A 1,090,816-nucleotide genomic window follows, 5' to 3' on the forward strand; every position below is an offset into this window, starting at 1 on the left:
GTATCAGCCAAAAGCTGACGAACAGAATAGTGAAACAAAACAGAGTCCAGAAAGACACTTCCTTATTTATGGAAACCCGATATGCAGCAAACGTGTTTTTACAGATCAGTTGGAATAGGATGAATTACTCAAAAAACAATGCTGGGGCAATAGGTCAGCCACTGGCAAAAATTCAAAATTAGATCCCTTACCTAGACCCTGGACTAAAGACTTAGAGGTGAAAAACCAAATTAAGAAGACAATGATGTTCCTGGGTCAAAGAAGAATTTCTTTTTTGTTTTCTCTTTCAGTTTTGAGATAAACTTAACATACAGCAAAGAAGAATTTCTTAAACAAGACTTGGAAAGCACACACTATGACGGAAAAGATAGATTCGATTGCGTTAAAATTAATTAAAATTAATTTCTGTTAATGTTTTATTATTTTTCTGGTTAACCCTGGTAAGTCAATGGTTCCAACTTCACGCTCTCCTTATAATGGGATAATATAAACCCATGGCTACCCTTTCTATGGTGACTTTGCAGTGGCTGCTGGTAGAGTAGGCAGACCATGCATGTCCACAACAGCATGAGCATGTGACTTTCATTGGCCAAAGGCCAATGGAATGCAGAGTAACCTATGTGAGGCTCAACCAGAAATGCCGAATGTGCTGGTGTGTTTTGCTTTGCCAGCTATCACGAGAAGAGCCTTCCCTAACTAGCAGCTGCTGTCTTCAAATGAGAGGTACAGGGAACAGACCTAACCAGACCTGAAGTCTGAAACAGAACCACCCTGGACCATCAACAGACCTGTGGGTTAGGAAAGTAACATTCTATTGCTACAAACCATTGAGATTTTGAGGATGGTTGGTTTTTTTTTTTTTTTTTTTTTTTAACTTCAAAATGGTGAATTTTATGGTATGTGAATTTTTTTTATTACTCAAATGAATTTATCACATCTGTAGTTGTATAATGATCATAACAATCTGATTTCACAGGATTTCCATCCCACAGCCCAAGCATATCCCTCCACCCCCCAAACTGTCTCCTCCGGAGACCATAAGTTTTTCAATGTCTATGAGTCAACATCTGTTCTGCAAAGAAGTTCAATCTGTCCTTTTTTCAGATTCCACATGTCAGTGAAAGCATTTGATGTTGGTATCTCATTGTGTGGCTGACTTCACTTAGCATGATAATTTCTAGGTCCATCCATGTTGCTAAAAATGCCAGTATTTCATTCTTTTTAATGGCTGAGTAATATTCCATTGTGTATACGTACCACTTCTTCTTGATCCACTTCTCTGTCGATGGGCACTTCGGTTGTTTCCATGTTTTGGCTATTGTAAATAGTGCTGCAATGAACATTGGAGTACATGTGTCTTTGCAAGTTGTGGTTTTCTCTGAATAGATGCCCAGGAGTGGGATTGCTGGATCAAATGGTAGTTCTATGTTTAGTTTTCTGAGGAATCTCCATACTGCTTTCCACAGTGGTTGCGCCAATTTACAATCCCACCAACAGTGTACTAGGGTTCCTTTTTCTCCACACCCTCTCCAGCACTTCTTGTTTGTAGACTTTTGGATGATGGCCATTCTCTGGCTGGTGTAAGGTGGTACCTCAGAGTGGTTTTCATTTGCATTTCTCTAATAATGAGTGATGTTGAACATCTTTTCATGTGTTTTTTGGCCATCTGTATGTCTTCTTTGGAGAACTGTCTGTTTAGATCTTCTACCCATTTTTTGATGGGGTTGTTTGGTTTTTTTTGGTATGGAGCTGCAGAAGGTGTTTATAAATTTTGGAGATTAATCCCTTGTCAGTGGATTCACTTGCAAAGATTTTCTCCCATTCTGTGGGTTGTCTTTTCGTTTTGTTTAGGGTTTCCTTTGCTGTGCAGAAACTTTGAAGTTTGAGTAGGTCCCATTTGTTTATTTTTGGTTTTGTTGTCAATACTCTGAGAGGTGGATCTGAGAAGATGTTGCTGTCATTTATGTCAGAGAATATTTGGCCTATGATTTCCTCTAAGAGTTTGATAGTGTCTGGTCTTATGTCTAGGTCTTTAATCCATTTGGAGTTTATTTTTGTCTATGGTGTTAGGGAGTGTTCTAATTTCATTCTTTTCCATGTGGCTGTCCAGTTTACCCAGCACCACTTATTGAACAAACTGTCCTTTCTCCATTGTATATCCTTGCCTCCTTTGTCATAGATTAGTTGGCTGTAGGAGCGTGGGTTGAATTCTGGGCTTTCTATCCTGTTCCACTGATCTATATTTCTGTCTTTGTGCCAGTACCATATGGTTTTGATGACTGTTGCTTTGTAGTATAGTCTGAAGTCAGGGAGCCTGATTCCTCCAGCTCCATTTTTCTTTTTCAGGATGTCTTTGGCTCTTCTGGGTCTTTTGTGCTTCCGAACAAACTTTAACATATTTTGTTCAAGTTCTGTGAAAAATGTCCTTGGTCATTTGATAGGGATTGCATTGAATCTGTAGATTGCCTTAGGTAGTGTAGTCATTTTGATAATATTAACTCTTCCAGTCCACGAGCATGGTATATCTTTCCATCTATTTGTGTCCTCTTTGATTTCTTTCATCAGTGGCTTATAGTTTTCAGAGTATAGGTCTTTTGTCTCTTTAGGTAGGTTTACTCCTAGGTATTTTATTCTTTTGGATGTGATGGTAAATGGGATTGCTTCCCTAATTTCTTTTTCTGCTCTTTCATTGTTAGTGTATAGGAATGCCGTCGATTTCTGTGTATTGATTTTGTATCCTGTGACTTTGCCAAATTCGAGGATGAGCTCTAACAGTTTTCTGGTAGAGTCTTTAGGATTCTCTAGGTATAGTATCATGTCATCTGCAAATAGGGATAGTTTTAGTTCTTCCTTTCCAATTTGGATTCCTTTTACTTCTTTTACTTCTCTGATTGCTGTGACTGGGACTTCCAGAACTATGTTGAAGAGTAGTGGTGAGAGCGGACATCCTTGTCTTGTTCCTGATCTCAGCGGGAATTCTTTCAGCTTTTCACCATTGAGAATGATGTTTGCTGTGGGTTTGTCATATATGGCCTTTATCACGTTGAGGTAGGTTCCCGTTATGCTCACTTTCTGAAGGGTTTTTATCAGAAATGGGTGTTGGATTTTTTCAAAGGCTTTTTCTGCGTCTTTTGAGAGGATCATATGGTTTTTATTCTTCAGTTTGTTAATATGGTGTATCACACTGATGGATTTGCGGATATTGAAGAACCCTTGCATCCCTGGGATAAATCCCACTTGATCATGATGTACAATTCTTTGAATGTATTGTTGGATATGGTTTGCTAGTATTTTGTTGAGGATTTTTGCATCGATGTTCATCAGTGAAATTGGCCTGTAGTTTTCTTTTTTTGTGGAGTCTTTGTCTGGTTTTGGTATCAGGGTGATGGTGGCCTCATAGAAGGAGTTTGGGAGTATCCCTTCCTCTGCAATTTTTTGAAATAGTTTCAGAAGGATAGGTGTTAGCTCTTCTCTAAATGTTTGATAGAATTTGCCTATGAAGCCATCTGGTCCTGGACTTTTGTTTGTTGGAAGTTTTTTTATCACAGTTTCGATTTCAGTTCTTGTGATGGGTCCATTCATCGTTTCTATTTCATCTTGGGTTTTTTTTTTATACAACATTATTCTAGCAATAACTACATAGCACAATAACTTAAAAGAAACATTTTTGGAAGGATGTTGGGGGCTCACAGAATCAATAATGGTGGAGATGAGGAAACAGGCAGAAACTAGGATATTTCTGGAGGATAGGATTCAAACACCAGCAAGAAGTCTAAAGGGAGGTTCTGGAAGGCTGGCATGAAATAGAGTTCTATTTCTTTGATCCTCCAGTCAAGCTTCAAATAGCTGGAAGAGATGATGTAACTGTCCTCACTTGGGCCACCTCCCTACCCATTAAGGAGGGAATGCTGGAATCTTGGTCCCTGTCTCCCAGACTACATCCAGCAGGAAGAAAGGATGCCCAAAAGGAAATGATGGACTTTTCTTTCTTTCTTTCTTTTTTTTTTTTGTCTTTTTAGGGCCAAACCCATGGCATATGGAGGTTCCCAGGCTAGAGGTCGAATTAGAACTGTAGCCTACGCCACAGCCACAGCAACACGGGATCTGAGCCATGTCTGTGACCTACACCATAGCTCATGGCAACGCCAGATCCTTCTCTCTCTGAGCCAGGCCAGGGATCGAACCTACATCCTCATGGATGCTAGTCAGATTCGTTTCTGCTGAGCCATGATGGGAACTCTGGAAAATGATGGACTTTTAATAAGAGGGGATTGAAACTGGGCAGCCAGAAATACAAAATGGCCAAGACTTGCACTGACCAAGCAACCTTCTGCTTATGCTCTTTCTTCCACCGAGGGCCTGCGGAAGAGAATTCCCACCAGCACATACACTTATTTGGCCAACTCGGCAATGATATTTTTCACAGTAAAACTCATGCTTGATCTTGAGAGAAGGCTATCTGTTACTTCCAGTACTGTTTTCCTGTATCTATGTAGGACCTACCTATGCATTCCAAGTGACTTAACCAAGGCACTGCTTCCTGGGAAGGGTCATGTTAGCCACCATCTGGCCTCCTAGAGGTCTCCTCTGAGGCTATCCTTTTCTACTGGCAACACAGACAAGAGGATTAATCTAGACAGAGCCAAGGAGGAGCAACAAGCAAGTCAGTTGGTATTAGATTTTACTTTGAAAACCTGGATAATCAGATTAAGGCTTTCTCTTACATAACTAGCTAGACATTGTTGGAGATAACTTTGTGTTGGGGAGTAACTCAAACCGAACTGTGTTTTAGAGAGTTCTCTTGTGGCACAGTGGGTTAAGGATCCAGTGTTGTCACTGCAGAGGCTCGGGTTGCTGCTGTGGCACGGTTTCAACCCCTGGCCCGGGATCTTCCACATGCCAAGGATGCAGCCACACACACACACAAAGAATTGTGTGTTAGGAAAATGATTCTTTCTAGGGTGCATAGGTTGGAGAATAGAAGGGAGAAATTTTCCATGGAGTCTGTTTGTCTCTATAATGTCACTTTTCAAGCTACATGTGTAACCATGGGGAACTTTGAAATCCGTTTCATCCTCCCCAGAAGTCCCCCATCCAAGGCCAAGGCAAGCCTGATCCTGTCAATCATCAGAGACTAGATGAAATCTACCACATTCAGGATTGAGTGGTAAGGCATCAATAAAGGATTTGGGGTGTGCTTCCAAGTTGGGGGCTTCCAGACTGCCTCTGGAGAGCTTTAGAGCTGTTGCAAGAGGTTCCAAGCTGACATATGCCTCCAACACAGTCTGAGGCTGGTTAATAACATATCTTATGTGCCTGCACTTCTCTTCCCTAAGTATATGTAGAAGTGATTGGGTTTAATTCAATGCAAAATCATTTTCAAATCATAATTCAATCAAAATCATTTTTGAGTCATAACAATTATTTCTTGTTAGTATAGATTTTTCTCAACCAATAAACATTACAAACAAAATTACTGCCAAATAGGGGTCCACAAACTAGAGATGATATAGCACCTATCTCCCTGAATTAACGTGAGGCTTAATTGACTAACTGCATGGAGGTGCTTAGAGCAGTGCTCAAAACAGTAAACATTCAAAAAATATCAACCACTGTTACAAAGCGAGCCTCATGTTTGAAAGGTGGGGATCACTCATCTAGATAATCTCTAGAACCATCCTTGTGCCACTTGTCTCAGTAGCTTTATGAATATTCTGATAAATCTTGTAAAATGGAAAGAAATACTTTGAGATCGGTTGATCCTGTTGTTCATGGTGCACAGAATGGCTGTGGCTATAAGCCGTTCACGAATCAGGTAGAGGGCATCCTTAGAAAAGGATCCCATCTCTTTGACAGCATAGTGGAGAGAGGCCAAACCCGGAGCCCTTTGGGCACTAGTACGACCTCATCTGTTGCCTCCAGTGAGAATAATAAACTGCTGTTCTGTCAAACAGCCTCTTGCCCACCAGAAAGCGCAACAGCAACTACTAATATAACCACACGGTGTCGCTGTGACCCTTCACACGCGGCCGGTCCCCGCGGGCAAGACCTCCGTTCAGTTTCAAAGTTTCTTAGTACTTCTTAAACCCTGTGGGGCATAAGAATCAGCTGGGGTCTTGTTTAAAAGGCAGATTCTAATTCAGTAAGTCTGGGATGGAGCCTGAAATCCTGCAGTACTAACAAGCTCTCAGGTGATACCCATGCTGGAGCTGTCAACATTTCTGCCTTGTTGGTTTGAAATGGGCGGGCAGTAAGAATTAAGAAGACCCGAAAAGCGGCCCCATTGCACGCCTTTCAGAGGTAGTGACGAGGCAGAGGAAAGAAAAATGAGAAACAAAAGAGAAAACGAGGGCGGCTTTCTTTTAACATTCCACATCCCACGAGCCTCCTGTGGTCCCGTCCTCGAAAGTGCGACTCATGCGGCAGGTGCCCCGTCAAGGTGAGCTGTGGAGAGGTCGGATGGGTCTTCTCGGTATATTCGTTCTCTGACACGAGGGCGGCTCATTAAAGACCTTACTGCCGAACGTGCAAAACGCTAAGTGGCCAAAGGCTTCAGCACACACTGCCCAGTTGCCCCCAAAGCCAAGTTAGGCTTCTAAAGGGTCCATACAGATGGGATGGAGCGAGCCAACCTGAGAACTGCGTGGTGGGCTAACCCCAAGGGACGCCTTGCTGCTGGAGTTGCTCTTGCATGCACAATGGGATCTATTTTAAGGTCGTGAACTTCTGCTTTCCGCCTCCGGAAAGGCCCGCGGGGAGCAACCAGCGAAGTGAAACTGCTTCTAACCGGACTTCTGTGAGGCCCTGGCTTCAAGGTTAGATGCGCGCTGCAAAATGGGATGTCGCAGTACCGCTGGCTCCCGCCATGCCTGCTGCTGTTTCTCTCTGTCCTTTTATTTATTTTTGGTCTGGTTTTTCTTTTTTCTTTTCTTTCTTCTTCTTCTTCTTTTTTTTTTTTTTTTGTGGTCTTCGTCTCTCATTTGTGTCCTTTGGGGGCTTGAAGCTGGGTTTTAAGATAAAGATTTAAAAAGAAAAAACAAATGTCTATCTATTCAGTTTTTAATCTATTAGATCGATTCAGTTTAAAGCTTTTCCAGCTTTTTGCCTGTAAAGTCTAAGGAAGATGTTGGCTCTACGTTTTTTCTAAGGTTCTGGCAACCGAGGCAATCTCCCCCTCCGTCCTCTCCTGGGTCTCCGTAGGGAGCAAAGCATTAAACTGCATCCGATTTGCATTAAAGTGGGAAGAAAAGCTTGGCTGTTGGGGTGTTCACTCCTCTCGGTTTATGTGCATAAATTGATATTCGTGAGACTCAGGGAGACTCTGGATCCCTGCTCAGTAGCTTGGAAATGCTGAGATGTTGAAACCAGTTTTGAGGAAAGCGCTTTTGTGTCTGTGTTTGCATCTTGTGTAACATGTAGTTCAGCTACTTATTTTGATTCTAAAAACCACAAATGTGGTTTGAGTGAGCTGATTTCCTGAACTTTTTGAAGAATAAGATGTTTTAAAATTCTAATGTAAACTTGCGATATAAATTGTCAAGTCTTAGAGGTATGATACCATTTTACAGTCTTTGCCTACTTATGGACCCTGAAATGATCATGTTCAGAAACCGAAAAAGGGAAATAGCAAAGGGCCCAAATTTGGTTTTGCCCAATGGGCTAATTATTCACAACTTCATCTGCATAATTTATTGTTAAGTATTGAAAGCATTTAGTGATTTTTCTTCACTTTTTTCAGAAAAATATTATAGAAAAGACCCCGAGTGTTTGACAATATTTTATTTTATTTTTTTATTTTTTTAGTCTTTTTTAGCTATTTCTTGCCCCCCCCCCCCCGCCCTGGCATATGGAGGTTCCCAGGCTAGGGGTCCAATCGGAGCTGTAGCCGCCAGCCTACGCCAGAGCCACAGCAACGTGGGATCCGAGCCCCGTCTGCAACCTACACCACAGCTCACGGCAACGCCGGATCAGTAACCCACTGAGCAAGGGCAGGGACCAAACCCGCAACCTCATGGTTCCTAGTCGGATTCTTAACCACCGCGCCACGACAGGAACTCCTGACTATTTTAAATGAGCAGAAATTTAAACTTTCATGCTATAAGAGTTATAGAAAAATTTCACCAGATCCTTGTTTTGATTATACATACTTACGGTACTATTTCGATTGGAATGAACATGCTGTGTTTTTGTCTTTCCTTTGGTGTCTCTTTAATTAGGCCTTTCTGAGCTGGTTATTTAGTCACCGTCACATTTTCTTTAAAGCTGACTGGTATACTTATAGACTTGGTGGTTCATACTGTATATTTATGTGCACCCCAATTAATAATGTTCTATTTTTGATGGTTTATTTATCTATTTCTCTAGCAGAATCATTTAGTATGACATCACATTTCAAATTACTATTTTTATTTTCGGATAAAACTCTAAGCACTAGTAGGATTGTCTTATGGTTCTCAATTTTTTTAATTGAGGCATAACGGACATAGTAATATGAGATTAGTTTCAGGGGTACCACATAATGATTTGCTCTTTGGCTATATTGCAGAAGGAGCATTGCAATAATTCTCATTAACATCTGTCACCATACATAGTTACCAAATCTTTTTCTTATAATGAGAACTTTTAGGATCTACGCTTTCAGCAGCTTTCAAATAAGCCAGTGTTATTAACTATAGTCCCCATGCTGTGTCTCACACCCCCATGACTTAGTTTATAGCTAGAAATTTGTACCTTTTGAGCCCCTTCACTCTTTTCACCCCCACTCTGACCCCTGCCTCTGGCAACCACTTACTGGTTTTCTGTATCTGTGAGCTTGGTTTTTTGGTTAGGTTTTGTTTTTGTTTGAGATTCCGCATCGAAGTGAGATCATGTAGTATTTGTCTTTCTCTTACTTCACTTTGCATAATGTCTTCAGGATCTACTCATGTCGTTACGGATGGCAAGTTTTTTTTTTTTTGTCTTTTTGTCTTTTCTAGGGCCGAACCCTCGGCGTATGGAGGTTCCCAGGCTAGGGGTCCAATCGGAGCTGTAGCCACTCACCTAGCCACAACCATAGCAACTTGGGATCCAAGCCACATCTGTGACTTACACCACAGCTCACGGCAGTGCCAGATCCTTAACCCACTGAGCGAGGCCAGGGATCGAACCTGCGTCCTCATGGATGCCAGGCAGATTCATTGCCACTGAGCCATGACAGGAACTTCTATACCACATTTTCTATATTCAGTCACCATCCATAGGCACTTAGGTTACTTCTCTCTTTTTGCTGTTCTAAATAGTGCAGCAATGAACGTGGGGGATTGGATTCTTTTCAAATTAGTGTTTTTGTTCTCTTCACATAAGTACTCAGGTGTGGAATTGCTGGTCATGTGGTAGTTTTGTTTTTTAATTTTTTTGGTAAAAAAAAAAAAAAAAAAATCCCTACTGTGTTTTGTAATGGCTGCGTCAATTTACCTTTCTCTGTACAGTGCTCAAAAGCTCCCTTTTCTCCACATCCTCACCAACCTTGTCATTTCTGGCCTTTTTGATGATATCCATTCTGACGGGTGTGAGGTGGCATCTCATTGTGGTTTTGATTGCGTTTCGCTGATGATGAGTGAGCTGAGCTTGTTGACTTGGTGGGACTCTGGAACTAGCATTGCAGCTTTGGAATGCTGAGATGTGGACACCTAGTTTGACAAGAGAGATACTGAACCCACCACCAGATGGAACTCAGCATAGCTCCTCGCCTCAAGATAAAGGGATTTGAGGGAGTTCCCTTCATGGTTCAGCAGTGAACAAGCCCAACCAGGATCTGTGAGGTTGCAGGTTCAGTCCCTGGTCTCGCTCAGTGGGTTAAGGATCCAGCGTTGCTGTGAGCTGTGGTGTAGGTCGCAGACTCGGTTTGGATCCCACGTTGCTGTGACGGTGGTGTAGGCCGGCTGTAGTTCTGATTCAAGTCCTCGCCTGGGAACGTCCATATGCCTCGGGTACAGCCCTAAAAAGCAAAAAAAAAAAAAAAAAAAAAAAAAAGATAAACAGATTTGGGATTATCAGAAGAATGCACCCTTGGCATGAACGTTAGCACCATCTAGAAAGCACCTTCTTCAGCAATGTCAATAGTAAAGGTCCTTCAAGGACCTTGACAGTCCTCGGGTCCAGCCACCTGAGAGCTAGAATGGAGTAGACGGGTGGCACCAAAGCATGAGTGTGGCTGGCAGTGTGGGGTATAAGCACACACAGGGCTCCTTGGGATCTCATAGAAGTGTTCATGGGGACCAAGAATTTGGGGGTCATTGATGTTGATGTGCCTTTTCTGAAGCCACAGGCAGTGAGGACTGGCAGCATTGGGGTTACACACGAAATCATGAACGCAGCTCTTATGCAGCGAGATACCTCCATCGAAAACAGGTTCGTGGTTAGTTTTCAAGCTCTTGGTAGGTGGCAGAGCAGAAAAGTTATGAAAGCAGTCTCTATAATCAGACTGCCTTGGGTTTCTGTCATTTACTCACCACAAAACTCTAACTTTTTGGTATCTTGGGTACTTTGTTATATGATAATAATGAAATTGAATTCACAGGTCTAGGAGAATTAATGGATAAAAACTCATGACAGCCTTAGAACAATGACAGGTGCATGTAAACACTAAGAAGGGTCAGCAATTTGTATTGTTACACACTAGGCCAGGATACTTAAAATAGCATCGTGGAGACTGACTCAGCTCTTCTCTAGAAATGAAAGAACCAGGAGGAGAGTGAGGGCTGGTGGGTGTCTGGAGCTCCTCAGGCCTAGAGAGTCTAGGAATCAAAAGATGATCTTGGTCCTGATGACAATGAGAGCCAACCTGGTAGAGATGCTTGCAGCATTTTCTCTGGCCTGCTTTCTCCCAGGACTAAAGGTACTGCTGCCAGGATGTCAAGCACTTCAGGTGCTTAGGATTAGAAAGCTCTTGGGCACAATTAAGGATCTAACTGCCTCTGGGAGAATAGAACTTAATAATATGGTGCTTTTGCCCATCCTGACATAAAAGGAGATGCCTCTTATTCTATCAGTTTTTACAAAAACCATAGGAGGAACTTCCTATAACCTTAATCTCATCGTACTAGGATTTGCCTTTCCCAATCTGTTGGACCCATCAATCTTAATACTGAATTTCACCACATCCTCCTTTAGCTTTTGAGACAAAAACTGTCCTGCTGCCAATGACTTACTTTGAAACTGAAATTAGTCATCATGCCACCAAGAAATAAGAAGCAGTGTATGTTTTGGCTGTGTAAACCAGGATATTCTTCTCAGAGCTGCCTCTAGGGTATACAGGACTTCAGGAAAAGATTTTTTGCAGGGCAGAGCTCCCGTGTAAATAAATAATCTGATTTTTAAATTTTTCACCTATGTGAGGTAGAGTGACTTATTCGTGGAGGTGGATAGAGAAGACTTACTTGTGCTGTGTTCATTGTCCAGTTGGTGCATTGAAAGATTCTTTGAAGGGTCCAAACACCATCTCTTCCTGTTCAAATTCAGGAACCATCTCTTCCAGCATTTTATTGTCTCACGCATTGTTCTGGGTTAATTTCCATCAGGAAAAGACAGTAGAGTGGTAGAGTGCTGGACTTCATCACAAACCATGGCTCTTCAGAACCTGTTTCCACTAAACAGGATAGATCTTCTTGCCTCTGGAGTTCCCTGATAGCTCGTCTATAACGGTGGTTGTATTATTACTCATGATGCTACATCATCTCCACCCACACCGCCTTCCAATGCCTCTCTCACAAAGGTTGGTACCCTGCTTCATGAATGCAAGTCTTCCCCAAAGTAGGCAGGAAAATGCAACCTAATATTTGTTTCCTGGTCCCATTTAGTTTACCATTCAGAATTTTATGGTGGGAACATAGGATAAGGCATATTTCAGTCTCTTGGACTTGAGCTGGTAATCATTGCATTCGTAGAATCAAAGGTCAATCAGTGTTGACTGAACACACACCACCATCAGTGGGGAGGATAGGTGACAGGTCCATGAATGAAAAGAGATGCTCAGTTCCACTCCCACAATATGTGTCCTTCTCTCATCCACATGACTTACAATAGGGGGAGCACAATGTCACCATGTCAATGGAAGGTGAGAGAGGACATTGACTGGGAGGCCCACTGGTATTCAGTGTTAAAAGCCGTCCTCTGAGGACTATCCAATACATGGCACAGAGCCTGCAGCAATGGAGGTTATCACCCTGGATGTGAGGGGTTGGGGGATAAAGGGGAACAGCATCCGTTGCCCTACCTGCCACAGGTACCAAAGATAGAAAGTGGTACCACAGCCAAATCGCAGATGGGCTCAGGCCTACCCTGGGGGCTCAAGCCCAATGATTGGTGGTAAACTGCTGGTAGCTCCTAAAGTCATCTTGTGGTCAATGTGAGAGTCACCCCAAATCAACATGTCAGCACCATTCTGATGGCCCAATCTTGGGTGATCCCACACTGTTTCATCCAGCAGACGTGGTCTTGCCAGAGTATCCACCTTGAATGGGAGGTCCAACCACCAGTCTCTGAAAGGACCCCATAAGCCATAAGCATGAGATCCAGAGCTCCTTAGGCTATTTGGTTGGCCTCATGTGCAAGGCACAGGGTCAGAAAGTACCTTGAAAGGTCAGGTGAAGACCAGGGTCCATGTGGGTCTGGATCTGGGCCAGGCTTATCCTGCTTGCTGTGCATCATCAGGCCTGGCAATACCAGGCCCTAAGGATGTAACCATCATTACAGACATGCTGTCTGGGGGCTGCAGAGATGAGAAGACCTATCAGAAAATTCAAGGAAGTCTCCAAATATCTGGGGGGAGTGGGAGGGGAAGAAGCCTTATTGGCCCAGAACCTCCCCTTCTCTTGAAAAGCTGATGCAGCACCAAGAACAGGGGCAGTGATGAGAGGGGACCCATTAAACCCATCTGGGGTGATTCATATAATCTGCAGATGCATTCAAGGGCTGTTCACAACCAGCCACTGAGATGAAGGATCCCAACAGGAGGAAGTAAAGAGAAGAGCTAAAGATGAAGGCAGAGAGAGACAACCAGCAATGGCCGGTCCCAGAAAGTATAAGCAAAAATATACTCATTGAAGGTTAGGGATGTTCCCTGACAGGTAAATCTGGGTGCCTGATTTACAGCAAGGGCCAACACATAAGTGGGTGGCCTTGGCTGCCCTGCTGGACCTCAGGAGGTCAGAGGAGGCCAGTCAACAAAGGGTCCACAGACAAACGATGTTTCCTTCAGAAAATCCTCAGAGAGTGGCTGCGTGCCAGGCACTGTCTTGGGCAGAGGTAGAGACAACATTTGTGAGAAAACCAGATGAGATCTCTGCTCTAAAGGAGCGGAAAGGGGAAAGACAAGATAAATAGAAACATGACACAATAATTTAGAAGGTGCCACATGGGATGCAGAAACAATAAGGAAGGTGGATAATGAGTGCTGCCATTTGCACTGAGGTCATCCAGGAAGTGTTGATTGGGAATGGGATTGGAGTCGGATTTGAAAGGCAAAGGTAATATTGACATATTTGGAGGAAGTGTGTATTAATTTAGAATCTACTCCATTGGGTTTTCATTCAAATATTTCAAAATAATTTTTAGGATGTGCATGCATTTTTATTTATCCCTCAACCAGCATGGACACCACTAACAAAACACATTCCATCTGTAGATAAATGGGTAAAGGAGATGGGGTGTGTATTTCTAGACAACACATATATATACAATGGAATATTACTCTGCCATAAAAAAGCATGAAATTTTGCCATTTGCAACAACATGGATGGACGTAGAGGGTATTATACTAAGTGAAATAGGTCAGACAGAGAAAAACAAGTACCTTATGATTTCATGTGTATGTGGAATCTGAAAAACAGAATGAATGAACAAGCAAAACAAAACAAAAACAGACTTGAAGACACAGAGAACTGGTGTTTGCTGGGGAGGAGGGAGGGGAAACAGACACAATAGGCAAAGGGAATTAAGAGGGACAAACTTCCAGCTATAAAATAGATGTCACAGGGGTGTTATGGATACATGAAGAAAATGGTCAATTATATTGCAACGACGTTGTATGGCGACAGCTGGTAATAGTCTTATTATGGTGATCATTTCGTAATGTATATAAACATTGAATCACTATGTGGTACACCTGAAACTAATAAATATAGTTAATTATAACTCAACACAAAATTAAAGTTAACTGGTTTTTTTAAAAAAGACATTCTGAAGGCCAGTACCTCTTACGGTGAAGAGAGAGGGTTGTGGTGCTGTCTGGCGCTGTGCTCACCAGGCGGCCCCACCCACCCTCCCTGCCCTTGACCCTGAACAACCCCACCATTGGCTGCACCTTTGTCCTTGGACACCTGTACTACAGCATCTCCACGGCCCCTTGTCTGGTAAGGGGAGCCGTGTGCCAGCGGCTAGCTGTTAAAAATAGATGTCCAGATGCAGGCCACCTCCTAATCCCCAATCAGGAGATGCTCGCTGAGCCTGCCACCTCTGGGGACCTTGGGATGCATGCTATCAGACTCACTCTCTCCTACAAGGAGTGCCATCAAATGCTGAGAACTACTAGCGCTACACGTGTCACGTGAAAAACGGAGCTAAGGGACAGGGGGAAGTTTCCCCAACAGAGAACTGGTGAGGAAGTTGTCCTAACCTCTGGGAAAATCAGGATCCCAACTATTCTTTTTTTTTTTTTAAGTTTTACTGAGATCTGGTTGATTTACAGTGTTGTGATAGCTTCTGGTCTACAACAAAGTGATTCAGTTATACATAGGATCTCAATTATTCTTCATCCTTTATGTAAAAGCCACATTCTGGCTTGTGGACAAGGGGTGGCTAGACTGAGGGGCAGCCTCATTTGTGCATTACTGATAGAACAAGAACGTCGTTTTAGAAAAGTGAATGGGGTTGCAAATGCAGGAGGCTCTGGCAGGTGGGGAAAGACTGCAGACAAAGTCCAGATCTCAAATAATTGTGGGCAATATAAACTAGCTAACCCAACCCAGGGCTCTGACCTTGAGAATGGAGATGAAAGAATCGAGATAATAATCAAATGCAAAACGTAAAAGCCACCTCTGGCATATAAAATCCATTTCCTCTTATTATGATCCATAACAGTCAAAACCAAACACATGGGGAAATTGTCAATGGTGTCTCAGTTTCTGAGAAAGACACAGTACATTGGTTTGATAGGGAAGATTCAGGGGTTCTCCAGCTGCTGAGACAAGAGGTTGCTGAGAGCTAAGCCTACCATGTTATTTTTATTTGATTTACTTACTTTTAATCGAAGTTTGGTTCATTTACAATGTTGTGTGAGTTTCAGGAGTACAGCAAAGTGATGTGGTTATATATACATATATATCTATTTTTTTCAGATTTTTGTCCCTTATGGGATATTACAAAATATTAAGTATGGTTCCCTGTGCCATATAGTAGGTTTTTGTTGGTTATCTATTTTATACATAGCTATTTTAAAAATGGTAATAAAATGCCTAGTTAAAAACCTATATTACCAAACTGAGGAATGGAATAACTGCCGTGAATAACCCCATCCTGGTGACTTTAGAGTTGATGTTGCTTTCTTTGCTGCGTTCCAAATAATTGATCTCTCAAGGTAAGAGTCTCACACTGAGTAACTGATGCAAGATTTGCAAAATCCTCATACAGCCTCTGTCTGATTCCTCCAGAAACTGTGACTCACACTGGTATCTGAGAGCCTGAGAGGAAAGGCTTTTCCCCATGCTCTGCCCTGGTGCCATTGTGGTTTCCCCTTCTACCCAAAGGACCAGGGCTCACCAGGAAGGAGGAAGAGAGACTCTCAGCCTCAGGGCTGCTGAACTCCAGCTCCGCAAAGTCGACTGGCCACTGGCCAAAAGGAAGGACCACTAGGCTCCTAGACTGGCACGCAGCCTTCTCCCTCTCCTCTCAGGCTGACCTCTTGAGTCAGTGGTCAATTTTTTAAATGACAACTATCGGGAGGAATTCATAAGACCATAACCCATAAGAAAATAAAGCAGATGCCAAACCCAATTTTCACTTGCTTAGGGGGTTGGTATTATTCGATTGAATGAGATGAAAGATGTGTTTGTTAAGTCAAGAGGAACCAAATATTGGCTAATTCACCTCATTCAAGCTGTACCCTGGCATCTTTCACTTCTGGGTTTTCTATCTTCTCTTCCTGACTTTAACCTATTCCTGATATTCCGCTTCAGCTTCTCAAAGTGTGTCTTCACATTCTACCCTGAAGCCAGTTGAGTCCCTGCTAAATTCCTTTAGCTGGAGTTCCCACTGTGGTACAGCAGAAATGAATCTGACTAGTATCCATGAGGATGCAGGTTCCATTCCTGCTGTTGCTCAGCAGGCCGGGGATTCTGCATTGTCGTGAGCTGTGGTGTAGGTTGCACATGTGGCTCAGATCATGCATGGCTGTGCCTGTGGCTGTGACATAGGCTGGCAGCTGTAGCTCCGATTTGATGACCCCTAAACCCAGGAACTACCATATGCCTCCGGTGCAGCCCTAAAGAGCAAATAATAATAATGATAAAGTAAAAATAAATAAATAACTTCCTTTCGCTAATCCAATGCCCATTCCATACGCATTCTGGATGCGTATTCTGGAACACCTTTTCTGAACCAGGGACAGAGCTGCTGATACAAGGGAAGTCTGTCCTCATCTTTGACATGCTCACTAAAGAGTGAGAACGGGATCCTTTTAAAACATGTATGATCAGCTTGATAATAGAAATATTTCCAAAGAGTTATACAGAATAGGGGAGCAGCATGCTTGGGGGAAGAAATGAAGATGATTTCAAAGAAGAGTCGACATTTGGACTGTGCCTGAGGGATGTGTAAGATTTCCTGAACGAACCAAAGCAGGAAAAGTGTTACAGGCAGGTGTGTTCTAAGGTCTAGAAGTTCTAGGGTCTGGGGGCAGGAAAGGCAAAGAGAATTCTGGGAGAGGGCCGATAACTTGATAGGGCTCCCTGGTAGGATTCAAGGCTGTGAGAAGTGATGGGCGTCAGGTCTTAAAGGAACATGGCATTTTCTTCCTTTACCATGTGGGTGAGCTTCAGAAATTTTTCTGATCAGGGAAGTAGCGTGAATGTTTGTTTTTGAAATATGATTTTGCAAAATTTAAGAGAGTTTGTTTTCTTTCTATGACCTGAGGCTTGAAGGGAAGACCCAAGCAAAATGAGTAGGATGTGTAGGCTTAAAAAATTATCTTTATTGTTTTATCTGCTTACAAAAGAAACAGAGATTCATCCTAAATAACCCCAGCATTACAGAAATAGACAACATAGAAACCAAGTATTTCCTGTAATCCAGCTTCCTAGACCCAAACTACTATTACTACAGCATTGTACTGGTATAAATTCCTTTAGATTCTTATTTCTATCTATAAACAAAAATATAATTTTCTCCATATCAGTAAATATAGAGCTACCTCTCTCCTTTTTTTTTTTTTTTTTTTTTTTTTTGCCTTTTTAGGGCCTCACCCAAGGCATATGGATATTCCCAGGCTAGGGGTCGAATTGGAGCTATAGCTGCCACCTTACACCACAGCTCAGGGCAATGCCAGATCCTTAAACCACTGAGCAAGGCCAGGGATCAAACCTGCATCTTCATGGACACTAGTCAGATTCATTTCTGCTGAGCCACCACAGGAACTCCTAGAGCCATTTCATTTTTAATGGCTGTTTAATATTCTATTGCATTAATGTATTTTATGTACAGTTAATGTAAATTAACTATAATTTATTAAATAAACCTTTTATTTTGTGGTCATTTGAACTGTTTTCAATTTTTCATGATTATAAACAATGCCAGGATGAACACCTTTTTACATAAATCTTTGCGAATTGTGTTTCTATAGGATACATTCTTAGAACTCCTTCAAGGAACTGATGTGAAAGAATGACAGTTTTGCATTTTGAGAGATATTTTGCCAAGTTGCCATCATTCAGGTTGTATCCATTTATATCCTAATGGTATATGCAGGCCTCGATTTCCCTAGGCATAGGTGGGGCTTTATAGGCAGTCTGTTTTTATCAGAGATATTGCAGAACCTCGAGACCCTTCATTCAGCTCTGTGAATGTCTGTAGTTCACACACCTCTCTGGTTTCTAATAGATTAACATGAATAGCAGCTCTAAGGTTTGCCCAAAAAAGGCAACATTTACGCCTATCCTTGGGCCATTCCAAGTATGCTTTCTTTTCCATGAGAGCTTTCAGTGCAGGATACCTGGTAGGAATGCAGTAGAGTGGAATGGGTTCCAGTAAGATAAGAATTATGTCATCAGACCCTTCATGGAAGAGGTTGTGGTGGCCAAAGTAGAGTTCATAGTGGCACCACTCGCTCTGGACGAAATTGGGAGACAAAACAAAGATGGACTTAGAGCTTTTCTCCATGCAGTTTATGATATCTTCAGTAATGTTCTTGCCAGGATCAGAGTTTCCCTCATGAAAGCAAATCAGGACAGAACCATCTTCTTTCTCTAGATTGGGAATCAATTCATGCTTTACCCAGGCCGAATCATGTTCACAGTATGAAATAAACACGTGGAATTGAATATTTCTCTTGAGTTGTCCTTGGGTTGTTTTCCTAACCCTGTACCATGTCTGTGCCCACTGACCCAGCATCCTGAGATACCAGGGCAGATCAAAGCGGAGGCAGCAGAGGGCCACAGCCATCCCCAGAACTAGCATGATAACCACTATGATGACAATCAACAAAGCTATGTTGCAAGATAATTCAGAAAGATGAACATCCTTTAGCTGAGTCCCCTTTAGATCCAAAGGGTATTCGCAGATGTATGAATCTGACCACCCAACCATCATGCCCTCTGAATATTTTTCAAGCTGGATGAAATCTCTTAATTCACAAGTACACCGGAATGGATTTCCTCCCGCGTTTAAAGTCTTAACTTCCTGGCAACTCTGAAAAAAATCCACCGACGGGCTGAGGATTAAGTTCATCTCAATGTTCAGAACTGAGAGTCTTCTGAAATGACTGCACCCAGGAAGATCAGTTAGAAAGTTAAATGCAAGATTTAACTCTTGTAAGGATGTCACATGAATAATTTCTTTAGGGACAGTGTGAATGTTGTTATTATTCAGGTCAAGTATTTGAATATTTCTGGGCAAGCACCTGAAAACAGAATCAGCAAGTTTATTGAATGACAAGTTCATGGTGATCAAAGTTTCTGGCCACAAGCACTTTTCATCATTTTCATACTGTAACAGATTTTGGCTCAGATCTAAGTGTTCCAAGGATGTGTTTCTGACAAAGCAACTCACTAAGGAAAGTGTCTCCAATTTGTTGTCCTTCAAAATGAGAGTTTTCAAATGAGGCAGTTGGACAGGTTTTCTAAACACGTCATCTGTAAAGATATTACTAGCAAAGTTTAAGTATTGGAATCTTGTAGGATAAGTAGGGAACAACATGTGAGGCATTTGTGCATCTAATATTGTCAGATTGTCTATAGCCATTTTGGTAAAAAGCAAGTAGACTCTCTCCTGTGGGATATTAAAAACCCTGAAATGTACATGCTCCAAGTTTATAGTTCTCATTACAGTATTTGAGTAGTCAAATGAATTGTGGTCAAGATAAACCTTACCTCCAAAAATCACGTGTTGGATCTGGAAGTATTCTACTGATGTGTGCCAAACAAATTGTAAGATAAGGAAAAGGTCATCCCAGGGTAAATCAACTTTATTAAGTAACAGAATGGATGTCTTGGCATTCTCTAAAATAAGGTTTTGTTGAGTTTCTTGACTTGCAAATTGGCTTTTGCCATCTAGATTCGTCATTTCCAATATTTTTGAAGTCTTGATTCCATCACGCAAAAGAACCCAGAAATTTGTGTTTATTGGTAAAACAATGTGAAGTTTTGTTGTGTTTAAGATGGGCAGGCTACCTTCTTCATAATGAGAAAGAGTTCTCAATCCTAAAAAGACAGTATTTAGATGCAAATGAGCAATTTTCTGGAAATCTGATTTTCGTATTTTGGCCGCACTCAAACCCAGGATTTCCAGGTGTGACATGTTGCCCGTCTCCTCGGAGATAGGCATGCTGTCAAAGTCATTGAAGGACAGATCCAACTGTCTGAGACTTGCCAGTGAAAACCAAGTTACAGTCTTCAGTCTATTGTAAGACACATCTAAATATTGTAACTCCTTGTTGAATTCAAAGGTCTTGATGTCCAGCTCTTGGATTCTGTTATGGCACAGAATCAAAATTTTTAGTTTTGAGAAAGAATGAAAATCTGAATGCTGGAGTTGAAAAAGGAGGTTGTAGGATAAATCCAGTGTGGTTGTGGTTAGGGTCAAGTCTGTGGGAACCTTTCTTAAAGACATGTTGGAGCAGTTGGTAGTCAATTCCCTTTCTTCTGGCAGCTCTGAAGTCCTTCCATGCACTGACATGACAATACCACAAAATATGTAAATGCTTCTGATAAGTTTCATTGTAATTCTGAGGACTTTGTCACTGTTTTCACCTCATATGAATTTTATCACACATCACCTCATATGAATGAGGAAGATACATTCAGATCCTGGAAAGACAGCATATAATGTTAGGTAGTTATACGATTTGTTAAACCTTGTGGGATTTTTTTTTTTAATGCTAATATCTGACTATATTCCTCAAGAATTTGGAATAGGGTCCCAACCCAAATATTGAGTCTTTGACTTGATCTCAGAGCTTGACTCATGGATTTCCAAGTCAGTTACTGTCTCATACCCCCATCACTGGGGCAATTCAAGATTCCCAGAAGGGAGACAGCTATTTACTAGTTGGCAGAACTGCATTGCCAGGTTATACTCAATATCCTCTCTCAATCCCATTCTGATAGCCTGAAGGCTTTAAGAAAATTAAAAGAAATTTTTCAAATTAAGATTTGATTGTTTAGGGCAGTTTAAGATTCACAGCAAAATTGAAGGGAAGGTACAGGGACTTTCTGTATCCCTCCTGCCCTCCCTGCACCCCAGCATAGCCTCCCCCATTATCAGCATCCCCCTTCAGAGTGATGTATTCGTTAGAATTGATAGACTTATATTGATTCATCAAAATCACCCAAAGTCCACAGTTTACACTACAGTTCACTCTTGTCCATTCTATGGGCTTGAACAAATGTATCCATCATTACCGTACCTTACCAAATATTTTCACTGCCCTAAAAATCCTCTTTGCCTGTTCATCCTCCACCCACCCCACAATACTTGGCAACCACTGGTCTTTCTATTGTCTTGCCTTTTCCAGAATGACATATAGCTGGAATCACACAGTGTGTTCCTTTTTCAAATTGACTTCTTTCACTTAGTAACATGCACTAAGTTTTCTTCCATGTCTTTGCATGGCTTGATAACTCATTTCTTTTTACCACTGAATATATATAATAGTCCATTGCCTGGATGCACCAGATTTGATTCCTTCCATCTCTGAAGGACATCTTAACTGCTTCCAAGTTTTAGCAGTTATGAATAAAGCTTCTATAAGCAACTATGTACAGGTTTTTGTGTGGACATAAACTCTCAATGAAATGATTCTTTTTTTTTTTTTAAGCTTTTTAGGGCCACACCCGCCACATATGGAGGTTCCCAGGCTAGGGGTCTAATTGGAGCTGCAGCTGCTGGCCACAACCACAGCAATGCCAGATCTGAGCCATGTCTGTGACCTACACCACAGCTCATGGCAACGCCAGATCCATAACCCACTGAGCAAGGTCAGGGATCGAACCTGCACCCTCATGGTTCCTAGTTGGATTCATTTCCGCTGTGCCACAATAGGAACTACTCACTGAAATAATTCTTTATCACTGAATACTGTGGGCCCCTGAATTAATGCCATGACGTTGTTCCTCAGCTTTGAATTTGTGAACATAGAGTTTCTTGAGCTACTATCTGCCTTTCAATAATACCGAAGTTATTGCAAAGTCTAAAACACAGAAATAAACAGAATGGTTCCTGTCCTTATGCCTCCAAATAGCTTCAGGTTGGTGGCAAAAGCAGCCTGGATCACTGTCAAATAATAGTAACAGTGATAGAAACAGTTTTCATTTCTTTTTTATTGGGGAGGGGCGGCGTACCCATGGCATATGGAAGTCCCCAGGCTAGGGGTTGAATCAGAGCTTCAGCTGCCGGTCTACACCACAGCCACAGTAACACAGGGTTCCCGACCCACCGAGCAAGGCCAGGGATCAAACCCACATCCTCCTGGATACTAGTCGGATTCGCTTCCGCTGTACCACAATGAGAACTCTAGACTTCATTTCTTGAAGCTTTTTGATGCACCAAGAGATATACTAAACTCTTTGTATTATCTCACTCATTTATCAAAAACTGTGAAAGAAGGACTATGACTCATAATTTACAGATGAAGAAAATCTGAGGATTTTGATCTAAGAGTCAGGCTTCCAGTGTGTGATTAGACACAGAACAGGGCTGGAGAATTAAGAATTTCACAACATTATTATTCAAGATATTTTTAAGTACCTACTCTGCCAGGAAGTTTTCTAGGCACTGAGGATGTAAGGGTGAATAGTACAGCATCTCTTTTCTTAGGCAGCTGACATTGCAGTAGGGGGTAAGAAAAGAGAGACAATACACAAAGTGATACATTTACAAGTTAGGTCCTGATCAGCACTAGAAAAAAATAACTAAGATAGTGGGAATAGCGAGCACCTGGGTGGTCGTTTAGGGTGGTCTAGAAGAGCCTCGCATGACCTTCATGAAAAGATCTAAAGGGTGTGAGAGAACAACCACCTGTCTGGGGAAAGGGTATTCTGGAGAGAGAGGACTAAATACAAGTTCAAAGAGCATGCTTGGCAAACTTGAGGAGTGACTGGTGTGGAGCTGGGGAGGTGGGCTGAAGACATCCGAGCTTGCAAGGATTGGGGAGTTTCCTTTGATTGAAATAAGAAACCAGCACAGGATTTAGAGCAGAGGAGTAGCAGGTTCTGATGTATGTATGTGTGTGTGTGTGTGTGTGTGTGTGTATATATATATTTTTCTTTTTATGGCTGTTCCTGCAGCATATGGAGGGTCCCAGGCTAGGGGTCAAATCAGATATATAGCTGCCAGCCTATGCCAGAGCCACAGCAACACAGGATCCCAGCCATGTCTGCAACCTACACCGCAGCTCAGGGCAACGCTGGATCCTTAACCCACTGAGCGAGGCCAGGGATGGAACCTGTGTCCCCATGGATGCTAGCCAGATTCGTTTCCGCTGAGCCACAATGGGAACTCCTGATGTACATCTTAAAGAGTGCTCTGCTTCTTGGTTGAAATGAGTTGAAAGGTGCAAGCCTGCCAGGGAAGACCCTTGGGAGGCTGTCGGGTCCTGCGTGCAGGAAAGAAGGTAGTGAGGGGGTTGGGGAGCCACGGCAGGTTCAATAAACTCTTCACCTTTACGTCCTCCCACACCAGGCTTTCTGAAAACACAAGGGCCTGTAACTAGCAGTGGTGAGAATTTTCCTGCTTCGACTTGCGTGTGCTTAATGGACATTGACTCTCAGTCTCCCCCAGACTGGTCACTGCATAGACAAGCAGGAGGAACAAGAGGCAAACTCACACCGTGGTGAGATTTCTCTGTACTGTTTTCATGCTGTTCCGCTGTTCCACTCTTCTGAGAATTGCATATGTGTGTGTAAGTGTGCACCCATGCAAGTGTGGTGGGGGGACAAAACTGGTAGAGTGAACGCAAAAGAACCCTTGGAATATTGTCTCACTCTCATCTGGACTTTTCTTTCTCTAGAACCTGCCCAAGTTTGTTTCATTTTATTGTTGTTGTGCTTGTCGAAGTGAAAGAATTCTAGAAAATATGTTGATATTTCCTAAAAGAAAAATGAAAATACTTTATAAAATCGTTTCATAGAAAATGGGAAGGGGGACAGAGAGACAATCATTCTGTGATGTGAAAGTGAGGACAGAAGGTCGACTTTTTATATTCCTTGTCCACTGTGTGCTCAGTGGAAGAGGGTCGTGAGAGGCACGAGGTGGGGGTAGGGCTAAGGTGACCTTTCACCTTTCCACTGAGATATTCCCTCCTGTCTTTTTCCTCCAGTCCATCCCATGTGGGCCTTTCTTGGTCATCTCCTTTTTCTGTAACATTTAGTACAGCATCCAGTGATCAGTATAAGAACAAATACCGACATTAAAAAGAGCCTCTGTGATGTAACTTTATCTCCACAGTTATTTTCCAGATTTTAGGAAGCCAGCAAAATAAATGTGTTGCCATTACCATAATTTTAATCCATTACCCACATTTAAGATGACCTGAGTAATTGTTCTTTTTGATGAATCTATACATTTGTAACTATTCAGTGTGGCGATAGCATGCATCTCCACGCCATATTGACTCTCAGGCAAATGAGGCAGTGGCCACTTGATGTTCTTTGTGAATAATAACTACCATTCATTGGGCTAAGCAACACTGACTTTCTATAGATTGATCTTCACAACACCACCTTATAAGGTAAATGCTATCACTATTTATAGGTATAGATGGTGGTGCTTAGAGAGGTCCTGTAACTGCCTCACAGTCACAAATATAATCCATGGTGAATGCAGCAACAGGTATCTTGTCTCTCCAGGGTGAGTCAAGATAAATCTGTTTTGTTTTTGCTTTTTTAAGGGCCATACCTGTGGCACATCAAAGTTCCCAGGCTAGGGATCAAATCAGAGCTGCAGCTGCTGGCCTACACCACAGCCACAGCAATGTGGGATCTGAGCCCTGTCTGTGACCTACACTGCAGCTCATGGCAATGCTGGATCCTTAACCCATGGAGCGAGGCTAGGGTTTGAAATTGCATCCTCATGGATACTAGTCAGGTTCATAACCCACTGAGCCACAACAGGAACTCCAAGATAAATCCATTTTATATGCTATAATACATGAATAATGATGGGATTATGTTTCAATATATCATGCGGATTCTTCAGTGTTTCCTTATACACAGTTCCAGGAACCCAAGGAGTAAGTGTGCCAGTGCCTCCCAGCTCAGTTACTTACAAGGACGGACATGGATTGAGTCCTTATGTTGAGCACCGTCTAGTTTAAGCCACTGTATCTTGGGGCCACTTGTTACAGCACCCCAGCTATTTCCTATCTGATGCACTCTCACACTTACTGTGAAATTTGAGTCCCCAGTATGGATTACCACACTGGGCTTGCTCCCTTCTGGAATCTCATTTCATATGACTCTTCTCCTGGGCACCGCCCTCCAGTCATGCTGCCCCTTCTCCTCGTTCCTGGGCCGCAACATGCTTGCTCTGACCTGGGGGCCTTTGCACTAGCTCTTCCCTCAGCTTGGGCTGCTCTTCTCCCATCCTTCCTTGGCTGGGTCTTTCTCATCATTTACATCTTGGCTCAAAGTTTACCTCCTCTAAGAAACCTGATCTGACCACCTAAAGAGGTCATGTAAATTAACTTGCTATTCACACCGTCCTATTTTATTTCTCTACCAAACAGAGTACTTACCGCTATCTGAAGCTTTCATTTATTTATGCATTGACCACCTCCCACACCTCTCATAGCCATGAGAGAAGGGGGTCTGGCAATCTTGTCCATATCTGTATCCCCAGCACATAGAATATGCCTGGCCCTTGGCATATGGTCAGTAAACCCATTATATGTGTATGTGAATAAATGAATGAGTGATTTCAATTTTGTATTCCTTGGCACAAGGTGGTACATGCTATGCTCTCAAAAACATGTATCAAATGAAATTAATTTGAGTTTGAAATTAATTTGAGTTCCAAATTCCTGCTATGGTGCCATGTATGATGATCAGAGGGTGAGTTTGCGCCGAGGATGGATAGGTCTGTGTTCAAGGCCAACTGTAGCCCCTCACCAGCTATAATCATTTAGACCATTTATTGAACTGTTGAAAGGTTCTGTTTTCTTGTTTGTATCACGGGTTCTGTGCAGAGGCATAAAGAGAATGTATATAAATCACTTGGTATCCGGCCTGATGTATCACAGATGGTAGCTGTTATCAGGGCCAAGACTAGGGTGACTGCAGGCACAAATGTTAAGAGGCACCAAGAAACTCTGTAATCAGGATAAATAATACTTCCGTAAAATATTTTTGGAATTAAACTTAATGTAAAATCCATGATGAACAAAATAATCAAAATTTTTCATAAAGACCGGATTAGTGACTAACTTTTCCTCGTGTCTCAGCCTCCACGATGCCTTGGTAAGACACTGGCAGGTGTATTCATCACGGTGATGAAGCTGCCTTTAACGTTATAATCTCACAGAGTACTTCAATTCAGAGCACCTGACGTTAAGCTCCTAGGTTTAGGCCCTTGAAAAATGCAGCAAGATCTAACCCAGTTGCTTTATCTGGAATCCCCTGAGCTGAGATTCCTAGCTTTCCTGTTTTACCCACCTCTTCTCTCTGCCCAATACCACAACCTCATCTGAAACTTACTGTAAAGAATTGAGAGGAACTAACTCTTTCTGAACTTCTCTGAATATAATAAAATGTAAAAGTATGATCTCTGAGGCAATGCATGTGTATTATGGCATTTCATTTAAACAGTTTTAAAAGTCAGACATAAATTTTTGATGAAAGATGCTGTCAATAAATATATTATTATCATAGTCATGCTACTGTTACCATTCGGCTGAAAACAGGTGGAAAATAGAATAACTTTCTTTAATAGTTTATGATTTAAAAGTCCAAGTCAAAAGACACCATGACATGACTATTGGTGGCTCGCCAAAGAATAAATTTTTTTGGCTGCACCCATGCAGAAGTTCTCAGACCAGGGATCAAACCCTTGTCACAGCAGCAACGCAAGCCACAGCAGTGACAATTTTAGACCCTTATCCCACTGCACCACCACAGAACTCCTTGCCAAAGAATATTTGATCATCCAAATTCTCTATTCCCAGTGATGCAAAAAAAAGGGAGGGGGGGAGAAGGATTTAAAACCCATTGAATGCTGAGTAATCATTACAACATAAGAGTGAGAACAACTGATATTTTATGAGTGTTTCCTATTTGTCCAACATGGAACTAAATGCTCTCTGTACATTTTCTTGTTCAAGCCTCTCAACAATCCAACAAAATGATATATATTTTTATCTCCATTTTACAAATGGAGGAGCTAACACCTAGAGGTTAAGAAACTTGTCTGAAGTGAGCCAGTGAATAAGTGGTAGAGCATGAATTTGAACCCAGACCTATCTGGTCCCTTCCAGAAACCAAACTGAAGGCACTTCAAACTCTGAAATGAAGTAGCATAGAGTGTGATTGCCAAGGTTAATTTCATAGGCAGAGCCAGCTGCTACTGTGGCCTCTTCCTCCCTTCTCACGCCATGTGCCTCTCTCCAAAGCTACACATCTGCTAGGTGTCACAAGTTGTAAGAAACCAGCAAAAGAAAATCAAACTCTCAAACACAAGACAATTCCTCAGATCAATGGTGATCAATGGTATGTCTCAAAGTCACTCTCTAATCATTAATCTTTAGCATAATGTAGGCAAAATAATAAATACTAAAAATCTGAACAAGGCTGCTTTCCTCCCATCTACAGAATAAATCTAAATAACGTGAAAATCTGAATAAACCTACTTTCCTCCCATTTTCTTTAAAAAAAGACCCATGCAACCCTCTTTTTCACAACCGTTACAACACACAAAGCTAACAGTTCTTACCCTCAGGCTTGCAGTGGCTCCCTCCCAGCTGCAGGTGTGTCTGACTCATTGGCAGACCCAGAATTGGCTTGGGGAGTGACTGCATCAAGCTTTTCTGTGAGGTTTGCACTCCTGTGCCCTCTACTGTATGCCAGTGGCATTACATGTTGCAGAAGTTCATAATCTTAGACCACTTTTTAAAGAATTGCCGCAAAATACACATAACATAAAATTTACCATTTTGACCATTTTGAATATACAATTCAGTGGCATTAGGTGCATTCACATAGTTATTTAACCATCAGCACCATTCATCTCCAGAACGCTTTCATCAACCCCCCCTAAAACTCTTTATCCATTGAGTTCCTCATTCCTTCTCATTCCTCCCTCTCTTCAGTCTCTGGTAACCACTGTTCTACTTTCTATCTCTGTAGATTTTCCGTCTCTAGGTACCTCAAATAAGTGGAATCATGTAACAGTTGGCTTTTGTGACTGGCTTGTTTCATTTGGCACAACGTGTTCAAGCTTCTTCCCCGCTGAAGTATGTACCACAATTTCCTTCCCCTTCTTAAGGCTGAATAATATCCTGTTGTTTGTAGATACCATATTTTGTTCATCCATCCACCCATCAATGGACATTTGGATGGTTTTCACCTTTTGACTAATGTGAATAATGCTTCAAGTCTCTGCTGTCAGTTCTTTTGGGTAGATACCTAGAGGTGGAATTAATTGCTGGACCATATGGCAAGGCTATGTTTGAATTTTTGCAAAACTGCCATATCTGTTTCCCCCAGCATCTTTGAGCACTTTGATGGTACCTTACTTCAGGGTTCAGATCAGTCATCCCACCCATCAAATTGGGAGGGAAGGCAAAGTCGTGATGAGAGAAAGTGGGAATGGTGGCACCAAAATTTGATCAATCTGACTGAAAGGGAATGGAAACGCGTTAACTAGAGACCTTGTCTTGAAATGAAGTGATAGAACAAGCGCTGTATTTTTTTTTTTAATGTAGATTGCAGATAACATTAATTTTTTCAAAGTAACCTTTTTTGGAGGTTTTGTTTATGCTTGACTTTATTTTTTGTGAATACTGGTATAACTATTTTTTTAGCTTTTTAAATTAAAGTATAGTTGACTTACAATGTTGTGACAGTTTCTGCTGTTCTACTTGACTTTAGATGCAGATGACAGGGCTGGAGATCACTAAGGAAGATAAAAATTCCCAAATGGATTCGTCATGGGAGGAATGGTCAATTAATTTTTTTATTTTTAAATTTTTTATTGCATTAATATTTTAAAATATTCCTTTTCCTTATGGTTTAATCCCAGGAGACTGGATATAGTTCCCTGGGCTATACAGTAGGACCTCGTCTATTCAAGGAATGGTCAATTTTTAAATGAATCATGATAATAGGTTTATGTGACAAGGCCTCCTCGTCAACCCAGGTCCCGATGTCAGTGGTGCCGCAGAAATAAGAAGAAAGAGACACAGAAATAGAGTGGGGCTCAGGGGGCTACTGCCTGCAAGAGGCCATAGCAACCCTCTGAGCCAATTCATGGTTTTTATTTACTATTTTCTATTTCCTTGCACGTGCAGGGGATACATCGGTATTTTACTTCAAACAGATTGGAAGCAAGACAGGCTAGGACAGGCATTCCTAAGCACATAAAGTAATCATAAATGCTTTAGCCCTCCCAGGCTGTAATTTGTTGTTTGCTTCAAGTCATCTATGGCCTCTCCCGAAAATCCCCCAAGGCTCCAGTCCTGAGAATATCAGAGCAGATGGTTTTCCATCAGCAACATCAGTGCTTCAGCAATCTTGTTTTCAAGATGCCATTCTTTGGTGTTGTTCTCATTCCTTTTGCCTCAAGGATCATGAGCGAGTCCCAAGACTTTGTAAAGTATAGACTGACCTCTACAGCCACTCTGTGGCGCCAGTCTTTTCTTTCCATTCTTTGTCACGTTGCATAGTCATGCCTCCAACATTTATGTAAATGTAAAATTGGTGGGGGTGTTCTTAAAACGAATTTTTTGTTTGTTTGTTTTTGTTTTTTAGTGCTGCACCCATGGCATATGGACATTCCCAGGCTAGGGGTGGAATCAGAGCTACACCTGCCAGCCTCCACCACAGCAACTCAAGATCTGAGCCGCATCTGCAACTTACACCACAGCTCATGGCAACGCTGGATCCCTGATCCACTGAGTGAGGCCAGCCACTGAGCACACATGCATCCTCATGGATACTAGTCAGATTTGTTTCTGCTGGGCCACAATAGGAATTCCCCAACCAATTTTTTTTTAAATAATCATGTTGTGACTTTTTAGTCAAAATGTATTGCATATATTTCTACATGTATTATAAGGGGAAAATCGTAGGATGAATAACTGCAAAAAGAAAATCAGGAGTTCCTTTTATCTCAGAAATTCTCAAACTGCTCTGATCTGCACCCTCACATTCTCTACAGCCCTCGTGGGGAAAAATCATCACTGGGGGGTTTTGGTGTCCGAAGACATATTCTTCCTTCTCTGGGGTTTTAAACATTTTTAAACACTTTACACTGTCAGGGGATGGGCAGTTTTTCTCTACTTAGTTTTAAATTTAATTTCCAGAAACAGATCAAGCCCGGTTAGCGAGTAGTATTCTGTGCCATCATCGTGATCACTGTAGCTTGTCCAGGTGCAGGAAGTGGTATAAACATGATATTGACTAATCCTCACTACACTCTAAATGGAACATATTATGATTTCCATTTGACGGATGATGAATCTGGTTCAGAGAGAAGAAGAAACCTGTCCAAGGTCATCAACCAGTAAGAGATGGAGTCAGGATTCGACACCGAGTCCATCTGGCTCCAAAGGCCACACATTTCACTACTTTAGGTGCCCAAGAGTTTATGTACCTACCATTTCCTCTGCCCTCACCTGGAATTTCTAAAATCTTTAAATCCTTATTTGCAATGAATAATAAGAATAATATGCTCAGAACCATATGTGCTGATATCTTTAGCTAGTAATTTTTTTTAAACTACCTTCAAAAATCTTTCCCCTTTTCCCTCCTTTTTCCCGCCTTCTCCTCTGATTCTGGGCTTCAGAGATATCTGCCATGATATTCCTCCACCTCTCTCTTTCTTACACACACACACACACACTCAGATGCATTAACTCAGTCACTTACATGCATTTCCTCCCTCGAGCCTTCCCCTGATTGCAGACTTCCACCTGCCCCATTTCTGCCTTCATATATAACTTGCAACCAATAGAGAGCTTTGGGTTACCTCAAGCAATTGGAGGTTTATTTAAAATATAGAATAGACTTGTGGTTGCCAAGGGAGAGGGGAAGGGAGCCGGATGGATTGGGAGCTGGGGGTTAATAGATACAGACTATTGCCTTTGGAATGGATTAGCCACGAGATCCTGCTGTGTAGCACTGGGAACTATGTCTAGTCACTTATGATGGAGCATGATAATGGGAGAAAAAAGAATGTGTACATGTATGTGTAACTGGGTCACCATGCTGTACAGTAGAAAAAAAATTGTATTGGGGAAATAACTATTTAAAAAGTTAAATAAATAAATACCAGAAAAAAAAAAAAAGACACTACAGAAAAAGAAAGAAAGAACCCACAGGAAGTGAGGAAGAGCAGCAGCACACAGCTCCGGCTCCTCGGGACTCCCAGAGGCAGCCCTGGTTGCCAGGCCATCTTGTACCCTCCAACGTGGGCAAAGGCTGCTCTCTAGTTATGACTTCCCTCTGACTCTTCCTCTTTCTTAATGCTTCTCTTTTGACTCCCAGATGCTCTTTATTGCTGCTTCTGCTTCTATTATTCCGACCTCTCTTTCTGACTTTCTCAGTGGCATGGCTTAAGGGCAGGGGTGAGATTCGTCCTCAGGGTACGTCCTCCAAAATAAGAAAACTGATTGGCTCTTTGTCTCACCATCCAAAATGTAGCATCTCTATTGGGGAGAGGAACACTTAATAATCTGCAGGCCTATTTTATGTCTTGCCTTCCCTAGGGACCAAGGCAGGTGGGTAGGAAAATCATGTGCCCCAAGACTCCCCACCTGAAGGGACTGCTTTCTCCCTAAAGCCCCTGAAGTCTAGCTCACAGCCTAGAATGAAGCAGGTGATCATTGAGAAGAGTTCTGCTAGTTTCATTATAAATCTCAGTAAGAGAAAAGAGTAAAAGAAAATAGAAAATAGTGAAAAAGTTATTTTTTCTGAAAAACAAAGCAAATAAAATTCTCACAGTTAGGAAATCCAAGTCATTTGTCATTCATTTACTACACTTGGTGAGTATAAGGTGGGGAGAAATTTTTAGTTCAAACAAATAAATTAAAATGGTCCTAGATAAACAGTGGAAACTGAAAGACTTTGCAGAGATTTAGTAAATACTTTATTACCAAGGACGAGAGCAGCACTGTCCAACAGAATGGAGAAGGGATCCAAGTCACATAAGTAACTTTATCTCGTAAACACATTTTAAAAGATAAAAAGAGGAGTTCCCGTTGTGGCACAGTGGAAATGAATCCGACTAGGAACCATGAGGTTGCGGGTTCAATCCCTGCCCTTGCTCAGTGGGTTAAGGATCCGGCATTGCCCTGAACTGTGGTGTAGGTTGCTGATGCGGCTCGGATCCTGCATTGCTGTGGCTCGGGTGTAGGCTGGCAGCTACAGCTCTGATTAGACCCCTGGCCTGGGATCCTCCATATGCTGTGGGTGCGGCCCTAAAGAGACAAAAGACAAAAAAATAAATAAAAGACAAAAAGAAATAGGTGAAATTAATTTTGATAATATGTTTTACTTAATCCACTGTATCAAAATGTTCACATGCAAACAACTAAGATAATTCACATTCTTTTTTCATAGAATGTCTTGGAAATATGATATATGTTTTAGACTTACAGTATGTTTCAGTTCAGATTTGCCACATTGTAAGAAATCAGTAGGAAGTTCCCATTGTGCCTTAGCGGTAATGATCTAGACTAGTATCCATGAGGATGCAGGTTTGATCCCTGGCCTCGCTCAGAGGGTTAAGGATCCAGTTTGCTGTAGGCTGTGGTATAGCTTACAGATTCAGCTCAGTTCCGCATCCTTATGGCTATGGTGTAGGATGTAGGCTGGCAGCTACAGCTCTGATTCTACCCCTAGCCTGGGAACTTCCAAATGCCTCGGGTGTGCCCCCCCCCAAAAAAAAAACTCAGTAGCCACATACTGCTAGTGGCTGCCATATTGGAAAAATAGGGCTAGAGTCTTAAGTTGGTAATGACCATCCTACAATTAACCCACAAACTGGAACTCGAAGTTACCATAAAATGTTTCCCAGTGATGCCAAATATTGCTATTTCTCATTTCCTCACCTGACTCCAGCTGCTGCTCCCTTTCTCAGCTGACCTTGCTCATTTTGTAAATAATAGGGTTGTAGAAATATCTATCAGGAACTGGGTCCCTAGAAATTATCCCAAAGGCTTTAGGGGCAAGAAAGAAAAAAACCTATATGTTTGAGGTGGTTATGGGGAAAGAGAAAAAAGGATAAACAAAGACTAAAGAAAGAGTAAAGAGGAAAAAATGGAAAATGGGAGATTTGGAAAAGCAGGAAGGACACCAGATTAAAGAGGAGAAAGCAAAGAGATGGGAGAAAGAATGAGGAAGAATAAAATGGAGAAAATTCAGCTGGAAGGCAAAGGACAGGAAAGGAATGGAGACAAAAAGAAGGGAGAAAATCAACTACAGGGGTTAGACAAGAGAGCAGCAAAATAACAGAGTATAGAAGGAAAGAGGAAAGTCTGGATTTCTCATTCAGGTGCTGGTTGTTATTATTATAGCTTTATTAATGTGTTGCTTAGTGCTTATTTTAGACAAAGATATACAGAAGCTCAATCATGTCATAAATATCCTGAAAGGCCCATGAGCCTGAGGACTCACCCCAGATTTCCTTATTTGCATCCAAACTTGTCCCATTGTTTTGACTGAATATAAAAAACTTACACACTGAGTCATGCTTACTAAGATATGTTCCAAAACATCCAGTGGTCTGCTAAAGCCAGCTATGCCAGCTCATGGGAGTCAAAGTTTAATTTTCATGAGTCAGTTGTTAAAAACAACCATTGTCAAGAAACAAACTCATGGACATGGAGAACAGACTAGTGGTTGCCAAGGGGGAGGAGGAGGGAGTGGGGTGGACTGGGAGTTTGGGGTTAGCAGATGCAAACTACAGAATTTGGGGTGGATAAGCAATGAGGTCCTGCTGTACAGCACAGGGAACTGTATCTAGTCAGTTGTGATGGAACATGATGGAGGAAAGATGTGAGAAAAAAGAATATATGTATAACTGGGTCACTTTACTGTATAGCAGAAATCGACAGAATATTGTAAATCAACAGTTAAAAATTATAAGACTTTCCTTGCAGTGCAGTGAGTAATGATCTGGTGTTGTCACTGCAGTGGCTTGGGTTGATCCCTGGCCTGGGAACTTCCATATGGTGCAGGTGCAGCCAAAAACATTAAAAATTAAATTATGGTACTTGCAATTAAATAAATGATATTGAGGACAAACTTAATAAGTATTCAAAACTCATCACTTCTAATTATCTTATTATGTATTTACTACTATTATGCTCTTGTCTATAGTATCTGTATGCTGGCAATATACACAGTGGTATATTATTAGTATCTCTCTAACTCCACCTTTAGTGATGCCACATGGGTACCTTGAATTTGACCATGGTGGGAGTATTTACACCAAGAAATTGGCAAAAACTATAAATGAGGACTTTATTTTGTGAATTTTCTAGATTTTTTTTTTTTTTTTTTTTTTTTTTTTTGTCTTTTTGCCTTTTCTGGGGCTGCTCCCACGGCATATGGAGGTTCCCAGGTTAGGGGTCGAATCGGAGCTGTAGCCACTGGCCTACGCCACAGCCACAGCAATGCGGGATCCGAGCCGTGTCTGCGACCTACACCACAGCTCACGGCAACGCCGGATCCTTAACCCACTGAGCAAGGCCAGGGATTGAACCCGTAACGTCATAGTTCCTAGTCAGATTTGCTAACCATGCGCCACGATGGGAACTCTCTAGAATTATTTTGGAGAATCTATTGTTGAACAGTATCTATGCCGTTACCACCGCATCTGGTGTCATTTATATCTGGTTTAAAAAAAAAAAGTAAATCAACTATATTTTAATAAAAAGGAATAAATAAAATATAAACCTATGTAACCTCAATGATATTTTGTGCGAGAGGCTTATGTTTAGATCTGGTGAAAAAAATATATCTTAAAATGCCAAGAAGAAAAAGTTTAGAGCTGCCAGGTTAGAGGAGGCCCATTTGAGGAAGTAATCTTTTGGATAGCTGACATTACGACTTGTAATAACCTTGACCAGCTGCTAAAAAAAAAAAAAAAAAAGAAGAAGAAAGAGAAATGATTTCTCCAATTCAATGATTAACTCTTCAAAACAGCTGTCTCTTACTTGGGGTTTAATCATTGTTCGGTATTTACATTATTTGTGGCCTATGGACATATTGGGGCACAGCAGAAAACTACATTAGGTACTGTGATCACAACTCCATGATTACCCTGACCCCTGACTGTAGTTACTACCCTTCTGCAACGTCCTTTCCCCTCTCTCGTCTGTCTAGATTTATCAGATCACCTGTTTCCTGGAATGCCTGACATCTTCTTCCCTGATTTTCACCTGTTGTAGTGAAACACATCCTCCCACAGTTTGCTAAGAAAGAGTCCTTTGATGGTTAATTTGGGGTAAGAACTTACATATCCTGCCTCCTATTTTGTTGATTGACTGGATCTAAATTTCTAAGTTGCAAATAATTCCTCACACAGTTTTGAAGATTTTTGCAGTGTCTAGCTTCGGGCATCGTATGAAGTGCAATGCTGTTTTGCTTTCTGATTCTTTGTGCTGCTTTCTCCCTTTCTCCCTCCCTCTGCCTTGCTCTCGTTCTCCTGCTCTCGCTCCTCCCCCCTCCCCCCACCCCACCTGCCCTCTCATTCTTTCTCCCTCTGGAAGCCTTTAGGATCTGTCCTCGGTGTTCTATAATGTCAAGGGAAGATGCCCTGTACCTTCCATTTCATTGGACAAGATAAGGAGATGCAGGTCCTTCTGTGAAATTTCTCTATTCTGCTTCTTAGCTAATATCTTCCCCTCCCTTTTCTCTTTCTCAAACACCTATTAGATGGTTATTGCCCTCTAATATCTAGTTCTTCTTTTTTTTTTTTCCCCTCTTGCATCAGCAATTTATCTTGTTATACCAATTCCTTAGAAACTCCCTTAGCATATTTTCCCATGTTTCCATTTCTTTGGGGGAGGGGACTATCTTACTGCAGTTCTAAGGAGTTACCTGTATCTTCAGGTTGTCTTGGAAGAGAGGTAAACATCCTCATGGGTCTGCCTGTGACCCCACCATCAACATGCAGCACTCTTCTCCCTTGAATCTCAAAGGCATGGGATGTTGCTGATGAACTTAATAATGGATTTTTTTTTTTTTTTATGAAGAGTTGCCATCCACTTTGAGGGGAATTAAAAAAGCAACCATGTCCTAGTATAAGGATGTCCATCAGAGAGCTCAGGAACAGCCAAGGAAGGTAGGGATGAGCTTGTCCAAAGTGTTGGGGAGCCTCAGGAAGAAACAGTCCAGAAAGAGAACAGGAGAGGTAGCCAGGAAATTCAGCACACCTCTGAAATCCTCAGGAGGGACTCACATGGTTTTGTTGAAAATAAAAGTGATAACCCCACAGCTAGAAACTTAGGTGACACTCAGGTTGCACTAATGACGTTGAAGTTTTTCATGCGTTTGTTTTTTAACTGGATCCTTCTTGTTGTGTGGTTGGTTTTGTTTTGTTTTGGTTTTTGGTATTTTTTGTTTGTTTGTTTTTTTCTTCCCTGTTCCCATGGCTTGTGGAAGTTCCTAGGTCAGGGATCAAACCCTTGCCATAGCCCCGACCTGAGCCACTGTGGTGACAATGCTGGATCCTTAACCTGATGCATCACAAAGGAACTCCAAACTGCATCCTGTTTTGAGCTGTCCATCTCATTGCCAATATATCAGTTGAGATCTTAGTGCTTTTCTATTTTTATCTTATTAGTTCTTTCTATAAAAAAGGGAAAGAGAATTTTATTTTGTGATATTTGCTACCAGTTGACTTCCCAATTTATTATTTCCCTGCTCATCATTTTTGGTTGTTTTTATTTGTTTGCTCATTCATTTGTTTATTTTAACAGAGAATTGTTTCCAGGGTTTTTTTGGGTTTTTTTTTTTTTGTTTGTTTGTTTGTTTTTGGTAGTCATATTCTGTCTTAGAATTTTATTTTATCTTAGAAAGCTAAGGGCAATCTAGACTGAACACAATCAGCAGCTCAGCTCCAGTTCACAATTGGTGGCATAAAATAATGAAGATACTAATACAATAACCATAAGAGCTAACATTGACTGACCTTTTGCTTTGTGTCAGGCACTGTTCTCTGCCCATTACATATATTAACTCATTTAATGTTCCTAAAAACAGTATGAGACAAGTATTATTATTCTCATTTTCCAGCCAGGGTAACAAAGCAGAGAGGAATTACATAGCCACTCAGGGCCATTCTGAGGAGGTGGAAGAGGCAGAATCCAGGTGGGAATTCCTCCTTCCCACTGCGCACCCCAACTTTCCACACATTAGACCTCTGATTTCCTAATGACCATGTAAGAGAGGTACGGTTATTATGCCCATTTTATAAATGAGGAAAAGGAGGCTGGAAGAGGTAAAGGAATTCATCCAAAGACGCAGAGTTACAGAGAAATTGAGCCAGGATTTAATTCCAGAATGCTTGCATGTACAACCTGGCTTCATTATCTTTATCCTCTGCTACTTCCGGTTTTAATGGAAACCTGGTTTTGTTCCCCTAAACCCCATTTTCTTTTTGTTGGTTATAAAAAATTTTAAGTACATTTTTTTTTTTTTAGATTGTGGTCAAAAATAAAATAAAATTTACCATCTTCACCATATATACTACTTTTAATAATTGTACAATATGTCACTAAATGAGCCTAGCACATTCTTCCCTTGTCGGAAATTAAAGTGCTTCAAATTTTTCACTGTTAACAATGACCCTTGCAATGAACACACTTGTGAAGAAATATCTGTCCACATTTCAACTTATTTCCTTAGGATAAATCTCTAGAAGTAGAATTATAAGTCAAAGATCATGATATATATTCCCAAATTACTTGGCCCTCCTATTAGCACTGCACGAAATGCCCATTCTCCTGAAGTCTTATTGGTATGACAAGCTGACAAAAATGGAACTATTTTAATCTCAGTTTGGTGGAGAGCCCTGGACTGAAGTATGAAACTGGATAACTGGTTTTACCACCCTTTGTTGAATTCTAGCCAATAAAAGGGATTGGAGCATCTGAGAGGAGTTAAAGATTAGAAGAGGATTTTGGAGAGAGTTTTTGATATATTATGAATTCCCTCTTACTCAATCCTAGGAAAGGGGCTTCAACAGAGCCGCTTGGAAAGTTGGCCCTGTGAACTCTGCCTTTTGGGGGACTTATTGTAACCAGTCTTTAATTTGTACTTGGAAATCTAAAGGTCCTGACTAGCTACTCTAAGGGTACATTTTTCAAAAAATGAAATTTAGGCTTAAAGAATTTAAGTAAATAGTTTAAGGTCATTCACATATAAGTAATGGAGTTAGAACTGAAACCCAACTGTTGCAACTTCCATTACAGAGCCAGAGCTTTCATACATTTGTAGCCTATATTTTATGGTTTTAATTTGCTTTCCACTATTAATTCTCAAAGCAGTATAAGTAATGACTTTCCTATAGGCCCAAATTCTAACTCCATAGCTTGACTTTCAAGACCCTTGACAATTTGACCTTAATCTGACTTTCCATGGTCTTTGACCTGCTGCTGTTTTTCATGAACTTCATGGTCCAGTCAACACCAGTCCCGAGACAGACCTGGGTGTTACTGCCTTTGTTCTCCTCACCCTTCTACTTAGAATGGGCTTTCTATTCTTCATCATTACACATTGAAAAATCCAAAGTTTAAGTCATCTTCAAGGCCCAGTGGAAAGCTATCACTTCTGAGATGCTCTTTTTCACTCAATCTAAATGATCTCAGCACTTCTACTTATATTTTTGTTTCAATGATTTTTATTTTAGTTTTCTGGGTAACATGTTCTCTGATTGACTACAGGTTTTTTAGGGCAAGAAACAACTAGCATATAAAAGGGTTATTTGGATTTCTCCTCCCCAAAGTGAAGACTCAGACAAGAGTCTTGGGTGCAGCTCATTTGTTTTGAAGAAGTAATCTCAGGGCTTAAGAGTAAGGGACTGGGCAGAATGAAATTAGGAAGAAGGGAAAGCTAACCCAAGAGTCAGCTTATTATTGAGCTGGTTACTTTCATGGGCAAGTAAGGTTCCGTCCCACTGGGGACTCTGAGGAATGGTGTAGACTCTGCCTCATTTTTTTACCCAAGAAGAAAAGAGAGAGCAATATTTATCTAATGGCTCCCATCCCTTCAGAGGTCAAGGATCTCCTCAGAGGATATCTCTGGTACTTCCAGGCTTGTGCATATACCAGAATGGCTGAGCAGGCGTCTACGAACATCCTGTACAGTAGCATGAGTGATGTCATGGGCACAGAGTGAGAGATAGATGGTTCAGCTCTGACAGTGTGCTGCCAGCCTATGCCTGAGAATGGAGAATAGCTGATATAATGAAGCTGGAAAAGAACCTGATATAGAATCTGCTCCAATTTGCTCATGCCCTATTTTAATAGTTTCCCAAAAGACAGGGATGATGTGTGTAGAAGCAATACACATCAACAATATTCCTCGTCTGATCCAAAGAGCAAAGGCTCTCATGCATACCAATTCAGACTAGAACTTCAGCAAGGTCCCCAGTCACAGAAAACCAGACTCAGTTTCCATTTGGCCTGAAATATAACACACTCTTGGTTTAGATTCCCCCCAAATGCAGACCCTTAGACAAAAATTCAACTAGAGGTAGTTGACATCAGAGGTGATCCCAGGAAACACCCTTGGAGGAATGTGGATGTGAAATAAAAGTAGGAAATGGAGTTCACATTGTGGATTAGCAGGTTAAGAACCCAACATGGTGTCCCTGAGGTTGCAGGTTTGATCCCTGGCCTCGCTCAGTGGGTTAAATATCAAATGTTGCCCCAAGCTGCAGGGTAGATTGCAGATGCGGCCAGATCCTGCATTGCTGTGGCTGTGGTGTAGGCCAATGGCTACAGCTCCGATTCGACCTCTAACCTGGGAACTTCCATATGCTGCAGGTGTAGCCATAAAAATTAAAAATAAAATAAAGAAATAAAAATAGAAAGGAAGCCAATAAAATTGTTTCTACCCGAGAGAACCCAAATTCCACCTCACTGGGAGATTCAGGGAGAATGTAAAGTACACCCTAGATTCATCCCCCCAGAGGGGGTGAGAAAGGTGGTGTATTTACCTGCCAGTTCTCTTTCTGACATTGGTTAAGGGCTGCTTCCTGAAACAACCTCCAGCACTTTTGAATTGCCCTTTGTGGGGGCCAAGTGCACTCTCATGGTCAAGAAGAAAATCCTGAAGGCAGAGTCCCCAGCATTAGCACTAAGCAGCCTTCCACATGCAGAGGCAAATGCTGTGTGAAAAGGAGGAGGACACCGATGGCTTTGGGAATCTGCTATAGAAACCCAGTTATAGTGTAAAAGGCATGGAGTTTTCTAACATTGACCCTGACACATAGGAACATATAGCAGTTGATGTTTGAACAGGTGCTTCTCTTGATTACATGATAAATACAATGAATTCAGTCCTAGCAAAGAAACAGGTAAAGACTTAGTCTGTTAGAAATCAATTATTTAAATAAAAATTATATCACTTCATCAACTTTTATTACCATGTATACATGGGGACCTGGGACCCAAAAGGATGTATACATTTTTATCTACATCCTCAATTCAAAAATCATGTTTATGTCTGTGTTGATGCAAGATAAAGTCATTGTTGAGGCTTCCAAAAGCAGCAACATTTTCCCAAAAGCAGCAGAGGAATATTTTTAGATCTGTGTGTAACTTATTTCTTCTGCTTTCTCCATCAATTTAATATTAATGGATGCTCTCAGATTAGCCCAAAAAAGTCCATGTTTGCTCTTCTCCTTGGGCCATTCCAAATAAGTTCGCTGTGCCATGAGAGCTTTGAGTTTGTGATAGCTGCTGGGGATGGAATACTGTGGAATGGAATCCAGCAAGATCAGGATTAAGTTATCAGACCCTTCATGGAAGAGGTTGTGGTGGGCAAAGTAGAGTTCATAGTGGCACCACTCGCTCTGGACAAAGTTGGGAGACAAAACAAAGATGGACTTGTAGCTTTTCTCAATGCAGTTTATGATATTTTCCATGATGCTCTTGCCAGGAACAAAGTTTCTCTCATGGAGACAAATCTTTATACCTTCTTTTTCTACATTTGGTAGTAATTCATTCTTTACCCAAGCAGAATCATGCCCACTATATGAAATGAAGGCATGGAACTGGAGAGTTCTTTGGAGTTCTTCTAAGGGTACATTCCTAGCCCTGCGCCGAGTCTGGGTCCACTGACACAGCATCCTGAGATACCAGGGCAGATCAAAGTAGACACAGAGGCCGGTCATGGTAAGAGCCAGTGCCAGCCCAGTGACTCCGATGGTGACAATCAGCAGAGCTGTGTTGCAGGATAATTCAGATACACGGAAGTCCTTGAGCAGAGTCCCCTTATAGCTTTCTGGATACTCACACTCGTAAGAATCAGGCCAACTCTCTACCACGTCACTCGATACTTGACCTAGACTTTGGATGAAGTCTCTTAGCTCACATGTACATTGGAATGGATTGTTCCCTGCTTTGAGGGACCTAATCTTCTGGCAGCTCTGGAAGAAGTCAGCTGATGGGTTGGAAATTGAATTATAGTCAATGATCAGAATGGAAAGGCTGCTAAAGGAACCACATCCAGGCAGGTGAGCTAAAGAATTGGAAGCAACATTGAGTTCTTGCAGAGCTTCCAGATGGGCGACATCCTTAGGGATGCTCCTTATTCTGTTATTGTGAAGATCAAGAACCTTGATCCTGGGAGGTAAACATCTGAAAACAGAGTCAGTGAGTATATTTGAAGATAAATTTAAACTTAATAAACTTCCGGTCCAAGTGCAACTTCCCTCATTTTCATCATACCTCAGGGTATTCTGGCTAACATCCAATTGCTGTAGAGACTGCATTTCTTTGGTCATATGGATGACATTCACAAGTTCTTTTAACTGATTCATTTGTAAACTGAGTGTGTTCAAATTAGCCAAGTTTGCACAATTTTTAAAAACCATGTCTGTTAAGGCATTATTGGAAAAATCCAAATATAGAAATGGGCTAATTTGGGATGGGCAAACCATGTGGACCATGTGTGTGGCAGACACTGTGAGATACTGAATGTTCATATTTGAAAAGATTTTATAGATGTAACTTTGTGGGAAACTGAACACCTCACTGACAACTTGGTGTAGAGACAAGGCCTTCAGTGACGTGTCAGAATAATCAAAATCTCTGAAGTCCAGCTGACCTTGTAGTTTCACACTGGAAATGGAGAAATACTCGATGCTTGTATGCCAGACAAACTGGAGGGTGGTAATGAAAGAATTCCAAGTGGTTTCAATGTTGTTCAAAGTCAGGTTGGATAACTTTGAGTTCTTTTGAAGTTTCAATAGAACATTTTGGAAGTGATGACATCCGTTAGCATCCAGCACACATCTGATATTGGACAGTTCCAGATTTACTGCGGTGCTGACTGACACGTCCAACATAAAATGAAATTCCTTTCCTGGGGGATAAACAATGTGCAGACTCTGTGTGTTAAGGTCTTGAAGGCTCTCAGGGTCTTCTCTTTCCCCGTAAGAGTCTCCTAAGACAAGTAAAACCTTACCGATATGCAAATGAGCGATTGGCAACACACTGGATTTTTGTAACTGTGTGGCACTCAACCCCAGAAATTCTAGTTGAAACATACTGCCAAACTCTTGGCATATGGGCAGGGCATCGAATGCATTAAATGAGAGGTCCAAGTGCTTGAGGTTCAGCATAGGGTGGCACGAAATCTTCTCCAACTTGTTGTGGGACAAATCCAAGTATTCCAGTTCCTGGTTGAATTTGAAAACACTGACATCAAGATACTGTATTCTATTATGAGAAATTATGAAAACCCTCAGCTTTGATAGTGAGAGGATGTCAGAAGTCTGAAGCTCAGAGATAGAGTTTTGTGATAGATCTAAGATTGTCGTTTCCAAGGATAGGTCTTTGGGAACATGGGTGAGACCTGTTTTTGATCTGTCAACTAAAACTTCACTTTCCTCAGATAATTGAATTCTGATCTCAAGTATTAATATGAAGATGATGGCAAAATGGAAGATGCTAAGATTCTCTTTAGTCATTTTGTAACAGTAGACATTCCTAAGGGTAATTGTTATTCTTCAGAACATCTTGACACAGGTATAGATCCTGGAGGGAAAAAAATCAACATTAAATGATTGTGTTAAATTAGGCACGGTTGACATTAAACATTTTTCACTGGAGACTGGTGAAATGAAGGCTATATTCTTTGGAGTCACATGACCTGAAACCAGGAAAATATAAATATCATAAACAATAATACCCCCCCCCTTTTTTTGCTTTTTAGGGTCGCACCTTCGGTATATGGAGGTTCCCAGGCTAGGGGTCTAATCTGAGCTATAGCTGCCAGCCCACACCACAGCCACAGCAATGTGGGATCCGAGCTACATCTATGACCTGTACCACAGCTCCTGGCAATGCTGGATCCTTAACCCACTGAGCGAGGCCAGGGATTGAACCTGCAACCTCGTGGTTCCTAGTCAGATTTGTTTCTGCTGCGCCATGACGGGAACTCCACAAAAATACTACTTCTAATCAAATAACTTTTAATATGGATGTGTAGTGGGTTGAACAGTGACCTCCAAAAAAAGATGTGTCCATCTCCTAACCATGTCCTAATCTCCTAATTGAATATTCTCTAATTGTGAAAAAGGGTCTTCGTAGAGATAATTAAATAAGGATCTTCAGATGATAAGATCATCCTGGATTATCAAGGTGAACTTTAAATCCAGTGGCAAATATCCTTATAAGAGAAAGGCAGCGGCAGTATTATTTACAGTTATGAAGATATAGAAGCAACTTGTGTCCATCAATAGAAAAATGGATAAAGATGTCATATATAAACACATATACATATATATATATAGTGTATCTGTATGTATTTGTGTGTATGTGTATATACAATGGAATACTACTCAGCCATAAAAATGAAAATTTTCCATTTATAAAACATGGATGGATCTAGAGTATTATGCTAAGTGAAATAAGTCATACAGAGAAAGGCAGATACCTCGTGCTCTCACTTATAAGTGGGAACCTAAAAGACAAAATAAAGCGAATACAGACCCATAGATACAGAGAACAAGTGGGTGGTTGCGAGGGGGAAGGGGAATGGAAGGTGGGCGAAGTAGGTGAAGGGAATTCAGAGGTACAAACTGAAGGCACAGACCACCAGTTATATAGCAATTAACTTATAGGGGTGTAATATAGAGCATGAGGAATATTGCAATAACTTTGTATGCGGTCAGATGGTTAGTAGACATATTTTGGTGATCACTTCAAAATATATGCAAATGTCAAATTGTTATGCAATAATCTGAAATTAACATTGCACCTCAGCTACATGTCAATTAAAAATAAGTTGTTTAAGAATTAAAAACAAATTTTTAAAAAGAAAGAGCCAGAGGGATATTTGACAGAGACGATAGATACATGGACAAGAAGGCCACGTGGAGACAGAAGTAGAGCTTGGATGACACATCCATGAGGCAAGGAACGTGATAGCCAGACAGCTGCCAAAAGCCAACAGGGGCTCTGGGGAGAGTGATGAGGGGGCAGTGAGCCCCTCTGACACACTGATTCTGGACTTCTGGTCTCCAGAACTATGAGAGAGCAAATTTCTGCTGTTTTAAGCCACCCAATTTATTGTAATTTGTTACAACAGCCACAGGAAACTAACACAGCTGGTTTTTCATAGTCATGGACAGTCCTCTGACCCCCAAGATCCTTCAGAATTCAAGCTAGGATTCTCCTTTGAGACGTACCTCTCGATGGCTTTTCTGAGAGTTCCATTCTCTTGTGGTTCAAATCGGGATTCTTTCTGCCTTACCTTTTGTTACCCATGCACAGTTTGGTGCCAAACTTTGGTCTTCCTCAAAAGGTAATCAGATTATGATAGATCTCTCAGAAGAACCATTCACTTGTTTATCTATTCAGCCAGTATTTGCTGATAACCTTCTGGCCAAGGTTTAAGAACTAGAGATAAAGCAGTGAACGGGATAAAATTCTAATTCTCAAGAGCTTATTTCCTACTGGGAAGGCAGAAAACATGCCCATAAATGACTTGACATAATTTGATGTAGTGCTAAGTGCTGTATGGGGAAATAAAGCAGGGAAAATGAATCAGAAATAATGGTAGGTATGTAACAGTGGGTGGTGGTGGCTTTTCTTAGATTGATTGGTCAGAGAGGGCCTTTCTGAGAAGATGGTATTGGAGGAGAAACCAGAAAGAAGTGAATGAGTCACCTGGGGGAAAAGCATTTCTGGCAAAGGAAAAGGCAAATGCAAAGGTCCCACGATGGAGTGAGGGCGGCTTGTTGGAGGCGCCGTAAGGAGGCCACTGTTAGCTGGAGTAAGTGAGGATAAGGGGACTTTGGGGCTGAGATGCTGGGCTGCAGCAAGGCGGTGGCATTCTATTCTGAGAGTGATGAGGGGGCAGAGTGCACTGAGAGGTTTGGAGATGGGCGGTTTGGGAGCAGGATCCTCCTCTCTCTAATTCAGAAAACTTTTTTCATCCGTGCATCAAATATGTATGTATTCCCTTTGAGGTACTAGGCATTGCCCTCAGTTTTGTTATTTCACTGTGTATCAACCCACCATTCTTGAGACACTATTTTGTTATCATCATTCCAAGAGCCCACAAGGCCGGAGGGCACTGTGTTGGTCTGAACCCTAGAGAGTGACACCCACCCCCCGCAAGCCGCCACCACCACCACCACCACCACCACGCAGAGACCCTCTCTGCAAGGGCTCCAGGGCTTCACAGAACTTTCAAGGAATTTATTCAAAATCCCCTACAAGCAAGCCCTTTTGTATCAGCAAAAAGCCCAATTCCTCTTTACACATTTCCTCCTTACATCTCTCAATGAGCACAGAAAGACCTATATAATTCAACTCCAAAAAACAACTGTGGGTTGCAAAATTCCCCCAAGTTAGACATGCAAATTTCTAGCTTCGGGGACATGGCTTGGACTTACCCTTTCATGAAGGTGCCCAATGATGCCTCAGTGATCCTGACCTCTTCCAACACAGAGGAGAGCCCCATATGCCCCTCCATCAGCACGCGTGAAGGCTGTGCAGGAAGGGGACACAGACATTACAATGCATGTCACAAGGAAGGGTGGCATTTTTATGTCATTGACTGCATTTGGCTGAAAGACCCTGAAATGTCTTCCTCTCCAGCTTCCTGAAAGATCTAATCATGCAAGGAGAAATGCTTCAGTGAGGATCCAAATCATACCCAATTACTGCCTGGGCTGGTGCCTCATCTCTCAAAACAGACCATCCTGTAAAAGCTAAATTGAAGGAACGGTGATTTGAGCTTAAGTCTCTCCTAGAGTCCCCTCCTTATGCCTAAGCCTGAATCCAACTCTGGGGACCTTTCTACCTTCTGGCCAACTCCACAGTTCAAGCGAGCAGGGTCAGTCAGCACCATCAGGTGTGGTGCACAGAGTATGTCCAGGGAGACAAGGGCAGAGATGGGACCCCACGCATGGATGTGAGTGCTCAGACCACAGTGAACCCACCACAAGCTCCAGGAAAGGGGTCCTTGTTTTCTTAACAACAGCAACCACCAAAACAAGTTGAGTTTATAAAACTGCCTGTTGGAGTTCCCGTCGTGGCGAAGCGGTTAACGAATCCGACTAGGAACCATGAGGTTGTGGGTTCGATCCCTGGCCTCGCTCAGTGGGTTAAGGATCCAGCGTTGCCGTGAACTGTGGTGTAGGTCGCAGACGCGGCTCGGATCCTGCATTGCTGTGGCTCTGGTGTAGGCCAGTGGCTACAGCTCCGATTAGACCCCCAGCATGGGAACCTCCATATGCCCCAGGAGCGGCCCTAGAAATGGCAAAAAAACCAAACAAACAAACAAACAAAAAAAAACCCAAAAAACAAAAAAGCAAAACAAAACAAAATATAAAAACAAAACTGCCTATCTTCCAGCATATAATGAAAGCATGGCTTCAGCTTTCTATCTAGCTGAATTAATTGACTTAAATATCTTCTATTTGCCCAACCTCCATTTTGCCTTTTCATTCATAGTCATTATTTGAAATACTCAGTTTAGGAAACCATCTTTATTTCTATAATTAAGAATTTGAGCATTGTATACACAGAGAACTAAGTTTCAGGTACTTATAGGAGCTACAAATTGTAAATACAAAATCTGCTAGACCGGTAAAAATCATTATGTTTTGTAAAGTCCTCATGACCAGCACTGAATCTCATCTGCAGTAGAAACTCAAAACTATTTTAATGCCGAGTAAAATGATTATTTGTAAGGCTAACTGGTAAAAGGATGCTTTCACTTGAAAGTATAAAATTATCTCCAGTTGTGTTTGTGTCTATTTTCATGATTATAAAAGGTTTAGCCTGACTTTTATGATCCAAAGCATCAATACATATGAATTGCCTTTGGAGACCTGGGGACCTCAAATCAGGACTTTGACTTGTCTTAGTGGCTAATACTCATACAAAGAATCGGGCCTATTAAGTTCAGTCCCACAAATATTTATTGAGCACTTTCTTTGCAGCAGGGCAGCTAGCTATGAACCACAAGCTGGAAGGATCAGAACCAGTTCCAGGAGCTTTTCTGCTTTATTTCCTATGTGGTTTTGTGAACTTCAACTTTCCGTTGCAAAGGTTTTCAACTCTTTGGGTCCAGTTGGCTGTAGCCTGGTAAACATTTTTAAAACCTGCAATCTACCTGACTAGGAGCATCCCAGAGCAGCTTCAGGGGTCTGAGCAAACAGGAACAAACAAACAAACAAACAAACAAAAAACTTGTGGAAGGCCCAGAGGAAAAACTCACATGAACCTGCCCATGAAAACAGAGGAGCTGTTTGGCAGCACTGACTTCAGGAGTCATTAACCTGCTGTTCTCAGCATCCTCATTGCAAAGAGACAAACAGAGGACAGGATGAGGAGCAAAGCCACCTGAAATCAATAACTAGCGGCTCTGTAAGAAACCCACGAGAAGACGTCTGCCACCCAAATACTCATCTCCCAACTCAAATACATCTCTTGAAAACAAAGCATGCTTGAGGTGAGGTTTGTTTAAGAAAAAGCCAACACACTCTCAAAATCCCTCTCTCTGACTTAAGACAAGGAGCTGATAAACAAATGCTAGTTCAAACCGCAACAAGTACCTATCAGCAATAACCCACCTGGAAAGACATCCAGGACTTAATCAGAGAGACGTTCAAGATTTTTGTGTCTAATAACTAGTTATACCATTATTTTCCTTTAGAGAATTTCAAAAGATGTCACTTACCAAGATGACCTGTTTCTCTGTCCTGCTGGCCGTCTGTAGGAAAAGTAAATACTTCCTCATTCATTTTACATTGACGACAGTTAATGTTGGGGTGGGGGAAGCTCTTTTATGCCATCTACTGACTCTCACTGAAATTACATCACGTAGTCATGGAGTTCCCATTGTGGCGCAGTGGTTAACGAATCCGACTAGGAACCATGAGGTGGCAGGTTCGATCCCTGCCCTTGCTCAGTGGGTTAAGGATCTGGCCTTGCTGTGAGCTGTGGTGTAGGTTGCAGAAGTGGCTCAGATCCTGCGTTGCTGTGGCTATAGTGTAGGCCGACGGCTACAGCTCCAATTAGACCCCTAGCCTGGGAACCTCCATATGCCACTGGAGCGGCCCTAGAAAAGACAAAAAAAAAAAAAAAAAAAGAAAAGAAAGAAATTACATCACATAGTCAAAGCCTATTTTCTCCTCTATTTTCAACCTATTTTCAATGTTGAAAATGGTCTGTGGGTGAATTGATAGAGTTGCATTAAGATAGAATCACCCCTTCATGGCTGTCTTTCACTACAATCAGCTCGCTAGTGTGTTCACTAGAGAAGGGCAGGAGATGGTGTTATTAACCCACGGATGACTTATCAACTGAATACAGAATGCTTATCACTGTCGCGGGGCTGGTGGAGGTGGGGGGGGTCACAGCTCTGAAGGATTTCGGGTGCTTTGTTCTTCCTCCCTTTGGATCGGGCCGCTATCAAAAGTGACTGACAGTAGTTCCTGTGGGGACTCAGTGGGTTAAGAACTTGACATAATCTCTGCAAAGATGCAGGTTCAATCCATGGCCTCACTAGCGGGTTAAGGATCTGGGGTTGCCTCACGCTGCGGTGTAGGTCACAGACGTGGCTTGGATCCAGTGTTGCTGTGGCTGTGGTGTAGATCAGCAGCTGTAGCTCGGATTGGACCCCTAGCCTGGGAACCTCCATATGCCACAGGTGCGGCTGTTAAAAAAAAAAAAAAAAAAAAAAAAAAAAAGTTACAATGGAAAGAGACAGGGTCAAGTTCAAAGTTTTGCTAAAACATAAAGAAAGATCATTCATGTCCTTTCACAGAATGGACGCTAATTATGTCTTTCCTGACAAATTGGTTTTCAGAGAAAATCTGGCACTTAAAGTTTTTCCCATGGATATTTCAAATTTTCTTAAGTGATTTTTGACATCTCCAGGCAAAAAAAACATACTAGGTAGCAATCTCTTTTCTAAGATATTTCCTCTGGGTTAGCAATTTCCAGCACACTCAAGGAATCCAGGCTGATAGCTCCGCTCTTGTCCTGAAACATCAGCCACAGAGAGTTCCCGTTGTGGCTCAGCAGTAACGAACTCGACTAGTATCCTCGAGAATGCAGGTTCAATCCCTGGCCTTGCTCAGTGGGTTAAGGATCCTATACCTGTGGTATAGGTCACAGGCGTGGCTTGGATCTGGTGTTTCTGTGGCTGTGGTGTGGACTGGCAGCAGCTGCAGCTCCGATTTGACTCCTCGCCTGGGGACCTCCATATGCTGTGTGTGCGGCCCTAAGAAGAAAAAAGGATATAAAAAAAGAAATAAAAATTTTAAAAAATAATATAAAACACCAACCACAGTAACAAAATAACAACAGGGCAAATAAAGCTAAGAAATGCAAGCTGTCTCCCGATGAACTTGTGTTTGGCCTAATCCCACATGGTGTCCTGTCATAAACTGGACAAGTTCTTGCTGGAATCAGCTTTTTTACCCCAGTGAGCAAAGCAACGTCCCTAAACTCAGATCCTCGAGATTCTTTTTGCCTTGTAATATGCTGTCTCTCTCCGTTTCCTCCTACCCTCTCACAATTCGTTTAAGAGGGGAGATGTGTCTATAAATATATTTCTGTGACTGAAAGAACAAACCTTCCCCTCCCTCCCTCCCTCTCACTCACCATCTCTGCCCTCAGACCCGTAACTGGAGGTGAGAGTGATCTTTGATTACCAGTTCAGTTCCTGGCTCTCTGGCGTCGAGACAGCTCCCTACCCTAGACCTACCTCCTGACTATATTCGATCTGTAATTGCAGAAAGAAAGACATTTTTTTTGGTCTCATTTAAAGATAAAACCCCCGGGGTGTGGGGTCTCCCCATCCTGCAGCCTAGACTGTACCTTAAAACACACAATTATAGAAAAGGACACCTGCCTTCCTGCCCCTCAGCCCTGGTCTCCACATCAGAAAGCTAGATCGGGGAGAGGCAGGAGCAGGAAGTGCATATTTCAGGAATACCATGCCCTCGCCACCAGGTCTACACCAAGGCTGAGGTGTAAGTCCAGCCTATGATGTGGGGAAAAGCGATGGGTTTAGATGGAATTGGAGATTGAAATTTTTCTTTTTTTTTTTTTTTTTTGGCTTTTTAGGGCCGCACCCACGGCCTATGGACGTTCCCAGGCTAGGGGTTGAATCAGAGCTGCAGCTGCTGACCTGCACCACAGCCACAGCAAGGTGGGATCTGAGCCGCTCTGGACCTACACCACAGCTCACGGCAACTCTGGATCCTTAATCCACTGAGTAAGGCCAGGAATCGAACTTGCATCCTCATGGATACTAGTCGGGTTCTTAACCCACTAAGCCACAACGGGAACTCTGAGACTGAAAATGTTAAACTAGATTTCACTGTTCATACTTCAAAAGTACTGAAGAGGTCTGAAATCTGCTCACACTATCGCTAAGGGGCGAAAAGGGGAGAATTTGAGAATCCAGTTGATGGTATGACTGGAGAAAAACAAAACGACTTCCTATGTAGACTTGACTCTCTTATGATTCCTTGTAAACTATATTTTAAAGACCCAGACAGTCTCTGTGGCTTTAGGTCTCTTTCACTGCCTATAATTTATTCTCAATCTTTTCTAATCAAACCAATCTCCAGACATCCAAACTAAAATTGACTTCCTCCTTTCCCAGTGTTTTTGTGTTCTCGTGTGTGTGTGTGTGTGTGTGTGTGTGTGCTCATTAAAACTCATTTTCTCCCCCATTTATATTCCTAGTCTTCCAGTCAATGTCTCTTAACCCTGCTCTCACATCCTCCCATCCCACTTTCATTGCCCATCTCCCCCTTTTTTGGACTTCCAGAACTTAAGAACTGTGGGAAATACATTTCTGTTGTTAAGCCACCCAGCCTGCAGTACGTTGCCATGGCAACGCTAGCAGACCCATATACGGCTCTTCTCAGTGCTGGTCAAGAGGCAGGCAACCCCGCTCCCCATTCTCCATCCCCATCCTCAATCCCTCCCCATCCTCCCCCCACCTTGACAGCAGGTCAGGACAAGGAGCTCGACTTTTGTTCTAACTGCAAAGGGGGGGGGGGGTCCTTGGAAGGTTTTAAGCAGGGGAATGGCGTAAAATAATTTATACTTTAAAAGCAGTCACTCTGATTGCTGTTTGGGGAAGGTGTGAGGCAATTGTCAAAGCAGGGAGGCTGGCGACGTTATTTGTTGCAGTCCTACAGGTGAGAGATATCGGCAACTTAAGCAGGATGGCAGATGCTCTGCTCCAGGCTATAGAGCAGAACAAAACACTCTCTCTGATGGACTGCAACTCAGCTGGGGGTGGCACTAGAAAAAAAGGAGAGCGAAGAATGTGACAGAAGCTGCATGGGTCCAAGACACTTTGGTGTCCTTGAAATAAATGCCCCCTTTCTTGAGTGGTTCTCTGCTACTTGCAACCAGAAGAATTCAACCAAGGAAACATGGGATTCCTGGAGATAGAGCATCTTTATTTAAAGGAGAAATCTACTTCTTATGATAGAGCTTTCTTTCATCTGAAGTGTGTGTGCTTTCATACATGACAAAAATATGTTTTGTTTAATTCTATTTTTAAATGTCAAAATTACATTTTCACTGTTAACAATATTTTAAAATATTTGATCATTTAGAATGTGTGATGAATTCCCACTGTGGCTTAGCAGGTTAAGGACCCGACACAGTCTCTTGTGAGGATGTGGATTTGATCCCTGGCCTTGCTCAGTGGGTTAAGGATCTGGCATTGCCCCAAGCTGTGGTGTAGGTTGCAGATGTGGTTTAGATCTGGCATTGCCGTGGCTGTGGTGAAGGCTGGCAATTACAGCGCCTATTTAACCCCTAGCCTGGGAACTTCCATATGGCACAGGTGCAACAATTAAAAAAAAAAAAGTGTGTAACATAATTTGTTGTTTGCTATTTTGGGTTTGTTTACTGCTTTGGGGATTTTTTGGTTTAGGAAACAGTCCAACAGAGGCCAAGGAAAATTTATCATTTGGGAGAGGGTTTGTGGAAGAAATTAAGTGCTCTCCTGAAGCGTAAGGAGCCAAACGCAAACAGAGGATGGCTCTAACACAATTTTTTTTTTGCTTAAAAATTTTTTTATTGTTATTTCCCCAATACAATTTTTTTCTACTGTACAGCATGGTGACCCAGTTACACATACATGTATACATTCTTTTTCCTCCTCTAACACAATTTCAGTAAGGCTTATATCTTTCTAACTACTAACTATAAAACTAGTTTATTGAATGAATGAAGTCCAGAAGGAGAGGGCTTTTTCTCTTTCAAGCTTTGTTGAACTTCTCTCTATAAGAATCTATTCAGGTTCTATCCCGAATCCTGGGAAGATCCCATAGATTTCAGTGACAAGTCTCATTTTAGTAACTGCACCTCTGTTTCAGGCATTGAAATGTCCAGGCCAACCCAATTTAACATCAGTCTCACTCCGAATTCCAAATTCTACTTGGCCAGAGCTCAGGCCTCTCTTGCAGGGAAGCATCATGGCCAGTATTTTATTCTTCCTCCATCTTCTCTGCCTTCTCTATATTCTGGCTGTCCCCAGGCCACTGCACATGAAGAGAAGATTAAAGAAAAAGGAGCAGATCTCCTTGCGGTTAACTACTGGATAAGGCAGGCAGGCCATCACACCTCTGCCTCTGATTTTGGCTGAGTCCAGATGTTGGCTCTTTCACAAGATGCATCTGTGGGCCATTCAGAGGCCTCTGGTGGATCCACATTGCATGGCTCTTTGTGGCACATTCTCTGGCTAACTTCTTGTAGCCAACCCCACCCAACCACCATCGTGTACCTCTTCTGCCCACCCCCTGGCCTCTTATACTACCTTTTGCACAACAGGCTGCCCTGTTAGCTGAGGTCCTATCATGACAACATAAGCTCAGCTACCCTCCCTGTGGTCAACATGGCCCATGATGGACAGGAAATTCACCCACATTTGCCATGCCGAGTCATAATGGAAAGTCAGGCTGCCATCCCTGCTTCCTTTCTCACCTCACCCTGCCATGTGGGGGGCTGCCCAAGCAAATTCCTCACCTTCTGAATTCTCCAGGTGGGAAGCACTCATCCAGTCATTCAACAAACATTTATCAAGCACCTAGATTTGCAAAGCATTTTTACCAATCTCTGTGTTCCTTCGGACTCTAGGGAATACTCATCCAGCTCTTCTAAGAGCTCTCCACACCCCATCTGCTATCCTGGACCTGTGCACTACAGTTACCCTGCAAGCTTTCAGGCTGGGAGTAGGATGCCAGGCTACTCTTCTACCAAGCTTAGAGCCACCTCATTTACCTCTGGAAGAAATCCAAAGCAATCTCCACAAAGGTCTAGAACATCTCTACTTAATGACCCTCTATCACTCTTTTGAAGATGGGTAATAAGAGGTGACAGTTCCTAGCCCCTTTCTGCTGTTTTTCAGTAAGTCCAGCCCGTGTCTAATATCTTAGTTTAAAATGTGGTGGGGAGTTCCCGTTGTGGCTTAGCGCATTAAGAACCTGCCTAGTGTCCATGAGGACGCAGGTTTGATCCCTGGTCTCACTCAGTAGGTTAAAGAATCCAGTGTTGCCGTGAACTGCGGCATAGGCTGTCAGCTCCAGCTCCGATTCAACCCTAGCCTGGGAATTTCCATATGCTGCAAGTGTGGCCCTAAAGAACAAAAAATAAACAAACAAAAAAAAACAGCAACAACAAAAAAAGGGGAGGAGGGTGGTATTTACTGCCTTTTGTCAGTTTTGAGGCATTCACCAAAATTCTAAAACAACCAGAAAACTCCTATTCGATAACCAGCTACAAATAAATTTGGCTGTGACTTTCCTTGGCAAGCAGGTAAATCATGTTGACCACAACAGCCAACAACAAAGGCTGTTTTTCTCTTCACATATATAAACTACCATGCCATGCATCGCCACTGGTTAACTGCATATTCATGTACCAAGGTCAAATATTTCATAAATGATTACTCAGATGTGAAGAAATAGTGTCTTTATTTTCCATCTCTGGCCTAATTTTTCCCCCATGCCCCCAAGTAGAGCAGGATGACAGAGCCAACCCAGAGGCCACCAAGGATGCAGTTCTAAGGTTAACTCCTTCCTTGCTGCCATGAAGTCTCATAAACTCCTGCTCACACAAAATCTACTGGGGAAAGGAGAGGAGAGATGAAAAGTCCTTGAATGATGGAGCATTTACTCACAAGAGACTGTTTCAATTTGAAACAGAATGGTTAAACCAGAAGAGACTGAGCTCCCTGTAATCAGCAAGTTTGAGCACCATCTCAGTCCCCAGCCTGGTCCGTAGTTCAACTGAAGCAGTTTTCATTAAGTCTTTCCTGAATGTATGGAGGTTATGGAGGTATCGTCCAGATAATAACTTAAAACTACAGTGTTCCTCAGAATCCAAGTGAATGATGAGTTCTTAAGTTGGATTTTTGACTTTTTTTTAAGTTTTCACATCATCCTCTTCAGCGACTAGTTTTAATTTAATATTGAAAGCAGCTCTAATATTAGCCCAAAAAAGTCCATGTTTGCTCTTCTCCTTGGGCCATTCCAAATAAGTTCGCTGTGCCATGAGAGCTTTGAGTTTGTGATACTTGCCAGGAATGCTGTTCTGTGGAATGGGATCCAGCAAGATCAGGATTAAGTTATCAGACCCTTCATGGAAGAGGTTGTGGTGGGCAAAGTAGAGTTCATAGTGGCACCACTCGCTCTGGACAAAGTTGGGAGACAAAACAAAGATGGACTTGTAGCTTTTCTCAATGCAGTTTATGATATTTTCCATGATGCTCTTGCCAGGAACAAAGTTTCTCTCATGGAGACAAATCTTTATACCTTCTTTTTCTAGACAAGGTACCAGTTCATTTTTTACCCAGGCAGAATCGTGTTCACTATATGAAATGAAGGCATGGAACTGGAGATTTCTTTGGAGTTCTTCTAAGGGTACATTCCTAGCCCTGCGCCGAGTCTGGGTCCACTGACACAGCATCCTGAGATACCAGGGCAGATCAAAGTAGACACAGAGGCCGGTCATGGTAAGAGCCAATGCCAGCCCAGTGACTCCGATGGTGACAATCAGCAGAGCTGTGTTGCAGGATAATTCAGATACACGGAAGTCCTTGAGCAGAGTCCCCTTATAGCTTTCTGGATACTCACACTCGTAAGAATCAGGCCAACTCTCTACCACGTCACTCGATACTTGACCTAGACTTTGGATGAAGTCTCTTAGCTCACATGTACATTGGAATGGATTGTTCCCTGCTTTGAGGGACCTAATCTTCTGGCAGCTCTGGAAGAAGTCAGCTGATGGGTTGGAAATTGAATTATAGTCAATGATCAGAATGGAAAGGCTGCTAAAGGAACCACATCCAGGCAGGTGAGCTAAAGAATTGGAAGCAAGATTGAGTTCTTGCAGAGCTTCCAGATGGGCGACATCCTTAGGGATGCTCCTTATTCTGTTATTGTGAAGATCAAGAACCTTGACCCTGGGAGGTAAACATCTGAAAACAGAGTCAGTGAGTATATTTGAAGATAAATTTAACACCACTATACTTCCAACCCAAGTGCAATTTTCACCATGTCTATCATACTCCAAAGAATTCGAGCTAACATCCAGTATTTCCAAAGATAGCATATCCTTAGTCATGAGGCTTATTTTGAAAAGGTCTTCTAATTTATTCTTTTGTAAGATGAGTGTCTCTAATCTAGCTAAAGTTTTGCAATTTTGAAAAACACTATCTGTAAAAACATTCTGGGTAAAGTTCAAAAAGTTAAATATGCTTGGTACCTGAGGACAAAGCATGTGTATAAAATGTGTGTCTGCTATGGTTAACATCCTGATATTCATATCGGAAAACACTCTGTATAATGCTGTCTGTGAAAAAATAAAAACTCTCTTTGTAATATGTTCTATTTTCACTCCTTTCAATGTTGTTTCATAATAAATAAAATCTTCTTCATCAATGCTTTCAACTATTGTTAAATTGTAAATACTGAGATATTCTACAGGTTTGGGCCAAAGGAATTGAAAAATTCCAACCAAACATTTCCAAGTTGTTTCCACATGGTTGAGCGTAAAATTTAGTAAGGTTGGCCCTTGAGTGAGTTCCAATAAAAATGTAATGAAAACCTGACAGTTGTCATCACTCAGTTTAATATTAGCCAGTTGTAAACACCCTACACTCTTAACCGATATGTTTACTTGGACAGAGAAGAAGCTATTTGGATGAAAGACCAGGTGAAGTTTCTTTGTGTTCAGAATTTGAAGACTTTCTTTCTCATTTTCTTTCATGTAATAACGTTCCAAATCCAGAAGGATGCAACTTAGATGCAAGTGAGCAATTGGTAGTAGATCTAATTGCTGTAACTTTGTAGCACTTAATCCCAAGAAATTCAGTTGTGTCAAGTTGCCAAACTCCTTACATATGGGCAGGGCTTCAAAGTCATTGAATGAGAGGTCCAAATGCTTGAGGCTGGTGATGGGATGGCACAAGATTGTCTGCAACTGATTGTGAGATAAATCCAAATATTCCAAATCCTGATTGAACTTGAAAACACTGATATCAAGGCACCGCATCCTATTCTGGGAAAGTCTCAAAACCGTCAGCTGTGAGAGAAAGCTGATGTCAGAGAGGTGAAGCTCAGTTATGAAGTTTTGAGACACATCTAAGACTTTGGTTTGGGGTGGCAGGTCTTTTGGAACACGAGTAAGGCCTATTTTTGACTTGTCTACCACAAATTCACTTTCTTCAGAGAACTGGATTAGGGTTCCCCATACTAAGGTCATGACATACACAGAATGAAGGCTTATGACAGTAGGTTCTTTGTCTTTGCTCATGATGTTGAAGTTACCATCCCCCAGAGGGTTGCTGCTGTTCTTCAGAACATCTTGCTAGGCATCCAAATTCTAGAAATATATGTTACGATATATAAAGATTGGATGGAAAACAAAGATGTATAAAGATTGGATGACTGTTCTGAAACATCTCCTTAGTAAACACAAAATCTCAATGAGTTCTTTATTCACTATCAGAATCATTTCTGTCCCCATAATTTAATGTTATTTTTTTCCAATTATACAAGTGGCTGGTGCCAGAAAGGCAATACAGACCTTGTTAGCAAAGAACTGTGGTTGTGTGTTGCTAACCTGCTTGGCGGCTCTCTGGGGGATCACTCAAGGGGCTTGCCTTTGTTTCATCCAACTCAGAACTTTCTCAGAGCTGGAGCAGCCTCCTGGGCAGTGTTTCAAAAGCCTTTAAAGGCAGGTATACCAGCCATGGTCACTTGGAGCAAGGGGTAACAGATGGGGCAGGCAGCAGACACACCAAAGAGCCAGAGAAGGAAGAGGCTGGGAAAGGAGGTACATTAGAGAAAAAAAGGTTTTGGAAAGCTCCATGTATACCAGACAATCTAGAAGGCCACACACATGCCCAGGGCTCGACGCATGCAGAGAAGACCTGAGAAAATCCTAAACTTTCACTCTGCTTGACTTTTAGGCTCTGTGCAAGCAGAAAATAAAGGCTAAGGCAGAGTTGTAAATGGCCTGGATAAGCACTGAGGAAGTGCTTCCACACAGAACCGGTCTGCAAAGAGCAGGTGGTTTTTGTTTTGTTTTGTTTTTTTCCTCTAGGTGTTTAAGGAAATCCCTGTCAAATCACTAGCTGACCACTAAGCCAATGGAACAGAGAATCCAATGGCCACTTCTAAGAAGGAATACAGTCTTTACAAATATAATTTAGCAACATCACTAAACAACCACACCCCATAGCAAGCAGTGACAACAAACCCTGGGAGAGGGTAGAATCTGAGTTATCCCATTCTAATGTTTTCAGAGTTACCACCTTATAATATTCAAAACATTTGCTTTAAGCAAAAGAATGATGAGGCAGGCAAAGAAATAAGAAAGGAATGAAGGAAAGAAGGAAGAAAGGGAAAAAATGAAGGTCTAGCTCAAAATGGCTTATAGGCTTAAATGTAAAATACAAAACTATAAAACTTCTAGAAAACAGTATAAGAGAAAATCTAGGTGACCTTGAATTTGACAGTGACTCTTTAGATGCAACATCAAAAGCACCCTCTGTAAAAGAAAAAAGTTAAATTGAACTTCATTAAAATTATTTTCTGCTTTACAAAAGACAAAGTTAAGAAAATGAAAAGATGAGTCACAGACTGGGAGAAAATAGTTGCAAAAAACACATATCTGATAAAGAATTTGTACACCAAATACATGAAGAACTCAACAAGAAAATAACACAGTTTTAAAATGGGCAAAAAAAATCTGAAAAGATATTTCACCAAAGATATATCAATAGCAAATAAAGACATGTAAAGATACTTGATATGATCATATGTCATAAGGGAACTGCAAATTAAAACAAGATAAAAAAAAAACAACAACAAGATATCACTATATATCTATTAGAATGGTTAAAATCCTGAAACAACATCAAATGTTGATGAGGATATGGAGCACCAGGGACTTGCACTCATTGCTTGTGGGAATTCAGAATGATACAGACAATCATTTTGAAGATGGTCTCATGGTTTCTTACAAAGCTAAACACAATCTTACCCTATGATCTAGCAATCACACTCCTAGGCATTAACCCAAATGAACTGAAAAACTATGTCCACGCAAAAACCTGCATGTGAATATTTATAGCAGCTTTATTCATGACTACCCAAAACTGAAAGCGACAAGATGTCCTTCAATAGGTGAAAGATAAACAAACTCTGGCACATCTATACAATGGAATATTATTCAACAACAAGGAGGAAGGAGCTACCAAGCCACAAAAAGTCATGGAGGAATCAAAATGCAGATTGCTAAGTGAAAGAAGCCAATCTGAAAAGGCTCCCGACTGTGATTGCTACTCTATGACATTCCGGAAAAGGCAAAACTAAAAAGACAATAAAAAGGTCAGTGGTTTCCAAGGGTTGGGGGAGGGAGGGATGAATAAGCAGAGCACAGAGGATTTTTAGGGCAGTGAAACTATTTCATAGGATATTGTAGTGATGGATATATAACCTTACATATTTGTCAAAACCCACAGAACTGTACAACCCAAAGATTTAATCCTAATGTATAGACTTCAGTTAATAAACATAGGAGTTCCTGTTGTGGCACAGCAGAAAAAAATCCGACTAGGAACCATGAGGTTGCGGGTTCAATTCCTGACCTCACTCAGTGGGTTAAGGATCTGGTGTTGCCGTGAGCTGTGGTGTAGGTCACAGATGCAGCTTGGATCCTGTGTTGCTGTGGCTGTGGTGTAGGCCAGCAGATGTAGCTCCTATTTGACCCCTAGCCTGGGGACCTCCATACGCCACAGGTGCGGCCCTGAAAAGCAAAAATCAATATTGGTTCATCAATCATAATAAATGTTCCATACTAAAGCAAAATGTTGTAACAGGGGAAATTATGTGCAGTGGAGATGGGGTATATGAGAACTCTCATGTATTTCCTCAGTTTTTCTGTAAACATAAAACTGCTCTAAAAAATAAAGTTCATTAATTTTTAAAAAGAAGGAGAGAAGTCTGAATGATCCCTGAGGAAGCACAGGTACTGACTTACTAGACAAAGACTTTTTTAAAAAAGATTTTATTTCTTTTGACTATACTAAGAATGGAAACATAGTCTTATTATTTTTGGTCTTTCATCTTTTTAGGGCTGCACCCATGGTATATGGAGGTTCCCAGGCTAGGGGTCTAATTGGAGCTGTAGCTGCTGGCCTACATCACAGCCAAAGCCATGCCAGATCCGAGCTGTTGTCTGTGACCTACACCACAGCTCATGGCAATGCCAGATCCTAAACCCACTGAGTGAGGCCAGGGATTGAACCCGCAACCACGTGGTTCCTAGTTGGATTCGTTTCCACTGTGCCACGACAGGAACTCCTAGACAAAGACTTTAAATCAACTGTCTTGAAAGTTAATTACATGACTGTGGTCTCCTTTTGGTGGACTTAGAGAATACTTTCTGCTCTTTCAAAAGGCAGTGTTTTATCCCTGGCTGGTATAAGATTTTGATGAAATGTTGTACAAAAGGGAAGGCAAGGAGTTATTGCTAGAAACTACAAGACATTTTCAAGAGTCTACACCAGTATTCAATTTGGCAGGACACTTAGCCATCTGCTGCAACCAATGACTCTTCATTGGTGAAGGGTTAACAAATCCACTTCTCTCCTTCTCCATGGACTAATTTGATCTAACTCTTTTTCTGAAAACCTGATACATGGAGAATGTCAGCTGTATTATCAGAAAACATTATTTATGATAAAAATGACCATTGAATTGTAAATAGTATTCGGAAAGTTCTGTGTTTGAACTATTTAAACCAAGTAGAGAACCTGAGCTCTGTTTCCACCCCTGAGTCCTTCTTGGTAAACTTGGACCAAGTGTGGTCTATTAGGACTTATGGATCTGAATGTGGTGATGAGCCTGAGAAGTCCTCCAGGTGGGCATTGCAGAGCGTGCCAGCAGTGGGCTAGACTTTCAGATCCTCAACTCAGTTTGGCCAAAACAACATGAGAGGAAAAGGAAGGGGAGGAAGGTGGTTGACAGGTATGAAGGCCAGGTTGGTAGGTCCATTGGCCTATAGCTTGATGGCTAAATCTCTATGGCATATACAGGGAATAAATCCTTTTGTGAGGGGAGATGAGGATAGGAATGAGGCCAAGTTTGTGTTAAAGGAAGAACTGCTTATACTCTTTACTTGCATGAACTGGATCTCACTAAAACCAGCTATAGCTGGGCTGGCAGAAATGATATTACCATTCATTGAGCCATTCTATAAGATACAATTAATACAGGTCAAACTGGGCACTGATGACTAGCTGAGGAGTCATGCAGCCCACAGACCCCATGCTTGTTACAAAGAGGTGAAAAAAAAACTGTGCAAAAGGTCAAGCAAGAAGCCAGTCCTAGAAACTCAGACATACACTCATGCGTCTATACCACGTCGCTCTGGTCTGCACCAAAAACATCTATGAGCCCCAACAGGGCACAAAAGCTGGCAAGGACAGACAAGTATCCACAGCCACCTTACTCCACAGCAGCATCCTGAGAGCAGCAGTGCCAGCTGTGATGGCTACAGGGCATCCTCCTGCACCTACACCCGAGTGCCCACAACCATACCTGCCTGGGACCACCTATAGGTAGAGGTTAGAAGGGCTCTCACAGAATGGTGAGGGGCAGTTGAGATAACATACATACCCCACTCTTTCCAGTTACAGGAAATTTTTTTTAGTCACAGGATCTCATTTTTGATTCAGTTCCCATAAAAATGGATATGTGTTTTTCCAACTCAGAACAAAAGCAAGAGATTCAGAGGGGCAGGATTTGGCACTTGATGATCTAAAGTCATCAACTTCATACAGTTGACACACTGATAAAACAGAAGTTAGAGAAAAATGCAAAAGCACACTGAAGAAATCAGAAAGCCTGCCAGGATAAAGCTGTCGAATGTAAGAGAGAAAAATTTCCCCAGAGCCTAGTCTCACTGTACTATAACACATTACAGACACTGCCTCTCATGACAATGGTGCTGAGTGAATGAGAAAAGATTTCTTGGCTGAGGGGTGGAGGCAGGTGTACAAGCCCACAGAACCAATATTGCAACTAGGACAAAGGTCTAGAGCTGTGAGACTCACTCAACCCTGTTCAGGATCTGATCTGCAAAAAAAAAGCATCCAGGAGCCCTGATGGGACAAGAGCAGGCAACAGCATTTTTTTTAAACAGCTTATTGTTTTTTTTAACAGTATTTCTTAAGTAGGACCCTGTGTAACAAGAAAAATTGAGAACAGATTTTGACTATTTGCTGTCATTCAGTTTTATTAACAAAGGGATCCACTGTTCATCACTTGAGGGCAGATTGGAAATGGCAAAATAGTTAAGAGATGAGTAGGGTTTCAATTAGTCGCTCTTCAGAAGAGTAAAAACTCTTCTGGGCTGGGGAAATTTCATGACAAAATGGCATATAGTAGTTAAAAGTCCCTTCCTGCTCCTCCAATACAGAATTTTCCAACTGCCCACCAAAACACCCATGAACACACAGAAACTCTCAAAAACTTACTTTACCATTGAAAACAAGGGAGGATAGAAAATTAACAGCAGGATCCCAAAGCATCAACACTCAGAAAGACGTATCTAGAGCTATAGGAAGGAAAACCTATCCTACTCAAGCTTCGTTTTCAGGAAAATAGACACCTTCCGAAAAGTAGGAAGGAATTTTGTCCCTCTCATTGTTTGTCTCTGACTCAAATACTAAGGATGAGTAATGACCAGGTTATTAAGTAACATTTCTTTCACCACAATGCTACTGATGGGAGGGGGTCCGAATAGTAAGTTCTCCTTCTACAGACCATCACCCTCCAGCTCTCCAAGATTTCTACCCCTAGTCAGTGATGGACTAAAATAAGAAGTGAGCAAGAAGCATTCTCACCACTCCAATTCAACATAGTACTGAGAGTCCTAGCCAGAGCAACTAAGCAAGAAAAGGAAATAAAAGGCATCCAAATTGGAAAGGAAATGGTAAAATTATCTCTGTTTGCAGATGATATGATTTTATATAGAGAGAATCCTAAATATTTCACCAAAAAAACCCACACCACCTGTTAGAATAAACAAATTCAGTAAGTTGCAGGATATAAAACAAACATACAAAATCAGTTGTGCTTCTATGCACTAACAACAAAGTATATGAAAAATAAAGAAAACGATCCCATTTACGAATGCATCGAAAAGACTAAAATACCTATGAATGAATTTAACCAAGGAGGTTAAAGACCTGTACCTTGAAAACTATAAGGCACTGATGAAAGAACTTGGAAAAGACACAAATATATGCAATGTCCATGGATCAGAAGACTTAACATTGTTAAAATATCCATACTACCCAAAGCCATCTGTAGATTCAGTGCATTTCCTATCAAATTCCAATGGCATTTTCCACAGAAATGAAAAAAAAAATTCCTACAATTCATATGGAATCACAAAAGTCCCTGAACACCCAAAACAATCTGAAAGAGAGCAAAACTGGAGCATTATACTTCCTGATTTCAAACTGTATTACAAAGCTATAGTAATCAAAAAATATGGTATTGGCATAATATGATACACATGCCAGTGGAACAAAATCAAGAGCCAAAACATAAGCTATACGTATATGGTCAATAATTGACAAGAGAGTCAAGAATACTCAACAGGTAAAGGATTGTCTCACCAAAAAATGGTGTTGGGAAGAATGGATATGCACATGTAAAAGAATAGAATTGGACCCCTATCTTGTTGGGAGACATGTTTCTACAATCTTTTCTTAGCCTCTTTGCTACTATCTTCTATGCTGAAAACTCCATCTTGTCCTGCTTTACTTTACCCCATATTCCTGCTTGAAAAACAGTCCCAGTGCTGGTAAATAACTTAAGCTTAAGAACAAAGACCAAAAGGCATAAGTTATTCATATGGTCAGCTGAATGAGGACATAATGCATTGGTCTAGGCATGCTGGACCTGTGCAGATAGGCATGCCCATTTGCACAGCATGCTATGTCCTGTTAAAATAAGAGAGAGAGGAATCTCATGGTCCCAGGGAGTTTATGAGTGGTCGTTAGCAGAATATGCATTGGCAAGGAGAATGAGGTGCAAACCTAGGCACCCAGGTTAAGCATGCCATAAGCTTAACCGCAGATTAAGCTTATGGCAGATAAACATGCCATCTGAGGAAGCACAATGCTGATTCTCTAGATGCCATGCATAGACAGCTAATGCCAGGCTTCCTCAGTGCTAATGACTGTTAAATACCTAAAGGTCAGAATAAAAGCTTAACCAGCTACCAGCTATGTGACTTTTAAAATAATAAAAGAACTATATCCTGCACCTACAACCCCCTCCTCACTTGATGTAATCCTAAAGAGCACAATAAAAGCAGTAAGGGGAGTTCCTGTCATGGCGCAGTGGTTAACGAATCTGACTAGGAACCATGAGGTTGCGGGTTCGGTCCCTGCCCTTGGTCAGTGGGTTAACGATCCGGCGTTGCTGTGAGCTGTGGTGTAGGTTGCAGACACGGCTTGGATCCAGCGTTGCTGTGGCTCTGGCATAGGCCAGCAGCTACAGCTCCGATTCGACCCCTAGCCTGGGAAACTCTATATGCCGCGGGAGTGGCCCAAGAAATAGCAAAAAGACAAAAAAAAAAAAAAAAAAAAAAAAAAAGCAGTAAGGTTTCCTTCGACCCCTAGCCTGGGAACCTCCATATGCCACGGGAAGTGGCCCTAGAAAAGGCAAAAAGACAAAAAAAAAAAAAAAAAAAAAAAAAAAAAAAAAAAGCAGTATGGTTTCTTGAGGCAGCGCTCTTGAAGCAGCCCTTAGGTCTCTTGGTCCCTGATACCTCGAGTCCCCAGGTTCCTACCTTTAATTAAGATAAATGTCTCTGTGTCTTGTTTTATGTTAACTTTTTCTTAAGTCTCACAGCATCTGTTCTTCAGCTGGCACCTGCTGAGCTGGTCTCGGCACTATCTTATCCCACTCACTAAAAATTTATGCTAAATGGATTAAAGACTTAACTATAAGAACTGAATCATAAAACTCCTAGAGAAAAAAAAAAAAAGTAAAAAAGTTCCCCAGTCTTAGAAATGATTTTTTTGAATCTGATACCAAAAACATAAGCAATAAATAGAAAAATAAATAAGTGGGGCTACATCAAGCTAAAAATCTTCTGCACAGCAACAGAAATAATCAACAAAATGAAAACTCAACCTACAGAATAAGAGAAAATATTTATAAACCATTTTATCTGGCAAGGGGTTAATATTCAAAATAATAAGGAACTCATACAACTCTGTAGCTAAAACAAATTTAAAAAATAATTTTATTTAAAAAATGGACAGAAGACCTAAATAGATACTTTTCCAAAGAAAACAGATAGACATCCAACAGGTATATGAAAAGATGCTCAACATCACTAAACATCAGAGAAATACAAATCAAAGTCATAGCGAGATATCACCTTACATCTGTTAGAATGGCTATTATCAAAAAGACAGATAATCTGTTGTGGCTCAGTGGATTACAAACCTGACTAGTATTCTTGAGGATGCAGGTTCAATCCCCAGCCTCACTCAGTGGGTTAAGGATTCAGCATTGCTATAAGCTGTGGTGTAGGTCACAGATGTGGCTGGGATTCTCTGTTTCTTTGGCTGTGGTGTAGCTCAGCAGCTGTAGCTCCAATTCAATCCCTAGCCTGAGAATTTCATATGCCATGGGTGCAGCCCTAAGAAACAAAACAAAACTTCCAGATGTAAGACAAACAGGCTCTGGGGATCTGCTGTGCAGCCTGGTGCTGTTGGGGAGATGGCTCGGATCGTCAGTGTCGGAAAATGAGACACATGAACACGGGGAGATCTCGACAAGGCTCTTTACTTCTGCAGAAGGGCGCGGGTACTCAAAAAGCGCACGCACAGAAAAGACATTATCCCTAACGCAGGTGATGTACCTGTCCCCTTCCCATTGGTCACGTCAGGGCGACATTCTTCCCGGTTGGCTAATTTGAAACAAATTGTTACTGGGAGAAGAGGGAAGAGGAGGGGCTGCAAAATGGAGTAATGGGAGATTTCCTTTGATAGAAAAGATATTATGTTACTTTCCACAGTGCCTATAGTTAACCATACTGTATAATATACTTGAAAGTTGTTACGAGAGTAGATCATAAGTATTACCCCCCCCACCCACACTAAAAGGAAATTATGTCAAGCGATGGATATGGGTAACTAACCTTATCGTGGTAATGTCTTTGCAATACATATGTGTGTTAAATCGTCACGTTGTAGACCTTAAACCTGCACAATGTTATATGCCAATTATATCTCAATAAAACTGAAAAATACAAAGAACTGGGCAAGAGGTAGGGAGGGACTTGAGGCGGCACATTGCATTCTGAGTGGTGTAAGCCATGCAACAGTATTTGTAAATGGTAAGAACACTAGCAAGTACATTCATCAGAAATTGCAGTTTGTATATATCATACTCCATTAGGTCAAAGTGTTAGAGGGTTGAGCAATGAGACTAAGAGTAACTACTATTTTATACTCATAGTATAAAGTCATCTGTTAAAACAAATAGCCCACAATGAACATATAACATAGAGGAACACTTAGGCAATAAATAACATTGCGTCAAATTTACAAGGTAATCATGCTGAAAATACAAGGATACATTGACAGTGAATGTAGGAGAAAATGTCCCGATAAAAAGGTAGAAAGGAGAGATCCCGGCCACGGTGACTAAGCAAAGTCCAGCCAACTGCCCCTAACCACCCTCCCCACACATCTGCTTCTGTGAACTTGTTTCCGCACCTACTCCCTCGCCTGACCTCACTCCGGTCCGACCAGCCAAGCACGGACCCGGAAGAGGTAGCCCATAAAAACCTTGTGAAACCCTTCTTCGGGGCTCAGACTCCAGAGAGCCATCTCCTCTGAGCCCGCCGGCAAAATAAACCTGAAGTCTCCAACTCTCCGAGTGCTCGCCGGGTTTCTCGCCCCGTAAAAGAGCTGATCCACTGCAGCCACAGAGCTGCTGGAGCTGGGACACGACAGCCACAGGGCTGTCGCCAGAGCTGATAACGCTGTGACGCAGAGCTGCTGAGCAGCTGCCATAACATGAAAGTATTCAATGTATTTCTCTGGGTCATAGATCAAGAAGCAAAAAATAAACATTCATGGAATATTTACTAAAATTGATTGTTTCTTAGGTAAATAAATGTTTAAATAAACACCCCAAAGCAGAAATTGTTAAAGGAATACTTCTATTTCTATTTCTTTTCTTTTTTTTTTTTAGGGCCACACCCACAACACCTGGAGGAATAGCTCCCCCAAACCCCTATAGGGCAATAGAGAAGGGCGGCTCTTCTTCCCCCTCCCAATAACCCTGGGAGCTATCTGCTTTCCTGTAATAAAAACTTGCTTGCTTGCTGCCTGTGTGTTCATGGAGTTCATTCTTCAACTACTGTGAACAAGAACCTGGACTCCAGTACCATCTTTATGGCACCAGTGGCAATGCCAGATCCTCAACCCACTCACTGAGCGAAGCCAGGGATCAAACCTGAGTCCTCACAGATAATAGTTGGATTCATTACCACTGAGCCAAAATGAGTATTCGCAAAATAAAACTTTTAAAATTACCTTTAAAATTTTTTCTAAATATATTCCGGATCAAAAAAAAAAAAAAAATCACATTTTCAGGAGTTCCCATTGTAGCTCAGTAGGTAAAGAACATGACATAGTATCTGTGAGGACTCAGGCTTGATCCCTGACCTCGCTCATTGGGTTAAGGATCCAGCATTGCTGCAAGCTGTGGTGTAGGATCTGGTGTTTCCACAGCTGTGACAAAAGCTGCCAGCTGTGGCTCCAGTTCGACCCCTGGCCTGGGAATTTCAATATGCTGCAGGTGTGGCTATGAAAGAGAAAAAAAAAATCACATTTTAAAATACAAATATTAAAAATTATGAGTCAGCAGGGTGATATGCTCATGCTCCATCCTCCTCCTCTTGCTCTAAATCCCCAAAATGATGAAACACACACACACACTGAAAAGCAGGAAGCTAAGCCTTTAGGGGAACTGAAACCAAGAGAAGTCTCTGCAATCCACAAGCAGATTTGGACTATGATAAACAGAATACTAGCCTCCCAGAGATGTCTACTTCCTAATCCCAGAATTTGTAAAATGCTGTAACATGGAAAAAGGGAATTAAAGTTGCAGATGGTATTAAGGTTGCTAATCAGCTGACCTTAAAATTATTCAGGTTGGTCTAATGTAATCACAAGTGTCCCTAAAAGTGGAAGATGAAGACAGAAGAGGTCGGAGTGATGAGATTCGAGAAAGACTTAACCTTCCTTGAAGAAGATGGCCATGAGCCAAGGAATGTAGGTGGCCTCTTAAAGCTCAAAAAGTAAGTAAGCAGATTCTCCTCAAGAGCCTCCAGAAGCAATGCAGCCTGGCCAACACCTTGACTTAAACCCAGCAAGACCTATGCTGGACTAGTAGCCTACAGAACTGCAAGATGATAAAGCATGTTTGCGGTTGGTTTGTTTTTTGTTGGGAGTGGGGGGGGCATGCCCACAGCATGTGGAAGTTCCTGGGTCAGGGATCAAACTCACGCCACAACAGGGACCCCAGCCGCTGCAATGACAATGCCAGATCCTTAAGCCACTGCGCAACAAGAGAACTCCTAAAACGTGTTTTTTAAGCCACTAAGTTCATGGTAATTGGCAACAGCAGCAATGCAAAATTAATACAGATTAATTTGGTCCATGCTTCCAACAAGTTGGCTGTTGGAAAACAGATCAACAAGCAGTTTGACATGGAGCCTCAACCATAATTTGGGCTGTGTGACCAAGAAACATGAAGTTTCTACAAAGCAAAGACTGTGATAGAAAGGAACCAAACTCAAGATATGAAAGGCATTAACATCCAAGGAGACAGACATAAAAGAGCAGCATAGGCATTTATAATAGACAGCTATCCTAGGAGAGGTAAGATTCTAAAAAAGAATGGAGTAAGAATCATGAAAATTTAAAATATAATAGTTGAAATGGAAAACTCTTTGGATGAGCTGAATTGCAGAATCAATTCTCCTGTGAGAATCAATTCTCCTGTGAGAATTAGTGAGATGGAAGACCAAAAAGAGGAATTTCCCCAAAATACAGTCCAAGAGGTCAAAAGAGATGAAATATATGAAAGAAATGCTAAAAGACATGAAAGAAATGCTAAAAGACGTGGAAGACGGACCCACTATGTGAACTACTAATGAACAGAACTATCCTCTGAAAAAAGAAACTGACTCCAAAAAAATTAAAAATGGGAATCAAGAAGGAATACTTTGCAAAGAAAGTAGAAAATTTATTGTAAAGTCCCAAAAAGGATTGATGACAAAAAGTTTAATAACAATCTGGAATTTAAATTGCCAGTGATCACAAGGGAGCTAGTGAATAGGGGAGGGAGAGGGAGAGAGTGGGCTAAAAGCATGTTAAGATCCTGGTTGAGAAGAAGCAATAGATAACAACTCAAGATTCTGTTACAAAAATATGTTTAAGTGTGTATATTACAAAACTAAGAGCAAGTATTATAAAATACAAATGAAGAGATTAAATTCCATTTATTTGGTCTTGGGGAGATGCTCAGATTGAAGAAATCGAAATCAATCTAGCTCAGTGCTGAAGGAATAATACTCAATGATTAATTTGATGTTTCTGGGATTGAAAGAATGGGTTATTATCAGCAGATATATGACAATAACACAGAAATAGAAAAAGGAGAAAAAAAAGATGAGCATCTCCATGGACATTAAAAATTCACTTGACAAAAATCAGCATTCATCTTTGACTAAAAACATGTTAAAGTACACATTTAAAAAGTACTTTAAAAACTTGATAAAGAATATGTCAAGTATCCAACTTAAACCAATATCCCACCCTCAAAGCATTTCCATTAAAATCAACCTCAAGGATGCTCACTATTATTTAACGCTAGGTTCTAGAGGTTCTAGCCATTGTAATTAAGGGGGCAAATAAGAGACAGAAATATTAGAAGGGAGGAAATAAAATTAGCATTATTTTTAGATTATATGATTGTCAAAGTGAAAAATCCAGGAGAAGTGACTGAAAAACAGTTATAACCAGTGAAAGAGTAAATAGCGGGACCAGTACAAAATAAGTTATTTTTAAAAAAGAAATCAGCTTGTCCAAAAATAGGTTGTCAAATAAATTATAGTATCTCCATATAATTAAATATTTCTGTGTGACCTTTATAAATAATGAAAATCTAATTCCATGGAAAATTGATCACTATATGTGACAAAAAGTAGTTTACAAAATGTATAGCAGTTAATACATACACATGCATGTGGAAAAATTAGTAAGATACATACCAGGATATTAACAGTAATTAACTTTACATGGTAAAACTATAAAGAGGTTTTATTTTCCTCTTAGCTGTTACCTGTGCTTTTCAAATTTTCAACATTTAATATTAAGTAGATCTATAAACCAACAATGGAAAAAATAAAAATCATTTTAAAAAAACATTTTGTACACCTTAAACAAATATATGTCTATATTTCAATAAAACTGGAAAAATACATAAAAGAAAATAAAACTTATTCCTAAATAATCTCAAAAAAATAAAAAAAAAAATAAAATTAAGTAGAGCACATTATTTGCTCAGAAAATTTACCTCCCCAAATCAACAGTCAATAATATGAATGCCAATCTCAAAAAATAAAAATAAAAAAATGCATATTAAAGCAACACAGGATATAACATCTAAGTGAAACTTCTGATATTGGATTGGATCTTAATTTAGACAGACCTGCTATAAAAGTTATTTGAATAACGCGGTGAGAAAGGATTTTAAGATGGACCAGGTATTAGACTCTATTAGGAAATAATGTTAATTTTTGATAATGTTATTTGGCTATAGGAAAATGCACTTTTTTTAGAGATATAGAATTAAAGCATTTAGAAATGAAATGTCAGAATGCCTATAATTTCAGATATTTAAGCATAAAAAGATAAAGTGAATCAAATGGGAATGGTTTCTTAAATATTTTTTAAAGGTATGATTATTTTCACCTACCAATTTGGGAAAATCCAAAAATATAATACCCAGTGTTGATAGGTGGAACTAAAATGACTCATTTACTGCCAGCAGGAATGAAAAATTAGTACCACCTTTCTGAAGGGCAATTTGTTCACATTTGTAAATTCCTTAAAAATATGCTTACCCTTATTTTAGGAATTCCACCTATCGGAATTTTCTTATTAAGGAATACACATAAAAATATTACTATGAGGATGCTGCTCATAAAATGACGAAATACTGGAAAAAAATGATAAGGACCAGTGTTTAATCAGTTATGGTACACCCATACCATGATGTAGCATGCAGCCTCAACTATTGCCTTTTTAAAAAATAATGTTATATGATTAATGGAATATAAGATTGTTTCCATAAAATTTTAAAAATGAAAAATAAGTAAATTAAGTGTCACCACCCCACCAAAAAAAATAAATCATGTGTATGGTAGGACTCTAATTTTGTAAAATATGATTAAAACCTGACATACACACAATGCCTAGGGGGAAAAAAGAATAGGGGGAAATATATAAAATGCAACTAGTGGTTATCTCTGGATCTCTAAATCACTGACGAATGTAATTTCCTTCCTCATACTTTTGTATATTTCCAAAATCTGTAACTTCTTAACATCGTTTATAAGTTGAAAGGCTTGTCTTAAAATACAGCTAATGTAAAATATTTTATTTTATTATTTATTTATTTGTTTGTTTTTTTAGGGCCACACCCACGGCATATGGAAGTTCCCAGGCTAGGGCTCAAACTGGACCTGCAGCTGCCACCCTACACCACGGCCACAGCAACGGCCAGATCTGAGCCACGTCTGTGACCTGCACCACAGTTAATGGCAATGCCGGATCCTTAACCCACTGAGCGAGGCCAGGGATGGAACTTGTGTCCTTTTGGATGCTAGTTGGGTTCGCTACTGCTGAGCCATGACAGGAACTCCTAAAAATACTTTATATTTAAAGAAATGCACTTATGTTATTTGTATAAAGAGAGAGAGAACGTCTTTCACGTGGTACTAGGTAATTGACATCCCTGAGAGCGAACCCACTCAGTGGTTTCTGGACGGTGTGTGTGTTCAGGGTACTGAAACTTAGCACTAGGTGGGAAAGTTGTTCAGCCTCCCTTCTATCACCCTGCCTCCAAAACATTAATATTCCTCCCCAGTCATTTATACCCTCAGGCGCTTCCTAGTGTTTACATTTAAGCCCGGAGCTTCTCTACTTAAGCAATGAAGTCCTACTTGCACAGCGCAGGGAACTCTTACCCAGCGTCTTGCAACAGAACATGATTGAAGATGATAGGAGAAAAAAAATCTATACATATATGTATGACTGGGTCACTCTGCTGTACAGCAGAAATGGACACAACATTGTAAATCAACTATGCTTTAATGTCTTTGTAAAGGAGAGAAAGAAGGGAAATGAGAGCGGAAGATTAGAGAGTTCACTTTTTTTAAAAAAAAGGAAGTGAAAAAAGATAAAAGGTAAAAGGTGTTTTGTTTTTCCTTTAATGCATCAAATGAAAGGGCGGTGAGGGGGGAGACAGAGGAGGCTCTATATCAAGGGGGGAAAAAGGATGATGGATAGAATCTATGAAAATTGAAACCCTGAAAAAGGAAAAACCGAAAAAACACCGTGCAATTCCTGAGCAAATCAACAAATATGCTAGAGAAATACTGCTTTATTTGTTAGAGTTTAGGTGAGAAAGTTGAGTAAGGCAAGTCCTGGGCCAGTTCTGCCACTTCCTCCGTTAATAAATGTTTATTCAGGGTGTAGTATGTGACAGCACTGAAGTGGACCTTAGCTAGGGACCTAAATATCAATAGCACCGGCATAATTCCTGCTTTCAAAAGCTTGTAAATTAGTGACAGACACAAATAAACAATTATAGAACCATGTGACAGGGAGGATCAAACACTCGTATCTACTATAAAAATACATAACATTTGATAGGTGCCATATTAGCGCCACAAACTAAACGTTACTAAAAACAAGGAACTAGGAAAAAGTGAAAAGAGAAAATGTAAGAGACAAAAACAGAGGAAAGAAAAAGCATTTTAGTTATTTTCCTTAACTATGACAAGAGCTCGTTATTTTGATATCTTTCAATATAGCCGTATCTTTATCGTTCTTGTATTATTTAAAGGACATTTGCAACATTCAAAAGCAAAACTAAAAAACCTGAAAGTCATTTTGCAAAAACTTCAAAGAAACGTTACCTATTTCCTGCACAATCGTTAGCATTTTCTTGCTTATTTGAAGTAATGATTCCAGAATTTGAAAAAGCCACAAAAACCTTTTCACTTACCAAGATTTCTTTCTCAGAAGAGGAAATAACTTTTCCTCGGAGGAGAAGAAAATGCAAGTCCTTACTTTAAGTAAAGCAATACCATAGAAACTGTTTTGCGCCATCTGTCGGACGTTACTAGAATTACTCCTGCCTACAAATTGCCCCTTCGAAGGTCACGTGTGAAGCAGGTTTTACTGGGCTACAACTAAAACAGTAATCAAATTTTTAAATTCATATGAACATGCAGCTTATGACAAAGTGTGAAGAAAAATGTTTTTCTAAGATAATATACATCTGTAAGAGTTTTGCAGGCTGACTTAAATTATCACCATAATGGAAAGTTATTCAATTTTGCCTCGTTTCTATTATCACCATATTTAATATTTCCAAAATAATTGAAAATACTATTATCAAGAAATTTTGGAGCATTATTTTAGATACTTCACAATAAAATACTCTTACGTTCGAGAACTGGGTTTTTTATTGTTGTTGATTTTATAATCAACTTTCAGGGATAGTTCAGGAAATTGCATCCTATTTCTCCAAGTTCTGACCAACATTTTGGCATTTTTAGATGTTTTCATTCTCAATTCTAGAATAATAGATAACCCTGAGATCCTACGAGCCTAATTAAAAATCAATTTTTTGGGGGGGTGTGTCTTTTTGCCTTTTCTAGGGCCGCTCTCGCGGCATATGGAGAGTCCCAGGCTAGGGGTCGAATCGGAGCTGTAACCACCGGCCAGAGACAGAGCCACAGCAAGGCGGGATCCGAGTCATGTCTGCGACCTACACCACAGCTCATGGCAACACCGGATCGTTAACCCACTGAGCAAGGCCAGGGATCGAACCCACAACCTCATGGTTTCTTGTCGGATTCGCTTCAGCTGCACCACGAGGGGAGCTCCTAAAAATCAATTTTTAAAGGTCATTTGGAATAATTTTAGAACAATATCAAGTTTAATGACACAAAAAGAGAATGTCTGGTTAACCAGACACATCCGGCCAGGATACCCTATTTCCAAGACTTTTCTTTAATTGAGGTTCTGTAAAGAACTGAACATCTGAAATAATCATTCTACAGTTAATTCCACTGTCTGGCATTATCTCATCATTAAAAAAATCAAAGTAAAACTCCGCAGTCCGACTCACAACACAGGGGTAAGAATCACTTCTGCTTTCAGAAGGAAGAGAAAGGCCAGCTTCTTACTATTCATTCTTACTCATCAAACCTAACGGGAAGCCTTCTAAGATCCGGGGTCAGGGGCGGTCAGCAAGGAGTGGATGGTCTCTGCTGAATGAGCAGAAGGGTCAGCTAGAGAGGGCTGGTGTCTGGGACGCTGGGAAACCAGCTTTGTGAACCAGGCAGAGCAGAAAGGAATCAGCTACGGCTTTGGGGAATTTCAGGCAACACTGGACCAAAGTCTTTAAGAAGCATGCACACAAGAGTTCCTGCTGTGGTGCTGTGGGTTAAGAATCTGACTGCAGTGGCTTGGATCACTGCGGAGGTACAGGTTTGCTCCATGGCCCCCGGGAAGCAGATTAAAGGATCCAGTCTGCGGATGTTGCTGGGTATGTCGTAGCTGTGGCTCAGAGTCAATCCCTCTGAATTTGAGGGATATGGGAACTTCATATGCCATAGGTGTGGCCATAAAATTAAAAAAAGAAAAAGAAAAAGAAATACGCACACATGCTTGCAGGCGCACGCACACATATCACTGAAGATTTGGTAACATCACACAGTGACAAAGTGCGAGTATTTGGTTACAAACGTTTATTAGGGCATTGCATGATGACACTGGTTTTCTGGAACAAGGGGACGATTCTTATTGAAGCTCTTATAATTCTGAGAAATGTCTTTAAGGAAATGACAAAACCCACAAAATCGGGTAATGTGGAAGACAGCATGGCAGTGGCACAAACAAGCAGGCAATGCTGGGCAAACCCCTCACAAGGCCATGTCCAGGCTGTGTGGCCTGGGGCAAGTTGCTTAACCTCAAAAGCTCTGTTTATTCATCCATCAAGTGGAAGTGCTTGTGATTTTTAGGGAAGATAATGAATAAAAAGTGGCTGGAATAGTTACTGATACAGAAGACAAGTCATCTTAGCAGGGAATTGTGGAATTCTATGCAAGCCTTACCGGTTTTCTACTGAGGTGGCAAGACTTCAGGATATTTGATTAAATGAAGAAAAGCAAAGGGCAGAGTATGGCGAGTGTGACAGCATTTGCATAAAATCTGGTCTCTCAGACATCTGCAGAAGGTTCCTTCTTGTCAGGAATAAGACACTTATGGAAGAGGGACACAGAGAGAGAAAGGAACTGGCCAGCTGCAAACAGAGGGAGAGACTGGGATTTTTGTAGCCATGAGCCAGGGAATACCCAGAACCACCAGAAGCTGGCACCCCTGCCATCACCCTGATTTTGAACTTCGGACCTCCTTAACTGGGAGAGAGGACATTTCGGTTGTTTTAAGCCACCTGATTTTGGAGTATTTGTTATGGCAGCCATAGGGGTCTAATACAAGGCTCTATAGGCTTGTGTGATATATGCATAAAAATCTTTTTCTGAGGGGACACTTAAGAATCCTTTGCCTTTGAGCAAAAGAACCAAGGAAGAGAGAGATTTTTACTCACCATTTTATATTCTTTTGTCCTGTTTGAATTTTTTTTACTACATACATGCATTATTTATTTATTTATTTATTTATTTTTGTCTTTTTGCTATTTCTTTGGGCCGCTCCTGCGGCATATGGAGGTTCCCAGGCTAGGGGTCTAATCGGAGCTGTAGCTGCCAGCCTACGCCAGAGCCACAGCAATGCGGGATCCGAGCCGCGTCTGCAACCTACACCACAGCTCACGGCAACGCCGGATCGTTAACCCACTGAGCAAGGACAGGGATCGAACCCGCAACCTCATCGTTCCTAGTCGGATTCGTTAACCACTGTGCCACGATGGGAACTCCTACTTTTATTTTTTAAAATAAAATAGCATTACAGTAGACAAGATAACATAGTCTAAAGCCAGCAAATACATTATCTCCATACAAACAGAAGCAAAACACTAAAAATTTTTACTATAGTTGATTTACAATGTTCTGTCGATTTCTGCTGTACAGCAAAGTGACCCAGTTATACACACACACACACACACACACACACACACATTCTTTTCCTCATATTATCTTCTACCATGTTCTATCACAAGTGATTGGATATAGTTCCTTGTACTATACAGCAGGACTTCATTGCTTATCCATGCTGAATGTAATAGTTTGCATCTACAAACCCCAAACTCCCATTCCATCCTACTCCCTCCCCTTCCCCCTCAGCAACTACAAGTCTGCTCTCCATGTCTGTGAGCCTGTTTCTGTTCTGTAGATAGGTTCATCTGTGCCGTATTTTAGATTCCACATATAAGTGATATCATATGGTATTTGTCTTTCTCTTTCTGATTTAACATCACTTAGTATGAGAATCTCTAGTTCCATCCATGTTGCAGCAAATGGCATTATTTTGTTCTTTTTTATGGCTGAGTAGTATTCCATTGTATATGTACCACATCTTCTTAATCCATTCATCTGTTGATAGACATTTAGGTTGTTTCCATATCTTGACTATTGTGAAGATTGCTGCAATGAACATATGGGTGCGTGTATCTTTTTGAATGAAAGTTTTGCCCAGATATATGCCCAGGAGTGGGATTGCTGGGTCATATGGTAGTTCTATATTTAGTTTTCTGAGGAACCTCCATACTCTTTTCCATAGCAGTTGTACCAATTTACATTCCCACCAACCATATAGGAGGGTTCCCTTTTCTCCACACCCTCTCCAGCATTTATTTGTAGACTTATTAATGACAGTCATTCTGACCAGTGTGAAGTGGTACCTCATTGTAGTTTTGATTTGCATTTCTCTAATTGTTAGTGATGTTGAATACTTTTTTATGAGCCTGTTATCCATCTGTATGTCTTCTTTGGAGAAATGTCTATTTTTTATTATAGTCTTCTGCCCATTTCTCAGTTGGGTTGTTTGTTTTTTTGCTGTTGAGTTGTATGAGTTGTTTGTATATTTTGGAGATTAATCCTTTGTCAGTTGCATCATTTGCAACTATTTTCTCTCATTCCATAGGTTGTCTTTTTGGTTTTTTTTTTTTTTTTTTTTTTTTCAGTTTCCTTGGCTGTGCAACATCTTGTAAGTTTGATTAGCTCCCATTGGCTTATTTTTGTTTTTATTTCTATTGCCTTGGGAGACTGACCTAAGAAAATGTTTGTACGATTGATGTCAGAGAATATTTTGATGATGTTCTTTTCCAGGATTTTATGGTGTCTTGTCTTATGTTTAAGTCTTTAAGCCATTTTGAGTTTATTTTTATGCAGAACATTATTTTAATGATTTTAACTCTATAAAAAACTGCCATGTAGCTTGCAGCTGTGGCTCAGATTCAATCCCTGGTCCAGGAACTTCCATATGCCCTGGGCGCAGCCGTAAAATTAAAAAACAAAAAACAAAAAAAAACCTTGCCTTTCTCTTTCCCTGGAAAATCAATCAATCAATATTTGTGCCTACTAACAACTTTGAACAAGTTATATGAAAATTACCATTGCATAAAATACAAGCAACTATAAATAAAATTGATAAGTTAGATATTAAACATTAATATTAAAACCAAAATCTGAATTCTTTTAAAAAGCCACATTCTAGGAGAAGGTATTTGTAATATACACAACCATATGTGATATAAAAGGACTAATATCTGAAATATGTAAAGAATTCCTAAAAAATCAGTAATAAAATGACTAACAAACCCAAAGGGGGTGGGATTAGCAAAGGACATAAACAAATGGATAACAGGATAAAATTAAGACAACCAGGAGGAGTTCCCGTTGTGGCTCAGTGGTTAACGAATCCGACTAGGAACCATAAGGTTGCAGGTTCAATCCCTGGCCTCGCTCAGCGGGTTAAGGATCTGGCGTTGCTGTGAACTGTGGTGTGGGTCGCAGACGCGGCTCGGATCCTGCGTTGGTGCGGCTCTGGTGTAGGCCGGCAGCTGTAGCTCCCATTCGACCCCTAGCCTGGGAACCTCCATATGCCACGGAGCGGCCCTAGAAAAGGCAAAAAGACAAAAAAAAAAAAAAAAAAAAAGACAACCAGGAGACAGCACCACACACCTATGGGATGGACAAAAATGAAAACATCTAATAATACCAAATGTTGGTCAGATGGTGAGGAAACAGGAGCTCTCATACATGTCCAGAAATCCTGACTTAAATAGTCTTGGATGGGGCCAGACATTAGTATTATTTCAAAAGCTCTTCAAGTGATTCCTCTCCAATCCAGTAAGCATCAGGGCACCCTGAGACTAAACACCATCCTGAACACTGCGCCCTCTAGTGGTCCCTGTTTTCCCCAACTGCACCCTCAATATCTTAGGGCCTCCAGGCGATTCCTGTCCCTGACTCTCACTGCTTCTTCCAGATCACTGTTCCTCCCTCCACCCCTCCTGGTTCCATTTATGCACAGCCCCATCATGCTCTCATTCACTGAGTATTTGTGCCCCACTCACTGTCTACCACCACCCTGTTATAAATCTAATGATTTCTAGGTATGTAGAGATTCTTTCATTCCCCTGGCTTCTTGGTTCTTTGGTACTCTCTCTCTTTTATTTTATTTTTTGTCTTTTTTGTGTGTGTCTGTGTTTTAGTTTGTTTTTTGTATTTTGTTTCGTCTTTTTAGGGCCACACCTGTGGCATATGGAAGTTCCCAGGCTGGGGTTGAATCAGAGCTACAGCTGTCAGCCTGTGCTGCAGCCACAGCAATGCCAGATCCGAGCCGCATCTGCAACCTGCACCACAGCTCATGGCAACACCAGATTCTTAACCCACTGAATAAGGCCAGGGATCAAACCCACATCCTCATGGGTACTAGTCGGATTCGTCAACCACTGAGCCATGATGGGAACTCTGATGCTCTCTTCTAATGCTCTTGTCCTGCAAGCTGCCTCAGCCATGCATTCCCTTATTATAACCCACACATTACTAAGGCCCATGGCCATGCTCTCTCCATAATCTCCATCGCAAGCATTCTGTTTTCCAGCCAGCACTTCCGGCTCTTTCTCTCTGCGGCCAGCAATTCCCCAGGCCCCCTTGCACTGGGCTGAAAGATCATGGTCCTCCCTTTTAATCATCCTTCTCCATCCACCCTCAACTACTTTACTCCTCTCTCCTCAACCCAGGTTTAAACCAATTCACCATCAGACTATATTGAGCCTGACCAGCTGAGCATAATTGGAGAAAATACACATCCACGCTGACGGCCTCACCTGAAATTCATGATTGTGTCCCACCCCAAGAAGGAGCAGCAATCATAGGCTTCTTCCTGCTCCCCTTCCCTCACCTACTCTCTCTCTCCTGTCTTATGTGTCCTCCCCTCATGCTTCCAATGCCTCCTTTCCTTCCTCACTCTCAGCGGATGGAAGAATCTCTACATACCTAGAAATCATTAGAATGCTTGAAATCCGTCTTCAGGAAGAAAATACATGTAACAAGCAGAGCATTTCTACATCCTCCCTCCAAAATTCTTCCAGCCTACTTGCCCCCGTTCTACCCCTGCTTTCCTCTGTTCTCCTGGATGAACTCTCGGTGTCAAGAGCCAGTTCATCCCCACTAAGCACTGAACCCCATGCCTGCTTGTCTACTCAAGGAAATCCTTCCTGCAATTATCCTCTCTCTCCCACAGCATCATTTTTCTGCTCGAAGGTATGATTCCAATTAGCATATAGGCTGTAAGTTCTCTCACATTAAAAAAAAAAAAATCCCTCCTTTGAAGCCATGACCTCTTCCTCGCTGCTCCTCTTTACACCAGAAATCCTTGAAGGAGTTGTTTTACTGTCTCCAATGAGTCTCTTCCCATTCTCTCAAACCCACTCAATTCAGGTTTCCTTCCCCACCCCTTGAGAGAAATAACCCTTATCCAGGCCACCAGTGACCTCCACATTGCCAAAGCCAAGGGTCAATTCTCAGTTTTCATCTGAACCATCAGCATTTAACAGAGAAGATCTTGAAAAGTTTTCTAACTTGATTGCTGGGACCCCATAGCATCCCTTCCTCCACTCCCCACTACCTTCCTCTCAATTTTCTTGTTAAGTCACTAGCCTTCCCTCCAGTGTCTTTCTCCTCCTTATGTCACTGACATGGACACCCAAGACACAGTCTTGACCTTCTCTTCTTTAACTCCATGGACTCGCATCTTGGCCTGTAGCTTCAAAACTGTCTATGCTGATCTCTCCCCAGTTACTACTTCCAGCCCCAAATTCCCCCCAGTTCCAGACTCTGGCATCCAACTGCCTGCTTAATGTCTACTAAACAGTTCTGGTTGAAAACCAAGCACTTGAATCCTCATGACCTCAAAGCCCAAACCTGCCCCTTGTGCATCCTTCCCCATCTCAGTAAATGGTACTTCTATTCTTTCTGGATAAACTCCTTAATTTGTGACTTCTTCCTTTGGCTCAAACTCCATATCCAATTCATGATCAAATTTTGTTGAGTTTTCCTTTGAAATTTCTCCACAAGCAAAATGGCGCCCATGCCCTCCCCCACTCCCACGTGGCCAAACCATCATCTCCCTCACGTGGGAACTGCAATGGCCTCTTAACCGGTCTAGCTGGCTCTTTCTCTTCCTCCACCCACCACCCTCCCCAGTCCAGCCCAATTAAGATCATGGCACACTCCTATTCAAAAGCAGTAAGGAGTCCCTTCTCACTCAGCGTACGAGCGACAATCCCTACCATGGTTTTCAGGGCACTTCCTGGTCTGCCCCAGTCTTCGGTGCCTCTGTGGCCTCATCTCCTTCCACTCTGCCCCATCCTCCCTCTGCTCCTTGCTGTTCTGTGAGTGCGCAAGCGTGCCCCCGCACAGCTCTTGCCGTCCACCTGCCTGAAACTGCCCCCAGGTATCACCACTCTTCACTCCCTTACTTCCTTGAAGTCTACATGGAAGTGCTCCTTTACCTGCAGGGCCTCCCTGACCCTAGTTGTTCCCACCCATAGTTCTCTGGACCCTATAGACACTATATCCTGCTTTGTTCCACCACCCGGCACATTATCTAGCCAGGGTCCATCTCTCTTTCGAAAGAATATAAGTTCTTTGAGGGCAGGACTTTGCTTTGCTCCTTATTTCATTCCCAGCACCTAGAGCAATTCTAGGTACAGAGCACATGCTCCAAAAAGTTTTCTTGAATGAGTAGTTGGGACCACACTGTAGGACAATTTCACAATGATTAGTGAAGATGACCCGGCTATTCCATTTCTAGCCTGGGATACACGAAAACATGTACAAAGGTGGGAGTTCCTGCCATGGCTCACCGATTAACGAACCCAACTAGTGTCCATGAAGACATGGGTTCCATCCCTGGCCTTGCGCAGTGGCTTAAGGATCTGGCATTGCTGTGAGATGTGGTGTAGGTCACAGATGCGGCTCGGATCCCACATAGCTGTGACTGTGACCATGGCATAGGCTGGCAGCTGTAGCTCTGATTTGACCTCTAGCCTGGGAACCTCCATATGCCACGTGCATGGCTCTAAAAAGACAAAAGAAAAAGAAAGAAAAAAGAAAGCATATGCAAAGATGGCCATGGCAGCACTATACGCAATATAGCATGTAGCACTGTACTGGCATTCAGCATATGTGATAACATAAAATGAAGGTAACAGTGAAACTTGAAACACACTAAATGTCCATCACGTGGGCCACAGATATATCATGGCACATTCATACAATGGAATCCCAGAAAGACCGTAATGAATATACTAGAGCTATATGTTTGAATATGAGTGCTTCTCAAAAATATAGTTGAGTAAACAAAGGTACAGAATGTTATTTATAACATTTTAAAACTTTGGAAAACAATGGATCAAGAAGATGTGGTACATATACACAATGGAATATTACTCAGCCATTAAAAGGAACAAAATATCTGCATTTTTAGCAACGTGGATGGACCTAGAAATTATCATGCTAAGTGAAGTCAGTCAGACAATGAGACACCAACATCATATGCTATCACTGACATGTGGAATCTGAAAAAAGGACACAATGAACTTCTTTGCAGAACAGATACTGACTCACAGACTTTGAAAAACTTCTGGTTTCCAAAGGAGACAGTTTGGGGGGTGGGGGGATGCACTGGGGGTGTGGGATGGAAATGCTGTAAAACTGGATTGTTATGATCATTGTACAACTATAAATGTAATAAATTCATTGAGTAATGAATAAAAAAACATTGGAAAACAATTCTATACGGTGTTTATAGACCAGGATAGGTGCAGTCAAGTAGAAACATAGGCGGGAAGCTTGCACAGCAACCTCAGGACAGTGGTCACCTCCAGAGAAGGTGGAAAAGAGAAGGAACAGAGTTTCAAACATATCTGTAACTTTGTTTCTTTAAAAAGGAAGTTCTAAAGTAAATATGACAAAAAAAATTTGTTAAATCTACATATCATCATACCATTCTCTACTTTTTTTTTTAACATATATAGGTGCTTGTCATATTCTCTACTTTTCTGTTTTAACTTTACCACTACTAGAATTTTTTAATTCTAGAAAATTAAATTTTCTACTACTCCAGAATTTTTTAAATAAATAAAAAAATTATGTTGCAAAAATATTAAAATTTTGAAATAAACCTGGTGGGCTTGGAAGCAGCAGCATTCAAGTAAAAGGGCGTAATTAACAGCCAGCAACAAAACCTGCCCATGTTTTCTGGTTATCTTATTGGAAAGATGTGGTTTGGGTCCAAGGAGAAAAGGAAAAAGGCCCTTTAAAAGGGAATATCTGTTTGGGCTGTTGCCATTCAGCAGGGCTGGGAAGGGCAGATGTGGCAAAGGTACTTGCTGTATCCAAGGCAGGCAAGGAAGTCACAGGCATGTTGCCTGTGTCTGTGGAACAGCAAACACACCTGTCACACCTGGAATACAATTTACTAACACTCACAATTGCATAACTCAGAAAGAATCACTGTTTTTAAAATAAAAATTTCCCTAACTTGAATAGGTTTATACTATACATAGACTTTTTTTTTTTTGGGGGGGGTCTTTTTAGGGCTATACCTGTGACATATGCAGGTTCCCAGTCTAGGGGCCTAATCAGAGCTTCAGCTGCCAGCTTATACAACAGACGAAGCAACACCAGATCTGAGCCACGTCTGCAACCTACACCACTGCTCACAGCAATGCAGGATCCTTAACCCACTGAGCGAGGCCAGGGATCAAACCCACATCCTCGTGGATTCTAATCAGATTCATTTCCGCTGAGCCATGACAGGAACTCCCTGTACATAGACATTTGTAAGCTTCCCTTGACTTTAATATTCGGCTATGGCCTGCCTTTCTTCCATGTCAACAAATTGGATATAGAGTTTTTTTTTTTTTTTTAGTCGGTGGGCACTCATGGCATGTGGACGTTCGAAGGCTAGGGGTCCAATCCGAGCTACAGCGGCTGGCCTACACCACAGCCACACCAGATCTCAGCCACATCTGCGACCTACACCACAGCTCACAGCAACGCTGGATCCTTAACCCACTAAGCAAGGCCAGGGACGGAACCAGCATCTTCATGGATACTAGTCGGATTCCTAACCCACTGAGCCACAACAAGAACTCCCCCTACTATAATTTTTAATGACTACAGCGTATTTGATAGTTTGAAATTACTACAGTACTTCACCCATGTTTTATTGGGGGACAGATTATTTCCAGGTTATTTTCCCTGGCAGAAAGAACCACAATAAACATCCTCAGACATGCATATCTCCACATACTTAGGACAAATTCGCAGATGTGGAATTCCTGAGCCAAAGTCAATACGTTTGAATTTCTGATCCACGTTTCCAAACTGGACTTTTAGAAACTGTATTTGCTTGGTTGATTGGTTTTAAATCAGATTGCAATTCCACAAACCGGGCGAAAGCAAGCTGTTTAATGCACCATGGCGGGGGCGGGGCCGGGGCGTGGCGGGGGCGGGGCCGGAGGTGGGCGTGGAAATCGCAAACTCTTACTGAACTTGAGCGACCCCTACCCGGTGAAACTGTCTGCGGGGCTTCCCCGGTGCTTTTAAAAGAAGGAAAGGGATCAGAACCCTGAGACCCGTCCCGGGTGGGGTGGGAGCCCCTCCAGCTCACTCAGCGGCACAAAGTCGGGAAAGCCAAGTTTCCCAAGGGGATTCAGAAGCGCGGCCAGGACCCTCCCAGCCTGGGGAAACCGGCACCGGGTTGGGGGTGGCGGGGAGGCGATGGTCCTCGGCGGCGCTCGGGGCCGGGGCGGGGTCACGAGGAGGCGGGGCGCTGTCACGGCGGCGGGGCGGGGCGGCTCGGCCCGTCCGCACCCGTCCCCCTGCCGGCCCGCCCTCCGGCCGCGTCCCCGCCAGCCCTGCCGACGTGGCGGGGCGGGACCCGGCGGGCGCTCCCGCGCGCACTCGGCCGCCTGAGCGGTAAGAGCCCGGGGCACTTCTCCCCATCATCCCTTTCCGTGGGCGGGGGGATGCGGGGACAGCCGCCGCGGGGTGGTGGGGAGACGCTGCCGTCGCCGCTTGTCCTTTTCGCCGAATCCTGCCCGCCGCGTTAGTGAGAAGCCATCTGCAGGGACTTGGCACGGGGCGCGGGACCGGGAGGACCGGCCTTGGGGGTGAAGGTCCGGGGCGGCGCGGCCGAGGGCCCTGCGTGGGTGCGGGCGTGTGAGTGTGTGTGTGTGAGTGTGTGTCGCTCCGGGTCCACGCTCATGCACACACCCACACGCCCGCACTCCGGCTCTGCCCCCTCGGCCGGCGTGAACCCCTGCGGAGCCTGGCTTGGGCTCCCTCCCGAAGTATCCTGTCCTGGCACCAAGCAAGTCTGAGAAAGTTTCCCCAAGGTCCCCGGTCCGAGCGAGAGGTAGGCTGCAGGGGCACGGAGGCAGCAGGTCCCATCCCGGGGTTCGCCTGTCCTTGGCCTCGGAAGACCGAGCTCAGGCCTTGACTTCCACCCAAGCTCCTCATCTCTCCCCGTGCAGACGCCAGCAATGCCCACTCTCCCACCCCAGCCAACACCCTAAGCCAGCTGCAGCACCTCCATTCACAGCCCCCAGGTTGAGTGTTACTCCCTTCCCCAGTCCCCCAGCCCCCCGCCCGCACAGTGGGCTCATCTTCTTCCCTGGAACTTGGTCAGTATTTCCAGCCGGCTCAGATCAGGCACCCGAAATTCACCGCCCTTTCCTAGAGTTGGAAGATCTCTCTGTACGAGCAATGAGAGTGGTTTCTATGTTTTACCGATCCCCTCAATTCTCATCCTAAACATCCTGACAGAGTCGGGTGGCTTTTGAAATCAGTGTCTCTTGAACTGCGAAGACCTCAGCCAACCCGGGGAAACTGAGAAGGAGGCAGGCTTTCTCCTCAGTCCTCTCTCTGCCCCCTTTTCCTCCTGGTGCCCCTTTCCTGCCTCACCCGGATCTGCTTCCCGCTCTCTCCTTCCTTTCCTCCATCAAAACCTGAGCTCAGGAGAGAATCTGATAACGTCTTTACGTGGTAAGCTTTAAGCAGAAGAAGGAAACTTTCAGGGTGGAATTTGAAGCGCCAAGGAGCCAGAGCAAAAGAAATTTGAGGGTCGGAGGGGGCCTTGCTGAACCTCAGGGAATCAAACCATATAAATGGCCATTTATTTATAAGACCAAGCCTATATAAAACGTTGTTTCTCTTTAATCAGTATCAAACTATATATTTCAGTGCAGTAAATATTTGTGGGTCGGAAACCAAGCTAGGTGCTTCTGGAGGAGAGAATGACACAGAAACAAACACTCCTTATAAATGCCATAGAAGTCCATGCAGAGTATTACCAAAAAAAAAAAAAAAAAAAGAAAGAAAGAATTCAGTCTTTGGAAGGAATGGGGCAAATTAAGAAAAATTTCAGAATGAAAAGTAACAGTGAATGTTGAGAAACAGGAGTTTGCCAGGCAGGGCATCCTGGGCAGAGGAACCAGCATAAGCGAGGAGGCAGGGATGTTTGTGAGCCGTGCAGTCAGTGATGGAAAGTCTGGTGAGGCAAGAGTGTCAGGTGTGGGAGTTCCCATCCTGGCGCAGTGGAAACGAATCCAACTAGGAAACATGAGGTTGCAGGTTCAATCCCTACCCTCGCTCGGGGGGTTAAGGATCTGGCGTTGCCATGAGCCGTGATGTAGGTTGGCTTGGATCTGTCTTGGCTATGGCTGTGGCATAGGCCGGCAGCTGTAGATCCAATTCAACCCCTAGCCTGGGAACCTCCTGATCCCTTGGATGCCACCCTAAATAGACAAAAAAGTGTCAGGTGTGTTGAAAATTACTGGAGGCAGATAGATTGGAGCTGGATCGTGAGGGCCCACAGATGCCATGCAAAGGTGTTTAACCTAATGGTGTTTAAATAGGGGAGCAAGGAGGCCCCATCTGTGTTTCATAAAAATACCTGGCAAACACGAGGAGGCTTCATTAGAGGAAAAAGAGGCTAGGCTTTGAGCACATGTAATTGATTAAGATCCTGTCATCCGTAGGTTTTGTTCCTGGTCTTTCACTGACCAGCACTTTTTAAAATTGGGGCATTGATTTCACACAGGTTATTGTATTACCAAATTCTTATTTTGCCAAGCAAGTTTATTTGGAAAAAAAATTCACCCACTGCACCACTATGTCCTAAAACAAAATACATTTTAATACCAAGAAAAGGGCGTTCCCATTGTGGCGCAGCGGAAACAAACCTGGCTAGTATCCATGAGGATGTGGGTTCCATCCCTGGTCTCATTCAGTGGGTTAAGGATCCGGCATTGCTGTGAGCTATGGTGCAGATCCCACGTTGCTGTGGCTGAGGTGTAGGCTGGCGTCTGTAGCTCTGATTCGACCCCTAGCTAGGGGATTTCCATATGCCACAGGTGAGTTCCTTAAAAAAAAAAAAATAAATAAAAAATAAAACACACACACACACACAAAAGAACCAAAAGCACAAAGGCTAAACTTGCAAGATGAAGGCAGCCCTTTACATTTAATACATTTAAATAGGTGGAAACTCACTGTCTTGTCATTTTTCTCTGTCATCATGGACTGGTTCCAGTCCTGCATCTGTCCTACACTCATGTTGGGGAACAAGGTATCCAGGTTATTTTGTCCAGCTTTACTCTAGAGAGTAGGCAGTGAAGAAGCCCAACCAGAATAAGTGAGTTGTACACCCACAGAGGGCCAGGGGGGCTGGAGCCCAGCTCTGCCCCAAATCCATCCCTCTCATCCATCACTATTCCTCCAGGTGGGCCCTTGGCCCAGCCACGCAGCATCCATTCTGAGTATCTGGATTCATTGCTGGGCATTTGCACGCACTCTTCCCATCCTGCCTGAATAACTCAGAGCCACTTTCAAGGTCCTCCCTTGCATGAGGTCAGTCTAGTTCAGATACCTCTTTCCCTGCTTTGATGTGCTGATTTCCATCACCATTTAACCATTTTGTGTTAGCTGCCATATTTGCCTGGACCTTCCCTGACCCGGAATAAAATGAAAACAGATTATTCGTTTTCTGAAGGGTCGTAACCCTGTCTTCCGTTTTGAACTTATTTTTGGAGCCATGATGTTGCTGCTCCAATACCTAGCAGAGTTCTGGGAGCATTTTAGGTGGTGAATGAATTTACTCATGAAAAACTAACTTATGCCCAGACCACAAAGCCTTCTTTATATGCCACTCTTCCTCTTCTTGGAGTTTATTGAAGAAGCTTCCTTGTTTCCGTGGGCTGAGGCTCCCAAGCATCAGAGCCACAGGCCCTGGCTGCAGTGATCAACATTCCAAACCACACATCAGGGAGGTTTAAGTCTGATGGCTTATGCGGCACCCAGGAGGCATATCCCGTAGCACGGCTGTAGTCCTTGTGGGCACCAGCCGTCTCTGCGCAGGAACAGCTGTGTCTTTACACAGTTTCCGATGGCTTCAGACAAAAGGGCACCGTCTTAATGATGACATCTCTCCTGTCATAATAACATCTAGAGTAGACAAAGTAATACCAGAAAGAAAAAGGTTTGGAGCGGGGATGTGGCGGGGGGGGGGGCGTGTGTATTTCTTTTTTGGTTTTGGTTTAGGAAAAATGTGGACCTGTAACAGGTGGAAGTTCATGTGCAGTGAGAAGTTAACGCAGGGCTGAATATTATGGTGATCATTTTTATTATTTGAATGGATGCCAAAATATAATCTTTCTGAAATTTATATGTTGTTTTAAAGTATTTCCTAAGTATTTCCTAGCAGCGTTGGTTCAATAGCTTACAGCTGAATTTTGGGGGTGTTTCCCAAGGCAAAGTTTCATGCGGATGCTTGGGAGCGCCAAATCCTAACCCCTAGACCACTAGAGAAGGTTATATTGATGGCTGGATACAGAGCAGCTGCAGGGAAGAGAGGTTTCATTGCGGTCATTTTTCCATGGTTGCAATGAGCTGACCTAAGGCAGCTCGGCCATCGGGGGTGGGTAAGGGCTGTAGGGATGCTCCATAAAACCTCCCTAGCAAGAGCGGCAGTATTGGGAATCCACCTCTCAGATGGAGTTCCGCTGCACACCGTGTTTTAGCAACTGGGCTGGGGTATACAGCTTGTGCTTGTCGGTTGATGATGCCTTAGCTCTCTGTCCTTTGAGGTCTTGGGTGAGGGCTGCTCTGGAGGCAGGACACAAGTGACTCTCAAATCAGGCTTTTGACATTCTCCCACCATTAGTAGACCTGGGAAAACTCTAACGGCAAAAGGCAATAGCATAATCTTTTGCCCTGGTTGTAGAAGAGCACCTGTACTTTATTTCTTGCCAGTCCGCATATCCTCAGTGCCATTTCCATTTCATCAGTGAAAAAAATGATTTCTAATACCCCTTATGCTAAGTAGCCCACCCCGAGGGTAGCGTTCAGGGCGAGGGATAGTTGAACCCTGTCAAGAGGTGAATGCTCAGTTACAGATTCTTAAATGCTAACTAAAGACCCTGGAGCATGTATTCCTGCACAGGGCACTTCGTGTTAACCAGCCCTCTCTTCCCCAGGGCATAAATCACAACTGTCCCACCTACACGGCACATGGTATGTGCTGAAGTATTTTAGCATTAGGAGCGGGATCAGCACAATTTAGGGTGAAGCTGAGTCAACCAAGTGTGTATAATGCTTTTTATTCACCCATGGATGTTTATCAAAACCAGATTTATTCTCATTTGCTTATAGAAAAGTGAAATAGTTCAGAACTTCTTAATGGTCCAGGGTTTACCACGAAATTAAAATATCAGACAGGGGGTTAACGAATCCCACTAGGAACCATGAGGTTTCGGGTTCCATCCCTGGCCTTGCTCAGTGGGTTGAGGATCCGGCGTTGTCGTGAGCTGTGGTGTAGGTTGCAAACGAGGCTTGGATCCCAAGTTGCTGTGGCTGTGGCATAGGCCAGCGGCTATAGCTCCGATTTGACCCCTAGCCTGGGAATCTCCGTATGTCAAGGGAGTGGCCCTAGAAAAGGCAAAAAAGACAATAAATAAATAAATTAATTAAATGGGAGTATAATTGATGTCCAGGTTTGGAGCCATTCTCCTTATGGGCATGCCCCTAGGGCGCAGATGAGGAAAGGATCGATTAGGAATGCCTGGCAGTCAAGCACTGTCCTAGACCATGGGTCAGAAAACATTTTCTGGAAAGGGCCAGGTAGTAAATATTTGAGGCTTTGCCATTTTGGGGACCATATGGTCTCTCATGCAACTCTTCCCCTCTGCCCATTGTACTAGAGAAGCCACAGGCAGTATGTAAACAAATGAGCATGTCTGTGTTGAAATGAAATTTTATTAAGCAAAACAGGGGAGGCAGGATTAAGCCAGCAGGTTGTAGTTTGCCAACCCCTGTCCTAGGCCCGTCCTGACTCAAGGTTTTCACAAAGATGTTATAAGCTTGCATGTGACAATAGCTTTTCAAGCACCCTCCCTCAATCTCACCCCCCTCCCATGAACCACAGTAACTACCCCTTTTCTGCACAGTGGCCTTTATCACTCTTTGCCACTTCAGCTAGGCACTGACCCTATTCATGGACAGACCATCTCCCACCTCCATTATCCAAAACTAAATATCCCAGCTAACAGGAAGCACGCGTCATTTGCTTTTCCCACTGGTAGACCTGTTTACAGGTGTGTTATTAGAGAATACAAGTATTTTTGCTTAAAAAGAGACATTCTAGGGGAGTTTCCAAATGAATCTGACTAGGAACCATGAGGTTGCGGGTTTGATCCCTGGCCTTGCTCAGTGGTTTAAGGATCTGGCATTGCCGTGAGTTGTGGTGTAGGTTGCAGACGTGGCTGTGGCATAGGCCTGTAGCTGTAGCTCTGATTGGACCCCTAGCCTGAGAACCTCCATATGCCATGAGTATGGCCCTAAAAAATAAATAAATAAATAAATAAAGAGACATTCTAACTCAGTTCTCTGGGAGAAATAAAGATAGTATGGGTCATTTGGAACCACTTGCTGTAAAGTAACTCCTGAGTAGTGAATGGGATAAGGGCATTTTCTGTTTGTTTTCATGTCGAATTACATTTTAATTTTAAATCTCCACAGAAACATTGATATAACTTAAGACACATATTTGTTGAGCTTCCCGCTATATTCAAGAAGCCATGTTAAGTGTTATACAAAAGACGAAGATGAACCAGGGAAGAGCCTTCTCTTCATAGTGTTTACAGTAGGAAAACACTCCAACGACTCTAATCAAGGACGATTGTAACCATCTGGAGTGAGATAGATGCAAAGCACTCTGGGAGCTCAGAGGAAGAAGAGCGATATCCAGTGGGGAGGAGCAAAAATGAAGTGGGTGGTTATTTTAAATGGACCTTAAATGTCTGAAAAAAACAACCCATTGAACCAACAGTCCTCTGAGGGTCTTTTGCGAATATTGGGCATTGTTCACAGCCTTACACTGTCTCATGTAAGGATTTGGAAGGGCATTCTAGGAGCTGAGCCGAGTGAGATCAGAGCATGGAGGTCCTTAGGTGCCAGATGAAGGGTGTGGCTTCATCTCAGCAGGAAATGGGGAGCCCCTGAGAATGAGCAGGAGGTGCTGTAATTATAGAAGAGAGATAAAGGATGGAAAGTGACAGGGAGAACCGCAGTGGAGGGGAGAGCCCAGTATTGAAATCATCAACAGGAATCCCTTTGAGAACCCGATCGAAGATGATAATATGGAAAATAGAAGTAAAAGAAAGGATATAGATTCTGAATGATCTCTAGGATTTGAGCACTGGTTGAATGTAAGAGAAGAGGCAGGTGGCATTGCAGACAGGGCTCTGACATGGTTTAATCTAAAAGTCAGACTCGGGTTCAGATCTCAGATCTGTCACTGTTCCTTCAAATGTGAACTCTGTGCATCAGTTCTGTCATCTGTAAAATGGAGCTCATAAGATCTAACTCATAGGAAGTTTCTGTCGTGGCTCAGTGGAAAGGAATCTAACTAGCATCCACGGGGATGCAGGTTCCATCCCTGGACTCCCTCAGGCGGTTAAGGATCTGGCATTGCCACAAGCTGTGGTGTAGGTTGCAGAGGTGGCTCAGATCCCACGTTGCTGTGGCTGTGGCGTAGACTGGCAGCTGCCTCTCCGATTCAACCCCTAGCTTGGGAACTTCCCTATGCCATGGGTGTGGCTCTAAAATGACAAAAAAAAAAAAAAACATATAAAAGATCTAACTCATGGGAGATAGCACATGTAAAGAGCTTGGACTTAATAGGCACTCAATAGATGATAGCTATAGATATTATATCTTCTTGAGAGAGATATAGTTTGATCAATGACAGCTTTGAGATCTTAAACCTGGGTTGTTGGGGAATTCTAGATGCCATTAAAAGAAACCCAAACGTCAAGGTGAAGAGCTGGAATTAAGGGCAAGACAACAGGTTTCCTTCGGGACAGGTAGAGATGTGCAGCTGGCCATTAGAACTGCTTCTCTGCAGGTAGAAATTTTTTCTATCATAGTGTATTGAGATATAATTCACACAGTATGACATTCACATGCTACAAAATTCACTCTTCTTAAGTGTGCAATTCAATGGTTTTTTATGTATTCACAGAATTGTGCAGCCATTACCACTCTCTGGTTTCAGGACATTTTTATCACCCACCAAAGAAACCCATAGCCCTTGGCAGTCATTACTCATTCCCTCTCCCTTCAGCCTTGGAAAGTCATGAATTCCCTTTCTGTCCCTGTGGACTGGAGGCAGATATTTGAGAGTCACATCATAGACACGTGTACAGCTGTGAGAAAGGAAAGTGATTCGTCAAGAGAGAGGGTGTAGCAAGAGAAAATAGCCACACAACTTTAGGGAATGGCTTTTTGAGGGGACAAGAGGGTTGGCATGTGCACATGAGTTCTAAACCCATTTCATCATGTGGCCAGTCTGTTAAATGGCTTCTTACCTACTGTGGTTTTAACAGTGACCTGAGATTTGACCGATTGATAAACACTGAGGTCAACAAAAATACCCACTGATTTTCCCTGAGACTTGGCTTCCTGTGTAGTGTGAACACTGTGTATTTTACACTTAGAAATTATAACTTGGAACTAGGCTTCTAGATATGTGTCAGTAAGGTGGTCTCTAGCCACACATGCCCATACAAATTTAGGTGTAAATTACTTATTTTTTTTATTTCCCCAATACATTATTTTTTTTTCCTACTGTACAGCATGGTGACCCAGTTAGAGGTGTAAATTATTTAAAATTAAATTTAAAAATTAGTTCTTCACTTGTACTAGCCACATTTCAAGTACTCAGTAGCCACATGTGACTATTAGCTACCATGTTTGCTAGTATGGATACAGAATATTTTCATCATCACTGAAAGTTCTATTAAACTGTACTGTTCTACATGATAGCAAAAACTTGCAAGCATCATAAAGCATTTTCTGCTTCGTAAGTTATTTTGTAATAGCTTCAATCCACATTTGGCTTACCATAGCTCTTCTTTTTCTTTTCCATTTAATTCTTGTGTTTCCCTGTCTAAACTATTGTCCAGGAGTTCTAGTCGTGGCTCTGCGGTTAACGAACCCGACTAGCATCCATGAGGATGAAGGTTCGATCCCTGGTTAAGGATCCAGTGTTGCTGTGAGCTGTAGTGTAGGTCACAGATGGGGCTCAGATCTTGTGTTGTTGTGGCTGTGGTGTAGGCTGGTGGCTACAGCTCTGATTCAGCCCCTAGCCTGGGAACTCCATAAGGCCCCGGGTGCAGCCCTATAGTGACAAAAAGACAAAAAAATTAAAAATAAACTATTGTCCAGATAGAGCTCAGGCCTTCACAGGCTGGGACCCAGCAAAGCACACTTAGTGTATATATGCCCCTTTCTCCATGTGAATCTCATACCACATTCCAAAACTAAATGTCAAGTGTCTTTTGATAAGCTCTCAGGTATTTTCTATGCTCGTTGTCTTTATGGCTGCAAATGCAATTAATAAATAGCTGCTTTCACAGATACAGATAGTATTCTCAGTTCCAATTGCATATTTCTTCATGCCAAGAAAGTTTAAAGTGAACATCGTAGGTTTATATTAGTTTCCTATTATTGCTGCGGTAACAAAGTACAACCAACTTAGTGGGTTATAACAATGCAAATGGGTCCCTTGACTTTTTCAGCATCTAGTGGCCACCTGTGTTCTTTGGCTTGTGAACCCTTCCTGCATCTTCAGAAGGCATCACTCCAATCCCTGCTGTCATCACATCACCATTTCCTCTTTGTAGTCGAATCTCTCTCTCAGCCTCTCTCTGATAAGGACACTGTGATTTCATTGCAGGCCCGCCCAGTTAATCAAAATTCTTAATTTAGTCCTATCCGCAAAGTCCTTTTCATCATTTAAGGTGACCTTCACAGCTTCCAAGGACGATGACATGGATATTTTGGGGGGACATTATTTAGCCTACCCCAAAGTAACAAATTTCTTCTTGGTAGAAGAAAGATCACCCCTACCAGTTTTAAATGAATTATTCAATGCTTTGAATTAGAGTTGAACAGTTCAGATTAAAGCATAAAGTGTTTGTTCGTAATCATGTTGACAGATATTAAAATGTCTGACGATGGCGATGACACCTTAGCCACTGGAGACAAAGCCGAAAAAACCGACGTGCCCGTTAGTGATACTTTACCCAGCGATGCACCAGTGCTCTGTGATTCAGCTACGATTTCAAATGAGCTAACGCCCGCCAACCCCAGACGAGATGTGCCTGAAAATGCAGCCGCTCAGGGTGCAGAGACGGCCGACACTGGACTTGCTGAGCCGCCCGAAGACCCTGGTGCCATGGGGCCCCCTCTCAACGAAGAAGAGACCGAGGAGGCCCTTGCTGAGTGCGTTGACTCCGTCAGCCTGGAGGCAGAACCTGGATCCGAAGTACCCCTGAAAGAACAGAGTAATCCGGTAAGAGTGGTTCATTTGACTTAGTTTCACCTAAGATTTGTGCTGAGGTCTGTGGGTGGGAATTGGGAATTCAGACGATGCTATGACATTAGCTCTGTCATCAAAGATATGTGATGTGGTGAGAAGAGGCACATACGAGGATAATTGGTCATTACAGTAGTTGCATTTTGATAATTTTATTGTTAACAATAACAATCCCCAATTACTGGACACATCCTGTGTGCCAGGCACTCTGTTAGCTACTTTATCTGTTATGTAATTCACTCCATTCAATAGTTCTTTGAGGTTCTAAGCTGGGTATCATTCACCTCAAGTTATAGATGAGGCCACCAGGCTCAGAGATATTAAGCAACCCAGGAGGATAATAACTACTCAATTGTACATGGAAGATACTATAGTATTGAACATAATGAGTCTAAATTATTAATGAACCTGCTTCCACCCTAAACAAGTCATTAAATTTTAATGCATATTTACAAATCCTCTGTGAAGATATTAAACATTCAGATCACTCTTCCCCCCCCCCCAGGTTGTAGTATTATTTTTATTTTTTAAAATTTTATTTATTTATTTTACTTTTTTCTAAAATTAAAGTATAATTGATTTACAGTGTTGTGCCAATTTCTGCTGCACGGTGAAGGGACCCAGTCATACGTACATATACATTCCCTTTCTTATATTATTTTCCATCATGTTCTGTCCCAAGAGACTGGATACGGTTCCCTGTGGTGTACAGCAGGGCCTTATTGCTTATTCATTCTTTTTTTTAAATTTTTTTTATTACTCAATGAATTTATTACATTTATAGGTGTACAATGATCATCACAATCCAGTTTTATAGGATCTCCATCCCACACCCCCAGCGCCTCCTTCCACCCCCCGAACTGTCTCCTTTGGAAACCATAAGTTTTTCAAAGTCTGTGAGTCAGATCATTCTTTGATCAGCACATACCACCTTCCAAGGGATCAGAGGCAGAACAGGCTCCTGCTTCCCTCAGGGCCTGCATTTATCCCTTTGGGTCCTATAGGTCCGTGTCTCCCAGTAGGTACCTCGTTCTATATCAGCATGACCATCAAGCTGGGTTTTCCTGACACCTTCACTTCATCCATGTAGGGACTAGAAGGGGTGGGCCACTCTCCGCCAATGCTGCCTTCTGGAAGGATGCTGCAGTATGAGGGAATCAGAGTCCTCCCTCGGCCAGGTCCAGCCCTGCCCATCCTGAAGGGTGCCACACAGATCCCTCCTTGAGGTGCCTGCTGTATGCGGTGAGGGAGGGGAACCAGGCAGGGAGTCGGGGGCCTGGGCTTTCATCCTCCATCTGTCATTAGCTGTTAGTCTGGGCACGACACCTAATTTCTCTGTGCTTCAGTTTTCCTCTGTAGAATGAGGAATTTGCACACAAAGACCACAAAGTATCCTTCTCACTAATGTTGTGTGATTCTTTTATTCAAAAATCCCGGCTTCTCGGGCCTCAGTGTTCTCAAAGGAACTCTTGAACTCTTCTAAAATGAGAAGGGCTTCCTAGGGCAGCAGGGGTTTCCCATCATGGGACATGGTTTTTGTTTGTTTGTTTGTTTTTCTGTGCTATACAGCAGGTCCCCATTGGCCAATCTTTCCATGTACCTCAGTGTGCATATGCCAGCCCCGAACCTCCAGTTCAGCCTTCCTTCCCACTCCCCACCTGTCCCCCCACCTGGTAACCATAAGTTTTTCAAAGTCTGTGAGTCTGTTTCTGTTCTGCAAATAAGTTCATTTGTATCCTTTTTTTAGATTTCACATATAGGTGGTATCATATGATGTTTGTCTTTCACTGTCTAACTTCACTTAGTATGATAATTTCTAGGTCCATCCATGTTTCTATAAATGGCATTATTTCATTCTTTTTTATGGCTGAGTAATATTCCATTGTAGATAGGTACCTCATCTACTTTATCCATTCTTCTGTTGATGGACAATCAGGTTACATCCATGTCTTGGCTATTGTATATAGTGCTGCAGTAAACATTGGGGTGCATGTATCTTTTTGAATTATGGTTTTCTCTGGATAAATTCCCAGGAGTGTTATTGCTGGATCATATGGTGGTTCTATTTTTAGTTTTTCAAGGAACTTACATACTATTTTCCATAGTGGTTGCACCAATGTACATTCCCACCAACAGTATAAGAGGGTTCCCTTTTCTCCACACCCTCTCCAGCATTTGTTGTTTGTAGACTTTTTGATAATTGTCGTTCTGGCTGGTTAAGGTGGTACTTCGTAGTAGTTCTGATTTGTATTTCTCTGATAATTAGTGATGTTGAGCATCTTTTCCTGTGCTTTTCGGCCATCTGGGGACATGTTTAAACAAAAGCAAACAGTCATTCTGCAAGGACATCATGGATGGGATTTGAGGACCAGCTGGGAGTTTGGAGCAGATATGTAAACACATATGCAAAATTTTGTTTATGAATCCCATGAGTTCGCACACCCTTTAAAGCCAACCATGAACCCCCTGAGTGTTTAAGAACTCTGAGACTAGAGGTTTCCCAATACGAGCTGAACATTTCAACCACAGAGAGAGCTTTAAGTGTTAATGATGCCAGGATGTTTATTCATCTGGGTTCTCCAGAGAAACAGAACCAATAGGATATGCCCTATACCTATATTTACCTACGTACCTGACTCGGGAACCTGTGCTCCCTTTGTGCTATCTTTCTTTTGTGGGGAGCATCAGTTCTCAATTTTTATTGTAAGTGCTACTTTTAATACATATCTTCATGCATTAAGAAAATATATCTTTGGAGTTCCTGTCGTGGCTCAGTGGTTAATGAATCCGACTAGGCACATGAGGTTGTAGGTTCGATCCCTGGCCTTGTTCAGTGGGTTAAGGATCCGGCGTTGCCGTGAGCTGTGGTGTAGGTCGCAGACATGGCTTGGATCCTGGGTTGCTGTGACCAGCGGCTGCAGCTCTGATTCGACCCCTAGCCTGGGAACCTCCATATGCCGCGGGAAGCGGCCCTAGAAAAGGCAAAAAAAAAAAAAAAAAAAAAAATATATATATATATATATATATATATATATATATTTTAGCTATATCACCCAGACCTCGGATGACTTGAAGAAACTCCAAAAGCTCCATTGATTCAAGGTAGATGTGTTCCTGATGATGAGATGATACATTCCAATTTCAGACTTGTAAAAATTATACCAAGACTGTGCATAAAGATAGCACAATAAAGTCAGCATGCTCCTACACATCTGCCTTCCACAATTTTGAGCAAATCAAATGAATCCTGCCTTTGAAGGCACTTTATAAACCCCCCTTAAGGCTGCAGGAAGAGCGCTTATCGGCAGACAGGTACTCTCCTCCTCTGCCAGCAACACACTGATAGCTTTCAAGGACTTTGAAAAGGTGAGTGTGTCCTCATAATGAAGCATCACTAGCTGTCTGATGAACACCTGTGAGTACATTGGTTCTAAGAAAGCAGAAGGCTGATGCGGGTGGCTGGCAGGGCCTTGAGTGGAAGGAGTATCTTTTTCACCCAGGTCACGTGTAAACCCTTCTAAATAAATGCAAATTTAGTCTCTTTGTAGTAACTACCAGAAAATAAGAGATTCTCCTATTCTCTTGGAAACTTATCCTTTCATTTTCAATTAACATTGGAAGAATTCAGCTTTCTGCTTTGTCTTTAAGCATCGTTCACTGGCTCTATTTCATTTGCTCTTTGTTGGATACCTGTAAGGAGTCCTTTGGCAGCGGTGAAACAACTGTTTTTCTGTTGATTCAGAGGAGAATGAATTCTACCAAAAAAAATCTTGAATCAAAAATTCATTTACAAGGAGTTCCTGTCATGGCACAGCAGAAACAAATCCGATTAGGAACCACGAGGTTGCAGGTTCGATCCCTGGCCTCACTCAGTGGGTCAAGGATCTGGCGTTGCCGTGAGCTGCGGTGTGGCTCGCAAATGCGGCTCAGATCTGGCATGGCTGTGGCTGTGGCGTCGGCCAGCAGCTCTAGCTCTGATTAGAACCCCCAGCCTGGGAACCTCCATATACCACAAGTGTGGCCCTAAAAGCAAAAAAAAAAATTCATTTACAAGCTGACAGATGGCAGGTCCCATGGAAAAACAGCCAAGCTCAAAAGCCTATTTGACCCTAGGTATATCTGAGCCTAAAAGAATCACCACCTTTCCAAAAAAGTTTCTAAGGGAAAATGCCTGCTTTAAAAAACCTGGAAGAATAGCCTTTAAGAAAGTATAAACTAGCATCTTCTAAGGCCCAGTAGAGTTTGTGACAATGTGCTTAAATGTATGTGTCTTTCTGTAAGTGGTCTGGGTCCCCCTGAAATCTACCTTATGAGTTTCCCTTTTGCCAGAGTCAGCGTGGTGGCCGTAACTTGCCAGGTAGGGTAGTGTGGCTCGGAGAGGGCCTGGGATCTTTGGTTCTCCCGGCTGCTCATCCAGCACCTCTGCTTTGAAGGATCATAGCTGAGGCACTCAGAGAAGCTGTCTGTCTTTTGGCCCCCTTCTCTTCCTCATCCATTCTGATGTATAGACTCAGAAGCCACTGATTCCTGCAGGAATCAATTCTACCGCTTCCCTGAGATGGTCCACAGCCTCATGTGACCCCTGGAGGCTGGACTAGATCCTTTAAGGCCTCTCCTGGCCCCATGACAGCATGCATGATGCCCTGGAATCCGAGCAGTGCAACTATCTTCAGGATGCCTACGGTGTAGGTGGGGCAGGCAGGGTTGTATTAAAGCAATTATAGCATGTTTTACAGCAGTAGATAAGACAGGCACAAGGAAGCCTTCGATGGAGCACTTCAAGCTCAAGGAGTCAGTGAAGACCTCAGGCTCCACTCAGAGAGGCCTGTTTTGGGTGCTAGTCAGGAGGGACATTTCTTCCCAGAGAGCTTGTGGGACTTTATTATATACTTGTCTATCACCCCCTAAAAGATGGACTGGGAGTTTGGGGATGGTAGTTGCAAACTATTACATTTAGAATGGATAAGCAATGAGGTCCTGTTGTATAGCACAGGGAACTATATCCAGTCACTTGTGGTAGAACATGATGGACGATAATATGAGAAAAAGAGAAAGATAATATGAGAATGTGTGTGTGTGTATATATATATATGACTGGGTCACTTTGCTATACAGCAGAAATTGGTAGAACACTGTAATCAACTATACTTTAATTTTTAAAAAAGATCTAATCTATATCAAATTTCCCTAAATTCTTAGCACCAACAAATACTACCCAGAGTAAAAAAAGAAAACAACAAAAAACAAACAAAAATCATCACTACTGTCCTACGCTAATGCATAAGGCATAAGACCAGTTATAACAAGGTAAAGAATGCCAACATTAGAGTTCCTGTTATGACAGAGTGGAAACGAACCCAACTAGTACCCATGAGGATATGGGTTTGATCCCTGGCCTCTCTCAGTGGGTCAGGGATCTGGCAATGCCATGAGCTGTGGTGTAGGTCACAAACAAGACTCGGATCCCACATTGCTGTGCTGTAGTGTAGGGAAACAGCTACAGCTTTGATTCAACCTCTAGCCTGGGAACCTCTATATGCTGCACACTTGGCCCTTTCAAAAAAAAAAAAAAAAAAAAAAAAAGAGTTCCCGTCGTGGCTCAGTGGTTAATGAATCCGATTAGGCACCATGAGGTTGTGGGTTCGATCCCTGGCCTTGTTCAGTGGGTTAAGGATCTGGCATTGCCGTGAGCTGTGGTGTAGGTTGCAGATGCAGATCAGATTCTGTGGTGTAAGCTGTGGTGTAGGCTGGTGGCTACAGCTCTGATTAGATCCCTAGCCTGGGAACCTCCATATGCCGAGGGAGCGGCCCTAGAAAAGGCAAAAAAACAAAGAAAAAAAAGAATGCCAACATTACGATTAAAAGTTTCAAAGGAAAACAAAGACTACCACTCCATAGTTCTCTCCCTAGAAAAGGAAAAGCAGAATGTTTAAGAACCATAAAATTGCTAACAAGAGAGACAAAGACGAGAGACCCTGAGCCGACACACTGATGACAGATTTTTGCCTTTTAAATGAGTAGAGTTTGCTCCCAGATTTGTTTATTTCTCCCTTCTAAGCCCTTCTACATGATGACACCCAGTTTTTGACTTGGGCAACCAGCTGGATGCTGTTGCCTTTTGGCCATAGTGGGCGGTGCTTCCTCAGTCTGGGGGTGTATTAGAATCTCCTGGGAAGCTTGTTAGACATTCAGGTTCCTGGGCTCTACCCTGAGAGATTCGTATTCAAAAGATCACAGTGGAAGCCAAGAATCTGTATTGTCAATAAGTCCCCCCGGGGAATACTCTTGCAATCAGTCTATGGACCAGTGTTTGGGAACCACTAATACTAGCACATAGAAGAGCTAGTTGGGGGATGGCGTGAGCTGAGAATAGGGTGAGTTCAGTATTGACGATGCCATGAGACAGCCACATGAAGATAACTTTGTGGGCAGTTGGTGTTAGTGGGCTGGAGCCCAGGGGACAGAGAGAGAGTTGGAGGCCATCAGCAACTGGATGTTATTTAAGTAATGAGAGTGGCTGAGATTGCCTGGGTGTTACATATAAATAAAGAACAGAGGACTACAGACTTGGCCCTGCAGGTCTCCTGTCTCTAAGCCGGTGGGGTCATGCATAGCTCTTAGATCCTTTTTGATAGATGGTTGTTGCCAGCAAAGATGTCGAGAGGGTGAGAGTTACCTCTCTATAACCTCAACATCACATTCTGTAAATGAAATCAAATCTCAAATCACACTATACCACACTGACATCTTTAAATTACTTAACAAGTAAGTTAAAAATAGTTCATGAAAATCATTTCTCACATAAGCTTGAGAATGTGCCATTGTCCCAGATGTCTGGGTGTTTTGACCAATGAAAGGCAAAAGCCTCGAATTCTAGAGGCAGGGTTATCTTCCCTTATACCTGGCATCAAGAAACTAGAATTCTGGAAGTTCCCTTGCGGTGCAGCGGGTTAAGGATCTGGCACTGCCGCAGTGGTGGTGCAGGTTACAGCTGCAACGTGGGTTCAGTCCCTGGTCCAAGAACTTCCACATGCTATAGGTATGGCCAAGAAAAAAATATAAACAGAATTCCCTAGAGTTCAGAGCTGGCTATGGATAGAAAACCGTTTAGCACAGGGCAAAATCTTTTCTTATACCCTATTCATGTAACAGTAGGAAGAGGCTATAAAATGTTTAATCTTCTACAAATGTTGAATAACTTTAATTTCACCATCTAGAACCTCTTTCAGATGTTCAGAATGCTAGTTAACAGTCCACTGTGTTCTACCAGTTAAAACCTATTTCTGCAATTTGGTATGCTAATTAGCAAACATTAGGCGTTAATAGAGATGCAGATAATAGCAGTGCTCATTATAGCTGTCTCTGGAGTATGGCTTTGCATTCTTGATTAGGATGCTAGATGCCCCCCCACCCCCCGACTGTGTATTTTATTAGAATGCTGGAAGCACTTGGGTTGCAGCTTAATCTAAAGAGCTCCCGTGATTTTACAATATGCATGTAGAAACTTTCTAAAGTAAACTGAAATCACAAATGATGTAAATGATGGACGAAAAAAAGCAAAAGTCAGAAGATGGGACGTGAAAACCATAAGAACAGAGTCTTTTAAGAATTGAAAAAGGGTTGAGCTTCTAATGCAACTGAGAGGTCAAGAAATAAGATGACTAAATTAAGTCCATGGCTTTGACAACTAGGAAACCACTGTGACTTTGATGAGAATGGTCTCATGAAATAGCATGAGAAAGTCTCTGTGGTGAGTGGAGGGGTGTGGATATGGAGGTAGGCACCTTTTTTAAGAGGTGAGAAAGAAACCTATGGTGCAGAAACCAGACAAGTTTGAAGGAAACGTTTCGTCTTTGTGATTTTCATTGGTTGGTTTTAAGATGGATGAATGAAGAGCATCCCTGTACATGGGAAGCAGTCAGTAGGGAAGAGTTGAAAAGCTAGGAGAGAAGGGATAACAACCTTCCCAGGACCAGAGATGCTCAGGTGGAGGTGATGATTAGAACTAGGAGGAAGGTACCACTTCTATTATGATGGAAGGGAAGGAAATCATTGTGGGGTGGGGTGCCGTAAAGTTAGATTCATGTTTACATGAGTTTTTGGTGTAGGCCAGTGTGTGTTTTGTGCATTAAAAAAACTACTCAGGAGTTCCCGTCATGGCGCAGTGGTTAACAAATCCGACTAGGAACCATGGGGTTGCGGGTTCGATCCCTGGCCTTGCTCAGTGGGTTAAGGATCCGGCGTTGCCATGAGCTGTGGTGTAGGTCGCAGACGCGGCTCAGATCCCACGTTGCTGTGGCTCTGGCGTAGGCCAGTGGCTATGGCTCCGATTAGACCCCTAGCCTGGGAATCTCCATATGCCCTGGGAGCGGCCCTAGAAAAAGGCAAAAAGACAAAAAAAAAAAAAAAAAAAAAAAAGAAAAAAACCTACTCAGACTTTTTCTTTTTATAGCCACACCTGCAGCATTTGAAAGTTCCTGGGCTAGGGGTCAAATCAGAGCTGCAGCTGCCAGCCTACACCATAGCCACACAACACTGGATCTGAGCCGCATCTGCAAACTAGGCTGCAGCTTGTGGCAATGCTGGATCCTTGACTCACTGAGCCAGGCCAGGGATCCAACCCACATCCTCACAGACACTATGTCAGGTTCTTAACCTACTGAGCCACAGTGGGAACTCTGTCAGATTTTTAATATGGTTTCAACCATTAATGTTCAATGTATTAAGGTTACAGATTCAGAATGTTAATTCTTTTAGTGTTCATCTCACAAATCCTAACTCTCTTTAGAAGTCTAGCGAAATGGAATGGTCACTTTCAAGAAGCTTTTGATTAATGCTTGGTTCTTTTTGCCAACTTAAACATGGTCGAATATTTTTAAACTATGTCCATAAATTTAATATAATCCATCGACTTTTTAAGTACCTCATTTGTGTACTTAAAGTCTTGCTGAGTACATAAGAATTATTGTAAATGTATTAAATGTATAAAGGGGGCCAAATGACCCCTTAGGTGGTGTAACACTCTGCATATACTTAGGAAGATTTCAGCTTAAAATCAGAAGTCTAATAATTCCATTATTCGTCATCAATTGGTTTTCAAAAACTGTCACTCTATTTGGTCAAATTGCTTAAACATTAGTGGTACAGAAAAGACCAAATATGCAGGAAATATTAATAATATGACTTTCATGCCTTAAACCTTTCTGTATTTGATTGTAAATCTTCCTGGAGTTGAGTGATGTATACTCATCAAGAAAGAAAATAACATGGGAATAATTGAGGCCATTTTCAAGCAAATATTTTGACCGAGTTGCAGGCATCCAGAGCAGTTTATATCCCCTGAATGTCACCCTGTGCCCCCTTTTAGAACAGCTGCATCATGAGTTACAAAACTTAAAAAGGGTTTGGTTTCAAAACTCTTATTGTCCACATCCCAAGACCAAAGACATATACGGTATATGATTCTTGACCTACTCAAGGAAATAGAATAACCAGTTTGGACTTTATCCTTTAAGAGAAGTACATATATTTTCTATCTAAGTGTTAAAGACCTTTGAATTTGATGGAATTCTAAGATTTGTATGTATTTTTATATCTAAAGATACCAATGAACTTGATAGCCTAAAATAAATAAATGTATTTTCTATTTAATGATAAAGACCTTTAAATGGGCGATCAGATAGGTAAGTGTCTTTTCTATTTAAAGAACTTAGAACTTGACAGAATCTTGTACTCTTTCATATTCTTAGGACCACACAACAGTTACAGATGTTTAAATGATCTCCAGCTGAGTTTGAGAGATCCCTCTTGATCAGGCCAAGTCTGATTTGCTGTAACACTATGAGATCTTTCTTCTGAGATTTTGTAGGGAAGTTCTCATCGATAGCTTTTGTCTTCTCTGTGAACTAGGATATGAAGTTGTCAAAGGAGGTAGGGGTTACATAAGTGGGGGTGATAAAAAAAAAAGCTCTTAAATACCCATATTTGATCAAGGGAGCTCTAGGTGGATCCATACTGCCTGCTTTATAGTCTCATAAATGTGTGACATTAAAGCCAAGTTGAGATATGTTTATAATTCATGTTGGACATTAGTTTATATGGCTTTTATATTAAATGTGCACATGTAGTTATTTGAGTATTTGCCACTGATAACAAATATTCTTTGTAGCTGATCAAGAAGTCACAGCTCAGTGTCAAAGAAGCTTTATTAATAAAGTAATTGAAGTAGTCACTTGTTATACTGCAAAAAGTTCTAGACTCATTTAACATTTATTTCCATTTGCTAGTCAATTACTAGCTGTCAGAGCATATTAAGTATTGTAAATTTGAGTCAGAAGCTGTCACCCCTAAGTGTGTTAACTCTCCCTAATCGCATAGGTAGTGATTTGTCCCATGAGAGAATTATATTAATCACCAACGTACATCTGTCTTCACGATGGTATAAAATTGCCACTGGCTTCCATTGCTGAAGTGAAGTAAATCAATGTAGACACCAAAAATGAAAGCAGACTGTCATGAATCATAAGTATTTCCATTCATGTTAACAAGCTTCTGATTGTTTCCAAACAGAAAAAAATGTCGGCCAACTTTCAAAGCGTTTTGCTTCTTAGTGTTAAAAATGTCATTGCTTATTATCATTACTCCTTAACATTTATGGAGTTTTTGTTATGTGCTAGGCACTATGTTCACAGCTTTATGTGAATTAGTTCTTTTTAATTTTCATAACAACCCTGTGAAGGTATTGGTTCTTATACTTATGGTTGCATTTTGTGATGAGTCAATGATGTCTTAAAGGACTTGAGCAATTAACTTGTCCAAAATAGCAGGGCCCACCCAAGCCATTTAATTCCATAGCCTTTTCTCTTGACCAGTAGTTTACACTGATGGATGGTGTTTGATATTTACTAAGTGAATCAGTTAGGAATGCATTTGGGTGCAAGTAACTAAATCAAACAAACAGTGGCTTACAAATTAGCAATTTGGTTTTTTCTCACTTAACAGAAGGAATGGAGATAGGAAGCTATTCACATTTGTTGAGTAGCTTAGCAGTGCCAAGACTCTGTGATTCCCTGGCCTTTCCCTCATGGCAGCAAAAATGGCTGCTTCAGTTTCAAGCACCAAATCCACTTTCAGGGCAGGAAGAAAGAGAGAGGAGAGAGTTGGCAAGCTATAACTGCATAATTATCATGAAAGCAAAACGTTTCCCATTTATGTCTCATTGGTCAAAACTGTTCTGTTTCACATGGCCACTCTCACCCACAAGGTGGCAGACTGCAGGGAGAAGGAAGTTGGACATGACTGATGGACCAGGCTTGGGTCAAAGTTATGGAGTCTACAAACTCTGTAGGGATGTTTCACTTCCTCCTTAACTTCTCTCTTACTCTTTTTGGAGTGAAAGAGTTGTGATTCTTCATCTCCTAATTGTAATCTTGCCTCATTTTCTAAAATGCATTCCTGGATATTAAGGAAAAGCTGTGTTTCTGCGAATTAAGTCAGGAGGCATTGGTTGCAAATCACAAAAACTATTACATATCTAAGGAAATGGATAACTTTTAGTCATTTATTCAACAACTAAATTTATTAAGCCCGCATTGTATGCCATACACTCTTCAATGTTTGGGGGCTATATCAGTGAAACATAAGTGAGAGAGAAAGAGAAGGAATGTGTTGGAATCTCATAGAACCTAAAGGTAGGAATGCAGCAGGGCCTTGAAGATGGACAGGAACCAGGGGCTGAGAAGCTCGCAGGAATCCAAACAGCTTCTCTGAGCACATGTCCTTCATTCTGCTCACTCTGCTTTCTCTTAATTCTCAGTCTGCATGGTGGATAGAATATGGTCACCCCACCTTGCCTGAGTTTTTATCTTCTATTCAGGCTAACCAGAATCTCTCAGCCCCAACCCAAACACCTAGGAGAAAGAATTTGAATCTACTGAACCCAGGATCAGTGGAAGAGATAGTTACAGGGGTCATCATGAGTGGAGTGGACACCTTGAAAGTTGTCTACCTCAAAAAGCTTCCTGGAGTTCCCATCGTGGCTCAGTGGAAATGAATCCATGAGGACGTGGGTTTGATCCCTGGCCTTGCTCAGTGGGTCAGGGATCTGGGATTGATGTGAGCTGTGGTGTAGGTCGCAGACGTGGCTCAGATCCTGCGTTACTGTGGCTGTGGTGTAGGCTGGCAGCTACAGCTCCGATTTGACCCCTAGCCTGGGAACTTCTATATGCCTCTGTTGCAGCCCTGGGGGCGGGGGGGAAGGCTTCCTGATGCTGGTCCCCATCTCCAAGCTTACTGGCGCTTTTCTAGACACTTTGCCCACTACTAGCCATGCCAGAGCTCCCTCCTACCACCCTAGAAATTTGAAAGTTAACATTACCTTGAAAAGCACATTTTTTTAGTTCCATAAAAATTGCATGAGTTGTTTTGGAGTTTTTCAAATCACTCTGTGCCCTACAATATTAAATCTCTCCTTCCCCTCCACAGCCCTGCCCCTGTCTTCCAGATAATGGGAGATTTGCGTCTTGGTTGACATCAAATTCCCTTCCTCTCACTTCAAGCCAAGCCCTCAAGAAGTCAATCAACACATCAGTTTGGTTCCAAAGTGCACATTGCAATGTGGGCTGATATATTCTTTTACGGCCCCTTATAAACTATAAGCCAGGGAGATATGGTTGTTGGTGATTTTTTTTTTTTTTTTTAAACTTGTCTTCGTTTCAAACCCATGGGTGTTTTTCCATTAAGGACTAAGCCAAATTGCTGACCTTGTGGCTAATCTGGTTTTTTGCAGGCTGTGGATTCCTCTCCACGTGGAGGAGGATGGGCAGGCTGGGGCTCCTGGGGCAAATCTCTGCTCTCGTCAGCATCTGCCACAGTAGGTAAGCGCTCTGTGTTGCATTTGAATGGATAAAGTTCAGGGACCCAATAGGAAATGACATTGTGATCATGCCATGTTCTGATAGAGTTTAATATTAGCTCATGGCAATAAGAGCCAATCGTTTTTAGTGCTTGCTGTTCCAAGTACTTTGTGTATATTAAGACGTTTATTCTTCAAAGTAACTGTGTAAGGAGATACTCCTATTTTTCTCCACTCTTATAAATAAGGGAGCTGAATCATGAAGAGGCTGAGACCTTGTCCAAAGTCAGAAGTAGGTGAATTGGGATCTGAACCACACAGCATCAGTTTTAATCATTATGTTATACTGACTCTTACAATATGATATTCAGGCTTTTATAATATATTCTTATACCTTTGTACTTACCATCCCACTTGAACATGTTAAAATACACAACTAGCCTACTCCCTAGAAGGATCTGAGGTATCACAATAAAAGGCACTTCATCACAGAGCACTGAAATACAAGTAGAAAAAAAATATGCAAGTAGGAGGGAGATATATATCAAGGCTAATAGAGTTACTATAACTGAACGTTGACCTTAACGCTGAGATTCTTGGCTGCCAGTAGATTATCCTGCTCATAAAATGATAAAACAGAATGTAGTTTTTAAATATAAATTCATTTTCCTTGCATTAAATTTTTGAAGAAACGCCCCGTGTTGGCTCTTATACAAAGAGAACATATGATGGACAATGTCTTCATCCGTGAAGGTTTGGCAAAATATTCTTCATGTGACTATTTCTCAGGTCCACTCTTCATGAAAACTGAAGCTATGACATAAACATGTCTGAGATCATGTAGCAAAGGCGTTTCATCTTGAGGGTGGAGAGGGAGGAGCAGGATGGAGAAGCCACAGGTAACACAGCATTCAGATCCTCTAACTCAGGTGTTCCCAAAGTGTAGTCTGTGGCATGAGGATCTTTCTTCTGATGAGCCATGAGTTGGTCCAATTCACTGTTACTCCTAAAACCATGAGGGCTGAGGTCTTTGACCTCAGTGGACCATGGTCACAAATAGTTGAAGGGCCAGCTATCTAATTTGATAGCCTTTAGCCTGCCTGGAAGAATGGGTTGATTGCATTCCCCTAGTTCCATATCTGTCAGGTATCCAGAGACCTCTGGCAAGAAGCAGATGGTGGAGTTCCCATTGTGGCTCGAGGAAATGAATCTGATTAGTTTCATGAGGATGCAGGTTCAATCCCTGGCCTCACTCAGTGGGTTAAGGATCTGGCATTGCTGTGAGCTGTGGTGGAGGTCGTAGACATGGCTTGGATCTGGTGTTGCTGTGGCTATAGCAGAGGCTGGCAGCTGCAGCTCCTACTCAACCCCTAGCCTGGGAACTTCCATATGCCGCAATTGCAGCCCTAAAAAGACAAAATAAAATAAAATGCTAGCTTTAAAAAAAAAAAAAAAAAAAAAGCAGCAGCAGCAGCAGATGGTCAAATCAACGTTGCCCTCTCCAGTGAGAGCCTGGAAAGCAGATTTTTTTTCTATTGCTAATTGAAGGGCCAGGTATGCTGCGGATTTTACAAATGCAAATGGAAAAATTAATCAGATTAGAGGAACCTGTTCTAGTTTCTAAACAGGATGGATTCTCTTCACGAGGGTGATGGCAGGCACCTGCAGTCATCCTGCTTCCTAGGACAAGTGTTTGAGCTTTGAGTGGCCCTTAAATGGATCTTGCCACTGGCAGCATTCAGGAGTGGCATGCTTTCTGAACCAAAAATTAAAAACATGAGGTCTAAAAGTTTTTGAAATTGAGATAAGTCATAGAACACTAGGTAATGTGGTCACCAAATTATACAGCTCTCCTCCTAGTTTAATGTCATAAAACAGTACAGTGTTTTGGGTGCTTCTTATACTGGCATCCAGAACTGTCCTGGCTTATAAGGAATGAATTCGGGGTTTCAGAAAGTTCCATCATAGACAAAGGATTTAAATATTTTTTATGTCATATGCATTGTTGTTTTTTTTATTTTTTATTTTTTTTAATTTATTTTTTTTATTTTCCCACTGTACAGCAAGGGGGTCAGGTTATCCTTACATGTATGCATTACAATTACAGTTTTTCCCCCACCCTTTCTTCTGTTGCAACATGAGTGTCTAGACATAGTTCTCAATGCTATTCAGCAGGATCTCCTTGTAAATCTGTTTTTTTTTATTTAGGATTTAATTTTTTGTTGAAACTTTAAATACATAAGTTCCTTCCACAGTAAATACAGCCATCAGCTGCCCAGTGGGTGGCAGGTGCAGGGGTTTTCGCTGCACCATAGGTGCACCCACCTGTGACTGCTCTGCTCCTGGCTGGTCTCTTTGCTATTGTTTCTCACTGGTCAGCAGCTATACCACATGATTTAACTTTGGGCTTTGCTGAACCCTAATAAGTTGTTCCATCCATCAACTGGCAGCTTCCCCGTTGAATTTACTGTTCACTATCTTCTTAAGTGTCCTGTTGTAATCTGACCTTTGCACGTATACAGCCTGGTGCAGCCTTCATCCCATGGACTATGCTCTAGTGCCTCTGGGTTTTGTTACCTGGTTCAGGTATAACCAGTAAATGATGCTAGCTTCACTGTTTTAAAATCAGGTGGTGACTCCTGTGGCAGGTCTCAACCCACACTGGCAGGCACTCACCATCTAATTTGATCTCAAGGCAGTGTCTTCAGCTATAGCCTGTGCTTGGGTTTGGTGTTACTCTGGAAGTTTCACTGTGTCTAAGGCACCACAAAGATGATGAATGTTGTGTCTTGTTAATGTTGCAACCACTTAAACCCTTGGGTGGGTCTCACCTGGCTCTGTGCCATCACTAGTCCAGGAGAGCCTAGAGAGACAACCACCTGTGGACCAGCCTGATCACAACTTCCTCTTTCCCTCCTGTGGTTAGTGGAGGTAGGGTTCCCTCTAAGGGGGCTTGACAGTTGCACATTGCAGAATACCAGAATGAAGTTCAGAAGACTCTCTTATATTCATCTCTGTTGCTATACAACAAACTGCTACAGATGTAGAGGTTTAAAAATAACATACAGTGATTATTTCACAATTTCTATGTATCAGGAGTTTGGGTATAAGGCGGCTGGGTTCTCTGCTTAGTGACTTGCCAGGCTGAAATCAAGGTGTGAGCCAGCTGCATTCTCATCTGACATTTGAGGTTATTCACGTTGGCGGAATTCAGTTCTTTGTAGTTGTCATGCTGTCCTGTTTTGTTGTTGGTTGTTGGTCAAGAGTCACTCAGCTCCTAGAGGCTGCCCTCAGGTCCTTCTTCAAAGCCAGCAGGGTAATGGCTCCCATGCTTCAAACCTTTCCCTTTAGGAAGGGCCCAAGTCCCTTTTAAAGGCCCACCTGGGTAGTTCATGCTCCCCCAAGAAGATCGCTCTTTTAATTAATTCAACTTCAATTGATTAAGGACCTTAGTTACTTCTGAAAAGTCCCTTCACCTTTGCCGTATAATGGAACCTAAACAGGGGAATCTTCTCATGTTGACAATCCTGCCCACACTCAAGGCAGAGAGGATTACATGGTATATATGCCAGGAGTGAGAATCCTGGGAGGTGGAGGGAGTCTCTAAGTTCTGCCTACCACACTTTCTTTTTCTGTTTGAAATTCTCATCAGTTACACCACCAGTTCCAGGAACTTTGTATTTTGAACGGTTCTAGCTACATACTGGAATTCTGGAAAGCTTTTTAATCTTGGCATTTTTCTCCTATTTGCACCCACAATGACCAAAGGACACATGAGGGAAGAGCAAAGAAATTTTGAAATATTGATACTCATTCTAAGAATCACTTTGGACAAATTGGAGCTATCTTTAGAGAAGTAGAAACTAAATTTGTTTATCACCACTGGCATGATGAATGCAATAGCAAGGTGGCTGAACAACCAGAGTTGTTCCCAAGACATATTTTGGAGATTTCTGGTCAAGACAGGCTGTAACTTTACAAAGTAACAGTAGCTAAACTAATAGCAATATATATTTTAAAATGAGATTAGTATTTTTGTGTACCTGATAGAGAACTAAAACTTGTAGCATAAGAGGAGGCTGAAGTCATAGGTCCCAAGGCTGGAAACAGGCAGTAGTGGTGATTAGGAATTTGACTCCCAAAAGACAATAGGTATCACAAATATCCCACAACTGGAGAAGTGTCCTAGCCAGCCTCCCAGCCTGAAACAGAGGGTTAGAATAGGGTTCAAGTACCTGTGAACAGAAGTTTGAAAAAGTTTTGGGCATCCTAGATTGTGGTCTATCTTGAGCTGCTACCTTTGGATTGAGAGAAGCAAGCAAGGTGCACCTTCTGTCATGTACAGGAAAACAATATCCACCCAGGGCTTTGCAGCATTAACAATTTATTCTCACAGAGCAGAGAAACTTATTGGAAAAAACAGAGCATTCATAGCAGTCAATGAGCTCTTGAAGGTTTATAAATTGCCTGCGGAAAGTAAAGAAAGAAAACAACCATGTATTCTATTGCAATTGATTCCTATTCAGAAACCTCATGTTACCCCCCAGGGTAATTCCAGTTGGAGATGGAATTCTGTGCAAAAAACAGAAATCTGTAACAAAACTCAGAGATGTCAATTGAGCACTAGAAATGGAAACCAATTCTTCTTACAGTTGTTGAAAAACTGCAGTCACGATCATTAGAACTGTTTAGAGTTGATGGGAGAGTAATTGGAGAATGGAAACATTTAGAAGAAATGAGCACTGTATCAGGAGTCCTAAAACCTGAGACCTGGTCCTGACTGCTGCTGTCTTGTGATCACAAAGAATTGTCACTAACTAGCTACACCGTGGACCGAAGCTCTCTCGATTCAGCATCCTTTCTTGGAAAAGTGTGGGTGGAAGAACTTGAGAAATTCTGAGAATCCTTCCAACTTTTGGAATATGATGATCTCTAATCAGTTGCTATATATAACAGGAGAAAGATAATCATTACAACTGTACTAAGTAGAAAAATAGAGAAAATTGATTGACTTTGCTACACTGGATTTTTATATGTTTCGCCTCACTACTTTGACCCCCAAGATTAGGAAAAAGGAGAAAAAGTGATCTTCCCAATGCTTATATAAAATCAAACATTTCTCAGCTAACAATTGTTTTTGGAGAGGCCATAACTCCTGCCTGCATCCATTTAGTTCATAGCCACACTGTTATCACATTCTAAGAAGCTTTGACCAGCTACCACCTATACCTTTGGACATAAAATGCAATAAAAATGGTTATTATTTTGAGATCCAGATAGAAACCAGAATGGAAAAAAAAAAAAAAAAAGAAAGAAAAAAAGGATATTGATGATAGTTTTCAAGTGCTGTCGTGAAAACCAGATGCAGTTTTTCCACAGACACCTTTCAGACCTGACTTCTTAGTAGAATATTTTGCTAAGCTAAGTGATAGACCAGTAATCAAAATGAAAGTTAACAGTGCTGAGACGTATACAGATATTACAAGGTAAAAACTCTATTGTAGAAGAGAACGACTTATTTCCAAATATTGCAAAAGGCCTAGAGATTTATTTTAAATTCTAGTTTTGACAGTTTTATGAGTCTAAACGCCTTGTGCAAGGATACTTGAGGAGGGGGAGGGAGATCTGATCTGCATGTTTACTTTTTCAGAATTACCATTGTTCTCCTTTCCCATCCTCTCCCGAGTTACATAGGTTTTTCCTTCTGCACCTTTTAATGAAAGTCTTTTACCAGCACCGTCAGAAATAATGACAGTGTTTATCACAGAGGATGGCAAGCTTGTCAAAATGATACCTATAGTAAGAACTCTTAACTAGATATTTTGCTATCAGTCACATGGATTCCTTTTTGAAGGTGACGTGGCTGACGATGTGAAAATTCTCAAGGGTCATCAATACAGATGTTAATAGGATTGATGCGTGGAATTTGTTCAAAATCCTTTACAATCTATGAATAAGGCCCAGGGGTTAATGAATTCCTGTGTGATGGCGAGGCAAACACAGTGAGTTCAGAAACTCGTCTCATCAGTTTTAAAACTAAAAAGAAGTGAGTATCTGATTACAGTGTAGACCCTTCATTATGGAGAGAGAGGACTTTCCGAAAGGAAGGTTGATTGGCTCCACTTTTTACTGCCTGAAGTTTACTTTATTTGAGCGCAGGGACATTATCTACGGATATTTCTAAACAGCTGCTTCTCACAACTTTTTGTATCTTGAATTCATTGATAGTAGAGTCTGAAATGTAGCCAGTATTTTTTAATTGTGCTGTTTCTCAAAAGTTTACCTGAAGAAGAGTAGAAATGGGTACAATCTTCAGAAGAGCAATCAGCACTACCTATAAAATTTTAAACGCACATGCTCTCTGTCTAGCAGTTCCACTGTTGATTCTTTGCAAAAAGTCATTAATATGTATGTACCAAGATGTTCAATATGGAATTCATCCAGCAAATACTCATCATGCCACGCACAATTCTAGCCACTTGAGATAAGGCAGTGAGCAAAGGAGACAAGGACCCCGTGGAAGAGCTTACAAACGAGTGGAAGGGTGCAGACAATAAACCGTATACATAATGAGTAGGAAAATGATCTAAAGGGTTAGAAGCTGTAAGTCTATGGAAAATATAAACTAGAGTCAGGAGTACAGGTTAAGGTTTTAAAAAGAGTGATTATGGGGAGACCTTTAGTGAGGTGATATCTGAGCAAAGACCAGAGGAGGTGGGGGAGGTCACCAGGCATATAGGAAAAACTGGACACAACCCATGTATCCATCCATAGAGAACATGAACACGTGACACAGCCATTCAGTGGAATAATTCTAGGCAACTGTTAAAAAGAATGAGATAGGTCAGCGTCCCGGGTTGGATGCTTGAGGAAGAGACTGAGACAGGGACGTATATGCTGGAGTTTTACGGGGAAGGGCTCTCACAAGCAAGCCTTACAAGAGAGCGCACTGGGAAGCAGAACTGGGCTGCGGGAGAACTACAGTGCAGTTGTGTCAGCGGCCTCAGCCCATTCAATAGGGAGCTTGAAGGTTGGGATGACTCTTCAGAGGTGTCCCCAATCAATGCACAGGGTCCGGCTTTTGTATCACCAGCTCCCCCATTGACCAGTCAATATAGCACAGTCTTGGGGGAGTGAATTCCCTTTGGCAAAGGACATTTCAAGGGGAGGCGGTCAGTGGAGAGCTGTCAGCAGGGGAGAAGGAGCCCTGGGATCCCAGGCAGCACACACAACCTCCACCGCTCTCTGCGGGTGCTGAGACCACCACCATCTATGCCGACGCCAGGTCCAGCACTCATATGGAGTGATATGCTTTTAAAACCTTTTCCTGAAAAGAATCACAAGAAACAAATTAGAGTTGTTATCTTTGAAAGGAAATGGAGAGCGGGGGTGAGCGAGGGGGGAGACAGGGTCACTTTAAGTCTTTTAAGAGCCCCTGGCACCCCTCCTTTTGCAAGTCCCTCTCATATCCCAAGAAATATAATAAAATGCACCCATATCCCTTATGAACTACATAATTTATATGTAACGATGAAAGCGTTGAATTTACTTCAACTATGGTTGACCAGTTGACCTAATATTACATATTTTTTTATATAATGATTTTTATTTTTTTTCCTTTATAGCTGGTTTACAGCATTCTGTCAATTTTCTACTGTACAGCATGGTGACCCAGTACACATACATGTATACATTCTGTATACATGTGTAATATTACATTTTTGAATACATTTAAGCAAATATTAATTTCTAATTTGCAAATTTCCTTTTTTGTCTTTTAGAACCAATCCTTCTTTTCACATCTTAACTAGTTCCATAGACCCTTGTAAGATCATAGACTCTATCGTCTGTTATGTCAGTGGACTCTGTCAGGGGAGAAAGAGGCTGGCCTACCTTCTGTGGTCTATGTTTCTGTATTCTTTGATTTTGTTAACATTATAAATGTTTATTTTAAAAAATCAACAAGATATATCTGAGAAGTGAGATTATGGGATTTTTTTTTAACTTTCTTTTTTTACCTATCCACCTTTTAAAAAGAAAAAGAGGAGTTCCTGTTGTGGCTCAGTGAGTTAAGAACCTGACTAGTCTCCATGAAGATGTGGGTTTAATCCCCAGCCTGGCTCAGTGTGTTAAGGATCCGGCATTACTGCCAACTGTGGCATAGGTTGATGTTGCTATGGTTGTGGTATAGGCCGGCAACTGCAGCTCCAATTCAGCCTCTTGACTGGGGACTTCCATACACTCAGGTGAAGCCGTAAAAAGAAAAATAGCAAATAGCTGGAGGGGGTGTGGAGAAAAGGGAACACTCCTGTACCGTTGGTGGAAATGTAAACTGGTATAACCACTACGGAGAACAGTATGGAGGGACCTTAGAAATCTATACACAGAACTACCATATGACCCAGCAATCCTACTCTTGGGAATATATCTGGACAAAACTTTCCTTGAAAAAGACACATGCACCCACATATTCATTGCAGCACTCTTCACAATAGCCAAGACATGGAAACAACCCAAATGTCCATCGACAGATGATTGGAATAGGAAGATGTGGTGTATACACACACACACACACACACACACACATATACATACAATGGAATACTACTCAGCCATAAAAAAGAACAAATTAATGCCATTTGCAGCAACATAGTTGGAACTAGAGATGCTCATCCTGAGTGAAGTAAGTCAGAAAGACAAAGACAAACACCATATGATATCACTTATATCTGGAATCTAATACACAGCACAAATGAACCTTTCCACAGAAAAGAAAATCATGGACTTGGAGAACTGCCTGTGGTTGCCAAGGGGGAGGGGGAGGGAGTGGGATGGATTGGGAGCTTGGGGTTGATAGATGCAGACTATTGCCTTTGGAATGGATTAGCAATGAGATCCTGTTGTGTAGCACTGGGAACTGTGTCTAGTCACTTATGATGGAGCATGATAATGGGAGAAAAAAGAATGTATGCATGTATGTATAACTGGGTCACCATGCTGTATGGTAGAAAAAAATTGTATTTGGGAAATAACAATTAAAAAAGAAAAAGAAAGAAATGAAACAAAAACGAAGGAAATGTATTAAAAATTAAAGTGATCTAAAAGGGGAGAGCCCTCTGAATGAGTTAGCTGGAGCCGTCCTTGAGAAGGGGTGGTCCTTTATCCCATGGGACCAGTGGAAAGTACACTTAAGGCTACCAGGTCATCCCAGAGAACAGAATGGCTGTTGCTCCCCTAAGTTACCACTTGGTCAGAGAGACCCACCAACAGCAAATTATTTTGATCTTCCAGAAAGACGGAAGACCTCCCTTCAATGAGGTTTTGATCTTGGTGGAACTCACAAGAAGAAAAGTTAGTAAAATCACAGTGGTTTGTTGGTTTGTTTGTTTTGGCCAGAGCATGCAGAGGCTTAATGGTTTGGGATCTCAGTTCCCAGACCTGGGATTGAACCCGGGCTGCGGTGGTAAATGTGCCAAATCGTAAGCACTAGACCAACAGGGAACTCCCCCCTCCCTTTTGAAATTACAGTGTTTTTTGAGGAAAAAATTAAACTGGAGTAGAAGGTAACTCCATACAGTGTTCGGGATCTGTGTCTGCACAGCACAGGGGAGATCCTAAAAATATCAAACTTTGCCAATTCAAGGCTCGGCTGGAAGGAGCAGGGAATTCACTTCAGTTGTGGCCGTCACCTTGCTGTTCGGTCAAGGTAAGGTAACTCAGACTAATTTTAGCATAAACCAATGTTTTTTTTTTTGTTTTTTTTTTAAAAGGAGGAAGCTCCTGATTAAGTATCTGATTTCCAAGGAGTTCTAGAAATGGGACTAAAATGACGTTTACTCAACTATACATGGCATCTGAGGCTTTCTTAATATAATAGAGTGATCAAGCATATGAGTTTTAGACTCAGAAAGATTGGGTTCTAATCCTGCCTCTGCCATTACTGGCTTTGTGATTTCACATCACCAGATCTCCGTTTTCTCCTTCCTGAAATGGGCATAATAATATCCCTTACTTCATAATGAAAAGATTAACTGAGATAATTTACTCTTCCAAAAATATTTAGTCCAATGACTGGGACATAGTAAGTGCTCAATAATGTTGGCCAATACCAAGGGTTTCACATAGTTCTCCTCGGTGACTTTTTTTTGTCCTTTTTTTTTTTTCAGTTATATCTTTTTTAAAATCAAGTTGATTTACAGTGTTGTGTCAGTTTCTGCTATACAGCTAGGTGACCCAAGAGATTGGATATATATACATATACACACACACATTCTTTTTCTCATATTATCTTCCATCATGGTCTATCCCAAGAGATTGGATGTAGTTCTCTCTGCTATACGTACAGTAAGACCTCATTGCTTATCCATTCTAAATGTAATAGTTTGCATATGCCAAACCCAAACTCCCCATCCATCCCACTTCCTCCCCACTCCCCCTTGGCAACCGCAAGTCTGTTCTCTGTGTCTGTGAGTCTGTTTCTGTTCTTTAAATAGGTTCATCTGTGCCATATCTTAGATCACACATTTATAAATGCTACCATATGGTATTCGTTGTTCTCTTTTTGCCTAACTTCACATAGTATGAGAATTTCTAGTTGCATCCATGTTGCTGCAAATGGCATTATTTTGTTCCTTTTTATGGCTGAGTAGTATTCCATTGTGTATATGTACCATATCTTCTTAATCCATTCATCTGTTGATGTACATCTAGGTTGTTTCTATGTCTTGACTATTGTGAATAGTGCTGCTATGAACATTTGGGTGCATGTATCTTTAAGAATGAAAGTTTTGTCCAGATATATGCCCAAGAATGGGATTGCTGAATCATATGATAGTTCTTTAATTTCCTGAGGTATTTTCCATAGTGGTTGTCCCAATTTACATTCCCACCAACTGTGTAGGAGGGGCCCGTTTTCTCCACACCCTCTCTAGCATTTGTTATTTGTAGACTTGCTAATGGTGACCACTCATTGTTATTTGTAGACTTGTTAATGGTGGAACCTCTTTGTAGTTTTGGTTTGCATTTCTCTAATAATTAGCGATGTTGAGCATCTTTTCATGTGCCTACTGCCCATCTGCATGTCTTCTTTGGAAAATGTCTATTTAGGTCTTCTACCCATTTTTTTTTTAATTTTGTTTTATTTTTTTTTTGTCTTTTTGCTATTTCTTTGGGCTGCTCCCACGGCATATGGAGGTTCCCAGGCTAGGGGTCTAATCGGAGCTGTAGCCACTGGCCTACGCCAGAGCCACAGCAACGCGGGATCCCAGCCACATCTGCAACCTACACCACAGCTCACGGCAATCCCAGTTCCTTAACCCACTGAGCAAGGACAGGGACCGAACCCTCAACCCCATGGTTCCTAGTCGGATTCGTTAACTGCTGCGCCACGACAGGAACTCCCTTCTACCCATTTTTAAATTGGGTTGTTTTTTGTTGTTGAGTTGAGTTGTTCTGGGAGGTAGATTTTATAATCCTCCCTTCAGAGAAGACACAGCAGCAGAGACTCAGAAAGGTCAGCAAGACCACATGGCTAATAACCGATAGAACCAAAGCTCCTCCGCAAGTCTCCTGACTCCTAAATTTAGTGTGTTTTCCACTAGAGTAAAGGAGATAAGTTAGATACAAGCTCATCATTTAACATTTTGTTTCAAATGATACAGTATTGCAGCATTATTACCTTACCTTCTTTGTACTACACACCTTTTTATTGCAGTACATCAAAGAGTAGAGGATAGTCCATCTTTAAAACTATGTAATTTGAAGGAGTTTCTTTTCTTGAGAATACTTAGGGTTCATGATGACATGTAAAGAAATGAATCCATGAACTATACCATATAGTATTTTTCCTATCGGTTGTTTTTCTCTGTTATTGGTAGAACCAAATCAGTTTCTCTGAGAATGAATCACTTTCAGTCAAAAGGCAGCAATGACGCCATATTATTACTTCCTTGTTCTGGGCACTAGATGTCACACTAAGTAAAGTTTTAGAAGTTCTTCTTCAAAGTAGGGTGTGGCATGGAGTCTAAACCTTAGCTGAGAAAAACCATAGCTTTATATTTCTAGAAGAATGTAAAGTTGTACTTTCATTAACAAAAGAATTCAGAAAAAAAAGAACGATTAATCAGAAAATATAATTGGAAGAACCTTAAATATGTGCAAGTCTTTGTATATCAGTTATACCTCAATAAAGCTACTAGTGTGTGTGTGTGGGGGGGGGTGATTGGAGTAGCACCCTATTGTCATGTCTGTTAAACAGATGCATTCTACTTATTATGTACATAAAACAGTATTTCCTGCCAGAAACAAAGTGATTTTTCTGAAGGCAGGTAATGCATACATATCTGTGATCACTTGTGTTCTGAGATGGCGAGAAGCTATGCTTCCCCAGGAAAAGATTTGGACATGACCCTAACCTGCAAGGGGTGGAGAAGGTTAAAGAAGAGTTAATCACAATGAGATTCATTAAACCCTGAATGGTCTCAGGGAAGGATGTGGAATCATCTTTCTTGTATGGTTTATGCAGAGATGCAGCAGATGCCGCCCTGCCTTCTGAAATGCATGTATTCCTTGATTTTAGCCCTCAGAAATATAGAAGAGAATCACAGATTGAGACTTGGGTGTGTATTATTGCCTTTTTGGAAAATGTATGTCTTTAAAGGATGGTAAGGAGTATGGGCTCAGTATGTAAATAAGCTAAATAATTATATCCCATAACTTAAATATGTTACTGAAACTCTAATAAGTTTCCATTGTATGCTTGGAATTTATTGGAAGCTAGAGAGAATTAATTCAAGTCTTCGTTTTAGCAGTTATGCATCTTTTTGAAAAGTAGCCCAATAATGAATTTGAACTGTGTCAACGATCTGCACATGGATATAGTCATATATTTCTCTATGTAATTAACGTTGTAAACATTGTGAATAATGTTTCCTAAGCTTCAGTGTTTTCTAGATCATGTGTAATAACAGGTGGTTCCCACTGGATATAATTAGTTCTGTATCAGTTTGGTAAATTTCAATGCCACGATTAAGATCCCGCTGATAAGTAAGGTTACAACTGATAAAATATGATTCTTTCGGTTTGGGATTCATCCATGTCTTTCTCTCACTCAGGAGATGGACAATCGGTCATTTTAAGTGTCTTCTACACTGGATGGTTCTCTTTGACTCCCAAATCCTGCTGTAATTTGGACCTTTTTCCCCCATGTATTAATGTCACTGCTCCCTTGGGTTTTAATGGCCTGAGGTTACCTGGGTCCCAAGTGGAATCTTTTATTTTCTCCCTGAGTCCTCAGAGGGAGGTGAATGCTGGGATGACGACAGCCCATCTTCTCCTTCAAGGACTCAAACAGCCACTTGTGACATCTCTAGACTATTAATTTTTTCATTGAGTCTGGGAAATCTGAGACTCATGGGGGGGGGCCTCTAAGGAGAAAAAAAAAAAAGCTGCTTCAAAATAAAATGTAGATAAGACTATTTATTCCTCAAGTGAGGGGTTGTTTGTGTGTGTGAGAGATTGTGTGTGTGTGTGTGTCTGTGTGTCTGTGTGTGTGTGTGGACGGTAGGTGAGAAGGTCAGCTCTATAGTTACTAGTAATTAAATACCTAGGGTGGGGAGTTTCTGAAGTGGCTCAGCAGGTTAAGAAGCCAACTAGTAGCCATGGGGACACGAGTCTGATGCCTGGCCCCGCTCAGTGGGTTAAGGATCCAGCGTCGCCCTGAGCAGTGGCCTAGGTTGCATACGTGGCTCGGATCCTACATCGCTGTGATTGTGGCATAGGCCAGCAGCTGCAGCTCCAATTCAACCCCTAGCCTGGGAACTTCCATATGCTGCAGGTGTGGCCATAAAAAAGACAATAGGTAGGTAGGTAGGCAGATAGAGAGATAGATAGGTAGATACATACATACATACATACATACATAGTAGGCAGATAGAGAGATAGGTAGATACATACATACATACATACATACATGCATGCATGCATGCATGCATGCTTGCATACCCAGTGTGCTGGGCTCCAGGGAATATAGGGGCTCTGCTTGCTCACATGGAGTAAAATCTGTGCCCTCATCCTGGCTGACTCTATTTTGCGTTTGGGCTGTTACTGCTTAGAGCAACCGTCAGAGCTGTTGGGTACCCTTTCTGGTTTTCCCACAGGCTTGCCTTTTGATTTTGATATGCCATACCCAGACCCTGCTCTCACACTCAGACCATACTAAAGCAATGACTCATGCTTTGAAAGCTTGTTAAGGCTCATCTGATCTCCATTCAACAAATGGTCAGGGAGCACCTGCAACAGGCTAGGCCTGCAAGGATGCCTCCCTGCCTTAAAAAGCTTCAAAAAGAAGAAAGAGGGTAATTCAGGAACACTATTCACAGGCAATACCTTGGATTTTGGAATCCCAGGTCGATTATTTGATCATGTGAGAGGCAAAGGGAATAGTAAAGCATGGGAGCCCTTGGCGTGCATATATCTCTATCGCTCCTCACAACAGTGCGATGGAGAAACTGAGTCACAGAGAAGGTTGAGAACGTCTTGAAAGTCACCCACCTGGGTGGCGGTGAAGCCGAGCTCCGACTGGAGGCCACGTTGGAGGGCTTACCAAGTCTGTGCTGTCAACCACTGCATCCTCTAGAGATGCGGCTCTGCACTGACCACTTACGGGAACTCTGACACCTGCAGACCGTGGACTTCTATTGTATCTATGAGCCGTATTTTATTTCCTGGCAGGTCATGGATTAACAGCGGTCAAGGAAAAAGCAGGGGCCACCCTCCGGATGCATAGTGTGAACTCTGGCTCTTCCGAAGCGGCCCAACCTGATACAGAAAACGAAATCCCCCAAAGTGAGTGGCGCATTTATCTGGGTTTCTGGCCCTTGGGCTGTGCTACGCTCTGTGTGCAAATGGATGACCGAGTTCACATCTGCAAAATGGACTCTAAAAGGGTGTCTTCCTCTTTAGCAGCAGATGCGGCTGCAGATCAGAGCCCCGCAGAAAGCCCCCCCACTTCTCCTTCATCAGGGTCGCGGGGCATGCTGTCAGCCATCACCAACGCGGTTCAGAACACAGTGAGTCGTTCGCCGCTTCCTCTGTGCTCCCTGAGGTCTGCCGGTGCCTTCTTTTGATATTTCTGTTTACCCGTGACCTAGATACACCAGACAAAAGATGACCTTGCTCGTAACTTTGGATTATGGTTTTGTGATGCTTTCTCCTCCAGAGTAGATGTAACCTTGGAACTAGAATGACGAAGAACAAAATGAAATATCTTTCGTGCTTAAAAGAAAGATGCTGCTTAGAAGGAACATTTTTCAGTCTGATGTAACAGTGTCCTTTCCAACAGCTGCAAGGACAGCCTTTGTTTGGGGGTGGGGAGAGGGCTGTTTCTTCGAGCTGGGACAGCTGTTTTTCCGAGATGCTCTGACTCTCTTAACCTTCAGTTTGAAAAATTATAAAGTGATTCAAATATAAAGAACCAGGAACATTCCCAAAATGTTTCTAAAGCATTTCCGTGTAACTAAACCCAACGTTCTCTTCCATCCCTCCCTCCCAATTCCCACTCTCTCTTTCCTTGAATAACCCGAAGACCTGTCCCCCCTTCCCAGGCCCCTGCCTCTTAAAGAACCTTAAGAAGCTTGTTATTGGCAACAAAATACTGAGGAATAATGAAAAGGGGGGATGTCACCCAACTGAGGTGAGGCAACCAGCTGGTCTTCAGGGTTAGGAAGAAAGGTTTATTTTCTGCTGGGTAAACCCAGATAACTAGCTTTTCAAGAAATATAACTCATGTCCAATTTATTCATGCATTTTTTTTTAAAAAAAGGTGATTAGCGCTCCTTCTATACCAGGAGCTATGCTAGATGCTGGGCATATGCTGGCAAACAAGAGGGTACAGCACCCTGGAAGACAGAGGCAACTCAACGGTTGTTGGATGCAGTGCAATGTGGGAAGAAGAGGGGGCTGTGGACGCACGTGGGGTGTTTTACCCAGACCTCAGGTCCAGGCATGCCAGAAATAGGAAATGACTGTTTCCCTCTTTGCTGCTTGAGGACCTCTGGACTAAGCAGGGAAAAGAGAGGCAGCAAATATGGTTTAGAGTCAGATAGCTTAACGAGTCCACTGCGCCCATGGTGAGGGTTGCAGAGTTGGGGACGGGACTAAAACTCTTTCATTATCTCCAGTGTAAGAAATGAATTCATGGTCCCCCTGAGCAGGGCCCCTTGAGTTTGTCCTCAGCATCCTCATGTTCCTTCCTGTGTACTCTCCAACCTTCTGATACCCCCTTTTCCCAAGCTCCAGACACCTCCCACCAAGTCTGCCCTTACTCAAAGTCCTATGTCCTTTCTTCTCCAGCTTTATTCTTTACTTAAAGTAATCCCTCATAGGATGTTAGGAGAAAAGAAATCAAATTATGCAAAAATGTGAATTGCTGATATCCCCCAGTTCTCCCAAAGTATGTGCACTTATTTTTTTTTTTTTTTTTTTTTTTTGCTTTTTAGGGCCGCACCCACAGCATATGGAGGTTCCCAGGCTAGGGTTCAAATTGGAGCTGCAGCTTCCGGCCTACGCCAGAACCACAGCAACTCCAGATCTGAGCCACATCTGTGACTTACACCACATCTCACGGCAATACCGGATCCTTAACCCACTGAGTGAGGCCAGGGATCGAACCATCCTCATGGATACTAGTTAGGTTCATTACCGCTGAGCCACACAGGAACTCCTAAAGTATGTGCTCTTTAAAATCTGTTTTGTAATGTGATTATTATTGGCACCCAGATCTGAAAACAAAGTCTCAATGTCCAAGATGGAGATGATTAATAAAGCACATTCATCTGTGAAATTGAATATTGATATTGAAGTACTAATTATGAAAAATAGAAAATGCATATCGATAAGAAAGTAATAATAAAATGTAACACATGCAAACTCATGTAAAGTGAGAAAAAACAGACATATGCATATTGTAATTGCAGTCGGGTAGTTGGGGTATAGGCAAAGAAGATGTCGCAAAGAAATGTGAGTAAAATCTCGATTATTTTAATCTTTAAAAAAGGAAAGCAGTGGCTTGCAAAGGAATTTGCAGAGGGATAACTCCATAACAGAATGGTTTCTAAAGCCAGAAGGATATGGAAATCAACCTGTCCTATTTCATGAATATACTAATTATAGGTGGTTATTGCTACTTTCTGAAAATACACAGGAGCCATCAAAACAGCCTGAGGGGCTTACACTCCAGGGCCCTAGATTAAAGCATTCCCTAAATTGGCAAGAGTATTTGACATTTTAATAGACTGCTCCAAATCTGCTACTTGGATTAAAACTTTTTCAAACAAAAACAGCAATTGGGTCACCTATTAATTTTTTGCCTTAGAAACATATCTATTCATACACACAGAGTCAGTAAAATTACTCTGGTTTTCTCAGGCATTCTTTTAAAATAACCTGGTGTATCCTACAAATTATATGACATATGCTCTTCTAAGGAAAAGAAAATAGGGGTAAATGAATGATAAATCTCCTGATGAGAAAAAAATGTGACTTTATATTGATTTTAGTATTTGAAGATAGCACAGTCTGGAAGGTGTGGCCTGCCTCAAAACAGCAAAATGTGAAACTCTAATTTCATGCCATTGTCTCATTGGCAGGGTAAAAGCGTCTTGACGGGTGGTCTTGATGCTTTGGAATTCATTGGCAAGAAAACCATGAATGTCCTTGCGGAAAGTGACCCAGGTTTTAAGCGGACCAAGACACTCATGGAGAGGACCGTTTCCTTGTCTCAGGTGGGGTTACACACTTCTGCGATTTGGGTCAATAAAGTAAAAACATGATTTATCTTTTGTAATAGATATTTTAAAGCACATGATTCAAATTCACATGACGCAAAACAGCCCAAGTGAAAACTGGGTTTCTACATCACCCCTCTCCCCAGCCAGTCCTCATGGGTAACAACCATTGTTACCAACTTCTTATGAATTCTTTTTTTGGTCTTTTTGCCATTTCTAGGGCTGCTCCCTTGGCATATGGAGGTTCCCAGGTTAGGGGTCCAATTGGAGCTGGAGCTGCTAGCCTACGCCAGAGCCACAGCAACATGGGATCCGAGCCACGTCTGCAGCCTATACCACAGCTCACGGCAACGCCAGATCCTTAACCCACTGAGCAAGGCCAGGGATCGAACCCGCAACCTCATGGTCCCTAGTTGGATGCGTTAACCACTGAGCTATGACGGGAACTCCGAACTTCTTATGAATTCTATCAGAGACATTATATAGACAGATTCAGATATAACTATATGGATATATAGATAGATGTAGCCATACGTACATATATATGTCAATATGCAATATATACATGCAAACTATTTCAGCCAAATGTTAGCATACTAACCATACTCTTTTATACCTTGCTTTATTTAAATTCTACTTAATTTCTTGAAGATCATTCCATGTGTGCCATTTTTCTTAGTCCATTCAGGCTGTTGTAACACAACACCATGGACAGGGGGCATAGAAACAACAAACATTTCTTTCTCAAAGTTCTAGAGTCTGGGAAGTCCAAGATCAAAGACCAAACCAACAGATTTTGGGTTTAGGAAGGGCCTGCTTTCTGTTCACAGACAGCAGTTTTCATAGTTTCTTCACACAGTAGAAGAAGGTGAAGAAGCTTCCTGGGGTCCTTTTTATAAGGACACTAATCCCATTCATGAGAGCTCCACCCTCATGACCTAATCACCTCCCGATACCATCACAATGGAGATTAGGTTTCAACACAGGAATCTGGGGGGAGACACATTCAGTCTGTCACACACCATATTCGCCCTACCATGTTCTGACCGCATGACCTTCGGCAGGTGACCTAACCCTTCTGTGCCTCAGATTATTCATTTGTACACAGTGGTAACTTCAATACCTACCAAGAGCTTCATTGTGAGGAGTAAATGAGTTAGACTAGAACCTAACTCATAGTAAGCACCCGAAAATGTTAGTTAGTGTCATTGTCATTATTATGCGTCAAGGTAGTAGGTAGGCAGAGTTCCCATTGTGGCTCAGTGGTAACAAACATGACTAGTATCCATGAAGACATGGGTTTGATCCCTGGCCTTGCTCGGTAGGTTAAGGATCCAGCATTGCTGTGAGCTGTGGTTTAACAGGTTACAGACGTGGCTTGGATCCCCCATTGCTATGGCTGTGGTGTAGGCCGGCAGCTACAGCTCCGATTTGACCCCTAGCCTGGGAACTTCCATATCCCACAGGGCAACCCTAAAAAAAAGACAGAAAAAAAAAATAAGTAGGAATGGCATCTCATTGGAATTTTAATTTATATTTGTCTTACTATGTGCAAGGTGGGCTTCTCTCACACTTCCAGCTCTAAAGTATTCCTCCTTGAGAAATAGGATATGAAGATTTAATCTTACTTACAGTAAGTAAAACTTGGAGTTCCTGTTGTGGCGCAGTGGTTAACGAATCCGACTAGGAACCATGAGGTTGCGGGTTCGGTCCCTGCCCTTGCTCAGTGGGTTAAGGAACTGGGGTTGCCGTGAGCTGTGGTGTAGGATGCAGACGCGGCTCGGATCCCGCGTTGCTATGGCTCTGGCTTAGGCTGGTGGCTACAGCTCCGATTGGACCCCTAGCCTGGGAACCTCCATATGCCGTGGGAGCGGCCCAAAGAAATAGCAAAAAGACCAAAAAAAAAAAAAAAGGATTAACAGTAAGTAAAACTTACATACAGTCAAGAGAATTTAAAATAATATTTATCTTATTTTCCAAAGATAAAACTCAAATATTGAACTTGCTCTTCCTGATAGCTCATGTTCAGCTCAGAACCCCGCAGTGCAAGCACGTCCCTTTTCCCCTCTGCCCTTAAGAGTCTGCCTTACCAAAATCAGGAGGAGGGGGCATAGGATTTTATAAATTTCACAACAGGACAAACATATCTTCTCATGGCTCAATGCTAGGAAGCCATGGAGGAGGCATCATTGACAACAAGTTAGTGGTCGCTCCTGAAAAGTTTTTTTTTTAGGTTTTTCTTTTTGGCACATATACCCACTCTGATATTAGAGCCCAGGTAGGGACTTGGCAGACTCAGCTAGACCATTATCCAGCTGATCCTTAAAAAAAGAAAGTAGATTTTGTAATAATCAGCCAAGTAGCACTAGATGTTGTAAAAATACAAAGCAAAACAAAATCAAAAGCAATAATAATCACCCCAGCATCAATGTGGCTTAGTGTGAAAAGGTTTGTTTTTCATTCCTACAGCGTGACTATTCCTGTTCACTCCCCTGGGAAGCTATCTGCTGAGCCCACGTCTTGTGCCTCCACCATGTTAAAATCCTTCCAGCCTCACACAAAGGGGAGAGAAATATATGTAGGGTCATCTGGGACAATTTAGGATTAGCCCTGGAAGTAGCATCTGCCACTTGTACCCTCATTCCTTGGCCAAAACTTATCACATATTCCGCCTAATTCAACTCAGGGCAGGGCCTGAGAAATAGAGTTTAGCTGTGTGTCCAGGAAGAAAGGGTTATTTGGTGAGCTCCTGGGAGTATTTTTGTTATGAGATTATGTAGACAGGCATTGTATATTATATATATTACATGTATATACACACTTGTACGTACATATAAACATTCTATGTGTATATATATACATATACGTATATATAATAGGTATAGATAAATTTGTAGTCAAAGGAGATAATGTGGGGGGAAATGTGACCAGTCCAGCAACTGGCTAAGTCTGTGGCATCACTGGCTTAAGTTTACATACCTGTAAAATGAAGAATTGGACCTGGTCAGTTTCCCAGATTACCATAGTTTTTGTACCACCTTCACAATGTTTATCCCATCTGCATTCAATCTGTTAAAAAGTAAGTAGTGATGCTCATAGAAATGTGTCACCCAAGGCTCCATGCTAGCCATCCGCAGTGTTTATAACTGCACATCTGAAACATGTGCAGCAAGTGTGATGCAGAACATTTTGCCACATGGCCACAACCCTACCCACTTCAACCTCCCTCCAAACAGTAATTATATTCATTCATTCCATAAGGCATTCCACAGCACATTGCACAAATGCGTTTTGTTGTGAGCCACATGGGAAGTCCTGCACAAATGCATTTTGAACGTTCGCTATGTGCCAGGCACTGTTGTGAGCACCTGAGGCCATCAGTAGTCAAAGTGGGTAAGTATCCTTGTCATTATGGAGATTTTATTCGAGTGGAAAGGGGCAGACAGTAAGCTTGATCTCATATTTTAGAACATGATGAGTGCTATGGAAAAAAAAAGAAAAAGAGCAGAAAGAGGATAACCAGGAATATGGGAGTGAGGGACAGGTTAAGTACGTGATAAGGTTGTGAGGGGGGACCTAATGGAGGTGATGACATTTGAGCAAATACTTGGAAGAGATGAGGGGCTTGACTATGCAGAATCTGGGCGAAGCACGTTCTAAGCAGAAAGAGCAGTTTATGCAAAGGCCCTGAGGCAGAATGTCTGGTATGAACAAGGAAGGGCAGGGATGCTATGCGGTGGGAAAGGAGTGAGCCCGGATGAGAGTTGCTGAAGATGAGGCCAGAGTGGTCATGGGGTGCAGGTCTTGGTAGGTCCTGGAGGGCATTAGTAAGAACCTCAGGCTTTACTGTCAGTGTAATGGGGAGACCATGGCAACATTTTGGAGTGACAAAATCTGACTTTAAAAGTGTCACTCTTGGAGTTCCCGTCATGGCATAGCAGAAACGAATCCAACTAGGAACCATGGCCTCGCTCAGTGGGTTAAGGATCTGGCATTGCCATGAGCTGTGGGTAGGTCACAGGTGTGGCTCAGATCCTGCATTGCTGTGGCTGTGGTGTAGGCCAGCAGCTGTAGCTCCGATTGGACCTCTAGCCTGGGAACCTCCATATGCAGCGAGTGTGGCCCTAAAAAGCAAAATAATAATAATATAATAAAAAGTATCACTCTAAGAGTTCCTGTAGTGGCTCAGCAATTAACAAATCCAACTCATATCTATGCGGATGTGGATTCGATCCCTGGGCTCGCTCAGTGGGTTAAGGATCTGGCATTGCTGTGAGCTGTGGTGTAGCTTGCAGATGCGGCTCGGATCTGGTATGGCTGTGGCTGTGGTGTAGGCCAGCAGCTGTAGCTCCGATTCAACCCCTAGCCTGGGAACTTCCATCTGCCGAGGATGCAGTCCTAAAAAGCAAAAAAGAAAAAAAGTATCATACCAGTTTCTGTGTTGAAAATAAACTGAGTTGCGGGGAGGGTCAGGTGCAGGGTGACCAGTCAGAGTATGTATTAGTCTAGGACCCCCCAGAAGCAAATGCAAGATGGGCTTAATTAAACATGCAAAGATTATACTAGGGGAAACAACAGTGTGAGAGAAGATTATGGGAGTTGGGGCGGTTCAGGAAGGCTGGGAGAACTGTCAGACCATGATTCACGTCTGACCCCGTGAAGGGGAGTTGGGGAGGAGATGGGGTGGAAGCATCCTGGATGGCTGGGCTGTCTCAGGAGGGTCCGACAAAGCCACAGCAGAGTCCTCCAGCTGCAGTCTGCTGGTAGGCGTTCCAGTCTCCCAGGAGTAGGTCTGCCTCAACGTCCCGGTGCACCGGTGATGGTGATTGGAAGGGGGCAAATGAGGGATGGAGCCACGCTCACTGCCTATTCTTCCTCCACTGTCTCCTTGGGAGGCATTTACAGGTTTGCACACAAGGGCTAATGGTGTCTCAGAGCAGGTGAGGCCATGAAGGGGGTGATGAATGGCTGGTTCTGGGTATAGTTTGAAGGTCGATCCGGAATTCCTGATGGACTGAATGTAGGGGGCAGGATAAGAGGAAGAGGCAAGGATGATGCCAAGGTTTTTGCCTGAGCAGCTTGAAGGATGAAGCTGCTATCAAATGAGATCGGGACTTCTGTTGTTTTTTTCCTAGTCCACACTGAATAACTGTGAACATCAGAAGTGTTTAGACACGGATTTCCTTAGCAGGATCCACTTCCAGACCATAACTTTAATAGAATAATGTGCTACTGAAACTATGTAGACTGTACCACATGTGACTGAACCCCATTAAGGCTCCTGTACAAACCCCTAAGATTCAGCGGGCAGATGGGGAGATCTGCTATCTGGCAACACCCAAGACCAGCCCCATAAGCCAAGTGCACTTGTTAAAACTGTCACCTCCCAGTCTGGAGGGATGGCCCTGTATGTTCATTCTCCCCTTTGCCCTCCGTAGAGTGGAGCCAGTTTCAGATCTTGCCCAAGAAATCTCGAGGTTTCGAACCAACAACAGAAGGAGGGACAAGATGTGGAAGCAGAAGGACCTTGAGCTGACCTCTGCTCACGAGAACACCGGTCACAACTAAGCCTCCACAGAAAACTAAATGTTCATCCAGGCCCTCCCTAAGTTTCCCATGTGTTCTATCTCACTCCCTGAAAAACATGGGGACAGGGTGGCTCTCAGATCCCGCTGACCCAAGTTCGCAGAGCTGCACCCCCCCTGCCCCGCTCCCATCCCAAAAGCTTCCACGCCAGGGTCACTCACTGCTCTTTAAACCCATGTCCGTTTCTTCTCCAGAAGAAACCAGGAAGCAGCATCTTGAAAGCCAGTGGCCCTTGTTAGGCCACTTTGATTTCACTGCTTCTTGAGTGGATCCAAATCATTCCAGAGTGACATTTTCCCCTTTACCTTCTATTTTATCCCCCTTTCCCTCTAATCTGAAGTGTAAATTTAGAGATAAAAGTTGGCTGGAGAAAGGAAGCCATTTCAGTGTCACTTGGTAACTTTTCACCACCACTAAGCCAGCAAGATCAGTGGGGGTAGTTGGGTTTTATTGTGTTAACAATTCCTAGGGATGATTTGATGGGGTTGTTTTGAAAACTTTAAATTCAGATCTTCTACTTATTTAGTCTTGAAGGCAGACAAAAGAGAGAAATCTGTCTGTAGCCCAGTGGGTTGGGGGTTAACAATCTCAAGAACCCAAGAAGAGAATGAGGCTGATGGTTTTATTGACATATAATAAAAAACAAAATCTATTCTTTCATGATCTTCCCCTTGTGTCCTCACGGTGGCCGATGCATTTATGATGCTTCATAGATATTAAAAAATCTTTTTTTTTTTTTTTTTTGTCTTTTTGCTATTTCTTGGGCCGCTCCCACGGCATGTGGAGGTTCCCAGGCTAGGGGTCCAATCGGAGCTGTAGCCACCGCCCTACGCCAGAGCCACAGCAACGCAGGATCCGAGCCACATCTGCAACCTACACCACAGCTCATGGCAACGCTGGATCGTTAACCCACTGAGCAAGGGCAGGGACCGAACCCGCAACCTCATGGTTCCCAGTCGGATTCATTAACCACTGCGCCACGACAGGAACTCCTATTAAAGAATCTTATAAACTGAATGCCACAGCCACCTTGGTGAGGAATTGAGTAAAAGATGCTTAGAATCAAAGCAAATGCAGGAAATTAGGAGTAACTGGTGGACTTGTGTTCCTTTTATTGTCTTATTATTGAATCAGCAGAAAAATAACTGGAGAAAAATGATCAACCTGGAGAGGAATTCAGTTCCCAGTCATAGCTCTCAAAATGTGTCTAAGACCTGAGAAGTCAGCATTCTTATTTACATTAAATATTAAATAGTTGGAGTTTATATTTTATTAATTGTTTTCATCAAAGATGTTTAATAACCAGACACATACAAGTTTTTAAATAACTCAGATAAAATCAGACCAGCTTATTTTTGCTTTGAAGTCTGCCTAGGTGCACACGTTATAATTAACCCCGTCACAATAGATTCACATTTCCCAGGGTACACAACTTGCTCGTGATAGAAAATTTGGATATTTTAAAAAATAAGATTAATCACGCATGTGGAAAACACTTCTGTGGAAACCACTGTTCAGCTTTTGCGCTGCTTCTTTCCAATTCTGTTCCTGGGCATAGCATTTTTGCTTTGTTTGTTATGTACATATGAGCAGGAAAAATTCACAGTAGAATATTATGTAAAATTTTTTGAGTAAAATCAATCACAAATCCTTTTTTAGAAACTCCAAAGTGACTCGAATGTACTCTTCATAAGTACCAAGTCAGGGCTCATCTCCTCCTACATCTTGCACAGAAAATGGGGCTTTGAAGCGTCCATCTCATGTACAAACATTGCATATTTGTGCAGATGCTGCGGGAAGCCAAGGAGAAGGAGAAGCAGAGGCTGGCCCAGCAGCTCACAGCCGAGAGGACCGCGCACTATGGGATGCTGTTTGATGAGTATCAAGGTTTGTCACACCTGGAAGCCCTGGAAATCCTGTCCAATGAAAGTGAAGGCAAGGTATGACTGTCCCAGCCATTGGAAGTAGCATGTTCACGAATGTGTTTTCTTAAACATGAAAGAAAATCTGTGATTAAAATATCTCATTTTTTTTTAATTTTCAAAAAATCTTTTTGTCTTTTTAGGGCCACACCCACAGCATATGGAGGTTCCCAGGCTAGGGGTCAAATTGGATCTGTAGCCACCAGCCTACACAAGAGCCACAGCAATGTGGGCTCTGAGCCGAGTCACACCACGGCTCACGGCAACGCCGGATCCTTAACCCACTGAACGAGGTCAGGAATCGAACCCGCGACCTCATGGATGCTAGTCAGATTCGTTTCCACTGAGCCATGACAGGAGCTCCTAAAATATTTCATTTTTAGGTGCTGAGGTCACCAGTACTCTACAGCCTGATGACCCCTTCGGGCTCCATAGTATTTCATCTCTGTCCTGTGCCAAGCTGTTCCCTCTCATCAGCCCCAAGAGGGCCAGCACCATAGGAATCATCACTAATCCCGCTCACAGTGCAAAGGCTGCTCAAACACCTGGCCGTCAGTGCCTGGCCTGTGCCTCCCTTTGGTGACATGGTACCCAGATCAGAGGGGACCTACCAGGCCACTTCTTCATTCCTACCCAGTGGAAAAAAAGCAGCTCAGACCACAAGTTTTTACTATATTTAGTTTTCTGGGCGATGGGGTTATTTATTCACCCATTTGCTGGAATGCCTGGGCCACAGAGGGCAGGGTTATCTTACCGGGGGTTAAAGTTCTGTTTTGCAATGCTCCTGAACACGACTCTGGGAAACTACCTCCCGGCCCTACACCTTCTCGCTCTCCTGCTATGATCCCAAGAACACAAAACATGAAAAGCCGAAATCAGCAGGGTTGGTGACTTCTTTGTTTTTTCAAGTTTCTGTGTGTGTGTCTCCAATTGTATATGTGTCTTTATTGAGCAAACACTTATATGGCTCTTTATATAATCACTAATCAAAGCACTTCAAAGCTACTAACCCATTAATTGTATATACAATTCCTTTGTGTGAAGGTCAGGCTGACTGTACCCTGGGGTGTTTTTCCAGGAGAGGCCAAAGGACAGTCCCTCTGGACTTCCTGGGGGGAGCCGTGGGCCATCCCAGTGACAGTCACTGGGGAGAGGCAGGTCCTCAGGCAGGAAGCTGAACTTGGAAGTGAGCCTTAGAAGGGAACAGTGATTTTTTGACTCTCCCTAGGCTTTGCCCTCTTCTGGTTGGACTTTGAGGGGTTTGAGACATTCTTAAGCCCACCTAGTCAGCGAAAGGTGACCTCTGCCATATTGCAGACAACCAAGACCCAAACATGATGGACACAGGCACACCCACAAGCTTATAGAGTTACAAGGAACTAAGTATGTTTCCTTTTTTGTTATCCATAAGCCATCATTGACAGTGTTGTGGTTAGACTGTTAACCAATAATTTTTTTAAAGCAAAATCATGGCTCATACAGATATCGCATGAACACAAATCAAAGAATTTATTTCATTCCTTAATTAAATGGAAAAAAAGGCAGATTTTTGTTGTTTGGTTTTGTTTTTGCCACACTCATAGCATGGACATTTCCAGGCCAAGGATGGAATCTGAACCGCAGCTGCAACCTATGCCACAGCTGCAGCAAGGCTGAATTTTTAACCTACTACACCACAGCGGGAATTCCCAGACAGATGTTATTATTTTGTTGTTGTTCAATTTTTTTTTAATTTCCCCAATACATTATTTTTCCTTCTACTGTACAGCACGGTGACCCGGTTACACACACATGTACACATTCTATTTCCACACATTTTCATGCTCCATTATAAGTGACTAGACATAGTTCCCAGTGCTACACAACAGGATCTCATTGCTAATCCATTCCAAAGGCAGTAGTCTGCATCTATCAACCCTAAGCTCCCAATCCATCCCACTTCCTCCTTCTCTCCCTTGGCAACCACAAGTCTATTCTCCAAGTCCATGATTTTCTTTTCTGTGGAAAGGTTCATTTGTGCTGTGTATTAGATTCCAGATATAAGTGATATCATATGGTATTTGTCTTTCTGACTTACTTCACTCAGGATGAGAGTTTCTAGTTCCATCCATGTTGCTGCAAATGGCATTATTTTGTTCTTTTTTATGGCTGAGTGGTATTCCATTGTGTATATAAACCACATCTTCCTACTCCAGTCATCTGTCAATGGACATTTGGGTTGTTTCCATGTCTTGGCTATTGTGAATAGTGCTGCAATGAACATGTGGGTGCATGTGTCTTCTTCAAGGAAAGTTTTGTCCGGATATATTCCCAAGAGTAGGATTGCTGGGTCATATGGTAGTTCTGTGTATAGATTTCTAAGGTCCCTCCATACTGTTCTCCATAGTGGTTGTACCAGTTTCCATTCCCACCAACAGTGCAGGAGGGTTCCCTTTTCTCCACAGCCCCTCCAGCACTTGTTATTTGTGGACTTATTAATGATGGCCATTCTGACTGGTGTGAGGTGGTATCTCATGGTAGTTTTGATTTGCATTTCTCTTATAATCAGGGATGTTGAGCATTTTTTCATGTGCTTGTTGGCCATCTGTATATCTTCTTTGGAGAAATGTCTATTCAGGTCTTTTGCCCATTTTTCCATTGGGTTATTGGCTTTTTTTGCTGTTGAGTTGTATAAGTTGACTGTATATTTTAGAGATTAAGCCCTTGTCAGTTGCATCATTTGAAACCATTTTCTCCCATTCTGTAAGTTGTCTTTTTGTCTTCTTTTTGATTTCCTTTGCTGTGCAAAAGCTTGTCAGTTTGATTAGGTCCCATTGGTTTATTTTTGCTCTTATTTCTATTACTTTGGGAGACTGACCTGAGAAAATATTCATAAGGCTGATGTCAGAGAATATTTTGCCTATGTTCTCTTCCAGGAGTTTGATGATGTCTTGTCTTATATTTAAGTCTTCAAGCCATTTTGAGTTTATTTTGGTGCATGATGTGAGGGTGTGTTCTAGTTTCATTGATTTGCATGTAGCTGTCCAGTTTTCCCAGCAATACTTGCTAAAAAGACTGTCTTTTCCCCATTTTATGTTCTTGCCTCCTTTGTCAAAGAGTAATTGACCATAGCTGTCTGGATTTATTTCTGGGTTCTCTATTCTGTTCCATTGGTCTGTATGTCTGTTTTGGTACCAGTACCACACTTCCAGACAGATGTTATAATCAGTTTAAAGGAAAAACTAAAGAAGCACAAATTATATGGAAAAAAGCAATTTTGAAATGAAGGTGCAAATAGACCCAAACCTGGTTATTCCATGGGAGGGAAGGTTTTCCCTCCACTGGGTAAAATTCATTCACATGTCTGTAGATGAACAAGAATTATTTTGCAATGCTATCTAAATTTGCAGAGTTATAAAATTACTCCCATGAAGTCAAAATCTGATAATCTGGTAAAGTGTGTTCTAGAAAATGCAGTTTTCTACTGAAGCACAATTTTTTCCCTACAAAAGCAGAGTTTGGGGTCAGATATTATGTGATCAATACCACTCAGTAGCTGTATGATTTTGGATCTGTCTTACCTCAATTTTCCTGTTTATAAAATGGGAATAACAATAATCTACTTCATAAAATTATTAAAAGAGTTAAAGGAGATCATTTATATGAAGCCAATTGCAGCATGCCTAATACATAATAAGCAGCCAGGCGAGTTCCCGTCATGGCTCAGCAGTTAACAAACCCAACTAGCATCCATGAGGACACGGGTTCGATCCCTGGCCTCACTCAGTGGGTTAAAGATCTAGTGTTTCCATGAGCTGTGGTGTAGGTCGCAGAAGTGGCTCAGATCCCGCATTGCTGTGGCTGTGGTGTAGGCCAGCAGATGTAGCTCCGATTCGGCCCCTAGCCTGGGAACCTTCATATGCTGCAGGTGCGGCCCTAAAAAGACAAAAGCCAAAAAAAATAAGCAGCTGATAAGCATTAGCTGTCATTTTATACATGGAAATGAAGGTGCATATGTAAGTTGATGACACTTTATTTTTATATGCATTCTTACATTTCATATATATGTATTTATATATTTGTTATTTAATATTGAAAATATTATATGGGAGCATAGCCTCTCAAAGCTATCATGGTGATAGAAAGACATTCCACTGTGGTTGGTTGCATTGAAGGTCTAGCTATAAAACAGCCCAGGCTCCTAGAAAAGAGCCCTGAGGGACTGATGTTGCAGCAGGGAGGTTTGGCCCCTGGCGGAGTGCATGTCCCTCTGTTTGCATACTGCTCCTACAAGCTCTGCTTTCTTTCTTCTGCCTGGAGACTTTTGTCATTTTCATAGTGAGAAACGTAGAACTTTTTCTTGGCTTTGTCATGAGAGTTACTGGGTGCTCTAATAAATAGTCCTAAAAATATGCAGGTCAAAACCAGCAGGAGTTCTGCTGTAGCAGTCCAAGATATGGGTACCTGGTCCACAGGCATCCTTCCATCATTTAGGGATCCAGAAGCCAAGCTCTGTCCCTCTTACAGCTCCACTAGCCCCATCCTAACGTTCACAGGCCTCTGGCAAGAATATAAACAGAAACCTATACTGGGGTTGTCAGATTTAGCCAATAAAAAATACAGGATGACTAATTAAATTTTAACTTTAGACAAACCACGAATATTTTTTTAGTATAACTATGTCCTGTGCAATATTTGAGACGCACACTGATATGACGAAAACATTTATAGTTTATCTGGAATTCAAATTCATTTAGACATCCTCTATTTTATCTGGCAGTTCTATGCATACCAAATATTTAAAAGTTAAAGAACTTTTGGAAACAAACTGTTGAAGGAAATATATTCCGCCATCCTTCCTTGACAAATAGACTTTGATAATGGCCTGGAAGGCCAAGATCCTGTTTTGAATTCTCAGCCTCCTGCCGGCTCTCTCCCCTCTACCCCCAGCTGTCTCTTACCTCAAGGAGCCTCATGGGCAGGTGTGCGGATGCCCCACTTCAAGCATCATCCACGCCCCCTGCAGAGAGCCACCCTTGTCCCTTGGATCTACGGGTGCACATTCCAGTGGATGGCCCCATCCGAAGGAGCGCAGCCTGGGGCAGGGGTCTGTACAGACCATGGACGGGAAATGTCAGTCACCTGGAGTGTGGTCTAGACCAGGGAGTGGGGGCTCTGGGCAGGCATATCCCTTTGGCCCCATGAGCCTCTCTATATCCAAGTCTGATGTGTTGGATTTCACCCTTCTCTAGGGCCTCATTGTCTTTTTTTTTTTTATATTACTTTTTAAAATAATTTTTATTTTTTCCACTATAGCTGATTTACAGTGTTCCGTCAATTTTCTTCTGTACAGGAAGGTAACACAGTCACACACACACAGTCACACACACACACACACACACACACACACACACACACACACACACACATATACATATACATTCTTTTTCTTTTTTTTTTTTTCTTTTTTCTTTTCATCTTTTCTACAGCTGCTCCTGCGGCACATGGAGGTTCCCAGGCCAGGGTTCTAATCGGAGCTGTAGCCACCGGCCTACGCCAGAGCCACAGCAACTCGGGATCCAAGCCGAGTCTGCAACCTACACCACAGCTCACAGCAACACCAGATCCTTAACCTCTGAGCAAGGCCAGGGATCGAACCCACAACCTCATGGTTCCTAGTCAGATTCGTTAACTGCTGCACCACAACAGGAACTCCCCTACATTCTTTTTCTCACATTATCCTCCATCATGCTCCATCATAAGTGACTAGATATAGTTCCCAGTGCTATACAGCAGGATCTCATTGCTTATCCATTCCAAAGGCAATAGTTTGCATCTATTGACCCCAAATTCAGTCCATCCCACTCCCTCCCCCTCCCCCTTGGCAACCACAAGTCAGTTCTCCAAGTCCATGATATTCTTTTCTGTGGAAAGGTTCATTTGTGCCCTATATTAGATTCCAGATATAAGTGATATCATATGGTATTTGTCTTTCTCTTTCTGACTTACTTCACTCAGGATGAGCGTCTCTAGTTCCAACTATGTTGCTGCAAATGGCATTAATTTGTTCTTGTTATGGCTGAGTAGTATTCCATTATCTATATATACCACATCTTCGTAATCCATTCGTCTGTTGCTAGACATTTAGCTTGCACAAGGAAAGAGAACATAGAGAAGACATTCCCATCTTGTAAGATCTTCTGGAGTTCCTGTTGTGGTGCAGAAGAAAGGAATCCGACTAGTATCCATGAGGATAGGGGTTCGAGCCCTGGCCTCACTCAGTGCATCAGGGATTAGGCGTTGCTGTGAGCTGTGGTATAGGTCACAGATGTGGCTCAGATCCCACCTTGCTGTGGCTGTGGTGTGGGCCTGCAGCTGCAGCGCCAATTCTACCTCTAGCCTAGGAACTTCCATATGCCATGGTGCGGCCCTAAAAAGCAAACAGCAACAACAACAACAAACTCCATAAATGATACATGTCTCCTCTGGTAGTATTCCATTAGCTAAAACTTAGACGAGGTATACAGAGATCCAAGGAACCATTGTCATTACTGTCTGCTACATTGATTCTAGATGGCAGCAGGCATGACAGTGTGGTGCACTGTAAATCTTAAGGAAGAGCCAGTATTTTTTTATTGCCTTTATACTCGGTAGTTAACCAAAGCAGTAAATAAGAATCCACAAAATCGGAGTTCCCTTCGTGGCTCAGTGGTTAACGAATCCGACTAGAAACCTTGAGGTTGCGGGTTTGATCCCTGGCCTTGCTCAGTGGGTTAAGGATCCAGCGTTGCCATGAGCTGTGGTATAGGTCACAGATGCGGCTTGGATCCCACATTGCTGTGGCTGTGGCGTAGGCTGGCAGCTGCAGCTCCAATTCAACCCCTAGCCTGGGATCCTCCATATGCCACGGAAGCAGCCCAAGAAATGGCAAAAGAAAAAAAAAAAAGAATCCACAAAATGGCACCCACACCCCCTTATGGCAAAAAGGTCTCTAAGGCAGACGTCTACCCTTGTGACCCCGACAACACTTAAGCATGGTGCCAAGCACATAGTCAGCATTCCACAAATGTTTGTTGAGGAGGGCATGGTTATTTATTATTTATTATTATATGGAAGTAAAGATTTAATGCACATCATCTTGGCATAACAGAGTGAACTGGGGGAGGCAAAAGAGATGCTGTAATGGAAAGATGCTGACCAAAAAAGTCCTACACTAAAAAAACCCTTCCTGGGAGATGCCCAAAGCATAAAATCCCAGTGCTTTCGCTCCCAGAGGACGGCCACCCTCAGAAAACACAGAGAAACCAAGAGGTCCCACACATTTCCACTAAGTGTTGTACTTGAACACATTTATTTAATTACCTGTTTTTCTTTACTATTGGAAAAGTGCTGGAGTTCCCTTCATGGTGCAGCAGAAACGAATCTGATTTGGAACCATGAGGTTGTAGGTTCCCATCCCTGGCCTCGCTCAGTGGGTTAAGGATCCAGCATTGCCACGAGCTGTGGTGTAGGTCGCAGACTCGGCTTGGATCCTGCATTGCTGTGACTGTGGTATAGGCCAGCAGCTACAGCTCTGATTTAACCCCAAGCCTGGGAACCTCCATATGCTGCAGGTGTGACCCTAAAAAAAAAAAAAGTGCTGTTTAGAAAATATCTGAAGTATAGAAATATGATATTAGTTTACAGGACCATGAGCCTATGAGCTGAAACGAAGATTGAAAATGTCAGGGCAAAAAGGAGTGATGGCTCAGCAGTAATGAACCTAACTAGTATCCATGAGGATGTGGGTTCGATCCCTGGGCTGGCTCAGTGGGTTAAGGATCCGGCATTGCTGTGAGCTGAGGTGTAGGTCACAGATGTGGCTCAGATCCCACATTGCTGTGCCAGGGGCATAGGCCAGTGGCTGCAGCTCCAATTCAACCCTTAGCCTGGGAACTTCCACATGCCATGGGTGCAGCCCTAAAAAGACAGGGAAAGAAAAAAAAAAAAAGGAGTGGTGTCTGCCATGCAGGGCGTGTCTGCTCCCATCTGCTAAACATTGCCTAATAGGTTTTATGTTGATCGTTCCCTGCCAAGCTTCCTCTCAGAGCGTTAGTGCCAGTTGCATTGTGTCCTGATGATGTGCATTAGCAACTTTTAGGAAATTGGCATCCTGGCGTGGAAGATGCCCTCTCTGCCTCTCTCACTTAACCTGACATGTGAATTTGCTACTGTAGTCAGTATTAAAAGACAGTCCGCAGACTATGGCAGCTTCTCTGCTGGCTCTCCCGCCAGACCAAGTGTTTGACCGTAGGATGAACATTTAACACCTTCCTACTTTAGAGTCAGCCTTCAGTTTTTTGTGTGGTCCTCCATGCACGGTGACCACTTTGGAAACTCACATCGGTCTTCTGATTCACAGAGGTTGACTGGCCATCTGTACAGATAATTTGTAAATGTTTATGAAGGATAATTTCAAGGGGGGGGGGGGTTCTGAGGACACCAGTTCAGGCATCATCCCCTGTGCAGTGTCCCTGGCCACCCTCTCACCTCCCCGAGGGCCACCACAGCCCCTCCCTGGTGCCCCCACCGTCACTGTAGTCACACCTGGCACCGCTATTAGCGGTTCCCATGGGCGGCCCTCCTCGAGGCTGCAAGAGCTCTGAGACGAAAAATGCATCTTGTACATTTTGGTTACCCAAGTACAGTAACACATCCAGCAAGTGTATGTGTATGTATATCTGTAATATACATACAACGATTTGTGTGTATGTTTGTTTACATACACATGTCTTTTAGTGAAGTATATTTGCTTTACAATATTGTGTTATTTTCAGGTGTATAGCGAAGTGATTCAGTTCTTTTTGTCAGATTATATTCCCTTATAGGTTATTATAAGATATTGAATATAATTCCCTGTGCTTTGCGGTAAATCCTGTTGCTTATCTATTTGATGTGCAGTAGTTTATATCTGTTACTCCCATACTTCTAACTTGTCCCTTCCTCCCTCTCCCCTTGGGGAACCATAAATTGTTTTCTGTCTTACATGCACATATGATTGTTTATATTTTATGTACATTTATAATTTGTTGGCCATCAACATCAAGTACATCATTTCATTTAACCTCCAAAGTGATCTTAAAAGGTAGATACTGTTAGTTCTTATTTTACAGATAAGAGACCAGAAGGCATCGGAAGCTTGCATAAATTACCCAGAGTCACACAATTAAGAAGTAGAGACCTGATATGTGAATCCAGGGTTGACACTAAAGTGTGTTTTTAGCTACTGTGATAAAAGAGCTTCCACCACCATTTACTGAGCACCTGCTGTGGGCACTTGTGTAATGTTCCTCATATTCCTTATTTCTTTTAGCCACAAAGGATCCCAATGAAGTGTGGCTCTCACTTTAAAACAGAAAACTGCCTTTAGGTGTCTACCCAGAAATGGAATTGCTGGATCATGGGTAGATCTATCTTGAATTTTTTTTAGGAAACTAAAAACAGGACTTCGAAAAGACATCTGCACTCCCAAGTTTATGGCAGCATTACTCACAACAGCCAAAATGTGGAAACATCCTAAATGCCCAGCAGAGGAATGGATTTTTTAAAATGTGATACACACACACATACACACACAATGGAATATTACTCAGCCATGATAAAGGAGGACATCCTGGCATTTGCAACAACACAGATGGGCCTTGAGCTCATGATGCTTAGTGAGACAAGTGAGACAGAGAAAGACAAATACTGTATAATCTCACTTATATGTGGAATCTAAAAAAGTCAAACTCATAAAGAACAGTAAAATGGTGGTTAGCAGGGGATGGGGGCAGCGATTGGTATTGTTTGGGGTACACACTTGCAAAAGTAGTGAATAAGCCATAGAGATCTAATATGCAGTGTAGGAATATGGATAACAATATTGTACAATTATAATCAAACTTGCTAAGAGACTAAAATTTTAATGATCTCCACCACTACAAAAAAAAAAAAAAGAAGGATAATTATGTGATTGAAAGAGGCGCTAAATGTCACCATAGGGGCAGTCACATCACAACATGAACATGTATCAATTTAGCATGTTGTGCACCTCAAATTTACACAGTGTTATCTGTCACATATATTCAGTTACACCATAGGAAAGCTGAGGCCCCAGGAGCTTCTGTAACTTACCCAAAGTTGCACAGTTAGTAGGCGGTAAATCCAACGCTTAACTCAGGGCTGCCTCCCACCCCACGGATCATCTTAGTCCTGTGAGAACCGGCCACAGCTGTACGTAAACCTCATTAATGAAAAGAAAAGATGACAGTTATGCTGACCTATTTCTTTTTTTCAGGTTCAGTCATTTTTAGCATCACTTGATGGAGAGAAGCTGGAACTCTTAAAAAATGACCTCATTTCCATTAAAGACATCTTTGCTGCCAAAGAACTAGAGAATGAAGAGAATCAAGAAGTGCAAGGTAAAGGAAAATAGCCAGTGACCCAGCGAGACACACCCCTGGCCTCCTCCTTAGGAAACTGCTCTGGAAAAGCACAGCCCTTTGAACAGGGGAGAATCAGGCACTGCCGGCTCTCCTCCTGCTCACTTCTAAACACTGTGCACCTGCTCTTGGTAAAGAAGCTGGTCACACCGCTCTAGAACCCTTCTTTCCACTGGGCGGCAACTCCTGAGTGAGGCACCTTTATCTCTCAAGGGGCCAGCACCATCCCCGGCACATCACAGCGTGCAGCAAACACATCTGGTTGCATAAACAGAGAGCACAGTACACTCATCAGGGCCCAGATGACTAGGGCTTCTGCTCCAGTGTCTAATTTTTTGATCTGCATGTGGCAGTTGTTGAATGTGGTTGATGTGGATTGTGGGCAGGTCTTTCAAGGCCTTTCGTATTTTTCTTCTTCTTTTTAATTTATATGTGTAGGAGTTAAGGTGTATTTACAAGGTCTTTCAATGGATTTCTTTTCGTATGTTTCTTCTTCCTTTTAATGTATATGTGTAGGAGTTAGGGTGTAGGTGTATTTGCCAAAAACATACAGTTCTGGCAAGGGTACACGGCGCATCAAGGCATGACATGTCAGGTTGTCCATCACTGAAGTGAGCTAGATATAAATATGTGCCCTTGATAATCGCTCAGCCAGCCGAGAGCATGACCTGGGACTAGAACCTATGTTGTGAGAAGCAAGACTTCCTTGAGAGCGGAAAATGTATTCTCAAAGTTGAACATGTTTCGTGATTAGGTTGTCTATTCGGAAGCAGAATAGAATAAAGCCTTTGCTATGTTCATGGAGCGTAATGCATGCCAGCACCAGCGCAATTGTTTCATGGGGGTTACGCTGAAAATGTAAGCCACCATGGCCACACAAGGCTGGCTTCTCCTAGAATCATCTGAAGGGTCTCAGATTGCAGCATTTTCACTACTTCTGTGCTATTTGGCCTTGCAAAGTTAGGTAACCTTTCTGAAACTCATTATCTCACTTGTAAAACAGAGACAATGATACATATTCCTAAGGGCTACTATAAGGGTGCAGTTAGATAATATAGGTAGAAACATATATTACAGTGCCTGGCACACAGACCCGCTCAAAGTGTTAGCTGTTGTTATTATTTAAAGTGCTAACACGGGAGCTTCCATCATGGCTCAGCGGAAACGAATCTGACTAACAGCCATGAGGACATAGGTTCGATCCCTGGCCTCACTCAGTGGGTTAAGGATCTGGCATTGCCATGAGATGTGGGTGTAGGCCAGTGGCTATAGCTCTGACTCGACCCCTAGCCTGGGAACTTCCATATGCTGCAGGTGTAGCCCTAAAAAGACAAAAAAAAAAAAAAAAAGTGCCAACACAATGCCAGAAAAAATAGTAAAGACACAATAAATGATAGCTTTTCATTATAATTATACTTGGTAATGTATATTCATATCATGAAGTCCCTGGGAAACATTTTGTGTCCAGATGTTTTACATAGCTTTAATCAAAATTCAAACACAAGAGCTCAAAAGCTTCGGCCTCCACACTCAGGGCAAAATTGTTCTAAGCATTTGCAAACTGTCATTTAAATACCATCTCCTGCATTAGCCCCCCATACTGACCTTATGTGCCTTCAGTTTAATGAGATGTATGCCCATGGCATCAGAATAGAAGAGCCGACTCTGCGGAAGCATGGAAAGAGAGACAGTTGGAGAACAATGTTTTTGAGCATTTGTGTGTTTCTACAAAGCCACAAGGGATGACAGCCTTGTTTTTGTTTTAGTAATGAAGAAACTCAGACCCTAGCTGTCAAAGGTCATGCAGCTTGGACCCAAGATGAACTAATATAGATGCCTCGTTTAGAGTAACCATCACCAGAAAGATCCAGGCTGTTTCTCTTCCATTTCATGATGACTGAGGTAGACCCTTGTCCTCCGAGGGGTGTCATTCAGAAAGAATGAAAAGAGGATCCCACATTCCCTCTAACAGCAAAGAAATATTGTTGCCAGTGCAAGTGAAGGCAGTATTACATCCCCAACTAGGGCCATTTCTTGGAGAGGAAACTTGACTACTGTTAAGTAGAAAATGTTACAGCATGTGTTATGCTCCAGTCTTAAATATAGAGCTTCAATAAATGGAGGTTTGTTTTTGTTTTGCTTTTCAGGGCCGCACTTGCAGCATATGGAGGTTCCCAGGCTAGGGGTTGAATCAGAGCTCATCTGCCAACCTACACCACCGCCACAGCAATGCAGGATCCGAGCCGCACCTGTGACCTACAGCACAGCTCACAGCAACACCAGATCCTTAACCCACTGAGTGAGACCAGGGATTGAACCCACAACCTCATGGTTCCCAGTTGGATTTGTTTCCACTGGGCCACAACAGGTACTCCAAGATTTTTCTTTTTTCTTTCTTTTTTTTTTTTTGCCTTTTCTAGGGCCGCTCCCATGGCATGTGGAGGTTCCCAGGGTAGGGGTTGAATCGGAGCTGTAGCTACCGGCCTACACCACAGCCACAGCAATGCGGGATCCGAGCCACATCTACAACCTACACCACAGCTCACGGCAACACCGGATCCTTAACCCACTGAGGGAGGCCAGGGATCAAACCTGCAACCTCATGGTTCCTAGTCGGATTCATTAACCACCTCACCATGACGGGAACTCCTGTAACGCCAAGATTTTTTTATATGACCAAAACCAATTGAAGTCCTGAACAGCATGTTACGATATGCTAGATTTTTCTCTCTTTAAGTGACAGAACCCTGTTATCTCCCATAATATATCCATTTTCCTAAAGGGCATCTCCAGATGATAAAAACACTATTAATTTCAATTAATTGCATAAATAAATATCATTTAAACACCGGAAGACGAACGGGGGAGAAGAATAGCAGGGTTGTCATTAAATCAATCCAATTATGATGCAGTGTTACAGCTCCACAAAGGTGAGGGAGTAACTAAAAGCCGTCGAGAGCAATCGCATCCGTGAGGGGGAAGAGGCATTCTTGGAGCTAAATTCTGGGAGAAACCAGAGCGTTTTCATCATTATTTTCTTGTAAGCACTTACATTCCAACCTCCCCCACACACCTAAATAATGTGTTTGATAGTCTCAGGACGTATAATAAACTGTCATCTTTAGGTAAATTTCGTATGGAGCTCCCCCGAGTTGAATAACCTTAGCTAATGATTTGCATGTTTGTCTTTCCAGCAGAGTGTAATTTTATCACACCGCCCCAGGTCTCTAATTTGGTTTACCACTGTTGTAAAGTGAGTTTTAAAAGCTCTTTTCTTGTTTTATCACCTTGGTGAAGACCTTTTCCACCACATTATAGACCAAGAATTGTAGTCGTAGCTATTCTTTGTTGCAACGTTCTTTATCATCGGTTTTCTTATCTTCTTCCATTTTTCTCTATGGTGATTTTCCTAAAATATTTGCTACAAGTTATCAGTATATTTTTCTGTTTTATGGAATGAATGCACATTTAAAAGCTGGAACTACGCAGCGTACTTATATCCTAATTTATTGTGGCATACTCTCAAATATTTTTCATCTCTCTGTGTTTATATCTTTGTAGCACATAATAATATAGTGACATGGAACTTTAGTGTTTACTAAATGCTTATACATGTGCCGTATTGTTTGGTCCTTACAACAGTGCTAGAGAGGAGATGGGTAGGTTTTATTATCCTACATTTGCAGAGGAGGAAATGGGAGGTAAGAAGCCCTGTGACTGACTGGCCCCAGGTCACACAGCCACTAAGTGCGAGAGCTGGGAAAGAACTCCCACCCTCCAAGTCTCAGGCCAGGGCTCTTTTTTTTTTTTTTTTTTTTTTTTTTTTTTAAGGGCTGCACCTACAGCATATGGAAGTTCCCAGGCTAGGGGTAGAATCAGAGCTGCAGCTGCTGCCCTACGCCACAGCCACAGCCACACCAGGTCCGAGCCGTGTGACCCCCACTGCAGCTCATGACAATGCCAGATCTCCAAGCCACTGAGCGAGGCCAGAGATGGAAAATGCATCCTTGCAGATACTAGTTGGGTTCGTTACTACCGAGTCAAAATGGGAACTCCAGGCCAGGACTCTTTCTGCCCCCAGCACTGCCCCACACAGATGAGACGGACCAGGCAGCTTGGGAATGAGACCCCATGGGAATTGCACCTCTCCTTTTGCCTCCCCAGAGAGGATGCGACCGAGGTCTCTGTCCAGCAGGGCGATAACCTTCGCTTTTGATTAATCTCTCCCCTTCTCTCTCTCTCCGCTCCTCCCCCACCCCATCTCCTGTTTTCTCTTTGACTCCAGCTCTCCCTGGAGTCTCTGACTATTGCCTTCTCATTCTTGAAGGCTCGGTTCAGGCATCACCTCCAGGAAACTTTCTCAATACTCCTGAGGATGGGATCAGGTGCTGCTAAAGCCTTCTCCATCTGAGCGCTTACCTTCTGGGCTTTGATGATTTGCTTGTATCAGCTCCACTGTGAGCAAAGAGAGACACCTCTGTCATTCCCCTGAGGCGCATGCGCCCCCCTCACACACTCCCCACCGCCCCACCCACCCACTCACTGCAGCCTCTCTGGCCTCCTTGCCCTTCCCGACCAAGCCCCACACACTCCCTCCTGGACTTGGCCCTGGCAGTGCCCCTGCCCAGAAAGCTCTTCCCCCATCTGTGTGGCTCACCCCCTCCTCCTCTGGGTTATTTACTCAAAAGGCATTTTCTGAGCTGCTGTCCATTTGAAATTCCTTCCCCCGCCCCCCAGCGATCCCTACCCCTCTCCCTTGGTTTATATGCCTCCTTAAAATTTCTCAGCTGACATCTATATTTTATGTCTCTCGTTTGTTTACTGATCTGCTCCCTGATGAGAATCTGTAAATTCTAAGTGATGGTAAACCAATTGGGCCACATGTTTTGAACAAAGACAAGTTACCTTGGCTATTTCACAAGCTGCTGAGTAACCCTTTTGTCTGTAAAACAGACAGCTCCCGCCCCCACCAGACCAGCATTAGATACAATATTTCTTTCTCACTGGCTTAGTCCTCCCTGAAGCTCCTGCCTTCACCCACTGGCTTTAGGGGAGTGTTTTCTTCTCAGAGGGTTTTGAGATCATGTAATCAGGCCAGATGAGTGATGCTTTTTAATCTGCCACCACCATCCCCAGCGCCCCAAACTGGAGATAAAGCCATTGTGGAATCAATTCTTTAGCACGTATCAGAAACTTTTCAAATGGCCTCAACCTATAGATACAAATGAGAGAGTTAAGATTGTAACTTTCAGGGCATTCCCCTTGTGGTTCCGCACTAACAAACTAGAATCCATGAGGATGCAGGTTCAATCCCTGGCCTCACTCAGTGGGTTAAGCTCTGGTGTTGCCGTGAGCTCTGGTTGGTCGCCGACAAGGCTCGGATCCCATGTTGCTGCGGCTCTGGCGTAGACTGGCAGCTGCAGCTCCAATTTGAGCCCTAGTCTGGGAACTTCCATATGCAGTGGGTGCGGCCCTAAAAAGACAAAAGAAAAAAAAGAGACTGTAACTTTCCAAGATCTGTCCTCTTTATTGCCCACCAATTGATACTAATCTATTTTTATTTTATGATATGTATATAACATGTTATATATAATCAATATATTAGTGTAGAGAATATTAGTAAATCATTCAGTAAATATTCATTTTAGCACCTGTTACATTCCAGGCACTGTGTTAGATGCTCTGGATTCAGGAATGAGCAAAACAAATACTGTCTGTGTCCTAAGGAGGCTTCTTATCTGGAGGGAAGACATATTATGAAATATTATAGGACCAGGCAGATGCCCTAGGAAACCATGGGAAATTTCTCCAGGGATATAATGTTGTTACATCAGATAGTGCATGATCCATGGAGACCAATTCTGCTGGCTCAGCACTGCGGCTCTGTGCCCATAAAAGGGCGCTCTGGGTATCATTAAGGGTTGCAGTGCTAAGCATGACAGTGCTGTGAGACATAAACACAGGCTTGTCCCAGGGCCCTCAGGCTTGCGAAAGGTCATGCATTTGTTCATTCAGTCATTCTCCCAACAAATAGCTACTGACCACTCATAGCTGTGAACAAGACCCATCGGTCCTTCTGGGCCCTCATGTGCTCTTTAGGCCAGTGGAGGGGTGCCCCAGCTAGAGCCGGGAGCAAGTGGCAAGGCTCCCCCAGTCCTTCCCCAGGAGCAGCCTGTGCTCATCTTTGCCCAGCAACTGGAGGGCGGGCTGCCGCCCCCACTTAGGCGCTAACCACGGGTTGTAAGGTGGGGGGAGCTGCCACATTCTGAAGGATGAAAAATAAATCACGTTTCTTACTTCTGTCATTTTCTATTTCCAGGCATAGAAGAAAAGGGAGAAGAATTTGCTAGCATGCTTACAGAGCTTCTCTTTGAATTACATGTTGCGGCCACGCCTGACAAACTCAATAAGGTCAGCACCATCGAGTCTGAGTTTGTGTGTGCGTGTTTTAAAGGTCTCAGTTGTAAAATTCTGAGATCCACCTGAAAGAGAAAAACCCCAAGCCCTACCTGGCACGTTGGGAGAAGGGAATCTAAGGTCAGTAATTAAGATTCGAGGAGGCACCACCATGAAATGTGCTGGAGGAGAACATGCTATGCTGTGTCATGAGACCTGAATCACGGTTGCACCTTTACTGGTAATTACCTCGTGACCTTGAACTTGTGACCCTGAACTTCTCAAAAGAGGATCTTATATCAGAGCAGTGACTCTCTTCAGCCTAGGGGAGGAGAGAGGGTGCAGAATCACCCAAGAGCTTTTTCAAATTCCTTCTCCTCTCCCCTCGAAAATGACGTGCCAGAATCAGGCAGAGAAAGCACATCACCCAGACCCAGGTCACTGCCCCCCGCCCCAGCACATTCCCTCGCACCAGGTCGGGGTACCTCTGAGAGTAACACAGGATGGTCTGCAAGTTAGAACAAGGACTTGCTATGGCATTGCTTAATGAGGTCACTGATTGTTAATTACTTAAGACGATGTCATTTTTCCCATCCGCCCTCCTTCTCGCTGTCTCTCTCTCTCTCTCCTTTGTTCTCTTTGGCGTTCAGTGGTTGACACAGGTCCTCACTCATCAAGGTGGGTGAGGAAAGGGCAGATGGAGGCAGTGAGGTGGAGATGAGTAATTTCTTTATCTCTGAGAGAGGTCACCGATTCTAGCAGGTCAGTGACTTGAACACAGCGGGAAATTGCCTCATTCATCTCCCCACAGCACCTGCCATGGCTCAGAGTGTGTATGGTGCCTCCAAGGTCTCACTGGTTTATTTACATCATCAGGTAAACCTTTGTCCTTAAAAGAGGACACACCAAGAGTAGTTTGGTTGGGTTTCATCTTCCCCATCTTCTCCCATTGACTTGTCATCCACACCCTGACCTATTAAACTTCGACATGCAGGCTTTCAAATGAGAAGTGTCACATATGCTCAGATACACCTTCCCCTTAAGCAAACAGGCTACATAAACTGTAAAAGCTCGTGCGTCTGCCCTTTCAAAATTTAGGAAATGACAGATCGGGAAGGTAGCTTCTGCTCGTTCAATAACGTTTAAGGCCACAAGTTGCTCAAACTGCACTTAACGTGAGATGAAACTAATCACAGGTCTTCTCTCCTCCCCCTGTGAGTCGGAAGACCTGGCACAGCTGGAGAGGAGCAGACCAACCTTCATCTGCCCAACATGATACATCATCAGCTTCAGGAAACATTAAGGGCTTCATAAGACATAGCAGATGAGGAAATCTGCCGTAGCAAATTTGCTTTAGCAATGACCCTGGCTAAATTTCACATATATAATGTGTGTGTGTGTGTGTGTGTGTGTGCGTGTGTGTGTGTACACATATACTAGGACTCTTATGTAGTCAGTCACAAAAAGTAAAAAAAATATACTATGGCTCTTCCAAAGTGACTGCCATTTTTAGTCTTTTTTTTTTTTTTATGGTTGCACCCACAGCGAATGGAAGTTTCTAGGCCAGGGATTAACTCCGAGCTGCAGCTGCGGCAGCACTAGATCCTTTAACCCACTGCACCAGGTCAGGGATCAAACCTGAGCTGCTCCAATAGCTGGGTTGCTGCAGTCAGATTCTTAACCCACTGTACCACAGTGGGAACTCCCTATCTGACTATCATTTTAGAACAATTACCAGGAGTTTCTGTCATTGCTCAGTGGTTAATGAACCTGACTAGCAACCATGAGGATGTGGGTTTGATCCCTGGCCTCGCTCAGTGGGTTAAGGATCCCATGTTGCCTTGGCTGTGGTGTAGGCCAACGGTGACAGCTCTGATTGGACCCCTAGCCTGGGAACTTCCATATGCTGGGGGTGCAGCCCTGAAAAGACGGAAAAAAAAAAAAAAAAAAAAAAAGACCAAAAAAAAAAAAAAAGAGTGATTACCGAAAGTGCCTCTGGCTCTGTAGTATTCTCTTCATATGTTCTTTCTTTTCTGTTCTTTTTCCTTACGGTATTTTTACTGGAAGCAACAACAAGGTGTTTTTAAGGAGGCTGAGGAATTGTTCCCTCATTCTTTTTTTTTTTTTAAAGCAAATTCATGTTTATTTATTAACACTGTTTTTAAAGCACGTAGCTGTGTTTCTTTAAATCCTTACTTCCCCAAATGCCTGGTAGTGTCTACAGATTTTGCAAATATACTAGGGTTAACTTGCAGATTGTCAAGTAATGAGTATATTATGTTTGTTCCCTCATTCTTTAAACGTGCAGAGAACCACCCTTGCTGGCTTAGGGTTTGATCTGAGTTGTGAAATTGGCACTTCTAGTCTCCAGATTTGTACAACTCATGTATTGCTTTGGTTGGGGGCCTTTGCAGGCGATGAAAAAAGCTCATGACTGGGTGGAAGAGGATCAAACCGTGGTGCCAGTAGATGTGGCTGAAGAGTCAGAGGACAAAACTAAGAAAGAAGAAAAGGAAGAGAACGCCGAAGGTCCCGAAGAAAAGAAGGAAGAAAGAAAAACTAAGACAGTTGAGGTAACCGTGTGACAGATCGTCCACCTGAAGAGCAGGAATATTATGTGAATTTTATTAGCAGCCTAATTGGAAATGAGGCAGAGCCATTTCATTTTCATTTGTGCCCTGTACCACATTATAAAAATATGAGTATCAATGAAATGAACACTAAAATTTCTCTATGCCAGGACAGTTCATGACTTAACATAGATATTGTAGCTTTTCTCCGTAGCTTTACGATGTTAATTTAGAGGAAAAAAAAAAAGAGCTTTAAGATCATAGTTGATTTATCTTTAGGGTAAAAATCCCATCTTCTATGCAAATTTGTCACCATAAAATGTCTTTATGCCCCATAGCTAATGAGGTAATGGAAGCCTTTTCCAAAAAAGAATTTCACTGCGGCTGTTTTTATTCTGTAGCCTCATAAGTTTATTATGTACATAATTTATAACCTGCCTGTGTCCAAAAATCAGTTTGCAATAACTTCACTTTGCATTGAACTTCAATTTTAGAGAAAGAAACTTTCCAATTAGATCACTCTAAAGAAAAATACCCACGGAGGTCTATTCATTCAGCCACCCTTCCACACACTTTCTTGAGTTGTGTGTCCAGCATTGCTCTGAGAGCTGAGGACCCAGCTATGAAGAAGGCTTGTCATGCTTCTGGGACCTGGCAGCACTTCCATTTTATGGTAGCATTTCCATTTAGAAAAGTCTTAGGTACACCTATTAATCTTTAGGTAAAATTTTTTCAAGTCATGTTTGTTCAGGGAGTTTTTTTCCCAAAGATTATAATTTTTTTCAATGTCTCAGGATTTTTTTTTTTTTAGAAAGCGTCTGCTCCATGAATAATTTTCTGGCTTGGACTTTTTGCTTTCAGGAAGTATACATGCTGTCCATTGAAAGCCTGGCGGAAGTAACAGCTCGCTGTATTGAGCAGCTTCATAAAGTAGCAGAATTAATTCTTCATGGACAAGAAGAGGAAAAACCAGCTCAGGACCAAGCAAAAGTTCTGATAAAGTAAATGTGACTTTTAATTCTTATTTTTTTTCCAGTTTTATGTATATGTGCCCTTCAGATGTGTGCACAAAGACACAGAGGTATACACCCTTGGCCACTGAAGATGCCAATTTCAAGTCATCTGCTTCCATTGTTCTAGGTCATCTTAAGAAGTTAGGACTCTCTTGAAGTTCCCGTCATGGCGCAGTGGTTAATGAATCCAATTAGGAACCATGAGGTTGTGGGTTTGATCCCTGGCCTTGCTCAGTGGGTTAAGGATCTGGCATTGCCATGAGTGAGCTGTGGTGTAGGTCACAGACATGGCTTGGATCCCGCGTTGCTGTGGCTCTGGCATAGGCCAGCAGCTACAGCTCTGATTAGACTCCTAGCCTGGGAACCTCCATGTGCCACAGGAGCGGCCCTAGAAAAGGCAAAAAGAAAAAAAAAAGTTAGGGCTCTCTTAAGAAATGAAGCATGTTAGCAAGAATAATAAGAATGAGCTAGACAAGAATTACTTATTAAGAGATTTAAGGCAAGACTCCCTAAATTATTCAGAGCCAAGTCGTTTTAATAGCTTAGAGTCTTCGAGGTATAGACACTTGAAGATAATTACATTTTCAGCATGCCACTCGAACAGAGAAAGACATCTTAATGAATTTCTCTGCTAGTTTCACAGAAATATGCAAACACACCCCTGCTATTCCTAGGGACTTTTACAAGCTCTTCATAGGCTGAATTCTGGCAGTGAGGGTCGCCAAGTAAGCCAGTTCACTGTGGCTTGCTCGCATGTGCATATTTGCTGTCCTATGTTTCTTCTTCTGTAAGTTGCTATTCTTAGTTATCTAACGAAATAAAAACGTATGTACATGTAACGGTACACATATGAAAATAGTTAGCACGGAGTGTTCATTAAAATAGTTGATTATGGAGTTGAAGAATAAGCTATTAACTTTTATGTGTGTGACTGTATGCTGTGGCATAGAAAATTAGCACAGGTCCAAATGCCCTCTCATTATTATATAGACAAAGGGAGCCAAAATCAGTCACCTAAAAGTATATGGGTACACACACCTGCACATGTGCGCGTACGCACACACACACCCCCACACATCCACACACACTTTAACTCACTCTGCTGGCTAGCTAGTCTTCACTTATTACTGCATTTGGCATTGTAGGTTGGGCAGGAAATTTTTAGTGGAAAGACCTTCCAAAAAGACATGATTAGTGTCTCTGGTGGCTTTTTTTTCTCACTTGTACAGATTTGTCGTCTAGTCTAGATTTTCATATCTAAACATGTGAAAAATCAGAGATATAATAAGCCTTGCACATTCCTGCCCTTAAATGCCTTCCAACAATACGTCCTTGTCTCCAAGTATAGAAGGAAGAGGAAAGGATGAAATAGAAAAAGTTTAAAATATTGAGGAAGACATCTGAGAACTATTTTATATTTGTGGTGCTGATTTGAAAGAGGAGGGCTGAAGCCAGAAGTCCCTGAATATGGAAAGCCAACCCTTATCCTTAGCTCCTTTTTTATTCCCAGCCCCTTACTAAGCTGCACCAAGCAAAAGGTAATCAGACCTCATATATGTCTGTACAATAAGTGCCTCTCCACCACCTGCCCAAGAACAGAGAGAACTGCTCTTGGCTACCTCCTACCCTTACTCCTGACCCTTTCTGCAGATAAGTTTTGGATGGATGGATGAGTGGATGGATGCATGGATGGATGGATGGAAGGGTGGATAGATGGATATAGTTCAACAGCCCTGAATACATAGCTAAGACAGAACCCCCATTTATCAGAACAAAACTCACCTCCACTGACATCACCAGATCTTTTAACATGTAAGACTCTTAACTTGGAGTCACTGTTTTGCTAATAACATCTTCATCACTATTCATAAAAAGTCATACATACTTATTGTTTTAAAAGTCAGGCAATACATTGTTAGGTAATTAGATTGTTTTCAGTTTTTGTCATCCTCTGTAAAGTTAATGACAAACATTGGATTGTTAAGTATTTGTGTCTGTCTTGCATTCTTTTCTTGAAGGTAAAGTCCTGAATCAGTGAAATGGCTAGAACAAACATGGAGATTTGATATAAATCTTAAAAAAAATATTCTACAGGATTTTTATTTTAAGGTATATAATAAAAACATAATCCAGATATGAAGAAACATCTGAGTTTGAATCCCAGCTCCATCATTAACTACTCCTTGTCCTAAGCAAGTTGCTTAACCTTCTTACATGTCAGTTTGCTCATCTATAAAATGGGAAGAATAATGGACCCTAATAAGGCCATTATGAGATTAACTGTGACTATGAATACAAAAGTACTTAACACAGTACCTTAGCGAATGTTCTTTATTATTTTAAAATGACCAAAAACTGGAGAAAAGTCACTTGGCCAGAGTCTTATATGCCTAGACCTGCTGAGCTCAAGGCTGGTATTTTCCTGCATACGCTTTTGCTTCTGAAAAGAGGTAAATGAGAATTCAACTTGATTGTGAATCATGGCAGAATACTGAGGAAAACATTTCTACGAGCATTTTCAAACTGCTGTGCCATTTTCTTTTTTCTTTTTTTTTTTTTTTTTTGGCCACACCCTCAGCATGCAGAAGTTACTGGGTCAGGGATCAAACCCACACCACAGCAGCAACCTAAGCCACTGCAGTGACAACACTGGATCCTTAGCTTGCTGTGCCACAAGGGAACTCATCTGTGCCATTCTTTTAAAGAGAATGCTGTCTTAATAATTGTGTTAACAGTTCAATTCTTTATTAAAAAGCTATTTTGTTCCTTTTTCAGATTAACTACTGCCATGTGCAAGGAAGTGGCCTCCTTATCAGAGAAGTTTACAAATGCTTTAACCACTGTCGGGGTAAGATTGTGATTCTTTCTTTCACCTTTTAAAGAAGGGTGGCCTTTGAGCGGCTGTGCAGTGAAGAAGGACGCAGTGCCTTCTTTGATAGCTCCACAAAGAAGCAGCCCTGCTGGGACATTTCCTAAAATGAGACCAGAGCATCTTCTCCATTGACAGGCAGCTTAGGGCTCCCATCTGACCGAGTTCTAGCCCTGTTACAGCCAACTCAGATGTATGAGACTCATATGACAGAGCCATGCTTCTTCTGAAACCTCTAGGGAGCATCCTTCTCCGCCCCTCCCAGCTTCCCAAGCAATCTTTAGTTTGCGGCAATGTGACTGACTCCCTGCCTTTCTCTGTCTTTACATTATCCTCCCTCTGTGCATGTCTGTGTCCAGATTCCCCTCTTCTTATAAGGATAGTGGTCAGTATGAGATTAAGGTGTCCTCATCTTAACGACCTAAATCTGCAATGTCCTGTCTCCAAAGAAGGTCACATTCGGATACACTGGAGCTTAGGACCTCAACATATCTCTTTGGGGGACACTATCGAATGCATAACAGGATGTAACAGAAACAAGCTTTAAATAATCTAGATAGAAAAGGGACATTGTTAAAGGCGGTGGAGGTGTATGAGCAACTGTGGGAACCCCTCCCCAGAGCTCCTGTGCCCTGTCTCTGAAGTGTTGCTATTAATGTGACTCAACTACAGCAGTTCCCAGTTCTCTCCATTCAGATTCTAGGATCCTGGGTGGAAGGTTGGAAAGGCTCAATAGCGTGGATCAGATATCCATCCTGATGTCATTAGAAGCGACTGAGGACAGGGTCACATCATGTAGACCTACCTGGCTACTGGGGTGCCCCTCTCCCCACCCCCCACCCTAAACAAAGAGCAGTTTTCAGAAAAAGATGAAATGATGACTGACTGTCAGGAGATGTGTGCTTCCCACACTGCTGTAAGTGGCTTAGTTAATAAAGGATGAGCTACAAACCAACTATTCATTCAGTTCTCAAGGACTATGATTTACTCCTCCTGTTTTGTAAAATGTCGGCTCTTCTATGTGTCTCATTTTGGGCCTTCAGCAATAGAGCTTCACTGTAAGCAGGCAGGGTGAAGAGCAAGGTAGAAGCTCCTTGATGAAAGAGACTCACTAAAATGCATTTACGTGCTTAGTGTTGTCAAGTTAACTGGTGCCCATGGACTTTGGTGTAATTGCTAGATTTGCAGAGAGGTGTGAGCTCTTACCGGGATGGAATAGCCTTGGTGACTCAGCTTCCCAAGGCCCTAGTGGACCCTCTTCTCACTCTTTCCACGGTTTACTCTGTGAGAAACTGGGGCCCAGAGGGGTGATCTGATTCACCCAGGCTTCTCAATTGATCTCTCAACTCCCAGCTGGCTGCCCATCAGACTCAGCAGACAGCCAACCGTTTGATTCTCTATGGTTGCTTAGTGATGTGATGTATATGTCTGCATGTGTGTTTCATGGTCCATGTGATTCATGTTAAGCATTAATGTATTTACATTAGTGGGTAATATTCATGATACTGCTTTCCATTCTCTTAATGTATTGTATTCCAGCACAGTGCCTCTCAAACTTTATTGTACAAGCGGATCACCTTGAGATCTTATAAAAATGCAGATTTTGATTTGGTGGGTCTAGGATGAGGACTGAGAGGCTGCGTTTCTAACAAGCTCCCAGGTGGTAACGATGCTCGTAATTCATATCCTACATTTTAAATAGCAAAGCTCCAGCAGATCGGTGTGTACTTGAATGAAGACACACACACACACATACACATGAAATACACACCCGCACAGGTATGCATTCAAAGGCTTACGTGCACAACAACAGGAACACACAGGTTATCATTTTGGAGAAAGAGAAGGCCAGATCTGAATAGATTTTCCTGAGAAGTCGCTCACCACAGTGGTACCTCTCTTCTTGTGCTGCGATGAATCGTTCACATCCGGTCATTGCGTCTGTTCTCTAAAAGAGCCATTATTCATCACTTGAAGTTACTGAGTGTATATTGCTCTCCAGACTCTATTTAAATTGCTCGTACATCTCATTGATTCTGAAAACCAATGTCATTTTATTGCCCTCATTTTGATTATATTTTAGAGGTTTATTGATAATCAAATAAACATGAAAGCAAACCATAATGGGTTTCTGGTTACTTGCTAAAATGACTGGGGTTTGAAAGAGTTTTTTTTCCCCAGGACTCTGTTATGGTTGCCCCAGTAAGACATTATTTCACCCTCAGTAGAGGGACATCAGTGAATGGGGGCTGCTGTGGGAAGGTGTATTTCATTTATGTACTTTGGTTTACCATAAAGTCTTTCAAGTACCGTCATGGAAAGCAGTCTGTAAAGACTGCCCTCTCTCTTTCTGGTCCCTTTAATTATTTATCGTCGAAGAGTAGATTGAACACTTTGGACAGAGAAAACTGTTGACTGATGGACCCACAGTGGACACCATAACAATGATGCCATTACCACCAGCTCTCACTTTTTTGGACACTGACTTAATATCAGGCTCTGTACTTGGCACTTTCCCTATATTTATATTTGCAAACAGGGATCTGCCAAACTGTTTGCAAGTTATAGTTAAGAGTGCTTTAATTTTGCTGCTATTTGGAAAGACACACCCTGGAACCAAGTACCCTTGTTTGCGTGTAAGAGAAAAAAAAAAAAAAAAACCTACAGACCAGGGCTGGGACTAGGGTGGACAAGTAGAGGTACTTGTCCACGAAATTTAAGGGGATCCCCCCAAAGGGGACAAAATACCTCAGTCATCTACATAGATATTTTAATACAGTATTTTTGAAAATCAAAATGAATGCTAAAATATCCTTTTGAACAAAATATCAGAATCTTAAGACTGGGATCCAACCCTGTACTGCTCAGCCTCACTCACTTCCCCTAAATCCCAGACCTGCTACAAGGTGTGAGTTTAAATTTCTATCTAGGAGTTCCCACTGTGGCTCAGCGGGTTAAGAACCCAACACAGGAGTTCCTGTTGTGGCCCAGGGGAAATGAATCTGACAAGTATCATGAGAATGCAGGTTCAATCCCTGCCCTCGATCAGTGGGTCAGGAATCATGCTTTGCTGGGTGCTGTGGTGTAGATTGAGGACATGGCTCAGATCCCGCGTTGCTGTGGCTGTGGTGTAAACCAACAGCTGTAGCTCCAATTCAGCCCCTCGCCTGGGAATTTCCATATGCTGTGAGTGCGGCCCAAAAGGCAAAAAGAGAAAAGAAAGGGAAAAAAAAGAACCCAACACAGTCTCTGTGAGAATGCAGATTTGATCCCTGGCCTCACTCGGTGGGTTAAGGATCCGGCATTGCTGCAAGCTGGGGCATAGGTTGTGAATGCAGTGAAGATCTGGTATTGCTGTGACTGGGGTGTAGACCTTAGCTGCAGCTCCCATTCGATCCCTAGCCCAGGAACTTCCATGTGCCGCAGGTGCAGCCATTAAAAAAGAAAAAAAAAATTTTTTTTAAATTTCTGTCTATATGACCTTAAACAAGTTACTCAACCTTCCTGATTCCTATCTTCTCATCTTTAAATCAGGCTTATCCTGCTACCTCCCTCCCTCCTAAGTTTTCTGTTGAAATTAAATGATCTTGTGTTGAGGAAGCACCAGATGTGAAGCCTTGTCTGTATAATAAGCCTTCTCCTCCCCCTTCTTCATTAAGAGATCCCAGAACAAAGCCAGAGTCTTACATTTTATGTGACAAGGCTTGGACTATGAGCAACTAATCTGTCATTTTCATCCTTTTGATTCCACAGAGCAACCGGAAGGCTGAGGTCCTTAACCCCATGATCAATAGTGTATTGTTAGAGGTAAGTGCTCCCACCCCCGAGAGAAAGTGTTTCTGACTCCAAGCAAATGTTAGTGCTGTATTTTTTGTCTTTCTCCCAGACAGCAAGTGTTGTTGCAATTCTAAATGTTATCCACGACAGTCTTTTTTGAGTATGTTTGTGTAGCTCAGCCAGCTGTAAACCCTCACGTGAAGCAACAATACCTAATTTTCAAGAATCCCTGATTATAAAGAGAAACGCTAAGCTTGCATGTTATTTCTGTCGCTGTTTCCTCCCGCAGAAGCACATTTCTGCTGCCAAATGTGACACCAGATTTAGCACTGTGATTATTGGCTGCAGTGAGGGATTCTTGTGCAGTGGTGATTTTCGTAAAAATGGACACTTCCCTCCATTCCTGGTAACCTCGGGTTTAGCTGGGTCTGAGCTCCAAGATGGAAAAAAGGACAGGTAGAATGTTTAGTGGCTGCTTATTTAGTGACCAGGGGCCAGATCCTCTGCGACCACTCAGTCCGTTGCCTGCCCACCACCCGGGACTTTGTAACATGCATATGCAGCTGCCCCACACCTCTGTGGCTTTGTAATGACCTAAAAGCAGCAACAAAAAAGAGAAGAAAAGAATCCAGGAGGCCTCATTCTTTTTTAAACAAATTTTTTATTGTAGTCGATTTACAATGTTCTGTCAATTTCTGCCGTACAGCAAAGTGACCCAGTTATACATACATATGTATACATTCTTTTTCTCACATTATCCTCCATCATGTTCCATCACAAATGACTAGATATAGTTCCCTGTGCCATACAGCAGGATCTCATTTCTCATGCACTCCAAATGCTACATTTTGCAAGTACCAACCCCAAACACCCAGTCCATTCCGCTTCCTCCCTCTCCCCCCTTGGCAACCACAAGTCTGTTCTCCATGAATTTGTTTCTTTTCTGTAGAAAAGTTCGTTTGTGCCAAATATTAGTTTCCAAATATAAGCGATATCATATGGTATTTGTCTTTCTCTTCTGACTTACTTCAGTTAGTATGAAAGCCTCTAGTTTCATCCATGTTTCTGCAAATGGAGTTATTTTTGTTCTTTTTTATGGCTGAGTAGTATTCCATGGTGTACATGTATCACATCTTCTTAATCCATTCATCTGTCGATGGACATTTAGGTTGTTTCCATGTCTTGGCTCTTGTGAATAATGCTGCTATAAATACAAGGGGGCGTGTATCTTTTTGAATGAAAGTTTTGTCTAGGTATATACCCAGGAGTGGGATTGCATATGGTAGTTCTATATTTAGTTTTCTGAGGAACCGCCATACTGTTTTCCATAGTGGTTGTACCAATTTACATTCCCACCAACAATGTAGGAGGGTTCCTTTTTCTTCATACCCTGTCCAGGATTTGTTATTTGTACTGTTACTTATAATTGCCATGCTGACCAGTGTAAAGTGGTACCTCCTTGTAGTTTTGATTTGCATTTCTCTGATAATTAGTGATACTGAACATTTTTTTATGTGCCTGTTGGCCATCTATCTGTATGTCTTTGGAGAAATTTCTGTTCAGGTTTTTTGGGTTTTTGCTACTGAGTTCTATGAGTTGTTTGTATATTTTGGAGATTAAGCCTTTGTCAGTTGCATTGTTTGAAACCATTCTTGAGTCATAGGCACTGCATTCCACCTGTGGTCAATGGAGGAAAACCTTCTTTTGGGGACCAGACTATAAGGAACCGGCACATCTGTAGCCCCAGGGCATCCAGCTGAAGCCACAAGGTGTGACACATTAAGTTTGAACCTGGGTAATGCATACCCAGTAGTATTTTGCTGTCCGAAGTAGCTGTCAGGTGCAAAATTTGGAAATTATAAAACTTCAAGTCAGGAAAGGCTACCTCTATATTTATAGCAATGCATTTAGGAATTGGGTCAGTTGAGGGAAACTACCAAGATACACGAGCAGCAAAGTGGTAACACCAACTGTTGTTGTGTAAGACACAGCCACGCAGGTGGATGGAGTTGACAAGAAGGGACAGGGGAAGGTCATGGAGGACACAGCTAAGTGGAAACGCCATCCGGGGCAAAATATGGAACATGAAAATCTCACCTTTGGCCACCCAAAAGGCCTTGGCAGATGCATTACTGTGTCAGTCTTAAAGAATATGAAGTCAAGTGTTTATTCACTCCCCCAGTGGAAGTTTTCTCCTGTTTTAATTACCTGAAACTTTAAATGGCCTCTTGTCACATACCGTCTATTAGAGCACCAGAGACCAGGAATACCATCAACTATCCAAACCAAGTAGAAGGTACCAACATGCACGGGAGGATGAGAGCGTTCAAGGATTTGCCATGTATGATTGCACTATGATATCTCCAAAAGCCTGTTCATGTTTACTCATCAGTAGGTTAGGACAACCTACAGCCTCCTTCATGCTGTGCTTTCATGTTATTTCAAGGCATTGAGGTCGCTCTGGAAAAAGGATGAGTAAGATTGGCTATTTTGGGTCTTGGACATATACACATGGATATACTCTCAAATCCTATGGAAATGGCGTGCCTTGTCTTGAGGGAATTCTTCTCTCTGTTAGCACAGATCCTTCAGAGCTGGGTGTACACCATGCAGAGAAATGTGTTTACATCCGCTTTAAGCACCAACACTAAAAGAAAACTATTCTAAAACAGTGTGGGGTCTGAGGAGAAGCAACATTATCACATGGGAAGAACTTCCAAGATGGAACTCTGACCGTAACAATTCACCAGCCATTTTCTCCCTTCGCAGGGCTGCAATAGCACCGCATACATACAGGACGCCTTCCAACTGCTGCTGCCTATCCTGCAGGTTTCACACATCCAGACCAGCTGTTCCAAAGCACAGCCGTGACCTGGCCAGACTCCATCGAGTTCAAGGAAACAGCAGGCCCTGGTGCTTTGATAGATACCATTTCTTGGGATGTTTTCCACACATCTGGCCACAGGTGCTCATTTGAAGTCACTACAGCAGTTTTGCACAGACAGTATGGAGAATGCAAGTTGAAAGAAGAGTATCATTTCTCTTGCTGTATATGGTTGTTTTTACAAATAATTGTTCCCTTTATGTTAATTTAAACTGACACAGCTCTGTATTGATAATTTCCTTTTATCTGGAGTTCACTCAGAAATATTCCATTTTCCTGGTCAAGCATGTTATATTTAGTAATTCATGGACAGACCCTAGACTTTTCATTCCACTTTTAAATTTCTCATTCTTATAGTAGGACTTTAAATCAATTCTTATACTGAACTTAGTTTTGTTATATAAATGCCACGAGCAGAGATAACACTACTTATAGATTTTACCTCTTATGGTGGAAAGAGAAACATAAGTATCTCTTTATAGCCATTCATTCTTGAAACAAGCATTTATTGAGTTCCTACTGTGCCCTCACAGTAGAGGCATATGATCTCACTCCAGTTGAGGCGGACATTCTGAAAGAGGATTTATAAGAATTCTGAAAATGTTTTGGAATACTAGTAAATTTTCTAAACCTTAAAAAAATTTGAAGAACAAGGTAAATGAGTGGCTTTTGAAGTATTGAATCCTTCCATTTATTGTGTTTTTTCATATTCCTTGAACTTTTTTATCCCAAAGTTACATATGGATGAAAATATATATCAAAAGGGATACTAAAGAACAATTTGCTGTGAAGTGGACTTCTTATGACCGTGTACATGAGAGCATAATCACAAAGCTGGCAAGTCTTCAGATAGAAAATTAATTAAAGGAATGACAACACAGTAGACCCCCAGGACTGCATCTTCAGGTCTATTATAAAAGAGTCAAGCTGTTCCATGAATACACAGATCACACTCGCCGGTGGCAAATGCCATCATTTCTTCTAAAGATAGAAAATGCTGATTGCTGTGTGGATGACTACATGGTATCACAGTCTACAAGGCTGCGCGGAAGACCGTGCAGCCAGGAGAGGCTTTGTCAACGGGCGTCTCTCCACCTGACCCCCACATGGTCACTCTGGATGGGGTTCTGTACAATGTTCCTACCTGGGAGCAACACCCACACCCCTCCAGATACTGTCGCAAAATGTCTCGCCCAGTGCCTCTCTCCAGGCCAAATGAAGCCTGTACCTTTGCCGGGGTTCCCATCATGGCTCAGTGTAACGAACCCAACGAGCATCCATGAGGATACGGGTTGGATCCCTGGCCTCACTCAGTGGGTTAAGGATCTGGCGTTACCACGAGCTGTGGTGTAGGTCGCAGACACGGCTCAGATCCCGTGTTGCTGTGGTTGTGGCATAGACTGGCAGCTGCAGCTCCGATTTGACTCCTAGCCTGGGAACTTCCATGTGCCATGGGTGCAGCCCCAAAAAAAGAAACAAGAAAGAAAGAATTCTCATTCACATTTGCTTTTATTCCCCTGATAGGGTAGACTGCCTTTGCCCCATATATGCAAAGTAGGGATATTTTAATATCCTCCTACTTCTTATTAGCGTTTCATTTCCCCATATCCTGGATTTCATTTGTGTATTTCCTGAAATAGACAAATAGAGAATATAAGAATTTATTTATAATCTAGAAAAGCATTCTCTGAGGAATCAATTAAAGCTGGTTTTTCCTACGTGCTTTTTGATTGCCTGGAATGTTTCTGCCATTAGGTCTAGAGAAGAGTTAACTGATATAAATGTTGCATTTACCTCTTCATAAATTTTAGACTTTTTATGTAGAAAAAGGATTTAGAGTTACAATTTCTTCACATCAGATTTTTTTTTTTTTTTTAGTATCAGATGGATTTATAGACGTTAACTAGAAATGTAAAAGAAATAAATAGTCTCAAAGGAGCTAGGTTCCCAAAATTAGACTTTAAGCCTAACTGCACCCATTTGGTGCATAGCAAAATTCTTAATGAAATAGAAGTCTACAAAAGAATAAGAGATAATTATTCTTTTATGAGCGGTTGACATTATTTACATTGCATTTATTTATCTTTTAATGCGAGAATATTGAGGGTTGCCAGGTGGAAACATTAGGGTGAGAGATGATTCCTGGGGCCTAACTCCGTGGTCTGTGAATCACATTACTTAAGAGAGAATCATCACTTAAAATATATCCAGGGGTTCCCATCGTGGCTCAGCAGAAATGAATCTGACTAGCATCCATGAGGACACAGGTTCAATCCCTGGCCTTGCTCAGTAGGTTAAGGATCTGGCATTGCTGTGGCTGTGGTGTAGGCTACAGCTCCAATTAGACCCCTAGCCTGGGAACCTCCATATGCCTCAGGTGCGGTCCTAAAAAGACAAAAAAATAAAATATATGCACCCTCGAGGATTGCTTTCTTTCAGAACTGTTTTTCACATCACTTTTAAATAATTGTGTCTTTGCTTTGCCTTAAAAGCTAGCAAAGCACAGGATCCAGATCAGGGCAAATGTCAATCAGTTACTGAATGAATGATTTCTCGGGCTTACTTTGGAAGTTTTGTATTCCTTCAATAAGCTTTCTATAAATTGGGTACACTTCACTCCATGCAATTACCCTGAACATGCCTGCCAGTTTTTTTTCTTACATCAAGTGCAAAAGAACCTCTAGTCTAAATAATGAATGTAGTCCTGTGCCTGTGTCTTATTAAATAAAAAGCATCAAAGGCATATTTCAAATTCAAGGCAAAATGCATCCAAGAAAAATTGCTTTGGGGAATTGATACATACAGCTCTGAAGGGCAAAATAGAGCCCCAAATCTTTTTTTCTTTTTTTTTTTTTAATTTTACTGAAATATAGTCGACTTACAAAGTTTGTTAATTTCAGGCATATAGCAAAGTAAATATTTTTTTTTGTTGTTGGGGGTGTGGGCATGCCCATGGCATTGTGTGACGCTCCCAGGCCTGGGACTGAACCCACAACATAGCAATAGCAACCCAAGCCACAGCAGTGACAGGGGTGGTTCCTTGCTGAGCCACCAGGGAACACCAGTTCCAAATTTTAAAGCAAAGGCCTAAACTTAAATATTCTATCTCACTGAGGAGAGAAGGCTCTCATTTTTCTGGGTCTCACACTGGGCTGTATATCAAGCCCATGCTTAGAGGAGCAGCCTGGCTTGCTGGACCAGTGGCGAACCAGCTGCTTCACCTCCACCCACTAAGGAACCATGGGCCTCAGCGGCAGAACTCAAAGGGGAAGCAGCACCAGCCTTGCACCAGTAAAGTGCTAATTATATGGTAGAAGTCGGAGCCCCCAAATGAGAGCATTTCCTATGCTTTGGAGAAGTCAGCTGCCCCGAGGTGCTTGCATATCTGGGAAGCTGGCTTCTGCACAGGCTGGTCAGCTGTGCTTAAGTGAAAAGCAAAAGCAGGCAGATTCTGGTCACAGCCGTTCCAAAGATCCACCATATAATGCCATAGGAATTAATTCAGCAAAAAGGTGAAATAAACATATTTCTCTTCTTTCCCGCGGAAAAGTATATATGGAAACAGACTCTGAATACTGAATATCTATAGTATGTGTGTAGGCTGAACAGATGGAAGGGGTCATAATACATGACTTCAATCCGTATTTAATTTTATAAAAGCAGTTTTTCTTCAGGGTCAAGCTAATTTTTGTAATGTAAAAATTGCCCTTTGGCCTTCCTCTTAAGTGTGTCCTGCATTCTGAGATTCAGATCCAGGCCTCAACTTGGTTTCTTAAATTATGCGTTTGTAAATGCACATCAAAGAGATCACTATGAAAATTCCTTTCAGAATTGCAGTTTTGCCTTGGCTTTGTAACTGATTAGAATTCAGACCATAGGATTCATTCCAACCATTCTTCACATTAAAAGCCATAGGATTCAGACCAACCATTCTTCACATTAAAAGAAAAAAAAAAAGAATCATGTGGTTAACTATTTGTTGTATTTTTCAAGCTATCTCATAACTTATTCAGGTTTAGGTTCTTTTTCTGTATATTTACCTGTAACAGATGATCCACTACAATATCTGCTATTAAACAAATCTGAGTTCTTTGTGCGTGTGTGTGTGCACTTAAATCCTGAAAATAATATAAGTTATTCTGTTTGGGCATTTTACCTTCAGCGATGATTAATTAATTACAACCCAACAGTAAGAAATCCATGGCATCGATGGCATTTCTGATATTTCTCGTGTCTGTGGTGTCACAGACCAGGAATAGAAGCAATGACTGTGGAGGGTTGAATGTGTGTTGGAATTGAAGCTACAGTTACCTTTATCTGGATCAGAGAGTATTTTTCTCTGCATGAGCTGTCATCCAAAAAGCAATAGGATTATATCTGCCTGTGGGCTCTGCTGACTCCAGCTTGACAGGCCTGTCTTTTCTCTTAGTCTCAAAGAAATTCCATACTGCCGAAGAATAATATGTACCTTTCCTATATGCCTTCACTGAAAACCAGAGTTTACGGTGATTCAGAAAAGGTCTGTTGCCCTGCCCTGGGTTTCACCGCTAGGTTTCCGGAGCTGCCGTTTGGAGGAAAAAGGCAGCGTGGGAGCCAAGACCAGATGGATGAAACCTTGGCTAAAAAGCCAAGCTCGTTCTCTGCCTTTGAGTTCCTGGCATCTTATCCTTTTTCTCTCTCAGGACTTTTTTTTGACAGTCATTAAGTGTCTCTCTTCCAAGATCAGCTTCTGCTAGCCTGCTTCTCTTTTTCATGTCCCCTCTTCTTTCCTTCCTCTTTCTCTATATTCTCCTTTCCCCATTTATCGCACCAGAAAACAATCCAGCCCAAAGATTTCAGTAAGAGTCATTAATATGTGGTTTCTATGTGCTAAGGGTTTTATATGTGTTCTCCCATTTACTCTCCATAAGCACCCTGTTGGGTGGAGAGTCTTAGAATTTCTACTGCCCAGATGAGAACATTCAGACCCGAGGAATGATATAACTCACCCAATCTCACAACTAATAAAACAGCCAGAATTCAAACCCATGTCAGTTTGATCTGACCAGCTAGCGTTGTAAACGATTATGTAGAGCCAAAAAGAAAAGTAACATGTTATTTTTATTTTTTTTAAATCTCAATAATGCATTTTATTTTATTTTTATTTTTTAGGGCCCCACCCATGGCATATGGAGGTTCCCAGGCTAAGGGTTGAATCAGAGATACAGCTACCAGCCTACACCACAGCCAGAGCAATGCTGGATCTGAGCTGTGTCTGCGACCTACCCCACAGCTCACAGCAACGCTGGATCCTTAACCCACTGAGCGAGGCCAGGGATTGAACTCACAACCTCATGGTTCCTAGTCGGATTCGTTTCCACTGAGCCATGAAGGGAACTCCAACATGTTATTTTTAAAGACATCTGAACACTTCTGTGTTTGGCTCTCATTACACCACGAGGGGAATTTGTACTGAAAGACTTGGTCATCAGCTTTGGTGGTTCCCAAGCAACTGAGAACACACCAGGACCAAAGAGACTCGGGGTGAAGCCATGCGAGGTTAGTGGGCGCCTGGGTGGTTCTCCCTGCTTGGCTTCTTCACTGCGTCACAGACTTCACATCGAGCTGCTTTCAGGTCAACTTCAACTCAGTGGCCTGTCTCACAGGTGCCTTTGATGGTCCTAAATTGGCTCCATTTCCGCCTCCCCGTCCCCCTCCCCCTTCAGGGGTGCCAGGGCAGCCCATTTGCAAATGCCCACCCTTCCCGGAAATCCTGAACCCTCTCCTCCCTGCTGGGGAGTGTGGGGTGGTTTGATGTTCCCCTTGCCTTGAAGACTGCAGACGTTAGGCAGCCTCTCTGCTGTTATCTTCAGTACCAGGAACTCTGAGATACTGATAAATGTTTTAAAGCTGTATTCAATCATCATCAACTTATGGATGCTGGTCCCTCAACTCGCTGCTCCCTGTTAAGCCCAAGAAATGATGGTGGTTGTGATGGTGATGAGAGATGGTGATGACGATTTTGGGGGTGGTGACAAGGATGATGATGGTGGTGACAGTGGTGATGTACTTACTTACGAAGTGTGTACCAGGCTCTAGACCCTTTCCCTCCAGGATCTCACTTAATTCCAGTGTCATCTTTATGCGATAACAACTTATCACAGCCATTTTACAGATGAAAAGCAAAGCTCAGAAAGAATAAACAACCTGCCTTTGGTTACCCAACTGGTAATTGGAAAAGCTCAGATTTCTACCCAGGCAGTATATAAAATGCTAGCCAGAGCCCAGGGGCAAGAAGATACCTGATGACAGAAAGGAAATGTTGCTCATTTTCCCTTGGGTTGAGTTCTCGTCTTCCAGCAAATACCTGTGCTCTCCTCCCTCTTTCCTGTGGCCTCAGGCAGAGACAGATTGCTCCACAAATCTCCCTGTCAGAAGGCGGACCGCAATTTTCCTGCCCATGCCTCTCTGATCCCAAGAGAAAGTGGGTAGCCTATGTGTCCCATTCTCCCTCATGTTATAAATCTCAGGCTGAGGGACCCATTTCTCACCAAAAACCGGGATCACCTCTTTTTTTTTTTGTCTTTTTGCCTTTTCTAGGCCCGCTCCCGCAGCATATGAAGATTCCCAGGCTAGGGGTCCAATTGGAGCCGTGGCCATCGGCCTACGCCAGAGCTGCAGCAATGCAGGATCCGAGCCACGTCTGCAGCCTACAGCACAGCTCACAGCAATGCCGGATCCTTAACCTACTGAGCAAGGCCAGGGATCGAACCCGAAACCTCATGGTTCCTAGTTGGATTCATTAACCACTGCGCCACGATGGGAATTCCCATGATCACCTCTTGACACGTCTGTAAGAAAGCTCTAGTCTGCTACCTTTGGGGAAAAAGCCCACTGCTGGAAATGTGATAGAGGATGAGAAACCCATGATACACTGTGGGACAGTAAGACAGGCCATTTCTGTCAGAAAGAATTGTCTGGTCCTAGAGGGCATCCTAGCCAGGGATATGGAAGCTGATTTTCTTCCAGACGGCTGCACACCTTCCCTCGTTTCTTTCAGGTATTTATTCAAAAGCCACCTTCCTGGAGACATCTCTCCAGGTCCCACTGTAACCCTCCCAATATCCCTCTTCCCTGCTTTTTTTTTTTTTCTCTCCTTAGGATATATCACTCTCCACCAAGCTTTGCCTCTTGTCCATTATTTATCTCTGGCACTAGGATGTGATTTCCCTAAGACAGGGAGTTTTTGGTCCTTTACCATATTCTCAGCAGTCAGTGCAGTGCTTGGTTCATAGTAGGTGCTCAGTAGATTCATTCTTTGTGGAACGAACAAATATATTAAAGTCTGAAGTGCACAATCTGTATACACTGAATGAGAGAATGGAAACAGCCGTGTTACAGCATAATGAATGCTGGAGAATATCTGTTTGAGTTCGTGTTAACTATAGAAGTCCTTGTGTCCATTTTAATGGTATTTGGTGGTGTAGCATTTTAAAGGGACATGATTTGGGGGCTTAGAAGTACGTAAACATTTTTTCACACACAAGAATATGCTATACACACACACACACATCCCTAGAATGAGATCTGGAAAGATACACACAAAACTATTAATGATGCTTGTGACCAGGAGTGGACAGGGTTTCGATAGAGGGGAAGAACATCAGAATTTGACATAGTAATCAAAGGGAACCCCCGTGTTATTTACGATATTTAAATATTTTTTATAACAAAAGTGTATTCATGAATAAATTATGTAATGAACTTGTTGAAGATCAAAACCAGAAGCAAAAGAAACTAGCTTCTGGGAGTTCCTGTCGTGGCACAGTGGTTAACGAATCCGACTAGGAACCATGAGGTTGCGGGTTCGGTCCCTGCCCTTGCTCAGTGGGTTAACGATCCGGCATTGCCGTGAGCTGTGGTGTAGGTTGCAGACGCGGCTCAGATCCTGCCTTGCTGTGGCTCTGGCGTAGGCCGGTGGCTACAGCTCCGATTGGACCCCTAGCCTGGGAACCTCCATATGCCGCGGGAGCGGCCCAAGAAATAGCAAAAAGACAAAAAAAAAAAAAAAAAAAAAAAGAAACTAGCTTCTGATGAGGGAGACAAGAGGACAGGGCCCTGCCAGAGACTTTAAGTATAAAATACACAGGTTATTTTTCAACAGAAAAGGGCCAGAAGTGTGAGTGCAAGCATCTCAGTGATTTGGATTTCTTTGTCATCAATGTTCCTATAAAGTCCTAAGACGATTTTGAGGACTATACAGTTCTCTTCCTTGCTTGCCTCAGAAAAGCCCAAACCAAGTGTTCCAAATGCATAGGTTATAAGGACTGTGATGATGTAAACAGAAAAATTTGTTATTTCTCTCTCACTGGAAAAGGCCAACTTCTTTACCCAGATAGTCTCTCTAATCTTCCTACTAAGCCTGAACCATGCTAAGTCTATGTAATGACTACAGAAGCAATTTCAGAAACTTCTGGAGGGAAACAGCACACAAATGAATGAGTCTGTGGTTCAGTTATTAGCTTGATGCCCAGATGCATATCATATTTGCAAGAGGCAGTTTACAATCTGCTCATCTTGACAAACGTTGCACAAGGGGATTTAAATTGCTGCATTTGCAAGCTCTGTCTCTCCCTCTCCAAATTTATGGTGAAATTGTAGACGCGAATAATGTGTCAAAGTTGAATGAATGGAAGTCTCTGCTCTGCTTCTCCAGCTCCATTTCCCTCAAACGGGAGAGTAATAGATGGAAAACAAAGTCTCTGCAGATAATGAATCTGAGTCCTGATGACCTTCCTGAAGTATAAAACCGATTTGCAATTTACCTGGCATTGCCCAAACCATTTGGTGCCTGTAGTGAGGTGTGAAAACATTTCGACCATTTGGGGCCACGACGGTGCATCTTAAACATGTCCTCAATGATTCATGATGGTTCAGTACTCCCTTTCCACAGAAAGCTAAAAGTCATCCATCAATCGCAATGGAAGACTTGTTTCCAGTCTGCCCCGTCTGTTGCCCTGATGGTGGCGTGATAGATGGTCAAGGCCTCTTGGACTATTCTGCAGCCCCTGGGACCAAGGCATGGCCACTTATATAAAATATGGGTGTTGCGACCCAATGCCTGGCATCCCACATCTCTCTTTCTTCTAAAACCACTTGATCTCTGGAAAGGAATGTAGAGTGAAGACTCACATTTGCTCAAGGAAGTCATGTGCAAAATAACATGTCTGTTTGCTGAATGGTAACAATTCTGTCCCTTGTCTGATCATCTCCATCTGGATTTTTTGGAAGGCAGCCGTGGTCATTCGCTGCTAGGGTATTGATACCTAATTGGGATAATTTACATTAGAGGGTCTGAAATTAGTTGGCTTAAAAAAAATGAAAGATTCATTGATTTTTAAGAGCAGGAATAAAGTCTTCCATGTATTGTATCCATCCATTGTTGCCTTTCTGCTTCTTTGTGATAGTCATATTTTTTCTTCTTTTCAGAGCTAAAACTGAAACAAATCATGAGATAAAGTAAAAGAGGGAAGAAAATCTATTGGTTTTCATGAACCTCTACCCTTCATTCAATCATCTCTTCAACCGTATATTCATCCAGTCAGTCCACGGCATGTATTGCAACTCTTGTGCACTTGACCACATAAAATAGGGTTCCGTCTGAAATTCACTTCGCAATTGTCTTATCCAAAATTATGTAAATCAGTTTGAGCAAAATATGTATATATTAGGTATATTCATGGTTTCTGCAACCTCTATGCGGATGACTCCCACAGTTCTGCCTGAAGCCCTGAGATCAGTCCTGAATTCTAGCCATAGAGTCAACTTCCTCCCCGACATCTGTACATCAGTATTTGGGTGTCCTGCTAAACTTAAGGTGAACATGTCTGAATTTCGTTCATCGCATTTGCCCCTCTTGCTACGTTCTCTGTCTTAGCTGGAAGCGGAGTGTTCCTTTAGAAGTCTAGCCGTCTCCCTAGGCTCTTGCTTTTCTTCCCCCTCCACACCCAGTCAGCTATCAATTACTTCTTTGTATATCTTCCTCCATCCCATTTCCTCAGGCTTGTTCCCCTTTCTTCTCATCGTTCCTGTGAACTGGCGTAATAGCTACTGAAGGGTAGAAGAATATGCCACTCCGATATATGACCGTAGGGGTTCGGGGCATGGCAATCCCCAAACAGGCTGTTTTGGTATGTTGAGTACTTTGAATTGTAGGTGTGTTGGAGAATTAAAATGACTCTGGCTCGGGTCGTCAGGGTCAGAAGATGAGACACATGAACACGGGGAGATCTCGACAAAGCTCTTTGCTTCTGCAGAAGGGCACGTGCAAGAGGGAAGACCCCCTCTCTATCCCTAGCAGGTGGTATACCTGTCCCCTTGCCATTGATCAGGTCAGGGTGCACATTCTTCTCGTTTGGCTCATTTGAAACAAATTGTTACCGGGAGAAGAGGGAAAGAGGAGGGTGGAGGAGGGCATCTCAGACAAAGTAGGAACAAAATGGAGTAACCAAGACTTCCTTGGAGAGAAAAGAAGTATGTCAATTTTCACAGGTGCTTGAAAGACAACAGATACAGAGGGAGTGTTTCTCTGAATTCCCCTTATCTGCCTGAAGACAGATCCTTCAAAAGGAACTCAGTGTCATAGATTTCCCGCCCCCCCCCCCCACTCCAGGAATCTCCCCCAGGGAAGGTGACTCTTAACACATAAGACTGGGAGTCAACACCACCCCCAGACATTCTTTGTCACAAACTATCACACCTCCCACCTATTCTTCTAAGGGTCCGTTCATCTTTCCAAAAAAATCATTTACTCTCCCCCTAAGAGGCCAACATCTCCTGCCCCTTGCCCTATCAAGATGGCATTGAAGTCTGAATTCTAAGCCTGCTCTTTGAGTTGCTCATTTTTCCCTGGGCATCACCAGTGCGTACGTGATGTCACTTGTTAATAAATTTCTGATTATTTTTCTCTTGTCAATCTGCCTGTTATTACAGGCTTCTCAGGTAAGAACTCCGAAGAATGGGGGGGATCATTTTTCCTCTCCTGCGATACCAGCCTGGTGTCAGTGCAGGTCCTGGCCCCCCTCTAATCCCCCATGATGGTAGTGTCAGCACAGACTCGCCAAGTGCAAATCTGGTTATTCCTCTGATTGAAACCTTCACTGGCTGAACCCCAGAATTTGGGAAAATACCCAAATAGGCCCTTTATAGTCTGGTCCCTGCCTACCTTTTTAGGTACCTTCATCAATTCCTCATCAACTCATGGGTAAAACCCACAGAGATCCTTGTAGTTTGCGCCTTTGTGCCAAGCTCCCTCTCAGCTCTGTAGAGTAGCAGTTTAACTTGTGCAGCTGCTGCTAGGCATTGATTGGCGTTCATGAGGGAACCATATAAATAGAGGACTCCAACAGTATTGATAATGTCATAGACCAATGCATTCCTAAAATCAGCAGAGCATCATTAGCTTAAATTGTGCTTTATTTAAATTTGTCTTTGACTGGATTTTTTAAAATCTGGCTGTAGTATAACCCCACAAGACGGATGACATTTTCTCCAGTGTCTCAATCTTCCCTTAGTGCAATGATTCAAAAAATGATATCCAAGGATAATTGGAAATGAAAAAAAAAAAAAGAATTTTCCTGAGCAGTGTATTAACCATTAATAAATCTTTTTTATTCGACTGTAGGGACTTCCCTGGAGTTCCCGTCATGGCACATTGGAAATGAATCTGACTAGGAACCATGAGGTTTCGGGTTCGATCCCTGGCCTCGCTCAGTGGGTTAAGGATGCAGCGATGCCTTGAGCTGTGGTGTAGGTTACAGATGCAGCTCAGATCTGGCCGTTGCTGGGCTGTGGTGTAAGACGGCAGCTGTAGCTCTGATTCAACCCCTGGCCTGGGAACCTCCATATGCCACGGGTGTGGCCCTAAAAAGCAAAACAAAACAAACAAAAAAAACCCCATAGAACTGTAGGGACTTCCCAAACCTTATAGTTTCTTATTTTGCAGTGGAACTCACCAAAAGGGGGATTGAAGGTGCAGCTTCTCCCCAGGTTGAACAGGGAAGCCTACATCTGGAGCACCAACCTACAGCTACCTCCAGGCCCGTTCCTCTGAATGCAGCCTGGCTTCCCTCGCTTCCAACAACCTTGTGTGTAATAAATCATTCTTTCAGTTGTAAAGTAGCGTTGCAGGTCTGCCTGCTAAATCTTTAATTGGCTAAGCAGTTACAAGCTCAAATTATAGAGTGTGAAAAATATCGCAATAGATCACAGTATTGTCAGATTTCCCCTGCAGAACCCTGACATTCTCAAGCTTAACAAAGCCCATCTCTCTCCCACATTAATTACTGCAATGTCCTTGGAAGAGAAAAGCATGGTTGCTATTATTTGCAGAGACTTAGCTTCTGTGTTCTGCATGTCAGGAATCTGAGTGTGTGTGTGTGTGTGTGTGTGTGTACGCGCACGCGTGCGTGTTTTAGAGGACACATAGATCTTATATTAGGACCCTCCCCCTTTTCTGTACACAATGGCCCAAATGCCTTTATATGTGTTCCTTCCATCCTAGCCAACTTCTCCTTTAAGACTCAGACTGTGTCCCCTCCTCCAGGAAGTCTTCCCTCACTTCTGTCTTCCTCCTTGATTTAGGTGCCCCTTGTCTGGGCTTCCACAGCTCTCCATTCATGAGGTCCCCAAACACTTACTGGGCGATTTCTCTACCAGACACCAGTACTTGGTACAGGTACTCAGACCCTAGCTTCTTTAGGGCACAGTTCAGCCAACCTGGGTTTCCGGGGAGGGGAGAACTCTATGCCCTGGGCTCATATGACCAGTTCCCGAGGGAGGCAGGAAACCATCCCCTCCTCTTCTCACCTTGTGCTCCTCCATCATGGCCCATGCCATGCACACCAGCTGAAGTTCTAGAATACAGCCTGGCCGAGGTCTGTCTCTGATGACATTTCTGGCACGAAAACATGCCATTGAAAGAGATCTATTTTGCTCACATTGATCTAATTATTCTGTTTTTTTAAAAAAGCAACAATTACTACTGAATAATGAACTTTTCTTCTAGTCGTAGTCTATTATTGAGATAGCTGGAATAAAATAGACGATTTTTAAAACACCCTTTTTATCTACTGAGTTTTCCACTCTGAATAAAGGATACTGGAAGAAAAAAAAAAAAAACACCTCACTGTGATGTATGAGGTAATCATTAAACACTGCTGATCTGTTTTGACATAGTGGAACTTTGTTGTGATAAATTGCTTAAAAATAAAACGTGCATTGTCCGTGTGCCAAAATAGGAAGGCGAATGGAAATGATTTCCTGTTTCTCTGTAACAAATTTCAAGAAGAAAAATGTGTTTTGAACCCAGTAAGCAGAAAGGGACTTTCCAGGTTCTTAGTTCACAGCCTTTTCTCATCAATGTTTTGGATGTTTTTGCATCGTAATTAATGTTTTCACCACAGGGGCTCGTGAGATGAGTTGAAAGAAGTTACCTATTCAACAACTTACTTCTGATCCAGTTTTATGAGCATCCAGAGCAAAACGCATCATTCTGCGCAATTCTTCTCACAACCACCCCCATAACTGAGTTCCTTAGGTGGACTTTGTTACATGGAGAGAGACAAGAAAAGCATGTGTTCTGTGGAAGACCCTGCTGTAGTGTTTATAAGTGTACCCTCCAAGCATTATTGGGACACAGAGATTCATGCTACAGAACCTCCTGCTAGAAGTGTTTATGAAAAGGTGTTGAACAATCTTCTTTTCCAAAGCCAGTGAATCTACTTTTACCTGCATCAAGCGATTCCATGATTAAGATGCAACAGAACAGAGGCTTAAGGGCATGGATTTGAATCCAAACCACCTGGGTTCAAATCTTAACTCTGCCACTTAAATCTGTGTGTCCTTGAGTAAGTGTCTTAAGCTCTCTTCACCTTAATTTCATCACTGAAAAATTGGGATGCTGATCAGAGTATTCGCCTTCTTGTATTTTGAGATAAAATGAATTAACTAATACATTCTCGGTATTTTAAGCACCTCATTAGCACTATGATTGTTAAGCCCCTTCCTACCTCCTACCCCAAGATTGAGCTGTTTTGGCGGCTGCTGTAAGAGCTGTGATTGCCCAAAGGCAACTGAAAAAAAAACCAAGCAGATATATACCCTTTAGTGTGAGTGGAGGAAGGCGCTCCCCAAATGCACACAGCTAGGAACTCGAGTTAAAAATGGTAGATAATCACTTTCAGAACCCAAGCCCATACATATGTTTCCCTAGAGCAAACCACTTCCTCTCCAAACATGAATTTCAAGGGAAAAATAAACATTCATAGATAGCTGGAAAGAATGAGGGCTCCATATAAGGATACAAACTGATGCCTGTCTTTTACCGGATGCCAAATCCCTGAAAGGATTATCTCTGAAACAGGTTTTTAACTACACAAAGTCATTTGTCAGTATGGGGGGTGAGGGGAAATGATTTCAAAGTCACTATTCTATATTAAGCCTGAGAGAGAGAGAGACAGGAGAAAGGCAGGCGGTGGTTTATAGTCAAAAGGAATTAAAATAAAAAGCAGACTGCACTTCCCTGGGCGAGGGAGACCTCGTCTTCTTCCCAGTTCTGTCACTGACAAGCTCTTCATGTGACCTTGGGTGAAACCCTCAACCTCTGGGAGCTTCAATTCCTTCAGCCGTCAAATGCGGGCATTGCCCAGATGATCTGTAAGAGTTCTGTGACTTTATGACCTAAAGTAGATGTTAGATGCTGTATCTAGTGGGCAACAGAGACCGACTCTGGAAACGTAAGCAGGACAGGATTTTTTTCAAGGATGACAGTGGTAGCTCACAGAACCAAACAGAAGGTTGGAGGACCAGGCTTGGAACCCAGGCGGTGTGGTTGCAGGTGGGGAGTAGGAGGATATTGGGGTGTCTAAAAGCAAGAATGACTCAGCTTAGCTGCTGGGATGAAGAAGATCAAACCATTTTTTTCCCCACCCCCATGTCCTATACACCTAAGTGGGTCAAATTGGTCTAGCTGGGGTCCTATGACACTTGCCCACTCAGCTGATGGGCAAGAAACCTTGATGTACCATCTCACCAAGACATCGCTCCACGGATGAGAGGTAATTCCCGAGAGGGAAGTGGCACAGGGCCACGCAAGGAAGGCGATGGTGGCCAGGCAGCTCCTCACGGCTAATGTGGTGTTTGCCTTTGTAACGTCACACACTGGTAATCACTTTTCTGTGTGGAAATAGATGGGCTATTTTCACAGTCCATCTGAAAACAGACATATCTTTAGAGGGAGATAATGGCCCCACCACGACACTGTGGTCTCTCATCGTGAAATGCTGGGCAATGATGTGTGCTGGATGAACAGCCTTAGATGCCTCAAGAGATTGTTCTGGGGTGGGGAAGAAACCCAGCCTGTGTTTTATTTTCAGTTTCTTTCTGCGCATCTCCTGGGAATTGAGGAGGAACATTCGCAGAGTCTCCTAACAATCGGTTCCTCTTCTTCCATGTTTATGGAGCCCTGCTCTCATTCTGATGGTCAGTTCCATTCACCTCCTTAAGAATGAGGCAAATCTGGATTCTCCTAAACTAGTCATGATGATCCCAAACCCTCTATCATTGATAGGTTTTGGGGGGTGCTGTTGTCTGGGATCCAATTCTTTTTTTTTTTTTTTTTTTTTTTTGTCTTTTTGCCATTTCTTGGGCTGCTCCCATGGCATAGGGAGGTTCCCAGGCTAGGGGTCCAATCGGAGCTGTAGCCACTGGCCTACACCAGAGCCACAGCAACATGGTATCTGAGCCGCATCTGCAACCTACACCACAGCTCACGGCAACTCTGGATCCTTAACCCACTGAGCAAGGCCAGGGATCAAACCTACAACCTCATGGTTCCTAGTCAGATTCGTTAACCACTGAGCCACGACGGGAACTCCTGTCTGGGATCCAATTCTACATGCTCTGATATGAGGAGAAATCTTTTCGGGGGGGGGGGGGGAGGCTTCTTTCTTTTTCTTTTTTCTTTTTTTTCTTTTTGCTTTTTAGGGCCACACCCATGGCATATGGACGTTCCCAGGCTAGGGGTCAAATCAGAGCTACAGCTGCCAGCCTACACCACAGCCACAGCAATGCCAGACCCAAGCCACGTCTGCGACCTACACCACAGCTCACGGCAACACCAGATCCTTAACCCACTGAGCCAGGCCAGGAATCAAACCTCAGATTTGCTTCTGTGCCATGATGGGAACTCCAAGGCCTGCTATTATTTGCAGATGAAAGTATCTCAATGGAAAACCCACAAAGTACCTCAACTGAGAGGCCGAAGGGAATCCTCTGGAAAATGAAAGTTCTAGAAACCCAAGCAAGCAGCTTTAAGTCTGGGAAATACTGTTTTCCCCAAAAAGAGATCCAGAGGGTTGCCCTCTTTGTCTCTCCTCTCCTCCTTCCCCTACCCCACCCTCCCCTCCACGCCTGCATCAAATCATTGCCAGGCGCCACCAATTCTCCCTGGGTAGCCCCTCCCTCTTTCTACCAGTCTAATCCCCCCCATGTCCACTCAGTGACTGAATGTTTGCAGCGGCCTCCCGCCCTGGTGCTGTGTTACCTCTCAGCCCTGCCGTCTACTCGGGAATTCCTTTGCATGGAGTGCCAGGGGCCCCGCTACTCTGCAGGATGAGGAGGTCCAGGAGGTGAGTGTGGGTCACAGCCAGGAAAGGAAGCCTGTGGGGAGGGCCCGGACATACACAAAGCTACAAGTCATAGGGTGGGGCACCAGATGGGTCAAGGCCAGATTTGGAATCAGTTGAAGTACAGGATGTGCTAAAAGCCAGGCTCAGTGGTGTAGACTGGAAGCCAGGAATCACACCAGGCCCCCTAGGAACACAGGTTCATTTTTACTGGAACCAGGTGGGTGGGGAGGCGGGCAGAATGGCCAGGCTGAGAGAGACATGCAAGACCAGCAACCCCATGGCAGTTTCAGTCAGAAGCCTCCTTCAAGAGCAGGTTCCCCCAGTTTCCTTGCACTCCCAGAGGTGAAGGTGCTATTGCTCCTGGTCGGAGCCCCTTTTCTCAGTATCCCGTCCAAACATCCTGTGCCTTTTGTCCCATCTCAACCCCACAGAGCGAGTCCCGGGAGCAGCACTGGCTTTGCAGACCAATGGACCTCAACTGAAGCCAAATGTTGGCAGGCAAGTTGGTGAGCTTCCCTTGGCCTCTGCTTCCTCAGGGGCAGTGGCACCTCTCTTGAGAGAAGTTGTGAAAAAGAAATGAGGTGTTCCTATCGTGGCTCAATGGTTAACAAACCTGACTAGTATCCATGAGGACTCGGATTCAATCCCTGACCCTGCTCGGTGGGTTAAGGATCTGGCATTGCCATGAGCTGCGATGTAGGTTGCAGACTCAGCTCAGATCCCACATTGCTATGGCTGTGGCATAGGCTGGTGGCTGCAGCTCCAATTGGACCCCTAGCCTGGGAACCTCCATATGCCACGGGAGCAGCCCTAAAAAGACAAAAGACAAAAAAAGAGAGAGAGAGGGAGGGAGGAAGGAAGGAAGGCAGGACGGAGGAAAGTATTCATGGCATGTGCCTCATGTGTCAGGGGCTCAATAAGGAGATCTCCATCTAACGAATATTTATTAAGCACCGACTGTAAACCGAGCATTTTACCAGCTGCTAGGAAATACTGTGGTGAGCAGAACCAATCCAGAGAGAGAGGAGAGAGACAGACATTAACTAGTAACCATGAAAATAATTGTAAATGACAGATTTGGAAAGGACTATGAGGGTTGAGAGAGCGTAGACTTGGTAGATTTGACTTATCCCCAGAGAGCAGGAAAAGCCATCTTCCAGACCCTGCCCCAAAGAGGCCTTGCTGAGAAGTTGCCCAATGACCCCCAACTGGAAATGACCCTCTTGGCCTGTGAACTCCCAGCAGGAGTGTGGAGCCTGTAAATGACCCTTAGGCCTAGTATCGCAACTGGTGGCATACACGGCCTGTCTCCTCCACCACATCGTCATAAGCTACTTGTGGGCAGGCAGCAGGCCATCGATGGCTTTCCATGCTTCACAGATTCTTTTACAGTCTATTCATTTAATTTAAAAAAAGTGAACTTAGCTTCTAAAAGCTGCCGTGATGTAACAGAACTTGAAGCTTCATGGATGCCTTTTGTAAGCCAAGTTCCCATTGACTTCCGAGTCATTTGTCAGAGCATAACAGGTGATATGCAAGGAAACAACAATTTGGCTTCTCAGAAGTTGCAGCATGTCCATATCTCAAGACAGTGTGACCCCTCTAACTTCCTGAAGTAGCCCAGACCCGAACCTGACTCACCTATTAATCAGGGATACACAAATAAGAAAAAGTGAGGCTAGTAGAATTTGTTCGCCAGAACTTCAATCCCCTAACTTTACGATTAGAATCTCAGTTTGTGAACTAAAAAAAAAAAAAAAAGTGCGCTGCAAAAACCTCTGTGTGCTAAAACAGTCATTCCTGTTAGATTGCTTAATATTAAATTTGACCTGTCGTTACACTGAAAACCTACTGAAATCTGAAAATCTACTCGGGTAAGCAATTTTAACCATGTAAGTTAGAAGTTCCACCTTAATTCTCTGAAGGTATGTTTCTATTTTTCAGTATTAAGAACTGCCCTCTTGTCTATATGTAATTTTACTGTAATTACTCTAACTAATTATTCCTGACATCAGTGATAGCTATAAAAAGATGACAGCCAAAAGAATCAGAAGAAACAGTGTATTAGATTTAAATATTCAAGTATTTCACTTAAATTCATTTCATTTTGGTATCTTTGAAGTTTTTAAACAGCCCAGTGCCAAAAACGAGGCAAGATTTACAGATGCAAACAAATGTATAAACAAATAACCCAGGTCCTCTTAAACAGTTTGCTGAAAAGCAACAACCCATCTGTGTAGGAACGACCATCAAATCAGGATCTGAAATGGAGGAGGGGCAGTGAGAGGATTTTCATCCTCAATCTTGTTTTTGGTTCCTCAAAATCAAAATCAAAGGGCCCTTATAAGCTGTATAATGATGGATAAACAACAGAGTGAGTATTTGCTTGCTGTTTCCATGGGTTTCATCAGCTTGTTTTCCATGACTCATAACAGCTTCCTGAAAAAAACACGTTGCTTTGATCTCCTGGGTCAAATGAGTGCTTCTTGCATTCGCTTCCATCAACCAGTTGACTTTCCTACAGGTTCCTACTGTCCCATCCTCACCTGGACCAAATATTTACCAGTTAACTCACTCCTAAAATTATGAGTCCTCTTCAAAAGGGTTCCATCCAGATTGGCCAGCGAGGTTCATAAGGACAGTCTGAAGATTTAAAAAGGGCAAATATTATTCACACAAAAAGGTTGTTAACCTGAAAATGATTCGTGGAAAACCAATTTAAAACCGTTTATTAAAACCGTCTTATAAGAACACCAAAAACCTTCCCAAAGTCTCCAATTAAGGGTTCTTGCCAAGCCTTTGTTATGCAATGGAGCCTCCTTTGTGTCTCCAAGAAAACAGTGTTATTAGTGGTAATAAACTTCTCAGCCTGGGATCCAGGAAACCTGCGGTTTCATCCAGCCTCTGCCACCACAATTTTTTGGCTTATTTTCCACTTCTATAAAGTAAAATGAAAGGGCTCACACAAGTTTCTTTTGGTTATGAGAGTCCATGAGTCTAACAGAGAGACACAGAAGTTGGGATCTCTCCATCCACTCAACAGATATTTACCGGACATCCATTAAATGCCAGGCAACTCGTCCTTTGAACAAGGGGTCTCCCCTTATGCTCCCCAAGTTCCTTGTGAGAGCCTCTATCATGTTACTTGACACTCGGCTGGAATTAGGGATTCCCTGATCGGATTCCTCCACTGCACACTATTTTTGCAACTGAGCAGCAGAATTCTTGACACACAGGAGGTGCTCAAGAAGCTTTTGGTGGTGTTCCCATCAAGACTCAGCGGGGGGAGTTCCCGTCGTGGCGCAGTGGTTAACGAATCCGACTAGGAACCATGAGGTTGCGGGTTCGGTCCCTGCCCTTGCTCAGTGGGTTAACGATCCGGCGTTGCCGTGAGCTGTGGTGTAGGTTGCAGACGCGGCTCGGATCCCGCGTTGCTGTGGCTCTGGCGTAGGCTGGTGGCTACAGCTCCGATTCAACCCCTAGCCTGGGAACCTCCATATGCCACGGGAGCGGCCCAAGAAATAGCAACAACAACAACAACAAAAGACAACAAAAGACAAAAGACAAAAAAAAAATAAAAAATAAAAAAAAATAAAAAAAAAAGACTCAGCGGGAACATCTGACTAGGATCCACGAACATGCGAGTTGGATCCCTGGCCTCACTCCATGGGTTAAGGATCCAGCATTGCCATGAGCTGCGGTATAGGTCTCAGACATGGCTGAGATCCGTGTGGCTGTGGCATAGGCCGGCACCTGTGGCTCCAATGTGTCCCCTCGCCTGGGAATTTCCATATGCCGTGAACTCGGCCCTAAAAAGAAAAAAAAAAAAAAGTATTTGTTGAGTGAACAGAGGTGAGCTCTTCAGGTAAAAGGTTGAGCATCCTAGAATGAGGACCACAATGAGGCGTATCAAGCATAAGAGTCAGTATTGTTTCATTAAAACAATTACGTGATAGATTCCCCCTGGGAATGTCTGAGCCAACGGCAGGGTCTGATGGCACCAAGATCAAGCACAAAGACCTGCCTCTCTCCAGTCCTACAACAAAGGTATTCTTAGCACTTGTTTCCAGTTTGCGGTACTGAACCACCTACGCTGGATCCCTTCCGCGGCCTCTCCAGATCTGCTCTCCCCATTCATCCACCTTGCTCAGCGCTCTGGGAGGCCAGCGTATATGAACTGTCTCAGTCTAGCTCACGTCCTCTGGGTCTGGCTGGGTTTGGGGAGAAAAGGAGAGCAGCCTCGTTAAGATATTGATTCTCTCTCCTCAGGACCACTCCAGGCTGTTGTGTCCATGAGCAAAGACCACAGCCCCCGCAGCCCTTCCCACATACTCCTTCCGTGTGTGTACATGTGTGCCTGTGTCTGCCTCTGCCTCTGTCTCTCTGAGTTCCTGGTCCCTTTAATCTTAGGGACAGTAGCAACACCCAACTCCTATTGATCGTAGGGTGCTGCATGGTCTGTTTTTGGTTTTCCCACATCCTGACTCAAGAGGCCCTTTGTGAAACTCTCCCCAAATTATTCAGTGTGAGTAAAGCATTGGCTTCCTGTCAGAACCTTTGAGTGACAACTACCCAAGTGTTATGATCTAGTCTATCACCAAGCACAATAAATGCTAGTTCTTTTCCCTGTTATAATTTTATACCGCCCTACAGTGTTATCAACAGTGCCTTTAACTAAATAGCTACTTAATAAGTATTTGTGGAACAAAAGACAAAATTTCTAAGACATTTCTTTCACAGTTTTGGATTCAAACACATGGAAATCAATGTGCATTAATCTAGATTATCCAATATGAAATTCAGAGAAATTTTTAAAATTTCGGTCGTCGAGGGTGAGTGAGGAATTTCCCTTTACAAAATTACATTCCCTCTTTTCTGATGCTCCCAAGAAAACAGTGATTAGCCGGCCGGACTTATGACTCCGCCCAAGGAAACAGTGCTAAGGGCTGAGCTGACATCTCAGGGCACATGTTGTTCAACAGACTAAGACATTATTTTACTGGTCCTTCCCAGACCATGGAGGAAATAGTGATTTTATTTCATGCCATCTAATTCCTATGAACTGATTTTGCAAGGTCATCGCTTTCTGTCTCCCACACCCAGATGGAAATGCAGTTTGGGATAAACTATACCTCCTTGGATCTACTCACTTTTATAATGAATAGTCAACGTGTCAATAAAGCTGAAGCATCACTCACCGTGTATATTGATCTTGCTGATGTACCACAGAAGTAACTTCTAGCTCTGGTATTGGAGGAAGCACATCCTTGACCTGAGCCAAAGGCAGCCTCTTCGTGGTCTCTGCTGTTTAAGAAAGAGAGCTGTGTAGTCAATAGCAATGAAAAAGCAGCCACACTGGAGTTCCGGTCGTGGTGCCGTGGAAACAAATCCAACTAGGAACCATGAGGTTGCGGGTTCGATCCCTGGCCTCGCTCAGTGGATTAAGGATCTGGCGTTGCTGTGAGCTGCAGTGTAGGTTGCAGACTCAGCTCAGATCCTGCTGTGGCTCTGGTGTAAGCCGGCAGCTGTAGCTCTGATTCAACCCCTAGCCTGGGAACCTCCATAAGCCTCAGGTGTGGCCCTAAAAGGCAAAAGAAAAAAAAAAAAAGCCACCATACTACATTCTAATATAATAAGAAAACCATGTTCTTCATCTAAACAGGATTTTGGCAACTGCCTCCACTCACTAAATTTCCTGCTTGCAACTCTCATACTTTTAACCCATTTCCCTTAACTCTGTAACTTTCCTTTCATTCCTCTTCCACCACTCACAGAGCACAAGACCTGAAGTATAGTTGGGAAGGAATAAAGAAACTTAAAGTACAGTGTCAAATAGCAAGAAAAGAACTTAGGTTTAGAAAGTGCAAACATTTCCTTCTATCGCTTATGTTTGAAATATATATAACTTCTTGGTATTCCATAGTCTGAATGTATCATCATGTCTTTAAACAGCCTCCTGTTTAAATGGTGTCTAATCTTTTGATCTCGCAAACACACTAGCAATCAACATTGTACATATGCCATTTCTCTCCTTTGTGAGTAAGTCTATGGGATAAATTCTTAGAAATAGAATAGCTGGCTTGAAGGCTTGTGCTCTTGTAACTTTGGTAGTGGTTTATGTAGTATTGTAATTACCTATCATAGAAGTTGCATCAATTTCACCTCTCATTTATCTCAGTAAAGTGGGAGAGTACCTATTGCCTCTTGGCATAGAGTGTGACGTCAAACTTCCGGATTCCTGCAAATCTGATAGATGAAAATGCCATCTTAGGGGAGATTTAATTTTCGTTTCTACCCGAATGTAAGCTCCAGGAGAGCAGAAATCTCTATTTGACATGTTTTGCTGCTGTGTCTCCTACATCCAGATGGCCAGTATTATTGGCACGTAGTAGACACCAAAAACAAATTTTTTTGGAAAGAATTTAGTCTGAGTGAGACCAAACATCCTTTCATATGTTTAAGAGATATTTGTATTTCCTTTTCTAGAAACAGTCCATTCTTATCCTTTACCCGTTTGCCTACTGGGTTATGATCTTTTCTTCATCAATTATTAGAAGCTCCTTCTATACCAGGGAAAGCTGCTAACCTACGATGAAGTGCAAATAATTTTCCCCAATCGTTTTTGCTGTGTACATTCTTTTCCTCATGGTTAAATTTATGAGCATTTTAGCTGAGTTTTGTGTCATGATTAGGAAAGCTGATTTTGTACAGCAGAAATTGGCACAAATTGTAAATCAACTGTCCTTTAATAAAAATGCTTAATTAAAAAAAAGAAAAGCTGGTTTTGCAGTTATACCATTGGTGCTTTAATTACTTTTGTAGTTTCATGTTTTCATTAAAATCATTGATCTGTTTGCAATTTATGCTAGTATTAGTGTAAATTTTTTTCCTAGATGATCATTCTATTGTCCCAACATCATTCAATCAGTAATTCTTTGTTTTCCTACTGATTTGATATGCCATTTTCATCATTTACTAAAGTCCCAAACTTTCTAATGTTTCATGATATTTTTATCTAGTTATGTATAAGTACCATAACGGAATTTATACTTCTCTTTATCCTTTACGTCAATTTTTCCTATTATTGACAGGTTTTTTTGGGGGGTGTGTGTGGCTTTTTGTTGTTGTTGTTGTTTTAGGGCTGCACCAGTGGCATATGGAATTTCCCAGGCTAGGGGTCTAAACGGAGCTACAGCTGCCAGCCTACACCACAGCCACAGCAATGCAGGATCCGAGCCGCGTCTGCGACCTGCACCACAGCTCAAGGCAATGTGAGATCCTTAACCCACTGATCGAGGCCAGGGATCAAACCCACATCCTTGTGGATACTAGTCAGGTTCGTCACTGCTGCACCACAATGGGAATTCCAGACAGTTTATTTTTCATCGGGATACTGAAATGAATTTGTTTATTGATTTAGGGGAAAAAAGTCATCTTTTTATATTCTGCCTCCTTTCAGGAAGATGATATCTCATTGCTTTTGTTCAAGTCATTTAAAAAAAGGGTTTTTTTGTGGCTTGGCAGATGGAAGTTCCCAAGCCAGGGGTTGAATCCGAGCTGAAGTTGCAGCAATGCTGGATCCTTTAACCCACTGCACTAAGCCAGGGATCGAACCCACATCTCTGCAGCAACCCAAGATGCTGCAGTTGGAGTCTTAACCCCCCCATACTACAGTGGGAACTCCTGTTCAAGTCGTTTTTATATCTCACAGGAGCATTTTTATTTAAAAAAAATAAAGATTATTTTTTTCCATGATAGCTGGTTTACAGTGTTCTGTCGATTTTCTACTGTACAGCAAGGTAACCCATATATATATATTCTTTTTTTCACATTACCTTCCATCATGAGTGACTGTAGTTCCCAGTGCTATACAGCAGGAAGGAGCATTTTTCTAAGTTTTCTTCTGAGAGATCTTACACATTTCTTATTAAGTTTATTCCTAATTACTTTTTTTTTGCAGTTGTTTTAAATGCAGTATATCTTCTAACTGGTTGTTGTTTAAATATATAAATGCTATTTGACTTTTTTTTTGTCTTTTTTTTTTGTCTTTTTTTCTTTTTTTTTGCCTTTTCTTGAGCCGCTCCCTCAGCATATGGAGGTTCCCAGGCTAGGGGTCTAATTGGAGCTGTAGCCACCGGCCTACACCAGAGCCACAACCACAGCAATGCGGGATCCGAGCCGCGTCTGCAACCTACACCACAGCTCACGGCAACATCAGATCCTTAACCCACTGAGCAAGGCCAGGGATTGAACCCGCAACCTCATGATTCCTAGTCGGATTTGTTAACCACTGCGCCACGACGGGAACTCCTGTGATTTTTGTCTTTTTAAACCTGTACTTCTCAAAGGTGGTTGTGGGAGGCAGAATTCTAAGACAGCCCCCAAGATTCCCACCCCTAGTGCCCTTCCCCACGCCCCTGTAATTCCCTTCCCTTGAGCATGGGCAGGGCTGTAAAGAGGTTCACATGCCTGTGATTAGTTTGCATGAAGAGGAAGAGTTTTGCAGGTGTAACTAACATCTGACTGAAGGAGGTGAAAGTCCTTAGTAGACAGACTGAGCCCTCCCTGAGGTCAGAGAGGATCTCTCACTGGGCTCAAAGAAGCAAACTGCCAGGTCTGACCTGTCCATGGAAAGGGTCACGTAGCAAGGGTCTGCGGGTGGCCTCTAGGACCCAAGGGTGGCGTCTGGCAGAGAGCCAGTTAAGAAGCCAGGCCCTTCGGTCTGCAGCCTCAAAGAGTGAATTCTGCCAACAACCTCAAGGAACTTAGAAGGAAAGCCTTGAAAGGAGAACACGCGACAGCCCGCATCTTGACTGCAGGCTTGTGGTCCCTGAGATCCAGCAAAGCTGTACCCAAATTTCTGACCCATAGAAACCGTGAGATATTAAAAGTTTTCTGCCACTAAGTTTGTAGTAATTCGTTGCACAGATCAATAGATCCTCAGACTGAAAATCACAAGCGGCAGTCATTTAAAATGCAGGTTCTAGGACCCTGCCTCAGATCTATTGAATTACTATGTCCCTTCTTAAAGGCCCAGGAGCCTCGGAGGGTTGATTCTGATGCACATTTAAAGCTTCAGAATGAACTTATCATGCAAATAATTGTTGAGATGTTTTTCACAAAGCCTCTTATAACTTACAGAATTTGCAATTTGGAGATGATTCTCTTTAAAGGTTAAAACCTCAAAAGAGCCTAGTCATGAAACCAAATCATTATCAAAGAAAATTAACAGAGCTTTTTCAGTTGGAAAGCCAGATTTCTCATCATTTGCTCATTCATTTGGTTTGCTGATGTTTTATAGTGTGGTAGAACCATAATTCAAAAAGCTATTCTCTATCAAAATGATGGCTAGTCCAAAATAACTCTCTAGTGGAACATTATCTTCTATTTCTCCTCGCATCCAAAGTCATATAACTTATATGCTAATAGGAAAACCTCTGAAAAATTGATAAAAAGGCAAAAAGATCGGATATATGTCATTTTAATACCTTCTTCAGGATAGCTAAAACAGGTGGTTTTTTTTTTTTTTCTACTTGTACACTGAGAAATAGAGTTTCTTTCAAATCGCATTAGTTCAGCAACACTAGTTAAGGCAACAGAAGCCGTCAGAAATGTTTTAAAACTTCCCAGAAGTCTTTTCATGAATTTGTCAGATCTCTGAACTATATACATTTCTTTGACTTCTTCCAAGAACCTCAGCAGTGTCTAAAATATTTAAAAGGTCCCTGCTCTGAGTTTTGACCTGGCTGAATCTAGTGAACCAAGTGGACTGCCAAGAGAAGAAACTTTGATTACAAATAAAACGCCAGGCCTTATGTCCTTGAATAAAGCCCCCATCACTCCATCCACCACACGTACGGGTCAACCGCTGATGTGTCTTTTTCTCCCTTTTTAAAAAATTTTTATCCCTTTTCAAAATGCTTTATTTTATATCTATGACATCTGGCACCTCACCTCAATTCATCCTTCTGAAGGAATTCTTGATTCCCACTGAGTAATGGAAACTTATGTGGTGTTTTCCTCGCTTTGTTCCTGACGATTTTCAGGTCAAAGACAAGCTTCCTCTACCAGAGTGAAGGCACATCTAAAATTTTCTCATCCTGGCCAGGCTCTCTTGGCTGCTAAGGGAATTTGCCCCATCAACCTGTGATAGTCTTATCTCCAAAAATACTTGTTCAGCTACATTTTACTTAGTTATAAAATAGGAAAGCCAAAAAATAAAGCAAGGAAAAGCAAACAGATGTAGATGTCCATGTAATATATGACCCTCTGTGACCAACAGTGAATTTATCCAATTTTTTGTTGCAGTTCCTTCTTTGTCTGCTTCCTGTGTATAAAGACTATATATTTTTGCACAGTTATATTTCCCAGAACCCACCTTGGAGCACACCACGTAATAGGTCCTCAATAGATACATGTTGAATGACCTAAAGAATATTATTTAACTTCTTTGTGCCTCCTGTTTCTTAATGAAAAGGCATGGGTTCAAGTAGCACAAAAACGTCAGCTCTAGGGTGCCATCTGGGAATATGGGGGTAAGAAAAATTCGAGTGCCTTGGGAGAGTTAATCTATACAATCAACCCATAATCAGAGCACAAATATGCTAAGTCATCTTTAGAAAGTATCCCTAAGCCAGAGCCCATTAAGCGCTAAATGTGCCAAGTGAAACAAGCCAATCAGGCTTCCCCTAAGATGGGGAAGAAGGCCTCTCAAACCCTGTCGGCAAACGGGGTCCACGTGAAGACCAGGCAGACTGGGCTCGGCTGTGATTTGACTTCCCACGTGTGTCGAAGGAGAGTGAACACAGGCGTTTGCTGTCAGGAGCGTTTGGGTCGCTATTTCTTCTCTCTGTTGTATTACTCTCTGTGGGTTAATGCCCTGGCCTCCTGGTTTTATAAACCTGTTGGTGGGAGCTGGGTTCCCCTGCCTGGTGTGCTGTCATTGCAGGGGGCTGAGCCCGAAGATCCACAGGTAGGCACAGGAGGAGGTAAATTCACCTCCCAGAAGCACCTGCGTGGCCCAGTGGGCGGCAGCCGGGCAGCCTCTCTCAACCCAGCCAGGGCCTTGCCGGACGTGGTCCCTTCAAAGCTTCGGCGGTGGGTACGGACCCTGGGACTACCCAGACGGTCTCCTCCTGACTTTGGCAAAGCGAGTGTGGCTGGCTGCCTTGGGGAAAATAAAGGTAAGGGCAAAATGAGGCGATAAGGTGTATCTGGATGTGCTTTAAAGATAGAAAGCACCGTCAAATGCAAACCAAAGTGTTTTTCCCGGTATCTTTTTAAGCCTATGTGGGGGCCTGTTCAGAACTTAGTAGGTCCTGTGTGTGTGCTCAGCAAAGGCGGCCATGGGTCACTAACCTTGGACGTGATGACCTGGGCGCTTCCTTCTCTCCTTGGTACTCGGGGAGGTATGTGGAGCATGACTCTTTGTGGAGCAGTGGCAAGCAGTGTCCAAACTGTAACCCCAAAAATATCTGGTTTCCTCATAAGAGAGTCTCCCAAAATGAAGGAATTCAAGTTCATCCTCACAGATTACTTTGGTTAAGACAGATGTGAACATTTTCAGACGGTTGGATGATTCTTACTCAGTTCTCTCACCTGGCTTCAGAGAATCTTTCTGTCGTATTACTTACTATCATATGAATGCAGAACTTCAGTATTGCTTGTCATTATTCTGACCTTTCCATCACATAGAAACATGGGCACTTTTGTGCAAGCTCAAGATACTAGTAGCCTTTTAGGGCTAATAGAACCAATTACAGTGGCTTAAAAGAGATTTCCATTAGTCAAGGTGCCAACTCCCTACCATGTTCAAAGCTCCATCTGCTGTTATTAACGGTGATCCTAAAACTACTCTTCCAAATCTGGCCAATGCGAACATCAAAATGAGGATAGAAAAATAAACACTGGCTTCTGCTCTAATTCTGCTTCTGCAGAATTATCTAGAATTAACAATTAAAGAGGGAAAAAAAAACCTCCTTGAACAGGCAGCTGCCAATATTCTGAGCCATTGACTCAGTTTTCGGTTCATTCCCACTGTAGGTATCCTGAACACTCCCAGGCATGAAACTGATGAAGTGTTTAACCATTCTCCTTTCATTATTTTGGGTAGGCTTTAGCAAAAGTTATAATTTGGGGTGGGGGGGTATCTGAAAGGTCTTTGTAAGCAGCAGCCGTTCTTTCAATATCCACAGCGTAGAGTTGCATTTATTTGACAGATATTTATTGGTTCCATATTGTGAGCCATTATATGCTATGAGCTGGAGATGCAGTGATGAGAATTATCAGATGGTGCCCCTGACTCCAAGGAGCTAACTGGTTCATGGGAGAGGCATCAATCGAATAACAACAAAATTGTGAAAGAGCAACAGTGATAATTGCCACAAAGAGGGATTTTGTGAAGTTGTTGAGGGTGTGATTTAGCTGGTCCACCAGGACTGAGACAGCTGCCCTTGAGGAAGTGTTAGTTGGGCCAAGATCAAAGGGGCAGGGTTGGAGTTAACTAAACAAAGGCAGGGTGGGAAAGGGAGGTGGCAAGGGAGGCAGGATGGTTCAGGCAGGGAGAATCTGTGCAAAGATGGAGACGGTGTTTATCTGCAGATGTTTTACCGTCAGTTCTTCCAGACCTGGCACAGATGGCTGTCACCTAAAGACATTCGGTGAATGAATAGAATAAAGCATCTTCTTTTGCCCATAGATTCATCACACGTCCTATCGTCTTCCTGCGTGTAGAGTAAGGCTCTGCATTTTGATCTATTCTGTAACCAAGCAGATGGCTATAACCTTTTAGCAACCCAAGTCTGCATTTTCAGAGTCATAAATATTATAGTTAGGCAAGTAAAAAATTAAATTTTCATGTTATCCTGCTGGGTTGCTGGACATTTGGCACCAGTCATTTCTCTTCCCTTCTGTAGGAAATTGAAGCTTCCTTAGTCTCTATTATACTGGCCTTAAACATGTTGCAAATTATAATTTTACACTGCCATCCATTTTATTTTGGGGTAATCTATATTACTGGGTCATCCACTTCCTTTTGGCATTTAGCAGTTCTTGCTCACAATAAAATTCCGTTTGCTTGGCTTTGTGGTCCCTCAGAGGCCACCTACATTAACTGCCAAGCTGAAATGTTACTTTGAAGATGACTCACTTGGTCTCGCACAAACTCCTGCTACTTCATAGAGAAAATGTCTCATCTCAGTTTCTACTGTCACATACAAAAGAACAAGAAGAGTTTGGATCTGTGGCTTGAACCAGCAGGAGTAAACTCGCCAGTTCATTATTGCCATTAAGCCGTGTGCTAGGAATTTCATCTTTAGGACAGAGCTGAGTTTGAATCCTGACCCTGCTAGGAGCTGGCAGTGGGTCAGTTCCTTTAAACTCTCTTAGCTTCAGTTTTCTCATCAGGAAAAAAGTGAGGTTCTTATGACATGAGATAAAATGATGTGTGTGGAAGTACTGTGCACAGGGAAGGTGGGTAATGCGTTCGTGTAGCTTAATTAGCTTCCCTTCTCCTAAGACTCCAGAGGTTGATTCTCCTGAGTGGTGGTGTCAGCCCCGTGAGGGCAGGGACCGTGCTGTGGTATGGCCACTGCTCCATCAATGATTAGCGCCACTTCTGGCCCATAGTCCATGTTCAGTAGATTTTGGTTGAATATTTGGAAAAGTGAGGATTTTCAAATTTTAAAGATCTCACCATTTTTAGACAGAGAATGGAGAAATGAAAGGACTCCTTTAACTGACTCATGCCATGGAACCTCGAATCCTAGGCACCGGGTGTGGTACATGGAGGGACTTATTTGTTGGCTGTCTAGCATGTGGACATCTCAGGGGTCCTCTCAAGAGCACCGGAAGCCAGAGGGGTGAATATCCCCTCTCCCTGATTCCTAGGACCCAAAGTACCTGTCTGTGGCCTGTATTCGGTCAACCAGATGCCCCTCCTTGGGGCTTGCAATCCTGGGCAGTGATGCAAAGCCGCACTGTGGTTAAAGGGTAGTTCCGGCAGCCTGGAGAGAATGTCCAGTGGTGGTGACACCAGCAGAGCCATTCTCACCACACTATTTCTTGGGGGCGACTTTGGCTGTATTTTTGGCTGCCTGGCCTCCTTGACTTCTGCGTAAGCTCAGAGTGCCTGATGCTCCTGTTGTTTCCATGGGTTACCTACAGATTTTTCCAGTAAAATTCCCTTTCTGCCAAGTAAGCCAAGTTCACTTCTGTTTGCATCCCGTGATTCGGGTCCTCGTACACTGTCCTCGTCCCTGGCCTTGATCTCCCAATGCGGTCAACTCATCAAGCACCGTTTCCAGGGATGCATTTCAACATTACTTCTGCATGGTTCTCAAAAATGGTCTTTCAGGATGTTGTTTTATTATTCTTTGATCTCCTTAGCAATTCTATAACGTGCATCTTATGTTGTTTAATGAAGTGGAATTATGTTCCCTCTGATCACTCTCTGTCTCTTCGATCGTTTTCCCGTCTCCCAACCCCCAAGATTCATTTCTCGTTCATCTCCGTTTACTCTATGCTCATGTCCCCTCAGGGCTTGGGTGATGTCATAATCTTTTATTGGGCATGAACTCCATGGCAGATATTATGCTAGGGACAAGAATCCAAAGATGAATAAAACAGAATCATCACCTGTGTGAAGATAATTGTCGCACGCATAACATGTAGAAGAGATTCATGCCAAGGCAGGCAACGGGAGCCATCCCACTTCTCCAATGAAGGACAAAAATAGGGGAGACACATGAAAGCTTGGGATTTGGCTCTGTGTGACATCTCTTTCTACCACGACGAGGCTCATTTATTCTATCTGTGTTTACTGTGACCCCAGGACTTGCCAGGCACTGTGCAGTGTGGGGGTGTTGACAATCGCTCCTTATTTCTCTCTTATCTTATCGAGCGTGTAAGGCTATCTGTATCTCTGTGGGTATGTGTGTCCCAATACTTATTTTGTAATATGTGAACACGGGAGAGACATTCTGGAATGTACAGCCAGAGCCAACAGCAAGCTGCTCTGCTCAATGTGACTATAGTCGCTGCTCTCTTTGAACTACGTGTTTTTTGTTTTTGTTTTTATTTTTTTTGTTTGTTTTTTTGTTTTCCACTCCTGTTACTGCTTCTGCAGAGAACCATGCTGGCACCATTTTCCCCTTAGATCCTCACCGCTGCCTGTCATCCATCACTGCAAAGAGAGGCCTTAAAAACAGCACTCAGGGGAGATATTATTCCCTTCCCATTTCACTCTTAGAAAGCGCAACGTATAGCAGGAGAGGGAAACATTGCATTTAGATTAAAGAAATATATACAACAGGAAAGAATCTGCCCCCCCCCCCACAAGATGCTAAGTTTCAAAAGGACTCTTGGTTTTAAAAAAGGCGGTCACCGCTTGCCCTGCTCTCAACACTAATGTTATGTGCCTGGTAATAAAGATGGGGGGTGGGGGGGGGTTAGTGAGAGCTGTTAAATGGCAAGGATGGCTGAGCCCGGGTTCTCTGGTGAATTAAAATCACAGGCTCATAAATAGAACCTGCGCGTTAGTCTTGTGGTTCGCTAGTACTTTAAATTTGCAAGTCCCCTGATTATTTGGCTTGACAGGGGAACTGCTGACTTTTTCTCAGCAAGGACGGCGGTGCTCAAAATTATGACTTAAAAAGAGAAAGTGCCAGGAGTCCCAAGGCCACCCAAAGCCCACCAGCACCAGATTAAAACATGCCTGGTACATGAGTGTCAGGTGTGAGAACTGGAAAAGAAGGGAGAGCAGAGGAGAGGTCATTTTCTCCCCCTAAAAATTAATTTTGCCATCCGAAGAAACACCCTTATGGTTTTTATCTCAGCAAACAAAACTGTCACTGGCCGCACAAAATTTTCAACTTTCCCCCCCATTTAGCTGGTGTCAAATGGTTGCTTTGCTTACTAGTAGCCTTAGGTTAATAATGTTACTGCTAATGCTGAGAGTAGAAAGTCTAAGATTTTTTAAATTGAGCTCTATCAGTGCACCCAAGCCAATCTTTCCCCAAACCATGGGTCTCAGCACATCCTAGTTTAAATAGCTAAGAAAAGCCTCAGGAGCACAGTTCCTAGTGAAATGCTGTGCAAATCTCCGTGTGGTTACAGATGCAGCTGCCCTGAGGGGCTCAGGATTTGTTTGGTTTCCTTTCATTTTTGAAAACCGTTTACACACCAGACTTGAAGCTTCCTTATCTAACTTCTCACAAGGCGCACAGGAGCCTGCTCCCTGGCTGTGCACAAGCAGCTGTGGTCACACCAGTCATAATTTCGTGGTTTTCAGAGTCAAGGACATAATTTCTTCCTGATGAAGAAGCGGCCTTGGCCCTCTCTTTCTTTTTAATACCGTTGGACCACTTGCATTTAGAAGGAGGCGTCACGATTAGAAGAAGGAGATCGAACCACAGCCTCTGTGCTAACAGCCCCCTTAGTTGCTCTAATTAGGATTCCCGTATTCCATTTCCAGCTCTCAGGAGAGGACAGGGGACTTTTTAATTGGGGCTATTAGACGTTCTCTTTGTACAGTGACACCCTCTGCTAAGTAAAGGCTCCAGCAAAATCCATGCCCACTCTGCAATTACTTCTTGCAGTTCCGAGGAATAATGGTATCTTGTCTCATTTAAAAATAAACCTGAGCCTTATTCCTTATTGCCTTCTCTCTTCTGCCTACTCACATGAATTTCTTCTTGCCAATTAAGCCAACTTTCCATTACTTAAGGAGGGAGTTTTGATCATAACGGCCCCCTGATAATAAGACATATAATGCTAGATTCATGTGCCTACAGCTTCTTTCTTCCAGTTACAAGGCTAATTGAAATGAGCTCAGATCACTTGATCTTGTGTTTAGGAAAAATGGTGAAATGGCAGAATTTCATAAATGGTGCTCTGTTTGCTTGCCACAGAACTCACCTGAAATAACCTGCACATTCAATGTTCGCAGTTTCTCAGAATCACTTCCTCTTAAAAGTAGAGATGTAGGTTTGTATTTATGACCTATTCCAAGAAAAGAAATTAAATATTTAGACGATAAGCAAGCACATTCCTAATATATATTCCCCACGATAGTTCAAAGGATTCCTAAGGAAAATGGGCCATTCACAGCACAGCCTGGAGTAACAAAACATCAAGCAAATACAGGTTCTCTCTAAAATCAGAGGCTCCTCCACTGCCATAAATGCCATTATGTATCTCCTCTTAGACGTAAAATATTATATTATTTAGATTAGGTATAATAGCTATGACATACAGAATATTTGAACTATATTTAATATTTAATAATATTTAATGTCCTAAATGGCATGATATTTTTCACCACTTCACATGCTTAGAATTGCAAGGCAAGCCTTTGAAAACCACTAAGCCTGTCATTTGGGTAACTGTTCATAAAAACTTTATGTCACTCCCCATTATTGGTCTCTTTCTAGACATTTGTTCTATCTGGCTCCTATCTCTCTTTCCTAATATGTAATCATTTAGAGAAAAACAGACCAAGAAACTCAAAACTATGCACTAATTGCAAATGGCACACATTTGTTTCAAATAATATGGTTTTCAAAGCTAGAAAGACCCTGAGTCTTAATTCTGACTTTTTTTTTTTTTTTGCTTTTTGCTTTTCAGGACCACACCCACGGCATATGGAGGTTCCCAGGCTAGGGATCAAATCGGAGCTACAACTGCCGGCCACAGCCACAGCAACGCAGAATCTGTGCCATGTCTGCGACCTACACCACAGCTCCCGGCAACACCAGATCCTTAATCCACTGAGCAAGGCCAGGGATCAAACCTGCATCCTCATGGATCCTAGTCGGGTTCATTAACCACTGAGCCATGAAGGGAACTCCCTTAATTCTGACATTTTATTAGCTGTATAACTTTGGACAAAACAATCTCTCTGAGACTCAGGGTTTTTTCCAAATGAAAAATAAAAGTAATACCACATACCCTGTTTTCATACTTTGAGAATCTAGTAAAAAACACTCATAAAAATGCTCTGAAAAATATTTATTCTACAAATATACTAATGATATTATTAACCAATGCATTTAGGGCCTTATATGCTAAGATACCAGTGACAAGACTTGATAGAAACTGCTCTCAGATCTTCAACAAATACTTAGCCAAAAGAATTAATGACACTTTCACTCCAACCTAGAAGCAACCATTTGTTCTTCCTACTGAGAGGATTAACACAGCCTTGTCTGGCAAAGAACATCAGAGCCTTGGGAAATACTACATCCAGCATAAAGCTATTATCCTTTATTGAGAACTACTAGGCACTGGGCCATGGTTACCCTTCTTATGTTATCTCCTTAGTTCAATCCTTACTTCAGCCCTTTGGGGGAATAGTGATTATTCCTATTTTACAGAGGAGAAAAGTGATACTCAAATATGGTAACTTGCACAAAGTCACATACCTAGTTAGTGGTAGTCCTGGGATTCTTATCTAAGTCCACCTGTCTCCAAAGCCTAGTCTCATAATGATACATTGTACACTGTCATTAAAAGACCAGCTACACATACAATAAACTGTCCATCAGCTCTGCTATTCAGCCAGTATATGCATGGGTGCACACCCAGGGAGCTAATATATGCATGGGTACACACCAGAAGGGTTGTGTATACATGCTCACACACCAGTAGGGCCAGTATATACATGGGCACCCACCATAGGACCACAGTCGTAGTTGCCAGTCAATGTCCATTCTGATAGGTGGGGACCTGCGTCATACTAGTTGTTAATTCTTTTTTAATATCATCCCTGCTGTTCTGATTTCCAGCTACACACTTTAGCTCTTCACAGTCAACCATCTGCTGTCATCCACACTTAGTAAAGATGGACTCTTGCTCACACCCATCGCCTGGAGCCACTCTGCCGAAAACCTCCAATTCTGAAATTCTTTGTCATTACTCCCTGTTTTCCTCCCTCTCTTCTGCCCTCACTTCCTCCAAGCTCCTGCTCAAATGCTAGTCCATCACCTCCTTTCAATTCACGCAGCCTTTCTTCCCTTCCTGTTTGTTTGTCTGGGTGAGAGTAAGACACACGAAGCTCCTTGACCGCTGGTGCTGTGTCTTGCTTATCCTTAATGTTCCCTAGAATCGCCACTTATACCCAGTAGGCGCTCAGTAAGTGGTAAATTGAATGGAAAAAGTAAATTCAATCTATAGATAAGATTAGGGGTTCCTTGACACTAGAAAAGTTATCCAAAAGGATGGGTTTATGTCTCGATACTTACTCTGCCACTTCTGCACTCTCCTGTGGCCTTCAAGTATTTTGCGGATAATGAGGATGAGTAAAAATATAAAAACTAATAGAACTAGAACGTACCAAGTGATCTTCATGGAACAAACAACATCTGCAAAGAAAAATATACTATAAAAATACAGTAAAATGATGCACGGATGAGGCCACATGATGATGTAGCCAAATTCTGCTACATATTCTGCCCTTAACTGAAAAATTGAACATAAAAGCATCACTGCTGTTACAGGGTCACTTGCCCTCCTGAGTTCTTTCCTAATGTGTTAAACGAGAAAACTAGATCAATCGGCTTCCAAGGATCCACTTAGTTTCAAAATTCTAGGATTAATGTCGCTTCTGGGTTATGTTGATGTAACTTTTGCCATCATTGCTATTACTGGGTTGAGACTACCACAAGCAGCAAACCAGGACCAGAGCCATTTGTGATAAACGATTTGGCCATGGGACAGGCAGCTAAAAAAATGTGCTCTCAAATGACAAAAGATGCAGTAAGTAAGATGAGGATGGAGAAGAAAGACAGAGTCTGGGTTGAGGCATTTAAGAGGCCAGGATAGATGATTAATCATATCTCCTTTCCACAGGGGCTCTCAGGGCAACAACCCGATCAAGCATATGCATTAAACATAGAGTTACTTTAGCCTAAATTTAATAACGTAAAGAACTATTCATTCAAATGACACTGAGGCAACATAGAAGGCAACAAAGTCACCATCCAGCAATAGCTTAGTGTGGTTTCTTTGGGTCCCATAAAGACACATGTCCAAAACATTATTTTTCACTGACTATCTAAACCACCCTATGTACCCTCTTCCTTGCATGCAAAAACACAGCTAGTTCTTATTCAACTTAGCAGAATATATAACTTGTTTATACCCTTGGAGGACTGTTCTTGTGGGGCTCAGGATCTGGGTAGCCCTTCCACAGGCCCCCGACTCCATGGGCAGATGTATATTAAATAGGCAGTCCGCATTTATTTAGAGAAGAGGTTGAGTGGAAAAGATCAAGTTTACCTGGGATGGCAACACTCAGCCTTCCTGATATCATTCCATGCTATTTAGTAGCCAAACTTGTATACCTCAGTCAACAAAATAAAAGCATGCAATTAACTGACATAGATTCGCAGTGCCAGCAGGTGCCAAGATGCCCAATACCAAGGTATCTCTGGGCACTGATCCAGCTATGAGTAAAGAATCCTGCATTCACCAACTTTACATTGCAATGGCAGACTGCGTACATTTGGGGCCAGGCCAACCAATGCACCCACCAAAGTACCAGTGGGAATTCAGACAAGTATGTCTCCCTCCATCCCATAATGCTCCCTACCCCTATCCCTGCAGCCACCTTGGCAAGGAGCAAGGGGAAAATAGACAAGAATCTGAAAAAATCTAAAGAGATAAATTATTGTTTCAGAGTAAATTTACCAGACTGGACTAAAGTTAGTTCCCCTTGCCCTAAGTAGATAGGACTTTTAAGAGAGATCAAATTAGTCTTTGCAGAGCAGAGCAAAATATGAATACAATTTTAATCTTCTCCACATGGCAAAATGGATATACTTCTTCCCAAATCCAAGATTACCCATTGTTACATCACAGTTATCTTTTTGAATTATGGACCCAAAATAGTTGTCAACTCCTACTTCACTTGGACTGGAATTGATGAATTTTTCCATGAACCCCAAAATCAATTCTCTTAAAATCATAAATATGGTCATGCTTATTTTTCCTTTATGTTTTAGAAAACACAAAAAGCCATTAGATATATAAATGTACATTAAAATAAATGTAAGTTTTGAATATCTATAGTCTAAACCTCTTTAGTTTTCAAATTTCATCAGAATCACCTTCACTCTGTGGCCTTTTAAGAACCTACCCTCCAACCTCATTTCTGAGCCGGAGGGAATTAACCCCTCTTCAGATCTTCTCAAATCCTCTCTCGTACCTCCCGTATATATACACTCATTGAAACACCCCTCTAACCGTAGGGCTATAGGGGGCTTGGGAAAACTAACTCATAGGAGGATTTTCTTTGAAGACTTATATTTCACTTTGAAAAGGCATACCTAGTATATATTTGTGTTTAACATAAACATAATACTTTGAAAATAATTACCTCTAAAATAATTAAAGTTTTTAGAAAAGCATTCTAAGCAAATCTGAAAGGTTTCCATATGTCTGTAACATCAGAAAGCAGAGCAAATTATTCACCACAGCATCTGTCACACTGATCACACGTACTCAATTGTTTTACAGTGATCTCTCTCTGTGTCCCCAGTGTCTGGCCCACAGCTTGGCATACAGCAGGTGCCCATTAGATGGTTATATCATAAAATGCTCTTCACGAGTAGGTTTATGGGTGAAGTGAGGGCACCCCGCTTAGTAATAAGGATCAGTTGGGTTAACTCAGAATAGCGTGACTAGAAAGTTGACCTTAAACAGAATTAAGACGTGTACGTTTTATCTCTCATACGCCCACCTTTCCCTCAGTCATCCGGTGACTCGAAATGCCTGTCTGTACCCCATGTACCATCTATCTTCACAGCAGGACTTCAAACATCCCTTTAATTGAGGTCTGTTTCTCGGCTCACATAAAGGATACTAAACTGATTCAAAATTTAATAGCACACCACAGTGTACAGGCATGTTTACATTTAAAAAGAAATCTCATCCTTTAATACACAAGTGTGACCGTATAACTTCAAGCACAGCCAACAGGCATTCCCAAAAGTTATTCCAGGTCAGAAGGTTTTTCTAGTGCCCCTCAAATCATAACCCAGAGATGCCTCCTCTGCCTTTGAGTACAGCTGGGGGCTCCATAAAAAGCATGTTTTAAAAGAGAAATGAGCAGATCAAAAGACATTCTTTTGAAAACCTTCTTTCCAGCCTTGTTATTTCATCAATAAAATTCTTCAACTATATGACTTTCGGTAAAGTTAATATGGTAGCTCTTACTTAATTTTGTGTCCATAACCTAGTCTCCTTTTCCCTCTAATTTCCTTTAAAACTTACTTTCTACATCCATTTCTAGGTGCAAAGAAATGTTTATACAATTATTCAAGTTTTCCATAATTCTACAGGTATGATTTAGAGATGGTTCCTTGGTTGGATCTTCCTCTTTGATTGTTGACCTTCTAGGGTGGGTTTTTAGTTTATAGGTAATATTGTATTCCTCCAAGTGGTCAACCATAGGAGCTACAGTGAAGTTAAAATGTTGACAAGGTGAATGAAAATCATCTGTCTTCATCTCCACTGATCCTCTCATGATAAGAACTAGAAAGAGATTAAGAAAATGTTATTCACACAATAGCAGTACATAATAAGAAATGACATACAACTCAAAACCAAATCTCTTCCTTCCTATACAACAAAATAAGAGTAGAAATAATAAGTTGCCAGCACTACAAATAATAATTAGAGTGCCCACACTTGTTTTTTCTTTTTTTGGCTTCCCCACAGCACATGGTGTTCCCAGACCAGGGATCAGATCCGAGTCACAGTTGCCACCTACTCTGCAGCTGTGACAACTCCAGATCCTTAACCCACTGTGCCAGGCAGGGGATCGAACCTGCATCCCAGCTCTCCAGAGACACCACTGCCAATCCCATTGTGCCACAGCAGGACCTCCATACCTATATTTTTAAGAGTATAAAAACTAGGTGGATTCGAAATAAGATCGGAGTACCTCAAAGAAAAAGAAATATATTTCCCTGATGACTTGTGGCACAGATTGTATTTTCCAAAATGGTCACAACAGTATTTCCCACCCCACATTGTACGAGTTTCCTAGAGTGGTCATAACCAAGTACCACAAACTGGGTGACTTGAACAACAGAAATTAATTGTCTCACAGTTCTGGAGGTGAGACTTCCAAGATGAGAGTGTTAGCAAGGTTGCTTCCTTCCGAGAACTGTGAGGGAGCGTCTGTCCCATGCTTTTCTTCTAGCTTTTGAGGGTTTGCTGGCTGTCTTGCTTGTTCCTTTGCTTATAGATGCATCACCCTGATCTCTGCTTTCGTCTCCACATAGCGTTCTCCCAATGTGTGCACGTCTGTATGCAAATTTCCTCTTTTTATAAGGATGCCAGTCACAGGAATGAGGACCCACGCTAATCACCTCATCCTAACTTAGCTACTTACATCTGCTACAACCCTATTTCCAAACAACGGTGCATTCTGAGATCCTGGGAGTTTCTAGAAGTGCCATATAATTCAACTATAACACACATGTTACCCTAAAACTTTGCCACTCCCCCATAGATGAGTGGCATCTCATAACTTTCCCCTCGTGTCTGGGTGGAAGGATTCACATGCTTGTAACCAATCAAATGTAGAGCAAGTGATATTGTATGATGAGGCCAGAAAAGGTAAAGCAATTTCCACCTTGTTCTTTGGATCACTAATGTAGGAGCCTTGAACCACGAAGTACCAGTTCAACAACTTAAGCCATCATTCTGTGAAGAAGCCCAAACTAACCCAAGTGGAAAGACCACGTAGAAAAACTCTGAGAGTCCATGACGAGAGAGAAATGCCCACTGCCTCTAGTTACTCCAGCCCCTCTTCTGTTTTCGCTCCAGTCACTGCCTGACTCCTGCTGTGTGAACTGCTCCAAGCCAGAAATGTCCAGTTGTGCCCATTCTGAATCCCTGACCCATGAGAAAGAGAGTGAAAAAAAGAAAGAAGGAAAAGAGAGGAAGGGAGGGAGGGGAAAAAAAGAATAAAATGATTGCTGTCGTTAGAGCCACTGAGTTTGGGGTGATTATTACACAGCCATAGCAACTGGAATAACTTATCACTGCACTGCTTTATTTTTTAAGGAGGCAGCATCTGTAAGCTACCAATTCCTGAAACACTTCCTAGTTCTCTATCATGATAAAGGTATTTCCCCAATTTGCTTTCCGGTGAATTTGACCCAGTTACAGTACTACTTGAATAAGAACTCAAAAAAAGATATAGCTACTGTGCTTCATCCAAAGTCAATACCAAGAGATCTTGTTCCCCTTCTGCAAGAATGGAAAAAACACCAGTAGGAGGTGATTCAGGAAGCAATTTCACTGAATGGGTATTGCAAAAAATGTGATGCTTGGGCTTGAGGCTACTAGTATATTTTATAACTGTAAATCAATGATCTGGTTTCTCAATGATGCAAATTGATTTAATAATATATATTGATCTCATAATAAATGCAAGGTCTAGGTAGACATTACAGTTAACATTCTTTTATTTGTTCAATTCAGTCATTAAACAAGTATCTATTAAGTGCCTCATATCAGACATTATGCTAAAATTTAGAAATGTCCGTGAACAAAGACAAAGTTCCTGCCATCAAGGGACTCCCTGGATAATTGAATAAGTAAAAAGATAGATCCATATTAGTGGATGAATGTTGGGCATGAGTAGGTACAAATGCATCAAGGATTCAATGACTCCTTGAGGAATCAAAGTGTGATTTTATATAAGCACTTACAGGTTTACTTATAATTTTTTTCAATACCTTTGAAGAGAGCAGGCTAAATAATCCTATACCCAGTGGCATTTTGATGTAATTTAAGCACAGATATTTTGTTTTCAGTAAATAAAAGTAAACCAAGAACAAGTTAATATCCCAAATCCTGTGAGTCCCTCGTCAAGCACCACACGACTGAGTGTTCCAGCGCCACTGGACTTAAACCTGGATGTATTATTAAGGCTTTTTTTTTAATGGAATAAAATTAATTCATTCTGGATGCATTTTATCCCCACTTTCCTTTTGCATTTACCTTTTGATGTTTGTTCCTGAGAAATAAAATCCATGTTTCCTTTGGACTCACAAGCCAAACATGAAGAGCACATTTTAAATTCACGTGTGATGTCTTGGCAAATCCCAGTGAGGTTTTGAAAGCTGGAGTGATTTAGAAAGATTCCCATAACAGTCTGAGTTTCTCTTATTGGTTGCAGAAAAGTCACAAAAGAAAAATTTAAATAAGAGAATGAATGGGTAAAATTAGGTTGTAAACACACTTCTAGGCATGATAGCTCCAACAAGTTTCCTATAAAGGAAAAAGAAAAAAAAAAACTTTATTGCGAAATTTTGAATTTGGGACATTGAAACAAATACACAATAAGCTCCAAGTTTTTCTTAGGCGGATTTAGTACATTTCAGTTTATCAGCAACAAGATTTTGCTTCAAGGTGAATTAACAATATCTACTCCATTTAAATGTTTCTTTCTACAATTTGCCAACCTTCCCTATTAATTTTCAGAGAAGCCCCTGCTGAGAAGTTCTTGGAAACCCTAGCATTTTAACCACTCTCTCTTCCGAGAAAGTTTTAATGGACAAACCATAGGTTCCTCTGAATCCATCTGTTCCGAAATAGAGGTTCAAGGCAACTGCATGGAGTTGAACCAGGGAATGAAAATTGAACATCTCTGCTCAAGTTTCTGAGGGACAAATTATTATAATCTGTAACAAATTATTATAATCTTGATGGCTTAAAACAAGAGAAATGTATTCTTTTATCATTCTGAAGGCCAGAAGTTCAGTTCCAGTTTTGCTGGTCTAATATCTAGGTCTCCCTCGGAAGGCCCTAGCAAAGAATCTGTTCCTTGACTCTCTTCCACCTTTTGGTGGCTGTTGGCATTCCTTGCCTTGGGACCACATCACTCCATGTCTGCCTCCATAGTCACACACTGCCTTCTCCTCTATGTCTCCTCTTCTACTGTTCTGTCTGGGTCAAGCCTCCCTCTGCCTCTTTCTTGCAAGGACACTTGTAATGAGCTTTAGGTCCCACCTGCATAAGGCGGGCTACTCTCTCCAGCTCAAGAGCCTTACCTTAATCACACCTGTAGAGACCCTTTCTCCTTCTAAGGTAACACTTATGGCCCAGGGATTAGCAACCGATACCTTTGACTATTATTCCAACAAACCTGAATCTCCAAAAATGAAATCTAACAGGATGACATCACAATTTTAAGGTTTGTCTGAAGACAAAAGATCAGATATGGAAATAATGGACTACTAGAAAGAAAACCGAGTTTAAAATAAAAGACAAAGACTCTAGGGGTGCATGTGTTATCAGCCAAGATAATTGAACCATTTACTTAGTTTCCATGAGTCTCATTTTCTCATTAACAAAGCAGATATAATAACTAGATCCTCTAACCTCCTGGGCTTATAGTAGCATCAAGTAGTACAACCCACATGTAAACACTTTTGAAAATTGTTCAAATGTATATTATTAAAATGCAAACTCATATTACAAAGGAAAAATTAAAAATTCATCCTTTATTTAAGATAGGATTAACTATGATTTAATCCTTACAAGTAATTAAAGCTCACTCTATAAAAACTGGGAATCCCTATAGAGCAGTAATGATAAACTAAGGAAGAGTAACCTCTTTCTGGTAGTCTCAGTCCGGCCGTCATTTACTAGAATGAAAAAATAACTGACTTGCTCAATTCCACCATTATGTGGCTTTCTTACCATTGCTCATATAATCATATGCAGCAAAAATCTTTTTTAAAATTTTCTAAATAATGTGGAGTATAACAAAAGAATTACTACCTTTTTAGGAATAATTACCCCTAGTCCTACATCTTGAATCAAACTTAAAATCAAGCTATTGCTTGATGTGCAAGTATTTATTTTACTTATGAAATTTGTACTTTGATAATAATTTCATAATGTATCATTACTGATGACTGTATTTTTATTATTTAATAAATTAAAGGCTCATTTACTGGTACTCTACATTTGAAATTGCTTTTTGTAATAATTCACATGTAATTTCCAGCTATGAACACATTTTTAGGAGGTGGAGGCTGTGTTTTATTCAATTTGGTACTGTCTCAATATACTTGTAAACAAAGTTGTAATCAAATTGTAACTAATTTTTTAAAGATTGTCTCGGAGTTCCCATTGTGGTGCAGTGGGTTAAGAATCCGACTGCGTGGGTCACCTTGCTGTGCAGTAGAAAATTGACAGAACACTGTAAACCAGCTATAATGGAAAAAGTAAAAATCATTATAAAAAACAAAACAAGCAAAAGAACCCAACTGCAGCAGCGGAGGAACGGGTTCAATCCTGGGCCCAACACAGTGGGTCAAACAGTGGGTTAAAGATCTGGCATTACTGCAGCTGCGACAAAAGTCAAAGCTGCCACACAGATTCAATCTCTGGCCCGGGAACTTCCATGTGCCACCATGAGGCCATAAAAAAAGAAAAAAAAAGATTGTCTTCTATTATAATGTCCCAAGAAGAAGGTAGGAATGCACCATCCAATGGAACTCTATAATCTACAGCTTTTTGATATTAACTAAAACACATTCAAAACTTATTCCTTGCCATCTTTCCATTGTCCTCCCTGGCATTTTTTCATCTTATGAAATTTTCAACTTCTCGAATTTATATTCCTGTGTTATGACCTAGAAGGGAGATAGAGCAATTTTTACTGTCAATATTGCAGTCTTCTTATTCAATGAGTGACAGACTTGGCTTTCTAGAATTGATGATATAGCCTTTATATTTGGCTATGAGGTCATTTTATGATGAGTTTTAAATAATTCAATTAGGAAAGAAATAAATAGAGGACACATCCTTTCCTGGTATAATTTTAAGAAATAAATGAATTCTACGCAATCATTTTTGTTCTCAGGTGGGCTGAAGTCTCATCTTCATAAACAAGGATTTATGACTTTAACTACTGCCATTAATATTGCTGAGAATCAGACATCTAAATTCTCACTCCCAGAGATAGAAATGCATTCCAGAATCACTCCAGTACTAAGACCGCAATCTCTTAGGGTAAAGATAGGGAATACTAAATAGAATTAGGAAAATAGGTTACAGTATAGGTCAAATGCCTGGATCAATTATTTTTTTTCTTTTTAAAGAAAAGCAAAGAGTAAGGCTAAAGAAACATCAACTCCCTTTATTTTCTTTTTTAACTTTTGTTGTGAACACATATCATATATAAGCACATGTAAAATGTATTGTGCCAGCCAAAGAGTAATAAAAATAAACAAACATCCATGTACCTATCAGATTAAGAAACAATAGTAGCAACATCTCTGAAGCACTCTCTCTCTCCCCACGCCAACACACTCCTTCTTTCCCAGAAGTTAACACTATCACAAATAGTGTGTTTATCACTCCTTTATCTTTACAACATGTATATATTCCTAAACAGCATTGTTCATTAGCATATTGTATACACATATATGGACTCTATTGTGTGTATTCATCTATGATTTGCTTTTTTTGCTTGTTATGTTTTAGTCGTGTTGCTACATATAACTGTAGTTAACTATTTGTGTTATCTTTGTTTTGTTTTGTTTTTGCTTTTTAGGGCTGCACCCAAGACATAGGAAGGTTCCCAGGCGAGGGGTCCAATTGGAGCTACAGCTGCTGGCCTACACCACAGCCACAGCAATGCTGGATCCGAGCCACCTCTGCAACCTACACCGCAGCTCAGGGCAACGCCAAATCCTTAACCCACTGAGCAAGGGCAGGGATTGAACCACAACTTCATGGTTTCTAGTTGGATTCATTTCCGCTGTGTCAGGACAGGAACACCTATTTGTGCTATCTTTTGAATGAATATACAACAATTTATTTATTATTCAGACAGCATTTGGGTTGTCCCTATTTTTGCTGTTCTGCATAATATTGCTATGTGCTATAACTCTCATACATTGCTGGTGGGAATGTAAAATAGTTACAACCATTTTGGAAAACATTTTTATTTTTTTTAAGTTAAACATATACTTAGCACATGACCTAACAGTTCTACTCCTGGGAGTAAACAAAAGAGAAATAAAAACATATATCCACACAAATACCTGTGCATGAATTTTCCTGGCACTTTTAAAATTTATCATAGGAATTCCCATTGTGGCTCAGCAGAAACGAATCTAACTAGCATCCATGAGGATGCAGGTTCAATCCCCGGCCTTGCTCAGTGGGTTAAGCATCCAGCATTGCTATAAGCTGGCGGGTGCAGCCAGAAAAAAGACAAATAAATAAATTAAAATTTAACATATCCAAAAACTGGAAAAATCCCAAAGTCCAACAACTAGTGAATATATAAATAATTCCTGACATATCCATACAACAAAATACTACTACAAACAAAAAGGAAGAAAATAATCACACAAGCAACAGCACAGATAAAACTTTTTTAATTTATTTTTTATTACTCAAATGAATTTATCACATCTGTAGTTGTCTAATGATCATAACAATCTGATTTCACAGGATTTCCATCCCACAGCCCAAGCACATCCCTCCACCCCCCAAACTGTCTCCTCTAGAGACTATAAGTTTTTCAATGTCTATGAGTCAGCATCTGTTCTGCAAAGAAGTTCAGTCTGTCCTTTTTTCAGATTCCACATGTCAGTAAAAGCATTTGATGTTGGTGTCTATTGTATGGCTGACTTCACTTAGCATGATAGTTTCTAGGTCCATCCATGTTGCAAAAAATGCTGGTATTTCATTCTTTTTAATGGCTGAGTAATATTCCATTGTGTATATGTACCACATCTTCTTGATCCACTCCTCTCTCGATGGACATTTAGATTGTTTCCATGTTTTGGCTATGGCAAATAGTGCTTCAATGAAATAGGGGTGCATGTATCTTTTTGAATGAAAGTTTCATCAGGATATATGCCCAGGAGTGGGATTGCTAGATCATATGATAGTTCTATATTAGTCTTTTGAGGTACCTCCATACTATTTCCCATAGTGGTTTTACCAATTCGCATTCCCACCAACAGTGTACTGGGGTTCCTTTTTCTCCACACCCTCTCCAGCACTTATTGTTTGTAGACTTTTGGATGATGGCCATTCTGGCTGGTGTAAGGTGGTACCTCATTGTGGTTTTGATTTGCATTTCTCTAATAATGAGTGACGCTGAACATCTTTTCATGTGTTTCTCGGCCATCTACATGTCTTCTTTGGAGAACTGTCTGTTTAGATCTTCCCATTTTTTGATAGGCTTGTTGTTTTGTTTTGTTTTGTTTTGTTTTTTGGTATGGAGCTGCAGAAGGTGTTTATAAATTTTGGAGATTAATCTCTTGTCAGTGGATTCACTTGCAAAGATTTTCTCCCATTCTGTGGGTTGTCTTTTTGTGTTGTTTAGGGTTTCCTTTGCTGTGCAGAAACTTTGAAGTTTGAGCAGGTCCCATTTGTATATTTTTCTTTTTATTGTCAATACTCTGATAGGTGGATCTGAGAAGATGTTGCTGTCATTTATGTCAGAGAGTATTTGGCCTATGTTTTCCTCTAGGAGTTTGATAGTGTCTGGTCTTATATCTAGGTCTTTAATCCATTTGGAGTTTATTTTTGTGTACGGTGTTGGGGAGTGTTCTAATTTCATTCTTTTCCATGTGGCTGTCCAGTTTTCCCAGTACCACTTATTGAACAAGCTGTCCTTTCTCCATTGTATATTCTTGCCTCCTTTGTCATGGATTAGTTGGCTGTAGGTGTGTGGGTTTAATTTTGGGCTTTCTATCCTGTTCCACTGATCTATAGTTCTGTCTTTGTGCCATTACCATATGGTTTTGATGACTGTTGCTCTGTAGTAAAGTCTGAAGTCCAGGAGCCTGATTCCTCCAGCTCCATTTTTCTTTTTCAGGATGTCTTTGGCTCTTCTGGGTCTTTTGTGCTTCCAAACAAACTTTAACATATTTTGTTCAAGTTCTGTGAAAAATGTCCTTGGTCATTTGATAGGGATTGCATTCAATCTGTAGATTGCCTTAGGTAGTATAGTCATTTTGATAATATTAACTCTTCCAATCCACGAGCATGGTATATCTTTCCATCTGTTTGTGTCCTCTTTGATTTCTTTCATCAGTGGCTTGTAGTTTTCAGAGTACAGGTCTTTTGTTTCTTTAGGTAGGTTTACTCCTAGGTATTTTATTCTTTTGGATGTGATGGTAAATGGGACTGCTTCCCTAATTTCTTTTTCTGCTCTTTCATTGTTAGTGTATAGAAATGCCATCGATTTCTGTGTATTGATTTTGTATCCTGCGACTTTGCCAAATTCGTGGATGAGCTCTAACAGTTTTCTGGTAGAGTCTTTAGGATTCTCTAGGTGTAGTATCATGTCATCTGCAAATAGGAATAGTTTTACTTCTTCCTTTCCAATTTGGATTCCTTTTATTTCTTTTACTTCTCTGATTGCTGTGGCTAGGACTGCCAGAACTATGTTGAAGAGTAGTGGCGAGAGCGGACATCCTTGTCTTGTTCCTGATCTCAGCGGGAATTCTTTCAGCTTTTCATCATTGAGAATGATGTTTGCTGTGGGTTTGTCATATATGGCCTTTATCATGTTGAGGTGGGTTCCCATTATGCCCACTTTCTGAAGGGTTTTTATCAGAAATGGGTGTTGGATTTTGTCAAAAGCTTTTTCCACATCTATTGAGAGGATCATATGGTTTTTATTCTTCAGTTTGTTAATGTGGTGTATCACCCTGATGGATTTGCGGATATTGAGGAACCCTTGCATCCCTGGGATAAATCCCACTTGATCATGATGTACAATCCTTTGAATGTATTGTTGGATATGGTTTGCTAGTATTTTGTTGAGGGTTTTTGCATCGATGCTCATCAGTGAAATTGGCCTGTAGTTTTCTTTTTTTGTGGAGTCTTTGTCTGGTTTTGGTATCAAGGTGATGGTGGCCTCATAGAATTCCTCTGAAATTTTTTGAAATAGTTTCAGAAGTAGAGGTGTTAGCTCTTCTCTAAATGTTTGATAGAATTCTCCCGTGAAGCCATCTGGTCCTGGACTTTTGTTTGTTGGAAGTTTTTTAATCACAGTTTCAATTTCAGTTCTTGTGATGGGTCCATTCATCTTTTCTATTTCATCTTGATTTAGTCTGGGAAGATTGTACTTTTCTAAGAATTTGTCCATTTCTTCTAGGTTTTCCATTTTATTGGCATATAGTAGTCTCTTATGATCCTTTGTATTTCTGTGATGTCCGTTGTTACTTCTCCTTTTTCATATCTAATTTTATTGATTTGAGTCCTCTCTCTTTTTTGCTTGATAAGTGTGGCTAGTGGTTTATCAATTTTGTTGATATTTTCAAAGAACCAGCTTTTTGTTTCATTGATCTTTTCTATGGTTTTCTTTGTTTCTATTTCATTGATTTCTGCTCTGATCTTTATGATTTCTTTCCTTCTACTAACTTTAGGTCTTATCTGTTCTCTCTCGAGCTGCTTTAGATGTAAAGTTAGCTTGTTTCTTTGAGATTTTTCTTGTTTCCTGAGGTGGGCTTGTATTGCTATAAACTTTCCTCTTAGAATGGCTTTTGCTGCATCCCATAGGTTTTGGAGTGTCGTATCTTCGTTGTCATTTGCTGCTAGGTATTTTTTAATTTCCTCTTTGATTTCTTCAGTGATCCATTGGTTGTTCAGTAGCATGTTGTTGAGTCTCCACCTGTTTGTGTTTTTTGCCGTTTTTTTCTTGTTGTTGATTTCCAGTCGTATAGCATTGTGGTTGGAAAAGATGCTTGATATGATTTCAATTTTCTTAAACTTACCGAGGTTGGATTTGTAGCCCAGGATATGATCAATTTTAGAGTATGTTCCATGGGCACTTGAGAATAATGTGTATTTTTCTGCTTTTAGATGAAATGTCCTATAAATATCTATTAAGTCCATCTGGTTTAATGCTTCATTCAGGGCCTGTGTTTCCTTATTGATTTTCTGTCTGGTTGATCTGTCCATTGCTGTAAGTGGGGTGTTAAAGTCCCCCCGCTATGATTGTGTTATTGTCGATTTCTCCTTTTAAGGTTGTTAGCAGTTGCCTTATATATTGTGGTGAACCTGTGTTGGGTGCATAGATATTTAAAATTGTTATATCATCTTCTTGGATTGATCCTTTGATCATTATGTAATGTCCTTATTTGTCCCTTAAAATATTCTTCATTTTAAAGTCTATTTGTCTGATATGAGTATTGCTACTCCAGCTTTCTTTAGATTTGTTTGCATGAAATATTTTCTTCCATCCTCTCACTTTCAATTTGTATGTGTCCCTAGAAGTGAAGTGGGTCTCTTGAAGACAGCATATATATGGGTCTTGTTTTTGTATCCATTCAGCCAGTCTGTGTCTTTTGGTTGGGGCATTTAGTCCATTAACATTTAAGGTAATTATTGATATGTACGTTCTTATTGCCATTTCATTAGTTACTTTGGATTTGTTTTTGCTGCTCTTTTTTCTTTCCTTCTTCTCTTGTTCTTTTCTGCCGATAGAAGTTCCTTTAGTATTTGTTGTAAGGCTGCTTTAGTGTTGCTAAATTCTCTCAGCTTCTGCTTATCTGTGAAGGTTTTGATTTCTCCTTCAAATCTGAACTAGAGCCTTGCTGGGTAGAGTAATTTTGGTTGGAGGTTTTTCCCTTTCATCGTATTAAGTATATCATGCCACTCCCTTCTGGCCTGCAGAGTTTCTGTTGAAAAATCTGCTGATAACCTTATTGGGGTTCCCTTGTATGTTACTTGTTTCTTTTCCCTAGCTGCTTTCAAGATTTTCTCTTTGTCTTTCATTTTGGTCAGTTTGATTAATATGTGTCTCGGGTGTTCCTCCTTGGGTTTATTAGCACAGATAAATCTTAAAATGCATTATGCCAAGGGAAAGAAGCCAGACACAATGACTACATGTGGTGTGATTCCATTTTTGTGTGTGCGTGTCTTTTTAGGGACACACCCTCAGCATGGAAGTTCCCAGCCTAGGGGTCGAATCGAAGCTGCACCTGCCAGCCTCCACTACAGCCATAGCAATGCCTGATCTGAGTTGCCTCTGAGACCTATACCACAGCTCACGGCTATGCCATACAGATCCTTAGCCCACTCAGAAAGGCCAGGGATCAAACCTGTGTCCTCATGGATACTAGTCAGGTTCTTTACAACTGAGCCACAATGGGAACTCTCTGATTCCATTTATAGGAAACCCTAGGAAATGGAAAACTATATTGATAGTAGGAGAAGGGTTCTTCTGCAAAGGAGAAAGAGGGATATTTCAGAGGTATTGAAATACCTTGATTGTGGTGGTAGTTACATTGCTGTAAACCTTCATCAAATCTCTAACTTAATACTTAAAAGTGGCAGTGTTTTATTATATGTAAATTATGTTAGCTTATTTTTAAATAATGCTGCTATGAATATTCATGGACATGTCTCCTGCTATACAAATATAGACATTTCTCTAACAAACATACTGAATGAAAATTGCTGGGTGTTTAGTATGCACATCTTTGATTTTACTAGAAAATGCTAAATTATTATACCAAGTAGTTGTACCATTTTATCCTCCCACCTGCAGTGTATAAAGGTTCCCATTGCCATATACCTTGGCCAATGCTTTTCGAGTTTTGACAGTTTGGTGAATGTTAAATAGACTCTCATCATGATTTAAAAGTGTATTTTCCTAGTTTTCCCTATTCTTTCTGTTTTTCCATTTTTCTGTGAGGCAGTTTATCTTTTTCTTACTAATGTTTAGGAGTTCTTTAACTTTATTTAACATTTGAAGAAGTTCTTTATATTTTTTATCAAGATATTTTCTCATAGTTTTTATACCTTGTCTATTCATTTTCTTTATACACTTTTAGTTAAAAGAAGCTCTCAATTTGAATGTGTTGAATTTATCAATTATTTTCTTTACAATTTGTGCTTTGTGCCTTGTTTAAGAAATCCTTCTCCTTTAACAAGATCTTCACCCATATATTCTTCTAAAAGTTTTAAAGTTTTGCTGTTTACATTTAAGTTCTTAATCTATCTGGAATTGTGTACAGTGTGAAGTAGGAAACCAAATTAATTTTTTTCCATACATGATAATCCTTTGTACTAGCAATTTTTAAGCAGTCTGTATTTTCCCCATTGTCTGTAATGACACCTCTGTCATCTATCAAGTATCCATGATTGTGTTTCTGGGTTCTCCATTTTGTTCTGTTTGTCCATTTTTCTATCTTGGCACAGATATCTTACTGACTTAATTACTTTTGCTTTGTAAAGCTTTTATAACTGATAAGAAAATTCCCCTCATCTGCCCAATTTCTTTAGGAATATCTCAGCAATTCTTGGCCTTTTGCTCTTTCCAATAAAATTTTTTTTTTTTGTCTTTTGTCCTTTTAGGGCTGCACCTGCAGCATGTGGAGGTTTCCAGGCTAGGGGTCTAATCAGAGCTGTAGCTGCCAGCCTAGGCCAGAGCCACAGCAATGCTGGATCCGAGCCACGTCTGCGGCCTACACCACTGCTCATGGCAATGCCAGATCCTTAACCCACTGAGCAAGGCCAGGGATCAAACCCACAACCTCATGGTTCCTAGTCAGATTCATTTCCGCTGCGCCATGATGGGAACTCCCAATAAATTTATAATCGGCTAAGTTTAGTGAAGAGCCCAGTTGTGATTCTGACTTGAATGTCAAATTTAATTGAAGACAGAAATTTAATTTAATTGATACTGAGTTTCTCTTATCACTCATTTCTTTCTCTCTGTTTATAGAGGTCTTCTTTGATAACTTTTATTAAAGTTTCTAAATTTTCACCATTATGGTCCTATATATCTCTCATTAGATATTCTCCTAGGTACCCTACTTTTTGTTTCTATTGCCAATAGTATCTTTTAAGAAACATGTTTACTGTTTGTTAGTAGGATGTGGAAACACAATTGACTCTTAAATATCAATTTGATTTTTACTACTTTGTAAACTTCCTTATTCCTTTTATTTTTTTCCTACAAATCTTTTATGTTTTCTATGCAGATATGCATATTAACTGCAAATACTGACATCATTATTTCTTGCTTTTCAATCCTTACAGTTTTTATTTCTTTTGCTTGTCTACTGCACTAACTAGGACCTCTAGTACCATGACAACTAGAATTATTGGAAATGGACAGCCTTGCTTGATCCTGATCTTTTTTTTGGGGGGGGGGGGGCTGCAACCACAGCATATGGAAATTTCCAGGCCAGGGATGAATCTAAACAATAGCTGAGAGCGTTCCCTTCATGGCTCAGTGGTAACGAACCCCACTAGTATCTATGAGAATGTGGGTTCAATCCCTGGCCTTGCTCAGTGGGTTAAGGATCTGGTGTTGCCGTGAGCTATGGTGTAGGTTGCAGACATGGCTTGGATCCCTCATTGCTGTGGCTGTGGCATAGCTGGCAGCTACAGCTCCAATTCAACCCCTAGACTGGGAACTTCCCTATGCTATTGATGCAACCCTAAAAAGACAAAAAAAAATGTTTTTTAATTTAAAATAAAATAATAAACCACAGCTGAGACCTATGCCACAGCTGCAGCAATGCAGATCTTTAACTTGCTGTGCCAATGTGGGAACTCCTTGCTGCTGATTTTGAAAAGAAGGTTTATGATGTTCATTTCTGAGAATGATATAATCATTTTTAGAGACCCTCTTTCAGTTTAAGGAAGTTCAATTCCTAGTTTGATAAGAGTTTTTAATTGTAAGGGCTGTTGAAAATAATTGAATGCTCTTTCAACAATTATAGAGATGATTATATGGTCTGTATTCTTTAATCAGTTAATGAAATGAATTACATTATTAGATTTTCTAATGCTAATTCAATCTTGCATTCCAAGAGTAAACCTAATTTGATCATTTTTATACATTGCTGCAATCAGATTCTTAATGTTTTGTTTAAATATGTTTTATCTATGTTTATAAATGAGATTGGCTTGTAGATTTTCCTTTTTGTACTGTCTTTGAACATCTCAATTCTATCTTATTTTTTTCACTGATGCATAAATTAGTAGTTAATTTTTTATACAGTTAATATTTATTTATATTTACTAATGTTTATATTTGTTGAGGGTTTTTTCCCCACCATTTCTTCTTGCATCTCTGGCCTTCCTGCTGGGATTATATTCTTTCTCCTGAAATTAATTCTCTAGCATTTCCTTCACTTAGGATCTTCTGATTGTAAACTTTTGTTTTTGGTTATCTGAAAAGGTACATCTCACCAATTCTAGACTGACAATAATTTTGCCTCAGTACTTTGCAGTCATTATGCCATTGTCTTCTTTTTTTAATTAATTAATTTATTTTTAATTATTATTTCCCCAATACAATTTATTTTCCTACTGTACAGCATGGTGACCCAGTTATACATACATGTACACATTCTATTTTCTCACATTACCATGCTCCATCATAAGTGACTAGACATAGTTCCCAGTGCTACACAACAGGATCTCATTGCTAATCCATTCCAAAGACAATAGATTTCATCTATTAACCCCAAGCTCCCAATACATCCTACTTCCTCCCCCTCCCTCTTGGCAACCACAAGTCTATTCTCCAAGTGCATAATTTTCTTTTCTGTGGAAATGTTCATTTGTGCCCTATATTAGATTCCAGTTATAAGTGATATCATATGGTATTTGTCTTTGTCTTTCTGGCTCATTTCACTCAGGATGAGAGTCTCTAGTTCCATCCATGTTGCTGCAAATGGCATTATTTTGTTCTTTTTTATGGCTGAGTGGTTTTCCATTCTGTATATATACCACATCTTCCTAATCCAACCATCCGTTGATGAACATTTGGGTTGTTTCCATGTCTTGGCTATTGTAAAATGGAGCTGCAATGAACATGTAGGTGCATGTGTCTTTTTCAAGGAAAGTTTTGTCTGGATATATGCCCAAGAGGGGGATTGCTGGGTCATATGGTAGTTCTGTGTATAGATTTCTAAGGGACCTCCATACTGCTCTCCATAGTGGTTGTACCAGTTTCCATTCCCACCAACAGTGCAGGAGGGTTCCCTTTTCTCCACATCCCCTCCAGCGCTTGTTATTTGTGGACTTATTAATGATGGCCATTCTGACTGGTGTGAGGTGGTATCTCATGGTAGTTTTGATTTGCATTTCTCTTATAATCAGGGATGTTGAGCATTTTTTCATGTGCTTGTTGGCCATCTGTATATCTTCTTTGGAGAAATGGCTATTCAGGTCTTTTGCCCATTTTTCCTTTGGGTTGTTGGCTTTTTTGCTGTTGAGTTGTATAAGTTGCTTGTATATTTAGAGATTAAACTCTTGTCGGTTGCATCATTTGAAACCATTTTCTCCCATTCTGTAAGTTGTCTTTTTGTTTTCTTTTTGATTTCCTTTGCTGTGCAAAAGCTTGTCAGTTTGATTAGGTCCCATTGGTTTATTTTTGCTTTCATTTCTGTTGCTTTGGGAGACTGACCTAAACATTTGTAAGATTGATGTCAGAGAATATGCCCTTGCCTTCTGATTGTCATTGTTGCTTTCAAAAAAGGGAGTTCTCAGCCTAATTATTGTTCCTTTGAAGACGATCTGCCTTTATCTCTGGATATTTTTAAGATCTCTATAGTTTTCATGTTCCACAGAATTTATTTTTATTTATTCTATCTAGAATTTATTGGGTTTCCTGAATCTGAGGATTTGAGTCCTTCATCACTTCTGTAAAATTATCAGTCACATATCTACAAACATTTTTCCCATTCTGAATCTTCTCTCCTTTTGTAGATTTAACCAGAAATATCTCCCTTTGCTCTCCCATAGAGGGCTTTTTCTTTTTCTTCTTCTTTTTTTTTTTTTAAACAAGTGGCTGCACTTTCGGCATATGGAAGTTCCTGACCTAGGGATCGAGCCACAGCTACTGTAGAAGCAACGCTGAGTAGTTATGCTGTGAGATACACAGGAAATCCAAGGGCTAGTTCTAATTAAATTTTGTTCTATATTTTCTATTTCTTTTGTTCTATGAAATGTGTTCTTTAGATCTGTATTCCATTTCATCAGTTCATTATTCAGTTGCATCTAATCTGTTTATTCCATTCCTTGTGTTTCTACTTCGAGTTATTATATTTTTATATTTTGAATTTCTAGTTGGGTTCTTTTTCAAATATGCTTAATTATTTAACAATCTTGTTTCTTCCTCATGTTTTTGATACCATTTTTTATGTATTGGAACAAATTAAATACTGATTTTGCATCTCATAATTCTAATATCTGAATTCTTCAAAGATCTGATTCTATTTGTTATTTCTGTTGAATCTCGTCAACTGGAGTCTTAATATATTTTATGATTTTTGATAGCAGCTCATGTTCCTTAGAATCTTATTCAGGAATATTGGAGATCTGGTTTGAAGATATTTTTCTCCAGAGAGGATAGGTATTTGCCTCTACTTGATATCTAATGGTACTATTAATCCAACATCACTTTACTAAAATTTTGGATTGGGCTTTTCACACCTCAATATCCAAATTATGACCATCTTGTGTTCACAGACTCTCAGAGGAATTTTGTTCTTTATGCTCTCCAGAGCCTGGATGTAGACAAACAAAGTTACTTACAGACCAAAAGGGTTTTTTCCCTGATTCCTCTTTCATAGAGCATATCATGTTTTAGGTCCCAGACTCACAGCTGACTTCTGTCCTGCCCATATCCGATTCAGTGAAGCTGAGACTCTAGCCACCAGGAATTGGTAGATACTCCCGAAGTGACCAATTTCTTTGCTTTTGCTCATCGACCTAGATTTGTAATTTCTAGTCATTTTCTGTCTTTAAGAAGTTTTCCTAATTTCTTATTAGTTCAACTATGTAAGTTTTCCATATGTTTTATATCATATTTTTAGATATTTTGGGCCAGGAATGTTTTTCAAGGTATGACTCCAAGAACAGATATTCACCCATTTGTTGACCCTTAAAAAGTGAGAATTTAAAATAAAATTTTCATTGTTTGGCGCACAACAGGAGTTCCAGAAACTACTCTGTGTCATATTTTCCCAATACCTAGGCTATTCCTCTGTTAACTCATTGTCAGGGAACCTTGGAAGATGCATGGATTATTTCAATAGTATGTTTTCTAAATGTTACTGCTCTAGTATATTACATGTAATCCAGAACAATAGGAAATTTTTACCATGAGAAACAACTAGTATAACTACTTTGGAGAAGCATTTGGTGATTTCTTATAAAAATAAATATAATCAGCTATTTCGCTACTAGATGGTTACCCAAAAGAAATGAAAACATAAGCTTATAAAAGAATCATAGAGGAATGTTCATAGCCAAATATTTATAATAGCCCCAAACTGGAAACAATCCAGTGGCTGAATGGACAAATGTGGTCTATATGAACAATGACCTACTTAATAAACAGAAGGGACCTACTGATACTCACAGTAACATGGACGAATCTCAAAAACATTATGCTAAAGTAAAGAAGCCAGGCCCAAAACAGATACTCTGTGATTGTTCTATTTCTACAAAATATAAGAAGGGACAAAATTAACTTTCATGATGTAGGCCAGAAAGTTGCCTTGAGGATGAAAGGAGATTTGATGGGAAAGAGCAGAAGGAATCTTTCTAAGAGTGATGAAAATCTGATTCTTGTTTGGAGCAATAGTTACATAGGTACACCCAATGGTCAAAATTCATGAAACTGAACACTTATGATCTTTCCATTTTATTGTGTATAAATTATGTCTTTTAAAAAAATAGTCAAACCACCATCAAACTCCTAGAAGAAAACATAGGCAAAACACTCTCTGACATCAACATCATGAATATTTTCTCAGGGCAGTCTCCCAAAGCAACAGAAATGAAAGCAAAAATAAACCAATGGGACCTAATCAAACTGAAAAGCTTTTGCACAGCAAAGGAAACCAAAAAGAAAACAAAAAGACAACTTACAGAATGGGAGAAAATAGTTTCAAATGATGCAACCGACAAGGGCTTAATCTCTAGAATATATAAACAACTTATACAACCCAACAGCAAAAAAGCCAATCAATCAATGGAAAAATGGGCAAAAGACCTGAATAGCCATTTCTCCAAAGAAGATACACAAATGGCCAGCAAACACATGAAAAAATGCTCAACATCGCTGATTATAAGAGAAATGCAAATCAAAACTACCATGAGATACCACCTCACACCAGTCAGAATGGCCATCATTAATAAGTCCACAAAAAACAAGTGCTGGAGGGGGTGTGGAGAAAAGGGAACCCTCCTGCACTGTTGGTGGGAATGTAAACTGGTACAGCCACTATGGAGAACAGTTTGGAGATACCTTAGAAATCTATACATAGAACTTCCATATGACCCTGCAATCCCACTCTTGGGCATCTATCCGGACAAAACTCTACTTAAAAGAGACACATGCACCCGCATGTTCATTGAAGCACTATTCACAATAGTCAGGACATGGAAACTACCCAAATGTCCATCGACAGATGATTGGATTCGGAAGAGGTGGTATATATACACAATGGAATACTACTCAGCCATAAAAAAGAATGACATCATGCCATTTACAGCAACATGGATGGAACTAGAGAATCTCATCCTGAGTGAAATGAGCCAGAAAGACAAAGACAAATACCATATGATATCACTTATAACTGGAATCTAATATCCAGCACAAATGACCATCTCCTCAGAAAAGAAAATCATGGACTTGGAGAAAAGACTTGTGGCTGCCTGATGGGAGGGGGAGGGAGTGGGAGGGATCCGGAGCTTGGGCTTATCAGACACAACTTAGAATAGATTTACAAGGAGATCCTGCTGAATAGCATTGAGAACTTTGTCTAGATACTCATGTTGCAACAGAACAAATGGTGGGGGAAAAAATGTAATTGTAATGTATACATGTAAGGATAACTTGATCCCCTTGCTGTACAGTGGGAAAATAAAAAAATTTTTAAAAAATTAGTCAAACCAAATCAACTATACATCCATATAACTTTTTCTTTTTTTGTCTTTTAGGGCCACACCCATGACATATGGAGGTTCCCAGGCTAGGGGTCTAATCGGAGCTATAGCCACTGGCCTATACCAGAGCCACAGCAACGAGGGATCTGAGCTGCGTCTGTGACCTACACCACAGCTCATGGCAACGCCAGATCCTTAACTCACTGAGCAAGGCCAGGGATCAAACCCTCAACCTTATGGTTCCTAGTCGGATTCGTTAACCACTGAGCCATGACGGGAACTCCACGTCAATAGAACTTTAAAAAATGAAAAAAAGTGGTCAAACCAAACAAAACACAACCAATTGTTTCTAAAGATCTTTCATCATTATTGGATATTCTGTAGCTATATTCATGCAGTTTAAAAGTATTAGTGGAGTTCCCTGGTGGTTCAGCATGTTAAGGATCTAGCACTGGCACTGCTGTGGCTCAGATTGCTGCTGTGGCACAGGTTCAATCCCTAGCCCTGGGACTTCTGCATGCCACAGTCATGGCCAAAAAAGAAAAGCAAAAAAAAAAAAAAAAAAATTAGCTGCCAGAGGTGTGGACAAGATGGCAGAGTAGGAAAATCTGGATCTCACCTCCTCCCACAGGCATACCAAAATTACAACTATTTATAGAGAAGCTATCAGTGAGAACAACCTGAAGGCTAGCAGAAAAGATTTCCCACAACTAAAGAATAAAGGAGGAACCACAGTGAGATGGAAAGGAGGCGTGGAAACGTGATATAGTCAAGACCACACTTCCAGGTAGGCGGCCCACAAATGGGAGCATAATTACAATTGCAAAGATTCTCACCAAAGAGCAAGGGGTTTGAGCCACACTTTGGGCTCCCCAGCCCAGGAGACCTGTACCAAGAAGATGACACCCACAGAACATTTGGTTTTAAAGGCCAGAGGGGCTTGTATATGGCAGAGTCAGAGATCTATAGGAAACAGAGACTCCACTCACAGGCTGTCTGCAAAGTCTCACACCCTCCTAGTCTCCTAGTCTCAGAAGTAATCATTTGAACAAAGCTTCAGTCAGGCTCACTTGCTGCTGTTGGAGAGCCTCCCAGAGATAGGACACGTCTGAACACCTCCTGGGGATACAGATGCTGATGACAGTGATTCCTGGCCTCTTGTTCTACCACAAGGACACAGGTGCTGGCAAGTGCCATTTTGGAGTCCTCGCTCCAATCTATTAGCATTAGGGGCTTACTTACCCATCAGCAGGCCAACATCAGCACTGGGCCCACAGCCAGCCAGCTCAGAGCACCACCCTACCTACTAGCAGACCAGCACCAGCACCAGGCCCCCACAGCCAGCTGCACCAGGACCTGGCTCCACCAGCAGGCCAGCAGCCACTACACAAGCAGAGCCTGGCAGCCAACCAGGCAGAGGCCAGCCCCACCTAACAAGATACCAAAGGTGGTTGTCCCCGCCACAAATATGGGCCCACACAGCCACATAGGAGGCACCCCTAGAGCATACCTCCAATGATCATTGAGAGACTATTTGGATGTCTCCCACATAAGGCCATTTCTCCAAGCTGGGAAACTTAAATGGCCTAATACATGCAAATAAGCACAGAGAATTAGTCAAAATGAGGAGACAGTGGAATATGTTCCAAACAAAGCAATAAGACAAAAATCCCAGAAGACCTAAGTGGAAGTAAACAATCTACCCAATAAAGCTTCAAGGTAATGATCACAAAGACGTTTCTTGAGCTCAGAAGAATGAATGAACATGGCAAGAAGTTTAACAAAGAGAAAATACAAAGAAAAACCAAAAGCTGAAGCATACAATAACTGACATAAAAAAAAATACACTAGAAGGAATCTGCAATAGATTAGATGGTGCAGAGGAATAGGTTAGCAAACTGGAAGACAAAGTAGTGGAAATCACCCAAGCTGAAGGGAAAAAAAGTATTTCTCAAAATGAGGATAGTTTAAGAAACATCTGGGACAACTTCAAACATGCTAACATTTGCATTATAGGGGTCCTAGGAAAAGAAAAGGAGAGAAATGGGCAGAGAATTTATTTGAAAACAAAATAGCTAAAAAGTTTCCTACTCTGGGATGGAAAATAAACATCTAGGTCCAAGAAGCATGGAGTCCCAAATAAAATGAACCCAAAGAGATCCATACCAAGATACATTATAATTAAAATGGTAAAAATTAAAGATAAAGAGAGAATCTTAAGAGCAGCAAGCCGCTGTCATGCCTCAGCAGCAATGAATCTGTCTGGTATCCATGAGGATGTAGGTTTGATCCCTGGCTGTGCAAGCGGGTTAAGGATCTGGTGTTGCCATGAGCTGTGGTGTAGGTGACAGATGTGGCTTGGATCTGGTGTATCTGTGGCTGTGGTATAGGCCAGCAGCTACAGCTCCAATTTAACCCCTAGCCTGGGAACTTCCATGTGCTGTGAGTTCGGCCCTAAAAAGCTAAAAATCCTTAAAGAAAAAAAAAAAAAAGAAAGAAAGAAAGAAAGAAAAAAAGCAGCAAGGAGAAAGCAACTAGTTATGTAGAGGGAAGTCCTATAAAACTTTCAGCTGACTTTTTAGCAGGAACTTTATAGGCCAGAGGGACTGGCATGATATATTCAAGGTGATGAAGGGGAAAAAACCCTACAACCAAGAACACTATCCTACAAGGCTATCGTTCAGATTTGAAGGAGAGATAAAGCGTTTTATAGAAAAGCAAAAGCTAAGAGTTTAGAACCACTAAACCAGCTCTACAAGAAATGTTAAAGGGACTTCTGTAAGTAAAAAAGAAAGATCAGAATTAGAAATATGAGATTATAAGAGAAAAATCTCTTTGGTAAAGGCAAACAGAGAGTAGATTGACCAGTTGTATAGGTATTATAAAGGTAAAAGATAAAAGTAATAAAATCATCTATATCTATAATAAGGAATTATACAAAAAAACGTAAAATGTGAAGTCAAAAACATTTTGGGAGTTCTCGTCATGGCTCAGCGGTTAATGAATCTGACTAGTATCTGTGAGGACTCGGGTTCTATCCCTAGCCCCAGTCAGTGGGTTAAGGATTTGGCATTGCCATGAACTGGGGTATAGGTCACAGACTCAGCTTGGATCCTGTGTTACTGCAGCTATGGCTGTAACTCCGATTTGACCTCTAGCCTGGGAACCTTCATATGCCATGAGTGTAGCCCTCAAAAGAAAACAAAATTATGGAATTCCCTGGTGGCCTAGCAGTTAAAGATCTGGCATTGTCACTGCTGTGGCACAGGTTTAATCCCTGGCCCAGGAAGTTCCACATGTCTCAGGAGTAGCCGAAAAAAAAAAGTTGGGGGTAGTAAAAATGCAAGGTTTTTATAATACATGCAAACATAAGAGATCACCAACTTAAAATAATCACATATATCATAGGTTATCATATATACTGCATAATAGCCACAAACTAAAAAATCTATAATAGAAACACACACAAAAAAGAGAACGGAACCCAAACATAACACTACAGATGATCATAAAATCACAGGAGAGGAGTTCCCATCGTGGCGCAGCTGAAACGAATCTGACTAGGAACCATGAGGCTGCGGGTTCCATCCCTGCCCTTGCTCAGTGGGTTAACGATCCGGCATTGCCATGAGCTGTGGTGAAGTTTGCAGATACGGCTGGGATCCCGCATTGCTGTGGCTCTGGCATAGGCTGGTGGCTGCAGCTCCGATTATACCCCTAGCCTGGGAACCTCCATATGCTGCGGGAGCGGCCCAAGAAATAGCAAAAAGACAAAAAAAAAAAAAAAAAAAAAAAAAAAATCACAGGAGAATAGGGTAAAAAAAAGAAAGGAACAAAAAAAAAAAAAAAAACCTACAAAAACAACCCCCAAACAATTAACAAAATGGCAGTGAGTACATACCTATCAATAACTATTTTAAATGTAAGTGGAGTAAATGCTCCAATCAAAACACACAGAGTGACTAAATGATAGAAAAGCATATCTATGCTGCCTACAAGAGATTCACTTTAGATCTAGAAGCACAGACTGAAAGTGAGCAGAGAGAAAAGTATATTCCATGCAAATGAGAACAAAAAGAAAGCTGGGGTAGTGACAAATATATCAGATGAAATGGACTTTAAAACAACGACTATAGCAAGAGACAACATTATGTGATGATAATGGGATCAATCCAGGAAGATAAAACAATTGTAAATAGATATGCACCCAACACAGGAACACCTTAGTACATAAAGCACGTCCTAACAAAACATCAAGAGAGAAGCTGACAATAGCATAGTAATAGCAGGATACTTTCACATCCCACTTACATCAATGGACAGATCATCCAGACAGAGAGTCAATAAGGAAACACTAGCTAGCAGATTAGACCAGATAGACTTAAAACACATAAAACATTTAAAACATTTCATCTCAAAGCAGCAGAATATACATTATTTTCAAGTGTGCATGAAATATTCTCCAAGATCACAAACACAAGACTCAGTAAATTTAAGAAGATTGAAATCACATCAAACATCTTTTTTTACTACAACAGTCTGGGACTAGAAATCAACTACAAGAAAACCAAAAAACACAAACACATGGAGGCCAAACAATACGCTGCTAAACAACCAATGGGTCACTGAAGAAATCAAAGAGGAAATTTTAAAATTCCTGGACAAATGAAAGTGGAAACGCAATGATGCAAAATCTATGAGATGCTGCAAAAGCAGTTCTAAAAGGAAAGTTTACCTCAGGAAACAAGAAAAATCTTAAGTAAACAATCTAACCTTAAACCTAAGGGAACCAGAAAAGAAAGAACAAACAAAACCCAAAGCTAGCAGAAGGAAAAAAGTCATAAAGATCAGGGAAGAAATAAATATAATAGAGACAAAAAAAAAATCAATGAAACTAGGAGCTGGTTCTTGGAAGAGATAAACAAAATTAAGGAAGCTTTAGACAGACTATCAGAAAAAAGAGGAGGCCCAGATAAATAAAATCAGAAACAAAATAGAAGTTACAACCAATACCACGGTAAGACAAAAGATCATAAGAGATTACTTCAAACAACTGTTTACCAATAAAAAGGACAACCTGGAAGAAATGAATAGGGGCACAGTCTCTAAGGCATTAGCCTGCTGTGGCCCCCTTTGCCTGGCAAAGCAATAAAGCTATCTTTTTCTCTTTCACCCTCCCCCCAAAAAAGAAATGATAAATTCCTAGAAATATACAATCTCCCAAGACTGAATCAGGAAGAAATAGAAAATATGAACAGACTAATTAACAGTAATGAAATTGAATCAGTGTATATATATATATATATTTTTTTTTTTGGTCGTTTTAGGGCTGCACCCACGGCATATGGAGGTTCCCAGGCTAGGGGTTGAATCGGAGCTGTAGCCACCGGCCTATGCCACAGACACAGCAACCCCAGACTCAAGCTGTGTCTGCAACCTACACCACAGCTCATGGTAACACCAGATCCTTAACCCAGTGAGGGAAGCCAGGGATGGAACCTGTGCCCTCATGGATGCTAGTCAGATTCATTTCCACTGAGCCACGATGGGAACTCCTGAATCAGTAATTTGAAAACTCCTAACAAACAATAATCCAGGACCAGACAGCTTCACAAGTAATGTCGACCAAACATTTAAAGTAGAGTTAATACCTATCCTACTCAAACTACTTCAAAAAAATTGAAGAGAAAGGAATGCTCCCTAACTCATTCTACAAGTCCAGCATCACCTGATACCAAAACCAGATAAAGACAAAAAATAAATAAATAAAAAGAGAGAGAGGAAATGATAGGCCAATAAAGAGAGAGAGGAAATGATAGGCCAATATCACCTAAAATTTAGCAAACCAAATTCAGTACATTAAAAGGATCATGCCAGTATCTTTTGCACAGCGAAGGAAACTATCAGCAAAATGAAAAGGCTGCCTATTTAATGGGAGAAGATACTTGCACACAATATATCTGATTAATATCCAAAGGTACAAAGAACTCATACAATTCAACATCAGAAATTCCAACAACCTGATTTAAAATGGGCCAAGGCATTTGCAGCAACATGTATGGAACTAGAGACTCTCATCCTGAGTGAAGTAAGTCAGAAAGAGAAAGACAAATACCGTATGATATCACTTATACCTGGAATCTAATATACGGCACAAATGAACCTTTCCAGAGAAAAGAAAATCATGGACATGGAGAACAGACTTGCGGTTGCCAATAGGGGAGGAGGAAGGAGGGCGATGGATTGGGAATTTTGAGTTAATAGATGCCTTTGGAATGGATAAGCAATGAGATCCTGTTGTATAGCACTGGGAACTATGTCTAGTCACTTATGATGGCGCATGATAAAATAATGCATACATGTAAGTGACTGGGTCATCTTGCTATACAGTAGAAAACTGACAGAACACTGTAAACCAGCTATTATTATATAAATAAATAAATAAATAAATAAATAAATAAATAAATAAATAAAATGGGCCAAGGACCAGAATAGATATTTTTCCAAGGAAGACATACAGAGGGCCAACAGACACATGAAAAAATTCTATGTCACTAATCATCAGATAAATGCAAATCAAAACCACAATAAGCTACCCCCCTCACACCTGTCAAAACAGCTATTATCAAAAAGACAATAAATAAGTGATGAGAATGTGAAGAAAAGGATACCCCTGGGCCCTGTTGGTAGGAATGTAAACTGGTGCAGCCACTAAGGAAAGGGGGGTCGTCAAAAAAATAAAAATAGAATAACTATATGATCCAGCAATTCTACTTCTAGGTATCTTTCCAAAGAAAACAAAAACGCTAATTTGGAAAGATGCATACACCCTATGTTCATTGCAGCATTATTTGCAATAGCCAAGATATGAAGCAACCTACGTACCACTGACAGATGAATAGATGAAGATGCGGTATACACATACAGTTGACTCTTGAACAATGCAGGTTTGAACTGCATGGGTCCACTTCTACATGGATTTTTTATTTTCAATAGTAAATACTACAGTACTACACAATCCACAGTTGATTGAATCTGCAGATACAGAACTGTGGGTATAGAGAAACGGTGCATTCAGGGTGTCGACTGTAAATTATACAGATTTTTTTACTTCAAGGAGGGTTAGCATCCCTAACAACTCTGTTGTTTAAGGGTCAATTGTATATTGCTCAGCCATAGAAAATGATGAAATCTTGACATTTGTAATAACATGGATGGACCTAGAGTGTATTATGCTAAGTGAAATCAAAGACAAATACTGCATGATTTCACTTATAGGTAGAATAGACATGAGAAAACAGAAACAGGAGTTCCTACCACAGTGCAGTGGGTTAAGAATCCAGCTAGAGTGGCTCGGATGGCTGTGGAGGTATGTATTTGATTCCTTGCCCAGTGGAGTGGGTTGAAGGATCTGCCCATTGATGGCCATGGCTGTGGCTTGAATTCAGTCCTTGGCCTGGGAACTTCCATATGCTCTGGATGCAGCCATTAAAAAGAAAAGAAAAGGAAACAGAAGCCAACCCATAGAACTCATAGAGAACAAACTGGCAGTTGTCAGAGGGGAGGAGATGAGGGGAAGAGTGAAATAGATGAGGGAGATTAAGAGGAAGATCAACAAACCTCTAGCTATAAAATAAATAAGTCTCAGAGATGTAATGTCCAGCTAGGTAAAAAAATCAATAATATTGTAAAACCTTTGGATGGTGACAGATTGTACCTAGACTTACTGTGGTGATCATTCTGTAATATAAACAAATTAGTTAAGTCACTGTGTGGTACACCTGAAACTAATATAAGTCAATTATACTTTAAAATTTTTAATTAAAAAATTCTTAAGTTTATAGCCGCATAAATGGCATAAAAATTTTTCCATTAAGGAAAAATTAAAGCCATAATGAATTTCTATTCCACGAGAATTAAAAAATATGTATTAGCTGCCAGGATAGGAGCTTATGACTTAGCTGCCTAATTTAAAAAGACATTAATTACTCACAGGTCTGCTTCTTTAATATTTGGCATAGACTAGCAAAAACTCAATTATATTTCCATTTGGGTTCAATAGTTGAAGTTTCTCTAATAATATTGAGTGGGAAAGGATAAAAAATATCGTGCTGTGTATGGATGATACATCCATGGTGTTAACCAGATTAGGAACAAGGCAGTCTAGACAGGATATGGATTTATTCAGAGATCATTTGGGGAAGACAACATTTCCTAGGAGGAAGGGCTGAGGTTTGGGGTCACTTTTAAGTTATGGTAGCAATCTGCGAATGGCAGATTTGAGACCTAAGAAAGAGACTGCTGGTTTACTTGTCAAACAAGGAAAGTAATGCACACTATGAAATTCTCCATTGGGGGGAAAAAAATAGTAGGAAAATGATTCCTAAAGAGATGCATGTCTTTTAAGTAAAAGATTCTGACCAATAAATTTCAGAGGCTGCACAACCTAAAAGTTCTAGGTTTGTGATGAAATCTTGTTTCAAAAATGTAAGATGAGGAGTTCCCATCATGGCTCAGCTGAAACGAATCCAACTAGGAATCATGAGGTTGTGGGTTCAATCCCTGGCCTTGCTCAGGGGGTTAAGGATCTGGTGTTGCCATGAGCTGTGGTGTAGGTTGCAGACACGGCTCGGCGCTGGCATTGCTGTGGTGTAGGCCAGTGGCTACAGCTCCGATTCAACCCCTAGCCTGGGAACCTCCATAAGCCTCAGGTGTGGCCCTAAAAAGCAAAAAAAAAAAAAAAAGTAAGATGAGAATTATAATGCCTGGCCTACCTAAATCAAAAGATGGTTATAAGGGTCTGATAAGAAATGCTTCCTTCCAAAAAGCATTTTATTTTTTATTTCCTTTACAGTATGACTCAGAAATTTCACTTAAGCAGAAAATACACATTGAGTGCCTTCTAATGTGGCAGGCGCTGTCCTAAGTGCTTGAAATAGGAGCAAAACAGACAAAAACTTCATTTTCATCCAGTTTGTATTCTACTTGGAGAAATCAGACAACAAAAAAATATGTAAATAATAAAGACGATAAGTGCCATGGAGCAAAGACACAGAGCGGTGTAAGGGGAATATTAACGTTTTCGAGAAAGCCTTTTTTTTTTTTTTTTTTAGGGCCACACCCATAGCATGTAGAGGTTCCCAGGCTAGGGACTGAATGGAGCTGTAGCTACTGGCCACAGCCACAGCCACAGCAACACAGGATCCAAGCTGCATCTGCCACCTACACCACAGCTCACGGCAACGCCAGCTCCTTAACCCAGTGAACAAGGCCAGGGATGGACCTGCATCCTCATGGATCCTAGTCAGATTCGTTTCTGCTGAACCGCAACAGGAACTCTGAGAAAGCCATTTTCTCAATAAAAACAAAAAAGAATATACAGAGAGACCATTTATCTACCAATGCAAATGAATGAGACAAGTACTTAGAAATCATCCCAAGCAAGGCTTGTTAGTATGGTAACCTAGCCAATGAGAGAATGAGGCCAGTTCTACCAAGGCACTGAAAAGCATTGTTTTTTGTAGTATGTTTTGGGCCAGTACATATTGTCTAAAATATAGATGTAAAAATACTCTGTCCATTGGTAGCCATTGTAAAACTATAATGATTCAGAAAATTCAATAAGAAATAAAACCTTACAACAATACAAATTTATCCATCTAGGTCTCTTCCTTCAGCCTGATGGTTTTCAGGATAGTCTCTCTTGAGAATGATGCTTGACCATTAATGAGTTGAAATATTTAACATCAAAATGAGTTACTACATATAAAAATACTCGGTATACCGTACCTGTACATATAAGTATTTGTTAAATTAAAAAAAAAAAAATTAGTAGTCATGACTATATCCCAAACCTGATTGTGGATTATTCATTGAATTAGTCATGAGCCAGCCAATAAGAAGATAAAGCACCCATTTTTGAGAACGAGGATCACAATTTCAGAAATTAATTACAGTTGCCCTTGATAACACCGTTCTTTATAATCTAGACGTGAGTAATGTACACGTATGCTCACATACTTCAGGGTTTATCCTATAGTTTGAGAGTGTTCAAAGTTCCTCTATCCTTTGTTTTCTTCAATGTCACTGCTCACGATCCAGCCATGTCCCTCACAAAGTGTGAAATGGAAGGGAAATGAAAGCTGATAAACATAGTGTATGTCAGTTTGGCTCTTAAAAGTAAGAGAGGAAGTCAAAACAGCCAGATAAAATCAGGTTTGAGGTGTTTTCATCGGTGTTATCCCTGGTCCTCATCACCGCAATCAGGAACATACTCATATAACTCACTACAATTGCTGGCTTCAAGGTCTGAGATGGCAACACAAGGATCTTTTATTTGAAAATCAATAACAATTGCTTCTTTTAGAAAGTGCTCCTGTAAATAGCCAAGGAGAAGTATTAGGTGATCATTAAGCCTCTGACAGTTATGTCTCTTTACAAATAAAAATGGAAGAAACATCCTCCCCCAGACAGTACTGAAAGCAACTTTTATGTTCGCATTGCATCTTTTTCCATCGCTATTTTTGTAATTACAGTATTGTATTTAATTATTTACCAGTCAGTGCTCCCCTTGACTGAAACCTTTTTGGAGGAAGAGTTGCCTTTCATTTTTGTAGCCTTGAGTTCCTAGTACCGTTAGACACTATTTGTAAGTAAAAGAATAAGTAAAAGATCACTAAGATTTATATGAGTGAGTTAACCAGGTCTCTCTCATAAATACTGTAAGTCTACCAAAAGCAGGTTGGTGAAGACTCTTGCTGAGAACAACCCAGCTCCCTTAATTGCAAGAAGCTCTGAATAAAAATGTTCTGTTTCTATTTTCAAATGCAATGTAAGAGTGTGACACCATTGTGTTAACTACTGTATCTTAGTAAATGCTGCCTTTCCAATAAAGTGAAAGCTAGAATAGGCTAGCTTGCCATTAAACTTATAAAAGCTCCAAACGCCATTAAAGAAGTTGCCCTTCTTTGGTAAAGTTAGACTGAATCGTTTATGCTATGTAATTATAATAATTGAATATTCTGAGCAATGATTATTCAGAGACTCAGACACATTCTTGATAAATGATCAAACAGAGGGCTCTATTTTTAACTTAGGTCTTCGGAGGGTTTATTATTTCAAAATCAAGTCTATTAAACTTTGTAAATACGTGATTCCTCATTAAGATTCCTTTTGAATTCATTTGACATATTAAAAACAATCTGTAAATAATTTCTAATAATTCATAAATAAAAATTACTTAATAATATTTATCTTAGAAATTAAAGTGAATAGAACATAAGAAAAAAAATGAAAAAAAAAAAAAAACCCAAGTAACTGATAGGGAGGGTAAGACTACAGGGGAGACTCTCAAGGTTAATTTTAGCACTTCTAGAATACTTTTATCTTCTAAATAATCTTACCAAATATTTTATTTTATGAAGTATACTAATTAACAAGTCATTTCATTTCATAAGGCAACTAGTACTGTGATTAAAAATTACTTTTAAAAAAGGCAAAGCAATTATGTGTCCTTAGTTTAATCAATGTGGGACTGTATCAAATGAGGTGACATGAACTGGCCCCTGGTGGTCTATAAACCTTTATAAAATGGAAAGCTTTTTATTACGCTATTGCATGTAAAACATTTTGCTTAATAACCAATTTTCATTTCTGGTGGCTCCGTGCAAAATTCCTTCTACCCCAAAATGACATTAGGACAAGATGGTGTTTTTCAGTCATGTTTGTTTATTGGCCCCAAGCAGATTTCCTTTGAAACGAAATTCTCCAACAAATCTAACACTCCAAAAAGAGTTGGAGGAAATATCTACATAGCCCTTGGGCCAAGAAAAGAGAAATGGCAATTTTAAGTTTGAGGAAGTAGTAAGGATAATATTGAAAGTTATTGCAATCAGTTAGGAAACTAAGAGAACAAAATCATTATCAGTGATGGTTGATGATGGTTGAGACATCGGCCACCCCCCAAAGAAAAACTTTAACGTGCTGTTGCAGTCACCATTTCTTATAAAACACCAACCAATAGTTAGCAAATAGATCATTAAATCTTTTTAGGTTGGTTACCTGGTTTTCATTAGATCCCATCTGACTTTTTTGGAGGTTCTCAAGACATCCCTCTGACCTACCTTAGACAACTATCAATACTCTCAGCGCATTTAGGTTAAAAATTGAAATCGTTTATCTCCATCTCAATTCTATTTTTATATTTTCGCTCAGTGAAATCAAGCATTAAAAATATATGCTATGATTGCTTGATCTAAGCGGCATAATGGCAGAAAACCAAGAGAAATTTGAAAAATTCAATTGCTCACAAAAGCGTACTTTCATAGTGTTTATTTAGCAAAAAAAAAAAAAGTATCTGCTACTTGGAATCATGTATATGCAGTATTAAATGATCATTGCAATATGTCATCAAATGTAATTAGCAAAAATATTTTTATCTGGCCACTTAGTCTAATATATGTAACAATAAATCATTGCAAAAAGTTATCTAATATAAGCTTTTCTCTGATTTTAATCAAGTTCAAGTAACTTTTTAATGATAGACTATAACATTTTCTTTTTACTTTTTCTTATTAAATTCTAGGGAGCACAATTCCCATTCAAACATCCACACTAATATATTTTCAAAATTTTTGCTGACATATAAATGTAGTTTAAATTTACATCTATTTATATTCCTATCCTAGGTTTCAACAATCATATCACAATTTTCTGAAATATTCAAAGTTAATTTTGTTCCATTTTTCTCTGGTTATAAGTATACACAGGCAAACATCTACTTAAATTTGCACACATCTTATTTTAGTTGTATTTTGAAAAAAAGCTAAATGTTCTTTTTCTTTTTCTTTTTCCAAAAAATGACAGTAAGTTACTTGTGTGAAGTAGTGGTGATGGAGGGAACTCAAGCACTGTTAACATAGCAAATGTTAGTTGCTTTACAAAATAAATCCCAGAATGTAAAAGCATCCTTAACACTGTTCTAAAAGACATTTTCAGAGAGCAAATCATATGATGAGATTATTGTAAACTCAATATGTGAAAGCTATACTACAGATTTTGGTTGTTTTTTTCATTTTTTTAAAAATTTTATCATTGTATGCTACAATAAAGCGCTGGAAGCTTACTGTACCATGTAACAGTCAACTACAATTGCAATCTCAGTTTATTAGCTTTTCAGACCCAGAACTTTAGCCCATGCAGCATAAAGCCAAAGAAAAAGATCTTTCCTGTAACCACTAGCTGACATAATTTTTTTTAACTCAAAAAAGGAAAACTAGATTGTAATTAAATACTCACCTCTTGGTGTCTTGAAATATTCTGGCAAAATTAAAATGAACATGATCACTATTGCCAAAAGTAATTTAAGGAGGGCTGTTTTTGTCATGTCTATTCACATGACACATGTGTTCCCCTCAAGTACATTGAAGGCATACTTCTTCCTGGTTTAAGTTTCATTTCTGAGGTACTTTAAGTGCATGCATTTGCCTCATACTCATTTCCTTTTTGGTAAGACTTTGTAAAAAGGAGGGCTTGAACTGAGACTTCTTCATTTTGAGTCACTTTCCACTCAGAAAACTATCTTCTTCTTTTTTTTTTTTTTTTCAGGTTTAAACTTCCTTTATTTCTTTGCTCATTTACTTTAATGAAATTATATTATGATTCTAGTTGAATCTATATTCAATCTTTAATGGCTATGCAAATATTCATGGCTGAGCCAAGCATGTTATGTTTGTGTTTCCTTCCTTGTGTACATATTTTGTTTTTCCTGGAGTTAAATTACCCCTGTCTTTTCATTCATTTACTTTTTGTTGAGTCTCTAAGTCTCTTTTTTAGCAGTTCTTTAAAATTCTGTGTGATTTTCTGAGGATGAGCTAACCCATGAGCTCTGCATTTTTTCCTGAAGACATTCCTTCTGGAAGGTTCTGTCCTCTTCTGTCTGGATTGGTTAATCAGATCCTGCATTATTGTCATCATGGGACTTTACTATCACCTTGAGAATGATGTGCTTAATCCTAATTTCTGGATCCTGTAGCTTTATTTTTCTTAAAGATTTTTCAGATCTAAAAATGTCTTGACTATGTTCTCAGCTGTATGATAGGTGGGCTTGGTATAGAATTCTCGACTGAATTGTCACTCAGGATTTTGAGGTATGGCCCATTGTCTGCTAGCTTCTAATGGTACAGATAAGTTTGTTGACCTGATTCCAAGTGTTTTCTTATGTGACCTATTTTTTCCAATCTCAGGAAGTTTTAGAATCTTTATCTCTGGTTTGAAATTTTGGAATTTCACATTTATATGGCTTGATGTAGATACTTTTAAAATTCATTATGCTAAGCACTGAGTGTGCCCCTTAAAACTCCATCAGTTCAACGGGCATTTTTTGAATTAAATACTTGAGAATTTCATCCTCTTGTTTCTTCTATTCACTCTTTCAAGAATGCTGTTAGGTTCTGGCTTTTCAAGATTATTCTGATTTTTTTTTCTTATTTTTCAATTCTATTCTTAATCTCCTTGTATCTTCTACTCTACTTTTACCGTTACTTTATCATCCAGACCTTTAATAGACATCTTTTTTCCAAGGTTTTATACATTTCTAAGGGGGTCTTCTTTTAATTTAGTCATTTTAAATTGTAGCTTATTTCTGTTTTAAGGTTAAAATATATTTCTTTAAAGATATATGAGGGAGAGTTCCCTGGTGGCCTAGCAGTTAAGGACTCAGCATTGTCACTGCTGTGGCTCAGGTTTGATCCCTGGCCTGGGCAACTATAAGAAAACTATCTTCTATTAGCACTTTCAAAATGTCATCTAAGCAACAGGAGTAGAGAAATGATCTCAAGAGGTAAAGGGGTCTTTTCCTCATTTAAATTTAAATCTATTTCCCTATGCTCACCAAACTGTGTGAGTAAAAATAAACCCACAATACAATCACCAAAATGAAATGATGAATATCAGTTATGTCTAGGTTACAAGGACATCATTCATTCATTCACTTATTAATTGATGGTTGACTCCCTTTTACATGCCAGGCACTGTCCCGGGTTCTGGGGTTCAGAAAACAACATGTCTCAAGACAGTAACAGTACAGTGTGTAAGGATAAACTAAAGACACCTGCAAGATTTTGGTTCTACTTTACTGCTTTGTATAAAAGCAGAAGAACGGAACTTGTCATTATACCTATATACACTATGATTATTAGTTCAGAATCCACATTTTCCATTCCTGTTTCTTTTTCTTTTTTTTTTTTTTTTTGTCTTTTTTGCTATTTCTTTGGGCTGCTCCTGCGGCATATGGAGGTTCCCAGGCTAGGGGTCGAATCAGAGCTGCAGCCCCCGGCCTACGCCAGAGCCACAACCACAGCAATGCGGGATCCGAGCTGCGTCTGCAACCTACACCACAGCTCACGGCAATGCCGGATCGTTAACCCACTGAGCAAGGGCAGGGATCGAACCCGCGACCTCATGGTTCCTAGTCGGATTCGTTAACCACTGCACCACGACGGGAACTCCCATTCCTGTTTCAAAAGAAGATATCTCATTATGATAATCCCAGTGAAATAAAGTGCATTGTCTTAGAATATAAATGAAGGATAGGCAGAATTCATGGTGAATAAAGAACCTGTGCAAAGGAATATTTTTATTCCATTGTTTTGTTTTGTTTTGTTTTGTTTTGTTTTGTTTGTCTTTTTGCCTTTCTAGGGCCGCTACACCACAGCCACAGCAACTCGGGATCCGAGCCGCATCTGCAACCTACACCACAGCTCACAGCAATGCCGGATCCTTAACCCATTGAGCAAGGCTAGGGATCGAACCCGCAACCTCATGGTTCCTAGTTGGATTCATTACCCCCTGCGCCACGATAGGAACTCCCATTGTTCTTCTTCTCTGGTTTTAAAATAATAGATACTAGACATCTCCCATCATTTTCTCCCTACCCACACCCTCTCGTACCCTCACCATCCATTTCCACTTATCCTATATCTTGATCTTGCCCATCCACCTGGGGGCTTTATGGAACAATGGGAAAGCCAGGAATAGGAAGTAGGGAACAGAGGTCATGTTCTGAATATATTGCGAAAATGAATTAATTTCATTTTCATCTGATCAGGGACAACAATTTGATGGGCAAATGGGAATCATGAGTGAAGGGGACTTAGGACCAGGGTCTAAGAACAGTCAAAATGGGAGTAGGGAGTTCCCATCATGGCTCAGTGGAAACGAATCTGACTAGCATCCATGAGGACGCAGGTTCAATCCCTGGCATCGCTCAGTGGGTTAAGGATCTGGTGTTGCTGCGAGCTGTGGTGTGGGTCTCAGACGTAGCTTGGATCCCGTGTTACTGTGGTTGTGGTGTAGACTGGCAACCATAGTTCTGGTTTGACCCCTAGCCTGGGAACCTCCCTGTGCCATGGGTGTGGCCCTAAAAAGTAAATAAAATAAAATAAAATAAAATAAAATAAAATAAAATAAAATAAAATAAAATAAAATAAAATGGGAGTAGACTTCAGACATGACTTATTTCATGAACAGCATCAAAGATCATTCAAAAGGCGTTCCTGCCGTGGCTCAGAGGTTAACAAACCCAACTGGGATCCATGAGGATGCAGGTTGGATCCCTGGCCTCGCTCAGTGGGTCAAGGATCAGGCATTGCCATGAGCTGTGGTGTACGTCGCAGACATGGCTCCGATGGCATTGGCATTGCTGTGTCTGTGGTGTAGGCCGGCAGCTGTAGCTCCAATTCAGCCCCTAGCCTGGGAACTTCCATATGCCACGAGTGTAGCCCTAAAAAGCAAAAAAAAAAAAAAAAAAAAAAAAGGATCATTCAAAGGAAGAGAGGAATTGATGAGAGTTTTGGCCTGCCCTAAACTGGACTGAGACATAATGTCAGGTGGCGTCTTCAGTAGAGGTGCCAGTAGGGACCGATAGGAAACCGTGTTCCTTAATTCTCCCCTTATCAAAAAAGTATTTATTTGATATAGCATCACATCAGTTTAATGGCTGGATTTCTTTTTTTTTTTTTTTTTGTCTTTTTTTTTTTAGGGCTGCATTCATGGCATATGGAGATTTTCAGGCTAGGGGTCAAATCGGAGCCACAGCTGCCAACCTACGCCACAGCCACAGCAATGCCAGATCCTTAACCCACTGAGCGAGGCCAGGGCTTGAACCTGCATCCTCATGAATGCTAGTCAGATTTGTTTCCACTGAGCCACAACAGGAACTCCTAATTTTCTTATAAAGGCAGTTAAACCACGTCCTCTTTCATCTTGCTTTTATATATTTTTTTTTAATTTTGATTTTATTGAGACTATCTTTGTTAGTGTCTCTTCTATGAACAATAGAGCTTTGGTTCATTTGATAATTCTTTTGTTCATTATAAATTTTATGGACTTGTGAGGTTTTAGTGTGTGTGCAGTGCTATTTCTTATAGACCTACTTCTTTCCTCCTCACCCCCTCTCCCCCAGTGTGAGCTCAGCCTGGTCTTCCTATTCTTGAGCACCTAGAAGACAGCTTCCCTAGCTGCTCCATGGGTCTTTGGTCAATGATGGTCTGGTTCATATTATCTGCAGCTGGCTTCTCTGGTGCCACGCAGATGGAGGATGTCAGGAGACTGGTCCAGGGTCCTGAAGTCCCTGACCATGCCTGGCTGCTCTGAGAATGTAGGGAGTGAGCCTCTCATATCTGGCCTATAACCCACTTGCTGGACACCAGTGCGTCCTCTACGATTTAGCAAATCATGAGAAATTTATGATATTACCTTCTGATAGTTCAGGAATCTTTTATTGTCCTCAACTGTTCTACTATATTTTAATCTAATTTTTATAAATACGTTTGATCTTTCTGCCTATGGTTACTAACAGCTTAAAATTTTCACCAATGACAAGTTCCAAATATCCCGTCAAGTCCTCCAGGACTCAATTACAAGGGTGAAAAAGGTTGTAGTGTCTTGCTTTTTTTCTTTAGTGTCATAATTTATCCACTAAAATGTTTTATTACTGAAAGTTCCACATAAAGTAGGTCATTAGATATTTGCATTTTAAACACCAGTGGTCACAAAACTTTTTAAGAATTAAGCTGCAGTATCTTGTGGGTAATCTAACTTAAAATGATAGTGCCCTAGGGCATTCCCATTGTGGCTCAGCAGAAAAGAACCTGACTAGTATCCATGAGAATATGCGTTTGATCCCTGGCCTCGATAACTGGGTCAGAGATCCAGCATTGCCATGAGCTGTGGTGTTGGTTGCAGATGTGGCTTGGATCCCACATTGCTATGGCTATGGCGTAGGCCAGCAGTTGTGGCTCCTGTTTGACCCCTAGCCTAGGAACTTCCATGTGGCACGGGTACAGCCCTAAAAAGCAAAACAAACAACCAAAAATTAGAAATAAAGAAAAGAGGTTGTGCTAACTCTTTACATTTTATTTTGAAGGTAGAACTGAAGCAACAGAAAAGTTGGAAACAAATATGCAGGAGACAGGCCTCTAGCGTGTGTAAGAAACTTTCACAGTGTTATTTGCGGCTTTGAAGGACAAAAGATGCAGCAAGTGCTAAATCTTTAAGTGTATGACTCTGGGTTATTGTTAGAATTTCATGTGGGTATTTGCCCTCAGGAACTGTGAGAAGCCAGCGGATTCCCAGAGCTTGAAAAGCCAGGAAGAGTAAAGGGCACTCTTTTTCAGATGCCTACCCCCCCACCCCACCCCTGCTAGTTCTCTACCGTCACCTCTCTGTCAGCCCAACATCTACACTCCACAAAGTAAGTTATTTCTAAAGACTTTACTCAAATTTTAATGATCCTTAGTTCAAAATTCATTTATCCATATCTGCCATTTTAAAACTTTTTTTTTTTTTTTTGCTTTTTTAGGGCCACACCCTTAGCATATAGAAGTTCCCAGCCTAGGGGTCCAATCGGAGCTACAGCTGCCAGCCTACATGACAGCCAAACCCCATCTGGACCTACACTCCAGCTCACAGCAATGCTGGATCCTTAATCCACTGACGGAGGCTAGGGATTGAACTCGCATTCTCATGGATACTAGTCAGGTGTGTGACCACTGAGCCATGATAGGAACTTCAACAAACTATTTTATATAGCACCACCACATGAATAGTCACATACATAAATCTTTGTGTGAGTCTGATCATAGCAAAGAATTACAAAAAAAGAAAAAACTCTATAAAGATTTTTGGAGTTCTTGATTCATATAGACCACTGTCTTCCAGATGATTGTGTCAACGTATGCGCTACACACAATGCCCTTGGGCCACTGGACTTCAGCACTGGCCATTTTATTCTTTTAACCTTTGTCAATTTGAAAGGGAAAAACCCCAAGAATTTGTTTGCATTTGCATTTCTTTTTTTGCTAGTAAGTCTGAGCATTTTTCATGTTTACTGGCAACTTGAATTTCTTCTCTTGTGAATTGTGTCATCATGTCGTTTATTGAAGCGCTCACATCCTTGTTGCTTTATGGGTCTCTATTCTCTGTTGGAAATATGTATCATTTGCCACATATGTTGCAAACTTTTTTTTCTAGGTTGTCACGTCCCTTTTTGTTTTGCATATGGCGGTTTTCTTCTCCCCCAACTATGTCGTGACAGCTTCCAAAGCACCTCCACAAATATCAGATTATAAAAGGAGGATGACTACAAATCTGCAGTTACTCGTCCACTGTGGGCTTCTCCCTCCTACCTCAGTGAAGGAATAAATCTAAAATGCAAGAGACTGTTGATATTGTACTAATGTTCAACTTTCCTGAGTCTTATATTTCATATTTGAGACTCGGGTTCTTGAACTACTTTAATGTATCTATACTTGTAATCAACAAAAGTCTTAAATAACTATACATTGTACGTTGGATACAGTTTTTTAAAATGACATAATCCTTAATCTCAAGGAGCTGCCTCTACCAGGAAAAGAAGAGCAACATTTTTTTTTTTTAATCTTTTTAGGTCACACTCGTGGCATATGGAGGTTCCCAGTCCTGGGGTTGAACCGAGCTGTAGCCACTGGCCTACACCACAGCCACGGCAATGTGGGATATGAGCCACATCTGCGACCTACACCATAGCTCATGGCAACACTGGATCCTTAACCCACTGACTAAGGCCAGGGATCGAACCTGTGTCCTCTTGGATACTAGTCAGATTCGTTTCTGCTGAGCCACAAAGGGAGCTCCACAACCTGCTTTTTAAAAATAATAAATAAGGAGTTCCCTGGTAACCTAGCAGGTTAAGGATCCTGCACTGTCACTGCTGTGGTTCAGGTTGCTATTATGGCATGGGTTCAATCCCTGGCCCAGGAACTTCCACATACCACAGGTAGGGCATAATAATAATAATAATAATAACAATAATAAATGACAAAATGATTTTTGGATTTAGTGTCTATGTAGTTATTTTGTATATGAAATATACACTTGATGTAATGCTTTATATGAGCAATTTTTAAAAAATTTTTTCCTTGTTGAAACTACCCTCAACCTGCTCACTATATAGTCTGTGGAAAGATCTTTTGCAGTTAACAAAAACAATAGCAATGCTCAATTTATTGAACATTTACTATTTGCATTACCCATTGTTGATCTTAAACAATTAGACTGCCAGTTATTTCTCCAACCAAAACCAAAAATGAGTTTATTCAAGATCAGCAAAAAAAAATGCACTTCAGAATGTGCAACCACAGTGAGCCATGAGCAAGTCCCCCAGCAAAAATGGAAATGAGAACTCTTTCAGAGAGGGGGAAAGGAAGTTGAAAGCTATAGTAAACAAAGAGTCCTTGGCTTTTCATTGGCTGAGTTGTGACCCTCTCTCATTGGCTGAGCTCTTGCCAGGCCAGAAAAGGAGTCTTTCTTCTTCCTGTTGAGCTCTGCTCTTGCTGTAGGGCCAGCAAGCTGCCCCCTCTGGTCTCCCAAATCTATTTAATTGAGGTTTCTGTTTATTAATTTTTATATTATTTCAGGTTTTATATGGATTATTTTAGTCCATCTCCAGCAACTTTCTGAGGGAGTTTCTGTTGTTGCTCCAATTTTATAGCAAAGAATTTGAGGTGGAGAGAAGTCAGGTAATGTGTTTAAAATCACATTGGTAATAAACAGTAAGGCTTAGTTTCAAACCCACAGACTCTGACTGCAGACCTAGTGTTCTCAGTCACTGTGTATGCCCCCAGTTTCAGACTGTATGAGACCACGCATCTGTCAGGAAGGATCACTTATAAAATAACACTAATAGCAAGCACAAAGGTAGCCCTTTCTGTGTGCCAGGTACTGCTCCAGTGCAGGGTTTCTCGTGGGTGGCACTACCAACCTTCTGGGCTGGATAACTCTTTGTAGGGGCTGTCCTGTGCATTGTAGGATGTTTAGCAGCAGATGCCAGTAGCAACCCTCCCCACCCAAGTTTTGACAATAAAAACAAAACAAAACAAAATGTCTCCAGACAATTCCCCAGATGTCTCTGGGGTGGGCAAAATTGCGCCCAGCTGAGAACTACTGCGCTAAACCCTTCATTTACATGAAGTCGTTTAATCCTCATAACAACCCTATGAAACAGATACTGTCATTATGTCCCTTTCACTCCAGACCAGTTCTACTCTGGGTAATCTAATCCACCAGAAAGTGAATTTAAAAGACAATTCACAATCTGGATCATCTTAATTACCTCTAATTGTATTACTTGCAGATGAATCACCTACTTGGGCAACTGCAGAGATTCCTGGATTAACACATTTTGTTGGGGGGGAAATAGTCTTTTTATTAATGAGATCTGCCTAAGTATAGAGAGGGTTTGGGGAGAAGCGCCACTGTCCTCCTTCATTTTGTAGTTCATTCACCAAATAGCTCCTGACCACCGACTGGGTTAGGCTGTGTTTCTGAACCCTGGAGATGAACTGGCAAGGGAAGCAAAGCCCTGGCCGTCACATCCTAGTGGGAGAGCACATACGTTCCAGTGACAGACAACAATCAAGAAAAGAAGGACAATGGTTTGTTTTCAGTTAATGTTAAGTGTTCTGAAAAATAATAATAATGCAGAGTATGATGTGCTAACAGAGAGCTGGGCAAGGTACATGGTGGTTCAAATAGGCTTTGTCTTTTTTTTTTTTTTTTTGCCTTTTCTAGGGCCGCTCCCATGGCATATGGAGGTTCCCAGGCTAAGGGTCGAATCAGAGCTGTAGCCACCGGCCTACGCCAGAGCCACAGCAATGCAGGATCCGAGCCGCGTCTGCGACCTACACCACAGCTCACGGCAACGCCAGATCCTTAACCCACTGAGCAAGGCCAGGGATCGAACCCGCAACCTCATGGTTCCTGGTCGGATTCATTAACCACTGCACCATAACAGGCACTCCATCAAGAAGGCTTTATATGATTTCTTTTACAGGGCACTGGGGAAATGCCAAAGCCCAGGGGTTGCCAGAGGCTGGAGGCAGAGGGAAGGGCTGTCTACAAAGGAGCACGAGGGAACTTTCAGGGAGATGGAAATGTTCCCTATCTTGATTATACCTGGACAATGGCGATGATGAGACCACTCTGTGCCCAACTCTAGCGCTGTACACTACAAAGGGTAGATTTTACTCTACATAAATTGTAGCTCAATAAATATAATCACACACAACCCCCTTCCGCCACACTCACTTTTTACTGTTTTAGAAATGGAGATTACTGGAGTTCCCTTCGTGGCTCAGTGGTTAACCAACCCGACAAGGATCCACGAGGACATGGGTTCAATCCTTGGCCTTGCTCAGTGGGTTAAGGATCCGGCATTGCCGTGAGCTGTGGTGTAGGTTGCAGACGAGGCTTGGATCCTGTGTTGCTGTGGCTGTCGTGTAGGCCAGCGCCTACAGCTCTGATTCTGCCCCTAGCTGTGAACCTCCATATGCTGCACCTCTGGCCCTAAAAAGACCAAAAAAAAAAAAAAAAAAAAAAAGGAAATTATTGAGAAAGGGGGTGGGGTGTTGTTTCTGAGGCTGGGAGTGTGGGCCAGAACTTAAGCTGGAGAGAAATCCAGAGAGAGCCTCAGGTCAGACCAGCAGGAGACTACAGCGTTACCTCTGCCTGCCTTGTTACCGTCAATGGCTGTCGTGAGGCTGTTGCACAGGAACTCAGGGCATGTGGGCACACAGGGGGTCACCCCTTAGTAGCCAGTTCAGCCAGGCCAACTTTGGATATATAGTCAACCCCTCAGAGAACCGGAAAAGGTGTTCAGCTTTGTTCAGACTGCAGGCTGCGGTTCATTGAGCTGCCTTCTCTGCTCATCTCCCCTCTGTCGCAGATCTGGTTTGCTCTGCTGCCACCGTGTTTTGAACTCTCGAGACTGGGCAGAGTTCACCGGAGGTCTTCACCCACAGGAACTCCTTCACGTGCCCAACCCATACATGGCTGCTTTGCCTGAGCTGTCCCCACCCATCACCCGTGACAGGAAAAGCAGAGTCTGTTTTCACTAACAAACCCCGCTGCTCTGAAAGATAGCAGCTTGTGCAGGAAGGAACCTGTTGGAGCCACTTTCCTTAAAAGGAGTATGAGGCAGGCTTGTCTGCCCAAGCAGTGCCCGCAGAGAGGGCAGGCGAGAACGGAAAGCCACCCTGGAACGGGATTCCTGGGACAACTGTTGTATTTCAGTCTCTGGGAACAAAGTTTCTGGCAACTAACTGGACCTTGAAATGTATTACCATGCTAATGACATGTATAAAGAACTAGACAAGCATATGGAAACATTCCTCGTGATGCTAGAGAATAACAACTTTGACTCTTTGGAAAATCGAGTAAAATCGACTGCTGAGCATCTAAATGTTTTAGGTCCAAGAGATAGGTCCAGCCTCAGATTAAAAAAAAAAACGGCTGTAGCAGAAGGGTTACTTCGAATCCTTACTAATACCGTTTCCTGGTTTTTGCTGGCAATGGAGAGAAGGAGAATCAAACATATTCATAACTTGATATTGAAATGCCCTCTTGTTACAGCCAGTTTTGTTGTTGTTTTTTTTTTTTTTTTAATCCAAGGCTGGACCTATTGCATCTCATACTCTGAGATGCTGAGCAACTAATTATGCTCTATTTCCTAAAGAGTCAAAGGTTGGTTGTTTTATTCTAGCATCATGAAGAATGTTTCCATTGTGCTTTTCTATCTCTTGATGACCTGCAATCTGTAAGTAATGTTATTTCTTGATTTTCTTGGGGACAGAGGGGAGGAGAATGAAATGTTTGTTTTCTTCCCTCTTTGTCTTGCGAGACCATTGACTCTGAGACTGTCTTCGAATGTGTGCAGTGTGTGCCACCTTCCAGTCACCCACTCGTTTTATATCTCAGGTCAGCTGCTTGTTACTCAGCCAGAATCTTTACTCAAGAATTCCATGCTTGGAGTTCCCGTCATGGCTCAGTGGTTAACGAATCTGACTAGGAACCATGAGGTTGCGGGTTCGATCCCTGGCCTTGCTCAGTGGGTTAACGATCCGGCGTTGCTGTGAGCTGTGGTGTAGGTTGCAGATGTGTCTTGGATCCCGAGTTGCTGTGGCTCTGGTGTAGGCCGGTGGCTACAGCTCCGATTCGACCCCTAGCCTGGGAACCTCCATATCCCGGGGGAAGCGGCCCTAGAAAAGGCAAAAAGACAAAAAATAAAAAAATAAAAATAAGGGCAGTCGTATAAACAGCCACCGTGTGCTAACCACTTGCTGTGTTGCAGGCCCGGGGCTAGTGCTGGCTCTGTGTTACCCCATGGGACCCCCTCCGTGAATGCAAGTGGGAGGCACCAACCCCTCTTTCTACCCTTGATGCCGCTGAGGCCTAGAGAAGCCATAGGACCTTTTTCTCAGGACCCCCGTCTGCCAGGCCCCATGGAGGCACCAGGCAGCCTCTCGGGGGGGCTTGGTTCAATCTCCCCCAAGCTCTTCTCAGCTTCCCCCCCTCCAAGGGTGGAGGAATCCCTGCCGCCTTTCTGATTTTTCTGCTTCCCAGAAGCCTCGATGTCTCCAGAAGTTTACTGAGCTTCTGCCGCCTTGCTGGGAAGGATGTCACAGACATTCTGGGAACCCAAGGACTTCTTGGCTCTGTCGTGTTCCTGCTCTCACAGAGGCTACTGTGCTGGGGGATGGACCCTTGACCACACACACGCCTGGACTCCAGAAGGGATGGCCCCACATCAGCTCTGTGCCTTCCTGGGGTGGGATCTAGAAGAAGTTTGCAGAGGTCATTTAGTTCATCGCTTCATCTTTAGCACAAGGATGCTTCTTTTTTTCTCACACCGATTCCCCAGTATGATTACACATCAGCTTTTCTCAAAATGCTCAGAAGACTTTTCACTTTGACTTAAGCCAAATTGGCCTTATTCTCCCCCTATCAAGACCGAGGATTGGAGTTCCCCTGGTGGCGCAGAGGAAACGAATCGGACGAGTATCCATGAGGATGCACGTTTGATCCCTGGCCTTGCTCAGTGGGTCAAGGATCTGGCATTGCTGTGAGCTGTAGTGTAGGTCATAGATGTGGCTCGGATCCCATGTTGCTGTGGCTCTGGCATAGGCCAGCGGCTACAGCTCCAATTCGACCCCTAGCCTGGGAACCTCCATATGCTGCAGAAGCGGCCCTAGAAATGGCAAAAAGACAAAAAAAAAAAAAAAAAAAACAAACAAACAAAAAAAAAGATTCCATGCTAAATACAGTCCCTGAATCCAGAATGCAAGTGTGAACACAGAAGGATGTGTGTACTTTGAAAAAAGATGAACACAATGGAGGAAGAAGAGGAAGCATGATAACTGATAAGAACTTTTCAGTTGACATAAGTGTCTGAATCATCTTTAATATTCTCACTCAAACAAGCAGCACAATGCCTTCCGTGCTGTAGGCACCTTCATCCATCCTCTCTGGTAAGGATTGCTGCATGAACATCCCATAAGCAAACTGTCACCACATTGACAAACCTAAATGCTTAACCCTGTATAGTGGATAGAAATTTGTTTCCTGAGACCATTAAAACAGAAACCAGATGAGTGGTTCCATCTGTTAAGCAGTGAACCCAGAAGTAACATATCAAATAGGAAGATACACCCTGGAATACTTCTTAATGCATAAGAAATCAACATCAATTAGCAATCTTGCAGCTCTTATTTTTAAAAAGTGAAATGACTATATGGAAACACTGGAAGGATTTGGGGTTGTTTTTTTTTTATTATTATAGTTGATTTATAACATTCTGAAAATTTCTGCTATACAGCAAAGTGACCCAGTCATACACACACACACACACACACACACACGCACGCACGCACGCACACACACACACACATATATATTCTTTTTCTGACATTATCCTCCATCGTTTCATCACAGGTGATTAGATATAGTTCCCTGTGCTATACACCAGGATCTCATTGCTTATCCACTCCAAATACTATAGTTTGCCTCTACTAACCCCAAACTCCCAGTCCATCCTCCTCCCCCTCTCCCCTTGGCAACCACTAGTCTGTTCTCCAAGTCCATAAGTTGTTTCTTTTCTGCGGAAAGGTTCATTTGTGCCATATATTAGAGTCCAGATATAAGTGATATCTTATGGTATTTGTCTTTCTCTTTCTGACTTACTTCACTCAGGATGAGTCTTTAGGAAGAATTTTTTTTTAATACACAAAAATAAATGTAAGTACTTTGTATTCATTCCCTTGCTTTACAAATTTATAGAATCCTAAGTTAAGGACCTCTAAAGTTTTATGAAACTGGTAGCATAACATAAATTAGAGGAAAGTTTCTATTCACCCGCATATATTATAATGTTAAGGGGTAGAAACGATCATACTCTAATAAGTTGCTATTCTCAAGTCTTCATAGGTAAGGGGGTTTTTTCCTTTCATGCATTCATTTATTCTTTCACTCAACAAATATTTTTGAGTGCTTGCCATCCGGGACTCTCAGCTAGTCAGAGAGACAGATAAGTAAACCTATGTTCATAACCCATCAATTACCTGCTACAACAGAGGTGCATGCAGGGTCTTATGGGAAGACAGAGGAAGAACACGCACTGGGCCTGGAGGATTCAGAGTGAAGATCACCAGAGGAGGTGCCCCTTCAGTTGAATCTTGAGGGACTCATTCAAGCAGAGATTGGAAAGGCAGGGCGTCCCAGATGGAGGAAACATACTTAAAAGTATAGCAACGGGGAGTTCCCCTCGTGGCTCAGCGGTAACAAACTCAACTAGTATCTATGAGGACACAGCATCAATCCCTGGCCCCACTCAGTGGGCTAAGGATTTGACATTGCTGTGAGCTGCGGAGTAGGTCACAGATATGACTTGGATCTGGCATTACTCTGACTGGTGTAGACCAGCAGCTGTAGCTCCGGTGTGACCCCCCGCCTGGGAACTTCCACATGCCGCAGTGTGGCCCTAAAAAGACAAAATAATAACAGCAATAAAAGTATAGTTATATAATAAAAATGGACCATGCAAATCATTTCGGAATGGGCACAGGCCTGGAGAGGTAGAGAGGGGGTAGATTACAAAGGATCTTCAACCACCCAGGATGTTTGAACTTTACCTTGCAGGCAATGGAGTCACTAAAGCTTGTTAAGCAGGGTCCTGGGGGGTGAACAGAAATAGATTTGTGTTTAGAAAGATTAGGGAGACTGGCAGGAAATAATTAAATTTGGTTTACAAAACCTTTTTTTTTTTTTCCACACAGAGCGTGGTCAGATTTTCAGAGCCCTACTTATGAATGAGTGGATGGAAATACATGCATGAGAGAATGTACATTCTTTCCCCTCGGCCCCAGCACCGTAAAGGGCAGGTTTGGGGTGAGGGTGGAATGTATTTGTTTTTGTTGGTGATAAAAATTGGCTTTCTTTGTCACTTATTCACCTTATCTCAGTTCCGCCATTTTTGGCATCCACAATGACAGTCCCCTGGAAACGGGGCCGGCCCCCACCCACAATGATCACTAACCACGGAGCGTGAGCCCCAGCCTTGCAGGGGCCTGCTGAATGGTTACAGGCTGCAGGCAGGGCGGCAGGGCTCCTCCCATGAGGCCTAGCGCCCTTTGGCTCCCAGCCCAGGAGCCTGGGGACAGCCACTCCGCCTGCCAGGGGCCTCAGTGCTCCCGTGTGTGGGACTGAGCAGACGCAGGGGTGGGGGGAAGAGGCCAGTCTCCACTCAGGACTGGCTCTGACATGGCCCTATGTGCTCCGGTGGTACGTCCTGGGATGTGGGTGGATAGACCTGTTGCGCGCATCCTGGCTCTGCGCTGAGTTGCTCAGTGGCATTAGGCAAGTCACGTCTTGTCCCTCCATTGGTCTCTTTCCTGGTAGGCACTGCCAGTGAGGTCTCTTTGGAGCCGTTTCTGACTCAGGTGCCAGGTTGACCATGGCTCTGTGCTTTGAAGGCCACTGTGTCTGCTGCTGGTGGGACATCTATCATAACAGGGCTGCCCTTGCCTCTGGAGCTCCCTTTTTAGAACTGGGGTTTCCTCCAGGGCTAACCCCTCAGGCTGTCAGTGCCTGACTCTGCTGTATCTACTGCCCAATTCTGCTGCACCCCTGTCCCGAGAGGGGCCTCCTTAGATGTTCCAGTTCCTAAGATCTAGGTCATCTGCTACTGTGAACAGAGTTTATTGTAGATATAATTGTGAGTCTTTGTCTATTGCAGGGTAGTTCTTATGTGAGTGCTTTGGGGACTGAAAGATGTGATCTGCCGGTATAGTGACCTTTCCTCCGTAAAGAGAATCCCGCCTGAAAAAGGAACTCTGACATTGGGTCAGGCCCCAAGGTTCCATAGTTGGACCGGGACTCTGCCACAGCCCTCTGACTAGGGGACTTGAACAGACCTGCAAGTGCAAGGGTTGTGGTTGGGTCAAGCTTGATGGCTCTCATGTGAGAGGCAGAAAAATGACCCTACCATGTGGAGAATGAAAAGGAGCCAAGAGGGAAGGAAACTAGGCAGATTGCCTGCAAACTTATACCTGCCCTTAAGGGATGGAAGTTTGACTCTAGAAGAATGGGAAAGATAGACGAGCAGTTGAACAAATGAAGGGAGTTACAGGTATGGCTTATATTTTCTATAAGAATTTCATTTTTATTCTTCTTTAGAACTCAGTAAAGTTCATTTTGAAAATTCTACACTGGCTTGGCTGTGGTAAGGAAAGCCAAGGAAACATTTAACTCTATTTTCCTTTATTTTTGTATTTGAACCAAGTCAAAAGAGGGGATGAATTATCCTCAGGAACCAAGAGAAACCGGAGTGAGAATGTGAGGTGAACTTCAAGGGGACACATTTGGGGCTGGGTTTACTGGCCGCCTGCTTCTACCAACCTGGAGAGTCTCCTTCCAGACGTATGATCTGCTCGTACCTTTTAATGGTCCGTATTTTCATAGGAGGCTGTTTCATGGCAAAATGTGGATGGCAGAAGTCCAGTGAAAAGTAATCCTAAAGCTTCTAAAAAAGATCCCATTCCCAGGATCCAGATTTTGAACATAGATACTGTATATAAAGATATTTAAGCTTTTAATCCTCCCCACCCATGCAACTGGTAATCAGAGCAGAAAAGGACAAGTCAAACCATTTGTTTAGCATGGACATCTATACACTAGGATTAAATTCTGTGTACTATCAGTATGATACTTTAACCATATTAAAACATTGTTAACCTCACATGACTATTTTCAACTAAAGTCATTCAAGCACTCACAAAGGACTCTGTTTAGCACCACCTACCTAGTTATCAGTAGGGTAATCACAGTTTAGGTTCAATTATTCTACTTCTGATTACTGCTAAATTGTTTCATCTCAGGAAAAAATATTAAGACTGACAGCATTTTTCGATCATTACTCTCTGATTTGATGGACCCGTTTATGGGCCAAGTTGTAAGATCTCAGCCTAAATTCTTATTGTGAATGTGTCTTCAATTCCTGTTTCTTCGTATACTGCCAGAATAAGAGATTAAGAACTGCCATTTTCAAATTTTAATTTTAAATAGGGTAAACCAGGCTGTATTTTAGATCTTATTAATATATCTAAGTCATATCACTCAGTTATAAGATATATTTCAGGACAGCCCTTTGGCCCTTAATAAAAGGGGATACAAACTATCTTTCTTATGTGAAGTCATTCATTCATTCAAAAAATATTTGCACTGTGACAGACACAGGGCAAATAGACACTGTAATAATTGTGCTGTAATAGACACTGGAAATGTAGCAGTGACCTCTCATGGAACTTACATTCCAGTGAGAGAAACAGATAAATGTCAGGTGGTGCTAAGTGTTGAGAAATGCGGCGATGAGGTAGGGGTGGAGGTTTGAAGCTTTTCTGTAGCATGATCAGGAACAGTGATTGAAGGAAAAGGGGGACAGTCATGTGAATGGCTAAGAACCTTCCAGAGACACAGGCAAAGGCTTTTTTGGTGAGTGCTTGGTGTGTTGGCAGAAGAGAAAGTAGTCCTCTGTGGGGAACAGCCTGAAAGCAAGCAAGGTAGGAGCATAGTCAGCCTCAGGACTTCAGGTCATGAGAGATGTTTTAATTTGATTTGCTTTCATTGGGGTGGTGGAGCAAATAAACTGAAAATACAGATTGATAAATCAAAGAGAATAGATTTTAGGACCAAACAAATAACGTATTTATTGTGGAGGAAAAAAAAAAAAGACATGGGAATTCCTATTTATTAAAGTAAGATTTTTTTTTTTTTACTGCAATCGTAACTCGATTTGATTGTAATGCTTTTCTAGCCTTTCTCATTACAAACTCAAGAGAAAAAGACTGAATTAAATTTCCAAAACTGAACAACAAACAACTATGAAACCAAACAATGAGAAGAATGTCATTTGCTGTTCCTGTGCACAAATGTTATCTCTGAGCAATCAAATGCGGGTTGAAAAAATAGTACCAAATTCCCAAAATTCAAGCTATGGGTTTACACAGCTGTCTCTTGTACTTAATGACAATGCTACTGAAGTAATTTTTATCCACACAGTTAGGTGTTATTGTAAGGAGGGAGCGGGGAGTCTCTTCCAGGTGGAGCCCTCAGTGGTAGCTTTTGTGAAGTATCTCTTCCCAATTGTAACAGTTTTCTATCAGCCCATCCACTTCCCTCTGAACTAGGAGTCCATGTCAGTGCTTCATTGTTTTACATTATATTGCTTTTTCTCACCACTGCCCCAAATGGAAGCCTAAAAATAGATCCCAGCCACCCAAAGGTGTTGCCACAATTTGGTTAAGTTATTCCCATAGTGAATTGACCCATCAGTCTTCTGGACCATTTGCTTACTTTGGGTTTTCAACACGGACACATACTGAAGATCTCCTGAGCAAATGTCATTTTGGAAGGACTGACCACATTCAACCCACACGGACAAGAGAGCGATAGCTCAGAATAGCAAACACAGAATCTGTAAATAATGAATATAAGCATTACGCTGAACAAAAAGCAAGCGAATTCCTTTACACGTCTCTCGGAGACAAACTAAGGAAACCCTTTCCCCTCCCTTACCCGCCATGAAGCTCTGTGGGGGGAGGGACCTTAGCTGTATTGAGTTAACATCTGTAAAGCGCTTTAGAGTTGTGTTTGGCGCTCAATAAACTAGTTATTATTATTCTTAGCATCTAGCATATATATACATCAATATATATTGGCTAGAGAAATAAATAAGAAACCAACTTTTGTGGAATTCCTATCACCCCACCACTGGAAAACAATGATTATGGCCACAGCGTGGAGGATCATAATTGCCATGGCACAACATACACAAACCACTACCGGAGCAGAATAATTATCAGAGTATTGCACAGTTAGGGTTGCAGGGTCTGGAGAAGAGAGGCAACTCTTTATGAGTTCTTCCAAAGCTCTAGGACAACAGAGTCTTGTTCTTCAAAGCAGCAAAAAACACAGGCCAGCTCTCTGATCGCCTTCCAGCCCTGCAGAGGGACCTCTTCCTAAACTTCCACCCCCAGGAATTACCCCTTAACCCAGTTTCAAGAGGCGGGGAACAACCAGAATCTTTGTCAGGTCCTCCGCGCCCCGCCCCCTCGGCCAGAGCCCCGCCCAGCCTGACGTCCCCCTCCCCCACAGGCTCCCCTCGCCGCAGCCCTCCCCTCCCCTCCTTGTCTCCGCCCCTTCCCCTTCTTCGCTCCCTACCCCGGGCCCTGGCGGTTCGCGGAGCCATTCGCTGGGGAAGAGAAGCCGCCAGCGCGGCGGCAGTGGCGGTCTCCCGGGGCCAGCGGGGCGGGCGAGGAGGGGGCGGGGCCTGGCGGGAGGGGGCGGGGCGGGGCCTGGCGGGAGGGGGCGGGGCGGGCATCCGCTTGGAGCGGGCCGCTTCTTGCGCCGCGCAGGGACAGACGCGCCAGCAGGCTCCCGACCCCCAGGCGCCCGCTCGCCCCCTCCCGGGCTGCCGGAAGAGTTTCTCCCCGCTGGCCTGGTACAGCCTGACGGAGGAGGAGTGGCCCGCTCCCGGCTGGCCGGCGCCGGGGGTGAGGCATCTAGGAAGGGGCTGGGGGCGCCCCAGGGGCCGAGCATCCCTCTCCTCCGCCTGCCGGCCCCCACTCCCCGCCTTCCCTCCTCCTCCCGCCCGGTCGCCCCCCCACCGCGCTGTGACCCTCCCCCCGGCCGCCTCCGGAGCCCGACACGGTAAGTGCGACTTTCTTCTGGGCGTCGGGGAGGGGGCAGCGGCTGGCCAGCCGCGCGCGGAGGCCCGCTTCCCGATCCCACGCGACCCTTCCGCCCGGCCGCGGCAGCCCAAGCCCCGTGGGGCCCTACTGCAGGCGGTCCCGGGGCGCGTCGGTCTGGAGGGGTGGGCCGGGCGGGGACCTCCCCTAGCCGCGCCCGGGGCTCGAACCCTGGTCCGGCAGCCGAGAGCCCCAGAGCGGCGTCTGGGCCGCCCTTGAGTTGTGCAAAGTTCTGGATGCGGCGTCTGTGGCCAAACGGCAGAGGCGTGTACCGCTGTCCAGAATCAGCGCTTTCTCCCCGTACTCTTGTATCAATAAAACAAACTGGAAACCATATCGGATTTTTTTAAAATTGTTACCCGCAGGCTATCATAATCTAAGTTTTAAAGGAGTTAGTTGCCTCACCCTCAAAAGGGGACTTTATTTCAATAAAACCCGGCATGTCTGGTCGAAACTTTTTCATTTGGCATCAGTGCATAATTGGATCAGAAGCTGACGAAGAAAGTTTGCTGTATCAAAGAGTAAAGCATTTCTGCCCTCTTTATTATCGTTCCATTTTAAAAAATATTTTTGAATAATTGATACATTCACAAAATTCAAAAACTATGAAAGAGGGATACAAAACCTCTCTCCCCACCCACCAGTATTACTAGTTTCTTGTGCATCTTTCCAGAGAGTATGTATATACCAACATCCCTTCTGCTTTAAAAAAAAAAAATGAAACTGTTGTGTATTAAGCGCCTAGCAGTTTCTGGTACCCAATAAATGGTAATTGTCTTTTCCCTTTAGAAAACAATTTAATAATTCTTTTTGGTTATTAGACCACTGAAAAACCATTAATGATTTTTTTCCTGGTTTTAAACATTGCAAATTTGATTTTATTGTGAATATTTATGTTCTATTGGCTTGTCATAACTGTGAATACTATTACACAAAGCTGACACTGATATTGTGGGGGAATGGGACAAGTAGAGAGAAATCAATATGAAATTGTAAGAGAATAGAACTTAATACATACAATAGGTAGTTTCAAAAATGATTTAAAGCAACTTAGGGTCCATATGGTACTGTATCGCAAAACAAAACTAAATGAGAAAATTGAGGCAGAGCAGTGGGGAAAAAAGACTACAAAGTCAAGGATAAGATAATACCAAGTGCCTACTATCAGATCCTGTAGTTGAAGTGAGTCAGAGTTTTGGCTCTGGGCTTTTCCGAGAAGCAGCCCAGGGCAAAAAATGAAAGGAATAAAGTAAGTTTCGGTGTGTTTCTAATTCCAAGATAAAAGCAAACCAGTTCTTCTGCCTAAACAGGGCTTTTTTTTTACTAATGAAGTCTGAGAGGAACATTGTCCATGGGCCGTAATAAAAAAGGAAACTGTTGTGATGCAGTTGACAACATTTTTAAAATATCCCTACAGAAAGTGATGAATTTTGGATAGTATTCTTCAGTAGGGGGCAATAATAAGACTCTTAAGATAAATTCTCCGAAGGCTTAAGTTGATCCATTCTTAGTGTTTAGAGTTACCTAGAACTGTATTTCCCAAACTGTGTTCTCTAAGACATGAGAAATCAGTAGTTTATTTCTTGAAATAAGATTCTGAGCTCAAGTTGGAGATGGTGAGGTTAGACAAATTTCAGTAGCTTTTTTTTAAACTCAATTTCACAATTTTTAACTAATGTTCAAGTTTACTCTCTTAAAGGGGAATATATATATGTGTGTGGTTTTGGTTTTGTTTTTGGTTCTTTTGTCTTTTTAGGGCCGCATCCACAGCATCTGGAGGTTCCCAGGCTAGGGGTCTAATCAGAGCTGTAGCTGCCGGCCTGCACCACAGCCACAGTAAAGCTAGATCCGAGCTGTGTCTGCGACCTACACCACAACTCACAGCAACGTCAGATCCTCAACCCATTGAACAAGGCCAGGGATCCATCAAACCTGCAACCTCGTGGTTCCTAGTCGGATTCCTTTCTGCTGCGCCAGGATGGGAACTCCATGGGGGGGGATATAGTTTGTGACCTTTTCCAAATTTATTGGACTCTGAAACACAAAATGAGAACCATTCACTGAACCTACAGAAGTGGATGGATTGCCCATCCTGCAGGTGATTCTTCGTGAGGTTTGATAAGAATTAGCAAAGAATTTGAGGTTAGCCAATTTATTAAGAACCAAGGTGAAGATAATCTAAAAGTGAAATTCTAAAAATGGGATATCTCAAAGGAAAAGGCTGCTCTTCTCCTGGAATTCTTTTACTCTTCTTCGTTGTTTTGCAAATTGCCTGTTGGACCAAATGATCTTTAGGACTTCTTGCTTGCTGTTCTGTGCTTCAGGATACTCAGGGTCTTGAATTAAACTCGGTTTAGGCAAGTAGAACTCCTTAAAGGATGACTCTAATTATTCTTGGTTGTAAAAATGTCATTAATATTTGCTTTTTATCACAAACACTATTGATACTATTAGTTTACTATCAAATCCTAGAATTCTGTAGCAGTAAGAGATCTTGGAAAGCATGGTACATAGTCGAAAGGAATTTGGAGCCAGAAAATCTGGGATTGTACCACTAATGTGTGAGGTTGTTTCTAGTAAGCTTATGAGCTTTTCTGAATCTGGTTCCTTATTTCTAAGATTAGAATGACAACAGCATGCAGTTCACTCACTAGACATTGAAAGTCTGATAAGTACTAGGTAGTAGAAAAACAGTTTTAAGGGCACAAATAATGTCTCTGGAATCCTTTACTGTCTAAATTCTTTTCATTCCTGAGTGTAGGTGTCAGGAGGTTGAACAGCAAGATATATCATCCTGTGGAAATGTACTTGACCCCTGAATTTCAGATAGCAAGTAGTGAGAGGTGAGAAAATGAGGGATTCATTCAAAAGTTTGACTCCACTCAGTTATGTGTTTGACTTTTGAGAGCTTGGATCATGAGGAACAGTTCTATAAGAACGTATAAATGACGCATTGCTATACAAAATGTTATCATTCTGAAGACAAATTGAAGGCCAGAGCTATTCACTGTCTTCATATAGGAGAGGGATTTGCTGGGTAGAGCTGGTAGGGTAAATAATGATGTGGTAACAAAAGACCCTGACATCTTAGTGGTTTAAAACAACAAAGTTTTGTTTCTCAGTCACACTGCATGTGCAGTTAGGGTCAGCAGGAGAGTTCTGTTCCAGTAGTCATTGAGAGCCCCAGATTGTCAGGGGCTCGTCTCAACACCTGCTTCCACATTTGTTAAGGCAAGAGAAAGGATGTGATACATTGCACGTTGGCTCTTAAAGGCCTTTACGTGAAAGTGGCCCATGTAACTTCCACTGCCATTTCAATGGCCAGTTAACTCATACGACTACAACCCAACTTCAAGGAGGTGGGGAAATGCAATTCTACCTTTCCTTATGCCCAGAGGAGAACAGAAATAGTCTGCAGACAGCCTGTTTTTTGTTTTTTTTGTGTTGGTTTTTTTTTTTGGTCTTTTTTCCTTTGTAGGACTGCACCCATGGTATATGGAGGTTCCCAGGCTAGGGGTCTAATTGGAGCTGTTGCCGCCGGCCTACCCCACAGCCACAGCAACGCCAGATCTGAGCCATGTCTGTGACCTACACAACAGCTCACGGCAACACCAATCCTTAACCCACTGAATGAGGCCAGGGATCGAACCCGAAACCTTGTGGTTCCTAGTCAGATTTGTTTCCTCTGTGCCATGATGGAAACTCCTGCAGACAGTCTTAAGGACTACAACTAAGCAGACTTTAAAGTCCTGTGAGTTAACACAAAATCTGAATAAATCAAATCCAAATCATGTTTTTCAGTATTCTATTTTGAGAATAGAAAACAGCATTTCTTTGTGTATGTATAATCATACAATTATGCTAATGAGAATTATAAAGAACATCTTTTATTAATTGGAACTGAAATGCTTTTGAAAACTCCCAATTAGACGAACTATTTGGCTGAGTAGATGTCATTATTTTTTTAATTATATGTCCATTCAATAAACATTTGTTAAATGTGGTGTGTGAGGCACTCTGTTAGATCCCATGAGAATAAAATGATGAATGGAAAGTTTACACCACAAGAGAAAATAGCTGCAATTGAGTTGTCTCCCTTTCTCTTTAAAACAACATTAAAAGAATCTTTCAATATGATAAAACCTGATTATTTGTATACACACAGATGTACTTTGCCTCTTACCATCATTTTTGGTCTTGGGGATTATTTGGTGACAGTATACAAATAGAAAATTATTTAAACTAATTTAAGCAAAAAGTGTTTTATTAGAAATGGGATATAGCTTTGTCAGAGAATCCAAGGGCAGGAAGTACAGCTGAGTCTCAGAGGCAGTTGACATCAATAACAGAAAGTTAGGAGCTGGGGGCTGCTTTCCCTCTCCAGGTTAATATGATTTCTTGCCTGTGTCTCTCTGCACATATGTTTCAGTCCTCTCTTTCTTTGCTGACTGGTTTCTGTATTTTGCTGTGAAATGGGTGACTTTACCTTAAGAGTGTGCACCCTTAAAGGAAACAAACTAGAGCCTTTAGCAATTCCAGATCTTTTTTTTTTTTTCTTTCCTAAGAGCCACGTCTTGATTGATTCTGAAGTTAACCGCTACGAGAGTTTGGAAGTGATAGAGTTGGCCCTAAAGTATAACAAGTTAGGATAATTGACAACTTTGTAATAGAGAAGAAGGCAGTTCTAATAGCTTAAGATGAAAGAAACCTGTGATGCTGCTGAAAATTCTACTACAAAGTAACATCAGCTTGCAAATCTAGCGAGACAGGCTGATTAGAATGATCAGGATAAGGTAGAAGTGGAGCTGACTTGTAGCAACAATATCCCCTCCCTGAACACTGGCGAATACCTTCTTCTTTGTAAACCTTTCCCTCCTCTCCCTTTCCCAGGGTATAGATTACTGAATCATCTTTTATAAGTCACCTACTTTTGATGCTGATACAGGGCTCCCCAGTTTCTTCCCATGGCTAATAATGCAGGCAGGAGGGAGCCCTTAATAGACTGCTTTCGTCTGGTCTTTTCTATACTCCAAATTGATCTAGAATTCTGTTTGGACATTTTACCCTTTACCATGCTATTGCCGTATTTCTTCACCAACTCAACCTATTTTTATTCTCAATAAAGTTACATCTTTTTTTCTGTAAACTGTGTACTTAGCTTCTCTAGCAAAGTCTCCTTGGCATTCATTCCCTGTGCTATGTCTCCTTTCTTCTTGGTTGAAAAATAGCCATAGCTTCACCCCAGCAGATGGCCAAAGCGATGGACTGTGGAGAGGTAGTATGTGTTACCTGGAAGAGGGGATCCCCCAGAAAGAAAGGCTAACAACAGAGGAAGGTGAGTAAACGCTGTGTATGAGGGTAGGTGGCATTTGTCAGGGATGCATTAGGCTAAAAAAGCAGGCAAAAAGAGGACGCAGTTTGGGATCAAATTGTAGAATCTCTGGAAAGTCTTTCTAAAACATTCTTATAGTCTTGTTTCCATGCAAATGAATGGGTCTTCTTGGCTTGTTTACCCAGAAGGGCATCAGGCAGGAACCACAGCTTGCGGGCAGAGCAGCATCACACACTCCTCAGCAGTGGTTGTGATCCTCACAGCAGTCCGTGTAATCGGTTCACATGGCCACCGGGGAGACCTCGCTCCACGTAAAAGCCGAGATGCAGGGAGAAAAAGCTCACATCATGTAGGTACCAGAGCCAAATGGGCTTAAAAAACCTCCTGTCCCCCAGGAGATAGTATTTCTCATACAACTCCATAGACAGCCAGCTTCCAGATCCCCACAAGGGATGTGCCGATTTCAGGAGCCATCATACTTAGGAAAGTCAGAGCTATGGCTTTCTGTAGGGTATTTATAGTTCATTTCTCATTCCTCTTGAGTCCAGGGGCAAATTTACTAATCAGGAGGATCATTTTTACTATAAGCAATGTTGCTAAGCAACATCATTGACCTACTACTTCCGACAGATTGCCAGGGGAATAGAGCTGGGAGAGTTAAGGTTAATAGCAGAAAAGAAGAAGATTTACCCGCGCTTGTTACTATCTAGTGTCTTCCGCAGTCCTTTTGAATTGGGAAATATTCAGTAGTACTCATTTTGCTTTCTTTGATGTAGTAGGTTTTAATTCTTTTCATGATAGAAAGTATGAAATGGAAGGGTTGAGAGAAAAGTAAGGCTGGAAAGGTAGGCAAGGATTCCTAGATGGTCAAAAACACTGAATTCCATACGAAAGGTCTTGGCTTTTATTCCTCTTGCAGGTGATTAGGGAAAAAAAGTTCTTTAAGAGTGATGTGGTCAAGAATTACCCTTTGGACGATTGCTTTGGCTCTTTGGCTATAGTGTGGAAAGTAGAGATTTATATTTGAGGTTGTTTGGTTCATTTCTACTAAATATTTGCCTTCCTTTGGGCGCTATTTCTCTATTAAGCAGAAAGAAGGAATACTCAATTCTGTGCCCTGCAGGAGTTTAGAATTGCTGAACAGATTCGGCATGGTCCAGTGGAGGGCCCTGAACCAGTTCCTCTTTCTAAATTTATTTGTGTCGTCCCCCGCTCCCCAACTTGGAGTCCGGAGTTTGGGAGGACTGCTCTGAACTGCCTCCTAAGAACATTGGTTTAACGCCAGGAATTAATGCTGGCCTCCGCTGGCCGGTGATCGCTCTTTGACTCACCAGCATGCCTTATTTTGCTCCTCAGTGGAATTAAATCATGGAATAGTCTTTTGGTCTCTTCTTTTTTTCCTTTTTTTTCTTTGGTTTTTGTTTTTGTTTTTTAAGATCTGGCTGTGGGGCAAGCCAGGGAGCTTCTTTAATAGTTAACCGGTTTACCTTATATAGTGACTAGCCATTTCTAATTATGAGCAATTGAGAAACAGTGCCTCAACTCTTCTCTCGTCTGTTGCTCACATTTCACCCTTTCCTTAGCCAGCTTACTCTGTTCTACCTAATATAAAGTACATTTTATAAAATCTGAGTGGTCCTACCGCAGAATCAAGTGGATCTGTGATGGTCTCATGTTCAGAGAACTCGGGCAATTTTGCTTGATTGTATTTGTATCTAGAGAGTCCTGATTGATTGCATTTTCCCATCACCATAAAGTACGGAGACAAACATTTTAATGGTTTTAGTTCAGATCAGTAAAGGACAAAATTGTGGTTATCCAGATTGTTACTTTTTATGGCACATAAGACAACTGTGTGCACAGCCAAACATGAAGTATCTGGCAGGAGTTTAGCAGTGGTTTGCCATCATATTTATGGTATTATGGTCTTCATCCTTGTGCCACAGCAAATATATACTTAAATTCACAAAATCTAAGGCATGGATGACTAGGGCCTCTTGCATTTTTACTTTTCATCAAGTCAAAGGGCTAATTTAAAAAGAAAATATTTTGTTATAATCATGCTGTAGTCTTCATGGTATCAATTGTGATAACTTTTTTAGATGATGTTAGGGATAAAAGAACATATAATATTAACTTAGCTGATTTTTTTAAATGTTTTCAAATGTTCCCGGCTCTCCTACCAGCTATTAGTACCAAGAGATAGTTGACAGAAAATGGGAGGGAGCCAAGTAGGGCAAAATCTATGAGGTATTTGTACTCGATGAATAAATACCACATTGGCACTTAATTGCAGTTATGATGAACTTAATAGTATTTTGTTAGGATTACTGTGTTAAGTTTACTCTTCTTTTCTCATTTAGTACCTATTTGCTTTTAGTTTGGTCAATCTTACTGGTAAAGCATTCAGATTTGCTCTGTGGCTCTCTTCTAGATAGCTAACCTTGGTCACCTTGATATCAGATCAGCTATACTCAGAAACTGTTTCCGAATTTGGCCAATGGGGGCAAATACCTACTCTCCCTTCTCAAAAGGTGGTTGCAGGTTGCAAATAAGAATGCTTTAGGGAGTTCCTGTCGTGGTTCAGCGGATAACGAACCGGACTAGTATCCATGAGGATGCAGGTTCAATCCCTGGCCTCACTCAGTAGGTTAAGGATTCGGTGTCGCCATGAGCCGTGGTGTAGGCCACAGACATGGCTCAGATCCCGTGTTGCTGTGTCTGTGTTGTAGGCTGGCAGCTGTGGCTCCGATTCAACCCCTAGCCTGGGAACCTCCATATGCCATGGGTTCAGCCCTAAAAAGACCAAAAAAAAAAAACTTTAGACGCAAGAAGCAGTGTGGTCTACTTGACAGTGTCTGGTCTTTAGAGTCGGTTCTGGATTCAAATTGAACCCTGCCACTTAGCAGATATATGTAACTTCACTTCAAGGTCTTTGCATGAAAGGGGAATAATCCCTGTTTGCCCAAGTGTTTGTGACAATTAAATGCCCTATTCAGTGTACATTGTTACATGTTATCATGCACATTTACACACTCAGGAAATAGCTGCCGTTACAGATCCAGATTCTTACTCAGTACTTGCATGTGCAACTTACTTCAGTCCCAGTTAAGAGAAAACTGAAGATTGAGGAGATGAAGTGGTTTGTCCAAATTATATAGCTGGTAAGTGGCTTGGTTATTGACTTGGGTTCTTTCTGCTCTGCCACTTACATTACCACTAATAAGAAGTGATCATGTGGTAGAATGACAGCAGAAGCATCCCACTGGTGACCTCTGAACTGACCCCTGGCTTTAACTTGGTGCATTCTCTTCCCTCCGAAAATGTACTTATGGGTCCCAAGGGCCAGCTGGTCACTCACAGCTGAGTAGGCGGCTCCATAACCCAAGTGCATGACTCTGTGCCTACTCGCCACATTGGGTACTTCCCAAAAGTTGATTGTATTTATTCACAAACTTGTTTTTACCAGTAACTATAAAACATTAGGAAGCATGTAAATTAGTGAGAATGTAAGGAAAGGAGAATTCATTCTTTGAAAACTTGGGGAATCATTTCGGTGTAGATGAATTATTAACAAATTTGCTACCACATCTGATGAAGGCTGGATACCTGTAAAAGACCAGGTGGAAAATCATCAAAGTCTAAAGCAGAGCCTGTCCATGTGTCCAAGTCCATGGTTCAGCTTACTGGCCTTGAGACTATTAGTGGGTCTCAAGCAAATGAGGAGTCCACACCCGAGTGTAAATGAACTACATCATGAAGCAGTTTTGTTCCGCTGACGATTTTTTCATGGCAAGACTTTCTGCTTGAAGGAAGTAGTACATTAATTTCCATTCTGGCACAGGCTTTTTATCTCGTGGTGGATAGACCACTGGTCTAATGGATTCTGTATTCCTATTCTTGCAGAAGTGCTTTTAAGTTCTCTCTCCATTTACGGAAACATTAAGTGGAAATCATGGATGATGGGTCCTTGTGGGCCTGGCTTATGCAAAAAGAAGACCCAAACTCAGGAGGAGGTCTGCATCAAATATGTGACAGTAACCCTACATGAAAAGATTTGTGAATGAATGTGCATTTTACATTTAAGTTAAAACAAGATCTTCAAGAATATGTAAATAAATTTTTATGATTACTGTCTTTTTCATTTAATGGACCAACTATAGGTTTCATCCGACAAGCGGGCTTTTATTACACTCAGAGTTCCAGCCTAATTGGAAATGTACCTATGACCTCTACAGCTGTCTTAGCATCCTCTGCTTGCCCCTGTATATTTTTACCATGCTCTATTGCAATTTTTTGTTGTCGTTGTTGTTTGTCTATTTAGGGCCGCACCCACGGCATATGGAGTTTCCCAGGCTAGGGTTCAAGTTGGAACTGTAGCTGCTGGCCTACACCACAGCCATAGCCACAGCCACACAGTATCCGAGACACATCTGTGACCTACACCACAGCTTATGGCAACACCGGATCCTCAACCCACTGAACAAGGCCAGGGATCGAACCTGTGTCCTCATGAATACTAGTCAGGCTCATTAACCACTGAGCCATGACGGGAACTCCTCTTTTGTAGTTTTTAAATTGCATGTCAGTTCCTGTGTTGTGAGTGCTTCAAAAGCTGTAGTCCTTTTTGTAATATTCATAGAGTTTCCGGTCTAGGGGAGAACACAGCCATTAAATAAATAATTTCAATGAGGTTATTGAGCTATGTGAGCAAGTAGTTTGGGATGCTCTGTGATCATATAGCAAGGAAATATAATTTAGCTTAACGGCTAAAATTTACCCCATGCATTGTTTTCCACCTTGGCCTTTTATAAGTACATATCACAGTGTTTTGAGGGTACACAAAGATATGAAATCTTTGTATATGAGATGGCTTTTGACATGAAACTATACTAACAAAGTGAAAAACTTAACAGTGTGCTAGAAATTTAATTTTGGATTTCTAACCTTTTTTTTCATGATAAAAGGAATTTTGATGCCATGATCCAGTGTTGCTGTGGCTGTGGTGCAGGCCATAGCTGCAGCTCCAATTCGAACCCTGGCTTGGGAACTTCCATATGCTACAGGCGCAGCCCCCTAAAAAAAAAATATACTCTAGACTTACCATACTTTAAAAGATTTTTTGAAATCATGTGTTGTACCTCATTTTTATGGCTGAGGGAAAACTGGGGAGGTAAAGCGCTGCTGAGTTAGTACAGTAGAATTAATTTTTGATGTATTTTAAGCAGTAGATATTACACACTTAAAAGTATAGGTATAGATTCATTAAAATTGATTGCTCATAAAACAAATACTGCTGTCTTAAAAATTCTATGTGAAGAGAGGTTTGTATAATAATGATTACCCATGTAAGCCAGAAACTGAATGGCTATAATTTAACTTGTTGAGAGGAGTTCCTGTTGTGGCTCAATGGTAACGAACCAGACTAGTATCCATGAGGATGCAGTTCAATCCCTGGCCCCACTCAGCGGGTTAAGGATCTGCTGTTGCCGCAAGCTGTGGTGTAGGTCGCTGATGTGACTTGGATCTGGCATTGCTGTGGATGTGGCTGAGGCTGGCAGCTGTAGCTCTGTTTCCACCCCTAGGCTGGGAACTTCATATGCTGCAGGTGTAGCTCTGAAGAGACCAATCCATCCATCCATCAATCAATAAGTTGTTGAGAGAAGCTATAGCTTTAAAAGCCATACTATTGAAGTGAGCTTACCTGTAGTCTACCTTAATGACATTTCAGTGTTTCTATTGTAATACTGAATAATGTCATCTTTTAAATTCACAAACTAACATTTCAGCAGTTTTGAAGCAGAAATTGCATGTAGATTCCTTAATTACATTTTGAAAAATGTATTCATAATGGACAGTTACCTATTTTAAATGTGTGAGCTTTTGTATCTCAAGTTTAAATAAAGCAAAGTTATTAAAATAAGGAAGAGGTCCAGAATATAATATGATAATCAGCTTGAAGAAAGTGTTGTGCCTGAAGAGACATTTGCCCTTTAGCCAGTAGGTTTCAAAGTGATAAAAATTTTATGCCGAAAGAATGAAATCAAAAAAAGAAATTCAAGTAATATATTGTGGGATTTTTTAAGTTGAAGAAATACGGAAACGGTTTTGTCACCAGAGGTAAATGTATTCTAACATTCCTTTGGACATTCAGTTCTTAATTTTACAGTTTCAAAAATGCACAGTGTAAATATATACCTTTTATTATTTCTCATATAGTTATCAGATTCACTCATTCATTAGAGAAATATTTATTGAGCACCTGTCTTTCAGGTACTGTTCTAAGTGCTAGGGCTGTAGCGGTGAGCCAGACAAAGCTCTGCTGCAGCTAACTTTGTGGTGAGGATAAAGACAATAAATAAGGGAACAAACATCTAATATGCCAGGTAGTGATGAGTGCTATGAAAAAATCAAGAGGTGGGAGTTCCCATCGTGGCTCAGTGGATAACGAACCCGGCTAGTATCCATGAGGATGCAAGTTCGATCCCTGGCCTCACTCAGTGGGTTAAGGATCTGGCATTGCTGTGAGCTGTGGCATAGGCCAGCGGCTACAGCTCCCATTCACCCCCTAACCTGGGAACCTCCATTTGCTGCAGGTGGGGCCCTAAAAAGACCAAAAAAGAAAAAAAATCAAGAGAATGATGAGGGATCTAATTTATATTGAGTAGCCTGTGCAGACCATTTTGATAATCTTACAATGTATTGACTTTTAATATTACTGATCTTTCATAATTACCCTAGGAAGTACTTCTCATTAGAGCTGGAAAGATTTTTGAGTGAAACAATATTGTATTGTATGGTAAAAGGTGATGGGACAGAAGAAAAATTGTTATTTAAAAAAATGCTGAATTCCATGCCATGAAAACACTAATGCTTAAGTTTACTACATATTTTTCATAAAGAACATATTTGGCCCAAGAATTCAGTTAAAGCCAGGAAATATTTCTGTAAACCCCTTTCTCACATGGGGGCTATAAAAAGCTACTTTTATCAATAGATAATTTGTATGTTGTTAGAGTGAAGATCTCTCCTCAAAATACCCAAGCTTAGACAAACTTAACTTGGCAAAAACTATTGAATAGAGACCCAGCCCTTTTTAAGCAAATTCTGTCTTTGAGTAGTATTTTCCAACTTTGCTTGCCTATGTTCTTTGCATTTGTCAGCTTTTTTCCTTATCCAGTTCGACATTCATGTATATTTATCTTTTTTAGCTCTTTTATTTAAATACTCTTTTAATGGCCATGCTATCCTCTAAGTGCTAATTTGTTTTTTCTTTGACTAAACTTGCAAGAAGGTAAGAGAAGATGCTGGGAATTTTTTTTTCTAAGGGCCAGATCTCTAATTCTGTCACTTTATTTCTTAATTCTTTAGTTTCTCTTCTAATCTTTATTATTTCATGACTCCTTTTAGAGGGTTGATTTGATTTTCAACTTGAATAGGCTGCTTCATGCATGTCTTTTCTTTCCTTTTAAATAATCAGTGCATTTAGAAACTCATAAATCTTGCAATAGAGGAAAATATCCCACCTGCAATGACTATTCAAGCCATCCTTTTTCTTTTATCAGAGTCTTCACTTGTTTTGCTCCAATGCTTCTGCCTACAGTCATCATCTTAACCTTCCTGTTGGATCATTTTCATCGTTCTAATATGTTCTGTATTTTTTAAAATCATTAAACAGGTAAGCAAAACAAATCCATTGCCTTGATTCCTCAGCTCTTCCAGCTTAATCTTATTCCACAGCCTCACCATTCAGCAGAATTTTCTAAAGGAGTTATCTTTACGTGCTCTTCCTAATTTGTCATCCTGCATTAAATTCTTCAACCCCTCATAGTCTGGCTTTGGTCCCCAACACTTTACTGCAACTGTTCCTATGTGATTTGGCAAAAATTGTGTTGCCCAACTCCAGTGAACATTTTTCTTTGCACATGGTATCTTATTTAACTTAGCGACCATGCCTTTTTATCTTGAAACACCTTTCTCCTTTGACTAGCGTAACACCATATTCTGCTGATTTTCCTCTACTTCATTGGTTGTTCCTTTCAAGAGTTCTTGAAGCTTGGATCTTGGATCCGAGCTACAGGAACATCTATCTGACATCTCTACCTAGATGTCTCAGAGTTACCTCTAACTTCACAAAATATGAACACTAATTTTAAAAATGTCATAGCAATGAGTTTAGTGTGATAAAATGACTAGATATAAGATAAATGTATTCAACTTTATTATAATGGCAATAACCATGTGGAAATGCTAGGAAAAAGTTATTGCATTTACAACAGTGAAAAAAGAAAATACGAGAACGTGATAAAAATTTTATTAAGAAAGGCATAAAATCTGTAATTATAAAAGGGTTTAAAACTATTAGTGAGCATAAGATCTGAACAAACTAAAAAATATATGTTTGTGAAGCTTTGATATAATAAAATGCCAATCATCTTAAAATTATTGTACAAATTTAATACAATTTCAATTAGATTCTCAATAGTGTTGGGGTTTTTGTTGAGGAGAAGATCGGGTAATACGATGTTAAAGTATATAGAACAGTATGTTTTTAAAATTAGGTTTAAAATTATTGTAGAACTTCCCTTGTAGAGCAGCAGGTCAAGAATCTGCATGTCACTGCATTGGCGCAGCCAAAAAAAAATATTGTAAAATAATACATTTGGAGATAGAAACTTGCTGCTTTTTTTTTTGCCATGCCCATAACATGCCGAAGTTCCTGGGCCAGGGATCGAACCCATGCCACTGCAGCAACAATGCCAAATTTTTAACCCACTTAGCCACCAGGGAACTCTAGTAAGAACTTGCTTTAACAAATATTAAACATATTGTAAATGTACTGTAATTAAAACACTAATATTGGCATCAAAATAAATAGTGGAACAGAATTAGCATCCTGACTTGTTAAAATTCAAAGCAAAAATAATTCCTCAGTTCAGTGGGAGTGGTTTATATCAAAATGATATTGATGATGGAGGCTCTTGCTAGAAATATAAAGAGCTCCTACAAATCAAAAATGTAAAGATAATGTAATAGGAAGAAAGTCAAGAAAACTAAACAAAGGACCTTTCACAAAGAGGATATCTGAATGACCAGTAAACATGAAAAGTTACTCAACCACATCAGTAATCAGAGAGATGTAAAGTAAAGCCAAATGAGTACCGCTCCACACCCATCAGCATGACTAAAATGAAATTCTGGCTCTACCAGTGTTGGCTGCATATGGAGTAACTACATTTCTCTTTTGCTGCCTGTGGGAGTGTAATTTGGTAATAACAGTCAAAGTTGAATGTACGCTTACAAGAATGTTTATAGCAGAATTACTTGCAAAGTCTAAAACTAGGAAAAATTCAAATGTTACGGATTTTGATGGTCATATATTTATACAGTAGGATACTATATAGCCCCGAAGACCAACTATTAGCTGCTGTAGGCAACCACAAAGATTAATTTCAAAAGAGTGGTGAAAAAAGAATATGTAATTTCAGAAACAGATAAAATTAAATTATGTTAAAGTTGGTGGTTATCTTTGAGGGGCTTGAGGAAGACTTCTTGAATGCTGGTAATAATTCTTAACCTGGATAAGGTTCATATTGTGCTGATTCGTTGGGCACTCTACTTGTGACTTGCACATTTTTCTGTTGTATGTCAAAATTTAATTTAAATTTTTTCTTTTTTTTTGTCTTTTTAGGCCACACCCATGGCATATGGAGGGTCCTAGGCTAGAGGTCTAACCAGAGCTGTAGCCTCCAGCCTATGCAGAGCCACAGCAACACGGGATCTGAGCCTCGTCTGCGACCTACACCACAGCTCACGGCAACGCCGGATCCTTAACCCACTGAGCAAGGCCAGGGATGGAACCCGCAACCTCATGGTTCCTAGTCGGATTCATTTCCACTGTGCCACGATGGGAACTCCTTAAAATGTTTTTAAAGGTACTGGCACTAGTTGCTATCCATTTGGAAAATAGAAAAAGTATAAAATATAACAAGTTAATATCTATAGTGCACAAAGAGCTTCTAGTTAATAATAAGGAAAAAACAAGCACCCAAGAGAAAAATAGGCAAAAAGTATAAATAGGTAGTTCAGAAAACTAGAACTCAAAATGGTCAGTAAATCTATAAAAATATGCTTAAGCCCAGTAGTCAATGGGATTTAAAAACTGTAATACTTGGAGTTCCTATTGTGGCTCAGCAGGTTAAGAACCTAACTAGTATGCATGAGGATGCAGGTTTGATAACTCTTGCTCAGTGGGTTAAAGGATCTGGCATTGCCCCAAGTTGTAGCTTAGGTGGCTCGGGTCTGGCTTTGCTGTGGCTGTCACGTAGGCCGGCAGCTACAACTCTGTTTGACCCCTAGCCTGGGAATTTCCATATGCCAAGAGTGTGGCCCTAAAAAGACAAAAAAAAAAAAAAAAAAAACCACCAAAAAACTGTATTATTGTTGACTGGTGGGCCTATGAAAGTAAATGAGAAGGATATACTGATTTTACTTTTGAAAATATGATTTTCAGGAAAGTATCTTTTCAAATTTAAAATATACATTCCTTCAACTTGGCAATTCCACTCCTGTGAATAAATTCCACAGACACAAAACTCTCACAAGGATGTTTATTTCAACAATATATTAATAGCATAAAATAAAAAAACCCTGAAATCAATCCACATGCCCATTAGCAAGGAAAGAGTTTAACAAATTGTGTTTTATAATTATGAAATATTCTGTAACTCTTAAAATTATCATAATTTAGTTTAAACACATTTCCATATATATAACTTTGGTGAGAAAAGCAAAATGCCAAAATAGGTGTACAATATGATCTCTTTTATAACCCAATAACAGAAATTCCTATATGTGTATATAAGTTGAGGTAGGAATTTCGTAAACTTGGAAAAAGTTGTGAAAAGCCATACACCAAGCTGTCAATATTGATTACCAGGAAGAATGAGAGGAGGAAGATTGACAGAATAAGTGTCTCAGTGAAAAAAGCATGCAGTATGAGTCCACTGATGCAAAAGGTTGGGGTCGGTGGGGGTTTGTATACAAATGCATGTATATATATGTATACATGTAACTAAACCCACGGTTATGGGAGCAATGATTAAAGGCTGCTGCTTGGCCTTTGCCAATCCAAGGTCCTAGTATCCCTTTAAAATCAGAAAGCCTATTTCAGTGGCTAATTTCCCACCTGCATCTCTAGCCTACTCAGAAGAGCTACTACATTAAAGAGGTGTTTATTGAATGTATATCTCAGTATTTTGGTGAAAGGGGTCTTTGGCTCTTCTTAGGAGCTGGGCATGGTTTAACATTTTAACATTCACATCTCCTTATTTCTTCTCTATATTGTACTGAGAAATGTCTGGCATCTCAGTGGCCTTTAATGAAGTCCATTCTTGTGTTCAGGCTTCAGCCAGTCAACCAAACCAAACAAAGACACGACTAGCTATTGGAGCTAGCACGTTGTAACTGGATTCTGGTAAGTGTTCTCATGTTGATAGATTGAATCCAATTTATTTTATTTTATTTTTTAAAAGATTTTTCTTTTTTCTATTATAGTTGATTTACAATGTTCTGTCAATTTCTGCTGTACAGCAAAGTGACCCTGTCATACATAGGTACATATATATCTTCTTTTGCTCACATTATCTTCCATCATGTTCCACCACAATTGACTAGATATAGTTCCCTGTGCTATATATAGCAGTGCTTTTTTTTTTTTTTCTTCCTCTTTTTAGGGCATGTGCGGCATATGGAAGTTGCCAGGCTAGGGGTTGAATTGAAGCTACAGCTGCTGGCCTATTCCACAGCCACAGCAACTCAGAATCCAAGCCACGTTTTCGACCTGCACCACAGCTCACAGCCGTGTTGGATCTTTAACCCACTGAGTGAGGCCAGGGATCGAACCCATATCCTCATGGATACTAATCGGGTTCGTTACCACTGAAGCCACAACAGAAACTCCTGAATCCAATTTAAAATTTTATTTATATAGAATTTATTCATTAAAACATATTCCTGGAGTTCCTTTGTGGCGCAGCAGGTTAAGGACCTGACATTGTCACTGCAGCGGCCTGGATTGATCCCTAGTTTGGGAACTTCTACATGCTGCAGGCATGGCCAAAAAACCCTGTATTCTTTATCTGTAATGTTCATTTAATTTTTCTTTTGTCTGCCAGAGTATAGCCTTAAAAGAATGATCTGTTTGTTACTCATCTTTCCGCCTCTTGCGGAGCCTTGTGCATGTAAATGCTTGGTAAATATTTATATGAATGAAGAGAGTTAGCAAAATCATTAAAATCTACCACAGGGCATTTCATCATTGTGTGGGTCTATACCCTGCACTTTAAGATGTTTACCATGTCTGGCGCCTGCGCACTCAATGCCCCGTAGCCCTTTCTGGTCATTACAGTAACCTAAAATCTATCCCCCTACTTCCAGAAGTCTTTTGGGGGTGCTGGAGCAGAGGGTCGGTGCCACCCTTGAGAGCCACAAGGCTGGAGTAATTGGAAAAGCCTTTTTCTAAGGCCAGCAGTGCCCGTGCTAAAACCTTGAAGGATGAATGCGATTTCAAAACCATAGAAATTGAGACACAAACATCCTCTGAAAGAGGAAGCACCATAATGTAGACTCTGTCTTTACTGATGAAGCAGTGTGTCCGTGTTGGAAAACAGTAGAAACAAAGTTAGATAGGCAGAGTGTGTTCGGAAGGGTGTTAATAAAAGAAGTTGGGCAGAGGTGAGAAGAAACAGAAAAGTGTCGTTTCACTCTCTAATGCATCTTGCATACCACTGCTAAATTAATTTGCTAAAATATTGCCCTGTTCAACAGTCCACTTAACGTTGCCTGCTAGCTTTTACACCTTTGCTTTGTGCTCAAGGCATTTTCTCTCTTCTTATGCACCCAACTTTATCTCTTACTACTCCTTAAAATGAATTAGCTATATCTGGCTGGCTGATCAAACTGCTACCCCTCTTTCTTTGTCAGAATGCTCACTTCATGCTTTTATTAGTATCTTAATTCCTTTGTAAAATCTTTCCTCGTTCACCTATACAGCTTATTCTTGGAAGCCTTCTCCTGGATGAAACTGGCCCATAGCACTCCACACCATCCTGATATTTCCTTTTTCTTTCTTATAATATTTATGGTTTATCCTGCAAAATCATATATATGGCTTTTCATGCCTCTCATTCTTATTTTGCTGAATAATTTTTATTCTCCTAAAGAGCTGTGTGGGGTTAAGATATATGCCTCACAATATTTTTCTAAGCATCCAAAGCAGTTTTTTTTTGGAGGAGGAGCAGGGATGGGGGTCATTTGATAACAGGCATTGCCTTTCAAGTAAAATTATTTGATACTGAGCACCTTGAAAACTCGAGTTCTGTATTTGTAGATAACAAAATGTAATACTGCAGCATTATAATGTTTCTTACATTTAAGTTTTCAAATATTTTTGTTTCAATAATTCAATGTGGTTATTTTTTTGTGGATAGAAACCAAGATGTATATATCTGTGTCTCCCCCCCACCCCCACCCCCAGTGCCTGGTAGTGTCTTAGAATAACCATTCAGTGTTTTAAAATTTGATTGCCTTTGATTTTCATTTGCTTTAACAATTTGCCTTTAGCTGCAACCATGTTCAGACCATTGCTTTGTTTTACTAACAACAGAGGGCACTATCAGGGTATTTGTACACCCGAGAAATAATCCCTGCCCAGTCCCAGCTAGCTTTCTTGAGCCACACTTTTCTTCTCCTAAGTGGTGTCATAGAAATGTGGCTATTGTACTAAACCCAAGTGGCCTTGATTAGAGAGCAATAGTGACTTCAGGTTATTTATTTGAAAAAGAATAAGTCCTGTCATATTTTGATCCTTTGTAGTTTTCAAACTTTTTCTTTTTCCTCATTCTCCTCGCTATCCTTTGCTCAGATGAAGTCTTGCTTAGTGTCTCACTCTATTAATGAAATACACTCCCTTCCTAAAGGGAGAAGATAGACGTGCCGAGCCCCGAACAGGAGCCCCACCTTGTCTTCCTCCTCCTTCCTCCCCCCTTCTCCCAGCCGAGAAGCACAGCTTGAAAATCACTGTAACTCATCTAATTTTAAAACGCGTTTTGAAAAGCTGTTGTTTTATGATGCCTCATTGAGGAACTTGGTATGAAAAATAGATAACGTTTTCATCTTACAGTGATTTCTAAGTACAAAGGAGAAGGCTGTGGAATACATTTCTTGTTTCAGCAGTAGAAGAGTTAATCCACTAAGCAACAGAGACTGAGATCCTGGGATAGTGCTTTCGGTCTCTGTCGTTTGTGGTTTAAGGAAAGGGGTGGTGTTCTGCATTTGAAAGGGCTTTGATGAATGCTGTCGGTGTTTGCGAGAGCTAATGGTCAGGCAGGGAAAGGAGAGCCGGGGAAAGTGGTCGAGCTGCTTCAGGATAGGTGGATGAGAGTTTGCTCTGATTGAACGGAATGTTCCACCGTGTTTCATCTTTTTTTCATTGTCCTTTGTTCTTTATAATCTGGTATGTTGGTATAAAGTCAATGTAGATGTAGCTGTGAATGTGATTTATTTTCCTTTCCATTTGTTTATTGTATACAGCAGAGCATATACTTCTCTTGTCTTGGTTGGATGCACAAATCTGTGTGCAGTGCTTTTTGCCCGTTGCCTAGACGATCACTTGGTTTCTCTGAGGATGTCTGGTTCTCGTAAAGAGTTTGATGTGAAGCAGATTTTGAAAATCAGATGGAGGTGGTTTAGCCATCAAGCATCATCTCCTAATTCTACAGTTGACAGCCAGCAGGGAGAATTTTGGAATCGAGGACAGACCGGAGCACACGGTGGGAGAAAGTTTTTAGATCCATGTAGCCTACAATTGCCTTTGGCTTCAATTGGTTACCGAAGGTCCAGCCAACTGGATTTTCAGAATTCACCTTCTTGGCCAATGGCATCCACCTCTGAAGTCCCTGCATTTGAGTTTACAGCAGAAGATTGTGGCGGCGCACATTGGCTGGATAGACCAGAAGTGGATGATGGCACTAGTGAAGAAGAAAATGAATCTGATTCCAGTTCATGCAGGTTGATTATTTTCTTACTGTTGGAAATGGGGTGTGGGGGTATAGTCTCGATACTGTTTAAAATAATTGAGTATTATTATTTAAAATATATGATTTTATATACCTCTCTCTATGTATGTACACATATATAATTTCTTGGTACGCATAGGTAGTACTTTTGCTGGGATTGTTTGGATGTTCTGATACTGATTTTAATTCTGAAAAATTATAAAGACAACATATAGCTCTCATTTTTAAATATCTTGTGCTCCATGTATAGATCTGGCTCTGCCTTGAAAGTAATACATGGTAGCAATTTTATGCATCATTGCCTTGCAGTTTGCTTCCTTCATTTACCTTCTATAGTCATAGCAAAACTATAGAAGACATTTATAATGAGTCATTTTTAAAATTTTACTGTAAACGAAAGGTTTTACAAGGAGATGCACGTGGTAGTTACCAGTAATTTTTTACACCATTGTAGTTGTCAATAATATTTTTCTTATGGTTATTTCTCTTTGTCCTATGTTGCAGCCCTCCAGACTAATACAGAGAATACAGTAACATGTCTCTTTCTAAGATGACAGCTACTAATTCCTGTTACCTTCACTTCACTGAAAATTGTGCTATTTAGGGAAATGAAGGGCATTCCTTCAGGAGAGTGTAAGGGAACATAGAGGAACTAGATGTGGTCGGCTGGTGAAAAGGGGGCAAAAAGAAGGGGAAATGAGTGTGAAGAGAGAAAATTAAAAATTGGTAATTTCACAGTGGCTTTATCCATCTTTATCCATGGAACCAGGCTTTATCTTTGAAATGAATTTTTGTATTAATCAGTTTAAACCACTGTAGCATGTTATGTAACAAGTGGGAGCCTGAAAGTCGTCTTTCTGATTCATCTTCACTCAAAAATATTTAAAGGCTTATCTCATTTTTCTAGGTTAGTTACTGGATCCTTTTTCTTTTAAAATTCCTTTGCAGGTTTTGATAACACTTGTCATTCGTATTTGGTTATTATTAATATAGGCATCATAAGAGATGGAGACAAAATGAGTTCATGTATTCAAGTGTCTCTTACTTGGGGCTATTTATTGCCTTCTCTTCTAATCTTCAGAATGTGGAATTCTGAACTGTGGTGTTAGAGTAGTAACAAATATAGTCTGTAGTCACTTGTGTAATGGAGAGAAGGGAGTATCTTTACATAGGTAACTAGTGTATTTAATTAACATTTTTTGAATTAATCATTTAGCATTATCTTAAGGGACTAGGAGCTAACTAATCACTTTAATATGGAGATCAATTGAGTTAATAGGGTTTCATTGTTACATATTTTCTTTGGATACTTGTTGCCATCAAAAGAATAATTTATATAGTAAAAGGTTCAGGGTTTATTATTTTTGTGAGAAACCAAAGAGCAATCATCCTTTTATTTGAAAATCAATGTAGTATATCAAGAATATTTTCACAGAATTAGAGACAAAACAAAACATTCATTCATTTACCAGCATAAGTTGTAAAACTCTTAATGTGTATCTACTACCTGGAGAGATTATACATATGTGAGTATCAAATTTATATACATAGGTAATCTTGGAAAGGTTATACACGCATGGGTATATGCATTATAATTTACTTCCTTACAACAGAAGTAGTTTGCATAGCTAATGATTACTGAAATTAAGTTAATCTATTCTTTAGTAGCCACATTGAAATATCATCTTGATGGGGTATTCATTATGACAGAAAAAGGTTGCTTTTGACTGGGAGAATGCTGCGTGCATACTTCAATAATATATAATTGATATGTTATTTGTAAGAGTTTTAAAAATAGAAATGTTTTTAAAATCTAAAATAAATATAGTTGTTTTAAAAATACTAGTCAAGAAGATTAAGAAAGTAAATAATGAGAGTAAACAGCTGACATCTGCAGTGACCAAACTGTATCTAAAATATTACTTCAAATATAAAATATACTTAAAGAAAATATCTTTGCTACTTAGATATAAACGAGGAAATATGTCCAAATAATTTAATACTCCTGATAGTTTGAGATTTCTATCCCAACATTGTATTGCAAAGGAAAAATTTCTAGATTTTAGAAATGTCATTTGCATGTATTCTTTTGCTTCTCCATTTTTTAAGATTACGTGTATCCAATTCTTAAATCCTCCTTCAGTCCTCCAGCTCTGAGTCTTTGACCTTTGTCATGAAGATGCATTTATTTGCCCCCAGACTTTTGATTAAGTGAGCAGTCTCTCTAGGCAGTTGCCCTTCCACTGTAAACAAATCAAAAGCTATCATTGTTAATGTCAAAAGAAGCTACACTGACATTCATCAAATTTTATAGATAACTTTGGAATAGTTCTTTTTTTTATATAATATTTGCAAATAATAAAATATATAGCAGGCATTTGAGTATACTATAGATTGATATTGCAAAATGGAATGCATATGCAATACGGAGAATTTCTCATTTAAGCGATCATAATTCTTAGATTTCAGAACTTAGATTGAAATTTAGAGTTTTTAGAAAAAGAGGAAGACAGATGAGTGGTTTTACATACACAGAATTATGCCATCTACAGTGGATCTGGAGAAATTAAAGCAGGAGTTAAGAGGCATCATATTTGCTAATATGTTTGATCACTTATATTCTAACTAGGAGAAATGTCTGCCTGAGCCTTAGACTTAGGGTAATTTCTGCCGTCACACATCTAAATGATTTGAAAGTTGCTCATCTTCTAACTTTGATCTTGGGCCTGTAGCCTCACCACTTTTCCTCCATGGAATCATCCAGGTAATTACTTTGTTATTAGAATACAAACTTTTGTTTTTTACACCAGGAGGAATTTTAGACCGTAAGTAACAGAGCTGTGACCTTCTGTGTGAGCAGTGGGTTCCTAAGTTTGTCTGTCTTTCTTTCTTTCTTTCAGTGAGGCAATTAAGCATTTATTTAAAGAGAGAAGAGTATATAGGTGTGGAAAAAATACAGGCACAGGTGGGGGATAGGGAGAGAGAATGACAGAGACAGAAAAAGAAAGGAAGAGGGAAAAAGAGCAAGCTTTTGGTGGTCCTTTGAATCACTCCTGCGGGGGCAGTCCTTCCGGGCTTCCTCTGGCCAATCATCTGGCTTCGTCTGACTCAGGGCCCTGCCCTCAGGAGGACTTCAACTCAAGATGAATTTTTACTGGGGCCAGCAAGGTTTACATTGGTGGCTTACCATATAACCATAGTATAAACATAGTTTACACTTGACTTGCCAACGTTAAAAGTATGTAATTTTGACATACTGGAGAAATTTTCGTTATATCGAATTTTGTTTATAAAGTTAGGGTTTAATATTTTCTATTTCAGACTTTTTTTAAGCCCACATGTATAGAATATTACTGTACTTTACAAGTATCCAGAAATAATAATAGCTAATATTGACCAGGTGTTGGCTATCTGTGTTCTAAGCATTTTAGCACTGTGTTAGTCTTCATAAATTTCTGAGTGAGATTGCTACTCTTATCATTCCAATTGTACAGATGAGGCCAATGAGGGTAAGTAACTTGTTCAAGGTTAGTAAGTAAAATGAAACTGTATTTTAAAAAACTAAACTTTGGGGAGTTCCCATCATGGCTCAGCAGAAACAAATCCAACTGGTATCCATGGGGATACAGGTTCAATTCCTGGCCTCGCTCAGTGGGTTAAGGATCCAGCGTTGCCATGAGCTGTGGTGTAGGTCACAGACGTGGCTCAGATCTGGAATTGCTGTGGCTGTGGCATAGACTGGCAGCTGTAGCTCTGATTCGACCCCTAGCCTGGGAACTTCCATATGCTGCAAGTGCGGCTCTAAAAAGAAAAAGAAAAAAAAAAAAAAACTAAACTTTGTATTTTTTTAATAGTTTGAGGTTTACAGGAAAATTGCAAAGATAGCATAGTGAGTTCCTATGTTTCCCACACCCCATTTTCTCTAATAGTATTGTCTTATATTAATATGCTATATCTGTTACTAGAATCAATATTGATACTTTATTATTAACTAAAGTCTATACTTGATAGATTTCCTTAATGTCTACCTAAGTTCCTTTTTCTTTTGGAGAATGCGCTCCAGGATGCCAGTTAGATTTAATCATTGTATCTCCTTAGGCTCTTCTGAGCTGTGACAGTTTCTCAAAATTTCCTTGTTTCTGATGACTTTGGCAGTTTGGGGAGTAGCGGTCAGGTGTTTTGTAGAATATCTTAGTTGGGATTTGTCTGATATTTTTCTCACGATTAAATTTGGTTATGAATTATAGGGAGGAAGACCACAAAAGTAAGGTGCCATTTTCATCACATTGTCTCGAAGATACATACCATTAATCTGATTTATCATTGTTGATATTGACCTTGAGCACTTGGAAATAACTTCATTTTCAACCCAGACACTTAAGATGTAGATTTCATGCACACATACCAGCAGACAGTTCTCCGACTGTTCATTTAATCACTGAATTCAAGTTGGATTAACATAATAGTTCATGATTCATTTTAACCAGTTTTACCTTCTCTCCTCAACTAAGGTTCCTAGCCCAGTTCTTGAAAAAAACAACCCTGGCTGGGTTACAGGTATAATCTCTTGACCCAGCCACAACCCTTTACCCACAGTCATCCAACCCATCTTATTGGTTGCTTTCTACTCTGTGTTTCAACATTAGGTCTCCTTGAACTCTTTAATCCCTTCATCCGTTGACTTGCTAGTTTTTGACTCATCTTGAAGGCATTTAGGTCCTTCTCCTTTCCAAAGAAGGGACTATCTTCATAATATACCATTCCTCACATCTTGTCTCCTTTTTCTTAACCCTCTTTATGTTGTCTCTACGTCTTCTTGTTTGAACCAGTCTATTAATTCTCGTTCACTTTAAAATTAATTTTTTATACATTTCCCCATAAAAAAAATTTTACATCCAGAGATGGTGAAGAATTTCAACTGTAATGTGCTTGTATCTGGGACGGATGAATTGCATTGTCCTCCCTTATACATATATACTCAAGTCATGTCATGATTTCCTTTGACATAAGCTGTGGAACCTCTCCCCAGAAAACCTTCTGCATGGGTGTGTGCAGGTACTTGCATGTGTATATGTTAAATATTTCATATAGGGTTCAAGGAGCTCATGAACCCACTAAAGCCTATATGTGCACTGTATCAATCAGTATTCTTAATTTTAAGCAACTGAAATTGACTGGCTGATTTAAACAATATAAATTTATTGGAATCACACTAGTTCCCGGAAAGAATCAGCTCAGGAAAAATGATAGGCACTACAGTTGCACAACTGGCTTTTATAACTCCGAATTTTTAAGGCAGAAGAACCTTTTTATGACATTTATTGCTTATATTTTATTTCCATCTATTTGGAACTGGATAGTGAAGTTTTATATTTTTGGAATTAGATGTATGAGGCATGAAAACAGTGATACACACACACACCACATAATCACTCATATGCACAGAACCATGTAATTTGGTCATTTAACTTTAGGGAGTATATTAGTAGAAAATAGGCTAAGATGATATAACAAAGATTCAAATACAATGACTCAAATAAAATAGACATTTATTTCTCCATCACCCCCAAGAGATGGGCCCCATGTCCCAGGGCAAACAGGTAGCTCTGCTGCACAAGTTCACTTGGAGAGCCAGATTCCATCCTTCTTGTTTCTCCATCCTGTAGGATGTTACTCTTTCTTAATGGTCAGAGCTTCCTCAGCTCCCCCTCTGCATTCTAGCCCTTGGGAAGGATCGAAAAAAGAGAGGATATTAAGCAAATAACGCAAGTTGCATATATCAGTCCTAGTCACATGGCCACAACTAGTTGCAAAGGAGGTTCAGATGTGGTCTCTGCCTGGATAGCCGTGTGTCCAGCTAAAACTCATTATAGTGGTGGATGTGAAGAATGGCTTGGAGTTATGATCAACAGAGGTCAAGAGGTGAAGACTGCTGAATAGAACTCTTCAGAATTCTTCAGATCTCTTTTTTTTTTTTTTTTTTTTTTTGTCTTTTTGCTATTTCTTGGGCCGCTCCCGCGGCATATGGAGGTTCCCAGGCTAGGGGTCCAATCAGAGCTGTAGCCACTAGCCTACACCAGAGCCACAGCAACGCGGGATCTGAGCCACGTCTGCAACCTCCACCACAGCTCACGGCAATGCTGGATCGTTAACCCACTGAGCAAGGGCAGGGACCGAACCCGCAACCTCATGGTTCCTAGTCGGATTCGTTAACCACTGCGCCACGACGGGAACTCCCAGATCTCATTTTTTAATGAATTTTTTCCATAGTATGTATGTACTGTTTTTACCATTGACACATTAGCAAATAGAGACAAGCAAAAATGGAAAAATAAAAATCATTAATTACCCTGACAAATTATTAACAATTTGAGGATGTTACGTTCCAGTATATTTTATATACGTTTAGAATAAATGTATGTTTTTAGAATAAAAACCTGAATCTTATTGTAATACTAGTTTGTAACCTTTTTGCCCTAAACATAAAATTAGGACTCTTTTTGTTGCAAAAGACAGCAGCCCAATTCAAATGGATTTAAGCAAAAACTTAGAAATTTTTGGTTCATTTAAGTAAATAAAAATTTATTTAACAACAAAAAATTACTCTTAACAACCTGGAACATGATGAATCCAGATATTCAAATAAAGCCAGAAATCCTAACACCCCACCCCAACCCCACCCACCCGATTCTGTTTTCCTTTGTGATAGCATTTTCTCAGGTAGGTAGGTCTTCTGTATGGAAGCAAAAAAGCCGCTAACAGCTCCAGGTTTACTTTTTTATCAGCTTAGCCTCTTCAGTGGAAAGAGAGCACACATCTTGGAATTGACTCTCCTTGGCCTTGTTTAGATCAGAGGTCCATCTGAACCAACCATTATTGCCAGAAGATGTGTTACTCCTATTGGCCAGACCTCAGTGCCTTGCTCACCTCTGCCCAAGCCTTGTGGACTGAGATGGGGAAAGTGTGGTTTCCCAAAAAGTAGAGGATGGGTCTGTTACCATAAAAAAGAACCCTGGATAGGCACAAGCAGTGTCCACCACCATAGCTTTCCATGTCATTAAATGTTCTTCTTGTATCTTTAAAAATGGCTGCATCATTTTCCCATGCACAGACACTCCTTTTGGTTATTTAACCAATATTCTATTTTTTTGGAATTTAGATTGTTTCCACTATTTCCCTGTTAAGAACAACTTCTGATAAACCCTCCCTGTAGCTAGATCTCTACATTTAGATGATTATTTCTTCTGGATAAAGTCCCAAAGGTGTGCACATTTTCGGAGGCGGGGGTGATCTGTAGTCTCAAAGTCATTTCAGCAACATTACTGCTATTTTAATTCTCAGCAGCACTGTATGAGAGTGCTCACTGGCCCTTCCCCTTCACACTGGTTATTATTTAAGACAATTTGATCCTTCTAAATGACATTTAACTTTCTTCACCACAGATACTCTGGCCACAGGACCAAAAGAGAGGTCCTTTAATTCCAAAATGAAAAAAAATATTTCTCTTAAGAAGGGAAGAGTTGAAGGTATTCTTTTTCTTTGCCTCTTGTCCTTTCTCTTTATATACCTGCTTTGTCCTCTCCTTAAATGAGACAACCTGGCAGGTCCCTGGTGGCCTAAAAAGAGACAACCTAGTCTCCTTACTCATCTAAGACATGTTTCAGATCTCACCTGCTGCATGTTGCCTTTCCAAACACTAGCCCATTCTGATCATTCCTTTCTGTGGGTTCTGACAGAGTTACATTCCAATAGGAAATGTATAAGATAATCTGTTGGAGAAATGATTAAAATACACACAAATACACATGTGTGTGTGTGTATTAGAATGTCAATAAATAATTGTACAGTGATATATGTATACCTTTTATAAAGTCGTATATCCATATATTGGGGCACATACTTAAAAGTATACTGAAAAGGATATACATTTTAAAAAGTTTAGGGACTGTTGACCTATACTAAGAAAGTTACATTCTTATTTTACGTTTGTGACTTCGAATATATGTAAAAGAAGTTAAAAGGTTCATGATACAGTAATTCGCTCCTTGGCAAAAGCATGAATTCTGAATGCCAAGAGCCATGAGACTGGTGGCTAAGAGTGAATCACTTACCTGGGGAAGGAGCCAAACAGATCATTTAGAGCTTCAGTGCAGCTGTGTTTTCCACTCTAAATCTTATACAGTGTAATTCTTGTGGTTTTTTAAAAATTCTTTTGAAAAAGTACTCCATTAAGAAAGCCTAATGCAAATTTCGGTGATGAAAGTGGAGAAATCTAAGTAGTTTATAATAAAAAGGTCGTATTGGCCATGGTGTATGTTGTATGCATGTGTTTAATCTGAAGTATTTCAAGTATTAGTGTTGCTGTTTTGTCCACTTTATGAAACTTGGGTGTTCAAATTCCAGATCCCTTCACTAAATCATCTTCTTTGTATCCCCACAGTTTCTAAAACCTGTGCCATGCTGCATCTTAGGAGTCACTATGTAAATCGTTACTGACTTGATTTGTTTGATACTTGCCTCCTTTCCAGGCACTTATCTGACTTACACATTCATTGCTTGCTGCAGAGGGACAATAACGTAAAAATTAGATGTTTCCCTGCAGCCTGAAAATATTCAGCAATGTAGAGTTCATTACAGTGAATATCTATTATAAAAGATTTGAATGATCTCATGATGCAATGCTTTGAAATATGACTTACCATCTTAGTAAAATCAAAGAAATAAAACCAAGCGGAGATGTTAGATACATTTCCTCTGTTACCATGTAAAGATCAGTTATAAATCCCAGAGAAATATGTTTTAAATGCTCCATGAATGGCCTATTCCCAGATGTTTATGTTGTGGGTTATGATGTCTACTGTGTTTTTTAAAGGCCCTTTGAATTAGGAACTAGGAAATTTAGTTTTCAAATTGATAAGGCAGGGGATCATTTTCTAGGAAGACAACCAAACAAGCAACGTTATATAAGACAAAAGACTTCTCATTGGCCTTTGAAAAGTGAGCATCTTCTAATAGGCGTTTATTTACCTTGATTATGTACTTACTCTGTGCTAGGGCTGTGCCTTCATTATTCCATTTAATAATCCTCCCGTGAAGGAGCCTTTGAAAGGAAGGCCTGTGTGTTACTTATTCCAGTATTGCTGTCGAAGGTAAGGTTTAGAGAAGTTGAATAACTTGTCGAGATACATAGCGACATTGTTAAACCAGCACTATGCCATCGAACTTTCTGCATTGATGGAAGTGTTCTATATTTGCACCATCCAATCTGGCAACTACTGTCCCCATGGGGCTCCTTCAGCATTTGAAATATGACGAGTTCAACTAAAGAACTGAATATTTTATTTTATTTTAATTAAAATAGCCCCACGAGGCTCATGGCTACTATGTTGGACAGCATAGCTCTAGAACCTTCCTAAAATGTTCTTAATCACTGCACCATACCTCTCCAGTTCAGTCCTCCAATCCAAAGCACGTACTTGGAAAAGAAATAGCAAGAAAGTATTAACATTATAAATTACACAGAACCAGAGTATTAGAAGCGTTTGATGAGCCAGGGATAGAAGTGTTATCTCTGCTTCATGGAGACCTAAGAGAGTCTTGCTTTCTTATACCTAGCTAAGGGGAAGAAAAATAGCAGTAGACTTTGTCTAAAATCCTTAATTCTAAGTGTCTTTTTTTTTTTTTTTTTTTTTTTTTTTTTGCCATTTCTTGGGCCGCTCCCTCGGCATATGGAGGTTCCCAGGCTGGGGTCTAATCAGAGCTGTAGCCACCGGCCTGCACCACAGCCACAGCAACATCAGATCCCAGCCACATCTGTGACCTATACCACAGCTCACAGCAACGCTGGATCCTTAACCCTCTGAACGAGGCCAGGGATCGCAACCTCATGGTTCCAAGTCGGATTCATTAACCACTGAGCTATGACGGGAACTCCAGGTATCTTTTTTTTCTGTTAAATTATCCTCGTTCTTTTTGTACCATCATTTTCCCTGTATCCCCTTAGTCCTTGAATTCACTGATGCCTAAGGTAAAGGTAAACAAAAATGCCCATTCCTTAGTGAGTGGTTTGACCAACTTTCTGAATGCCTCCTGATTCTGGCTTTGCCACCAGCTGCCTACATGTCCTTGGTTGATCACTTTGGGCCATTCTGGGCCTCAAATTTTCTCACCTACAAAATAAAAGAGTTGAATTAAATGACTGCATAGGTTCCTTCTAGACAGAAAAATTCTGTATATAATGGTTTTAATACCTCAGGTTCTATAGTTGTACAGATATGCAGTAAATTCTTTTTTTAAATAAATTCTCACACTATTAAAATTATATGTGCAAAGTCCTGATTTTCTTGGAAACCAAACAGAACAAGAAATGCTAGAAAGCTGTGCAGCTTTTCAAGTCTGAGTTCCTGCTGCTTCATGTTCCTGCTTTCTTCACATTCCTTTGTGAATGGATGGCTTCGCTTTTCCATGGACTACAAGCCAGAAGCCCACGCTTCTTTGGTCCTACATTTGGAGCAGTGGGAATGATTGCCAAACCCAGAAATCTCTGTGAATTAATTGTCACATTGAAATATTATGTTTCTTTAACATATGATAGTAATTGAATCCTTGAAAGCAAACCAAGAAGTTCAAAATGTTATTTTAGAAGCATAATTGTTTTGTTAACGTGTATGTATATAAACAATTCTGGTGTTTTACCTTTATGCTTATTTTGAAAATAACAAGTATTTTATTAAGTTCTACTAGCTGATTTAAATTATTCAAAGAAATTAAGTTTATACATGTTTGAGGTCAAGTATCTATGGTGTATATCAGTCTGTAAGTTCATCACCTGCTGATTTATGTAATGTATCCATCTCTTGTCTGAAATGTACTGGTGGTCTGCAGCCTGCCATGGGTTAGGATTACCTCCAGGGCTTTTAAAAAATACGATGTTCAGGTCTTACCTCAGACCTACTAAATCAGCCTTAAGGAATGAGATCTTAAACACAAAGGCTGAAATGCTTTTCCAGGTTATCCTGCTAATGTGACAGGTTGAAGAATTAAACACCTTGAAAGTTCTCGACAAGAGAAGAGATGGTCTCTTTATTAAATGGCTTATGCTAACATCAAAGCTAACTAATGATTTAGTCATGTTGGAAGTTCCCGTTGTGTATCAGTGGAAACAAACCCGACTAGTATCCATGAGGATGCGGGTTCAGTCCCTGGCCTTGCTCAGTGGGTTAGGGATCCGGCATTGCCACGAGCTGTGGTATACATCACAGATGTGGCTCGGATCTGGCATGGTTGTGGCTGTGGCCGGCAGCTGTAGTGATGATTCAACCCCTAGCCTGAGAACTTCTATATGCCTCCAGCCCTTAAAAACAATAGCAATATTCATATTATAAAGTCATATTGTTCTTTGAAAATTTAACACTGATTAGCATTTATGTTTGGACGATGGCAATTCAGCACTCAAAAAACATTCAACTAACTCATTATGACGTTACTGAGAAATTATTATAAGGTATAAGAGATGTGATACAAAATATAGGAGCCCTAAGACAGAAGTACATGATTTGTTTGCCTCACTTTTTCTTGTTCTTGAAAGAATTGGGGCTTATAAAAATCAGGTGTTCTAATTTTCCCTTATCCTTAGATCGCTAATATTCAAATCATTTGCCAGTATTTTAACAATATGAAACTTCATTTTATTGATAAATGTTTTAAATCTTCAAACTGTTATTCATCAAAGTCAACATTATTTGTTTTTGCTTATATTACACTTTTTTCCTAGATTTTAATATAGTTTCTAATTCTCATTTATTTATATAAGCAATGTGTAGTTACACTTTACTAAAAATGCATTTTATACTAATGATGGTAAATGTAACGTTGAGTGTATTGTAACCAATGATACTCATAGTGCACGGTATATACCCTCCAGATAATATATATTGTGCTTCTATTATCATCATTAACATGATCCTCCAAGAACATTTTTTAGGGTCCATATTTGAATGGCATTGAAAATATGATGGGCGTGGAGTTCCCGTTGTGGCGCAGTGGTTAACGAATCCGACTAGGAACCATGAGGTTGCAGATTCAATCCCTGGCCTCGCTCAGTGGGTTAAGGATCCGGGGTTGCCGTGAGCTGTGGTGTAGGTTGCAGATGTGACTCGGACCTGGTGTTACTGTGGCTGTGGTGTAGGCCGGTTACTACAGCTCCAATTCAACCCCTAGCCTGGGAACCTCTATATGCCACGGGTGCAGCCCTGGAAAAGACAGGAAAAAAAAAAAAAAGAAAGAAAATACAGTGGGCCGAGAGGATCTAGGTGGAGATAGGTATTAGTCAAGTCACTGGTAACTTCTGAAACTGATAAGTCTCAATCGGCAGGAGAAATCTCATGAGTATAGTCTATGTGAGTGTCCCTGCTTGGGTGACCTTCCGTGTGTATCCTCTTCCTCCATGTGAGTCCTCAGTCCCCACAGATAAAGAAAGAAAGAATGGAGATACACACCTGCTCTTGGCCCCTTCAGCTTTGGAGGTAACATAGTTTCTTTCTACCACAAGACCACACCTGTCTGTGGGACAGGCTGGGAAATGTAGTCTAGCTATAGTCCCAGGAGAAAAAGAAAAAAGGTTTTGGTGAACACATAGCATTCTCTACAACAGCCTGATTTCTGCCATGAACAAACTCTCTGGCCTTTGGCAAGGCACTTAATCTCCTTGGCTTCAATTCCCTTTATTTTAAAAGATCCAAAGACTTTTTCTTTTTTGGTAAGCTTATTAGACATTTATATGAAGAAAATTCTGTTAAGATATAATGAGACTTGATTCAACAAGGCATTTGCCAGAATCATAATATCCTTAAAAGTAAATCTGATGAGCAATGAGAACTAAGTTATGGCACAGTCAGTGATTTTACAGTTAATTGCATAACTGAGGGATGTTGATTACTTGATTCAAGTGATCTTGAGGGGGCCAGTAAGGCCTGGATTTAGGATTTCATTCTTAGTCCTAATCTTTAACCTTTTCCCCATTTCCCCATTTCCCTTAGTAAATCATACGAAAACACAGAACTCATATTCTTCAAGTTTTAATTTGGAAATTTCTTTTTTTTTTTTTTGGCTGCATCCATGGCATGTGGAAGTTCCTAGGCCAGGAACTGAACCTGTGCCACAGCAGTGACCCGTGCCACAGCAGTGACCCAAGCCACAGCAGTAACAATGCCAGATCCTTAATTTCTACACCACCAGGGAAATCCTTAAAAACTTTTTAGATACCTGGACTAGGCTATCAAATTCTTTTAACCTGCAATCTAAGTTTTAGGTCACCTGGGCTTTTGAACACTGGCCAGGGAATCAGATGAATTATTAATAATACTGTTTTTATGATAATGTATTTTGGATTCTAAACAGTTATCTTATAAATGAACTGTGAAACATAATCCATTTTTTAATTAAAGGATTACTTGGATTTATACCTCCAGAAAATAGTTTAATTGCCTTTCTGTCTTCAAAAAATGGGAGTTCCTGTCGTGGTGCAGCAGAAGAGAATCTGACTAGGAACCATAAGGTTGCAGGTTCGATCCCTGGCCTCGCTCAGTGGGTTAAGGATCTGGCGTTGCCGTGAGCTGTGGTGTAGGTCTCAGATATGGCTCAGATCTGGCGTTGCTGTGGCTGTGGCGTAGGCTGGTGGCTACAGCTCCGATTAGACCCCTAGCCTGGGAACCTGCATATGCCGAGGGATCTCTTACACCCTTAAATATGCTGTTAGGAGCTGTAGCTATCAATATGGATATAGTTTGGCTCTTTTCCAGCAGAGTTAGTGTATTGACCAGAGAAGAGACCTCAAGATCAGGCAAAAAATAGGTGTAGCTATTAACCTGAATATATCACAGTCACTCATGATGTTTGCAGGACGCATATGATTTGAGCCATAATTGATTTTAAACGGCAAAAATGATGAATGATTATACATTAATATTGACTGGTAGCATTACTTCTATTACATTTGAAAGCTTTAAAAGGACTTGATAGGAAAGATCTCTTTAGTGTGAGTGATATTTCAAAACGTGTGTTCTCTTTCTTTTCAGGACTTCCAATAGCAGTCAGACATTGTCATCCTGCCATACTATGGAGCCATGTTCATCAGATGAATTCTTCCAAGCCCTTAATCACGCTGAGCAAACATTCAAAAAGATGGAAAACTATCTGAGACACAAACAGTTATGTGATGTAATTCTGGTTGCTGGTGATCGCAGAATTCCAGCTCACAGGTAATTGTTTTCTAAATTTCTGTATATGTGAACTATTTCCTTGATCATTTAGTTATGTACATTGAAGTAACTTGTTCTACTGACTATTCAGTGGGGTCTTTTAGTGAAGGAATATATTTCATGGAATTTCTATAAAGAAAACAGAGAATATGAAATCATTACATTAAATGATCCCAAAAGAATCACTTTCCCATACAAGCAAAACATACCAGCCTGAAATCTGTCAGTATTTATTGTGTGGTAGATTTCAGCCACGACGAGCAGCTATTACCCATTAATAACTTTAAATAAATTCAATGGAAATTAAAGCAGGGAATCTTGAGAAACCAAAAAAAAGCTAGTGGAATGAAGTGGCAAAACCGTTCTTTTTTTTTTTTTCTTTTTTTTTTTTTTTTTTGTCTTTTTGCCTTTTCTAGGGCCGCTCCCGTGGCATATGGAGGTTGCCAGGCTAGGGGTCAAATCAGAGCTGTAGCCACCGGCCTACGCCAGAGCCACAGCAACTCCAGATCCGAGCCGTGTCTGCAACCTACACCACAGCTCACAGCAACGCCAGATTCTTAACCCACTAAGCAAGGCCAGGGATTGAACCCACAACCTCATGATTCCTAGTCGGATTCATTAACCACTGCACCATGACGGCAATTCCAAAACTGTTCTTAAATAGGCACATTTTGCCAACTTCTATTTGCTGACCTCCAAGAAATATGAAAAGCCATGGTGATGGGGAACAAAAGCTAGAGAACACAAATGAAGTATTACCTCTTGATGTAAGGAAAGGAAATGGGAGCTGGTTAATACAATTCACTATTTTTCTTCTAAGAATTCCATAATTGTTCAATGTTAATCACCATTATGATCCCAAAGGTTTTTTTTTTAAATGCCTTTCAAAACTAATTAACACTCTGTCCCAAAAGTTTTATTAAACCCTCCAAAGAGGAAGTAAATTGAAAGCATATGGTCTTATTGTTTTCAGCGGCTCAATGGGCATGCATTTATTGAGATGCTACTATACATGGTGACAAAAAGTCCATGTTATGAGTGTGGGCTTATTAGAATTTCATAAAGACATTGTTTTGGAAATTCTCTGTTTCCAAAACAGAGCTCATTCCCTTACCTGCAAACGCTTATACAAACCATCACCATCTCACTTAGATTACCTGTAAGAAACTCCTCACTGGTCTCCCCTGTTTTCACACTTTTCCCCTGTGTATTTTTTCTACACAGCTACCTAAGTGATCCTTTAAAATGGAACTCAGATCTGGTTGCTCCTCTGATCAAATTTTCTGTCAATTCCTCATGTCACAGTGTGAAAGCCCCTGTCCTCACAGTGGCTTATGTGGCTCAGCTGCTGTTTCCTCTTTACCATTCTGCCCTCTGGCTCTTCTTACTCACTTGACTTGAGCCACACCCACCCCCCTGAAGTTCCTTGCATGTGCCAGACATGCTGTTCCTGCCTTTGGATTTTTACATTGGCTGCTCTTCTGCCTGAATGCTATTCCTAAATACCTGTATGACTCATTCCTGTACCTCCTTCAAGTCTTTTCTCAACTGTCACCCTCCAATGAGACCACCTATTTAAACCTACCACCCACTCCCAATCTGCCCTTACCCTACCTTTTTTCCCCATGGCACTTACCACTTTTTGATGCACTATAGAATTTACTTCTGCTGTATGTTATTTGTCTGCCTTCCCCTGTAGAATATAAGATTCCAAGAGATGGGATCTTTTGTCTGTGTTTTATACCAATATATCTCAAGTATCTAGAACAATGCCCACTATTTATAAGGTGTGCGTTAGTATTTGTTCAGTGAGTAAGTGAATGAATGGGCAGTTTGCGGAAGAAGGAAACTAAATGGCCAATAAACGTCTGAAGAGATATTTAACCTCACTAACACTCAGGTAAATGAAAATTAAAACAATGAGATACCACTTAACACCTTAGAGATGGCCAAAATTTTTAACATTCCACTATTTGTGGGGAAAGATTAACTCTTTTTGGGGGGGTGGCGTGTGCAGTGTTTGGCTTTTTTGGGGCTGCACCTGTGGCATATGGAAGTTCCCAGATTAGGGGTCGAATCAGAGCTGCAGCTGCCAGCTTACACCACAGCCACAGCAACTCAGGATCCAAGCTGTGTCTGCACCCTACCCCACAGTTCTCTGTAACCCCAGATCCTTTACCCACTGTGTGAGGCCAGGGATCGAATCCGCATCCTTATGGATGCTAGTCAGGTTCATAACCCACTGAGCCATGACGGAAACTCCCGATTAACTCTTATGCAGTGCTGGTGGAGACTAAATTGGCACAGCACTATAGAGAGCAGTTTGGCAAACTCACATTCAGCAGTGCCTTCCTGCGGAGAAAGAAGTAGGGGATTAGAGAAGAACACGGGCGCTTCAACTATTACCCGTACAAATTTATACATCTTTAAAAAAATGAATAAAGTAAAGCTGTGTAAGTATGCTGTTACAGAAGTATCTTTGAGATATATCAAATGACAAATACATGATTCAAAATTGTATATATTTATAACTCATTTTTGCTTATTTGTGACTATCAAAAATCTGGACAGAGGAGTTCCTTAGTAGCTTAGTGGTTAAATATTCAATGCTCTGACTTCAATTCAATCCTAGCCCGAGAATTTCCGCATGCTGCAGGCACAGCCAAAAAAGAAATCTGGGCAGAGATATACCTGATAGATAATAATGTATTATTACTACAAAATATAAAATATAATTTTGTAATGTGATAACAAAGATGATATAATTTTATGACAAAATACAAACACTATAAGGTACTGTAATAATTTTAAAATCATGAAAGTTAAAAATAACCTGCTAGAGCCAGTTTCAAATGTCTCCCATATATTTACTACTTCTACAGTGTAAAAAAAAAAACTTAGGAGTCCCCATCATGGCTCAGCAATAACGAACCCAACTAGCATCCATGAGGACAGAGGTTCCATCGCTGACCTCGCTCAGTGAGTTAAGGATCCAGCCTTGCCCTGAGCTGTGGTGTAGGCCACAAATGCAGCTCGGATCCCACAGTGTTGCTGTGGCTGTGGTGTAGGCCTCCAGCTGCTGGCCTCATTCAACCCCTAGACTGGGAACTTCCAAATGCTGTGGGTATGGCCCTAAAAAGCAAAAAAAAAAAAAAAAAAAAAACTTAAACTATTTTCTAAAGTAATAAACAGGAGAACCTTTCCATTCCCCCCGCCCCTTTTTTTATAGTCAGTTTACTGCTGTGAACTTGTAGCTTTTTTTTCAGGATGTTCAAAAGGGCTATTTAAGTAGCAAATGGGTAAATCATTTTACCTCAGCAGAAAATTTTTGGTAATGTTAATTTATTATTCAAAGGAAGGAACTGGAGCATAAAGCAATTTGTCACATTTGAAATGCATTTCTCAGTACCAGGTGCTTTCTGTGGGTAACAGAGTTTAAAAAAATAGATAAAGAGGAAAAGACGGAAAGAAAAAAAGCCGCAGAATTTATTAATGACCATCAACTTTAATGTTATTACTGATTATTTTTTCTTCTAATATGTTCTTAGATTGGTGCTCTCCTCTGTCTCAGATTATTTTGCTGCCATGTTTACTAATGATGTCAGGGAAGCAAGACAAGAAGAAATAAAAATGGAAGGTGTAGAACCGAATTCCCTATGGTCCTTGATTCAGTACGCATATACAGGTAATAACCCTGAAGATATAACTTTAAAATGTCTTAGACTGAAGTTGTATTATTAGATTTCAGATTTCTGCCTTTTTTTTTTCCTCTCATCTTTTTAGGGCCACACCCCCGGCATATGGAGGTTCCCAGGCTAGGGGTCCAATTGGAGCTGGAGCTGCCAGCCACAGCCACAGCAATGGGGGATCCGAGCTGCAGCTGCAACCTACACCACAGCTCACGACAACGCTGGATCCTTGACCCACTGAGCAAGATCAGGGATCGAACCCACATCCTCATGGATGCTAGTTGGGTTCGCTAACCACTGAGCCATGATGAGAACTCCAGATTCTGCTTTTAATGAGACCTAATTCTGCTATTATAACCACCACTCTTGGTGATATCTATGTAGGTTAACATCTTTATATTAGAACCTTTAAAATGGTTATTATAATTAAGTTTTTGAATGATATTTTACAATATTAATATAATAATTGAGTTGTAAAATGCTTTTAAATTTTTGCATTTAAAATTTGCATTTGAAATATATATAATGGACTACCAGTTAAATCATCCTTTAAAAATTCTGAAAACAAGCTTATTATTTTTTATTTTAGTAGAAGTCACAAAAAATAAATTTTTTTCAGATTTAGTCCTTTTTCTTTTTGGAATGTCTTAAATCATCTGTGTCTAGAATATGTGTAGTGAGCTCTTATTCAGAATTAATACCGTTAATACCAATGAGTTCCTAAAGTTAACATGGTTCCATAGCTAATGGAATTTCTTTTTATCATTAAGGCCGCCTTGAATTAAAAGAAGACAATATCGAGTGCCTGTTGTCTACAGCTTGCCTTCTTCAGCTTTCACAGGTTGTGGAAGCGTGCTGTAAGTTTTTAATGAAACAGCTTCACCCATCCAACTGTCTTGGAATCCGGTCTTTTGCTGATGCTCAAGGTTGTACAGATTTGCATAAAGTGGCTCACAATTATACTATGGTATGTATTTTGTGAAAAGCAGAAAAGCCTATGTTCTTTGCCTTACTCCTTATTTTTGCAGGCTTATCTGCATGTTGCTGCCTTCCCATGGCTCTGCCATATGTCTTATGGTTCAGGTTCACTGTCTCTGTGTCATATTTTCATTGAGTTATGAGGGAAAAACACTAAGTAATATTTCTCCCGGATACATGAGTCAAGCCTCATATTATCACCGGCACTAAGAAGCAGAGGGGTAGCTTAGGACTATTTCATTCAAGATTTTTGGATCTGCTGCTTTTTAAAGCAGGATTTTCCCCAAATATTTTACATTATGGTACATGGATGAATTTCAGAATTGTTTACATAAGCACCGATAGAAGGCGGTGATAGTGATTATAGTGTATTGGTGCAGTACCAGGCGTACACAAGACAGGAGGAAATAAAGGGAGGCTTTTTATTAACGATAAATCTAACTACATGTAAGACATGTTTTTAAGCTACGTATGTGGAAAGATGTCCTTGGAGTTCCCTGGTGGCTCGGAGGTTTAAGGATCCAGGTTGTCACTGCTGTGACTCTGCTTACTGCTGTGGCACAGGTTTGATACCTTGCCTGGGAACGTCTGGGTGCAGTGGGCGTGGCCAAAAAAGAAAGGAAAACGTTCTTATTCATTGTAGCAAGTTAGAAGCCTGGAGGATAATGGATACAGAGTGATCTAGGACAGCATGAAAATAAGGGCATGTCGCGGGCATATTCTTAGGATCAGCCCCCACGGTCTTCATAGTGGAGGGATCCAGGGAAGGGAGGTGTGTGGATTTTCAAGGAATGATCATCTTGCCACATGTGCGTCTTCACACCTGGGTGATAATTGGAGACTTGCTTTACATGCTTCATTTAGGGCAGGACAGCTTCTAAGTGAAGAAAGAATATAAACATTCACCTACGCATATATCATCATCCATGTCACTGATGTTGTCAACACTGGGGAGGTATTTTTCTATCCACCCTCCCCTTCATCCTCCATCCTTCCATTGAGTTGGTTTATGTCAAGGGATTGACAAGGACTTGAGGAATCTTTCACTGGAGAAATCGTGATTTGGAACAATTATAAGAAGAGATATTTACAAATGGAAGATTAATTCTACTCAATTTCATAAGCTTAAGTTGAGCCCTTAAAACAGTGATTGGGAGTTCCCTGTCGTGGCCCAGCAGAAATGAATCTGACTAGCATCCATGAGGACGCAGGTTCCATCCCTGGCCTCATTCAGTGAGTTAAGGATCTGGCATTGCCGTGAGCTGTGGTGTAGGTCACAAACAAGGCAGCAGGTGCACCCCTAAAAAGACAAAAAGACAAAAAAAAATTAAAAAGCAGTGATTGATTCATAGTATACCCAGTCAATAAATGGTTTTATCATCATCGGCATCATTTTAGAGTTTTGCTCGATTCAGCACAGTAGGGATCTATGTGAGTGAACAAAAGCCCTCAGACAAAAGCACAACCTTTATGAGTGTTATTCTCCCTGTGGTGGAATCGCTTCTGGGAAATGTTTCTTGTTTATGATTGTCAAGGTGCTTCAAGTGAAAGCACTAGAGATTGTGTGACAGAGCAACGCTGTACAGACCTAGCTTAACCTGGGTTAACATCTTTTCAATGAAGCCCTTTGGAATATTTCCCTCCCCCTTAGTCCTTATCCTCCCTTGTCGATTTCTCATTCTACCCTTTGCACCTCCAGTTCAAATACTTTTTGGAGTAAGATAAATACAAGTAAAATGAAGCTGGGTTTTTTTTCCCCTTTGTAATCAGTTCATAATTCAGTGTCTTTCCTAAGAAGGAGTTTTATCCACATGAAACATTTGTATGCATTTAGGTCATTCCTGTTGTGTACAGTAGAGGCACAATTGCTGCGTTAAGGCTTAGATATAAATTAAATTTAAATTAGCTCAGCGTTTATAAAGCTATTTTCATAGCCAATTAGTTGTGGTAGGTTTTTTTTTTTTTTTCTCAAGGCCTTTATTTGACATTATTCAGTTTCAACAGAGACATGAAATTGAATTCTAATAACAATAAGTAGTTTAGAGGCAGATTGTGATTTGAATTGTTGCTATGGGAACTGAGTGAAAATACATAGCAAAATTCAATCTTCAATTTAAATAAATCCTGCCATAATTTCATTTGCTTTAAAAACTATCCCAGAGGGGGAAAGAGCATAATGCTAGCAAGTGTTTGGTAGCGTGATAGCTGTTTGCATTATAAAATGGATTTAAAATGTGAAGTAAGCACAGTGCCACAGAATGAAATCGATCGTCACAATTAGTAAATAGCGCGTGTACTTGGATGTTCATCCATCCTGCATGAATGCAAGTAGGAAAGGGAGTTCCCATCATGCCTCAGCAGTTAATGAACCCTACTAAGAGGACACAGGTTCGATCCCTGGCCTCACTCAGTGGATCTGCTATTGCTGTGAGCTGTGGTGTAGGTCGCAGATGCGGCTCGGATCCTGCGTTGCTGTGGCTGTGGTGTAGGCTGGCAGCTACAGCTCTGGTTTGACCCCTAGCCTGGGAACCTCCATATGCCATGAGTGCAGCCCTAAAAAAAAAAAGAAGAAAGGAAAAAAAGCAAGTAGGAAAGGATAAGGAATTCCTTCTTGTAATCCTGAAATCTGGAAACTTTTGTCCTTGTTTTGACTGCCACTGAATATGACGTGGAACGCATCATTTAACCTCTACAAAAAAGCCTCCTACTGGTTATATCATTACAAATATTTAATGTCATTATTGATTTATAAAATATAGACATTTGATTTTACAATCTCAAATTTTGTTTCTTGATCTAGAAAACCTATAGAAACATTTAATTTTGCAGAAACACCTGCTTCAAAACCAAATCAATACTTTTGAAAAGCACTTTGTGTTTACTTGAGTTCAGTAGTATTTCCATAAGGTGTTGATAACTTGATTTTCACTTAATACAAGTTATACTAGAATGGAATGGACATTGTTCTGAAGTGGATATATCAACAAATAAACTATTAATCAATAGAATGTATAATTGATGATATGCAGTTAATACCATTTAAAAGTATGGCAGTAACATCAAACCCACCCAGGGATGCCAAAAATAAAACATAAAAAATAAATAAAAGTATGGCAGTAGCTACTTCAGGATTATATAAATGTTGACTGTGCTATATGCTTTTAAACAATTAGAAATGTATATTATTTTGATTTCTTCAGAATCTCATCTAACATTATATAATAAATATCTTTTCTTGTAATTATGTGATCTTCGTCCCTGACATTTTCAATGCCTGGATAGTAGTCCATGGAATTAAAACTTCTTGGAGCTGGACATTTAGGCTTTCTTATTTTTTACAATTATCATAAAGCACCATCAGAGAAGCATCCGCTTTTCCCCTCCTTGTGAATTATTTACTGAAGATTAAACCACTCACGGATAACTAGGTTGAGAGCTTCAGCATTTTTATAGCTCTTGCTATGTTACCAAATCATTTTATAATGTCAGTATACAATTGAGTAGAACAATTTGCTTGAAGCCACTCAGCCCTGAGGTTTTATTAAAATATATTTCTGAAAAAATGATAATCAGTCATTTAAAATAGATTCATTTGGGCATCTTTAACAAATCATGATGAATTGAAGCAATTGAGTTTCGTTAATTATTCATGTATGGTTTTCCTCTTAAGAATTTCTAGGAAAGGAATGAAATGTCAACCCAAAATAATGTTTTAGATCAGTGCCTAACTTGGATTACTGGAGGCTATATGGAAAATAATATTCTCATTGTAACAATGGAAGATAGTTAGCGATAGTCCTTATCTCTAGCTCTAATTTAAATAGCTAAAGCTATTTTTAAACAGCTCTAATTTAAACAGCCTTAGCTTTTTTACTAAAACGCTGTGTGCTGAGACAGCCATAGCGTATTAAGAAGCATAAGGAAATCATTAAGGGACAATACTTCCCTTAACGATTTGCATTTGCATTTATGTTTTAATTATACAACCCATGCATTAAGACTTATAACCTTGCACACCAGAAAAGTATTTTCTGGAGTTCTCATTGTGGTTCAAAGGAAATGAATCTGACTAGCATCCATGAGGACGCAGGTTCGATCCCTGTCCTTGCTCAGTGGGTTAAGGGTTCAGCGTTGCTATGAGCTGTGGTGTGGGCCGCAGACATGGCTTGGACCTGGTGTTGCTGTGGCTGTGGCGTAGACCAGTGATTACAGCTCTGATTCGACCTCTAGCATGGGAACCTCCATGGTCCATGGGTTTGGCCCTAAAAAGCCAAAAAAAAAGAAAAAGTATTTTCTTTCTCTTTAGATTGTTTAGCATAAACCTCATAAAAGTTACTATCTCATACATAAGGGAATTTTATCTTCCATTTCAAAGTATAAAGGGCCTGATTCTAGAATATGGCCAGAAATGAGTCATCTTTGGCATAAGGTCCTGGAGTCCCCATGTATTCTAGGTCAACATTTTTGTTTTGGCTTCTTTCTCTATGATACCTGTGATTAAAAAATGCTGGCTCCCTTATGAATAAACAAAAGATGTTGCAGCCATCAAGCCAGTACAGCTGACCCCACCAGTGCACTCTGAGGGCACTCGGGATGGCCGAGAATGGAAAGAAACAGGATACTGGCCCTAGAGCTAAGGTGCATATCAAAGGAATGATTTCAGTGACCACAAACTCGTGCATCTTCCCATACATAGAAAAGTGCTAAATCCATTAACTAGAGATACTGGTTTTCTTTGATGAACAGTAATATTTTGATGTTTCCTGGTCTTTGTTGCAAAAACCACTATCTATCCTGGCTCCTCCCTCACCACTTTGGAGCAGTCCCTTAGAGCTCTCTGAGAAGATGGCTCCCAGGGTTGAAGTCCTCGAAAAGTCCACCCCAAAGCTCCATGATTCTCACCTTTTAGGTTGTGCTTTTTTTTTTTTTTTTTTTTTTTTTTTTCCCAGCTGACAGACCAAAAGAACTCTGTTCATAAATCAGGTTACAAGAGATTAAAGTTTCCAAATCAGACCTCAAGTCCTTGATGGTCATATACATAACATTAAAACATTTGTAGGAGTTCCCATCATGGCTCAGTGGTTAACAAATCCGACTAGGAACCATGAGGTTGTGGGTTCGATCCCTGGCCTAGCTCAGTGGGTTAAGGATCCAGCATTGCTGTGGCTGTGGTAGCTCTGATTCGACCCCTAGCCTGGGAACTTCCATATGCCACTGGTGCAGCCCTAGAAAAGACAATCAATCAATCAAGTGAACATTAAAAAAAAAATGTTTAAAAAAAAAAAAAAAAACATTTGTAAAGGCCATTTTGGTTCTGGGAGAGCCCTAAGGACGCATGCTCTTCCCGGACAGCCTCCAAGAAGACTTGTGGTCCAGAATGGTCTTGGGAAATTTAGCCACCCTGGAGGCCTTTTCTGGGCTAGAGAAATAAATTCATAGTCACCCAAGTATTTGACTCTCCCATTGGCCAAATTTTTTGGCAACCACGGTCTAACTTTCAATGTTGGCATATCGTACACCTCAGTATCTGTTTCATTTTTTTCTATCCTCCCTTGAAAGACTTGCCAGAAATATTCCCTAACTTCAGCAGAGCAATACCCAGAAGTCCCACATTTAAAAAAAAACAAACTGTAATAAATGATGTAACACTATAATTCTACTTATATAGAAGTAAAAAATTTTACAACACAATTACAGTGTAAATGTTATTTTTCTACTGTGTTTCTTTCCTAGCAAACAATAATGCATTGTGGGGAGGCTCAAAGTATAAACTGTTGGAACATCTACCTCAAAGATGTTTAGTTTCTTTTAAATAAGCTGTGATGGACAGAAGAACCAACATCATTTATATGTTCTTTTTTTTCCTTTAGGAACATTTCATGGAAGTAATTCGAAACCAGGAATTTGTATTATTACCAGCCAGTGAAATTGCAAAGCTCTTAGCCAGCGATGACATGAACATTCCTAATGAGGAGACAATACTGAATGCACTTCTCACTTGGGTCCGGCATGATTTGGAACAGAGACGGAAAGATCTCAGCAAACTTCTGGCTTATATTAGGCTACCTCTTCTTGCACCACAGGTAAACTTTTTGATTATTTAAAACCAATGTCTTCATTTCGACAACAGTAGTTGTTGTGACTTTGAGTAGTAAGCCTTCCACATTCGTGGGCTCCACATCCACAGGCTCTGCATCCTGGAGTCAACAAAACATGGATTGAAAATATAGGTTTTTTTAATTCCAGAAAGTTCTGGAGTTCCTTGTTGGCTCAGGGGGTTAAAGTTCCAGCATTGTCACTGCTGTGGCTCTGGTTACTGCTGTGGCCTGGGAACTTACACATGCTGTGGGCTCAGCCAAAAAAAAAAAAAAAAGAGGAAAAATTCCAGAAAGTTCCAAAATGCAAAACTTGAATTTGTCCCATGCCACCAGTTATTTACATAACATTTATATTACATTTACAACTATTTACATAGAACTTGCATTGTATTATAAGTATTATAAATAATCTAAAGGTGATTTAAAGTATATAGGAAGCTGTGCAGAGGTTATATGCAAATCCTACATCATTTTATATAAGGGGCTCCAGATGTGGGTCTCCACAGAGGCCCTAGAACTCATCACCTCTCCCCAGGATACTGAGGGACTACTGTATTCCCTTTATACTAGTTATAAAGCTTGTCTATGGTTTTTTTTTTTCTTTACTCAATTCACTAGTTATTTTATGTATATTCCTCTGAAATGTTAAAGAGAAAAGATGGTGAGCTAAAAAAAAAAAAAAATTTCTTTGTTTTAAGCCTAGAACTCTAGTCTGGCTACACCTAAATTGCATCAAGTAACATTGTTGCTTTGGGGTCAGGTGTTTTATTTGACTCAGCTACAAACCTATACTAGCAATTGAAGAATTAATAAAGCTGCTAATAAAAGAGAACACTGGACTCTAGGAACCAGAAAATGTATACTAATTCTTTTGCCATATTTTATTATTAAGTATCCACTAAATGCTGGGTTCTGCTGATATATTAATTAACAAGACCCAATAATAGTTTCAGCTCTGACATTTTAAAACTCTGCAATTTGCCAAATTCACATACCTCGGTTTCTTCATCTGTCAAGTGGCGATAATATCCTCTCTAACTCACAGGATTTTATGAGGATCAGAAAAGTGCTCTGTGAAATAAAATGTGCTATAAATGATAATATGATTATTATCATTATTTAGAATTGAGATATATTTAGTTGGTGTATTCAAGGCATTCAGTTATAACATATTTACATGTATAGTTTTCCCTTTTTATCATTTCAGCTAGAATATACAAAATTTTTCTCTACATCCTTTGCTGCTTATTTTGAGGCCCTAAATAAAGTCCTTGAAAGTAGAGAAAGGAGCTGCTACTGCTTAAGATCAGATTGTTTTTATTGTTGTCAAAAGTGCCATGCATTTTATTTTATTTGTATTAACCTTGAGGAGTCTGTGTTATTTCCAGCTGTTGTGAGCAGAACTTGCTGTTTGCTTTCTATCTTATAGAAACAAAAATCAGTGCCGATACTTCGTAAGAAAGACCTCTCTTTTCAGGGGTAGAATATCATATGAATTCATAGGAGTAAAACTGCACAAATTGATGACCATTCAGGAAAAATAGTATAAAACATGTCTCTTGAAATCAGATTTAAAGAGAGAGTACTATTTTTACTAGTACCCAACAGAATCTTTTTCTTATCCTTTTCTAGATGAAAGAAAATAAAATCAGAAAAATCCTAGTAGACTCTGGAAAAAATCTGTGCAATTATGTAACTTGACAACTTACTTCAGTCCTAAAGTTTCAAATATTTATGATATTATATCTGCATGATTCTCAGAGACCTTTAAAATTTATTTTATCTAAGATACTTCTGATAATCATAGCCATAACATCTTAGAGTTCAAAGGCACTTTGGAAATCATTTTATCTAACAGCTGTTATACAAATGAAGTAACAGACCGAAAAAGTAAAACCATTATGCTCGAAATCACAAAGTGGGAGTTCTCGTCATGGCTCAGTGGTTAATGAATCCGACTAGGAACCATGAGGTTGCGGGTTCCATCCCTGACCTTGCTCAGTGGGTTAAGGATCCGGCGTTGCCAGTGAGCTGTGGTGTAGGTCGCAGACAGGGCTCAGATCCCACGTTGCTGTGGCTCTGGCATAGACCGGCAGCTACAGCTCCAGTTCAACCCCTAGCTTGGGAACCTCCATATGCCACAGGAGCAGCCCAAGAAATGGCAAAAAAAAAAAAAAAAGAAGAAAAAATCACAAAGTGACTGCATAAATGCCTGTCCTTCTGCATTGTAGTTTTATTTGGCTTTGCTACCTGGCTGACATCATAGATTAGAGCTAATAAGAGTCGGAGATAGGACTTGAATCCAAATAAGGTTCTGTGACTTTTCCACTGAATGTACTTTGTATAAAATTGCTGGGTAGAGAGAGGAATATCAGATAGAGGAAAAAAAATAGGTTAAAAAGTGATTCAGTAATTACAATATAATGAGATGAGAGCTGTGATAGATATAGAAACAAGGCGTTATGAAAATAATTGGAATAGCCCACCAGGCTGGTGGTAGGAAAGCTGGGGGAGCTGCTGAGTGTCACTCAGTCTGCATCCTGAGGTAGCCACCCAGTAGAAAAGGCATAATGGCCCGGGAAAAATAGGAGATTCTACCTAGTGATGGAGTCATGCCAAATATATCATATTCTGGAATTTGAAGATAGTTTGCATGGCTACAAGTGTGGAAATAAAAGGGCAGTGCTGAAAGATGAAGTTGGAGAGGGAGATTACCAGATTGTGCAGAAACACTAGACATGCTTTGGAATTTGAATTTTATCCTAAAAGCAATGAGGAAGCACTAAAGGATTTTAAGTGGGGGTTGGTGTAATTATCCTTTTATTTTAAAAAGATCCTATAACTACAGTGCACAGAACAGACAAGAAGAGTCAAAGTAAAAGCCTATTAGGAAGGCTGTTGGATTCAGACAAGTGAATTAAGTACTCTCTGGCAGTGGAGGTAGAGAAATTATTTACCAAGGTCAAAAAGCTATTTAGAAGGTAGAATTGGTGCAACTTAATGACTGATTGAATGGTGCAAGGTGGTTAAAAAAAAAAAAGGGTCCAGAATAATTCTGATTTGTGCAACTTAGGTTAATGAAGGTGCTGCCAACTAAGACAGAATACAGGACGAAGAGCTGGTTTTGAAGGTGGAGAAGAAAGCAGAAGAACCATGTTCCCAGAGCTTCCTCTTAAAGTCTAAGAAGAAGTTTCAAATACCACGTATTTAGGTTGTTGAAGCCAAAGGGAAGAGAGTGGCACAGATCAAAGAGAGCACTAGGGGTAGAACCCCAGAAAATACTAAAATTTAGTGTGTAGTTCCCAAATCTGCCTAAATAACTGTAATATCATTAAAAAGAGATTCCACGTTCAAGAAGGAAGAAATTTTAACATCATCGGACAGATAAGGACAGAAAATCCACTGGATTATCCCAGTGGTTCTCAAAATGCGATTCCTAACTATAGAATATCCAGGTGGATAATTGTTTAAAATGCAAATAATTAGGCGCCTACTCTACACTTGCTGAATCTGAAACTCTGGGAGTTGAGGCCAATCAAGTTCTTTTTTTTTTTTTTTTTGGTCTTTTTAGGGCCGCACCCAAGGCATATGGAAGTTCCCAGGCCAGGGGTTGAATCAGAGCTGAAGTTGCTGGCTTACACCACAGCCACAGCAACGCCAGATCCGAGCCGTGTCTGCCACTTACACCACAGTTCATGGCAACGCCGGATCCTTAACCCACTGAGCAAAGCCAGGGATCAAACCCACGTCCTCATGGATACTAGTCGTGTTCTTTCACCACTGGGCCACAATGGGAACTCCCCAAATTGTGTTTTAATAAACCCTCAGGTTCATCTGCACACTCAAGTTTGAGAACCACTGTCTTGGCCCGATGAGTAGCAGTGATGGGAGCCACATCACTCTGTATAACGTAAACAAGTTAATAACACTTCTTTGAGCAATGTTTTTCTTTTCTGCAGTGATAATACTATATTGCACCATTATGGCATTTAGAGCTACTTGCAGGATTTTTTTTTTTTTCTTCCCTTCCTAAAAGTAAAGGGCAAGTTTGCAGAATTAGATTTGTCAAGTGATAAGGTATGGAAGTAGATTCTAAAATCATCAAGAAAATGTTGAGTTATATTCTAAATGTTTTATTTGAAAAGACAGGAAAGGAGTGAAGTTGCTAAGAGAGTAGATCTTAAAAGTTCTTATCACACACAAAAATTGTAACTATGTAAGGGTGGATGTGAACTAGACTTATTATGGTGATCATTTTCCTATATATACAGATATCAAATCATTATATTGTACACCTGAAACGAATATGTTATATGTCAATTATATCTCAATAAAAATGAAAAATGAAAACAAAAAATGTCTAGTGCCTATCAAGTGTAAATGACTAATTTGTTAAATTGCCATTAGGTCCAGTTACCTAAAGAATTTACTTTTGCAGGAGTTCCTGTCATGGCTCAGTGGTTAACGAACCCAACTAGGATCCATGAGGATGAGGGCTCAGTGAGTTAAGGATCCAGCGTTGCCGTGAGCTGTGGTGTAGGTTGCAGACATGGCTCGGACCCTGTGTTGCTGTGGCTCTGGCGTAGGCCAGTGGCTACAGCTCCGATTCGACCTCTAGCCTGGGAACCTCCATGTGCCGTAGGATCGGCCCTAGAAAAACGGCAAAAAGACAGAAAACAAACAAAAAATCAAATGAAAAATGAGTCAGTTTTTATCTTTAGCATTTGGGGTTTTTTGGCCACGCCCACATCATGGGGAAGATCTCAGGCCAGTGATTGAACCTGCACCTTAACAGTAACCAGAGCCATGGCAGTGACAACACTGAACCCTTAACCTGCTGAGCCACTTGGGAACTCCAGCATTCTTTTAATTTATAATTTTGGATATCAAAAGATTTTTTAAAAGCCTATTAAAAAAAAAAGCCTATAGAGTTCATAAATCATTTACATTCTATTTTTTCCTCTAAGATAAAAATATTTTGGGGGGACAGTTTTAGCAAAACAGTCATATAATGTGAACAAGTATGTGAGTGAAGATAAAAATTTATAAATTGAAAATGTTTCTTCTATTTTTAAGTGCTTCCATTTTACTAATTTGCTATTATTTTATGGTAGAGAAGTTAACATGGTATCTACCTACAATGCACAGTACACAAGAGACTATATTTTATATTCCCCTCTCAGTGCCTTCTGAATGATTTTTCCAAATGATGTTTGATACCTTCCATTTGATTAATCAGATACTTGGATTAATGGATTTGTACTTAGCCTTCTGTTACTTTCACCTCTCTACTTAAAGATAATGAATCACATTTATTCATAAATTATAGATACTGTCAGCATGCTAAGGAATATATTTTACTTCATATTGCAGTAACTATTAAGTCTTCCAAGACTTTACTTTTTACAATTTTTTTCACATTTACTTTTATTTAGAAAGGAATAAAGCAATTATATGTAACAGAAGTAATAAAAAACATTAAGATTAATCTAAATGAGCCAACAAAATGCATATTCATTAATGGCTTTTCTAGCAAGTATACTTTGCGTGCATAAAATAATATGGAATAACTAATACCAGAATATATAGTCTGGCATAGGTCCTAAGACTTAGTCTTTTTTTTTTTTTTTCTTTTTTGGAACTCCAACTGGTGAGTTTATTGAAATCTTTTTATAGCTATAATGCTTGATACTTAATAGTCCATCAATCTGATTTGGGTTTAGAGATTACTGAAGAGTTATTTTTTTAATAATGATTTTTATTTTTTCCAACATAGCTGATTTACAGTGTTCTGTCAATTTTCTACTGTACAGCAAGGTGACCCAGTCATATATACATGTATACATTCTTTTTCCTCACATTATCATGCTCCATCATATTTTTTTTTTTTTGTCTTTTTTTGTCTTTTCCAGGGTCGCTCCCGTGGCATATGGAGGTTCCCAGGCTAGGGGTCGAATCAGAGCTCTAGCCAACCAGCCTACGCCAGAGCCACAGCAACACTGGATCGGAGCCACGTCTGCAGCCTACACCACAGCTCACAGCAATGCCGGATCCTTAACCCACAGAGCAAGGACAGGGATCAAACCTGCAACCTCATGGTTCCTAGTTGGATTCATTAACCACTGTGCCACAACAGGAACTCCTCATGCTCCATCATAAGTGACTAGATATAATTCCCAGTGCTATACAGCAGGACCTCATTGCTTATCCATTCCAAAGGCAATAGTTTGCATCTATTAACCCCAGATTCCCAGTCTATTCCACTCCCTCCCACTCCCCGTCAGCAACCACAAGTCTGTTCTCCCCTAAGACTTAAGTCTTAATCTGGCTTTTTTGCCTTTAGTGTACTATTCTCAGTTTCCAAATGCCACAAACTATTTTACAGTGACATTCGTTAGAGACTCTTCCTTCTCTTCCATTATCAAAATATGAACATATTCTCAACATTATTAGCCATTAAGAAAATGCCAAGGAAAACTGCATTTCCCACCCACTCATGTGGCTAAAAAAAAATGTTTTTAATAATTGTTGGTGAGAATATGGAGGAATAGGAACCTTCATAGACTGCTGGTGGGAATATACATAGTGTAGCCACCTTGGAAAACAGTGTGGCAGTTTCTTAAAAAGTTAACATAAATTTACCATATGACCCAGCAATTCTAATCCTAGGTATCTACCTAAGAGAAATGAAAACATATCTCCACATAAAGACTTACACATACACACAAATGTTCTTAGCAGCTTTATTTATAATAGCCAAAAATGGGCAACGACATAAATGCCCATCAACTGGTAAACAAATAGGCACAATAAATGGATACACCATACAATTTCTTCTCTTTTTTCTTTTTTTTTTTTTTTTTTTTTTTTGGTTGAATGGTTATATTCTACTTTTCCTTTCTTACAATTTCTTTTTTTATATGATTTTTTGTTTGTTCCATTATAGTTGATTTACAGTGTTCTGTCAAATTTTGCTGTATAGCAAAATGACCCGGTTATACATATATATCACATTATCTTCCATCGTGTTCCATCGCTAGTGAGTAAATATAGTTCCCTGTGCTATACAGCAGGATCTCATTGCTTATCCACTCCAAATGCAGTAGGTTGCATCTACTAACCCCAAACGCCCAGTCCATCCCCCCTGCTTGGTAACCACCAGTCTGTTCTCCAAGTCTGTGAGTTTCTTTTCTATATAACATACAATTTTAAAAAGAAATGAAGTACTGATACATGCAACACACTGATGAACCTCAAAAACATGCTAAATAAAAAAAGCAAGACACAAGAAACCACATATGATTTTATTTATACAAAACATGTAAAAAAGGCAAATCTATAGAGACAAATTAGTACTTAGAATAGGAGATTTGAACTGAGATTAACAGTAAACAGACATGCAGGATCTAATTGGAATGATGAAAATATGCCAAAACTTTTTTATGGTAATGGTTGCACAACTTGGTAAATTTGCTAAAAATCACTAAATTGTATACTTGAAATAGTGAATTATATGATATAAAATGTACCTTATATTATCAAATGCAGTCTTGCAGTGTATCAAAAGAATAATACACTATGACCAGGAAGGTCTTTTTCCAGGAATACAAGAGTGATTGAGTATTAGGAAATCTGTCAAGGCAATTATATCAATAACTTAAAGGAGAAAAAGACATGATCACATCAATGGATGTATAAAAGATATTTGGAAAAAAATAGCAACCACGTTTAATTTTAAAACTCTAAGGAGTTCCCATTTTGGCTCAGCAGGTTACAAACCCAGCTAGTATCCATGAGGATGTTGGTTCAATCCCTGGCCTCGCTCAGTGGGTTAAAGGATCTGGTGTTGCTGCAAGCTGGGGCCTAAGTCGCAGATTCGGCTCAGATCTGGCATTGTTGTGGCTGTGGCATCAGCTGGCAGCTGTAGCTCCGATTCAGCACCTAGCCTGGGAACTTCTGTGTGCTACAGATGCGGACCTAAAAAAGAAAACAAAAACCAAAACCCTCTGAAATAGAGAAGAAAACAGCCTATGTATGATAAAGATAGATTACTAAATGCTGTATTACCTATTATCCTAAATAGTGAAACACTAAAACATATCAATTTAAACCAGAAAAATGGACACTCTGTGTCACTAATTATTTAACATTGCTTTGAAGGTTTTAGCAGCTGCAGAAATAAAATTAAGATGAAATAATTAGCATACATATTAGAAAGAGATGTGACCTATTCCTATTTAGTAATTATTATGATTATATGCCTAATAGAGTTTTAACTCTATTAAAAGAGTTATAAAGTAGTAGGGTGGTAAAGTAGAAGGTTATAGTACAGGTATACAATAATCAGTAAAATTTTCTCTCTTCCAGCAAAATGTGCAAAATACAAATTCAAAAATCCATTTCTAATAGCAATAAAATAATAAAATATGTAGAAATATATTTAATAAAAGAAAGACATAATACCTATATGAAGAAAGCTATAAACATTGGAAAGGCTTATTGAATGAATGACTTAATAGCATAAAAATGTAAATTCTCCCCATAATTAATAAATTTAATGCAGTTCCTATTAGAATTTCAATAGGATCAAGATGGTGAAGAGGAATTAGATAAATTTACCTAAATTAGACAAATTAGATAAAATTAGAAAATTTTATTTTCCATAAAATAAGTTTATATGGAAAATAAAGACTCAAAAATAGCCAAGAAAACTATGAAAATGAACAGTAAGTGTAGATATGTATTAGATGAGCAGAAAATGCTGTAAGGACACTAATAAAATGTGGTATTGGAAAAAGAATAGACATATAGATCAATGGAACAGAGTAGAGATTCAAAAACAGGTCTCAAGTTCCTGTTTTCAGGCTCAGCAGGCTAAGAATCCAGCGTTGGCTCAGCTGTGGCACAGATTGCAGCTGTGGCTGTGGGTTCAATCCCTGGCCCAGTGCCATGGGTACAACCAAAACAAACAACAAACAAAACACCACAGGTCTCATATATCCTGAGATCTATTTATGACCAAGTTTCAATTCAGTTAGAAAAGGAGGGAATTATTTGGCATTGGTAAGAACTAGTTATCTGTTCTGGGAAAAAAAAAAATGTTTCTCAACTCATACTCTTTTAAAAATTAATTTCTCATGGATCAATATACTAAATGGAAGAAATAAAGCAATAAAAGGGTAGGGAGGGGCAAGGAGAACCAAGCACAAAAGGAGAAGAAATTCATTTTTTAAAAGGCAGGGAGTAACCATATTTGTGCATTTATATAAAATACCATAACTGAAGAATAGTATTCAAAGAAATATAAGGAATTTTAATTCTCTTAGAATAATCACGATTTGGAGTTCCTTGCCTCTTAGAAAAGTTAGGAAGTTTTGTTTTTGCTGTTGTTGCTGGTTGAACATGGTTGAGAGAGGTCAAATAAAAGCAGTCTAATAAGTCAACTCCTACTTATAATTATTCTTCAGTTAACACTGTTTCTAACTTAAAGAGTAAAATGAGGAGTTCCCGTCGTGGCTCAGCAGAAACAAATCCAACTAGGAACCATGAGGTTGTGGGTTCTATCCTTGGTCTCACTCAGTGGGTTAAGGATCCGGCATTGCCGTGAGCTGTCGTGTAGGCCGGCAGCAACAGCTCCAATTAGACCCCTTACCTGGGAATCTGTATATGCTTTGGGTGCAGCCCTCAAAAGACAAAAGACAAAAAAAAAAAAAAAAGTAAAGTGATTTATTTTAGAAAATCTGGAAAACATAATAATGCACCAAAAATATTATTTAGCTTTTTAGCACCAGTTCTCTTACCACCCAGAGATCATCATTATTAAGGTTTTAGAGCATACCACTTCTCTTCCTCAGGTTTTGTTTTTCAATGAAATATAAAATTTAAACTTTGTAGATGTTGAACATTTTAGTTAAAAATAGGTATTCAGACTTGGATTTTTTTTTTTAATGAGATCATTTCCATTTGTGAACCAGTTTATTCTTTTAACTTTAGTATTTTCTTGCATTCTTACTATTCTTTTCTAGTTCCTAGCAGACATGGAAAATAATGCACTTTTTCGAGATGATATAGAATGTCAGAAACTAATTATGGAAGCAATGAAGTATCACTTACTACCAGAGAGACGGCCCATGTTACAGAGCCCTCGGACAAAACCTAGGAAGTCAACTGTTGGTACATTATTTGCAGTTGGAGGAATGGATTCAACAAAAGGTATTAAATAGTCTTTTATTTGAAGGAACAGGGAAAAAAATAACTTTAATTAATAGTAAATGTAGCCAAAAAGCTCCTTGGAGAAATGGCTGGTCCTAGCACTGGAATAGGGAATATGCAAGATAAGCCTAGAACAACAACTTGTGCCAGAAAGTAAGGAAGTACTCAGAGAATGATGGAGATACGTCAGGAGACACGAGACAGGTTGTAGAGGATACCACTATCCAAAAGGGATACTATTACTAGGGTAATTTCAGGGTCAGGATAAATAATGATAGTAAAATATTATAAATAAGTATCCATGAGTTCATACTGATACAAATAAAGAAGGGAGGCGGGAAAGCTCTTCCTTACAATAGAATGACAACTAACTAAAACATAGTAGCAAAAACAGAATTAGAAAAATCACCATGTGGCAGCCGTCATTTTAATAACTGTTTCAGTCAAGAATCATCAGTTCTCTAGGACTAGTTGGTGAAGGTTTGAGAGCAGGATATTTGCTCTCAAAGTACCACTTGCTTATTAGTTACAAAGCATAAAATGGTATCTTTATAGTGGGGGAAACCTTGCACCCCGCACCTCTACCAGGTAATCAAAGGTCCTATTGCCAGTAATGAGACCAGCCGGCAGCTTGTGCTTCTTATCGATGCACCGAGAACTCAGCTGCACCTCTGTGGTGCTCTTGCCAAGTGTATAATCTGGGCTTAGTCAGGAAGAAAAGGCAAACATTCAAGCTGAGAGACATTCTACAAAGTAAATTGTCTCAAGTATTCTAAGATGTCTGCATCAAGAAATACAAAAAAAAAAAAAAAAAAAAGATTTAGGAATTGTCTCAGGTTACAAGAGACTAAAGAAACATGACGGCTATTATAATGCATTATCTTGGATTTTCCTCTGCTGTGAAGGACATAATTGGGACAATGATGAAATCCAAACAAGATGTGTAGATTAGATAGTAGTAGTGGATAAGTGTTCATTTCCAGATTTTGATGTCAGTATTGTGATTTTGTAAGAGGACCTCTTGTTTTGAAGAAGATACACTGAAATATTTAGGGATATCATTTATGCAACTTCCTCTTAAACACTTCAGAAAAACTCATACATACATATATACATACATATATACAACACACACACACATAGAAAGCAAATGTAAAATATAAAATCTGGGTCAGGATATCTGGGAATTCTTTGTACTCTTCCTGCAGCAGTTGTTACTCGTAGTAACAACAATAGCAATAAACACCATACATAGTGCCTACTCCGTGCTAGGTGTTGTGCTAGAAGCTTGCTGTGTATGTATTATTTCACAGTATACATTGCTGTCCTCTTCCTCTGAATTTGTAGCATTCATAGTCTACAGTCCCCTGACAATACCTCTGACTTCTGGCCACCTCTAAGTTCATCTCATTCTACCCTTCCCCTCCCTCCGTCTGTTCCAGCCCCATTGGCCTCCCTATTCATCTAACATGCCAGTCGCCATCCCACATCATGGAGATTGCACTTGCTCGCTGTTCCCTCTCACTGCGATGCTCTGCGCCCTGATGTCAGACAGCCTAGCAGAAATTCTCACTCAGATCTCCTCTCAAATGCCAGTCTTCCAAAGAGGACTTCCAACACCATTCAATAGCATCGTCTTGGCCATCACTTCCTAATCTCTTGTTTACCACTTTCTCCATTGTCTGCTTCGTGTTTCTTCATAGCACCTGATACATTTCTTTATGGTCTGCCCATCTCTTCCCCCCAAAAAAGCTCCCAGAAAGCAAAGATTTTGTTTTGTCCTCTGAAATTTTCCCACGACAGTTCTTCCCACATAGATGACATCAATACGCATCCGTCAAATGAATAAAGATTTTTCTTTTCTGCTGCCCATCTCTTGTATGTCTTGTGTGAACTAAAGCACTCGCATTGATCACATTTAAAGGTTTCTCTTCTAAGTGACATCTCTAAGGAATAGAAAAATATGAGCTCTAATTGAAAATTTGCATTGTTATTTAAGTTCGTGGAAACAGATGCATGGAAACAGATGCAGGTATTATCCCATATAGCATATAACCTAGGGCCATGTACGTGTAGGTACTTAGGTTCTAATATAGGTTTGATGACTGAATGATACAGAAATACATACAGATGACTGACTAGAGTTGTAGTATAAGTATTTGAACATTTTTTAATATCGCCACTGTCCAGATAATTAATCTGCAAATACTCATTCAGTGTCTGCTGTGTGCCTGGAACTGTGCTTGGCCTTGTAGCCATTACTAGCATTACTCTTCCCCTGTCTTTCCTTGTCTTTTTCAAGGCTTTGAGTGTTATCTCTATGTTAATTAAACTCTCATGCTTTGATTTTATTTTCATATTTCCAGCTCGTATCAAATACCTGTTTGATGTTTGGCTTTCACCTCAAACATCATGTATCCAAATCTCCTCGGACCATGTCTCAGACTTGAGAACTTGGGTTCGTAATTCATTGCTCTTCAGTGGACACCAGCTCTGGCTCATTTAGGCAGAATAGGAATTTCTTGGAAGGCTATTGATCCACTGTCCCTACTTCTTCATAATTCCTGCTTTCGATTTTAAATTCTAGGTACGGGCATCCATTTGACTACCTTTAGGTTAGGCCTGGGCCTTAAAATTCTGAGGACAAAGAGAAAAATATCTGCCTTTTCAATTTCCTGGGAGGTGGGTTCCTCCACCCATCAAGGTTCATACATGTGGTGCAAAATTCTGCAAGCATGGGAAGGAAACTGGTACTAGGTAGCCAAGTAAACAGTACGTATCTTTCTCTCTCTCCCTCTCTCACAGTCACCAAGTGACTTCTTTCAGATGACTCTTATTCTTCCAAATGTCTATTGCTACCTTGCTAATTCCAGTTAGCTTCCTATCAGCCCACAAATCTTGATCCTGTTAATTTTGTCCCAATAGCACTCATTATATTCAGTTCAATATATTATATTGTTCACAGGTGCCAGGCATTATACTAAGCATTTGACCTATATTATTTCATTTTATGTTCCTAGCAACTCTCAGAGCTGAGTGTTATTATTGCCCTCTTTTATAGAGGAAGATACTGAGACTTAGAGAAGTTAAGTAATTTTCCAGGGATCACACAGCTAGTGATGGCACCAGTATTCAAACAGGCCTTTTGACTCTGGAAAACTATATTCTGCTTAATTCTAATATTAACTCTTCTGTTAATATGCCATTACTCTGCTCCAAAGCTCCAGCAGTCTTTATTTCGTACTAGATAAGGTGTAAATTCCTCTTTCTAGGTTTCAAGACTCTCTGTAACCTGGCCTGTGCGGCTTGACCAACTTTATTTCTAAGCCTTTTTTTTCTCTCTCTCTCTCTTTTGGTCACGCCATGGCATATGGAAGGTCCTAGGTCAGGGAACAAACTTGCACTACAGCAGCAACCAAGCCACTGTGCAGTGACAACAGTGGATCCTTAACTCACTATCCCACAAAGGAACTCCCTCTAGGGCTATCTTAATAATCGAATACTCTAAGGATCTTTCCTATTCAAGTTGTGTTCCTGGGCCTTGACTTAGCTTTTTTTTTTTTTTTTAAATGCCAGATCCTTAACCACTGGGCCACAAGGGAACTCCACGTTAGCTTATTCCCAGTGTCTTCTTTACGAAGAGCAATTTGCATTAGCTGGATGGTGATCTGATTATTGTTCTTGGTCTCTTCATATATCTGTTTAGTATTGACCCCAGCAAATAAGCAGGCTATGGTTCTAAATAGCCACTAAAAATGTCAGAATATATTTGTGCTTACTTTTTTTAAAAGGTTTATCCTTTAGTATAAAAGAGGGAAGTTTCAAGCTTTTACCCAGGATTTTGCAGTTACTAGGATTTTGTTATTTGAGGATATATTTTTTAGGTTATATGTTTCAGTCTATATTTTAAGATCTTATGTTTTTAAGAATTATGTCTGATATTAGCTTTTAGTTACCAGTTCATAGGACTATGATACTGCTCAGTGAACTCGATCTAAAAGAAATAACTTAAAATTTAAATTTAAAATCTTTAAATTTATTCATGAGGAGAGATGATTAGCAATTCCTTTTTATTTGAGGAAGGAGGAAATTTTTAAGGTCAAGTTTAAGGAGTGATGATTCAAGTATAGTATCACAAAATAATCTGAGTTAAAAAAAAAAAAAAAAGAGTTCCCATCATGTCGCAGTGGAAACGAATCCGTCTAGTAACCATGACGTTGTCGGTTCGATCCCTGACCTTGGTCAGTGGGTTAAGGATCTGGCATTGCCATGCGCTGTGGTGTAGGTCGCAAACTCCGCTCAGATCCTGAGTTGCTGTGGCTGTGGTGTAGGCCAGCAGCTGTAGCTCCAATTGGACCCCTAGGCTGGGAACCTCCATATACCATGGGTGCGGCCATAAAAAGCAAAAATAATAAGAAGAAGAATAATCTGAGTATATGAGTAAAATCTCATTTTACTAAAAATTATAAAGAAAAATTATTCAAATTCAAAAATATTTTTGAACAGCTACTCCGTATAATGGAATGTCTTATATGGCTCTGATAATGCGAAGATGGAAAAAGACTTGCTTGGTATTTATCCCAAGTAACGTAAAATTTTTGTAAGGTAAATAAAAAATAATAAATGTTTAAAAGTAATTTTTCTATCATATACAAGAAAAATGTATATGGCTAAACTATTTCTCAATTTTAGGAGATTTCAGTAGTGCTCTGTTAATTGTAGCAAATACATTAGAAAAACTGCTTGTCTTGATTGCAGTGGTGTAGGAATCGCACTGATTGCATGTTGTATTAGGGGCTTTGAAGAGAGAAGTAGATACTAATTGAACTCTTCCTAACTGGGGGTTAGGTATGTGGTTTTTTTGTTTTAAAGAAATGAGTCTTTTTCTTTTTTCTTAACTCCGCTGTTTTCTGACCTCATAAAGAGAACAAAAGAGGAGTTCCCATTTTGGCTCAGTCGAAACGAATCTGACTAGGATCCATGAGGACACAAGTTCCATCGGTGGCCTCGCTCAGTGGGTGAAGGACCCAATGTTTCTGTGGCTGTGGTGTAGGCCGGCAGCTACAGCTCCAATTCGACCCCTAGTCTGGGAACCTCCATATATAGTGGGTGCAGCCCTAAAAAGACCAAAAAAAAAAAAAAAAAAGAGAGAGAGAGAGAACAAAAGGATCCAAGGAAACTCTAATTCTTAAAAACTGTAGACACCATCAGGCATTTATTCCCTAAACTTTCTACTCTCCTAGTTCCTGAAGCACTTGATCCATACTTAGGTTCTTGTCCTTCCCGGTTGCAATGGAGTGTGTGTCCCCTCCCTGCTCCTATGAAGGCCAGCCCCTCCCTCACCTGTGCCCCGATCCTGCCCCTTCCTGCCTCCCCCGGACCCTCACCCTATTAATGAGCATCCCTTCATCTCCTGTCTTTCCAGCTCCTTTCCTCATAACTTCTATTAACATTTAAGCAAATTCAAGTTTTTCCCATTTTAAGAGCAAAACAAAAGAAAACCTCCTGCAACCCACCTAGTAGTTCTTCTCTCTCTCTTCCCATTTGTAGCCACACTTCTTAGAAGACTCGTCTATGCTCACTGTCTCCGTTTCCTCACCTCTCCATCATGTCTCAACTGCTCAAGCAAGGGACTCGCCCTAAAGTCATCGGTGACCTCCATGTAGCTAATACATCTTGGAATAGATGAAAAGTATCATCATCAATGCTAATAATATACTTTCGTAATATAATTTCATAAAATACTCAATCCTGGTGAGCTTTTTATTGCCATAACTTCTGTTTATCACTCTTAAGGAGCAACAAGCATTGAGAAGTACGATCTCCGTACAAATATGTGGACTCCTGTAGCAAATATGAATGGGAGGAGGCTACAGTTTGGCGTGGCGGTCTTAGATGACAAACTGTATGTGGTTGGAGGAAGAGATGGACTGAAGACTTTGAATACCGTAGAGTGCTACAACCCCAAAACGAAAACGTGGAGCGTCATGCCTCCTATGTCTACACATAGGCATGGCCTTGGTAGGTATAACTGCAGGTTTGATCACCGTGTCGTACACTGGGCTTGCATGGCATTTTCACATTCCTTACCAGGCAGAAGAAGATCAGTGTGGCAGCTGCTAAGCCAGCAGCAGTCACCAAGCATCCCTCCACATGCTCCCTGTTATCTGAGAGATAGAAGCAGGGAAAGCAAACACGTACAGAAATGTGTGTGTGCAACCAGCCCAAGGGAAAATGTGAATATAGCGGGAGTTCCCGTTGTGGCGCAGCGGAAACGAATCCAACTAGGATCCATGAGGATGCGGATTTGATCGCTGGGCCCGCTCAGTGGGTTAAGGGTCCAGCATTGCCCTCAGCTGTGGTGTAGGTTAGGGATCTGGCATTGCCCTCCTCTGTGGTGTAGGTGCAGCCTGAATCCCGAATTGCTGTGGCTGTGGTGTAGGCCAGCAGCTGTGGCTCCGATTGGACCCCTAGCCTGTGGCTGTGGTGTAGGCCAGCAGCTACAGCTCCTATTTGACTCATATGCTGCAAGTGCAGCATTAGAAAGCAAAAAAAAAAAAAAAAAAAAAAAAAAAAGCCACTTTTTGCCTCGTGGGTTGTATGGTGATTAGTATTATCTAACCTGATTGAAATGCTTATTTCAGAAGTCTCTAGCATTATTGTTTTTCATCTATATCTCTTCATTTTTAAGCAAAAATGAATAAAACCCAGAAAAAATTTGAGGTTACATAGCACATGTATTGATAGAAACTTTTCATTCTTTAAATTCAGTAATTCACGGAGCAGACATTGATTAGCATGTGTTCTGTACCAAGCTCTCTGTGCTGTAGGTATACAAAGATGAGGAAGAGGAGTTCCCGTTGTGGCTTGGCAGGTTAAGAAGCCGACATAGTCTCCATGAGGCTGCTGGTTCGATCCCTGGCCTCCCTCAGTGGGTTAGGGACCTGGTGTTGCTGCAAGCTGTGACGTAGTTCGCAGATGTGGCTCGGATCTGATGTTGCTGTGGCTGTGGAATAGGCCTGCACCTGTAGCTCCCATTTGACCCCTGGCTCGGGAACTTCCATATGCCACAGGTGTAACCCTAAAAAGAAAAGAAAAAAAAATGAGAAAGACACTATATTCACTGTATTTACCTTCAAGAAACTGACAGTTCATTCTGAAATGGATAGAAGAGAATTTAAGGTTCTTGTATCAGATGAGCTCTCTTTTCTCATAGGAGAAAGAATAGATGAAATAGAAGGAACTGGTTGCTGAGAGTGAAGGAGGCAGAAGTAAAATTAGATGGGGATTGAAATGTATATCACCCAGATTTTGCAAACCACTCCAAAACTTAGGGGCTTAAACCAACAGTCATTTATTAAGCTCATGAATCTGTGCATCAGCTGGGCAGTTCTACTTAGGTGCAGTGAAAGATGATCTTGAGGTTTAAGTTGGGTGAGGGAGTATAACCAGAGAGTTAGGGCTAAAGGACGAAGAGAGGAGCTTAAAATCAACTATATGAGGAATTCCCGCTACAACAGGATGGATAGCATCTTGGGAGCACCGGGACACAGGTTTCATCCCCAGCCTAGCACAGTGGGTTAAGGATTTGGTGTTACCACTTCTGTGGCATGGGTCACAACTGTGCCCCGGATCTGATCCCTGGCCTGGAAACTCCATATGCCTTGAGATGCCCAAAAAAAGAAAAAAAAAAATCATCTATATGAAATTTAGCAAAGAAAACTCTTAAAACATTTCTCTTGAGCCCGTAAAATCAGCTATTACATAGACACAAAATGGGAAGAAATGTCTTAAAAGCAGCATGAACAAGACTTAAATTTGTGTTGACCATAAATTCCAGGGTCAACAGCATGATTCACCTGCAAATGTTTCCTTACCATGGGGAAAAGGAAGTCAATTCTAACTTAAGGTAACTTTTGATAGATATAGTACATAGCATGAGAATGCCTGTGATCCAGCTATGTCTCATGCAGATGAGATTGTGCATGGAATATTATCATTAGTCTAGGTCCCATAGAAAAGACTTTACTAAATGGCAGCAAGCTCAAAGGAGTTCAAAGTGTCTTCTTGAAGCCTTTATATCAAATTTTTGTGTCATTCAAAACAGCCTTATTCTTCCTCTTTTACCTTATAATAAATAACATTTTAAATTTGAATTTATAAAGGAAACTTAAGAAACACTCCTTTTGTCTCTTTATATATAGGAATTATATGAAGACTTCATTTGAAAAAGTAGCTCTGCTGCTAAATTTTCATTTTAAAGCTGTGGTTAAAGGGGTCCTACTAGATGGACCTGTTGCTTTTTCTTCCAGCCCTTTGAGTAATTACACACAAATACACACACATATGTATGTATATAGTTAGATATATATGTGTGTGTGTGTGTGTGTATATATATAAAATATGTAATGATAGATAGATAGACAGACAGACAGACCAAGCAGCCTCCCATAGCCAGTACTGGTAGGACACAAATGAGTGGAATGATATGTTGGTTTGAGTTATGGATGATGAATATTTTTATCTCATCTGGCCATGATTTCACAAAACCAAATATATTTGTATCGAAATTTGTATTTTGGCCTTCCAGTGATCCGTATTCATAGTTCACCTATGATCACATCACACCTCATCTCAAACCTTCTGCTGGCTTTCCATCTCCTTTAGAATAAATCTAAAGTCCTTCCAATAGTCTTGCTCCCCGCCCCCCCACCCCCACCCCCCCCCCCCCGCATGATCTGATGCCACCTCCCCCCTCATCTCCTCCATGCTCCCTCTCACTCACCCGCACAGCCAGCTGGCCTCCTTGGTGTGTGTAGCACAGACGCACTAAACATGCCTCAGGGGCTTTGTTCATACTGTTCCCTTTACCTCACCTTTTCTTCGCTCAGGTACCTTCACGTCTGGTTTCCTAACTTTATTCGCACTTTTGTTCAAATGTCACTTTGTCTGTGAGGTCTCCCCTGATCGGCTCTACCCTTTCACTTTGTTCCTTTTCTTAACACTTATCAATACCTGACACATACTTTGTATCCGTTTCCCAACTGAACTATAGGTCCCTAAGGGCAGAACCCTTATTTCTTATGTTCTGTTACGTGCCTGGCACTTAGTAGAAACTCAATAGCTCTGTTTGAATAAATGACTATGGTTTGGTTCCGTCTTGATGAATCACACCGGTAGACTGTGGTATCAAACCTACAGCAAGATCCTGTGAATTTAAATTAAAGGGAGAAAGGAATCAAAATGTTCTCAAATATACTGTAAATCCAAATTTTTGAAATGTTTTAAATATAGCTGTGTGCGCATCTTGTATACTTTTAAAATACTTTTAAAACTTTCTCTATTCCTCAAAATAATTCCTCTAAAACTTTAAGACCAGGGCCACAGTGCTTTTTTCCCTCCCCCACCTTTCCAGCCCATCTACCAAGAAGAGCTGTGAGGAAGCCAGATGTCTTTATCAAAAATTTTTGCTTAGCTCAACTTGCAGATTAAATGTTCACTGCGTTTATCTTTCAATTAAAAGGTGATTTTTATGTCACTGCTTCTTTCCTGTGTCCTTGTAGGCGTGGCTGTATTGGAAGGCCCTATGTATGCAGTAGGAGGACATGATGGCTGGAGCTACCTGAATACAGTGGAGAGATGGGACCCTCAGGCTCGCCAGTGGAATTTTGTTGCCACCATGTCCACTCCCAGGAGCACAGTAGGTGTGGCTGTACTAAGTGGAAAGTAAGAAAATATTTAAAGTTCTGTTTAAAACACAATAAGCTACATATATCAGGCTATATCACATCCAACTTAAAGGTATATGGAAACAAATCACAGGAGAAATATTTTGAGTAATGTAAACAAACTTTTTAAGTAGTCTCTTTATAATAGCTCTAAATATAAGTAGCTCAACATTAAGTTAGTATTTTATTCTAATGCACAGATATTATAAATTTTTAGTTATTTGGGGTGAATAAATTTTCTATAAATTTTTAATATAGTCAAAATCTAGTGGTTTAATATAGGTTTTAAAAGTATATGGTCTATTTAGGAGTTCCCATTGTAGCTCTGTGGTAATGAACCCAGCTAGTTTCTATGAGGATATGAGTTCGATGTCTGGCCTCACTCAGTGTGTTAAAGATTCGGCATTGCCACGAGCTGCCATGTAGGTGGCAGATGAGGCTAGGATCTGGTGTTGTCATGGCTTTGGTGTAGGCTGGAAGCTGCAGCTCCAATTTGACCCCTAGCCTGGGAACTTCTATATGCTGAGGGTGCGGTCCTTAAAAAAAAAAAAAGAAAAAGTGTGTGGTCTTTTTAAAGGTGTATAGTCACGTTCCGTGTTTCCCTAAATAATTCCTTCCATCTCTTCTACTGATTTGTCCTCACTTCTTTCTTTTCTCAGTAAACTGCTGAAAACTGGAATGGATTTAGAAAGAGGTGCTTTCTTGCTTCTTGTCTGCTCTAAATAGAGTAAATAGGTTTGAATAGAGCCACCAGAGACTAAAGACATAGTCTTTTTCAGGCCTTTCTTCCATAAAATGAAACCCTGTATGGTTATTAAATAAAAGTTGTTCATTACATACCTTTACTCATCTCAAAGGCTCTGTCATCATTTCCAGAAAGATGAAAGAATCAAGGTTAAAATGTAGAGACTTAAAATTATTTGTAGGATTGCTACTGATTATTAAAAGAAAAATGAGAAAATGTTAGTAATATTTTTATATTTTATGACTGGAGGTCTTGTGTCCTTAGGACCTATTTAATTATGGCCGTTTTTTGTTATTTTTTAGTACTATTACAAGTAACCGAGAAATAGAAACCCATATTTTAAACGTATCTGATCGCAATACTCCTCCCCTCATTTGTTTTAGCTTTAAGAAATAACTTCAAAATTCACTGCGTATTTTCCCTAATTCTTTGGTAGAAGAGTCAGCCACCAAATAATGTAAAAAGTGGAGAAAAAAAGAAATTACTATTTTTGGTGAAAAATATTTATTTCTAATAGAGCACAAAAGAATAAGTGCCTTCTTTAAAACTTGATTTCCAAACCAACAGTATCCTGGACTTCTAGACTTCCAGGCATAAAGTATCTTTCCTTCTTTCTTACCTTTTTTGTTTTTGGCTGCACTTGCAGCATGCAGGAATTCCCAGGTGGGGAATCAGAGCCACACCACAGCAGTGATGATGCCAGATCCCTAACTGCTAGGCCAGCAGGGAACTACCTTTTCTTGCTCTTTTTTTTTTTTTTTTTTTTTTTTTTTTTTTTTTGTCTTTTGTCTTTTGTCTGTTGTTGTTGTTGCTATTTCTTGGGCCGCTCCCGCGGCATATGGAGGTTCCCAGGCTAGGGGTTGAATCGGAGCTGTAGCCACCAGCCTATGCCAGAGCCACAGCAACACGGGATCCGAGCCGCATCTGCAACCTACACCACAGCTCACGGCAACGCCGGATCGTTAACCCACTGAGCAAGGGCAGGGATCGAACCCGCAACCTCATGGTTCCTAGTCGGATTCGTTAACCACTGCGCCACGACGGGAACTCCTTTTCTTGCTCTCTTATGAGAAATAAATATTTCAGTCTTTAACCTACCTGAAGTAAAATTTATTGAGTATGATTCTGAGACAACTTAATAATAATATCAGAAGCTTAGGACTGCTTATCCACTAAATAGTAGGATATTGTTTTTTTTCTTTTGTGTGTGTGTGTGTATGTGTATTTTTAGGGTTGCACCTGCATGAGGCATACGGAGGTTCCCAGGCTAGGGGTCAACTCGAAGCTGTAGCCGCTGCCTGCACCACAGCCACAGCAACACCAGATCTGAGCTGCATCTGTGACCTACACCACAGCTCACAGCAACGCCAGATCCTTAACCCAATGAGCAAGGCCAGGGATTGAACCATCCCTCATAGATGCTAATCAGATTCATTTCCAGTGAGCCACAACCACAACTCCGAGCCTTGACGGGAACTCCTTGATTTTGAAAGTAGAGTATATTTACATTGTGTATGTGACTGGTCCACTAGGATCTCTCTGAAACTGGTCACTTTGTCCCTAACCTTAACTCTCTCCCTTTCATTCTTCACTTTAGAGACTCACCTAAGGGTCTACCTGAAACACAAAGGACCACATGACTTTTCCTGCTTAAAACCTGTATTTTGTTTCATATCCTATTATCTTTTAACCCTCACCATCTGGCTTAGAAGGTTTTCCCCCCGCTTTCCTACCTGGCCAACTCAGCATCCTTGAAACTTGCTCAAAAATCACCTCCAGAAAACCTTCTCCAATTCCTACTCTTATCTCTTCGTTCCCCCTACACTCAGTGTCCATTCCATCCTCAGCAATTTTACTTTACACAATTTGTGTATAATTGTACTGCACCATGTCCCACCCTATTATTGTAGTTATTGACTGGGTCTCCATCTCCTATAGCAGATCAGGATCTTGCATGACCTACCTGGTCTGAGGTTTTGTTCCTTACACCTAGCACAATACCAAGCACATAAATCTGAAGCATGTAACCTTATTGAGGAATATCTAGGTATCAATTAGATGCAGTGGGACTTTACTCACCCCAAGGAATGGATGTTTTAATCCATCAACCAGTGTATTTGTAAACTTGCTCTAAAATAAACTAGTAATGTTTAAAAATATTTGCTGGTTTCCATTTTTGGTTACATATACAGCATCTGGAAAAAATAGAAATTGTTATTTTTTAAAATATGCAGTTGATGGAAAAAATTAATTATGTATCATCTCTCTACTAGTCCTTTGTGATTTGGAACAAGTCATTTCTCTATAAAATGAAAAGCCTAGATTAACTGCACTTTTAGTTATTTTAAATTATTTTACAATGCTTCCTGATGCATATTTTGCTATTTAAGGTATGGTCATCTTATTATTTAAGAATCATTTTGAGTGGCATAGGTACTTTAAATTATGAATTAAAATTATGAAATCTGTCTTTTAAGTATGTGTATGTACCAAATATAAATACTGAGAATTTTTTTTTTTTTTTTTTTTTTTTTTTTTTTTTTTTTTTTGCTTTTTAGGGCTGCACCCAAGGCATATGGAGGTTCCCAGGCTAGGAGTCTGATTGGACCTACAGCTGCCAGCCTACGCCACAGCCACAGCAATGAAGGATCTGAGCCGAGTCTGTGACCTACACCACAGCTCACAGCAATGCCAGATCCTTAACCCACTGAGTGAGGCCAGGGATCGAACCCACAACCTCATAGTTACCAGTCAGATTGTTTCCGCTGCACCACAATGGGGACTCCTAAATACTTAGAATTTTAATGGGCAGAAATTTGGTATAGTTCAAATATTATTTCTTGAGAATGAAAAAAATAGCTAAACATTAACTAAGGCATCCATAAATTCAAAATGTGTGAGCTTTTATACAAGCAGTGAACTGAATTTATTATTCTTTTTAAAAAATCTTTTAGAAAAAAATAGCTACAGAGAGCTTCTCAAGTGAATAGTAAATATAAGATGTTTTGTGCTTAATAAACAATACTCAAATATTCAAATATTTTAAATACTTTACATATATTTTATGTTCAGGGTGAGAAGACTTTTAAATTAGTGCCCTGTATCAATTGATAATGAATTTAAATTGGTTTACTAGGCGACGTTTAGGACTTTAATATAAATATGGTATGTTAACGTCCTAAACATTGCCTAGTGGATCAGTATATTTCAATCTTATTTTATTCCCATATTTCACTCTTACAATTACATCCCAAATGACTGTTGATTATTGACTGTACAACTGTTCAAAAATACAACCATTGTCCTTGTTCTGCTTCTTACTGGGTGACCATCTGAAAGACACTTAATCTCCATGAGCCCCAGTTTCTTCCCCTGAAACACGGATGCAGATGGTTTGCCAGAACATCATTCTAAAGACTAAATCAATACATGTCAAGTTGCCTCACCTGTGGTAGATGCTCAGAAGAATGTTAGTTTCTTTCATTTATCACCAAATCCTATCTTAGCTATTCAAGAAATATCATGATGTATACTTTTTTCTTTTTTAATTACATAATGAATTTTATTACATTTATAGTCGTACAACGATCATCACAACCCAATTTTACATTTCCATCCCAAACCCCAAGCCCATCCTCCCACCCCCCAACCTATCTCATTTGGAAACCAGAAGTTTTTCAAAGTCTGTGAGTCAGTATCTGTCCTGCAGAGAAGTTCATTGTGTCCTTTTTTAAGATTCCACATGTCAGTGATAGCATTTTATGTGGGTGTCTCATTGGCTGACTGACTTCACTTAGCATGATAATTTCTAAGTCCATCCATGTTGCAGCAAATGCTGTTATTTCTTTCCGTTAAATGGCTGAGTAATATTCCATTGTGTATATGTACCACATCTTCTTTATCCACTCCTCTGTCGATAGACCTTTAGGTTGTTTCTGTGTCTTGGCTATTGTATATAATACCACAGTGAACACTGGGGAACAGGAATATTTTCAAGTCATGGTTTTCTCTGGATAGATGCCTAGGAGTGGGATTGCTGGATCAAACGATAATTCTTTTTCTTTTTTATTTCTTTATATATGCATTTTTTCTATTTTTAGCTTTCTGAGGAATCTCCCTCCTGTTTTCCACAGTGGTTGCACCAATTTACATTCCCACCAACAGTGTAATAGGGTTACCTTTTCTCCACACCCTCTCCAGCATTTATTGTTTTGATGACAGCCATTCTGATTGGTGTAAGGTCGTACCTCATAGTGGTTTTGATTTGTATTTCTCTAATAATTAGTGATGTTGAACATCTTTTCATGTGTTTTCTGGCCACCTGTATGTCTTCTTTGGAAAATTGTCTGTTTAGATCTTCTGCCCATTTTTTGCTGGGGTAAATGTCATGGTATATTTATACACTTCATTTTATCTATTCCAAGACACACTTTAGGAGTTCCCTGGTAGCCTGGCAGGTTAAGGATCCAGTGTTGTCACTGCTGTGGCCTTGGTCACTGCTGTGACACGGGTTCCATCCCTTTTGCCATGGGTGCAGCCCAAAAAATTTTTTAAAATAAAATAAGACACACTTAAACATCTCTTACATGGCCATGCATTTCACAATTAATAATAACTTATCTAGCAGATGGCAGCTGTGAAAAAATTATCATTGCTTTCATATGAGTTTATGCTTTCTTTTTTATATGTGCACAGAATGATATATGATACATAACATATATATGTGTATGATACATATATATGATGTATACATAGTGTTTCTTGTAATTGATGTATCTCAAATTCAATGAAATACCATCAGAATAACCTCTGCCTTATGCATAATAACACTGTCTTTTATTTATCATTCTGCTTGTTCTTTTTACAGACTTTATGCAGTCGGTGGTCGTGATGGAAGTTCTTGTCTCAAGTCAGTAGAATGTTTTGATCCTCATACTAATAAATGGACACTCTGTGCACAAATGTCTAAAAGGAGAGGCGGCGTAGGAGTCACCACGTGGAATGGATTGCTCTATGCCATCGGAGGGCATGATGCGCCCGCGTCCAACTTGACCTCCAGACTCTCAGACTGCGTGGAGAGGTAATTTCCTGTGAATGACAACTAGGAGCAAGAGAACAAACCTAAGCTTCTGATAACTTCTGCATGAATTTGATAGCATCCTCTTTATTTGGCATCCATCACGTGCAAGGTGATTCCCGAGGAGCTCCGTAAACACTGCGTTGTCTGCTCAGGCCATCTCTTCCTCTGTCTCCAACAGCCTACCCAGATTTGCCTCTCAGACTTCACCTTAGAATTGATTAGGGGAGTTCCCGTCGTGGCTCAGTGGTTAAGGAATCCGACTAGGAACCATGAGGTTGCAGGTTCGATCCCTGGCCTCGCTCAGTGGGTTAAAGATCCGGCGTTGCCGTGAGCTGTGGTGTAAGTTGCAGATGCAGCTCGGATCCCGCGTTGCTGTGGCTGTGGTGTAGGCTGGTGGCTACAGCTCCGATTGGACCCCTAGCCAGGGAACTTCCATATGCCTCAGAAGCGGCCCAAGAAAATGGCAAAAAGACAAAAAAAAAAAAAGAAAGAAAAAAGAATTGATTACATAATTTATTAATCATGTCACATGACAAACATTTATCGTGTACCTGTTTTGTACTAGGCAGGGAACCTAATAAGAAAAGGAGTTTGAGAATGAATTAGGGGATGTGAAATAGGAAATGAAAAGGAAGTGAAAAGAAGTGGGACATTTCTGACATATTTTGATATAAAATGAAGTAACATGAAATAATAAAAGAAAATAAAGGGCTAGGAGTTCCCATGGTGGCGCATCGGAAATGAATCCAACTAGCATCCATGAGGATGCAGGTTCAATCCCTTGCCTCCCTCAGTGGGTTCAGGATGCCGCATTGCTATGGCTGTGTTGTAGGTGGCAACTGTAGCTCCCCTTTGACCCCTAGCCTGCAAACTTCCATATGCCATGTGTGCGGCCCTAAAAAACAAAACAAAAAGAAAAGAAAAGAAAAATAAAGGTCTAGTAAGGCTTCAAAGTTTAAACAAGTCATCCTTGTTTGACACTCAAATATGGGACCAGGTAAAGAGCCTGACATCAGTGAAAGCTCTGGACAGGCTCCCATCCCCTTTGTTCAGTGGAATGGAGAGAAATGAAGGGATTTAGAAGTAAAGTCAACAGGAGTGTGTATGAACGCTCCAAGCAGAAAGCCATGTTTCATTCTGAAACCTGGAAGGTGGCCACTCTCGCTGGAGAACAAAGAGTGATGGAGAGAGTGGCAGGAAAGGAGGAGTTGGGGGCAAGGGGGAGGTCGGGGCAGATCCTGTAGTGTCTTGAGCTCTTAGTAAGGATTTTGGATTTTGAAGAGCAATGGGAGTTTAATTGAATATATGTATGTATTACTTAATAAATTATAAACGACTAGAAGAAGGATGAAAAATAAAATGAAGTTCTGTTGCTCACAAGTGCTTTCTGTGAAATAATAAGCATATTTAGTTGGTGTTCTTGAGAAAGCAGGATAGTTACACCTACATTTCCCTCGTATCGGGGAGAAAATAATTTAGACTATGCTTGTTACATGGTATAATCCAGGAAAGGAATATGAAAGTCTTTATACACTTTGCCCCATAAATGAAGGCCTGCTATAGGACTGAATTCAGTGAAAAAAATGTTCATTGATACACGAAGTATTAGAAGCAATATAGGTCATCTTACTATGATATATCTGCTCTTAGATAATTTGGGGCAGTTCTGGTTAACATAGTTCATGATAGGAACAGGAAGCTCCAAAAATGGACAGTTAACAATGATTGAGGCTGTAAGTCATCTCACATAGAGCCTTGTGTGTTGATTTCCTCAAATTTTCAGTAGGCAATAGCCCGGGAACTTCCACATGTGTGGCTAAAAAACAAATAAATACGTAACACTTTAAAGTAATTTTAAACATTTATATTGGGGAGTTCCCTTGTGACACAGTCAGTTAAGGATCCGGAGTTGTCACTGCAGTGGCCCAGGTCCCTGCTGTGGTGTGGGTTCAATCCCTAGCCTAGGAACTTCCACATGCCACAGCATGGCCAAAAAAGAAAAGGTAAAAAATGACCTTTAAAAAAATTTACATTAGCTCTTTTGCCTAGTTTAAGTGTTATGCATCTGCAGAATAACTCTTACCATATGTAAGTTAAAAGTTTTCAGGAAAATATTGTTATTTTTCTCTAAAATATCTTCAAATGTACTTTTACAGTAGATAATAACACATAAGATAGGATTAAAGGATGAAATTACTTTTAGGTAAAATATTGCGAGAATAAGGTCACCTCCAGTTCTAAAATTTTTTTTTCAGGTATGATCCCAAAACAGATATGTGGACAGCAGTGGCATCTATGAGCATCAGCAGAGATGCTGTGGGGGTCTGTTTACTTGGTGATAAATTATATGCAGTTGGAGGATATGATGGACAGACTTATCTTAATACAGTGGAGGCCTATGATCCCCAGACAAATGAGTGGACCCAGGTATGGCATTTCTTTTTTCATTATTACACCCACTTTGTTTTTGTTGAAACGATTCTTTCGGTAAAAGAGATCCTTTCAATTATGTCCAATATCAGAATTTATAGTGTAAGCATAAGAAAGTCATCTCTTAATTAAATATAAGAAAACAAGTGAATAAGCTAGATAAACAACAAGGTCTTACTACAGAGCACAGGGAATGATATTCAATAATAAATCATAATGGAAAAGAATATGAAGAATTTTATATATATATATATATTTGAATCACTATACATCAGAAACTAACACAATATTGTAAATCAGCTATACTTCCATTTAAAAAATGAGGGAATGATTAAATTTAACTCCAAAATTACCTTTGAAGTGTAAGTTAATACTCAGAGAATTTTTTATTAGTTGGTTGTTTTTATTAGTAGTAGTATTAAATTTATCTGCCATCACTTGCTTGCTGAGATTTGATGAGATATTCTGGCCTTACTAGAGGTGATAGGACCACAAGAGGGCTGTAATAAAGGGAAGGGAGATTGTGGAAAACAAGAAACAAAGATAGTAGAAAAAATTGAACCAGGAGTTCCCTGGTGGTCTAGTGGTTAGGTCGCACTGCTTCCACCACTGCAGGAACTGAGATCCCACATCAAGCTGCTTGCTGCACACCATGGCCAAATAAAAGAAGAGACAAAAATTGAACCACTTATCTAAACATGAGCAATAATTTTTAAATACTCAAGCCACTGATGTTTGGGAACAGATCAAATGTCTGGTTATACCCTAATAAAGACGGCAGTCCTAAGTTATATTAACAAGTAAGAAACTTGACCTGGAAGCTTACTAACAGAAAAAAAACTCCGTCTTTGTCTGTTTCTGGGAGGGGCCTGGTACTTTTGAGATCTTTGTTTCCATCATCATCCAGGACAGAATCAGAAATTCGTGCCTTTGGCACAAAATTTTATGTTCAGTTCAATATCTGGTACATAAAAGGCACTCAAGGAGTTGCTTTTGTGGCTCAGTGGGTTAAGGACCCAATATGGTCTCTGAGGATGTGGGCTTGACCCCTGGCCTTGCTCAGTGGGTTAAGGATCTGGCATTGCCACAGCTGTGGCACAGGTCACAGCTGCAGCTCAGATTCGGTCCCTGGCTTTGGAACTTCCACATGCTATGGGTGTCACCATAAAAAAAAAAAAAAAAAAAAAAAAAATGAAAGAAAGAAAGAAGAGAGGATTCAACAATGTAAGGAAGAATGATGAAGATTTGCCATTCATGAAGTTGTCAGGACCTTTGAGAATGTGATAGAAGCAGAAGCCACCATACAGTATAAAAAATAAAGACAAGAGGAGTTCCCATTGTGGCACAGTGGTTAACAAATCTGACTGGGAACCATGAGGTTGCAGGTTCAATCCCTGGCCTCACTCAGTGGGTCAAGGATCCGGAATTGCCATGAGCTGCGGTGTAGGTCGCAGACGCAGCTTGGATCCTGCGTTGCTGTGGCTGTGGCATAGGACGGCAGTTACAGCTCCGATTAGACCCCTAGCCTGGGAACCTCCATATGCCTTGGGTGTGGCCCAAGAAAAGACAAAAAGACAAAAAAAAAAAGAAGAAAAGGAAATGTAGAAGCCATTCCCTGTTGGCTCAGCAGGTTAAGGATCCAGTGTTGTCACTGCTGCAACTCAGGTTGATTCTCCGGCATGGGTTCAGTCCCTGGCCTGGGAGCTTCCACATGTCATGGGCGAGTCCAAGGCCAAATAAAATGATGATGAAATAAAGTTAGTTAACACTTACTGAGTACATCTTCTGTACCTGGCTCTGTTCTAAGCACTGCATTAAAGGACTTAGGAAATCTTCCCAGCAATCCTCTAAGGTAAGTACTGTTCTTTCCCCATTATATTGGATGAGAAGCCTGAGACAGGGAGGTTAGATAGCTGACCCAAGGTCACATGGCAATAAATAGTGGAGTTGGAACTTGACCCTAGGGTCTTTTTCATAATAGAGATGAAGATAAGAGAGTTGAAAGTGATTCCAGATGCTAGAAGGAGAAAGCAACATTGAAGGGCAAGAAGCAAAATTGGAAGCAAAGACAGGTCCTCCCCAGAGTGGAGGAAAGATCCTTTTCCTCCGAGACTGGAGGAAAAGATGAGACTATGAGTGTAGGAAGATACAGAGGCTTTTTAAATGAAGATAAGGATAGAAAAAGAGACTTCGGTTGTATGACCTTGATCTTGTTTCTTAAGTAAGTGAGATCACTTGGTGAAGGGGAGTAGGCACAATTTGAGGGCTTGAGTTAGAGCTACAGGATTTCATTAGAAATTCTGTGATTATCTACCATCATGGCAGTAGTTGAGAATGATAACCAAGGAACCCAAAAAGAGAAGTCTCTTTTTATGAGATGTATTTTATTTAAGCCCTTGGGCCAATTATAAGGAAATCTATTGGCCAGTATTTCAGACTTGCTATTACAGATAATTAATACTTTTGCTGAATTATTCTGTATCAGAATTAATAATCTGTGACCACATAGCTCTTTGGTTTACATGCCATCTCTCATTACTATTTTTTTAATGTTTTATTGAAGTATATTTGAGGTATAATATTATAAGTTACAGGTATACAATATAGTGATTCACAATTGTAAAGTTTATGTATGCCATTTATAGTTATTATGAAACATTGGCTATATTCCCTGTTTTGTACAACATATCCTTGTGGAGTTCCCGTCGTGGCGCAGTGGTTAACGAATCCGACTAGGAACCATGAGGTTGCGGGTTCAGTCCCTGCCCTTGCTCAGTGGGTTAACGATCCGGCGTAGCCGTGAGCTGTGGTGTAGGTCTCAGACATGGCTCGGATCCCACGTTGCTGTGGCTCTGGCGTAGGCCGGTGGCTACAGTTCCGATTGGACCCCTAGCCTGGGAACCTCCATATGCCACAGGAGTGGCCCAAGAAATAGCAAAAAGACAAAAAAAAAAAAAAAAACATATCCTTGTGACTTATTTTATTCATAATAGTTGGTAACTCCTAATCCAACTATTCGGATTAGGATAATAAATACCATCCATTCTACTCTTGGGTGGGTCGTGTTTATTATGCATTCACTCTGCTAAAAAAGTGGTTGAATGGGCTTAGACGCTTCAGCCATGCAGAGAAGGTCATCAGTAAATGTGAAGTTAGTGCTTCCTTCAGAGGAAGGAGACCCCGGGCACGCGGTGTATCTCGTGTACTCTCTCTGAGAGGACACTTCTCTTGCACAGCCTCTCTGGATAATACCTGTGCATTTTCTCCATATTAGTCCCAAAGTAACTTTAAGCATTTCCTCTCATCCATGTTGTCCATCATTTTGGCCTTTGTGTTTCATTTAGTATAATCCCTGAGCTATGTTTAAAAATAATCCTTGGAGTTCCCTTCATGGCTCAGTGGTTAACGAATCCGACTAGGAACCATGAGGTTGCGGGTTCGGTCCCTGGCCCTGCTCAGTGGGTTAAGGATCCGGCATTGCCGTGAGCTGTGGTGTGGGTTGCAGACACGGCTCGGATCCCGTGTTGCTGTGGCTCTGGCGTAGGCTGGTGACTATAGCTCCTATTCAACCCCTAGCCTGGGAACCTCCATATGCCGAAGGAGCAGCCCTAGAAAAGGCAAAAAAAAAAAAAAATCCTTAAAGAGGAGTAAATACTGCACAATCATATCCCCAAAACAGTTTAGTCTATGAGGCTTTAGCATCAGGAGGGGGTTCTTGTTTAGGAACAGGCGAGCAATAGGCCAGGGCAGCAGGGTTCTGGCAGCAGCTCTTTGCCAACAGGTACAGACTATTTCAACATTTCACCAAGTGGTTTGGTATTATCAATGTTTTTACCTATAAACCCAATACTTTTTTTTTTTTTTTTTTTTTAGGTTGCTCCACTGTGTCTAGGAAGAGCTGGGGCTTGCGTGGTGACTGTAAAATTATAACTCAGTGCTTTGTTTTCTAAATGAAGATATCCTCTTCCTTTATGAAATTAGTATAATTATTCTACTATCCGTGGATACATATTTAGGAGATGTGCACCGCCACATTCCTGGGCACAAAGTGCCTCATCTCTAAGTGAAGACTTTAAAACAAGGGAGGAAAGAGCAGATGAACCAGGATGAAATACTTTCATTTCTAAGTAAGTTAAAACTGCAGGAGTTCCTGCTGTGGCATGATGGGTTAAGGATCTGGCATTGCGACAACTGTGGCTTGGATGGGATCTGTGGCCCAGGAACCTTCAAATGCTCTGGATGAGGGAAAAAAAAAAAACTGCAGCTGATGGATTATGAACATATGCTCCTGATATAAACTGTGTGGACAAATGCAGCACTCCTAATCACAACCCAGTGTTAACTGGGAATTTCATTTCTTAATCATCAAGCGCATTGTACTCATGTTATTCAGATTTCTTTTATTACAGTGCAGATATACTAGATAAAACTTCTAACATTTTGTTTTGTAACTTTATCGTATGTGACTCGCAGTCATTTTCATCCATTTGTTTAACCACAACCACTATTTTAATGACACACTAAAGACTATGCATTAGGTTTTTTTCAGAAATAGCTGTATTAAATTGGTTTTGGTTATGGATTTTATTTCTCACATTGGCTTAGTCCAGTGAATAAAGAAAACCGTTAAAGAGTGAAAATAATGACCAAATAAAAACTTGATATGATCTTTGGGATCTATTCAAATATTCATTCCATCTAGATTTACCAAGAACGCCATGTTATGATATTCTTAGGTTGGAATTGAACCATGGTGTTTTGCATTAAATTTAAGATATGCAAACTTATATGGGGAAAATAAATGTTATATAACCTCTAATATTCTTTTACCTAAGTAGTATTTAATTATATGTTTGTTTTTATATTACTAAAAAGTCTTGATTTTTGTCTTTTGATATTGACAGAACTGTTTGAATATTATATTTCTCAAGTCTGTATTTGCTTCCTCTGCCTCATTTCTTATCTTTGCCATTGTGAGTAATACTTTGTGTTTCTTTGTAATCAAACAGTTTGGGGGGGGAATGGGCTTACAGAATGTTTAAAAAATAAGTTTAAAGTGTTTATTACCCAAAGTTTTGTACATTTGTAAACTCTAATTACACATGTGAATGTTAATACTCTCAGTGAATTATTTATTGTTTGCAAAAATGCACTGGGCAGTAACATTTTATGATGAATCCTCTAAGATATAGGTCATTGATTTATATCTTAATATAAAATAAGTATAAACTAAATCCCATCTTTTAAAATACTATATTGTGATTAATGTGTTTTTACATTTTATAACAGGGTAGACTTTGTTTTAGTTGCTTCCTTTAAAAATTAAAAACAAGGAGTTCCGGAGTTCCCGTCGTGGCGCAGTGGTTAACGAATCCGACTAGGAACCATGAGGTTGCGAGTTCGGTCCCTGCCCTTGCTCAGTGGGTTAACGAGCCGGCGTTGCCGTGAGCTGTGGTGTAGGTTGCAGACGAGGCTCAGATCCCACGTTGCTGTGGCTCTGGTGTAGGCCGGTGGCTACAGCTCCGATTCAACCCCTAGCCTGGGAACCTCCATATGCCGCGGGAGCGGCCCAAGAAATAGCAACAACAACAACAACAACAAAGATAAAAGACAAAAAAAAAAAAAAACAAGGAGTTCCCACCGTGGCACAGCAGAGACGAATCCGACTAGGAACCATGAGGTTGCGGGTTTGATCCCTGGCCTCACTCAGTGGGTTAAGGATCCGGCGTTGCCGTGAGCTGTGGTGTAGGCTAGTGGCTACAGCTCCGATTAGACCCCCAGCCTGGAAACCTCCATATGCTACAGGTGCGGCCCTAAAAAGACAAAAGACAGAAAAAATTAAAAACAAATTTGGAGTTGCTGGTGGCTCAGCAGATTAAGGACCTTGCGTTGTTGTCACTGCTGTGGCTCGAGTCACTGCTGTGGTGCAGCTTCAGTCCCTGGCCTGGGAACTATGGGCATGGCCCAAAAAAAAAAAAATTATTTTGAACTGATTTTGAATGCTCATGAAGTGTTTCTGCTTTTGAAACCAAGAAACTTAGTACTTCTATTCCCTAAATAAATACCCTGCTAAGAAAATAACAATGACAGTGACAAATACATCAATATTTTATCTATTCGTCATAGTGTGGATATGGATTCAGTTATTTTCCTGACAAGGAGGGATCAGCTGTAGAGTGTATTTCTGTATTTAGGATAAAGGAGCGAAGAAGAGGAAAAGCTGTAAGAAACAAAAGAAAAATTTCCAAAGCAGAAACGTGTGAGTACACATCCCTTCTTGTAGGCTTAGCCCTGTGACTTGAAAGGAAGGTACTTCTACTTATGATCATTCCTTTGAACACTCATCAGCCACGCTCTGTGCCCACAGTGGAGCCAAATTCGTCTTAGGTAAGGAAACTGGCTCTCTTGTCTGAGGAGCTTCCTTTCTTCTATGGGAGTCGTTAGAACAGTCGCTTTCATTTTCTCCACCGCTAGAGGGCCTCTCTGATGCAGTTTTGCAGTCAGTAGGCTCTGCTCTCCTGGATACTCGTGAAGAAAATCATTTCTCTTCTAGTGACGGCATTTGCCAGAACATTTATTCCTCTCCTAATGTTGGATCTTGTAAATCTAGAGGAAAGTGTGGCTCTTCCTTGTATGCAGCCTCCAGTGTTGTTCCCTTGACTTTTACTGTTAGCTTGTCCATTGAGATGTCTAGCTGCTCTTTATTTTAACCTCAGTCAACAACCGCTTATGAAAAATCATACTTGCTAATAATTATGGAATGCTTATTATGAACCATGTTTTTTTGCATGTGTTAGTGCACTTAATCGTCACAACAGCCTTATGAGGTAAGTGATATTATTATTCCTCTTTTTTTTTTTTTTTTGGACATGCCCATGGCATGCAGAAGTTCCCAGGCCAGGGATCAAACCCACATCACAGCAATAACCCAAGGCACAGCAATGACAGCACTGGATCCTTTAACCACTAGGCCACCAGGGACCTCTGATTTATTCCTCTTTTTACACATGAGGAAACCAAGGCACCAAGATTATCTATAGCAAGTACATGGCAGAGCAGGGATTCGAATGCAGGCAGTCTCACTGAGGAGGCCATTCTTTTATTTCTCCTGCTTCTAGGTAGAAAAAAGAAATTTCATTTTATGTGAGAACTCATTTTAATAAAAAGAAAAGTGAAGAAAGTTTATGCTTTTTAGAAGTAAAATGTATCAGTCACAATCTTATTGGAAATTTTGGGGAGGAAATTTTGTTGAAATCTTTTATGGAATTTTATATACATTTTGCTTTCGAAAAGTAGTTGCCAAAAAAACATACCTTTTGGAGTTCCCTGCTGGCTCAGGGGGTTAAGGATCTGGCATTGTCACTACTGTGGATCCAGTTACTGCTGTGGCAAGGATTTGATCCCTGGCCCAGAACTTCTGCATGCTGTGGGTGAGGCCAAAAAATTAAAAAGAAAAGCACACATTTTAAGTTTTATAAATACTAGATAAAGTGCATGGTATTTTGGATGACTGAACTATAAACAAATTTATTCATCAAAAATAAACTTTACTGGAGTTCCCTTTGTGGCGCAGTGGTTAACGAATCCGACTAGGAACCATGAGGTTGCGAGTTCCATCCCTGCCCTTGCTCAGTGGGTTAATGATCCGGCGTTGCCGTGAGCTGTGGTGTAGGTTGCAGACTCGGCTCGGATCTCGAGGTGCTGTGGCTCTGGCTTAGGCTGGTGGCTACAGCTCCGATTGGACCCCTAGCCTGGGAACCTCCATATGCCGCGGGAGCAGCCCAAGAAATAGCAAAAAGACCAAAATAAATAAATAAACTTTAGTGGAGTTCCCATCATGGCTCAGTAGAAATGAATCCAGCTAGCATCCATGAGGATGGATGGTTCAATCCCTCGGCTGTCACAGTGGATTAAGCATTGCCATGGGCTGTGGGTCACAGGTGTGGCTCAGATCTGGGTGAGGCCCTAAAAGACAACAACACAAAAAAAAAAAAAAAAACTTTATTGCCAACAAAAAAGGTAACCTAGATGAAATGGACAAATTCCTAGAAATACTCAAATTACCAAAACTGACTCGAGAGGAAATAAAAAATCTAAATAGATCTATAACAAATAAAGAGATTGAATCAATAATCAAAAACCTCTCAACAAAGAAAGCACAAACCCAGGAGTTCCCGTCGTGGCACAGTGGTTAACGAATCCAACTAGGAACCATGAGGTTGCCGCCTCGATCCCTGGCCTTGCTCGGTGGGTTAAGGATCCAGCGTTGCCGTGAGCTATGGTGTAGGTTGAAGACGTGGCTCGGATCCCGTGTCGCTGTGGCTCCGGCGTAGGCCAATGGCTACGGCTCCGATTAGACCCCTAGCCTGGGAATCTCCATATGCCACAGGAGTGGCCCTAGAAAAGGCAAAAACACAAAAAAAAACAAAAAACAAAACAAAACAAAAAAACAAAGTACAAACCCAGAACTTGATAGAATTCAAATTTGGCAGTTTGGAAGAATTGCCACCAATTCCTATAACTCTTCTGAGAAATAGAAGAGGAGGTAACACTTCCTAATTCCTTCTATAGAGTTGATACCTAAGCCAAAGATATATTATATACCATGACAGACTAAGATTTATTGCAGGAATATGGGGATGGTTCAATATACAAAAATCAATCAATGTGATAATAAAATGTAGAGCGCTCAGCCTGAAGAAACTAGAACAGTGACATGAAAATAGAATTCTTTGCTGTTTAAAAAAAAATGGAATGAAGGGAAAATAAACAATGCGATCGTCTTGATAAGAAAAAGCATATACAAAAATCAATACCCTTTCATGGTAAAGCACTCAGCAAACTAGGAAGAGAATGGAATTTCCTCAACCTGTTTAAAAGACAAGCATGAAAAACCCACAGCAACAATATGATGAAAGATTGAAAAGTTTCCCTCTAAGATCAGGAAAATGCTCACTCCCACCAATTAGAAATGAAGACATAAGACTCTCTTCATTTGCAGCTAACATGATCCTGTATATTAAAAATCCTAAAGAATCCACATACACAAACTATTAGAGCTAATAAATTCATTAATGTTGCAGGATATAAGATCAACACAAATGTCAGCTGATTTCTATACACTGGCCAAAAAAAAAAAAATCTAAGAAGGAAATTAATAAAACAGCATCAAAAATTGGAGTTCCCATGTGGCACAGCAGAAACGACTCTGACTAGGAACCATGAGGCTGTGGGTTCGATCCCTGGCCCCGCTCAGTGGGTTAAGGATCTGGCATTGCCGTGAGCTGTGGTGTAGGTTGCAGACTTGGCTCGGATCCCACATTGCTATGGCTGTGGCATAGGCTGGTGGCCACAGCTTCAATTAGACCCCTAGCCTGGGAACCTCCATAAGCCACAGGTTTGGCCCTAAAAAGCAAAAAAACAAAAACAAAAACAAAAAAAAAGAATAAAATACTCAGGAATAAATTTAACCAAGGAGCTGCAAGATTTGTACACTGCAAAGTACAATACATTGCTGAAAGAAATTAAAGACCTAGATCTCTAGATGGAAAGACATCTCATTTTCATGGATTGGAAGACAGTGTTAAGATGGCAGTACTCACAAACTCGTCTACAGATTCAATGCCACCCCCTCAAAGACCCAGTGGCTTTTTTTTTTTTTTTTTTTTTTTTTTTTTTTGCAGAAATGGAAAAGCTGATCCAAAAATTCATATGGAATTGCAAGGGACCCAAAAGAGCACAAAAAAAGAATCTTGAAAAAGAACAAAGTTGAAGAACTTAACATTTCCTTCAAAATTTATTACAATGAGGAGTTCCTGTTGTGGTTCAGTGGTTAACAAATCCGACTAGGAACCATGAGATTGCGGGTTCCATCGCTGCCCTTGCTCAGTGGGTTAAGGATCCAGTGTTGCCATGAGCTGTGGTGTAGGTTGCAGATGTGGCTCGGATCCCGTGTTGCTGTGGCTGTGGTGTAGGCCAGCAGCAACAGCTCCGATTTGACCCCTAGTCTGGGAAGCTCCATATGTGGTGGGAGTGGACCAAGAAATGGCAAAAAGACCAAAAAAAAAAAAGAATTTATTACAATGATACAATAATCAGAAGGGTGGTACTGGTGTAAAGATAAACATATAAAGTAGAAAGTCCAGAAATAAACTATAGTTGATATATATCAGTTGATTTTTTGGCCGGTGAGTGGAGACATAATCTTCAATGATCTTGGATATTCCTGTGCAAAAGAATGAAGTTAGACCCTTACTTTACAACATATATACATAAACTCAGTGTACATCAAAGATCATAAAACTATGATAATAGAAGAAAAAAACATAGGTATAAATCTCCCATGACCTTTGATTTGGTAATGGTTTCTTGTGTGACATCAAAAGTACAAGCACCGAAAGAAAAGATAAATTGGACTTTAACAAAATTCTAAATGTCCATGCATCAAAGAACACTATCAAGGAAGTGAAAAAGACAACCCACAAAACAGGAGAAAACATTTGCAAATCATACATCTGATAAAAGTCTAATATCCAGAATATACAAGGAACTCTTACCCTCAACAACAAAAAGACAATCTAATTATAAAATGGGCAAATGAGTTGGAGAGACATTTCTCCATTGAAGATATACAAATGGCCAACAAGCCCATGACAGATGCTCCACATATTAGTTATTAGGAAAGCGAATCCAAACCACAATGAGGTACCGCTTTGCATCCACTAGGATGACTATAATTTTAAAAACAACAAAAAAAAAAAAAAATAGCAAGTGTTGGAAAGAATTTGGAGAAATTGGAACCTTCATTCACTGATGGTGGGAGTGCTTCCACTATGGAAAACAGTTCAGCCCGAGCTGAAGTTAGTTCCATTAGTTGTTATTTCTTTTGGACAAAAAAAAAAAAAAAAAAAAAAAAAAACACAACAACAACAATTAAATGCAATTGAGGTATTTTAAAATAGTTTTATATTAGTGAGTGAATGTTACTTGTATGTTTGAACCTTAAACATAATTAATATAAGGAGTTCCTGCTGTGGTGCAGTGGTATCAGCGGCATCTCTGGAGCTCTAGGACACGGGTTTGATCCCTGGCCAAGCACAGTGGGTTAAGGATCCGGTGTTGTGCAGCTGTTGGTGTAGGTCACAACTGTGGCTTGGATCTAATTCCCGGTCCAGGAACTCCATATGCCTCAGGATATTAAAAACAAAAACAAAAACAAAACTAATATAGGTTAGGAAGGCCCACAATGATTCAATGACCATTTGGTTATGCTGTAGAGGATAGTGTGCTCAGGGTATTAAAGTTACTGTGACTAGTTTCAAAACTAGTCAGATTGTTTATTTTTCTGAATAAATGCTCCTCAGAAAAAGTCTGTTGTCACTTTTAAAAAATAGTAAACACACTGTGCTTGAAATTAAGAATTACAATCAGCTAAATTTTTTAAATGGTTTTCTTTAAAGTTATGCATCTTTATAAATCTAAAGCACAAGATAAACTGAGCCATTCAAAAGTGACAGACATGGAGTAAATTTCATGGAAGGAAAGAGGTCTCTGCTTAGTGGCAGCTGGAGCCATGAGGTTGGAGAAAAGGCTGTCATTGTCCAAGCTGTTGGAGTCATGAGGCTGTCATTCAAGAGCCGTCTATGTCAGGGACGAGAATAGCTGTGCTGTGTGAGAACTTCAGAGAAAGAAAATGCTGGGTAGTAACTTTAGTTTTAAAAGCTGACCTACTTATCTGTCTGATTCTGTATCAGAAACTCAGCAAAGCTACAGAGGACTGGGGGAGTCAGTTAATCCAACTGAGAATTCATGTACTCAGAAACTTCCAGATCCATAAGGCATTGAGCAAAACAGTCAGGAGACTAAATTTTACACAATTATCATACACAAAGGAGGGGAGAGAGTGTCAGTTTCTTCTTTTCTTTTTTTTTTCTTTTTGTCTTTTTAGGGCCTCGCCTGCAGCACATGGAGGTTCCCAGGCTGGGAGTCAAAACGGAGCTGTAGCCACTGGCCTGCACCACAGCCACAGCAACACAGGATCCAAGCCACATCTGTGACCTACACCACAGCTCATGGTAATGCCAGATCCTTAACCCACTGAGCGAGGCCACAGATGGAACCTGCATCCTCATGGATGCTAGTCAGATTTGAGAATGTCAGCTTCTTAAGGGCACTTTTTTGTGTGTGTCTCCTGCAGCACTTAGCTTTTTGTCTACGGTTAGACGTTCACACAACAGGCTAATTATTTGTTGACTATAAATATGAGCTAGGCTAGGTCCTTGCAGTAAGTCACCTCAGAGGTACCGGGATGCAGGTTTCCAGTAATGCAGATTCTGAATCTTGAAACAAATAAAAAACCATGAGATTTCCTTATTTACATAGGAGGGGTGGTGGTAAAATTAGGAGAGGGGTGGAAAGCATGAACATGGAAGTGGGAACACCACAGTATGTTTGGGAATTGAGAAGCCCTGAGGAGCTGACGGCAGCATCAGATGCATGCCGAGGAATAGAGGGAAATGTCAGCTAATTTATTGTTTTACTCAAATGAAGGATGGCAATTATCCTTCTGGCTGTACATGACTCCACATAACATGGAGAAGCTCCAGACGGGTCATAATAACTGCCAGAGGTGCAGTCTGCACACAAGCCACCATAGCATCCATCTGCCTGGTCTTCCCTCTGTCCTTGTTTACGGACCACTAACAGCTGAAATATACATGGTCTATTTTCCCTTCTCCCAGCAATATTGCGACAAGTTTTTCAAATGTCCTGGACATTTTACTCAATATTTGGGTGATAGGAGTTCCCATCGTGGCGCAGTGGTTAACGAATCCGACTAGGAACCATGAGGTTGAGGGTTCGATCCCTGCCCTTGCTCAGTGGGTTAACGATCCGGCGTTGCCGTGAGCTGTGGTGTGGGTCGCAGACGCAGCTCGGATCGCACGTTGCTGTGGCTCTGGCATAGGCTGGCAGCTACAGCTCCGATTGGACCCCTAGCCTGGGAACCTCCATATGCCGCGGGAGCGGCCCAAGAAATGACAAAAAGACAAAAAAAAAAAATATTTGGGTGATAGGCAAATTGTATAATAATTCATTTTACATAAATCCATCATCATAAGAAATAGTCATTGAGAAGATGGGACTAAAGAATTGCTTAGGTCCTTCCAGCTCCAGCATGCAATAATGTGGGTTGAGTATCATCTGACCACGTCTTGACATTGGTACCACCAGACATGACATCTCGGGATAACCATCCCAAGATCCCAATTCTAATCCATCTCAAGACAGAATTGAGACTCCTAGAGGCGTTAGTGCCCCATTGCTTGAACTACCCAGTCCAGTGATTCTTAACCACGGCATCACATTAGGATTACTTGAAGAACTTCTAAACTACCTAAATGCTTGGCCTCTACCCCAGAGACAACATCTCAGGATACCAGTCCCAGCCAGAACCCAGATGGTTCTGTGTAGCCACATCAAAAATCATTAGGTAGGCCGATCTCACAGAGTAGTGGTTTGCGCTCCTCTCAGACCGTATCCTTGACTTAGCAACTTCTTCAAATCAAGGTCCTCGGGGTTAGCTGTGTAGTCTGGGTGTTTGTGTTCCCCCCAGAATTCATCTATTGAAATCCTATCCCCCCAAAGTTATGGAATTCGTAGGTGGGAACCTTTAGGAAGGGATGAGGGACCTTTGAGACATGATGAGGGTGAAACTCTGATAAATGGGATTAGTGCCTTATAAAAGAGGCTACATGAAGGGCCCTGCCCCTTCTGCTATGTGAGGACACAGTGAAAGTCGGCCACCGGAAGCAGACCCTCACTCACCCCTCCTGGCACCCTGATCTCAGACTTCTAGCCTCCAGAACCATAAGCAATAAATTTATGCAGTTTGTAAGCCCCCCAGTCTGCGGTATTTTGCAGTAGCAGCCAGAACACGCTAAGGCAGTATCACACCATAGAAGCAAACTTTTCAATCACCCTCTAATACTTCTTTGAGAACCATTTATTCACATAATTATGAGACTGCAAATCATTTTTATCTGCTCAAGTTCCCTGAGGACCACTGTGAGATAATACTTTGCCAGCTTTATTAGCATGTGCAAGATAATTTATTTTAAAACAATATACCATTTTAGCGGTTTCACTGTCAGATGAAATTTTACCAAATTACATTAACTCCATGGGGCTGTATAATATTTTTCCAGAGAAAATGAAATCTTTTTAACAAAGTTACTTAGGAAGATATTTGTGATGATCTAACATGAAAGGTAGCTTTCCAAACCAGAGTCAACTTCGGAGCAGATTTTGGTTTCTGGATATGATTGAGTAGATTTTTCAGATGAATCGTCGTGCTTAAAGAACCAAAAATTTGAAGAAAATATACTTTCTTTAAAGCACTGAGGAACAGACAAAATATTAAGGATTACGAGGGCAAAAATTCAAGTAGAAGGAGAGACTTAAAAAATGAGAAGAGCCGTGAGTTCTTTTACCCTGAGGGCACTTGCCAAACCCAGGAAGCTTTTCTTCGCCTTTGTTGGCCTTCCAGGGCTCGGGCTAGGAAAGTTAAATCCAAGACATGTCTCAGACTCTACCTACATAAAGCTGGGACCCCAACATGCTACTGCTTCAGGGAAATGGCAAGCAAAAGGAACACCTACCTCATTCCCCATTTTCAGGAGACTGAAAATAAATGCACAAGCAAATAAGAAAGTTAAAGACAGTGCCTCCGAATCTCTGAGAACAGATGACTGCAAGCCAACTCCCCTGTAAAGCTGTATGTAGTCCAGACTGACATTATGGAAGAAGGAGAAAATCTGAATAGTCATAATCATTGAAAGAAAATCTTCCCACAAAGAAAATTCCAGACCCAGATATATTCCCTGGCAGTTTCTACCAGTCAAGGAAGATCGTTTTTCTGAAATCTATTTAAACAGAATAATAAGTACCTAGGAAATTAATTTTAGAGAAATGACATGAGGAAAATGTCCTCTCTATACATTTCAATAAAACATTTCTCTCATTCCTATCAGCATCAACAATGCTAAAATTTGTGGCAGTTCCCTGTTGGCTCAGCAGATTAAGAATTTGGCGTTGTCACTGCAGCAGCTTGGGTTGCTGCTGTGCTGAGGGGTCAATCCCTGGCCTTGGAACTTCTATATGCTGCAGGCATGGCCAAAAAAAAAAAAAAAAAAAAACCACCTGAAACTAAAATTTGTGAATTTCATTAAACTAAGCAATTCTGTAATTATTCAAAATATGATGAAAGATGTTTCTTCTCTAATCTATCTAGTCTTGTGTATTGCTCACTGCATTGACTGCCATTAATATATTTGTATTATATAATGTTTGAGCATTTCAGAATATTGTAAAACCTACAAAATATCAATTGATAGGTTACCTAAGGTCATTGCTTACTGAAATACAGGGAGTTTGAGTGAGCTTGAATATGTGGCAGATACTGCATGCTAAGCACTTCATATGTATATTATACATTTAATTTTTGAAATAGCCCTATGAAGTAGATATGATTATTCATACTTAAGGATATAGACACTAGCCAGTAAATAACAGAGCCAGATTTAAAAACCAACCAAATGTATATGACCATAGGGCGTGTAAAAAGAAACAAACCTGTGCAAGATTGTCACATAGAGGTGAGTTCTGACAGTCTTGATCGAATAGGATGACACATATTTGATGTCAAGGTCACATTGTGATAGTGCCCTCAACACATATGTGCTACATTTTAAGTTTTTCCTTTTAATAAAGTAGGAACAGCCCGGATGGTTCTGCCTATTATGTGCATGAATGCACACACACCCACAAACACACACAGACTCTTACTAAGTACTTCTCTGTGGTGAGAGGACACAAAAAGGGCATTTTAGGGAGAATGACATATTTAATGTCCTGGGTACAGAGAAGGATTGTTGCCTCGATATAGTAAAGAGCAGGGATGCTGAGTAGAGCAGTCATGGATGGAGATAAGAAGATGAGCCATTATTAGAAAGTCATAAATCCATCATGAAAAGTTTAGTCTAATTTAAGAGCGACAAATGCTTTAAAATTCTTGAGGAAGATGATTCTTTAGCTATGATGTATTAATAGGGGTCCAATCAGGAGACAGAACGCATACAACAATTTGAACAGGGAAGGTGTGATGTCAAGAATTATGTGCTTTACTGGGGGTTTGGACTCACGAAGGATTGGCTGGTTATTAAGGTCTGGGATTCGATTCTGTCCTGTTTGCAAGCTAGTAAGTTAGCCTGTTACTATTTTGTGGATGCTGGCAGAAAACACAAAACTTCCGCATCAAAGAAAAAGGACTTTATTACTCAAGGCACAGAAAGCAGTTTGACTATCATGTTTGGTTTAATGCCTCTTGCCTCCCAAATTTCACAGCAGCGACATGGAGGATCCCAGGTGGGAAATCCCATGACTTGAGGAATCCACTGCTTTTGTAGGAAATGGTAAGCAACTCTGAATTTAAGTTATATCTTAAAATTTTAAACTAATATTTAGCATCTGGATACACCTTTCAAGATCTGATTCCCTTGCCCAGCTCCAATTAAACTTCAGCTTTAGAAGTTCAACAGAGCCGTGGAAGTAAATCTCGGGTTCTACCTAAAAGTCGATTCAGAGGGAGAAAGGGATGTTCTCTTGCTTTTGTTTTTGTTTGTTGTTGTTTTTGCTTTTTAGGGCCACACCCACAGCTTATTGAAGTTCCCAGGCTAGGGGTCAAATCAGAGCTACAGCTGCCAGCCTACACCAGAGCCACAGCAACACAGGATCTGAGCCGCATCTGCAACCTACACCACAGCTCACGGCAACACTGGATCCTTAACCCACTGAGCAAGGCCAGGGATCGAACCTGCATCCTCATGGACGCTAGTCGGATTCGTTTCTGCTGAGCCTCGATGGGAACTCCCCGTTCTCTTGTTTTTCTGCACAAATTAACAACAAAACCTATTCTGGCCATCTTAGACTGTGTCATACCAACCTATGGACCCTTCCTTGGAGAAATGAAAAAAAAAAGTTACTAAATACTAGAAGAAAAAAGAAAGAAACAGAAGATTCCAATGAGAAAAAAAAAAGTGGTTTACAGGGGATATCATGAAGTTGAACAGGGAAAGGGAAAATAAAGAACAGAGTATAAACCATCAAGTGTTACAAAGTTTTGAAAGTAAAAACAACAGCCCTTGAAAAATATATATTGTCTACCAGAATTTCAACCCAAAGTACCATCTGATTTTGTTGCTAAGCCCATTTAAATGTAGATAAGAGGGAGTTCCTATTGTGATGCAGCAGAAACGAATCCGATTAGTATTCATAAGGATGTGGGTTCAATCCCTGGCCTCACTCAGTGGGTCAGGGATCTGGCGTTGCCATAAGCTGTGGTGTAGGTCGAAGATGTGGCTCAGATCCTGAGTTGCTATGGCTGTAGGCTGGCAGCTATAGCTCTGATTCAACCCCTAGCCTGGGAACTTCCATATGCCGTGGGTGTGACCCTGAAAAGCAAAGAAAGTAAGTAAATAAATAAATACATAAATGAAAAGTTGATAAGAGTGATAAGAGTGGCTGACTTCCCATGCAGCTCAGCAGATTTAGGATCTGGGGGCACAGCCAAAAACAAAAATCAAAACAAAACAAAAAGCAGGTAAGAGAACCTGAATGACCCACTGGAGAATTAAACTATTCAGATAAAAACATAGTCAATAATTTAAATTTCCTTAAAAAATCATATTCCATTCCTAATAATGCAATCTAAAGCCATTAGGTGGAGCACGGCAAGAATGGCATCTGCAGTGGTGTTGGGGGACATCCTGGTGGCCCAGAGTGGGATAATGCAGTTCAAGTGGGGTCAAGAGAACATCCTACAGAGGAGAGGGTGGCCTGGTATAGGGTGTCAGACCCCAAGCAAGGTAAGGAGGGTAAACCACTTACCTGGGGCAGCCTGGCCCTGGAAAGTCAGAGCCTGAGCTCAGAGCTCCTGAGGAAGGTGAAGGGGTGAGGGTTGGGGGGTTGGTAACACAAGGAAAACCTGGAAAGAGGACTATAGAGCCCAGCACAGAAGGGCAGGAATCTCAGCAGATGGGGGAGTGAGGCAAGGATTAGAGAGTGTTTGCATACAAGGGTGTCATATTGTGATTTACAATAAGAAGTATGAGAGTTCCCATTATGGCTCAATGAGTTAAGGACCTAACATTGTCTCTCTTAGGATGTGGTTCAATCCCTGGCCTCGCTTAGTGGGTTATAGGGATCCAGCATTGCTGCAAACTATGTTGTAGTTCACATATTTGGCTCAGATCTGGCATTGCTGTGTCTGTAACATAGGCCTCGGCTGCCGCTCCAATTCATCCCTGGCCTGGGAATTTCCACATGCTGCAGGTGTGGCCATAAATGGAGAAAAAAAAAAAAAGAAATATATATTTCATCTTCCAGTTTCTGCCACAGAGTTCCTAAACCGTTGGAATTTCCTGAGCCGAAGAGGATAAAGGTGTCTTTTCATTGTGTTAATGAGGTGACTTTGGGAACGTTGCCAGGAGAACCCACTTATCGTGATTAGAGATGGAACATTCAGCCCCGCCTCTCTGACTTAAAGGGAGGGAAGAGGTTGAACCAATGACCAATGACCAACCATTTGACCAATCATGTCTTTGTAATGAAACCTCCATAAAAGCCCAAAAGGACGGCATGCAGAGAGCTTCTGGGTTGGTGAACACGTGCAGATTGGCAGAGGGTGGAGTGGTCATTGAAGGCATGGATCCTCTGAACCCTTTCTCCACACCTTGCCCTGTGCCTCTCTTCCATCTGGCTGTTCCTGGGTTATATCTTTTTATAAACTTGGTAAGTAAATTGTTTCTATGGGCAGCTCTAGCACATTGATGGACTCCAAGGAAGAGGCTGTTGAAACTTCCAATCTATAGCTGGTTGGTCAGAATCAGATGTGACTCCTGGCCTTGAGATGGGTGTCAGGAATGTGGGGGTGGGTGGGGAGGGGGCGGCCGTTGTGTAAGATGGAACCTTTAACCTGAGGGATTTGGCAATTTTTCCAGGTAGTATCAGAATTGAGTTGAATTAGGACACCCAGATGGTATCAGAGAATTGCTTGGTAGTGTGGGAAAACCCTGCAGCCACTGGAACTGGTTAAAGGGGGTTGATCAAAAGTAGTGGTCTTATTAAGGAGAAGGAGGACGTTCCCACGTGGTACAGTGGGGTATGGATCTGGCATTGCCACAGCTGTCACAACTGTAGTGAGGCCAATCCCTGGCCACATGCTGTGGGTGCGGCAAAAAAAATAAATAAATAAATAATGAAAGACTAGATTCTCATTGTTGGAAAGAGTTATAAATACAGAAAATGGGAGAAAAAAATCTGGAATGACCACTGTAGTATTGAATTAGAATTGGAAATATCTGTACAAACTCAGTTTTCAAGATAGATTTAGATAGGCAATAGGTAGATAGCTAGCTAGATACCTAGATAGATGGATTTCCCCTAAGAGAGCCCGCAGAAAGCATCTGGGACTAGCAGACTAAGAAAATCACACCTTCTGCCCAGATCTTGTCTTCTAAATACCATTTTCTACCAAAGAGAATGAAAGATGCTTGGAAAACTGGCTAATTCCAGAGATGAGGCAGGGAAAGTACAAGGTGAACCTGGAACAGCTTGCGCTAATAAACAAGGCTGTGCTCAAAGAATGCTGGAGGCATAGCAAAAGGACACAGAGGCCAGATGTGAGGGGCTTCCAGTGGCCAAACGGGAGCCAATTTAAGCATAAAAATAAACCAGAGTAATGAACATATACCCCTTTGAATAAAATAGGAGCCCATACAGATATAAACACATAAACCGAAAGTTTGATGAGGAATGAGATACTTAGATGATTTTAAAACATCTTCCCCTTTCCGAGTGTTCACTTGTGACAGAGGCAAAGGATAACTCTAAAGCTAAGAAGCCTGGCAGACACCAATTAAATCAAGTGACCAACATCATTAATGGGACAAATCCAAATCGTATGCCACATGATAGGATGGGATGAGAAGAACACAGCATCACCCCTGTGATATTCCTGCCAAAGATGCATGACCTGAATCTAATTGTGAGACAATATCAAGGCAAAACTGAGGGTCATTCTACAAAATAATGTTCTGAAATCTCGGCTGCCTCTGTACACTGGTGCTGAATAGAATTATGGAGTTTCTGCTGTGGCAGAGTGGGTTAAGATGCTGACTGCAGCAGCTCAGGTTACCTCAGAGGTGCAGCCTCCATCCCCAGCCCAGTTCAGTGGGTTAAGGATCTGGCATTGCCACAGCTGTGGTGTGGGTTGCAACTGCAGCTCAGATTCAATCCCTGGCCTAGGATTGTCCATGTGCCGTGGAGGGGAGGAAAGAAAAATAAAGGAAGGAAGGAAGGAAAAGGAAGAAAGAAAGAGAAAGAGAGAAAGATAGATGGAGACAGAGTTTTGGAAGTAATAGAGTAGCTATTTCTTTGCCAGGCAAAGAGGGAACACAGCAGGCCTCAACGTCGGTGGGCCCCCCCGGGGTAGAGAGGAGTCTTATAGAGTCAAGGAGCAAGGTGTGATCAGCTCGTGGACATTCTTCTGATTGGTTGGTGGTGAGGTAATTGGGAGTCGGCATCATCCCCCTTATGGTTCCAACCCACCTGAGGTCTACATTCCTCTGGGCAGCCTACAGCTAACTTCTTCCATCCAGTGGGGGCTTCAGCACCTGCAAAACAGCTCCAAAGACATGACTCATTCTATCTATAGTCTTTGAAGAAGAAGGAAAAGTCCTTGACCTTGTTAAATGGCTAAACTATTATTACTTAGTCTGGCTTAATTCTTTTCCTTTTTCTCTGTACTTTCTCACTTCTCTGGTTAAATTGATTCTTTGACTAGAGTTTTTCTATAGACAAAAAGGCAGGTGGAGGACCTGAGTGGGGGTCTATACTGGAAAGACCTCAAGAGTCCTGCTCAGTTACAACTAGCCTGGAATTTTTCAAACATGCTGAGGCATAAAAGTTAAAACTGAGTAGTCATACCAGGTGAAGACTAAAGAAAATGGCAATTAAATGCAATGCATGATCCCGGATTGAATTCTTTCACTATAAAAGACATTACAAGAAGTTCCCGTTGTAGCTCAGTGGTTAACGAACCCGACTAGGAACCATGAGGATGTGGGTTCGATCCACTGAGGTAGGTTAAGGAACCGGCATTGCCATGAGCTATGGTGTAGGTTGCAGATGTGGCTCGGATCCTGTGTTGCTCTGGCTGTGGTGTAGGCCAGCAGCTGCAGCTCTGATTGAACCTCTATCCTGGGAACTTCCATATGCCACGGGTGCGGCCCTAAAAAAGACAAAAGACAAAAAAAAAAAAAAAAAAAAAGACATTACACAAGAACTGTTAAACTTGTGTAATGTGACGAGATTAAGATAATGTACTGATGTTCACTTCTTGATTTTTATGGTTGCATTGTGATTTTGTAGACAAATGTCTTTGCAGGAAATACAAAGTATTCTGAGATGATGGGGCATCATGCAGGCAAGGTACTTTCAAACAATTCAGGGGCGGGGGAGAAATTTCCATTCCTGTAACTCTGTTTCAAAATTTGGTAAAGTGGTTTTAAAAGATAGATCCCTTTTAGGCTTAACACATATTCTCTGTGTTCTAGGCCTCCTCCCACTTTTCCACAAAGCTAATTTCTTGCCTTCTTCAGATGCATAGGAAACATGAGTGGAGCTGAAAATCATCTACAAATAATTGAATATTGAAAACTGCACATCTGAGCTCAGAATTGCCAGTGACAGCTTTTCTCCATGTTAACTCCACCAACAGGAAATATATGTTAAGCAAATGATCCATATTGCATATGAAGCAGACAAAACTCAGTTTCCTATTTCTTCCTTCCAAGAAATCCTGAGAAGCCAATTGATACCCTTTCCCTATTAGAAGAGTTTAGAGAGTATGAAGCATGGGAAGAGATGTTGAAACCTTTGAAATGAAGAGCATATTTTTTTTTACTAGGAATATTTATTAATTAGGAAGATAAAAATGTGTTCTATCTTCAGGGCTAGCTTTAGGGTTTGAGAGACATGATGTAACCAGAGAGTGTTAGGGCCTTAATGTTATTGAAAGTGGGGTCCAGCTGCTGGCCGCTCTAAAGCCAATAAAGAGGCAAGATCATTGGGAAGGAAAATTAGCTTGATTTCAGATGCTGGCAACTGGGGGTGCAGGTAGGGGCAGACTCCTGTCCAAAGGCCAACTACCCCCACTGACAATCAGTGGGCAAGAGCTCTTACAGGCCGAGGGAGGGGGCTAGGGGCAGCACCAGCGCAGTCCCCTCTGACCGTCATCTTGAAATTGGTCATGCAGTGATCAGAGCAGCATCATCTTGATTAAGTGCAGTGAGTCTTTAGATCCAGGGTTGGTTTGTTCCCATTTCTTTGAGGCCAGTTCTCAGAATCATGACAGCTTATGTCACAGCTGAGTCTGGTCACCATGTCATTAACTTCTTCCACGTGGTGGGGGTTTCAGTATCTGTAAGACAGCTCACAGGATATGGCTCCGAATCTTAGCTTTATCCCTTGAAAAGGAACTAAAGGCCCTTGACTTTGCTTAATGACTACACTGTTATTATTTGGCCTCGATTGCTTGTTTTCCTTTGTTTCTTGCATTCCGCACATCTCTGGTTAATTCCTTGACTAAAATTTTTCTACAAAGGCAGGTGGAGGACATGGTGGGGGAAGAACTATAGGGTCTTGCTCCATTTCATTAGCTCTGGGTTACACTTGTGTCCTTTTGTGCATCTAGTGTCAATTAGAACAAGCCTAAGGGCAGGTGTCAGGCCTCTGACAGCTTCTCCCTCTCAGTCGGATCCTATGTGTTTATCATAGAATGTTGGAGTATGGCAGTTATACTGCTTATCCATCACTTTCACTCTTTCAGAAGATTGTGCCTCAAATGGTAACTTTTCCCTAGGTTCCAAATGGATCCCATTGCTTAGCATTTTAAAATACCATTAGAATGTCCTTATATTTTCTTTTTTTAAAGAAAAATTCACATTTCTGGAGTGTTTTCAAGAAAAAAACTTGAAGTCTGCAGCTACTTAAGACAGTATTCACATCTTTTAACCCTACTACCCTAATTTTTCCTATTGCCCTTTTATTTTCTTCGATTTCCTTCCTTCCCTTTGCCATGGCTTCTTCTCTGCCCTTTTAGAGAAAGTACTGTCTTCAGTCATTTACCTTTGGAGGACAGAAGTTTTTTAATCACTAACACTAATTATTGGACTAATGGATACCCTTTGATCCCCGCATGCTTCTCAGTGTGGACCCGAACACCCAGCTTAAGAAAAAATTTGAATCTCCAGATATGGTATACTCTTAGGGGTATTCAGAATAAGGTAAGGCATGGCTTCTGTGCCAGGTTTTTCATGAGATAAACAAAAAACCTCCATCGTGTGATTAAGTAGATTCAGTAGTTGTTTAATGACAAGCTTTAAACTGAACTTCCACTGCATGACGTGTGGCCCTAACAATGGAAGAAAAAAAAAAAAAAAAGTAAAGTTTCCATGTTTATACATGTTTGTACATAGAATTTTTAAAATTAAGTCTTGAGTTCCTGTCATGGTTCAGCAATAACAAATCCAACTATTATCCATGAGGATGCAGGTTAGATCCCAAGTCTCACTCCGTGGGTTAAGGATCTGGCATTGCCATGAGCTTTGGTGTAGGTCATAGATGCAGCTCGGATCTGGTGTGGCTGTGGCTGTGGTGTAGACTGGTAGCTGCAGCTCTGATTCGACCCCGGTCTAGGAATTTCCATATGTCCCAGGTGCATCCTTAAAAAGCAGTAAATAAATAAATATGAAATTCATAATAATATTAACCATTTTAAAGTCAACAATTCAGTAGTACTGAGCATTCTTACAATGCTGTGCAACCACCGCCTCTATCTAGTTCCAAAATATTTTCATAAGAAAACCCTATAGCCTATAACCCTATAGTAATTACCCCTACCCCCACACCTCTTTCTGCAGTTTCTGGCAACCACCAATCCACATTCCATCTCTATGGATTTACCTCTTCTGGATATTTCATATAGACTCATATTATATGTGACTCTTTATGACTTCTTTTTTTTTTTTTTTTTATTATTATTTTTTTTTTTTTTTGTCTTTTTGTTGTTGTTGTTGTTGCTATTTCTTGGGCCGCTCCTGCGGCATATGGAGGTTCCCAGGCTAGGGGTCTAATCGGAGCTGTGGCCGCCAGCCTACGCCAGAGCCACAGCAACGCAGGATCCGAGCCGCGTCTGCAACCTACACCACAGCTCACGGCAACGCCGGATCGCTAACCCACTGAGCAAGGGCAGGGACCGAACCCGCAACCTCATGGTTCCTAGTCAGATTTGTTAACCACTGCGCCACGACGGGAACTCCCTATGACTTCTTTTATTTAGTGTATTTTCAAGATTCATCCATGTTATGGCAAGAAATGTATCAATGCTTCATTCCTTTTTCTTGCTGGAATAATATTCCATTGTATGTGTACACCACAATTGGTTTATCCATTCATGGACATTAGGTTGGTTCTGCCTTTTGGCTAATTTGAATAGTGCTGCTATGAACATATATATATGAGTATTTGCTTGAAACCCTGTTTTTAATTCTTTAGGGTATATAACTAGGAATGGGATTGCTGAGTCATATGGTAATACTATGTTTAACTTTTTAAGGAATTGGCAGACTGGTTTCCAGAGCAACAAAGCCATTTTACATTCATGAGCATAGGTTTTTAGCAGAAGTAGCTATTCATCTTCAGAAACAAAACAGGCTTTCCATCTGCTTCTTTAGATTTGGCATACTCGAATAAACCATGATTTCAAACTCTGTAATCACAGAGTTAAAGGGTTGGGGGAGAGAGAGAAAGAGAAGGAAAGAAAGATGGGCTTCATCTCTAGAAATTGTTTCAGTAAATCTGGGTTGAGCCTGAGCTACCCCAAGTGACCCCTGAGTAATTCTAACAGCAGTCAGGAGTAAGAACCACAATATCAACTCAGGGGAGGTAATGCAAAAATTTCCCTTAGAGAATAGGAATCATTGGATTGTCATGGACCCAGAACTAATTTTAATTTCTTAATTTCCTTGGCTATTTGATTCATAGCCACATATGTGCACACAGAATCATGCTTGGCACAAAACTGGACAAAGATAATTGGCTTAATGTTGAATATTCAATTATATATTAAGCTTAAAATTAATTATATATGATAGCAATTAATAATTTTCAAATGATGTTAATATTTTTAGCTGCTGACATTAGTCAGGGAACCAAAGGGAAATGTGTTCAGTTTAGAATCCTCTAATCATATATACATATATACACACACACACACACACACACACATATATATATATATATATATTTTTTTTTTTTTTCCTTTTTAGGGCCACACCTACAGCATATGGAGGTTTCCAGGCCAGGGTCAAATCCAAGCTGCAAGTCCTGGCCTACACCACAGCTAGAGCAACACAGGATCCAAACCATGTCTGCAAACTACACCACAGTTCACAGCAATGCTGGATCCTTAATCCACTGAGTGAGGCCAGGGATCAAACCCACATCCTCATGGTTACTCTTCAGGTTCTTAACCCGCTGAGCCGTACTGGAAACTCCCAGGTATTATTTTTGAATACACTATCTTTCCCTAGTTAGTAATTGTTATGCTTGTTAGACTTCCTTTCTATATAACATTGATAGGAAATTATTTCCTCAAATGGCAGTTTTTTTTTCTTTTAAATGGCCACACCTGCAGCATATAGAAGTTCCTGAGCTAGGGGCTGAATCTGAGCCATAGCTGCAAACTATTCTGCAGCTGTAGCAACACCTGATCCTTTAACCCATTGCCCTGGCTGGGGATCATACTCATACCTCAGGGACCCCAGCCCCTGGAGCTGGGTTCTTAACATGCTGCACCACAGCAGGAACTCCAAATGGCCATCGTTTCAAAGTCTGGAAGTGTAAATGATAAATTGAAGGCAAAAATATAAGATGGTCAAACAATACTGGTATTTACTGGAAATATAGTGTTCAATAAAAATTCTATTTACATCCATTTTTTTAAAAAAATCTGAATTCCACCTAAATTTCTTAGTTCCTTTATCTGCACTTAATATTAAATATTATTTTCCATCTCCAATGCTATCTCTCTTCCTCTTCACCCTGGAAAGTTTCTTCTCTCTCTCCCTTTCTCTCTCTCTAGAAAAACAATTTTTCCTGATAGTAAGCAAGTTATGTTCCTCATTTTTCTCAGCATCCTTTTGACAAGCTTCATGCCATTTTTACCAGTTTTTGTAGTGGATATAAATTTTCATAATGCCATATTTTTCCAAGTAAATTAGAGGTTCCTGGAGATTGCTCTGATACTTATGCATGTTTAAATAAACAATCAATTTTAAGTTATATAATTTATTTTATTTTTGTCTTCTCAGGGCCAAACCCACAGCACATGGAGGTTCCCAGGCTAGGGGTCCAATCAGAGCTGTAGCCGCCAGCCTATGCCACAGCCGCAGCAGCCTGGGATCCAAACCACACCTATGACCTACACCACAGCTCACAGCAACGCTAGATCCTTAACCCACTGAGTGAGGCCAGGGATCGAACCTGTGTTCTCACAGATATTAATCAGATTCGTTTCCACTGAGCCTTGATGGTAACTTCTTAAGCTGTATAATTTATTTTAGAAAATAGCTCCATGCACTCTGGAATCACCCCTTCCCATAGACTAGCTAATGCTTCAGTGAATCTCTCCCAACACGTGGACACCAGATCCTTTTGCAGATGAACAGGTTTAATCACGTTACATAATTAAGTTACAAAGTGTTGTTACTGGGTTCAAATCCCGTTTTACCTCTTCAACTGTACCTCATTACCTCTAACGATGCTTTCCCTTTTATCCATCTATTGAAGTCCTACCTATTCTTTTGGCCTAATGAAAAAAACAGAATAATAAAAAACAAAAAAACTAGGCATTAATTAGGATCCCTGTTTTACGTAAAATAACAATACCAAATGCTACTTGCAGCTTAAAAATAATAGCTTGAAAAGTGACTTTCAGAAGGCATGTATTAGGAAAAGATTTGTTGCTTTGTAAACTTAAAAAAGGAATGGACTGTTTTCAGTATAACACATAATGATAAAACATGGAGGGGATTTAGGAAACTATTTGCTTTTTAGGGCCGCACCTGAGGCATATGAAGATTCCCAGGGTAGGGGTCTAATCGCAGCTACAGCTGCTGGCCTCCTCCACAGCCACACCAATGCCAGATCCAAGCCATGTCTGCAACCTACACCACAGTTCAAGGCAATGCCGAATCCTCCCTAACCCACTGAGAGAGGCCAGGGATGGAACCCACAACCTCATGGTTCCTAGTGGGGTTGGTTTTGCTGCACCATGAAGGGAACTCCTAGGAAACAATCATCTAGAGAACTGCGGCCTCCAAGTGTAATCTACAGAAGGGCCTAATCAGCATCACCTGGGGACTTGTTAGAAATGTAAATTCTCCAAGTCCATCCCAGAATTACTAAATCAGAGGCTCTGGGGGTGGGGCCAGGCCATCAGTTTCAGCAGGCCCTGGAGGTGATTCTAACACCCACTAAATCTACCAGATACACAGTAAAGTTAGAAAACCAATGATCTAAATGATTCAGCCTCAAAAGCAGGAAAAAGGAAAAGCTGAGTTAATTGGTATGGGAAAACTAAGATCTATTTTATCAGGATTGCATCCTTTTCTATTGCTCAGTACTAAGCAACCTAATAAATGTGTTATATTTATTATTTGACCTAAATAAATGTGTTAAAGACATATATACACCATAATTATAAATTCACAGTAAAACTGGTACATACAAGAGCAAAACTTAGAAATATGTTGCTCAAATTATTATTATTGGTTTTTTTTGTCTTGGTCTTTTTAGGTCCACAGTGCGGCATATGGAGGTTTCCAGGCTAGGGGTCTAATCAGAGCTATTGCCGACAGCCTAGCCACAGCCACAGCCACAGCCAAGCCAGATCTGAGCCGCGTCTGCGACCTACATCACAGCTCAGAGCAAAGGCAGATCCTTACCCCACTGAGCAGGTCAGGGATGGAACCCGCAACCTCACGGTTCCTAGTCGGATTGGTTTCCACTGCGCCATGAGGGGAACTCCCTCAAATTAATATTTTGATGTAGGAATTTGGTTTTTTTTTAACTAATTTAATTCTCCTGTCATGTAAACATAATACATAGAAATTTATACGCTTTTTCTCCCATTAATTGGTCTCATGTCAGTTTATTTCTCAGGCCCTAAAGGTAAAAGTAAATTTTTGTCTCTCCTAACATTCTGTAAACCTAAAAAGTCCCATTCACTCTGTTTTAAATATTACAAAGGCCATTTCTGAGTTTTCACTTCTCTATAACCTTTTTCTCCTTCACCCAATCACCTATCTTAAATAATCTCCGTTTGAACGTGCAGGTCTTGCATTCGAATTTAAACATCTGAAGATATAAATATGTCCCCCAAAGAAATCAGTCTTCAACTTTAACGTCCTTTGAATAGCTGCAGAGTGATCTCTCTATGTAGATTGCGTTAGACTATTTGCCCCAGGAACCAATTCCCTCCTGCTTTAATCCAACGCTCCTCTCCTTTCTTTTTTTGAAATTTCTCCGCGCCCCCTCTGGCCACCATTGCCTTTTCAGCAGCGGCGGCCGAAATTTACGCAGGCGCCTTCCGGGTCTCCCATAACCCGCCTCCTTCTGGAGGGTTTCATTCCATTGGCCCAGGCAGGAAGCCGAGGCGCAACAGAGCCTTGCGACGCCTAATTTCTCTGGGCCTTGCTACGCTGGCATCCTGTGATTGCAGTCCCCGCCTTCCGCCTCCCGCCCCCACCTCCCCGACCCCGCGAGGCACCGCCCCTCAGCTGACGTTCCCTGATTGGCTACTGCTCGCGCGGTCTCCTGGGTGACGGGAACGCGGTGGCCTTCTTGGAGGAGACTGGGTGCGCCTGCGCACTCGCAAGCCTCGCGCGGCAGCTGAAGCCTTGAGATGAAGGTAAATAACTTACAAACCCCGCGGGGGGTGGGGGGTGTAGGAAGACGCGACCGCTAGCTCTTTCCTTTTCCCACTGAGAATCGTTTTGAGGGTAAGGGATTGAACCCGCCTTTCCTCTTTCCGAGTGCGTGAGAAGTGGGAAATGGAGGAGCGGGATGACCACGGAGAGGAGAGCAGGGGCGAAGTTGAAGGAACGAAGGGAAAGGATAATTGAAGAGGAGAAGGCGGGGAGGGAGGCCTCTCATTTCGGAGACCGTAGGCGCAGTTGATGCAGTGCAGAAAGAGGGAACCCTGCCACAGCTGGAAATGAGTAGACTGGATCTGGGCACCCCGAACTTCTCACGGTGGAAGGAACGGTTTGTGTGAATGCGTTTGGAGGGTCGCGGTGAAGTTCACTTGTTCGGGTGTCAAGCTGTCTCATCTTCTGCGAAACCCCTGCAAGCCGCGCATTTGCTTAGTGCCTTAAAAAGAGTGAAAAGCCTCCGAAAGAATAATCTCAAATTGTATTGCCTGGGACCACTGCAATTTTCGGATCACCTGGTAGTACATTATTCACTGGGAAATCTGCACACGCTGGTCTCAGTCTCTAGAGAGTCATCCTCTGCACGCACCGTTTCTAGGCTTGGGCTTCTTGTGAACCCCATTCCCGTCATTGGCTACAGCTCGTTCACCCTTCTCTTTACCAAGCAATACCCCTCACCCCCACCCCTACCCCCCGCCCTGATCTGGCAAAGAAGTGGCTTAATTTTAAAGTTATTTTGTACGTTCTCGGAGCTTTTGGTGGGGATTTGTGAGTTTGGAGTTAACAGACCGGTAATCTTAACTCACAATTCTGAAGCTCTTCGCAATTTATTAAGTACCAGAAGTAAGGAGATACTATTCCTAGTTTACAGTTGAGAATTCTGTGCTTGAGGCAATTTAATCAATTTAAGCCCTACAGCTGATAAATAAAAAGCAAAATCTAAACGTTGGTTTTGTGGATGTGAAGCTAGCACCTTTTCTAGGGTATTGTATGTGTATGGAGCGTCTATATAGTTTCTTTGAAGAAAAGTAATGTGTAAGATCACAGCCGGGAGGAGTGAAGTTCAGGTTTAGGGATCCTTCACGTGCATGCAGGGGTTCCAGGACAGTGTGGTCATCAAATTGCAGAAGAATGCTTTTATACCCCCCCCCCTTTTTTTTCTATTAAGGTTTTCTTAATGCTCCACAAAACTTGGATGCACCTGTGTTATAGCCCGCCTCTGTTTTCCGTAGAGGTGGATTTAACATAGAAAGTGCCTGTGATTGGTCTTTAATTTTGACTTTTGAAAGAGTTTTGTGTTGCCATTCAGACTGTGAAGCCACCTAAACTTCACACACCTAAACATGGGCATCATTGTTTAATCTGTAATTTAACCTGATACTAAAAACTAAATTTATTTGTTCAAGCTCTTCTGTTCCTAGATGTTCTAGATCAGTATTGTTTGATGTGAATATAATGTGAGTCAATTTAAGTTAAAAATTTTAGTAAAATTCTTTAAAATGCTTTTTAAAGAAACAGGGGAGATTAATAACTTGCTTTACCCGCATATCCAAAGTATTATCATTTCCACATGTCATTAATATGAACAGTTATCAGTGAGATCATTTTTGAAATCCGATGTGAATTTTATATTTACAGCACATCTAAATTTGGACTACCCACATTTCAGACCTCAATAAAATTTCAAGTCCCCCTGTGGTTTGTGGTTTTCCCCCTGTGGATAGACAGTTCGTTAGTGTCTAAATGCAAAGAATGATTTTTCAGTTAAGAAAGTGTCCACCCAATAGCCAAATTAAACACTTAATGATGAAGTAAATATAACTAATGGGCAAAGGAAAAAATTATTTTGAAGGAAGTGTAGACATTTTGTATTTATATCACAGTAAAGATTGTTTTTTTTTTTTTTAGCAGAGCATCATTTATTTAAATGTAAAAACACACACTATCACATAGCTTTACCAGAATACACATGCCCTCCATCCCTTACAGCAGTGGGGGGTTGTGGGCAGAGGGGAGTCCAAGGCACAGGTGCCAGGAACTGAATCAGCACAACTTGGCTCAGGAGACAGACTGTAAACTATTTGGACAGCGGGCACAACTGGCCTCATTGGACCCCACAGGCCCCTATGTGCTAGTGGGTGGTCCACAAGGACATATTAGAGCTAGAAGAGGGGGCGGCGGGCCCTAGGGGGCAGCCCCAGGGAGTGAGGGCAGCAGGGCTCAGGCTGAGGGTCTGCCCTGGGGGAAGGGGGTAGAGGGTGGAGCTCTGGGCTGGAGGATGGCTGGGGTGCCCAAATGCTGAACCTGGATGCACATCTTGACAGAAGCACTGGGTATGTCTTCAACTGGGAAGCACCCCTGGATGGCCTTCCCACTTCAGGCGGGGGTGCTGATTTGGCCGGAGTCTTCCACCCTACCTGGGCACAGTGAGCAGAGGCATCCTGGCTTGGAGGTGGAGGGGGTGAGGAGTATGGGGGTGGGGGTCCCTCGGTGTAAGGAAACACTTCAGGGGCCAAGGGGGCCAGGTGCTGGCTCCTTACAAGGGGGTCAGAGTGGGAGACGCCCCAGGCCCAGATGGAAGGTGCTGAGGCAGCTGGAGGTGGGTGTGCTACCCATAGCTGGTTGAGGAAGGGTGCCCAGGTATAGCTCCAGGGGGCTGGGTACCACACCCAGGAGGGCGCAGCACAGGGGGCCCCCATGTCAGGCCAGCAGGCGGGGTCAGTCGCAGGCTGGGCTCCCAGACGGGAACAGTAGGCATTGGCAGGGCCCATAGCTGCCTGGAGAGCTGGAGCTGCCCAAGTGACGTGGGTCTCCGCAGGGGCCTGGGGTTCCTGCTCCTTGGATGCACATGTGCCCATCCTAGATGAGAATTGCTATACAGGGTCCAGAGACTGCCTGCACTCCCTGCACGCCCCTCACTGGGCTGATTGCTCAGGGCACACCAGGGGGATCCTTGGAACCTGATTCTCCTGGGGCGATTCCTTCCAGCCAGTTTCCTTCCAGCCAGGTCCCAAGAACTGCTGGGCGCTTAGGCAGTGGCAGCTGAAATGGTCCAAAGAGGCCTCGGTCTGAGGCAGGAGGCAGCAGATTTTTTTTTTTTTTTTTTTTTTTTTGTCTTTTGTCTTTTTGTCTTTTGTTGTTGTTGTTGTTGCTATTTCTTGGGCCGCTCCCGCGGCATATGGAGGTTCCCAGGCTAGGGGTTGAATCGGAGCTGTAGCCACCGGCCTACACCAGAGCCACAGCAACGCAGGATCCGAGCCGTATCTGCAACCTACACCACAGCTCACGGCAACGCCGGATCCTTAACCCACTGAGCAAGGGGCAGGGACCGAACCCGCGACCTCATGGTTCTTAGTCGGATTCGTTAACCACTGCGCCACGACGGGAACTCCCGGCAGCAGATTTTTTAATGGCAGTCTTGTTCAATTGAATCCCCCAAATCCATGCCAGTGATAATTAATCACGTTTAAATTATTTATATCTTTAATAGCTATAAAACACTAAATTATAAATCTTTATGAAATTAATATTCAAAAGCAAAAAAGTTTTATAATAAACACTGCTGTAAAATTGAGGTCCATACTTTACCATTCAGACTGTTGATTGATTGATTAGTCATTTTGCTCTCTTGTTGACTTCTTAGTCAACATAGGCTTCACCCTCCTAAATCCTGTTTTCATTATCATGTTTTGACGTCATTTCTAACCAACGCATAATTGTATGTTCTGAAAGTATAAAAATTGTATTTTTTGTGTATTTTAGCGTGTTTTCACACTGCTCGAAAAGACTTGGCTTGGCACACCAATATGGTTTACCTGGCAAAAAACATCAGGAAACTACCTTGCAGTAACAGGGTAAGTAACTTGTGAGTGTTAGTTAATCATCTTGACTCCAGGTGGTTGTGTGCCCACCCAACCACCCTATTTAGTGAAGATTCTTGGGTGGTGATTGAATTGTATGAAAAGGTGTATATTTATTTCCACTAATGTCGCAGTTCATAGATCCTTTTCTCTGCTTAATAACTTTTTCCATATAAATTATAAAATGATCATGAGAGAATACTGAAGTTACTTGTTCAAAAAAACTCCCTTTTTTTGGCTTTTTAGGGCCACACCTGTGGCATGTGGAAGTTCCCAGGCTAGTGGTCCAATTGTAGCTACAGCTGCCAGCCACAGCCACTCGAGATCTAAGCCTTATCTGCGACCTACCCCACAGCTCACAGCAATGCCAGATCCTCAACCCACGGGGCGAAGCAAAGGATCAAACCTGCATCCTCATGGGTACTAGTTGGATTCGTTTCTGCTGCACCAACAATGGGAACTCCCAAAAAACTACTTTTTATATAAATAAGAAGAAACATTTAAATCACATCTTTGTGTTCTGATTGCTTTTAGAGCTGATCACATTGTGAAAATCTTTGATCGCCATGGTCAACAAAGAAGTGAAATTAACTTATCTGGGTAAGTACGGAGGCAGATCAAAAACTTTTTCAAGCTTTGTTGCCTAAAAGATAAGAAAACAAGTGTCTTAAAACTATAATCAAGTAGAATTTTATGACTTATATCTAACCTGTATTTGTTCTTCTGCTTTTTCCATTTGAAAGAGATTTGGTTTTTTTATACCACAAGTAGTCAATGGACTATATAGGTATATAGCATATGAGTTAGAGTTTATATTTATATATACGCATACATTCACAGATAAGCTTTAAGGCAGAATTATAAATGAATTCATATAAAAGAGTTTTTATTTAATTACAAACAAGCCTTAGTGTGTGTGTGTATGCAGATAAGATAAGCCTGGGTGACTGTGGTATATCCTCCCTAATAATCATTGGAAAATAGTTACTTTATACATACTACTTAAGGGACAAAGGCTTTATCCATTTTAAGGAAATCATTTTAGATGATGGTAAGTATTACAGGCATTTTTAATGATTCAGTGTGATCATTAGGTATGTTTATTATTTCACTGACAGGTTCAGTGGTTATTACAATGTGTAGAGTCCCTCACCTAAATGGTCTTAGACTGCTAGGCTTTTTATTTTTATTTTTTATTTTGGGGCCTCCCTGTGGCGTGTGGCGTTCCCGGGCCAGGGATCAGTTTCGAGCCTCAGCTGTGACATACTCCTCAGCTGCTGCAGCACTGGATCCTTAACCCACGATGCTGGGCCAGGAATTGAAACTACCTCCCAGCACTCCAGAGCTGCTGATTCTGTTGCACTGCAGCAGGAACTCCTGCCAGGCTTTTTAAATGCATGTGTCCTCTCTGTAGTTTATCTCCACCATCTTTGCAAATCAGGTTGCTTTACTTCTCTCCCACCCACCTGATACACCATTTTGGCATTTCCCACCACTCTCTTAATTGTTACTTCTGGTTTCTGTATTCCAGGAAACAGAGGGCAAGCTAGATAAAGAAGGCACTTAATAAAAACTTCTTTGGGAGTTCCCATCATGGCTCAGTGGTAACAAATCCGACTAGGATCTATGAGGATGTGGGTTTGATGCCTGGCCTCACTCAGTGGCTTAAGGATCTGGTGCTGCCGTGAGCTGTGGTGTAGGTAGCAGACAAGGCTTGGATCCTGCGTTGCTGTGGCTGTGGTGTAGGCCGGCAGCTGTAGCTCTGATTCAACCCCTAGCCTGAGAACTTCCACATGCCGCAGATGTGGCTCAAAAAAGCAAAAAGAAAACCTTACCAAACCAAAAAAAACCCTAAAACTTCTTTGAGGAGTTATGTTATATAGAGCATTTCCTATTTATAACTTTATTGTCTTAATCCAACCCCTTTTCTTATTAAGATAGTAAGAAATGTTATTTCCATTTCATATTTCCGAATTCAGTCTTACTATTTGCAATCCTGCATCTACCCAGCCTTGATCTGTTTATAATATACAGTTTATCCATATAAAGCTTCGTTTCTTATCAGTACCTTTTTCTCTTTGTAAATCTGAAATAACCTTCCAAATTTGATCATACAAATAACCTCTTAATTCCAGATGTGATCATTTGTAGAGGTGCTTGGTGAGTTTGTTTTACCAAAGGCCAGGTTCTTTGTAGGTTTCAAGAAAATCTGCTGGAGTTTCCTTGTGGCACAGCAGGTTAAGGATCCAGCATCGGCACTGTTGTGGCCCAGGTCACTGCTGAGGTGCAGATTTGATCCCTGGCCCAGGAACTTGCACATGCCATGCGTGCAGCCAAAAAATAAACAAAAAAAATCTGCTAGCTTATTTGGTATAATTATATTTAATATAGTATATGGAAATATTTAGAATTCATATTTTTTCAACTTCTCAACAACGAAATTGGTGCTAGTATTATTGAAGAAGTGGATGCTGCGCTATATTTTTCACTTTAGAAAGTTTATGACCAATTCAAAAATAGATTGAACGATCTTGTTATAGACAAAAATCATGAATAGCTGCGTGTTTAAATTTTTTTCCCCTACATAAAAAAAAAAGTATAGTCGATGTTTTGCTCTCTTTTTTAAAAGTAACTGTGTCGCTATGGACTGGGATAAAGATGGAGATATCCTAGCAGTGATTGCTGAGAAATCCAGTTACATTTATCTATGGGATGCCAACACAAATAAGACCAGCCAGTTAGACAGTGGCATGAGGTAAGGATAACTTTTTTTATTTTTTTTAATCTTCACGTAGAAGCATGATTATTTGCAGATTTGATGCCAGCAGTATTTACCACTTTCATTATAAATGAGATGTATTCATGAGTTTTTGTAAAGAAAAAGTTCATCTTTTTGTTATCCTATTAATTTGCCCAATTAATTAGAATAAAATTGTTATAATTATAAAATATAGTAGCTTCTTCAAAAGTTGCTTCCAGTGGAATATACTAAAAAGTCCAAGAACAGAGAAAATGTATATGGGAAAATCTGGAGATGGTGTTGACTGCAGGCATGGCTGGATCCAGGGGTTCTAATGATGCAGTCAAGATTGTCTCCATCTCTCAGCTCTTCCTTTCTCTGTATTAACTTCTAAGTCAGACGTCTTATGTATAATCATAAGAAATCTTATGTATAATCACACATATACACATACACATATATATAATGCGTATAGTAATAATCGGTGCCTCTTGGTGTCACGGGGCCTGCCGATGGGTAGGAAGAGATTGCACACATACCGTAAGATTAGACTTGGCTTTTCCAGCTTACTTAGCAATGAATAACTGATCCCAGACAAGCAGGGTGGCCCCAAGCAGAGCAGGACCAAACGTCACCTTAGTGCACTTTCCCTTGACCCTCCAAAGTGACGCTCGAGTCTCACATCCACAGGTGATAGTGTCTGATCGACATTAAATCCTGCTGGGTCCGAGAACCTTCAGTTCTTGCTCTGCCCCTTTACACTTCAGTACCTCACTGTTCAAAAGATTTTGCACATCCTGTGTGCTCCATTCAAGAGAATGTTTTTAATATCAAGTACTGGTTCTTGCACCAAACTTGGCATCAGTGAAGCCAGCTTCTCAGCCAGAGGAAAATGCATAAATAACCCCAGGTGTTTTGAACTGGCGACTCTGCCTCCCGCCACTTCCTCACATCATCTCAGGATTGTTGTGAGAGTTAATTGTATGCCATAGCCAGGCACCAAAATAAGAACAATGTGAATGGTAGATGTTATTGTCATTATCATTAAGGTAAAATAAAGGGTGTTGTACTGTTGATGTTGATACCTAATGTCTAAAGGCCTTTGGCTGTGGAAAGGTATCCCTACTCATTTTTTTTTTTGTTAATGATCAATCCATTACATTATGATAGTTAATAAACAAAATTTCGAATATCAATTTTTAACTATTTTGCACACTTGAATTTCCTTTAAACAATTTAAATTTAATTTACGGATGTAATCTGATTTCTTTTGAGCACTTCAGACACAAATTATTCAGAAAACATTCTAATATAATCATTGCAAAGCTTACTGCAATGCCCCTTAACTATCTTAAATTATTACGTGAACACAATGGGTTGAATTTGTTATCATTTTCGCTAAATGTATTTTTTATACTTTTCTATGATTATAGTGGTACTTAACCCTGATCCTACCTAGGCCTATAGCAGTAATCATTGAGTTATACGCCTGGGATCCAGAAGTATTTTCAGAGAAACTCTGAATACAACATCTGGTTCATCAACCAACAATTCATTCTTTGTGGGATCACGGGAAGCGGTTGCTTCTCCCAGGGCCATTCAGACCTGAGCACCTGTTCAGCCGCTTTTCTGATTGCCGTTATCACATCAGCAAGATTTTTTAAAGACAGTGCCTTTCGGCCTTTCACATAGCCACATAGTTTGCCCTTTTCTTTTTCTTTTCTTTTCTTTTTTTTTTTTGTAGTCAGTTGCATTTTCCTAAAGTAATATATTCTTTACATTTTGCTTGGCCAGAAATATTTGTAATTATTATACCCTGGCCTGATCTGTTAGCATTATTGGAAACTTATGTATGTCTTAGTGTCTTACTGTACTTTGTAGGGCCCTCTGGAGTCTGTCCAAAGAGAGATGGAGTCCATTTAGCTAGCTCTTCTTTTGAAGATAATTGATTCTGTGGTCTTCTTGGAGTACCCTGCTTAACCCTCTCTCTAGCTGGTTGTTGTGTGACTGGCAGTACTGATCAACTATTGGATGGACTCTTACTACATGTGACCACTGTTGCTGAGAGGCCTCGTTCTTGTCATATAGTTTCTCTTTTCTCCTGTACTATTTTATTCATGTCTTCTGAGAAGCAGACTCCCAAAACAGGATTAAATGTGTAAGATATTTATCACAGGAAACACCTACGTGGGGAAGAAGAGGGTAGAAGAGCCATCAGACCATAATGCCTGTCTGACCCTTTGAAGGAGAGAAGGAAGAAAGGGAGGGAGAGGAATTTCCGTCATGTCCCATCGGTAGCAAACCCCACTGGTATTCATTAGGATGCAGGTTTGATCCCTGGCCTTGCTCAGTGGGTTAAGGATCCAGCGTTGCCGTGGGCTGTGGTATAGGTCGCAGTTGTAGCTCGGATCCCATGTGGCTGTGGCTGTGGCCGGCAGCTACAGCTCCAATTCGACCCCTAGCCTGGGAACGTCCATGTGCTGAGGGTGTGGTCCTAAAAAGACGAAAAAAAAGAAAGGGAGGTAGAAGCATCTTAGACTGCAGCTCCATTCTGCCGAGTTCCGCTCGGCCCAGTCTGAGCCAAGGTTACCACCGAAGGAGTCCCGTGTCTCCAAGGAACGGCCTCAGCAGTATCCCGGCCACACTCCTTTGTTGCCCGGTGCAGTCGGTGGAAACATGCAGCCCCAGCACACCGAGGTGATGGACTCCAATGCGTAACAGCTGGGGCCCTTGGGCTTTCTTCCCCCCCCCCCTTTTTTTTTTTTTTTTGTGACATCACCTGTGGTGTGCAGAAGTTCCTGGGCCAGGGATTGAACCTGAGCTACAGCAGTGGCAATGCAGAGTCCCTAACCTCTAGGCCACCTGGGAGATCTAATTTTTTTTTTTTTTCAGTTACCCATTCTGTAGTTGGAGATCTGAGAGGCATATCTCATGAGTGCCATACTTAATTAAATAAGAGACAACTGCATATTTATCTTTTATAAAATATGTACTTAATATCTTTTATAAAATATACTGTATACTTAATATAATTACAAACATACACTCAACTGAAGAAACCTAGCAGCCTGGTATTTTAATATTTCTCATTAAAATTAATGTTTAACTAAATATTTTAATCACCTATTATTAGAACTAACTTTTCCTATGTTTTAAGTGAATTTTTTTCTTCCAAGTGTCATGATGTTTTATGGCCTTTCATTGAACTCAACTTGTTTCAATCACATATGGAATTTTTAATGCTCAAATTCCCCTAATTTAGCCAGAAGAAACCCCTTTAAGCTTACTCTTTTGTTCCTTTTGTTTTGTTCTTTTTTGGCCACCCCTGCAGCATACGGAAGTTCCCAGGCCAGGGACTGAATCCAAGCCAAAACTGCAGTGTACACCATAGCTGCTGTAGGTAGCAACACCAGATCCTTAACCACGGCGCCAGGCCCGGGTTCAAACCTGCACCCCTGGAGAGACAACGCTTGATCCTTAACCTGCTGTACCACAGAGGAAACTCTTTTTTTGTCCTTTTATTAACTGCATTCAACATTCTTGAAAGCTGCATAGCTTTCTGAAAACACTAGCATGTTCTATCTTTGCCTCTTAAAGTTTGGCTGCAGCTCACCTGGAGAGCTTCTGAAAACACCTGACAGCTGGGCGCCACCCCTGGAGTTTCTCATGCTGAAAGACTGGGGCGGGACCTGGGAACTAGCGTTTCTGAAGTTCCCAGATGCTGCTACTGGTCCTGCAATTGCATTTTCTTTTCTTTTTTTGCTTCTTAAGGACCCACCTGTGGCATATGAAAGTTTTCAGGCTAGGGGTCTAATCAGAGCTGTAGCCGCCAGCCTATACCACAACCACAGCAACACGAGATCCAATCTGTGTCTGCAACCTACACACAGCTCAGGGCAATGCCAGATCCTTAACCCACTGAGCAAGGCCAGGGATTGAACCTGTGTCCTCAGGTTCGTTAACCCCTGAGCTACGACGGGAACTTCTAGGATTGCACTTTCATAAGCACTTTTCTAGACCCATTGTGATTTCTTTCCTCAATATATGGAATGAGCTTCTCTCCAGGGAGTCCTGATTCCCTCTAGTAGAGAATCATGTAAAAGTGCAACCTGTGAGTCCTACAATGAGCCCTAAAAACTGGTGGTGAGTAAATGTGCTTTCTACCTCTTTCTGAGCTACTCTTAACAGTGACAGCTGGAAAATATATGTCCTTTTTCAGGTCATGGATTCCCAGCGATTGTTCCAATTTAATATATCATGTTATCAGATTTTAAAAAAAATTAATTGTCTCATCATGAGTTCATCTCATGAAATTTAAGATTCTGTCGTGACTGAATTGAAGCCTAGATTCATCATACATTTGTCTCTCTGAACCTAAGATCGTTTTACAATGTCTCAAAATGGCTTTAGCACTTACTCTTTGTCCCAAAGCATTATGTTGTAATTTTGTACTCCAGCTTCTAAGTAGATGTTAAAATGATTCATGAAGTACTTTTCAAAAGGACTCTTTGGGGGTTATGATTGTGCACTGTTTAGTAATTTATATCTTAATGTTACAGGGATCAAATGTCTTTCCTTCTTTGGTCAAAATTTGGAAGTTTCCTGGCTGTTGGAACCGTTAAAGGGAATTTGCTTATTTATAATCGTCAGACGTCGCGAAAGATTCCTGTCCTTGGTAGGTTATAGCTGGCAACACTGCGAAATATTGGAGATGCTCTACATAAATGTAAATTTTTACCACCTCAGATTTCCCTGATACTGCAAGGGAAATTTTGTAGTTTCAAATTAAGACTCCCCTGGTCAAGCCATTCATTTAGCTAAGCTAGACCATCCCTCTTCAGCTCCTACTAAGAATTTCGCAGGCTACGCTAAGCTGAGCCTGTGCCATTGGACACCTTCCATCTGTCTCACCCAGATTGTACCTTTGGCACGGAGTAGCTAATATGCATGTCAACGCCTTAGTAGTCAGACCAAGATATCTGATGACTTCTTGGGCAGAGTCTATCCAGCCTCCTAATTCTGACCCCTCACACACTCCAAACACTAATCTAGGTGTAGACTAGGAGTTGCAGTTGCCTCAGGGAGTTTATGTGTGTTTATTCCTTCTCTGACCCTCTAGGTTCAGTCTCTTTGGTTGCCCCCAACCTCTGGTCACTTAGGATCTGCTTTCTGAATACCCGGAGGACACAGTATCCATTCTTTTCAGTTACCGTAATGTCATGCTGGTGACTGGTGAACTGAGTGGCTTAATTACATACAGGTGGCCAGTGTAATGCACTGCTAACGAAGAGATTAAATGCTGGAGATAATAGTGCGCACAGAATTCCTGAGAAAGTGCCTTTCTTTTAAAGACACTGGCTCCTTGCAAATTATTTTCACATGTATGCATATCTTGCCTACGAATATTTTTAGTGCTCTAGCTAAACTAATGTCATTGATCCATATAAAAAAATTTAAAATTTTTGAGTTACAAAAATCAGCTTTTGTCGTATAGATTGATTTGTCTCTTTGACTTCAATAGTAGGCGTGTTCTCTATCCCACCTCGTTTGCAGGTATACCTGTCAGTTAACTCAGAAGCCCCAGAAATTTTGACACTTGAGGCATAAGAAAATAATTTGTCAGTGCATCATTATTTTGTGTCAGTACCTGTCATGTATACATGATTTTATATGTGATCTTTGTATTTAATATGAATGTTGATTCTAATCTCAGTCTAATTTATTGATGTAAAATGGACCTGAAAAGAGTCAGGTTAATTATATATCTTAGGTTCTTTAGCTGCCTCTTTCAGAGTTGGTTATGATTTGTGGCTCTGCTTTTTTTCCATTTCAATAATTTACTTTCCTAAAACCAAGCCAATCCACTTCTGATAGCAGGTGCATGACAGCGTGATCGGCCAGTCAGCTTGTTTCATCTTGCTCTGGTTTATCTCCTTGAACTGGGCTAGATACAGGCAGTTCTCACTTTGCATGGTTCTAATATGCATGGATTTCGTTGACCACAGTTTACTTAATATTGCCAGTCCCCCAGTAACATGATTCACATTTCATTACTGTAGTATATTAACTATACATTATTATTAAGTTAATCAGTACGTGTCAAGTGCCCAGAACACCATTAAGTAAACTCACAGAACGTGTTAACTGTCTTTTCTGATGTTAAGGCAGTTGAAACCTGAGTTCTGAGCCCTAGAAGGAAAGGAAAGATTTCTTCTCCCTTTCTTGAGTGGAGAAAGAAGTTTGTCTTTGGCATCTTTGCATCTCTCTTCCCTCCTTTTTCCCTTTGAATGCCTGTTACTTGGGATACCCACTTCCAATGTACCACCCAAGTGTCTTAATCTGTGGTCGGCACAGTCTCCTTTGTCCTAGCCTCTTGCTGAATGTTCCCTGGACCTTTGTGCTCTGGTCTCCTGATTTCCAGTGCTTCCTCTCTAGTTCTGTATTTATCTCTTTCACACTCGACACTCATACATCCAACTACTTACTCAACATCTCCAGTGAGATTTCTAGCCAACACTTCCAATTTAATATTGCCCAAACCCAGAGCTCTCCCTCTCATCATTGATGACGTTGCACCCTCTTGAGGATTTGGGCAGACCTTATCATTATCCTGGACTCTTCTCTTTCTCATACCCTCTACCTCATTTGTCACAAAATCTTGTAGAATCTACCTCCAAATATCTCTATAGAGTCAAGACTGTTCTCCCCTCTACTCCTTCCAGCATAGGGTGGGGCTCGGATACCTTCCACCTGAATTTCTGCAATCTCTTAACAGGTCTGCCTGCTTCAGCTCTTGCCCTGCTATCGCATATTCTCAACCCAGAAGCCAGAGTGAGCCTTCTGCTCAAACTCTGCAGAGGCTCTCCATGTCACCCCAGGGTCAAAGTCCTCACAATGGCCAGCCACGCCTTCCATGCCTTGGCCCTTGCCAACTCCCTGACTTCATCTCTTCCTCATCTTTCTTCATGTCCTGGCCTCCTAACTAAGCCTCTGACACACTTGGCACTCTTTTGCCTCAGAGTCTGCTCGCTTAATGACTGTATATTTGGAGCTTGCTTTCTGCTGTATTAGGGTCTATAAGGGACATGATCTCTGTCTCAGTATCAGCTGAAGTAGCAAACACTGCTACAGCACTTCCTCTATGCCTGGCGCCCTTCTAAATGCTTTAAGTCCTTTGATCCTCAACCCTCTGAGAGAGCTCCTACCATTATCCCCAGTTTTTGGACAATGGGACTAAGGAATAGAAGGGTTAAGTACCATACCCAAGGTTTTGCAATGTGTTGAAACCACTGAATCCAAATACAGGCAGTCTGCCTCAGCAATCCATAGACTTAATTACCCTTGGGACTCTTGAGTATTTACATATCCCAGGACCTTCAACAAATGTCCACAGTCAGGCATGTGATGTCCACCCCAAAGTAGGGTTTTTGCACTGGCTAGACAGCTCAATAAAAAGGTGTTCTAATATTTAGTGGCTCTCTCATATCCCTCCCTAGCTAAATGGCTCAATCGTAACACAAGCCCCACTAAGGTGCATTCATACTGGCACCTCAGTATTATCGCACATCTCTGTGTATCCTTTAGTTTTCCATGAATAGTCAAAACTGTGATGTTGAATCTGTTTATGCCAAAGGTCCACCACACCATGACGCTGAATATAGTCAAGATAACTTCAGCGCTTTGAGACTGACTTCTCGTGTTAGGTTTGGTTATTTGGGAAACAAACTCGTCAAGGGGTGGACTGTCTTTTTATAGTAGGGCCTATGCTCATTCCCACATAAAAAGTTGGAAAACAGGATTGCCTTTATACTTAGTAGTAAACTGTTTTAAATAAGGTTGCTTAGACACTAACTGCTTTGATGAGCGTTTAAATTCCCTCATCTATTCAGTGTCCATGGTATATTACCTAAATTTTCAGATGAACCCCACAGATTTTTAAAAATATCTTTTGGAGAAATCAATATGTCTGTACAAAAACATCTCTTTTTCAGGAAAACATACTAAGAGAATCACATGTGGATGTTGGAATGCAGAAAATATGCTTGCTTTAGGTGGTGAAGATAAAATGATTACAGTTAGTAATCAGGAAGGTGACACGATAAGACAGGTAATCCAGCCATGTCTCTTTGGTCTGCTATATTCAGATTTTCCTCCAAATAAAGTTTGTCTCTCAAACCAATCTATGAAAGTTAAAAATCTCTATGTGAGAAATGTATACAATAACTGCATACCCTAAACATCACAATTTTTTCTTTTTATGTCTTAGGGCATTTTTCTTCAGTATGAATACTTTATGCAAATATTGTCCTTTGTACTTTTCCCATTATCTAGTATAAGCATGGATTATCAACTCTGTGGTAATAGTCAGACAGTGTAATTGTTAAATAACTCTATTTCATGTATGTGTATTTACAATGTAAATGTTAACAACTGGACTCAGTATCAGGTCTGCCTGATTTTTTTTGGGGGGGGGGCTGTGCTCACAGCATGTGACAGTTCCTGGGCCAGGGATCAAACCCACATCACAGTTGCAGCCCATGCCAGAGCTGCAACAATACCTGATCTTTAACCCCCTCTGCCACAAGGGAACTTCCAGGTATGCCTGATTCTAAAGCCCATACCTTTAACTGATATGTTAAATTGCTTCCAAACTAATCCTAATTAAATTTAATTTTAGGGTTAAATTTTATGCTATTTAAATTTCCCTAAATTGAGTAGATCTTCAGAGACCCTTCTTCAAGGGAATTTATATCACCAATAGGTATATAATCTCTCCAATGGCAAAATTTCACTTTGGATGATTTGGCTTACAATTTAGTATTTGTAGAGCAGTATTGACAAGCACATTCTTTGAATACCTGCAAATTACATGGTACTGTAGAAGAAATAGGAAATATGGTCTTATATTAGTTATCTATTGCTGCATAACAGCTTTCCCCCAAAACTTCGCAGTTTAAAACAACAAACATTAGGAGTCCCCGTGTGGTGCAGCTGGTCAATATTCTGGCATTGTCACTGTAGCGGCTTGGGTCGCTGCTGAGGCACAGGTTCAGTCCCTGGCCTTAGAACTTCCACATGCTGTAGGTGTGGCCAAATTGAATATAAATATAAAACAACAAACATTGCTCCACAGTTTTTATAGATGAGGAATCCAGGTTCAGCTAAGCTGGGTGCTTCTGCCTCAAGGTCTCTCATGAGGCTGCAGTCAGGCTGGGCTGCAGTCTCATCTGAAGGCTTGACTGGGGAAAATCTCTTTCCAAGCTCATTTGGTTGTTGACAGGCTCAGGGTCTCAGTTCTTCTCTGGCTGTTGACCGGAAGCCTGCCTCATTTCTTTGCCACACAGATGGCTCCATAGAGAACCTCATAACAAAGCAGCTGGCAAGAGGGTGAGAGGAGTCATTCAAGACTTAGGCCACACTCTCTTAATGAATAACCAGATCTCAAAATTATTTTTGCCATATTCTGAGTCTCTAGGTCCAGCCCACTCTCCGGGCTGGGATGGGGAATACACAAAGGCACAAAACCCAGGAGGTGAGGATCATTGAGGACCATCCTAGAGGCTGCCCACCACAGGCCTCTTGTCTCAAAAGAAAAGTGATCCCAAGAAAACACGTATGGCCCTATATGACAGTCAAGTTGTGTGGTAGAGCTAACTCCTTTAGCATTTGTGAAATAAAAGTCATGAAGTTGGGTTGTGAATCTGTAAGGGGAAAATGATCTAACTCAGTCAGGGTAAAGGCTAAACTATTGTAACAGACCCCAAATTACAAAGACTCTAGGATTATGGTTGTTGGGGTGGGTTTTTTCCCCCCTCTCTTTTTCTCACATGACGAAGAGGTAGGTGGGTCATCCCTGTATCTCTGCTTCACCAGGTGCCTTCTCTCTTATTGGTCCACTATTTTTCTAATGTGTTTTGCCCTCATTTGCATGGTTAAAGCTAGCGTGCCAGCACCGCATCCGCATTTCAGCCCCCAGGGAAGGGAACCGGAGAAACTAGGAGTGAAAGAAATTTGTGCACAGCCTGATCTGGAAGATGCAGTCATCATTTCCGTTCACGTCCTTTGGTCACACCTCACTCCTGCTGGGAAAGCTGCAAATGTGGTCTTCCAGGGTGACCATGTGCCCTGCTAAAACTCGTTTTAGTGGACATCATAAGACATTTAGCGGTTGCTGTCATTCACTCCAAACAGAATAAAACAAAGATAAGAGGAAAAACCTTGTTCATGGCTTGTTTGTAACTGAACTGACTGAAAATGTAGGCTGTGAGAATTTATAGAATATAAGGCTGAAGAAAAAAGTTGGTTCTTGTTATTTAGAATGTTTTGAAAGTATTGAGCAGATTACAAGTGGGTCTTGAGGAATATTAATGTGGCATTGCTGTAAAAAGTAGTTTTTGGAAACCTTGTGATTTTGAATATTCTATAAATTCTGTTTTGAATTTATTATATATTCTTTAGAATTAGCATGCTCAGGTCCCCATATCAGATGCCATCAGTGGATGCTGGCAGTTTTTTCCTTTACTGAATCAAGACATGACCTTAGAGACTTGTCCATGTAATATCCCAGGAAGCCACTGTCATTGAGCCATTATTTAATACAAGACAACTATTTTCCTTTTTTTTTATTTCCTATTTTTCATCTCAAGAAGTATGCTTCCAGAATTTGACATACTACTTTGATGTGGTAAACAAAGCATGTCTTAGAGTATTGCTTCATTTGATATTTTCTCCAAATTGCTTTGACTTAGCTGTTCTGCAGGGCCCTCCAGTGGAACCCGTGTGGATTTATTTTTATTTATCCTGCTGAGGACTTATCTTGCTTCCTGAATCTGAAGATTGCTGTCTTTCATCAGTTCTGGAAAACCCCTAGTCATTATGTTTTTGAAATTCACCTCTTGCTCTTTCTAGTCTATCTTTTTGGAGTAACTGTTAGACATATGTTGAATCTTCTTATCTCTCTCACGCTCTCTTTCGTAGTTTGGTCATTCTGTGCAACCTTCAGGGTAATTTCCTCAAATCAATTCACTTATTCTTTCTTTGAATTTGTCTAATCTTCTCTGTATCCCATTGAGTCTTTTAATTTTAATGACTCCAGTTTTTATTTGTAGAAAGTACTTTGTAAAATCTGCCTGGACTTTGAAAGAAAGTGTTGTCTTTTTTAGTATTGAGTCCTTTTATGTTTTTAGTCATTTTAAAAGTGTTTATTTTGGAGCTCCCTAGTGGTCTAGCAGTTAAAGATCCAGCATGGTCACTGCCGTGGCTTGGGTCACTGCTGTGGCACAGGTTTGATCCCTAGCCTGGGAACTTTTCTTATTTCGAATTATGAGCTCATCTTCAACAGAGCTTATCTATGGAAGTTTTTTTGCAGTGTGGGAAGAAGCTTTAGATTTCATTTTTGCAAAATACTTTAGGGAGTTTCTAGACCACTCATAATGCAAATTTGGACCTTAGCCATAGTGAGCATAGGAGGTAAGGTCTTGAAAATAGTTTTTCTGACCCAAAGCCCAGAATAAACCAAATGGGCTTCTTTATTTTCTCCTTTTGCCGGCCTCTACTCTGCGTATCTGTAGCATCAGTTTCTGCACACACTTTGGTTTTCAGTTTGGTCTTTGCTTATGGCCCCTGGATGTTTTCCTTCCCTTCTTTCAAACTTGTCTTAGCCATTTAATAAGATGGATGTTCCGTTTCATCCAGAATTTCTAGATGTTTGTAGCGGTGGGATTTTTAGGTTGTCAGTGCAACCTGTAATGGAAATGAAAGCAGCTTACCTGGGGTATTATTGATATAGTGAATTGGAGTGTGGGCTTTATTCATAGTGGTAGTACTTTCACCCCGACAGACACCGGTGAGATCAGAGCCCAGCGACATGCAGTTTTCCATGATGAAGACTGATGACCGGACCTCTGCCGCTGAAAGCACGGTAAGAATCTTAAATCAAATCCAGGCCCAGCTGATTTTGGTAATTTTGTAGAATATACTGTCTCTTTTTCTAGGATGGTTCAGAATCTATAGTGGTAAATAAATTATCATCTTTATTTGGCCCAAATGAGGACAGCTTCCTGTTAGGTTTGTTGCTGTTTTTCTCATTCTTATGGGAGCGAAAACAGTGCCGGCACTTTTATAAATGAGGGTATTGATTTCTACGTGGTGTTTTACTCTCACTCTGTCAGATGTGGTGACCAGAGCTCTGGAACCTACAGGTTTATTTTTTTAATAGCTTAGATTCGTTTCCCCTGCCACACAGTAACATTCTGAAACCCAGATGATTTTCATAATCAACAAGATCATATTTAATGGAGTAATGTTTCTTTGTTTCTTAAAAAGCTCTTATTAAATTGATGACATAATTGGTAGCATCTTAGAATCAAAGAAATATATTCAAGTGTGCCTCTTTTTATGTGTATCTTTTACACTTAATGAGCCCAGTAAGTAAGGCACCCTTTTCTCTCCCCAACAGTTACACCCTCAACTGAGAATTGCAGTTAAGCCTTTACTTATGAGTAGCAAAAGGATACTAGTCTAGCCACATTGACCAGTGCCCTGCAGGTGATAGAAAGAGTGATGATATAAAAAGCCAAGCTAGATTATCTGTACTGTGTGAACATGTAATCCCAGATGGCTCAAAAATCCAAATCAGATAGCCTTAGAATAGAAGACTCTGTACTCTGAACATGAATTCAGTTTCAATGGAACTATGTCAGACTTACATTCCTGCACAGTACTCTTTCTAGAGGTATAGAGAATTTTAAAGTTATCCCATCAAGCTGTTTTTTTTTTTTTTTTGTGGGGGGGGGGAGAAGGGTGCTTTTTAGCGCCGCACCCAAAGCATATGGAGGTTCTCAAGCTAGGGTTCAATTGGAGCTGCAGCCACAGACCCATGCCATAGCCACAGCAACGCCAGATCCGAGCTGTGTTTGCAACCTACACCACAGCTCACCGCAGCGCTGGATCCCTAACCCACTGAGCAAGGCCAGGGATCGAACCTCTGTCCTCATGGATGCTAGTCAGATTCACTTCCTGCTGAGCCAAGATGGAAACTCCCCATCAAGCTATTCTAGTGTACTTGGGAGGGTATATTAGATGTGTGTAAAGCCAAGGAGCCTTCCCAGACTATGTATTAGTAAAATGTTACAAATGTTTGGAGTTAGTCACATTGTTAGCTTACTAATTATAACATTTAACACTCTAAATTTGGTTCATTTATAAATTAGGTTTCTGCTGTTTAGAAATGCTTGTTAGTCTTTTCATGAAGTGCTAAGTAATTCATTTCATAATCTCTTAATCTCTCCTGGCAGATAAGTGTAGTTGTTGGCAAGAAAACTTTGTTTCTTTTTAATCTGAGTGAACCAGACAACCCAATTGATCTGGAGTTTCAGCAGCAGTATGGCAACATTGTCTGTTATAGTTGGTATGTACAAAAGCTCATTACAGAAAGATATTCCATGTTTCTCCTTACTCATTATAGTATATTTAATTTTTGTCTACAACATTTTCACTTCCATATATAACATTTGCTGGATTACAGTCTCCAATTGAGAATGTGAAACTACCTAGCCTATTAGCTATTAATTTATCCTAGCCTTGATAAATTACGTTCTCTGATCCCTTAGTTTTAAGGTACTTGCTTATTTACCATATCGCCAATGGTAGTTAATCTCCATTTTTACTGTATTATTGTCTTTGCTGCTGTAGGTATGGTGATGGCTATATCATGATTGGTTTTTCACGTGGCATTTTTGTGGTCATTTCCACTCATGTTCGAGAGATCGGTCAAGAGATATTTCAGGCTCATGATCATAAGGATAGTCTCACCAGTATTGCTGTATCACAGACCCTTAACAAAGCTGCTACATGTGGCGATAACTGGTAAGTTATATTCGCATACTCCCAGGAACGCTTGTATAAGGAATATTCAGGAGAGTCAACAAGACATTGTTAGCTCATATTTATCCACCATACTGACACTGTTAGGACATGTCTGCAATGGAAAACATCTAAGATGCCTTTACCTCTGCCTTTAACACTCAGGGCAAAGCCTAAAATACTAAATGTGTACTAAATACAAACCCTAAAATGGAGTATGCTTGAAGACTGACTTTGAAACAGGCACTTCAGTGGCGTTCCTGCCCTGGCACAGTGGGTTAAGAATCTGACTGCAACGGCTTGATTGCTGGCCTGGCACAGGGGGTTGAAGAATCCAGCGTGGCCATACCTGCAACCTACCATTGGATTTAGTCCATGGCATAAGCACGCTCCACCCCGTCTCTCTCACTGAATACAGCTGTCAAACCTGAACAGGATCAGTGGACAGCTATTTAAGGAAAAATAAGAAGATGACTGGAAGTTGAAATACACCTGAGCTAGCAGTGAGTCTCCCATTTGTCTCCTGGTCTCTCTCAGGCAGGACGTAAGGCAGCCTGAAACCTGGAAGGAAACACTGGAGCAGAGGCAGAGCTCTGAGAGAAGCTCTCTAGTTCAGCCTCAGGTTGCAGGAAAGAGAACTCCAAATACTCAGAGAGTTGGGGAAATCCCCCCGTTTTCTTTTTCTTTTTTTAGGGCTGCACCTGAGGCATATGGCATTTCCCAAGCTAGGGGCCAAATCTGAGCTGTAGCCGCTGGCCTATGCCGCAGCACTTTTTTCTTTCTTTCTTTGTTCTTTCCCGCCCCAGCCACCGAGCAGTTTGATCATGGCAGTGGCAGCAAGAACCCACAGACACTGAAAACTTTGATGGAGGGTAACCCTCCTCTTCAATCGGAGGAGTTGTGGTCTTAGGAAGATGGCACACACCTCTGTTGTTTATTTTTCTCTCTATCCTCCCACTGCTTGGCCACAGGTAGAGGTGCAGTTGTAGGAAGTACAAGGCAAAACAGGGCAGTGAGAGCCCCAGATTTCCTATTGAAAGACTAGACTAGAAGAGGGAGCCCCAGAGAACCAGAATATACCAGGGAGGTCCTGGAGAAAAAGGAACTCTGGAAAGCAACCCTATAAATCCCTGAGCTGTGTGTATGTGTTTCACATCCTAAACACATACCAAAGACTTTGAAAACAGAAGTCTAGGTGCTATACTGGCCACTGAGTGGGCCATACAGGGACATAGCGGAATACCACTGCAAAGGCTTCGAAAATGAAACTGACACTGAAACCATAAGCCACAGAAGCCTAGTTGAATTATGTGGCCTGAACCCAACTGGGCTCATTGCCTGCTTAAAAGGAAAAAAAAAATTAACCTTCTCCATGGGATTTAAACAAGACAGAGTTTCGTAATATTCAAAATGTCTAGAATATAACCCCAAATTACTTGACATATGAAGAATCAGGAAAATTTCAACTCACTTGGGGAAAGGCAATCAAAAGACACCAATGCCAAGATAATACAAATAGCACCATTTAAAAAATGCTCCAAGAGGTAAGGACTAGTGTTCTCAAAACAGAAACATAATCTCGGGAAAGAAATAGAGCCTATAATGAACCAAATGAAAATTCTTGGACTGAAAAAAATGTAATTAATTCAGTGTATATAATACTACAATGAAGGTCATGGAGTAAAAAAGTTGGTGAACTTGGAGGTAGAGCAATAGAAATATCCATTCTGAACACAGAGGAAAAAATGATTGGAACAAAATGAGCACAGCCTCAGGGACCTATGAAACTACCGAAAGATCTAACATTTGTGTCAGAGAAGTCTCAGAAATGATGGCTGGAAACGTCTCATGGTTGACAAAAGACATAAACCTATATATCATAGAAGCTCAGCAAATCCCCAAAGGATACATGCAAATATATAGTCATATCATATATAATCATCATATATCATATATAATCATCATAATCAAATGGCTAGAAACGAAAGGCAAAGAAGAAATTTCGAAAGCAGCCAGAGAACATTTGAACGACAGCAGATTTCTCACCATAAACCATAGAGATCAAAGGAGACATCACAGCATTGTTAGAGTGCTGGAGGAAAAGAACTGTCCATTGAAATTTTATATCCAGTGAAAATAGCCATCAGCAATGAAGGTAAAATGAAAGGTTCTCAGATGCAAGAAACTGAAGGGTGTTTATTGCTGGTAGATCTGCTCTAAACATATCACTGAAAGAAGTGCTTCAAATAGGAGATAACAGATGACGGAAGGAAATTTGGAACATAAATAATAAAATCGACAGAAATGGTTAATAGCTGGGTAAGTAGAATAGACTTCTTTTTTCTTTGGGGATCTTTAGCATATGTGGCTATTGAAAGCAAAAATTATAATATTGTCTGATAGTGTGTGTAGTGCATGAAGATGCAATATACACAACTACAGCATCAAGGGGAGAGGCTAAAGATCTTGTAGGTGAAGAATTCTACATTCTGCTTAAAGTGGTAAAATATTCTAAATAGACTGAGAAATTTAACGTGTATGTTGTGATCTAGAGCAACCATAAGAAGTGTGTACAAAGAGATAGATACAAAAGCCCAGTAAATAAATGAAAATGAAATGCTACAAAATGTTCAAGTCTGAAAGAAGCCAAGAAAAGAGAAAGGAGCAAAAGAGAGAAGGAACAAATAGCAAACAAATAATAAAACCGTAGACCTAAACTCTAACAACAACTGCAATGACTATATAATGGCAAAGTTATTAGACATAGACTGTTAGAGTGGAATTTTTGAAGGGTTCTATCATAATGCTTTTATGATATGCTCTATCATATGCTGTTTACTCACTTCAAATATAACGATATAATGATGTAACTAAGTAAAAGCAAAAAGATGGAAATAGAGGATGTAAACAGTAATCCAAAGGAAGCTGGGATCGCTATATTGATATCAGACAAAGAGCAAAGAAAATTACCAGGAATAAAGGCAGATAGTGCACATTGATCAGATAGGATAGCGCTAAATGAGTCTGTATCTAACAACAGAGCTCCAAAATACGTGAAATGAAAACTGATAGAATTGAAGGGAGAACGAGACAATTTAATATTAATAGTTGGAGACTTCAGTATCCCATTTTCACTAATGTATAGAATAACTAGACAGAAGATCAGCAAGGAAATAAAAGACTTTGTTATGATTTTTTGGTTTCTATCTGGGATGATGAGTGTTCCTGAAACTTACTGTGATAATTTCATGATGTATGCAAGTCAAATAATTATGCTGTACACTTTAAATTACACACTGCTGCATGTTAATTATATCTCAAACTATAAGTTTACGAGTTTGTCAGATGGACATTTATGAGTTAGAACATGGGGTGCTGGTTGATGAGCTATGGTTCAACAACGCACAACAAGAGGAATTGAAAAATAGATAAAAATAGATTAGAACAGAGATAAAATTGCATAGAATTAAACACACACATACACACTCACCATGAATACATGTAAAACTGCCGGCATCTCAATAAGATTCATGGATTGTATCAATGTCAAAATCCTGGTTATTCTACTATAGTTGTTCATGTTATTACCTTTGGGAAAAGGGAAAAGGTACACAGAATCTCTGCTATTTCTTACAACTGTGTGTGGACCCATAATTACATCAAAATTCAAAGTTTAAATGAAAACAATAAGGGAAAATATATAAGGGAGAAGCACGGGAAGGAAGGAGAGAGGAAGATGAGAAGAAAGAAATATTGCGAGGTCCCAACATTGTGCTACACAGCTTTTGTGTGCATTATTAGCCTGCTCATTCTTCCCAATAACCCTATGAAGTAACATTATGTCCCCCCCTCCCCGTTTTTTGGGTTTTTTTTGTTTGTTTGTTTTTGTTTTTTTGCTTTTTAAGGCTGTATCTGCAGCATGTGGAAGTTCCCAGGCTAGAGGTCGAATCAGAGCTACAGCTGCTAGCCGCACACCACAGCAACTCAGGATCTGAGCCATTATCTGCGACCTACACCACAGCTCATGGCAACGCCAGATCCTCAACCCACTGAGCAAGGCCAGGGATTGAACCCACAGCTTCATGGATACTAGTCGGATTTGTTTCTGCTGCTCCACAACGGGAACTCTCCATGTCCCCATTTTGTAGAGCTTTCAACCTAGGCCTTGTGATCCCAAATCGAATGCTCTTTCTATGCACTTCACTTCTTATAGGAAAGAACTCCTGGAGCGAGGTTGGGGAGGAGGGCACATTGCAAAGAGAAACCTCTTTGATCTTACAGTGATCAGGACTGCTTAGGGGAATGTGCTTCAGCATAACTCCCACCTTGTTCCCGAAGGTATAGATCAGAAAACTCAGCTTCTCCCCTATCTCAAAAAAAAAAAAAAAAAAAAAAAAAACACACACAAAAAAAAACAAAACACAAAAATTTTAAAGGTAAAACATCATTACATGTAGAAATTTTAATATTTTCTGGCCTTAACCCAGTCGATCCTCCTACACATCCCTTTTGGGGAGAACATTCCCCTTGTTCTATAGCTTAAAATTGCGAACAAAAACAATTTTATTTAGCGCTCATATTCAAGGTATGTCTTTTTTATTTTTCAGCATTAAAATCCATGACTTGGCAGACTTAAAAGACATGTATGCTATCATCAACCTGGATGATGAAAATAAAGGTATCGATTTTCCTGAAGCAGATTGACATTTTAGCATTTCGGTTACAGGGAGTAAGGTGTCTGCTGTTGTATGGTGTGCATAAACTGTAGGAAGAATAAAACGAATGCCTTTCACCTGAGTTCCCCAAAATAGCCTCCTTATTTTAGTCATTATGTTGCGTCCTACTCCTTGACTAGAAAAATATCAAGTCTACTTTGATTCAAAGATTTTTGGTGCATTTTATCCCAATTCTAGTTGTAAAATCTAAATTCTTAGAGATGTTCCCTCTGAATGAATCAGGGTCCATGTTCATAAGCCAGTGCAAGGCGTACATCCTCGTCTCAATAAAGACATTTAAAGCTATTTCTAAAATTTGAAGATTTTTACACCTCTGGTAGCTGAAGTGTGAGAACATTCGCTTATTTGCCTGCAACAGTGTATCTGTTTTTGAATAATCCTTTATTTTGTCAATTGTTTCAGGGTTGGGCACCTTGTCCTGGACAGAGGATGGCCAGTTGCTGGCACTTTCTACCCAGAGCGGCTCGCTCCACGTTTTCCTGACCAAGCTCCCCATCCTGGGCGATGCCTGCAGCACCAGGATTGCGTATCTCACCTCCCTCCTCGAAGTCACTGTGGCCAACCCCGTTGAAGGAGTATGAAAATGGCATTATTTTTATTTATGAATAAAATCAAAACTGTTGCAACAGTTGATTTACTACTGTTAGGTTTGTCTATTACAGGAGCTACCGGTCACAGTTTCTGTCCACGTGGAACCCAACTTTGTAGCAGTGGGGCTTTATCACCTGGCTGTGGGAATGAATAATCGAGCTTGGTTTTATGTCCTTGAAGAGAACGGCAAGTCTCAATCCAATTGTTTTCTTATCTATCTTATAATTTCTGGGGTTTTGTTTTTGTTTTTTGCCTCACTCACAGAATGGGAAAGTTCGTGGGCCAAGATCAAACCTGCGCCAGAGCAGCAACCCAAACCACAGCAGCAACAGTGCTGGATCCTTAACCTGCTGAGCCACCAGGGAGCTCCATTTGCTGTTTTTATTTGGGAAGCCCCGATCGCTTCCTTTAAGACCAAGTCTTTCGCTCTTCTTTCTGTGGACATCTCTTTCTTAGTTTAATAGTTTTGTAACTCCTATAAAAAAAAAAAGTGCATAATTTTTGGAAAGGTTTTATTCTTTACCTGAGACAACCTGAGAATTCTTCGATAATCTGAGTATTCTACTAAGCTTATGGTCTCTGAGGTTTAATCTTTGGTTGTTTTGTATATGGTTTTTACTTCATGTTACTTTGTTTTGGAGTTCCCGTCTTGGCACAGCGGAAATGAATCCAACTAGGAACCATGAGGCTGCGGGTTCAATCCCTGGCCTCCCTCAGTGGGCTGAGAATCTGGCATTGACATGAGCTGTGGTGTAGGTCACAGATGAGGCTCGGATTCCGAGTTGCTGTGGCTATAGCTCCTATTAGACCTCTAGCCCAGAAACCTCCATATGCTGCAGCTGTAGCCCTAAACAGACAAAAGACAAAAAAAAAAAAAAAAAAAAAAAGGAAGAACCATATTGCTTTGTTTCATGTGAACCACTATGGAATTCCTGGAGACAAATTTATATGGCCACTAAGATTTTCTTTAGAATGGCAAAGATAAAAATTTTAGGTACAGAATATTCTTGCAAAGGCATACATTTAAAACGTACTTGCAACTCATTATATTAGATAATATTATTTATATATTAATGTGTTTGGTTTTGTTTTTATTCTGCAGCTGTTAAAAAATTAAAAGATATGGAATATCTGGGGACAGTAGCCAGCATTTGCCTTCATTCTGACTATGCAGCTGCACTTTTTGAAGGCAAAGTGCAGTTACACTTGGTAAGTATAATGTTGATGTCCTGGAGGCTGCTCAGATAAGTCTTGACAGTGAACAGTTTTGTTATCAAGAATGTTGGTCAAGAAGCAACCATGTACAGACTAGCTAGAAAGCCAGCAGAGGATAAAGGATTACCAAAACTCCTGATGCTTCTGCATGAGATGTTCAGTTCAATTCTCCAGCTCTGTTCTCAACCTGACTGTGCCACGAGTATCAACTGTGCTACTCACAACATCGCCTGTGATAAAAATGACGGTAAATGTTACCGAACCAAACTTGGGTCTACTCGGCTCTGCTCTCCTGCTCACAGTAAAGCCAATTTACTGACAAACTGGGTTGTGGTGAAGGAAAGTGCAGTCTCCCAGGGTCTGTGATGAACTGGCGCACAGTTCTCTGACGGGTTGATGGTGAGGTAACAGGGCGATGTCACAGGGGTTAATATTATCAACGTTAGGTGCCAGTAGGTCTGGGGGCTATGTGCTTCTGATCAAGTAGTTAATTTCTTGCATTTGCTGAGGATATTAGCATCTGTAAAATATGTAGGAAATGTACATCCGATGCTGTTATCTAGGTCCTGCAGAGAAGAGCTAAAGCAGAGGATACGAGGGAAGGGTCTGTTCCAGAAAGACCCCACAGGGTCCCGCTTGGTTACATAAATTGCATCTAGAAGGAACTTGAAGTAAACTAAAAACTGATGGGAGGAGTTCCCGTCATGGCTCAGTGGTTAACGAATCCGACTGGGAACCATGAGGTTGCGGGTTCCATCCCTGGCCTTGCTCAGTGGGTTAGGGATCCGGCGTTGCCATGAGCTGTGGTGTAGGTTGCAGACAAGGCTCGGATCCCAAGTTGCTGTGGCTCTTGTGTAGGCCGGTGGCTACAGTTTCCGATTTGACCCCTAGCCTGGGAACCTCCATATGCTGCGGGAGCGGCCCAAGAAATGGCAAAAAAAAAAAAAAAAAAAAAAAAACTGATGGGAACACCATGTGTCTGGGTTCCTGGAATTCACTGAACCGCAGATTTGGGCACATCACCTGTGGGGACCTTGAAACCATGCCTGTTGAGTTGTTCAAGAGATACTGGCACCTGGACGATGGGGCTTCTCAGCTGGGGCAGCTTCCACATCTATTTCTTGGCTCTTTGCTTCTGGGAAGCCAAAGAGATGAGCTACTAGACAACTGCAGAGCCTGCTGTGAAGACTGTTCCCATTAAAAGGGATGTCCGGGGCTCCCTGCTGCCAGGCTGGGTTCCTACCTGATCCCTTGCTTAAGTAAACCGCTCTGTGGCAGTCTGGGGAGTCTGAATGGTTAGTTGAACTTAAAAAGACACTCCCCTACCCTCTAGATACTTCAGACCAGGTTTATTCGGATAAATCTGTGAGCCACTGTTATTCTTTATGTTCTAGATAGAAAGTGAAGTGTTGGATGCGCAAGAAGAACGTGAGACTCGACTCTTCCCGGCAGTGGATGATAAGTGCCGTATTTTATGTCATGCCTTAACTAGTGATTTCCTCATCTATGGCACAGATGTACGTACTGTCTTCTCTAAAATAGAGCATGGGGGAATTTCTCATTTTTACTGAATAAGATGCACTTATTATATGCATGTGTATATACACATATATAATATAGATATTATATGTATAACTATAAACATGATATACTTATGGAGAGCACATAGGCGGCATGTTTGCCAATATCAAGTGCTTTTGTGGTTATAAGCAATTTTTATGGCTTAGCGAAAAGGGCAGACTTTGGAGTCTGGAAAACCTGGACTCAAATAGCAGTTTTCCTACTTGCTAGCTGTGTTTGATGCTTCCCAGCCTCATATTCCTTACCTAGATGCTTTAAGGATTTAATGTGATGACAAACGTAAGACACTTGGTTCAACTTTATTATTTTACATTCTTTTTCTCCCTGGAAAGCTTCTTTTTTTATTGAAGTATCGTTAATATACAAGGCTCTGATAATTTCCGCTATACACGGAAGTGACCCAGTCATTTATATATACACATATCCATTCTCTCTCAGATTCTTTTCCCACGTAGATCATCATAGAATACCTGGTAGAGTTCTCTGTGCTATATAGCAGGTCCCCGTTGGCCAGTCATTCCATATACCTCGGTGTGCGTATGCCAATCCCAAACCCCCAGTCCACTCCCACCTCCCAACCTGTCCCTTTTGGTAACCATAAGGTTTTCAAAGTCTATGAGTCTGGACACCTCATTCAACTTTAGATTGCCAATGATTACACTTCGTGGGCATTTAATAAATATTAAAATCCCACTTCAATCTTTTGGTCTTTTGAGCCAGCAATACTTCTAAATATTACATTACACTTGTACATAAAACATAGTTGTAGTAATAGCATCTTATATTGGTAAAAAAGGTTTGCAAAGATTTTTCAAAGCATATTATACCTATTACTTTGTTTATCCTCTAGAAGAATTAAGCAAAGTTGGTTGAACGAACAAACCATAAAACCTTGTTTTCCACATCAGAAAAACAATCATTCACTGTTTCAAAGATTCCATTTTCTCATATTGTTTTTTAAAAAGAGCATATTTTAAAACATGCTTACTGCTGTAAGAGAGACTTTTTTTCCCCCTTTTTGGCCGCCTCACAGCATACATAGTTTTCAGGCCAAGAATTAGATCCAAGCTGCAGTTGCAACCTATGCCACAGCTATAGCAATACCAGATCCTTTAACCCACTGTGCCAGGCTGGGAATCAAAACTGTCCTGGCACTGCAGAAATGCCGCCAATCCCTTTGCACCAGAGATGTTTTAAATTTAAGTTTGGCCTAAAATAATCAGTCTTTGTGCTAATATACACAAGGAGGGTAGGTCTTGTGTATCAGAGCAAGTGGCAAGTAATATGGTAAATAATGAATACATATAGTACATTTGTATGACATGGAACTGTTTATAAAGCTTAGATCTCACTTATTCTATCTCATTAACTCTATAAAATAAGCAAGGGAGGAGTTCCCATTGTGGCTTAGCAGTTAGGGAACCTGACTAGCATCCATGAGGACATGGGTTTGATCCCTGGCCTTCCTCAGTGGGTTTAGGATCCGACTCTGCCATGAGCTGTGGTGTAGGTCACAGGCAAGGCTCGGATCCTGCGTTGCTGTGGCTCTGGTATAGGCCGGCAGCTACAGCTTCAGTTCAACTCCTAACCCGTGGAACCTCCACATGCTGCGGGTGCAGCCCTAAAAAAACAAACAAACAAAAAAAGCAAGGGAGTTTTTGAGACAAGGACCCTGAAGAAGAGGTTAGTAAGTTTGTAGAGGTGGGATTAGCAAGCAGGGTTTCCTGACGGAGTATCTACCTTTCCCACTATGCTACACAGCATCTTAAAGGAAGAACTCAAAGCATAGTAGTTTGCCAATAACGCAGCATTTATCTCTTTTTTTATTGAGATATAATTGACATAGCACATATTAGTTTTAGGTGTACAGCATAATGATTCACTATTTGTATATATTGTGAAATGGTAACCACAGTAAGTCTAGTTAACATCCACCACCATACATAGTTATAAAACCTGGAGTTCCCGGCATGGCTCAGTGGTTAATGAATCCAACTAGGAACCATGAGGTCTCGGGTTCAATCCCTGGCCTTGCTCAGTAGGTTGAGGATCCGGCATTGCCGTGAGCTGTGGTGTAGGTTGCAGATGCGGCTCGGATCCCACGCTGCTGTGGCTACTGGTGTAGGCTGGCGGCTACAGCTCTGATTCGACCCCTAGCCTGGAAACCTCCATATGCTTTGGGTACAGCCCTAAAAAGGACCAAAAAAAAAAAAAAAAAAAAAAAAAGACCAAATCTTGTTTTCATATGATGTCTCATCCTTGAGCGATTCTGAAAATATCAGGGGTTTTTAAACAGCTTTGTTGAAGCATAACTGGTATACAATACACTGCACTATTTAAAGCCTTCAGTTTGTTAACTTTGGACATATGTATGCACCCGTGAAACCCCATCAACCCATCAACTCAATCAAAGCAGTGAACATATTCATCACCCCCAAAAATTTTCTCATGCCCCTTTATGAGTCCTCTTCCCATCCCTCCCCACTGAGGGCTTTCTGTCACTATAAGTGAGTTTGTATTTTTTAGAGTCATATAAAATGAAATCTACTATGTACTCCTTGTGTCTGGCTTCAGTATAGAGTTTTCTTTTCTTTTCCTTTTTTTTTTCTTTTTTTTTTTGTCTTTTTGTCTTTTGTTGTTGTTGTTATTGTTGCTATTTCTTGGGCCGCTCCCGCGGCATATGGAGGTTCCCAGGCTAGGGGTCGAATCGGAGCTATAGCTACCAGCCTACGCCAGAGCCACAGCAACGCAGGATCCGAGCCGCGTCTGCAACCTACACCACAGCTCACGGCAACGCCAGATCGTCAACCCACTGAGCAAGGGCAGGGACTGAACCCGCAACCTCATGGTTCCTAGTCGGATTCGTTAACCACTGCGCCACGAGGGGAACTCCTTTTTTTTTTTTTTTTTTTTTTTTGGTCTCTTTAGAGTCATACCCACAGCATATGGAGCTTCCCAGGCCAGGGATCAAATCAGAGCTGTAGCCACTGCCTATGCCACAGCCACAGCAAAGCCACATCTGTGACCTATACCACAGCTCATCCTTATCTTTGTTCCTCTGTTTGTGATCTTCTTCCTCTGGCTGCTTTTGATATTTTGTCTTTATCACTGATTTTGAGCAATTTGATTGTGTCTTGGTTTCATTTTCATATTGTGCTTGGGGTTGTTGAGCTTCTTGAATCCAAGGGTTTTTAATTTTAATAGAATTTGGAACATTTTTAGCCATTATTTCTCCAAATATTTTTTCTCCCTCTGTTTGCATTCCAATTTCAGAAACTCCAATTACACATATATTAAACTACTTCAAGTTAGCCCACTTAAGTTAGTTGATACTCTTTAAATGTTTTAATTCTTTTTTCTTGATTTTATTTTGGATAATTTCTACTGCTGTATTTCAGGGTTACTAGCCCTTTTTTTTTTTTTTTTTTGGTCATGTTTAATCTCCCAGTAATTTCATCCATTGTGTTTTTCATTTCAGACATGGTACTTCACCTACAGAAGAAATATTAGAGTCTGTTTCTTATATCTTCAATGTCTCCATTTACCTTTTTAAGCATATACAAGACAGTTATAATAAATGTTTCAGTTACCTTATCTGCTAATTCTAATATCTGGGCCAGTTCTGCATCAGTTCTGATTGATTGATTATTCTCTTCAGTAAGGGTTATGTTTTCCTGCTTCTTTGCATATGTAACTTTTCCTTTTGGGGTCCTGGATGTTTTTGTGTTCCTAAAAATACTCTTGATGGAGTTCCTGTTGTGGTGCAGCAGAAACAAATGCGACTAGGAATCATGAGGTTGCAGGTTCGATCCCTGGCCTCGCTCAGTGGGTTAAGGGTCTGGCGTTGCCATGAGCTGTGGTGTAGGTCACAGACGTGGTTTGGATCCTGCATTGCTGTGGCTGTGGTACAGCAGCTGTAGCTCCGATTCGACCTCTAATCTGACAAACTCCATATGCCGTGGGTGCGGCCCTAAAAAAGCAAAAATCAACAAATAAAAATACTCTTGAGCTTTGTTTTAGGGTGCGATTAATTTACTTGAAACAGTTTGAGTTTTGTCAGGCTTAATCTACAGCTAATTATTTCTTACTTTTGAGGCAAGACTCTGAGTACTCTCTGTCCTGTGAGTTGTTTTCCAATCTGCCAATTGGGAACAGTCCCTGTTCCCTCTAATCCTTTGGGATGGTTCTCTTTCCTGGCTTTGGCTGTTTTTGCATGTGGATGCAGGGAAGACGAATGGCAGATCCTCTGAAGATCTCCAAGGTCCTCTCTCAGGGCAGCATTTTCTCTCCGGTACTGTACCCTCCAAAGTCTAGCTCCTCCTTGCTGCCCCTGCTGGATTCTCAGCGCTGCCTCTTCAACTCAGGGAGTCATGCTTCCCCTGTATTTTCTCTTCCTTTGCCCTGGCTTGAAAACTCTCTAGGCAGTAACTGGAGCAGTCATAGGACCTCGCTCACTTGTTTCCTGTCTCTCAGAGATTATTGTCCTTTGATGTCTTCTCCCAGTATCTTGAAAATAGGTGTTTTTTTTTTTTTTCATGTACTTTTGTCTGTTATTTGTAGTCATTTGGGGTGGGAAATTTAAATCCCGTCTGATATTCCATCTTGGCCTGAGTAGAAGCCCAACATCTTATGTGTTTTTATTTTAAGTAAACTTTTTGAGATCATTGTAGATTCACATGCAGTTGTAAGAAACAATACAGAGAGATCCTATAAACCCCTTTCCTAGTTTCCCTCAGTGGTTACATTACATTACATTACATATCAACCAGGATATTGACATTAATAGTCAAGATACAAAACAATTCCGTCACCACAGGGATCCTTCATGTTGCTGTGTTCCCTCCTGCCCCCACTGTACCCTTAAGCCCTGGTAACAAATAATCTGACTTTTCCAGTCTACTCCAGTGAGCTATGTTTCTCTCCCTCCACCAGTACTACATAATCTTGATTGCTATAGCTATTAAAAAAAAAAAAAAAGTCTTGAAATTAAATAGACTCATTTTCCCGTTTTATTCTTTTTTTCCCAAAACTGATTTAGCTGTTGTAGTTCCTCTGCCATTCCGTATAAATTTTAGAATAACCTTGTCTATATCTACAAAAACATCTTGTTGAGATTTTATTGGAATTATATTCAACCTGTGTATCGGTTGGGAAGAATTAACATGTTACTATGACCAATCCATGAAAACATTACACCTCTCCATTTATTTAAATCTTCTTTGATTCTTTCATCAGTGTTTAGTTTTCAGCGTACAAGTCCTATTTTGTTAAATTTACACCTAAGTATTTCATTTTTTGAGGGACTGTAAATGATACTATAAAAACGTGGTGCATTCATGTTCTTTGCTAATATGTAGAAATGCAATTGATTGTATCCGATGGCTTTTGGTTTTGTTTTAAACTTAATTTTCTAATTTATTAACAACAAAAAATACTTAACATGATTTGAAAGTCACTCTTAAACAATAAGGTTATTTCCTGCACGTGGAAAAATCTGAAACTCAATTAAGCTTTAATATCTCTAAGAAGATTACATTCTAATTATTTCCTTGGGTCTGTGTGTTGCTCACAGAGTAAATGTTATTCTTAGACTTTTCCTTCATCAGAAATACGACATTTTTTTCTCTTCAGATGTGAAAGTATGTTTAACATGAATGCTGAAAGTCATTGTTTTCTTGACAGCCTTTTTTTCTATAACTGGATTTTTTTCTGTTTTTAGACTGGTGTCATTCAGTATTTCTACATTGAGGACTGGCAATTCGTGAATGATTATCGACACCCTGTCGGTGTGAAAAAGATTTTTCCTGACCCAAATGGGACCAGATTAGTCTTCATTGATGAAAAAAGTGAGGGATTTGTCTACTGTCCTGTAAGTCTAGAGAAATTTTCAGATGCTTGTTCTTTAAAACTGCAACCTATGACGTGTTTTTAAAACATGTTTCACATAGAAAACCATCTTCTCTTCAACAGTGCCCAGGGTTATAGTACTTTGCTGTCATGTTTTATCATGTCTCTGATCCATTTTCTTGACTGTTTACATCAGGAAAACTTTTTCCATTGTTCTGAAATTTTTCGTAGTGTCAGCCCCAGAGGGATTTTTAGGGGGAAAAAACAGTCGTATTTTGCACCACTTTGGACCTATTTACTACACGGTATTGCAGTGTATCTTCAGATACAAGTTTTCTCTCCAGAAACCTAAGAAGTTTCAGAGGGCAGGGACGGTGTCCTATCCTTTCTGCTCCACTCAGGTGATTTTCCTCCTCCCTTAAAATCCTGAACACACAGCAAAGGGACTTATGTATTAGATGATTAAAAACAGAAGGACCCATTTTTTGAAACAGTTACTCTTATTTTTTTTCCCATTTATTTATTTATTTATTTGTCTTTTTTTTTTTTTTATTTTCCCACTGTACAGCAAGGGGGTCAGGTTATCCTTAGATGTATACATTGCAGTTACAGTTTTTTCCCCCACCCTTTCTTCTGTTGCAACATGGGTACCTAGACAAAGTTCTCAATGCTATTCAGCAGGATCTCCTTGTAAATCTATTCTAGGTTGTGTCTGATAAGCCCAAGCTCCCGATCCCTCCCACTCCCTCCCCCTCCCATCAGGCAACCACAAGTCTCTTCTCCAAGTCCATGATTTTCTTTTCTGAGGAGATGGTCATTTGTGCTGGATATTAGATTCCAGTTATAAGTGATATCATATGGTATTTGTCTTTGTCTTTCTGGCTCATTTCACTCAGTATGAGATTCTCTAGTTCCATCCATGTTGCTGCAAATGGCATTATGTCATTCTTTTTTATGGCTGAGTAGTATTCCATTGTGCATATATACCACATCTTCCGAATCCAGTCATCTGTCGATGGACATTTGGGTTGTTTCCATGTCCTGACTATTGTGAATAGTGCTGCAATGAACATGCGGGTGCATGTGTCTCTTTTAAGTAGAGCTTTGTCCAGATAGATGCCCAAGAGTGGGATTGCGGGGTCATATGGAAGTTCTATGTATAGATTTCTAAGGTATCTCCAAACTGTTCTCCATAGTGGCTGTACCAGTTTACATTCCCACCAACAGTGCAGGAGGGTTCCCTTTCCTCCACAGCCCCTCCAGCACTTGTTATTTGTGGATTTATTAATGATGGCCATTCTGACTGGTGTGAGGTGGTATCTCATGGTAGTTTTGATTTGCATTTCTCTTATAATCAGCGATGTTGAGCATTTTTTCATGTGTTTGTTGGCCATCTGTATATCTTCTTTGGAGAAATGTCTATTCAGGTCTTTTGCCCATTTTTCCATTGATTGATTGGTTTTTTTGCTGTTGGGTTGTATAAGTTGCTTATATATTCTAGAGATTAAGCCCTTGTCAGTTGCATCATTTGAAACCATTTTCTCCCATTCTGTAAGTTGTCTTTTTGTTTTCTTTTTGGTTTCCTTTGCTGTGCAAAAGCTTTTCAGTTTGAAGAGGTCCCATGGGTTTATTTTTGCTCTAATTTCTATTGCTTTGGGAGACTGCCCTGAGAAAATATTCATGATGTTGATGTCAGAGAGTGTTTTGCCTATGTTTTCTTCTAGGAGTTTGATGGTGTCCTGTCTTCTATTTAAGTCTTTCAGCCATTTGGAGTTTATTTTTGTGCATGGTGTGAGGGTGTGTTCTAGTTTCATTGCTTTGCATGCAGCTGTCCAGGTTTCCCAGCAATGCTTGCTGAATAGACTTTCCTTTTCCCATTTTATGTTCTTGCCTCCCTTGTCAAAGATTAATTGACCATAGGTGTCAGGGTTTATTTCCGGATTCTCTATTCTGTTCCATTGGTCTGTCTGTCTGTTTTGATACCAGTACCACACTGTTTTGATGACTGTGGCTTTGTAGTATTTCTTGAAGTCTGGGAGAGAAACAGTTACTCTTATTTTTAAACATTCTTTTTTGAAAATGGATTAGAGAAAGGCAATGTGTTTTTACGTTATTTATTGCACTTGGATTTTTCCTTCTCCTTTTTTTTTTTTTTTTTTTTTTTTTTTTGTTGTTGTTGTTGTTGTTGTTGTTATTTGGTTGGTTGGTTGCACCCGTAGCGTGCAGAAATTCCCGGGCCAGGGATCCTTAGCCTGCTGGGCCACCAGAGAACTCCGTTTTTCATTTCTTTTTGATAGCCACTTACTGATCTTACAGATTGAGTATGTTCTTGATCAGAGTTCCCATAGCCCGCACGTGCCCTTGGACCAGCCCTTAACACGTGGTCCCCAGGCGAGCTTCACCCCAGTGAAGACACAGCTCAGCCAGGACAGCCTCCTCTCAGGATACAGGCTCCCAGATAGTAAGGCCTCCTTCCTTCTGTTTCTCTTCCTCTCCTTCCACTCCCTCCCTCCCTCCCTCTCTTCCTTCTTTCCTTCTTTCCTTCCTTCCTTCCTTTCTTTCTTTCTCTCTTTCTCTCTTTCTCTCTTTCTCTTCCTCTTTCTTTCTTTCTTTCTCTTTCCTTCATTTCTTTTCCTTTCCTTTCTTTTTCTTTCTTTGACAAATATAACAGGTCTCCCACAGGCGTGCCTGGATTATTTATGCAAAATTCCCAATATGCTAGTTCTTAACCCATTTCTCAGTCACAAAACCAAATGAGAAAAAATGACATCAATTTAAAGATAACCTTGGGTTCCTGCTACTTAATAAGGAAACTCAATCTCATAGAGATTTCCTTCCTGTAAAGGCTATAAGGAAGCTGAGCTGCCTGGCCTCCCTGCGTGGAATCTGCCGCACAGACAGGGCGCCCAGAGGGTAGCAGGGCACACCGGGCGTCTGACAGGAGTGCGAGTCAGAAATGGGCTCTGGCGGTTCAGGCAAGGGCCAGGGGTGAGACCTGCCCTGAGCAGGTTGATGCCTTTTTCTTTCTCCTTTTACCGTTCTCCTCCCTTGATAATTTCCGTCCAAGAGGGTGGCATGACATCCCTCCCGAGGATGGGATGAGGTTTCAGTGCGCTGATTTTTCTAAGCATGGTATCTGACAGGGGGTAGCTGAGGGGTTAGTTAAACCTCTGCTCTCTTTACCTCTTGACCACAACTTAAAACCCTCACGTTCCAGAATTTTCTACGTATTGCTGCTCATCCCCAATCCCTTTCCCAGCTCTAACCTGCAACCCAATTAAGCTGAAAAGGAAAACTCTAGTAAAACAAAATCCACACAAAAGAATGACTCCACGAGAGCACAGGCTTTCCCTGAGTCAACATGGGGGCCAGTGTGCCCTTCTTGCAAAACTAGCATTTCATTGGTCAGTTAGAATTTTAGATTGTTGGGCAAGAATCTGAGGGGTGTGTGGTGCCCTCAGGAGTAAGTCCTGCTTTTATTTATATATATATATATATTTTTCTTTTTAGGGCCACACCCGTGTCATATGGAGATTCCCAGGCTAGGGGTCTAATTGGAGCTGCAGCTGCCGGCCTACACCACAGCCACAGCAACACAGTGTGGTGCATTTGTGACCTACACCACACTCACGGCCACGCCGGATCTTTAACCCACCGAGCGAGGCCAGGGATCGAACCTGCGTCCTCATGGATTCTAGCTTCATTTCCGCTGAGCCACGATGGGAACTGCAGTAAGTCCTGCTTTTAAATAACCCCCAGTCCTTCCTACGAGGAAGGCCAGCCTGGCAGGGAAGGGAAAGGAGGGCTTGTGGTGCAGAGACTCCCCCACAGCCTCGGACCTAAGAGGAGGCTGTGCTAAGGTCCTTGGACTCTCAGCCAGGGTGCTGTGGGGTTTACTTGATTTTAATACTCACCCTGTCCTGGTGTGCTACTGTTGCAGCTCCCTTTTCCAGCCATCTTCAAAGCATTTGAGAGGAACATTGTTCTGTGATGTACGCATACAAAAGTATATAATAATTCAAACTACAACTGTCCCTCTTTAAAATTCTCAGTTTCCCTTCATGCACATGTTCATTCAACCTCTTTTTCCTCATTGTGTGGATAACAGGGAGATGACTCCGCCTGTCCATTAATTGGATTAAGAGAGATGACTATTTTTTGTACATGTGCCTTAATAAAACACATGTACGTTTGCAGCGTTCCCTTGTGGCTCTGTAGGTTAAGGATCCAGCATTGTCACTACAACGGCTCAGGTTGCTTCTGGAGCACGGGTTTAATTCCTGGACCAGAAACATCCGCATGCCGTGGGGTGAGGCAAAAAAAAAAAACCCAAAAAAACCCTTGTACCCCATTATGCTCACAAAGAATGACTTGTGATATAAGGTAGGAAGTTCATAACCAGAGGCAGTAGTTTAGTGCATGGACAGGCAGATAAATCTGGATTTAAAATTAGTAATACTGGCAACCAATATTTCTGGGCTGAGTATATTTTACATATGTCAGGGATCTCTTTTAATCCTTACAGCAGACCTCAACATCTTGCCATTTTTATAGGTGGAGAAATTAGGGCATAGAAAAGATAAGTAACTTGTCTAAGGTCATGCAGCCGGCACGTGACATCAGTGGTGTGAGCCTGGGCCGGCTTCCTCCAGGGCTCTCACTTTGATTGGATTCCTAGTTTCCCCAGCTATAAAATGAACACAGTTCTAGTAACTACTTAGTAGGTGGTGTAAGAATTAAATGAGATCATGCCCTTACAGCTTTCAGTACAGCACCTCCCACCCAAAAAGAACCTAACAAATGGTTACCCCGTTGAAAAAGTTTCTGCCATCAGTCCTCTGGCACCGGCGTGTTCATCCTCCCAAACTGAGGGTCATCTTGACAGCACTTAGACGCATAGACAGTGGAGCCAGACTGCCTGGGTTAAATCCTTACGCTTCAGCATATTAGCTCTTCATTATTCTTCATCTGCAAAAGGGGCATAATGGTATCTGTCATAGAGTAAGGGATTCAAATTAAATATATATTATATATATACTTACATACCTAAAGATAATTATGTATATTAAATAAATACAATTTACAGCATTTACAAAAAAATGCAATAAGTATAATTACAATATAAGTGCAATACCTGGTATGCAGCACTGTCTAATAGAAATATAATCTGAACCTTATATGTAACTTTAAATTTTCTACTAGGCACATTTTTAAAATCAAGATTGTTTTTTATTTTTATTTTTTGGCCATGCCCTGCAGCGTGGGAAAGTTCCTGGACCAGGGCTTGAACCCATTCCACAGCAGTACCCTAAGCTACTGCAATGACAATGCCAGATCCTTAACTTGCTACAATGCAAGGAAACTCCCAACTAACCACACTTTCTACAAGAAGATGAAAGAGGCGAAATTATTCTAATAATATTTTAATTTACCCCAACATTATAATTTCAGGATATAATCAACATAAAAATTATGACTGCGAGATTTTTGTCTTTTTGCCTTTTCTAGGGCCGCTCCCTCAGCATATGGAGGTTCCCAGGCTAGGCGTCTATCGGAGCCGTCCCTGCTGGCCTACGCCAGAGCCACAGCAACATGGGATCCAAGCCACATCTGCAACCTACACCACAGCGCATGGCAACACCAGATCCTTAACCTACGGAGCAAGGCCAGGGATCGAACCCGAAACCTCATGGTTCCTAGTCAGATTCATTAACCACTGAGCCACGATGGGAACTCCCCTGCAAGATGTTTTTCACTCTTTTTTCATACTTGAGATCTGGGAGGTAGTTTACACTCACCCACATCTCTGTTTGGATGAGACACATTTCAGGCTCAATAGCCACATGTTATTAAGTAATGGATTTTGGGGGGGGGGTATTTTTAGGGTGACACCTGCAGCCTGTGGAAGTTCCCAGACTAAAGGTCACATCAGAGCTGTAGCTGCCGGCCTACACCATAGCCACAGCAACGCCAGATCCAAGCCGCATCTGCAGCCTACATGGTAGCTCACAGCAATGCCAGATCCTTAACCCAATGAGCAAGGCCAGGGATCGAACCTGCTTCCTCATGGATGCTAGTCAGATTTGTTTCTGCTGAGCCACGACAGGAACTCCCAGTAATGGATGTTAAATAATGGCTACTGCTGTATTGAAAAGCACAGTTCTATAATAGTAATTATTTGTAGGAATTTTATATTTCATTCTCGTTTTGAGAGGAAGATAGATGAGGGAGGAGGCAGGTATTTCTTGGCTCCACATTCAGGGCATAAATAAGTCTATCTGCCTGAGTTCACAGGAATATGTGGGATTATTTTTTTTTAGTAGCTTATGTTACTGTAACAGTACCTCAGTTTATGTTTATTGGAATGCATTGTAGAGAAGTCTTTGAAATGAAACATACACAGTGGAATTTATTTAAATTTCAAATCGTGTATGAATTACTCGGTTTCTTCTCTAGTTGGAGCATTTCTGTACCCAGACAGGATGGTTGCAACTTTTCTAACCACAAGTGTGTTTATAGTAAAATTTCTGCCATCCTGAGCCACTGCAACTTTGTTTCTTAACCTGAAATTTTGTATCCATTTTTTTCCTGCAGAGTCACCACACTTTAGCTAACACCCTTGGTTTTCCATATAACTGTATATTTTTTTTCAAGCCAGACCTAGTATAGGAATGGCAAAAGCAACCTTCCCTCCTTTCTCTTGGGGTGTCGCTGAGTTGAAAGTTGGTCAGCTTGGCCAGCTCCTTCCTACCAAGGCAAACAATGATGGTTTACGTATAGACTCGGGGCAAATCTGTAAAATCCTTATTTTTGTAGGTTAAGGATGCTACCTATGAGATTCCAGATTTTCCACCAACCATTAAAGGTGTTCTTTGGGAAAACTGGCCAGTGGATAAAGGTGTGTTTATTGCCTATGATGACGATAAGGTGTACACTTATGTCTTTCACAAGGACACTATACAAGGTACTTAATCACTTTTTTGTACGTTTGTTGAGAAATGACATGAAAACATTCCTTTCGGATAAATGTGTGTTGAGCTACTAGCTTTCAGCTGTAAGACGTCTGCTTTGTCATATAGGATCCAAGGTCATATTGGCTGGCGGCACCAAAGTTCCCTTCTCTCACAAACCTTTGCTGTTATATAACGGAGAGCTGACCTGCCAGACCCAGAGTGGAAAAATCAACAACATCTACCTTAGCACCCACAGCTTCCTCGAAAGTTTAAAAGACGTGGGGCCTAATGAACGGAGGCAGATGCTGACACAGACTTTAATGCTAAAAAGGTAGGGAGTTTGGGGAGGGGGTCTTGTTGTTTTTAAATTTTTTTAATTGAGTGAAAGATGCTTTAAATTCTGTAGTGCTTTACAGTTTTCAAGAGGTTCACAAACATGATTTCATCTAATCCCGATAATGACCCTTTTTTTCCTCCTGCCTCTATTTTGCCCTCCCCCCTGGTAACCATCAGTTCATTCCCGGGGAGCCTGCTTCTTTTTTGTTTTATTCACCAGTTTGTTGCATTTTTTTTAGAGTCCACATAATATCATATAGTATTTGCTTTTTCTGACTTATTTCACTTAGCATAATACCCTCCCAAGTCCACTCCTGTTGCTTCAAATGGCAAAAAAAAAAAAAAAAAAAAAAAAAAAAAATTCTCATGGGGCTTCTCATTTGCTTTGATGATTTTTTAAAGGTCAAATCCTATTAGAATAGATGGAAGTAATAGTACTTACCTCATTTACTTCATAGGATTCTTGGGAGGCTCAGATAAGATGATGAATATGAGAATGTATGTAAATTCTGAAGGAAGTCCTTTTGTGTCATAGATGCTTTATTCCAAGAAAAGTCCTTCAGAACAAAGAGGTTTCTCATCACCCAAATAGCACAGTTATTGTGAAACTCGAATACACCCAATTATTTCAAAACTGTCTTAATTTCATCCTAAGAAATTTCGATTTTGCTTTACTTGAGCCTTCCTTTTCCTGCTTTTTCCTCTTACCTCTGAGGGCCGCTGTGAATTCCTTTGTGGTTCTAATTCTTCTGACCATCCTCTCTTAAATGTTGCTCTTCTTCACGGTACCTTGAACCCCTTTCTTCTCACTCTAGTTATTCTTCCTGAGTGAATCTCCCTAAAGAGGGCCTCAATGCCATCTATACGAGGCTGAGCCCAAAATGTGTGTCCTTGACTTAAACCTGTATTTCCCACTGCCTCCCAGTCACATGCAGTTGCAAGTCCATGAGTTGCTCAAACTTGCCCTGATTAAAACAACTTATCAGAGTTCCCGTTGTGGCTCAGCAGTAGTGAACCCAACTAGTATCCAAGAGGATGCTGGTTCAATTCCTGGCCCCACTCAGTGGGTCAAGGAGCCAGCGTTGCCCTGAGCTGTGGTGTAGGTCCCAGACGTGGCTCAGATCCAGAGTTGCTGTGGCCGTCTGTGGTGTAGGCCGGCAGCTACAGCTCTGATTCGACCCCTAGCCTGGGAACCTTCATTTGCCGCAGGAGTGGCCCTAGAAAAGGCAAAAAGACACACACACACACACACAAAAAAAAAAATCTGCCCCAGCCTCCTCTTCTCCCCTCCCTTAATCACATGGTGCACATGCCCAAACATGCACACCTATACCTACACCCACACACACCTACCCCGACACATACATACACTACACCTACACACACACCGGCATCCACACACATACATACACGCACCTGCACATACACATACTCTGCACCTACACACACACCTGCACACTCACACCCCAGATCCTTTTCCGCTCTGATACTCCTTGACTCAGGCCCTCGCGTGGAGCCACGTATGACAGAACCCCTTCCTGACTGCTCTCCACTGGGAGACCCATGACAAGCTAACCTATTCTCCACACACTTTCAAAAATGTGAGTCTGATCCACTTATTTCCCTGCCAAAGATCTTTCAGTGACTACCCATTGCCTTTAGGAAGAAACCCCTACTTCTTTGGGGACCCGCATGGCACACTGCTCACTTGATTTAATAGCAGCCTCGGCCGCCCCTCCACTCCTCTCTGTTCACCAGCTGCTGGAACTCAGTATGTTTCATGATCTCCTACCTTGGCACATGCCGTGTTCTGGTCCTGGACTGCCCCTCCCTGTCTCTGTTCGTGGGGATAATGCCTCACCCTCTGCCAGCAGCAGAGCCCTCTCCTGCTGCAGGAAGGCTTCCCCGAGCCCGGCCACTGGCACTGTGGGTTGGACCTTTCTGAGGTGTTGCCTCGGAGCCCGGATCCAGCATACAGGGTGGTTTAGAGCCTCTTACCTCTTACCACTCGTGACTCAGGCTGGTCTTTTGAGGCCTCACTTTGATCACCTATAAAGGAGAAATAATAATAACTAGTGGATAGGGTTGTTAGGGTGATCCAATGAGAATGTGTGCAAAGCGCTTAGCACAAAGGTTCACATGTTGTAGGCCCTTTGTCACCTCTGCCATACCCTGTCATAGTCATTTGTTCACTTACCTGTCTCTTCCACCTTCCCCAAGTACAACCACCTAAAGGACAGTGACTGCTTTCGACTTTACATCTTGGGTCCAGGCCCAGTTCCTGGCACCAGATGATGCTCAGTGAGTGTGTTGGATGGAAATTTGCATCAGTGAACAGACAGGGAAGGGTAGTGTAGTCATTAATGTAGGGGTTCCATTTGTGGTTATGTTTTATTTTATTTCATTTTATTATTTGCTTTTTAGGGCCATACCCGCGGCATATGGAGGTTCCCAGGGTAGAGGTTGAATCAGAGCTATAGCTGCCGGCCACAGCCACAGCCACAGCAGTGCAGGATCCGAGCTGCGTCTGTGACCCACACCACAGCCCATGGCAGTGCTGGGTCCTTAACCCACTGAGCGAGGCCAGGGATCGAACCCACAACCTCAGGGTTCCTAGTCAGATTCTTTTCCACTGTGCCACAAGGGGAACTCCTGTGGTTACATTTTACACCAGAGGTCAGCAAGCTTTTCATGTTATGGTCCAAAGGGTGTTTCAGGCTTTAAGGTCAATCACAGCTACTCAGGTCAGCTGTTGTAGTGCAAGACCAGCCGTGAAGAGGGGATGGGTGAGTGGCTGTGTTCCACTCAGGCTTTACTTCCAGAAACAAGCAGCTGACTAGATTTGGCCCGCGGGCTATAATTGGTTGACCTTCGTTTCAAATTTCCAAATCTGTGGAATAGAGTACTAATTTTATGAGACTTATATGAGAACAGGAATAATTTTTTTCTCTGTGTGACGTAAACCAACAAATAAATGAGTAAATAGAATTGGTTGCTGATGAGGTAAGGCGGTTACACAGAGTGGATTTCAGTAGTTACGAGAAATTCAAGAAAAAAACATTTGCACAAAAAAGAAAGCTTAGGTAGTTTTTCATAACCTGGAAGTGACAATTAAAAATTAAGGAATGTTTTTGCAAAATTTATCTAGAGCACAACATTACAATTGTACATAATCTGAAAATTGCCTAAGAGGGGGCAAAATAGAGCTCCCTGACTAAGCTTATATACTCATATGCTAGGTTTCCTGATGCTTGGGAAGTCTGCAAGATTCTGAATGATCATGCCGCCTGGAATGAGTTGGCCCGAGCTTGTCTATACCACATGGAAGTAGAGTTTGCCATCCGCGTGTATCGGACAATCGGAAACGTTGGCATGGTCATGTCCTTGGAACAGATAAAGGTAAACAGCATCGTATGGGAATTATCAGATGAGCATTCAAATGGTATTTAGCCAGATATTTAAAATCTCTGCAGTTCATCTGACGTACCTCCTAGACAGGTTCCCTCATGGACCACTGCCCCTTCCTCCTAAGCCCAGTGCTTAAATAAAAACCAAACCGTGGTATGTCTTCTCATTAAGACTGCTCTTGTTTGCAGGGAATAGAGGACTGTCATCTCTTGGCAGGACATCTTGCCATGTTTACTAGTGATTTCAACCTGGCTCAGGACCTGTACTTGGCATCCAGCTGCCCCGTGGCCGCCCTGGAGGTATGGCAGCAAATGCGGGGAGGGATGTGCGAAGAGGTCTCGCCTTTTCTGGAGTTCAGATCTCTCTGCGCCAAACACCATGTGCCTCCCTCCTTTTCAAATTCAGACTTCCGCTTTAAGAACCCCTGCGCATTCATTCACTGGCGACATTTCTTCCCTCCACGTCCTGTGGAGCCTGAAGAGCCCTGGTTATGGCAACGTTACCAAATAACTTAAAGTCTGAATGTGTCCAAAGGGAACAGATTCCATAACTGACAGAAACACACACAAGTAAGAACAGCCACCATTTACGGGGTGCCCGCATGTGCCAGGCATTTTTCTAAGGGTGGACATATTTTAATTCATTGACCTCTCCCTGCAGTCCTGTGAGATAACACTGTCACTTTCTCTGTTTTCCAAAGGGGAAAACTGAGGTGCATTTGTGTTTTATTTATTGCGTAAAATTCTCTTGTGCATGAAGAGAGGCCTGTGTATCACCACCAGTTTCGTTGGGGTGAGGGATGCAGGAGAAGGACCCGACCGAGGGGAGGACCTTGCACAGGCAGGGAAGAGGAGCACCGAGGCGGGGCGCAGGGGTGGGGTGCGGTAGCAGATCAGAACGTGGACTTCAGCATTGGGCATGTCTGGGTTCAAATCCCAAATCCCAACTCGGTGTAGCCTCGGATGAGTTAGTCCATCTTTCTGTGCTCTGGATCCCATTTAAAGGAGGAGTTCCTGTCGTGGCTCAGCGGAAATGAATCTGACTGGCATCCATAAGGGATACAGGTTCGATCCCTGACCTCCCTCAGTGGGTTAAGGATCCGGCACTGCCGTGAGCTATGGTGTGGGTCGCAGACAGGGCTCGGATCTGGCGTTACTGTGGCTCTGGCGTCCAGCTCGCATTGGACCCCTAGCCTGGGAACCTCCACATGCAGCGGGTGTGGCCTTAAAAGATTAAAAAGTAAATAAATAAATAAAGGAGGGGTAACAGTATCTAACCCACAAGGTTGTTGTGAGGATTTCAGAATGAGATGCGCTCTCTTGAATCAGCTCCTGATGGCCTGTGAAGACCCAGCGATGGTGGCCGTGGTCACTCACCTTGTTCCACCTCGGGCAGCATTTCCACAGCTGCCTAGAGGAAAGCGTGTGTGCTCCTCACCTCACGTTTCTCTTTTTTAAATTGTTCTATAGCAGATTTTCATTTTTAAATTTTAAGGGAACTAAATGCATTTTAAGAAGAAAGTTGAGATGATGTTCCAGTATCATTTGAGGGGGCGCCCTGGAGTTTTCTGAGCCGGCCGGGTGCACACAGGAGGAACACGGCTGCCCTGGGGGAGGGAGACATGAGGGGAATCAGGTCCCCTTAGCCCTTCTGCACTGGCTGTGGACACTCGCCACATGCTGCTGGATTTGTAAGGGACTTGAGGGGACAGCTTCACAGCGGGAGAGGTGATTGGACCCTGTCGTTCCTTGAACCTCACTTTGAAGGCCGACAAGTTAGGTGGGTAAAGAGGTCAGAGGCAAAGCCCGACTGGCAGCCCTGCCACACACACAAACAAGGTGACCTCATGTACAGAACGAGGCTCTTTACCTCAGTGTCTGGATCTCTAAAATGGACACAAGAACAGCTCATTACAAAAGGCCTGGTTGTGAAAAGCCAGTAGGCTCCTGTCTTAGAACAGACTCTGGCAGAAACTAGCACTGGTAAAACGTTAACCAGTGTTCATTCTTCGCAAAGGGTGACTCAATCCGGGAGTGAAGCCCCAAAGACTAATGGTTTACTCTTTAATGGTGAGTTAGTCTGTGGAATTGTGTACCAGACACAGATAAAAGACCTCAGGAGCCAAGGAGAAAGACACAACCCCATTTTATTTATTTTGCCCTTATTTGTCTCACGATATAGGTTCAGGTTTTTTCAGAAAATTCTATCAACTCCTAAAGACTTTCCCACCTTTTTTTAATGCTCTCCCCACTAAGAGGAAATAATAATTTTAATTTAGTTGATGGAATTAATTCAATTTAATTTTTTCCCATGGAGGAAAATTACTGAAGAGAATAAGATTTTGTTTAGGATTGAGTTGGGGAGGGCCATGAACCCCTGGAAGAGTCAAGATGTTTTTCTCCCCAAGACCCAATTTTCACCCCTTCGGGACTCTGTCACCTACATTGGGAATGTATGCCATAGTAAGTTACTGTCTTTGGAAAGATCAAGTTTAATTTTTTAAACAAAAAGTGTCTGTAATCACTTTTATTAAAACCAGCACTATAGAGTGACTGTGCAAAAATAATTTGCTATTTGAAATTAACGTCTTTCTCTTCCTAATAGATGAGAAGGGATTTACAGCACTGGGACAGTGCTCTACAGCTGGCAAAGCGTTTAGCCCCAGACCAGATACCGTTTATATCAAAAGAATATGCTATTCAGCTTGAATTCACGTAAGTCCTTGTCTTTATATGTTTCAGTCCATATCTAATTACTGAATATCTTCAATTCTAAACTGCTGTTCATTATAAGGCCATTGATTTAATAATTGCTTCTTAGGTAGAAAAAGCCATATTAATTGTACATCCAAAAAAAGCTTTTTGTTCTAACTAATGATATCTTATCCATGTATTTATCCACTTTCATTTGCAGCATCAAAATCTAAGATTGGATCTAAGCTGTTTCTATATTTAGAGTCTAAATATTGTTTTGAATCACATTTAGCCAATAGCAGTTACACATAGCATCAGGGTAACTCCGCTTTTCTTAACCTACGGTCATGATCTTGACCTCTTTGAACACTTTGAGGATTTGCAATGTGACTTCAAGGCACAGTGAAAAATACCGGGCTTTGTTTCTCTTTGTTTAATTTTACACTTTTTTTAAATTGAATTTTACTGGAGTCCCTGTTGTGGCGCAGTGGAAAGGAATCCGACTAGTATCCATGAGGATGCGGGTTGATTCCTGGCCTCACTCAGTGGGTTAAGGATCCAGCACTGTCATGAGCTGTGGTGTAGGTTACAGACGTGCCTCAGATCCTTTGTTGTTGTGGCTGTGGTGTAGGCTGGCAGCTGTAGCTCTGATTTGACCTCTAGCCTGGGAACCTCCATACGCCGTGGTTGTGGCCCTAAAAAAAAAAATAAATAAATAAAATGAATTGCATATGGATAAAAATTCATGTTAATGTTGAAAATTAGGCCAGAAGCTTTTCACAGGAAGATATGCAGTGCTTGAGTAATAACCCTTCATGATGCACGATGAATAGGCTTCTCCAGTCTTTCCTTTGGAAATGCTGTAATCTATTCTGAGATTTTTAGAATTTTCTAGTGCTCTTAATTGCTAGACAGTCCTGTCAGTAGTCTTAATTGACAGACTATACATTTTTATTTTAATGCTGCATGGAGGTGTAATTTTAGAAGCATTCACGATCCAATTTTAAGCTCACATTCAGCCAAGCTTAATGCTACTAATGAAATACCAGTTTCTTTTGACTTTAAAGGATACATTCCAATTTCAAAAATAGTAAAATGTGGGAAAATATTATTCTTTGAACAAAGGAAATATGGTTCTAACATTTGATTTTTTTAAAAACATAATTCCACTTTATTTTCATATAGACTTTAGATTCATTGAGAATATTGACACACAGATGATAGTTGTAGAAATTATTCCATCAAAAAGTACTCTTGCATTTCAAACAGGATATCTTATTTAAAATTTTCCATTTTGCAGATAAAAACTTTTTGGAGATTTTATTTCTTCTTCGTCAACAATTTAAATTTGTTACATTTCTGCCCCTTACAAAGTAAATCCATGTGTTAAAAAGGACAAATTGGAGAGTTCCCGTCATGGCTCAGCAGTTAACGAACCCGGCTAGTATCCATGAGAATGTGGGTTCAATCCCTGGCCTTGCTCAGTGGGATAAGGATCTGGTGTTGCCATGAGCTATGATATAGGCCACAGATGTGGGTCAGTTCCAGTGTTGCTGTGGCTGTGGTGTAGGTCAGCAGCTGCAGCTCTGGTTTGACCCCTAGCCTGGGAACCTCCATATGCCGTGGGTATGGCCCTAAAAAGACAAAAGACAAATGAAAAAAATGAAGAAGAACAAATTGGAATCTTCGTGCAGAATAATACACGGGACAAGGCCTCAGTACCCTGGCCCTCCGTCTCTGTCCTGAGAGTGATGGGGTCTTAAAGTGAAGAGAAAAGGTTCACTGCACTGGGAGATACCCCCCATATGCCGTCAGAGCAAAACCCTCAAGTAAGCCCTGGGCCCATCCAGAGAGCTTCCATTGTGTCGTCATTCAGAGGAATCAAAGCTTCTGTAGCAAATTCTCAAAAACTGTCTCATTACAGCCAGAAGGGCTGAGCCACTTGAAAGCCTGTGATGTTTTTGATATTTTTTAAGCCTTTCTGCTCAACACTTGACCATGAAGCCACCCATTCCCAAAACATTCACTGCTATTTCTGTACTGACCCCTGGACCCTAATCTAAATATACACCCAGCCTCCCCAATCCAGAGACTTTCCCTCATGATAATAGTAACTAACTAGGTCTGTCTCGTCATCATCCACTATCCCAGTAGCCAGCAGCTGCTGGTTTTGATGCCAAGGCCCTGGGTCCCTGCTCAGTTCCAGCAGGTGGTTTCTTCATGCAGCCAAGACCTTGATTAGGTCAAAGCAGGGCCAGTCTGTCAGCTGGGGGAAGTATGTAGCTCTCTTGTCTGGCATTAGAATAATGAGCTAGGCCTACATGAGTGTCCCATAATAAAGCAATAAAGTGAGTGAGCTAAAAGACCATCAAAATAGAGTAAGAGTGCCAAGGTCTTAATTTAGCGTCTCATAATTGGGCTTGTCCAAGAAAAACCGCAGCTTCCTGAAGGAGGAACTGTCAGGAGTCATCCATAGCTGTATTGATGTACTTTAGGTCCAAGTATGAGAAATTTGCATTTGGGAGCATTGCTGACTGGGAAGCCCTGGGCTGTCCAAAACCAAGCTCTCAATCAGCAGAACAGCTCCTCCTTCAAAAAATTCCTTGTACACCAACAGATGAGGAAGGAGACTGAGGGAAACGAAAGAGGTCGAATAACTGGTCTAAGCTGATAAGCTGGAGCTCAAATAATGCCATTTTCAAAGCTGATCTTGGGCAAATCACCGATCCATTCCATCCCAAGTAATAAAAATTAATCGAGATAGTAAATATGTCTTCCGGTTTTGCAGATGCATATTAGCATCAGTCATGGGAATAGGGAGTAGCAGTATTTATATCATGTGTATATGATACTTTTTATCAGAGTAAGAACCAGGACCCCCAGAACGGTCATCCTCAGTGTTTTTCTTCATTTCTAGCCAGACTCTGTCAATACATACTGTACTTATTAATATTGTTTGGAAAAAACGTTGGCTTTTATGGTTACGTGATTGGCATTGAGTGCCCCAAGCAAAAGTGGCCCATAATATTTAATGTAGCTCCCCCAAATGCCTAGCATACTACAAAGTTAGTACCTCACAGTCTTAGCGTAATCTAGCTTAGTAATTATTTTTAAAGTACACTGCACTTGAAAGAAAGCGAACATAAATGTTGTGTACCACATCTTTTATGTGCTTAAGCAACTCAGTGACAGATTATCTTTTAAATCTTGTATATGTAAATAGGATACTAAAATGTGTATTAAAATTTACTCTGATTTTCTTTCAGGGGTGATTATGTAAATGCATTGGCTCATTATGAGAAAGGAATAACAGGTGATAATAAGGTAACCTTGAGTAAAGATAAGCTATGCATAACTATCTTTGGCTTTGTTGTTAGTTTCCTTTAAAAATAATCTTATTTGCATTGTATTTATTGAACATATAGCAGGTTGAGCCTCTTTTCAGTTTATTAACAACTTTGCAAGGATATGCTTAAATCATTTTAAAAGGCTTTGAAATCTTAAAAACTGAAGTTGACAGTATTTTTATCAGTCTGAAAAAGATATATTTCCATTGCACCCTAAATATGAACTTTTTATTAAGGTTGTGAATAAAATTTTTATCCCTTCCCACTTAGAGATGAACCATGATTTTCATAAGGCTTTTCCTTTTACTCTTAAAAAGTTTTACTACTCAATATTCTCTAATAATGTATGTGGGAAAAGAAATCTGAAAAAAGAATGGATATATGTATATGTATAACTAAATCACTTTGATGTACTGAAACCTGAAACTAATACAACATTGTAAATCAACTATAATCAAGTATACTACTTTTTTTTTTTTTTTTTGCTATTTGGTTTTCTTTATTTTTTTTATATAATTTTTTTATTTTCCCACTGTACAGCAAGGGGGTCAGGTTATCCTTACATGTATACATTACAATTACATTTTTTCTCCCACCCTTTCTTCTGTTGCAACATGAGTATCTAGACAAAGTTCTCAATGCTACTCAGCAGGATCTCCTTGTAAATCTATTCTAAGTTGTGTCTGATAAGCCCAAGCTCCCGATCCCTCCCACTCCCTCCCCCTCCCATCAGGCAGCCACAAGTCTCTTCTCCAAGTCCATGATTTTCTTTTCTGAGGAGATGTTCATTTGTGCTGGATATTAGATTCCAGTTATAAGTGATATCATATGGTATTTGTCTTTGTCTTTCTGGCTCATTTCACTCAGTATGAGATTCTCTAGTTCCATCCATGTTGCTGCAAATGGCATTATGTCATTCTTTTTTATGGCTGAGTAGTATTCCATTGTGCATATATACCACATCTTCCGAATCCAATCATCTGTCGATGGACATTTGGGTTGTTTCCATGTCCTGGCTATTGTGAATACTGCTGCAATGAACATGCGGGTGCACGTGTCTCTTTTAAGTAGAGTTTTGTCCAGATAGATGCCCAAGAGTGGGATTGTGGGGTCATATGGAAGTTCTATGTATAGATTTCCATTTCATTCCTCATGCTGTGTCTTTTATGATGAACCTGGTGAGCATGTACTTTACTCCCAGTTCCAGCCCACTCTCCCATCCCAGAATTTTAGCTCAAGAGGCTATATTTTGTGATAAAAATGGTTGTTTTTAAATTAGGTGATAGCAAGATTGAAAATCTTTGTATTTTCTATTTTATACCTGGCATTTCATTATAAAAGTAATAACAATTTCAGAGTTCCCATCATGGCTCAGTGGTTAACAAATCTGACTAGGAACCATGAGGTTGTGGGTTCGATCCCTGGCCTCTCTCAGTGGATTAAGGATCCAGCGTTGCCGTGAGCTGTGGTATAGGTTGCAGACGTGGCTTGGATCCCGCGTTGCTGTGGCTGTGGCATAGACTGGTGGCTAGAGCTCCTATTCGACTCCTAGCCTGGGAACCTCCATATGCCACACCTGCGGCCCTAGAAAAAGACAAAAAATAAATAAATAAATAATAACAATTTCATTATAGTGAATTTGAAAAATCACCAAAGTATATTAACCGGCAAAGTGGGAGTCTGACGTTCTCTCCTCCATCCATCCTTATCGGTAACCACTGTTCACTATCCCTCCAACCCTCACCTGTGACATGTGGAAGCTCCTGGGCAAGGGTTCGATCCTGAGCCACAGCAGTAACCTGTGCCACAGTAGTTCAATGCCTGGTCCTTAACCACTAGTGAACCAGGAAACTCCCAACACTCTTCATGATTTTATATAATTCCATCCAGAATCTCTTCAAATCATACAGATATGTATATAATAGGGATTTTTACTAAACATGAAATCATTCATTTCCATTCATTCAGTAAAGATCAACTGAGAATCTTACAACAGTTTCCCTAAGGTCTTTCCAAATCAGTACATCTGAATGTTTTAATTTTTTAAGAACTTCTAAAGTTTCATTGTTTGTATGTTTTTTCCTCTACCCACTTATCGAATTATAATTATTTGCGGGTTTATTTCTATTAAAAAAACACTGTAGTGAAGTGAATATTTTGCCTAGTATATGTATCTACCTAAGACAGTATTTCTGAAGGATGTATTCTTTTTTTTTTTTTTTTTTTTGTCTTTTCTAGGGCCACACTCACAGCATATGGAGGTTCCCAGGCTAGGGGTTGAATCGGAGCTGTAGCCACCAGCCTATGCCAGAGCCACAGCAATACAGGATCCAAGCCGCGTCTGCAACCTACACCACAGCTCACGGCAACGCTGGATCCTTAATCTGCTGAGTGAGGCCAGGGATCAAACCCACAACCTCATGGTTCCTAGTCGGATTTGTTAACCACTGAGCCACGACAGGAACTCCAGAAGGACATATTCTTAGAGGTGGAATTTCTAGGTCATAAAAAGTGTGCTTTTAATTTTTCATATTGCTGGCTTGCTTTCCAAAAGAACTTGTAGTAATTGAACCAGTTGTCAGTCGTGTATGAAAGTGTCCATTTCCTCCACATTCGCAACACTACCAATCTTTACCAATTTTATCAGCAAAAAAAAAGCGTATTTCATTTTATTTTGCATATGCTTGATTTTTATTGAAGTCAAGCATGTTTTATTTATTCTTTGGCCAATTGTATGTTTTTTAGTGAATTGCCTGGTTATATCCTTTGCTTATATATCTCTTGGGGTTTTAACGTTTTCTTCATGTGGCTGCATCAATTTTAGTTTGTCTTAGAGTTCCCATCATGGCTCAGTGGTTAACGAATCCGACTAGGAACCATGAAGTTGTAGGTTCGATCCCTGGCCTTGCTCAGTGGATTAAGGATCCGGCATTGCCGTAAGCTGTGGCGTAGGTCGAAGACGCAGCTCGGATCCCATGTTGCTGTGGCTGTGGTGTAGGCCAGCAGCTACAACTCCGATTAGACCCCTACCCTGGAAACCTCCATATGCCGTGGGAGCGGCCCAAGAAAAAGGCAAAAAGACCAAAAAAAAAATTTTTAGTTTGTCTTTAATTGCATTATTGAATATAGTCATCACTAGCCATATGTGGCCATTTAAGTTATTTAAAATCAAATATAAAATTCAGTTCCTCTGTCACAAAATAAATAAATGAATAAAGGTGTTATGTTTCATCATGCAAGTAATCTTCAATTTGCTTTTTCTCTTAATTTTATTCATAGCATTTATGCTATGTACCCAGTGTGTTTTCTCTCACATAAAAGTTTATACCAAGAAGCCATACAAAGATAACGCAAGGTATTATGACAATGGGGAAGTAAAAATTTGGTCTTGAGCACAAAAGATCTAGACTTCTAAAGAAAAAGAATATAACTTTGCAACAGATGATTTTTCTTTTCTTTTCGTTTTTTTCTTTTTAGGGCTGTACCCGAAGCATATGACGTTCCCAGGCTAGGGGTCAAATCGGAGCTACAGCTGCCGGCCTACTGTAGCCACAGCAATGCAGGATCAGAGCCACTCCTGCAACCTGTACCATTATTCATGGCAACGCCAGATCCCCAGCCCCCCAAGCGAGGCCAGGGATCAAACCCGCATCCTCGTGGATACCAGTCGGATTTGTTTCTGCTGCACCTCAACAGGAACTCCACAACAGATGATATTTTTTAAGAAGACTCAGTGTTATTTCAAAATCTTGAGTTTTTTTTTTTTTGGAAAAGATTAGTGAAAGTAAACCATAAGCTTTGGGCTTATCTTAGATTTAATCGTTTGGCTGAAATACATCATTTTAAGTTAGGGTCTGATTTGTTAGTTACTCGCCTTCTAATTACAGGAGCATGATGAGGTGTGTCTGGCCGGCATCGCCCAGATGTCCATAAGAATGGGAGACATCCGCCGAGGGGTTAGCCAGGCGCTCAAACATCCCAGCAGGGTCCTTAAAAGAGACTGTGGTGCCATCCTGGAGAATATGAAGGTCGGTTCTTTTGTGCATAAGTCTCATGGGGTCTCATACATATTAAATTTTGCATTTTGATAATCTTGTATTATTTTAGCAATTTTCAGAAGCAGCTCAGCTGTATGAAAAAGGTCTCTACTATGACAAAGCAGCATCTGTTTACATCCGCTGTAAGAATTGGTAAGACTGCTAAAATTTGTTCTGCGCAGGTGCGGAAATGCATGTGTGTCAGTGATCACCCCACTGGTTTCCTCGCTGCTCCTCACACCTCTCCACCTCTTGCCTCTATCCAGACCCTTCCTCCATCTCCTCTTCTTCTTAGATGAGTTCCTGTTAACAGTTCTTTTTCCAAAGAGCAGTGCATTCCCCTGGTTTGATATGGGGAAATCCCTGATCAGATAAATTACTAGAACAAAAAGGCCCTATTGCCTCCAAGGGTTAATGAACTGACCTTCATTTTCCCACAGAGAGGGGGCTGGTAGGGCCGGGGAGGGGGGGCGCCGGGGAAAAAGCAATTAAATGTTTTACCTATAAGGGCCAAGATTTTTTAGAGATCATGATAACTGTCTTTTGACTCCTAACAACTAACAACTGACAGTAGGAAGCTACTTTTGAAGCAAACGTAATGCTGAAATTAGTCTCTTAAACCTGCCTTTCTAGGGCAAAAGTTGGTGAGCTTCTGCCTCACGTGTCTTCTCCAAAGATTCACTTGCAATTTGCCAAAGCTAAGGAAGCAGATGGAAGGTTCGTACATTTTCTCAATTTTATACAAGCTTAAAAGAGTAGTATTTTATAAATGGACTATTTTATTTGCAACCCTCTGGGAAAGACAAAGCAGGGAAAGAAAACCTCTCTGCCCCCTACCAAGCCTGAAGTACCAGACTATTAAATTTTTCCCATACTTGATGTACCTCAGTTGATCCTCTAGGTATTCAGAGATGGGCTCACTATGTCATTTTTTATTTGAGGATTAAATATTGGAAGTTGAAATTTTGATACAATATGGCATGAAAATGAAGTTAGGCAATAGTCATTTTATTAAGGAGGGTAACTTACAGACACAGAGGAAAAGAAAAGTGAAGAAATAGGAATTCTACACCTATGGCTGCACTATTTAAGCTGTGAAACAGTATTAAAATATAGTTATGAACAGTCAATATCCTAAACATGCCAAGATTTCCTGCAATTAACGTAAGAAATTCAAAGGCACTGGGAGGAAACGGGCTAAAGACAAAGAGTCCCAGAGAAGGAAATACAGTTATGAAATTACATTTCATGTAAACATGAAAAAGTTCTGTCTCACTAAGAGTAATTAAATTAAAGCAACAGCATGTCATTTTCACCTGTCACTTTGGGAGAAGATTTATTTTACACTAATAACCATTCTGTCAGAACATACTGGCTGGACATGACTAATGGGACCATAAATTTCTAAAGCCTTTTGAGAGTTACTGAGCAATATGTATTCAGAGATTTTTAAAGGTTATTTGCTTCCATTTTTAGAAGAGTAACCTTAAGAAATAGAGATCCAGAGAGTTCTCATTGTGGCTCAGCAGTAGCAAACCCAACCAGTATCCATGCGGACATGGGTTGGGGTCAATCCCTGGCCTTGCTCAGTGGGTTAAGGATCCAGCGTTGCCATGAGCTGTGGTGTAGGTCACAGATGCGGCTTGGATCTGGCGTGGCTATAGCTGTGGCATAGGCTGGCAGCTGCAGCTCTGATTCGACCCCTACCCTGGGAACCTCCATATGCCTTGGGTGCAGCCCTAAAAAAAACAAAAAAGAAAAAAGAAGTAGAGACATGCACTAAATGTCCTGTAAAGATGGAAAGAGCTGGAGAGCTTATGAGAACTAAACGGAAGCCTTGAGCTCCATCTAGAGGTCCATACACAAAGATTTTATATGTCACTGTTAAGCTCTAATTGTGAAAAGTTTTATATTTTCTGTTTCCTAAAATAAGCCTACGTTACTGTTACCGTATTTCCACTCAAAAATGGAAAAAAATGGAATAGCTATGGCTCAGATAATAAAACACAATTCAATATTGGTATGTTACTGTTAGTTTATCAAACATCTGAAACAACGTATTTTTGTGACATGGTTCCTGGTATGCTTTCTGATAGGAAACAAGTTCAAGAAAAAGCAGCAACCACCATCAATAAAAGAGAAAAGTGTCCCAAACATTTATTGACATTTGATCCGGCAAGTGTGGCAGTGTTAAGAAAGTTAGTCTGACTTAAGTGTCTTTTATAGATACAAAGAAGCCGTTGTGGCTTATGAGAATGCAAAGCAGTGGAACAGTGTAATTCGCATCTACCTGGATCACCTCAACAATCCCGAAAAGGCTGTCAGGATTGTCAGAGAGACCCAGTCCCTGGATGGAGCCAAAATGGTAGCCAGGTAACACAGTGCATTCATATTTTTGGATTTCCAAAGATAGCCTTAAAAGAAAGCCACCACTTCCCTTTAGTATCAAATAAATCAATTCAAAGGAAATATTTATTCTTTTCTATTTAAAAAAAATTGTAAGTGTTTACATTCAAAATCTGCTTGTTTTGGTCAGTGTCTAAGAGAACATTTTCCAAATACGGGCATATAGTATAGAGCTGCAGTTGACTGAATACATTTTTTTCTTTAAATGATTTCTTATGGTCGAAAAAGATTTTCTTTTGTAAATGACAAGCTTCTCTTAACTGAGTCAAGCTAATTAAAGTACTTTATTTCAGGTTTTTTCTCCAGCTAGGTGACTATGGGTCTGCCATCCAGTTTCTTGTCATGTCCAAATGTAATAATGAAGCTTTCACACTGGCTCAGCAACACAACAAAATGGAAATCTATGTGGATGTTATTGGTAAATATCATTGTTTTCCCTAATTTCTCTTAAAGATTTTATCATAGAAACACCTTGACCCTTAGGATCTAATGATCAGATTATACAGTATATCCACACCCATGTGCACAGAGTGTTTATATACAGACCCACGTGTAGCTCTATGTTACTTGTTCAGTTTCAAGATCCCTCCTATCACCTTAAAAGGTGAGATGGAATTCTAAGACCATTTTCAAAAATTAAGGTGTTTGGAGTGACTTCCACAAGAGGCCAGATTTCCCAAATCCTGCTACTGATCGACCAGGGGTAAAGCAGGATTCTAAAATGAAAGTAATAGGAAAGGCAGACAGATTTTTGAAAAAGTAAATGTTTTCATAAATTTTTAAAATTGAATTATAAATTAAAAATATAGGATTTATTCGATGAAGAGGGATATACACAAGACGTCATTTTTATTGTTTTAATTTTGTAAATGGTTTTTCTTTTTTCCATTATAGTTGGTTTACAGTGTTCTTTCAATTTCTACTGTACAGCAAAGTGACCCAGTCACACATACATATATACATTCTTTTTCTCACATTATCCTCCATCGTGTTCCATCACTAGTGACTAGACACCGTTCCCACTGCTACACAGCAGGATCTCATTGCTTATCCTCTCCAAATGCAATAGTTTGCATCTGTTAACCCCACAAGATGTCATTTTTAAAGTTTTTTTTTTTTTTTTTTTTGGCCATGCCCATGGTATGCAGAACTTCCCAGGCTAGGGAATGAACCTGTGCCACAGCAGTGACAATGCCAGATCCTTAACCTACTGGGCCACCAGGGAACTCCCATTTTTATTTTTTAAAGATTTTGAAAGTCCAAAAGAAAATTGTATATTCTGATAATATCTCCTTATAGGTTTTCTTCCCATGTTTGTAATTATCCTTAGAAACTACTGGAGTTCTCTTAAAGTGGTTTAAGGATCCAGCATTGTCACTGCAGTAGGTTGGGTCACTGCTGTGGCATGGCTTTAGTCTCTGGCCTGGGAACTTCCACATGCTGCCAGCAAAGCCAAAAAGAAAAGAAACTACTGAAATAATTTTCACTTTATGGACTATATATAACATTATTCGTGGTGTGACTTTTCTTTTTTTACTGTGGTACAATAACATAAATGTACCCTTTTCGCCTCTTTTAAAGTGTGTAATTTGGTTGCATTAAGTACATTCACGTTGTTGTGCAACCATCACATCTGTCTCTAGAACTTTTTCATCATCCTAAACTAAAACTTGGTACCCAGGACACAGTAACGCCCATTCCCCTCACCCCGCAGCCCTGGTAACCAGTGTTCTACTTTGTCTCTATGAAATTGACTATTCATGGTACATCATATAAGTGGAATTATAATATTTGTCCTTTTTTTAATTTACAAAATGTAAGAATTGATGGTAGGATTCATGGGAACTTTTTTCAGTCTTCAAGGGAAGTAATAGGTAAAAAGCCTCTTCTAACATCTTAGGAAGTCATTCCGATAAATAGAGACAATAGAGAGCTGGAGAAAGAACAGAAGGAGAAGAGCAACACTGCAGTTATTAATGTTTAACTTGACAGATGACCTTTCTGTCCTAACATTGTAGATCATTATCATGCTAAAGCATTTCTGTTTGTCTAATTTCACAAGGATGTGGCTTATCCTATAAAACACACGCACGCACACGCACACACACACGCACATGCACGCACACACGCACTCCAAAACATAACACATACTTTTCTTCACCTTTCTTTTACCACCTTCTCTTATCAGCTCCTTATCTGCCTTGAGCTGGAGGCACAGGGCTGTTCTTACCAACTTTGTGTCTTCCTGGGCCTCCAGCTCCCATGGTAAATGTAAACGATGCATTGGAACTCCAGCAGCTTTGGGGTCTCAGTAGCTGCTTCATATGTTTAGGCCTCAAACCAAAAGAAAAACCATAAGAAAGGGAAAACAGTGATTATCTTTAAATGGTATCTCTTGTCCACTCGAATATCATCTTCCTTGTCTGACAAACACGTACAAACAATTGTTTAAGCCAGGCATTGCTGAGAAAGGGAGATGGATTACATTTGCACGATGGTTAAACTTTGCTCCTGGTTGTTCTGAAACTAGGAAAATCCTGGCTTGTTCCTGTTGTTAAGGAAATGAGATTGAGGAGTTCCCTTTGTGGCTCAGTGGGTAACGAACCCGACTAGAATCTATGAGGACTCAGGTTCTATTTCTGGCCTTGCTCAGTGGGTTAAGGATCCGGTATTGCCGCGAGCTGTGGTGTAGGTTGCAGACATGGCTTGGATCCCACGTTGCTGTGGCTGTGGTGTAGGCCGGCATCTGTAGCTCTGATTCAACCCCTAGCCTGGGAACCTCCATATGTCTCGAGTGTGGCTCTAAAAAAACAACCAAAAAAAAAGGGAAATGAGATTTAGACTCTTAAAGAATGATAAAAGTTGGAGTTCCCATTGTGGCTCAGTGGGTTAAGAACCTGATGCTCGCTCTCTGAAGATGTGGGTTTGATCCCTGGCCTCGCTGATTGGGTGTAGGATCCAGCATTGCTGCAAGATGCCGGGTAGGTACAGATGTGGCTCAGCTCCAGTGTGGCTGTGGCTGGCGTAGGCTGGCAACTGCAGCTCCACATGGACCCCAGCCTTGGAACTTGCATATGCTGCAAGTAAAAAGAAAAAAAAGATAAATGTCGCTAAGGGTAATGTCAAACTATGAACTAGATTCTTACAAAGCCTCCTAATTTCCTCTCCTGATTGTGTGAAAAGAAGATGAAACAGAGTTGATTCGTGGGGTTGTTGTTATGGCGAACGTGTTTTGTGGTGAAAACTGACACTGATGATGGTATCTGACACATGGCCTGCAGAAGTTCCCTTGGTCAGGGACTGAACCCGCACCACAGCTGAGATCCATGCCACAGCAGTGACACCACCAGATCATTAAGTCACTGAGCCGCCAGGGAAATCCTAGGTCTTATTTTTAGGTTAGCAATAAAAGGTAAACAAGTTTTTCTCAGAATATTTTACTCAGCGAATCTCTGTTGTAGGTTCTGGAGACACTACTAATGAGGATTATCAAAGCATTGCCTTATATTTTGAAGGAGAAAAAAGACATTTTCAGGCTGGAAAATTCTTCTTGCTATGTGGCCAGTATGCACGAGTGAGTATTCGCCAAGAAAACATACTTTGGACTCCACAGGGGTTATGAGAGGAAATTCCTTAGACTAGATTAAGCTCCCAGACACCTGGATTTGAAATCTCAGACTCTCCCTTACAAGCCTTCTCCTCTCTCCCACCCCCACCCGACCCCCTGTCACATTCTGGGTCACCGCTCTCACAGCTCGCTCTCTCTGTTCTAACCACCATCAACTTAATCCAGAGCTGGGTCATCTCACTTTAGATTATTGCAGTGGTTTCCTATTTTATTTTAGCTTCTCTCTCAGTAATGCATCCTTCATTTTGTTCTCCTGTTCCCCTGAAGCGCCCTGAAAGCGGGGGTGACGGTGGTCAAACATGGGAGCCCGTGGGGTAGGGCTGTGCGTTCGCTGTGCGACAGGCTCGGGAATGCATGACATCGGCTGCCTCTCAGGAATTGGGGCCCCCTCCTCTCAGGTCAGAGGATTTTTCACCAGGAACCGAAGTCTGGGTCAGTCTTAAAACATAGGCCCAGATGTTTGGAGAACATCTCACTGACCAGAGAAGTAGGTCTGTGTGCGAATTTGGCCTCAGGCCACCAGTTTGCTTTTCTGGCCTCCTAGGCACTGAGTGTAAACGCCTCAGCTGGTCCTTGGGAGAGTTTCCGCAACTGACCAACCAGCCTGAACTTGCCAGGCTGGCATCTCACTTTTTCCACTGAAGAGTCCGGCCCTCCCGCCAGCCTTTCCCCTCCGGGTTCTTCTGTGCCCGCCGCCCCCCGACCCCACCACAGACCTGTTCATCTTCGAGTCCTTTTTCTTCTGTGATTCCTCCCAGATCATCCTCATGTTTAATCATCTTTTCTTCCCCAGAGCGCCCATAAAACCACCTGGATAGACAACAGGGTCTGACTGTACAGCACAGGGAGCTATATCCAATCTCCTGGGATAGGCCAGGATGGAAATAATGTAATATATATATATATATATATATATAAAATATGACTGAGTCACTTCTCTGTACAGCAGAAATCAGCACAACATTGTGAATCAACTATACTTAAAAACCTGGCAATACTTCCCATTTATTTGTTTCTCTCCTTTTTTCTTTTTTCTTTTTTTTTTCCTTGCTTTTTAGGGCCATGCCTGTGGCATATGGAAGTTCCCAGGCTAGAGGTTGAATCAGAGCTGCAGCTGCCAGCCTACAACACAGCCACAGCAGTGCCAGATTCAAGCCGCATCTGGGACCTGCCTTGCAGCTTGTGGCAATGCTGAATCCTTAACCTACTGAGCGAGGCCAGGGATCGAACCCACATCCTCATGGATACTAGTTGGGTTCATAACCTGCTGAACCACAATGGGAACTCCCCCATTTGTCTCTTAAGCTTTTATAACTTTTTTTTTTTTTGTCTTTTCTAGGGTTGCACTCACGGCATATGGAGGTTCCCTGGCCAGGGGTCCAATTGGAGCTGTAGCCAACAGCCTACACCACAGCCACAGCAACGCCAGATCCTTAACCCACTGAGCGAGGCCAGGGATCGAACCTGCAACCTCATGGTTCCTAGTCGGATTCGTTAACCACTGAGTCACGATGGGAACTCCAGCTTTTATAGCTTTAAGCATCTTCATAGGTGTGGTGATATGGTGTTCGGGATTAGACAGCTATGGCTTAAAATAATTGGTTCCTTGTATTATTGTCACATCACCTAGATCTCACCAATTAGACTAAACCTGCTACAAAAAAACAGTTCACGTACTGTCCTTCCTGGTATTTTCCACAGCATCTAGCACAGACGAATATACAGAGTAGCAGGTTGTCAGTAAATATTTGTTGCATGAATAAATGAATGAAAATAATTAAATCTTTTTACTGAAAGAGGGCACATTTTTCATTCTGATTTCATTTGATATCAGAACTAGATTATTCACAGTGTCAACTGGATACTTCTACTTTTTAAACTACACACAGCTTTTTTTTTTTTTTTTTTTTTTTTTTTTTTTTTTTTTTGTCATGCCATGGGAACTTCCAGGCCAGGGATCAAACCCAAGCCACTGCAGCAACCCACGGCACAGCAGTGACAACACCAAGTTCTTAACCTCTAGGCCACTAGGGAACTCATACACTCAACCTTTTAAGTATATATTTTTTTAAGTCCCAGCACTGTGTAAACTCATGGTTAAAATGAATATATTTTCAGGAGTTCCCGTCGTGGCGCAGTGGTTAACGAATCCGACTAGGAACCATGAGGTTGCGGGTTCGGTCCCTGGCCTCGCTCAGTGGGTTAACGATCCGGCGTTGCCGTGAGCTGTGGTGTAGGTTGCAGACGCGGCTCGGATCCCGCGTTGCTGTGGCTCTGGCATAGGCCGGTGGCTACAGCTCCGATTCAACCCCTAGCCTGGGAACCTCCATATGCCGCGGGAGCGGCCCAAGAAATAGCAACAACAACAACAAAAGACAAAAAGACAAAAAAAAAAAAAATGAATATATTTTCACAAGCCAGTTACTTTGTGTGTGTCAAAGCTTTTTTTCCCAATATGAAAGCAGTCTGTAAATCAATTGCTATACAATTCTCATTTCAGGCACTTAAACACTTCTTGAAATGTCCAAACTCAGAAGATAATGCTGCATTAGAAATGGCAATTGAAACTGTAAGTAAACTCTGTAATGAAACATTTAAGAAAGCTAATTTTTAAAAACTTTTTGAAGAAATTTCCAAACATTTACAAAAGTAAACCAAGCAGTGTAACAAACTCCCAGGTACCTGTTACCTCATTTCAACAGCTGTCAATACATGGCCAATCTTCTTTTATTCAACTCCCCACCCTCTCTCCCTATATTATTTTAAAGAAAATTACAGACATCATGTCATTTCACTTGTGGATATAAAACCTGTCTCTAAAAGATAAGAACTTTTGGATTTTCTTTTAGGTGTAATTTGCATACAGTAAAATTCATGAATCCTAAGTATACAACTCAGTTTGTCTTTTCATAGGTGTACACCTGTGTAACTCCCACCCAGACCAGGCTCCCCAGAAAGCCCATTCATGTTGCCTTCCAATCAGTGCCCCTCACCAAGGGTAGCCACAATTCTGACTTCTATCCTTTTTAGAGTGGTTTTACTTTTTATGAATTCCATATATGAAATCGTACATATGTTCTCTTTTGTGTACAGTTTCTTTCAGCCAGAGTTAAGTCTGCAGAGGCATCTGTGTTATCAAGTGTAGAAATAGGTCATTCTTTTTCATGGCTGTGTAGTATTCCACCCTTTGACTGTCACAATTTCTTCACCATCATTTTCTGTCTGGATATTTGGGTTGTCTCAGTCTGGGCTTATTATGAATAAAGTTGCAATAAAGCTATTCATCTCTTTTGATGGACATAAAACAGTTTTGTTGGGTGTATTTGGGAGTAAAATTGTTATGTCATAGGGTACATATTTTCAGCAAGAGTAGATGTTGCTAAACATTTTTTTCAAAGTAATTGTGCCAGTTTCACTCTACCAACCTTGTAAAAGAGTGTAGTTGGTCCCCAACCTCACCAATGCTTATTCGTCTATTTCATTGTAACTACTTTGATAGGTGTGTAGTGGTATCTCATTTTTTTTCCTAAAAATAATGATATGGAACACTTTTTCATATGTTTTTTGAATATCCACTTTTATGAAGTTATGTTCAGATCTTTTTCCTAATTTTTAATTGTATCATCTCATTCTTACTGATTTGTATGACTGTGTTATTACATATTCTGGATTCAAATCTTTTCGTCAGATAGATGCATTGTTGTAACACGTATCAGTACTTCATTCCTCTATGGCCCAATAATATTTCATCGAATGCTACACACATTGTGTTCATCTGTTCATCAGCCGATACATGTTTGGGTTGTTTCTCCTTTGGGGCTATTATGAATAATGCTGCTGTGAACCTTTGTGGACAAGCTTTCGTGGGGACATGTGTTCTTATTTCTCCTGGGTATATACCTAGGAGTGGAATTGCTGGGCCATATGTTAAGTCTGTGAATAACATTTCGAGGAACTGCCCAAACATTTCCCAAAGCAGCTGCACCATTTTACATTCCCAGCAATGATGTATTGTGGCTCCAGATTCTCCAACAATACGTTCTTGATATTGTCACCTGAAGTCATCTGATATTGTCCCTCTGAACCAGTTCACATTTCCCCACCTGTTGCCTAAATGCTTTTTCACGCTTGGTGAATTCACATCATATCCAAATAACGTCCTTCAGTGCACGTAGTTTATATAAAAGTGCCTTAAGTCCCTTTTATCAAGATATTGTTCTTTCCCCATCTCCCTCTCTCCCTCCCTCCAGCTCCTCTTCTCTTTTCTTTTTCTTCCTCCTCTTTCTTCCTTCTTTCTTCTCCCTTCTCCTTTTTTTCCCCTCTCACTTTACCCTCTTATCATCTATTGTTAAGAAAATGGGTTATTTGTCTTGAGAGATTCCTGACATCTTTTAGATTTAGCTGATTGCATTCTCATTTCTCTACCTCCTCCGTATCCAGCTAACTAGTAATTAAATATGATGTTCAATTAGATGTGGATTTGATAATGTTGGAAACACAACCTCATAGATAATGCCATGGACCTCTTATTTCATCACGTCAGTCAGCCCGCATCTTAGTTCAGGTGGCCTTAACACAGTACCACAGACTGGGTGGCTTAAACAACAGAAATTTGTTTCTCACAATTCTGGAGGCTGAGTCTAAGATCAAGGAGCCAGCTGATTTGATTCCTGCGGAGGCGGGGCATAAGCATTCAGTCCATAACAGCCCATAATTTTTATCGTTTCACTTTTTATGGTGTCAAGATTGACTATTGGGGGAGTTCCCACGGTAGCACAGCAGGTTAAGGATCTGGTGGTATCTCTGCTGTGGTGCAGGTTCTGTCCCCAGCCCAGCGCAGTGGGTTAAGGATCTGGTATTGCTGCAGTTGGGGCATAGGTCTGAGCTGTGGCTCAGATTCGGTCCATGGCCTGGGAATTTCCATATGTCCCACCCCTCTCCAAAAAAAATGAGTAATGGGTGTGGGCATGGAGGTATGTTCAGCTTGATGCGGTCATTATAAGGATTCCCATCAGTCTTTCACCTAGTGATTTTAGCAGCCAATTAATTTTTAATACCTAGAGCCATTATTTCATTGGGGGTTGCAAAAAGATATTCTCATTCTTTCATTCCTTTTGAATTCCATATCAGCTATTTGGTTACCCTGAAAAGGAAAAGTAAGGTAAATACGTGATTATTTTTTTGTTTTTATTTACTAGATTTCAGAACAATAAGTTGGTTCCCTGACATCCTCCAAAAGTAACTAATGAGGTGATTTTGTTCATTATGAACTCATGGATTTTTAGTGTAGTTCATGTATTTCAGTGTATTGCAGTTGATACTATTTTTGAGGCCTAAATTGTCCCTTTACTTTTGACTTTTTTTTTTTTTTTAACATAGTCCTATTAGTCCTTGACAGTTTCCTTGCAGGTACAAGATATTACAAATCCCATTTGTTCTTTTTTTCTTGGTCTTTTGAGGACCACATCAGTGGCATATGGAGGTTCCCAGGCAAGGGGTCTAATGGGAGCTGTAGCCACTGGCCTACGCCAGAGCCACAGCAACGCAGAATCCGAGCCTCGTCTGCAACCTATACCACAGCTCACGGCAACGCCAGATCCTTAACCCACTGTGCGAGGCCAGGGATCGAACCCTCAACCTCATGGTTCCTAGTCATATTTGTTTCCACTGCGCCACAACGGGAACTCCCCATTCATTCTTTATCTTTTTTTTTCTTTTGGCCGCACCCAGTATGTAGAATTTCCCAGGCCAGGGATTGAACCCACACCATGGTTGGGACCCAAGCTGCAGCAGTGGCAGTGCTGGATCCTTAATCCGCTGAGCCACCAAGGAGCTCCCAGATTGTATTTCTTGTCCGAGCTCTGGAACCAGCCATTTCTCTAAGGAGTTCTGATTCCTTTTAGTGAGAAATGTTATTTAGAGATTATAATTTGTGTTCTAGGAATAGTCACTGCTCCTGAGCTGATCAGTGTTTCTAAGCTTTTTCAGGAAGAATGTTGACATTTTTATTGTGATACCAAAATTAGTATTAATTTTTCTAAAAGCATCTGAATTTGGAGCTGCAGGGGGACTATTAAAGAGTGGAAATGATTCTCTGGCCATTCAAAACAGGCTATTCTTAAAAAAAAATGGTTTCTTCGCTTTTCTCTGCACATCCACAGCAAATTCTAAGACCTACACCTCCAGGAAGCCAGAATCAAGACTCCCAGCAGCTCCCAGGAGTATACCTCCCACCTTCCTATCAACAAGAGATGGGGACTCTGGCCCCAAACTCAGAAATCCAGAAGGGCTCCAACTTGATTAGTTCAAGTGTTCATTTCAGGCTCGGTCAGCTGATAATTCCAGGGATGGACTGTCATGCCTGGGCCAGTTGGGTCCAACCCCCACCTAAACGTTCCTACCTCTGTGGCCATGGAAGTGAGGGTCCTCTAAATACGGCAGTCCCACTAGAAGCCCATGGTTGACACGGAGGCAGGAGCACTTCTCAGAATAGTTGAAAGAAGCAACATCAGACACAACTCTAGATGTCCCTTACAGCTATCAGATTTCTCTCCCTTTATTGGTATTCTTCAATCCTATATTGAATATTTTACTAAATTTTATTAAGGTCGGGGACATGTCTTTAAAATCAACATATTCATATTCCACATGCAATTACTGGGATTACTCGGTAATCCCATTCCAACAGATCTCTTCTGAACTTCACTACTGGGTAATTTTTTTTCTCAAGTCCAGTTTGGACACACTTTATTCCCTAGCTCCGGTGGCCTGGCGATTTGTTCCCAGGCTGTCCTTGACAGATCACGGCATCTTAGATCTCTCTGGAGGTGATCCAGTCTAACTTCCATTTCACCGACGAGGAATCCGAGGTCCCGGAAGACTGTAGGACCAACCTAAGATGCCCAAGTGGAGAGGACTCGAGCTAGGGCTGAAACCTAAGTCTTCCTTCCAACCCCACTGCCCGTCACACTCTGCTGGGCCTGTGCTCTGCGCTGCAGCCACACTGGCCACTTTGACCTGGGGACTTGAGGTGCCCCTCCCCTTGTTCCTTCGCTCCTGTCACCCACACCTGGCACACCCTCCCTCCTGCACTCCCTGCCCTTCAAACGCCTGCTCTTCACGCAGGACCCACTTCACACTCCACTTCCTATACAGCTTTTCCCGAACTGACCTCCGGATGAAATTTCGCCCTCCCCAGAACCCGGTTAAAGTGGGTGGAACCTCCCTCACTGCTGCAGTTGAGCCCCTTCGGGGGACTAGCTCCTCAGGGTCCAAAGCCCATCTCTTTACAGAGTGTTGGGCACAAGGTGGAAATAGTTACTGAAATGAACCCACGTTGGCCCCAGCTCAATGGAAGCACCATGCGGGTGATATTAGTCTCCTTCCCAACCCTCCAGTCCTTCATCTCCTTTCCACCTTGAGACCCCCTCCCCTGAAAGAAAATCCCCTGTATTCAGCACTTGCATCTTTTCACAGCCTCTGCATTTGTACCTGCTGATTCTCAACCAGAAGACGTAGCCCTTGATCATCTGAGACCATCTTAAAAAACGTTCCTCCTTCACCCACCCCCATTCCCATCCTTTATACCCTCCAGGTTCTAAAACACCTTCTTGGTGTGTATGTTGGCAGAGGGGGCAGTCACAGACCCCTGGCCGGGCACCATCCCCTGAGCCAACCCGGTGGGGAGATGGACCACACAGAGGCCATTCGCTGTGCGGGGGCTGCTTTCCTCTTTGCACTCCGCTTCTGCCTTCACCACCCCCGAACCCTTCTCTAAAAGGGGCTCGCTGATCTCCTCCTTGCTAAACTCAGGTCTCTCTTCTCAGCCTTCACTCTGTTCCATCGCAGCATTTTATACTGTCAGGCCGCATCGTTCGTGAATTTTTTACTCCCTTCAAACCAGGCTCCTTCTGGCTCTCCGGCTCTTCCTCAGATGGTCCCTCTCAGCCTTCATCACAGCATTCTGTCTCTTTTTTCTCTTTTTTCTTTTCTCTTTCTTTCTTTCTTTCTTTCTTTCTTTCTTTCTTTCTTTCTTTCTTTCTTTCTTTCTTTCTTTCTTTCTTTCTTTCTTTCTTCCTTCCTTCCTTCCTTCCTTCCTTCCTTCCTTTCCTTTCTTTCCTTTCTTTCCTTTCTTTCCTTTCTTTCCTTTCTTTCTGCCGCACCTGCAGCATGTGGAAGTTCCCAGGCTAGGGGTTGAATCGGACCTGCAGCTGCCGGCCTACGCCACAGCCACGCTGGATCCAAGCCACATTTGTGACCTACACCACAGCTCACAGCAACACCGCCAGCTCCCCGACCCACTGAGCGAGGCCAAGGATACTAAGTCAGTTCCTTAACCACTGAGCCACGATGGGAACTCCTCACCCCCTTTTTTTAAAGACGCAAGACTCTTAAGCCTCCTCACCTTGTTGGTAATTGTTCCTACTAACTACACCAACATCTTTCTGTCCTCCAGTTTGGTAAGGAATTCTCCTGATCAGCACTTCCCCAGACAGCGGTGATTTAACTCTGAGCTTTATGGAGATGACTCGCAAATGTAGCTTTCCAGGCCAGAGTGCTCTCCAGGATTCCAGCCCACATTTCCAGCTCCCTGACCTCCTCTGGGACCATCCCAGAAGAGGGCATGTGTCCCCGGGGAACTGCTGGAGAGGAGGCACTGGGCAGGACATTGCTGCTTAAGGCCTGGTTCCTGTGCTCAAGCTGTTACTCCCTCTGTGTCACAGTCATTTATCCTAAGAAAGTTTTTATTGAAACAGCCAAGTATATTCTCTCTGTGTGTCAAAATAACACTACAGTATGTATGTATATATTTTTCACTTTTTCAGGGCTGCACCTGCGGCATATGGAAATTCCCCGGCTAGGGATCAATTTGGAGCTACAGCAGCACAACAGCACAGCCACAGCAGTTCAGGATCCAAGCCACATCTGCGACCTACACCACAGCTCACAGCAATGCCGCATCCCTGACCCACTGAGCGAAGCCAGAGATCAAACCCACATCCTCATGGATACTTAGTCGGATTCATTTCCATTGTGCCACAGTGGGAACTCCAGCACTGCAGTATTTTGATATAGCAACTTAGAAAGCTGTAGCTTCTAAGGATGGGTTTTGTTCATGGAGATGCTGCAAATGAATGAAGACAGACCCCGCACTTAGATCCTGTTTCAGGCACTTGACTATAGGTGTTTTTACACACTTTAAGAAATTCCATCTCCTCAGCGGAAGATTATTTGTCCTTCCCCATCCCCCCTTCCTAGGTTTAAGATGCTGAACTTAACTGTTTCTTTCTCTCCCTGAAAGGTTGGTCAAGCCAAGGATGACGTGCTGACCAGTCAGCTGATAGACCACCTTATGGGGGAGAGTGATGGCATGCCGAAGGTACTCGGGTTCTTCTCTCCACGGGCATTCTGAAGTGTCTTACGTATGGTTAAGAAAACCTTTTTCTTCTGCTGTTTTTACCCGTTATGGCTTTTGCATCAGAGACTTACAAAATTTCCTCTCTGGGTGCAGCGTCAGGTCATGTAGACAGACCCCGCATTTTAGATATTTATGTACATTCCCTCTTTGTTTTTATTTATTTTCTATTTTTGCCTTTTCTAGGGCCGCACCTGCGGCATATGAAGGTTCCCAGGCTAGGGGTCGAATCGGAGCTGCAGCCGCCAGCCTACACCACAGCCACAGCAACTTGGGATCCGAGCCTTGTCTGTGACCTACACTACAGCTCACGGCAATGCCGGATCCTTAACCCACTGAGCGAGGCCAGGGATCGAACCCGCAACCTCATGGTTCCTAGTCGGGTTCATTAACCACTGAACCACGACAAGAACTCCGACATTCCCTCTTTGAAATGGGCATCACCCTCTGTGAAACAGCCACACCCACTGGGTAACCGTCCTCATCACCCACAATTTTTCTCAAAAGTTACAGAGTTTTAATTCCTTCAGGCACTACGAAAGTGCTTATTGGAAGTCTGAGTCAGCACTACTTCCTAAAAATCAGTGTACTTTTCTTCATATTTCAGAAATTATGAGAATCAATAAAAATCCTGTTTAGCATGAAAATAACTCACTCTATGTAAAGTGGAAATAAATCATTAAGAACATAGTTTCAGGAAGTTTCCCTGTGGCTCAGCGGTCACAAGCCTGAGCAGTATCCATGAGGATTCGGGTTTGATCCCTGGCCTCGCTCAATGGGTTGAGGATCCGGCGTTCCCGTGAGCTGTGGTGTGGGTCACAGATGTGGCGTGGATCCCGCGTTGCTGTGGCTGGGGTGTAGGCTGGCAGCTGCAGCTCCAATTAGACCCCTAGACTGGGAACCTCCATAAGCTCCAAGCTCGGCCCTAAAACACACACAAAGAACATATTTTCAAAATATGTGACTCTTGGATTTTGTGCACAAGTTGGTCGCCTCTCAGTCCTGATGACAACAGACTCCTTGGAGATTGCACCCCGCCCCCGCCGAGCCTTTTTTCCCCTGATGCTTCAGTGTTTAAGGGGACCCACCTGCGAAGGACTCAAGTACAGCTGACCCTTGAACGATATGGATGTGAACTGCCCACGTCCCCCCATTCATGGGTTTTTTTCAACAGTAAATACTACAGTCCTACACGTTCCCAGGTTGGTTGAATCCGAGGATGCAGAGGAACTGGGGACTTGGGAAGCCGACGATAAATTAAACACTGATTTTCAACTGCATGGAGGGTCAGTGCCCCCTCACCCCAGTGCTTTTGAAAGTGCCACGGTAACTGATTTGGATCCAAGGTACTGGGATGTCACAGCCAGAGAGGGTCGCAGCCATCCTAATCCCCGAGTCCCTTTCCTGTGTTTTACAGATAAAAACACTGAGACCCAGGGAGGCTGTCAACCTGCCAAAGGGCACAGGCTCTTAAACTCGGCCCAACCACCTCACCTTATATCCACCTATCCTAATAATCAGGAAACCAGCATCACCTATATGAAATTGTTCAAAGAAAACAGGAATGGAAGATGAGCCAAAAAAAAAAAAAAAAAAATTAAAGGCCAGAGAAATTTATATAGGTGTAAAATTTTTTGAAATTTTGTGAAGTTGGTGCATTGCAAAAGAATACCTTCCCATTTCAAGCCCATGAGAGAGGGCTCTACGGACTGAGCACCCCAGTACCCTATGATCTAGGGTTAGGATCACAGGCTCTGAAGCCAGACCTCTGCAGTTCAGTCAGGACTCTGGAGGGGTCCTGGTGCGTTTTGGTTTCTCATCAATGAAATTAGTATATAATTGGGCCTTCCTCCCAGGGAGAGAATGAGGATTTAAATGAATTGTTATTTCTTAAGTACTTAGTATACTACCTGGCACATATTAAACCCTAAATAAATAGTTGATAAATAATTCTTTATTAGAGTTCCCGTCATGGCTCAGTGGTTAACGAATCCAACTAAGAACCATGAGGTTGCGGGTTCGATCCCTGGCCTTGCTCAGTGGGTTAAGGATATGGCGTTGCCGTGAGCTGTGGTGTAGATTGCAGATGTGGCTCGGATCCCGTGTTGCTGTGGCTATGGTGTAGGCTGGCAGCTACAGCTCCGATTCAACCCCTAGCCTGGGAACATCCATATGACACGGGAGCAGCTCAAGAAATGGCAAAAAGACAAAATAATAATAATAATTCTTTATTCATTGGCTTTCTTTTTTTTCTTCTTCTTTTTTCTTTTTAGGGCCACATCCATGGCATATGGAAGTTCCCAGGCTAGGGGCAAGCCAGCCTACGCCACAGCCACGGCAACACAGCATCCGAGCCATGTCTGTGACCTGCGCCACAGCTCAGGGCGAGGCTGCTTCCTTAACCCACTGAGCCAGGCCAGGGATCGAACCTACATCCTCATGGATCCTAGTTGGGTTTGTTGCCGCTGAGCCACAATGGGCACTCCCCATTGACTTTCTTAAAACAGCTACTAGAAAGTGAATGTGATTCTAACTGAAGTGCACACTTGAGGTGTTTCTCCCCTTAGCTAATGCAGCAAGTGAGGTTTCTCTAACGGTTTGTATGTCAGGATGCCAAGTACCTGTTCCGCTTGTACATGGCGCTGAAGCAGTACCGAGAGGCCGCGCGCACCGCCATCATCATCGCCAGGGAAGAGCAGTCTGCAGGTGGGTCCCCAACGTGCATGCTTTTCTCCCCAAACAAGTAGTAGAGTCAGGCTTCAGCCCCTTCTCTGCCCGTGCCCAATCTAGGCTGGCTTCGAACCCAGAAGACGAGGGGGATAACCATTTCTAGGTTTCAGAGGAGAAATAATTCACCATCACAGGAGGACGTGGAGCAACTCCACTGAGGCCTCCTGTGTCAGGTGCTGTTTCCTCGCCTCTTCCGGGCTTACACTTTGTCTCCTGCTGACAACTTCTCTGACTGCACACAGCACCCCCTATACTGTCCCTACACTTTCTTTCCAGCCCAGGTATTTGGCCTTAACAGTATAAGGGACAGTGGAAGATGGAAGAGGATGTGGTATGATGATAGACCTGGTTCTTTTTAATATGCAAGGACGGTTTATAGGATCTCTGGAATAGCTCTGCTCGTGTCTGTGCTCTGTAAATATTTATTGAAAAAGTCAGGGAATTAGTCTGATGTTTTCACTAGTTTTTGCAAGCTGATGCTTTTAGATGTTCATAAATATGGAATACCATTTGGGAAAAATATGGAATTAAAGAAGCCATTCTTTTTTCAGCTTATGTTTATCTAACACCTCCGCCTGTCAGATACATGGGAGGAGTCAGGACTCAGAGGACGGAGCCCCAGGTTGGCTCTCAAGGACTCCTGATGAATAGGAGAGACCAAAACTCAATTCAGAGCTAATATACAGGGTGATAAGGGCCAGACTAAAAGACATTAAGGAGTTCCCGTCATGGCTCAGCAGATTAAGAACCCAACATAGTCTTCATGAGGATGCAGGTTCGATCCCTGGCCTCACTCAGTGTGTTAAGGATCCAGCATTGCCGTGAGCTGTGGTGTAGGTCTCAGACTCTGCTTGGATCCTGTATTGATGGGGTTGTGGTGTAGGCCAACGGCTACAGCTCTGATTTGACCCCTAGCTGGGAACTTCCATATGCCATGGGTGTGGCCCTAAAAAGGAAAAAAAAAAAAGAAGAAATACATGAAAAGGGCCCCAGGACTGGGGATCCCCCTCATCCTGAGGGGAGAGTTGGAGGATAGAGGTGAGTGAAGGCAGCAGACGCTTCGGCTGATTTGGAAGGATGAGCCAGCGGGAGCCGAGGGAGAGGGCAGTGTGGGGAGGGGACACCCACGCTCAGGGACGCTGCGGCATCGCCCGAGACTGAGTGGAGGCGAGGCAAAGGCCGTTCAAAAGGCAGACAGAGGCAGATCCTGAAGGGCTCAAGTCCTCTGCTTGAGGATGTGCACTTGATCCCTAAGACCTTTGGAGGGTTTCCTGTTGGCTGTAACCTTGAGGTTTGGGGGCTGGGGGTGAGGCTTGCGGGGTTTTGTTTTTTGTTTTTTTGTTTTTTGTCCTTGTGGAAGTTCCCAGGCTAGAGGTCTAATCGGAGCTACAGCGGCAGGCCTACACCAGAGCCACAGCAACTCGGGATCCCAGCTGCATCTACAATCTACGCCACCGCTCATGGCAATGCCGGATCCTTAACCCACTGAGTGAGGCCAGGGATCGAACCCACAACCTCACGGTTCCTAGTCGGACTCGTTAACCACTGAGCCATGAGGGGAACTCCAGGCTTGCGGTTTTTACAAGAACACTCAGAAATCAGAACGCAGGCCTCAGAATGGTGTTCCTCAGAAGGATACCTGTTAGTACCCCACTGCAGAGGGATGGCGAGAGGCATTAGCAGTGGCCTGGGGGCGTGGGGAGCTGAATCTGGGGGACCCAGAACCTGATGACCTGTTGGACGTGAGGGCCAGACATCCTGTTGGCCCTTCTCCCTGAGGGACTGATATCACAACAGGAAAAACTACCATGTTACTTGATATAAGAAACGATTAAGATACGGCTAATGACGAACACAATCCACCTGCGAAATGGTGGCAAGTCCTCAGCTGGCATCCTTTGCAGTAAGAATGTCCTCCGACCTCCTCCTCTTTTCAAGGGAACTATCGGAACGCACATGACGTTCTCTTCAGCATGTACGCGGAACTGAAAGCCCAGAAGATCAAGATCCCCTCCGAGATGGCCACCAACCTCATGATTCTGCACAGTTACATCCTGGTGAAGGTGAGGCCTCCGGTGACGGGACGCAATGGGCCAGGTGTGCTCATCGCCTGCCGGCCTTTCCTCGGGGCCCCTTTCCCTTAGAGCAGTTTCCTAGATCTCTGTATCGCTAAGTGAAAATAAGCAAGATACAGAATAATTATACCATACGCTGCCTTTTGTGTAGTCACTGCAAACGCAATTAGAAATCTGGAGCTCCCGTTGTGGCTCAGCCGGTTAAGAACCTGACATAGTGTCCATGAAGATGTGGGTTTGATCCCTGGCCTCACTTAGTGGGTTAAGGATTCAGTGTGGCTGTGGCTGTGGTGTAGGTCACAGATGGGGCTCGGATTCAACTCCTAGCCTGGGAACTTCCACATGCCGCCAGTGTGGCCGTAAAAGGTGGGGTGGGGGGGATAATACACTTTAAAAAATTGTGTCCTGAAGGAGTCAAAACATGAGATAGAGGAGGCATGGCACCAAATCAGGGGAGCAGAGGGAGAACAAATTTTTCCATATAGTACATCTTTTCTTTTTTTTTTTTTTTTTTGTCTTTTTGCCTTTTTTTCTAGGGCTTCACCCGCCGCATGTGGAGGTTCCCAGGCTAGGGGTCCAGTCGGAGCTGTAGCCACCGGCCTACACCAGAGCTGCAGCAACTCGGGATCCAAGCCCCATCTGCGCCTACACCACAGCTCACGGCAATGCCGGATCCTTAACCCACTGAGCGAGGCCAGGGATTGAACCCGCAACCTCATGGTTCCTGGTCGGATTCATTAACCACCTAGCCACGACAGGAACTCCTATATCTTTTCATTTTGTTTCAGTTTTTGAAGCATATATATGTATTACTTGGTCAAAAAAGATTTACTTAAAACATTTTTATTTAGCCAGAGCTTTTAGCTTATTAATTCTGACAGTGGATTTTATACAGTTCTAATTGTTTAATACTCTTTAGTTTTCATCTGATAGTCACAAGAAAATTTAGAGCCTATAGAAAAGCACAATGAAAAAATAATTTTCCCTTTAAGTTCACTGTGAGATACAACAGTTAACACTGCGTTTAAAATACACATGTGCACCCTTTTATTTTTCTAACACATTAGAATTATATTTCACTCCAGTTGTCTATTGCATTTTTTAATCAGTAGTTTTCAATAAAAAAGAGCATGCAAACCTGAAATACTTCTGTGTACAAGTTACATAAATGTTATATGTATTTATAACATACAATTTTATATAAATATACATATTTATATATAAACACATCTTTGTAAAAATACAGGTAGGGTCCAACTTACATATTTTTTTTCAACTATTCACTTATGCCAGAGTTCATCTTCCCATATTAATGCTAAGTTGGTTTTCAGGCTAGTGCACAGGAACTTACTTAATTTCAAAACTTCCTAGGTTATAGCAATGATGTTATAAATGATTTAGATCCTAATTATGGTCCATAAGAGTAAAACCTTCTACAGTGATGGAAGTGTTCTGTATCCATGAGCCTGGCTATGGAGCACTTGAAATACAGATAATGCAACTGATAAACTAAATTTTAACCTTTATAGAATCCTTTTTTTGCATTTTAGGGCCGCTCCCGCGGCATATGGAGGTTCCTGGGCTAGGGGTTGAATCGGAGCTCCAGCTGCCAGCCTACGCCACAGCCACAGTCACACAGGATCCAAGCTGCATCTATCACCTACACCATAGCTCATGGTAGCACCAGATCTTGAACCCACTGAGCGAGGCCAGGGATCGAACCCACAGCCTCATGGTTCCTAGCCTGATTCATTTCTGCTATGCCACAATGGGAACTCCAGCCTTTATATAATCTTAATTTTTAAATTTAAATGGCCACATGTGACTAGTGGCTACCACGTTGGGCTGCATAGGTCCAGAGTACTGACTGTAAGGGGAAATTTAGAATTCCAGCTTGCAATCCCCCCAGGGCTATGTTCCCTTCTCTTGCTCAGAAAGGACTAGGAAGGGGGCGGGAGGGTTTTCTCAGCCTCAGACCTAAGTGGTGGTGCCAGTGAGCTGGGGGTACAGAATCCGGTAAAATGGAGCCTTTGGAGGGGAAGGGAGGACAGAAACTAATGGAAGAGGGAGCAAAAATAGGGATTTTCATAAGAAGCCCTCCAAGGTCAGGGCTTTCTTCCACCGTAAGCCATTGGGATGGTTCTGGAGTCTTTTTGTTGTCCTCCAGCCCTAAGAGCTGGCCCATCACTTCCTCCTCCCCTCCCACTGAAGAGCACCCTTGCACCTCTGCTCTGGTCTCTTATTTCAGCCCCAGCCATCTTCAAGCTTTTTAACTGCTTGTGGTATCAAAGGGGAAACTACTGGACGTAATCAAGTACGAACTAATTGATGTAAAACTGTCCCAGGCATCTTGACACAAAGGGCTGGAGAAAGTCATCCGCATTTCAGGGGAATGGAGTCTTGGCTTTGGCGGGCGCTTCCTCCCCAAGCAGGGAGGAACTGGGACAGGGCCTTTGGACAGCCTGGGACCTTGGCATGTGGATGGCTGGGCCGGGCAGTCGGAGGCCCAGGGAGTCAGTGGAGGACGAGGGCAGGACACAGGGGCTTCCCTTCCCCGCCTTTAGGTTCGGTTCACAATTATTAATTAGGTTGCAGTGCGCAGTGAATTACACCATCCCGCATCTGCTCAGACCTGGTGCCTGGAGCTTCACCTTCTCACCAAATACTGTCACTTCTGACGTATGTCTGTCTGCGTCCCCCTGGACGGCTGCAGTGATGTTGTGGCCCTGCTGACGCTCCAGCCTCGTGTCATCCTAAGTGGACCCTCTCCTTGCCTCCCAGACCCACTTGTCCTTAACCTCATCGATGCCCCTTCCCCACACAGGCAGCGCCCTCCTCCTGTAACACCTCGTCCTCTCTCCTGCCTCACTCAGCTCGCAGGTCTCACAACCACTCGGTAAAGCTGGTCTTGTCCGTCCCCCAGAAACGGCAGTAAGAGATGGGCCACGGCTTTGAACTCATGACGAGTGGTCTAGAGCAAAGGGGAAAGCAGAGCGCAGAGCAGGGCTGAGGCCAGGTGCCAGGCAGCAGCTGCTGGAGGCCGGGACAAAAGGGAGGAACCCCAAGTGGCATTAGCCAGGTCGGGCTGCAGGGACCTCACAAGCAGCCCATTCTGGGTCGCAAGCAAGTTGTGGTTTATAGGGGGAATAAAGCATGAATTAAGGTTAATTTAGTAAAATTTGTCATTTATTTCAGATTCATGTTAAAAATGGAGATCATATGAAAGGGGCGCGTATGCTTATCCGGGTGGCCAACAATATCAGCAAATTTCCGTCACGTGAGTACTGAGAAGAGCCCCTGCCCGCATGTCGGAGGGTAGCCTGGTAAGAGCTAGCGAACCATGAGGTTGCAGGTTCGATCCCTGGCCTTGCTCAGTGGGTTAAGGATCCAGTGTTGCCATGAGCTGCGGTGTAGGGCACAGATGTAGCGTGGATCCCACATGGCTGTGGTGTAGGCCTGCACCTACAGATGCAGCCTGATTCGACCCCTAGCCTGGGAACCTCCATATGCTGCAGATGAGGCCCTTAAAAAATAATCCTTGCAACAACCTCATAGAGTGGTGCAACCAGCATCCTCAAGTTTGATAATTCACTAGGAGGACTCGTGTAGCTTCACATATAGTAGTGCTGAAGCTAAAACTGACCACAGTGGAAGGATATGGCCCAGTCAGCCAAGGGGAAAGGTGCAGACCCGGGTCTGGAGGTCAGGTGCCTGCACCTTAGGGTCACCCACGCCCGCCCCATGAAGTCACGCAGGACCCACTCAGCCTCGGGGCCACCCGAGTAAGATGGTATCTACCAGGACATGCGGGAGAGAGTCGGCGCCTGGGGCTGGTCTTGATGCAGGGAGTTCTCATCGGCATCCCCTGCTTGACATGTACCAAGTCTGCAGGCTTCCAGAAAGCAGGTGCTCAGCATAAACCCATGGTTTGTACAAAGAGCTCAGGCACAGGGAGCCACTCTTCTCAGGTTTGGAAATGGTGGGAACGCTCCCCAAATCCAAGTGCCCAGACACCAGCCAAAGACCAACCTTTCAAGCAGGTCTTTCTAAGAATAACAGTCTCCAGACTGCACACACGTGTCCTATTATGGTTCTCGCTATCTCACAGATAAGCCAACTGGGGCAAAGGAGGTGAGGCAACACCTGCCTGAGTTCATGCTGTCAGCCCATTAAGTCTGACTCTGTTCTCAACCAGTGTAGGCCACTGCCTCTGAAAAAGTCCATTTTTCTAAAAGATGTCACTGTAATATTTCGGTGATTTGATTTTGCCACATTCTATGATGGGGTCAACAAATTTTTTCTGTAAAGGGCCAGATGGCAGGGCTGTGTGGGCCATAGAGTCTCTGCTGCAGCTGTTCAACTCTGCCGTTTTGGCGTGAACCTCACATAAATGAGTGAGCATGGCTGTGTTCCAAGAGAACTGGATGCTTTTGGACACTAAAATTCAAATCTCATAATTTTCACATGCCACGAAACATTCTATTGATTTTTTTTCCACTTAAAAATGTAAAATCCTTTCTTAGCTCATGGGTCATAGGGATATGGAAGCCCAGATTTCACCCTCAGGTCATACTTCATCAATCTCTGTTCTCTAGTTTGTTTGTTTTTCTTTTTAGGGCCTCACTGGCAGCATATGGAAGTTCCCAGTCCAGGGGTCAAATCAGAGCTGCAGTTGCCGGCCTACACCACAGCCACAGCAACACAGGGTCTAAGCCGTATCTGCGACCTACACCACAGCTCATGGCAATGCCAGATCTTTAACCCACTGAGCAAGGCCAGGCATCAACTGTACCCTCACGGACACTATTGTCAGGTTCTTAAGCTGCTGAGCCACAAGGGGAACTTAAATGTGTTCTTTTTTGATACATGAAAAAGACTAAAATAACTGTACACTGTGCTGGCCAAGTGTGTGGTAGGACAGGTGCTCTCAGGACTGTTGGTGGGAATGGATCTGGTTGTGGCCTTTCTAGAAAAGCAGCTTGGCAATACTAGGGGTATTTTGTTTTTAAGTTACATTCTTTGAGCCAGTAATCTGACTTCTAGGTATCTGTCCTGAAGAAATAGGTGCATGCAGAGCTTAGTGCATAAAATTGTTAATCTCCTTTACCCATTTGTCAGCAGTCCTGTCAGATGCAAAGCTCAGGTGGGGAAGGATGCATGCAAAACGCTGCCTCAGGGGCGTGTGGGTCCTGGTGTCACAGGCCAAGCACAGTATAATCAGGGAAAGGACTCTGTCTTGACAGTTACCTGACACCACTGCTGTGCCAGTTCCTCGTTAAACAGGTCAGATCTGGTTCTTTGCCAGAAAAAGCAAATTTGGAGAGGTGCGATGCTGGCGTCATGCCAGTGGATGCAGTGTGCTCTTTCTGCCCCTCCCTTGCGCTGCAGACATCGTGCCCATCCTGACGTCCACTGTCATCGAGTGTCACAGGGCTGGCCTGAAGAACTCTGCCTTCAGCTTTGCAGCCACGTTGATGCGGCCCGAGTACCGCAACAAGATAGATGCCAAATACAAAAAGAAGATTGAGGCAATGGTCAGGTAGGTGGGGACAGCTGTTGCTACCGCCTGATCACAGCTCACAGTGGATTTTTCAGAACGTAGCTGCTAATGCCCAGGCTCCAGGAGAACATGGGCTGGGGTAGCAGTTAGGATTGTACTCAGCTACCAGCAGCAGGAAACCCAACTCAAATAAGTCAGGATTTAATTGACTCACATACAAAGCATGGTGGTCCAGGGCTGGTGCTGCTGTGTCCTGATTCCTGATGTCACCAAAGACCTACCCCTCTGCCTTCAGCTTCACCATCCAGGGCCTAGAAGTTTCGTCCTCGTGGCCACACAGTTGTGGTTGTCTGACATCACATACCCCGTTCAAGGAAGAAACAGGGAAATCAAAAGGCAAAACATGTCTTTGCCGTTTTAGTTAGGAAGGACACTCCCCGGCCCAGAACTTCCAGGCACATCTCCTCGGCCAGTACTCTGCCGTGTGGCTGCCTCTAGCTGTGAAGCATATTGCTGAGTAAAAACAAAGTTCTCTTGGCAAGGAAGAAGGAAAGGATGGCTGTCAGGCAGCAGACAGGGTCTACCACAGGGGGACAGTGACTTTCTCAGTACAAGAAACACAGCCTATTATGAGAAGAGAGTTCATTTCCAAACCCCAGGTGGCTCCAAAGGCACAGAGGTTAGGTTCTCACTTGAGAAAGCAGGAGGGTGGCCTGGTTTTCTACAGGAAAACTAGAAAAAAGTAGCACTCCTATTTCCAAAAGGAAAAAATTAATTGTAGTCACATAATAATTCTGTACTACCACTAGTTCAACTAATGACATTTGGGGTACCTGTTAGTCCCATCATGACCAGGGAACCCAGGTGTACCTGAATCTTGCCCCAGAACTCTCATCTCAGCACCAGTAGTAGCAAAGGGAAGCAAACACTACTGTAGTGTTGGCTGAGCTCATGCAGATCTGACCCAGACAGGCCTGCTGAAACACTGGCCCTTTTTGAAGGTGACAGGCCATGGAGCATCAGACACAGCGCTCTGACCCAGCATACCTGCCAGCACGAGAGAGAGGTGGGGAGAAAACGCCAGAGCACGTGTGGCTTGTGGCTGTGTGGGGGAGAGCACAGAATCAGAACACCGCCCTTGTCGCAGGAAGTTGTGAGGCACAGCCCCGTCCACCTTCACCACGTCAGTACCCAGAGGGAGACGCAGCAGAGAGATGGCAAGCTTGCCACCCAAGGCTCAGGAGGACAGGAGCCAGCCAGACCCACTCGTGTTTTCTGTCACATAACATGCTGTGAACTCCAGCTCCCCAAAGGTGGCCCGAGTGATTCCACAGTCCTCCAGTCCTTGTCCCTCTTCCTCCTCCCTGGGCTGGAGCTTGTGTGTAGCGTCAGCGTCTGAGGTGAAGCAGCAGGCGCGTCACACGTGATCCTCCCTCACAGGAGACCTGATACATCCGAGACAGAAGAGGCCACCACCCCGTGCCCATTCTGCGAATTTCTTCTCCCAGAGTGCGAACTCCTCTGTCCTGGATGTAAAAATAACATCCCATATTGCATCGCAACAGTAAGCCTCTTTCTCGTCATTTCCCTTCCTTTGCATATCTAAGTATAACCCCTTTGAAAACCTGATGTATGTCAACCCTTTCTTCACTTCTGAAATAATCTTATCCCTCAAATTCCCTGCAACACAGTATATAATTTCATGGTCAACAAAGTTGAAAGTTCTATTCATGGCATATAATCTGAGTATCAGAAGGCAATGGGGGGCAGGACGGCACACACCAGGGGATCAGAGAGTCCTGGGCTTAATTCGATCCTCTTTCTGCCACTTACTGGCCGAGTAACCTGGTGTGATTTGCTTTTATGTTGCTATTTTCATCCGAACAGTACCTGCCTATTGAGATAAATCAGTTTGATGAGAGAACATGTATGAAGCTGTAATATAATAACCTGGCATGCTGCAGCCATTAACAAGTGGCAGTTTTTTGGAGTTCCCGTCGTGGCGCAGTGGCTAATGAATCCGACTAGGAACCATGAGGTTGTGGGTTCGGTCCCTGGCCTCGCTCAGTGGGTTAAGGATTCGGCGTTGCCGTGAGCTGTGGTGTAGGTTGCAGACGCGGCTCGGATCCTGCGTTGCTGTGGCTCTGGCGTAGGCCGGTGGCTACAGCTTCGATTCGACCCCTAGCCTGGGAACCTCCATATGCCGTGGGAGCGGCCCAAAGAAATAGTAAAAAGAAAAAAAAAAAAAAAAAAAAAACAAGTGGCAGTTTTATAATCTTTAATATTAAGACCTATTAGAAAAAAATTTTAAATAGGGATTTTTAATCATTTGGCTAATATAAGCTTTATTTTAAAGGAAAATATATTTAGGTAATGTCACAATATTGAAGATTATTTTTTTATATATTAATTTGATAAATAAAATGTGGCTTTAGTCCTTTGGGTGCGATTTCTTTCTATACAGTTGCCCACCTGTGTGAAATAATTTCATAATTTAGAGGTCTGGCTCTTATACTGTAACGTGTATTATACTTGAGTAATGATAGGAGTTTTAAAAATCAAGATGAATTTTACTCTTCATTGCACTGCTTCCAGGGTCGACACATGCTGAAGGATGACTGGACGGTGTGTCCACACTGTGACTTCCCTGCTTTGTACTCAGAATTCAAGAGGTGAGTGAGCATCATTTCAGCCATACAGAGTCACCAAAAAATAGGCCTTCTATTCAACCACTTTTATTCTGAGGTCTCTTTAGTCATGTCCCTAAAAATCCCTATAGACCCATGTTGTCTTCTTGGAAGAACCTTCTGTGACCTTGGAGAACATTTTCCTTAAAGGAGATCCTACATGGGACTGAATAGTCTTAATTCTTAATCGCATGATGAACATGTACTAAGTAGACAGGAATGGTTTTTTATCACATCACAATAACCCAAAGATAAAAGAATATTATATATTTAATCTACTCTGCCTTTCCCTTCCCTAACAGAATGTTAAACACTGAGAGAACATGTCCTATGTGTTCAGAAAGATTAAACTTGGCTCAACTGAAGAAAATCTCAGACTACACCCAGTACCTGCAGACAGAAGTGGAGCAGTGATTGGCACATGCAGGTAAGTGCCAGGCCCTCCACTTATCTTCCCAGAGCATGAGGCCCGCAGTGCAGATACCGCCTTACAGTGTGTTTTGCTATTGGCTCCTTTTTGTGCATCATGTAAGTCATCAGATTTGAACCAACAACAAACTTCTGATGTACTACTTTAAAAAAAAAATGCTTAATTGCAGGATGTACATACAGTCTACATAGTGACAGAGGTCAAGCAGCATCATGTGTTCCAACCAGAATATATTTTATCAAATCCATTTTATGGGCTTCTTTTAAAACTATAGCGTATGGAGTTTTTTAAAGTTCTGTAATTCAGGAGAATATACTGTAAAAATTTTTGCTTCTAGATACTTGAACAATCTCCAATTTTTTTCTTTCCTTTCTTCTTTTTAGGGCTACACCCGTGGCATATGGAAGTTCCCAGGATAGGAGTCCAATCAGAGCTACAGCTGAGGCCTAGGCCACAACCACAGCAACACTGGATCCAAGCTGCATCTGTGACCTACACCACAGCTTGCCAGAATGCCAGATCCTTCAGCCACTGAGCAAGGCCAGGGACTGAACCCACATCCTCATGGATACTATTTGGATTTTTAACCTGCTGAGCCACAACAGGAGCTCCCCCAAGTTTCATTTTTGTTGTATGGAAGCAGCACATATCCCTTTCATTCTCACTTCACTGGCCACACTCTGCAAGGGGAGGCAGGGAAAGCCAAAAGCCCCTGCCAAAAACTCAGAAGATTCTTTAATCAAAAGGAAGGTATAAGATTAGTCTCTGACACGGCACTAAACCTAGTTAAAACACAACTCTAGGTTTTCACGCAAAACCTGTTCTCACAATCTTCACTCCCTCGACCAGCTCCATCCAACCAGCTGATCAGGGTGGAAATCTAGACACCCTCAGTCACCCAGGCCACGGGCAAGTCTCCAGTGTATGTGTTTCCTTTCCTTGGGCAGGGGGCGGAGGCAGAGGGGGGGCTTTTTATCATGCCTGCAAAGACCAAGAGCCTAAAAGACTATATATATTTATGGAGTGCCTGCTGTGGTGCAATGGCTAAGGCTCTGACTGTAGGGCTCAGGTCGCTGTGGAGGCCAGGGCCCAGCATAGTGGGTTAAAGGCTCCGGCATTGCACCAGCTGTGGCATAGGTTGCAGCTGTGGCTCGGATTCAGTCCCTGGCCCAGGAACTTCCATATGCCAGGAGCATGGCCATAAACAGTAAAATATCAAGTTTCAAAATTAAAGGCTCTCTATGAGCTGGCCCCAGCCTCCTCCTCCCCCCACCATGCTGCAGCCTCACTGGCCTTTTGGCTGCTCCTCAGACACCCCAGACTGCTTTCTGCACCACCTCCCATCTCTCACATCCCACTAGTGGCAGAGAAGGGTGCTAGTTTCCCCACACAACGCTTGTTCCTGAGGGCCTTTCTGATTATAGCCATCCTAGTAGGTGTGAAGTGGTATCTCATTGTGGTTTTGATTTGCACTTCCCTAATGATAATGATGTGGAGCATCTTTCCATGTGCTTTTTTGGCCATTCGTACATCTTCTTAAGAGACAAGTCCAAGTCCTTCACCTATTTTAACTAGGTATGTTGTCTTTTTATTGTTACAAGAATTCTTAAAATGTTCTAGTACAAGTTCTTTATCAGATACATGATTTGCAAATACCTTCTCTTATTCTGTGGAGGTTATTGGGGTTTTTTTGTTTTTTTGTTTTTTTTTACTTTCTTGATAGTATCCTTCAATGTATGAAAGTTTTTATTTTGATGAAGTCCAGTTTATTTTTTTCCTTTGGTTGATTGTAGTCTTGGTGTCATGTGTAAGACACCACTGCTTAATCCATGGTCACAAAGATTTACACCTATGTTTCCTTCTAAGAGTTTTATACTTGTTACTCTTACATTACATTTTTATATGTGGTGTGAGGTAGGGATCCAATTTCTTTCTTTTGCATGTGGATTACCACACGTCTCAGCACCATTTGTTGAAAACACTGTTCCTTTATTATTGTCTTTTATTATATAAAGATTCTTTATTTGTATTCTAGATAGAAGCCTTAGATTTATTTTGCAATTATTTTCTCCTTTTTGGCCATACCCACAGCATATGAAACCTCCCGGGCCAGCAGTCAAATTCAAGCCACAGCTGCGGCAATGCTGGATCCATAACCCACTATACCAGGCTGGAGATCAAACCCGCACCTCCACAGCAACCTGAGTTGCTGCAGTTGGATTCTTAACCATTGTGCCACAGCAGGAACTCCACCCACTTCTTTTTCTTTTTTCTTTTTTTTTTTTTTTTTGTCTTTTTGCTGTTTCTTTGGGCCACTCCCGTGGCATATGGAGATTCCCAGGCTAGGGGTCCAATCGGAGCTGTAGCTGCCAGCCTACGCCAGAGCCACAGCAACGCGGGATCTGAGCCGCGTCTGCAACCTACACCACAGCTCACGGCAACGCCGGATCGTTAACCCACTGAGCAAGGGCAGGGACCGAACCCGCAACCTCATGGTTCCTAGTCGGATTCGTTAACCACTGTGCCACAACGGGAACTCCCCACTTCTTTTTCTTAATGGTCTTTTGATGAGCACAAGATTTTGAGGAGTTACCAGTTTTTAATTTTACGGTTATTACTTTGTGTCTAAGAAAACATTTGCCTACTCAGAAGTCAGGAGCATATTTGCCTCGGATTTCTTTTAGAAGTTCTAGGTCTCTGATCTACCTTGAAGTTATTTTCGTTTATGGTAAGATTTTTTTACCCCTCAAGCAGATATCCAGTCTTCCAACACCATCTATTGAAAAGTCTTTCCTTACTGAACTGCTTGCATGCCTTTGTTGAAAATCAGTTCGGTTTTAAGTATGAGTCTACTTCTGGACCCTCTCTTCTTTGCCATTGCTCTGTTTGCCCCATATTTTTATACTATTGTCTTGATTACTATGACTTTATAGTATATCTTACAGCTAGGTATTGTGGATCCTCCAACCTTTTCAAGTTTGTTGTCATTGTTTTCCAAGACTGTTTTGATTATTATTCTTTCCATTTCTCTCTAAAATTTGAGAATTCAGCTTGTCAAATTGTTTTAAAAGCCTGCTCAGGGAGTTTTCTTGTGGTGCAGAGGGTTAGGTATCTGGCATTGTCACTGTAGCAGCTTGAATCACTGCTGTGGCATGGGTGATTGATCCCTTGCCCAGGGAACTTTCATATGTTGCAGGTGGGGGAGGGGAGCGGGGGAGAATAGCTCAAATTATGATTGAGATTTGTTATTTTTCTATTGCTACATAACAACAAAACATCCATCACCACATATGTATTTACATTTTTTTAATGACATCTACTCTTCTGTCAGCTTCCAAATATACATTGTTAACTACAGTCACCATGCTGTATATTATATACCCACAACTCATTTGTAACTTAAATTTTATACCTTTCGGCCACCCTCATTCTACCTACCTCCCACCCTAGGCCTCCAGCAACCAAGAGATTGTTCTGTATCTATGAGTTCAGAGTTGTTGTTTTTTAATTACAAATATAAATGAAATCATATGTATTTGTCTTAACCCACTGCAAGGCCAAGGATTGAACCCATCCTCATGGGTACTAGTTGGGTTCGTTACCACTAAGCCATGATGGGAACTCGTCCAGTGTCATTTTCTTTATCCAGTATCAGTGGACACTTAGGTCATTTCCTTATCTTGGCTATTGTAGATAATTCTGCAATGAACATTGGCATGCAGATACCTTTTCAAGATAGAGATTTATTTTCCTTCCGATAAATATACCAAAGTAGAATTGCTGGATCATGTGATGGTTCTGTTTTTAGCATTTTTGAGGAATCTCGAGTTTTCCATTATGGCTGCATCAGTTTATATTCCTGCCAACAGTGCACAGTGGATACCTTTTCTCCATATCCTTGCCAACCCTGGTTATTTTCTGTCACTTTGATAATAGCCACTCTAACAGGTGTGAAGTGATAGCTCATTGTGGGTTTGATTTGCATTTCCCTGATGATTGGTGACACTGAATACCTTTTCATGTACCTCTTGACCATTTCTATGTCTTTGGAAAAATGTCTATTCAGATCCTTAGCCCATTTTTTAATCATATTTTTCTTTCCTATGGAGTTGTAGGTGTTCCATATATATTTTGAAAACTAATCCAAATTATCAGCTCTATGATTTGCAGGTGTTCCTCCCATTCTTTGGGTTGCCTTTTCATTATTTTCCTTCACTGTACAGAAGCTCTTTAATGTTTTTGTTGCAATTATAAATAATACTTTCTTAATTTTTGTTTCTGATAGTTAATTAGTATATAGAAAGACAGCAGATTTTTGTATTTTGAGCTTGTACCTTGCAGTTTTGCTGATTAGTTCTAACACCTTTTTGGTGGTCTTCAGGGTTTCCTATATGTCATCTGCAAATAGTAGTTTATTCTTTTCCTACCTGGATGCCTTTTCTTTTTCTTGCCTAAGGCAAGAGTGACATCCTTGTGTTCTTCCTCATCTTCAAGGAAAAGCTTTGAGCTTTTCAACAGTGGGTATAACTATGGGCTTGTCCTTTATGGCCTTTATTACGATGAGGTATGTCTCCTCTATACCCACTTTTGTGAAAGTTTTTATTATGAACAGTTGTTGAATTTTGTCAGATGCTTTTTCCTTATCAAGGTGATCGTATGATTTTTATCAAGATGATCATATGATTTTTATCCTTCATTCTGTTAATGTGGCATATCATACTGAGTCCTAGACGCTGGGCTCTCCTTGCATTCCTGGAATAAATCCCACTTGATTGTGGTATATGATTCCTTGACTGTATTGTTGAATTCCGTTTGCTAATATTTCATTGAAGGTTTTTACAACTATGTTCATCAAAGATACTGGCCTGTAATTTTCTTTCTTGTAGTTTCCTTGTGTGGTTTTGGTATCAGAGCAATGCTGGCTTCATGAAATGAATTTGGAAATGTTCCCTCTTCTATTTTTTGGAAAAGCATGACAAGGAAAGCAAGTCATGGTGTTAATTTTTCTTTAAATGTTTGGTAGAACTCCCCAGTGAATCCTAGATTTTTGTTTGTGAGGAGGTCTCTGATTGCTGGTTACACCTGGGTGGTAATTTTACTCCTTGATGGTCTCATTTTCTATTTCTTCATGATTCAGTCTTAGACTGTTGTTTCTAGCAATTTATCCATTTCTTCTGGGCTGTCCATTTTGTTGGGGTTCTATTTCATAGTAGTCTCTTATAATCCTTTGTTTCTGTAGTATCAAATGTAGTATCTATTTCATTTCTGATTTTGAGTCTTGAGTCTAACAATTTATCTTTTGAACAACAACAAAAAAAAGCTATTAGTTTCATTGAACATTTCTATTGTCTTTTTTACTCTTATTTCACTTATTTCTACTCTTTGATATTTCTACTAATTTGGACTTAGCTTCTTCTTTTTCTAGTTCCTTAAGGTATAATGTTAGGCTGTTTCTATCTTTTCTTTAAGTATAGTTGATTTACAGTGTTGTTCCAATTTCTGTTGTATGGCCAAGTGACTGAGTTATGCAAACATATAAATTATACACACATTCTTTTTTTTATATTTTTTCCCCATCATGGTCTATCTATCCCAGGAGATTGGATGTAGTTCCCTACGCCATACAGTAGGATCTTGTTATTTCTTAATGTGGGTGTTTGTTAGAAGCTTCCTTCTTAGAACTGTTTTGGTTCCATAAGTTTTGGTATGTTGTAGAGTTGTCCCTCAATATTCACGGGGGATTGGTTCCAGGACCCTTAGAGGACACCAAAATCCATGGGTACTCAAGCTCCTTATACACAATGATATAGTGTCTGCATATAACTTATGCACATTCTCCCATATACTTGAGTTCATCTCTAGGTTACTCTTAATATCTAATACAATCTAAACATAATGTAAAATAGTTGGCCAGCATATGGCAAATTCACATTTGCTTTTTGGAATTTTTCTGGTACTTTTTTTCCCCTGAATTTTTTGATTCATGGTTGGTTGGATCTGCAGATCCAGAACCTATGGATATGGAGAACCAACTATATTTCCATTTTCATGTATTCTGGGTATTTTTGATTTCTTCAACTCAGTGGTTGTTGAGTAGTATGTTGACTCCTCTACATGTTTGTGAATTTTCCAGTTTTTTTCTTGTAACTGATTTCTAGTTTCTACCATTGTGGTCAGAAAAGATGCTTGATATGATTTCAATCTAAATTTATTAAGACTTGTTTTGTGGCCTTACCTATGATCTATCCTGGAGATTGTCCTATGTGTGCTTAAGAATGTGTATTCTGCTGCTTTGGGATGGAAGGTTCTCAAAATGTCTGTTAGGACCATCTGGTCTCACGTATTTAAGTCCAGTGTTTCCTTACTGATTTTGTGTCTGTGGAAAACCTACTCACTGATGAAAGTAGGGTAATGAAGCCCCCATTACTCTTTGTCCCTTTTGATATATTAATATTTGCTTTATATATGTAAGTGCTGATATGTTGGATGCATATTTACAAATGTTTTATCCCATTGTGGATTGACCCCTTTAACATTATATAATGGCCTTCTTTGTCACTTACTATAGTCTTTGATTTTGTCTGATGTAAGTATAGCTACTCTAGCTTTCTTTTAGTTTCTATTAGTATGGAGTATCTCTCTCCATTCCTTCCCCTTATCTGTATTCTTAAAGCTGAGTATCTTGTAGGCAGCACATATTTGGATCTTGGTTTTTATCCATTCTGTCTTTTCATCAGAGAATTTATATTTAAAGTAGTTGTTGATAGATAGGGACTTACTGCCATTTTGTTATTTGTTTTCTGGATGTTTTTTAATTCTTAAATTCCTTTCCTCTTTTCTTGCTCCCTTTTCTCATTTTGTTATTTGACAGTTTTCTGTACTGGTATGCTTAGATTTTTTTTTTTTTTTTTTGTCTACTATAGGTTTTGCTTTGTGGGTACCCTGAGACTTACACAAAATATAACAGTTTATTTGAAGCTGATAATAACTTAAGTTCCCATGCATTCATTCTAAAGCTCACTTTACTCTTTCTACTCATCCATATTCTTTATTTTTGATGTCACAATTTGTACCTTTTTATCTTGTGTATCCATTAACATTATGGTTATTTCTACTACTTTTGTCTTTAACCTTCACACTAGGTTTCTAAGTACATTAGATAATTCTGAATTTAACTGTATACCTTTACCATCAAAACTTACAATTTCACATATTTTCCTTTTATTAGTTACTGTCCTTACATTTTGGCTTAAAGAAATCTCTAATATTTCTTGAAAGGTTAGTCTAGTGATGACAAACCTTTTTTAGCTTTTCCTTGTCAGGAAACTCTTACTCTCTTCTTCAGCTTTGAAGGATGCCTTTGGCAGGTACAGCATTCTTGGTTTACAGTATTCTTTCAGCATTTTGAATTTATCAGTCCACTCTTCTCTTAGCCTGCAAAGTTTCTGCTGAAAAATCTGACAGTCTTATGGGGGGGAGGGGGTTTCCCTAGTACATAACAAGTTATCTTCTTTTGCTGCTTTTAAGAGTCTTGTCTTAAAACTGTTGCAATTTAATTATAATGTGTCTTGATATGGGTCTCTTTGGGTTGAGTTGCTGAACACCAACTTTGCATTTTTTCATCCCAGTAAGGTGGCTGTATCATCATCTTCAGTTTATAACTGCAGAGTTCAGCAGCTTGCCCAAACAATTTTAGTCAGTTGAAAGGTCAAGACTGAAACTCAGCGTTAATTATAAAGACTAGAAATTTCTCACTTGAATGTAGTGATCCTGTTCCACATTCCAGAAAACAGCAAAAAAATCTTATGCTGGGCTTTTTAACTAAATGCCAGTCATTATTTGAAACCCTTCTAAAAGCATATTTTTTGGGTTTTGTATCCTTTCTAGGTACAATGTTCCTGAGAAAATAGCATTTTTCCACAGGAGACTGTGTTCCTACCCCTGGCAGATTTTAGAAATGGTCCTTCCTGGATATAGGAGGAAAAAAAGGTCACCTCTCCAGGTCACTATTTTCGCCTTCTATAAAGTGGCACAACAGTGATATATGTAACATGCTGTTTATTATACTTTGTATATTTCTCCTTCTGAGTCTTACATAGTCTAAGCTCTGCACTGGTAATGGTAACCTATGACATAACTGTAAATATTCAGCTTTTTGATATCTTTTATATTTTAAAATACCTCCTTTAAAATAAACTTATTGTTTAGATATTTGTGATGTTTTCCTGGATTTAAAGACAGAAAAGATGCTTTGAAGCATATTGTGAAGCAGCAGCATAGATGTTGGTGTTAAAAAGTTTGAACTAAGAGACTTGCACAAAACAAGGCTATCTCGCAAAATCAGTCCTAGAATAAAAACATCAAAAATTGGTAAAATCCATGAGGTTGTGGGTTTGATCCCTGGCCTCACTCAGTGGGTTAAGGATATGGCGTGGCTGTGGTGTAGGCTGGCATCTACAGCTCTGATTAGACCCCTAGCCTGGGAACCTACACATGCAGCAGGTGCAGCCCTAAAAAGACAAAAAAATAACATTTGAAAGAATGAATGAAACTACAGGTGTATTATGTCTCTAAATCAGCTAACTTCTCCTGAAGATGTAATTCAGAATCTTCCCCAAGGTGGGTGGAAGGCCCTTTTCCGTATCACACACATCCCATACTATACACATCAGTGTGGGCTGCCCTGCCATCCAAAACCAACATACCAAAGTCTGAGCAGCTGACAGTCATGTAGCCTAACTTTTTGTGATACGATTTTACAGTATAGCCACCAGCATCCTGAGTGTTACAGAGCCCAGAGTAGAACCCAAAATGCCAATAACGTTTTATAGCATCGAAGTACCATATGCATGGCTCCAGTGTGTTATGATCCATTCCTCCCTCCCAAAGGCTGGTAGAGGCCTTGGGCTTACTAAGTGATACAAGTCATTACCATTAAACCCACCCACAGTCCCTCTGTTTTCTGTTATCACTCAAGGGATGTTGCAGGTTATGAGAGTAATAAGAGCCATAAGCAGACGGGAATCTATGAGGGTAAACACATTATATTTGGGGAGTTATAGGCCTTAATGAGCATAACTGTACCATAACTTATTTAGGAAGACACTCCTCCTAGTATATCTAACAGTGTGCTTCTTGTTAACAACTTTAAGAGGGCAACTAATGGTGCTGCAAATAATAAAGTGCCAAAACTTAAATGATGGATGAAATGGTAGTAATAATAGTCATAGTTAGCTACAGATTAGTGATGGCAAGACTCAGTGGATCGCAAAAAAGCAAGTGTACAGTTTTATGCTACAAAGATATGTTGCATCCAGTGGCCCCAATAAGGATTTACTGGTTGCTCCAAATCACCATTAACAAGTAAAGGACACTGTCAGCTGTTCAGGCTGCAAGGAGAACAGCCCCTTTTCCTGGGGAGCACAGGGCAACAGATATGATCTGCATGTCCAAAAGCAATAGAAATGGATGAATATGCCTAAGAAATTTATGCTCACCCCACTGGCAAGGTGAGGCAGTCATCAATCAAGTAAGTCTTCACTGAAGCAGAAGTTTCAAGCAGGGCTTTAATAAAGAGAGGGACATGGCTTAGTAGGCAAAGGCTTAAGGCAATGTTTTATTCCCATAACGAACTTAATCTACAAGAAAGACATTTTTCACATTCGTAAATACACTTTAAGTATCTTGGAGTTCCCTCTGTGGCGCAATGGGATCAGCAGTGCTAGGACGCAGGTTTGATCCCTGGCCCACCACACTAAGGATCCAGCATTGCCAAAACTGTGGCTGTGGCTCAGATCTGAACCCTGGCCTGGGAACTCCATATGCCATGAGGTGGCCCAAAAAGGTGGGGGAAAAATCTCAACTTTGTTTGACTTCCCAAATAAAACTATCAGTTCCTTAAAAGCAGGGAACAGAATCCTGATTTTACATTCCTTTTAGCACTTAGCTCAGAGAAGGAGCACATACCCCTGAGCATTCACTGACAAGATTAAAAAAAATCACTAGACACTCAAATTCCAAGCTAGTTCCACAGCCTCAGGGCCCCTCAACAAGCACACTTACAGGCATAATCTAAAGTTCCAGTAAGGTCTGTGGACTCTTATTAGGACAGAACTGGCTCTCCCAGAGACAAAGTAAACAAAAGCCAGTGTTAATTTTGTCCCAAAGCAGAGTGAGGAGAAAGTCTGACCCAGCCTACACCCTGCTGGTTTGAAACTGATGGGTTGAGACTCTGGAAGGATAGGAATGTATGACAATCTTTCTGCAGCCACAACACCTAGTAATAACAAGGAGGCCTCTCCATGAAATTCTATTCGCAGCAGAGGTGTGGCTGACCCTCATGCGGCAATGAAGCTGCAAATGAGAGTTCTGACTCGTCAATTGCCAAAGTTATGTTTCACACAAAGGTTAGTAAGAATATACTTAGTTTTTTTATCCAATCATTTGCAAATTAATAAGGAAAAAATATACCGACATAATATTTTACCGTATAAGATGACAATCTTAAGAATCTGTACATGTATCGTGGAATATTGTTATTCCTAATTTATATTTTGTAAGATATCTGACAATGTACAAAGAATATCCAGCTCTAGGTGGTGACTGTTTTGTATTATAATTTATTTACAAAATTTCACCACATAATAGTTAACTACCCTTTTTAAGAAAATCAGCATTAGTCCTATAATGGCCATTAGGATAAATTCTTAAGCCTACAAAAGCCACCTTAGTACCTCTGTTCCCAGACATATTACCATTAACTAAAATCTGACTCCAAATTCTGATTATACAGTCATTTTGAAGTACAATCTCATTGGATTGACAAGGGATAGTGGAGGACCCAAGGAGTCCTATCAACCTCTATAAGAGGTGCATACCAGCCTACTGCTTGCATCCTTCTAGCTGTACCACTGTTGATTTGTAACGGGACCATGAGGTTGCCCCATTACACTACAACATGGTTCCTTTGGAAAAACAAGGCATTCTCTAGACCAGCTAGACTGGTCAGCAGGGTGAGTAAAAAGTGGCTGTCAGCAGTCAAAAACAGTTTCATTTCTTTGAACTTTTCCCTTTTCCTTTTCTGGACTCCTTATCTTTTTCTGATTTTGAAGGTTTCGGCTTTTTCTGTTGGGAAAGAAAGATGCACAGAATAGTTAATAGCTGTGTTTCATGAGTAATGAAATAAAGTCATCTCTACAGTAAATCAAATCTTTACCTGTAACTTAAAAAGGGGGAAAGGTTGCAAACACCTAGATCTTGAACTACTGCTACCCTGATGCTTACTAGCACAAGTGGCTAGCTGCAGCCTTTAACTACTGAACATCTATTAAGACGCCAGAACTAGGATATGTTCCCCAGTATGCATTTTCTTTGACTCAGAACATAAAAAACATAAGTATATTTAAGAAAGACAAAATAAGCAAGAGATAATTTACAGATACGGTAAAGTCCTCATGAAGAATTTCCTTTGCTTTCAGTTTCAGATTAGAGATCCCAACATGCTCACTCTGAGCAGGGGAGAGAGGTAGACGTCTTAGGTCTACACAGGACTAGAGAGCGCCTCACTGGAGAAGGGCACTGTTCCCACCCCTGCACAGAAACGAGAACACAAACAGGATCGAGAATGATACACAGACACACACTAAGCACAGAAGAGGCTACAAACTAGATTCCTTTGCCTCAGCCAATGGCAAATAGTGGGCCAATATTATACATGATTTTAATCTTTCCTAGCAAAAGATGAGGCTGTTTTGCTCTGAGAAACTTCTATAGGCAATTCAATGTATACAGGAGAAAACAACAGAAGGGAAAAAAGGTTTCGCTAAAATAAAAATGCTTAATTATGCGGTGAAAGTATATCTGTGCGTAAAGCACACACCAATGGCAAATAAATAAAAATTGTCCTTTTACTAACAGCACATGACCATCAATATGATGGCTATTTTCTTGTTACTAGGCTCTTCCACTGTTATAGAAGCTGTTTATACAAATGAACTGTGATGAACAAAAAAACTTAAAAGCATTTTCAGCTTCCTCTGCTACTTGCTAAACAGGCCCTGAATGATTTCAAAATGTTAGTCATACACATGAAAAGATAAGCTATTCTGAGGGAGTATCATAGCTTCTCCTATTTGTACATTAAAATACTACCTTGATCATAGCATCACTTTCTAAAGTGTCCTGGTCTTTCTCATCAGATTGAGAGTCATCTTCATTTAACTCTTCGTTGTATTCAGAATCCAGCACTGGACCTGTGCTGTGTCTGTGTGTCTTTACTGCCTGCAGTGAATACGGAGTAAGGTGGGCTTCCTTATTGTAAGCTCTTGTGAAGGCTGCTTTCACCTACACGAAAGGAACAGAGGAAGATTATTAAAACTCTTAAGTGCCAAACAATCCTTTAAGTTCTACAGGCCCAGAGGCTTTGAGAGATCCTGGGAGCCCCTTGAAATTGTTGTAAAATATATATGTGTACATTTAAGTGTATGCATGTGCATTTTTCTATAGAGAGGTTCCATATTTTTCATGACATTCTTTAATAGAGTCCATGACTCAAAAAATAAGAAATCAGTATTTGGGGAACATAAGGCAGATTTTTAAGTGTTACTTTAAAAGTTCCCAATGGGAGTTCCCGTCTTGGAGCAGTGGTTAACGAATCCGACTAGGAACCATGAGGTTGCGGGTTCGGTCCCTGCCCTTGCTCAGTGGGTTAACGATCCAGCGTTGCCGTAAGCTGTGGTGTAGGTTGCAGACGCGGCTCGGATCCCGCGTTGCTGTGGCTCTGGCGTAGGCCGGTGGCTACAGCTCCGATTCAACCCCTAGCCTGGGAACCTCCATATGCCACGGGAGCGGCCCAAGAAATAGCAACAACAACAACAACAACAAAAGACAAAAAGACAAAAAAAAAAAAAAAAAAAAGTTCCCAATGTGGCACAGTGGGTTAAGAATCCAACTGCAGTGGCTCAGGTTGCTACAGAGGCAAGGATTCGATCCCTGGCCCAAGACGTAGGTCACAGCTGTGACTCAGATTCAATCCCTGACCTGGAAACTTCCATATGCCACAGGTGTGGCCAAAATAATTAAAATAAAAAGTTACTTAAGTCATCATTTTTATCGATTCAGTGCTCTCTTATCACTAAAAAGTCATAAGGAAAGTTAGTGAACCAATAAATCAAAAAAGGCTTATAAAAAAAGGTACAAGTTAAAATTGGCCTTTAATTACCATAAAATATGCAAATTACCTTTACCATAAAAATAGATTATTTCAAAATATTAAGTGATGTGAAAAGCCTTAACTTCAAGCTTTCTAAACCTAACTGTAGAATGAGTCCACAAATTCTAACAATGGATGTCTCTTGTGAGAATCTGCCCATAGCCATTAGGTCAGGTCAAAATTCTAGAGTCAGCAAGCCACAGAGAATATGTTTTCTAGAACAGCACTGAATAAGGCACAAGGGTGAGGTACTTGAGAGGACAAAATCGTGTTATGTCACTTTAGTTTTTTTCATGCTCATTATATAAAGGAGGGGGTACATTACTATATAATAGACTGTCCAAATGTAATAAATACACTGAATCCAGATTAGGCAGACTGAGACAAAGTCTAAAAATGCTCTGCCAATAAACACATCTTTCTTTTCATAATATGTTCTTTCTTTCACTCCCAGGCTCACCTGCCCATCCTTATAAGGAATCCACTGACATTTGCTCCTCAGATTTCACATCTTGCTTTTCCACTCAGCATAAAGCAGAGATAAAACTATAAATTATAAAGTCAAACCTTCAAGTCTACTCTGAATACTGTACTCAAATGGTATCTTTGGAAAGCACACACCATAAGCAAAAGGCATTTAAGGAAAAGAAGTTTAACTGTTTAAAAGCATTTAAAACATCTCTGAAGTACTCCTAGTGCACAGTAATTAATTACAAAGTGATGGAGAATCAGTGGGGTATAACTTACCTTGGGATCCAGCTTGGAGAAAGGACTAGGTCTGCCTCCCCAGCTGCTAATTTCCATAATATTCTCAAAGTCTTCTTTCATCAAATAATATGTGTCCATAAGAGCAACAGCATCTTGTACTCCTTCCACCCCTTGTGAGGTCAAGGGCTGTACAAGTGCATCCCTTATATGTGACAGATAATCCATGTTTACAGTCCTTTTGCTGGAGTAAGTTCTTAAACCAAAACAAAAGAGATACACCTGTGGTCAATGGCAAACTACCACCAACTCATAGTTTGCCAGAGTTTAGCCCTTTTTTTTTTTAATTTATTTTTGTTGTTGTTGTTGCTATTTCTTGGGCCGCTCCCGTGGCATATGGAGGTTCCCAGGCTAGGGGTCGAATCGGAGCTGTAGCCACCGGCCTACGCCAGAGCCACAGCAATGCTGGATCCGAGCCGCGTCTGCAACCTACACCACAGCTCACGGCAACGCCGGATCGTTAACCCACTGAGCAAGGGCAGGGACCGAATCCGCAACCTCATGGTTCCTAGTCGGATTCGTTAACCACTGCGCCACGACGGGAACTCCCATTTAGCCCATTTTTAATCATGCTCAGTGGAATGCCTACTATTTAATAGCTGGTGGAGGGAAAGCTTAGCAATCCCCTACCAGGGTAATGGATACACTCCTGAGGATCTACACAAATACAGTGGAAGCATCAAAGAGGGACACCCCTGGGGACACATGAGCAGGGAACAGAAAAATGGCTGAGAGACAGGCCGTCAGCTTGTGCAATCAGAACAGCAGTGGGGGAAAGAGCTCCTTCCAGCTTCCAGAAGCCACCTCCATCTCTTGGCTCATGGTTCCTTTTTCCATCTTCAAAGCTGGCAGTAGAAGTGTAACATCTTCAAATCTCTCTCTGATTGACTCTGCTGCCTATACCTCATTTTCTTAATCCTTATAATTACACTGGATCCATCCAGATAATCCAAGATAATATTCCCAGCTTGAGATGGGAATAAATTTGTGTTGTTTTAAGCCATTAAGTTGTGGTCATTTGTTATAGCCGCTCAATGCTGAAACTAATACAGGGACCAGCTGTATAGCACAGAGAACTCTACCTGATATTCTGTGATAATCTATATGGGGAAAGAATCTGAAAGAGAATGGGTGTATGTACATGTATAACTCAATCACTGTGTTGTCAGCAGAAATCATCACAACTTTATAAATCAACTACACTTCATTAAGCTTTAAAAGAAAAACAAAAAAAATTCTGGTGGAAGAAAAAAGACCCATACCATAGGCTATGAAGAGGGAACATGGTAGGAAGTAGAATTCTACAGGAACAGAAGAAAGGGACTATCTCAGTTCAGTTGTGTTTTCTTCATCTTTTTTTTTTTTTTTTTTTTTTTTTTTGTCTTTTGTCCTTTTAGGGCCACACTCACGGCATATGGAGGTTCCTAGGCTAGGGGTCTAATTGGAGCTGTAGCTGCTGGCCTACACCACAGCCACAGCCACAGCCATGTCAGATCCGAGCCGCGTCTGCAACCTACACCACAGCTCACAGCAACACTGGATCCTTAACCCACTGAACGAGGCCAGGGATCGAACCCGCAACCTCATGGTGCCTAGGTGGATTCGTTTCTGCTGCACCATGACAGGAACGCCTCAGTTCAGTTTTAACCAAAAGTTAAGGGTAGATTTATGTTAATATTCTCTCCAGGGACCAGAAAGGGAAATAGGATTGCTCAAGCAATTCTTCATGGTTAAAAATGAATCCCTAAAATTCACTTAGTATCTGTGTGCATGCACATTCCTAAGTCTCTAAACTTTAAAAAAAATCTTACCAAATAACAAGAATTTTTGAACTTCCTTAAACTTCTCCTAAGGCACTGGTTTTCAATTATCTGGAGATTTCATCTTCTGTTATATGCTAAACTGTATCCCCTAACCCAAATGACTGGGTCAGGTTACTATTAGGATAGGAGGTAAAAACCAGTTCGTTTATTTAAATAGTGCCCTTTTTCCTATTAAGTTATTTGGGGGCCAAGACATTATGTATGTCTACCAGTAATAGGCACAGTCACAATAACACCACATCAGATGTATGTGGTTGTAAAAATTTATCTTAAAATTATGGCACATCTACCATCTGGCTTCATTCTCCAAAGTATCCTTTTAAGTAATAAAACAAGTGTTATACTAATTACAGACAATAAAACTCAGAACCACAGAATGTACAGAATTTATCCATAATCATTTATCTAGTTAGCAATAAAATCAAAACGAAAGCACAAATCTTTGTGACTCACACCATCCTTGTTAGCTAAACAATAAATATACTGCTTTGATAAAATGCCAGACATGAAGTGATACCACTTACCTGAGACTCATATGCAATGCTAGGTCCTGAACAATACGATCGTGTTTGCCCGCAGATGAGTGCTTCCCCAACCAGCTTGGGAAGGAGGGAAACTGGGTCATGTACCCCCTCATTAACTCTCCGGGAAGAACACTGGCATAAATGGCCTGAAAAAATTAATTGCAGTCCACAATTTAAACTCAGCAAAAAGCTGCCTCTTAAGCAGCTCTTAACTTCCAAGCAGCCTCTGGAAAATGAAACATTACCCAAGTACCTAACTGCAGTGTAGTCAGGCCCTTCCCTCTCTCTCTGATCTGTTGGTTATGGGAAATTCAACCTCTGAAAACAATGAATTGCAGTAAATGCCTTGGTCCAAAACAGTCATGTATGGCCCTCAGAGATGGTCTTGCTTCCCCAGCCTCCTCACCCGCCTGAGCTCAACAAACACTGGTTACTTCATGATGCCAGTGCCACAAAAAATACTTTACGAGGAATATGATTGATTGTCTTTAATATAAAGCTATTGATAGAACAGGTGGCTCAAACACTGAAAATCTAATAATTAAAGAATCAGGTATAAACTGGCACTTAAGAAAAGTCCTTTTTTTTTTTGCTTTTTAGGGCCATATTCATGCCATATGGAAGTTCCCAGCCTAGGGGTCGAATCAGAGCTACAGCTGCTGGCCTACGCCACAGCCTCAGCAATGTGGATCTGAGCCACGTCTGTGATCTACACCACAGCTCATGGCAACACCGGATACCTGACCCACTGAGCGAGGCTGGGGATCGAACCGGCATCCTCATGGATACTAGTTGGATTTGTTTCCACTGCACCACAACGGAAACTCCAAGCAAAGTTCTTCTTGAAAATATCCTTGGATATCTTCTATATCCAGGGGTTTTGCTTTTTTTAAATCTGGAATTATACATAAATTTTGTTTCTTGCTTTACTCTAATGATATTTTCACATAAGTATTTTTTATATTATAATCATACTCCTACTGCTAAAAAATGGAAATTTTCTTCCATCTCTTGCTATCAGAATTAATGATTTAGGAAGAGTTCCTACTGTGGTACAGTGGGTTAAGAATCCAACTGCATGGAGTTCCCGTCGTGGTGCAGTGGTTAACGAATCCGACTAGGAACCATGAGGTTGCAGGTTCAGTCCCTGCCCTTGCTCAGTGGGTTAATGATCCGGCGTTGCCGTGAGCTGTGGTGTAGGTTGCAGACGCGGCTCGGATCCCGCGTTGCTGTGGCTCTGGTGTAGGCCGGTGGCTACAGCTCTGAGATTGGACCCCTAGCCTGGGAACCTCCATATGCCATGGGAGCGGCCCAAGAAATGGCAAAAAGACCGAAAAAAAAAAAAAAAAGAATCCAACTGCAGTACCTCAGGTCACTGCAGAGGCTCAGGTTCAATCCCTAACCTAGCACCACGGTGAGTTAAAGGATCTGGCATTGCTGCAGCTATGGTGTAAGTCACAGTTGTGGCTCAGATTCAAACCCTGGCCTAGAAACTTCCATATGCTGCGGGTATGTGCACTTTAAAAAATAAAAGAAGAATTAATGCTTTAGAGAGTATTTTCACACATTAAGCTTATCCTGTGTTTAACATTATTCCTTTAGGATAAATTCTAATGGGTATAATTACTGGGTGTGAAATAAAAATGAACACTTTTAATACATAAAAGATTCTTTAAAAGAAAAGCAAACCTTCCAGAAGTTCCTCACTTGTTAATCAGGTCAATAATATTCTATCAATATGCAAAACTCAAGAACAAATAACACTCCTAATTTCAAAACTCTTTATTGTTTAAAAGGTATCAACCTAAATAAAAGGTCTGATATAAAGCTGCCTCTTTAGCACAGAAGAAGACAGAAAATCAGAATTTATGTATCAGAAAAGCAGCTCCTGACCTGATTTCCTCAAGGATGAGCTACTTGGTAACAATTTGGGAAAGCCAGGAATGACAAAAAAAGAAATGGATACTTAAGGCAAAACAGGGCAAATGAAACTTTTGACTCACCATCTTAGTTATGACTAAAATCTAACATTCCCATTTCCTTATGTCCATTTACATAAAAACATTCAAAAATAAAGAATGTTAAGAAATGGGGAGTTCCCATTGTGGGTCAGCAGGTTAAGAACCCAGCACAGTGTTGGTGAGGATGCGGGTTCAATCCCTGGACTTGCTCAGAGGGATAATGATGTGGAGGTGCTGCAAGCCGTAGCATAGGTCTCAGATGCAGCTCGGATCTGGGGTTGTCTGTGACTGTAGCAGCTCTGATTCAACCCCTAGCCTGGGAATTTCCATATGCTACAGGTGCAATTGTAAAAAAAGATAAACAAAAACAAAACAAAACAAACAAAAAAGTCAACAGTGACCACAAGGTATTTTAATCTCTAACAGAATTTTTGCCTATAAGGTTTATCTGATACTTCAAATAATTACAGGAGCTAAAACCTATCTTGTTGTAACTAAAGCAGGGTCTGTGCTCTAAGGAGAGCCCTGTGCTTACCTGTGTGGGCAGAAGGCTCCAGTTTTGCTTATTGCGGATCTGACGGTCCACTAGGTCACCATCACAAATGCTGTCTGCTGCTCTGCTTAAAAGCATCAGGTGCTTTTTCATGTCACCTCTGCAGGAATAAACCAGTCTGGATTACACTACTGTCCACACTCCACACCCCTCCCTCCCAGGTATCTGGCCTTTGCAAGGTTGGGAGGGTACTAATTCTACCCCTCACTAGCTCTGAACACTCACCCTGCAGCTACAGGCTTCACGTGAATGTAGTTCTCCTGGACAAAGAGTGGTGCTATTGAATAATCATGGAAAAAGAGATCTGACTTGTCCATAAGTGACATATGAGCAGTCTCCTCTCCAGTTACAAACACCTTTCGGGCAACATCAAATGGGCCCTAAAAAGAGAGAGGGACATACTAGTAAAATGGCCAGTATCCAAACACTGACACCACCAAATGACAGCTAAGCTGTGGAGCAACCGAAACTCTCTGTCGTTGCTGGTAAGAATGCAAGATGGTATAGTCACTTTGGAAGACAAATTGATAGTTTCTTACAAAACTAAATATAATTTTACTGTACCATCTCATGACTGTGCTCCTTGGTATTTATCCAAATGAACTGAAAACATATACACACAAAAAACCTGCACCTGAATGTTTATAGCAGCTTTACTGAAAACTGCCAAAATTTGGAAGCAATCAGATGCCCTTCAATAGGTGAATGAATGGATAAACTGTGGTACATCCAGACATGGGACCATTACTCAGCACTAAAAAGAAATGAGTTATAAAGCCATGAAAAGATATGGAGAAACTTTAAGTGTATATTATTATGTGAAAAAAGCCAATCAGAAGAAGCAACATATAGGATTCTAAATATGTGACATTCTTAAAAAGGTGAAACTATGGAGACAGTAAAAAAAAAAAAAAAAAAAAAACCAGTGGTTTCCAGGGGCTGGCGGAAGTACAGGCAAAGCAAAGAGGATTTCTAGGGCAGTGAAAGTGTTCTATATGATACTACAACAGTGAAAACGTGCCATTACACATGTATATTTCAACACCTAGAGAATGTACGACCAAGAGCAAACCCTAATGTTCAACTATGGACTCTGGGTTATGGTGATGATGTGTCAGTGTGGGTTCACCAGTTGTGACAGATGTACCACTCTGATGGAGGATGTTGGTAGTGGGGAACACTATTCTACTGGCGATAGGAGATATACAGGAAATATCAACTTTGCTATGAACCTAAAACAACTCTAAAAATGTTTACTGATTTTTTAAAAAGAGGGACGGGGGGAAACACTGTTTAGTCATTGCTCTAATGGCAATGAGGAATTCTGACTGGTGACTAGGTGAAACAGAACACAGAAATAATATGGACCTTTACTCTAGCTTCAGAGAGTCATTAAACTATAAACCATTTGAAACAAGATTATTCTGAACAGCTACAAAGCACTCAAAACATGAAATCTATACATAAGGGATTCTAGAAAGGCCATTATATAACTACGAAGGCGTGAGCATGATTTAAACTGTCCCTTTCTCAAAATTTACAATTACATTGACAGTCCTTAAGAAAAAAGTCACTTGAATCAAAAATACTTTTAGCAGCTGTCAAAAAATCTCTTGCTGAAGTTCCCATCGTGACTCAGTGGTTAACGAATCCGACTAGGAACCATGAGGTTGTGGGTTCCCTGGCCTTGCTCAGTGGGTTGAGGATCTGGCGTGGCTGTGGCTCTGGCATAGGCTGGTGGCTACAGCTTTGATTAGACCCCTAGCCTGGGAACCTCCACATGCCGTGGGTGCAGCCCTAGAAAAGACAAAAACACCCCCCCACACACAAAAAAAACCTCTTGCTATAATTATCCATAGGTGTCTCAAGGAACTATGATAACTATTTTTATTAATACTGACAGGAGAAGTGCTTTGGTTAAGGAACTAAGAAACGGAAATTTACTTTACCAGTTTGATATCCTTTTTGGCTCTGTGAGAATCAGCCTTAGCCTGGTCATAGGTTAGTGCCTTACTTCGTGCACACCACATACTCAGATTATGTAAAACCTAAAAGAATCACAAGTAAGACACTGTCAAAGATAGGGAAATACTGCCACTCTTTGTCCCAAAAACATTTAAGACATCAATTCAATAAAATGATCAACTGTTACATAATATATATTTAATTTACCTGTCTAATATCTTGATTGGCTCCCAAAATTATTTCATTCATAGCTGGAGGGGGGATTTTTAAACCCTCTTTAAATGCAATAGACATCATAGCACCCTGAAATTGACAAAGGGAAATGAATCCTTGATGATTTTTTAAAGTTCATATGGTCAGATTTTTTAAAATATTTATCAAGTACTTTTATTTATTTATTTTTATGGCCACACCTGTGGCATATGAAAGTTCCCGGGCTAGGGGTTGAAGTGGAGCAGCAGCTGCCGGCCTACACCACAGCTATAGCAACACCGGATCCCAGCCACATGTGCAACCTACACTGCAGCATGAGGCAACACTGGGTCCTTAACCCACCGAAGTCAGGGATCAAACCCACATTCTCACAGAGACTATGTTGGGTTTTAACCCGCTAAGCCACAATGGGAACTCCTATCAAGTACTTTGAAAAACTATCCTAAAAATATACAAGGTAAGAGTGATGGAGGAAAAAAATCCAATCATCATACCTTAATCTGTTCAACCCGAGGTCTTTGAAAACGAAGATCGAAACAATAATGAACCAAGGAGCGAATCTTGGGGTGATTTCTATCATTGCACATACAAATAATGGGAATTTTTGTATGTTTTATCAAACCAATTAATTCCTGAAAGGCAAATTTGCAACACAAAAATAATTATCTAAAAAAAAAATCAACGAAGTATACAATGTATGTATTTTAGGTTTTAAAAGGCAACATGCCTCAATTGCTGTAAATACCACACAGCATGATAGTTTAAAAAAAAAACAAAAACCTAAAATCAATAGTAAAACTGAACACTGTAAATCAACTATAATGGAAAAAAACAAAAATCTAAAAACAAACAAGCAACAACAGTAAAACTGCAAAAATACAGTGCTTTCCTTACCTGAATTCCTCCCCTGTCCTCATTGCCTGCCATGCCATCTACTTCATCCATGATGAGAGCATGTTTTGTGCTTACTGAATGGGCTGCTCCACCTGAACCATGTTGAAAAGCAATAGGATGGGACAAAAACTAAATAACAATTCTTCAAACACTGCTGCTTTTTTAAAAAAAATCTGTAACATATGTAACATTTTAAACTGATAGATAATGTAGATCCATGGTTCAAAATTCAAAAGGCACAAGAGGAGTTCCTGTTGTGGCTTGGCAGTAATGAACCCGACTAGTATCCATGAGGATGCCAGGTTTAATCCCTAGCCCTGCTCAGAGGGTTAAGGATCTGGCATTGCTGTGGCTGTGGTGTAGGCCAGCAGCTACAGCTCCGATTTGACCCCTAGCCTGGGAACTTCCATGTGCCATGGGTGCAGCCCTAAAAAGACAAAAAAAAGGCACATGAGTAAGCAGTGACATGAAATCCTCTCCCACATCTGCCCCCTTGGGCACCCAGTTTCACTCTCTGGAGGTAAAGAATGTGAGGAGTCTCATGTACGCATATTCCTTAAGAGATATTCTACTCATATTAAAAACGTGTGTACTTGAAAGTATACACCTTGGTTTTGTCATTTAATATATTTCGGTGACCTGTTTATCTGCAGATATAGATCATCTCCTTTTTAAGGCTTTTCAAATATTCAATTTTATACACCTATCATAATTAATCACTTTCCATTGATAAAATATGAAGATGCTTCCAATCTTATTATGAATCATAATTAATGAGTCTACTTATCTATGTTATTTTGTATACAAGTATAACAGTTACTAAATTCCAAGGAACTGGAATTTCTGGGTTAAAGGCTATGTGTAATTTAACTTTGAGAAACACTGTCAGAAGGCACTCCAGAGTTGTACCAACTGACACTCCCACTAATCATGTATAAAAGTGACGTCTGCTGGGAAAATTTTTAACAATTTTCTACCACTGAAAGTACCAAGAATTCAGGTGACTGTGCAATATACCACAGATTCTGAACATGCAGTATAGTCTGTAATATGGGCATCTTATTTTCCCCATAAACTCTGCTACATCAGATTAACAACTACAACCCGAAACCCAGTGGCACTTTAACACTGTCTTTTCTCCTCCTCTACTACCTCTGCCTGAAATAACCCCTTCCATCCACAAACTAGTCTAATTCTTCAAGGCCCTTTGAACAAAGTCACCATTTTACTGGTAGCTTTCCCCAATGTTCCAAATAGAATCATTCCTTCATCTAAAAGCATCTATCACCTCACTCATCACACTGTTAGTTGTTTACTTTCCCTTGTCAGAGGATTTACCTGTGAATCCTCTAAAACCAATGCAAAAATTCATAAATATGTCCATGTATACATTTTATCACATATTCAGAAACCACTAAGACCGGAAAAAAGGGGGGAAGGATGAAGGTGAATTACTGTCCTGTAAGAGTTACATCATAGGTACTTCCTACTGTCTCATTAGCCCCAGGATTTAGCAGGGTGCCTGGCACACAGTAAGGTTCAATACTAGTTAATGGACACAGAACTGAACCTGTTTTTCTTACATAACCCTCCTCCCCCCAAAACAGTTCAAAAACCCACATACTTGAATAAAAGCCTTTGATGCTGGTATTATTCAGCGACTCAGCAACAATCTCCTTCAAACTGTTCTTACTCCGAGTGTCACTTGCATTCAGTTCCACATAGCTATATCCCAATTCCTAATCAAGATATTGGAAACCATTACTATCACAATGCAAATTATTAACTCTCCCCTGAAAGAAGGCAACTGAGGAAGAGGATAGAAAAGTCACCTAAGTAACCACAGGTAGAAAGCAGGATACTAATGACAGTAAGATTAACTCTTAACAGGCCTCACATTAAGAGACATTTAAAATATAATATACATACACACCACACACATATAAAAACACACATTTGATCTTAAAACATCAGTTGATAAATAACTAATCTGAAAGAGTATATATGAACAAGCAATTTTACTAAGTTTGCTTCTTAAAGTCTTCAAAAGAATTAAATATAAGGGCCATCCCAAAACTTCAATATCAGACACAGAATTAATCTATGTTAAAATACCAAAAAGTAATTAGAGACTCCTTAAGATAAACTATAAATAAAGTTTAATCATTCTTTGTCAAGCTATCCATTTACAATCTTCCTCTCAAACTGTGAAAAATCAAGTAATTTGGACTCATTTCCCAAAATTCACCATTATATTGATCTTAAGGCATTATGAAAGACTCTGATTCAATCCCTCAAAAAGTAATGATAAAATCAAGGGGGAAAAGAGTTATCTTTACAACTGTAAAGACTAGGGGAAAAAAATTGCTCCTGTTGTTTTTTTAATGTTTACAAAGAGTGGAAAATATATAATTAATTATTATACCAGCTAAAAATGTACGCTCTGGTCCACACAACAAAGAGGGTGAGACAGAGAGTTGGGAAATCCAGCAATAACATTAAAGCAAATTTAATTTTTTCTTTTTTTTGTCTTTTCCAGGGCCGCACTCTCGACATATGGAGGTTCCCAGGCTAGGGGTTGAATCGGAGCTGTAGCCGCCGGCCTACACCACAGTCCACAGCAATGCCAGATCCTCAACCCACTGAGCAAGGCCAGGGATGGAACCCGCAACCTCATGGTTCCTAGTCGGATTCGTTAACCACTGAGCCACAACAGGAACTCCTAAAGCAAATTTAAAATCCATTTTATCATTTTGATACCATTTCATATACCATTCCTACCATTCTGATACATGAGGCCCTGGGGTGCCAAGTGCCTTGTCCTCTCACCATCTAGCTATGGCAGCCATGAAGACAACAAGAGCAAAAGGAGGGTTCCGTAGGGGTGAAAAGTTGGACTACCTGGGTTCATACTGTGTCCCCACCCTCCGCTATAGGCCTGTTTCATTTGTCACATAAGGATGGCAATAGGACACACAGTCAGCACACAGAATTCTTCCTACAAGGGTATATAAGATATCTATATCTGTAAGCATCTGTAAGACATTACACACACAGGGGCTTATTAGTGCATTGCCTGGCACACAAGTAAATATCACCTATCATTATTATTACCAATATTTTTGAAAGGATGAAAGTGACAAATGTGCCCAGAACCAAAGCAAATTTCAGAGGTTTGATTTTAGAAAAGTCATGATAGGAGTTCCCGTCGTGGCTCAGCAGAAACAAATCTGACTAGCATCCATGAGGACACAGGTTCAATCCCTGGCCACATTCAGTGGGTTAAGGATCTGGCATTGCCATGAGCTGTGGTGTAAGTCGCAGATGTGGCTTAGATCCTGCGTTGCTGTGGCTCTGGCGTAGGCCAGCAGCTACAGCTCCGATTCGACCTCTAGCCTGGGAACGTCCATATGTCACAGGTGCAGCCCTAAAAAGCAAAAAAAAAAAAAAGAAAAAAAAAAAAATTTTAAAAAGAAAAGCAATGATAGAACACCTACCTGACAAACCAGAGAAGCTGTGGTGGTTTTGCCAACACCTGGAGGGCCTGAGAGCAATGCAGCTTTAAAACTGGAGCCATCATCTTTGCCAGCAAATTTACCAAATTTTGCTGCTAGGAAAAAAGAAATTTCAGAATGTTAACCTATACTACCCAACAGAAACACAAGAATAGCAAGAATAACTGTGCATAAAGTTAGCATCAAGAGCTGTCCTCCAATTTACTTCAAAATTTGCAGAGTATTTTCTACAAGGTATGAACAACAGTTTCCAGAGCATTTAGTGAAATTCTTCTCCCAATCTCACTTCCAGTCAAAATAAAAAACTAAAATTTTAAAACTTTGACTTGAAACAATATTTTATGAGTTTCTTTCCTACAAAGCTCAGGCTCTGATCCTGACTCCTTGGCTCAGCAGCTTCAGAAGTGACTTAACTCTGCCCCCTCCCCGACCCCCCGCCCCGGATCTGTTTCCTCTTTTGTACAACAAGGGTAACAAAAGTAATGTGCCTGGTAGGGATGCTGTGGGGATGACCATGCTGGGCAGAGCCTGACATGCCTCAGTAAATATTAACGAGCATAGTCACCTACATGATCACAAAAAGAATGGACTGAAAATGTTGTATGTGCAACTATCCATCTTGCCCTGCTCAACTCTAGAGCATCCTTCCTCCCCTCATCACACAGGGCCCTGGCATATAATGGGTGCTCAATACACACACAATGACTACGAGAGAGATGGTTAGACCCACTGTGGGCATGGAAAAAGGGGCTATAGTTCACCCAAACCCTTATTCAGAGTCTTCTCCAGCCACACAAAGCACTTACACTGCTTTTATTTGGTTATAGAAAAACAAAAGGAGGCAGCCTAAGTTTAACCCTGTATCATTAGAATTATGTAATCTAACCATTTTAAGTAAAATAAACTGGCACTGTCAGCCAATGTCTAATGACCACCTAGACATTAATAACCCACTCATCACTTTGGGAACTCACTACAATGCTCACTAAATTTTTCCTTCATACTTTTCACATAATATCCCCAAGGGCTGTGGCTGAAGCTCAAGAAAACACTACTTACATTTGTGATTGGAAACTTCAGTTCCAATAATAAACACTTTGGACATTAAATACGTATCGTGACCGTTCATCTTCCATGATAAACTCATGTGAGCAAGCAAAGAACTAGAGAGACCCAGGCCTGTCAGGGCTACCAAAAGCAAACATGCTACTGGGATTCTCAGGCTGCCTACCTGTAAGCGTGCCTCGGCCTTTTATTTGCACCATCCCCTGACCCCCGAGTCTCCTTGGCTCTCACTCTTACATGTCTCAGACCTTGGTACCTGTATTCTCTCCCACCCAACAGCCCCTCCCTTCACCTAGTTAACGCCTTCTTCGTTTCCAAGTCTGAGCTCAGATACTCCTTCCTCTAGGGATGGGTGCACACATCCCCATCCCTGATCACACACCTCCCTCCCCTTTGCATCCTACACTTGACCCTATAACAGGACTCAGCACAATACGTTTCACCTGCTAGTTCACCTCTCTCTCCCTAACTAGGAGCTCCTTGAAGGAAACTGTTTTGTCCACAATAGCACCCCTGGGGTCTAATACAGCACCTGGGCTCAGAGCAGGCTCTCAATAAATGCTTGCTGAGAGATCACTGAACCAACTATATATTTCCTAACCTATGCGTCACTAAGCAATTAATTACATGGTGACAGACACACACCAAAAAAAATGAATGAAGCTGTAAAATCACCGTGTTTCTTATCTTCGGATGGACTCTTGTGCCAGTTTTGGAGCCAGCGTAGGAGTTTGTTGGCACAGCTCTGGTCACCTTGCTGTCCAATTATGGTCTTGAGCGAGGTTGGCTTATATTTATCCACCCAGAGCAAATTTTCCACTTTGTTTTCACTGCTGTCATCAGCCAAATTCCTAGCCCGGCTGTCACCATCTGTCTCCTCAGCCACCTGCTCCTTGAAGTCCAGGCCTTTCCGAAACACACTGGTTTCCTTTTTTATTGAATTTATAGAGCTTTCCCTTTTGGGAGTCTGTTTGCACTTTTTAGATTCTGATTCCTTCTTAGTTGGACTAACTTTTCTTTTTCCTTGATCCTTTTTTTGGGGTGTTCTTTCCAATTTGGATTTTTCTTTCTTCATCTTAAAAATTGGGAAAGTGAGGAAAAAAGAAACCTGATGAGATATACAGAATTTCTACCCTGCTAAATGCACTCTAGAGGGCAATCTGAGACAGTCAAGTGAGCTACCCAACCTGGGTCTGTCTTTTCACAATGGACCCTGCAGTTTGTGAAATCCCCACCTTCTAAATTTTATAAAAATTAACAACACATCAAAAAGCACTGAAATGCATTTTTAAAAGTGATAACATAATAGTTTTTTTAAAATAATATAAAATCAGTTTGAAAAAAAAAAGATGAAGGAATAAGAATTTTTTGTTTTCTGATGAGTTAAAATTTAATTCCTCCAAAACACTTGTACATGAATGTTCGCAGCATCACTCTTACACTTTATATGAACAATTATATTATTATAGGCAAAAAATGGAAACAACCCAAAATGACCATCAACTGATGACTGAATAAAGTGTGACATATCCATGTAACATTAATGACCAATAAAAAGAAGTGAAGCACCAAAGCACTTCACCATAGCTGAACCTTGACAATATGATGCTAACTGAAAGAAGCCAGACACAAAGGGCCATATATTACATGTTTTCCTTTATCCAACACATCCAGAAGAGGCAAATCCATGGACAGAAAGTACAGCAGTGGTTGCCAGGAGATGGGTATGAAAGGTGACTACTAATCAGTACAGGGTTTGAGGGAGGAGTGAGGAGATGTTCTGGAAGAGACAACAGTGATGGCTGTACAAGCTTGTGAATGTACTAAAAACCACCAACGCATACACTTTAAAAGGGTGGATTTTATGATGCATTAATAATGTCTCAAAAAAAAAAAAAACACGGTGAGTGGATGCTAAAATTAGTGGGTGAATATTGAGGAAAAACAAGATACTAGCATAGTATTAAAGCATCTCCCCAAGATATTTATTATAGAGGGGAAAACTGTCACTTTACCGGTCAGAAAACCAGGCCAAAATCTTCTTAACCGAGTAGTAAAAGTTAACATCACCAGTAATAAGATATATCGACATTAAGCACAGCTGCTAGGATGCACTGAAGAGGACACAATACACTTACGTGGACTTCTAGTCAAAAAGGCATCACCTGATTTAATCATGAGGAAACCACAACAGCCCCATTGAGACATTCTACTCATCAAATCAAAGCCATGAAGAGACAAGGAAAGACTGGAGGAACTATCATGGACTGGAGGAGACTAAGAAGATACAGCTAAATGCAGTGTGAGATCCTCGAAAAAAGCAGCTCAGTGTGTGTGGGGGGGGTGAAGTTCAAATCACGTGTAGCTTCAGTTAACAGTGTGGTATCAATGTTAACTTCCTGGCTTTGATAACTGCACTGTGGTTAGGTAAGTCATTAGCCTTGGGGGGACACTGGATGATGGGCCAATCCAAATCATTCCCCAAGCTTTTCCTAACTGGAATAAATGGAAAGACCACCTTGCCACTTGGGTGACAAAGCTGGGGAGATTTAACTTGGGCTCCTGGCACCTCTGTATCTTACACATGGAAAAGACCTTTATGTAGGGGAAATGAATGAAGCTAACACTAGGAGTAGAGAGACAGAAACTGAAAGGGCCCTAAAAGCACTATAGTCAGTAGACTCAGTCAGTAGTTCCTACATCAGACTCACTCTGCTCATGGTTTAGCAATGTGAGTCCAAATTTTTCCCTTTCTGCTGAAGCTAATAAGGGCTGGGTTCCTGTTACAACTGAAAAAGTCTTAATATAGTTCTAACTGAAAATGATTTTATCCCGCTGACACCTAAAATATATTCTTTAAAGAACTCTTGAGCAATAATCTTTGTACAGTTATTCCAAGAATATGGAAAATAAAACAGTTTAATAAGTAGATATGACAAGTACAATACATTATCCTCTTTCTCTCCTCATACTCCTTTGACAAAGGTAAGGAAATATGTCAAAGACAACAGCCTAAAGCAGAGTCCCCCTGTTCAAAAGGAAATAAGGGGGAGTTCCCATTGTGGCTCGGCGGTAATGAAGCCAACTAGTATCCATGAGGATAAAGGTTCAATCCCTGGCCTCACTCAGTGGGTTAAGGATCAGGCACTGTCCTGAGCTGTGGTGTAGGTGGTAGACTCAGCTCAGATCTGGCATTGCTGTGGCTGTGCTGTAGGCCAGAAGCGGTACCTCCGATTCAACTCCTAGCCCAGGAACTTCCATGTGCCAGTGATGTGGCCCTAAAAAAAAAAAAAATTCAAAAGGAAATAAGGAAGTTCATTTGCAATAGAATGAGAAATTAAGTCTTTTAGCCCAGAGGTCTGTATCCATCCAAGAAATATCTCTATGAAACAGGAAAGTTGCTATACACCAACTTAAATAAATAAAGTTTCATACAAACCTCAGCCTCAACTGCTATTTCATACTTGGACTTCTTGCCTGGCATAGTTCGAATCAGATTCAATAGGCCATCCTCATCAATAATTTTTGTTCCCAAGGCTGCTGCCTATTGATTGAAAAGGCAAATCATTAAAACCACATCCTAACCATTAATTTCTGCAAAAAAATATATATATGATTCTCAGACTTGTCAGGAGGTAAAAAACATTCATAAATTACATAATACTGGAATATTTTTAAAACCATATTCACGAAAAAAAAGTAATACTAAAAAGAAAGAAAATAACAGATACCTCCCCGAGGAGTGGCGGATTGGCACTTGAAATGTACACACCACTTTTGCAGACTGCTCTTCCTTTCCCAATACCCTACAAAGGGCAGCGCCACAAGGGCCTATTCCAGCTCTTCACACCTTCTCCCAGGGTTGATCTGCTGGCAAACATTCTCTCCCACCTTCTCCCTTGCTGACAGAACACCAATGTGTCCATCTCCAAGTGATGAGTTATAAGAATCACAAAAGTCCTAGGAGTTCCTGTCGTGGCTCAGGGGAAATGAACCCAACTAGTATCCATGAGTATGCGGGTTCCATCCCAGGCATCACTCAGTGGGTTAAGGATCCAGTGTTGCCTTGAGCTGTGGTATAGGTCACAGATGGGGCTCAGATTTGGTGTTGCTGTGGCTGTGGCAGAGGCTGGCAGCTACAGCTCCAATTCGATTCCTAGCCTGAGAACTTCCACATGCCTTGGGTGAGGCCCTAAAAAAAAGGAAACAAAAAAAAAAAGTCCTCATCCTCCTCAACCTCCCTTAGAGCTCTGAATGGCCATGTGATGCTCTGGCCAATGAGACTTAAGTGGAATTCTACAAGAGGTGTTTCTGGGAAAACTCTCATAAGGTCACTCCCAGCTAGTACAACATCTGCTCCCTATTTCCTGCCTTGAACGTGACCTTGACAGCTGCAGCTACCTTGCAACACAAGGTAACATGCACGAAGACTAAAGCTAAGCAATAAGGATGACAGAAGTGGAGAAGGGAACTGGCCTAGTTACAACCCTGAGCTGCTGCACCTGCCTACCTCTAGAACTCTTGTAAGATAAGGAAATAAGCAGCCATTTGTCAAAACCACAGTAAGTCAGGTATTCTATCACTTAGAACTAAATGCAATCCTATCTGACACACCTTCCAATAAAGAGCGCTTCCAATAAAAAAAACAAGATGGAGTCCAAAGCAGCACATATAGCAATACTTAGGACTAACTAACTGCATTTGCTTGTCTTCAAAAAAAGATTTTAACTAGAACAGTACACTAAGACAGCCAAGGAAACAGGAACTGTGCCTTCAGCTGGAAAACCAAAATCCTGGGGTCGAAGCCAAACAATACTTCTGTGGAGAAGAAATAATGTAGGAAAGAAATTACTTTTCCATGTTTTTCTTTCATTTCATTCTATGTAGAAGACATTATTGCAAATGGTCACATGCAAGCCCCTGCCAAGGCAAGCAGGCTATTTCACTCTGCTGAGAACACAGCAGTACCCACCTTACCGCTCTTGGACTGACCGCTATCACGACCCATGACAAGGTAGTTTGTTTTCTTGCTGACATTTCCTGTTACTTTTCCCCCATAACGCTCAATTAGAGACTTGGCCTCATCTCTTTCAATGGACTCCAGCACTCCTGTGATTACAAACGTAAGGCCTTCCAAGCAATTTTCAGCTCCCTAAAAACCAAAATGTTCAAGCAGAGAGGAAATTACATGGTAGCTTTCCAAAGAAATATTTGGCATCAAAACTGCAGGAAGTTGATTTTTCTCATTTGACATCATAAATAGCCTCAGCATGAAAAAACCTGTAGGAAACTTACAGCAAATAAGCAGAACCTGAAATCAAGTCCTGAGAAATTCTTATATAGGCTAACATTTAATAAACCAATAAAACCAGCCACAACACATATACATTCAATATGGTTAGGAAAACTTATTAAAATTATCCATTCATATTACTCTTTTTTAAGATATTTAAACTACTAATTAACTTGTATAACTTTAGGTAAACAACCAGATGAATGTACCCACAGAATATCTTGCTGTTGTTAAAAAACCTTCAATTTTGAAAAAGCTAAACAAGTTTGAGCTCCTGCCCTTCTCTGTGGCTATTTACCTTATGATAGAAAAATCTAACAACCCACAAGTAACCTAAAGGCAAAATCATATGATTTCAACTGGAAAGTTAACTTGATAATATAAGACACTCGCCAAAAAGAGCTGGGTGGAAGAGACACATAGCCTTAACTGGAATTGTGTATAGTTATAGATTTTTTAACTTTTGCAATGATTCAATGTGGTACAGTCAAGCAAAATGAAAATCATGTAAATCATTCCAAGTTATTACTCTTTGAACAGAGAAGTGAAATCAACACAGATTAAAACAGGCTTGAAAAGAAGCTAAACAAAATTCAAAGACTGCCATATTACAAGTTTAATCCTTCACCATCCAGGTGAAGAACTGCTCTTGGAGGGGAAAAAAAAGCAATTAATCTGCTTGGAGAGAAAAGGTTTGACACTCAACATCTCAAGGTCCCCACGATTCTAGGACTGAAACAATCTTTTGAACGCTAAGGTACATAAATTCTTCTCAAAAATTTAAAATAACTTTGGAAAATTCTATATGCAAACCCATATCCCACACACCCCAACACCTATCATCTCCTGAACTATCAGCCATTATGTTTCTGACTATCTTTTTACTTATCCAATCTCTGCACTTCTAGCCTCCCTACCAAACTCCTCAACTCTAGAACTCTAGACCAGCAAACTCTCCAGCCTCTTCTCTAACAGTCCCTCCACAGCCTGGCCTTCACTGAAACCTGGCTACACCCCAAAGAACACCACTTTGCCTCAAGTCCTCTCAAGGAGAGGCTTTTTTAGTCTTTCGTACACTATGCACAGGAGGCAAGGCCAGCATCTTTCTCTTGCCTCCAAGACAATCCACCAGTCCCTGAAGGCTTCTCTTCTCCCCTTCCTTTATTAAAGGAACCACTAATCTCCTGCTGTGCTCTGAAGGCCCTGCCCTTCTGGATTCTCAGAAATCTCACACTCCATTTGATTATCCTTCTTTCTCTGGCATTATCTTCAATCTCCCCTTTTCTGGTAAATCAATCCCATCTGCAAAAAAACATGACTTTAGTATCACCCACCACATTTTTCCCTGAGTTCCAACTGTCATTTGTGGCTAAGAGGCCTCTCTCTCCTCTCCCCTTCACAACCAACTTACCAAAATATTATCTACTTATGCTGCCTCCATCTTATCTCCACTCACTCCCTCTTCAACCCATTTCCATCAGGTTCTGCCTCCGTCATTTCTTCCCTTTGTTTCTTTGACACCACTTTTATCAGCCTTCTCTCCCACACTGTGGCTGCCTCCTCTCAGTCTGCTTGCGGGTTCCACCCTCCTCTTCTTCATGGAGCAGCTAAGCCCCCAGGGCCGCTTCTCTTCTCATTCTGTCCTTGTTTGCCAGGCGCCATCAATCCCTTCAAACTTACCTACATGCCAATAATGCCCAAGTTTTTACATCCCATCCTGACTTCAGTTCCGAGGCCCAGTCCTGCACATCCCCATCCACTGAACACCTCCACGTGGATTATCTCACATACATCTAAAGCACAGCGTGGTCACAATGAACTCATTATCATCTCCCCAGATCTGCTCTGTCTCCAACGGCATCAGCAGCCACCCAGATGCTCATGCCAACAACCAGGAAATCATCCCTAATGCTCATTCTTTCTCACTTCTCACTTCCAATTATCACTGAGTCCTACAGATTTTACCTTATCCATTGAAACAACGTCACTTTTCAGCACTTTTACTACTATTACCCTAGACAAGCCTCTATTATTTCTCACCATCTGTCCTAATTGACTTCCCTGTGTCTCTTCCTCCCCCTGCACTGCACTCTATACTCAGCAGCCAGAATGCTGTTTGAGATGCAAACCTGGTGATACCAGGCCCCGCTCCTCTTTGGGCCAGGTTCCTCTGTTATACTAAGAGCATCTTGGATTTTTCCCTTATGGCATATACCACAATTATAATTAAATAATAATTTATTTAACGTCTCTTTCTTGAGTTAGACCATCAGCAGCACCATGAAGGCAAGGAGAATTAATCCTGTGAATGCCATATCCTGAAAGCTCAGCCCTTGCAGGGCTACATGTTACTTAAAGGGAAATCGTTCTGCGTACCAAGCAGTGACTCATAAGTTGAATAAACACCACTAATTCATTAAGATGGTGACTAAGGCTTTTGTGTTCACTTTTAATTATTAATTCTCTGCTGCTGTAAACATAGTGAATACATACATGGACCCACAGGCCGGAGGCCCTGACACATCCTCTCAGTCCTCTTACCTTTGGTATTTCTTTGGAGCCCAGAGCTTTGGGACCTTCTCGATTTAAGTAGCTTCGATAAGCCTGATAATTAGTACGTCTCTTTTCAGAATCTTCGGGACTTATGGACTTCAGGAAGAGGGAAAGAAAATTGAACGTTACACAGAATTCATGTAAAATTAAAAATACACATAGATAAATAAATATTAAGTCACCTCAGTGTTTGGGCCTGACATTAACATTTTTAACTACAGAGGTAACCCCCAATTTACGCATGCATGGATTATACACATCCCTGCATCAACCCTTCTCGAATCTTTTGACTCTCTCTAAAGGTATATACCTCTGGGTAGAATGGGTGTATAGTTGCTAGTCCCAAGCAAAAAAACAAAAAAGTGTATTTTAATTCAAAAATGCATGTGTGGAGTTCCCATCGTGGCACAGCAGAAACAAATCCGACTAAGAACCATGAGGTTGTGGGTTCGATCCCTGGCCTCACTCAGTGGATTAAGGATCTGGCATTGCTGTGGCTGTGGTGTAGGCCGGCGGCAACAGCTTTGATTAGACCCCTGGCCTGGGAACCTCCATATGCTGCTTGTGCGGCCCTAAAAAGTCCAAAAAAAATAAAATAAAATAAATTAAAATTAAAATTAAAAAATGCATGTGAACCTTTTTTTTTTTTTCTTTTTTGGTTGTCCCACCACACATGGGAGTTCCCAGGCCAGGGATCAGACCAATCCACAAGTAACCACACTGCAGCTGTGGCAATACTGGATCCTTTAACCCATTATGCTGGACCGAGAAACAAACCTGCGTACTGGCTCTTCAGAGACTGTGCCACACGGGAACTCCTGAATTTTATATTCTAGGAGTTCCCTCTATGGCACAGCGGAAACGAATGCAACTAGTATCCATGAGAATGCTGAGTTTGATCCCTGGCCTCACTCAGCAGGTTAAGGATCCAGCATTGCCCTGAGCTGTGGTGTAGGTCACAGACGAGACTCAGATCTGGGACTGCTGTGGCTGTGGTGTAGGCTGACGGCTACAGCTCCAATTTAACCCCTAGCCTGGGAACTTCCATATGCCTCAGGTGCAGCCCCAAAAAGAAAAAAAAAGTTATATTCCATAATATATCACGTTAATTTTAATGAAAAATTAATTTTTCCCTAAGTAAAATTGATCACACAAGAAAATATCCTTTTTTTTTTTTTTTTTTTTTTTTTTTGTCTTTTTAGGGCCGCACCCGCAGCTAGGGGTCTAATCGGAGCTATAACTTACGGCCTATGCCAGAGCCACAGCAATGACAGATCTGAGCCACATATGTGACCTACACCACAGCTCACGGCAACACCAGATCCTTAACCCACTGAGCAAGGCCAGGGATCGAACCTGCAACCTCATGGTTCCTAGTGGAATTCGTTTCTGCTGCGCCACAAAGGGAACTCCAAATATCCTATTTTTATCCAATGGCCTTGTACACCTTTAAAATAACTTATCCCCTATACCCCTGGGCATGTGAATGCTGCAGTCTGAGAATTAATGGCTTCACAGAAACAGCTGGCTCAAACGAGGGCAAACTTTCCTCCAAAAATCAGACACATTCTATACACCACCACTCTGCCTTCAGCATTTAATCTCTCCTATTCTATTTCTCTCAAGAGGATCTTACCATGGATATATCTAAGAAAATCCTGGGGAAATTTTTTAAACCATGTATCCCTGGATGCACTCCACATTTCTGAATCAGAGATATGGGGCATGTGTACCTGAGGGAAGAACATCCCAGATATTCTGATTTAAGAACCAGACCACTTAGAATGGTCTCTGTTGTCTTTTCAACTTTCCATTTTACATTATTTTTAACTTGTAAGGCACCTCAAATCCCTTTGAGAGCAGGCAAATACTACTTCTATACAAATAAATGATTTAATCATCAAAACACAATAAGCTGCTTTGGTTTTGACCTAAATAAGCCATTATAGGCTGGTCCTAGACTCTAACCCTACTTTTTGACAGTGACTGTCAAACACTGGTGTACAGTCACATCACCTGAGGAGCTTACTGAAATATACCTGCCCAGACCACATGCCCTAGCAAACCACATTTCTAACAAGCATCACAGGAAAGTCCAACCAATACATGCCAAAATGGGAAAATTATTCATATATAACATTAATTCTATGAAAAAAAAACTGTTCTGAATTATAAACAAATTATAGAATAAATTTGAAGCATACCGATTTATGAAATCAAAATTATTTAACTGAGGTAGATTTAATTTATAAAATACACTTTCAAGAGTTCCTGTCATGGCACAGCAGAAACAAATTTGACTAGGAACCATGAGGTTGTGGGTTCAATTCCTGGCCTCACTCAAAGGGTTAAGGATCTAGCATTGCCATGAGCTGTGGTGTAGGTCACAGACGTAGCTCGGATCTGGCATGGCTGTGGCTATGATGTAGGCCAGCAACTGTAGCTCCGATTAGACCCCTACCCTGGGAACCTCCATATGCCACAGGTGTGGCTCTAAAAAAGCAAAAATAAAATAAAATAAAATAATAAAATAAAATTAAAAATAAAATAAAATAGACTTTCATATTCTCAACTACTTAGGTAAAAATTCTGAGTAATTTCTATTCCAAATTTGAAAAATTAGGTCAAAGAGTAACAACGTCATTTAAATATTTCTTCTCCTGGAGTTCCCATCGTGGCGCAGTGGTTAACAAATCTGACTAGGAACCATGAGGTTGTGGGTTCGATCCCTGCGCCAGCTCAGTGGGTTAACGATCCGGCGTTGCCGTGAGCTGTGGTGTAGGTTGCAGACGCAGCTCAGATCCTGCATTGCTGTGGCTCTGGCGTAGGCTGGTGGCTACAGCTCCGATTGGACCCCTAGCCTGGGAACCTCCATATGCTGCAAGAGCGGCCCAAGAAATGGCAAAAAAAAGACCAAAAAAAAAAAGGAAATATTTCTTCTCCTTTAATAAAAATAGATAAGCCTCTATAAACTGAACATGTGTAGTGTGCCTGAAGAAAAACATTTGTCCACCAGCCAAGTATTTAGTGAAGAAAAATCTGAGATCAAAAAGTTAATTGTTCCCTTAAGCATATTATGAGCACTGACCAAAAACAAAAGCATCTAGAAATCACCATTTCATAGTTCTGCACTAAAAAGTAATGGTGATGAGCAGATAAAATAAATAATATTCTGCTTTTAATTCCACATGCCTAAAAGGCTTGAAGAAATGGTGCTTTCTCATTATGATTCTAATAAAGTGGTTCCATATTGGAGACTCTAAGAAGCCATTCAATTCTCAAATATACATTAAAAAACTTCTGAAAATCATTCTCCATTATTTCACTGTTTATTCCTTTGAAAATGATTTCAGTATCTCAACACTGCTAAATAGCAGCAAAAAGGAATACATTCAGGACAAATCCAAATAACAGTTATTTTAATGACAACAGCAAAAACATATATAGCACTTATGTACCAGGTACTGTTGCAAGTGGTTATACACATTAACTCACTAGGTACTATTATCACCCCTCTTTTATTTATTTATTTATTTATTTATTTTATTTTTTGCTTTTTAGAGCCACACCTGCAGCATATGGAAGTTCCCAGGCTAAGGGTTGAATCGGAGCTACAGCTCCTGGCCTACACCACAGCCATACCCTACATCACAGCTCACGGCAACGCCGGATCCTTAACCCATTGATCGAGGCCAGGGATCAAACCCGCATCCTCAGTGATACTAGTCAGGTTCATTACCGCTGAGCCACAATGGGAACTCCTATCCCTATTTTACAAATGAGGAAACCAAAGCAGAGAGAAGGGAAGTAACCAGACCAAGGGCACGCATCTGCTCAGTGGCAGGACTATGATCTGCAACTGGCTCTGGAGTCCATGCTCAGAGCTACCATGTTACACTGCTTTATTTGGCCTCAGCAGACCTAAGTTCAAAGTGGCTCTGCTACTTATTAGCTGGAGGATCCTGGAAAAGTTACTTAAACCCTTTAAGCCTGTTTCCTCCTCTTCAAAAGATGAACAATAAATATAAATATCTCACACTGTTGTTGTGAAGATTACATCACATGCCACATGTATTAGCACAGTATCTGATACACATTAACCTTCAATAAATATTGGCTAATTTAGTTATATTTTAATAACCTATATTCTGCAATGGCATCTTTAAATAAGATGATATCTTAAAAGTACTATAATAACTTCTTAGAAATAAAACTTGAAAACAATCAAACCTAGATCAATACATAGCCCCAAAACGATCTGCTTTTAGAAAAGCCCTACCTCTTTTTTAGCTGGAGAACCTTTGATTTTCTTAGGAGTTCTGGTCTCTTTTAATTCAATGGCATCTTCTTTCCTTTTGGAGCCCATCGGCTCTGTTTTGTTATTAGAACTCTCTTCTTTTCTTTTCAAAAGTGCCAGCTTGGAACTGGCTTTTGGAGAAGAAGTTTCTCTTATTTTATGAGCTGATGACCTGGAATGTGGCTGAGATTCTTTTGAACTTTCACATTTTTGCTTCTTAGGACTGTAGTTCTTTCTTTCATCTGAAAATCGCTCTGTTTTTATTAGGAAGAAAGAGATTATGATTGTTGTTTTTTGGAAAATGATACCCAGTATCAAGATTACTTTTCAATTTTTCAATAGAACCATCCTAGCAGCACACAATGTCATAAGGTGATTTTATAACATTCACATTAAGATTTCAGTTCTTCAGTTTATTCAGAACATTTTAAAAAATTAAACATTTATGTATTACTTCTTTGTATAGCCAGTTTAAATTAAGGGATCTATCTATCCTTTAAATATAAATTACTCATTAATGGAAGTATAGTAAACTACATCTGAGGATACAGACTTCATTTCACAGATAAACTTCAATGATTTGAAATTCACAAAGAGAAAAGCTACTAATTAGAATATATCACATAAAAAACCTGTTTGTAATAAAATGTGAACGAATCCTGGGATTTTAAGATTAAAACTACATGTTTTTTTGTTTGTTTGTTTGGTGTTTTTAGGGCAGCACCTGTGGCATATGGAAGTTCCCAGGCTAGGGGTCAAATCGGAGCTACAGCAATACCAAATCCCAGCCAGGTCTGCAACCTACACCACAGCTCATGGCAATGCCAGATCTTTAACCCACTGAGCGAGGCCAGGGATTGAACCTGTATCCTCGTGGATACTTGTCAGATTTGTTTCCACTGAGCCACGATGGGAACTCCCACATGAACAGATTTAAGATTAAGCCCATCTACAGCAGATGGTTAAGATATCAGGACCACTAAAAAAAATAAAACCTACAGACAACCAGCAGAAGAGCTTCAGATGACCTGGATAATGTATCTATGAGTCAACTCTATGAGCCTGACTGAAACATCTAGTTCTTTGTCTTCATACACTGAAGTCCACACAACTGCACCACACTTGGAAATTAAAATGAAGCCAAGAGCTGTGATACATTGCTCACAACAATCATGGAGCAGGCAGGCAGCTAATATCCAAACAGCTTTCCAAACACAGAGTTCCCTAGCAGCCCAGTGGGTTAAGGATCTGGCATTATCACTGCTTGGCTCAGGTCACTGCTGTGGCATGGGTTCAGTCCTTAGTCTGGGAACTTCCACATGCCTCAGGCACAACCAAAAAAACAAAAAATACCTATAAGCTGAAACAAACAGCTTTCAATGTTCGTAAGTAGAACATAGTACAGTACTCCTATGAAATAATGTCTACCTACGGATACCAAGCAATTATTGAAAAGAATGTTAAAATAGTTACATGAATTTCCTTTTATGAAGATAAATGTTCTAGCTGACTTTTTTCCACTTGCATTACCTTTATGAGGATATTTAGGTTTTTCTGCTTTACATAAACTAGCTTGTAGAGATGAAAATGTCTCTCTCTCTTCCGGGTCCTTTAGAGCCTAAGAAAATGTAAAAGGTGTCAAATGTGACAAATAACAGGAAAACCATTACCACAAAGTTATGCTGTTAAAACTACCAAAAATTAAAAGTCTTCTTTTAAACTAGCCAAACGATACAATAAATTTTCATTCACTCATATACAAAATTTCTGGAGCAAGTGAAGCATATTATATTACTTTTAATTTTACAGATAAAGAAACAGATGAAAGAGTACAAAAAGTACATCTATAAAAATATTACGCCACTTTTTCCCCCACTTGCTAGTCTGAAAATAAACGCCTGGGAGTTCCCGTCGTGGCGCAGTGATTGACGAATCCGACTAGGAACCATGAGGTTGCGGGTTCGGTCCCTGCCCTTGCTCAGTGGGTTGGCGATCCGGCGTTGCCGTGAGCTGTGGTGTAGGTTGCAGATGCGGCTCGGATCCCGAGTTGCTGTGGCTCTGGTGTGGGCCGGTGGCTACAGCTCTGACTGGACCCCTAGCCTGGGAACCTCCGTGTGCCGCAGGAGCGGCCCAAGAAATAGCAGAAAAGACAAAAAAAAAAAAAAAGAAAATAAAAGCCTTGTTTCTGCTGCTTTTACCTCAATTTTCAAACTGTCAGTATTATGCAGTTAAAAACTAAAATCTAAACCCAGAAGACTAAATTAAAAATATAAAGCTTAAAAGAAAAATAAAGAATACTTTCTCTAAATAGAAAAAAAAGTCCATTCTCTTCACTGATCCTTCAAAACTCATTTGACAAAAAGACCACAAATTGGGGTCCAAGAATTTTTTAAAAAAATAATTGTAAGTTGAATGTCTTTATATGAAGGAAGGCTTTTCAAATAACAAAGTCCCCACCATTCCCTATTGTGTTACACCTGGATTGTTGTAAAATCTTTTAAAATAGTCAGATATTGACACTGACAAAGATATGATTCAACAGAAATAAGGCTAAGTTTTTGGAGACCAAGTGCTTTAAAAAAATCTTGATGCTTTTAGTGATTCCCAAAAATACACTCATTAGTATCTGAGATTGTTCTAATATAGATCTTAAAGTCAGCTAACTAGAAATAGCAAAATAATGCTTTAAAAATTAATATTAAAGTTATTAAACTTTAGATTCCATGGGAATCTTTACCAGTGTTATTCTCTTAACAAGTACTGAAGAACCCCTTTGTGACAGAGAGTTAAGTAAAAGTTACAATCTGTTGTTTTGTGAAGAAAGGTTCTGGTTGGCTTTGGCTTCATCAACTTTTAGGAAGAGTAAGTTTCTCAATAAGCTCCCCCCAAAACACTTTTGTCTTTTTGGGGCCGCACCTACGGAATATGGAGGTTCCCAGGCTAGGGGCCCAATCAGAGCTGTAGCTGTCGGCCTACGCCACAGCCACGCCAGATCCAAGATGAGTCTGCAACCTACGCCACAGCTAAGGGCAATGCCGGATCCTCAGCCCACTGAGCAAGGCCAGGGATCGCGCCCACATCCTCATAGATACTAGTTGGGTTTGTTAACTACTGAGCCATGATGGGAACTTCCCCAAAAACATTTTTATAAATTAAAATAATTTAGCCTCTTTCTAGAAGAGTTAATCATGGTTTTATCTCCAGAGCCTAGAAAACACAGGTCTGCAAGGAAACACTGATCTGTGTTGTATATTTAAGGTGTAAACAGCCTGGTAAAACACCACTACCTTTTTGGCCTTGGGTTCTTCATCCAACATGGCTAATGTTCTGGCAAACTCTTCATCCTCATGCAGCTGTCTCTCCAGCTGTAAAAAGTGTCAACACAGTGAGCTGATTTTCTTATTTTTGTAAATGAAAAGTTTTTAAATGTTTTGTTCATGATACTTAAAAAGAAACTGGAAAAACATTTTCCAGAAAGTAACTATGACATTTTCCCACTTATAGTTAGGCATCAGGCTTATTTCACTAAGACAAGTTAGACTGCAGAACATATATTTCTAGCTTTATAGGTGTGATAGATAAATTGAGCATCGAGTTCAAAGTCTTTAACTTTTTCTTAACGGTCCCAATGTAACCTTACAGATCTCTCATTTCTATTTATTTTAAACTCTAAGAAGAGCTCAGAAAAGAATCATTATCCTAATAGAAAAACAATAGCCGGGGGGGGGGCACAAAAAAGTGAATCGAAAACATCAAGAAACTGTTATACTTTCTTTACACACAATAGTAAAATATATACAAATGCAACTATCAACTAGTATCATCAAACTTTACTTTGTTATTAATTCAAATGTATCTGTTCTGATGTTTTTTAAACCAAAGTGCAGTAGATTCAACAATATTATATACACTTATGGTGTACAACATAGCAGTAATTTATCTGATCTGACTTTTGAATTAAATGATTGTATCAGAAGTTTTCCTAACATGCCAACACACATACTTTCTAGTTACCTCGCTGTTATTCCCAAGCATTTTTTTTTTCAATAAAAATGGAGCTCTTTCCAAAGAAAGTGTGGAAATAGAATACATTTCTCATTATAAACTAAATGGTTTTACGCCCCCTGATAAAATGGCTTAACACAATATACTACTCAACCAAAGGAAAGGACTTCAAAATCTACCCAATCCAAAAGGGCTTGAAAATTGGCATAAGCCTAATAGGAACTCAGTAATCAAGCCTCCTCCTATTCATAAAATAACCTAATTCAAGGTATAAGAAAGCCAGCTGCACACAAATGCCCATCAATAAATTCTCTGTTACTGAATATTTCTTTACCATAACTGAACCACACATCTAATTTCTAAAAACAGTTATGAAAATTTTCATCATATAAAGGTCCTTCAAAGTCTAAACTTCCAGTGGTCCTGCAAGGATTTCTGGTTGAAATCTCTATCATTTTTTTTTTAATTTTACACTATGCAGTATACTTTTAGTAAAGAGGACTCTAGATGGTTTAGAAGACATAAGAAATTAAAATACTTTCATTAGAAATTCATTATTAGTAATTATGGCATGTGATCAAAAGTCCTATATTTTAATACAATGTTCAGCACAGCAGACAGTGTTTAACACACTTACGTGGTAGATTCTCTACACACATTCAGTAAACAAACGAAAAGGTGAAAGATGGGGGTATGTAGAATAGAACCTCTTAAAGGGATATTCAGAAAAGACATCATGAGTCAGTCATTAACACCTGAAAGTCCTTCATCAGACTAATAAATTACCCAGACAAGATTCTGAAAGAATGTCATAGAAATGGGAAAATAGAAGAGAATGACACAAAGTACCACACCTGGTTTGGAAAGGATAGGGTAATAAGCCTCTGGTCTTAGGAACAGATAAGAAGTCGGGTCCCTAGGTATCACTTCACAATTTCACCTAAGCCATCTGTGCTACCCTGAGTCATGTGGATACCTATGTGTAGGTATAATTCAGTGTAGTCACTGAAACAAAACAGTGTAGTCATTGAAAACCCAAGTTACAAACTGCTGACTTAATAAAGCATGAACAGTCAGATACATCCCAAAAGACTAGAATACTGTTCTCTCGTAACAACTGATATCAAGAGCCTATTCTCTGCCAAACACTCTTTTTAAAGAGCACTGATGTCACCAGAACTGAGACATAAACAGCCCTCCGGGTAGTTTAAAGACTACATATAGGAAGACACTTAAGTAGCAAAAGCGTCTTCCTAAGAGACACAATAAATGTTAATAGTAGCTACACAGGGTGCAACAGAGTGCACAGAAGTGGTTTCTAACATAGTCTAGAGAATGTGAGGAAGTAATAACCTAAACTAATAAACAGGAAGGGGTTCGAACAGCTGATGCCAAGGTCTGGAGCCTCCTCCATGAAATACCTTCTTCACTTGGCTTCCATAATTATAATACCAAGCTTTCCTGATTGTCCTACTTCACCAGCCACTTTCTTAAATCTCCTTTGCTGGATCATCCTCCTCTTCCTGACCTCTCATTGTTAACAGTGCCCCAGAGCTCAATCCAGAGACTCCTTTTCTGTTTACATTCTCTCCCCATGATCTCATCCAGTTACACTGGTTTTAATCCATCCAAAGGCTAAGAATCCCAAATAAATACCTTCAGCTTAGACCTCTCCCCTGAGCTGCAGATTCCTCTTTCCAACTATTGACTCTGCATCTCCATTTGGAAGCCTATTAGGCATTTCAAACTTATGTCCAAAACAGAGTTCTTGATTTCCCTGGATCAGTGTTCCAGGCTTAATAAATGACATCACCATTTAACCCAGTTGCTCAAGCCAAAGAAACATGAAGTCATCTTTGAATCTTCTCTTTCCCTCATATCCTACACCCAATCTATCAGCAGCTTAAGGGTTGCACTTTCACAGCACATTCAGATACATGGTATTTCTCACTATCTCTTCCTTTACCACCACCCTGGTAAAGGAAATAATACTTAAGCTAATAAACAGGACAACATCTTCTCTCATCTCCCCACCGTAACAGTCTCCTAACTAATCTGCTTTTGCTCTTGTCCCACAATGATTTATTAGCTCCAGAGCAGCCAGAATAACTTTAAGATCCATCAAAAGTCATTATCATTGCTCTAGTCAATACTCCAATGGTTTCTCATCTCACAGAGACTAAAATCCAAAGTTCATACCATCCCAAGCCCTACCGGTAGGAACCAAAGACCAGACTTAATAGGTTTTGCCACTAGCTATTTCTCCAAACTCATCAAGCTCAAACATTTCTACCTCAGGATGCTTGCACTTGCCTTTCTTTCTGTTTAGAGGAAAACTTCCTTCAGGTGGCCAGCCCCAAGGCTCATCATTATCACTTAATTTTGTGCTCCAATGTCACTTCCTCAGAGGGGCTTTCCTAACCTCTATATTTAAAAAAGAACACTCATAACCCCACTGATCACCCCCCATCTACTCTTTTACTTTTCTTCACAGCATTTATAATAACCTAATTTTTTTTCATTGCAGTATCTTTAACACCTAAAAGTGTGTCGCACACTCAATAAGTGCTAAATAAATACTCAGTGAGTGAACATAACAGATTTACAACGGAGAGCACTCTGAACTGAAGACAGATTTAGGGATCACCTGTACATGCAGAGTATTTAAAGCCACAGGAGGGGATGGGATTGCTCACAGTGAAAAGAGACATGACCAAGTTAAATTATCTTAGCTATACTAGGAAGCTTCCATTCAAAGAAATCTAGTAATAAATATTTAAATAATTATCCCCGATCTCATCATTTATCTTAAATATAGATTTTCATATACTATTAGATATAACTTATTTTATGCATGACTTTTACAGTGAGGCTCAATCTAAAACAAAACTAGAATAATTTTAATTGTCGGCCTGGGTAGACTAAATAGCAAGTCACAACATCAAGGTGTTAATGATACATAAACAAAATGCCAATACCTCTGCATCTTCATCAAGTTGTAACTGCTTGGCAATGGCTTCGTCATTTAATCTGGAATCATCTGCATTTTGTGAAGGCTATATTTCAAAGAAAATCAAGTAAGATCAGCATAAATCTTAAGTTCAAAATAAGGTGCTTTTTCTTAACTGTTCCTAAATAAACACACTAATGAGAGACAAATGTATCAGTTATGAAATAGTCTCAATGCACACCAGCCAAATAATTCTGTTCATGGCTACTCCCTGACCACAGCCAATTTCCTAATGAGCAAATATCCTACAGACAAATGGCTCTCACTTAATTCTACTGAAATGTTCAAAAGAAGTACCCCCCACAAAACCTACAGACTAAAGTCTTGGCTTCAGAAGTAGTCCAGAACACTGGCAAACCAATATGTGAGAATGATCACACTGTCTTATGGAGGCACTAATGAAATTAACACACACGCACACACACCCCACTTGGCAGGCTTCAATGCAGGGAACTACTTTCACTAATTCATCTGTATTTCTGTTTCCTAAATGTCCAGAAAAAGATGAACCCAACACCAGCCAAAGTAGAGAAGGTCAAAAGTACGGCGCAGGTAGGCTCTATTCTAGGTTATGTATTTATGACCTCATTTGGGGACAAATATATTGTCTACTTTCGTCTGACTAAGGTTAACAGTAAAATTATTTTGCACTTTGAGTAAATTCTAAGCATTACAATTTATTCTTAGGACTTAAATAAACTTTTCCCACTTTCAAGTATTAAAACTTAAATATGTGATATTCTAATTTCATCATCCTCCAAAATAACAGCAATATATTTTACCCATAATCATAGGAAAACTACTTTAACAAAACGTTGATCTACTCATCCAAATTTCCCCTCTTATTAATAACAGTGAAAGGTATAAATCCTGAACATTCTTGTTTATATGTAGACACTCACTTCTTTTTTTCTGCTCGCAACCATCTTCTTATCTGATCTTTGAACACTTCCAGTTCCAAAATAATCAAGCACTGACGTGGGGGTAAGTTTTATTGGTGACAATGGCTTATTCTTGGCCTTAGTGTTTTCTTCATTCTTTTTCATGTTTGATGCTCCAAGATAATTATTTGTAGATCCTCCATTCTCTTTAGATTTAGAGGCTGCCTTCTTACACACAAAGTCATCTTCTTCATCTTAAATAGAATGTAACCAAATATTGTTTGATAAAACATCAATTTTAATTAAAAAAGGAACCACTTCCACAAGCTTTACAAAAAGCATACAAGAGCTGAGATACTAATGATTTTTTTTTCCTATCTCCTAAATTCAACAGTTATCCTCACAGTTACTAGTGTCAGGTCTGTAACACACCATTTCCCCCAATTACCAGAGCACATGGAAGTATATACTCATATATTCAACAAGTATTCACTGAGCATCCATTATGTGCTATACACTGAGGACACAGCAGTGAATAAATTAAAAAAAAAAAAAAAAAAAAGCCCTGCCCCCTCATGGAGCTTGGAGTCTAGAAGAGGAAACAGATACAAAAATAAACAAATATATGCTGTCAAGTTATAAATGCTATGAAGAAAAAGTAAAATAGGATGAAAGAATCAGAGTGATGAAGGGTGCTCTTTTAGATAGGGTATTGGGGGGAGAGCCTCTTTGACACACAAGTGAAGAGAGCCCTGAGATGAAGTTACCTCAGGCAAGAATGTTCAAGCAATGAAAACTTGAAGTGCAAAAGCCTTAAACTGAGTGTGCTTGGAGGTCCCTGTGGCTGCAGCAAAATGAAGGGGGTACAACACAAGAATTAAGGTGAGAGAGGCAGAGGTCAAATCCTGTAGGACTTCCCCCCTCATGGAAAGAATTTTAGGTTTTATTTTAAAATGGGAATCCATTAGAGAATTTCAGCAGAGTGGTCAGTAATCCAGCTTAAGTCATATCCTTTGCAGAACACACTGCCAAGGAATAAAAGTGATGGCAGACAGACCATTTAGGAAACTATTCTATATATACAATTTCAGAAGAAATGTTAAAGTCTTGGACTAGGATGGTTATTTGCAGAGGTGGTAAGGAAGTTGTCAGATTCTAGCTCTGTATCAAAGGTAGACCATCTAGCAGTAACTAACCATTTATTTAAGATTTTAAACAATTGGATTTGTTACACTTTATCATCCTAAAAAGTATTCATTAAACATCTGGTCTAAGATCTTAGTCATCTGGTCTTTAGTCTAAGTATTTGTGACAATGTTTAGATTAATTAAAAGCCCCCAAAATACACCTCAATGAATTCCCACTGTGGCACAGCTGATTAGTAAGAATTGGAATGCAATGGCTCAGGCTGCTACAGAGGTGCAGGGTTCAATCCCTGGCCCAGTGCAGTAGGTCACAGCTGCAGTTCAGATGCAATTCCCTGGCCCAGAAACTTCCATAAGTTGTGGATGCAGCCATTAAAAAAAAAAAAAAAAAAAAAAAAAAAAAAAAAAAAAAAAAAACCTCAAAAAGGCCTCAGTAAATTTTTTTGTTTGTTTCAGTGATTCACAAAATAAAAACACTTTTCATTTTCATGGTGGCCAAATAACAAAAGAAACCCAATTAAAAGAAAAATCTAAAAGGCAGTCATAAAACCTAGGTCACCGTAGGGGAGGGAGGGTTCACTTTTCAAGTTTGGTGTTCAAGGCCACATATAAATGGGTCTTCCTCTAAAGTACTCATTCAACCATGTGCCAAGAATTGTGCTATTCCTAGGTGCTGCCATCTCAAACATAAAAAGTACCTAAGATGTGTAAAAAGATCAAAAAAATTTGGTCTTACTCTCTAATTATTATTTATATTGAAATGAAACTATGAACTTTACAAAGTATAAATAACTTCTTACAGGTGTCTGAGTACTACATGTAGAAAGTTCTCCACTATTGAAAGCAAGAGTATGGTAGACATCTCTGAGGATGCTCATACAGTTCACTACAAGCCCACTTTCCCCAAGAACTCACAACCCACTCCAACCTCCAAAAACCTCTAAGAACTACTTTTTTTTTTTTTTTTTTTTTTTTTTGCTTTTTAGCGCTGCACCAAGGGCCCATGGAGGTTCCCAGGCTAGGAGTCTAATCGGAGCTAAAGCTGCCAGCCTATGCCACAGCCACAGTAACGCCACATTCAAGCTGAGTCTGCAACCTACACCACAGCTCACAGCAACGCTGGAGCCTTAACCGACTGAGCAAGGCCAGGGATCAAACGCAAAAACTCATGGTTCCTGGTTGGATTCATTTCCACTGCGCCACAAGGGGAACTCCCACAGATATATTTATTAGATGGCTCCACATTCTCTGCCATCACAAACTGGACCAGGAGCAGGCACATGAACAAGCTGGGCCCAATCTTACCCTTGACCAGTTTGCTGAACTAATGTGCTTAAACTAAGGTGCAAGGTTTACTCTTGCATTTAATGAGATTCAATAATGGCCTTCTAGTAAATTTCATTTTGCAACAAGCTACATTTTTCTTAGTCTGCAACCAAAGATTTATTTTAAAGTATACTTGTTTTACTTACCTTTAACTACAGTCAATCTACCCTGAAGCTTAAATTAAAAATTCCCTCATCAATCTTTCTAATCACTTCCAAGGCTTGATACACTTAGCAGACTTCAGTTTAAATACTTGTTGACAAGAGTCAACTAAGTTCAGTCGGGCATACATCTGTTCTCCCTACCTGACAACCAGTCCTTCTCTGACTTCCACCTGATTCAGACGGTTCTGCAAAGGCTCGGTGGCATTATCAAGGTACTACAGCCACGCAAATCACACATAACAGTCCCAGTAACCACTGAGAATATAATCCAAAACTCCTTTCCTTTTCGCTAAGAAAACAACGTAATGAATTGTTATACTATAAAAACCCAAATAATTTTTTATAATTTATAGTGTGTCTATTTCTAAATCCCTAGACTCAGTTAAGATGTAGCATAACCAGGATTTACCATCGTGGTTCAGTGGTTAATGAAGCCAACTAGGAACCATGAGGTTATGGGTTCAATCCCTGGCCTCACGCAGTGAGTTAAGGATCCAGCATTGCTGTGAGCTGTGGTGTAGGTCACAGACGCGGCTCAGATCCTGAGTTGTTGTGGCTGTGGCATAGGCTGGCAGCTACAGCTCCGATTCGACCCCCAGCCTGGGAACCTCCATATGCCGCAGAAGCAGCCCTAGAAAAGGCAAAAAGACAAGACAAAAAAAAAAAAAAGATGTAGCATAACCAAACCAGTAGCATTCAACAACAAACTATTCTACCTTAGCAGTCAAAATAAATTACACAAAATGCCCTTAAATGAAGATTAAAAACAACAATGCCGATATCCTGGCTGTAATGAAAAAAATAAGAAACCATAAAACTGAAACCTCCTAAGTATAATTAACCAATACATTTTCTTAGGCACTAAGTACAAACTTAAAAATGTATTGAGTGTATATAAGACTTGTAATCTTATCTAAGAGCTTGTTAAATTTTATAATTTTTTATTTGGTTTGCTTTTTTTTCTTTTTTGTCTTTTTGCCTTTTCTAGAGCTGCACCCATGGCATATGGAGGTTCCCAGGCGAGGGGTCTAATTGGAGCTGTAGCCACCAGCCTACACCACAGCCACAGCAATGTGGGATCCAAGCCACATCTTCGACCTACACCACAGCTCACAGCAATGCCGGATCCTTAACCCGCTGAGCGAGGCCTGGGATCAAACCCTCAACCTCATGGTTCCTAGTAGGACTTGCTAAACACCGAGCCTCGACAGGAACTCCTACTTGGTTTGCTTTAAGTTCAACGACTGTACTTCTGGGCAGGAAGGATTCCGGAACTTAATGAAAAAGAGAACTAAATTAAATTGTCTCCGAAATGACAGTCCTCTACTAGTTTTTTCCCAACTTAAAAAATGACGAAAGCAGTTAACATCCCATTTCCACTACACCAAGCCATGTTTACAAGCAGTATGACAGAAAATCCCAGAACTGAATGGACCAAGTCAACCACTACACTATGCTTTCCTGTTATGGGTTCTTGCCCTTTCACACAAGAACCTCCTTACTATCTAAAATACCAGAGCTGTCCTTAAAGAATAATTCAGACAAGATCTATCACTGCTATCTGGTATAGCCACAGAAAGGGAAACAATGTTATTATAGATATGTGCAATTCTCCACTTAACCCTTTCTCCAGCAACCTCATAAATATTTACAGATAACAGACTAGCATGCAATTTAGTGAGATCAAGAATTTCTAAGACGGACTTCCGGTCGTGGCGCAGTAGAAATGAATCCAACTAGGAACCACGAGGTTAAGGGTTCAATCCCTGGCCTTGCTCAGTGGGTTAAGGATCTGGTGTTACCATGAGCTATGGTGTAGGTCGCAGACGTGGCTCGGATCTGGCGTGGCTGTGGCTGTGGCTGTGGTGTAGGTCAGCGGCTACAGCTCCAATTAGACCCCTAGCCTGGGAACATCTACATGTCATGGGAGTGGCCCTAGAAAAGGCAAAAAGACAAAAAAAAAAAAAAAAAAAAAAAAAAAGAAGAAGAAGAATTTCTAAGACTATCAAGATTAAAAAGACTTGCTGGCAAGGGTAAAAATATGGGACCTTCATATAGGCAATAGTATTCAAAAAGAGTAAATTTTAAAGAAACCTGGTAGAGGGCAATCTTGTAATATGTATCAAAACCTCACATATGCATACCCATTGTTTCCCTTTCTAACTAATTAGTCTGAAAACAAAATAAAACCAGTGAACACAAAGACAGATGTATAAAAATGCTCATCGTGGAGTTCCCGTCGTGGCGTAGTGGTTAACGAATCCAACTAGGAACCATGAGGGTGCGGGTTCCATCCCTGGCCTTGCTCAGTGGGTTAAGGATCCGGCGTTGCCGTGAGCTGTGGTGTAGGTTGCAGACGCGGCTCGGATCCAGCGTTGCTGTGGCTCTGGTGTAGGCCGGTGGCTACAGCTCCAATTAGACCCCCAGCCTGGGAACCTCCATATGCCGTGGGATCGGCCCAAGAAATGGCAAAAAGACCAAAAAAAAAAAAAAAGAAAAAAAGAAAATTACAATGTATATCCATATTTACTGAAATAAAGATATTCATGTTTATTATGTCATAAGAGATATAACAGGATGTTTAATGATATATCTATATCTACCCATTTATATATTTATAGACAGGCTTTTAAAATCACATTCAAAAATCTGAAAAGAATGAAATGTTAGCAATTGTTATCTCTGGATAGGGAACTATGGGTGAGTTCTCATTTCTTTCATCATATCTTTTTCATCTGTATATTACACTTCTCCTTTTTAATCTACATCTATTATTTTACAATCTCCTAGAAACTCTCTATGCTCTTGGCTTTCTGAGACAGAAAAGGCTTAGCTTTGGTTTCTCCTTCCTCTCTATTTTTCTTTGCTTACTTCTTTCACTATTTAACATCTCTACTTATTTGGTCACTAGCTTCAGGGACTTCATGGTACCTTTTTATCTAATTACTATTAATAATAGTTAGCATTAAAATACATGCCAGGTATGCCAGGTACTCTACCACATTCCTTTTTTTTTTTTTTTTTGGCCACACCCATGGCATGTGGAAGTTCCCAGGCCAGGGACTGAACCTGCACCACAGTTACAGCAACACTGAATCCTTAACCCTCTGTGGCACACAGGAAATTCCTCTACCACATTCTTTACAATACATTATCTTTAGTCAACTAGTTCTGTCTCTTATTCAATATACGGACTCCATTGTCCACATTCCTGGCAAACACACACACTGGGCAACTTCTAAACTTCTAAAACCAAGCAACATAATTCAATGTGATGATCTCTTTCTTTAGTGACTAGCACTATTGTGCTCTTTTGGAAAGTTCTTCCTTATATTAAGCCAAAATACTTCCCTGTGAATTCTACTTATTTTCCTTAATCCATCCTTTTTCACACTCAGTGTTTGAAGACTGCCCTCATTTCTTCCTTGGGTTCTCCTCCCTACAAATAGTAAAACAGTTTCAAACCACTCAAAATCAAAGTGCCCAGTACAGCACCTCACCATGTTATAATAGACATTCATAAATAATAAAACAGTGTTCTCTGATGAAAACAACGCTAAACCAGAAGCCCAGAAAACTAAAATTCTAACCTGACTTTGACTTACTGTTGTTATTTTAATTAATTATGTGGGATTCATTGTCCTCCTCCACAAAATGTTAGGCCAGACGAATTCTTTTAGGACTTTCCGTTCTATAATTCTGAGAATCTGTGAATAGTCATATAGATTTTTTAGCTACTATACTCAATTCTGATGAGAATGTGATGAGTTTGTACTAACATAAACATTAACGATGAAAGCGAAAACTAATACAACTTTTCTAGAAAGCAATATATATCTAGATCCTTAAAGAAGTTCCTAATGTCTAGCATAGTAATTCTTGGAGATAATCAGAGGTGCTGGTAAATATTTACATATAAACATATTCATCACACTATTAACATGAAAAATGTAAACAACAAAAATAATTAAAACTGGAAGGGCTATATAAATTGTGCTCTAGTCATGCAATGGATTCATGTGGTCATTAAAAATTAAGCCCAAATTTCAAAGCTCAAAAAAAAAATTATGAAAACAATAAAATTAAGATGGCAAAAAAAAACAAAAAAATGCATCACTTTGTTCCTTTAGGTTAGCCTTAACTTAAATGTTATCCTTAAAAGAGAGCTTTTCTTAGCCTTCTCTACCACACATCTCTTTACACCAGTAAGAGCTCTTCTGAGTTTCCAACTTAGAATACATGAATTTAAACTTTAATGTCTTCAAACTATAGATCAAAAACATACACTATACCTAAACACAGACATAATTTTATAAACATTTTCATAAATACTGAAAACATAATTTTCGAAAAAAAATATGGAAGTGTTCTGCATGAAATTTCAAATGTTTTCATTGTATTAAGCAAAAACTATATATGCAAGGTCTCTTTTTATCTACTAACCACAAAATAAATAGCTCTCCGGGCCCCTTGAAAGGCAGGAGCAATTCTAGCAAAATATTTATTCAAAAAGAAAAAAAAAGATCGACCTGCTTGATTTGACAATTTGCTCTGTGATTTGTGCACTTCTCCATAGTTCTTACAGTTATGAGGAAAAAACAACACAGAAAAGAAGTTCATGACTAGGCATAAAAATATTTCTTATAAATACAGAGCATTTCATCCAGGTGAATACAGGAAAATACATAAGGTGTTCTATAAAGTCACAGGCAGATCTCAAAATTCTGTCTTGCCTTGATAACACCAGAAAACCTAAACAAAGTGGCAGTCCTGCTGTCTCTACATTACGACTTCTGAACTAGCTGTCTTAAAACCCACTTCACCCTTGATATTTCAAAGGCTATACCATATGTTATGAGGAAAGCAAGCAAAAAAGGCCAAGGATTCAAACAATGCAATTAGCCTCTTAACAAAAACAGTCATTTCATATGCGTTGCTGTGACCATCCTAAATGTAAAATAAGTATTGTATGATCCTACACAGTGTGTAGAGATGAAACATTCTAAATAAAGTTATGGTTGCTTTTCTCTTTGAACATTTGTTCTCGCTTTCTAATGAGCCTAAATTTGTTCTGCCTTGTCAGAAGCCAAAGGCAAAGCTGTGTTCTCTTCTCCCCAGAAACTTATAATAAAATAATGATAAATAGATCTAAGTCAAATTTCTGTGACCTAGTTGAAAATCATGGGCAACTGAACACTCAGAATCTCCCCCCAGGATATCTGACTCCTTATAAAAACACCATTTATTTTTATTTATATACAACATAACCTCGAATGTGGTAACAATCCCCAACTAAACTAGCATTATCTGACATACAGCAGAGGAATTGCCTGGATGAGAAGATTGTTTTGCCACTCTGAGTTATATGCATTCATTATTTAGAAGGGTAACAAATGAAAGAGAAAGAAAATAATGTGCAGGTGCCTAAAAAAAAAAAAATCGAATTCTGAAGTTCCTACTGCTGAGAGTTTGGGATTCTGATTTTTTTCTTCAGTCTGAAACACACAAAAACCAAATTAATGAAGACCATGCCAGAGAAATCTGGTTACAGAGATTAAAAATAACTTATTTTGCAACAAGTCAAAAGAAAAAAAGGGAATCTGAGTGTTTAGAGTTTTCTAAGTTCCTTTTCAATACTTTCTTGAGTCCAAAATCCAAACTGTCATGTTCATGCATGTTCCAAGTCTTCAATAAATACTTACTAATTAAGTGGATGGAAGAGAAAACTACACATACCATCTTTGCACCACTTATGCGATGTAAGTATCAGACATTCTGTGGTGAATCACAGAATGATTTACGTGACAAATCAGATATACTTCAGTGGAATGAAATAAAACGGAGACTGCTCACATTTAATCAAGAAATTAGAGCTGTCATGATTCTTTACTGATAAATCCTCTTTGAATCAAATGGAATCAGTTATATTTCAAGAATAAAACTATTTAATAATTCACACGGTCTCGGGCGGTAGGTAATGATATTTATCATTAGGAGAAAAAGTACTGGCTTGTGCTCTGATGTTATCTACCACACGGGTGCCAAGTCATCACCAGAGCGGGAATGACAGTCCACGCCAAGGCCCAGTTGGTTTCAATTACTAAGAAAATCAAACTCAGGAGAAGAAAGAGTGAAACATTTTATGACGCCTTCTCCTCCTTCCTCCATCTCCACTGCATCTCACAAAAAAAGAAAAAGGAGGTTCAGGGTGAGGGGAGGAAAGGCTTGGACAACTGGCCACTGGAACATTCTCCAGAGCTTCTTACAACTCTAAGGCATGAAACAGATAACAGAAGGAAAGCTGACTGGCCAGAAGAGTTAAGGGAGTGGTTCAGCAATGCAATTCCCCATTTCATTCACATTCTCCTTCCCCGAACAGGAAAGGACGTAACAACACTGGTTTCAGTATTAAGGCCAAGTATAAATCACCTGTATATTATTTTATTATTATTATTAATGCCATTTTCCCAATAAAAGCCTACTTCCTTGGCATTCTGGAATACAATCTTGTATCTCTCATAGTTTCAAAGTGCCTGACAATAAAATATGTGTCACCAGAACAAACAACGGTCTGTTCGTTTTCAAAGATGCTTCACTTGATAATCATACTCCAGTCCTCCACTATTCACTATGCCCTTTTCAATTCTCCCTCTCCAAATGCCACGGAATTTTTTTCAAGTCTCATAATATGCACTACTGAAAGAGGACTGAAGTGCAAACTTGGCAAAAAATATAATAAAGCATCTAGTTCCTACAACAGTGTTTTAGCCAAAATGCATTTGTAAATGAAATTGCTAAAGGATATCACTAACCTTTGAGTTATCATATAAATTGGAAGATGTCTCTAAAAGATTAAAGAAGAGAAATGGAATCCTAATTGTCAAAAAGAAAAACGTAGATCCCCAATTACAGAACAACAGAAGCAGAAAGGTTTGGTGACAATTCTGTGCAACAATATTAAGAGCAGGTCAAAAAAGTATTTAACAGAAGCAGAGAGAGATTCACTGAGAATAAAGCATGCTGGCCTAAGCCGTCACTTATTCTATGAGCAACAGCACTTGGAGAAATAAGGATGTCTGGACATCAACAAGGCATCTACTAAACTGTCTTCCAATAGGTTATGGCAGGTTTTAACCTGTGCCTTATTGACATTTTGAGGCAAATCTTTGTTGTAGGGGCTCTCAGGAGCACTGTAGGACCTTTAGTAGCATCTCTGGCCTCTACCAACTAGATGCCGTAGCACTCGCCAGTTGTGATGACCAAAAATAACCCTCCAGATGTGCCAAAGTTCTGCTGGGAGGCAAATTCACCCTTAAGAAGCACTAATTTACAGCAAGATGGAGAAATACAAGCAACACCGGTTACTGACATTCATAAGCAATTGAAAAGCTATTCATAAGAAATTGAAAAGCTATATCCACAATGCTGATAATGGATCATGTCAATTTAGAAAAGCTTTCTTTACATGTCCCTTAATACTAAATGATTTTACTAATGATTCAGAAAGAAATACATAGATAGGTTTATCAAATTTGTAGAAGATATGAAATTCGACGACATGAAAAAATAAGTGGATAGAGTTCTCTTGTGGTGCCGCAGGTTAAGGATCTGATATTGTAGCCGCAGCGGCCCAGGTCGCTGCTATGGCCCAGGTTCAATCCCTGGCCCAGGAACTTCTGCATGCCACAGGTACAGCCAAAAAAGAGGGGGGGGGGGGGAGTGGATGAGAGGCATCGAAAGAACTATAGGATTCTTCCACAGTGAAGCTTTGTGAAACCTTGGATTGAAAATTGATCCTCTGAAAATAAGTTTTCTTAAAGTCAAGTCAGCCTTAATATTAGGTAGTTTTGAAGATCAAATTAGGTAGGAAATATTTTTAAAAAATGTATAATAGCATACAAGACAAAATTTGTTAAAGAAAATGCAAGGTACAATACAAGGTAGTATTAATCTGGTATAAGTAAATCTGTGTAAGTTTATAACTTGAATTTTTTTTTTTTTTTTTTTTTTTTTTTTTTGTCTTTTTGCCATTTCTTGAGCCGCTCCCATGGCATATGGAGGTTCCCAGGCTAGGGGTCGAATCGGAGCTGTAGCTGCCTGCCTACACCACAGCCACAGCAACGCTGGATCCAAGCCGCGTCTGCAACCTACACCACAGCTCACGGCAACGCCGGATCCTTAACCCACTGAGCTAGGGCAGGGACCGAACCCGCAACCTCATGGTTCCTAGTCGGATTCGTTAACCACTGCACCTCGACGGGAACTCATATAACTTGAATTTTTTAAGTAGATTTTATATAATTAAGTTAGAAAATAATGAATAATGCATGTGAAATAGCACTACTGATTTCTAAACTTCACATTATTCTCTTTCTAGTATACACAGTATCTAAATCTACATGTTAAACCCCACCAAAGCATTTGACCTTTATCTCAAATTTCTCTCTCACAAGAAATGTTTCCTGGAGTTCCCATCGTGGCTCAGTGGTTAACGAATCCGACTAGGAACCATGAGGTTGCGGGTTCGATCCCTGGCCTTGCTCAGTGGGTTAAGGATCCGGCGTTGCTGTGAGCTGTGGTGTAGATCACAGACACGGCTCGGATCCCGCGTTGCTGTGGCTGTGGTGTAGGCTGGCAGCTACAGCTCCGATTAAACCCCTAGCCTGGGAACCTCCATATGCCACGGGAGTGGCCCTAGAAAAGGCAAAAAGGGAGAAAAAAAAAAAAAGTTTCCTGAATCTCCAAAATAAAAGCTACCTCTCTCACGCCTAAACATCCGTGGAAGATATTTTTAACACCATTAATTGTTTCCTTATATTACAATTTTTATGTAAAAAGCTTATCTCCCCAGTAGACTTTAAGCCCTTGAAGACAGGACTAAGCTTTATTCTTTTATCTATTTTATAGATTGTCCAATACACTGTTGTGTACATACAGTGAACAAACACATTTTCGTTAAACAATTAGTGAGAATTTTATATTGTTAAAATTAAATATTCAAATTTAAGATTAAAAAAACAGATGACAGGAGTTCCCGTCGTGGCGCAGTGGTTAACGAATCCAACTAGGAACCATGAGGTTGCGGGTTCGATCCCTGGCCTTGCTCAGTGGGTTAACGATCCGGCGTTGCCATGAGCTGTGGTGTAGGTCGCAGACGCGGCTCGGATCCTGCGTTGCTGTGGCTCTGGCGTAGGCTGGTGGCTACAGCTCCGATTGGACCCCTAGCCTGGGAACCTCCATATGCCGCGGGAGCGGCCCAAGAAATAGCAAAAAGACAAAAAAAAAAAAAAAAAAAAAACAGATGACAGAATCATGATATAAAACCCTGGAATTTAACAGGATAAAATGTGTTCATTCCAGAAAAAAAAAAAAAATGTAATAAGGATAAATGTAAAGTCCCTTTTTTGGACCTGAGAAGTAGAAAGTGGAAGCCCCATTCCAGACTTCATAATATAGATGGACAAAATACATTCTTAAAATGAATGCCACTTAACCTCAAGAAATACCACTCTTTTCAGTGATCATATGCTTCATTGTGAATTGCTCACTTATTAATATTTAAATATGTTCTACAGCAAAGAAGCATAAATAAATATGTTCCCGGAGTTCCCGTTGGGCGCAGTGGTTAACAAATCCGACTAAGAACCATGATGTTGTGGGTTCAGCCCCTGGCCTTGCTCAGTGGGTCAAGGATCCGGCGTTGCCGTGAGCTGTGGTGTAGGTTGCAGACGAGGCTCAGATCCTGCATTGCTGTGGCTGTGGTGTAGGCTGGCGGCTACAGCTCCGATTCGACCCCTAGCCTGGGAACCTCCACATACCAAGGGAACGCCCTAGTAAAGCCAAAAAAAAAAAAAAAAAAAAAAAAGGCCATAAATAAATAAATAAATAAATAAATATGTTCCCATCAAAAACCCAATATCCAAAATAAGAGTATGAGAAAAATTAAATTCTTTGTAGAAGTTTAATGGAATGAGGTAAGGATCTTTCTGTACTGAAAGAGAGGCTAGGGGTGGGGGGGTCTGCAGGGAGGGAGGGAAGGGAAGGAGAGGAGGAGGAGGAGGAGGAAGGAAGGGAGCGAAAGACATTAAGTTATGAAAAAGCAAGCTGCAGAAATATTACAAGATGCCACTCTCAAATACGTGTGTGTGTGTGTGTGTGTGTATTTTTTTTTTAATTTACATAAGGCAAAGGGGATGGATGAAGGAATGGAACTTTTTTTTTTTTTTTTTGTCTTTTTGCTATTTCTTTGGGCAGCTCCCGAGGCATATGGAGGTTCCCAGGTTAAGGGTCGAATCGGAGCTGTAACCACTGGCCTACGCCAGAGCCACAGCAACGCGGGATCCGAGCCGCGTCTGCAACCTACACCACAGCTCATGGCAACGCCGGATCGTTAACCCACTGAGCAAGCACAGGGACCGAACCCGCAACCTCACGGTTCCTAGTCGGATTCGTTAACCACTGCGCCACAACGGGAACTCCAGGAATGGAACATTTTTATCTGAACTGTTACTCTTTTTCAGTAAGAATGTGCTATTTAGGTAATTTAAATTAATATTAATCTAAATATTCATCGTCAAAAATCTAAACTTAGCTTCCTTTCTAGTCTTGGTGCACACATCAGTGTTACTTTCTGAACAAGCATAATGAAAGAAATATACAGTTCTAAGTTTCCTCACTCTAAGGAAATTTTCTCTCAGTCACTCTAGGTTTCCCTGAAAACATCTAAGAAAAGTACTCTATCCTATACGAAGTCTATTCCTATTTATCTGGTACACAAAACTATGCATCACTAAAAACTATCGCTAAAAATTAGCAGAAAGAATGTTAACAACTATACAGCAACAAGTTTGACAATCTGGAAGAAATGGACAATTTTCTAGAATCTTACAGCCTGCCAAAACTGAATCAAGAAGAAACAGACCAACTGAACAGACCAATCACTAGAAATGAAATTGAAGAGGTCATAAAAACACTCCCTACAAATAAAAGTCCAGGACCAGATGGCTTCACAGGCAAAGTCTATCAAACATATAAAGAGGAATCGGTGCCCATCCTCCTTAAACTCTTTCAAAAGGTTGAAGAAGAAGGAATACTCCCAAAGACATTCTATGAGGCCACCATCACCCTCATTCCAAAACCAGACAGAGATACCACCAAAAAAGAAAACCATCGCCCAATATCATTGATGAATATAGATGCAAAAACTCTCAACAAAATCTTAGCCAACCGAATCCAACAACATATCAAAAAAATTATACACCATGACCAGGTTGGGTTCATCCCAGGTTCACAAGGATGGTTCAACATACACAAATCAATCAACATCATACACCACATTAACAAAAAAAAAGTCAAAAATCGTATGATCATCTCAATAGAAGCAGAAAAAGCATTTGACAAAGTCCAACATCCATTCATGATCAAGACCCTCGCCAAAGTGGGTATAGAGGGAACATTCCTGAACATAATCAAAGCCATTTATGATAAACCCACAGCAAATATAATACTCAATGGGGAAAAACTGAAAGCCTCCTCACTCAAATCTGGAACAAGACAGGGATGCCCACTCTCACCACTGTTCTTCAACATAGTTTTGGAAGTCCTAGCCACAGCAATTAGACAAACAAAAGAAATAAAAGGCATCCATATAGGAAGAGAAGAGATCAAACTGTCACTGTATGCAGATGACATGATACTATACATAGAAAACCCTAAGGACTCAACCCAAAAACTACTTGAACTGATTGATAAATTCAGCAAAGCAGCAGGATATAAGATTAACATTCAGAAGTCAGTTGCATTTCTGTATACCAGCAATGAAATATTAGAAAAGGAATACAAAAATACGATACCTTTTAAAATTGCACCTCACAAAATCAAATACCTCGGAATACACCTGACCAAGGAGGTAAAGGACCTATATGCCGAGAACTATAAAACTTTAATCAAAGAAATCAAAGAAGATGTAAAGAAATGGAAAGATATTCCATGTTCCTGGATTGGGAAAATCAATATTGTAAAAATGGCCATACTACCCAAAGCAATCTACAGATTCAATGCAATCCCTATCAAATTACCCATGACATTTTTCACAGAACTAGAACAAACAATCCAAACATTTATATGGAACCACAAAAGACCCAGAATTGCCAAAGCAATCCTGAGAAACAAAAACCAAGCAGGAGGCATAACTCTCCCAGACTTCAAGAAATACTACAAAGCCACAGTCATCAAAACAGTGTGGTACTGGTATCAAAACAGACAGACCGACCAATGGAACAGAATAGAGAATCCGGAAATAAACCCTGACACCTATGGTCAATTAATCTTTGACAAGGGAGGCAAGAACATAAAATGGGAAAAAGAAAGTCTCTTCAGCAAGCATTGCTGGGAAACCTGGACAGCTGCATGCAAAGCAATGAAACTAGAACACACCCTCACACCATACACAAAAATAAACTCAAAATGGCTGAAAGACTTAAATATATGACAGGACACCATCAAACTCCTAGAAGAAAACATAGGCAAAACACTCTCTGACATCAACATCAGGAATATTTTCTCAGGTCAGTCTCCTAAAGCAATAGAAATTAGAGCAAAAATAAACCCATGGGACCTCATCAAACTGAAAAGCTTTTGCACAGCAAAGGAAACCAAAAAGAAAACAAAAAGACAACTTACAGAATGGGAGAAAATAGTTTCAAATGATGCAACCGACAAGGGCTTAATCTCTAGAATATATAAACAACTTATACAACCCAACAGCAAAAAAGCCAATCAATCAATGGAAAAATGGGCAAAAGAATATACATTTCTCCAAAGAAGATATACAGATGGCCAGCAAACACATGAAAAAATGCTCAACATCGCTGATTATAAGAGAAATGCAAATCAAAACTACCATGAGATACCACCTCACACCAGTCGGAATGGCCATCATTAACAAATCCACAAATAACAAGTGCTGGAGGGGCTGTGGAGAAAAGGGAACCCTCCTGCACTGCTGGTGGGAATGTCAACTGGTACAGCCACTATGGAGAACAGTTTGGAGATACCTTAGAAATCTATAAATAGAACTTCCATATGACCCCACAATCCCACTCTTGGGCATCTATCCGGACAAAACTCTACTTAAAAGAGACACATGCACCCGCATGTTCACTGCAGCACTATTCACAATAGCCAGGACATGGAAAACAACCCAAATGTCCATCGACAGATGATTGGATTCAGAAGATGTGGTATATATACACAATGGAATACTACTCAGCCATAAAAAAGGATGACATCATGCCATTTGCAGCAACATGGATGGAACTAGAGAATCTCATCCTGAGTGAAATGAGCCAGAAAGACAAAGACAAATACCATATGATATCACTTATAACTGGAATCTAATATCCAGCACAAATGAACATCTCCTCAGAAAAGAAAATCATGGACTTGGAGAAGAGACTTGTGGCTGCCTGATGGGAGGGGGAGGGAGTGGGAGGGATCGGGAGCTTGGGCTTATCAGACACAACTTAGAATAGATTTACAAGGAGATCCTGCTGAATAGCATTGAGAACTTTGTCTAGATACTTATGTTGCAACAGAACAAATGGTGGAGAAAAAAATGTAATTGTAATGTATACATGTAAGGATAACTTGATCCCCTTGCTGTACAGTGGGAAAATAAAATTAAAAAATAAATAAAAGTACTTTTTAAACTCTTAAAAAAAAAAAAAAAGAATGCTACATACACATTCCCAGTAATATTTCCTGCTACTATTCTCCCAAGTCACTGATATTACACGGTAACCTGGAGAAGAGCACGTTCCAATTTCTTCCCATTTAATGCCCCCAAAATAATTATAACTTCAAGAGCACTACCTGCCTCTGGAATTACGTGCTCAATTAAAATTACCAGTCACAAACAATTCTCAAAGGGAAAACCCCCACATTTTCAACCAAACACCAGCAGCTCCTGATGAAACTGCATAGTAAAAGGTCATCTTTGCCAAACAAAACTCAAGGTCTCTCACTTCATTAAACAGCTAAAAGTAAATATATTTACCCAGTACACCAAGTATTTGGGTTTTTACCAACCTACAAGAATGTTTTACTACAGTCAATGGTTAGCTATGAAGATATTTATAAGCGATTTTTTTCCTTTTACTGTAATTTGGGAAACTAATGTAGTTAAAGTACTTGAAAAATCAATAAGAAATAGAAGATATATTTAATCAAATAGAATGATAAAAAAAATGTGTCATGGAGCTAAATGGTGAGTCTAAAGATCTATCTCATAATATAGCCTAAAGAATTGTACAATATACAAACAAAAGCATCTGAAGTAGGTTATTTTCTAAATTAAGATTATTTCCTAAATATATTTCTCATTGTTCATAAAGCACTGTGCAATTGGAATAAAATGCAAGACATATTTTAAAAAAGTAAAAACAAACAGACGAAATTAATTTTAACACTACACTGCATTTATCCCAGCATACTCAAATTATTATTTCAACATGTAACAATGTTAAAAATCATTAATAAGATAATTTATCTTTTTTCTGAACTAAGTCTTTGAAATCTGTACTTCATACATACAACACTCTCAATCCAAGTTAATCACATTTCAAATGCTCAATAGTCACAGGTAGTAATTCCCATACTGAGAGTATCTATAACGTAAGTTGGCCAAATACAATTTCTAAATTTCTAAAGCATAGTTATATAATCAAAAAAAGCCCTAAGTATTTAAGCAAAAGCAAAATGTCTTTAGCATAGTCTTTAAAGGCAGCTTTACCTATACAATAACATCAAAATAGAAGAATAATAAATAACACTTACAGAGTATTTAGTATGTGCCAGAGACCCTATTTTAACTGCCTTTCAAGCATTATCTCATTTGATCAACACAAAGACCACTGATGTAGGCATTAGTAATATCCCCATTTTATGAACAAAAAAACTAAGACACGAAGGTAAATGAAGGTTTAACCCAGGCAAGAGATTTAACTCAAGAGCGCATGTTCTTAAACACTACACACTATACTGCTAAACAAAAAAAGAAAAAAAAAAGTTGGTTTATAAAAGATAAAATATGGAATAGTAAAGCAAAATTTTGGGGGGAATCAACAGGGTTTTTTGTTGTTGCTGTTGTTCTTGTTTTTAAAGTATAGTTGAGTTATAATGTTGTGCCAATGTTTTTAAAACTGAATCATGTCATATAATCTTTTCCATAAGAAGTTCCAATCTCAAAAAAAGACCCACAATTTTTAGATCAGAATTTTTATTTGTAAACAATTATTACCAAAAATATTTTATTTAACCTTATATCAGTAACATAAATATTTAGAAGGTGAATGTGTATTCATAACCAACATTGAAAAATTGTAGTTTTATCTTAAAAAAATAAAAGAACTATTAATTCTTCTTAATTATCAAGAATTTCCAATTAGTTTATTAATTTTAAGAAGCTGCAGTTTTTTTGAAACTCATATTTCTGATTTTATTACGCTAATTTTATTGCAGACTTCTTTCTAATAATCCCACTGTTTTTTTATGTAGGAAAGGAAAGGGGCTTATCTTCCTCCCATTCAAACGTAAGAAAAGATTAAAGAAGAAGACAGCAGCTTCTTTCCTATATCTCAATTCCAAGAAAAAACAGAATGTAACACTGAACATCCTATTAGAGAGGTATACTGTACCCCAATATTTTTTGCTACAAGAGGACAACATTCACTTTCACATGTACATATCCTTGGCAGAATAAACACTGCCTAACATTCATAAAATTTTCAAATAAAATGCTGGTTATCTCTTCAGAAAATAACACTCTAAAAACCCAGTCTGAAATAAACAGTCCCATGTTAAAGAAAATCTATGATCAGAGCTTAAATTGTTTGACCCTTCTGTGTATCTAAAAATCACAAGATAACGATAGCCTTGATCCACAGTTGAAGGTCACAGCTGTCTGCACACTAACTGATGTTTTCAGGGTGTCACCAGAGAGCTTGATCACACCACCTTCAGTTACATAATAAACCTATCACCATACTGTTTCTAGTATCCCTCCCACATATTCAAACTTTGACAAAGGTGGCCAGATCTTTAAATGGAAGAGTGATATTTGCACAACATGCCTGAGCAGGTATTTAGCAACAAAACAGAAAGGTTCAAGAGTCAATATGCCACATGCCATAATGAAGAAATAATTCAGCTTACAAGAAATTTTACAGAAAATACACTCATGTCACATATTTTGTCTCAAATCATCTGTCTGAACAACTTTATCAAATATGTAAATGTTTCAGAGATCCTACAAAGCTTATCTGCAAGCTTCCTTCGTTTTTGTTTTCCTTATGATTGCCTATTATTTATATGTTTCGGGCACTGGATCTGGCCCTTTCATACATCATTCCACTAAGTTTCCCAACTAGCCTATTCAATTAGTGTTTCTGCTTTTATAGCAAGAAAAACAGACTCAATGACCTTTTAGCCCAGGCACCCAGCTATTAGTTGGGAACCAAGGATGTACCCTCCAGGCAGGGTTTCTGACCTTCCAATCTCAGGTTCCTTCTCCAACACATGGACGTTTTCTGTTTCATTCCCTATTTACTGACCAGTTATCTACCATGAGTACTTTCACACTCTCAAGCAACAGATAATATATGCAAGCAAGTTCCAGTAGCATTAAAACATTAAAGGTGAATTCTATGGTATGTGATTTATATCTCAATAAAGCAGTTATTGAAAAAAAGTTTTAAACATAAGCATGCTAATACTATCCATTATTCTAATAGTAGACCATAGATAGCATGGCTGAATGAAGGCCACGGGTAATCCAAAACCTAATCTTTAACTCAACTCTCAAAATGTTTATAGATCAGCCCCTTATACTGCTAACTTTTTAAGATTCTTATTACTTCACTCCTACATTACTATAAATGCCTCAACCTCCCTAATTATGATTTTTCTCTTCTCCTTCCCACCCTAAATACTAGCCATCTAGCAATCACTTTTTTTTTTTTTTTTTTTTTGTCTTTTTGCTATTTCTTGGGCCGCTCCCGCAGCATATGGAGGTTCCCAGGCTAGGGGTCGAATCGGAGCTGTAGCTGCCAGCCTACACCACAGCCACAGCAACATGGGATCCAAGCCACGTCTGCAACCTACACCACAGCTCACGGCAACGCCGGATCGTTAACCCACTGAGCTAGCGCAGGGACCGAACCCAGCAACCTCATGGTTCCTAGTCGGATTCGTTAACCACTGCGCCACGACGGGAACTCTGCAATCACTCTTAACTACTATTTTCCTCCTCCTATAAAACTGTTCACTTTAACGATTCCCTTTTCCCCACTATGTTAAACTAAATTCCTCTGCCTAGCTTTCAAGGTCTTTCCTAAGCTGGTTTCACCTACCTGGCGTTACTCCTCATCATGTGGGCAAGCAATCTCTTTGGTGTCCTGCAAACACATCTAGCTTTGCCCTAGATGCTATGTCTTAAATAATCCCATCCTATTAATCTGACATGTTCTATCCCTCCATCACCTGCTCATCCTTCAAGAGTCAGTTCGGATCTTGGCCTCCCCATCAAGTCCTCTCCCTGACTATTGCATACCGTAGCCTCAGGCAATTCCTACAGTATTTACGCATCTTTAGTCATCTTTGTCTCCCTAGCACCTAGTACCTAGGACAGGAAAGACAATAAATGCTGTTGAAGGTAAGCTGTAACATGCTGTGCCAAAATAATTATGGCATTTTTACCCTGTCTCTTCAAACCAGGTGGGTTCACTTCACTAGCAAGACAAGTAGCAGAGTTCTAAAAATAATGATGTCAGAGGTTTTCCTCAAGATGAATAAACCAGTGAGGTATCAGATCCTCTTGTGACCCCTTCAAGCATTTCTATATAGGCACTGATTCAATAGGCTCTGTAAATTTGAAGAGGTTCTCCTCTAGGAATTTACAAAGCTAAACTCAAAACGACTTCACAGTGAACCTAAGTTTCTTTTCCCCAAGATGACAACATAATTCAGGGATCCTCACCATAAAAGAAAACAATCTATGAAACGATGCATACTATGAAATTTTAAGATTAGTGTACATTTCTAAACACCTTCTGCTTTCTGAGCACTCAAAACAAATCAAATTAATATAAGTACAAAAACAATTTTTTTTTAAAGCCAATGCTAAAATCATTAGTATCACCAGAGAATATAAATAATTCAGGTCACATCTGTGCTACATTATACACTACAAATAAGAATAATCATTACATACTTAGATCATTATGACTTTTAGCACCCAAGACATTAAAAAGTTTTAAAGCAACCCAATAACATTTTAATACATAATTCAAGATAGAGCTTTAACATATGATTCAATATAGAACACTTTATTTCAATTTTTTCTTTTTAGGGCCGAACCCGCAGCATATAGAGGTTCCCAGGCTAGAGTGGAATTAGAGCCACAGTTGCCATCCTATGCCAAGCCATAGCAACACCAGATCCAAACCGAATCTTCAACCTACACTGCAGCTTGCAGCAACAATGGATCCTAAACGCACTGAGCGAGGCCAGGGATTGAACCCATATCCTCATGGACACTTTGTCGGGTTCTTAAACCGCTGAACCACAACAGGAACTCCAAGAGCACTTTAAAAAAATTCCAAGAGCCAGAGTTCCCATCGTAGTACAGAGGAAACAAATCCAACTAGGAACCATGAGTTGCAGGTTCGATCCCTGGCCTCGCCCAGTGGGTTAAGGATCTGGCGTTGCCGTGAGCTGTGATGTAGGTTGCGACACAGCTCAGATCTGATGTTGCTGTGGCTGTGGTGTAGGCCGGCGGCTGTAGTTCCAATTGGACCCCTAGCCTGGGAATCTCCATATGCCACCCATATGGCACTAAAAAAAAAAAAAAAAAAAAATTTCCAAGAGCCAATTCCCCTGTATTTGACCCTTAACCTACAAAAAAATATCAAAGATAATTACAGCCTATGCTGGTTAATAAATTCAAAAAAGCAAAAAAGGCAAGAGAAATTCAGTTCAAAGTAAAGCAGGTACATTTAGATACCAATGAGAAACCCAAGAACATAACACACTACCTCTCTTTAAAACAACAAACAAATTCAATACCCTTACCTGTTTCTGAAATGTATGTAACAGGATCCTGGTGTCGAATTTTAGCAGGTTTAGAAGACAGTGGCAATTTTTCTGGTCGCTTTCTGGTGTTTTTCACCTGCACTGTCTCCTCTGATTCTGAATCTGAAAATGAGAAGAAAATAAACAAAACTCTGAAAAGAAATAGTATGTTTTTAAAGTGGTTATTGTTAACCAATTCCTCAAGACCCTTTTCAAGACAAATCTCTTCTATAAATTTTCATAGGTTACCTAGTTAAGCCTTTGTATTTCTTCCCTATTGCCGCTCTAACTAATCACCATAAACTTAGTGGCTTAAAAAATACAAATGTATTATCTCACAGTTCTGGAGGTTAGAAAGCCAATTTGGGTCTCACTAGGCTAAAAACAGGCATCAGGATGGCTGTGATCCTTTCTGGACACTCTAGAGAAGAATCCACTTCCCTGCCTTTTTCAGTTTCTAAATATTGCCAGCAATCCTTAGCTCATGACCCCTCTCTCTCCATCCTCAAAGCCTGCAACAGGAAGAGTCTTTCTCATGCTGCCATCTCTCTGGTTCTCTGATCTAATTCTATAGTCAATCTTGCTCTAAATCTCTTCTTCCACCTCCCTCTTCCTTGTGACTTCAGATATCTGATTATCAACCTTAATGTCACCTAAAATTTTACTTTCCTTTGCCATGTGACCTAACATATTCACAGGTTCTAGTAACTAGGCTGTGGACACCTTTGGGGGCCATTATTCAGTCTACCACAATCTAATCACTCAGAGCACTACATATAAATCAAGTCAAAGTGTAACTACCCAGTATATGCCTAGTACAAAATAGAAGTTTCACAAACTTGAGCACCCTTCCTCTTTCTCTCACCATGCATTTGTGAATCCTGTCTTATACTGTTCCAAAACATATTAAACAATTAAGTTTCTAGTTCTGCAAAAGATGGAAACTCCTGGGGAATGGGAATATGTCCATATTTCAAATTCCTTACAACATACAGCAGTAAAAGACTCACAATAAACACTCCAGTACTTTTAAAATTAAGTCAAAACCTTTGCTATTACTCAAAATTCTGACAATCTATAAAAGTTCCCTTAGGTTATATTTTTAAGAATTCATATTAGATAGGTCTTCTCCAAAAAAGGCAAAACCTAAAACTTTCTGAGTTCTACCATTATTTTAACAAAGCATAAAAAGCAGGAATAAAAATAAAGTTCCCCAGCTCAAAAGTACGGTTAACCTTTGAACATTTTTTATTCTTTTTTTTTTTTTTTCTATTTTTAGAGCTGCACCCTCAGCATATGGAGGTTCCCAGGGTAGGGGGTCCAATCGGAGCTGTAGCCGATGGCCTTCGCCAGAGCCACAGCAACGCCAGATCCAAGCTGCCTCTGTGACCTACACCACAGCCCACGGCAACACCGGATCCTTAACCCACTGAGCAAGGCCAGTGATCGAACCTACCACCTCAAGTTCCTAGTGGGATTCGTTTCCACTGTGCCACCACGGGAACGCCAAGCTTTGAACATTTTTTATGTTATAGTATTACATAAATATATTGGAAAATTTTTGGACATCTGCAACAATTTGAAAAAACTCGTAGGAATTCCCTTGTGACTCTGTGGGTCAAGGATACAGTGTTGTCACTGTTGTGGCTCTGGTTACAACCTGTGGCGCAGGGATTTGATTCCTGGCCCTGGAGCTTCTGCATGCCATAAACAGGATCAAAAAAAGGAAAGAAAGAAAAAACTCAGAAAAACCACATAACCTAGAAATATTAAAAAAAAAATAAGGTATGTTACAAATGCATAAAATATATGTAAATACTAGTCTACCCTTATATAGATATAGGTGATATTTAATATGAAATTAATGTGGTAGAGTTCTGTTTTACAACTTTGCTTTCAAAGAATTATATTACCATACAGTATGCCTCTCTAACTAGAGACACTACGTATCAGCCTATCATCACAGGTAAATGGTTTTTTTAAAATGTAACAATCTAATACTGTATTATGAATATGACTATAATACTCTATGTAGAAAAAACTTTACAACAGATTCAATCATTAGTGTATAGGCTAGGCTATCACGAATCACACTAGGCTACATAAAACAATCATATTGCTGCTTCATTATCGATACATGAATCATTATACTTGTAAATAAATACGAATTTCTTTTTCACATTATCTTTTCATTTTTGATATCTAGTATTAGTAATACATATAACTCTACAGTGTTTTGTATCTTATCAGACAAAATTAATATAGGTACTGAGAGGTAATTCATCTCAAACAGACAACATAAACTTGCAGTATCAGTTAAGTACAGTAAATGTATATTCCTTTAGATTATCTTAATAACTTTTTCTTTTCTCTAGCTTTATTGTAAGAATACAGTATATAATACATATAACATGTAAAACAGGTGTTAATTAACTGTTTATGTTATTGGCAAGGCTTATGAACAGTAGGCTATTAGTACTTAAGAAAACACTGTTCTAATAGATAGAAAATAATTCTTTAACTTTAAAGCTCCTCAAAAGAAATATTACCTGAATCATAGATGATTCTCTTTTTCTTGCTTGGTTGCTTCTGTTGGAAGTCATCGTCCTTACAAGAACTATTTACCTATAAACATCACAGTATAATGAGAACACAAAGAAGTCCATATAACTTAGCTGTTTTTTCCCCATTAGATTTGGGCTCAATAGTTCACAACTAGGAGTTCCCGTCGTGGCGCAGTGGTTAACGAATCCGACTAGGAACCATGAGGTTGCAGGTTTGATTCCTGGCCTTGCTCAGTGGGTTAAGGATCTGGCATTGCTGTGAGCTGTGGTGTAGGTCACAGACGAGGCTCAGATCCCACATTGCTGTGGCTCTGGCATAGGTTGGTGGCTACAACTCTGATTAGACCCCTAGCCTGGGAACCTCCATATGCCATGGGAGTGGCCCAACAAAAGGCAAAAAGACAATAAATAAATAAATAAAAATAGTTCACAACTAGAGAAATGCTAACCCCAGAAAACATTTTTCTATGTCCTAACTGGGGTGGGGGTATTACTAGCAATGTAATACGTAGACAAGGGATGCTAAGAAATATTCTCCAAAGCACAGGACAGTCTTCCACAATTAAGAATTACCCAGCCCCAGAGTTCCCATTGTGGCTCAGTGGTTAGCAAACCAGACTAGCATCTATAAGGACACGGGTTCAATCCCTGGCCTTGCTCAGTCACTTAAAGATCCAGTGTTGCCGTGAGCTGTGGTGCATGTTGCAGATGTGACTCAGTTCTCGAGTTGCTGTGGCTGTGGCACAGGCCAGCAGCTACAGCTCCAACTGGACCCCTAGCCTGGGAACCTCCATATGCCACAAGTGCGGCACTAAAAAGACAAAAAGACCAAAAAATAATAATAATAATAATAATTACCCAGCCCCAAATATTAATAATGCCCTAATTAGGCTACAGAACAGACCATACCCATCATCAAAAAGATGAGAGATAACAAATGCTGGTACAGATGTGAAGAAAAGGGAACACTTGTGCGCTATTTTGTGGGATTGTAAATTAGTACAGTCACTTGGAAAAAAGTATGGAGATTCCTAAAAAAGTTAAAAACAGAACTACCATGTGACCCAGAAATTCCACTTTTGAGAATATACCCATAGGAAACCAAAACACTAACCTGAAAAAACATCTGCACCCACATGTCCATAGCAGTTATCATTTACAATAGCCAATACATGAAAACAAACGAAGTATCCATCGATGGATGAATGGATAAAGTTGTTTACACACACACACAAACACACGCATGTATGGATATTATTCAGCTATAAAAAATGAGACTATCCTACCATTTGTAAAAACATAGATGTGAATGGACCCTGAAGGCATATTACTATGTGAAAAAAATCAGACAAATAAATTATACAATTCCACTTGTATGCGGAATTAAAAAACAACAGCAATAAACACATAGAAAAAGAGATCTGTGGTTACCAGAGGCAGGGAGTAGAGGGAAGAGGAACTGGAGGAAGGTGGTCAAAAGGTACAAACTCCCAGTTAGAAGATAAATAAGTGCTAGGGATGTAATCTACAATATGACTGTAGTTGCTATAGGAAAGTTAAGAGAGTAGATCCTAAAGAGTTCTTATCACACAGAAAAGCTTTTTCCTCCTTTGCTTTTTACTGTATCTATAGGAGGTAATGGATACTAATTAAACCCACTGTGATAATCATTTCATAAAATATGTAAACACACTTCAAACTTATATAGTGACATATGTCAATTACTTCTCAAGAAAACTGGGGAGGGGGATAAACCAGGTAACAGTTGCATCAGATAGGAAAGAAAGAACTGTACAAAAAGCTGTATTATTCAGCTCCACTTTCAACACTCACCTATATATAACAAAGAGTAAAAGGATGTCAGATATTACAAGGCAAGTGTTTCCTGAAAACGATAGACAGAGACAGAAATAAAAGTGCTAAGTTATGGGCCTACTACTACTCAATGCCTGGTGCAAAACTAAATAAAACCAAGGCAAAAAGTATTCATAGTTCTATTTTAGTTATGTGTCACATTTCTAACATAGTCGTAAGATGCTACTAATATTTTGTAGCCAGACATAACATTTCTAGCACATTCAAATTTTCCCAAAAAGAATCAAGAAAGTAAAAAAATGACTATAATCAATTATGGTTTCTATCCATTAAAATAAAGCTTCAAAAACATAAGCACGATGAACTAGATTAGAAAAAACGAGATGAATTAACCATTACAATTCAAATAAACCACCAGACTAGAGGACAGAGTTAGAAACAAAACAATAGATATTTCATTAAACACGATCAAACAGAATTTGCCCGGCTGGTTTTGGATTTGCTTGGTACCTGTCACCCCTTTCTTCCTTCTGATTTCTTCCTTTTGAAATGGGAATGTGTATTCTATGCCTGTCTTACCATTATATTTTGGAAGCACATACTCGGTCTGGTTTCACAGGTTCACAGCTGGACAAGAATTTTGCCTCAGGATGCATCATACCTCAGGTCTCACCCATATCTGATTTAGATGAGCCTCTGGACTTCAGAACTGATGATGCAACGAGTTAAGACTTTAGGGGGCTTTAGAATGAAATGAGTGTATTTTGCACACAAAAAGGAGGTGAATTTGGGGGGCACTGGAAGAATGATATGAAATGAATGCTTGTATTCCCCCAAAATTCCTATGTTGAATCCCTAACCGCCGGTATGGCTCTATTTGGAAATGGAGTCTCTAAGGAGGTAATTAACATTAAATGAAGTCACAGAGTGGAGCTCTGATCTCACAAGGTGGCATCCTTATAAGATGTGATACCAGAGAGTTCACTTGTTCAAACTCATATGCACACACTCATTCTCTCAACCTCTCTCTCTCCCCATGTGCTCACACCAAGGAAAGGCTATGTGAAGACTCAGCAAGAAAGCAGTCATCTACGAGCTGGAAAGAACACTCAATAGAAACTGAATTGGCTGGAACCTTAATCATACACTTCCAGATTCCAGAACTGTAAGAAAATACATTTCTATTGTTTAAGTCAGTCAGGCTATGGTACTTTATGGTAGCCCAAGTTGACTAGTACATGAACCATACACTCAAGATAAAAAGCACTTAAGGAGTTCCTGTCGTGGCTCAACAGTAGCAAATCCAACTAGTATCCATGAGGATGTGGGTTCGATCTCTGATTAACTCAGTGGGTTAAGGAACTGGTGTTGCTGCAGCTGTGGTGTAGGCTGGCAGCTACAGCTCCAATTCAACCCCTAGCCGGGGAACTTCCATATGCTGAAGGTGTGGCTCTAAAAAAAAAATGATCAAAAAAAAAAAAAAAAAAGAAAAAAGCACTGAATTGAGAAGCTGCCATTGTGGCTCAGTGGAAGCAAACCCAACTAGTATCCATGAGGACTCAGGTTCGATCCCTGGTCTCTCAGTGGGTTGAAGGATCCAGCATTACCATGTAGGTTGCAGATGTAGCTCATATCTGGCATTGCTGTGGATGTGGCTTAAACCAGCTGCTACAGCTCTGATTCCACCCCTAGCCTGGGAACTCCTATATGCCGTGGGCGTGGCCCTAAAAAGCAAAAAAAAAAAAAAAAAAAAAAAAAAGTACTTAATTGAGACCAAGAAACTAGGAAACCCTAAACAGTATAAGCACAAGAAAAGCACACCCAGGTACACCACAGGCAAAGCTAAAACCCAAAGACAAAATCTTTTAAAGCAGCATGAGAAAAATAATACATAACCTACAAGAGAAGCAATATAAATACCTGCTAACATCTCACCAGAAAAATGGAGGCCAAAAAAACAGTGAAATGTCTTTAAAAGTGCTGAAATATAAAAAATGTTAATCAAAAACTCTATATCAAGCAAAAATATCCTTCAAGAATATAAGCAAAATAGGCGTTCCCATCATGGCTCCACAGTTAACGAACCCAACTAGTACCCATGAGGATGAGGGTTCAATCCCTGGCCTTGCTCAGTGGGCTAAGGATTTGGCCTTGCCATGAGCTGTGGTGTAGGTCACAGATGTGTCTCGGATCTAGTGCTGCTGTGGCCATGGCATAGGCCAATTGCTGCAGCTCCAATAAGACCCCTAGCCTGGGAATTTCCATATGCCATGGGTGGGGCCCTCAAAAGACAAAAAAAAAAGAATGTAAGCCAAATAATGACATTTTTAGATAAACAAAAACAGGATTTATTGCCAACTTAAAAGAAATGATAAAGAAAATTCTTCAAGTTTAATGAAAATATTAGAACTTCAATGAGAAATGAAAAGCACCAGAAATGGCAAATACATGGTTAAATACAAAAGACCAATTTTTCTCTCTTAATTTCTTTAAAATAATGTCAGTTTAAAACAATAATTACACTAAATGTGGGGTATTAACATGTGTAGATATAATATACAGCCCAATCAGGGCATAAAGGATGGGATAATGGTAAATAGACTTGTAGAGTTGCAAAATTCTTATGTTTTACACAAAGTGGAACAATATTAATTCAGATACACTACTGCAGCCATTGCTGGTTTTCCACAGTGACACTGTATCTTACCTCCTCTGAAGCCCACAGAGGACAAGAGAAATAAAGCTTTCCTCCATCAAAATTCTGATACCATTCACCTGAAGCTCATGTCTTCATGAGCAAACTTGGGTCTCAAAACACAAAGTTTTAACAACTAAAAAGGGTTCTGGAGTTCCCGTCGTGACGCAGTGAAAACAAATCCGGACTAGGAACCATGAGGTTGTGGGTTTGATCCCTGGCCTCACTCAGTGGGTTACAGACCGCGCATTGCCGTAAGCTGCGGTGTAGGTCGCACATGCAGCTCGGATCTGGCGTTGCTGTAGCTTTGGCATAGGCTGGCGTCTACAGCTTCGATTAGACCTCTAGCCTGGGAACCTCCATATGTTGCAGGTTCGGCCCTAAAAAAAAAAAAAAAAGATGAAAAGACAAAAATAAATAAATAAATAAATAAAAAGGGTTCTATGTCAACTTAAGGAAAACACAAAGCTATGAATGCAAAAGGCTATATTAACTATAAATAAGTAATACTTTTTTATTATTTTTCCTCTGCTAAATGAACTGCTATCCTTTATTTACTCAAGACTCCCAATATATCCAATTTTGGAAGTGAGTTTATTTCATACAATTCAATACTGTATCTGGAAAACTGACCTTGATTTCCTTTATTCCTTTCTTTGTTTTTAAAGTTTCTTCAGCAGACTTTGATTTCTCATTCTTCTTTACTGTTTCACTTACAAGTTTCTTTCCACTTGGTACAACCCCAAAGAATTTCCGAATATCCTACAAGCAAGAAAGGAGATTCATAAACAGATATCGACTGCATAAAATTCTAGTTTCGATTATAAAAAGAAACAACTCCACATATACACACTGGTTTACCCTCAGTAATTTTTATTATAGTATAGTTGATTTAGTGTTTGTCAATTTCTGCTATACGGCACAGTGATCCAGTCATACATGGGTATACATTCTTTCTCTCATACTATCTTCCATCACACAGTATTCTTCATAATGAGACAGTTCCAGGCATGCAACAGAATTCTTTTTATAGGCAAAAGTTAACTCATAAAATTACCTGAGTTAAAAACAATGTGCCTAATGAAAAGCAGTATAATCCCCTACCCCATTAGATTTTAGCTTCGAAGAAACTGTGGTGTAGGGAAAAGGAATAAGAATGAGAAATCCCGGAGTTCGCATCGTGGTGCAGTAGTTAACGAATCCGACTAGGAACCATGAGGTTGCTGGTTCAATCCCTGGCCTCTCGAAGTGGGTTAAAGATCCGGCATTGCCGTGAGCTGTGGTGTAGGTTGCAGACGCGGCTCGGATCCTGTGTTGCTGTGGCTGTGGTGTAGGCTGGCGGCTACAGCTCCGATTCGACCCCTAGCCTGGGAACCTCCATATGCTGCAGGAGCAGCCCAAGAAAAAGGCAAAAAGATGAAAAAAAAAAAAAAAAGAAAAAAGAATGAGAAATCCCTAGCATGAATCTCTGCTCTAGTGCTTTCTAGCTGTGTGATCTTGAGCAAGTTAATCTGTTTTCTCGTCTGTAAAGTGAGACTAACACTTTATGAGGATTAATTATACAACTATCACTATTTTGGCTCAGTAAAAACTTTACCATCCCCCTCATTTACGAGCCATTATCCCTTCATGTCTCTGAAACATCTCCATTTACAGTTATCCCTGCTCATAGGCAAGAATTTAAGGAACACAGGAATAGTGAGAATTTAGGGATCTGAATTCCAAAGAACTGGGTTCAAGAGTCAATTGTACCAGGAGTTCCCATTGTGGCTCACTGGAAACAAACCCAACCAGTATCCATGAGGATAAGACACAGGTCCAATCCCTGGCTCTGCTCAGTGGGTTAAGGATCCGGCACTGCCATGAGCTGTGGTATAGGTCGCAGAAGCGGTTCAGATCCCGAGTTGCTATGGCTGTGGTGTAGGCCAGCAGCTGCAGTTCCAATTAAACCCCTAGCCTGGGAATGTCCATATGCCACACATGGGCCCTAAAGAGCAAAAAAAAAAAAAAAAAAAAAGCCAACTGGACCGTTTTCCCTATTCCTATCCTTAATGGTTGTAATTCTGAGTTTTCAATCCTTTCTACCTGTTCCAACCTACCTCTCTTTACTGTAGTGAGGAATACAACTGTTAAAAGTACTTTGTGAGGGAGTTTCCATTGTGTCGCAGTGGAAACAAATCCAACTAGGAACCATGAGGTTGTGGGTTCGACCCCTGGCCTCACTCAGTGGGTTACAGACCCGGCATTGCCATGAGCTGTGGTATAGGTTGCAGACACAGCTCAGATCCAGCGTTGCTATGACTGTGGTGTAGGCCGGCAGCTGATTCACCCCCTACCCTAAGAACTTCCATATGCTGCAGGTACAGCCCTAAAAAGACAAAGGATTTAAAAAAAAAAAAAAAGTACTTTGTGAAATGTAAGAAAGTTAATAATTTTTTTCTACATCCTTGCAGTAAATTCTCATACTCTTGAAATGTCAAAAATCCCAAACAAGACTGTTATGCAAACACACACATGCACACGCAGCTTTGTGGTTAAGCCAATAAACAAAACAGATAAATGATGTACAGACATGTTCATTTCTTTCAACGGTTCAGCCTTCCTTGGTTTTATACCCTCTTTTATAAGTTTCTTAATATAGAAAAGTCACAAATCCATCCTAATAAAATCTAAACTATTGTTTGCAGAATGGATACTTCAGCTTTGAAACTGAGACATTTGTGTCAGGTGCTAAAGAAAAGATAGATGATAAAGAAAGCCAGAAAGCCACAGTCTTCCATATAATTTGCAAAGAATTGAGTTTGAGGCTGACAACTACTTACTTTATTGCTTCTGGAGGAAATGAGAGTTTCACATTGGAGTTTCACTTTTGAAATTACCAAATAAATCTTCATTCAAACAGTAGTGATTTTTTTAAACATACATAAACACACACACGGAATACACACACACCATGAAAATATCAAAACTTAATTTTTTTTTTGCCTTTTTTTCTTTTTTTTAAGAGCTGCACCCACGGCAGATGGAAGTTCCCAGGCTAGAGACTGAATCAGAGCTATAGCTGCTGGCCTACACCACAGCCACTCGGGATCCGAGTCACATCTCCAACCTACACCACAGCTCATGGCAACACCAGATTCCAGACCCACTGAGCGAGGCCAGGGATCGAACCCGTATCCTCATGGATACCAGTCTGTTTCTGTTGTCCCACAAGAGGAACTCCCCAACAGTGAATATTAATAATTAAGTTACAGTTAGTGGTGGTTTTCCATCTATATTAGAACCACGAATGCTTAAAACCACAAAGAGAAAGAAAAGACATCATTTAGGAAATGGAATTGTTGCTAATATTGAGCCCTCTGTACCATACTGCCGATTCTCAGCATTGTTGCAAACTTTCTTTCCTAAGTAATTCTTCCTAATCACAATCCCTTTCTTTTCCTTTCCCTTTTTTCTACTCTATTCTCCCATTCCCCATGCCCTTACACTCTGATGGCAGCAGAACAATTCAATTACAGAATCCTCAGCTAACTCAGTAGCTACTAAAAATCTAAATTTTGGAAAAGAATTTTCATATAGAATGAAAGTCATTCTACTCATATCTTTTCAGGGATTATCTCCAATATGAGCAGCCAACTAAGGTATAAACATCTAAGAAGCAAAGATCACCAATTTGGCCTTAATTAATAGTGTGACTTCACTCTTACTGTTCAATTAGTCTCCCTGTCTGGTGTTCCAGGTCTTCAAAGAGTTCATAAAATGAAGAACAAGTCTAGGAACTAATCAAACTCCCAAATAATGGCTCTAAACATCACTCTTACCTTCAGAGAATAACTCCTGCTAAGTATGTGGGTAGAAAAAGGAACAAATTTTTAAATTTACTTTTATAATCTTAGCAAATGGAAGTCTTTCCAAGCAGAACATCAAGGCTAGAAACTATTCATAAAAACAGACACATCTGACTACATAAAAATAAAAGATGCCATAAACAATGTTAAACTAAAAGGAACTAATGTGAAAATATCTATAATATGTCATATACAAAGGGCTCCTACAAATCAATAAAAAGATTACCCGAGTAGAAAAACAAAAGCCACCAGTAGGCAAATTATAAAAGAAATGTGGAGTTCCCATTGTGGCTCAGCAGTTAACAAACCCAACTAGTATCCATGAGGATATGAGGTCCATCCCTGGCCTTACTCAGTGAGTTAAGGATCCAGCATTGCTGTGAGCGGCTGTGTAGGTCACAGATGCAGCTGGGATCTGGCATTGCTGTGCTATAACGAAGACTGGCAGCTGAAGCTCCGATTGGACCCCTAGCCTAGGAACTCCCATATGCCATGGGTGCTGTCCCAAAAAAAAAAAAAAAAAGAAGAAAAAAGAAAAAGAAAAAAACAAAGAAATGCAATTAACCAACATAATAAAAGATGCTCAACTTCACAAATAATAATTAAAATTTGATTATTTTTCTCTGTTAAAAGATTGATAATGCCCAGATATGTCAAAGACGTGGGGAATCAGACGCTCACATTGCTAATTAAAGTAAAAATTGGTATAAACTTTCTAAGACAATCCAACAATATTTATCAAAATTTTAAATGTCAATAAAAATAAGTAAAAAATTAAAATTAAAAAAAATTTTAATCTGCATACCCTATGTCTCAGTAATTTCATTTTTAAAATAAATGATAAAAGAAATAGTTTTATTTGGGGAAACCAAAAAGAGTAGTAATTAACTCTTATTTTCTTTTTCAATAGTTATTAAACAGGTCAATTCAAATAAAGCAAAAGATTTTAGCAAAAATCACACAAAAGTTAAAATAAATCTTAGCACAGACAGCTAATAATAAGTTTTTCACGCTTTTACTTACAGCTACTGTACATAGGTTTATCTCTCTTGCTGATTCTATGAAGTATTAAAGCACATAGAATGATGTATCTCCATTTTATAGAGAAGTTAAGTGGAATTAGGTCAAATACACACAAGCTTTTTGTCAGTTTTGACACTTACTACCAGACATTTCAGATGAATTTCTTAAACTTCTCTGGCCCTTAGTTTCCTCATGATGCCACCTGCCTCAGAGGTTCATTTGGGGATCAGAGGTGGCACTCCAGAATGGAACCTGATCTTCTGACTCAAAATCCCTTTCATAGTTCTCCACTTGACCATGACTGCCCTCTCAGAGTTTTCCTGTAACTCTATGGATCTATGCAAAAGCAGCCATACCCCACAACAAGCAATGACCTTTCCCTTCTCATTATTCCTAATACATTTAACCCTTGTGTGATTACAGGCAGGCCCTGTGCCAGGGCCTTACGACACAAACAGGAAAATGCCCTCATGAAGCTACATGGGAGACAAATTAGTATATAAAGAATCAGGAGTTCCCGTCGTGGCGCAGTGGTTAACGAATCCGACTAGGAACCATGAGGTTGCGGGTTCAGTCCCTGCCCTTGCTCAGTGGGTTAACGATCTGGCGTTGCCGTGAACTGTGGTGTAGGTTGCAGACGCGGCTCAGATCCTGAGTTGCTGTGGCTTTGGCGTAGGCCGGTGGCTACAGCTCCGATTCAACCCCTAGCCTGGGAACCTCCATATGCCGCGGGAGCGGCCCAAGAAATAGCAACAACAACAACAACAAAACAACAACAAAAAAGACAAAAGACAAAAAAAAAAAAAAAAAAAAAAAAAAAAAAAAAAAAAAAAAAAAAAAAAAGAATCAAATGCAGGAGTTCCTGGGAGTTCCCGTCATGGCACTCCCACTAGAAACCAACCATAAGGTTTTGGGTTCGATCCCTGGCCTCACTCAGTGGGTTAAGGATCCCAAGTTGCTGTGAGCTGTGGTATAGGTCACAGATGAGGCTTGGATCCAGTGTTGCTGTGGCTGTGGCACAGGCTGGCAGCTACAGCTCCAATTAGACCCCTAGCCTGGAAACCTCCATATACCACAAGTGCAGCCTTTTAAAAAAAAAAAAGACCAAAGACCAAAAAAAAAAAAACCCACAGGAGTTCCTGTTGTGGCTCAGCAGGTTAAGGACCCAAAAGTATCTCCATGAGGATGTGGATTCAATCCCTGGCCTCACTGAGTAGGTTAAGGATCCAGTGTTGCCGCAAGCTGCAGCGTGGGTCTCAGATGCGGCTTGGATCCATGTGTTACTGTGGCTATGGCGCAGGCCAACAGCTGCAGCTCTGATTAGGTCCCTAGCCTGGGAACTTCCATATGCCGCAGGTGCAGCTATAAAAAGAAAAAGAAAAAAAAAAAAAAAAACAGAATTAAACACAAAACAGTGCTGGAGTTCCCACTGTGGTACAACAGGATTGGCAGCACCTTGGGAGCACTAGGATGCAGGTTCGATCCCCAGCCCAGCACAGTGGGATAGGGAGCCATCATTGCCACAGCTGTGGCTTAGGTTGCAACTGTGGCTCAGATCTGATCCCTGGCCTGGGAGCTCCATGTGCAACAGGGTAGCCGAAAAAGAACAAAAAAAAAAAGAAGTTCCCATTGTGGCTCAGTAGAAAGAACCCGCCTAGTATTCATTAGGATGTGAGTTTGATCCCTGGCCTTGCTCACTGGGTTAAGGATCTGGCATTGCCATGAGATGTAGTATAGGTCGCAGACACGGCTCAGATCTGGCATTGCTGTGGCTGTGGCTGTGGCCAGGCTGGCAGCTCTGATTCGACACCTAGCCTGGGAACTTTCATATGCTGAGGGCCCTAAAAAAAAACAAACCAAAAAACAAACACAAAAAACAGTGTTAAGACAAAACTGTTAAGAACACCAGGAGCACCTAACAGAGAGAGCCTCAGGGACGCTTTACCAAAAGAAGAAACACCTGAAGTGGCTCCCAAAATGATTATTAGGAGATAACTTTGACAGAGAAATCTGAGCTTTAATACACTGCTGCAAGCTTGCCTCTCTTCCTCACCACTGTATCTCACGTACAGGGCCAGCACCTCAGGTAAGCAGATGCTTCATTAATATTGGTTGAACCCATGAGTGGTCTTCCTATCACTGACGTCCATATTTGGGCTCAGAAAGAGACGTTCTTAATTATGTAAAATGAAATTCATGGTAATTTTGTTTTTAAAGATTGTGTATTAAAATAAACTTTGAGATTAATTTTTTGCCATGACTTTATCTACTGCTTTTTGTTTTAAGAAATTCTGAGTATCAAATTAACAATTACTCTGTATTATTTCTGAGGAAAATTACTGAGCTGACCTATCATATGGTACACTCATCCTATCACCATAGGTAGCTACAAAAAACAAAATACTTTCATTTTTGGTACACGACTTCCTCTTCTTCAGGGCTTTTCTCTGAAGCCTATTAACGGCTCTCCATGAGCCCTAAGTCAAAAAACTTCTGACGTACATACTCACACTGCACAAGCTAACTCACATCCATCTCAGTGTCAGTATCCCCGAAAAACACAGATACCTTCTAAACCTCGCCTCCACTCAGACCTCTGAGCTCCATATTCATGCTGCCAATGGTTTGCCATATACACCTCTAGCCAAATGCCCCAAAGAAGCCTCCAACTCACAAGGTCCAAAACTAAGCTCTCATTCGTTTGGGACTTGCTGCTCTCCTTTTATTTCCCTCCTCAGCACATAGCACCACCCTTCCCCAAAACATAAAAAGAGGCACTGTTTTTCCTCCCCATTATGACCCTCCCACCTAATCATTCCACCTAACCTAGTCTCCCAAATACTGCTGTCCTCTTCCCGCTATTTCTATTGTCAGTGCCCTGACTTAAGGCTTCATTTTTATTTACTTATTTAACAAACCCTTAAATAAGACTTACTCTGTGCTGGACAATGATTTTAAAAAAATAACTAATTTAATCCACATAACAAGTCTACAACATTCTTTAATTCACAAATGAAAAAACTAAGAATGCCAACAAGACATTTTAATACAAGTTTTGAAATTTAAGATGCTCTTAAATGTAAGCAAAAATATTTGTTGCACTCTCCTACCCTAACATGTAACACCTCTACAACACTATTAGAGAGAAGCATCACCTATCAAGCAGCCCAATTTTAATATACATAAGTCAAGACAAAATACCAGACCTTGCAAAGTACTCAAAAAAATCACACATTTTTTAGAAGTTTCTAACTTGGTTGGTTATAACTCTATTAGTTAGAAATGAAAAAAAAATTTGCAATAAATACTTCTAAACCTGCACAGAAGCTATAATGACCTTTTAGCTTTAAAAGGTCAAGGTACAAGAGCTGATGTATATTTACTTTGAAGTATAACCAAACAGCTAATAACTTTTTTCCTCTGTTGACAGGCTCAACCAACAAACAAGTTACATTTGCCTACCAAAAATGCAAAGAGAAAGCAAATCATGCCACTGTGTTGACTTACTTTGAAGAGTACAGGATATCATGCAAAATAAGCACTGCAGTGCTCTCTGGGGTAACTGCCGAAATAATTATATTTTTGCTTTACTTCTCTATTTTCAAAGTAAAAAAAGAAATACAAATATTTCTGATTAAGTTGTCCTCCACAAGCAGAAACTGATTATCAACACACTTCACAAAATGTGTCCAAATATAAAAATCCTTTCTCTTGAAAGCCACTTAAAAGAAAAACTATGTATCTGACAAAAAAAAAAAAAAATTTTTTTTTTTTTTTGCTTTTAGGGCCACACCCATGGCACATGCAAATTCCCAGGCTACGAGTTGAACTGGAGCTGCAGCTGTTGCCCACAGCCACGAAGGATCCAAGCCACATCTGTGACCCACATTACAGCTCATGGCAATGCCAGATCCTTAACTCACTGAGCGTGGCTAGGGCTCGAACCCACATCCTCATGGATACCAGTCGGGTTCATGTCCACTGAGCCACAAAAGGAACTCTGACTAAAATTGACTGATAGCAGCACTGCAGAGACAAAAGAAATAATTTTAAAGTAGTTAATATTATATTAAGGCCTAATACTTTAAAAATAAAAAATAAGTTGCTAGAATTCTGTCCCCTAAGATCAAGAAAAAGACAGATCCACTCTCATCACTCCTATTCAACACTGTGGCAAAAATAAAACCAATTAGGCAAAGGAATATAGAGATTGGACAGGAAGAAGTAAAATTTCTTTATTTGTAGATGAAATGATCTTAAATGGAGAAAATCCTGGATTTCCTGTCGTGGTGCAGCGGAAACGAACCCGACTAGGAACCATGAGGTTGCGAGTTCAGTCCCTGGCCTCGCTCAATGGGTTAAGGATCCAGCGTTGCCGTGAGCTGTGGTGTAGGTCGTAGATGGGGCTCAGATCTGGCATTGCAGTGGCTCTGGCCTAGGCCGGCAGCTATAGCTCTGATTAGACCTCTAGCCTGGGAACCTTCATGTGCCGTAGGGTAAGGCCCTAAAAAGACAAAAAAAAAAAAAAAAAAAATAGAGAAAATCCTAAGGAATCCACCAAAAAACTATTAGAACCTAAATGAGTTCTGCAAGGTTGCATGATACAAGATAAATATACTAAAACCAATGTACTTCTAAACTCTTGCAGTACACAATCTAAAAGTGCTATTAAGAAAACAATTCTATCACCCACCTATACTGTTGGTGGGCATGTAAGCTGGTGCAGCCACTTTGGAAAACAGTATGGCAGCTTCTCAAACTAAAACTATCATATGATCTAACAATCCCTTTACTAGGCATATATCCCGACAAAACTATAATTCAAAAAGGTACATCCACCCCTATGTTCATAGCAGCACTACTCACAATAGCCAAGACATGCAAACAACCTAAATGTCCATCGAGAGAAAAATGTATAAGCAGATGTAGTATGTACATACAATGAAATATTCAGCCATAAAAAAGAATGAGATAATGCCATTTGCAGGAACATGCATGGACCTGGAGATTATCATACTAATGAAGTCAGAAAGACAAATACTATATGATATCATTTATATGAGGAATCTAAAATATGATAAAACGAACTTTTCTACAAAACAGAAAGAGACTCACAGACATAGAAAATAGACTGTGGTTGCTGCAGGGGGCAGTGGCAGAGGGAAGGATTGGGAGTTTGAGATTAGCAGATGAAAGCTCATATAGAGGATGGATAAACCAGGTCCTACTGTATAGCACAGGCAACTATGTTCAGTATTATGTGGGGAGTTCCCATCAGGGCACAGCAGTAGCAAATCCTACTAAAATCCATGAGAATGGGAGTTTGATCCCCGGCTTCACTCAGGGGGTTAAGGATTCGCCACTGCCATGAGCTATGGTGTAGGTCCCAGACATGGCTTGGATCTGGCAGTGCTATGCCTGTGGCATAGGCTGGTGGCTACAGTTCTGATTCAACCCCTAGCATGGGAACTTCCGTATGGCAAAGGTGGGAGCCTCCCCCTCCGCCAAAAAAAGGCAAAAATATATATACATATATATTCTGTGATAAATCATAATGGAAAATATTAAACAAATGCTTATATATGTATGTGTGTGTATCTGAATCACTTTGCTGTATAGCAAATGTATATATACGTATATGTGTATATGTATAGTGTCTGAATCACTTTGCTATATAGCAGAAATTAGCATAACATAAATTTCCATTTAAAGTTTCGTCAAAAAGAACAAAATACTTAGGAGTAAACTTAACAGAAGTGTAAAACCAATCTCTGAAAACTACAAAACATTGTTTAAAGAAATTAAAGACCAGAATTCCCATTGTGGCGCAGTGGTTAACGAATCCGACTAGGAACCATGAGGTTGTGGGTTCGATCCCTGGCCTTACTCAGTGGGTTAAGGATCCAGCGTTGCCGTGAGCTGTGGTGTAGGTTGCAGATGCGGCTCGGATCCTTCGTTGCTGTGGCTCTGGCGTAGGCCAGCGGCTACAGCTCCAATTGGACCCCTAGCCTGGGAACCTCCATATGCCGGGGGAGCGGCCCAAGAAATGGCAAAAAGACAAAAAAAAAAAAAAAAAAGAAAGAAAGAAATTAAAGACCTAAACAAATGGCAAGATAGCCCATGTTCATCGATCAGAAGACCTTATGTTGTTAGGATGGCAATATTCCTCAAACTGATCTAAAGATTCAACACAATCCCTATCAAAATCCTGCCAGCTTCTTTGCTGATTCTAAACTTCATATGGAAATTCAAGGGCCCCAGGACAGGCAAAATACTTTGAAAAAGAGTAAAGTTGGAAGACTCATACTTCCCAACTTCAAAACTCACCACAAAGCAACTGTAATTAAAAACGGTTACTGGCACTACAATAGACACATAGATTAATGGAACAGAATTCAATATCCAGGAAAAAAAAAACCCTCACACTTAAAGTCAACTGATTTTTGACAAGAGAGCCAAGATAATTCAATGGGAAAATAGTCTGCAAAAAACTGGAGAGGTACATAGAAAAGAATAAACTTTTAACTCCAACTTCACACCATACACCAAAATTAACTCAAAATAGATCAAAGTCCTAAATGGAAGAGCTAAATCTATAAAAGAAGCACAAATCTTCTTGTCTCTGGATTAGGTAAGAGTTTCTTGGATATGACACCAAAAGCTCTGAGGAAGCGATGACTGACATTTGAATAAGACAGGTTATTCCAAGGAAAGGAAATAGCAAAAATAAAAGCCAAGAGAGAACCAGCTTAACATACTCAAAAGACAGACAGATGAGATCAGAAAGGTAGGAGAAGCCTTATGGCAAAAGCCACATTACAAACAGGTGACCGGAGTTCCCATCGTGGCTCAGTGGTTGTCAAACCCAACCAGCATCCATGAGGACTCGAGTTCAATCCCTGGCCTCACGCAGTGGGTTAAGGATCTGGCATTGCTATGAGCTGTGGTGTAGGTCACGGACGCAGCTCAGATCCCACCTTGCTCTGGCTGTGGCGTAGGCTGGCGGCTGCAGCTCCAATTGGACCCCTCGCCTGGGAACCTCCATGTGCCACTGGTGTGGCCCTAAAAGACAAAAAAATAATAATAAAAAGTAAAAAAATAAATAAATAAAAGGGTGACCACACTGCTTCAGGGGAGCATTCACGCAGTAAATGACAATGTGAAGGGGGCAATGAATCAATTTAGATGTATTCAGACTCTCAACAGCTCTTCAAAAAAAACCTATCCCTTAAGTCTCGTGTGTTTAATTCAATCTTATGCATATTTTCAATAAATAAACATGCTAGCCAATAAATTATATGTGCTGGCTTCTTTAAAATGGCATTTCTCAAATTTTATTCACATTTTGAGCAAATAATTAAATCTTCATAGCAATGCAAATCATTTACATGGCCATTTTTTATTCTAAGTTCATTCCAATTACTTTAATAGCCAATATATTCACATGACCCAAAAATTCAAAAGGGTAAAATGTCTCCCTCCTATCCTATCCTGCCGCTCAGATTCACATTTCCCATCTTAGGAAGCAACAAATGTTAGCAGTTAGTTCTTTATGGATCTTTCGTATCTTCAAACAAATATGCATATTCTTTTTTTTTTTTTTTTTTTTTTTTTTTTTTTGGCTGCACCTGCACCATGTGAAACTTCTGAAGCCAGGGATCAAACCTGTACCACAGCAGTAACCCAAGACACAGCAGTGACAATGCCAGATCCTTAACCTGCTAAGCCACAAGGAAACTCCCAAATATGCAGAGAATCTTTTCTACATATTGTTGTGCATCTTCTTTTTTCACTTAATTATCTTGGCAATTGTTTCATATCATGGCATAAAGTTTTCTCTTTTGTGGTGGGGGGTTTCTCTTTTGTCTTCTTAGGGCTGCATCTGAGGCACATGGAGGTTCCCAGGCTAGGGGTCTAATCGGAGCTGTCACCAGATCCGAGCTGCATTTGCGACCTATACCACAGCTCACGGCAACATCGGATCCTTAACCCACTGAGTGAGGCCAGGGATCGAACCCACAACCTCATGGTTCCTGGTCAGAATCATTTCCGCTATGCCACGATGGGAACTCCAAAGTTTTCTTTTTAATGGCTGCATAGCATTCCATTTTGTGGATATAGTATTTTATTCCTTTATCAATAACTTTAATTGGAAAAGATGTGAGAAAAAGATGTAGCTCCCAGGGCAAGAGTTGCTAACTTTGATCTATGGAAGGGCTTCAGAAGATATGTGAATCCCCTAAACAGTGTGTATGAGTCCACATGTACTCTGTGGGCAGAAAACTTGCACACTATTCACCAGATTATCAAAGGGAGCTATGACTCAAACAAAAGTTAAGAACTACTATACAAGATAACTTGTATAAAGGTGTTCAATAAACATATGCTAAACAGAATTTGGGTCTAGGTTTCTGCTAATTTGTGTACTAGAGACAGAAGAACTAAATTAAATACCAATATAATCCAAAACTCTTAAGTACCTTACAGAAACTTTTCCCTTTAGAAACAGTAAAGCAGACCCATTTGACTCCCACTTCTTTTCAGAGAAGGGCTTTATTTTTCATCTGCACCATGAACAGGAGTACTAAGAAGGGAAAGAATCAATTGAAAATACCCAAATGGGAGTTCCTGTTGTGGCTCAGCAGAAACGAACCCAATATCCATGAGGATGTGGGTTCGATCCCCAGCCCCACTCAGTAGGTTAGGGATCTGGCATGCCCCCAAGCTGCGGTGTAAGTCACAGACACAGCTCCCATCCAGTGTTGCTGTCGTGGTGGCGTAGGCCTGCAGCTGTAGCTCTGATTTGACCCCCAGTCTAGGAACTTCTAAATGCCACACCTGCGGCCCTAAAAAAATATATATATATATATATACTTATATATATATACTCAAATAACCAAAAGTTGACTCTAAACTGTTGTTCTCAGAGGCATCTTGTTTTTTCCAGAGGTATCTCTGATGCCCCTTAAACTCTCTGTAATGTTCCATAGAGTCCTTCCTGAGAAAATTACATCATTGGCCACAGAGCTGTATATTGCCTACCTCATGCCAGGCACCAGAACAGAAGCTTTACATTAATCATCTTGTTTAATCCTCAAAACAATCATTTAAGGCAGCTATATTTTCCTCCCTTTTACAGGTAAGGAAACAAGAGGATTTAAAAGGTTAAAAAGTTAAGGTATTCACTTCTTCAAAACCACTTAAGCATTAAATGGCAGAGCAAGACTAAAACATCACCTCACTCTCACCTTCAAGACTCCAAAACTCATAAACTTTCCACAACACCATAGTGCCTGAAGTCCAAAATGTAATTATGATCATTTTAGGGAGGTAGTATAATCTAACAGAAAAACCAAGGTTGTAATCCTAGTTCAATCATTTATTACTTCTATCACAAATTGAACTCTAAACGCTTCCTTTACCATCTATAACACTGGATTGCTGTGAGGTTTAAATGAGAAAAGGTATGTAAAGGGCTCACATATTGACCTGAAGAAGACACCTGTTACAAAGTAGCTATTATTATCTTATCCTTCTTTGAGAAGAAATAAAAAGGGGCTGTAAGGTTTCCCAATTTGACATAAAATTACACACACACACATACAGCCCATAACAATGACATTATAAGAAATAAGCTGAAAAATTACTGAAAAAATTTTATCTGATTATTAGGTAGATTCTGACTTAATGGACCATCATAAATTGACCTTTAAAATAAAATACTTCAAACACACACCTGTATCTATTGCCATTCCAATATGAATATGTTTGGAAGGCTGCATAATTATTTCACTCTCTATTTAAACACCGAGGGGTGTTTTGGGGGTTTTTAATTTTTTATTAAAGAATAGTTGGTTTAAAATGGTGTGTTAGTGAGGGTTTTTTTTAAGAGTATTGTTAACATCAGATGCTAAGTGATGACAGCCGTCAAATGCAGTACAGCTGTTTCTACTAGCTGTTTTCTTTTCTCCGGGGAAACCGTGTTATCCCTTTGATTTCTGCGAACTCCTCCAAACAAAATAAAACATCCTCCTGATGCCCTTGATCTCAAAAGAGCTCTGTGATGAGCGTTTCACCGAGCTGTTAATGACGAAAGTCGAAGGCCCGAGACAACTTATTCATTAGAAAGGAAAGTTTGTAACATTCTTCTCCTTCGTAACCCAAAGCTTGGAATTAACGCTTTAGGCAGGACTCAAACCAAGGTCCGAGGCAACGCTAAACAGGAAAAGCAACTTAACCGCTGAGCCCTCAAAATCACCTTTATTACTCCCTTCCTCCCTTCCCCCAAGAATGGAAAAAAGTTAAACTGACGCGCAGCACCACGAGCCCTGCGCGCCGGCTGCGGCCGGGAGCTGAAGCCGCGGTCCAAGGAAAGGCGTGAGACCCGTGCCAAGTTTGTGGCCCCTTCCCTGCCTTCGCACTCCTCCGGAGCCTCGCATCACGATCCTCCCCAATCCTCCATGCCACTAGTGCCCGGTCCACACCCAACCTGCAAACTCTCCCCAACCCCCGAGCCGTACAGCCTCCTACGGGGGCTCACCATCACAGCCCACGGACGAAGGCGCTGGCGGGCAGGCTGGCCGGCTGGGGAATCCGTTACCGGAGCTCGGGATCCATTGGCGCCAACAACTTCTCCCGCGAAGTGGAAGGAGGTCGAGGCAGCGGCGCCCGGTGATGACGTCAAGAGGCGCGCAGCGTCCTCTCGGGCCAGGCCGGAGGCGGGAGGCAGGCGTAGCTACGTGGGCCCAGGTGCCGCCCCTGAGGCCGGCCGGGCCAGCGCGCGCCGGAACCCAGATCCACCCTCAGATTTGCGCCTTCGGCTTTTGGCCGCGGCGGGCAGATCGCGAAGTTACGAGATTGATTACCTCGGAAGGCGGGCAGATCCTCCGGGTTACCCATCTGGAAGGATGCATGCCCTCCTTAGTAGCTTTAAAATGTTTCTATTACCAGCCGCAGTAAGATGCTGATTTTAGATGTACGTTCACATATTAATTTTAATATCTATTCTGGAATAAGAATTCCACCAAACAGTATTTACCTTTTTTTTTTTTTTTAGTGTTTGACCAACTAAATTTGGTTTTTCGCCTACTTATAAGTTTTGAAAACTACCTTTAGGACAGTTTTATGTGTGTAATTCCAGAACGAAAGAGACTAGTAAAGTAGGCGTTACCACTCACTCCATTTTATATGAAAAATGTAAGGCTCAAACAAGCTGTGGGGCCTAGCTGGGCTTCTAGGCGTTCAGATTCCCAAACCTGCGCTGCTGAGTCCCTCAAAGGGGTGTATGTGTGAAGCTAAGGCATCAACAAGGTACATCTCCATAGAACAATGATCCTGAAAACTTTGGAGTAAACAAGTTTTATATTAATAGATAAGCAATTGAATTGTGGAACAGAATGTTGCATTTGCATTCAATTTTAAGTGAATATGTGAAACCTTAGGAGTGCAATGGGCAGAGCAATATCTCCAGTTTTGGCCCTGGACTTTCAAATCCTTATCCACCCACCCGCCCACCTCTTGTTCTCTCCTGCATTTTATCACACCCATATCTCTACTATGAAAGATACCAGAGCCTTCTGAAATACAGAAGCTAAGCATGGAGCACTCATATTTATTAAACAAACACCATAATATGTACTAAGAATGTGGCTATGGACTGTCCCAGTCTTACTCATCTAATACCCACAATAATACTGGCTGCTGTTGTTATCCGCTATTTACAAAGCAGTAAAGGGATACTGGGGAACAGGGCCGCATTGCATGGGACCCTCTGAGGCCAATATGCTAGACGATAAGCAAGTTAATATGCCTCAGTTTCCTCAACTGTAAAATAAGATGATAGTACTATGTTCTTCATTGGGTTATTACGAAACTGTTCCTGGCACACAGCTGATAGTAATCTTTTTTATTTAAGTCAGCTGTTATCACTATTATTTTTATATGAGGCTAAGTATTATCAAGGCAGATAATTCCAAAAATGAATTTATCTACTCCATAATTTTGCTTAGGGAAATACTTGATTGGGAAGGAGGGAGTCATTAGTCATTAGATCTTTGAGAAATCAATAAAAACTATGAACCTATCTTCCAGAAAAATGTACACAGCAGACACATCATATAAAGAACCTTAAGAACCTAAACCAATTTACAATGTTCATTGTGTTGTCAGTAAGCGAATAAGATGTATAGTAAAAGGTTTGCGTATCTTTTACATTATACTACTTTAAACTTTTGCATTTGTTTTTTAGTATTTTGAAGCCTTCCTTGAATTTAGGTGAGACTGAAGTCAGAAGACTGTAATTTCCAGAAAGATACTGAACTGAATTTGTTGGATTGTTTTCTTTAGGAACATTTACTTGGACATTATCTCAGAAATGTAGCAGATGAGGAGATCTCTCCTGGCACAGCTGGTTAAGGATCCCGTGTTGTCACTGCAGCAGCTTGAGTCACTCCTCTGGCACCAGTTCAACCCCTGGCCCAGGAACTTCCCTCTATCATCAGTGCAGCCAAAAAAGGAAAAAGAAAATGTACAGAATTAAAAACGGTGTATAGGAGCTCCCATTGTGGATCAGCAATAATGAACCTGACTAGTATCCATGAGGACGTGGTTTCGATACCTGGCCCTGATCAGTGGGTTAAGCATTGCTGTGAGCTGTGGTATAGGCTGGCAGCTGCAACTCCAATTAGATCCCTAGCCTGGGACCTTCCATATGCTGTGGGTGAGGCCCTAAAAAGACAAAAAATAAAAATAAAAATAGCCATACATGTTTTGACACTCCTCCCAAATATGGGCTGGCCTGTGACTGGTTTGAGCAAAGAATATGGTGGAAATGATGCTATGGTGGCCCCAAATGTAAACTTTAAGAGGACTAGCAGCTCCTGTCTTGGACTCTGGAGCCCTGAGCCACCACATAAAACAGAAGGGGCCAGCCAAGTACAGGCTTACAGCCATCTCTACCAGGAACCAAGCTTGTAAGTAAAACAATCTTGGACCCACCATACCAGCTGCTGGTGGAATTCCACTAAGTGACCCCAGGCACCACTACATAGAACAGGAAAATCACCTAGTCAAGGCTTGCCTAAATTCTCTGACCCAAAGTACTAAAAATGATAATAAAATTATTTTATTATTTAAAAACATATAATAAAATGTTTATAAAATAAAATGTTATGTTTATTTAAAAATATAATAAAATTATTGTTTTTTTAAGGTACTAAGTTTGGAGGTAGCTTGTTTAAAGTAATAGATAACCAGAACAGAAATAGTTTAAAGAACCCAAAGGGTAACCAAGAAATAAGCATGAATGGAATATTTATGCTTATTTTCTCCACTGTGGTGATTTTTTATTGCTGTATCATTCAACAAATATTTATTGAGCATCTACTGTGTGTTGGCACTTTTTATGTGCATGCTGGGAAACCATAGTAAACAAGACTGATGGTCCCAGCTTCCTAGAGTTTATATTTTTGAAAAAAAGAGAAAAGTAAGTAAGTAGACAAAAATAAATTCTGTACTTTAAGAATGAGTGCTATAAAGGCTTTATAAGATTTTTAAACCAAAAGATTACTATGATTCTATCATTATACTTTGTATTTTATGGTCAAAAAGATGAAAAAAAAGATGATATTACTGTGTGTTTTGTGGCAAAACGTGATACTCAGTTTTCCATGGAGAAATGTAAAGTGTGCAAGAAAAGATTACCAAATATGATTTTTTTTTTTTTTGTCTGTAGGGGAGTAACAGTTAATCTTCTTTCTGTTAAATGTGTATCTACGTAATAACTGCATCTGGATTTTATTCCAAACAGGGCATTATTCTATAATAGTGTCTAGTTTGAATTTATTCCAGGGAAAAGACCAGCCTGTGTGCACCTCCCATCTCTATGTGGCCTTCCTTCGACAGTTAAGAATAAAAGGATAATAGGTTGCTATGTCTCAGTATTAACTGAAAGACTGCAATAATGCAAAGCCAGGAAATTGAGGATACACAAACAAAATTGAGGATATAACAAACTAGGCCTATGGATTTTAGATAGTTTTTTAGAAAGGCCTAAAAAGTCATTTATCAGTGATGTAAAACATTAGCTAACAAAGATTCCTTGCATGTTTTTTGTTTTTGTTTTTTTGTCTCTTTGCCTTTTCTAGGGCCGCTCCCTCGGCATATGGAGGTTCCCAGGCTAGGGGTCTAATCAGAGCCGTAGCCACAGGCCTACGCCAGAGCCACAGCCACAGCAACATGGGATCCGAGCCATGTCTGCAACCTACTCCACAGCTCACGGCAACACCCCATTGTTAACCCATTGAGCAAGGCCAGGGATGGAAGCCGCAACCCCATGGTTCCTAGTCAGATTCGTTAACCACTGCGCCACAACGGGAACTCCCCCCTGCATGTTTTCTTGAAAGTATTTTCATCGGAACTATTTCCTCATGTTTTCCTTAGCCATGCTTTTTTATTAGCGCTTCTTAATATGTTTCTGAAACCAACTGATGAATAAGCAAGTCTATTAATTCATTTGTAAAGTAACATTGGTAACAGATAATACAGTAATTGGATAAGCACTGCAATCTCTAGAATTAAGAGCATCTATTAAAAAGCCCCAAATATTTTTTTCGTTAGTAATGGCTTGAGACCTGGAGTTCCCGTCGTGGCACAGCAGAAATGAATCTGAGTAGGAACCATGAGGTTGCGGGTTTGATCCCTGGCCTTGCTCAGTGGGTTAAGGATCCAGCGTTGCCATGAGCTGTGGTATAGGTTGAAGATTAGGCTCGGATCTGGCATTGCTGTGCCTCTGGCGTAGGCCGGCAGATTAGACTCCTAGCCTGGGAACCTCCATATGCCGCGGGTGTGGCCCTAAAAAGACAAAAAATAGTAATGACAATAATAACGGCTTGAGACCTATCACAGAGAAGACACACTTTAAGGAATATGTTATGTATTGGGTCTGATCACCTGATGCTCATTGGCCTTGTCTTAATCCTTAAAAGAAAGGGCTTCAGGGAAAACTTTGTCAACAAAGCTAACTTTGTGAGAGTTAGGGATCTCTTTCCCTCCCCCCGCTTAGGATATATCACTGGTGGAAGAACTGTTGACATTCCATGAAGAACTTTTTACCTCAAAAGTTAGAATATTGACATTAACATCTCTCTCTATTAGCATGTTTCTAAACTTGCAAATAGTTGGATTATGTGAATAAAAATTGGCCCTCTGTCCATAACACATATAGAGTTAAATCACTGCCATCCTGAAAATGACTTAAAGGCCATGTATTAGTTAAAAATTACAGGACTTGAATTTTGGTCATCCTTTATAATCTAACTACTGCCTTTATGTAAGAGGAAAACAATTGCAAAAGGCAATATAAATTCTCAGGGTTAACACTTGTGCCTCAGTTAACTTACCTGTGTGATAGGAATAACACTTGGAGTCACTTTGAAATGCTTTTCAGGAGCACAATAGTTACATTGTCTTTCACATAGACTTTTATAAGTCAATAGAAATCAATCGAATTTTCACTGTGCAACAGCAAATGTGACTTTCTGCCCTCTGGATAAATATTAGCATGTTCTGCTTTGTCAGAGTTTATTGGAACATTTTCCTTATAGAAAACAGCCCGTTAGGCAGCTTGTCCTTTTCTGTGTTTGTGATGCCTGCAGAGATCCAGAATGGTGATGCTGACCTTGTAATCCATTTATGAACATAATCATTAAGTCATAATCTGTCACCATTAAAGTGCACATATTCCAACTTAGGAAATTAGGCACTAACTATGTCATTTATCTTAATTTTTGGATGATATCCAGTTAATCTTGATATGATTATGCTTGAGTAATCTAAATTGATATAAACCTGCCTGATGGTATCCTACAAATAGCAAAAAGTTTGTTCCATTTAACAAATCAATATCTTCACTTAGGTTGGAAGAAACAGTTGCATTTAAAATAGTAAATTTAACAAAAACCATATACATTTACTATTGACATACACATTCGATTATATAGATAATGCATTTCAAATTGTGGATTAATTCCATAATATATTCATTGGCAACTTTAAAGGCAATAATAGAAAGGGCAACAGGAATGCCAAAAGCACTTTTGTAGTGATAGTAGATTTTATGACTAGGATAATCTTTCATCTCCAAGTCCTAGAACTCCAAATAATTCTAGAATTTTTGTTGTTTCATAGAAATAATATGAGGCATAGCAAATAAACTACCATCTCTTATTTGAGAACTGCTGCTACAGTAAGAATGACCACATACTTAGACATTATAGACCTTTAAGACACTTGAGAATCTGAGCTTCTATGATAAGATACACTCAGGATTGTTACTCATATTTCAGCAGTGTTTGCAATGAAAATAGTCTTGAATTTCTATGGAAATATCATAGATCATCTTTCTGAACATGCAGTTTAAATACAATTGAATTATTACACTGTATATACAGAGTAGTGTATATTAGAGATAAAAAAAAATCTTGTAAATGAATACGAGTCAGCATAGAAAAGACACAGGGGGTATAGCTCAGGGGTAGAGCATTTGGCTGCAGAATAGAAAAGATGCATGAAAAAAGAATTCTGATAAATTCACATCTTCCATAAAATATACAGCAAAATCTTATTTAGGTGAAGTCTGATTCATTGCCACAAAAGGGATATAAATAATACTTTTTATCCTATGATATCCCTTATATGTGGAATCTAATAAAAAATGACCCAAAAGAACTTATTTATAAAACAGAGACAAACTCACAGATTTCAAAACCAATCTTATTGGACATGCTGTAAAATTTGGTTGTGATGATTGTTGTATACCTAAAAATGTAATAAAATTCATTAAGTATTAAAAATAAACAATCTAATGGTTACCATGGTGAAACTGTTGGGAGGAGGGAGGAATTGGGAGGGTTGGAATGGCATATACACACTCCCGTGTAAGATAAAAGATTAATAAGAACCTACTGGAGTACCTGTCGTGGTGCAGTGGAAACGAATCCAACTAGGAACCATGAGGTTGCAGGTTTGATGACCGCTTTCTCACTTCTTCCTGTATGATGCATCTCCATTTATATCTGGAACTTCAACTATTATCTATAAACTGATAACACCCACACTTATACCTTCAGAAAGACTCTTTCCTCAAATGTTAGTCTCAAATAGCTACTTGCTCATCAGATATCTCATATCTCGAACTCAAAAGTTTTAAAACACTATTCACTTTTTTTTTTCTTTTCTTTTTAGGGCCGCGCCCATGACATGTGAAAGTTCCCAGGCTAGGGGTCGAATCAGAGCTACATCTGCCGGCCTATGCCACAGCCACAGCCATGTGGGGTCTGAGCCTCATCTACACCACAGCTCACGGCAACACCGGATCCCCCACCCAGTGATCGAGGCCAGGGATTAAATCCATATCCTCAAGGATTCTAGTCAGATTCATTTCCACTGCACCATGAATGGAACTCCCCAACACTATCTTCTTCTCAAAGTCTGCTGTATTCTCAATTTCACCCAGTTGCCTAAGTCAGAACCCTTGGGTTACCATTGACTCCTTCCTCTGCTAAACCCAGTCTCAACATCCAATTGATTAGTGAGGTCTGTTGATAATATCTTCTAACTAGTTCTTGAATTTGTCTCTTTCTCTCCATCTACTCTGCTACTTACTACCTTTGTTTAAGCCACATCATGTTTTGCACTCAGATTAACAGAAGAGCCTCTTAACCAATCTCCCTGCCTCCAGTATTACCTGTTCCCTGCCAGAGTGAATCTCCTAGACTGCAGAGGATGCTAGCTAAGCACCAAAACGTATACCCTCCCTTCCACAGGGGAGAGTGGACCCTAGAGGACAGAGTGACTGCCCAGCCCAGGTTGCATCTAGAGGTGGCTATTGGACAAGTTTTCTCCAGTAGAATGTGATTAGAAATTAGTTAAGGGAGTTCCCGTCGTGGCGCAGTGGTTAACAAATCTGACTAGGAACCATGAGGTTGCAGGTTCGGTCCCTGCCCTTGCTCAGTGGGTTAACGATCCACCGTTGCCATGAGCTGTGGTGTAGATTGCAGAAGCGCCTCAGATCCCGCATTGCTGTGGCTGTGGCTCTGGCGTAGGCCGGTGGCTACAGCTCCAATTAGACCCCCAGCCTGGGAACCTCCATATGCCACAGAAGCGGCCCAAAGAAATAGCAAAAAGACAAAAAAAAAAAAAAAAGGAAATTAGTTAAGGATCTGGCGTTGCCGTGAGCTGTGGTGTAGATTGCAGAAGCGCCTCAGATCCCGCATTGCTGTGGCTGTGGCTCTGGCGTAGGTTGGTGGCTACAGCTCCAATTCGACCCCTAGCCTGGGAACCTCCATGTGCCATGGGAGTGGCCCAAGAAATGGCAACAAGACAAAAAAAAAAAAAAAAGAAATTAGGTACCTCACTTCCAAATTCTTAAGGTTTCCACTTCTATCTGCTGCAGGAAGCGGGCAAGGCCCCTGTGAGGCCTTAGGGGCAGCTGAACCACACACGTAAGACACACATAAGCAGCCTGGGTGTCTGAATCACTGTGGGGAAGAGTCACCTGACAACCAGGTGCTGCTTCAGACAAATGCGTGACAAATGACCTTCTATGTGAGCCTTGACTTTGTATTTAGGGGTCTGTTTGGTTTTGTTTGTTTGTTGCTTTTTGGGCCACACCTGCAGCATATGGAAGTTACCAGGCTGGGATCAAATCAGAGCTACAGCTGCCGGCCTGCACCACAGTCACAGCAACACCAGATCTGAGCCGCGTCTTCAACCTACACCACAGCTCACGGCAACGCCAGATCCTTAACCCACTGAGCAAGGCCAGGGATCAAACCCTCATCCTCATTGATATTAGCTGGGTTCGTTACTGCAGAGCCATAGCAGGAATTCCTTGATGGTCTATTTGTACAGGATTACCCTAACATATCTACTGGCTTAAAATCTTTTCAATGACTTTTTCTTTCAAGGTAAGCCCAAATTCCAGTAACATCGTTCACGAAGTTCTTTATGACCTAGTCCCTGCCAATCTCTGAAAGTCCTTTCTTGCCATTGCCCACTAATTCTTATGAGCGGTGTGTCCTGAACCACTTGCCAAAATTTTCCATTTCTGGAACTTCAAATATGCTGTTCTGTCTATATGGCACAGCCTCCCTCCCTCCTTCCGTCTTCCTCTGGCTAAAGTCTTATCACTCTTCACTTTTTAAGATTCAACTAAGAGTTTTTAGGCATCTCTACTCCAGCTTTCCACCTGCACACATAAGCATGCACACACGCAGACTCACAACGCTGATTTATAAATCCCTCTGATGAGTTTCTATAACATCTGTGAATACCATAACATCATCAGCTTTAAATTCAAACCTCTAGCGAAGTACTTGACCCATAGAAGATATTCAGTAAAGATTTGTTGAATGGGGAGCCCTGTTGTAGCTCAGCAGTAATGAACCCAACTAGTAACCATGAGGACATGGATTTGATTCCTGGCCTCACTCAGTGAGTTAAGGATCCGGTGCTGCTGTGATCTGTGGCGTAGGTGACAGACGCAGCTTGGATCTGGTGTTTCTGTGGCTGTGGTGTAGGCCGGCAGCTGCAGCTTTGATTTGACCCCTACTCTGGGAACCTCCATATGCCACAGATGCGCCCTCCCCCCAAAAAAAAATATTTGTTGAGTGGATGGATACATAAATGATGGAATGATGAATTCTGGTTTTGTTTCTTTGTTTTTTTCATGGCTACTCCCATGGCATAAGGGAGTTCCTGGGCCAGGCATTGAATCCAAGCTGCAGCTGCAACCTACATTGCAGCTGTGACAACACTGGGTTCTATAACCCACTGTGCTGGGCCTGAGATGAAACTGGCACCTCCAAAGCACTATTGTTGGATTCCTAACCAACTGTACCACAGAGGGAACTCCAAATGATGAATTCTGGCCTCACTTATCTTTAATTTTTTTTTTTTTTTGTCTTTTGTCTTTTTAGGGCCGCACCTATGGCATATGGAGGTTCCCAGGCTAGGGGTCTAATCGGAGCTATAGCTGCCAGCCTACACCACAGCCACAGCAATGCCAGATCCGAGCCATCTGCAACCCACACCACAGCTCACAGCAACACCAGGTCCTTAATCCACTGAGCAAGGCTAGGGATCGAACCCGCAGCCTCATGGTCCCTGGTCGGATTTGTTTCTGCTGTGCCATGACAGGAACGCCAGGCCTCATCTATCTTGGTCTCAAAACCCTCATCTGTAAGATAAAGGGATAAATTATATGATCTCTAAAGACCTTTGCACTTGTAAAATTCTGTCATTGGTATGGAGCATTATGAAGTGATGTTTCAAATGTAGAATTCCTAGAGTGCGTACATCTGCCCCACCCACCTGGTACCTGGGAAATACTATTTTAAGAATTCTTAGAAATTTTATGGTTTTTGTTTTTTTCCTTGACTAAACTGTAAAGGCAGGGATATGTACAGTCTTCTCTTAGGACCTAACATGGATCCTTTTTGAGTAAAATATTGGATCAAGGTTAGATAATTGTTTAGGAAAGATGAAGCCCCTCTCCTGATTCACTTATAAGTCATAAGAAATACTTCATGAATTCATAGTCTATTTTTATAAATATTGGGGAAATCTTTAAGCCTAAGCATTAAGTCATTGCCACCATCAAAAGTCTCTCTATATTTTTCTCATTCATTCCTTTAAAAAAAACATAAAAATTTACCATTTAGCCTTTTTTAGGTGTATAGTTCTGGGACATTAAGTACATCCACCTTATTGTGCCACCATGATCATCCCACCTCCAGAACTTTTTCACCTTCCCAAATTGAAACTCTGTACCCATTAAATAATAACTCTCCATATTCTCCTCCTCCCAGACCCTGGCAACCAGCATTCTGCTTCTGTCTCTATAAATTTGATCACTCGAAGTACCTCATGTAAATGAGATCATACAATACTTGTCCTTTTGTGTCTGGTTTATTTCACTTAGCATTGTACCTTCAAGGTTCATCCTTTCGTAGCATGTGTCAAGTTTTAATTCCTCTGTGAGACTGAATAATAGTCCATTGTACGGCTATACCGCATTTTGCTTATTCGCTCATCCACTGATGAACATTTGGATTGTTTCTACCTTTTGGCTACTGTGAATAAAGCTGCTATGAACATGGGTACATAAATATCTGTGGAATCCCTGCTTTCAATTTTTTGCAATATATACCCAGAAATGGATTTGCTGAATCCTATGGTAACTTTTTTATTTTATTTTATTTTATTTTATTTTATTTTATTTTATTTTATTTTTGTGTATGTGCTTTTTAGAGCTGCACCTGTGGCATATAGAAGTTCTCACGCCAGGGGGTCGAATCACAGTTACAGCTGCCAGCCTACACCACAGCCACAGGAACGCAGAATCCGAGCCACGTCTGCAACCTACATCACAGCTCATTGCAATGCCAGATCCTTAACCCACTGAGCAAGGACAGGGATCGAACCCGCAACCTCATGGTTCCCAGTCAGATTCGTTGCCATTGTGCTACATTGGGAACTCCTCTACGTTTAATATTTTGAGGAACCTCCACTGTCTTCCACAGTAGTTTCACCATTTTACAGTCCCACCATCAATGCACCAGAGTTCCAGTTTCTCCATGTATGCACCAAAGTTTGTTATTTTTTGGTGTGTTTCTTTTTGTCATAATAGCCTTCCTTGTGGGTGTGAAATTATGTCAATTTTATCTGCTTATGTTCTGAGTTATTCAACTTAAGGAACTTGCCCGGAAATTATCCATTTTCTTTGTTTTTTCATGTGATATCTGAAATACTTTAATGATAAATTATTGGTCAATAGCAAATAAATAGTACCAAAAAAAATGAAAGACAGCCTGTGGAATGGGAGAAAATATTTGCAAATAATACAACTGGCAAGGGCCCAATTTCCCAAATGTAAAGACAGCTCACACAACTCAATGTCAAAAAAAAACAAAACAACAACAAAAACCAACCTAATCAAAAAATGGGCAGAAGATCTAAACAGACATTTCTCCAAAGACGACATACAGATGGCTAATTGGCACATGAAACGATGTTCAGCATCTGGATTATTAGAGAAATGCAAATCAAAGCTAAGATAAGGTATCACCTCACAATGGTCAGAATGGCCATCATCAAAAAGTCCACAAATAATAAATACTAAAGAGGGTGTGGAAAAAAAGGAACCCTTCTACACTGTTGATAGGAATGTAAATTGGTGCAGCCACTATGGAAAGCAGTATGGAAGTTCTTTAGAAACTAAAAATATGGAGTTCCTGTCATGGCGCAGTGGAAACCAATTCAACTGGCAACCGTGAGAATGTGGATTCGTTCCTTGGTCTCGCTCAGTGGGTTAAGGATCCGGCGTTGCCGTGAGCTGTGGTGTAGGTTGCAGACTCGGCTCGGATCTGGCATTGCTGTAGCTCCAATCAGACCACTAGCCTGGGAACCTCCATGTGCCATGCATGTGGCCCTAAAAAAGCAAATTAATTAATTAATTAAATTTAATAAATAAAAACTAAAAATCGAACTACCGTATGATCTAGCAATCCCACTGTTGGGCATATTTCCAGAGGGGGAAAAAAAAACAAAAACTCTAATGTGAAAAATGTACATACACACCAATATTCATAGAAGAATTATTCATAATGGTCAAGATGTGGAAGCATCATACATACATACATATATATATAATGAAGAATTACTCATTATAAGAAAAACAGAGAAATATTGCTATTTGCAGCAACATGGAGGGACCTAGAGATTATCATGCTAAGTGAACTAAGTTAGAGAAAGACGAATATCACATGATATCACTTACATGCGGAATCTAAAAATATAATACAAATCCCACTCTGGGCATCTATCCAGAGAAAACCATGACTCAAAAAGACACATGTACTCCGATGTTCATTGCAGCACTATATGTAATAGCCAAGACATGGAAACAACCTAAATGTCTACCGACAGAGGAGTGGATAAAGAAGATGTGGTACATATACACAATGGAATATTACTCAGCCATTAAAAGGAAAGAAATAACAGCATTTGTAGCAACATGGATGAACCTAGAAATCATCATGCTAAGTGAAGTCAGTCAGCCAATGAAACACCAACATCAAATGCTATAACTTACATGTGGAATCTAAAAAAAGGACAAAATGAGCTTCTTTGCAGAACAGATATTGACTCATAGACTTTGAAAAACTCATGGTTTCCAAATGAGACAGGTTTGGGGGGGGGGAGTGGAGGATGCACTGAGGGTTTGGGATGGAAATGCTATAAAATTGGATTGTGATGATTGTTGTACACCTATAAATGTAATAAAATTGAGTAATTAAAAAAAGAAAAAATAAATAAAAATATAATACAAATCAACTTATTTATAAAATAGAATCAGACATAGAAAAGAAATATATGGTTACCAAAGGAGAAAGGGGTGGCAGGATAAATTAGGAGTATGGGATTAACAGATACACACTACTATATATAAAATAAACAACAGGGATTTACTGTTTAGCACAGAGAACTATATTCAATGTCTTATAATAGCCTATAATGGAAAAGAATCTGAAGCTGTACATGTGAAATTAATACAATAAGTCAACTATACATAACTTTTAAAATAAATTAAAAAAAATACTCAGTACACATTTCAAAACTAAGCCTTTGTCAATAAACTTTTTTTAAATTAATAGTTTTCTTGAGCAATTATAGTTACAGGTTTCCCATACACGCCTCACTGCCCCCGCTGCATTTCCCCTGCTTTGTTTTGTTTTGTTTTGTCTTTTTGCCATTTCTTGGGCTGCTCCTGTGGGATATGGAGGTTCCCAGGCTAGGGGTCAAATTGGAGCTGTAACTGCTGGCCTATGCCAGAGCCACAGCCACTTGGGATTGAGCCTCGTCTGCAACCGACACCACAGCTCACAGCAACACTGGATCCTTAACCCACTGAGTGAGGCCAGGGATCAAACCTGCAACCTCATGGTTCCTAGTCGGATTCGTTAACCACTGCACCATGACAGGAACTCCTCCCCTGTTTTTCATCTTGCATTAGTGTGGTATGTTTGTTACAATTACTAAGCCAATATTGACACATTATTACTAAGTTTCATAATTTACATTAAGGTTCATTATTTGTGTTGCACATTCTAGGGGTTTTGATTAATGGGTCCAGCATTACATTATGCTACAGAACATTAGTTTCACTGCCCAAAAAATCCCCTGTGTTCTGCCTCTTCACCCTTGCTCTCCCCAGTATCTGGCGACCACTGATCTTTTCACAGCTTCTTTTTTACTGTTTCCAGACTATCATATAGTTTGAATCACACAGTATGTAGCCTTTTCAAATTGGCTTCTTTCACTTAGTAATATGCATTTAAGTCTCCTCCATATCTTCTCCTGGCTTGATTGCTTATTTTTTCTTATCGTGACTTATAGGCCATGGGATGGATGGATGTACCACATTCTGTTTATCCCTTCACCTACTAAATAAGATTTTGGTTGCTTACAAGTTTGTTATTTGCCTTCCAATTTTTTATTTGTTCAAATATTTTAATTATAAATATTAAATTTATAATGTGACCACATAAACCATATATGTATATAATTTCATATTTACTTCTGTTTTCTTCTATATTTCTGTAGCTATATACATTTTTTAATTGCGGCAAAATATACATAACAAATCTTAATCATTTCTGTGGCTGTTTTTGAAATGAAGGTCTTTGTGAAGGTGTAAATTATTACACTGAAAATTCTTATTTTTAGTAATCACTTCATAATGTGTACATTATCAAATCATTATGTTGTACATCTTTAAATGTGATATGTCAGATCTCAATAAACGTGAAAAAATTTTATTTTAGGGAGTTAACTGCATCAATTCCATTCATTTAGAAGATAATGGTTAAGCATTTGCCCTGATAAGTGATGGTAAAAGTTTAGATAAGAGATATTCTTACAATCTAGTAGGGGAGACAAACTACTCCAGGATTATGTGACAAATGCAATGATACAGGTACACAGAGTATACCTAGGTACATTCATTCATCACATAGTTTACAGACTACTGGACCTCAGATACTCAATAGGGAACTAAACTACTATAATGGTCTTTTTTATTATGAGAGAGAGAAAAAGCAAGGTGACCATCAAACAGAAGATACAGATCAAGTATTGGGTGATAAGTATCATAATAGAAAAAGAATGGGCTGCCGTGGGAACATGGAGAATATCCATCTAAATCAAATCCAAGTGGCATTTTTTCCTCCCTAGCTGCCTGAGGATCAACCGCTGTCATGAATGACAGTGTTACTATCCACCCAGACCAGGAAGTTCATGACCAAATGACCACTTCAGCAGAAACAAATGGTGGCTGATGTCCCTCAGCCTGGGCACACAACAGTACCTAAGACAAAATGTACAAGACCACACCAGAAGTCATCTTTGCAGTTGGACTCAGAACCCATTTTGCTGGTGACAATAGAGCTGATTCCTTAGTTTATAACCCTCCCCACAAACGAACCCAGATATAGATTTGCAAGACATGGCCTGTGTGAGAAGAAGCATACCTCAAGAAAACAGCAAAAATTTCTGGTGGTGGCTCCGCAGGTTAAGAACCCGACATGGTGTCTGTGAGGATGGGGGCTCCATCCCTGGCCTCGCTCAGTAGGTTAAGGATCCAGCATTGCGGCAAGCTGCTGTGTAGGTTGCAAATGAGGCTGGGATCTGGTGTTGCCGTGGCTGTGGTGTAGACCAGCTGGAGCTCCTGTTCAACCCCTAGCCCAGGAAATTTCATAAGCTTCAGGTGAGGCCCTAAAAAGAAAAAAGAAGAAAACAGCAAAAGGGGTGATCTCTTGTGGCATCGTGGGTTAAGGATCCAGCACTGTCACTGTAGCAGCTTGGGTCACTGTTGTGGCGCAGGTTTGATCCCTGAGGGTGTGGCAGGAAAAAAAAAAAAGGAATGCAAGAACACAATGAAAAGAAGTCAGGGGACTGCAAAGGCCCATGTTGGTGCTGGCAGAAATTGAGCTGGAGATTGGACAACAAATGGAGTAAATATTCTACCACGACTTCTTCTGCCACAATCGTGAAGATTTTTCACAAGAAAATTAATAAATTTTAAATTTAAAAATAAATAAAAATCAAACTGGTGAGTCAGAAATCTTTCCAGGAGTTTCCCTCGTGGCTCAGCCTAAAGAATCTGACTAGTATCCACGAGGATTTGGGTTCGATCCCTGGCCTCACTCAGTGGGCTAAAGATCCGGCATTGCCATGAGCTGTGGGGTAGGTCACAGAGGCAGCTTGGATCTTGCATTGCTGTGGCTGTGGTGCAGGCTGGCGACTACAGCTCTGATTCAACCGCTAGCTTGGGAACCTCCATATGCCACAGGTGCAGCCCTAAAAAAGATTTAAAAAGAAAGAAAGAAAGAAAGAAAAAGAGGAAGAAAGTCTTTCCAGAGGAGGTACTGACGAACCCATGAGCTTGTTGAAGGGGGAGAACACATCCCGGTGCAGAGAGCACACTCGCCGAGGCACAGGGGCGGGAGCAGTCAACATGCTGACAGCGGATTGAAAGCTGTTTGTTATGGCTGCAGGGAGGGGGCTCCGTGTAGTTAAGGGATGAGAAATGAAGCTAAAAATGTGGGCAGGAGCCAGAACTTAGTGTCTTTCATGCTAAATCATAGCATCACTTCCTGAATAATAAGTGTATGTGAACTTCCTTTCACATAAAAGTAAGAGTAATGTTTATCAGACATTTATTATGCGTCAGTATCTGTTCAAAGTGCTTTATATGTATTAACTCATTTAATCATCGCAATAATCCAGACAACTGATACTATTATTATGGCTTATCTTACATGAGAGGAAACCGAGGGGCAGAAAAGGGAAAGAACGCGTCCCCAGTTACACAGGTGTAGTAACCTCAGGCAAACTCCATGGGTCAAACACTTAACCACTTTGCCTCTCACTAATATGCGATAACTTCAAATATTTAAAATATTAACCTTTTTCAACGGTATTTAGAAGCTGTAGACTCTGTACAATATTTTTATTTATTTATTTATTTATTTATTTATTTATTTTAGGGCCGCACCCGTGGCATAAGGAGATTCCCAGGCTAAGGGTCTAATCGGAGCTACGGCTGCTGGCCTATACCACAGCCACAGCAACCCAGATCCAAGCTGAGTCTGTGACCTACACCAGAGCTCATGGCAATGCCGGATCCTTGAACCACTGAGCGAGACCAGGGATCAAACCTGCAACCTTACGGTTCCTAGTCGGATTCATTTCCATGTCACCACGACGGAAACTCCTTCTGTACAATATGTCTATTTATTCTTATTCCAGACAATGCTCCTTTATACTTTTTTTTCTTTCTTTTTTTTTTGTCCTTTTAGGGCCACACCCATGGCACATGGAAGTTCCCAGGCTAGGGGTCGAATCGGAGCCACAGCTGCCATCCTACACCACAGCTCACAGCAATGCCAGATCCTCGCTGAGTGAGGCCGGGGATTGAACCTGTGTCCTCATGAATACTAGCCAGATTCATTTCCACTGAACCATGACAGGAACTCCTTATGTTTTCATATCTGAAGGCAGTCCATAGCTTCACTCTATCCTTCTTCAGTTTTTCTTTTTCTTGTAACTCACCTATTTGTTCTTCAAATGAGTTTACACAATAATTATATTGAATTAAAATTTGGGATTAGAGGACTTGGGTTAAAAGTGCATTAAATGTATAAATTAAATTGGCAGTTATTCAGTGCTTCCACTCAGAAAGTAGTATATGTGTCTTCATCCTTTTAAAAAATTTATTAGTATATGTTTATAAAATAGGTATCATTTTATAAGATTATTCTTATGTGTTATAATTTTTGTGGAAGTGTAATATTATGTTTTCTAATTCTTTATTGTTGGCAGGTAAGAATGCCACTTATTTATACCTAAGATTATTTTCCTGAAACATGAAAAATAAAATTGCCACACAAAAACTATAAAAATAGAAAAGACATATTTTGTTCAATAATGTTCAACACATTCAGAAAAGATTTGGATCAATATGAAAGGCTGCAAAGAAAATAAGGCATTTTATTCATTGTTGATATGTGTTTAAGTTGAACATTCCAACTATTGTCACTGATGCATTTCCAGCTCATTTTTCCAATAATAAGAGAGAAGGAAACGTGTTGGTGAGTGTAACAGAACCACCTCCCTCAAATTACGTTGCTCTCCATGACCCATCCTAAGTCTCACAGTTCAAGCTAATCATTGACAGAGCTTTACAATCACAAGCTTTTTTACTGAAGCGTTGATAAGACAGTCGAGCAGTCAGTGGCAAATGAAGCCAGGCTGTGCGGCATGATCTCCAGGGAATGAATGGATTTTCTTCAGCACCGATGAAAGAAACATACACTATAGGAAAACAATGTCCAGCGGGGGACTGCAAAGATCTGTCATCCTGTCAGCGTTTATTCTCCTACGAGCTGTTACTGGATTCTCTGGAGACGGAAGAGCTATATGGTCTAAAAATCCTAATTTTAGTCCGGTAAATGAAAGTCAGCTGTTTCTCTATGACACTTTTCCTAAAAACTTTTTCTGGGGCGTTGGAACTGGAGCATTTCAGGTGGAGGGAAATTGGAAGACAGATGGAAAAGGACCCTCTATATGGGATTATTTCATCCACACACACCTTAAAAATGTCAACAGCATGAATAGTTCCAGTGACAGTTACATTTTTCTGGAAAAAGACCTTTCGGCCCTGGATTTTATAGGCGTTTCTTTTTATCAGTTTTCAATTTCCTGGCCAAGGCTTTTCCCCGATGGAATAGTATCAGTTGCCAACGCCAAAGGTCTCCAGTACTATAATACTCTTCTCAACGCTCTAGTGCTTAGAAACATCGAACCTATAGTCACTTTATACCATTGGGATTTGCCTTTGGCGCTCCAAGAAAAATATGGGGGGTGGAAAAATGAAACCGTAATAGATATATTCAATGACTATGCCACATACTGCTTCCAGACATTTGGGGACCGTGTCAAATATTGGATTACAATTCACAACCCATATCTTGTTGCTTGGCATGGGTATGGGACAGGTATCCACGCCCCGGGAGAGAAGGGAAATTTAGCAGCTGTCTACACCGTGGGACACAACCTGATCAAGGTACTGTACAGCTAACTTAATATTATAGCTTCCGAATATACAGAGCAAGAGTATAAAAGAAACTCTAAGAAATGTATCTTCCACTTAAATAACTTTTTATTAAAACTAGCTCAACTAATTTTAATCTAATTCACAAGTTCTCAAATTTCTTACTCAGTATGTGTTTTATGTATCTAATCTATTATTAATGTATTAGTCCAATTATTTTCCTTAAATGTTGCATTTTTTAAATTATTTAACTATTTAAAAATCTACAGTTATACAACAGAGCATGAGAATAATGAGTTAACTTTCATTCTATGGAAAACTAGTCCTTTATAAATTTCAACATTGTACCCTTTTCTGACCACATGCAGCCATTACAGAATTTTATGTTAGGGAATGACCATTTCAAACATGTTTTTGTTGTTAATATTGCTATTCTTAGTGATTCTTAGCAATAAGCTAAGTAAATATCAGCTGACTGATACATATGAACTGCAGGTATTGAAATAAATGTATTTCATCATTTGATTTGTGTTAAATGGCAGGAAAGATGAGATCAGTTGTTCTAGGAGTTACAATTAAATTAGTAATATAAAAACTGGGAAGAATATGCTCTACTAAGTGTTCTAAAGCAATATATTTCAAAAGCTAGAGTGTATGTTGGGAAATGCTGAAGTGATTAAGACAGCCATGAAAATGTAAGCAAAATAATAGCTAATATTTATTGAGTGCTTACTATGGACGACAGACTACATTAAGCACGTTCTATCCATTATCCCTTTTAATCCTCATGATAACCTTATGAACTTGGTCCTATTATTATCCCCAGTTTAAAGATGAGGAAACTGAAGCTTAGCAAGATTAAATAACTTGACCAAGGTCACAGAGTAAAATGAGCAGTTGTGAACATGAAATTTATAAATTATGACATTATTAAACACTGACTGTCCCTATTAAGAAAAGAGCAATCTTTAAGGAATTTTCAAGAGATTTCATCTCACATTGAGGTGAATATCTAGAATCAGGCTTCACTTTATGAGCTAAATAGTTTACTTGTAAGAAATAAATTACTCTGGACACCTGTTAACATTTTGAAAATGAAAAAAACTTTATTGAAGTAATTTTATTTTTTAATAATCAAATGTTAAATATATAGAAATAGAAAAATTTATAGGGACACAAAGTTATTCTATGTCAAATATGTACAGACAAAAATATCTATTAAGCCTTATTTTCTTTTTGAATATCTTCTGGATTATTATATATGTGCATTGTACTATGGTTCAGTCACATCTGCCCTTGCAGTTAACAGATTGCATTATGATCTCAAGGTTATTTACATATCTTTGAATAGAGTTGTATATAGAACAATTTATTAATGTGTGGATAGACTGTGATTTGACAAACAGACCTCAAAGAGGAGAAAGTTTATAGCTATTAACTATGAAGATAAGGCATATATATTTTAGAAAAATATTCCTTTTATTCAGTTCTTTTAGTTATTAAAACACATGCTGATGTAAATTGAGAAACATCAGATTGTACCAAAAGATGTAAAGTGAAAAATAAAATTTCTCCTTTCCTCTCTACCTAATAATCTCAGTCTCAAGGAAACTACTGTTAGTAGTATCTTATACAGTCTTATGTAGTTTTCTGTGCAAATGCATGCTCGTGTATGCTTATTTAGACTTTTATATTTAAAAAACGTTCTAAATTGTTGAAAATTTTTCAGTTACCTGGAAAAATGTTAACGATTAGAATTTTCATGAAGACCTGCTGTATAGCACTGGGACCTATATCCATTCTCTTAGGATGGAGCATGATGGAGGATAATGTGAGAAAAAAGAATGCATATGTGTGTGTGTGTGTGTGTGTGTGTCTGTGTGTGTGTGTGTCTGTGTTTGTGTGTCTGTGTGTCTGTGTGTGATTGGGTCACTTTGCTGTATAGTAGAAAATAGACAGAACACTGTAAACCAGCTATAATGGAAAAAAATAAAAGTCATTAATAAAAAAAGAATTTTCATGAAGAATATGTTTTAGTGGATAAATTAAAGCCTTGAAAACTGGCTGATAAGAATACATAGGAAAAATCTGTAACTAACAAATAGATAGTGCTTCCAAACTTATCCCAGCAAATACTATGTTTTCAAATGCTTTTTTTCCTCTAATTTGAGATAAACTCTGACTTTAACACAAAATTAGCACTCTCTGATAGTAAGATAAATTTTATTATTTTATATTGATGGATTGTATTTTTAAATTATTATGTTTTCCAAGTAGTTTCTTCCACCCCCTTAAAGTTTCTAAATCACTAATCTCCATAAGGAGTATAATGGGTCCCTGAAACCAGTCAGAAAATGAAATATGCCGTATAACCCAATGCCTTATAGCACCAGACAGAAATCTTGCAATAGTTTGGCAGCCTGAGGCGAACTCGATTTTTCTTACTTGTCCCTTGCTGTCCTTCCTTTAACATAGAAAAGATTAATTTGATACTTTATGTTGCAATGAAGTATTTCTTCCTTATTGTGCCACCTTGTGATCTAGAAGAAGCATTCTTTAGGATTTGTTTTTTGTCCAAGAACATTGGTTGAGTTAAAAAAAAAAAAAAGACTGATATAAAACTAAATTCATGGGGGGTGGTTTATAGACCACTTTATTCCCCAATCCTCAAATATTGAAAAAATTTCACAGTGGCTATTGCAGCCTTTCTAGTTCCAGGATAATGTTGAAGACTCCATCTCAGTCTGAAATGTCCTGGTTTGCAGGAAACCTGAATGGTCTAGCCAGTCCTGAGACTGACCTGGAATCTAGATTCCACTTTATTGCAGATCTGGTGATTACCTTAAAGCAAGCGTAAGTCTCAGGTAAAATTTCACCATAATCACACCTACTAATGGATGCTTTACTCTGAGGTAGTCACAATATTTAGGACAAAAAGAGGGTTCCTTTTTTTTTTTTCCTTCACCATCTCTAAGCACTGTAATCATAACTTTAAATATTATCTATAATTTTTCCAACAACTTTGCCAGGTACCTATTGTTATCTCCATTTACAGAGTGATATTTCTACCAAGCATGATGTTACTCCCTGGAATAAAATCCATTAGTTTCTCAAAGCTTTAGGGATAAAGTCCCAAGTTTTCACCAATATCTTCAAGACACAGCCCCCAGCCTTCATTGCCTCCTTCCTGGCCATTCTCCTTTCTCCACCACTATTGCACTCCTTGCACCCCGCACACCATTATAATGAACTGCTAGGACTATCTTGATGTCTCCTGTCCATTTCTTCTTTCAGGTTCACTTCATTTTCTCCTTTGTAAAGGAAAGAGTCCTCTCTCCCAAGTTCAGTTTTTAAAATCCCAGAGACAGACTCCAACCTGTTTGACCTATGCACTCAAGCCTCCAATCAGTAAGCCCCACGTTTTCACATTAGTAAAATCATAAAATCAGTAGTGGTATCTTGTTTTCACTCTATTTTTAAATCGATAAATACATATAACTTAAATGTATAGACTCTGTCCCCACCCCTCCTTAAAATGAAATATCTGAGAGCCTTAGAGTAAACATGCAGAGAGGTCGGGGCACGCATTTACTCATAAGATGGTAACTCATGCAGTTTATTATTCGACTAAATACTGTCAGCTTTCATGAGAGTTTTAACTACTTCATGGTTTTAAATTATCTTTCAAGATAGGTACTGTTTACATAGTACCAGGATTTCTCGGCCTGGGCACTATTGACATATTGGGCCAAATAATTCATTCTTGTGGTGAGCTCTCCTGTGCCTCATAGAACATTTAGCACCATGCCTGGCCTCTACCCCGTAGGTGACAGTAGCACCCTTGTCCCCAGGGTCACAACAACAAAAATTGTCTCCAGACATTGCCAATGTTCCCAGATAGGCGAGCAAAATTTCTCCCCTTCCCTCCTTTGAAAACCACTGACTTAAACCCAACTGATTAAAGACATGAAGCATAAAGAACAAGGACTTTGAAATAGAAATCAGTACAAGAGACACAAAATTGCCTCAGGGAGAGTTTCACCAGACCTGTAAGTTGGCATAAGCAAATGCTAACTTAAAGCTTCTCAGGGAGTTCCCACTGTGGCTCAGCGGAAAGGAATCTGACTAGTATCCTTGAGGATGCAGGTTTGATCCCTGGCCTTGCTCAGTGGGTTAAGGATTCGGCTTTGCCATGAGCTGGGGTGTAGGTCACAGACGAGGTTCGGATCCCATGTTGCTGTGGCTGTGGTGTAGGCTGGTAGCTGTAGATCTAATTCGACCCCTAGCCTGGGAACCTCCATATGTCATGGGTGCAGCTCTACAAAAACAAAGACAAAAAAAAAAAAAAAAAAAAAAAAGCATCTCAGGATATTTCTAGAGAACAAACAATGCTTTAAACAATGTTAAATGAGGAGGTAACATTGATGATTGTACCTAGTTTGTTTTTTTTGCACTTTGGGAATAAAAACTATTCCTACTAGTTTTGTGTTATCTGTAAAACACTTTATTTTTTATTTTTTTTCTTTTTTTAGGACCACAGCCGAGGTATATGGAGGTTCCCAGGCTAGGGGCCTAATCGAAGCTGTAGCCGCCGGCCTACGCCAGAGCCGGAACCGAGCTGCGTCTGTGACCTACACCACAGCTCATGGCAACGCCAGATCCTTAACCCACTGAGTGAGGCCAGGGATGGAACCCATAGCCTCATGGTTCCTAGTCAGATTAGTTTCAGCTGCACCACGACAGGAACTCCTATTTGTAAAACACTTTAAAAAGTTACCCTGGGGAGTTCCCGTCGTGGCGCAGTGGTTAACGAAACCGACTAGGAACCATGAGGCTGCGGGTTAAGGATCCGGCGTTGCCGTGAGCTGTGGTGTAGGTTGCAGACGCGGCTCGGATCCCGCGTTGCTGTGGCTCTGGCATAGGCTGGTGGCTACAGCTCCGATTGGACCCCTAGCCTGGGAACCTCCATATGCCGTGGGAGCGGCCCAAAGAAATAGCAAAAAGACAAAAAAAAAAAAAGTTACCCTGATATTTCTTTTATGGAGATTTTTATAAACAAAACACTAAACCTACTTTGTGAAAGCTTATATTTTCTTTTAAGTACAAAATTCAAGAATTCAAACAAAATGTTATAGAAGCAATATTTATCCATTTTGATACCATAATATTGTGTTTCACAAAGTTTGCGTATTTTGTGCATCACTTTGTGGTGGCTTTTTTTGCTGGCTTTTTGGTTTATATATCCAAGTACCACAAGCACTATTATTTATTAAAATATTTTTCTTTAAAATATTTATTTTGAAAGGAAATTTTAGGAGTTCCCTTGTGGCCTAGCAGTTAAGGATCTGGTGCAGGTTCAAACCCTGGCCTGGGAATTTCCACATGCCGCAAGTGGGAATAAAAATAAGGGGGAATTTTATATCCTATTACACATGAAAGACCAATATTTTCTAATATCCTTAAAATAAATATGTAAATTGAAAATTAATAAAAAGGTTCATCTTTGTTATGCTCAATGTCATATCCCATACAAAAAGAGGTAGATGTACCAGCCTTGGAAAAACACCACTGAATATATAAATTTTAGTCTTCATTTTAGTATGTATTCAGTCCTAAAAGCAACACAGTATGTCATTTAAAGTGTCATAGCGGAGTTCCCGTCGTGGCTCAGTGGTTAACAAATCCGACTAGGAACCATGACGTTGCTGGTTTGATCCCTGGCCTTGCTCAGTGGGTTAAGGATCTGCATTGCCATGAGTTGTGGTGTAGGTCGCAGACGCGGCTCAGATCTATGTTGCCGTGGCTCTGGCATAGACTGGCAGCTACAGCTCCGATTAGACCCCTAGTCTGGGAACCTCCATATGCCTCAGGAGCGGCACAAGGAATGAATGGCAAAAAGACAAAAATAAATAAATAAATAAAAATAAAGTGTCATAGAATGCTTTTTCTCATGTAGTTAAAATAATTGTAATAATGTAAAAATTTTTATTAAGTGGGAAATGCCAACATTTATGTTTATGTATATTGTTTTAAATATTCATAATTTATCATCTAAATATTTAAATTTGTTTGAAAGAAACTTTTCAATACAATCTTCAGTGAAACAGACATATAAAATAAAATATAGGTCAACATTTTCTACATCACACACAAATGATGAAATAACTTTTTAAATTCCTCAGGGGCTCAAGAGATTGCTTAATACTGTGAAAGAGGCTTTCAGGACAAGAAATGTTAGGAAACTCTACTCTAGGTCAAGGCCTCACCAATTTGTTCCTGAGCCTGGACTAAGCCTTGATTTATTCCCTATTTTTCCTCCTCTTTGAGGAACTTTGTCTTAGCATTTATTGGCGTCATTCCCTCAGGTCACACAAGGCTGCATATGTATTAGGTATTCAATAAATAATTCAATTGATTATTTTCTATTTAAGGAAGATCTGCCTTGTCCCAGAAAGGATTTAAAATTGCAATTGAATAAAAGTGCACTGCAGACACACACACACACACACACACACACACACACACACACACACACACACACACACACACACACACACCCCAACCCAGATTCTGGCATAAACATACAGTCTTTTCAGAACATGCAAATCAGTTGTGTAGATCTGCTTCTACTAAAAATTTTACTTTAAAGCCCATCTCAAAACAAGGTGAAGAATGTTGACGACTCTTAAAGCTAAGTGGTGTGTTTTGAGGGGTTATTATACTCTTCTTTCTATTTTTATGCGTTGTCACAATTTTCACAGTTAAAAGTAAAAAACATATAAAACAAGAAAGAATACTTTGTATTTTAAAAGGAAAAGCAAACAATCATCTTTATTATAGTACATTTCTTAAGGCCTCTGTCAAAATTCTTAACCAACATTTAATGCTAAAACTGGAAAAACAGCCGTGAAAAAGCCACCATTCACATGATTTATAGCTAAGCCTTCTTTGGCAACAGATGACTGCAACTGCTTTCTTGAACAAGAAGCCTGCAGTGTTTCACAGGCACATTTAAATAGATTAAAAGTCATTTTTAAACCTCTTTGGCCCAACCCCCACCAATATCTTGAAGACTAAGTATAATATTTTAAAATGGAGTTTCTAGCAGGAGCCTTTTTTAGCTTGTCTTGGTTAGAGAGAAGAAAAATCTTCAAGGATCATCTGAAATTTTTTTTTCCATGAAAACAAAAATGAAGGAATTTTTGAAAAACTCCTTTATTAAAGTGGGGTTGCAAGACAATAACATACCAAAATTAATTTTTGCTAAATCTTGTAGCCAAAAACTAGCCCAAGCTTCTCCATCAGTAAGGTTAAAAAAAAAAAAAAAAACCTTACTTGCTACCTTCCACCACTTCCTCTCCAACACCCAAACAAACAAAACAGAACCCAGAAATGGGGAGAATAAGGAACAGAGATTGGTCTTGATTCTTAAAGTAGAGGATTGAGAAAATTATTACAGGTAACTTTTTGACTTTCAATCATACTATTCTTAATAACTATTATTATGAGAAGAATATTTTACTGCACACCTATTGTAGTGTCAGAAACTGTACTAGGTACTTTCCATATGTTATCTCATTTAATTCTCACATCAACCCTTCCAGGTAGGTATTTAGGGCCACACCCACGGCACATGGAGGCTCCCAGGTTAGGGGTCCAGCTGGAGCTACAGCTTCAAGCCTACACCACAGTCACAGTAACGCTGGATCCGAGCTGTGTCTGCAACCTACACCACAGCTCTTGGCAATGCTGGATCCTTAACCCACTGAACAAGGCCAGGGATTGAACCTGAGTCCTCATGTATACTAGTCAGGTTCGTTAACCACTGAGCCACCACAGGAACTCCCAGGTAGATATTCTTATAGGCATTTTACAGTTGATGGAACTGAAACTCAGATAAATTTGCCGGCGGTTGCACAGCTGTACAGGTGTTTTTTTACTCATAATAAGTATCAGACCCAAAATTTAAATTTCATCTGTCTGAATCCAAGCTAGCAATTTTTATCGACATGAATCAGCTACCCAGCCTCAGTGAAAAAGAACAATTTACAGCCTAGAACCCCATGGCAGCCACTTTTGTTGATGCTAACTCAATTGATATTTGACTTCATTTTGCCTATTTAAAGACCAAAGCAGAGAGTTCCCTTGTGGTGTAGTGGGTTAAGGATCTGGCATTGCCACTGCAATAGCTCATATTGCTGCTGTGGTGAGGATTTGATCCCTGGCCTGGGAATTTCCACATGCCACAGGTTGACCAAAAAAAAAAAAAAAAAAAAAGGGCCAAAACAATCTATCTACATGATTTCTTTGTCCACAAAATCTATGAATAATTTATCCCTAGCTCATACACTAACCATGAGGTTTTCCATTTATCTCCATAATTTTAAATTGTATTTGCTCAAAACTTTAGTGTCCCAGAGTTCCCATGTGGCTCAGAGGGTTAAGGATCCAACATTGTCACTTCTGTGACACAGGTTTGATCCCTGTCCCAGGAACTTTCGTATGCTGTGAGCACAGCAAAACAAAACAAAACACAACAACAACAAAAAACCCACTTTAAAAAAAAAAAACCCTACTTTGTCTCATTAAAGTGCTCTTAAATTACATACACATGCTTTTGGCAATACCATCTAAAGTTTTAAAATGTGGAGTTCTCAACGTGGCTCAGGGGAAATGAACCTGACTAGTATCCATGAGGACTCAGGTTCAATCCCTGGCCTTGCTCAGTGGGTTAAGGATCCAGTGCTGCCATGAGCTGTGGTGTAGGTTCCAGACCCAGCTCAGATCCAGCGTTGCTGTGGCTGTGGTTGTGGCTGTGGCTGTGGTGTAGGCCCGCAGCTACAGCTCCAAATCTGGAAACCTCCATATGCGGTAGGTGTGACCCCTAGAAAGACAATCAATCAAACAGTTTTAAAATGTTAACATATTTATTCATTTAATTATTTGATGCCTAGAACCTATATTCTAATCCCCAACTCATCTTCATGAGGACCTAAGATACTTCTACACCTTCATGTAGGAAGGAGTTCCTTCATGGCTCAGTGGGTTAAGGATCCAGCACTGTTCATGCTATAGCTCTGGTTACAGCTGTGGTGTAGGTTTGATCTCTGGCCTAGGAATTTCTGCCTGCCATGAGTGTGGCCTAAAATTTTTAAAAAATTTTTTACATGTAGGACATAATGATTGAGTGAGTTAAAACCAGTATTTTTATAGGTGATTCTAACCAAATTTGGGGGGGAAAAAACCAACTTTTGGATAAGAATTGCCAAAGACAATTTCAATAACCAGAACACCAGCGTTACACAGAAGAGTCATGTAAAAAACTATTTGTAGAGGACAGTTGGTATTCTAAAATCTTCACGAGAGCAGTATTTACCCTTTCTAATCATTAAGTAGAAAAAGTTATGCTTCAGTGAATGATTAACAAGTTTAAATAAACATAATTATAAATGTTCAGAAAATAACATTGTGATCATATTTAAACAGCTTGATTTGATATGAACACTCTCATACATGGAAAATTAGGCCCAACTGGAGATCAGAAAATATTCTAAGTAATGGAAACAGTTCTAGATATGAACTGAAACTTTACACTAGCTTATAATACACATATCATTTAATTGCATATAAAAAATCCTACTGAGAAAACTCAACATTAGAAAATAGTCTATGTTAAAAGAAAAAGGAGTAAATAAAATTGAACGCTAACAATGATTCTGTTGCTGAAGAGTGGTAGGGATGCTGAGAATAGATTAGAACCTTCTAACTTACTAACTAGTAAAGAGTGAATCACAGAAGTGATTAAAGTGATTCCTGGGTGATGGAGCAGTGCTACTTGAAGATTGTTTGGGGGAGTTTTGAGGCTGGCGAAAACCAGGATATTTTAGTGTTTGGAGGACTCCATTGGGCTAGTTCTTTATACTATCATATCTTGAACAGAGATTATGTGCCTGAGTCTTAAAAAAGGGCTGGGTTAACTGTTAAATCTGTTCTTCCAAGTTAATTGTGTGTGTATTGTATGCCTCCTTTTACCTTTGAATATCAACATATTATTCTGGAGTAAAAAGAAAAAAAAACATTCAATATAAAATGAAATCCAGAATAACTGAACTTTTTAAGTTTCTTTTTTTTTTTTCCTTTGATACTTTTGGAACTTTGGAGAAAGCAAAATGATAGCACAGAGCTATTGAATCCACCGACAGAAACCATCTGTTTCAACCAATTCTCTGACATTTTATTTTATTTTATTTTATTATTATTTTTTTGTCTTTTTTTTTTTTTTTTTTTTTTTTTTGCTATTTCTTGGGCCGCTCCCGCAGCATATGGAGGTTCCCAGGCTAGGGGTTGAATCAGAGCTGCAGCCACCGGCCTACGCCAGAGCCACAGCAACTTGGGATCCGAGCCGCGTCTGCAACCTACACCACAGCTCACGGCAACGCCGGATCGTTAACCCACTGAGCAAGCCCAGGGATCGAACCCACAACCTCATGGTTTCTAGTCGGATTCGTTAACCACTGAGCCACGACGGAAACTCCTGACATTTTAAAATTTCCAAAACAATGCGTTTTCACTGCAAAACATTCAAACAATATAGAAAAACATAAAGTTAAAAATGAAAGGTCTCTTTTCTTTCCTTCTAATCCCATACCCCAAAAGTAACAACTGCTAGCGGTTTGTTCAATGTCCAAATATTTTTCTACGTACATATAAGTATGTACATATATTCGTATTTTATACATACTTTGAGTCATATAAGTACATTAAGCTGTAATTATTTCTGATTAGTTGAAATGTCAAAGTATACTGGTTTTCTTCTACTTATTTCTGTACTTCTCTCTCTTATTGGGGGTCATAGGTCATCTGAAGGCAGGAACCATCTTGTTAATATTTGTTCTAAACGCCTAACCAAGGTGCCTTGTATTTGTTAAATAAGTGTTTGGAGACTTACATTTAAGCAATTAATCAACATAAATGAATGAAGAGTGACAAAAAGGATAAAATAATAGCCATAGGTTGAAAGAAAGAGATAAGTAAAAATGATTTCTCTAAACTTGCTTTTGATGATATGTATAATTTTCTATAAGGGGAAAAAATTCAGCAGAACAGAGGTAATGCTGATGAATTCCCTGCTTGACTGGGGACTGAGGTGGTGCCCCAGTGAGTGAGGCTGGACGAAGGGCAATAAAAACCATGACTCTCAGATTGTCTCTTAGCATGTTCCTAGCACCCACACACCGTCACATAGCTTCCTCAGTGTACTGGCCCTTGTTTTTTTGTTTTTTGTTTTTTTGGTTTTGTTTTTTGTTTTTTTTTGTCTTTTTGCCATTTCTGGGGCCGCTCCCCCAGCATATGGAGGTTCCCAGGCTAGGGGTCAAATCTGAGCTGTAGCCGCTGGCCTACACCAGAGCCACAGCAACGTGGGATCTGAGCCCCCTCTGCAATCTACGCCACAGCTCATGGCAACGATGTATATCCTTAACCCACTGAGCAAGCCCAGGGATCAAACCCACAACCTCATTGTTCCTAGTCAGATTCCTTAACCACTGAGCCACGACGGAAACTCCTGCCCTTGTTTTTGTGCCATGTCTCTTACATGTCCCTTGCATTTGCACAGCCTGTTCAATCACCTTTGGTCTCAGATGTAAAAGCATGCTTTAAAACTTTTTTTAAAAAAAAATATAATTTCAAGGAGTTTCCATTGTGGTGCAGTGGAAATGAACCTGACTAGTATCAGTGAGGATGAGGGTTTGATCACTGGCCTTGCTCAGTGGGTTAAAGATCTGGCATTGCTGGGAGCTGTGGTGTAGGTTTTGGTGAACTGTGGTGTAGGTTGCTCGGATCCCACGTTGCTGTGGCTGTGGGATAGGCCAGCAGCTGTAGCTCCAATTCAACCCCCAGCCAGGGAAATTCCATATGCCTTGGGTGTGGCCTAAAAAGCAAAAAAAAAAAAAAGCAAACCATAATTTCAGAGTCCCCTGGTGCCTCAGAGGTTAAGGATTCCGCATTGTCACTGCTGTGGCTTCTAGTTACTGCTGTGATGTAGGTTTGATCCCCGACCTGGGAACTTCCACATGCCATGGCCATGGCCAAAACTTTTTTTTTTAATTAAAAATAAATAAGGCTTTCCTGTTGTGGCTCAGCAGGTTAAGAACCCGACTAGCATCCGTGAGAATATTGGTTCAATGCCTGGCCTCCCTCAGTGAGTTAAAGATCCAGCATTGCTGCAAGCTGCTGCATAGGTTGCAGATGTGGCTGGGATTTGGCATTTCTGTGGCTATGGCATAGGCTAGCAGCTGCAGCTCCAATTTGACCCTTAGCCCAGGAACTTCCATATGCCACAGGTACAACCCTAAAAATAAAAATAAAACTAAATAAAAGCACATAATTTAATATGCATCATGTCCAGAAATGAATATGATCTAGAAGTTAAAGGATTTGTTTCTTTTTTTACTATTTTTTATTATAGTTGATTTACAATGTTCTGTCAATTTCTGCTGTAAAACAAAATGAAGGATTTAATTCTAATCCTAGCTGTGCACTAACTGAGACCTTGGGCAAGCCACTTATTTCTTTTTTTTTTTTTTTTTTTTTTTTTTGTCTTTTTGGCATTTCTAGGACCGCTCCCTCGGCATATGGAGGTTCCCAGGCTAGGGGTCTAATCAGAGCTGTAGCCACCAGCCTATGCCAGAGCCACAGCAATGCAGGATCCGAGCCGCATCTGCAACCTACACCACAGCTCACGGCAACGCCGGATCGTTAACCCACTGAGCAAGGGCAGGGATCGAACCCACAATCTCATGGTTCCTAGTTGGATTCGTTAACCACTGAGCCACGACGGAACTCCCAAGCCACTTATTTCTTGTGCTTCAGTCTCTTTTCTATAACAGAGAGTTTTAAAGAATTGGACCAAATGATCTCCCAGGTCCATCCTCTACCTCTGATTACCAGGTGAGAACACAGAACCTGGAGCAATACAGTCTCGGCTTGACTTGGTTTGTGAATAAGACACCTAGCCTTGGTTTCATCTCCTCTAAAATGGGAATAGTAATAGTACCTGCCTCTAGAGATTTAAATGAGGATTAAATGAAATAGTTCGTGGAAAGTGCCTAGAATCAGCACATTTAATACTAAATGTTCATCTTATTACTGTTTATATTCTTTTTTTTTTTCTTGGCTCTTTTTAGGGCTGCATCTGTGGCTTATGCAAGTTCCCAGGCTAGGGGTCGAATCAGAGCTACAGTTGCTGTTGGATCAGGGACACATCTGCAAGCTATACCACGGCTCACGCCAATGCCGGATTATTGACCCACTGAGCAAGGCCAAAGATCAAATCCACGTCCTCATGGATACTAGTCAGATTCGTTTCCACTGTGCCACAACAGGAACTCCCTGTTTATATTCTTAATTTTCTATGGTTCTGTAATTTAACTACTATTCTGTTTTAGTTGATCATGAAAGTCACTTATCTCTAAGGACCATTTAATTATGACTAGTTTGAAGGTGAGGCTGTGCAAAATGCTATGCGACAACAGCATCCCAGCTGTTTCAGTCTAACACTAGCAATGGTGTAAAGGTCCGCATGCTAAGTCAAGACAGTCAAGTGTAGAAGTGGTCCCTAAGGATTCATTTAGCCTCTGACACCAGTGAGGATAACATCCAATATCAACATTCTGGTTCTTGGAAGGAGGTACAGGGAATTACACATAAATGTTACACACTGTTCTAGGCACTTGGGCAACTACATGGTTTTCTGAACACCCCAAATATGCTGGCAGGTCCTCTATAAACTTTCTAGGTAATCCTAAATTCCAAACATGTATAGAGATTTTATTCTCAACAAGGAAGAGCAGGACCTTCATTCTAGGGCTATTTAGTTCTTTTAATAACCAAGTACAGCAGAAAGAAAAGATAATTTTAAAACAGTAAGTTGTGGGGAATTCGTGTTGTGGCTCATCAGAAACAAATCTAACTAGCATCCATGAGGATGCAGGTTTGATCCCTGGCCTTGCTCAGTGCATTAAGGATCTGGCGTTGCCATAAGCTGTGGTGGAGGTCACAGACACGGCTTGGATCTGGCGTTGCTGTGGCTGTGGTGTAGGCCAGCAGCCTCAGCTCCAACTTGACCTCTAGCCTGGGAATCTCCATGTGCCACGGTTGCAGCCCTAAAAAGAGAAAGAAAGAAAGAGAGAGAGAGAAAGAGAGAGAGAGAGGAAGGAAGGAACGAACGAAGGAAGGAAGCAAGGAAGGAAGGAACGAAGGAACTACAAAATTATGGACCCAAAAGTTAGTACAAAAGTAAACATCTATTTAGAATGAGAAAAATATTATAACAAATTACTGCAGTTTTGGACGCTCAGATTTCTTGTTTTCTGAGGCCTCTTCAGGGAATTTCTCAGAAATACTTACCTAGCAATGTTTCCGACCACGACCTGGCTCCCAATCCAGCACATTTCATGGGGACCCAGGCAAGTGAGGGACCCTGAAGTGTCGGCTTCCTTACATTCGTGGCACATCTGCCTTTGGTGCAGACCCTCACGTGTTAGGTCTTTTTTTTTTTTTTTTTTTAATTATATTATTGGTAATTTTCAGAGTGGTTTCTAAATTGACTTAACTTTTCACACCTAAATCTTGTGGAAAGTCTTCAGGTCTCCAACCCAGGCCATTTTAGCTTCAATTATACTTTTGAGATGTAGTCTTTTGCATGAAAAAAATACTAACAGGATCACTGCTGTTAATTTAGTAATAACAGAAAGCTTAAAATATCACTTCCTTCTCCAACGTTGGCATGCAAATGTTCTCCTTGGGCAAAGAACCTGAACTTCAGTAAGATACAAATTTACTGATATTGATTTCTTCTAAGCTCCCTTCCAATATTTGGGGAAACCCACAGATGCTTCATTTAATTAACCATGAACTTTATCCTAGACCTTTTTTCTTTTGTGTTGCCAGGCCTAGATTCTGGCTCAGGCATTAGTTTAATTTAGTAATACTGTAATTGGAATTAGAATTCTATAACAGTAATAGGACCTTTTTTAAAGGAACAAATATATTAGAGTTTAGTTTTTACATGATTTCTATGGGGAAATCTTTATGCTATGCATATTGGGAACAATCAATGATTTGGTAGAATAAGTTGAAAATATAATAATTGAAAAGAAAATAAGAGGAAAACGAATTTTAATATGATCATTACTAAGTTATTCCAACCATAGAAAACTTGAATTTGAACCATTAAAAACAGAATGGATAGGAATTCACTTTGGCACAGCAGGTTAAGGATCCAGCATTGTCACTGCTGTGGCTCAAGTTGCTGCTGTGGCAAAGGTTCAATCCCTGGCCCAGGAACATCCACGTGCCATGGATACAGCCAAAAAATAGTAATAACAATAAGGAGAATAAATTAATAAATGTAGTTAATATTAAATATACTGTAAAACATAACATTAAAAATAGAGGATTTCCCGTCATGGTGCAGCGGAAACAAATCCGACTAGGAACAATGAGGTTGCGGGTTTGATCCCTGGCTTCACTCAGTGGGTCAAGGATCCAGCACTGCCATGAGCTGTGGTGTAGGTTACAGATGTTGCTGAAGCTGTGGTGTAGACCAGCAGCTACAGCTCTGATTAGACCCCTAGCCTGGGAACCTCTGTATGCCGCGGGTGTGGCCCTAAAAAGACAAAAAAAAAAAAAAATAGAATGAGTAAATATTTTCTTTATGAAAAGTGGTAACTTTGTTAATATTTAAATTCTCTCCTAAGAATAATGAGGGTAAGATATTATTTCCAGGAGAGTTTCAATATTGTCAAAAAATAATAATAAGGAAATAAGTCACACAATATATTTTAAGAAAAAGAATAGTCACATAATTTTTTAGCAATAAACAATAAAGTTCATGTATCTTTGTTTTTTTTTTTTGTTTGTTTGTTTTTGTCATTTTGCCTTTTCTAGGGCCACTCCCGAAGCATATGGAAGTCCAGGTTAGGGGTCCAATCGGAGCTGTAGCCGCTGGCCTATGCCAGAGCCACAGTAATTCGGGATCTGAGCTCCATCTGCAACCTGCACCAGAGCTCACGGCAACGCTGGATCCCCAACCCAATGAGCAAGGCCAGGGATCAAACCTTCAACCTCATTGTTCCTAGTCAGATTCGTTAACCACTGAGCCACGACAGGAACTCCAAGTTCATGTATCTTAAGCACTCAATAAATATTTGAGAACTGCAGAATCAATGAATGAATGTTGAATAATCTAGAAAAGCAGCAACTGTAATTAGTAGAAAACTTGATATTTAATATAAAGAATTTCAGAGTAAATGAAAAAGTGAATCAACCTGTAATTAATCCTAGTCCACATGGACAATGAATAAAATTCAATCAGCAGCAGAAAAATAAATGAGGATAAATTATCAGCCATGAGCCTTGAGAGGTCAGCTAGAGCCATCTGTGAACACACCTGGTGACCACACAACTTCCCACGGTTGTTTTCCATAGCAGGTTAAATTGTTTTCAGCTTGTTCTTTCAATTTTATATTTGTATAGTTTTCCTAGGGTCTTCACATATATTACCTCATTCCCTCTTCACACCAGTTCTCCAGAGGGTTTATTTTTAACTTGATAAATGGAGAAGGGACCTGATGCTCTGAGAGGGAAATGCCTTATCCAAGATCATAAAGCTAATTAGCAGGACCAGTGCTAGGGTCTAGGTGTCCTGCTTTCGAGACCCAGGTCCTGTCCCCTCTGTTACCAGGTAGGTGAGTTGCAGCACTTTTATATCATTCCTGATGGCCAGTTATGTCTCGAAAGAGTCCGTGATTCAAAGCAAATGGTCAAAAAACACTCACACTGAAAATTTTTTAGTTTAAAAAAATAAAAATCTGCCTTGAGTAGCTTGTTAAAGAGGAGAGTTTTTGAGTTCCCATTGTGGCTCAGCAGTAATGAACCCTGGCCTTGCTCTGGGTTAAGGATCTAGAGTGGCCGTGAGTGCAGTGTAGTCACAGAGGCGGCTCAGATCTGGTGTTGCTGTGGCAACAGTTGTGGCTGTGGCATAGGCCCGCAGCTGCAGCTCCAATTCAACCCCTAGCCTGAGAACTTCTATATGCTGTGGGTGCAGCCCTAAAAAGAAAAAGAAAGAAAGAAAGAAAGTTCCCACTGTGGCACAGTGAGTTAAGGATCCAGCATTGCTGCAGCTATGGCATAGGTTGCAGCTCCAGTTCGGATTCAATCTCTGGCCCAGGAACTTCCATATGCTGCTGGTGCAGCCAAAAAAGGAAAAAAATAATAAATAAATTAATTAATTAAAATAAGAAACATTGTAAATCAACTATACTTTAATAAATTTTTAAAAAGTCACACTGAAGGACAAAAGATATGGAAAGCAATTTGGAAATATGTAAAACAATACAAAGAAATAGGTAGTCCATTCCTGGGATTAACAAAACGAAATAATTCAAACAAACTAAAAGCTATATGCCCCAAGTTAGTACAACATTATTTATGACAGGAAGGAAGGAAAAAGGGAGGGAGGGAAGGAGGAAGAATGAGATGGAGGCAGGGAGGGAGAAAGGAAGAATGGGAGGGAGGGAAAAACAAACTAATTTTTATCAAAGAGGGAGATGTCTAAGTAAATCATATTTCATCAAATTGGTGAATTGTTCTACTGTTAATATTAGTATAAAGACTAAAAAACATAGAAAATATTACTATGATTTTTAGCTGGGAAATATATTTGGAAAAGGTAGACGTGAACAGAACTATGGAAAGAGTGCTGTGATCATGGAGTTTTTTGTTTGTTTGTGTCTTTTTGCCTTTTTTAGGGCTGCTCCCGTGGCATATGGAGGTTCCCAAGCTAGGGGTCCAATCGGAGCTGTAGCCGCTGGCCTACGCCATAGCTCACTGCAACACCGGATCCTTAACCCACTGAGGAAGGCCAGGAATCGAACCCACAATGTCATGGTTCCTAGTCGGATTCGTTAACCCCTGAGCCACAATGGGAATTCCTGATTGTGGAGTTTTAAAGTAAATTTTCTGTAATGGTTTTCACTTAATACTTTATTAAATAGCTTATTTAATAATAAGCAAGTTTATAGTTCACATGAAAGTATTTCAGCCGAGATGTGAGTAACGTACGTCATGCACAGGTTTGGAAATTTAATTTTTGACAAACCATCAGGGGTTCCTTAAATTCAGGCCCATGAGATGTGCCAGGTTTATTGGGCACGTGCCTTCCAAAGCACTGCCTTACACCAGCACCCCTTCCACCATGTCTTCCTGACCTCTAACCCTTTCTTCATCTGTGTTTCTAAAGTTGTCCAACTATCTTATTTGCTTCCTATCATCCATAGAACTTATCTGAGTCTGGACTTCTAGGGGCATCAAAGAGCTGCTACATTAGATTAGAGGAAGGAGCGGAACAAGATATTAGGCCCCCAGCTGTCTCTCAGAGACATTAGGCCTTGCTATCTGTCTCAAAAAGAAAAAGCTGACTTCCCCTTTAAGCTACCGAATCTAAAGAACAAAGGTTGAAGCTCCCTTCAATCAATCATTCCAAAGGTAGGTGGCCTTGTACAAGATAGAGGGGAACCTTGGAACATCACAGAATGACTATTGTGCAAGGTTGCAGAGCCCAGGTTGCAAGCCCCCACCAACCCAATTTCAGTTTTTCCAACAGACCCCCCTTTATGAGCATTGGACCAAAGGACACTGTTTCATCAAGACTTATGTCAAACTCATTTATCTCAGAGCTATGCTCTTTACCTTGTTACTTGCCACACAGGATCAAGTTATAACCATAAGTGCCACACAAAGAATCTCCCTCACATTCTCTACATGAGAATGGAGAGGCTGTCTTCAGCCCAGAGCAAAGATAACCCTAGATACCTTGATAGCCTATGCAAATAGCAGAAAGGTGAAAGAGACACTGTGGAACACGAAGGTCACCTTGGGGCATAACAACAAATGCATATATATATACATGCATATGCATGTGTTGAGATATATTGATATACATATATATATAGAGAGAGAAATAAATCTCTAGAAAACTTGCTTGGAAAGCTTTTACAAAGGTACATGTCTGTCGTCTTCTAAACTGTCCTATTTCTTATGAAAGTGCTGATGTAACCAAGATTTTATCACAGTTTAGGTCACCTTTCTTATAATCACTGAAATATGTCACAGAACATCTATTTAAAAAAAAAAACTCTTCCCTCCTTTTTTATTTTCTCTGTTAGAACAGGTTAATTGCTATCAACACTGGTTTAATACACTGATATCTCATTCCCCCTTTAGTTAATGATGGCATCATCTTTGCAAGGCAGTTTATAGTTTATGGCTCAGAATCTTACTTGTGTTTAGTGTTTTACAGTTTATACATCAGAGCTGCACACCTGCCCTGAAGGGAAGTGCTGATCACTGAGCTTTTATGGATGAAAGTGCTGAGGCTACCAAGGGATTAAGTGACTGATTAGAATAAAGCAAAGAAGGTCCCCCCTTGAATTCTAGTAATGCATGATTGCTTTCATTTCAAATCAGGAAAAAAGCAGTTAAGACTTTCTGTTGTGATTCCAGCCCCAGAAAAGCCCAGAAGGAGCGGCTGATATCACTTAAGGTGGAGTCTAACCCATGCTGCCCTGAGATTCCTTCCAAAAGCTGGAAACTCAGATTGGAGGCAGGCAAGAAGGCTACAGCCTGAACATTTCTCTGAGAAGAGCATTCTTAAGGGTCCTTAGGAATATTTGGGTGTTAAATGGCTCCAGGATCTTCCAATGAAAGCTGAGTAAGAACAGGTAGATAGAAGTAATACCTGAGACATTTACTTCGGAAAATCTTTCACAGAATTATTTAAAATTAGCTATTCTTACATAAAACAAGGAGATACCAGTTTTGGAATCCTCATCCTTCACATTAAGCCTATCTTTCCCCACCCTAACAGAATTTATGAAACTTTTTTTTTTTTTTTTGCTTTATTTACAGCTGCACATGCAGCCTATGGAAGTTCCCAGGCTTGGGATCGAATCAGAGCTACAGTTGCTGGCCTACACTACAGCCACAGCATCATCAGATCCAAGCCACATCTATGACCTCCACCACAACTCATAGCAACGTCGGACCCTTAACCCACCGGGTGAGACCAGGAAATCGAACCCACATCTTCATGGATCCTAGTCAGATTCGTTACCACTGAGCCACAATGGGAACTCCCTGTGAAACACTTTTAATGTCCACTGGATCTATTAGGTATGAGCCATTGCTCATATTTTATTGGCTTTGACCTACAAAAAAGTCATTTCTGGTTACTTCAGTCCAATGTAAATCATCTCCAATGAGCAAGAGAAAAGCTAAGGAACAAGACTGAAAGCAGACTTCATGGGTTACGAATAGTAAGGATTTGTGCACATGTTTCAGAAACACCCAGATAGAGGAGAAACTGGCAGAGCTGGGAAGAGACACCAAGAGGCAAGCAAGTCAAATGGGAAGAGGAAGAAAGGTGGACAGAGATACAGGAGGGCCTTCTGGCTGGCTGGGACAGGAAAGAGACCTTGGACATTCAACTGGCCTAGAGTCCTTAATGTTTGCCCTCCTGATGCTGCTCATGGTTCTTTACCGAACCATACCTCAGGCTTTTAATTATTTTTTAAATTGAATCCCTTTTTTATGCAATTTTATGTTTCTCTTTCACACATTTCAGTCTCATTTTCTCATTAAGATTATTGGCTCCTGAAAGCAAGTCCCTGCACCAATTGTTTTAACCTCTCAGGGGAGGAGCAAGACAGGCATTGAATAAGTGCTCAGTACGTACGTATTGAATAGAATGGAAACTGATGATGAGGCTCTATTTTAAGTCCACTCAACTGGAAATGTGAACTCCAGGAGGACCAACGTAATAACATCCATCTTTAAGTAGTAGCTCCCGGGTGCTCTAGTCTACGCTACATATTTAACATATAAAGTAGCCCTACATCTAACAACAACCTTACAAAGAGTATTATTATTTTTAACTTCATTTTATGGCTGAGGATACTGAGAGATTTCAGAAAGATTAAGTGACTTGTCTAAGGCCACTCTGTTAGTACCTCAGCTTCAAACCCATGTGCGCTCATCCCAAAACCCACACTATTTCCACTGTTTTTTTTTTGTCTGTATCATGCCTCACCCTTTTTATACTAACAGTAACAATAGCTAAGACTTAAATAGAGGTTTCTCTGTCCCAGACACTGTTCTAAAGTGCATTAATTCATTCAATCCTTACAACAAGCCTAGGAGTTGAGCGCTATTATTATCCATTTACAGAATTTCAAGACTGTATTATTCTGGACTTCTAAGGTAGAGCCGAAAGAAGACTCTGTAGAACAATGAAAGATCACTGCCCTGAGACTTTTTATGTAGACAAAGAAATCCTATAATCCACGTCATGTCTCACCTGTACCCAGCCCCAAGAGGGCCTGAAAGGGAGCCAGGGAGAGGAGAAGTGAGACGGAGCTTGGACCAGGGCTCTCTACCTGCCCCTGGGTGATGCTATAAGGGAGGCTTTAGGTTGAAGCCCAGGGAAAGTGAATGGAGAGTGGACTTTAAGGCTATCAGGATTCCCTGGCAGCTTTCCCCCCGCATCACCCTATGCTTCATTAATTCATCCATGAAAAGACCTTCTACCAGCCAAGTCACAACCCTATGAGTAAGGATAATAAAAATTAGTAATATTTTCTTTTATTAGGCTCATTCAAAAGTTTGGCATAACTACAACAGAAATTTCCGCCCGCATCAGAAGGGTTGGTTATCGATCACGCTGGGATCCCATTGGATTGAACCAAACAGATCAGAAAATACAATGGATATACTCAAGTGCCAACAGTCCATGGTTTCTGTGCTTGGGTGGTTTGCCAGCCCAATCCATGGGGATGGTGACTATCCAGAGGTGATGAAAAAGAAGTTGCTCTCCGTTCTACCCCAGTTCTCTGATGCGGAGAAGAATGAGGTGAGGGGAACAGCAGACTTCTTTGCCTTTTCCTTCGGACCCAACAATTTCAAGCCCCACAACACCATGGCCAAAATGGGACAAAATGTGTCACTCAATTTAAGAGAAGTGCTGAACTGGATTAAGCTGGAATATGGCAATCCCCGAATCTTGATTACAGAGAATGGCTGGTTCACAGACAGTCACGTGAAAACTGAAGATACCACAGCCATCTACATGATGAAGAACTTCCTCAACCAGGTTCTTCAAGGTTGGTTGCTTGTTAGCTCCACTGAAAAAATCGATTTGAATATTTATGCTCTAGGATATTTAAAGTCACCTTTGAATATATGATTAGTGTTGTTATTGTTGGACTTTTCTATGGTCCAATGTTGACAGAATTTTTTATGTTACATTCATGTCCCATTTATTTATTCTCTTTCAGCCAGGCCCTGCCCCTCAAGGTACACAGAAGTTGCCAGGCCAGGGGTCAAATCTGAGCCAGAGCTGCAACGCCGGATCCTTAACCTACTGTGCCAGGCCAGAGGTCAAACTGGTGCCTCCACAGAGACAAACCACAACATTTACCCAACAGCACCACAGCAAGAACTCCCTCTCGTGCCCTTTTTAAGTAAGAATTTGAAAGCAAAATCATTTTAGACTATAAATACAGCCTTGATTGGCAACAAGATGCTGTTTCATTCCTTTATAAAGGAACAATGGGAGTTCCCATGCACAGCTTTGTCACTGCAGTGGCTCTGCTTGTTGCTGTGGAGCAGGTTCAATCCCTGGTGCAGGAACTTCCACACATGGTGACTCTGCAGCCCAAAAATAAATAAATAAAAAATAAAAAGGGAGTTTTTGTTGTGGTTCAGCAGGTTAAGGGCCCGGCATTGTCTCTGTGAGGATGCAGTTTGATTTCAGGCCTCACTCAGTGGTTTAAGGATCCAGCATTGTTGCAAGCTGCTACATAGGTTGCAGATGGGGTTTGGATCCCAAGTCACTGTGGCTGTGGTGTAGGCTTCAGCTGCAGTTCCAATTCAACCTCCACCTGGGGAACTTCCATATGCTGCAGGTGCAGTGGTAAAAAGAAAAAAATAAAATAAAATAAAAAATAAAAAGGACTTAATGCTAAAGGAGACATGTCCAAAGTTTTCTAACAGTAGTACTTTAGCCTAAGATGCTGAAAGCTTTTTTTTTCTAGGGCCGCTCCCACAGCACATGGAGGTTCCCAGGCTAGGGGTCTAATCAGAGCTGTAGTCACCAGCCTATGCCAGAGCCACAGCAACACGGGATCCGAGTCGCATCTGCGACCTACACCACAGCTCACAGCAACGCTGGATCCTTAACCCACTGAGCAAGGCCAGGGATCGAACCCACAACCTCATGGTTCCTAGTTGGATTCATTAACCACTGAGCCACGATGGGAACTCCGTGGAAAGCTTTTCTTGATTGGGCTCCTTTTACTCTACTACATGACTCAACAATGAAAAATTCTGAAGACAAAGAATGAGCCATGAATGGCAAGGCTGAGCAATTTCTATTGTTCCCGAATATTTCTCTAACACCTGCTCTTCCCCTCATTCCTTTTTCCATTACTCAAGTAGTGACATCTGCAGGTGGCTGATTGAAATGATGGAGCAGAGGACAATTGTGATGGCTCTGTCCCCTATAGAGTTGAGCTCCGTTTCACCCACATATAAAGGAATGATCGGTGACTCTACAGCTCTGTAGCTCTCTTTAGACGTCACAAGCTTGGAGAAAAACTCCAGGTTCTGTAGGAGAGAGTGTTCAGCGAGGGTCCTCAGGGACAGCAGACCCTGCTGCTCAAACCTGCAGGAGGAGCACAAGGGACACAGCCAGGCCAGCCATGCACACAGGGGCCCTCCAGGGCAGAGGCCTGGGCCAAATACCGTGCACTCTGGCAGAAGGGGTGTATTCCCCAGGCGTTATGATCCCAAAGGGACTAGAATCAGGACCTGTTGAAATGTATCTATCACACCAGAATCTCTTGACATCAATTTTCCACCTTTTGGGAAAAGAATGTCAGTGATGAAAACGCCAAAAAGGCAGAAATGAGACATTTTCCATGAGAAAGATGAAAGCTTTTAAGAAAAGAAAAACAGTTGATGATTGATTGGGGTATTTGTTGTGTTTATTGCATATTTCATTTTACCTAATTCCTGAAAGCTATTGAGTCAGTTTTAAAGGTAGAAAGGTCCCAAGCGATCATTGTTTCCAGTCTTTTCTATTGACAAATGAGGAAACTGAGGTCAAGAAACTTGCCCAATAGCACTGTCCCAGGAGTGTAGGAGAGCAAGCCCTCTCACCTCCTGCCCGTCAACCCAGTCAGTTCTTATTCTCTTGCATCACTGCGCCTCTTGCTCCTCCTTCAATCTACATTCACATATATTCATTTGCAAAGCTGGTGTTTCGGTCCCTGAAGGATCGTTTCACAGAAATGGGAACCAACCCAAGCTTGAAATGAGAAACTCTTGGCCATGAGCAGGCATCTGCTTTGGTCCCAAAGGGTTCTGGAACTTACTGTGCCCTCTGACACAGATTTTGCACACTAAGCCTCAGGAATATTTAAAACTTGGCCCTTTAACTATGCTATTCACTTGGGAGAACCATTCTAGATGAAAATAACTGCCACTTTTCAAATATAAACATGCATTTTCTGGAGTTCCCTGGTGGTTCAGCGGGATAGGGGTCTGGTGTTGTCATTGCTGTGGCTCAGGTCACTGCTGTGGTGCGGGTTCAATCCCCGGCCAGGGAACTTCTGCATGCTGTGGGAGCAGGAAAAAAAGAAAAAAGAAAAAAAAAGACCCATGAATTCTCTATTGATAAAATGGGCCTGCAAATTGGAAAAAAGTTGGTTTCACAATACACTGCCCCAGCATGCCGTTAGTGAAGTCATAAACATGGACCAGACCATTTAGGCTTCTGAACATTTCTGTTTTTTTCTTCCTGTGCAGCAATAAAGTTTGATGAAATACAAGTGTTTGGATACACAGCCTGGTCCCTCCTGGATGGCTTTGAATGGCAGGATGTTTACACCACTCGCCGGGGATTGTTTTATGTGGATTTTAATAGTAAACATAAAGAAAGAAAGCCCAAGTCTTCAGCACGTTACTATAAACAGATCATACAAGAAAATGGTTTCACTTTAAAAGAGTCCACACCAGATGTGCAGGGTCAGTTTCCCTGTGATTTCTCCTGGGGTGTCACTGAATCTGTCCTTAAGGTAAGCAGCCACTTACGACTTAACTATAAAGTGGGGCAAATAGTACACAATATTTTATTTCCTTTTGCTCTATGACATCTAGGCCAGAGCGCCCTTGTGGTGCAGGGGGTTAAGGATCCAGTGTTATCATTGAAGTGGCTTGGGGGGCTGCTGTGGCTGAGGTTCCATCCTTGGCCTGGGAACTTATGCATGCTGTGGGCTTGGCCAAAAAAAGAACAAAAAAATGACACCTAAGAGCTGTCAGACAATATCGAATGCCATGATTACTTGGAGGTTATGAGAGGAAGCTGGGGAAAGAGGAAGGAAGAGTGAGGGAAGAATTCAGGCATACTGAGAATCTTTCATGTGCTAGAATTCATACTGCCCTGAGGAGCATACAGTCTAGGGAGAATTTACAGTCATTGTTGTGAGAGAGACATTTGTTGTAGTGTCAAAATTACAAGGAAAAAAATCTATAGATTTTTGTTTTGCCAAAAGCAAATTGTAGTGGTTCTTTATTTAAGTGATTCCTGTCACTTGATGAATTTGGGTCATTTGCCTTACCAAGATTCTGTACCCCCATGGGGCCTCCGTTACCTTCTCAAGAAAGCTTCTCTTAGCAGAAATTAACATAACATTGTAAATTGATAAAACTTTTAAAAAATGAAAGAAAAACAAGCAGATTCACATGCACAAATTTTTTAAATAAGGCTTCCCTACATCCCAAAAAGCATAACCATGGAGTTCCCCTCGTGGCTCAGTGGTTAATGAACCCAACTAGTATCTATCCATGAGGGTGCGGGTTGGATCCCTGGCTTTGCTCAGTGGGTTAAGGATCCAATGTTGCTGTGAGCTGTGGTGTAGGTCACAGATGCGGCTCTGATCCCACATTGCTGTGGTTGTGGTGTAGGGCAGCAGCTGTAGCTCCAGTTCAACCCCCTAGCCTGGGAACCTCCATATGCCTTGGGTGCGGCCCTAAAAAGACAAAAAAAAAAAAAAAAAAAAAAGCATACCCCATCACTATCACCGCTCATTCCCCCGTCCTGCTTTTTGTCCTATACAGCATTCATCACTATCTAACATACTACCTACTTGACACATTTTTCTTTTTTGGCCCTCTAGCTTTATTGAGATATATTGACATACAACATTGTGTTAAGTTTATGATATATAACATATTGATTTTATATGTTTATATAGTGCATAATTACTGCCACTATGGCATTTGCTATCACTTCCATGCTATCTCATGCAATTCCCACTTCTTTTTTGTGGTGAGAAATGTTAAGATCTACTCTCTTTGCAACTTTCAAGTGTACAATACAATATTATAGCTAGAGAGTCACCATGCTATACAACACAGACTCCAGAACATGTTAATCATATAACTGGAAGTTTGTACCCTTTGACCAGTATCTCCCCATTGGCACCCCACCCCCATGCCCCGGCCCCTGGTCACCAGTTTACATGTTTTACTTATTGATCACATATCTTCACCTACTAGAATGTGAACTTTCTCTGCAAGAGAGTGGAGATGTTTTGGGGCTTTTCCACCTGCTGTATGCCTTACTGGAGCACATGGCAGGTGCTCAATACAGTGAGTGAATAAGGTCAACTTTTAGAGCCAGGTGAGCCCTTAAAGACCCCTTGTAGATGAGGAAAGATCCATTAATTAATAATTAAAACCTAAGTGTCTATCTCCTCCTCCACATGGCACAGGCAGGCCATCTTTTCCCTCCCACTTCAAGTAGGTTTATATTTTCCAAAGTTCCAGACCCAGCAAAGAGAGATCCCAGAAGAGGGATGCGTTCCTGCCTGTACATGACCCAACTTGCAAGTTCCTGTATTATCTGAAGACCCATCTGTTCCCCAGTGATTGACACTGTGAATGTCTGCTCCTTGTGAGGACCCTACTTCAAGAGCTTATCATGTGGGTCAGGGGAAAGTAATTCTGTGATCAACCAGGTCTGTGTTCATGTTCACACCTGGAGCACATGAAGGAGTCAGCTTCCTTTGAACTGGAACTTGAATTCAAGAGGGAAGATGAATGGTTTGCTAAGAAAAATTAGGGTGCTTTCTGAAAAATCAGCCAGAGGATGTATGAATAAATGATGGGGAGGCAAAAAACATGTCCTCTATCAGAAAACTGACAAAATGAAAGTTAACACTTTAAAAACATTATTACGCCTGCCCACACATCTTAATCTCCCCCAACCTTTTTCTCCTCCAACATTCTTTTCTTCTCTAACATTTTGTTTTGAAACATTTCAAACTGGTACAACAAACACCCATATTCCCTTTAGCTTAATGGCCAATTGTTAACAGGTTGCCATGTTTGCTTTATCTCTGTCTCACCCTCTTTTACGAACCATTAAAAAGTTGCTGACATCATTACACTTTACCCCAAAATATTTTAGTATGTGTCTAAGAACAAGGACATTCTCCTATCTCATTGTACTATTATCATACTCAGAAAATTTAATATTCACTCAATAGCATCTAATACACAATCCATATTAAAATTTTCTTAATGTTTCAAATACATCCTTTATACATTAAAAAAAAATTTAAGTCACAAACAAGGAACACATATTGGTTTTCGTGTATCTTTAGCCCCTTTAATTCAGAGAAATTCCACTAATCTCACGGTACTGACATTTTTGAAGAGTCCAAGGCAATTGCTTATAGACTGTTTCACGGATTTCTATGTTTCTTGTTAGATTCAACAATTTCTGGAAATAATACTACATAGATGACGTTTATTCACATGATCATTCATGTATTGGGAAATACACAACACACACAAGGCAGAAGAGGCTGGTTTGTTTCATGACTGAATACACTAGTGGAAGTAGTAGTAACCAGATTTCTTGGTTAAGGTGGCATTTGCCAGATCTCTTGACTGCAAGGTACCTTTTCCATTTGTAATTAAGACTTAATCTGATGGTGATACTTTGAGACTGTATAAATATCTTGCTCCCCAACAACACTCAACCAATGGTCTTAACATAGATGCATGAACCTTGACTGAATTACTTTGTAGACTGCAAAACGGTGAATTTCTAATTATATTATTCCTTCTATATTTATTAGGTGAATTCTTTAAAATTCAGTGTTATAATTCATTGCTGTCATTGTTTTGTTAGACCTTTTGATGCTCAAATTATCTCAAATTTGGCCAATGGGACTCTTTCAGTTGCTCCTGCGTCTTTTTTTGACATTTCCCTTCCAGTTTTTAAGAACTTGCTTATTTTTCTGGCACAAGATGTACCAGGATCACTTCATTCTTTTCCTGTCCCACACCCGGAAAAAGCCATTTCTCCAAGAAGCCCAGGATCCTTTTAGTGGGAAAAAGAACATTAAAACCAAGCTCTGGGAGCCAGGGTTGAGATCAGGGTGTGTCATTTTAACTATTTCTCTCAGCAGATTAATCACACCCACTTGCTAAGACTAATGCTTTCTGGAGGTTTTTAAAAGTAACAGATTTTCATTTGATGTGCTTACCTTATGGCAAGATTGTCCTTTGTAAATACCTTTTAATACCATGACACTCTGAGGTTTCAAAACATTGAAACTGGCCATGTAGGCTAGGAGGATTTTACTCAAATAATTATATAGAGATTTAACTTCATGCTCACATGATCAATGTTTTCTCAGTTTAATGTTCTAGAGAACCGGTTGGCAGATGGCAAGTGGGCAGTGATATGATTTTGTAATTAGACTGTGAAAGATGACACACGAGAAAACAATTAGAGGGAAAATATTTACCAAAGGTTAATTACCATTTATTCTAGATGCATTTAAATTCAGTCATGAAAAGAAAATACTTTAAAACAAGTACAGAACTTTTTACTTTCTCTTATTAATTTTGAATTTGGAAATGTTTTTCTTAAGCTCTTTTCTGTTTTAATTTAGACTCCAGGGCCAAGCAGGCAATTATTGCAGGAAAACTAAAACCAAGTCATAAGTACCTTGTTTGTAGAATGCTTTAGAGTTGATAGAGCAGTTGCCTAGAGTCAGTGATTCCTCGAAGCACACCTGTGAGGCGGGTAAGTTTGTTCTGTCACTATACAGAGTTGCCAAGCCTGCATCTTAAAGGAGCAGAACCAAAATGGGAGTCCAGGGCTCTCTCCCTGTTAGAGGCAAGGAATGGGACACCATCAGAATCAAGAATCAACTTTGGAATTTCTGGGGGACGGGGGGCGGTTTACACTCCTCTCCTCTGGGCTCTCATAACCCAAGTACCTTCTGTGAGGAGGGTGTTCAGTATTCTCCCTTTGGATGGATACATGCTATGTTCTCAGACATATGGGTGAGAGAGAACAGAATGATGCATGTGTGATATCACTTGGACTTTTCAAATAGGAGGTATTAGAGAGATGCTTTCAGGAGTTAGTTCCCTGACAGTGCAGCAAGTTAAGGATCTGACATCACCACTGCTGTAGTTCAGGCCACTGCTGTGACGCGGGTTTGATCCCTGGCCTGGAACTTATACATGCCATGGGAGTGGCAAAGAAGAAAAAAAAAAAAGAGAGAGAGAGCTGCATGCAGCAAATGCAAAGAGTCACTCCCTACCCCATTCCACTGGCTTCTTTTAGGAGCTGTGGCTGGAATCAACCAGCTTTGTCTAATCCCATGTTGATCTCAGTGTAATCCTCTACAATTGGAATATTAACCTTGGCTTCAATTTATGGCAAGGTTTGAAAGGTCCATCTTTTGTGATTTAACAGAGAGTACCAAACCAATTTCCTGATGCATTTAAACAGAATCACATGAGACCCCTGCTACATTACCTGGGTTTTTAGGATACGAGAACTGGAAAACAGCCTTTCCATGTTTTCTGAAAGACAACTTGTTTTCCAAGCCAAGCCCTGGGTGTGGTTTCTTCCTTACCTTTTCTGGTTTCCCTAGGAAATGTCAAGTGCTACAAGGGAGGATAACTCATCAGGCCTTTTTCTCTGACATTACCAGAACAGCAGCAAGACACAGGTTGTTGTGTAGGACGTGAGCATCATTTATTTTTTCTATGGTCAAAATAAGATCAGGCTCTTCTTCCTCCTAGAGGATGTATATGCCAAGAGTCCATCTGCTGGGGTGTGCTTTACATGAATGTGCTTGTTTTTCACAGCCCGAGTCGGTGGCTTCCTCCCCACAGTACAGCGATCCTCACCTGTATGTGTGGAATGTGACCGGCAATAGACTGTTGCACCGAGTGGAAGGAGTGAGGCTAAAAACACGGCCTGCTCAATGCACGGATTTGGTCGGGGTCAAAAGACAGCTTGAGATGTTGGCAAAAATGAAGGTCACTCACTACAGGTTTGCTCTGGACTGGCCCTCAATCCTTCCTACTGGCAACCTGTCCATGGTTAATCGACAGGCTCTGAGGTACTACAGGTGCGTGGTCAGTGAGGGGTTGAAGCTCAACATCTCCTCAATGGTCACACTGTACTATCCGACCCATGCCCACCTAGGCCTCCCGGAGCCGCTGTTGCACAGCGGGGGGTGGCTGAACCGGTCCACGGCCAAGGCCTTCCAAGACTACGCCGACCTGTGCTTCCGGGAGCTGGGGGACCTGGTGAAGCTCTGGATCACCATCAATGAGCCCAATCGGCTGAGTGACATCTACGAGCGCTCCAGTAACGACACCTACTGGGCAGCCCATCACCTGCTGATCGCCCATGCCCTGGCCTGGCACCTCTACGACCGTCAGTACAGGCCTGCGCAGCGCGGGGCCCTGTCGCTGTCTCTGCACTCGGACTGGGCTGAGCCCGCCAATCCCTACGCCGACTCGCACTGGAAGGCGGCAGAGCGTTTCCTCCAGTTCGAAATCGCCTGGTTCGCAGAACCTGTCTTCAAGAGCGGCGACTACCCGTTGGCCATGAGGGAGTACATTGCCTTCAAGAACAGGCAAGGGCTCTCGAGCTCCACGTTGCCACAGTTCACTGAGGAGGAGAGGAGGTTGGTCAAGGGCACTGCTGACTTCTATGCCCTGAACCACTTCACCACCAGGTTTGTGATGCACGAGCGCCAGAACGGCAGCAGCTACGGCACAGACAGGGACATCCAGTTTCTGCAGGACATTACCTGCCTGAGCTCCCCCACTCGCCTGGCCGTGGTGCCCTGGGGAGAGCGCAAGGTGCTGAGATGGATCCGGAGAAACTATGGAGACGTGGATGTTTACATCACGGCCAGTGGCATCGACGACCAGTCTCTGGAAAATGATGAACTCCGAAAGTACTACTTAGAGAAGTACATTCAGGAGGCTTTGAAAGGTGAGGTTCGGGGGCCATTTCGGATACAGTGAAGTAGGACATTCCCAGCTACTATGAACAAAGGAATGAGGGGAACAGATACATTAGTGACAATGTCAGCTCATTATGGAAAATTTGGCAAGTACGGAAAAATATTTTTAAAATACCTGACATATAGCATGTCAGAGGAGAAAGGATCTGTGGAGAAAAAAAAGAGCAGGGAAGGGGATGTCCTGGGATGGATAGGAGAGTGCTTCCAATTCTAAAGAGAGTGGTTAGGCTTCAAAAGTCTAGAAAAGTGAGGCAACAAACCAGCAGTTACCTAAAAGTGTTTGTTTCAGGTGAGAAGAACAAACGCAAAAATGCTAAAATGGGAGCATGCCTGGCCTATTTGAGGGTCAGGAAAGGGGTCAGAATGGTTAGAGAATGAGCAAGGAGGAAGATAATAGATTAAATCACATGCAAGAGACAAACTTGCTTAGCTTAGTGGCCCATTGTAAGGAATGTCTGTGGCTCTTAATCTGAGCGAGACAGGAAGATTCTGGAAGGTTTTAAACAGACGGGTTCATGATCTAACTTTAAAGGAATTACTCTGGTTGCTCTTTTGTGAACACACTGTAAAGGAGCAAGAATTGGAGCAAGCAGAGTTGCACTGGTCTAGGTTAAGAGATAATGGTGGGCCGGACTGGGTTATTAAGAGTGGAGGTGGGGAGTTCCCATAGTGGCACAGCTAAAACGAATCTGACTCAGAACCATGAGTTCAATTCCTAGCCTCCCTCAGGGCGTTAAGGATCTGGCGTTGCCATTAGTTCTGGATGTACTTTGAAGGCAGTCAACAGGCTCGTGGATGTGAGAGAAGAGTGAAAGATGACTTCAACATTTTGGCTTAAGTAACTTAAAGGACAAATGGCCACTTAGGTTGGGGGGAAACTGGTAGAATCAGGTCTTTGGAGATGCACTGTTTGGTGTTGCATAAGTCTGAGATGTCTCTTAGCTATCCAATTACAGATGTCAAGTAGACTAATAGATATATGAGTCTCAAGGCTCAGAGAAGTCTGGGGCTGAGATACAAATTTAGGAATCAAGAACAAATGGACTCGGAGTTCCCATCGTGGTGCAGCGGAAATGAATCCAACCAGGAACCATGAGGTTGCGGGTTCGATCCCTAGCCTTGCTCAGGGCGTTAAGGACCCAGAGTTGCTGTGACCTGTGGTGCAGGTCGCAGATGCGGCTTGGATCCCACGTTGCTGTTGCTCTGGCGTAGGCTGGCAGCTACAGCTCCGATTAGACCCCTAGCCTGGGAACCTCCATATACAGTTCTAAAAAGGCAAAAAAAAAAAAAAAAAAAGAGCAAATGGATGTATTTTAAAACAATGAGGTGGGATGAGACTACTTACGAGAGCAAGCATAGAGGGCTGAGCTCTAGTGTACTTCATATTCAGTCAGAGAAGAGAAACCCGTTTAGGACTGAACAGGAGTCAATGCTGTAAAAAATAACGAGGATGTACGATCAAGGGAAGTTGCTTATTAAGATACCAGAAACTATGTCCGGTAGTGAAAGAAAAACAGAACAATGCAGCATGCAGCAACGTCCTATAGTAGGCAGAGAGAATAAACTTAGTGTATAATATAAATGCAGATGCCAGTAGATGGTGATTGTAGGGGACTGAAGTTCCCCTGAGAGCTTTAGTTTTTCAACCGAAGTAGGAAGGAAAGTCATCACTTCAAAGGAAGGATGACAGAGGAGGAACTGTAAAGTTTGAGGATGGAGAAGTGTGAAAAAGCAGGAGAGCAGGAGTGGCTGGAGAAACCAAGTGTGGTTACTGGGGAGCACCCAGGGCACACCTGAGATTTGGAAATCGGGCCAAACAGGCAAGCTTTTTATTTTTTTGCTTTTGACACTATGAACAAAAGTGACAGTAAATCTTTTGAACTTCATGGCTCCAGTTGTTTTTTTTTTTTGGTCATACATTTGGGACCAAACCCATAGCACAGCAGTGACAACACTGCATCCTTAACGCACTGCGCCACCAGGGAACTCCCTGCTCCAATTCTTAAATTTGCTTTTTTTCCAGGTGTTTTTGTATTATAGAGGTTTTACTTCAAATTTTAACTTATACATATTTTCACCTTCTTAAGAGGTCACAAAATGTCAAAAAAATCTTTAATGAAAATCACATTTCATGGGCATGAGTTTTAGACTGTTTCAATGAAAACTAAATTCTTATTCAAAGATATATTTTTATAGTTGATTTGTGATTAATGTTCATTTCTGATATTTTCCAGCACACCTGCTTGATAAAGTCAAAATCAAAGGCTATTACATATTCAAACTGACTGAGGAAAAATCTAGACCCAGATTTGGATTCTTCACATCTGATTTCAAAGCTAAATCCTCAATCCAGTTTTACAACAAACTGATCAGCAACAATGGCTTCCCTTCTGAGAATGGTAGTCCTCAATGCAGTCAGACTCAGAGAAACACAGAGTGTATTGTCTGCTTATTTCTTGTGCAGAAGAAACCACTGATATTCTTTGGATGCTGTTTCTTCTCCACCCTGCTTCTATTTCTATCAATTACCATTTTTCATAAGCGAAAGAGAAGAAAATTTTGGAAAGCTAAGAACTTACAACATATACCATTAAAGAAAGGCCACAAGAGAGTTATAAGCTAAATTGCTATGTCTGTATGATGGAATAAAAATTCACTCCAGTTCTATATACTGGTAACTATAAGTTTCTATACTTGTACTATAGAAAAAAGACAATTTGAAATAATAGTGACAGCCAAGGCAATGACAATCACTGTCTCTGCTCTATGGTTCAAATTTTCCCCTAGGTGTGACCTGAGTGACTTGGGTTCTTGGATCTGAAGATGTCACCTAGACAGTAAGAGGATTATCTGACACATAGTTTCATGAGTTTGATGAGCTGTTTCCTATCATTCTTCTCCAGTTTTTTCTATAAATACCAATAGTTACTTATGATAAAAGAAATTTTGAAAAAAGGCGCAACTTTGTTAATACACTCTAGCAGATATTTAAATGAGGCTTTAAATTTCTTTGTCTTTTTCTAGGGCTGCACCTGATGCATATGGAGATTCCCAGGCTAGGGGTCAAATCAGAGCCGTAGCTGCTGGTCTACACCACAGCCACAGCCACTGGGGATCTGAGCTGCTGCATCTTTGACCTATACCACAGCGCACAGCAACGCTGGATCTATAACTCACTGAGTCCAGGGATTGAACCTGAAACCTCATGATTCCTAATTGGATTTGTTAACCACTGAGGCACGATGGAACTCCTTAAACTCTTAAAACTGGATAGTCAATAACAAATTGTCATTTTTTTCTTTTTTTTATCTTTTTGCCTTTTCTTGAGCCGCTCCAGCAGCATATGGAGGTTCCCAGGCTAGGGGCTGAATCGGAGCTGTAGCCGCTGGCCTACACCGGAGCCACAGCAACGTGGGATCCGAGCCACGTCTGCAACCTACACAGCTCACGGCAATGCCGGATCGTTAACCCACTGAGCAAGGCAGGGACCGAACCCACAACCTCACGGCTCCTAGTCAGATTAACCACTGCACCACGACGGGAACTCCAAATTGTCACATTTTTTTCTGGTCTTTTTAGGGCAGCACCCACAGCACATGGAGGTGCCTAGGCTAGAGGTCAAATTGGAGCTGTAGTCTCCAGCCTACGCCACAGCTACACCAGATCCCAGCCACATCTATGATCTGCACAGCTCAAGGCAATGCTGGATCCTCAATCCACTGAACCTGGGTCCTCAAAGATGTCAGGTTCGTTACTGGTAAGCCACCGCAGGAACTCCAAATTGTTACTTCTAACAAGGTGCTTTCCCCTTTGGTCAGGGTAGTTATCAAATGGAAAGAGAGACAAGGTAGATAGTGCTTGTCTACAGCCAGTTACAGTATAGACCAAAGCGTATCAATCCCTTAGTTTTTCTCAACAGAAATTAAAAATAACCACTTATAAAACATATAATTCTTTGAGGTCCTCTAATCACGATTTTTAAAAAGTAACATTTCCATAACTCATCTTAAGATCAGAGGACTAAATGACATTCCTCACCTGAATTCTATAAGGTGACCAGACATACTTATTAGCCAAATATTCTGTCGAGATGGAGTGTATTTTACAATGAAGTTGCCAAAGGGGCATTTATCCCTTAAGAGTTGTTCTCTGCCCTGTAGTGCTGACACCACATGAAAGTAGGAACCTAAGATGCAACTGTACGTGGACCTCCTGACTCTGGACAATGCAATGTTGACCTGAACACGCTGAAAACTTCTTACACTGGGACTTTTGAAGCAGGGATTAAGTAAATCTTAAATCTGTTTGCCTTTTTTTTTTTTTTTTTTTTGGCTTTTTAGGGCCGCACCGCCTTTAGAAGTTCCCAGGCTAGAGGTCCAATCGAACTGTAGCTGCTGGCCAACACCACAGCATCAGATCCGAGCCATGCCTGTGACCTACACCATAGCACATGGCAACGCCAGATCCTTAACCCATTGAGGTCAGCGACTGAACCTACATCCTCAGATTTGTTTCCCCTGAGCCATGCCAGGAATTCCTGCAGTTTTTCTTTAATTCTGTGCTCAAGATTCATTTGGTGTATTCTAAATGCTGAAGAAAACCTGAATATTGGAGTTCCTGTCATGGCTCAGTGGTTAACGAATCTGACTAGGAACCATGAGGTTGCGGGTTTGATCCCTGGCCTTACTCAGTGGGTTAAGGATCCAGCATTGCCGTGAGCTGTCGTGTAGGCCAGCAAGCTACAGCTCCAATTAGACCCCTAACCTGGGAACCTCCATATGCCACGGGTGCAGCCCTAGAATAGACAAAAAGACAAAGAAAAAAGGAAACCTGAATGTAAACCTATGTATACCATTCTTTAGATGAGTTAATATTTAAATAACCATCCACTGTCCACCCTCTCCTGGAATTTAGACGGAGTCAAACACAACTGAGATTCCTATTGATACTGACAATAGCATTACGTTTTCAATATTGAAGGTATTCTAACACAATTGGTCAATTCAAGCAAATATGAAAGTGATGGAAAGTCAGTCTATTCAGCTGGCCAAATTCAAATAGTAAAATTTTGTTGTGTTTTTCTATTCTCCTTATCCCCACTGTACCCCTCCTCCAATCTCTGCAGTTTTTGTTATGTTTTGCAAGGAAATCTTAATATTTAAGGCGGTACAGTTACAGTAACTAGTCAGTTGTATTCTTCCCAATAGTAAAGTCCCTAAGCCAATGCTTACTAACTTTCCTTTTTGTCACTTGGGAATTGTTTTACTAGTTTTTAAACAATTATAATACAGAAGTATGTAATCTGGCTCATGACCTACTTTTTGCAAATCATAAAAGATCAACTAGCTTTTGACAGTACAAGAATTTTAAGCTGAGACTTGGAAGAAAAAAAATCAATGTAATTTGTGTTACTTTGTACATTGCTACATTCCGTGTATTCAATATTACAACCCAATACTATTGCTGTCTTTCACTAAGTCTGATATCATAATCATGGTGTTTGAAGAGCCTCGGGAAAATGAGGTCAGGACATTGTGACTACATGTTTAATTCTCAATGTAATTTATTCCAAATAAACTGGCTTATGCTGATTATTTATATATTCAACCAACAATCTGGTCAATTTCAGCAACTGTGGAATGTGAAAGGATTTGGTGTTAACTGGGTCTTGCTGTCCTAACATTGCCTCCCCTACCCTCTCAAACTATGTGCCAAATGGCTAACTTACTCATTTTGTTTCCTCATTATAAAATGTGGACTCCTATAGACTTTTAGATCTCAAAACCTATGTTGATAGCAGACACAGAAAATATGAAAGTCTTCCCTGGGGAGAACCAGAATTTTTTTTTTTTTTGTCGTTGTTGTTGTTGCTATTTCTTGGGCCGCTCCCGTGGCATATGGAGGTTCCCAAGCTAGGGGTTGAATCGGAGCTGTAGCCACCAGCCTACGCCAGAACCACAGCAACGCGGGATCCGAGCCGCGTCTGCAACCTACACCACAGCTCACGGCAACGCCGTATCCTTAACCCACTGAGCAAGGGCAGGGACCGAACCCGCAACCTCATGGTTCCTAGTCGGATTCGTTAACCACTGCGCCACGACGGGAACTCCCAGAATTTCATTTAACACATTCAAGTTATCAAATGGAAATCACTCCTTAGCTACAACTAGCCTCCAACAGTTATCCTATGGAGGTCTCATACCAATCCACTTCACTACTGGAGAAATATTTACTCCCACAGCAGCTACTATTGCTTATATACCAACACTCTTCAATAATAACTTCTCTATCCCTTCATAATATCGCCACTTGGAAGTTTCTTCCTTAACCTCCAGGTTCACTTTTGAAACGCTGTCATATATATCTTCCAAAACATCTTTCTAGGCCCATTGCTGTTATTGAGTCTCTGTAACTTGAACTTCCCTGGCAGTCTGAGCACCATTCACTCAAGGAATGGTGGTGTGCCAGACATTGTTCCAGTTACCTGGGATATCCCAGGTCTAACAGGAAAAAAGCATACAACCAATACACAAAGTAAAATAAACATTACATTATAAATACTATGGACAAAGACAAGTGGAGCAGGGCAGGGGAATGTTAGGGTGGGCAAGAAGAGTGAGCTAGCTCAGTACGGTGGTCAAGGTAGGCTTTACTGAAAACATCTAACAATTGAAGGTAAGCTGTCACTCCAAAGGGAAACACTACACTGCCAACAAGCAAACAACTTGAAGCTTTAAGGCAGTGGGAGTGAGGAACAGATCAGTTCAGTCAGTGTAGGTCAGCAAGATTAAGAGGGAGTCTGAAAAATGCATTTTTTTTTTTTGGTCTCTTGTCTTTTTAGGGCTGAACCTGCAGTATATGGAGGTTCCCAGGCTAGGGGTCTAATCAGAGATACCACTGCCAGCTTACACCACAGCCACAGCAACTTGGGATCCTCAACCCACTGAGCCATGACGGGAACTCCTGAAAAATGCACTCTTGACTACTGCTGAGAAGAGAGGGGTGAAGGAGCAGCAAAGGAGACCAGTTAAAAAGGCTATCACACTAAACCAGGTGAATTAGTTTTCCTTAATTAGGAAAAATTTCAAAACATCATGCAAGTAGCAATGAATCCCCATTGCTCAGCTTCAACAAATACCAATATATTGAAAACCCAGACTTAGAACTCCATCCAGGGAGTTCCTGTTGTGGTGCAGTGGAAATGAATCCTACTATACTACGATGTTGGTTCACTCCCTCGCCTTGCTCTGTGGGTTGGGGATCTGGTGTTGCTGTAAGCTGTGGTGTAAGTCACAGAGGCGGCTTAGATCCTGGGTTGCTGTGGCTGTGGTGGAGGCCAGGAGCTGTAGCTCCAATTCAACTCCTAACCTGGGAACCTCCATATGCCTAAAAAAACATAAACACAACAAAATCCAACTCCATCCAATGCCTACTCTAAACCTCACCTCTAATATTCAAAGCAAAATCTTTATTTACGATTTCATCCATTCTTTAAAATTTTAACCATTATCATCAAAACTCCATATAAAGTTAATTTCATTTGTGTAAATCAAGATCTTAGTAAGATCCATTCTGTTTCAAATGGTTGACTTTATTTTTTCTTCTTAGTCCTTGAACATACCTCACTTCGAAGGCAGAGTCCAGATTTTTCTGATGGACTGGACACATAGAGAAATCAAGCTGAATTGTGATTCTGCCTTTGGTTGGAGCTTCCATCAAATGAGGAAAACTGCAGGAAGAGGTTTGGGGGCAACCCTATTAAGACAGTCTAGTATGATAGCAATATCTAAAGTATGAGGCATAAAAAAATTATAGAAAGCGAATTGGGGTTTTTAAGATATCAGATATGAGTAAACAGCTCAAGTAGGATTAAGACAGAGAATCTTGGACTACAACTATGCTTTTTAGGAATACAAATTAACTCCATCTTCTAAGGCTCTATCACATCTTGGGTGCTCTTTCAAAATGAATGCTGTTTAACTAAAACGCTTGCCTCACGAACATTCAAATTCATGCCTCTGCAAAACTACACATACCCTCAGGGTATCTCCCAAAGTTCTACATCCAATAATGAACAGCTACAGTGTTGCCTATCACTGGTACCCACATGCCTCTTGTCCGAAATATCCTTGATATTCCTTCAAGCCACTTCATTAAGTCTTACTAGAAAACACTCCTATTCCCTGTTATCATTCTCAGCACACTATAATTTACCTAATTGCTTACTGGCCAAAAAATTGGAGGATAATCAGTTCAAGAAAAAGTTCTAAGTCAATAGACTTTTTATTGTATCGTAAAACATCACAAATGAATGTGAAGAATCATCTGGCATCTTGTTGTTTCTGTAGCCGGGACAACTGTAAAAAGAAATGAAAATGTCTATAAATCTGCATCAATATCCTTGCCCAGAAAAGTTCCACTCTGAATAATCTAAGACATACTGTAAAACTACAGTTTACTGGCTCACAGTAAAAATGTGCCAATTCTATCTCTCATTCTGCCAAAGTTATTACTTCATTCTAGAATGCCAGCTCTCCACTTTCTGCCATTAATACAACTCTAGTTTATGTCTCTCAGTAAATTAAGACCCCCCCAACTAAAGCAATAATAAAACTTTTATAGACACTATAAGAACCTACCTCAAATCTTACTCATCAGCCTGCTGAACTGTTCCTTTTTCAGAAACATAGATACCATCCAAAAATTTTCTGATATCCTTGTTCTTAACAGTTGTGGCTTGCTGAATCAAAGCAGCTACAAGAATGAAAAAAAAGGGCAATTATTTTATCAACCAAACTCATCTTAATTATTTTATTACATTTAAGTATATTTACATTTATAATACAAATACATTTATATTTATTATATAACACTTGAAACCCAAGCATCTTTGGGATAGTTTATGAAAATTCCCACAATTTAGCAAAGGTCAACAAAGGAACATATACCATGTATTCAACTACAAGAGTCAGATAAGATTTTGAAGGCATAATTAGGTACACAAACCTGAATTTGATACAAGTTCAATGTCATTTCCTTCTAAAATCAGCTCATCTTTCTGGGCTTGAGATACTGAACAAGCAACCCCTAAATGGGAAGAATACATGTGCAGTGTCAACACAAAACCAAATTTGTAAAACATTTAATTTAAGTAATTTAAAATAAGTACCAATTTATTTCTTTTAAAATTCCACACACCAAAGAGAATTTTTTTTTTGCCCCCCCACCCCCACCCCAGGGCCACACCCGTGGCATATGGAGGTTCCCAGTCTAGCAACTTGGGATCCAAGCCAAGTCTGCGACCTACACCACAGCTCACGGCAATGCCGGATTCTTAACCCACTGAGAGAGGCCAGGGATCAAATCCGCAACCTCATGGTTCCTAGTCAGATTCGTTAACCACTGAGCCAGGATGGGAACTCTAAGATAAAACTTCTTCCTACTCCAACAGAATCAGAAGCAATGAAGAGGACCAAGTTTCTAAATTTTCCAATGCTTCAGTATTAGCTATGTATCAGACAAGAACTACTTTAAGAGCATTTCAATTTTTAAAGTCATTTAATCATGAAATGTCCCCAATTTTTACAGAGTAAATTAAAGTGAGCTACATAGAGGTAACTTGCCCAAAGCTGACAGTGAGAGCTGAGATTTGAACCTAAGAAATCTGTTATTAACTACTATTCAAATGGTCCTTTTTTAGGATTTCAGTTTGCAAAACAAAAACACAGCTACCATGGCCTGCAAATCACCAATAACTAAGCCTTCAGAAATCACAACTGGTACAAATGATATAAAGCCACAATCAAAATGCGTTATTCTAAAATAAATCTAATTTTATTTATAGCTAACCCAAACACCAGCTTTCACAAGTAGAAAGAAAACTTCTGAACATACCTGGCCTCATCCGAACCCTGCGGATATATTTTTCACCCAAAAAATTTCGGATTTCAACAAGAGAACCATTCTCCTGAATAACGACGTTGATGGGGAAGTGAGCATACACAGACCTCATCTTGTAACGGAAGCCCTTTTAAAAAAAAACCAAAAAACAAAACTATCAACACCACTGAGAAATTTGAAAATATATCTAGTTTTTTTCCGAAAAACAAGTAGCAAGCCCTTTTGTAAAAAACATTTATATCTGTTAGGTTGTCTGCCTCTCTGCACCTGGACAAAGACAAGGAAATACCTGGAAATTACCAATGGAGAGTTAACTCTGCACCTGTGCTATTCACAGTAACCTCTCCACTTTTTATCATTAGCTGATCTTATTTAAGGTAAGGGATCAGGATCAGCCATTTCAGCACTCACTCAGTTTCCCTGGTTCTCTCCGTTGCATACACATTATTAAACTTTGATTTCTCTTCCTCACATAGCATTCGTTGTCTTTTTTTTTTTTTTTTTTTTTTTTTGGTCTATTTTTGCTTTTTCTAGGGCTGCTCCCACGGCATATGGGGTTCCCAGGCTAGGGGTCTAATTGGAGCTGTAGCTGCCAGTCTATGCCAGAGCCACAGCAACACGAGATCTGAGCCGAGTCTGCAACCTACACTACAGCTCTTGGCAATGCCAGATCCTTAACCCACTGAGCAAGGCCAGGGATAGAACCCACAACCTCATGGTTAACCACTGAGCCACGACGGGAACTCCCATCATTGTCATTTTTTTAAACTATCACCCACACCAAAGCTTCACAGCAATTTTATTTATTTTTTGCTTTTTATGGCTGCACCTGCCAGTCTACACCACAGCCACAGCAACGCCAGATCCTTAACCCACTGAGCAAGGCCAGGGATAGAACCCACATCCTCATGGACACTAGTTCGGTCTGTAACTGCTGAATCATAAAGGGAACTCCCTCAGAACAATTTTAAATACATTTGTTTCTGTCTCCTCAATGGACTGCAAAGCTCCTAAGGAAGCAGATATTTTACTACCTCCTTTGCCCGTGGTGAACAATGCTAGCCTCCTATTAAAGTATAACTCTAAAGCCCTTCATCTTGGGCATTAGGCTAACATACTGAATTACTATGGTATGCCAGAGGGCCAGAATTGAGAATATCAAGACACCACCGCCGCCCCCCGCAAACAAAGAACTTAAGACTGGAAACACAAGGGGAGACATGGCCTGAAAGGCTTATAATGGAGTTGCGTACAGGGTGCCGCTATCAGATTGCGCTCTAGAAAGGCTGAAACAGAAACACTCCAGCAAATATCCAGAATCAACTTTACCTTAAAGACTGAAAGCTCAGAAATAAGACTTAATCTTTCCCTAATTCCCACAAGATACCCTGGTGGTGAGAGGCATAAGACAAGAAACCAACCATTCTATGTGTTAACATTTTCTATTAAAAACCCCCCTGGAATTGTTAATGTTATCTTTCGGGTAAAACAAATATATATATAATCAGCGTATTATCAAGACCATCTGGTCTAGACTTATGTATCTCCCTTTATCATAAGACCCAGGAATACCTAACACATTTGCCAAGATCACCTTTTCCAAAATACTACAGCCGCTAAGTTATATGCAAGTATAAGTTACTCGCACAAAGTATTTTCTACAATAGACATTTATGTTGCATACATAAAGGATAGCTGACAAACCTCCCCCTTCTAAGACAAGAAGTCTGATTAATCTGCTTACCAGTGTAACACCCTTGATCATATTCTGTACATGACTACAGATGGTGCGAACAGTTGCCAGTTCCTTTCTATTTCCCCACCATTTGTCAACCCGGAGCTGTAACAGAACAAAAACTTCAGAAAATTCTTTCCAGTATTAAGTAGCCTTGAAATAAGGTCCATTTATCCACAGTAATTACTCTAGATTCTAGTATTTGTCCTAATTACAAAAAAAAAAAGCAACCACAAAGCCCTCAGCAATTAACGGTTTTTGTTACTATACATTAGAAGTATACACTTTCACAGAGGAACAACCCAGAAAGTTTTGTACAAGTTGCATCAAACTTCACTTCTGGAAAGCTAAAATACCAGGTTCAAAAGAACTCTGCTGCACCACTATGATCCTTACAAAACAATCAAGAAAAATAAACCCAATTTCTAACAGTATTAAGGCCTGCTATTTAATAAATATTACCAGTACTGAGGTTTATAACCCAGTTTACTTTGGTTTTCCAATTTCACTAAAGCACCGACAACAACAAAAAAAAACTAGTTACAATTTTGGACACTAAATTATAAGATAAAACATTGAACCTCAATTCCATAATTTCTCAAAAGTTTTTATTTCTTCTATTATGGTTGACTTACAACATTCCATCAACTTCTGCTTTAAAGTCACTCATTCATACATATAAATATTTATTCCTTTTCTCACATTATCCTCCATCATGTTCCATCACAAGTGACTGTAGTTCCCTATGCTGTACAGCAGGATCTCATTGCTTATCCACTCCAAATGCAATAGTTTGCATCTACTAACCCCAAACTCCCAGTCCATCCCACTCCCTCCGCCTAGACTAGAACAGACTAGAACCAATAGTCTGTTCCCCAAGTCCAAGAGTTTCTTTTCTGTAGGTAAATTCTTTGGTGCTGTTAGACTCCAGAGAAAAAATTATCCATCAAATGGTATGTCTTTCTCTAACGTACCTCACTTGGTATGAGTCTCTATTCCATCCACGTTGCTGCTCAATTCTGTAGTTTTTAAAACAACTTGATATTCTTAAATTACAACTTTCCAAACAAACTGAGGTGATTAAACAAAACTCACCCTCTTCTTTTTCTTTCCAAGGAGACTGAGTTCTACATTGATGTGGTTGAAGTCCCTCCTCAGAGTGCCTCTGGGGCCCTTCACAATGACTGTGCGTCCTTTTAGTGTGATGTCGACTATGAAAGAAACATACTCGTGAGGCATCGAAACAAATTAGAACGCACGCAGTAAAAACATATGAAAAAAGCAAGCACCAAGTCTCCTACCATTTTCTGGAATGTCGACAGTCTGATTGCTGAGAATGGTCTTCATTCTGAAACACAAACACTTGGGTAAGAAGGTCGCACAGGACTTGTTTTGGGCCGAACTACCTTGCACAGAACTCCACTCCTACCAGAGACCGGCAGGCAAAAATCTCGGGGAGGATACAGAGGACTAATCCCGGAAACGGCCCCAGCTGCGCCTTGGCTTGGAAGGAGCAGCTCCTAAACAGTTATTAAAAACCCAGTGGGCGAACTCCCGGTCAGCGCAGCTCTGGGAAGTCCTATCAAGTCGGCGCCATCCCGGCAAGGCTGAAGGGCGGCAGTAGGCCTAAAAGCCCAATACAAGGCTCGAACCCCATCGCCACCAGACTCATATGACGCTCGCCGCGCAGGGAGACAAACAAGACACGGTTTCCGAGGGCCACACCCGCACCTCTGGCTTTCCCAAAGCCGATGCCTTCAGATTCCCAAGGCCCACCGAATACAGAATCCACCTTACCTCGCAGTAGATGCGGCAAAGAGAGAGCGTCTTTCGTCATCACGCTTTTGTAGTACGTAAGGGTCCTGCGTGTGGCGTCATAAGCGCGCGACACCACGAGGCTAAAGCAGCCAATCGTAGAGCAGCGCGGATTCCACCGGGTCAGTGTTGGCTCAGGTTGTTTGTCATAAGTGGAGCGACGGTGTGTCCTTCTCTTTTCCCGGGAATTAGTGATTGTTCCTCCCTGCCAGAAAAAAAAAGTGCAGGATGGCTCTACGCTGCCGGGGCGCCGTCCGCACTGTATGCCCCCGGGTGAGCGGCGGGGCGAAAAGGGAGCGGGCGTGGGGTGGGGGGTTCCCATCCCTGAAAGTGCCCAATAATGCCAGCGCTTACCCGGCGTTTACTTCTAGCCAGGTACTGTTCTAAACATTTTTCGTATAGCGTCTCATTTAATTCTGACATGGTCATGAAGTTAAGACCTGATACTGGTTTTTTTGTAAGTCTGTGGCCCGCGCTCTGAGACCTTTTTTCCTGCATATCAATGCAATGATTTGTACTCTTGTATTTATTGGAGCACTATAGAAGCGCTGCAATGAAACTCCAAATTACTACTTGGTGTTGGTGTCTCCTGTGTACTAGACACCACTTTGGGCGATTAAAACCCAAGTCTGTGCTCCAGGCTTGAGCGAGAGACCTGGGCAAGTACAGTAGCTATCGTGCAGCATCCTAATAGGCACTCTTTTTTTTTTTTTTTTTTTTTTTTTTAATAGTTGAAGGTTCTTTTGCTTTAACAGTACTACCTCTTGAATTTTATGGTGTTTTGTCTGTCTTGTACATGTATGTGTTCAAATCTAGAAACCGATGGCTTCTTATGGTCAACAAATACATGAGTGACTTCCTTGTTCACACACAGTATAACCAAGAAAATTAAAACATTAGGTTTAGTTTCCCTTCTTCCACTTCTCTGAAATCAGCTGAGAACTACCTCCGTGTTTTAGCAGGTATTCTTATTCAAAGCCCAAAGCAGAGAGATTAATTTCAAATTTCATTTAAACATACTTGACTCAAGTCAGGAATAGAAAATTCAAAGCTGTAGCTCCCATTCTCCTTTGGGTTTGGTTTGTTCTCCTTGGGTCATCTTTAATTTCAGATTCTGAGCTCCTTACATTGAGCTCGTAAATAGATTAACATAATTTCTGAATCAGTTCTGTGGCTTTACCCATCCTTTTAGGTATTAAACGAGTTTAATACTAAGTTATTCCAAAGCCCCCTAAATAAATGTCACAATGAACTCTTTCTGTAGGTATTTGGAAGATATTTATGCAGTCCAGTCAGAGCAATAAGTTCCTTGCCAGATAAAAAAAAGGAATTTTTACAGAATGGACCAGACCTTCAAGATTTTCTATCTGGTGATCTTGCAGACAAGAGCACCTGGGATGACTATAAAGGAAACCTAAAACGCCAGAAAGGAGAAAGGTAATTGAAATTTTGAGGTAATTTTAATGTCCTATTCCTTCATTGTGCATTATTTTCTGATATTACCAAGCCATAGGGTATATTTTTAATCAGACTTATTTGATTTAAAATTATTTAAAAACCATTAGAAAGAAGTGAAAGCAGACATGGAGCAGGTAAATGGGTGAAATTGTTGGAGTACTTTTCTTCGTGCCCTCTGACAGTTTTTCTCCAACATTCTTAGGACTTAGCCATCCTACACCCTCTCCAATTTGCCATCTAGCAACCAGTTTCTTCTGAGAGCAAAGATAATCACCTTGCTACTACTCCATTAGATTTTAATAAGTTTTTCGTTGTTACAGGACGTTGATGATCTAGCTTGTTGCTTCTCCTAGTCAGTGTACATGTGATCTATGGATAATTTAAAAGAATGGTGAGAAAGTTTGTGATGAAGCAGGTTAAGTTGCAGAAATTGCAGCAAGGGTTCAGTCCCTGATCTGGGAACTTTCACATGCAATGGGTGCATCCAAAAGTAAATAAATAAATGAATGAGGCATGATTTATCCAAAAAAGGTATGAATGAAAATTCTAGGAGTTCTCTTGTGGCTCAATAGGTTAAGAACCTGACATAGTGTCCATGAGGATGCGGGTTTGATCCCTGGCCTCACTCCGTGGGTTAAGGATCCAGCATTGCTGCAAGCTGCAGCATAGGTCACAGATGCATCTTGGATCTGGTGTTGCCGTAGCTGTGGCATAGGCCAGCAGCTGCAGCTCCTATTCGACCCCTAGCCCTGAAATTTCCATATGTCACAGGTGCAGTTATAAAAAAAAAAAATTCTATTTAAAAAAAAGTGGGGTGGTCGTTCCTGCTATGGCTCAGTGGGTTAAGAACCTGGCTTGTCTCTGAGGATGCAGGTTCTGTCGCTGGCCTTGCCCAGTGGGTTAAGGATCCAGCACTGCTGCAGGCTGTAATGTAGGTCGTAAATGCATAGACCCCAGCTGCAGCTCCCATTCAACCCCTAGCCTGGAACTTACGTATACTGCAGGTGCAGCCCTAAAAAGGAGAAAAAAAAAAAAAAGTGGTGATAGAATTTAGTGCAGAGGGCAGATTGATTTGGGGGATTGTTTACCCAGGAATTCTAGATTATGAGTGGGTAGAAGTCAAGGGGAACCTGAGGATACATAGTCTTCACTCCACATTTTAGATTTTTTCTATTTAATAACTGTCAAAATCTAGAATGTGGAGCAGAAAGTACACCTGAGATCTCTCTTTACTCTGAACAATTATAGCACTATTTGTCAGCATTAATCATTGGGGAATGAGATGTCCAAAAACTTCCTCCTTTGTATTGGGGTGGTGTTACTCTCTGCCTTTACAAAAGGTAGACATGAGCACATTGCTCTCAACACACATTATGAGTGTTTTCCCAAGTGGCTTGAGCAAGCCTAAATTTGATTCTCTGCTATTATTCCTATGGCAGAAATTAAACAAGTTAATCCAGGATTATTATTATTTTATTTTATTTTTTTTTTGGTCTTTTTAGGGCTGCACCTGTGGCATATGGAGATTCCCAGGCTAGGGGTCAAACCAGAACTGCAGCTGCCGGCCTACACCACAGCGTCAGCAATGTAGGATCCGAGCCTCGTCTATGATCTACACCATAACTCACAGCAACACCAAATCCTTAACCCCCTGAGTGAGGTCAGGGATCCAACTGTGTCCTCCTGAGGGGAGAATTCATTTTCTTTTTTTTTTTTTTTTCTGTCTTTTTAGGGCCACACCCACAGCATATGGAGGTTCCCAGGCGAGGGGTCTAATCAGAGCTGTAGCCGCTGGCCTACACCACAGCCACAGCAACGCCAGATCCTAGCCTAGTCTCCAACCTACACCACAGCTCAGTGCAACGCCAGATCCTTAACCCACTGAGCAAGGCCAGGGATTGAACCCACAACCTCATGGTTCCTGGTCAGATTTGTTTCCACTGTGCCAGGATGGGAACTCCTTTTTTCTCTTTTCTTTTTTTTTTTTTTTTTTTGAAAATTCTTAACTAGGAATTGTAATAGAGCAAAGTAACTTCAAGGCTTGTGATTATTTGGGAACCTATTTGTTAATATATAATTATGTTTGGCTTTCCTCAGGTTAAGACTACCTCCATGGCTAAAGACAGAGATTCCCATGGGGAAAAATTACAATAAACTGAAGAATACATTGCGGAATTTAAATCTCCATACTGTAAGTTCTCAAAGGATTAAATACCTACCTTTACCAGAAGCTATAACGTTTCTATATATGAAACTAAAAATTAGTGAGATACATGTCAGTAACAGCAAGGAAAGTAAATAAAGATGTGTAGTGATACATTACTGTCACTAATGGAAATATACGTAAAAATGATTTTCCCTGCTCAAGAAATAAAAAGTAACTGTATTTCTTAACTTCCCATTTAATAGTACAAAAAAAATACAGTTTTTTCCTGCAACTTAGGGAATGAGGGTTTTGTGTTTTTTTGTTTTTTTTTTTTTTAGTTTGTTTTATATTACAGATGAAGTACATACCTGTTGGAAAGAGAATGTTAACTGTAAAACATCATACGTGCAGTACCACATGTTAACTACGTCACTTTAACTGTTCAATATGTAGTCTTCTAGGCCATTTTCTTTGCACATATACAATATAAACATTCATATTGTTTTTATTTTTTATTTTTTTTATGTCTTTTTGCCATTCCCAGGGGCGCTTCTGTGGCATACAAAGGTTCCCAGGCTAGGGGTCTAATTGGAGCTGCAACCTACACCACAGCTCACGGCAACGCAGGATCCTTAACCCACTGAGCAAGGCCAGGGTTCGAACCCACAACTTCATGGTGCCTAGTCGAATTCATTAACCACTGAGCCATGACGGAAACTCCCCATATTGTTTTTAACTTTAGAATAGAATTCTAATATCTATATGGTTGGGCAGTTTAACAGCATTTTTGAACAGTGAATTTTTTCATAAATACACTGTAAAGAATGGATATTATAAAACGCTTGATCATTGATTTGCTCACTTGGTAAGTGTTTTCAACCTGATTGAATGCAGTTCTCTTTTATTCACAGGTGTGTGAGGAAGCTCGATGTCCTAATATTGGAGAGTGCTGGGGAGGCGGAGAATATGCCACTGCTACAGCAACAATCATGGTAAAGCCAGCGTCAAATTTTAAAGTTTTAGTGTAGAAACTGAACGGGAATATTTTATATCTTTTTTCGACAAATGTGCGTTACAAATCTCTGATCAGGTTTTTTGTTACATATAAGTTTATGAGAAAGGTGGGGAAAAACCTGACAGGAGAATCCAGCTTTTTATCTCACCCTTCTTTGAATAAGTCTATTATTGATTCTTCTATCTTTCTCTTTCATGCTTCTTTCTATTGGTCTGTGTTTAGCTGGTCCTGACTGGGCTAAGCTAGATTCCAGGAAGTGGAGTGGGTTCAGGTCTGCTCTACAAGACTTTATTCTTAGACCAGCTGCCCTCCTAGGCATAGTCTCATCATAGAGAATGGAAGGAGCTCAGGAGGGCAAGGCAGCCATCCGTCCGCATGTGAGTGAGGCATCTGCTTGTTCAAGCCTGCTATCATTCTGTTGGCCTAAGTCACCTGGCCAAGCCCAACATCACATGGTAGTAGAGATATAGATGGGTCCTACAAGTTACATGGCGAAGGGGGAGAGTTATCATCTTAATATGGTGCAGTAAGAAATGGGATTATCAGTACAGTCTACCATATATATCCAGAGGGGTTTGGACATTGAAGTGTTGAGCTAAATCTAATTTATGTGCAGGAGTTCCCTTTGTGGCTCAGTGGTAATGAACCCATCTAGTATCCGTAGGGATGGGGGTTAAGGGGACGGTGGGTTAAGGATCTGGCATTGCTGTGAACTGTGGTGTAGGTCACAGATGTGGCTCAGATCCCGTGTTGCTGTGGCTGTGACGTAAGCCAGCAGCCTCAGCTCCAATTCAGTCCCCCCTAGCTTGGGAACTTCCATGTGCTGCAGGTGTGCCCCCCCCCCTCGCCCCCCGCCGAAAAAAAACATGTGCAACTGAAAGTTCTCATTTGTCTGGGAGATGTCCAATAAACTGTTGAGTTATATCAGCAGGAGACCATTTACATGAGGAATGGAGGATTCTGATGAGCTAGAACTCCTTCTGGAATAATTGCGCTGTCCAGGGAGCTTTTCTAAGTTATGCAACATCAGTTCTTGAAGGAGAGATTGATTGTGGATACTCCATGATGGAAATCTCTGGTTTCATCCCTTGCCTGGTCCCCTTCTCTGCTATTGACTCATACTGGTTCCTGGGGAGACTTCATTGTTTCAGTAAAATTCTGTGAAACATTGGGCCTAAGGACCATTGCAGTGTGTCCCCTCTGAGAGAGTTAAATATGAAGGGAAAAAATTGCTTTCTCCTCCAAATCACAACCCCTCTGTGGGCCTTTGAAACTGCAGTGGCTCCAGGACATATGTAGTAACCATGCTTGGCCAGGGCCAGAAGATGGTAGTGAAGCAGTGTCCTGGAAGAACTGCAGAACCCGCAGGAAGCAGTTTCATTTGTTTGCTTTTTTAGGGCCACACCCAGGCTAGGTGTTGAATCGGAGCTACAGCTGCCAGCCTATGCCACAGCCACAGCAGTGTGGGATCCGAGCCACATCTGTGACATACACCATACCTCACAGCATTGCTGGATCCTTAATCTACTGAGTGAGGCCAGGGATTGAACCCTCATCCTTGTGGATACTAGTCAGGTTTGTAACCTGCCTAGCCACAACAGGAACTCCTGGAAGCAAATTATTAACTTTTTATGTTCTCTCTTTCATCTGTTTAAGAGGGAGCTATACCTTCTATTTAACTTCTGCAGAGCTCTGTATGTTGATATGTTAATTTATTTTATTTTTAAAAAAATCATTTGTAGAAGTTCCCATTGTGGGGCAGCAGAAACAAATCTGATTAGTATCCATCAGGATGCAGGTTCTATCCCTGGCCTTGCTCAGTGCATTGGGTATCCAGTGTTGCCATGAGCTGTGGTGTAGGTTGCAGACATGGCTCGGATCCCTCGTGGCTGTGGCTGTGGCTGTGGCGTAGGCCAACAGCTATGGCTCGGATTTGCACCCCTGGCCTAGGAATCTCCATGTGCTACAAGTGCAGCCCTAAAAAAAAAGACAATAAATAAACAAATAGATAGATAGATGTAAAACAATCTTTAGGATTTCCCTGGTGGTCTAGCAAGTTAAGGGACCAGCACTGTCACTTCTGTAATGTAGGTTTTATCCCTGGCCCAGGAACTTCTGTATGCCATGGGCGCAACCAGAATAATAATAATAATAAAGAATCTTTATGTGTAGATTATAAAGACTACCAGTACAACAGATACCCTGATAGCTCACCTCCAGATTGAGAGCAGAACATTTGTCTTATCTTTGAAGCCCTTTGTATATCTCTTTCCTGATAGCTTCCCCTTGCTTTTTCCCTTAACTCTACTCTTAATTCTGAGCTTATCATTTCCTTTTCTTTCTAGTTTTACCATATATGTTAAGGAATACCATACAGTATTCCATAACTACACTGTTTAGCTTTGAATATTTCAGATTTCTTATAAACAGAATCAAAGTCTATACATTCATTGCAACTTTATTCCCTCACCATCACATTCTTTAGGGTCATCTGTTTATTTGATTTAAATTGTAACATCTCTATTCTAGTTGATGGGTGATACATGTACAAGAGGTTGCAGATTTTGTTCTGTTAAGACTGCAAGAAATCCACCTCCACTGGATGCCAATGAGCCCTACAATACCGCAAAGGCAATTGCAGAATGGGGTCTGGATTATGTTGTCCTGACGTCTGTGGATCGAGATGGTTAGTGCATCATCATTGCCTTTTCTAGAAATTGGGTCTTCCTCAGTCGTGCCGTCATCTTAAGCAATGGACTCTTTTATTTCTAGATATGCCTGATGGAGGAGCTGAGCACTTTGCAAAGACCGTATCTTACTTAAAGGAAAGGTACTTGTTTTTTTCATTTACTTGTGTAATCTAAGAACTTTTATTGACCCATATAAATTCATTTTATTTAAGGTCTTTACCTTAAAGCAGTGGTTATTAACCTTTTGTGGGGTTATAAATCTGTCTCATAGTCTGCTGGAAATTATGTGGTCTTATCTCCAGAAAAGCATATTCAAGCACACAGATACATATTTGCAGAAATTTTATGGGTGCACAAATTTATTCATGGACTTTTAGTCCATAGCACTGATTTTGAATAAATCGTCATCACCTAGAAGTAGTTAGGATAAGATAAGCTCCTGCATTGTTAAAATATGTGATCTCTTTTTTGGGTGTTCTTGCAGCACGTGGAAGTTCTTGTGCCAGGGATTGAACGTGTGCTACAGTAGCAACGTGAGCCAGTGCAGTGACAACACCACATCCTTAGCCTGCTGTACCACAAGGGAACTCCAAAATATGTAATCTCGATGTAAATTTTATCAATATCGATGTATTCTGGGGATTTTATCCATAATCCACATTTTGTTAATATTTTAATGCTATCTATCATGAAAGGATTTTCAAAAGGAGTTTTATGCTTGTTTCTTACAGCTCAGTACTTATCCAGCACCTAGCACACTCAGTAGATGTTTTTTCCAGTGATACCCCCAAGTGTTTTCTCTCTCTTTTTTTTTAAAGGGCCACACCCACAGCATAGGGAGGTTCCCAGACCAGGGGTTGAATCAGAGCTACAGCTGCCGGCCTATGCCACAACCACAATGCCAGATCCCAGCCACATCAGCAACCTACACCACAGGTTGCCAGATCCTTAACCCACTGAGCAAGGCCAGGAATTGAACCCGCAACCTCATGATTCCTAGTCGGATTCATTTCCGATGCGCCACGACGGAAACTGCGCACCCCCTTCCCCCCAGCCAGTGTTTTCTATTTTATTTTTTTATAATTCATTTTTAAAAAATTTGTTGCTGTCCACTAAATGGATTTCACAAACTACTGATAGTTCTCAACTTGCAGTTAAAAAAACAGTGAGTTATAGGATGTGTTCTTTCACCATCTCTTATATACATGAGTGGGTATGTCTGGGGTCCTTTCTACATCCATTCTCACATGTAACAGCTCCCCCCAAAAACACCTTTGCATTAGGGTTTGTGAAAAAATTATCAGCTGTCCTAGGCAGTTCTACTGCTTGTTAGAAGGAACACCTCTATGACCTAGTTCATATTTTAATGCTTGAATGCATGGATATAGCCAGAAGATAAATAGGAAGATTAATGTTTAGCTTGTATTTCATTTAAGCAAAGCTCATGACTCAGCAACTCAGAAAATAGTTTTTAAAGCCCATAGCACTTGTGAAATATTTGCCTAAAGGAAGAGAGGAGGGCACTATTGGTGAATTTTTAAAGAAATGAGAACTAAAGCAACCAATAATTGAATTCATATAAGAAATATCCCAATTTAAGGAGTTCCCTGCTGACCTAGCAATTAAGGATCCGGCATCATCACTGCTGTGGCTAAGGTTCCATCCCTGACCTGGGAACTTCTGTATGCCACAGGTGTAGCCAAAAAAAAGAAAAAAGAAATAGCCCAGTTTACTTTCTAAAATATAGAGGAGTTGTTTTATATTTAATGTTTTATATTTTAATTCCTCTAAATATTAATTTATAATAACCTACTTAATAAAGTTTAAAAGTAATACTCCCTAAATAATATAGTAATTTAATCCCTAAATTTATACTGATCATCATTTGCCTGCAGATGTGTTTTAACCACAGTGTACATATTATTTGATGTTCTAGGTTTGTCTTATTCCGTCTAACAGTTCATATATAAACATTTGTATGCTCATGCTATTATTGGCAAGGTTCTAAAGCTTACTGTGTTGAAACTGATACTGAATGAGTACTGGTGATTTCTGTTTTGAGCATCGGTTGGGTCATTTCTTTTCCTTGGTTTGATATTTATCTCTTTTTTACCCTAGGAATCCAAAAATTCTTGTGGAATGTCTCACCCCTGATTTCCGAGGAGATCTTAAAGCAGTAGAAAAAGTTGCTCTGTCCGGATTAGATGTATATGCACATAATGTAGAAACTGTTCCGGAATTACAGAGGTGATTCATGTATGGAGTAATGCTGGGAAGTTGGGAGGGTCAGAATCTGCTCTGTTTTCTCACTTTTTTCCCAGGGGAGAACTTTGTGATTGATTTTTATAAAGTGAACTCTCCTTTTTAAACAAAAACAATATATGTCTGTTATAGAAAAATCAGAAAATATAACCACCAGAAAAAAAAGAGTGTAAAACATCACCCATAAAATTTCCACCTAGTAATACTAATTACTAACATCTAAGTGTTTATGTACTTATATATTTGTGTATGTAGGTCTGTGTTTTGGTACACATAACGAGTCTCCTTTTTTTTATTTTTATTTATTTATTTTAATTATTTCTTTAATAGTTATTTCCCCAATACAATTTTTTTTCCTACTGTACAGCATGGTGACCCAGTTACACATACATGTACACATTCTATTTTCACACGTTATCATGCTCCATCATAAGTGACTAGACATAGTTCCCAGTGCTACACCACAGGATCTCACTGCTAATCCATTCCAAAGGCAATAGTTTGTATCTATTAACCCCAAGCTCCCCAACCACCCCACTCTCTCCCCCTCCCCCTTGGCAGCCACAAGTCTATTCTCCAAGTCCATGATTTTCTTTTCTGTGGAAAAGTTCGTTTGTGCCCTATATTAGATCCCAGGTATGTGGTATCGTATGGTATTTGTCTTTCTCTTTCTGACTTACTTCACTTAGTATGAGAGTCTCTAGTTCCATCCATGTTGCTGCAAATGGCATTATTTCATTCTTTTTATGGCTGAGTAATATATATATATATATACCATATCTTCCTAATCCAATCATCTGTTGATGGACATTTGGGTTGTTTCCATGTTTTGGCTGTTGTGAATAGAGCTGCAGTGAACACGTGGGTGCATGTGTCATTTTTAAGTAGAGTTTTGTCCAGATATATGCCCAAGAGTGGGATTGCTGGGTCATGTGGTAGTTCTGTGTATAGATTTCTAAGGTATCTCCATACTAATCTCCATAGTGGTTGTACCAGCTTACGTTCCCACCAACAGTGCAGGAGGGTTCCCTTTTCTCCACACCCCCTCCAGCATTTGTTATTTGTGGTCTTTTTAATGATGGCCATTCTGACTGGTGTGAGGTGGTATCTCATGGTAGTTTTGATTTGCATTTCTCTAATAATCAGTGATGTTGAGCATTTTTTCATGTGCTTGTTGGCCATCTGTGTATTGTCCTTGGCGAAATGTCTATTTAGGTCTTTTGCCCATTTTTCCATTGGGTTGTTGGCTTTTTTTTGCTGTTGAGTTGTATAAGTTGCTTGTATACTTTAAAGATTAAGCTCTTGTCAGTTGCATCATTTGAAACTATTTTCTCCCATTCTGTAAGGTGTCTTTTTGTTTTCTTTTTGGTTTCCTTTGCTGTGCAAAACTTGTCAGTTTGATTAGGTCCCACTGGTTTATTTTTGCTCTTATTTCTGTTGCTTTGGGAGACTGACCTGAGAAAATATTCATAAGGCTGATGTCAGAGAATGTTTTGTGTATATTCTCTTCTAGGAGTTTGATGGTGTCTTGTCTTATATTTAAGTCTTTAAGCCATTTTGAGTTTATTTTCATGCATGGTGTGAGGGTGTGTTCTAGTTTCATTGATTTACATGCAGCTGTCCAGGTTTCCTAGCAATGCTTGCTGAAAAGACTTTCTTTTTCCCATTTTATGTTCTTGCCTCCTTTGTCAAAGATTAATTAATTCTTTTCTTTTTTAAAGTATCATTGCAAGTGCCGATGAACTGTTTTGTTTTTTTTTTAAAGGGAAAAAGTTGTGTAAGAGCAATTGCTTTGATTATACCTCTAAAAAAAAAGACTTTTTAAAATGCTTTTGGTTGTACAACTATAAATGTAAGAAACTCATTGGTAATAAATGCATTTGGCACTGATATATACAGTAAATGATATTGAAGGAAAATATCATTCAGATGTATTTTAAATCTCTTAAAAAGTAGATACCATGCTTTCTTACTCTTTCTTTTTTTCTTTTTTTTTTCTTTTTTTTTTTTTTGTCTTTTTGCCATTTCTTGGGCCGCTCCCACGGCATATGGAGGTTCCCAGGCTAGGGGTCGAATCGGAGCTGTAGCTGCCAGCCTACGCCAGAGCCACAGCAACGCCAGATCCGAGCCGTGTCTGTGACCTACACCACAGCTCACAGCAACGCCGGATCCTTAACCCACTGAGCAAGGGCAGGGATAGAACCTGCAACCTCATGGTTCCTAGTCGGATTCGTTAACCACTGCGCCACGACGGGAACTCCCCTCTTACTCTTTCTAATAATTACAGGTTTTTACTCTACATTGATCACTATATTTATATTTCAGAAAAATAAAAATTTTCAGCGGAGATTAATACATTCATTTTCATTACTTTATTAAAGCATTCGATAGTGATTTTATTAGATTCTATACATTATTCTGGGCCATAGAAAGAAGTATAATAAACAATAACCAGCAATTCCACTAAATCATAAATAAATATTAGGGAGCATAACTTAAATTCAGTGGAGAAATACTTTCCAAAAGTAATACTTTACTCATTATCATTTTTGTGGTTATTTTTAAATTCATAAATTTGTTTCCTCTCTTCCCTGTGAACTGGTCTCTCATTAAAAGTAACAAGCATAACAAATCAATTACACAAAGTAAAGGTATGTTAGAATTCAAATGAATGCTGGTTTAACATCAGCAGCTTTCTGTCCTTTGAGCCTTGACCATTTAAGCCACTGTAGTTTGGCCCCTGTTGAAGTCTAGCACACAGCCTGTTCCAACCCTGTCATATCTCATGATACCACCACCAGGGGTGCCAGTTTCTCTTGTTTCATTTAAGAAACATTATCCTTTCCAGTGAAAATTCCAGAATCACGCATTTTTTTTTACCTAAGAGATGCCAATGTTGTATACTCACCAGCAGAGGGCAGCTTAGCCCTTAGAAAAGAAATGAACATAAAAGTTTCAGTCCTCTGAAATATGGGTTCAGGTTAAACAGTTTTTTTCTTTGTTCTATATTGAGATTTTCTGCCACTTTTTTTCCCTCTCTTGATTACCTCTGATAATCACTCATTCTTAGCTTCAGAAATCTGGTTTCTCAATGAGTAATTCATAAACTGAATTACTTCCATTCATTATGTCCATTCTCATTTTCTCTCCCTCAGGCTTGAAAGGCCTTAAAAGTCAACAGAGCTGGGGTCCCAGTGAAGCCTTATTTTCTTTCCTCAAGTAACAGACATTTATGCACAAATGCTACCATTGAACCATATGATGTAGGATAATGTTCAGAATGTAGTTTTCTGGTCTTTCAGGTTGCTTGCATAATTATGTACTTAGTTGAACTTGTGGTTATTCTTGGCTGACAGCAGCTCTTCTATTTTCAAGGAAAGTTCGTGATCCCCGGGCTGGTTTCGACCAGTCTCTACGCGTACTGAAACATGCCAAGGAGGTTCGACCTGATGTTATTTCTAAAACATCCATAATGTTGGGTTTAGGTGAGAATGATGAGCAAGTATATGCAACGATGAAAGGTAAAGAAACTGAAAAATGAAAACTCTTTTCCCTTTAATTTGAGTAATAGCAGGAATCCCACTTTGAAGGACCTTTATGCTTCCTCCACAGTCTCAGTGAAAGTCTCACTAAGAACAGAGTACGGTATATGGTTATAAACAGCAGCATAAAAGAGAAAGGAAGTACATTTTCTTAAAACTTTGGAATGATGTGAAGGTGCTCAGGATATGAAGTTTGCATCCCATTTCATCCCCTACCCTTTCACCAACTACAAAGATGATTTTGTTCACTTTTCTTATTCAGTCATTAGACAATTTTTGAGCACCAGCCAGGTACCAGGAGTTCTGTCAGGCACTGACAATTCAAAGATGACTAAGGTGAATCCAGGCCTTTGAGGAAGTGCTTCCTTACATAACATGATGAGCATGATGTGCTTTGGACTTTGCTGAAGCTTAGTCCATTTTAGTCCATTTGCTTTGTGATTCTTGGGCTTCTTAAATTTTAAAATGTAAAAGCTTTTATTTTACCTGAAGGTCCTTGGCCAATTTACAGTTATTTATTGGTTCAAAGAGTAATAATTTCAAATGATAGTGAAAAGCTGCTCTTCACAACAGTGCATACAGTTGACAATGTAAAAACATCTGGTAATGTATGCTCTTTTTCTGTAGCACTTCGTGAAGCAGATGTGGACTGTTTGACTTTAGGACAATATATGCAGCCAACAAAGCGCCACCTTAAGGTACAATTACCATGAATTGCCAGATGTTTATTGGTAATTTGAATTAAATATTTTCTGTTGGTAAAGTTAAGAAGCTGCTGGCTTTTTTTGTGTGTGATGTTCCCTATATATTTCCAAGTCCCAGTTTCCCCTTTTTTGGCCACCCCACGGCATGTGGAGTTCCCGGGCCAGGAATCAGATCTGAGTTGCAGTTGCAACCTAAGCCGAAGCTGTGGCAGCACCTGATCCTTAACCCACTGCACCAGGCTGGGGGTCGAACCTGCATCCTAGTGCTCTGAGGACACCTCTGATCCTGTTGCACCACAGCGGGAACTCCTGGTTTCCATTTTATTATCTGCATAAAGCACCTGTACTGGCACTTATTTGCTGCCCCCAAAATTATATGATTTCCTGTGTGAATCTATAAGAAAAAAATTTTTAAGTTGGGAAACTGCATTCATTTACACTTGGTGATCTTGCGATTTGTTTTAGAATATATGAGAGCCAGAGGTCAAGTAAGAAAGAAAAATCAGTCTTCCTATTTCTTTTTTTTTTGGCCATTTCTTGGGCCACTCCTGCGGCTTATGGAGGTTCCCAGGCTAGGGGTCGAATCGGAGCTGTAGCCACTGGCCTATGCCAGAGCCACAGCAACGTGGGATCCGAGCCGCATTTGCGACCTACACCACAGCTCACGGCCACGCCATATCCTTAACCCACTGAGCAAGGCCAGGGATCGAACCTGCAACCTCATGGTTCTTAGTCGGATTCGTTAACCACTGCACCACGATGGGAACTTCTCAGTCTCCCTTTTTCTATATTGGACAGTTATTCATTCAAGAAACTTTTCTTGAGTAGAGACCATGTGCCAGACACAGTGCTGAGCAGAAGATACAAGAAGAATAACATACTATTGTCTCAGAATCTTATAGGCATGATTAATTTTTTTTTTTTTTTGGTCTTTTTAGGGTCACATCTGTGGCATATGGAGGTACGCAGGCTAGGAGTCAAATTGGAGCTGTAGCCGCTGGCCTACACCACAGCCATGGGCAACATGGATCCGGATCTGAGCCATGTCTGCGACCTATGCTACAGCTCATAGCAACACCAGATCCTTAACCCACTGACTGAGGCCAGGGGTCAAACCCGAGTCCTCATGGGTACTAGTTGGAATGTTAACCTCTGAGCCTCTGCGGAAACTCCATGAATAATTCTTAATTATATCTGTTAGTCAATGAAGGAATGATACAAGTATATAATCTCTATAGATAATCTCATTTTCTTTCTCCTTTGAAATAGCTAATATAATAATGCAAGGTTGATGTGTTTTCCCCCTCCTCTCTAATTCCCTATGATTACATTCCGACAGAGTAGCCAACAAGTAGATTTTTGTAGAGAACCAAAATGATTTAGGAAAATTCTAGAATCTAGAATTAATTCTTTAAATCTAGGTCGAAGAATACATTACTCCTGAAAAGTTCAAATACTGGGAAAAAGTAGGAAATGAACTTGGATTTCATTATACTGCCAGTGGCCCTCTGGTGCGTTCTTCATATAAAGCAGGTAAGTTAGACTGCAAGTAACTGTTCTATTTAGACCATAGATTTTCCATGTGAAAATTATAATAGCCGTGGTTGTCTTTTATGAATGAGGAAAAGGGTTTTTTCTCTTTTTTTCTGGAATATCCTTAGGAGCTTTGCTCCATAAGGGTAAGTATCTATTTGATAGCATTGCTGCCTACACCATTTAATAATATCTTTGTGTTTTTTCTCCCAAAAGCAACAGAAAAAATAATCCATAAGATTACTTTCCCCATAGAAATTTTTAGTGTAATTTTACTAGTTATGGTGCAGTTCTTAAGTGATTTCAGTTCTAATTTTGATTGGTAGTTTAAACTGACTTAGGAAAAAATCCAAGTGTTTTCCAAGTGATAAAAAGTCATGTGGTAATGACCATCACAAGGTCTGTGAGAACACAACTGAAGACTGAATTTAATTCCAAAAATGTTTATGATGTTTTCCCTGCCAGTTGGACTTAACAGTTATAACTTTTTGAAGAATAAACAGCTGTTTATTTTTTGGATCTGTCTAAACTATGTTATTACTATTAATGACTTTTTTCTTTTTGGTTCTTAGGGCCGCCCCCAAGGCATATGGAAGTTCCCAGGCTAGGAGTCGAATCGCAGCTACAGCTGCCTGCCTACACCATAGCCACAGCAACTCAGGATCCGAGCTGCACCTGTGACCTACACCACAGCTCATGGCAATGCCAGATCCTTAACCCAATGAGCAAGGTCAGGGATTGAACCCACATCCTCATGGATCCTAGTTGAGTTCGTTAACTGCAGAGCCACGAAGGGAACTCCTATTGATTTTTTTAAATGACTGTTACACATTAGAGTATAAATCCTAGATATATTTAAATTAAGCATAAATTCTATTTGTAAAAATTAATGTTCAAGCATTAATAACAGTGTGTTCCTATAAAGAAATTGAACACATTTTAATGAACTACTAACAGCTTATCCTAGTTATAAAACCCAAGAATTTGATTCGGCACTGATTGACAGGGTGTGGGGACTTTAGAAACCAGTGATTATAAATGATTTGTTCTTTTTCAAGCAGTGCAGCTGCTAAACTAAAAATATCCATAAAGGATAGGCCCAACATCAGCTTCCAGGGTGATTAAAATAGAGTAATATCATTTGAAAGGAGTTTTTATTTTGTGGGGTTTTGTTTTTGTTTTAAATGTCTAACATTTACAAGGAAGTGAATTATGAACTTTAAAATTTTTTTTAAATTACCAGTGAAAGATCAAAGCCTTAGACTCAGATAATGGGTTAGTATCTAATAATATGGGTCTACTCCTGTCTGACGTAGGTGAGGTACAGGGCAGCACGGATTATTCTCCCTTAATTACTTGGCTAGGTTATATGAGCTTTTGGATTCTTGGTGATTGTGTACAGATATAATCATTGTAATTCTACTCATCTTAATATAAGATGACAGAGAAGTTCTTCAGACTCCTCATAAGCCCGGCCTGCAGTACTGAGCTCTGCCAATAAGCTTTGAGCTGTGCTGTAACAGTGATAAACTAAATGGAACCCTAACGACCTGAAAAATGAAAGGGCCTCCTCTAAGCAGCTAACTTAGTGCATAGGCACATCTTAGGGGGTGGAGAAAGCAGGCCCATTATAAATGAAGAGCTTGAGGGGAATAAGCTAAAGAGATTCCATCAAATGAATCTATTCAACTGCAACGAGGTCTGTTTTATAAACATTAAATCCAGGCTAATAATGTAGCAGAATTGCTCTCTGAAATGAGTCGTGCCAACAGCAATATTTTGTCAGTGGTGGGGAATAGTGCACATAAAGTGGAGTAAATGCACAGAAACAGCCCACAGGTACAGTGGGGTCACCCTTTGTAATACTGAGTGACTAGAATGAATAGTAGTGGAAGTTGCAGTGATTTAAAAACAATTTTATTAAATTACTTAATAATAATTCATCATTATGTTTGAGGAAAAGACAAAGATATGGGGGATATGTGAGGTTAGAAAATTATTGCCACTGAGATTTGAAAAGAGAGAAACAGCAGTAAATACAAAAGTCTTCTTTAAAGGGAAACCCTGAGGTATAATTATTCTGAAACTTCCTTTAAATTGTTATTAATATATTTTTATTTTTCCTAAATAGGTGAATTTTTCCTGAAAAATCTAGTGGCTAAAAGAAAAACAAAAGCCCTCTAATATTCAACAAGACATTCAAGATCACAGGAATTTTAAACATTTGACTGCAGTTGGTAACAGAAGTGATGGCAGAATGCCTAGACTTCAGTGGGCATATCCCAGTCTTTTTGTTTTAAGAAAAAGGTCAATAAGCTGTGCATATTTAATTGTAGTAATTTGTCTTTTAGCATATCGTCTTTGTCCCAATAAATAATTGCTTGTTATGTATGATATATTCATAAAACTTCTTTGTAGGAGTTTACTGTTAACAGTATAATTTTAAAAACACATTAAAAACTTCTAGAAAATCTTTTAAGTCTCTGTTACTGTACATCATGTTTCATTTCTGAAAAGGAACGTATTGTGATGAAACAGGGTAGGTTGAGATTATAATCTGTTCACTTAAAAGAAGCATATGTCCCTTGCATAATAGTATAGCATCATTGGAATAATTTAGAAAGGCATAAGAGTTTCATTGTTGACTCTTCACGTTGATACGACTACTTTAGACCAGCAAAGGAATTAGCTTTCATTTTAAGTAGTTTGCTACATCATATGCATTGCCCATTATTCATTTTATTCCTCACACCATTCTGATGAGGTAGTTGTGTTCTATGATAAAAATGACCTGAAGGAGGAATTTTTATCCTAAGTACCAGAACTCAGATTCTTCTTTGGCTCTGAATCCTATTTTCAGAGGAAGTAGTTAGGGGGCAATGTTATAAAATATGTAATGTGTATAGGCAGTCTGTTTTGAAGTTTTCAATATATGAACTAATAATTTTTTATAAAATGCGTAACTGTGATGGACGTAGTGCTGCAGGTTAAGGATCTAGCATTGTCAGTGCTGTGGCTCTGGTTGCTGCTCTGGCATGAGTTCAGTCCCTGGCCTAGGAACTTCCACATGCTACAGGCACAGCTCAAAAAAATTTTTCTTGGCTACCACCTTTTTTTTTTCTTTTTTTTTTGTCTTTTTGCCATTTCTTGGGCCGCTCCTTCGGCACATGGAGGTTTCCAGGCTAGGGGTCTAATTGGAGCCGTAGCTGCCGGCCTACACCAGAGCCACAGCAACGCAGGATCCGAGCCATGTCTGTGACTTACACCACAGCTCACGGCAACGCCAGATCCTTAACCCACTGAGCAAGGGCAGGGATCGAACCCGCAACCTCATGGTTCCTAGTCGGATTCATTAACCGCTGCACCACAACGGGAACTCCTGACTATCACATTTTAATTTTCTAAAGTTCTTCTCTGATTATTCTTTTTTCATTAGCATCCTGTTCTTGTTTCTTAGCTGGTTTTTCTGTTTTTCTCTGTGAAGATGATTAGTGTTGTGAAGTTGTTCTCTGCATTGAGGATTGTCCCTGTTTTCTTCTTTGTTTTGGTCTCTATCTTGTGTTAAAGGCTCCTCTTCACCTCCTTGGCTGTACCACAGACCTGCTAAGTCATGAGCCACCATAGAGCTGTTTGGAAGCTGGGGTTGGGCAAGCTCTGTAATTGATAGAGCTTCACTGTAACATGTTTGGAAGTTGAGCTAGATTTCTCACCTAGTGATTCCCAAAGACCAGGATTATCTCTCTGTAATCATTTAGGGTTTGGGAGTTCCTGTTGTGGCTCAGCGGAAAAGAATCCAACTAGTATCCATGAGGATGTGGGTTCCATCCCTGGCCTTGCTTGTGTGTTAAGGATCTGGCGTTGCCATGAGCTGTGGTGTAGGTTGCAGCGCAGCTTGGATTCTAAGTTGCTGTGGCTGTGGTGTAGGCCAGCAGCTACAGCTCCGATTCGACCCCTAGCCTGGGAACCTCCATATGCTGCGGGTGTAGCCCTAAAAAGCAAAAAATAAAAAATAAAGCCGTTCAGAGTTTCAAAGTAATAATTACAATCCCCAGGTCTCCTGCTTTGAGGATTATAACTTTGGCTGCTGGTTTACTTGAGCCAGATGAGTAAAAGTAAGTAGAATAAGTGAGTGTGGGTCTCCCTGTTCAAATATGCACACTGCTACCTTGTTTCCAGCTGGCGTCTCACTAACACCCTCTCCCAGGCTGAAACTTTCTGATTCTGTTCCTCCTGAAAACATCCGATGAGAGAAAGGGGTGGGAAAGGAGGTTTCTTGCTGTTTGATAGAAAAGAGAGACTCGGATGCATTCACCTCTTCCTTGTACAGGCTTCTGTTGAGGTCCCGTTTTTTCAGCCCCACACCTTAGCTCCACCTTTTGTGGTATGTGGTGCCTTTAATTCTTGAGATCTAAGGGGCCAGTTACCTACACTTAGAAGCCAGTCCCTTATGTAGACTGTCGTTTCTGCTTGCTCACCTTTCAGTTGTTTAGCTTCCTATTGCTTTCCACCTTCTGTCTACTCATTCCTCCTTTCCCATTCCTTGTCCTTGTCTGTGTATAGCTTTCTTGTTCCTTTACTGCCGTTTTAGTAAAGTTTCAGGAAAGAATGAAAAATGCGCATGTGTTTAATTCACTTATAACCAAAACTCCAGACAGTCTTTTGATTTGCTGGCTATGCTTTAGGACAAACTTGCAGACAGCTGGTGTTGGACTTAAGAATGCAGAAGGCTTTGTTCTGGTGCAGAATAGTAGTCATTGCTGTCATTCTTCCCAAACAGTGGAATCAATTTCTTTAGAGCGGAACCCTCCTCCCTCTGCCCTCAACTGCCTTCCCCTCACCCCCATCCTGGGTATAAATGCCAGGCTGGCTGCCTGGCATTGTGATTCAAGAGATGGATGAGATGAGAAGGTTGACTGTTCAAGTTAAAGACCTACAGTTAAGGCCCTGGCATGTGCCCCTTTCTCTCCCTTCTCCTTTGGGAGCCTCTGCTGTTCTGCTGTGCAGTGCCTCCTCCTCTGGCTCTCACACCAGTATTCCAGGAAACTGCTCTTGAGGCAGTATATATCCATCCATTCAGTGCTTTCCAGAAATTTCTTTGAATTTCTTGCCCACCAATGCGTCCCTTCCATTAGCTTTGTTTTATTGGATTATGCGTTTTCTCCTGTTACTGTAATTTTAGTGAGGTTCTCAGAAGAGTGAGGATATAAACATGTCCTCAATCTGCTATGTTGACCAATTACTCTTTGTTGTCTTTTTTTTTTTTTTTTTCTTTTTAGGGCCACACCCACAGCATATGGAGGTTCCCAGGCCAGAGGTCCAATCGGAGCTACAGCTGCCAGCCTACACCACAAGCCACAGCAAAGCAGGATCTGAGCTGTGTCTGGGACCTACATCACAGCTCATGGCAATGCCGGATCCTTAACCCACTGAGCGATGCCAGGGATAGAATTGAATTGGCAACCTCATGATTCCTCCTAGTCAGATTCGTTTCTGCTCCACTGTGCCACAATGGGAACTTCTTTGCTGTCTTTTTAATAGTAACTTTGTAGAGAGTTTTGCATATTTACTGTAATCATCTGTGTGTATATGTACTCATGTTTATATTTAAATCAATTATTTGCTGAATCTCTGAAGCACTTCTATAGAGATGTCTGGGACCATAGTTTGAAAATCACTTGTACAAACAAATAACATTTTTCACTTTACAATTCTATGTTTGTCATTATGTAGGCTTGGTCTTTAGTGTTGCGGAAACTAATATCCCTGGTAGTTTTCCTAAGTGTAATATTATTAATTAAAATACGTCACCTACTACTGTTTCCTAAACTCTAGTCATTCATTAAAAAAAAAAAAAACATCATTTTTTTTGCTCTATCTGGATGGGAACTACTTTATTATATACTAATTTTTTTTAACAATTGAATCTCTGAAAGTTAAATCTCTTTAAAATTAAATTGTTAAAATGGATTTTGAATGGTGCTGGATTTTGTTCAGCACATTTAATTAATTAATTTTTTAATTAATTTATTTGCCATAGCTATGGCATGCAGAAGTTTCCAGGCCCAGGATTGAACCCATGCCACGGCATTGATAGCACTGAATCCTTAACCACTAGGCCACCATGGAGCTCCCTAAAATGAACTTTTGTATCTCCACCATAATGGAAAATTAGCAAAAATAGTAATGAAAATGTGGATTTTATGTATGAGGCAGAGTCTTCTAGTTGTTCCCAATTCCAATAACCCTCCTACAATATCCTGCTAAAAATTATATCTCTCAGACTACTCTGCAGCTGGTTATGGATAAGTTTGGACCACCAATATGTAAGTAGAAATGATTGCTGCTACTTCTGAATGTGCTGTTAAAGGGTGGGTCCCACCTTGCCCCTCTCTTCCCCCTTCCCTGCTGCCTAGAATAAGAACCTGATGCTGAAGCTGGAGCAGCCGTCTTAAACCTTGAGATAGGAGACTTGTGTCATGGGTGGCAGACCCTAGGTAAAGAAGCCTGAACCTGATGACTGTGCAAGTTCTCTGCCAGCCCTGGACCACCGACCTGGACTTCTGTGTAAGAAATACATTCTGTTGTCTTTAAGACACTACTAATTTTGAGTCTCTGCTCTAACTTGCTCTAACAAGTTTATACACTAATATATTTTATAAGTGATGTTTAACGCTTTTTTTTTTGTCACATCTGGGGCATGTGGAAATTTCTAGGCCAGGGATGGAACCATGCCACAGCAGTGAGCTGAGCTGCTGCAGTGACAGTGCCAGATCCTTAATCCACTGTGCCACAAGGGAACTCCAATGCCTTTAAAATAAATGTCTAACTATTAAAATTAAGAATTAAGAAGTGGGTGGTGGGGCAAAAATAAATAAATAAAAATTTAGAAGACCATATATTCACCTAAAATAATCTCCCATGTTGCTGGTGGTGTATTGTAAATACAGATCTACAATGAACAATCTCGGAGTTCCCATTGTGGCTCAGTGGTTAACGAATCCAACTAGGAACCATGAGGTTGTGGGTTCGATCCGTGGCCTTGCTCGGTGGGTTAAGGATCCGGCATTGCCGTGAGCTGTGGTGTAGGTCGCAGACATGGCTTGGATCCCGAGTTGCTGTGGCTCTGGCGTAGGCCAGCAGCTACAGCTCCAGTTAGACCCCAGCCTGGGAACATCCATATGCCATGGGAGCGGCCCTAGAAAATGCAAAAAGACCAAAATAAATAAATAAATAAATACAATGAACAATCTCTTAGTATTCAGGAAAAAGGAAGGGAGCTTTGTAAGTATTATTTTGCAAAGCTGGCACTAAATATATATTTCTGCCGGGTTATGATCTAAAACTTGGATACAGTGTCAGCATATCAGTAAACTAGACGGTGACATCTAGTTTGGGACACAAGCTCTGGAAAGGCGGGATGAGTCACTAAAGTAACATGATTAATATCTTTTTTTTTTCTTATTCTTCTTTCGAGGGCCACACCTGTGGCATATGGAAGTTCCTGGGTTAGGGGTTCGATGGGAGCTACAGCTGCTGGCCTAAGCCACAGCCACTGCAGTGCAGGATCCAAGCCACATCTGCAACCTATGCCACAGCTTGCAGCAACACCAGATCCTTAACCCCCTGAGCGAGGCCAGAGATCGAACCCATATCCTTATGGATATTAGTTGGGTTCTTAACCCACTGAACCACAATGGGAACTCCCAAAATTTTTTTTGAAGTATGGTTGACTTACAATGTTGTGATCATTTTTGCTGTACAACAAAGCAATTCAGTTATACGTATTTCACATGTCCATTCTTTTTCAGATTCTTTTCCTATATAGATTATAACAGACCATTGGATAGAGTTCACTGTGCTATACAGCAGGTTCCTGTTGGTCAGTCTTTCCATATACCACAGTATGCATATACCAGTCCCAAACCCCCAGTCCATCTCTCCCCCTCCCCAACCTGTCCCCTTTGGTAACTGTAAGTTTGCCATCAGTCTATGAGTCTGTTTCTGTTCTGCAATAATTTTATTTGTATCCTTTTTTAAGATTCTACATATAAGTGATATCACATGATGTTTGTTTTTTACTAACTTCACCTAGACTGATAATCTCTAAGTCCATTCACGTTGCTGCAAATAGCATTATTTCATTCTTTTTTATGGCTGAGTAATATTCAGTTCTGTACATGTACCATATCTTCTTTATACAGCATGTATATGGATCTTGTTTTCGTATCCATTCAGCCAGTCTGTGTCTTTTGGTTGGAGCATTTAGTCCATTTACATTTAAGGTAATTATTGGTAAGTGTTCTTATTGCCATTTTGTTAATTGTTTTGGATTTTGTTTTGTTGGTCTTTTTTCTTTTATTCTTTTGTGGTTTGATGACTCTTTAGTGTTGTGTTTTTTGGGGGTTTTTTTGGTGGTTTTTTTAGTGTTGTGCTTTTTCTTATTTGAGAGTGTATCCTTTGTAGATTTTTGGTTTGCCGTTACTATGAGATTTTGATATAGAAATATGTGTATATATTTCTATATCAAAGATTGTTGGTCTTTTAATAGTAAATGCAAGATTGTTTTAAGTTGTTGGTCTCTTAATAGTAAATGCATCTCCAGCATCCTGTATTTGTACCTCTTTTTATGATTGCTGATTTTGATATATTGGTGGGTGACTTCCTACCTTAACTATTTGTTTGCCTTTACCAGTGAGCCTTCTCATTTGTAATTTTTCTTGTCTCTAATTGTAGCCTTTTCTTTTCCTCCTAGAGAATTTTGTCTAGTATTTGTTGTAAAGCTGGTTTGGTGGTGTTGAATTCTCTAGCTTGTCTGTAAAACTTTTGATTTCTCCTTTAAGAGCCTCGTCGGGTAGAGTATTCTTGGTTGTAGGTTTTTTTCATCATTTTATGTATATCATGCCAATCCCTTCTGCCCTGCAGTTTCTGCTGAAAAATCAGCTGATACCTTTATTGGGGTTCCCTTATATGTTATTTGTTACTTTTCCAACTGCTTTCAATATTTTTTGTCTGTAATACTGGTCGGTTTGATTAATATATGTTTCAGGGTATTCCCTCTTGGGTTTATTCTATATGGTATTTGTTGTGCTTCCTGGACTTCCGTGAGAGATTCCTTTCCCATGTTAGGGAAGTTTTTATTATCTCTTCAAATATTTTCTCTGGCCCTTTCTCTCTTCTCCTAGTACCCCTATAATATGAATGCTGACGTGTTTAAAGCTGTCCCAGAGTTCTCTTGGACTGTTTTCATTTCTTTTCATTCTTTTTTCTTTATTTTAACCAGGACCTAATGCTGTTCTGCATCAGTGATTATACACCAGCCTGTCTTCCATCTTGTTTATTTGTTCTTCTGCCTCTTGTATTCTGCTCTTGGTTTCTTCTAGTGAATTTTTTCTTTCAGTTATTGTATTTTGCATCTCTACTTGCTTAATCTTTAAATGAATTTCTTTGTTCAGTGTTTCTTGTAATTTATCAATCTTTGCCTCCATGTTATCTTGTAATTTATCAATCTTTGCCTCCAGGTTACTTCCAAAATCTTGAATCATCTTTGCTATCATTAGTCTAAAGTCTTTTTCATGGAGGCTGCTAATCTCTAGCTCACTTAGCTGTTTTTCTGTTTTTTTGTTTTGTTTTGTTTTTCTTGTTCCTTCATCTGGGATATAATTCTCTTCCTTTTCATTTTGTATAGATTTTTGTGTGGTCTCCTTTTTGCAGGCAATAGGGTTGTATTCTCTCTTGCTTCTGATGTCTACTCCCTTGTGGGTAAAGTTGATACAGGGGCTTCTGGCTATTTCCCTGATGGGAGGTACTGGTGCCTGCCCACTGGTAGGTGGAGCTGAGTCTTGTCCCTCTGATGGCTGGGGCTTTGTCTCTGAGTGTGAATAGAGGCAGCTATGTGCCTAGGAGGACTTTAGGCAGCCTGTTTGCTGATGGGTAGGGCTGTGTTCCTACCCTGTTTATTGTTTGGCCTGGGACTTCTCAGCCCCGATGGATGGGGCCAGATTCAGTAACTATATTTTAAACATAACTATTTACTTATCTAATCTAGGCATTGAAGCATCTTGAAACTTAAAATGAGTGCCTAATTCTATCCGCTTTTGCAAGACATCTTTGGGTTATAATCCCTGTAGTTGAATATAAGATTATTAAGCAGAATACGAGAATATTTTCAAGCAGAAATGTAAGGCAAATTCTAATTAATAGTTCATCCTCACTTCAAAGTCTTATGAGTAAGGGCTCATGTTATGTTCAAATACTCTGGTGTTTGTCTTTTTCTAGTGTTTTGTTTCTTTCGCTGCGGTCTGAAAACTTTTTCTTAAAGGGCCAGAGAGCAATCTATCTAACCATTTATTTATTTATTCATTTGCTTTTTAGGGCCGAACTTGTGGCATATGGAGGTTCTCAGGCTAGGGGTTGAATCAGAGCTACAGCTGCCAGCCTACACCACAGCCACTGCAACACAGGATCTGAGCCACATCTGCGACCTACACCGTAGCTCACGGCAACACCAATCATGTAAAAGCGTAAAAGACATTCTTAGCTCACAGGTGGTGGGCCAGATTTGGCCCATGGGATTGAGTTTGCAGATACCTGGTCTATTTGTTAAATTCCCTCCCTTTCTGGCATCATTGAAAGAGCATCGTAATGGCCCTTTCTCAAAAAAGTAAGGAGTGATATTTTCCTTTCTAATGTCAGACTGTCATGACTCATTAGTTTTTTGCGCCAGACAAAAAAAATACACTCACACAGTAGTTTATGCAGAGTATTTTATTTAGCTATTTGATATCTGTACAGATGTTTCTGTCCTCATTTTTATCTCTGTATTCTCTGAACCACAAAATTCTGAAATGATGAGACCTGTATCTGTTTAACTCAATTTGTACACTCTTAGCAGAGAACAAGCATCAAATGAACATCTGACATATTTCAATAATGATAAACAGAAGAGAAAAATCAAATATAAATCAACAAGAGACACAAGCAAAAAGCAGATGAAAACAAAAAAATTCTTTTTTTCTTTTTCTTTTCTCCTTTTTTTTTTGCTTCTTAGGACCACACCCATGGCTTATGTAAGTTCCCAGACCAGGGGTCAAATTGGAGCCACAGCTGTCAGCCTACACCACAGCCACAGCAATGTGGGATCCAAGCCATGTCTGACCTTGTGCCACAGCTCATGGCAATGCTGGATCCTTAACCCACTGAGCAAGCCCAGAGATCAAACCCAAGTCCTCATGGATACTAGTCAGGTTTGTTACCTCTGAGCCACAACAGGAACTGCCCCCAATTTTTTTATTTTAGGATTATGCTGTACATAACTTATAAAATCTACTTTAAGTTTATATATGAGATTTTATTGGTTTTATTACCTTAAAAAGGGGGAGAAACTGCAATGAGATACAGGAATAAAATGCAAAGTAAAAGTAACATATTTTTGCCTCTGGGACTAAAAAAATAATGATCAATAAGGAAAAACACTAAGTGAAAAGGAGTGAAACAGATTTTCACTTCACTACACTGATTTTATCTTCATGTTAAAAAAAAATTGCCTTTTAGGCTTATTTGGATTGATTGGAAATAGATAATGATGATCTTTTTGGACTAAAACCCCAACAATAAAGCTCATTAAAGCAAAATGAGCAAAAGAACAATAACCAAACCATATTTGCAGGGTTACTTCTAACACGAAAGGAAAGGGGGGGGGGAACACAAAAGGCCCCCATTCTGTCCACTGCATTCTCCTCAGTTCAGAGAGACAAGAAATGGCAGGGCAAACACCTTACCAAATTAATCCAGAAACCGTTAAATCTCCATGACACTTTTAGAAAGGTTAACAGGTTTAGCCCAGTATTTCACGTAGCAATTTCATGGTTTAAAATTCATATTTAATGACAGGTAAATAAACTGATGATCAGAAAAAGTGAAGAGTCCTATTCTCATTACAGTGTAATATTAAAGTGCTGCCTAAAGACATTTTATAAAGTAAAAAGTGTTTGAAGTTTAATTTTACAAAAATCGACATCATTAAAACCAACATGATTATTTGCCACCCATCCAGTCACTGAGGTAACAGTATTATAAAAATATGTAAAAAATATTCATTTCATAATTACCACATATGCTAATTCCCATACAGCTAGTATAAATTTGATTATTAAAAAAATAATTTGTTTCCTTAAAAGCACTTGGTTCATTCACCATTTAATATCAGCTATTTCCTATCCTTAAGTACCCAAAAAAAATGGCAGTGTCTACACTCTGGGTTTCTTGTTAGGTAGATCCTGAAGACTAAACTTTGGAATTTCACCAGAAGGAGCATATGGAATTCTCTTTGAAGACACTTTTTTGCCAATTGTTTCAATCTAGAGGCGGGGAGAAAAAGATTTTAGAAAATTATTAGTAATTAAATATATAAATATAAAAAACTGTATATGTAAGGGGGAAAACCTAGATGAGTTTTTTTTAAGATTTTTATTTTTTTCCATTGTTGATTTGCAGTGTTCTGTCAATTTCTGCTGTACAGCATGGTGACTGAGTCATACATTTATATACTTTTTTTTTTTGTCTTTTTGCCTTTTTTCTAGGGCCGCACCCATGGCATATGAAGGTTCCCAGGCTAGGGGTCTAATCGGAGCTGTAGCCGCCAGCCTACACCACAGCCACAGCAACGCAGGATCTGAGCCGCATCTGCAACCTACAGCTCATGGCAATGCCAGATCCTCAACCCACTGAGCGAGGCCAGGGATCAAACCCACAACCTCATGGTTCCTAGTCAAATTCGTTAACCACTGAGCCACGACGGGAACTCCTATGTACATTCTTTTTCTCACATTATTCTCCATCATGTTCCATCACGAGTGACTGGATATAGTTCCCTGTGCTACAAAGCAAATCCTACACACCAGGATTTTTTTCTTTTTAAAAGCAGAGAGAGCTTCGTAAGTTGTCTGGGTTGCTATAAAAGATCTTTGGTTCCTTGCTGGTTTTTAATGATTCTAGAGTCAGTCTACACTCCACTTCTCATATTCATATCTCGACAATCTCACTTCTGTCATTCTCAACACCAGACCCCCTCAGACAGAGTAGGGAATCATATGTCACTATTGTTTGTAACATACATGAAAGGTATGAAAGCATACTGTAACATATATGAAGGTAAATAAAGAGACCAAATTCCAGTTCACAGTCTTTCAAACTCTAATGTCTGTTTTCCTTATTCTAGAAAACTTGTTTAAGCTATAAAGCATAGTTTTTAGAAGTTCATTCTTCAGAGTGTAAAAGGCTCCCGTAAGAATCCAAACTGTAAACTGCTATGTTACTTCAAGTCTCTAAGATCCTTCTTCCTCCTCTGTCATTGGTGTTACACACCCATCTCAAAGGGTTGCAGTAATGATTCAATTAGGTGAAGTGATCAGCATAGTGCCTGGCATACAACAAAGTCAGCTTGCAATAAGTCTGTGCTAGTCAACTTCATTTTACATATTACACTTTAAGTTTTTCCCCCTCCATCCAAAATCATTTATCTTTAAAGATACTGCTTCTGTAATAGTCATAAGTTTATCTCTTTTCTACAGCAGAGAGAAATATACTATACAATTTTCATAAATGTCTTTTTCATTAAAAATGAATATTTAATGCTGACTCACATCACAAAGGGCTTCTGTTTTGTATTAGTCACTTGTCCTAGTGTCTTAGACATTCTCTTTACTTAGTGATTCAACTTTAATTGCTTTTTTAATCCTTACTAGGAAAAGTTAACTTTTAGAAGAACTAAAACTCTTTTTAAACATACATGTCTCTACACATCTTATTATTATTATTAATTCTCCCCTTTTATGGTTGCCCTGAGGCATATGAGGTTCCCAGGCCAAGGATCAGATCTGAGCCACAGCTTAGCAACACTAGATTCTTTAGTCCTTGGTGCCCAGATTGAACCTGCATCCTGGCATTACAGGGATGCCACTGATCCCACTGCACAACAGTGGGAACTCCCGTATCTTCTTTAGATGTAAGACAGCAATGAGAGATGATGTGTGCCTGTGAATAATCTTTAAAAAATAACGCTGCTGAGTTTAAGTCATGACTGGGAAAAACAGTCCTGTTATTAAGGGAGCACAGGACAGAAAGGCCCCCAGGGTCATTGATGGAGTGTGAACAGACATGGATGCCATCTGATTTTTGTTGCAAGTTAATCTCTCATGAATGGCAAGTGGGCTCTGAATTCTAAATGAGAAGGATCTTCAACAAGTCAGTGACAGATCAGATATTTTGAACAGTGGATGAGGCCTTATCAGTACTTCTCCAAGATAGCTGGTGCTAAGCAGACACACCACCAGCCCTAAACCTGGCCATGCTCAGCTCAGCTCCAGGACTATGCTGACAGCAGTCTCCTGGCAGATTTCTTTATCCTCCTCAAGCTCCCCTCCGACCTCCCACTCCATGTCTGCTCTGAAGAAATGTAAAGTGCCTCCTTCTTATTAATACTTTTGGGGCCCTTAGTAGAACTGAAAGATGCAACATAAAATGTACTGTTCAGAGACTCAGTTGCCAAGGGGGAGATGGGGAGGGAGTGGGATGGACTGGGAGTTTGGGGTTAATAGATGCAAACTATTACATTTAGAGTGGATAGACAACGAGGTCCTACTGTATAGCACAGAAAACTATATCCAATTTCCTAGGATAAACCATATTGGAAAGGAATATAAAAAAGAATGCATATGTGTGTATAACAAGTCACTTTGCTACATAACAGAAATCAGCACAACACTGTAAACTATAATTTTTTGTCTTTTTGTGTGTGTGTGTGTGTGTTTACAGCCACAGCCATGGTATATGGAGGTTCCCAGGCTAGGGGTCTAATTGGAGCTGTAGCCACCGGCCTACGCCACAGCTGCAGCAATGCCAGATCTGAGCTACATCTGCAAACTACACCACAGCTCACGGCAACACCAGATCCTTAACCCACCGAGCGAGGCCATGGATCAAACCCACAACCCCCTGGTCCCTAGTTGGATTCGTTTCCACTGCGCCACGACAGAAACTCTCAACTATAATTTTTAAAAAAGGTACTGTTTGGGTTTCTGTCAGTTATCTAAACTTTCCATAATAAACTGACAAACTGAATTAAAAGAGGGCCAGCACCACTGCAGCTCCCTTTTCTTTTTTCTTTTTTCTTTTTTAGGCAGCATATGTAAGTTCCTAGACTAGGGGTCAAATCAGAGCTGTAGCTGCCAGCCTACACCATAGCCACAGCAACAAAGGATCCAAGCCACGTCTGCAACCAAACTGCAGCTCATGGCAACACCAGATCCTTAATCCACTGAGAAAGCAGGGCCAGGGATCGAAACCACATCCTCACGGATACTAGTTGGGTTTATTTCTGCTGAGCTACAATGGCAACTCCTCCCTTACTTTTTTTCTTTTTCTTTTTAGGGCTGCAACTGCAGCATATGGAGGTTCCCAGGCTAGGGGTCCAATTGGAGCTAAAAGCTGCCAGCCTACACCAGAGCCACAGCAACACAGGATCTGAGACGCATCTGCAGCCTACACCACAGATCACAGCAATGCCAGATCCTTAACCCCCTGAGCAAGGCCAGGGATCGAACCCGAAACGTCATGGTTCCTAGTTGGATTCATTTCCACTGTGCCGGGATGGGAACTCCTTTACTTTTCATTCAGACCTCTCAGCACCAGCACAGGACTGAGCACTCAGAGGTACAGGATCCTATACCAACATGTGACACTATGTTGCATACTGCAGTTTTCTAAACATTCATAAAAGAATAAGTGATCTGGCATCTGAGAGGGTCAGTGTGATGCAGAGAGTTCAGCAGAGCAGCTTTGGAGGCTCTAGGAAAAAATAATTTAATGTGTATATTCTCTTAATTGATGTTTATATGAGATAAAACAAGCTACATCTTGGCCCTATATGATAGGCAACTGATGACGTTTCAAATACTATGGAAGGGAGACCAACACCAAATGATCTTTAGATCACAAATTTAAGGAGGGAGTAGAGTGATTTACAAACACCAGAGACTTCCCAGAGAATTGATTGATAGGTTTCCCAAGAGTTAGGCAACTGTTAAGTGAGAAAATATAAAAATTCTAAAACTTAAAGCCATTAAAAAGCAAATGACCAAACAATCAAAGCAACCAATCCAGGATTGTGCTTACCTGGAAGCCAATGGTTTGTAGTTCATTGTGGAGCCCATCCAGGACACGTCGTCCATCAAAGATAAAGGCTGGCTTTAGCATTTTCTTATGAATGCGTTCATAATCCAGTTCCTGTAAAGACAGAACCAAAGAAAGAATTAGTGCATATGTGTGAACACGTACTTAACCCCAACTGATATTAGAACACCTCTAAAATGTTCCTTAATCTCATTTCTGTCACCTCACCTTAAACATGTCCCACTCAGTGCAAATAACAACCGCATGGGCACCATCACACGCTTCATAGGGGTCCTTGGAAATGGTCACGAGCCGGGCCACTATAACAACCCAATGAAAAATCGGAATAAGAAAAGAGTGATTTGAAGGTATGCATTTTAACACTAGGATTGCAGCAGGAGATGAGCGTCTGGCAGAAGTGGAATGGTCTGGTTGAAGTATAAGTGGGGATAACAGTGAGGGGCCTGGAGTACCCCAATCTTTACCCAGAAGCTTCTCCTCGGAATCTCTGGGGCTTTTTAGAATATGTCAGAAAAATCATTAGACTGACCCACAGCTGATTACTTCAAGCCAAAGTTGATGAAGCAATGTCTAAAAGTCTAATTTTAGAGAAATGAGGTTGAAGAGAGACGCCTCCTAATGACATAAATGATAAAAACTGAACAACCAAAGGTTTCTGGAGAACAAACAAGTTTGGGGGCAAAACTCAAAGTGATACATATAAGACCCGGAGTCTTACTTACCTTGGTCATCCTCGGACACTCCTGGATGAGAAAGATCCACAACTATTTGTTCCCTTGGTACTTTAGGATCATATATATGGAGGTGTGCGCCTTCATCCATTAAATATTTGCTAATGTATATACTAGAAGACTCTCTGAAGGGAAAAAGAATCAGTATTGCTGATTGCTTTTAAATAGCATATATTCTATGCCTAAGGTTAATATATGGGTGAGATTCTATTTCTTGAAGGATATGTATGTTCACTTTTTTTATTCTTTAGACTATATGCATACATGTATTCCACATACATAACCACCATCAAAAAATCAGGATGAGTTAATTCTGAAAAAGGTTGAAATACTTTAAAGAACTGATACCTTGTATCACCGGTGTCCTTTTTGAATGCAAACCCCAAAATAGCTATCTTCTTATCAGTCACTGTATTAAACAGACTGTCTATAATCCGGGATGCAAACCTCCTTCTCTGGTAGTCATTCATGTCTATGACCTGAAATGACATGTGCAATTATGCAAGGATCAGTTAAAAGTTGTTCAGCCTGTGCCACATACTACTCACAGCTTTAAGGCAGGTGCTCTTCTATGGATAAGAGCCTTGTAAATTAACAAGAGGCAATATGAACCAGCCTCTTTAGCATCTACAGAATGATGCTAAAAAATTATCTCCCATTCCCCCCTGCTTCTTATATCCATGCTGAAAAATTTCATTTTCATTTGGCTTAACTTTCCATGTATCAGGCTAGGATGGATATAAGGGGGTGGGGTGGGGAGCACAGCTAAATTTCGACCCCATTTAAGGTCCAGCCATGAGGCCACCCTAAAAATGGCACACAAAAAACAATGTTCTCTCAGACTTGTGGTTGCCAAGGGGGAGGGACTGGGAGTTTGGGTTTAATAGATGCAAACTATTGCATTTGGAGAGGGTAGGCAATGAGATCCTGCTGTATAGCACAGGCAACTATATCTAGTCACTTACGATGGAATATGATGGCGGGATAGTGTGAGAAAAAGAATGTATATATATGTGTGACTGGGTCACTTTACAGTAGAAATTGACAGAAACACTGTAAGCCAACTATAATGGAAAAAATAACAATCATTAGGGAAAAAAGAAAATGGTGTTCTCCTTAGCCAACTTCTCCAAACCCTATGGAAGCAATTAGATTCCAAAGTATCCCTCGTAGGAATAACCCTTGACCCCTCACAAAAACTTACTGTGAGTAGAAAGTGAAGAGAGAACAATGTGCAGAATCATAGCTGCCTCTGGATGAACCATAACACCAGCTACATCTGGTGAAGTTTTTTGGTTTTTTTGTTTTTTTGGGTTTTTTTTTTGCCTTTTAGGGCCGCATCCATGGCATATGGAGGTTCCCAGGCTAGGGGTCCAATCGGAGCTGAAGCCGATGGCCTATGCCACAGCCACAGCAACTTGGGATCTGAGCCTTGTCCGTGACCTACACCACAGCTCATGGCACCACCGGATCCTTAACCCACTGAGCAAGGCCAGGGATTGAACACACATCCTTATGAATACTAGTTGGTTCGTTAACCACTGAGCCAGGATGGGAACTCCAATCTGGTGAAGTTTTTAACTAAAAGTTTTAAGTAAAAGTTTCCGATGGCCTAATCTGTTACTCTCCTAAGAGTTTATAAACATGACATCACGTAGATGACCAGATGCATATAAAGAAAGACTTTTTTTAAAGGCTCTAGGAGTCTCAGAGCCTGAAAGCTTGAAAAATGAGCCCAAAGTGTTAGAAGATCAAGTCTTTATCTGCATTTCCTCCACAATAGACAATGAGATAAAGCCATCATACTGGACTGAATGAAATCAACTTCAAAGTGTACATTTCAGGAGTTCCCTGGTGGTTTAGTGGAAGTGTTCATTTCCCTAAAAATATGCATTTCCTTACACTCTCACTCACTGCTGAAATCTGAAAAACTATAAACTTGGGGAAAAATATTTGAGAAAGGTATGTACACTGGCTGTTATCTTGGACAAATTACTTAACATTGCTATGCCTCAGCTTCCTCATCTCTAACTGGGGGGATAATATTAACTATGAGAACTAAGATACTACATGCAAAGTGCTTGAAAGAGTGCCTGGCACAGAGTAAGCACTCAGTAAATGTTAATTCTACTTCCAGCTTGAGAAGGATCTCCAATTTTAGCTCTGTGAATCTCAAAGGGACAAAACAAATATCAACATATAAAAACTACTTGGAAGCATTAGCATATAGGTTCTTCCTTTACTGTCCCCTAATGCCTTTCAAGACAGAAGAATTAAAGTAGTAGTTCTTGCTTTACTCTAAGAGCAAATTTAGTTATAAAACTAGAAAGATAACTACTTTATCATAAATTTCCACTACAGCGATTACCGGAAACTACAAATTATAAACATAGAAGCCCAATAAATTAACCTAAAATGAACAAATTGAATATAGTAATAATAACTGAGTTCTGGGACAAAATTAATCCTATCAAAAACATTTGACAAGGGGAGTTCTGTCGGCACAGAAACAAATCCACCTAGGAACTATGAGGTTGCAGGTTGGATCCCTGGCCCCACTCAGTGGGTTAAGGATCTGGCATTGCCGTGAGCTGTGGTGTAGGTCGCAGATGGGGCTCGGATCTGACGTTGCTGTGGCTGCGGTGTAGGCCGGCGGTTGTAGCTCTGATTAGACCCCGGCCTGGGAACCTCCATATGCTTCGAGTACAGCCCTATAAAGCAAAAAAAAAAAAAAAAAAAAATTAACAAGGGATGGCTTGTTTTAATTAGAGGTGATTCATAACTTGCTGATTATAAAGATTAATACCTGCTGCCAATAACGAGCTACTTCAGGCAAATTTAGAGCCTCACAGAGATAAACCAAATTCAGAACATCCTTTTGGAAGCAGCTCCCACCAAAACCTGAAGAAAGAAAAAAAAAAATGATAATATTTTCATTTAGGAACCACACAAATGAATCATGTAACAAATTTCTTTGTCATACTAATCAAAGGGCCTACGCTAAGATTCTAACGATAAAATTTGGATGCTGGAAAATTAGTAGGTTTATAAACTGTGTGAAATTTGCAAGTAACTAATCAACTCTATAAAACATTTCCAAATTTTCTAGCTAAAGTTTTATTATGGCTGTATTTTCTATTTTTTCCTCATTCATCTGGCATTACTGCCTCACATCTCTAACTCAATGAATGAGGAAACGTAAGAGCTGACAAACTTTTGCAGGCCAGATAATAAATATTTTAGCCTTTGTGGGCCACACAGTCTCTGGCACAATTACTCTACCTTTGGCACTCAAAAGCAGTCATAGACAATATGCAATCAAAGGGGCATAGCCATGTTCTAATAAAACTTTATATTTACAAAAACCAGCTGTGGGCTGCATTTAGCCTGAGGGCTGCAGTCTGCTCATTTGTGTTCTCATGCATCACAGTATACAGTGAGGGTTGGCATGGAGTTAAAGCCAGAGTTCCCATCCTGGCTCAGTGGTTAACGAACCCAACTAGTATCCATGAGGACTTGGGTTCCATCCCTGGCCTTGCTCAGTGGGTTAAGGATCTGGCATTGCAGTGAGCTGTGGTGTAGGCCGAAGAAGCGGCTCGGATCCCGCATTCCTGTGGCTGTAGCGTAGGCTGGCAGCTGTAGCTCTGATTTGACCCATAGCCTGGAAACTTCCATATGTCACAGATACAGCCCTAAGGAAAAAAAAAAAACAAAACACCCAAGCACTCATTAGTTATATAACTTTGAGCAAGCTATGAAAATTCCACCTGATCCTTAATCATCTCTACAGAGTAAATACCAGCACCTCTGTAACAGGTTATAAGGATTAAAAAATAAGATATATAAAGTGATGGTTCAGAACATGGGGCCTAACACGCCTTCAGTAAATAGTCGTATTTTTTTTGGCCATGCCAGCGGCATGCAGAAGTTCCCAAACCTGTGCCACAGCAGTGACAATGCCAGATCCTTAACTGCTAGGCCGCCAGAGAACTCCAATAGTAGCTATTTTTATTAAATGGTTGCTAGAAAAAAATGTCAAGGAGATTTAAAAAACTAGGAAATGGCAGAAGGGCCCAGAAATATGGGAAGCTCTGCCTATTGCCCGATCTGTAAAAGACTCTATTTGCCTTTACATTACCCTTATGAACGTATACCCAAAAGTACAGTCAGTTCTCATTAAATCCAGTAGTTATGGTCTAAAACTTTGCCACAAATGCTGAATTAGCAAATACTGAAGCGCTGTTCCTAGGTGAAATACAGCATTAGTCTCCTGGGAACTTCTTGGTCACATTTGTCAACTGTTGACACATGATCTTGTTATGTGTGTGTTTCTGATTAAAAACAATTTATTTAAAAATAGTGTTGAGGAGTTCCCGTCGTGGCGCAGTGGTTAACGAATCTGACTAGGAACCATGGGGTTGCGGGTTCGATCCCTGCCCTTGCTCAGTGAGTTAACGATCTGGCGTTGCCGTGAGCTGTGGTGTAGGTCGCAGATGCGGCTCGGATCCAGCGTTGCTGTGGCTCTGGTGTAGGCTGGCAGCTACAGCTCCGATTCGACCCCTAGCCTGGGAACCTCCATGTGCCGTGGGAGAGGCCCAAGAAATGGCAAAAAGACAAAGATAAATAAATAAATAAATAAAAATAAAAATAGTGTTGAAAATTTGCCATTTACAACAACAGGGAAGGAGCTGGAGGGTTTTATGCTTTGTGAGGTCAGAGAAAGACAGATACTTGTATGTTTTCACTTATATGTGGACTCTAAATGGTAACACAAGTGAATGAATATTAAACATATTCACAGCTATAAAAATAAATAAATAAATAAATAAATAGTGTTGGTTCAGAATTCCTATTGTGGCACAGCAGAAATGAATCCAAACAGTATCCATGCGGTTGCGGGTTCGATCCCTGGCCTCACTCAGTGGGTCGGGTATCTGGTGTTGCCATGAGCTGTGGTGTAAGTCATAGATGCGGCTTGGATCCCATGTTTCTGTGGCTGTGGTGTAGGCCGGCAGCTGCAGCTCTGATTCGACCCTTAGCCTGGGAATCTCCATGTGCCATGAGTGCAGCCCTAAAAAGACCAAAAAAAAAAAAAAAAAAGCAAGAAAACAAAGTGTTGATTCATTAACACTGAACTCTACAGCCAACAGCATCGTAACTCATACCTGAATGGACAAAGCTTATCAAACCACATGTAATTTCACTGTAAAGCACATCCCAGCCTTCTGGTGCTTTGGAACTCTAGACAAAACTTCAGTAATATGCAGTGAAATCACACAAAAAAGCACAAAACTGCAGAACATGTGGCACTAAATAAACCACAAAAAGAGCTCACTTGCAGTATGAAAGCTGAAACAAGACGGTAAGAGTATATAGTCTTATTCATCTTTAGCTGAGAATGTATGTATTGGGTGACTCAAATTTTTTTTTTTTTTTTTAACTTCATGTCTGCAAATGACGACAAAAACATTGAGTATTGATGTTGGGGTTACAAATCAATTTTAGCAAGTAGGCTAATTCACAAATACGGAATCCACTTATAATGAGGATCAACTGTACTTCACCAAGGCCTCATTTCCAAAAGTGCATTAGTAGGAAAAGCAAATGATAGGGAATTTTTTCCTACTTGTTTCAATACACTTGGCTACATGATTTCCTATGTGGTCCCAAACTTATTTTTCCTAAATGTGCTAACTAAATTCTAATATATCCCTGTTAAAACACTGAACTATAGGAGTTCCCTTGTCGTACAGCTATTAAGGATCTGGTGTTGACACTGCAGTGGCTCAAGTCACTGCTGTGGCATGGATTTGATCCCTGGTTCAGGAACTTCCAGATGCCTCAGGTGAGGCCAAAAAAACCCAAAGCAAACGAACAAACAAAACTCTGAACTATGTTTATCCTACTAATCAGACAGTAATTATTAAACAATATAAGTTAACTGTTGCCTCACTTAGAAAGTTCCTCATAGGCTGGAGCTCTCTGTAAGTCATAGTTCGGTGGGCTAAGAACCTGATGTAGGGTCTGTGAGGGGTCGGGATCGATCCCTGGCCTCACTCAGTGGTTTAAGGATCCAGCTCTGCTGTAAGCTGCAGCACAGGCTACAGATGTGGCTCCGATCCTGAAGCTGCTGCAGCTGTGGCGCAGGCCAGCAGTTGCAGCTCCGATTTGACCCCTAGCCTGGGAGTTTCCATATGCCACAGGTGCAGCCTTTAAAAAAAAAAAAATTTCCTTATAGGCTGAGGCTATATGCATAATAGAATCATTATTTTAAGGGTGCTAAGCTAAGCAAAGGCTTTCTTAAAGTTAGAGACCTAGCTGGAGTTCCTGTCGTGGCTCAGTGGTTATCGAATCTGACTAGGAACCATGAGGTTGTGGGTTCGATCCTGGGCCTCGCTCAATGGGTTAAGGATCCGGTGTTGCTGTGGCTGTGGTGTGGGCCGGCAGCTACAGCTCCAATTAGACCCCCTAGCCTGGGAATCTCCATGTGCCGAAGGTGCAGCCCTTAAAAAAGGCAAAAAGACCAAAAAAAAAAAAAAAAAAAGTTAGAGACCTAGCTAAATAAACCTACAGAAATTTTTCAGCTTACCAACACTGGCTTTCAGAAACTTATTTCCAATTCTCTGGTCCATTCCAATGGCTGTTGCCACCTCTTCCACATCAGCTCCTGTTGCTTCACAGAGGGCACTTATGGAGTTAATGCTGCTGATTCTCTGGGCAAGAAAAGCATTTGCTGCCTTAAAAAAAATAAAAGAGGAAAGACACAATGAACTAAAATAGGAATCTTATACATCTGCATTATATTTCATTGAGTTCATGAAAATTACTGATGGAGATATAATGTCACTGATGGGCTCAATTTGAGGCAAAGGATGGGGTGGGTAAGGGAAAAAAGGTCAGAAATTAGAGAGGAAAGATGATTAAGAAAGAATAAAAGAAGGGAAAAGAGTGATTTTTAAATTACTATTTTAATGAATATTCTATTTTCTTTTACATATTCCAGAATTTTTTTTTTCTTTTTAGGGCCACCTGGGGGGCATATGGAAGTTCCCAGGCCTAGGAGTCAAATCAGAACTGCAGCTGCCAGCCTACCCCACATTCACAGCAACTCGGGATCCGAGCTGCACCTGCAACCTATACCACAGTCCGTGGCAATGCTGGTTCCTTAACCCACTGAGTTGCTGTGGGAACCATAATGGGAACTCCACCTTTTTGTTAATATTAAGAAAGTACGGAGTGGAGTTCCCGTCATGGCGTAGTGGTTAACAAATCCAACTAGGAACCATGAGGTTGCGGGTTCGATCCCTGCCCTTGCTCAGTGGGTTAACGATCCGGCGTTGCCGTGAGCTGTGGTGTAGGTTGCAGACGCGGCTCGGATCCCGCGTTGCTGTGGCTCTGGCGTAGGCCGGCGGCTCCAGCTCCGATTCGACCCCTAGCCTGGGAACCTCCATATGCCGCTGGAGCGGCCCAAGAAATGGCAAAAAGACAAAAAAAAGAAAAAAAAAAGAAAGTACGGAGTTCCCATTGTGGTGTGGTGGAAACGAATTCAACTAGGAACCATGAGGTTGCGGGTTCGGTCCCTGGCCTCACTCAGTGGGTTAAGGATCCAGCGTTGCCATGAGCTGTGGTGTAGGTCACAGACACGGCTCAGATCTGGCATTGCTGTGGCTGTCGTGTAGGCCAGCAGCAACAGCTCTGATTGGACCCCTAGCCTGGGAACCTCCATGTGCCGTGGGAGCGGCCCAAGAAATAGCAACAATAACAACAACAACAACAACAACAACAAAGACAAAAGACAAAATAAATAAATAAATAAATGAATAAATAAATAAATAAATAAAATAAAAAAATAAAAAAAAAAAAGAAAGTACTATAAGCAGTTTATCAGGTTTAAAAGACATAGGTTCTTGGCTTTATTTTAATAGAGTTGAGTGCTATGTACCAACCAGTTTGGAAAGTTCTGAAGACCAGGTATTAGTGGTGAGGATCTTTTCCTTGGGAACCCAGTGCTCATACACAGCACACAGCGCCTGCACAGCTCTCTGGCCCTCTGGGGTTTCATCCCCTCCAATCAGTACTCTGTCTGGGTACTTCAGGTCCTGGATGGCTGTTCCTTCTGCCAAGAACTCAGGGTTGGACAGCACCTTGGAATCCCAATGCAGAGGAAAGCATTAATCTAGAATCAATTATGGACAACTTTAAAGCATCGATATTTTCATAAAAAGAACCAGATTCTAAGGCTTCCCACTTTCATACCTGTAAATTCAAGTTGGGTTTTGTGTTCGCATCAAATATTCGACGAATACTTTCTGCTGCCCGCACCGGGACTGTGCTTTTCTCAGTCACAATTTTGTACCCATGTGAGTTTTGCACAATGCGTCTAGCACAGGCTTCAATGTACTTCAGATCTGCTGCACGGCCTTTCCCCATTCCGTAGGTTTTTGTTGGCGTGTTCACCTGGTGAAAGCATATGGGATTAAGAACAGAGCATCCTTATGAAATTTACTGATTTCAAGATACACCCTGGACCGTCAACTGACTAATCAAGTGGGAGGTTAGCACCATCACTTGCAATTAGCTCCAGGGAAATAATATATTTTATAAACATAACACCAGAGGGGACGGCTGGAAGCACCTGGAAAACTCATTCAATAAATTTCTTCTGAGAAGCTACTATATATCTATCAGAACCAGGCCAGGCAAATTCCAAGCCAGGCCTTTAGATTAAAGATGAAAGAGACTCTGAAAGGAGTTCGCCGTCTGAAATGAAATGGAAGTTTTCTCTTTCTTCTTCTTTTGATTGTATTAAATATGTTACCCTGGTCTTTAAACTTTTCTTTTCCTTTTTAGGGCCGCATGTGCAGCCCATGGAGGTTCCCAGGCTAGGGGTCCAATCAGAGCTACAGCTGCCGGCCTACACCACAGCTCACAACAACGATGGATCCTTAACCCACTGGGTGAGGCCAGGGATCAAACCCGAATCCTCATGGATACGGGCTTGTTACCGCAGGGCCACGACGGGAACTTCCTTGGCTTTCCCTTTATTCTGTAAAGCCCTAAAGGTCTCGAGTTATGTGAAACCCTAGTGCAGCCACCAATTGGTGATAACCATACCATCACACACACAATAACTGAGTGGATGGTTACCAGGACAGCAAGAAAAAAGTTACTGTGGTTCAAATACTGGATTACCAGCATGTACTCCTAAGCATCGATCCTATTTCTTCATTACAAAGGTACAACAGTTTAGCCATATATGACTTTGAAGGTATCTCTCAACTAGCCCAATAACCTAACCAATATATGCCAAGGTTGAAACAATTAATTTAAAATGACTTTTGGAACATAAATTCATCTAGGTAGGAGACACCTGTAAGTTTGCAGGCAAGCTTGACCTGATTCTTTTTACCTCACCTCCACCAAGCAGTGGAAACAAGAAATGATGAAATACACATACTACCACCACATGTGCTCATATGTTACCAGCACTTCCTAATTCTAGATCTCAGACTAGAACTTTCTCTGAATTTTTTTGTTCAATGATCTGAAATGACCAGATGATTATAGGGTTTGGTGAAATGTTGGCTATAGGTAGTGATAACCAAAATTCAACTGGATAGGAGTTCCCGTCATGGCTCAGTAGTAATGAATCCAACTAGTATCCATGAGGATACAGGTTCGATCCCTGGCCTTGTTCAGTGAGTTAAGGATCCAGCAGTGCCGTGAGCCATGGTGTAGGTTGCAGACAAGGCTCAGATCTGGCATTGCTGTGGCTGTGGCAAAAGCCAGCAGCTACAGCTCTGATTCAACCCCTAGCCTGGGAACTTCCATATGCCTCGGGTGCAGTCCTAAAAAGACAAAAAAAGAAAAAAAAAAAAATCAACTGGACAACTCTATACTAAGTAATGCTATGGCTTAATACCAACTGATTTACTATTAATACACAATGAAGCTTCTTTGTAGATAAGAATACATTAGAACTCAGAGAGCAAAAGAAAATACTTACAGAAATAAATACAAGATCAGCTTCTTTAATGGCATCATCAATATTGGTAGAAAAAAATAGATTTTTTCCTCGACAAGATTCTACCACTTCTTTAAGTCCTGGCTAAAAAGAAAATAGCATAGAAATTGTACACACATCTTACCAGTCATACGAGATAATCCAATAGTATATAATTATATTTGTTAAGGGGAAGGTCATGTTATAACTTAAAGCTCTAGATTTGCACTCAAATAACACCTCAGAAAAATCACACTGGTACCTAAGGCCATTAAGTGTACATTATGTAACATAACAAAGCAAAACTGAACTTGTCACAACTGAAGCAGCAGGTCAATTTAATGCATTGTCATTGTTTACCTTGTATCTGTTTCGTAAGAGTTAACAATTAACTCCAAGTATCAACACAATTATCAGGAAAGTCAAAGTCTTTTGTGATCCCAAGCAAACATTTGATTCTGCAGCATCATTATGAATCCAAGTTTTTACTCCCAAGAATTCAGGCATAAAACTCAGGCTATTCACGCTGGTTGTGAAACAGTCAATATTTATTCAATACATACATATAAACATGCATTTTTAAGTCCTATTATAAGAAACACTTCTATTAAAAAATGTGTTACTTTCCCCATACAATTTAAAAGGAGATGTAGTTAAGAATTGAGCTATATACCACTACCTAACAAATATTCTTGCCCTCCTCTGCCTCCAAATACCAGGTGAAAATCTGATTAGACCAGTCCAATCAGTAAAATCCTGACTGAAGATTTCTATAGGATAAACATCTGGTTTTCTCAACAAATAAACTAAAGAGAAAAACAGAGAAAGAAGGAGAGATTAAAATATTGTGGTCTTCAAAGACACTTAAGGAGCTCCTACTGTGGTGCAGTGGGTTAAGAATCTGTAGCAGCTCATGTGCTGCAGAGGTGCGGGTTCGATTCCCAGCCCAGCGCAGTGGGTTAAAGGATCCAGCATTGCCGCAGCTGTGGTTTGGATTTAATCTCTGGCCCAGGACCTTATATATGCTATGATTGCGGCCATAAAATTAAAAAAAGAAAAAAAAAAGACACAAGTGATAAAATCTATTGTAATGTATGGGTCATACTTGGATTCTGATTCAAATAAACCATGGGAGGAAGAACATGTATAAGAGTTCTTTTTTTTTTTTTTAGCTTTAGAGTAATTTATTTTTTTCCTCTTTTTTTTTTACTACTCAATGAATTTTATTACATTTATAGTTGTACAATGATCATCACAACCCAATTTTATAGCATTTCCGTCCCAAACCCTCAGTGCATCCCCCACTCCTCAACCTGTCTCATTTGAAAAACATGAGTTTTTCAAAGTCTGTGAGTCAGTATCTGTTCTGCAAAGAAGTTCATTGTGTCCTTTTTTTGGATTCCACATGTTAAGTGATAGCATTTGATGTCAGTGTCTCACTGTCTGACTGACTTCACTTAGTAAAATAATTTCTGGGTCCATCCATGTTGCCACAAAGGCCGTTACTTCTTCCCTTTTAATGGCTGAGTAATATTCCATTGTGTATATGTACTACATTTTCTTTATCCAATCCTATGTTGCTGGACATTTAGGTTGTTTCCAGGACATCTGTAAGAATGCTTAAAAACTAAAACAAAACAGACCTTCTCTCCTGAGGAAGAAGGTTCAAACAATATCCATAGTGTATGATGGATGTATAGAAAAGTAAAAAGTATATAGCAACGTAAAAAGTCAACTACCTCATGGGCTATAGGTCTAGAATTATATCCAAATGTAATTCAGTTTTTTTTTTTTTTTTATGGTCTTGAGGACTTTAACATAAGCGATCAGAGAAAGCATAAATGTAAATTCAAATTTCTATTAGTTTAACCAAAATTTATAACAAAACCAGTAAAATATATATGAATCATTCTACCATGAATATGGTAGCACCAATTATAACAACGGTTTCCTTGGTTATTTTGACTAGGTTCTAGAAGATGAAAGTAAAAGGTTATGGAGTTGGAATTTTACAGAGAAGATTTCATTCAATCTTATATATAATCTCTTAATATTTAAAGTAACCTAAAATCAGAGCAATACAGAATTTATACTAAGTCTTAGTAAGACCTCAAAATGAACAACTACATCATTCTGTTCAAATCAATGGGATATTGGAGTTCCTGCTGTGGCACAACAGGATTGGTGGCCTTTCTAGAATGCTGAGTCACAGGTTCAATCCCCAGCCTGGCACAGTGGGTGAAGGATCTGCCATTGCCGCAGCTGCAGCATAGGTTGCAACTGCGACTCTAATCTGATCCCTGGCCCAGGAACTCCATTGCCTCGGGGTGGCCAAAAAAAGATTAAAAAAAAAAAAGTCAATGGGATATTTGTAGCTCTCCAAAATGGATGTAGAAGCAGTTAATAAATAGGTTCTACCTCTTATTAGATTATGTAATTTTCATAATTAATATTTAGAATTTATATGATACTTTTACTGCAAGAACTCAAATCCTTTGACAGGGTAAAATTAGCTTTCATTTTACTCAGAAAAAACAAAGCAAATTATCCATTTTGGCTTTTTAGAAGTAGTTATTAAATTGGGGTTTTTTTTAATGAACAAAGATAAAAAAAGCAATGACTTCAACAAATATGGTAACACAAAATATTTTCATTGTTACATATTAACAAATATATTGTTCTCTGAGTAAAAACTTAAATATCTTATTACCATATTTCACCTGATGGTCATTACTATTTCCTTCCTAGGCAGTAAAAACTACTTTTTTATTAAATACTTTTGACCCACAAAATGTAAGCCTGTAAGACTAGAAGGAACCACAACGAACACAGATCATGGACCCTAAGGACATTTAGCTGGGTTTTCAATGTAGCCTGGTAATCTTTACACTTGTCCTCTCCTTCTGGGATTCCTGCTCCAACCTCCACTACATCTTCTTCAGAGTATCTTTCCTCCCACTTTCAGACAATTGAGGTGATCAACTTGTCAGTCACTTTTTTTTCCGGGATCCACCAACAAAACCGTCTTTATTGTTCCTGGTTTACTTCCCTCAAGTCCCCGAGAAAGAGGCTTTCAAGGTCACCCCTCTACTTGTGCTTTTGAGCACATCATCTTTGCTGTCTTTTTAGACTTTATTTCATCAGTTAGCCCCTTTCTACTTATGCATTTTTTTTCTTCTTTTTTTTTTTTTTTTTGGCTGCACCCGTGGCATATGGAAGTTCCTGGCCCTGGGATCAAATACAAGCCGCAGCTCCAACAGCACTGGCTCCTTAACCTGCTGCACCACAGTGTGAACGCCTCTTCTTACGCTTTTGACCTTTCCTTCTCTATGTGATTAGTCTACCTTAGTTTATTAACATGCTTGATCCTTTATCAGCCATAGGAAAAAATATAAATTACACAATCACTATCTCTCCCCTGCGTCACTCTCCAGTGACCACCCCTTTTATTTCCTCCTAATTAAAGTTTTAAAAAAGTCTTGCTCCTTTTCTATACTCTCTCACTTCTTCAATCTCCTACCATTTGTGCTTATTCTTATAAAAGTTTCAATGCCCCCCAATAATATCGAATTTCATGACTCTGTCTCAGTTCTTATTTCTCTTGTATTTGGCATAATTGACAGCTTATTCATTTGGCAAATATCTGTCCCTGTGTTCGTCACTCATAATCAAGACATATACATCTTCATGGCAATTGTACCACTAAAACTCTTCTGGTTTTTGGTTTACCTTCTCTAAACAACTCTTTATTGCTTCTCTATGGCATCTGTCCTCCACCCACCATCAAACATTAGCATTTTCCAGGTTTCTGTCCTTGACCAATGTTCTATTCTCTACAGGCTCTTCTTGGGAGACCTCACCTACTCGAATTTTAACTACTACCTGCATAATCATTTTTTTTTTTTACTACCTGCATAATTTTAACTTTATATCTTGAATTCTGAACTCTTCGATATCATTCTAGATTCCTTCCTCTCCTTCATCCTTCTTATATAATCAATAATCAAGTCCAATCATTTTTCCCTCTAAATTTTCTTTCTTAATGGCCAGTGTGGCATATGGGCAGTCCTGCCCCATGGATCAAATGCAAGCCACAGCTGCAACCTATGCCACAGCGGCAGCAATGTCAGATCCTTTAACCCACTGCACTGGGCTGGGGATTGAACCCACACCTCCACAGCAACCTGAGCCACTGCAGTTGGATTCTTAACCCACTGTGCCACAACAGGAACTCATATATATATTGGCTTTTTGTCATTTCTAGAGCCGTTCCCATGGCATATGGAGGTTCCCAGGCTAGAGGTCAAATCAGAGCTGTAGCCACCGGCCTACGCCAGAGCCACAGCAACTCGGTATCCAAGGTGCATCTGCAACCTACACCACAGCTCACGGCAACGCCGAATCCTTAACCCACTGAGCAAGGCCAGGGATTGAACCCACAATCTCGTGGTTCCTAGTCAGATTTGTTAACCACTGAGCCATGATGGGAACTCCAGGAACTCCTATATATTTTTGTAAAAGGTCTAATGAGCCTCAGAGTGAGGGTCAAACAACTCTCGAGGAGGCTGTGTACTCAAAAGAGGGCATTAGATATTATCATTAGTCACCAAAAAAGACTTTCTGATATGAAAAGTTGGTATTTACCATGAAAAATTGATTTTTATATCATTGAAAACAAATATCTACTTGACTGGATATTTTATTTTTATTTTTATTAATTTATTTGCTTTGGCTGCAGGGCACAGCGGCTTGATGTGGAATCTCAGTTCCCAGACCAGGGAGTGAACCTGGGCCACAAGGGAGAAAGCTCCAAGTCCTAACCACCAGACACCAGGAAGTCCCATGGCTGTATCTTTTAAAATGTATCCTGGGATACAGATTTAAGGAAGATGTTGATTGCAAAGGTATGTAAGGCTTCTCTGGAAATCAAAAATGTTTCTTTGCCTTGTCCAAGGTAGGTCAGTATAAAATTACAAATAGTAACAATATATATAAGCTACTCCATAAAGGAATTCGAAAGCAGTGTGAACTCCAGGTGAAACTGCCCTTTCTTTTTCTTCTTTTATAGCTCTTCCTGTTTGACATTTCACCTAACACTTCACATCTCCACTATGGCCAAGGAAATATGCAGGAATAGTTAGTTTTACAACCTGAAATAAAAATGGAATGAAGGCCTAACATATCCTTGAAAATGGATAATTGGTTGCACAGCTCATTCCCCCAAGTTGTTGTTTTTTAAATACACAACCCTACAGAAATCATTTATTTCTTCTGATTTACAAATTTCTTAAGCAGGTATTTTGTAATAATTGATATCTAAGAAAGTACCCATGGCCAGCAGGCACATGAAAAAATGCTCAACATCACTGATTATTAGAGAAATGCAAATCAAAACTACCATGAGATACCACTTCACACCAGTCAGAACAGCCATCATTAATAAGTCTATAAATGACAAATGCTGGAGAGGGTGTGGAGAAAAGGGAACCCTCCTGCACTGTTGGTGGGAATGTAAATTAGTACAACCACTATGGAAAACAGTATGGAGGTTCCTCAGAAAACTAAGTATAGAATTACCATATGAAGCAGCAATCCCACTCCTGGGCATATATCTGGACAAAACTATAATTCAAAATTGATACATGCACCCCTATGTTCACTGCAGCGCTATTCACAATAGCCAAGACATGGAAACAACCTAAATGTCCATCAAATAAATAAGTAAATAAATAAATATCAACAGATAAATGGATTAAGAAGATGTGGTACTTATACAATGGAATACTACTCAGCTGTAAAAGATGAAACAATGCCATTTGAAGCAACATGGATGCAACTAGAGATTCTCATACTAAGTCAAGTCAGCAAGAGAAAGACAAATAACTTATGATATCACTTACATGTGGAATCTAAAATATGGCACAAATTAAACCTACAAAACAGAAACAGACTCACAGACATAGAGAACAGACTTGTGGCTTCCAAAGGGGAGGGAAGAGGGAGTAGGATGGACTGGGAGTTTGGAGTTGGTAGATGCAAACTATTACATTTAGAATGGATGGACAATAAGGTCTTACTGTATGTATAGCACAGGGAACTATAACTAATCTCCTGGGATAGACCAGGATGGAAAATAATATTAAAAATAAAGACTGGGAGTTCCCGTCGTGGCGCAGTGGTTAACAAATCCGACTAGGAACCATGAGGTTGCGAGTTTGATCCCTGGCCTTGCTCAGTGGGTTAAGGATCTGGCATTGCTGTGAGCTGTGGTGTAGGTTGCAGACTCGGCTTGGATCCGGAGTGGCTGTGGCTTTGGTGCAGGCTGGCGGCTACAGCTCCGATTAGACCCCTAGCCTGGGAACCTCCATATGCCGTGGGAGCAGCCCAAGAAATAGCAAAAAGACAAAAAAAAATTAAAAAATTAAAAAATAAAAATAAAGACTGTTTCAACCCACAGCCTCATGGATACTAGTTGGATTCATCTCCTCTGAGCCACAACAGGAACTCCTATTTAAAGAGATTTAAAGAAGAAAAAATTTATTTATGAAGTCAAAATGTGAAACAACAAGAAATACTTCGGGGTTTTTTGGTGATAAAAGATAAGTTATTGAGAAAAAACAAGTAAGATATGGGAAAAAAATCATTTCAGGAGTTCTGGCTGTGGCTCAGCAGTAACAAACCTGACTAGTATCCATGAAGACACAGGTTCAATCCCTGGCCCCACTCAGTGGGTTAAGGATCTGCCATTAACGTGATCTGTGGTGTAGGTCACAGACTCAACTTGGATCTGGTGTTGCTGTGGTTGTGGTGTAGCCTGGCAGCTGCAGCTCTGATTCAACCCCCTAGCCTGGAAACTTCCATATACTACAGTTGTGGCCCTCAAAAGACAAAAGAAAAAGAAAAAAAAAAAAAAAAAACATTTCAAATCTTAACTCTTTTAACCTAACTCTATATTCTGACTGGATTCAATATCAGTGTCAACACACTATTTTTTTAAGGAATTTAACTTTTAATTTTTAAAAAAGCAACTAGAGTATAACATGGCAAATTCAGATCATCCTCACATTTCTTTTGTGGCTTACTGTTGTTTTTATTTGGGGTTTTTTTGTTATTTATTTATTTTCATTGAAGTAGATCTGATTTACAATATTGTATTAGTTTCAGGTCTATAGCATAGAGATTCAGTATTTTTGCAGATTATATTGCATTATAGGTTATTACAAGATGATGGGTATAAATCCCTGTGCTGTACATACTATCCTTGTCGTTTATCTATTTTATATATAGTAGTTTGTATCTATTAATCCCAAACCCCTAATTTGTCCTTCCTCCCTTTCCCCTCTCCTTTGGTAATGATGGGTTGGTTTTCTATATCTGTAGAATACACTCTCTTTAATTTAAAGCACTGAAGTTATAGGAAAAAGAGTTTCAAACTTCAAATAACAGAAATAGTACTGATAAGAATCTGGCCAGGGAACGATGCTTGGCCAGCTGATTTTTTTTGTTTTCTCCAAGAAAAATGTCTAAATCCAATATATTATAGATAGCTTATACTTTCTTCTAGTTCAAGATAACTTCCCCCCTTTTGCGGGGAGGCTATGCCCACAGCATGTGGATGTTCCTGGGCCAGGGATTGAACCTGAGCTACAGCAGTGACCTGAGCTGCTGCAGTGAAAACACTGAATCCTTAACCTGCTGTGCCACATGAGAATTCCCAAGATGACCTTTTTATTTTGTTTTTAAGTAAAAATTTGTATTGAAGGAAAACAAAAAGACATAAAAGTGTATATACTTTAGTATAGAAAAGTGTATAGCTCAGTTTTCACAAGTGAACACACCTGTGTAACTATACCCACACCCAGAATTAGAAGAACATTAACAGTAAACCAGAACCTGCAATATGCCCTCTCCTGGTCACCATAACCCCTCAAACTACCATCACGCTAAATTCTATCATCAGAGATTAGTTTGCCTGTATTTGAACGTTAAACAGTATGGACTACTTTGTGTCTGACGATACATTACTTTTGTGAGAATTTAACCATGTGCTTTCATGCAGGAGTAGTGTCATTGATTTTCAATGAAATATGGTTTGGTTTGGTTTTTTCCCCATGGCTGCTCCCACAGCACATGGACATTCCCAGGCCAGGGTCCGAATCTGAGCTGTAGCATAGCTGCCACAACACTGAATCCTTTAACCCGCTGCGCCAAGTCGGGGGTTGAACCCAAGCCTCTGGAGTGACCCAAGCTGCTATATAGTGGGATTCTTAACCCACTGTGCCAGAGTAGGAACCCCAGGGGTCTTGTTAGTTTGTTTTGACCACATCTGGGGCATGGGCCAGGGATCGAATCCACACTGAAGTTGTAGCCTTTGCCACAGCTGCAGCAATACAGGATCCTTAACCTGCTGGGCTACATGGGAACTTCCATCACTGCAGCATAATATTTTATTGCAGTATTATACTATAATTTATGTATCTACTCTATTGCTGATTAACATTTAGATAGTTTCCTATTTAGGTTATTACAAATAGTTCTGTTAATACCTGCCTTTTGGTGCACATATGCAATGCCTTTCTGTTTAATATGCACCTGAGACTGGAATTTCTGGGTCAGACTATGCAAATTTTTGGCTTTAGTAAATAATGCTGAACAGTTCTGCAAAATGGCTGTACCAATTTATGTTCTGACAAGCAGAACATTGTATAAAATTCCAATTGTTCTAAATCCTTGTCAACACTTGGTATTGTCCATAGTAATAATTTTAGCCATTCTGGTACACTTTGTATTTGAAAACTAGAGTATACTGCTGGGAGAACTAATTATTAAATGACTGGATATAAGTACTGCTCAGAGGGTTTCAGAAGACTTGTAGCCATTATATGGATATCAAAATTATAAAACTCTTTATCAAGTTTTCTTTCCAAAATGTTTTTTAAAATTCCCCAAAACCAAATATAGTAGTAATGTTTATATCCGGGAAGGTAATACTATAACACTGAAGAACTTAAAGAATCATTATGGGAAGTTAACCTGCTAGAAAAAGAAAGGATGAAGCACAAGCATAAGCTACCACGTACATAGAGGGTATTTTTTTTTTAATTCTAAATCTGATTCAGATATTAGTAAATCTGTAAGGTTGAGTGGCTACTGATTATGAGTGCTCCTTCCTGGATTTCTATTCATATGCTTATAAACAGCAGTCAGATTTATCCCACAGAGACTTCTTCCAAAGGCAACCTAAAAACTATGGTTGATTAGAGTCTTATAAATAACAAAATATTTCTGGAAAAAAAAAGAATATATCAATGTTGGAGAGAAAAAGCTACCCTCAAATCTTCAAATTTCTTTGCTGAGCTTCAAAGGCATAATATCATGCACTCATTTTACACTGAAAAATTTTTTAAATGGAATACTGATTAATAAAAGAGGTATATTTTCCTAACTATAAATTATCTAAATTCACAGAAATTTTGAAATTCCAATGAAACAAATTAGTGACACACTAAATACTAAATATGAAAGACACCATTTATTCATCCAAGGTTTACTTGATATAAATACAATAATCTATAAATATAATAGGCTTACATGAATTAATATCATAAACATCCAGTTTTATTTATTTTTTTACAGAATATCACTTTTTTTTTCTTTTTACCATTCTACCTGCAGCATATGGAAGTTCCCAGGCTAGCAGTCGAATCAGAGCTGCAGCTGAGGCTGAGGCCTACACCACAGCCACAGTAACACCAGATCCCAGCCACATCTGTGACCCACACCATAGCTTGTGGCAACGCCAGATCCTTAACCCATTGAGCAAGGCCAGGGATCAAACCCTCCTCCTCGCAGAGACAATGTCAGATCCTTAACCCAATGAGCCACAACAGGAATTCCAAATACCACTTATAGCTGTATTATTACAATACAGCAATCATAGTAACAGACAAAATTAGAAAATAGAGGAGTTCTCTTGTAGTTTAGCGAGTTAAGGATCCAGTGTTGTTACTGCAGTGGCTTGGGTCAATGCTGTGGCATGGGTTTGATCTTCTACATGCTGGAAGCTCAGCCAAAAAAAAGGAAAAAAAAAAAAAAACCCAAAGAAACAAATAAATAAAACCCCCAGAAAAACAGAAAATTACCCATAATCTTACTACACTACTACAACCATGATTAACATTCAACATACTCCTTTCCAAGCATTTTCCCTAGGTATATTTGACATAATCATCATGTCCATAATATCGTGTATTTAGATTTTTTTCATTTAATTTCTTATCAGTTACAGTCATAAATTTTTATATTAAAAGTAAGTTATTGGAGTTACCGTCCTGGCTCAGTGGTTAATGAATCCAGCTAGGAACCATGAGGCTTCGGGTTCGATCCCTGGCCTCGCTCAGTGGGTTAAGGATCTGGCATTGCTGTGAGCTGTGGTGTAGGTTGCAGACGTGGCTCAGATTCCACTTTGCTCTGGCTCTGGTGTAGGCCGGCGGCTTCAGCTCCGATTGGACCCCTAGCCTGGGAACCTCCATATGCCGAAGGAGTGGCCCTAGAAAAGGGAAAAAGACAAAAAAAAAGTAAGTTATTTAGCAAAAATAGCAAGAAAACAAAGAGCATAAGAACAAAGTGTTTAATGTGGTTTACCTCATAAATAGGAAGTGTAGGAGAGTTCCACGCGTTGATTCTTGATTCATTGACATCAACAACTGTTACCCTGATTTCAGGGCACTTAAGAGCAATGACACTACATGTGGGTCCTCCAACATAGCCTGCACCGATGCAGCAGATCTTCTTAATTTCAAACATGATTGTACTAGAAGGGAAACAGACTGTTCAACTATTGAGATCAGAAAATTTAAGGCACTCGTATTACACATTCATCACACTTTATGAAAACTGTCAAGGTGACAGATATCTGGAAAGATTTCCTACGTTCACACTCATTAAGAACTATGAAAACAGGAGTGTCCATGAGGACACAGTTCGATCCCTGGCCTCGCTCAGTGGGTTAAGGATCTAGCGTTGCCATGAGCTGTGGTGTAGGTCGCAGACACGGCTCAGATCCGGCATTGCTGTGGCTGTGGCTGTGGCCAGCAGCAACAGCTCCCATTAGACCTCTAGCCTGGGAACTTCCATATGCCACAGGTGCGGCCCTAAAAAAGGCAAGAAGATGAAAAAAAAAAAAAAAAAAAAGAAGAAGAAAAAAGAAAAGAAGAAGACAAGAAAGGAAGGAAGGACTATGAATACGATGATTAAAAAAATAACAGGAGTTCCCGTCGCGGCGCAGTGGTTAACGAATCCGACTAGGAACCATGAAGTTGCGGGTTCGATCCCTGCCCTTGCTCAGTGGGTTAAAGATCTGGCGTTGCCATGAGCTGTGGTGTAAGGTTGCAGACGCGGCTCGGATCCCGAGTTGCTGTGGCTCTGGCGTAGGCCAGTAGCTACAGCTCCGATTCGACCCCTAGCCTGGGAACCTCCATATGCCGCAGGAGCGGCTCAAGAAAAACACCAAAAAAAAGACAAAAACAAAAACAAAAACAAAAAACCAACATCTCATTTGGATGACCTAGCCTGTGCTCAGCTGTACTGGCATGAAACATGGAAAAAAAATTATAGTAAGTGATATTACTGGAGAAGAGTCACAAAGATTATAATGAACTCATTTAGAAAGTTAAGAATCAAAATAAAAGCTTACTTAGGCTTACACCCTAAGATAACTTTGACTGCTGAGGGAAAGTTCAAGAGTTAACACACCAGCATAATTCTTAACTAAATGCCTGTGTACAAAGGTCAACTTTCTGATAGGTTTAGATTAAAATGACATATTAAGATTAGTTCCAAAATCCAGGATTTCAGAAGCCAATTCTGAATTTTGGAACTAATCTTAATATGTCAATTATATTCCCTGCAAAATTTCTTTTTAGGTACTTCACAATGATCTTAAACTCTATTTCAACTTGAAGGAGAAACCATGAGATAGTTAAAGGAAAGTAATTTCTGCAGCTGTGACACAGGTTGGATGGGTTTTCAAAAGCAATTAGGTGAACAGGATTCACGCTAATCAAAATGACAAGGGACTGGGTTATATTGTAAGAACGTCAATTTATTCAGTAATGAGAATCAACTGTCAAACGGATCAGATTCTTAGAAATGTAGTCATTATCAAGGACTAAATGTAATCTTAGATATCCTTTGATCTAACCCATTCATGGGTTCCAAAGAGAAGGAAAATGGTAATCAGAGAGTTCAGGATCTGTTAGGATAATCGTGTGGAATCGAGACAGTACTGTGGAGGGTTGATCTAATTACAATGCCTACCAAGTATAAGCATGCTATGAAAAAAGATACACAAAGCACATAATTAAGATGATTCAATTCCCTTTGGTCTGAATCTGTACTAATGAAAGTTTTTGTTTTTGTTTTGCCCACAGGCGCAGCATGTGGAAGTTCCCAGGTTGGGGAACGAATCTGCCCCGTAGCAGGGATCCTTTACTATAAGGGAACTCCCAAATAATGTTCTTATCTTCATCAGTTCTCTTCCTACTGGAAGAGAAGGAGCTGACCAACGCATGCAAGTATCCTGGTCTGTGTTAATCAACCAGTAACGTGTCTTATAAATTTTCTTTTTAGGGCCCTGCCTGGGGCATATGGAAGTTCCCAGACGAGGGATGGAATCAGAGCCGCAGCTGCCAGTCTGCACCACAGCCACAGCAACAGGGGATCTGTCAGAGCCGTGGCGTGCTGCAATGCTGCTGGATCCATAACCCACCAAGCAAGGCCAGGGATCAAACCTGCATCCTCAGGGATACTGGTTGAGTTCTAAACCCACTGAGTCGAAATGGGAACTTCTCTGATGGCTTTTTTTCAATAATGATTTTTATTTTTTCCATTATAGCTGGTTCACGGTCCAATGACTTTTTAATAACTACTGGAATAACTACTTCCAAAAAGAAACAGAATTTTAGTAAAACAGTAAATATAAGCAGAATTTGGAATCTAATGATTCCATGAAAGAAAGCAATATTCTTAGCAATATACATACAAAGACATTTAATTTTTTTGAACAGGTAATAAATTATGATTCAAAAATTAAATCTAACAAGGTAAACACTCAGAAGTCACATATATATCCCATTCTTATCCACTCTTATGACATAATAAACATGAATATCTTTATTTCAGTAAATATGGATATACATTGTAATTTTCTTTTTTTCTTTTTTTTTTGTCTTTTTGCCGTTTCTTGGGCCGCTCCCGCGCGGCATATGGAGGTTCCCAGGCTAGGGGTCGAATCGGAGCTGTAGCCACCGGCCTACGCCAGAGCCACAGCAACGCGGGATCCGAGCCGCGCCTGCAACCTACACCACAGCTCGCGGCAACGCCGGATTGTTAACCCACTGAGCAAGGGCAGGGATCGAACCTGCAACCTCATGGTTCCTAGTCAGATTCGTTAACCACTGCGCCACGACAGGAACTCCCTTTTTTTTTTTTTTTTAAACTTTTCTGAAAGTGGGTTTTCAATCCCCCTTTTGGGAAAGCGTAACAATTCATGAGGTTATAATTTAATAACTTTTAAGGTAACACAGCTGAGAGTAAATATAACAACCGATGAAATCAACATAGCTGAAAATCTGCTAAACTCCAAAGAAGGAAAAAAAAAGTGCAGGAGCAAAAGGTGTCATCAGCCTTTGGGGCATTAAGAACAAGAATTACACAGTGTTTATTTCTTCACTGTCTAAAGAGTGACACAGAATCTGGAAGTCAGAAATGTTCTGGTTTCAGAGAAGTGGGACAAGAAAAGGCTTTCCCAATGACTGGATGGCTGATTCTCCCCAAATGCTTTATTCTGACTCTACCCTGCCTTATGAATTCAGATTGCCAGGAATCATAATACTAGAAAGGGATAGCCTAGATTTGAGGTATAAGTATTCCAGGCAGGGAAGAAAACTTCCTTTCTGTAATAGCAAGTTTCCATTCTAGTGTTTCCATCAGTCTTTTATGAGCTTAGTCATAGTAAGTTAATATCTAAAGTCTCATTAACCCTGTGTCCATGAGAGAAATTAAAAAAAAAAAAAAAATGACCTTGGAGTTCCCATTGTGGCACAGCGGAAATGAATCCAACTAGTATCCCTGAAAATGAGGGTTTGATCCTGACCTTGCTCAGTGGGTTGGGGATCCAGCGTGGCTGTGAACTGTGGTACAGGTTGCAGACACGCCTTTGATCTTGAGCTGCTGTGGCTGTGGCTGGCAGCTGTAGCGCTGATTCAACCTTTAGCCTGGGAACTTCCATACGCTGTGGGTGCAGCCCTCAAAAGACAAAAAAAAAGAACTTTCAGATCCACAGTGATGAGAAAGAGTCCTAATCTGTGATGAACTTGAACAACTACTACACACAGAAACACCCTTACTGGATAGGTGTCCTCTCTAATCAAAACCAGCATATCAGTATATGTAGGAATAAAATCTTTTGAGATTCCAAAAAGTGGTGTCTCAAAAGATTTCTGGACGGAGAGCATTACCGCTTAATCCCATAGCCAAGAGGTTATAAGGGAAGCCTATGCCCTAAGTCTCGACCAGAACAGGTTCTGCTAACATTTTTATAAGAAACATGGCTTGACTATCTACATGATGAACTCTTGGACTCAAGGAGTTCATAGTTTAATAAGGTGCTCTTAGATTAACAGTTCTTACCTGCTGCTGTTCACTTTGGCACCTAGAACTTTAGGCTTTCAATAAATAATAGTAACTCAATAAGGGCCTCTTTGAGGGATAAAAATTGTTATCGGAATATCTTCAGTTCAGATGGCTGATCACAGTATGTTCGCAGGCTGTCCACAATCTGATCCTCCTTTCTTCTTAAGGTAGAACTTCAATATGTCTTCTCAGAGTTACTGCTTATTCACCTTGGTTGCCAGGTCTTATTCAGCTTGCCTTCCATACAGCAGTTGGGATAAACTATTGATAACAGGTGGGCCCATATTATAGAACTGCATGTTTTGGGGTATCCTTGTTTAACTATTTTTTATGAAGTATGGCTCACAGATGACAATGGGAAAGTCACTGAATAAGCTTATAGTACCATCTGTGTAAGTCCAAAAAAAGTATCACTTGGAAGTTTCAACAAAATCTTCAACAAGCTTTGATGTGGAGCTTGATATAGTATTAGTGATATACTTTGCCTGACACAGATGTCTTCCATTTCCATTTCCCCCCCCCCTTTTTTTGGTGGGGGCGGGGGGAGCACCGCAGCATGCAGAAGTTCCCAGGCCAGGGATCAAACCTGCGCCACAGCATTGATTTGAGCCACAGCAATTATAATGCTGGATCCTTAACTGCTAGGCCACCAGGGAACTCCTGACTCCATTTTCTATTTCTAATCTTACGTATCTTCTGACCCTCTACTGTGCTGTCAGGGAAATGGGAATGTTTGCTTATTGAATGAGTCAGTATGAAATGAGTTTTTACCTCTGTATTTTTGAGAAAGTTACAGCAAACCAGGCTGTACTACTTTTCATCTAAAATTTTATAAATTTGGATCAATATTTCAATCTGGAAAATGTGGCTAAGGAATAGAGAAGGTCCTATTACAATCTAAACTTAATCATCCCTCCATCCCCCACCCCTCTTCAGTACACTTGCAGCGAAGGCAATGGATGTTATAACTGGATACATCACTTCACACATCATCTTAGACATTTCCAAAAATTAAATACTAACAGATGCCTGACCTGGGAAAAATATTTAATCAGTGAGAAAGATTTTTAACCTTATATCTAAACAATATCATGTAAAGCCGTGGATATAGCCAGAGAGAAGATGAAGTATGCTTCTTAGTTTCAGATTTTATGTTAGAGAAAGGAGTACAGCAATAGAAGACATACTTTTTTTTTTTTTTTTTTGTATTTTTGCTATTTCTTGGGCCGCTCCCATGGCATATGGAGGTTCCCAGGCTAGGGGTCGAATCGGAGCTGTAGCCACCGGCCTACACCAGGGCCACAGCAACTCGGGATCTGAGCCGCGTCTGCAACCTACACCACAGCTCACGGCAACGCTGGATCTTTAACCCACTGAGCAAGGGCAGGGATCGAACCCGAAACTTCATGGTTCCTAGTCGGATTCATTAACCACTGCGCCACGACGGGAACTCCATGAAGACATCCTTTCAATCAGGGTTCTCGACCACTTACCTTACTAGATGCTAGGCACTGACAAACACATCTCAGAGCAGACAGTAAGCTCTTTCATTTCCAGAACTGCCCCCTGCACCTCCCAAGGAACAGACCAGACTACTGTTGCCCATTTCTTAGGGGATTTGAAGAATCTCAAAGAGTCACTGTGTCTTTGAGAGCAGTCAATGAACAGCTACTCCTCTGTATATCTCTGAAAAGTTCACTACTAGTGAATCCCTCTTTTCTACATACCAGAATTCTTGACCTTACTCAGTTATTTTCCTATATATAAAGAGGTACACAGTTTTTCAAGGTCCCACACAAACCTGATATCCCAAGAAAGGCCTTCCCTAACATGAAACAAAGCCACTACACGGTGTGGCGGCCAACAATAGATCCCAGGGCAGCCCATACAAAGATCAAGATGGAATGAATGTCTTAGGATTTCGTCCTCGAAAGGACTCTGGTTCTTTTTCTCTTTACTCTCTTAAGAAGGGCAGCCAGTGAGATGAGGAAAGCAGCATCCTAACCTGTGAGCAGACTATAGACACAAACAAAAGACTGGGATTCTGAGACCAAAATGGGGTCCCTAACCAGAGGACCGCTTTTTTTTTTTGGCGGATGTTTGGCTTTCAGAGGCGCCAGGGAAATCTCATTTATTTTACGTCGGAAAGTAGGAGAAGGCAGAAAAAGAGGCGGTTGGAAGACTCAAGAGTCTTAAATAAAAAGCCCAAGATATCCCTCCTCCAGAGCAGCAGATCCAAAAGACGATTCCCGCCCAGAACCCAAAAGAAGAGACGAGGGTCGTGACACTGGACGCTCGGGACTGGAAACAGCACGCACACCCTGCCGGCTCCTTCCACACCCCTCCCCGACCCGGGGACATCCCCACCGGGCGGCGGGGCCAGCCCGGGAAAGGCGCTTACCCACTTCCAAGCACCAAGCACGGCGACCGCTCCTATCTTGACCGCTCGGACAGCTCCTCGCTCTGGGCCGCGCAGCCGCAGCTGCAGCACTCGCGCCCTGCTCGGTCTGATCCCTGTTCACCGCACACCCCTCTCAGGCTGCCAGACGCCTCACCCCGAGTGCCCAGCCGGAGCCCGTATTTAAAGGCTTCCACCGGAGAAGGCGGAGGCTTCATTCCCCGGCAGCCAGGCCCTCCCGGACTCTGCCCTCCGCCGCATCCTTACTCCCCCTACCGCCACGTTAGGCCCGAGACCCACCCCTATTTCCTGCAGGGCCCAGGGGCGGGGGACGGGGCGTGGCTAGTAGGGGCTGGGAGGGGGGCATTCCCCGCCCCCAGCCGAGCCTGGGCAAATCCCCTCGGACCAGCTCAGCGGCCCCGCCCCTGCCGGGAGCGGCGCTGGGAGGAGCTGCGTGTGCGGCGGGTCGGCGCTCCAGGGCTACGGCCTCGGGAGAGTTTAGCTCAGGTTCTAGTTCCCGGGTAGTCTGAGGCCAGCTCTTGCCCTCCGGCCCCCGCTTCTCTCCCATTGTGCCTGTCCTGGCTCACTGTCGGGACTGAGATGGTGCCGCGTGCGCGCCAGGTCAGCCATATTCTGGAGCTGGGGGGGGTATTGGGCGGGCTGCGGCCCAAGGGGACCGGAAGGACCAGCCCCCTTTCCGGTCTCCCCATCAGCCTAGCGGGCCGGCCTGGTCTTTCGGGCCCCTAGACCCTGCGGGTCAGACGTATCCAGCGGCTTACTCCATCTCCACGCTTTACAGGCTCGTGGGTCTGCCGCACCCTCCAGGCCCGCCGCACCCTCCAGGCTCGCAGCCCAGGGTTTCGTCAGATTACGGCTTCCTCGCCCCTTCTGGGAAGGAGGCGCCTCATGTCTGAAGGATGATGCTGAATCCGATCATGACTGGACCAGTTCGTACCCTCGCCCTGATCCTTGGGTAGACAAGCGGGGCAGCCACGCCCTCCAGGCACATTTTTCCAGATACTCCTGCCAATTCGGGATTTGAGCTGTCTGTGCATGATATATAGCGGAGAGCATGGAAGATAGAAATGTCGCGTATGAGGAAGAGTAAAATTGACGCATGGAGCCTCCCACTTTTTGGGGGGAGATGGGGCGGTGGCTGGGGCATGTGTAAGTTCCCTGGCCAAGGATGGAAGCTGCGCCACAGCAGTGGCCCAAGCTGCTGCAGTGATAACTCTTGGTACTTAACCCCACTGTTCCATAAAAGAACTCTTGATGGAGCCTCCCACTTTTAATGAAAACAGTTCTGTTCCTGTTTCCCCACTCCAAGGTCATTTTAAACCTCAAATGTAAAAAAAGGCAGAACACTGTAAACCAACTATAATAGAAAAAATAAAAATCATTATAAGAATAAATAAATTTTAAAAATCATGACTTTTTCCCCCTCTCATTAAATTAGAAATTATATCAGAGTTCCCTGTGGTACAGTGGTTTAAGGATCCAGCAGCGTTATCACTGCAGCAGCTGGGGTCGCTGCTGTGACCCAGGTTCCATTCCTGGCCCTGGAACTTCCACAGGCCCCGGGCAGGGGCAAAAAAAAAAAAAAAAAAAAAAAAATTACATCAAGTGATATATAGTCAAAGTCAAATACCATTTTGAAAAATGTCATGAGGAAAGTGGTTATCAGTATATAAAGGAGTATTAAAATACCCTATTTGGAATGTTGATTGAGCAGAGTTTGTTGTGGATTGTAGAAAATGTGATGAGATATGTAGGCACTGTACATTCTATGCAGTTAAATTAATTCATCCAATAAGTATTTAGTGCCTATTGTGTTAAACAGTACCCTAGAGACCAAAGATGAAAAACCGATTCCTTTTTCCAAAGCTGACAGGCTAGAGAGTTCCCACCGTGGCTCAGTGGAAATGTACCTTTCTACCATCCATGAGGATTCAGGTTCAATCCCTGGCCTCGCTCAGTGGGTTAAGGATCCCGGCATTGCCAGGAGCACAGCGTAGGCCAGCAGCTACAGCTCTGATTTGACCCCTACCCTGGGAACCTCCATATGCCTCGGGTTCGGCCCTTAATAAAAAAAAAATAATAATAATAAAAGACAAAGCTTATGGGCTAGTGGGAGGGAAAAATGAACAAGTGATTGCAGTTCATGTGGCAAATGCTATAACAGATGTATCTTTTTGGACTTGGTATATGCATAGGTTTAAGTTTCCTATTATAATTGACTTTCTAATAAAAGCTACTTTTCTATTATTCTTCCCTTTATCTTTTTTCATTTTTTAAAATTTTATTGAAACCGTTCATTTACAATGTTGTCCCTCTTCCCTTTATCTTGGAATTGACATTTTTCTACCTAGTGTTTGCCTCATATTCTTTGTATTTTGATAATAATCATAATCTTCAAAACAGTCAACAGGATCTCAGACATTAAATCAGAATATCAGTATTATCTAGAATGGACCTTTGGATATAGGACAACTTTTCTCAAAATGTGCTGACAGTCTCTGAGATCCTTTCAGGGGGATCCAGAAGGTTAAAACATTTTTATGATAATACTAGTATGTCACTATTTTCACTCATTCTCACAAGCATACAATGGAATTCTCCAAAGGCTGTATGACATGTAATGTTACAACAGGTCAATGCAGATACCATAGATTTACAAAAATGTAAAGCAATGCCAATCCTCTTGCTAATTTTCTGCTTAGAAGTAATTTTTCATAAAATATGCTATTTATATTAACATGTAATGATTTATTATAGTTATTTTTAAGGAATTAGTGTATTCTTTTTCTTTTTCTTTTTTTTTTTTTTTCTGTCTTTTGTCTCTTCAGGGCCGCACCCGTGGCATATGGAGGTTCCCTGGCTAGGGGTCTAATCGGAGCTATAGCCACCGGCCTACACCACAGCCACAGCAACGCCAGATCCGAGCCACGTCTGCGACCTACACCACAGCTCACGGCAACGCCGGATCCTTAACCCACTGAGCTAGGCCAGGGATCGAACCTGCATCCTCATAGATCCTAGTCATTAACCGCTGAGCCCTGAAAAGACCTCCAAGTGTAAAGGGATTCTGAGAACAAAAAGTTTGGGAACTGCTTGATGTATGCCAGTTATTTCAGATTATGTTTCATGGAGCTTTAAATTTCCCTAGTGGTGTGTCAGAGTCTGAGAAAGAGAAGGAGTGGGAGATTAAAACACACTGGGCTTTGTGTTTCTTACTTCCTTCTCCTCCACATCAAAGTGGCTCTACTTTTATCTGCTGTTATATATGAACATGTCATGTAGGATTTCAATTTATAAACGGGTTCCTCCTAAAATTTGGAAACTACTGATTCAGTTATTCATTAAGAATTTCCTCCAAGTGTTTACTATGTGATAAGACTGTGGTAGTAACTAGGAGTATAATTGTGAGTAAAGAATGATACATTCCAGGAGTTCCTGTTGTGACAGAGAGGTAATGAATCTGACTAGGAACCATGAGGTTTCGGATTTGATCCCTGGCCTCGCTCAGTGGGTTCGGGATCCGGCATTGCTGTGGCTGTGGCGTAGGCCGGCAGCTGTAGCTCTGATTTGACCCCTAGCCTGGGAACCTCCATATGCCATGGGTGTGGCCCTAAAAAGAAAGAAAAAAAAAAAAAGAATGATACATTCCCTGCCTTCTTCAGTTTTATTGTCTATGGGTAAACATCAAACACCACACAGATACATGTAAAATTACAACTTTATTAAGGAGAGATGCATAGGCTTGTGGGAATACAAGTACCTAACATAGTACAGGTCAGGGATGCGTCCTCAAGTGTTGGTAACTGAGCTCCTAATGGAAATATAGGCATTAAATAGGAAAAACAAAGAGGATGGTTAGAGGGATAAAAAGGGTAAATGGATGGAGAACAATTCAGAGCTCATTACAGTCATCAAGAATTAGAAGAAGCATGTCCAGGGCAATAGCCACGGAAATTTAGAATAATGAACAGATTAAAGAGATGATCTGGGGAGTTCCCAGGTGGCTTGGTTTTGCACTTCTAAAAGGAAAAAAGATGTTTAAGATAATAGTATGTCACTTTTTTCACAATTCTTTTAGGACTATACAAACAATAAAGTTAAAAATTACAGGTCCAGGGTTTGCCAGTGGGAGTGGATGGCTGTAGTTGTATGAAAAACAAATTATTAGAGGAGAGGTTAGGGGACTGAATATTCAAAAGATTGTCTACTTGGACATTGCTATCACCAAGAATCCCCACAGGGAGAGTTTTAAAAAGACAGGCAGGAAGTCCAGTGCTTAAATTCTTCAAGGAATGAGGTGTGATCCAGAGGTCTATAAATGACTGTGAAAGATAGGGTATCAAGTGGAATACTGACAGCAGGAGCTTCAAAAAGTTGGAGCATTCTAGAGAGGAGAGAGTGATAGCCTAGCAGCCAAAATAAGGAACTGGAATGAAGTTCGCTTATATTCTTTAGTTATAAGGTCTGGAAAGAAAACAGCCCCCATTTGAGAAGGCAACGGGAGAGTCAGCGCCCCTAAGGAGATGCCACATTTTGGTAAAGGGAATGTCCAGGAAAAAAAAAAAAAAAAAAAAAAAGAGAGACATGGGACTTTTGCTGATGCTAACCCTTAAGTTTACATGGTTTGGGGCATGTGGAAAGGTCTGGGATTGAATCAGCTAAGGGGGAATGGCTGAGTGATGGCCTGGAGTCTTGGACTTATACAAACAGGGATAAAGGACATCAGACAATTAATCAAGATCATCTCTAAGGCCAGTTATCACAGTGAGGCCTTGAGTGCGGGGAGTGGGAAGGGAGGCTTGAAGTAGCCTTGGCAAAAACATTAGTGAGTCTTCCTGTCAGAATAATGGTACTGGTGCCGGGGCCAATAAAGGGGTGACATCACTATGAAAGGGGCTCTGAGGGTATCCCCTGATAAGTCTGCACCTACTCTTTTCCTCTCCCTCTCGACCCATATCCCACCCAAGTTACCACCATATTTCTCTGCTCCTATTCCTTATATAAAACCCCTCCAAAAAGTTGCTTGTTCTGTCTCTCCTTCTTTACCCCCATTTTTTCCCTTAACTACTCCAGCTGGGTTTTCATCCTCATCACTCCAACAAAACTTTTTTTTTATCAAGTTCACCATAATACTTTTCTTTTTTTTGGCCATGCCCACAGCATGCAAAAGTTCCTGGGGAGTTCCCGTCGTGGCGCAGTGGTTAACGAATCCGACTAGGAACCATGAGGTTGCGGGTTCGATCCCTGCCCTTGCTCAGTGGGTTAACGATCTGGCGTTGCCGTGAGCTATGGTGTAGGTTGCAGACGTGGCTCGGATCCCGAGTTGCTGTGGCTCTGGCATAGGCTGGCAGCTACAGCTCCGATTAGACCCCTAGCCTGGGAAACTCCATATGCCGAAGGAGTGGCCCAAGAAATAGCAAAAAGACAAAAAAAAAAAAGTTCCCGGGCCAGGGGTCAAACCTGAGCTATAGTTTCGACCTGCACCACAGCTGCAGCAATACCGGGTCATTAACCCACTGTGCCACATGGGAACTTAGTTTGAAATCATTTCCACGAAGTTATTATTTCACAAATTTTGCTATTTTAAACAACACCTAAGTATCACAGAGACCTTGATATCATAACAATGCCAGCGAAATTATATCATTTTATGGGTATTAATAATCCTTAGCATCTGGATGCATTCCAGATCACAGAGGAAAAGCAAATTTTCACTTTTCTGTGTTTCAGTACAGTTACATGTCTAGCTCCTTTGGGGTAACATACATCTGCTCAAATAATTAACACGATTGGATATTGTACTCTCAAAGCACATGTCTATTGACCCTGTATTCTATTTTATTATTTTAAAAAAAGAATAACAAAAGAAATGTAATCACAGTCTATTTCCTAGAAGTTTTTAGAATCCTTGCTTCTGAATACTGGCCCCATACCGCTACTGTATAAATATTCTTTTTTTTTTCTTTTTTTGGTCTTTTTAGGGCTGTACCTGCAGCATATGGAGGTTCCCAGGCTAGGGGTTGAATTGGAGCTGCAGCTGCCGGCCTATATTACAGCCTCAGTAATGCCAGATCCAAGCCATGTCTGCAATTTACACCACAGCTCACAGCAACGCCAGATCCTTAACTCACTGAGCAAGGCCAGGGATCAAACCTACGTCCTCATGGATGCTAGTCAGATTAGTTTCTGCTGAGCCATGACAGGAACTCCTATAAATATTCTTAGAACTCAAAATTCATTCTTAGAAATGTCTCAGGGATAAAAAGTCTTACAAAGAAACTGTTTAATCAAGGACGTTAACATTTTACTAAGCAAAAAGATGCTTGCTCCTCTTCCCACAAAAGCCAAACAGAAAAGTGAGTGTTACTAATGTTTTCTATTTATTCATTAATAAAAAGTGCATAGTACAAGCCCTTTATCCCAATCCAAGTACTCAGTAAAAGATTACAATAAACCCTGGATGGCACAGATATGATTTGTTTGGCATGATTTAAACATTTAAAAACAGCAATTAACATTTAGTACATCACACGACCACTTCTGCCCTTAACAAAGTAATCATCGGACATGGTAACATACATATTTTCATTTAGAAATATTATAATGTTAAGACTAAGCCTACTATTGCAACAACAAAAATTTGACCCATTAATTTAAACTCTATTTCCCCTTCAAGTTGCTGTTTTGTGTCTTAAGCTGAGCTGGTCAAATTTTAGCACATATTCGTTTAGAGTGACAGACTTTGATTCAGGGTGAGAGACTTCTAAGGTTCCTTGGAAAATGTAGGATGTAAATAATTCTATAAACACTATCACATCGCATACCACGAACACACTAAAAATAACTTGGAACAGCTGTACTTGATAGTTACTTCTGAAACTTTCTCCAGGTAGTTTAAAATATGACTTGCTGACATGGGATAGTGCTTGAATAGATATGTGATAAAAATCTTCCACTATACACAGTTCCAATGCTAACTTTTTCCATGTGGAAAGCAAAAAAAAAAAAATTATTTTGCATAAAAGAACATTAAATAACTCTAAAATAAACTCTTAATGGCATTTGTGGAATGTTTAAGAGCCACAAGTGATTAAAATGTGAAGCTTTATCTTTCTTCTTTCTGGATTATTTTAAAAATATTGTAGCCACAGTTCAGGTGAATGTTTATAAGCCAAGTTAATGAGTAAGAGTGTGCTCAATAAAAAGGCCACGTATAGAAGCTTTAGGAATTAAATAGAATAATATAAATTACTAGTTAGGTTAACAGGAATACTTTATGTGCTATTGCATACTGTCTTTGTCAGGAGTGCAGAGAAATTTTACAAGCAAAAAAACCAAGACTAAACACTTCACTAAGAACTTTTAATTAAGTTAAAAGTTACTAGTTAAAAAGATGGTCTATATAACAGGAAAAGGTTAATGTTCTAATGTCATGTCAATTAAGTATATGTGACAGAAATGAAGAACTAGGAATAAGAACCCAGATTTCCAGGTCTCTAGCTAACATTAACCATTCTGTTTCCATGTCACAGTCACTTCTTCAACCAAAGTCAATTCTCAGTTATTTGTGAGCCATAGATTCAGTGAACACATCAGTAACTGTGCCAGAGATTGGCTTTCTAGCAGCTTAGAGAGCAGACCACTAGGATATGTGTACTAGCCTCTTAAGTTCAGGGGCAAGGGCAGAAAAAGGAATGCTCATAAGGGATTTAGCTCCATCTTAGGCCACTCCTGCCCTTTCTGCTTTAAATGTTTTAGGGGTTACAGAGCTGGAAAGGCTTCTCATAGGCCATGTCGAGAGGAAAAACCTTACATCTGTGGTGTTCATTTATCCAGGATTTGACTTACCTGTGTTTGGTACCCCTCGATTAATACAAATAATTAAGGGTAGAAGTTGAGCATAAAGCTAAGATGCACAGGAGGAATGCAAGCAATCAATACTGCATTATATAATGAAATGAAGCCCTTCCAGTGTTTATGGCCTAGAATATAATCAGAATAAAGGGGGAAAAATACCCTACAAGCGCCATATAATTGTATCAGAGACTCTATTAAACAGTACAATGATATAGAGAAGTTTATTCAATTCATACAAGTAATTTGTTGGATCTATACAGTGAAAAGCTAGACTTATCTAGGGGGAAAAAAATCCTTACATTGATAGCAAAATATCTTCTAGTCCCCATAAATCATCTGCAATCACTTGCTAGGCAAAAATTCCATAACCCACAGGTCATGCAGATTTTTTTTATGCCATTTGTATTCCTTTTCTTTCAAACTGAGCAAAAACAATGCAACTTTTTACATTTTTATACATTTCAAAAATTTTACTTATATTAATGCTCCTCCCCACCCCAATCCATCCTATTACTAAACGAGAATGAGACAGGGGTTGAGGAAAAGATCCTTGATTGTTTCTCATTTTCCTCTTTTTCCTTGGAGTAAACCAAGAATTCATTAAACATTTTTTTTTAAAGTCAGGAAGATAACAAGACTCAAAATGTTTTCTTTAAAGAAAATAACAGAGTAAATAAGTAAATAGCATTCAAATGTCAGTAACCAAACAGGCCCCCAATACAGCTTTAAGATAGTTTCATTTAACAGGAAAGTGTTACAACAGAAAAGCAGCTTCCTGAGAGGCACCTATTTTAAACAATAAATTATAGCTTAAATTATTACTGTATAGATTATACCTGGCAAAGGCAGAAAGAATTACATTTTTTCCTCTTCATGAACCATGTAAGGCTAGTGTACAGTGGCTTACAAATGTTATACAATGGACTATAAATTGTCCACCACATTTAAATCATATTTATTTAAAGTTTTCTTAATATTAGGTATTTGTAAGGGAATAAAAAACTTAGTAAACAATTATTTCATTTCTTCTTTCCTCCTTTTCTAGCCACATAAGCCAGTTGTAGTGGATGACACAGATTTCAGCTGTAACGTGTAAAATATTCTCAAGGCTGTCACAGTCCCAAGAACTAGAGAAAACTGCCACCCACAAATAAACTACCAAGGTTAAGTGTAAATACAGTGTGGTTCTAATTTTCTTTCATACAATCTCAGATAACCCCAAATAACTTTATAAATACCTTATAAAAACTTTTAAACCCATCAAAACTATTTAAAATATTTAAATGCAGAGATCTCAGATTTCCTTCAATCAGGCCAGAAATTATCACAAAAAGGATGATCACATTTACAAAGAGAATGAATGGAATGTGTACGTTTAGGATAACCAAAAAAGCCCCATGTAACTTTTTAATGTAGTCATTTACTCAAATATAGGAAAGGTGTTAACACAGGAAGCAAAAATAAGCTCGCAAGTGAAATTTCTAGAAGCTCGTGAAAACAATACCATCCCATATTGCAGATGCAAGAGGAAAAACAGTTCTAAACAGGGTAAAGAGTACTCTGGTCATCTTCGTTCATTTGGTCGTCGTGCAAGGTGTTAACTATTTTCACTTCCCATGTCACAAAGTTAGTCCACAGGAGGGGCTGGTGGGTCTTGTCCCTGGCGTTAGAAAAGACAGAAATTAGGGAACTGACTTCATAAATCCCAGTGCAAGCAATCTAACACCTACAGTAAGAACCGAGCAGCTGTGCTCCTCACCCTCCCATCCCTCATCACACACTCATCTGCGCGTCTCCTGTTTCTGCTCAAGGGCTACTAGAGAAACACTCTGATGCACCGCTGTTTGGCTCTTTCCCCTTGCAGTGCGCAAGAGCGGAAAACCGCGTAACAGTGAACGACCTGGGTGAAGGCACTCTCCCTGACAGCTCCCACAGTCATATTTAAACCCATCAAAAGGGAGTCTCATCCCTTTTGCAAGGGTGACTAAGTACAGTTCAGTCAAAGTGAAGCAAGAGACATGTTTCTGACTACAAAACATCAGTCAATGAGGAAGCACGGGGAGCCAGTCGCTACTGGCAGCCATCCTATGCTCAGAAAGGGTGAGCTTTGGAATAAAGCTAATGGTCTGAGGAAAGAAATTGGGTTTTTGACGACACTGCTAAACTTTCTCAACACTGACCCTACTTCTGGATGTTTTGATGTGTGAACCAAGAAAGCCAATTACTTAAACCAGGCTGAACGGATTTTTTGTTTTGTTTTGTTTTGTTTTGCCTTTTCTAGGGCTGCTCCCACAGCATATGGAGGTTCCCAGGCCAGGGGTCTAATTGGAGCTGTTGCCGCCAGCCTACACCAGAGCCGCAGCAACATGGGATCTGAGCCTTGTCTGCAACCTACACCACAGCTCACGGCAACGCCGGATCCTTAACCCACTGAGCAAGGGCAGGGATCGAACCTGCAACCTCATGGTTCCTAGCTGGATTCATTAACCACTGCGCCATGACGGGAACGCCTAGGCTGAACTGATTTTTGTTACTTGTAATAGAAAGCATCTGAAATGTAAAGGAAAGATCAGAGCTTTTAGGAATCTTCAGGAAGATTCCATTTATTTACTCTGACATGCTCTATGGGGCCCAAGTTGAGGATGATCAATCTGTCTACCTGCAATTAGTCCATATGTTCTCATGCTTATTCCTAGAGCAGTGGGACTATATTCCTAAAACTGCTGGTCTATAATGAATTAAGGTTAAGGGACTGCAATCTTGCATTTTTGTCATTTTTTTAAATGGCTTCTATTTTATTTTATTTATTTACTTATTTATTTTGCTTTTGGGGCCGCACCCATCGCATATGGAAGTTCCCAGGGTAGGGGTCACATCAGAGCTACAGCTGCTGGCCTATGCCACAGCCATAGCAACGTCAGATCCAAGCTGATATCTGCGACCTACACCACAGCTCATGGTAACACCGGATCCTTAACCCACTGAACAAGGCCAGGGATCGAATCCACAACCTCATGGTTCCTAGTTGGATTCATTTCCACTGTGCCACAATGGGAACTCCTTTAAATGGCTTCTAAATCAGTTTATTAAGTTGGGTTTCTTTAGCTCCAAACATTGAGGATCTTGCTCTTTGATATGAAAGTAATAAAACACAGAAAGTTAAAAAAAAAAAAAAAAAAAAAAGGCTAAAAAGGCTAAGGGAGTTCCCACTGTGGTGCAATGGGATTGGCAGTGTCTCTGGAGCACTGGGAGGCAGGTTCCATCCATGGCCTGGCACAGTGGTTAAGGATCCAGTGTTGCTGCAGCTACAGTGAAGGTCACAACTGTAACTCAGATCTGATCCCTGGCCTAGGAATTCCATATGCCATGGGGCAGTCAAAAAAGAAAAGAAAAAAGAAAAAAAAAAGCTAAGGAGAAAACACTGTCAAGACAATATAAAGCTATTTTATGGATACCCTCCTCTCTCAGAAAAATAAAAAAATTAAGGCATTTTGTACAATGCTAATGATGCCTTCTTTCTTTTTGTAATGCCTTCTTTTTTTTTTTAGGGCTGCACCCACAGTATATGGATGTCCAATCGGAGCTGTGGCAACTCCAGATTCTTAACCCACTGAGCAAGGCCAGGGATCGAACCCACATCCTCATGGATACTAGCTGAGTTTGTTAGCCACTGAGCCACGAGGGGAACGCCGCCTTCTTTCTTAATGCTACATATCTAAATGTTCAAATCCTAAAAAAAAAACCCAAAGCACTGACCAACTAACACTGCATATTTGCTTTCTCTTATATAAGCAATTAGTCTAACCCAACTCCTCTCTAACATTAACAATTCAGGATTGGGAAAAGAAGCAATTATTTTAGGTTGGGGAAGAGAAATAGTGGGACAATTTGGTGTTAAACAAGTGAATCCATCACGGAAATTTTTTTTCCCCTTTATTTTTAGGGTGGCACCTGAGGCACATTGAACTTCCCAGTTTAGTGGTCGAAGCGGAGCTGTAGCTTCGGGCCTATGCTACAGCCACAGCAATACCAGATCTGAGCCTCATCTGTGACCTACACCACAGCTCACAGCAATGCCAGATCTTCAATCCACTGAGAGAAGCCAAGGATCAAACCTGCGTCCTCATGGATACTAATCAGGTTTATTACTGCTGAGCCACATCAGGAACTCCCAATCATGGAAATATTTTTAAAGAGATAATATCCAAATCAAATGGGAAAGAAAAAAATTATGAATACTGGTTCTGGAAATGATTCAAAGGAACCCTTTTATGGAAACGCTATTAAAGACAGTATCGAAAACTGTTAGATTACTTTATCATATTTTTTATTTAGAAGATTCTAAAAATAGTTGTAATCATGACTATCAAGATTTGCTAACATTACCTCTCTTTCTGCCAGATCACTTGACCTTTTGTGATGCAAAAATGGAAGAATGAATTTGAGAGAAATAGGATGGGAAAACAAGAGGATAACCTGTTTAGCCAGTGTCCCTGTATTTGATAGCTAGGACAGAAGGGGAGAAAATGATGTGTGTGTGGGAGGAACACTTGAACTGTAACTGAGAACTGAGAGAGCTGGAAGCATGAAAGGCAAGCAATTAACTGTGAGAGGGATAGAACTGGATAGTGGAGGACTGAGATTTGAGAAATTCTGCTGTGGGTTATTATGAACTGGATCAGTTTTTATGTTTCTCGTGTGCGTAAAGATTGGAATTCATCTTAAATGATGTTAGGGCTACTGCTCTGTACTTCTCTCTAAATGTAACTCACAAAGACCATTTGGGGTTGCAAATTTGACTAGTAAGATTATACAGGAAGAACTAACTCCATGAGTTAAATTCTCCTTTTGCTAATTCACATGCTTCAGTCAAAACAAACCCCTCCCCTTTCTCAGGCCACACCCATCTCCCCACTCAAATGGATTTCTAATCCACCACACTTACATTATGAGGACTGGTTGGCTTTCCGGTTAGGTTGGATCCTCTTAGATTAGGAGGTCTCAATAGAAACAGGATCACTGCAATAACCATCCAGGCCATCAAGATCATGGTGATACTGATGCCATTATCACTGGAGGGTCCTGGTACTAAAGACAAAAAGAAAAAGTATTTGCAACAAAAACGGTAGAAAAACTATAATATCGTTCGACAAATGTAAAAACAACTTCTAATGTTTAAATGTCAATTCCAAAAACTGTATTAATATAAAAATTGTATTAATAATTTTAAGAATTACTTAGTATTGCAGCTTCAATTTTCCTTTCCTCCTGTGAGAAAATCTAAATGGTAAATGGTATAAGACAGTCATAAGCCAGAGCCTATTAAATAAAGATTTTTTTTTTTTTTTTGCTTTTTAGGGCTGCACCCGTGGCATATGGAGGTTCCCAGGCTAGGGGTCCAATGGGAGCTGTAGCCACCAGCCTACACCACAGCCACAACCTCACCAGATCCAAGCTGCATCTGTGAGCTACACCAGAGCTGCAACGCCGGATCCTTAGCCCACTAAGTAAGGCTAGGGCTCGAACGTGCATCCTCATGGACACTAGTCAGATTCGTTTCCTGTAGCTGAGCCACAACAGGAACTCCCTAAATAAAGATTTTTAACACTACAGTAGTTCTTAATATTTTTGGGTACTAGAATCCTTTGTTAATTTGATAAAAAGGACTCTTTCCACTATAATAATCCACGGATACACATACAACAATTTTGCATATGACTGCAGAAGATTCACGGACCCACAAAGCCACCAATCCACAGATATACGAGATCTTCAGAATAAGGCTAAGACCACTCGATATACAGTAAAGACACTCTAGGGGAGAGGGGATTATGCATTTCAATTGCAGAAGTGGCATGAAAAAAAAAATAACAGAGCTTAAGGAAAAGGGAACATCAGGTTGTTTAATATATAAATTAAAGATCCCTTAAATGACATTCTCAAACAGATATTTATTTGGCCTTCTTTTTGCAAAAAGAATTTGGATTCAGATCTAGATATTTTAAAGTCTATGCAAAAACAAAACAAAAAGATAAACATATGCATTCCCCAAGAGAAAAAAATCAAGTGTCTGTGTAGGTATCAGTCTTTCCAGCAACTCAAGGCAGTCATATCCTATCTAATTCAGACTAAAAATACCCAGCACAGTGCTTGGATCATGGTTCCAAACTTAACAAATTTTTCTTTTTTTCTTTTTCTGTCTTTTTTTCATTTCTTGGGCCGCTCTTGCAGAATATGGAGGTTCCCAGGCTGTAGCCACTGGCCTACGCCACAGCCACAGCAACACAGGATCCAAGCCTCATCTGCAACCCACACCATAGCTCATGGCAAGGCCGGATCCTCAACCCACTGAGCAAGGCCAGGGATTGAACCCACAACCTCATGGTTCCCAGTCGGATTCGTTAACCACTGCGCCACGACAAGAACTCCCCAAACTTAACAAATTTCTAATAAATGAAATCGATGTGGAATTTCCAAGGCCTGGGATCAACTCCCCCACCACAGTGGTGACAATGCCAGATCCTTAACCTGATGAGCAAGGGAATGGGGATCCCCAGATTTTTTATTAAAGTATACGAGAGAACTCAATTTGTCAGCAACGAAGATTACAGAAGACTAGATCTCCAAAGAAAAGAGTATCTCTTGGTGGTTACTGTAAAGACAGCCTGTCAAGACTATGTATAAATGTTTGGTTTTGGTCTCCTGGCCTCAGGAAAAACTAAAAGAAATCCAGACAAGATTTTGAAACTAAGTGGATGCACTGCACTGAGGTACATGGGCCCAGGGCCCAGGTGGCACTGTTGAGGCCAAAGGGTGAATGACCAAAGGGGACAAAGTCAAGCAAAGAGCTGAGCTATTCCAAAAGCAGAATGGCTAGGAACCTAGACTTGGTTCCAATCCAACCACTTCCCCGGAAACAACATACACAGGACTGGGGTCACCAAAATTGCATTGCTTATCACACAATGAATCAGCATCTCCCCACCTTTATATCCATATCCTTTCCTTTCTTTGTTCCCTCCTATTATATTAAATGTGCCTCCCTTAACTAAAGACCAGTTTCGGAGTTCCCATCGTGGCGCAGTGGTTAACGAATCCGACTAGGAACCATGAGGTTGCGGGTTCGGTCCCTGCCCTTGCTCAGTGGGTTAACGATCCGGTGTTGCCCTGGGCTGTGGTGTAGGTTGCAGACGCGGCTCGGATCCTGTGTTGCTGTGGCTCTGGCGTAGGCCGGTGGCTACAGCTCCGATTCAACCCCTAGCCTTGGAACCTCCATATGCTGCGGGAGCGGCCCAAGAAATAGCAACAACAACAACAACAAAAGACAAAAAGACAAAAGACAAAAAAAAAAATAAATAAATAAAGACCAGTTTCTTCACTTAAGCTTTGGATCCCACAGCTCTCACAGGAATCTATCCATTATCCTCTCTCTACTGTATCACAGAATCATTTAAATGTGATAAAGTTTCCACCATCTTTGGGAAAAAAAAAAAAAGCCCTCCCTCAACCTCATTCTCTGTCCAGCTGCTATCAAAGCTGAGAGTGATCTACATTTATACTTACACTTCACTACCTCCCACTCACTGTTCAGGTTGGCATCCACCTCCATCAACATCCAAAGAGCTCTTTAAAAGGTCACCTATGACATCTCCATGCTGCTAAGCCTAATCGGTAATTTTAGTCCTCATTTTCTTTTCTTTTTCCTTTTTTTTTTTTTTTTTGGTCTTTTCTGGGGGCGCCCCCACGACATATGGAGGTTCCCAGGCTAGGGGTCTAATCAGAGCTGTAGCCAACGGCCTACACCACAGCCACAGCAACCTCAGGATCCAAGCCGTGTCTGCAACCTACACCAAAGCTCACAGCAACACCAGATCCTTAACCCACTGAGAGAGGCCAGGGATAGAACCCTCATGGTTCCTAGTCAGATTTGTTAACCACTGAGCCACGACAGGAACTCCCAGTCCTCATTTTCCATGACCATTCTCCCCCCACCCAACCCCCTTTTATTTTTGGCCACACCTGCGGCATGTGGAAATTCCTGGACCAGGGATCCAACTTGCAACAGAGTGGCGACTCAAGCCACTGAGGTGACAACGCCCGACCCTTAACCATCAGGCCACAAGAGAACTTAGGTCCCTTACTTTTTGATATTCTTCCTAAGTAAGATTGTGATGCTTCAGAGAGTTAAACTTCAAATAACAAATTTACTAATGCATATTTCTAGACAGAGCAACCCTGATAAAATGCGCACTCTGTTTTAAGACTTTCATAGTGATGACTCCTAGTTCCCTATAACTGTCTCCTAGCCTGGTTCCTACTGCAGCCTTTCCTTCTTTCATACTGCTGCCAAAAAAGTCTGCTTAAAACACTGCTCTTGGAGTTCCCGTCGTGGTGCAGTGGTTAACGAATCCGACTAGGAACCATGAGGTTGCGGGTTCGGTCCCTGCCCTTGCTCAGTGGGTTGACGAGCCGGCATTGCCGTGAGCTGTGGTGTAGGTTGCAGACGCGGCTCGGATCCCGCGTTGCTGTGGCTCTGGCGTAGGCCGGTGGCTACAGCTCCGATTCGACCCCTAGCCTGGGAACCTCCATATGCCGTGGGAGCGGCCCAAAGAAATAGCAAAAAGACAACCCCCCCCCCCAAAAAAAAACAAAAAACCACTGCTCTTAACACATCTCTGACTAACCGTGTGACTCATTACTGGCTATTGCTCAACTCTGAACCCTTCAGCCTGGCCTTTCCTCATCTGATCTAGCTCTACTCATCAATATTACCTCTTAGCATTTCTCTGAAAAAGCATCCTCTGTTCCAATCAACCCCATGCCTTCTTGCTTCTTTAGCCAAGGGTTCCCGGGCCTGTCTGCCCATCAGAATAGCCTGTGACAATATCAGCACCACAGTATCTAAGGCCCTGCCTCCTATCATCCAATTCAGGAGCAGCTCAAGGGTGGCGTCAGGAACCAACAATATTTTTTAAGGCTTTCTAAATGAATCTGATGCTATAGTTCGATGCTAGTTTGGCCGACAGCATGTGCCAGCTCTGCCAACTCAGTCCTTCTGTCTGGCAGGGAAAAATTACAACTAACCTCCATTTATTTAACTATATCCTACGACCCTCTCTCTTCTGTTTAAAAAAAAAAACAACAACAACAAAAAAACCTCCATTTGCTCCACCCACTCTTTCCTTTCTTCTGAAACTAGTATAGCATATTTACTTATTTATTTACCTGTTTATCTTTTATATTTATTTGTCTTTTTATGGCTGCACCTGAGGCATATGGAAGGTATCAAATGGAATATTCACAATGAAGTTAATTAACTTGGCTGGACACCAGGAAGATGAAAAAGAGGGAAGCTCTAAGGGTTGACAGATCCTGAGGGATAATTTCTACAAACTTATATAGGTTTCCAGAGAAGTAGAAACGGAAGAGCAGTGAAAGTGGACAATGCACCAGGAGGCTTTAACCCTGTAATTTTAGGGTTGTTAACAGTAATTACAATATCCTCAGAACATCTACCAATCTTTAGATTTACTTCACAATTAAATTGGCAATAAAGCTAGTTTCCATACAGCTCTTAATCTGAAAGACAGTCTTGCAGAAGAGTTCTATGCGGCTCTAGAGAACAAAACTGGGGGTGAATATCCCAATGAAGTGGACTATAGATCAATATAAAGAATGATGTAGTAATGAGATCTGCTGACAGATTGATACTAGATTCTGCTACCACATGAAGCAGAGTGCTCCACAGTCTATAAAATCATCTCGAATACATGGAGCACACCATGGCAGGCACAATGGGTACTGTGATATTGGGATATAGTAAAAAATACATATTTCGTTTTCATTCTTCTGGTTCCTGGCTTCATACTGCTAAAACACTTAGAATTTCCTGAGTGATATGGGTGAGGAGAATGTGAAGTTTTTTGTTACCCATAATAAACCCCCATTCAACCATAAGTGAGTTACGCTAATGAGGTGACTCTCAGTGGGTCCCCTAGAAAGCTTCAGGGTGGGGACTGGTTGCCAGAGTCTGACCAAGGGTTAGAACTTTGAGTTCTGCTCCTCAACCTCCAGGGCGAGTAGAGGAGCTGGAGATCGAGTTATTCACCAAGGGCCAATGACTGGAACCGATGGAATGGAACTGTCACAAAAATCCTAAATAATGGGGTTCACAGAGCTTCCTGGCAGGTAAACACATGAAGAGCTGGGAGGGTGGCACACCCCGGGAAAACAGGGCTAAGCTGTTCCCCTTCCCTCATACCTTGCTCTACACATCTCTTCTATTTGGCTGTTTCTGAATTGTATCCTTTATAATATACTGAAAATAGTAATTACACTGTTTTCCTGAGCGCTGTGAGCCATCCTTGCAAATTACTGAAAAAGAGTAGGGGGTTGTGTAGACTCCTGATTAATATATTTTATGAAAACAGCATAAGCTCATTGGTAATAATTTAGAATTCACAGAAAAGTAATCATATCACTCAGAGGAAACAACTGCTTAAACCATTTAAAGACATGACTGTCAGAAAGGATTTCCACCAAATGCTAAAAGAACTGGGACAGCCAAATCCAAAAAAAAAAAAACAAAAACAGGCAGGAAGAGGGGAACTGACCAACAGAATTAAAGTACTATTCAAGCTCTAGAGTTTTGCCTTTATATTTGGATTAAAGAAGTGAAATTTCACTCACAGAAATAAGAATATATTTAGTTTACAGGTGGGGCTGGCTCAAAGGTCACAAAAACCACAAATATAATAAACACTTGTTTTCCATAAGGCGTTCAACAAGATTACTTTCAACTAGAAGAACAGGTTTTAGCTTTTACTGCTGAGGCAAAAATTTGAGCTACTTATCAGAGGGCACGCTATAGATTAATGAACAATACTGAAAAGGCAACATAAATGAATCTGCAGCAGGGGAACTATCAGCCCAAAACCTGAACACATCATCTGCCCATTACTTTCTTGTCCAGAGGCATATAACTATTACTCTGCTGTACCAATGGACTACATTCTGACAAAATTCCTACTTTGGCCAGGCACTAGCTCCTATTTCTCTACACTGTTATATATACAGAATTTGATCATAATTCAAACCATAATAACAGTAATTAATAATGTAAAAATAAGCCCTTTTATAATGATAATTCATTGTGTTGTGTTTTGTTTTGGTTTCATATACATAAAAAAGTGGTGCTCAGCTTCAGAGATGTGAGGTATAAAAGCAACTAGCCTATTAAAAAATCTAATCTGGCAATATGTTAAGAGCCTCAAAATATGCAAAACGATGTTTGTTCAAGTATTATCTGTAACAGCAAAAATATATCAGCAACCTAAGATTCCAACAAAAGGGAATTATTTAAATGCTGGTGCATCCCAATAATGATTTATTATTTAGTGAGTAAATTTTTTTTTTTTTTTTGCTTTTTAGGGCCACACTCGTGACATATGTAGGTTCCCAGGCTAGGGGTCAAATTGGAGCTACAGCTGCCGGCCTACACCATAGCCACAGTAACTTGGGATCTAAGCTGCATCAGCAACCTACCACAGCTGACGGCAATACTGGATCCCTGAGCCACTAAGCAAGGCCAGGGATTGAACCCACATCCTCATGGATACTAGTCAGATTTGTTTCCACTGAGCCAAAACAGGAACTCCGTCAATAAATATTTTTAAGGTAAATACATGCTGATATATTCACAATACAGCAGTGAAAAACAACACAAACTAATCCCATTTTTTTTTTTTTTTTACTTTTGTCTTTTTTTTTGGGGGGGGGCCGCACTTGTGGCATATGGAGGTTCCCAGGATAGGGGTCTAATCGGAGCTGTTGCTGCCGGCCTAAGCCACAACCACAGAAATGCCAGATCCAAGCCACGTCTTCGACCTATACCACAGCTCACGGCAATGCTGGATCCTTAACCCACTGAGCGAGGCCAGGTATCAAACCCGCAACCCCATGGTTCCTAGTCGGATTTGTTTCTGCTGCGCCGTGACAGGAACTCCCTATTCCATTTTTGTAAGTAAATATGAAATTGAATTGCGCCAGCCTTCATCATCCTGTGAAATGTCATACTTCTATTCTTTCAGTCAAATTACTATGGTACAAGACTGGATTGGCTATTATTTCACTGCAAAGTATACCTCAAGTTATTTCTGTACTGAAAAAAGATGCCTCCATATAATGGCCACCACTCTATTACATTCACCATGTGGGATCCATCTTCCTGTGCTGATTCTCACTTTACCATCACTGTTGCCTATAAAGCCAAGGAGAAGCCTCCCTTACTGCCCATGCCCTCTTGAGAATGCTAAAGGCAGGGCCAAAGGAATGACTCCAGTTGCTTCCAAAGCTTCCAAGCCTAGGAAAAAATGGCCTCCTGCCTTTGCCCACAAATTCTCAAATCTGCCAATGGACCCAAAGAAATGCTAGAGAAAGAGTGGGAGGTTTGTGCTAACAGCCTCGGTGTTCAGTTCAATCAACCACAAATGCCGTTCCACACATATCTGCCCCCGAAAAAGTCTAGAAGGGTTTATACCAAGCTGCCAACAGTGGTCATCTTTTAGAATTCTGCTAGATTTTCCTTTTTTTTTTTTTCCTTATCTGTGATTTTATAATTTTATTCAATGAACGGGTTTTATTTTTGAGGCAGGACCAAAAAACGCTCAAATTTTAATTTTAAATTAAAGGAGTTTGGCTTTGGCACAGTGGGTTAAGAATCTGACTGCAGTGGCTCAGGTCATTGCAGGGGTGTGGGTTCGATCTCTGGCCTGGGGCAGTGGGTTCAAGGATCCAGTGTGGCACAGCTGCTATGTAGGTCTCTACTGTAGCTTGGATTCAATCCCTGGTCTGGGAACCCATTTTTATGCCATGGGTGAGGCCAAAAAATTTTTAAAAATTGGAGTTCCCATCGTGGCGCAGCAGAAACAAACTCGACTAGGAACCATGAGGTTATGGGTTTCATCCCTGGCCTCACTCAGTGGATTAAGGATCCAGCATTGCTGTGAGCTGTGGTGTAGGTCGCAGATGTGGCTTGGATCTGATGTTGCTGTGGTTGTGGCGTAGGCCGGCAGCCGTAGCTCCGATTTGAGATATGACTCCTAGCCTGGGAACCTCCATATGCTGCAATGTGGCCCTAAAAACCAAAAAAAAAATTTTTTTTAATTTAAGTAGGAAATACAATACTGAATACTGAAAACCATGTCCTTAAAAGGCAAACTGTAAAAATAACTTCTGGCAAATATTCAGTTATATTCTGGTCTCTAATTCTGCCCCCAATGCCAAGCCTTTCTCCTGTCCCATTATTACTTACATTCCTGAAGACATTCTGTGTCTGTGCAGTAGGACTGGGACTGCCTCAACTACAATGAATAAGAAGAAAGGAAAGTTAGCCATTGGATTTAACCAAAAAAGGATACTATTTATTAGAAAGATCATGGCTTTTTTTTTTTTTTAAATGACTACCACCATAGTATATATCGTATCTTCAAAAATCAGATAAAAACAGAACACACTGAGAGGTTGCTCAGATTGGAGGGATTTCTTGCTACTCAAAATAATATGCAAATATACTGTGATCTATGCATTTCAGCTATTTAAATTAGGAATTTAAAAAAATCACGTGTGCACAAACTCCTTCCGCCATATGTTATCAGACTTCCCAAAGGAAAAGCACTTAACTGTTAAGGAGAGCTACCAGAAAGAGGGTAGACTTAAAGACTGTTTTTTCCTCAATGAAAATTAGAAGCAGAGAGAGAAAAAAATAGGTTCTATTGGCGTTTCTGCTGGCACAGGGGGCTAAGGATCCAGTGTTGCTGCAGCCGTGGCCCAGGTTAATTTATACCTTGCAACTGGTTGGGGAAACAATGACAGAGCAGCCGAGCTTAGCTGAAAGGCAGAGCTCAATTTAAAGTCAGGCTCTGCAACTTTCTAGTTTTAAGACCTTGGGCACGTTCTTTACAACCTCTAGGCTTTAGTTCCCACATCTGGTAAAATGGGGATAATACTTATACCCAAGAACTACAGAATTAAAATATGTAACACATATGAAATGCAGTAACAATTGAAGAAAGAAGTTAGCTATTATTGTGCCATACAAATTATGACCTTATATAAAAGTATTGGAATTACCAATAGAACAAACCATCTTGTAAGCTGTTCTCTAAGATGATCAGACTTGCTTTGGCATCTATCATACAAGGTAGTTCCATTTGAATTAATAGAGGAAAACATATCTTAATTAATATAAAAATATGCTTGATATTTTAACCATTCCTAAGTATGAAAATAATCTAAGAACTCTTAAAAAAGTATACATTCTATGGCTATTACCAAAAAGACAATAAATAGCAATTGTTAATGAGGATATGGAGAAAAAAGAACTCTTGTGCACTGCTGGTGGGAAGAGAAATTGGTTGTAGCCACTACGGAAGATCGTACGGAGGTCCCTCAAAAAATTAAAAGCAGAGTTACCATATGATCTAGCAATTCCACTTCTGGGTATTTACCCAAAGAAAACAAAAACACTAACTCAAAAAGATATATGCAACCCTATGTTTTTCATAGCATTCTTTACAATAGCCAAATATGGAAATAACTTCAGTGTCCACTGATGGATGAATGGACAAAGAAAAAGAAAAACACACATACACGTATACACACTGGAGTATTATTCAGTTATAAAAAAAAACAATGAAATCTTGCCATTTGCGACAACATGGATGGACCCTGAGGGCATTATGCTAAATAAGTCAGAAAAAGATAAATGCCGTATCACCTCAGTTACATGGGGAATCTAAAAATAGAAAACAAAAACCTCAGGGACATAGAGAATAGATTAATGACAGCCTGAGGCAGAGGAGGAAGATGGGCAAAATGGGAAAAGGGGGTCAAAAGGTACAAATTTCCAGTTAAAAATGAATGTTATTGGAATGTAACGCATAGCATGGAGACTACAGTTAATAATACTGTAGGAGTTCCTGTTGTGGCTCAGTGGGTTAAGAACCCAACATAGTGTCCGCGAGGTTGTGTGTTCAATCACAGGCCTCACTCAATGGGTTAAGGATTCAGTGTTGCCACAAGCTGAGGTGTAGGCTGCAGATGTCGCTTGGATCAGGCATTGTGGTGACTGTGGTGCAGGCCAGCAGCTGCAGCCCCAATGTGAGCCCTAGCCCAGGAACTTCCATATGCAGGTGCAGCTGTAAAAAGAAAAACAATAAAAAAGAATACATTAAAAAGATAATACTTAAAAAAACTGTACATTCTATCACTTACAATGGACCATGATGGAGGATAATGCAAGAAAAAGAATGTATAATGTATGTGTGACTGGGTCACTTTGCTGTACAGTAGAAAACTGACAGAACACTGTAAATCAACTATAATAGAAAAAATAAAAATCATTTTAAAAAAATTATACATTCTAAAGAAACTGAAAAAAGACTACTAGACCCTTGGGTCACAAATCAGACCTAAAGAACCTATATGCACATATTTTGTTTAAATTTATTAATTTTTTCCAGTAAGGAGTATGTATAAATACAAAATTCAATAGTACAAAAGGATTCTTTATGCAAGGTAAATTTCTTGCTCTCTCCTGTCCTTCAGCCTCCACACCAGTGTTTTTTTTTTTTTAATCAATCTCTTCAGAAATGTCCTTGAAGTTTTTTTCATTTTTAAAAATTTTTATCAGAGTATAGTTGATTTACAATGCTGTGATAACTTCTGTACAACAAAGTGATTCAGTTATACATGTACATACATCCATTCTCTTTCAGATTCTTTCCCCACATAGAATATCACAGAGTATTATCACATAGTTCTCTGTGCTATATAGCAGGGCCCCATTGGCCAATCATTCCATATACCTCAGTATGCATATGCCAGTCTCAAACCCCCAGTCCATCCTTCCCAACTGTCCCCTTTGGTAACCCTAAGTTTCTCAGAGTCTGTGAGTCTCCTTCTGTTCTGAAAATACATTTATTTGTATCCTTTTTTATTTTTATTTCTTTATTTTTTATCTTTTTGCCTTTTCTAGGGCCACTCCTGCAGCATATGGAAGTTCCCAGGCTAGGGGTCTAATTGGAGCTATAGCCACCAGCCTACACCAGAAGAGCCACAGCAATGCGGGATTCGAGTCGCGTCTGCGACCTACGCCACATCTCATAGCAATGCCGGATCCTTAACCCACTGAGCAAGGCCAGGGATTGAACCTGAAACCTCATGGTTCCTAGTCAGATTTGTTAACCACTGTGCCACAATGGGAAATCCTATTTGTATCCTTTTTTAGATTGCACATATAAGTGATATCATATGATGTTTGTCTTTCACTAACTTCACTTTGTATGATAATCTTTGTGCATCCATGTTGCTGCAAATGGCATTATTTCATTCTTTTTTATGGATGAGTAATACTCCACTTTATATATGTACCACATCTTCTTTATCCATTCCTCTGTTGATTTAAGTTTCTTCCATGTCTTGGCTACTGTAATTAGAGCTGCAATGAATATTGGGGTACATGTATCTTTTTGAATTATGGTTTTCTCCCTATAGATGCTCAGGACTGGGATTGCAGGATCATATGGTAGTTCTATTTTTAGTTTTTTGAGAACCTCCATACTGTTTTCCATAGTGGTTGCATCAATTTACATTCCCGCCAAAAGTGTAAGAGGTTTCCCTTTTCTCTGCGACCTTTTTTGATGTTTTGCTAAGTATATATATCTTTCCCTATCCTCCACGTCTAAGTATCATGGTAGAGAATGTAAAACAAAAGCAGATTAGATAAAAAGGGTTATTGGATCAAACACAAGGACTATATAATCACTTCAGCTATCAAGAAAGGAGTACAAATAACTTTCCTGAGTTTAATATTTAGCAATGACATACATATCCCAAAATCTACAGCTGTGATTACAAACACCAATGAGGAGTTCCTATCATGGCACAACAGAAACAAATCCTACTAGGAACCATGAGGTTGCAGGTTTGAGCCCTGGACTTGCTCAGTGGATTAAGGACCTGGGGTTGCCATAAGCTGTGGTGCAGGTTGCAGATGAGGCTCGGATCTGGCGTTGCTGTGGCTGTGCTGTAGGCCGGCAGCTGTAGCTCTGATTAGACCCCTAGCCTGGGAATCACCATATGCCTCTGATGTGGCCCGCAAAAGCAAACAAAATTTAAAAATAAAAAATAAAAAGACCAATGAATTATCAGTTCATTGCACATTGTGTAACTCAAATGTCAGCCTTGGCTTTTGGCTTTATCTCTACATGAAGTGCTCGCCTTGTCTTGAGTTCTGACTTGCTATCTGAAGTTCAATGATAACTACAAATCACATGATTTTCAGATGAAAACCCAATTATTGTACATTCGTTCCCTCATTAAATCTACTTCCACATGGGGTCACATCACCAGTTCTAGGCTTCTTCCTCACGCCTCAGTTTTACCCTCCTTTTGTAGTGTGGGCCTACAAGATGAGATGCTCGCTGTGTTCTTTTTTTTTTCCTTCCTGTGCCTCGGCAGCTCTGGCAGGTCTGGGTTTCACCCTACACCCTTAGAGTGGGTTTGTGAACTATAGCAAGGGTCAACACCAAACTAAAACCTACAGGCTTTTTTTGTCTTTTTAGGGCCACACCTGCGGCATATGGAGGTTCCCAGGCTAGGGGTCTAATCAGAGCTGTTGCTGCTGGCCTACACCACAGCCACAGCAACTAGGGATCTGAGCTGCGTCTGAGACCTCACCACAGCTCATGGCAATGCCAGATCCTTAATCCACTGATCGAGGCCAGGGATCGAACCCACAACCTCATGGTTCCTAGTCAAGATTCCTTTCTGCCTCGCCACAATGGGAACTCCCAAGAGGTCTTTTTTTTTTTTTTTTTTTTTTTGTCTTTTGTCTTTTTTGTTGTTGTTGTTGCTATTTCTTGGGCCGCTCCCGCGGCATATGGAGGTTCCCAGGCTAGGGGTCGAATCGGAGCTGTAGCTGCCAGCCTACACCACAGCCACAGCAACATGGGATCCGAGCCGCGTCTGCAACCTACACCACAGCTCACGGCAACGCCGGATCGTCAACCCACTGAGCAAGGGCAGGGACCGAACCCGCAACCCCATGGTTCCTAGTCGGATTCGTTAACCACTGCGCCACGACGGGAACTCCCCAAGAGGTCTATTTTTATATATACTTTTACTAAAACATAGCCATACATACCCATTTGTTTACACATTGTCCATGGATGCTTTCATTACAACAGCTGAGTTTAGTAGTTGCCATAGAGACTCCAAGCCTAAAACACTTACTACCTGGCCCTTAAATCACTCAACACTACTGATAATATCAACAGTTAAAGATAACCTAGAAATACTCATGAAATAAGGGAAAAAACAAATATTTACGTACAGCTATATAAAAATGTTCATTCAGAAATGTGAGATGTGGGAGTTCCTGTTGTGGCGCTGTGGTTAATGAATCCGACTAGGAACCATGAGGTTGCGGGTTCGATCCCTGCTCTTGCTCAGTGGGTTAACGATCCCTCGTTGCCGTGAGCTGTGGTGTAGGTCAAAGACACGGCTTTGATCCCACATTGCTATGGCTGTGGCCTAAGCTGGCGGCTATAGCTCCGATTCGACCCCTAACCTGGGAACCTCCATATGCCGTGGGAGCAGCCCTAGAAAAGACAAAAAAAAAAAAAAAAAAAAAAAGAAATGTGAGATGTTCATTAATTATGCCTAGTTATAAGGCAATAATCACTTACTTATTCATTTATTCATTCAAAATGCTTACTGAATGCCTTCTATATGCCAAGTACAGTTCTACGTACTAAGAATTTGGTGTTGGACCAAGTTTCAAGTCTTGTTGGGGAAATCAGACAAATAACAAATATAAAAATGTCAGCCACACAAAGAATGAAGATACAGTCCAGTAGCCACTTTAAATTAGGCAGACAGAGACAGTAACACTTAAGGGACCATCTACAGGACAGTAACAGTAAAGATCAAGGAGACGAGCCTTGCAGGCAGAGCCAACAACTAGGAAAGGCCCCTCGACAAAAAGGTGCCTGTGGGTTGGTGCTGAAGGAACCAAATGGTCACTGTGCCTGGGGCATAGCAGCCACATTCCTTGGCTGCTGTATGTAGCTCACCTCAGAACCAAAGGCTCTCGACATATGCTCAGGTAGGCACAGTCTGCCAGTAACGGCATTAGTCTACCTCCAACTCTAAGACATAGAACAGATACGTTTTATTAACGAGGACTAGGAACACTTTCTTATTATTATCATATTAGAAATACACTTAAATAAAAATATTCTTTAATGATATAAATTTGTAAATTTTATTACTTTTAATTATAACTTTAATAATTTAATGCTTACGTTATAATAAAAATAACCTTACAGAATACTTAGAAATTAATGTGGATTAATTCACTTCCCTAATATAATGATCACTATTGTGATTTCTTTTCTAGTCTTAAAATATACACACTTTCACATACTTACAATTACCATAACAAATATTTACTGGGAACTTGTAAGTGCATAGGGATTATACTAAGAACTTTATTTAATCCTCACATCCACTAGCAGGAGAAAGGTGCTATTATTTCTACTTTACGGATGAAGAAAACTGGGTTTGCAGAAGGTTAGCTATCATATTCAGTATTAACTCTAAAGTCTAAAATTTTAATCACAATTCCATTCGACTTTACAATGCACAAAATTGTGCATCATAATTTTAGTTAACATTAACATGAAACAGTGTGTAAACAACCACAATTTTGAATGGTTACAAAATACTCCAGTGAGTTGATATACAAGTGAAATACAACTGAATGGAAACAAATTCAGAGGAAAGTGAAAATGACCACAGATACAGTTACCTAATAGTCTCTAAGATTAACACAGTCCATGTTTTCCTTCAGCACTAAAAGACAAAAGACAACTCACAGTGCATCTTCTCAGTTTTCTGATTTGGAGGATACAATGAGACAATTGATGCTAATTCTGGCTACTCCAGAAGGAAACCACTTGTGAAAACAAATATAATTTAAACAAAACCAAAAGATAATATATGAAGGAAACAAGCATGACAGTATTTATAGGATTGAGCCAGAAATTTCGAATATTTTCTGTATCACAGTGGAGTGGGGGGAACCACAGGTGGCCTCCCTATAGCCAATGGCTGCTGTGTGGGTAAACTTTCATGCTAACACTGACCCCAGGATTCCAGGGAAGAAGTAACAGTAGTTTTGTTTCTGTTTTTGTTTTTTGGAGTTTTTTTGACCCAGCCTGCAGCATGGGTAAGTTCCTGAGCCAGGAAATCAGACCTGAGCCACAGCAGTGACAAGGCCAGATCCTTAACCCCCTGGGAACTCCTAAAAGTAGATTCAGATTTCCCCATGTAACCAGGATGGTCATGGAAAGTTCCTTAGATGGGTTAGTTTCAGAACTGCAGGGACAACATGGTATGAGTAGAATAAATGTTTTTCTTCATTGGGGAAAAAGACAGAAAACAGATTAAAAGAATACTAGAGTCTTGGCACAGAGATCTCATGCCGGGGGAAATGCAGAATTTAGGGAGTTCTTGCTGTGGTGCAGCAGACAAAGGATCTGGCATTGTCTCTGCAGTGGCTTGGGTCGCTGCTGAGGTGTGGGTTTGATACCCAGCCCAAGGCAGTAGGTTAAGGATCTGGCATTGCTGCAGCTGTGGCATAGGTCTCAACTGTGGCTTGGACTGGATCCCTGGCCCAGGAACTTCCATATGCTGCAAGTATGGCCAAAAAGAAAAAAAAAAAAAAAAAAAAAAAAGTCTCTTAGGATATCTGGGAAGTCTAGTATAGAACCTTAGCTGTCAAAGGATGTAGGAAAAACATACATCAAGGAAAAGATTCTAATGACAAAAAGCAAATAAATGGAACTTCTATGAGAAATCTTACCTTGGTAAAATTCTTCAGGAAAAAAAAAAAAATCATAAAAAAAAACAAGGTCTCTCTTTGGAGCTATCAAAATGTACCAGAAGATGTGGTATATATATTTACTAAACCATAAAAAAGAACAAAATAATGACATTTGCAGAAACATAGATGGACCCAGAGGTTATCAATATAAGTTAAGTAAGGGAGTTCCCATAGTGGCACAGTGGAAACAAATCCAACTAGGAACCATGAGGTTGTGGGTTCGATCCCTGGCCTTGCTCAGTGGGTTAAGGATCCAGCATTGCCCTGAGCTGTGGTGTAGGCCAGCAGCTGTAGTTCCAGTTCAGAATCTAGCCTGGGAACCTCCATACGCCATGAGTGCGGCCCTAAAAAGCAAAAAAAAAGGGAAGTAAATCAGAGAAAGACAAATATCCTATGGTATCACTTATATGTGGAATCTAAAAAAATCTGATACAAAAGAACTTTTAAAACAGAAACCCACAGATTTCAAAACCAAACTTATGGGTACCATAGGGGAAACCATGGCAGGGAGGGAGGAGTTAGGAAGATGGGAATAACATATACACACAACTGTATAAAACAGGTAATTAACAAGAACCTAATGAATAGCACAGGGAAATCTACTCATCAGTAATAACCTATATAGAAAAAAGAATGGATGTGTGTGTGGGTATGTGTATACATATATCTAATTCACTTTGCTATACACCTGAACCTAATACAACATTGCAAGTCAACTATACTCCAATAAAATTTCTTTTAAAAAGTATCTGCTATGGATGTTTGTGTTTCCCCTACCTCTCCAAATTCATATGTTGAAGCCATAATCCCTAACTTGATGGAATTGGGGGTGGTGTGGGAGCCTTTGGGAGGTGATAAGGTCTAGATGAGGTTGTGAAAGTGGAGCCACAAGATGCATGCAAGCTCTGTGTTCACAGCAGCACTATTCACAATAGGCAAGATATGGAAACAACCTAAATGTCCATCAACATTGGAAAACTACTCAGCCATAAAGAAGAACAAAATAATGCCATTCACAACAACATGGGTGCAGGTTGAGATTATCATACTAAATGAAGTAAGTCAGAAAGAGAGATACAAATACCATATGATATCACTTACATGTGGCATCTAAAATACAGCACAAATGAATCTACCTACAAAACAAACATACTCATCCACATAGAGAATAGACTTACGGTTGTCAATGGGGAAGGGAATGAGATGGACTGGGAGCTTGGGGTTAGTAGGTGTAAACTATTACATTTAGAATGGGTAAGCAACAAGGTCTACCATGTAGCACAGGGAACTATATCCAATCTCCTGGGATAGACCATGATGGAAAATAGTATTTTAAAAAATGTGTGTGTGTATATATATATATGTATATACACATACACACACACACACACACATGAGTTAATCAAAAATAACTCAAAATAAAGATGTGAAATTATAAAAATTCTAGAAGAAAACATAGGTGGTAAGCTCCTTGACATAAGACTTGGTGATGAGTTTTTGGATCTAACTCCAAAAAACGAAAACAACAAAAGCAAAAACAAATATGTGGGATTACATCAAGCTAAAAAACGTCTGCAGGAGTTCCTGTCGTGGCTCATTGGTTAACGAATCTGAATAGGAACCATGAGGTTGGGGATTCGATCCCTGGCCTGGCTCAGTGGGTTAAGGATCCGGCACTGCCGTGAGCTGTGGTGTAGGTCGAAGACTCGGCTCAGATCCTGCATTGCTGTGGCTCTGGCATAGGCCAGCAGCTACAGCTCCGATTGGATCCCGAGCCTGGGAACCTCCATATGCCGAGGGAGCAGCCCAAGAAATGGCAAAAAGACAAAAAAAAAAAAACCCAACAAAACTTCTGCATAGTAAAGGAAACCATCATCAAAATGAAAAGGCAACTTACTGAATGGGAAGAGATATTTGCAAGTCATATATCAGATAAGAGGTTAATATCCAAAAATATATAAAGAACTCATATAAGTCAGTAGCCAAAAAAAACCCCCAACCAAATCTGATTTAAAAATAGGCATAGGATCCATTTGTCTTTCAAAAGCAGACATACAGATGGCCAAGAGGTACACAAAAAGATGCTCAACATTACTAATTATCAGGGAAATGCAAATCAAAACCACAATAAGTTAGCACCTCACACCTGTTAGAATGACTATTATGAAAAATACAAGAAATATCACTAATTATTAGAGAAATGCAAATCAAAACTACAATGAGGTATCACCTCATACCTGTCAGAACGGCTAGCATCAAAAAGAACAAATGGTGAGGATGTAGAGCAAAGAGGGAACCCTCCTACATTATTGGTGGGAATGTAAATTAGTATGACCACTATGGCAAAGAGTATGGGGGTTCCTTAAAAAACTAAAAGCAGAACTACCATATGACCCAACAATCCCACTCCTAGGCATATGTCTGGAAAAAACCATAATCCAAAAAGATACATGCACCCCAATGCTCACTGCAGCACTATTTACAATAGCCAAGGCATGGAAGCAATCTAAATGGCCATCAAGAGTGGAATGGATAAAGAAGATGTACATACATACAATGGAATATTAGCCATAAAAATAATGAAATAGTACCATTTGCAGCAACATGGATGGACCTAAGATTACCATAACCAAGTGAAGTTAAACAAAGACAAACATTACGTGATATCACTTATGCATGGAATCTAAAAAAAAAATGATACAAATGAACCTATTTACAAAACAGAAACAGACTCACAGACTTTGAAAACAAACTTATGATTACCAAAGGGGAAAGTTGGCGAGGGCAGGGTTTGGGAGTTTGGGGATTGGCATATGCACACTATTGTATGTGGAATGGATGGTCAGGAGTGACCTGCTACAGAGCAAACAGAACTCTACTCAATATTCTGTGATAACCTTTGGAAGAAAAGAACCTGAAAAAGAATGGATATGTATGTATGCGTAACTGCATCACTTTGTTTTACAGCAGAAATTACAACATTGTAAATCAACTACACCTCAATAATTTTTTTTTTTTTGTCTTTTTAGGGCTGCACCCATGGCATATGGAGGTTCCCAGGCTAGGGGTCTAATCAGAGCTGTTGCCGCCAGCCTGCACTACAGCCACAGCAACATAGGATCCTTAACCCACTGAGCAAGGGGATCAAACCCGCATCTTCATGGATACTCGTGGGATTCGTTTCCGCTGAGGTGCAACAGGAACCCGAATATTTTGCTTATTTACCAAATACTTTCTCCCTGTCCAATAAATTTAATTATGCTTTAACTGGCTTGAATTAAAAAAAAAAAGACAAGAGATAAGTGTTGGCAAGGATGTGGAGAGGAGGGAATCTTTGAGCAGTGTTGTGAGAAATGTAAATTGGTGTAGTCACTTAAGCAAACAACACGGAGGTTCCTCAAAAAATTACAAATAGAGCTGTTGTATGATCCAGCAATTTCACTTCTAGGTACTTACCTGAAAGCAAAAACACTAATTTGAGAAGATACATATTCAGTACAGCATTATTTTCAACAGCCAAGATACAGAAATAACCTAAATGTCTGCTGATGGATAAATGGATAAAGATAGTGTGTGTGTGTGTGTGTGTGTGTGTGTGTGTGTGTGCAGCTGCATGTGTGTATACACATACAATGGAATTATTATTCAGCTTTTAAAAAGAAAAAAAAATTGCCTTTTGCAACAACCTGGATAGACTTTGAGGGAATTATGCTAAGAGAAACAAATATGATCTCATTCATATGTGGAATTTAAAACAACAACAGATCAAGCTCAAAGATACAGAGAACAGACTGGTGGTTGCTAGGGGCAGGGAGTTGGGGAATAAGCGAAAAGGTTGAAGGTCAAACGTATAAACTTCTAGTTATTAAAGTCGTGAGGACATAATGTACAGCACAGTGACTACAGTTAATACCATATTGCATATTTGAAAGTTGCTGAGAGTAGATCTTAAAAGGTCTCATCACTAGAAAAAAATTTTAACTGTATGGTGACAAGTGTTACCTAGACTTATTATGGTGATCATTTCCCAATATATATATAAATTGTACACCTGAAATTAATGTTATTTGTCAATTATATCTCAATTTTTTAAAAAGGTGGTCTACTGCCCCTCCTCTTGAAGCTGAGCAAGGCTTAGTAATGCTTCCACCAAAATACAGCAGAAATGTTGCAAGCGACTTCTTAGCCAAGTCATAAACAGTATCCAGCTGCTATCTGGTTCTGTCCCTCACTCATCCTCTCTTGGGATGGATCCTCGCCCTTGGAACCAAGCCACTGTGCTCTGAGGAAGCGAAGCAGCCACATGAAAGGCCATATGAAGGTGTTCGAGCTGAGAGTGCTGGGTGGGGTTTCAACCACCAGCCAGCATCAACTGCGAAAGTGAGAGAGCAGGCCTCCAGATGCTTTCTGCTCCCAGCCTCTCAGTCTTCCAGCTAACAACTCAGACGTTATACAGTAGACAAGTCATCTCCACTGTGCTCTGTATAAACTCCAGACACACAGTTCTTTCAACTTAATTAAAAAGTTGTTTTATGCCACCAAATTTTGTGGGTAATTTATTATACAGCCATAATAATAGGAATATAAAAGAAACTGTGAATAGCTTATAATCAGTAAAGTGGCAATGAGAGGCTGGGGAACATAGGGAGATATTTACTTTTCCCTTTCTACCTTAGCACTGCTTGGATTTTGTGCAATGAGGACAGGCAACAGTTACTTTATCTTTTCTATAAAACACAACCTCACTTTGGTGAAAATAAAGGAAAACCAGAAAGCCAGAAGGGGGAGCTCTTACACAATACCACTTGATGTCAATTAACAGACCTAAGAGAAGCACCATCAATTACAGGCTCCAACAGGAAAAAATGTGCACTGCATCTCCTGCAAGAACTTGACTACCCCAGCAATTCAGCCAATGAGAAAACATTATCACCCTGAACTCTCTTTTCTCCAATTGGCTTTTGTTCAAAACAACCCCTCTAGCTTCCTCCTTTTTCTTTGTTTGTTGGTCTTGCCTACGGTTTTGTTTTTGTTTTTTTTTTTTTTTGTCTTTTTGCTATTTCTTGGGCCGCTCCCGCGGCATATGGAGGTTCCCAGGCTAGGGGTCAAGTCGGAGCTGTAGCCACCAGCCTACGCCAGAGCCACAGCAACGCGGGATCCGAGCCGCATCTGCAACCTACACCACAGCTCACGGCAACGCCGGATCGTTAACCCACTGAGCAAGGGCAGGGACCAAACCCGCAACCTCATGGTTCCTAGTCAGATTCGTTAACCACTGCGCCACGACGGGAACTCCATTGCCTACGGTTTTTGCTGTGGCTTGCTTGTCCTGAACTACAATTCTTTGTTATTCCCAAATAAATCCATTTTTACTGGTAAAATCAGTGACTCTCTTACTTTCAAGGTCAACAGTTCCTAGCTGGTAAAATCAATTGTATCAGTAATCACACAAGGACTATCTACTCTTCTAGTGCCTAGATGTTATTGATAAAAAGTATTAAGACTTGAAAGAAGGACATTGACTAAAATGTCCTTTATTGACTAAAATAAAAAACCAAAAGTTAACCATATGACCAAAATGGCTTTGGAGCAACACAGAAAATACTATTATTAAACTGGGGCAAAAAACATATAACATAGTATCTAAATGTTTGTTAGAAGGATCTGGGAAGGTGCATACCAAATTCATTGAGGGAAGCAGAAATACGGCAGATATAGTTTAGTCTTGTTTTTAATGTACTGATTGTTTTTGAAAGAATATTAATGTATTATTTATACTAGTAATTAGACATTTTACAAAACTATAAATTAATAGGAAAAGATCCCAGCAATAGATATATTTGCTGGGCAGAGAAGTTTCTCAAGAAACTTTTCAAGCATACATCTTCCAGGAAAAGGCCAATAATAGATCTTACTTAATGTGACTTATTTAAGTATAGCAGACATTAGCCACAATTTACAAGGCCTTCAGCCCTGTAAAGGAAATCTGACCAATGATCTCCCAGATCAGATGCTTGTAGTACTTTAATATGGAAACAAATTTAAGTAAATTAAAGATGCAGGCATTTCAGTTATACTATTCAGATTAGAGCTGAAAATACAGAGCTCAACACACAAACAAAAAATGGATTATCTGCATTCCAAATCTTAGGTTACAACAGAGAACAAGAGAAACACAAGGCCTAATCTAAGTTCACATTTCTAAATCCATCTGTTTTCTCTTTCTGAAACTCCTAAAATAAACAGAAGAAACTGTATACCAAGAAAGAGCCAGTCAAGAACAGGAGGAGGAGGTAGCAAGAAAGCAGAAAAGAATAAAAACAGAATTTTTCTGCAAAGGGCTTCAATGAGAAATGAAAAAGCCCCTCTCCAGGCCATCTTTATGGCTGCAAGGAAATATGAGTGATTAAATAAAAACTCAAAACAACTAGATGTATTAGTTACAAGGAAATACCTCCTTTTTAAAAAAGAGAAAACTGGAGTTCCTGTTATGGCTCAGTGGTTAACAAACCGAACAGCATCCATGAGGACACAGGTTCGATCTCTGACCTTGCTCAAAGGGTTAAGGACCCAGCGTTGCCATGAGCTGTGGTGTAGGTTGCAGACAGGGCTCGGATCCTGTGTTGCTGTGGCTGTGGTGTAGGCCAGCGGCTGTGGCTCGGAATGCACCCCTGGCAACCTCCATATGCTGCGGGTGTAGCCCTAAAAAGACAAAAAATAAAATTAAAGTAAAACAAAATAAAATAGAAAAAAACTAACCTCAGAGAAGACACACACAAAAAAAACTATACAACTTAAAAGAATGATTTATAACTAGATCATAATTTTGTGTTGGCATCTTTCTACATATGAAGTAGCATCTTTCTCTGACCTAAGTAAAAATCCATTATTTATCAATGGGAATACTCCCCTGTTAAATCAAGTAATGAAACAATTATATATAACATAATAAAGATACTTGATCTTAATTGAAAAGGTCTCACTGTATATTCTTACCCAATTTTTTTTTTTTTTTTTTCCTTTTCCATTCGTGCCTGTGGCATATGGAATTTCCAGGGCCAGGGACTGAATCTGAGCAGCAGCCACAGCTATGCCACAGCTGCAGCCAACACCAGATCCTCAGCCCACTGTGCCACAGCAGGAACTCCCTTATTCACCTCTTTAACTCTTATTAGTCTATCTAATAAGTTAAGCATTAAAATTCTAATTAGAATATTAAGTAGGATAGAAAAATGTCTGTAATGTCAGATAATGCCTCCATTTTCTAATGTTTCTGAACAATCTTGAAACAAACAATCTGGCAAACACAAAGCCTGGCAAACAAAATCTGGCAAAGTACACACCTGGCAAAATACATCCGCATTAAGAACCGTCTAATACTTGTGTAACCTAAGGATGCAGTTAAATCACTGAAGGAGACATTTGCCAATAGAATAAGTAAAGCTTTGTCATGAGCACCACAAAATGGGCATTCTTTGTATTGCAGTCTTATCAACCTTAACTGAAACAGTGTTTACAATATATAATTTAAAACACTCCTATAATAATACAGTCAGAGATATAATCATTTGCTTTAAAAATCCATATTGCAGGAGTTCTCTTGTGTTAAAGCAGATTCCAAGAGTTCCCGTCATGGCTTAGTGGTTAACGAATCCGACTAGGAACCAAGAGGTTGCAGGTTTGATCCCTGGCCTTGCTCAGTGGGTTAGAGATCCGGCGTTGCTGTGAGCTGTGGTGTAGGTCGCAGACGCGGCTCGGATCTGGCATTGCTGTGGCTCTGGTGTAGGCCGGTGGCTACAGCTCTGATTGGACCCCTAGCCTGGGAACCTCCATATGCAGCGGGAGCGGCCCAAGAAATGGCAAAGAAAAAAAAAAGAAAGCAGATTCCAGCACAGTCATTGCAGAGGCTTGGATCACTGCTGTGGCATGGGTTCAATCTCTCACCCAGGAATTTCTACATGCTGCGGGTGCGGGAGGGGAATGACATAAAAAGTCCATAGTGCAGATATACAATTAAATGAAAAGCAGATTTACATTCTTTGTACTAGTACAGCTTAGCAGTTAATCAAAATTTACATAGCACTGATGAGGCATTAGGAAAGAGTTTGAATTGCTGTTTATGTCAATTTGAGCCTTAGGAAACACATAAGTTTCATATATATATGTCATACTCAGGGCATGTGAAAGTTTCTGCACCAGAGGCTGGACCTGTGCCACAGCAGTGAATGGGGCTATTGCAGTGACAACACCAGATCCTTAACTTGCTGTGCCACAAGGGAACACCTATATACATATTTTTTAACATGAGGAAAAATTCCACCAACTTAGAAATCAACACTTGAGAAGACAGTCTCATTAAAATTACTTTAGGAGTTCCCATCGTGGTGCAGTGGTTAACGAATCCGACTAGGAACCATGAGGTTGTGGGTTCGGTCCCTGCCCTTGCTCAGTGGGTTAACGATCCGGCGTTGCCGTGAGCTGTGGTGTATGTCGCAGACGTGGCTTGGATCCCGTGTTGCTGTGGCTCTGGCGTAGGCCAGTGGCTACAGCTCCGATTCGACCCCTAGCCTGGGAACCTCCATATGCCGCGGGAGCGGCCCAAAGAAATAGCAAAAAGACAAAAAAATAAAATAAAATTACTTTAAAAAGCTAACATGGTAGAATATGTTTTCTTTGCACATTATATAACAGTGCATTCAAAAATTTTATTCCTCAGTGAAAAATGCCTGTAATTACTAAGTTCTGTATGTATACTGTTTATAATGCCTTTCAATATGCTTACAAATATTTATTTTTGAGTTAATTATTTGAATAAGTAAGATATCCAGGTTTTTTGTTTGTTTGTTTTGTCTTTTTGACATTTTCTTGGGCCGCTCCTGTGGCACATGGAGGTTCCCAGGCTAGGGGTCCAATCAGAGCTGTAGCCACTGGCCTATGCCGGAGCCACAGCAACGTGGGATCGAGCCGAGTCTGCAACCTACACCACAGCTCACGGCAACACCGGATCCTTAACCCACTGAGCAAGGCCAGGGATCGAACCCGCAATCTCTTGGTTCCTAGTCGGATTCGTTAACTACCGAGCCACAACAGGAACTCCCACATAGTTTTAAAAGGTAAAGATACAGTGAAGAGGCTCTCTCCCACTGCTTTCTCCTATCCCTCTACCGCTCTCTTGATTGCAAATACAGTGATTTTTAGGGTACCTGAAGGAAACCCATAGGGAGCAGGGTAGATCTTCATACTAAAGAAACAGCACAGGGCTTGGTGCAAAGTGCCAAGCTTGAATGTGCCTCTGCCACTCTCTGGTCACCTCCAGAGAAAGGGAAAGTGACTGAACCTCACTGTACCTTGGTGTCCTCATTTGTAAAAGAAGGACCAACACCAGAGGTTTTCTATGTGCTTAAAATAGCGCCAAACTCTCCCCAATATAACCATTGTTATGAGTCTGAGATATATTCCTGGGAACCTCTTCTATGCATTTAAAATGGGTTCCTGACCTACACATGCTCTAAACTTAACCTGCAAAGGCATCTATCATGAGCATTTCTCAGCTACTTCTAAAATATGCTTTTTTTATTTCCAACAGTTTTGCATTGTCTGTTTGGGAGAATGCAAACGACTGTATCTTTTGTCAGTTTATTCTATCTTTTGATGGATTCTATCTTTTATCAGTTAATTCCTGTGTTCAAAGGTTTTGGCTTTGAATTATATTTTGTCTGAGATTAAAGGGTATCATATTCCTTGAATAATGCTATTTGCAGTAACATGGATGGACCTAGGGATATCACACTATGTGAAGTCAGAAAGAAAAAGACAAATGCTATGATATCACTTATATGTGGAATCTAAAACATGGCACAAATGAACTTATCCATTAAACAGAAACAGACTCATGAAGAACAGACTTATGGTTGCCAAGCAGAGTACGGTGGGGGAAGGATAGATTGGGAGTTTAGGTAGCAGAGGCAAACTACTATATACAGGATAGACAAAGAACAAAGTCCTGGAGTTCCCACTGTGGCTCAGAGGGTTAAGGACCCAACATTGCCTCTGTGAGGATGTGGGTTTGATCCCTGGCCTCATTCAGTCGGTTAAGGATTTGGTGTTGCCGTGGCTGTGGCACAGGCACCCGATGCAGCTCTGATTCGACGAGCCCTGGCCCAGGAACTTCCATATGCCACAGGTGTGGCTGTAAAAAAAAAAAAAAAAAAAATCAACAAGATCCTACTGCATAGCACAGGAAACTATATTTAATATCTGTGATAAACTACAATGGAAAACATATGAAAATGAATGTATATATGTATAACTAAATCATTTTGCTGTAGAGCAGAAATTAACACAAGAATGTAAATCAACTATACTTCAATACACTTTTTTTAAAAAGAATATCACATTCTTATGGGACAGTCTTTTCCCTATTCTTTTTATCACTTACCTGATATTTTGTTTTCAGCATCTCTCTCCCTTGTAAATAGTACTTAAAAATTCTGATCTGTCTCGTTTATTTAATAGAGGATAATCTACTAACACATAACATTTTACTTAATGTTTTTTATTACTACGCTTCTTTCATCTTTTCCTTTTTTTGCTTTTTTTTGCTTTTTTTTGCTTTTTTTTTTTTTGCTTTTTAGGGCTGCACCCAAGGCATATGGAAGTTCCCAGACTAGGGGTTGAATAGGAGCTACAGCTGCTGGCCTAAGCCATAGACACAGTCACAGCAACTCAGGAGCTAAAGCCATGTCTGCAACCTACACCACAGCTCACGGCAACATCGGATCCCCAACCCACTGAGCAAGGTCAGGGATTGAACCTGCATCCTCATGGATTCTAGTTGGATTCTTTCCTGCTGCGCCACAATGGGAACTCCCACTGCTTTCTTCTTGCCTGCCTTCAGCTTATTTGGCTTTGCTTTTTTAAAACCCTAATTCTCCTCCCATTCAAAGGCTTTCAAATGTGAGAGTACTAGGAAGCTGGATACCTTAGAAGCAGACCTTTGGTTGTTGTGCTTGACTTGCCATCCCCCCTAACTTTCAAATGGCCTACCGCACATTCACATTATTGAAAAATCTGAGCCTACAATCTAAGTCCATTGCAAAGAAAAACATGAAGCATTTTTTGGATGATTTTGTTCAACACTGAATTATCAAGGAATTTAACTGTAGTTTCCCAGTTAAATCACAGCAAGATTATATATAGTTTTGTCTTACAACTTTACCAAGAATATGGTGAACTTGAAACTTCACCATTTTAAAAAACCATGTTGCCAGTGGTACGTTAAGACTAACATTAACATACTTGTATTAGTCCACATTTATCGCTAGCTATACATTCATAAAGACTTTTCATATTAGAAGGATCTATTTCATCTTGCCTTCTAATGTAGCTCTACCTTCAAACACACTGTAGTCCTCTTATCTTCTTCAACTTGTTTTTTTTTGTTCATATTTACTAATAATGAAGGACTAGGTCGAGTGAGCAGTTAGGGAATACAAACAAGTTCCCTTATCAAGGACGCATGCAGGCAGGCTAGAAAACTTCTTAACGCTCCAAGCAGGGAAGGCTTCATTCTAAGGTTTACTGGTGCATTTCATTCCTGGACCAGGCATTCTTTTTTCCTTCCTACTTTACATCTACTCTGAGAGGTTTGGGGTTATCTTGGCTTCCCTCTTAATCCTTAACCCCATTTAGGAGCCCTACCATGAATATCTTCCATTTTGCTTTAAAATGGAAGTAATCTGGAGTTCTTGTTGTGCACAGCAGAAACGAATCCACCTAGGAACTATGGTTCCCAGGTTCGATCCCTGGCCTCGCTCAGTGGGTTAAGGATCAGGCGTTGCCAGGAGCTGTGGTGTAGGTCTCAGACGCAGCTCGGATCTGGCATTGCTGTGGCTGTGGTGTAGGCCTGCAGCTATAGCTCCGATTAGACCCCTAGCCTGGGAATCTCCATATGTCACGGGTGTAGCCCTAATAAGACAAAAAGACAAAAAAAGAAGAAAAAAAAAAAAAAAAAAAAAGCAGTACTCCTGGTTTTAGCCTGGTAGCAAAGGCTTTAGTCGATTACTTCATAGTACATAGAGGGGAAAAGATGCACAACTTAGCCAGTTATCCAAAAGAGCCACAACTCCTCTTTGTATCCATTAGCGTAGAAGTCTTTTGCTCTTTGTTTTAATTTGTATTAGTCATTCATGTATACAATTTAAACACTTCTATAAGTTTGTTCTCCAAAAACACAGTTTCTCATCCTTTCCTATTTTCCCTTCCACAGAGCCAACCATTTTTTTTCTTTTCTTTTTTGCTTTTTAGGGCTGCACTGGCGGCATATGGAGGTTCCCAGGCTAGGGGTCAAATCAGAGCTACAGCTGCTGGTCTACACCACAGCCACAGCAATGCCAGATCCCAGCTGCGTTGACGACCTATATCACAGCTCATGGCAAGGTCGGATCCTTAACCCACTGAGCAAGGCCAGGGACCAAACCCACAACCTCATGGTTACTGGTCGGATTTGTTTCCTGTGCGCCACAAAGGGAACTCCAGAAGCAACCATTTCAACTTTTAGCTGATTATCTTAGTAGTTATATCTCCGTGTCTTTATTTATAACTATATATAATATTATACAGCAACTTAAGTATATTTGCTCTAATACTATAAAATACTATAACATAAATACTGTAAATATATTTTAATATAATATAAACTACTAAAATATATAAATACTGTAATATAAATATTATAGTAGCAAATTATTGCTACTTCTTGATTTTTTCCAGTATGAATGCATCAGTACAGAAGATGAAGAGCTAGTTCTCTTTCTTTCCCTGACCCCACCTCATAGGTACACCTTTTCCATCCTCTAATAACAACTGCATCATAAATCTGTTTAGTTCAATAGTCAGTTTTAACATGATTACAACTATATATATGCTCTTCAGAACTTAGCCATGTAGTAAACTATAATTACTTCTTTTTTGTACTATTTTCTGTGTTTCCTTGGTAATTTTTTCCCATTTACTTGTTTTTCTATGACTTTTCACCATTTGCTTTCAGTCATCCCGATCGCAAAGTAACTACACTCACCAGATATTCTACCAATATCTACAATATACGCACCAGATCTTTTACCAATTCATCTTTCTGAAAAAGTCGTCGAGCTGTGTAACCCCCTCCCAACTAAACCAGCTGTCTTGTGGCCCTGGTATGCAGCTACCACCCTAGGATGTCCCTTCACCATCACCCTAGAAATGACTTGTACCTATTTCATGTTCTAGATCCCCTGCTTTTCTATTCCAAATCTTGTCTTTCTTGGTTTATGCCTACATTTTGGTGAAAACCATTCATCTTGGGAGTTCCCACCGTGGCTCAGTGGTTAACAAATCCAACTAGGAACCATGAGGTTTCAGGCTCCATCCCTGGCCTTGCTCAGTGGGCTGAGAGCTGTAGTGTAGGTCGCAGATGCGGCTTGGACCCCGAGTTGCTATGGCTCTGGTGTACGCCAGTAGCTACAGCTCCTATTCGACCCCTAGCCTGGAAACCTCCATATGCTTCAGGAGCGACCCAAGAAATGGTAAAAAGACAAAAAAAAAAGTTTATCTTCTAGTAACTATCTAAGAAAGGGTACATGAGATAAATTTTTTTTCCTTTTATTCCCGGCCCTTGGCATATGGAATCCAGGCCAGGGATTAGATCTGAGTGACATTTGCAATCTAAGCTGCGGCTGTGGCAACACCAGATTTTTAACCCACTGTTCTGGACCAGGGATCTAACCTGCAAGCTGGCACTCCAGAGACTCCGCCAATCCCACTGCACCACAGCAGAAACTCCAAAGTTTTTGAAGACTCTCCTACCTGCTGGTTTGGTTGGATATAGAATGATGGATTAGTAATAATTTCCCTTCAGAGTTTAAAGTCACTGTGTCAGAGCCTTGCAGTTTTGCTGTTCAAACATCTCAAGTCATTTAGACTCTTGATCCTTTGTATGTGACCTGTATTTTCCAAAATCGGCAAGAAGACCAGAACTGTTAGAACAAAGTGAACAAAGGGAAACCAGTGGGGTGGAGGGGGACAGATGAGGCAGAGTGAAAAAAATCCAAAATTTATGTGGCCTGAGTGTCATGGGGAGCTACTGCAAATTTTTGAGAAAAGGAGGAATTTATTTATTATTATTATTATTATTATTTTTTAATGGCTGCACCCGTGGCATGTGGAAGTTCTCTGGCCAGAGACTGAATTCAAGCCTCAACTGCAACCTCTACCAGGACTACGGCAACACTGGATCCTTTAACCCACTGCACAGGGCTGGGGATGGAATTTGCCTGTCCACAGTGACCTAGGCCGCTGCAGTTGGATACTTAACCCACTGCACTACAGCAGGAACTCCAGGAACTTTTATTTTTTTTCCCCTGGTTTTCTGGCTGCGCCTACAGCATGTGGAAGTTCCCAGGCCAGGGATGGAACCCATGTCACAGAAGTGACAATGCCAGACACTTAACCCACTGAGCCACACAGAACTCCACAAAAGGAGGAATGTTACCTTACTTACTATAAATAGATCACTTCAGCTGTTGCAATGAAACTAAACTTGAAAAGAACACAGCATTGGCAAGAGGACAGAAGCAAGGAGACTGACAAGGAGGCTAATATCAATAATTGAGGTAAGAGATGATGGACGGTAGGTTAGATCAGGGAGTTGCATTACAGGTGTGAGAAATGGCTGGACTCTTGAGAGAGAGAGATAGAGAGAGAGAGAGAAAGAATGAAACAGTCAGAGAGAGATTTTGAGGCTGTACCCGTGGCATAGGGAGGTTCCCAGGCTATGGGTTGAATCAGAGCTGTAGCATCTGCAACCTATACCACAGCTCACGGCAACGCCAGATCCTTAACCCACTGAGCAAGACCAGGGATTGAACCTTCGTCCTCATGGATACTAGTCAGATTTATTTCCACTGAGCCACGATGGGAACTCTGGGGTATATATTTTTAAGGCTGAGCCAGAGGTATTGTTTCTACATTAGCTATGGGGTTAAAAAATTACTCAAAAGTTGTTGCTTGAGCAACCAGAATAATGGAGTGGAAGACAGACGCGTAAGGTCGGGGACAAGATTAGAAGTTCAGTTATGTACGTATCAAGAATAAAATGTCTCCTATTTGTCCAAATGGAAGTGTTGCACCAACAGTTGGATATACAATGTCTGGAATTCAGGAGCAGCAGCATCTTGGCTGGGCTAGTTTTGCAGCATGGGCTCATTTTGGCATTTAAATTTCCTTTGATCCTATTCATTTTCCATGCCAGGCTGCCCAATGTGAGCCATATAACTTTTTTTAATATGTCCTTTTCTGCTTAAATCAGCTAGAACGTCTATTACTCATAATGAAGAACCTTAACTGATGTCATGACTAAATCAGGGAAAGAAATTAGTTTTAAATTGTGTATGAACAGAACTTTATTAAAATGGAAAGGAACAAATAGTCAAATCTTAACTGCTCTTAAGTTGAATATATCCCTTGGCAAGGCCTGCCTATTTCCACAAAATAGTCAAAACAAAACTACAGCCCAGCATACAACTAATGAGGTAGCCATAAATAATCATTAAAGTCTTGGGAGTTCTCTTGTGGCATATAGGTTAAGATCCAGCATTGTTGCTGCTATGGCACTGGTTCAGTCCTTGGTGCAGGAACTTTCACATGTGGCAGTGTAGACAAAAAAAAAAAAAAAAAAAAAAAAACCCAAAAAACCCAAAACACAAATAATCATCAAAATTTTGAAGTTTCCCCAGGTTTTTACCTGCATTAGCACTTTAAATTCCCAGGAATCAAGAACACTCTAAACTACGAGAAAACCCAATTTTATTTTATTTCATTTTTGCTTTTTTAGGGCCACACCCACAGCATATGGAGGTTCCCAGGCTAGGGGTTGAATCGGAGCTACAGTTGCTGACCTACACCACAGCCACAGCAACGCCAGACACAGCTCACCACAACACTGGATCCTCAACTCACTGAGCGAGGCCAGGGATCGAACCCGCAACCTCATGGTTCCTAGTCGGATTCGTTTCCTCTGCGCCATGATGAGAACTCCAAGAAAACCCAATTTTACTATGTGAGGTCAATAATTATAAAAATCCCAAACTATAAATTAATGAGATGTTACTCTATTACAAATATGAATTGAACATCCATTTTTAAAAAGATGAGAATAACTCTCCGCCCTGTCGTTATATTATAACAGCATTATTATATCTATGAATTTCCTGAGTATGCAGATATCTAAATTCTGATAGTTATAATTAATATAGAAAAATTATATCCTCAGATAAATTGCTTTTAAAATATAGGCTGTGGAGTTAGGAGTTCCACAGAGTAATAAGATAACAGGTTCTGAGGAAAAAGATTCTCTGAAGTATAAGAGTAGACAATAGCATAAGAGATGGAAAAGTCTAGTGTATTATAAAAGAATACTGATGATATTTAAATGAAAAAAATGATAGTTTTTGGTAGATAATCTTTTTCTGATTATAAGATTTATTATTATAGAAAACACAGGAAACTATAAAAGATGCCTCACCCCATATTCTGCAATCCAAAAATAAGCACTCTTAACATTTTGGTGTATTCTCTTCTAGTCTTTTTTCCTATATATGGGGGTGTGTTTGTTGTACACAAAAGGAAGATCATACTAAATGCGACGTAGGTATCTCAATTTTGCTTTTTGGAGTTCCCATCATGGTGCAGCAGAAATGAATCTGACTAGGAACCATGAGGTTGCAGGTTCAATCCCTGGCCTCGCTCAGTGGGTTAAGGATCCAGCGTTGCCGTGGGCTGTGATGTAGGTCACAGACATGGCTCCGGATCTGCCACTGCTGTGACTGTGGCTGTGGCTGGCAGCTGTAGCTCTGATTAGACCCCTAGACTGGGACGCTCCATATACTGCAAGTGCAGCCCTAAAAATAAAAAACAAAAAACAAAAATAAATTTTTTGCTTTTTTAGGACACCACTTACAGTACACGGAAGTTCTCAGGCTAGGGGTCGAATTGGAGCTACAGCTACTGGCCTACACCACAGCCACAGCAATGCCAGATGCGAGCTATGTCTTCAGTCTACACCACAGCTCACAGCAATGCCAGATCCTTAAACAACTGAACAAGGCCAAGGATCAAACTTGCATCCTCATGGATACTAGTTGGGTTCATTACTGCTAAGCTACACAGGAACTCTAACAACTATTTTAAATCTGTATAAGATTATGTCATATGAATTTCCATGACATAACCACTGCACTAGCTGACATTTAGGTTGCTTAAAACTTTTTACTACTAATAAATAATGCTATAGTAAATAGTTTTATCCATAAATCTTCGAAATTCCGAATTTAGAGACTGTATTTCAAAAGATACTTCTTCAGAAAAAAGATGTTTAGAAAGGGGAGTTCCCCTTGTGGCGCAGCGGAAACGAATCCGACTAGGAACCATGAGGTTGCGGGTTTGATCCCTGGCTTTGCTCAGTGGGTTAAGGATCTGGCATTGCTGGGAGCTGTGGTATAGTGGCAGATGCAACTCAGGTCTGGTGCTGCTATGGCTGTGGTGTAGGCTGGCAGCTGTAACTGTGATTGGACCCCTAGCCTGGGAACCTCCATGCGCCGCAGGTGAGGCCCTAAAAAGAAAAAAAAAAAATGTTTAGAAGGCACTTAAATATCAACAAAGCAGATATGATCCAAAATGCTGCTTGATTCTGAATTTAAATAAAAGAAAAAGAAATACACATGAAATAAAAATTAAAAATCACAGTTCAATTCAAACATTTGTCAAACTTAACCAGCAAGTTTCCTTAATGAATCAAATGAATTTCTCTTCCCTCTGCAATCTCCAGAACTACTATCAGCACGTTTTACACAAGATCACCCATTAGTAATTTATACTGTGTGAAATATGCAGCATACAGTAAAAAACATAGACTCTTAAAGGATATGCAATAATCTAAAGTCTATTTTCACATAATTGTGAAGTACTTCAACCAAAATTGCTATAACTAATGTCCCATTAAGCATGAATTAATGTGCCCATTAAAAAAAAAAAAAGGAGCTCCCGCCATAGCACAGTAGGTTAAGAATCCAACTGCCTCACCTTGGGTTGCTGCAGAGATGTGGGTTTCACCCCCCGCCCAACACAGTGGGTTAAAGAATCTGGCATTGCTGCAGTAGGTTACAGCTATGGCTCAGATTCGAGTGCCAGCCTGGGAACTTCCATATGCCCAGGATGTGGCCAAAGAAGAAAAAAAAAAAAAAAAAAAAAAAAAAAAATGTACAGAGAATCATAAAAATGTATGGCTTATTTTTAGTCATCTCTTAAAAAATAATAAAGCTAATAGAATAAAGCATGATACTGTTAAAAAATAAAAAATACTACACTTAAAAAATGAAACATGGTAGTAACCCTTACTCAAAACTAATATCTCCCTGGCATCACTCAGTGGGTTAAGGATCCAGGGTTGCCATGAACCATGGTGTAGGTCCAGATGTGGCTCTGCTGATCTGGCGTTGCTGTGGCTGTGGTACAGACTGGCAGCTATAGCTGCAATTTGATCCCTTGCCTAGGAATTTCCATATGCCGAAGGTGGGGCCGTAAAAAGACAAAAAAAAAAAAAAAATCTCCTGGGAAATTTTACCACAGTTAAATTGTATTTTTTTTATGCCCATACCCACAGCGTATGGTAGCTCCCAGGCCAGGGACTGAATCTGAGCCACAGCTGTGACCTATACTGCAGACACAGCAATGTCAGATCCTTTAATTAACTCACTGTGCCAGGCTGGGGATGGAACCCATACCTTCGCAGTGACCTGAGTCACTGCAGTTGGATTCTTAACCCATTGCACCCAGCAGAAACTCCTATGAGACTATCTTTTTATTCCGAAAAAACATCCCAGTAATTTGGAAAAAAATTTCGCCTATGTTTGATTGAATTAACACATTAAAAACTCTCAGTTCTAACCTCATAAACAGGAGAAAATATTTTTTAAACTATTCTTTCCTCAAATTAATCTATTTTTACCTCAAGTCATCAGAGATATGAAATTCCTATTATATTTCAATATTCTATTTCTTTTTTTTTTTTTTTTTTTTTGTCTTTTCTAAGGCCACTCCCGGCATACGGAGGTTCCCAGGCTAGGAGTCTAATTGGAGCTGTACCCCTGGCCTACACCAGAGCCACAGCAATGCCAGATCTGAGCCGCATCTGCGACCTACACCACAGCTCACAGCAACGCTGGATCCTTAACCCACTGAGCGAGGTCAGGGATCGAACCTGCAACCTCATGGTTCCTAGTCAGATTCGTTAACCACTGAGCCCTGATGGGAACTCCGTCAATATCCTATTTCTAAATAGTCTGATTTCATTTATAAGTTCTCAGGTTATTGCCATTCCTCCAGGGCATTTTTAAGAACCTAAAGTCCTAGTATAGACTGAGTCTCAAAGAAATGTCATTCACAATCAACCCACTTCTGATCACTGCATACAGACACTGAGTGAGCAGAAAACCTAGGAGTTCCTCCAAGGCTCAGTGGGTTAAGGATCTAGCTTTGTCGCGGCCGTGACTCTGGTCTCTGCTGTGATGCGTGTTTAACTCCTGGCCTGGGAAATTCCACATGCTGTGGGCCTAGCCAAAAAGAAAAAAATAACCTGCTTATTCACTATCAACAATTGAAATATGTCAGCAAATGTTTGTACCTGCCTTTATTAACTGGTCTATAATAAAACTAAACCCCAGTACAAGAGTAATTTAAAACAACAAAATGTTGTTATAGTATGTAAGATAATAATAACACACAGTTGACCCTTGAACAATGAGGGCGTTAGGGATGTCAACCCTTCACACAGGTGAAAATCCCCAAGTGATTTATAGTCCGCCCTCTGCATACTGTTCCTCCACATAAGCAGTTCTACATCCTTGGATTCAACCAAAGGCAGATTGTACAGAACTATAGTATTTATCTACTCTTGAAAAAAATCCACATATAATCCTTCAGATTCAAACCTGTGCTGTTCAAAGGTCAACTGCATTTTATTGTTAATAATGGTCAAATCTCTCCTCTTGTACATAAAAAGTATAAAGTATGATATATAAACAGCCCTGTATTTAAACTTATAGACTCTGAAAGTCTTTAAAAACCTATAATTTCAATCTCATTATACTCAATTAAATAAAACTATCCAAAGTCTTTTGTTCAGAAATTTACCTCTGTCACTAATTCATCTGAATTTGGAAATGATCTATACAGAGATTTTCATCATGCTGTTTGTTGGAGTAGGAAGTGTGACTTCACAGCAGTTTATTAGCTAAACAAGCTCTGTTTAGCCAAAAACTATACTCATTAAAAAGGTCTGGGAGGTCCCCCAGCTCAGCGGTTAACAAACCCGACTAGCATCCATGAAACACAGGTTTGATCCCCAGCCTCGATCAGTGGGTTAAGGATTTGGTGTTGCTGTGAGCTGTGGTGTAGGTCACAAACGTGGCTTGGATCCTGAGCTGCGGTGGCTCTGGTGTAGGCCAGTGGCTACAGTTCCAGTTGGACTCCTAGCCTAGGAACCTCCATATGCTGTGGATGTGGCCCTAAAAGACAAAAAGAGCAAAAAAAAAAAACCCAAAAAAACAACGTCTGTACACAAATGTGTGTTACGGACCCATGATGGTGAATTCTGCCAACATAAATCTATCATACATGAAGATAGCAATCTGCTTGTATCTTTAATAAAAGAACTGCGGGTAGGAGTTCCCATTATGGCACAGTGGAAATGAATCTGACTAGGAACCAAGAGGTGGTGGGTTCGGTCCCTGGCCTCACTCAGTGAGTTAAGGATCCTGCGTTGCTGTGGCCCTGGTGCAGGCTGGCAGCTGCAGCTCCGATTCGACCCCTAGCCTGGGAATTTCCATATGCTGCGAGTGTGGCCCTAAAAAAAAAGAACTGCTGGCAAGCATTTTAGCCATTATGACTTAACCAATGTGGAATTTCAATTATAAAATAATTTTTAGTGCCCATCAGATGAACCTCTTCCAATAACCGCCATTCTCCCAAAAACAAGACAGAGTGGGTACAGTTCAGTTCTGAATAGGACTGTTCTGTTCATCTCACCAGATTGATCAGCCTTCTCATCGCATGTTCATGAGAGCAAACACATTCACAGGGATCGAATCCACCTTCTGCCATGATTACCCAGCTTGATTTAACTTGACTGTTTAAATCTAGGAGGAAGGAAAAAATATCGTAAGACTACGATTCAGAGTTACTCTTTCTCTTGAGCTATGAAAAATTCATATATGTATAGATTCATAATAGTTCTCTTAAGCTTAGTTCATATTTATTAATGACATATCTATGAATTTATTACCAATCTTATATGAATTATGAATCTATACAAATGATCTATACAAAAGTAAAACCACTTCTACTATCAGACTGATTTCCCATAAATGCAAATGCCTTCAGATACTCTATACTGGCCCCACTTGTGAAAGTGATACTAGAACCCTACCTAACCCTTTAAATCTGTTAAGTCTGATTAATTACCTAATCCTTTAACTCTGTTAGCCTCAGTACTACTACAGAATGAAGTCCTCCCTAAGTGATGGTATTTAGAGGTAGGGTCTTTGGGAGGTAATTAGGTCATGAGAGTGAAGCCCTTATAATTGGGGTGAGTGTCCTTAAAGAAGAAACAATATAGCTCTCTTTAACATGTGAAGACAGAGCAAGAAGGCATCCATCTAAAAGCCAGAAAGAGGGTCCTCACCAGACACTGAATCTGTCAGCACTTTGATCAGAGGCCTAGTGGAATCCACAACTATGAGAAACAAATGGTTGTTTTACGATCGCTATTCTACTGCTATTTGACTATTGCAGCCCAAGCTGACTATCACAACTTTGCAGCTTTTATCCTACCAAGAAAATATTTGTAAATCATTTCTATCCTCTCAAAGAAAAAAATGAGTTATGTAAAATGACACCAATGTGGGGTGGGGCAGGATCCTATTAATTAACATGAGTTAACATAACAATAGCCAGGAAACAGCTAGGAAGATCTTGAAAAACAAGAGTAACAAGTAACCAGAGGGAGTACTACTGATATTTTTTAAGACTGAACAAACAATGGTACTCATAAGTTAAAGGAACTTCATTTGAAAAATATTTAGCACCTCTGCTAGGCATCAGCAACATAAAAGTGAGCAAAAACTTAGTCCTCACCTAACAGGGCTCACATTCTATTGGTGGAGACAGACAATAATCTGAATATTTAAGGAGTTCCTGTCCTGGTGCAGCAAAAAACGAATCTGACTAGGTTGTAGGTTTGATCCCTGGCCTCGCTCAGTGGGTTAAGGATCCGGCGTTGCCGTGAGATGTTGTGGAGGTCGCAGACGAGGCTCGGATCTGGCGTTGCTGTGGCCTGGCTCCAATGAGGCCCCTAGCCTGGGAACCTCCATATGAGGCAGGTGAGGCCCTAAAAAGATCCCCCCCAAAAAAAACAAACCTGAATATTTAAAACTAATAAGTACAAACTTTTGAGTACTATAAAAGATAAATGGACCAGAAGACTGAAAAGGACAACATACAGAAAATATTTGTAAATCATTTATCTAAAAATGGTTTAACAGCCAGACTAAACAAGGAATGCCTCTAACTCAATAACAAAACAACTCAATTTAAAAACGGACAAAGAGGAGTTCCTGTCATGGTACAGCAAAAGATGAATCCAACTAGGAACCATGAGGTTTCGGGCTCAATTCCTGGCCTTGCTCAGTGGGTTAAGGATCTGGCATTGCTGAGAGCTTTGGTGTAGGTCGCAGACGCGGATCGGATCTGGCATGGCTTTGGCTGTGGCATAGGCCAGCAGCTGTAGCTCTGATTAGACCCGCTAGCCTGGGAAGCTCCATATGCTGCAGGCACGGCCCTTTTAAAAAGACAAAAGGCAAAAAAAATTAAAAATGGACAAAGGACTTGAACAGACATTTCTCCAAAGATAGTCAATAAGGATATGAAAAAATGTTCAATGTCATTAGTTATTAGTGAAATACAAATCAAAACCACAATGAGATACCATTTCATATCTATTAGGGTGACTACAATAAAAAATGGAAATAAATGATGTGGAGAAATCAGAAACCTCCAATATGGCTCCTCTGGAAAACAATCTGATGGGTCCTCAAATTAAACATGAGAATTATCAGTGACTCAGCTAATCCACTTCGAGGTGTTTATCTTCAAAGATGTGAAAACAGACTCCAACAGATACTCAGACACTAAATGTTTATAAGAGTATAATTCGCAATAGCCAAAAAGTGAAAACAACCCAGGTGTCTATTAACTGATGGATGGTTAAACAAAAGGTGGTATATACATACAATAGAACATCACTTGGTCATAAAAAGTAATGAAGTTCTGACATATAGATGAACCTTGAAAATATTATGCTAAGTGAAATAAGCAGACACAAAAGGACTAGTTATATGAAATCTCCAGAACAGGCAAATTCACACAGACAGAAAGTAGAATGATGGCTGCCAAGACCTGGGGGAGACTGAATGCGAGTTACTGCTTAACTCAGTAGAGTATGTTTGCTATGATAAAGTTTTATTTTATTTTATTTATTTTTATTTTTATTTTTTTGTCTTTTGTCTTTTTTGTTGTTGTTTTGTTGTTGTTGTTGTTGCTATTTCTTGGGCCGCTCCCACGGCATATGGAGGTTCCCAGGCTAGGGGTTGAATCGGAGCTGGAGCCACCGGCCTTCGCCAGAGCCACAGCAACGCAGGATCCGAGACACATCTGCAACCTACACCACAGCTCACGGCAACGCCGGATCTTTTAACCCACTGAGCAAGGGCAGGGACCGAACCCGCAACCTCATGGTTCCTAGTCGGATTCGTTAACCACTGCGCCACAACGGGAACTCCTGATAAAGTTTTAGAAGTAGATAGTAGTGGCGTTTCTGTCTTGGCTTAGTGGTAATGGACCCAACTAGTATCCATGAGATGTGGGTTCAATCCCTGGCCCGGTTCAATGGGTTAAGACTCTGGCGTTGCCAAGAGCTGCGGTGTAGGTCACAGATGTGGCCTGGAATTGGTATTGCTGTGGCTGTGGTGTAGGCCAGTGGCCTCAGCTCCAATTTAACCCTTAGCCTGGGAACCTCCACATGCCGCAGAAGTGGCCCTAAAAAGCAAAGATAGTAGAGACGGTTGCACAACACTGTGAATGTAATGCCAATAGACTGGACACTTTATAAAAAAAATGACTGGAGTTCCCATTGTGGCTCAGTGGAAACAAATCTGACTAGCATCCATGAGAATGCAGGTTCAATCCCTGGCCCTGCTCAGTGGGTTATGGATCCTGTGTTGCTGTGGCTGTGGCGTAGGATTCAACCCCTAGCCTGGGAACCTCTACATGCCGCCGGTACAGCCCTAAAATGACCAAAAAAAAAAAGTTACAATGGCAAAATTTGCTATGTATATTTCGCCACAATTAAAAAAAAATCATTGTGGTTACAAAGGACTAGGAAGCTTGGGGAGAAATGGGGAGTGACTGCTAACTGGTAGAGGCTTTCTCTTCAGGTGAAGAAAATGTTCTTAAGTTGGTTATGGTGATGGTCACATGACTCCACAAATATATGAAAAACCACTGGATTGCACACTTTAAGTAGTGTACTGTGTAGTATGTGAATTATATTTCAATAAAGTTGTTAATTAAAAAAAAAAGATAAATGATGCCTGGAAAACATACACAGGTTCTAGACTTATCTAGGGAATCAGGAAGATTTTACGTTAGCTGAGTTGAAAGCGGGAGGACATACGGGACTAGGGCAGGGCAAGGGGCGGGGGGGAGGCACAGGGATTGAGGGCTGGAGGCACTCTAGACACAAAGGAAAGAGCAGTGTGAAGACCCTGCAGTGAGTAAGAGCACGGCCCAATGAAGGGACTGAAGGCTGTGAGGTGCTGGAATCCAGACAGCAAGGATGGTCTGAAATAAGACCGAGAGGTTAAGGCGCCAGGCCCCACAGGGTCTTCTAGGCCATGTGAGATTAAGTCTTCATCCAAAGAGTAATGTGAAGTCCACAAGGGCTGTACGCCTGAGTGCTTTCAAAAGGTCACCTAGGTCACACTATGGAAAACTGATAGCAGAGAACCTAGAATCAACAGAGAGCCTAGTCAAAATGCTCTTTCAATGACACCCATTATAGAAACACATAGGTTGATGGTAGCACATCAAATCACTGGGGGTGACGCAAGTTATTCTACAAATGGTGTTGGGGCTAGCTGACTCCCTATTCTCATTCCTTATTCCAAAACAAATTCAAATGCATGAGTGATTTAACTTTCTAAAATGAGGCCACACACAACTCCTTTAAGCATTTCTTATAGTGAATATGTACCTATGTATTAAAACTTGTAAAATATAGAAAAAATTTAACCTAAAAAGTCACAAATGTGTAACTACAAGAAGACTACTGGGATATGTGTAGCAGAACAGAAATATAGGAAACTATAAAGGACAAATAATTCTGACAATCAAAAATATTATCAGTTTCTATAAGCCAAAAATATACCATAAAATAAAAAGACAAAGAACAACCTTTTAAAAGAACATAACACCTATCAGAGTTAATTTCCTTAATTTACAGATGATTCTGAAAAGTCAATATGAAAATGGCAATCTAACAGAAAAAAGAAGCAAATAGCATGTTCGCAGGAAAACAGAGCCAATAAGCAAACACAAAATGGAAGAAGTACAAATCTAAATATCACTTTGATCAGAAAATTGGAAAATTTATCTAAGTAACTTAGATATCTATATCCAAACAAGCATGCAAATTATTTGTATAAGGACGTTCACTCTAACACTTTTTTTTTTCATGGCTGTCCCTGAGGCATATGGAAATTCCTGGGTCAGAGAATGAATTTGAGCCACAGCTGCAAACTTCCCCACATCTGCAGCAACACCAGATCCTTTAACCCACTGCATGGGGCCAGGGCTCAAACCTGTGCCTCCCCAGCGACCCAAGCCACTGTAGTTGGATTCTTAACCCGTTGCACCACAGCAAGAACTCCTGCAACACATTCCATAAGAGCGCAAAAAAAAAAAGGTAATTCAAAGTGTTTAACTGTGTGGCTCTAATTAAATAAATAATAATATGAGGACATGAAATCCTATACAGCAGTTGAAAAGAGTCAAATTTCCATGTCATAATAATTTCAAATACTAAAATGTACAAAATCTATCCAGTTCTGTAGCCCCTGAACACAGAAATGCTAAGAAAATACTACCAAACTGACTTTTATAAAGAAAGGGAGATTTGGGAGTTCCCGTCGTGGCGCAGTGGTTAACGAATCCGACTAGGAACCATGAGGTTGCGGGTTCGGTCCCTGCCCTTGCTCAGTGGGTTAAAAGATCCAGCGTTGCCGTGAGCTGTGGTGTAGGTTGCAGATGTGTCTCGGATCCTGCGTTGCTGTGGCTCTGGCGTAGGCCGGTGGCTCCAGCTCCGATTCAACCCCTAGCCTGGGAACCTCCATATGCCGCGGGAGCGGCCCAAGAAATAGCAACAACAACAACAACAACAACAACAAGACAAAAGACAAACAGACAAAAAAAAAAAAAAAAAGAAAGAAAGAAAGGGAGATTTGGAGTTCCCATCATGGTGCAGTGGAAACGAATCCAACTAGGAACCATGAGGTTGCGGGTTCCATCCCTGGCCTCGCTCAGTAGGTTAAGGATCCAGCGTTGCCATGAGCTGTGGTGTAGGTTGCAGCCACAGATCGGATCTGGTGTGGCTGAGGCTGTGGCATAGGCTGACAGCTACAGCTCCAATTAGACCCTTCCCTGAGAACCTTGATATGCCCCAGGTTTGGCCCTAAAAACCAAAAAAAAAAAAAAAAAAAAAAAGAAAGAAAAAGAAAAGGAAAGAAAGAAAGAGGGAGATTTGTTTTTAATCATTAATAAAAATTGTTAAGCCACTATTTTTAAGTATCTTTTTAATCCATTTAACTTAAAAACAAGATTCCACCACTACCCCCTCCTTAAAAAACAAAAAAACAAAGCTTGGCAGCAGAAATCTAACTTAGTCATCACTCTATCTCTAAACACTTCCTTCACTGCTTAAGCCTTAGCCATGAATAAAGATTTTTGAATTCTGGACGATGTTTATTTTCTCTGTATCTATATATGCCAGAACATGTAAATCAACTACAATTTCTAAGTATCTGTTGGTCTTAATGAGCCTCAGTAAAATGAGAAAATGTATTTATAAATAGTACATTCCTCAAGAGTGCTATGCTTCTGTGTAACTTTCTACATATAAACTTGAGGCGTTATAAGTACTATTCAAATTTCAGTTAATAGTATCCTCTTTAAAATTACTTAGAGAGTTCCCGTCGTGGCTCAGTGATTAACGAACCCGACTAGCATTCATGAGGACATGGGTTCAATCCCTGGCCTCACTCAGTGGGTTAAGGATCTGGCGTTGTCATGAGCTGTGATGTAGGTCGAAGACACGGCTTGGATCCTGCGCTGCTATGGCTGTGGTGTAGGCCGGCGGCAACAGCTCTGATTAGACCCCTAGCCTGGGAACCTCCATATGCCACAGGTGCAACCCTAAAAAAACAAAGGACAAAAAAATTAAAAAATAAAAAATAAAATAACTTAAATAGAATGGAACCAGTTCTCTCTTGGCTAGGACTCAGAACACGTGTCACTGCACACCAGCAGCTAAGCACTGGAGCAAGAAACTTACCCACCACCCCACATTTAAATCCCTTGGTGTCCAAAGACATTAAGAAAGTACTCTAGGGAGTTCCCGTCGTGGCACAGTGGTTAACGAATCTAACTAGGAACCATGAGGTTGCGGGTTTGACCCCTGGCCTTGCTCAGTGGGTTAAGGATCCAGCGTTGCCGTGAGCTGTGGTGTAGGTCTTGGACGCAGCTCGGATCCCGAGTTGCTGTGGCTGTGGCGCAGCTCCCATTCGACCCACAGCTTGGGACCCTCCATATGCCGCAGGAGCGGCCCTAGAAAAGGCAAAAAGACAAAAAAAAAAAAAAAAAAAAAAAGAAGAAAGTGCTCTATTCTGGACAAGACAAAACTGGGTTACTAACTCACAATTCTGGTAAATCAGCATAGAAGACAACTTTGATAGAAAGCAATTTAAAACAGTGCTTTTGCCTTTCGTGTTTCAGAGGAGCTGCGTACTTCCTCAATATATATCCCTAATATAAGAATAATGCTAAATGAGATCAAAATAATGTGCTTGAACCTTAAAGACAGCCAGCTTTACTCCAACCGGTCACAAAAGGCCTAAGTCGTAAAAATAACAGTGCACTGAAGAAGTTCTAAATAATTCAGGAGAAGAGAGAGGGAAGTAAATACGGACACACAAGAAATAAAACTGGCCATGAGCTGGTAATTAGTGAAACTGGTACTGGAGAATTTTTTACACATTTTTACTTTTCTCTACTTTAAGGTTTTTTAATAATAAGTTTACTTTATATATCAGTATTTTTCCGACTATAATTAATATTTGTGAGAGCAATCTGACTTTGGGCATAAAGTAAGCAACAGTTGGAGTTCCCGTCGTGACGCAGTGGTTAACGAATCCGACTAGGAACCATGAGGTTGCGGGTTCAATCCCTGCCCTTGCTCAGTGGGTTACCGATCCGGCGTTGCCGTGAGCTGTGGTGTAGGTTGCAGACGCGGCTCGGATCTGGCATTGCTGTGGCTCTGGCGTAGGCCGGTGGCTACAGCTCCGATTCGACCCCTAGCCTGGGAACCTCCATATGCCATGGGAGCGGCCCAAGAAATAGCAACAACAACAACAACAACAACAACAAAAAGACAAAAGACAAATAAAAAAAAAAAAAGTAAGCAACAGTTTACAGATGACTTTTCATGCAGCACAAAGGGCAAAACATATCTAAAGTTCTCATACTATCCACTCCTAAGCAGCTCTTAGGATGAAAAAGCAATAAAAGAACCCACTCTATGTTAGGAGGGCAAACGCAATTCCCCTCAGATCCGGATCATTTCCTCCTTCAGCAACAACCAACAAAACTTTCCAAGTAGAATTCAGCTATAATAAATCAGTTGAGTCATTCCGTTTCTATGTGTGCTGAGGGAGTTTTCCAGTGCTGTTAACCAATTTATTATCTGCTGTTAGAACCTTAAACACGCCAGCTCATGCTGGGTGGGTTTAATTTACCTTATTTCACCTCTGGGGAGTCAAACTGAACTGTTTATAACTTTGGAAAAGGTGGAAAAGTAGATACTGTTGTTCTACTACTGTGTTTTCTAGAATCGTGCCATGGAGTTACATGCTTATATACAGGATTGATTCCTTAAGAAATAAACTTCTTACAAGTGGTTCGTGGAGTTCCCGTCATGGCTCAGCAAAAGCGAATCTGACTAGTATCCATGAGGACGCAGGTTCCATCCCTGGCCTCACTCAGTGGGTTAAGGATCTGGCATTGCCATGAGCCGTGGTGTAGGTGGCAGATGTGGCTTGGATCCTGTGTTGCTGAGGCTGTGGTGTAGGCCGGCAGTTGTAGCTCCAATTTGAGCCCTAGCCTGGGAACCTCCATGTGCTGTGGGTGCAGCCCTAAAAAGCAAATAAATAAATAATTTTTTTTTTTTTTTTTTTAGGGCTGCACCCGAGGCACATGGAGGTTCCCAGGCTAGGGGCCTAATCGGAGCTATTAACCACTGGCCTACACCACAGCCACAGCAACGCCGGATTCGAGCCGAGAATTCAACCTACACCATAGCTCACAGCAACTCCAGATCCTTAACCCCACTGAGCAAGGCCAGGGATCGAACCGAAACCTCATGATTCACAGATTTGCTTCCATTGCGCCATGACGGAACTCCAAAATTAATTAATTAAAAGTGGTTATTGGAGTTCCCATTGTGGCTCAGATGTAATGAACCCAACCAGTATCCATGAGGCCAAGGGTTTGATCCCTGGCCCTGCTCAGTGGGTTGAGAATCTGGAGTTGCCATGAGTTGTGGTATAGGCCACAGATGCAGCTCAGATCTGGCATTGCTGTGGCTGTGGTGTAGGCCAGCAGATGCAGCTCCGACTTTACTCCTAGCCTGGGAACCTCCATATGCTGCAGGTACTTCTCTAAAAAGACCAAACCTCTACCCCCCCAAAAAACCAAAGTGCTTCTTGATTAAGCCAAGCACTGTTAGTAGCAAATATTTGTTAAACAGCAACATTATGTATTATGTATTTGGCATCAGTGGCAGTACCCCCTGGAAGCATATAAAGTGGCAAATGTCAACCTTCCCATTCTTCTCTGCCCAATGCTCCTCCCTTCTCCCAGAGGTAACACAGTTAATAGTCAGGTGTAAATACTTCCAAGCCTTTTATAGGTACTTATACCCTTATAAATATATATATACACATATCACTTTGGTGGGCTGTATGAGATTATACTACACATGTTCTGCAACTTGCTTTTTTGTAACATAAAAAGCCCTGGAGACCTTTCAATATATAAAGCTCTATTTCATTATCATTTTTGGCAGCACCCATGGCATGTAGAAGTTCCCAGGCCTGGAACTGAACCTGCACCAGAGCAGCGACCCAAGCTGCTGCAGTGACAATGGCACATCCTTAACCCGCTGCATCACAAGCAAATTCCTTCTATTTCATTCTTTCTTAATGGCGTCATAATACTCCAAAACATTAACAATTTTAGAATTTCTTTAGCGAAGATAACTTAGGGCCCTTCCAATTTTTTTTTGTTAATATAATGTTGCAACATATATTTTTGTGCCCCTACTTTTTGTAGGACTAAGTACAAAATCTTAGGTCTAAGGGCAGTCACAAAAAAACTTAACCAATTTTAATTTTATCAATAGCACATAGTACTTATTACTAATTGCACAGCATAGTAATTACATACAATATTATTACTATCACTAATACTACATAATATACGATATACTCAATTTAAAATTTTTTTGCCAGAATGTAGGCCCCCAAAATATGTCTCATTGCTTTCCTAACTCTAATTTCCTAATTCTAATGAGGCTGCACATCTTTTCCAATTTATTAGCACTTACATTTCTTTTTTTTTTTTCAAACTCTTTGAGGAACTGATGTGAGGAGCTCTTTATATTATTGATTTTTTTTCTTTTTATTTATTTATTCTTTTTTTAAATGGCCACACTTGCAGCACACGGCAGTTCTCAGGCCAGGGGTCCCATCGGAGCTGCAGCTGCTCCAACACCACAGCCACAGCCACAGCAAGGCCAGATGCCAGCTGCGTCTGCAACCTACACTACAGCTCGTGGCAATGCTGGATCCTTAACCCACCGAGCGAGGCCAGGGATCAGACCCTCATCCTCATGGATACTAGCTGGGTTCATTACCACTGAGCCAAGACAGGAATCTCAAAACTATTCTTTTTTTTAAAAAGGTATACACAAATACACATGAGTAACAAAAATATCCAAAATACAAAATTTCAACATAGGTTTCAAGACTGTAAAAGTAATTTTCAAATGAGTTAGTTATTTTTGTAACACACTGCAAAATAGTAAACATTTTAAAAGTATTTTTAACATGAAAGGTTTGGGATAATCAGTTATGAATTCTTAAAGCAAATAATCCAGTCATATGCTAAATTAACACACAAGAATTCTCACATTCATTTTGAATGAAACTCCCATTAAATGACTCTAACCTAAAATGGCCTTACTTGTTAACTTCTTGCTTTACCAATGGCTAGCAAATTTCATTATCAGTGGTAAATGTAACAGAAGCAGGAAACAAATTTAAAAGAATACAAGAAGGAGTTCCTGTTGTGGCTCAGAGGTAACGAACCTGACGAGTATCCATAAGGACTCCGGTTCAATCCCTGGCCTTGCTCAGTGGGTAGGCCTGGGAACTGGCATTGCTGTGAGCTGTGGTGTAGGTAACAGTTGCAGCTCCAATCCCAAGTTGCTATGGCTGTGGTGTAGGAGGCAGCTGCAGTTCCAATTCCACCCCTAGCCTGGGAACTTTCATATGCTAAAAAATAAAAGAATACAAGACGACTAAGAATGATGTGGTCATGAGATCTGAATAAAAGACAAAACCCTGAAGATAAGTAAAAATTAAGAGTCAATAACCAAAATAGAAAATAAATCTCTTAAGTCCCTAAGAGATCAAAGAGTTAAAATAGCAAGTCTCTAAAATATATCTGAAACAGGTAAAGCCCAAAGGAAAAGATAATTACCAAAAGGTGCTACAGCTAATTATTAAACCTTTTTAAAAGGTCATCTTAACTAAGTAGTCAAATAAATACAAATTAATATAAGAATGTTTGGAGTTGCTGCTGTGGCACAATAGGATTGGCAGCGTCTCTGCTGTGCTGGGATCCAAGTTCAATCCCTGGCTCGCCGGCTCGGCACTGTGGGTTAAGGATCCAGTGTTACTGCAGCTGCAGTGTAGATCACAACTGTGATTCAGATCTGATTCCTGGTCTGGGAACTCCACATGCCATAGCAAAGAAAAAAAGAAAAAAAAAGAGGGGGGGGAGGCAAACTTATACCAAAAAAGTACCATGAAAATTGAGTCATAACTGCTAGTCTTTTTTTTTTTTTTTTTTTTTTTTTTGGTCTTTTTTGCCTTTTCCAGGGCCGCTCTCATGGCATATGGAGATTCCCAGGCTAGGGGTCCAATCGGAGCTGTAGCCACCGGCCTACGCCAGAGCCACAGCAACGAGGGATTTGAGCTGCGTCTGCAACCTACACCACAGCTCACGGCAACGCCAGATCCTTAACCCACTGAGCAAGGTCAGGGATCGAACCCGAAACCTCATGGTTCCTAGTAGGATTCATTAACCACTGCACCACGACGGGAACTCCATAACTGCTAGTCTTAGCAGTTAACAGCTACCGTCCTTCTGGAATGTAATTTGGCACTATGTATTAAGAACGATACAAATGTCATCAATGATGTACATCATCTGCGCTTTGCTTTCCAATACTCCAGCAGAGGGAGGGAAAGGTAGAAGGAGGGAAAAGGACCAATCTCCCTTACAGAATCCTAAGTAACAGGAATAGATGGATCCTTCTCTGGAAGGTGAAGTTAACCCTCCCCTGGCCTTGAATGTGGACTAGACTTAGTGAGTCACTTCTAAAGGACAGCATTGAGAAAGAGAAGGTAACTTTATAGTAGAGAAACCTAGCAAACACTCCCTTAACCAAAAGCTCCAGGTAAACACCATCACTGATAAGTCGTGTTACTCTCATGTACACTTTGATATGATGTGACGAGAAGGGCACTTCACCTCTGTGGTTTTCTTTCCCAAAACCTCGACACCAAGTCTAATCCTGAGAAAAATCGTCCAACCCAAATGGAGGGGAGTTCTACAAAATATCTAATCAATACTCCTCAAAACTGTCAAGAGCATTAAAAAATTAAATGAAGAAAAGAGTTCCAGTTGTGGCTCAGTGGTTAATGAACCCAAATGGCACCCATGAGGACGTGGGTTTGATCCCTGGCCTTGTTTAGTGGGTTAAGGATCCGGCGTTGCAGTGAGCTGTGGTGTAGGTCACAGACACGGCTTAGATCCTGCATTGCTGTGGCTCTGGTGTAGGCCGGCAGCTACAGCTCTGATTTGACCCCTAGCCTGGGAACCTCCATATGTCACAGGTGTGGCCCTAAAAAAAGAAAAAAAAAAAAAAAGACAAAGACGACACAGACAAAGAAGAAGGAAAGCCGACAAAACTGTCACAAGCCAGAGGAGACAAAGCAGGCTAACACTACTTCCACTGTTCGTATGTCATATGTCATTCATTGTTCTCCAGAAATTTTTGGGATTGCCCTCCCTGTAATTTCACCAAGTTTATAAATTAGTTATGATTTGAAGCAGAGTACTGTGTATTAAACATTTCTGTCCCTTCACGTAAGCATTCAAAACATAACAAAATGTAAGCTTATCTTCTATACATCTCAAATCAACACCTCCATTTAAAAAAGAAAACAGAGGAGTTCCTGTCGTGGCTCAGTGGTTAACGAATCCGACTAGGAACCATGAGGTTTCGGGTTCGGTCCCTGCCCTTGCTCAGTGGGTTAACAATCCGGCATTGCCGTGAGCTGTGGTGTAGGTTGCAGACACAGCTCGGATCCCGCGTTGCTGTGGCTCTGGCATAGGCTGGTGACTACAGCTCCGATTCGACCCCTAGCCTGGGAACCTCCACATGCCATGGGAGTGGCCCAAGCAATGGCAAAAAGACAAAAATAAAGAAAGAAAGAAAGAAAGAAAACAGAAGAAAAAAGAAGAGCAATCAGTTCTAAGCACCCAGAATTACTGCAACTTAATTTTTCTTTTATTTTTCGCAAGGTTGAATTATAAAAGCACTCTTATTTAACTTTCTGACTCTTGCCAATCTCTACTTTCTCCTCTTCTTCAATAAAGGTTAGTTCCCTACTTCTGCTTCCAAGAGCAATATTATCAAGAAATTAATTTCCTTCATAAGAAATGAATCAGAAATCCAAAATGCACAACATGAAATTCTAGTGGTTAAAGAAAAAAGTATGTAGAATTACTATCCGCCCAGAATCTTAACCTACGGATACTGGTTCTGTTAAGGTGATCAGATGTTTTTTTCTTGTTCTCCTAATTTTCTATGTTACATTTTAGTTTTTAAATCAAATTACATATATACATATGTAAATAAATGATTCTATCCAAAATAAATACTAAAGGAGTTTCCTGGTGGCCTAGTGTGAAGGATTTGGCATTGTCACTGCTATAGCACAGGTTCAACCCCTGGCCCAGGAATTTCTGGTATGCCATGCGTATGGAGGAAAAAAAAATACTAAAGGTTGATGCTTAACTTCCTTGCATTAATAAATATAAATTCTCATCTATGGGGAGATGTTTGCAAATGATTCAAAACCTTAAGAATTTAGAATTTAAAAATAATTATGGGCCTCCTCCTCCTCTCTGGGCTCAGACAAATTTGTGGTGACATGGATAAACGCAACAAGAACATCAGAATCTCAGGTAAATAGGGAATCCTTCATGCTGCCTCCCACAGGGAAATGGTGAGGGAAGCTGAAATCAGTCAGCATACTAAGCACATGTGCTCCTTCCACAGCAAAACAAGGTGAAGAAACGAGCTGTGGGCATCTGGCACTGTGGTTCCTACAAGAAAACAGTAGCTGGTGGTGCCTAGACCTACAACACCACTTCTGCCATCACAGTAAAGCCTGCTATTAGACTGAGGGAACTGAAGGAAGGGCCATTTGAAGTGCTGCTAGCCTATAACAGATGGGTTAATTTATGTAATAAAAAATAACAACAAAAATTAAAAATAATTATATAACGGATTGCTTCTGGAAAGTGAGCCTAAGAGGCTAAGAGACAAGTAGTAAGGTATCTTTTCACTGTATACCGTTTTGCGTCTTCTCAACTATTCAAAAAATATGAACTTTCAAAAAGAATAACCTTACAATAGTTTTTTTATTCTTCTCTTACCTGAACCATTAGCTCTAAGGACAAATAATTACATCTCAATTTTTCTTTTGAACTGAACATGCTAAATTACCTTAACCCTTGATGTGACCTTCCATCAACACTGAATCTGTTGGCTAGAGTTAATACATTAAAAAAGGGATTCGAAACTCTGCAACTGTGCTATAAAATAAACCAAGTTCCACTATCAATGAGAAATGACCAAATATATAAACAGACTATACAATGGATACATCTAAAGTCAGCCTTTGCCCTAAATCTGAGGTAATCATTCTTTATAAAATGAGTTTTCAATGTCTATCCTTCCTTACTCCATTTCTCTGGTGGAAGCTATAACAATTAAGAGAATCGGAGTTCCCGTTGTGGCTCAGTGGTTAATGAATCTGACTAGGAACCATGAGGTTGCAGGTTCGATCCCTGGCCTTGCTCAGTGGGTTAAGGATCCGGCGTTGCCATGAGCTGTGTTGTAGGTTGCAGACACAGCTCGGATCCCGCGTTGCTGTGGCTCTGGTGTAGGCCAGCGGCTACAGCTCCAATTTGACCCCTAGCCTGGGAACCTCCATATGCTGTGGGAGTGGCCCAAGAAATGGTAAAAAGAAAAAAAAAAAAAAAAAAAACAACTAAGAGAACCAAAATACTCAAACAACAAAGTATATAGCACAAATTACTAATGTTGGTATAATATTATGGTAATGTTTGGTAAATTTAAAATAAAGGCAAATGGGAATTCATTTTAAAATTCATTTTTAAAAACACACATAAAATGGAGTTCCTGTCATGGTGCAGTGGAAATGAATCCAACTAGGAACATGAGGTTGTGGGTTTGATCCCTGGCCTCGCCCAGTGGTTCAAGGATCTAGTATTATCATGAGCTATGGTGTAGGCCGGCAGCTATAGCTCCAATTTGAACCCTAGCCTGGACACCTCCATATGCTGTGAGTGCGCCCTAAAAAGCAAAACAAACAAACAAAAACAAAAACAAAACACATAAAACAAGAAAAATACAGGAAAAAAGACAAAGACTAGACTAGCTTTGTTTCAGGTGTTTTCTCAAGGCATGTTAAAAATCAAAGCCATCTGGAGTCCCCATCGTGGCTCAGTGGTTAATGAATCTGACTAGGAACCATGAGGTTGCGGGTTCGATCCCTGCCCTTGCTCAATGGGTTAAGGATTAGGCACTGCCGGGAGCTATGGTGTAGGTTGCAGACGCAGCTCAGATCCCATGTTGCTGTGGCTCTGGCATAGGGCAGCAGCAACAGCTCCAATTAGACCCCTAGCCTGGGAACCTCCATATGCCGTGGGAGCAGCCCTAGAAAAGGCAAAAAGACAAAATAAATAAATAAAATAAGTTGACAGAAAACACACGAAAACTAACATCGGCAATCTCTGGGTATCAGCATTGTATATATTTTATCTTTCAGTATCATATATTAACGCATAAATCAGGAAAAAATGTTGGGTGCAATAAAAATAAGGAAAATTACCTCAGATTTATCAATAAATAAACGGTAAAAAGTTAATAAATAAAACTTTAAGAAATGGCAGAGATATGGTTACAGTTTAAGAAATTTAATTTAAGGAGTTCCCACTGTGACTCAGCTGTAATGAACCCAACTATTATCCATGAGGATATGGGTTCGATACCTGGCCCTGCTCAGTGGATTAAGGATCCAGAGTTGCTGTGGGCCATGATGCAGATCACAGATGCAGCTCAGATCTGGGATCTGGAGTTGCTGTGGTTGTGGTGTAAGCCAGCAGCTGTAGCTCCGATTCGACCCCTAGCCATATGCCGTGGGTGAGGCCCTAAAAAAAAAAGACATATATATATATTTGTAGAAAAACAAAAAACTACTCTACCTCCTCCCCCTGCAAATAAAGGGCTCTTCTTGAGAAAGGAAGGATAACCAAACCTAATTCAAGGTCAGAGGATGAAACCTCTTTTTTTTTTTTTTTTTTTTTTTTTGTCTTTTTATGGCTGCTCCTGTGGCACATAGAGTTTCGAAGGCTAGGGGTCAAATCAGAGCTATAGCCTACTCCATAGCCACAGCAACAAAGGATCCAAGCTGCGTCTGTGATCTACTGCACAGCTCACAGCAATGCCAGATCCTTAACCCACTGAGCAAGGTCAGAGATTGAACATGTGTCCTCATGGATGCCAGTCAGATTCATTTCCACTGAGCCACAACAGGAACTCCTAAAATCACCTTTTCAAATAGCCAAATAGTTATATTGACCAAGAATGATACCAAAATTCTTTCCATTTAAAAATTAAAAATAAAACACACAGCAAGAGTAAAATACAAAATGACAATTTAGAATGCATGCAATCTGTTTTCATAAGACAGAAGATAGGGATGCTGGTCAATGAAATGAGAAACTCAGAAGAAGCATTTTATGCATCTTTATCTTAAAAGCATCTACGCTATTGATTAAAGCTCCAAAGTTATAAAATCAAGAAAGTGAAACACATGCCAGAAGCTGCTAGAACTGCCCTCAAAGCATTCAGGGAGACCACATTTGAATTTGCTCTCTCTACTTTTAACTTTATTCCCTTTATAAAGGTAATTACTCACCTCTATAAATATTCTTTTCCCCTAGAAAGAGCTTTCTGATCCCAAGTTTTTACACAGTAGCCAATCAGAAAACCAGTCAACTAAATAAGCAGAGCTATCCCAAAACTTTGGCTACCTTTCATATTAAACAAATATTTGTCTATCAATTTTAGTAATATTATCATTTATTATACTATATACTAACATGCTACAATTAGTAGTTGGGATTACTTTTTAGATGACCCAATATCTTAATGTAATAAGGTGTTCAAATTTACACACACACTTTTTCTAACATATTCATTTGCTTTATTCTTTTATCAGAAATGGATCTCAGGATATTCCCTTGTGGCCAGCAGGGATCTGGCATTGCCGCAGCTGTGGCACAGGTTGCAGCTGGCACGCAGTTTCCATCCCTGGCCCTGGAACTTTCACATGCCATGGGTGCAGCTAAAAAAAAAAAAAAGAAAGAAAGAAAAGAAATGGGTTTCAATCAAACAGAGCCGTATCTAATAAACTTTACCTTTGCCTGTAGCTTTCTAACTACTTTCATATTTTAACAGCAGCCCTTCTCACAAGGTCAAAGCAGGAAAATTTCCCCTGTTGTTTTTTTGGGGGGGTTGTGTGTTTGTTTGTTTTGGGGTTTTTTGTTTTGTTTTGTTTTTTTGGCTGCGCCTGCAGCTTGTGGAAGTTCCTGGGCCAGGGATGGAATCTGAGCTGCAGCTGCAACCCAAGTCGCTGCAGTGACAATGCCAGATTCTTAACCTGCTGCACCACAGGGAATTCCCTATCCCTGTTTAAATGAGGAAAACAGGTTCAGATAAGCTAACGATTTGACCATGATCACATATCCACCCACTATGAGACAGACCTTAGACAGGAAGTCACAAGGTCTTGGTAAATCTCTGACCAAGACTCCTTCCACATCTGTCAGATATGACCAATCATGCTAGGTATACTTGTTTCACTGTTTCATTCTTACCAAGACAACTTTCGAGTAGTACAGAAATTAGACAATCATCAACTGACTTCCTAATACTTCTAATGACATATTTTTCCCTTAAACTACATTTGCATCTCTAATTCTATAATGGGAAGTGGGCAAGGAAAGGATACAGGCTCAAGTTCAAATCAATCATCATTTGTCAAAAACCATGCTAAAGCTATGCCTGGGAGAAGAAGTCATTTTATTTATTTTATTTTTATTATTAAAGGATAGCTTATTTACAATGTTTCATCAAGTTCTGTTGTATAACGAAGTGACCCAATCACACACATTTCCCTGTACTGTGCAATAAGATCCCACTGCTCTTCCATTTCAAATGTAACAGTTTGCATCCCTAAGACCCCCAAAATGCCCACCCATCCCATAAAGTCATTTTAAATGTTGGAGTTCCCCTTGTGGCACAGCAAGAACAAATCCGACTAGTATCCATGAGGATGCAGGTTCAATCCCTGGCCTCACTCAGTGGATTGGGGATCCAGCATTGCTGCGAGCTATAGTGTAGATCTCAGATGCAGCTCAGATCCCTCCTGGTGCTGGCTGGCAGCTGCAGCTCCGATTCGACACCTAGCCTGGAAACTTCCATATGCCTCAGGGGCGGCCCTAAAAGGCAAAAAATAAATAAAAGTTTAAATGTTGAAACAAACCCCATTATATACTCTAAATACCATAATTCTCTGTGCTCAGGAGGTAATAATTCCTGAATTCTATGACAAATTTTTAAAATTCACACTAACAGCCAAGCAATTATAGTTACAAATTCCTTCTAATACTTGCTGTATTGATCCAGTAGGATGACCCTATGTTGCTTGTAAACAAAAAAGGTTACCCACCATTCCAGTTTTCTAAGGATCAAGTCATTAGCCACAGCAGTTGCTGACCTACAGGTAAACTCTGAAAGAATTTAGGATGAAGTATTCTGTGTTTTGAATTTATGGGCCCCTAGATAGTTAAAATACTTATCTAAGGAAGAATTCCAACAACCTCAGATTTTTGCATCTTCCCATGCACAGAAAAGCACTAAAATTGAGATATTTGAGGTATCTGATCCTTATAACCAGCAATAACCTTTTACCCAACTGCACATATGTATATACCAGCTCCTCCCTTACCTCTTTGGAACAGATCCTCAGAGCTATCTGGGACTCATCTCCTGTGCTATAGTCCTCAGTAAGACACTGAATCAACTCAACTCATTGAGCTTACATTGTGCTTTTTTTTTCAAGTCCCATCTAGAATTAGCTATTTATTTATAAGAGAAAATACAATAAAAACCCTCTCTGAAAATCTTGTCATAAAATGTTTTTATAGGATAACAAAAAGCTTAAAAGATATTCTTTCAGAGGGCATACTCTTCAAAAGTAAGAGACTCAAGCAGGTTAGAGTGACAAGAAAACATTCGTTTTTCATACAGTGAATTGGGAAAGTACAGAAGAAACAAGGTCAGAAAGACCAGGAGGCCTGTGCGAGACATCACTGTAGAGATAAAGTACAGATTAGAGGATGCTAAGTCTTCATTTGTTCAGATTCAACAAATCACGACTTTACAAGTGGTGCTATTAAAACTTTGGAGATGCAGCAGTTCACAACCATTCATTTAAAGAGGAAAGAACTGAAGCCCAGAGAGCATCAGTGACTTACCCAAAGTCATGCAGTAGAGGTGGGCTTCAAACCCATGTCTTCTCTCACTTCTCCTTTCCCTAAAAAGGATCTATATCTAAGTCCCCAGGGTCTAAGTCACTGGCAGAAGAGTTCAGAGGAGGATACAGAAAAAATAAAAGGCAGGGCCTACCTCCGAGAGTTTGTAATCAAGTTAATTATTAATTATAATTCATTCATATAATTACACACCAATATATAAACAAGAGACCAAAAAAATGTCATAGATAAACAACTTCTGTGATAATCTCTCTGGAGAAAGCTCAAAAGGAGAACTACCTAACTTCTATCCCATTTTTATTAGAAAGTGAACTCTTCAAGGTTATCAAGAATTTATCTCCTCAACTGCCCCATGTCTCTGCAGCACAGGACTGTGTTAAAGGTCCACCCCAGGGCTGCCACTACTTTTCTGGAAATTCTCAGTTAACGTGTTTCCTATATCTTAGTTATTACCTTCTCTTTCCTTCATGGCCCTTTTTTTCTTTACCTGTATTTGACTACATTGTAGGAATCATCTTTGGCAACACTTGCTAAAAACAGCATGGGATAGCAGAAAGAATATATCTTAGATAATGTAAGTTATGGCACTACTGAGAAATGGCTAAATTAGCCTCCCTGTGACTTCAGGTTCTCTGTGTATAAAACAGGAGAGATAACTGAAACTACTCATTTTAAAGGGTTGTCCCAAGGACTGAGTAAGAATTTGAAAAGAGTGCTTTATAAACTGTAAGATGTTCTGGGCCAATTCACCTCTAAGTCCTTAGATTTGAAACGTATCTTTAATCCTCAGCCCAAGTCCTCGGGGACACTGCTTTGGAGTGTTTGCATTCCCCTGGGGCTCAACTATCACTCTTTTCACATAAAAGCGAAAGGGAAGAAAGAAGTCTTCTGTTCTGAATCTCGGACCCTCACCTAGAATTTCCTGTCCTTCCCTAGCTGTCTTTTACTCTTTTTTTAAAGGTTGAAATTTTATTTTTCATTTTATTATTTTATTATTTTTCTAGCCACAGTGTGCTGCAGCTTGATGTGGGATCTCAGTTCCCAGACCAGGGTTTGAACCTGGGCCATAGAGGTGAAAGCACTGAATCCTAGTCACTAGTCCATCAGAAAACTCCCTGTCCTTTACTTTTTAAAATTACAGTTGAGGAGTTCCCGTCGTGGCACAGTGGTTAACGAATCCGACTAGGAACCATGAGGTTGCGGGTTCGGTCCCTGCCCTTGCTCAGTGGGCTAACGATCCGGCGTTGCCGTGAGCTGTGGTGTAGGTCGCAGACGCGGCTCGGATCCCGCGTTGCTGTGGCTCTGGTGTAGGCCGGTGGCTACAGCTCCGATTCAACCCCTAGCCTGGGAACCTCCATATGCCGGGGGATCGGCCCAAGAAATAGCAACAACAACAACAACAACAGTCAAAAAAAAAAAAAAAAAAAAAAAAAAAAAAAGACAAAAGACAAAAAAATAAATAAATAAATAAATAAATAAAAATAAAATAAAATAAAATTACAGTTGATTTACAATGTTCTGTCAATTTCTGCAGTACAATAAAGTGACCCAGTTATACATATGTATACACATTCTTTTTCTCACATTATCCGCCATCATGCTGCATCACAAGTGATTAGATACAGTTACCTGCGCTATACAGCAGGATCTCATTGCTCATCTACTCCAAATGTTATAGTTTGCATCTAGTAAACCCAAACTCACAGTCCATCCCACTTCCCTCTCCTCCCCCTCTGTCCTTTAATCTTACGCAATCTCAAAGCTTCTCTCAAAGTCCAGGGTATATTTATTATAAATGGTCAAACAAAGGAAAACTTTCCAATTGAATCATCTTTGTTTATATTCAATATCTTAAAAGTTTCATATCCTGAAAATGTTTTCTGAAATTTCTACTCCAGTACTATTTAGCCATATTCTGAATTTTTAAAAAAATTGTTTTTTGGTAGGGTTGCAGGTGCAGTATATAGAAGTTCCCAGGCTAGGGGCTGAGTAAGAGCTACAGCTGCTGACCTGTGCCACAGCCACAGCAATTCGGGATCCAAGCAGTGTCTCCCAGCTTTGCTTTTTTTTTTTTTTTTTTTTTTCCTGAATAAAATTTTTTAAACTCAGGAAAAAAGGCTGTGTTTCATAAGTAAGAAACAGAAAAATTCAGTAGATGATGTAAAAATTCCATATTCTGTGACCCCAAATCACAATGGATATAAGATACTTACAAATGTTAAGAAACCAGTTTTCAATAGCTGTATTACAAAGTACTAGTATGTTCTGAAAACTATGAGTTACATCACAGGTAATGTTACAAATTTGTGATTGATTTCACAGTGAATGATCATTCAAATAAACTAGAACAGAATCAAGACTTTTTATCATCCCCATTCACTTCCTTGCCCATATATTTTTTTGAGCAGAAAGGAATTATGGCAACTGCTCTCCCAACTCAGGTGACTCACAGCTTCTCTCATTTATGCTACAGCCTAGACGACATATCTGCGCATAAGATTCACGTGAATGCCATTCATGATGACTGGAAAAATGCTTAGAACCACTATGATTAAAAAAAAAAAAAAAAACAATGTTATTGATAAATGAAACTTGAATAAGCACCATAGGAAAAAAAGTCTTTAAAATTTCAAGCAGATTGGGAGTTCCCATCGTGGTGCAGCAGAAACAAATCCAACTAGGAAGGATGAGGTTGCAGGTTCGATCCCTGGCCTCACTCAGTGGATTAAGGATCTGAAGACGCAGCTCGGATCCTGCGTTGCTGTGGCTGTGGCCAGCAGCTATAGCTCCGATTAGGCCCCTAGCCTGGGAACCTCCATGCGCTGCAAATACGGCCCTAAAAAGAAAAAAAAAAATACATCAGGTAGGTCAGTTTACTCTACATTAACTTTGCTAAGAGTAACAAAGCCACAAAATACAAACTACGTAAAGAAAAAGTAGCCTTTTTTTTAAAGTGTAAGATAAAACAAGATAACAACTATAACACTAAGTCTGGTTGGTTTACCAAGATGCTTACCCTGTACGCTAACTTGATGTGAAGCATCTTTTTTAGCTGTTAAAATGTGAAAGTGCTGCACCTGTAAAACTGGTCAATGAGTGCATTCAAGCAAAAAGACAGCTTTATTTGTATATTTACAAAGCTGAGACTCACATCTGTGCTTTGACCTAAATTTAAAAAAGGAAATGAAAACTATGAAAATAAGCAACAAGAAGGAAACTTTCTTCAAAACAAAAGCACTGAAGTGTAAAATGTTATAAAAGCATATAAGCCTTACTATTCACCTAAAAATGGGTTACAGTTTAGAAAAGTATATTTTTTCCAAAATACTGAACTTTTTTTATTTTAAAAGCAATATACATTTATAGTTTTAAAGTTCAAATATAGAAAGTTAAAAAAAAACCCAAAAGTAAAAGGTACTCTCTTCTCCTTAAAGGTAATCTCTATTAAAAACTTTCATGTAAATTTTTTGGGACTGCAAGTAAATGTATGCTATACATACTTGCTAAACAATGATTAAAATCACATTGCAAATCATTAAAACATAATCATGTCCTTTTTTTTTCCGGGCCACACCCAAGACACATGGAATTTCCAGGCTAGGGGTTGAATCGGAGCTGTAGCTGCCAGCCTACACCACAGCTACAGCAATGCAAGCTGAATCTACGAGCTACACCACAGCTCATGGCAACACTGGATCCTTAACCCACTGAGCAAGGCCAGGGACCAAACCTGCGTCCTCGTGGGTACTAGTCAGATTGGTTTCCGCTGAGCCACAATGGGAACTCCAAAGTATGTCTTTTTGTAACCACAAGATGCTAAAAGCACTTAATTTTGTTCTTCTCAACATGACTTTTTAAATAATTAGACTGGCTGGTTAACTATTTAAAGCCATAGTTCACCACAATATTACTTATAATACTGGAAACTACATTTATGCCCAAAATTAAATGAAAACTTAAGGTAAACCACTTTATTCAAAATAGCTTTTTTTTTTTTCTTTTTTGGCTGCCCTGTGGCATACGGAGTTCCCAAGCCAGGGATTAGATCTGAGCCACGGTTGTGACCTAAGACAAAGCTGTGGCAATGCCAGATCCTTAACCCACTGTGCCAGGCTGGATCAAACCTACGTCCCAGAGCTCTCAAGACGCTGCTGATCTCATTGCACCGCCACCAAGGGAACTCCTCAAAATATCTTACAAAATGCAACCAGTTAAAATAGTTTAGAAAGTTTCTGGGGAGTTCCCGTCGTGGCGCAGTGGTTAACGAATCCGACTAGGAACCATGAGGTTGCGGGTTCGGTCCCTGCCCTTGCTCAGTGGGTTAACGATCCAGCGTTGCCGTGAGCTGTGGTGTAGGTTGCAGATGCGGCTCGGATCCCGCGTTGCTGTGGCTCTGGCGTAGGCCGGTGGCTACAGCTCCGATTCAACCCCTAGCCTGGGAACCTCCATATGCCGCGGGAGCGGCCCAAGAAATAGCAACAACAACAACAACAACAAAAGACAAAAAAAAAAAAAAAAAGAAAGAAAGTTTCTAAGGGCAAGGTAAAAAGCTCACTATGTCAAAGCCCTACCCCTCCACCAAAACAGGGTACAAGCTTATGTGAGTTTTACATCTCATTTCTACCAAAGATAATTTAGAAAGTAAAAGACTGGAGTTCCCTTGTGGTGCATTGGGTAAGGACCCAGCATTGTCACTGCAGTGGCTTGGGTCACTGCTACAATGTGAGTTCGATCCCTGGCCCAGGAACTTCCACATGCTGCAGGCTCAGCCAAAAAATTAAGATTGGAAGGAAATACACATCAGAGATAACTTGTGAATAAGAGGATTATAGCTTTTGTTGTTAGCTTTAAATATTACTATCCTTTTTGGCTTTTTGTAACAAGCACATCTTGTGTTTAAAAAAAAAAGGAGGCACTATTAAAAATGCATATTCAGGAGCTCCCTGGTGGCCTAGTGGGTTAAGGATATGGCATTGCTACCGCTATAAGGAGGATTGGATCCCTGCCTCAGGAACTTCCACATGCTGTGAGTGTGGCCAAAAAACACATGCATATCCAATCTAGCCAACATTGTTGTAATATAGAGTATATAAACTCAGGGTCAAGGAAAAATTGTGTTTTAATTGCAACCGTCCTAGTGGCTTTACCTTGGGCCACTGACCTAACCAAAGTCTGTTTCCTCCAGTGTAAATAAGGAATAATAATATCTGAGGTGGAGGGCTGATGTCTCAGCTAAACATAAAATATGTAAAGAAAGTCAAGGGACTGGCATATATGCTCCGTGAATAGTAAATGCCATTATTACATATTTAGACAAGTAACTTTTTTTAAATTTCAGACTCAATTTGCAGCACTCTTAAAATAGCTTTGAAAGTGCCTAAATGCAGGATTTATTGACACGTGCCCAAAAACAACCATTCAGATGATTAGTACCCGCTATGTCGGCCAAAATATGAATATGCACACACACACCCAAAGAATACCTTTACTTATAAGCCTGTAGTAGCATTTTTCTAAGAAGTTTTACAATCTTAAAAAGTCCTAATACAAGCCACAATAAAATAGTCAGGAGTACTCAAAATCTTTAGAACCCATATGCTATTAATTACCATCAATTTAGACAACTTAGTGTCTTTTATTGAAAGTGTTGTTCTAAGTCTTATTAAATTTTATGGAAAAAATCATTACAAATACTACCTTTTAGCAATGTACTGCTTTTTAAAGACACAGTTAAAGTTGAGATTTTCCTTCATTTATTTATTCTATCAACAAGCCTACCGATTGCTTAATTGGTTTGCCCTGAGCTCATGGGCCTCCCAATCAAATAGGCCAGCCACAGATGATTAAATACTGAAGGTGAGGGATGGGAGCCACACAGACTATTTACAGAAGACTGAGGTAGACGAGACAGCTCTGGTAAAGGTCACGTGTGACCTGAACTTCAACAGTTAGCCAGGCTTGAAGATTAGGAAGAGAGTAGACAACCAGTGTTTCTCTGGATTAAGTCCCCTCTCCACCCCAAATCAATGCATCAATCAAATTCAACTTTTTTTTAACTCATTTGGAAAGAGGTCTTGCAGTGAGAAATCTATTCAATTCATGATGATTCAATGGTAGTCCAAATATTAAAACACCCAAATCAATGGAGAAAATGTAGGAAGAATTAAAATGACTATACGAGCCGGCAGAAAGTGACAGATGGGTTTTTGCTTGTGGAAGGCAAGGTAAAGCACAGGAGGTAGAAAATACTCCAAAGTTACTTTTAACCTGGTAGGATCTGAAACACAACACAACAGAGCAAGAAGACCTGGGAGTCTGCAGAATGTTTCTTGAGGTCATCCACCAGCTGTGCAACTTCAGGCAAAAAGACCAACAAAACAATGGACTGCATTAAGGACACGACTGGAAGTGGGAAAGAAAACATTATTTTGCCCTTAAAAAAAACACGGCCTATCAAAACCAAAGTACTGAGTACAGTTCTAAAACCCTGTGGTTCAGAGGTAGTGAAGGGAACAGTGATTTAAAAAAGAGACTTGGGTTCAAATTAAGCTTTCTGCTACTTACTATGCCTCAATTTTTTCATTTGTAAAATGAGAGTAGGAATGCCTGCATCTGCATTGTTCTACAGTTTAGTGAAAAACATGTAAGAGTTTTTAGCATAGTATCTGACAGTGTTCCCCAAAATGACAGCTATCATTACTATAAAGCAAGAAGAAATGTCCGAGAGAAAAGCTATTAAAATATTAACACATTCTCAAACTTTAACAAGCATTCAGATCACCTAAAGGGCTCGTTGAAAATGCAGATACATGGGGTGAATTCTTCCCAGGGATTAATTCTATAGCTCTAAAGTAGAATGTGACTGTTCTCTGGCTCAAACAGCAAGAATGACTGAAGTTAGAGAATCAAAGTACAGCCCTATAAAAAGCTGAAAATTAGGGTTCTTCCACAGAAAAAACTGATTTAAAACAGTATGTTTGGAGTTCCCATCGTGGCACAGCAGAAACAAATCCGACCAGGAACCATGAGGTGGCAGGTTCAATCCCTGGCCTCAATCAGTGGGTTAAGGATCTGGCATTGCGGTGGCTGTGGTGTAGGCCAGCAGCTATAGCTCCGATTGGACCCCTAGCCTGGGAACCTCCATATGCTGCGGGTACAACCCTAAAAAGGCAAAAACGAAAACAAAAACATATATTTATAAGGGCTCTCAGAGGTTCAGACAAACCTATTTTAGCACATGAATTTTTCAGCACTTAAGCACTTGTTGGCACTAGACTGCTATGTTTGATCTTAGTATCTTCCACAACTTTGTATAATTATATTTTAGCTCCTAGTATCTTCAGATACCTCATGAGCATTCGTTTTTTGTTTTTTTGTTTTTTTTTGTCTTTTTTGCCATTTCTTGGGCCACTCCCACGGCATATGGAGATTCCCAGGCTAGGGGTCGAATCGGAGCTGTAGCTGCCAGCCTATGCCAGAGCCACAGCAACGCCAGATCCGAACCATGTCTTCGACCTACACCACAGCTCACGGCAACGCCGGATCTTTTAACCCACTGCAACCTCATGGTTCCTAGTCGGATTCGTTAACCACTGTGCCACAACGGAAACTCCCAACATTTCTTTATGTAATAAGCACTTGGTTCATTTTAAAAAATAAAAAATAAAGCCAAAAAAAAAATAGTATGTTCAAGAGTAATACAGAAATACAGATCTGGGAATTCCCTGATGGCCTAGTGGTTAAGGATCCGGCATTGTCATGGTAGTGGCTTGGATTCGATCCCTGGCCCAGGAACTTCTGTATGTCTTGGGTGCAGCCAAAAAAAAGAGTAACACAGATGTGTTCAAGTTTAGGCATTCAACCAACATTCACTGAGCACCTACTATGCACTGAAAAGGATAGACAAGGTCCCCATCTTCCCAGAGTTTAATTTCTAGTATAGGGGATGGGATATAAAAACTAAAGAAATTCAAGACAGTGATGTGATAAAAAAAGAAATGAGAGAATGATAATTGTGGAGACAATTTCCTTGAAGAGGCAACAGCTGAACTGAGACCTCAACTACAGGTGGGATGAACTACAGGAAGATCTAAGAGAAGACTGAAGCCATAGGGTAGACCAAGCACAAATGCCTTGAGGCAGGAACAAGCCTGGCAAATTCCTGGGACAATGCTAGTGGGCCTGGAACACAGGAAGAAACTGACCCAGTTCATGGGTACTCATCTAGGCATTCAGATACAAGGTAAGGTAAGACAAGAAGGCAGGGCCAAAACATGGAGTGCCTGGAAAACTTTGTTAAAGAGTCTGGATTTGGAGTTCCCATCCTGGCTCAGTGGTTAACGAATCCGACTAAAAACCATGAGGTTGTGGGTTCGATCCCTGGCCTTGCTCAGTAGGTTAAGGATCTGGCGTTGCTGTGAGCTGTGGTGAAGGTCGAAGACGCAGCTCAGATCCCAAGTTGCTGTGGCCCTGGCGTAGACTGGTGACTACAGCTCCGATTAGACCCCTACCCTGAGAACCTCCATGTGCCACAGGAGCAGCCCTGGAAAAGGCAAAAAGACCAAAACCAAAAAAAAAAAAAGTTTGGGTTTTATTCTGAATGTGATAAGAGGTTTCAACAAAGAGATGACACGACCTGATTTACACTGTAAAGGATCTCTTAAACTGTAGCAAGGGGAAGGCACCATAAAATGCCCAAGTGGAAGCAGGAGGTTACTGCAGTAGGCTAGGTGATAGCTGGCAAAGGTGGTGGCAGTAGAGACGAGAAGTGGACAAATCTAGAATATATACTGAATACTGTTATTTAACGCAAATCAAAGAATATGAACTAAATCACATTAGTAAGCATCTGGGACTAATTACCCAAGAGATGAAGAATGAAAATAGAGATTTAGGAGTTCCTACTGTGGCACAGTGGGTTAAGAATCCAACTGCAGCAGCTCAGACAGCTGTGGAGGTGTGGGTTCCATCAGTTTCTAGAGCTGTGGCGTAGGTCCCAGGTGTGGATCAGATTCAGCCCCTGTTCTGGCCCAGGAACTTCTATATGCTGTGGGTTCAACCATAAGATTAAAAAAGAAAACAGAAATTTAAAGGTTTTATTTTTTTGTCGTTTTAGGGCTGCACCTGTGGCATATGGAGGTTCCCTGGTTAGGAGTTGGATCAGAGCTGTAGCTGCAGGCCTACACCACAGCTCATGGCAATGCCAGATCCTTAACCCACTGATTGAGGCCAGGGATCCAACCTGTGTCCTCATGGTTACTAGTTAGATTCATTTCCATGGCTCATTTCCACTGAGCCATTATGGGAACTCCAAAAATTTAAGGGTTTTAGGTAAGTTTATGACTAATGGACCCAAATGGGTTATTAGCGTACATATTTAAGATATTTCATAGAATGTACTTATCCTTTGAAGCTGAATTGACAGGGACACTTCCTTCTCCTCTGGCACCACAGATAAAGCACTGGACTGAATGGGCATATATCCAAGTCTCAATGTTAACACAGCAGATTAAGTGTGATTTATAAAGTAAAATATTTTAGGACCTTATGGACAGAGGCCTGGACAGCTAGTCAGCATTTCAAGCACATGGTAGCTACTGAATAGAACTAAACCTTTACTTGAATCAAATCAATAAATTAGCAAAACTTTTTAAATTTCCATATTGTCAACTCAGGCTATTCTATGCCCGCTCTCCCAAGAGTTAAACAAGCAAAGCCTTATTCTGTCACACAACGGATATTAAATAATTTAATATCCATTAAATTAAATCTTACAATATCATCAGAGACATGTGAGGAAATCTTTTAAAACCACAATTCTAACAATCATGGTGCAGCAAACAAATAGCGAATATTCCTTAAAAGGTCCAAAAGTCCCTATCTGCAAATATTTAAATTTTGTTTCTCAAAAATGAAGTACTACTATGTAAAAAAGCAAGTTATAGAAAAGCTTACGTGGTATGATACCATTTTTGTATAAAACACATAAATGCAAAAAAAGAAGTCTGGAAAGATATAAAACACTGCTGACATTTTGGTGATCTCGATGGCAGGAATTACTTATGATTTATTACTTATCTATTTTAATTAACACTCCCTCCAATTATCACAAATTATATCATATAAGCAAAATATTGAGTTATAGGTTAGCATAAAAGTCAAAAAAAGAACTTCAAGAAAACATAATTCATTTGTTTAAATCAGCAGGATTCCAACCTTGGTACTAAGAAAAAAGATCTCAGCTGCACACACAGAAGGAAGAAATTTGTTATGAAGAGGTCCATTCTAGACCACACAAGGGTACTCACAAGGATACTTACAAGGGTATCCTTCAAGTGAGTAGTCTAAATTCCTAAGAACTCTTTCTAAATTTGCTAAGTTGCAATGGATTGGCACATAGTTCTGCTTTTCTATTTTGCCACCTGCTAAAGAAACACCTCAATTAATGAGTTCGCTGGGGGTGGGGGGGGAATGTTCCTGTTTTTAAAACTAAGTTAGGACAAAAAGGAGGTTTGGTTTTCTGGTCTCCTTCATGCTTTGAAAGGAGACGGGGAGGGTGGCAGGGCTCGAAGCAGGCTACACCAGAGGAATCTGCTTGGCTGGTCATCTGGAGTGGAAAGGAACACAAGCTTTCTGCCAGCTCAACAGACTGGACGGCGAGAATGCCTAAGGGTCTCAAGGCTACACCTGAAAGGTCATACGCTGTCCAAGTTACTGTATGCACAGCAGCTTTTGACATGAATACAAAAACTGGACGGTCTCTTCAAACACAGGTATTGCATGAAGCTCATCCGACTTTCTCTACCCAAAGCCAAGACATTTTTTTAAGGCCACATCTTCGATTTTGCAAACTAGGACAACTGAAAACATCCTGACTCTCTACAGCTAACAAACATCATCTTGGCTGAAATCGTTAACACATACAGTAACAGCCACTTTGGAAAACGGGCTTTAAACGCAACATAGGACTTCAGGTACTCCAGTAACCAGTTTATCGCACTTTATCTGTTCCAGTAAAGGGTGCTACCTCTTTATGTCAGCTCTGGTTCCACTTACTGAACAGAAAAAAGGAATCCTTGAAATTCACAACACAATAAGGGCCAAAAGCACCCGCTTTCTGGATGGCAGCTTTCTTGTCTCATCAATCACAACAAAGAATGCAACCTAGTGACTTCATCAAAACCGGCAAAAGCTAAGGAACAGAGGTAAATGATACAGCGTGGATTTCAGGGTTTGTGGGGTTTTCTTTCCAGCTACGACTCTCTCTCCTTTTTTACTCCATTATACGCCTCCACCCGAGTTCACTGCTTGCCCTAAAAATAAAACCACCCGTGGCTACCGTCCACTTCCCTGCCAAGTCCCGACTCTGGTTTCCAGCAGAGAAAGCCAAATTTCAGGCTCTCCGCCTCGCTCTCCGTCGGGGGACGCGGGCTCGGCAGCAGCGGGTTTCTCCCGGTGCAGAGTCGCCGGCCCCGCCGAGGAACCACCGAGCCGGAGAAGCAGCTTTGCTTAGCCGCAGCCGCCGCAGTCCGCGAAAACCTGAGGAGCCCCCAAGAAACACCGGGGTGAGGGGAAGATGGGCCAGCAAACGGCGGTGGGAGAAAGGGGAGACACTCACCCGCCCAGACAACAACCGACGGGGCGGGGAGGATGGGGGCCGGGACCAAGCCTCGGCAGAAAGACCGCCTGGAGCTTCCGGAACGCTGCGGCTGCTCGGGCCGCCGCTGCTGCCGCTGCTCCTGACCGCCGGCTTCCTCCCCTCCTCTGTTTTGATTCGATTGACCACGTCACTCTTAGCCACGAGACCCGGATCTGCCGGCTCCCGCGGACGTCGGCGCAACAGATAGCAGCGCCTCCAGACCCCAGCGGCAGGCCTACTGAGCACGCGCGCGCCCCGCGCCTGCGCAGTGGGTCCGGAGAGGCGGAGCGGGAACAAGCTTTGCGCTGTTCGTGGGGGCGCTGGGCGCGGGTGTTGCAGTTCCGGCTGGGAGGGGTGGGGCCGAGCGTTATGAGGTGGAGGGGCGAAGCCCCACGTCTGCTGTAGCAGCCGGCGTGGCATCTGTTTCGTCTGATGTGGACAATGTCCTCTGCTGTGTGTCTCCCTTTGCCTAACCTGATGGCTTTCCTGGGCAGGAGTGTTTAGCGGGAGTAGTGGTAGGCGTTGGCGCAAGTTGATGTCTGCTGAGACATGTGGAGATTGTTTTGGCTCTCTCAGGCCAGGTGAAAATTGAAGATAGGGATTTAGTCTTATGTACAAAAGTATGTCAAACGTGGCATTTACCCCCTTTACTCTCCCTAACATTGCACTCGGAAAGCTGGCTAAAATTCAGTTCAAGGGGAGTATTAAAAGGAATATATGATGGATGGAGCGATAGTGGCGAACCTGGAGGAGAGCGCTGTTGTTAGGCAGTCAGCTCAAACCTTTTTTGCTTTGACTTTACGGATTGAAATAAGGATACTATTTGTGGTGTAAGAACCGCACTTCTTTTTAAACCAAATTAGTGCTTCCTTCTTTCCAGTTCTGGCCTTTTCAGTCTCCCCACTAAACCACTGGGGCCCAAGAAATTTCCCAATTTGGCAAAACTTAGGGCTACTCTGTTTTCTTAGTCCCATGAGTAGACAGACCTTAAAACAGGACCAGGAGGAAAATGAAAGTGTGAGTTCCGAACGAAGATTTCACAAAGGTGCCTATTTGCCTAGCCTGTGGGAGAGGTAAAAGCTGAAGGAAACTGTAGACTTCACTGAGTCAACCTTTTCAGCTAACCTGGACTTATATCTCAGTATTTGGTTAATCATCTCAACTAGCTGAGTCACCTTCAGCAAATTATTATAATCTGCAAGAGCTTTTTAATTAAAGGGGACGTCGAATGCAGGCAAAGGTTTCTAGAAAATGAAAGGTTTTTGGTAAAACCGAAAGTGTTTCCTAGGTAATTAACACTTAACAGATAGAAGTCAAGCTTCTTGGCCCTTACTCTGCAGTCTTGAACTCTGTTTACTCAAATTAAGAGGGTTTGAAGTAGACTCTAGTACCCTAGTGAAGTTCATGGGCTGACCTTGTAATAGAGGGTCTTTAATCTGTGGAACTTTAATTTGTGGAATAGAAAGTCTTGTATGCATCCATGTGCATATAAGTGTTTGAAAATACAGCTGCGTTTAAGAGAACAGTATGGTACAAAACCGAACTGGCACAGGATATCACAAAATTATCAGTACTTGCTTTATAAAGTAAATTACAGGGGAGTTCCGGTTGCGGCTTATCTGGGTAAAAACCTGACAGAGTGTCCATGAGAATTCAGGTTCCATTCCTGGCCTCTTTTTGTAGGTTAAGAATCTGGCATTGCCACAAGTTGTGGTGTAGGTCGCAGATGCAGCTCCGATCTGGCGTTGCTGTGGCTGTGGTGTAAACTGGCAGCTCTTAGCCTGGGAATTTCCATATGCTCCAGGTGCAGCCATAAAAAGAAAAAAATTTAAAAACTTTAAAAATTAGGATTTCCCATCATGGTGCAGCGGAAACAAATCCGACTAGGAACCATGAGGTTGCAGGTTCGATCCCTGGCCTTGCTCAGTGGGTTAAAGATCCGGCGTTGCCGTGGGCTGTGGTGTAGTTTGCAGATTCGGCTGGGATCTGGCGTGGCTGTGGCCTACGCCTGCAGCAACAGCTCCGATTAGACCCCTAGCCTGTGGGTCCGGCCCTAAAAAGACAAAAAAAAAAAAAAGAACTTTAAAAATAAATTACAGGAAAATCAGTTAGGATCTTTGGTAACTACTAGCTTCCAAGATAACCCCCAGTGATTCCTGGCTCTGGAAATATAGACTCCTCCAGCCCTTTGAAAAAGGGCTATTCTGACTTGTAGAATATAGCTAAAGGTATGTGACTTCTAAGGCTAGGTCATAAAGGCACTGATTGAAACTTTCAACCTCATTCTCTTGTATTGCTTGCTGTGGAGAAAGCTAGGCTCCATGCTACTCTACTTAAGCAGATCTATGAAGAGGCCCAGGAAAAGAGGAACAAAAGCCTCCACCAAGAGCTTCACCAGTTTACCAGCCATGTGAGTGAACTACCTTGACTGGGCTTATCCTGCAACCCCAATCAAGCATTAGATGACTGCATCCTTGCCCAACACCTGTTTGCAAACTCATGCTCAATAGAAAGAACCAGCTTTAATCCACAGACAGTGATGTGGGATCTTATACAGGTTTTGGCCCTGGTCAAAGTTCAGCTTTTCAAAATTTTAAACAATAGACGAATGTAAATGTGTGTAATTTCTTACATAAAGTAATTTAAAGAATAACAAAATTCCTACCAGAATATCTGGAACATTGTAGATAGTAAATAAATAATTGTTGAATGGACACATAAAATCAAAAGACAAAGTCCAACTGACAAATATTTGGAATAAATACTGATAGATAAAAGAATAATACAATATACGAAGGACTCATACAATCATTATGAAAGATATTAATACCTAATACATGTATAGGTGAAGAGTATGAGTTGATAGTTTACACACAAAAAGGAGATACATGACTAATACATACTTGAAAATCTTCAATCTCCATAGAAATAAAAAATGCAAAGTAAAGTAAGATTTCCTTCTTAAACTACTACTTTAAGGAGTTTTTGTTTTTGTTTTTTGCCATGCCAACATTGGAAGTTCCCAGGCCAAGGATTGAACCTGGGACATACGACACAGTGGTGGCCTGAGCCACAGCAGTGAAAAACACAAGATCCTTAACCCACTGAGCCATTGGGGAACTCCAAGATATTTTTAAATAGAAGTATCTGATATCGGTACTGTTAACACTGCTGGTAGAAATGCGAATTGGCAGGTACCTTTTTGGAAATCAATTTGGCAATATATATCAAGTTCCATAAAAATATATCTGTTGACCCATTTTTGCTACTGGGAATTTATTTTAATGAAATAATTTAAAAGAGTAAGATTAGGAGTCCCCTGGTGACCTAGCGGTTTAAGGGTCTGGCGTTGTCACTGCTGTGGCACAGGTTTGATTCTTAGCCTGGAAACTTCCACACGCTGTGGATATGGCCAAAAAAAGAGAGAGTAATATTGTAAAGATATTAATTACATTTATATGAGGGGAGGAAAATAGGGAAATAACTGACATGACCAATGTAATGGAAAGGACAAATATTGCATTGTATGTTAGGATCTAAAAAACTTGAGGATAGATAATTTTAAATGACCATAAGGAAGTTAATCACATTTTATATGATAGAGAAAAAAATCTAGAAATAATCTAAATATACAATGGTAATGGAATAGATGAATATATTAAATTACATTTTAGGGATTAACAAACTTGAAGGTATCTTCCCTTTCTGAACCAGACCCTACTTCGACTCTTGCTATAGAAGAATAAAGTATATTATAAATATATGTATGCTTTATATATTCCTGAAAGCATCCTGGAAGGTATTCCTATAACTCTTGGCATTGGTTACTCCTGGAGTGGAGGTGATGTGAGTCTTCCTTTTGCCGTTTTACCCTTTGTATGGTTTGAATTTTTTCATATCAGTACATTATTTTTTCGATTGACAAAACCATTAATATTTTTGTTTTTTACTTTTCATTTTATTTTATTTTATTTTTTACCTTCTAGAGCCGCACCTGCAGCATATGGAGGTTCCCAGGCTAGGGGTCTAATCCGAGCTACAGCTGCTGGCCTACACCACAGCCACAGCAACATCAGATCTGAGCCACGGAGTTCCCGTCGTGGCGCAGTGGTTAACGAATCCGACTAGGAACCATGAGGTTGCGGGTTCGGTCCCTGCCCTTGCTCAGTGGGTTAACGATCCGGCGTTGCTGTGAGCTGTGGTGTAGGTTGCAGATGCGGCTCGGATCCCGCGTTGCTGTGGCTGTGGCGTAGGCTGGTGGCTACAGCTCCGATTCGACCCCTAGCCTGGGAACCTCCATATGCCGCAGGGGCGGCCCAAGAAATAGCAAAAAAAGACAAAAAAAAAAAAAAGATCTGAGCCACGTCTTCGACCTACACCACAGCTCATGGCAACACCGGATCCTTTAACCCACTGAGTGAGGCCAGGGATCGAACCCACATCCTCACGGATACCAGTCGGATTCGTTTTCTGCTGCGCCACAACAGGAACTCCTGTTTTTTCCTTTTGAAAAAAATTGCGGTTGTATCAGGCTGCTCAGGCTGCCATAACACATTACCACAGACTTGGATGTCTTCAACAACAGAAAATTATTTTCTTGACGTTCCGGAGGAAACCCAAGATCAAAGTGTCCGCAGGGCTGGGTTCCAGTGAGACCTCTCTTCCTGTCTTGCCAATGATTACCATCTTGCTTTGTCCTCATGTGGCCTTTCCTCTGCACAGGCGTCTCTCCTGGTGTCCCTTCCTCTCCTAAAAGGACACTATTCCTAGTGGATTAGGGCCCACCCTCATGACTTCATTTAACCTTAATTACCCCCTCAGAGGCCCTATCTGCAAATGGTCACAATGAGGGTTAGGGCTTCACCACTTGAAGTTGGGTGGACACAAGTCGGTCTGTCAACAGTGGTTAAAATATATGTAACGTAAAATACACAATTTTAACTTTTTTTTTTTTTAGGGCCATACCTGCGGCATATGGAAATTCTCAGGCTAGGAGTGGAATCTGAGGTACGACTGCCAGCCTTGACCAGCCACAGCAACACCAGGTCCTTGATCCAGTGAGTGAGGCCAGGGATCAAACCCACATCCTCATGGATACTAGTCGGGTTTGTTCTGCTGCACCACAACGGGAATGCCTGTTTTACCTATTTTTAAGTGCACAGTTTTATGGCATTAAATACATTCATCTTGTGCAATTATCACCAGCATCTATCTCCAGAAGATTTTCATCTTTACCAGTTAAAGCACTGTACCTGTTATAAGGTAACTCCCCATTGCACCTTCCTCTCAGTGCCTGGCAACCATCATTCTATTTTCTCTGTAAATTTGACTACTCTGTGTACTTCATATAAGTGGGATAGTATTTATCCTTACATGATTGACGTATTTGACTTAGCATAATTTAAGGTCGTCAGTGTTGTGGCGTGTATATGTACCATGTTTTGTTTATTCATTCATGCTTTGATGAAAACTTGGCTTGCTTCCACCTTTTGGCTACTGTTCATAACACTGTTATGAACATGGGCGTCCCTGCTTTCAATTCTTTTAGGTATATACCTAGAAGGAAAATTTCTGGACCATATGGTTATTCTGTGTTTAATTTTTTGAAGAATCGTCATATTGTTTCATGTGGCTGCACCATTTTACATTCCCACCAACAGTGCATGAGGGTTCCAATTCCTCTACTTCTTCACCAACATTTGTTACTTTCTGGGGTTTTCTGTTTTGTTTGTTTTTATTAGCCATCTTAATGGTATGAATTGCTATTTTATTGTGTTTTGATTTGTATTTCCCTTATAATCAGTGATGTTGAATATCTTTTTACCTGCTAGTTACCAATTTGTGTACCTTCTTCAGAGAATTGTCCAAGGCCTTACCTGTTTTTAATTAGATGGTTTATTTTTTTGTTGTTGAGTTATAGGAGTTCTGAATATTAATCCCTAATCAAATGTATGATTTGCAGTTAGTTTCTCTCATTCCATGGGTTGGTTGCGTTTTCACTCTGTTGATAATGTCCTTTGCACAAAAGTTTTAAATTTTTTGTTGTTGTTGTCTTTTTAGGGCCACACTGACAGCATGTGGAGGTTCCCAGGCTAGAGGTCAAATCAGAGCTGTAGCTGACGGCCTACACCACAGCCACAGCAACGCCAGATCCAAGCTGCATCTGCGACCTACACCACAGCTCATGGCAACGCCTGATCCTTAACCCATTGAGCTAGGCCAGGGATAGAACCTGCGTCCTCATGGATACTGGTCAGATTCATTTCCACTGAGCTATGGAAGCCATTAAAAAAAGTTTTTAAGTTTGAAGTTCAATTTATCTTTTATTTTGACATACTATTTAATTTATTTTTTTCTTTTGTTGCCTGTGTTTTTGGTGTCATAGCCAAGAAATTACTTCCAAATCCAAAATTATGAAGATTTTCCCCTATTTTCTTCTAAGATTTTTGTAGTTTTAGCCATTACATTTAGGTCTTTTTTTGTTTTTTCAGCTAGTCTTTACATATGGTGTTTACATATGGTGTAAGGTAAGGATGCAACTTCATTCTTTTGCAACTGGATATCCATTTTCCCCAGAATTGAATGATTGTGGTCATTTTATTATATATGTGAGTGTTTATTTCTAGGTACTTTATTCTATTACATTTGTGTGTGTGTGTGTGTATATATATATATATATATATATATATATATATCCATCTTTATGCCAGATTACCATGGCTCTATAGTAAGTTTTGAAATCAGGAAATGTGAGATTTTCAACTTTGTTCTTTTCATTCTTAAGATTGCCTTGGCTTTTCAAGGTCTTTTGAGATTCCATATGAATTTTAGGATACATTTTTCTGCTTTTGCAAAAAATGTCTTTGGAGAGTGGTGCAGTGGGTTAAGAATCCAGAGTTGTCACTGCAGTAGCAGGTTACTGCTGCAGTATGGTTGTTCAGTCCCTGGCCTGGGAACTTCACATGCCATGGGTAAAGCAAAAAAAAAAAAAAAAAAGAAAAAATATCATTGGGATTTTGATAGAGATTGTATTGATCTATAGATTACTTCGGGTAGTATCATTATCTTTTTTTTTTTTTTTTTTTTTTTTTTGTCCTTTTGTCTTTTTGTCTTTTCTAGGGCCGCACCCTCAACATACGGAGGTTCCCAGGCTAGGAGTCTAATCGGAGCTGTAGGCTCCAGCCTACGCCACAGCCACAGCAACCTGGATCTGAGCCGTGTCTTCAACTTATACCACAGCTCACGGCAAAGCTGGATCCTTAACCCATTGATCGAGGCCAGGGATCAAACCCGCAACCTTGTGGTTCCTCATCAGATTTGTTAACCACTGAGCCACAACGGGAACTCTTCAATATCTTAATAATGTAAAATCTTCCTATTCATGAACACAGGATGTCTTGGCATTTATTTCTATATTTAAATTCTCTTAGCAATGTTTTCTGGGTTTCAGTGTACTAGTTTTTCACCTCCTTGGTTAAGTTTATTTCTAAATATTTTATTCTCTTTGATGCTGTTATAAATGGAATTGCTTTTTAATAAAGATTCTACCCTTCATTTCTTATATTTCCTTCAAATACTTTTATAGTTCACTATGTTTTTCATTTTATTATAATTTCTAACGTACTGAAAGTAAAATTTTATTACTTTTTTTTCTTGTCTTTTGCCCTTTTAGGGCTGCACCAGCGATGTTTGGAGGTTCCCAGGCTGGGGGTCTAATCGGAGCTGCAGCCGCCGGCCTACACCACAGCCACAGCAACGCCAGATCCGAGCCGCGTCTGAGACCTACACCACAGCTCACGGCAATGCCGGACCCTTAACCCACTGAGCAAGGCCAGAGATAGATCCCACAACCTCATGGTTCCTAGTTGGATTTGTTAACCACTGCGCCGTGAGGGGAACTCCCAGTCTTTTTCTCTAAAGTTTCAAATATATCACCTGCTATCAAGACATTTTTTCTGCTAATGTGATATGGACTTTAAAAAAAAATTTTTTTTTTAATTTTTAAAGGCTGCATTCACAGCATACGGAAGTTCTTGGGCCAGGGACTGAATCCAAACTGCAGCTGTGACCTACCCCACAACTCCTGATCCTTTTACTCACTGAGTCAGGCTGGGGATTGAACCCACATTTCCACAGTGAACTGTGCTGCTGCAGTCAGATTCTTTTTTCCTTTTTTTTTTTTTAGGGCCACACCTGTGGCATATGGAAGTTCCCAGGCTAGGGGTTGAATCGGAACTACAGCTGCTGGCCTACACCACAGCCACAGCATCTCAGGATCCAAGCCACATCTGAGACCTACAACTCAGCTTGTGGCAATGCTGGGTGCTTCACCAACCTAGAGAGGCCAGGGACCAAACCCACATCCTCATAGATACCAGTCAAGTTCTTAACCCACTGAGCCATGACAGGAACACCTGCAGTCAGATTCTTAACCCACTCCAGGAACTCCAAGTATTACACCAGTATTTTAAGTGCCTCTTCCTATTCCTAACCACTATTTTATCTCTTTATATGGCTAAATCCAAAGACTTTTACCTTCAGCCACAATGCAAATGGCATACTAGCATAGGTTATTAAGAATTTAAAAAAAGAAGAAAAAAAAAAAGGAGTTCCTGTCATGGTGCAGCAGAAACGAACCTAACTTGGAAACATGAGGTTTATGGGTTCGATCCCTGGCCTCGCTCAGTGGGTTAGGGATCCAGCATTGCTGTGAGCTGTGGTGTAGGTCGCAGTCTCGACTTGGATCTGGCATTGCTATGGCTGTGGCATAGGCTGGCCACAGTTCCAATTGGACCCCTAGCCTGGGAACCTCCATATACCATGGGTGCGGCCCTAAAAAGACCAAAAAAAAAAAAAAAAAAAAGGTAAAAAGAGGAAGAAATAGAATCATGGAGGGAGAAAGTGCAGGAATTCTACTGGGCACCTTCCACAGGCTACCTATTTAACTTTCCTTTAGTAGTGGAAACAAATTATTATACACACTTTAAATTCTAAGATATGCTCTTTTCTTATACTGTAACAAAGATAAAGGTAGACATGCAGATGTGCAAAAATCCTGTAATGGATTCCAAATGCAATTGCTAAAAATAATCCAACTGCCAAATTAATGGGAGATTAAAATAGATACAAGGATATTCCTTTCCTGAGACAGGCTTTAATCTAGTGTCAGCTCTGCCTAGAATTCCTTGGGTCTGGAAAGGAGGCTATGTATCTTGAGGAGGAAAGGTAATTGGTAACTAAATTAGGATAATGGGGATGCTCTGGAGGTTGCAGTGTAGTCTCCGGATAGGATTGTGGATCAGCAACAGCCCAAACACTTAAGAAAATGGCACAAAATATATGAAATGTTTTGTAAACAGTAATGAACTAAACTATTAAAAAAAAAAAAAAACAGGGAGGAGTTTCCATTGTAGCTCAGCAGGTTAAGAATCTGACTAGTATCCAGGAGGATGCAGGTTCAATCCAGGTTCAATCCCTGGCCTTGCTCATTGGGTTAAGAATCCCACATTGCTGCCAGCCATGGCTTGCAGATGTGGCTCGGATCCCACATTTCTATGTGACTGTTGTGTGGGCCAGCAGCTGCAGCTCCGATTTGACCCCCTAGCCTGAGAACTTCCATATGCTGCATGTGCAGCCCTAATAAGGAAAAAACAAAACAAAATTAACCAGGGATTTCCCACTGTGCCGTAACAGGATCAGAAGCATTTCTGCAGTGCCAGGACACAGGTTTGATTTCAGGCTCAGCACAGTGGGTTAAGGATCCAGTGTGACCACAGCTGTGGCCTGGGTCAAAACTGCAGCTTGGATCTGATCCCTGGCCTGGGAACTCCATATGCCAAGAAGCAGCCAAAAAAGAAAACAAACAAAAACAAAAACTGGGATTTCCTGTTGTGGGTCAGTGGGGTTAAGGACCTGACGGACGTTGTTTCTGTGAGGATGTGGGTTCAATCCCTGGCCTTGCTCAGTGGGTTAAGGATCTGGCATTGCCGCAAGCTGCAGCATAGGTCAGAGAAATGGCTCGGATCCCATGTTGCTGTGGCTGTGGTATAGATGCAGCTGCAGCTGTACACCTAACAGTGGCACCTACAGCTGCAGCTCCAATTCAGCCCCTTGGCTGGGAAATTCTATATGCCAAAGGTGTGGCCATAAAAACAACAACAATAAAAACAAAGCAAAACAAAAAAACAGTACTGAAGTTTGTAAAATTTTGTCTTACACACATATTTGTAAGTTCCTACCAGAAATGATGCACTTATGCTGCTAATTACATGAAACAGTGTTGGAAAGGAGTCCAGCTCATATCATCATCTATTTTAGGGACGTTTTTCCTTTTAAGTGAAATGAGACCCTGTTTTTGAGCCCAGAGCTAAGAATACACTACGCTAAAGACTACACACTCTGTGTTTGAAGAAGCATCAGCTTTTGGAGTCTATTCCTTCCACTGGGCCCAGTGAGAGGTACCAGTTAAGAAAATCATCACTACCCTCACCATTATCCCCTTCCTCATATAAGGGGAAGACAGAGACAAGTGAAAGTTGCCTTTTAGGGGGAATGTAGTGTTCTGAAGAGAAGGTATTCTCTCTCCTTACATTGTGTGAGAGGGTAGAGAATTTCCTCCTTCTCTAAGACCAGGGAGAAATGTACCAAAAGTATCACTAATAAAGTAAGGGTACTTGAACCCTCTGAACCATTGCCAATTCAGTAAGTTGAGAATTAGTGATAGCCTCGGGCCTAAAAATTGCCAAACCATAGACCTGATGCTGCTAGGGAATAGAAAAAGAGACATGAGAGAGAGGGTAGGTAAAGCTCAGAGAGGGCGATGTCAGCTGAGTAGCGGTGCACTTTGCATTGCTAGGGCGTTTTGTTTTTATCTTTTTGCCTTTTCTTGAGCTGCTCCTGCGGCATATGGAGGTTTCCAGGCTAGGGGTCCAATCAGAGCTGTAGCCACTCGCCTACGCCACAGCCACAGCAACTCGGGATCCGAGCCGAGTCTGTGACCCACACCACAGCTCACAGCAACGCCAGACCCTTAACCCACTGAGCAAGGGCAGGGATCGAACCCGCAACCTCATGGTTCCTAGTCGGATTCGTTAACCACTGCACCACAACAGGAGCTCCCATTTCTACTGTTTGGAATGGTAAAAAGATTCCCAGAGTTCCCACTGTGGCACAAAGTATCCATGAGGACGCAGTTTCAATCCCTGACCTCGCTAAGTGGATTAAGGACCCGGTATTGCCTTGAGCTGTGGTATAGTTTGCAGATGCGGCTCGGATCCCATGTTGCTGTGGCTGCGGTGTAGGCCAGCAATTGCAGCTCCGATTCAACCCCTAACATGGGAACTTCCATATGCTGCAAGTGTTGTCCTAAAAAAAAAGGTTCCCAAGAGTCAAGTGGTACTACATGGCATAGCTGGACCCCAGACAGTGGCCTGTTACTGCATATATGCACAAATGCACATGCAATGCATACCTATGCCAGCTAAATATTATCTCCAGTTCAAGCAGTCAAAAGAGACTTCTGGGGTTTCTAAATCTCAATTCCAAATTCTGGGGAGAGAAAAGCCAGTTGGCCCAGCTTAGTCCACTCCTGATCCAGTTGGCTGGGGGCTGAAAAGGGAATATCATGTGTGATCAAATTCTTGGAGGAAAAGGCACAAGCAAACTCTTTTAAAGCATGGAAAGGGTGGAAAGGAAATGAGAGAAATCACGGCACAGTTATCTACAACCAGTATTTTGATAACACCAAAATCATGAATACAACCTATCGTAACAAGGAACTAGGTTTCATTTCCTGCCCAAATTTAAAATTTTCAGTTAAAAATCTCAAGGACAAAAAGAGAAAGTAATCATTTGGAATAATTATAGTTTTAATCATTGTGTAACTGACTTCCAGGCAAATGTTTCTTGGACCAGGAGGAAGGTTCACAGTCCACAAATAGTCATCACTGTCAGCAACATAACAAACACCTCTTGAGCGCTTTTGGAAGGTCAGATCCTGCTGCGCAGTCTTGATTCAGTTCAATTAAAGTGAGTGTCTTCTATGAGCAAATCACTGTGTGAAGTGCTGGTGTTGGGACAACTGGGAATCCACGTTAAAAATCTGAAGTATTGGAGTTCCCGTTGTGGCTCAGTGGTTAACGAATCCAACTAAGAACCATGAGGTTGGAGTTCCCGTTGTGGCGCAGTGGTTAACAAATCCGACTAGGAACCATGAGGTTGCGGGTTCGGTCCCTGCCCTTGCTCAGTGGGTTAAGGATCCGGCGCTGCCGTGAGCTGTGGTGTAGGTTGCAGACGCGGCTCGGATCCCGCGTTGCTGTGGCTCTGGCGTAGGCCAGTGGCTACAGCTCCGACTAGACCCCTAGCCTGGGAACCTCCATATGCCGAGGGAGCGGCCCAAGAAATAGCAACAACAACAACAACAACAAAAAGACAAAAGACAAAAAAAAAAAAAAAAGAAAAAAAAAAGAAAATATTTCCAAAGACTCCCTCGTTCCCTTTCCTATTCAATACCTGGGGGAATGCCTTTAAAGAGAAAATTACAGCTGAATGAATCTCTGGAGATTGTAAAAAGGAAGACAAGGGGAGCAAAGGTAGCTATTATGAGCTGAGAAGTGGCCTGAAGCTTAACAATAGGACAATTTATTTCCATAGTAACTTAAAAAATGTTTTAATAGAAAAATTGCTACCCATGAAGTTTGTTGTAAGTGGCTTAAAAATATTTAAAGGGTCAGCTGAATAATTTCATACTTTTTAATTCATTTTAAAAATCCAAATAAATCTGAGGAATTAAAATTCCTTAATTATTTGTGCTTTTCTTAAGACTTCATTCATCTCTAAAGGGACAAAATGATAATACATGGTGAAAAGATAACATAATCTCTAATATTTTGCCACTTGTAGCCAGCTCTCTAATTTCTACCTTCTCTATTCAGACTCAGAAACAATAACCAACTCAGTGGCAATAACCACACCAGACACCCAGATTAAAGTCTCTGCAAAACCATTTCACACTAATAGGAACCACAGTTCCCTGCAAGTTTGGAGCAGAAACGGTGTAAGATGAACACGAAACATCCAGTTACACCATGAAGCTGTCAAAACTAGCAAAATTATATTAGGACTTAGGATGCAACTTGAAGGGAATCCCTATTGACCAAAGGTTTGTCAGTCCGAGAATCCAAAAGCCAAATAACTTTTGAATTGTAACATATCAAATATAATAAAGTCCATGTGTTCCTAATACTGAAAACAAATTTTAAAACCTCTTTGGTTGCCTTTGGAAGATACTAGAGAACTAGCTCATTCTGAAAATATTAAGTAATTGGAAAGAATCAAGCATTTATCTTGTCTATTCTATATGAACTACACCTCAGGCTAAATAGCTGCTGAAGGAAAGATCTTCTTTACAGAACAATTCCAGCTAAAAAATAAAGAAGAAATGATGGAGTTAGAATATCACAATTTTGCAGCCCCTAATGAAATCATGGATCTAGGCTATCATTATCAATGGCTGCTAACACCCTTAGCTGAAAAGGTGATGGACTTATTTAACTGGATTAAGTTGCTGGAACCAACTCGCATTTGCTCCTTCCCTATGAGAGCCAATTATACCCATTCTTCCCAACTTCAAGTTTAGCAATGTCACATCTGTAGCTTGAAATTGGCACAGTTGTAATATTTACACTGTGGAAACTGGCAAATGCTACAAATCAAGGGCTAATCTCCCCACCCCACCCCCAGCCAATTGTTAAACATTTACCATCACATCACTGACAATAAATCCTTTCTTGCCCTATGAAGTAGATATTTGTTAGGTATTCATAGTGTCATTTACACAAAGGTATCCTTTTAAAGGAATTTTGATATACTAAAGACTAAACTTGGAGTTCCTGTTGTGGCTCAGTGGGTTAAGAAACCGACTAGTATCCGTGAGGGTGCAGTTCGATTCCTGACCTTGCTCAGTGCGTTAAAGGATCCAGCATTGCCATGAGCTATGGTGCAGGTTGCAGACGCAGCTCAGAGCCTACCTTTCTGTTGCTGTGGCATAGGCTGGCTGCTGCAGCTCTGATTCAACCCCTAGTCTGAGAACTCCCATACGCAGGTGCAGCCCTAAAAAAAAAAAAAAGGCTAAACTTTACCAAAGAATTAAAGGAAACAACAATTTTCACAAAAAAGTTTTTAATTTGTAAAATAATTCTCTGCATAAGCATTATTATACATAATTGTCCAAAACGGGAAACTCTCCTCTTGTTCAATAGACAAACAGATAAATAAACTGTGGTTCATCCACACAATGGAATACCACTCGACAATAAACAGGAATGGATTATTGATATATACAACAACATGGATGAATCTCAAATGCATTATGCTAAGTGAAAGAACCCAATATCAAAAAATTATATGATTGGAGTTTCCTTGTGGGTCATCCAGTAAAGTATCTGGCATTGTCACTGCCAGGGCTCTGGTTATAGCAGTTCGATCTTTGGCTCAGAACTTCCTCATGCCTCAGGTGCAGCCAAAAAAAATTTACATCATGTATATTACCATTTGATATGACTTTCTGAAGAACACTAAAATATAGGGACAGATATAATGCACAGAGGTAATTGGTAACCAAGATTAGTTGTGGCAAAGGATCTAAATACAAAGGGGCAGCGGGAGGGAATTCTTTCAGGTGTTCAGTTGTTTTGTAGCCTGTCTATGGTGGTGGTTACAAGAATATTATGTGTGTATAAAATCTCATAGAAATGTACACATACAAAGAGACACACACAATTTTGTAGTAAATTTTTTAAAAATTCGAAATAAAAAAATTCTCTGCATAAAGAGCTTCCTTGATGCTTAAAAAATGTTGCTTTGTTTATCCATATTTAGCTTACAAGTTTTCATATATCTGTTGTATCAAGTGAGGCTCACTAAAACTATACCAGTTTCCCAAACTATGCTGAAAAAATTCCATATCTCTGTGCAAAAAGATCCAGGATTTCTTAAAAACAATCTTAGTGTGATAGAGTTCCCTGATGGCTCAACAGGTTAGGGGTCCAGTGTTGTCACTGGTATAGCTCGGGTTACTGCTGTGGCACAGGTTCAGGCTCTGGCCCAGGAACGCCCACATGCTGTGGGCAGGGCCAAAAACAACCACCACCACAACAACAAAATCTCGGTGAGACAAAATTGACTTAAAATGCACGTGTTTAAAAAGTATAATTTGATAAGAATTAACATATATATACATTCACGAAACTATCATCACAACCAAGAAAACCAAGAAAACCAAGCACACCCAAGTGTTGCTTTTGTAATCGCTCCCTTCATCCCAGTCCCTCTTGGCCAGGAAATCACTGATCTTAGTTTCTGAAACTACAGGTTATTTTTCATTTTCTAGGCTTTTATGTAAATGGACTCATACAATATGTATTCTTTTTTTTTGTCTAGCTTCTTTCACATGGCATGTATCAAGAATTCCTGTTGTTTCATGCATCAATAGTTCATTCTTGGAGTCCCGGTCCATGCAGCGGAAACGAATCCAAGTAAGAACCATGAGGTTGTGGGTTCAATCCCTGGCCTTGCTTGGTGGGCCAAGGGTCTGGCGTTGCCATGAGACAACGCCATTGCCGTTGTGGTGTAGGTCGCAGATGCGGCTCAGATCTGTCATGGCTGTGGCTGTGGCATGGGCTGGCAGCAACAGCTCCGCTTAGACCCCTAGCCTGAGAACCTCCATATACCTCAGGCGCAGCCCTAAAAAAGGCAAAGTAAGTAAGTAAGTAAATAAATAGAATAGAATAGAATAGTTCATTCTTTTTATTGCTATGTAGCATTCCATTGTATGGATATACCATAATTTGTTTATCCATGAAGTTTTAGCTTTCCAGTTTTGGCTCTTATACTAAGGAACATACTTTTAAGTATTTACTATTTCCTCTAACTGCCCCTTTCTATTAGTTTAACTGGTAGCTTTATTGAACTATAATTCACGCACCATCAAAATTCACCCTTTTAAAATGTACAATTCAGTTATCTCAGTGTATCCATAGATTTATGTGACCGTTCCCACCATCTACTTTCAGCACATTTTCATCACTCCAAAAAGAACCCTCATAACCAGTAAGAGGCACTTCCCATTCGCTTCCTTCTTTTAGCTCCTGGCAACCTAATATACTTTATACTTTCTTTTTAAAATTTTTTTATTATAGTTGATTTTTTTTTTTTTTTGTCTTTTTGCCTTTTCTTGGGCTGCTCCTGCGGCATATGGAGGTTCCCAGGGTAGGGGTCGAATTGGAGCTGTAGCCGCTGGCCTACGCCAGAGCCACAGCAATGCGGGATCCAAGCTGAGTCTGCAACCTACACCACAGCTCACGGCAACGCCAGATCCTTAACCCACTGAGCAAGGGCAGGGACTGAACCCACAACCTCATGGTTCCCCGTCAGATTCGTTAACCACTGAGCCACCACGGGAACTCCTTATTATAGTTGATTTACAATGTCCTGCCAATTTCTGATGTACAGCAAAGTGACCTAGTCATATATATATATATACATATATATGTTTTTATGTTCTTTTTCTCATATTATCTTTTAATATGTTCTGTCACAACCTATACTTTCTAGTATCTGTGGATTTGCCTATCCTAACCTAGCAGAGAATTGCTGGGGCATATGGTAACTCTAAATTCAACATTTTTTTTTTCTTTTTAGGGCCATATCTGTGGCGTATGGAATTTCCCAGGCTAGGGGTCAGATCAGAGCTGCAGCTGCCAACTTATCCCACAGCCACAGCAGCGCAGGATCCGAGCCACATCTGCAATCTACACTACACCCCACAGCAACGCCAGTTCCTTAACCCAATGAGTAAAGCCAGGGATCAAACCCACATCCTCATGGATACTAGTCAGGTTCTTTACCTCTGAGCCATAATGGGAACTCCTAAATTCAACATTTTTAATAACTATCAAACTGTTTTCCAAAGTGACTGTAACATTTTATATCCCACTGGCAACGTATGAGAATTCCAACTTCTCTGCATTCTCACTGACAAGTGTTATTATTTTTTCTTCTTTTTTTAATTTTAGCCCCCTTATTGTATATGCAGTGAAACCTCAATGTTGTTTTGACTGTCTTTCCCTAATGACTATTTATGTAGGACATCTTTGCATGTGCTTATGGACATTTATATATCTTCTTTGGAGAAAAATCTATTGGTATCTTTCACCCACTTTTTAATCAAATTGTCTTTTTATTGTTGAAATTAAGAGTTCATATGTTCTGGATAAAATATTCCTTATCAGATATATGATTTGCAAATATTTTCTCCTGTTCAGTGGGTTGTCCTTTCACTTTCTTGATAGTGCCCTTTTAAGCACAAAGGGTTTTAATTTTTATGAAGTCCGTTTTATGTATGATTTTTTTTTTCTTTTTTGCTTTTGGTGTTATACCTAAGAAACTATTGAAAAATCTGAGGCCATGAAGATTTGCCCCTATATTTTTTGGTGCGTTTTGCAGCTTTAGCGCTTATATTTAGATCTCTGATCCATTTTGAATTAATTTTTATAATGTGTGAGTTAGGGTTCCAAGTTAATGCCTTTGAAGGTGGAAAGCCAGTTGCCCCAGTACTATTTGCTGAAAAGGCTATTTCTCCCCATATTTTTAATAATTTAAGTAACTGATTGGGAAACACATCTATGCAAAATTCATGCATCATTTAATTTCTAAACTCATTATCATCATACTTATTTAATATCTACCAGAATTATTTGTTATCTCATGACCCGAATTTGAATGTTCATAGTTTTAATTTGCTTTGACTTCTGAAAGATCTCCAGGATGTAAACTGTATTTGCTTTTTGGAAAATAATGATTCCAGGTCAGTAATAAATAGCTTGTTTTATTATTAGAGATAAAAAAGTATAACTATTTACAAGTGTAACTTTTAGTACTAGTTAACTCTTGCAGTGTTATTTAATCCTTTAGTTTCTTTATAAACACCATTTTTTTAAGTGCAAAGATTTTTTTTTTTTTTGTCGTTTTGTCTTTGTTGTTGTTGTTGTTGTTGTTATTGCTATTTCTTGGGCCGCTCCCGCGGCATATGGAGGTTCCCAGGCTAGGGGTCGAATCGGAGCTGTAGCCACCGGCCTACGCCAGAGCCACAGCAACGCGGGATCCGAGCCTCGTCTGCAACCTACACCACAGCTCACAGCAACGCCGGATCATTAACCCACTGAGCAAGGGCAGGGACCGAACCCGCAACCTCATGGTTCCTAGTCGGATTCGTTAACCACTGCGCCACGACGGGAACTCCAAGTGCAAAGATATTGATAGGGAACCTTTTACTTATATTCAATGGTGACTTTATTAGATGTAGAATATGAATTCTCCATTTGGTTTCAAAGTTAACATTTTTAACATTTATGTAACCTAACAGAAAACATTTGTGGTAGATTTGTGCAGTGTTGACTTAATTAAACAGGAGCTATGATTCCCAGCAATTACCGATCCTGCATAGTTACAGCTTAGCCTGGGCCATAAAAGACATTTTGTGCAAGATTTAGAAGGTAATGGTGAAATAGTGGCTATGTTTTTTTTAAAAAAAATTTTTTTTAAACCCAGCTTTTTTGAGACATAAGTCACATACCATACAACTCACCACTGTCGTCATCTTTTTACACTCAAAGGGTCAGTGCAGGGCATCAGGTATTGTTGCAGCTCATGCACATTGTCGCTGATATTCTGACTCGCTTTAGAGGTGTGAGGCAACAGCTGAGTCCACAGCAATCCATCTCCTGCTGCATCTTCTCCTTCAGTTTCTCCAACTCTGCTCCCTGGCCAGGTGTACATTTAGCTTCATAATGAAAGATACCTGCTTCTCTTGCAAGTCACCTGCATCTCTGAAGTTCCAGCTTGTCTTTGTTCTTCCCCACTTCATGTCCATCCTTCCTTCTCAACTTCCTGCCATGCTGGCATCGGGTCCAGCATTAGACATAGAAGTAAAACTATGCATAAACTATTTAACCAGTTTCCACAGTCGTGTAAGGTCAAATCCCTACAAGAAACACTCTATTATTCCCAGTAGTACTGTTTCTTGGATCAAATCCTGTTACACCTTCACATACCCACAATCTTTGAGAATCCTTCCTATCAATAAGAAGTCCAGGAGTTCCCACTGTGGCGCAATGGGCTGAGAATCCTACTGCAGCATCTCAGGTCACTGTAGAGGTGCAAGTTTGATCCCTGGCCTGGCACAGTGGATTACAGAATCCAGCATCACCACATCTGCGACCAGTTTGGGCTGGGATTCAGTCCCTGGCCTGGGAGCTTTCATGTACTACAGATGTGGCCAAAAAAAGAAGTCTAATGGTATAATTAATGGAGAGTCAAATGGCCTATGCAACATCCATCCCTAATTCAAAATGTTTGTCTAGAAGTTATCTTATTTAATCATTGCTTTATGAGCTCTCGTTGCTTATAGTATTCAGCTCAATACAACCATTTGCGGAGTTCCCGTCGTGGCTCAGTGGTTAACAAATCTGACTAGGAACCATGAGGTTGCAGGTTTGATCCCTGGCCTTGTTCAGTGGGTTAAGGATCTGGCGTTGCTGTGAGCTGTGGTGTAGGCCAGCGGCTACAGTTCCAATTAAACCCCTAGCAGGGAAACTCCCATATGCCTTGGGAGTGGTCCTAGAAAAGGCAAAAAGACAAACAAAATTAATGAAAGAAAAGTGAGGGGGTTCCCACTGTGGCTCAGCAGGTTAAGAACCCGACACAGTGTCTGCGAGGATGTAGTTTCAATCCTTGGCCTCACTCAGTAGGTTAAGGATCCAGTGTTGCCACAAGCTGCAGCACAGGTCACAGATGCAACTCAGATCTGGCATTGCTGTGGCTGTGGCATAGGCTGGCAGCTGCAGCTCTGATTCGACCTCTACCCTGGGAACTTCCACATGCCACAGGTATGGCTATAAAAAGAAAAAGAAGGAATGAAAAAGAAAAGAAAAAGGTGAAATTATTGCCGAGAGGAAAGGAGCCAATAAATGGGTTTTATGAAAGGGAACTCCAACAATTCTGGTGAGGCTTAGAACAAGAGAATAATATTCTGTCTTAGCTGGGGCTCTGGATGTTTGTTGGGAAGAAGGACACTTACAAAACCTTATCCTCTTTTGAAGAGCCAAGATGTGAGCTGAATGAAAAACAAACTTCCAAAGGGGTCTACATTCTCAAAATGAATGAAGAAAAGGGGGAGCTCTAACTATGACTATATAGAAAAATAGGAGTTCCTGTCATGGCTCAGTGCTTAGTGAATCCAACTAGCATCCATGAGGACTTAGGTTCGATCCTTGGCCTCGCTCAGTGGGTTAAGGCTCTGGCATTGCTATGAGCTGTGGTGTAGGTTGCAGACATGGCTCGGATCCCATGTTGTTCTGGCTCTGATGTAAGCCTGTGGCTACAGCTCCGATTAGACCCCTAGCCTGGGGACCTCCATATGCCACAGGTAGAGCCCTAAAAAGACAAAAAAGACCAAAAAAAAAAAAAAAAAAGGTTCAGCAGATGTATAACTTAAAGTTCAGATAGCTATAGATCAGGGACACAAAAGAATTATAAAGTCAGTATAAAATACGAAAAAAATTATGCTGGTAATATTGAACAGTTTAGTTTCTGTTTAAATCTATACCCACTTGCTGGTTATTGCAAATGTTTAGAATCCGTGTGTGCATTTCAATTTTAAGGCAAGTTAATTTCTACCAATCTAAGAATAATTGTTTTGTCATAGAAAGAACTTCACCACAAATCAGGGTGGCTGATGGTACTGTATGACAATTAATTCCAGCAGGCCAGGAATCACCCTGAACTGTTTTGCTAAAGTTCCTGCATGGCCCTGACCCCAGTCAAGGCATGAAACATATTGAACAGTGATGTTGTGTAACCATGGATCTGCGGAGTTTCAGGTGGGATGTTTTCTGTACCGCTTTGTCAACATAGATTATTAATATCGTTGAGATCAATGGTTTACCCCTGGTCTCAGCTCTGCTATGGAGACTGGGTATTTAGCAGGAATATCTCAGTGTGACAACCAAATATAAAACACTCTACCTAAGACCCCGTTTTGGACTTTCAGCTTCCATGGTATTCCATGCTTATGTCAGTGGTTCCTGATCTGAGAGAAAGTGCATCTGGCCTCAGCTCTTGGAGAGGATGAACAAAACAGCCCAACTTGGCCTCTCTGGTCCCCTTACAGTGAGGCAGATTTTGCTATGATGCAATCCTTACTTTATGACACTGATACATTCTTTTCCTATAATAAACAGTAAATTTATAAGCTCACATTTATTGTCACTTTGAGTCCTTCGAGTCTTCTTTAGCAACCAAACTCTATTTAACTACTACTGTTACTGCATATATAGATATTATACATTAAATAAAATAGTCTAAGACAATAAGGCCATGAAGGTTATCACCAGGGGCTCTGTTTAAAAGGTAAGGAAGGGGAGTCCGCATTGTGGCCAGTGGGTTACAAACCCACATCCCTGGCCTTACTCAGTGGATTAAGGATCCTACATTGCTGTGGCTGTGGTGTGGGCTGGCAGCTGCAGCTCCAATTTGCCTCCTAGCCTGGGAACTCCCATATGCCACAGATATGGCCCTTAAAAAAAAAAAAAAAGAAGAAGAAGCAAAAAATAAAAATAAATAAAGGTAAAGAAGGATGAGAAAAAGATGTAATATTACCTAATTTAGGAGAAAAAATAATAGAATATTTCGACTCTAGACCCACTGCCACTTAAGAGGAGAGTCAAAACTGGCTGTTCCAATTCTAGTTAGAACCACTTTCAACACATAGAAGTTTATCTTTTTTTTTTTTTTTTTTTTTTTTTTTTTTTGTCTTTTGTCTTTTTTGTTGTTGTTGTTGTTGTTGCTATTTCTTGGGCCGCTCCCGCGGCATATGGAGGTTCCCAGGCTAGGGGTCTATTCGGAGCTGTAGCCACTGGCCTACGCCAGAGCCACAGCAACGCGGGATCCGAGCCACGTCTGCAACCTACACCACAGCTCATGGCAACGCCGGATCGTTAACCCACTGAGCAAGGGCAGGGACCGAACCCGCAACCTCATGGTTCCTAGTCGGATTCGTTAACCACTGCGCCACGATGGGAACTCCTATCTTTTTTTTTTTTTTTTTGCCTTTTCTGGGGCTGCACCTGCGGCATATGGAGGTTCCCAGGCTAGGGGTCCAATCGGAGCTGTAGCCACTGGCCTATGCCAGAGCCACAGCAATGCAGGATCTGAGCCTCGTCTGAGACCTACACCACAGCTCACGGCAACACCAGATCCTTAACCCACTGAGAGAGGCCAGGGATTGAACCCACAACCTCACGGTTCCTAGTCAGATTCGTTTTCACTGCGCCACAACAGGAACTCCAGAAGTTTATCTTAAATTAAAATACTTGACTAAACTTGGGAGTCCCCTTCGTGGTTCAGCAGTTAATAAACCTGACTAGGATCCATGAGGATTCAGGTTCTATCCCTGGCCTCGTTCAGTGGGTTAAGGATCCTGTGCTGCTGTGGCTGTGGCGTAGGCCTCTGTAGCTCCAATGTGACCACTAGCCTGGGAACTTCCATATGCTGCAGGTGCAGCCCTAAAAAGCAAATTAAATTAAATTAGATTACTTTACATTAAATACTTGACTAAACTTTCATCTTCACAGTGTAGGTGGCCAAGAGTATGATCAGATTCCAACAAATGAGTTTATGATATTTAAAACATACAATCCTAGGAATTCCCTGGTGGCTCAGCAGGTTAAGGATCCAGTGTTTGTCACTGCTGTGGCTCAGGTCACAAAAAATAATATAAAACATACAAGCCTAGAGTCTCTCCTAAGTTCAAGCTAAGGGTATCAATGGTTCATGTCTAAAATGAGACTCTGGGGAGTTTCTGTTGTGGCTCAGTGGTAAAGAATCCGACTAATATCCATGAGTACATGGGTTCCATCCCTGGCCTCGATCAATGGGTTAAAGAATCCAGTATGCCATGAACTGTGGCGTAGGTCACAGACATGGTTAGAATCTGGCATTGCTGTGGCTGGGGCCTAGGCCACCTGTCTTGGAAACTTCCATATGCCACAAGTGCACCCTCCAAAAAAGACTAATTAATTAATTAATTTAATGAGACCGGGAATGTTTAAGGAGAGTTATTCATGAAAAAATTGGTATGTTTGCTGAGATACTTTATAGTATCCAACATAAGTTGAAATGGGAAGAAGTTGGAAACAGAGGCCTCCATAGAATTTTCAGTTCTTGAATATAACCTAACTAGGGCTAGGGCAAAAGTTTTGAGACAGCATAAGATCAGTTAGATCCAGATGATAAGAATGAAAAAGAGATTATGTTTGACAATGGTTTGAAAGCTCCATGTAAAAACAAAGTAGTCTTATCCTAAAATTATAGGAACCAAGGCATTTGTATTTGAACCAGGGACAAAATCGAGGATGTGGTTTTCTGAACAGAATGATCTATATGGGTGGAGGCCTGCTTTCTCCACTGGAAGACTGACATGACTTACAAACATAATTTGGGACCAGATATCATTTTCAACAATTAAATCATAGATACTGAGTAATATAAGGTCAAAGACAGACACTGTGGTTACTTAATGACTGAATAAACATGACACAGAAACGGAACACAGAGTCCTTGGCTTTGACAAATAGTTCTCCACCCAAATACTGGAAATCACATAAGCAGCAACTGCCATTAAATTATGGATGACTCTGTCCACCAATTACTTTTAAGCAGAGTAGATAGGTCATCAGGGACAGTCTAAAATAAAACCTAATAGTCACTAGCCAGCAATAGCTGAGCATTTTTGATGGGCCAGTTCTCATGGTATGCGTAATTCTCATAATAATGCAATAGATAACATCACCTTCTTATAGATGAGAAAACTAAGAAATATAATGTCACTCCAACCTAAGAAATATAATGTCACTCCAACTTTTTGACTTCAGAGCCAGGGCTTTTAATCTCTGTTTTCTAAAACTCTCATACCTATAGGCTATTATTTCATGACCTGTGCAGAGCGGCTATGGGCAACAATGGAGAAAGACTTTCTGAAAATAAAGCAGCTTACTAGATTTTAATCACCCAAAAGTGATTATTTCAAATGAAGAATTCATAATCGAGAATTTATTCTCTTTTTTCCCTGTAAGTTGTGCATACTTTACATGAATCACAGCACCAATTAAATTTCCACTTTTGTAAGTTTCTCCATCATCATCATCATTGTTGTCATGGTTGGCATCGTCACCCAGTGTTACATTTAACCAGTAACATCAACAGTAACAGTGATGTAACAGTGACTGTTACATCATCCAGTCCATTAAACTGCTTGTGTTAACCTGATGCTAGAATCTTAAAGAATCAATAAATCAGAAAGTCTTTACCTTATGCTTCCTAGTGTGCTTGGGATTTTATCAGATGTCCACTCCCTTCAATAAAGCAAAACAATCTCTGCCTGCACAAATTTTGAGAAGGCATTGCATGATACAATTAGATAATGCAAAATAAAAGAATTTAAAATAGAGGCTGAGCTGTCTGATAAAGAGGTAGTTCTTTGTTCTTATCTTCCTTATACGCAAAATATACACATTTAAACTCCTATTCTGAGAAGAGAAAAAGTAACAAAAGAACGAGTAAATTGACATTATATAAGGCAGAATTTTTTATTTTTTATATTTTTTATTTTTATTTTTTTGATATTTAGGGCCGCCCCCACAGCATATGGAGATTCCCAGGATAGGGGCTGAATCAGAGCTGTAGCTGCTGGCCTACACCACAGCCACAGCAACTCAGGATCCTAGCCGTGTCTGCAACCTACACCACAGCTCATGGCAATGCCGGATCCTTAACCCACTGAGTGAGGCCAGGGATCGAACCTGCATCCTCATGGATGCTAGTCAAATTCGTTTCTGCTGAGCCATGACAGGAACTCCTAGAATTATTTTAAATGCAAATTTAACATTTTAACCAATTTTGTTATATTTTTAGTAAATACGCTTCCAGTGGTTTTACTATCACACAAATAACTCTTGGTTTAAAAATTTTTTAAAAATATTACACCAATGTTTGACTTTAAGATCAAGGAGTTCCCTGGTATCTCAGCAGGCTAAGGATCCAGCATTGCTAGTGCTATAGCTCTGGTTACTGCTGTGGTACAGGTTCAGTCCCTGACTTGGGAACTTTATGCTGAAGGTGCAGCCAAAAAAAAAAAAAAAAAAAAATCAACTGATAATTACTGAGCATTTTCCATATATAAGAGACTTTGTTGGACACTGAGAGAGAAAAAAAGAAGTAAATGACAGGGGATGTGCCTATGAAGAACTTCTGAGCTGGAGAGGTAAGAAAAAGCAAATGAGGAGTTCCCGTTGTGGCTCAGTGGGTTAAAGATCCAGCATTTTCTCTGAGTACGTGGCTTCAATCCCTGGCCTCACCCAGTGGGTTAAGGATCTGGCGTTGCTGCAAGCTCCAGCGTGGGTCATAGATATGGCTCGGATCTGGTGTTGCCCTGGCTGTGGCGTAGGCCTTACCCGTAGTTCTAACTTGACCCTTAGCCATAAAAAGAAAAAAAAAGAAAGAAAAATAAACTCCTTTGCTTCTCCTATGGCTACAGAGAAGCTTTTACCACCCTAGTTCCGCAAATAGCTGCCTCTCTAACAACTCCTCACCTTTTTTTTTCTGGTTCCCATCACTCAGCATTAAAAAAAAATTTTTTTTTGGTCTTTTTTTTTTTAGGGCTGCACCAATGGCCTGTGGAGGTTTCCAGGCTGGGGGCTGAAGAGCTGTAGCCGATGATTGCGCCACATGCACAGCAACGTCAGATCCAAACATCGCCTGTGACCTACACCACAGCTCGTGGAAATACTGGATCCTTAACCCACTGAGCAAGGCCAAGGATCAAACCTCCGTCCTCATGGATACTAGTCAGATTGGTTTCCACTGAGCCACAATGGGAACTCCTGATCCTTTAATGTAATTGCTTCTCGATGTTTTTTTTTGTTCTTCTCATTCGACACTGTCACCCTAAATGTGGGTCTTCAAATTAACGTCAATGCCAATGACTCCCAAAGCTGTATCACTTTGTCCTCTGGAATCACCTTTCCAGTGGCCTGCTGGATTCATTCCAATGGACTTTATCTCCTTTACATTGATTATGCCCTGGTTTTCAGTGGTAGGTTTTTGGATTTTGTTTTGTTTTGGTTTTCATTTTTTTGGCCGTGTCCATGGCATGCGGAAGCTCCTGGGTCAGGGGTACAACCCACGATACAGAAGTAACCAGAGCCACAGCAGCAACAATGCTGGATCCTTAACCCACTGAGCCACCAGGGAACTTTACTTGTAAAATATTTGATTCAGACAAATCTGTAATTTACAATTCCTGTTTCTTTTTCTACATTGATTTCAAAAATAGACTAATAGAAGAGTTCCCAAACATGTGGAGCAGTGAGTTAAGAATTCGACTGTAGTGGCTCGGGTTGTTGTGAAAGTGTGCATTCTACCCTGGCCTGGCACAGGAGGGGTTAAAGGATCTGGTGGTGCCGCCACCTGCAATGTAGGTTGCACCTGCAGCTCAGATTCAATCCCTGGCCCAGGAACTTCCATATGCCACAGGTGTGGCCATTAAAAAAAAAAAAAAGAAAAGAAAAGAAAAAGAAAGAAAGAAAGACTAGCAGAAGCCAACTTCAAGATTCTCCTTTATTTTTCTATTTTTTGGCCAGGCCAAGGCATGTAGAAATTCCCCAGGCCAGGAATGTAACCCATACCACAGAAGTGAGCCAAGCCACTAAAGTGACAATGCTGGATCCTTAACTGTTGCGCCACAAGAGAACTCCCAAGATCCCTCTTTAAACCTAGATCATATCCTGAGCATCCAGACAGCTCTGTGCTGTCTCCTGGATTCCTTTAACTGTCAAGAATTAAAAGGTGAAGAAGAAGAGTTCCTGTCGTGGCACAGTGGTTAACAACCCTGACTGGTATACATTAGAACGCCGGTTCAATCCCTAGCCTCGATCGGTGGGTTAAGGTTATCAAAAAATTAAAAAAAAATTGCATTTCCACAGTAATTCCTTGGGTGAGAAGATTGCACACCTAGTAGAGATCCATTGATTAATTATAAATTAACATTTTTGGGTATAACATGACAAAGAGCTATGACATGGAAAATAACTCCCATATATTACGCTGGATAAAAGAAACTTGCTTTGAAACAAATCCATGGACTTGGAGAAGAGATTTGTTCTAAGGCGGAGGGGGAGGGAATGGGATGGACTGAGAGTTTGGGGCAAGTAGATGCAAACTATTGCATTTGGAGCAGATAAGCAATGAGATCCTGCTGCATAGCACAGGGAAGTATATCCAACCATGTGTGATGGAACATGATGGAATAGGAGAAAAAGAAAGTGTGTGTGTACATATGTATATACTTTGCTGTACAGCAGAAATTGACAGAACATTGTAAATCTAGTATAATAAAATTTTTTTAAAAAGGATAATAAAGGAATCCTATGAGCACAAAGAAAAAAAAAGAAACTTGCTTTGACCTCATTTTCTTCTCATTATCTTTCTTCTCCTTTATCACCTTTTGAAGGCTTTTTTGTTTGCCTTCTTTTTACTGGATTTATTTTTATTTTTGTTTTGTCCCTTATATCAATAGTCCTCCTCTTCCCTTTTCTTTACCCTGCTTAGTACATCATAGAAATGTATAATTTGAAGTTTCGCATACTGCACTTTTTTGTTTTTTAATGGGAATTGGGCAAGAGGAGGAATTTAAGATAGGAGAAAAAAAAAAAAATCTGTGGTATAGTCATTTTCTGCCTCAGTAGAGAAATAGTGCCTTCTAGTGTTTGCAATAACAATTTGTACATGCACCATTTCAATTCATCTGAAAAGTAAAAGTAATTTTATAATTTTCCTACCATTTGTAATAATTACATAAATGGAATTATTATCCCTATTTTAGAGATTTAAAAGCCAGAATCATAAAACATTTATTTAATGTTGAGATGATGATAGCACTTAGACCAAACATATGAAAGAATTAGAAAATTGTATTCCATTTAAAGCCCATCCAGCTGCCATCAGTCACCAACTAGTTAGGAGACAGATAATAAAAATATGATTCATGATATTGCCAAGCCCACTAAAAAGAAGGCCATAGAGAAAGAATTGCAAAAGCTGGTTGCTTGAGGGCATTATGAGTAGGAAATGCTACAAAAAGTTTAGCACAAACTTTCTATCCCTCAAAGTAACACTTTAGGATTGGGTTGGTAGATATGTGCTTTTTGGTTCTGCTGCTTCTGAGTCATCTCTATTTCTCCTAGAATTAGCCATGTTCTTTTGGAGAAGAGCAGTGCTCTCAGAGAGGCAAATGTATTCTTTTTTTTTTTTTTTTTTTTTTCTGGCCTCGATATTCAAAATTTACAGGCCAGGGATCAAAACTGCCATTGCAAGCTTTTGCACAGCAAAGGAAACCAAAAAGAAAACAAAAAGACAACTTACAGAATGGGAGAAAATAGTTTCAAATGATGCAACTGATAAGGACTTAATCACTAGAATATATAAGCAACTCATACAACTCAACAGCAAAAAAGCCCTAATCAATCAATGGAAAAATGGGCAAAAGACCTGAATAGACATTTCTCCAAAGAAGATATACAGATAACCAACAAACACATGAAAAAATGCTCAATATTGCTGATTATAAGAGAAATGCAAATCAAAACTACCATGAGATACCACCTCACACCAGTCGGAATGGCCATCATTAACAAATCCACAAATAATAAGTGCTGGAGGGGCTGTGGAGAAAAGGGAACTCTCCTGCACTGCTGGTGGGAATGTAAACTGGTACAGCCACTATGGAGAACAGTTTGGAGATACCTTAGAAATCTATACATAGAACTTCCATATGACCCTGCAATCCCACTCTTGGGCATCTATCCGGACAAAGCTCTACTTAAAAGAGACACATGCACCCGCATGTTCATTGCAGCACTATTCACAATAGCCAGGACATGGAAACAATCCAAATGGCCATCGACAGATGATTCGATTCGGAAGAGGTGGTATATATACACAATGGAATACTACTCAGCCATAAAAAAGGATGACATAATGCCCTTTGCAGCAACATGGATGGAACTAGAGAATCTCATCCTGAGTGAAATGAGCCAGAAAGACAAAGACAAATACCATATGATATCACTTATAACTGGAATCTAATATCCAGCACAAATGAACATCTCCTCAGAAAAGAAAATCATGGACTTGGAGAAGAGACTTGTGGTTGCCTGATGGGAGGGGGAGGGAGTGGGAGGGATCGGGAGCTTGGGCTTATCAGACACAACCTAGAATAGATTTACAAGGAGATCCTGCTGAATAGCATTGAGAACTATGTCTAGATACTCATGTTGCAGCAGAAGAAAGGGTGGGGGAAAAAACTGTAATTGCAATGTATACATCTAAGGATAACCTGACCCCCTTGCTGTACAGTGGGAAAATTAAAAAAAAAAAACAAAAAAAAAACTGCCATTGCAGCAAACTGAGCCACAGCAGTGACAGCAGGATCCTTAACCAACAGAATCACTGGGGAACTTGTATAATTTTTTTTTTTTTTCTCTTTCCTTTTTGTACCCTGCAGCATACGGAGTTCCCAGGCCAGTAATCAGATCCGAGCCTCAGGTGCAACCTACAGTTACAGAACATTGAATCCTTTAACACACTGCCCAGCTGGGGATCGAACCTATGCCCTGGTACTGGAGAGACTTTGCCACCCCTTGCACCACTGTAGGAACTCCTTTTAATAGAAAAGTATATTGGAGTTTCCATTGTGGCTCAGTGGTTAACGAATCCGACTAGGAACCATGAGGTTGTGGGTTCGATCCCTGGCCTTGCTCAGTGGGTTGAGGATCCAGCGTTGCTGTGAGCTGTGGTGTAGGTCGCAGATGTGGCTCGGATCCCGAGTTGCTGTGGCTGTGACGTAGGCTGGCAGCTGTTGCTCTGATTCAACCCCTAGCCTGGGAACCTCCATGTGCTGTGGGAGCAGCCCAAGAAATGGTAAAAAGACAAAAAAAAAAAAAAAAAAAAAAAAAAAAGAAAAATATGTCATATTCATAGATTGGAAGACCAAAAAATAAGACGTCAATCATCCCCAAATTGATCTATAGAGTCAATGCAATCTTAAAATCTCTGAAGACTCTTTAATGGAGAAATCGATTAAAAAAATTTTTTTTTGTATTTTTAGGACTGCACCCATGGCATATGGGGGTTCCCAGGCTAGGGGTCAAATAGGAGCTGTAGCCACTAGCATACACCACAGCCACAGCAATGCCATTATTATGGCGTTATTTTTGACATGGCTGTCTTCCTAGCTAGGCTGTGAGTGCCTTAAAGGCAGAGGCTGACTCATCGTTGTAATCCAATGCAAAGGATAGGCACTACATGTGTCAGCTGTTCTAGTACAGTTCATTGAAGTGAACTGAATATCCTGCCACATTAAGAAAATTTAGGAAAGGCAGAGAAGACATGAAATACTCAACATACACTTTGCATAAACTTTGCAGTGGATGAATCCTAAGATGCTCACTGAAGAGTCAGCTCTGAGTCAAGTTTAGATTTCAAAATCACATAAATGAAGCAAATGAGCATGGAATCTAACCACTTACTAAAGAAGGTTACTTGCTAGCTATTTGGGAAAATATAAAACAATGCAAATATCTTTTTTAATAATAAACCTATGGGTGGAGGAGGTAGCTAAAACTATGATGGTAATCATTTTGCTGTATATACATGTATCAAATCTATCAACATCATCATGTTTGTACAACTTAAACTTACACAATGTTATATGTCAATTACATCTCAATAAAGCTGAAAATAAAGGCCTCTATTTTAATAAAGTTGTTGAATTACTGTCTGAAACGCTACATTTTAGGGGAAATAGAGTAAATAGGACACTTTGTAGTTATTGTTTGTTTCCTTAGAGAACAGCTATAAAAATGCTTTGTACTAAACTATACATGATGTATTTTAATAAATTAATCCAAAAATACTAGCTTGTAATGATAGTGTTAAATAGCACTAATACATAAAGGCAATGTCAGGAAAATTGATGTTCAAGCAAGAACAAGGAACAGACGGTGTAATGATAATAGATGTCAGAGAAAAGGGCAGAATTCATCAGTTTCTACTTTAATTCCAATTTCTTTTTTTTTCTTTTTTTTGCTTTTAAGGGCCACACCCACAGCATATGGAGGTTCCAAGGCTAGGAGTTGAATCAGAGCAACAGCTGCCAGCCTACGTCACAGCCACAGCAACTCGGGATCTGAGCCTCATCTGCGACCTACACCAAAGCTCACGGCAGTGCCAGATCCTTAACCCACTGAGCAAAGCCAGGGATCGAACCCACAACCTCGTGATTCCTAGTCAGGTTCATTAACCGCTGAGCCACGAAGGGAACTCCACTTCCATTTTCCATCACTGAGAATTATCCTCAAATTAGAAAGAGTAGGGAAAAAAAGTTCCCACTGTGGCACAGTGGGTTAAGAATCCAACTGCAGTAGCTCACATCTCTGCAGAAGCCCAGGTTGGATCCCCAGGGCACAGTGGGTTAAAGGATCTGACCTTGCCACAGCTGTGGCTTGGATTAGATCTCTGGCCTAGGAAATTCCATATGCCACAGGTGTGTCTGTTAAAAAAAAAAAAAAAAAAAAAAAAAAGAGAAAAAAAATAAGAAGAGTAGGACTTGCATAGGAAAGAAGGAATTTAAATCCAAGACAGATGAGGATACAAGAAAGTATCCACCCCTTCACACAATTTCACCTCTTTGAAATGTTGTGATAATTTTGTTGGAAACAGAGATGCTAAAGATTGGAGATGAACAAATGTCCTCATTTTCTTTTTCTTTTTTTTTCTTTCTTTCCTTTTTTTTTTTTTGGTTTTTTGGGGTTTTTTTTTGTTACACTTATGGCTAATAGAAGTTCCCAGGCCAGGGCTCAAACTGGCACCATAGCAGTGACCTAAGCAGCTGCAGTGACAATGCAGGATCCAAGAACTCACTTTCTAAAATAAGAAACTATGGAGCTCCCGTCATGGCTCAGTGGTTAACGACTCCGACTAGGAACCATGAGGTTAAGGGTTCGACCCTTGGCCTCACTCGGTGGCTTAAGGATCTGGTGTTGCTGCGAGCTGTGGTATAGGTCGCAGATGTGGCTCAGATCCCATGTTGCTGTGGCTCTGGCGTAGGCCAGTGGCTACAGCTCCAATTAGACCCCTAGCCTGGAAACCTCCAGATGCCTCAGGTATGGCCCTAGAGAATACAAAAAGACAAAAAAAATAAATAAATAAAATAAGACACTATAAGCCTGTGAATACATTTTTCTTTGGCAAAAGTCTGGAATGGATAATTATAAACAAATGGTTTGCAAATCCTTATAAAAGTGGTGAGGGAACTTCCTGGTGGCTAGTGGGTTAAAATCTGGTGTCACCGCTGTGGTTTGGGTCACTATTGTGGCGTGGGTTTGATCCCTGGCCCCAGGAACTTCTGCATGCCATGGGTGTGGCCAAGAAATAAGAAAAAGTGGTGAAAACAAGGCCCAGTTTGAATTCTCTCTCTAAGAAATAGGTGGATCTTCCTGACCGGTTTCCTACTCTTCCTGGTCTGACCCCTTCAGGGCCTTGGAGTGGAATGAGGCTAAATTCCAGTCCCAGCTCTATCACTTACCAAAAGTGAGGCTTGAACACTCAACTTCTCTGAGCCTGTCATGTAAGCCAGATGTCATGGAGCTTCTTTGGGCTAGCCCTGCTCTCACCCGGGACCTCCCAGGAGGTCAATCTCACACATATGGTCTTACCACAAAACAACAATAATCCAAACTTGGAAGGCATTGATAAACAATGGGGATTACATTAGATATGACATAAAAAAATTCATAAAAATCCTCTTATCTAACTTGACCCTTTCCCTAAAATTCCTCCCCTAGGGAATCTGCATCCTCTCCTTCACTTCTAACTCCCTCAAAAAAACAACAGCACCCTACCACTTTCTCCACAGCTTCTCAGGTATCTTCCACTTTCCCACTAGTCAGTAAAACAACATTTAGAGAAACATGTGGTTAGCCAAAACCATACCACACTTATGTATGCCCTAGGAAGCCTGAATTCTTCAGCAAAAATTAAAATAATAATACCTACCTTGAGTTTTTGAGAAGACGAAATTTAAACCAATATGTGAAAAAGTCCTCGGTTGATAGCAGAATAAGTAGTAGCCATTATTATTCATCACTGTAGATCAAGAAAATTGTGTGAACCTTCTGTATCCTTACTTTTTTTAGGCATTTGACAAATTTTCGACAATGAAGAATGAACGGTAATATAGTTTATTGGAGGTTGAAACGATTTATACAATTTCTGAAGCAGGAGTTTCCAGCAGTTTGTCAAAGGCCTCTAGAGCCCCACGCTGTTAGACATTTTCATGAATCACTTAATATGAATGAGCATATTGGAAGCTCATTATCAAATTTGCAGATAATACAAAATGGGGAAGGGGTGTTTTAGGTGATAAGCTAAATGACAAAATAAAGATTCCAGCAGTTCCCCACGTGATGCAATAGAAACGAATCCGGGAGTTCCCGTCGTGGCTCAGTGGTTAACGAATCCGACTAGGAACCATGAGGTTGTGGGTTCGATCCTTGGCCTCATTCAGTGAGTTAACGATTGTTGCCGTGAGCTTTGGTGTAGGTCACAGATGTGGCTTGGATCCCAAGTTGCTGTGGCTGTGGTGTAGAAAGGCGAGTTCATTTCTGATTAGACCCCTAGCCTGGGAACAGCCATATGCCACTCGTGCGGCCCTAAAAAGAAAAAAAAGAAAAAAGAAAAAAAAGGCCAAAAAGAAACAAAACAAAATAAAGATTCCAGAAGATCTAAAAAGGCTGATCCAAAAAGTAACTTAATACAGTTAATGCAAAACCAAGTGTGTATGCTAAAAAAAAAATAAAAAAAAAAACTGAACTAAACTAAAAGACAAAACCCCTGCTGCTTAAAAAGAGTGATGAAGCTTGGATTTATTTGTATTTCAAGTGAAAAAAAAACTGGAACAACTTCTTGACTACGAGATCTAAATGAGCATTCAGTGTCATTTGAAAGGTTAACAGTAACTACAGCCCTATAAATAGAAGGCAGAATGACTTAAGTTCCCACTTCCCTATAGCATAGGGTAGTGGTGTCATAGCCTCAAGATCCCAGCTTCTTGTCTTAGCTCCAAGCAATCATTACCTGCATGACTTTGTTAAGCTGGTGAACATTTCTGGAAGTTCCTTAACCTTCAAATTCAAGAGAAGTAGTGGGGAAATTTTGGACTAAATTATTATTATTATTATTATTATTATTTTTTAGGGCTTCAGCCGCCCTCACTTCCTAGGTGAGGGGTTGAATTGGAGCTGCAGCTGCTGACCTACACCGAAGCTCATGGCTGGATCCTTTAAGCCACTAAGCGAGGCCAGGGATAGAACCCAAATCTTCATGGATACTAGTCCTGTTCTTAACCTGCTGAGCCACAACCAGAACTCCCGGACTAAATTATTTCTAAAAGAACTTCTGGCCATGAAGTTTAATTTCGATTATTCAAGTAATTTAAGTACATTTTAAGGAATTTGCCTTAGCAGATTAACTACCTGCCACTTTGTTTATTTTAAAAAATTTTAAGAGTTTATTTGAACTGGACAGCATCCAATCTAGCAGATAGAAAGGAGCTCACTAACTGCCGCTTGAGATATGAGGGATATATTTGTGGCTGTAAATAATATAAGCCCAACTCAAATTATTTTAGGTAAAATGGAAATATATAGGCACTCAGAATGTGAAGAATGGTTAAGGAAACCATGGGAAGAACAGAGAAGCTGGATCTCAGGAAAAATGGTGTCCACACAGAGACTTGAGGGAAGTAGGGTTTGGAACTGATTAGTCAATTTAGATGAGAATACCAGCCTGGAGTCAATACTTAGGGAAAGAGGAAAGGAGAAGAAATAGTAATTAAACTTTGCTGAATGTCTACCATGTGTCAGGTTCTGTGCTAAGCTGTTTCAAATACGCTATTTCCTTTAACCCTTACTAAAAAGCATAGAAGCTGAAGTTTAAGAGTTGTTTAAGAAACTTGCCTAAAGTTAAGTAGTAGAACCAAAGTGGCAATGGCCTATATAAGTTTTAGTGGTTTGGCCTGGAGATGATTGACTAATAATGGGCTTGCAGATGTTGCTTAATAATTATAGCACATTTACAGTGCTTACTGTGTAACAGGAACTATTCCTTTGTCTGTGTGTGTCTTTTTAGTGCCGTGCCCACGGCGTACGGAGGTTCCCAGGCTAGGGGTAGAATTGGAGCTACAGCTGCAGGCCTGCACCACAGCCACAGCAACCCAGGATCTGAGCCATGTCTGCGACCTACACCAGAGCTCACAGCAACGTCAACGCCATATCCTTAACCCACTGAGTGAGGCCAGGGATCGAACCCACCACCTCATGGTTATTACTTGGATTCGTTTCTGCTGCTCCACAATGAGAACTCCAACAAGAGCTATTCTAAGTGGTTTACGTGTGTTAACTTTTTAATAGCTTTCAATTTTGAAATAATTATCAATTCACAGGACTTTGCAAAAATAGTACAGAGAGGTCTCTCATACCCTTCACCAAGTTTCTCCAAATGGTTACGTCTTATATAGCTATAGTACAATAAATCAAAACCAGGACCTTGACATCAACATAACGTGTGTATAGTTCTGTCATTTTCTCACACATGGAGAAAATTTATTGGTGTTGACATTTTGCCTTACCTCCCTTTATGTACCTTTATATTCCCCCATTTGTAATATAATTGCCTTAATGATTTCCTCAACATATATTGATATCCATATTAGACAGCGTTATATAATTTTTGCTTCAACTGCCAAACATAATTTTGAAAACCCAAGCAGGTTAAGGATCTGGTGTTATCACTGCAGTGGCTTGGGTCGCTGCTGTGGCGTGAGTTTGATTTCCAGCCTGGAACTTCTACATGCCCAAAGGGCCGCCAAAAAAAAAAAAAAAAGAGGCATTGGTGAGCTATAAGTCAGTATTATCTATAAGAATTTCTTGTAGATTATTATGAGGCGTCAGGAGTTACTCCATCAGCATTAAGCAGTTGTGAAGGACTTCATCCGTGGCAAAGGGGAAAATAGTAGCAGGGTTAAATTAAGGTTACTATATTGTAAAAGAGCTATGTGAGGAGCAGTTAACAAAAGGACTTCATAGGAGGTAAGGTGATTGAGAAATGTTGAGTGTGATGAGAGTTCAGTAGGACTTCTATTGGAAAAAGTACAAAAATGGTTAAAGGGGATTCCACAATCATTTTCTTTCTTTCTTTCTTTTTTTGCCTTTTTTTGCTGTTGTTGTTGTTGTTGCTGTTGCTATTTCTTGGGCCGCTCCCGCGGCATATGGAGGTTCCCAGGCTAGGGGTTGAATCGGAGCCATAGCCGCCGGCCTACGCCAGAGCCACAGCAACGCGAGATCCGAGCCGCGTCTGCAACCTACACCACAGCCCACGGCAACGCCGGATCGTTAACCCACTGAGCAAGGGCAGGGACCGAACCCGCAACCTCATGGTTCCTAGTTGGATTCGTTAACCACCGCGCCACGACGGGAACTCCCCACAATCATTTTCTTAGTCTTAATCAAAAGGGCAGTGAGTGTAATGGTTCTAAGGCGGGGGCCGGGGGAAGGTATCGTGTGTTCCCTGTGGCTGGCTATAATACTCTATGGGCTGATGATGCTCCCTGTATTTTGGGGTGAGTACCCCAAAGGCATTACTTTCCTTTTGATATACAAAAAAGAAAAGGGGAATCTCATAATTGGGATGCCTAAGGGCAGGTGGGTTCATCAAACTCTCCTTTTAAGTCCTTGAAGGCTGTGTAATCCCATTCTTCCAATAAAATTGGGTCAAGGTTGTTATTGTTTAGTAAAATATACAGGGGTTCTGCCATAAGAGAGAAATTTGGAATCCAGTGTCAGCAATAACCGACTAGCTCAAGAAAACCTTGCAGCTGGCATTTAGTTTTCAGTTTTGGGGCACTTAGAATACCAAGAAGTCCCTCTGGATCTAGGTGTAGCCTGCGGGGTTTTTTTGTTTTTTGTTTTTTTGCCTTTTCTAGGGCTGCTCCTGCAGCATATGGAGGTTCCCAGGCTAGGGGTCGAATCGGAGCTGTAGCCACCAGCCTACGCCACAGCCACAGCAACATGGGATCCGAGCCGCATCTGCGACCTACATCACAGCTCACGGCAAGGCTGTATCCTCAACCCACTGAGCAAGGCCAGGGATCGAACCTGCAACCTCATGATTCCTAGTCAGATTTGTTCACCACTGCGCCATAACAGAAACTATTAAACCCCTTGTTTTTTTGTTGTTTTTTTTTTTTTTGTCTTTTATCTTTTGTTGTTGTTGTTGTTGCTATTTCTTGGGCCGCTCCCGCGGCATATGGAGGTTCCCAGGCTAGGGGTTGAATCGGAGCCATAGCCGCCGGCCTACGCCACAGCCACAGCAACGCGAGATCCGAGCCGCGTCTGCAACCTACACCACAGCTCACGGCAACGCCGGTTAACCCACTGCGCAAGGGCAGGGACCGAACCCGCAACCTCATGGTTCCTAGTCGGATTCGTTAACCACTGCGCCACGACGGGAACTCCGAACCCCTTGTTTTGATATCACATACCCTTAGTATCAAACCTGGGTTTGGGCAAACTGTAACTTTTCTTTGACAATCTTATGTTCCTTTAAGGCTAAACATTTTAGGAAATGAATGCTACCTTCCTCTGGGAGGCCTGAGAAGAAGAGCAAATTATCTACATACTGCAACAAAGTGGGGACTCTAGGGAACTTTCTAGCATCCAAATCGGCCTTCATAATTTTTGAGAAATAAGGGCTCTCAGTAAACCCTGAGGCATAACTGTCCAGGTGAATTACATTTCTTCCCAGGCAAAGAAAAAAAAAAGCATTGGCTAGCTTCATCACCTGAAATACTAAAGAATGCACTGCATAAACCAATTAGAGAATTTATTTCCCATGGGAATGGAAGTTAATAATGTATCAGGGTTATGGAAAACAGAATGTCAATAACTATGCTGTTTATTGCTCAGAGGTCCTGGATAAACCGCTACCCTCGGCCCTTAGGTTTTCTCACCAGTAAACTGGAAGTTGTATAGGGGTTAGTACAAGGGATAATGAGGTCTTGAGCCTTAAAATCTTCTATTACGGGCAAAGCCCATAATAGAAGGCTCTTTACACACAGGGTATTGAATAATTCTGGGAAGAGGTTTTGAAGGATCCATCTGAATCTTGATAAGGAGGTGAGCTATAAATTTTGCCAACATCAGTTGGTGATTTTGCCCATTAGGAAGGTGTTTCCAGAATCTGTTCCAGTACCGTCAGAGACGAGACAAATAAAAATGTCAAAGGATCATTTAACTCACTTGATGGGTTATTTCGATAACTACTGTCAAACTCTAGAAATATTTCACCCTTTTAGGAGAGAGGACTTCTGGCATGATATTTCTCTAAGAAGTTTCAGCCTAACAAATGGGTAAGGGTGGGAAAGCCAGGAGAAAAGAGTGTTTATCTTTCAAAGGGCCTAAACAAATGGGAACAAGGTCAGAGACAGGAACCTCTTGAGTGAAGTTCATTATAGATCTCCACTATTTGAACTGTTTTTGTATGCCGTATGCCGAGGCAGGGGTTATTTTATAGCAGTGGGATCAAACACCAAGACTGTGGCCCCAGTGTCAGTCCTAACTGGAAGAGATTAATCCCCAATCTGGAGAAATGTTTCTCCAAGATAATTAAAAGGGAGGATTGAGAACAGGCCCTGTAGTTCCTCAGAACCCCTGTCACTGAGAATTGGGAAGATGTTGGAAAGGCTGGACAGAGGGCTGAAGGCACATAATTGCTTTCATTTATAACATTCTTTTTTTCCAATGTCCTGGTTCTTCACAATAACAGCAGAAACTAGGAGGGTTTTGGTTTCATTTAGAAGACTTTACTTGCTGGAGTTAAAGATTAAGAATTTTGGCAGTCTCCCTTTCAGGTGAATCATCTAGAGAGTGAGGGGGCTGATTTGCCAGATTAACTAAATCTGGAATGGATATGGTTTCCCATTCCATCCTGGTTCTTTTTACTAGAGGGAAAGTAAATTAATGTACATTCAGCTTCAGCCAATTAATGTACATAGAAGTAAAAGCTGTCCAGCTGGAATCAACAGCCAATGGAAGACCAGAATTTTCTTTAAAAATGTTCTGAAATTGATTGTAATAGTCATGAACAGATCCATTAGATTTTTTTGCGTAGAAGCCTGAATTTTGTTCCAGTCAATGGGCTTTGGAAAAGCTCTAAGAATTGCTTGGTGAAGTTGCCTAGCAATTGCCCAAACCTGATTATACAATAAGTTAGCAGACTGGTCTTCGGGTTGTAATTCTAGAAGCCTTTCAGGATTTTCTCAATTAGCAGTTTTCATCTAATACTAGGTCTGGCCTTCACCAATAAGCATATGAACCAGCTGATCTAAGTTAAAAAAAAAAAAAAAAACAGGTCAATAAGTTTGAATGACTGTATTAAATTCCTCAGCAAATCTGTGAGGATCTTCAGTTACTTCGGGATTTTTTTTTTTTTTTTTTAGGGCCACACCCATGGCATACAGAAGTTCCCAGGTTAGAGGTCAAATTGGAGCTACAACTGCCAGCCTACACCACAGCCACACCAGATCTGAGCCACATCTGTGACTTACAGTGGAGCTCACGGCAACACTGGATCCTTAACCCATTGAGCGGGTCTGAGGATTAAATCTGCATCTTCATGGATACTAGTTGGGTTGGTTACCACTGAGCCACAACCAGAACTCCCGGAAAATCTTTTGACTATGGTTTGCAGTTCAGTTTTAGTCCAAGGAATACAAGAGATTAAGGATTTAGCATTTGGATCCTCAGAAGGCTTAATTCTATCTATCTATCTATCTATCTATCTATCTATCTATCATCTATCTATCTATCTATTTATTTATTTATGGTCTTTTCGCCATTTCTTGGGCTACTCCCGCGGCATATGGAAGTTCCCAGGCTAGGGGTCAAATTGGAGCTGTAGCTGCCGACCTACACCAGAGCCACAGCAACGTGGGATCCAAGCCACATCTGCAACCTACACCACAGCTCATGGCAACACTGGATCCTTAACCCACTGAGCAAGGCCAGGGATCGAACCCACAACCTCATGGTTCCTAGTCGGATTCGTTAACCACTGAGCCACAGTGGGAACTCCAAGGCTTAATTTTAAAGGGGCAGGTTCTGACAAGTTCAGAGAAAAGGGAGCAGGAAGAGTTTCAAAGGAAAAGAGATGTTTGGTTAGAGACTTTGTGTGGGGCAATTGGAGGGTATGGAGGAGCCATAGGTGGCATAGAAAGGAGGTGGGAAGATGGCCCCAGAGGTGGAGTCCCACCACAAGGAGCAGAGGGAGAGAGACAAAGATGGCCCTGGAGGCAGAGCCTGATCCAAAGACACCACGGAAGAAGAGCCTGAAGCCTTGGGAGCCATTTTATCTTTAATTGTTTGCCTCAGTTCATCTTAAAAAATTTATTTTGTAGAGGCATCTGTGCTTTGTCGTTTAAAAAAATAATTTTCCTGTTTTTTGGTGAGGGTTCTGATCTAATTCTCTAAATTTGGAATAATACAGTGTGCATTACAATCAATACTGTGGAGCCCACTGGCCTGGAGCTAAGTTTAGAAGTTTGGCTGTGGATCTAAACGCCGTTTCCACTCTTGCTGCTACACTTCCTCACCCGAGTTGTGGTGAGGAGGGGAGAGGAGCTAGCAGGATGGGAAAGGCAGAACTCAGTGAAAAAGGAGAAAAAAATGCAAAATGACCTTTGAGTTATGACTGGTTGTTTCAAAAAGAGAGTTAAATGAGAGACTTGATAGAATAGGCCATGGTGAGAGATGGGAAAGTCTCAAAAAGCTGGCAAAACACAAGGTCAGGAAAGGGCTGTAGGAAAAAAAATTGCTCTGCATTTAGAAGAATAGGAAATTTGAATCTGCAGAGCAGTAATAGTAACTGGCAGTAGCTACACAAAAGGAATGCAGGCGAGTATTATCAGGGGTCAGCAAAGCATGATTATGCCTTACCACATTTCTTTTTATGTGACTCAACATATCAAAACACATTTTTCTGTTAGAGACAACAGCAGAGTTACCAGATGAACCTTCCCCCATCCATCTAAAACCAATTTCACAACCTTCGCATAAATAATGTTTACATAAATTATATATTCTGAAAGTGGGCAAATTTTTAGATCTAAACCTCATGCTTAGGCAGTACAGTATACTTAGATATACTCCTTTACACTCTCCAAAAATATTGAGGATTCCAAAAAACATTTGTTTATGTGTATTAAACAACTTCGTCAAAAATTAAAACCGAGGAGTTCCCACCATGGCTCAGCAGTTAACGAACCTGACTAGTATCCATGAGGACGCAGGTTTGATCCCTGTTCTTGCTCAGTGGGTTAAGGATCTGGCATTGCCATGAGCTGTGGTGTAGGTTTAAGACGTGGCTTGGATCCCGCATTGCTGTGGCTGTTGTGTAGGCTGGCAGCTACAGCTCCAGTTTGACCCCTAGCCTGGGAACCTCCGTATGCAGAGGTACGGCCATAAAAAGACAAAAAAAAAAAAAGGAAAGAAAAGAAAAGAAATTAAAACTGAGAGGTCATTGAAACATTAATAAGTATAATAAAATCCATTACATGCTTACATAAATAATATAACCTTAGCAAAAAATAACTATTTTCCAAAATAAAATCTCTTTAATGCCTGGCTTAATAGGACACAGCTGGATTTTCACATATACCTTTGCATTGAATACGTTGCATACATTGTTTTGGTTGAAGTACATGAAGAAAATCCAGCCTCACATAGATATGTAGTTGGAAAGGGAAGGAATTTTTTTTTTTTTTTTTTTTGTCTTTTTTGTTGTTGTTGTTGCTATTTCTTGGGCCGATCCAGCGGCATATGGAGGTTCCCAGGCTAGGGGTCTAATTGGAGCTGGAGCCACCGGCCTACGCCAGAGCCACAGCAACGCAGGATCCGAGCCGCGTCTGCAACCTACACCACAGCTCACGGCAACGTCGGATCGTTAACCCACTGAGCAAGGGCAGGGACCGAACCCGCAACCTCATGGTTCCTAGTCGGATTCGTTAACCACTGCGCCACGACGGGAACTCCTGGAATTTTTTTTTAATTTTTCTTTTTATGGCTGCATCTGTGACATACGGAAGCTCCTCAGTGAGGGGTTGAATCAGAGCTGCAGCTGCAGCCTATACCACAGCTGTGGCAACACCGGATTCAAGCTGCATTTGCAACATAAGCTGCAGCTTGGAGCTTTGTGCGGTCCTTAACCCACCTGAGCAAGGCCAGGAATAGAATCTGCATCCTCAGAGACAATGTCAGGTCCTTAACCTGCTGAGCCGAAGCAAGAACTCCTTATTTTATTTTTAGCTATTCCCAAAGCATGTGGAAATTCCTGGGCGAGGGATTGAACTCGTACTACAGCAGCGACACAAGGTGCTTCAGTGACAATACCAACCAGATCCTTAACATGCTGTACCACAAGAGAACTCCATCCTTTGGTCTGGACTGATACTTGAATGGATGTTTTACTCATGCATGATTTTGTAACATCATATATTGGTTATTTGGAAACTACTGGCTCACTAATTTATGCAGATCTTCCAGATGTTGACACACTTCGCTGTATAATTTCTAGCAATCACATTTTTTAAAGTATTACCTAATTTAATCACAAAGGCCTTTATCGGAGTTCCCGTCGTGGCGCAGTGGTTAACGAATCCGACTAGGAACCATAAGGTTGCGGGTTCGGTCCCTGCCCTTGCTCAGTGGGTTAACGATCCGGCGTTGCCGTGAGCTGTGGTGTAGGTTGCAGACACAGCTCGGATCCTGCGTTGCTGTGGCTCTGGCGTAGGCCAGTGGCTACAGCTCCTATTCAACCCCTAGCCTGGGAACCTCCATATGCCGCGGGAGCGGCCCAAGAAATAGCAAAAATACAAAAAAAAAAAACCCAAAAAAAACCAAAGGCCTTTATGCATATTGGGAAGCTATCGAGTCACAGTGTAAGCTATGTTTTCTAAAACTCTAATGTTCAGTTGAAATCTTGAATTCTATCATTTTCAACAAATTCTGCCAGTGGTTTTCCTTGAACTGATAGGCTTACCGTGTTCATTTTTGATGAAATGCCTGCCAAATATCCAATTCTTAATAAACATAGTTTGTCTCAATCATTATTTCAAGTAAAAATGGTGTTCTATGAAGAAAGTGGTGAAGTTCAGCTTGCAACTAACCATGTACTTTCATATACAGAAGTGCTTTATGTATCTTTTCCATGTATTATACAGACTATTAAGACATGTACTTGAAAGTCGAGGTATAATAAAATAATTTTTACTGCTTCATTGAAGACATTCTAAAGTGAAGCTGGCATTTTAAAATAGTGTATGGCATTAATAAAATTATTACTAGTATAGTAATTTGTTTTGTCCACTATTGCTTTTACATCATTAGTGCATATGTCAACAGAATAGAAAGGCAAGTAATGTCTTTTTTTGTGTGCTTTTTAGGGCCACACCTGTGGCATATGGAAGTTCACAGGGTAGGGGTCAAATTGGAGCTGCAGCTGCCAGCCTACACTACAGCCACAGCAACACAGGATCCCAGCTAAGTCAGTGACCCACACCACAGCTCACAGCAACGCCAGATCCTTGACCCACTGAGCGATGCCAGGAATCAAACCTGAATCCTCGTAGATATTAGTTGGATTCATTTCTGCTACGCCACAACAGGAACTCCCTATTTTTTTCCTCATTCACTGATAGGCCTCCATGGCTTAGATCATGTCTTGCACATAGTAGACACTCAATAATTATTTGTTTAATTATTTCATAAAGTAATCACTCAGAACTAGATCATAGTAGTGAAGAACTTATATTCTGCATTACTGGAAACTCATTTTTAAAAATTTAATTTTGAATAGGTAAAATATACAATAGGATACATGTTGAAAAGTCTCCCACTTTGCCTTCCCCGAGGAACTTAAGCTGCCTTCTTAGAGATAATCACTGTTGTCGGTTTCTGATGTATTTTTCCAATGATATTTTAAGGATTCACAAGCACATACGCAAGCATATTCCTTTCTTCCTTCACAAATATGTTGGTACGCTACACACAATATGGACTGAACAGTGATTTTTTAAAGTAAAGTTTTTCCTTTGGAATAATTTTGGATTTACAGAGAAGTTTCAGAGAATTTGAATATTCTTTATTCATTTCTAAGGTCAGCATCTTACCTAAACAGTACCCTGTCAAAACTAAGGAATTAACATTGCTACAATACTATAAACTAAATTACAGAATTTATTCAGATTTTAATAGTTATGTCCTTTTGGTTCTAGGGTCCAATCCAGGATATCACATTGCTTTTAGCACAATGCTCTTTTTCCCTTAAAATGTATTTTGAGGATTGTCTCCTATCAGTCAGTATGAGGTTGCCTCATAAAATGTAAAAATGCACTGAAAGTGGAATTTCAGGGCCAGTGACTACATGCATTTAAAAATCATCAGGAGTTCCCGTCGTGGCGCAGTGGTTAATGAATCCGACTAGGAACCATGAGGTTGCGGGTTCGGTCCCTGCCCTTGCGCAGTGGGTTAACAAGCCAGCGTTGCCGTGAGCTGTGGTGTAGGTCGCAGACGCAGCTCGGATCCCGTGTTGCTGTGGCTCTGGCGTGGGCCGGTGGCTACAGCTCCGATTCAACCCCTAGCCTGGGAACCTCCATATGCCCCGGAGCGGCTCAAAGAAATAGCAAAAAAGACCAAAATAAATAAATAAATAAATAAAAATTATCAAACATCTCTTCCCCAAAGAAGTTAGCATACCCATCTAACCAGTCCACTTGTGATTTGAGTGTTGTAAATTTCTTTAAAGTTCCAAGATTAACATTGGGGACTGAATGAAGGTGATAAGCATAAGGTATTCAAAAATTTTTCACACTTCAAAATAATTATTTTTAATGTGCCGGCATAAATACACATAGCATTGCACGATTTATGCATTCATTATACCAATAATTCATTGTGCCACGACCCACATGTATAGTTGGTTCCTCTTAGAACCACTAGGGGGCTCTGCTGGAAGGGTTTTACAGCTTATGTTAGTCCCTTCAGGGAAATTTTCCCAGATGTTTTAGAATAATGAACTCTTAAAACTTGAGAGAGATCATCTTATCCAGCTTCCTTATTCTGCAAAATAGGAAACCAAGGTTGGCCAAGAGAGCTGAAATGGAGGAGAGCTGGAATTAAAAATCCCTTCTTGGTTCCCGTGGCAGTAGTTCAATAAGTTCATTTTTGCCAAGTGCCTCCGTGAGTGGTTCACTCCAAGTGCTTACTTTCTTTTTCAGTGCCACAATTTCAGTAATTTTTGCTGAGACGGTGATTTCGTGATATTCTTCTAATAGGATACTTTACTGATTGGTTAAAGTATCCTATTAGAAACATAGTGAAAGAAGTGACTTTAATATAACTTCTAAATAAACATAATTACTTATTACAAAATGTTTTCTATTCAAAGCACCTCTCAGCATCAAAACCATATTACCTAGGAGTTCCTTTGTGCTGCAGTGGGTTAAGGGTCTGGCCTTGTCACTGCAGCGGCTTGGGTCACAGTTATGTCGAGGGTTCGATCTCTGGTCCAGGAACTTACAAATGCCGCAGGCTCGGCCAAAAGAAAAAAACACTCAAAACCCCCCCAAATCCACAACCATATTACTTATTGGAAACTTTAGCAACCGCTTTCAAATTTACTTTCCATTTAAAACATTTTAGTCTTATCGTTACTCATTTATTCATTCAATATTTATTAAGGGCCTTAATAGGCACCAGGCACAGTTGTAGATCCTAGGTTTAAGTAAGTAAAGCTGCCCTTCTCGCCCAAGAAACATCTACTACTCCATTTTTCACTTTAATATATAAACTATTTTCACATGTTCAGTGGTTCCCACTGTGTGGCTCCAGAAGCAGCGGCAGGAGCAGCTGCATCTGGGAACTTGTTACAAATGCAAATTATTAGGCCCACCCTATACTCTAGGAATGGGGCCCAGCAATCCGTTTTCTTTTTATTTTTTTAACAAGTTATTCAGGGATGCTAATGTACATTCGAGTTCCAAAACTATGGTTTTAGTTCCAGGGCTTGGTATTAATCTAAGCAGGTCAAAGATCAACACCTGGCTTCTAAATTCCATGGAGTACTGGTCTCAAATAAAATTGATGAGACCCATACTTAACTTTATAATTTGTTGTACCTGTTAAGATCCTGGAATGATCGTAGTAATAGCAGCACCGTAAGAGCTTCATAACAAAAATGAACCTCAGTGCATTTGCCGGGCCTACACCAAGAAAAAATAGGCCAGACTGAATTCCAGGACAGTGTTTTCAGACACTAAACACAGGCAGGCACACTAAGCCTGTGGGTTCTGGGTCTGGCTGAGTCAGGGCGGCGCTCCAAACCGAGTGGAGCCGCGTGAACCCGTCAGGTTGGACTCGAACCTTCGGTTACAGGCCACGGTCTGGAAGCCTGGACCATACACCTGGTTCGAAGAGGGGCAGAGACGCCTGAGAGGACCGAGGAGGCCGGGGCAGCGCTGACCAGCGCGGAAGCCGCACCCTCCAGGCCTCAGACGCCGGCAGGGCGGAGCCACGCGGCCGCAGCTCGGGCAGAGACGCGCGGCGCGGGGCGGCGCGGCGCGGGTTCGCAGCTGAGGCGTATGGGGCTACAACGGGAGCGGCTGCGCCGCCCGGTCAGGTCAGCGTCGTGCGCAGGCGCGGACCTGGCGCCATTTTGGTGGCCGGGCGCGGAGGTGATTCCACACTGAGGAGAGCGCGGCGGCCGGAGTGGCAGTGGCAGCGTTCGTGTGCTCTGGTGTGAATCGCCGAGGGAGGAGGCGGTGGAGGAAGAGGTGGCGGCGGTGGCGGTGGTCGTAGCGGTGGCGGAGGAGGCGGGTACGAATCAGCTGCGGGCGGAGACATGGCCAACATCGCGGTGCAGCGAATCAAGCGGGAGTTCAAGGAGGTGCTGAAGAGCGAGGAGGTCAGAAATGAACTCCCGAACGTCCCCCACCTCAGCCCATGGCGGGAGGGTCCTTCCACTGGCGTCCCCAATATCCCTAGTAACGCCCGAGTGGCCCTCTTTGCGGCCGCCCTTCTGCCTGTGGGGAAGCAGCAGTCTCCCCCTCCTTCCGCCGCCTTCCCCTCCCCTTCCAGGGCCCTGGGATGGACGGTCTCGCGGGCGGGTGATCTGGAGAGGAATCAGATTGGGGGGGGCAGATGGAGAAGGGGGCGCTTAGACGCGGGGTGTGAGCTCTTGAAAGAGCCCCTAGATAGTGGCAACAGCTGGAAGTGTGGTTGTAGGGTGGGGAGTGAGCAGGCCGAGCCTGAGAAAACCCGGGAAGTAGGTTGGGGGAAGGGGAAAGGTGGTAACTGGATCCCGAGAGCTGCGCTGCTCAAAGGCCCTCACTTTTAAGGGTATTCTGGGTTGTAGCCGATCTGGCCGCCGCTGTCCTTTCCTTAGGGAAGGAGCGATGAGAGTTCCTAGGTATTGATGAAAGAAGGCCGTTCAGAGTTACTCCCTTTTAGTTGGGTGTTGGAAGAGAGAGCAAGACATAATGGGGTACTGTCTATATTGTTTAAGTGGGGGATAAGGGCATTGCCACTTGAGATAGGAAATTAATTCCATGTTAGAGAATTATCTCATTTCCACTTACCCCCAAATCCTAGGCCTCTTTTTTGTAGGCACCTAAAGCTTTTTGACTAGGTAAAGGCAGGTTGTTTGGTGTGTTAAAGACATTTAAATATTTATAGCTGGGATTAGGACATATAATGGAGTGTATGAGTAGCTTATTTTAAAATGTTTACAAGTTACAGATCAGAGTCTGTTTTAAGACATTGCCTCTGTGACACTGCTGTGTTGTGCCATGAAACTTCATTATGATGTCCCTCATAGTTAACTTGATTCTTACTATTGAAAAACAGTGCTATTAAAAAAAACATGAGGTTTCAGCAGATTAATACATTGTTATATCTCCTTATTAAACATGACATTTCAGCAGATTAATAAATACATTGTTATATCTCCTTATCCCAACATCTATCTGAAAGGATTAAAAAGTTTTTTTGTCTCAAGCTCCTCTTGAGTCCTGTAGAACACTCTAGTGTTGGCCACATTTATTAATATGTTTTAAATGTTTTAGTAATTTAGTAATTTGACTCAATTATGAATCAGTGTAATTTTTCATACCCAAATCAACGAGAATGCTAGGTTGTTTTTCCTTGTTGGATTCAACAAAGAAAGATTGAGCATATTGAATGGTTATTTTCAAAATATCACACACCATTATTGAAAGTATCATTACTATATGTGTTTTTCTCTTATATCAATACTTTGACGAGCTCAGTGATTTGTGAAATTTAGCATTCTAAGTATGTGATGAATTCTGGATATAAGTCTGATAGCACTTGAACTATATTTGTGCCACCGAGTCTTTCCAATTAGACTTGCAGAAAATTCTTTAAAATTACTAAAAAATGCCAAACACCAGCAGATTTATTGAATGTAATAGTTATGTGAGTAATAATTGGTTTTACCGAGCATGTGTATGAACTCTGACCTCTGTATTTGTTCAGGTGCCAAAACTCTGAATGGAAGGATGACTTTGTATTTTTGTGGTACATTGTAGAAATAGAGTCATAAATGCTTGTACTGACAATACAATGAAACAATGATTCTAAATTCTTGTTTAATAAGAAAATATATTCCAGGATAGTTGACATATATATTCCTAATAGAAGATTGCGGGTAATATTGCTAGTAGCCTAAAACATTTCTCTAATATGGTTGTACAAGCCTGAAATATAAGATTTTAACGCTTTATTTTCTGTTACTTAAAAGTGGTAAGTACTGTTCTCGTAATTCATATGATCTGATTGCATATTGTGAGGTGACTTTTCACAATATTCTTAGTACTTAAATTGAAGCTTAAAAGAAATCTTGTATTGCTTTAGTAATGCATATTGTTAAAATTACATGTAAGGGATGATGAAATCTTGCTGTCAAGTAAGTGTTTCAGAGGAAGAAAATAGAAAATACAAACATTTTATTTTTTTAACAAGAGTGCCTTTATAAATCTGAAAGGAAACATCTTCCAGAAAGTAAGTTGCAAAGAACATTTAGAAAAGGGTCAGGTAATTTAATTTTGGAATATAACCAATAAATAGTTTTATTTTCACCAATATTTTATTTCATTGATATTTTAATAAGCCCAGTTCTATAATTGGATTATATTATTTTCAACTCATTGAAGAACTTATAATACAGTCCATGTATTTCTTTTTTAATGTATGTAAAGGCAATATTTGAATGGCTTGTCAGATAGTCAAGTATTTCCTCATGTCACCTATGTAAATCTTCATTTTACTAAAGTTTATTTCATATGGTTGTGCTTACTAGGAATGGTTTAAGGACTCCTCTCCAACCCCGCGCCTTTTTAAGTGCCTTTGTGAAAAGATAACTGACATTTGCTGAATTCTGGCTCTAAGAAGTTGTAAGTGGCCATTCTTGGAGTGTGTTGTTAAAATATAGCCTCCCAGATCAGTGTGAAAAGCACAGTGCAGAATAGTGGGAGGAGGCCACCATTTCTGGGGAGATACGTGTATTTGTTTGTATAGGTGAAAGGATTAATGAGAAATTGGTAGTGTTGATTGCTTCTGGGTGGGGGACTTGGGTGTCCCGGGCAACTGGCATCAGAAGATCCCTCTTAGGAGTTCCTCTGTGGCTCAGCAGGTTAAGGATCCAGCATTGTCACTGCAGTGGCTGGATTGCTGCTGTGGCATGGGTTCAGTCCCTGGCCCAGGAACTTCTGCATGCCACAGGTGTGGCCAAAAAAAAAAAAAAAAAGATCCTGGAGTTCCTTTTGTGGCTCATCAGAACCGAATCTGACGAGCATCCCTGAAGATGCAGGTTCGATCCTTGGCCTCGCTCAGTGGGTTAAGGATCTGGCATTGCCATCAGCTGTGGTGTAGGATCCCAGGCTCTGATCTGGTGTTGCTGTGGCTGTGATGTAGGCCGGTAACTGTAGCTCTCATTTGACCCCTAGCCTGGGAACTTCCATATGCTTCAGGTATGGGACTAAAACGACCGAAAAAACTGGAGCCTGATTTGTATTACTGATTAAAGGATTTAAACACAACCTAACTTGTTAGTTTAAGCATTAAAATAAATGTTACGTGTAATTAAAATTTTGCTTGCATTTCAATGTGCAAAATACTTTTAAGAGTTCCTGTTGTGGCACAGTGGGTTAAAGGATCTAGCATTGCTGCAGCTGTGGCATAGGTTGCAGTTGCAGCTCCAATTCAGTTCCTGGCTTGGGAACTTCCTATGCCACGGGTGCGGCCATTAAAACAAACCCCCAAATATTTTTAAATTCAAAGCTCAGTGAAATAGGCGTTCCCTTTGTGGCTCAGCGGAAGCGAATCTGACTGACTAGTATCTGTAAGGATACATCTTCAGTCCCTGGCTTCTCTCAGTGGGTTAAGGATCCAGCATTGCTGTGAGCTCTGGTATAGGTCACAGACATGGCTCAGATCTTGTGTTGCCATGGCCGTGACATAGGCCAGTGACTACAGTTCCAATTCCAGTTCGACCCCTAGCCTGGGAACCTCCATATGCCGTGGGTGCAGCTCTAAAAAGACCAAAAAAAAAAAAGGCTCAGTGAAGTAAAACACCCTTAAATCAGTGTACATACTTTTTTGCTTGTTCTTGTGTATGGTACCTGCAGGTTTTTTTCATATTGTAGCTTCGCTTTGCTACATTTCTAGGATCCTCAAGGAGTATTTAAATCAACGGCATTAACAAATTGATTTTTTGAAAACTACTATTGTATAAGTTTTTCTTAAGCATTTTAATGGATTTTTGTATTGTTATTTTACGTTTTATATATTTGATCTAGATTATTCTGTATAGAACTAGTTGCAGATCTTCAGAAGAAAGTCTCTTGGTTTCTGTAGACCATGGTTTTTCCAACCTTGGCACTATTGACATTTGGGGCATATAATGAATTCTTTGTTGTGGGTGGTTCTCCTGTGCATTGTAGGATGTTTAGCAGTATCTCTGACTAATAGCATTAGATGCCAGTAGCACAGCCAGTCTTTCCCCCACCTCCTTACTCTCTTCCTGTCAATTGTATTGACTAAAAATGTCTCCAGACTTTGCCAAATGTTGAGAACCACTGCTATAGACAGAACTCTTTAGAAGAACATTTAGGACTGTTAACTATGTAAGATATGTAGTATAAATTATCTAAAATATGAATGGACAGTAAGGATACAGAAAATTATATAGCGTGGTTACTGCTAGCTTTGAACATTCTGTTTTTGTTTTTAAGACTTTGCCCCTTATCAATTAATCATTAACTTTTTGTTTTAAACTTTTCTCCTCTTTGGCTCTGCCTATGGCATGTGGAAGTTCCTGGGTCAGGGATTTAACCTGCACTACAGCAGCAACCTAAGCCACTGCAGTGACATCACCAGATCCTTAACACATTGTGCCACAAGAGAACTCCTGAACTTTATACTTTTTGATTTAAAGAGAAAGATGAAATTTCCTATTGTAAATTAATGTGACCAGAATTTGAACAATTTTTTTTTTAAACAGAAAAATAGTTATGTAGGTGATAGTTCGGTGTAGCTTATTTAAATAGTGTGCCTTATGAGGTTCTAGGTGTGGGTTAAGCAAGGAAAGCTTTATAGGTCAGGTTAAAAAAAAATTCTAAGCCTGTCCAAGTGATACTGTTTGGGGTGCATTTCTTGGTTTTTTTGGTTTTTGTTTTTGTTTGTTTTTAATAAAGACTTTGATCTCTGTCCATGACGCATAGATTTAGATGCATCTGGGATCCCTTAGCATGTCAGTCCTTTGTAAAGAATATGTATTCCTGGAAGTTCCCTTGTGATGCAGCAGGTTAAGGATCTGGCCTTGTAACAGCTGTGGCACAGGCTGCAACTGCAGTGCAGTTTCAGTCCCTGGCCCAGAATTCTTTCCTTATTTTTTAGCAACATTTACTGAGCATGTTGACAATAGCCCTAAAAGACTTACCTGGTTGGAGATAGAAAAAAAATGTTAGATGCAGAGAATAGATGCTGTGGAAGTTCTGAGGGTATGTATATATATGTAGGTAAGTTTTTGAACTAGGTTCCAAAGGAAAGTTAAGACTGACCTCAAATTTCAGGAGACTGTTCTAAAGAAAATACAGGAATACTGTATAAGAAAATGATCTCTTCAGTAGACACCTAAATTGATACCAGGGAGCAGGGATTATTGACAAAATTAGGCAAGAAACACATTTATTTATGTATTTATTTTTGTCTTTTTAGGGCTGCACCTAGGGCATATGGAGGCTCCCAGGCTAGGGGTCTAATCTGAGCTGTAGCTGCTGGCCTACACCACAGCCACAGGAACACCAGATCTGAGCTGCGTCTGCGACCTACAACACAGCTCACGACAATGCCGGATCCTTAACCCACTGAGCAAGGCCTGAGATCGAACCTGCAACCTCATGGTTCCTAGTCGGATTCGTTTCACTGTGACACGACAGGAACTCCCATATTTATATATTTATTAATAAAAAGGTTGCACAGCTCTTGACATACACAAACATAGTTGTGATGTTCGAATACCTAAGTTATCTTTGGGGGAGAAAACCTTTTTTGTATCAAGGTAATATATGGTGATGTACATAAGATAAAGTGTGATCAGCACCCAAATATAAATATTACCAGCACCATCAGAATCTCGAAATCAGAGTTCCCATCGTGGCGCAGTGGAAACAAATCCGACTAGGAACCATGAGGTTGCAGGTTCAATCTCTGGCCTCACTCAGTGGGTTGGGGATCTTGCGTTGCCGTCAGCTATGGTGTAGGTTGCAGATGCTGCTCGGATCTGGTGTTGCTGTGGCAAAGGCGAGTGGCTACAGCTCAGATTAGACCCCTAGCCTGGAAACCTCCACATGCTGCGAGTGCGCCCTAAAAAGACAAAAAAAAAAAAAAAAAAGTCTCCAAACCCCTTACTCCTTTCCTGTCACTTTCCTCTGGTAGCACAGATCAGTTTTGAGTATGTTTCGTTAAATGGATAGACATAAGAGCATATGCTATGTGATTTAATTTTGAAGGTTTTCAAAAGATGCCTTTCAAAATCTTTTAACAATGTCTTAGAAAATGTGTTAAATGTTATAGTTGAAAGAGATATTAGATCTAGACCAAACTCCTATAAGGTCAGGAAACTAAAGCCTAGAGAGATTGATTGTTGCTCAGTGACACAAATCTATTTAATGGTGAACTTTAGTCGGGCTGTTTTGGGGTTTTTGTTTTTTTGTTTGTTTGTTTTGGGCTTTTTAGGTCTGCACCAGTGTCACATGGAGGTTCCCAGGCTAGGAGTGGAATTGGAGCTACAGCTGCTAGCCTGTGCCACAGCCACAGCCACGCAGGATCCAAGCTGCGTCTGCAACCTGCACCACAGCTCACAGCAATGCCGGATCCTTAACCCACTGAGCAAGGCCAGGGATCGAACCCACAACCTCATTGTACCTAGTCAGATTCGTTTCCACTGTGCCACGACAGGAACTCCTACTCAGGCTTTTTGCATACCAGTTTACTCCAACCATTATATATGGTTGCTTTATGGGACTATCCGTTTCATAAACAATAATATAAAAGCTGAATACTAATAAAATGTTAAGTATAGCAGTGGGAGACAGTTCAATATTGTGTATTGTATTTAAATATATTTTGCTTTTCTCTGGTGGTATGAGAACTTAAATTTGCCACGGGGCAGAGATATTTAGTTCCCTAAGCATAAAATAGTAAGTTAAGCTTAGTGATTAAGAGTGTGGGCTTTGGAGGAGATCCTGCTGTGTGGTGCAGTGGCTTAAGGATTTGGCATTGCTGCAGCTATGGGTTAGGATGCAGCTGTGGCTTGATTCAGTCCCTGTCCTGGGAACATGTTTGGGTGTGGCTGAAAAATGAAAAAAAGAGTGTGGGCTTTGAAATTAGATTTGCTTTCAGCCCTGCCTTTTCTGCTTAATACCTACAGCAGTAACTTTTCTCTGTCTTGTCTGTAAATAAAGAGTCTTAAGAGTACTTAGAGTAATGCTTGAAATATTCAGCAAATGGATAGCTGTTAAGATGTCAAAATTAACTAGACTTTCATACTCTGCTTATTGTTCTTGAATCATAAAGATTTCCTTCAATGGTTTTGTGATAGCTTTATATGTATTTGTCTCAAGAAAAGGCTTAACATGACTTTGTACTTCTGATAACGTTTCTTTGTGTGCAGGCATCCTGTGGGGCTGGTGGCCAAGAGGAATATGAAAGAATGTATTTGGGCTTTGTTCTGAAGATGGTGCCTAGTCTTTAGGAGACAGTTATAAATTGAAGAAGAGCTTGTGTTAAGATGATCTTTCTAAGTGAAGAAGTAGTAAATTATTTGGGAGGCTTTCAGATAATATGGGGTAATGTGTGTGTGTGTTTTTTTTATAGTGATTTTTATTTTTTCCATTATAGCTGGTTTACAGTGTTCTGTCAGTTTTCTACTGCACAGCAAGGTGACCCAGTCACACATACATGTATACAGTCTTTTTTCTCACATTATCATGCTCTGTCACAAGTGACCAGACATAGTTCCCAGTGCTACACAGCAGGATCCCATTGCTTATCCATTCCAAAGGCAAAAGTTTGCATCTGTTAACCCCAAATCCCCAGTCCATCCCACTCCCTCCCTCTCCCCTTTGACAACCACAAGTCTGTTCTCCATGTCCATGATTTTCTTTTCTGTGGAGAGGATCATTTGTGCTAGATATAATTTCTAGATATAAGTGATATCATATAGTATTTGTCTTTCTCTTTCTGACTTCACTTAGTATGAGTCTCTAGTTCCATCCATGTTGTTGAAAAAGGCATTATTTTCTTTTTTATGGCTGAGTAGTATTTGTGTGTGTATATGTGTGTATGCCACATCTTCTTAATCCATTCATCTGTTGATGGACATTTAGGCTGTTTCCATGTCTTGGCTATTGTGAATAGTGCTTCAGTGAACATACAGGTGCATGTGTCTTTTTCAGAGAATGTTTTGTCTGGATATATGCCCAAGAGTGGGATTGCTGGGTCATATGGTAATCCTATGTATAGTTTTCTAAGGTACCTCCATACTGTTTTCCATAGTGGTTGCACCAGTTTACATTCCCACCAGCAGTGCGGGAGGGTTCCCCTGTCTCCATACCCTCTCCAGCATTTGTTATTTGTGGACTTACTGATGATGGCCATTCTGACTGGTGTGAAGTGGTACTTCATAGTAGTTTTGATTTGCATTTCTCTAATAATCAGTGATGTTGAGCATTTTTTCATGTGCTTGTTGGCCATTTGTTATTTTGAATTTCTTGACATGACTCTGGTCTTCTTTAACTGAACAGTGGAATCCAGATTCTCATCCTGTGGTGTGTAATCTTGAATACCTTTGTAAGGTCCTTATTTTAAAATTGGGTCTTACAAGCTAGAAAGTGACAGTAACATCCATTTGACATCTATGTTCTATTATGTAATTCCGAAAAGATGAGACAAGTTCATTTCATTCAAATCCCTTGTTCTTTTCCTTCTTTAGTTCTTTGCTCATACTACAAATTTAAAATAATAACTTCCGGAAAAAAAAATAACAACTACCTATAGTTGAATGCCTACTATCTGATATTTTATATATGTGACAGCCTTATGAGATGGGTGTTTTACAGGTTATAAAGTTGCAGCTCTGAGGAAATTAAGTAATTTGTTGGTGGAACAGGGGTTTAAAACAGGATCTCTGACTCCAAATCATTTACTGATTATGGTGGAAAGAACAGAGTACAATCATATCTATTGCTTACTTCCTACCATTATTTTTAAAGGTGTTTTTAAAAATTGCATTCTAGACCTAGGGTATTAAAAAATAATATATGAATGGCTTTATATATGTGGCCCAGATTTAATAGATCTTAATCCTTCTACTGGGTTAAGCCCTTTATCAACTTCCAAAGAAATAAAAATAAATAAATAAATCTTATTTTGTAACTTTTTCTTTATTCATTCCATTCTCTCTTTTTCTTAGAAGTTACTATGCTGAAGTAGAGTATATCCTTCCCATTCATATTTTTGTTTTTATTATTGATAAACATAGTTTTTTGGTTTTGGGGTTTTTTTTTGTCTTTTGTCCTTTTAGGGCCGCACCCACGGCATATGGAGGTTCCCAGGCTAGTGGTCTAATCGGAGCTGTAGCCACCGGCCTATGCCAGAGTCACAGCAATGGGGGATCCGAGCCGCGTCTACGACGTACACCACAGCTCATGGCAACACCAGATCCTTAATCCACTGAGCAAGGCCAGGGATTGAACCCGCAACGTCATGGTTCCTAGTTGGATTCATTTCTACTGCACCACGATGGGAACTCCTAAACATAGTATTTTTGAGTATAAAATCATTTTTTAGTATTTCAAAGTTTTTTAAAAAAACTTTTCATAGGTGTTTGTAATATTCTACATCTATGATTTTTCTTCCCAGCATTGTTTTTTGAGATTTATCTGTGACAATGCATATCGCTCTAGTTCTTCAAGGTTTTGTTTTGGTCTTTTTAGAGCCACACTCGAGGCCTATTGAAGGTCCCAGGCTAGGGATCGAATCACATCTATAGCTGTCGGCCTACACCACAGCTCACGGCAGCTCTGAATCCTTAATCCACTGAGTGGGGCCAGGGATCAGACCCCCATCCTCATGGATACCAGTCAGACTCATTTCCACTTTGCTACAGTGGGAACTCCCACTGTACTTCAGTTTTAAACTGTAGTTGACCCTTGGTCAACATGCATGAGTCTACTTATATGCGGATTTTTTTTTTTGGTAGTAAATACTGTAGTACTAAGATCTGCTGGTGACCAAATGCATAGTTGTGGAGGAACTGCGTATATGGAGGGCCAGCTATAAGTTATACTTGGATTTTCGTCTGAGTAGATGGTTGACACCCCAACCCCCTCATTGTTCAAGGGTCAACTGTATATAGTAAGTATACTATTCCATGTCACAGTTTTAAGAATTTATTCTCCTGTTGATGGCATATAGTTCCAACTTTTAGTGATTATGAAAAAGGATGCATTGAACATTATTGTAAATGTTTTCTTGAATACATAAGGGTTTTTCTGGGAAGTGGAATTATAGAATCTGAGTATATTTGCATCTTGTGCATGACTGGATATTGCGTCATTGTTCTCACCATGATTGTTATCAATTTATACTCCCTCTAGAAGTATATAAGAATTCTAGTGACCTGACATTTCCAAGATTTAGGTTTTTGTTGGTCTGATGAATGCGAAATGGTAGCTATTTTCATTTCCCTAGTCAGTAGAGATATTAAGCATATTTTTTATGTGTTTATTTCCCATAAGGCTTTCTTTTGCAAATTTAGTATTTTCTGTAGTCATTTTTAAGAATTTGTGTGGTTTGTATTTTTTCCTATTGATTTGTAGGAATTCTTTTTATATCTGTGTACTTTTATCTACTTTCGTTACGTGGCTTAATTTCTTTTTTTTAATTACTCAATGAATTTATTACATTCATAGTTGTACAAGGATCGTCACAATCCAATTTTATAGGATTTGAATCCCACACCCCCAGCATATCCCCCCACCCCCCAAAATGTCTCCTTTGGAAACCCTAAATTTTTCAAAGTCTGTGAGTCAGTATCTGTTCTGCAAAGAAGTTCATTGTGTCCTTTTTTCAGATTCCACATGTCAGTGATAGCATATGATGTTGGTGTCTCATTGTCTGACTGACTTCACTTAACATAATTTCTAGGTCCATCCACGTTGCTAAAAATGCTGGTGTTTTGTTCCTTTTAATGGCTGAGTAATATTCCATTGTGTATATGTACCACATCTTTATCCACTCCTCTGTTGATGGACTATGTGCCTTAATTTCTAACTTTTATCATTTTTTATGCTGTTTTTAAAAAATTGTAAAATACACAACATTTGGAGTTCCTGTTGTGGCGCAGGGGAAACAAATCCAACTAGCAACCATGAAGTTGCGGGTTCCATCCCTGGCCTTGCTCAGTGGGTTAAGAATCTGGTGTTGCTGTGAGCTGTGGTGTAAGTCGCAGACATGACTTGGATCCTGTGTTGCTGTGGCTCTGGAGTAGGCGGTGGCCACAGCTCCAATACGACCCCTAGCCTGGGAACCTCCACATGCTGCAGGTGTGGCCCTAAAAAAAAGACCAAAAAAAAAAAAATACACAACATTAAACTTTCCATCTTGTGTGTATATATTTTTTTGATTTAATTTTTTATTTTTGGCTGTGCCGGTGTGTGAAAGTTCCTGAGCCAGGGATCGAACCTCGCCATAGCAGTGATCTGGGCCACTGCAGTGACACCGGGTTCTTAACCTGCTGTGCCACAAGAGAATTCCTGATCTTATATATTTTTAAGTGTACAATTTCAGTGGCATTGAGTAGGTTCACATTGTTGTGCAACCAATACCGCCATCCATCTCCAAGAGTATGCATTTTGTAAAACTGAAACTTCGGCAAGTTCCCGTGGTGGCATAGCGGGTTAAGAACCTGACAAATATCCATGAGGATGTGGGTTTGATCCCTGGCCTTACTCAGTGGGTTAAGCATTGGGCATTGTCCCAGGCTTCGTTGTAGGTCACAGGTGTGGCTAAGATCTGGCGTGGCTGTGGCTATGGCAGTGGCATAGGCCGGCAGCTGCAGCTCTAATTCAGCTTCTAGCCTGGGAAATTCTCTGTGCTGAAGGTGGGGCCCTAAAAAGACAAAAACAAACAAACAAACAAAAAAAAAAAAACTGAAACTTTGTACCTGTTAAACGCTAATTCCTTACTTCTCTGGTGTCCAGCCCCTGGCAGTCACCATTCTACTTTTCTGTCTCTATGAATTTGACTACTCTATTATACATTATTTGTTGTATGGACTTATTTCATTTAACTTTTATTGTATCTTTTATCTTACTGAAGTTTAATTTTAAAGTAGTTAAATTTGTCTTTTCCTGTTTGATGTGCTTTTTGTATTTTAAGAAATCTTTTCCTACTCTGATTACCATAAACATACTCTCCTTTATTTGGTTCTTAAAAGTTCTTTCATTCTTGGAGTTCTGCTGTGGTACAGTGGGTTAAGGATCTGGCATTGTCACTGTAGTGACTTGGGTTGCTCCTGTGGCATGGGTTTGATCCCTGGCTCAGGAACTTCCGAATACTGTGGGCATGGCCAAAAAAAACCCCCAAACAAAACAGTCAGTTAATTCCTTAGTTTCTGTACTCAGGCTTCTTCTATCTCTGTCATATCTTATTGAAACTGATTTTTCAGGCATTACGATTATCTTCTATATTGTCAAGTGCAAAGTAACTTTTTTTTTTTTTTTTTTTGTCTTTTGTCTTTTTTTGTTGTTGTTTTGTTGTTGTTGTTGTTGCTATTTCTTGGGCCGCTCCCGAGGCATATGGAGGTTCCCAGGCTAGGGGTTGAATCGGAGCTGTAGCCACCGGCCTACGCCAGAGCCACAGCAACGCGGGATCCGAGCCGCGCCTGCAGCCTACACCACAGTTCACGGCAACGCCAGATCGTTAACCCACTGAGCAAGGGCAGGGACCGAACCTGCAACCTCATGGTTCCTAGTCGGATTCGTTAACCACTGCGCCACGACGGGAACTCCCAAAGTAACTTTTTGGTAATTGTCTATTTGTACACCTTTCTTCAGCATTTCCAGTTGCAACTTAGAGCTTTGCTCTTCTGGTTGTTCTGATACTACTTTGGGGTTTTCCTTCAATTTCTCTTACTACCCTTTATTAATTATTGATTTCCTCCCCTGTCCTCCATTTATCTACTGAATCTTTGTATCCTCTTTTGCATACTTTTTGTTAATCATTTTAGGTTTTCATATCTTAGATGGACTATTTATATTAAAATAGTTTGCAGGAGTTCCCTGGTGGCTCAGCAAGCTAAGGATCCTGCTGTCACTGCCATGGCTCAGGTTGCTGCTCTGGTGCAGGTTTAATCCCTGGTTCTGGTACGTCTATGTGCTGCAGGTACATTCAATAAATAAATTAGTTTGGGAGTTCCCATTTTAGCTCAGTGGGTTAAGAACTCAACGTAGTATCTGTGAGGATTCGGGTTCAATCCCTGGCTTCACTCACTGGGTTAAGAATCCAGTGTTGTCATGGCTGTGATGTAGGCTTGCAGCTACAGCTCCAATTAGACCCCTAGCTTGGAAGCTACCTTATGCCACAGGTGCAGCCGTTAAAAAAAAGCCGCTTCCAAAAAATAGAAATAGTTCTTATTTTTTTATATATATAATGATTTTTTTTCCATTGTGGTTGGTTTACATTGTTCTGTCAATTTTCTGCTGTACAGCATGGTGACCCAGTTACACATACATGTATACATACATTTTTTTCTCCCATTGTCATGCTCCATCATGTGACTAGACACAGTTCTCAGTGCTACACAGCAAAAATACTTTTCATATTAACATTTACTTCTTTGCCTTTAGTCCCTTCTGATTTTTAATCCATGGCACTGGATTTAATTTTTAATACATGATCTTGTTTTCCTTTAGCTACTATAACCTTTATTGCATGAAAACCTTTATACTATTGTTCTAGCCTTCCTTTCCTGACTTCCTGTCAAGTATCAATTCTAGTTGCATGCCTAAACATACCTCAGACCTTCGCTCTCCCTCTAACCTTTTGCTATACTAAGTTGCTTTCTGTTGAGTTGTTCTCTGCGCAGAATAAGCCCTTACCTCTTTTCTTTGCCTTTTGAAAAATCTACTTATCCTAGAATGCTGCTCCTTATAAGCCTTTCTTGAGCCTACAGTTTACCTCTGTTCCTCTAGTATTATTTTGTCTAGGTTTTTAATAGAGCAGTTATTATATTTTTGGTACTCATATATATGTCTTTCTGCTCCTACTGAGTGCCTGAGGCATGCAGAAGTTGCTGGGCTGGGGTTCAAAGCTGTGCAGTAGCAACGACATGAGCCACAGCAGTGATAATGCCAGATCCTTAACTAGCTATCCTAAACTTCCTCCTTGAGGATTCTTTTTTTTTCTTTTTTTTTTTTTTTTTTTGTCTTTTGTTGTTGTTGTTGTTGCTATTTCTTGGGCCGCTCCCGCGGCATATGGAGGTTCCCAGGCTAGGGGTTGAATTGGAGCTGTAGCCACCGGCCTACACCAGAGCCACAGCAACGCGGGATCCGAGCCACGTCTGCAACCTGCACCACAGCTCACGGCAACGCTGGATCGTTAACCCACTGAGCAAGGGCAGGGACCGAACCCGCAACCTCATGGTTCCTAGTCGGATTCGTTAACCACTGCGCCACGACGGGAACTCCCTCCTTGAGGATTCTTACTCATCTTTTTCTCTTCAGCATCCAGCATAGTGTCTGAAATGTTGTAGGCTTAGTAACATTTAAAGTACTCCCCCCAAATCTCTGATAGATGTCTAATCTTTTGGAACTGTTGTAGAACATGCTCTTTGCCTAGGTTGAGAACAGGCCTATGTTACTCTTAATTATTTTCAGCCTTTAGTGATTATGGATTTTTCTAGCGGTTACAAACAAATGCAGGGCTACTGAACACATGTAGCCTTTTCTCACAAGTGACCGCAGGGTGCTTTACCTTTTAGGTTTTCTTTGTTTTCACGTAAACCATCCTGTTTGCGATTGACTACTTAATTGTGAATTATCTGATACTATTGCTTTTCAGCAGGGATATAAAACATTTTGTATTTTGTTTTTTTCTTATTTTTTCTGATTCTTAGATCTGAGCCTCAGTTTTGATCTTCATCCTAGCTGCAGCAACGATGGATCCTTAACCCACTGTGCTGGGCCAAGGATTGAATCTGTGTCCCAACCCTCCAGAGATGCTGCTGATTTTGTTGTACCACAGTGGGAACTCCTTTTTAAGGGGGGGAAAAATATATATATACATATATGGAATATATTGCAGTTTTATGCATATGTGAGTTGGACTTTGGTTATTTCTAGCTTCTTGCTGGTACAGAAATGTAAGAATTTGGGTATATACCTGAGAGTAATATTATTAGGTCATTGAGTATTTGGGTGAGATTTTAGGTGGCTATTTGTGTCAGACTTTTTTTTTTTTTTTCCTTCGTCTTTTGTCCTTTTAGGGCCACACCCGCGGCATATGGCAGTTCCCAGGCTGGGGGTCAAATTGGAGCTGTAGCCACTGACTACACCACAGCTCACAGCAATGCTGGATCCTTAACCCACTGAGTGAGGCCAGGGATAGAACCCACAAGCTCATGGCTACTAGTCGGATTTGTTTCCACTGGGCCACAACAAGAACTCCTGTAATTTTAAGTCATATGAAGCTGTCTTTCCTACTGGACTCTTGGCATCATGGCTCATCCATCTTTGTGTTATCAGTACCACAAGCTCTTTAACAAATATTTGTGGTCTCCCTCTATGCTAGGCACCATGATATGAGTAAGGAATACGGCAGTGAGTGGAGCAAGGGAAGACAAATAAACAAGTGATAGGAGTTCCCGTTGTGGCTCAGTGATAACGAATCAGGCTCGTATCCATGAGGATGAGGGTTTGATCCTTGGCCTCACTCAATGGGTTAAGAATCTGGTATTGGTGTTACTGTGGTGTAGGCTGGCAGCTGCAGCTCCCATTTGACTCCTAGCCTGGGAACTTCCATATGCCACAGGTGCCGCCCTAAAAAGCAAATAAATAAGTAATAAATGCAATGCAGAGCTAATATTGTACAGATGAAAATAATTGTTCTTGATTGGGTATTCAGAAAAGGCATTTCCACTGGGGGAAGAATAGTCCAGATAAGAGGAAATAGTTAAAGTTCCTAAAGTGGGAATGAATTTGCCGTGTCTAAGCAACCAAAGAAGGTTATTATTATGGCTGAAGTGTTGTGGGTAAGGGAAGAGAACGGTGCAAAATGAAGTTGGAGATGTAAGTTTGTGTGAGAGCTGGATCACATAAAACGTTGTAAGCCCAGGATAAGGAGTTTGGATTTAAAGTGACACTGGAAATTTAAAGATTTAAAGCAAAAGACAGAATTTGTGTTTTTTATTTTATTAAAATTTTTTTTTGGCTGTGGTGTGCAGTGGCTTTTTGTGGGATCTCAGTTCTCAGCTTAGGGATTGAACCTGGGCCACAGTGGTGAAAGTGTTGAATCCTAACCACCTGACCATCATGGAACTCCCTAGTATTTGTTTTTAAAAGACCATTTTGGCTGCTTTGTGAAGAATGAATTGACACTGAAGGTATGAGGAAACGTTGAGTACTTTAATGTTGAGTTTTGCAGGATGTAACAAAAGAAACAGCAGTGATTTAAATAAATAGGAAAAGTCTGGAGGGAAGTATCCCAGAGTTGGTGGTTAGGAGCTTTACAGTGTTAATAGACTACTACTAACTTTAAATTTACTATTCTTAGGTGTTTGACCATTGTCCCTAAGCTGTCATAATGGTGCTCACAGGACCAGACAACCTATCTGCATTTCAGAAAAGGAAAGGCATAAGGCATTTGCCTCCTGAATTTGCTCCCTTTAAAGAGATATCTGAGGTCCCTTTCAGTGACCTCTCTTTTTGTTTTTTTATTCATGATTGTGTCATGATCACTTCTTGGTTTAAGCGAGGCTAGGAAATGTCTATTAGCTGCATACATTGCTCTGATTAAAATTAGAGTTTCATTACTTAAAAAGGAGAAAGGAAATTGGTTAGGCAGCTTGCCATGCAGGGTTGGGGGTGGGAGGCAGGAATGAACTCTGGAAGATCATTTGGTCAGCTTTCTAGATAGCCTAGGTAAGAAATGATTGTTGCTTGGGGTTAGAGTGAAATAGAGGGGACTTCAGAGAAGTATTTGGGTTATGTTTTAAGGTAGGAGTCAGCTGGAGCTTGCCGATGGTGCAGAGAAATGGTGAAGAAGTTGAAAAAACAGCTAGGTTTTTTTTTTTTTTTTTTTTGCTTTTTAGGGCCTCACCTTTTTTGTTTGGCATATGGAAAGTTCCTGGGCTAGGGATTGAATTGGAACTGCAGCTGCTGGCCACAGCCACAGCAGATCTGAGCTGAGTCTGCAACTCACACCACAGCTCATGGCATGCTGCATCCTTGACCCACTGATTGAGGCTGGGGGTGGAACCTGCATCCTCACGGATGTTCCTAGGGTTCATAACCTGCTGAGCCACAATAGAAACTCCGATTTTTGTCTTTTTGCAGCTGGATAAGTGAAGGTACTGATTTCTGAGTTGAGAAAGAGTGGGAGGAGCACATTGGAGGTCAAGGAAGATAAGAATTTTGCTTTGTTCTTGTTAGGTTTGAAGATAGAGGAATAAGCAGTTGATTATGAGCCTGGAGGTAATATCAGAGAATTGAGCATCATAAATATATAGATAGTATAATTTAAAGCTTATTAGACAGGGTGATTTGACTCTAGGAGATTTTGGTTAGAAAAGGAGGTGTCTAGGACAAACTTTTGGTTTTGTTTTGGGTCCTAGTACATTTTGAAGTTCACCTGATAAGAACTAACAAAGGAGAGGATGGTATCATTGAAACCAAGAAAAGGCAGTGTTCTAAGAAGAAGGTGGTCAACTTTGTCATGCTGCTCAATGGGAAAAATGACCATTGAGTTTGCAACATGATGATATTGGTGACCTTGACTGAATATTTTCATTGGAATGGAGAAGATGGATATCTTATTGGAGTGGATTGTTAAGAGGAATGAGGTGAGAAACTGGCAACTATGGTCAGCTTTTTAAAGGACTTTGTCTTTGACAGGAGAACAGAGAAGAGGGAGCACTGGAGAAGACCATGGCTTTAGAGATTTTCTTAAAAAAATTCTGTTAGATATTAGAGTATGTTTATATGTTGATGGAAGGGAGAAATTTATATGCTAAGAAAGGAGGAGTAATTGAAGGTGCAAAGTAATTGAGAAGAACAGGGGGTGGTGTTCTTAACATAAGTGGAAGGACTTATCTTTATTAGGAGCAGAGACACTTAGGGCAGTGTTGTTTCCATTGGGATTTGTGGCTTTTACTTGAACATGAGCCCAATTAATGATGGTTGTTTCCTGCCTCTTTCTCCAACAGTGCTGCTTGGGGCAGACACAGGAAGATACTTTTTTTTTTTTTAAGTTAATTGGGGGATGAATTTAATTAGCATTGGGGCTTTGCCATATGAGTACATTTAAGGAAGAAAAGTATCCAGGTTGTCAAGGGTATTTCCAAGGGAGTGATTATAATGAATGCCCAAGGAATCTAAGCTGGTTAAGGAGGGAAGTGAGGACATTAAAGGTGATTGGTAACGAAGGAAAGTTGGGGAGAGTGGTGATGTTTCAGTGAAGCCAGCCAATAGCTAGCTGGATTTGGAGTACCAGAGTGAGTATATTTAATCCATAGAGGTCAGGAATCTGAGAAACTTGAAATGAATTTTGGAGAAGGTGCAGCTTTAGGAGATGATAGGGTATGATTGTGGAGATGAGAGCTTACAGTCTATTAATATTTATCAGAAATGCAGACAATCCTAGTCCTGCCTCCTTTCTTCCATGCTAACTTAGAAGAAATGTGCAAAGATGACAGAAGTAGACAGCGGTCTCTCAACCTCAGGTGTTTATTGATATTAACATCCCCCCCCTTTTTTTGGTTGCACCTGCAGCATGCAGAAGTTCCTGGACCAGGGATCAAACCCACGCTACAGCAGTGACTCTCTGAGCCACAGCAGTGACAATGATGGGTCCTTAACCTCCTGGGCCACCAGGGAACTCCTGCCTTATCTTGTTTTAATTGATCATTGTATATGATTCTGTTTTTTTCTTCTTTCTTAGCATGTCAGTTGTGTATTTTAGAAATTAAAAAAAAAAAAAAACCAAAAAAAACCACCCAAAAAACCCCACCTTTTTTTAGTAGTTACTCTTGAATTTGCCATACACATTTACTTAAAAGTGCTCTTTCAAATAGTGCTGTGTTACTTGATGGGTAGTGCTTTATAACAATTCACATTTCCTCTTTCCCATTTATTATAGTAACCTGTTAATTCATTTCACTTTGCATACGCTATAATCACCAAATACTTTGTTATTATTTTGAATGTACAGTTATCTGTAAATCAGTTAATAAGAAAGATAACTATTTTATCTTCACTTATTCCTTCTCTAATGCTCTTCCTTTGTGTACAGTTTCTGATCTGTGTCATTATCCTTCTTTCTAAAGGATTTCTTTTAACATTTCTTATAAAGCAGGTCTGCTTGCCACAGATTCCCTCTATTTTGGTTTGTTTGAAAAGTCTATTCTTAATTTCGAATGGATAATTCCATTGGATATAGAAATCTAGGTTGGTGGGGCTTTTTTCTTTTAACACTTATAAATAAATCACTCTATTCTGCTCTTGCTTCTATGAATTCTGAAGAGAAGTCTGATGTAATTCTTACCCATGCTCCTTTATAGGCAGGGTGTTTTTTCCCCTGGCTTCTATCGGGAATTTTTCTTTGTTTTGATTTTCTTCAGTTTGAATATGATATGTATACCTAGGTAGAGATTTTGGGGGGATTCATCCTGGTTTGAACTCTGAGCTTCCTGGATCTGTGATTTGGTATCTGTCATTAATTTAGGGAAATTCTTATTATTGCTTCAAATATTTCTTCTTTTCTTCTTGTTCTGGTATTTCCATTACTCATATGTTACCCCTTTTCGATATTGTTTTATCTTTTCATTATTTTTCTTTTACATTTCAGTCTTAGAAGTTCCTAGTGATGTTTCTTCTAGCTCACTGATTGTTTCTCCATGTTTTTCTACTAATAAGCCCATCAAAAGCAATTTTTATATGTTAGAATGTTTTGATTTCTGACCTTCTCTTTTGATTCTTAGAGTTTCCATCTTTCTGCTTAAATTACTCTTCTGTTTTGGATGTTGTCAACTCTTTCTGTTAGACTTAGCATATTAGTCATATTTTAAATTTCCATCTAATTCCAACATCGCTCTTATATCTGAGTCTGATTTTGATGCTTACTCTACCTCTCTAAACTCTGTTTTTTGTCTTTTAGAATGCCTTGTAATTTTTTTCTTTAAAGTCAGACATGATAAAAGCAGCTGAGGTTAAATAGGCCTTTAGGTGAGTTTTTATGTTTATCTGACTAGAGATTAGGCTATGTTTACTTTTTGCTGTAAGTTTCAGAGGCTAAAATTTCCTCTTATGTCCTTATTTTTGGCTCCCCTGTTGTCTTTGGAGTTCTTTAGAAACTTTTTTTTAAACAAGGCCTTAGACATATAATTCTTTGAGTTATAGTTTTCTGTTGTTATACAGGAGTCCTGCTGATGTGATGGTAAGGTTTAGGGGGAGGGGAAGTGTTCTGTAGTCTTATAATTGGGTCTTAGTCTTTTAGTGAGCCTATGCTTGTAAACTATGACCTTTAGAAGTGCTTCTTTTTTTCTTTTTTTTTTGTATTTTGTCCTTTTAGGGCCACACCTGTGGCATGTGGGGGTTCCCAGGCTAGGGGTCTAATCGGAGCTACACCTGCCAGCCTATGACAGAGTCATAGCAATGCCAGATCCAAGCCATGTCTGTGACCTTCACCACAGCTCATGGCAACGCCGGATCCTTAACCCACTGAGCAAGGCCAGGGATCGAAGCCGCAACCTCATGATTCCTAGTTGGATTTGTTTCCGCTGTGCCATGACAGAAACTCCCGGAAGTGCTTCTTAGTCTCTTCCCTATTTAAGTGTGACTGGAAGGCTGGTGGGGGCTGGAGTTAGGTATTGCCCCTCTCTCAGGTGGGTTAGATCTGTTAAAACCCCAATTGGTGTTATTCTCTTGAGAACAAGCCTTGTTAAGAAGAATGGAATTTTTCTCTGATCTTCACTGTGAAAATCTTTTAGGAGTCCTGGAGGTAAAAATTCGCAAAAGTGGTAGGGTCTCCTGGAAGTTTTTCGCTCTTAAACCTATCCCCATTGAGCCTCCAGCAATGTCAATTACAGTTTATATTTTCCTACTCTGGTAATGGTTCATGCAGAGATGTTTGTGAGGGTTTTTTTTTTTAAATTTTTATTATTACTCACATGAATTTATCACATCTGTAGTTGTATAATGATCATAACAATCCAGTTTCACAGGATTTCTATCCCATAACCCAAGCACATCCCCCCAACCCCCAAACTGTCTCCTCTGGAGACCATAAGTTTTTCAAAGTCTGTGAGTCAGCATCTATCCTGCAGAGAAGTTCAGTCTGTCGTTTTTTCCGATTCCACATGTCAGTGATAGCATTTGATGTTGGTGTCTCTTTGTATGGCTGACCTCACTTAAACATGTCCATCCATGTTGCTAAAAATGCTGGTATTTCGTTCCTTTTAATGGCTGAGTAATATTCCATTGTGTATATGTACCGCATCTTCTTGATCCACTCCTCTGTTGATGACATTTAGGTTGTTTCCATGTCTTGGCTGTTGCAAATAGTGCTGCAATGAACATCGGAGTACCCATGTCTTTGTGAGTTGTGGTTTTCTCTGGATAGATACCCAGGAGTGGGATTGCTGGATCAGATGGTAGTTCTGTTTTTAGTTTTCTGAGGAATCTCCATACTGTTTTCCACAGTGGTTGCACCAATTTACAATCCCACCAACAGGTGTCATAGGGTTCCTTTTTCTCCGCCCCCTCTCCAGCACTTACTGTTTATAGACTCTTTGATGGTGGCCATTCTGGCTGGTGTAAGGTTGTTTGTGAGCTTTTGTTCTGGTTTGATTCTCTTTTTCTGCCCATCTGTTTCTCCAGGTTATTAATATATATTTTTTTCTTTTTTGGCTGCACCCATGGCATATGGAAATTCCCAGGCCGGGGATCAAATCGAAGCTGAAGCTTCAAACTACACCACAGCTATGGCAACAGCAGATCTTTAACACGCTGTGCCAGATCAAGGATCAAACCCACTCCGTTGCAGAGGCAATACCGGATTCTTAACCCACTGCACCATAGCAGGAACTTGTCTCAAGTTGGGGGGGCAGTGATTTGCCCTGTGACTTCAATTCTTGAGAGATCTAAGATTGTTTTTCCATTGGACAGTCATTTATTCTTCTAGTTCTAGATTTCACCCATTCTATCTTCAGTACGTTATCTGCTATCCTTTATTTTTTCAATTTTAATTTTTTGCTTTTTTTTTTATTTTTTTAATTTTTTTATTTTTTTTTGTCTTTTGTCTTTGTTGTTGTTGTTGTTATTGTTGCTATTTCTTGGGCCGCTCCCGCGGCATATGGAGGTTCCCAGGCTAGGGGTTGAATCAGGGCTGTAGCCACCGGCCTACGCCAGAGCCACAGCAACGCGGGATCCGAGCCGCGTCTGCAACCTACACCACAGCTCACGGCAACGCCGGCTCGTTAACCCACTGAGCAAGGGCAGGGACCGAACCCGCAACCTCATGGTTCCTAGTCGGATTCGTTAACCACTGTGCCACGACGGGAACTCCTTTTTTTTTTTTTTTTTGTCTTTTGTCTTTGTTGTTGTTGTTATTGTTGCTATTTCTTTTTTGCTTTTTAGAGCTGCTCTTGTGGGATATGGAAGTTCCCCGGCTAGGGGTCAAATCAGAGCCGTAGCTGCCGGCCTACACCATAGCCACAGCAACTCAGGATCCGAGCCTATGTCTTTGACTTGCACCACAGCTCATAGCCGTGCCGGATCTGTAACCCATTGAGTGAGGCCAGGGATCAAACCTTAGTCTTCATGGATACTAGTCAGGTTTGTTATCACTAAGCCAGGAATTCCTGTCCTTTATTTTTAACCTCTCCCTCTCAACCATAGCTGTCCCACTAGCATTTAAACATACCGTTTAAATAACAGCTGTGTTGTAAAGAAGACCAACCTTCTGACCTCTTTCTTCATCTAAAATATTGCTTTGTTTCTCACTTCCCCCTTTATGCCAAAATTTAGAAGAATTCTCTTTAATCAAGATTTCCATTCCCTCACCTTTCATGGACTCTCCAGTTATAGCAGGCACTTTTATCTTTTCGCTTTGCAAAGACCTCGCTGCTTCATCAGCCTTTTAAAAGTGTTTTGTGAAAGTTCCCCCTAAGGCACAGAGGGTTAAGGATCCTATGTTGCCACAGCTGTGGTACAGGTTGCAACTGTGGCGTGGCTTCAGTCCCTGACTTGGGAACTTCCACATGCTGAGGATCCAACAAAAAAAAAAGAAAAGAAAAAAGGCTTTTGCAACAAAAGTTAAAAGAGCACTGTGGTCTCCCATTTACCTCAGTCCATAGTTCTTCCATTTTCTACCCATTGCCAGTTTCTTGCGTATGTTTCTAGAAATTGTATGTTTTGGTACACGTTCAGGGCTCTCAGTGTGAAAAAGATAATTTTTTTCGTTGTGCAGTTTTAAGAGTGATGTATACAAAGTCTAAAATCTCTTATAGTAAGTGTAAAATAAAAAATCTAAATGGAAAAATATTTTGTCTTAGTGTAAATGATGGTAGTATGTTTTTCTTATTGACATACACCAGGGCGTCCTGTAATAGATGGTACCTTAAGAGTCAATGAAGTAGAATATATATACCTTGGCTCCTGCATCTTTTTTTTTTTTTCCCTGCATCATTTTTGAAACTTGGCTTTGCTTGTTATTAGCTTATGTGATCTCTTTGTATCTTGGTTTCCTTATTGGTAAACATAAGCTTGTTATGAGGATTAAATGAATTATTACTTACAAATCAATTAGAATAGAGCTTACAAAGCATATTAGCTATAATTGTTAATTGATCTCTCAGCAACATCAGCTATTTTCTCCTGAAACATTTTCTTTCTTTCTTTTTTTTTTAAGGGCCGAACCCATGGCATATGGAATTCTCAGGCTATGGGTTGAATTGGAGCTACAACTGCCAGCCACAGCCACACAGGATCTGAGCCATGTCTGAGACCTACACCACAGCTCACCGCAATGCTGGATCCCCAACCGAGCTAGGCTAGGGATTGAACCTGCATCCTCATGGATACTAGTTGGATTCATTTCTGTTGTACCACAATGGGAACTCCCTGAAGTTTAGACTTGAGTTTTCAACTGGCTACTTGGTCCTCTGGATTTTCACAGATATTTTTTTCAACATGTCCAAAACTGAGTTTTTGATTTTCCCTCCTCCCCAAACACTGACCCCTAAATTTCCTTATCTTAGTTTATTGTTTTACCATCCACGCAGTGGAAAATCAATTGAGTGATTTTATTCCTCCTTGAGATCATACAGTTTTAGTATATAAGAACTAAGTCCTATAAATTTTACCTCCTATCTCTCTTGAATTACCTCCTTCTCTTCATCTCAGTGGACTTTCACTCTTACTGAATTCCTTTCTATCTCCTTTAATCTACCTATAGGCATTCCCCACCTAACCGGCACAAACACAGCCAGGTTGTTTTGTTTTATTTATTCAATTTAATTTAGCCAGGTTGTTTTAAAAGACCCAAATCTGATTGTCATATCACAACTTTTTCTCACTGTTCTTCATGATCCTGCATAATCTGGCTCCTGCCTACTTTCTCTGCCATGTTTTTGCTCTTTTATTGTGTATATTCTAGTCTTATTGGTGGCTTTTCAGTTGTTAAACATGTCAAGTCCTTCACTGTCTCTGTTTTGGACAGGATGGACTTTCTGCCTGAAATACTGTTATTGGTTTTACCTAAGTCAAATCTTTTAAAGAAATCTTCTTAGGATGACTCTCAAGGTATCCTATACTTAAACATTATATAATATGTTGTTTAATACTTTATTTATTTTTGCTTTTTAGGGCCGTTCCCACATGGCATATGGAGGTTCCCAGGCTAGGGGTTGAATCAGAGCTGCAGCTGCTGGCCTACACCACAGCCACAGCAACACGGGATCCGAGCCACATCAGCAACCTACACCACAGCTCATGGCAACGCCAGATCCTTAACCCACTGAGCAAGGCCAGGGATTGAACCCGCAACCTCATGGTTCCTAGTCAGATTCGTTTCCACTGCGCCATGCCGGAAACTCCAATGTTGTTTGCTTAGAGCAAAAGCTCTGTTTATGGGGATAAGATAGGTTCGAGAGCATTTCTGGTTGATCATTTTACCACCAGTACCTATTTACTTTGTAAATATTGAGTACTCAGTAAATATTCATGGAATTATTAAGTTCAGAACTTTAGTTATCCTGCATTCTAGATTGTGTGGAATATGACAGAAGTCCAGTCTTTTTAGGGCCCCACCTGCAGCATATGAAAGTTCGGAGGCTAAGGGTCAAATTGGAACTGTAGCTGCCAGCCTACACCACAACCACAGCAACACCAGATCTGAGCCGAGTCTGTGACTTATGCCATAGCTTACAGCAATGCTGAACCCTTAACCCACTGAGCGAGGCCAGGGATTGAACCTGCATCTTCATGGATACTAGTCAGATTTGTAACCTGCTGGGGCACAGTGGGAACTCCCAGAAAGCAAATTTTAATGGCACACTGTTGCTATAGTTGGAGAGGCTATTGTTTCTTGGTTTTCTGGAGCTATAGTTTTCTTTTCAATTTTTTAATTAAAAAAATTTTTTTTTTTTGGTTTTTAGGGCCTCATGTGCAGCATGTGGAAATTCCCAGGGGTCGAATTGGAGCTGGTCGATTCTGTGACCTGCACCACAGTTCAGGGCAGTGTTGGATCCTTAACCCACTGAGGGGGGCCAGGGGTCGAACCTGCATCCTCATGGATATTAGTCGGGTTCATAACCTGCTGAGCCACAGCAGGAACTGCTGGAGCTATACTTTTCAATACTGTACCCACTAGCCGTATGTGCCTTTTTTTTTTTTCCCTTTAAGTTTTTAAAAATAATTTTTTTCTTACATTTTTAGGGCCACATCTGTAGCATATTGAAGTTCCAGGGCTACGGGTTGAATCAGAGCTGCAGCTGCTGGCCTACACCACAACCACAACCACAGCCACAGCAAGGCTGAATCTGAGCCACATTTGCAACCTAAGACACAGCTTGTGCCAGCTCTCAATCCTTCACCCACTGAGCAGGCCTGAGATCAAATCTGCATCCTCATGAATACTAGTTGGGTTCTTAACCTGCTGAGCCACAATAGGAACTCCAAAAATTACTCTTTTAAAAGTATGTAATTCAGTGGTTTTTAGTGTATTTACAAAGTTGTGCAACGATTACCAATATCTCATTCCAGAATATTCTCATCCATTCTCATTACCTCCAAAAGAATCCTTGTGCCCATTAACAGATCCATTCTATTTCCCACTCTCCTCTCCCAAAAATAAGTATTTTACTTTTTATTTCTGTGACATTGCCTATTACATGTGGCTTTATTATTGTAATTATTATTATTGATGTGCCTGTGGAATGTGGATGTTCTCGGGCCAGGGACTGAACCCTAGCCACAGCAGTGATGATACCTAATCCTTAAGCACTAGGCCAGAAGGGAACTTCTACATGTGGCTTTAGAACACTTAAATATGCTATAGTTTTAAGTTATACACTAGATCTTAAAGACTTAGTATTTTAAAATGTGAAATAGGAGTTCCCTGGTGGCTTAGTGGGTTATGGATCTGGTATTATCACTGCTGTGACTCTGGTTTGATCCCTGGCCTAGGAACTTTTGCATGCTGTGGGTATGGCCACTAAATGTGAAGTATCTCAGAAATCTTGATTTTTATTTATTTAATTTTTTTCATTATTGTCCACATCATGGCATGTGGAATTCTGGGACAGGAATCAGATCCGAGCTGCACTTGCAACCTAAGCCACAGTTGCGGCAACAATGGATCCTTAACCCACTGTGCCAGGCCGGATATTGAACCTGCATTCTGGCGCTCCCAAGATGCTGCCAGGTCCATTGCACCACAGTGGGAACTCCTGAAATCTTAATTTTGATTTCATGTTAAACTGATAATTTTTAAGAGTTAGTTTCCATGTCAGCCCTGCTTTGGAAATGTGACATGCTCCAAGCTTCAGGGTGTTTGGTTTGTTTGTTTGTTTTGTTTTGTCTTTTTGCTTTTTCTAGGGCTGCTCCCTCGGCATATGGAGGTTCCCAGGCTAGGGGTCTAATTGGAGCTGTAGCTGCCAGCCTACACCAGAGCCACAGTGACTCAAGATCCGAGCTGAGTTTGCAACCTACACCACAGCTCATGGCAACTCTGGATCCTTAACCCACTGAGCAAGGCCAGAGATCGAACCCACAACCTCATGGTTCCTAGTCGGATTCATTAACCACTGAGCCACAACAGGAACTCCAGGTTTTTTTTTTGTTTGTTTTTTTTAATCGCCACACATGCAGCATATGCAAATTCCTGGGCCAGGAATTGAATCCTAGCAGCAGCTGTGACCTACACCATAGTGCTGCCATGCCAGATCCAGGCTGTTAACACTGTACCAGGCTGTGGATCAAACCTGCGTCACCATGGAGACAGTGCCAGATCCTTAACCTGCTGCACCACGGGGGGAACTCCAACCTTCAGATTTTTTTTTTTTTTTTTAGCTGCTTTGAAGGTATAAATCTTTCTTATTGCTTGAACTTTAGGATAGACGGGAAAGTATGTTAAATTATGAGAAAATAATGGGTGCCGTATGGCACAGTGAACTATATTCAGTATCCTGCGATAAATCAAAACGGAGAAAATAATGGCAGCTGTTAAATCTTTTAAGCCTTGTTTCCAGCAAATTAGGAAGAAGTGAATTTCACATTTATTTACACGATAATAAAGAGTGTTGTTCCTAGATTTTGGTAGTTCTTGATTAGATTAGGAAACAGATTGATAATTGTTTTAATAGCTTATAAAAATTACATCTTTAAGGGTCGTTTAGAATTATATTTGCTGATTTGAAATTTGGGTTTAAATTGTGTTTTAGAAAACATTTTCTAGGAGTTCCCGTCGTGGCTCAGTGATTAACGAATCCGACTAGGAACCATGAGGTTTCGGGTTTGATCCCTGGCCTTGCTCAGTGGGTTAAGGATCCGGCGTTGCCGTGAGCTGTGGTGTAGGTTGCAGACGAGGCTTGGATCCCGAGTTGCTGTGGCTCTGGCATAGGCCATTGGCTATAGCGCTGCTTCAGCCCCTAGCCTGGGAACCTCCATATGCTGCGGGAGCAGCCCTAGAAAAGGAAAAAGATCAAAAAAAAAAAAATTTTTTTTTTCTAGAATAAATAGAAGAGAGGCTAATGTGGTAAATTATCCCTTTAAAATACTTGCTTTAGGTAAAAGTTTTCTTTTCCAACATCATTATCAAAAATCACATATTACAATATTAAATGGCTTCTATGCATTCATCATTTACTGTTTGGCAGGTGTTAATACTGTGTTAATTCATTAAATTCCCCTATGAGCTGTATGTGGTAGGTATTATTATACTCCCCACTTGCCGGAGGATGAAACTGAGGTACAGAGTGGTTATTAACTTGCCCAAGGTCACATAGATTCTAAGTTTTAAACAAGTTACACAACACTAGCTTATAGTTAGTGTTTTTTTCTTTTTTCAGTCTTTTTTAGGGCCGCATCCGTGGCATATGGGAAGTTCCCAGGCTTGGGGTCAAATCAGAGCTGTAGCTGCTGGCCTACACCATAGCCACAGTAATATGGGATCTAAGCAGTGTCTGTGACCTATACCACAGCTCATGACAACACCAAATCCTTAACCCACTGAGCAAGGCCAGGGATGGAATTCACGTCCTCATGGGTGCTAGTCGGGTTTGTTACCTCTGAGCCATGGCAGGAACTTCTGTACTTAGTGTTTTTATGATAAAATCTTGCTGTTTTCAGTTCTTTCCATGAGAATATAAACTCCAAGTAGGCAGGGACTTCATTTTGCCATGTAGTTGTTTCACTGACACTTGAGATTGCTTTCTGATATGTAGTAGATCCTGAAAATTGTTTGAAAGAATTTTGTGATGATGTCAGTTCATCAAGGTACTTAACCTTGGGAATTTATTAGAATTGCTTTAAATTCTTCACTGTTGCTTATTAGCAGTAATGTTCATTTATTTACAACTTCCAAATTAACTACAACATTGTATGCCATTTTGCATACTTTATGCATGGGTCTCTTAATTAAAAAGCGTATTTAAAAATTGTTTACTAGGAGCCATAGCTGTTGTTCATCTCTTTTCCTTTTATGTGTTGGAAATGCATTGGAGCCACAAGGAAACAGCAGGAAAACCAAGACTACCAGAGATCTCATCACTGTGTGTTGAGATGAGTTGGTAGAAGAAAGTATAGAAAAACAACTTTCCAGCTGTCCTCAGAAAAAATGTAGTATAGTGATAACACAGCTCTTCAGGATTCATCCAGAAGTGTCAGCATCTTTGGTTGTTGTGGTTAACACTGAAAACACATTTTAAAATTTATTTTTAGATATTACATTTCCATTCTCAGCTTGAAAATAGACCTGTGAAATTAATTTTATAAAATAGTGTTTTGAAATCAAAGGTTTTCATAATTAATATTGTCAGGAGAGGGGTAACTATGCTACTTCTATCCAGGAAATTTTCATTTAGTTCTGAGGTGTATTCTCGATTTACAGTATTAAAATTGAGGTTAAATGGTAAGTGACTTACCAGAATTAATACCACAAACAAGTGGTGGAACTGGGAATCAACTCACATCTGACTCCAGATACTTTAACTAATACTGTCATTTTGCTGTTTTCCATGTTTTCCTTACTATTCTTGAGTTTTAAGTGGGATTTTAAGTTAGTTTATGTGGGCAGAGGGATTGCCCAGTTATGGATTGTAGAATTGTTGGATCTTTAAAGTAATAAAGGATTGTTGCATGATGGAAAAATTAAGCTGTGAAAAATCTTTGTCTTTTTTAACTTTCCATTTTCTTTTTATCTTTAGTGATGTGCAGATAAAGAGTCTATTCTAGGGTGTAGAATGCTTCTTTACAGTTAAATTCATCATGATGGTTGTATTTTCTTGAGCAGATTTAGTAAATGTTTCATAACAAATAGTATTTCTTTATCTAGAGTGAAAAAAAAGACTCATTTTTCTCTGAATTATAATTTTGAAGGAGTAAAGATGGAGGTATAAAAATTAATTGTTTATCTAGCATTTTACTAACCAGACAGCTGGGGGCAATCTGGTAGGTAGCTTTTCTGATTTGTTACTTCTGTCTTCCTTCAAACTTTAGTCTAATTGAGTCTTTAAGTATTCTGCCATTTTAGGCTTATTTACTTCTTTTGGGGAAGGGGGTATTGTGGGAAGCTGTAGAGAACTTTGAAAGCATTTATGATGTACAAAATCTGGTTATTCTTGTTTCCCTAAGAAATCTTAGGGGAGAAGAGTAGATGTCTGTAGTTATGCTTTTGACTTCTTAAATTGGTCACTGAAAGACCAGTGCCTCTGATTTTCATTTTAACATTATTCATTCCTATGCATCCTGGACAAATATTTTACCATTACTAAAATTTTACATTCCATCTTCTACTGCAAATACCAAGGATAATAAATAATTTTTTAGGACACAGGAAGAAGTTCTTCATTATGCACATTTATAATTAAATTTATTTTGGGGGTTAAATTATCTTCAGAAAAATATGAAATACTTTAATTTCAAATGTAAAAAAGGGTCATGAAACAAACCAGTACTAGTTAAAATGCATAAAGTAAGTTTTAATCCTATGTTCTTATTAAAAGATAAATTAGTCATATGAAATCTTTAAAATTTGGGTCTTAAGTTATATTTTTCTGTATATAACATTCTGTGCTAAATTTATATAGAAGAAAAAGTAAAAATGATGTCTTCTGCTGTGGGTATGGGGAGGAACTCAGGGACCTTAAAACAATAATTCTTGCGCTGTTTCATCCAGTAATAAGCAGGTTTAAGAAGTAGATTTAAAAGCAAAAATTTACTCTTGAAATCTTGCAAGGCCTTCTTTCATAAGAAAATGTTCACTTAGGTAAAAGCATGGAATTCTAAAACATAATTATATTAAGGATTTATGTTTTAAAAAATTGAGAAAAGGGAGGAGGCATTGTATTAGGTGAATAGAAGTGTAAGATACTGATAGAAGTCACAAAATGTAAATGGTGAGCCCCTTTGCAGACAGGTACTTGTGAGCATTAATGTGAAGCCCACTGGGGGTTTTCTGGATTGTGATCACCATTTACTGTGAGAATAGGTTGTTAAAGATTATTGAGAGATTGAAGTGATAATGTTGATATGAAAATACTTTGAGAAGTGTAAAGTACAAAGTCAGTAGAGGTAAATAAATTTAAGATTAAAATCTGTTTTGAAAAGTAAATAATTGCCATTGAAGTAAACTAATAAAAACAGGAAGGCATTAGAAGATTCTAGTGAGGCATGTAGATTTCAGGAATTTTTGTGGAAAGGGAAATTAATTAGATGCTTAGAGCTTTCATCATCTTCACTGATGGTGTAATATTTCAGTTAACCTAAACATCTAGAAATTCCAGTGAGAGCTTGTAGCCTAAAAGGCTTTTAATGACCCTGAATTTTCTATCTGTCTAGATAGAGCCCATGTAGCCCCGGGGGTATTATATTGCAACGTTCATCTGCAGATGAATAGCATTATCACTTTGGATTAATACATGTATAATTGGCAAATATAAAATAAATGTCTGCTATTTTTCTCTATTCCTATAAAGTCAGCAAGGCATTGTATTGTTCAAAGTGGTATTATGTCATTAAAAACATTGGAGTTAAAATTTGTTAGTATTTTTGTTTTAAATATTCTTAAAACTGGCTACTTGAGTTCTGGAAAACACAGATTACTATTTTTACTAGAGCAGATAAGCTTATGAAAGAAGTGGTTTCAAAATTTTTTATAGGTACTATTTTAATAAAAATAGGCTTTTTTTCTTGCTGATATAACTAACATTTATTTTCTGTTTATTTTTAAGACGAGCAAAAATCAAATTAAAGTAGATCTTGTAGATGAGAATTTTACAGAATTAAGAGGAGAAATAGCAGGACCTCCAGACACACCATATGAAGGCAAGTACTTTTTTCTGTATCAAAATAATTGTGCATATTAGACCTTGTCTGAAACATTAAATCAGAATAATCTTAAGCTTTTATAATCTACATGAAAGGTAACTTCATTTGGCTTAAGGATATATATAGCAATTTTTAAATAATAAATTTATACTTATCTAGATTTATTTTTCTTACTGAATTTTAGCTATTTTTTTTTATTTTCCCAAAATACATTTAGTAGAGCCAAGTTACAGGTTATGTTAAGTTAGAATTTAACAGTATGAAACATCGAGCATGTTAAGCTTAACTTACATGGACTCTCAATTATCCTTCATATGGTATCTATAACAAACCTTGCCTTAAATTTTTGACTGATAAGATGCTTATTTTTAAAGAAAAGCTCCTCTTCCCTGTTTGTCATTTAGCATTTCATTCACTCATGTCTTCATACAAATTGTATTCCAAATACTTAATTTTCTTTATTCATGAAAACTTTGTTTCAAGACGTACATAAAAGAAAGGAGGCAGCTTTGCTAATTCTGTAGCTACTTTAGACCATGGAATTTGGTGATAAGATACAGAAAGAAGCTTTCTAGCTTTTAATTTCCTCAGGCAAATCTTCAGTAGTTAATATTATTGTAAATTTGGGTTATGTAGCATAGCGAAGTTTCTTTCATATAATAGGCAATTCAAAAAATTTTTAATAGAAATCATGTAACAGAATTGGTAGTAGTAGCAATTATTGAGTTCTTACTAATTAGAGGCTTACATGTATTTTTTCATTCAATCTTATGAGGTAAGTACATTATCACTGTTTCATAGATGAAGAAACATAAGCTCAGGGAAGTAACTTGTCTAGACATCTCTTTAAGTAGCACAGCTGAGATTTGAGACCTAATAGCCTTTGACTTCAAAGCCTGTGTTTCCAGTCACTTTGTGCTTTTGCATAAATCAGGATTGGCTGAATATTAGAAGTGGTGGTTGTGTCTCCTTTGAATGTAAAACGGTTCTATAATTCTGTAATGAATAGTTATTCAAAATTTTTCGGAAAAATTAAATATTCTAGACTTTTTCTTTTCATTCAGATTTTTAAAGACCTTAAAATATGTAGCATATTCTATGATTTTTTTTTTTTTTTTTTTTTTTTTTTTTTTTTGCCACACTCACAGCATACAGAAGTTCCCTGCCTAGGGATCAAACCCACACCACAGCAGTGGCTTGAGCCACACAGTGACAACACAGGATCCTTAACCCACTGACCCACACAGGGACTCCACATTCTACTAAATCTTAAATGATAAAATGTTTTCTGTTTTAATAATTCATATGAGCCAACCTTAGATTAAATTTTTGATATTGTTTTGTTGAGTGCCTCCTATATACCAGGCCTCATCTGGATGCTTTCATGGATGCTATTAATTGAGGTTAGTCCTTTTGATAATCATTAGATGGAAAAGAGATCTCTAGTTGCCTTATAAAAACCAAGTTCATCTTTTATAGCAGATGTTGTATGTAATAATATATACTAGCTTCTTCTTAAAGGCAGACATTATAAATATTCTTGAATTATTTTCTTTACATTCAGATTTTTTTTTTTTTTGCCCACCCCCATGGCATGCAAAACTTCCTGGGCTAAGGGTTGAACTTGTGCCACAGCAGTGACTCAAGCTACAGTAGTGACAATGCTGGATCCTTAACTGCTAGGTCACCAGGGAATTCCCTCCAAGATGTATCTTTAATTTTATTTTTATTTATTTTTGAACCGCAACTGAAGCATGAGGAAGTTACCTGGCCAGGAATCAAACCCATGCTACAGTTGTGGCCTGAGCCACAGCTGTGGCAACACGGGATCTTTAACTTTCTGTATACCACCATGGGAACTCCCTCCAATCTATATTTTTAAAAGATAGTAGGGCAGTAGTATTATCGCCCTAGAGCTCTTCCAGCAAATTGATATTTATAAACAAGAGACCTCCAAAACTAGGCAGAATATTTATTATTATTACCTTTTACCAGCCCTTAATAAAGGTACATGAATTTTTTTTTAATGGACAACACACTTATTTGTAGGAGATTTAAGTTATACTACATTCATTAATTAGAAACAAGTTTGGTTTTTGTTTTTGTTTTCTTTTTCTTTTTATGGCTGCACCCGAAGCATATGGAAGTTCCCAGGTTAGGGGTTGAATTGGAACTGCAGCTGCCAGGCTGCACCACAGCCGAAGCAACACTGGATCTGAGCCACATCTGTTGACTATGCTGCAGCTTGCAGCAATGCCGGATCCTTAACTCACTGAGTGAGGTCAGGGATTGAACCTGCATCCTTGCAGGCACTGTGTCAGGTTCTTAACCTGCTGAGCCACAGCAGGGACTCCAAGTTTGGTTATTTTTAACTGCTTATTTCTGCTGCTGCCTCTAAATGAGGCATTAATATTTGATAAGATTAGTTTTAATATGCTTCTTGTGTATATATTTGAAGAAGATTAACTTAAATGGTATTATTTTTATCATAAAACTATTGAGAAGTTCATTTTGTTTAGGAAAAATGTCATTTCAGGGCATAAACTTAGATACTTATAAAAAATACGAGCAGGGATAAAATATTTTGATAATATTTATTGCAGTGCTCTTGTTAGTTTTTGAGGGTTAAAATAAATCTCAATAGCCAAAGCGAAAGTTTATATGTGGAATGTTAAATTGTTAATAACCATCATAAGAAATAAACAACAGAATTCAATAGAACATTGTAAATCAACTATAATTAAAAGATTTACAAAAAAAGAAAGGCAGCTATTTTTTAATTTTCTTTTTTGGCTACCCCATGGCATATGGAGTTGCTGGGCCAAGGATCAAATCTGAGCCACAGTTGCAGCTGTGGCAACACCGGATCCTTTAATCCCCTGTGCCTGGTCAAGGATCAAATCTGTGTCCTGTCATAGCAGATTTGCCACTGATCCTGACTCCTAGGTAGCTGTTTTATGGAGTGTTAAAAGTAATCAGATTGAGTAAAAATTATCATATTGTATAAGTCAACTCAGTTTTCTTCTTTTGCCTTAATGGCTCAGTGGCAGAGGAACAATTTAGTTCTTGAGCCTTTCTGCCTAAGAGTTGTTTTAAATTTATGGAATCATTGTTGATATTTTTTAAAAAACTCATTCCTATCTTCTCTTTGGATTAAGTTAAAGATTATAAATGTTTGATATTAAAAGCTGTTTTACAAGAAGTAAATTTTTTCCCCCCAATTTTGGCCACCCTATGGCATATGGAGTTCCCAGGCCAAGGATCAGATCTGAGCCACAGCTGTGGCAACACTGGATGCTTTAACCCACTATACTGCAAAGAAAAAAACCCCCCAAAAAACCCAAAACAAAACAAGGAAACACTATGCCTGGCCAAGGATCCAGCCTGAGACCTGGCGCTACAGAACTACCACCAATTCTGTTGCACTGTAGCAAGAACTCCAAAAAGTAAATTTTGTATAGTGAAAGCTATTAAGATAAGGAGAATGTAGTTATCTTTAAAACTCCCTTAATTGTGTTGCTCTGATGTATTTCATATAATACTGTGGTTAATGCACCAGTGGTTATGTATTGAAAATTGTCAAATAATGCAAGACAGAGCATATTAATAGCATATGGAATAGAAGTAGGATTTGAGAGACTTTAGGGTCCAGTATTATTTATATATTTCTGAGCTCTCACACTGCTCCTAAGAGATTATTTTAGACATTCAAGAAAGGAAAACTTTGTATGAAGGTTATAGAAACAGTAATTGGGAATTTAATTTAAAAAGTAAGGTTCATAGAAAGGAAGAAGAATCTACATATTAACTCAGGACAAGTTTGTTATACCTATATTTGAAGCTAGCATTTATAACTCTGAACAAAAACATTTATCTGTATACACAAAAATTCCCTCAGATAATCTTCTCTTACCTGTCATTTTTTGCTTCTTTTGACAACTTTCCTTTCTGTTTCACTGTTGCCATGTGTGCTTTGAGTGAGGTCTCTAGTTCAGCTTGTACATCAGTCAGTACAAGTGTGGAATTCTATTAAAAAGAATAAGCAAGAAAAGAGGAATTGGAACTAAAAGGGCTTGAAGAAAGTGGTACCAGTGAATTACTTGTTTGTTTTTTTCCCAGATCTGCATTCATCTGTTCCTAACAATGGAGGAAGTAGCAGAATATACTTAGAATTGAGTGTATGGAATTTTGAGTTAATAGTGCTCCTAGTGCATAGTTACTGTTTTTGTTTTTTATTTTTATTTTTATTTATTTTTTGGTCTTTTTGCCTTTTCTAGAGCCGCTTCCTGTGGCATATGGAGGTTCCCAGGCTAGGGGTTTAATCGGAGCTGTAGCCAGGGGCCTATGCCAGAGCCACAGCAGCGTTGGATCTGAGCCACGTCTGCAGCCTACACCACAGCTCACAGCAATGCCGGATCCTTAACCCACTGAGCAAGGCCAGGGATCGAACCCGCAACATCATGATTGCTAGTTGGATTCGTAAACCACTGTGCCACGATGGGAGCTCCTGTTTTTTATTTTTTATTGTGGAAATTTTCAGATATATGCAGAAGACAGATAGTATAATAAAAACTCTGCCTGGGAACCTCCATATGCCGTGGGAGCAGCCCAAGAAATAGCAACAACAACAACAACAACAAAAGACAAAAAGACAAAAAAAAAACAAAAAACAAAACAAAAAAAAAAACTCCATGTACTCATCAGCCAGTTGTTTTTGTTTTTAATTTTTGCTTTTTTTAAGGCTGAATGTGCAGTATCTGAAAGTTCCCAGGCTAGGAGTCAAATTGGAGCTGCAGCCACTGGCCTACACCATAGCAACACAGGATCCGAGCCACGTTTGCAGCCTACACCACAGCTCATGGCAACTCCAGATCCTTAACCTACTGGGCAGGCCAGGGATTGAACCCACATGCATCCTCATGGTTACTGGTTGGGTTCATTACTACTGAGCTACAGCGGAACTTTCATCAACCAGTTTTAATAACTATCAATGCATGACCAGTCTTTGATAAAATTTATCTCTTGATTATTTTGAAGCAAGTCCCAGACATGATTTCATATGTAAATGTTTCACTAGCACAGTTTTATTTGCTCTATTTTGGAATAGTGAATGTTCTGTTAATGGATCATAAAATCCTAGGATTGGAAAGTTCCTTACAGTCGGGATTCAAATCTGTCATCCAGTGCAAGGCTCCCCTGTCAGAGTTTCCTGAGAGGCAGTTATCCTCCCTCTTGAATATCCCATTTATGAGAAGCTAGATAATTTTTTTTTTTTTCTTTTTTGGCTGTGTCTGCAGCATGCAGAATTTGCCAGGCCAGGGTTCAAACCTGAGCCACAGCACTGACAACACTGAATCTTTAACCACTCAGGGAATTCCCAAACTTTGATACCTATTTAGCTGCTAGTTGTTCAAGATAACGTCACATCATACAGAATGTTGCTTTCTGTTTATATACTACTGGCTAAAACAGTCTCTTCAAAAAGTTTTGTATTTTGTGTACTCATTAGAGGAAGAGACTAGGTTTTTTTCTTTATGCCTATCTCTTGTCTTACTGTTGAATTTTATTTATTTATTTATTTATTTATTTATTTTTTGTCTTTTTGCTATTTCTTGGGCCGCTCCTGCGGCATATGGAGGTTCAAGCTTCGAATCGATGGAGGTTCCCAGGCTAGGGGTCGAATCGGAGCTGTAGCCACCGGCCTACGCTAGGGCCACAGCAACGCGGGACCCGAGCCGCATCTGCAACCTACACCACAGCTCATGGCAACGCCGGATCCTTCACCCACTGAGCAAGGCCAGGGATCGAACCCGAAACCTCATGGTTCCTAGTCGGATTCGTTAACCACTGCGCCACGACGGGAACTCCTATTTTTTTTTTTTTTTTTTTTTTTTGTATTTTTAAAATTTTAACAAGAGGTGTTAAAATTTTAGTTTGGAGCACAAATTAAAAGTTTCGGACAGTTTTGCATTTGAGAGTACTGGCTAGAAGTAGATTTTTTTTTTCAGTTTATAGCATAATCTGTATCCTTTTCTTCTGTACCATCTGTGTGCCCTTATACCTCCCGACTTTTTTTTCTTTAAGTTTTTCTATTTCTTAGCAACTCTTATCAGTTTGGACTAAAGGAAGCAAAAGGAGATAGAACCTGTGCTGCATAATTATTTAAGTGAAGTCTTTGGCATTGGGTTGTCTGTGAATTTAATGTATTCATCCATCTGTAGCCTGATTATTCACTGATAAACTAATAACAGTTTTATAAAATGGGTATTCTGTATGCTTTAAATGACCTTTAAATTAAAAACTAGTGCTTTTATTTCCTTTTTGGGTTTCAACTATAAAATAAATCTGTTTTAAGTGACTATAGAATAGTACATTTTTAAAAGTTCTGTCACTATATTTGGCTTCATATATTTGAGATGATCAGCATTCTAAACTTTCTATTTTCATTTTTTAGGAGGAAGATATCAACTAGAGATTAAAATACCAGAAACATATCCATTTAATCCCCCTAAGGTATTGTAAGCCTGTTTTTTTGCATGAACTTCTAAAATATATTTCTTGGTTCATTTAATTAGTATATTTAGTACTTATTAAAATTACAGATTTTCAAGTTGCTTACTGTGCAGATTTAGTGTGGACAAGATTTCAGGTAGTGACAGATGGCTTGCTTCTGGAATTGGAATGAGACAAGCTTACTCAGAAGCAGCTAGTAATGGCTCTAGGTAGGAGTAGGATGTATATCTGACAGTGGCTTAAATTCTAGGTCTGGAAAAATATGCAGTGTTCCCACATTTAGAGAGTCTTTATACAAGTTCTTATTCATCTCAAAAAAGTATATTTTTTAGGGAAGAGTGTATTCTGAATTCAACAGTTATTTGTGTACTTAGTGCCAGTATAAATATTTAAATATTTAATATTTAAATAAATAAGACTTGTTCTGTCCTTTCTTTCATGGAGCTTATTTTCTCTGGGAAAAAAAAATTAATGATCAAATCATTGCAACTGTGATGAATGTTAAAACAGGAAGCAGAATAACCTAGGATTGTATATAATAAAGGAAACTAACCTAAACTTATTTTTTGATTGAATAGCTTCCTTTATGTTTTAACTTTTGCTGTCATCACCATTTTAGTTTAGGCATTTAGCTTTGTTACTTCCCCTATTTTGCCTATTATTTAATCACCCTTTGATCTTTGCCATTGCTGTTCATTCTTTGAAGTGCTCTTCTGTAAATCTGCCTAAAGAGCAGTGTTGATCATGTTTCTTTACTTGTTAATAGTCTAAACTCCTTAGCTGGACATTGAAAAGCTCTTATAACTTGATCCCAGTCTTTTCTGTCCTAATCTGCCACCCTCACTCATAACATAGGTCTCATTTTCTAGCCTAGATTATTTGCTAACTTGTATTTTAATGCTTATTCTCTCACACTTTCCTGGCATTTACACTTAAATCATTGTCATAGTCATTTAAAATTCTAGTGGTTTTTTAGGGTCTAGGTAAAGTATCGCTTTCTCCATTAAGCTGTGCCTGTTGAAATGTTTCTCCCTCTACTTTCAGAAGTATTTTATATAATTTATGTGGTACCAACACAATTGGAATAGTACCAATTAATGTATTATTTGGGGATATGTATCTTTCACTAGCTTTTATGCTTCTGAGGTCGAACACCATGTCTTATACACCTTTGTATTTTTTTTTTAAGTTTTATTGACATATAATTGATTACAGCTTTGTATTTTCTGTGCTCCTAAAAGCATGGTGTTTCTTGAGCATATGGTAGTAATCATTTAGAAAATGAATCCAAATTCATTCATTCAGTCTAATGATTGTTCCCATTTAAGAATAGACACGAGGAGCTCCCGTCATGGCTCAGCTGTTAACGAACCCAACTAGCATCCATGAGGACGCGGGTTTGGTGTGGGCCTCGCTTGGTGGGTTAAGGATCCATCATTGCCATGAGCTGTGGTGTAGGTCGCAGTCACGGCTCGGATCCTGCATTGCTGCGACTATGGTGTAGGCCAGTGGCTACAGCTCCAGTTGGACCCCTAGCCTGGGAACCTCTGTATGCCATGGGTGCGGCCCTAAGAAAAATTAAAAAAAATATATACACGGTAGTGGAAGTTCTAGGATGAAGTTGAGTCACATACCAGTTTGAGGTGCCTGTTATTGTGTTTATGTACATCTGTTTTTTGATAAGCCTGGTTAATTTTTTTAAATTGTAGTAAAGTATACATAATGTAACATTTACTATTGTAACCCCTTTTTTAAGTGTGCATTTTCAGTGGCATGAAGCACATTCACATTGTTATGCTTCTATCACCACCATCCATTTCCAGAATTTTTTCCTCTTCCTTACTAAACAATAACTCTTTGTTACCCTATGCTGGTAACCACTGTTATACTTTCTGTCTATGAATTTGACTACTCTAGGTACCTCATTTAAGTGGAATCACGATATTTATCCTTTTGTACCTGGCTTGTTTCACTTAGCATATGTCTTTAAGATTCGTCTGTATTATAACTTGAATCAGAATTTCATTCCTTTTTAAGGCTTATTAGTATTCCATTGTACATGCACACCACATTTTGTTTATCCCTTTAACTATTGATGGACATTCTGGTTGTTTCTGCCTTTTTTTTATTTTATTTTATTTATTTATTTATTTATTTATTTATTTATTTTTGTCTTTTTTGTCTTTTTTTTGTTGTTGTTGTTGTTGTTGCTATTTCTTGGGCCGCTCCCGCGGCATATGGAGGTTCCCAGGCTAGGGGTTGAATCAGGGCTGTAGCCACCGGCCTACGCCAGAGCCACAGCAATGCGGGATCTGAGCCGCGTCTGCAACCTACACCACAGCTCACGGCAACGCCGGATCGTTAACCCACTGTGCAAGGGCAGGGATCGAACCCGCAACCTCATGGTTCCTAGTCGGATTCGTTAACCACTGTGCCACGACGGGAACTCCTGTTTCTGCCTTTTAAGCCTTGTTGATTTTTTTTTTTTCTGTCCTGTTATAAAAGAAGTTTGTGTTTGTTGTAGAAATTTGAATAATGAAGTATTTTAGGGCTGCCCTCACAGCATATGGAGGTTCCTAGGCTAGGGGTCTAATCAGAGTTGTAGCCACCACAGCAACGGCAGATCTGAACCGTGTCTGCAACCTACACCACAGCTTGCAGCAACGCCAGATCCTTAACCCACTGAGCAAGGCCAGGTATTGAAAACCTTCGTCCTCATGGATTCTAGTCAGATTCGTTAGCAGCTGAGCCACAACAGGAACTCCAATTATGAAGTATTTTAAAAGAATATTTTTTCAGTGTTACCACTTAGAAATGACCACTATTAAGCACTCATCTTATAACTCTGATTTAATTTTTATCCTCATTCAGGTTACCCTACACTGGATAATCAAGGTTGTCAGTGTTGTTAGAATGAGTAGTCGTCACTTGAGGTTAATTTTTTTTTAATGGAAATAAAGAGGAAGAAAGAAAAGATCTCAAGAGAGATTACTCTCAGCCATTGTATTTTTACTATAAAATAATGAGAGGAGCAGCTTTTGCTTTGTGCTAAGAATTTTATATACCTCTCCTGAAATAGTTTTTTAATTTTTTTTTCTTTTTTAAAGGCCGCACACACAGCATACAGAGAGATTCTCAGGCTAGGGGTTGAATCGGAGCTGTAGCCGCTGGTCTACAACACAGCCAGATCTGAACCACATCTGCAACCTATACCACAGCTCATGGCAACGTCAGATCCCTAACCCACTGAGCAAGGCCAGGGATCCAACCTGCGTCCTCATGAATGCTAGTCAGTTTCATTTCTGCTGAACCACAACAGGAACTCACCCTCTCCAAGTATTATAAAGATTAAAGTTTTGGCACAACATTGTAAACCAATTATACCTTTATTAAAAAATTAAAAACGGAATGGATAAGCAATGAGATCCTGCTGTATGGTACTGGTAACTATACCTAGCCACTTGTGATGGAGCATGATAGAGAATAATGTGAGAAAAAGAATGTATATATATATGTGTGACTGGGTCACTTTGCTGTATAGTAGAAAATTGACAGAACACTGTAAACCAACTATAATGGAAAAAAATAAAAATCATTTTAAAAAATAAAAAATAAGGGGAAAAAAAACTTTTTTTCCCAAGCAGTGGAAAAAAATGAAAAGGAGTTGGGGGTTCCCTGGTGCTCAGTAGGTTAAGGATCCAGCATTGTCACTTCTGTGGTTCTGGTTTGATCCCTGGCCCAGGAACTTCTGCAAGCCTGGACACTGGAGTTAGTCCATATAAAAACAGTATTTTAATAATTCTGTGAAACATTTTTCACATTTTTAGCATCTCTGAAATCAAGGTACATCTTTCAGTGGGTGTCATGTCATAACTTAATTGGCAGAGTTTTTTCTCTCTCCAGATCTATAAACTAGTGCTATATTGATGGTATCTGAGATTTAATGAAATACAGTGCTTGAAATAGTGCCTGTACAGACTAAGCACACTGTAAATATTAGCTAGTGTTAATCATGACTACCACCCTAAGACACCCTTCTTCTTTTTAATTTTTTTTATTTTTTGCATTTAAGAGCTGTACCCATGGCATATGGAAGTTCCCAGGCAGGGGTCAAATCAGAGCTACAGCTGCTGGCCTACACCACAGCCACAGCAAGGCCAGATCCGAGCTGCATCTTCAATCTGCACCCCAGCTCATGGCAATGCCAAATCTCTGACCCACTGAACAAGGCCAGGGATCAAACGTGCATCTTCATGGATACTAGTTGGATTTATTTCTGCTGTGCCACGATGGGAACTCCTAAGCGAGCCTTTTTGAAGTAGTCCATTGGCTTCTCTCTGCAACATCATTGTGAAATACGGTAGCATTGATGCTTAAATTTCCTCTATAATTTGAAATTCTCATACATTGCTGATGAGAATGTAAAGTGTTGGACTGCTTTGGAAAATAGTGTGGTCAAAATGGTAAACATAGCAGTTTTACTTCGGTATCTACCCAATAGAAATGAAAAGATGTGTCCAGGAATTTCCCGATGGCCTAGTGGTTAAGGATCCAGCATTGTCACTGCTGTGGTTTAGGTTACTGGTGTGGCAAAGGTTTTATCCCTGGCCTGGGAACTTCTGTTTGCCATAGGCAAAGCCAAAAAAGAAAAAGAAAACATGTAGTCATACAACCTGTACACAGATGTTCATACCATCAGTGTTTATAGTCACCAAGAAGTGGAAGTGCTCTATATGTCCATTAACTGAGTGAAAAAATAAAACGTGGTATATCCATATCATGGATTTGGTTATAAAAGTGAATGAGGAGTTCCCATCGTGGCTCAGTGGTAAACGAATCCGACTAGGAACCATGAGGTTGCAGGTTCAATCCCTGGCCTTGCTCAGTGGGTTAAGGATCAGCCGTTGCCGTGTGCTGTGGTGTAGGCCAGTGGCTATAGCTCCGATTGGACCCCTAGCCTGGGAACCTCCATATGCCACGGGAGTGGCCCTAGAAAAGGCAAAAAGACAAAGAAAAAAAAGAAAGAAAGAAAAATGAATGAAAGTACTGATATGTGCTGTAAGATAAATGAACTTTCAAAATATCTTGCTGAATGAAAAAGCCAGTCATAAAAAGACACACAATGTATGATTTCATTTATTATGAATATTAGAAGAGGCAAATCATAGAGAAAAAAAGTAGATTGGTGGTTACTTAGGACTGGAGGAGTGTGGAGGGATGGAGTGTGACTGCTGATGGTTACATAGTGTCTTTTCGAGGTGATGAAATGGTTAGAAATTAGCTTTTGGTGATGGTTGCACAAATTCTGTGAATATACTAAACACCATTAAGTTGTGTGCTTTAAATGGGGATGGATTATGGTCTCAATAAAAATGTTTATTTCCCTCTCTAGTCTATAAATATCTCCAGTGATTGCATAGTCTTGGCTTTGTTTTAGGCACTTGATGCATTATTTCATTTAATCTTTGAAATCACTATTAACCCTTCTTTCTCTTGCCTTTTTTTAGAAGAATGAGAAAGGTAGACTCAGAACATAAGAACTGAGGTCTGTCTGATGTTTTTGCTACTAGCTCATGTTGCTCTTCAGGCCAATACTGTCTTAATTACAGCTATTCAATGTTGAGGTAGCTTAAAGATTCAGAAAAGTCTTCCTTCAATCAGCCCACCAAATTTGTCTCCCTCTGGCTTCAATTTTTTAGTTATAGTTGGAATTTTTTTTTTTTTTTTTTTAATGACCACATCTATGATATAATGAAGTTCCCAGGCAAGGGATTGAATCTGAACCACAGCTGTGACCTATGCAGAAGCTGTGGCAGCCCCGAATCCTTAACCCACTGTGCTGGGCCAGGGATTAAACCCAGGCCTCCCATTAACCCAAGCCACTGCAGTCAGAATCTTAACCCACTGCACCACCATGGGAACTCGTAATATTCTCGTATATATGGTACTCATCCTATTTATGGCATTAAGCTTTTGTGATAAATACTAACTAATTTTGTGATAAATGATAAAATATGTTCTAAATATGAGCTACATTGATTTGAATTTTTACTGGTTAGTAAATATAATGGAAAGACTGGGGAGGAGTTCCCATTGTGGCTCAGCCGGTTAAGAGGGTTAAGAACCTGACTAGTATCCATAAGGGTGCGGCTTCAACCCCTGGCCTTGTTCAGTGGGTTAAAAATCTGATGTTGCTGCAAGCTGTGGCATAGGTCACAGATGCAGCTTGGATCTTGTGTTGCTGTGGCATAGGCCAGCAGCTGCAGCTCCAATTCAGCCCCTAGCCTGGAAACTTACTTATGCTGTGGGTGCAGCCCTATAAAGACAAAAAGGAGTTGCCGTCGTGGCACAGCAGAAGCAAATCTGACAAGGAAGCATGAGGTTGTAGGTTCGATCCCTGGCCTTGCTCAGTGTGTTAAGGATCTGGTGTTGCCATGAGCTGTGGTGTAGGTTGCAGACACGGCTCGGATCTGGCGTTGCTGTGGCTGTGGTGTAGGCCAGCAGCTATGGCTCTGATTAGACCCTAGCCTGGGAACCTCCATATGCTGCAGGTGTGGCCCTAAAAAACAAAAAACAAACAAAAAACAGAGAGGAATAATTGTGTAAAATTCTTGCACAATTATGTTTACAAATGTTTAATATGTAGGCTTAAGTTTAACTTTAAGCCTTAGGTGAAAGTATTGAAGTTAGCTATTATATTTTCACAGCTGTGCAGCTAAAATTACACAAGATTGAAAACTTACATTGATTTATCTTAACATGGTCCCAGAGTATTTTCTATTTATTATTCTGGAATAAACTATTGACATGAAGAGCAGAAGGTTTACTTCCAGACAGAGAAGATAGATCTTTGAATCAGCTGAATATAGCATAGGAGGAATTTGATTCAGTGCATACATGCAACCAAAGTTTCTTTTGTTCTTTTTCACTTATTTTATTATGAAAAGAACACATGCTTTAATTTTAAAAATCCAATATTACATATGTACTTAAAGGAAATAGTGAGAGGCTCTTCTCATATACTTCATTGCCATTCCTCAGAAGGTGGTCATTTTTGTCAGATTGTTCTGTCCTTAAACATCTCTTAGGTATGTGCAAACAACAAATATACAAATATATATAATTAAAGAATATATATTCATATACACATCCCTTAACTTTTCCACAGATATTATCATACGTATTGTTTAGCACTGTCTGTCCTGTTTTGGGGGGGGCCACAGGTGCTGCATATATGGAATTTCCCAGGCTAGGGGTTGAATTGGAGTTGAAGCTGCCAGTCTATGCCTAAGCCACAGCAATGGCAGATCTGAACCATGTCTGTGACCTACACCACAGTTATTGGCATTGCTGGATCCTTAACCCACTGAGCGAGGCCAGGGATCAAACCCGCATCCTCACAGATACTAGTCGGGTTCCTTTCCATTGAGCCACAATGGGAACTCCTGCTTCTGTCATCTTTGTTTAACATAATGTGAATATCTCTCCATAATGGGTTATTTTTAAACAATTTTTTATTACAGTTGATTTATAGTATTGTGTCAATTTCTGGTATACAGCAAAGTGACCCAGTCATACATATATACATTCTTTTTCTTATATTATCTTCCATCATATTTAGTCACAAGTAATTGGATATAATTCCCTGAGCTATACAGTAGCAAGATTTTTTAAAAAATAAGCTGTACTATATATTCTATTAATGAAAATCTCATTAAATTAGGAAAACTCTAGCTCAGTGATTTGTCTAGCTGATGTATTGGAGATTAGTTTGTGAATTTTCCTCTTTTTACTTGGTATAAATATATTTTCATATGCGAAATTGAGGATAAATGTCAGTGCTCATAACCTTTAATGAGTCATCTCCTCTACACATGTGTATTTAAAATAAAATAGCATTTTCTTTTGTACAGTAAGTTAGTTAAAGCTGGTTTAATATTTTAACTTCCTTGAGTTCCACGCTTGAAACTGGAAATCCTGATGGAAATATGGGCTCATATCTGCCATGGAGTAGAAGCTGAAATGTTGGTTGAACTAAAGATCGCATGAATGTAGGATACATCCTGAAGGCAGAGATAGGATTACTGATAATGGTGTACCAATGTAGATAACTAAGAACAATCCACTTCCTTTACTTCAGTCTGGTAACCCTACGTACATAGTGTTGAGATTTTTTGTCTCTAAATTCTTTGAGTGCTACTCAAAGCTAATGAGTGTTGTCAGGTTACCTAGATGGTGCTAGTATTATTTCATTTGTGAAAATAAGGAAACTTGAATGGTTATTTATGCAAGTATTTTAGTACTGTAAACCATCCCATATCTCCTTTGTAATCAGGGTCAAATATGACTCAAGTGGATCATAATGAATGTCTTTGTATTGTTACTTAATTTCATACTTCCTTCCTTCCAAATTCTTTGATTCTACATTTTTGTTGCTATAGGTCAAGGATGGTAGCACTCTGAGAGAAAGTGACAGATACAGTGAATATAAATTGAGTATGGAATGATGGGATACATTTGGGTACCAAGATTAAAGGTTGAAAAAGACCTGAAAAATCGAAGAAAGGAGCTAGTTGATGGTAAAGAATAACAAAGAAGAGAGAAATAGGAGATAGAGAATGGAAGAGCACCCAAAGAACTCTTTATAAGACAGTTACTTAGATCTGTGCTGGGAATAATGGAGTGTCCCATTAAAAATTATTTTTATTCGATTATCTGCAAATTCATCACTTTTTATTCCTAACTGTAGTTTGTAGTACAAATTAAGATATTAATAATTAAAGTCATGGAATGCTGTGATACCCTTGAGTTATTGAAATTATGGCATACAGTTATTTTGTATCTTTATAAAGCTTTGAAGTCGATGCATGGTAAAAAGTAAGATGTCACTATATCTGTTATAACGAAAAGTTTGTTGTACATAAGCCCTATATGCCTTTATTTTTTGCACTATATTTGAGAAGAATACTGTTTAGCCTTATAATACCAGGTTTGTCGTAGTGTTAATTGTATATTCATTCAATTTGAGGCATTTGAAATACTTGGAATGCTCTAGTAAGCAAGAGAGACACCATGTCTTTTAGGAAAGACAAAGAATAAGGAAGAGATAATAGAATTGTGATCAGTACCATGACAAAGTACAGGGTACTATGGGAATAGGCCAGGAAGAAATGATTATAGAAGCTGAAACTTGAAGAATATGTAGGAGTTATCTAGGATAAGAAGTATTGAGATGTATTATTGAAAGAAACATATGAAGTCTCCGAGGCAAAGAAAAAAAAATTTATTTTATTTTTTTTGTCTTTTTTTGCTATTTCTTTGGGCCGCTCCCGCGGCATATGGAGGTTCCCAGGCTAGGGGTCGAATCGGAGCTGTAGCCGCCGGCCTACACCACAGCCACAGCAATGCAGGATCCGAGCCGCGTCTGCGACCTACACCACAGCTCACGGCAACGAGGGATCGTTAACCCACTGAGTAAGGGCAGGGACCAAACCCGCAACCTCATGGTTCCTAGTCGGATTCGTTAACCACTGCGCCACGACAGGAACTCCCTTTTTTTTTTTTTAATTTTTAAAAATGATTTGCTCTAAGTTCCTGTGTGACTTGGTGGGTTAAAGATCCGGTGTTGCCATAGCTGTGGTACAGGTTGCAACTGTGACTCAAGAGATATATATATCTATATATATATAGATATATATGACTTGTTGAGCATTTGCATGGAATGCACAGAATGTGGGGCGGAAGTGAAATTTGAGAGATAGTCTAGGGCTAATTTGAGAATGGGTTATATTAAAGGCAATGAGAAGTCAATAAAGGGCCTTAAGGAGAGTAGTGACCTGAATCAGGATTGTTCTAAAGGGCCATCTTTGGTTTTAGTGTGGGGAATGGATGGAAGGGAGCAAACTGACAGCAGTAAAATCAGTCAGCTGTTTAGTAAGCCAGGTAAAGAATGATAATCTCCTTTAAAGATAGGGTATTCTGTAGATGGAAAGAAGTAGATATTACTGAAAGCAGTAAAGTTATTCTAAGAATTGATCGGGTACAAAGTCTCCATTAGTTTTAGGTGTTTTGAAGCCATTGGTGACTTAAAAGTACTTTTTCAGCTGGCATTTAAGTTAGTGAGTATGTGAGGAATTAGAGGCAGGTAGTATAGACAAATCATAAGGAGAGAAGTAGAAGCAAATCTTTTTTTATCTTCTTTCCATAAGTAGCTTAGACTTGAAGCATATAAGGTACTTGAAACATAGCTTGGCTCATAGTAATTAATCTATTAAGTGTTAAAGAATTTTAGGAGTTCCCATCCTGGCTCAGTGGTTAACGAACCTGACTAATAACCATAAGGTTGCGAGTTCGATCCTTGGACTCACTCAGTGGGTTAAGGATCTGGTGGGGGTTGCTGTGAGCTGTTGTGTAGGTCATAGACGCAGCTTGGATCCCATGTGGCTGTGGCTGTGGCGAAGGTTGGCAGCTGTAGCTCTGATTCGACCCCTAGCCTGAGAACCTCCATATGCCACGGGTGCGACACTAAAAAGACAAAAAGACCAAAAAAAAAAAAAAATATCGTTAAAGAATTTTGACTTAGAGGACTATCATGTGTTGTCAGACATCATCATCATCCTCTTTCTCCTCCAAAAGCTCATAAATAAAAGCTTATGAATCTAGATTTCATTTCAAAGTGATCCGATAGAGTTAGCATTTCCACTTTGTTGATTTCTTATTCATGGAAAGACAAATAAGTAATTAGATCCTCAGAATCTGAAATCGGATTGTATGAGTTTGTAATTTGTTCTTTTGCTAACTACTTATTTGATGTTGGGTAAATTTCTTAAACTCTGAGCCTCATTGCCTGCAGATAATAGTAGGCCTTTAAATATTTGTTGACTTTTTTTTTTTTAAGAATTTAAGACAAAAATGCTACAGGAAAATCAGGACCAATCTTACAGTCACTTACTGCACATACTGATTTTGCTTGTTTTCTTACCCTTTTTCACACTAAGTAAATTGCCATTTACTATCTATGTTTTAACTTTTTCATACTACTTTTATCTATGTAAATAGTTTTAGTCCATGTTAAATTTATCATAGCATCTGACATTATGCTAGGTAACTTGTAAACATCTAGTAATTATTGGGTTTCTCTAAAGACAGCATTTATTATTAAAAGATTTAAAAAGAGTGTATGTCATTGACAGCATTCAGTTTAGTGAATACTTTGTCTTCTACTCAATGATGTAAGTATGTATGGCCTTTTTTTTTTTTAAACCCAAGGTTTACATTTTCTGGTAATTCTGCATAAACTATATATCTTTATTTCTGTTACTTAAAAACTTAAGTGTGCTTTATATTCTAGGTCCGGTTTATCACAAAAATATGGCATCCTAATATTAGTTCCGTCACAGGGGCTATTTGTTTGGATATCCTGAAAGATCAATGGTAAGAGATTTTGAATTCACTTTCTCTCTTCTGTCATATGAATTCGAAGACTATTTAGAGTGTTAAATGTGTACTTGTCTCAAAACATAAGCATATATCATACTTTCTCATATTTGGGCAATACTTTTTAAATAGTGAAGTCTTTTGAGTACATAAGAGAAAATACAGTTGAAATTGGAGTCTTTTTGTTGTTGTTGTTGTTTGTTTGTTTTCTTTTTAGGGCCGAACCTGCAGCATATAGAAAGAAGTTCCCAGGATAGAGGTCGAGTAGGAGATATAGCTGCTGACCTATGCCACAGCCATAGCGACGCTAGATCCAAGCCTCATCTGTAACCTACACCGCAGCTCACAGTAATGCCGGATCCTTTAACCCACTGAGCAGGGCCAGGGATTGAACCTGCATCCTCAAGGGTACTAGTTGGGTTCGTTACTGCTGAGCCACAACTAGAACTTCTAGTATTTTTTTTTTAATGGCTGCACCTGGGGCACATGGAATTCCTGGGCCAGGGATTGAATTCAAGCCATAGCTGGAACCTATGCCACAGCTGTAGCAACACCAGATCCTTTAATCCACTGTGCTGGGCTGGGAATCGAACCCATACCTCTGCAGTGAACCAAGCTGCTACAGTTGGATTCTTAACCCACTGCTCCACAGTGGGAACTCCAAAATTGGAATCTATATTTAAATAGTTAACTCTTAGGTAACGCCAGATACTAGCTTTACATCTCAAGAAGTCTTGGATTTCATTTGTTTCGGTAGATTTGATTTTTTGCTACCTCAGGAAGATATTTGTGAAAGACTAAAGTTGAGGTTTTTTTTGTTTGTTTTGTTTTGTTTTGTTTTTTATCTTTTTGCCAGTTCTTGGGCTGCTCCTGCAGCATATGGAGGTTCCCAGGCTAGGGGTCCAGTTGGAGCTGTAGCCGCCGGCCTACGCCAGAGCCACAGCAATGCCAGATCTGAGCCGTGTCTGCGACCTACACCACAGCTCATGGCAACGCTGGATCCTTAACCCACTGAGTGAGGCCAGGGATTGATCCCGAAACCTCATGGTTTCTAGTCGGACTCGTTAGCCACTGAGCCACAACGGGAACTCCAAGACTAAAGTATTGAGGTAATCAGCTCTGACTTGGGTAGAATGTAGGTGGTGAAAATGTTAGAATTTGTAGTAATTGAGAAGTTTCCTGGCGGCTCAGTGAATTTAGGATTCAGTGCTGTTGCTGCTGTGGTGAGGATCACTGCTGTGGTAAGAGTTCAATTCCTGGTCCTAGAACTTCCACATGTTGCAGGTGCAGCCAAAAAAAAGCTGTGTTAATTCAATACAGTTAAGGTTCTAAGGAGTACTTGTGGAGTTCCCTTGAGGTGGGGTGGATTAAGGATCCAGTGTTTTCACTCCAGCAGCTCGGGTTGCAGCTGTGGTGTGGGTTCAGTCCCTGGTCTGGGAACCTCCACGTGCCATGGGCATGGCAGGGGGAAAAAAAAGAAGTACTTTTGTAGGTGATATCTTTGTTTGCACAGTGCTTTATAATGCTTTCACATATTTTGTCTGATTTTATCTTAGCATAATTTTTTTTAAGAGTTTATAATTCTGTTACCATTAGGTTAAAATAGGGGCTTTGCCACTTACTCACTTGTATGGTCTTGAGTAAATTACCTGGTCTTTGTGCCTTAGTTTCCTCATCTGAAAAAATGAATAGCTATTTCATAGAGCTGTTGAGAAGATTAAATGAGTTGTTTTATGTATTTCTCTTAGACTAGAGTCTGACATATTCTCACAATATTGATTGAAAAACTAAGATAAGAGATACAAAGACATTGGATTGGGAGTTCCCCATTGTGGTTCAGTGGTAACAAACCTGACTAGTATCCATGAGGATGTAGGTTCGATCCCTGGCCTTGCTCTGGTGTTGCCATGACCTGTGGTGTAGATCACAGATGAAGCTTGGATTCCAAGTTGCTCTTGCTGTGGTGTAGGCCAGCAGCTGTAGCTCTGATTCAGTGCCTAGCCTGGGAACTTCGACATGCAGCAGGCGTGCCCCTAAAAAGCAAAAAAGAAAAACATTGGAGTGGAAGAAAACGTAATGAGTTTGATTTGTTAAGGAAAGAATGGAACCTGAACAAAGTGAAACGGGAATGACAACATTTAGTGTATTTGGTCATTTGGTTTATTTAGTAACTGAATAAACAGATAGGAGTTGCTGATTTGGCTTGATTTTGTTTTTCCATTCTAATAGCACATCTGAGTAAAGCCTCTCCCTCAGTAGATCATCTCTTGGGATCTAGTTTCTTTTCTTTTCTTTTGCTTTTTAGGGACACACCTGTGGCATATGGAGGTTCCCAGGCTAGGGATCAAATCAGAAGTGCAGCTGCCGGCCTATGCCACAGCCACAGCAGTGTGGGAATTGAGCCTTGTCTGCAACCTACACCACACACAGCTCACCGCAATGCCAAATCCTTAACCCACTGAGCAAGGCCAGGGATCAAACCCACATCCTCATGGATCCTAGTTGGGTTTGTTAACCACTTAGCCAAGGAGAACTCCAGGATCTAGTTTCTTTTTCTTTTTTTTTTTTTTTTTTGTCTTTTTGCTATTTCTTGGGCCGCTCCCTCGGCATATGGAGGTTCCCAGGCTAGGGGTCTAATCAGAGCTGTAGTCTCCCGCCTACGCCAGAGCCACAGCAACGCAAGATCCGAGCCGCGTCTGCAACCTACACCACGGCTCACGGCAACGCCGAATTGTTAACCCACTGAGCAAGCGCAGGGACCGAACCCGCAACCTCATGGTTCCTGGTCAGATTCGTTAACCACTGCGCCACGACGGGAACTCCCAGGATCTAGTTTCTTGGTCTGTATTTCATACAGTGAACATTGTGGAATAGGCCTAACTTCATCTTCTGTCAGTCTTTTGATTTGTGACTTTTTGCAATTTACTGAATTTATGTGCCTCAGTATTTTTATCTGTAAAGTCATCTCAGAGACCCCTTGTAGGTCCTACCTTCAGTTATACTAATGAATATTTGCAGTATCAAAGACATTGGGCTTTTTTTTTCCCCTTGGTTTCCAGTACAACTGTTCTATTCTCCCTTTCCTTTTCCCACTCCCAGACTTCTCAACTAGTTCCTCCCTCACCTCCTAGAACTTTGCACAGGGTTAAGTCTTGACCTCTGCTTCTCTCCATCTATTGCCCACTTCCTTGGTGAGCTCATCTGACTTCATAACTTCACCATCTATATACTGGCAACTCACAAATTTGTCCTTAACTTCAGATTTATGTCCTGCTGCCTGTTTAACATCTATACTTGGATATGTAATGGATATCTCAAACTTAAACATGTTGTGAACTGAATTATTTCCCCAACCCCAAACCTAGTTCTTCCCCATCTAAGTTTTGGCAGCTACTTCTTTGGAATTGTTCAGGCCAAAACCTCATCATGATCCTTGTTTCTTCTTGCTCTGGTATCCTTATATCCCATCTGCAAATCCTGTTGTTGAAACCTCCAAAACCTTAATTTATCATCAGCTCACTACTACTGCCTTGTCCTAAGTAGCATTACCTCTTGCCTGGATGGCTACAGCAGCCTGTCCCTCTGCTTCTGACTTGTCTCAGGCTATTCTCAGCAGCCAGAATGAAACTCTGCCCCTTTGAAAATGAAACTCCAGGCTAAAATTTTCCACTGTCTTCCCTTTTTGCTCAGAGTTATGCTAGCAGTACTACTACCATTTCTGATTATCTTCCTATAAATAGTTGAAAGAGTATGGTATGTGTAGGGAGAACTTAATAAATTTTATATCAGAATACTTTTAATCAGCTATTCCCATTTCCTAAGGCAGGTGAACTTGTACCACAAGAGAACTCCAGACATAAGCTGTTAAATATTAAAGGTAGACCACCATCCACATGTATTAAAAAAAGACCGAGATTGGAATTCTCCCTTGGCACAGTGGATTAAGGATCTGGTATTGTGACTGCAGCGGATTAGACCTCTATGGTGGTGCTCATTCGATCCCTGGCCCAGGAACTTCAACATGCTTCGGGTGCACTCAGGGGAAAAAAAAAAAACCTTATCATAGTATAGTTTATATCTTAACTTCATAACATACCCAGTGTTTAAACCATTTTCTGATGTTTGTCTGTTGACACTTATGACTAAAGGTGTCCACCTGGGGAGAAAATTTCATCACCTAAAATTTGCTCTCATTGATACTGATCTTCCAAAACACAGGAACAGGCACTAGGAGAATATCTAGATGGTTGATAGGCTCTGCTCAGCATCATTAGTCACCAGGGAAATACAAATTAAATTCACAGTTAGATACCACTGTACTCTTGGAATATTTCTTATTCATTGCTGGTAAGAATGTGGTTCAGCCACTCAAAGAGCAGTACCTAAAAAAGCTAAGCATATAGGCCTAGCACTTCTACTCCTTGGTATACATCTAAGAGAAATGAGTGCATATGTCTGCCAAAACTCTTGTACAAGAATATTCATAGCAGATTTATTCAAACTGCAAATAACCCAGAGAATGGATATATAATGGTATAATCATATATTGGAACACTACATAGCAGGTGAAACAAAAGCATCTTAATACAGACAGCATGGGTGCTTCTCATAGACATGTTGAGTGACGAAATCCAGACACAAAGGAGTATGTATTATATGAGTTCATTTTATGAAATCCAAGATGAATCAAAACTAGCTTATTTTGCTTTTGTCTTTTTAGGGCCACACACTGTGGCATATGGAGGTTCCCAAGCTAGGGCTCAAATCAGAGCTGTAGCTGCTGGTCTATACCACAGCCAGCAACTGGGAGTCCGAGCCCCATCTGTGACCTACACCACAACTCACGGCAACGCCAGATCCTTAACCCACTGATCAAGGCCAGGGATCGAACCCACAACCTCGTGGTTCCTAGTCTGATTCGTTTCTGCTGGGCCACAACAGGAACTCCCCCCCCCCCCAAAAAAAAACCTAGTTTTTGGTGATAGAAACTAGGACCAAAAAAAAGAAAAAGGAACTAGGACAGTGGTGGGGGTAGGCAAGGGTTGTAAATAAGTGGGGTTTTTTGAATGCTGGAAATAACTCTCTATTTTGATCTAAGTAGTGGTTACCATGGATGCACACATAAATTAAAAATTCAACTATCTGTATAGCATTTTACTCTGCTTATTATACCTTGGTCAAGGAATTATAATAAAAAGCTGCCATTCTCTTTAAGTAGCATTCAGTGTTTTGAGTAAATACTGAATTATTTATTGATGGTCTGCTGGAATATCCTTAACAGAAAAGTTACTCAACAATACAAGTAATGCATATGCTTATTCAACATATTAAAGGCCCCACCTAGTCCAAGTGGATTAATATTTAATTAGCCATGTTAACTGTGCTTAGTGATTTTGAGATCTTGCAGAATTAATTTACTGAAGATAGATTTATGAGATACTCATTTTATCCACTGATTACTTAAAACGAGCTAACATTTTGAAATTTCATACTCTTGTTTGGACTTGTTTTTAATAATTTATGTGAATTTTATGCATTTTACGCTAAACATCTCAATGTAGTATGAATGTAATCATTACTTTGTGAAAAGAAAATTAGATGAAAGAGTTGCTATCGTGGCTCAGCAGTAACTAACCCGAATAGTATCCATGAGGATATGGTTTTAGTCCCTGGCCCTTATCAGTGGGTTAAAGGACCTGACTTTGCTGTGAGTTGTGGTGTAGGTAACAGACACTGCTCAGATGTGACGTTGCCATGGCTGTGGTCGGCAGCTGCAGCTCCTATTCGACCCTTAGCCTGGGAACATCTGGACATATGTTGGGCCCTTAAAAAAAGCTAAATAAATAAATAAATAGTATTTAATTGTAAAATACATGACATGAAATTTACCATCTTAACTATTTTTTTCTTGTTCTTTTTTTTTTTTTTTTTTTTGTCTTTTTGTCTTTTTGCCATTTCTTGGGCTGTTCCTGTGGCATATGGAGGTTCCCAGGCTAGGGGTCTCATCAGAGCTGTAGCTGCCAGCCTACATCAGAGCCACAGCAACACGGGATCTGAGCCGCGTCTGCGACCTACACCACAGCTCATGGCAACACCGGATCCTTAACCCACTGAGCAAGGGCAGGAACCGAACCTGCAACCTCATGGTTCCTAGTCGGATTCGTTAACCACTGCGCCATGACAGGAACTCCTATTTCTTTACTTAAAAATTTTTTTTGAGGTACAGTTCGTTTACAACATTGTGTTAATTTCAGCTGTATAGCAAAGTGACTCATTTACACATACATATTCTTTTTCATATTCTTTTTTTTTTTTTTTTTTTTTAATGGCCGCACCCAGGCTGGTAATTGAGTCCAATCCACAGATGCCACCTATGCTGTAGCTACACCAAATCCTTTAACCCACTGCCACAGGCCTGGGATCAAACACACACCTCCACAACAACTCACATTGCTGCAGTTGATTCTTAACCCACTGCACCACAGCAGTAACTCCCGTATTCTTTTTCATTATGATTTATCACAGAATATTGAATATAGTTCTCTGTGCTTGTTATACATCATATATATAATAGTTTGCCTCTGCTTATTCTAGACTCCTAATCCTTCCTCTCCCTACACCCCCCCTAACTCTGAACACGTCTGTTTCTATACTCTCGTCTGTTTTTATTTTGTAGATATGTTGATTTGTATCATATTTTATGAGACTCATGCACTACCTACTGTGCTAACGAGGCACCTTGATTTGTATCATAGTTTAGATTTCACGTATAAGTGACATCAAGTGGTATTTGTCTTTCTGACTTACTTTGCTTAGTATGATAATCTCTGGGTCCATCCATGTTGCTGCAAATGGCATTATTTCTTTCTTTTTAATGTCTAAGTAATATTCTGTATATATCACATCTTTATCCATTCATTTATCCATGGACATTCAGGTTGTGTCCATGTCTTGGCTGTTATAAATAGTGCTGCTCTGAAATAGGGGTACACGTGTCTTTTTTTTTTTTTTTTTTTCTTCTTAGCGTCACAGCTTCAACATATGGAAGTTCCCAGGCTAGGGGTCAAATTTGATCTGCAGCTGCTAGTCTGTACCTCAGCCACAGCAACACCAGATCCAAGCGACTGTGTCTGCTACCTATACCACAGCTCACGGCAGTGCTGCATCCTTAACCTACTCAGCAAGGCCGGGGATCAGACCTGCATCTTCATGGATGCTAGTCAGATTCCTAACCCGCTGAGCCACAGTGGGAACTATATATGAGTTATAGTTTTGTCTGGGTATATGCCTAGGCGTGGGATTGCCACATCATATGGTAATTCTATTTTTAGTTTTTTAAGGAACTTCCATACTGTTTTCCATGGTGACTGTACTAATTTATATTTCTACCAACAGTGTAGGAGGGTTCCCTTTTCTCCATACCCTCTCTAACATTTGTTATTTTGTAGAATCTCTTTTTTTCCCTCTCTCTCTCTTTTAGGGTCACACCTGCAGCATATGGAGGTTCCCAGGCTAGGGGCCTATGCCACAGCAATGCAGGATCCAAGCCACCTCTTCGATGTACACCACAGCTCACGACAACACTGGATTCTTAACCCACTGAACAGGGCCATGGATTGAACCCACATCCTCATGGGTACTTGTTTGGTTTGTTTCTGCTGAGCCACAGCAGAACTCCCTTATTTTGTAGACTTATTAATGATGGCCATTCTGTCCACTGTGAGGTGGTATCTCATTGTAGTTTTGATTAACATTTTTCTAATAATTAGCAATGATGAACATTTTTTCATGTTTCTTTTGGACATTTGTATGTCTTTGGAGAAACATCTGTTCACTTCTTCTGCACATTTTCTGATTAGGTTTTTTTTTTGTTTTTTGGTTTTTTTTGTTTTTTGGTTTTTGTTTTTGTATTTTTTTGTTTGGTTGGGGTTTTTGTTAGGTTTGGTTTGGTTGGGGTTTTTGTTTTGCCTTTTTAGGGCCGCACCCATGCATTTGTGCATGTGGAAGTTCCCAGGCTTAGGTGTCTAATTGGAGCTGTAGCTGCGGGCCCATGCCCTAGCCACAGCAACACTGGATCCTAGTCGTGTCTGCAATCTGCACCACAGCTCATGGCAACACCAGATCTTTAACCCACTGAGCAAGACCAGGGATCAAACCTGCATCCTCATGGATACTAGTCAGGTTTGTTTCCACTGAGCCATGGTGGGAACTCTTGTGTTTTTTTTTTTTTTTTTGTTACTGAATTATATGAGCTGTTTGTATATTTTGAAGATTAAGCCCTTGTCGCTTGCATCATTTGCAACTGTTTTCTGCCATTCTATCGGTGGTCTTTTCATTTTGTTTTTGGTTTTCTTTGCTGTGCAAAAATTTTTTAGTTTAAGTAGGTCCCATTTATTTATTTTTGCTTTTCTTTCTTTTTTTTTGTTTTTGTTTTTGTGTTTTGTCTTTTTAGGGCTGCACTCCCGGCATATGGAGGTTTCCAGGCTAGAGGTCTAATTGGAGCTACAGCTGCCAGCCTACACTAGAGCCACAGCAACGCCAGATCCTTAACCCACTGAGCAAGGCCAGGGATCAAACCCACAACGTCATGGTTTCTAGTCGGATTTGTTTCTGCTGTGCTACAACGGGAACTCCTGTTTTTATTTCTATTGCCATGGGAGACTGATCTAAGAAGACATTGGTATGATTTATGTCAGAAGATGTTTTGCCTGTGTTCTCTTCTAGAAGTTTAATGGTGTCATGTCTTATGTTTAAGTCTTTAAAAGCCATTTGGAGTTTATTTTTGTGTATGGTATGAGAGTATGTTCTAACTTCATTGGTTTATATGCAGTTGTCCAACTTTCTCAGCATCACTTGCTGAAGATCTTTTACCCATTTTATATTCTTGCCTCCTTTGTTGAAGATTAAATTGCTCATGGGTGTGTGGGGTTATTTTTGGACTCTTTTCTGTTCCATTGATCCGTTTGCCTGTTTTTATGCCAGTATGATGATGTTTTGATTACTGTAGCTTTGTAGTATTGTCTAAAGTCAAAGAGGGTTATGCCTCCTGCTCTGTTCTTTTTCCTTAGGAATGCTTTAGCAATTCTGGGTCTTTCATGGTTCATGTAAAGTTTTGGATTTTTCTAGTTCTGTGAAAAAACATCATGGGTAATTTGATGGTGACTGTATTAAATCTGCCAATTGCTTTGGGTAGTATGGCCATATCATCTTCATGTAATGACAGTTTTACATCTTCCTTACCAATTTGAATCCCTTCTATTTCTTTTCCTTGTCTGCTGTGGCTATGACTTCCAGTACTGTGTTGAAGAGACATGGTGAAAGTGAGCATCTTTGTTTCAGATTAACTGTTGTTGTTTTTAATGACGTATACCATTATAGCATTAACTGTCTTAATGTGTACCGTTTAGTAATATTAAGTATATTCACATTGTTGTGCAACCAATCTCCAGGACTTTTTTAAAAAAATAAGTCGATGTTTTTAGAGCAGGTTTAGGTTCACAGCAAAACTTGAGAGGAAGGTACAGAGATTTCCCATATACTCCCTGCCCCTACACATGCATAGTCTACACTACCCCATTCTGAACATCCCCCAGAGTGGTATGTTTGTTACAGTTGGTCAGTCTGCATTGGCACATCCCAATTACCCATAAAGCCCTTAGTTTATATTATGGTTCATTCTAGATAGTATACATTCTCTGTGTTTGAAGATAGGTGTAATGACATGTATGTAAAGAGTATTTTCACTGCCCTGAAAATCCTCTGTGTTCTGCTTCTTCATTCCCACACTTTACCTTCCTCCCTGCCCCCAAACCCGTTTTATCTTGCGAAACTGAAACACTTGTGTCCATTAAATAACTTCTCATTCTCTTCTGCTTTTTCTGTCTCCGAATTTGATTACTCCAGATACCTCATGAATCATAATATTTATCTTTTTCTTCCTGGATTCACTTAATATAATGCTCTCAGGATTCATCCATATATCAGATTTCTCTTCCTTTTTAACTCTGGATAATATTCCAGGTTAGGGGTCTAATCGGAGCTGTAGCTGCCAGCCTATGCCAGAGCCACAGCAACGCCAGATCCGGGCTGCATCTTCAACCTACACCACAGCTAATGGCAACGCTAGATCTTTAGCCCACTGAGTGAGGCCAGGGATCGAACCCACAACCTCATTGTTCCTAGTCGGATTCGTTTCCTCTGCGCCATGACGGGAACTCCCCCATTTTAAAATGTTGTTATATAAGGTATAAGGCAAGACAAGGGTCCAATTTCACTTTTCTGATAACTCATTAAGTTTTTAAAGAAAAATATTTACTTGGAGTACCCACTGTGATGTAGAGGGTTAATGATCCAGCTTGTGTCTGTGGCATTGCTGGTTCAATCCCTTGCCCAGCACAGCAAGTTAAGGGGCATTTCTGCAGCTGTGGCTTTTCATTCCATGTGTTTTGGGTACAGCCAAAAAAGGGAAAACAAAAGTAAAAAAAAGGTGTTTACTGCCTTGCCTTATTGAGATGTAAATATATAAAGCTATACATGTGATGTTATTAAGGTTTTGCTGAGATTTGTAAGATTTTATGCCTTTTAATTTTGCATGCTTTCATGTTTTTATTGCTAATTATTTTGAGTTTAATCATTGCTTTAGTATGAAATACACCCTTTGAGTGAAGATTTTTCTTCAATATTTAGATAATTTCCTTTAATAAAATCATTGCATTAGTAAAAAATTATATAACTTAAAGTTTTGTTTAAAGTGTTATAGATTTCTAAATTAAGTCCATTGGGATATTAGACTATCCAGCTTAACTTTGTATATTCTGTTTCTTTGATATTTTGTATTTTTGTCCTTTTTTGACTGGTGTAAGCTCAGACTAATATCTGGGCTTCTCTTAATGTGCATATGCCTTTAAACATTCTCTTTAAGATTACCCACATATAAAATGCAATTAGAGTCGTGTACTTCTGACTAAGAAAGATTTCACTTTGTTATATTGTTATATTGGTAATGGCAGGATAAGAATAAACAAGGACTAAATTTGAAATTTTATGCTTTGACTACTATCTTAAGGGAATAGTGTCCATTCTAAATTTGTTACAGCTGGAGTTTCTGTTGTGGCTTAGCGGAGGCAAATCTGGCTAGTATCCATAAGGACACAGGTTCAATCCCTGGCCTCACTCAGTGGGTTAAGAATCCGGCGTTGCTGTGAGCTGTGGTGTGGGTTGCAGGCTTGGCTAGAATCTGCTGTTGCTATGGCTGTGGCGTAGGCCAGCAGCTATGGCTCCAATTCAACCCTGAGCCTGGGAACCTCCATATGCCACAGGTGCAGCCCTAAAAAGACAAAAATAAATAAATAAATTAAATAAAAAATAAATTAATAAAGATATCACAGCTGTTTGTTGAAAATTACTTGTCCACGCTCTTAGAAGATTTAGAACTTTAGTCTGGAAAAATAATTTTGTTTTCTCAGCCCTATTTTAGAATTAGAAATTTCTATTACAGGGCTTCCTGTGTGGCTCACAGCATAACTACTCAGCTTTGCTTCTACCATGGCTATGGCTCAACCCCGGGCTTGGGAACTTGCTGCAGGCATGGGGGCGTGGATTGCCATTGCATAAAACCATATAGCAGTTTTGAAAGTTTTTACAATTCTAGTCTTGGGATTCCTTGGTGGCCTAGTGGTTAAGGATTTGGCTTTGTCACTGCTGTGGCTTAGGCATTTTTTTTTTTTTGTCTTTGTTTTTTCCTTTCCTTATTAAGGACACACCTTGGCATATGGAAGTTCCCAGGCTAGGGGTTGAATCAGAGCTGCAGCTGAGGCCTACACCACAACCACAGCACTATGGGATACTTAACCTATTGAGTGAAACCAGGGATCGAACCTGCATCTACATGGATACTAGCCAGGTCTGTAACCTGCTGAGCCACAATGGGAACTCTCAGCTGTGGCTTAGTTTGATATCTAGCCCAGGAACTTCTGTATGCTGCAGGCATGGCCTAAAAAAGATGGCATCATAACCAAAGTTTCCCTATATCTGTAGATTCTCTAAAAGGATAAATTGATCAATAAAAGTTTTTATGCTAGTAGGTTTTTAACCAGAACCTGAGCAACATTTGCAACCTCCACCACAGTTGCAGCAGTGCTGGTCTTTTTAGCCCACTGAGCCACATTGGAACATCTCTGATAGTTTTTTTGGGAACACAACTTTTATTTATTTATTTAGCCATGCCTGCAGCATGCAGAAGTTTCTGGGCCAGGGATCAAACCTGAGCCACAGGATTGACAATGCCAGATCATTAAACCTCTAGGCCACCAGGGAACTCTTAGAACACAACTTTTTAAAATGCTTTGTTGAGGTGTAATTGATTGTAAACATCACATATTGAACAATTTGATGAGTTTGGATGTATATACACATCCATGAAACCATCATACAATCAAAATAGCAAACATAACCAACATACCAAAAGGTTTCCTAGTGTCCTTTTGTAAGTACTCCTTGCTACACTTGCTACTCCGCCATTTCTCAGTAAGTACTGGTCTCCTCTTGTAGATTAGTATGCATTTTGTGGAATTTAGTATAGATGACAATTCTGATAGTATTTTAGATAAAGAGCCATTTCTAGTATAATTTTTTTTCTAATAGGTAAAATATAGACCTGTGTTTGTGATATCGATTTTATTTTATTGGCTTAGAACAGCCTTTTTCTTTTCTTTTCTTTTTTGTCTTTTTGCCTTTTCTAGGGCCACTCCCTCTGCATATGGAGGTTCCCAGGCTAGAGTAATAGGAGCTGTAGCTGCTGGCCTATGCCAGAGCCACAGCAACTCGGGATCGGAGCCGCGTCTGCAATCTACACCACAGCTCACGACAACACCAGATCCTTAACCCACTGAGCAAGGCCAGAGATCGAACCCGCAACCTCATGGTTCCTAATCGGATTCATTAAGCACTGAGCCACGACGGTAACTCCAGAACAGCCTTTTTCAATTAGCTTAAGCTATAATGCACTAAAGCAGTATTACGCAAACATTAGTTTGCATCATAATCACTTGGAGTAACTCTTAAACCACTCTAGAGTTTCTGATTTAGTAGATAAAGGACGAGGCCAAGAATTTTCATTTCTTACAAGTTCCCAGGTGATGATGTTTCTGGTTGAGGAAACCACACTTTGTGAGATACATTTCTTTAAAACATTCATTGTTGGTAATAAATTAACTTTTTTTCTAAGCATCTAGGATGGTACAATTTCCTTGGAGAAATTGAGAAAATATTCAGTAATTTTCTTTGTTCAGTGGTTAAAATGAGGAACCCAGTTGAAAAAGACTGCTTGGGAGGTATCTAATTTGTGTGGTAAAATGGACATGTAGTATAATAATCCTCAGTGTTTAAAATGTTTCACTACTAGGTGTTCCCGTCATGGCTCAGCAAAAACGAATCTGGTTAGGATCCAAGAGGACACAGGTTTGATCCCTGGCCTTGCTCAGTGGGTTAAGAATCCGGTATTGCTGTGGCTGTGGTGTGGGCTGGTGGCTACAGCTCCAAATTGACCCCTAGCCTGCTAACCTCCATATGCTGAGGGTATGCTCTAAACGACAAAAGACCAAAAAAAAGAAAAATTAAATAAAATGTTTCACTATTGGAGTTCCCATTGTGGCTCAGCTGTAATGAACCCTACTAGTATCCATGAGGTCGAAGGTTCAATACCTGGCCTCACTCAGTGGGTCAAAGAATCCAGTGTTGCTGTGAGCTGTGGTGCAGGTCGAAGACAAGGCTTGGATCCTGTGTGGCTGTAGCTGTGGTGTGGCCTAGCACCTAGAGCTCCAATTCGACCCCTAGCCTGGGAACTTCAGTATGCCTTGGGTCTGGCCCTAAAAAGACATGCGCGCATACACAGGCGTGTGAGTAAGACAAATAAATTTCACTATTCTGCTGTTTCAGTATTTAATGAATTAATTTATACATTAAGGAAAAAACTTTCTCCTTTTAGACCATTTATAGAATGATTTTAGGCTTTCTTTTTTGTTTTCAGGGTTGCACCTGCAGCATATGGAGGTTCCCAGGCTAGGGGTCTAATCGGAGCTGTTGCCGCCGGCCTACGCCACAGCCACAGCAACTCGGGATCTGAGCTGCGTCTTTGACCTACACCATAGCTCACGGCAACGCTGGATCCTTAACCCACTGAGCATGGCCAGGGATCAAATCCGCAACTCCGCGATTCCTAGTTAGATTCGTTTCCACTGCGCCACGACGGGAACTCTTCGTTTTTTATTTTTAAACATTATTTTATTTTTCATTTTACAGCAAAACCTGCAGCATATGGAAGTTCCCAGGCTAGGGGTCGAAGTGGATCTGCAGCTGCAGGCCTAAATTGCAACCACAGCAATGCCAGATTTGAGCTGTGTCTGCAATCCATGCTGTAGTTTGCAGCAACGTTGGGTCCTTAATCCACTGAGCGAGGCCAGGGAGTAAACCCACATCCTCATGGAAACTGTCTTGGGTTCTTAACCCCCTGAACCACAATGGGAACTCTTAGGCTTTCTTTTAAATAAATAAAGATTTTTTATTGGAGTTTAGTTGCTGTACCTTTTTTGGAGGAGGGGGCACACCTGCGGCATATGGAGGTTCCCAGGTTAGGAGTCAAATCAGAATTGCATCTGCCGGCCTATACCACAGCAACACAAGATCTGAGCTGCCTCTTTGACCTACACCACAGCTCACAGCAATGCCTGATCATTAACCCACTGACCAAAGCCAAGGATCGAATTTGCATCCTCTTGGATACTAGTCGAGTTGCCACAGCTGAGCCACCAACAGGAACTCCAGTATGGTATTATTTAAGTTACAGTTGTACAGTATAGTGATTCACATGTTTTAAAAGTTATATTCCATTATAGTGATTAGAAAATATTGACTATATTCCCCATGTTGTACAATACATCCTTATAGCTTATTTTATACGGTAGTTACATCTTAAATCCCCACTCCTATATTGCCCCTCCTCCCTTCTCTCTCCCTGCTGGTAACAGCTAGTTTGTTGTTCTCTTTGGGTCTGCTGCTTTTTTTTGTTATATTCAGTAGTTCGTTGTAGACTCTGTATTTGTCTTTCTTTGTCTGACTTATTTCACTTAGTGTATGCCCTTTAAGTGATTTTAGGCTTTCTTGAAAGTAAAGGAGATTTGTTTGATGTGTCTTGTTTTTAGAGTGTGACAGAAAGGAAGTTTCACATGTAGTTTATCACTGTATTTTAAAGTTATGTCTATAGAAATGGATAAGTCAGTCGATAAAGGCTGACCAAAAGTAGGTTGTCAACAATAAGAAAAAACTAAGCCAATTAAGGGCAGTTTGCCTTGTCTTAAGAAGTAGACTCATTCATTGTAAAGAAAAAAAATGGTATATAATTATAAATTTCTAAGACTATTTTTTTTAGCTTCAGTAGTTTTCATGTTTTATTTAGAAAATGTCTTTGTTTTTGTCATCCATACTCTTGTTAACTGGAATATCTTCCTATTTTGAATTTAGGGCAGCAGCAATGACTCTGCGCACAGTATTATTGTCATTGCAAGCACTACTGGCAGCTGCAGAACCAGATGATCCACAAGATGCAGTAGTAGCGAATCAGGTAAGGCAGCTGCTTTTGAAGGCCGTTCTTTTTCTTATCTGTGACTCTCTGGTGGTTTATAGTGTTAACAGATAAATATCCTCCTGTTGAAACTAAATCTTGAAATGGTTTCCTTTCTTGCTGTCAGATTATTAGGTGTAATAAGGAAGACGCGTAATTCCTGTCGTGGCTCAGTGGTTAACAAACCTGACTAGTAACCATGAGGTTGTGGTTCGATCCCTGGCCTCGCTCAGAGGGTTAAGGATCCGGCGTTGTTGTGAGCTGTGGTGTAGGTCACAGACATGGTTCGGATCCTGTGTTGCTGTGGCTGTGGCATAGGCCAGCAGCTGCAGCTCAAGTTCAACCCCTAGCCTGGGAACCTCCATACACCACAGGTGGGGCCCTAAAAAAAATAATAAAATAAGGAAGACCTAATTTAGTGATTTTTTTTTTTTAACATACTAGTTTAATTTGGTATATGGTAGATGCTTTTTTACTAGCATATTATGTAATTTTTAAGCACACAATGTTAAGTGAATTACAGTGAACACTTAACCCACCATCTAGATCCTATGGTTCACATTTTACTTCATGTGATTTACCATGTGTGTAGCCATTTATCTGTCTCTTAATTGTGTGATCATCCTTCCCTGATGATAATGTTAACTAGCTCCAGCTATGGCACCAAAGTGGCATAGTGAAGGTTATCAAGGACCTTGTAATTGTCAAATGGAACAAATATTTTTCAGTTCTGATCTTTTTTTTGCGGGAGGCTGCATCCATGACATAAGTTCCCAGGCTAGAGGTCGAATCAGAGCTGTAGCCGACAGCCTACACCATTGCCACAGCAACACTAGATCTGAGCCACGTCGCAGCCTACACTCCAGCTCACGGCAGTGCCAGATCCTTAACCTACTGAGCGGGGCCAGGGACTGAACCCACGTCTCATTGGTATTAGTCAGGTTCGTTACCACTGGGCCACAATCGGAACTCCTTCAGTTCTGATCTTTGATTCCAAACCACAAGTCAGCAAATTACAGCTAGACTGACTGTAAATAATATTTTCTTGGAGTTCCCATTTTGACTCAGTGGTAATGAACCTGACTAGTTAGCCATGAAGGCTCGGGTTTGATCCCTGGCCTCGCTTAGTGGGTTAAGGATCCAGTGTTGCTGTGAGCTGTGGTGTAGCTTGCAGACTCTGCTTGGATCTGGCATTGCTGTGGCTGTGGCATTGCTGGTAGCTTACAGCTCTGATTCGATCCCTAGCCTGGGAACTTCCATGTGCCACAGGTGTGGCCCTAAAAAGACAACAACAAAAAAGTATCATTTATTAAAACACAGAGACCCACCTTTGTTTATAGCTTCAAGTGGCAGAGCTGAATGATTATGACAGAAACAGTATAGTCTGAAAGCCTGAAATAATAATTATCTAGTCCTTTAAGAAAGTTTATCAACTCGGAGTTCCACCGTGGCTCAGTGGTTAACGAATCCAACTAGGAACCGTGAGGTTGCAGGTTCGATCCCTGGCCTTGCTTAGTGGGTTAAGGATCCAGCGTTGCTATGACGTGTAGGTCGCAGACGTGGCTTGGATCCCTTGTTGCTGTGGCTCTGGCATAGACTGGCGGCTATAGCGCCAATTAGACCCCTAACCTGGGAACCTCCACATGCTGCGGGAGCGGCCCTGGGAAAGGCAAAAAGACAAAAACAAACAAAAAAAGAAAGTTTATCAACTCATATTCTAAGCCATTAGGATTTATTGAATCTTGTTTTATTTTTGTTTTTAATCTAGAAATATTATCTTGCATTCTGAAATGCTGCTACTACCTTCTTCTCTTACTGTCTTTATAGTTGGGATTTTTCCCTCTTAGTTCCTACAATGATTTCTTTTCCCTTTTAAATATGCATTCCCGGAGTTCCCGTCGTGGCGCAGTGGTTAACGAATCCGACTAGGAACCATGAGGTTGCAGGTTCAGTCCCTGCCCTTGCTCAGTGGGTTACCTATCCGGCGTTGCCGTGAGCTGTGGTGTAGGTTGCAGACGCGTCTTGGATCCCGCGTTGCTGTGGCTCTGGCGTAGGCCGGTGGCTCCAGCTCCGATTCAACCCCTAGCCTGGGAACCTCCATATGCCGCGGGAGCGGCCCAAGAAATAGCAACAACAACAACAACAACAATAACAACAACAACAAAAAAGGACCAAAAAATAAATAAATAAATAAATAAATATGCATTCCCTGTTCTTATATTGCTTCTTTTAGTTTCCACTATGTACTCTTACTTGGATGATCACATCCATATTGATGTTACCCCCTACCTCTATGTTGATGTAATGTTCAAGCTTGACCTCTCTCCTGAGCCCAAGAGCATGTTTGAAACTGAATAGCTCTATATAAATGTTCCATGGATACCTTAGTATATAACATTACTAAAACTGAATGGAGAATCTTTTTTTTTTTCCTAATTTTTTAGAATTTTTTTGTCTTTTTGCCTTTTCTAGGGCCGCTCCCGCAGCATATGGAGGTGCCCAGGCTAGGGGTCTAATCGGAGCTATAGCCACTGACCTACGCCAGAGCCACAGCATCGCAGGATCCAAGCCGCATCTGTGGCCTACACCACAGCTCATGGCAATGCCAGATCCTTAACCCACTGAAGGAGGCCAGGGATGGAACCCACAACCTCATGGTTCCTAGTCAGATTTGTTAACCACTGAAGCCACGATGGGAACTCCCTCAGTGGAGAGTCTTAAACTCTATAAACGTGTCCATCCTTATGTAGTATAATCAGTTTAGTTATATGTCCAAGTCATAGACTTGGAGTACTTCTCAGTTTCTTTTCTCTTGTATTCCAGTATCTGTCATACTACTACTCTGATTTCTTTAGGTCACATGTTTTAAAGGAGTTCCCATTGTGGCTTAGCAGGTTAAGAACCTAACTAGTACCCATGAGGATGCAGGTTGAGTCCCTGGCTTTATTCTGTAGGTTCAGGAACCAGTGTTGCCCCAAGCTTGTGGGTGTGGCTTGGATCTGGCATTGCTGTGGTGGTGGTGTAGGTTAGCAGTTGTGGCTCTGATTTGACTCCTGTCCTGGGAACTTCGATATGCTGTGGGTGCGGCCCTAAAAAGAAAAAAAAAAATTTCTCATTTGCTCTGATGGAGTTCCCTACCTCAGCCTCTTCTTTCCTTCATCTTCTATACTAACAGCAGTTAGCTTTATAAAGTGTAAATCTTATTTCTCTTTATTACTAAAAACCTATTAGTAGCTCTACTGTTACCTACTTGGTAAGTCTAAATTGTTTAGTTTGAAGAGTTCCTCCATGATTTAAATTATCTGTAAACCCAGTTTCACCTCCTGAATTTTTCTTGTACCTGAAACTCATGCTGTTCAAGATGGTGTTCATCCCTACATGTCATTTCACCCGATCTGCCGTGTTTCCTCTGCCTGAGGAGAGCTTTCCTCTTAGAAACTTCTTCCTTTCCTTTGAAAAGCTGTTCACTCTCTGTTTTATGTATATCTTTGTTCATCTGTTCTGCTATTACTTGTTTTTGAGTGCTTAGAATTACAGTTTAACATGTTATTCATTCATTTTTTGATGGAAGAATGACTTCAGCCCTAGCTTCATTTTCTTGTTAAGTTCTGAGCTTCGCAGGTTGGGGTTCGACTCAAAGTTTTTTCCTAGCTGTATTCAATAATTTGACTTATTTCTTTTTTAATAATGGTAGAGACTGGATTTATCATTTTAATATATAATAATATTTTATATAATAATATAAAATATTTTAATTTTTAATATATAATAATATTCAGTGCATATAAAACATCTGAAAAAGAACTTTTTTTTTTTTTTTGTCTTTTTGTTGTTGTTGTTGCTATTTCTTGGGCCGCTCCCGCGGCATATGGAGGTTCCCAGGCTAGGGGTTGAATCGGAGCTGTAGCCACCAGCCTACGCCAGAGCCACAGCAACGCGGGATCCGAGCCGCGTCTGCAACCTACACCACAGCTCACGGCAACGCCGGATCGTTAACCCACTGAGCAAGGGCAGGGACCGAACCCGCAACCTCATGGTTCCTAGTTGGATTCGTTAACCACTGCGCCACGACGGGAACTCCTGAAAAAGAACTATTAAAGTGAATTGAACAGTTATTTTAAATTTATACTTTGCTTTATTAAGAAATGGTGGTCCCAGAATATTTGAGAATAAATTTACCTCTTTCCAATGCATATAATAAGTCTTAGCTTTTAAAAAGTACTCTATGATGAGTTCATAAACATCTCAAAACATGTGCTGTAAGTTAGGATTTTGCATATGAGATTTTCTTGAGTCACTGTACAACAAACAGCAAAGCCTAGTTCTGTCCTAGCCTGAACTGTGATTAAAACAAAAGTTGGTCACATTTATTAGTTAATTCCACGTAATTTTAGAAGCTAGTAATTCTGGTTATTTGTATGTTTGCCAGCACAAAGTGATCGGAGACATCTCTAATTACTCCATTTAAGTATTAGTTTTCTGCTCCTTTGTTGAAATTGGACAAAAATTGTCTTTGTTTTTCTTCCACTGATGCAACTTGTGAATCACAGTTTCAGATCAGTCTTTTCTTGAGTGACAGTTTATTTGCAATGGAACATGAATCACTCATATTTTAAATGTCTATTAATTTACATTTTATTTTGAAAAATCAGGTTTTTAGGCGTAAGAGATGAGCTACTATATATTTAATATTATAACTGTATTATCATGTCAATCAATTTTTTTTTCTCATGTAGTACAAACAAAATCCTGAAATGTTCAAACAAACAGCTCGACTTTGGGCACATGTGTATGCTGGAGCACCAGTTTCTAGTCCAGAATACACCAAAAAAATAGAAAACTTATGTGCTATGGGCTTTGATAGGGTAAGTACCATAAACGCATGTTAATTTTTATATATTCCTTAATTTTAACTTATTGCTGCAAATCCTTGGCTGACAAAAAAAGTGTCTCAAAAATAATCTGGAGTTTCCATTGTGGCGCGGTGGAAACAAATCCAACTAGTATCCATGAAGGTGCAGTTTTAATCCCTGGCCTCACTCAGTGGGCTAAGGATCCAGCATTGCTGTGGCTGTGGTGTAGGCCAGCAGCTGTAGCTCCTATTCGACCCATAGCCTGAGAACTTCCATATGCCTTGGGTGCACCTCTTTAAAAAGAAAAAACCTCTAAATCTAATTTTGATAAACTAACTTTCTGTTAATAAAAGTAGTGACGTTTCTTTTCCTTTTGCTCATTCCTGTCATTGATTTTAGAAGGTTTTTATGCACTGTAAGTACAAGGCAACTTAAAAATGAAAAAAACAAGTGTGATTTCTCAATTGAAAGACAGTGAGTGATGCAGTACTTTAAAAGTATTTTCTTGAAATTTGATTTTTTTTTTTGTCCCCTTTTCCTTTCTACAGAATGCGGTAATAGTGGCCTTGTCTTCAAAATCATGGGATGTAGAGACTGCAACAGAATTGCTTCTGAGTAACTGAGACATAGAGCTGCTGATATAGTCAAGCTTGCCCCTTCTTGAGGAGCATCAACATCTGTTATTTTTAGGATTCTGCATAGATATCTTTTAAACTGGCATTCTTGCCTAATGATGTTATCTAGGCACCATTGGAGACTGAAAAAAAAAATTTCATGCTCTGTAAATAAAGCTAATTAAACGTCTGTGTAAATTTAAAAAGGGGAAATACTTTTTTTCTTACTTAATAGTGTAAAAATTATTTGAGCTAAGCTAAAACCATGGAAAAAACATGCTACTTTAGTGTTTAGCAGTGTACCAAGACTAAGCAAGAATTTGCTTCAGGATTTCATTGAATAATTAAGATAATATTTTGAGTGTGTCAGGGCCATTCAAATTGTTGGTGTTGCATCACAGCTACCTTAACTGTTTTTTAACATGGATCCTCTGTGCCTGTGAATTTACTTGCATGCTTGTACTTGACTTCTTAGGATGGGTAGCTGAAAAGACCACCATTTTAAGCATTTGAGAATTCTTAAATATGCGTTTTATCCAGAATTGAAGATGGTGACCTATTCAGAGCCTTTTTGTCCTTGTCAATAGACTGGGACACCATATCTATTTTTTCCTTCTTAACCACCCACAGCTAATATTCTAATAGTAAATTTTTCTTTATTTGGTGGGGAAATATGCAGAGGGATAGTATCCCTTGCTCCATTTTTAGGATGTCCATTTGGAATGTTCTGTCACAGATCTTCACTCTTAAAACTTTCCTATGTAAGTAAATAATAATGTAAAAATGGAGCTGCCAGTTTTCTTTCTTTTACAAAAACAGTAAGTACTCGATGTTGCAGTATTTCCAGATTTAATGAAAGAACACAACTTAGTTTTTCAGTGAATTTAACATCTTTCTATTTTTAAACTGATGAAATTTTTCTTTGGTAACTTGCAAGGATGAAATCACCTGTTTGCAGTTTTTTTAAGCCTAATTTTGGCTTTATGGAGATTGCTTTATTGGTTACTTTAAAAGTCACCCTTGCTTGCATTTCCCCCTATTTGACACATGAAAGCTGTGTTGGGTGTTTTACTGTACATACTTCAAATGCACATAGGAATAGAAGTGTGTTATAAATCTAGCTTTCTTTATGATGTTTCTGATAATATTGAGAATTGAAAACTTTACCTTCTCTTGTACATAGTCAGACTTTCTATACGTATTAAAGTTACATTTCATTCTAAGTTCAAAAGTTTGAAAATTATTAGTTTTGCAAGCTCAAACACTAATGTGACCATTTTATGAAGGGTGAAATGGATTTGTGTAGACAGTTCTAAACATAGAAATACAGTTACTAAATATTCAGGACCAATGCGAAATAACAAGAATGTAATGGAATTAGAATGAATTAAAGTAAGGTTGTATATTGAAAGTCATAAAAGGTTTGCTTTTTTCAAGTGTTATTTATCTGAAATTATAATGGTTAAGTGTTTGGAAACAAGTTTTGAACCATAAATTCAGCATAATTTCATTTGACTTCTCATTAATCTTAGAAGCAATAAAAGAACCATTATTAAATATGTTGTAATGTTAAGATGTGAAGGTTCTTCCAAAAACTTGTAAGGCTTTCCTAATCAATAGTAAACTCTTGTAGTTGATATTATTGCATACTAAATACAAGTTGCTGTTCTTTTCCCCTATATATTTGCTTAAGTATAAATTTCTTTATACAATCATTTCCTTTAATTGTTGTAATTTAGTTACTTTCTAAAGATGCCAAAGGAAACAGATTTTTTCTTTATTTATTTTAAATAGTTAAAACCCTGTACTTTATGTTTTTGAAGTAAGGTTGAAATTGTGTGAAAATGTGGACAGCTTTGTTCCATTGTTGATTAGAATTAATTTTTTTTTTTTTTTAGTGGAGGGTGGCATGGTAATATTAGTAATATTTGGATTATTTTAAATATCAAACACTTCTACCCAGTTTACTATTTGCCTATAGTAATGTTATCAGGGTATATTTAATTGTCCTGTGGTTTGACAGATGAGAGAGAACTCAGAAGTTACTAAAGGTCAAGCATTACATACTTTGCTCTTGGAGGCAGCTATACCTTCCTTGCCTATGACTTTTATGCACATTAGCCCCTTAGGCTATACTCATCTAACTACAGTTTAACATCACCAGTGCCCAGGAAATGGAAAAGTACAATATTTGGTATGAGAGGTTTTCCATAGGATTTTTCATGTCAAAAATTTACCTCGTTTACATTTAATGTATCATCTCTTTCCTTTCTGGTACATTTCCCACTGTCATCTTCTGTTGTTTTTTTCATATTTTTCTACAGGTAGATTTATTTCCACAAACATAGAAATAAAGACAATTGCTTTTTTTCTGTGGTCTTGTATATGTTTGGAAAAAGGACACTAAAAGTACAGGTCTAGGGAAAGGAGGGTGCCCTGGTGGAAATTATTTTTATAATTCTCAATCTTTTGTGATTTGTCAGTTGTGAAGGCCTCAAAAATTGTGGTTAAAATATATATAGTTTTATCCCTTTTAGGGCAGACAGATTTGCTACAAGTCACTGATACTTTAAAAGGCTTTTAACGTAATCAGGTCTATTTCCTGAGTATGTGCCTGACTTTTAAAAGAACAAATAATTACTTTTGTAGTGTTTCAGTACAGATTACTGAATGAATGAGTAGCAGTTTGTGACCCAAATAAGTAAACAGTAAGAGGCATATAAATATTCGAGGAACTTGGTACTAAATTAGGTGCTCTGTATTGGCTCCCCAAATGTTTGGAATTGTGGCTATGATGTATTTAAACACATAACACATTCAAATATATATGGGGTGTGTGTGTTTGGATTCTGAGCATTTTGCTTTTGAGGAGAGTTATCTATGAAAGTAATTTTTCTTTTTTGGAAGTGTTTCAACATTTGTAATTGCTGGTAGCGCTTAAAACTATGCAAAATTATTTTAAAGTATAAGAATTGGCAGATACAGTGGATATTGCTTGTTTATGCACTATAAAATGCAGCATACCATTTACTGCTGCTTAGTAAGTTTATCTGTGTGAAAAGCAGTTCTTGGCTTTAAGTGCATGCCTGATTTGAGCCTTTAAAACTGCAAATAGGGATATAATGATGTTTCTACAATCATAGTTAGCAACACAGGAAACAAAAGCCTTTTTTTTTTTTTTTTTTCTTTTTTTCTTTTTTTTCTTTTTGCTGTTTTAAAGATGGATTTGGGCATGGAAGACCTGGAGCCAGGTGTACTTTGTTGTACATAGATGGGAACATGATTGGGATAGGAAAAGGAAGCTGTTTACAGTTAACTTTATTTCATGGACTTTTACAAAACAATGTTTTTTAATCAATTTTTCTAGTTCAAGAAATTTCAATTCCAGGGTACAAACCATTGATTTTAAAACTTTGCATTTCCATTCTTTTAGTGCCAGTTTAAAATAAATGCTTAGCATTAACTATTTGCTACCACTTGGGAAGAAGGCAACTTGAAGTATTTACTGATAAAGAGCCTTTTCTTCAAGTGTGACTTTTCTGCAGTGTCTCCATATTATGTCACATGTTCTATTTGCACTGTTGCAATATGGGTCAAAAATCTTGTGGCATGGGGTAGGGGAATGTCAGTATCTCATTTGTCCCATTTGTTCTGTTACACTTCGCTGAACTGATCTACCCTCATAAACCTGTGATCATCACCTAAATGTAAGTTGCTAATGTGTCACTTTTTGCTTGGTTATTTCAACCAAGCATTGAATATATATATGTATCTGTATGTGTGTATACACACACATGCACACACATATATGTATGTTCAATGCTGCTATATATAATCAGGTGTGGCATGGTTTGTCAGTCTGGTTCTAGGGGTGAGTGGATTCAAATCATTTGCACTGTGCTGTTAAATGATCCTTGTTTGCTTGCTATTTCCTACTTTTTACAGGCATCATAATAAAAGCTAGACTATTTCTTTGGGGGAAAAGAGACTTATTTAATGTAATTTAAAGACTTTTCCAATAGAAGATGAAATATTATTGAAAATAATATCTATTTTTTAGCTTTCAGCAATTGATGGTGCTTTGTTGTGGTGTCTGCTGGAAGTCTCCTGCCATTATAGGAATTCTCATTAACCTCACTGAGAAAGAATCTTGCTTGTTAGCTTCTCTAGATCTCTATTCTAAACAATCTGTTAGTGATGATAAATTCTGTAGGAGGATCTATCCTGAGCCGTTAACTTCCTGTAAGGGGAAAATGGGTGGGTTACCAGAAAGACCATTGAAGCAGGGTGGGCGGGGGTGGAGGGTTGGGCATTTGTCTTGAGAATTAAAAACTACGAAACACTTTTGTACACAACTGATTTTTTAAAAAAATAAACACATTTTTAAAGATGTTGAATTTTTTTTCCCCCCCTTACTGGGAATTCTTTAAAATAAATGCATGCATATTTTCCCCTGAAAATGGTTTATATCTTCTTTCTGGGTACTTATCAGCAGACAGGAAATTAGGCCTCCACATGACTTTTCAACAAGGGAAAGAACCTGGTAGATATTTCTCCTAGGCAAGTTTTATAGTGATGAGCATATGTTGATAAATGCAATAAATTATATTAGTGCTTTAAATGGGTTGAAATTATTTAATTGTAATTAAAGTGATTTATTTAAAAACATGGGAGTTCCTGTTGTGGCTCAGCGGAAATGAATCTGACTAGTATCCATGAGGATGAAGGTTCTATCCCTGGCCTTGCTCAGTGGGTTAAGGATCCGGCTTTGCTGTGAACTATGATGTAGGTTGCAGGTGGTGCTCAGGTCTGCCGTGGCTGTGGCTGCCATGTAGGCCAGCAGTTGTAGCTCCAATTTGACCCCTAGCCTGGGAACCTCCATGGGCTGTGGGTGCAGCACTAAAAAGATAACATTATTTGGCTTGGTTCTTATCCAAAATTTAAAGTACTCTAGAAGTAATTGATACTGAAAGTAATTTGATTGATTGATTGATTTTAGGGCCGCACCTGTGGCATGTGGATGTTCCTAGGCCTAGGGCTCGAATTTGAGCTGCAGCTGCTGGCCTACACCACAGCCACAACGCCAGACTGAGCCACGTCTTCGACCTACACCACAGCTCACAGCAATGCCGGATTCTTAACTCACTGACCAAAGCCAGGGATTAAAGCCACATCCTTATGGATACTAGTTGGATTTGTTACCGCTGAGCCACAACAGGAACTCCCAGAAGGTAAAACTTTTATTTTCATATAAGCACACAAATCAATCTGGAAAGTGTGCCTGTTGAATGGAAAGGACTCTCTTGAATTGTTTCAGAAAGTCCTGGGTTACTGTTCTTGGGTTACTTCTGCCTCTGTTGGTAATGATAATTAGAAGAGGCTATGTTGGTTAGGGTTTGTAGTAGTTATTTTACATTACAAACTGATTTTTATTTATTTATTTTATTTATTTTTGGTCTTTTTAGGGCCACACCCGCGGCATATGGAGGTTCCAGGCTAGGGGTCTAATCGGAGCTGTTGCCGCTGGTTTACACCAGAGCCATGGCAACTTGGGATCCGAGCCGCCTCTACCACCTACAGCACAGCTCATGGCAGCATTAGATCCTTAAGCCACTGAGCAAGGCCAGGGATTGAACCTGCAATCTCATGGTTCCTAGTCATATTTATTTCTGCTGCGCCATGATGGGGACTCCACAAACTGATTTTTACTTTGTGTCTCTAAGGTATTCATAACCAGCTTTCAGAAGGCCTATGAGCTATAACCTAGAGATGAAATTGCTTCTTGCTGGAATACCAGTATGAAGGGCTCTTTTCATGGAGCAAGCTGTATCTTTATATATTAAAAATCAAAGATGATAAATGGATTTCAAGAGAACTCTCGTGTCAGTCCCTAGAACACAGTGGTCAGTTTTAAAGGATAGTTAACACTTGGTGTGTGTTTTATTTCATTCATCAAGGAGTTAAAGAATTAACATAAATTTTCTAATAAGCTTTTAAAAGTATATCCTACAGTAATATACTGTCTACTAAGTTCATGTTATAATGTTCATTTTCTCTCATTTATTTTCAGTAAGAATACATTAAAAGAACTTTAAAATTCTACTTGTTCCTCCTTTTATCGATTACCTTTTAATAAGCTGTTGAATCAAGTCAAGAAGGCTAAGCTGTTTAAATATGTACTTTATGATAATGGTAGAGCCTTTTCTCAAGGTACGTTGAGTGAAACAAGGCAAACACTTATAAGACTGGACAAAATTTGAGAAACTCAGTAAGTATTTTATTTCTTACTGAGTTAATGTACCTAGTACTTTGTTTCTCCCTTACAGCATAAAAGCTTTATGTACAGAATATACCTAATTTTTTTTTCCTGTATAGGCTACCTCTGCTGCATGCAAAAGTTTCCTGGCCAGGGATTGAACCTTAGCCATAGCAGTAACAACCCCAACTACTAAGGCTACCAGGGAACTCCACAATATGCCTAATTTTGATTTAAGGGTGACTGGTAGTGACTTATCTTCTACATGGATGACAGCTCTCGAGTTTTTGTATTTATTCCTCACCTCTTCATTTTTGATATGTGAAATATATATATACATATTCCTTTGCTATGCATATTATTACTTGCCTCATATTGATAGATGAATGACCTCATGTCCTAAGTAATATTGAGGAATAGTATTAATGACATCCATTGGTTTCTCCTAACCATAGAATTACAGAATTTTAACAAAAAGGAGGAACTTCTAGTCTCCTTTTCAAAAATAGATAAAATTGGAGTTCCCGTCTTGGCTCAGCGATAGCGAACCCGTCTAGTATCCATGAAAACACAGGTTCAATCCCTGGTCTGGCTCAGTGGGTTAAGGATCCAGCATTGCCAGGAGCTGTGGTGTAGGTCACAGACAAGACTCAGGTCCCATGTTGCTGTGTATGTGGTATAGGCCAGCAGCTGCAACTCCAATTTGACCCCTAGCCTGGGACCTTCCATATGCTCCGGGTGCTAAAAAGACCCAAAAAGATAAGTTGGATACCCAGAGTCAGAAGTTATTTTGAGGAAAAGTCCCCAAATATTGTTATTTATATGTACCTACTAAGCCTGGTAGCATTTTGAGAGCTGAAATGCTATTCCTGTTTTCCTTAAAAATAGGAAATGTGGAGGAATCATTTGCAAGCATGAAAAGGAAAACCAGTTCAGGTGAGAGTGTGGCCTTCACCCCCAGGAAAGTATATACAAACTAGTCCTCGTGGTATGAACTGAACAGAATGTTTTGATAAACTAGATTCAACTGTAGAGTTTCATGACTTCTGAAGTTGCTTTATGTGCACAAAATGTAACTTTTCTGATATTTAGAAGAACAGAATAAATAGCGTTGGTCTCGTTTTATGGAAACCATAGAAAATTATCTTCTAAACCATAAAATCTTGCCCTAAAAATCATTCCATTATAGATAAACCTTAGTTCTTAATTGCATAATGTCCTATTTCTCTGTATATGAGGAGAGGTAGCTCCTCTTCGGTTACGATGCCGTGTCCTGGATATTGGCGCAACTTATATAATTGGCAGCGTCTGCAGCACCAGGATGAAGGGTCAATCCCTAGCCCAGTACAGTGGGTTAAGGGATCCAGTGTTGCTGCAGCTGTGGCTCGAATCTTATCCCTGACCTGGAAACTCTACATGCCTTGGAATGGAAAAAAAAAGTCATGTCCTGGAGGTAAAATTGAAAGGCAAAATTTCAGTTAGGAAACAAATTTAGGATAATAGCCTCTTGAGGTGATTGTTAACATGGTTGATTTTCCTTATTAAAAATTTTTTGTTTCCAGAGTTCCTATCGTGGCTCAGCAGTAACAAACCTGACTGGTATACATGAGGACACAGGTTCGATCCCTGATGGCGCTCAGTGGGTTGAGGATCTAGCTTTGCAGTGAGTTGTGTAGCTCGCAGACGTGGCTTGGATACTCTATCCTGAGAAACTTCATATGCCACAGGTGCAGGCCTAAAAAGGCCAAAAAAAAAAAACTGTTTCCAAATAATGTGTTTTTTTAAAAAAATTAGTAATAATGAGGAGTGGACTAATCTGTAGAGATAATAGCTTTTAAATGTGTGATTTTGTTTTTAGGTTACCTCTAGGTCACCAAGCAATGTGATTATTCCTCTTTTAAGTTTAGTCTTTATAACAGTAAGTTAATTACATTTCTCTTTCATCAATTATACCTAGTGTCTCTTGACTCCCTATTTTTATCTCTAACCTTTATCTTAGCAATGAAATTTATGTCAAGGGCGGGTTGTTGCATACACAGAAGCATTGAGAAAGGTGAGTTTGGAGGCAGGGAATATACAGTAAGGGGCGTTTACTGAAGCAGAAATTGCTTTGTAACCGAGATGGGGTAAGAAATTGAAAGACTGTGATACCTAGCTTGGGGGTGGGGTAATTAAAAGATAAAGAGACCAGGAAAGAATATGAAAGGAAGAAAAAAAGAGTAAAAGATCAAGGTTGTGAACCTGTGGAAGGGAGGATAGGGAGACACATTCCGATGTGGGAAGACATGCACGTAGGGAATGTAGCCAAAAACCCTTGGCCCTAAGTGGTAATCCTTTTAATTTGTTCAAGTTGTCAGTCCTACCTTGTAGGCCCCAACTCTCTCAACCTAATTCAGTAGATTGATACTCTGTTCACTGGGCCTCTAAATAAGCTCCTCTTTTCAAGAATACTTCCTTATTCTCTTTATTACTTTCTAGAGGTCTGTCTTAGATTTTTTTTTTTTTTGCACTATCTACCAGTTCTTTCCTTCATATCTGTTTTCATACTTTTATTTCCTTTCCCTATTCCACGTCTTATCACACTTACAAAATGCTGCTTCCTGAATAGTTCGCATCTTACATATTTTTTATTTGTTGGCTCTCACAATTTGAGCCTGACCTTCATCATAGTACTAAATTTGTTCTGACCATTCTGCAGCCCTTCATTTTAAATTACAGATACAAAAAATGAGGTTCTGGAGTTCCAGTCGTGTCTCAGTGGGTTAAGAACCCAAATAGTATCCATGAGGATGTGGGTTTGATCCCTGGCCTTGCTCAGTGGGTTAAAGAACTGGTGGTGTTATGAGCTGTGGTGTAAGTTGCAGATGTAGCTTGGATCTAGTGTTGCTGCGGCTGTAGTGTAGGCTGGCAGCTGCAGCTCCAATTAGACCCCAGCCCAGGAACTTCGATGTGCCGCCGGTGTAGCCATAAAAAGGGAAAAAAGATGAGGTTCTGACTTGCCCAAAGATAACATGACGACTGGCATCATCAGACTGAGAACTTGGGTTTTCTATCTACTGTATTTCTTGCTTTGCTTTTATTTTTAAAAGCAGTTTTAGTGGTAAAAATATGCTATTTCGCAGGAAACTTAGACTCAAAAAAGTTTTAGCTCTACATCCTAGAATTTACTAAATATTTCAGAGTATTCTCTCCTCACTGTACTATTGTTACATGATTAAGGTAATACTACATAATTGTCTGTAATCAGCTTTTTAAAACTGATAATCAGGGGGTTACTGTCATGGCTCAGCAGAAACAAATCTGACTAGTAACTATGAAGAAACATGATCAGTCCCTGACCTCCATCAGTGGATTAAGTATCCAGTGTTGCCATGAGCTGTGGTGTAGGTCACAGACGCGGTTCGGATCTGGCATTGCTGTCGCTGTGGCATAGGCCAGCAGCTATAGCTCTGATTGGACCCCTAGCTTGGGAACCTCCACGTGGTGCAGCCCTAGAAAGATAAAAATAAAACCCATAATCACAGTTCCTCAAAAATTCTTTATATGAAAGTTTTTCAAAAATTCTAAGCTTTGGGAGTTCCCATCGAGGCTTAGTGGTTAACGAATCCAACTAGGAACCATGAGGTTGCAGGTTCGATCCCTGGCCTTGTTCAGCGGGTTAAGGATCCGGCATTGCTGTGAGCTGTGGTCGTAGATGCAGCTCTGATCCCGAGTTGCTGTGGCTCTGGTGTAGACTGGCGGCGGCAGCTCCGATTAGACCACTAGCCTCGTAACCTCCACATTCTGAGGGAGCGGCCCTAGAAAAGGCAAAAAGACCAAAAAAGGACAAAAAAAAAAATTCTAAACTTTAGGAATTCTTGCTGTCACACAGTGGGATCAGTGGCATCTTGGGAGCTCTGGGATGCAGGTTTGGTCCTCAGCCTGGCACAGTGGGGTTAAGGATCTGGCATTGCTGCAGGCGTAGTTACGTTGAGACTGCAGGTTGGATCTGATGCCTGGCCTGGGAACTCCATGTGCTGAGGGGCTATGATTCTTTATATCAATATTTTGAGTGGCTTTAAATAGGCCATTGAGCAGGACTACAATCTTTTGCATATTAATTACCCTATTAGATATGTAGATTGTTTCCTATTTTACTCTTGGAAGTTATGCTGCCCAGACTTTGATTTAACAGAATGGGTGTTATGAATGCTTTAAAATTAGTCACCTCCTAAACTCCACTGAAATAACAGATTTATAAAGGTATAAATCTAGAGAGATACTGAATGGAAGAGAAGATGGAAAGCACACGGAAGTATAAATTGACTTGATAGAATAAAGTTCAAACCTAATTGACTACAGTAGGAATGCTTACTCAGAAGCAAGCTGATTTGGGAGTTCCTGTCTTGGCTTAGCAGAAAATGAACACAACTAGTATCCATGAAGATGTGGGTTGAGGAATGGGGTTGCTGCAAGCTGTGGGTTGCCAGACACAGCTCAGATCTGGTGTGGCTGTGGCTGTGGTGTAGGCCAGCAGCTGTAGCTCCAGTTTGTCCTCTAGTCTGAGAACTTTTGTATGCTATACCTGAGCCCTCCACCCGACCAAAAAAATAATAATAAAAAGAAGCAAGCCGATTTGCTTCTTAAGACTCAGGAGGTCCTAGCAATGGGAAAAAGAAAAGACCCTGCTGCAAGGATGAGATTGGGGCTGAAAGTGGGGTTGACTGAAAGTCTTTCTTCCTTTCTACCCTGTTAGATATGTAGATAGTTTACTATCTTCGAACTACTGAAGAATTACTGTCTTGTGAATTTGAAACAAGTCTTCAGACAGAGATAGCACTCAAAGATGGGAAGTGAAAATAAAATTCTGTATACTTGGCATATTACTTCCTTCAGTGGTGACAGTTAAGTCTTGGAGAAAAAGGAGGGAGGATCATTTTCTATAGAAACTGGTGGTCCAGGCAAAAGACCTTTAAAGGGATTCAGACATCTGAAGATTTTCCAATGAGAAAGCTGAGTCCCCCACCCAGTGAATTTCAAAGTATAAAGAAATTCAAAAATCACCAGATTTTTGAAGAGTGACTCAGCACTAATGACCAAGACCAAACAGGATCAATACAGGGAGAAGAAAACCTGTAAGTGCATCTATTTTCAAAGATAAATTGTATCCATGAGAAAAACGAAGTTGATTTTTATAGGGAGTTCCCATTATGGCTCAGCAGTAACAAACCCTACTAGTATCCATGAGGACTGGGGTTCAATCCCTGGCCTTCCTTAGCGGGTTAAGGATCCAGCGTTGCCGTGAGTTGCCATGGCTGTGGTGGAGGGTGGCAGCTATAGCTCCTATTCAACCCCTAGCCTGGGAAATTCCATGTGCCACAAGTGCGGCCCTAAAAAGAAAAAAAATTGTTAAAACAGTGCTCACTTCAGCAGCACATGTACTAAAATTGAACAATGCGGTGAAGATTAGTGTGCTTCCTGTGCAAGAATGACATGCAAACTTGTGAAATGTTCCATGCTTTTTCATCCACAGGGGTTTTTTTGTTTTGTTTTGTTTTGTTTTAGGGCTGCACCTGCAGTATATGGAAATTCCCAGGCCAGGGATTAAATCAGAGCTGTAGCTGCCAGTTTACACCCAGCCTCAGCAACACAGGATCTGAGCCACATCTGTGAACCTACACTGTAGCTCTCAACTCCACCTGATCCTTGACCCACTGAGCAGGACCAGGGATCAAACTCCCATCTTTGTGGATACTAGTTGGGTTCTTAACCCCCTGAGCCACAACAGAAACTCCTTCATCCATGATTTTTTAAAAAATCAGCTAAAACAGGAGTTCCCATCATGGCTCAGTGGAAACAAATCTGACTGGCATCCCTGAGGACGAAGGTTCTATCCCTGGCCTTGCTCAGTGGGTTAAGGAGCCAGCGTTGCTGTGATCTGTGGTGTAGATTGCAGATGTGGCTCGGATCCTGTGTTGCTGTCACTATGGCATAGGCCGACAAAAGCTGCAGCTTCAATTGGACCCCTAGCTCTGGAACCTCCATATGCCTCGGGTGCAGCTCTAAAAAGATAAAAGACCTAAATAAATAAAAATTAGCTAAAACATTTGAAGTTAAGGAGTGTAGGAAAAATTTAAAAATAAGATGGATTTTTCTAATTAAGGATTTTTTTTTTGGGGGGGGGCTTTTTTTTCTACAGGGCTGTCCCCGCAGTATATGAAGGTTCCCAGGCTAGGGGCTGAATCAGTGCTGTAGCTGCTGGCCTGTACCACAGCTATGGCAGCGCAGGATCTGAGCCGTGTCTGCGACCTACATCACAGTTCACGGCAACACCACATCCTTCATCCACTGAGCGAGGCCAGGGATCAAACCAGCATCCTCATATCTGTCAGATTCGTTTTCAGTGAGCCACAATGGGAACTTCCTAACTAAGGATTCTATTCCCAGCTCAGGTATCAGTGTAAAATATAATTTTATATATTCAAGTTCTCAAAATTTTTTTGTCTTCCTTTGTCCCTATTTGTGGGAAGTACTTGAATGATCCACCAAAATGGAGGAGTAAGCCACACAAAAGAAAGATGGGAGAGACAACACAGCAGCTGGTTATTTCTGGACTGGGTGAAGAGAAATCCAGAATGCCAGGTGTGCAACAGCCTGGAGCAGCCATTTCAGTACACAGAAGACCAGAAGGAGGAATAGTCCAAGGGAAAATCAATAAAATGAAAGAAGAGAATTGAGAGATTTTCTGATATATTTTAGCATGTGGGGAATTAGATTGGGATTAATTGCAGTACAAGGAAAGAATTGGTAATAATAAGTACTCAGAAAATTAAATAGGAAAACCAAGATGTTAGACATTCAAAGTTTTCTCATTAGGTGATCAGTAACTATACTGTCATAATGTAAAGTCTTTTGCCAGAATTGCCAAATAATAAGAAATGAATGGAAGTAAGGATGGACCCGTGTAAGAGCTAAGTACTTGTCTACCTTTATTAATTTATTTATTTTATCTTTTTAGGGCCCCACCTATAACATATGGAAGTTCCCCAGGCCTAGCCGAACTGGAGCTACGCCAAAGCTTGCAGCAATTCTGGATCCTTAATCCAATGAGCAAGGCCAGGGATCAAACCCGCATCTTCAATGAGACTATGTCAGGTTCTTAGCCACAATGGGAACCCCTTGTCTACCTTTAGAAGTATATTGTTTTATGCCAGTGAATACAAATGTAGCAGTATAAGCATATTATTTTGAAATGTTTGCCTTCGAAGAATAAATTTTTTTTTTTTTTTTTTTTATCTTTTGTCTTTTTGTTGTTGTTTTTGTTGCTATTTCTTGGGCCGCTCCCGAGGCATATGGAGGTTCCCAGGCTAGGGGTCCAATCGGAGCTGTAGCCACCGCCCTACGCCAGAGCCACAGCAACGCGGGATCCGAGCCGTGTCTGCAACCTACACCACAGCTCACGGCAACACCAGATCGTTAACCCACTGAGCAAGGGGAGGGACCGAACCCGCAACCTCGTGGTTCCTAGTCGGATTCGTTAACCACTGCGCCACGACGGGAACTCCCGAAGAATAAATTTTTTTAAGAATGAATTGGGATATGTGTGTCAATATCTCTTGTCCATATATGTATTTTTAACAGGTTTATTAAGATATAATTCATATTCCATATTTACCCATTTAAAAATCAGTGTTTTTTTGGGAGTTCCTGTTGTGGCTCAGTAGTTAACAAATTGGACTAGCATCCATGAGGACGCAGGTTCAATTCCTGGCCTTGCTCAGTGGGTTAAGTTTCCGGCATTGCTGTGAGCTGTGGTGTAGGTCGCAGACTAGACTCAGATTCGTCATTGCTGTGGCTGTGGTGGAGACCTGCAGCTATAACTCCGATTTGACTCTTACCCTGGGAACCTCCATATGCCAGTGGCGTGGCCCTAAAAAGCAAATAATAATAATAATAATAATAATAGACTTTTTAAAAATTGTTTTATTATATTTTATTTACAATGTTCTGTCAATTTCTGCTGTACAGCAAAGTGACCCAGTTTCAAACAATGCAGCCAACAAGGGTTTATCTTCAAAATATACAAACAACTCATACAACTCAACAACAAAAAAATAACACAATTGAAAAATGGGCAGGTAGTTCCTGTTGTGCCTCAGTGGAACATTCTTTTTCTCACGTTATCCTCAGTCATGTTCCATCAGTTCCATCACAAGTGACTGTAGTTCCCTGTGCTATACAGCAGGATCTCATTGCTTAGCCACTCCAAAGGCAATAGTTTGCATCTATTAACCCCAAACTCCCAGTCCATCCCACTCCCTCCCTCTTCCCCTTGGCTACCACAAGTCTGTTCTCCAAGTCCATGAGTTTGTTTCTATTCTGTAGATAGGTTCATTTGTGCCATATATTAGATTCCAGATGTAAATGACAATATGGTATATGTCTTTCTCTTTCTGATTTACTTTATTTTGTATGAGAACCTAGTTCCATCCATGTTGCTGCAAATGGCATTATTTTGTTCTTTTTATGGCTGAGTAGTATTCCATTGTGTATATGTACCATATCTTCTTAATGCATTTATCTGTTGATGGACATTTAGGTTGATTCCATTTCTTGGCTATTGTGGATGGTGCTGCAATGAACATAGGAGTGTGTGTATCTTTTTCAGTGAAAGTTTTGTCCAGATATATGCCCAGAAATGGGATTTCTAGTTCATATGGTAGTTCTATATTTAGTTTTCTAAGGTACCTCCATGCTGTTTTCCATAGTGGCTGTACCAGTTTACATTCTTACCAACAGTGTAGGAAGGTTCCCTTTTTCTCCACACCCTCTTCAGCATTTGTTATTTGTAGACTTACTATTTTTTGGCTACCCCACTGCATATGAATCTCCTGGGCCAGGGATCAGATCCGAGCAATAGCCACGAACTAAGCCACATCTGTGGCAATGCCAGAGCCTTAGGCCACTGTGCCAGGCTGGGGATCGAATCCATCCTGATGCTCCCATTGTGCCATGGTGGAAGCTCCATTTGTAGACTTACTAATGATGGCCATTCTGACTGGTGTGAAGTGATACCTCATTGTAGTTTTGATTTGCATTTCTCTAATAATTAGTGGTGTTGAGCATGTTTTCATGTGCCTGTTGGCCATCTGTGTGTCTTCTTGGGAGAAATGTCTATTCAGGTCTTCTGCCCATTTTTCTTTTCTTTTTTTTTTTTTTCCTGGTCTTTTTAAGGCCACACCTGCAGCATGTGGAGGTTCCCAGGCTAGGGGTCAAATCAGAGCTATAGCTGCTGGCCTACACCATAGCCATAGCAGTGCTGGAATCCGAGCTGCATCTGCAACCTACACCATGGCTCACAGCAACGCCAGATCCTTAACCCACTGAGCAAGGCCAGGGATCAAACCTGCATCCACATGGATGCTACTCAGGTTCATTTCTGCTGCGCCGTGACGGGAATTCCCTGCCCATTTTTCAATTGTGTTGTTTAATTTTTGCTGTTAGGTTGTATGCGTTGTTGTATATTTTGAAGATTAAGCCCTTGTCGGTTGCATCATTTGAAATCATTTGCTCCCATTCTGTAGATTGTCTTTTTGTTTTTTTATGGTTTCCTTTGCTGTGCAAAATCTTGTAAGTTTGATTAGGTTCCATTGGTTTATTTTTCTTTTTATTTCTATTGCTTTGAAAGATTGACTTAAGAAAACATTTGTATGGTTGATGTCAGAGAATGTTTTGCTTATGTTCTCATCTAGGATTTTGATGGTGTCTTGTCTTATGTTTAAGTCTTTAAGCCATTTTGAGTTTATTTTTGTGCATGGTGTGAGGATGTGTTCCAGTTTCATTGATTTCCATGCGGCTGTCCATTTTTCCCAGCACCATTTGCTGAAAAGACTGTCTTTTTCCCATTTTATATTCTTGCCTCCTTTGTTAAAGATAATTGACCGTAGGTGTCTCGGTTTATTTCTGGGTTCTCTATTCTGTTCCATTGCTCTGTAAGTCTGTTTTGGTACCAGTTCCACACTGTCTTGATTACTCCTGCTTTATAATATTGCCTGAAGTCTGGAAGAGCTATGCCTCCCGCTTGGTTTTTGGTCCTCAGGCTTGCTTTGGCAATTCAGTGTTATGATTCCATATAAATTTTTGGATTGTTTGTTCTAGTTCTGTGAAAAATGTCATGGGTAAGTTGATAGGGATTGCATTTAATCTATAGTGCTTTGGGTAGTATGGCCGTTTTAATGATATTAATTCTTCAAATCCAGGAGCATGGACTATCTTTCCATTTCTTTGAATCCTCTTTAATTTCTCTGATTAATGTTCTATAGTTCTCAGCATATAAGTGTTTCACCTCCTTAGTCAGGTTTATTCCTAGGTATTTAATTTTTGGGGGTGAGATTTTAAAAGATATTGGTTTGCTTTTGTTTTGTTTTGTTTTTGTCTTTTTTTTTTTGTCTTTTTGCTATTTCTTGGGCTTCTCCCGCGGCATATGGAGGTTCCCAGGCTAGGGGTCGAATCGGAGCTGTAGTCTCCGGCCTACGCCAGAGCCACAGCAATGTGGGATCCGAGCCGCATCTGCAACCTACGCCACAGCTCACGGCAACGCCGGATCGTTAACCCACTGAGCAAGGGCAGGGACCGAACCCGCAACCTCATGGTTCCTAGTCGGATTCGTTAACCACTGTGCCATGACGGGAACTCCTGTTTTTGTCTTTTTAGGGCTACACCTGTGGCACATGGAAGTTCCCAGGCTAGGGGTCCAGTTCAAGCTGTAGCTGCCGGCCTACACTACAGCCACAGCAATGCCAGATCCAAGCCTCCAAGCCACATCCGCCACCTACACCACAGATCACAGCAATGCCAGATCTTTAGCCCACTAAGTGAGGCCAGGGATAAACCTATGTCCTCATGGATGCTAGTCAGATGCGAATCTGAGCCATGATGGGAACTCCCATGGTATTGTATTTTTATATTCCTTTTCTAATATTTCATTGTTAGTATACAGATTTGTTGTGAGCCACATGGGAAGTCCATGAAATACAGATTTCTGAATGTTAATCTTGTATCCTGCTACTTTGCTGAATTCGTTGATCAGTTCGAATAGTTTTTGTGTGGAGTCCTTAGGGTTTTCGATATATAGCATCATGTTATCTGCACAGAGTGACAATTTTGCCTCTTCCAATTCAGATACCTTTATTTCTTTTGTTTGTCTGATTGCTGTTGCTATGACTTCCGATACTATGTTGAATAAAAGTGCTGAGAGTGGACATCCTTGTCTTGTTTCAAATTTTAGTGGGAAGGCTTACATCTTTTTTCTATTTAGTATTATATTTGCTGTGGCTTTTTTCATAAATGGTTCTTATGTTAAGGTATGTTCCCTCAATATCCACTTTTGTAAGAAGTTTTTATCATGAATGGATTTTGGATTTTGTCAAATGCTTTTTCTGCCTCTCTTGAGACGATCATGTGGCTTTTGACTTTGCTTTGGTGTTAACATGGTGTATGATGTTGATTAATTTGCATATGTTGAACCATCCTTGTGAAATCACTGGCTTTTAGTATATTCACGAGAGTTGTGCCTCCATTAGCACAACCAATTTTAGACCATTTCTGTCACCCCAAAACAAAACTCTGCAACCTTTAACAATCGTGTATTTTTAAAAATCTTTTAGTAATAGTGGACTTAAAATCTGTATATATTACTTTGATAAAACAAAAAATAGTGTCACATAGAACCTCTTTATATGCATTTGTCCTTAAGGACAATCTCTAGAAGTTTTTTTTAATTGCCATATATTTTCCCATGATAATGTGCTGATAAGTATTATCATTAACATACATGAAATGGCCCAGAACTCTTGTTGAATGTAAGTATTCTTTAAAAATATGAATGTGGAGGTAAAAGTGATATGGGTTTAAGTTAAAATTTGTGACTGAGCATCTTTTCAAAAGTTAAATTATGTTGGTATTCCTCTCTGTTCAGGTCCCTTGTTCACTTCCATTTTGTAGTCTTAATTGTTTCTTAGAAAATTAGAATGCTACTTTAACTTGACTAAGAATAACCAGAGTTCCCATTGTGGCGCAGCAGAAATGAATCTGACTAGGAACCATGAGGTTGCAGGTTCGATCCCTGGCCTCTTTCAGTGGGTTAAGGATCCGGCATTGCCATGAGCTGTGGTATAGGTTGCAGACGAGGCTTGGATCCGGTGTTGCTATGGCTGTGGTGTAGGCCAGTGGCTACAGCTCCGGTTCTCTAGCCTGGGAACCTCCATATACTGCAGGTGCAGCCCTAATAAGACAACCAAAAAAAAAAAAAGAGGTAGGGGAGTTCCCGTCGTGGCGCAGTGGTTAACGAATCCGACTAGGAACCATGAGGTTGCGGGTTCGGTCCCTGCCCTTGCTCAGTGGGTTAACGATCCGGCGTTGCCGTGAGCTGTGGTGTAGGTTGCAGACACGGCTCGGATCTGGCGTTGCTGTGACTCTGGTGTAGGCCAGTGGCTACGGCTCCAATGCGACCCCTAGCCTGGGAACCTCCATATGCCTCGGGAGCGGCCCAAGAAATGGCAAAAAGCCAAAATAAAAACAAAAACACTGTGAGGTAGAAAACAGGTGTGAACTAAAGCTACGTATGGAAAAAACCACCACCTAGTTAGAATGCAGAAAGCTTTGTAGAAGCAATGCCGAGTCGTTATGCTGGGAGCCACACGGGAAGTCCTAGAATGCCGAGAGCTTTGAACTGTGGAGGGGTATGGGCTTTGAATGACCTAAGCATTGTGTGAAGGTGTAAGTCAGGTAACAGGCTAACAAAGGGAAATGAAAGGAAAATGGAGATACATAACTCTGTCCCCACTCTACGTGTTTACCTTAAAGAAAAAGACTGTTAGCCAATAAACTATACTTATAGTACTTTTTTCTTTGTGGCTTTTCTTTCTTTCCTTCCTTCCCTCCCTCCCTCCCTCTCTCTCTCTTTCTTTCTTTCTTTTTCTTTCTTCCTGTTATTTATTTATTTATTTTTTGTCTTTTTAGTGCTTCATCTGCAGCATATGGAAGGTCCCAGGCTAGGGGTAGAATTGGAGCTGCAGCTGCTGCCCATGCCACAGCCTCAGCCACATGGGATTCGAGCCAAGTCTGTGACCTACACCACAGCTCACAGCAACACTGGGGTCCTTTAACCCACTGAGTGAGGCCAGAGATTGAACCCATGTCCTCATGGATACTAGTTGAGTTCCTTATCCCTGAGCCAGGACGGAAACTCCCTATAGTACTTTTTTTTTTTTTTTTTTTTTGCTCTCTTTTTGCCTTTTCTAGGGCCTCACCCTTGGTATATGGAGGTTCCCAGGCTACAGGTCTAATCGGAGCTGTAGCTGCCGGCCTATACCACAGCCACAGCAATGTGGGATCCAAGCCGTGTCTGTGAACTACACCACAGCTCACGGCAATGCCAGATCCTTAACCCACTGAGTGAGGCCAGGGATCGAACCTACAACCTCATGCATCCTAGTCAGATTCGTTAACCATTGAGCCACGGCAGGAACTCCCCCTTTAGTACTCTTAATCCATCTTTCAGTACCTTACTCTTAACCATATGCAAAAAAAACCCCTAAGATAAACAATTTGAGGGGAAAAAAAAAAACAGAACAAAAACAAAACAAAACAAAAGTATGAGGGAATTCTCATCATGGCTCAGCAGTAACAAACATGACTAGGATCCATGAGGACTCAGGTTTGACCCCTGGCCTTGCTGGGTTAAGGATCTGGTCACCACGAGCTGTGGTGTAGGTCTCAGATGGAGCTTGGATCCCGCATTGCTGTGGCTGTGGTGTAGGCCAGCAGCTACAGCTCCAATTCAACGCCTAGCTTAGGAACTTCCATATGCTAAGGGTGTGGCCCGAAAAACAGGAGAAAACAAACAAATGAACAAAAAACTGAGAAATACCTTCAACATGAAAGAAACCAAGATGAAAAGGAAAAACCTGGAGGAAACCAATGTTTTTAACAGAAACATGGCTAAAACAGAAATCTATTTTTAATTGACATTGAAGAGTTCTTTGCATGTGTACAACAGTAACAAGATGCTATGACAAAAGGATCTTTAAGGATTTCCCTTGTGCATTGGGTTAAGGATCTGTTACTGTCACTGCAGTGGCTCTGGTTGCTGCTGTGATTTGGGTTCGATCCCTGGCCCAGGAACGTACACCTGCTGCGTGTGTGGTGGGATAAAAAAGATCTTTAAGAAAATAAGAGGAATTCCCCAATGGCCTAGTGGTCAAGAACTTGGCATGGTCACTGCTGTGGCTCTGATTCATTCCCTGGCAGTGAGTGGGTTAAGAATCCAACTGCAGTGGTTCAGATTGCTGTGAAGATGCAGGTACAGTCAGTCCCTGACCTGGTGCAGTGAGTTAAAGCATCTGGCTTTGCTGCAGCTGCCTGAATGCAGATGAAAAAAAAAAAAAAAAATGGGCAGCTCCCTGGTGGCTCAGTGGTTGTCACTGCTGTGGCTCAGGTTGCTACTGTGGCAAGGGTTTGATCCCTGGTCCAGGAATTTCCAAGTGCCACAGGAGCAGCCAAAAAAAAAAAAAAAAAAAAAAAAAAAATCCCACAACAAATTAAAAAAGCAGCATCAACAAAAAATATTAAATTTAAAATTATCATGTAGTGAAAAAAAATTGATTCTCTTTCAGATCTATTTTTGTCCTGATAGAATTGAAGGGAGACCCAAAGCATTCCTTGTAATACGTACAAGACCACCATGATCTGTCACACATTTTACCACCACAAACTGCCTAGGGAACCCATCCCAAGAAGGAAGCTGTAATCATAACTGACTATCCAAGTTCTAAAGCTTTTACAAGACTAATCCCTTGATTTTTTCCATCTGATTTGTCTTATTATTATTCTGTTTAAGACTCAAAAGTTATTTGGACAACATGTAGACTTTTAATGCTATGAAACTATTTCCTAATCTAATTCAATTTTACTAATTGACCCTCTCCCCACCTTCTTGAACCATGCCCTAATTTTTTTTTTTTTTTTTTTTTTTTTTGTCTTTTTAGGGCTGCACCTGAGGTATATGGAAGTTACCAGGCTAGGAGTCGAATCAGAGCTGTAGCTGCTGGCCTACACCACAGCCACAGCAGCACCAGATCCGAGCTGCATCTGCAACCTGCACACACCACAGCTCATAGCAACGCTGGATCTTTAACCCACTGGGCGAGGCCAGGGATTGAACCCAAGTCCTCATGGATACCAGCTGGGTTCATTACCAATGAGCCACCACGGGAACTCCCACCATGTCCTAATTCTTAGAATTGTCATAAAAAAAATTGAAGTTTGACTATTCCCTGTTTACCACAGAGTCTCTCTCTCTCTCTCTCTTTTTTTTTTTTTTTTTTTTGGCTTTTTGCATTTTCTAGGGCCACTTCCCACAGCATATGGAGGTTCCAAGGCTAGGGGTCGAATCGGAGCTGTAGCTGCCGGCCTACACCACAGCCATAGCAACACGGGATCTGAGCCTCGTCTGCAACTTACACCACAGCTCATGGCAACGCCAGGTCCTTAACCCACTGATGGAGGCCAGGGATCGAATCCGCAACCTCATGGTTCCTAGTTGGATTCGTTAACCACTGCGCCACAAAAGGAACTCCCAGAGTCTCTCCTTATTTGGTAGTTATCCTTTTTTATGTTGACAATCATGTGATCTGTGAATAGAGATAGTTTTACTTCATTTTCAACCTGTACTCCTGTATCCTCCTTTCCTTCTTCCAATCTGTCTCTATCCATCTATTTTTTGTCTAATTGTTCTGGCTAACACCTCCAATGCGATGCTGAACATGAGTGCTGAGAGAGAATTTTTCCCAATCTTAGGGCAAAGCCTTTAGCCTTTAACCATTAATTAGTTAGCTATAGGTTTTTAAAATAGATGTTCTTTATTAGGTTAGGGGAATTTCCTTCTACTATCAGTTAACTGATGTTGAATTTTGTTACAAGGCATTTTCTACGTTTATTGAGATAATCATTTGGCTTTTCCTACTTGGTGTGTTGCATTGCATTCTTGGAATGAACCCCACTTGGTCATGATATATTGTTCTTTTTATATAATACTGGATTCACTTTGCTAATATTTTGTCAAGGATTTTTGCATCTATGTTCATAATGGCTATTGGCCTGTAGTTTTCTTGTAATGCCTTTGGTTTTGCTAATGGTGGCCTCATAAAATGACTTTAGAGAGTTCTACCATTTTCTTGAAAACAGTATGTAACATTAGTATTATTTCTTCCTTAAATTTTTCTATTTTTCTTTTTTCATGTTCATTAATTTTCCTCTAGTTTTTTTGTTTTTTTGTTTTTGTCTTTTGTTTTTTTAGGGCCGCACCCACGGTATACGGAGTATCCCAGACTAGGGGTCTAATTGGAGCTGTAGCCACCGGCCTACACCACAGCCACAGCCACACCAGATCTGAGCTGCATCTGTGACCTACATCACAGCTCATGGCAACGCCGGATCCTTAGCCCACTGAGGGAGGCCAGGGATCGAACCCGCAACCTCATAGTTCCTAGTGGGATTCGTTTCTGCTGTGCCAAGGTGGGAACTTGCCTAGTTTTGCTCTAATCTTTAATGTTTACTTCTTTTTGCCTTATATTTAGTTTGCTCGTTTTTCATAAGGTGGAAGCTTCAATTCCTGATTTTAGGTATTTTTATTTTTTATTTTTTTGACTGCACTGCAGCATGGAAGTTTCCAAGCCAGGGATCGAATCCAGGCTACAGCCGTGACCTGTGCCACAGCTGTGGCAATGGCAGATCCTTAACCCACTGCACCATAGTGGGAACTCCCTTTTTTTTTATTCCTAGTGTAAGCACTTAGTGCGTATCTAAGAAAAAATATAAAGTACTGCTTTAGTTATATCTCACACATTTTACTATATTGTATTTTCATTTTTTCAGATTAAATCATTTAAAAAATTCTCTTGAGGAGTTTCCATTGTGATGCAGTGACTATTATCTATGAGGATGTGGGTTTGATCCCTGGACTTGCTCAGTGGGCTGAGGATCTGGCATTGTTGTGAACTGTGGTGTAGGTTGCAGATGCGGCTCGGATCCTGCTTTGCTGTGTGTGTGGCATAGGCCAGCAGCTGTAGCTCTGATTTGACCCCTAGCCTGGGAACTTCCATATGCCTTGGCCCTAAAAAGCAAAAGCAAAAAAAAAAAAAAAAAGTTCAAACATATTGTATATAAAATAGTACAGAAGAAAAAAGTGGAAAGTAGATTAAACATACAGATGTTATTAAAGCATATATCAAGAAACGGGCTCCTTGCTGCAATCCTTTTATCTGTAGCTGGTCATGAAGCAGTAGCTGACAGATACTACCATCGTGAATTCCTGATATCTATTCCAAGTTCACATTCCATTTATTTGGTCTTTTTTTTTTTTTTTTTTTAGGGCCGCACCCACAGCATGAGGACGTTCCCAGTCTAGGGGTCATAGCCACTAGTCAGGCTGGTTACTGCTGCGCCACAACAGGAACTCTGCAACTTTTATTTTTGAATCTTCTCCAAATTTATTATCAAAATTAATCTTTCTATATTAGTGTTCAAGAAAGACTACACCGAAATTTGTCATCTAGCTTTACTCACAGCTGAGTGAAGAACACTTTTTAATTCTGAAAAGGACTGCATGAAGCAACAGGTAACAAATTGGACAGAAAGTCTTAAGGATAAGTATATCAGAAGTTCATAAAGTCCTATATCTCAGAATATTCAAGAAATTGCAATTCTGTCAGTGTCTTTGTTTTTCAGGATTGATTCTAGTGACTTCAATAGAAAAAAAAATTCAAACACAAAATCCCCGAGTTGTCATATAGAGTGACTTAACTGCCCTAACTGAAGTTGAGTTTGTCTGATTATTTTAAATCTAAAAGCTTCGAGCTTCTGCCTTCTGCACAGAATGTGCAGAAAGCTTTGAAGAGGGTGGTTCCCAGTTTAGCAAGAAGAGGCAGAGAATCCAGAAAATCATAATTTCTCTTGAGCCTATCAGAAAACTGAAGTAACCAAATGGCCTGAAATCTAAAGAAAAGCTGCCTGAGGGCCCAGGGCACTTCTACGTGGTCCTCCAGGGGGCGCTCCTGAGGCAGCCTGGGTGCAGGTGGAGACCAGAGATGCGGCTTTCTTGGCAGTGCCGGCTGCGGGGAGCGGGGAGCTAGAGGCTGCCGCTGTAGAAAAGATCCAAGCCCTGCCTGCTCCACCTCCCCTGCATAACCAAAGCAGTAGCTTCTTGGGAAGGAGAGCAACCTTTCACCCCGGAGTACAGGTGAAGATCAAAGAGGTGGGGAAAGAAAAAGAAGAAATCCTTGTCCTGTGAGAAGGAGGAAGAAAACCATCCCGGTTCTCAGGATCACTGAGGAAGCCTCACGCTTACGTGTTTTTCTGTCAGCTGACCTGTTTTCTGGTGAGGCCTTTCTTTCTGGCTTATAGGTGGCCACCTTCTTGCTGTCCTTACGTGACCTTTCCTCAGTCAGTGCAAGTGGAGAGAGAGTTTACAGGTTCTCTGGTGTTTTGTCTTATAAGGACATTAATTCTTTTTTCTTTTTTTTTTTTGTCTTTTTAGGGCCGCTCCTGTGGCATATGGAGGTTCCCAGGCTAGGAGTCGAATCGGAGCTGTAACACAGCAACACTAAATCCGAGCCTTGTCTACAGCTCACGGCAATGCTGGATCCTTAACCCACTCAGCAAGGCCAGGGATCGAACCTGAGTCCTCATGGATACTCATTATTTTCATTTCTGTTGAGCCATGATGGGAACTCCCAGGAACTAATGCTGTCAGATCAAGGCCTCACCTTATGACCTCAAGTAATTGTCTCCTATTGTTTCCAGATACAGCCAAACAGTGGGTTGGGACTTAAATGCAAGAATTTTGGGGAAACAGTTCTGTCCATAGCAGATGATAATCTGATGAACTGTTTCACTGTGGTATTCATGGTCTGATAAAGTCCCATCCCCTAGTACCCGCTGGTTTTTTCACTGCTTTCTGCCCTAACCAGACCCAGGATCTAATCTAGTTTACTCCATTTCCCGGAGGGTTTGCTGCTGGCAACTACTTCCCGTACCAATTTATTAGACAGAAATCAATTCTAGCTAATTCAAGAAGAAAAGAAATTTATTAGTGCATGTTGAATAGCTCAGAGTCCCTGGAAGGGCCACAAAATTATTTAGGCTCAGAGGTTATAGAGCCAGAAGCAATGCCAAAAATAATATCATAGAACTGGTCCTGTGAAGATGTGGCCTCTACTGCCAGTGCCTGGGACACCCCAACCAGCCTGATAGCACCAATGCTGGCCATTGGCCATTGCTGCCCCCCATTTCCATGGAGTGGTCCCTGTTCTGTGGTGTCCTAATGCAGATCTCAAAGCAGGTATAGATGTTTGGTTGTCAATGCCTAGGTCCTATATCTGAGCCCTAGGTGCCAGGGAGCCTGAGAAAGCAAGAATTGGTGTTTCAGCTTCTAAGGAAGGCAGTGGGCTCTGCCTCATTGGGTGGCATTTGTAGAAACACAAAAAGGGCATTCAGGATGCAGACCCACTGGAAAATGATAAAATTTTCTATTTAGATGTAGCCTCTTTGAGGCTGAACTATATGGGAATGTGAGGAAGTGGAAACTTTGTACCTGCGCAAGAAAGACTAATTAACGGAAGTGGGGTAGTTGGCCCAGAGCCTGGAGAACAGAACAAGCAAGAGCAGAAGTATTTGAGTGTGTTTTGATTGCTTCCTCCGGATTTGCTGGTGGTCACTGGGGCTGCCAGTCTGCTGGAATGGTGACAATATCTGTGAGCAGGTGAGCACTCGCTACGGCCAGGCACTTTGTGAGGTGCTTTCTATATTCTACCCTCATGACTATGAAGCCGTTATTATTTTACAGGTGGGAAAACTGAGTTGTGAAAGGGCCTATAAGATTTCTAAGATCTCGCAGTGCCAGGTATATCAGAATGAAAATGGATTCTGCAGGCAGTTGCAGCTATTTGAGGCTGATCATGAAGAGACCCAGCCAAGCATTTCCTGTAGAGCCTATGCTTCCCAGACCTCATTCAGCTCAGCTTGCCACAGAGACTTCCCAAGCAGAGAGAAGGAACTGATCATTCTGAACATGCTGGCCTCTGGTTTAGTGTTTTTGTTTTTTTTTTTGTCTTTTTAGGGCCGTACCCGTGGCATATGGAAGTTCCCAGGCTAGGGGGCAAATCAGAGCTGTGGCTGCCAGCCTACACCACAGCCACAGCAACACTGGATCCTAGCCACATCTTTGACCTACACTGCAGCTCATGGCAACACTTATCCTTAACCCACTGAGTGAGGCCAGGGACCAAACCTGCATCCTTATGGACATCAGTTGGGTTCTTAACCTGCTGAGCCACAATGGGAACTCCTGGTTTACATAGTCTTTTGTGTCTTTGGTTAACAAGGCCAGTCCCATGGAGAAGACTGTTCCATGACCCTCCTAGCTGAAAAGGAGACTAACCCCAGCAAGTAACCCCCTGAGGAGTGGAGCTCACTGATGGGAAGGTAGCGTGCCTATAAACTCAATTATTGTTAATAATGGTGCTTTTGACATGATGTGGATTTAACAGTCTGGTACTTTAGTAGCTGCTAGAGTAGTTGCTGCTTTGTTTTGCACAGTTAAACATTTTTGGGGAAGATGTCTCATTTATCTTAAACTCTATCAAGGTACAACTTACATATAAAATACATTAAAACGTACAATTCAGTGATATTTGGGAAATTTACTGAGCTGTACAGTCATCACCGTGATCCAGTTTTAGAATATTTCCATCACTCCAGTAAGATCCCATGAGCCCATTAATTGTTGCTCTTACCCCCAGTCCCAGGCAATCACTACTCTGTCTCTCTAGATTCGCCTTCTCTACATAGTTCATGTAAACAGGATAGAGTATGTAGTTCTTTGTGTCTGCCCATTTTCACTTAGAATGTGTCTTAGCTTCATCTATTTTGTAGTATAATCAGTAGCTACTAGAAGGTATGAATGATCTAGTTTCTCCTCATCCTGTCATCGGGTATTATTACCATTTTTAATTATAGCCATTCTAATAGATGTGTAGTGATAGCTACCTGATTTTTTTTTTTTTCCCCTTATTTTTGGCCACATTTGGAAGTTCTTGGGCCAGGGGATCAAATCTGAGCTGCATCTGCAGCCTATGCCAGTTTTGGCAATGCCAGATCTTTAACCTGCTGCACCACAGGCGGAACTCCATCTTTGCGTTTTTAATGTCAGCTCCTGCCACTGAGCCCAGTCTGTACAGAATGGTTAAAGCCCCAGCCCTTACATTTTCTTACTGGCTTCCACAGATCTGAACCTTGGACGGTGCTCCTTATGTATAACTAACCTCCAGTTCGTTGCTTTTGAAGCTTCTCTTGAAGAACTGATACAGTGCTGTTTTCTTTTTTTTCCCCAAAGCCCATACATCTCTTTAATCTATTTATTTGGCTGAGCCTGAGGGATGGATTGAACCTGAACCACAGCGGTGACAATGCCAAATCCTTAACCACTAGGCCATCAGGGAACTCCTGCTGCTGTTTCTCAAGGGAATGCATGGTCTTTGCTAGAGAAAGCTGTAACTAGAGAATGAAGGGAGGGAAAGTGCCTTAAGTTGGAATCAGCACCAATTAAAAAACATCATTTGAGGAGTTCCCGTTGTGGCTCAGTGGGTCAAGAACCTGGCTAGCATCCATTTGATCCCTGGTCTTGCTCAATGGGTTAAGGATCCGACATTGCCATGAGTTGTGATGTAGGTCGCATATGTGGCTTGGATCCTGCATTGCTGTGGCTCTGGTGTATAGGCTGGCAGCTGCAGCTCCAATTTGCCCCCTAGCCTGGGAACTTCCATATGCCACAGGTGCGGCCCTAAAAAAACTCCCAAAACATCGTTTGAGAAACACCCCAAAACTGAGGTTCTTATCACCAGCCTGGCTCAGGTTGCTTAGAAATGGTACCTTGAGAGTTCCTGTTGTGGCTCAGCAGGTTAAGAACCTAGGTAGAATCCATAAGGACGCGGGTTTGATCCTGGCCTTGCTCAGCGGGTTAAGGATCCGGCATTGCCATAAGCTGTGGCATAGGTTTCAGATGTGGCTTGGATCTGACGTGGCTGTGGTGTAGGCCAGGGGCTATGGCTCCGACTTAACCCCTAGCCTGAGAATTTCCATATGCCATGGGTGTGGCTGTAAAAAGACACACACGCGCGCACGCACACACACACACACACACACGCAAAGAGAAATGGTACCTTATACATGTTCCTGTTTGAAAGAAGTAGCTATTACTCTTATGGGAATGAAAAACTGGAGCTCTGGTTGGTTACACTGATCTCCACTGTCTTACTGTCACTGGTTTGTAGCAAACTTATAGGCAAAGCCATCATTTTTATTTAGGCGGGCTGCAATGCTCATTTTCAGACAGCTGGAGACTTGTTGGTGACCAGTGGTTTCTAATGACAGTTATTCTTGTAAATAGAAGTAACTAAGGTAGTTCCCTGATGGCCTAGTGTTGTCAGTACTGTGGCTTTGGGTTCAATTCCTGGCCTGGCCTGAGAACTTCCACAATGTCATGGGGACAATCAAAAAAAAAAAAAAAAAAAAAAAAAAGTATCTAAATGTACAATGATAATCCCACTGAGGACAAAATACAGAACCAGAAATGATAGCTTCTCTTCTCTCATTCTGTTCACCTCATGTTCCAGATACAAATATGTAATCTGCTTGCTCTCAGTGAACTGGTTTTTGAACCAAATATGCATATCCAGAATTTGCGATAAAACAGGTATCCATGGATAGCATAAATAGAAGGCCACTTTTACAGTCTTAGGTTAAAAGACAATTTCTAAAGTTTCCCAAATGTCTGTCAGAAGTTACCATCTATTACGCTCTCCCTCACTGTAAGCCACATCAGAGCATGTAGTCAGGAAGTTTGAAGGTGGCATTTGATTCCTTACGAGGATGTGCAAACTCCAGACTCTAAAGAGAAAATAAGCAAAGACATTTTATCAGCTTGTGACATACCAGCGGATACATGAATATTCAGGTTTCCACACTACTGTATAATGCTGCATTTCTTGATTTTATTTGAAACAATGCATATTTTTAGCATTTTTATGGTAGGATTTTACACTTGTCATTTACACAAATTACAAGGTTCTGCTTCAAGTCTTTAAAAAATTTTTAAAAATTCAGCCCATGTGCAGCACAAGAATATGCAAAACTACTTTACATTATACACACTTTTTATCAAAGGAGATACAAAATTCTGGCTTGTAGTTTTAGACAAATACAAGAAGCTTCAAACTAGACACAAAGGGTTAACATTAATTCTCAAATATAAGTCTGCACTTTGTGTTGTATTTCTCTGAGATGTGAATATCAAATTCTTAAGGGATTTTAATTTTCCTTTTTCAAAGGAAAAAAAGACAAGTTTCCCTTAAACAAGTCCCTCTCCATCAGCTCAAACTTTCTATCATCCTGCTCTCCCCTTCCCTTAGTGCCAGACACTTGCTTCATATTGAAAAATCAGGAGCAGGCCATTCACACATGTATGTGGACCAGACCCTTTTAGCTTACTCCTCTGCTGCAAAAATCTGAGCGGCCATAACTGCTGCGAATGGTCTGCTACATTAATGTCTTCACACTAGGTCATCTAGTCAGCTGTGATGCTGAGCACTTAGTCAAAAAGAGATAAGAGAGAGAGGAGGTCCCTACCAGTGTGCTTTTTATTGGTGGCAAATTAGTGGCCTTACGAATCAAGTTGTCTGATGCTAAGAGAACTTCAAAATCTAAATATAGAACATGTCCACTGATTGCTTGAGGGACTTCTCTGATGTTTATGCATAGATATTCTTTTTCAGCATGTTGGAGGCAATACTTTATACTTTCCTTCTAAAGGGTTATGAAGAGGCAATAAGGAAAAGGGGGCTTTTGCTGCCCTTTTAAAAGATACTGTTTTCTATCACTGGTTTCCACTGTTCCTTAACCATCATCCAATACCTATGTGTGTGTATATGCATATTTCAAAGAATTACCCATCTTTCACTCACTCATTGTACAGCCAACTCTTGATTATCTATGAGAACATAAGTGACATTCACTACCAGCAAATTTCACATTTAACAGCATGATCCCTTTTTGACACAGCTCACGGTCACTTTGTTTTACATCCCATGTCGACTACAGCCTGTCAGGACCAAGTTATCACACAAATGTTTATGTCCTCAAACCCACGCTAGTGTGTGCAAGGACACTGAGCACGTTCAGAGAGACAGGGCTTCGGGGAAGGGCTCGGCATGGAGAACGGGGCAGGTGGTGACGCTGGGTGTGAGAAAGGACCCATCTCAAGTTCCTCCTGAATTAGCTCTTACGGTATGCCTTCATTATTTTAATTTTATGATTACTGCAAAATCTAAAACCTGAGGCACAGTCACTATTTAATATAGATAATGGAGAGTTGACTATAATCATGCTTTGTTTATGACTTTAGCCCTTTCACATAAAAAATTTCACAACATATGATAAAAAGATTAAAAAAGACTGCCATATGACATCTAGAAGCATTTATTTTATGCAAAAACTTAAATATGAATATGTGTACACAAAAAGTGCACACGTTACCTATGCTGAACAATGCCAAGAAATAATATACTGATGCAACAGTTATCTTCTAAAATAAACATAAAAATGGAGCCCAGACTGGCAGACAAAAGCGAAACACTTATTTCCCAACAGCACAATGCTGAAAATTGATAGCAATCCTAAACACTTCCCACTTTCCTTACAAAGCTGCCAAAAGTCCAACTATTTAAAAAAATTGACTTTTTTACATCAATAATAAAAATCTGGTGACAAACATTATGAAACCAAATGCTGGACAGTCTTTACTCCTTTAAGATTCCAAATATTCCAACATAATCACAGGAGTAAAAACTATTTTTAAAGTGATATGCTTTATGAAACAAACAACAATATGTACATTTATTGAAAATTATATTAAACTAAAATGGAGGGGAAATCAAAATATGGAGTGATATGAAATCAATAATAATTTTAATTATTTTCTCACTCTGATAAAAATCAGAAAGCAACATTTATAAAATTGCCACCACATCACTTTTCATAGCAGGGAACTGAAATCTGTACATCTCATTTTGCAGAAAAGTAGGCAGGCAGAAAGAATTATACATAAAAGTTTCCAAAAGGAAAAACAAAGAAATATTTAATCTGATCTCTCTTCTTCTAAAAAATTAATTCAGTAGACTTCTATTTTTTTTCTTGTGTAACACGGGAAATTCCTGGCTCTAAAACTGATGAATTTTCATTGTCAGTGTAAGGACATCCTGTTACTTTCTTTAAAATAAAGACTGCAGCATGGAAATTAATGGTGTATTATGACGTTAAACTCCAGATACGCAGGAACTGGAACCAAGTGTTAAGCAATTTGCTTAATTATTGACTTTTCATAAGAAAAGTCTGGGGGGGGGTAAAATAGAGTTGCTTTTAGCTTCTCTCTCAAGAGTTTCTGCTGTACATTTCCATCAAAGGATTTGTGGTCATGTGAAAAAAGGAAGTAATAGCTTTTTTCAGTTTTCAAGGCAGAAAGTGTGTTCTGAAGTTAACTTCATTTTCTGTTCAGGATCATTTTGAATCCAAGTTTTTGCAGACGCTAGATCCTGCTTCTGTTTGGCCTTCATTTTCTCCCTTTGCAACTGAATCTTCTTTTTACCTTAGGGATAAGAGTAGAAGAAAGAGCAATGTTAGAAAATATGTAAGCAGGAAAACAAACCAAACCCAAATTCTTCCATTCTATAGTTATCTAAAACCTGAAAATATTTTTTTTCATTTTTCATCCAATACTTTACTTTAGAAATCTTTCACTAAACTATATTAAAAAATACCAAGGGGAAAAAAAAAAAGGAGTGCCCATCGTGGCACAGCAGAAATGAATCCGACTAGAATTATCTGTAGGAGTTCCCATCGTGGCTCCGTGGTTAATGAATCCAACTAGGAACCATGAAGTTGAGGGTTTGATCCCTGGCCTTGCTCAGTGGGTTGAGGATCGGGTGTTGCCATGAGCTGTGGTGTAGGTCGCAGACGTGGCTCAGATCTGGAGTGGCTGTGGCAGAGGCCAGCAGCTGTAGCTCCAATTGGACCCCTAGACTGGGAACCTCCATATGCTGCGGGGTGCAGCCCTAAAAAGGAAAAACAAAAAAACCCAAAAAACCAAGAAGTTTTTATTTTCAACCATTAAATGCTGCTACCCAATGCCAAATGCGCTTATTACAACAATACTGAAAGCTATTCCAAGTAACTGTAATTTTTAAATTAATATTTTCAAAATGATATAGTAGAAAAATTATTATACATTATGGTAAAATGAATTTAAAAGCAGCAGAAAGTTCTGTTCTTTAGTATACTAAAAAGGAGGGAAATTTACCTTAACTAAGAGGTTAGAGTCTCTGGAGGCATGAAGGACTAGGCTGTGGTCTTTCTCTTCTCCCCTCATCTACTGCCCTTTGGGAGAAGGGAAAAACTGAGCATGCTGGGCTTTGGTCTTGTCTAGATTTGTATTCTTGCCCCTAAAAAGTGCTCAGGTCTGCCTAAGGTTGTTCAGTTTTGGGGTGAGGCATGAGTTTAACCTGGCCTATGTCATTCCACATTTTTAATCAGCCATATCAGTTTTAAGACTGAGTCTCCTTTTCAGTAATTCCAAACTTGAGAAAGATAGGGGCCTGTTTACTTATATCCCCAAACCCCAACATTACATATACATTTAAAAAAACAATGCTAACAAAAAAGCTAGGTGATTAAGATTACTACAGAGACGAATTAATTTGTTATATTAAACAAATTTAACAAAATGATATCAAAGAGTCCTCTAAAGGTTGCCTGTTGCACCTTTGGGAAGTTTCCCTTTACTAGCTCTGAGTCCTCAGTATCTTCCTGGCTGCTTGCACAGACATTTAAACAATCCAGATCCCTAGAGAATTCCCTGGATTTGACTCTATATCCCAAAGTGAATCGCCATCACTTCCAAGCAAACTAGCTTCTGAAAAATTTCCTATTATTTTGATAAAAATTTACTTGTTACTGAAGAATATTCAAATCAAATGAATGTACGGTTGTTTATAAGGAAAGGCACTGCGGATACTTTAAGATATGAACCCATGTGATGTGACAAAACTTTCTCAATAAACAAGTGAGCACAGGAAATCAGGAAATTCTTTGTTTAAAGAGAAATTTCAAGATTCTCGAATGCTCCCATACTAAGCATGCAAAGCAAAACATATTAATCCAAGGATAGGAAAACTATAGTCTGTTACTCTACAGATAATTCCTTTTTTGTGTGTGTTTTTTTGCCATTTCTAGGGCCTCTCCCACGGCATATGGAGGTCCCCAGGCTAGGAGTCAAATCAGAGCTGTAGCCGCCGGCCTACACCAGAGCCACAGCAACACAGAATCCGAGCCGCATCTGCAACCTACACCACAGTTCACGGCAATGCCGGATCTTTAACCCATTGAGCAAGGCCAGGGATCGAACCTGCAACCTCATGGTTCCTAGTTGGATTCGTTAACCACCGAGCCATGACGGGAACTCCTACAGATAATTCTTAATTTCAGTTTCCTGGTAAATTCCAAGTTTAAGGACATTTTCCTCCACTAGTTTTTAATTGGTAAATTTCTTTTTCATGTAAGAATTTGTCCTCAAGGGTAAGTAAAACATACTCAAGAAACAGCAGACCTATCAAAACACATTTTCAAGGCAAAATGTTTAGAATTGTTTGTCATTTGGATGGTAATGCAAAAGTAAAGGATAAACAAGTGAACTAAACAACTGAAATGACGAACCCTCCAGAAACTCAGAAAGCCAACAGTAAGTGTCTAGTTGTTGAGATCCTATTTCCTGACTACAGTATATAATAGCTGATTTTTATAAATCTACAGTGTAAATTCAAGGAATTTTCTCAAAAGAAATAACAATTACAGTGCAGCCCAAAATATAAACAAGAACATTTAATGGAACATGAACACACACACATACAAAACACAAAACAGCTGATGGAATATATTTACTGCAAAAATCCAAAGGGATCAAAAATTCTACAGTTAAAAGTTTTTAAGTTAAAAACTTCCAAGGAGTTCCTGTGGTGGCTCAGTGGAAAGGAATCTGATTAGTATCCATGAGGATGCAGGTTTGATCCCTGGCCTCGCTCAGTAGGTTAAGGATCTGGCGTTGCCGTGAATTGTGGTGTGGGTCGCAGACATGGTTCGTATCCTGCTACTTCTGTGGCTGTGGTGTAGGCCAGTAGCTGAAGCTCCACTTCGACCCCTAGCCTGGGAACTTCCACATGGGGGGAAATGGCCCTAAAAGGCAAAACCGAAACAACAACAACAAAAAGCCCAGAAAAAAAAAAAAAACCTATGAAGAATAATGCAGGTAAAGGAACAGACTGATGAGGTAGCATCTGGAGTTAGAAAGCAGGGCCACAGAGAAGAACAAGCAAGGGTGTTGGACCTTATTCCTCAAAGGCTTATTCAAGCTTGATTCTAAAGTTGTGCCTGGGGAGACGGGATTAAGATGGCAGAATAGAAGGACTGGAGCTCAAGTTCTCTCCTAAAAACAACAAAATTCACAACTAAAGACTGAGCACTCTTCACCCAAGTGGACAGGAAATCTTAAAAAAAGATATCCTACTCCAGAAGAAAAAGAGGAGGCCACATCAAGAGGTAGGAGGGGCGATTACACGATATAAGCAACCCCATACCTCCTGGGTGGGAAGCTCCACAGACTGAACACTAACTGGTTCACAGAGACTCACCTACAGGAGTGAGAATTCTGAGCCCCACATCAAACTCCCACGTGTGGGGACCTGGCACTGGGAGAAAGAGCCCCGGAGCACCTGGCATTGAAGGCCAGTGGGGCTTGTGTGCCGGAGCTCCACAGGACTAGGGGAAAAGGAGACCCCATTCTTAAAAGGCACACACAGACGTTCATGTGCACTGGGTCCCAGGGCAGAGTGAGGTCTCCATCGGAATCTGGGTCAGACCTGACTGCAGTTCTTGGAGGACATCCTGGGAAAACAGGGGTGAATGTGGCTTGTTGTGAGGGAAGGACATTGAAGGCAAAGCTCTTGGGAATATTCAGCAGCTGCTTTTCTCTGGAGGGGGCCATTTTGGGAAAATCTGGCCCCACCCATCAGTCAGTGCTGAGAAGCCCCAGGGCAAACAACAATCCGGTGGGATCACAGCCCCGCCCCTCAGTAAACAGGCTGCCTAAAGACCCCTCAGGCACACAGCCGCCTCTAATTCCATCCAGAGACTAAGCCCCACCCACCAGAGGGATTAGAATCAGCTCCACCTACCAGTGGGCAGCCATCAGCCCCTCCCATCAGGAAGCCTACACCAAGCCCCATACCAACTTCAGCCACAGGGGGGGCAGACACCAGAAGTAAGAGAGGCTACAACTCTCTTTTATCTGTAAAAAGGTCACCACACCAAAAACCTATAAAAATGAAAAGACAGAGAACTATAACCCAGACGAGGGAGAAAGGAAAAACCCCAGAAAATCAGCTAAGCAATGAGGAGATTCTCAGCCTCCAGGAAAAAGACTTCAGACTGTTGATGCTGAAGATGATGCAAGACATTGGAAATAAACTGGAGGCAAAGATGGATAACTTACAGGAAACACTGACCAAAGAGATACAAGATTTAAAACTTAAACAAGAAGAGATGCAAAATACAATAACTGAAATAAAGGCTTATTCAAGCTTAAAATCCAGGGAGCTCCCTTGTGGCCTATGGGTTATGGGTTCAGTGTTGTCACTTCTGTGGCTCAGGTTAGATCCCTAGCACAGGAAACTTCCACATGTCATAGGCACAGTCACACACACAACCAACCAACCAACCAACCAAAACAAAAAAACCAAAACCAAAACCAAAAACAAGCTTAAAATCCAGGGGTAAACTACTTTAATGCAGTGATCTAGATCCAGATCTGGTTCCACAATATAGGGACCTTAGGCTACAGGCTTCAAGGTGCCAGAGCAATGAGCAAGCTGATCCTATCACTCTGGGTTCATTCTTAGGTCAGAAATGCAATGTTTGATGGTTCTCAAACTGTAATAATAACCTCAACAGGATGATTCAAGCTGTTATATTAGTTCTGTATTCAGAGTTGTTCAATCATACAGCTTTAACCTGTACCTGATCCATCAGGTCTCAGGAAAATACAGGTGACAAGTCAAATCAATCACAGGTAATACCTGAAGTTAATAAGCAGTACATTTAGAATCTGGCAGGAAGGTAAAAGCTATAAAGTTTCAAATGAAATAAAAACAAAGCTGGCATTTCTAGAATTTTGACCATTCAGTGTTTTCTCATCAAGCTGAAGAATAGTTAGAACATCAGCTGAGTCACAAACCACGAAGTTTTGTCTTAGTGTATTTACCTGATCACTTGGTGCTTACTACACATTAAAACATCTCCTTTTATACATTAAGATGAAAAACAAATAACAGAGTCCTGAATGTTCATAGCTTACAGAAGAAACATAACTGTAGCTGCCACTGATACCCAGCTCACAGTATAGTGAGAGGGTTAATAAGGGACACAGCTGGATTCAAAGCCCTGCTCTGCGGAACACTGGCCTGAGGAAATGATCTTTTCAGGCCTAACCTCATCTCTAACACAGGGTTGTACTTGCTTCATTATGATTGTTGGCAAGGCAAATGAATATACAACAACTTTTCCCTGTTTGCACTATTATTTCTACCAATATATATGCCAAGCACCAGGCCAAATATCCCACACATTCTTCTACCTAATATTCAGTACAGTCTTAGCATTAGGTGCTTCATTTAAATGTGACACTTTTGGGAGTTCCCACTGTGGCTCAGCGGGTTAAGAATCTGACAAGTATCCATGAAGATGCAGAGTTGATCCCTGGCCTTGCTCAGTAAGTTAAGGATCTGGCGTTGCCACAAGCTGTGCCACAGGTCCCAGATGTTGCTTGGATCTACTTTTGCTATGGCTGTGGTGTAGGTCAGCAGCTACAGCTTCGACTCGACTCCTAGCCTGGGAACTTCCATATGCCACGGGTGCGGCCCTAAAAAGAAATGATTAAATAAATAAATAAGTGTGCCACCTGATCTCTGTCTTGGTTTTTTCCTTCTCCGAAACCAAAATGCAAGGGCTTTTGTTTGTATGAATTCTGAAACAGGTTAAAATACTACAGTTGTTCTGTTTGGTTTAATGTATTATTTTAAATAAACTAACTTCCTATGCAATAATTATAAAAAATTAACTATATGCAAATATTTTCCACTTTATGGAAACTATCTCATATATAAAACTACATTAGCTATTTAAAATATAAAAATAAGGGGCAGGATCAAGATGGCAAAGGAGTAAGACAGTACTCACCTCCCACAAACACATCAAAACACAAAACAACACAAACCATTTATACACAGAATGATTTGCACAGAACATCTACTGGCAGAATACCTCAAACTTCCCAAAAGGGCAAGATACCCTCCACTGGGCAAAACAAAAGGAAAGAGGGAGAGAGAAAAGAAACAAGGGCAATCAGGACAGGACGAGCACTCGGGAGAGAGCCGTGAAAGAGGAAAGGAATCCACACCCTGAGAGCCAAGACAGAGGGGCAGCCTCAAAGCCTCAGAGAAGAGTGCAGCAGCTGGAATGAGGAGGGCAAAGCAGAGAGAGCCACACAGACCATCGCTATCACCACACCAGGCACCAAAGCCCGAGACACTCGGGCAGGGGATGGGCCTTGAGACTCGGCCGTGGAGGTCGGTTCTGGGGAGAGGACTGGGGGGCTCTGGGGAAACCCTCTGAGGGGGCCTGGGAGTGTTGTACCACAGATGAAGGAGCAGAGGAGGAAGCCTGGGCCCACCATTGGAACATCTTTCTCTGTGCATGCAAGGGCTCTGAGGTGTTGGGATGCCTCTTGTGAGGGCTATGGGCTGGTGCAAATTGCCATAGCCATTTAGGACTCTTGAGGTGGGCTCAGCCCACCTAAGGGTCCCAAGAAGAGACACTGCCTGCAGCCCCAGTCACCTCAAGGGTTGCCACCATGGAGGGCTCTGCAACTGAGGTCCATCTATTGCCCTCACCTCACTAGGAACACACATGCCCTGCTGGTACCACTGCCAAAAGGCTCTGGGCACCATCCTCATCTCCCTGAGGGTCACTGCCATTGCCCAGGGCCCTGCAACCAGGAGCAGCCTGAGCCCCTTACCTCCCTGGGGGCCTGGTAACCTGGCACTGACTACAGGCGCTGAGCATTCCCATCTCCCTGGAAGCACGTGCAGGTCGTACACCAGCACACCCTCTATTAAGGGGATAGAGGCCTGCACACACTGAGGAAAGAGCAAGCATCCAAACCAAAAGCAAACCACATGCCAAAAAAAAAGGTAAGCCCTTACAAGCTGCCCAGGGCCATATAAATAACCCTCCAAGACTATAGTAGATTATTGTTTTCCATAAACTCACAGAGTAAGAAAAATGTAAGCAGAATGAAGAAGGACAGGAACTACCCCCAGGTAAAAAATATGTGAGAATTCCCTTGAAGGAGCAAACAATCAAACAGACCTATGCAATCTAACAGACACCAAGTTCAAAAAGGAGGTAATAAAAATACTGAAGGAATTAAGAATGGATATCAACAGTAATGCAGATTACTTTAAAAAGGAAGTAGAAATTATAAGGAGGAGCCAAGAAAAACTAGAAAATTCCTTTGCAGAGATGAAAGCTGAGTTTAAGGGCATTAAACAAACAAAATGAATAATGCAGAGGAATAAGTAAGTGACTTGGAAGACAGAATAATGGAAATCACCCAATCAGGACAGCAGACAGAGAAGCAAATTAAAAAAAAGAAGTAAAACAATATGAGATCCATGGGATAATATAAAGCATGCCACTCTTTGCATAATAGGGATTCCAGAAGAAGAAAAAGAAAAGGGGATTGAAAATATATTTGGAGAAATTATGATGGAAAACTTTACAAATCTAAAGAAGGAAACAGATATTCAGATACAGGAAGCACAGATGGTCCCGAACAAGATGAACCTAAACAGACCTTCACCAAGACATACAATAAAAATGGCAAAAGAGGAGTTCCCGTCATGGCTCAACAATTAACAAACCTGAATAGCATCCATGAAGATGTGGGTTTGCTCCCTGGTCTCAGTGGGTTGGGGATCTGGCATTGCCATGAGCTGTGGTGTAGGTCGCAAACGTGGCTCGGATCCTGCATTGCTGTGGCTGTGGCGTAGGTCAGTGGCTACAGCTCAGATTCAACCCCTAGCCTGGGAACCTCCATATGCCACAGACGCAGCCCTAAAAAGACAAAAAAAAAAGACAAAAAAAAAGACAAAAAAAAAAAAAAAAAAAAAAAAGGCAAAAGACAGAGGATTCTAAAGGCAGCAAGAGAAAAAGAGTTAATTATAAGGGAACCCATATAAGACTATCAGCTGATTTCTCTAAAGTAACACTATAGGCCAAAAGAGAGTAGCAAGATATATACTAAAAGTCCTAAAAGGGAAAAATTTGCAACGTAGAATACTCTACCCAGTAAGATTATCATGTAAAATAGAAGGAGAAATAAAGAATTTCTCAGACAAACAAAAACGAAAAGAATACAGCAATACTGAACCCATTCTAAAAGAAATATTGAAAGGTCTTCTCTAAATAGGAAAGAAGATATAGGATGGAGGAAATCACAATTGGAAAGTAATCACTAAAATAAGCCAGTATATAGTTGAAAAAGAAAAAAAAAAAACCTATTTGTGAAAGCAATGATAAACACAAGGAACAGCAAAAGGATAAACATGAAGATGTAAAAAAGAACAGCAAAGTCATAAATGTGGGGAAGAAGAGTAAGAAAATCTAGACACTTTTTTTAAGAATGTGTTTGAGCTGGAGCAAGCACATCTAGGGAAGGGGTTAACATGCTTAAAAAAACAGAGCAATCACAAATCAATACCAAACAATAATTCATAAAAATCAGTAAGAGGAAGACAAAAGCATAAAATAAAATCATCCAACCAAAAAAAGAAAAAGGAGAAACAGAATCAGCTGGAAACAGTTTAAAATGGCAATAAATACATATTATTGATAATTATTTTAAATGTCAATGGACTGAATGTTCCAATCAAAAGACAGAGAGTGGCAGTCTGGATAAAAAAACAAGAACCTACAATATGCTGCCTAAAAGAAACACCCACTTTAGGGCAAAGGACACACAGATTGAAAGTGAGGGGATGGAAAAAGATACTTGAGGAGAATGGAAATGTTAGAAAAGCGGGAGTCGGAATACTCATAGAGACAAAAGACTTTAAAACAAAGGCCATAAAGGAAAAGAAGGACAATATTTAATGATAAAAGGATCAATTCAAGAAGAGTAGATTACACTCATCAATATGTATGTCCCTAATATAGAAGCACCCAAATACATACAACAAAAAAATTAAAGGAGAAACTGACGGGAATACAGTAATAGTAGGAGACTTTAACACCTCACTCATATCAATGGACAGATTCTCTAGCCAGAAAATCAGTAAGGCAACAGAGATCTTAAATGACAAAATAGAACAGTTAGACAACTGATATTTTTAGGACATCACATTCAAAAAAACCCAATATACATTCCAAGTGTACATGGAACCTTCACTCTAGGACTGATCACATACTGCAGCACAAAACTAATTAACCTCAACAAATTTAAGAGAATAGACATTATTTCAAGCATCTTCTCTGGCCACAATGTCATGAAACTAGAAATCAACCACAGGAAAAGTGGGAAAAAACTGACTACATGGAGACTAAACAACTAAAAAACCAATAGGTCTGGCACAACACTGTAAATTAACTATAATAAAAATGAAAAGTAAAATAAAAATAAAAGGAAGCAATCCCCCCAAAGCCCCCAAAAAAACAAAACCCCAAAATAACCCCCAATGGGTCAATGAGGAAATCAAAAAGGAAATTAAAAAAATACCTTGAAACAAATGACAATGAAAAATACAACCATACAAAATATATGGGATTCCACAATAACAGTTCTTAAAAGGAAGTTCATAGCCATACAGGTCTTCCTCAAAAAAGAAGAAAAACCTCAAATTAAGACAACGTAAACTACCACCTAAAAGAATTAGATCAGAGAGGAGATCAATTAAATAGAGATTCCAAAAAAAAAAAAAAAGGAAAAAAACATCAATAAAACAATAAGCTGATTCTTTGAAAGGGTAAATAAAATTTAAAAACCTAAGGCTAGACAAACCAACAAGAAGAGAGAAAACCCAAATAAAATAAGAAAAAGGAGAAATCTCAACTGATATTGCAGAAATACAAAAAACCATAAAAGGGAGTTCCCATTGTGGCTTAGAGATAACGAACCCAGCTAGTATCTATGAGTATGTGGGTTTGATCCCTGACCTTGCTCAGTGGGTTAAGGATCTGGTGTTGCTCTAAGCTGTGGTGTAGGTCACAGATGAGGCTTGGATCCTGCGTTGCTGTGGCTGTTGTGTAGCCTGGCAACTGTAGCTCCAATTTTGACCCCAAGCCTGGGAACTTCTATATATGCCACAGGTACAGCCCTAAAAAGCAAAAAAGAAAAGAAAGGAAAAAACTGTAAGAATACTATGAACAATTATACACCAACAAATCTGACAACTTAGAAGAAATGGACAAACTTTCTAGAAGCATACAGCCCACCAAAACTGAATCAAGAAGCAGATAATTTGAATAGAATGATCACCAGAAATGAAATGCAATATGTAATAAAAACACTCCCTACAGACAACAGTCCAGGACCAGATGGTGTCACTCACAGACAAATTCTACCAAACCATACAAAGAACTTAGGCCCATTCCTCTTAACTTTTCCAAAAGATGGAAGACATCCTACCAAAGACATTCTATGAAGCCACCATCACCCTAATACCAAAACCAATGACACTACCAAAAAAGAAAATTATGGGCCCATATCTTTGATGAATATAGATGCAAAAATTCTCAACAAAATTTTAGCCAATTGAATCCAACAACATATAAAAAAGATCACACACACAACCAAGTGGGATTCATCCCAAGTTCACAAAGATGGTTCAACATATGCAAATCAATCAACATCATACTCCACATTAACAAAAGTAAAGTCAAAACCCGTATGATCATCTCAAGAGATGTAGAAAAAGCATTTGACAATATTCAGCATCCATTCATGATAAAAAATCCTACCAAAGTGGGTATAGAGGGAACATATCTCAACATAATTAAACCCATTTATGACAAATCCACAGCCTATAATACTCAATGGAGAAAAGCTGAAAGCCTCCCGCTTAAAATCTGGAACAAGACAAGGATGCCCACTCTCACCACTTTTTTTCAACAAACTATTGAAAGTCCTAGCCACAACAATCAGACAAACAAAAGAAATAGAAGGAATCTAAACTGGAAGAGAGGAGGTAAAACTGTCACTACATGTAGATAACATGATACTATCTATAGAAAACCCTAAGGACTCCACACAAAAACTACCTGAACTGATCAACAGATTCAGCAAAGTAGCAGGGTACAAGATTAATATTCAGAAATCGTTTGCATTTCTGTATACTAAAATGAAATATTAGAAAGGAATATAAAAAATACCTTTTAAAAATCACATCCCCAAAAATTAAATACCTGATAATAAACTTGACCAAGGATATGAAAGACTCATAAGCTGAGAACTACAAAAGATTAATCAAAGAAATTAAAGAGGATTCAAAGAAATGGAAAGATATTCCATGCTCCTGGACTGGAAAAATTAATATTGTTAAAATAGCCATACCACTCAAAGAAATCTACAGATTTAATGCAATCCCTATCAAATTACCCAGGACATTTTTCACAGAACTAGAAAAAATAATCCAAAAATTTATATGGAAAAGACCCAGAATTGCCAAAGCAATTCTGAGGGGAAAAAAACAGAGCAGAAGGCATAACTCTCCCAGACTACAGACAATATTACAAAGCTACAGTAATCAAGACATTGTGGTACTGGTACAAAACAGATACATGGATCAATAGAACAGAATAAAAAGCCCACAAACAAACCCAGACACCTATGGTCAGTTAATCTTCGACAAAGGAGGCAAGAATATAAAATGGGAAAAATCTCTTCAGCAAGTGGTGCTAGGAAAACTGGACAGCTGCATGTAAATCAATGACACTAGAACACACCCTCACACCATGCACAAAAATAAACTCAAAATGGCTTGAAGACTTAAACGTAAGGCAAGACACCATAAAACTCCTAGAAAAAAACACAGGCAAAACATTCTTTGATATCAACCACACAAATGTTTTCTTAGGTCAATTTCCCAAAGCAATAGAGACAAAACCAAAAATAAACAAATGTGACCTAATCAAACTTATAAGCCTTTGCACAGCAAAGGAAACCATTAAAAACAAAGCAAAACAAAATAAAAAACAAAACAAACAAAAAACAACAAAAAGACAACCTATGGAATGGGAAAAATTGTTGCAATTGATGCAACTGAGGGCCTAATCTCCAAAATACACAAACAAATCATTCAACTCAACAACAAAAAACAAACAGCCCAATTGAAAAATGGGCAGAAGACCTATGTTAAAAAAGACATACAGATAGGTAAAAAACACATGAAAAGATGCTCAGCATCATTAATTATTAGAGAAATGCAAATCAACACTACAATGAGGTACCACCTTCATACCAGTCAGAATGGTCATCATTAATAAGTCTACAGATACCAAATGCTGGAAAGAGTAGAGAGCAAAGGGAACCCTCCTACATAGTTGGTGAGAATGTAAACTGGTACAGACACTATGGAAAACAGTATGGATGTTCCTAATAAAACTAAATATAGAAATACCATATGATCCAGCAATCCTACTCTTGGGCATTTATCTGGACAGAACTACAATTCAAAAGAATACATATACCTTTATGTTCCCAGCAGCATTATTCACAATAGGCAAGATATGGAATCAACCTAAATGTCCACTGAGAGATGAATGGATTAAGAAGATTTGGTACATTGATCATTGTACAACTATAAATACCCAGACACCTATGGTCAATTAATCTTTTTTTTTTTTTTTTTTTGTCTTTTTGCCATTTCTAGGGCTGCTCCCACAGTACATGGAGGTTCCCAGGCTAGGGGTTGAATTGGAGCCACAGCTGCCAGCCTATGCCAGAGCCATAGCAACACGGGATCTGAGCTGCGTCTGCAACTTACACCACAGCTCACGGCAATGCTGGATCCTTAACAGTGAGTGAGGCCAGGGATCAAACCTGTAACCTCATGGTTCCTAGTTGGATTCGCCAACCACTGAGCTACGACAGGAACTCCAGTCAATTAATCTTTGACAAAGGAGGCAAGAACATAAAATGGGAAAAAGACAAGTCTTTTCAGCAAGTATTGCTGGGCAACCTGGACAGCTGCATGCAAATCAATGAAACTAGAATGCACCCTCACACCATGCACGAAAATAAACTCAAAATGGCTTAAAGACGTAAATATAAGACAAGACAGTATCAAACTCCTGGAAGAGAACATAGGCAAAACATTTTCTGACATCAGCTTTACAAATGTTTTCTCAGGTCAGTCTCCCAAAGCAACAAAAATAAAAGCAAAAATAAACCAATAAGACCTAATCAAACTCACAAGTTTTGCACAGCAAAGGAAACCAAAGAAAACAAAAAGACAACTTACAGAATGGGACAAAATAGTTTCAAATGATGCAAGTGACAAGGGCTTAATCTCTAGAATATACAAACAATTTATACAACTCAACAGCAAAAAAGCCAACAACCCAAATGAAAAATGGGCAAAAGACTTGAATAGACATTCCTCCCAAGGAAGATATACAGATGGCCAACAAGCACATGAAAAAAAATCCTCGACATCACTGATTATTACAGAAATGCAAATCAAAACTACCATGAAAACAAACAAACAAACAAACAAACAAACAAAAACAAAACTACCATGAGATACCACCTCACACCAGTAAGAATGGCCCTCATTAATAAGTCCACAAATAACAAATGCTGGAGGGGATGCGGAGAAAAGGGAACCCTCCTGCACTGTTGGTGGGACTGTAAGCTGGTACAACCACTATGGCGGTATCTTAGAAAACTATACATAGAACTACCATGTGACCCAGCAATCCCACTCTTGGGCATATATCCAGACAAAACTTTCTTTAAAAAAGACACATGCACTCACATATTCATTGCAGCACTATTCACAATAGTCAAGACAAGGAAACAACCCAAATGTCCATCAACAGATGATTGAATTAGGAAGATGTGGTATATGTAAATACAATGGAATACTACTCAGCCACAAAAAAGAAAAAACGAATGCCATTTGCAGCAACATGGATGGAACTAGAGACTCTCATCCTGAGTGAAGTAAGTCAGAAAGAGAAAGACAAATACCATATGATATCACTTATATCTGAAATCTAATATATGGCGCAAATGAACCTTTCCACAGAAAAGAAAATCAGGGACTTGGAGAATAGACTTGTGGTTGCCAAGGGGGAGGGGGAAGGAGTGGGATGGATTGGGAGCTTGGGGTTAATAGATGAAAACTACTGCCTTTGGAATGGATTAGCAATGAGATCCTGCTATGTAGCACTGTGAACTATGTCTAGTCACTTATGATGGAACATGATAATGTGAGAAAAAAAGAATGTATACATGTATGTGTAACTGGGTCACCATGCTGTACAGCAGAAAAAAAAATAATGTATTGGGAAAATAAAAACAATAAAAAAAACAAGTACAAATACAGTACTATTAAGCCATAGAAAAGAATGAAATTATGCCATTTGCAGCACTGTGGATGCAACCAGAGATTATTACACCAAGTGAAATAAGTCACAAGGAGACAAATACCATATATCATCACTTATAGGAGGAATCTAAAATATGGCACAAACGAACGTATCTATAAAACAGAAACAGACATATAGACATAGAGAACAGACCTGTGGTTGTCAAGGGGGAGAGGGGAGGGAGTGGCATGGACTGGGAGTGTGGCATTAATTCATATTTAGAATAGATAACCAATAAGGTCCCACTGTATAGCACAGAGAACTATATTCAATCTCTTGGGACAGAACGTGATGGAAGGTAATTTGCAGAAAAGAAGTATGTATATATGTGACTGGGTCACTCAAAATTGAAACAATATTGTAAATCAACTTTACTTTAATAAAGAAATGTGAAAAAAAATACAAACAAGTATTTTCCAAGCATCTTCTGATAAACTATTTTCATGTGCATGTATAGTACCTGCAGAATTAAGACTTAATTTTACTTTAAAAGTACAATACAGTATAATGGTTACAGATTGCAGAATGATGTTGCCTGGTTTTAATCCTGTCTCCACTATATTTATATAAGTAAATGGATCAAAAGCTCCATTTCTGAATTTCCTCCTCTTTATAAACTGGGGATAATGATAGTACTTAGATATTCTAAGTATTTAATAGCTTAACAAAGGGCTTAGAATTGAGCCTCGCTCATGAAACACTATATTAAAGTTAGCCATTATTATCCTTATGCAGCATTTTTTTTCTTTTGTTTTTTCTTTTTAGGGCCACAACTACAGCATAGGGAAATTCTCAGGCTAGGGGTTGAATCGGGGCTGTAGCTGCAGGCCTGTGCCACAGCCACAGCCACTCTGGATCAGAGCCGTGTCTGCAACACACACCACAGCTCACAGCAATGTCAGATCCTTAACTCACTGAGCAAGGCCAGGGACTGAACCCAAGTCCTCATGGATACTAGTTGGGTTTGTTACTGCTGAGCCACAACAGGAACTCCAATTTTTAGCAATTTTTTTTTCTTTTTTTTTTTTTTTTTAAAGGGTAGCACCTGCAGCACATGGAAGTTCCCAGGCAGGGGGCAGAAGTGGAGCTGCAGCTGGCTGCCACAGCCACAGCCACAGCCACATGGGATCCAAGCCGCATCTGTGACTTATGCTTTAGCTTTCGGAAATGCTGGATCCTTAAGCCACTGAGCAGGAGCCAGGAACTGAACTTGTGTTCTCCTGGATACTAGTCAGGTTTTTCACAGCTGCCCCACCACTGGAACTTTTTTTTTTTTGTCTTTTTGCCATTTCTTGGGCCGCTTCTGAGGCATATGGAGGTTCCCAGGCTAGGGGTCAAATCGGAGCTGTAGCCGCCAGCCTATGCCAGAGCCACAGCAACTCGGGATCCGAGCCGCATCTACGACCTACATCACAACTCACAGCAACACCGGATTGTTAACCCACTGAGCAAGGGCAGGGATCGAACCCAAAACCTCATGGTTCCTAGTCGGATTCGGTAACCATTGCACCACGACCGGAACTCCTTGAGCAAGCTTTAAAACTTAATAAAATAGGAGTTCCCGTCGTGGTGCAGTGGTTAACGAATCCGACTAGGAACCATGAGGTTTTGGGTTCGATCCCTGCCCTTGCTCAGTGGGTTAACAATCCGGCGTTGCAGTGAGCTGTGGTATAGGTCGCAGACACATATTGGATCCCGTGTTGCTGTGGCTCTGGCGTAGGCCGGTGGCTACAGCTCCGATTGGACCCCTAGCCTAGGAACCTCCATATGTCGCGGGAGCGGTCCAAGAAATAGCAAAAAAAACAAAAAAAAACAAAAAACAAACTTAATAAAATATATGTAACATAAAATTTACCATTTTAATCTTTTATGTACACAGTTCAGTAACCATTAAATGATAACCCCACAACCTTTAAATAGTAACACCTATTTCTTCCTCCCTGCCCCTAGCAACCACCTTGTTCTGTCCCTGTGAATTTAATATGACTACTCCAGTATCTCATGTAAGTCGAATCATATAGAATTTATCCTTCTGTGACTGGCTTATTTCACTTAGTATAATGTCCTTAAGGTTTACCCATATTTAGCATGTGTCAGAATTTCACTGTAGTATATAGTAATTTAAAAAATAGTACTTGGAAGTTCCCTTGTGCTGCAGTGGGCTAATGATCCGGTATTGTTACTGCAGTGGCTCAGGTTTTTTGTTTCAATCAATAGACTGAAAGTAAAAGTTTTCTGCCCTCTTCTGGAATTGACAAGTTAGAGAAGTATGTCCTTTGAGGGCAAGAACCTACCATTTAGGATACACCTAGCCCAATGCTGGCACTCCAATCCGTGAGTATTTGTTAGAAGAACAAATGAGAAGAGTTCCCATCGTGGCGCAGTGGTTAACGAATCCGACTAGGAACCATGAGGTTGCGGGTTCCATCCCTGGACTTGCTCAGTGGGTTAAGGATCCGGCATTGCCATGAGCTGTGGTGCAGGTTGCAGATGTGGCTCGGATCCCGAGTTGCTGTGGCTCTGGTGTGGGCTGGAAGCTACAGCTCCAATTTGACCCCTAGCCTGGGAACCTCCATATGCCTCGGGAGCGGCCCAAGAAATGGCAAAAAGACCAAAAAAAAAAGAGGTACAAGGAGCAATACTGATGTGCTTGTAATGCATTCAATCCTAGGCAAGGGGATATCATGAGTAATACAGTTTGTGGAGTAAGTTAGGTTTCAAGGCCAAAGTCATAATGCTAGAATTTAAGGCACAATTGTGCATTAGATTCAGGAAAGAATGAAGAAGACAAAAGAAGCTTGGGAAAAAGTTTCAGAATTTACTTCTATGTTTTTGCTAGCCATGAATTTAGTTGTCAACAATTCAATCAGAAATTTCTGAAATATGTGTGCAAAATGATCTATTCCGTTGAAGTACAATGTACTTAAGTTATATTCACTGAGAATATAAAACCATCAGAATTCTGTATTTTCCTTGGATCTGGTGTTGCTGTGGCTGTGGCATAAGCCAGCAGCTGTAGCTCTGATTAGACCCCTAGCCTGGGAACCTTCATATGCCGTGGGTGTGGCCCTAGAAAGACAAAAAAAAAAAAAATCAAAAATCTGTATTTTGGATAAAACACTGCCCACTGCTCTACTAAATGGCATACTTAAGACTTCTAAGATGTCTTTTCACCCCTAAAAGAGTTGTTTTAATATTTTTAAGTTCCCTCTGTAGGGCAATGGGATCAGTGGTGTCTCCACAGCGTAGGGATGCAGGTTCGATCCCTGGCTTGACACAGTGGGTTAAGGAACAGGCATTGCCATAGCTGCAGTGTAGGGCAACTGTGGCTTGCATTTGATTCCTGGCCCAGAACTCCACTTGCCTTGGGGTGCCCAAAAATTTTTACGAAGGCCCAAAGCCATTTTTAATCAAAAACAGTCTGTGGCATGTAAGCCATATGGTTTAACTAAAAGCAGAGCAATGGGTTTTGCAATGCCCAATTTCAGAGGCAAAGTCTGGTTGTTACTGAAAACGTTTTCAGGGTCTAAGTAAGTACCTGCATATTTCTGTTAGATGGCAAAAGGACAGCTCATGAGAGAGAAGGTCAGGTGGCCTAGGGTGACAATCAATACTGTTTTATGTGGGTGAGCAATGGCTAGAATTCTAGAGGCCCTTTAGAGAATTCTGGCAATCTCCACTGAAGCTGTTCTGCTTTTGTATAACGAAAGTATATTAAGGGGTATAGCAACTAGAATTCAAAACAATGGTTAAAACAACGTAAATATTCTGTGCTAGGCACTTTGTTGAATGCTTTATATTTAATGATCTTTTTATTTCTTAGAACAGTCTGATCATACTGTCTTACCAATGAAGAAAAGGTGACCAAGGTTAAATATGATGTTCCACATCAAAGGCCCAGGTTTTAGGAGAAAAATAACAAATTTACCTTCAATACTGGTTTTCCTTACTATATTTTTAGTCCATAAAAATAGAAGGGAGTAAATAGAAGAAATATTCATTACCTATTCCAGTTTGGGCCTAGATTAGCTGCCATGAAATGTTGCAAAAGGTACCCAGACACATTTAAAATAAAACAATTCAGCTGCCCCAAGAGAATCAGAATTTCATAAACAGTAATTAAAAAAAATGTACTTACAAACACATGTGCCTTAGCAATACTACTTTATAAAAATACTGAGGCAGAATAGTGGGGGCATCCTTATATGATCAGAGCTGGCTCTTTTCCAGAAGGAACTCAGAATCTTACAAAATAATTCAGGGGGAGATGAATCAGGTATTTTCTACAAGGAAAAAGAAGGGGCGTGGGGCTAAGCTCTAACCGTAGGTCAAGAATGGAAGGTGCCAACTTCTAGTCTCCAGTTGGGGTGCCACTGTTACAGTATGGAAAAGGCTGAAATCCCAGCCCAAACATGGCAAAAAATAAGCAGCTGTGAGGTTATTCCCATTGGGGAGGGTTGAGGGGAGGTAAGCTATTGACTGATATTAAACCTAATGGTAAAAGTGGAATTAAAGAGCAGGATATACTTATTCATGTCTCATGATGCCTATCTTCTTCCATTCTGGGACCTCTGTATCCAAAAGGTAGCCTTTGTATTTAGTAAATCCCATGCAATTATGTAATGTACACCAAGCAAAACATATTATCCTTGCTGATAAATAGAAATATCAAGATACCATATCCTAATTAAAAATTAACCAAAGAAAAAAGAGATCTCTCTTCAAATTGTTGTCCTGAAGGGTATGAGATAAAAACAAATACCACCATAACTTACTCAGGAAAATCAAGGGCTGTTTTCATTCCCAAATGCCTAGGTATTTGGGGGTGACTGGCAACTAGGAATAAAAATGTCTAAATTCAAAGTTCAGAAAGAATGGTGTATGTTACCTTTGTAGGTCAATTTGTCTCTCTGCTGGTGCTGCCTTTTTGGCTACGTCTTGCAGTTTGGGTGCTTTGGCATTACCTGTCTCCAAACCTCCAGGGCTTTCCTGACTGACTGCGGCTCTCTTTCTTCCCTTGCTAAGAGGTTTATTTATATCATCATTTTTGGTTGCATTGCCCTGAGATTCAGACTTGGGTCGACGTCCTCTCCTGGGTTTTGAAGGGGCAGGTGGTCCTGATTCATCTACTTTTTCATCTGTTTTTTGTTGGATATTCTCTGCACCAGCTGCTGTTACAGTTCTTTTTTTTCCTCGGTCACTGCTGATGTTGCCCTGGGCAGCCTGATCAGAATTAATCTCCTAAAAGAGCAAAAAATAATTCTATGAACATAAATTCCTTAAATATCACTGAACTGTACTAGAAAGAAGCATTCTGAAAGTATTTAAAGGACTGGGATCCCAGGACTTCAAGTTAAATGCTTTCATACTATGAAGAATATAAACTCCTTGAGGGTAAGAGCTAAACATGGTGCCCAAAGTGCTTGGCATATACTGTATACTCAATAAATGCTCATTAAAATATATAGGCACAAATATTACAGGAGAAAACCTACCCAATTTTGCTTGCATACCCATTTTAAATGAAAAGGTCCTTTTTTTGATACCATGCACTCAATGTATCACTTTTCAAAAGAGGGGAGGAAGTTTTCACTATGATGCATCTAACTAAAATAACTGTAGTAGTTCTATGACATAAAGATCTTAATACCTTACTCCACTCATTCATTCAAACTTTTCTCTTCTTCCTGCATCAATCAATAACCTTCTACTTCTTTCTGAACATTTTCTTTTTTTCTCTAGTTTGGCGTATATATTTTATATATAAAGTCATCTAAAATGTTCAAAGTAATAATATCCCATTTTAATGTAACAGACATAATGGACGTTAGGAAAAAAATAGTTTTCAGAATGAAAGTAATCTTTTTTTGGCTGTGCCTATGGCATGTAGAAGTTCCCAGGATAGGGATCGAACCTGAGCCATAGCAACAATCTGAGCCACTGCAGTGATAATGCCAGATCCTTAACCCTCTGCACCACAAGGGAACTCCAAAAAGTAATCTTTATGTGGAAGATATTGTGGAATCAATTATAATTTTAATTGATTAAAGGGAAAAAAAGCAACACTAAAAAATTAGGCTATATCTTTTTAATTAATTAATTTTCATTTCCCCAGAAAATGTTTTCAGAATGAAACACATATAAATTTTTCATGTTTCAAGAAAATTTACTTAGATGATACAAAATAGATCAAAGAAGAAATATGCAAAGGTCACCCTGGAGAAAGACAGTAATTCCTGGGCAAAACATGGGTTAATAAAGATGACTAAAAGTGGGAGTTTCCACTGTGGCACAGAAGCTTTTGGATCCAACATTGCATCTGCGGTAGCATGGGTTCAATCCCTGGCCCTTGCAGTGGGTTAAGAATCTGGCATTGCTGCACCTGTGGCGTAGGCTGCGGCTGCGGCTCACATTCAATCCCTGGCTTAGGAACTTCCGTATGCCAGGGAAGCAGTCGAAAAAGGAAAAGAAAAAACAAAAAAAGTGACTATGGTTAAACGTGAAAAAGAAACCATTCACTCAAGTGAATACCTATTAGATGCAGTGGCTGCTGGGCAGATTGAAGAATAAAACTAATACTACTCCTGTCCTCAAAGAGATTAGCATAGTGACTTTTTTTTTGTCTTTTATCTTTTTATTTATTTATTTATTGCCTTTTCTAGGGCCACTCCCATGGCATATGGAGGTTCCCAGGCTAGGGGTCGAATCGGAGCTGTAGCCACCGGCCTACGCCAGAGCCACAGCAACGCAGGATCCGAGCCGCATCTGCAACCTACACCACAGCTCACAGCAATGCTGGATTCTTAACCCACTGAGCAAGGCCAGGGATCAAACTCGCAACCTCATGGTTCCTAGTCGGATTCGTTAACCACTGAGCCATGATGGGAACTCCCATAGTGACTTATTTTTAAAAACAAACATTTAAGTATAGATTACCCTAAATGCTAAGAGATTAAAGAAAAGGGCATTCAGGAAAAAAAAAAAAATCAGGAAACACCAATTTCTTATTGGTTCTTTTGGGGAATACTAATTAAACAATATCAAAGCAGAACATAGCACATGAAATGTGAAATATTCTACACAGATGGGGAAGAGGCAGCATAAAATACCTGAAGAAAGACAGCGTGGAAGATTTAAGGAACCCGGAATGATGGGCGAGTGGGATAAAGTAGGAGAAGCAGGCATGGATGATATCATTAAGGCCTTGTGGGACATTTAAGAAATTTAATTCTATTCTAATAAAAGTCACTGAAGGACTTTAAATAGAGGACAAACATAATCCAAATTATACTTTAAAAAGATCAACTTGGCTGCTATATTTGGGGACTAGATTGGAAGGGAGCAGGAATATTAACAGGAACATAAAACTACTATAGCATCAGAAGCTAAATTAGAAAAGAAAAAGCTAATTTAAAAATGGGGAGTACAGAGTTCCTGTCGTGGCGCAGTGGTTAACAAATCTGACTAGGAACCATGAGGTTGCGAGTTTGATCCCTGGCCTTGCTCAGTGGGTTAAGGATATAGCGCTGCTGGCTTGGATACCGAGTTGCTGTGGCTCTGGTGTAGGCTGGCGGCTACAGCTCCGATTCAACCCCTAGCCTGGGAACCTCCATATGCCGCGGGAGTGGCTCAAGAAAAGGCAAAAAGGAAAAAAGGCAAAAAAAAAAAAAAAAAAAAAAAAATGGGGAGAGTAGAGTTCCTGTCGTGGCTCAGCAGTTAGCGAACCTGACTATCATCCAGGAGGATGTAGGTTCGATCCCTGGCCTCCCTCAGTGGGTTAAGGATCTGGTGTTGCCCTGAGCTGTGGTGTAGGTTGCAGACGTGGCTCGGATCTGGCGTTGCTGTGACGTAGGCTGGTGGCTACAGTTCTGGTTGGATGCCTAGTCTGAGAACCTCCATATGCTGCAGTGCAGCACTAAAAAGACAAAAAGAAAAAAAAAGGGGGGGGGACCCAAATAAACAAAACAAGAAATCTTATCTGATACTGCAAAAATACAAAAACCAACTAAACAAACAAACAATTTTTTGGGGGGTCTTTTTACAGCTGCACCTGCGACATACGGAAGTTTCCAGGCTAGGGGTCGAATTGGAGCTGCAGCTGCCAGCCTACACCACAGCTCATGGCAATGCTGGATCCTCAACCCACTGAGCAAGGCCAGGGATTTGAACCTGTGGCCTCATGGATGCTAGTCAGATTCACTTTTGCTGAGCCACAACGGGAACTCTAACAAATGTTTTATTAGGTCAGTCTCTCAAGGCAATAGAAATTTAAAAAAAAATTTAAAAAATGGGACCTAATCAAACTTAGAAGCTTTTGCACAGCAAAGGAAATGATAAAAAAAGGGGGAAAAAAAAGACCTCCTATGAAATGGGAGAAGACAGTTGCAAAAGATGCAACTACAAAGGGCTTAATCTCAAAAATATATGAAAAATTCACACAATTCAGCAACAACAACAAACAACCTAATCAAAAAATGTGCAGAAGACCTAAACAGACATTTCTCCCAAGACATAGAGATGGCCAGTAGGCACATGAAAAAATGCTCAACATCGCTAATAATTAGAGAAATGTAAATTGAAACTACAACGAGGTACTATTTCATACAGTCAGAATGGCTGTCATTAATAAGTCTACAAACAACAAATGCTGGAAATGGTGTAAAGAAAAAGGGAGCCCTCTAGACTGTTGGTAAGAACGTAAATTGGTACAACCACCATGAAAAACAGTAAGGAAGCTCCCCAGGAAACTAAATACAGAACTACCATATGACCCAGCAATCCCATTCCTGGGCATGTATCTTGACAAAACTACAATTCAAAAAGATACATGCACCCCTAGTTCACTGGGGCCAAGACATGGAAACAACCTAAATCAACAGATGAATAGAGTAAGAAGATACAGTACATATATACAAAGGAATACCACTCAGCCATTAAAAAGAATCAAATAATGCCACTTGCAGCAACAAGGATGCAACTAGAGATTATTATACTAAGTGAAGTAAATCAAAAAGACAAAGACAAATACCATATGATATCACTTATACGTGGAATCGAAAATATGGTACAAATGAACCTATCTACAAAACAGAAACAGACTCACTCACAGACCCAGAGAAAAGACTTGTGGTTGCCATGGTGGAGGAGGGGGAGGGGGAATTGGGATGGACTGGGAAGTTGGGGTTAGTAGATAGAAACTTACATTTAGAACAGAAAAGCAAACAGGACCTACTGAATAGCATAGGGAACTACATTCAATCTCTTAATGATAGACCATGATGGAAAAGAATATAAAAAAAATGTATATATGTACATAACTGAGTCACTTTCCTGTAGAGCAGAAGGTGGCACAACAATGCATATCAATTTATACTTTAATAAAAAAATAAACTTGAAAAAAATTAAAATGGGCAAATATTAAACTGAGCACATCCAGTTGGGTCAACCAAAATACTGGTAGTCAGAGAAATAAAAATTAAAACAATAGTGGGGCATTAATTTCAATCCTTTAAAAAAAAAATTAAAAAAAAAAATTCATGGTTGCACCTGTGGCATACGGAAGTCCCCAAGCCAGCGACTGAATCTAAGGCACAGCTGTGGCAATGCCGGATCCTTTAACCCATTGTGCCGGGCCAGGGATTGAACCCGAACCTTTGCAGCGACCAAGCTGCCACAGTCAGATTCTTAACCCACTGCGCCACAGCAGGAACTCTTAGTTTTGATACTTTAAACTGAAAAAAAATTCAAAAGAAAGGTAAAACCTTTTGTTGGTGGGTATGTATAGAAAAAAGTACCCTGCTGATAGAAATGTCAAGTATTCTAACTTTTCAAGAAAGCAATGTGGGAAAATGTAAAATCTCTTAATACATTTACTCTTTGATCCAGCAATCCCACTGCTAGAACTTAGCCCCCAGAAGTAAAATCACCAGTAAATGTGTTTGTAAAGAGTATTTAGGAATTCCTCTGTGGCACAGCTGGTTAAGGATAGGGTGTGTTGCTGTAGCAGCCTGGGTAGCTGCTATGTATGGGTTTGATACCTGGGCCAGGAACTCCCACATGCCACAGGAGCAGTCAAAAAGAAAAAAAGAAAATTTAATGCAACATTGTTTGCAGTGGCAAAAAAGGGAGAAAGAAAATATTTATATGTATACATACATGAAAATAACATTGTAGAGAAAAAAGCAAACACAGAGATAAGACTGTTTAAAAGGGAAAAAAAGACTATTAAAAATCATGCATAGGAAGTTCCCATTTTTGCTCAGCGGAAACATATCCAACTAGTATCCATGAGGATGAGGGTTCAATCTCTGGCCTCACTCAGTGGGTTGGGGATTCAGCATTGCCGTGACCTGTGGTGTAGGTCACAGATGTGGCTTAGATCCTGCATTGCTGGCTATGGTGTAGGCCAGCAGCTGTAGCTCCGATTCGACCCCTAGCCTGGGAAATACCATATGCCATGGGTGTGGCCCTAAAATGCAAAAAAAAAAAAAAAAAAAAAAAAAAAAAAGAAAAAGAAAAAAATCATGCATAATATTTATGAACATTATGTACATGTACCTATGTATAAAGAACTCATGCAAAAGCCAAATGAAGAGGAAAGTTGCCAGCTGTCAGCTACTAGTACAAAGAAAAAGAAGACTCCTGAAGGACAACATTGGCAGTATTGCTTGCCTGCATCCATGGAATGTACATATCTTTTTTTTCCTTCTTCTTTTTAGGGCTGCACCTGCTGGCCTATGCCACAGTCACAGGCACAGCAACGTGGGATCCAAGCTTCATCTGAGACCTATACTGTAGCTTATGGCAGAGCCAGATCCTTAACCCACTGAGCGAGGCCAGGTATCGAACCCGCATCCTCAAGGACACCATCCTGGGTTCTTAATCCGCTGAGCCACAAAAGGAACTGGAATGTATTATGTCTTATTTCTTCTTTTAACTACTTTCCTTGTTCATCGTTCATATTACAGTCTGATTTCCCTTACAGTAAATAATAGGAGAAAATATTCTGATTTATAAATACGCATATTCAGTTTGCTGGATAATCTTTATATGCATATTAGTTTATGTATCAACCTCTTTGAGAAAGTAGTTAGCAAGCAACACTCCCGTGGACTTTTATGTACTTTTAGTATAAGAATAAGATAGTGTTCTGAGCCTACAAGACTGGGGACCAGACCTTGGAAAGAAATGATCGTATCAACTTATGGGAGACCTGACTTGGAAGCTAACAGGCTTTTAATTTTTTTTTTAAAACCAAAATATAACCCCTGTTTCTTCAGGCTACAGAGAATAAAAATAAGGGTTTGGCACAATACAATATTATAGATCAATCAAAGTAACATTTTGGCCTCTCGGAAATTAGAACTTAAATGTCCAATTTCTATACAATTTTTCAGCAGAGGCTGGAAAGGTTACAGATAGCTGTATGTAGTAGATAAACATCTGTATCCCTGAACACCTCTGTGTTTATATCTGTTTTGGGCCCACCCATGGCATGGGACTGGACCTGAGCCACAGCAGTGACAATGCCAGATACTTAACTCCTGGGCCATCAGGGAACTCCCTCCCTGTACCATCTCTTATTACATGTCATAAGTATGTTTAACTAAGTGTCTGGGGAAATATGCATTTCTGCATCTAAGTATATTTACATCAAATATTGAATTCTATATAGGGATCTAACAATATTCAAATCTATTGGTTCATGAATTCCAGAGTTTTGACAGTGAGAGGTTTCCTGTTACCTCAATCTACTGACATACTAAAGTTCAGAGAGCAAACAGCAAGAGTTTGACAGTGAGAGACTGATTTTTTTTTTTTTTTTTTTGCTGAGAGACTGATTTGAAAATGTATCCTTGAGTTCAGATAATGAGTTTGGACAGGAAAAGTTCAGCACTGTGGAATAACTGTATATAGTCCTATGTTTTACATACCTAAAACATCTGATAAATACCATAAATTTATGGGAGGTAGTAAAAAGATAAATATGTCAAGAATATGATTCTATAGGAAGAGAAATAATTTTTATGGTGCTCCTACTCTTACCAATGTTACACTCCTTTCTATCCTCCCCCCCAATTGTTAAGAGTATTGGGTGCCACTGTTAAAAGGTACATCATCTTGGGAATTACCGTTGTGGCTCAGCGGTTGATGAATCCAACTAGGATCCATGAGGATACAGGTTCGATCCCTGGCCCCTCTCAGTGGGTTAAGGATCTGGCGTTGCTATGAGCTGTGGTGTAGGTAGCAGGCCGGCAGCTGTAACTCCGATTTGACCCCTGGCCTGGGAACTTCCATATGCCGCAGAAGTGGCCCTAAAAAGTAAAAACAAAAACCAAAAAAACCCGTTCCTATTTTTTCAAGCTATTTGGGGAAGTAGTATGGGAAGATACCATTATGGGTGACCCCATAAACTCTGGTAAATGGAGAAAGTGGACAGAGAATCATTTTTGGAGAGTGGAAGCACCGTAAGTGTAGCAGAGGGTGGTATAAACACGTGTAGTATGTAGTATCTACATTAATGTGTCCACTGTGGTTTCTTAGCCCTATCATGAAATTGTACTAAGAATCTCCATGAGAGACATGCACTTGTTAAATTTTAAAACTTACCTTATTCTTTACTGGGTCAATATTCTTTACAGGTGTGACAGAAATAATTCTCACTGGGTTCTCTTCATTTTCACTAACTCCAGTTTCTGCAGCCTCTGAACTCTGTTCCCTACTGAAGAGAAATAACCAAAGCTTCTTTATTTTACCACGTGAACAGAAAGTTTACTCTCTCACTATACCATTAAGGAAACAAGAGGCTTAGGCTGATTTAGAAGCCTGGTCAAGGGAAGTAAGATTTAGATTTTCTGTGGTTACAGACTATTCCTATTACATCAAGTTATTGATTTCCATTTAACCTTATTAATGTAACACAGAAATGACTGCCTAAAACTACCTGAAAAACTAGTTGTCAAGAAACAAACATAACTGTTCCATAAGCCTATCTGTTGGGGGTGGGAAACCCTAAAACAGAACAAAAATACAGTAGAATAAGAGGAGAGTATAGTTTTCTCCAGTTCTACATTGTTAAAGCTCTGCAAGGGAGAGGGCTGCAAGAGGTCATGGGGGTGGCCACTGAGCCCCAACATCCATGTAAACCACACATGTTCCATGTTAATTTTAAAAAATATCTTTGGATTCATCTGCTAAAAATGTGCTTAGAACACCACCAGTTGAATTTATTCTTAAAATTTCATGAAATAGAAGAAAACCTTTAAAAGCCTCAATATTTAGTGTTTCTAAGAATAGGGTCAGTTGAAAATTTTTACGCAGTAGCTAAGACAACACTTAATTTTTTTTGGTTTTTTTAGGGCTGTACCTGTGGCATATGGAAGTTCCCAGGGTACGTGTTGAATTGGAGCTATAGTTGCTGGCCTACACCACAGCCACAGCAACTTGGGATCCAAGCTGCATCTGTGACCCATACCACAGCTCATGGCAGCTCACAGCAATGCCGGATCCTTAACCCTCTGAGTGGGGCCAGGGACTGAACCTGAGTCCTCATGGATACTAGTTGGGTTTGTTATTGCTGAGCCACAACAGGAACTCCAACACTTATATGTTAAACATGGAATCTTTAATCAGTGGAAAATGCTATTAACAATGTTATCTTTACTCATGCTATACTAATTTACTAAATTTTATGTAATTAGTTAAAATTTTAAAAGCATATAAATTTGAAGAGCTGTTTTCCTAAGTGTTAAACGTCACCTTTCCATATGTATCCATGTATAAATTAGTTATATTACAAACTCTTACGGGTTCTTTTGGTTATTTTTTTGCCTTTTCTGGGGCCACTCCCACAGCATATGGAAGTTCCCAGGCTAGAGGTCTAATTGGAGCTGTTGCTGCCGGCCTACACCACAGCCACAGCAATGCCATATCTGAGACCTCCATCACAGCTCACGGCAACACTGGATCCCTAACCCACTGAGCGCGGCCAGAGATTGAACCCACAACCTCATGGTTCCTAGTCGGATTCATTTCTGCTGTGCCACAACTGGAACTCCTCTTATTTTTATTTTTATTGTCCTTTTGCCATTTCTTGGGCCGCTCCTGCAGCATATGGAGGTTCCCAGGCTAGGGGTCAAATCAGAGCTGTAGCCGCCTACACCAGAGCCACAGCAATGCAGGATCCGAGCTACCTCTGCAACCTACACCACAGCTCATGGCAACGCCAGATCCTTAACCCACTGAGCAAGGTCAGGGATCGAACCCACAACCTCATGGTTCCTAGTTGGATTCGTTAACCACTGAGCCACTATGGGAACTCTTCCTCTTATTTTTTTCATTTAAGTTTTCTATATACCTAGAATGCTATATGGTTTCAAAATGAGTAGTATACTCTCAATTTCCATCATTAAATATAGTAAAATTCAACATTTTTGTTTTGTACCAATGTTTCCTAAAGTCTATTTTTGTAACGTGCTTTAAGAAAAGAAACTGAAAGATGAACCAAATAGTGTATGATAATACCAAAAACAATTAGAGAAAATATTAATTGCCTTGATCGATTTCCGGTTGAAGGGTTTAGCTCTGAATTTACATTAATATTGCCTCCAGTCTCAGCTCCAGTGCTTCTAACATATGGTTTCCTTCCCGTTGCTGATAAAGGCTTGTTTACTGCACCCAGTACTCCAGCAGGTTTTGGCTAAAAATTACACATTCATATGTTATTTTATACCTTACTGAAAGGAATACATGTAAGTTTAGACACATGTAAGGAATATACTTTGCTTAACCCAAGAATTGCTACTTTGGAAAGTTAAATCCTGAATTTATTAGAAATGATAATTCTGTAAAACTGTGTCTGAACGTAATTACAAGTCAAAAGCATTACCTCTACTTAATAATACATAAGCAATATTTAATTATTCCTTCTTGCTTAATCAAAATAAAAAGTGCCCCTAAAACACAATGAAATACATATTAAATAAGACATAATAAAATACTGATAAACTACAGTTTAGACACTTTATCAAAAATTAAAAATTTCCTTTTGCTCTTTTACGTGCCATATTTATGGAACATAACTTGTCTAACATTATTATTTTTTGTCCATACCCTTGGCATATGGAGGTTTCCAGGCTAAGGGTCAAATTGGGGCTACCGCTGCTGGTCTATCTATAGCCACAGCCACAGCAGCATGAGATCCAAGCGGCATGTGCCACCTACACGACAGCTCATGGCAATGTCAGATTCTTAACCCACTGAGTGAGGCCAGGGATCGAACCGGCAACCTCACGGTTCCTAGTCGGATTCATTTCCGATGCGCCACAACAGGAACTTATCAATACTTTAAACTTAATTTTCTTCTTTACCTTATAGATCTAAATTTACTGTACCATGTTTTAGGGAAATCTGCTTTGTGGCTTCCTTTGGAATGGGTAGGCAATGAGATCCTGCTGTATAGCACTGGGAGCTGTGTCTAGTCATTTATGATGGAGCATGGTGTGAGAAAAAAGATTGTATACTTGTATGTGTAACTGAGTCACCATGCTGTACAGTAGAAAACTGACAGAACACTGTAAACCAGCTATAATGAAAAAGATAATAAAAAAATCAAAATAAAAAATCAAATAACTTGAAGCCTATCAGCACTGATGAGAACACAAGGTTGAAATTCAGAAGTGGTTGATGGCAGAAAAAAGCATCAGAGAACAAATGCTCTGGATACTACAACCTATAACATGATCCTTGAAAATGAGGAACTATAAAATCTGATGGACATTTAAAGGTTATTTCTAAGACTAGCAGAAGTAATATGTACATGACATAAAGATCCCCAAATTATCTAGTACATAATACCTTTCCTGTTAATAGAAGTACTCTTGTTTCTTCTGAAATATAACTCTTGTCATTACAGAAGTCCTATTTAAAAAAAAAAAAAAACAAAAAACCAACATGAACATGGGTATTTTTATAATCCATTTAAAGCTTTTCAGGCAATGTGCCTTACATTAATAATTTCATTTGTGCTAAGAAACATATGAAATCATCAAATAAAGCACATTCCATGAAACATACCATAGGTCTAGTTTTAAAATTAAATCAATGATACATAAGTCTTAATCAAATGTCAGAGATAAATTACTTAAGTCACATTTAAAATAAAACATACTTCTATTTGTTCACACAGTTCAAGGCAAATGGTCTCTAGTTTATTCAATGAATTATGTTCTTCTCCACTCTACTATAAAATTACCTCTTTGGGACTCCCAAAACACCCAAAATATATCAGGCACTTAATATTCACTCAGAGAACTCCACAATGGATCTCTAAATTATCCTCACTGAAAAAAAAAATTTTTGTTACTTTTAATTAAATAACTAGACTGTCCAAATCAAAAAGGTCAAATCATCAAAATCTAATTAAGTCAGGAGTTCCCATCATGGCTCAGCAGAAATGAATCTGACTGGCATCCATGAGGACGCAGGTTCGATTCCTGGCCTTGCTCAGTTGGTTAAGGATCCAGCGTTGCCATGAGCTGTGGTGCAGGTCAGCAGCTGTAGCTCCAATTCGACCCCTAGCCTGGGAACTTCCATCTGCCATGGGCATGGTCCTAAAAAGACCCCCCCCCCAAAAAAAAAAAAAAAATCATAAAGTCAGTTATAATATTCTTTGGCAACAGTGATACTAATACATGAATTAAACCAGATGTGCACATTAATGGAACTTTCTTCAAAGTTATATCTATAAAAAACTTAAGAGTTCAAAGTTGATCCTGTGGTACCTCTGTTATCCTCAGAATAGCACACAAGTAAACTATAGGGGTGTCACAGAAACAAAACAACTTAACCACAATCTGGAATTTTTCTGGTAGTGCCCACAGCATGCAGAAGTTTCCAGGCCAGAGATTGAACCCATCCCACAGCAGCGACCCAAGCTGCTGACTGACAGCGCCGGATCCTTAACTGCTAGGCTACCAGGGAACTCCACAGAATTTTGTTAATTTTTAGGTAATCGCACTGAAAAACCTTATATTTTCTTTTAAGTTTACCATCACACTAATGTCACAGAAAATAACAGAGTGCTCAAATATGCCTATAAAAATCACACTTTTGGCATGTGTTCCAGGCAAAAACTATCTTTCTCTTTTTTTCCCCCAATAAAGGCTTTCATGTGGCTAAAATAAATGTTACAAAGCCTGAGCACTAAAGTTCATTCATTTTATTTATGAAGATATACTACAGCCACACCGCACTCTCTATCTTAATATGCCTAGTGTTTGAACTTAACCATATTAAAAACAATATACTAGAAAAAGAAATGAGGAAAACTGCTCATTGAAAACAGAAAAAACCTAAATTACTATTTAGAAGGCTAGAAACTAAGTTTCATATCAAAACAAAAAACAACTTGAATTAGATATAGTGACAAACAGCAATTTAAATTCTTAAGGATGGGATTACTATTGTATGAACATTCTATTTGGGTATATTCCAGTCAGGAAGTCCTGAGGTACCATTCAAGTAAATTTAAATTAAAAAACTTATTTAGTAATATTTATAAGAACTAGTACATTAATTAGAGGGCAAATAACTTTGCAATTCTTATTATTGCTACCAAAACCCAGAAACAGTAAAGTCTGAAAACTAAATCATTAAAGAAAATCTGACTAAAATTTGGTTGAAATTTTTAACTGCTATTTTTTTTCCAGTTAATTAGTTTTGTTTTCTAAAAGTTAAAACAAGCTTTAAAATGCCACCGTTAAGTAGAAAATAAATAAAAGACATTACTTTTGGGGGGGGGGCAGGGCTGCACCCAGAACATGTAGAAGTTCCCACGCCAGGGATTGAATCTGCACCATAGTAGTGCATAGTAGTGACCCAAATGGCAGTAGTGACCCAAGTGGCTGCAGTGACACGCGAGATCCTTAACCTGCTGTACCACAAGGGAACTCTAAGACATTATTTTTTATAAAAGTTTTTTAATCTAAATGAGCTGAAAAAACTTAAAAAGCATTAATTAGCTGGAAAATTTACTTACATGGAAAACTTTGTTGACAGCAGAATAAATGTACTATGTATTATTAATACCATATATGAATGCTACTTTATGACAAACTTTTAGAAACCTACATATTAATCATTGTTCATAGGTATTATTATCATCTGCATTTTAGAGGTGAAGAAATTGAGGTTTAGAAGAGTTAATCTGCATAAAGTACCTCAAATTAGAAGTGATTGATTAGGGAGTTCCTGTTGTGGCTCAGCGGTAATGAACACGACTAGTCTCCATAAGGATGCAGGCTCGATCCCTGGCCTTGCTCAGTGGGTCAAGGATCCTGCATTGCTGTGAACTGTGTGTAGGTCAGCAGCTGCAGCTTTGGATTTGACTCCTGGCCTGGGAACTTCCATATGCCATGTGTGGCCCTTAAAACAAACAAACAAACAAACAAAGTGGCTGATGAGAATCCAGGTCTGTCAAATGCCAAGACCAAGTCCATTCAAACATTTTATTTCATATATAGATGTATATATATATTGACACTGTACCAAAAGTTTTGTTTACTTGTTCTCCGAAAACGTACTAACAGTGTTTTAATAAAATGAGATGAGGAGTTCCTGTACTCAGCAGCATCCATGATGATGTGAGTTTGATCCCTGGTTAAGGAATTGGCATTGTCATGAGTTATGCAGACAAGTCTCGGATCTGGCGTTGCTGTGGCTGTGGCATAAGCCGGCAGCTGCAGCTCCAATTCAACCCTCAGCCTGGGAACTTCCATATATAATGGGTGCAGCCCTAAAAAAAAGAAAAAGAGAGAGAGAGAGAGAGGGAAACAATTTAAGAAATTACTCTTACATACTAGAAATATCCAGAAGGAAGAGCTCACATAGGAAGACCACTACCAAGCTTGATTTGTATTCTCCACTTGGTAAGAATGATATTTTTCAAACTTAGGAAGACAAGATCCCACTTCTTTCCTTTTTTTTTTCCCCTGTTTTGGGAGTACCCATGGCATTTGGCATATGGAAGTTCCTGGGCCAGGGATCAAATGTGAGCTGCAGCTGAGACGTACACCACAGCTGGATCCTTAACCCACTGTGCTGAGCTGGGGATTAAACTGGCACAACCACAGAGACAACATCAGATCATTAACCTACCATGCCATAGCGGGAACTCCACAATCTCCCATTTCTGGATAAACGCTCAGAGGTTTTTTTTTTTTTAACTCTGTAATCAGGATTTGCCAGTAGGGTTGATGGTAACAAATTTAAATCAGTTTAATAAGGTAGAAAAATGAAGGGAAAAAAATTACCTTTTCAGGTTGGGTAAAAAATTTCATTGGAAGGACTGGATCCTTTGGTGAATCTGCATTGCACAAAGCACTTTTACTATTTATAACACACAGGGCCACATCACATACTGTATAAAGTTTCTAGGGAGGAAAAAAAATCATATATAACTTTCAGTGGTGCAAAATAACCATTAATACCAGTTCTACGCAATATATAAAATGGAATCAAAAGAATAATACACGGTTATTATTAACTCATTGAGCATTTCGGTCTGTATTTGGCATTTCTTCAGCAACGTCCCAATAAACAACAACAAAAATCCCCTTCATCTTAACATGAATGCCAAGTATGCACTAAAAACAACAAACTAAACAAGACGTTAAAAAGAATATCTACTTGTCTGTATCTTGTAACTAAAAATTTTTTTTTTTTTGTCTTTTTTTTTTCTATTTCTTGGGCTGCTCCTGCGGCATATGGAGGTTCCCAGGCTAGGGGTTGAATCGGAGCTGCAGCCACCGGCCTACGCCAGAGCCACAGCAATGCTGGATCCGAGCCGCGTCTGCAACCTACACCACAGCTCACGGCAACACCGGATTGTTAACCCACTGAGCAAGGGGAGGGACTGAACCCGCAACCTCATGGTTCCTAGTCAGGTTCGTTAACCACTGCGCCATGATGGGAACTCCCAACTAAAAGTTCTTAAGAGAGCAGAGTTATAAATTTTATTAGTTCTCACATCTGTCCTCTGTAGAGGTTTTAATATCTTCTTCAAAAGCAATAAACTTTCTTCAAATAACAGATTTCATTTTTAATGAAATAAAATAAAAAGTGACGATAAGTGTATTTTTTAATAAATATTCTGTAATCTATTTATATTACATAATATTTGGGAAAAACAAGTGGGACAAGGGTCATAATAAGTTCTCCTGTAAAATCTTAATACCCACTGGCCAGCACACATCTTACTTCATTTGTCTTGGATTCATCTGGAGACTGGGCATCTTTTGTTAGCTTGATGTTTTCTGCCATCTTCTTCATAAAGGCATGGCTATTATTTTCATTCTTTGTCATTAAAACTTCAAGCATGAACCATAGGCACCTAAATGGTAAACATATTCACTTAGTAAAGAGACTAATAGTAAGTGCTTTTGCTGAATGGATTAAATAGTTTATTGGGAAGTTCTACTGTCTGAGTAAAATAAAATAAGAATAAAATACAGAGAAAGCTCTAATTAACAGAAATATCCTGCTAATGATATTCAATTCAAATAGAATGTTATATCACAAACAGCAAAATTGAAAATGTAGCTTAATATGAGAAAAGCTGACAGTTTCATGAAGCACATAAAGATTCATTCTATAGGTATTTAATAAATATTTAGATGATATCACATGCATTATTGTCCAGCAATGAAAAGCAAGCCAGCATATAGCAGGGTCTTGCCATTTTGACTACTGACAAGCTATACGGGAGATCTATGGTTTGTATGTAATTCTACTATGACATAACTCTGAATTTCACATGCTATGAAGCTGGTGTGCATGGTAACTAGTCATTTAGCTAAACTGTCACAACTAAAAGCATTTTTGTTTTCCACTTGTTATTGTACACTCATTTAATACTTGAAGTACTTGAAAGTGATACCTGAATTTCTAAGTAAAAGTGAATCTCAAAGCAGGATGGACATTAGAATCATTTGGAGAACTTAAATTGACAAATCTAGGTTCAAAGCTTATTAATAAGTTTCCAAAACGATTCTGAGGCAATAACCATGGAAATTACTGTTTTCCTCCAATAAGAGAGAAAAATCATTTGCTGATAATCTATGTATACCTCTGTGCCTACACTCTATGCAAATGTTTTTAAGAGACTATTGCAAGGGGGAAATTTAGCATTAGGTTTATGGAATTTGTTTGTAATAGACCTGTCTTACAAGAAATACTAAACTCAGTCCTTCAAGCTGAAATGAAAGAAAACTACACAGTAACTTGAAGAAATAAAGAACTATGGTAAAGGTATCTACATAGGGGAATCTTCTGGCGGCTTAGCAAGTTAAGGATCTGGTGTTGTCACTGCTGTGGCCAGGGTTTGATCCTTGGCCCAGGAAATTCCACATGCCCTCCATCACCCCCCAAAAGTAACTACATAGGTAAATATAAAATCAGCATTACTGAATTTGTGATTTCTACCTCCTTTTAAAAAATGATTTTGAAGACAAATGCATAAAACAATAATCATTTCTGTATAAAAGGAAACAATGTATAATATAATTTGTATCGATAATAATGTAAAGGGAGTGGGACAGAGATGAATAAGAGCAGAGTGTATAATATTCAAACTAAATTTCTATCATGCAAACTAGATAGTTACAACTTTAAGGTGTTAAGTGTAATCACTAAGAAAATAACTAAAAAGTGAAGTTCCTGCTGTGGTGCAGTGGATTAAGGATCTGGCATTGCCATAGCTGTGGCACAGGTTGCAGCTGTGGCTCTGATTCAGTCCCTGGCCTGGGAACTTCCATATGTCATGGGTGTGGCCAAAAAAGAAAAAGAAAATAACTAAAAAAAAAAAAAAAAAAAAAAAGAAAACGAATCAAAAAGCTTTCCTACAGAGAGTTCCAGTTGTGGCTCAGCAGGTTACAAACCTGACTAGTATCCATCAGGATGCAGACTTGATCCCTGGCCTCACCCAGTGGGTTAAGAATCCGGCATTTCCATGATCTGTAGTGTAGATTGCAGAGGCAGCTCAGATCCCTAGCTGCTGTGGCTGTGGCCAGCAGGTGTAGCTCTGATTCAATGTCTAGCCTGGGAATTTCCATATGCCACAGGTGTGGCCCTAAAAGGCAAAAAAAAAAAAAAGTCCCTATAAAAAACAACTACGGCTGACCTTCCACATAGTCATCCATGCTTAACTTATTCTTGGCCCTCCATATAATTGATTCCTCTGTATATGATGCTCCTTTGTATCTGTGGTTCCACCAACTATGGATCTTATAGCACTGTAGTATTTACTACCGAAAAAAATCTGTACGTAAGTGAACCCTCACAGTTCAAACTGGTGTTATTCAAGGGTCAACTGTAAATACAAAAAAGAAAGGCAATAATGGAGGAATTCAGTAACAAAAAATATAAAACACAGAGAAAAACATACCCAGAAGCAACTCCTTCCTTAATCTGTATTTACTTTAAATGAAAATAGATTAAATATAGCAATGAAAAAGCAAAGATAAGCAGAGTGGATTAAGGAAAAAAAATTCCACCTATATCCTGTCTACAACAGGCTTAGTTTAGATATAAAAGCACAAAGTATTTGAAATTGAAAGTATAAGGACAATATATTTTGTGCAAATAGTAACTAAAAGAGAGCTGGTAGCTATTTTTGGATTAGACAAAAACGGATTTAAAGTAAAACAAAGATTTCAAGAAACCCAGAAGGATGACACTGATAACTTCCATATGCCATGGGCATGGCCAAAAACAAGAAAAAGAGAGATTTCAATATCCTATGTTCAGGAATGGATAGAAAAAACAGACAGGAGATGAAAATGAAAACAGAGAACCTGCAAAACACTATAAACCAATCTGACATATCAGATATATATGAACATTCCAACTAGCAATAGCAGAATACACATTTTCCTCTAGTGCACATGGAATAGTCTCTAGGACAGACCATATGGTAGGCCACAAAACATGGCAATAAATTTTAAAAGACTGAAATTATAATAAAAAGTATCTTTTCTGACCAGAATGGCATGACATTGTAAGTCAATAAAAGAAGGAAAACTGAAAAAGGCACTTATACGTGGATATTAAACCACACTCTTAAATAACCAAAAAAAATCAAAGAAATCTCAAGGAAAATTAGAAACAAATAAAACGAAAATGCAACATATCATACTCATAGAATTCAGCACTAAAAGGGAAATTTATAGCTGAAAAACACTCTTCATTAAAAAACAAGATCTCAAAAGTCCAACTGTATACCTTAAGAAACTGTACACTTTAATTAGAAAAGGAAAAGTTAACACTTAAGTTATATGGTAACTTAAAATGAAATGTTTAACCTTCCCACATCATTGCTGCCTCTCAAATCTAATTCCTTTTCCACAAGACTGAATTAGGGCTAAAAGATTCCCTAAGATAGACCTTGTGTTCTCAGCAAATACATCACCTTTTCACATTATAAAAGTACTTTCTTAGAAATTCCAAAATAAAAGTTATTAAACAAAGAAAAAGAATTCGCAAATAAAATATAAACATCTACAAAATAAACAGAAATTAGAATTGGAAGCCATTTTAGGAATTATCTATTTCATAGCCTGATTTTATAGGTAAGGCAATCTAAGCAAAGAAGCACAGAGAAATGAAGTTTTTAACCCACATAGCAGAGACTAGAACCTATGTCTCCTGAAAGATAATTATGGGGCTCCTTAAAATACATATCCAGGAGTTTCTGTTGTGGTGCAGTGGGTTAAGAGTTCAACTGTAGTGGCTCGGTTTGCTGCAGAAACATGGGTTTGATCCCTAGCCTGGTGCAGTGGTTTAAAGGATATGTGTTGCCTCAGCAGTGATGCAGGCTGCAGCTGCAGCTCAGATTCAATCCCTGCCCTGGGAACTTCCATATACCACAGTGTGGCCATAAATATATATGTAAATCAAATAAAACTAATAATCTTTTTTAAAACCTTTCAGCAGCAACCTGAGTCAGCGCAGTGAGAATGCTAGATCTCCAGCCTGACTGAGCCATCAGGGAACTCCTCTCAAAACATTTTTTTTTTTTTTTTTTGGTCTTTTTTGCTATTTCTTGGGCCGCTCCTGCGGCATATGGAGGTTCCCAAGCTAGGGGTCGAATCGGAGCTGTAGCCTCCGGCCTATGCCAGAGCCACAGCAATGCAGGATCCGAGCCGCGTCTGCAACCTACACCACAGCTCACGGCAACGCCGGATCATTAACCCACTGAGCAAGGGCAGGGACCGAACCCGCAACCTCATGGTTCCTAGTCGGATTTGTTAACCACTGCGCCACGACGGGAACTCCTCAAAATATTTTTTAAGGCAGATTTATTTTCAAGCATTTGAAATATAAAGACACTATCACTGGAATGATGTGTTGGAAGCAACAACTGAATAAGCCTTCAAAATGTAGAGTTCATAGTCTGATACTTAATAGTAATGCTCGAAAAGATATAACATCTCTTCCAATTGTTAAGATTTTTTTTTTTGTCTTTTTTTTTTTTTTTTTTTGGCTATTTCTTGGGCCGCTCCCGCAGCATATGGAGGTTCCCAGGCTAGGGGTCTAATCGGAGCTGTAGCCTCCGGCCTACACCAGAGCCACAGCAATGGGGGATCTGAGCCACGTCTGCAACCTACACCACAGCTCATGGCAACACCAGATCGTTAACCCACTGAGCAAGGGGAGGGACCGAACCCGCAACCTCATGGTTCCTAGTCGGATTCGTTAACCACTCCGCCACGACGGGAACTCCCAATTGTTAAGATTTTGATACAATTTCAGTGATAAAAGCTACAGGAGGCAGAGTTGATTAAAACAACTTATTTATCTAGTTATCTATTTATTTATGGCTGCACCCATATGGAAGTTCCTGGGCCAGGGACTGAACCCATGCCACAGCTGCACCCAAAGCCATAGCAGTGACACTGCTGGATCCTTAACCCTGTGAGCCATAGGGAGAACACCTAAAAAAGTAAAAATAGTTTTCAGAATTCTTAAAAATCCACATAACTTACTCTTTAATATCACGAAGCTGATCAACATCTTGTGATCTTGTAAAATCTGGATCATGGGCTAGCAGGTGAATCATATATGGAACTACATACTCAGGCAACAGTGATAATAATTTCTCTAAAGTGAAAACATTTTATTAACAACAGTAATAACAGCTTTTATAAAATCCATCTCTAATTTTACATTCTAACCATTCAGTTAACATTTTCCCCTCTGTTTGTTCATTCCTTTCTTTCATCTTTTTAGGGCAGCACCAGTAGGATATGGAGGTTCCCAGGCTAGGGGTCAAACTGGAGCTATAGCCGATAGCCTACGCCACAGCCACAGCAACGCCAGATCTGAGCTGTGTCTGTGGCCTACACCACAGCTCACAGCAACGCCAGATCCTTAACCCACTGAGTGAGGCCAGGGATCGAACCTTTGTCCTCATGGATGCTAGTCACATTCGTTTCTGCTGAGCCGTGATGGGAACTCCCCTCCCTCATTTCTAAATTAGATGCAACGTATTTAGATGATACTGAAATACTTTTTCAATTGTGAAAGCTACTAAAGACAAAGGATAATTTTCAATTACACAAAGGGTAACTTAAGATCCCTGGCAAAGGTAGGAAAATAATTCTTTACTCTCAGACATCAGAGCAATGTGTTCAAATCAATCCACACTGCTGATCCCATAAGAAAAATGTAGTGCCTCCAAATAGTTTTAGGTACTATAAAGAGAACTAAGACACTAGGACTTTAGATTTTAAGTATATTTTAACTACAACAACAGCATTCTATGAAAATCCCAGTGTTATTATAAACTACAAAAGAAATACATAAAATGAAACCCTCCACAAATTGATACATTGACAAAATATATTTACACATTGAGAACTTTCAAAGTTACTTACCAGTAGCCATGGGGTTCTGTTTAATGTACTCCCTTCGTATACTGATATTTTTTAGTAAACACTGTCGTGCATGTGCTCTTCTCTCCTTCACAGGATCTTTGGCACACAAGGCAAAGATCGCCATATACTCCAATGGGAGCAGTAACTTTACAAGTGCCTTATGTAGCTTCTGGGCAAATATCTGCCTTACTTGATAGCACTCATCCTACAGCAGCACAAAACCAAAAATACTTAAATAAAAATACTAACGTTTAAAAAACTATTCCAGAAACTCTTAGTTTTTAAAAACTGGCAAACATTTGCTGTGGCAATATGGATCCTTAACCCACTGTGCCACAAAGGAACTTCCCAGTTTAAGCATTTTAAATGTTTTTATTAAAAAACAGTAATGACAAGAAGACGATTATACTGAAAGAGTAAAGAATTTGGGGGCGATAACTGGTTAGAAAGTAATAATAACAGTCCTTTTTGTGTAGCCATCCAAACATATACGGATCTGTAATCCACAGCAAGCAAATGAATTTAACTTTGAAGGCCGAGAAAATGACAAAAATAAGATTGTTACTTACATTAATAACCAGCGCACAGAGCTGAAACTGTTCTGGGGTTATAATTTCATGGTAACAAGGTTCCTGAGCAAGCTTCATTATGGCACTACCAGCAGCTAATCGCAAGCGAGACATATCAGATTTACTATAAACAAAAAAGAAATAAACATTTCCTATAATCATTATGATTCATAAAATGCTTTGCTCCCTTATTAACTGGTAAGGTCTTTAGCATAATTTATGTTTAAAATGACATAAAATACTAAAATGGGAGTTACTTTGAATCCTTGAACTCACAGCAGAGAAGAAGGCTCAAAACATTGTGACTCTATGATATTATTTGCCTACCTTCATTAAAAAATTTTTATTTATATGCCGCGGGAGCGGCCCAAGAAATAGCAACAACAAAAAACAACAACAACAACAACAACAACAACAACAACAAAAAATTTATTTAGTTACTTATTTTAGTGAAGTATAGTTGATTTATAATATTATATTAATTTCAGGCATACAACTTAGAGATTCAAATGTTTTCTACATTCTGTTTATAGTTATTATGTCTTTTTGTTATACACACTGGTTTTCTTGTGTTTTTTTTAAGATTCCATATATACATGATAACATACAGAACTGTCATTCTTTGTCCAACTTATTTCACTAAGCATAACACCCTTCAGGTCCATCCTTGTTCTTGCAAATGGCAAAATTTCATTCTTGTTTTTTATGTCTGCCTTCATTTGCAGTTTCACTGTAGCTTAGATCCTCCACCACAGAGGAGCATCTATCTTACACTCATAATAGCATTAACTACAACACTAGCAAGAACCACTTACATTAGGAACTGTATTCCTCATTTTAAGAGAAATTCACATTCATCATAGATTTTTTTTTTTTGGTCTTTCAGGGCTGCACCTACAGCACATGGAGGTTCCCAGGCCAGGGGTCTAATTGGAGCCGTTGCTGCTGGCCTATGCCAGAGCCACAGCCAGATCACAGAAATCTTGACATGAAAAACTCAAAAATTAACAATCATCTGTCATTTAAAATCTATTTCTTATGATTAAAAAAAATGCTTCTCTTCTTATGGCTGTACTGGCAGCATATGGAAGTTCCCAAGCTAGCTGCAGCCTATACCTAGCCATGGTGAAACTGGATCTGAGCTGTATTTGTGAGCCACACCGCAGCAGGCAGCAATGCTGGATCCCCAACCCACCTCCTGAACGAGGCCAGGGATTGAACTGCATCCTCCTGGAGATAACAAAGAGTCCTTAAGCTGCTGAGCCAAATGGACAGTAGTTCCCCATTTCCTATGATCTTTAAATTCATATACATATGTACACAGACGAAACAGAAATCAATCTTAAGCCTACACATGTCTGATGAAATGCAGGGACTAGGAACTAGGAGGTTATCTTCACCAGAAAAGGGGAGGCATCAGACAAATATCTAAAAGGAAAGGATATCGAGGTGCTCGCCAGTGTCTCTTAGGTACTAGTCTTTGAGGCAGACTTTCCTTTGTAGCAGGAAGTTTTCTAAGGGAGAACAGGAGGTCCAGGCACTCTCACCCTACCCACACCCAGTCGACTTTTATTACCTAAATGCTAAAATGTGATAATGATGTGGTGAAAAGACAGACATCTTACTTCAACAACTTTGTGGAACATAACATAGCTTTGATATTTTAAACACTTTGGGAAAATGTGAAAAGCTGGCTTGAATTCACAAGGGGTTATTACTTAGCATAGAAGAGGAGAAACATGGCACTTCTGGACAACGTAACTATCGTAACTATCAACGTGAGCACTGCTAACAATGAGGGACCCTCAAATGGTATCTGAGGCAAACGATTCAGGAATTATAATTAATGCTACTATCTGAGTACTAAACTCTGTAAGAAGAGGAAACTGAGGCTTCGAAAAGTGATTTATGAAAACTAGTAAATGGAGCACAAAGTTTGAATAAGTTTCTGATTCCAGAGCCCAAGCTAAACCATGAGATGTGTAATAGCTAATTAAGATCTGCCTAATACCTCATGATATGTGTGTTCCACAGTTAACTATTCCTTTATCTTTTGTGATGATAAAAAAAAAAGCTGGAAAGAAATATTTGTGTATATATTTTTGTATGATTCTTTTATAATTTCATAAGTGTAAAAACAAAGAGCCAAAGGCTAACATTTTTAAGGACCTAGACACAAAATGCCAAACTGTCCGCCAAGATTGTACCTATTTATATTCACAGGAATAATGAGGAAACCTATTTCCTGATTCCATGAAACAACGATTGCTTAAAAATTTCCTTTTTGCTGATTTGATAGATAAGAGGTAGTACCATGGAAGTTAAAATTGTTTTTAGTGATGTCAAAACATTTTTTTTTGCCTTTTTTTTTTTTTCTTTTTAGGGCCACACTTGTAGCATATGGAAGTTCCCAGGCCAGGGGTTGAATTGAAGCTGCAGCTGCTGACCTACGCCACAGCCACAGCCACAGGACCCAAGTCTCGTCTCCAACCTATACCACAGCTCATGGCAACACTGGATCTTTAACCCACTGAGCAGGGCCAGGAACTGAACCTGCATCCTCATGGGTACTAGTCAGGTTGATTACTGCTGAGCCACAACAGAACTCTGTCAAATATTTTTTTAAAGGTAAACTAGTAATATATAATTTTCATCTCTATTGGGGATCCTGCCTATTTATTTGTAAGAGCTATTATTATGCCTTTGCTATATACTGTACATAGTTTTCCCAAATTTAAAACTTCTCCTCATCCCAAATCTTTAATTTGTTCATGCAAAGCTACCCTTGGCTTATTCTTTCTTTCTTTTTTTTGGCTGCACCTGTGGCATTCGAAAGTTCCTGGGCCAGGGATCAAACCTGTGCCACACCAGTAACGATGCCGGATGCTTAACCCACCATGCCACCAGGGAACTCCCTACCCTGGGTTTATTCTATGGTAAAAAATATTTTTTGTTTTCTTCAGTTTATCAAAGCATTCAGCATCTCTTCTGTAAGTACGCATTTCCTATCTCTCCACTAGAATGCATATTCCTTAGAAGGGGTGATTATTGTACCTTTCAAAAGCTTGGCAGTACCTGGTATGAGAGTGCTCAATAAATACTGAAAGCACAAATGAATAGTTAAATCTATCTTCTAACATCAATTTTAAAGTAAGAATGTATCGAAAGTAGAATTTTTCAGTTATTTTTCCTGGACCCTAGTAAATAAAAAATTTGTAAGAAATAAGGATTATGAAAATTTTGGCTTTTATTTTCATCTTAAAAGGAATAGAAAGAATAAATGGTGATTTTGAAGATTTGAAGAGTGAAAATGTATAGAAATAGACTTGAACCTTACAGAGTCTTCTGCAAACCACTAGGAGGCTGCAACTTTTCCTTCTGTGAAACTACACTGAAATGTTTATCTCTTTCATGGCACAAAGTCACTCTACTTGTTCAATTACTAAACTACGTGGTAAGTTCCTTAAAGATAACAACTGAATTTTATCTGTTTTTGCTGCAATGCTTTTTGTAGTTTTTTGCAAATAGCAGTGTTTCAACAAATATTTGTTTAATTGAACCAAATGATGAAGATAACTATAACACTGATATAGTGATAATGACTAAAAATTCACTGGAAAAAGGTCAGTCTGTAGGAATGAAGAAAAATATACCATAATTATTGAGATATAAACCCCAAGTAAGTATATAAAATTTGAACACAAAGCACACAGTGCAATTATAACAGTCATTCATTAAGCAAATGAATTCCCTTACTATGTAAGCTCTACCAACATCTTGAGCTTAAAAAAAAACTGGAGGAAAAATCTCACCTGATTCTCTTTTGCTCTGTCAGGTCACCCTCACTAACCAACATCGCTGATAATAACCGAAGAGTTGAATTGGCAGATTTAGACTGGTTGTTTTTCATACCCAACAGCCACCTTACCAGAAGTTTAATTGCCTGTACCTGTAAAACATTAACATGCGAAAGAAAGCAAGCAACTTAAAATTCCACTTCAAGGGAAGATTAACTTGTTTTAATTAGATTAGTGACATTATTTGCCAGCAGATGTTTTATTAAATAAGTCTATAGAATAATAATAAAAACTACAATTGATTCTGTTCGATATGTACTAGGTACTTTCCCCAGAATTGTACATGCATTACTTTATTTAATCTCCAACAACTCCATGAGGGAGGTATTCTTATTTCCAATAAATAAGGCAACTTAGACATATTACTATGATAGATAACTTGTCCAAGGTCTGGCTCCTGATCTCAGACTTTTTGTATTTGGACACTTGCCTAAGATTTTCTAATCATCTAAAAATATACTGTTTAAAAATACCTATACTGATTATAGTGATTAAAAATAACTATTTAGAAAGACTTTATTTTTTTTTGTGGTACTGAAAAACTATTTTGAAGAAACCATCCAGTCTGATTTGAGATTTCCTAATTACTTGTGTCATAATTTTCGTGAAGGCTTACACTCAAAACATATACTGTTATATATGTTTAACAATATACACACAAGAACTAGATAAAGGATGTAGGTATCACTTGCTATATTTACTGACAACCTGGAAAAAGGAGTTGATAGAATAAATGAGACTATAAAGCTACTCATGCTGAAACAGTTTATCAAGTAAGAGGAAAATGAAGATGTCCTGTTTTAAATTCCAAGACTACCACTTTAAAAATTAACTTTACTGGAGTTCCCGTCGTGGCGCAGTGGTTAACGAATCCGAATAGGAACCATGAGGTTGCAGGTTTGATCCCTGCCCTCACTCAGTGGGTTAAGGATCCGGCGTTGCCGTGAGCTGTGGTGTAGGTCGCAGACACGGCTCGGATCCCATGTTGCTGTGGCTCTGGCGTAGGCTGGCAGCTATGGCTCCGATTTGACCCCTAGCCTGGGAACCTCCATATGCCGCGGGAGCGGCCCAAGAAATGGCAAAAAAGACAAAAAAAAAAAAAAAAAAATAACTTTACTGAGGAACAATTATATCTATCAAAAGTTACCAAATTGGGGAGTTCCCGTTGTGGCACAGTGGAAGAGAATCTGACTAGTATCCACAAGGACGTGGGTTTGATCCCTGGCCTTGCTCAGTGGGTCGGGGATCCAGCATTGCCTTGGCTGTGGCATAGGCCGGCAGCTACAGATCCAATTGGACCCCTAGTCTGGGAACTTCCATATGCAGTGGGTGTGGCCCTAAAAAGCAAAAAAAAAAAAAAAAAAAAAAAAAAGTTACCATTTTGATGACAGCCATCTGTTTTTGCCAAGTTAATATTAATATGCCTCTAGACGGTGGTAATGAGGCTGGACTTGAGATGCTTCTGAGCAACAATCTCTGCGTCAAATGGCCTCATTTAAATTATCTTAGCATGGCAGCAAGGTCTAAGGAACATGCTGACATACAGCAATGTATAAAAATAAAGAGCCTGATTTTAAAATGCTTATTAACTATTAGTTTTTTAAAAGGATACTATAAACTTTCATTATTTCAACATAAAAGTTACCAAGACCTATACAAATTTACCTTTGCTAGTACTTCAGGGGAAACCTCTTCATCTGGAGACCATAATTTTCCATTCTTCTCACCTGTTGACTACAGACAATTGAATAAATTTTACTTTTAGAAAACTATTTAAAATTTTGCTCATTAAGTTTCTTGTGTTGTAAGAAACCCACAGGAAAGTCACCATGTAAGGACTGGGAAAGAAGAACAAAGTTGGAAGGCTCAAACTTCCTGATTTTGAAACTTAATTACAAATCTACAGTAATCTAGACAGTGTGGCTGATACCTGATATAAGTATAGACATACAGACCAATGGAATGAAACAGAGAACCCAGAAAACCATCACAAATATGATCAATTGATTTTTTTTTTTTTTAACAAGAGTGCTAAGACCAATTATTGGGAAATGAACAGTCTCCTCAACAAATGGTACTGGGAAAAAATGGATATAGCCACAAGCAAAGCAAAGTAAAGATGTCATTTGGAAATTTAAGAAAATAATTAAGGAGGGAAAATACACAATAATTTAAAAGTAAAAGAGAATTACACAAACAGAAATGTTTCTGTGGCAAATAAAGATGTAAAACAGTCTTAATCTCGTGATTCTAAATTTAATTAAATGAGAAACTTACCCTGTCATTCATTAGGAGATCTTTCACAATAAAATTTGCTACTACAGATTTCATTGGGGAAGCAAATTGATCCGGTGCTAACATAGAAATGTGGCCCAATGAAACTAATGGAGTTATAAGTTGTTCTGGTACATCAGCATTCAGACTCCTACTAAGTGGCTATAAAAATAAAACAGTCAAAATTACCACTTTGTTTTACCACTTTGTTTTATAAACAAAACATCTAGACATTCTAAAGAAACAGCAAATGTTCCTGAGTCTTCCTGAATTTACCATGCCCAAACAAATCTGCTCTAATGAGATGATCAAAAAGTAACTTCAGACAGGATGTGTCCTGATGTCTGCAATTTTGAAACGCATCCAAAGAAAAGAAGAGCTGTTAATGGATGGGTGGATAAAGGGAATAAAAGGGAAATGAATAGATATGTAATAAAGCATGTATATAGTAAAATGTTATGGGAAGAACCTAGGTAGGGAATATAGTTGTAAAAATTATTCCAACTTTTTTGCATGTCTGAAAATTTTCATAATAATAAACGTTGGCAAAAATTTCAAAAAAGGAGTTCCCACTGTGGTGTAGTGGGTTAAGAATCTGACTGCATCAGCTTGGGTTGCTGCAGAGGTGTGGGTTCAATCGGGAGCCTGACACAGTGGGTTAAAGGATCTGATGTTGCAGCAACTGTGGTGTAGGTTGCAGCTGGAACTGGGATTCAATCCCTGGCCTGGGAATTTACATATGCCACAGGTGTGGCCGTTAAAAAAAAAAAAAAAAAAAATAGGAGTTCCCGTTGTGGCTCAGTGGCTAAAGAATCTGACTAGGAACCATGAAGTTGCAGGTTCGATCCCTGCCCTTGCTCAGTGGGTTAAGGATCCGGCGTTGCCGTGAGCTGTGGTGTAGGTTGCAGACACGGCTTGGATCCCGCGTTGCTGTTCCTCTGGCGTAGGCCGGCAGCTACAGTGGCTACAGCTCCGATTAGACCCCTAGCCCGGGAACCTCCATATGCCGCAGAAGCGGCCCAAGAAATGGCAAAAGGACCAAAAAAAAAAAGAAAAAGTAACTCGCCATATTAGACATTTGATTCTTATTTTACCTACTGAAATTTAGTAAGATTAAAAATGCAGGAAAAAAGATAAGGGGAAAAAACCCACATAAAAGGTAGATATAAACAAGTAAAATGTAACACACACACACACAAAACATCCTTCAGCATGTAGTATTTGAACATACAATCTAATCTAAAGGCTGGGAATATCTAAAGTGCTGATTAAAACAGAGTCCCTAGCCCCATGGAATTTATGTTCTAGAGTGGGACTAACCAAAAAAAAAAAAAAAAAAAAAAAAACCTACTTTCTATCTTCATCAAACCCCAGAACGTGAAAATAAAAATCAACAAAAGCACATCTTATGTATTATATATACCTCAAAAATCTGTGCAAGTTGGACTTCTTTATTTGTGAATATGGCATGTATACAGTGCACAGCCTGTTTTGCTTGGTGTGGAGTACCTCTCTTTGCTTTCTGATGTAAAATAGGAATTAAGGTCCTGCAAAAAATAATCATAGTTAGAAAAAAAAAAAAAAAAAAAAAAAAAAAGCCCATAAATGACAAGTAGTTCTTTTGGTTGTCTTCTACTTCATCTCCAGTGACTATTGGATGTATGCTAGCAGAAAGCCTTTCCTCTAAATCACCTGATTTATAGAAAGATTTAAAGCTCCTTTTCTATCTGCAAGTGTAATCCAAGAAATACAATGCCTCAAAAAAAAAGATACTCCAGAAAATAATTTTCATTTTATTTTTTTAAATTTTCATTTTAAAGCCACTCCATGAATATTGAGAAATAAACAAGAAATCCTTAATGTAAAATCTAAAATTGCCCCATGCCATATTTTTACATTTACCTTCTAAGAAAATATTCCTAAATTCCTCACCTTCCTTTCAGAATCCCCATCAGTTATTTTAAAGCAATCATGGAGAACAGAGAAACAAAAGGCCAAGTTTTATTAAAAACAAAAATGAGCATACCAGTGACAGTGTATACATGGATACAGATACCTACATAGGTAGAGAAGTAACAAAAACGTCTAATAACTATTGAGTACTTGGGCCAAGCACAGTTCTAAGTGATTTTTTTTAACATGGATAAATTAAATTAACCCCCATGATCACCCAAAGATGACTATTATTATAGTCATTACACAGTTGACACAATGAAATCACAAACATAATATTTCTCTAAGCTTCTCAAGGGGACAGAGCTAGGAAATGGTGGAGTTGGGATTTGATGAGAAACGTTTCTGGTCTAAATCCATGCATTAAACCACCAAACTGACATTGAAGATTAAAGTAAAACAATCTTTTTATAGGGGAATGTGGAAATACACATCTTCCTAATTTGTCTTTTTTGTCTCTAATGTAGTAGTACCTTTATATCCTGCCACAAGGGACCTCCTCGGACTATCACTCTTAATGGCTATAGCCTCCCATTATTATAAAAGGACACTTTGTTTTCACTGCATTTGATATCAGTGACTTTATAATGTATAAAACAGTATTATTGCCTTAAATGTATGACAAGTATCTTTCATTTACTTTTTGTTTGTCCTCATTTATTTTCTTCTAATTTAATCTAGAGGGAGAAATAAAAGCACCATGGACAAGAACCAAGCAACTAGTAAATATTTTATAAAGCACACTACCTGATTAGGGTGATATATTAATAATTCTAAATTAGAATATTAAATTAGAATATTATTAATAATTCTAGATTTCTGTGGTAACTTTTCATTATTAATATTAATATTGTAAAATAATTTTGTTGAAGCAAAGTTTCAGTTTGATTTTCTGCCCATAATAGGGGAGGTGTGTGAAGCAGAGAAAAGATGAAACAAAAGATACTACAGAAAAGTAAATTAAATACATGCTGTCTTTCCTCTCTCATATCTTCCTAAAAGAAACGGTGATCCTATGACTCCCACACTTGGAAAACTTTTGTGTTTACCATGAGAAAAAACATACTCACGATCGTATCTGGGGCAGGTCTGTTTCTATTTTGTGGCCTGTATTTCTAAAAATTTGTATAGCAGCTTCTGCTACCTTGTCATCTTCCATTCTGAGGCACTGTAACAGGGACTCATACGTCTCTGCAGAGTGGAACGAGGTAGGATGTGTGAAAGACAGAACCTGGAGGAATAGATATAACTTTAGAGTAGAGACAGTGGTTTTAATCCATTAAAAGAAGAGAATTATTTCCTACTACAAATAAAATTTTAGAAAGTTCCCATGTGGGAGTTCCCGTTGTGGCACAGTAGAGACGAATCTGACTGGTATCCATGAAGATGTGGGTTTGATCCCTGGCCTCACTCATGAGTTGGGGATCTGGCGTCGCCATGAAGCTATGGTGTAGGTTGCAGACATGGCTTGGATCCCATGTTACTGTGGCTGAGGTGTAGGCCGGCAGCTGTAGCTCCAATTAAACCCCTAGCCTGAGAACTTCCATAGGCCGCAGGTATGGCCCTAAAATGCAAAAGCAAAAAAAGTTCCTATATGGCACAGTGGGTTAAGGATCTGGCATGGCTGCAGCTATGGAGAGGCTGCAAGTGTGGCGTGGGTTTGATCCTGGCCTGGGAACTTCCATATGCTGTAAGCATGACCAAAAAAAAAAAAAAAAAAAAAAAAAAATTTTTTTTTTTTTAATTAGAGGCTGCATATGCTAGCAGCACAGAATAAAGATTATAGCTCACAGTCTCCCTTGCAGTTAGTTGTGGCTAATGAGACATTAATGGAAATACTGTGTAGTAATTCCTGATATACAGCCCTTGCCTTGTTTTCTTTACCTCTTGGTCTATTCTGATACTGGGAATGCAGAAAACGCAGGTCTTTTTTCATGGAGTGTGATACTGTGATATGAAAAAGTTGCTAACACTGAGCTTTATTTCACTGGAAAAAAGATATTTTATAAGGAAATATTTTAAGAGAAATTCATCACAAAAAGATCACTCATCATAACTATAAACAAAGAAGCCTTTGGAAGTTCCACGGAGTTCCTGTGTGGTGCAGTGGGTTAAGAATCCAGTGCTGCTGTAACTGTGGCACAGGCTGCAACTGTGGCTCAGTTCAATCCCTGGTTTGGGAACTTTCATAAGCTGCAGTGCAGCCAAAAAAAAAAAGCCATTATTGGGAACTTTTATTCATGATTACAAACATATAAATTAGTTATTCTCCTTATTTATTATGATGTAAGTTTCAGGTTATCCTTAAGGAATTTATAGCAAGTTATACATGTCTACAAAGTTTACCTTCCATGGAAAAGAAACAATTTGGTCAGCATAACATAGCAAATAGCACTAAAGGCAGAGAAAGGAAAAGGGAGAACAGAGCATATAGTAGCCCTAATTAACTTATTCAATAAGCATTTATTTAACAGGTTATAAAGTGGAGAGACTTTCTTTTGGTAATGTTTACAGTGATAATGTTTAGTTATGAGGTTTTACTTATTCATAGAAAAATGGAAATTTAAATTTGAAAAGCTGAATCAAATGACATATTTAAAATGTACGCCTTAGGAAGGATGTTCCCTCGTGGGGCAGAAGGTTAAGGACCCTGTGCTGCTACAACTGTGGCCCAGATTTCATCCCTGGCTCAGGAACCTTCACATGCTGTGGGTGCAGCCAAAGGGGGGGGGAAGTTTGCTTTAAAGACAATTTTACTCTTAAAACTATTTATAACCTCATTACTAAAAATATAATCAAAATCTTTCTCATGAAGCATCTAATCAATTTTTCCATGAAACGATATGTAATAAGATCATTCCAATACAATCCCATTACTTTCTTTTCTAGTGTTGTACTGATTTGTCACTTCTCCTTTAGTTCATATGTTGAAATGGTCTAAATGTCTCTTTGCCTTTAATTTCTTCTTCTCTTCATCTAATGAAAGCTGTCAAGTGCTATATCATAAAAAAACCATATTAGGAGTTTCCTAGTGGCTCAGTGGGTTAAGGGTCTGGCATTGTCACTGCTGTGCCTCAGGTCATTACCGTGGTGCAGGTTCAATCCCTGGCCTAGGAAGTCCTGCATGAAGGAGCCCGCTCCCCAAACCCAAGTTACCTTTCTACCCCAATGGCACTCCACAATCTGGAACCAAGTCTGTGTTCCATTATTCCCCAAAGCATTACTTAAAACAGGCCAAGAACTATTTTGTTTGATGAGGATGTGTCCCCCCCTCCCCGCGACTAAATCACATATCTTATTAATTGTTAAATACTTTGAATTCTTTGGCATCTATTAGGATTACTACCAATTGTTTAAGGAATCCCTAATGCTGTTTTGAAGTAATTCCTGTGAGCAGTCCTACTACCCCAGATGCAGATTCTACGAAAGATAAGAGTAGGTCATTTACTGCTATAAGCACAGCAGGCATGAAAATGATGAATGAAATAGCAAAACCAAAATACATTATTTTATAATGCAAAATAATTATATTATTATGATGTTGTGAACATGTTATTTTTATAAAATATGATTTATATGACAAACTTTAATCTTTTGATTAGTTTCCAATGAAATAAAACCTGATTCTTGCATATCTTTAAGGGGATTCAATTATGAATGCAGAAAGACAAACTATTTCAAAAATACCTTAAGAAGTTCAAGTCCTGAACGAATAGCTGTATCTGGACTTACACCCTCCTCTTCATCATCTGCTGTCCCCTCTATTGATTTATTCATCAGTTTTACCAGTGCACTATTAAAATAAGAAAATTTAAATTAGTAATCTTACTTGATTAGTAACTATATATAATTACATTGTGGCAGACATAAAATCTAAACATCAAATATTTTCTGGGGGAAAAAATTATTTTGTGACTTTTAAAATTTCCCTTTCTACATGACAGCTGAACTTAAAGTCTACTGAAAAACAATAAAACTAAAATTAAATGACACACACTTAGAAATATATTTTTATAACTATAAGCAATGTAATATTTATTCCTATACAGAGAGATCATTTGCAATTTTAAGAAAAACAGTAAGGGAGTTCCTGTCATGGCTCAGCTGTAATGAACTCAACTAGTATCCTTGAGGACATGGGTTTGATCCCTGGCCCTGCTCAATGGGCTAAGGATTCCATGTTGCTGAGAGCTGTGGTGTAGGTTGCAGAAATGGCTCAGATCCTCTGTTGCTGTGGCTGTGCTGTAGGCCAGCAGCTGCAGCTCTTATTCCATCTCTAGCCTGGGAACTTCCATATGCCGAAGGTGTGGCTCTAAAAAGACAAGAAAAGAAAAAAAGAAAAAGAAAGAAGGAAAGAAAAAAAAGACAAACAGTAAGATGCTAGTTGCTAAACAGACAAATGAAAACTAAAACATGGAGTTCTCGTCGTGGCGCAGTGGTTAACGAATCCGACTAGGAACCATGAGGTTGCACGTTTGATCCCTGGACTTGCTCAGTGGGTTAAGGATCCAGCACTGCCGTGAGCTGTGGTGTATGTAGGTCGCAGACTCAGCTTGGATCCCAAGTTGCTGTGGCTCTGGCGTAGGCCAGCGGCCCAGGGGTCTGATTAGACCCCTAGCCTGGGAACCTCCATATGCTGCAGGTGCGGCCCTAGAAAAGATAAAAAAACAAAAACAAACGAAAAAACAAAAAGCAAACAGTAAACATATAAGGACAAAGACATTAATCACTTGTATTTATTGAATTAGTAATTCCACTCCCAGAGATTTATAGCAAAGAAATTTATAGCAATTCATGAGATACACCATGCTATATTCATAAACATATTCATCAATCAAAAACTATTTAGCAGGAACTATATCCAATCCCTTGTGATAGAATATGATGAAAGATAATATGAGAAAAAGAGTGTGTGTATATACATATATTTATGTATGACTGGGTCACTGTGCTATACAGCAGAAATTCAAAGAACAATGTAAATCAACTGTAAAAAAGCAAAGAAACAAAAAACCAAAAAGCTATTTAGGAGTTCCCACTGTGGCTCAGCAGTTTAAAAACCTGACATAGTATCCGTAAGGATGCAGGTTTGACCCCTGGCCTCGCCTGATTGAGTTAAGGATCCAGTGTTGCTGGAAGCTGTGGCATAGGTCATAAATTTGGCTTGGATCCAGGGTTGCTGTGGCTTTGGTGTTGGGTGGCAGCTGCAGCTCTGATTCAATCCCTAGTCGCCCAGGAACTTCCATATGCTGCAGGTGCAGCCTTAAAAACAAAGAAACAGACAACCCTCCCCAAACATCACCATTATGAGCTGAACAGTGTACCCCCAAATTCATGCTGAATTCCTAACCTCTAGTACAATTCAGAATGTGGTTATATTTGGAAATGGGGCCTTTAAAGAGATAGTGAAGGTAAAGTGAGGTCAAATGGGTAGGCCATAATCCTAAATGACTGCTGTCCTCACGTGAAGAGAGCAAAGAGGAGACTATCTCCAGGCACTGACAAGCTTGAGAAGAAATCAGACTTGCTGATGCCTTAATCTTGGACCGCTAGCCTTCAGGATGTGAGAAAATGAATTTCTGTTAAGTCACACAGTCTGTGATACTTTGTTATGGCAACCCTAGCAAACTAATACAACTGGCATTTTAATACAACAAAAGTAGTGACTCGTATAAGATAAAATAACTAATAGCCAGAACCAAGTCTCCTGATCTAAGGGAAAGAGAATCAATAAATGCCATTTAGGGAGCTCCCGCTGTGGGGGCAGTAGGATTGGCAGCATCTTGGGAGTGCTGGGACGTGGATTTGATCCTCAGCACGGCACAGTGAAAGGATCCAGCATTGCCGCAGCTGCAGCATGGGTCTTGACTGTGGATTGGATCTGATCCCAGGCCAGGAACTCCATATACCATGGGGTAGCCAAAACAGGGGAAAAAAATTGCTATTTAGTAACCAACTCAAAAAGAAAAATGTATAGCTTAATCTACTAGAAAAATGGTACAAGGGAAAAGTATCCACAGAAATTTACAACAGCAAATGACTGGAAACTGAAAAGTATGAAATTTTGGGAACTGCTAATTAAAAAAAAAAAAAAGTTGTTAACATCTATTGTGCTCGTCTGCTCACTTTCTATTTTTATTTTATTTTACATTTTTATGGCTGCACCCACAGCATACGGAAGTTCTGGGGCCAGGGACTGAATCTGAGGTGCGGCTGCAGCAACACCGCATCCTTTAACCCACTGCACCCATCCAGGGACTGAACTTGCACCTCCTTGGCGACCTGAGTCGATGCACTTGGATTCTTAATCCAACGTGCCACAGCAGGAACTCCTACTTTTTATATATTACCACTAATTCTCATAATCATCCAACAAGGAGATGTTATACCGATATTAAAGTTAAAAATTAATTAAAAACTCAGATAAATTAGGGGACTTTTTTTCAAAGCCCAAAAAGCTGGTAATAAATAAATGTTTTGAAAACAGATTAGTCTTAATGGCATTCTTGTGCTCCTTTCAAAACACTATTCTATTTTTCACATATCTCAGGTGAGCAGTGATATTATACACAGTATCCCAATGTATTAGTATGATACACACTAATGAATATTATGTGGCTTATTAAAATGGTGAGAAAACTCAAAGGCTGATCATGGCCTACAGGTTTAAAGTTTTCTTCCTTCTCTGTTCTTTTGTTCCAGGATTTCTGTTCTTTTTCTCTCTTTTTAGCTTTTTAGGGCCACAACTGCGGCATATGGAAGTTCCCAGGCTAGGGGTTGAATCAGAACTGCAGCTGCTAGCCTACACCACGGCTCACAGCAATGCCGGATCCTTAACCTGCTGAGTGAGGTTAAGGGTGGAACCTGCATCCTCATGGGTAACAGTCTCGGTTCATAATCTGCTGAGCCACAACAAGAACTCTAGTTCTAGGATTTCTTTTTTTCTTTATTTTTAAAAAACTTTTCTCTTAGGTGTATAACATGCCTATATTATTTATTTTTTGCTTTTTAGGGCCACACCTGTGGCATATGGAATTTCCCTGGCTAGGAGTCAAATCAAAGCTATAGCTGCTGGTCTACACCACAGCAATGCCAGATCCCAGCGACGTATTAGACCTACACCACAGCTCACAGCAATGCCAGATCCTTTTAACCCACTGAAAGAGGCCAAGGATTGAACCCGCATCCTCATGGATACTAGTCAGGCTTGTTTCTACTAAGCCACAATGGGAACTTCCTAAAATTTCTTTAATGAGCATATTTAGACTAAAAATAAATATAAGAAGTCTTAGAAACATACAAGATAGGGAAGCAAACCAAAGACCAGAAATGACCAGTTCCTTCTTTCAACTTGAATGATGTATGCTTCTGCCATTAAAAAGGTATACAGGGAAATCTTTTAGATCTCCTGAGGTGCCCAGAATTTAAACTTACAACAATGCAGTTTCAAATTACATTCTATTTTTGAATGAATATATTTCTTTGCTTACCTTATGGCTTCTGAATCAATGTGCACAGGTGCAATTCTTTCCAACAGAAATTTGACCATCTCTAGAAAAGGATTTGTTGGCTGCTTAGGATTTGCAAGCTTCCGGGCTATTTCTCTCTATAGGAAGGAAAGAGTTTTACCATAAGAATGATCCTTTTTCATGTTTTTCAAAATAAAAGTGATCATAGGCATCAAAGGCATTTAAAAATACAAAACCACCAGGAGTTCTCTTCTGGTGCAGTGGGGTTAAGGATCTGGTGCTGTCACTGTGGTGGCTTGGGTTGTAGTTTGATCCCTGGCCTGGGATCTGCAGCATGCCTGAGTGTGTCAAAAACAAACAAACAAACAAACAAACAAAAAAACCAAAAAGAATTCCTGCTGTTGTGCAGTAGGTTAAGAATCTGACTGAAGAAGCTCAAGCCTGCAGAGTCATGGGTTTGATCTCTTGCCTGCTGCAGTAGATTAAGGAGTTCGATCCCTGGCCTCACTCAGTGGGTTAAGGATCCTGTATTGCCGTGAGCTGTGGTGTCAGTTGCAGACTCGGCTTGGATCCCATGTTGCTGTGGCTGTGGCTTAGGCCACCTGCTACAGCTCCAATTAGACCCCTAGCCTGGGAACCTCCATATGTCATGGGAGTGGCCCTAGAAAAGGTGAAAAGGCAAAAAGACAAAAAAGCCCCCAAAAAACCACTTAAATATGGAGTTTCTACTGTGGCACAATGGGATAAGGGGCATGGATTTGATCCCCAGTCCAGTGCAGTAAGTTAAGGATCTGGTGCTGCTGCAGCTGTGACACAGGTTGCAACTCTGGCTTGCATTCATTCTATCCCTGGCCTGAACACTCCTATGCCAGGGGGTGGCCAAAAAAAGAAAAAGAAAAAAAATCTAAACTTAAATACTGTACCACGTTTTGAAATCAGACTTATTTTGTGCAGGTCTCCCACAGAAGGGATCCCCCCACCCCCACACACTTTGCATAAAATTTTGTTGCTTTAATATAAGATAAATTTAGTGATTGTCTAATGACAAACATGTCAATGGAAAATTGCTAGGCAAACTATACAGTCAGTACTAAAAAAGGGAAAAACTAGGTATTAGGAGAGACTTATGGTATTGCATATAAGCACAGAAAAAAATAAAAAAGGAAATACTAACAGGAAAAATAATGTCCCATTTAAATACCGTAACAGCACGATATAAAATATACACCAGTGTATATAAACAACATTAGTTTTTAAAACCTGACCTTTTTGTATTCCTATACAGAAATCTTACATTTAAGTAATCCTTCATAACCATATTTTATATGTGTAATTTTTTTTGCCTTTTTGTCCTATTTTTAGGGCCGCACCATGGCATATGGAGGTTCCCAGGCTAGGAGTCTAATCGGAGCTGTAGCCACCAGCCTAAACCAACTTGGGATCTGAGACGTGTCTGCGACCTACACCACAGCTGATGGCAACACCAGATCCTTAACCCACTGAGCAAGGCCAGGGATTGAACCCGCAATCTCATGGTTCCTAGTCAGATTCGTTAATCACTGAGCCACAAGGGGAACTCCTTATTTTACGTATGTAAGATTTAGGTAATCTCATAACAATTACTTTAAAATAGCATATATATCATAATCTTAAGTGATATTGGAGATAAGCAGCAACAGTTTCCTTGTTTTCTTTACACACTCAAGGGGAAAAAAAGACCCACACGTACTTCCAGTACACAAACAGAAACATGAGACCAATAATACATTTTACAATTGAAAAGCAGCTGAGAACTTTTGAGAAGTAACCCTATGTGATCCTTTTAGGAAATGACAGCAGAAAGAGAAAAGAAAATGAATTATTTGTGTATCCTTCACAATGTTTCAGAAATTTCTGATCAAATCCATGCTACCACTATAGGTTGATATTACTATTACTACTACTACTCATTTACTAGTTGGTAAGTTGTTTAGTACTCTTTTTTTTTTTTTTTTTTTTCTTTTCTTTTTAGGGCCACACAACAGGGCATCCGGAAGATCCCAGGCTAGGGGTCAAGTTGGAGCTACAGCTGCTGGCCTACACCACAGTCACATCAATGCAGGATCCCAGCTGTGTCTACAACCTACATCACACAGCTCACGGCAACGCCAGATCCTTAACCCACTGAGCAAGGCCAGGGATCAAACCCGCAACCTCATGGTTCCTAGTCGGATTCTTTTCCACTGTGACAGGTTGGGAACTCCAGTTGTTTAGTACTCTTTTTTTTTTTTTTTCTTTTTTTTTTGTCTTTTTGCCTTTTCTAGGGCTGCTTCCCTCAGCATATGGAGGTTCTGAGGCTAGGGGTCTAATTGGAGCTGTAGACGCCGACCTCTGCCAGAGCCACAGCAATGCAGTGGCTGAGCTGAGTCTGCGACATACACCACAGCTCACAGCAATGCTGGATCCTTAACCCACTGAGCAAGGCCAGGGATTGAACCTGCAACCTCATGGTTCCTAGTCGGATTCATTAACCACTGCACCACAACGGGAACTCCGTTTAGTACTCTTAAGTTATATCAAAGAAATAAGGAAACAGCCCCTATTCTTGAGCAGTTTATAATTTATTAATCTTATTATACAAACTTAAAAAAAGTTGCAGTTATAGATCTCCTTTTTTCATACTTTTTTTGCATTTTGATAATAAAAATATCTATTCATTTAAAAAATAGTATTTTTTCACATATACAGTATCCCTTCTTATATATTTTGTTTTCCTAGCTAATGAAAATGACTCCTGAAAGGATTTAATACTATCATCATTCTTTTTGCAGTTGCAATCAGTATTAGATAAAACAATAAAACACATCTCTCATAAGAAATAATTTCCAAAGGTTTAACTTGCATGTTAGTGACTGGTTCTTTTGGATTCCTGGACCCAATTCCAATATTGGCGGGGGGGAGCAGCAGTGCCCCCCGCAATGAACAATTCTCTGCATACCAACAGAGAACCACCCCCCAACTCTCCCACTTCAGATGCCAGCTGCAAGCCCAGGCTGTCACTCATGCTTCTGACTGGCTGTAGATGAGGGTCTGGGGACCTCTTACTTGGACATTAGTTGCCAGTTGCAAGTCCAGGTTTGCCTATACTTCTGACCAACTGGCTATAAATCAGAGGTTCCCACAACCCCTTGGGCTGAATTAGTTTGCTAGACTGGCTCACAGAAGTCATATAACACAACAGCAAGAAACATTTTTCTTATTATTTTTAATTTATATTTATTTTTTATTTATTACTATTTTTCTTACTATTACTAAATCTATGTGGTTTTTATTAAAGTACATAACTCAAAAAAAAAAAAAAAAAAAAAAAAAAAAAAAAAAAAAGTATAAAACTCAGGAATAGCCAGATGGAAGAGATGCATAGGACAAGGTATCGGGAAAGGACTCAAACTTCCATGCCCTCTATGAGCTCAAATCTCCACATGTTCGCCAAACCAGAAGCTCTCTGAATACTGTCCTTTCAGGGATTTATGGAGGCATCATTACCTAGGCATGATTGATTAAACAAATTATTGTCCATTGGTGACTGAAGTCAATCTCCAGTCCATCTCCCCATGAAAAGTTCCAGCCCTCTAATGACGTAACTGACACCACTGGCAACCATCCTCCATCCTTAGGTCCCAAAGTTACCTCATTAACATAACAAAAGACACTTAGGACAGGTCAAGGTTTTTAGGAGCTCAGTACCAGTAATGTGGACAAAAACCAAAAAAATATATATTTCTCATTATAAGTCACAATACCACAGCTGGGTACCACTCTTCTTAAACTATAGGTTATACTAAAAGAAAACAGAAAGCACTCTATGACTGTTACTTAATAGCATAAGTTACCATCTCTCCTCCTACTGTTCTTTTCTTCTCTACCTCCTCCAGGAGACATAACTGTGCTAATATTTACCAACAAGGCCTGAATCTACGTTCTAAATATAACTGCTGGAAGCTACATGCACATGGTTACTTCTCCTATCGTGAAAGTATCTCCTTCGATATCCAGTCATCCAAACTAGAAATACAATAGTCACTCGTGACACAGTGGTCTAATTCCTACTCATCCTTTAAGAATTTAAGTAGAATCACCTATTTGAGAACAAGCTATTTCCATTTCCACTCTAGACTGGGATGGCTGCTGTTCCTCTGCATTACCAAAGCACATGATTCTATCAGAATACTTAGCCCACTTGGGTTCTCTACTGAAATATTTGCCTGCCTCTGTGGTCACCTAGAGTGCAACTTTGGTGATAGAGCATATATAATACAATTTACTAAATTATGTAGTGAATTATAATGGTGTAGGCTTGAACATGGGAAAAAGTAAAATTTGGACTTCTGAAGATATAATACATATCCAGATATTTCCATAAAGAAGGATGAAATAGCAAGCAGAGCTGAAGCTCTGACAAACTGACAAATAAGTGGTCCTCCTCCAGAATCAAGATGTGAAACTCAGAAGTTCTCATTGTGGCTCAGCAGTAATGAACCCAACTAGTATATATGAAGAGATGGGTTCAATCCCTGGCCTCACTCAGTGAGTTAAGGATCTGGTGTTGCCATGAGCTATGGTATAGGTTGCAGATGAGGCTCAGATCTGGCATTGCTGTGGCTGTAGTGTAGGCTGGAAGCTGCAGCTCTGATTCAACCCCTAGCCTAGGAACTTCCATATGCCACGGGTATAGCCCTAAAAAGACCAAAAAAAAAGAAAAAAAAAAAGATGGGGAAACTCAAAACTGCAAATCTATATATATAGCACGTTATTTCAACACCGCTGCTCACCCTCTCACTATATCATCAGTAGAAGAGTTAGTAGGCAGAAATCTATATCTTTCTCCCCTTTTGTCTCAGTTTCATTCCTGAAAAAATTTTAGCAAAAGTCCTTTGAGAAAGGACTATGAATAATGTAAATTGTGGATATTACTTAAATATCCTCTGAATAACCTCCCCTACAAAAAAAGTATCTATACCTTGCTCTTTCTAGTGCAAGTGCAGTCTTCATTTCTACTTTCTTGGTTGCTATAATTAATTTGTCATTCTAAGATGTTTTGGTTACAACATCTGTTCTGCATAGACTTTTTGGATTTGGAAATGCTTGTATACAAATAGTAGGAATCTGTGTTACTGCAATTTTTCAAACTTAAGCTCAAGTCCTTTTTTTTCTCAGACTAGAAAATACCACTTGGTTGTTCATTCTCAAGGTCCACATTTCTTGAGCAGTACTCAATTTGTACTGGTTCTTGCAAACTGATGGAATGTATAGAAAGAACACTATCGTGGGTCTATGAATCTGGACTTGATCTGCAGCTCAGCCACTATAACCAACTGTGAAACACACTGGATTAGAAGCTTCACATCCTTAAAATTCAATGTCCTTATCTGTAAAATGAATTATCTCTAAAGTATTTTTGAGCTATTTCACTCAACAATCCATTTATATTAGTAGATACTTGGTAGGACACAGTATTCTAGAAGCGGGAAAATCTAAATGCCAAAGAAGTAAATGAAACCACCCCACTCAGAAGTGCAAAGACTGGAGTTCCCGTTGTGGCACAGTGGTTAACGAATCCGACTGGGAACCGTGACGTTCGGGTTCGGTCCCTGCCCTTGCTCAGTGGGTTAACGATCCGGCGTTGCCGTGAGCTGCAGTGTAGGTTGCAGACTCGGCTCGGATCCCGCGTTGCTGTGGATCTGGTGTAGACCGGTGGCTACAGCTCCAATTCGACCCTAGCCTGGGAACCTCCATATGCCGCTGGAGTAGCCCAAGAAATAGCAAAAAGACAAAAAAAAAAAAAAAGAAGTGCAAAGACTGAGGTATTCTAGGCCCTTGCATATCTATGTCCCTAAGCCCTATGGAAGAAACCTAAATTGGTTTCCTCCTACCTCTTCCTAATTACTACCTTTTTCAGACCTGCTTGGGACCCTCTATTAACCCTACTAGACTGGGGGGGGAAAAAAACCCTACTCCTTGCTCCCAGATGACTTTGTATATTCATCTATTATAGTCCTTAACCCTTATCACATATTTCAATAATAATTCTGGAGTTTCTACTGTGGTGCAGAGGAAACAAATCTAATATCCATGAGAATGCAGGTTCAATCACTGGCTTCACTCAGTGGGTTGGGGATCTGGCGTTGTTGTGAGCTGTGATGTAGGTCACAGACTCAGCTCAGATTCTGAGCTGCTGTGCTGTGGCATAGGCCAAATGCTGCAGCTCCATACCCCTGGCCTGGGAACTTCTGTATGCTGTGGGTGTGGCCCTAAAAAGCAAAAAATTAAAAATAAAAATAACATTCTACTTTAATTCTTCCTAGAACAAAGTTAAACATAAATAACTGATTTTCTTTCTCAATCATCTCTGTAAGTCTGGTCCCAAGCACAGTGCCTGTTACATATGTATAATACTATAGAAACACAATTTATTTAAATCCTAAACGGCAGTGCAGGACCATGTGTTAGGATACACACACACACACACACACACACACATGAATGATATATACCTCTCTTTTGTCTTTTTAGGGCCACACCTGTGGCATATGGAAGTTGGCAAATTGGAGTCTGCTGTCTACACTGTGGATCAAACTTGTGTCCTGATACTAGTCAGGTTCATGACTGCTGAACCACAACAGAAACTCTGATATATATATATATATATATATACCTCTTAATAAACCTGTGAGGTTGTAAATATTTATATATGAAAAAAATGAGCTTCAAAAATACTGACGAACTTACTAAAGGTCATACTGGTAGTGAATGGTGTAGATGAACAGAAACTGTCTCATGTTAAATGAAAAGTTTTCTTTAAAATGGTCTAAAGACAGAATGAAGACAAAAGCCTAAAAAGGAATTACCTTAATCCATAAATGTGTAAATGGCAATGTAACTATTACTGATTTACCAAGAAGGACTTTTCCTGGGCTAATACATGGGAGAAGAAAATCCATATACATACACATACACATTTAGTAAATTCTTATTTACCTAATGAATGTAAACATTCATTAAATACAAATACATTCGCTAAATACAAAACATTTTATCTTGCTCAATTCCTAGGGCCAATCTCCCTGGCTCTAGTGTTTTCCTTGGAATTGGGCTGACGAGTGGCAAGTAAAGAGAACCATGTTGACCACAGATATACTCTTCGGTAATTTAGAGCTCACAATACTGTCAAACTCACACCAATAAAATAATCTATGTGAAGTGGGCATTAATGAGATACAGGTTTTTATATGCAAAGCTAGGAGAACAAATATAAAAGTATAATTTACTAACCACACAAACATCTGCCTGTTTGCATGAACAGGTTGGGCTGATTAACAACTCCAACTGAGACCGCAGTTTCTCATCATCACCGAGAACCTGGTTAAATTTTTTCACAAAATCTTGTGCTTTCCCAGGATCAGGCAAATTTTCTATAAAATTAAAAGAGAATCAACATTAGAAAAGAAAAACTACTGTATTAAACTAAAAGCAAGATGTCTTAAAAAATAATGCTGAGCCATCAAAGGGACAATCAGCCTGGAGTTCCCGTCATGGCTCAGCAATTAACAAACCCAACTAGCATCCAAGAGGACTCAGGTTGGATCCCTTGCCTCAATCAGTGGGTTAAGGATCTGGCATTGCCATGAGCTGTGGTGTAGGTCGCAGAAGCAGCTCAGATCCCACGTTGATGTGGCTGTGATGTAAGCCAGCAGCTGTTGCTCTGATGGGACCTCTAGCCTGGGAACCTCCATATGCCATGGGCATGGCCCTAAAAAGCAAAAAAATAAAAAAAGACAATCAGCCTATCTAGTTCTTAGAAGTAAAACTATTAAGAAGAGGATTATTTTTTTCTTAGTATTAAATTGATAGTCGCTTTTAGTAAATTATTTGATGTTTACTATAATGGAGGGAATAGACATACTTACTTGCTATGGTCATCAGTTTTCCAAACATGGCAGAACAGTTAGCCTCTGACTGAAATTTAAAACAAAAACAAGTCATACATGCTAATAAGTTTCTCTAAAGAGACCTATACTCGGTATTGTAAATTCTTTAAAGTTAAAAAAAAAAATCCAGGGGTTCCTATTGTGGCTCAGTGTAAATGAATCTGACTAGCATCCATGAGGACGCATGTTTGATCCCTGACCTTGCTCAGTGGGTTAGGGATCTGGTGCTGCTGTGAGCTGTAGTGCAGGTTGCAGACACGGCTCAGATTCTGTGTTGCTGTGGCTGTGGTGTAGGCCAACAGTTACAGCTCTGACTCGACCCCTAGCCTGGTGGAACCTCCATATGCTGTAGGTGCGGCCCTAAAAAGACAACAACAAAAAAAATCCGTCGTAATCTACCCACTAGAAAATGGCTTACCGTATGGACACCCTATATTTATAAAGAACTATGGAGTAGCAAAAATAATTAAGTTAGCACAAATAGAAGGAAAGGAGGTGTCAGCAGGAAGGTATTTAAAAATTTTCCAAAGCATATGTAACTTTCATGGAGAAATTATCTTGCCAGATGATTGAACGGGAGATAATGAAAACAATTACCATATCAAAATTACTGTGAAACTGTACACCAAAGAAAATTAACCAAAAATGTGGAGAGTAGAAAAATTTTCTTTCTGAATAGAGTCCTATTAGCTATTTCGTGGCCCATTGATTACAATATCACTTCCCTTCCCTCTATTAGAAAAGAGTATTACCTTATTATTAAATCTGTATGAAATTTGAGTAATTTGGATCAGAAATGGGTAAACTATGGTCCCATGCACCACCTGCTTTTGCTAAAGTTTTACTGGATCCCAGTCACGCCCATTTATTTATGTACCATCTAGGACTGTTTCTAGACCACAAATGCAGAGTTGAGCAGTACACCAGAGACTGTGAAGTGGGAAAGCCTAAATTTTTACTATCAAGTCATTTACCAAAAAATAATTTGGAGTTGCCCAGTGGCTTAGCAGGTGAAAGATCTGGTATTGTCACTGCTGTGGCATGGGTTCTATCTTTGGCTTAGGAACTTCACCATACTGCAGGCATGGCCAAAAATTTAAAGTTTGACACCCTCCCTGATTTGTTAAATAAGGCAGTTTATTATTTATTTATTTATTTTTCTTTTTCAGCTGCACTCACAGCAAATGAAAGTTCCTGGGCCAGGGATTGAATCTGAGCTGGAGCTGTGACCTATAGCTCAGGTGCATCAATGCCAGATCCTTGAACCACTGGGCCAGGTGGGGCATTGAACCAGCACTTCCACTCAAACAAGCTGGATCATTAAGTCACTGAGCCAGAGTAGGAACTCCCTGACAACCCTTGCTTTAGCATTTGTGGGCCACTGATGAGTCTCTGTGTATGGCTCCCAAACTAAGAATACCTATTATAGCAATACATTTAGAAGTATATTAAGAATAGACTTGTGGTTGTCAAGGGGGAGGGGGAGGGAATGGGATGGATGGGGGTGCTTGAGGTTAATAGATGCAAACTATTGCCTTTGGAATGAATTAACAATGAGATCCTGCTATGTCTGGTCACTTATGATGGAGCATAATTACGTGAGAAAAAAGAATGTATATATGTATGTATAACTGGGTCACCATGCTATACAGTAAAAAATTGACAGAACACTGTAAACCAGCTATAATGGAAAAAAATAAAAATCAGTACATAAATATACTGATTTTTATATACTGAGACTATATACATCTATATATAAAGAGACCATGAAAAAAAAGAGACACCATTTTATCTATATATAAAGAGACCATGAAAAAAAAAAAAGTATATTAAGAGTATTCAAGTTTCTTTTCCCTACCTTCTAGAAAATGTCAGGCAGAATTTCTTTGTTAATTTGACTTTGGCATATTCAAAGGATTGATACCGTATTTGATACAGAGTCTACACAGAAGAACCAAAAATCACGCAACAAAAAATTTATGACCTTTAATATAATTTTACCTTGAGGTTTAAATTTTAAAATGGATAAACTATGTATAAATTCTTAGTCTAAAATACTTGAAAAACTGGAAAATACCAATTGTTTGCTTATGCTGGAAATTAAGATTTTGTTATATTCATGTGAAAAATAAAGTTACCTTGGATAACTACAGAAATTATGTTTAACTGACATATAGAAAATAAAACAGGGAGTTCCCGTCGTGGAGCAGTGGTTAACGAATCCGATTAGGAACCATGAGGTTGCGGGTTCGGTCCCTGCCCTCGCTCAGTGGGTTAAGGATCCGGCGTTGCCGTGAGCTGTGGTGTAGGTTGCAGACTCGGCTCGGATCCTGCGTTGCTGTGGCTCTGGCATAGGCCGGCGGCTACAGCTCCGATTCGACCCCTAGCCTGGGAACCTCCATATGCCGAGGGAGTGGCCCAAAGAAATAGCAGAAAGACAAAAAAAAACAAAACAAAGAAAGCAGGAGTTCCCGTCATGGCACAACAGAAACTAATCGCACTAGGAACCATGAGGTGGCCGGTTCAATCCCTGGCCTCGCTCAGTGGGTGAAGGATCTGGTATTGCCATGAGCTGTGGTGTAGGTCACAGACACAGCTGGGATCTGGTGTTGCTGTGGCTGTGGTGTAGGCTGGCAGCTGTAGCTCTGATTGGACCCCTAGCCTGGGAATCTCCATATGCCGAGGTGGTGGCTCTAAATGGCAAGAAACAAACAAACAAACAAAACCCTTGAGATACTTTTTGCTTACTTCATTATACATAACTACAGAAATATTAACGACTACAACAAACTGAATTTAAACAAATCATGAACCTACTGTAGGTTGCTTGTGCAAATCCAACAGTTCTCGTACATGACTTCTAAGCATGTTCTGACACTTCCACATTTCATTGAGAGCTCTGTAAATAAAGTTTGGAATATGAAAAAAAAATATATAGAAGAACAACACTGGTAACTAGTCAACCTTACTATGTTTCTTACTGAATTGTTCAGAAACACCATTCTTCTACACCTACCTAAAATTTTAAGCACCAGAAAATTTATTCATTAGGATTAAGATAGTTTAGTTTAAAACAATAAATACAAGCCTTCTTATGAGAAAATATTTGAGAAGTTTAGAAGGATGAATAGGATCTTGCAGGTAAACTGTATAAATTAAGACATTTTAAGCAGAGGTAGCCAGAATGTTCTGCTACAAAGAAAGATAAAATGTCATCAAAGTGCATGGCATGAACAGGAAAGTTAAAAAAAAAATTATGGGCTTGGGGTACAGAGTATGAGTTGGGAGTAAAAGGAAACTGGCACACTCCATAGAAAAGGATCAGATCATGAAGGCCTTTTTTGCCAGGTTATAGGAATATGCATGAAACAGTGTATTTGATTTCAAAAAATGAATTTCTTCAAAAAGATATGGAATCAGGATGCCAAATTTAAATTAAGCTTATTTATTCTAGATGCTTTTCTCTCGCTGAAAACAGATTTTCTTCTCTCACAAACCCACTCTGTAATTTCAGGTTCCTAGAGGACCTTTGGGTAATTAATCTATCTCTCAGTACTCCTTGCCAAGTATTTTGAAATATAAACAGAGACTAAGACCTTAGGCCAGGAGTTTACTACAAACAGTGAACATTATGAACCACTTGCAAATCTTTTTAAAAATGATGGCTAATACCTGCTAATATGATGCACCAAGGATAGGTTACTCCGTGGACTTTTTGCTGCAAATGTGTAATCTCAATGTAATAGTGAGGAAACACTGGATGAACCTAAACTGAGAGAACAGTCTACAAAATAATTAACCTATGCAATAATCTTCTGAAAAATGTCAAGCCATAAAAGGCAAAGAAAGACTTAACAATGGTTCCAAGTTAAAAGAGACCAGAGACATGACAAACCATGTAATGGGTAAGCCTAGAAAGGGAAAAAGTATTCATAAAGAACATTATTTGAACAATTGAGGAAATGTGGATGTACTATGGGTTAGACAATACAGTTATCAATGATCTGTCTCTTGATTTTGATATAAAGGTATTCTATTTACATAAGAAAATATCCTTGTTCTGGGGGAATATAAACTAGGTATTAGAAGTAAAAGAATCCAATGTCTGCAAATTACTCTCAAATGGTTCAGAAGAGCAAAGGAACCATAAACAAACGGCTAATGTTTATGTTTTAAGAAAATATGTACCTAAAATATGTGCAAGTGGCAACATAAACCATAAACCAACAAGGGCTTCATCTCCAAAATATACAAATAACTCACACAACTGAGCAACGACAACAACTAAAAAACAACCCAATCAACAAAGGGGCAGAAAGCGTAAATAGACATTTCTCCAAAGAAGACATACAGATGGTCAACAGGCACATGAAAAAATGCTCAACATCACTAATTATTAGAGAAATGCAAATCAAAACTACAATGAGGTACCACTTTACACCGGTCAGGATGGCTGTCATTAATAAGTCTACAAATAAATGCTAAGAGAGGGTATGGAAAAAAGGGAACCCTTGTACACACACTGTTGGTGAGAATGTAAATTGGTACAGCCACTATGAAAAACAGTATGGAGGTCCCCCAGAAAACTAAATATAGAACTATCATATGACCCAGTGATCCCACTCCTGTGCATATATCTGAACAAAACTATAATTAAAAAAGATACATGCACCCCTATATTTACTGTATCACTATTCACAATAGCCAAGACACAGAAACAACATAAATGTCCATCAACAGATGAACAGATTAAGAAGATAAGGTACATAAATACAATGGAATACTACTCAGCCATTAAAAAGAATGAAATAATGCCATTTGCAGCAACATGGATGCAACCAGATATTATCATACTAAGTGAAGTCAGTCAGAAAGACAAATACCATATGATATCACTTATATGTGGAATCTAAAATATGGCACAAATGGACCTATCTCAAAAGAAAAAGAGATGCATAGACATAGAGAACAGATTTGTGGTTGCCAAGATGGAGGCGGGAGAGGGTGCTATGGACTGGTAGTTTGGGGTTAACAGATGTAAACTATTACATTCAGAATGGATAAGCAATGAGGTCCTACTGTACAGCACAAGGAACTATGTCCAGTCTCTTGGGATAGAACATGATGGAAGATAATATAAGAAAAGGAATGTGTATATATGTATGACTGGGTCACTTTGCTGTATGGCAGAAGTTGGCACAACATTGTAAAAACTGTAATTTCAAAAAATGTTAAACAAATGGTTCAGAAGAAAATATGTATATAAAATATGTACAAATGGAAACTGATAAAGCAAATGGTCAAAAATTATTATCTGGACATAAAGGACATCACAAAGCTTTGTATTATTCTTGTAACTTTTCTGTAAATTTGAAATTGTATGACAATTAAAGGCAAAATATACGTATATTTAATAACTGAGGTTCTTATTCAGAAGAATCAGAATTCTCAATGACAGGAGTCATTTACTTTTTTAAAGCTTTATTAATATAGAATGCCCATACATTCTAAGTGGCCTGGGACAATTAAAGTTATGCCAGTTGTCTGAACAAAATTATTAATAGTACCTTTCAATCTCAAAAAGACCTCAGTTTGGGAGTTCCCATCATGGCACAGTGGTTAACGAATCTGACTAGGAACCATGAGGTTGCAGGTTCGATCCCTGGCCTTGCTCAGTGGGTTAATGATCCAGCATTGCCGTGAGCTGTGGTGTAGGTTGCAGACATGGCTCGGATCCTGCGTTGCCGTGGCTCTGGCGTAGGCTGGCGGCTGCAGCTCCAATTGGACCCCTAGCTTGGGAAGCTCCATATGCCCAAGAGTGGCCCTAGAAAAGGCAAAAAGACAAAAAAAAAAAAAAAAAAAAAAAAAAAAATCTCAGTTTGGACAATCAATCATATGGTTATTCTACATAGGGTGATTTGGACATGCTCTTCTAACAAAGAACAAGTTCTCAATTCTTAGGCTTAGTATGGTAAAGCTCCAACAGTATGATTTAGACCCAGTCAATAGGTAGACAAAAAATAATCCTGACACAGAGATTGCTGGCTCAGTTGCCAAATATGCCTATGCATATAGGAATATTTTTGCTTTTAACTACTATCATAAAATTTTCTCTATAAATATTTATTTGAGGTTCCTGATTGAACTAGAAGCAGCAACAATCCCATCAATAACAATTAATTAGATAAGATGATGTAATTTTATAAAATCTTCAAGAAATATTCCAAACAATTGTATAAAAAGTAACTTACTTGACAGCATTTGGATCCAAACTAGCATATAAATAATACAAGCATTTCATCCTTTCTTCTGTTTCCAGGTTGTGGGGAACAAGATACTGAGCAAAAATTTTCTCTACCAACAGTCTATGAAGCAAACAAAAAAATCCCAAGTAACAAAATCATTCTGTCTTATAGAAGCAGTATCTATTTACGTTTTAACTGACTCCTGCAAAGATACCATAGAAATGTTAATACCTATGCATGAAAATACAATGGAAAGGACCAGTATTTGATCAATGCTTTCCCTTGCAAGAAAGTTTTAAATTTAGAGCTCCAGTTGCTAATTGTGGTTTTATGTTTTGTCAATATGAAACATTTGTTCTAGAAGGCTTATGTTTTATTCCTAAACACAGGGTGTTAAGCTGTTTGTTCTTCATCACTCTGGAGCTACAGCAAATTACTTAACACATACCCAAAGCTATGATCTCAAGATTAGCTATTCTTGGAAGTTCCACTGTGGTGCAGGGGAAAAAAATCCAGTTAGTATCCATGAGGATGTGGATTCCATCCCTGGCCTCATTCAGTGGGTTGGGGATCTGATGCTGCTGTGAGATGCGGTGTAAGTCACAGACACGGCTCGGATCCCAAGTTTCTGTGGCTGTAGTGAAGGCTGGTAGCTGTAGCTCCAATTTGAGTCCTAGCCTGGGAACTTCCAGAAGCTATGGGTGTGGCCCTTTAAACAACAACAACAAAAACCCCCCCAAAAAACCCCAAACTATTCTCGGAATTCTCCTTTTGCTCCACTGGTTAAGGATAAGGCATAGTTACTGCAGCATTGTCACTTGGGTTGCTTCCACATGCCACGTGTGTGGCCAAAACAAAAACAAAGAATAGCTATTCTCAAAACAAAACAAAACCAAACATTAATCTTGGCTCATTGCCCTTGTTGTCATGTAGTAAAATCAGGGGGATCTTCCTTCACCTTCCCGAAAATTTATCTTTTCCTATGTACACTGGTTTCCTTGTTTTTTAGATAGGAAAACTCCTTACCAACATTGGAATATACTTCTTACTAAGCTTATATTGATTATTCAACATTACTGGAATAAGAAAATACAAAGGCTCTTCATTAGTTAATGAAATATATATCCAATGGTGTCAGTCTAACTCAATAAATTGCAAACAATTCTGCAAAAACCAAAATCATTACTATAATCCAATACAGACTTATAAGCAACATTCAGAAAATGAAAACAATGTTAAGTTCTCATCTCAAGAAAAGAATCTTGTAACTGTACAGGGATGGATGTTGGACTTACTGTGGTGATCATGTGGCAAAAGACATAAATATAGAATCATTATGTTGTACACTTGAAATACAATGCTATGATGTCCATTATACCTCAATTAAAAAAAATACATTCTATTGGTACCTAGAGTGTTGTAAAATGGAAAAGTAACTGGCAGTTATTTGTTTTGGCCACACACTATATTGCTGGTCATTGCCTGGCTATGGGTGCTTTACATTTATTATTTTTTTAAATTCACGTCACAGGAGTTCCCTTCATGGCAGAGGAAACGAATCCGACTAGTAACCATGAGGTTGTGGGTTTGATCCCTGGCCTCGTTCAGTGGGTTAAGGATCCAGCGTTGCCATGAACTGTGGTGTAGGTCACAGATGCAGCTCGGATCTGATGTTGCTGTGGCCGTGGCAAAGGCCAGGAGCTGTGGCTCAGATTGGACCCCTAGCCTGAGAATCTCCAAATGCCGCCAGTGCAGCCCTAAAAAGAGGGGAAAAAAAAGAAAATTCACATCACAATCTTGTAAGGAAAGCTTTATTACTACTCTTTTGTTGGCTGCACCCATAGCATGTAGAAGTTCCTGGGCCAAGGACTGAACCCATACTGCAGCTGCGACCTGCGCCACAGCTGGTAGCCATGCTGGATCCTTAACTTGCTCTGTCACAGGGAAACTTCCTAATATGATTGCTTTATAGATAAAATCAAGTGCACAGAAGTTAAGTTATTTGTGCAAGAAAGGCAGAAAGAACATCTGGTCTCTGGTCTGAGTCTAAGATCTTATGCCTATTTCACTATTACGCTAAGTTACAATCTGGCTAGAGTCTTATTTAAACATGGTATGCCTAAACATGGAAAAAGTGATTTATAAACCTGGAAACTAATTTTTATGAAAAAAGAGAAATACATTGAAAAATTAAAAGTGCTTTTATAGTCAACCACTTTACCAATATATTAGACTCACTTGTCATCGATGCTATTCTGATAATATATATGCAAAAGTTTGTCTTTTATCCAGCTGACTTTCTCTGCAGCTTCCTTTCCTGCTTCACCATGAAGACAGTATTTCTTATAAAGCTGAGCCAGACCCATCATAGCTTCTTTTCTTACTCGCCACTAGAAAGTATAAAGTTTATTGGATGAGATAGATACCAAACTTTATAGTACACTAATCTGCAAAAACTGCCATTTCTTTACTAGGTTGCACAGATCTACATGCACATAAATTGGCACAATATTTATTTTCATAAGAGGCAAATAAATGACTTAATTTTGAGTAAGTTCCTATTTAGATATCAGACTGCTTTCCAAAATTATCCAATGCAAATACTGCTAAATCATCTACCAATTTTTTATTTCCCTCCAAGACAAGCAATAATAAATCTTATTAAGATTGCATTTGATTCTATCTAAAAAAATTTTGGCCAAGATTTAGAAGTGATTAAAAGGTAAAAGGGAAAGTGTATAATTCTCTCTGCAAACGAAAGCCCTATCATCTGACATGTTTTATCCTAGTATATATCTTTTGATATTTAAGCAGAACAAGACTAAATTTCAGTATCAAGATCTTAGAATTACAGGAGTTCCCCTTGTGGCTCAGTAGAAACGAACCCAACTAGTATCCATGAGGACGCGGGTTTGATCACTGGCCTCACTCAGTAGGTTAAAAAGATCCAGCATTGCCGTGAGCTGTCACGTAGGTCGCAGACAAGGCTTGGATCTGATGTTGTTGTGGCTGTGGTATAGGCTGGCAACTGCAGCTATTCCACCCCTAGCCTGGGAACCTCTATATGCTGTGGGTGTGGCCCTAAAAAGAAAAAAAAAGAAAAAAGATCTTGGAATTACAAAGTTGCAGAGTACCTTAGTGATCATCTTACTGTGAACTTCTTTACTTTGTAGACTAAAAGGGCATATAATTTACCTAGTCACATCCTAGTCTGTGAAAGATTTTTTGGCACTTAAAGAGACTGAAATGATTTACTAGGAGGAAAGAAAGGTGATAAAAGGAGGGTGGCCAAAAAAGGAGACTATAAAAATCTAGAGTTAGAACCATAATAGTACAATATAATAATCATCAAAAAGGATATTGGTCTTAATAACAAATCAGAGTATACCTATATTTGATTTAAATTAATACTTTCTTTTTTTTAATTTTTTTTTTTGTCTTTTTGCCTTTTCTAGGGCCGCTCTGGCGGCACATGGAGATTCCCAGGCTAGGGGTCTAATTGGAGCTGCAGCCGCTGGCCTACACCAGAGCCACAGCAACACGGGATCGGAGCCAAGTCTGCAACCTACACCACAGCTCACGGCAACGCCGGATCCTGACCCACTGAGCAAGGGCAGAGATCGAACCTGCACTGCAACCTCATTGTTCCTAGTCAGATTCATTAACCACTGTGCCATGATGGGAACTCCTAAATTAATACTTTCTTATACATTTTGGGGTAGAATTTTCAAAAGAAAATAAATCTGGGGGTATAATTTTCTTTTTTAGGCTATTTAGTAGATGGAATGAAACTCTGTTCCCATGTAATACATAACAGATGCCTTTTGACATGTCTAACATGAAACCAAAGACTGTAAGCAGCAAAACTAAAGATTTAAGTCCTTTCCCCACATTTTATAGAAAAAAAAATTCAGAAAGGCTATACTCAAGGTCATTTAATTCAAAATTATGAACAATTTTTTGGTCATTATACCAAAATCCAGTTCCCAAAAATGTTCAGTAGGTGATTATTAGACCATATCATATAGTCTCAGCAAGAATCATTTATTAAACTCTTCCTAAAACTATAGACAATCACTGACAGAAGTAGGAGTGAAATATTTCTAAAAGGAGGAAATAATACAAATGGCAATACCTGAAATTGGGGGATGGGGTTAGTTAACAAAGAACCAGTAGGGACTGTCATTTCATTTAAATTAAAGCCAAGGGGAAAAAAACTCTTCAGAATTATAATTATTGACATAGTTGAACAAGTTGAGTGGTGTCCACTTTATTTATATGCCTCCTACAACTATTTCAAAAGAGCTTAAAAAATATATCTTGCTTTTGCTGTAGAGCAGAAATTGGACAACACTGCAAATCAACTGTATTTTAATAAAAAACTTAAAGAAAAAGAATGCATATTGCTATATTTCACAGCCGAGAGATACTACTTTTCTACCCTGATATTATAGCTAAATTACATGTTTTCAGGAGGGTAGCAGATTTTCAAGTACGCCTTAGATAAAATAGCAAACTGCAAAGGCAACTTTATTAACTGCTATTACTGTTCTTAGTATTACTTTTATCAATCCACATTTTTAACTACATCCGTATGGAGGAAATCACACAAAAGCAATGATAAATAAACATCATTTCTACCCTTATTTTAGCACAACAGTACAGAAACACAACTTTCATAGGAGTGTATTTTTTTAGTTCAATGAATCCAGCTAAGTTATATGACAGTTACTTTTGAAAATGCTAACCATATAAGAAATAAATGCAGGTGATCAATCATTATTACTTTGAAATTCATCATGAAGTGAAAAGGTAAAATAAAACTTTAATTCAGCTGTTCTTTTTGTAAAGGTACGCTAAAAGACAAATCCATACCTAAGATTTGAAAAGCTACAGAATCCAATGTATTCATTTGTAAAGATAATTAAAAGATACACAGGAAACATACAAATAATTAGCTCTTTATTTGGTAATATATTAATTTAACTTTCACACAGAAAAACTTTAAATAATAGAAAATAATTTCTATTGTATTTTGCTAACAATGTAAACACAGTAAATTACAAAAGAATAAAATTCTTCAGATTTTACCCGTTTGTCCAGTGTTCTTTCCCTTACAAAGCCAAGTAGCTGATCATTTACTAAGGCAAGATCTCTTTTGGCAGCTGTTATTATAGTAACAATGACATCATGACGAATAGCTTCTTCTGGATCATGTGATCTAACTTTCAAATATTCTGAAAGGAGAAAAAAATTAAGGTAAATGTTAGCTATAATATTCATTTATCTTTACAATGACCAAAAGGCACCTAACGCTTTTAAGCTTATGACTGTACTAAAACAATGACTGTAAAATGTGGCATAAATTTAAAATATTTTATTTTTGAGGTGGTAATATTCTATACAATAACAAAATAAATTATATAACACACTATTTATTACTGCAAAGTTACATCTTGATAAAATACTACATTTTTCATTAACTATTCCAGAAAGTCAAATTATAGCACAGTATCTGATTTATACAGTTTAGAATTTAACAATATAATTAAAAGACTTAAAAGAAAAACAGTAAAAATGCTTATAGGTATATAGCTATATATTGTACACTATAAAATAATAACATTCTATATCTGTAAAAAATATTCCTAAATAATTATAATACAAACAAAAAAGTTATTTCCTCTTTTTGCTAAGTAGCATTTTTTTTTCTGGAAGCATCCACAAAATATGGAAGTTCCTAGGCCAGGGATCAAACCTGTACCACAGAAGTAGCCCAAGCCACTCAGTGACAATGTGGGATCCTTAACCCACTGTGCCACAAGAAAACTCCACCGAACAGCATTTTTGAGAGCAGCTATTTATTTGATACTACCAAATAAGTAAGTTCAAATGCTCCATGTTCAAGTGAACAATGAGAAATTCTAGTCTAGTTCAGAAAATAATCATTTTCCCTCTTACTACTAGATGTTACTCCATTTAATTATCACATAGATATAATGATCTGTGCCCAAATCTAAAGTCTTTACTTTCTCAAACTATGATTTGCAAAAAATCCTAAAGGATTACAATATGAAGATTTCAAATGTAATTTTATTGTATAAACATGAAATCACTTACTAGCCCCTGAAATAGAGACCTGAAATAGTGCCAGAGTTAAACCTATTCACAAGCCAAAGTCAAAGGCCACATCTAAAACATATTTGTGTGATTACTCTCATATTTCAATAAACCAGTTAGCTTACCTGTGAGATCCTTTGCTAAATCTGGATGATTCATTAAACAATGACTGGCAAATTTCACACTTTCTAATCTTACAGGAACATGAATATCATTAAATCTACACAGGAAAAGATTGCTAAATATTAGTTGTAAGACAACAACTATTTTCAAATGATGTATATCTAACAATACATAAATGACTATAAGCAATAGTCACTGATTAGAAAATGTGTTATGATAATGACAGTTAACATATTCTGAAGGAAGACTATAAAGTAAAAAGATACATAATTTCACAAAAAAACCCATATATATATATTTTTTACTTTCTAGGGCCATACCCATGGCATATGGAAGTTACCAGGCTAGGGGTTGAAACAGACCTGCAGCTGCCTGCCTATACCATAGCCACAGCAATGTGGGATCTGAGCCGCATCTGCAACCCACACCATAGCTCTCTGCAATGCTGGATCCCCAACCCACTGAGTTAGGCCAGGGATCGAACCTGCATCCTCATGGATACTAGCTGGATTCATTTCTGCTGTGTCACAATGGGAACTTCCACAAAAATGGTTTTTAAAATAGAATTTTTTCACCATGCTAAAACAAAACCCAGTATAAACCCATTCCCCAACCAAAACTACCTACTTTGAAGAACCAAAAATTGGAGCTTAAGATTTAGGCTAAAATACAAAAAATACATATTCAAAATCCACAAAATACATATTCAAAATACTAGAAAAATAGTTTAATAGGAGGAAAATACTAGAGGGATGTGAGATAAAAAGCAAATAATATATAAAAGGCAGAAGTTCAAAGATGAGTACATGAAATACATGTGCCATATTGCCTTGCAGCAAAAACATTTCATATGGCTGGGACCAACATGTAACGGCAGTATATTATAATAGTTTAATAAATATGAAATTCAGTATGTAGACTCAAAACTGTATAGAGTAAGGCTAGGCTGACCAATTCTCAAATCTTTTATTGGGCAATTTAAAAGCATATTCATGAATTATAAATAATGTGATTTTATTATTTTACCTCTTAATCTCCCTTGTACCCATTTCCCCCCCCACCAAGAAATTACCTGTTTGTTCTCCTTATTTTTAACTCTGCATCTGTTTTGTTATGTTTTGTCATTTATTTTTTTATTTTTTATTTTTTTATTTTATTTTGTCTTTTTGTCTTTTCTAGAATGCTCCCGCAGCATATGGAGGTTCCTGGGCTAGGGGTCTAATAAGAGCTGTAGCCGCCAGCCTATGCCAGAGCCACAGCAACGCCAGATCTGAGCCACATCTGTGACCCACAGCACAGCTCATGGCAATGCTGGATCCTTAACCCACTGAGCAAGGCCAGGGATGGAACCCGCAACCTCATGGTTAACCACTGAGCCACGACGGGAACTCCTACTTTGTTTTTCAGATTCCACATATAAGTGAAATCATACAATATTTGTCTTTTTCTGTCTGACACACTGCACTTGGCACAATACCCTCTAGGTCCATCTAGGTTGTCCCCAATGGCAAAATTCCACCCTTCTTTATGGATGAGTAATATTCCGTTGTATACATATTCATAGATATTCCGCATCTACTTTATCCATTCATCTTATGATCGGGCACTAGGGTTGCTTCCATATCTTGACTGTTATAAATAATACTATAATAAATATTGGGCTAGTACAATATCTTTTCTGAATGGTGTTTCTGTTTTCTTCAGATAAATACCTAGGAGGAGAATTGCTAGATCACATGGTTTCTTAATAGTTCTATTTTTACCTGTTTTAGGAACTGCCATACTGTTCTGAATAGTGGCTACACCAATTTACATCCCCATCAACACTGCACCTAAGTTTCCCTCTCTCCATATTCTTTCCAACACTTGTTATTTGTTGTCTTTTTGGTAACATCCATTCTGACAGGTGTAAGGTGATATTGTGCTTTTGATATGCAATTCCCTGGTATTAGTGATGGGGAGCATTTTTTCAGGTGTCTATTGACCATTTGCCTATCTTCTTTGGAAAAATATGTATTCAGATCCTCTACCCAACTTTAAATTATGCTGTTTGCTTTTTTGATGTCAACATGTATGAGTTCTTTGTATATCTTTTTACTAACCCCTGATGACATATATCATTTGCAAATATCTTCTCCAAGTCAGTAGGCCTTTTCGTTTTGTTGATGGTTTCTTCGCTGTGCAAAAGCTTTTCAGTTTGACGTAGTCCCACTTGTTTATTTTTGCTTTTTGCAATCACTGCTAGAGGAGACATATCCAAAAACATACTACTAAAACTGTGTATGTCCTGTTTTTTTTTATAGAGGTTTTATGGTTTCAGGTATTAAATTTAAGTCTTTAATTCATTTTGAATTTATTTTTGTTCATGGTGTGAGTGAATAATCTGATTCTTTTGTGTGTGGCTGTCCAGTTTTTCCACCACCATTCACTGAAGAGGCTATCACTGCCTCTCTATAATCTCACCTCCTTTGTCAAAGAAAATTGTCCATATAAGTGTGGGTTCATTTCTGAGCTCTATTTCTGGCCACAACACAGTATGCAGAAGTTACTGGGCAAGGGATCAAACCTGAATCACAGCAGTGACCCAAGCCACAGCAGTGACAATGCCCAATTCATAACTACTAGGCCACCACAGGACTCCCTATCATACTGTTTTGATGACTATAGCTTTGTAGCATAATTTGAAAACTGGAACTGTGATACCTCCAGCTTCTTTCTTCTTTCTCAGCATTTAGTTATTTGACAGTCTTTTGTTGTTTCTATACAAACTTGAGAATTATTTTAGTTCTGTGAAAAAGGCCACTGGCATTTTGATAGGGATTATACTGAATCTATAGATTGCCTTGGGTAAAATGGTCATTTTAACAATATTAATTCTTCCAATCCATGAACACAGTATATTTTTCCATCTCTGTGTTACCTTCAGTTTGGTTCATCAGTGTCTTACAGTTTTCCAAGTATTGGTCTTCTGCCTGCTTAGGTAGGTTTACTCCTAGGTATTTTATTCTTTAGGATGTGATTATAAATGAGATTGTTGGAGATACTGTTATGGCTCAGTGGGTTGGCTTAAGAACCTGACTAGTACCCACGAAGATGTGGGTTCAGTCCCCGGCCTTGCTCAGTGGGTTAAGGATCTGGCATTGCCATAAGCTGTGGTGTAGGTTGTAGATGCAGCTTGGATCTGGTGTTGCAGTGGCAGAGTCCGAAGCTGTAGCTCTGATTCAACCCCTAGCCCAAGAACGTCCACATGCTGCAGGTGGGGCCCTAAAAAAGAAAAGTAAATAAATAAATGAGATTGTTTTCTTACTGAGAGTTCACTGTTAGGGTATAGAGATATGATGGATTTCTGCTTTTTTTTTTTTTTTTTTTTTTTGGCCATGTTTGTGGCACATACCTGGGCTAGGGACGAAACCCACGCCACAGCAGCGGCCCAAGTTGCTGCAGTGACAATGCTGGATCCTTAAACCACTTCACACAAGAGTACATGCACACATTCTGTACAGATATGTGTGTCCTACAACTTTACCAAATTCACTGATGAGCTCTGGCAGTCTTCTGGTGGCATCGTTAGGATTTTCTATGTATAGTATTATGTCGCCGGCAAATAGTGACAGTTTTACTTCTTCCTTTCCAATCCAGATTCCTTTTACTTCTCTTTCTTCTCTGACTGCTATGGCTAGAACTTCCAAATAACTAGAACTATGTTGAATAACAAAGGTGAGAGTGGGCATTCTTGTCTTGTTCCTGATCTTAGAGGAAATTCTTTGAGCTTTTCACCATTGGGTATTATGTTAGCTGTGGCTTTATCATGAATGGCTTTTGTTAAGATATGTTCCCTCTATACCCAATTTGTGCACAGTTTCTATCATAAATAGATGCTGAATTTTGTCCAAAAGTTTTTCTGCATGTATTGAAAAGACCATATGGTTTTTATTCTTGAATCTGTTAATGTGATATACTGCATTGACTGACTCAGTTCAAGAATATTGGACACATTCTTGCATCCTGGGGATAAATCCTACTTGATCATGGTATATGATTCTTTTAATGTATTGTTGGGTTTGGTTTGCTAATATTTTGTTGAGGATTTTTGAATCTATATTCATCAGTGATACTGGCCTTTAGTTTTTCTTTTTTTGTGTGTTACCTTTGTCTGGTTTTGGTATCAGGGTGATGCTTGTCTCACAGAATGAGTTTGGTATCCTTCCCTCCTCTGCAATTTTCTGGAATAATTTGAGAAGGATAGGTATTAACTCTTCTCTACATGTTTGATAGAATTCACCTGTGAAGCTACCTGGTCCTGGACTTTTGTTCGTTGGGAGTCCCCCCAACCCCTTTGGCTGCACCTATGGCATCCAGAAGTTCCAAGGCCAGAGATGGAACCTGTGCCATAGCAGTAACCAGAAACACACCAGTAACAATACTGGATCGTTAACTGCTGAGCCACATGGGAAAGCCTTTTGGGAGTTTTAAAATCAGTTTCAAGTTCAGTACTTGTGACTGGTCTTTTTCATATTTTCTATTTTATCCTAGTTTGATCTTGGGAGACTGTACCTTTCTAAGAATGTGTCAGTTTCTTCTAGATGGTCCATTTAACTGGCATATAATTGCTGTAGTAGTCTCTTATGATCCTTTGTATTTTTGTAGTGTCAGCTGTAACTTTTTCATTTCTAATTTTACTGATCTCCTGTCTTTTCTTTCCTTTTTTTTTTGTCTTTTTAGGGCCATACCCACAGCATATGGAGGTTCCCAGGCTAGGGGTCCGATTGGAACTGTTGCTGCCAGCCCATGCCAGAGCCACAGCAACGCCAGATCCGAGCTGCATCTGCGACCTACACCACAGCTCACGGCAATGCTGGATACTCAACCCACTGAGTGAGGCCAGGGATCAAACCCACAACCTCATGATTCTTAGTTGGATTCAGATTCGTTTCTGCTGAACTACGACGGGAACTCTTCTCCTCTTTCTTGATGAGTTTGGCTAAAAGGCTTATCAATTTTACCTTTTCAAAGAATCATCTTTTTTTTTTTTTTTTTTGGTCTTTTTGTCCTTTTAGGGCCCTACCCGCTGCATATGGAGGTTCCCAGGCTAGGGGTCTAATTGGAGCTGTAGCCACCGGTCTACATCAGATCTGAGCCACATCTGCGACCTACACCACAGCTCATGGCAATCCCAGATCCTTAACCCACTGAGCAAGGCTAGGGATCGAACCTGCAACCTCATGGTTCCTAACCAGATTTGTTTCCCGTGCATCACAATGGGAACTCCAAAGAATCATCTTTTAATTTCATTGATCTTTTCCATTATTTTCTTCAACTCTCTCATTTATCTCTGCTCTGATATTTATGGTTTCTTTCCTTTTACTAACTTTGGGTTTTCTTTGCTCTTCTTTCTCTAGTTGCTTTAGGTGTAAGGTTAGGTTGTTTGAGATTTTTCTTGTTTCCTGAGGTAAGATTGTATTGCTATCAACTTTGATCTTAGCAATACAATCTAAGGGGGAAGTCATGATATATTTTAAAATCATCAGTGTCCTATACTTGAAGGAATCTTGTCTTTTTCATTGCTGATGCATGATTTGCTCTACTACTAGCCAATGCAATTAGACAAGACAAATGCACCAAGAATAAGAATTGGAATGGAGGAGATATGATTGCAATAGAGGTCACTGACTTCTGAGAAACTTAAGAAAATTAACAACTTATTTTAATGACATTATTTTAGCACACACAAAAAGTAAAATGTTTTATGTGGGTAAATAAAAATAAGCCATTTTTGTAAATAATTTGTTCCATAATTTATTCTCTAAGAAACAGCAACACAGGTACTAAAAAATCAAAGACATATCAAAGTTTTGTTATGTGTGATTTTAATCAAGTGCAACATACTGACTAGCCTCTAAAATATAAAAATCAGAGTCCATAGAATTGTATGTTTTCTTACCGTCCAAGAAAACACTGCCACAGAGGACGATTCTGTGTTGCCAAATCAGAATCTTTCGAACCAAACAATTTGGCTAGAAGTCGAACAACAGCTAATCGCTCTTCTCCATCATTGCTCTAAGGAAAAAAAGAAAATTAAGCCCGAGGATTTATTCATCAGATTACTAAAAATAACATGAAACGTTCCTGAGAAGCTACAATTTCATATTTCTGTTTATAATGAGAGAAACTTAAAAATATCATATTTTCTCACTTATAATGCAGAAGCTGATATGATTCTACATTAGATCACCTTGGAGTTCCCGTAGTGGTGCAGTGGAAACGAATCCGACTAGGAACCATGAGGTTGCAGGTTCGATCCCTGGCCTCGCTCAGTGGGTTAAGGATCTGGCATTGCCATGAACTGTGGCGTAGGTGACATATGTGGCTCGGATCTGGTGTTGCTGTGGCTCTGGTGAAGGCCAGTGGCTTCAGCTCTGATCAGACCCGTAGCCTGGGAACCTCCACATGCTGCTGGTGTAGCCCTAAACGACAAAAAAAAAAAAAAAAAAAAAAAAAAATTAGACCACCTGGTTCTTTGCTCTTATTTCATACCCTTCCAAGTGTTAATTTACACCTACTTCACTGCTTGCTTGCAATCTATACAGATGTAGAAATATGAAGATAATCATTCAATTCTAACATTCTCTATGAGTCCTGGAAAAAATTCTGTGAAGGGAACAGCTACAAATAATTCGTGCTCTAATTCTATAATTTGAGCTGCAACACAAACCCAGTATCAATTAAGGTTTTTTTTTTTTTTTTTGTCTTTCTGCCTTTTCTAGGGCCGCTCCCGCCCTAGTCGGATTCGTTAACCACTTCGCCACCACGGGAACTCCTCAATTAAGGTTTTGACATGTGAAGTTTTAATCAAGGATCCCCTAATGACTGGAGAAGATGACACTGAAGAAAATCATGATTTAGGAAAACTCATTTTAATAGAAGAGCATGAATCTTACTTAAGAGGACCTAAAAGGCCAGATAAATAGAACACTACATAAAAGGAAAACTTAGAAGTTTCCACTGTGGTGTAGCAGAAATGAATCCGACTAGTGTCCATGAGGATGCCAGTTCGGTCCTTGGCCTCGCTCAGTGGGTGGGGGATCTGGTGTTGCCATGAGCTACAGTGTAGGTCACAGATGAGGCTCAGATCCCTCATTGCTGTGGCTGTGGTGCAGGCCAGCAGTTGTAGCTCTGATTTGACCCTAGCCTGGGAACTTCCATATGCCATGGGTGCTGCCCTAAAAAGAAAAAAGAAGTATTAAAACATTTTTGGTTTTGTACCTTTAAAGCATACCTATGAAAATACCAAATCATATCAGTGAAGAAGAGCCAGGTATAAGATAAAAGAGTAATTGAAGGAGTTCCCACTATAGGCCAGTGGGTTAATGATGCAGCTTGTCTCTGTGGAGGAATGGGTTTGATGCCTGGCCCAGCACAGTGGGTTAATGATCCAGTGTTGCTGCAGCTCTGGCTTGGTTTCAATCCCTGACCCAGGAACTTCCATATGCCAAAGGGGAAAAAGACACACACACACAGACACACACACACACACACACAAAAGGGTAACTGAAGACTGTGGCTGTGGTAAAATGAAAAGCTCATAACCCATTGAAGAGATGTTACTACTACTCAGTTCCAGCCATTCTGTACCATGTAGAAATAAGGGCCCAATGGTGCCAAATCATCTGATTTTTCTTTAAAAAAGAAGAAATTGCATATATCTAGATTTTTAAACAAAATCTGCTTTTAAAATTTACTCACCCATTCAATGTTAGCAACTTTTTTTCCCCCTCAAGTCTTTTTTTTTCATGACCAGTGTGGCATATGGAAGTTCCTGGGGCTAGGGGTTGAGTCAGAGCTGCAGCTGCTGGCCTTGGCCATAGCTACCGGCATTTGCCACATCTACAGCAATGCTGGATCTGAGCCCCACCTGCAACCTATGCAGCAGCTTGCGGTAATGCCGGATCATTAACCCACTAAGTGAGGCCAGGAATCGAACCTGCAGCCTCAAGGACACTCTGGATTCTCAATCTGCTGAGCCACAATGGGAATGCCACAACTTTTTTAAAAATAGAAAATTCTTTGTATGAGACTTTTAAAATAAAATTTGTCAAATGAAATCTTTTGGGGGGCTGGATTCAGCTCTTAGCAACCTGATATAGGTCAATGAATCTATAGAAGAATGAGGTATGCACAATAAATGTAGATTAACTTCCTCCTATTTAATTCCACGAATGGAAATCCTAAAGTCCAGTTTCTGATTCCTTCCCATCATCTATACGGCAGTCTTATTTAAGGATTAAGGAGGCTTGACTTTCAGACTTTATGAGTACATTAGGAGAAAATGCCTTAAACCTAGAAATAATGTGATATGGAACCTTCTCTAGGCTATTATTGAAATAAACTCAGTATTAAAAAACAAAACAAAAACTTGTTTCTCTATATAAACATTTTTTACACAATAGAGTCTCTTAGAAGCCTAGTAAAAAAATGCCTTTTATACCATAAACAACAAATACTTGCATTAGCATTGCTATATGGACAATTCAATTCTTAACTATCTATACCTATTTTAAGATCTGAAATCAGAGTTCTAACTCCAAAGATGTTTTAACTGGGTAACTGGGCAAAATAATTCATTTCAAAAGTCAAAATTTTAATGTTGGTACTAATTATAATACAATGTGTTTAAGGATCAAATAAAATATTGGATATTAAAAAACCTTTCAAGAGTTCCCGTTGTGCCTCGGTGGGTTAGGAACCCAACATAGTCTCCTTGAGGATGCAGGTTTGATCCCGGGCCTCATTCAGTGAGTTAAAGATCTGGCATTGCTGCAAGGTGCAGTGTAGGTCTCTGATGTGGCTCAGATCTGGTATTGCCATGCCTGTGGTGTACACCTGTAGGTGCAGCTCTGATTTGACCCCCAGTCTGGGATCTTCCACATGCCACGGGTATGGCTGTAAAAAGAAAAACCAAAAAAACCAAAAAAAAAAAAAAAAACCCAAAAAAAACCCAAAACCATCTATATAATAATACATACCACTTAATACCAACATGCATTATAAATTCCTGAGATAATACCATTTTTAGTATCTATTTTTGTGTCACTATTATCAGACATATAACAACTAGGTAAGTTATAATTTTGTAATGTCAATTCTCCTATCACTGAGATGAAAGACACTGCTTTATTCAAATGATTAAAAAATGTATACCTCAACTAAATATAAGATAAACTGAACTCACATTTTATTCTTTCACAGTTAGACAGAAACAATGTGATACATACTATTCTCTTAAATGTTAAAGGGCTTAAACATTAGTCAGGCCTACCTTCAGTTTGAATTCAAGCTGTGGCATGACAGATAATAATAAATGAGGATCTATAGCAAAAAGTTCCTGAATCAGATCAAATACATGTTCTGACAAATCACTTACTGACGATCTTCCCAGCACCAGGACTTGATTGAAAAACTACAGGAGTTAAAAACAGAATATTCATTCCATTAAAAAACTTGAATAGGCTTTTTATAAATGTTTTAAAACAATATATAACTAGGCATTCCATATACAAGTGAAGGGGATGAAAAAGAACAGATGTTTCAATAACTAATATACATGAAAAGACAGTTACCCAAACAGAAGAAATAAACCTCCAAATACCAAATTATGACTATTTCAGGAAAAAGATAAAAAATAATTGAGTTGTTAGCCTTCTTTCAAATTAAAATGACAATTTTAGGAATGTTAATTTTCATTAAAACAAAACAATTTAAACAACTCATTATAGAGAATTTTTATAGAGAAATTTCCTTATAGCAGAGAAAAATTTAAAAGTCTCAATCTTTTGGATTTTAATTTAGGTCTAATTTCTCCATTAGTTTAGTAATAAAAAGCACTTAAAGGTGGTAGGGGAGTTCCCTTCATGGCTCAGTGGCTAACCCAACTAGTATCCATGAGGATGTGGGTTCAAGCCCTGGCCTCATTCAGTGGGTTAAGGATCTAGTGTTGCTGTGAGCTATAGTGTGGGTCTCAGACACGGCTCTGATCCTGAGTTGCTACGGTTGTGGTGTAGGCCAGCAGCTGTAGCTCCAATTTGACCCCTAGCCTGGGAACTTCCATATGCCTCAGCTGCAGCCCTAAAAAAGTAAAAAGATTAAAAAAAAAAGGTGGCAGCTAAGCTTTAAAAAAAAAAAAAAAAAATACTGAGAAAGTAAAAAATATTTTGACTCAGAGGACAAAGACAAGGAAAAGGTAATGGTGCAAACGCTGATAATGTCAAATAATTCTAGGAAGAAGAAACAGAGACAAATTACAAGTTACTTCCACTCTGCCAACACATATATGCTTAGAATAGTAAATGTAAAAATGCTAAAGAGGCAGCTGTATCCAATTGATATGGGCACATATTTTTGGTAATATCATCAAATGAATTATTTCTTTTTCTTTTTTTTCTTTGGTTTTTAGGGCTGCGGCATATGGAAGTTCCTAGGCTAGGGGTCAAAGAGAAGCTGCAGTTGCCAGCCTACACCACAGCCACAGCCACGGGGGATCCAAGCCTTATCTGTAATCTACACTACACCTCATGTCAATGCTGGATCCTTAACCTACTGAACGAGGCCAGGGATTGAACCTGCATCCTCATAGATACCAGTTGGTTTCTTAAACTGCTGAACCACAATGGGAACTCCTGAAGAGAGATAATCTTCAATGTATACTCTGTTGTACTCCTCAAGAAAAATTTTTTTACCATGTTTAAGCATTAATTTAGTAACATAAATAATACTAATAATTCATACTATTTACATTAATGTATCCTCACTTGGGGTTTTCTATGCAGAAAATAATTCAACAATAGATAAATGCTACATTCACAAAGATAGTTACTAAAAGAAAACATTGAAAAAAATCTAAATGCAATGCAATAGGGAAATGATCAGGTAAATTATATGTGAATTTAAAGAAACATTTATAGTCATTCATATCATAAATAAAACAATAATGTCAAAACATGGAAATATATATATATAAATGAAGACAATTCCAAATTTTATATAGAGTATATGAAAAAATAGGTATGAATATGAGGAAATGTTCAACTGTTGAAGTAGTAGATGGAGTTCCATTGTGGCTCAGTGAGTTAAGGACCTGACGTTATCTCCATGAGGATATGCGTTTGATCCCTGGCCTTGCTGGGTGGGTTAAGGATCTGGTGCTGCCAGTGTAGGCTGGCAACTGCAGGTCTGATTCAACCTGGGAATCAGCCTGGGAATTTCCATATGCCACAGTGCAGCCTTAAAAAAAAAAAATTATAAGTATTTCCTTTTTTCCAAATTACTTTATTGATTTTTTTTTTTAGTAAAGGGAAAATATTGCAGTAGCGTTAAAAATATATATTTTTACTGTGTAACAAGTACTTAAGAGGGAAAAACAAAAAGGTTTAGAAGTATGGCCTATGGACATGAAGAAGAAAAATATACAGACACCAAGAGGCACAGATAAAGATGATGGACGGAAGTGAAAGAGATCAGCATATCCAGGAGATAAAAAGATAAATACAAAGGCAGCAGAAGAAATGTTGGGAATTATAGACAAGTTTTTATTAACTAACAGTCTTCATTTTATGCAAGTTAAAAATGATGTCAATAGCTTACAAAGTTATGCTCCCTTTGGTCATACTTAGACATATCTGTCCTTCTATATATTTCTTCTAAATAGATAAAACCATTTACAGGCTAAACAAGTCTTTACGTGAATGGTACAGTACAATGGATTAAGAACTACAGAATTATGGGATAAAATAGGCAAAAATACATACATTAGCAATGCATGCCTCAATAGTCTGGACTGTCCTTTTCAACAGGACTTTTGCGAGGTCGAAGGACTGTTTATTTAAGTTCTGAAACACAATAAAAAATACGCAAAGTTACAAATGAATTAGTGAATTTATGAGATAACACCATTACAGCACCAAAGTTTTCAAATCCACAAAATATGAAGCAAAAAAATAGAACCGAAGCCCATTCAAAGTTCTAGCCAATATCCTCTAGACAAGTGGTCCTAAATGTAACAGTTGTAAACAGCACAACCATGAATCAAAAACTAAAATACATTAGATAATTAGTCAAACGCCCAACCCTATGTTGTTTAGTTTTAGTAAACTCAAAATCAACCTAGGACTTTTGGGTTTTGTTAACCAATTGGAACTGGCAATTACACCCATGTATCCTAAAAAAATACAGAGACACACACGCACAAACACACCTTTCTAACCCACTACCTTCAGTATTTCACTGTATAATCAACATGTATTCTAAGCAAGAGTAGACCTAGAAAGTTTTTCAAATAAAATCCTTAATCAATTATATTTTTGAAATGCTAAATACTATGTTCATTCCTCAAGATTTGCAATGTGTGGTAACAAAAGGTCTGAGGAAGGAGTTCCCATTGCGGCTCAACAGGTTAAGAACGCAACATCATGTCTTTGAGGATGTGGGTTTCATCTCTAGTCTCACTCAGAGGGTTAAGGATCTGGTGTTGCCACAAGGTGCAGTATAGGTTGCAGATGTGGTTCATATTCAGTGTTGCTGTGGCTGTAGCACTGGCCCGTGGCTGCAGCTCCAATTTGACCCCTAGTCCGGTAACTTCCATATGCTGTAGGTGCAGCTGTAAAGAAAGAAAAAAGGAGGAAAAAAAAGTCCAAAGAAGACTATAGAAAAGGCATGTATCACTTATGATGGAGCATGATAATATGAGAAAAGGGAATATATATGTGTGTGTGTGATTGGGTCACCTTGCTGTACAGTAGAAAATTCACAGAACACTGTAAACCAGAAAAAAAAAACCGTTAAAAAAAAAAGAAACAGCCAGAAAAAAAAGGAAGAAAAGACATATATTTAATTTTTAAAACCTTAACTGAAAATGAAATTCTTGTTTTAAGGAGTACTGATTAACATATCTACACTTTGCAGTTTCAGACTAAACTGAGATTTGTTCACCATCGTCTTGCACCTATCCCAAAAAAGGCAAGGATACTCTATACTCTAGGTTAGTAGTCAGCAAACTTTTATGCCAAGAGCCAGATGGTAAATATTTTAGGCTTTATTATCCATATGGCCACTGCGGCAACTACACAACTATGGCTGTTGCAGCAGGAAAGAAGCCACAGACAAAATGAAAACAAATGAGCATGGATGTGTTCAAATAAAACTTTATTTACATAAACAGGCAGTGGGCCAGATTTGGTCTACAAGCTGTAGCTTTCTGACACTTGCTCCAGTTTTTATTCCATTGGCAAGAGGGTAAGATTAACTCAAAATTAAGGCAACCTTGGAGGAAAGAAATAGGTAAGGGAGATTAAGAGATACAAACTTCCACCTGCAAATATGAAATGAAATGTACTTAGTCATTAACTAAGTAGTCATTATTATGCTGATAATACTATAACTAGACTTAGGTGATCATTTTTAAATGTACAGAAATACTGTGTAACAGGAACTAACACAGTGTTATATAGGTCAATTACACTTTGAAATAAACAAACTCATTAAAAAAGAGATCAGATTTGTAGTTGGGGGGTTGGATGAAGACAGTCAAAAGGTAATTCCAGTTATGAAACAAATTAAGTACTATCAATGTAATGGACAATATGATAAATATAATTAGCAGTGCTGTAGGTTATATATGAAACTTATTGAGAGTAAATCCTAAGATTTACCTCATGCACAGCAAATTTTTTTTTCTATTTAAAAATTTTTTCTATGAGAGATATTCACTAAACTCACTGTGATAAATCATTTCATAATGTACTTTAAGTCAAATCATTATGCTGTATACCTTAAAATTTATTCAGTGCTGTATGTCATTTATATCTAAATAATAATAGAAGGAAAAAATAAAAGCAACCTTTCCATTTCCTGAAAAGGCATATTTCTTACTCATTAAACATACCTCTAGAATATGAACACCAAATATACTATCTATTCCTTATAAAGTTTTTTCCTCATATTTTGCCTGACACATACTCCTCTTCTGCTATACTTTTGAAATTTTCACTAATTACAGACTTATTTGATTATATATATATATATATAGCTTTTTAGGACCACACCCACAGCATACAGAAGTTCCCAGGTTAGAGGTCCATTTGGAGCTACAGCTGCTAGCCTATGCCACAGCCAGAGCAATGTGGGATCCAAGCCGTGTCTCTGACATACACCATAGCTCATGGCAATGCCAGATCCCCAACCCACTGAGCAAGGCCAGGGATAGAACCCACATCCTCATGGATACTAGCTGGATTCATTTCCACTGTGCCACAATGGGAACTCCTCATTTGAATTTTAAAATATGCAAATAATGTATAGACAGGAGAAGAATTATATTGATTGTATCTTATTGTGAATAAGTATACATGTTCATTTTATATCTGATAAACAATTAGAGGAAAAGAACAGGAGGGTAAATAAATATCAGTAGTGGGACAGGCCTAAGATCACCCCGGTGGTGAAGCTGCTGGGGAGCAAAGTCCTTCAGTTTCTTAGGAGGAGCTAGCAGAGAGAAACAGAGAAAAGAAATGGAGAGGAATATACAGCTCTGAATCATCCTTTCCCCTTCAACATTAACCACATAGGTTCCCACTTCTGCCCAAATCTTTTCCTCAAAGTGCGAGAAGAAAAATGCGGGACGTGGGTTTTAAGAAGAAACCCAAATTCCTATGTTCTAATCTATGTTATAAAGGAGGAAATACATTTTCCAAAACAAGCAATTAACCAAGACAGCACTCTAATCCCCTGTAATTCCCAGATTAGATATTGTCAATTTGAAACATTTTTAGTTTTCCAGAAAACAAGCAGCACTTAACTGAATGAAAATCTCCCACAATATAATATGTTAATCAATATAGTCTTCTAAAAACAACAATAGCTATAAGACTGATGTATTTTATCTGGGGCTGGAGAATGACAGTGAGAATGATTACATGTGATTGCAAATGTTGAAAAACAATTATTTTTTTTCATACTTGTAGTACTACTATTAAATATATTAACTTTTCTTCATAGTATACAGACCTTATGTGCAGGAATGAGGTTAATAAGAATGGAGTCCAATAATTCTTGAGTAACTCCATCACCTTCCATGATGATAGAACTCATCAAGTCTAGCATGTGCATTTGTACCTTCTTATTGTGGCTATTGCTTAAAAAAAAAAAGAAAAAGATAAAAAAGAAGAAAAAATTAGGCTTACAAAAGAAAATTTAAACTTCCTAGTTTAAAACAATGATCCCAAACATAAAAGGATTGTCACTTGAGGGAACCATGCCAATAACAAAGAAATTTTGGCTGCTCTTATATTTACCTTCTCCCTCTATTGACTGTTACAAAAGCTATTAAGGCTTTGTTGCAAAGTATTTTGCAAAAACAAAAAGTTTTTAAACTGAGTTAAGTCCTAACAATTAGGATTCAAAGAGTGAATTAAATTCAACTGAACAAAAATGTCAACCTCAAAGAAGGACATCTTTGCTTACTTTTAAAAGATGATAAAATGTTAAGTAAGGAAACAAAAAATGTACAAAATAATGAAGGTAGACAATTTTTCATCCTTTTTGATCTTAATTATTCCTCCAAATGATATAAAACACACAAAAAAGTCTGAGTCAATACAAGTAATTTTTCCTTTATATCATTACTACCTAAAGTTTAAGTTCAACAATACTGAAAATCAAAAGTCTGACACAAAATGCTTACCAGAATTTATGACTAGAAGGTTCTGAAAATGTCATCCTGCTAGCTCTCAAAGAATTTCAAACAAACAAATGAAAACTGAGGTATAAAGCCAAGGCTCAGTTTCAGTCTTGCTTCCTTAGCCAGTGAAGAGTCAACTGTAGGCCTCCCTCAATAAATATGTCTACTGCTGATACAACTTCCGTAAAAAGACTACCTACAAAATTGTTATCAGCTAGTAGAACATCTAGACTTCTTTCCCTCTGACTGCATTTTAACTAAAAACTTATCTATTTTCACATTTATTAGAATATAGAATACACATCACATTTGCAAAGACAAATCAAGAGAATTGATATAACTTAGTTGTACTGCTACGGACAGGGAAGTTGGAATTAAAAGATTTTATTATCATTTATGTATCTCTTACACATAATTTAAAAAATTAACCTTAAATAATGTATAATACACTTGATGTGCACTTTTGGCAAAATCAAAAGATGAAAAATTTAAGTTGGTGGAAAAATTGTCACACCTTTAGATACAGAGTTTTGTACAACTTTTAGAAAGACACTGCTTTTGCATACCCTCTCTCAAATATCTTGTTTACTAAAGACCAAGACTGCAAGATCAATTATGTAATGGGGTATGTGTGTGGCAGTGGATAAAGAATAGAGATATTCAGCTTGATGCAAAAAAAAAAAAAAAAAAAAAAAGACAGTATTTAGCTCCCAGATCCATAAATACTTGATAGGAGAGAAATGAAGGAAAGAGAAATAAAAACAGACTTAAAAATTATTTTCACAAGTTCCAGCCATGCTGCAATAATAGGGACAGGATTTACCTTCCTACATGAAACAACTAAAAAACTGGACAAAATATAAGAAACAACAATTTTCAGATATTAAACACTACATACACGCTGCTGAGAGAAGGGAACAATTTTCCTAATTTACTCTTCCTGTTTGGTAAAGTTTCCAGGCTTCAGTGTGGAAAGATAAAATCCTAGCAGAGCCTAATGGTTTTCCTGAGTCTGGGGAGGTTTTCAAGGCAGAATACCAGAGGGAAGAGAGCTACTCAGAAAGCAAGCTCACAGAGGGTACTTCCTTAGTCTTCAGGTACTAAGGAATCAGCACATGCACAAGAGGAAAGACACTACCCGAAAGGAGTAGAGGGAATAATCCCTGAATTCACACAAATCTTACAATATGCATGTTTTCCAGCTCAAGTGGAAAATCTCATAATTCACAGGGCATTTGGAGAGTAATCAGAAGCTCTATATGCCCCAGTAACAAGAAACAGAAAGGAAACTTCACTATGGTACATCATAATTGAATAGTTTAAAACCAGTAATTCAGAGAAAATCTTAAGCAGGTAGAGAAAAAGAGGATACATTATATACAGACGAAAAAAGATAAAAAATGACAAAAACTTATCATTAGAAACAATGCAAGCCAGAAAACGATGGGGGAACATCTTTTGAGGTACTGAAAGAGGAAAAAAAAAAGGAAAAAAAGTCTTTTAACCTAAAATTCATACCAGGAAAATAGATTTCAAAAATGAAGGTGGAATAAAGACTTTTTCAGAAATAAAAACTGAAAGAATTCTATCAGCAGTAGACCTGAACTATAGGAAATGTTAAAGAAAGTCCTTCAGACTAAAGTCAAATAATACTAGATGGGAATATGAAAATATGCAAAGAACACCAGATATATGTTAAATGCGTCAGTAAATACAAATCGATTAATCTCTCTTCCAAAAGGCAAGTCCTTTGTTGATACCTCATTGTGAATTCTTTTAATTAGATAATTAGGTCAACAATAAACTTAGATCTTTAGATTCAGGAAATAAAAATATTAGTAGCATCAAAGAAAGGTATATATATGTGTAAGTAATAAAGGAAACAAGTCTAACTGCAGAGACGGAAGTGGACTTAAGCAGAAGTCAAGGTAACAAAATGAGCAGAAAGACAATTTTGGGAGTTTGTTATTTCATTTTGTTGGTGATTTTAATATTTAAAAAAAGTTGCAAAAATGTGACAGAATGCAAACCATCTCCATAAAGTGTGTTCTCATCTCTTATGCAGATGCCTTTAAAATGTTGCTCCTCCCAACAGATATGGAGTTCATTTGAATCTGAGCTTACCCACTTGCCTTGCTTAGCCAATGAAATGCAGGTAAACAAGAACGAGCAGAGGTTTTAAGAAGTGCTCGTGTGTGTCAGTGTGCCCTTTCTCCCTTTCTTGCCACATCTGAAACCCAGTCAGCATTTGAAGAGGCCTGGGCTAGCCTGATGGATGATTAGAGTGACAAAGACCCAGATGTCCTATTATCATCTGGCCAACTGCCAGATGTCCTGCTAACTGACTACACATACAGGAACATGTCCAGCCCAGACAAAAAGAACTGCCAAGCAGAATCACAAGCTAAATAAAATGGCAGTTGTTTTAAACTACTAAGTTATAGGCTATCTTGTTATGCAGCAAAAGCTAACTAACACAAAAGTAAAGTTTATATATTTTATCATTTATTTAAGGGCCTTCAGTTAGTTGCCAAAGAAAGCCTTTTGTCATTTAATCTCTTTATAAGTTTCTATCATTAGACCAGGTTGGTCTATTCTAGGTTAAGTTCTATTCCTACTATTCTATCTAAGGAAAAGAAAAACATGATACAGCATTCATAAAAAATGTAGAGGAGTTCCCATTGTGGCACAGCAGAAATGAATCCGACTAGTAACCACAAGGTTGTGGGTTCAATCCCTGGCCTTGCTCGGTGGGTTAAGGATCCGGCGTTGCTATGACCTGTAGTATAGGCAGCAGACATGGCTCAGATCTGGCATTGCTAGGCCGGCAGCTGTACCCCTTATTTGACCACTAGCCTGGGAAACTCCATATGCCGTGGGTGTGGCCCTTAAAAAAAAAAATCTCTAGAAATATGCTGTCCAATATGGAAGCCATCATCCAACAGCAATTTGACTACTGAACATTAAGTCTGGATACAGCCAAATGTTGAAATAATAATGCTTTTGGATATAGTGAAATAAAGTATATTACTTAAGTAAATTTCATTTGTTTTTTAGTTTTTTAATTTAGCTTTTAGAAAACAAAATATATATGTCTCTATATATTTTAATGCTACAGAATACATTTCATAACAATGCTTGATTTACTACACACAAGTGCGCGTGTGTGCGTGTGCACACACACACAGAATAAAACACTGGACTGAAATCTTTCTGGGCTCTCCTGTTCAGCAATTTTTCCTTGGGCAAGCCACCACACCCAGCCTCTGTACATGAATTTCCCTATTTCTATAAGGAAAGAGCGATGCTTACATTTTTTTTTTAAGCTCTACAACAAGAAGATATCAAAGTCTGTGTGCTTAAATCACTGAACTATTATTACGCCTCTCAGTACTCACTAATATACTTATGATACCTATAATTTCCACCTTATAATTTGGTACTTCATTATATAAGGTCTCATATAATTTGCTTTACAAGAGTCATGCTATACAACTGATACCATAATTTAAAAAGGCAGTATAAGGTCAAAGACAGCTTTCAGACAACAGAATTTTTATTTTCCTTCTTAAGTCTTCTAAGGAAAACATTTTCTTTTAACTTAAAGATCTTGGTGTACATGCATAGTACATGATGTTTGAATATGCACAGCAAGAAAAAGAGACAAACAAATGCTTAATAAAAAACTTACTTGATCACTGAGAAGAGAGTCCTAAAAAGCTGAATAAAAATTTCATTGCAATCTTCCAATTCAAAGCAGATGTTATATGATTTAACCCAAGCTAAATTCTTAAATAAATAAATAAATAAAATTATTTACACATACATAGGATAGTTACACAAAAGCAAACTCATTAATACAATTTAATTTTTAAATTATAAATTTATATTAAAGCTCATAAAGCCCCAGCATATAAAATTACAATTGTTTAAGTAATCATGAATTCTGACCTTTAAAAAGGCATTAACCTTCTCTAAAGAAAAAATACTAACCTGTCAGAAGTTGGTAAGACATATACACATATAAAATATAAGGACCAATGAAAATTAATTCCACTTAATCTCTTTGGGGATTATTAGAAAAGACCAAAAATGAAAGATGAAAACAAAGTTTCAAATAATACAATAGTTTTACCAGTGGAATATGCTGGATCTTTTCAGGAGATGAGGAGCAAAAACAAGACTGTAAATGACATTTTCTTAAGTGGGCTTTGTATAAAACAAACAAAAAGATTCATTTTACACTATAAAGTCACTATAAAGAATTTTCTACTACATGAAACAGTGTGATGTTTATTAAATAAAATATTTTTACCTCTAATAAATAAAAGTATCTATTAAACTGAGGGCTCTTTGTATCCTCCAAACCTTTTAATTGTCGGGTAATAAACAAAAATATGTCCTGTATAAAAAAAAAGACTGTATTAGTTTAGAAACAAATACTTAGCCTTTCACAATACACTAACAGTCTGTATATATATATGCTCCACTATAAACAACAATAAAAGAAAATTCTTTTAACAAAATATTAGTATTTCAGTTAGTATTCATTTGAATAGCCACTATTACTATTCAAAATATCTAGAAAAGAGCAAGTCATTTAAATCTGCATTCTTTAGAAGCAAAAATAAAGACTATTACTGCCACAAATCTTTAGGCTTCTCATTTTGAGAGAACCATATGTTCTATATCTTGCTGCCTTTTCTGCTAGTACACAACCTATACTTTATTCACTATGTTCATCTTACATCACGGCAATTATCTCCAATGCAAGGATCTGGATATGAAGAATGAGTCTTCCATCACAATTTCCTACATGTAAATAGTAATTTTCAGTACCTAGTTTTGAATTTGATACGTGACTACAAAATTGTGTGGGAAAAAAAAAGCAATAATAGACTGCTCAAGGATTGTACTTTTCACAATAGTGCTCCATTTCTTAATATCTCCCTTTAGAAGTTTTAACCCCAAATAGTATCGATATGGAATAAACTGATTTAGGTGCTATGTAAAAGAAAGCAGTCCAAAGGATTAAAATTTGTCAAGAACAAAAGTATTCAAAACAAAGTCAGCTCAAGAGACCAGCTCAAAAGAGGAGTTCCTTAAACATTAAAAAAAAAAAAAAAAAAGAAAAGGCAGAACCATCAAGATGAACACAGTTTTGTTTTTTTTTTTTTTTGGAAGGTAAAATATCTTGTAGGGGAAATAGTCATCTGAATGTGTAAACTCTGTTATACAGTTGTTTAAAAAAAATTCATCCACCATCCCTTCAATTTAGCCATTTGGGCTTTGAGATGGGTTATCCTGAAGGTTAGATATGAGTGGATAAGGACTAATTTTGATCTGTACCTTTTAATGTCTTTTTAAAATACCAGTCATTTTGGTGGATACCCAAAGGAATACTAACTGAACGAATAATTACTTCATTTTATGACGAGATGATTAAAATGAAACCTAGGTTCCTAAGGGTGATAAGCTAAACTATAAAAGTAAACCAATTTCATAAAATTGTATTTACCTTAAGTTTATCATGGGAAGTATATGGAGCTTCTGGGGCATAGATTCGAAAGATGTCAGCCAAACAACATGCTACAAGGAGACGCACATCTTTATTGGGATTCCTGAGAAAAAATTCAGACGCTAGATGCAAGGCTAATGGGAGATACTGCTGTTTTTCATCTTCTGAGTCCTGATCCATATCCATAAAAGTTTTTACTACCATCTGCAAAAATGTACATAAGAAAAATATAATCAACTCCTGAGATTCAGAAACCAGTTTATATATATATAGACATATTTTTGCCTTTGTCTTTTTAGGGCTGCACCTGAGGCATATGGGGCTAGGGATCGAATCAGAGCTGCAGCTGCTGGCCTACACCACAGCCACAACAAAGCCAAAACCTTAACCCACTGAGCAAGGCCAGGATCGATCCTACATCCTCATGCACACTATGGTTGGTTCTTAAACCACTGAGCCACAATGGGAACTCCGGATATGCTAATTTTATTTATTTATTTAATAATTTCCATTACCAGCACAAATAAGCAATCAGTTGCTATCAGGATTCACAATGAATTTTTATAAATCTTCATTTAAGAATCTGAGCAAAGATCACAAGCATTGGCAGGTATCAACTTCTGGATTATTCATAATGCATTATCTGCACTTACGAAGAACTTAATACTCTTATTATTTTACGTCTAGCCCAGGTAAAAAATTAGTAGCTTCACTGCATAACCAAATCATTTGATAGCTTGCAACATCATCAATTATGTTCCTTCGGGGGGGGGGGTTTGCACCCATTGTATATGGAAGTTTCCAGACTAGTGGTCTAATCAGAGCTACAGCTGCTGGCCTATGCAACAGCCACAGAAATGCCAGATTGGAGCTGTGCCTGCGAACTACACCACAACTTGCGAACTGCACCACAACTTGCAACAACACTGGATCATTAACCCACCAAGCAAGGCCAGGGATCCAACCTGCGTTCTCATGGATACGAGTCAGATTCGTTTTTGCTGAGCCACGAGGGGAACTCCGGCAAACATTTTTTTTTTTTTTTTTTTTTTTTGTCTTTTTAGCTATTTCTTGGGCCGCTCCCGCGGCATATGGAGGTTCCCAGGCTAGGGGTCGAATCGGAGCTGCAGCCACCGGCCTACACCACAGCCACAGCAACTCGGGATCAGAGCTGTGTCTGCAACCTACACCACAGCTCACAGCAACGACGGATCCTTAACCCACTGAGCAAGGCCAGGGATCGAACCCGCAACCTCATGGTTCCTAGTCGGATTCGTTAACCACTGCGCCACGACGGGAACTCCCATTTTTTTTTTTTTAAAGAAAATTAAAACTCATGAAATGGAGTTCCCATTGCGGCTCAGAGGGTTAAAAACCTGACATAGTGTCCTGTGATGATGCAGGTTTGATCCCTGGTCTCACTCAGTGGGTTAAGGATCTGGCATTGTCACAAGCTGTGGCATAGGTTGCAGATGCAGTTAGGATCCGGCTTTGCCATGGCTGTGGCATAGGCCTGCAGGTGCAGTTCTGATTCAACCCCTAGCCCAGGAACTTCCATATGCCACAGGGGTAGCCATAAAAAGAAAAAAAAAAAATCATGAAGTGCCTTTTTAACATCTACTTGGCTAATATGTATTATACACATTTAAAAATATGACCCATATGTCTCTATTATTCTGGCAAAAAAGGTCATCAGTTCTAGACAATTTATAATTTGTTTCCTAGAAATTAATTTAGAATTTTTAAACAGAGGTCTACAGCAGGGGTTACAACTCTAGGGGAGGGTCATGGAAATAACGATTGGGAAGAAATGGAGAACACTGTGCCCCACCCAAAGACAGAGGTGGCTTCAGCTAATTATCGCTTGGTGAGAATATAGATCAGGTATTGTGAAATCATTCGGTTGATCAGGACACAATAAATTTTTAAGTGAAATCATCTAACCTGAGAATTTCAGCAACTCCAAAAAATTCAAGCTGTTGTAAGATAAGCAAAATATGTCTATGTGGTTCTGAAGTCAACAATTTGCAAATTGTCAGAAATATTTCAAAGGAAAAATGTCAGCACAATAATCTATATGGGAAAAGAACTTAGAATAGCTGTGTGTGTGTGTGTATAATTAAATCACTTTGTTGTAAAGCAGAAATTATCACAACACTGTAAATTAACTATACCTTGATAAAATTTAAAAAAGGAAAAAAAAGTCAGCACGGCCATCTTGTCGGTGGACAAATTATTCTGAAAGCTGTTTCCCTACTTATTTTGTACTCAGTTTTTTTAAATAGGTAGAAAAAATTATGAAGAAAATATCCAATAAACTGAACATCATTAAAATCCAGAGTCTTCAAAATGTTAATGAAGATTTTAGAGCACATACTCCTCAACCATACCAAAGAAAATACCATTAAATTAAAAATTTTTTACAATGAATATGTCAGATATCTTTTCTATATTTATTGGGATGACAACATGATTTTCCTGATTTATGCTAGTCTTAATATGTTGAAATAAATTGATTTTCAAATATTAAACCAAATTTGTACTCCTGGAATAACTGGACATGGTGGTCATTGCAGGTCACTGTGTTGTATGTGTGTATTTTTTTTTCCTTCTATTTTTGGTTTGTTTTTGTTTATCTAGATCTGCTTTGCTAATATTTTATTGTTCATTAAGGCTCTTGGTCTGTAGATTTCTTGTATGTTTTGTTTTCGTATCAAGATAATATTGGCTTTATTAAGTGGACTGGAAGTGTTCAGTCTTTCTGTTATCTGAGTTTGTGTAGGAATAGTATGATTTTTTTCATTAAGGGTTTAACAGACTTCATCAATAAAGTCATCTGGGTATTTGCGGGGAAGTTTTTAGGTACAAATCTACTTTCTAAAATTAGTATAAGGCGGGAGTTCCTTTAATGGCTCAGCAATTACCAAAACCAACTAGGATCCATGAGGATGCAGGTTCAATCCCTGGCCTTGCTCAGTGGGTTAAGGATCTGGTGTTGCTGTGGCATAGGCAGGTAGCTCTGATTAGACCCCCTAGCCTGGAACTTCCACGTGCCATGAGTGCGGCCCTACAAAGAAAAAATAAAAAATTAGTATAAGGCTATCAGGTTTTCTATTTCATCTTAAGTCAATCTTGCTAATTTGAATTTTTTCCAGATATACATCTGTTTCGTTTAGCATACTGACTGAGAGACAGGATTAAGATGGCAGAATAGAAGTACTGGAGCTCAAGTTCTCTCCTAAAAACAACAAAATTCACAACTAAAGACTGAGCAACCAAATGGACCGGAAATCTTAAAAAAGATACCCTACTCCAGAAGAAAAAGAGGAGGCCACATCAAGAGGTACAAGGGGCGATTTCGCCATATAAACAACCCCATACCACCTGGGTGGGAATCTCCACAGACTGAGAACTAACTGGTTCACAGAGACTCACCTACAGGAGTGAGAGTTCTGAGCCTCACATCAAACTCCCACGTGTGGGGACCTGGCACTGGGAGAAAGAGCCCCTGGAGCATCTGTCATTGAAGGCCAGTGGGGCTTGTGTGCAGGAGCTCCACGGGACTGGGGGAAAAGGAGACCCCATTCTTAAAAGGCACACACAGACGTTCATGTGCACTGGGTCCCAGGGCAGAGTGAGGTCTCCATCGGAATCTGGGTCAGACCTGACTGCAGTTCTTGGAGGACATCCTGGGAAAACAGGGGTGAATGTGGCTTGTTGTGAGGGAAGGACATTGAAGGCAAAGCTCTTGGGAATATTCAGCAGCTGCTTTTCTCTGGAGGGGGCCATTTTGGGAAAATCTGGCCCCACCCATCAGTCAGTGCTGAGAAGCCCCAGGGCAAACAACAATCCGGTGGGATCACAGCCCCGCCCCTCAGTAAACAGGCTGCCTAAAGACCCCTCAGGCACACAGCCGCCTCTAATTCCATCCAGAGACTAAGCCCCACCCACCAGAGGGATTAGAATCAGCTCCACCTACCAGTGGGCAGCCATCAGCCCCTCCCATCAGGAAGCCTACACCAAGCCCCATACCAACTTCAGCCACAGGGGGGGCAGACACCAGAAGTAAGAGAGGCTACAACTCTCTTTTATCTGTAAAAAGGTCACCACACCAAAAACCTATAAAAATGAAAAGACAGAGAACTATAACCCAGACGAGGGAGAAAGGAAAAACCCCAGAAAATCAGCTAAGCAATGAGGAGATTCTCAGCATCCAGGAGAAAAACTTTAGATTGTTGATGCTGAAGATGATGCAAGACATTGGAAATAAACTGGAGGCAAAGATGGATAACTTACAGGAAACAATGACCAAAGAGATACAAGATTTAAAACTTAAACAAGAAGAGATGCAAAATACAATAACTGAAATAAAAAACTCACTAGAAGCAGCTATCAGCAGAATACAGGAGGCAGAAGAACGAATAAGCAAGATTAGTGGAAATTACGGATGGTGAACAGAAAAGAGAAAAAAGATTGAAAACAAATGAAGAGAGTCTCAGAGAACTCTGTTGAGGACGTTAAACGCACCAACACCTGTATTATAGAGCTGCCAGAAGGAGAAGAGAGAGAGAAGGGGACAGAAAAAATATTCCAAGAGATAATAGCCAAAAACTTCCCTCACATGGGAAAGGAACCACTCACTCAAATCCAGGAAGCACAAGTACCATATAAAATAAACCCAAGGAGGAACACTCCAAGACACATATTAATCAAACTGATCAAAATTAAAGACAAAGAGAAAATCTTGAAAGCAGCTAGGGAAAAGAAACAAGTAACATACAAGGGAACCCCAATAAGGTTATCAGCAGATTTTTCAGCAGAAACTCTGCAGGCCAGAAGGGAGTGGCATGATATACTTAACGTGATGAAAGGAAAAAACTTCAAGCCAAGATTACTTTATCCAGCAAGGCTCTCATTCAGATTTGAAGGAGAAATCAAAACCTTCACAGGTAAGCAAAAGTAGAGACAATTCAGCAACACTAAACCAGCCTTACAACAAATACTAAAGGAACTTCTCTAGGCAGAAAAGAAAAGACAGGAGTTCCCGTCGTGGCGCAGTGGTTAAGGAATCCGACTAGGAACCATGAGGTTGCGGGTTCGGTCCCTGCCCTTGCTCAGTGGGTTAAGGATCCGTTGTTGCTGTGAGCTGTGGTGTAGGTTGCAGACGCGGCTCAGATCCTGTGTTGCTGTGGCTCTGGCGTAGGCCGGGAGCTACAGCTCCGATTCGACCCCTAGACTGGGAACCTCCATATGCCGCAGGAAGCGGCCCAAAGAAATAGCAAAAAAAAAAAAGAAAAGAAAAGACAGCAACAGGAAACAAAAATTCCACAAATGACAAGGCTCACCAGTAAAGGTATATATACAGTAAAGATACGAAATCATCCATGCACAATTATACCACCAAAATCGGAAATCATGAGAAGAGGTGGGTACAAAGGCTGGACACTGGAGATGTACTTGCAATTAAGAGAACAACAACTTAAAACAATCTCATATACATATAGACTCTTATATCAAAACCTCAGAATAACTGCAAACCAAAAATCTACAATGGATACACAAACAAGGAATCTCGGGAGGAGAAACATATCTCATAGTAAATAAGTGCCTAATCCACCATGAAGGCGGTCATTTGACATCATTCTTGGAATGCTGAAGTCCTCTTAGATCTGATTCTGATTTCTTCTCCATCAAAGAATTTATGATAATTATAATTAAATAATGCAACTGTACAATTAAATAATACAGTTCTACAATTGTATTATTAATAACCATTTTTCTCCATGGTACAATGTAAGGTCTATAATGTCTTGTTTATCACATCTCCTAGAATGGCTTAATGCCTATATTGAAGAATCAATAAGATGTAACAAATTGTGAGGACATATTTATATAGTTACACTGTTTTTTAACCAATTTATGCATTTTATACTTTACTTATTTTCAGAGGGTGTATTATTTTTGTTATTCTTACCACTTAAGTTATTCTTTTTATTATGCCATATAAAATACTTAATGGTATATTAGGCTTTCTTCTTTATAAATTTTAGTTGCATAATATGACAATTTTAATATAATGCTAATTGTTAAAGAAAAATTGAAATGTAATAGATAATACTAAATAATAAGGATGAAAGCCATACAAAATGGGATAAAGTATAGAATAAATTTCCTATTTGTCTCAGCATATTTTCCATTCCACTTCTCCAGAGGGAGTCACTTAATCTGTTTCTTAAGATCCATGATATAATAATCTGTGTGAATGCAATTGTGTTTAAATGTATGTATTTCATTCTGTAAAAAAAATTAAAATTTCATTTAGCCTACTGACTGGCATAAACTTGCTTAGAATATGCCTTTATTATCCTTCCATGTCTATAAAAATCTACACTGAGATCTCTCTTCACTAATCTTATTAATTTTTGTCTTTATTCTTTTTAAGCTGCACCTATGGCACATGGAATTTTCCAGGCTAGGGGTCTAATCAGAGCTGCAGCTGCTGGCCTATGCCACAGCCACGCCAGATTCAAGCCATGTCTGCAACCTACACAGCAGCTCTCGGCAATGCCAGATTCTTTAACCTACTGAGCGAGGCAAGGAATTGAACCCAAGCCCTCATAGAGACTAGTTGGGTTCTTAACCCACTGAGCCACAACAGGAACTCTTTTTTTTCCCCCATTGCTCTAATGTAGTGGCCTCACGCAAGAATGAATTTCTCACCCAACTCCAGGGGATATCTGCCAATGTCTGGAAACATTTTTAGTTGTCACAACTGGGAGAAAGGGTTATACTGGCATCTAGGAGGTAGAGGGATGTACCTAAGCATCATACCACATATGGGACAGCTCCCCACAACAATGATCAGGCTGAAAGAATCAATAGAGCCAAGGTTGAGAAACCTGATCTCACAAAGGGTTTTGCCAATTTTACTATTTTTTAAAAAAGAACCAACTTTTGGTATCTTTGGTTTTCTATTTGTTCATTTTCTATTTGATTGATTGTGATTCTTTACTATATCCTTCTTTCTACTTCTTTCTTTCCTTTTTCTTTTTTTGGCTGCCCCACGGCATATGGAGTTCCTGGACTAGGGATCAAATCTGAGCTTCAGTTGCAACCTAAGCTGCAGCTGTGGCAATGCTAGATCCTTAACCCACTTTGCTGAGCAAGGAATCGAACCTGCCTCCCAATGCTTCTCAAACGCTGTCGATCCTGCTGTACCACACCAGGAAATCCAAATTCTTTCTTTTACTTTATTTTTGGCTGCACCCATGGCATGTCTAAGTTCCCCAAACAGGGACTGAATCCTCCTACACTGTTGGTGGGAATGTAAATTGGTGCAGTCACTATGGCATGCACCCCAGGGTTTATAGCAGCACTGTTTATAATAGCCAACACATGGACGCAACCTAAGTGTCCACTGACATACAAATGGATGAAGCTATGGCATACATACATACAACGGAATATTACTCAACCAAAAAAAGAATGAAGTAATTCCATTTGCAGCAACATGGATGGACCTAGAGATTATCATCTTTAGTGAAATAAGTCAGAGAACACAGACAAATATCATATGATCTCACTTATATGTGGAACCTAAAAAAATGATACGAATGAACTTATTTACAAATATACTCACAGACATAGAAAACAAACATACGGTTACCCAAGGGGATAGAGGGAAAGTGTTGGGGGAAGATAAATTAGGAGTTTGGAATTAACATACATACACTACTATAAAATGTAAACAAGGACCTACTGTATAGCACAGGGAACTATACTCACTATCTTGCAATAACCTATATTGGAAAAGAACCTAAAAAAAGGTCAGTAAGTTCCCCTGTGGGGCATCAGGTTAAGGATCTGGTGTTACTGCAGCTATAGCATCAGTTAAGATTCCTGGCCTGGGAACTTCCACATGACGTGGGTGCAGCCAAAAAAAAAGAACCTGAAAAAGTGTGCATGTGTGTGTATATATATACATATAATATATATGTAACATATATATAATATATATATTATAAACAACAAGGGCCTACTGTATAGCACAGACAATATACTTAATATTGTGTAGTAACTTCTAATGGAAAAGAATCTGAAAAGCAATATATATATTCTTATACATATGTACAACTGAATCATTTTGGTGTATACTTGAATCTAACGCAACATAGTAAATTAACTACACTTTGATAAAAAAAGAAATCTCTCTAAAGTTCTAATTTATCAATAGCTATGCCATCAATACACACTTCAAGAATAAGTGCTAGGGAGCTCCCGTCATGGCTCAGTGGTTAACGAATCCGACTAGGAACCATGAGGTTGCAGGTTTGATCCCTGGCCTTGCTCAGTGGGTTAAGGATTCGGTGTTGCAGTGAGCTGTGGTGTAGGACGCAGACACGGCTCAGATCCCACATTGCTGTGGCTCTGGCGCAGGCCAGTGGCTACAGCTCCGATTCGACCCCTAGCCTGGGAACCTCCAAATGCCGAAGGAGCAGCCCAAGAAATGGCAAAAAAAAAAAAAAAGAATAAGGGCTAATACTAAGATAAAAAAAAGAATTAAAAATAGAACTAACAGGAGTTGCTGCTATTAAAGATGCGACTACAATGGCTTCAATTTCAATTCTGGATATTTACTTGAAGGAAACAATAACACTGTAACACAAAAAGATATAGGCGCCCCCATGTTCACTGCAACTTTACTGGCAACAGGCAAGAAATGAAAACAACCTAAATGTCCAGTGGATGGATGAATAGGGGGAAAAATGGAGAAAGAGAGAGAAGGGAGAGATAGAGTGTATGTATAATGGAATATTATTCAGCCATAAGAATGCAATATTGCCATTTGCAACAATATGAATGGACTTAGAGATCATTAAGCTAAGTGAAATAAGAGGAAAACAAATGTATTATTTCTACTATATGTCAAATCCGAAAAAACAAACAATAATAGAGCATCAATACAGCTATTTCAATTTTAACAAATTCAGTTACTTTATGGGAATAATTTGATAACCTATTTTTCTAATAAACCAAGAGACTATTTGAAAATATATATTTAATCAAAGTATTCTTTAATGAGACAAGGTTATTATTTCCTAAATAAATTGTATGCTATAGAAAAATTAGATGTTACAAATTTCACAATATCTTTTCCTGAAAGCTAAACCAAATTATAAAGACCCATTCTATCAGCCCAAACCATTTTACAAGCATAAACTACAAAACTACACTTCAATTTCTGAAAGTTTCTAAATTACAACAAATGTTTTACTCCATTTATTTCAACCTTCAAAATAAGCCAGTCCTACTAGAATTCTAAAAATAACCTGTATACTAGGGTTCTAAAAATAACATGGATACTAACTGCAACAGAAAGTCATCATGAAACTATTTTTAGCTTTAAGGCAAATTCATAAGGTCCTAAAATATTAGCCTTAAAGCCTGATAGCCTGACACTTGCACTGAGGCTTCAGAGGTTTTGATTTCTGGTTTTAACAAAACCATAGATGTTTTCTAATTTTGGGGTACTTGTGAGGTAAAAGGACAAACAGTGTCAGCAACATGGAACAAACCAATTAATTATTCTACAGTTTGACCTTCATATAATAGAGAAAATTCTCAATTCAGAAAACATATTTTAATAGACAAAATATTTGAAATAGTAATAATAGCCATTACTGAGTTTTGCTACGTACGGGGCATATTTTGAGTAATTTAAAGGTATTATTAACCATCTAATGATTCCTGTGGGATGCATTATTACTAACATCCTCATTTAATAGATGAAACTGAAGGTAAGGAACCTACTCCAGGGCATCCTAAGAACTCAAACTCAGGCAGTGTGGCTATTTACTCTTACCTACCTCTTACCATTCTTAATCTATACTTACATATAGAGTAACGTAATAGGATGAGTAGTTATCCCAAATGACCAAAGAAAGATAAAATACATACATAGAGAGAGTGTACTACAGAAACTATACAATGTTATAGTGCTATAGTTACTATATGTGGTTATGCTTCCAGGTCAACTCACAAAGCCTAATTTTCTCCTAATGTATTTCGGTGAAGACTATGGTAGAGAATTAAGATGGGAGCACGTGGCTGCTTAATAGATGCCATTAATATATTCATTTAACTTCAGGTATTTTTGCTTTCTTTTCCTTGATAAAGGTGGATATTTTGCCCTATTCTTAAAATGACCGATCATTATTTAAGGTCTTTTTACTCAAAAAAAATCAAAAAGATACATGCATCCCAATGTTCACACCAGTACTATTTACAACAGCTAAGGCATGGAAACAATCCAAATGCCCATCAACAGATAACTGGCTTAAGAAGATGTAGGATATATACACAGTGGAATATTATTCAGCCGTAAAATAAGAATGAATTATTACCATTTGCAGCAACAAATGTGAAATAAGTCAGAGAAAGACAAATACTATATATCACTTATATGAAGAATCTAAAAATAATGAGAAGTTCTGTTATGGCTCAGTGGTAATGAACCTGACTAGTATCCATGAGGATGTGGGTTCGATCCCGGGCTTTGCTCAGTGGGTTAAAGATATGGCACTACTGTGAGCTGTGGTGTAGGCCACAGCTGCAGCTCCAATTCGATCCCTAGCCTGGGAACTTCTATATGCCACAGGTGCAGCCCTAAAAAACAAACAAAAAAGATTTAGAAGGGTCAAACTCAAACTCTGAATGTGAAGATGTTTAGGAATAACAGCCAATTCATTTCAATTTTATTTTCTATTACATATGTAAAAATATGAAAAAATTTTTTCTAAATAAGTCATCTATATGAGGTCTTTCAACAAGTATAGAATAAAAATTCCTACGGAGTTACTTGGTAGCATAGCAGGTTAAGGATCCAGTTGTCACTGCTGTGACTCGGGTCACTTTTGTGGCCAGGGTTCTAGCCTCTGGCCCAGGAACTTTCATATGTCACAGATGTGACCGGGGGCGGGGGGGAATCCAAGTGTTAAGGAAACTCCCAAAGAAAGAGTTTACTATAACAGCTGGTTTGACTGAACTCAACTACTATGAGAAAACTAGATTGCTACTATGCCTGCTAAGCAGGAACGCATAAGTCTGGAACTTGGCAGGTGGGCTACGACAGTGTTCCTTTCCTCAAACCACTGGTTATGTAGAACAGTTGTGGCTTTTTAAAAAATTTCAACACAGTTGAAAATACAAAACAATGCATTGGAGTTCCCATCATGGCTCAGCAGTTATGAACCCAACTAGTATCCATGAGGACAGACGGGGGGTTTGATCCCTGGCCTTGCTCAGTAGGTTAAGGATCTGGCGTTGCCGTGAGCTGTGGCGTAGGCTGGCAGCTACAGCTCTGATTCGACCCCTAGCCTGGGAACTTCCATATGTCGAGGGTGCAGCTCTAAAAAGAAAAAAAAAATCAAAATAATGCACTAAGAAGTTGTAGCAAAGGCAAATTGTCTATCAGCATTCTTTGGGAGTTCCCTAGTGATCTGGTGTTTAGAACTCTGCACTTTGACGGCTGTAGCCCAGATTCAATCCCTGGTGTGGGAACTGAGATCCCAAAGCTACTGCATGTTGCAGCCGTAACAAGACAATACTAAACACCATTCTTTGCTTCCAAATCTACAAAACAAACAACAGGCTGGATTTAGCTTTCAGGCCATAAGTTTGCAAACCCTTGAGTTATAGACTACTCAGATGGAGTAGGTTAATTAAAAAAGCAATTAACATTACCCAGAATTGACTATTTGTCACATAGGTTTAGATACCGTGAATACTGAGACTATCTGGAAAGAGGTGAAAACATCCTTTTTTTTTTTTTAAGGGCCACACCTATGGCATATGGAAGTTCCCAGGCTAGGAGTCAAACTGGAGCTGCAGCTGCGGGCCTACACCACAACCACAGCAATGCCAAATCCGAGCTGCGTCTGCAAACTACACCATAGCTTGCTGCAATGCCGGATCCTTAACCCACTGATTGAGGCTAGGGATCAAACTTGCATCCTCTTAGATAATAGTCAGGTTCTTAACCCGCTGAGCCACAATGGGAACTCCAGAACATCCTTATTTTCAAAAGAAGGATAGCTTTGTCTAGTTAGATGAAAATATTAAATAATTACTTTTGTTCTATAGAATTTCAAATATCAGAATAATATGCTAATTATTTACATAGTGTGTCTCAACTCCAAATTAGACCTTCTTATACTCTGTTCTCTGATGTCAAGAATGGAATACTGGAAAATGCATTGCCCAGATTTCTTTGACAGGAAGCAAAGTGATCAGAAGGCAGGAAGAGGAAAAAGACTTTCTTCTTACTCTTGCTATTCCAATAGTCTTCAGTTTCTTTCAGCACTCAATACCCCTTAATTGATAGTATCTAATCTTAGTATTTTTAAACACTGAACAGCTTTGGCTGCAGGCATGGATATTTCTCAATAAATTCAAGCTATAACCAGAAGGCTGCTACGTGCATATATGTGAAAACTTTTCAACAATTAACATCCACTGAGTCACAAGAAATGTCACACTCCCTCCTGTGCTGCCAAGAGTTATAACAAAAACTAAGATCTCCATTTCCAAACTCAAACTGCAATTCCAGCAGGATTTTTAGAACCTCAATGCACAGGTACAAGAAATTTAAAAGTCCATTTCAAATTTCAGTTGAGGAACTTTCCACCTAACCCTTCAACTGAAAGCTTTTAATCTGCAATATAATGAAATGCTAAAAAGCAATTATCAAGAGAGAAAAATAAAAGAATTCTATAAATGCCTTCCAAACAATGAATATGCTCAATTAAAATCATATGTTCATAACAGATATCCATATTTGGGAGTACCTATCTATGCGAAAAAATATTTTTAGTGAATATACATTTCATAAGAGATCAGCATTATACAGGCAAACTTTTGAAATTAATCATACACTATAAAACTCCTAGAGGAAAACATAGGCAGAACACTGACATAAATCTCAGCAATCTCTTTTTGGATCCACCTCTTAGAGCAGTGGAAGCAAAAACAAAAATAAACAAATGGGACCTAATTAAACCTAAAAAGCTTTTGCAAAGCAAAGGAAATCATAAATAAAAAGAAAGGACAACCTACACAGTCTCAGAGAAAATATTTGCAAACAATGCTGCTGACAAGGGATTAATTTCCAAAATATACAAACAACTCATTCAGCTTAACATTAAAAACAACAAACAATTCAATCAAAAAAATGGGCAGAAGGAGTTCCCCTTGTGGATCAGTGGTAATGAACCCGACTAAGTATCCAGGAGGACATGGCTTCAATCCCTGGCCTTGCTCAGTGGGTTAAGGATCTGGTGTTGCTGTGAGCTATGGTGTAGGTCACAGATGCAGTTTGGATCTGGCATGCCTGTGGCACAGGCTGGCAGCTGCAGCTCCGATTTGACTTCTAGCCTGGGAACTTCCACATGCCCCTCGTGCAGCCCTAAAAAGACAAAAACAAACAAAAGGCAGAAGACCTAAACAGACATTTCTCCTAAGAAGACATACAGATGGCCAACAGGCATGTAAAAAAATGGTCAATACTGTTAATTATTAGAGAAATGCAAATCAAAACCACAATGAGGTAACAGCTCATACCAGTCAAAATGTCCACCGTCAAAAAGTTTACGAATAACATGTTGGAGAGGGTGTGGTGAAAAAGGAACCCTCCTTTACTGTTGGTGGGAATGTAAACTGTGCAGCCACTATGGAGGTTCCTTAAAAAACTAGAGTTGCCATATGATCCTACAATCCCATTCCTGGGCATATACCCAAAAGAAACTTTAAATGAAAAGATATGAACTCCAATGTTCACTGCAGGACTATTTACAACAGCCAAGACATGGAAGCAACCTAAGTACCTAAGTGTCCATCAACAGGTGAATGGATAAAGATGATGTGTGATCACACACATAGGAATGTTAATCAGCCATTAGAAAGAATGGAACAATGAAATTTGCCACAACACTGATGGACCTAAAGATTATCATACTGAGCAAAGCAAATCAGAGAACAGAGAAAGACAAATATGACGTGATATCACTTACATGTGGAATCTAAAAAAATACAAATGAACTTATTTACAAAATAGAAACAGACTCACAGATACAAAAGACAAATTTATGGTTACCAAAGGGGACTACAGGGGGGAAGAGAGAGAGAATTCCGGAGTTTGGGATTAACATATGCACACTAATACATAAAACAGGCGGAGTTTCCGTAGTGGCACAGTGGTTAATGAACCCAGCTAGTATCCATGAGGATATAGGTTGGATTCCTAGCGTTGCTCAGTGGGTTAAGGATCCGGCATTCCAAAGAGCTGTGGTGTAGGTCACAGACATGGCTTGGATCCTGGGTTGCTGTGGCTCTAGTGTAGGCCTGTAGCTACAGCTCCAATTCAACCCCTGGCTTGGGAACTTTCATATGCTGCAGGTGCAGCCCTAAAAAGACAAAAAAAACCCACAAATGAATAAATAAATAAATAAATAAAATAGGCAAAAAACAAGGACCTACTGTATAGCACAGGGACTTATACCCAAGAATCTGAGAAAGAATATAACTGAATCACTTTGCTGTACACTTGAAACTAACACAACACTGTAAATTACCTATACTTTCATTAAAAAAAAACCCCACACCAAAACATACCCCAAAATATCTGAAATCAATTTTGGTGACAAGGAATGCTAACTTTGAACCCCAATTATGTAAAATGTTAGTCCCATACCTCCTCCCCCAAAGAATTCCATTCTTCTCATTAGCAGACCTGTGTTACAAAACAAAAAGCGGGCACTGACTATGTTTTGAATTTTGTAAAAAACAAACAAAAAAACCATTATTCCTACTGTATAAATACTTACAAAGTATTCTTTTGAACCACAAAACATAAAATATTTACTATATGGCCCTTCAAAGAAAATAAATCTACCAATCCTGAGTATATATCCAAGATAAATGAGCCCTTACTCCCACCAAAAACCATGCACATTGTTCATAGAAGTGTTTTTCATAATAGCAAAAAACTACTAACCCAAATATCTACAAATAATAGTATGGATAAATAAATTTTGGTATACTCATTGGTTCTCACAATGGAAGAGAACCACTGCAACCCATAACAACATGTATGAATCTCAGATGTAATATTCAACAAGGGTCAGATGTTAAGGAGTACTCTTTATATTTATATGAATTTTGATGGCAAAACTAATACATGTTGATGAAGATCAGAGGGACATCTATTGCTGGGAAAGGGAACATAAGGCAGCCTGCCTAGGTGCCAGAAATGTTCTACATCTTGATCTGGTTAGTGTGTATACATATGTAAAAATTAATAAAATGTTATACTTAAGGTTTACAAACTCTACTATATGTTTAAAAAAGTATATTTAAAAAATATAACAATCAAAAAATTTTGCGGAGTTCCCGTCGAGGCTCAGTGGTTAACTAATTCGACTAGGAACCATGAGGTTGCGGGTTCGATCCCTGGCCTTGCTCAGTGGGTTAAGGACCCAGCGTTGCGTGAGCTGTGGTATAGGTTGCAGATGTGGCTCGGATCCCTCGTTGCTGTGGCTCTGGAGTAGGCCAGCGGCTACAGCTCCGATTAGACCCCTAGCCTGGGAACCTCCACATGCTGTGGGTGCAGCCCTAGAAATGGCAAAAAGACAAAAAAATAAAAAAAATAAAAAATAAAAAATAAATTGCAAATTTGATGAAAGCTATAAATTTATAGATTCAGTGATTCCAAAGCAGCAGGACAAATATTAGGGAAACACAAACCTCAGGGCATCACCATGAAACTGCTAAATACCAAGGAAACAAACAAAAAAAAGCCCTGAAAGCAGCCAGAAAAAAAGACACATTACATACAAGGAAACAATTTACATATTTTCAGTGACTTCTCATCTAAAGCACTGGAGAACACAAAACTGTGGAATTACATCTTTAAAGCACTGAAACTGTCAACCCAGAATTTTTATATCCACAAAAGTAACATCCTTAAAAAAAGAGATTTAAGAAGACATTTTCAGACAAATGAAAAGTAAGTGAAATTACCTCAGCAAAAACTCACTAAAAGAAACACTAAAAGGGAGTTCCCATGATGGCGCAGTGGAAAGGAATCCGACCAGGAACCATGAGGTTGCAGGTTCAATCCCCAGCCTTGATCACTGGGTTAAGGATCCTACGTTGCTGTGAGCTGTGGTGTAGGTCACAGACGCAGCTCACATCTGGCATTGCTGCAGCTCTGGCAGAGGCAGGCAGCTATAGCTCCGATTAGACCCCTAGCCCAGGGAACCTCCCTATGCTGTGGGTGTGGCCATAAAAAGACAAAAAAAAAAAAAAAAACCACTGAAAGACAGTTTCTCAGGCTGAAGGGGATATATCATCAGGTAGAAAACAGGATGTTTGAAAAAACTGAAAAGCACAGAAATGGTAACAAGTGCATAAATATAAAAGACTACTTCTGGAGTTCCTGAGTTCCCGAGTGCCCTAATAGTTAAGGACTTGGTGTTACCACTGCAGTGTGGCTTGGGTTCAATCCCTGGCTCAGGAACTTCCACATGCTGCACATATGGTCAAAAAAACAAAAAAAGACTAGTTGCCCTGTAATTTACTTAAAAAGACATACAACTGTTTTTGTTTTTTTTTTTTTTCCTTTTCTCTTTTTAGGGCTGTGCTCTCGGCACATGAAGGTTCCCAGGCTAGGGGTCAAATTGGAGCTATAGCTGCAGGTCTACACCACAACCACAGCAACACCAGATCTGAGCCGCATCTGCAACCTACACCACAGCTCACAGCAACTACGGATCCTTAACCCACTGAGCAAGACCAGGGATTGAACCCGCATCCTCATGGATGCCAATCGGATTCATTAACCACTGAGCCATGATAGGAACTCCGACATATAACTGTTTAGTGTGTGTGTTTTGTTTTTATTTCCTTTTTTTTAGGGCTGCACCTGTGGTATGTGGAAGTTCATGGGCTAGGGGTTGAATTGGAGCTACAGTTGCTAGTCTACGCCACAGCAACGCCAGATCTAAACCTGTCTGTGACCTACACCATTGTTCGTGAAAACGTCGGCTCCTTTAACCCACTTATCGAGGTCAGGGGTTGAACCCTCATCCTTATGGATACCAGTCAGGTTCTTAATTCGCTGAGCCACAACAGGAACTTCTATTGTGGGGTTTATAATGTATGTACAACATAAAGGGTGGAGGATGTAAATGGACCTATACTGATGGACTTTTTTCACAACAATACACAAAAATGAAAGTCTAAGACAGTGACAGTTAAGGATATGTATTGCAATCCCTGTACAATCAGACAAAGCTAGCCAGACACACACATACAGAGTAAAAAGATATATCTATAAAGTAAAATAATAATTAAAATGGAATTCTTAAAAAACCCAGCAGGAAAGAAGGGGAACAATAAACAGATTAGAAAAAAGGCAAATATGTATCAACATAGTACACATATAACATATATTAAAATAGTAGACATATAACACATATCAACCACATTGATAATATTATATATGAATTATACATTCCAATTTAAAGGCAAAGATTGTTAAATTAAATGTTCAAAATGGTTTTTGGGTTTTTTTTGTTTGTTTATTTTGTCTTTTTGCCTTTTCTAGGGCTGCTCCTGCAGCACATGGAAGTTCCCAGGCTAGGGGTCCAATCGGAGCTGAAGCCTCTGACCTACGCCACAGCCACAGCAACTCGGGATCCAAGCCCCATCTGAGACCTACACCACAGCTCACGGCATGCCGAATCCTTAACCCACTGAGCAAGGCCAGGGATCAAAGCAGCGACCTCATGGTTTCTAGTCGGATTTGTTAACCACTGCGCCACGACAGGAACTCCTAAAATGTTTAAAAAAAATTTTAAAGCATGACCCAATATAAAGACACATAAGTTGAAAAACAAGGTGGAAAAACATAATGCAGACAAAAACCATAAAAGGTGCAATTTATTGATTTTTTATTTTAAATAGGTTTTTGGGTTTTTTGTTTTTTGCTTTTTAGGGCTATACCTGCGGCATACAGAAGTTCCCAGGCTAGGGGTCCAATTAGAGCTACAGGTGCCAGCCTATACCACAACCACAGCAACATGGGATCCGTGCCACGTCTGCAACCTACATCACAGCTCACAGCAAGGCTGGATCCTTAACCCACTGAGCGAGGCCAGCGATTGAGCCCGCATCCTCATGGATGCTAGTTGGATTTGTTTCCACTAAGCCACGACAGGAACTCCCAAAAGGTGCAGTTTAGACACCAGGAACATTTTATAACGCTAAAAGGCTCAACCGTGGGGAAATGTCTAACAATCAGAAATGCATATGTGCCTAACAACAAAATTTCAAAATAAATGAAAGAACAATTGACAGATTTAAAGGGAGAAATAGACAATTCCACAATCACATTTTAAGGCTTTATCACTTTTTCTCAGCAACAGAACTAGACCAAAAGTTTAAAAAATCTGTTTAGACTTGATGATGAATAGCAGTCTCAATCTCCTAGTCTAACTGACCCCAGATAACACTACATCCAGCAACAGCAAAACACATTCTTTTCAGGTACACATTGTATGCCAGGATAGGCTACATACTGGGCAAAAAAACACAAACAAATCTTAATGGATTTCAAAAGATTAGAATCTTACAATGTATGTTTTCTGATTACATCAGAATTAAACTAGAAATAATTAATAATCAGGCATTTACAAATATTTCAAATATTTAGGATTAAATCACACATTTCTAAAGAACTCATAGGTCAAAGAAAAAGCACAAAATGAGAAGACATTTCTAACTAAATGGCAATGAAAAGATATCAAAATTAGTGAGATGCCATTAAGACAGGGTTTTGAAAGAAATGCCTAGGTTTAAAAAGCTTATTTCAGAACAGCAGTTCTCACACCAGGGTGATTTTGATCCCCAGGAGACATGTGGCAAGGGATTACAATTGTCATCTACTGGGTACATTCATAGGATGCTGATGAACCTACTACAGTGGTCAAGATGGCCCACCACAAAACAAAGACTTATCTGGTATAAAATGTCAAGAGTGCCAAGGTTGAGAAAACTTATTAGAAAAATCCAAACTACATTGAAGGAAAGAAATGAAAACAGAAGTCAATGAAACAGAAAAAAAATAAGCAACAGAAGAAATTAGCAAAGCCAAAAGTGATATTTTTGAAAAGAATAACAGATTTAACAAATCTTTTGTTACACAATTCAGTTCGATTGAAAAAAAAAAAGAGAACCAAGGAGTTCCCTGGTGGTTTGGTGGGTTGAGGATCCTTAACTGTCCGACACATCTGTAGCTCAGGTTCAACCCCTGGCCTGGGAATTTCCAAATGCCACCGGTGTGGCCAAACAAACAAAAATCCAAATAAATAAAAATAAAGCCAAACCCCCCCCCAAAAAAAACCAATATTAGGAATATAACAAGAGAATATCACTACAGCTCTTACAGTTATTAAATGGATAATAAAATATCATAGATATCAACTTTTTTTTCTTGTCTTTTTAGAGCCGCAATTGTGGCATACAGAAATTCCCAGTCTAGGGGTCCAATCGGAGTTGTCGCCGCCAGCCTACACCACAGCCACAGCAACACCAGATCCTTAACCCACTGAGCGAGGCCAGTGATCGAACCTGCATCCTCACGGATGCAAGTCAGTTCGTTACAAACTAATGATACATAAAATTACATGGATGAATCTCAAAAGCATTATGGATTGTGAAGGAGTCCTTGCACAAGAGTACACGTATACTGGTATGATTCTATTTATATGAAGTTTTAGAAAAAGCAAAACTAATCAAGGCTTAAAAAATTATAGGCATGGATACCTCTATGGGAGTGGTATAGGAATAGGGGTTAACTACAGGGACACATGAGGGAATTTTTCTGGGGAGATAGTAATATTCTATACCATAATTAGAGTTTGGTGGAGTTCCCACTGTGGTGCAGTGGGTTAAGAATCCCTTTGCTTGGTCACCGCAGAGGGATAGATTCAATTCCCAGCCTAGCCCAGTGGGTAAAAGGTTCCCAGCATTGCACAGATGCATTGTAGGTTACCACTGTGGCTCAGATTCATATCCTGGCCTGGGGAACTTTCCATATGTTGCAGGTGCGACCATTTAAAAAAAAGAAGTGACCATATGATAAAACTCATCAAAAAGCAAAATTAGGATATATGTATTTCACTACATATAAATTTTATTCTCTCTCACACACACAACAAACTGTAAATTAGCCACCATCACTTTAATACTAAAACCAAATATACTACCAAAAAAGAAAATTATAGGCCTATACCTTTAATGAATATAAGATGCAAAAATTCTCGGGAGTTCCCATCGTGGCGCAGTGGTTAACGAATCTGACTAGGAACCATGAGGTTTCGGGTTTGATTCCTGGCCTTGCTCAGTGGGCTAAGGATCCGATGTTGCCGTGAGCGTTGGTGTAGGTTGCAGACGTGGCTTGGATCCTGAGTTGCTGTGGCTCTGGCATAGGCTAGTGGCTACAGCTCCGATGAGATGTCCAGCTTGGGAACCTCCATATGCCGCAGGAGCAGCCCTAGAAAAGGCAAAAAGACAAAAAAAACAAAAAAAAAATTCTCAACAAAATTTTAGCCAACCAAATCCAACCACACATAATAAAAGCCATACACCATGACCAAGCAGGATTCACCCCAAGTTCATAAGGATGGTTCAACATATGCGAATCAATCAATGTCATACACCACATTAACAAAAGCAAAGTAAAAAAATCACATGATCATCTCAAGAGATGCAGAAAAAGCATTTGACAAAATCCAACATCCATTCATAATAAAAACACTTACCTAAGTGGGTAAAGAGGGAACATAGCTTAAAATAATAAAAGCCATTTATGACAAACCCACAGCAAATATAATACTCAATACCTCACACCATACTCACACCCTCACACCATGAACCAAAATAAACTCAAAATGGCTGGAAGACTTAAATATAAGACAAGACACCATCAAACTCCTGGAAGAGAACATAGGCAAAACATTCTCGGACATCAACCTTACAAATATTTTCTCAGGTCAGTCTCCCAAAACATCAGAAACAAAAGCAGAGATAAACCAATGGGACCTAATCAAACTGACAAGCTTTTGAACAGCAAAGAAAACCATAAAAAAACCAAAAAGACAACTTACAGCATGGGAGAAAATAGTTTCAAACAATGCAACTGACAAGGGCTTAATTCCTAAAATATACAAACAACTTATACAACTCAACAGCAAAAAAGCCAACAACCCAACTGAAAAATTGCCAAAAGACCTGAGTAGACATTTCTCCAAGAAGATGTACAGATGGCCAACAAGCACATGAAAAAATGCTCAACATCACTGATTGTTAGAGAAATGCAAACCAAAACTACCATGAGGTACCACCTCACACCAGTCAGAATGGACATCATTAATAAGTCCATAAATAACAAATGCTGGAGAGGGTGTGGAGAAAAGGGAACCTTGCTACACTGTTGGTGGAATGTAAACTGGTACAACCACTATGGAAAACAGTATGGAGGTACCTTAGAAAACAATATACAGAATTACCATATGACCCAGCAATCCTACTCTTGGGCATATATCCAGACAAAACTTTCCTTGAAAAAGACACATGCACCAGTATGTCCACTGCAGCACTATTCACAATAGCCAAGACATGGAAACAACCTAAATGTCCATCGATAGATGAATGGATTAAGAAGATGTGGTGTGTACACACACACACAAACACACACACACACACACACACTGGAATACTACTCAGCCATAAAGAAGAACAAAATAATGCCAATTGCAGCAACATGGATAGAACTAGAGACAGTCATACTAAGTCAAGTAAGTCAGAAAGAAAAAGACAAATACCATATGATATCACTTATATCTGGAATCTAACATTTGGCACAAATGAACCTTTCCACAGAAAAGAAAATCGTGTACATGGAGAACAGACCTGTGGTTGCCAAGAGGAAGGGGAGGGAGCAGGATGGACTAGGAATTGGGGGTTAAGAGATGCAAATTTTTGCCTTTGGAATGGATAAGCAATGAGATCCTGCTGTATAGCACTGGGAACTATATCTAGTCACTTATGATAGAGCATGATAATGTGAGAAAAAAGAATGTATATATGTGTATGTCACTGGATCACCTTGGTGTACTGCAGAAAAATGACAGAACACTATAAACCAGCTATAATGGGAAAAAAAACCATTAAAAAGAAAAAAAAAAAAGATATACAGAACAACAGAAAAGAGAGCCCAGAAACAAGCCCAGACACCTATGGTCAATTAATCTTTGACAAAGGAGGCAAGACTATAAAATGGGGAAAAGACAGTCTCTTCAGCAAGTAATGCTGGGACAACTGGAGAGCTGCATGTAAATCAATGAAACTAGAACACACCCTCACATCATGCACAAGAATAAACTCAAAACAGAACACAGAAAAAACATTCTCTGACATAAATACTATAAATGTTTTATAAGATGGTCAGTCTCCCAAGGCAACAGAAAGGAAAATAAAAATAACCCAATGGGACCTACCTAATCAAACTTACAAGCTTTTGGGCAGCGAGGAAACTACATTAAAAAAAAAAAAAAAGACAAATTGTTGCAAAGAATGCAAGCAACAAGGCTGAATTTCCAAAATATGCAAATATACAAACAACTCAACAACAAAAAAGCAACCAACCCAATGGAAAAACCAGCAGAAGACCTAAATAGACATTTCTCCAAAGACATATGGATGGGTAAAAAACCCATGAAAAAGTACTCAACATCGCTAATTATCAGAGAAATGCAAATCAAAACTACAGTGAGGTACTACCTCACACTGGTTAGAAGGGCCATAATCAATAATAAATCTACAAACAACAAATGCTGGAGAGGGTGTGGAGAAAAGAGAACCCTCCTACACTGTTGGTGGGAAGTAAACTGGTACAACTTCTATGGAGATTCCCCTGAAAACTAAATATAGAACTAAACTAATGATCCAGCAATCCCAGTCCTGGGCATAATCTGGACAAAACTACAATTCAAAAAAGATATATACAGGAGTTCCCGTCGTGGCTCAGCAGTAGCAAACCCAACTAAGATCCATGAGGATGTGGGTTCCATCCCTAGCCTCATTAAGTGGGTTAAGAATCCGGCACTGCCATGAGTTGTGGTTGTAGGTTGTAGATGCAGCTCATATCCCACGTTGCTGGGGCTGTGACCTAGGCCAGCAGCTACAGCTCCGACTGACCCCTAGCCTGGAAATTTCCATGTGCTGTAGGTACAGCCCTAAAAAAAAAAAAAAGGCAAAAAGATACATGCACCCTTATGTTCATTGCAGCACTATTCACAATAGCCAAGAGACATGGAAACAACCTAAATATCCATCAACAGATGACTAGATTAAGCAGATATGGTGCATTACGCAATGGAATACTATTCAGCCATTAAAATGAATGAAATAATGCCATTTGTAGCAACATTGATGCAAACAGGGATTATCATACTAAGTAAACCTCTCATTAGTAAAATTTACATGTCCTTCCAATTCAACCTGAATGTTCTAAAAAATTTCAACGAGCTACGTTTGTAGCAGTCAGCTCCAATTAGGAACACTAGGATGGAATGAGATTGCATTTGGAAACCCAGAATGCCTGCTTTCCTAATAAACCCCACCAAATGAGCTCTAAAGCTATTACCTTTAGAGATCACTTTCATTAAAATTACCTTTTTCTAACTACTAATAAAACTGTTTAATAGAAACGTAGATTAAAACAGCTGTAAATAGACTACCACCAAATAAGGTAAAAGAGGTCATGGTACATACATAGCTGCATGCCTTCCAAATAAATTTAGCAGTAAGTAAAGTAAAATATATTTCTGGGATTCTCAGTACATTCTTTGCATGAAGATCATCTGAAGGGCTTATTTCAAATGCAGGGGAGCATTGTTCCCACTGTGGCACAGTGGGTTAAGTAAGGATTCATTGTTGCCACAGCTGTGAAGTAGGTCGCAGCTTTGGCTTGGATTTGATCCCTGGCCTGAGAACTTCCATATGCTGTGGACACAACCCAAAAATAAATAAATAAAAGGAAAAGCAGGGAAGGAGTTCTCTTGTGGCATAGCGGGTTAAGGATCCAGTGTTGTCACTGCAGAGGCCTGGATTGGATCCCTGACCTGGGAACGTCTGCATAATAAAAAAGTGGGTGGGAGGCAGTGAAAAAGAGAAAAAAAAACCTGCAGAAAATTGAAGGGGAAATTATCAAACAGCTGATTGTTTACCAAAAAAACCTGGTGATAGTTCAGAATTCTAAAAATCTGAGACCTGCTAATCTAGGTTATAACATGCTGATTATCTTCGAGATTTAAAATCTTCTGTAGTCACTTAAAATGAGTAAATCTGGCACTTAGAGCTCCTGGGCCAAACAAGAAAAGTCAAATTCTAGCAACATTTTACGGAGTTCCCGTCGTGGCTCAGTGGTTAGGACCCACTAGGAACCAAGAGGTGACAGGTTCAATCCCTGCCATTGCTCAGTGGGCTAAGGATCCAGTGTTGCCGTGAGCTGTGGTGTAGGTCGCTGACTCGGCTTGGATCCCTGTGTTGCTGTGGCTCTGGCATAGGCCGGCAGCTGTAGCTCGGATTCAACCCCTAGCCTGGGAACCTCCATGTGCCGCAGCAGTAGCCCAAGAAATGGAAAAAAAAAAAAAAAAAAAAATTAGGAATTTAAGTGGACAATAAATCTAACTTCTATAAAGAACATCAACAATACAGGCATATCTCATTTTATTGAGCTTGACAGATACTGTAAACCTTTTACAAATTGAAGGTTTGTGGCAACCCTGTGTTGAGCAAGTTTATTGGTGCCATTTTTCCAAAGGCATTTGCTCACTTCATGTCTGTGCCATATTATGATAATTCTAGCAACATTTCAAACTTTTTCATTATTATTATATTGTTATGATAATCTGTGATCAGCAATCTTTTTTTTTCCCCTCCTTTTTTCTTTTTTGGCTGCCCAAAGACATATGGAGTTCCTGGGCCCGGAATCTGATCTGAGATGCAGTTGTAACCTAAGCTGCAGCAAAGTGGGATCCTTAACCTACTGTGCCAGGCCTGGGATCAAACCTGCATCCCAGTGCTCGCATGATGTCGTGGATACTGTTGTGCCACATCATGTACTCCTGTGATCAGCAATCTTTGATGTTACTATTATAACTGTTTTGGAGTGCCACAAACTGCACTCCTATAGCACAGCAAGCCTAACCAATAAGTGTGTGTTCTGACTATTCTAGCCACTGCCCATTCCCCACCCCTCTCCCTTTCCTGGGACCTCCCTACAGCCTGAAACACAACAATAATAATCCTACGAATGGCCTCTAAGTGTACAAATAAAAAAAATCTTAAAAAATGTTTAAATCAAAAGTAAAATAAAGTTAATTAAAATAAAATCTAAATTAAAATGTTTAAATAAAAAACTAGAAAATAATTAAGCTTTAGTGAGGAAGCCATGTAGAAAGCTTGGATGGGCCAAAAGCTAGGCCTCTTGCACCAGCCGGCCAAGTTGTGAAGGGGAAAATTCTTGAAGGAAATTAAAAGTAGTACTGCAGTGAACACACGAATAATAAGAAAGCAAAACAGCCTTACTACTGTTACAGAGAAAGTTTTAGTGATCTAAATAGAAGATCAAACCAGCCAAAACATTCCCTTAAGCCAAAGCTTTATCCAGAGCAAGGGTCTAATTCTCTTCGATTTTACGAAGGCTAAGAGAAGTAGAGGAAGTTGCAGAAGAAAAATGTGAAGCTAGCAGAGGTTGGTTCATGATGTTGAGGAAAAAGAAACTCTATATAACAAGTGAAAAGTGAAGCAGCAAGCGCTGATTTAGAAGCTGCAACAAGTTATCCAGAAGATACAGCTAAATTAATGAAAGTGGCTACACTAAAAAGATTTTCAACATAGACAGAATAGGCTTCTATTGGAAGAAGATGCTATCTAGAACTTTCATAACTAGAAGGAAGTCAATGGCGGGCTTCAAAGCTTCAAAGGACAGGCTGATTCTCTTGTTAGGGGCTAATGAAGGTAAATGATGCCAATACTCATTTTCCATTTCAAAAAGCTGAGGGCCCTTAAGAGTTATGCTAAATCTACTCTGTTTGTGCTCTATGAATGGAACAACAAAACCTAGATGACAGCACATCTGTTTACAATATAGTTTACCAAACATTTTAAGCCCGCTGTTGAGACCTACTGCTGGGGGGTGGGGGGTGGGGGGTAGAATTCCTTTCAAAACACTGCTCAGGGAGTTCCCTTCATGGCGCAGTGGTTAACAAACTGACTAGGATCCATGAGGATGAGGTCTGATCCCTGGCCTCAGTCAGGTTAAGGATCCAACGTTGCCATGAGCTGTGGTGTATGTAGCTCGAAGACATGGCTCAGATCCCGAGTTGCTGTGGCTGTGGTATAAGCCGGCAGCTGTAGCTCTAATTTGACCCCTAGCCTGGGATTATTGCTCATTGACAATCTACCTGGTCACCCAAAGAGCTCTGATGGAGATGTGCAATGAAATTAGTGTTGTTTTTATGTCTGCTAACACAAAATCCATTCTGAAGCCCATGGATCAAAGAGTAATTTGACTTTCAAGTCTTACTATTTAAGACTTAACATTACCATTTTGTGGGCTCTAGCTGCAATAGACAGTGATTTTTCTGATGGATCTGGGAAAGTAAATTGAAAAACTTTTGGAAAGGATTCATCATTTTGGACGCTATTAAGAACATTGGTGATTCATGGGAATAAGTCAAAATAGCAACATCAACAGGAGTCTGGAAAAAGTTGACTTCGAATGGTTCAAGACATCAAGAAGAAATAACTACAGATGTAGTAGAAACAGCAAGAGAACTAGAATTAGCAGTGGAACCTCAGAGTGCCTGCTATGGTGCAGTGGGTTAAGAATCCAGCTGCAGGAGTTCCCATTGTGGTTCAGTGAGTTATGAACCCAACTAGTATGATGAGGACTTGGATTCGATTCCTGGTCTTGCTCAGTTGGTTGAGGATCCATCATTGCTGTGAGCCGTGGTATGGGGTGCAGATGTGGCTCGGATTCCATGTGCTGCAGCTCTAATTCAACTCCTAGCCTGGGAGCTTCCATTCGGCTGCACCCATGGCATGTGTAAGTTCCCAGGCCAAGGATCAAACCTGTGTCAAAGCAATGACCTCTGCCACAGCAGTGACAGTGCTGGATCCTTAACTGTCAGGCCACCAGGGAACTTCAAAACCACATGTACATAAATAACAAAAACTTGGGATTTTCCATGCTAAAACATATATATAGGGAGAGAGGAGGCAAAGCAGAGAGGATTTTTAAGGCAGTGAAAATAGGTTATTATAATGATGACTGTGCGTCATTATACACTGCCCAAGTCCACAGAATGCTCAACACCAAGAGTAAACCCTAAGTTAAACTATGGACTTTGGGTCATTATGATATGTCAATATAGGTTCACTGTTGGTAAGAAAGATACCATTTTGGAGTTCCTGTCATGGCTCAGTGGTTAAGGAATCTAACTAGGAACCATGAGGTTGTGGGTTCAATCCCTGGCCTTGCTCAGTGGGTTAAGGATCCGGCATTGCTGTGAGCTGTGGTGTAGGGTTGCAGACTGGGCTCGGATCCCACGTTGCTGTGGCTCTGGTATAGGCTGGCGGCTACGGCTCCGATTCGACCCCTAGCCTGGGAACCTCCATATGTCGCAGGAGCAGCCCTAAAAAAGGCAAAAAGACCAAAAAAAAAAAAAGGTACCATTCTGATGAATGATGTCGATAATGGGGGAGGCTATACATGTATGAGGGAAGGGGACATACTGGAAACCTCTGTACCTTCCTCTAAGTGCGTTATCCAACTAAAACTGTTAGGTAGCTAGTCAGGCATGAGCAGGTCCCATCCATCCTGGACAGAGTCATCTTTCTCTTTCCCTTGCTCATCTTGACTCTGACCACAACATGCCCAGAGATCCTCACTGCAGTGGTTGGGGCACTCAGTTTCCAGCCTTATCAGGCCCAAGTAGAAGGTCAAACAACACAGCTGGGCTTTCCAAACTGCCAGCACTTACGCACTAAGACCTAAAAATGACCAAGGTTTATTATGCCACATTTATAATAAATTAGTATTGCGGCTTTTGCCCACAACACCACCACCCTCCACCCCCACTTTGGTGTTTATGGGTAAACGCCTGCACTCAGAAGAAAAGTTGTATAAACTTTTCCAGGAATTCCCGTCGTGGCGCAGTGGTTAAGGAATCCGACTAGGAACCATGAGGTTGCGGGTTCGATCCCTGGCCTTGCTCAGTGGGTTAAGGATCCGGCATTGCTGTGAGCTGTGGTGTAGGTTGCAGACTCTGCTCGGATCCCGCATTGCTGTGGCTCTGGCTCTGGCCGGTGGTTACAGCTCCGATTCGACCCCTAGCCTGGGAACCTCCATATGCCGCGAGAGTGGCCCTAGAAAAGGCAAAAAAACTTTTCTAAAAGTTTTTATAGTTTTCTAAAGCTGTCAATCACTTGTCAATCTAATGACACAGGACATAGGGAGGAACAACCAGCCCTCCCTTTATTGTGGGGCTGTTTCTGGTTTCCAGACATACAGCCTGCTCTCTTCTCTTAGGAAGTGTACTTTAGTTTGCTTTGCTTAATAAAATTCCTGCTGCCTGAAATTGCTCCATGTCTCTCATTTGAATTTTTTCTTTTGGGGGACAAGGAGAAACTGTAACAAAACTGCTCTACAAAATTATTTTTATTTTTTATTTTATTTTTCTGTCTTTTGTCCTTTTTAGGGCTGCACCTGTGGCATGTGGAAGTTCCCAGGCTAGGGGTCTAATCGGAGCTGTAGCCACAGCCTACGCCAGAGCCACAGCAACGCGGGATCCGAGGCACGTCTACGACCTACACCACAGCTTGAGACAATGCCGGACCCTTAACCCACCACTGAGAGAGGCCTGGGATCGAACTCGAAACCTCATGGTTCCTACTTGGATTTGTTTCTACTGCACCACGACAGGAACTCCCAAAATTATTTTTTTTAAATCACATTTTAAATGATTACTTAATGACATGGATATACTCAAGCTATATTGTTTATAAAATTTAAGTATAGCTTAAATCTTATTTTAAAAAGAATATGGGAGTTCCCGTCGTGGCTCAGCAGTTAACAAACCCCACTGGTATCCATGAGGACGGATGGGGGGGGGTTCGATCCCTGGCCTTGCTCAGTGGGTTAAGGGTCCAGTCTTGCGTGAGCTGTGGTGTAGGTTGCAGACGCGCTCGGATCCGGAGTTGCTACAGCTATGGCGTAGGCCAGCAGCTATAGTCCAATTTCATCCCTAGCCTTGAAACCCCCATATGCCGAGGGTGCGGCCCTAAAAAGCAAGGAAAAAAAATATGGATGCTGCTGCTGCTGTTGATGTTAATTCATTGACTGTAGCAAACATTACTCTGGTGCTGGATGTGACAGGGGAAAGGTGTGGGTGGAGGGGAGGCAGGAAGTTGCTGGGAACTTCACTGTCCACTTAATTTTGCTATGAACTAAAACTGCTATAAAAATAGGTCCATTAAAAAGTAAGCATTAACAAATAAGTAATAAATTTAAAAAGTAGAGAAAAATACAAAAAACAATTGACACAGCAGCAGTGCATTGTAATCCAAAAAAATGATAAAATATTAAAGGATGAGAACTGAATATAGTAGACCAAATTATATAACACTACTTCAAAAAGATTTAAAAATATTTCCATTTTATTACTACCTGATAATTTTTATCACTTTCTTCAAAGGTATTTAGGAATATGCTTAGAGAAGAAAACCACTTTCTAAACTTCTGCCAGAAACAAAGTACCTTTCTTTTATATACTGACTTGAACCTGATGAATCTTAACACTTTCATTAAAGGATTTTCTTTCTGCAGATGAGAAATTTACCTCTACTTATTTTAAAGTGGCTACATGAAGGATATTTAACTCAACAAATTAAATTTGAAACATCTGAAATTACAGATCATACATAGCCACTGAACTTAATTTTCAAGTATTAATCTGGCATCAAATGACTACTAATATTTACTTGATTTCCTACTATAAGAATTCTAAGAAATTTTGGAAAAACACACACTGAATGTATATGGTAACAATTCAATTCATATAATCTTGTACATAAAATACTAACTCAAATTTTTCATCCACAGCCTTCACACCTATTATCATGTGACTAAACTCAGCAAACAACACATTTATTCAAGACAGTATCTATTAGAAATGGATTACTGTTCAATCAAAGAAGCTATTTCATCTGGACATGAGGAAAAGAAAAAAAAAAAAGACTTCACAAATTGGCCTCAAAGAAATCATGCAAATCCTTAAGACACATCACTCTTTGGCTCTGAGGGTTTTCCTTTTAATTCAAATTCCTTTCTCCGGCATTTAAATATTTTACCAATTTCACTGGTACTTTCCTCTTTTCCCCCCCTCCCATCTACTGTCTTTTCGGATGCTTTAGCTATAGCAAAACAGAATATTCTACTCATTTTCTTCAAACACATGAAGCATATTTCTGCCTCTGTCTTTGTCCCTGCTCTTCATCTGTTTCTCATGTTTTACCACCTATTTAAATCCCAGTCTATCACCTTCTCCATGAAACTTTTTTTTTTCCCTGTCTTTTTAGGGCTGTACCCTTGGCATATGAGGTTCCCATATGAGGTGGAATTGGAGCTACAGCTGCCAGCCTACGACACAGCCACAGCACCTTGGAATCCGAACCACGTCTTTGACATATACCACAGCTCATGGCTACACTGGATCCTTAACCCACTGAGAGACCAGAGATTGAACCCATGTCCTCTAGTCAGGTTCGTTAACCACTGAGCCACGATGCAAACTCCCATGAAACATTCCTTGAACACCAAAATCATTAGTATATCTTTATCCAAAGAAACGAATACAATCCTAGCACGTAACTGGCATTTAATTTATAAATTATAGGATAATCTCGAATACCCATCATATAAACAGAAATCCATTCCAGTGTTACTCCTAGTGAAAATTCAGTATCCCCTAATTGACTCATGCTATTTAAGGGATGTCTTTATCAGCACCAATCATGGTGCCCCTACTTTGGTAGGAAATTGTAAGTGTTTCATCTTAACGATAATTTTATACCAGGAAAAACAACACATATATTGAGGCGGTCCTCTAACTTCTAAAATAACACATAGTTCCCTGGTGGCGCAGTGAGTTAAGGATCTGGTGTTGTGACCACTATAGCTCTAGCTATTGCTCTGTTGAAGGTTCAATTCCTGGTCCAGGAACTTCCACGTGCCAAAAGCAAACAAAATCACATATTATTAAAAAAATGATGCCATATTTGTAATCTCCAAAGTCCGAGAGGCTTTATTTATTATTATTTTTTTTAGGGCCACAACCACAGCACATGGAAGTTTCCAGGCTAGGGGTCGAATCAGAGCCACAGCTGCCAGCCTACACCACAGCCATAGCAACACCAGATCTGAGCCATGTCTTCGACCTACACTACAGCTCTCGGCAATGCCAGATCTTTACCCTACTGAGCAGGGCTAGGGATTGAACTTGAATCCTCATAGAAACTAGTCGGTTCCTTACTGCTGAGCCACAGGGGACCTCCCAGAGACGCTTTATATTTTAGGCATACCTGTGACTAGGTAGTAGCACATCAGATGGGAAAATCTGCATTAATGTAAAACACCAAATGCCAATAACAAGGGAAAGAAATTTAGTAAATTTCTTCGTTACATTTGTGGTAAGCTCTCTATTGCAACCATTGTCTAGAAACTTCTCTGATTGTTGTCCTCAGCAACTAAAAATATGTTAGCTTTTCTATCATGTATAAATGCCAGTCATTTTTATCTTCTGACCAATAGGTGTAATCTTCTTATTCTCATACCCAGACCAGATAGCATTTTTGGAGGAGAATCTGACCAACTCTAACAAAATCACTCCAACTTATTACCCTTTGTCTCAACAATCCCACTCCTAGAAATACACCCTAAAGATACTGTTCCACGAATACACAACGTGTGAACAAGGTTATTCACTTTAGCATTACTTGTAATAGCAAAATATTACAAATAATCGTAAATCAATAATGAGAGACTAGTTGAATAAACTATGGCCCACCTAGAATACTCTAACACTATGAAAAAGAATAAAAAAGGATTTCCATATATGGTGTGATTTTCAATCTATATTGGGTGAAAAAAGCAAAGTACAATAGAGTACATATAATAGTCTATCTTTTGCGAAGGGTGATAAAACATAAAGGATAAACCAGGAACTAATGAAAATGGTAATCTACAGCGGGTAGGTGCATGGAAATGAAATGGAAGGGGTAAGGATAGGAGTAAGACTTCCGAGAGACCTGTTAAGTTTTTCTACAGTTCTGATTCTTGAACCATGTAAAATTAAATGAAAAGAATGAACAAAGTAATCCCTAATACTGAATACAAACATTCCTGCAACTGAACAACAAAACAAATAACATGATTAAAAAATGGGCAAAGGACTTGAATAGACACATTTTCTAAATAAGATACGCAAATAGCCAACAAGTATGAAAAGATGCTCAACATTACTAACCATAAGGGAAGTACAAATCAAAACCACAATGAGATATTACCTCATATCTCTTAGGATGGCCATAGGAAAACTAGAAAATAGGCGCCGGGCACCTGTGCCACCAGCATCTGTGAATCCTGGTAGGGCCATCTGCGCTTGGCACCCCAGAGTGCTGCTCCCAGCCCCCTCGCAGCCCTCACAAAGAGTCACAGACCTCCAAGGGTACATATATTTATTGCACTTCTTGGGGCTGTTTATTTTTCTTCTGACTTTTTTCCCATTATTTTGGACAAAATGTTGGCCCGTGATATAAAAACTGAGGGAGGAACTTTGATGCCACAGGGAGCTTTGCAAAAGTTTTCCAAGAAGTAACTTTACTGAGATGCCCAGTGATCAGCAAAAGTCTAATGATGAGAGCCCCAGCACCAGCAGTGGTAGTTTAGATGCGTATCAGTGAGACCCAGCTGCTCCAGAGCCAAAAGAACAGGAAAGAAAATCTTCTGCCACCCAGTGAAGAAAAACACCAAACTCTCTAGCAAAGCCACTGCTAAGTTATCTACTAGTGCTAAAAGAATTCAGAAGGAGCTGGCTGAAATAACCCTTGATCCACTTAACTGTAGTGCTGGGCCTAAAGGTGATAGACTATACCTGGTCTAACAGGTTCTTATATATGAAGGTGGTCTTTTTTTTCCTGGATTTCACATTTTCATCCAATTATCCATTTAAACTCCCAAAGGTTACTTTCGGCACCAGAATCTATCACTGCAGCATCAACAGTCAGAGAGTCATCTGCCTGGACATCCTTAGAGACAACTGGAGTCCTGCTTTGACTTTCCAAAGGTTCTGCTGTTGACCTGTTCTCTTTTGACATACTGTAACCCTGTATATCCTCTGGCTGGAAGCAGAGCCACTCAGTGTTTGACCAACAGTACAGAATATGACAGGATAGCCAGACAGTGGACCAAGAGATAGGCAATGCAATTCATACAATCTGCATGCAGTGTGAAGGAGTAGAAGACATCCTTCTCACTGTGCTGGAACTCTTCATAACCTTTTTCTATATGTATGTATATATGAATTTATTCATTTATTTTTCTTTTTAGGACTGCACCTGCAGCATATTAAAGTTCCTGGGCTAGGGGTCCAATCAGAGCTGCAGCTTATGGCAACAATGGATTCTTAATCCACTGAGCAAGGCCAGGGATCAACCCCACATCCTCATGAACACTATGTCAGGTTAACCCAGTGAGCCAAAATGGGAACCCCTATAACCTTTAAAATATGGAATTCTGTTTATATGTTATACTGATTTTACTCCCTACTTTTATGCTTTGGAGATTGGGAGACTCCCAAAAAGGTAAATGCTATCAAGACTAGAACTTGGAGTTCCCTTGTGGCTTGGTGGGTTAAGGATCTGGTGTCACTCCTGTGGCTGTGGTGTCACTGCTGTGGCTCTGGTTACATAGCATTGCTGTGGCAATGGCTCAGATTCAATCCCTGGCCTGAGAATGTCTATATGCTGCGGGTGCAGCCAAAAAAGGGTAAAAAAAGAGAAAATCCTTTCATATGTATGCACGACATATATAAGCCTTGAGGACTTTATGCTAAGTGAAATAAGCCAGTTACAAAAAGACAACTACCACATAATTCCACATTTATATGTTAGGTATCTAAAGTAGTTAAACTTGGGGGGGCAATATAAAGGTGGGAGGAGGAAGGCACATCAGTTGGGTGTAAGAGAGGCTCAAAGTTACACTGTATAACATGGGGAATATAGCCAATAGTTTGTAATAATTGTAAATGTAAAGTAAATTTTATAAGTTGAACAAAAATAAAATTTTCAAAATTAAAAAAAAATTTAAAATATAGCAGTAAAACTCTCAGAAACAAAAAGTAGAATAGTGGTTGGCAAGGACTGAGGAGGATGGGGAAAGGGAAACTGTTCAGTGGGTATAGGATTTCGCAAGGTAAAAAAGCTCCAGACATCTGCTGTATTGACAATGTGCATATAGTTAACACTATTGTACTGTACACTTAGAAATGGTTAAGATGGGGAGGTCTTGCTGTGGCATCTTGAGAGCACTGGGACATGGGTTTGATCCCAGGCCCGGGACAGTGGGTTAAGGATCTGGCATTGCCACAGCTGCAACATGAGTGGAGACTGTGGCTCAGATTTGATCCTTGGTCCAGGAGCTCCATATGCTACAGGGAAGCCAAAAATGAAAGAAAAAAAAGAGAGAGAGAAGATTAAGATGGGAAATTCTATTACATGTTTTTTACAATTAAAAAAATATCAAGGATTACATTTGTCAGTAGAAATGAAAGAGTCATGATTTAAAATATATATGTATGTGGAATTCTTGCTATGGCTCAGAGGAACAGAATCTGACTAGCATCCATAAGGATGCAGGTTCGATCCCTGGCCTTGCTCAGTGGGTCAAGGATCTGGTGTTGCTGTGGCTGTGGTGTAGGCCAGCAGCTACAGCTCTGACTGGACCCCCAGCCTGGGAACCTCCCTATGTCGTGGGCATGGCCCTAAAATGACAAAATAAAAATAAAGTATACATGTACATGCCCTAACTCTATACAGTGAAAAGGGCTGAGGAAATGACATTCTAACAGCAATGGGAACATAATGTCCATGCCCAGACCTTGGTTTATATACCTCACTCTCTACTAAAATGGAAATAGGGCTCTTTGGAAAAAATGACCTATCCAAATCTGGGGCAGGGAAGCATAAGGTGAACATCTTGTACCAGAAAACAAAGAAGTGCTCAAAGATTCATAAAGAGTCATGTCAAAAAGACACTAGACATTTCAAAAGGACCTGAAAGCCAGCATGTTCATTTGGGACAATTTGATTCTCAAAGGAATAAAGACTGTAATGGACTATAATGCATTGAATAAAGAATCCATGAGTGATTTTGTTTTTTAAATGGGGGCAGGAGAGCAAGCTCTTCTCTACAGAAGAATGCCAGCTAATCATCAATACATGTAGAAGGAATGATAGAATCAAAAAGGGCAGTATTTTATAACCAAAGTGGACGTTAAAACAGTAGAGTAAGAATTATTGAGGAGTTCCCATCATGGCACAGCGAACACAGCTTGGATCCCGCATGGCTAGAGCTGTGGTGGAGGTTGGCAGCTGTAGCTCAGATTGGACCCCTAGCCTGGGAACCTCCATATGCCAAAGGCGCAGCCCTAGAATGCAAAAAAAAAAAGAAGAATTATGAAAACAAATTATTCCTATAAACTATTTATTACCTTTACAAAGGGGTGAAATACTGTTGCAACAGAGTTGGTCAACTGTACCCAAGTAATCAAACTTAGCAGAGCCAATAGGAAAAAATGACATTATGTGCCTCTGGATATGATGCAAAGGGAACTATACAACACCAACTATCAGTACACTTGCCAAAAAAAAGGTTCAACCTGAATCTATGCATGAGGATATGACAAAACATTATGGATCCTTAAGGCATGTTATGAACAACACACCCCCCAAAAATGATGAGAGAACTTTCCACTTAAAGGAAACAGAGAGAGATGATAAATGCATGTGATCCTATACTGGCACTTAGATAGAGGAAATAGAATTCATCTCTTTTTTGGGCCATCTTTCTATATATACGGAGATCCTGGGCCAAAGATCAGATCCAAGCCACAGCTGCCACCTACCAATACCAGATCCTCTAACCCACTGTAAGGACCAGGAATTGAACATGAGCCCTGGCACTATAGAGACACTGCCAATCCCACTGCGCTACAGCAAGAACTCCTCAACTTTTAAAAACATCATTTTTAGGGCAACTGAGGGGATTTCACTATGGACGGTATAACAGATACTATTATAAATGCTACATTTCCTGAGTGTGACAATTGTAATAAAGTAGGAGAATGCCCTTGTTCCTGAAGTCTGCTGAAGGATTCAGAGGTGGGCTGTCATGATGTAGGCAAGTAACTCTCAAACAGAATGTGTGTTACATCTGTCTTCCTCTATGTGTGTTCACGTTTGGAGAAACATAAAAGCAAACAAAAGTGACAAAATGTTGACAACTGGTATATCTAAGTGAAGGAATATGAGTTTAAAAGTACAATATCCCCAACTTTTCTAAAGGTCTAAAGATGAAATAGAGTTTAAAAAAAGAGGGAAGGATCATTATGATCAGCCAATAATATGTTCTAGTAAAAATTCAAATAATGTAAGAAACATGTTTTAAGATCAAATCATGAGCCTCCCCAAAAATTTCCCCCTAATGAGCATATAAAAAATTTCCCACAATATTTCTTCTTTTTCTTTTGTCTTTCCTTTTTCTTTTTACAGTTGCACCTGGGGCATATGGAAGTTCCTGGGCCAGTGGTCAAATCAGAGCTGCAGCTACAGGCCTAAGTCATAGATAGCCACACTGGGTCTGAGCCGCAGCTGTGATCTATGCCCCTTGTAGCAATGCTGGATCCTTAACCCGCCGAGCAAGGCCAGGGATCAAATCTCCATCTTCATGGACACTATGTCAGGTTCTTAACTGAGCCACACCAGAAACTCCACAATATTTTTATCTTAAATATTTAAAATAAATTTTACAAATCTTGCAAATTGGGTGCAAATATAAACTGCTTTTTCTGAAATTAAATGTTTTTCAAATGTATGAATATAACTACAAAGTGTTGTAGTCTTTGACTTGTCATGAAAGCTCCTGTGGTAGATTAAAGATGATTACCAATTCTTTCTTACTTTTTCCACTGATAAGCTGGGTCGATTTTTCTCCCCTGAATGTGAGCTACGCTATGTTTACTTTAGTAGATTAAGGTAGAACTGCCACTGCTGGGAGTTCCCTGGTGGCTTAGTAGGTTAAGGATCTGGCATTGTCACTGCTGTAGCTTGGGTGGCTGGTGTAGCACAGGTTTGACCTCTGGCCTGCGAACTGCCCCATGCTTCAGGCACAGCCAAAAAAAAAAAAAAAAAAAAAAAAAGAGAAGTGTCACTGCCAGTTCTGAACCAAGTCTTTATAAGCACCGGCAAACTATCTCCAGAATGTCTTGGAATCCTGAGCCCGACGACCCATATGAAGAAGCCTTAAAACTATATCAAAGACAGGAGAGAGGGCCCAATTGAGTCCAGCCTTTCAACTTTTCCTACTGAAACACCAAGTGTTTGAAAGAAGCGAGTGTGTATATACTAGGTCAGTCTAATCACCAGTTCAATACTACAATGAGCCCAGTAAAGCAATGTGGAGTAATCAACCCAAGCCCTGCCCAAATTTCCGATCCACAAAACTGTGACAGTAAGAAAAGTTGCTCACAATAGGCAAAAGGTAGAAGCAATTCAAGTGTCCACCAAAGGATGAAAGGATAAACAAAAGATGTTAAACATGCAAATTCTGACACATTCTACAACACAGATGAACCCTAAAGACATTATGCTTAAGTGAAATAGCAAGGCACAAAATCAGCAACATTGTATGATCCCACATATGAGGCTCCAAGAGCAGTCATATTCATAGAAACAGAAAGCAGAAAGGTGGCTGCCTGGGCTAGAGGAAGGAGGGAATAGAGAGTTACAGCTTCATGAACACAAAAGTTTGAGTTAAGGATGATGAAAAGTTCTGGATAGTGATAAGGCTGCACAGCAATGTGAATGTACTTATGCCACTGAACTGTACACTTAAAAATGATCAAAATGGTAAATTTTATGCTATACATATTTACCACAATAAGTTCTTTTTTTTTTTTTTTTTTTTTTGGTCTTTTTAGGGCTGCACCCTCTGAATATGGAGGTCCCCAGGCTAGGGGTCCAATTGGAGCTGTAGCTGCTGGCCTATGCCACAGTCACAGCCACACTAGATCAGAGTCACATCTGCAACCTACACCTCAGCTGATGGCAAAACTGGATCCTTAACCCACTGAGCGAGGCCAGGGATCAAACCTGTGTCCTCATGGATACTAGTCAGATTAGTTTCCTCTAAGCCACGACAGGAATTCTCATAAGTTTTTTTAAAAGCTACTGTTTTAAACCACTAGGTTTAGGTGTCGTTTGTTACACAGCAAGTGATAAGCACAATTCCTCTACACAAATGGAAGTCTAAAATAAGAACTGTGCTGCACTAAGCATTATTTCACAAATGTATATTGGCTGTATTTCAGGATTTCATTTTAAGAAATCGGCCTCTCCATTTAATTTTTTTAATTTCTTAGCAGAATCTTCTGCATCAATGCAAACAAATATTAAAATAAAATATATGAACAAAATTTAGAATTGAAATTACATACTGAATTATATGTAAAATTAGCTATACTATGTGGCAATTAGGGATAAATAGAAATCATTTATGGAAGTCAAAATAATTACATCCAAATAAAATATTTCTCAGGTCCACCTGAAGGAAAGGTAAGGGAAAGAATTCAAGGCCTTCCTGCCCCTAATCCATTCCTCCTCTCTTCCAACCTAGGTTTGATGAGAAGAGGGAGATACCCTACCTAAATCAAGCCCACCATATCCTAATTCACACTAAAACTATCCAACAGGCCAGACCACAGAAAGCAGAAGTGAGAGTGTAGGGAAGAGGGAGAATGAACAAAGAGAAAGATTACAGACAAATACAGAGAAAACACAGGAAGCAACACCTAGTGGGAGAAAAAGGAGGGACATTTTCAGAACAGTAAAACCCTAAAATCTTTCCTAATTGTTAGCACCTAGGTAACAAGTACCTTGATTTGATTCTGTGACAGAATGAATATGGCAGATTTGAGTATGGAGTGGTAGCTAAAGAATTGTCTGGGGCACTCAACTCTGAGAGCAGGTAGTAAGAAATTGATATAAGAAGCTAACTTCATCTTTAAAAACCAAAGTTCATCAAAGGCCTCCCACTTCCAAAATAACAAGAAAGGATTTTTAAAAAAGTGTATTACACATAGCTTTGTTTGCTTTTTGTCTTTTTAGGGCTGCACCAGCAGCATATGGAAGTTCCCAGGCTAGGGGACAAACTGGCATTGTTGCTACCATCCTATGCCACAGCTATAACATAGGATCCCAGCCACATGTGCGACCTACACCATGGCTTACAGCAAGGCCAGATCCCTAAACCACTGAGCAAGGCCAGGGATCAAACCTGTGTTCTCATGGATGCTAGTTGGGTTCAGGAGCTACCACTGGAACTCCCTACACATAGCTTTGTAACACATAATGTGAGAGAGACTGTATACAACAAGCTGTGGCCAAAAGCACTTAATGGAACTTTGCGCAACATTGCTTATCTTGAATATGCTCTAAAACTTATCAGACATGACCCCTGCATCAGTTTCAGAATCCTTAACTAAATAGGAAGGAGATTTGTAAGCTATAGATCTTGATGCTTAATTGTCTACTATCCTTCCAAACAACTAACTTTCATATGACTTTTAATATTTGTCAATTAATATATATTTGTAATTTATCTAAATAACAAAACTGTTAATTATGGTTTTCAACTTTACATGACTAGGATTGGTCACAAACTCTCAGACTCTGTCTTTATCTGGAAAATTAGAACAAAACCAAACAACCTCTAAGCTATCTTTTAGTTCTAAAATTCTAAATATCTACGCTATCACCTCTAGTATGCTATCTCAAATAAACTACTTAGTTGCAATTCAAAATATTTTCAAAATAATCTTTATCCTCAAAAATAAAAATATTTCTCTAATCCAATATTAATACAAAGTATTCATTCATTTATTTATTCAACAAATATATGCTGAGCACCTATGTGCCAGGTGTTAAACTTAGCACTGGTAGGATACAAAAGTAAACAAATGTGGTGCTTGTATTCATGAAGCTTACAGAGAAGTTGGGGAGACAAACCAAATAAACAAATGTATAAATGTAATATTACAACTCTAATAAGTGACACAAAAGAATTTAAAGAGTATGTAACAGGGAATCTAAGAGACCTCCCTTAAGAACACAAATGAATGACAAGTGAACTTCTGTCTAGGCAGAAATGAACATGGCATGTTCAAGGAACTGACAGAAGGCCAGTGCGATTGGACATAAAAATATTTAAAGTAATTCCTTGGAAACCAAAATTAAAACTTCTAAATTAGGAGTTCCTGTCGTGGCGCAGTGGTTAATGAATCCGACTAGGAACCATGACGTTGCGGGTTCGGTCCCTGCCCTTGCTCAGTGGATTAACGGTCCAGCGTTGCCGTGAGCTGTGATGTAGGTTGCAGACGCGGCTGGGATCCCGCATTGCTGTGGCTCTGGTGTAGGCTGGTGGCTACGGCTCCGATTCGACCCCTAGCCTGGGAACCTCCATATGCCGCGGGAGGGGCCCAAGAAATAGCAAAAAGACAAAAAAAAAACCCTTCTAAACTACAAAAGCAGATCTTAGCTCTTACAAAGACATACATATGTATAAGATTTTCAAGGAAGCTTGAAAGCATCACAACAGTTTCTAACGTTAAAAAAAAATACTGTCCCATATCTCCCTGCAAAAGACCAAGTTAACTCTCATTGATTCCATTCCCTTTACACTCTATTTTCAACTACATAATAAAAATCACTTCTACATTCCACTTACTTTAGATCCCTCAGAAGGCAGCTACAAGAATAAAAACATACCTGATGCTATTGACCTGGCTCTGCCACTAACCTGTCCTATCACTGATCTTGGTAAATGTTACTCAGCTACTTTGGGTCTAACGTTTGTTATCTGTGAAATAAAAGGAGTTCCGAGAATTTTTTTTTTTTTTTTTTCTTTTCAGGGCTGCACTCATGGCATATGGAGGTTCCCAGGCTAGGGGTCTAATCGGAACTACAGCTGCCGGCCTACACCACAGCCACAGCAATGCCAGATCTGAGCCATGTCTGAGACCTACACCACAGCTTACGGCAATGCCGGATCCTTAACCCACTGAGCAAGGCCAGGGATTGAACCTGCAACCTCATGGTTCCTAGTCGGATTCCCGAGCCACGACGGCAAATCTGAGTTTCCAGAATTTCTTTTAGGATCCTTCTAACTCTAAAATTATGCTTCTACTGTAAAAGTACTTGTTCCATTCTTGAAAACCGAAAAGAATGAACCAAACATCTCTCAATTCCACTGACCAAGATTTTACTTGCCTTTAAGCCCTCTTCGTATTTCTACAGCATTTGAACATTGTTGCTGTAACAGTAATAAACTACTGAATTTTTAAAATCTACCCAAAAAGAAGGGTCTAATAAACACAAAAATTATCAGAAACACAGTTTAAATATTGTTTAAAATCTATACTTCCAATGAGATAGTGATACTTTAACTAAACATGGATCCCTAAAAAGTACAAAGTCAAAATCGATTTAAAAAGGCAGGAGGAAGACAAAGTAATAAGAGTTCCTGAGAAAAGCAAAATTTTAGCAATAGAACATTCAAATTAGTTAATACGTATGCCAAATTCAACTTCCAAAAAAAGTCATAACAAATGGATATTCTAAACATATGCTCGTTCTATACTTGTGTGTCCATTTATTGTTAACAATATTTCTGATATTTAATCTATTTTCAAATGGAAGACGTACATGTAGTTATAACTTTTTAAAATCAGATTATCCATCACTAGAATTCAAGATTTTAATATTCTTAACATGAAAACAATAAAAATGAAAAGACCTATAAATTTTTTACTTAGCTTTATATTTTACAATTCATATTTCGACATCTCAAAACACTCAATATAACCTTAAGAAGCCATCAATAGGTACCTCACTTTATGTACAAGATTTAATAGAAAGCCCTAGTGCCCTATTCTTTCCAAAGGGGCAACAAATTACAGAATCCCAATTTGTTTTTAAAAAGTTAACTGTAGGAATACTCTAATTACTCACAACATTGTAAACATTTACTAGGCACTATACTAAATTCTAAGAGCAAAGTGGCAAGATTATTCCCTGAAAAACCTTTCACCAAGTTGCCCAAGGTAGAAACATTGTCAACATTGTTTATTCCCTCACCTCCCACCAAGTCTGACTGATTTTTAACTCTGAAATGTCTCTTGGATCATCCACTATCTCTATTCCCACTTCAAGAATAGCCCAACTTCAAGATTTCAACATCTATTCACCTAGACTACTGTTAAGAGTTCTTTAACTAGACTCCTTATCTCCAGCCTTGCCCTGTTCCAATCTAGCTCCAATGGTGAAAACTAAAATGTCTTCAGCATTTCCAAATGTCCCCTGGGGGTCAAAGATGCCTGCATCAGGTTGATCCTTCAATAAGAATAACAGTTTGTAAGGCTGTGGCCACAATCTATGCTCATGCAACAGAAAGCAAAAAAATTAACTTACATAAGGCTAAAACTTACAACGTTGACCTTAGGACCACCATTGCTTAAATTAAATAAACTGACTCCTTATAAAAAGAGATGCTAACGCTTTCTCTTAAAAACCCTTTGAATGTGTGGGCATTAATCATCACCTTACTTCCAGACTGAATTTTGAAAAGTCAGTACTTCTGTCAAAGTTTAAGCATACTATATACATATTTAAGCTTCTGGATATTAGAAAAATTTTAAAGTGCCTTTGTGCTTAAATCGGTACCCTCAGAAGTTAATGAAAACCTTCCTAGGTAAATCACTGCCTACTTTTAAGTTGCAAGCTACTTTGAATAGTAGTCATAAATATTTCCAGGAAAAACTTTAAAAACTGTAAGAACTCTTATACTTGAAAAACGGTAAGATTAAAAAAGGTCACACACACACACCCGTTAATTTCCCATCATGCTTATGTCCCTAACAGAAATTATTCAAAGATACAGCCAAGATAGAACAATACTTTTCGCAGGGCGTAAAAGAGAAGACATAAAATACCTAAAAAGCATGGTAGGTGAAACTCTGAAAGGCCAGGCCTTGCAGAGCAGTAACACCACAGGCGGCTCAAGTGTGACCATTCCATCCCAAAGCTTACCTTCAGTCGTTTGATCATTTCGTCGGTGGTAATCTTGTCGGTGATCTCCTTTACCCCCGGAGGGTAAGCGATCTTCCCATCGGCACTCACGACGCCACAGAGGGCTGTGGCAGGCTTGGGCTGCGCGGTGAAGTCCATCCTGGGGGACAACTTTTCTTTCACAGTCCTCTACCGGCCTCTATCGGTCAGAAAACAAAAGTTCAGCGGGAAAGGGGCGACTTTGTAACCTCTTTTTTCATTTCAAAAATCTCTAATCTGCAAAGGGCCTTTTCTCCCGGGAGGCCGGGGACTCGGCGGCGGCCCCGCCACCCGCTCCTTCCCGGGGCCTGAACCTTGGCGGCCGCCGCGCCGCCCCCACCCACCCGGGCCCCGCCAACCCCGGGCTCCCGGGGATCCCTGGCACCGGCGGCCGCGGCCGCGGGAAGCGCCGAGCACCGCCAGGAGTTTCCCATTCCGCCGTTCACAATGAAATCCACCCCCGTGCATCGAGGTCCGAAGTTTGGCGGCCTTGAGAGCGTGCCGAGGCCTCCAAGGCCCCCGCTCGGTCAGAGACGAGCCTCGAGTCCCCGCCCGGCCGGTCCCCTCCGGGGAAGGAGACGCGAGGCCTATAGGGCTCGGCTTAGGCCGCAAAACTAGGGACCCAACCGGACCCGCACGCAACGGCGGCTCCTGGGAACGAACGCCCTCGCCGGGCCGAGCTCCGGGACCCCCGGCGTCCCCGCCACGCTCCCACCCCTCCCGGGTCCCGCTCCCCCCACCCCCACCGCCGGAGGGGAAAACAAGCCGCCCTCCACCCCGAACCCCAAGGCAGGAAGCGGCTGACGCGGCTCCGCACTTCACATTTTGTTCCTTCAACTTCGGCTGAGGGACCCTGGCGTCTTCTCTCGCCCCCGGCCACTCGGCACCGTCCGAAGCCGCCAAGGCCTTACCGGCAGCTCCGGGCAGCCCCGCCGGGCCTTGGTCCCGCGGCTCCCCCCCCCACCCCCCCGCTCCGGTCTCCCCTTCCGTCCCCTCCCTCCACCAGCCGAGGGCGGGAGCCCAGCCGCCGCCGCCTTTACCTCCTCCTCATGCGGGCGGAAGGTGCATCGAGCGCCCGGGCCTCTGTCAGGTGGTTGCGCCGCCGCCCCTCTTCGGGCTGCACACAAAGCGGCTCCGCGGGTCCCGCCGCCGCCGCCGCCCGCCCCGGAGCGGCGCTGGGGCTGGCGGTGCCGAGGAGGAGCAGTCGCCGCGGGGGGAGACGCGGGGCGAGTGTGCGCTGGGCGGGGAGACACTGCCGCTCTCCGTCTGGCCGAGGAAGAGCAGCCTCGGAGAAGGCTCTTCTGGGAGCGTGTGCGCGGGTGTCCGCCCCGGACCCCCACGGCCCACCCGCGCGCCCCTCGCGCCGGCCGGGTCCGCCGACCCGGACCCGGACGCCCCTTGCAGCGGCGCGCGCCCGGCCGTCGGTGCTCCTGGCAGCCGGCGCCTCGCGCACAGTGGCCGGTCACGCGAGCGGTGCGAGAGCACGCGAGAGCAGGGCGCGCGCCTCGCTCCCTCCCCTTCCTCCGCCGGCCCGAGCCTCCGCCTCCCTCGGGCCCGAAGCGGCCGCGCGCGAGGCAGACAGCGCCACCATCCGGTTGGCGCCAAGACCTGCCGCGCCGAGCGCCTCGGGGAGCACCCGGCCCAGAAGGCGAGCAGGGGAGGAGCCCGGGTGGCGGGAAGCGAACGCGGCCCCAGCGGCCCTCAGAGGGCACGCAGGACGAACAGAACTTTGCATTATGCCTCGGAGATGGGTTCCTGACTTTTAGGGGTCATCCTGAGGGACGTGGAGGGAAATGGTTGAAAAACGGTTAACTACTGAATGAAAATGAATTGATTTCCTCCCTAGGGACGGAAGATCTGCAAACTAAGGAAAAGTTTTGCAACATGGCACGAGGGACGTGGTCATGATCCAGTGGGCTGCTCATTCTTGTGCCTTCTGACAGCCACCAGAGTTTGCCCTCCCCTCTTTAGATGTCTAAAATTAGTATTTTGAAAGCTGCAAAATATACAAATAACTCTGAGTCGAGCAGTCCTCAAAGAATGGTCTGAAAGGTAGGTTTCTGGGCTCCACTCCAAACTCTGAGACTGGAATCCAGAAATAACAATGTTTATAAATTAGATGGATATTTCTTGTTAATATATGAACTCAAAGAATACCTTTTTCCTTCAGCCAAAGGAAAACCCAATGCAGTGGTGTTTAGCAGTTTAATGTAAAATTTGAAGCAGATGAACCTCAGGAGCACGTAGGTAATTTCCAAAGATGAAGTTGTAAAAAGAACACATAATACGAAATAGCATACAGCTCCCTGACCACTACCATAGTTTACAGCGAAATGCATTTAAATTGTTCATTTAAATTATTCTTGATGGGTATCTATTGGTCTTTTCTATAGCCTTTGCTTGATCTTAACAATATCGTAGGTACAGCCATCACTGAATATTTTTCAGGTATTACACAAAGGAGCAAACATCTTGGAATCTAACACACCACAGTTGTTGATTTGCTAGAACTCTGCCCTAAAGTCACTACTCATGGATTAAGGATCTGGCATTGTCGCTGCAGTGACCCTGCAGCGCAGGTTTAATCCCTAGCCTGGGAATTTTCACATGCCACAGGGACAGCCAAAAAAAATCTCCCCCAAACCCCACAAAAGTCAGTGCTTTATTCCTGGGCATTTAGAGTAGCAGGCAAAAGCTATTTAAGATCATCTTCATCCCAACTATTAAACTGACCAAAACCTACACTCTTTACAGTAGAAAATTGACAGAACACTGTAAACCAATTATAATGGAAAAAAAAACAAAAATCATTTTAAAAAACCCTACACTCTTTGTAGTCTCTTTCTCTCAACTTGTGATTTTTTAAAAATCCATCACATTTAAATAACTATGATGCTTTTTTTATTCTTGCTCTAAATAATTTACCCATTATTAAACTGAGTTTTGTATATACTCATAGATTTTAATTTTATACAACCTATTAATTACTTTGTTAATACTGTTTGATTTTATAAACACTCAAAAGCCCTAAAGATTATAACACATAAATACATTGAATTTATATAATTCTAAATTCATTCTAGATTAATTCCATTCTTAATTCTAAAATTCCTGTTTTTACATAAATATTTGTTTCCACTTAGTAAATGAGAAGAGAAACATTCTTTTGTGCAACAGTTATTTAAAGACGGCCTACTGTTAGAGTTCCCTCTGTGGCACAGCAGAAACAAATCTAACTAGGAACCAGGAGGTTTCAGGTTCAATCACTGTCCTCTCTCAGTGGGTTAAGGATCCGGTGTTGCCATGAGCTGTGGTGTAGGTTGAAGACTCTATTTGGATCCTGCTTTACTGTGGCTGTGGCGTAGGCTGGCATCTATAGCTCCAATTTGACCCCTAGCCTGGGAAACTCCATATGCCACAAGTGTGGCCCTAAAAAGCAAAGAAGAAAAGAAAGATGGCCCACTGTACAAGTCACTGTTTAGGATACTGAGAAAAAAAAAAAAATCAATGGTAGGGGAATCCTCTTGTGGCACAACAGGCTAAAGATCCAGCATTGTCGCTGCAGTGGCTCACCCAGGTTGCTGTTACCTAGATGCCATCCCTGGCCCAGGCCTTGGCCCTGGAACTTCCACATGCAGCATGGGCCAGGCCAAAAAAAAAAAAAAAAAAAAGAACAGAGTTCTGGGGAAGGGCACAAAAATCCTACCTGTTGTGGTAGAGTTTAATTTGTTTGGGGGGAGATAGGCAAAAAATAATAATGATAATAATAAAGTAGAGGAGAGAAGGGATGCAGATCACAGATAAGCTTTTAGGTCTTTGGCCTTTGGAAAGACGTTGGCATGTACTCAGAGATTTTGGGAGTATTTTAAAAAAAGAAGTGACATTATATGATTTATGTTCTATGAGCTAGGCAACCATGGACAAATTACTTAATCTTTCTGTGCCTCATTTTCCTTATCTGTAAATCAAGGATAATAGTTTCTATATCAGAGAGCCTTTATGAGGCATAAATTAGTTGATTTTGTAAAGTGCCTAGAATTTTAACTGGTACATACTAAGCTCTACATGATTTCTAAAATATATGTAAAATGAAGGAATCACTCTAGCTGCTGGGTTGAAAATAATGTAGAGATACAAATAGAGTAGTAGGGTTACCAAGTATAAGATGATGGCAAAAATCCCAAGGAAGGGAATTCTGTTGTGGCACAGTGGGTTAAGGATCCAGTGTTGTCACTGCAGTGGCTCAGGTTCAATCCCTGACCCAGAAACATCCATGTGCCATGGGTGTGGCAAAAAAAAAAAAAAAAAAAAAATCCCAAGAAAAGATGATAATAGGGATTGGGTAATAACAGTGAAAATGATGAAAAACTGTATTAAAAGAAGAGTCAAGAAAGCAAAATTTTAGACCGTGGTTTTAACCAGAGGGATGAAGTTACTACTAACTGGGATAGGGAGGACTATGCTTGAAACAGATTTAGAGTCAGGTTGTCTTTTAGAATCTAAGCTATTTAAAAGTTAATTTGACAGTTATGGAGCTCCTGCAATGGACAAGGCAGTGTACTAGGCACCGGGGAAATATTTAGAAAACAAAAAGATAGGATCAGAGTCCGATGGAGCAAACAGAGACATGCAATGAATCATGATTCAAGGTAAGGCAGTGATATGTTTTGTAATAGAGATTTATTTATTTATTTATTTTTTTGCTATTTCTTTGGGCCGCTCCCGTGGCATGTGGAGATTCCCAGGCTAGGGGTCGAATTGGAGCTGTAGCCACCAGCCTACACCAGAGCCACAGCAACGCGGGATCCGAGCCGCGTCCGCAACCTACACCACAGCTCACGGCAACACAGGATCATTAACCCACTGGCCAGGGCAGGGACTGAACCCGCGACCTCATGGTTTCTAGTCAGATTCATTAACCACTGCGCCATGATGGGAACTCCTGTAATAGAGATTTAAATGATATCGTCGGGAAGCCTAGGAAAGGGGTGCCATGAGCGCTTCCCGAAGGAAGGGGCATTTTGAGGCTGGGCCTTGGAGGATGACTTGTTGCAGTGAGTAGTTTTGGGGAGAGCAATAGCTAATAGAGATAACCACAAGGTGAAAAGAGGCCTGGAGGTAATTAAGTGCAATTTCTTTTTGAGGAAAAGACTTCGGTCTTCGATTCTCGTTGTGGTTTAGCAGGTTAAGAACCTAACAGAGTGTCCATGAGGGTGTGGGTTTGATCATGGACCCGACTCAGTTTAAGGACCCAGTGTTGTTACGACTATGGCATAGGCTGGCAGCTGTAACTCTGATTCAATCCCTAGCCCAGGAACTTCCATATGCCACAGGTGTGGCCAAAAAAAAGGGGGAAAAAAAGAGTTTAGTGTGATTAGAGCAATTATTGCATAAAAGAGTGGCTTGACTATTTTTTTTTAAAAAAGGATTTTTATTTTTTCCATTATATTAGGTTTACAGTGTTCTGCCAATTTTCTACTGTACAGCAAAGTGATCCAGTCACACATACCTATATACATTCTTTTTCTCAAGAATGGTGAGAAAGTGGCTTTTTCACAAGTGACTTGACTTTGTGAATGTTATTCTACACCCCCATAATTTCCATCAGCCATCCTCTCCTATACACATATACAAGCTCACAATCTATTTACAGAATGGCATTCGATGCAGCTTCAGGAAAAGCCCTAATCCTAATTTCAAGCATATTACTAACCACAAATTCGTCCTACCAACCACAAGTTCTTCCTAAATAGAAATTCTAGATCCAAGAGTTCCCATTGTGGCTCTATGGGTTAAGGACCGGACTTTGTCTCTGTGAGGATGTGGGTTTGATCCCTGGCCTGGCTCAGTGGGTTAAGGATCTGGCATTGCTGCAAGCAGCTCTGATTTAACCCCTGGCACAGGAACTTCCATTTCAACCAGAATGGGCCATAAAAAAAAAAAAAAAAGAAAAAAGAAAAGAAAGAAATTCTAGCTCCAAATTCTAGGGCAGTGCAACAGTGGAAATGTTCCACAATTGCATTGTCTAATACAGTAGGCACTAGCCACATATGACTATAAAACACCTGAGTAGTGACTACTGCAATTGAGGAATGGATTTTTTTTTTTTTTAAGGGCCTACCCAAGACATATAGAGGTTCCCAGGCTATGGGTCAAATTGGAGCTACAGCTGCCAGCCTACACCACAGCCACAGCCACGCCAGATCCGAACCACATCTTCGACTTACACCAAAGCTCATGGCAATGCCGGATCCTTAACCCACTGGGTGAGGCCAGGGATCAAACCCACAACTGCATGGTCCCTAGTTGGATTCGTTTCTGCTGTGCCACGATGGGAACTCCAGGAACTGAATATTTAAATTTAATTTAATTTAATAAAGAAATCTAAGCAGCCATGTGTGGCTTATGGCTACTGTATTGGACAGTGCAGTTCTAGGGTTCAGAGTTTGTAGGATGGACTGACAGAAGATGAGGGTAGAGGATAAACTGTTCACACTGAATGCTGCAGATGTAGTTTAAAAGGATGAATTTGGGGTAATAGGAGATTAAAGCTGTTGACAGTAAAAGTGAACAAAAAAATAAAAGAAGTAAAAATACAACCAAACATATAATAATAATAATGCAAAAATATTTAAGACATTTAAAGCAATTTTTTAAAATATATTTTTTATATTTATCTGAAATTCTTAATTTGCTTTTCAATTTAAAATGTAACTACTCTGGGAGTTCCCGTTGTGGCGCAGTGGTTAACGAATCTGACTAGGAACCATGAGGTTGCAGGTTCGATCCCTGGTCTTGCTCAGTGGGATTAAGGATCCGGTGTGGCTGTGAGCTGTGGTATAGGTCACAGACACGGCTCGGATCCCGCGTTGCTGTGGCTGTGGTGTAGGCCGGCAGCTACAGCTCCGATTCGACCCCTGGCCTGGGAACCTCCATATGCCGCAGGAACGGCCCTAGAAAAGGCAAAAAAATAAATAAATAAATAAAATAAAATGTAACTACTCTGACAGCAGCCGTGAGAAGCAAGGGGCCAGCAGCTGGTGTGTGAAATGCCGTCTGCTTTTCACTCAGGCAGGGGTCGTTGTATGAGAGTGGACAGGTCGCCCAAGTCTCTTCTGCCAGAAATGTGTATCGTTCCCAGCTGTAAGCTTGTGAATTAAGATATGTTTTCACATGAAACACTAAAACAGGTTTGGAGTTCCTGTTGTGGCACAGCAGAAATGAATCCGACTCAAGCCATGAGGTTTTGGGTTCGATCCCCGACCTCGATCGGTGGGTTAAGGATCTGGCGTTGCTGTGAGCTGTGGTGTAGGTCGCAGACGCGGCTTGGATGCTGTGTTGCTGTGGCTGTGCTGTAGGCCAGCAGCAACAACAGCTCCATTTAGACCCCTAGCCTGGGAACCTCCATATGCCTCAGGTGTGGCCCTAAAAAGACAGAAGACAAAAAAAACCCCAAAAAGAACTAAAAATAAAAAACGATAAAATAGGTTTATTTTCACTTTAAAAAATGTAACTGGCTAAATTTATCCTGAGTAATTTCACACAAGTTAAAATTTTTTTTTTTTTTTTTTTTTTTTTTTTTTTTGTCTTTTGCTGTTGTTGCTATTTCTTGGGCCGCTCCCACGGCATATGGAGGTTCCCAGGCTAGGGGTTGAATCGGAGCTGTAGCCACCGGCCTACGCCAGAGCCACAGCAACTCGGGATCCGAGTCGCGTCTGCAACCTATACCACAGCTCACGGCAACGCCAGATCATTAACCCACTGAGCAAGGGCAGGGACCGAACCCGCAACCTCATGGTTCCTAGTCGGATTCGTTAACCACTGCGCCACGACGGGAACTCCACAAGTTAAAATTTTGAATCTTCCCTGTACCACTACTCATAGATAAATTTATCAATGTGTCACAATTACTGTGAAATGTAAAAAATGGTACTTTTAGTCTTTCCATATATCACTGACACCTTGGCTAAAACTTAAATATATTTAGGTATGAGACAATAACATGTTTATCTGTAGTGAATGAAATGAATTGACATGTTTTGTTGATGACTGATGGCTAAAAATATGAAGTCTGAATCATTTTGGCCTAGTATAACTACGTTGTTAGTGATTAACTTGTCTGTCATAGTAATTTAAAGACTTTCTTTGAATCCTGTCTAATGTTTTAGACTCCATGCCTTTCTTCAATTTAAATTGTAAAGTCTAGGAATTCCTGCCGTGATGAAGCGGAAACGAATCCAACTAGAATCCATGAAGTTGTGGGTTCTATCCCTGGCCTTGCTCATTGGGTCGGGCATCTGGTGTGGCCATGAGCTGTGGTGTAGGTTGCAGACTCGGCTTGGATCCTATGTTGCTGTGGCTGTGGTATAGGCCAGCAGCTGTAGCTCTGATTTGATCCCTAGCCTGGGAACTTCCACATGCCTCAGGGGCGGCCCTAAAAAGCAAAAAAAAAAAAAAAAAAAAAAAAAGTGTGAAGTCTACCCTGCATCATTAATTACATTACCTTTCTTCAAATTGTTTTGTTTTGTTTGCTTTTTAGGGCCACACCTGTGACATATGTAAGTTCCCAGGCTAGGGGTCAAATTGGAGCTACATCTTCTGGCCTACACCACAGCCACAGCAATTTGGGATGCAGGCTGCATCTGCAACCTACACCACAGCTCATGGCAATGCTGGATCCTTAACCCACTGAGTGAGGCCAGGGATTGAACCCACATCCTTATGGATACTAGTCAGATTGTTTCTGCTGAGCCACGACAGGAACTCCTGAAATTGTTTTACCAAAATTGAGTATTACTGAATGAGCAGGGACAAAAAACTAAAACTAAATATTTTCAAATATGAAAGAAACTACAGATATAAACATGGGTAAATTTTTTTAAAATTTTTTTAAACATGGGTAAATCTTAATGACATAAAATGATAACCTGTTTATAAAGTTCAGAAGCAAGGTTCAGGATGTTCGTTACTCCTGGAGTACAAGGGAAAGCAGGGAACACAGGGGGACAACCTGGAAGAATGAACACATAGGTAGATACGTTCTTGTTAAAGCTTTATTCTTGGGTAGAGTGGAGGCTTCACATAAGTTCAATATATGATAAGTGAATGAATAAATGAAGGAATGACAGTGATCCACGGACCAATGAGGGATGTGTTTATAACCCAAGGATTATGATTAATCCAATTCAGGGCACCTGAGGTCCAGGGGAAAAAAAAAAAAAGACAAAAGCAAGAAGTTTCAAAAATGTTTACACCCTAATATTTTTTGAAATTATATCAAATAAAGTCAAATAAATTCTGAGCCCATGATAATTTTTTTCTAATGGTAATAGTAAAATGAGAAATTATTCGAAGTTCTCTGTGGTGCACTGGGCTAAGGATCCTGCGTTGTTGTCATTGCAGGGACTTGGGTCGCTGCTGTGGCACAGGCTTGATCCCTGGCATGGAACTTCCACATGCTGTGGGTGTGGCCAAAAAAAAAAGGGAAATTATTTGAAGTTATATTTTATATAAATGTCACTTTGTAGCCCCTCCTTAAGTTGCTAGTATTTGGACATTAAGTTATTATAAAACTGAAAGAATGGTCAGGATAATTAAACTTTTCACAATTAGAGTTCCCATCATGGCGAAGCGGAAACAAATCCGACTAGGAACCATGAGGTTGCAGGTTCGATCCCTGGCTTCACTCAGTGGGTTAAGGATCCAGTGTTGCCATGAGCTGTAGTGTAGGTTGCAGATGTGGCTCAGACCTGGTGTTGCTATTGCTGCTGCTGTGGCTGTGGCATAGGCCGGCAGCTGTAGCTCCTGTTAGACTCCTAGCCTGGGAACCTCCATATGCCACGGGTGCGGCCCTAAAAAGCCAAAAAAAAAAAAAAAATCACAATCCCATTAAAGTGTATTTTTATTATGAAACTCGGGGTTTAGCCTCCTATTGTTTTATATGATGAAAGTAAATAAGGGAGTTCCCGTCGTGGCGCAGTGGTTAACGAATCCGACTAGGAACCATGAGGTTGCAGGTTCGGTTCCTGCCCTTGCCCAGTGGGTTAAGGATCTGGCGTTGCCGTGAGCTGTGGTGTAGGTTGCAGACGCGGCTCGGATCCTGTGTTGCTGTGGCTCTGGTGTAGGCCAGTGGCTACAGCTCCGATCCGACCCCTAGCCTGGAAACCTCCATATGCCGCGGGAGCGGCCCAAAGAAATAGCAAAAAAAAAAAAGACAAAAAAAAAAAAAAAAGAAAGTAAATAAGAAAGTAAACTTATGACAAATATTCTTCAACACAGTAAGGACAGAAGCGATTCATTTATGGAAATGTATTAGGATAATCACTGCCTCCCCTCCTGCAAACTCTTTTAACAGAGTTGTTCCTGGAGTTCCCACTGTGGTTCAGCAGGTTAAGAACCCAATTAGTATCCATGAGGATGTGGGTTCAATCCCTGGCCTCACTCAGTGGGTTAAGGATCCGGCGTTGCCATGAGCTGCGGAGTAGGTGGCAGATTCGGCTCGGATCCCAAGTTGCTGTGGCTTGTGGTGTAGGCCGGCAGCAGAAGCCTGATTGGACCCCTAGCCTAGGAAGCTCCATATGTGCAGGTGTGGCTTTTTAGCGGGGGTGGGGTGGGGTGGGGTGGGGTGTCACTACTATCCCAGCCCTATATATTCTCCCTCTCTTTCCCCCTCTCCCTCCTCTTCCTCCTCTCCCTCACACACACAGAGCTGACTGAGCCTGCAGTAACACCTGAAATAAGAAAATTCAATCCACAGGCTGAGGTGAACCAAACAAAATATCGTGAGAGAGACTATGAACTAAGACTCAGCAACAGATGGAACTTTTAGCTGAATTATATCAATGTAAAACAGTAAAGATCTTTAGCTCTCTACATATGAGTGTGCTAAGGAAATCTGAGCTGCTCAAATTTTTGTCTTGGTTGTTCAGTTTTTCTTGGCCTCCACGTAAGCATTGTTTCCTAGCAGTAAAATCCCTTTCACTTGAACTAATTTGAGTAAATTTCTGAACTTTAACCACCAAATATGACCTGATTTAGAATTAACAATTGGACTTCATGAATTTTTTTTTTTTTAAATGGCCATAGCCGTGGCATATGGAAGTTCCTCGGCCAGAGATAAAACCCTTACCTCCACAGCGACCTGAGCTGCTCTTCAGATTCTTTTTTTTTTTTTTTTCTTTTGTAGAGCTGCACCTGAGGCCTATGGAAGTTCCCAGGCTAGAGTCAAAACAGAGCTGCAGCTGCTGGTCTACACCACAGCCACAGCAATGCAGGATCCAAGCTGCATCTGTGACCTGCGCTGCAGCTTGTGGCAACACCTGATCCTTAACCTACTAAGTGAAGCCAGGGATCAAACCGGCATCCTCGAGGACACTATGTTGGGATCTTAACCCGCTGGCCACAGTAGGAACTCTAATTTCATGAAATCTTAACCTTAATCCAAGAACATAGCTTAACTGAGTCAAATAGTATCCTCCAAATTAATATCTACATGTGACCTCAAGTTGTGATCTTATTTGGAAGTAGGGATTTTGCAGATGTAATTAGCTGAAATGAAGACACACCCGTCAGTCCAATGGCTGGTGTTCTTATAAGAAGACATGCAGGAAAGAAAGCCAGGGAATGACAGAGGCAGAGATTGGAGTGAGACAGCTGCAAGCCAAGGAATGCCAAGGATTACCAGCAAGCATCAGAACCTGGAAAGAGGCAAAGGAGAATTCCTCCCTCCAGCCTTCAGAGAGAGTATCGCCTTGCTGACGCCCTGATTTCAGACTTCTGGCTTCCAGAAGAGTAAAAGAATGAATTTCTGCTGTTTTAAGCCACTTCGTTACAAAGGCTCTAGGAAACCAATACATCAGCCACATGTAAAATTTGTTTTGCTTTGTTTTGGGTTTTTTTTTTTTCATCTTTTTTTTAGGGCCCCACAAGCAGCATATGGAAGTTCTCAGGCTAGGGGTCGAATTGGAGCTGCAGCTGCCTGCCTGCACCACTCACAGCAACCTGGGATCTGAGCTGCGTCTGCAACTTACACCATAGCCCATGGGAATGCCAGATCCTTAACTCACTGAGTAAGGACAGGGATCAAGCCTGAGTCCTCAAGGATACTGATTGGGTTCATTACCGCTGAGCCACATTGGGAACTCCCTAAAATTTGTGTTTTTTAAATAGTTGTTTTATTTATTTGTTTGCTTGTTGGGCACACCCATGGCATGTGGAAGTTACTAAGCCAGGGATCAAACCTGTGACAGCTGCGATCTGTGCCATAGTTGTGGCAAAGCTGGATCCTTAACACACTATGCCACAGGGAAACTTCCTAAAATTTGTCTTAAAGTGGGTTAGTTAGTAGCTGTAAGGAAGCAAAATCCTTTTGAGATACCAATTTCATCGCCCATTTTTAGACCTAGTTTTTTGTTTTGGAGAGACTCATAGAACATTTATAAAGCTATGAGTGATAGCTTACCTGATTTCTACTTCTTTTCAATTGAATTATATTTGTGAGTCTCAATTTATCTCTAGAAGCTGCGTTTTCATTTTCTCACATTCTTAGGAAATAAGAACAATATGCAAGCAAATAAATTAAATAATTGTACAACGAAGATGGAGAAACTGCCGAAATAGAACTTTTGCTTTTAAAATTTAAAATTTGGAATGAGAATATATAATGTACTAAGTTAAGGTGTACAAAAGTGAATGGACTAAAGTCACTGTCCGCTTGTTTAATAACCAAATAATTCTTTTTGTGATGTTCATTTGATTAACTAATTTTTTTTTTTTGTCTTTTTAGGGCTGCACCCAGAGCACATGGAGGTTCCCAGGCTAGGGGTCCAATCAGAGCTGAAGCCACCAGCCTATGCCACAGCCACAGCAACACTAGATCCAAGCCCTGTCTGTGGCCTACACCATAGCTCACAGCAGCGCCAGATCCTTAACCCACTGAGGGAGGCCAGGGATCGAACCCACGTCATCATGGATGTTAGTCGGGTTTGTTAACTGCTGAGCCGTGATGGGTACTCCCCTAAGAATTTTTATAAATGAAATATTTTCTATGACTTATAACAAATGTCATTACCATAATAACTGTGGCAGACTGTAAGAATAAGTACCTAAACTTCAAATTTCTGGTTTAACTGGAAATGAAACCACTTCAGAACTGGTAGCCAGCACTATTTGACTCGTCCAAGGAATGTGCCAAGAATTTGTGCAACTTTGCCTTCTGAATTTTTCCAAGTAATTCCAGAAAATGAATAGTTTTTTGAATGTGGGCTACCTAGATAAATACTGCTTTGGAAAAACTCTTCAGAGTTCAATTATGCATAGACTTGTCCAGAGACTAAAGAAAATTAAACACTGAGTCTGCAGGAAGTTTAACAAGAGCTATTATTTCACTGTCTAACCGTAGCAGATTTATCAAGATTTTCAGGAGATAGGAAGTTTCTTGTTAATTGATTTTTTTTTTTTTTTTTAAGTGGTCACATCCTGAGGCATATGGAAGTTCCTGGGCCAAGAATTGAATCTGAGCCATATCCAGGACCTATGCAACACCAGATCCTTTAACTCACTGTGCTGATCTGGGGGTGGAACCTGTGCATTTGCAATGACTCAAGGTGGTGCGGTTGGATTCCTAACCTACTGTGCCACAATGGGAACTCTGTTAATTGAATTTTTGGACAAATTGAAACTTAATCAGAAAACTCCTTTCCTTTCCACTCAGTTGAAAGTATTATTAGTATATAGCTGTTTTCTTTTCATTCTTTTGGAAGCACAAGATAGTGACCATAATAAGAGTCTTTGGCGTTTGCACATACAAAGTCTTTGGTGATTGAACCCCTGGTGCTTCAGGGTGGTCAATCTGAAAGCCACTTTAAATTTGCTAAATTGTAAGTGTAAAATCAGAAACCGATTGAGCCAAACACATACAAAGTCTAGAAATTTCCATGATGTTAGTTTCATTTCTGTGTGTATTGAGGTTTTTGTTTGTTTTGTTTTTAATACAATAGGGATAGCCAATTAGGAATCTCTGTCAAATTCTTTTTTTTTTTGTCTTTTTTTTTTTTTTAGGGCCGTACCTGCGGCATATGGAGGTTCTCAGAATAGGGGTGGAATCGGAGCTGTTGGCCTACACCACAGCCACAGCAACACAGAATCTGAGCCATGTCTGCAACCTACACCCCAGCTCACAGCAACACCAGATCCTTAACCCAATGAGCAAGGCCAGGGATTGAATCCGAGTCCTCATGGATCCTACTTGGGTTCGTTAACCGCTGAGCCATGATAGGAACTCCAAATTCAGTTTTAATACTTGATTCACTTAGCACTTACTGCCTGCAGGTTCTACACTAAATGTTGAGAATGCAGAGATGGACAAGATATTGTCCTGACTTAAACAGGCAATCTGAAGATTTCTTGTGTTATTACTCTGTTATTCCTATATTTTCATGCATTTGTGCTATCTTAACTTACTAATTTAGAAAGCAGATGTCTGGGAGTTCCCATCGTGGTGCAGCAGAAATGAATCTGACTAGGAACCATGAGGTTGCAGATTCGATCCCTGGCCTTGCTCAGTGGGTTAAGGATCCAATACCGCCTTGAGCTATGGTGTAGGTCACAGAGGTGGCTCGGATCTGGTGTTGCTGTGGCTGTGGGGTAGGCTGGCAGCTGTAGCTCCGATTGGATGCCTAGCCTGGGAACCTCCATATGCTGCTGGTGTGGCCCTAAGAGAATAAAAGAAAGAAAAAAAAAAAAAAGAAAGCAGACGTCTGAATAGAAGACAGAATGAAATGGCAGAGTTGGTAGGGAGTGAAGAATTTTCTTACATATAGGCAAGTAGAAAGTTTTAACCATTGCTGTCTCTTGTTAATGGGATAATGGGTTATGGCTTTCTCTTCGCACTTTCATATATTTGCCAACATTTCTGAAAGTTTGTTCAGGAAAAAAAATTTCAAAATATTTAAAATTGGAAAATAGATTTATTTTTTACACATGACAGATAAAATCCACATCTAATGAGATGAAGTACCTGAAATGCTTAGTACAGTGCCTGCTGTACAGTATATGCTTATTAAATGCTGGCTTCCATTATTAATATTATAATCATTATTGCTGTTAGTTAATTCTCTTTGGTTACAAGGAACGAAGGAAGCTAACTGAAGCTAGCTTAAGCAAGAACTAGATAGAGAGAGAGAGAGATGATATATATAGAGAGATGATATATAGAGAGAGATGATAGAGAGATAGATAAATGATAGATGATAGATAGAGAGATAGATAAACAGGGTGATATCACAGAGAATCCAAGAGCAAAGGTATAGCTAGGCCTCAAAAAAGAAACGGAAGCAAGAACTGAAAAGCTACGAGGATTCTGATAAACTTCCCTCTGAACATGTGGTTCATTCTTTGCTCCTTGGAGAAGCTCCATTCTTTGCTTTTCAGTTCACGTGACCTGCAGAAGATAACCATCCCTCATCTTCTAAGCTCACAACTCCTTCATCTTAGATCAGCCTAGACCAAACTAGAATTTCTTAGTTTAAATTCCAAATGCTGGAATTCTCTTGTGATGCAGCAGGTTAAGGATCTGGCATTGTCACTGCAGCAGCCTGGATTCCTGCCCTGGGAGCTTCCACATGTGGGGGGTGTGGCCAAAAAAAAAAAAAAAATCCAAATGGTAAGGACCAATGAATTTAATATCTCACACACTAAATAATTTTTTTTCTTTTTTATTTTAGGGCAATACCTGCAGCACATGGATGTTCCTGGCCAGGGGTTGAATCAGTGCTGAAGATGCTGGCCTATGCCAGAGCCACAGCAACTCAGGATATGAGCCATGTCTGCAACCTACACTGCAACTCATGGCAATGCTGGATCCTTAACCCACTGAGTGAGGCGAGGGATCCAACCCATATCCTTATGGATATTAGTCGGATGCGTTTCTATTGTGCCGCAACGAGAACTCCCAAGCATACTAAATAATTTATTACTATTACGTTTATTGCTTTTGTCTCTCCAGGTGTCCATGACTGGACTAATCAATTGGGGGCAGATGGGCAAGGTCATGTCTAAAACCTAACTCTAGATGAGCCACTACTAATGAATTGGGAGACCAACAGCAATTTCTAGAGAAAGGAAAGATTGTTGAGTCATGTACCTGGCATATCCTCCAAAAGTCCTCCCACCAAAGGTGTAACTTGTTGAAGCAGTACCAAAGCAATGTCCTTTATATTTAAACACACACACATACACACACGCACTGTACTCAACAATTTGATAAAAAGCCAAAAACCTCTCCATTAGCATCAAATTTAATTATTTAAATATAATTTTCAGTTTTGACTTCTTTAGTCTTAAAAATTAAACACATTATTCACATTCTAATAAACAATATTTAAAATATATTAAGTTCGAAATGTAGAACACAGTATCTATCTTTTTCTCATAAAATAAAACAAAAATTTATCTCCAAGAAACTATTTCTGTACCCTGATCTGCATCTGATTCTCTCACTGTTAGAGTGGCAAGACAGACATTCTTTTCTTCCCTGTATGCTGTTCCCTTCCTGGGGCGACCACATACCAGCAGGAAGAGAAGGAGCGTTCCGCAAAGTTAATGCATGCAGGGGAAGAGACAGAGACACTTTCATTACATTAACACATAAGCTCAGATTTTGCAGTGTGAGAAGTCTCCACTGATAGGATTTGACACACCCCACATCTCATCTAAAGTGGAACAAAGGAGTTCCCGCTGTGGCAAAGCAGAAACGAATCCGACTGTATCCATGAGGATGTGGGTTCTATACCTGGCCTCCATCAGTGGGTTAAGGATCCAGGGTTGCTGTACGCTATGGTATAGGTTGCAGATGTGGCTGGGATCCCGAGTGGCTGTGGTTGTGGCTGTGGCTGGCAGCTGCAGCTCCTATTGGACCCCTAGCCTGGGGACTTCCATGTATCTCAGGTGTGGCCCTAAAAAAGCAAAAAAAAAAAAAAATTGTAAAATTTGCAATACTTTTAACCACAATAGATTTAGACCACTGTCTCTATCCACTCTGACTACCTCTTTTTTTTTTTTTTTTTTTTTTTTAAGCACCTTAGAACTTCCCTCATTTGGGGAGGTACTAGAATGTTTTTGGGCATTTTGGGGATTGAGCAAAGAGGAAATTGAATTTAGCACATTTAATTTGGATTTAATGAAATATATTTATGTAGTTTGCAACCACTTCTCTGTACAGTTATTTCCAGTTGTCTCAGGGCAGGAACGGCTTCCAGGAACTCTCTTTCTGCAAACCGATAATGAATGTTGACAATGCAGAGTATTTAAGGTTTGTCACTGAACAAGAGATCTTCAGATGCCTTATAATCTTGCACCTCATATGGAAAACTTGATAGAGGGTTTCTTGAATTTGACAACAATTCTAAAATTCTACATGATGTTACCAAAACAAGTTGTGGAGCTGAAATAAACTTTTTAAAGCTAGCAATAGGAAAAAAAATTTTGGACAACTAGATTAGAGGGAAAAAAAAGTACTTTTTCATTTTCTTTTTTTGCTTTTTTTGGGACCACACTTGCAGCATATGGATGTTCCCAGGCTAGGGTTCAAATTGGAGATACAGCTGCTGGCCTATACCACAGCCACAGCAACACCAGACCTGAGCCGCATCCGCGACCTACACCACAGCTCTTGACAACACCAGATCCGTAACACTGAATGAGGTCAGGGATTGAACCCCAGTCCTCATGATACTAGTCAGGTTTGTTTCTGCTGAGCCACAATGGAAGCTCCTACTTTTTCATTTTCTCTGTAGAAAATAATATAACAAACCATTGTCATATAAAAAGGTGACTAAAAAATCAACAAATTTTTGGAAAACGAGCATATAGAAATATGGAGAGATTCATTCATTTAACTCTTTCATCCACAAATATTTATCATTTGCCTACTCTATTTTCAAGAATGCTTCTAGTGGCTGGGAACAGAACAGTGCATAGACATAAATAGTCCCTGACATTGAGATACTCATAGTTTAAGAAAGAGCAAGCCCCTAACAAGTAATCATATCAATAATTATTTACAATTAAGATACTCGTGGTAAAAGAGAAGTATAGGATGCTCTGAGAGCCAATCGAAGTCTGGATTTTAGGGAAAGTTCCCTTGGAAAAAAAAGAATATTGAAACCAGAGAAGTATCTAGATTAAGGGGGGATGAAGAATATCCTACTCAGGGAGAAGAGTAGAAACAAGGGCTCTGAGGTGGGAAGTACTTGCTGATTTAAAAAAATTAAAAATACAAAAGAAGTTCCCATTGTGGTTCAGCCAGTTAAGGACTCAATATTGTCTCTATGAGGATGTGGATTTGATCCCTGGCCTCCCTCCGTGGGTTAAGGCTGCGGCGTAGGTTGAAGATGCAGCTCGGATCCAGTGTTGCCGTGGCTGTTGTGTATGATCGCGGCTACAGCTCCAATTAGACCCCTGGCCTGAAAACTTCGATATGCCACAGGTGAGGCTGGTAAAAAAAAAAAAAAAAAAAAAAAAAAAAAAAAAAAAAAAAAGAGAGTTCCCTTTGTGGCTCAGTGGTTAATGAACTTGACTAGGATCCATGAGGATGCGGGTTCCATCCCTGGACCTCACTCAGTGGCTTAAAGATCCAGCATTGCCATCAGCTGCTGTGTAGGTCGCAGACATGGCTCGGATCCTGAGTTGCTGTGGCTGTGGTGTAGGCCGGCAGCTATAGCTCTGATTTGCCTCCCTGCCTGGGATCATCCTTATGCCATGGGTGCGGCCCTAAAAAGAAAAGAAAAAAAAAAAAAAAACCCAAAGATGAAAGTATGACAGTGTAGCTAGTTTTTCATAAGCAGTGGGAAAATGGTGAATGAGTTTGACAGGTGAGTTTGCCTATTCTAAAACTTCACATAAGTGAATTTAGAGTGTACACACACACACACACACACACACACACAGATAAAGGGGGGGCATACACTCTGTATACTCTACACTTTCTCTTATATAGACTGCAAAAGCAACAATGCTAGATCCTTAACCTTCTAGGCCAGCAGGGAACTCCCAGAAGTTTTAATAAAAGAGCAAAGAACAAGGAGTTGCCTGTGGCTCAGTAGGTTAAGGATTTGGCGTTTTCACTCCAGTGGCTCATGTCACTGTTGTTCAATCCCTGGCCCGGGAACTTCCCCATGCCATGGATGGGCCAAAAAAAAAAAAAAAAAAAAAAAAGAGAGCAAAGAACAGTTCAAAACTTACCTGATCCTTTTGTTAACTTCACGAAGGTGCTTGGGTTCTAGCATCAACAGATAAGAAGAATTGGGTCGCGTAATTCAAGGCGGACACCGGAGCAGCCTGGCCTGAACTCCACGTCACCAGCATCCGATACTTGAACCATGCTTTGAGATGGAGGACATCCAGGTAGGAAAGAGTTTTTGCTGATGCCTGAAGGTGGGAGCTAATTCTGTCTACACCCTCTGGTCTAAACAGGAATCCTAACTACCTAAGGGACTCTTTATCCCCTGCCAAATGGCCACATCGTACTTCCCCTTGTCCCTTTCCTACTTTCCCCAAAGGATTGACGCTATAGCAGTGATCTGTAACTCTAGCTTTACTGTATAACCCCATGGTACTTTCAGTGTATCTGCATATTCAGCAGAAGCAGTCTAACTGCAAGACAACTCCTGGGTTGAGGCCTGCTATGGAAAATCAACTGCTACTCCCATACGCATCTCTGTCTGATCATTCCAGTTTTAGTCACTGCATCTGTGACTTCACTTATTTCTTTTTTTTTTTTTTCTTTTGTCTTTTTAGGGCCATGCCCTCAGCACATGAAAGTTCCCAGGCTAGGCATCCGATTAGAGCTGTAGCCACTGGCGTATACCACAGCCACAGCAATGCCAGATCTGAGCCATGTCTGTGACCTACACCATAGCTCACGGCAATGTCAGATCCTTAACCCACTGAGCGAGGCCAAGGATCAAATCTGTGTCCTCATGGATACTAGTCATATTTGTTTCCGCTGAGCCACGGTAGGAACTCCCTATTTATTTTCTTAATTGAAGTATAGTTGATTTACAGTATATGGAGTTTCAGGTATATAGCATAATGATTCAGTATTTTTACAAATTATACTCCATTTACTTTATTTGTACGTTTATTTTTTTTTTTTTCTTTTTAAGGCGGCGCCCAAACATGTGGAAGTTCCCAGGCTGGGGGTTGAATCAGAGCTACAGCTACCAGCCTATGCCACAGCCACAGCAACTCAGATCCAAGCCACATCTGTGACATCACAGCTCATGGCAATGCCAGATCCCCCCGACCCACTAAGCGAGGCCAGGGATCAAACCCGAATCTTAATGGATACTAGGTGGATTCGTTTCTGCTGCACCACAACGAGAACTCCAGATTATACTCCATTTAAAGTTCTAGCAAGACAATGGCTATAATTCCCTGTGCTATGCAATATAGTCCTATATCCCTATTGCTTATCTATTTTATGCATAGTAGTGTGTTTCTCTCAATCCCATCTCCCTGTCGTGCCCCTTCTCCCTTCTCTCTCCTCACGGGTAACCAGTAGTGTGTTTTCTATGTCTGTGAGTCTGTTTCTGTTTTGCTATATATGTTTCTTTTATTTTTTAGATTCCACATATTAGTGACATCATGCAGCATTTGTCTTTCCAACTTATTTTACTAAGCATAATATTCTCTAGGTCAATCCGCATTCCTGCAAATGGCAGAATTTCATTCTTTTTCATGGCTAATATTCCATTGTATATATCTTCTTTGTCTATTTGTCTTTTGATACACACTTGGGTTGCTTCCATATCTTGGCTATTTAAATAGTGCTGCTAGGAGTTCCTGTTGTGGCTCAGCGGTAACGAATTTGAGTAGTCCATGAGGATGTAGATTCCATCCCTGGACTTGTTCAGTGAGTTAAGGATCTGGTGTTGCTGTGAGCTGTGGTGTAGTTCATAGGTGCAGCCTGGATCCCAAGTTCCTGTGGCTGTCGCATAGGCTGGCAGCTGCAGTTCCAATTTGACCCCTAGCCTGGGAATTTCCATAAGTCGCAAGTGCAGTCCTTAAAAAAAAGGCAAAAAAAAAAAAAAAGTGCTGCTATAAATATTGGGGTGCATGTTTCTTTTTATTTATTTAATTAGTTAGTTGGTTTGTTTTTTAGGGCCACACTTGTGGCTTATGGAAGTTCCCAGGCTAGGGGTCAAATTGGAGCTACAGCTGCCAGCATACGCTAGAGCCATAGCCATGCCAGATCTGAGGCTCATCTGCGACCTATACCTCAGCTTGTGGCAATGCTGGATCTTTAACCCACTGAGCAGGGCCAGGGATTGAACCCACATCTTCATGGGTACTCAGTTGGGTTCACTTCCGCTGAGCCACAACAGAAATGCCAACGTGTATATTTTTAAATTAGTATTTTAATTTTTTCTATATGTATACCTAGGAGTAGAATTGCTGGATCATATGGTGGTTTTATTTTTAGTTTTAGGAGGAAACTTCATACAGTTTGCATAGTGTCTACACCAATTTATGTTACCACCAACAGTGTATAAGGGTTCCCTTTTTTCATAGCCTCGCCAACATTTATTATTTGTAGCCTTTTTGATGATAAGCCTCCTGACAGATGTGAGGTGATGTCTCGTTTTGATTTGCATTTCTCTTAATTATTAGCAAAGTCGAACATCTTCTCATGTGTCTGTTAACATCTGTATGCCTTCTTTGGAAAAATGTCTATTCAGGTCTTCTGCCCATTTTCTGGATTAGGTTGTCTGTCTTTTTGAGATTGAGTTGTATGAGCTGTTTGTATATTTCGGATAATAAACCCTTGTCGGTTATATCATTTGCAAATATTTTCTCCCATTCCATAGGTTGTCTTTTTGTTTTGTTGATGGTTTACTTTGCTGTGCGAAGCTTTTGATTAGGCCCTACTTGTTTTTATCTCTTTTGCCTTGGGAGATGGATCGGAAAAAATACTGCTGCAATCTACCTCAGAGTGTTCTGCCTGTGTTTCCTTCTAGGAGACTTACGGGTTTCAGGTTTTACACTTAGGTCTTTAATCCACTTTGAGTTTATTTTTGTATGTGATGTTAGAGAATGTTCTCATTTTATTCTTTTACATGTAGTTGTCCAGTTTTCCCAGCACCACTTATTGAAGAGACTATCTTTTCTCCATTGTGTATTCTTGCCTCCTTTGTTGTAGTAGATTAATTGACCATGTATCTGTGACTTTAAATTGAAGAACAACACGGTACAAACATGACAGTATGAAGACTATCATTCTTCGATGAAGTTTTATTTCTTTCTTTTTTTTTTTTTTTTGGTCTTTTTGCTACTTCTTTGGGCCACTCCCGCGGCATATGGAGGTTCCCAGGCTAGGGGTCGAATCAGAGCTGTAGCCTACGCCAGAGCCACAGCAACACGGGATCCGAGCCGCGTCTTCGACCTACACCACAGCTCACGGCAACGCCGGATCGTTAACCCACTGAGCAAGGGCAGGGACCGAACCCGCAACCTCATGGTTCCTAGTCAGATTCATTCACCACTGCGCCACGACGGGAACTCCTGAAGTTTTATTTCTGTAGGTAAAAAAGATAGTTTTCGTTTGTTTGTTTTTCCTGCACCTGAGGCATGTGGAAGTTTCCAGACTAGGGGTGGAAATCAGAGCCACAGCCATACAGATCTGAACCACACCTGCGACCTATGTCACAGTGTTGCCACAAGCCAGGTCCTTAACCCACTGAATGAGGCCAGGGATCAAACCTGCATCCTCATGGATATTAGTAGGGCTCTCAACCCACCAAGCCACAGTAGGAACTCCAAAAAAAGATAGTTTTTTGAACTATTTTTTTCCCTCTGAGAAGAGACTTAACTTTCTTTGTCCTTTTCTTTCTTCTTTTTTGTCTTTTAAATGGCCACGCCCATGGCGTATGGAAATTCAGGGTCCAGGAATTGAATCTGAGCCACAGCTTTGACCTATGCTGCAGCTTTGGTAACGTGGGATCCTTTAACCCACTGTGCTGGGCCAGGGATTGAGCCTACACCTCTGCAGCGGCTCTAGCAAGAATTTTCTTTCCAGAGAGGATTTCTATGGCTTTCAATATTTTACATTCTCTTTGTTTCTGCTGTATTTCTTCTTTGTTCCGTACTTTTTTCCTTTTTTTTTAGCTCAAAGTCAACACTCCACTCCAGCTTCCTAGATAATTCATTCTTTTCATACATTTAACTGGCACTTACTGTCCCATAATCTTCTCTAACTATTCTCTAAATTGCTCTCAAACGAATCTTCTGGGAGTTCCTGTCGTAACTCAGCAGTAACAAACCTGACTAGTATCCATAAGGACGAGGGTTTGATCCCTGGGCTCGCTCAGTAGGTTAAGGATCAGGTGTTGCCGTAGCTGTGGTGTAGGTCACAGACATGGCTCAGATCCTGCCGTGTAGGTTGGCAGCTACAGTTCTGATTTGACTCCTAGCCTGGGAATTTCCATATGCTACAGGTGTGGCCCTAAAAAGCAAAAAACAAAACAAAACAAAACAAAACAAAACAAAAAAGCCCAACAAACCAAAAAAACCAAAAACTACATTCTTTTGAATGAAGAGCTGACCCAGGAAAAAAGTAGCTTAATGGCCACAAATTTCCTCCATCTCAATATGCACATGCCTTGGCAGTATAACTTTGCTGCTGCTGGTCTCATGAGATTGTCTGTTCCCGAACCATTTAAACGTGGACTGTTCTTGTATTGACACCAACTGGTGTGCTGCAATACAATTCAATTCGAATGCTAATTTTTTGGCATTATTGTGAGAATCCACAGATTAGAGGTCATGATCTCCCACAAGACTGCTCAGCTTCAGATGCCAGCCACGAGTGGAGTCCTCTGGTGACCTGCTCTTCTGACCAACTAGCTATAAATATACAAGTACTAAGTACCCTTAGTACTTAGGAAGTTTCAAAAATTTAAAGCCTCTCTTCCAGAAACCAGGGACAAAGACTGGTCAAATTCTGTGTTATATAATGCTCTGTAACCAAAAGAATATAGTGAAAACATGCTATATGACTTCAAAGGCTGGGTCTTAAAAAACCTTACAGTCTTCCACTTTGTATTTCTGGAACACTGCCCCAAGGCTGCCTTGTAAAAAAAGTTGATCTTGCCTACTGGAGGATGAGAAGCCATGTAGAGAAAAACTGAGATGCACCAGCCAATAGCCAGCACTGTTGGTCATATGAATGAGGCCGTTTTGGACACTCCAGCTGAACCCAGCTTTGACAATGGCCCCAGGCAAAATGAGCAGGGGGAACCCTCATTCAACCCACAGAAGTGTGATATATAAATCCACTGTTGTATGAAGCCACTAAGTTTTAGTGTTGCTTATTACGTAGCAACAGATGATTGATAGCTGAGAGCCAAAAACAAAAGTAAAACCAGAGCTGTAAACAAGTAAGCTCTCACTTAGGCAACCCTATGCTAAGGGTAAGATGGGTCTCCTGTTTTGATAAACATGGGGCTTAGGTTTTAACAAGGCCTTGACAACTCATGAATTAGGGAGCAGGAATTAGGTCCCATTAATAAAGTCAAGACTCAAGACTCTAAGTGAGAGGTAGACTCAGAAAAATTCCCCTGGCATAGAGAAAGGATAAGAAAGCTTGTCTGTCTTGGCCTGGGATCTGAAAAGTAAAAAGGAAGTATTATTTTTGGATTTATAACTAGCCTGACCTGACCTCATTTAGATTTGGAGTTTCAGTGTATATCACTAATATATTAATATCTATCTGGGAACTCCCAGTTAGAATTTAACATAAAAAGTACTCAGTGAATGACATAATCATCTATACAGAAAATTCTAAGGAATCTACAAAAAAAGTACTAGTTCTGTAAGTGATTTCAGCAAGTTCTCAGGATATAAGTTAAACAAAAATCAGTTGTATTTATTAGCAATGAACAACTGGAAATTAAAATTTTAAAATATTTACAATAAAATAAAAACCATCAAATACTCAGGGAAAAATTTAGCAAATATGTGCAAGACTTATACACTGGAAATTATAAAACTGTTCTAAGAGTAATTGAAGATAAACTAAATAGAGAGATATACTGTGTTCATGAATTAGAAAGCAACTAATTTAAAGTTAAAATTTAATTCTCTCTAAATTGATCTATAGAGCCAATGTTATACCAAACAAAATCTCACCATACTTTTTGTAGAAAGTAACAAGCAAGTTCTCAAATTTGTATAAAAATGGGAAGAATCCAGAATAATCATACAATCTTGTAAAAGAACAAAGTTGGAGGAACTCATGAGATGGGCCTTTTGTGTGTGTGTGTGTGTGTGTGTGTGTGTGTGTGTGTGTGTATGTGATTTGTCCTTTTAGGGCCACACCAGTGGCATATGGAGGTTCCCAGCTAGGGGTCTAATTGGATCTCTAGCTGTAGGCCTACACCAGAGCCACAGCAATGCCATATCCAAGCCACATCTGCAATCTACACCACAGCTCATGGCAAGGCTGGATCCTTAACCCACTGAGCAAGGCCAGAGATCGAACCCTCAACCTCATGGTTCCTAGTCAGATTCGTTTCCGATGCACCACAATGGGAACTCTGAGATGAGCTTTTGAGATTTATTATAAAACTACAGTAACCAAGAGAGTGTGGTAATGCCGTAAGGATAGGTATATAGATCAATAGAATAGACTAAAGAGTTCACCAATAGGGGAGTTCCTGTCGTGGCTCAGTGGTTAATGAACCCAACCTGCATCCGTGAGGATGCTGGTTTGATCCCCAGCCTCACTCAGTGGATTAAGGATTCAGCATTGCATGAGCTGTGGTATAGGTTGCAGACGCAGCTCAGATCCCAAGTTGCTGTGGCCCTGGCATAGGCCGGTGGCTAAAGCTCAGATTGGAGCCCTAGCCTGGGAACCTCTGTAAGATTTCATGAATAGACCAACATGTATATGGTCAATGTTCCAAGATAATTCACTGGAAAAGGATAATCTTTTCAATAAATGATGCTGGAACTGTTGGATATCCATAAGAAAAAATGAACCTTCATCCTTACCTCATATTAGATAAACATTTTTAATTGAAATGGAGCATAGACCTAAACCTCAGTTTTTCCAAAAGAAAAGTTGAGTTGGGAAAAGATTTCTTACATAACTCAAAAAGCACAACCTACAAAAAAAAATTTATAAAACTGAACTTAATGAAAATAAGACATGATTGCTCTTTGAAAAACATTGTTGGGAGTTCCCCTCTGGCACAGAGGAAACAAATTTGAGTAATATCCATGAGGATGGGGGTTGGATACCTGGCCTTGCTCAGTGGGTCAGGGATCCGGCATTGCTGTGAGCTGTGGTGTATGTTGAAGATGCAGCTCAGATCTGACATTGCTGTGGCTGTGATGTAGGCGGGCAGCTGTATCTTCAATTTGACACTTAACCTGGGAACTTCTATATGCGAAAGTGCAGCGCTTAAAAAAAATAAAATAAAAGCAAAATGCTGTTAAGAAAATGAAGAAGACTAATAGATGCAAACTATTGCCTTTGGAATGGTTAAGCAATGAGATCCTGCTGTATAGCACTGGGAACTATATCTCGCCACATATGATGGAGCATGATGATGTGAGAAAAAGAATGTATATATGTATGTGTGACTGGGTGTCTTTGCTGTACAGTAGAAAATTGACAGAACACTGTAAACCAGCTATAATGGAAAAAATAAAAAAGAAAGAAAACAGTAAGATAAATACAATGAAGGTAAAATGAAAATTATATATGTAGATAAAAACATATATTGGTAAAATATAAAATAAAACTCAAACACTGAATAATAATAATAGAAAAAAAAAGAAAATGAAGGAGACAACCCACAGAATGGGAGAAAATATTTGCAAATGAAGTGACAGACAAGGGATTAATCCCCAAAATATATAAACACCTCCTGCAGCTCAATATCAAAAAAACAAAAAAATCCCATCAAAAAATGGGAAGAAGATCTAAATAGAAAATTCTCCAAAGACTTACAGGTGGCCAAAAAACGTATGAAAAGATGTTCAACATCACTATTATTAGAGAAATGCAAATCAAAACTACTGCGAGGTATACTATCCTACACCAGCCAGAATGGCCATCATCAAGAAGTCTACAAGCAATAAATGTTGGACAGTGTGTGGAGAAAAGGGAACCCTCTTGCACTGCTGCTGGGAATGTAAATTGGTAAAACCTCTATGGAAAACAGTATGGAGACTCCTCAAAAAAACTAAAAATAAAATTACCATATGATCCAACAATCCCACTCCTGGGCATCTATCCAAAGAAAATCATGGCTTGAAAAGATACATATAACCCAGTGTGCATTGCAGCACTATATACAACAGCCAAGACATGGAAGCAACCTAGATGTCCGATGACAGAGGAGTGGATAAAGAAGTTGTACATGAAGTTCCCGTTGTGGCTTAGTGGAAATGAATCTGACTAGTATCCATGAGGACAAAGGTTCAATCCTTGGCCTTGATCACTGGATTAGGGATCAGGTGTTGGCATGAGCCGTGGTGTGGGTTGCAGACGTGGCTTGGATCTGGTGTTGCTGTGGCTGTGGCCAGCAGCTACAGCTCCAATTCAACCCCTAGCCTGGTAACCTACATATGCCATGGGTGTGGCCCTAAAAAGACAAAAATAAAAAGAAATTTAAAAAAAGATGTGGTACATATAAGCAATAGAATATACTCAGCCATAAAAAAGAATGAAATAATAGCATTTGCAGCAACATGAGTAGACTTAGAAATTATCATGCTAAGTAAAGTTAGTCAGACAGTGAGATACAAACATCATATGCTATCACTTATATGTGGAATCTAAAAAAAAGAATACAAGAGTTCCTGTCGTGGCACAGTGGTTAACGAATCCGACTAGGAACAATAAGGTTGCAGGTTTGATCCCTGGCCTTGCTCAGTGGGTTAAGGATCAGGTGTTGCTGTGAGCTGTGATGTGTAGGTTGCAGATGTGGCTTGGATCCTGTGTTGCTGGGGCTGTGGTGTAAGCCAGCAGCTACAGCTCCGATTCGACCTCTAGCCTGGGAACCTCCATATGCTGTGGCGTGCAGCCCTAGAAAGACAGAAAAAAAAAAAAAAAAAGAAAGAAAGAAAGAAAGAAAAACGCATGGTTACCAAAGGAGACAGGTTTGGGATGGAAATGTTCTAAAATTAGATTGAAATGATGGTTGTACAACTATACATATAATAAAATTCATTGAATTAAAAAACTATTCACAGAGTTCCCGTCGTGGCTCAGTGGTTAATGAATCTGACTAGGAACCATGAGGTTGCGGGTTTGATCCCTGCCCTTGCTCAGTGGGTTAACGATCCAGTGTTACCATGAGCTGTGGTGTAGGTTGCAGACGCGGCTTGGATCCTGTGTGGCTGTGGCTCTGGTGTAGGCTGGTGGCTACAGCTCCGATTGGACCCCTAGCCTGGGAACCTCCATATGCCTCGGGAGTGGCCCTAGAAAAGGCAAGACAAAAAAACCCCACAAAAAACAAAAACAAAACTATTCACATCAGCACAAATGAAAAAGATGAGAACACATAAATTAAAATGCTAATAACAGGAGTTCCTGTTGTGGCTCAGGGCTAACAAACCCAACTAGGATCCATGAGGATGCAGGTTTGATCTCTGGCCTCACTCAGTGATCAAGGATCCTGCATTGCCATGAGCTGTGATGTAGGTTGCAGATGTGGTTCAGATCCTATGTTGTTGTGACTGTGGCATAGCTGGCAGTTGTAGCTCTAATTGGACCCCTAGCCTGGGAACTTTCCATATGCCACAGGTGGGGCCCTAAAAAAAAGAACAAAAAAAGCTAATAATAAACAACAAAATAAAGAGAGCAAAGGAAGAAAATAATACGGTTTACAACAGAAATTAATGTATTAGAAACCAGAAAAGTAGTACAACTACATATAAATGAATATCCTATTCTTGCAAAAAATTAATGAAACAAAAAGAATAACAAGAAAAAACCCAAAAAACAAACAAACAAAAATTAATGAAACAGATATCCTCAGCTAAACCAACCAAGAAAAAAAGTATAATTCACCGTAAGTCTGAAATAACTACTGAAACAGAGGCCGTCATTTGCAAACCTTTTTTCAAGTAAACTGGAAAACCTCTGTGAAATGGATAACTTGTTAGAAAATATAATTTACCAAAGTGCATCCCTATAGAAAAGAAAATCAAACCAATATTTGTGGAAGAAATAGAGGGGGTTACTAAAGAACTGCCCTCTAAAAAAATAGGAGCTGGTTCAAATAGTTTTATTAGAAATCCTTCTACATTCTCAAAGGGCAGATGCTGCTAACTTTACCTAAATCCTTGTAGAGCACAGGGAAAGATGAACAATTTATAATTAAAACCCTTATTGTTTTATTTATTTTTTTATTGCGATAAGAACACTCAACATGAAATCTACCCTAAAACTATTATGTGTCCAGTACATTATTGTTAACTATGGTCATGTTGTTGTACAGCAGAACTCCAGAACCTAATCTTCTTGCATAACTGACACTTCATACCCACTGAGTAGTAACTCTGCATTTTTTCCCAGGTCCTTGGCAACCACTATTTTACTCTCTGATTCTATGTGTCTGATTACCTTAGAAATGGAGACATATAGTAAAAAAAAAAAAAAAAATTATATGTTAAAATAGTAAACTCATATAGGAATTGAAAACATTAGAACAAAAATAAGACATTCTTGGAAAAAGACAAAGAGCTTTGAAAATAGTACGACCTTTTATGAAAGAAGAAGGAGGAGGAGAAGAGGGAGAAGAAGAAGGGGGAGAGGAGAAGGGGAAAAAGGAGAAGGAGGAGAAGAGAAAGAAAGTTCACAAATAGAATTTCTAGGGGAAAAAAGTAGTAACTGAAATTTTAAAAATTATGGACAGATCTAACTGCTGATTGCCTAGCTAAAAATAGAGTTAAGGAATTGGAAAATTGATCTAGGGAAAATACATAGAATGTAGTGTAAAGAGCTAAAGAAATAAAAAAATATATAAAGTTAAGAAACAAAGAGAATAGAATAAGATCCAATCTATTTCTAACATTGGTTCAGAAGCAGAGAATAGAATGAAGTAGAATGTTAAAGGAGCTAATGACTCAGAAATTTCCTGAACCGAATCAATTATAATAAACATTTTTTAATTATTAAAAAAAGAATTTTCCAGAATCAATGGATGACCATGAACAGACATGTTAACCTTATAAGACCTCAAATGATAACCCATCTTAAGCTTTTAATTTTTTTTCTGTCATTTCCCCTCCAATTTTACACTTCATTCATTAATTAAGATAAACAATACAAGAGGAGGGGCAACTTGTGAAAGTAGCAGGATATCATTAGTTTAATTAGTTTCAAGTCAGTGATATCATTGTCTTCTTCTGAACCCTGAGCGTTGTGTATACTGTTTTCTCTGCCTAAAATATAATTAATGTTTTATTGATGTTCCACTACACTGGTCACATTTTTTTTTCAGTATTCCAGTTAAATATTGGAGCTTCTATTTTGTGGTTAAGAGACAGTTTATTTTCTTCCAAGAGTTTTTTTTTGTTTGTTTGTTTTTTGTTTTTTTTGATCTTTTTGCCTTTTCTAGGGCTGCTTCCGTGGAGTATGGAGGTTCCCAGGCTAGGGGTCTAATTGGAGCTGTAGCTGCTGGCCTACACCACAGCAACATGGGATCCGAGCCATGTCTGTGACCTACACCACACCTCATGGCAATGCCGGATCCTTAACCCACTGAGCAAGGCCAGGGATCGAACCCACAACCTCATCGTTCCTAGTCGGATTCATTAACCACTGAACCATGATGGGAACTCCCCAAGAGTTTCTTTACTCATTATACATCTAGTATTACCATGAGTTTACTCCGACCAGAGACAATGACCTCCAGTTAAACAGAGAGCATGTTCCCTTTGCTCTTTATGGGTTGCTTGGTCAGCCATGGAGGGACTCTCATCCTGAATTTCCCAAGGAACCTGGGGGTTAACGCTTTAATACCCACACTTGAAGCTGCGGTCTGATGCCATTGCCGTAACTACCTCTCTAACCTCTACTGTGGGGAAGCAGGAAGACACTGGAGGCTCAGCATAGTATTTATCTGGACCTGTGCCCAAGGATATGTCACCCCTAGTCCTCCTCCTATGATCTCAATGGCAGTTCCCACAACTTCCATGAGCATTTCCTGTATGACTCTGTATGTAGGAGGGCCGGCAACAAGATGAAAGGTCTCTTTCATGCATAATAGTTGGCCCAGATCTCCAGAGACTCACTTCGCTCTTAATACACACACTCTGAGCACCGAGCCAATCCCTCTTTCAAGGCATGTCCCCAGGGCTAGGATTTAGGTCACTAAATACTGATAATTCTATTTCCCTTCCCCCTCCCCCCTCTTCTAATTTGCACTCTATTTTTTAATCCCTTCTGCAATTGCCCTGGCTTAGATCCTAAACATTTCCTTTCTGGAACACCACGAGAGGCTCCTAATTAGCCTCCTTGGCTTTGCTCTTCATTCATACTGCTCGGCTCACTTCCTGGCACTGCCCTACTCTTACTCTCCTGAATTCCTTTCATACTGTCCCCAGGTGGATCTTCCTAAATTTCAAAACTGATTACTTTCTTCTGATTAAAGTCACATCATGGCTGGAATTCTCTTGTGGCTCAGAGGGTTAAGGATCTGGTGTTGTCACTGCTGTGGCTCAGGCTGCCACTGTGGTGCAGGTTCGATCCCTAGCCCTGGAATTTCCACATGCTGCTGGTGCTGGAAGAAAACAACAACAACAACAACAACTTATTTAAAGCATTTCTTCTTCGGTAAAGGCTTCTTGACTGTCCTTTTCCTCCCTGAAGGACAAACATCATGCCTGATTGTGCCAGACCCAGAGTCGTACGAGGTGAATGGTTGGATTTCAGTGAATATTTGTTGAAAGGCAGCCCCCTGAAAGGCTTGGTCATTTAGTTTCAGGTTCCAAGGGCTGTCCTTGCTACTACCTTTTCAGGTACCCACATCTTCGGTTTTCCTTTGATTCTGTGAACAATTCTGATATATTTCTGATAGTTCTGTCTCTTTCTCTCTCTCTCTTTTTTTTTGCCACACCCATGGTGTATGGAAGTTCCTGGGCCAGGCATCAAAACTGTGACACAGCAGAGACCCAAGCCATAGCAGTGACAATGCCACATCTTTAAACCACGGAGCCACCAGGGAACTCCTTTTTCCCCTTAAGTTATCCAAATACATGTTATGCTTCTCACAATTATAGACTTCTAACTATGTGAGCATTCACTGCTACCATAGTGAGAAAAAAATTGCTTTTTATAATAGAAATATAAATAGACTCCAGTTTAATCAATTGTTCTTTGGTAGCTCTTTTTGAGGAGAGTGAAAATCTTCACATTTACCTACTACAAGAGAACTGAAATTTGAAGAGGTTTTTCAGTAATGAAGTGAGAACATGAGAGGTAGGAGGCACAAGGCCTCTGGCCAGGACACTGATGAAATGCACACAAGGCATGCCACATTAGGGTCCTCTCCTGAAAGAAAGTACATTCAGCTCAGGTTGAATTCAAAAAATCCTCCAGGAGTTCCCACTGTGGCACAGCAGTAAATAACCCGAATTGTATCCACAAGGACATAGGTTCAATCCCTGGCTTTGCTCAGTGGGTTAAGGATCCGGCATTGCCATGAGCTGTGGTGTAGTTTGCAGAAGTGGCTTGGATCCTGCGTTGCTGTGGCTGTGGCATAGGCCAGCAGTTGCAGCTCTGTTTCGACCCCTAGCCTGAGAACTTCTACATGCCACGGGTGTGGCCCTAAAATGAAGAAGAAGAAAAACAAGTGTCCATTACTAAGTTGTAAAATACCAGCTTTAATGCAGTCAGACCTACTTGCCATAAACGCTTGATTTGGGACCAAACTCTGCTCTCTCTGCTCTTTTAAGGTACACAACTCTGGGATTTCCCTGGTGGCCTAGTGCATTAAGGATCTGGCATTGTCCCAACCCACTGTGGCTCAAGTTTGATCCCTGGCCTGGGAATTTCCATATGCTGCTGGTGCAGGCAAAAATAAAATAAAATATGCAACTTCATTTTTGATATAAGAGGTCTAGGAAGGACATAAAATGCTATGAGTAGTTTTTTTGGTTTTTGACAAATGACTCATCTTCCTAATTCCTGTTCCTCTTGTGTCATTTTAGGGTAGTTGTCCTCGACTTAGGGTGACCCTCAGAATCATCTCTAGAACTTTGTAAAGAAAATACACATGGTGGTCCCCACCACAAAACTACCAAATGAGAATCCCTGAGGCTGGAGGGTTGTTTTTGTTTTTTTTTTGTTTTGTTTTTTTGTTTTTTGCTGACTTGTTTTTAATCTTTTATGGAGATTAAAACTTACACTGAAATGCATAGATCATAAAGTGTTCAATTGGATGAATTCTGACAACTATATACACTCAGTAACCACCAACCAAAAAGAAGATATAGAACATTTCCATCATCGTCATATTCCCTGGGTCCAGTCCAATGTGCTCCAGCCTGTCAAAGGCAACCATTCTTCTGATTTTTATGACTATGGCTTGGTTTTGGTATGTTAGGATTTTTAAAAAATACAGGTAAGTGGAGTGAAGTATGGCTACATGGACCAACTTGAGTAAATCTCAAAAACATAATAATAAGCAAAAAACGGAGTTCCCATCGTGGCTCAGCAGTTAACAAACCCAACTGGCATCCATGAGGACACAAGTTCGATCCCTGACCTCGCTCAGTGGGTTAAGGATCTGGCGTTGCTGTGACTGTGGCGTAGGCCGGCGGCTACAGCTTTGATTGGACCCCTAGCCTGGGAACCTCCATATGCTGCAGGTGCAGCCCTGAAAAAGACAAAAAGACCAAAAAAAAAAAAAAAAAGCAAAAAGCAAGTTGCAGACAAATACAAGAAAAATTATTTCTTTAATAAATCATTAACAGCTAAAACAATGATAATTATTCTTTGGAGCTATCTATCCATGTTGTAAAACATTAAGATGTACATAGGATGATAATCATGAATTTCAGAAGAGAGGCTGCCTTTGATAGAGTGAGAGGGACTGAAAACAGGGAAGAGCATTCACAGCATTTTAATATTTTATCTCACAAGCTGATGGGGGTACATATGCACTCTTTATATGTATACCTTTCTTTATGTCTGTAATATTTCATAATAAAATAATTTAAACTGCACAGGGAATTTTGATGCACACGCCTTTATAGTCTCTAGACACCAAGAAATACTCATATTTTTTATAATTTTTAAAATTTATATAAGTAAAACACATTTTTTTTTTGTCTTTTGTCTTTTTAGGGCTGTACCTGTGGCACATGGAGGTTCCCAGGCTAGGGGTGGAGTTGGAGCTGTAACTGCCGGCCTACACCACAGCCACAGCAACGCTAGATCTAAGCTGCATCTGTGACCTACACTGCAGCTTAGGGCAACACTGGATCCTTTAACCTACTGAACGAGGCCAGGGATGGAACCTGCGTCCTCATGGATGCTAGTCAGATTCGTTTCCGCTGAGCCACAATGGGAACGCCTAAGTAAAAATTTCAAAAACCAGAATTAGTTGTGCCATCATCTATTTAAAGAGCATTTTACTCCTTTTTTTTTTTTTTTTTTTTTTTGTCTTTTGTTGTTGTTATTTCTTGGGCCGCTCCCGCGGCATATGGAGGTTCCCAGGCTAGGGGTCGAATCAGAGCTGTAGCCACCGGCCTACGCCAGAGCCACAGCAACGCGAGATCCGAGCCGCATCTGCAACCTACACCACAGCTCACGGCAACGCTGGATCGTTAACCCACTGAGCAAGGGCAGGGACCGAACCCGCAACCTCATGGTTCCTAGTCGGATTCGTTAACCACTGCGCCACGACGGGAACTCCTAAAGAGCATTTTAAAACTCTAGTTTGGGTTACAGTGGGTTAAGAATCCGACTGCAGAGGCTCCGGTCACTGAGGCTCAGGGTCAGTGAGGAGGCTAGGGCCCTGGGGTGAGTTAAAGGATGCAGCATTGCTGTAGCTGAGCTCGGTGTAGGTCACAGCTCCAGTTCCCTGTACGACATGGGGCAGCCATTAAAAAACAAAATGGAAAAAAACCCCTTTATTGTGGCCCTTAACCTATGGTCTCCTGTAATCCATTAAGTACATATACTCCATGAAAGCACAAATTGTGTTCTGTTTAACCTTTTAGTCCTCTGAGTACCTGATGTTACAAGAATGGCACACAGAAAACAGTAAATAAATAAATAAAGAAGGAGGATTCTAAACTTACCAATTGACCCACATTTTAATATTAAAATATTTCACATTTGTAGTTCCCATTGTGGCTAAGTGGAAATGAGGGAAAAGAGTCCAACTAGTATCCTTGAGGATGGGGGTTCGGTCCCTGGCCTTGCTCGGTAGGTTCGGGATCTGGTGTTGCCATGAGCTGTGGTGTAGGTCAGAGATGCGGTTTGGATCCTGTGTTGCTGTGGCTATGGTGTAGGCCAGCAGCTATAGTTCTGACTCGACTCTCTAGTCTGGGAACTTCTGTATGCCTCGAGTGAGGCTCAAAAAAAAAAAAAAAAAAATTCACCTTTGCAGTTTTTCTATAATATTGTAAGACCTCTTGACATCTATATGCATCAATTTCACATCACCTCCTTTTTAAGGCTTTTGAGTCAAAAGGGAAAAGAGCAAGCCCAAGGGCCTAGTAATACCCATTTCATGCTAGTCACCACTATAACATTTAACATATTAGAGGAGAAAGATCGTTGATACAAAGAAAGAAGGAAGAGAAAATAAAAGATTCTCATTTAAAGTGAGCAGATTTATAGAGTTTCCTGGTGGCTCAGTGGGTTAAGGATCTTGTATTGCCACTGCTATGGCTTGGGTCACTGCTGTGGCATGGGTTTGATCCCTAGACTGGAACCTCTGCATGCTGCAGGTGTGGCAAAACAAGAAGAAAGAAAAGTAAGCAGATATTCTATATATAAAATAGATAACCCACAAGGACCCACTGTATAGCACATGAAACTATATTCAAGATTTTGTCATAACCTACAATGACAAGAATCTAAAAAATTGCTATGGCTATTTTTACACAGTTGAAGTACTTGTGTATATGATTCATAACCTGCTTTAGTCCAGATCCACTCCTCTCCCTTGTCAGTGCTGTTTTGAATCCCTAGAGGTTGACTAGTAAGGACTCCACCAATAGGTTGGAATAACCCAACACCAGGTAAGGGTATTTATTTATTCTCCCCGCCTCTGAGGGATTGCTATGGGTTGCCTATGTCCCTTTATGGAAGGTTCCAGCTCCTATCAAAAGCTTTCTTGGGGAGTTCCCGCCGTGGTGCAGTGGAAACGAATCTGACTAGGAACCATGAGGTTGCAGGTTCAATCCCTGACCTCGCTCAGTGGGTTAAGGATCTGGCGTTGCCGTGAGCTGTGGTGTAGGTTGCAGTCGTGGCTCTCATCCCATGTTGCTGTGGCTGTGGCGGAGGCCAGCGGGTACAGCTCCGAGTGGACTCCTAGCCTGGGAACCTCCATATGTCACGGGTGAGGCCCAAAAAGCAAAAAATAATAATAATAATAAAAATAAAATAAAATAAAATAAATATATGTGTGTGTGTATATATGTATATATATACATACATATATATGTGTGTGTATATATATATATGTATATATATACATACATATATATGTGTGTGTATATATATATATGTGTATATATATATATATATATATATATATATATATATATAAATTATTGGAGTTCCTGTTGTGGTGCAGCAGAAACGAATCCAACTAGGAATCACGAGGTTGCGAGTTTGATCCCTGGCCTTGCTCAGTGGGTTAAGGATCCCAAGTTGCCGTGAGCTGTGGTGTAGGCCGGCAGCAACAGCTCTGATTAGACCCCTAGCCTGGGAACCTCCATGTGCTGCAGGTGAGGCCATAAAAAGCAAAAAAAACCACAAAAAACGAAAACAAAAAGCTTTCCCTCTGTCTCTGTCTCTCAGGAGCAGTGTTGACTTAGCTGTGGCACAGGTCACAGCTGTGGTGTGGGTTCCATCCCTGATTCAGGAACTTCTATATGTTGCAGGTATGGCCAAAAAAGAGAAAAAAGAAAAATGCTTTCTCTCTCATCAGCTGCTCTTTCTGAGAGTTCCCCTTCAGGCTTAGGATTAGTAACAGCTGCTGATGGACCCAAAGCTCTGCAATAGTCCTTATTAGTTTCCTCAAACCTTTTATAAATAATCCCTTTATTAAATCTCCTCAAATTATCCAGTTTGAGTGAAACATGTCCTTTCTTCTAGGACTCTGACTGACCAGTACATAGGAGAATAAGATTTTTTTCAGAGCGACTTTAGTAGCTGTATAATATTCTCTAGTGCCAATGTACCTTAACAATAATTGCAGTTACTTAATGTGTATGTCAAGTACTTTACAGACACCAATTTTATTCGTTCTTCAGCAAACCCAGGGGTTGGTATTTTACAGATGAGGAAAATGAGCCTCAGGGAAGTCTGCAAATATACTTGCCCACAGTTACAGAGCTGATAAGCAGCAAGGTTAGACATACTTCAGAATCTATATTCTGTCCATTAAATCTAGTGGTTCCAAAACCTGGCTAATCATTAGAGGAATCTAAGGAATTTTTTTTTTCCGTGTCTATTCACAGAGAGCTTAATTTTGTAGGTCCAGAGTGAGACCCAGAAATCTCTATTTTTATAAAGTTCCTCAGAGGATTCTGATGATCAGCTGGATTGGGGTAGAAATATCATTTTAATATGCTTATGTTGCTTTTTGTTGGATATTTGGATCATCTGTATATTTTGCTGTTATTAATAAGACTGCAATAAAGATGGTTATACATAAAGCTTTGTCTTATTAAGTATTATTCACATGAACTGAATTAATGATAATGTGTTTTTCGGTGTGTTTCATTTAAATATGTATTCATTCAGCTACTCAAATATTCACTTAAAAAATACATATTCTTGGGAGTTCCTGTTGTGGCACAGAGGAAACAAATCCAACTAGGAACCATGAGGTTGCAGGTTCGATCCCTGCCCTTGCTCAGTGGGTTAAGGATCTGGCGTTGCCGTGAGCTGTGGTGTAGGTCACAGACGTGGCTCGGATCCCGAGTTGCTGTGGCTGTGGCATAGGCTGGCGGCTATGGCTCCGATTAGACCCCTAGCCTGGGAACCTCCATATGCTGCGGGTGCAGCCCTAAAAAGCAAAAGCAAAACAAAACAAAACAAAAAAACCCATATTCTTGGATTTCCCCTGCATCAATGCAGGTTAAGAATCAAGTGTTGTCACTGCAGCGGCTTGCAGGGGTTGGATCCCTGGCCCAGGATCTTCCACATGCCTCAGGCATGGCTAAAATAACAAAGAAGAAGTTATATTTGGAATGGATAAGCAATGGGATCCTGCTGTATAGCACTGGGAACTATGTCTAGTCACTTATGATGGAACATGATAATGTGAGAAAAAAGAATGTATACATGTATGCGTGATTGGGTCACCTTGCTGTGCAGTAGAAAATGGACAGAACACTGTAAACCAGCTATAATGGAAAAAATAAAAATCATTATAGAAAAAGAAGAAGTTATTGCTGTGGTTCATGAAGGAGATGAGTAAGAAGGAATGATTGAGAGCTCGAAGTGGTGCCCGTAGAGATGATGATAGGTGGATAGATTACAGATTTATGTAGAAAGTAGGATCTGTAAGACGTCGATTCAGTGGATAAAGGTAGTAAAGGAAAAGAAGTCAAAATGAGTTTCAGGTTTCTGGCATAAACAAGTGACTGAATGAAAGGGACAATGGTGACAGAGAAGGTTTGCAAAAGACTAGGTTTTGGCAGTATTAAGATCTGAGATGACCAAATATACGATGTATGAATGGAATTGTTGAGTGGGGAGTAAGAGACAGTGATTTGGAGCTTAGAAGGGAAGTCTTGTGTCAAGGCATAAATCTGATATGGAAACCCTGGAAGTGAGTGGGATGTATAATGTGGAGTAAGAATATACAGGATGTCAAGGAGAGAGGGTGGGAGTTCTCTTGTGGCCCAGTGGGTTAAGGAGCTGGTGTTGTCACTGCAGGGGCCCGGGTCCCTGATGCTCTGCTGTGGCAACAGATTCGATCGCTGGCCTGGGGACTCCCATATGCTGTGGGTGTGTCCAAAAAATAAATAAACAAAGGAGAGAAGGCTCATGACTGTGCCTGGAAGACTCTAACATCGTCGAAAGGCTAGGGAAGAAGATCCAAAAGAAAACGAAAATGCTGAAAAGTAGTGACCATAGAAGTAGGAGGAAAACCAGAAGTGTGGGTTGTAATGGAAATTTAAGAGAAAAGAATGTTTCACTGGCAAGCTGTCAAAAAAGTCAAAAGTTTTTGAGTGATCAAGTAAAATGAAAATAAAAAGCAATGATTAAATTAGTAAGAAGTTGATGGAATGAGTTGAGAAGTGATATAAATATCAGGATATTTCCTAAAATGAATGAACAAAGATGATCACTGAAGCCTGTTTGTGGAAGTAACCCAACAGTCTTCTAGAACAGCAAAGGGCAGGCACTGTGGCTTAGTCATACAACAGAATTCTAAAATGTAGTTAAAATAAATGGACCAATGTTCCAGGCATCAATATGAATAAATGTAAAAAATTAATTCAAAACATATCACAGATTTAAACGTAAAATGTACAACTATAGACTTCTATATGAAACACAGAAAACTTTTGGAACCTATGCTACCTTGGCGAAGAATTCTTAGATGTGACACCAAAAACATAATCCATTTAAAATTTTTTGAAAAATTAGACTTTGTCAAAATTTAAAACTTTTGGAGTTCCTGTTGTGGCTCAGTGGAAACAAATCTAACTGGTATCCAGGAGGACACAGGTTCAACCCCTGGCCTCGTTCATTGGGTTAATTAAGGATCTGGTGTTGCTCTATGGTGTAGGTCAAAGATTTGGCTTGGATCCCATGTTGTTGTGGCTGTGGTGTAGGCCAGCAGCTTCAGTTCTGATTCGACCCTTAGCCTGGGAACCTCCATATGCCATGGGTGTGGCCCTAAAAAGACAAAAAAATAAATAAATAAAAATAAAAAAATAATAATAATGTAAAAAGACATGACGAGACTTTTCACCAAAGAAGGTATACTATTCTGATACAAATGAGATGTTCAACTTCACTAGCCATTAGTGAAATACAAATTAAGACCATAATGAGGTATTACTACATATCTATTAGAAACGATACAATAAAAAAACAGTGACAGTAGCAAATGCTGGTGAGAAAACGGAGCAATTAGATTGCTTACACTGCTTGTGGGACCCTACAGTGATACAAACACATTGTGGGAATTTGTGGATTCCTTAAAAAACATATGGAACATATGTTAACCAACCCAGCACTTGCACACCTGAGCATTTATCTGGAGAAATGAAAATGTACATCCATAGATAAACTGCACACAGGTGTTCATTAGAGCTTTATTTGTAAAAAAAACCAGAAATCAGAAAAATGTCCCTCAGCATGTGAATGGTTAAATAAACCGTGGTACATCCAGATCATGAAATACTCAGCAACAAAAAGGAACAAACCATTGACATATGCAACAACTTAGAAGGCTCTCAAGGGCATTATGCTGAGCGAAAAAGCCAGCCTCAAAAGGATTCATTCTGCATGATTCCATTGTTATGACTTTCTAGAAACAACAAAATTATAGAGAAAGAAAATTAGTGGTTGCTGGGGTTTGTAGGGTGTGTGTTTGTGACTATAAAGGGGTAGCACAAGGAAAGTCTTTGTGCTAATGGAATAGTTCTGTGTCTCAACTGCATAGTAACTACACGCATCTCCGCATATGATAAAATGGCATAGAACTACACACACACATCATACCAATGTCATTTTCCCAGTTTTCATACTGTGCTCCAGTTATGTAAAATGGTACCATCAGGGGAAACTGGATGAGGGGTACCTTGGGACCTCTCCGTACTATCTTTGCAACTTCCTATGACTCTGCAATTATTTTACAATTCAAAGTTTAAAAAAAGATGCACAAGAAGCAAGTTGCCTGCATATATAGACATACATATACACAAACCCATAGTATGTATTGTTTACAGCTATGTAAATTTATAGTAGTTTGAGTGACATGAAATTATTTTATAGTTCAAAAATATCAAATATGAATACTTTGTATAGTCAAAGCTAAGAGTAAAGTTCAAATACCTTCAAGGATGGGTGGGATACATATCAATTTTATTTATTTTATTTTATTTTTTGTCTTTTTAGGGCTGTACCTGCGTCATATGGAGGTTCCCAGGCCAGGGGTCGAATCGGAGCTGTAGCTGCTGGCCTACACCATAGCCACAGCAGCACAGAATCTGAGCTGTGTCTGTGACCTACACCACAGCTCTCAGCAGTGCCAGATCCTTAACCTACTGAGCAAGGCCAGGAATTGAACCCACAACCTCATGGTTCCTACTTGGATTCGTTTCCACTGAGTCACAGCAGGAGCTCCAAGATTGTAATTCTTTACTCAAAGTTCACAGGGACCACATCTGTCTAGTTCACCACAATATCCTCCAGCACACAGCTGAAACAGTTTGTGTTTGACACGTTTTAAAAATTAAAATTAAAAAATTTAAAGAGTCTTGGCTGGTAGTAGTTGAAGGGCTGAGAACAAATCAGTGAGGTGAGATCCCTGAGGAGATTGAAGGAGCACTGCAAAGGGATCAGCCTCGGGTAAGGGAAGAAATGTCTGTCTTATTTTAGTTTAGTTTAGTTTAGTTTTTATTTTATTTTATTATTTTTGTCTTTTCTAGGGCCGCTCCCTCTGCATATGGAGGTTCCCAGGCTAGGGGTCAAATTGGAGCTGTAGCCGCCAGCCTACGCCAGAGCCACAGCAATGTGGGATCCGAGCCACATCTGCGACCTACACCACAGCTCACAGCAATGCCGGATCCTTAACCCACTGAGCAAGGCCAGGGATCGAACCCTAAACCTCGTGTTCCTAGTCGGATTTGTTAACCACTGCACCACGATGGGTACTCCAGAAATGTCTGTCGTTTTAAAAGGAAAAAAGATCAAAGAATGATGAGCTGATAAGAGTCAACAGAGTTCTCTTCCATTATTATTACCTATAACTCTTCTAACATTCTTTCTTTCTTTTTCCTGGCTGTGCCTGCAGTGTGCGGAAGTCCCCGGGCCAGGAATCAAACCTGCACCACAGCAGTGACAACGCAGCATCCTTAAGTGCTAGGCCATCAGGGAACCCCACACTTCTAATAATCTACTGTTTTTACTGCTTCCCTTTTCTTTCTGCAGTAAGAGATGAGGGAGAGGCAATGGGACTGGCAATATGAGAAGAGTACGAATCTGTGAAGAATGGGTGTGTGAACAGGGTAGGGCGGCAGAGAATTCCTGGACAGTGTTATGAGAGCTCCGTGGAGATTGCAGGCCTTGAATTCTTAAAGCCACCATCATACCAATTTGCACATTATGGTTTTCTCCAGGTGTTCACAGCAGCACAGGTACACATACAGATAATACGAACCACTGGATTGATCCAGGGCTGGAATTTTGCCAGACTGGTGCCAGAGAAGGACAACTGAGCCAGTGAGTTCAAAATATTAGTCAAAGGTAGTTGATATAGGAGTTCAAATTGTGGCACGGTGGAAACAAATCTGACTAGGAACCATGAGGCTGTGGATTCGATCCCTGGCCTCACTTAGTGGGTTAAGGATCTGTGAGCTCTGATGTAGGTTGCAGACTCAGCTCAGATCTTGCATTGCTGTGGCTGTGGTGTAGGCCATCCCTATGCTGCGAGTGTGGCCCTAAAAGGCAAAAAAAAAAAAAAAAAAAGTAGGTGATATAAAACACAAAGGAGATCCCATCGTGGCTCAGTGCTTAACGAACCCGACTAGCATCCTTAACCCATGGAACCCTGGCCTCCCTCAGTGGGTTAAGGATTTGGTGTTGCCGTGAGCTGTGGTGTAGGTCGCACACAGACTCGCTCACATCCTGTGTTGCTGTAGCTGTGGTGTAGGCCGGAGGCTACAGCTCCGATTTGACCCCTAGTCTGGGAAATGCCATATGCCACAGGTGCAGCTCTAAAAAGACAAATAATAATAATAACAATAATAATGAAAAAATTGAAAAATAAATAAAATTAAGTAAAAGTAATTAAAAAATAAAAATAAATAAATAAAACAGAGAATTGTATTCAGTAAAATGGAGGGGAAAGTGCAGAAGGGGTATGCTTCTCTTAAGTAAAAACAGTCTGAGCAAGAGATAAACGACTTCTCAAGGTTTGCCAGTGGGTGGGAGAGGGAAAAGAATGAGGCTGACCCAAGGAGAGAACAGGGGGAGCGTGCTTGGGGGAGAGGAGGAAAGGGGGAGAGGGGGAGAGGGAGAAGGAGAGGAGGCGGAAGGTAGGGAAGGAGAAAGGCACAAAGGGCGAGAGAGGGACAGAGGCAGAATAGGACAGAGGGAGAGAGAGAGAGAGAAGGCAGACATAGATGACAGACTCAGGACATTTGGTTTGGTTTGTGGTACTTTTCTGTTCCTCATTCCCTGTATGGTTCAAACCCATGGGTTCAAGAGACTCCCCTGCATCCTTATGGCGAATTCTGGTTTTCGGCTGAAGTTTCTGTTTCAAAATAGTTTTAATTAGGCCAAGAAAATGTAATAGAGCATGTTTTTGTTTGTCTTGTTTTGGGGGTTGGGGAGTAATGTAGAGCCAAGTTGATCGGTTTTTCAAGCATTTAGGGTATTTTTTTTTTTTTTTTTTTTTGTCTTTTGTCTTTTTAGGGCCGCACCACGGCATATGGAAATTCCCTGGCTAGGGGTCCAATCAGAGCTGTAGCCTCTGGCTTACACCAGAGCCAAAGCAATGTGGGGTCCGAGCCACGTCCTCGACCTACACCACAGCTCACGGCAACGCTGGATCCTTAACCCACTGAGTGAGGCCAGGGATCGAACCTGCATCCTCATGGAGCTAGTCATGTTCATTAACCGCTGAGCCTCGACAGGAACTCCTAGGGCACTTTTGCTGAAACCGCCTAACAGCCCTACTACATAAGGGCCAGGTTTCTGGCAGATGACTTTAAAGTCTCTGAGGCTTGGAGTCACCAGTAGGTTTTCCAGGGGTCCCTGCTTTCTTGCTTCAGTGACCCTGTTCAGAAGCTGCCAGGACTTCATGCCTGGAACTGCCGGGGTAGAAAGGTAGCTTCTTTGATCAGCTGAGGATCTGGCCCCAGGAAAGGGGAATGGGAGCCCTCTGTCCTTGGCTGTATCCAAGACCTTTCCTAATGGTTTCCTATTGCACAGTGAGTCAGATCGCTCCTGAGGTAGGTGGGCATTGCCCCCGTCATCTGTCTGTTTCCAGATGGTACCACTTTGTGATCATGGTATTGTTAACCCTTGTGTCTTTCTTCCCAAGGCCATCAGACACAGGTTTACCAAGACATCTACCTTCTGCATCCTACTTCTTACTGATAACACTAAGTACTAACAGCGTGGGACCTCTGAGGCTGCCTGTTTTGGGATTTACTTGACTGACATTTCTACAAACTTTTTTTTTTTTTTTGTATTTTTAGGGCTGCAACCGAGGCAAATGGAGGTTCCCAGGGTAGGGGTCAAATCAGAGCTGTAGCTGCCAGCCTACACCACAGCAACTTGCGATCCGAGCCACATCTGCAACCTACACCACAGCTCTCGGTAATGCCAGATCCTTAACCCACTGAGTGAGGCCAGGGATCGAACCCTCGTCCTCAAGGATACTAGTAGGGTTCGCTAACCACTGAGCCACGATGGGAACTCCCTCCACAGACATTTAGTTTTAGTTTCCCAAAAACAGTAACACAGAAACAATTCTCCTTCTTGGAGTTCCCTCGTGGCATAGCAGGTTAGGGATCTGGCATTGTCCCTGCTGTGGCACTGGTTTGTTCCCTGGTCTGGAGACTTTAACAGGCCATGATTGAGGCCGAAGACAAAACAAAACAACCTCCTCCCCCTCCAAAACTCTCATTCGCTTTAACAAGCTACTCAAGGCAGCGGTTGTCTAGTGATACTCAGTGTGCAGAAAGGACTGTGATGTTATTAAATTCCATCAAGTGATAGATCACAATTGATTTAATCATTCCCCTCTTGTTGGACATTTAGATTTTTTTGTTCAATATTTGATTTTATAAATAATCAATGTAAAGCATATCTTTATATATAAACATGGTTTCTGCATTTAGGAAAAGGCGAGATGCCTTCATAATTTTCCAGTTTTCAATACCGCTAGCATGCGAATATCTTTTGCATATTTATATTGTTTACGACTGAGCCTAAAAGTATAGAATAATGACGTTAACCGCCCTCACCCTGCCCTTCTTTTTTCCTCTGCTTCCTTTTCTTTGAACCTCTGACTAGGTTCACAGAACCTTCTCCCACATCCTCCCTTTGTAAAATGCCTGTGAATTCCATTTTTCACACTTTCATTGCCATTTCCTCCCATGGAGACCACCCTCCTAAAGGTGTCGGTGTTCAGACTCAGATCGGCACTGAATTCTTTCTAGACCTGTCACACAGCAGGCATCCTTGGAGGGTCCAGTTTCCTGGATCTGATGATCTATTCTTTCTTGGTTTACTCTCTTAATTGGCTGGAGTGCATCCTCCAATAGCATCCTGACAAAGGGTACAAAGATAAACATGTTGATACGCTGCGTATCTAAATATATCTAAGCTAAGAATCATTTTCTAGGAGGTCCCCTTGTGGCATAGCAGAAACGAACCTGACTAGGAACCACGAGGTTGCAGGCTCGATCCCTGGCCCGGATAGAAGGAGTTAATGATCTGGCATTGCTATGAGCTGTGGTGTAGGTCACAGACGTGGCTTGGATCCTGCGTTGCTGTGGCTGTGGTATAGACCAGCAGCTGTAGCTCTGATTCGATCCCTAGCCTGGGAACCTCTATATGCCGCAGGTATGGCCCTAAAAAGCAAAAACAAACAAACAAACAAACAAAAAAAAACAAAAAACAGAGAGAGAGAGAAAGAAAATGACAAAGAATCATTTTCTAATTCTGAATTTTGAGGGCAATTATCCATGTCTTCTAGCATCCAATGTTATTGAGAAATTTAATACTAACTTAACTCCAAATCTTTTGTGATCTTTCTATTCTTCAAAACTGTCTAGAACCATCTCTCTCGTGGTGTTCTGAAATTTCAAGTTGAAATTTCTTCGTGTTGCTGCCTTTTTTTTTTTTTTTTTTTTTTTTTTGGTCTTTTTGCCTTTTCTGGGGCCGTTCCTGCGGCATAGGGAGGTTCCCAGGCTAGGGGTCTAATCAGAGCTGCAGCCGCTGGCCTATGGCAGAGCCATAGCAATTCGGGATCCAGGCTGAGTCTGCAACCTACACCACAGCTCATGGTAATGCCGGATCCTTAACCTCATGGTTCCCAGTCAGATTCGTTAACCACTGCACCATGATGGGAACTCCGTGTTGCTGCTTTTAAAATTTATTATATTGGGCACTCACTATGATCTTTTAAAAATACTGAAATATAATCGACACATAATGTTACATTGTATTAGTCATATTAGGTATACAACACAATGATTCCATATTTGTTTATTCAATTATGCTTTTATTTTATTTTTTGCTTTTTAGGGCCACAACCGCAGCATGTGGAAGTTCCCAGGCTAGGGGTCAAATTGGAGCTGCAGCTGCCAGCCTACACCACAGCCACAGCAACGTGGGATCCGAGTCGTGTCTGAGACCCACACCACAGCTCATGGCAAGGCCGGATCCTTAACCTACTGAGCAAGGCCAGGGATGGAACCTGTACCCTCATGGTTACTAATCGGATTCATTTCCTCTGCACCACAACGGGAACTCCTCAATTATGTGCTTTTAAACTGCAGACTTTGCTTTTATTTGTGGGAAAGCAGTGCTATTTCCTTGATAGTTTTGTTTCCACTGTTTTCTCATTGGGGAATTCTTTTAGTTGGATGTTGAACCTCCTGGCTTAATCCTTTAACTTTCTTATCTTTTTTACTTCATCCTCATTCCTCATTTCCCAAAGCACCTTTTGTTTTCTAATGTTCCTCCCTCCCTCTCTTCTTTTCTTTCCTTACCTCCTTCCTGAGAGAATTTCAGTCTTATTTCAGGGATATGAAATCTTATCTCCCTGAGAATGTTAATTTACTTTTTGAAATATTCTCCTACCCCTCTGCATTGTCTGTTTCCTCTGAGTTCTTTTTTTTTCCTTCTGGGTTTATTTGTTTTGGTCTCCGTCTTTACTGTTGGAAACTTCTTCAAAGATCTGGTAATCCTTGGACGTTTGTTCAGATTTTCAAATGCATTGCTGCAAAGCTGATTGGAAGCTCTGTGCGAGTGGGCAGCTCTTGTCAGCTGGTGGGCTTATTTTTAGATTAAAGAGGTAGTCAGCCAGCTTGTGGGTGTAGGTGTGGGTGTGGTCCCCCAAATGTCAGTGTGTGTAGGTATTTTCTCTGTAGCAATTTAGTTTATCAAGAGAAAGAGTCTCTCATCGGCTGCCTGGGAAGACATAAGCCCGGCTGTTGGCCCTGCAGCACAGAGGGAGGTCAGGGGACTGAGGAATCTCAGCTGAGTACGCAGACTTCCTCTAAATCCTCACCCCTGCCTTCTTCCTGCCTGTTGCTCTGCAGATGCCTCCCCGAAGATAAAGTACTGTGGGAGTTGGGGGCCAGTGTTGCCTGACTGATGGGAGGGGGGGAAGGGCTGAGAGTGCTAACGCCTTTTTCAGTCTTTGCAGACACCACCCCCCTGCCCCCCATTGCTTTCAATGCCCCATTCCTACCACCCCTTCAAGGGTACCACAGGCTTCAATCCCAAACCTTCTTAAGGTAAGTTGTCTTGCTTCTTGAGGGTATTCGCCAACAAAATCTGACCTTCTTCTGTTCTCCTAACCATTCCGCCATCTGCCTTTTTTTTTTTTTTTTTTTTTTTTTTTTGTCTTTTTTGCCATTTCTTGGGCTGCTCCCACGGTATATGGAAGTTCCCAGGCTAGGGGTCTAATCAGAGATCCTTAACCCACTGAGCAAGGCCAGGGATTGAACCCACAACCTCATGGCTCTTAGTTGGATTTGTTAACCACTGAGCCACGATGGGAACTCTCCCCCACCAGCTTTTTGTCTTCATATCTTGGGGTTTGGACAACAAATATTTCCTAGTTTTATTGAAGATGGGGTTTGTGTTTCCGTTTCTTGTTCTGATTGGGTTGGAGGAAATTTTCAAAAGAAGTTAGAAAGGTCAATGATCAGCCATCTTAAACCTGGAAATTGTAAAGGTGACTTCCAAGCATTTGCTTTGATCACAAATATCCAGACTTTCTTAAAAATAACAATGAAGTTCTTGTTGTGGCTTGGCGGTAACGAACCAACTATATCCATTAGCACTTGGGTTCAATCCCTGGCCCCGCACAGTGGGTTAAGGATCTGGCATTGCCATGAACTGTGGTGTAGGTTGCGGATGCAGCTCAGATCCCGAGTTGCTGTGGCTGTGGTATAGGTCACAGACGTGGCTTGGATCAGGCGTTTCTGTGGCTGTGGTGTAGGCCAGCAGCTACAGCTCCGATTGGACCCCTAGCCCAGGAATTTCCATATGCCAAGGGTTTGGCCCTAAAAAAAAAAAAGACAAACAACAACATAATAGTATTCTGAGAGCAGTTTTGTCTCAATGGCAGTGTCAAAGAATTTGGATATTTTGTTTATGAGGGTTTTGCACCAATTTTGTTTTTTTTTAAATATTGTATTAAATATTAGTTATTTAGATTACTGAGGGTTTTTTGAGGCACCTCTTAAATTTTACCCCCCAATTAAGTGACATACTTGCCCCATCTTAATCCTGGCCATGGTAGGTATCGCCTTCTTCATCAGCTACTCTCACCTCCCATAAGCCACTACAAATAAATATACAATAAATGACAGAATCTAGGTAGTGGTTAAAAAAAAGCATTAATAAACTTGGTCTAATTTCTTTTATAATATTAATAACACTCTTGAAACTTCAGAAGGTATCATACCTAATATGCTTTTCTTTTCTTTTCTTTTTTTTTTTTTTTTTGATTTTTTGGGCTGTACTTGCAGCATATGGAGGTTCCCAGGCTAGGGGTCCCATCAGAGCTACAGCTGCCGGCCTACACCACAGCCACAGCCACACAGAATCCAAGCCATGTCTTCGACCTACATCACAGCTCATGGCAATAGTGGATCCTTAACCCACTGAGAGAGGCCAGAGATTGAACCCGAAGCCTCGTGGTTCCTAGTCGGATTCATTTCTGCTATGTCACAATGAGAACTCCATTGTATCTTTTATTTAATAAATTTATTTCTTAATTTTGCTTTTTTTAGGGCTGTACCCACGGCATATGGAAGTTACCAGGCTAGGGGTCAAATTGGGGCTATAGTTGCTGGCCTACATCACAGCCACAACAACATGCTGAACCACGATGGGAACTCCCACACTGTATCTTTTAAATGTTATTAATGTGAGCACAAGTTCATTTAATATTATATATTACATTTTCTGTAGATTATATTTAAAAAATCAAGGAAAAACTCAATGCATACATGTAGTAATCCAACAAAACATCTCATATTGCTGCTTCCTAATAAAAATATAACGTAAGCCACAAATGTGAGCTACATAGGCATTTCAAGGTTTCTAGTCACCATATTTAAAATAGTAAAAAGAGGAGGTCCCATTGTGGCTCAGTGGTAACGAACCCGACTAGTATCCATGAGGATTCAAGTTCGATCCCTGGCCTTGCTCATTGGGTTAGGGATCCGGCGTTGCCGTGAGCTGTGGTGTAGGTTGCAAACGTGGCTCAGATCCTGAGTTGCTATGGCTGTGGTCCTAAAAAGCAAAAAACAAAACAAAGAACCCCCCCTCCAAAAAATAAGAAATAGGTAAAACTAATCTTAATGCTATATCCAAAATATTATACATATCCCAAATTATAAATATCCAAAATGTTACCTTTCTTTTTTTTTTTTTTCCTTTTTAGGGCCTCACCTACGACATATGAAAGTTCCCAAGCTAGGGACTGAATCCAAGCTGCAGCTGCCAGCCTATACCGCAGCCACAGCAATGCCAGATCTGAGCCGTGCCTTCGACCTACACCACAGCTCATGGCAGTATTGGATCCTTTAACGCACCGAGCGGGGCCAGGGGTCGAACCTGCATCCTCATGGGTACCAGTCGGGTTCATTACTGCTGAGCCACAACGGGAACTCCGGAAATCTTAACTATTTTGAGGTGCTCCGAGTGTAAGCCATGGAGGCACCATGGCCACATGAAAACACATGGTTACATCACCTTACTTGCCATATCACACCCTTGAGGAGGATCTAGGGGAGTGCTTCTCGGAGTCTCAGAGTGGAAGAGGGTTCGTTCTTGAACTAGGATTACTTGTCTGTGTCCAGATAATCATGGAAATTGAGGATAAGTACTTAGAAACTTTTATAGCAGTTTGACAGAATAATGTATGTTTGTTGAATTTAATAATAAAAATGTCAGCTTGTATCTCTGTCTTTGTTCTTTTTAAATTCATTTTCTAGTCATTAATTTTTATTGTATTTGACAAAAGTATTAGTTGGCAATAGATTGGAAACAAAAAACATGGCTTTCATCATAGGTAATTTGAAATATCTGGATCTGGAAAGCATTCTTGGGATTTAAGAAAGAGTCAAAGTTTTCGTGCCATTGGACTTGGCAGTGAGTGGTCTTTTGGATATTACATCAAAAGCAGAGGCAAAAAAGGGAAAAATGGACAAAGGAGACTACTTCAAATTAAACTTTTTGTGCATTGGAGTTCCTGTTGTGGCACAGTGAAAACAAATCCGACTAGCATCCATGAGGACACGGGTTCAATCCCTGGCCTCGCTAATTGGGTTAAGGGTCCAGCATTGCCATGAGTTGTGGTATAGGTTGCAGATGCCGCTTGGATCCTGCGTTGCTGTGGCTGTGGTGTAGACGGGCAGCTGTAGCTCTGATTCGACCCCTCGCCATATGCCTTAGGTACGGCCTGAAAAGAAAAAAAGAAGGAAAAAAAAAAAAACAGAACAGAAAAATAAAAAGTGTTGGGGAAGAGGTGGAGAAATTAGAACCTATTAGTAGGAATGTAAAATGATACAACTACTATGGAAAATATAATGGCAGTTTCTCTAAAAATTAAAAATAAAACTATCATATAATCAGCAATCCCATGTCTGGGTATATATTCAAAAGAACTGAAAATAGAATCTCAAAGAAACATTTGTACACCCATGTTCGTTGCAGCATTATTCACGGCAGCCAAGAGGTAGAAGCGAACTAAATGTTTTTCCGACAGAGAAAAGGATAAATAAAATGTGGTATATATACACGATAAAATACTCAGTTTTAAAAAGGAAGAAAATCCTGTCACATGCTACTACATGGATGAACCTTGAGGACATTATGCTAAGTGAAATATGCTAGTCACAAAAAGACAAATATTGTATGATTCTATTTATATGAGATATCTAAAGTGGTCAAATTCATAGAAACAGAAGGTAGAATGGTGTAACTAGAGGCTGAGGAGAGGGGAAAAGGGAGTCATTTAATGGGAATAGAGTTTCAGATTTGCAAGATGAAAAGGTTCAGGGAATTTGTTTCACAACAATGAAAATAAACTTACTGCTGAAATGCACTTTTTTTTTGGTCTTTTTGCCTTTTCTAGGGCCGCTTCCAGAGGCATATGGAGGTTCCCAGGCTAGGGGTCTAATCGGAGCTCTAGCCCTCTAGCCACTGGCCTATGCCAGAGCTACAGCAAGGCGGGATCTGAGTGGCGTCTGCGACCTATACCACAGCTCCGATTCGACCCCTAGCCTGGGAACCTCCATATGCCAGGGAAGTGGCTCAAGAAAAGGCAAAAAGACAGAAAAAAAAAAAAAAAAGAAAAAGAAAAAATTTTTCTTTTTAATTTTTAAAAATTAAAAAATGTTTATTTTACTTTTTGGGGGGTCTCATCCAAGGCATGAAGAAAGAAGTTCCTGGGCCAGGGATTGAACCAGTGCCACAGCAGAGACCTGAGTCACCGCAATGACCATGCCAAATCCTTAACCCACTAGGCCATCAGGGAACTCCTCTTTTCTTTTTTTTTAAAGCTTTATTGAAATATAATTCATAAACCACACCAATCACCCACTTAAAGTATTCAATGCAGTGGCTTTTAGTATATACAGAGAATTGTACATTTATCTCTACAATCAATTTCAGAACATTTTCATTACCCCAAAAAGAAAACCTGTATCCCTCCGTTGTTATTCTTTATCCCCCCTGTCCCTAGGCAACCATTAATCTACTTTTTGTCTCTATACATTTACCTATTCTGGGGCTTTTATATAAATGTAATCATGTAATATATAATCATATAATAGGTCGTCCTTTGTGGTTGGCTTCTTTCACTTACCATGTTTTCAAGTTTCGTCTATGTCACAGTATGTGTCAATACTTCATTCCTTTTTATGGATGAATAGTATTCCACTGCCTGGATATATCACATTTTATCTATCAGTTGATAGACATTTGGGTTATCTCTACTTTTTGGCTACTGTGCATAACGTTGCTATAAACATTCACGTACAAGAGTATGAATATGGGAGTTCCTGTCGTGGCTCAATGGTTAACGAATCCGACTAGGAACCATGAAGTTGAGGGTTTGATCCCTGGCCTTGCTCAGTGGGTTAAGGATCCGGCATTCCCGTGAGCTGTGGTGTAGGTTGCAGACTCGGCTTGGATTCTGTGTTGCTGTGGCTGTGGTGTAGGCTGGTGGCTACAGCTCTGATTGGACCCCTAGCCTGGGAACCTCCATATGCCGTGGGAGCAGCCAAAGAAATGGCAAAAAAAAAAAAAAAAAAAAAAAAAAAAAGAGTATGGATATGTTTTCAATTCTCTAGGATATATACCTAGGAGTGGAATTTCTGGGTCATTTAATAACTATATGTTTAATTTATCGAGGAACTGCCAGGCTGTTCTCCACTTAGCTGCACCATTTTACATCCCTGCCAGCAATGTATGAGGGTTCCGACCTCTTCACATCCTTGCCAATACATGCTGTTATCCATCTTTTGTCTAACAGCCATCCTAGTGGGTGTGACAAGGCATTTCATTTTGTTTTTAATTTGCATTTCTGTCTTAAAATGTAGATTTTGTTATTAATTCAACGATGTCAAGGTCAATAGATCAGATTGCCATTGAAAAGATAGCTTTTATGTTCACACATCCCAAGGGAAGGGAGCATGTCATGCCAGGGCAGACAGGGCCCCAAGGAGAAGTACCAGGTTTAGTCAGGAGGGAAGGCGAACGAACGTGGGCAAGGGTTTTCACTGGGATTTCTGTGGGAAGGAACAGGTGAGGCGGGGTAAGCAGGTTTAGGATTGGCTAGGCTGAATAATTTCCATAAACACTGGGGCAAAGGGGCTGCTCCTAGTTGTCTGGTATCTGGCCCTGGGGGATTAGGATAGGGAAATAGCCTGGAGTTTAAAAGTCTGATAAAGGAGTTGATTGAAAGTTTAGGTTCTGGATTGGTTGGTCTGCATATGTAAGGTGCGCCTGCAGGTAAGTCTTTTGCTACCTTTAAAAATTGGCTAAACCTGGGGGGGCAGGCCCTTCAGGGTCAGCAAGACCCCCAAATGTCAAGGCATCAGAAACATAGGGTTCATACACCTCCCCTGATAGTTAATGCTGAATATTTTTCCATCACTTATTGACCATTTGCATGTCTTTGGAGAAGTGCCTGTTGCCCCTTTTGCTTTTTCCTTTTTTTTTTCAGGGCCACACCCATGGCATATGGATGTTTCCAGGCTATCATAGCTGGGTTGAATCAGAGCTGTTGCTGCCAGCCTATGCCAGAGCCACAGCAATGCCAGATCCGAGCCGCATCTGCGACCTACACCACAGCTCACAGCAACACCAGATCCTTAACCCACTGAGCAAGGCCAGGGATTGAACATGCAACCTCATGGTTACTAGTCTGATTCGTTTCCGCTGTGCCACGACAGGAACTCCTCCTTTGCCCATTTTAAAAAATGTATTTATGTATTTATTTCATGGCTGCACCTGTGGCATATGGAAGTTCCCAGGCTAGGGGTTGAATTGGAGCTGCAGCTACAGACCTAAGCAGCTACAGACCTAAGACACAGCCACAGCAACACTGGATCCGAGCCGCATCTGTGATCTACACTGAAGCTTGCTGCAACACCAGATCCTTAATCCACTGAGAGAGGCCAGGGATCAAACCCTCATCCTCACTGAGACTAGTCGGGTTCTTAACGCACTGAGCCATAAGGGGAACTCCTGGGGTGTCCTTTTATTATTGAGCTGCAATTGTTCTTTATACATTCTAGCTACAAGTCTCTAATCAGATAAGTGATTTACAAAAAATATCACCTATTCTGTGGGGTTTTTTTCTTCCACTTTCTGATGACAGGTTGCTAACTGAATATGTTGAATCTGAATTTCCTATGAAATATTCAGTTGAAGACTGGCTAAAGGGCATGTGATATATAATTCTAGTGCCCACTGGAAATATCTAAATTGCAGTTCTAGATTTTGGAGTCATTTTCATACAGATGGTAATTAAAAGTCAATAGATATATTGAGATTATTCCAAGAGCCAGACAGTAAGAATGGAAGAGGATGCTGAAAGAATCAGGGAAGCATCGATGTTTAAGAGATAAAAAGAGGAACTTGTAAAGAACAACAAGGATCAGCCAGAGAAGCAGCAGGAAAACTGGGAGAGTCCTTACCAGAGTTATCAAGGGAAGATAGAGTTCAGCAGTGTATACAATATTTTCTGAGAGGTCAAGCACAAAATTGCCTACTGATTATAGGAATACAGAGATTAGAAGTGGTGATGGTAGCAATAGGACTTTCTGGGGAGTCCTGAAGATGGAAGTCAGAGTGAGAGTTCAAGAGTGGACAGTTCTCCTGTGGCTCAGCGGGTTAAGGATCTAGCACTATCACTGCAGTGGTTTGAGTTGATGGTGTGGCGCTGGTTTGATCCCTGGTGGGGGGACATTCCGCATGCTATAGAAGAAAAAGAAAAAAAAAAGAGTGACGATAAGAGGAGGAAATGAAGATAGTGAGTACAGACATATTCAAGTGCTTTCAGATCTAGGGACATAGTGAGAGGAGAATGTAGGATGAAAAACTGTTTTGCATGGGGACAGGGTTGAGGTGTTTAAATGCTGATAAGAAGAAGGAAATAAAAAGATATTAAGGAGTTCCTGTTGTGGCTCAGTGGTTAACAAATCCGACTAGGAACCATGAGGTTGCGGGTTTGATCCCTGGCCTTGCTCAGTGGGTTAAGGATCCGGCATTGCCGTGAGCTGTGGTGTAGCTTGCAGACTCGGCTCGGATCCTGCATTGCTATGGCCCTGGTGTAGGCCAGCAGCTACAGCTTGGATTAGACCTCTAGCCTGGGAACCTCCATATGCCATGGGAGCAGACCTAGAAATGGCAAAAAAAAAACCCCAAAAACCAAAAAACAGTATATGGATTAGATACTCTAAGACTGAAGACAACCTACAAATTCTTCATGCTACTAAGTAAATCCACTTTTCACATTTCTCATGGATTAGCATTCTCTAATTACTTTATGTGTAAACTAGGATTGAACTACTGAATGAATTTATTTTATTTTATTTTTTTTTTTTTTAGGGCCTCACGCACAGCATATGGAGGTTTCCAGGCTAGGGGTCCAGTTGGATCTATAGCTGCCGGCCTACACTGGAGCCACAGCAATTCGGGATCTGAGCCGCATCTGTGACCTACACCACAGCTCATGGTAACACCAGATTCTTAACCCACTAAGAAAGGCCAGGGATTGAACCTGTGTGCTCATGGATACTAGTTGGGTTCTTAACCCATTGAGCCATGATGAGAACTCCCTAAATAATGTTTTTTAATAAAAGGAACCAGGGGCTTCTTGAAGAAGTGGTTGACTCCAGGGCTGAGGCGGAATGAGCCTGGAACATCTTGTGGTACCAGAAAATAAGGGAGTGTTTAAACAAGGAAATGCTGTGTCAAAGGACACAGAAACCAGCCTGCAGGAGCTCTCAGTGACCAAAGTTGAAAAATTTGAGAAACAAATTAAACAATGATCATGTTGAATTATAACCCACAGAACAAAATAAAGATCCATGAGTCCATACTGACATAAATATAATTAAGCAAATTAGAAGAGAAGGAACAACTATTTCTCAGAGAAAATTTCCAATAGGTGTAGAACAAATGAGGGAAATATACAATCTCTGTTGGGAAATACAACAGGAATAATTGCTGCAGGCCAGATCCACTGATGGATAGTAAAATCAGTGGGTGAAAGTTTGAGGATTTTTGCATAGTCTCAAAGTAACTCCATCAAGATATTTATCAACACGATGGAAAAAGAATAGTAACTTTACTACCTGCTGGATATCAGCTTAACCAGTCAAGATGAATACCACCAGTAATAAGATGTACTGATATCATACAGCTTCTGATACGATGCAGTGAAAACATAATATGACTTCTATGGTATTTTTGCCCAAAACACACAACTTCAGTCTAATTATTAGAAAATATCAGAGAAACCAAACTGAGAGACAGTCTGCCAAATGACAACCAATATTTATCAAAAGTGTCCAGGTAATGAATGACAAGGAAATACTGAGGAACTGTCATAGTTTGGAGAAGACCAGGGGACACAAGTAGGAGTTCCTGTCGTGGCTCAGTGGGTTAAGAACCTGACTAGTATCCATGAGGATGTGAGTTCAATCCCTGGCCTTGCTCAGTGAGTTAAGGATCAGGGCATTGCCATGAATTTCGGTATAGGGCAAATGTGGCTCGGATCTGGTATTTTCCAGGCTGTGGCATAGGCCTGCAGCTGCAGGTCTGATTTGACCCTTGGCTCGAGAACTTCCATATGCCACAGGTGCAGCCCTAAAAAGGAAAAAAAAAAAAAAAAGAAAAGAGAGAGAGAGAGACAAAACTAAATGCAAAGTGGGACATAAAAGGGACATTAGGAGAAAATCTGGAAAGTCTGGATAATGTTTATAGTTTAGTTAATAGTATTGTAACAATGTTTATGCCCCTGTTTTGATCATTGCACTACAGTTATTTGAGTTGTCAATATTGGAAGAAGGTTGAGTGAAGGTATACGTAAACTCTGTATTATTTTTGTAACTTTTCTGTAAGTCTAAAATAGTTTCAAAATGAAGAGTTAAAAAACAAATAAATAGGAGCTCTCTTGGTGGTGCAGTGGTTAACGAATCTGACTAGGAACCATGAGGTTGTGGGTTCGATCCTTGGCCTTGCTCAGTGGGTTAAGGATCCTGCATTGCTGTGAGCTGTGGCGTGGGTCGCAGACGCAGCTCGGATCTGGTGTTGCTGTGGCTCTGGCGTGGGCCGGCAGCTACAGCTCCAATTAGACCCCTAGCCTGGGAACCTCCATATGCAGAGGGAGCGGCCCTGGAAAAGGCAATAAATAAATAAATAAACAAACAAACAAATAAATAAATAAAGGTGTGGGGTGGGATCCGTAGCACAGGGCGGGTAGGGGGAGAGGGGAGTTGCCTTAGTTACAAGAAACTATGTTGCTCCCATGGAATCAAGAAGGCTGGCAGACAGCTTGAGTGGCCATGCAGGTAGGTTTACTGGCCTGTTGGCAGGAAGCTGATAGAGGGCTTCTAGGGAAGCCATGGCTGCACCTTAGTGCCCATCACAGGGCCTGCTGTAGAGTACGGACTCCATAAATGCTTAACGAACAGAACAGGCTTGGGTTTCGGTCATGACTGCATCATGATTATACCATGACTTCTAGATACGACTTTAGGAAAGTTGCTCTCTCCGAGCCTCCATTTCCTGTGAAAATGGGAATAATAATCCCAGTCGTTGAGTTAGAAACTAACATATATTCACCAAAATCTGTTTCCTTTTCTTCCTGGGCACACAGTCAGAGAATGCTTTCCAGCCCTGCATTGTGTTAGGCACATACTGACCCCAACATCATTGGCTCTCAATGTGCGGAATGAAAGATTGTAACCATTTGCATGTTCCATTATAAACTTTGCTGGGTCATCAGTTCTTCCTTACCTTGATCCAAGATGATACCTTGTCTGGCCATGGAGGTAGATAAGAACAAATGAAAATTTTCAGTGGATGATTTGTTGTAAAGAAAATGATTTGTTATAGACAGAACTAACTGATACTGATGAATTTTCCTCTAATTATAAGCCATGGAGACAAGTCATGTTTTCTTAATCTCCTGATTTTGGATAGAACTGGAGGAAAACAATAGTTATGAAAAAATTTTCCCAGAGTGTTTCTTCCTCTCTGTCCCCACCTCCAGCTAATGTAACGAGGCACCATTATTAGAAACACTGTGAGGGCAGAGGGGATATTGTGATCAGAGAATGGGAAAACTGATCTTCAGCTAATAAAAACTTGCTGACTACTGAGGTGGGGTCATCTAGGGTACCTTAAATCAAGCCATCAGTGATTCAGATTTTGAACCTCAACTTTTTTGGTTCAGTAACACGGTCAAGTCAGTTAAATGAATGAGTTAAACAAATCCATGGATTCTCATGCCAACTAATTTCTTATGAGAATGTTATGTAAACCAGGATGCTAATTTATGAATTTATAATGCTCAGTGTAACCAGAGAGCAGGTTGTATGTCTTATTGGCTGCTTGATACATTCTTTTTTGGTAGCTACCTAGTTAGAATCAGAAAGTTTTCTGGTAAATATTGGTGGCCTAGCAGTAAAGGATTTGGCATTGTCACTGGTGTGGACTGGGTTCTGTCCCAGGCTCCGGAACTTCTGCACGTTATGCATGCCCCCCCCCCCCCCCAAAAAAAAGCTTTCTGGAGCAAGAAGAGTTAGATAGGTAACCTCAAAGCCCAGGATTATCAAATTATGTAAGTGGACACAACCAATCCAGTAGTAATGATGAGTTTGCTAAGCTAAGAGAGGGTTGCTTTTTCTCTACTGTTTTCTTTTATGTGCATTAAGCTAGAACGGTGTAACTCCAAGCTTCTCTCTATCCCTTTTCCATCCCAGAGGAAGAACAACCTAGGCATAGTTGCCTGATTGCCTCTCTTCTCTCTTTTGCTGTTTTTTTTTTTTTTTTTTTTTTTTTTTTTAGTGCTGCACCTGCAGCATATGGAAGTTCCCAGGCTAGGGAGCTACAGCCCAGCTCGAATTGGAGCTACAGCTGCCAACCTATACCACAGCCACAGCAATGTGGGATCTGAGCAGCATCTGTGACCTACAGCACAGCTCACAGCAATGCCTGATCCTTAGTCCACTAAGCAGTGCAGGGATTGAACCTGCGTCCTCATGGATACTAGTTGGGTCTGTTACCACTGAGCCACAGTGAGAACTCCGCGTCTCTTCTCTCTTGAGAGTAAAGCCGCTTAGAGAGTATACACTTCTTTCAGGATTTAAAACTCACTTGGTCCAGTGTGTTGCCCAGGGCTGATTTCTCCATTAGGCATGGGGGGCACAGTGTCTAGGGGTCAAGAAGGAAAAAAAAAACAAACAAACTTGTAGGCCAAAGAAAATGTATTAATATACATATTAGTATATTTTTATTTATTTCAGTAGCGTCATAAGGTATAATTTCAAACATTTTTTGGGGAAGTAGGGACTTATAAAGGCAAAAGTGCCTACAGTCCCACGGGAGACCCAGTGTGCCCTGAACTGCCTTAGAAAAGGGGATATCTGCCTAACTGAGGGGTTCAGGTGACAGGTCACTTTGGTTCTCACGAGCTACTGGTTAGCCCTGCTCCGTTCAAGAAGATATTTGATTCATCATTTATCCTAAACTTGGCCTTTATTCTCAATTTAGAAAGAGGAGAGCAATGCAATAGCTCTTCTAAATATACTGGGCTCGCTCAAGACTCCAACATAAATCACAGGAATATAAATTTACGGAATTGAACTGCAGGAGACTGGAGAATTGAGTATTGAGCAGGGCTATCCTGATCAATGCTGGCCAATCTCTGACAAATTACTGTTATTTAACTTCCTCTTTATATGTTCCATGCAGATCAAATTCTTCTATAGTTTGCAATCAGCCAAAAGAAAAATGAGGAAACTTATTGACACCACCCTACAAACCATCCTGATTTGGAACAGGTTTTTGCAGAAACCATCAAAGCAAACAATGAGAAATTCCTATGCCCTACCACTAACAAATGTCTGATGTAGGATATATTTTGAAACACTCATATACATCTGTATGGGACCCAAAGCAAAATCTGGAACTGTTTAACATATGAAAAAAGTCACTTATGTTAGGTGGTATTACATTTAGAGAGCAAGTTAGAATGGCAACTTTTTTCTCAGAATGATAAAGTTTTTCTAGGAAAATAATGATAGTTAATTTTTTTCTTATCTAGTTTACATGATTAAAACTCTGAATATCTCTTTGAGTTTTAGTTTTTTGTTTTTTTTTTCTTTTCCTTTTTAGGGCCGTACCTGCAGCATATGGAAGTTCCCAGGCTAGGGAATGAATTAGAGCTGCAGCTGCCGGCCTACACCACAGCCACAGCAATGTGGGATCTGAGCTGTGCCTGCAACCTACACCACAGCTCACTGCAAAGCCGGATCCTGAACCCATTATAGCGAGGCCAGAGATAAACTATGCGTCCTCGTGGATACTAGTCAGAGTCCTTACCACCGAGTCATGATGGGAACACCTGAGTTTTAGTTTTAAAGTGAGTAAATTTTGGTTCTAACAATGAAGTTAGCTAACTTCAATTTTCTTTTTTTGGGGGGGGTTCCTTTTAAAAATTTATTATTTTTATTTTTTAGCTAACTTCAATTTTAAAATTCACCGATAATGTAACTAAAGCATTATTATTTATAGGAGTTCCCACTGTGGCGCATCTGAATATTTGGTGTTTAGGGAGCGCCGGGACACAGGTTTGATCCCCAGGCTGGCACAGGGGGTTAAGGATCTGGCCGTTGACACAGCTGCACCTTAGGTCATAACTGCAGCTTGGATATGATCCCTGGCCTGGGAACTTCATATGCGTGTGGGTTGCGGGGGTGGCCAAAAAAGAAAAAACATTATTATTTATAAATGAATCAAACTAGAAAAATACATAATCCTTTCAGCTCAGAGAATTAAACTACCATTTATCAAGCACTCGATATATATCAAGCATTTACTTAGCTATTTTCATCCATATTGTCTCATTTAATTCTTACAATGGGGGAGTTCCTGTTGTGGCTCAGTGAAAACGAGTAACCATGAGGATGCGGGTTCTATCCCTGGTCTCGATCAGTGGGTTAAGGATCCAGCGTTGCCGTGAGCTGTGGTGTAGGTCGAAGACATGACTTGGATCCTGCCTTGCTATGGCTGTGGTGTAGGCTGGCAGCTACAGCTCTGATTCTACCCCTAGCCTGGGAACTTCCATATGCCGCAGCTGTGGCCCAAGAAAGCAAAAAAGTGAAAAAAAAAAAAAAAAAAAAAAAGAAAGAAAGAAAGAAAGAAAAGAAAATTCTTACAATGGTCCTCTAAGCTTAGCATCCTTATCCTCCCTTTACAGTTGAGGAAACGGAGGCTGAGAGCAGTCAATTACCTTTGCAGAGCTCATATATTAATGACATGGAGGAACTGCAAATGGAAACCAAGTTTAAAAGTCCACATTGCCAGTGGGTGTTTATTGAGGACTTTCTGGGTCCCCAACTCTGGCCAGGTGCTAGGAGTGCACCCTCTGAGTCATGATGGGGACAGTGTCAGGTGAGAAACCACTGAGGAACCAGGATGCCTGGGATCAAAACCTTCACCTCCAGTTCCTGCAGTGATTTCAACTGTAGACTTTAAAAGTTGCCCTTTAATAATAAAAATTAAAAAACATGAAAAGCCCTTTATTATTTTCTACACAATCATCCGATTCCTCTTAGTGAAAATAACAATGACAATGCTTTGTATCTTTATGTCTTTTCTGAGGAAAAATATCCCTAACAATAAATTCTCACGAAATATTGGCTGAATGAAGAATAGCTCCAGGTATTTAATGGTATTAATTTTCCAATGGGATTTTATTTTATTTTTTTCCAAGTGGGATTTTAAAAATAGAAGTAAACGGTGCTCTTCTATACCTTAGTAATTATATGCAATTATTCTGACATGACAGAAATAATTTCATTACCGTGTTTAAATTCCCCTTACATTAAATGTATATAAATAAATGAAGCTTCTATGCTGTAATCCCTGGAATGTTCGTTATGATGCCACACTTATACAAACTATATTTAACCTTATTTGCTGTTTAACTCCAGAAGTTGCTCGGTAAATGTCATTCTCAGCTTTCTGGAAATTTTCCTAGGTATTTCCTATTTTCTCAGGACTAGGAAGAATGACACAAAATAAATAGTGAAATGATAGTTCTACGTATAGATTTGAAAACTTGAACAAAGAAACAGGCACTGCTTTCTGAAAGGTAAGCCTCAACGTACTAACACTAGGTCTTGAAAACTCATGTTTGAATATGTTCAAATAATTATCACTCGAGGTCCCTCTACCCTAGGATTGGTGCTCTTGCCCTGTTCCTAATCCTCAGAATACAAACTAGCCTAAACCAAACCAATGAAAATGTCCCACAATTCTCAAATTCCATCCTAATTAGAAAAAGTCAAGAATTTATCTTTCAGGCAGGCTATCACCAACCACTAAATTGAGACGTGTCAGTTCTCAGGTAGGGACTGAGAGGAAAGTCTAGCAGGTGGAATGTGTTACTTGGCCCCAGGCCCAGTTTATATTTTCCATCAACAAACACCACCTTAGCTTAGGGTGACTGTCTTTCAGAAGGCCCTTGAATGTGTCTCTTTCAAGTTGGGAGATTGAAAAAAAAATAGAACAAATTTTGAGAGCCCACATCGATTTTATTATAAAGAACTTCACATTTCATTTTAACAAACATTTACAGAAAACCTACTTTATTTGTATTTTTAATTTTTATTTTTTTGTCTTTTTGCCTTTTCTAGGGCCATATCCACAGCATATGGAAGTTCCCAGGCTAGGGGTCTCATTGG

General features: G+C 40.3%; 16 protein-coding genes, 5 long non-coding RNA genes, 2 other non-coding genes and 3 pseudogenes across 93 annotated transcripts; 15 read left to right on the top strand and 11 right to left on the bottom strand.

The window, feature by feature from the left end:
* Window positions 1–17,753: 17,753 nt before the first annotated feature.
* Window positions 17,754–27,731, bottom strand: TLR10 (toll like receptor 10). The gene is given in 2 exon segments (NM_001030534.1): window positions 17,754–20,552; window positions 27,667–27,731. A coding segment is annotated over 1 exon segment (2,436 nt). The 5' UTR covers window positions 20,464–20,552; window positions 27,667–27,731; the 3' UTR covers window positions 17,754–18,027.
* A 12,798-nt stretch (window positions 27,732–40,529) lies between these two features.
* TLR1 (toll like receptor 1) lies at window positions 40,530–48,375 on the bottom strand. The gene is given in 3 exon segments (NM_001031775.1): window positions 40,530–43,168; window positions 46,036–46,130; window positions 48,330–48,375. A coding segment is annotated over 1 exon segment (2,391 nt). The 5' UTR covers window positions 43,102–43,168; window positions 46,036–46,130; window positions 48,330–48,375; the 3' UTR covers window positions 40,530–40,710.
* Window positions 48,376–52,681: 4,306 nt separating this feature from the next.
* On the bottom strand, window positions 52,682–73,600 carry TLR6 (toll like receptor 6). Its single transcript, NM_213760.2, is given in 2 exon segments — window positions 52,682–57,514; window positions 73,543–73,600. A coding segment is annotated over 1 exon segment (2,391 nt). The 5' UTR covers window positions 57,446–57,514; window positions 73,543–73,600; the 3' UTR covers window positions 52,682–55,054.
* Window positions 73,601–84,957: 11,357 nt separating this feature from the next.
* FAM114A1 (family with sequence similarity 114 member A1) lies at window positions 84,958–181,793 on the top strand. Of its 7 annotated transcripts, XR_014812312.1 has the most exons (16): window positions 84,958–85,000; window positions 94,582–94,937; window positions 107,749–107,836; window positions 122,545–122,658; window positions 122,776–122,882; window positions 125,460–125,594; window positions 132,971–133,123; window positions 143,403–143,526; window positions 149,867–149,958; window positions 152,358–152,516; window positions 153,375–153,514; window positions 156,302–156,374; window positions 160,149–160,202; window positions 176,499–176,942; window positions 179,595–179,723; window positions 180,155–181,793. XR_014812312.1 is itself a non-coding variant. In XM_084971734.1 (14 exons), the coding sequence occupies exons 2-14, from the start codon at window positions 94,590–94,592 to the stop codon at window positions 176,511–176,513; spliced, it is 1,602 nt and encodes a 533-aa protein (XP_084827860.1). In that variant the 5' UTR covers window positions 84,958–85,000; window positions 94,582–94,589; the 3' UTR covers window positions 176,514–177,049. The 7 variants fall into 7 exon arrangements, 6 of the variants coding, with proteins under 6 accessions (XP_084827860.1, XP_084827861.1, XP_084827862.1 ...); XM_084971734.1 differs by lacking the exons at window positions 179,595–179,723; window positions 180,155–181,793 and having other exon boundaries at window positions 176,499–177,049; XM_084971735.1 differs by lacking the exons at window positions 179,595–179,723; window positions 180,155–181,793 and having other exon boundaries at window positions 122,779–122,882; window positions 176,499–177,049.
* On the top strand, window positions 85,231–85,310 carry MIR574 (microRNA mir-574). The gene has a single exon (NR_038571.1). It is a non-coding gene; the product is annotated as a microRNA mir-574 (primary transcript).
* Window positions 181,771–235,076, bottom strand: TMEM156 (transmembrane protein 156). Of its 3 annotated transcripts, none has more exons than XR_014812313.1 (7): window positions 234,942–235,076; window positions 204,738–205,007; window positions 201,993–202,253; window positions 198,962–199,081; window positions 196,638–196,721; window positions 183,477–185,027; window positions 181,771–183,215 (listed from the first exon to the last, which is right to left on the bottom strand). XR_014812313.1 is itself a non-coding variant. In XM_013978595.3 (7 exons), exons 1-7 carry the CDS (start codon window positions 235,027–235,029, stop codon window positions 182,354–182,356), a joined length of 939 nt encoding a protein of 312 aa, XP_013834049.3. In that variant the 5' UTR covers window positions 235,030–235,076; the 3' UTR covers window positions 181,771–182,353. The 3 variants fall into 3 exon arrangements, 2 of the variants coding, with proteins under 2 accessions (XP_013834049.3, XP_003128970.3); XM_013978595.3 differs by having other exon boundaries at window positions 181,771–182,366; window positions 184,922–185,024; XM_003128922.5 differs by having other exon boundaries at window positions 181,771–182,366; window positions 184,922–185,027.
* Window positions 235,077–253,901: 18,825 nt separating this feature from the next.
* On the top strand, window positions 253,902–333,133 carry KLHL5 (kelch like family member 5). 24 transcript variants are annotated; one of them, XM_084971739.1, is made up of 15 exons: window positions 253,902–254,219; window positions 259,486–259,592; window positions 267,155–267,267; window positions 270,993–271,065; window positions 274,182–274,658; window positions 288,742–288,924; window positions 292,473–292,609; window positions 293,384–293,580; window positions 299,462–299,674; window positions 309,715–309,901; window positions 315,698–315,922; window positions 319,465–319,627; window positions 325,242–325,454; window positions 327,710–327,881; window positions 331,758–333,133. In XM_084971739.1, exons 5-15 carry the CDS (start codon window positions 274,276–274,278, stop codon window positions 331,812–331,814), a joined length of 2,130 nt encoding a protein of 709 aa, XP_084827865.1. In that variant the 5' UTR covers window positions 253,902–254,219; window positions 259,486–259,592; window positions 267,155–267,267; window positions 270,993–271,065; window positions 274,182–274,275; the 3' UTR covers window positions 331,815–333,133. The 24 variants fall into 24 exon arrangements, with proteins under 24 accessions (XP_084827865.1, XP_084827878.1, XP_020956767.2 ...); XM_084971752.1 differs by lacking the exon at window positions 274,182–274,658; XM_021101108.2 differs by lacking the exon at window positions 259,486–259,592.
* Window positions 333,134–356,932: 23,799 nt separating this feature from the next.
* WDR19 (WD repeat domain 19) lies at window positions 356,933–449,282 on the top strand. Of its 18 annotated transcripts, none has more exons than XR_014812318.1 (37): window positions 356,933–356,973; window positions 360,758–360,849; window positions 361,390–361,455; window positions 363,485–363,610; window positions 368,155–368,270; window positions 371,587–371,702; window positions 375,435–375,515; window positions 376,891–377,003; window positions 377,288–377,461; window positions 382,066–382,136; window positions 382,597–382,769; window positions 382,857–382,971; window positions 383,888–383,994; window positions 385,395–385,517; window positions 391,301–391,450; window positions 398,245–398,392; window positions 398,508–398,712; window positions 401,957–402,116; window positions 402,314–402,424; window positions 404,730–404,839; window positions 408,085–408,142; window positions 412,053–412,193; window positions 412,273–412,355; window positions 412,836–412,919; window positions 414,429–414,575; window positions 414,902–415,026; window positions 418,070–418,182; window positions 420,737–420,805; window positions 427,538–427,615; window positions 430,261–431,156; window positions 431,881–432,444; window positions 435,652–435,733; window positions 437,845–437,995; window positions 439,397–439,520; window positions 440,552–440,628; window positions 440,946–441,070; window positions 448,961–449,282. XR_014812318.1 is itself a non-coding variant. In XM_021101109.2 (37 exons), the coding sequence occupies exons 1-36, from the start codon at window positions 357,340–357,342 to the stop codon at window positions 441,055–441,057; spliced, it is 4,197 nt and encodes a 1,398-aa protein (XP_020956768.2). In that variant the 5' UTR covers window positions 356,933–357,339; the 3' UTR covers window positions 441,058–441,070; window positions 448,961–449,282. The 18 variants fall into 18 exon arrangements, 3 of the variants coding, with proteins under 3 accessions (XP_020956768.2, XP_020956771.2, XP_020956770.2); XR_014812321.1 differs by having other exon boundaries at window positions 430,261–431,112; window positions 431,876–432,444; XR_014812320.1 differs by having other exon boundaries at window positions 430,261–431,077; window positions 431,876–432,444.
* Window positions 359,158–359,853, bottom strand: PRR23E (PRR23 family member E). Its single transcript, XM_084973771.1, has one exon. The coding sequence runs from the start codon at window positions 359,851–359,853 to the stop codon at window positions 359,158–359,160; it is 696 nt and encodes a 231-aa protein (XP_084829897.1).
* Window positions 449,283–450,621: 1,339 nt separating the features above from the next.
* RFC1 (replication factor C subunit 1) lies at window positions 450,622–532,207 on the bottom strand. The gene is made up of 26 exons (XM_005666588.4): window positions 532,121–532,207; window positions 531,849–532,043; window positions 517,071–517,199; window positions 511,913–511,988; window positions 509,364–509,486; window positions 487,622–487,854; window positions 486,688–486,765; window positions 482,992–483,069; window positions 481,235–481,322; window positions 479,687–479,958; window positions 475,396–475,503; window positions 472,534–472,713; window positions 471,001–471,105; window positions 468,237–468,636; window positions 466,479–466,591; window positions 464,606–464,720; window positions 462,982–463,073; window positions 462,582–462,719; window positions 462,082–462,177; window positions 461,859–461,957; window positions 460,135–460,289; window positions 459,892–460,009; window positions 457,396–457,541; window positions 455,031–455,244; window positions 453,224–453,415; window positions 450,622–452,197 (listed from the first exon to the last, which is right to left on the bottom strand). Exons 1-26 carry the CDS (start codon window positions 532,205–532,207, stop codon window positions 452,123–452,125), a joined length of 3,705 nt encoding a protein of 1,234 aa, XP_005666645.2. The 3' UTR covers window positions 450,622–452,122.
* Window positions 532,208–546,628: 14,421 nt separating this feature from the next.
* Window positions 546,629–547,356, top strand: LOC146400392 (small ribosomal subunit protein eS24 pseudogene; annotated as a pseudogene).
* Window positions 547,357–549,640: 2,284 nt separating this feature from the next.
* On the top strand, window positions 549,641–587,563 carry KLB (klotho beta). 2 transcript variants are annotated; one of them, XM_084971762.1, is made up of 6 exons: window positions 549,641–550,493; window positions 572,188–572,698; window positions 575,406–575,674; window positions 580,782–581,925; window positions 584,191–585,018; window positions 586,702–587,563. In XM_084971762.1, the coding sequence occupies exons 1-5, from the start codon at window positions 549,756–549,758 to the stop codon at window positions 584,577–584,579; spliced, it is 3,051 nt and encodes a 1,016-aa protein (XP_084827888.1). In that variant the 5' UTR covers window positions 549,641–549,755; the 3' UTR covers window positions 584,580–585,018; window positions 586,702–587,563. The 2 variants fall into 2 exon arrangements, with proteins under 2 accessions (XP_084827888.1, XP_084827889.1); XM_084971763.1 differs by having other exon boundaries at window positions 584,191–584,370; window positions 586,750–587,563.
* A 1,841-nt stretch (window positions 587,564–589,404) lies between these two features.
* RPL9 (ribosomal protein L9) lies at window positions 589,405–595,416 on the bottom strand. Of its 2 annotated transcripts, none has more exon segments than NM_001243481.2 (8): window positions 589,405–590,313; window positions 590,596–590,710; window positions 590,963–591,043; window positions 591,851–591,983; window positions 593,601–593,696; window positions 594,687–594,802; window positions 594,893–594,939; window positions 595,389–595,416. In NM_001243481.2, coding segments are annotated over 6 exon segments (579 nt in total). In that variant the 5' UTR covers window position 594,939; window positions 595,389–595,416; the 3' UTR covers window positions 589,405–590,313; window positions 590,596–590,603.
* Window positions 595,417–595,534: 118 nt separating this feature from the next.
* Window positions 595,535–613,229, top strand: LIAS (lipoic acid synthetase). Of its 4 annotated transcripts, none has more exons than XM_084970818.1 (12): window positions 595,535–595,781; window positions 596,671–596,843; window positions 598,962–599,055; window positions 599,922–600,002; window positions 602,555–602,711; window positions 602,798–602,855; window positions 603,200–603,313; window positions 604,834–604,962; window positions 608,353–608,498; window positions 609,147–609,217; window positions 610,645–610,756; window positions 612,888–613,229. In XM_084970818.1, exons 1-12 carry the CDS (start codon window positions 595,635–595,637, stop codon window positions 612,938–612,940), a joined length of 1,335 nt encoding a protein of 444 aa, XP_084826944.1. In that variant the 5' UTR covers window positions 595,535–595,634; the 3' UTR covers window positions 612,941–613,229.
* An 8,276-nt stretch (window positions 613,230–621,505) lies between these two features.
* On the bottom strand, window positions 621,506–655,067 carry UGDH (UDP-glucose 6-dehydrogenase). 4 transcript variants are annotated; one of them, XM_003356899.6, is made up of 12 exons: window positions 654,774–655,067; window positions 648,323–648,491; window positions 637,682–637,783; window positions 635,932–636,132; window positions 635,622–635,819; window positions 634,265–634,412; window positions 630,482–630,576; window positions 628,024–628,154; window positions 627,667–627,800; window positions 627,152–627,243; window positions 626,927–627,037; window positions 621,506–623,112 (listed from the first exon to the last, which is right to left on the bottom strand). In XM_003356899.6, the coding sequence occupies exons 2-12, from the start codon at window positions 648,482–648,484 to the stop codon at window positions 623,002–623,004; spliced, it is 1,485 nt and encodes a 494-aa protein (XP_003356947.1). In that variant the 5' UTR covers window positions 648,485–648,491; window positions 654,774–655,067; the 3' UTR covers window positions 621,506–623,001. The 4 variants fall into 4 exon arrangements, 2 of the variants coding, with proteins under 2 accessions (XP_003356947.1, XP_084827890.1); XM_084971764.1 differs by having other exon boundaries at window positions 634,265–634,408; window positions 635,618–635,819; XR_014812329.1 differs by having other exon boundaries at window positions 622,083–623,112; window positions 628,024–629,040; window positions 630,374–630,576; window positions 634,265–634,408; window positions 635,618–635,819.
* On the bottom strand, window positions 640,845–646,146 carry LOC146400393 (uncharacterized). Its single transcript, XR_014812332.1, has 3 exons — window positions 644,451–646,146; window positions 643,832–643,961; window positions 640,845–642,852 (listed from the first exon to the last, which is right to left on the bottom strand). It is a non-coding gene; the product is annotated as an uncharacterized LOC146400393 (long non-coding RNA).
* Window positions 655,068–655,202: 135 nt separating the features above from the next.
* On the top strand, window positions 655,203–656,196 carry LOC146400394 (uncharacterized). Its single transcript, XR_014812331.1, has 2 exons — window positions 655,203–655,391; window positions 655,570–656,196. It is a non-coding gene; the product is annotated as an uncharacterized LOC146400394 (long non-coding RNA).
* Window positions 656,197–661,149: 4,953 nt separating this feature from the next.
* Window positions 661,150–736,177, bottom strand: SMIM14 (small integral membrane protein 14). Its single transcript, XM_021101115.2, has 5 exons — window positions 735,917–736,177; window positions 704,716–704,825; window positions 675,958–676,006; window positions 667,591–667,733; window positions 661,150–664,305 (listed from the first exon to the last, which is right to left on the bottom strand). The coding sequence occupies exons 2-5, from the start codon at window positions 704,788–704,790 to the stop codon at window positions 664,273–664,275; spliced, it is 300 nt and encodes a 99-aa protein (XP_020956774.1). The 5' UTR covers window positions 704,791–704,825; window positions 735,917–736,177; the 3' UTR covers window positions 661,150–664,272.
* Window positions 718,581–718,909, top strand: LOC100511462 (large ribosomal subunit protein eL43 pseudogene; annotated as a pseudogene).
* On the top strand, window positions 728,285–738,008 carry LOC146400395 (uncharacterized). Its single transcript, XM_084971765.1, has 3 exons — window positions 728,285–731,328; window positions 732,065–732,614; window positions 734,749–738,008. The coding sequence occupies exon 3, from the start codon at window positions 735,875–735,877 to the stop codon at window positions 736,340–736,342; it is 468 nt and encodes a 155-aa protein (XP_084827891.1). The 5' UTR covers window positions 728,285–731,328; window positions 732,065–732,614; window positions 734,749–735,874; the 3' UTR covers window positions 736,343–738,008.
* A 45,107-nt stretch (window positions 738,009–783,115) lies between these two features.
* Window positions 783,116–854,161, top strand: UBE2K (ubiquitin conjugating enzyme E2 K). The gene is made up of 7 exons (NM_001078671.1): window positions 783,116–783,178; window positions 815,024–815,117; window positions 821,575–821,633; window positions 832,984–833,066; window positions 848,586–848,685; window positions 853,422–853,550; window positions 854,087–854,161. The coding sequence occupies exons 1-7, from the start codon at window positions 783,116–783,118 to the stop codon at window positions 854,159–854,161; spliced, it is 603 nt and encodes a 200-aa protein (NP_001072139.1).
* On the top strand, window positions 794,494–799,896 carry LOC146400396 (uncharacterized). Of its 2 annotated transcripts, none has more exons than XR_014812333.1 (2): window positions 794,494–798,275; window positions 798,865–799,896. It is a non-coding gene; the product is annotated as an uncharacterized LOC146400396 (long non-coding RNA). The 2 variants fall into 2 exon arrangements; XR_014812334.1 differs by having other exon boundaries at window positions 797,252–798,101.
* Window positions 833,884–838,079, top strand: LOC146400397 (uncharacterized). Its single transcript, XR_014812335.1, has 2 exons — window positions 833,884–834,908; window positions 835,542–838,079. It is a non-coding gene; the product is annotated as an uncharacterized LOC146400397 (long non-coding RNA).
* An 11,643-nt stretch (window positions 854,162–865,804) lies between the features above and the next one.
* Window positions 865,805–865,910, top strand: LOC146400398 (U6 spliceosomal RNA). The gene has a single exon (XR_014813926.1). It is a non-coding gene; the product is annotated as a U6 spliceosomal RNA (small nuclear RNA).
* Window positions 865,911–883,475: 17,565 nt separating this feature from the next.
* On the bottom strand, window positions 883,476–1,028,858 carry LOC102159861 (sister chromatid cohesion protein PDS5 homolog A). 14 transcript variants are annotated; one of them, XR_002346609.2, is made up of 34 exons: window positions 1,028,728–1,028,858; window positions 1,027,670–1,027,847; window positions 984,065–984,268; window positions 982,862–982,948; window positions 982,238–982,335; window positions 977,874–978,000; window positions 974,621–974,701; window positions 972,136–972,276; window positions 968,761–968,876; window positions 962,822–962,916; window positions 961,668–961,813; window positions 958,815–958,966; window positions 956,583–956,696; window positions 953,149–953,230; window positions 950,311–950,359; window positions 949,676–949,815; window positions 942,386–942,501; window positions 938,583–938,688; window positions 935,966–936,126; window positions 934,366–934,489; window positions 932,946–933,104; window positions 932,334–932,402; window positions 930,624–930,760; window positions 926,812–926,935; window positions 926,243–926,447; window positions 925,352–925,466; window positions 920,568–920,700; window positions 919,622–919,741; window positions 916,167–916,229; window positions 914,864–915,009; window positions 912,921–913,029; window positions 905,200–905,552; window positions 886,855–886,931; window positions 883,476–886,143 (listed from the first exon to the last, which is right to left on the bottom strand). It is a non-coding gene; the product is annotated as a sister chromatid cohesion protein PDS5 homolog A (long non-coding RNA). The 14 variants fall into 14 exon arrangements; XR_002346606.2 differs by having other exon boundaries at window positions 912,921–913,032; XR_014812337.1 differs by having other exon boundaries at window positions 1,028,505–1,028,793.
* Window positions 1,017,113–1,017,726, top strand: LOC146400399 (ubiquitin-conjugating enzyme E2 E3 pseudogene; annotated as a pseudogene).
* Window positions 1,028,859–1,090,816: the final 61,958 nt, after the last annotated feature.

The sequence above is a fragment of the Sus scrofa genome, chromosome 8 (assembly GCF_054392235.1).
Source record: "Sus scrofa isolate SSC_HxYL_T2T_F1_AM1 chromosome 8, Sscrofa_HxYL_maternal_Yorkshire_Landrace_v2.0, whole genome shotgun sequence".
NCBI classification, from domain to species: Eukaryota; Metazoa; Chordata; class Mammalia; order Artiodactyla; family Suidae; genus Sus; species Sus scrofa.

What these genes read in the sequence shown, in the direction of transcription:
- FAM114A1 (XM_003128921.7), top strand. Translation starts at nt 94,590, where the DNA reads ATGTCTGACGATGGCGATGACACCTTAGCCACTGGAGACAAAGCCGAA. An exon ending in TGAAAGAACAGAGTAATCCG is followed by an intron (nt 94,938 to 107,748) that starts GTAAGAGTGGTT and finishes GGTTTTTTGCAG; the next exon opens with GCTGTGGATTCCTCTCCACG. An exon ending in GGACCGTTTCCTTGTCTCAG is followed by an intron (nt 125,595 to 132,970) that starts GTGGGGTTACAC and finishes ATATTTGTGCAG; the next exon opens with ATGCTGCGGGAAGCCAAGGA.
- TMEM156 (XM_003128922.5), bottom strand. Translation starts at nt 235,029, where the DNA reads ATGACAAAAACAGCCCTCCTTAAATTACTTTTGGCAATAGTGATCATG. An exon ending in CCTAGAAATGGATGTAGAAA is followed by an intron (nt 199,082 to 201,992) that starts GTAAGTTTTAAA and finishes TTTTCTTTGCAG; the next exon opens with ATGTTGTTTGTTCCATGAAG. An exon ending in GAATGTGCAGGTTATTTCAG is followed by an intron (nt 185,028 to 196,637) that starts GTGAGTTCTGTG and finishes TTTCTTAAACAG; the next exon opens with CAGAGACCACGAAGAGGCTG.
- KLHL5 (XM_084971739.1), top strand. Translation starts at nt 274,276, where the DNA reads ATGTCTGGTTCTCGTAAAGAGTTTGATGTGAAGCAGATTTTGAAAATC. An exon ending in CGCAGAATTCCAGCTCACAG is followed by an intron (nt 288,925 to 292,472) that starts GTAATTGTTTTC and finishes ATATGTTCTTAG; the next exon opens with ATTGGTGCTCTCCTCTGTCT. An exon ending in GATTCAGTACGCATATACAG is followed by an intron (nt 292,610 to 293,383) that starts GTAATAACCCTG and finishes TTTATCATTAAG; the next exon opens with GCCGCCTTGAATTAAAAGAA.
- WDR19 (XM_021101109.2), top strand. Translation starts at nt 357,340, where the DNA reads ATGCGTTTGGAGGGTCGCGGTGAAGTTCACTTGTTCGGGTGTCAAGCT. An exon ending in CAGACTTTAATGCTAAAAAG is followed by an intron (nt 398,713 to 401,956) that starts GTAGGGAGTTTG and finishes CTCATATGCTAG; the next exon opens with GTTTCCTGATGCTTGGGAAG. An exon ending in AATCTATGTGGATGTTATTG is followed by an intron (nt 415,027 to 418,069) that starts GTAAATATCATT and finishes TCTCTGTTGTAG; the next exon opens with GTTCTGGAGACACTACTAAT.
- PRR23E (XM_084973771.1), bottom strand. Translation starts at nt 359,853, where the DNA reads ATGGGCACATGTGCATCCAAGGAGCAGGAACCCCAGGCCCCTGCGGAG.
- RFC1 (XM_005666588.4), bottom strand. Translation starts at nt 532,207, where the DNA reads ATGGGTAACCCGGAGGATCTGCCCGCCTTCCGAGGTAATCAATCTCGT. An exon ending in CGCGGCCAAAAGCCGAAGGC is followed by an intron (nt 532,044 to 532,120) that starts GCAAATCTGAGG and finishes GGGCCCACGTAG; the next exon opens with CTACGCCTGCCTCCCGCCTC. An exon ending in AGGACAGGGGAGGAATTCAG is followed by an intron (nt 462,720 to 462,981) that starts GTAAGGAAAGCA and finishes TTTGCCTTTCAG; the next exon opens with GAATTAATTGGTTTGATAAA.
- KLB (XM_084971762.1), top strand. Translation starts at nt 549,756, where the DNA reads ATGTCCAGCGGGGGACTGCAAAGATCTGTCATCCTGTCAGCGTTTATT. An exon ending in TGGGACACAACCTGATCAAG is followed by an intron (nt 550,494 to 572,187) that starts GTACTGTACAGC and finishes TTCTTTTATTAG; the next exon opens with GCTCATTCAAAAGTTTGGCA. An exon ending in TCACTGAATCTGTCCTTAAG is followed by an intron (nt 575,675 to 580,781) that starts GTAAGCAGCCAC and finishes TGTTTTTCACAG; the next exon opens with CCCGAGTCGGTGGCTTCCTC.
- LIAS (XM_084970818.1), top strand. Translation starts at nt 595,635, where the DNA reads ATGGCTCTACGCTGCCGGGGCGCCGTCCGCACTGTATGCCCCCGGGTG. An exon ending in AGTATATGCAACGATGAAAG is followed by an intron (nt 608,499 to 609,146) that starts GTAAAGAAACTG and finishes CTTTTTCTGTAG; the next exon opens with CACTTCGTGAAGCAGATGTG. An exon ending in CAACAAAGCGCCACCTTAAG is followed by an intron (nt 609,218 to 610,644) that starts GTACAATTACCA and finishes CTTTAAATCTAG; the next exon opens with GTCGAAGAATACATTACTCC.
- UGDH (XM_003356899.6), bottom strand. Translation starts at nt 648,484, where the DNA reads ATGTTTGAAATTAAGAAGATCTGCTGCATCGGTGCAGGCTATGTTGGA. An exon ending in CTGAGTGGGACATGTTTAAG is followed by an intron (nt 627,038 to 627,151) that starts GTGAGGTGACAG and finishes CTGTCTTTACAG; the next exon opens with GAACTGGATTATGAACGCAT. An exon ending in TACAAACCATTGGCTTCCAG is followed by an intron (nt 623,113 to 626,926) that starts GTAAGCACAATC and finishes CCCCGCCTCTAG; the next exon opens with ATTGAAACAATTGGCAAAAA.
- SMIM14 (XM_021101115.2), bottom strand. Translation starts at nt 704,790, where the DNA reads ATGGCAGAAGGTGGATTCGATCCCTGTGAATGTGTTTGCTCTCATGAA. An exon ending in TGAGAAGGCTGATCAATCTG is followed by an intron (nt 676,007 to 704,715) that starts GTGAGATGAACA and finishes TATTCATTGTAG; the next exon opens with TTGAGGCAGTCCCAGTCCTA. An exon ending in CACAGAATGTCTTCAGGAAT is followed by an intron (nt 667,734 to 675,957) that starts GTAAGTAATAAT and finishes TTTTGTCTTTAG; the next exon opens with TACCAGGACCCTCCAGTGAT.
- LOC146400395 (XM_084971765.1), top strand. Translation starts at nt 735,875, where the DNA reads ATGGGCCAGCAAACGGCGGTGGGAGAAAGGGGAGACACTCACCCGCCC.
- UBE2K (NM_001078671.1), top strand. Translation starts at nt 783,116, where the DNA reads ATGGCCAACATCGCGGTGCAGCGAATCAAGCGGGAGTTCAAGGAGGTG. An exon ending in AGGTGCTGAAGAGCGAGGAG is followed by an intron (nt 783,179 to 815,023) that starts GTCAGAAATGAA and finishes TTTATTTTTAAG; the next exon opens with ACGAGCAAAAATCAAATTAA. An exon ending in GTGCTATGGGCTTTGATAGG is followed by an intron (nt 853,551 to 854,086) that starts GTAAGTACCATA and finishes TCCTTTCTACAG; the next exon opens with AATGCGGTAATAGTGGCCTT.